The 1,123,333-nt window shown below is 51.3% G+C and overlaps 8 protein-coding genes, 2 long non-coding RNA genes, 1 other non-coding gene and 3 pseudogenes across 36 annotated transcripts in view; 6 read left to right on the forward strand and 8 right to left on the reverse strand.

Annotated features, from left to right (window-relative positions):
* Positions 1-36,013, reverse strand: part of RAF1 (Raf-1 proto-oncogene, serine/threonine kinase) — an 86,619-nt gene extending 50,606 nt beyond the window's left edge. For 2 of the 4 annotated variants that reach the window (XM_050781466.1, XM_050781464.1), the window contains exon 1: positions 35,600-35,984. The gene's annotated coding sequence lies outside the window, so the exon portion shown is untranslated. Of the gene's footprint in view, positions 1-9,048; positions 9,208-35,599 lie in introns of all 4 variants that reach the window. The other 2 variants (XM_050781465.1, XM_050781463.1) reach the window with 2 other exon arrangements.
* Positions 22,250-30,102, forward strand: LOC126949084 (uncharacterized). Its single transcript, XR_007723587.1, has 2 exons — positions 22,250-22,309; positions 30,019-30,102. It is a non-coding gene; the product is annotated as an uncharacterized LOC126949084 (long non-coding RNA).
* Positions 36,014-109,426: 73,413 nt separating the features above from the next.
* On the reverse strand, positions 109,427-140,809 carry TMEM40 (transmembrane protein 40). Of its 3 annotated transcripts, XM_050781511.1 has the most exons (12): positions 140,677-140,809; positions 126,102-126,182; positions 125,316-125,447; positions 120,641-120,730; positions 118,889-118,942; positions 113,302-113,337; positions 112,885-112,917; positions 112,451-112,498; positions 111,231-111,302; positions 111,044-111,118; positions 110,328-110,390; positions 109,427-109,583 (listed from the first exon to the last, which is right to left on the reverse strand). In XM_050781511.1, the coding sequence occupies exons 2-12, from the start codon at positions 126,172-126,174 to the stop codon at positions 109,564-109,566; spliced, it is 696 nt and encodes a 231-aa protein (XP_050637468.1). In that variant the 5' UTR covers positions 126,175-126,182; positions 140,677-140,809; the 3' UTR covers positions 109,427-109,563. The 3 variants fall into 3 exon arrangements, with proteins under 3 accessions (XP_050637468.1, XP_050637469.1, XP_050637470.1); XM_050781512.1 differs by lacking the exon at positions 120,641-120,730; XM_050781513.1 differs by lacking the exons at positions 120,641-120,730; positions 125,316-125,447.
* Positions 140,810-171,954: 31,145 nt separating this feature from the next.
* LOC126949064 (keratin, type I cytoskeletal 18-like) lies at positions 171,955-173,236 on the reverse strand (annotated as a pseudogene).
* Positions 173,237-180,599: 7,363 nt separating this feature from the next.
* On the forward strand, positions 180,600-219,362 carry CAND2 (cullin associated and neddylation dissociated 2 (putative)). Its single transcript, XM_050781444.1, has 15 exons — positions 180,600-180,741; positions 187,036-187,179; positions 191,032-191,186; positions 191,924-192,047; positions 194,080-194,345; positions 197,188-197,293; positions 197,445-197,587; positions 199,335-199,627; positions 200,058-200,199; positions 200,552-202,054; positions 204,254-204,349; positions 209,453-209,622; positions 211,718-211,882; positions 215,736-215,843; positions 218,321-219,362. Exons 1-15 carry the CDS (start codon positions 180,674-180,676, stop codon positions 218,546-218,548), a joined length of 3,711 nt encoding a protein of 1,236 aa, XP_050637401.1. The 5' UTR covers positions 180,600-180,673; the 3' UTR covers positions 218,549-219,362.
* Positions 219,363-220,797: 1,435 nt separating this feature from the next.
* On the reverse strand, positions 220,798-314,271 carry RPL32 (ribosomal protein L32). 5 transcript variants are annotated; one of them, XM_050781520.1, is made up of 5 exons: positions 314,268-314,271; positions 226,231-226,276; positions 224,914-225,017; positions 224,114-224,295; positions 220,798-220,974 (listed from the first exon to the last, which is right to left on the reverse strand). In XM_050781520.1, the coding sequence occupies exons 3-5, from the start codon at positions 225,007-225,009 to the stop codon at positions 220,845-220,847; spliced, it is 408 nt and encodes a 135-aa protein (XP_050637477.1). In that variant the 5' UTR covers positions 225,010-225,017; positions 226,231-226,276; positions 314,268-314,271; the 3' UTR covers positions 220,798-220,844. The 5 variants fall into 5 exon arrangements, with proteins under 5 accessions (XP_050637477.1, XP_050637476.1, XP_050637479.1 ...); XM_050781519.1 differs by lacking the exon at positions 314,268-314,271 and having other exon boundaries at positions 224,914-225,014; XM_050781522.1 differs by lacking the exon at positions 314,268-314,271 and having other exon boundaries at positions 224,914-225,125; positions 226,231-226,274.
* Positions 225,096-225,234, reverse strand: LOC126949517 (small nucleolar RNA SNORA7). Its single transcript, XR_007723796.1, has one exon. It is a non-coding gene; the product is annotated as a small nucleolar RNA SNORA7 (small nucleolar RNA).
* Positions 226,178-239,518, forward strand: LOC126949004 (intraflagellar transport protein 122 homolog; annotated as a pseudogene).
* IQSEC1 (IQ motif and Sec7 domain ArfGEF 1) lies at positions 283,376-670,995 on the reverse strand. 11 transcript variants are annotated; one of them, XM_050781445.1, is made up of 16 exons: positions 670,688-670,995; positions 545,944-545,973; positions 435,817-435,861; positions 328,315-328,609; positions 322,273-323,522; positions 311,513-311,674; positions 308,814-308,936; positions 307,114-307,280; positions 302,035-302,174; positions 301,545-301,574; positions 299,876-300,001; positions 298,256-298,355; positions 295,848-296,009; positions 294,619-294,795; positions 288,972-289,021; positions 283,376-287,703 (listed from the first exon to the last, which is right to left on the reverse strand). In XM_050781445.1, exons 1-16 carry the CDS (start codon positions 670,963-670,965, stop codon positions 287,161-287,163), a joined length of 3,678 nt encoding a protein of 1,225 aa, XP_050637402.1. In that variant the 5' UTR covers positions 670,966-670,995; the 3' UTR covers positions 283,376-287,160. The 11 variants fall into 11 exon arrangements, with proteins under 11 accessions (XP_050637402.1, XP_050637407.1, XP_050637408.1 ...); XM_050781450.1 differs by having other exon boundaries at positions 283,376-285,598; positions 670,688-670,989; XM_050781451.1 differs by lacking the exon at positions 288,972-289,021 and having other exon boundaries at positions 670,688-670,989.
* A 33,145-nt stretch (positions 670,996-704,140) lies between these two features.
* On the reverse strand, positions 704,141-808,900 carry NUP210 (nucleoporin 210). 2 transcript variants are annotated; one of them, XM_050781434.1, is made up of 40 exons: positions 808,652-808,900; positions 788,329-788,465; positions 785,648-785,779; positions 779,502-779,598; positions 776,574-776,724; positions 774,575-774,707; positions 767,891-768,049; positions 767,244-767,312; positions 765,845-765,951; positions 764,680-764,820; positions 763,917-764,054; positions 762,134-762,289; positions 760,253-760,451; positions 754,635-754,780; positions 748,980-749,201; positions 746,602-746,775; positions 741,677-741,869; positions 741,318-741,424; positions 739,860-739,964; positions 739,659-739,760; positions 731,236-731,364; positions 730,048-730,175; positions 729,800-729,935; positions 728,264-728,326; positions 727,882-728,061; positions 725,805-725,873; positions 724,762-724,893; positions 723,430-723,588; positions 720,266-720,357; positions 718,431-718,605; positions 716,449-716,624; positions 714,895-715,115; positions 713,441-713,577; positions 710,958-711,081; positions 709,841-709,987; positions 709,234-709,484; positions 707,658-707,874; positions 707,117-707,212; positions 706,959-707,042; positions 704,141-705,686 (listed from the first exon to the last, which is right to left on the reverse strand). In XM_050781434.1, the coding sequence occupies exons 1-40, from the start codon at positions 808,816-808,818 to the stop codon at positions 705,586-705,588; spliced, it is 5,652 nt and encodes a 1,883-aa protein (XP_050637391.1). In that variant the 5' UTR covers positions 808,819-808,900; the 3' UTR covers positions 704,141-705,585. The 2 variants fall into 2 exon arrangements, with proteins under 2 accessions (XP_050637391.1, XP_050637390.1); XM_050781433.1 differs by having other exon boundaries at positions 725,805-725,885.
* Positions 808,901-850,171: 41,271 nt separating this feature from the next.
* On the reverse strand, positions 850,172-850,730 carry LOC126949368 (proline-rich protein 3-like; annotated as a pseudogene).
* Positions 850,731-870,555: 19,825 nt separating this feature from the next.
* HDAC11 (histone deacetylase 11) lies at positions 870,556-897,311 on the forward strand. Of its 4 annotated transcripts, none has more exons than XM_050778743.1 (10): positions 870,556-870,684; positions 871,596-871,744; positions 873,509-873,609; positions 887,553-887,669; positions 889,285-889,327; positions 891,646-891,722; positions 892,788-892,850; positions 893,799-893,895; positions 895,019-895,197; positions 895,393-897,311. In XM_050778743.1, coding segments are annotated over exons 1-10 (1,044 nt in total). In that variant the 5' UTR covers positions 870,556-870,682; the 3' UTR covers positions 895,609-897,311. The 4 variants fall into 4 exon arrangements, with proteins under 4 accessions (XP_050634700.1, XP_050634704.1, XP_050634703.1 ...); XM_050778746.1 differs by having other exon boundaries at positions 870,672-870,698; XM_050778744.1 differs by lacking the exon at positions 870,556-870,684 and adding an exon at positions 871,042-871,444.
* A 35,784-nt stretch (positions 897,312-933,095) lies between these two features.
* On the forward strand, positions 933,096-939,885 carry LOC126949198 (uncharacterized). Its single transcript, XR_007723620.1, has 3 exons — positions 933,096-933,414; positions 935,055-935,319; positions 939,730-939,885. It is a non-coding gene; the product is annotated as an uncharacterized LOC126949198 (long non-coding RNA).
* A 12,991-nt stretch (positions 939,886-952,876) lies between these two features.
* Positions 952,877-1,044,308, forward strand: FBLN2 (fibulin 2). 3 transcript variants are annotated; one of them, XM_050781580.1, is made up of 18 exons: positions 952,877-952,893; positions 978,309-979,637; positions 1,014,344-1,014,455; positions 1,015,779-1,015,908; positions 1,020,454-1,020,634; positions 1,024,059-1,024,268; positions 1,024,874-1,024,987; positions 1,025,709-1,025,810; positions 1,027,744-1,027,884; positions 1,032,384-1,032,518; positions 1,033,722-1,033,859; positions 1,034,781-1,034,924; positions 1,035,040-1,035,168; positions 1,035,683-1,035,808; positions 1,036,547-1,036,663; positions 1,037,177-1,037,305; positions 1,042,346-1,042,469; positions 1,043,466-1,044,308. In XM_050781580.1, the coding sequence occupies exons 2-18, from the start codon at positions 978,350-978,352 to the stop codon at positions 1,043,821-1,043,823; spliced, it is 3,678 nt and encodes a 1,225-aa protein (XP_050637537.1). In that variant the 5' UTR covers positions 952,877-952,893; positions 978,309-978,349; the 3' UTR covers positions 1,043,824-1,044,308. The 3 variants fall into 3 exon arrangements, with proteins under 3 accessions (XP_050637537.1, XP_050637538.1, XP_050637539.1); XM_050781581.1 differs by lacking the exon at positions 952,877-952,893 and adding an exon at positions 953,406-953,508; XM_050781582.1 differs by lacking the exons at positions 952,877-952,893; positions 1,027,744-1,027,884 and adding an exon at positions 953,406-953,508.
* Positions 1,044,309-1,123,333: the final 79,025 nt, after the last annotated feature.

A 1,123,333-nucleotide genomic window follows, 5' to 3' on the forward strand; every position in this document is an offset into this window, starting at 1 on the left:
AACCTGTGCTAGGTCTTGAGACACTCCAGGTGGCTGCACAACATTAATAAAATAGTATAGCACCATAGTGTTTCCCAAAGCAAGGGATATATACTACTCATGGTTTACAAAATGATTATAAGGGATATATATATGTACAAGATACAAACTAAAACTGATATGATAAGGAAAAAGTCTCAGGTGCTAGTATATGTTTAATGCTTCTTTAAGACTTTCTACTAAGACAGGCGCCATGGCTCACACCTGTAATCCCAGCACTTTGGGAAGCCAAGGTAGGGTGAATTGCATGAGCTCGAGTTCAAGACCAGCCTGGGCAGTATGACGAAATCCTGTCTCTACTAAAAATACAAAAGTTAGCTGGGCTGTGGTGGCATGTACCTGTAATCCCAGCTACTCAGGAGGCTGAGGCAGGAGAATTGCTTGAAACCGGGAGGCAAAGGTTGCAGTAAGCCAAGATCTTACCACTGTACTCCAGCCTGGGCAACGGAGGGAGACCCTGTCTCGGAAAAAAAAAGCCAGGGGCCGTGCCTCACGCCTGTAATCCCAACACTTTGGAAGGCCGAGGCGGGCAGATCATGTAAGGTCAGGAGTTTGAGGCCAGCCTAGCCAACATGATGAAACCCCATCTCTACTAAAAATACAAAATTAGCCGGGCGTAGTGGAACACATCTGTAATCCCAGCTACTTGGGAGGCTGAGACAGGAGAATCCCTTGAACCTGGGAGGCAGAGGTTGCAGTGAGCCGAGATCACGCCACTGCAGACTCCAGCCTGGAAGACAGAGCAAGACTCTGTCTCAATTTAAAAAAAAAAAGGTTTATAAATTTATTAGGCTGGGCGTGATGGCTCACGCCTGTAATCCCAGCACTTTGGGAGGCCAAGGCAGGCAGATCACAAGGTCAGGAGATCGAGACCATCCTGACTAACACGGTGAAATCCCGTCTCTACTAAAAACAAAAAATTAGCCAGGCGTGGCGGCAGGCGCCTGTAGTCCCAGCTACTTGAGAGGCTGAGGCTGGAGAATGGTGTGAATCCGGGAGGTGGAGCTTGCAGTGAGCCAAGATCGTGTCACTGCACTCCAGTCTGGGCGAAAGTGCAAGACTCTGTCTCAAAAAATAATAATAATAATAATAATAATAATGTTTTTAGGCCGGGCGTGGTGGCTCATGCCTGCAATCCCAGCACTTTGGGAGGCCAAGGTGGGTTGATCACTTGAGGTCAGGCGTTCCAGACCAGCCTGGCCAACGTGGTGAAACCCCGTCTCTACTAAAAATACAAAAATTAGCTGAGCATTGTGGTGGGCACCTGTAATCCCAGCTACTTGGGAAGCTGAGGCAGGAGAATCACTTGAACCCAGGAGGCAGAGGTTGTAGTCAGCTGAGACTGCGCCACTGCACTACAGCCTGGGCAACAGAACAAGACTCCATTTCAAAAAAAAAAAAAAAAATAGCTGGGTTTGGTGGTACAAGCTTGGCGGCACCAAGCTACTTGGGAGGCTGAGAAATGAGAATCGCTTGAGGCTGTGGTAGGAGAATCACTTGAGCCCAGTAGTTCAAGACCACCCTGGGCAACATAGCAAGACTGTATATCTTTAAAAAAAAAAAAAAAAAATTGATTGATTAAATTAAAATACAGTAAGAATGGCTGCTCAAAAAAAAAAAAAAAAAGATTTGCTACACTGGCTAGGTGCAGTGGCTCATGCCTGTAATCCCAGCACTTTGGAAGGCTGAGATGGGGAGGACTACTTGGGTCCAGAAGTTCAAGACCAGCCTGGGCAACATGGCGAAACCCCATCTCTATAAAAAATACAAAAATTAGTCAGGCATGGTGGCCTATTATCTGTAGTACCAGCTACCTGGGGGGCTGAGAGGGAAGGATCACTTGAGTCTGGGAGGTGGAGGCTGCAGTGAGCTGAGATCATGCTGCTGCACTCCAGTCTGGGTAACAGAGCGAGACCTTGTCTCAAAAAAAAAAAAAAAAAAAAAAAGAAAGAAAAAATACTTGCTACATCAATGAACAGCAGCGGCAACAACAGCTTCATTACATACTACATATCCTAGAGACTATACTGAGCACTTCTGGTTTAGTAGGTAAAAGAACAGGTACTGAGTTTGAAATCCAGCTTCACTACTTGGGCAACTCCATGGATCTTGGGTAAAGATAATAATGGTATAAACTTCACTAAACTGCAGTGAAGAATGAATGAGATAGTGTAAATAAAGTACCTAATTTAGAGTCTGGCATATAAAAAACATTCTAAGTTAGCAAAAATTGTGTACCTTCACTATTAAAACAAATTCTTCAAGTGAAAAGCTGAACTCACTCAGAATTTTTTAAGTGTATTATACTCACTAGTAAACTTGGGAATTAGATTATCATCTAGGAAATAGGGTGTGTGGGTTAACTTCAATCTTTCAACTTCTGAGAACTTCAGTGAATTCACGAACTTCCAGGAACTGAATACAGAATATTGTATATATGTACATGTACATCTTTGTAGGGAGGGGCCTTGCTTCTATTAAAATTTTTTTTTTGAGACAGAGTTTCTTTTTTTTTTTTTTTTTTTTTTTGAGACGGAGTCTCGCTCTGTAGCCCAGGCTGGAGTGCAGTGGCCGGATCTCAGCTCACTGCAAGCTCCGCCTCCCGGGTTCACGCCATTCTCCGGCCTCAGCCTCCCGAGTAGCTGGGACTACAGGCGCTGCCACCTCGCCCGGCTATTTTTTGTATTTCTTAGTAGAGACGGGGTTTCACCGTGTTAGCCAGGATGGTCTCGATCTCCTGACCTCGTGATCCGCCCATCTCAGCCTCCCAAAGTGCTGGGATTACAGGCCTGAGCCACCGCGCCCGGCCGAGACAGAGTTTCGCTCTTTCACCCAGCCTCCTGAGTAGCGGAGACTACAGGTGCATGCCACCACACCTGGCTAATTTTTGTATTTTTAGTAGAGACAGTGTTTCGCCATGTTGACCAGGCTGTTCTGGAACTCCTGACCTCAGGTGATCCACCCACCTCCATCTCTATTAACATTTGAAAGCAATCTGTCCTCTACTGAGCACAGTCATTGTGTTCTTAAAACACAAATTGAAGCTGGGCACAGTGGCTCACTCCTGTAATCCCAGCACTTTGGGAGGCTGAGGTGGGTGGATTACCTGAGGTCAGGGAGTTTGAGACCACCCTGGCCAATGTGGTGAAACCCTGTCTCTACTAAAAATACAAAAATCAGTCGGGTGTGGTGGCACGTGCCTGTAATCCCAGCTGCTCGGGAGGCTGAGGCAGGAGAATTGCTTGAACCCAGGAGGCAAAGGTTGCAGTGAGCCGAGATTGCGCTACTCCACTCCAGCCTGGGCAACAGAGCAAGACTCTGTCTCAAAACAAAACAAAAAAACACAAATTTGGACATATTATTAAATACCCTTTATCTGTTCTTTATTACACTCAAATCAGCACTCATATTCTTTAACTGTGACCTACAAGACCTTTCATGATGGCCTGGCCTGTTACCTATCAAACAGGACCTCCCCTGACCACCCTGGTTCAAGTGTATCCTGTCCTTCTCCATCATTCTTCTCTTTACTCAGCTTTACGGTTTTCATAATAATTCATCACCATTTGAAATAATATTAGGTATTTGCCTGCTCAATGATTATTGTCTGCCTATACCACTAGGTAGCATGCTCCAAGAAGCTAAGTTCAGTTCACCCTTATAAGCCCACTGCCTTTAAGTATCTAGCATTTGGCAAGCTCTTAAGAGAAATTTGCTGAATGAGTAACATATGGTATCTGGGCTATCTGGGAAGTGGTGAGTTCTCACAAAAGTTATCAGTGTAGTCGTTTATGAGCCACATTATGCCAAAAGACTATACTCAGGACTAGAACATTGACAACTGTGGAAAAACTATAGAATCTGCATGGAGTAATTGTTGACTGGCAGTCAGCTAAGGAGCAGCCAGGATAATGGTTGGCTGGCAGTCAAAGTCATGTAACAGTTCATCAAACAAATCCCAAACAGACCAGCTGATAATAATACCCAATTAAAGCTACTATAGAATTCTACGTCAGAGGTATTTCCAAAGTTTGATTTACTACTATTGTTTGGCATTTCCCTTCATAGGTGTTTTATATTACAAATAAAACCAAACACATTCTTGTTCATCTATTCTGTCACAGTAAATGGTAAATATTTCCTACCTACTCACACAACCGATTTGTCCTAAACATACACTGCTGAAAATAAAAGGGACTTTTAAACTACAGGGCTCCTGCTCAAGAAATGTAAAAATGGGCCGGGCATGGTGGCTCATGACTGTAATCCCAACACTTTGGGAGGCTGAGATGGGCAGATCACCTGAGGTCAGGAGTTCGAGACCAGCCTGGCCAACACAGCCTAAAAATACAAAAAAAAAAAAAAAAAAAAAAGACATGTAAAAATGTGTTTTTAAACATACATAAGGTTATGCAGAATGCAAAAGAATGTACAGGAACATGATGGATTACGTTTATTGATTTGCGTATGTTGAACCAGCCTTGCAGGGATGCAACATACGCAAATCAATAAACATAATCCATCATATAAACAGAACCAATGACAAAAACCACACGATTATCTCAACAGATGCAGAAAAGGACTTTGGCAAAATTCAACAGCTCTTCATGCTAAAAACTCCCAATAAACTAGGTATTGATGGGACGTATCTCAAAATAATAAGAGCTATTTATGACAAATCCACAGCCATTCATACTGAATGGGCAAAAACCGGAAGCATTCCCTTTGAAAACTAGTACAAAATAGGGATGCCCTCTCTCACCACTCCTATTCAACACAGTGTTGGAAGTTCTGGCCAGGGCAATCAGGCAAGAGAAAGAAATAAAGGGTATTCAATTAGGAAAAGAGGAAGTCAAATTGCCCCCGTTTGCAGATGACATGATTGTATATTTAGAAAACCCCACTGTCTCGGCCCAAAACCTCCTTAAGCTGATAAGCAACCTCAGGATACAAAAATCAATGTGCAAAAATCACAAGCATTCCTATACACCAACAACAGACAAACAGAGAGCCAAATCATGACTAAACTCCCATTCACAATTGCTTCAAAGAGAATAAAATACCTAGGAATCCAACTTACAAGGGACATCAAGGACCTCTTCAAGGAGAACTACAAACCACTGCTCAACAAAATAAAAGAGGACACAAACAAATGGATTCCATGCTCATGGATAGGAAGAATCAATATTGTGAAAATGGCCATACTGCCCAAAGTAATTTATAGATTCAATGTCATCCCCATCGAGCTACCAAAGACTGTCTTCACAGAATTGGAAAAAACTACTTCAAAGTTCATATGGAACCAAAAAAGAGCCCGCATTGCTGCAAGACAAAAGAACAAAGCTGGAGGCATCACGCTACCTGACTTCAAACTATACTACAAGGCTATAGTAACCAAAACAGCATGGTACTGGTACCAAAACAGAGATATAGACCAATGGAACAGAATAGAACCCCCAGAAATAATACCACACATCTACAACCATCTGATCTTTGACAAACTTGACAAAAACAAAAAAGAGGGATAGGATTCCTTATTTAATAAATGGTGCTGGGAAAACTGGCCAGCCATACGCAGAAAGCTGAAACTGGATCCTTTCCTTACATCTTATACAAAAATTAATTCAAGATGGATTAAAGACTTAAATGTTAGACCTAAAACCATAAAAACCCTAGAAGAAAAACCTAGGCAATACCATTCAGGCATAGGCATGGGCAAGGACTTCATGACTAAAACACCAAAACTGACAAATGGTATCTAATTTAACTAAAGAGCTTCTGCACAGCAAAAGAAACGACCATCGGAATGAACAGGCAACCTACAGAATGGGAGAAAATTTTTGCAATCTACCCATCTGACAAAGGGCTAATATCCAGAATCTACAAAGAACTTAAACAAATTTACAAGAAAAAAAAATCAAGCAACTCCATCAAAAAATGGGCAAAGGATATGAACAGACACTTCTCAAAAGAAGACATATATGCAGTCAACAGACACATGAAAAAGTGCTCATCATCACTGGCCATCAGAGAAATGCAAATCAAAACCACAATGAGATACCATCTCACACCAGTTAGAATGCAGATCATTAAAAAGTCAGGAAACAACAGGTGCTGGAGAGGATGTAGAGAAATAGAAACACTTTTACACTGTTGGTAGAACTGTAAACTAGTTCAACCATTGTCGAAGACAGTGTGGTGGTTCCTCAAGGATCTAGAACTAGAAATACCATTTGACCCAGCCATCCCACTACTGGGCATATACCCAAAGGATTATATATCATGCTGCTATAAAGACACATGCACACATATGTTTAGTGCAGCACTATTCACAATAGCAAAGACTTGGAACCAACCCAAATGTCCATCAATGATAGACTGGATTAGGAAAATGTGGCACATATACACCATGGAATACTATGTGGCCATAAAAAAAGGATGAGTTGCCGGGCGCGGTGGCTCACGCCTGTAATCCCAGCACTTTGGGAGGCCGAGGCGGGCGGATCACAAGGTCAGGGGATCGAGACCACGGTGAAACCCCGTCTCTACTAAAAATACAAAAAAAATTAGCCGGGCGCGGTTGTGGGCGCCTGTAGTCCCAGATACTCGGGAGGCTGAGGCAGGAGAATGGTCTAAACCCGGGAGGCGGAGCTTGCAGTGAGCTGAGATCCGGCCACTGCACCCCAGCCTGGGCGACAGAGCAAGACTCTGTCTCAAAAAAAAAAAAAGGATGAGTTCATGTCCTTTGTAGGGACATGGATGAAGCTGGAAACCATCATTCTGAGCAAACTATCGCAAGGACAGAAAACCAAACACTGCATGTTCTCACTCATAGGTGGGAACTGAACAATGAGAACACTTGGACACAGGGTGGGAAATACCACACACTGGGGCCTATTGTGGGGTGGGGGGAGGGAGGAGGGATAGCATTAGGAGATATATCTAATGTAAATGACGAGTTAACGGGTGCAGCACACCAACATGGCACATGTATATATATGTAACAAACCTGCACGTTGTGCACATGTACCCTAGAACTTAAAGTATAATAATAACAAAAATGTACAGGAACAAAAAGATTTCAGATATGGAGACAAAATAGTTCCACTTACAGGAAATATAACAATTTCAAAATATTTGGAGGCCATGTCCCCAAACAAAAATGCTTTTTTTTTTTTTGGAAACAGGGACTTGCTCTGTCACCCGGGCTGGAGTGTAGGGCTGCGATCTCAGCTTATTACAACCTCTGCCTCCCGAGTTCAAGGGATCCTCCCACCTCAGCCTCCCAAACAGTTGGAAAAATGGGCACACGCCACCACATCTGGCTAATTTTTGCATTTTCATAGAGACAGGGTTTCACCATGTTGCACAGGTGGTCTTGAACTCCTGAGCTCAAGTGAGCTACCTGCTTTGGCCTCCTAAAGTGCTGGGATTACACATGTGAACCACCGTACCCGGCCCCAAAAACGCGTTCTTAAGCATAACTATGTAATGCTAGTTGTAGTTTAGATTCTAAACCCGGTGTGGTGGCTCACGCCTGTAATCCCAGCGCTTTGGGAAGCTGAGGCAGGCGGATCATCTGAGGTCAAGAGTTCGAGACCAGTTGGGCCAACATTGTGAAACCCTGTCTCTACTAAAAATACAAAAAAATTAGCTGGGCATGGTGGCAGGTGCCTGTAATTTCAGCTACTTGGGAGGCTGAGGCAGGAGAATTGCTTGAACCCAGGAGGCAGAGGTTGCAGTGAGCCCAGATCACGCCATTGCACTCCAGCCTGGGCAACAAGAGCAAAACTCTGTCTCAAAAAAATTAATGTAGGCCGGGTGCAGTAGCTCATGCCTGTAATCTCAGCACTTTGGAAGGCTGAAGCAGGTGGATCATGAGGTCAGGCGATCAAGACCATCCTGGCTAACATGGTGAAACCCCATCTCCACTAAAAAAAAAAACTAGCCAGGCGCGGTGGCGGGTGCCTGTAATCCCAGCTCGTCGGGAGGCTGAGGCAGGAGAATGGCTTGGACCCAGGAGGCAGAGCTTGCAGTGAGCTGAGATCGGGCCACTGAATTCCAGCGTGGGTGACAGAGCGAGACTTGTCTCAGTGAAAATAATAATAATTAATTAACTTAAAAAATAGTAAGATAAATAATACTCCCATTTCAGTAAAAGGATGAAGCCAATTTCTCAATGAATAAAAACAAGAGATTGTTGAACGTCAAGTTTTATAGGCAGCCCGGGCAACATAGGGAGACACCAGGTATGGTGGCATGGGCCTGTGGTCCCAGTTATTGGGGCGGGGCCCCGGGGTGGGAGGCTGAGGTGAGAGGATGGCTTAACTGGGAAGTTGAGGCTGCAGACAGCCATGATCATGCCACTGTACTCCAGCCTGGGTGATAGAGCAAGACTCTGTCTCAGAAAAAAAAAAGTCAAGAATGCATTCTTGAAGAATTCCACCAACACAATGCACCAAATATAGCCAAAGAGTTTTCTGCTATATGCCAAGTGGAAAGCTACGAAGAAAGAGAAGAACAGAAGCAGGAGGACATAGATTTTCATCTCCTATCCTTTCAAGAAGTAAGATTCATTATCTTGTAAAAAGTCTAAACACTGGTAAGGCAAGACACAAGTCCAACCCATAATATTGCACTTCTGTCCTCAGGCAACAAATCAAATGACAGATAAAAGCACAACATCCACCACCCAATCCCCAGGCTTCAGCAGAGAACTCACAAACATTCTGCTGGCTAAAGCAAAAAGGTGTACTGTATTTCCAGACAGCCTGCAGAGTTCTGAGCACTATTTCCATAATCCTCATATCTCAATCTACACAAAGCACCATGGGGCTTATAAACAGATTATATAGCAGGCAGGAACACTCCTGGGATGCTGAGGCAGAAGAATCGCTTGAACCCGGGAGGCGGAAGTTGCAGTAAGCTGAGATCGCACCACTGCACTCCAGCCTGGGCAACAAGAGCAAAACTGTCTCAAAAATAAAAGAAAAAAGAAATCCAGTTTACCTCCCTGTGGAATTCCTAATGAACTGCTGAGAAGTGATCTTACACAGGAATCTTATATCATTTATTCTGATGCTCATAATCCAGAAGAATACAGGGTTGTGATAAAGGTATTTTCAACTCCACATAGTCAATTCAGCCTCCTCACCCTGTGGTCCACCCCTAGAAATAATTTCAGTGAATTGCTGCATTCAGAGGCATTTCTAAAAATGAATAAATAGTACCAGATTAATAAACTATAAATTAGCAAACTTTCAAAAACCCTGGAAAGGTTTTGCTGGGTTTTTTCAGTTTATCATATCTTGTAAAAAAGAAGAAAGCACAACTATGTTCAAGGTGCAAGATTATTAGGGAGCAGCACACATACAAAGTACAACGAAGTAGCTTTGGGACAAGTCAAATCTGGAAAGACTACAATTATTAAAAAGTTACTACCTGTACTTAGGGTATCATTTTAAGAGATTTGAATCCTAATATTTTAAGATACCTCTGTCACATTAAAGCTAAATCTGAGGCACAAGTGTTTGAGTGGAAATGTTATTTTATCAACGTCTAGAGAAGTAAATCATACTAGAACACCCACGTAAGTTTTCTAATGGATTGTACTGCCGTAACTATTCTCCCGAAAAATCAGATTAGATTCCTTTGGACAGTGGTAAGAATTATCACAACTCTGACTAAAGCAGCAAGCTTCTCAGCAGTTACGTGTGCAAGAACTACAAGTCTTAAAACTTCTGTCCAAAAGAGAGTCAAGCAGCAGCTGGAAAAACTTAGGGTTAAGGATGACTTTGTTTTGTCCTATCCCTTGGCTCTATGCTTTTGCTTATTAGCAAGGCCAAGCAGTCAAATCTTCCTATTGCCCTTTCTGAGTAGGGAAACACCCACACACAATAAACAATGTAAATACTTCAGGCATGGACATTTTAAAGTTTTCTTCAAAAATGCCTTAGCAAATCAATCATCATAAGGCACTTTGAAAAAACTTCATTTTTGAGTTTTTCCTCAAATACTATATTTCACTTAAAAATATTAAGGTGGCCGGGCGCGGTGGCTTATGGCTGTAATCCCAGCACTTTGGGAGGCCAAGGTGGGTAGATCGCAAGGTCAGGAGATACAGACCATCCTGGCCAACATGATGAAACCTTGTGTCTATTAAAAATACAAAATATTAGCTGGGCATGGTGGCACGTGCCTGTAATCCCAGCTACTCAGGAGGCTGAGGCAGGAGAATTGCTTGAACCAGGGAGTTGGAGGTTGCAGTGAGCCAAGATCGCACCACTGCACTTCAGCCTGGTGACAGAGCAAGACTCAGTCTGGGGAAAAAAAAAAAGAAAGAAAATTAAGGTGGCAGGACAAAAACATCTAAGGTAGCCAGCCTTTTGGTGTTAAATAAGGTTTTAAGAGATTCTTAGATCTACCTAAAACCTAACTTGTGAGAACCCAGCAATGCTTTTTGTGTAGTTCCAACTCAAGAAATTTACTTAGTCAAGAGAACTTAGAATTTAATTTAGCACAGCTCTACGATTTATTCAGCTCTCCTTACCATTATCTCATAGAACTGTTAGAATTAAACAGGCTGAAGCAGGTATTATTCATAATACCCCTTTTTCTGATGAAGAAAAAAAGTAAAGTTCAAAAGGTTTAGTGACAATTTAAGACAAGCAAAATTAAAAATTCAGATACTCAGACTTTACAGTTCTTTCCATTACAATACTGATTTAAATGGTACATTAGGATTTGAAAATTTTATTGTTTAATGATGTTACTATTATACTCCCTCTAAAATTTTTTGTTTGTTTTTCACAGTTGATCTGCACTTTGAAACCTAGGACTTAATTTTTTGGAATACAGTAATGTAGTGGTTAAGAGCTTTAGGCATTGAACTCAGAAAAAACCAGGCTGAAGTTTAAGCACTATCTAGAAGAGTTCCTAATTACTGTACTGTACTGTATTTATTCATTTTTTTTGTAGAGGTGGGGCGGGGCGGGAGGGTGTCTCACTACGTTGCCCAGGCTAGTCTTGAACTCTCGGCCTCAAGCAGCCTCTCAGCTCAGCCTCCCAAAGAGCTGGGATAAAAAGGTGTTAGCCACTGTGCCTGGCTTATTACATTACTTTTTTTTTTTTTTTTTTTTTTTTGAGACGGAGTCTTGCTCTGTCACCTAGGCTGGAGTGCAGTGGCCGGATCTCAGCTCACTGCAAGCTCCGCCTCCCGGGTTTACGCCATTCTCCTGCCTCAGCCTCCCGAGTAGCTGGGACTACAGGCGCCCGCCACCTCGCCCGGCTATTTTTTTGTATTTTTTAGTAGAGACGGGGTTTCACCGTGTTAGCCGGGATCGTCTCTCGATCTCCTGACCTCGTGATCCGCCCGTCTCGGCCTCCCAAAGTGCTGGGATTACAGGCTTGAGCCACCGCGCCCGGCCTACATTACTTTTAAATACTGTTTATAAATAACGCATCAGACCTCTGTGTGGAGGAAAGAAAAAGACTGTATATACCATGTCTTATATATTACAAGCAATTAAAATTTTTCTTCATATTTAAGAGACTTTTACTTCACTTCTAAACAACAAAAGATTTAGCTTAAATTCATTACTTTAGGGCAGTCATATTCTTAATGCTTTTTTATAACTTTTCCTTTCTTTCTTTTTACTCAAATAATATATTAATAGATGGTGTATCAAAAATCGAATCTTTGTTTTTTAGACATGGAGTCTCCCTTTGTCACCTAGCTGGAAGTGCAGTAACTTCATCACAGCTCACTGTAGCCTCAAACTCCTGGGCTCAAACAATCCTCCCACCTCAGCCTCCTGAGTAGCTGGAAAAATATAACCTTTCATTCATAAAGCTAACATTATAATCTACAGCAAATGGATAAAGAATTAAGACAGGTAGAAATATAATAACCATATTACCCGTTTAAGTCTTTTTTTTTGAGATGGAGTCTTGCTCTGTTACCCAGGCTGGAGTGCAGTGGCACGATCTTGGCTCACTGCAACCTCCACCTCTGGGTTCAAGTAATTCTCCTGCCTCATCCTCCTGAGTGGCTGGGACTACAGGTGTGCACCACCAACGCCCTGCTAATTTTTGTATTTGTCTTTTTTTATTTTATTTTTTTCAAGACAGAGTCTCACACTGTTACCAGGCTGGAGTGCAATGGCGCAATCTCGGCTCACTGCAACCTTCACCTCCCAGGTTCACACGATTCTCCTGCCTCAGCCTCCCGAGTAGCTAGGATTACAGGTGCACACCACCACACCCAGCTAATTATTTTTAGTAGAGACCGGTTTCACTATGTTGGCCAGACTGGTCTTGAACTTCTGACCTCGTGATCCACCTGCCTCAGCCCCCCCAAAATGCTGGGATTACAGGGGTTGGCCACCGCGTCCGGCCTAATTTTTGTATTTTCAGTAGAGACAGGGTTTCACCGTGTTAGCCAGGCTGGTCTCAAACTCCTGACCTCAAATGATTCACCCACCTTGGCCTCCCAAAGTGCTGGGATTACAGAAGTGAGCCATCGCGTCTGGTTTTTAAAGTCATTTTTTAAATCTTCATTCCCAAAATATTCTCCCCAAAGTTGGTAATAAATAGATAAAATAAGGTCGGGCGCAGTGGCTCACGCCTGTAATCCCAGCACTTTGGGAGGCCGAGGCAGGTGGATCACGAGGTCAGGAGATCGAGACCATCCTGGCTAACACAGTGAAACTCCGTCTCTACTAAAAATGCAAAAAATTAGCCGGGCGTGGCGGCGGGCGCCTGTAGTCTCAGCTACTTGGGAGGCTGAGGCAGAAGAATGGCGTGAACCCTGAAGGCAGAGCTTGCAGTGAGCCGAGATCACGCCACTGCACTCCAGCCTGGGCGACAGAGCGAGACTCCGTCTCAAAAAAAAATAAAAATAAATAAATAAATAAATAAATAAAATAAATTCTCCATGTAATTAGAAGACTGCTCAACTACAAATCATGACATTAATTGTGAATGTTAGGCAATACAAAGGAATTCCTACACATCAAAATAACCTAAGCAATGCCCTAGAGTGAAAATTCTGTTGTAGTATTATCTGGCTGCCCTGAGTTTCCCCTTGGTTTGAAAGCAGAGGGAAGAGGAGGAACTGGTAGCAAGAGCTTACAAGTTGTATCTGGCATAACAACCTGAACACATTAAGGTGCCCTTTGTTGTTGTTGTTGTTGTTGTTTTGAGATCGAGTTTTCCTCTTGTTGCCCAGGCTGGAGTGCGATGGCATGATCTCCACTCACTGCAACCTGCGCCACCCAGGTTCAAGCGATTCTCCTGCCTCAGCCTCCTGAGTAGCTGGGATTACAGGCAGGTGCCACCATGCCCAGCTAATATTTTGTATTTTTAATAGAGATGGGGTTTCATCATGTTGGCCAGGCTGGTCTCAAACTCCTGACCTCAGGAGATTCACCCGCCTCAGCCTCCCAAAGCACTAGGATTACAGGTGTGAGCCATTGCGCCCGGCCAGTTGCCTGTATTTTTTTTTAAATTTTTCTGACACAGAGTCTTGCTCTGTTGCCCAGACTGGAGTGCAGTGGCGCAATCTCACCTCACTGCAAGGTCCACTTCCCGGGTTCACGCCATTCTCCTGCCTCAGCCTCCCGTGTAGCTGGGACTACAGGCGCCCGCACCGCGCCCGGCTAATTTTTTTCTGTTTTTTAGTAGAGACAGGGTTTCACCATGGTCTCGATCTCCTGACCTCGTGATCCACCTGCCTCAGCCTCCCAAAGTGCTGGGATTACAGATGTGAGCCACCGCGCCCCACCGGCAGTTGCCTGTATTTTTTTTTTTTTTTTTTTTTTGAGACAGAGTCTTGCTGTGTCGCCCAGGCTGGAGTGCAGTGATGCGATCTTGGCTCACTGCAAGCTCCATCTCCTGGGTTCACGCCATTCTCCTGCCTCAGCCTCCAGAGTAGCTGGGACCACAGGTGCCCGCCACCATGCCCGGCTAATTTTTTGTATTTTTAGTAAAGACAGGGTTTCACCATATTAGCCAGGATGGTCTCAATCTCCTGACCTCATGATCCGCCCGCCTCAGTCTCCCAAAGTGCTGGGATTACAGGTGTGAGCCACCATGCTCGGCAGTTGCATTTTTAAACAGCACTTTCCTCGCCAGTTGCCTGTATTTTTAAATAGCATTTTCCTTACTGACATCTGAAGCTTAAGATTTACCTGTGTTTCTTTCTCCCTACTTGACATATTTCTTAGTATGTGAGGATTAATATATGGGAAGCACACAGCTTTACACCTGAGATGGTAAATGTTACTTATTATTGTTTGTTAAATAAGCAACAATTATATGATTGAAATATATCAGAAATTGATTAGAAATGATGTTCTAGTGCCAGGCACGGTGGCTCACGCCTATAATTCCAGCACTTTGGGAGGCCAAGGCAGGCAGATCACTTGGCCTGGCCAAGACCAGCCTGGCCAACATGGTGAAACCCCGTCTCTACTGAAAATACAAAAATTAGCTAGGTATAGTGGCAGGTGCCTGTAATCCCAGCTACTCTCAAGGCTGAGCCAGGGAGAATCACTTGAACATGGAAGGCAGAGATTGCAGTGAGCCAAGATTGCATCATTGTACTATAGCCTGGGTGGCAAGATAAAAACTCCATCTTAAAAAAAAAAAAAAAAAAAAAAAAAAGGTGTTCTATTCATTACAACAATCAGGAACTCTGGCTGGGTGCAGTGGCTTAATCCCAACACTTGCGGAGGCCAAGGCATGAGGACCGCTTGAGCCCAGGAGTTCAAGACTAGGCCCCTGGGCAACATAGTGAGACTTTCACTCTACAAAAAATTAACTAACTAAATAAAATACAATAATTAGAAACTCTTCTAGATAGCTCTTAAACCTCCAGCCTGAATTTTTCTGAGTTCAATGTCTAAAGCTCTTAATCACTGTTGCTGTATTCCAAAAATTAAATCCCAGGTTCCAAAGCACAGGACACCTGTGAAAAACCTATGTTTAACTCTCACATTACTTAGGGAAATCTGTATTTCCCCATATTAACAATACACTACCTTATTCATTTACTCTTTGTAAATTGTCTCCAGATTCTCAGAGATCCTCTGTAGACCCTATGTGGGACAATTCTAGATATTTTACCCATTAGTCTATAATTTAGAACCTTGTAAATGACATCAGCACAGTCCTAAATCACCGCATTAACCAACTCAACTTTTTGGAAAATCTCTCTCTCTCTACCTGCACTTATCATTTCCTCAAAAAGTTTCTTATTTCTCTAAGAAAGGAGACAGAAGGCAAGATTTAGTATCAGGCCAGTGCAGTGGCTCACACTTGTAATCCCAGGACTTTGGGAGGCCCAGGTGAGTGGATCACTTGAGGCCAAGAGTTCGAGATCAGCCTGAGCAACATGCTGAATCCGCACCACTACTAAAAACACAAAAATTAGCAGGGCGTGGTGGCACGGGCCTGTAATCCGAGCTACTTGGGGGGCTGAGGCAGAAGAATCACTTGAATCCGGGAGGCAGACGTTGCAGTGAGCCAAGATCATGCCACCGCACTCCAGCCTGGGCGACAGAATATCAAATACAAAAGAAAATACACCAAATACTATGTATAACTTAAAGCTGCTTAATGCTTAAGAGAAATATAAAATATCCTGTTTCATTGTTCTTAAAGGTAGTTCTATTAATTATATACAACATTTTATTTGAAGTGAATGCCAGTTTACATTTATTTATTTATTTATTTGTTTATTTATTTATTTATTTATTTATTTTGAGATGGAGTCTCGCTCTGTCACCCAGGCTGGAGTGCAGTGGCGTGATCTCGGCTCACTGCAACCTCCGCCTCTGGGGTTCAAGTGATTCTCTTGCCTCAGCCTCCTGAGTAGCTGGGATTACAGGCTACCACCACCACATCCGGCTAATTTTTTTGTATTTTTAGTAGACAGGGTTTCACCATGTTGGCCAGGCTAGTTTCGAACTCCTGACCTCAGGTGATCCGCCACCTTGGCCTCCCAAAGTGTTAGGATTACAGGCACCAGCCACCGCACCCTGCCTCAGCTTATATTTTAATCATTTAACTAAAATATTCTAACACTATAAGTATCTTTCTGATAAATCAAAAGATTAGAAAATAGATTGGGGGGCCGGGCGCGGTGGCTCAAGCCTGTAATCCCAGCACTTTGGGAGGCCGAGATGGGCGGATCACGAGGTCAGGAGATCGAGACCATCCTGGCTAACACGGTGAAACCCCGTCTCTACTAAGAAATACAAAAAATAGCCGGGCGAGGTGGCAGCGCCTGTAGTCCCAGCTACTCGGGAGGCTGAGGCCGGAGAATGGCGTGAACCCGGGAGGCGGAGCTTGCAGTGAGCTGAGATCCGGCCACTGCACTCCAGCCTGGGCTACAGAGCGAGACTCCGTCTCAAAAAAAAAAAAAAAAAAAAAAAAAAGAAGAAAATAGATTGGGAATATTGAGGAGAAATAGCAATGAAATAAACTAGGCCGGGCACAGTGGCTCACTGTAATCCCAACACTTTGGGAGGCCGAGGCAGAAGAATGGTTTAAGCTCAAGAGTTTGAAACCAGTCTGGGCAACATAGTGAGATCTCTATCTCTACAAAAAATTAAAACCCAGCCAGGCATAGTGGCAGGCGCCTGTGGTTTCTGCTACTTGGGAGGCTGAGGTGGGAGGGTTGCTTGAGCCCAGGAGGTCAAGGCTGCAGTGAACTATAATCTCACTACTGCAGTCTAGCCCTGGAGACTTGAGACTCTGTCTCAAAAAAAAAAAAAAATTTCTGGCCAGGCATGGTGGCTCACGCCTGTAATCCCAATACTTTGGGAGGCCAAGCTGGGTGGATCACAAGGTCAGGAGATCAAGACCATCCCGGCTAACACAGTGAAACTCCTTCTTTACTAAAAATACAAAAAATTAGCTGGGCGTGGTAGCACACGCCTGTAGTCCCAGCTACTCGGGAGACTGAGGCAGGAGAATCATCTGAACCTGGGAGGTGGAGGTTGCAGTGAGCCGAGATCACACAACTGTACTCCAGCCTGGTGACAAAGTAAGAATCCATTTAAAAAAAAAAAAAAAAATTTCTACAGTGAAGACAGAATAGAGCCAAAATTACCCTAGATAATCCTCTTAATCTTCCATTAAATACACGGTCTGTATTTAGGGTATTTACTCCATCTCTCTATCCACTTGGTTTCTTCCTCTTTATTTATTTATTATTTTTTTTTATTTTGAGACAGAGTCTCGCTCTGTGTCCCAGGCTGGAGTGCAGTGGCGCAATCTCCACTCACTGCAAGCTCCGTCTCCCGGGTTCATGCAATTCTCCTGCCTCAGCCTCCTGAGCAGCTGGGACTACAGGCACCCACCACCATGCCTGGCTAATCTTTTATATTTTTAGTAGAGACAGGGTTTCGTCGTGTTAGCCAGACGGTCTTGATCTCCTGACCTCGTGATCTGCCCACCTTGGCCTCCCAGCATTTTGTTCTTTAAAAAAAAAATTCAGGCCAGGCATGGTGGCTCACCCCTGTAATCTCAGCACTTTGAGAAGTTGAGGCAAGCGGACTGCTTGAGCCTAGGAGCTTGAGATCAGCCTGGACAACATGGAGAAACCCCATCTCTACAAAAAATCAGCCACGCATGGTGTAGCACACGTGTAGTCCCAGCTACTCAGGAGGCTGCAGTGGGAGGATCACCTGAGCCCAGGGAGGTCCAGGTTGTAGTGAGCCATGATTGTGCCACTGCATTCCAGCCTAAGCAACAGAGAACCCTGTCTTAAACAAAGAAAACAAATAAATTTCAAGTGGTCACAACACTGGAAAAAAATAACTTTCACACACAAAAAGTTTCTGCTGAACAAATATGCTCAAATGCTAGTTTCCTAACCAGTCCAAAAGGGCACTCTCATGCACTGCAAGGTGATGTGTATGTGTCAATATTTTGAGTTTCCTCACTCCTCTTTCTCAATTTCTGACCACAAACTGGTAACTTCATCAGATGACAGCCCAGAATAAACACACATGAAGAAATAAGCCACTCTATTCTTCTAAAAGTTAGCAGGGGCTGTATACGTTTATAAAACAGACTCCATCATTTTAAAAGTGTAACTTCAAAAATGCAAGTTTAAAATGAGCTAGTTCAAAAACAATTATGCTAAAACAATCAGTTCCACAAACCATACCTGGAGCCAACTTTATTTTTAACTCTCACCACAAATGAGCTTTGAAATTGTTTTCATTTTAAATCACTTTGTCTGGACTCTTTTTTAACCTGTTTTTCTTTTCACCTTCAAATCAATCATTGTTTTCTTCATCTAGTCAGCAACTGCTGATTTTTAAAATAAACAGACCTGTATTCAAAGTACATCATTAACACAATTACCATAACACACAATGTACAAATAAAATATGGTTTAGGAATGATTATTCAGATGGCCAAGTAACAGTGGAGTTTAAAAAAAAAAGAGCAAAAAAAAAAGCTACATAATGAAGTAGGAAGGAAGGGAGAAAAAATCACCTGGAAACACTAACAATTTCAACACTAATTTCTCTTTCACACTAAAGGCATTAATTTTCATAGTAAATCTTGCATATTCAACAAGTGGTTAAAAAAAAATTAGCCCTCCTCAAAGATAAGGACACAGAATATAAGTGAATCATTCATTCTATACACTGGCATCACTCATTTGGGCAGAGATGTGTCCTCAAGAGAAGACGTATTCCCCCATGTTTACATCTTACCAAAGAAATTTCAAAAAGTAACCATCTATATTAGCCGGATGTGGTGGTGCACACCTTTAATTCCAGCTACTTGGGAGGCTGAGGCAGAAGAATTGCTCGAACCCAGGAGGCAGAGGTTGCAATGAGCCGAGATCACACCATTGCACTCCAGCCTGGGCAACAAGAGCAAAACTCAGTTTCAAAAAAAAAAAAAAGAAAAAGAAAAATTCCCTCTCAATAGTAAACTTTAACAACTTCTAAGAGTTACAGTAAGACACCTGTAAAACTGATAATATCATTTGTTCTTCAGAAATTACTTTTAACCAACTTTTCAATAATTTTCTCAAAAGAAGGACATGTTTAAAATTTTTCCCTGGCCAGGCATGGTGATTCATGCCTGTAATCCCACAAGGAGTTCAAGACCACCCTAGGCAACAGAGTGACACCCCATCTTTACAAAAATAAAACAAAATTAGCTGGGCATGGTGGCACATGCCAGTGGTCTCAGCTACTCAGGAGGTTGAGGCGGAGGATCACCTGAGCACAGGAGTTTGAGGCTGCAGTGAGCTATGAGTGTGCCACTGTACTCCAGCATGGGGGCCAGGGACTGTCTCACATACACACGTAGTTTTCACTGTTACACCATTAATTCATTAAAGCTCTAAATTATACCCTGCTATTTTGCCAGAGGATAAAATAGTAAATGAAACACAAAAATATAACCTAGGGTAGGCCGAGCGCAGCGGCTCACGCCTGTAATCCCAGCATTTTGGGAGGTCAAGGTGGGTGGATCACAAGGTCAGGAGTTCGAGACCAGCCTGCCCAATATGGTAAAACCCCATCTCTACTAAAAATACAAAAAAAACTAGCCGGGCGTGGTGGCACATGCCTGTAATCCCAGCTACTCCAGAGGCTGAGGCAGGAGAACTGCTTGAATCCGGGAGGCGGAGGTTGCAGTGAGATCACGCCACTGCACCCCAGCCCAGGTGACAGAGCGAGATTCCATCTCAAAACAAAACAAAAAAAATACATAACCTAGGGTCAGGAGCAAAGACTCACAACTATAATCCCAACACTTTGGGACGCCGAGGTGGGTGGAGTGCTTGAGCCCAGGAGTTCAAGATCAGCCTGGGCAACCAAGGGGGAACATCAACCCTACGAAAAAAATTTTTTTTTTTTTTTTTTTTTTTGAGACGGAGTCTAGCTCTGTTGCCTAGGCTGGAGTGCAATGGCCGGATCTCAGCTCACTGCAAGCCCCGCCTCCCGGGTTCACGCCATTCTCCTGCCTCAGCCTCCCGAGTAGCTGGGAGTACAGGCGCCCGCCACCTCGCCCGGCTAATTTTTTTTGTATTTTAGTAGAGACGGGGTTTCACCGTGTTAGCCAGGATGGTCTCGATCTCCTGACCTCGTGATCCGCCCGTCTCGGCCTCCCAAAGTGCTGGGATTACAGGCTTGAGCCACCGCGCCCGGCCGAAAAAATTTTTTTAAATTAGCTGGGCGGCCAGGTACAGTGGCTCATGCCTATAACCCCAGCATTTTGGGACGCCAAGGCGGGCGGATCACGAGGTCAGGAGTTCGAGACAAGTCTGGCCAACATAGTGAAATCCCGTCTCTACTAAAAATACAAAAAATTAGCCAGGTGTGGTGATGGGCACTTGTAATCCCAGCTACTCAGGAGGCTGAGGCAGGAGAACTGCGTGAACCCAGGAAGCGGAGGTTGCAGTGAGCCGAGATCACGCCATTGTACTCCAGCCCGGGCGACAGTGCGAGACTCGTCTCAAAAAAAATTAGTTGGGCGTGGTAGTTGTGCCTACAGTCCTAGCTACTCAGGAGGCTGAGACAGAAGGATTGCTTGAGTCCAGGAGGCCGAAGCTGCAGTGAGCCATGACTGCACCACTGCACTCTAGCCTGAGTGACAAAATGAAACCCCATCTCAAAAAAGAAAATATAACGTACATAATTATATACCAAAGCATTGAAGAACTACATGTATTTCCTATATCTTGTTATAATCCATCATCTAGTATAGGACATTGCACAAAATTAGGTATTCAAATATCTGAATATTAATGGAGAAAAGTTAACAATATTTATCCTAACCCTTTTTCATGAATACTGAATCACTATCACATAAATCTAAAGAACCAGAATGCCTCTCTATAGACTGTAACCCATCATAGAATGAAAGGAAAATAAAAATAAAGAGCACCATTCATTCAACAATTTCTAAGAATCTACTTTCAACTGTTAGCTGCTTTGAGGAATATAAAGTTCAGGAAGACATAGTCCTTGCATTCCAGAACCCCTTAAAGTAGAGGTAAAAACCACCACCGTTTAACAAAAATTGAGTATGTGCTAGGGACTCGGCTAAGAGCTTTCAGGAAGACAAGTAGGCCTACAACAAAATATTAAATTAAGGGTAGGGAGGATTCTTAAGAAAGGAACTATAAGAATCTGAAATGTGGAAAGGTCACTTCTAGCTTGAATGGAGGAAGAGGTAGACAAGAATATTTCATTGCGTATTTGAGCTTAAAGGGGTAATATTTCAACAGACTAACGCAGAGGTAAAACAAAAACTAAAGTGTGCCCAGGGAATAAGCACAGACAAGCAGGTAAAGAAATGAGCCTGATGAAGGATACATGTAGCCTTTCTTATTATATAACTTCATTTCCTTTTATTTTAAATCTTTACATTTAATGTCTTTACAAACGCACTCATTATAAATAGCAAGCCCTTCCGCTTCTAAAATGTTTACCCTGCTTTGTTTTTTTTTTCTATAGCACTTAAACATTACATAAATTAGAGGGGGTCTTTTAACTCCTTCTTTGTTTTATCTTTCCTTTCCTTTCCCCAATAACCAATTATTCTTCAGTGTTTTCCTACATGCTTATAATCTCATACCAATATATACAGCTTTTTTGCAATAATCTCTTTTCCCAATATACTAATTTTTTAAGATACATGAATTGGGCTGGGTGTGGTGGCTCACGCCAGTAATCGCAGCACTTTGGGAGGCCGAGGTGGGTGGATCACCTGAGGTCAGGAGTTTGAGACCAGCCTGGCCAATGTGGTGAAACCCTGTCTCTACTAAAAAAAAAAAAAAAAAAACTAGCCAGGCATGGTGGCTTAGCCCGTAGTCCCAGCTACTCAGGAGGCTGAGGCACGAGAATTGCTGGAACCCGGGAGGCAGACGTTGCAGTGAGCTGAGATCGCACCACTGCACCCTAGCCTGGGCAATAGAGCGAGACTTGGTCTCAAAAAAAAAAAAAAAAAAAAAAAAAAGATACACGAATTGATCACAGAATACATGTTCGAGAGGGAGGAAAACAAATTTAAAATACAGGCCGGGCACGGTGGCTCATGCCTGTAATCTCAGCATTTTGGGAGGCCGAGGCAGGTGAATCACTTGAGGTCAGGAGTTTGACACCAGCCTGGCCAACGTGGTGAAACCCCGTCTCTACTAAAAATACAAAATTAGCCAGGCGTGGTGGCGCATGCCTGTAATCTCAGCTACTCAGGAGGCTGAGGCAGGAGAATCGCTTGAACCCAGGAGGTGGAGGTTATGGTGAGCCGAGATCGCACCACTGCACTCTAGCCTAGGCAACAAGAGCGAAACTCCGTCTCAAAAAAATAAATAAATAAATAAATGATACAAAAAATTAGCCAGGCAGGGTGATGAGTACCTGTAATCCCAGCTACTCAGGAGGCTGAGGCAGGAGAATCGCTTGAACCCAGGAGGCAGTCTGCAGTGAGTCAAGATCACGCCACTGCACTCCAACCTGGGAGACAGAGCAAGACTCCATCTCAAAAAATAATAATAATAATAAACAAAAATAAGCCGTGTGCAGAGACTCACACCTGTAATCCCAGCACTTTGGGAGGCTGAGGTGGGTGGATCATGAGGTCAGGTGTTCAAGACCAGCCTGGCCAAGATGGTAAAACCCCGTCTCTACTAAAAATACAAAAATTAGCCTGGTATGGTGGCGGGTTCCTGTAATTCCAGCTACTCGGGAGGCTGAGACAGACAATCACTTGAACCCGGGAGGCAGAGGTTGCAGTGAGCCGAGATCGCGCCAAATAATAATAATAATAATAATAAAACCCCAAAACTATGGAAAAATACCAAAAGCTTAAAATAACCTATAGATGACAAATGTGAGCATTTGTAGACATGTATCCAGTCTTTTTTTTTTTGAGACAGGATCTCACTCTGTTGCCCAAGCTGGAGTGCAGTGAGAAGGAAGATCATGGCTCACCACAGCCTCAACTTCCTGACCTCAAGTGATCCTGCCGCCTCAACCTCTCAAGTAGCTAGAACTACAGGTGTACCCAGGCCCAGTTAAATTTTGTTTTTTTGTTTTTGTTTTCTTTCTGTAGAGATGAGGGCTTGCTATGGTGCCCAGGTTGGTCTCAAACTCCTGGGCTCAAGTGATCCTCCTGCCTCAGCCTCACAAAGTGCTGGGATTATAGGCATGCTCTACCTTGCCCTGACTCCGTATTTTCCATGCACAGATACATATTGTAAATATTTTTCTTCAAAAAATATGAGGTCTTACTTAACATATTTTAGTGCTGTTTTCACTCAATATGCAGTTGACCCTTCCCAACACGCACTGAACTGTGCAGGTCCACTTATATGTGGATTTTTTTCCCCAGCACTTTGGGAGGCTAAGGTGGGCGGGATCATAAGGTCAGTAGTTTGAGAACAGCCTGGCCAACACAGTGAAGCCATGTCTCTACTAAAAACACAAAAATTAGCTAGGCGTGGTGGCGGGTGCCTGTAACCTCAGCCACTCGGGAGGCTGAGGCAAGAGAATCACTTGAACCCAGGAGGCAGAGGCTGGAGTAAGCCAAGTTTGCACCACTGCACTCCAGCCTGGGCGACAGAGCTAGACTTGGTCTCAGAAAAAAAAAAAAAAAAATCAAAACTTATGCATACACTTACAGACCATATAACACCATTTGCACAGACACACATTCGCAGTTGAGAGAAATGTAAACAAATGTTAAGATGCAGTATATTAAATAACTGCAGCCAGGTGCAGTGGCTCACATCTGTAATCCCAGCACTTAGGGAGGCAAAAGCGGGTGGATCATTGGAGGTCAGGAGGTCAAGATCAGCCCATCCAACATGGTGAAACCCTGTCTCTACTAAAAATACAAAAAATTAGCCAGGTGTTGTGCAGCTACTCGGGAGACTGAGGCAGGAGAATCACTTGAACCCAGGAGGTAGAGGTTGCAGCGAGTGCAGTGAGCCAAGATTAAGCCACTGCATTCCAGCCTGGGCAACAGAGTGAGACTCCATCTCAAAAATAAATAAATAAATAAATAAATAAATAAATAACTGCACAAAATTAACTGATGTTGGCTGGGTGAGATAGCTCATGCCTATAATCCCAGCACTTTGGGAAGCTGACGGAGGTAGATCGCTCAAGGCCAGGAGTTTGAGACCACCCTGGGCAACAGAGTAAAACCCCATCTCTACCAAAAATACAAAAATTAGCTGGGCTTAGTGGCACAAGCCTGTAATCCCAGTTACTTGGGAGGCTGAGGCAGGAGAATCGCTTGAACCTGGGAGGCGGAGGTTGCAGTGAGCTGAGATCTTGCCACTGCACGCCTGGGTGACAGAGTAAGACCTTGCCTCAAAACAAAACAAACCTGTTGTACACACTATATTACTATAGTAATTTCATAGCCACCTCTTCTTACTATTGCAGTGAACTCAAGTGTTACAAGTTGCAAGTATCCACTTAAAAGGCCTTGTGTCCCTGTGAGCAGTTGGTCTCTCCAGTAAATTTCCTATTGCAGTAAAAAGTGGTATTTCTTGGCTAGGCACATTGGCTCATTCCTGTAATCCCAGCACTTTGGGAGGCCGAGCTGGTGGATTACTTGAGGTCAGGAGTTCGAGACCAGCCTGTCCAACATGATGAAACCCCATCTCTACTAAAAATATAAACATTAGCCAGTCGTAGTAGTGAGGGCCTGCAATCCCAACTACTAGGGAGGCTGAGGCAGGAGAATCCCTTGAACCCAGGAGGCAGAGGAGAGCTGAGATCACGCCATTGTACTCCAGCCTGGGCGACAGACCCAGACTATGTCTCCAAAAAAAAAAAAAGTGGTCTCTCATGGGTCTTCTGTATTTTTCCATCATCTACAGTACAATACCATAAACTCTGAATAACACCATGAGTCCCATATGAAGTGCCACAAGTGATGCTGGAAGCGCTCCCAAGAAGCAGAGAAAAATCATGACATTATAATAGAAAGTTGAACTGCTTGACTTATACAGTAGATACAGGTCAGCAGCTGCGATTGCTGGCCATTTCAGACAGACTATTCATCTTTTCTTTTTATTTTTTTTTTCGAGAGACAGCATCTTGCTCTGTTGCCAAGGCTAGAGCATCATGGCACAATCATAACTTATTGCAGCCTCCAACTCCTGGACTCAAGCAATCCTCTCTCCTCAGCCTACCAAGTAGCTAGAACTACAGATGCATACCACATGCCTGACTAGTATTTTCGGTTATTATTATTTTTACTATTTTAGAGATGGGGGGGTCTCACTATGTTGCCCAGGCTGGTTTCGAACTCCTGGGCTCAAGCAATCCTCCCTCTTTTGCCTCCCAAAGTGCTGGGATTACAGGCATGAGCCACAGAGGCTGGCCCTAAATACATTTTAGAATAAAAGAGTATGAGAGGCCGGGCACAGTGGCTCATGCTTATAATCCCAGCATTTTGGGAGGCCAAGGCGGGAGGATTGCTTGAGCTCAGCAGTTTGACATCAGCCTGGGCAACATGGCAAAACCCCATCTCTACAAAAATTACAAAAATTAGCTGAGTGTGGTGGCACACACCTGTAGTTCCAGCTACTCAGGAGGTTCAGGAGGGAAGATGGCTTGTGCCTGGGAGGTCAAGGCTACAGTGAGCGGAGATCACACTACTGCACTCCAACCTGGGTGACAGAGTGAGACTCTGTCACTCACAACACAAAGAAAAGGTATGAGTATAAAGTAACTACAACTATATGTATCAATTTACAGAAAAACTTTATTCTTTTTTTTTTCTGCTTATTTTTCTTCTTACACCTCACAAGGATGAAAGAAAACAGTGTTCTTTTTAAAAAGATGTCATTAATTGTGTAATTAATTTATCTCTTTGAAAAACATTATACACAGGTTTAAGAGGGAGGAAAAACCCCATGAGATCCAAATATAGTCAAATCCAAAGGTTCTGTTTTGCCCACTAGATCTAAGTAGCAATACGAAGCAAAGGAGGGCCAGGCACAGTAGCTCATGCCTGTAATCCCAGTACTTTGGCAGGCTAAAATGGGAGGATCAATTGACGCCAGGAGTTCAAGACTAACCTGGTAAACATAGTGAGACTCCCCCCATCTCTAAAATAGTAAAAATAATAATTTTTTAAAATGCAAAAAGAAAAGCCTACAACCACTTCACAGTCATTAGGATTGTTACTTTATTTATTTATTTTTGAGACTCACTCTCATGGAGTGCAATGGCGCGATCTCAGCTCACTGCAACCTCTGCCTCCCGGGTTCAAGCTATTCTCCTGCCTCAGTCTCTCAACTAGCTGGGATTACAGGCATGTGTCACCATGCCCAGCGAATTTTTTTTGTATTTTTAGTAGAGACGGGGTTTTACCATGTTGGCCAGGCTGGTCTCGAACTCCTGACCTCAGGTAATCCGCCTGCCTCGGCCTCCAAAAGTGCTGGGATTACACGCATGGGCCACCGTGCCCGGCCCAGGATTGTTATTTTAAAAATTAAAAAAGAAAAACAAAAAAATTAAAAAAGAAAAAATAACAAGTGTTGGAAAAGATGCAGCAAAACTGGAACTCTTATGCTTTGCTGGTGGGAAATGTAAAATGGTGCAGTCACTGTGTAAAACAGTTTGCAGTTCCTCAAAAAGTAAACACAGAATTACCATATGATCCAGTAATTCTATTCCTATGCATATACCCTAAGGCACTGAAAGCAGGGGCTCAAACTGATACTTGTACACCAATGTTCACTGCAGCATTATTCACAACAACCAAAAGGTGGAAATAATCCAAGTGTCCATCACTGATGAGATAAAATGATATATTCATACAATGAAGTATTATTCAGCCACAAAGAGGAATAAAATACTAATACACGCCACCACCACATGGATAAACCCAAAAAATGTGCTAAGTTTAGTCAGACAAAAAAGGACAGACAGCGTATGACTCCCCTTACGTGAAGTACCTGGAACAGGCAAATTTGTAAAGAGAAAGTAGAATAGGGGTTACGAGGAACTGGGCATAGTGAGGAATGAGGGGTTCTTGCTTAACGAGTACTGTTTCTGTTTGAAGTAATGAAAAGGTTCTGGAAACAGGTAGTGGGGATAGTTTTAAGACACTGTGAATGTTGTTAAATGTCACTGGATTGTAGATACACACACACACACACACCATCTCCAAATCCCTACTCCTCCAACTTACATAAGACAGCCTAGGGGTCCATTTTGCATTGTCAAGCAATACTAGGTAATACTAGCCAGGGAAATCACAATCTCTCCTCTCAAAATCACACTACAATTCTACACCAGACTAAGGTCAAAAACGGTAGAGTATTATTTATCCCCCCATTCTCCCTGGGTATAACTTTATTCCCTATCTAAAACCTATGAATGCAAAAGGAAATAGCCAGCATGGTAACAGCTGCTTGAGCTAAAGAGTCAGCGAGCCGATAAAGCAGGCAAATGTCATCAAGGCGCTAGCAGGCAGAACCTAGAGCACTCTACATATAATGCCCAATAGAGGGAGAAGCTTAAGCAAGGTAGCTCCTACAACAGATAGGTCCTAAGTTACAAAGTTCTAAGTTTGAATTTAGTAAGTATCGCCTCTTTACTGTAAGCATTTTGTAGAGATGGCAGTAGTGAAAATAAATCCATAAGTGATTAACCTCTGATTAATGTTTGCTGTGTAAGACAAGATTTTAAGAACTGGAGATATATAAACAAGAGTAAGATATGCCCCACTGGAAATATCTAAGAACAAGACATGACCTACTTTTAAACAGAGACATAAGACATCTATACAAAAAATTCAACCTGGCCACTGCGGTGGCTCACGCCTGTAATCCCAGCATTTTGGGAGGCCAAGACGGGTGGATCATCTGAGGTCAAGAGTTCGAGACCAGCCTGGCCAACATGGTGAAACCCCATCTCTACCAAAAATACAAAGTTTAGCCGGGCGTGGTGGCAGGTGCCTGTAATCCCTGCTACTTGGGAGGCTGAGACAGGAGAATCACTTGAATCCGGGAGACAGAGGTTGCAGTGAGCCAAGATCACGTCACTGTACTCCAGCCTTCGTGACAAGAGTGAAACGTCCTCTTGACGGGGGCGGGGAGAGGAATAGATAAAAGTAAGGAAATGTCAGCCTCTCTCAATTAGATAAGGTCCTTGAAGGTAGGAACTTGCCTTATGCTGCACCAAGTGCACTGGCCTGCACCTAACAGAGGCTTAAAATACTGGCTTTTGATTTCCACTAAACATATTATACTGTGAGAAAGCAATGTAAGTAAGACACAGAGGCAAGAATTGTATATACTTCGTCTGGTATCCAGGGAGAGCCTGGAAGATCTGAGCAAGAAAATAAGGCCAGCACACCTACCCTTAAATATTCTTGTGTTGTCACAAAATAGGATATGATATATAAGAATTCATATTTCCCTCCGTGAAAGGAAGCTGGGTAGCTAGACAACAAAGGGGAACATAGAATTACTATACACAACATAACTTTCTATATCCTTTAAATTTTGTGGTATGTGACCTTATTACTCAAAGAAAACAATATTTTTACTTGTAAACAATATTTCTTTTTTTTTTTTTTTTTTTTTTTTGAGACGGAGTCTTGCTCTGTCGCCCAGGCTGGAGTGCAGTGGCCGGATCTCAGTTCACTGCAAGCTCCGCCTCCCAGGCTCCCGCCATTCTCCTGTCTCAGCCTCCCGAGTAGCTGGGACTACAGGCGCCCATCACCTCGCCTGGCTAGTTTTTTGTATTTTTTAGTAGAGACGGGGTTTCACCGTATTAGCCAGGATGGTCTCGATCTCCTGATCTCGTGATCCGCCCGTCTTGGCCTCCCAAAGTGCTGGGATTACAGGCGTGAGCCACCACGCCCGGCCAACAATATTTAATTCTTAAGAATTTCCAGGCAGGGGCCAGGCGCAGTGGCTCACACCTGTAATCCCAGCACTTTGGGAGGCTGAGGTAGGCGGATTACCTAAAGTCAGGAGTTCGAGACCAGTCTCGATGGTGCCATCATGAAGAAACCCTGTCTCTACTAAAAATACAAAATTAGCTGGGCATGGGGGAGCATGCCTGTAATCCCAGCTACTCAGGAGGCTGAGGCTGGAGAATCTCTTGAACTCAAGAGGCAGAGGTTGCGGTGAGCTGAGATCGTGCACCATTGCACTCCACTGGGCAACAAGAGCGAAACTCCATCTCAAAAAAAAAAAAAAAAAAAAAAAAATGTGCACAATTAAATGGCTTTTATTATATTCACAGTTGTGGATCTATCTCCATAACTGCAAAACGCTTTTATCACCCCCCCCAAAAAAAAAAAAAAAAAAAAAAACCATCACAGTCACTGACCATTCCCTACATCCCTCAACCCCTAATCTACTTTCTGTCACCAAGGATTTTCCTATTCTGGACATTTTATATAAATGGCATAATTCAATATGTGGTCTTTCCTGCATGGTTTTACTTAGCATGTTTTCAAGGTTCTTCCATGTTGTAGTATACATCAATACATCCTTTCGTTTTACTACTAAGTAACATTCCATCATATAGCAGCGCCCCCTATATCCACAGGGAATATGTTCCAAGACTACCAATGAATGCCTGAAAACAAAAACAGTATACTATACTGTATATACTATGTTTTTTCCTATACATACATACCCATAATCAAGTTTAACATATAAATTAGGCACAGTAAGAGATTAATTATAATTAATAATAAAATAGAACAATTATAAGAACATACTATCATAAAAGTTATGTGAGGGCTGGGTATGGTGGCTCACGTCTGTAATCCCAGCACTTTGGAAGGCTGAGGCAGGCGGATCACCTGAGGTAGGGAGTTTGAGACCAGCATGACCAACATGGTGAAACCCTGTCTCTACTAAAAATCCAAAATTAGCCAGGCGTGGTGGCACATGCCTGTAATCTCAGCTACTCAGGAGCCTGAGGCAGGAGAATCACTTGAACCCAGGAGGCAGAGGCTGTGGTGAGTCAAGATCGTGCCACTGCACTCCAGCCTGGGCAACGAGAATGAAACTCCATCTCAAAAACAAAAACAGGCCGGGCGCGGTGGCTCAAGCCTGTAATCCCAGTACTTTGGGAGGCCGAGGCGGGTGGATCACGAAGTCAGGAGATCGAGACCATCCTGGCTAACATGGTGAAACCCCGTCTCTACTAAAAATACAAAAAACTAGCCGGGCGTGGTGGCGGGCGCCTGTAGTCCCAGCTACTCGGAGGCTGAGGCAGGAGAATGGCGTAAACCCGGGAGGCGGAGCTTGCAGTGAGCTGAGATCGGGCCACTGCACTCCAGCCTGGGTGACACAGCAAGACTCCGTCTCAAAAAAAAAAAAAAAAAAAAAAAAAAAAAAAAAAAAACAAAAACAAACAAACAAAAAATTGATTGCCACTGCCTGCTGCTTCCCACTTATTAACAAAAAAAGTAAACAACTTCTAAATCATAAAGATTTTAAAACTGTAAACTAGCTTTAGGATTGTTAATCCCCACCCAGTAAAATTCCTTAGAATCTGGTCTAAAAATAAAACCATGTGTCAAGTGTTCCTCAAAAAATACTATGTGCACTGATTGGAATGTGATGCCAGTTAACATACTTTGTGAGTAATTTGCCGAACTTTAGATAGTCTAGGCCAAAACCAGTAACAAAGAAACAACACCCACTTGACATTTTCCTTAGATTCTAGGGGTCATTTTAGAAAAAAGGCAAACATCTGAAATTAACTAAAATCATTTAGAGCTACGCAAGTCATTCTGGGAGAAAAGAAGTTACAAAATGACTCACATATTGTAAAATTAAAGATGAAACCTTAATGTGTAATTAAGGAATTTTTACTTACAACTCTAAGGCAAGAAAAAAATACCCAGCCATTACTATCATGAGAATTACAAGGCAAGATGCCTGGGTGAGCCTGTAATGCCAGCACTTTGGGAAGCCGAGGAGGGTGGATCACTTGAGGTCAGGAGTTCGAGACCAGCCTGGCCAACATGGTGAACTCTCGTCTCTACTAAAAATACAAAAATTAGCCAGGCGTGGTGGCCGGCACCTGTAATCTCAGCTACTCGGGAGGCTGAGGCATAAGAATCCCTTGAACCTGGGAGGCAGAGGTTGCAGTGAGCCAAGATCGCACCACAGCACTCCAGCCTGGGTGATAGCGCCAGATTTCGTTTAAAAAAAAAAAAAAAAATTACAGGCAAGATAAGTTAGCCCCATACCAAAAGTATCGACTGAACTGCAACACAAATATCTAGTATTACATTTTGAACCCAGTCAGATGAGCAATTAGGAATTCTACCCTCCCATACACATACCAATAAAAGACCTAAACAACCTCATTCTAAATAAACCCAGTGTTCTCTGATTTTCCAATTAATTTACTCAAGGTAAGCAATTTTCCACCTCACAGTCATTTGTTTTGAAGAAATGACTCCCAAGATCTGCATAACTTAAAAACAAAAACTAAGTCAAAGCTCAATTTCATGGTTTCATAAACCTCCTCACTGTCACATTAGTACACTGCCTTTCAAAGGCAATATTTAAAATTCTCTTCTGCAAGTCAACATTAAGGCATGCTGTTTGGCTAACAAGCTCCTCCCAAGATCAAGATTATTATGTATGGCCTATTATGTTCCTAACATGCAAACAAAAGTACTCCCTCATGTAACATTTTTTTAGGCAGTAGGTTACTAACAAAGATTTACCTGAAATTTAAATGTAGAATCATACATTTATTACTAATAGACTACCTGAAATAGTAAAGTTATCAATTGTATTTTTCATTTCCTAAATATTCCAGTGCTTCTGGAAAAGTCAAATTTAACTTACAAGAAGTTGTTTAATCTTCAGAGCAAACAAATGGAATAAACTAAAAGCAACTAGTCTCAGAGCAACTGTTATATAATACTTGAAGCTTAACGTTCTTCATCTTTTAGATACTTTTCATCAGAAATTACCAGCTTAATTTGCTTCTCACTGTTTTTTTCAGCTAAACCAAATCCCATAAAATATGCTCAAGCCTTCTATTGAAGGCACACTTTTTTTTTTTTTTTTTTGAGACAGGGTCTCTGTCGCCAACACTGAAGTACAGTGACATGAACATGGCTCACTGAACCTCAACCTCCCTGGGCTCAGGTGATCCTTTCACCTCAGCCTCCCAAGTTGCTGGGACTACAGGCATACTACACCATACCCTGCTAATTTTTTCTTTTTTTGTGTATGTATTTTTTGCAGGGACAGGTTTTCACCATGTTGCCCAGGGTGGTCTCAAACTCCTGAGCTCTAGCAATTCACCAGCCTCGGCCTCCCAAAGTGCTGGGCTTACAGGCATGAGCCACCACAACTGGCTGATGTTTTTACAACTACTGACAAGACTTTAACAAAGGAATTCCACTATAATTTATAACCACGAAACACCACATACCAGCCAGGCACGATGGCTCACGCCTGTAATCCCAGCACTTTGCGAGTCCAAGGCAGGTGGATCAGGAGTTCAAGACCAGCCTGGCCAATATGGCGAAACCCCGTCTCTGCTAAAAATATAAAAATTGGCTAGGCGTGGTGGCAGGTGCCTGTAGTCCCAGCTGCTTGGGAGGCTGAGGCAGGAGAATGCTTAAACCCGGGAGGAGGCAGAGGTTACAGTGAGCCAAGATCATGCCACTGCACTAAAAAAAAAACCACATATCTTTAAAAGATAAGCCTTTAGTACAGAAACAGTAACAGGTTTATTTTTCCAAGTATCCCAGCATTCAACTGGGTCAAATGTTTATGCTGCATTTTAAACAGCTTAGCCCTTTAGTGATAAGGGTAAAAACAAGTCAAAATAATCCTGAATGTTCTTCAGTGGTATATAATCATCACAACGAAAGTAAGGTTTAGGAACTGCAACTGAAGTCTGTTAATTCCGTAATAGTCACTTTAGCATAAACATTAATCACAGTATTATACCTATTTTAGGAAAATTATGTTTATGGGGATAAAGATTTTATAACAGGTTGTTATCCAAGAAGTCAATACCAAGAAATAGTTTAAAAAATACACTAATTAAACTAAAAATACATCCTACACATTTTTTGGATGTTTGTTTTCTAGAGTCGTCCAATTTCTGTAAGACTGGGGAGTACATTATTTATATTTAAAATTTAGGCCAGGCACAGTGGCTCACGCCTGTAATTCCAGCGAGGCCATGGGAGGCCGAGGTGGGCAGATCACTTGAGGTCAGGAGTTCGAGACCAGCCTGGCCAACACAGCGAAACCCCATCTCTACTAAAAATACAAAAATCAGCCGGACGTGATGATGTGTGCCTGTAATCCCAGCTACTCGGGACGGTGAGGCAGGATAACTGTTTGAACCAAGGAGGCGGAGGTTGCAGTGAGCCGAGATCGCACCACTGCACTCCAGCCTGGGCAAAAGAGTGAGACTCTGTCTCAAAAAAATAAAAAATAATAGGATAATAAAACAAATATTAGGAGAGTGTTTTACATTTATAAAGTTAACATTTTTGTGAGCAAGTATAACTTTAGGAGAATTTTTTGCAAGAATCCCCAGGAATATATGAGTTCAATTCATTCACCACTGTGTAAGTGCAAAACATTAAATGTTCTGCTGGCCAGGCGCAGTGGATCACACCTGTAATTTCAGCACTTTGAGAGGCTGAAGCTGAAGGATCACTTGAGCCCAAGAGTTCTATTGAAGGCATACTTTTTAGACCAGTCTGGCCAACACAGTGCAACCCCCTCTCTATTATTAAAAAAAAAAAAAAAAGTTCTGCCTGGCCAGTGGCTCACCCCTGTAATTCCAGCAAGCACGTTGGGAGGGAGAGGTGGAGGCAGGAACATCACCTGAGCCCAAGAGTTTGAGACCAGCCTAGGCAACACCGTCAGACTCCATCTCTACTCATTTTTTTTTTTTTAATTAGCCATGTGTGGTAGCACCTGTCTTAGTCCCAGCTACTCAGGAGGCAAAGGCAGGAGAACTGCTTAAGCCCAGGAATTAGAGGCTGCAACTGAGCTACGATCATGTCACTGCACTCTAGCCTGGGTGACAGAGTGAGATCCTGTTCCTTTAAAAAAAAAAAAAAAAAAAAAAAAAAAAAAGAAAAAAGTGAATTGTTCTGAAAAAATAAAAAAAACTAAAAAGTCATTAAGTTTAACAAACTAAATCTTTTCAATCACTATCAGCTTCAACATCGACAAAGGGAGAAAACTATCAGCAAGAATAAAGATTCAGCAAATCATATACAATAATCCAAATTCAATTAATTCACCATCTACAACAAAATCCCCTCACAATTCTAGCAACTTTTATTTTTCTCTCATCTCTCACCATTTCCTTCCTGCACCCCAGGCAATTTGCTGCTCCCCAAACTCATCCCAACTCCCACATGTCTCTAAGCCTTTGTACCAGCTGTTTCCTGAGTTCCTCCTCACCTGGTGAGCACTTACTCACCGGTCTTTCAAAACTCGACGCTTAAGTCTCCTCGAGTGTAGAAGCTTCCTCAACTCCTCCCCAAGGAAAACTAACTGTTCTAAATCCTCACAACACTTGGTAAGCCAACTCTTATCACACTGCATTGTTTTCACGCCTTAGGAGCGCAGGGAGGGCAGAATCTCTCCACTCAGCCCACAGAGAACCAGGCAAGCAGAAACGTTCAATGAACGTGCCTTGAATTCATTTCCTACTTAGATTAAGTGACCCCCTAGAACCCGTTCACACCTCAAGGAGACACAGAAGTTCCTATCCTTCTTCCCACCACAGAATGAATACCAGGGGCACACCCAGAGCCCTAGAAAGAGAACAATGAATGAACACGGCCGCCTCGCCTCTCACGACGTCCAAACTCCTCTCTCTTGGGTATCGACTCGCTCGCAGAGCCTCAGCAGCTGCAGAGCTGAAGCGTCCCGGCGGCTCTCGCTCCACACAAAAGGCAGCCCTGGCTCTTCATTCCAAAGCGTCCTGAGGCCAATCCTCTATAAGCATCTCAAGACTTTCATTAATAACCCACAGAGTCCTGATACCCAAGGCTAGTCCTGATATCCAAGAAGAGAACCCTGTGACTTTGTGGTAGGGCACTGGCCAGTTTCCTCCTCTCTTACCCGATTCCTCACGTCCTCCCTAAAAGGGTGTCACCTGACTGAAGTATCCAGAGAAAGGTTGCGTGCAAGCCCGGGTCCCACAATCGACGGCCCAAGAGAAAAGGAATTGGCCCATCCAAGTGACAACAGACATGGGGCAACTCTGGGCGGATTTTCCCACTGCCAAATAATGAGGAATGCGCACTGGCACAGGGGTGGCGTTGGCACGTTTCCGCAAAACACAAGGAAATTTGAGTGGGATGTGGGAACTAGGCTCGCCGGCCATGACACCGGACTCCGGGGCCCCCGCCCAACGCTAACCGGGGTGACAGCGGCCTGGCCCAAGCCCTCCGCCCGGCAGCCGCGGGGCCGCTCCATCAGCGCCACCCAGGCCCGCTCGCCCTGGAAGCCGGTCCCTCAGTCCCGCCGCCCGGCTCCCCCGGCATCCACGACCCGGCCCCTGCCACCTACCTGAGGGAGCCAGGCCGCCCCAACGTCCTGTCGTCCGGTGGCAGCTTCTCGTCCGCTCCTCCTCCCCGCGGCGGGTGAGGGAGCGGGAGGCGGTCACATTCGGCGCGTCCCCAGCCCAGGGGACGGAGCCCCGAGTAGCCCCCGCATCGTAGCACACGCGCTCCGCGCCTCAGGGCACGCACCCCAAAGCCCGGCCAGCTGACCCTTTTCGGGGCCCAAGGAATGCAGCAGAAAACCCTTTCCACCTCACAATCGTTCTCCTCTTACTCCCGCCATCTAAGATGGCGGCCCAAGCGCCCGCGATTAAGACTCTCGGGCGGCCACGGCAAGCGAGCCCTCGACTCGGTGCTCGTCCTCCCGACCTGCGACGCCACCGGCTCTCCGCTTCTGCGCTAGCCCTCCTGGCAGTCGACTTCTAACTTGGCTCGGGCATCCATCGCTCTGGCCTGAACACAGGCCCCGCCCCCGGGGCGTGGGCTCGCGATCTGGTGGCCGCCATTTCGGAGCTGAAGAGGTTAGGCGATGCTGGGTTATTCTCAGGAGGGGCACTCGGTAATCGAGAAGAGCCGGCTTTCGGCCAGCCAGGAGTGGCCAGAGGCCTAGAAGGGGAGAGGAAGGCCTGCCTGCCAGCATTGCAAGGCCCAGCGATCATCAGACGTGCCCCAGGACACAGAGCACAGTGTCCAACTTTGACTCTCCGGAGTCGGACACTTTAATGCCAAATTACGGCTCTGGCACTTGACAGCTATGTGGACAGTCCCTGAACCTTAAGCGGTCTTTTCATCGTGTGTAAATTGGGGATTCATTTTTTTCCCCCATCACATTAGCAAAGAGTTAGAAAAACTAATAATATTGATCCAAGGTACATTGAAACCTGTTGTGTGCCCTCTCAGCGCTATCAGAGTGGAACTTGGACATTTTAAAAGTATGTATCCTTCCTCCCGGCAGTTTCACTTCTAGACATGAATTCTAGAGAAATAAGTAAACATATACACAAAAAGTTATGTGTGAAGATGTTTAATGCCATATTTGCATTCTCGAGAAATACTGGGGGTGAAATGTAGATTAACAGGAAACTGGGCCGGGCGCGGTGGCTCAAGCCTGTAATCCCAGCACTTTGGGAGGCCGAGACGGGTGGATCACTAGGTCAGGAGATCGAGACCATCCTGGCTAACACGGTGACACCCCGTCTCTACTAAAAAATACAAAAAACTAGCCGGGCGAGGTGGCGGGCGCCTGTAGTCCCAGCTACTCGGGAGGCTGAGACAGGAGAATGGCCCGAACCCGGGAGGCGGAGCTTGCAGTGAGCTGAGATCCGGCCACTACACTCCAGCCTGGGCGACAGAGCGAGACTCCGTCTCAAAAAAAAAAAAAAAAAAAAAATAACAGGAAACTGGTTAAGAGAACGCTGCTACATCCAATCTGGGTTGTCATCCATCCAAGAATGAACTAGATATAATTACTGAATTTATTTATTTATTTATTTATTTTTTTTTTTTTTTTTTTTGAGACGGAGTTTCGCTCTGTCGCCCAGGCTGGAGTGCAGTGGCCGGATCTCAGCTCACTGCAAGCTCCGCCTCCTGGGTTCACGCCATTCTCCTGCCTCAGCCTCCCGAGTAGCTGGGACTACAGGCGCCCGCCACCTCGCCCGGCTAATTTTTTGTATTTTTTAGTAGAGATGGGGTTTCACCGTGTTAGCCAGCATGGTCTCGATCTCCTGACCTCGTGATCCGCCCATCTCGGCCTCCCAAAGTGCTGGGATTACAGGCTTGAGCCACCGCGCCCGGCCAATTACTGAATTTAAAACAACAACAAAAAGGGCCGGGCACGGGGGCTCACTGCTGTAATCCCAGCACTTTGGGAGGCTGAGGTGGGCAGCCTGAGTTCGGGAGTTCGAGACCAGCCTGACCAACATGGAGAAACCCCGTCTCTACTAAAAACACAAAAATTAGCCGGGCGTGGTGGCGTGCGCCTGTAATCCCAGCTACTCAGAAGGCTGAGTCAGGAGAATCGCTTGAACCCGGGAGGCAGAGGTTGCAGTGAGCCGAGATTACACCATTACACTCCAGCCAGAGCAAGACTGCATCTCGAAAAAATAAATAAATATTAAAAAATAAAAATTCAAAAGTAGCAGGGCGTGGTGGTGCATGCCTGAAATCCCATCTACTGGGGAGGCAGAGGCAGGAGAATTGCTTGTACCGGGGAGGCGTAGGTTGCGGTGAGCCGAAATCGTGGCATTGCACTCCAGCCTGGGCAACAAGAGCAAAACTGTCTCCAAAAAAAAAGAAAAGACATGGCCGGGCGTGGTGGCTCACGCCTGTAATCCCAACACTTTGGGAGGCGGAGGCGGGCAGATCACGTGAGGTCATGAGTTTGAGACCAGCCTGGCCAACATGGTGAAACATGTTTCTACTAAAAAATAAAACAAACAAACAAAAAAATTGGGCAGGTGTGGTCAATGGAGTGCTACTGCACTCCAGCCTGGGTGACAGAGCCAGACTCTTGTCTCAAAAAAGAAAAAAAAACAGCCATTAAGCTGAGCCAGGCGCGTTGACTCCTGTAATCCCAGCACTTTGGGAGGCCGAGGTGGGCAGATCACGAGGTCAGAAGATGGAGACCATCCTGGCTAACACAGTAAAACCCCGTCTCTACTAAAAATACAAAAAAATTAACCAGGCGTGGTGGTGGGCGCCTGTAGTCCCAGCTACTCGGGAGGCTAAAGCAGGAGAGTGGCGCGAACCCAGGAGGCGGAGCTTGCAGTGAGGGGAGATGGAGCCACTGCACTCCAGCCTGGGCGACAGAGTGAGACACCATCTCAAAAAAAAAAAAAAGTCATTAAGTTAAAAAACCAGAACATTATGTATGATCTTATTTATGCAAACACAGGAACACAAGATACCAACCTAATACTACAGAATGCCATGTGCACTATTCCTTTTCGATATTGAGAGCCTATTAGGTACCACACATTATTTTGGATATTGGAAAATTAACAGCAATCAAAATCCCTGCCTTCTAGTAATGGGAGACTAAAAGAAAATATAAATAATAAGATTCAGGCTGGATGTGGTGGCCAAAGCCTCTAATCCCAGCACTTTGAGAGGCCAAGGAAGGAGGTTCACTTGAGCCCAGGAGTTGAAGACCAGCCTGAGCAACATGAGACCCCATCTCTACCAAAAAAAAAAAAGAAAGAAAAGAAAATTAGTATGCATGGTGACATGCCCCTGTAATCCAGCTAGGGAGGAGGCTGAGGTGGGAGGATCACTTTGAGTTGGGGATAGCTTGAGCTATGATTGCCTCACTGCACTCCAGCCTGGACAACATAGCAAGACCCTGTCTCTTAAAAAAGAAGAAGAAAAGAAAAATGAAACAAAGTGAGAATGACAGGAGTATGTGGACCAACATAAAAATAAATGTGGGAGAAAGACTGGCCAGGCGCAGTGGCTCATGCCAGTAATCCCAGCACTTTGGGAGGCCGAGGCAGGTGGATCCCAAGGTCAGGAAATCGAGACCCTCCTGGCTATCATGGCGAAACCCAGTCTCTACTAAAAATACAAAAAAAAAAAAAAAAATTAGCTGGGCGTGGTGGCGGGTGCCTGTAGTCCCAGCTACTCAGGAGGCTGAGGCAGGAGAATGACGTGAACCCGGGAGGCAGAGCTTGCAGTGAGCCAAGATCACGCCACTACACTCCAGCTTGGGCAACAGAGCGAGACACCGTCTCAAAAAAAAAAAAGAAAGAAAGACTAGAAGGTGTGGAATGTGGATACCATGAGGGGGATTTTTTTTAATGGGAATAATAGGCCAGGCGCAGTGGCTCACACCTGTAATCCCAGCACTTTGGGAAGCCCAGGTGGGCGGATCACCTGGGTTTGGGAGTTTGAGACCAGCCTGACCAACATGGAGAAACCCCGTGTCTACTAAAAATACAAAATTAGCCGGGCATGGTGGCAGATGCCTGTAATCCCATCTACTCGGGGGGCTGAGGCAGGAGAATTCCTTGAACCTAGGAGGCAGAGTTTGCGGTGAGCGGAGATCGCGCCATTGCACTCTGGCCTGGGCAACAAGAGCGAAACTGTGTCTCAAAAATAAATAAATAAAATAAAATGGGAATAATAACACCTTCCTTACAGGATTAAATGAGATAAAACCTGGAGAGCACTTAGTGCAGAGCCTGGTGGTTGAGACTTCAGTGCCTACAGCCTGACTTGCCTAGGTTCAAATTTGGACTCTGCCATTTCCTTATCTGTGACTTGGAGAACTCATTTAAACTTCTCAATTCCTCCATTCCCTCATCGATAATGGAAATGTGATGATACTACGTCTTAGAGTTGTAAGGATTTAGTAAGTTTTAGAAGTAAAGTACTTGGGCCGGGCGCGGTGGCTCAAGCCTGTAATCCCAGCACTTTGGGAGGCCGAGATGGGCGGTTCACGAGGTCAGGAGATCGAGACCATCCTGGCTAACACGGTGAAACCCCGTCTCTACTAAGAAATACAAAAAATAGCCGGGCGAGGTGGCAGCGCCTGTAGTCCCAGCTACTCGGGAGGCTGAGGCCAGAGAATGGCGTGAACCCGGGAGGCGGAGCTTGCAGTGAGCTGAGATCCGGCCACTGCACTCCAGCCTGGGCTACAGAGCGAGACTCCGTCTCAAAAAAAAAAAATAAAATAAAGAAGTAAAGTACTTGGAACAATGCCTTGCTCATATTAAGTGTTGTAGAAGTGTTAGCTGTAATTCCTAGAGCTATCTCCCTCTTTTTCTAAAATAACACTGGTTTACAAGGAAACCAAATAAGTCAATATTATAACTATCCCTAATTATCATTATCATTATTACTTGAGGCAGAACTTCGAAGCCACACTTGCTGACCTTCTGATTATTCCTTCCTTCAGCATCCCCACCTGATATTTGCCCAGCACTTTACATCTTAGAAATTTAAGGAGCCTATGCCTCATTCAAACTTTTCAGCTCACCTGGAAGAATGGCTACTTCATTTTTTAAAAAATTTATTGAGGTGAAATGAACCATTTTAAACTGAACATTTAGTGGCATTTAGTACATTCAGTCTTTTACAGCCACCACCCCTAGTTCCAAAACATTTCCATTACTCCAAAGTAAAACCCCTTACCCATCAAGCAGTTTCTTCCCCATCCCCCGATGTCTGGCAATCACCAATATGCATTCTGTCACTATGGATTTTTCTATTCTGGATGTTTCATAAAAATGGACTCACACAATACGTGGCCTTTTGTGACTGACTTCTTTCACTTGGCATAACGTTTTCAAGGTTCATCCACATGGTAACATGTGTCAGTACTTTATTCGTTTTCATGGCTGAATAATATTCCATTGTAAGTTTATACCACATTTTGTTTATCCATTCATCTGTTGGTGGATATTTGGGCTGTTTCCATTTTGGGGGCATCGTATGTGCTACGAACAAGTGTGTTACATGCTGGGTTGCATATCCCCTACTTTGGATACCTCTGGTTTGGTGGTAGGAGAGGTCAAGTGTGCTAAAGTTATTAGGAAAGGTCTCAGAAGGGTAATAGGAGGAAGGAATGAGTCTGAAATGGTTTGAAGGAAGAATAGACATGCCCATGATGTCAGATCAGAGGAGGAAAATAGGCTGGGCACAGTGGCTCACACCTGTAATCCCAACACTTTGGGAGGCTGAGGCGGGCAGATCACCTGAGGTCAGGAGTTTAAGACCAACCTGGCCAACATGACGAAAAACGTCTCTACTAAAAATACAAAAATTAGCTGGGCATGGTGGCATATGTTTGTAGTCCCAGCTACTCGGGAGGCTGAGGCACAAGAATTGCTTGAACCAGGGAGGTGGAGGTTGCAGTGAGCAAAGATCATGCCACTGCACTCCAGCCTGGGAGATAGAGGGAGACCCTGTCTCAAAAAAAAAAGAAAAAAGAAAAAAGATATACAGTTGGCCAGGCGTGGTGGCTCACGCCTGTAATCCCAGCACTTTGGGAGGCCTAGGCAGGTGAATCACGAGGTCAGGAAATCAAGACCATCCTGGCTAACGCAGTGAAACCCTGTCTCTACTAAACAAAATATAAAAAATTAGCTGGCCATGGTAGCGGGCGCCTGTAGTCCCAGCTACTTGGGAGGCTGAGGCAGGAGAATGGCGTGAACCCAGGAGGCGGAGCTTGCAGTGGGCCGAGATTGCACCACTGCACTCTAGCCTGGGCAACATAGCGAGACTCTGTCTCAAAAAAAAGAGAAAAAAGATGTACAGTAAGGTCTTTATGTTTGGCAAAAAGGGTGTATTTTTCAGATGAAGGAAAGAAAAAATAGTGGCCATTTACAGAATGTCTTCACGTATCAGGCATTTTTACAGTTTCCAATACACAACCCGTGAGAGGCCTCATCTTCACATGAGGAGAGGGTAAGTAATTTGTCCTAAGACACAAAGCTGGTGGTAAGTAGTAGAGCAAGGATTTGGATCTGTTTTGTTTGTTCATTCCTCATTCAGTTAATAAAATTTCTTGGCAGACTGGTGGTTCACACCTGTAATCCCAGCAATTCAGGAGGCCAAAGTGAGAGAACCCCTTGAGGCCAGGAGTTTGAGACCAGCCTAGACTACATCGTGAGAGTCCATCTCTATCAAAAATTTTTAAAATTAGCCAGACATGGTGGCACATTCCTGTAGTTCTAGCTTCCTGGGAGGCTGAGGCAGGAGGATCACCTGAGCCCAGGAGGCTGCAGTCAACTATGATCATGCCACTGCACTCCAGCTTGTCTAAAAAAAGCTAAAATTAAATTTCTTTAACGCTTAATATATGCCAGGCCCTGTGTTAGAGCTGGGCCTATAGCAGTAAACAAGGCAAAGTCCCTGTATGTACTCAAGGACTTTAAGCTCTAGCAGGGGAGACAAGCAGCAAACAAGTAAATGAATAATATGATAATTAGGGTTGTGGCAAATCAATGAAGGGAACTGCTAGAGAATGACAGAACGGGAAGAGGGTGTGCCTTTAGATTCAGTAGCCAAGGAAGGCCTGTCTCAGGAGGTAATAGTTAAGCTGGGCATGAAAGGATGAAAAAGAGCTAGAGGAAGAGCATTCTAAGCAGTTGGAACAGCATGTGTGAGGGCCATGAAGTAAGACAGGAGTGCAGGCAAGTGTGGTTAGAGCACAGAAAACTGGGGGAGCAGATGAAGCTGAGGACAAAGGGGAGTCATATTCAGTCTGACTCCCAAACCTGTGACCTTTCCATGCCATCCTGCCCTGCAGGACTTTGAAGTGTGGGGCTGGCCTGGGCTGGGTGCTGGGAAAGACAGAACCATGTAAACAAAGAGTTGTCCCAGCAGGTGACGCAAATGTGCTCTCATGGATGACTGTGCAAGGGGTACCCAGAGGAGGGAGGCAGTGACCAGAGGCAACATGTAAGCTATCTTAAAAGATGAGTGGAATTGTAACCATAATAGGTCCTTTATCCAGTGCACATGGCAAGTCAATTCGCCACATTGCAGCAGTGAAAGAGGTTTAATTCTAGGGATGCTGAACGAGGAGATGGGAGGAAACTTCAAATCTGTCTCCATGGAGTTTGGGAATCAGCCAAAGTGTGGAGATCCTTGATTGCTCAAAGAGCACAGGGCAAAGTCATGGAACAAGGAGATGAAGAAACTGTATTCTCATGCTGATTCCATTCCTCTGTAGGGGTTAGTGGGTCTTCAAACTATTTGAGGTCAACTATCTTGCTGGAATTTGGGATCTAAAAAACATCTTAGGAAATTCTTAAACAAAAACCTTATGATTATAATGTCAGATATTCTACCTATCTTAAACAAAAGCCTTATTATTCTAGCATCAGAAAGCTTATTTATAGGCCAGGTGTGGTGGCGGCTCACACCTGTAATCCTAGCACTTTGGGAGGTTGGGGTGGGAGGATCCCTTAGCCCAAGAGTTCAAGACCATTCTGGGCAACATAGGGAGACCCATCTCTACAAAAAAATTTTAAAATGAGCTAAGTGTGGTAGCCTGCACCTGTAGACTGGGCTACTCGGGAAGTTGAGGCGGGAGGATTGCTTGAACGTGGGAGGTCAAGACTGCAGTCAGCCATGATTATACCACTGCACTCCAGCCTGGGTGACAGAGTGAGACCTTGTTAAAAATAATAATAATAAATAAAAAAGCCTGTCTGTAGGAACAATGGGGATGCAAATGGTCAGTATCTAGTGCTCTGTGTCTTTCAGTTGCAAGAAAGTGGGTCAAAGTACAGCCTGAGTAATGCTTAATTATAACTATTAATATATTTTTGTCCAAAATTCTTGTTAATCCTGTGAGGACAACTTCAGAATGTTCCAGACTGAGAAGGGAAAGAGTGCAGGGCAAGAAGTGGGAACGGTATGGGCAAAGGCTTAGAGGTGTGATTAGCATACGTTTGGGAAACAAAGCAGGTCTCTGAGGTTGGAGATTGCCTTCCTGGGGCAGACAGCATGGAGAGAACACTGAAGGGGAATCCTAAAGGTACAAAAGATACCTGGCCCACTGTCAATCCCCCTCATGCCATAATGGGCAGCCCATGTTGGAGGGTGAGGGACTGGCTGCTGGGGTGGCAACCACAGTACATGCTATGGTGTCATTTGCAGGAAAGCCTAGTACAGCCATCTCGGAAAACAATTAAAAATTAATACCTGGACTTTCTCATAAAGTACTTGGATGCATATACTTTGGAATAATCGGCTGGGTGTGATGACTCACGCCTGTAATTCCAGCACTTTGGGAGGTCGAGGTGGGTGGATCACCTGAGATCAGGAGTTCAAGACCAGCCTGGCCAACATGGTGAAATCCCATCTCTACAAAAATACAAAAAAAAAAAAAAAAAAAAATTAGCTAGGTATGATGGCAGGTGCCTGTAATCCCAGCTACTCGGGAGACTGAGGCGGAAGAATCGCTTGATCCCAGGAGGTGGAGGTTGCAGTGAGCCGAGATTGTGCTATTGCACTCCAGCCTGGGCAACAGAGCGAGACTCTGTCTCAAAAATAAATAAATAAATAAATAAATAAATAAATAAATAAATAAATAAATTGGAACAGTCTCTATGGAAGGTGATTTGGCAGTATCAAAATTATAAATGCATATATCTTTTGTGCTATAAATTCTCCTCCTGGGAATTTATCCTACAGATATACTTGTAAAGGTGTGAAATTATGTCCTAACAGGTTATTCCTTGCCACATTGCTTGTAATCTTTTTTTTTTTTTTTTTGAGACGGGGTCTCGCTCTGTTACTAGGTTGGAGTGCAGTGGCGTGATCTCGGCTCACTGCAACCTCTGACTCCCTGGTTCAAGTGATTTTCCTACCTCAGCTTCCCGAGTAGCTAGGATTATGGGCACATGCCACCACACCCAGCTAATTTTTTTTTTTTTGTATTTTTAGTAGAGATGGGGTTTCACCATGTTGGCCAGGATGGTCTCAAACTCCTGACCTCGTGATCCACCCGCCTTGGCTTCTCAAACTGCTGGGATTACCGGTGTGAGCCACCACGCCCAGCCCACATTGCTTGTAATCTAACAAATATGGGCCAGGTGTGGTGGCTCACACCGGTAATCCCAGCACTATGCGAGGCCGAGGCGGGTGGATCCCTTGACCTCAGGAGTTGGAGACCAACCTGGACAACATGGTGAAACTCCATCTCTACCAAAAATACAAAAGATTAGGTAGGTCTGATGGCACATGCCTGTGGTCCCAGCTACCGAGGAGGCTGAAGTGGGAGGATCACTTGAGCCTGGGAATCGGAGGTTGCAGTTAGCTGAGATTGTGCCACTACACTCCAGCCTAGGTGACAGAGTGAGACCCTGTCTCAAACAAACAAACAAACAAATACCATGCAGCTGTAAAAAAGAACGATGAACTCTTATGTACTGATATGGAAAGATGTCCAAGAAATACTGTCAAAAAACAAAAACAAAAAAGAGCCAAGAAACAAACAGTGTGAACAGTATGCTCTTTTTGGTGAAAAGGAAGGAAAATATTTGCTTGTAAAGAGTTAAAGTATAGGCCGGGCGCGGTGGCTCACACCTGTAATCCCAGCACTTTGGGAGGCCGAGGCGGGCAGATCACAAGGTCAGGAGATAGAGACCATCCTGGCTAGCATGGTGAAACCCAATCTCTACTAAAAATACAAAACATTACCAGGCATGGTGACACGCGCCTGTAGTCCCAGTTACTTGGGAGGCTGAGGCAGGAGAATCGCTTGAACCTGGGAGGCAGAGGTTGCAGTGAGCCGAGATCATGCAACTGCACTCCAGCCTGGGCAACAGAGCGAGACATGGTCTCAAAAAAAAAAAAAAAGAAAAGAAAGACGTACAATATGTATGGAGGACACACCAAATGCTGCTAATGGTAATCACAGGCCAGGAGGAAGGTGAGAACTGGGTAGATGTGGTACAGCAGAGGGAAAAATAGTTTGCACTGCCTAGCTTTTTATAATTTTTAGTTTTTGAACCATGTGAGTGTGTTACCCCATTCAAAACTTTAAAAACAAAAAAAAACCTGCCTGGAGGTGAAATTGCCTGGTTCACCCTGGAAACAGATTGGGAGATGGAGACTGAACTGTAGGGTGGGGTCCATGGCCTACTCCCCAGCCCTAGCACCTCCTCCATTGTCATACTCCCCCTTTCCCTTGAATCCAATGTGACCCTCACCAGGACACTACTCACAACACTTCCCAGCACCACCTCCCCTACCACTCTGCTTCAGTTGCAAAGCCCCGGGGGGAGACATGCCCTGACTAAGCAGCCCTACTCATAGCGATCCAGGGCCACCTGCTTCTTGGACATGGCCAGTGCCCAGCCTCCCAGGACCTCTCCCACCACCTCCATGGCTCACCTCTGGAGGAAGGTTGTCCACAGCATTCCCTCAAGACTCACATGTGAGTCTCACACTAATAATAGTCCACTCCTGCTGCAGCCACAGCTGCCTGCACCAGACCCAATGCTGCCATCCCCACACGCTCTAAGTGCAAGAAGAAGGTGTACTTGGCTGGGCGTGGTGGCTCATGCCTGTAATCCCAGCACTTTGGGAGGCTGAGGCGGGTGAATCACTTGAGGTCAGGAGTTTGAGAGCAACCTGGCCAACATGGTGAAACCCTGTCTCTACTAAAAATACAAAAATTAGCCAGGAATGGTGGCACATGCCTATAGTCCCAGCTACTCGGGAGGCTGAAGCAGGAGAATTACTCAAATCCGGGAGATGGAGGTTGCAGTGAGCTGAGATCGCGCCACTGCACTCCAGCCTGGGTGACAGAGCAAGACTCCATCTCAAAAAAAAAAAAAAAACAGAAGTGTACTTTGCTGAACAGGTGACCTCCCAGGGCAAGGACTGGCATTGGCCTTGCCTCAAGTGTGAGAAGTGTGGAAAGACACTGACCTCCAAGGACCACCGGGAGCATGAAGGCAAGCCCTATTGCAACCACCTCTGCTGTTTCGCTGTGTTCAGGCCCAAAATTTTTGGGCGAGGTGGAGCTGAGAGTCACACTTTCAAGTAAACCCAAATGGGGGAGACCCCATCTGGGCCACTGTCCAGGCTGATGTCAGGCTACACCCCACAGACTCAAGGCTTCCTTGTAGATCCTCATAGCCTCAATAAACCTGAACACCTGGGGGTGGGACGGGGAAGACTCACTTGCTCTGAGCCCTGGACACACCTCAGGGCTGAAGACCCACCTTCAACAGGAGCCCGATTATAGCATATTCCTACTTTAGCAGCTCCTGAGGAGAACATGCTTTCTCCTTGATAAGCCCAGTCCCTCCTCTCTGTTCTGCACAGAGGGGCTGGCCTGGACTCTGGAGTCAGACAGCTGGGAGACCAAACCCCAGCCTGCCCCTCATCTCTGTGATTCTTGGCCTCTCCCTCAGGTCAAGTAGGAAACACTTGCCTTCAGGCATTGCTGGGAGGAAACAAAACTGGAAAGCACAGTCTCTAGCACACAGTAGGAGCATAGGAAGCGCTGCTCCTCCGCCTCTCCCCAGCCTCTCTCCCTGACTCACTGCTTTCTGCCCTACCTGGACAAGTCGACTGGGTCTTGAAGAAGAAAAACACCAGTGTGCCCCTTCCACTTGCTACCCTAATTCCTCCCCTTTAGGGCCAAATTAATCTAAAAACTGGTCTAGGCTCAGGCTTAATTTTCTCACCCACCCCTGCATTAAGCCCTGACAGTTGGCCTTCCACAGCCATCCCCAGAAAGCCTCTCCTTCCCACGGAAACCACTCTCCAAGGTCCCCGGTAAATCCCAGGAGGGTGTCCCAAGCCCAGGTCTCAATGCCCTTTGTGGCATTTGGTAAAGGGTATGCCCTTCCTGTTGAAACTCTACCTCTGTGCTTCTCTCCTATTTCACAACAGCGCTGTCTGATTCCTCTTGTCCCAGGACTGGCTCTTTTTACACTTGCAGGGCTGTGGAACCCAGAGCCGCTTGGTGAAGCAGCTCCTGCCATTTCCTCTGTTGGAAATACCCTTCCGTGCTTTAGATCCCAGCTCGAGGACCACTTCTGCAGCGACTAGCTCCCCCTCTACCCCAACTTCGTTGTGTGCATTGCCTTTTCTCCGCCTCATATAGGCATCACGGAACAGGCACAAGCTTTGGAATCTGACTTATTTAAAAGGTAGCACTACTCACAAAAAAAAAAAAAAAAAAAAAAAAAAAAAAAAAAGAGGGGTCAGATACAGTGGCTCATACCTGTAATCCCAGCACTTTGGGAAGCTAAGGTGTGGATCACCTGAGGTCAGGAGTTCAAGACTAGCCTGGCCAACATGGTAAAATCTTGTCTCTACTAAAAATGCAAAAAATTAGCCAGGCATGGTGGCAGGCGCCTGTAATCCCAGTTACTCAGGAGGCTGAGGCAGGAGAATCACTTGAACCCCAAGGCAGAGGTTGCAGTGAGCCGAGATCATGCCGCTGCACTCCAGTCTGGGCAACAAGAGCAAAACTCATTGGCCGGGCGCGGTGGCTCACGCCTGTAATCCCAGCACTTTGGGAGGCCAAGGCGGGCAGATCACAAGGTCAGGAGATCGAGACCACGGTGAAACCCCGTCTCTATTAAAAATACAAAAAATTAGCCGGGCGCGGTGGCGGGCGCCTGTAGTCCCAGCTACTCGGGAGGCTGAGGCAGGAGAATGGCATGAACCCAGGAGGCGGAGCTTGCAGTGAGCCGAGATTGCGCCACTGCACTCCAGCCTGGGCACAGAGCGAGACTCTGTCTCAAAAAAAAAAAAAAAAAAAAAATAGAAACAAGGTTGCACTATGTTGCCTAGACTGGTCTCAAACTCCTGGGCTCAAGGGACCCTCCTGCCTCAGCATCAGGTATAGCTGGGACTACAGCTACACAAGAGCTATAGACTTGTTTTTTGTTTTGTTTTGTTTTGTTTGAGATGGAGTCTCGCTCTGTCACCAGGCTGGAGTGCAGTGTCGCAATCTCTGCTCACTGCAACTTCCGCCTCCTGGGTTCAAGCAGTTCTCCTGCCTCAGCCTCCCAAGTAGCTGGGACTACAGGCATGCACTACCACGCCTAGCTAATTTTTGTATTTTTAGTAGAGATGGGATTTCACCATGTTGGCCAAGATGGTATTGATCTCTTGATCTCGTGATCTGCCCTCCCTGGCCTCCCAAAGTGCTGGGATTACAGGTGTGAGCCACCATGCCCGGCCTTTTGTTTTGTTTTGTTTGTTTTCCACCCAGGCTGGAGTGCAGCGGCGCAATCATGGCTCACTGCAGCCTCATCCTCCCCAGGCTCAGGTGATCCTCCCGCTTCAGCCTTTTGTGTAGCTGGGACTACAGGTGCGTCACCACACCCAGCTAATTTTTTTTTTTTAATTCAGCTATAGACGTTGAATTTCCATCTCTTTATCCTATTAGCTGTTTGACTCTATGTATTAGCAAACTGGCTAATGTATCTGAGGTTTTCTTATCTGTGAAATGGGAATGATGTGCCCACCTCCCCCCGCCCCACCAAGGGCTTTGGTGAGGCTGAGATCCCTATTTAATCATCTTATCAGCCGGGTGTGGTGGCTCACGCTGAGGAATGAGACCACTACTACTCCTGCTGCCCTCCTCCCCCCACCTTGCCTAGTTCACAGAACAGGAAGAAAGAGAGAAAGAAACAAAAGTAAGATAAATAGCCAGACAACCTTGGCACCACCACCCAGCCCTAGGAGTTAAACAAAGTAATAATAATAACATCAACCCCTGACCTAAACTACTTGTGTTATCTGTAAATTCCAGACATTGTATGAAAAAAGCATTGTAAAACTTTTTGTTCTGTTAGCTGATGCATGTAGCCCCCAGTCACGTTTCCCACGCTTGCTCGATTTATCACGACCCTTTCACGTGGACCCCTTAAAGTTGTAAACCTTTAAAAAGGCCAAGTATTTCTTTCTCAGGGAGCTCGGCTCTTAAGACACGAGTCTGCCGATGCTCCTGGCCGAATAAAAAACCTCTTCCTTCTTTAATCCGGTGTCTGAGGAGTTTTGTCTGCGGCTCGTCCTGCTACAACGCCTGTAATCCTAGCACTTTGGGCGGCCTAGGTGGGCAGATCACTTGAGATCAGGAGTTCAAAAGCAGCCTGGCCAATATGGTGAAACCTCATCTCTACTAAAAATACAAAAAAATTAGCCAGGTGTGGTGGTGGATACCTGTAATCCCAGCTACTTGGGAGGCTGAGACAGGAGAATCTCTAGAACCCAGGAGGCAGAGATTGCAGTGAGCTGAGATTGCACCATTGCACTCCAGCCCGGGCGACAGAGCAAGACTCCTTCTCCAAAAAAAAAAAAAGCATCTTATTTTATGTGATGAGAGGCAGGGTGGGCTTTATGACCAGGAGGCCAGCTAGTCACACAGGAACCCCATTCCATGCTCAGAAAGCTCCTACACTTGGAGTTGAATGCTCTGTGATCTCTGTTTTGAAATTCTTCATCATTTTATCTTTGAGTTTGCATTTTGTATGTGAAGTCCAATGTGGCGATGGAGCTTGAGACCTCCGCTCCTGCGTGGTCCAGACTCTCACTTCCTCCCTGCCAGAGAAGGGGTGAGGTTCCAGCCACTTGCTCCACTGTGTTCTGCCACTTCCCTCCGACCCCACCCCACTCCCTATTGCTACCTGGCACAGCCTCCCCTCTCTCATCCCCACCCAGCTCCTGTTGTGACCCTTCCACCTTGGGGTGGGGCAAGGAAGGTCAGGGTGGGACTCCTCCCAGTCCACCAGGTATGATCCTACCACTACACATTTGGCAGGCAGCCTAGCAGGTGCCTCCTGCCCCGACCCAGATTCTGAACACTACGTGGTATAGAAGTTGCAATCCCTTGAGGGTCACTATCTATCAGGAGGTGGGACAGTGTTCTAGTGGGAAGCAAAGATTGCCTTCCCTGCCCCCAGCTGGGCTCAGCACATCAGTCTGGCAGCTGGTGGGAGGGGTGACCTGGGAGCCAGCTGGTGGGCAAACTCAGGCCCCTACACATGACATGAAATAGCAAATATAAAACATGGTGGAGACACCATGAAAGAAAAGTGCTACATTTTTATTTTTCATTTTTTATTTATTTATCTTTTTTGAGAGATGGAGTCTTGCTCTGTCGTGCAGGCTGGAGTGCAGTGGCGCAATCTCACCTCACTGCAACCTCCGCCTCCTGGGTTCAAGCAATTCTCCTGCCGCAGCTTCCCAAGTAGCTGGGACCACATGCGTGCGCCACCATGCCCAGCTAATTTTTGTATTTTTTTTAGTAGAGACAGGGTTTCACTATGTGTTGGCCAGGCTGGTCAAACTTCTGACCTCAGGCAATCCTCCCGCCTTGGCCTCCCAAAGTGCTGGGATTATAGGGGTGAGCCACCGTGCCTGGCCAAGTTCTACATTTTAGTTGAACTTTTTTCTTTTTTTTTTTTTTTTTTTTTTTTTTTTTTTTTTTTTTTTTTGAGACGGAGTCTCGCTCTGTCGCCCGGGCTGGAGTGCAGTGGCGCGATCTCGGCTCACTGCAAGCTCCGCCTCCCGGGTTGACGCCATTCTCCTGCCTCAGCCTCCCGAGTAGCTGGGACTACAGGCGCCCGCCGCCTCGCCCGGCTAATTTTTTGCATTTTTAGTAGAGACGGGGTTTCACCGTGTTAGCCAGGATGGTCTCGATCTTCTGACCTCGTGATCCGCCCGCCTCGGCCTCCCAAAGTGCTGGGATTACAGGCGTGAGCCACCGCGCCCGGCCGAACTTTTTTCTTACTTTCTTTCTTTCTTTTTTTTTTTTTTTTTCCAAGATGGGAGTCTCACTCTGTCGCCCAGGCTGAGCTTGATCTCGGCTCACTGCAACTTCCACCTCCCGGGTTCAAGCGGTTCTCCTGCCTCAGCCTCCTGAGTAGTTGGGATTACAAGTGTGTGCCACCACACTTGGCTAATTTTTGTATTTTTAGCAGAGACGGGGTTTTGCCATTTTGGCCAGGCTGGTCTCAAATTCCTGACCTCAGGTGATCCACTCACCTTGGCCTCCCAAAGTGCTGGGATTACAGGCGTGAGTCACTGTGCCCAGCCTCAGTCAAACTTTTAATGGCACTTTTTCTTCTGCCTTTTGAACAAAGGCCCTGCGTTTTCTTTTCTTTTCTTTTTAATAGAGACAGGGGTCTCACTATGTTGCCCAGGCTGGTTTTGAACTTCTGGACTCAAGCAATCCTCCCACCTTGGCCTCCCAAAGTGATGGGATTACAGGTGTGAGCTACAGCAACCGGCCATGGGCCCTGCATTTTTTCTTTTTCTTTTTTTGAGACAGAGTCTAGCCCTGTCACCCAGGCTGGAGTGTGCAGTGGTGTGATCTCAGCTCACGGCAACCTCTGCCTCCCAGGTTCAAAAAATTCTCCTGCTCCACCCACCCAAGTAGCTGGGATTACAGGTGCACGCCAATATGGCCGGCTAATTTTTGTATTTTTAGTTGAGACGGGGTTTCACCATGTTGGTCAGGCTGGTCTCGAACTCTTGACTTTGTGATCTGCCCGCCTCGGCCTCCCAAAGTGCTGGGATTACAGGCGTGAGCCACCGCGCCCAGCCAGGCCCTGCATTTTCATTTTGCACTGGGTCTCACAAATTATGTAGATGACCCTGGAGAGAGGCCAGGAGGGTCATATAGGCCTGGAAGGATCTTAAAATTTGCCATTCTCCCCACACAAGGTTATAGAGGTACACTGATCGGAATAAAACAAGAAACCACTCATCATACAATTTTAAACTGGAGCCTGACACCAGACCACACTGTCTGTGGTAGATTATTATTCCAGCTGTCCACTGTTGTGTAACAAGCTGCCTGAACTTAAGCTCAGCTGAGGGTATGTGCCAGAGCACCTCTGCCTGCTCTTCCAGCCCTGTGGCCTCAGGGTGTCCAGAATTCCTACTTGGGGACTCAGAGCACCAACAACCAATGCGTCATGGTATTTTATGACCTACTGACCTAGCGTCTCTTCCACTGTACTCTACTGACTGTAGCAGTCACAGCCCACAGAGCCAAGGGGAGGAAATACAGAATCCACTTCTCCATGCGGGACTGATGAGGTTACAGAAATTCATATGGGATGGGACCTATTGTTGTACTATCTTTGAAAAGTATTAATTGGCCACATCTGTGAATTATATCTTAAGTCCTTTATCTTGTAAAGAGCATCATAAATTTACATTATGTTTGTAGGGGGGTGGATTATGAATTTAAAAGTTATTAGTTTGTTGAATATAAGCTTTTAAAGGCTAGGCACAGTGGCTCATGCCTGTAATCCCAGCATTTTGGGGAGCCAAAGCAGAAGGATTGCTTGAGGCCAGGAGTTCAAGACCAGCCTGAGCCATGTAGCAAGAACTCTTCTCTACAAATAGAAATAAAAAATTTAAAATAAGGCTTTAAAATATTTCGTAACTTTTTTTTTTTTTTTAGACAGAGTCTGGCTCTACCACCCAGGCTGGAGTACAGTGCTGTGATCTCAACTCACTGCAACCTCCACTTTTTGGGTTCAAGTGATTCTCCTGCCTCAGCCTCCCAAGTAGCTGGGATTACAAGCCCATGCCACCACACCCAACTAATTATTTGTATCTTATTAGAGACGGGGTTTCACCGTGTTGTCCAGGCTGGTCTTGAACTTTTGAGCTCAAGCGATCCTCCCACCTCGGCCTCCCAAAGTGCTGGGATTACAAGCGTGAGCCACCGCGCCCAGCCTTCATCGTCAGTTGTTTTTTTGGTTTTGTTTTATTTTGAGACAGAGTCTGGCTCTGTCACGCAGGTTGGAGTGTAGTGGCTCGATCTCAGCTCATTGCAACCTCTGCCTCCTGGGTTCAAGCGATTCTCCTGCCTCAGCCTCCTGAATAGCTGGGATTACAGGCACGCACCACCATACCCGGCTAATTTTTGTATTTTTAGTAGAGACGGGATTTCACCATGTTGGTCAAGCTGGTCTCGAACTCCTGACCTGGTGATCCGCCCTTTTTTGCCTCCCAAAGTGCTGCGATTACAGGCATGAGCCACCGCGCCTGGCCCATCACCATTTTTTAATACCTGCTTTGGCATTTCTACATTTAAAAAATATATACCAGGAGATGCTGGGGGTGGTGGCTCATGCCTGTAATCCCAGCACTTTGGGAGGCCAAGGCAGGTGGATCACTTGAGGTCAGGAGTTCGAGACCAGCTTGGCCAACATGGTAAAACTTCATCTCTATTAAAAATACAAAAAATTAGCCTGGAGTGGTGGTGTACTCCTGTAGTCCCAGTTACTTGGGAGGCTGAGGCAGGAGAATCACTTGAACCTGGGAGGCAGAATTTGCAGTAAGCCAAGATTGCGCCACTGCACTCCAGTCTGGGCAACAGAGCTAGACTCCATCTATAAAAAAAAAAATAAATAAATAAATAAAAATCTCAGGAGCTTCAAAAAAATGTAATGGCTTAGGTCTTTCTCATTCTCTGGGATGAGGGCCTTATTATGTTACATTCTACCACCCCCATCCCACAGCATGTATTACTGAGCATATAGTTGGTGCTTAATATATACGTGTTTCACTGTTAGCTAAGACAGAAGAGAAACTATGGTTTTAGCCTTAAGACGAACCTCAAAGGAACAAGGCTTATTGGATGACTAACGCTTTAATTTCTGGTTATTTCATTGTCACCATATCCAGTCTAAAACTGATACAATTTCCTTCATTGGCTCACATTGGATGGCTCCAAAGGGAGAATGAAAGCCAGATAATCAGGACCAGATAATCAAGATAATCAAGATGTGCTTGTGTTGCTTTGTTTTGCTGAAATGATAGGGACAATCCTCTCAGTTCTCCCTTTCACTCTCCATTATCTACAGTTCAGCCTCATGCTGGAGGCCACACCAGCTACTGGAGATGTAGAGATGCCCAGCAGAGTCCCTGCCCTTGAGGGCCTCATTGTGCAGTGTGGAGGAGAACAAATGAATTACAGGCCCAGGCAAGGCATTGAAACATAGTAGTCTATCTACAGGTCAGTGCTCCTTGGAGAGGGCATGACTGGATAAGTGGGAAGGAAGGGTCTCCTGGGGGAGGAGTGTGTTCAGGAATGAAATGACAAATGAAATTCTCCAAGGGAAGGAGATGGGGAAAGACAGGCAGAAGAAACAGGGCAAGTAAAGGTACACACAGAGGCAGGAGTTGGCACTCTTCATGGTAGCCAGACTCCAAGATGACTGCCAGTGATCTCCACTTTCTGTATTCACAGCTTGTGAAATTCCCTGCCATATTTTGTCAGGGTTGGTCTGCATGACCATTAGAATACCGCAGAAGTGGTGTTGTGTCACTTCCAAGGCTAGTTCTAAGAAACTATATGCATTGCTGCCAAAAAAAAAAAAAGGAACTTAACCCAAGATTTTTTTTTAAGCCCTGTATCTTCTATCTTCTATCTCTTTCTCTCTCTGTTGGATCATTTGTGCTGAAGGAAGTCACAGTCAGTCCTATAGAGAGACCCACATGATGAGGAACTGAGGCCACTTGCCAACAGCCACATGAGCAGATGTTTCAGGCCCATCAAGCCTTCAGATACCACGGTCCCCACTGACTGCAACCTCAGCTTTTGTTTTTTGACTATGACCTCATGAGAGACCTTGAGCCAGAGCCACCAACTAAGCCCCAGCTGAACTGGACCCTCACAAACTGCATGAGATAGTAAATGCTTGTCTTAGCTGCTGAGTTTTGGAATAATTTGTTACACAGCAATAGATCGCTCATACAGTGTGTGTGAAAGGAAATCTAAGTAGTTTGGTTTGTTGACTGCCTAAGTTTGGTGAGAGACTGGCCCATTGGAAGGGGCTGGGAAGCATCTGGGCTGTCCACTTCAGGCCCCATGCCTCAGTTGAAGTAGTTGGTTACAGAGGACTTCAGTGTTTGCCTTTTCTTCTTATCCTAAGAAACGTTTGGGGACCCACCCCTCCCCTACTCTCAGCCCCTACTATTTGGCTGGGACTCTCCCCCTGGTGCCAGGAATGGAAGCTGTGACTCAGGCACAGGCCCCTGGTCACTGTGATTGGTTCAGGGATGGACACATGACTCAACGGATCCAATCAGAGTGAGTCTCAGGTTTTAGAGGAAGCTTCCAAATAAGCCTTCTGTGCTTTCCTATGGACTTGAACTGGGAGGGGAGGGAAAGCTGGAGCTGCCTCTGCCACCTTTTTTTTTTTTTTGAGATGGAGTCTCACTCTGTTGCCCAGACTGGAGTGCAGTGGCGCCATTTCGTCTCACTGCAAACTCCCTCCCAGGTACAAGTGATTCTCCTGTCTCAGCCTCCCAAGTAACTGGGATTAGAGGTGCTCGCCACCATTCCCAGCTAATTTTTTGCATTTTAGTAGAGACAGGGTTTCACCGTTTTGCCCAGGCTGGTCTGGAACTCCTGATCTCAGGCAGTCCACCCACCTGGGCCTCCCAAAGTGCTAGGATTACAGGCATGAGCCACTGCGCCCGGCCCTCAGCCACCTTTACACAATGAGAGCAGAGCCTGGGGTTCACGGGGTCCTTCAACCTCTGTTGAGCACTGAAACCAGCCAGACCTGCAACAGCCAGACCTGGGCTTTTCAGTTCCATGCAGATAACATTCCCCCTTTTTGGACTTAAAACAATTAAGTTAGTTTTTCTATCGCTGATAGCAGAGCCCTAATAGATGCCCTGGAGGTTAGCTGTTGATTTTCTCTCTGGAAACTGAATATTGACATTCAGTGAAGCTCATGTCTTCTTCTGAAGAGTGTTCCCTTCAGACCACGTGTGGAAATCACTGGGAGTTATGCACACGCTTTCAGGAGGAGGGAGTCTTTGAACTGAAGGAGTGTTCCGGGCCCCAAAGACCAATGGGGTTAAAAGGCTACCCACTGCCTTTAGTCTTCCTTCCGCTATTCATCCCTCAGGTGGCTTGCTTTGCCCCACAGCCTCTGAGGTGTTTGTGGATTCACAGGGCTTCATGTTGGAGAGGCTTTGTCAGACCAGATTCAGTTCATTGTGAGAACTCTGGAATTATTATTTTTATTTTAATTTTTTTTTTTTATCTGACTGGAAGTCATTTATTACCAAACCAATGTATTTCTTAGAGTTCAAAACCTTGTGTGAGAAGCTTCCCTGGCCTGGATGGAGATCAAGTTTTTTGTGTTTTTTTTTTTTTTTTGAGACGGGGTCTCGCTCTGTCACCAGGCAGAAGTGCAGTGGCACGATCTCGGCTCACTGCAACCTCCACCTCCTGGGTTCAAGCAATTCTCCTGCCTCGGCCTCCCGAGTATCTGGAATTCAGTTGCACACATCCACCCCCGGCTAGTTTTTTTTTGGTTTTTTTTTTTTCATTTTAGTAGAGATGGGGTTTCACCATGTTGCCCAGGCTGGTCTCAAACTCCTGACCTCAGGTGATCCACCCACCTCAGCCTCCCAAAGTGCTAGGATTACAGGTGTGAGCTGCGCCCGGCCTTTTTTTCTTTTTTTTTTTTTTTTTTTGAGAGAGAGTCTCCCTCTGTCGCCCAGGCTGGAGTGCAGTGGTGCGATCTTGGCTCACCGCAAACTCCACCTCCTGGGTTCAAGCGATTCTCCTGCCCCAGCCTTCCAAGTACCTGGGACTACAGGCGCCCACCACCACGCCCTGCTAATTTTTTGTATTTTTAGTAGAGACGGGATTTCACTGTGTTAGCCAGGATTGTCTCGATCTCTTGACCTCGTGATCCGCCTGCCTCGGCCTCCCAAAGTGCTGGGATTACAGGCGTGAGCCACCATACCCGGCAGGTAGTTTATTTTTTTGGAGACAGAGTTTTGCTCTATCACCCAGGCTGGAGTGCAGTGACACAATCTTGGCTCACTGCAACCTCTGCCTCCTGGGCTCAAGCGATTTTCATGCCTCAGCCTCCCCAGTAGCTGGGATTGCAGGAGTGCCCCACCAGCCTGGATACTTTTTTGCATTTTTAGTAGAGATGGGGTTTTGCCATGTTGCCCAAGCTGGTCTCGAATTCCTGAGCTCAAGCAATCTGCCCATCTCGGCCTCCCAAAATGTTGGAATTACAAGCATAAGCCACCACACCCGGCCTGGTATTAAGTTTATAATTAACAATATTTACAACCCTTATAATGTGCAATGTTTCCATAACTTGGAGACCATGAGAACTGAGCTTTAAACAGTAGCTGAATATGCAGTCCTCTGATGTTTAGCTTAAATTTTGTGCCCCTTCACTTACCTCTCTAGAAATGAAAAATTTTAAGATAATACAAGAGGGTCAACCTTAGCTAAAAGCTTCGGTCATCACATTAAAAAAAAAATCAAGCCTGTCTATATAGCCTTTTTCTCAGTCTAAAATATGGTTTGCACATTAATTCTGGAAATTGCTTTCTTTTAGTTCATTTTCTCATTATATATCTGGGCAACTGTGGTTTGATCTTCCTCAGCGTTTTTTTTTTGTTTTTGTTTTTGTTTTTGAGACGGAGTCTTGCTCTGTCACCCAGCCTGGAGTGCAGTGCTTCGATCTCGGCTCACTGCAAGCTCCGCCTCCCGGGTTTACGCCATTCGCCTGCCTCAACCTCCTGAGTATCTGGGACTACAGTGCCCACCACCACACCTGGCTAATTTTTTTTTTGTATTTTTAGTAGAGACGGGGTTTCACCTTGTTAGCCAGGATGGTCTCGATCTCCTGACCTTGTGATCCGCCTGCCTGGGCCTCCCAAAGTGCTGGGATTACAGGCGTGAGCCACTGGGCCCAGCTCAGATTCTTTATAGTAATGTTGGCATCCTGTAGACATTTTTCCTCTCAGGGAAATCAGTGTTTTCTTTTTGAGATGGAGTTTCGCTCTTGCTGCCCAGGCTGGAGTGCAGTGGTGTGATGGCTCACTGCAACCTCTGCCTCCCGGGTTCAAGCAATTCTTCTGCTTCAGCCTCCTGAGTAGCTGGAATTACAGGCACCTGCCACCATGCCTGGCTAATTTTTGTACTTTTAGTAGAGACAGGGATTCTCCATGTTGGTCAGGCTGGTCTTCAACTCCCTACCTCAGGTGATCCGCCCATCTCAGCCTCCCAAACTGCTGGGATTTCAGGCGTGAGCCACCACGCCTGGCCAGTGTTTTCTTTTAGAAACAATTTCAGAAGTCAAATGACTCCAAAACAAATTGGCTGTTCATAAAACACAGAAAGGAAATTATGAATGGCAATAGCTAACAGCAATAGAGCACCAACTGTATGTCAGATATAATGCCAGAAGGCACATGATCATATGGGCATAACAACACTTTTAGATGGCTACCATTATCATCCCATTTTACAGATTGGGGAACTGAGGCAAGGACACACAGCTAACAGTGCTTGAGCTGTAGATCCAATTCAAGCTGTCCAATTCCACACCCCTCTATTTTTTTTTTTTTTAATAACTATTTGGATAGAATTTCTAACAAGGAGAAAATAAGCAAGAAACATCCTTACATAGAACCTGCACCTTTAATCATTATAGTATATTTGTTCAATAAATAAATAGGCCCTCGTGGGCAGATCACCTGAGGTCAGGAGTTTGAGACCAGCCTGGCTAACATGGTTAAGCTCCATTTCTACTAAAAATACAAAAAATTAGCTGGGCCTGGTGGCACGTGCCTGTAATCCCAGCTACTCAGGAGGCTGAGGCAGGAGAATTGCTTGAACTCGGGAGTCATAGGTTGCAGTGAGCCGAGATTACACCATTGCACTCCAGCTTGGGCAACAAGACGGAAATTCCATCTCAAAAAAAATAAAAATAAATAAATAGGCCCTCAAACATAGTACATAACTAATCTTAATTAAGAAAACACCAACAGGCCGGTTGCAGTGACTCACACCTGTCATCCCAGCACTTTGGGAGGCCGAGGCAGGCAGATCACTTGAGCCCAGGAGTTCAATACCAGCCTGGGCAATATAGCAAAGACCCTGTCTCTATAAAAAATACAAAAATTAGCCCGGGCATGGTGGCGCATGCGTGTGGTACGAGCTACATGGGGAGGCAGAGGTGGGAGGATCACTTGAACCTGGGAAGGATCCAATGAGCTATGATCATGCCACTGCACTCTGCACTCCAGCCTGGATGACAGAGGGAGACCCTGTCTCAAACACACACACACACACACACACACAAACAAACAAAAAACACCAACGTCCTCAAAATGATAATCCAAAACAAGATTAATCTTGACTGAAAGCCACAATGCTGAAGGGGGAAATGAAGAGTGTCTAATATATGCTATACAGGCCGGGTGTGTTGGATCACGCCTGTAATCTCAGCACTTTGGGAGGCCGAGGCGGGCGGATCACGAGGTCAGGAGATCGAGACCATCCTGGCTAACACCACGAAAACCCGTCTCTAATAAAAATTAAAAAAAAAAAAATTAGCCAGGCGTGGTGGCGGGTGCTTGTAGTCCCAGCTACTCGGGAGGCTGAGGCAGAAGAATGGCATGAACCCGGGGGGCGGAGCTTGCACTGAGCCGAGATCAGGCCACTACACTCCAGCCTGGGCGACAGAGCAAGACTCTGTCTACCAAAAAAAAAATTTTGCTTCACAATTCTTACTCATTTCTGTATTTGTCCTTCCTGAGGTTTACTTATAATAAATAGTCACGAAAGCTTACAGCTTAGAGAGATCGAAGAGACCTTTCAGTGCAAACCTTTCTAGCCCCCACATTTGGCAGATGCAGGGTGCTCTGCATCACATGGAGCCGTGGGCAGCTGAGAGCCCAGCTGGATCTCCTGGGATCAAAACCCAGCTGTCATTTACAAGCTGCGTGACCTTGACAGGGACTTAACCTCACAGAGACTTGATCTTATCTTCAAATGGAGCAAGGAACACCTATGTCACAAGATTACTGAGAGAATTAAAAAAGATAAGATACAGAAAGAGCTTGGCATTTAGTAGGCACCCAACAAATGTTCCTTTACCTATTCAAATAGCTTTTCCGCACTTCAGATTATTTCTCTGATATAGAGTTCCTGAAGTTAGGGCTGACCATGGTGGCTCAACACTTTAGGAGGCCCATACTTTAGGAGACCAAGGCGGGAGGATCAATTAAGGCTGGGACTTCAAGACCAGACTGGGCAACATAGAGAGACCCTATCTCTACAAAAAAAATAAAAATAAAAAAGTTAGCTGGGCATAGTGGTACTTGCTTGTGGTCCCAGTTACTTGGGAGGCTGAGTGGGGAGGATCAGTGGAATATGGGAGGTCAAGACTGCAGTGAGCCATGATTGAGCCTGGATGACTGCACTCCAGCCTGAGTGACAGAGTGAGACCTTGTCTCAAAAAAATAAAAATAACAAACAAAAAAACAAAGTTGAGAAGGCCAGGTGTGGTGGCTCATGACTATAATCCTTGCACTTTGGGAGGCCAAGGCTGGTGGATCACTTGAGCCCAGGAGTTCGAGACCAGCCTGGACAACATGGCCAGACCCCATCTCTACAAAAAAATACAAAAAAATTAGCCAGGCATGGTAGTGTGTTCCTGTAGTCCCAGCTACTGTGGGAGGCTGAGGTGGGAAGATCACCTGAGCCTCCCCAGGGAGGTAGAGGCTGCAGTGAATCATGATTGCACCACTGCACTCCAGCCTGGGTGAGACATTGTCTCAAAACAAAAACAAAAACAACAAAACAGCCAGGCTCGGTGGCTCACACCTGTAATCCCAGTACTTTGGGAGGCCAAGGTGGGCGGATTACCTGAGGTCAGGAGTTTGAGACCAGCCTGGCCAACAGGATAAAACCCCATCTCTACTAAATATACAAAAAAATTAGCCAGGCATGGTGGCGGGCACGTGTAATCCCAGCTATCTGGCAAGCTGAGGTAGGAGAATTGCTTGAACCTGGGAGGCAGAGGTTGCAGTAAGCCGAGATCACTCCCACTGCACTGAAGCCTGGGCAACAAGAGCATCTCAAAAAACAAACAAACAAAAAAACCATCTCAAAAAAACAAAACAAAAAATCCAACAAAACTCCAGAAGTTGAATAATTGGATCAATTGGTATAAACATTTTTGGACCTCAATCTATATTGCCAACTCACTTTCCAAAATGATACTAATTTAACTCCTATCAGTGGCAAGTGAGATTGCCAGTCACACTACACATTTGCCAGCATAGAATATGATAATTTATTTTTTTCTGTGGGTTATTAGAAAAAGGAAAGTACGGCCGGGCGCGGTGGCTCAAGCCTGTAATCCCAGCACTTTGGGAGGCCGAGACGGGTGGATCACGAGGTCAGGAGATCAAGACCATCCTGGCTAACACGGTGAAACCCCCTCTCTACTAAAAAAAATACAAAAAACTAGCCGGGCGAGGTGGCGGGCACCTGTGGTCCCAGCTACTTGGGAGGCTGAGGCAGGAGAATGGCGTGAACCCGGGAGGCGGAGCTTGCAGTGAGCTGAGATCTGGCCACTGCACTCCAGCCTGGGCGACAGAGCGAGACTCCGTCTCAAAAAAAAAAAAAAAGAAAGAAAAAGAAAAAGGAAAGTACTTTACCACCATTTTAAGTTGTATCTCTTTGATTAATCACAGGGATGAATATTTCCTTATATATATGTTGCCTGTTTTCTTTTTCTTTTTTTTTTCCAGACAGGGTCTTGCTCTGTTGTCAGACTGGAGTACAGTGGCGCAATCTCTGCTCACTGCAACCTCCGACTCCCAGGTTCAAGGGATTCTCCTACCTCAGCCTCCCAGGTAGCTGGGACTACAGGTGCACACTACCACGACCAGCTAATTTTTATATTTTTAGTAGAGACCAGGTTTCACGATGTGGCCCAGGCTGGTCTCAAACTCCTGACCTCAGGTGATCTGCTCACCTTGACCTCTCAAAGTGCTGGGATTACAGGTGTGAGCCACCTCACCCAACCTGTTCCCTGTTTTCTGATTTAACTGTTTGTGACCTCGGACCATTTGGGTATTGGTGTTTTTTCTTACCAATATATATGAATTATTTTTTATGATAAAGAAGTTAGGCCGGGCGCGGTGGCTCAAGCCTGTAATCCCAGCACTTTGGGAGGCCGAGACGGGCGGATCACGAGGTCAGGAGATCGAGACCATCCTGGCTAACACAGTGAAACCCCGTCTCTACTAAAAATACAAAAAACTAGCCGGGCGAGGTGGCGGGCGCCTGTAGTCCCAGCTACTCGGGAGGCTGAGGCAGGAGAATGGCGTGAACCCGGGAGGCAGAGCTTGCAGTGAGCTGAGATCCGGCCACTGTACTCCAGCCTGGGTGACAGAGCGAGACTCCGTCTCAAAAAAAAAAAAAAAAAAAAGAAGTTAACTTCTCCAGCCTTGGCAACATGGTGAGACTCTGTCTCTACTAAAAAATACAAAAACTAGCTCAGTGTGGTGGCATGCGCCTGTAATCTCAGCTACTAGGGAGGCTGAGGCAGGAGAATTGCTTGAACCCAGGAAACGGAGATTGCAGTGAGCCAAGATTGTGCCACTGTACTTCAGCCTGGGTAATAAAGCAAGAGTCCGTCTCAAAAAAAAAAAAAAAAAGAAAAGAAAAGAAAAGGCCGGGCGTGGTGGCTCACGTCTGTAATCCCAACACTTTGGGGAGCTGAGATGGGTGGATCAACTTGAGGCCAGGAGTTGGAGATCAGCCTGGCTAACATCTTGAAATCCTGTCTCTACTAAAAACACAAAAAATCAGTTGAGTGTGGTGGTACATGCCTGAGGCTGATACAGGAGAATTGCTTGAGCCCTCGAGGCAGAAGTTGAAGTGAGCAAAAACAAAACAAAACAAAATAAAACAAAAAACAAACAAAAAATAAGTTAACTTTTTTTTTTTCCTTTTTTTTTGAGACGAGTCTTATTCTGTCACCCAGGCTGGAGTACAGTGGCGAGATCTCCACTCACTGCAACCTCCACCTTCTGGGTTCAAGGGATTCTCCTGCCTCAGCCTCCCAAGTAGCTGGGAGTACAGTCGCCCACCAGCACACCCAGCCAATTTTTGTATTTTTAGTAGAGACAGGGTTTCACTGTGTTGGTCAGACCGGTCCTGAACTCCCGACCTCAGATGATCCACCTGCCTCAGCCTCCCTGTCAATGGGACCTTATTTGGAAATAGGGTCTTTGCAAATACAATGAAGCTGAAGTGAACTTGTAGTGGAGAAGGGTCTCACTCTGTCACTCTGGGTCTGAGTGACAGGGTCTCAGTCTGTCACTCAGGCTGCAGTGCAGTGGCACCATCTCAGCTCACTGCAGCCTCGACCTCCCTGGGCTCAGGCATCCTCCCACAACCACCTCCGGATTAGCTGGGACTACAGGCATCCGCCACCATTTATTTGTTTATTTTGTTTATTTTTTGTAGAGACGGGATTTCCCCATGTTGCCCAGACTGGTCTCACATTTCCTGGACTCAAGCAATCCTCCTGCCTTGGCGGCCTCATAAAGTGCTGGGATTACAGATGTGAGCTACTGCACTGGGCCTAGCTGATGTCTTAATAAGAAGACAGGCACAGGGAGAACACCAAGAGACAACACTGGCAGAGATTGGAGTGATGCACCTGCAGGCAAGGGCCTCCAAGGATGGCCAGCACTACTAGAAGCTCAGTAGAAGCAAGAGAAGATTCTACCCAGAGTCTGAGAGGGAACGTGGCCCACTGATACCTTGATTTCAGACTTCTGGCCTCCAGAACGATTTCTTATTTGTGGTACCAAATTTGTGGTACTTCGTTATGGTAGCCCTGGACACTGATACACCATATTAAGGCCAAATTTTTTTTATTAAAATTGGGACTGGACAGAAATGATTCCATGCTGAAAGTGGAAGTGCTGGGCATGTAGAGTAGGACCCAAAGTGACTCTACTTTGCAAATTACACCAAAATGAAACCCAAATGACTGGAAGATTTAAATGTAAAAAATGGGCCAGGTGTGGTGGCTCATGCCCGTAATCCCAGCTCTTTAGAAGGCAGAGGTGGGTGGATCACTTGAGGACAAGAGTTCGAGACCAGCCAGGCCAACATGGTGAAACATCCTCTCCACTAAAAATACAAAAATTAGCCAGGCGTGGTGGCAGATGCCTGTAATCCCAGCGCTTTGGGAGGCTAAGGCGGGCGGATCACCTGAGGTCAGGAGTTCAAGATCAGCCTGGCCAAAATGATGAAACCCCGTCTCTACTAAAAATACAAAAAAAATTGCCCAGTGTGGTGGCAGGTGCCTGTAATCTCAGCTACTCAGGAGGTTGAGTCAGGAGAATCGCTTGAACCCGGGAGATGGAGGTCGCGGTGAGCTGAGATTGTGCCACTGCACTCCAGCCTGGGCGACAGAGTGAGACTCCATCTCAAAAACAAATAAATAAATATAAAAAAGAAAAAAATGAAACCATAGGAGTACTAGAGGAAGGCTGGGCACAGTGGCTCATGCCTGTAATCCCAGCACTTTGGAAGGCCAAGGTGGGTGGATCACAAGGTTAGGAGTCAAGACCAGCCTGGCCAATATGGGGAAACCCTGTCTCACTAAAAAATACAAAAAATGGCCGGGCGTGGTAGTGCGTGCCTATAGTCCCAGCTACTCAGGAGGCTGAGGCAGGAGAATCGCTGGAACCCGGGAAGCAGAGGTTGCAGTGAGCTGAGATCAAGCCATTGCACTCCAGCCCAGGTGACAGAGCAAGATTCCGTCTCAAAAAAAAGAAAAAAGAAAAAAAAAGAAGTACTACAGGAAAGCTTGAGAAGGTTAAAAAAAAGATTCAGTACAGGGGAAACTTCCATATCTAAGCATGATACGAATGCCAGAAGGCAAAAAAGAAAAGCCTGATAAATTGACCTACATGAAAGTCAATTTTCTGCATGCTAATAAATACCTTAAACAAAATCAAAGGTCAAATGATAAACTGGGAAAAAATATTTGCAATTCAATTCATAGATGAGCTGGGCGTGGTGTCTCATGCCTGTAATCCCAGCACTTTGGGAGGCGGATCACCTGAGGTCAGGAGTTTGAGACCAGCCTGGCCAAGAAGGTGAAACCCCATCTCTACTAAAAATACAAAACTTAGTGGGTGTGGTGGCAGACACCTGTAATCCCAGCTACTCGGGAGGTTGAGACAGGAGAATGGCTTAAACGGAAGGCGGAGGTTGCAGTGAGATGGCACTATTGCACTCCAGCCTGGGTGACAAGAGCAAGACTCTTTCAAAAAAATAATAATAATAAGTAAATACAATTCACAGATGAAGGACTGGTTTCCCTAATGTAAAAAGAGCTCCAAAAATCAATTAAGAAGAAACCAAGAACCCCACAGACAAATAGTCAGGACTGGGATAGTTAGGATATGAATAGGCAATTCACATAAAGGAACATGCAAATAAATCAAATATACAAAAAGAGAGCCACCATCATAGTAAGAGAAACTACACTGAGAGACCACTTCTCACCTGACAGTTTGGGCAAAGTCAAAAAATGTAGCCAGGTGTGGTGGCAGGCCTGTAGTCCCAATTATCCAGGAGGCTGAGGTGAAGGGATCCCGTGAACCCAGGAGTTTGAGCCCAGTCTGGGCAATACGGGGAGCTCTCTTCCCACAAAAGGTTTGATAACTGATTCCAATGTGCTTTCGGTATATTCTTGACTAAGAAGGGCAGTCAGTTAAGACCACATCACTGGGTGACCTCTTAGGGTTCCAATGCTGGGACTTTGTGAACCATTGTAATTGCTCCTAGCATTATTCCCACCTGTTAGCATTATCTGAGCGTCAAGACGTCAGGTGCTTTAGAAAATCGAACAATTGGCCGGGCGCGGTGGCTCAAGCCTGTAATCCCAGCACTTTGGGAGGCCGAGACGGGCGGATCACAAGGTCAGGAGATCGAGACCATCCTGGCTAACACGGCGAAACCCCGTCTCTACTAAAAACACAAAAAATTGGCCGGGCGCGGTGGCTCAAGCCTGTAATCCCAGCACTTTGGGAGGCCGAGACGGGCGGATCACGAGGTCAGGAGATCGAGACCATCCTGGCTGACACGGTGAAACCCCGTCTCTACTAAAAAATACAAAAAACTAGCCGGGCGAGGTGGCGGGCGCCTGTAATCCCAGCTACTCGGGAGCCTGAGGCAGGAGAATGGCGTGAACCCGGGAGGCGGAGCTTGCAGTGAGCTGAGATCCGGCCACTGCACTCCAGCCTGGGCGGCAGAGCGAGACTCCGTCTCAAAAAAAAAAAAAAAAAAAAAAAAAAAAAAAAAAAAAAAAAAAAACACACAAAAAATTAGCCGGGCGAGGTGGCGGCGCCTGTGGTCCCAGCTACTCGCGAGGCTGAGGCAGGAGAATGGCGGGAACCCGGGAGGCGGAGCTTGCAGTGAGCTGAGATCTGGCCACTGCACTCCAGCCTGGGCGACAGAGCGAGACTCCGTCTCAAAAAAAAAAAAAAAAAAAAAAAAAAAAAAAAAAAAAAAAAAAGAAAATCGAACAATTGGGCAGGGCGCAGTGGCTCACATCTGTAATCCCATCACTTTGGGAGGCTGAGGCGGGAGGATCACTTGAGCCCAGGAGGAATTTGGGACCAGCCTGAGCAACACAGTGGGACCCTGTCTGTATTTTTTATTTTTGAAATATAATTTTTTTTTAAGTTTAAAAAAAGAAAGAGGAGCAATCGTAGAGTGGCTAACAATAGTGTAATGGTTAACTCCCTTGGTTTGATTCTTGGTTCTGCCACTTGCTACCTGTGCAAAATTGGGTAAACCATTTAACTTCTGAACCTCAGTTTTATTTTCTGTAAAATGGGTATAACATAGTTCTTACCTCATAGGGTTGTTATGGAGAATTAATGAGTTTAAAAATGCACAGCATTTAGAACAGTGGCTGGCACATGGTAAGCACCATGTAAGTGTTAGCAGGGTAACCCTAAAGTCTGAAAGTATAGATAATTTTAGTATGTATTAGCAACAGACCATTTATTCTGAAAATTCCTCTGTGTTTCCAGACTTGGTAGCCACCCTATATATACTAGGTACTTTAAAAATACATTATCTTGTATCTGGGTGTGGTGGCTCACTCCTGTAATGCCAGCAATTTGGGAGGTCAAGGCTGGTGGATCACTTGAATCCAGGAGTGCAAGACCAGCTTGGGCAACATGGTGAAATCCCATCTCTACAAAAAATACAAAAAATTAGCCAGGTGTGGTGGTGTGCCCCTGTAGTCCCAGCTACTCATGAGGCTGAGGTGGGAGGATCACCTGAGCCCAGAAAGTGGAGGTTGCAGTGAGCCAAGATGGTGCCACTGCACTACAGCCTGGGTGACGGAGCAAGACACTATCTCAAGAAATAAATAAGCATAAATACGTACATACATACATACATACATACACTATTTTCTTTAATCCTCCCAATAGTCCTATAAGGTTGGTTTTATCTCCATTTTACCAATAAGGAAACAAGGCATCAGAAAGTGAAGTTACTTGCCTAATGTCAAACAGCTAGTGAGGGCTAGAGACAAGGTTCACACTGCTCAAGTTCTTTTCACTCCAGCTGCTCTGTCATCTTAGGCCATCTCCTCTGGTGTGCCTGTCTCAGTTGCCCAAGTCATCCTTTGGTCCACGGAGGATGGAAAAATCCAGCCCAATTCCAGATGCCGGGCCCCAGCCAGAGCTCCTGCCTGACTCTGATGCTGCCACATGATAGGCTGATTTATAGAGAAGTAGGGGAGCATTCCCCACACCCAGCGTCACCCTGATGCAGGATTCCTAAGGTGGAGGGAGAAGCAGGCTGGCAGCTCCACCTCCTGAGAAGTTGGTGGGGGCTGGGGGAAAGGGCAGGGGAGAGAAAGGCCGCTGACGCCCCACAGAGAGATGCCAGGGCTTACGTTTACACTGGGGCGTAAACATAGCGGCCCCACAATTCCTTCTAACTCTGTCCCTTGGGTAAGCCCCAGAGTCTCCTAAGTGCATCCACGCAGGCTTGTTTTAAGGCACCACCGACGTGAGCAAAGTGTGCAGTGACCTTTTCTAAATAGATCTCATTGGGCTGTGACTTTGAAAGCAGGCCAAAGGCCCCAACCCAAAATAGACAGCCTACTGCCCTGTTATTTTCATGGCTTAAAAAAAAAAACAAACCCTCCAAAGCAAAGCAAGTATTTTTATCACAGGCCTCTCTTAGAATAGCAACACCTATTTACTTGGAGGGAGGAGACTGCCGGGACAGTTTCAAAGCTGGGCGACTATTTCGGACAGGGTGGATGAGCATGCACACAGGGAATCCTCCTACCCATCACAGGGCCTGGCCGGCTCCAGTACCTCTACCTCCAGTACTTACACACAGGTCCCAGACCACCCCACACCGTGCACCTCATTTTTTTTTTTTTTTTTTTTTTTTTTTGAGGCGGAGTCTTGCTTTGTCGCCCAGGCTGGTGTGTAGTAGCTGAGATCTTGGCTCACTGCAACCTCTGCTTCCTGGGTTCAAGCGATTTTTGTGTCTCAGCCTCCCTAGTAGCTGGGATTATAGGCACCTGCCACCATACCCATCTAATTTTTTTATTTTTATTTTTAGTGGAGACAGTTTTGCCATGTTGGCCAGGCTGGTCTTGAACTCCTGACCTCAGGTGATCCACCCATCTTGGCCTCCCAAAGTGCTGGGATTACAGACGTGAGCCACCGCACCCAGCCATACCTCTCTTTCTAAACGGCTTCTGCTCCTCCAGGTCCTGACCACAGGCTTTGCTTTCATATTTGGAGCTGCAGCCCTCAGACCCTTTACTTCCCTCCACCACTAAAATTCAGATCTTCTTAGGGCCAGAGGCTCACCAAATCTAAAGAACATACATCAGCCATGAATAATCAGTTGTAGCTGAATTTTTATTGAGCACCACAGAATGCCAGAGACCACACTAAGCATTTCTCATGTATTATCTCACTGAATTTTTAGGCCTGCTCTATGAGGTTGGGCTATTTTTTTTTTTTTTTTTGAGACGGAGTCTTGCTCTGTCGCCCAGGCTGGAGTGCAGTGGCGCAATCTCGGCTCACTGCAAGCTCCGCCTCCCGGGTTTATGCCATTCTCCTGCCTCAGCCTCCCGAGTAGCTGGGACTACAGGTGCCCGCCACCTCGCCCGGCTAGTTTTTTGTATTTTTTAGTAGAGACGGGGTTTCACGGTGTTCTCCAGGATGGTCTCGATCTCCTGACCTCGTGATCCACCCGTCTCGGCCTCCCAAAGTGCTGGGATTACAGGCTTGAGCCACCGCGCCCGGCCTAGGTTGGGCTATTAACAGTTCTATTTTACATAAGGTAAGACTGAAACTTAGATTAAGTCATTTGCCCAGAATCACACAGTTAAGCAGAGGAAAAGCTTGGAGATCTGAACCCAGGCTTAATGACTCCTGGCTGTGAGCTCTGGATCATTCTTTGATCATTGTAGGATTTTATCTTATTTTATTTTAGAGACAGGGTCTTGCTCTGTCACCCAGACTGGAGTGCAGTGATGCAATCATGGCTCACTGGCTGGGCATGGTGGCTCTTGCCTATAATCCCAACATTCTGGGAGGCTGAGGTAGAGGATTGCTTGAGCTCTGGAGTTTGAGATAAGCCTGGGCAACATGGCAAAACCCCATTACTACAATACAAAGAAAAAAATATTAAAATTGGCTGGGTAGGTGCAGCAAACCACCATGGCACATGTATTACCTATGTAACAAGCCTACATGTTCTGCACGTGCATCCCATTTTTTTGTTTTTGTTTTTTGTTTTTTTCTAGAAGAAGAAATTTTAAAAAAAGAAAGAAAGAAAAACGAAACACTAAAAATGCTTAATAGTGAAAAAAAATTAGCTGGGCATGGTGGCACATGCCTATAGACCCAGTTACTCAGGAGGCTGAGGTGGAGGATTTCTTAAACTTGGGAGTTCAAGGCTGCAGTGAGCAATGTTCAAGCCCCTGCACTCCAGCCTGGGTGATAGAGACCCTATCTCAAAAAAAAAAAAAAAAAAAAAAAAAAAAAAAAAAAAAGAAAGAAAAGAAAATAAACACTAGTTTATTTTGAGAAAAATAAATAGGAGAAAGCTCTCACTGTCTCCGGTAGGGGCAGTGTGGTTTGGTGGTTAATGACACATACTCTAGAGTCAGGCTGCCTGAATTTAAATCTGAGCACTGCTACTTTCTAGCTGTGTGACCCTGGGTCATCTATGGAGTGTCTCTGTGCCTTTGCTTTTTTACCTATAGAATAGTAGCATCTATCTCATATGATAGACCTGAGGATAAACATGTGAAAAGTGCTCAGGAAACTGAGGCTCAGAGAGGGATAGTGATTTGTCCAAGGTCACAGAGCATAGTGACTGGTAGAGCTAGAATTCAAACCTACGAATTTCCAATTCCAAAGCCTGTGCTTCTCTAAGGATATTTATGAGTCTACCACTTTCTCTCTCCAATGGTTCCTCCAACCTCAACATTCTGAGATGAGTTACTAAGGAAAAATATTCTCTCTGTGGCATTTCTTCTGTTTTTTGCCTTGAAGTAAAAGCTGTTGGCTACCAACATCATCTCTAAATGAAATGAGGTTTTCCTTCTCAGGACACACAAATGGTTACATTAAAGGTGGAGCTGGTCTCTGCTACCTGTACTAGCTGGCAGTCCTCTGCCTACCCTCACCTTTTCTCTGAGCAATTCAGCAAATGCCTATTAGGTGCCCATTCTACCTTGAGGACAGTGCTAACTGTTAAGAAATTATTAGAGCTCTTCAAGCAGGAGGGCAAAAGTTGTGTGGAGATGGAGATGGCACTAACATGTACTCAGCCCCTACTGTATGCCAGGCACATGGAATCTTCAGAACAACCCACTTTTTCTTTTTCTTTTCTTTTCTTTTTTTTTTTTTTTTGAGATGGAGCCTTGCTCTGCCACTCCGGCTGGAGTGCAGTGTCACGATCTTGGCTCCCTGCAACTTCTGCCTCCTGGGTTTAAGCAATTCTCCAGCCTCAGCCTCCTGAGTAGCTGGGATTACAGGTGCGCATCACCACGCCTGGCTAATTTTTGTATTTTTAGTAGAGATGAGGTTTCACCATGTTGGCCAGGATTGTCTCCAACCCCTGACCTCAGGTGATTCGCCTGCCTTGGCCTCCCAAAGTGCTAGGATTACAGGCATGAGCCCGGCCAGCCACTTTTTCTTTTTTCGTGTCTTTGAGACAGGGTCTGGCTCTGTCACCCAGGCTGGAGTGCAGTGGTGCCATCTCTGCTCACTGCAAGCTCCGCCTCCCGGGTTCACGCCATTCTCCTGCTTCAGCCTCCCAAGTAGCTGTGACTACAGGTGCCTGCCACCTGGCCTGGCTAATTTTTTTTTTGTATTTTTAGTAGAGACAGGGTTTCACCGTGTTAGCCAGGATGGTCTCAATCTCCTGACCTCGTGATCCACCCGCCTCGGCATCCCAAAGTGAGCCACTATACTGGGCCAACTAATTTTTTTTGTATTTTTCGTAGAGACATGGTTTGACCATGTTGCCCAGGCTGGTCTTGAACTCCTGACCTTAAGCAATCCACACATCTTGGACTCCCAAAGTGCTGGGATTACAGGTATGAGCCACCAGGCCCGGCCAACAACCCACTTTCTAAACTATGTGGAATTTCCTGAGTATCACCTGTGAAGTAGGTATTATTCCCATTTTATAGCTGATAAACTAGAAGGTCTGCAAGAAGAATTTCCTCGAAGCCACATGGGTTGTAAGAGAGAAATTGCATCTCACACCCAAAATTTATAATCTAAAAATTATCCCTGGACCTTAGCATCAAAGTGACCTGGGAGCTTGTTAGAAATGCTCAATCTTGGCCAGGCGCGGAGGCTCATGCCTGTAATCCCAACACTTTGAGAGGCCAAGATGGGAGGATCACTTGAGGCCAGGAGTTTGAGACCAGCCTGGCCAACATGGTGAAACTTTGCCTCTACTAAACACATAAAAATCAGCCTGGCATGATGGCACGTGCCTGTAGTTGCAGCTACTCGGTAGGCGGAGGCGGGAGAATCGCTTGGAGGCGGAGGTCGCAGTGAGCCGAGATCATGCCACTGCACTCCAACCTAGGCTCCAGAGCAAGACTCTGTCTCAAAAAAATAAAGCACAATCTCAGGCTGCCCTCAGACTTGCTGGATCAGAAACTGCCTTTTATAGGACCCTGCAATGATTCTCGTGCACATTAAGGTTTGAGAAGTACTTCTTTAGTGACAAGGAAAGGCAAGGAGATACAGGGAAAGCCACCAAGGGCCTGGCAAGAGTGGCAGTCAGCAAAGCAACCCCAGCGGTCAAGACTTGGGAGGGTTAAGGCCTGTGGCAAATGAACTCCTTCTCTCCTGACCTCAGTCTCTTTTCTACTTTTTGTGATGGGACTGCAGTGCTGATAGCTTTCTCTGTGCTTTTCAAACTCTGTGCTGATGTGCCCCAAATGAGCTGGGTATAGTAGCAGCTTTCTCGTGTTTATTCCCTAAGTTCAAAAATAGTTTGACTTCAAACCTCAACTTGAATGGAAAGGAAATCCTAAATTTAAGTAACACATATCAAACACTGGCATATGAGCTTCGCGATGGGTGGCCAACCATGCCAGTTTGCCCAGGACTAAGGGGTTTCATAGGATGCAGGAATTTCACTGCTAAAACTAGAATAGTCCTGGGCAAACTGGGATGGTTGGTCACCATATCCCTCTTTTCAGCTTCTCAAATGAACATATAGGCAATTCCTTACTTAACACGGTGCTTCTAACACTGGCTGCACATTGGAATCACCTGGGCACTTTTGGAAAACTAAGAATGTCTACTCACTAACGCAGATGAATTAAATCAGAACCTCTGGGGGTAGGGACTGGGCATTGTTATATAAAAAAATTTTCCCATATGATTTTGTGTGTGTGTGTGTGTTTGTGTGTGACAGAGTCTCGCTCTGTGGCCCAGGCTGGGGTGCAGTGACACAATCTCAGTTCACCACAACCTCTGCCTTCCAGGTTCCAGCGATTCTCCTGCCTCAGCCTCCTGAGTAGCTGAGATTACAGAGGCTCACCACCGCCCCTGGCTAATTTTTGTATTTTTAGTAGAGACGGGGTTTCGCCATGTTGACCAAGCTGGTCTCGTACTCCTGGCCTCAAGTGATCCGCTGGCCTCAGCCTGCTGAAGTGCTGGAATTACAGGCATGAGTCACCACACCCAGCTCCCATGTGATTTTGATGTGTAGCTAAAGTTGAGAGCCAATGCTCCTCCTGAAGTCGTCTTTCGCTCTGAGTAGCACATTTTATTTTATTTTTTCAGGAACGTGAAAAATTGACTGAAGAAAGGAAAAAGGAAAAGGGGCCAACCTTTACTGAATCCATGCCTTTCACCCTGGTCAGCACCCAAGTGCCAGAAGATGTATTATCTGTGAAGTAGGGGTTATTTGTGCCAATTATGCAGATAAACACTGAGGATCAGAGAAGTTCTTAACCTGGCAGAGGTCACACAACTAGGAATTAGTGGTGAACTGTGATTCCCAGTCTGTCTCTTCATACTAAGGCCAAGACAAGAATATGCAAAACTAATTGCTGATGGTAGAGGTCAGAGGTACGCAGATGGGAGAGAGGCACGAGCTAGCTTGTCAGGGGGCTGGAGGTGTTCTAAATCTTGATATTAGTGGTTGTTGCAGGGGTATGCAAGATGTAAACATCTCTGAGCTGTATGTGGAAAATAAATGCACTTTAAGTTTACCATGGTATGTTACACCTAAAAGTCCATAAGTTCTTCAGCCGACAGTGACCTTGCCGTAGGCCCCTCTAGTTGACCCTGGAGGTCTGCACGGGCTGTGGACTGAAGAAGGCAAAGGCTGTGGAGTCAGAAGGAACTGGATTCCAGTCTAGCTCATGACGTTGGGCAAGTCACTGGACATGGTAAATTGAGGGAGCAATACCTACCTAACTGGGTTAATCTTGAGGCCTAAGGAAGAAAATACATGTCCAGTCTCTAGCACAGGGCTTGGCACAGGACAGAAGACGCAATTCCTAAGTGGTCAGTAAATGGTGGTTTTAAGCCATCTTTAAGACATCTGCCCTGTCAGAGGGATACAGAGTCGGAGGCTTCTTGGGGTAACAGGAGCAGCTGAGGAATGGGAACCCCTAGGGACAGAGCATTTACAGAACTTGTTCTAGGCCTTCCTACCCTGTTGAAGAGATCACATGGAGAAGCCAAGTTGAGAGAGAGGCCTGATGTCCCAGTGCCCTAGCTGAGCCCAGCCTTTGAGCTGTCCCCAACAGGGTGCCAACCGTGTGTGTGAGCTGTTTTGGACAGTCCAGCCCAAGTGAGACCCTGGATAATGCTGTTCCTGCCAATGTCACGTGGAGCAAAGCCTGGTCAATCCACAGAATCTCAAGAGGTAATGCATGGATATTGTTTTAAGCCATTAAATTTTGGGGACAAGCAAAATAGGAATTGCTATCTAGAGTAGGAGGGTTCCAATAATCAACACCAAAAACATGTGCCATTGGCTTCGGAACAGAGCAGTGGGCAGAGGCCAGACAGGCCCCAAGGGGATTGTTATTGGAACATGGAAGGTCTGTGAATGTAACTGTAATAGGGCCTTTGCCTGACACAGGGCAGATCAATATGCTGAGACACTAGGTTGCAGCAGAGGAAGAGGTTTAGTGGTATGGCTGGCTAATGAGGCGATGAGAGGAAACCTCAAATCTGTCTCTCCAAGGAATTTCAGGATAGAGTTTCTAAGGGGTTTGGAGTAGGCCAAAGTGTGGAGATTGTCAATTGGTGGAAGAGTGCAGGGTGAAGTCATGGCACAGGGAGATGAAGAACCTGTTTTTATGCTGGTCTGGTTCCTCCCTGGGGGTCTTCAAACTGATTGGCGTCTGCTGTTCCACTGGAAAGTCAGGATCTACTTGAGCAATTTTTTTTTTTTTTTTTTTGAGACAAAATCTCACTCTGTCACCCAGGCTGGAGTGCAATGGCCACGATCTCGGCTCGCTGCAACCTTTGCCTCCTGGGTTCATGTGATTCTCCTGCCTCAGCCTCCCGAGTAGCTGAGATTACAGGCATGCACCACCACGCCCGGCTAATTTTGTATTTTTAGTAGAGACGGGGTTTCTCCATGTTGGTCAGGCTGGTCTCAAACTCCCGACCTCAGGTGATCCACCTGCCTCAGCCTCCCAAAGTGCTAGGATTACGAGCATGAGCCACCACACCCGGCCTTGCTTAAGCAATTCTTAAACAAAAGCTTTGTGATTCTTATGTCAGAGATCCTATCTATCTTAAGTGGGTCAAAGTGCAGCCTGATTAATGTTAATTATAACTGTATTTCTGTCCAGAATTCTTGTTAACCCTGTGAAGACAGCTGAATGAGGAAATTGTTATTGGAGGCTGAGTAAAGGGGACCTGACTTATTCACTGGCAGAATGTTTTAGTAAAACTGTTCCCTGCGATAACGTGAGCACTAAAACATACCTCATGAATTTGCTGATTTGGCTGACGCAGGATGTTGATCGCACCAACTGGTTCGTTTTTTTTTTTTTTTTTTTTTTTTTTTTTTGAGATGGAGTTTTGCTCTTGTTGCCCAGGCTGGAGTGCAATGGTGTGATCTCAGCTCACTGCAACCTCCGCCTCCCTGGTTCAAGCAATTCTCCTGCCTCAGCCTCCCGAGTAGCTGGGATTACAGGCATGTGCCACCACACCTGGCTAATTTTGTATTTTTAGTAGAGACAGGGTTTCGCCATGTTGTCAGGCTGGTCTCGAACTCCCAACCTCAGGTGATCCGCCCACCTTGGCCTCCCAAAGTGCTGGGATTACAGGCGTGAGCAACTGCTTCTCACCAATTGGCTCATTTTAACTGCATAGCAGGAGGTATGGATAGACAGATGAACTGAAGAAGGAATTGTTCAGGATTCAAGCAGAACCTAAAGAAAAAGTTTCTAGCCCCAAACTTGCTGGATTGGAAAAAACAACTGTTTCTTGTTCTTAATCTTAACAGCCCAGTAAAAATTCTCCCGGAAAACAAAAACCTGAAGGGATGGCCAGACACGATGGCTCATGCCTGTAATCCTAGCACTTTGGGAGGCCTAGGTGGAAGGATCGCCTGAGGCCAGGAGTTTGAGGTTACAGAGAGCCCCAATTGCACTATTTCACTCCAACCCCGGGGGGACAGAGTGAGATCCTGTTTTTTAAAAAAAGGAAAAAAAATGTGGATTACAGGTGTGGATTATAGGGGAGAAACCTGGTGCTAAAGATCAAATCCAGGGAACTTCTAGTAAAACGTGGCCTCAGGGTCAAGACCAAATCAGTGACACAGCTATAAGACCCTTTTGTTGCTACTTCGGAAAGATTTAAGCATTTGCCAGGTGGATCCTCTCAGCTAGATAAAAAGGCCTCTAAGAATCTTTAGGGAATTTTTCCTCAGCAGTATATGCAGGGTCCAAAGCAGAAAAGGCTTGTCTCAGAAAGAAATTAAGGGTGGCTTTTGTCTAATGCAGTGGATTATAATCTGATACATAGGAAACTCACAACATTTTTAATTGTACTAGCTTGACTGAAAGGAACAGAGACTTTTTTTTTTTCTTTTGAGATAGACTCTCACTCTTTGTCCAGGTTGGAGTGCAGTGGCGGAATTTCCGCTCACTGCAACCTCCACTTCCCGGGTTCAAGCGATTCTTCTGCCTCAGCCTCCCACATAGCTGGGACTACAGGTGCATGCCACTATGCCTGGCTAATTTTTGTATTTTTAGTAGAGATGGGGGTTTTGCCATATTGGCCAGGCTGGTCTTGAGCTCCTGACCTCATGATCCGACCACCTTGGCGTCCCAAAGTGCTGGGATTACAGGCGTGAGCCACCATGCCCAGTGGAACAGAGACATTTTAAAACAAAAAGTAGCCTTTGTGGCCCCAACTCCCTAAGTGCAGGAAGCCAGCAAACATGGTCATTTCTTATGGAAAAGAAGGATGACTCAGAGGGTGGAGCCAAGAGCCTAACAGGACCATTCCCAGGAAGCTGACCCAGGACTTTCATCAACATTTCCTACCCTTGGATCAGGGAGGATTGTACCCCGTGGAATTTCAGAATGGCCACGGACCTGTGACTATCCTAGGTCTCCTGCTTTTGAACGGGAGTGTGTATCGGGGCGCCCGGGTTCCTGTTTCATCATTCTACGTTGGGTCTATAGGGGAAGAGAACTTGTCTCTTTAGTTCACAGGTCTTCAGAGCAGGAGGAGCCACACCCAAAGGCCTCAGCAACAACTGGATGAGATTTAGTATGATGAGTAACTTCAAGCCTAGGCCTGAGGCTGAATTGGGGTGAGACTCTGGGAGTTATGGGAGGTAAGGGGAAGTTCCTTTTGCATGTGAGACAGGCTTTGGGGACCAGGTAGTAGACTATGGTGGCTAGTCTCCAAAGATGGCCCAATGACTCATGCTTCCCTGTGTGCATGCCTTTGTGCAGTCCACTCCCACATCATATCTGGGCTGGTTCTGTGACCTACTTTAACCAACAGAAAGCAGCAGATATGATGGATGCCATGCCAGCTCTGGACCTAAGAATTAAGGCGGCCTGGTAGTGTCAGCCTTTACTGTCTGGAAGACCCTGAGCGACCATGTAAGAAGCCTGTTTACCTTGTGCTCGTAAGACCACATGGAAAGGCCTTGGGTAGGGGAGAAGCCCTGGAACTATCTGGAAAAAGACAGGTGCAGCCTTTCTGATCTGGCTGAGTTCAGACCTCTAGCCACCCCACCAACCTGCCTGACATGAGAATGCCATCTTGGATGTTCTAGCACAATTGAGTCCCTGGATGATATGGTGTAGAGCAGAACTGACCTCAGATTACCTGAGTCAACCCACAGAGTCATGAGAAGAGAATACAATGGTGGTATATTTTTGAGTGTGTGTGGGTTTTTTGTTGTTGTTTGTTTTTTGAGATAGAGTCTCACTCTTTCATCCAGGCTGGAGTGCAGTGGCACGATCTCGGCTTACTGAAACCTCTGCCTCCTGGGTTTAAGCAATTCTCCTGCCTCAGCCTCCTGAGTAGCTTGGATTGCAGGTGCCTGCCACCATGCCTGGCTAATTTTTTTTTTTTTTTTTTTTTTTTTTTTTGAGATGGAGTCTTGCTCTGTCACCCAGGCTTGAGTGCAGTGGCGTGATCTCGGCTCACTGCAAGTTCCACCTGCCGGGTTCACACCATTCTCTGTCCTCAGCCTCCCCAGCAGCTGGGACTACAGGTGCATGCTGCCACACCCAGCTAATTTTTGTATTTTTAGTAGAGACGGGGTTTCACCATGTTAGCCAGGATTATCTCAATCTCCTGACCTTGTGATCCGCCTGCCTCGGCCTCCCAAGGTGCTGGGATTACAGGCGTGAGCACCACGCCTGGCCTAATTTTTGTATTTTTAGTAGAGATGGGGTTTCACCATGTTGGCCAAGCTGGTTTTGAACTCCTGACCTCAAGTGATCCACCTGCCTCGGCCTCCCAAAGTGCTGAGATTACAGGCATGAGCAACTGTGCCCAGTCAATGGAGGTATTTTGAAGCCACTCAGTTTTGGGATAGTTTGTTATACAGCAGTAAACAACTAAAATGCCATTGGCCAAATCCAATCAGAAATTAAAGAACAAAAAGCCCACTAAAAGCGTGCTTATAATCATCTTCCAGAAGCAGAGAGTGGAATGGGGAAGGGTGGGGAGTGGATCTGGACGGGTGAACTGAAGATAACCAACACCGGTCCTGAAGGCTTAGATACGGGGTAAGAGACAGGGATTCCTGGGTTTGTGACATTCGGAATTGGAAGGATTGTGAGACCTTTGATGAAGCAGGGATGACTGGACAACAACCACGTTTTAGGGGGAAAGGCCTGATTTCTATTCTGGATATATTGAGGTTGAGAGGCTTTGGGACACTCACATGGAAATGTCAAAGGAGAGGACTGTGAGAACTGTCAGCTACAAAGCTGGGAACCGTAGCTGAGGGTGAAGTTGCCCAGAGCAAAAGGCCAGGGTGAGATGAGAAGAGGGCCAAGGACTGAGCTCTGAGGAACCCAAGTATTTAACAGTCAAGCCAGCAAAGGAGACAGAGAAGGGACAACCAGAGAGGTAGGATCAAAAATGAGGATTGTGCAATGTCAGGGAAGCCATGAAAAGAAGATGATAAAAGAGAGCAGTCAATGACATCTTTTTTTTCTTTTTTTTTTTTTTTGAGATGGAGTCTCGCTCTGTAGCCCAGGCTGGAGCACAGTGGCCCGATCTCGGCTCACTACAAGCTCTGCCTCCCAGGTTCACGTCATTCTCCTGCCTCAGCCTCCTGAGTAGCTGGGACTACAGGTGCCCGCCACCATGCCCGGCTAATTTTTTTGTATTTTTGGTAGAGACGGGGTTTCACCATGTTAGCCAGGATGGTCTCGATCTCCTGACCTCATGATCCACCCGCCTTGGCCTCCCAAAGTGCTGAGATTACAGGTGTGAGCCACTGTGCCTGGCCAGTCAATGACATCTTACACTGCTCAGAGGTCAAGTCAGAAGAGGATTGAGGGCCAGGTGCAGTGGCTCACACCTGTAATCCCAACACTTTGGGAGGCTGAGGCAGGAGGATCACTGGAGCCCAGGAGTTTGAGACCAGCAACATGGTGAGACCCTGTCTCAAAAATAAATAGATAGATAGGACCAAAGGATCCATCGAGGTTGGTGGCCTTCAGGAAAGCCATTCCAGTTTTCTGGGGCTCAGTAAAGTGAGCACTCACTCCCTTAATAGGCAGCATGAAATGAGTGGGCCCATAAAATGGGGCCCGCAGAAGAGCTGGGGCTATTTCCAAAGAGGGAATCCAGATGGCCAGCAAACCCTTGAAAAGGGGCTCATCCTCAACAGTCACCAGAAAAATGTGAATTAAAACCACAATGAGCTTCCATTTTACGCCCACTAAATTGGCTAAAAATAAAAAACCTAATGATACTAGAATTTGGCAAGGGTATTAAGCAAGTGGAACTCTAAGGCATTGTTGGTAGGAATGCAAGTTGGTACAACCATCTTGGGAACAGTTTGGCATTAACTAGTACAGTTGAAGATGTGCGTAGTGTGTTAAGCCAGGTTTCCTGGGAAACTGAGGAGGGTGTTGACATGCAGGAGGTTTTGTGGGGAATGCTCTTAGAAATAGCACCTATGAGGTAGTGAGGAATCAGGATTTCCCGCAGGGAGAGGATGAACTGTGATAGAGTTGTAACAGAGACCTCCGTCACTGGGAGCTCTGAAACTGGAATGGCCCTTCACAGTTGTCCTGAATTGACAGAAGGGTACCATTCCTTTATACTCCTCTATTGATCAGTTATTGCCTGGAGCTGCACCCAAAGAGGGGTTGCAACCTCTCTCACTAGAGGGGTCTCCTGGCATCTGGGAAGTGAGTGAGTGCCTTGGTCCTGAAGAGGGAGATCTTTTTTTTTTTTTTTTTTTTGAGACGGAGTGTTGCTCTGTCGCCCAGGCTGGAGTGCAGTGGCCGGATCTCAGCTCTCAGCTCAGCTCCCGGGTTTATGCCATTCTCCTGCCTCAGCCTCCCGAGTAGCTGGGACTATAGGCACCCGCCACCTTGCCCGGCTAGTTTTTTTTGTATTTTTTAGTAGAGACAGGGTTTCACTGTGTTAGCCAGGATAGTCTCGATCTCCTGACCTCGTGATCCGCCCGTCTCGGCCTCCCAAAGTGCTGGGATTACAGGCTTGAGCCACCGCGCCCGGCCTTGAAGAGGGAGATCTAAGCAACACATCACAGCATCCACTACAGTCCTATACCACATGGATCCCCCTGCTTCATAAAATAAGCTAAACCCATCTGAGAACAGTTTCTCCAGAATTCTGCTTCATCTATTTTTCTTTCTTTCCTTCTTTTTATTTCCTTTTCTTTCTTTCTTTCTCTCTTTCTCTTCTTTCTCTCTTTTCTTCCTCCCTCTTTTCTTTCTCTCCCTTTTCTTTCTTTTCCCTTTCCCCTTTCTTTTCCTTTCTAATAAGTTCTCACTCTTTTGCCCAGGCTGGAGTGCAGTGGCAACTATGGCTTACTGCAACCTCAACCTCCGGGGCGCAAGTGATTCTCCCACCTCAGCATCCCAAGTAGCTGGGACTACAGGTGTGCACCACCACACCTGGCTAATTTTTATAGAGACAGGATCTTGCTATATTGTCCAGGCTGGTTGAAAACTCCTGAGTTCAAGTAATCCTCCCATCTTTGCCTCCAAAAGTGTTAGGATTACAGGTGTGAGCCATTACACCTGGCCATTTTCTTTTCTTTCTCATCTCTTTTTCTGGGGAAGTTTGAGAAGGTTAGTGGAATGAATGGCAGCGCTCACGCTGCAGCTGGTCTCAGGCCACAGCTGATAGTCTTCTTCTCCCTCCTCTCCTGTGCATTCTAGATCCCCTCACCCTTGGCCAGCATCTCTGCTGGTCTAGGTGGCTTATGTAGTGAGATAGCCCTGAGAGGTTTGAGACTGTGGTCACCATGCCTGTCTCAGGTCATGGTTGCCGCATCTGTCCATTAACCATTATAGTTGGTCAGAGAAGAACCAAGAATCACCACAATAGATCTGCTGGAGTGTTACATGAGTCCCTCCCCATCCTGTTGTGCAACAGCAGCCCTGCCTCCTCCTGGTGATCATTTAACCTGGTGACTCTTTCTTGACTGCTGGTCTGTTGGTTCAAGGAGGCTGAAGTGACCAGGTGGCAGCTGATTTGATAAGACAAATTTTACTGGCCTCTTGGGGGAAGCATCCTCCTGCTGGGAATGAGGACTTCTAGACCTATAGAGCCTAAAGCTGTACAGATGAGAGGCCTGATTCCTCCAAGCAGCTCACTGGGAGTACAGTGAGAGCAGCCACTCGTACTTCCACCCCCAGATTCCCAGATCCATTTGTTCTACTTCAAGAAGACAGCCCCAGCCCCAATCTGGAAATACCATCTCACGTCTCTTTACAGGTCTGCAAAAAGCAGGCACTCGAGCTCTTAATTAACAACCCACGAATGGCTGTTGATTCAGGGTGAATACTGCATCCTGGGGGATGGTGCTCTATCCTTGCAGTGTCATTTCCAGATTGATGCCTCGGCTGCATTTCTTTTCTCTAACTAAAGTGCTTTTTATTAATTTTATTATATTTAATTAAGTTTTGGGGGGCTACAGAGTCTCCCTCTGTTGCTGGAGTGCAGTGGCACGATCTTGGCTCACTGCAACCTTTGCCTCCTGGGTTCAAATGATTTTTGTGCCTCAGCCTCCCAAGTAGGTGGGACCACAGGTGTGTGTTACTTCATCTGTAATAGCTTTTCGTATTTTTAGTAGACACGAGGTTTCACCATGTTACCCAGGCTGGTGTTGAACTCCTGGGCTCAAGTGATCTGCCTGCCTTGGCCTCCCAAAGCGCTGGGATTACAGGCGAGAGCCACTGCACCTGGTCACTAAAGTGCTTTTTAAATTTTTAGACTTGCCAAACATCTTTAATATAGAAATTCTTTAATCTATCAACTCAACTCACAGCAACAGCCACAAAGCAGTTTAAGAGAAGGGGCTTGGGAGGGAGAAAGGAAGGTTTTCAGGCTCCTGTTTCCCTCACCTGCAATCCCACTTGCTGCCCGTGAGAACACGGTCTTAGCAGAGAACAAATCAAAGCATCCAGCGCCGTAGGGGCATTACAGCCCACTCTAGGGTGGCCCAAGTACTGTAGTCCCCTCCAATATGACATCACTGCAACCTCTAGGGAAAGCCAAATCCAGCTAGGAGACAACAGGATGGTGATTGTTACTGACAGAAGACATCATTCATCTGCATTCTGCTGATCATGTCTTTTGGAGACAGAATTTTCTAGACACTGTTGGATAGAAAAAGAGTTAAAAATGCACCTGGGAGAAGAATAGAAGTTGAGTGTTAGTCTACCTTCTGCCAGAATTCCTTGCCTATGACTCTAGAAAGCGGGAGAGGATCTGCTCATCGTTGGGAAGGGGAAGGGATGACAGAGTCTTTGGTCCAGTGGGACTGCAGCCTTGCCAGGCAATGACCAAGAAAGCCTCAAGGCAGATCAGCGACTCCTGTGAGAAGCAGCATTGGGTGAACCGTACTCCAGGGAGTGCTGTGGTACAATAGCTTTCAGGCAGAACTTATTGCAGGTGTGGAAGAGAGAAAGGACCCAAATGGGAAATAATTAAGAGCTCAAGTGCCTGCTTTTTATAGGTCTATAGGGAGACGTGAAATGATATTTCCAGATTGGGGCTGGGAAAGACCCAGTCTGTTGTTCCTCTGTGGCCCAGTTAGACTGTTTGGATGTGGGCAACAGTGCCAAAGTCCTCCAGGGTCATTCAGGCCAGCTGCTTCTGGGCAAGGTGGTATATGGTTAAGTCCAGTGGATGTCACAGTCATAAGCAAGGCTGTACCACCTTTGCTGTCTCTTGGTCTGATGGGAGTTACCTGAAACCCTTGGTCTAATATGATATTATCTGAGCCTAAATGTCAGTGGATTAATGCTTTGCAAGTCCTTAGATCGGCCGAGGCGTTGTAGCCAGGAAAGGTAACCCACACCCAAAAGATGTGTCAGTTGCAGTCAAGATGAATTGCTTCCCCTTCCAGGTAAAAGAGGTCTGATGTAATTAGCATGCCACCAAGGGGCTGATGGGGCTCCTTGAAGGATGGTTGTCATGTTGAGGGTTCTATGTTCTTTTAAAAAAAAAAAAATTGTTATTTTTTCTCATACATCACATGAAGGATGAAGAGGGCTCTATGTTAATCTTTGTTGCTGGAAGATTGGACATTCAACAGTGACAGTAGCTAGAGCATTCTTAGTGAATGTAGAACCTCTAACCCTGCCATATAGCTTCTCCATTTGTAAACCCATTGTGCCAGAACTGGGGTGGCCAGTGACAGAGGCTAACTGAACGGACTGAGTCTCTCTGCCTATTTTGTTACATGGTACCTCTTCCATGGTAGATGCTGTCTGGGGGACAGCAGAATAGGATGCAGTGCCAGTTTCCATGGGTCCACACATCCCTGTTTCCCAGACCTCCTTGTCTCTAATCTTCCTATATTTATCCTTACTAATTTCGCCACTGCCCATATGTCTGTATCTTACCTCAGGCTCTCTTGGCCACGAAGTTGATGAGCAGGTGCACTGCCCAAAGCTCTGCCCATTGGGAAGATTTCTCCTCATTCGTGTCTTTAAGGGTCACTGCTGAGTGAGGCTGCAGTGCAGCCATTCTCTGTTTTCAACTTGCACCCCCATGCTAAACGCACCCATCTGTGGATCAAGCTTGGTCTTTATCCTCTTTGCTGGCTGGTCATAAGAGAGACCCAGAGCAGCCACCAGGGTAAACTGAAGGAGGCGTGCTGGTGTCACACTGGGGTATGACATGGGGGTCTTGGCCACCACGGGGATCTTGTGCAGCTTACTCGTGCTCTCTGGCCCTGCTTGTGCCTGATCCCAGATGTTCCACCTTACTACGGATTGCTGTCAAGCCTATCTGACCTTGTCATTTGGTGGGTCTGACAGATCCCAGCTTGGGATGAACAGTTCTGACTGCAAGGGTCACTTAATGTCCCATGGTCAAGCCCTTTATCTCTGTGAGGGCCACCCACAGGTAATTTCTCTAATGGCGATAATTCTCTGCTGCAGACTGAATGGCTTTGCTCTAGAACTTGAGGGATCTACGTGGTGATTCTCTCACTGGGGCTTGCCATAAACATGTGGCATCTCTTCCCACCACAGATACCTCTAATAGCACGGGTTCTTCCAGGCTATGTGGCCCCAGAGGCTGAGCTGCTTGTACTACAGCCTGACTCTGCCACAGAGCTCTTTTCTGCCTTGAGATCTGTTCATAGTTGGCAGCCTTCCATGTCCATGTTCGTAAGAAAATGGGTTGGAGCCGTATTCCCAAGTATAAAATATGCTGCAGACCAGGCATGGTGGCTCACACCTGTAATCTCAGCACTTTGGGAGGCCAAAGTGGGTGGATCACTTGAGGTCAGGAGTTTGAGACCAGCCTGGCCAATGTGGTGAAACCCCATCTCTACTAAAAATACAAAATTATCTGGGCGTAGTGGCAAGTGCCTGTAGTCCCAGCTACTCAGGAGGCTGAGGCAGGAGAATCACTTGAACCCGGGAGGCAGAGGTTGCAGTAAGCTGAGATCACACCATTATACTCCAGCCTGGGCAAAAAGAGCGAAACACCATCTGAAAAAAAATAAATAAATAAAGTAAAATATGCTGCAGAAGTCTACAAAGTGTTGCTGTCTTCTTTTTTTTGAGACGGAGTTTGGCTCACTGCAACCTCCGCCTCCCGGGTTCAAGCAATTCTCCTGCCTCAGCCTCCCAAGTAACTGGGATACAGGCACGCACCAACATGCCCAGCTTATTATTTTTTTGTGTGTGTGTGTATTTTTAGTAGAGACGGGGTTTCACCATGACCAGGCTGGTCTTGAACTCCTGCCCTCAGGTGATCCGCCCACCTCAGCCTCCCAGAGTGCTGGGATTACAGGCGTGAACCACCCCGCCCAGCTGAGTGTTGCTGTCTTCTTAAGGAGTAACAAAACGTAATTACTTGTCCTTTACCTTGGAGACGATGTCCTAGCAGGCCCTAGACTGTTGAATCCCTAAAAACCTCACCATGTGGTGAGCCTCTTAAACTTCTGGAGTCCTTCTAATTCTTTTTTTTTTTTTTTCTGCTTTATTTGCTATTTTTTCCAACTTTCAGATTCAAGGGGTACATGCACAGTTTCGTTACCTGGATACACTGTGTGATGCTGTGATGCTGAGATTTGGGATACAAATGATTCAGTCACCCAGGTACTGAGCAAGTATCTAACAGTTTTTCAACCCTTGCTCCTCTCCTCCCCTCCCTGCTCTAGTAGTCCCCAGTGTCTATTGTTGCTGTCTTTACGTCCATGAATCCCTGATGTTTAGCTCCCACTTACAAGAACATGTGGTATTTGATTTTCTGCTCCTGTGTTAATTTGTTTAGGATTGAATTCTTATAGGGTTTATCTCCAACTCTCACCCATAGACTGGATCAATATGATGTTTCGCAGGATGCCCAGATGGCCCAGTCCCTTTACACTATGTTATGACACAGGGCAAGAGTTAACATAGCCTTGAGGTAGACTGTAAATGTATATTGTTGTCTGTCCCCACATATATTGAGCTATTTTTGGTCCTTTTTCTTGTTAGGGATGGGAAAGAATGTATAAGCCAAATCAATGGTTGGACACCACAGACTTGAAGCAATGTTAATTGGATCTAGGAAAAAATACCATCTCCACACAGCAACTCCAGTTGGGGCTTGTATTAGTCCGTTTTCATGCTGCTGATAAAGACATACCCAAGACTGGGTAAGTTATAAAGAAAAAAAGATTTTACTCGCAGTTCTATGCAGCTGGGAAAGCCTCACAATCATGGTGGAAGGCAGAAGGCACGTCTCACATGGCAACAGACAAGACAGAATGAGAGCCAAGTGAAAGGGAAACCCCTTATCAAACCATCAGATCTCGTGAGACTTATTCACTACCATGAGCACAATATGGGGGAAACCACTCCCATGATTCAATTATCTCCCACCAGGTCCCTCCCACAACACATGGGAATTATGGGAGCTACAATTCAAGATGAGATTTGGGTGGGGACACAGCCAAACCATATCACAATTACTATTTGGCTGAGTTTGCAGTAGTCCTCTGTCATCCTCCAGCATCCATTCAATTCTTGCAGGAGTCAGTTTAGTGAATTAAATGTGGGGTAGATGGTGATCACGACCCCTGAATCTTTGAGATCTTCTAGAGAATTCTATGAAGGAAGTAGTTTCAGCTGCATTTTACAGGCAAGGAAACTGAAGTTTAGAGAGTTATACAAAGATTTATTGTAAAACTTTGTTTTGTCAAATCTGTTTGACTTGCAAGCTTTTTACTTAATCACTAAGCTACCCAGCCAATAATTGTAAGTAGAGTTAATTTAGGAAACTGAAAAAGAGATGACTACATTGCTACATGTCCATAAAACTCCATCATGTTTTTTGTTAGAAATGTTATTAACAAATCTAATTATCAGATCAAAAGGGGCCAATTCTGCCTAATTTATTAAAAGTGGGAGATAATGCTGGGCGCAGTGGCTTATGACTGTTATCTCAGCACTTTGGAAGGCTGAAGTGGGAGGATCGTTTGAACCCAGAAGTTAGAGACCAGCCTGGGCAACAAAGCAAAACCCCATTTCTACAAAACATACAAAAAAATTAGTCAGGCATGCTGGCACACACCTGTAGTCCCAGCTACTTGGGAGGCTGAGGTGGGAGGATCACTTGAGCCCAGAAGGTCAAGGCTGCAGTGAGCTGTGATCACACCACTGCACTCCAGCCTGGGAGACACAGTGAGACCCTGTTTCAAAAAAAATTTTTAAAAAAAAGGAGATAAAATTCAGTGGAGAAAGTGTTAGTTTTTATTCCTGGCAGCTTTCAGACAAGCTGTATTTCCTAAACTATGTGCCAGGATGTTTCCTCATTTAATTTTTCCAGAATTGTAATGGAAAAAGAAAGAGGAAAAAGAGTTGCCACCCAAAATTAAAATATCCCTTTCCATACGGAGCATAGCAGCAGGAGGCTGTTGAGAGCCAGAGGATCAACTTTGTGCAAATGAAACAGTGCAAGGAATAGCAAGTCATCTTGCTATCTTGGATCCAAATCATCTTGGATCTCAGTTGTTTTTTTTTCATTAGACGGAGCCGCACTCTGTAGCCCAAGCTGGAGTGCAGTGGTGCAGTCTCGGCTCACTGCAATCTTTGCCTCTGGGGCTCAAGTGATTCTCCTGCCTCAGCCTCCCAAATAGCTGGGACTAGAGGCATGCACCATCACACCCGGTTAATTTTTTTATATTGTTAGTAAAGACGGGGTTTCACCATGTTGCTCTGGGTGGTCTCAAATTCCTGAGCTCAAGTGATCCACCTGCCTCAGCCTCCCAAAGTGCTGGGATTAAAGGCGTAAGCCACTGTGCCCAGCCTGGATCTCAGTTTCTTTATCTGAATAATAATAATATCTGAATAATAATTATATTATATATTTTATATGTATTTATATATTATATATTTTATTATAATTATTTTATAATATATCTGAATAATAATTATCTGAATAATAATAATATCTACCTCAGAGGGTTGCTACGTCTTGCTCATCTCTGAGTCCCTAAAATATGTGGCACAAAGTAGCATTCAAAGAATATATGCTGAATTAATGAATGAAAGAATTTTGAAGATTAAGGCCAGGTGTAGTGGCTCACACCTGTAACCCCAGCACTTTGGGAGGCCGAGGCGGGTGGATCACAAAGTCAGGAGATTAAGACCATCCTGGCTAACACGGTGAAACACCGTCTCTACTAAAAAATACAAAAAATTAGCCAGGCGTGATGGCAGGTGCCTGTAGTCCCAACTACTCAGGAGACTGAGGCAGGAGAATGGCGTGAACTCGGGAGGTGGAGCTTGCAGTAAGCCAAGATTGCGCCACTGCACTCCAGCCTGGGTGACAGAGCAAGAGACTGTCTCAAAAAAAAAAAAAAAGATTAAATGAGATCACATACTTACATGGTGTACGGTAAATATTAGATTCTATAGGCCAGGCGCAGTGGCTCACGCCTGTAATCCCAACACTTTGGGAGGCTAAGGTGGATGGATTATTTGAGGTCAGGAGTTTGAGACCAGCCTTGCCAACATGGTGAAACCCCATCTCTACTAAAAATATAAAAATTGGGCAGTGGTGTTGCACACCTATAATCCCAGCTACTCGGGAGGCTGAGGCAGGAGAATCACTTGAGCCTGGGAGGCAGAGGTTATGGTGAGCTGAGATTGCACCACTGCACTCCTGTCTCAAAAAAAAAAAAAAAAAAAAAAGATTCTATGGTAGCGATTTGATGATATATATTGAAAGCTTGAAAAACACGCATGTCTATTGATTCAACAATTCCATTTCTGAAAATGGAAACTTAATCCTAATTAAGTTTAATTACTAGTTACTTTAGTAATTTATAATTACTAAATTATAAATCTTAATAATTTTAGTAATTAAGAGTAAATTAATGATTATGATAATCTTAGTTATTCAGATAATTAAGAATGCACCAGAGATTTAGGTACAAGAAGGCTCTTGGAAAAACAATCTAAATGTCCATCATTTTTTTGGTGAAGAATCTGCATGTGTGACATACAGAAAGATTTGATAAGACTATACATTAAGGCCGGGCGTGGTGGCTCAAGCCTGTAATCCCAGCACTTTGGGAGGCCGAGACGGGCGGATCACGAGGTCAGGAGATCGAGACCATCCTGGCTAACGCGGTGAAACCCGGTCTCTACTAAAAAATACAAAAAACTAGCCAGGCGAGGTGGCGGGCACCTGTAGTCCCAGCTACTTGGGAGGCTGAGGCAGGAGAATGGCATAAACCCGGGAAGCGGAGCTTGCAGCGAGCTGAGATCCGGCTACTGCACTCCAGCCTGGGTGACAGAGCGAGACTCCATCTCAAAAAAAAAAAAAAAAAAGACTATACATTAAGATAGTGGTTCTCAAAGTGTGGCCTGGGGACTGGCAGCATCAGTGCCATTTGAAAACTTGTCAAAAAATGTAATTCTTGGGCCCCATCCCACATCTACTGAATCAGAAATTCCGGGGTGGGACACAGACATCTGGGTTATTTTTGTTTGGTTGGTTTTTTTTTTGAGACAGAGTCTTGCTCTGTCACTCAGGCTGGAGTGCAGTGGTGCGATCATGGCTCACTGTAGCCTCAACCTCCCAGGCTCAGGTGGGTCCTCTCACCTCAGCCTCCCAAGTAGCTGGGACTACAGGCACACACCACCATGCCCAGCTAACTTTTTGGGGGTTTTTTTGTTTTTTTTTTTTTGAGATGGAGTCTCACCCTGTTGCCAGGCTGGAGTGCAGTGGTGCGATCTTCGCTCACTGCAACCTCCGCCTCCTGGGTTCAAGCAATTCTCCTGCCTCAGCCTCCCAAGTAGCTGGGATTACAGGCATGCGCCACCATGCCTGGCTAATTTATGTTTTTGTAGTAGAGATGGGATTTCACCATGTTGGCCAGGCTGGTCTTGAACTCCTGACCTCGTGATCTGCCCACCTCGGCCTCCCAAAGTACTGGGATTACAGGCGTGAGCCACCGCACCTGGACCTTTTTTTTTTTTTTTTTTTTTTTTTTTTTTTGAGACGGAGTCTCACGCTGTTGCCCAGGCTGGAGTGCAGTGGCGCGATCTCGGCTCACTGCAAGCTCCGCCTCCCGGGTTCCCGCCATTCTCCTGCCTCAGCCTCCTGAGTAGCTGGGACTACAGGCGCCCGCCACCGCGCCTGGCTAATTTTTTGTATTTTTAGTAGAGACGGGGTTTCACTGTGGTCTCGATCTCCTGACCTTGTGATCCGCCCGCCTCGGCCTCCCAAAGTGCTGGGATTACAGGCTTGAGCCACCGCGCCCGGCCACCTAGCCCATTTTTTGTAGAGAGAGGATTTCAACATGTTGCCTAGGTTGATCTCAAACTCCTGGGCTCAAGTGATCCCCCCACCTAGGCCTCCCAAGTGCTGGGATTTCAGACATGGGCCACCGCACTTGGCCCCATCTGGGTTTTAACAGGTCATTTAACAAGGTGATACTGATACATATTCAAGTTTGGGAACCACTGCTCTAATCACTGTTACTAGAAGTTGTTCATGAGTGAAAGTATGAATATATTAATACATACGTTTTAGAGACAGAGTCTGTCTCTGTCACCCTGGCTAGAGTGCAATGGTGCAATCACAGCTCACTGCAGCCTCCAACTTCTGGGCTCAGATGATCTTCCCACCTCAGCTTCCCAAATAGCTAGGACTATAGGTGTGTACCACTATGCCTAGCAATTTTACAGATTTTTGTGGAGATGGAGTCTTGCTATGTTACTCAGGCTGGTCTCAAACTCCTGAGCTAAAGCAATCTTCTGCTTCAGCCTCCCAAAGTTCTGGGATTATAGTTGTGAGCCACTGTGCCTGGCCTTAATATTCTTGTATTTCCTGGTTTTCCTGTAGTAAGATTACATTACCAACTGATATAAGAAATACCTACTAAAATTTTATTTTGAAAAGAAGAAAAAGTAGGCCAGGCACAGTGGCTCATACCTGTAATCTCAACTCTTTGGGAGGCTGAGGTGAGAGGATTTTTTGAAACCAGGAGTTTGAAACCAGCCTGAGCAACATAGTGAAATCCCATCGCCAAAAAAAAAAAAAAAAAAAAAAAAAAAAAAAACAAACCAGCTTGGTGTGGTGAAATGTGTCTTTAGTACTGGCTAGTTGGGAGGCTGAGATTTGCTTGAGCCCAGGAGGTTGAGGCTGCAGTGAGCTGTGACTGGGCCTCTGCACTGGAGCCTGAGTGACAGAGCAAGATCCTATCTCAAAAAAAAAAAAAAAAAAAAAAAGGAAGGAGAAAAAGTAAATCCCGAGTAGAAGTGAAAGGGGAGAAAAAAGTTATGAAAACAAACAAAAAACAAGAGAAAGAAAGCATTCTTATCTCCCCCAACATAGTTTCTTCTCCCACCTTAGCTTTCTCCCCACATGAATGGAACGGTATGTACTTATAAGGTTGATTGATGTCCCAGTTATTTTGTAGCTGCTTGTTTTTCCATTTAATATTGCACAGCATTACTGCATGAGGGAAGTCTAGCTAAACTTTAAAAAAATTACACAGCAGCATTTCCCAAGATGTCACAGTCTTCAGAATAAGATATATATATGTGTATGTGTATATATATATATATATATATTTTTTTTTTTTTTTAGGAGACAAGTCTCATTCTGTCACCCAGGCTGAAGTTGCAGTGGGAGGATCATAGCTCACTGCAGCCTTGAACTCCTGGGCGCAAGTAATCCTGTCGTCTCAGCCTCTGGAGTAGCTGCGACTACTGGCATGAATCAACACACCCAGCTAATTTTTTTTCTGTATTTTTTGTAGAGACAGGGTTTGGCCGTGTTACCAAGACTGGTCTTGAACTCCTGACCTCAAGTGATCCACCGGCTTCAGTCTCCCAAAGTATTGGGATTGTAGGCATGAGCCACCACACCCAGCCACACCCAGGTAATTTTCAAAATTTTTGTAGTCATCATTTTTTTAAAAAAGGAGACATTCATGTTACTTAATAGAGTTGTGCCCTTGATCACCCATTTCCCTTGGTTGTTTCCAATTTTTCACCATCATAAATAATGCTGCCACCAATATTTGCACATACGCCTTTTCCTAAATTTCAAATTATGTCCTTAGGGTAGATTCCCAGAAGTCGGGTTGCTGGATCAAAGGGTAGGAACATTTTTACAGCTTCTTCTGGGTGTTGCCAGACTGCTCTCCCGATGAGTGGCTACCGGTTTAAGCTGCCGTCAGCATCGTACAAGACTGCTAGTTTCCACTTAGCCTTCCTAATGTGAGGTATCATGATTGAAAATAGTTTTGCTATTTTAATGAGAAAATAAGCTACCTCTCCATTGTTTTAACTTTCTTTGGTTATGAGAGACAATTTTTTAAATTTAATTTTATTTTTTTTTGAGACGGAGTCTTGCTGTGTTGCCCAGGCTGGAATGCAGTGGCATGATCTCAGCTCACTGCAACCTCTGCCTCCCGGGTTCCAGCGATTCTCCTGCCTCAGCCTCCCAAGTAGCTGGGACTACAGGTGCCAGCCACCAGGCCTGGCTAATTTTTGTATTTTTAATAGAGTTGGGGTTTCACTATGTTGGCCAGGCTGGTCTTGAACTCCTGACCTGATGATCCGCCAGCCTCAGCCTCCCCAAGTCCTGGGATTACAGGCATGAGAGACAATTAATAGCTTCCCCCCCTTAAAAATAAGCTAGTTAATATTTCTTCTTTAGTAAATTGGATTGGGAGGAAAGTTCTGGCCTGCTCACAATTTAACCTCTCTGAGCCTCAGTTTCTTCATCTGCAAAATGGAGTGGTGCCAAAGTGATTGTGAAATCAAGTGAGATAAAGTCTGGGATAACTTCTTTTAACAGTGTAGGTATTCATTACCGTAATCCCACTCAGCCTCAAATTAATTTACCTAATATTTACCTATGTATTATAAAACCTTCTGCTTTGTCAATAATCTTTTTTTTTTCCCTTTTGAAATGGGGTCTCACTTTGTCGCCCAGGCTGGAGTTCAGTGGCATGATCTTGGCTCACTACAACCTCCGCCTCCCAGGTTCAAGTGATTCTCCTGCCTCAGCCTCCTGAGTAGCTGGGATTATAGGCGTGCATCACCATGCCCAGTTAATTTTTGTATTTTTAGTAGAGACAGCGTTTTGCCATGTTGTCTTGAATTCCTGACCTCAGGTGATCTGCCAGCCTCGGCCTCCCAAAATACTGGAATTACAGATGTGAGCCACCATGCCCGGCCAGCAATCTTGAAAACTTCCACCGCCTCCCAAATCTTGAAAAACTTCTTTGTGTGTGTGTGTATGAGACAGAGAGAGACAGAGAGAGAGAGAGAGAGAGAGAGAGAGAGAGAGAGAGAGAGAGAGAGAGAGAGAGACAGAGACAGAGAGAGGAGAGGAAAAAGGAGAGAGGTGAGAGGAGTGAGAGAGAGAGGAGAGAGAAAAGAGGAGAGGGGAGAGAGAGAGACCTGAGGTCTTAGAAGACTGGAGGCAAGGTCTCTCCTTTCCATTCTTTAATTTACTCAATTTTTCGAGGGAAATACTACGACTTGTTTGGAGTCTTGCGGATAAGAGCCCTCCGTTACTAATGATATTAATAATGGCATCCGTTAATGAGGACGTCGTTATTATCTAACATTGGCAGAAGAAAGCTCCGCGGCACAAGGGCACAGCCTCCCGTGTTCTGCAGACCCGATTTCGCATTTGGGAGGAGAGCTCCACTCCCCACAAAAGTCAGTGACACTTCAGACCCTGCAGAGACGCCTCCAGGGCGCGAAGTGGACCCTGGCCGACCTGGCAGGGGCAGGAGCCAGAATCCATCAGTTAACCACTCTGAAGGAAGTTTCTACTTCAACGTTTTCCCCGTTGCTAGGAAACACGGCTTCGCCGCTGCTCATTGGTTAGCGCCCCCTCTTGTGTCTATGCCCTGTAATAGCACCCACAGTTGAGCAAACAGCAAAGACTGTTTAACACATGATTTAAATCGTCTTTATTGTGAAATATAACACACAGAAAAGTATCTAGGATATACAGAGAGCTTGGAAAATAGATATTGTTTATCTGTTGTGTAACCCACCTACAAAAACAAAGCACTGCCAGCACATTAGACACTGGCCCTGCTTCTCTCCCTCCTTCTCCCCAGCAGGTGTTTACCTTTCTCACTTTCCTTACAGTTTTATTACCTGTATGAATGTATCCTTTTTTTAGGATTTTATTTTTCTTTGTTTTCTGGCTGCTCCTCCAACTTGCCAAGCTTGCTCCTGCCTCAGGGCCTTTGTACTTGCTATTCCTTCTGCCTGAAACACTTTTCCTCCAGACAGCCACATAGCTAGACCTTCACTTCCTTTGCCCAATGTCATCTTTTCGGTGAGAGCTTCCTCAGCACTCCCTGTCCCCTGCTTTTTTTTTTTTTTTTTGACAGAGTTTTGCTCTTGTCGCCCAGGCTGGAGTGCGATGGTGTGATCTCAGCTCAGTGCAACTTCTGCCTCCTGGGTTCAAGTGATTCTCCTGCCTCAGCCTTTCAAGTAGCTGGGATTACAGCTGCCCACCACCATGCCCACCTAATTATTGTAGTTTTAGTAGAGACAAGGTTTCACCATGTTGGCCAGGCTGGTCTCAAACTCCTGACCTCAGGTGATCCACCCTCCTCGGCCTCCCAGAGTGCTGGGATTACAGGCGTGAGCCACTGCACCCAGCGCCCCCCATCCCCCGCTTCTTACATAGCACTTAGCACCCTCTGACACATTTTTCTTACCTCTATCTTCCCCCACTAGAGTTGAAGCTATATTAGAGTTTCTCAACTTCAGCACTATTGCCGTCTGAGGCTGGAGAATTCATTGTTATGGAGGCCTGGCCCGTGCACTGCAGGGCATTTGGGAGTATCCCTGGCTTTTACCAACCAGATGCCAGTTGCACCCTCCTCACCATGGTTGTGACAATTAAAAGTGTCTCCAGGCATTGCCAAATGTTCCCTGGTTGGTGGTGCGGCAGGATGGTGGCCAGGGCAAAAATCACCTTACTGTGAACTGCTGAGACTTTGGGCTGGCTTTGTTTACCCCTTGTCTAAAACAGTCAGGTATCCAGTAAGTGTTTACTCACCTCAGTCTCAGCAGAGCCTGGCACACAGAGTGAAGTCTCAACAAAGTTTGATGAATGAGACCAGGTGCTGTAGTTCATGCCTGTAATCCTAGCACTTTGGGAGGCCGAGGTGGGTGGATTGCCCGAGCTCAGGAGTTTGAGACCAGCCTGGGCAACATGGTGAAACACCATCTCTACTAAAATACAAAAAATTATCCAGGCATGGTGGTGCATGCCTGTAGTCCCAGCTACTCAAGAGGCTGAGATAGGAGAATCACTTGAACCCGGGAGGCGGAGGTTGCAGTGAGCCGAGATCATGCCACTGCACTCCAGCCTGGATGACAGAACAAGACTCTGTCTCAGAAAAAAAGTTTGATGAATGACTAAATGACTGACTGAATGAATAAGTGACTGATTGAATGAGTGACTAAATGACTCACTGAATGAGTGATACAGTGACCTCAAAGGTTGACAGCTACCTTTGAATCTTACCAAAGTATTTCCTTTAGTTTTCACTCCAACCAAAGAGTGTTGAGTTGGGAAATTCATCAAGAATAGAGGCTTGAGGCCAGTTGAAAGGAATCTTCCCCATAATCCCAGCACTTTGGGAGGCCGAGACAGGCGGATCAGCTGAGGTCAGGAGTTCGAGACCAGCCTGGCCAACATGGTGAAACCCCATCTCCACTAAAAATACAAAAATTAGCTGGGCATGGTGGTGTGTGCCCGTAATCCCAGTTATTCGGGAGGCTGAGACAGGAGAATCGCTTGAACCCAGGAGGCGGAGGTTGCAGTGAGCTGAGATCACACCACTGCACTTCAGCCTGGACAACAGAACAAGACTCCGTTTCAAAAAAAAAAAAGAAAGAAAGAAAGAAAGAAAGGGATCTTGTCAAGTTTCCCCTGGGACACTTTTCTTAGCCAAATAACTTGAAAAAGTTTTCTACACTCAATGTCTCCATGTCGCTACTCCCTCACTGTCTACGCTCGCTCACTTGACTCCAACCTGAACTCTGCCCTCAGCACTCCCCTGAAACTGCTCTGGATCAAGTCACCAGTGGCTTCCTTGTTATGAAACCCATCAGCACTGTGAAGATGGAGTAACAGAGACTGGGTTTGCCTTCCACTGGAAACAACTAAAAACTGGACAACACGTGTGAAACAACCGTTTTTAGACATTGGACATCAGACAGTGGAAGGCAGTGACCCCCAGAGAGGGGAAGCAAATGACGGAGTTCCACAGTTGCCCTGGTCTACAGGCTGCAGGGCAGAGAGGGTGCTACGGACTGAAGTGTGTCCCCCACATTCATACCTTGAAGCCCTAACTCCCAATGTAGCTGTATTTGGAGATGGGGCCTATGAGGAGATAAAGGTTAAATGAGGTTATAAAAGTGGGCCCTAGACTGGGCGTGGTGGCTCACGCCTGTAATCCCAGCACTTTGGGAGGCCGAGGTGGGCAGATCACGAGGTCAGGAGATTGAGACCATCCTGGTGAACATGATGAAACCCCGTCTCTACTAAAAATACAAAAAATTGGCCAGGCATGGTGGCGGGCGCCTGTAGTCCCAGCTACTCGGGAGGCTGAGGCAGGAGAATGGCGTGAACCTGGGAGGCAGAGCTTGCAGTGAGCCGAGATGGTGCCACTGCACTCCAGCCCGGGTGACAGAGTGAGACTCCATCTCAAAAAAAAAAAAAAAAAAAAAAAAAAAAAAAGAAGAGACTCCAAGCCTGGGCAACATAGTGAGTTCCTGTCTCTCCAAAAAATAACAAAATTAGCAGGATGTGGTGGCATGTGCTTGCAGTCCTAGCTACTCAGGAGGCTGAGGTGGGAAGATTGCTTGAACCCAGGAGTTTCAGGCTAAAGTGAGCTATGATTGCACCACTACACTCCAGCCTGAGCAACAGAGTAAGATCCTGTCTCTAAGAAAAAAAGAAGATGAAAGACATTCTCTCTGTCTCTATTTCTGTCTCTCTCTTTCCCTGTCATGTGAGGACACAGTGAGAAGGGAACCATCTACAGGCCAGGAAGAGAGCTCTCCCCAGAAACTGACCATGCTGACACCTTGATCTTGGACTTGCACGCTTTCAGGACCATGAGTAATAAATTTCTGTTGTTTAAGCCACCACCCGGTATGTGGTATTTTTTGTTTGTTTTAGAGACAGAATCGTGTTGTGTCACCCAAGCTGGAATGTAGTGGCACAATCATAGCTCACTTCAGCCTCAAATTCCTGGGCTCAAGTGATCCTCCCACCTCAGCCTCTCGAGTAGCTGGGACTACAGGCATGTGCCACCACATCCAGCTTCCCAGTTTATGGTCTTTTGTTATGGCAGCCTGAGAAGACTAAGAAGAGTAGCCCAGGCATGGTCTGATGATCTTACTGGATTGAAGAGATGGGGGTTTGGGGAGGTGAAGGCCACTGGAGTTCTCAGGGCCCACCACCACAGCAGAGACTGCTGCAGAGAGGAGCGATCCCTGGACATCTCCAGAGGGTCCTCCTCATGTCTTCAGCTGAGTACTGATCAATGCATGCGTGAGACAAGACTCAGCAACAATTTTCATCCTTCACTTACTTTATTCCTCAGAAGTTCTTGACACAACTGATTTACCTCTCCTTTTTTTTTTTTTTTTTTTTTTTTTTTTTTTTTTGAGATGGAGTCTCACGCTGTTGACCAGGCTAGAGTGCAGTGACATTATCTCAGCTCACTGCAACCTCCACCTCCTGGGTTCAAGTGATTCTTCCACATCAGCCTCCTGAGTAGCTGGGATTACAGGCCATGCACCACCACACCCAGCTAATTCTTTTTCTTTTTTCTTTTTTTTTAAGACTGAGTTTCGCTCTTGTCGTCCAGGGTGGAGTGCAATGGTGTGATCTCGGCTTACTGCAACCTCCGCCTCCTGGGTTGAAGCGACTCTCCTGCCTCAGCCTCTTAAGTGTCTGGAATTACAGGCATGCACCACCACGCCTGGCTAATTTTTTTTTTTTTTTTTTTTTTGTATTTTTAGTAGAGACAGGGTTTCTCCATGTTGGTCAGGCTGGTCTTGAACTCCTGACCTCGTGATCCGCCGGCCTCAGTCTCCCAAAGTGCTGGATTACAGGCGTGAGCCACCGCGCCTGGCCTCCTCTCTTTCTTAAAGCATTTCTTCCCCTTGGCTTCTGTGAACCCCTTCTTCCTGGTTTTTTTTCTTGTCTTCCTGTCCATACCTTCTGGGTTTTCTTTTCCACAACCTGAGTTTTAAATGCTGAGGGTCTTCATAGCTTGATCTTCAGCCCTATTCTCTTCTTATTCCACATTTGGTCCCCAGCACCTCACATAATGCCCGCCACATACTAGGAGCTCAAATATGTATTGATTGCCTGTTCAGGTAGGTGTTGACAACTCCTAGAGTGTTGTGAGGTTTTTCACCTGTTTCCCAGCCCCATATATCCAACTGCATGAGATGTGCATCCTCTTACATGTCCCTTAGATACCTCAAAATCATCACCAAGATAGAATGTGTCATGTGCTCCAGCTGTTCCTCCCCAAATGCATTCTGTTCTTTTATGATACTGGAGGCAGGTTGGAAGCACAGGCCCCCCCCCCCACCGCTAGAGACTACATTTCCCAGCCTCCTTTGCAGTTAAGGTTGGTTAGTGACTAAGTTCTTACAGTAGAATGGGAATTAAAGTGATGTAAACAATTTCTGTGTCCTTGCTTAAAAATAATTTTCTTGTCTTCTACATCCTCTCATCTCCCTTCCCATAGACTGGAACACAGACAGAGTGACCACTTAGCTTTGATCCTACAGACTAAGATAGCACTCTAAGACACAACTGAGCCACAGATGGGTCCCTGAGTGACTATGTGGAGCAGAGCTATCCCACCAGTCTGGACTGCTGAACTCTGGAATGCTACTGAAAGAAAAACAAAGTCCTAATTTATTTAAGCCATTGTATTTTTGTATCTCTTGGTCATAAAACTGAAAGTTCTATTCCTAACTAATCTACACACAAACCTGCTTTCCCATCCACATTCATAGAAGAACACACTGACATTGCTGTATGACAAACTTCTTAGGCTGTAAGAAACAGAAATTCCAACTCAAATTGGGTGAAAGAAAAGGGGCAAGTTTCTTGCTTCATCAAACAGGGTTAACTTCATGGGCAGCTTGATCCAGAAGGTAACTTTGTCATCAGGACTTGGTTTCTCAGCTTCTCTGGGTTCTACTCCACTTCCTGTAGACTCATTCTCAGATTGGCCCCTATATGGTAGCAAGATGGTGGCCACGATTCCAAAGTTCACAGCCTCGCATCATGAAATGCAACAGAGACGTAGTTGCTTCTCTTAGAAGCCCCAGCAAAAGTCTCTGTTTTAATGATCTATTGCAGTGTAATAAACCAGTGCAAAGCTTAGTGGCTTAAAACACAGCAATTTGCTGTTTTTCATGATTCTTCAATGGGGTCTGAGCTCAGCTGTGTGGTTGAAGAGCAAGGGTGGGGAAAGGAGAAGAGGGGCAGTGGGGAAAGGGGACAGAAGAACAGGGATGGTGGAATGGGGAAAAGTGGGGGAAAGAGGTGGGGAGGGGAAAGGGGAAAGTGGAAAAGGGGAAAGAAGGGGAGCAGTGGGGAAAAACGGGGAGAAAGGTGGGGAAAAAGGAAAGAAGGGGAAAGGTGGGGGAAAGTGGGGAAAAGGTGGGGGAAGGTGGGGAAAGGGGAAAAAAGAGGGATGGTGTGGGGAGAGGTGAGGGGGAGGTGGGGAGGAAGGTGAAAGAAGAAGGATGGTGGGGAGAGGTGGGGAAAATGGGGGGAAAGCGGGGGAAGTGGGGGAAAGGTGGGAAAAAAGGAAAGAAGAGAGGACGGTGGCAAAAAGTGGAGGAAAAGGTGGGGACAAAAGGTGGGGAAGGGAAAGAAGAAGTGGGACAGTGGGGAAAAGAAAGAAAAAGAGGAGAGGCAGGAGCTGTCAGGCCTCTTAAAGGCTCATCCTGGGACAGTCACATGGCACTTGTGCTATAGTCCGTTGGTCAAGGCAAGTCACCATTCCATCTGAGATTGAAGGGGAGAAGAAGCAGACTGCCTCTTGATGGCAGGGGTAGCACATGCACCCAAGGTGAGTGGAGACTGGTGGCTTCATCTTTGGAGACTAGCTACTTGATTACCTGTTGGTTCTGTTGAGTTCTGAAACTGAATTAGTTGGTTTACAGACTATTCTGCTGTGCCAAAGACACCCAAAAATGGAAAAAGGAAGAACAGACTCTGGCAGACAGCTGGTGCCTCTGCCCTGTGTCCATGAATCATTGACTAGAATATGCTGATTGGCAAAATGCCAGTCAAGACACACCCCTGGGGCTAGTGGTGGGGTCAACCCTCCCAAAATTCATTGGGTGCAGGTTTTATTTATTTTTACCTTTTAAAACATTGGGATATAATAGGCAAAATGTAAAATTATAACTATTTTTAAGTGTGCAATTTAGCAACATTAAGTACATTCACAAGATCTTGAAATCATCACTATTATTCATCTCCAGAACTTTTTAATCACTGCAAACAAAGGACTCTGTACATGTTAAGCATAACTCTCTATCTCAGCCTTCCCTCAGCTCCTGCCTGGTATCTTCTTTCTGTCTCTATGAATTTGCCTATTCTAGGTGTTTATAAGTGGAATCATACAATATTGTGTGTGTGTGTCTGGCTTATTTCACATTTCACTTAGCATTATGTTTTCTTTCTTTCTTTCTTTCTTTCTTTCTTTCTTTCTTTCTTTCTTTCTTTCTTTCTTTTTTTTTTTTTTTGAGATGGGGTCTTGCTTTCTCTCCCAGTCTGGAGTGTAGTGCAGCAATATTGGCTCACTGCAAGCTCCGCCTCCTGGGTTCGTGCCATTCTCCTGCCTCAGCCTCCCAAGTAGCTGGGACTACAAGTACCTGCCACCACACCTGGCTAATTTTGTGTGTGTGTATTTTTAGTAGAGACGGGGTTTCACCGTGTTAGCCAGGATGGTCTCAATCTCCTGACCTCATGATCCACCCGCCTAGGCCTCCCAAAGTGCTGGGATTACAGGTGTGAGCCACTGTGCCCGGCCAGCATTATGTTTTCAAGGTTCATCCATGTTGTAGCAGAAATCAGGATTTTATTCCTTTTTATGGCTAAATCATATTCCATACAATGGATAGGCCACATTTTGTTTACCCATTCATCTGTTGATGGACACTTTGGTTGTTTCCACCTTTTGGCTATTGTGAACACTGATGCTATGAACATTGGTGTATAAGTACCTCTTTGAGTCCCTATTTTTAATTCTTTTATTTATTTTTATTTTTATTTTTTTGGCAGTCTTGCTCTGTCGCCCAGGCTGGAGTGCAGTGGCGTGATCTCTGGCCTGGCCAACATGGTAAAACCCCGTCTCTCCTAAAAATACACAAAAATTAGTTGGGCATGGTAGCTCGTGCCTGTAATCCCAGCACTTTAGGAGGCTGAGGCGGGCAGATCACTCGAGGCCAGGAGTTTGAGACCAGCCTGGCCAACATGGTGAAATCCTGTCTCTACGAAAAATACAAAAAAATTAGCTGGGCATGGTGGCGGGTACCTGTAATCTCAGCTCCTCGGGAGGCTGAGGCCGGAGAATCGCTTGAACCTGGGAGGTGGAGGATGCAGTGAGCCGAGATTGTGCCATTGCACTACAGCCTGGGAGACAAGAGTAAAATTCAGCTCAAAAAAAAAGAAATAGGCAATTACTCTGCTGAGTGTTAGGAACTCCAACCACTGGGAAAGCCCAGGGGGCCAATGGTGAGCACACACCTCAGGTCATACTGTGGATTAGACCTTTGGAATGTCTTCAAGTTTACCCTTCCTTTCTTTTCCTGTGTCCCCCCTGCCTCTAATCTCACCCCATTAGTCTGAGTCCTCTGAGAAGGAAATGTCAGGATGAGATTAAATTGTGCAAGGATTTTATTAAAGAAAACACGTGTAGTGGGGAAACAGGGAGGGAGCTGAGAGGGTTGGGATGTAAGTCCAGCCCCAGGTGAGGAAGAGAGGGAAAGAGCGTTGGGTAGAAGAGTCCTAGTTGGCCATGCAATCTAAGGAGGGTTTGGTGGGGTGTTGGGGAGTCCTTAAGCCAAAGTCCACTCAGAGAAATCCCATGTCTCCTAGGAATGGGCCTGCCTTAGCACCCTGCTCATGGCAAAGTCATCAGGTGGGGGCATCTCAAGGGAACTGTGTCCTTGCTGCAAACAGAGCACAGCAGAGCTTGCTCAATTAGGATCCCTAGAGTTGGAGGCCTGTGAGGCTCATTCTTGTCCTGTCACAGCCCCCACAGGGCTACCAGAGGAGTGCAGTGATCTTTCTGAAGTGCAGTCTCACTATGCCATTTTTCTGCTCAAATGCCTTCCAAGGCTCCACGTTGCCCTTATTGTTTTTAGGCTAATGTTCTCAGCTCTTTTGTTTGTTTGTTTGTCTGTCTTGCTCTGTCGCCCAGGCTGGAGTGCAGTGGCGCGATCTCAGCTCACTGCAAGCTCCACCTCCCGGGTTCACGCCATTCTCCTGCCTCAGCCTCCCGAGTGGCTGGGACTACAGGTGCCCGCCACCACGCCCGGCTAATTTTTTGCATTTTTTTAGTAGAGATGGGGTTTCACCATGTTAGCCAGGATGGTCTCGATCTCCTGACCTCGTGATCCAGCCACCTGGCCTCCCAAAGTGCTGGGATTACAGGCGTGACCCACTGGGCCTGGCCTGTTCTCAGCTCTTTATCTCAGGTGTCAAGGTCCTGCTGGGGGAGGGGAGCAATTTACCTGTGTGCTCTCTTGCCCACCTGTCCTGAGCCCTACTCCCACCTTGGATGCCTCAACTGCACTGGGCTGATCCCTTGTTGCTCTGAGACGTGCTATTCTTTTTTTTTTAAAGACAGAGTTTCGCTCTTGTCACCCAGGCTGGAGTGCAAAGGCACGATCTCAGCTCACTGTAACCTCCACCTCCCGGGTTCAAGCCATTATCCTCCCTCAGCCTCCCAAAGTAGCTAGGATTACAGGCACCTGCCACCATACCCAGCTAATTTGTTTCCATTTTTAGTTGAGACACGGTTTCACCATGTTGACCAGGCTAGTCTTGAACTCCTGACCTCAGTGATCCACCTGCCTCAGCCTGCCAAAGTGCTGGGATTACAGGTGTGAGCCACCGTGCCCGGCCGTGCTATCCTCTTTTATTCCTCCACACCTTTGCCCATGCTGTGGGCCTCTGCCTGGATAGCCCTTCCCTACATCTCCCAGCTCCAGTGTTAAGTGCTTCCCTCAGATTCCTAGGTTTAGTCAGCAGTGTCTCTTTGCTCCATCTGTGGTACAGGCCCAGATCCTCTGGAGTAGACGACGATTCCAGGGGCTGTGTCGGGAGAACAGGATAAACAACCTCCACAGTCCTCCGAGACTTCTCTTGAAGGGACAGATATCTCTTCAAGTCCCTTTGGGGCATATGCGCAGAAGTACATGTGCAGGAGTATCAGTTTGAAGGCTGATCATATACCATGCTTTGATTATTCATTCACCCATTGATGGACACTTGTGCTTCCCCTTTTTGGCTGCTGGAAATAATGCTGCTGTGAAAATGGGTGTACCGATATCCCTTCAAGTCCCCTTTGGGTGTGTGTGCAGAAGTAGAACTGCTGGATCATATGGTAATTCTATTTTTAGTTCTTCGAGGAATCACTATACTGTTTTCCATAGCAGAAGTTGAAATTAAATTAAAAAAAAATCTTCCCGGCACAAGCTGGCTTGTATGGTTTTGAAATCCGTACTCTCGCCCTCCCTCCTCTCTCCTTTGGTTCTGTGCTAGATCAAAGCAGAAATCTAGCACACAGCATCCAGGACAGCCAAAGACCAAAGCCCATCCCCTTCCACATCACCTCCTCCTCACCCCTCCACTTTTCAACGCTGCCTTCCTGGGCTCCAGATCCAATGCTTTATTTTTAGCCCACGCATTGGACTGGGGCTCCAGGAATGCACTTGATGCCTGAGGTGTAATCAGACCCCTGCGTGGACCGCTTTTAGCTCCTGTCTTTAGCTTGACACGATAAAAAGCCTTCAACAAAGCAGCTGTAAGCTTGTGGGTTGCAGGTCTGATCCAGTTTTATTTAACCACTAATAATTTGAATTTTTTTTTTTAAAAAGTGGTCCGGGTGCGGTGGCTCATGCCTGTAATCCCAGCACTTTGAGAGGCCAAGGTGGGCGGATCACCTGAGGTCAAGAGTTCAAGATTAGCCTGGCCAACATGGTGAAATCCTGTCTCTACTAAAAAAAAAAAAAAAAAGTACAAAAAAAAAAAGCCAGGAATGGTGGCAGTTGCCTGTAGTCCCAGCTACTCGGGAGGCTGAGGCATGAGAATCCTTTGACTCTGGGAGGCAGAGGCTGCAGATCGTGCCATTGAACTTCAGCTCAGGCAACAGAGTGAGACTCCATCTCAAAAAAAAGAAAAGAAAAGAAAAGAAAGTGGCCAGGCACGGTGGCTCATGCCTGTAATCCCAGCACTTTGGGAGGCTGAGGCAGGTGGATCACGAGGTCAGGGAATCTGGGAGGCGGAGGTTGCAGTGAGCCGAGATGGGGCCATTGCACTCCAGCCTGGGCGACAAAGCAAAACTCTTTCTCAAAAAAAAAAAAAAAAAAAAAAGTAAAATAGACATAAAATTAACCACCATAACCATTTTTAAGTGTACAGTTCAGTGGCGTTAAATACTTTCACAGTGTTGTGCAATTATCACAACCATCCATATCTAGGGCTCTTCTCATCTTCCCAAACTGACACTCTGTTTGGGAACATTAAACGCTAACTCTCATTCCCTGTCCCGCAGCCTCAGGCACCCACCATTCCACTTTCTGTCTCTATGAATCTGACTACCCTAGGTACATCATATATGTAGAATCATAACTGTATTTGTCCTTTTAACATAATGTTCTCAAGGTTTATCTGTGTGGTAGCATGTGTCAGGATTTCTTTATTTTTATTTTTATTTTTTTTAGAGACAAAGTCTTACTCAGCCACTGGAGTGCAGTGTCATGATCATGGCTCACTGCAGCCTCCACTTCCTGGGCTCAAGTGATCCTCCCACCTTAGCCTCCTAAGTAGCTGGGACCACAGGCATGTGCCACCATGCTTGGCTAATGCTTTTATGTTTTGCAGAAGTGGAGTCTTGCTGTGTTGCCCAGCCTGGTCTTGAACTCCTGGGCTCAAGTGATCCTCCTACCTCAGCCTCCCAAAGTGCTGAGATTACTGGCATGAGCCAATATGCCTGGCCAGAATTTCCATTTTTTTCCCCTTTGGTTTTTGTTTTTTTGTGAAGTCTCAAATAATTTCCCTTTTTAAAAGCTGATAATATATCATGCTTTGTTTATTCATTCACCCATTGATGGACACTTGTGCTTCCCCTTTTTGGCTACTGGAAATAATGTTTCTGTGAAAATGGGTGTACAGATATCCCTTCAAGTCCCTTTTTAGCATATGCACAGAAGTAGAACTGCTGGATCATATGGTAATTCTATTTTTAGTTCTTTGAGGAATCACTATACTGTTTTCCACAGCAGAGGTGGAAATAAAAAAAAAAAATAGTTGCCAAACTCTAGATTTGGGGCTTCTGCTAAGAAACTGGAGATCTGACCCCAGTGGTCTTGCACTTGCAGAACCAGCCTCCTCAGGCCCCTCAGAGACACCTCCCAGCTGAGCAGTGCCCTTTCCCCAGAGGTCTGGGTCCCAGCTCTGGAGGACCCTCTCTCAATCTTCTCATACTTTATTTATTTATTTATTTATTTATTTATTTATTGAGACAGAGGCTTGCTCTGTTGCCCAGGTTGGAGTGTAGTGGCACACTCTCGGCTCACTGCAGCCTAGGTTCAAGTGATTCTCCTGCATCAGCCTCCCAAGTAGCTGGGATTACAGGCATCCACCACCAAGTCTGGCTAATTTTTGTATTTTTAGTAGAGACGGGGTTTCACCATGTTGGCCACGCTGGTCTCGAACTCCTGACCGCAGGTGATCAGCCCTCCTGGGCCTCCCAAAGTGCTGGGATTATAGACTGAGCCACCACACCTGGCCTCTCACTTCTAATAGTGCCAACCTCTTTCCTTTTTCCCTCTAACCCTAGGCAGTTCCCTCAGTTACACTTTGTGATACCACAGTCCCTTTTTGTCTTTCCAGTAGTCCTGCACCTGGTTAACATGTCCCCTCTATTACATTCTCTCTGTTAAAGCACCTGGTGTGGTTTTCGTTCTCTTGGCTGACAGATCCCACTCAGCTGGTGTTCTCACCTGAAATTGCTAGACAGCAGCTGCCCACTTTGGTCAGGTATATGCTCTTCTGTTCCCCTATTCCTGCTCCCTACTTTTTTCATTTTTATTTTTTTGATACAGGGTCTCATTCTGTCTCTCAGGCTGGAGTGCAGTGGTATGATCATGGCTCACTGCAGCCTTGACTTCCTAGGCTCCAGCGATTCTCCCACTCCAGCCTCCCAAGTAGCTAGGTCCACAGGTACACACCACCACACTCCTGAGCTCAAGCAATCCACCCACCTTGGCCTCCCAAAGTGTTGGGATTATAGGTGTGAGCCACTGCGCCCAGCCCCCATTTTTCTACATCTTGCCGACTCTGCCTGCCTGACCCTAAGGGGATCTGATTTGTGTTCCTGTCTACTGTAATAACGCCCATTGAATGAGCATGACCTATGTGCCAGAGTCTGTGCATAAGACTTTACGTAAGTATCTCATGCAGTTCTCAACATAACACCGTAAGGTGGGCACTGTTATGCTCCCCATTGTACGGATGAGAACACTGAGGCTGGGAGAGGGGAGGACTTGACCAAAATGACAGCCAGGGCCAGGGTCGGTGGCTCACGCCTGTAATCCTAGCACTTTGGGAGGCCGAGGCGGGTGGATCACCTGAGGTCAGGAGTTCGAGACTAGCCTGGCCAATATGGTGAAAACCCATCTCTACTAAAAATACAAAAATTAGCCGGGCATGGTGGTAGGTACCTATAATCCTAGCTACTCAGGAGGCTGAGGCAGGAGAATCACTTGACTGTCGGGGGTGGAGGCTGCAGTGAGCTGAGATTACACCACTTCACTCCAGCCTGGGCAAAAGAGCAAAACTCTGTCTCGAGAAAAAAAAAAGAAAAGAAAAAAATTAAAGCTAATTTTTTTTTTTTTCTTTTTTTGGTAGAGACAGGGTTTCACCATATTGGCCAGGCTGGTCTTGAACTCCTGACCTTGTGATCCACCCACCTCAGCCTCCCAAAATGCTGGGATTATAGGCATGAGCCACCGCACCTGGCCAGAAGTTACCTTTCTGAGTTTTGAGAACAGCATGTCTGTGACCATCAAGAACTCAGTTCAAGTTCAGGAGATCTATCATATAGCATGGTGATCATAGTTAATAACAATGTATTGTATACTTGCAAATTGCTGACAGTAGGTTTTGACTGTTCTCATCATAAAAAAAATGGTATGTGAGGTGATACATATGTTAGTTTGATTTAGCCATTCCACATATTTCAAAACATGTTGTACACTATAATATATGCAATTTTTATTTGTCTTTTTTTTTTTTTAATTTTAGAGAAAGGGTCTTGCTCTGTCGCCCAGGCTGGAGTGCAGTGGCTTGATCGTGGAGTGGATTGACTGCTGGAGCCCTGAACTCCTGGGCTCAAGCAGTCCTCCTGCCTCAGCCTCTTGAGTAGCTGGAACTGCAGGTATGTACAGGTATGTACCACCACATTTGGTCATTAACAACAAAAAAAAAATTGTAGAGATGGGGGTCTCACTATGTTGCCCAGGCTGGTCTTGAGCTCTTAGCTTCAAGCGACCCTTAGCCTGAGCCTCCCAAAGTGCTAGGATTACAGGTGTGAGCCCCCATGCCTGGCTGCCATTTTGTTTCTGATGATCATTTTCCTGCCTTTTTTTTGGGGGGTGCAAAAAAATAGTTTTAGTCCTCAGCATCTTACCTGTATCAGGTTCACCAAGGGACCCCAACCTGGTGGCTCCCTGCCTCAGGGCAGTGGACTATCCATCTCTCCCGGGATGGCTTGGTAGCACCTGAGAGCATACCCAGATGGCCTGGGATTTGAGAAAAACCATGACCCAGACAGATCACAGCTTGCAGAGCCCATGGTCTCTTGCTATCTTCTGAAAGCAGTGACCTCCCAGAATCTTCCTGTTGGTCCAGGTACTGTGAAGGCTCAGGCCCCACACCCACCCTCTGCCTTCCATCCTGGCAGCTGGGTTGCACAGCAGTACTGCCCAAATGATGCCCCTGCCTGGGCTGGTGCCAACATTCAGACCACATGGAAGGAAAAGCGTTCTTTTTATTGGTCTGGCTTGCTCTCCTGCGCATCTCTCAGAATGCCGGTCTGTCCTTGTGGGCTCAGGTGTCGCAGTGGTGGTCACAGTGGGGCCTGCCTCTGCTGCCCACCTGGCAGTGGCCTCAGTCAGTCTTCCTGAACCCTGGAAGGCAAAGGCCACAAGATGGCATGGGATTCTGAAGGCAGCAGGCTTCATCCCCACCATCACCTCAGATGCCCAAGTACCCCTCACAGCTGGCATGATGTAGTCACCCCAGAAGCCATGGGTCTCAATGACCCACTGTCATAATAGCTAGTTTTCTTTTTATTTATTGCATGGATTAAAGGAGACAGATATTTCCCCAGCACAGCCACTTGGCCTCTCCATTCTGAGACATAAGGTGGTCACAGAGCTGTCAGTCAAGAAAGACGATGTGCTTTCGCCCAGCCCAGCCACTGAAGCTGTGTGACTGTGGGCGAGTCACTCCACCTCTCTGAGCCTCAGTTTCCTATTGGTCGAGTGTAGCATTGGTAAAGCCTACCTCCCCAGTTGCCATTAGGCAAGTACAGCCATGGAGAAGATAGTGTTTGGGGAAGTGTAAAGCTCTATAAGAGAATGAAGACACATTTTTCTACTGTTTCACACTTCAGGCCTTTGCATCCATTCCTCACTTGATCTTCACAACACACTTGTGTAGCAGAAAAGCATTACACCTATTTTCCAGTTGAGGAAGCCAAGGCTACATGGCTCATCCAGGGTCACAGAGCTAGTAAACTGGCAGAGGTAGGACTCGAACCTGGGTCCTCTGCCACCGGGCTGTGTTCTTTCCTGTATGCTAAGTCTCTTTCTAAACGAAGACCCTGCTAGGGAGAAAAAGAGTGAACACAGGAAGACTTTAAAAGTTACCTGTCAGCCTGAACTTCTGGAAGAGGGGGATGAAACCTTGCAGGACGCTGTGGATGCGGTACACTGCTCAGAAGCAAACAAAAAGTGAGTTAAGTTTGTACCCCCACAAAGGATACCTGGCCACCATTAGACAAGGACCTAACTCATGCAAACAAAGCTCTGATGGCGGAATTTCAGGCAGCAGGTTAAGCTTAGATAATGGTACTAGAGTTATTATTACTGAAAACAACAACCGTGAACAGCAGGAATAGTGGCAGGAAACTCACTCGCCAAATTCAGTTCCCAACTCCATTAACTAACTTGTTTTCAGTATCTGGCTAGTTCTATTTTGTTTGTCACTTTTATCTATTTATTTTATAGACAGAGTCTTGCTGTGTTGCCCAGGCTGAACAAATTCCTGGGCTCAAGCGATCCTCTTGCCCCAATCTCCTGAGTAACTGGAATCATGGGTGTGTGCCCTGGGCCCAGCCTGTTTGCCACTTTAAACTGTTGCTGTTGCATTGTATGGAGCTGCCCATTTTTCCCACAGGGTTTTGCCAGTGACCTTACATTGACCTTGAAAGTGGTCAGGAAGAAAACATGAGCATAAGGAAAATTTGTTTTAAAGTGTATATTGTGACTCTCTGGTCCATATTTCAATGAGTATGAAAATGAATATTTCTACCCGCCACCCCTCCAAGAGACTGTGTGTGTGTGCATTCTGGGGAGGGGCTTACCTAGTCCAAAGTAGATGCCAACAGTTTCCAGGGAGGCAAAGGTGAGCAGGCCGACCCCAAGAGACATGAACCAGTCTGGAAGGGCAGTGAGGGAGGGAATGGTCAGCCTCCAGGTCTTGACGCCCCTGCCCCCTGCACCCCCCCCATGCCATTCCCCTGGTGCATTCCCCAGGGCACCTCCCCTCACCTGCGTAATAGTGATAACACACCAGCAAGGCCCCGATGGCAAAGCACAGGAGGACGAAATGGAAAAACTCATCTGTGAAGGCAGGGGTGGGGAATCAATATCTGCTGCTTTCTCTCTCTTTTTTGGGCAGAGGAGACAAGGTCTTGCTCTGTCACCCAGGGTGGAGTGCAGTTGTGCGATCACAGCTCATTGCAACCTTCAAGTCCTCAGCTTAAGCAATTCTCCTGCTTCAGCCTCACAAGTAGCGAGGCCTACAGGTGCATGCCATCATACCCAGAGAATTTTTAAATTTTCAGTAGAGACAAGGTCTCGCTATGTTGCCTAGGCTGGTCTTGAACTCCCGGCCTCAAGCAATTCTCTCATCTCGGCCTCCCAAAGTATTGGGATTACAGCTGTGAGCCGGCAGGTCTGGCCTTTTTTTTTTTTTTTTTTTTTTTTTTTTGAGACGGAGTCTCGCTCTGTCGCCCAGGCTGGAGTGCAGTGGCGCGATCTCGGCTCACTGCAAGCTCCGCTTCTCGGGTTCACGCCATTCTCCTGCCTCAGCCTCCTGAGTAGCTGGGACTACAGGCACCCGCCACCGTGCCCAGCTAATTTTTTGTATTTTTAGTAGAGACGGGGTTTCACCGTGGTCTCGATCTCCTGACCTTGTGATCCGCCCGCCTCGGCCTCCCAAAGTGCTGGGATTATAGGCGTGAGCCACCGCGCCCGGCCTTTTTTTTTTTTTTAATTACAAAAAGTCTCTGTGTTGAGCACCATGGTCTTTCCTCTTGCCCTCCCCTTCCTCCTAGAAGTCCCCATGGATTCCAGGCCTGGAGCGGGGAGGTTACTCCCATTTTCACTGCTCCTTTCCCAGAGTCTGGTCTAATCTAACCTTACAACTCTCTCAGCTCAGCTGACCTCCAGCTCCCCATCCTGGCCACAAGGCCTGGAAGGCATTTACCATCCTAGAGACTGTGCATAGCAGAAAAAGCAGAGGACCAGGGCTCAAGCTCAGGCCACGCCACTCACGAGCTGTAAGGCCACTCCCCAGCCTGGAACCTCAGTTTTCATATCCGCAAAATGGGAACCATTGTCCCACCCTGTTGAGTTGATTCTAAGCTGAGTAATATGTAAACTGCAGGGCATACGACAGAGGTGGGTAATGATTGCTACTGTGCTATTTCACCCCTAGAAATCCAGCCAGACAGGAAAAAGCAGGTCTGCTGCACCAAGTTCCTTACCATCTTTCTTTATATTCTGTCTGCTTAACTGAGAGGCCTCCACTTCTCCTTAGGAACAAGAGAGAGAGATGAGTGTTTAACTCTGAAGCAGGACGGCAGGTGGGATTTTCTCTTCCCTACGTCATTGAGAATTAATATCCCGGGTACTTCTTCCTGGGTCAGAGGGCACTCACTGCAGGAGCAGTCAAGCAAAACTGTGAAGATGGGGGTGCTGTCCTTGGAACCCCCACTGATTTCCTCCTCCTTCCTCAGGCCTGAGTCCACCTTCCGTTCCATTTCCCCTGCACTGGAGATCCCCCTTCTGAATCATAGTGACATTGGCTGGCAACAGTCCCTGCTGGGACTAACCCACCCTCTCAGGCTGTCTGAAGTCCCAACCCATCGTCTGGAATCAACACCCACTCTGGCTGTCCTATTTGAGCTTGTGTATTTACCACTTGCTGGGTCAGAGCCTCTCCTTCGGAGTCCTGGAAACGAGAAACTCAACATTAGTGCCCAACCCTGCTTGGGGTGCCTTAACAGCTGCCTCCACCCTGGGGAAGGCTATAGGTGACCTAAAAAAATGTCCCCATGGAATTCTGCAGCCCCCAAGGATCCTCCTTTCTACTGATGGCTGGTTGGTTGTAATCTCCTTGGGTCTTTCTGGGACAGCTTTCCAAGCTCCCCGGACTCCCTGCTTCATGCCACAGCTGGCCCAGCCCACTTGATGAGCCTAGGCTCAGTGGACCTGGGGCTCCTGTTTCTCACAGTCAGATACCCCAGCAGGAGCTGGCTGTCTTAGGGGAGAGGTGATGCCTAGACCTGGCTCAACACCAGCACCAACGACCTCTCTCCCCTAACTGGACACTCACCTGACTCCCCAGAGGGTACCACCTCTCCTGGAGCATCTGCACAGAAAGGAAATCAGTGATCATATACCCATGATCCTCTGGGGAGGGAGAAGTCATGCTTCAGGGAAGGTGGATCCTGCTGGGAGACCTTCCACTTAACCTGGAGTGTGCCAGGTGGGGAATGGAGCCGGCTGGAGGGTTCCTGTTCCAACTAAAGGGGCAGCCACCACCCACCAGCCACAGAAAGCTGCTGTAGAAATGCCTGCCCACTCTTACAGGTTTGTCAATTTCCCCAGAGAAGCCAGGTTTTCAGTTAAACTTCCTAATTATAAAAAAGTTTGGGCCGGGCGCAGTGACTCACGCCCGTAATCCCAACACTTTGGGAGGCCGAGGTGGGCGGATCACAAGGTCAAGAGATGGAGACCGTTCTGGCTAACATGGTGAAACCCCGTCTCTACTAAAAACACAAAAATTAGCTGGGCATGGTAGCACGCGCCTATAGTCCCAGCTACTTGGGAGGCTGAGGCAGGATAATCGCTCAAACCCAGGAGGCAGGGGTTGCAGTGAGCTGAGATCACACCACTGCACTCTGGCCTGGAGACAGAGTAAGACTCTGTCTCAAAAAAAAAAAAAAAAAAAAAAAAAAAAAAAAAAAAAAAAAAAAAAAAAATTTGGCAACTCTCAAATCAAAATGCCATTGCTTGTGAGACATGACATTATTTTATGTACTACCATGTAAGAAAAGCCCTTGACAGTTATAACTGTAAGTTGCTAGTGATTTTTTTTTTTTTTTTTTTGAGATGAAGTCTTGCTCTGTCCCCCAGGCTGGAGTACAGTGGCGCGATCTCCACTCACTGCAAGCTCTGCCTCCCAGGTTCACACCATTCTCCTGCCTCACCCTCCTGAGTTGCTGGGACTGCAAACGCCCGCCACCACGCCTGGCTAATTTTTTTGTATTTTTAGTACAGATGGGGTTTCACCGTGTTAGCCAGCATGGTTTTGATCTCCTGACTTCGTGATCTGCCCACCTCGGCCTCCCAAAGTGCTGGGATTACAGGCGTGAGCCACTGCACCCAGCCGCCAGTGATTTTTTTTTTTTTTTTTTTTTTTTTTTTAGACGGAGTCTCGCTCTGCCACCCAGGCTGGAGTGCAGTGGCCTGATCTCAGCTCACTGCAAGCTCCGCCTCCCGGGTTCACGCCATTCTCCTGCCTCAGCCTCCCAAGTAGCTGGGACTACAGGCGCCCGCCACCTCGCCCGGCTAGTTTTTTGTATTTTTTAGTAGAGACGGGGTTTCACCGTGTCAGCCAGGATGGTCTCGATCTCCCGACCTCGTGATCCACCCGTCTCGGCCTCCCAAAGTGCTGGGATTACAGGCTTGAGCCACCGCGCCCGGCCGATTTTTTAAAATAGAGATAGGGTCTTGCTATGTTGTCCAGGCTGGTCTTGAACTCCTGAGCTCAAGCAATCCTCCCACCTTGGCCTCCCAAAGTGCTGGGATTATAGTCATGAACTACCATGCCTAACTTTGCCAGTGATTTTTAAGATGCATCCTGATTTCAGAAATATTCAAATGTGAAAAAAATGTGGTGTAGAATTGATGAAATATATTTACATTCATAATTTTATTTTTAAAATTTATTTATTTAGAGACAGGTTCTCTCTCTGTCATCCAGGTTGCAGGGCAATGGCACAATCATGACTCACTGCAGTCTCAAACGCTTGGGCTGAAGCACTCTTCCTGCCTCAGCCTCCCAAGTAGCTGGGATTACAGGTGCGAGCCATAGTGTCTGGCTTTCACAATCATAATTACATATATATATAATTTATATATATTTATATATTATATAATTTTATATAAACATATATTTATATATTATATAATTTGTATAAATTATCTATTATATATTTATAATATTTATTTATTTATTTATTTGAGACAGAGTCTCACTCTGCCGCCCAGGCTGGAGTACAGTGGCATGATCTCAGCTCACTGCAACCTCTGCCTCCCAGGTTCAAGCAATCCTCCTGCCTCAGGCTCCTGAGTAGCTGGGATTAAGGGTGCCACCACATCTGGCTAATTTTTGTATTTTTAGTAGAGACGGGGTTTTGCCATGTTGGCCAGGCTGGTCTTGAACTCCTAACCTCAAGTGATCCACCTGCCTCAGCCTCCCAAAGTGCTGGGATTACAGGCGTGAGCCACAGCGCCTGGCCACACAATCATAATTTTAAAAAAGCATTCTGGGCCTGGCGCGGTGGCTCATGCCTGTAATCCCAGCACTTTGGGAGGCTGAGGCGGGAGGATCAGGAGGTCAGGAGATCAAGACCATCCTGGTGAACACAGTGAAACCCCGTCTCTACTGAAAACACAAAAAAATTAGCCAGGCGTGGTGGAGGCCGTCTGTAGTCCCAGTTACTTGGGAGGATGAGGCAGGAGCATGGCATGAACCCAGGCGGCGGAGCGTGCAGTGAGCCAAGATCACACCACTGCACTCCAGCCTGGGCGACAGAGCAAGACTCCGTCTCAAAATAAATAAATAAATAAAGCGTTCTGGGCCGGGGGCGGTGACTCACACCTGTAATCCCAGAACTTTGGGAGGCCGAAGCAGGTGGATCATAAGGTCAGGAGATCGAGACCAACCTGGCTAACACAGTGAAACTCCAACTCTACTAAAAACACAGGAAAAAAAAAAAAAAAAGCACTCTGTGTTTCTGTGTGGGCCGGGCACGATGGTTCACACTTGTAATCCCAGCACTTTGGAAGGTCAAGGCAGATAGATCACTTGAATCCAGGAGTTCAAGACCAGCCTGGGAAATATGGTAAAATCCTGTCTCTACCAAAAATACAAAAATTAGCTGGGCATGGTGGCGCATGCATGTAGTCCCAGCTTCTCAGGAGGCTAAGGTAGGAGAATCGCTTGAGCCCGGGAGGTGGAGGTTGCAGTGAGCCGAGATGGCACCACTGCACTCCAGCCTGAGCAAAGGAGTGAGACCGCATCTCAAAAAACCAAAAAATTAAAAAAAAAAACCTACCCCTACCCTGACCCCCCAAAAGCCATTCTGTGAGCCAGATAAAAAGCATCTGCCCACATGGGCCACCCATTTGCACATGCCTGCTCCAGGCTATCCAGATGCAGGTGATGACACCTGCTGCCTTTTACCCATAGAACTCTGGACTAGACAGGCAACTCCAAGCTCATGCCATCTTGCTGGCTTCTAGACCTACCAGGGTCTGAGCATGTGGGAGCCAAGCTGGCTTGTACACCTCAATCCTTGGCTCCCGCCCTGATTGTTGAGCCACTTGGCTGGGCTGCCAAGGGTGAGTTGAGTCCTATAGACCTGAGCTGCCACCTCTGCATTAATCCAGTCCTGGGTGTCCTTCCCACACCATTCACCATGTGGTTCTTGGTGCCTGTTCTAGTTCCCTGGTGACCTTGCTCCTAGCCTGTCATCTTCTTTCCCTTAAGGGCGGACAGGCACTTGTATGATCTTCCTACCATCAGGCCCCAACTTCTGTACGTTTCCTGTCCCTCAGGGCAGCCCCAGGACATGAACACCACAAGGGGCACTTAGCATGTGACAATAGGCACTCAGCACACTGAACGCCATCTGCAAAGTGATCAGAGGGGCCAATACAGAGAGTGCAGAGAGCATATCAAGGACAACATGAAATGAGACTCAAGCAATGTAATTTACTAAGCACCTCCAATGTCTGGGGGAAAGAAGTAATTCATGAATACGTGACTGTATCTACATTTTCTACGGTGAATATGAATTACTTAATGAGAAAAATATTTTAAAATACATATGAACATAAAGGTTTATCTTTTTTTTTTTTTTTTTTTTTTTTTTTTTTTGAGACGGAGTCTTGCTCTGTCACCCAGGCTGGAGTGCAGTGGCCGGATCTCAGCTCACTACAAGCTCTGCCTCCCGGGTTCACGCCATTCTCCTGCCTCAGCCTCCCGAGTAGCTGGGACTACAGGCGCTGCCACCTCGCCCGGCTAGTTTTTTTGTATTTTTTAGTAGAGACGGGGTTTCACCGTGTTAGCCAGGATGGTCTCTATCTCCTGACCTCGTGATCCGCCCGTCTCGGCCTCCCAAAGTGCTGGGATTACAGGCTTGAGCCACCGCGCCCGGCCGGTTTATCTTATTTTATACCCAGTGAAACCTTTCTTAAATTACTAGAGTAATTAAAAACATTTTTCTAAACCAGATTATACTTGTTTCTGTAACAAAAAAGAAAGAAAGAAAGAAAAGAAAGATGCCTGTAATTCTAGCACTTTGGGAGGCCAAGGCGGGAGGATCACTTGAGCTCAGTAGTTTGAGACCAGCCTGGGCAACATGGCAAAACTCTGTCTCTACTAAAAAATAAAAAAAATTGGCTGAGTGTGGTGGCACACATCTGTAGTCCCAGCTACCTGGGAGACTGAGATGGGAGGATCACCTGGGCCCAGGAGGTTGAGGCTGTGGTGAATCATGATCACACCACTGCATTGCAGCCTGGACAACAGAGTGAGACCGTGTCGCAAAAAAAACAAAAAACAAAAAACAAAAACAAAAACCCACAAGACAGATGACCCAGAGGTAACCACTGATTGTATTTGTTACATAACAAATGAAATCTTTTCTTTAGCATATACATAAGTGTTTTCCACTGTTTTACTTAGGTTATTGCCAGGCATTAGGAGACGATGTAGATTTCAGAAATATTGGATTAAACACAGATATTAAAGCTTTCTTATCTAGTAGTGTGCATTTGTCATATTCTTTGGCAAAAGAGTTCATTCTACAAGTTCTTTTTTTTTTCTTTTTTTGTTTCTCATTCTACAAGTTCTATTGCATCCTAGTGCTACCAACCAAAGCGCCATATTATTTATGCCTCCTCACTGTAGTAATCAGGGTATTAGAAATAATTATTCTGTAAAATGGGTATTGTGGAGATCAGATCCTTAATTTTTCCTTGTGTGCTGAAACAGCCCAGTATTCCAAGAGAGGGGTTACCGATCACGTCCCATTCTACTCGTTTAGGAGCTGAGGCCCAGAAAAGTGGGTGACTGTTCATGGTCACCCCATAAGTCAAGGTTATAGCTCAGACGAAAATGCAGGATTGGCTGGACGAGGTGGCTCACGCCTGTAATCCCAGCACTTCGGGAGGCCGAGGTGGGCAGATCACAAGGTCAGGAGATCAAGACCATCCTGGCCAACATAGTGAAACCCCGTCTCTACTAAAAATACAAAAAATTAGCTGGGTGTGGTGGTGTGCACCTGTGGTCGCACCTACTGGGGAGGCTGAGGCAGGAGAATCACTTGAATTCGGGAGGTGGAAGTTGCAGTGAGCTGAGATCACACCACTGCACTCCAGCCTGGGCGACAGAGTGAGACTCCGTCTCAAAACAAACAAAGACCCCAGAAAATGCAGGATTTCCTCAAGACAATCTCATGCCCACCTCCCCACCTGCCAATTTCATAACCACCCAACTGGCCACATCTCCTGTATTTGGGTGGGACTTTTCAGCTCATGAATCACCCTCATGACCTTGTTTCTGCTCAACAAAGCCCTCTTTTCCTTCATCTAATTGTTTTCTCCAAAGCCACTGGGAAACTGATTACCTCCATAGAGCTGAAGCTCATCCTTCAAAACGCCAGGCTCCCCATGCCCAGGACCTGGATGGAGACAAACCCCTTAGTCAGAACTCCCAAACACAGTGACCCAGGCCACTTCCATCTCCCATGGCTTTGAAGCTTAAGAAGTACCAGAGTCCGGCCGGGCGCGGTGGCTCAAGCCTGTAATCCCAGCACTTTGGGAGGCTGAGACAGGCGGATCACGAGGTCAGGAGATCGAGACCATCCTGGCTAACACGGTGAAACCCCCTCTCTACTAAAAAATACAAAAAACTAGCCGGGCGAGCTGGTGGGCACCTGTAGTCCCAGTTACTCGGGAGGCTAAGGCAGGAGAATGGCGTAAACCCGGGAGGCAGAGCTTGCAGTGAGCTGACATCCGGCCACTGCACTCCAGCCTGGGCGACAGAGCGAGACTCCGTCTCAAAAAAAAAAAAAAAAGAAGTACCAGAGTCCTTGTGCTGGCGGTGAGGTGGGGGGTGGTCTTCAAGAGGCAAGGCAGCACAAGTACCTTCCCTTTGCCCTCTCTGATGCCCCCAGAGCTTCCAGAGGTGACCACATTCATAAAGCACTCAAGACCTAAGAGGACTTGGACCTTGCTCAGGGTTAATAGTGGGTATATATTGGGCACTAGCATGCACCAACACTGTACTAAGTGATTTATATTTAATACTTCATTTGCTCCTCACAGACATCCTATGAAGAAGGTATTAGTACCTACCCCACCCATTATACAGATAAGGACACTGAGGCTCAAACAGTTACATTATTTTCCCAAAGTCATATAGCCAGCAAGTGGCAACTCTACTAGGTCTGTTGCCAAAGCCTGCGTTCCTAATCATGTTTATATCCAGAAAGAGAACCCAGGGCTCAGCTCTAGCCTCATGGGCAGCATTTATTAAACAGCTTCTGTGTGACAGGTTCTGTACTAGGCAATAATTCAGCCCTTTTCCCCGTGGTCTTTCCTTCCTATGAAATTTGTTGTTTATTTCTTTTGCAAAAATTATTTCCTGGTTGTAAAAATAAAACATGCTCTGCCAGGCGCGGTGGCTTACCCCTGTAATCCCAGCACTTTGGGAGGCCGAGGTGGGTGGATCACTTGAGTCCAGGAGACCAGCCTGAGCAACATGGTAAAACCCCATCTCTACTAAAAATACAAAATTAGCCAGGCATGGTGGCACATGCCTGTAATCCTAGCCTCCTACTTGGGAGGCTGAGGAAGGAAAATTGCTTGAACCCGGGAGGTGGAGGTTATGGTGACCCAAGATCGCGCCATTGCACTCCAGCCTGGGCAACAAGAGTGAAACCCTGTCTCCAAAAAATAAATAAATAAAAAATAAAACATGCTCATTGTAAATTATTTATAGTATAGGACAGTTCAAAAAAGGGAAAATAAAAATCACTTATAATTCCACCATCCTGAGATAACCACTATTAACATTTTGGTATTTTTCCTTCCAGTTTTGATTATAACCATATGTCTGAATTTTTATAAAGTATATACGAGATCAAATTAATTCTATGATTTGGCATCTTTCTTTTTCGGTTCAGCGATAGGTGAAGAGCAGAGCTGTCACCAGGACAGGGTGCAGCATCCTTTATTCTGCTGCTGTCAGGCTATTTCCTATTTTATCCTGCCGTAAACAATGCTGTGAAGAACATCACACAGGCAGGTTCAGTTCCACTGAGAAACTCAACAGTGAGTGAGCAGGCAAAAGAAAAATGGTAAGGCCTATTGCCTACCGGGTGAGCTGTTCCCATGGGGGTGTCCAGCCCCCAGGCTCCGTCGACGTTTTCTGGTTGCTCTGGGGTGCTGGTCTTCATCGCTGCTCTCTGCGGGGAACAAACACAAGCTGGAGGAGAAGCTCCGCCTGGACTGAGCTGGGAATGCGTTCATTCTGGTGGCCATTCTCAGAATTTAGTTTATGCGAAGAGTGTGGTTTGGTGGGAGGAACTCTGATTTGGGGACTGGAGATAGGAGACCTGCCACTCACATTCTGTGTGACTTTGGACAAATCCCTTAATATTTCTGTTGGTTTCATGTCTGCATAATATTTCTGCTGCTGCCTTGCCTACTTTATAAGACTTCCATGAAGATAAGACAAGGTCCCATGAGGCGTCACAGTACTGAGATGGCTTCCATCCCACCAAGTGCAGGGGCTGTGTCATCTCTGTTTCCCCACCCATCACACTGGCTCTGGATGTTTGCTGTGTCTCCCACCCGCCGGAATATCCTTCCTGTTTGTCTGTGTTATTGAGAAGCTTAAGCTGATGTCACACCTCCTATAGAAAGCCTTTGCCAACTGCCCCAGCTCACACTGGTCTTGCCTTTCCCTGCTGGGGTTTCTATAGCACCAACTGTTTGTCCTTGACTCAATGGACATGAAGGCCAGCGGTCTCATGATGTGCCTCTCTCCAAACATTTCATCTCCTGAAGGACATGACCTGGGTTCTCCACCCTGCAAGGGTGCCTAGCTGTGAACAGGAGCTTGATCAAGACTTGAAAATGGTTGTCATTTGTGCTCTTTGGCCAGTCAGCATTCCAAGAATTCAGGGCTACGAGTTTCTGGCTCCAGGTCCAAAAGATTCCTTTATCCCAAGACAGGACCATGGGACCTCCTGGTCAGTCATGGGCAATTTAAAAAATTTCAGGAAACCAAATTAATTGTGCTTAAACATCAGTGCATCTGTGATCTCAACTGGATAAGGAGGAAGAGGGATTGGGAAGCTCAACAAAATCACAACAGTGGTGTTTATCTCAGAAGAGAGGATTTTGACTTCTATTCTCTTCTATATTTCACAAATATTCATCAGTGCAAAAATGACTTTTTATTGCTAAAAAGATAATGCATGTTGCAAAATAAAGAAATACAGAAAACAAAGTAAAAGTTATTCCAATTTTCTTTCTTTTTTTTTTTTATTTGAGACAGAGTTTCTCTCTTGTTGCCCAGGCTGGAGTGCAATGGCGTGATCTCAGCTCACTGCAACCTCCACCTCCCAGGTTCAAGCGATTCTCCTGCCTCGGCCTCCCTAGTAGCTGGGATTACAAGCGCCCACCACCACGCCCGGCTAATTTTGTACTTTTAGTAGAGACAGGGTTTCTCCATGTTGGTCAGGCTAGTCTTGAACTCCCGACCTCAGGTTATCCGCCCGCCTTGGCCTCCCAAAGTGCTGGGATTAGAGGCATGAGCCACCGCGCCTGGCTTTTTTTTTTTTTTTTTTTTTTTTTTTTGAGACGGAGTTTTGCTCTTGTTGCCCAGGCTGGAGTGCAGTGGCACGATCTCGGCTCACTGCAACCTCCGCCTCCCAGGTACAATGATTCTCCTGTCTCAGCCTCCCAAGTAGCTCAGATTACAGGCATGTGCCACCACGCCTGGCTAATTTTTTTTTTTTTTTTTTTTTTTTTTTGAGACGGAGTCTCACGCTGTTGCCCAGGCTGGAGTGCAGTGGCGCGATCTCGGCTCACTGCAAGCTCCGCCTCCTGGGTTCACGCCATTCTCCTGCCTCAGCCTCCTGAGTAGCTGGGACTACAGGCGCCCGCCACCGCGCCCGGCTAATTTTTTGTATTTTTAGTAGAGACGGGGTTTCACTGTGGTCTCGATCTCCTGACCTTGTGATCCGCCCGCCTCGGCCTCCCAAAGTGCTGGGATTACAGGCTTGAGCCACCGCGCCCGGCCTTTTTTTTTTTTTTTTTAACTAGAGACGAGGTTTCACCATATTAGTCAGGCTGGTTGTGAATTCCTGACAAAAAATTAGCCGGGTGTGGTGGCGGGTGCCTGTAGTCCCAGCTCCTCGGGAGGCGAGGCAGAAGAATGGTGTGAACCCAAGAGGCGGAGGTTGCAGTGAGCCGAGATCACGCCACTGCACTCCAGCCTGGGCAACAGTGCAAGACTCTGTCTCAAAAAAATAAATAAATAAGTAAAAATAAATAAATAAATAAAACAGGTATGTGGGAGAGAGATGCTGGATGTGACTATGAGTGAGGGTCCTGCGTGTGAGGACGGCAGGGCTGCAATGAGGTACCCAGGCTTGGGGCCTCTGGGGTAACAGGTCCCCTCCGGGCCTGAAAAACAGGTAGTCATATTCTGGCTGCAGGTCAGTCACGGTAGGATCAGGGACCAGGATCCTGAATGTCAGCCTGTCTTCATGCTTCTAGGACTGTGGCTTTCTCCTGCTGCTTTCTCTTAGTGCTCCCTTTGGCTAATTTCAGCCAGTCCCATGTATGAGGTGGAGACTCCAGGGTGCCTGGGTGCCAGGGATTATGGTCACATGGGGGACATTTTTGGAGGAGCAGCACTCCTTGAGGGACAACCAGAGGACAGAACACTCCTTCCAGCCCAGGGAGGAGAAACAAAACGACAGGCAACAAACAGCCCCCTCCCTGCACCTGGAAACTCTTCTTCCAGAGCCAAACCTCATACACGGTGGGCTTGTGTGTTTTCTCGTTTTTTGTGTTTAAATGGGGAGATGGCTTCCTTTCCAGTGCCATGAGGAGACTGGCTACAAACAAACCCACGGGGCCCACTGGCCACTCTCCCTCCTCTGCTGAAATGATCATTGATTTTGTGGCTTTGGGCCTTGGTCTCAGCATTTGCAACATGAGGACATAAGACCAGAGCTTTTCTTTTCTTTTCTTTTTTTTTTTTCCTTCCAGCCCAGGGGACCTTCCATTAAATAAAATCTTAAGCTCAAGCCCACAGCATAAAAGAGATCATAGTGCAGGAGCTCTGGCTGAGGAGAGTTAGCCTCCCCGGTTCCACAAAAACCTCCAGGGAATCCCAAGTTGGTTACTGAGTTCTCTTAGAGCACGTCAGTTGTCCTCTCTGTGCTTCAGTTTTCTCACTTGTAAACTGGGAATAATAATAGTACCTTCCTATATGGGTTGCTGGGAGAATTGAGTTATTACATGCAAGTGCTTAGAACAGCTCCCAGCACAGAGTAAGCATTCAATAAATATTGCTGGTGCTACTACTATAGAATTCAGCCTTATATTTTGAATTAAAAGAATACAAATGAAAGAACATTCTACTGTTTCTTGGAGAATAATGTGGTTATTTGTAATCAAGATGCTATTGGAGGCCAGGCACAGTGGCTCACGCCTGTAATCCCAGCACTTTGGGAGGCCAAGGCGGGCAGATCACCTGAGATCAGGAGTTCAAGACCAGCCTGGCCAACATGGAGAAACTTTGTCTCTACTAAAAATACAAAAATTTGGCCAGGCATGGTGGCAAGTGCCTGTAATCCCAGCTACTCAGGAGGCTGAGGCAGGAGAATCGCTTGAGCCCAGGAGACAGAGGTTGCAGTGAGCCAAGATCATACCACTGCACTTCAGCCTGGGCGACAGAGCAAGACTGTGTCTCAAAAAAAGAAAAAAAAAAAGATGCTATTGGAGATGTCGTTCCTCTAAACCCACTAAAGTACTGACAAGGAATCAATACTTAGGAATGATTTGTACAAAAATTCAAAAGGCAAAAGCTTTTGCACAAGGATGCTCATGAGCATGATAAACCTGGGAGGGGAAGATCATAACACAACAATTACTTTTAGAGCTATTAATATGTCCTTTTTGCTAAGACTTTACCTGTATAACGAATTTAATCCTCACAAGAATCCCATGAGGTATTATGTATTGCTATCATCCCCATCTTATAGATGAGGGCACTGAGGCAGCCAGGGGTTGAGCAGTTTACCCAAGAACATGTAGCTAATTAGTGGTAAAGACAGGATTTGAACCTGTAACACACGCTTTGACTATGGCACTGGGGTGCCCCTAATAAACCTAAATGTTACTTTACATGAGATGCAGCCACTTGAGGGGCTGTTCGGTAAACATTAAAAATAACTGCAGAGGCTGGGCGCGGTGGCTCACGCCTGTAATCCCAGCACTTTGGGAGGCCGAGGCAGTGGATCACGAGGTTAGGAGATCGAGACCATCCTGGCTAACACGGTGAAACCCCCTCTCTACTAAAAAATACAAAAAACTAGCCAGGCGTGGCAGCGGGCACCTGTAGTCCCAGCTACTTGGGAGGCTGAGGCAGGAGAATGGCGTGAACCCGGGAGGCAGAGCTTGTAGTGAGCCGAGATTGCACCACTGCACTCCAGCCTGGGCGACTGAGCAAGACTCCATCTCAAAATAAATAAATAAATAAATGAAAATAGCTGCAGAGATATTACAGAATAACATGGCAAAAAGCTTAGGACAAGATGGGGGAAATTTTTAAATGGAGGACAGAATTGCCTATACTATCAATTATAACTGTGTACATAGAAGGACGTGTGGACAGATCGGCTCTAGAAGAGAATGTGGAGAAACAGTATTGGAGTTTCAAATACTTCAATGACTTCAAGTATGGGGGATTGTTTCCCCATGTAAATCTTTTTCTTGAATAATGCACATATATTTAAATCTTTGCTATACCTGAGGAGGAGGAGGAGGAAGAAGAGGATGAGGAGGAAGAGGAGGAGGAGGAAGAAGACTTGTCTCTTTCATACTGTTCTTGGGAAAATAGTCCAGCCTTCCCATCTTGCTTATGGAAATCTGTCTCTCCATCTGCAAGGCACATAGAGGCCAGGGGATGAGCATTTCCCACCCTTCCCACCCCAGGGACCACCCAGTCCTCTCCAGGGTTCTACTTGGACTTGAGCCAGGAAGGACTGGATTATCTTCCCAAATATCTAGGGCCAATGCAACGTGCAGGAGACCAAGGCTCTCAGAGATACCAGGGGCTCAAGGAAGGCTCAGTACAGAGATTTATCTGAATATGGACTCAGAAAAGGGGCTTCTAAGCCCCCTGCCCTGCCCAGAGAAAGCTAGACTCTGTAGAGGAGTTGCCAATTTAGGATCCTTTGTAAATTACAGCCAAGATGGGGTGTGATCAAGCCCTAAACCTTCCCATTCCCCATTCTGGGGTCACACAGGACCCTCTCTACCTTCTAGGGGTATCCCTAGTGCCAGCCCAAGCCCCCAGAGAATTCTTGAGGTTTGGCAAGCAGCTGAGGGTCCCCATAGCTAGACAGCACAGGAAGACAGATTGGACCATGCACATGTATGTGTGCATGTGTGTAAAACCACTACTTCCCCACTTCAACTGTGATTTGAGGCCCTGTGCAAAATGAGCTGAGCAGGGTCTTCTTCCGTCCCTTCTACTTTTGGACTCCACCTCCCATGTGGTTTTGCCCAGAGGGTCAGAGAAGGCAAACATACAGTCTAGATCTTCCGTTTCTCTGTGGACTTGACTGTTGTCTTGAGGCTGGGAGGGGGATACTGAAGTCTCCATGGCTTTTCCTGGAGGAATAACAATAATCAGTAGTTAATATCACCTTAGTTAATATCTTTTTTTTTTTTTTTTTTTTTTTTTTTTTTTTTTTTTTTTTTGAGACGGAGTCTCGCTCTGTCACCCAGGCTGGAGTGCAGTGGCCGGATCTCAGCTCACTGCAAGCTCCGCCTCCCGGGTTTTACGCCATTCTCCTGCCTCAGCCTCCCGAGTAGCTGGGACTACAGGCGCCCGCCGCCTCGCCCGGCTAGTTTTTTGTATTTTTTAGTAGAGACGGGGTTTCACCGTGTTAGCCAGGATGGTCTCGATCTCCTGACCTCGTGATCCGCCCGTCTCGGCCTCCCAAAGTGCTGGGATTACAGGCTTGAGCCACCGCGCCCGGCCTGTTAATATCTTAATATATAAAGAGCTTGGCAAATAAATAAGAAAGAGACAAACACTCAACATTCAAAGGAATAAGAAAATTAATTAACAAAAAAAATGGTAGTTCTGTTGGCAAGCAAGAAGGCCGGGGCAGTGGAGGGAGGAGGGTTAAAGGAGTGGGGAATCGGGGTGGTAGGTATCGGTTAGACAACTAGCAGGGGGCTTCATGAAGGAAGTCAGTTTTTATCTGTACCTGACAAGTCAGGCACCATCCTTTTTTTTTTTTTTTTTTTTTTTTTTCTCGTAGAGACGGGGTGTCTCTATGTTGCCCAGGCTGGTCTTGAACTCCTGGGCTCAAGCAATTCTCCCACCTTGGCCTCCCAAAGTGCTGGGATTCAAGTGTGAGCCACCATGTCCAGCCTAGGTACAGTTTTGACAGGAATGCAGATTTGAAGTTGGTGAACCAACTCCAATCCCACAAACATGGTCAACATCCAGGAATGACTGAGCAAAAAGGCAAGGGAGTCCTGAGCCCTGGCAGGCCTCACACACAGAGCCACCTGCCACCTCTTGACAGCTATGTGCACAGGAAAGAAGTTTCTTTTAGTGGAGCCGCTGTGCTGTGAGTCTCTGTTATAGCAGCTGAGCCAGGAAGTGCAGGCTCCCTTTTGATTCCTTGCCCCATTTCTTCTACTCTCAGCTCTGAAGCTGAGACCTCAAATCTGAGAGGAGGTAGATTTACTAGTCTCTGACTCATTTATTTTTTACTTTTTTATCTGAGACAGAGGTCTTGCTATATCGCCCAGTCTAGTCTTGAACACCTGGGCTCAAGCAATCCTCCCACCGCAGCCGGTAGCTGGGACTACAGGCATGTGTCACTGTGCCCAGCCTCTGACTAATTTAAACCACAGTTTCTCAGCCTCAACATGACTGACATTTGGGACTGGGTAACACATTGTGAGATGTTTAGCAGCCTCCTCCCTCCCAGATGCCAGTAGCACTTTCCTGTTCAGCTGTGACAATAAAAAATGTTTCCAGACATTGCCAAATGACCCCTGTTGTGGGGCAAACATCGTCCCCCATTTGAGAATGGTCTAGAGAATCTACCACAAGACCTTGGCAGGAAGCCTCCTCTCCTGTGTCTTAGAGCCAGATTGCCTGGGCTGAAATCCTGTCTCTGCCTCTTCTAGCGATGGAAGCATGGGCAAGTTACTTAATCCCTCATTGTGCCCTGGGTTTCTCATCTGTAAAATGGAGACAGTAATAGTGCTTACCTCATAGTATGTGAAAATGGCAGGACAGTCCTTAGCAGGGTCGTTGTGAATGTATGTTTCCTCCTCTACAGGCCTCCTCTTACCCTTGGACATCCAGTGTCCAGTCCCATCCCCGCTCATCCCCCATCTCCTAGACCTCAGACTCCATTACAGTTTTTTTTTTTTGGTTTTTTTTTTTTTTTTTTTTAGATGGAGTCTTGCTCGCTCTGTCACCCAGGCTGGAGTGTAGTGGCACGATCTCAGCTCACTGCAACCTCTGCCTCCGGGATTCAAGTGATTCTTCTGCCTCAGTCCCCTGAGTAGCTGGGATTACAGGTGCCGCCACCACACCCAGCTAATTTTTGTGTTTTTCGTAGAGACGGGGTTTCACCATATTGGCCAGGCTGGTCTTGAACTCCTGACCTTGTGATCTGCCCGCCTTGACCTCCCAAAGTGCTGGGATTACAGGCGTGAGCCACCGCACCTGGCCTACCCTTTTCTAGAATAAAACTTCCCATTTCTCAGAGCAGAATTCAGCTAGGCATTAGGAAGTCACTAGCCATTAAAACGCATCGATATCAAGATGGAATGACTGACAACAGAAGCCTCTAGGGCATATTTCTATTTTGAATAGTGTTCTTTGCACGCAAGAGGTGACTAGTATGTATTCATTGGCTGAGATCATCTCTAATGAAGGTATTTCAGCTAGAGTGGAGAAGAGTTGTAGAGTCACATGGGGGAAAGAGAGCTGCTGGCTGATGTCAGATAGACTGAAGTTTACAAAGTGATGAACTCTTTTTCCAGTCTCATCTCCATCCTGCTCTGTGTCCTGGTTACACACAGCACTTTTGGCTTAGTCCATTCTTTCCTAAGGTCAGATGCAAATCTGACCTTCCAAGCACAGGTCAAAACCCAGTTCCTTCATGAAGTACTATTTCAGTTGTCTAAATGATACCCACCAACTCTATTCCCCACTCCCCTAACCTTACTCCCTCCACTATCCCTAGCTTTTTTTTTTGACACGGTCTCTCTCTATCACCCAGGCTGGAGTGCAGTGGTGCAATCACAGCTCACTGCAGCCTTGAACTCCTGGACTCAAGCGATCCTCCTGCCTCAGCCTTCTGAGTAGGTAGGACTACAAGCATGTACCACCATCCAGGGTTTGTCTCCTTCCCTAGATCATTAATGTAGTCTAAGTAGGGACTAAGGCTGATTCATCTCTGTGTCACCCATACCCTGTACAAAGCCGGGAACAAAGGAAAAATGATGATAACAAGCAGCTATACGTGCCTACTATCTGCCAGGCAAGGTTCTAACAGTTAACTTGTGTTAAGTAATCTATTCCTCACCACAAACCTATGAAGGCTCACTAGGGCCATGCCCATTTTATAGGTCAGAATATTGGGGCACAGAGAGGATAAGAAACTTGCCCAGGACCGGCCGGGCATGGTGGTTCACGCTTGTAATCCCAGGACTTTGGGAGGCTGAGGCGGGTGGATCACGAGGTCAGGAGATCGAGACCATCCTGGCCAACATGGTGAAACCCAGTCTCTACTAAAAATACAAAAATTAGCTGGGTGTGGTGGTTGCAGGCCTGTAATCCCAGCTACTCGGGAGGCTGAGGCGGGAGAATCACTTGAACTCAGGAGGCAGAGGTTGCAGTGAACTGAGATCGCGCAATTGCACTTCAACCTGGGCGACAGGGCGAGACTCTGTCTAAAAAAAAAAAAAAAAAAAGAAAGAAAGAAACTTGCCCAGGACCACATGGTAAGTGGTTAAGCAAGAGTAGTTGCTCAGCCCATGCTGGGAGACTAAAGGAGTGATGCTGGCTCCTCTTTTCAGGACCCTAACATTGGCACCAGGAAAGAGGACACACTAACAGTCATCAGAGTGTTATGCAAATATGCTGACCTGGCTTGTATTTAGCTACTGATGGAGCCTTGAGTAATTGTTCCCATAGCCAAGGGAACTTCCTTAGGCACATCTTTAGCACACTGAAGGGGAGGAATGGAACCATCACAGAGGGAAGATCTGACGTGGCTCTGTTTCTCCTTTTAATGTCCTTGTCTGTTTCTCCTCCACCCATTTTTCTTTTTTTGCTTTTTTTTTCTTTCTTTCTTTCTTTTTCTTTCTTTCTTTCTTTCTTTCTTTCTTTCTTTCTTTCTTTCTTTCTTTCTTTCTTTCTTTCTTTTCTTTTCTTTTCTTTTCTTTTCTTTTTTTTTTGAGACAAGGTCTCACTCTATTACCCAGGCTGGAATGCAGTGGCACGATCACCGCTCTGCAGCTTCAGCCTCCTGGGTTCCAGTGATCTTCCCACCTCAGCCTCCCAAGTAGCTGGGACTACAGGCATTTGCCACCACAGCCAGCTAATTTTTTAGTTTTTATATTTTTGTAGAGATGTGGTCTCACTATGTTGCCCAGACTGCTCTTGAACTCCTGGGCTCAAGTGATCCTCCCACCTTGGCCTCCCAAAGTGCTGAGATTACAGGCACGAGCCACCACCCCCGGCCTCCACACAGGTCTTATTTAACATAGGGAAGGACTGAGGCTCAGGTAGAGGAAGAGACTTGTTCAAGGTCTTCCAGCTTATAGATGGATTCAAATCTGACTCCTACCCCAACAGAGAAGCTTCATGCCCCAGCTACGCCCTGATTAGAGGCCTCTAGCACCACCTCAGGTGGCCCCCACATCCAAGGCTGATCCTACAAGGAAATGGAATGCCCGACTTTCTGGCACTTTTCTCCAAAAAGCCCAGCCCTGCTGAGTCATGGGTGGTGCCAGGGCCTCTGTACCCACGGGTCCTGCTAAACTGGATTTCCCCTTTAGGTGAGCCCAGATTTCCTGAGCTCCTGCTGTCACAGAGCCTGGGCCCAGGGCAGGAGGGCTGACAGAGCACACCGAGCCATGACAGCCTCACAGCACTCTCCTCTCCCAGCTCTCCTGACTCTCATACAACCAGGAGAGAGGCAGGGTGGAGATTATTGTCATACTTTACAGAAGAGGAAACCAAGGCCCTGAAATGGAGAGGAACTTGCACAGGTCATGGAGCCACACAGGGGCAAGGCTGGCTCTTTCATCACATCAGATCAATTTGGTTCAACTTTTATGTAACAAATTGTGAGTTGTTTTTCAGTTGCCATGGACCCGCAGGTTGACAGTCACATAACCTGAGCATGCCAGGTTACTATGCGTGCCACTACAGGGGAACCTAAGTGCTCAGACTGAGGAGTGGGGACTGAATTAAGAAGCAGATAGCGCATGCCAGGATTCAGTATCCAATAAGATCAAGCTCTGGTATCGCCCCATGGCAGGATCCAATCAGATCATGCCTCCCACATCACTTCATTGCAAGATCCAATCAGGTCATACCTCATTACCGTATGCTTATAAAACCTGCCCAGCTCCCAGCTTGGTGAGACAGATTTGAGTGTTTCCTCCTATCTCCTTGCCACTGGACTTATAATAAAGCCTTTCTTTTCTCAAAAGCCAGTGCCATGGTATTGGCCTCTATGTGCATTGGGCGGTGAGCCCATTGATTGTGTGGTAACAGCTCCAGAACTCTGCTTCTTGATTCAGGGGCTGCTTATCTTCCTGGTGTCCCATATTGGATGAGGGGGCTGAGGTGACTGAAACGGAATTGGATTTCAACAGAAAGCGAAAGGCAGAGTAGGATAAAAGTTTCAGTGGAGGAGGTTGGGGGCAGCAGGCAGTTGAAGGGGTAAGAGCCAGAAAGGGTGGAGAAGATCAGCCTGGGCCTTGAATGCCAAACTGAAGATGGCCAACTTTTCCTGAGGGTAGACCAAGGAACGTGTCTGTGGGCCAGAAATGCAGGGCAAGCTCAGCTAAACAAGCCCAGTGTGGGAAATGGGGTGGGAGCTCTGGAAGCAGAAACAGCAGCTGGGAGGGGAACAGAGTGGACAGAGGAATGGACATTTGCTGTTTTTGCCCACCTGGCATGAAAGCCCCCATCTTCTGGTGATTACACAGGATTTCGCTTTGAGGAAATCCAGCCCCCACTGGACAACAGCTTGGGGCTGGCCCTCGATGTGTCAAGCCCTCCCTGGCTGAGGGGTGGGGACAAGGCCAAGGGCAGAGCCAAGGGTACAACAGTGTTCTCAGTAATCTCCTTCAGCTTCCCAAGCCACCCCAGACAAGCACGCACTCTGATTTCAAACAGACCCTTTTTCGTTTTTGTTTTGGTTTTTTGAGACAGGGTGCTGAGATTACAGGCATCAGCCATCGCGCCCAGCCTCAAACAGATCCTTGTTATGCAATCACAGCTCCAAAATAAGTATTCCCCAAAATAACTGCACTCCCTCCCTAAGCCCCTTTTACATGGAATCTGTGGAGTGGTCACTCCCATTACCCAGGTTAGAACATCAGCCTCTCTTTCCGCAGGAATCTGACTTGTGACATGAGTGACCCAGAGCTCTAAAGGCTGGCATGGGTGGTTTGCCCTGAGACAGAGCTCTGAAGAGGCTGGTGCTCTCTATTCTGCCCCCTGGTCACAGCCTCTTCTGCAGTCTTGTTTTTTACCTTTCCCTCTGTTCTGTGAGACCCACCCCCACCTCCTTATCTTCCCAGGAAAGTCTTTTTTCGTAGCCTGAGGTGGCTTTGTGACTTGCAACCAAAGCACTGTAGTTGAGACAAATGTCTGGGGAGGGCTCCAGCTTCCTGCAGAGCTCAACAGGGCTCATGGCAGACCAGCTCCACAGACTTCACTCCAGCCTCCAGGCTGAGGCTTGGCAGTGTCCCTGAGCCCCCATATGAGGGGCTGGGGCTGAACTTCAGGCTGGGTTGGGGACCTCCTGGGTTTCCCCCAGCCCCCTCCTTTCCTTCATCTTCCAGCATTGTGATCACCAAAGCAGCAGCAGCCCTGATGATCCTGCCCTAGAGACTTGTCCCCCTGCTGAAGGTGCACCTCTTGGACCTGGTTCAGCACCTCAGTGGTTTTTCTATCACTGTGATAACAAACACCCACCAACTTAGTGGCTTAAAACCACACAAATTATCTCACAGTTCTGCAGGTCAGAAGTCCAACGTAGGTCTCACTGGGCTAAAATCGACGTGTTGACAGAGCTGTGTCCCTTTTTGGAGGTTCAAGTGGAAAGTCTGCTGCTGCTGCTGCTAGTGCAGCTGCTTCTCCTTCAATTCCCTTCTCTAGGCCCTTTATCTCATCCATCAAACAGGGAATAACGTCACACACTAAGGGCTCTGGGGCTCAGATGGGGTTTTGGATAGCACAGGACGCAATATCATGCCCTTACCCAGGGGGCGATACTGACGGATGCCCTGATGAAGCCAGTGGGACAACGGGGTCTGGTAGCACCTGCTTCAAGTCAGGCTTAAGCACTTCACTTCCCAGCTCATGATTTTGGAAAATTACTTTACATCTCCAGGCCTCTGTTATCTCATCTGTAAATTAGGGATAGTGTCACTGTCTTGCAGGGTTGCTGTGAGGATTGAGATTAAAAGGACTTAGATTCTGAGCTCCCTGGAAGTAGAAACCATGTTTTTCTGGCTCCCGGCTACATTCTAGCCCCTGGCTTAGACGAAATGCTTAATTAAAAGAAGTCACAAAGTGCTGAACTTAAGAGCTTAAAGAAATAATATTAGGAGGCTGGGCGCAGTGGCTCACACCTGTAATCCCAGCACTTTGGGAGGCCGAGGCGGGCGGATCACGAGGTCAGGAGATCGAGACCATCTTAACACTGTGAAACCCCATCTCTACTAAAAAACACATACCCACACACACACACACACAAAAAAAAATTAGCCGGGCATGCTGGCAGGTGCCTATAGTCCCAGCTACTCGGGAGGCTGAGGTGGGAGAATGGCACGAACCCAGGAGGCGGAGCTTGCAATGAGCTGAGATCACACCACTGTACTCCAGCCTAGGCGACAGAGCAAGACTCCATCTCAAAATAAATAAATACATAAATAAATAATAAAAAAAAGAAATAATATTAGGACTACAAAGATTCTTTGTATCTCCCTCTCCTCTTATAGCATCTTCCACTTGTTTACACCCCTTCTTCTTTCTCACTACTCTCCCCCAGGCCCACCTTACCTCCCCACAGATCTCCAGGCTTGGAGTTCTCTCCCCCTCCCCAAGTTGGAATTCTATAGTGTTGCATCCAGGAGATCAAAACTGAGACCCAGAAAGGGAAAAGGACTTGCTCAAGACCACACAGTGAGGAGTGTGGATATGAACACATCAACATCAACATCAGAGTGTGAGGGGAACCGTGCAGAGGGAAAGAAAGAAGATGCTACGGTTTACACCTCCACCATTTCGTCTAAGTCAGCCAGGCAGTTTAATAGTGGGATGACAAGCCGCACTGGCCGGCCATCCAGCTGACTGTACTAGATGAACTTCCATGAATCTGGGGGAACCTTATGGCCACTGCATACCCAAGGATGCAGACAGGACCTGGGGTTGCCCCTGAGGAGTGTGGAATGGCACCTAGGCTGCAACAAAAAAGTGAAAAGGGACAAAATCAAGTGTGATACCCAAGTTTCAAAATAATGGCTGTGGCCAGGAGCAGTGGCTCACGCCTGTAATTCCAGCACTTTGGGAGGCTGAGGTGGGCGGATCACGAGGTCAGGAGATCGAGACCATCCTGGCTAATATGGTGAAACCCTGCCTCTACTAAAAGTACAAAAAATTAGCCGGATGTGTTGTGGCACGTGCCTGTAGTCCCAGCTACCTGGGAGGTTGAGGCAGGAGAATTGCTTGAACCCAGGAGGCAGAGGTTGCAGTGGGCTGGGATGGTGCCACTGTACTCCAGCCTGGGTGACAGAGCGAGACTCCGTCTCAAAAAAACAAAAACAAAACAAAAACAAGGCCAGGCGCAGTGGTTCATGCCTGTAATCCCAGCACTTTGGGAGGCCGAGGCAGGCAAATCACAAGGTCAAGAGATCGAGACCATCCTGGCTAACACAGTGAAACCCCGTGTCTACTAAAAAAACAAAAAATTAATCGGGCATGGTGGTGGGCACCTGTAGTCCCAGCTACTCGAGAGGCTGAGGCAGGAGAATGGTGTGAACCTGGGAGGCAGAGCTGGCAGTGAGCCAAGACCGCACCACTGCACTCCAGCCTGGGTGACAGAGCGAGACTCCGTCTCAAAAAAAAAAAAAAAAAAAAAAAAAAGGAATAATAATAATAATGGCTGTACAGAAAGAGGATGGTTGGGTTCTGTGTGGAGGCTGTTTATACTCAAAGATCTAGGATTTTAAAAAGATAATCTGGAAGGAAAGAAAACAGTGCAAGCATCGAGGTTGTTGTCTAGCACATAGTAGGTGCACAACCAATGTTTGTTAAAGTGGCAATATGAGCCAACAAGGTGATATAGCTACAGAGCAAAGCTACCATAGCCTTAGGTCATATTAACAGAAGCACAGAGTCTACGGTGAAGAAGGTGGCCCACATCCCACCATCCCCAATCCTCCATCCTGGGTTTACTCCTGGGTCCCGCATAGAATAAGTTCTGGACAGACAAAGGGAATCCAGAGGATGTAGCGGGTACAGAGACTACACCCAAGAAAAGTGGCTTGGGGAGCAGGGCACTCAACCTAGGGATGAGCTCCACATGGATGGGCCCAGTCACTGTCCCCAAGTCTCTGCAGAACTACTCCAGGACGCCAGGACAGGGGGAGCAGGTAGGGCTGTGAGCTCAGAAGGAAAGGTCAGTACCTTGAGGAAGTCACCAGGGAAGTTGCCAACTTCAATATATAAAAGAATTTTCTTCCTTTTTTTCTTCCTTTTCTCTTTCTTTCTTTTTCTTTCTTTCCTTCCTTCCTTCTTTTTCTTTCCTTCTTTCTTTCTCTTCCTTCCTCTCTCTCCTTCCCTCCTCCTTCCCTCCTTCCTTTCTTTCTTTCTTCCTTTCTTTTTCTTTCTTTCCTTCTTTCTTTCTTTTCTTTCGTTTTTCTTTCTTTCTTGCCTTCCTTCTCTTTCTTTCTTTCTTTTTCTCTTCCTTCCTCTCTCTCCTTCCTTCCCCTTTCCTTTCCTTTCCTTTCCTTTCCCCTTCCTTCCTTCCTTCCTTCCTTCCTTCCTTCCTTCCTTCCTTCCTTCCTTCCTTCCTTCTTTTCTAGAGACAGGGTCTCACTTTGTCACCCAGGCTCAAGTGCAGTGAAGCAATCATGGCTCACTGCAGCCTTGAACTGTTGACCCTGGGCAATTCTCCTGCTTTGGCCTCCCAAAGTGTTGGGATTGGCCTTCCAAAGTGTTGTGCTGAGCCACTGCACCTGGCCTCAATATATAAAATAATATTCTAAAAATGACAACAACTTTGGGGTTGTCCTGAGCATGCTGCCATGTGAGGTGGCAAGTTGAGGAGTGGCAGGGGTTGGCTTAGATGTTCTTAGCTCAGAACCTATTAGTCTCTCAAGCAATTCTTTTCAAAGTACAGGAGGAAAATATTAATTTATCGATTTCTATGTAATTTTTAACTAAAAAATAGTTAATAGTATATAGGTTAGCCCTGATGTGCACCCTTGGATCATATGTCAGACACCACATGCTATGTCCATTAAGTGGGGCTCCCACAGGCCAGTGGGGAGCCCCACAAGGCAGACAGGTTGACCGTGACCACGTCTTCCTTTTCTTTACATTCAGACTATTGCCATATATTGTGGTATGCAGGAGCCCAGTTGGGTTAATTTGAGGCTCAAATGAAATAGCTTTCACTGAATCAGCCCCCTTATTGTTGACGAGTGACTTCAAAGAGTCTGCAAAGAAACTGCGGCTGGAGATAACCCTAATCATGAAAGTACAAACAAGCAACAGGAAAAGTGTGGGACAGACTTGTCCTTGCTCTTAGTTTAGCCGCATTACCACGTTGGAAAGAGCAATGGAAAGGAATCTCACACACAAAACAATTCTTTCCTGTGTATTTGAGTTCCTGAAAAAATGAGAAACAAATACAAACTCAAAATACAAAATAATAACGAGAAACAAATACAAACTCAAACTCAAATACAATTGTATTTGAGTTCCTGAAATAATAATGAGAAACGATTTGAAAGGTGGATTTCCATCCACTATCACTGGTGATGAAATTCACTGTGAACGTACACTGGTCCTGAGACATCAGCTAATGGCCACTATACTTGTATATACATGTATATATCTATGCATATGTATATGCTGGGGGTGCCCAGAGCATTCTTCTTGAGAAGATTGTGCAATCAAAAAGTTAGATGAGTGCTGCTCTAGATCCTTAGACCTAGCTAGACACTAGGGGATGCTAGTCCTGGTTTGGGGTTTTTGGGTCTAATCGGATAATTTGTTTCAGATTTAGGGACAAGGAAAACTAGAAGGGGAGTATGCACTCCACAAAACATTTTTGAGGCTCCACTGACACATTTGAAGATTAATAGGAAGAAACCTAAAACTCATTAAAGGCTTTCTCTGGCTCTGATCATCCTAACTTGGTGTAGTGTTGAGTCAAACACCAAGGCACCAAGGTGGGTGCCCTGCTAGACAGAGCCAGGCGGGTCCCTTCTCCCACAGCCTGGAATCTCAGTCTCTGTTTCTCTCTCTTTCCCATCTTTCTCTCTCGGTTTCTACCCACCTCTCTTTCTCTCTCTCTTTCTCTCTCTCTCTCACTCACACACACACACACACACACTCACTCTCTCTCACAACACACACCACACACATACACACACTCACACACACACACACACAACTGACAATAAGAAACAGAAAGGTGGCGGCCGGGTGCGGTGGCTCAAGCCTGTAATCCCAGCACTTTGGGAGGCCGAGGCGGGCGGATCACAAGGTCAGGAGATCGAGACCACAGTGAAACCCCGTCTCTACTAAAAATACAAAAAAAAAAATTAGCCGGGCGCGGTGGCGGGCGCCTGTAGTCCCAGCTACTCAGGAGGCTGAGGCAGGAGAATGGCGGGAACCCGGGAGGCGGAGCTTGCAGTGAGCCGAGATCGCGCCACTGCACTCCAGCCTGGGCAACAGCCTGAGACTCCGTCTCAAAAAAAAAAAAAAAAAAAAAAAAAAAAAAAAAAAAAAAAAAAGAAACAGAAAGGTGGCATCCAGTACAAGAGCTTGTCAGTTCTCTCGAACATCAGACAGACCTAGATATTCAGTTCCCGCCTTGACCCCTCACTGACTCTGCGACCTGGAGCATGTCACATCCATTCTCAGAGCTTCAGAATCCTTAGCTGGAAAAATGGGCATGCCTACAACTCAACAGACAGTGACAAATAATCCAGTTTAAAAATGGACAGGGGACTCGAATAGACATTGCTCGAAACAAGACGCAGAAATAGTCAATAGCACATAGAAAGATGCTCCACATCGCTGGGTACGGTGGCTCACGCCTGTAATCCCAGCAATTTGGGAGGCCGAGGCGGGCAGATCACCTGAGGTCGGGAGTTCGAGACCAGCCGGACCAACATGGAGTAACCCCGTCTCTTCTAAAAATACCAAATTAGCCAAGCATGGTGGCGGGTGCATGTAATCCCAGCTACTCGGGAGGCTGAGGCAGGAGAATCACTTGAACCTGGGAGGCAAAGGTTGCAATGAGCTGAGATCATATCATTGCACTCCAGCCTGGGCAACAAGAGTGAAACTCCATCTCAAAAAAAAAAAAAAAAAAAAAAAAAAAAAGAGGATGCTCCACATCATTAGTCATTAGGGAAGTGCAAATCAAAACCACCATGAGATACTCCTTTACACCCACTAGGGTGGCTTACGATGAGACATACAGACAGTAACAAGTATTGGTGACGGTGCGAAGAAACCGGAACCCTCATACATTGCTGGTCAGATTGTAAAATGGAGGTCACTTTGGAAAACAGTTTGGCAGCTCCTCAAAAGTTAAAAAAGATTTACTACATGACCCAGCAATTCCAATCCCTAGTATATTTGTGAGAGAATTGAAAACCTATATCCAAACAAAGACTTGTAATGAATGTTTATAGTAGCATTACACATAACAGCCAAAAATGGAAACAACCCAAATGTCCATCCCCTGGTAAATGGAGACACAAAGTTTGAGATCATCATACAATGCAACCTCATCCAACCAGTGCGAGGAAGGAAGGATGGACACCCACTGCAATGCGGATGAGCCTTGACGACATTGGGCTAAGCGAAAGAAGCCACTCGGAAAGGACCACACACCATATGATCCCATTCAGATGAAATGTCCAGAATACACAAATCCATAGAGATGGAAAGTAGGTTTGTTGTTGCCAGAGGGAAGGGGAAGTGGGGAGTGACGGCTAAATGGTACAGGGTTCACCTTGGAGATGATTAAAAAAAAATTAGATAGTGGCACTGGCTGCACAACTCTGTGAATGAACAAAAACACTGAATTGTACACTTCATTTTTATCTATCTATCTATCTATCTATCTATCTATCTATCTATCTATCTATCTATTTATTTTGAGATAGAGTCTCCCTCTCACCCAAGCTGGAGCACAGTGGTGCAATCTTGGCTCACTGCAACCTCTGCCTCCTGGGTTCAAGTGATTCTCACACCTCAGCCTCTTGAGTAGCTGGAATTACAGGTGCACACCATGCCTGGCTAATTTTTGTATTTTTAGTAGAGATGGGGTTTTGCCATGTTGGCCAGGTTGGTCTCGAACTCCTGACCTCAAGTGATCTGCCCGCCTCAGCCTCCCAAAGTACTGGGATTACACAGGTGAACCACGCCGCCTGGCCCTGAATTATACACTTTTAAAGGGTGAATTTTATAGTAGTGAATTACATCTCAGTAAATCTGTTATTTAAAAAAAAAGAAGAAGAAGAAGAAACAAAAAGAAAAAGGAAAGACTCCACCCACAGGGTTGTTGTGAAAGTGAAATAAGGCAGGGAGCAGGGCAGGCCCAGCATGGTCCTTGGCGTGCAGCCAGCACTTGAGATCTCGCTCTCTGATCCTTTTCACAAGGAGGATTTCCCAGCACAAGTAACCTGGTGCTCTAGGGCTACACTAGCCTGAGTTCACTCCCCACCACTCCCCCTAACACACACTCCCGACTCATTAGTCAGGGCTCTGAACTCTTCTGGGCAGTTTCTTAACAAAACAGAAGAAAATAATAAGCACAAGACCATAATTATTCTCATCCCCCTTAAAAGGAAACTAGGTTGGCTTGAGGCCTGAAAGCCAGCGTGTTTTGAGCAGAGGCAGCTCTAGGACGAGGATGACAGCCTACGGGGATGGGTGGGGGGAGCTCTGAGAGGTCTGCCAAGCCCCCTTCCCCTTGGGCCACACCACCTGCGCCTGAGGCTCTGACAGGCAGCAGGGCCCCCTCCCCATGGCCCAGCTTTCTGTTTGGCACATCCTCCCCGGGGTGCCTTTGAGCTGGAAGCAGGGGGACAGCTGGCTTCTTCCTCCCAAGTCTCCCAAACCTGGCTGCAGCTCAGGGTGGCTTCCTCCAGGAGGGGCAGAGAGAGGGGCGGCTGCCTGCAGTCACTGATGGTGGTGCAGAGGCTGAGATATTTGCGGGAATGCCCCTCCCCTCCTAAGCTGTTAGGTTCCATAACAGCGAGGGTATGAGGGGCCTTCAGAGATCTAGTTGGACCCTTCATTTCACAAGTAGGGAAACTGAGGCTCAGAGAGGTCAAGGGTTTTTCTGAAAGTCTTGCGGCAAGTTGGTGACAGAATTGGGAGCTGGTCACCTACCACGGCCAAGTATAGGCGGGTGGAAGCCTCAGCACAACCCAGGGAGGTGAATATTTGTCATCCTCCCCTGAGGTAGAGACAAGTTCTCACCCAGCTAGGAAGATGCAGAGCTGGGACTCAAACCCAGGTCCACCAAGGAACCACACAATATCAAGCCTATTGAGGACACTCTTTCTCCCAATTTCCTTAAAAGCTGACCCTCCATCCCACTGCTCACCCAGCCCCATGTCCCATTACCTGTGGTCCTTTAGCTTGTCTGGGCAGCAAGAGGAACTCTGTGTAGACTGTGTGGATGCTGGGTTGGTCAGGGGAGGGACAGGACAGGCTGCACCTGTGACAGCAAGGAGGGCGGGACTACCGTGACGTTGCCCCTGGGCCCCACTCGCTCACTGGGATGGCATTCCTTCCTGCTGGTGCTATCTGCCCCAGGCCTTCCTGTCTGACTTGACTCTTCCCTACAGCACTACAGGGGGGCAGGTGGGGCAGCTACATGCCTGGCCTTGCCTCAGGGCCACAGCCATGCCCTTGGACTCCAGGAGCCAGTGAAATGGGGGCAGCTGTGCCACCCTTGGCTGTACCAAGCTCTGGGAAGGGAGGAGGGGACGTGTCCCAGGTACCCCCTCCACCCACATTGGTGAGGCTGACTCAGGCCCCAGCCACGTGTCCCAACCTGCCCTGTGAGTCCCAGAGGGGAAGGAAGATACTCCGATGCTCCCACGAGGCTGAGGTTGGGCAGGGAGTAGGAGAGAAGGCCTGGGGGCTCAGGAAGCTGGCAGTGCCCGCTCCTAGGGAGGAAACTGGGTTACAGCTAGAGGAACTTTTGGAGAGCACCCACTCGCCTTGTGCAAGTGAGAAAACACAGGTCCCTAGAGAGGTGAGAGGAGCAGTGATGGACCTCACACAGCCGAGGGCAGGGCCCCAGCTCAGCCTGCCTCCGCCTCTCCCCTCTCACTTTTCCAGCACTGTGGCAGCAGGACGGGAAACAAGTCCCACCATGGGAGCCCCCAGCCTCGGAGGGAAACAGGCAAGGTCCGGCGAGCTGCGGGCTCCCCAGGAGGACTTCCTGAAGAGGGGTCATCCATACCCTAAGCTCAGGCCTCAAATGTTGGAGTCATACTTGACACTTGGCTTTCTAACACTCTGTATCTCACCCATCTGGAAAATCCTGTTGGTCCTGCCTTCAGTATAGCCTGAATTCAGCCCCTTCTCTCCACTCCTCACCTGTCACCTTGATCCAGCCAGCGTCATCACCATCATCACCGGGCTCCTAGCTCCCGCCCTCGCCCCTGACTACTCTTTTCAGCCAGGCAGCCAGGGGGTCCTGTTCAAACCCAAGGCAGCTCACGCCCCTCCCCGCTTAGCCCCTGCCACACTCCCACCGCACTCAGGGTAAAACCCAAGGTCTTACAGGCTCCTGCGAGATCTGCCCCACACCTCTGGCCCTCTCTGGCCTTGGTTCCCATGACTTCCTCCCTCATTCTGCTCCAGTAACACTGGAACATGTCCCAGTTCCCCTGGGTAGGCTCCCTCCTCAGGGCCTTTTCCCTGGCTGTTCCCTCTGCCTGGAGTGCTCTGCCCCTAGAAAGTCACCTGGCCCCTCCTTCACTTCAGCTGTCTACTCAAAAGTCACCTTCTCCATGAAGCCTTCTCTGACCATCCTGCTTAAAGTAGTAACCCCGCACCATCTGCCTGCGTCACTGCTCACCATCTGCTGTACTATGTATTTTCTTGTTATGCCTATTTCCTCTTTATGTATTGCTTTGCTGCAGGACTTAGGATCATGTCTGACACATAGTAGGTGCTCACTAATTTTTTTTTTTTTTTCTTTAAGACAGAGTCTCGCTCTGTCACCCAGGCTGGAGTGCAGTAGCGTGATCTCCGCTCACTGCAAGCTCCACCTCCCAGGTTCAAGTCATTCTCCTGCCTCAGCCTCCCGAGTAGCTGGGACTACAGGCACCTGCCACCACGCCCGGCTAATTTTTTTGTATTTTTAGTAGAGATGGGGTTTCACCGTGTTTGCCAGGATGGTCTCGATATCCTGACCTCATGATCCACCCACCTCGGCCTCCCAAAGTGCTGGGATTACAAGCATGAGCCACCGTGCTCAGTCTAATTTTTTTTTTTTTTTTTTTTTTTGAGTCAGGGTCTCACTCTGTTGCCCAGGCTGGTGTGCAGTGGCATGATCATCACTCATTGCACCCTCAAACTTCTGGGCTCAAGCCATCCTCTCACCTCAGCCTGCTGAGTAGATGGGACTATAGGCATGCACCCCCACACCTAGCTGATTTTTATAGTTTTTGTAGAAACAAGATCTTGCTATGTTAGGCTGGTCTTGAACTCCTAGCCTCAAGCGATCCTCCGGCCTTGGCCCCCTAAGGCTCTGGATTACAGGCATAAGCCACTGCATCTGGCCCTCAATATATTTGTTGAATGAATGAGTGACCTGAAAGGTTAGCCCAAGAAGTGTTCCAAGGACATTCCATGCAGAGGGAGCCATGTGTGTGAGGGCTTAGAGGTGAGGAGCACTATTGTGTTGAGGATCTGTAAATAATTCTGCACAGCCAGAGAGTGGGGGCCTTAGGGATGGAGAGGGGAGAGGAGGAAGCAAGAGAGGCAGGGCCTCAGCAGCCAGACATCCAGAGAGGGATGGGGTGCCATCTGAGAGGGACATGACCAAACCTGCGTTTAAGATAAGAATTTTGCCTGGGTGCCACGGCTCACGCCTATAATCCCAGCACTTTGGGAGGCCAAGGCAGGCGAATCACTTGAGTCCAGGAGGAGTTCAAGACCATCTGGCCAACATGGTGAAACTCCGTCTCTACTGAAAATACAAAAGATTAGCCGGGTGTGGTGGTGCATGCTTGTGGTCCCAGCTACTCGGGAGGCTGAGGTTGGAGGATCACTTGAGCCTGGGAGGTGGAGGTTTCAGTGAGCAGAGATCACACCATTGCACTCCAGCCAGGACAACAGAGTGAGATCTCATCTCAAAAAAAAAAAAAAAAGTTAAGGATTTGGCAGCTGCACTGTGGACTGGTGGAGAAGCTGTGAGGATCCAGCATGTGGGTGAGCATGAGCCATGCAGAGGAGATGGGGACTAGGGACAGGGTCATGGGAAGTTTACATCTCCGCTGTCCAAAACAGTAGCCACCAACCACATGTGGTTATGGAGCCCTTGACACATGGTTGGACAGGATTGAGATGTGCTGTGAGTGTAAAACAACACTAGATTTAAAGACTTGGTATGAAAAATATATGTGTGTATATATACACATACACACATATGTATAATAGCTCATTAAAAATTTTTGTATTGGCCGGGCGCGGTGGCTCAAGCCTGTAATCCCAGCACTTTGGGAGGCTGAGACGGGCGGATCACGAGGTCAGGAGATCGAGACCATCCTGGCTAACACGGTGAAACCCCGTCTCTACTAAAAAATACAAAAAACTAGCCGGGCGAGGTGACAGGCGCCTGTAGTCCCAGCTACTCAGGAGGCTGAGGCAGGAGAATGGCATAAACCCAGGAGGCAGAGCTTGCAGTGAGCTGAGATCCGGCCACTGCACTCCAGCCTGGGCGACAGAGCGAGACTCCATCTCAAAAAATATATATATATTAAAAAAAAAAAATTTTGTATTATCTGTTAAAATGATATTTGGATATATTATTATTATTATTTTGTAGAGACAGGATCTTGTTCTGTTGCCCAGGCTAGAGTACAGTGGTACAATCATAGCTCATGGTACCCTTGAAATGGGCTCAAGTCATCCTCCTACCTCAGCCTCCCAAGTAGCTGAGACTACAGGTGTGAACCACCATGCCTGGCTAACTTTTATTTTTTTACATTTTTTTTGTAGAGAAAGGGTCTGCTGTGTTGCCCAGGTTGGTCTTGAACTTCTGGGCTCAAGTGATTCTCCAGCCTTGGGCTCCCAAAGTGCTGGGATTATAGGTATGAGCCACTGCACCTGGTCTGGATATATTAAAATTAGTTTCACCTGCTTCATTTTACTATTTTTTAACATACTGAAAATTAAAAAAAAATTTAAGTTTTCAGTAGCTACAGAACTTCTATATTGGATGGTGGTGATTCAGAGGTAGAACTGGCAGGGTTTGGAGGCTGGAGTACTGTGAGGGTGAAGGCGACCCCAGGTCTAATTGTAAGTCTCTCTTCTCCAGTTGCTCCTTTCTAACGAGACCATTGTGGTCCAGAGGCCACAGGGGAGAGCCTACAGAGTGAGTGTTCAGTTCAGCATAAGCACACACACTCATATCTTCAGAGTAAGATCTATCTAGACATGAAATAGGCTGACTGAATAGACAGTGAGTTCTCTGTCTCTGGTGGTATGTAAAAATAAAATTAAGCACCACCATTAAGCAGAGGAAAGGAGGTTGAACTAGATATTTTCTTTTTTTTTTTTTTGAGACGGAGTCTCGCTCTGTCACCCAGGCTGGAGTGCAGTGGCCGGATCTCAGCTCACTGCAAGCTCCGCCTCCCGGGTTTACGCCATTCTCCGGCCTCAGCCTCCCGAGTAGCTGGGACTACAGGCGCCCGCCACCTCGCCCGGCTAGTTTTTTGTATTTCTTAATAGAGACGGGGTTTCACCGTGTTAGCCAGGATGGTCTCGATCTCCTGACCTCGTGATCCGCCCGTCTCGGCCTCCCAAAGTGCTGGGATTACAGGCTTGAGCCACCGCGCCCAGCCGAACTAGATATTTTCAAAATATAGTCCCTGGACCAGTTGCTACAACATCCCCTGGAAACCTTTTATTTTTATTTTTTTATTTTTTGAGACAGAGTCTCGCTCTGTCGCCCAGGCTGGAGTGCAGGGGCACGGTCTCTGCTCACTGCAAGCTCCGCCTCCTGGGTTCAAGCCATTCTCCTGCCTCTGCCTCCCGAGTAGCTGGGACTACAGGCGCCCGCCACCACGCCCGGCTAATGTTTTGGTATTTTTTTTTTTTTTTTTTTTTTTTTTTTTTTTTTTGAGACGGAGTCTCGCTCTGTAGCCCAGACTGGAGTGCAGTGGCCGGATCTCAGCTCACTGCAAGCTCCGCCTCCCGGGTTCACGCCATTCTCCGGCCTCAGTATTTTTAGTAGAGACAGGGTTTCACTGTGTTAGCCAGGATGGTCTCAATCTCCTGACCTTGTGATCCACCTGCCTTGGCCTCCCAAAGTGCTGGTATTACAGGCGTGAGCCACCGTGCCGGCCTGGAAACCTTTTAGAAATGCAAATTCTCAGACCCTATCCCAGGCCTGAATCAGAAACTCCAGGAGTGGGACCTAGAATCTGTATTTAAACAAGCCCCACTGGACTAGGTGATGTTTCCTGCCACTTAAAGGTTTAAATGCGGCCGGGCACAGTGGCTCGCACCTGTAATCCCAGCACTTTGGGAGGCCAAGGCAGGTGGATCACGAGGTCAGGAGATCGAGACCATCCTGGCTAACACGGTGAAACCCCGTCTCTACTAAAAATACAAAAAATTAGCCGGGCGTGGTGACAGGCGCCTGTAGTCCCAGCTACTCAGGAGGCTGAGGCAGGAGAATGGCGTGAACCTGGGAGGCGGAGCCTGCAGTGAGCCAAGATCGCGCCACTGCATTCCAGCCTGGGCAACAAAGCGAGACTCTGTCTCAAAAAAAAAAAAAAAAAAAGGTTTAAATGCCTGGCACATAGTAGGTGCCCCCAAAAAACTATTCACTACCTTGTTTGCCTCCTACTCCCAAGTTCAGGTACTTCCCTCCCTGAGCCTTAGTTTCCCTCTCTGCACCTCCTACAGCATCTCGTTGTGTGTGTACCTGGTACAGGATGGATGAACCTCAGGGCGTTTCCTACCTCTTTGCTGTGGGCAGATCTCGGGGGACATGACAGAGCTGCCAGAAGTGTAAGGCAGGCCCCAGCTCAGCTCCATCCTGAGGTGACCTCATTGCCCTGTGTGTAGTGGGTGATTCATGGGACAACCTCCTACTGTCCTGTGAGCACAGCTGACAGCCCAGGGGAGCCAGCTCAGCAGCTGAGCATGGCATCCAGCTTCCCTGCATTCCAGAACTGCCAGCGGGGGACTGCCTGACTCAGCAGGCATGTGTGTTCTGGAGACAACAGTTAGACAGCTCAGCCTCAGTCTCCCCATCCATAAAAATGGGGAGACACAACCCCTATCCACGGTGAGAATATTTGTATACGTCAATATTCAGCCCCTGCTATACCTTGGTGTTCTTGAGATGAGGCCATGGGATCCTTCAGGCTGATTGGAACTCCCCAGTGACTTCCTAGGACTGAGAATGATGCCCTGTAAGTGTATGGAGAAAAGAATGTTTACCTACTATGAGCACCTGGGAGCCATGAGCTTTTTTTTTAGACAAGAGTCTCATTCTGTCGCCCAGGATGAAGTATAGTGGCGTGATTTCAGCTCACTGCAGCCTCCATCTCCCAGATTCAAGTGATTCTCCTGCCTCAGCCTCCCAAGTAGCTGGGACTATAGGCACCCAAAACACCCAGCTAATTTTTGTATTTTTAGTAGAGACAGGGTCTCACTATGTTGGCCAGGCTGGTCTTGAACACCTGACCTCGAGCCTCCCAAAGTGTTGGTATTACAGGTGTGAGCCTCCATGCCCAGCTACATGAATTTTTCTTTAGTCACCAGAAAGATGTCTGTGAGGGCAGCACCTGCCTTAGTCCTCGGATTTTTTTTTTTTTTTTGAGACAGAGTCTTGCTCTGTAGCCCAGTCTGGAATGCAGTGGTGCGATCTCGGCTCACTGCAAGCTCTGCCTCCCGGGTTCATGCCATTCTGCCTCAGCCTCCTGGGTAGCTGGGACTATAGGCGCCTGCCACCACGCCCGTCTAATGTTTCGTATTTTTTAGTAGAGACGGGGTTTCACCGTGGTCTCAATCTCCTGACCTCGTGATTCGCCCGTCTTGGCCTCCCAAAGGGCTGGGATTACAGGCGTGAGCCACCGTGCCCGGCCCGTCATCTTAAAGCATCTGCTAAATGAACTCTAAATTGGAGAGTTTTGTGCCCATTTCATGGATGAGAAAAATGAGATTCAGAAAGGTTAAATGATGTGCCCAAGGCCACATGGCTGAGAAGTGGCTGAGTCAGGATTTTTACCTGAGTCTCCCTGACTTGAAACCTGGGACTCTTTCTATCCCTCCATGGAGAAACTCCAAGTTAACTCACAGATTTGGAAGCTCCTGCATGTGCCATTTAAATCCATGTTTGAAGGGTTAGCTTCTCGTCCATTTTGGAATCCTTGCAATCTATGGACTTAGAGAAACAGTGGCTGTAGCTGATGCCATTTGAGATGGAGCTTAAAAGATTCCTAAATCTAGATTAAGCCTTACTCACCCTGGGCCTCTGGGTCTCAGTTGTTTCACCTGTAAAATGGGTATAATGAAAGCTTGCCTTGGCTGAAGGCAGAAAGTTGGATCTTGTGATCCTGAGGGCTCTCCTAACCCTCAGATGCCTGTGTCCCTGCGCCTACTTTAAAAGGCAAGGACTAAAGTTAAATTTAAAGTTAAAGTTAATTTAAAGTTAAACCCGGAGGCGGGTTTAGATATTTTAACATTTAAGTTTGTTTGTTTGTTTGTTTTGAGACAGAGTCTCACTCTATCGCCCAGTGGCAGGATCTCAGCTCACTGCAACCTCCACCTCCCAGGTTCAAGCAATTCTTCTGCCTCAGCCTCCCGAGTAGCTGGGATTACAGGCACCTGCCACCATGCCTGGCTAATTTTTGTATTTTTAGTAGAGACAGGGTATCGCCATGTTGGCCAGTCTGGTGTTGAAATCCTGACCTCAAGTAATTCACCTCCCTTGGCCTCCTAAAGTGCTGGGATTACAGGCATGAGCCACCACGCCTGGCCTGAAGTTAAATTAAAAAAATAATAATAAAGAGGGAGTAGAGGAAAAGTTAATCCTAGCTCATTCTGGTAAGTGCAAAACTAGCGATTTGTAATCAACAATCTTCTTATTGTTTTAAGCAGAAAAGTCCTTTTGACAAATAAAATTAAAGAAATCTTATCTGATCAAAGTGGATTTTTTTTTTTTTTTCTGCTTGAAGTAGGAGCCATGGGCTGTCAATGGGAACACCGGCCCAGCATCACCTTGGCCTTGCAGGCAGCCCTTGGGGTACCAACGAAGAGCCCAAGGGTGCCAGAGAACCCAGTTTGACAATCACTGGAGGGCAGCAATACAAACAAACCATCACTGGAGATCTGTTTGAAGAGAGACAAGAAGGTCCACTAAATGGTTGCTTTGAGTTCTAAAGAAAAATGGTTCTGTTTGATTACTTTTTTTTTTTTGAGACAGCATCTTGCTCTGTCACCTAGGCTGGTTGGAGTGCAGTGGCATGATCTCGGCTCCCTGCAAGCTTCGCCTCCTGGGTTCCCGCCATTCTCCTGCCTCAGCCTCCCGAGTTGCTGGGACTACAGGTGCCTGCCACCACGCCCAGCTAACTTTTTGTATTTTTAGTAGAGATGGGGTTTCACCATGTTAATCAGGATGGTCTCGATCTCCTGACCTTGTGATCCACCCACCTGGGACTCCCAAAGTGCTGGGATTATAGGCGTGAACCACCGTACCCGGCCTCTTTCTTTCTTTTTGAGACATGGTTTTGCGCTGTTGCCCAGGCTGGAGTGCAGTGGGCACCATCTCTGCTCACTGCAACCTCCACCTTCTGGGTTCCAGGGATTCTCCCACCTTAGACTACTGAGTAGCTGGGATTATAGGTGTAGACCACCCGTACCCAGCTAATTTTTTGGTATTTTTAGTAGAAAGAGGGTTTTGCCATGTTGTTCAGGCTGGTCTTAAGCTCCTGGGCTCAAGCAATCCTCCCACTTCAGTCTCCCAAAGTGCTGGGATTACAGGCATGAGCCACCATGCCCGGCCAGCTTGTTCCTTGTTATTGCAGAGTAGTGTGGATGTTCAGATTCTACGGTGTGGATAGGCAAGTGCTGGTTGGCCATTTACCCAGTGAGGGGCATCTGATTGTTTCCAGTTTGGGTCTATTATGAATAAAACTGCTATAAATATTCATATACGGGGCTAGGCGTGGTGGCTCACGCCTGTAATCGCAGCACTTTGGGAGGCCGAGGCAGGCGGATCACGAGGTCAGGAGATCGAGACCATCCTGGCTAACACAGTGAAACCCTTTCTCTACTAAAAATACAAAAAATTAGCCGGGCGTGGTGGCGGGCTCCTGTAGTCCCAGCTACTCAGGAGGCTGAGGCAGGAGAATGGTGTGAACCTGGAAGGCGGAGCTTGCACTGAGCTGAGATCACGCCACTGCACTCCATCCTGGGAGACAGAATGAGATTCCGTCTCAAAAAAAAAAAAAAAAAATTCATATAGGTTTTTGCATGAAAATAAGTTTATATTTCTCTAGGATAAGTGCCAGGAGTGCAACTACTGAGTTGTATGGTAGTTGCATGTTTGGTACTTTAAGAAACTGCCATACTCCGTTGGGTGTGGTGGCTTAGCCTGTAATCCCAGCACTTTGAGAGGCCAAAGTGGGCGGATCACCTGAGGTCAGGAGTTCAAGACCAGCCTGACCAACATGGTAAAACCCTGCCTCTACTAAAAATACAAAATTAGCCGGTCGTGGTGGCACATGTCCGTAATCCCAGCTACTTGGGAGGGTGAGGCAGGAGAATCGCTTAAAACTGGGAGGCAGAGGTTGCAGTGAGGCAAGATTGCACCACTGCACTCTAGCCTGGAAAAGAGAGAAACAAAGAAAGAAAAGAAAGAAAAGAAGAAAGAAAGAAAGAAAGAGAGAGAGAGAGAGAGAGAGACAGAAAGAAAGAAAGAAAGAAAGAAAGAAAGAAAGAAAGAAAGAAAGAAAGAAAGAAAGAAAGAAAGAAAGAAAGAAAGACAGGAAAGACAGGAAAGAAAAGAGAAAAGAAAGAAAAGAAAGAAAGAAACTGCCATACTCTTTTTCTACAGTGTCTGTACCCTTTTATATTCCTACCAGCAATGTATGAGTCATTTAATTTCTCCACATCCTTGCCAGCATTTGGTGTTGTCACTATTTTTTATTTTAATCATTCTGATTGGTGTCATTGTGCATTTTGCTAATGGCTAATGATACTCGACATATTTTCATGTTGTTATTCACCATCTATATATATACATCCTCTTTGACGAAATGTCTGCTCATATCTTTTGCCCTTTTTCTAATTGGATTGCTTGTATTTTTGCTATTGAGTGTTAAGAGTTATTTATATATAGCAGATAGTAATCTTTTGTCAGGTATGTGGTTTGCAAATATTTTCTCCAGTCCATAGGCCACCCTTTGACAATGCTGAACAGTTATTCGCTTACCTAGTTCACAGGACTCTGAGATGCCAGCTGAACAGGCATTCTCTTATCTAGTTCACAGGACTCTGAGATGCCAGCTGAACAGGCATTCTTGGGGACAGTTCGCAGATGCAGAAACACAGGTCTAGAGGATAAAAGGACTTTCCCACAAATGCACAAGGAGTTTAGGGGCAGAGGTGGGACCAGAACCCAGATCTCCTGACCCTCGGCCTAGTGATCAGACCAACTTGTGGAACGAGATGTCCTCCCTTTCCCTCCCCTCTCATCCTGAATGGATGCTTACCACACAGCCACAGCTCTAGTTGAGCTTGCTGAAGCCAGACAAAGAAGAGGGATGTCTGTTCCTGGGGAAGGGCCAGTCTTCAAAAAGGACCCTATGTCCAGAAAATAGGCACTTTCCTCCAGGTGAGGGAAGATCTGACCCTGGAGCAGCTACTACAGAATGAGTTTTGTGGGACACCTTAAGGCTGGGGAGGTTAAGTAACTTGCTTGAGGTCACACAGTGATTAAGTGGTAAAAGTTGGGGGGTCAGTTACCAAATTTTTGCAGTGCCTTCCTGTCAGCCCTGATACTGAGTTTTATAGGGGAAAGAAAATAGAGTCATCAGATGTAATCAATGGGTCAGAGGAATAAAAATTTGGCCTCCAGGACAGCAGGGAGAAAAGGCTCTCCTTGGAGAAGAGCAAGTGGGGACAATCATGGTGAGGGTGGGAGATGTCCTCTTTCCCAGGGGACTGTGGCATCGATGGAAGAGATGGGAGGAAGTAGCAGGTCAGGAGCTTTGGTCCACTTCTCTACAGTTAAGTATGAGCTCTGAGGTCCTTAGTGTTTGTTTTACCTGCAGATCAGAGAATTGTGGTGAAGAGAGAAATGAAGTAACGTCCTCATCAGATGGGAGTTTATCTGAGCCCTGGGTCCCTACAGGCCTGGCTAGATAGAAATGTTCTCCATTCACAGGGCAAAAGCAGCATGGTCAAGACTCCTCTGAACTCCTCTCTCTGAGCAGGGGCCCCAGAAGGTGGTCTCCAAAGGGACGGGAAAACAGGACAACTAGGGCTGATACCCCACCCACACTTTTGGACTTAACAAAGAGGCGAGGAGGGTCAAAGGTCTGGTCTCATCTTGAGGACCTACTGTGAGCTAGTTTGTGTCTAGCATACAGTTGGAGCTTTTAGGAAGGAATATGGTGCAGCTCCCGTCTCCATGCCCCTTATAGCTTGTCCAGTAAGCAAAAATTGTGGAAGTGTCATAATTACGGACTCAAGAGCCAAATGGAACACTAAGGACCATCACTGCCCCTCAGCCAGACACCACAGGAGCCACCCGTAGTTAAACAAGTTAAAAAAGCTCCACCTTCTGGAGCGGAGGTGAGAGTGGAGGGGTAATAAAATGAGGCTGAGGCTGGAGCAGGGTGGAGGGGCTCACACCTGTAATCCCAACACTTCGGGAGGCCAAGGCAGAAGGATTGATTCTGGCCAAGAGTTCAAGACCATCCTGGGCAACAATAGCAAGACACTGCCTCTACAAAAAATTCAGAAAGCATTAGCCTGGAGTGGTGGTGTGTACCTGTAGACCCAGAGATGGGAAGCTGAGGCAGGAGGAGTTGCTTATGAAAGGGACTTAGAGGTTACCCCACAGGAGTGGCTGTCCCCAAGCCAGCCCCTCTAATTCCTGGTGGTTCAAGAGATAATCATAGCTAGTACCAATAATACTGAATCACATAATCAGAAAGAATTTCCATTTTCAACGTGTCTGGGCCCTTCTGATTAAGAATAACATGGTGTTGGCCGGGCGCGGTGGCTCAAGCCTGTAATCCCAGCACTTTGGGAGGCCGAGACGGGCGGATCACGAGGTCGGGAGATCGAGACCATCCTGGCTAACACGGTGAAACCCCGTCTCTACTAAAAAAATACAAAAAACTAGCCGGGCGAGGTGGCGGGCGCCTGTAGTCCCAGCTACTCGGGAGGCTGAGGCAGGAGAATGGTGTGAACCCGGGAGGCGGAGCTTGCAGTGAGCTGAGATCCGGCCACTGCACTCCAGCCTGGGCGACAGAGCGAGACTCTGTCTCAAAAAAAAAAAAAAAAAAAAAGAATAACATGGTGTTTATGACTCTGGAACCAGACAGCATGAATTTGGATCCTGACTGTGACTTACCAGCTGTTTGACCTCAAGAAAGTTACTTAACCTCTCTGAGCTCTGGTTTCCTCATCCATAAAATGGGGATAGCAATTGTACCTACCTTATTGGGTTGTTATATTAACTTAGCTCACTTAAACTGCATATTGGTGACTATTACATCTAGGAGAAAGTCTCCGTGTACTGTTAAAGTGTTTTTAACACGCTTTGCCCATTTTGAGCCCGCGCTCACTTTTAGTAAAGTATTAGAATGTATCTCTGTGGAGATACACTCTAAATTTCAGCAGACTGGTATCTGATTAGAATGTAATAATAACCTTGTTCCACTTTCCTGGTATTTTGTCCTTTTTAATAGTTATTTTCAATTTACGGCAGATAATACTGGCTTTCTGTCTTGGGTAGTAACATAAAGTTTTCCTTTAAAAATAAATTATTTTCCCTGTTGGCAGGGGGAGGGAGAGCATCAGGAAGAACAGCTAATGGATGCTGGGCTTAATACCTAGGTGACGGGATGATCTGTGCAGCAAACCACCATGGTACACACTTAACTTGCACATCCTGCACATGTACCACTGAACTTAAAATAAAAGTTGAAGATAAAATTGTAATTATTAAAAAAGAAAAGAAATTATTTTAAGTAAAGATGTGAGTTTAAAAGTTATAATGTAATATTAAAACCTTAAATATTCCCGGGTGCGGTGGCTCACGCCTGTAATCCCAGCACTTTGGGAGGCCGAGGTGGGTGGATTACCTGAGGTCAGGGGTTTGAGACTAGCCTGGCCAACATGGTGAAACCCTGTCTCTACTAAAAATACAAAGATTAGCTGGATATGGTAGTGCATGCTTGTAATCCCAGCCACTTGGGAGGCTAAGGCAGGAGAATCGCTTGAACCTGGGAGGTGGAGGTTGCAGCAAGCTGAGATCACACTGCTGCCCTCCAGCCTGGGTGACAGAGTGAGACTCTGTCTCAAAACAAACAAACAAACAAAAACCCTTAAATATTAAAATATGTAATAAACAATACACGTGGTTATAGATGTGGCAAAAGTTCTGGAAGTGGTATGTGAATGAATGAAGTTTGGGAGCTTTGTTGTTGAGAGAAATCCTGGAGAATCCCTGTAGATGTCTGAGCAGGAACACTCAGAAAAGAGCTGCACTATAGGAGGCCTGACTCAAGTGGGGCCCAGCCTACTCTAAAACAGAGACAAGGGGCAGACAGTCCGCTGTCCTGCCTGGGGCTGAGATGGGCCAGGGACAGGAGGGAGGGGGAAATTCGGGAAATTTTGTGAATACTCATCTTTCAAACAAATTGCAAATAGACATCTTTGACACAGTCTGTACACTTTGAATATAGGGCATTGAGTTATTTGAGGAATTATTTTTGTTAGGTATGAAAATGGCATGGTGGTATGTAAAAAACAGACTGGGCGTGGTGGCTCATGCCTATAATCCCATCACTTTTGAGAGGCCAAGGTGGGCGGATCACTTGAGGTCAGGAGTTCAAGACCAGCCTGGCCAACATGGTGAAACTCCATCTCTACTAAAAATACAAAAATTAGCCAGGTGTGGTGGAGCACGCCTATGGTCCCAGCTACTGGGGAGGCTGAGGCACGAGAATCACTTGAACCCGGCAGGCAGAGGTTGCAGTGAGCTGAGATTGTGCCACTGCACTCCAGCCTGGGAGTTAAGAGTGAGACTTTGTCTCAAAACAAACAAACAATGTCATAAATTGGCAATGCAGGCTGAAGTGATTACTAGTGTCTAGGATTTGTTTTGAAGCACTTGAGTAGCAGAAAAATGTGGAAGAGGGAGAGACGAAGCAAGATTGGCTAATGTTGGTAACAGTGGAAGCTGGGTGATTCGCTATATTATTGTGTCTAACTGGGTATATATGAAAATTTCCATAATAAAAGTTTCCAAGGATGCAGTACATCACTGGATCCATGTTCTATGGCATCAGAGAGGCAGCACTGTTTTCAGAAATGTCAGGACTGTGAATTCCATATCTTTGTTTAAACCCAGAATGAAAGCACTTAGTGACTGAACACCAGGACACTCCTTGCTATAAATGTTATGGAATCTCCGGTTGTGATTTCCCTTGGGCCTGGTGATCCCTTTCTAGAGTTGTCCGATCTACCAATATAGTTCTCTTCTTTAGGAGGGTTCAGCAGTCTCTGGCAATAAATAAGTGGGGGTTGTTGACCTTTATGACAAATACAGGAAGGGAGGGAGGGAAGGAGAGAGAGGGAGAGAGGAAGGAGGAAGGGAGAGAGGAAGGGGGAAGGGAGAGAGGGAAGGAGGAAGAGAGGGAAGAGGGGAAGAAGCAAGAAAAGAGGAGGGGAGAGGGAAGAAGGAAGTGTTACCAAAACACCAGCGGTTTCGTCTAGGTCCTGCTGCTTGCTGCACAGAAAGCCAATTACTGAGACAAGTATTGCCAAGGAAGAAGCCTTTAATCAGGTGCTAGAGCTGAGGAGATGGAAGCTCAGTCTGAAATCTATTTTCCTGACTGACTAAAACCAGGGGTTGGTATAGTAGGCAAGAAATGTAACCTTGTGTAAGAAAACAGGAACTTGGGAGGGGCAAGGAAGCAATCATGGTGAATGAGGGGTCAGGCACCTAGTGCAGTCACCTGGTTTCAGTTCTTTGATACTTTTTGTGAGAGGCCTGAAGGTCCTTTCCTGAGGAAGGAACTCAGATAAAACAAATGTAAGTTGCAAGTTTTAACAGCAGAATGGTCAATTTCTATGTTTATCCAAAAACAACTGTCTATGGGATTCTTGGGCCCCTTTCAGAAGGAAGAAAAGGAGCAGGAGGAAGGAAGATAAAGATAAAGAGAAGGCTCTTGAGATCATCTTGAGGCCCAAGCCCTAAGTGTTTGGAATGGGCTCATCTCTGTTGGAAGGAGACAGTGCCTTCAGTCTAGGAATTCTCCCAAGAACTCTGGGAAGTAACTCCTCTGAGCAGTCTGAGCTGAGCACGAGCCCAGGCAGATGTCACAGGACACATTTGTCCCACCCACCCAATGACAGGAGCCTGAGGATGTGCAGATGCACCCACCCAATGACAGGAGCCTGAGAATGTGCAGATGCAAGCATGTGTGGCGGGACTCCTATCCACTCCTCTGCCTGGAGAAAGCAGTTCCTCCTCAAGGCTTGGTTCATGAGTCCCCTCTCCCCCTTCCCTCTTCTGTGTTCCTGTATTAGTCAAGGTTCCAAGAGAAACAGAACCAATAGAGTTTACGTAGATATACAGGAAGAGATTTATTGTGAGGGATTAGCTCCACAATTACGAACGCTGAGAAGTTCCGTAATCTGCCATCTGCAAGCTGGGGGTCCAGGAAAGTCAGTGGAGTAAGTTCCGGTACCAGGAGCTCTGACATTAGAGGACAAGGGAAGGTGTGTATCCCAGCACAAGCACAGGCAGCAAATTTGCCCTTCCTCCACCTTTTGGTTCTATTAGGCCCTCAGCAGATTGAATGATACTTACCTGCACTGGTGAGGGCAGATTTCTTTACTCAGTCTACTGCTTTAAATGCTGATCTCTTCTGGAAACAGACACACCCAGAAATAATGTTTTACCAGCAATCTGGGCATCTCTTAGCCTAGTCAAGTTGACACATCAAATTAGCCATCACCATCTCTATGATTCTTCCCTCAGCCATAGCACACACTGCACTGTGGTAATTATTGGTCAGTTAATGTCTGCCCTACTGGGCATAACAGTAATAAAAATATCAACTAACAGCTACCATTCATAGCAGGCTTGCCCAGCTCTTTCTCACAAAGCAGTTGCTCTTAACCACATTTCTAATCAGCTTGCCTCTAGCTCCCCCTGTGCCTAGTGAATGGCTGGCTCTTTGGTAAACACTTGAGGACACACTCACCTCTCTGACTCTTGACTTCCCTCCCAGTCTGGGGAGACTGCCACCCTCCCCGAGCAACTTGCCTGCCTCATTCACTGCCAAAAGGTGTGATGGAACGAGAGTCCCACCTTGCTCATGTCAAGTACAAACATCTTTCTCCATCCCAGAGAGAAGCGGCTCAGTCTTATAAATAGCCCTGAGCTGGGAGCTGAGAGACCCCATTTTGAGCTCTGGCTCTGGCTGTGTGATCTTCACAAAATCACACAACCTCCATGAGCTTGGGTTTCTTTTTTTTTTTTTTTTTTTTTTTGAGACGGAGTCTTGCTGTGTCGCCCAGGCTGGAGTGCAGTGGCCGGATCTCAGCTCACTGCAAGCTCTGCCTCCCGGGTTTTTACGCCATTCTCCTGCCTCAGCCTCCCGAGTAGCCGGGACTACAGGCGCCCGCCACCTCGCCCGGCTAGTTTTTTGTATTTTTTAGTAGAGACGGGGTTTCACCGTGTTAGCCAGGATGGTCTCGAACTCCTGACCTCGTGATCCGCCCGTCTCGGCCTCCCAAAGTGCTGGGATTACAGGCTTGAGCCACCGCGCCCGGCCGAGCTTGGGTTTCTTTGTAGGGCAAATGGAGAAACCCCTTGTCCCTTAGGGGAAGGCATCTGACAGTGCTCAGCAAATGTTCCTTTTTCAGTTCTCCGGGAGGGGTTAAAGAATTCTTTTGGCATCCTGCTGAGGTGGGCTGCGGTGTCACACACACAGCACCAGGCCATGGGCAGAAGCCTCTGCCGAGACCTGGACAGAAGCCTCTGCTGAGACCCAGGAGGAAGAAGTGGGGCCCAGAGGGAGCAGCCTGGTTCCCCCACAGGGCCAAGCAGATTGACTTCTGGAGCAAGGGGCTGCATCTGGGGGGGCTTCTCTTCAGGCAACACCTGAAGCCCTGACCATGGGCCAGTATAAATGAGGATGGTGGTTTGTTAGCCAAATCCACCTTCAGACACCTGCAGGATACCTACCCGCTGGAGGCTCTGGGAGTAAGCCAGCCCTGCCCCTCACTGTAGGAGTGGGAGATGATAGAAATGAACCTTTATTCCCAAAGTCTACAAAACACTGTCACAGCCATAGCTTTCTTGTATTCCTTGCTCCTCACCAGATCTCTCAGTTCAGTCACTTGCTCAAGCGTCTACACTGTGCCAGGCACTGTACCAGGTGCTAGGTGGCAGGGAGGGTAAGTACCATTGCATTTAACAGCAGGGGGCCAAGCAGTGAGGCCAGAAGTTGAATGCAGGGGCTCTGCTCTTAAAACCCCACTTCTTCCTATTACTAACTGTCTTCCAGCCAAAAGAGGATTTCTCAGTCAGCCATGGACACAGAAAAAACAGCAGGAAGGGAAATTGAGAGTGAGACAGAAGAGACAAAGGAAAAGGGAGTGATACGGTTTGGCTCTGCGTCCCCACCCAAATCTCATCTTGAATTGTACTCCCGTAATTCCCACATGTTGTGGAGGCACCTGGTGGGAGATAATTGAATCATGAGGGCAGTTTCCCCCATACTGTTCTCATGGTAGTAAGTCTCACGAAATCTGATGGCACGGGGAAAGCTGTTTTGCTTGGCTCTCATTCTTTCTCGTCTGCCGCCATGTGAGACCTGCCTTTCACCTTCCACCATGATTATGAGGCCTCCCCAGCCATGTGGAACTATAAGTCCAATAAAACTCTTTCTTTTGTAAATTGCCCAGTCTCAGGTATGTCTTTACCAGCACTGTGAAAACAGACTAATACAGTGAGTGAGAGGAGAAATCCACGAAGGCCTCCAGGAGGCTGTGACACTTGGTTTTGAAGGTTGGTTGGGGTTTTTTTTTTTTTTTTAAATAACTTCTCCCACCCCTTGACAGAAGCAGCATCAATTCCTTACAGCAACTTGAGTAAAATACTGGTAAATAAAGAAATCAAAACAAAAATCTCCTGGAATTCCCACCATCCAGAAATAACCACTGTTGATATAGGTGTATGTATCCTTCATCTTTTTTCTATCCACAAATACTTACTTTGTTACGAATGCGAGCTCAGGCTGTACAGGCTGCTTTATGAGGTTCTAGTGCAGGTTTCCCCCAGAAACATTGCAGGCTGAGCCTTCTTGCAGTTTCTTCCTAAGAGAGGAGGAGGGAGCATCTTATGGAGGGGGCATATGTGAAGGAACCATACATAGACCATTCACTTGGGTGGAGATTGCTTTCTGCCCTCCGACATCTGGTAGACCGGACATGTTCTCTAATCTGGGAGTGCTGAATTAGTAAGACTCATGAGGTGGGTGTCTAAAACCACTTTTCTAATCACCCTCCTCTCCATCTGTCTGCCTGTCTGTTTCTCAGTTCATTCCACATTGTGAAAGGGAAAGGGGCTGTTGTTTATTAACATCCTAAATTGAAATCACCAAATAGTATGAAGAATTTGACATTTTAGTCAATGTTTTTCTTAACAACTTTTTAAATGGCGGCTTTATATAGCTGCATCATAGTTTACTTGACCATTCCCGAGTGTGGACATCCAAGCTTTCTCCTCAGTCTTTTGAAATAAAATTAATCCTGTTAATCTGTGTGAAAGATGGGAGTTAGAAGGGCCGTGGGGAGCAGCTAGGCTCAAGGCTTGGCAAACCCTTTGTGTAAGTGACCAGAGATAGTGTTTCGAGCTTTGCAGGCCAGGCAGTGTCTGTGGCAGCGTGGTGGCGGCAGGGAAGCATTCTGGACACACAACATTGTTCCAAAAATGTAATTCTCTGCAAGTCCCCTTGCTGAAAATGCCTGCTGTAACTTCATAACAATTTTATCTGTAACTACGGAACCTGTCCTAACTCTAGGACTAACTTTGCCCACCACTGTTGCTCACCAACCAGAGCTTGCCAGCAGTTCCCCAGAACCTTACTGGTGCCAGTGCACTTTCTCAAAGAGCAATACGTTTCTCCTTAAAAAAAAACCTCCAACCTCTTCTCTGTTCTTTGGCCATACCAAAGACTACCCAGGCTGTGTGTATGCCCCAAATTGCAGTTCTTCCTTCATCACTAAGACAGTTTTAATTTCAGATATTTGTTTCTGCATTTTTAGTTCGACTTTGACAACATTAATAGCAAATTCTAAATGAATGAGTGTGGCTGTATTCCAAAAACAGGTGGCAGGCTAAGTTTGAGCTGTGGGTCACAGTTTGCCAAACCATGAACTACAACAAAGGTGGGAAAGAGCAGGATGTGTTGGGGAATAAAACACGAGAAAGTACGAAAATATACTCTGCAGTATGTATGTAGAGCAGGAAGCAAAGAGAGACCCATTGATGTCCACTAAAGAACTAGGTGGTATTAGCTCCTTGTGGCAGAAACTGTTTCCCCTTTTCCATAGTAATAGCTGGGCACATGGCTACTATCATATAGACTACACTTTCCAGTGCCAGAATATACACTAGAGGCAGCTTCTGACAATGTTGCTTAAAACACATCTGGCATATGATCTTTGTCCCTTTTTTCTCTTCCTCAGTCCAACTAGCTGGAAGCCAGTATAGAAAGCTCATAGAATGCAAGGTTAATATATGAAAGTCAGTTAAAATCTTTTTTTTTTTTTTTTTTTTTGAGACCGAGTCTCGCTCTGCCGCCCAGGCTGGAGGGCAGTGGCAAGATCTCGGCTCATTGCAAGCTCCGCCTCCCAGGTTCACGCCTTTCTCCTGCCTCAGCCTCCCGAATAGCTTGGATTACAGGTGCCCGCCACCACACCCAGCTAATTTTTTTGTATTTTTAGTACAGACGGGGTTTCACCATGTTGGCCAGGATGGTCTCCGTCTCCTGACCTTGGCATCCACACGCCTCAGGCTCCCAAAGTGCTAGGATTACAGGCATGAGCCACCGTGCCAGGCCTGCATTCTTTTTTATTTTTTAAGATGAAGTCTTGCTCCGCCGCCCAGCCTGGAGTGCAGTGGTGCGATCTCAGCTCCTTGCAACCTCCGCCTCCCGGGTTCAAGTGACTCTTCTGCCTCACCCTCCCGAGTAGCTGGGATTATGGGTGCCCCACACAATGCCCGGCTATTTTTCGTTATTTTTAGTAAAGACAGGGTTTCACCCTGTTGGCCAGGCTGGTTTTGAACTCTCGACCCCATGATCCATCCGCCTCAGCCTCCCAATATGTGCGGAATTGGTTCCTTCCGGTGGGTTCTTGGTCTCGCTGACTTCAAGAATGAAGCCTCAGACCCTCGCAGTGAGTGTTACAGCTCTTAAAAGATGGTGTCCCCCGAGTTTGTTCCTTCAGATGTGTCCAGAATTTTTTCCTTCTGGTGGGTTCCTGGTCTCGCTGACTTAAGGAGTGAAGCCGCAGACCTTCGCAGTGAGTGTTACAGCTCACAAAGGTAGTGCGCACCCAAACACTGAGCAGCAGCAAGATTTATCCCAAAGACCTAAAGAATAAAGCTTCGCCACTGTAGAAGACACCCGAAACACTTGCCGCTGCTGGCTGGGGGGTGGCCAGCTTTTATTCCCTTAGTCCCTGCCCCCGTCCTGCTGATTGGTCCATTGTACAGAGTGCTGATTGGCCCATTTTACAGAATGCTGATTGGTCCGTTTTTACAGAGTGCTGATTGGTGCATTTACAAACCTTTAGCTAGACACAGAGCACTGATTGGTGTGTTTACAATCGTTTAGGTAGACAGAAAAGTTCTCCAAGTCCCCACCCGACCCAGAAGCCCAGCCGGCTTCACCTCTCACCAAAGTGCTGGGATTACAGGTGTGAGCCACTATGCTGGGCGAGTTGCATTCTTATATGCTAGTAGTGTATAATTATAGAGTATATATGTGTGTATATATATATATGTTATTTATTTATTTATTTATTTATTTATTTATTTATTTGAGACAGAGTCTCACTCTGTTGCCCAGGCTGGAGTGCAGGGGTGCAATCTCAGCTTACTGCAGCCTCTACCCTCCAGGTTCAAGCGATTCTCCTGCCTCAGCCTCTCTCATAGCTGGGATTACAGGCATCTGCCACCACACCTGGCTAGTTTTGTGTTTTTGGTAGAGACGGGGTTTCACCATGTTGGCCAGGATGATCTTGAACTCCTGACCTCAATTGATCTGCATGCCTCGGCCTCCCAAAGTGCTGGGATTACAGATGTGAGCCACTGTTCCTGGCATATATATAATGTATAACATCACCTATAAAAAGAAATACTTAGGAATAAGCCTTACAAAATGTGTATAAGATCTGTATATGGAAAACACCCTGATGAAAGAAATCAAAGATCTAGATAAATGGGGAGATATTCTGTGTTCATAGGTTGTAAAGACTTAATACTGTTAAGATGTCAGTTCTTCCCAATTTGATCTATTGGTTCTATTGGTTCAACACAATCCTAATAAAATCCCAGCAAAGTATTTTGTAGACATTAACAAACCGATTCTAAAACTTCCATGGAAAGGCAAAAACCCTAGAGTAGCTAGCACAATACTGAAGAAGAGCAAAGTCAGAGAACTTACACTAGCTGATTTCAAGGCTTGCTATAAAGTTATAATAATCAAGACAGTGTGGTATTGACAAAGGAATGAATAGGTCAATGGGAAAGAAGAGAGAACCCAGAAACATCTACAAAAATATAGTCAAAGTTGGGCATGGTGGCTCACTCCTGTAATCCCAGCACCTTGGGAGGTCGAAGCAGGAGGATTGCTTGAGGCCAGGAGTTCAAGACCAGCCTGGGAAACAAAATGAGCTCCTCTGATTTCTAAAAATATTAGAAAAAAATATAGTCGACTGGCCAGGCACGTCGAGAGCACTTTGGGAGGCCGAGGCTGGCGGATCACAAGGTCAGGAGATGGAGACCATCCTGGCTAACACGGTGAAACCCCATCTCTATTAAAAAATACAAAAAATTACCCGGGCACAGTGGGGGGCACCTGTAGTCCCAGTTATTTGGGAGGCTGAGGCAGGAGAATAGCATAAACCCGGGAGGCTGAGCTTACAGTGAGCCAAAATCGCACCACTGCACTCCAGCCTGGGTAACAGAGCGAGACTCCGTCTCAAAAAAAAAAAAGAAAAAGAAAAGTTGTACTTTTGTACTTTTTCTGCAAAAAAAAAAAACAAAAAACTACACACAGACCTTACACCTTCCAAAAAATTAACTCAAAATGAATCATAGGGCCTGGCACAGTGGCTCATGCCCATAATCCCAGCATTTTGGGAAGGCTCAGGGAGGTAGATTGCTTGAGTCCAGGAGTTCAAGACCAGCCTGGCCAATATGGTGAAACCCCACCTCTGCTAAAAATACAAAAATGCATGCGCCTCTGGTCCCAGCTATTCAGGAGGCTGAGGTGGGAGGCTTGCTGGAATCTGGAAGGCAGATGTTGCAGTAAGCTGAGATCGCACCACTGCACTCCAGCCTGGGCAACAGAGTGAGACCCTATCTCAAAAAAAAAGAAATAAAAATCATAGACCTAAATGCAAAACATAAAACTATAAAATGCGTAGAGGAAAATATAAGAGAACATCAGTGTGAGCTTGGGTTTGGCGATGAGTTTTTAGATACAACATTAAAAGCATGATTCATGAAAGAAAAAAGTTGGACTTTATTTCTTTCTTTATTTATTTACTTATTTATCTATTTATTGAGATGGAGTCTCGCTCTGTTGCCAGGCTGGAGTGAAGTGGCAGGATCTTGGCTCACTGCAACCTCTGCCTCCTGAGATCAAGCAATTCTCCTGCCTTAGCCTCCTGAGTAGCTGGGACTACAGGCATGCACCATCACGTCCAGCTAATTTTTGTATTTTTAGTAGAGATGGGGTTTCACCATGTTGGCCAGGTTGGTCTCTATCTGTTGACCTTGTGATCTGCTGGCCTTGGCCTCCCAAAGTGCTGGGATTACAGGCGTGAGCCACTGCACTCAGCCCAAGTTGGACTTTATTAAAAGTAACACTTACTGCTATACCAAAGACACTGCTAAGAGAATAAAAAAAGCAGCCACAGACTGAGAAGCAATAATTGCAAATTACATTTCTGGTAAAGGACTTATATCAAAAAATATACAAATAACTCTTAAAATTCAACAGTAAGAAAACAAACAACCCATTTCATAATGTTACAAAGATCTTAACAGATAGCTCACCAAAGAAGAATACAGATAGCAAATAGGCACAAAATAATACTTAACCTCATTTTTTTTTTTTTGAAATAGAGTCTCGCTCTGCGCTCTGTTCCCCCGGCTGGAGTGCAGTGGTGCAATCTCGGCTCAAAGCTCTGCCTCCTGGGTTCAGGCAATTCTCCTGTCTCAGGCACATGCCACCATGCCCATCTAATTTTTGTATTTTTAGTAGAGATAGGGTTTCACCATCTTGGTCAGGCTGGTTATGAACTCCTGACCCCGGGTGATCCTCCCACCTCGGCCTTCCAAAGTGCTGGGATTACAGGTATGAGCCACCGTGCCCAGCCAACCTCATTTGTTTTTAGGGAATTGCAAATTAAAACAACAATGAGCAATCACTACACACTTACTCTAATAGCTAAAATCCAAAAAACTGACACCACCAAATGCTGGTAAGGATATGAAGCAACTGGACTCACTGTTAGTGGGAATGCAAAATGGTACGGTCACTTTGGAATACAGGTTTGGCAGTTTCTTATAAGCTTACCGTATATATAGCTTTACCATACCTTCCAGCCAGCAATCGCATTTCTAGGTGATTATTCAACTGATCTGAAATTTACCTCCACACAAAAGCCCGCACATGAATGTTTATAGTAGCTTTATTCATAACAGCTAAACACTGGAAGCAACCAAGATGTCCTTTGATTGGTGAATGGGTAAACAAACTACGGTACATCCATAAAATGGAATATTCTTCAGCAATAAAAAGAAACGCACTACTGTTGATGATAAACACAGCCAGACATTAGTTAGAGCAGTGAAAACAGATTTTATTCAGTAACTACTGACAGCAGGGGAAAGAACTGAGCTCCATTCCAATTTGTGCAGAGATGATTTGGATGTTTTAAAGGGAGAATGAGGGAGCCAGGAGAGCGGGTCTCTGTAGAATCAGAGAAGTGAAAAATTACAAAGGCTTGGTCAGTGCAATTAGGCCAGCTCTGTTTGTTCTATCCTCCCTCAGAGAGTGGGACACAGAGGCCCTAACATCATGAAATGTTCCTGATGATTACATTTCAAAGGAATGGCTTTCAGGTCCTTGAGAAAAACTCTTCTGAGTTATAAGAGATACATATTCGCAATTGTAAGCTGTTTCTAGTACATGCTTTAAGAAAGGGAGGTCAGAGGCTTATCATGAGATATTGGCTAGAATAGACAGTAATTTCTCCAGGCAACTTGAGCTTTCTGAGGTATTTTAACAAGGTCTGGGGTCATTCTAGGGATCTGTTCTTATGGTCAAATCTCTTAGTGCAGGGGTTTAGATGGATTGTTATATGCCAAGAGTTCTGTCTACCTCCCCTCCCCTCCCCTCCCCTCCCCTCCCCTCCCCTCCCCATCCCTTTTTTCTTTTCTTTTCAGACGAGTCTCGCTCTGTTGCCCAGGCTGGAGTGCAATGGCATGATCTTGGCGCACTGCAACCTCCACCTCCAGGGTTCAAGCGATTCTCTTGCCTCAGCCTCCCTAGTAGCTGGGATTACAGGTGTCTGCCACCATCCTCAGCTAATTTTTGTAGTTTAGTAGAGATGGGGTTTCACCATATCGGTCAGGCTGGTTTGAACTCCTGACCTCAGGTGATCCGCCTGCCTCAGCCTCGCAAAGTGCTGGGATTATAAGCATGAGCCACTGCGCCTGGCTAAGTTCTGCCGTTCTCGTGGAAACACATAGATGAATCTTAAATGCATATTACTAAGTAAAAGATGTCAGTCTGAAAAGGCTATATCCTGTATGCTTCCAACTATGCGACATTCAGTAAAAGGCAAAATTATAGGCCGGGCGCAGTGGCTCACACCTGTAATCCCAGCACTTTGGGAGGCCAAGGCGGGCAGATCATGAGGTCAGGAGATCAAGACCATCCTGGCTAACATGGTGAAACTCCGTCTCTACTAAAAATACAAAAAATTAGCCAGGCGCGGTGGCAGGTGCCTGTAGTCCCAGCTACTCAGGAGGCTGAGGCAGGAGAATGGCATGAACCCAGGAGGCGGAGTTTGCAGTGAGCCGAGATCATGCCACTACACTCCGGCCCGGGCGATAGAACGAGACGCCATCTCAAAAAAAAAAAAAAAAAAAGGCAAAATTATAGAGACAGTAAAAAGGTCAGTTGTTGCCAGGGGCTCCAGAAGAAGGAGGGAGAGATGACTAGGTAAAGCAGAGGGGATTTTTTAGGATGATGAAGGTATATACAGCAACTATATATAATACTCCAATAGTGAATTCACAACACTATGCATTTGTCAAAACCTATAGAACTTTACAGCACAAAGGATGAATCTTAACATGTGCAAAGTTTCTAAAATCATTTAGGAGGTCAGGGGATTTCGGGGTGGAAAGCAGAATGTGATGAAACAATGCAACTGTATTATAAATGTATGCAACCACCTCACTGAATGCAGGGTGGGAGAAAGGTGCTGACCTAAGTAATTCAGGCAGATCCCAAAACCGGGGCTCAGTCTGGGAGGGTTCTTAGCTTCACTCAGGAAAGATTTCAGGAGGGGCCGGGCGCGGTGGCTCAAGCCTGTAATCCCAGCACTTTGGGAGGCCGAGACGGGCGGATCACGAGGTCAGGAGATCGAGACCATCCTGGCTAACACGGTGAAACCCCGTCTCTACTAAAAAATACAAAAAACTAGCCGGGCGAGGTGGCGGGCGCCTGTAGTCCCAGCTACTCAGTAGGCTGAGGCAGGAGAATGGTGTAAACCCGGGAGGCGGAGCTTGCAGTGAGCTGAGAGATTCGGCCACTGCACTCCAGCCCAGGCGACAGAGCGAGACTCCGTCTCAAAAAAAAAAAAAAAAAAAAAAAAAAAAAAAAAAGATTTCAGGAGGGAGCCAACAGTGAAGAAAGCAAGTTTATTCGAGCAATGATGTACAGCAAAATGGCTGCTCCACAGACAGAACAGGGCTATCTTATAGGCAGAGTGGCCTAGAGTAGCACTCCTGGATGGCTGGCTAGCTCTATTTATACCCACACTCAATTATATGCGAAATAAGGGGTGGGTTATTCACAAACTTTCTGGAAAAGGGGTGGGGCATCCCCAGAATCATATAAGGTAACTTCTGGGTCGTTGCCATGGCAGCATTTGCAAACGGTCATGGCACTGGTGGAAGTGACATGCCAATGCAAATAAGCAGTGAGGGTAACTAGAGGCTGCTTTTGTGGCCATCTTGGTCCTAATTGGTTTGGGCTGCCTTCTTTGTAAATCCTGTTTAGATAAGGAGGGTTGTGAAAAGAAGTCCTGTTGATCTCCTACCTCATAAGTAGCTTTGGAAATGAATGGAATCTGCAAAACTAAAGACACAAGAAGATATACACAAGCACTATCCTCTAGTCTGTGAAGTTGTTTCCCATGGGGTACAGGTTAGCCATTGTGATATCACTGTGTGTGTGTGTGTGTGTGTGTGTGTGTGTGTGTATGTGTATGTGTGTGTATATATATATATATTTGAAGAATTGGGTAAATGAGTGGCCAGGATTCTCGTTGTTGGAGTAGGAGTTATAGTGAAACAAGGGGAGGAAGCTAGAATTATCCATTGGATAATGGATTCACATTGGACACATCAGTATAAATTTGTGTTTAGCTTAATAGAGATACAAATAATTACACATAGAAATATACATAGATATGTGGATATGCATGGATTAGTATACCTACATCTATCTCCTTGTCTATCAGCTGAGAGAGTGTACAAGCAATGACACCCCAGTAGGAACAATTATATCTAGCAGCCAAAACTTGATTTCTAATACCATTCTCCAGTAAAAGGAACCAGGGATACTTGGAGAAATGGCTGATTTTCAGGAAATATGCAAGATGAGCCTGAAGCATCTTCTAATGCCAGTAAATAAGGAAGTGCTCAAACACACACACACTCACATGCACACATGAGATCAGGGTATGTCAAAGGAACACAGGAACCAACTGAAAGAGTTCCCAATGGCCAAAGCTGGAACAATAAAAAAAAAAAAAAAAAAAGTAAAGTAGTATTGGATTAGAACTCAAAGTATAAAATATCCATAAGTCCATACTTATATAAATAGATGGTTAAATAAATAAATGTGGGAGAATAGATGAATATCTAGTGCAGAACAATTTCAAATTATTTATGTAGATAATCCTCCCTTAAGGAAGTGGAGCATAACATCCCACTCCTTAGATGTGGGCTGCACATAGTGACTTTCTTTTGAAAAGTAGAGTATGGAAAGAGAGGTGGGGGAAAGGAATAACTTTATAGTGAAGAAACCTGACAAACACTACCTCAAGCTAGGTGGTGAAGGTTAACATCAACAGTGATAATTCATGCTGATATTATGCACCCCAGAGATGTGATGAGAATGATGTTTTACCTCTGTGGTCTTCCTTGCAGGAGCTCATTACCCCAGTCTAATTATAATAAAAACATCAGACAAATCTCAGCTGAAGGTCATTCTGTAAAATACTTTAACAGTACTCCTCAAAACTGTCAGCATCATCAAGAACAGAGAGAGTCTGAGAAACTGTGATATGGTTTGGTTTTGTGTCCCCACCCGAATCTCATCTCGAATTGTAATTCCCATAATTCCCACGTGTCAAAGGTGGGACCAGGTGGAGGTAATTGGATCATGGGGGCGGTTTCGCTCATGCTATTCTCGTGATAGTGAGTGAGTTCTCATGAGATCTGATGGTTTTATAAGCGTCTGGAATTTCCCCTACTTGCACTCACTCCATCCTGCCACTCTGTCAAGAAGGTGCCTGCTTCTCTTTGCCTTCTACCATGCTATATAAGTTTCTGAGGCCTTCCCAGCAATGCAGAACTGTGAGTCAACTAAACCTGTTTCCTTTATAAATTATTCAGTCTTGGGTATTTCTTCATAACAGTGTGAGAACAGTCTAATACAAACTATCATAACCAAGATGAGCCTAAGGAGACATGACAACTAAAGGTGGTATCCTGGAACCAAAAAAGAACTTTAGGTAGCCAGGCGCAGTTGTTCATGCCTATAATCCCAGCATTTTGGGAGGCTGAGGAGGGCGGATCACCTCAGGTCAGGAGTTAGAGACCAGCCTCGCCAACATGGCAAAACCCCATCTCTACTAAAAATACAAAAATTAGCCAGGCATGGTGGCGCATGCCTGTAGTCCCAGCTACTCAGGAGGCTGAGGCAGGAGAATCACTTGAACCCGGGAGGTAGAGGTTGTAGTGAGCCAAGACTGTGCCACTGCACTCCAGCCTGGGTGAGACTCCGTCTCAAAAACAAAAACAAAAAAACCCCAAAAAACAAACAAAAAAGGACATTAGGTAAAAACCAAGGCAACCTGAAAGAAATATAGTCTTTTAGTTAATAATAATGTATCAACAGTGGTTCATTAATTGTGACAAATATACCATGTCAATGTAAAATTGTTAATAATATGGGGAACTGGATGTGGAGATATAGGAATCTTTCTATTGTGTTCACAATTTTTCCATAATTCTAAAACTGTTCTAAAATTAAAAGATTATTTTAAGAAATGTGAGGAACAAAGAACTAAAAACTGGATAGAAAAATGGGAGAAAGATATTAATAGATAATTCACAAAAAGATATAAAAAGGGCCTCCATACATTTGAAAAAAATCACACTCATAATTAGAGAAATGCAAATTAAAACAACACTGAGATACCATTTCTCACCCATAAGATTGACAAAGACTAAAATGCATGACAACACATGCATTTGCATAACACATAGGCTGTGGGGAAACAGGCATTTTCCCACATTGCTGGTGAGAATGCAAACTGGTGCAGCCCTTGTGGAGGAGAATTTGGCAGTAGCTAAGAAAGCTACAAACGCATTTACCTTTTGACTCAGTAATCCCTCCCCTTGGAATCTACCTGAAGATAAAAAACATGAGGCCGGGTGCAGTGGGTCACACCTGTAATCCCAGCACTTTGGGAGGCTGAGGCAGGAGAATTGCTTGGGAGGTCAAGTGTGCAGTGAGCTATCATCACGCCACTGCACTCCAGCCTGGGTGACAAAATGAGACCCTGTCTCAGAAGAAAAGAAAGAAAATGCATATTTATAAGGCTATTCGTTGCAGCATTATTTATAATTACAAAATATTGGAAAAAAACTTAAATGTCCATAGATAGAAGAGTGGTTGAATAAACTATGACATCTCCAGCAATGGAGTACCATATAGCTGAAAAAATGGATGAGATCTCTATGAGTTGATATGGGGTGATTTCCATATATACAGTTAAGGGGGAAAGAAAGCAAAGTGCAAAAAAGTATCCATGGCATGCTACTGGTCGTGTAAGAAAGAAGAGGTTATAGGAAAATACACATTTCTGCTCATTTGTGCAAAAGAAATCTAGAAAAGGTAAACCAGAAATTAAAGAGTTTGGCTACCTACAGGGGGTATGTTGAATGGGGTGACAAGAAGGAAGGTATGGAAGCGACACTTTATTGAGTATACCTTTTTGGTTAGCCTTGACTCCAGGAACAATAGTAATGTTTCACATACTCCCCAGATAAAGAAACAATTAAAACCAACCAGGGGTGGGCGCAGTGGCTGAAGCCTGTAATCCCAGCACTTTGGGAGGCCGAGACGGGCGGATCATGAGGTCAGGAGATCGAGACCATCTTGGCTAACACGGTGAAACCCCATCTCTACTAAAAAATACAAAAAACTAGCCTGGCGAGGTGGCGGGCGCCTGTAGTCCCAGCTACTCAGGAGGCTGAAGCAGGAGAATGGCGTAAACCCGGGAGGCGGAGCTTGCAGTGAGCTGAGATCCGGCCACTGCACTCCAGCCTGGGCGACAGAGCGAGACTCCGTCTCAAAAACAAAACAAAACAAAAAAAACAAAAAAAAAAACCCACCAGAACGTTGGGGAAACCCAAGCTGGAATACAAACACTAGCAAATCAACCTAACTTTATTCCAAATGAATAACAGACCATACCAAAGGGACGGAAAAGACCTAACTTAAGTTTAACTGTGGAATATATAATTTGAATGGGATTCTGTAAGGCTACAGACAAAAAGAACTGCATATAAATACTGTACTCTAGTTAGCAAATTTGTTTCTCACTGGGGTATGGGTTAGCAATTCTGCAAGTAGTGTATATGTATACTAGGATTGAACAAATAAGTAAATATAGCTAATGAGAACAAGATTTATTACTGTAAAAAAAAAATAGTTACAAATGGCTGGGCACAGTGGCTCATGCCTGTAATCCCAGCACTTTGGGAGGCTGAGGTGGGTGGATCACCTGAGGTCAGGAGTTCAAGACCAGCCTGGCCAATATGGTGAAACCCTGCCTCTACTAAAAATACAAAAATTAGCCGGGCGTGGTGGTGTGTGCCTGTAATCCCAACTCTGGGGGCCTGAGGCAGGAGGATCGCTTGAACTTGGGAGGCGGAGCTTGCAATGAGCTGAGATCATGCCACTGTACTCCAGCTTGGGCAACAGAGCAAGACTCCATCTCAAAAGGAAAAAAAAAGTTACAAACAAGAAAAGATAGAGGGATAGAATGAACCCTTTAGTGTTGGGTTGAAATCAGATAGCTCAGTATGAACTTGTGGGTTTTTTTATAGATAGAGATGTATGTGTGTGAGAGTTAGTGTACACATACATATTTTATAGCTTTGTCCTCTGAGAGGACCTAGAAGAAATGACATCTCAGTAGCAATGAGCATAGCCAGAACCCAGATATTGGTTTCTAAGTACCACTTTCCAATAAAAGGAACCAGTGCTCCTTAGAAAAGTGGATGGTGATTATAGGGTTAGAACAGGGAAAATATAAGATAAGCCTAGAATATCTTTTGTTATAAAAATAAATAAATAAAAGAAAGAAAGGAAATGCTCCAAAAAGAATAGGGGCTTGTCAAAGGAACATAGGAGCCAACTTGAAGGAGCTCTCAATGGGCAAACCAAGAGCAATTTGAGGAACAAAATAAATAGTAATGTTATTGGATTGTAACCCAAAATACAGAATGAATATACAGGAGACCACATGTTTATTTGTTGATTTTTAATTTATTATTATTATTTTACCTCTGAACTTTTTATTGGCCTCCTGCTCCCCAAAGGGTACCCTGCTTCTGCTGGCTTAATGTTTCAGAATTTTGGCATCGTTGGTCTCAGACACCACTTTGCCATCAACTATCTGGCGGGTGGTGGTTTTCTGGATGGTTTGCATGGAGTTGCCGCTGTCCAGGGCATCAAGATTGAAGTCCTCACCATCTTCCAGCAGGCAGCAGTAGGTGGCAAACTCAGCCTCCAGCTTGACCTTGATGTTCAGCAGGGCCTCGTACTCCTGGGTCTGGCTGTCCCTCTGCCCGAGTCAGTGCCAGCTCTGACTCCAGGTGCAGCAAGATCCCATTGAGCTGCTCTATCTGCAGGGTGTAGCGGGCCTCCACCTCCCTCAGGCTGTTCTCCAAGCTGGGCTTTAGATTTCTCATGGAGTCCAGCTCAATCTCCAAGGACTGGACTGTATGTCTCAGCTCTGTGAGCATCATCTCAGCAGCTCCAACCTCGGCAGACTACATGGTGACCACTGTGGTGCTCTCCTCAATCTGCTGAGACCAGTACTTGTCCAGCTCCTCTAGGTTCTTCTGAGACAGCTTGTCATATTGGGCTTGGATATCTGCCATGATCTTGGTGAGGTCCTGAGATTTGGGGGCATCTACCTCCACGGTCAGCCCAGAGCTGGCAATCTGGGCTTGTAGGCCTTTTACTTCCACCTCGTGGTTCTTCTTCATGAAGAGCAGCTCCTCCTTGAGAGCCACGATCTCTGTCTCCAGCTGCAGCTGAGTGACATTGGTGTCATCAGTGACTTTGCAGAGCCCATGGATGTTGTTCTCCACAGACTGGCGCATGGCCAGCTCTGTCTCATACTTGACTCTAAAGTCATCAGCAGCAAGACGGGCATTGTCGATCTGCAGAACGATGCGGGCATTGTCCACAGTATTTGCGAAGATCTGAGCCCTCAGGTCCTCGATGGTCTTCAAGTAGTGGCTCCAAGTCTCTGACCTGAGGTCCCTTCTTCTCCAGGTGCTCCCAGATTTTGCTCTCCAGCCTCTGGTTCTCGGTCTCCAGGCTCTGTCTAGGTAGGAGGCCAGGTGGTTGTTCAGGCTTTGCATGGTCTCCTTCTTTTTCTGGATGCCTCCCATTCCTGCCAGACCCCCAGCCAAACCCGCGGCCAGGTCCCCGGACCCTATGCTGCCCTGGAAGCTGGTGGAGCGGGACACAGAGATCCAGGAACCAGAGCCCCCAGCACCTGCATAGACGCTGACCATGCTGCTGACCAGCTGGGCGCCATAGCTGGGCACCTGGACAGAGCCCAGGGACCGGTAGTTGGTGGAGAAGGTGGAGCGATTGCTGAAGCTCATGCTGTCCGGGGAGGAGGGCGAGAGGACAGGACTCAGCTTTGCCGACTACCTATTCTTATTTTTTAATAGAGATGGGGTTTTGTCATGTTGCCCAGGCTGGTCTTGAACTCTTGAGCTCAAGTAATCCTCCTGCCTCGACCTCCCAAAGTGCTGGGACTACAGGCATGAGCCACTGTGCCTGGCCAGAGACCACAGATTTAAATAAATAATTGAAAAATAAATAAATGGGGGAGAAATGACCATATCTTCCTTCCAGAAGAGTTTTAATTAATAAATGTAGAAGGAGACTGGATGCAATGGTGCACTCTTATAATCCCAGCACTTTGGGAGGCTGAGATGGGAGGATCACTTGAGCTCAGGAGTTTGAGACCAGCTTGGGCAACAGAGTGAAACCCTATCTCTACAAAAAATTAGCCAGGCATGGTGGCACAAGCCAGTAGTCCCAGCTACTTAGGAAGCTGAGGTGGGAGGATCACTTAAGTCCACGAGGTCGAGACTACAGTGAACTGAGATCGCATTACTGCACTCTAGCCTGGGTAACACAGCAAGACCCTGTCTCAAAAAAAGAGAAACAGGGAAATAGAAAAATCACCATTAAACAGTAATATTCATAAAAGAAAGATCCACCAATGGATGCTAAAATTAGTAGGTGGAATTTTGAGGAGAAATAGGATATTTTGGTCATCTCAAAAAATCTCCTCCAAGATATTTATTCGGTGCAATTTCTTAAGTTAATAAAATTTAAATGCAAATTTACAAAAAGTATAAAATTATTAATTACAAAGAGAAACATAGCAACTTTATAGTAGAGAAACTCAACCCAGACACAGTTTAGCTAAGTGATCAAGATTAATACCAGCAGTGAGAAGACTTAGTGACATCACAAAGCCCCTGCTCCGATGCACTGAAGAAAGCATAACACTGCTTGTGCTGTATCCTAGCCAAAAAATGCGTAACTTCAACCTAATCACGAGAAAAGCCTTAGACAAACCCAAACTGAGGGACATTCTGTAAAATAGCCAACCAGTTCTTTTAAAAAGTATCAAGGTCATTAAAAACAAGAGAAGGTGGAGAAAGAGTCACAGATTGGAAGATACTGAAGAGACCTGGAAACTAAATATAACGAGTAACACTGAATTGGATCCTTCTATAGGAATAGGACATTGACGGAAAAATTGGTGAAAACAATTTTTTTTTTTTTTTGGAGGCAGAGTCTCGCTCTATCCCCCAGGCTGGAGTGCAGTGGCACGATTTTGGCTCACTGCAATCTCCGCCTCCCAGGTTCAAGTGATTCTCCTGCCTCAGCCTCCTGAGTAGCTGGGATTACAGGCGCCTGCCACCATGCCCAGCTAATTTTTATATTTTTAGTAGAGACGTGGTTTCGTCATATTGGTCAGGCTGGTCTTAAACTCCTGACCTCAGGTGATCCGCCTGCCTCAGCCTCCCAAAGTGCCGGGATTACAGGCATGAGTCACCACACCCAGCCCACACCTGGCTGATTTTTTAAAAATATTTTTGTAGTGATGGGGTCTCAGTGTGTTGTCCAGGCTGGTCTTGAACTCTTGGGCTCAAGCAACCCTCCCATCTAGCCTCCCAAAGTGCTGGGATTATAGGGATGCACCACTGCGCCTTGTTTGTTTTTGAACTTCACACAAATGGAACCACATATAGTATGCACTCCTGCATCTGGCTTCTTTTGGCCAATACAATATCTTTGAGATTCATTCATGTCATTGCACATGGCAGTAGTTCATTAATTTTCATTGCTATATAATCCATTTTATGAACTACCACAGTTTGTTTTTTTTTTTTTTTTTTTTTTTTTGAGACGGAGTCTCGCTCTGTCACCCAGGCTGGAGTGCAGTGGCCGGATCTCAGCTCACTGCAAGCTCCGCCTCCCGGGTTTACGCCATTCTCCTGCCTCAGCCTCCCGAGTAGCTGGGACTACAGGCGCCCGCCACCTCGCCCGGCTAAGTTTTTTTTTGTATTTTTAGTAGAGACGGGGTTTCACTGTGTTAGCCAGGATGGTCTCGATCTCCTGACCTCGTGATCCGCCCGTCTCGGCCTCCCAAAGTGCTAGGATTACAGGCTTGAGCCACCGCGCCCGGCCTACCACAGTTTGTTTATTCATTCACCTGTTGATGAACATTTGGGTTGTTTTCCAATTTTTGGCTATTCAGAAGAAGGCTTGTCTGAATTTTTTTTTTTTTTTTTTTGAGATGGGAGTCTCACTCTTGTCACCCAGGCTGGAGTGCCATGGCAGGATGTTGGCTCACTGCGACCTCCACCTCCGGGGTTCAAGAGATTCTCCTGCTTCAGCCTCTGGAGAAGCTGGGATTACAGGTGCCTGCCACTACGCCTGGCTAAGTTTTGTGGTTTTAGTAGAGATGAGGTTTCACCATGTTGGCCAAGCTGGTCTCAAACTCCTAACCTCAGGTGATCCACCCACATTGGCCTCCCAAAGTGCTGGGATTACTGGTGTGAGCCACCGTGCCTGGCCTGAACATTCTATTGATGAACACATATACATTCATATATCTTGAATATATGCCTCAGAGTGAAAGTGCTTATCTGAATACATCAAGGTAGACACATGCTTAGCTTTTGTAAATATGGACAAACAGTTTGTATCAATGTAGTTTTACCCATTTAAAGCTCCCACTACCATCATATAAGAGAGTTCTGGGGCCAGGTGTGGTAGTGCACTCCTGTAATCCCAGCACTTTGGGAAGCTGAGGTGGGTGGATTGCTTGAGCTCAGGAGTTTGAGACCAGCCTGGGCAACATGGCAAAACCTGTCCTTACAAAAAATACAAAAATTAGCCAGGTGTGGTGGCTCACACCTGTAGTTCCAGCCACTTGTGGGGCTTGAATAGGAGGATCGGTTGAACCTCGGAGGTCAAGGCTGCAGTGATCTGAGATCGCATCACTGCACTCCAGCCTGGGTGGAGTGAGACCCTGTCTCAAAACAAAACAAAACAAAAAATGAAAGAGTTCTGTTTGTCCTGCATCCTTGATAACCTTGTACACTTTTATTTATTTATTTTTTTGAAACGGAGTCTCGCTCTGTCACCCAGTCTGGAGTGCAGTGGTGGGATCGCGGCTCACTGCAAGCTCTGCCTCCTGGGTTCAGGCCATTCTGCCTCAGCCTCCCGAGTAGCTGGGACTACAGGCACCCGCAACCATGCCCGGCTAATTTTTTTTTTTTTTTTTTTTTTTTTTGTATTTTTAGTAGAGATGGGGTTTCACTGTGTTAGCCAGGATAGTCTCGATCTCCTGATCTCGTGATCCACCCTCCTCAGCCTCCCAAAGTGATGGGATTACAGGCGTGAGCCACCGTGCCCGGCCTGTACACTTTTATTGCTTTAAATACTTCCTCTGTGTGGAGACCTTCCCCCGTCTATATCTCCAACCAGGAATTCTCCCCTGATGCAACTAATGCATTCAATTGTCAACATGGCATTTTCCTTGGATGTCTAGTAGGTAATTTCAAGTTAACAGATTGCAGTTTTCAAGTCCTCCTTCCCATCAAAAGGTTTCTTGTCTTGACTTCCTCATCCCCATAAAAAGCACCACCATCTACTCAGCTGCTCCAACTAAAAACTCGTAATTCCTCCCTTTTCCTTACCCATAAAAATATATGACTTATAAAAACATATGCACTGACTCATAAAATTATTACAAAAGTATTATGAAATAGGAAAAGACCTATTAAACTATGTACTTATTTCATTTTCTTTTCTTTTTTCTTTTTTTTTGCTCAGTTTTTTGTCTGGTTCTTTTGCCCAGGCTGAAGTGCAATGGCATGATCTTGGCTCACTGCAATCTCCACCTCCCAGCAATTCTCCTGCCTCGGCCTCCTGAGTAACTGGGATTACAGGTACATGCCACCACACCTGGCTAATTTTGTATTTTTAGTAGCGATGGGGTTTCACCATGTTATCCAGGCTGGTCTCAAACTCCTGACCTCAAGTGATCCACCCACCTCAGCCTCCCAAAGTGCTGGTATTACAGGCTAGAGCTACCAAGCCCAGCCTATTTCCCTCCTTTTTATTGAGGCAACAGTTACATATAGCAAAGTACAGCTTGATTAATTTTTACAAATATATACCTGTAATCATCACCCCATTCAACAGTGTGGATTCAATTAGCCAGGTGTGGTGGTGTGTGCCTGTAGTCCCAGCTATTCAGGTAGCTGAGGCAGGAGGATGGCTTGAGCCCGGGAGGTGGAGGCTGCAGTGAGCGGTGATCATGCCACTGCACTCTAGCCTGGGCAACAGAGTGATACCCTGTGTCAAAAAAAAAAAAAAAAAAAAAAAGTGAATTCAATCCTCAAATGAAACTGCTGTATTCTATTTCCACGACATAACCTGAATCTTCCCATCTTCACCACCATTCCCCCAATGCAAACCAACCTCATTCTTTTTTTTTGTTTTTCTTTGAGATGGAGTCTCACTCTGTCCCCCAGGCTGGAGTGCAGTGGTGAGGGATCTTGGCTCACTGCAAGCTCTGCCTCCCGGGTTCACGGCATTCTCCTGCCTCAGCCTTCTGAGCAGCTGGGACTACAGGCACACACCATCACGCCTGGCCAGGTTGGTCTTGAACTCCTGACCTCAGGTGATCTTCCCGCCTCGGCCTCCCCAAGTGCTGGGATTACAGGCATGAGCCACCACGCCTGGCCCAAACCACCCTGATTCTTGATTGTGTGGACTGTTCAGCACCAAAGAGATCTTTCTAAAAAACCAGGCCGGGTGCAGTGGCTCATGCCTGTAATCCCAATACTTTGGGAGGCCTGAGGTCAGGAGTTCAAGACCAGCCTCCTGGCCAACATGGTGAAACCCCGTCTCTACTAAAAATACAAAATTCTGCCGGACGTGGTGGCATATGCCTGTAGTCCCAGCTACTCGGGAGGCTGAGGCAGGAGAATTGCTTGAACCCAGAAGGCAGAGGTTGCAGTGAGCCGAGATCACACCACTGACTGCACTCCAGCCTGGGCGACAGAGCGACCACTGACTGCACTCCAGCCTGGGCGACAGAGCGATACTCTGTCTCAAAAACAACAACAACAACAACAACAAAAACTGATCAAGTTACCTTCTTGCTTTATGCCCTCCAGTGCCTCTTTAGTGCTCCCACATAAAATATGAACTCCTTGCCTTGGCCTGAAAGGTTTCAAGTAATCTGGCCCCTGTCTGCCTCTCTGTCCTCATTTCCTCAGTTGAAGACTGATCTCATTCCATTCCAGCCATATCCTGCCCTTCCTTCCTCCCTCCCTCCCTCTCTCCCTTTTATTTATTTATTTTTTTGAGGCGGAGTCTCGCTCTGTCGCCCAGGCTGGAGTGCAGTGGTGTGATCTCAGCTCACTTCAAGTTCCGCCTGGGTTCACGCCATTCTCCTGCCTCAGCTTCCCGAGTAGCTGGGACTACAGGCGCCCGCCACCACGCCTGGCTAATTTTTTTTGTGTGTGTGTTTTTAGTAGAGACGGATTTTCACCATCTTGGCCAGGATGGTCTCCATCTCGTGACCTCATGATCCGCCCGCCTTGGCCTCCCAAAGTGCTGGGATTACAGGCATGAGCCACCGCGCCCAGACCCTCCCTTCCTTTTTTTTGAAACAGAGTCTACTTTGTCACCCAGGTTGGAGTACAGTGGTGCGATCACGGCTTACTGCAACCTCTGCCTCCCAGGCTCAAGTGATTCTTCTACCTCAGTCCCCCAAGTAGCTGGGACTACAGGCATGTGCCACCACGCCTGGCTGATTTTTGCATTTTTTTGTAGAAACAGGGTTTCACCATGTTGCCCAGGCTGGTCTTGAACTCCTGAGCTCAAGCGATCCACCCACCTCAACCTCCCAAAATGCTGGGATTACAGGCATGAGCCAATGCGCCCAGTCAGCCACAGCCTTATCTTTTTCTTTCTTCCTTTTTTTTTCTGAGATGGATTCTGTCGGCCAGGTCAGAGTGCAGTGGCGCAATCTTGGCTCACTGCAAGCTCCGCCTCCCGGGTTCAGGCCATTCTCCTGCCTCAGCCTCCAGAGTAGCTGGGACTACAGGTGCCTGGCACCACGCCCGGTTAATTTTTGTATTTTTAGTAGAGACGAGGTTTCACCTTGTTAGCCAGGATGGTCTCGATCTCCTCACCTCATGATCCACCCACCTTGGCCTCCCAAAGTGCTGGGATTACAGGCCTGAGCCACCGCGCCCGGCCACCACCTTGGGACCTTTGCACCTGCTGCTCACTCTGTCTGGGAAGCTCTTCCCTCAAACCTTTGCCCAGCTGCTTCATCTGTTGAGGTTTTAGCCCAAATGTCTCCTCCTCAAAAAGTGCCCTCCCTGACCTTTGCTAAAGTTGCCCCTCCACGCTCCAGGAACTGTCTATTTTATTTTCTGAAGAGCTCTTATTTTCCTTATCTAATCACTTTCTTCCTTCATGCTTATTTCCTCCACTAAAGTGTAAAGTCCCCAGAGGGCAGGGGCCATTTGTGTCTAACACCCTGCCGCATTGCATCCCTATTGTATAGAACCTAGGCACCTCATAATAACAGGTGTTCAAGGGGGTGTCAATTTAATAAAGATTTATTTTATCCTTATTTTATCCTTATAGCCGAGAGAGGCTGTTTCATTATCCCAAGATCACACAGTCAGGAAGCAGCCTAGCAGAGATTTGAAGCCAGGCTTGTCTGGTTCTGAAGCACAGAATCTTTTTGTAAGGATTGTTGCCCAGGATATTAAGGGATCTGCAGTCAATCCTGACTCCATCCCAGATTCATTAGCTGTGTGACCCTCAGCAAATCCCTTTGCTTTTGGCCTCAGTTGCATTGCTAAAAAAAAATGAAGAAACTGACCCCGCCATCCTGAGGGTTGGGGATGGCAGGCAGGGAGCCTTGTGTGACTGAGTTCATTCCCCAGATGCTGTCTGGCTCAGGGGCGGGCAAGCATCGTGGGTGAGGGGATTGGGTGAGGGGTTCTTTGGTTGGCCTGACCAACTTTGGTTGATAGCTCCTGTTTCTTGACTGCCCACAGATGAGAAAGCTGAGGCTCAGAGAGGTAAAGTAACTTGGCCAAGGCTACACAGCAGAAGAGGCAGAACTGGGATTCGAACCTGAGACTCTCTGATATCATATCCATGCCGCAAGACAGAGCTGGCACTTAGGGGAATAACAACGAGGTGGTGGCCGGGTAGTGAGCTCCCCGTCTCTGGGGGTGTGCAAGCCGGCGCTGCACTGTTAGCTGGGCAGGGGCTGGGGCCGGGGCCAAGACCACCGAGTCAGGCCCAGGCCCGCCCGCCTCCCGCAGCCGCCATGGCCAAGGCGTGAGCACGGGGCGGGGCGGGAGCTGCTATTTCTGTCTGGTGAGCGCAGCCCGCGCAGCTGGCGAGGGAGGGGGCGCCCGCGCCGCCATATTCCCTCCCGCCGGCCAGCCCCGCGGCGCGCAGCCACCATGAGCACCGCCGCCTTCCACATCTCCAGCCTCCTGGAGAAGATGACGTCCAGCGACAAGGACTTCAGGTGCACCCCGCCTCCGGCCCCCCGCCTCTCCTTCCCCTGTAAAGCCGGGGGCCTTCTTCCCCTCCCGAAGTGCCAGCCCATCCCCCATGACCATGCAGCCCCCTGCCTCTTCTGTCTTCTCCCTGCATTAAGCTGCGCCCCCTCCCCACAGACCCACTCCTGCCTCGTGGTCCCCACTGAAGCTCCGGCCGTTCTCCCCTAGTGGCGGTCCTGCCCCTCCGCGACTCCAGTCCCTGCTTCGTCTCCCACCGTGCAGGCTTCAGCCCGGCCTCTCATCCCCCATCAGAGCCCCAGCTCCGCCCCTCTGCACCCTGCCTCGGCCTCTCCTCCCTCTGTATGGCCCCCTTCTTCCCCCGCAACTGATGCCCCAGCGCCCCCATCCCCCGCCACCTTCAGCAAGTCCACAGTGAAGCCCTCCGCCTCTCCCTGGGGACCCCATCACCTCCCTCTCCTCCGCATTGAAACCGGACCCTTCCTGGGACCGCTATCCCCTGCTGACTTTCTCACTGGCACCCTCAGTGATGTCCGCTTCTCAACATCACCCGGACCCCTCCCTCCCACTCTCCCTCCCACTCTCCCTCCCCCCCTGGGGATTGTTCAGACCCAGCCTAAAGGAGGGGGCTGGGCTGAGTCTGGCTTTCCAGTCACAGGTAGGTGATGGTTGGGGTGGGACCTTCTAGGTTTTGTGTGCCACTCCGCTTCCCCAGTCCCTTTTTCCTTTTTTCCCCCTCTCACAGCATCACAGAACTACAGGAATAGAGCTGAAAAGAACGGTGGAAACATCTGGTCCAATGAGTTTCCACCTGCATTCTCCGGGGAAACAGGCCCAGGGAAGAAAAGGGATTGGCCCGTGGTCTCATGGCCAGTTCTGGCCCCTCCAGCTGAAAGAAGACCTTGGAGACTCAGTGAACACTTTTTCACTTTGTCCCCATTTTACAGATAGGGAAACTGAGTCTCAGGCATGAAGGGTGTCGGTTCAGTCACAAAGCCAGGAAGTGGGAGACTTAGTCCAAATCCAGGCCAGTCTAATACAGAGGCCAAGATCTTAGTGAGGCCCTCTGATTCCAGCCCCCTGACAGGTTAGGAGACTGAGACCTGCTCTGGTAGTCTGACTCCTACTCTTCTCCTGCAGCCCATTCCTCAGTACCCCTCAAGAGTCCCCCACATGAATAGAGCCTGGGATCCAAGGTCTTGGCTTCAGATCCCAGCTGCCATCACTCACTGGCTGTGTGACCAAGGACAAGTAACTTAACCCCCATGAGTTTCCTGTGCTTCTGTTTCTATAAAATGGGGGTAACAGAACCCATCTCTGAGGATTGGGGTAACGACGAAAAAGATAGTACATGTGAAATGCTCAGGTTCGTGGCAGGCACTGGGTCGGTGCTTAATAAATGGACACTGCTATGATTCTGTGCACATTCAAAATCTGCCACGCCCTGTCCCCTCTCTAAACCTTCACTAGGGGGATTCTTTGCTCTCCCTTGACCTCCTCCCTTCATCTGACAGCTCCTATAATTCTTTGGGATGCCTCTTGACCCCAGGCAGGATTAGGCACCTCTCCTGAGCTCCCACCATGCCTCCCCTCATGTTTCTGCTAGATCACTTCAGCCCTGGGAGACCCTGAGCTCCTGGGCCACCCGGACTATGCACTTTCTCTTAGTGCCCCAGCAACTGTGCTGGGTACACAGTAGGTGCTTAGTGAATGTTCGCTGGGTCCCAGGCTCCCTACTGTGCACTCCACATGTAATCTCAGTCCACCCATGGGTGGTAGTGATTGTTCTTCCTGTTTTCCAGAGGCTTGGAGGAGTGCAGTGACTTGCCCAAGGTCACATAGCTGGCTAGTGGCCTAGGGGATTTGTGCTACTGTCTCTCAGGCCTCAGGTCCAGTCTCTGGGAGAGGGAGTTGGCCCTGCCAGCTAGAGCCCGAGAAGTCCTTTCAGCCTGTCTCTGCCAGTGGCCTGGAGAACACTTAAAACCACCCCAAGCATGTGAGAATGGTATCTATTTTTAAAGTTCGAATACCAGGGTGCTGGGTCCTGCAGACCAGCTGTTCAGGCGCCCGTGTGGCCAAGGGTTTCGGCTGAGTTGCCTCTAGGGTTTCTCTGTAATGAAACTGAGACTATGTCCTCTGGTTCCTGGAGGGGGGCAGTGACTGCAAATGAGGGTCCCAGGTTGGGTGGAGGAGACCTTTGATTCCTGTTCTTCCTGGGCCCTGGCTTTATGGGCAGGAGGTGCCCCTTTACCACAGAGGCTCCAACAGTCAAAACGAGTACACTTGGGGGTCTTGTTCTTGAAAACACAGTAGTAGTGATTGAGAAGCCAGGAGACGTGTGTGGTGGGCTGGTTTTCCGCCCAGTTTGCTGTTACCTTAGGCAGTTTGTGCAGCCTCCCTGAGCCTAGTTTTCTTACTACCTCATGCTAAGAGCTGGTTGTCCTATTGAAACCTCCCAAGGATACTATGAGGTAGGGCAAAGAAAAGTTCCCATTTTATATATAGAAAATATGAGGCCCAGAGAAAAGGAGGTAGTTGCCCAATGTCACCTGGTTGATAGATGGCAAGACCAGTATACTCACTTAAAGCCAAACTTTGGTGCTCAAGCTCTTATCCACCAAATTATATACTTTTCCTTCCCTCTCCCATCCCTGCACACATAACACATGTAAAATATGGCTTCCTTTCTCTGAGAGCCAGTGTCTGCAGGAACCAGGGGTGTCTGAAATGCTGAGGCATACTTCAGAAGAGTTGGTTTCTGAGTTCGGGCTATTTGGCTGTAAATTCTGTTAAGGGCTAGCTCTCTCACTACCTCTCCTCCTGCCCTCACCCTCCCCGACAAAGCCCCCTGCAGACCTGTTCTTTGTTGAGCCTGGAGTCCCAGAGATAAACCTGATGGGCCTCTGCCCTCAGTGAGTGTACAGTCCAATGGAGAAGATGCTCTGGTGGCCAGACTTGTATTGCAGTGTGAGAAGTGCTATAAAGGAGGGGTGCAGAGTGCTCTGAAAGGATCCTGTCAGAACATTGTGTTTAGGGGCTGTGAATGCAGGGGTAGGGCAGGGTGGTCAGTCATCCCTGAGCTGGGACATTTGAGCTGGGGTCTTGATGGGTGAATAGGAGCTCAACAGGTGGAGAAGAGGAGCGGGGGCAGGAGGCCTATCTTGGGCAAAGAGGCACATCACCTGGGTTGCCAGGCTGAGCTGGGCCCCCATGGACTGCAGCAGAAACACAACTTGGAGACCCTGCATGCTATCTCAGAATGTCCCCTCAGCTAAGCAGACGTAGGCATGCATGTGCCCACCTCAGGCCTTGGCCTGGCTCAAATCCAAACCTCCTCCTTCACTTTACCTTTGCCCAGAGGTGGGCACAGTCAGTCCTACCATCCTGCCCGTGCTGCCAGCCCAGCCTCCTCCTCTCTCCTAGCAACTGGTGGCTAATCTACCTGTTAAAAATAAATAGGACATCGACCAGTCCACCCCTGGTAACAGGGCACTGTGGGCTGCGGTGACATCCAGGAGCAGGTCTGAGTCTGCACAGATGAGAGCCAGAATCCCAGCTGTGATAGTTTTTGCCACAGGAGGCTGGGGTCAGGGCTCTTGGTTGATTTGCTCAACCATGCTGGAAAGCAGGGCCAGTGTGGGGCAGCGGAGTGGCCCAGCAGGGCCGGCAAAACCTGGAGGCTCTCTCCGAGGCAGCCTCGTGGTATCTCCTCGCTGCTCTGTCCTGTTTTCTTCTGAGACTCCGCTCACATGCCTGCAGGAGCCAGTCAGTGGGTGAAGTGGGCCTAGTGGGGACCAGGTAAACTGGGGAGAGGGCAACCACAACCTGACTCTAGTCAGGTATTGTCACCAGGGATTGTAGGCCCCGTTGTACAGAAATACTATGTTTTCAAGATAATCTGGAAGTCAGGTTTTTTTTTTTTGAATCTCACTCTATCACCCAGGCTGGAGTGCTATGGCACGATGTTGGCTCACTGCAATCTCTGCCTCCCAGGTTTGAGTGATTCTCCTGCCTCAGCCTCCCAAGTAGCTGGGACTACAGGCGTGCACCACCACACCTGGCTAATTTTCGTATTTTTAGTAGAGATGGGGTTTCCCCATGTTGGCCAGGCTGGTCTCAAATTCCTGACCTTGAGTGATCCGCTGACCTTGGCCTCCCAAAGTGCTGGGATTACAGGCATGAGCTGCTGCACCTAGCCTGGAAGTCAGCATTTTATTTTATTTTATTTTATTTTGAGACAGAGTCTCGCACTGTCACCCAGGCTGGAGTGCAGTGGTGCGATCTCAGCTCACTGCAACCTTCGCCTCCCAGGTTCAAGTGATTCACCTGCCTCAGCCTTCCCAGTAGCTAGGATTACAGGTGCTCACTGCCGTGCTCGGCTAATTTTTGTATTTTTAATAGAGACAGGGTTTCACGATATTGGCCAGGCTGGTCTAGAACTTTTGATCTCAGGTGATCCACCCGCCTCAGCCTCCTGAAGTGCTGGGATTACAGGCGTGAGCCACTATGCCAGGCCAAAGTCAGTATTTTTATGTCAACTCTCCCAATGTTCAAATGTTGACAAGTAATTTAAATTTTTGAAAACACATTTGCAAGCTGGACATAGCTGAGGGCTACTAGTTTCAGACCTCTGCTCCTACCCTCTTAATTTTGGCAGGAATGGTGCCTAATAATGGCCCCAGCCTCAACTTTCCATGGCTTCTAGCTTAGACTCCCACTGCAGTTTCAAATGCCTGGGACGGCATCAGGATTTGTGGGGCCTGACACCAAAAGCCTGATTTTTCTGGGTGGGTAGCCCTTGCCTCTGATGCCCACCCTAGGTCAGTGAGCCAGTCAGCTATTGGTGCTGGTCTCCAAAATATGCCCATGCCCATCAGCATGGTGTAGGGCAGTGGTTTTCAAATGGTGGTCCCTGACCCTCAGCGTCATCCAGGAATTTGTTAGAAATGCGGATTCCTGGGCCCCAACTCAGACCTGCTGATTCAGAAACTCTGGGAATGGGGCCTAGTATTGTTTAACAAGCCCTGCTGGTGATTCTGATGCTGGCTATAGCTGGAGATCCACTGCTCTAAGGGCAGGGACCGAGCCAGTTCTCTGAGATGGGAGTGGACAGGGCTCGCCTTCCTCCATCTGTTTGGTAGGCCTCTAGCTCTGACTTGGACACAAGGTATCTGTTCAACCTTCTGGCATCCTTTGGCTGGGCACAGTGGCTCACGCCTGTAATCGCAGCACTTTGGGAGGCCAAGGCGGGTGGATCATGATGTCAGGAGATCAAGATCATCCTGGCTAACACGGTGAAACCCCATCTCTACTAAAAATACAAAAAATTAGCCGGGTGTGGTGGTGGGTACCAGTAGTCCCAGCTACTCAGGAGGCTGAGGCAGGAGAATGGCGTAAACCCGGGAGGCGGAGCTTGCAGTGAGCCGAGATTGCGCCACTGCACTCTAGCCTGGGCGACAGAGCAAGACTCCATCTCAAAAAGCAAAACAAAACAACCTTCTGGCATCCCTTTGTCAGCTGTTGTGGGATGTGGATGATGTCATTATAATAATGGCAGTGCCATTTACTGAGCGCTCACCATGTGCACTTAAAACCCCATGAGGCAGATACTAGTCTCATCCCCGTTTTCAGACAGGTAAGCTAAGGCTTGGAGAGGTGAAATGACTTGCCCAAATTCACACTGCGTAAATGGTCGGGAGCCACCGACCCTGAAGCATTATGCATTTAGCCAGCATGCTGGGCCATTCCTAGTCTGCCACCATGTGGCAGTTGGTGTCACACATGTGGGTCTCCTTGTAGCCCAACCATACCCACTGCCCAAATAATCCACTGTCATGTGGCACTTAACGACAGGGAGACATTCTGAGAAGTGCATCATTAGGCAATTTTGTCCTTGTGTGAACCTCATAGAGTATGCTTACACAGCCTAGATGGTAGAACCTACTACACCCCCAGGCTATATGGTGCGGCCTGTTGCTCCCAGGCTACGCACCTGTATTGAGTACTCTAGGCAGCTGTAACAGAGTGGTATCTGTGTGTCTAAACATAGAAAAGGTACAGTAAAAATAAGGTAGAAAAGATGAAAATGGCATGCCTATATAGGGCAGCCTCACTATAATCTTACGGGACAACCATTGTATATGTTGCCTCTCATTTACCAAAACATCATCATGTGACACAGGAGTGCATTTGACCTCGAATCTTTGTATTAAGGTCTACTTCTAGGGGAACCCTGAGGTACTGCCCAAATCCACCAGGGCCCAGGAGCTGCTCAGCAATCCTCCTCTGCCCTCCCTGCACAGGTTCATGGCCACCAGCGACCTGATGTCGGAGTTGCAGAAGGACTCCATTCAGCTGGACGAGGACAGCGAGCGCAAGGTGGTGAAGATGCTGCTCCGGCTCCTGGAGGACAAGAACGGTGAGGTGCAGAACCTGGCTGTTAAGTGGTGAGTGTCAGCCTTGGTGGAGCAGGAGAAGGGGCCCTACCTGGTGTGGGAGCATTCTGGGGACCCCTGTCCCTTTGGGGTACAACCTTGCAGAGGGGACCTGCTGAGCAGCTCTTGTTGAATGGTACCTTAGTCTTGAGTTTCCCCAGAAGAAGATGCTGAGACAAGGATTCAAATCTAAGTTTATTTGGGAGGTGATCCCAGGAAACATGGTGGAGGAGTAGGGAAGTGAGGCAGGAGAGGGAAGAGGACCAATCAAGGGTACGGTACAAAGCAAGTGACCACAGTGGGCCCGATGAGCTTAACCCCATGGGGACCTCTGGGACACAGTATAGGGCATGCCTCTTGGACTTTTCCCACTTAAAGGGTGAGGGAGCTGGGGTATTAGTCCACCAGCTCCCTGGTAGTCATTGGTTAAGGGCTGCTTCTGGGGTAGGACAGAGGGTTGTCCACTTTCTGCCACCTTTAGCCAGAGAAAGCCCTCAGACAGATGTAAATGCTGGGAAGGTCAAGCTGATACACATCAAGGTGGTAAAGGCTTAAAGGCTGGGCACGGTGGCTCATGCCTGTAATCCCAGCACTTTGAGAGGCCAAGGTGGGTGGATCACCTGAGGTCAGGAGTTCGAGACCAGCCTGACCAACCTGGTGAAACCCTGTCTCTACTAAATAATAATTTTTTAAAAAATTTGCTGGGCATGGTGGCACATGCCTGTAATCCCAGCTACTTGGGAGGCTGAGTAAGGAGAATCGCTTGAACTCAGGAGGCAGATATTGCAGTGAGCCGAGATTGTGTCATTGTACTCCAGCCTGGGCAACAAGAGCAAAAACTCCATCTCAAAAATAAAAAACAAAAAAGGCTTAGGGCACATGGGATTGGGAGAGGTCCTAAAAGCCCCAGCCTTAGATCACTGTGAGGCTGTGATCCTGAGACGTTGGCAAGTTATCTCCAGAGTAGAAAAAAACAAGACAAGGGTATGTGCAGAGCACGTGGGGATGCTTGGGTGGTAGAGTCATTCTCACACCCACACCTGAGAACCACTCGTGTAGGGCAGAGGTTGTCAACCTTGACTGCAGGTTAGCATCACCTGAGTAATTTTAAATAGAATGCCAGGGATCAAGGATCAACAGGGTGAGAGAATTGGGCACTGTCTTTCAAACCACTGTCTGGGAGCTGGGTCCAGGCATTCTTCCGGGGCATGTTAAAGAATTGCCCTGGTGGAGCAGGAGCAGGGGTCCTACCTGGTGTGGGAGCATTCTGGGGACCCCTGTCCCTTTGGGGTACAGCCTCACAGAGGGGACCTGCTGAGCAGCTCTTGTTGAATGGTACCTTAGTCTTGAGTTTCCCCAGAAGAAGATGTTAAAGAATTGCAACATGATCCCAAGAGCAGAGGGAATTCGGTAAAGGGTTTTCTGTAGGAAGGTGACATGGACAAGTTTATGAGTTGGGAGTGTCTTTCTGGTCATGGAGTAGACTTAGGATTGAGTGTGGTTTCCCACCGGCAGAACCAATACCTTTTTATAACAAATCGTTTGTAATACTGTTTTCCTATTAGGAAATGAAATTCGTACATTATAAAACCTACGTCTACACATAATGCCCTAACCTTAACCATAAAGGCAAACTAGAAGGAATGTAGCTTATAGTAAAGTAGTATGTGTTTCCGTGTATGCGTGCTGGGGCACTGTGATGGTAGAAGTGATGAAGTCACGAGAAGCCTGTACCTGCATGTAAACTCATCATGAGTACTCATCATGAGTACAGATACCAGATATAGACAGGGGGTGTTGGGACTCAGGTTTCAGAATTGGAGGCATTGCTCTTAGTGGCAAGATTTTCTTTTTTCTTTTTTTTTTTTTTGAGACAGAGTCGCACTTTGTCACTCAGGCTGGAGTACAGTGGTGCAATCTCAGCTCATTGTGACCTTCTCCTCCCAGGTTCAAGCAATTCCCATGTCTCAGCCTCCTGAGTAGCTGGCATTACAGGCACACACTACCACGCCTGGCTAATTTTTGTATTTTTAGTAGATGTGGGGTTTTGCCATGTTGGCTAGGCTGGTCTTGAACTCCTGACCTCAAGTGATCTGCCTGCCTTGGCCTCCCAAAGTGCTGGGATTACAGGCATGAGCTACCACGCCCAGCCAGGATTTTCTAAAGTGAGTGACCATCTCCCAATGAAGTTTCCCAGAAAACAAAGTACACTTTTCCTTCTATTTACCTGAAAATTGCATTCTTGGAAAATCTAGAATGCGGTATATTAAAACAATGTAAAAATATTTTGTGTCTCTGTATAAACTGAAATGTTAGACTCAGATAATTACAGAAAGGCCTTTTGCCTATACAAATGCCCATTGGGATGTTAGAATTTCTTGCGGGGCATGGACAATGCTTTGTTTTGCATTGTTGTCTTTCTGCGGTTCCTGCTTCCCACCCGCTTAAAGGCCAGAAGTACTAACTCTATAGTTATGATGACCAAGGACACCCATAAATTGCCAAGGCGGTATTACTTCTAGTGGGAACCAGTGCTATACGAGGTAGGATGGAGGATTTCATCATTATGTAGATAGAGGAGCTGTGGAGAAGGAAGCTGAGAGAGCCAAGGTTTGAAAACCATGGTGTGCATGCCTGTAGTCCCAGCTATTCTGGAGGCTGAGGCAAGAGGATCACTTGAGGCCAGCAGTTCAAGACCAGCCTGGGCAACATAGCAAGACACTAAAAAAAGAAATTAGCCAAGCGTGGTGGCTTGAATATGTAATCTCATCTATGTAGGAGGATTGCTTGAGCCCAGGAGTTCGAGGCTGCCATGGGCTATGATCATGCCACTGTATTCCACCCTGGGCAACAGAGCAAGACCTCATCTCAAAAAAAAAAAAAAAATCAAGAAAAAAGAAAACCATTGTCCACTGCAGTCACCTGAAGCCCTTGTTGAAACTATATTCCCTGCCCAGGGATTCATATTCAGGGGATTGAGCAGGGAGGGAGCTGGGGCAGAGGATGAGACCATAGCACCTCTGGAATCTGCATTCTGATGCAACCAATGTCTGAGAACTACTCAGGTAGGGCAGAGGTTGTCAGCCTCGACTGCATGTTAGAATCACCTGGGGAATTTAAAAAGCCCTCCCGCCTCCAGGTCACACGTGAAACCAATTAACGCAGACTCTCTGAGGGCAGTGCCCAGGTAGGCATTTTTCAGAGGCCCAGGTGATGGCAACTAAGGCTGAGAACCCAGGCATCTAGTGCAGCTGTTTTTACACTTTCCTGTGCATTAGAATCACCTGGGGACCTTGTGGCGCTACAGATCCTGGCTCAATAGATCTAGGGTAGGGTAGGGCCTGAGATTCCACATCCTGAACAAGCTTCCGAGTGGTGTTGCCGATGCTAACCCACCACCAAACTTTGAGAAGCAAGCCTCTAAGGTAGAGGTTCTCCAAGTGTGCTCCCTGGACCACCTACACTATCAGCCTCAACTGGGAGCTTGCTAGAAATGCACGCTGTTAGGCCCCACCGAGATAGCCCTCCTGACTCTGAACCTCTGGGGGTGGGGCACAGCAATCTGTTTTAACAAGCCCTCCAGGGGATTCAGATGCACGCTCAAGTTTGAGCACCCTTGTTCTGGGGCACTATTTGGCCATTTCCTGAGACGTAAAACAAGAAGAAACGTAGGTTTGGGATGTGCCAGGAACAATTTTGGCATAGCCAGAGAGTACCTCTTTCTGGCCAAACAGGGGCTCCCCTGGTGATCTGAGGCCTTTTCCTCAGCACATGTGGTCCCAGGAGCATGAAGGGACATAAAGGGGCAGCCTGACTCAGGCTGAACCTTGGGACCTTGGACTCACCTTCCCACTCCCTGCTCAGCCTGGGTCCTCTGGTGGGCAAAGTGAAGGAGTACCAGGTGGAGACCATCGTGGACACCCTGTGCGCCAACATGCGGTCAGACAAGGAGCAGCTGCGAGACATCGCCGGCATTGGCCTCAAGACCGTCCTCTCGGAGCTCCCCCCTGCAGCAACAGGTACCCAGGTCCCCAGGACTAGGTACTGTTAGTATTTGTCCTAGTTAATGGTAAAAAACAAAAAAACACTGAGGCACAGAGAGTTGAAGAGACATACCTGAGGTCACTCAGCTAGTAAGCAGGGCAGAGAATTCAGGCCCAGCTCCGTTTAAGTTCATGCTTCTGTGTCAGTTAGAAATGCTTTTAGCTCAAGTGATGAAATCTAACCAACGACAGTTTAAAGAAATCAGGGGTGGTTTTTCCTCACATGGCAATCCTGGAGGAATCAGCCACTCCATTTCGGTAGCAATTCATTTAGTGGCTCAATATTGACAGGGTTCAGGTCTTGCCCCATGTCCCCTCCCTTTATAGGGAAAGCACACGTTTTCCCAGAAGCCCCCATACGACTTCCACTGATATCTCACTGGCAAGAGCTGGATCACCCAGCCACTCCCAGCAGCAAGGGAGGCAGGAAAGGAAGTGTTTAACTTTCCCTGCCTCCCTAGAGGAATGGGGAAAGGAAGAAGGGCTTGGGTGTGTGAGTGCCACCCAGCAGCTCGGCCATTGGCTCTGCAGCTCCCCTAGCTGTCTCCTTTACTTTGGCCAGACTCTGGGTCAAACCTGGGACCTCTGGAGCCCTGGCAAGATTCCCTGGGATGTGGGCTCAGGAACACAGCCAGAGCAGAGGCAGACCAGTGGTAAAGGCTGCCTTTCCCCCAGGCCAGGGCCTCACTGTGCCCACCTTGTGCCCTGTGCAGGCTCCGGGCTGGCCACCAACGTGTGCCGGAAGATCACGGGCCAGCTCACCAGTGCCATTGCCCAGCAGGAGGATGTGGCTGTGCAGCTGGAAGCCCTGGACATCCTCTCTGACATGCTGAGCAGGTGTGGGAGGCCACCCTGGGTATTGAGGAAGAATGGGTAAAAGGGGACAGGAAGGGACTCAAATCACAGAGCTAGCACCTACTGCACACCAAGCCCTGTGCTCGGGGCTCCTTAATCATCCCAGCAGCCTCGTAAAGGAGAACTCAATTGTCACACATTTACAGGCTCTGAGAGGTGATGTGGTCACACGGTCAGTAAAACCTCCCACGACTTGAATACCTGCTCTAACCAGAAAAATGTCAGGCGCTGGCCTAATGTTCGGAACATGGGGTTAGATCAGTCTTGGTTGTTCCTAGGGAGGAGTTCACAGACATGTATAAAACTGTGAATGGAGTAAGCACAACAGTTAAGGATAAGAACAGGGCTAGGCCGGGCGCGGTGGCTCAAGCCTGTAATCCCAGCACTTTGGGAGGCCGAGATGGGCGGATCACGAGGTCAGGAGATCGAGACCATCCTGGCTAACACGGTGAAACCCCGTCTCTACTAAGAAATACAAAAAATAGCCGGGCGAGGTGGCAGCGCCTGTAGTCCCAGCTACTCGGGAGGCTGAGGCCGGAGAATGGCGTGAACCCGGGAGGCGGAGCTTGCAGTGAGCTGAGATCCGGCCACTGCACTCCAGCCTGGGCTACAGAGCGAGACTCCGTCTCAAAAAAAAAAAAAAAAAAAACAAAACAGGGCTGACAGGAGCTCAGAGGAGCCCCCAGCCCAGCTGGGAACGAGGAGCCTTCTAAAAGAGCGTGCTGCTAGAGTTGAGCCTTCAAGGAGGGGCAGGACTTAGCTGAGTTTGGGCAGGTATAAGGAGGATGCTGGAGGGGAGACTGCCCCCAGTCCGGAAGGCAGAGATGGGGGAAGACTTGGGGTCCCAGAGTCTGCCAGGGGTCGTGGGGCAGGCTGTAATGTGGAGAGGTGGGTATGGAGAGATGAGGTGGAGGGCTGGCCAGGAGCCATGGGGTGGGGTGAGTATTTGTGTGTTCCACTCTGATCTTTCTCTCTGCAGTGGAGAGTAGATGGGAGGGGATTGAACAGGCTGGGGACTGGTTAAAAGGCTACTATAGGGAAAGCAATTCGGGTTGTATTCAGGAGGTAGACTCCACAGGACTTGGAGTGGGCAAGAGAGGCGGGGACTGGAGGCTGACCCCTAGGGTTCTGCCTTTAGTAACTGGCGGGGGCAGACAGAGGTGCTGTGATGGGGTGCACTCTGGGAGCCAGGAGCAGGTGTGTGGGGAGGAAGGTGATGGATTCAAGCTGGGGCATGTTGAACTTGAGGTTCCTGGGAGGCACCCACTCAACCACACACTCCATGAGGGCAGGTCCCAGGATCAGTCTATCTTGTTCACCCTGGCTTCCGGCACAGTCCCTGTCACTTAGCAGGTGAATAGACAAATGAAACCCAGGAGAGAGGGTTGGGTAGGACATAGAAATAAGGGAGAGTGAGGTCAGTGTGTTTGTGTAAAGTGAGAAAAGGTCTCGGGATGTTTATGGGACAGAAAATGCACGGGCCTCGTTTGAAGGTGTGGATAGAAGCTGCTGAGGCAGGCAGGGGCTGTGCTGTGTGCGTGGAAGCCATTCTCTGGTGTTGCCTCTTGAGCCCAGAGCTCAGCATCTCCAAAGGCACTAAGGAGCCATGGAAGGAGTTAAGCAGAGGAGTGACCAGGTGAGAAGTAGATTTTATACTGCTCTGGTCTCAGCGAGGAGGATGGACAGAGGGGGATGGTATTGAGGCAAGGCCTAGACTTACAAGAAGTAGGGACAGCCTTACTCGATCTCCCATGCTTCCCCCATCAGGTCCTTCTCCCTGGGCTGGGAGCCAGGCTTTGCACTGCTGAGAAGTACCTTTCTCTCTCCGCTTTCTCTCATGTAACAAAATAATTAAAATAATTCCTCCTCACAGTTGCAGGGCACCTCTTTTGCAAGGACCATTGAGTTGCCATAATCCTGGGAATGAGGCCGGGAGAGAATGGGGAGAGGGGCGGAGCGTGGCCCAGGCTGCCCGCGGGGTGCGACTGGCCTGATGCCCCCTCGTGTTCTCCAGGCTGGGTGCCCCGCTGGGCGCCTTCCACGCTAGCCTCCTGCACTGTCTGCTGCCACAGCTGAGCAGCCCGCGCCTGGCGGTGCGCAAGCGGGCGGTTGGAGCGCTTGGCCACCTGGCGGCCGCCTGCAGCACCGACCTCTTCGTCGAACTCGCTGACCACCTACTGGACCGGCTTCCCGGCCCACGGGCGCCCACCAGCCCGGCTGCCATCCGCACCCTGATCCAATGTTTGGGCAGCGTCGGCCGCCAGGCCGGCCACCGCCTCGGTAAGGGGGCGGGGAAGGGGCAGGGCCTGGGATGGCATGGTGGGTGGAGCTTAGGAGTGAGCCAATGACTCGGTAAGGGGGTGGAGCTTGGGGCGCCGTGCAGCCCGGGCGTAAGGGTGGACAGCCCCCTTGGTAGGGAGGATGGAGCGGGACCTGGACTGACGTGGTGGGTGGGGCCTGGGCCGGGCTGCTTCCTCGGTTGGTTGGTGTGCCTGAAGCCCTTGGAACGCAGAGGTTGGGGCCGGGCACGGCTTGAGAGGTGCGGGGCTTGAGAGGTGCAGGGCGGGCCGGAGCTGGACAAACCACCCGGCCTGAGCTCCTGCCTAGTGCAGATGGTTCAGAGAAGGGGGTTGGATCAACCACTTCCGAGACCTGGGGACTGGCTGGTAATTACAATTTTAAGTCACGCCACTAAACTGTTAGACTGTATTCTGTTCTCCCACTTTGACAAAGATATCTTAGTAACAGCCCGTGGGCCAAGTTTGAATTTTTAAGAAACAATTTAATGTGCATACAGTAAACCGCACTATTTAAAGTGTACAATTAAGTGTGTTTTGACCTTTGTGTATATCCGTGAAACATTTCCATCACCCCCAAAAGCTTCCTTGTGTCCGTGTGCAGTCCAGCTCTCTCTGCCTTGTCCAGGCAGCCACTGATCTGCTTTCTGTCACTATAGATTAGTTTTTTAGAAATGGAAAGCTGCAATCAGGTTTGAATGTATCTTCAGACACCTTGGAATTCTGACTATACCAAGACAGTTTGGATAGAGTTGGCCTACGGTCAGCCTCTCCTAACTCCTGGCTCTCTCACTGCAAGCGGCCTTGCAGGCACACATGGGGACAACCCCAGCTGACATGGCCACACCCTGTCCCATTTCTCCCAAACAGCAGCCAGCCCTCAGCCATCCTTGGTTGCATGGACCCGGGAAAGAGGCCTGTGCAGGCTCGGACAAGGGGTCAGGATCCGTTGGGCGGGAAACTCTGGGGTCCTCAGATACCCAGACAGAATGGAGTCTAGGAGTGCTGGGGGGTCTCTAGGTCAGCATGTCTCTTCTTGTACTGTGAGGAAGAATGTGGCTGGAGAAGGGCATGAGTGGGATGCTCTAAAGCCTAGAGACCAGGCAGGAACCCCTCTTGCCTGGTCTATTAGGGCAGTACCTGCCTCCCGTTTCTCCTATCCAGGGACTTACAACCTAGTGAAGGAAATTAGGCCAGGACATGAGTAATGGTTTTGATAACAGAAGCTACTTATCGAGTGCCTGCTTGTGCAGAACCTGGACTAAACTTATTTATTTATTTTTTTGAGAGAGAGTCTCACTCTGTTGCCCAGGCTGGAGTGCAGTGGTGCAATCTCGGCTCACCGCAACCTCCGCCTCCCAGATTCAAGCGATTCTCCTGTCTCAGCCTCCGGAGTAGCTAGGACTACAGGCGCACGCTACGATACCTGGCTAGTTTTTGTATTTTTAGTAGAGACAGGGTTTCACTATGTTGGTTGGCCAGGTTGGTCTTGAACTCCTGACCTCATGATCCCGTGATCTGCCCGCCTCGACCTCTCAAAGTGCTAGGATTACAGGGGTGAGCCACTGTGCCCAGACTTGGACTAAGCTTTTCTTAACTTTTTTTTTTTTTTTTCAGACTGAGTCTCATGTCTCGCTCTGTTGCCCAGGCTGGAGTGCCGTGGCACAATCTCTGCTCACTGTAACCTCCACCTCCCAGGTTCAAGCGATTCTCCTGCCTCAGTCTCCCAAGTAGCTGGGATTATAGGGGCGCACTGCCACACGCAGCTAATTTTTGAATTTTTAGTAGAGATGGAGTTTCACCATGTTGGCCAAGCTGGTCTCGAACTCCTGACCTCAGATGATCCATCTGCCTCGGCCTCACAAAGTGCTGGGGTTACAGGTGTGAGCCACGCGCCCAGCGTAAGCTATTTATCTCTTTTTTTTTTTTTTTTTTTTTTTTTTGAGGTCGAGTCTAGCTGTGTCCCCCAGGCTGGAGTACAGTGACGCTATCTTGTCTCACTGCAACCTCCACCTCCCAGGTTCAAGCAATCCTCCTGCCTCAGCCTCCTGAGTAGCTGGGACTACAGGTGTGTGCCACCACACCCAGCTAATTTTTTGTATTTTTAGTAGAGACAGGGTTTCACCGTGTTAGCCAGGATGGTCTCGATCTCCTGACCTTGTAATCCACCTGCCTTGGACTCCCAAAATGCTGGGATTACAGGCATGAGCCACCGCGCCTGGCCTAAGCTATTTATCTTTTTTTTTTTTTTTTTTTTTTTTTTTTTGAGACTGAGTCTCGCTCTGTCGCCCAGGCTGGAGTGCCGTGGTGCAATCTTGGCTCACTGCAAGCTCTGCCTCCCGGGTTCACGCCATTCTCCTACCTCAGCCTCCTGAGTAGCTGGGACTACAGGCACCCGCCACCGCGCCTGGCTAATTTTTTGTATTTTTAGTAGAGATGGGGTTTCACCGTGGTCTCAGTCTCCAGACCTTGTGATCCGACCGCCCCGGCCTCCCAAAGTGCTGGGATTACAGGCGTGACTCATGGCGCCCAGCCAGCTATTTATCTTTATATAATTTATCTTCACAAAATCTCTGCCCAGGAGACATTGTTATCCTTGTTGTGAAAATCAGCTAAGGTCAAAGAAATGTTGTGACCTGCCCAAAGTCCCATAGCAGTTGGGTGGCAGAGTCAGGGCTAGAACCCACATCTGCTTGACTATGAAACCTCTGAGTTGAATCTGCAGTGGTCAGCGCTGTAGGTGCAGGGACAGGCTGAGTGCTGCGGGCTGGGGGAACTCCATGAGAGTGTCTGGCTTGGGTTCAGTGACCCACCCGGCCCTGCAGGGGCTCACCTGGACCGCCTGGTGCCCCTGGTGGAGGATTTCTGCAACCTGGATGATGATGAGCTCCGGGAGTCCTGCCTCCAGGCTTTTGAGGCCTTCTTGAGGAAGTATGTATGGTGGGATTGCCTGGGGACTCCTTTGGGAAGTTGGTGGGGATGCTGGCCTCAAAGCAGTAAAATTTCAGGACTCCCGTTGGGCCCTACCCCCTACTCCCATCCTGACTGGATTCAGCAAAGCATTCCTCATCCTACCCCACAGGTGCCCCAAGGAAATGGGCCCTCACATGCCCAACGTGACCAGCCTCTGCCTCCAGTACATAAAACATGACCCCAACTACAACTACGACAGTGATGAGGATGAGGAGCAGATGGAGACAGAGGATAGTGAATTCAGTGAGCAAGGTTGGTGGACAGCCCGTCATTGGGGTTGGAGGGTGGAGGTGAGCACAGCCTTCTTGGGATCCCCCAGCCAAAGACAGTGGTCACATTTGGTGCCCCTGTCCTGATGCCAGCTCTTCCTCAAGCTCCAGTCCCACCTGCTGTGACTGCATAGAGCACAGTAATGATAGTAGTCATCGCTGTCATTTATTGAGCATTTGCTGGTTGTGTTCCTCACAAAAACCCCAGAAAAACAGATATTATTACCCCGTGTTGCAGACAAGGACACATACTGAGAAGAGAGTGGCCTGAGATAACACAACTAGGAGTTGGCATAGCTGGGCCTTGGAGCCAGGTTTGTCAGACTCCCCCACCTCTGCACTGCCACTGTGTACCCTTTTATGAATGGCTTTCGGGAGATAATGTCTTTAACCCAGCAGAGGAAAGCCCTGATGGTGGAATGGCAGGCACTGGCAGGGGAGTGAGGTGTCTCAATGGGGGTGGACTTGATAGCTTCTTTCCTCCTATGCCTGTGGTCCTGTCTGTCATTCAGACAGATTTCCAGGGCAGAGATGCTGCTAGGCCTGAAGGCAGGGCATAGATGGAGACGATGGATTTAGAGCCTGATGGGGTACTTGGAACAAGATGGGATGGTAAATGAGATTGGACAGGCATGTGGGGGCCTTGAATGCCAAGCCAGGGAGGTGGGACACTTGTCAGTAATAGGGAGCTAAAGATGTGTGTTCATGGGTGGCCGGCTGTGGGGGTGACAGTGGTCCATCAGAGGGGATGGCTGCTGAGCTACCCGGTGGCCGTGGCCCACTGTGGCTGCCCAGACACCACCCTGTGGGTCCAAGTGGTCCACAGAGTGGTATGGGCAAGGCCATGCTGACTCCGAGCCTTTGCCTCGGGGCGCTCCCAGGCAAGACTGTCCTCCTCTGAGCCTCCTGAGTGCCTCCGCAGGTGATAGGGCTGGGCCTCGTGGGCCTGAATCTCAGCTCTGCTGTTCCTCGCTTTGTGCCCTGAGAGTCTCACCCCCTCTGAGCCTTAGTCTTGTCATCTGTAAAATGGGGCTCGGCAGTACCTTCACTTCTGAGGTGATGGTAAAGACTGCATGAGCCCTTGACTTTCAGGGAGATTGTGGGGTAGAAAGCCACACAAACCCAGCATTTCCTCTTTATTAGTCCTGCCTGGAAGCCTTTGGAATCGGGACCCTTGAGAGGCAGAGATCAGGCGAGAGAAGAGGCCAAAGGGAGGCTTTGTCCCTTCTCCCTTCTGGAGTCCCAGTAAACAAAACATCACATAGCGAAACCTGATGCCAAAAGATGAGTTTTGTGCCCCAAATTGATTCTCCAAGTCTACATGACGACTTGGAAGTCTGTTTTTTCCCTGGTACAGTCCAGACAATTAAGGGTCTGCAGGCAGGGAGGACTCTAGTTTAACTCCAAGTATTTCCTTAACTTGGAGCAATCCACTTCCTCTCTCTAAACCCCAATTTGCTCACCTCTATAATGGGGAAATAATCCCTGTCTCAAAAGGTCATCATGAAGCTAAAATAAGATTATGGGTTTGACACGCTTAGCCCCATCTGTAGCACACGGTAGATACCTGTTAAAAGGTAGGGAATGTTCCCCATAGGGTATCTATAAAAGCTGATCAGCAAAAGGTGAAGCACAGTGCCCGGCTCCCTCTCCTCCCCATCCCTTCTCCCCCGAGCCGCAGACCTGTCCTGGGAGACGAGGGTTCCCCGTGTGTCTTGTTCCTGCCCCAGAGAGTGAGGATGAGTACAGTGATGATGATGACATGAGCTGGAAGGTGCGCCGGGCAGCTGCTAAGTGCATCGCAGCCTTGATCAGCTCGCGGCCTGACCTGCTGCCTGATTTCCACCGCACCCTGGCACCTGTGCTCATCCGCCGCTTCAAAGAACGCGAGGAGAATGTCAAGGCTGATGTCTTCACCGCTTACATCGTGCTGCTGCGGCAAACGCGGCCCCCAAAGGGATGGCTGGAGGCCATGGAGGAACCCACCCAGACCGGCAGCAACCTCCACATGCTACGTGGACAGGTGGGCGTGCCTTCACCTCCACCCCTTACCCCCAATTTGCCCACCCAGCCACTCACTGTTAGTGTCCCTGGACTTGGAAACTCACCTGGGGAGAACATCCAGCTGTGGAAGGGAAGGGGTCCCCGGGGTGGGGGGCGGGAGCCAGCCGGGCTTCTGGAGTGTGGTAGTGACAGCCAACCTGCCTGGGTGACCTTGAGCAAGTTGCTTGGTCTCTCTGTACCTGTAAAATGGATGCGGGAAATTTGCCTGCCCTCCAAGGGTCTGTGTGCAGTCACCAAAAGCCTGGCACAGAGTGAGGGATGAGTGCTTGGGAGATACCTTGATGCCGACATCCTCCCTGGGGATGTGTCTGGCAAAGCCTCCTGGTAGTGGGCAGCCTGGGAGGTTTCTTTGGTGGTCCCTGACCTTGACTTCCCCCTCCTGTCCACAGGTGCCCCTTGTGGTCAAGGCCCTGCAGCGGCAGCTTAAAGATCGGAGCATCAGAGCACGCCAGGGATGCTTTAGCCTCCTCACCGAGCTGGCAGGCGTCCTCCCCGGCAGCCTGGCTGAGCACATGCCTGTGCTGGTATCAGGTAGGCTGGAGTGCAACCAGGTATCTGCTGTTCTGGGCCACTTCCAGAACCCAGACCCCACCTCCAATTTCTGAGAGAGTCTGGGACCCAGTCCCAGGCTCAGTCCCTGGTCAAGAGTCTCCAGTGGCCTCCCACTACCAGCAGTGAGAATAAGGCTGGTTCCAATGAGTTCCCTGGACATGTTTCCCTCAACCCTGGCCACTGGTCAGCGCTGACTTCTTGGAAACTTCTGCAGAAGAGTTTAGGTGCTTCAGTCCAGCTCAGGCACCTGTAGGTATCCCCGCCTTGCTTCCAGGGAGGGCCGCGTTGCATCAGAGGCGGTGGCCTCATAACCCTTGCACTCACCCTACAGGCATCATCTTCTCGCTGGCCGACCGCTCCAGCTCCTCCACCATCCGGATGGATGCCCTGGCCTTTCTGCAGGGGCTGCTGGGCACTGAACCAGCTGAGGCCTTTCACCCACACTTGCCCACCCTCCTGCCACCTGTGATGGCCTGTGTGGCTGACCCTTTCTATAAGATTGCAGCCGAGGCCCTGGTGGTGTTACAGGAGCTGGTGCAGGCCCTGTGGCCGCTGGACAGGCCTCGGATACTGGATCCTGAGCCGTATGTTGGAGAGATGTCTGTGGTTACCCTGGCGCGACTCCGTGCCACTGACCTGGACCAGGAGGTGAAGGAGCGGGCCATTTCCTGCATGGGCCACCTTGTAGGCCACCTGGGTGACCGGCTTGGGGATGACCTGGAGCCCATATTACTGCTCCTCCTGGACCGCCTGCGGAATGAGATCACCCGGCTGCCTGCCGTCAAGGCGCTTACGCTGGTGGCTGTGTCCCCGCTGCAGCTTGATCTACAGCCCATCCTGGCCGAGGCACTGCCCATTCTGGCCTCATTCCTGCGGAAGAATCAGCGGGCTTTGCGACTGGCCACACTGGCAGCCCTGGATGCCCTGGCCCAGAGCCAGGGCCTCAGCCTCCCACCGTCTGCCGTGCAGGCTGTGCTGGCTGAGCTGCCTGCCCTGGTCAATGAGAGTGACATGCACGTGGCCCAGCTGGCTGTGGACTTCCTTGCCACAGTGACCCAGGCCCAGCCAGCCTCTTTGGTAGAGGTCAGTGGCCCTGTGCTCTCAGAGCTGCTGCGGCTGCTGCGTTCGCCCCTGTTGCCAGCCGGGGTTCTGGCAGCCGCTGAAGGCTTCCTGCAGGCCCTGGTGGGGACCCGTCCCCCGTGTGTGGACTATGCTAAACTCATCAGCCTGCTCACTGCTCCTGTTTATGAGCAGGCTGTGGATGGTGGGCCTGGCCTGCACAAGCAGGTGTTCCACTCATTGGCCCGGTGTGTGGCAGCCCTCTCAGCTGCCTGTCCCCAAGAGGCGGCAAGCACAGCCAACCGTCTGGTCTGCGATGCCAGGTCGCCCCACTCCAGCACGGGGGTCAAAGTCCTGGCATTCCTGTCGCTGGCTGAGGTGGGTCAGGTGGCTGGGCCAGGCCCCCAGCGGGAGCTGAAGGCAGTGCTCCTGGAAGCCTTGGGGTCACCCAGTGAGGATGTGAGGGCTGCGGCCTCGTATGCACTGGGCCGTGTGGGTGCTGGCAGCCTGCCCGACTTCCTGCCCTTCCTGCTGGAGCAGATCGAGGCTGAGCCCCGACGACAGTACCTGCTGCTGCACTCACTTAGGGAGGCCCTGGGGGCCGCCCAGCCTGACAGCCTGAAGCCCTACGCTGAGGACGTCTGGGCCCTGCTGTTCCGGCGCTGCGAGGGCGCTGAGGAGGGCACCCGGGGGGTGGTGGCTGAGTGCATTGGGAAGCTGGTCCTTGTGAACCCTTCGTTCCTTCTGCCCCGCTTCCGGAAGCAGCTTGCTGCAGGTAGGCACACAGGTGTGGGCAAGGCAACCCAGCGCGGAGGTGGGCAGTTTGTCACTGAGCATCCAAGCAGCTGGGGCAGAGTGAGCTATTTCAAGTCATTGGGTACAAGAATCATGATATCTATGCGACAGAGGCAAGGAAGCTACAGAGGAACACACAGTGATACCTGAGACTTAAAGGCTCCCTTCTATGGGACTGTGGGATAGAAGGGACAGAGTCCTTGATAGGTCCCTACAACAAATACACTTAAAAATCTCATGATGTAGGCTAGGCATGGTGGCACATGTCTGTAATCCCAGCACTTTGGGAGGCTAAGGTGGGTGGATCACTTGAGCCTAGGAGTTTGAGACCAGCCTGGGTAACATGATGAGACCCCGCCTCTACAAAAAAAAAACTCATGATGCCAACTTCATAATCCTCGATGTGGACAGTAGCTTAGTGCTCCACACAGAGGTCAACAAAAACAGTTTTCTGAGTAGCCATAGACTGCAACCTGCAGAGGGTCAGCTCTTTTCAGCTAGCCTGAGCCATGAGCAGATGTCAGTATGGACTGGGACAGGCTGACATGCCCCTGAGGCTTGGGGAGGGCTGGGCAAGAACCAGGAGGGGCAGGCGTTTTGGTTTGTCATGTTTTGGCACACCAGGTATCTTAGCTTCAGGAGGTGGAAGGCAGGCAGGTGGGGTCGTGGGGCTCCTAGGAAAGGGAGAGTCCCCAGAATGAAAGGCCAGTGGGCTTCAAGCTGGCCAGCTGGCCCCTTATGGAACCAGTGGGTGCTCTGGTTGACAGAACGCAGGTACAGTGTTTGGTACATTGTGTGGTACGTACAGTAATTAATACTGAGTAAGTTGAGAGCTGCTGCTGTTACTAGGTATGTTAGTGATTTCAGTTAAGGCCGCCTTGGGTTGCTGGGTTCATAAGAAGCAGTTGTCTGGCCTCATGACTAGATGGAAGAACATTGTCGAGGACACTGTCTGTTACATCACACAAAGAACCTTGACAGACGAGAGTCTTAAGATGCAGAGGAGCCCTGCTTTGCCTAAACACCTATTTGTTTCTGTCCCACGTATTCTGTTGAACCAGCCACCTGGTCACATTTCCTTTTTACCACCAACTGCTGGGAAGCTTAGAGCCAGATGAGTGGCCTGCTTCTAGTAGGTTCCTGGAACTTCCTAACTGATGCTCTCTGTACGTCTTCCTTCTAGTCTCCTTCTCACCTCCCTGCCTTCAGTCGTCCTTGGCCTTGTTCTTGTTTTCAGTTCACTTAATCTTACTCTCTTGTGCCTGTCTTCATCAGCCACCCTAAATCTTCCTGGGAGCCAGTCAGGCTGGCAAGAGAAAGAGGTAAAAGCTAAAAGTCTGAGTTCAGTAACTCTTCCATTCATTCATGCCTTAGCACCAATTGGTAAACTTTTCCTCGAGGCTGAATGTAAAGCCTGTGTGGTGGAAGCACCTTAGCCCACTCGCTGCAGTGTACTGGGGGTTGGGCGGGGGGCAAGCGGGGCAAGCCACTGAGGAGAGATTCAGGCAGGTGGAGCATCCACCCATTTGTTTCTTTCATTAAGGGAATGCCCTCCCCCTCTTTATTCGGCTTCTCTACTCAGAAAGCAAGCAGCAGAGCACAAGTAAGCGAGCTCTCCGCGACCGAGTCTGGAGATGATCCGAGTTCTGTTAGGCCCCCCTGACCACCAGCCAGAATGCAGGCCCAGGAGGAAGGGCCCAGCCAGGAATTCTGGATCTGCTGTGTGGCCTTAGACACGAACTTATCCTCTCTGAGTCTCTTTTCTCATGTGTCAAAGAGATGATTTTTATTGGTGATTTTAATACTATTTTATCATTATTAATTAATAGGATCATTGTTAGGACTAATTGAGATAACATGTCTGAAAAATCCCAAGGCCTGAGGGAAGGTCTTTGTCAGAGCAGTTCCTGTCTTGGTTATCGGTTCCCTGTTTGCAACCTGTGGTGTGGTTACCTAAGCACTGGCAGTCCTACTGTTTCAGCTACAGCATGAAGGATTGAGGGGAGAGTCAAGGCTGCCAAGGGAAATGGTAGAATCTACTTTCCCAGAGATGGGGAGGGGGTACAGTTCTGTCTTCCAGGGAAGCAAGGGGAGGAGCCTCTGCACCTTCTGACCTGTAAGCATCCAGGTTTGGCCCCTGCCCCTTACTAACTCACCTCCACCTCCTCTTGTTCTGCAGGTCGGCCACACACCCGGAGCACCGTCATCACAGCGGTCAAGTTCCTCATCTCGGACCAGCCCCATCCCATTGACCCCCTCCTGAAGAGCTTCATCGGTGAGCACCTCCCTCCTGCCTCCCCTACCTTGTTCAGTGCCCCCACCCAGTCCTTAAGCTTGGGCTGATATTTCCTACCTGATAGCCAAGGGCAGTGGGAGACCTGGGAGGCATGCCCATGATGGGCAGCAGGGCCTGGCCCTCCAGTTAAAAGGCCTGGGTTCACATCCCTGCCTCCCTACTGCCACTAAATCATAGGTGGGCCTGGCATGTCCATCACACCTCAAAGCCTTGCTTTCCTCATCTGTCAAATGAACGTGAGAAACTCTTATTATCTGCATCTTCTAGAGTTGTCCTGGAGGCCCATGGGCAACTGAGGGAGAAGATGCTTCATAAACATATAGACTCTTGGGAATGGAAAACCACCAGCCTCTCACATACCTTAGCTTTTATGGGCCCTAAAGTGGGGCAGGGAAGAGTGCTCCCCCCCGCCACCCTGCCCACTAGATCGCCCTCTGTCTGAGGGGTCGTCTGGCCTGAGGATTCCAAGCAGCCTTCACTGTGAGGAGAGGAACTGAGACCTCCCAACACTTTGGGAGGCCAAGGCAGGTGGATCACCTGAGATCAGGAGTTCAAGACCAGCCTGGCCAACATGGTGAAACCCCGTCTCTACTAAAAATACAAAAATGAGCCAGGCATAATGGCGGGCACCTATAATCCCCGCTACTCTGGAGGCTGAGGCAGGAGAATCACTTGAACCCAGGAGGCAAAGGTTGCAGTGAGCGGAGATTGTACCACTGCACTCCAGCCTGGGTGACAGAGCAAGACTCTGTCTCAAAAAAAAAAAAGAAAAAAAAAAAATTAGTCAGGCATGGTGGCAGTGGGAGACTGCCACCCACTAAAGAAAAAAAAAAAGTGTTGATCCTCATCTGCCGGGGGCCTGTTGTGTGTGACCAAGGGGTCAGCAGATGTGACCACGTTCTGCACTGGAGAACATGTGCAGAAGTTCTAGCAATGTCATCGGCAGCAACTTTGTCCCTTGCCCTAGTGCGGTGGGCACGTGCCCCACCCCCCAGCCTGATTTCCTCCATCGTGACAGAGCTGCCCTTGGTGGGCACCACCAGCGATTTCACCTGGGGTTCCTGTTTGCTTTAGAACATTTGAACTGTTTTTGAGCTCTCACTGTGTGTCAGGCACCACATCAGACCCTTTAATATACCTCATCACAGTGGTGCTCACAGCTCCCTCTGTGGTGTGTAGGACTGGCCCCATTTTACATGTGAGGAAACTAACTCAGAGCGGGGATGTGAACTCGGGTCTTGCCAGTTCCCCACAGCTGTGTTCTCACAGAGAATGGGGAACCTGGGAGCCAATGCGGCACCATTGAAAGGGGCCCAGAAGAGGCTGCTGGCTCTGAGCTTGCATCCTGTTCTGCTGGGAGCCTTCCTGCCCTTCCCAGTGCATCACCTCAGGGGCACGTGGAGGTGGCTTGTCTCCTGACTGGCGATGGTAACTTTGATCACCCAGTTCAGATGGACACCGCCAGGGTTTCTCTCTACTCTAAAGTTTCTTTTTTTTCCTTTGGAATGAATATGAATTCTTGAGTACATAAAATAAGTATTTTATGTAAACATCCTTGTTCTCATCAATCTTTTTGCCCACTAGGTTTAGCATCCACAGTTGTTTCTTGCCTGAGTCAATGATTACTGTGATATTTGCCAAATGGTGACTTTCTAGTTCCATTATTCTTTCCATAGTTATAAGTTTGCATTCTACTGTCTGGAAGAACTTTTTCTTCTCTTGCATTTATTTACTTATTTATTCATCAATTTATTTGTCATTAGAGACTCATGGCTTCTTCCTACTTCATTCTGTGGGTTATAACCTATTACTGTCTTTAATTTTGATGCTCAAGATTGTCTCAGATTTGGCCATTGGGAGCACTTCAAGCTGGTTCCTATTTTCTATTGACATGTTTCCTTTTTTTTTTTTTTTTTTTTTGAGAGACAGAGTCTCAGTCTGTCACCCAGGCTGGAAGGCAATGGCACAGTCATACCTTACTGCAACCCTTGCCTCTCAGGCTCAAGAAATCCTCCCACTTGAGCCTTCCTAGTAACTGCGACTAGAGATGTGTGCCAGCCACCACGCCTGTCTACTTAAAAAATTTTTTTTTATAGAAACAGCATTTTGCTATGTTGCCCAGGCTGGTCTTGAACTCCTAGGCTTAAGTGATCCACTCACCTTGGCCTCCCAAAGTGCTGGGATTCCAGACGTGAGCCCCCATGCCCAGCCTCCATCATTCTTTTAAGTGTATCCTTGCTTTTGGCACGATGAGATGCTCCAGATTCATCACAAACCTTTTCTGCACCAGTCCTGGAATCAGTCATTTCTCCAAGGAGTCCTGATTCCTTTTAGTGGAGAATGGTATTTAGAATCCAAGATCTGGACACTAGATGTGCCTATTGCTATTGGGGCCTCATTGCTTCTAGGCCCTCTCAGCAGACAGAACTAGGAAATGCATGTCTATATGCAGAGACAAACATGCACGTGTATATCTGTGCTTCCAGATGCACATTCATCCACATCTTTTTGTCCCTCCTTCTTTCCCTCCCTGCCTCTCTTTCTGTCCCTCTTTCTCCTCCCTCTCTTCTACCTACCTACCCACCTATCTTGAAAATCTTGAGTTCATAGCTGCTTCCTATTGTAGTCTAGCCCCCTTTCCATATCTGTAACTCCTTTCTCTTACAGTAAGAAACCCAGCTCCCATTATCTACAAGATATTTATTTTCTTAATCCTGAAATACACAGAAAGTAGTCTGAGAATTGCTGACTCTTATCTCTGTGAAAACTAATATTCATGGGTAGTTTTTTTGTCTTCCGCTAGAGGGCAGCTAGTCAAAATACTCAAAGTAGCTTGGTTTGTTTTCTCCTTCATAACCTGGGTGGTTACTTGGATCATTTTAAATACAGTTTTGTTTGTTTGTTTGTTTTTGAGGACGGGTACGGTGGTTCACTCCTGTAATCCCAGCACTTTGGGAGGCTGAGGCGGGAGGATCACCTGAGGTCAGGAGTTAGAGACCAGCCTGGCAAAACCCCATCTCTACCAAAAAATATAAAAATTAGCTGGGTATAGGCCAGGCATGGTGGCTCATGCCTGTAATCCCAGCACTTTGGGAGGCCAAGGCGGGTGGATCACGAGGTCAGGAGATTGAGACCATCCTGGCTAACATGGTGAAACCCTGTCTCTACTAAAAATACAAAAAATTAGCTGGGTGTGGTGGCGGGCACCTGTAGTCCCTCCCAGCTACTCGGGAGGCTGAGGCAGGAGAATGGCGTGAACCTGGGAGGCGGAGCTTACCTGGGAGGCGAAGCTTACAGTGAGCTGAGATCGCGCCACTGCACTCTAGCCTGGGCGACAGAGCGAGACTGTGTCTCAACAACAACAACAACAACAGAAAACCGGGTGTGGTGACACACGCCTGTGATCCCAGCTACCTGGGAGGTTGAGGCATGAGAATTGCTTGAACCTGGGAGATGGAGGTTGCAGTGAGCCTAGATCGTGCCACTGTACTCCCTCCTGGGCAACAGAACGAGACTGTCTTTTTGACTCAAACAAATAAATAAATAAATAAATAGTTTTTTGCGTTTTGGTTTTATATTTAGGGATTCCCCCATCCTTGATTTTCTTTATTAAATATATAAAACATTAACAATTCTAAAATGTTTCAACTATAATGGCTGGGCATAGTGGCTCATGCCTGTAATCCTAGCACTTTGGGAGGCTGAGGCAGGAGGATCACTTGAGTCCAGGAGTTTGAGACCAGCCTGGGCAACATAGACCCCCCTATCTCTAAAAAAATTTTTTTTTTCCAAACCAACATGGCACATGTATACCTATGTAACAAACCTGCATGTTGTGCACATGTACCCTAGAACTTAAAGTATAATAATAAAATTTTTTTTAAGTTTAAACTCTATATCATAGTCCCTTTTCTGCTACTATAGCAGAATACTACAGATTGGGTAATTTATAAAGAAGAGAAATTTATTCCTCACAGTTGTGGAGACTGAGAGGTCCAAGAACATGGCGCCAGCATCTGGTGAGGGCCATCCCATGGTGGAAGGGAGGGCAGAAGTGAGTATGGGAGACAGAGATGAGATGGGGGCTGAGCTTTTCCTTTAACAGGAGCTCCCTCCCATGAAAACTGACCCACTCCTGTAGTGATGGCATTAATCCATGCCTCAGGGCTTCACCCTCACGACCTAATCACCTCTCAATACTATTACCATGGCAATTAAGTTTCAACATGAGTTTTGGTGGGGACATTCAAATCATAGCACTGTACAAGTCTGGGCGCAGCAGCTCGTGCCTGTAATCTCAGCAATTTGGGTGGCCAAGGTGGGCGGATCACTTGAGGTAAGGAGTTCGAGACCAGCCTGGCCAACATGGTGAAACCCCGTCTCTACTAAAAATACAAAAATTAGCCAGGCATGGTGGTGTGTGCCTGTAATCCCAGGTACTTGGCAGGCTGAGGTGGGAGAATCACATGAACCTGAGAGGTGGAGGTTGCGGTGAACCGAGATCACACCACTGCACTCCAGCCTGGGCAACAGAGTGAGACTCTGTCTCAACAACAAAACAAAAAGATAGCACTGTGCAAAAAGGAGTATCCTGAGAAGTGCTGGTGACTTGACCGCTCTGATCTTTAAGAACCTCGCCTGTGATACCAAGTTAACATTCACAGAGTTCATGCTCTGTGCCAGGCACTCTGCTATGTGCCTTCCATGCATTACCACATTAAAAAATTTTTCTTTTTTTTTTTTCAAGATAATGCTGAGGCACCACATTTTAAATTGTAAACACAGTCCTATAGCATAGGTTCTCTTATGACTCCCATTTTACAGATGAGGACATTGAGGCTCTCCAAGGCCCCACAGTTAATTAGTAGAGCTGGAATGGAAGCCAGGTCAGCCTCGAGCCCACATTCTTATCTGATCTTTGAAGGGTTGTTTGTGCCTGGCACAAAGTACATGTTCACCACTCCCAGCTTACCCCCATTCAGCCAGTTCTGCACATGCACAGTAACCAGATGGCCAGGGCGGTGAGGGGGGTGACTGTGCTGTGGCTATGCATCCCCCGCACCCCTCATGTTCTTCTGCCAGGAGAGTTCATGGAGAGCCTGCAGGACCCAGATCTGAACGTGCGCCGTGCGACTCTGGCTTTCTTCAACTCAGCTGTGCACAACAAGCCCTCGCTAGTCCGGGACCTGCTGGATGACATCCTGCCCCTCCTCTACCAGGAGACAAAGATCCGCCGGGACCTCATCCGAGAGGTGTGGAGCAGAGCTGGGGACCCTGGGGAAGCTGGGGATGATGCCACTTCTCATGCCTCATTGGTAGGGCATTATTATCTCATCAGAGTAGGTGCTGGGGTCACATGCCTTGGGTCAAGTCCTGCCCTGACTCCCAGCTATGTGACCCCAGCCAGGGCAACCTGATCCTCTCTGAGCCTCAGTTTCTCTTCATGAGCACATGAGGGTGCTGTGTCTGTGTCGTAGGGTTGCTGCAACAATTCGGTGAGCGAGGTCCTGTAAGTGTTTAGAACCACTGCAGGCACACAACCAGCGCCCAGTAAACGTTGACGTTTGGCAGATGTTCACTGAGCATCTGCGCTGAGCCCAAGTGCCAGGACTCAGGGTTGAACCTGATTTGGTTTCTGCCACCAAGGAGCTCATCATGGCCCCCTAAAGGAGAGAGATGCCCACCCTGCTGATTACAGACAGCCCCCTCCTTACAATGGTTCAACTTTACAATGGTGCAAAAGCAGTAGCGTTCAGCAGGCTCCTCACCTTATGATGGGATTGCCTCTGGAAACCAACTTATGATGGACCTATTGTGACATAATCCCATCATACACCAAGAATGCATTTAACTTAGAGCCCACCTGGTAAAGTAAGGATTCAAGGGGCAAAGGTTAAAGGTGATTTAATAAGTTTCAGCTGTGGAATACTAGCAGCATTGAGGCCCTTTAAGCTGGGCTTTGAAGGGTGAAAAGGTGTTTACCATTAAAACAGGGCTTCATGGTTGAAAGCTTCAGAAAGACCTGGGTGTCTTTTTGTTGTTTTTTTGAGGCAGGGTCTTGCTGTGTCACCTAGGCTGGAGTGCAGTGACACAGTCACAGCTCACTGCAGCCTCAACCTCCTGGGCCCAAGCGATCCTCCCACCTCAGCCTCCTGAGTAGCTGGGACTACAGGCGTGTACCACCACACCTAGCTAATTTTTTGTATTTTTTTTTGTAGAGATGGGGTTTCACCATGTTGCCCAGACTGGTCTCAAAATTCCTCCTGCCTCAGCCTCCCAAAGTGCTGGGAGGACAGCCATCATGCCCAGCCTACCTGGGTTTTAAATTCCAGTTCAGCCACTTACAAGCAGTGTATCCTTAACCTGTCCAACCCAGTTAATTAACCTGCCCAATGCAGTTTCCTCATCTGTTAAATGAGATCAATAATATTTCTTTTTGAGATGGAGTCTCACTCTGTCACCCAGGCTGGAGTGCAGTGGTGCGATCTCAGGTCACTGCAACCTCCGCCTCCCTGGTTCGAGAGATTCTCCTGCCTCAGCCACCTGAGTAGCTGGGACTACAGGCATGTGCCACCACGCCCGGCTAATTTTTTGTATTTTTAGTAGAGATGAGGTTTCACCATGTTAACCAGAATGGCTTCAATCTCTTGACCTCATGATCCGCCTGCCTTGGCCTCCCAAAATGCTGGGATTACAGGCGTGAGCCACCGTACCCGGCCAGTAACATTTACTTCTGATGGTATTTGTGATGCTTGAATGAAACGTCATCCATCAAGCACTCAGTACAGTGCCTGCCGCTCAGACAGTGCCTGCTCAGTAGATTATAAGAATAATTGTTCTTATTGCCACTATTATCACCTAGGGGAAAGGATGCTGCAGGCTGAGCAAAGGCATGGAGACTTGAGAGTATAAGGCATGATTTGGGGCCGGCGTGCAGTGTGGAATAGAGATGTGGGGTTTATAGCAGAAACTACAAGAGGTGTCCTTGGCCGGGCGCGGTGGCTCAAGCCTGTAATCCCAGCACTTTGGGAGGCCGAGACGGGTGGATCACGAGGTCAGGAGATCGAGACCATCCTGGCTAACACAGTGAAACCCCGTTTCTACTAAAAAATACAAAAAAACTAGCCGGGCGAGGTGGCGGGCGCCTGTAGTCCCAGCTACTCGGGAGGCTGAGGCAGGAGAATGGCCTGAACCCGGGAGGCGGAGCTTGCAGTGAGCTGAGATCCGGCCACTGCACTCCAGCAAGGGGGACAGAGTGAGACTCCGTCTCAAAAAAAAAAAAAAAAAAAAAAAAAGAGGTGTCCTTACACCCTGGGGCCATATTCCCAACCTTCATCCCTCCTGCAGGTGGAAATGGGTCCCTTTAAACATACAGTGGACGATGGGCTGGACGTGCGGAAGGCGGCCTTTGAGTGCATGTATTCACTTCTTGAGAGCTGCCTGGGCCAGCTGGATATCTGTGAGTTCCTGAACCATGTGGAGGACGGGCTGAAGGACCACTACGACATCCGGGTAAGACCAAGCCCCTGCCAGATCTATGTGCCCCTGTACCAAGTGATAGTCAGGCACCACTGGGGCCATGCTTGTTTGTCCTTGCTCGCTACTCCAGGCACCCAGTGAAGATAGCGGCATTGTTGTTTTCTGATAAGAAAAGGAACCTGTGCCTCAGATACCTTTGGTGGGAGTCTACACTGGGCAGGCTCTTTGGAGGATGGTTTGGCAGCAACCAGAAAAAAAAATTGTCCAGGTGTGGTGGCTCATGCCTGTAATCCTAGCACTTTGGGAGGCTGAGGCAGGAGGACGGCTTGAGCCTAGGAGGTTGAGGCTGCAGTGAAATGTGATCACACCACTACACTCTAACCTGGGCAACAGAGTGAGACCCTGTCTCAAAATAAATAAATAAATAATAAATAAATAACTAAATAAATTCCCAGATGAAACTTTTGACCCAGCAGGGCACTTTGAGCTGTGGAATACTAGCAGCATTGAGAAGCGGGCTGCATCTCTTCACGTTGTGACCTGAAGGAGCTCCAAGCCCCACTGTTGAGTGGCAAGAGCTAGTTCCAGAAGTTAGGGCCATTTTCTTACCAGAGAGAATGAGGCTGGGGCTGGTGGAACAGTGCGGAGACTTCCGTTTCTTCATTTTATATCTTTCTATATCATTTTTTAAAATTTTAAAGTTTATTCACATATATAATAGAAATCATTTCTAATTGTGGCGAAATATTAATAATACAAGTTACTATCTTCACTTTTTTTTTTTTTTGAGACAGGGTCTTGCCGTCACCCAGGCTGGAGTGCAGTGGTATGATCTCAGCTCACTGCAGCCTCCGCCTCCCAGGTTCAAGCGATTCTCCTGCCTCAGCCTCCCAAGTGGTGGAGTGCCCACCACCACACCCAGCTAAATTTTTTTTGTATTTTTAGTAGAGACGGGGTTTCACCATGTTGACCAGGCTGGTCTCGAACTCCTGACCTCAAGTAATCTGCCTGCCTTGGCCTCCCAAAGTGATGGGATTACAGGTGTGAGCCACCGTGCCAGGCCCTGTCTTCACTGTTTTTAAGTGCACAGTGCAGTGGCATTAAGCAGATTCACATTGCTTTGCAGCCATCACCACTGTCCATCTCAGAACTCTTTTCTCCTTCCCAAACTGAAATCTGCACCCATTAAACACTATTCTCGATGAATTTGACTACTCTAGGATTCTGCCCTTGTAAGTGGAATCATACAGTATTTGTCCTTTTGTGACCGACTTGTTTCACTTCTTAGTCTGATGTCCTCAAGGTTCATCCATGTTGCAGCACATCAGAATTTCCGTCTGTTGTATGTACAGACCACAGTTTGTTTACCCACTCATCCATTGCTGGACAAATATTTGGGTGTTCCCAGCTTCTGGCTATTATGAGTAATGTGACTGTGAACCTAGGTGTTCCAATATCCTTTGGAATCCTGCCTTCAGTTCTTTTCACTTTACCCACAAGTGAAATTGCTGGATCATAGGGCAATTCTGTGTTTAATGTCTTAAGGAACTGCCATACTACAACTTTATTTTTAAATTTTTATTTATTTGTTTGAGATGGAGTCTCACTTTATTGCCTAGGCTGGAGTACATTGGTGCCATCTTGGCTCACTGCAACCTCCGCCTCCCGGGTTCCAGTGATTCTCCTGCCTCAGCCTCTTTGAGTAGCTGGGATTACAGATGTGCGCCACCACGCCTGGCTAATTTTTGTAATTTTTAGTAGAGACAGGGTTTCACCATGTTGGCTAGGCTGGTCTGGAACTCCTGACTTCAGGTGATCCACCCACCTCGGCCTCCCAAAGTGTTGGGATTACAGGCATGAGCCACCACGCCCGGTCCCATATTACAACTTTAAAAAATATGTACTGTAAGTATGAGTCACTTTTTGTAATGAAAAAGTAATACAAAGTAATCAAAAGTAACCCATACTTGTTTTAAAAGATTGATGAAAACAAAGAAGCAAGTAACAATCATCCAAAAGCTTCCCCCCACCCAGCGAGGCCTGCTGTCAGTCTCTGTGTTTCCTGGGATGATGCACATAGACCCTCATTCATTAGTCAATCCATATGAAGTGGGTGCCACCACGCCGAGGTCAGTGTGAGAGGTGGGGTCCCTGCTCTGAAAGCTGTGGAGATGAGTGTATGAGATCTGTTTTCTAGAAATGGGATCATACCACACATGCTGTTTTTTCCCCAGTCTTTTAACTTACATTTACTGTATGTTGTTTGCTTTGCTTTTCAGTATGTATCAGTCCTGTCATATTTCACAGCTGTGGGAGTTCCCATTTCCGTTGCACTCACTGCTACACATGTAGGTTGTTTGCACATTTTCACTATTTCAGACAGTGCTGCTGTGAACACCCTGGTGCATTACTGACCCATGGTGTGATCGCTGGGCTTCTACGGTGGGAGTGCGTGCTCCTACTAGAGCATCTGATGCACGTGGTGAGGCTGCACCTCCTGTAGTGGGTGTGCCTCTGACCACTGCAGACTTGGAGCTCCCGGGATGCTCCTTCCTGCACTCCCTGTCTGCCTGTTTCCTCTTTGGCTTTATTATTGCTTTAAACTTGCTTCCCGCCAACCCCTAAGAAAGAGAGAAGAAGAAACAACATAAGTTCTCTGGGGTTCCAGCCCCAAGGTCTTGGTTGAGAAAGGGGGTTGGGTTTTCCAGTGTATGCCATGAGAACTAGTGGAAAATGATGGGGCGCACAAAGCTGAACAGGACTTTCCACCACAGGGTTCCGGGAGGCTCCAGGCAGAGGGGTGTACTCAGCTTCTCTCATTTGGGTGTGCCTGGTATTAGGCATCTTGTGGGACTCAGTAGATGCCCAGAACACCCCAGAACACAGAGTGAGGAGTTCTGGGCTGGCCCCAAAGCTCCAGCTTCTCAGGATCGAGCAAGTCTGTTCTTTCCGTCCAGTCTGGCCATATCCTCTCATGCCTGCCCTCAGGACCACAGGACAGGGCCTAGGCACCAGTGCAGCCTTAGAGCCCACTCTGTTACCACCCCCTGGGGTGAGGAGGGTGGGTGTGACAGCGACAGAGCCCACAGCCTTGCATCATCAAGTCTTCAAGTGAGAGGGAGTGAACACCGCCCAGTTCACAGGGGAGACAGGGAATCTTGTCTAGTTCGAGGGCACAGGGTCATGGAGGAGCCAAGAGTCATAGCTCGTGAAGTCCGGCACTGCTGCTCCTCGCTGCCGTGGGCTGGGCCTCTTCCTTTGCTGTGGGTGTAGGGGTCAGCATGTGGGGATGGGTAGGGCGTGGGGATTTCAGACAACCACTCTTTATGCTGTGCAAGGCTTTTTTGTGAGGACTTGACCATTTCCAAAAGATGTGACAGTTATTCTCCCACAGGCTGAATCTAGGCCTGCAGTCATGTTTAGTTGGTGTCAAAGTTTTTGTTTGGTTTTGAAATCAGGTGTCAACATTTAAAAATCGAGACTTTTTTTAACATGAAAATCGGGATTTCTTTTGAAAACATTTCAGTGGCCCCAAGCCACATGTCTGCATTCCCACCTGGCCACAGTCAGCCAGAGCTGCCCCAGCAGCCCCCTTCACTCATCCCCAGCATCTGCCTGACTGGTGCGCATCGGAGCTTGAGTACGACTCCCTAACTGGTGCTTATCTGATCCTCCTTGGGTCAGCCAAGTGTAGTTGGCAAAGAAAGTGTCACCATTTGAGGAAACAGACCCAGAGAGGGAGAGACTCTGGCAGGACTTCATGGTGGTCTGAACTTGGGCGTCAGGTTTTGGGTGTGGGGCCTCTGCTCTTTCCCAGGGCTGGCTGCTTCTCTTGCTCCTGCACCATTTCACTAAGAACTGTCTCCTGTCTCCTTCCTCTGGGCAGATGCTGACCTTCATTATGCTTGCCCGGCTGGCCACCCTGTGTCCTGCACCTGTCCTGCAGAGGGTGGACCGTCTCATTGAGCCACTAAGGGCCACCTGCACTGCCAAGGTAAGTCCCTGGCCCAGCCCTAGCCCAGGCCCTGGAGCACCTACTGAGTCCTCGGCCAGTTGTTCAGTTACCCCTTACTGAGCACTTCCTGCAGTGCAGGTGATATTGTGAAAGTGCTTCATTTAATCATTATCATTGCCCTATAAAGTGCTTTTTATTGTCATTTTATACACAGGGGAACAGAGGCTTTGAGAGGTTGTTATTGGCCAAGGCTACACAGCCAGTAAATTGCAGAGCTGGATTCAGACCCATCTCTGTCTCTTCTTCCATTCATTAAACATTTCTTGGGTGCTGAGCCTCATGGGAGATACTAAAGATATAACATTGAGCCTGATAGGTTCCCTACTGTCAATCTCTCACCTCCTTGTTGGGAAGCTGGGTCAGATGATTGATCTAGGGCAAAGCTGCCGCTAGACTGGAGTGCCTGAAGGGTCTGGAGGAGGGATCTGGAGTGGAAGCTCTCATGGAAAGCTGGTGTTGGGAGCAGAGCCTGGCATCTATGCTCTAGGTGGTACCTAGTAAATAACTGTTGAATGGAAGAATACATCTGGGTTTTTTAAGAATGGGAATCATTACCAAAAGGAGAGCAGTGTTTTAGATTGGCGCTTAAAGAGGAGAGATACCATACCCATAGAGTGGTGATTTTCAAAAATGAAATCTTTTGTGGATAAAACATTAAAATTGGTAGTTTATTCATAGAAACCTGCCTTGTAAGTTTACATTTTTAACATATGCTTACTATTGAGTCAATCCAAAAAAATGCTTCTACAGGGCCAGGCCGGTTTTGACAGTCTCTGTGGCCAAATCATTTCTAGTTTTCTCTGAGCTCTATGGCACCAAGGAAAGTCCCAGTTCTGGCTTTGTTGCCCAGGCTGGAGTGCAGTGGCGCAATCTCGGCTCACTGCCACCTCTGCCTGCCTCCTGGGTTCACGCCATTCTCCTGCCTCAGCCTCCCGAGTAGCTGGGACTACAGGCACCTGCCACCATGCCCAGCTAAGTTTTTGTATTTTTAGTAAAGACGGGGTTTCACCGTGTTAGCCAGGATGGTCTTGATCTCCTGACCTTGTGATCCACCCACCTCGGCCTCCCAAAGTGCTGGGATTACAGGTGTGAGCCACTGCGCCCGGCAAAAAGTCCCAGTTCTTAAGAGGGGAGGTATATATGGCACTGCAGTGCCAGAACATTCTTGCAGTAGGCTGAGGTGGCAAGAGAAGCTCTGCTCTGAGTTTCTACAAGAGCCACTCATCTGGCCATGCGGAGGATGCTGTCTGTTGGGCATTGGGATGAGTGTGGATACATCCACACCCACAGTCCTTACCCATGATTCTGAATCTACCAAGCTCTGACAACCAAAAGCTTTTTAGGAACCTGTTTGTCACAAAACTTGACTTGAAGTGGCATGAGGCTATGATCTTTAATTCTCGCCAATGTACCACTTTTATATAAGGGACTTGAACATCTGAGGATTTTGGCATCCATTGGGATCCTGGAACCAAACTCCCATGGATACTGAGGGACACCTTACTACTCACAGTACTCATACATGTAGTAGAGTATTCATGTATTTGATTACAGGGTATTGTACAAGACCCCCCGGGAATGTAATCTGCACAGTATTACCTTTCTAAAACCCAAAATGTCCTGGATTCCAAAGCACATCTGGCTCCAGGGGTTTCAGAGAAGGGAGTGTGGACTTGTGTCAAGTTGTTTAATCCTCTTGGCATCTCTTATGAAGAGGCAGCTGTTACTTATAGATGGGGAGATGAAGCTCAAAGATGTAGTTACCTGAAGTCACAGCTCTTGGGGGCAGAGCCATTTGAATGCAGGACTCTGCAACTCCAATGCCAAGCTGTTATCCACTGCATTGAATTCTTTAGGAAGAGCCCAGCATAAGGAATTTGAACTTTAGTCCATAAGCAGTGGAGGAACTGCTGAGCTCCTCTGCCTAAGTGGGAGATGGTGGGGGAAGAGGAAACAGAAACTGCAGGAGGTAGTTTGGGGTGCTTACTCTCCGGCTGCATCTGTAGGACGGATCGCCGGGCAGGGACTTGAGTGCAGGGAGGAGGCTGCTAGAAGACCATCACAGTGATCCATTCATTCAGTCTAGTCATATGGTGCTAAGAGCTGGTTTTAAGCACAGTATAGGCTGGATCCCTGCAGTCTGTAGGAGGTAAGTATGGGAACGCAGTACTTGCCACTGTCAATCAACAAAAAAGTGAGCACTTTAGATTGGCTGCTCTGAGGCCCCTCAGGCTGATTTGAATGGCAAAGAACCTCTGTGGGGAAACTAGCCAGTGTAAAAGCCCGGAGGTAGAGTTAGGACATGGCTGGTGAGACAGAAGCCTTAGGAGACCTCACAGCAGGGATTTATGTTGGGTAAGATGATGGGGCAAAGAGGAAGCCAGAGACCGGTGAGGAGGCAGTGGTGCGGGCCAGGCTCAATAAAGGATGGCTGCTTCTGCTGTTTCCTGCTTTAGGTCAAAGCTGGTTCCGTGAAGCAGGAGTTTGAAAAGCAAGATGAACTGAAGCGCTCTGCGATGAGGGCAGTGGCTGCCCTGCTGACCATCCCCGAGGTGGGGAAAAGCCCCATCATGGCCGACTTCTCTTCCCAAATCAGATCCAACCCTGAACTTGCTGCCCTCTTTGAAAGCATCCAGAAGGATTCCACTTCAGCCCCCAGTACAGACTCAATGGAGCTCAGCTAGTCCCCCCAGCACCGAGGTGGGCCCTCACTTAAGAGAAAGGAGCCCACCCAAGCCCAAGGCCTCCCCATCGCCCACTGCAGGTCTCTACTTTTGCCCTTCCACCATCTCACTGGGGGCCCTGCCGCTCCTGGTCAGGGCTTACAGTGCCTTCTCCAGGGACCCAACTCAAAAGGACCCCAGCCCGAGCTGCGAGGCTGCCAACAGTTGGGCCCCTTCCTTAACTCAGGACAGTCATCCAAAGAAATAGGGTGAGGAAGTTTTCCAGTGACTTCACACTGTATCCCTCCATAGTCTTGTCTGGTTCCTTCAGAGGGTGTCTCTGCCTCACAAACTAGTAGCATTTAGAAATAGGCTGTGCTGTCAGCTGTAAAAGGTCAGGAGGCCGCAGACACCACTCTGGTTTCTTCACTGCATTTAGCAATGCCTGAAGTTAGTGCTTAGGCCGGGCATCTCAAAAAGATACTTGGGTCATTCACATTTTAAAATTCAAAACGGTTCATTTCTAAGTGGCAGCGATGAATCAGAAATTTGGATGATGTGTTTCTTTTCCACGGAGGAGAAATGGGTTGGGTAGGGAACTGGACAGGCTTGGACCTCGTTTCATTTCTAATTTCAAAATACTTACTAGCAAATTGGGCAACAAGGAATTACACATCTTCCATGCCACCACCCAGGCATAACCAGTTGGTTTGTTTCCTTCTGAGGAAGGTTTCAAATGTGTCTAGTGTTTAGCATTGAGGACAAAGAAATGCAAGTGGCAGGCCCAAGTATTTTCTGTGATATCCCAGGTTAATAAAGATTAGATTCTAAGTTACTTCTTTTCTCTACACAACTCGTGTCCAATTGTTAGACCAATATCTTGAATGCACTCGTCAATTTGTAAGAAATCCCCAAAATGAGGCTGGGTGCGGTGCCTCACGCCTGCAATCCCAGCACTTTGGGAAGCTGAGGTGGGCGGATCACCTGAGGTCAGGAGTTTGAGACCAGCCTGGCCAACATGGCGAAACCCTGTCCCTACTAAAAATATTAGCTGGGTACGGTGGCAGGCCTGTAGTCCCAGCTTTCAGGAGACTGAGATTCAGGAGAATCGAGTCACCTGAACCCAGGAAGCAGAAGTTACAGTGAGCCAAGATCAAGCCACTGCACTCCGGCCGGAGTGACAGCATGACAGTCTCCAGGAAAAAAAAAAAAATCCCCAAAATGACCAGTTTATAAATATTTACGACTAGGTTTTGAACAGGAGACAATCTGTAAGATGCCTATCTACTAGAATGAGACTAGACCTAGAGAAGCTTTGTTATAACCAGCGCAGCATTTCTGGTAAGTTGACTGGATGGTTACTGAAAAACATCCTGTAAGCATTTCCATCTCGTAAGTACCACATCCCATATCCCTCATGACCTATATACACTATGTAAGGTGCCTGTAATCCCAGTACTTTGGGAGGCTCAGGAGTTCAAGAGCCTAGGCAACATGGCTAGACCATCTCTACCAAAAAAACTTCAAAAACTACCCAGGTGAGGTGTGCATCTGTAGTCCCAGCTACTTGGGAGGCTGAGGTGGGAAGATCACCTGAGCCTGGGGAGGTCAAGGCTGCAGTGAGTGTGCCACTGCACTCTCAGCATGGGTGACAGCAAGACCCTGTCTCCAAAAGAAAAATCGGGGCCACGTGTCACTAAATTCTAAGAGTACCAGTCAAGAGGCTCAATTGTCACCAGTTAGGTCCCCGCCTTGGCAAACTGCTGTAACATTATACCTGAAGCAGCAGCTGGTGGGAAGGTTACAGGAGACTGAAAGTGCTTTTCCAGTAACCGTGGTGGACTACCTGGAAAAGCAATTTGTACATCATCCTGTTCTTTCTGGACAGAAGTTACAGGATGCAATTTAGGCATCCCATAACAATCTGTTTAAGAAAGTCATCTGGGTATTTCCGTGCATATTTTCTCAATTCTCACAAGCATCACATGGAATAACTTGTCACCCAACTTTACAAAGCAAGGTTAAGAATGACTACTTGTGGCTTGGGACCCACAGCTTCTCCAAGTGTCTTACAACCTACCTAGTCTGTGCCCCTCATCCCCAGCCTCAACTGTGCACTTGAGGCCACGTTCCCCTGTTCAAGGACCGAGTGTCCTTTACAAATCCCCTCCAAGTGGGAGATGCCAAAGGGGTTTAAGCAAAAGAACGATCTCTGTGACAAACTAAGCCAAGAAGCTGAAGACTTAAAACCAAGGAAGGAAGATGCCAGATGGCAGTTTTTACATTTATTTAAACAGAAAACGTGCACATGAGCTGTCTACTCATTTTCTTCACTGCGCAGCCTGGCGTTGGGGTTGGTGACTCTGATGGCCAGCTGGGCAGCTCTTTCCACGATGGCTTTGCGGTTCTTGGAAGAAACATTGTGAGCAATCTCGGCACAGTAAGATCTGTAAGAGAATCAAGTAGGTAAGGAGCAAGACAGCCCTGAACACACTTGGAAAATTCCATTAAGAAGGCAGTGAGTTCCAGCACCAAGCTAAGAGAGGGCTGCTTGGTATGTGGCTGTGGAATGACACCTACATGCCCCCAAATCCTGACTCCCGAGTCTATGGTTCCCTGGTGATGACAAGAACACTTTCATTTACAAAGTATCCTCACTGTTCCCTCTCATCTAATCCTTACAGCAGCCTTGTAATCCAGGCATTACCTCCATTTTACAGATAAGGAAACCAAGGCCCACAGCAAGCAATGGACAGGGATCCAGGGTGAACCCAGGCCCACGCTCCAGGTTCAATGGTTCTCCCCCAGTCGCAGGGTGCTTTACCTTGCCCATGAAGTTTCAGAACTCTTCAAAGTGGTCAAGAGCAGAACCCAAGAGTCTGAATGGAGCCAAGAGCACCCAGTTTGACCACTGAGGATACAAAGCAAGTAGAAGCAACAATGCTTAAAGTCACCCAGTCATAGCCATGCCTAATACCTGAGGACTTGGTGTGCCAGATCCAGTTCTAACTCATCCCATTTGATAACCAATTGGCCTAACAAGCACACTTCAGTAAGGAGGTGATTTATGAAGCCACCCACAGTGGGTTAAGAACAGACATTCCACCCCTGAAGCATTTTCAGCAAAGAGAGAAGCAGCAGGACTGTGAGGAGTGATTAAATGAGGCAGTGGACACACAGCTCTTTTCAAGAACCCTGCCTTAACAGCAAGACAGCAAATCCAGACAATTCTTGTTTTACATTAGTCCACTCAAATTCAAAGCAACTATATTTTTAAATGTTTCTATGTTTCAAAGGCTTAGGTTTATATTACACTTCTCATCTGTCCTTTTCAAAAAACTCTCCTGTCCTTGTCCATCTACATATTTGATAATTACAGAGTGTACCCACCATTTTAAATGTGTCCCCCTAGCTTGGGCATTTTCCATACTACAACAGACCAATCATTTTGAATAGACTCACAACATTCTATCCAGCACTCTACAATTCTCTCATTATATTTTCAGTTGTTTCCAGTTGTACTGCTGCAATGACTAGCTTTTGTTTCCCTGCTTTTCCATTCCTTAAGGACAAATGCCCAGAAATGGAACTTAGAGATCAAAGGTCAGAGATAACAGAGTATTTCCAAGGATCTTAAAATGACTGCCAAGCTGCACTTACAGAGCATATGGCAACCAGCCAACATGTGCACTGCAACTGAGTAATCATGTTGGCCTGTTACAGTTCAACTGTGGTTTCAGTGTCCACCATTAATTCCTATGCTCATCTTTTTCTAACAGAAATTTTCAGCATTTCAACGCCTGGTTAAATTTCCAGCCTTGGAAGGTAACCACGTTAGAATACTGCTCTTGTTCATTTTTATTACTTATATCTACAACCACTGTAGATAAAAGATCTTTGTAAACATAAACATAAACATCCTAGTTACTCACACACACTCCATGTTCTTTCTAGTTTACTTAGGAAAATTCAGCTTTTTGGCTTTCATTTACCAATAAGTGAAGAAAATAAACTGTCACTTCCCATGAGAATTTTTCATTCCACTGCCCTAGTTTTGGTTTAAGCAGGTCACCAAGTCTCTTATACACAGAGCTCATCAAGTGTCTAACTTACTCAAAACACCTAGAACTAGCTGGGTATGGTGGAGCATGCCTGTGGTCTTAGCTACCAGGAAGGCTGAGATGGGAAGAGACAGCTTGAGCCCACCTTGAGTTTGGGGCTGCAGTGTGCCATGATCACAGCTGTGAATAGCCACTGCACTGTAGCCAGGGCAACACAGATGCGTCTGTCTCTCTCAGATCAAACCAGGCCAGGTGCAGTAGCTCATGCCTGTAATCCCAGCATTTTGGGAGGCTAAGGCAGGCAGAACACTTAAGGTCACGAGTTCAAAACCAGCCTGGCCAAGATGGTGAAACCTCATCTCTACTAAAAATACAAAAATTAATCAGGTATGGTGGTGCACACCTGTAATCCTAGCTACATGGGAGGCTGAGGCAGGAGAAACGCTTGAAACTGGGCGGTGGAGGTTGCAGTGAGCCGAGGTCATGCCACTGAACTCCGGCCGCGGCAAGAGAGCGAGACTCCATCTTAAAAAAACAAAAACCAATAAAACCCACCTAGAACCAATGCCCTGCAAACCCTCCATGCGCTTTCTCTTCTACACCTTTGTGTAAGCACTCTCTGCCTGCCAAGTTCTCCACCTAATCCAACCACTCTCTGCCTCCTGTTCTCCACCTAATCCAAACTTGGTTCTAAAGCCCTCCTGTCCCTGAAGATACCCCTTACCACAGCACAGACTAAAGGGCCCCTTAAGGCCTGAGGTCCATGTTTGATCTTCTCCCTACCCTCCTTGTAAGCCAAAAATAAAATTCAAAGGCCCCCAGCAACCATCTGAATGCACTCCCTCCTTGAATAGGGCACTCTTGGTTTCCACAACCTCTTACCATAGCCAAGACATTCCTTTCTAGTGATAACCAATTCCCGATGAGAAACAGAAAATCTATTCAAAACCTCGAACTGCTGCCTTTCTGGACTAAACCAATGTATGCCTTAAGTGTATTTGATTGATGTCTCATGTCTCCCTAAAATATGTAAAACCAAGCTGCTCCCTGCCCACCTTGGACCCATATTCTTAGGGTCTCCCAAGGGCTGTGTCCCAGGCCATGGTCAACTCATATTTGGCTCAGAATAAATCTCTTCAAATATTTCAGAGTTCAACTCTTTTGGCTGACACCTTCATAAAGAAAGCAATGTTCTGGAAACAACAGCCAAAGGATATTGTAGTAGTGGAAAGTGGTTATTATTGCAGTGTTCACAGAGCAGTCTTTTCCTGGTCTTGGGTCTCTACACTTAGAAGACCAAGCCTCCTCCCTCCGGTAAAGGAAACACCTTGAACTCCCCAAAATCTTTACTCCCCAACAAGCATTCTCTAAAATCCCGCAAGGAACAACTTCAGATTCCCTCAGAGAATGTACAACCCCTCCCAGCCAAAATGCATCCCCCAAGAGTTTCTAGAGTTCCTGCCAGAAGTGCTCACACAGATGCAAACTTCGGATCCCTGAAAACTAGAGGTGGGACCCAACTCACTTGTTGCACATCAGCAGCACTTCCAACTCCTTGACGTTGTGGACCAGGAACTTCCGGAAGCCACTGGGCAGCATGTGCTTTGTTTTTTTGTTGCTCCCATAACCAATGTTGGGCATCAAGATCTGGCCCTTGAATCTTCTACGAACCCTGTTGTCAATGCCTCTGGGTTTCCGCCAGTTACGCTGAAGGAAATAACACACAGGTGGGTTAGCGTCTGTGCAGAGTGCCAACTCTTCCTTTGGGGAGGGAAAACAGAACCAAATGAAAAGGAAGTATGCCACACAGTAGCTGCCTTTGGTGACAGGACTTCACTATTTCCTTACTTTTTTGGTGGGAAAAACCAGGAGCTCGTGGCTTTAGCCACTAGGAATGCAGGCACCCCCACCATTCCTACTCCCAAGCAATGGAGGAGGCACCAATGGGATGCGAGGGGACTGTGTAGATACTGAGATGGCGAGCACAGCTGCAGACACGGCTCTCAGCACCTCTGAGTGTTCTTGTCTATAAAATAGGGATCCTGCTGTCATAAGGCAACCCAAAATACACGACAAATGCAAAGCCCTCTAAAAACATCGAAACAGCCAAGTGTCCCTTCTCATTTAAATTTCACTTAACACATCAAGAGATGTTAAGTACCAGCACTAGGGCACACTGGGGGAGACGTGTATTTCTACAGAAAGCTCTTCCACAAACCAGTTCATTGGTCAAAGGTAATCCCGACTAGATGATGTCAGAAACCGACAGCCTGTTGGAAACTTCTTTCTTCACCCCACACCCATTTCCATCCCAGGACCACATACCTTAATTTTGACATATCGGTCTGACTGGTGCCGGATGAACTTCTTGGTTCTTTTTTTGACGATCTTGGGCTTCACAAGGGGTCTGAGGGCAGCCATGATGCCTTCTGGGAAAGAAGCAGCCCCAGGTGAGGAAGAATCCTGGAAGGCGGCTTGGAAGGAGGTTTTCCCACCCAGGGGTTGAACACTGTCGCAGAGTGTCTTCCAATCGCCAGCTACGGAGCAAGCTGGGAATGGAATGGGTGCCTCTGCCAGGCTTGCTTTCCCTCCCTTTCCGAAGCTGGCAGAATACTAGGCACTCTCCAGACGCGATCCCAGGAGGTCAAAGGTCAACTCAACCACTCAGAGCCCAAAGAATGCCAACAGCTGAGCAAATCAAAACCGACCCCAAGACACTCAATTTGCAAGGGGCAGCAAATCCCACCTCGCCAGTGTCCGAACCCCAAGATGGCCTTGACCATATACTCGGACCTGAGTCTCAGTTTCCTCACCTGTAGAATAGAGATGACACTGCACGCTGAATGCCTGCAGTGCCTGTCACAAGGTAAACGTTTAATAAAGAAAACCTTCTAATTCCCTAGGGAGCTGCTGCGCTACCACACCCTCAGCACACACAAAACCATCATATCCGTCTAAGGATGCCTCAAACCTGGAGATCTTGCAGTATCAACTCACACCTTCCTCAGTGTGGTCTTCAGAGCCATTCATTTATTTCCTACAGCAGCACCCCTTCTGTTCGCAGCCATCAACTGGCACACAGTGGGTAATCAGTGAACCACGTATTCAAAACGACTTTGCCTTCTGGCCCATGATATCCTCGAAGGCAAGGTGGGGGCAGTTGCATCTTATTTCCAGAGATACTACCAGAATTTCTGCCTGCAACTGAACCAGCAGCCGCAGCAGCCCTAGGGCCCGAGACTACAGCGAAGAAGCGGGCTATAGCAATGAACGAATACACGTGGGCCGACATCGGTGAGCGCTGGGATCCACAGATCCCAGCTGACGGCTGTCAAGCTGGGACACCCCTGGTCGTCCCACGGCCCACAGGAGACCCCGCAGTCTGGGCTCAACTAGCACCCTCCACCGCCAAGGAACAAACAAGCAGCCCGCAGCTCTGACTACAAGCGGAGAGCCGGAGGCTCTGGGACGCAAAGCCCCAACAAACCAGGCTGCTTCGTTCTGCTCCTGTACACGCCCCAGTAAGCTGACAATAACAATACCCACAGCCACTACCGCGCCGAAGGGGAGGCCCCCGCACCACTGGGCAATGGGGCCAGATGAATCCCGCAGGAATGCAGATGGCCACGGATTAAGACTTACCGAGGAGGAGATGGCTGCCACCTCCGTAGGCAGCGCCGAGGAAGAGAGAAGGGACAGTGGCACGCAAGGGCTGATGGGACGTAAACCCCCGGGTCCTGGCAGGGAAAAGGCAAGCACTTCCGGTTCGGCTCTTTCAAATAAAATAAAGACACGTCAAAAAATAATGCCGCAAAAAATTCTGAGTATACATGTTTTAATAGATCGTAATATCTAGGAATATGACTGAAAAATGTATTCTACCTATCCTTGGGTCTACGTAGAAATTTGGAATTCTTTATGAGCTAATAAGACCCGGTGGAGGGAGGAACTTACTTCCGCCAGAAGTTGAAGCCAATCCGCTTTTGGGCTATTTCCGCCCGCGTTTCTTCTACTCCGAAGTGCGCCTCTTAGTGGTCAGAAGAGAACAAGACAGAGACTTCCTAATAATTTCCTCACCGAATTTAGACAGTAAATAGTAACGAAACTATGATAGCTAACATGCGATGGAGTTCGCTATGCCTACCACAATTCTATAACGTACCCCTATTATGTCTCCATTTTGCATATGTGGAAGGTGAAATTTGGAGACCTGACTCCAAACTCCATGCCCTAACCATTATGCTAAATGGCCTAGTTTTTGTTTGTTCATTTTTTGGAGATGAGGTCTCACTTTGTTGCCCAGACTGGTCTCGAACTCCTGGGCTCAAACGATCCTCTCGCCTCAGCCTCCTGAGTAGCTAGGATTACAGGCACGAGCTACTGCCTAGTTGTTTTTTGTTTGTTTGTTTTGTTTTGTTTTTTGTTTTTTTTAGACAGGGTCTCCCTCTGTCACCTAGGCTGGAATGCAAAGGCGCCATCTCACGGCTCACTGCAGCCACTGCCTCCCAGACTGCCTAGTTTTTAAAGTTACTCTTAATTCGTTTTGCTTAGCTTTTGCATTTAAGATTATTGTGAAAATTGGCAGAGCACTATGGTTCACACCTGTAATTCCAATACTTTGGGAGTCTGAGGCGGGAGATTTGCTTGAGCCCAGGAGTTCAAGACCAGCCTAGGCAACATAGTAAGACTCTGTGTCTACAAAAATAAAATAATTAGCTAGGGCTGGTGGCGCATGCCTGTAGTCCCAGTTACTCGAGAGGCTGAGCTGGGACAATCATGTGAGCGCCCAGGAGTTCTAGACTACAGTGAGCTGTGATAATGCCACTGCACTCCAGCCTGGGTGACAGAGCAAGGCTCCGTCTCAACAACAACAACAAACCTATAAAGACAAATAACCCAATTGAAAAATGGGTAAAGAATCCAAATAGACATTTCTCTGGCCAATGAACACATGAAATGATGATCTACATCATTAACCATCAGGGAAATACAAACTGGAACTGCAATGAGATACCATTTTACACTCACTAGGACGGAGAAATGGGAATCTCCGTACAGTGCTAGTGCAAATATGAAATGGTGCAGTCACTTTGGAAATGAATAGCAATTCCTCAAAATGTTAAACATAGAATTACTATATGCCCAGCAAGTCCACTTTCAGGTATATGCTCAAGAGAAATGAAAACATATGTCCACACAAAAACTTGTACATGAATAATCACAGCAGCCTTATTCATAATAGCCAAAATGTAGAGACAAACCAAATGTCCATCAACTGACGAATGGATAAATAAAATATCATCTGTCATTCAATGGAATATTATTCAGCAATGAAAAACAAGGAAGTACCAGTACATGCTACAACATGGATGAACCAGACACAAAAGGCCACATATTGTATGTCTCCATTTATATGAATTATCCAGAATAGGCAAATCCTTAGAGACAGAAAGTATGTTAGTCGTTACCAGGGCTGAAGAGAAGGAGGAATTGGGATAGACTACTAATGGGGTTTACTTTGGGGTGATGGAAAAGTTCTAGAATTAGATGGTGACGATAATTGCACAATTCAGTGACTATACTGAAAGACATGTACACTATTTTTTTTTTTTTAGACAGAGTTTCACTCTTGTCACCCAGGCTGCAGTGCAATGGTGTGATCTCGGCTCACTGCAACCTCCGCCTCCTGGGTTTAAGCGATTGTCCTGCCTCAGCCTCCCAAGTAGCTGGGATTACAGGTACCCACCACCACACCCAGCTAATTTTTGTATGTTTAGTAGAGACAGGGTTTCACCATGTTGGCCAGGTTGGTCTCGAACTCATAACCTCCAGTGATCCACCTGCCTCGGCCTCCCAAAGTGCTGGGATTATAGGTGTGAGCCACTGCGCCTGGCAATCATACACTTTAAATGGGTGAATTGTACAGTATGTGAACTACATCCCAAAAAAGTTGTTATAAAGAGTAATAGTATGGGCATAGTTGCAGAAAAAAGGACAATCTTTCAACTGAATAAAATCAGCTTTGTAAAAGACTTATTTATTTATTTATTTATTTGTTTATTTGTTTGTTTATTTATTTATTTTGAGATGGAGTCTCGTTCTGTCACCCAGGCTGGAGTGCAGTGGCGCAATCTCGGCTCACTGCAAGCTCTGCCTCCCGGGTTCACACCATTCTCCTGCCTCAGCCTCCTGAGCAGCTGGGACTACAGGTGCCCACCACCTCGCCTGGCTAATTTTTTTGTATTTTTTAGTAGAGATGGGATTTCACTGTGTTAACCAGGATGGTCTCAATCTCCTGACCTCGTGATCCGCCAGCCTCGGCCTCCCAAAGTGCTGAGATTACAGGCAAGAGCCACCGCGCCCGGCCTGCAAAATACTTTTTAAAAAGAGATGGAAAAAAGAAGCTGAGGGGACCCATTGAGCCATAGCAATAACTATATGTGCAGAGGAGGGGGGCCTTTGGGAGCCAAACCATCCAGTCTCCATCTTGGCTGAGGAGCCCTGACACGCTCCTGCACTCCTGGAGCACTTGGGTGGGCCTAGGGGAGGTGCCACTGACTCTAGGAGCTGAGGATTGGGCTGTGTGGTTGGGGAGTAGGGAGATGGAGAGGCAGGGAGGCCCGTGTTCACCATGGGATGACACAGGAGAAAAGACCGGTCAGCTCTCCGTCTTCCCAACTCCCTCCATTAAAGTTGGCGAGAAAAGCCCTTAATTGTATTGCAATGGTTATGGATTCGGAAATGGTTTTTCCCTTGGTGTGTGTTCTTTTTCCTCAGATTGGAAAGGATCGGGCACTGAACTTTGACCCCTGCTGCATCAGCTACTTTACTAAAGGGGAGTACATTTTGCTGGGGGGTTCAGACAAGCAAGTATCTCTTTTCACCAAGGATGGAGTGCAGCTTGGGACTGTTGGGGAGCAGAACTCCTGGGTGTGGACGTGTCAAGTGAAACCAGATTCCAACTATGTGGTAAGAAGAGGAAGTTTGTTCTGTGGGGCCATGGCTTGAAGAGGCACTGAGCAGCCGCCATGTCTCGAGAGACATATCACTGGGGTTTGTGTCTGACAAATGGGAGTGCAGACTGTCTCCAGAGAGCTGGGAATTGACAGTTCTGTCACCCTGCAGGTGGTCGGCTGCCAGGACGGCACCATTTCCTTCTACCAGCTTATTTTCAGCACAGTCCATGGGCTCTACAAGGACCGCTATGCCTACAGGGATAGCATGACTGACGTCATTGTGCAGCACCTGATTACTGAGCAGAAAGGTGAGAAGCAGGTCTAGACCTTGGGAAGAGGGACAGGTGGAAGCAGATGGAAAGGACTGGTGACAGGGCACTTGAAATGACAGGAAAGGTTTCTCCTTGGCCTTTTGAAAACATGTTAGCCACTGGGTCTGTGTCTTGGGTTTGTTTTTTTTTTTTTTTTTGGTGGGGGAACTAGGGATGCCAATCTCCTTGAGGATTTCATGAAAGCAATAAACCCTCTCTGAAAAATGTACCAACTCAGAATTTTGCACATAATTTCAAGGAGTACGTGAATTTCCTGAGTGAGGGAGGATGATTTATGACAGGTTGGAGCCAGGTGGTTGACCTACATGGGTCTTTGTGGACCTTTATCCTTTCTTGTCAGAGTCACTCAGGGGTGCTTCTCCCTCCGCCCAGTCTCCACTTGTCTCCTGCTGGGTCCTTCTGCCAGAGATGAGCAGCAGAATTGGATTGGCACAGGCTTAGTCAGAAGATCAGGGTTCCAGGCCTAGCATAGTCATTCCAAGCCCTAAGACCACAGTCTCTCCCTCTGTCCACTTAAGTAGCTGTGCTGGTTAAATAGGCTCAGAATCCACTTACTCCAGGTGTATTCATATCTGCATGTGCTGGCCTTAGTGCACTGCTGGGTGCCTTTGCAAGGGATCCAGGTGGGGGGTTCTTTTGTAGTTTCAGATGAGTGTCCTTTGGTCCCCCTGGAGGACCATATCTTTTTGAAGATTCTGGCTGTGGTGGCTGGGGCAAAGCCTCTTGGACAGCTCCACAGTGTCCCCCTCAGGGACATTTTCTCCACCTGGTCTGTAGTGGGAGTGTAGAGCCTGGTGTGTACCAGAAATTAACGTGTCTTTCCTGTTTGTCAAGGAGGTGGGCAGGGAGCGGCCAGAGGTGAGGTCAGTTACTTAGGCAGGCTTCCAATCACCACGGCCACTAGTGCTGTGGAGAGGAGTTTATATTTGTATCCAGCAAGTGATGGTAACAGTGAGTTCGTTCATTCCTCCCTCCCTCCCTTCCTCCCTCCTTCCCTCCCTCCCTCTTTTCTTTTCTTTTCTTTTCTTTTCTTTTCTTTTCTTTTCTTTTCTTTTCTTTTCTTTTTTCTTTTCTTTTTTAAGATGGAATTTCACTTTGTTGCCCAGGCTGGAGTGTAGTGGTACAATCTCAGCTCACTGCAACCTCTGCCTCCTGGGTTCAAGTGATTCTCGTGCCTCAGCCTCCCAAGTAGATGGGATTACAGGCACCTGTCACTATGCCCAGCTTACTTTTGTATTTTTTAGTAGAGATGGGGTTTCACCATGTTGGCTAGGCTGGTCTCAAAATCCTGACCTCAGGTGATCTGCCCTACTTGGCCTCCCAAAGTGCTGGGATTACAGGCATGAGCCACCACGCCCAGCCTAAAGATTTTACAATGAGAGTGTCTCACTTTAATTGCCAGTAGTTTAAAGTGATAGCTTTTTAATTTCTCTGCCTTCCATTTAGTTAACAATCTCTTGCTAGAACTAGATATTTTTTTTCTTTGACAGTTCAGATTAAATGCAAAGAGACCACCAAGAAGATTGCCATCTGTAGAAATTGATTAGCTATCCAACTAATCCTCTGCTATAATTATATTCAGAGGACTCATTAGACATGCATTACCAGGTAAAAAAAAAAAGATTGTCAAGAAGTTTGAGTGCAACCTCCTGGTGATGTGTGCCAATCACATCATCCCATGCCAGGTGGCTGTGCATATATATATGCTATATCTGTAGTCCCAGTATGACAAAGTGCTCTGCAATACAAAAAAGTATTCTCCAGTTTATGGCTTATGACATGCTAATAGAGTCTGGTTCCTCTAGATGTCAGGAAATGAAAGCCAAAGAGCAGCCACTTAGTTTGAGGAAACAAACTTGTTTTCTAGTGACCAGTGTTAAAACAATGAGGTAGGCACCCTGGAATTCACCCCAACTCCTCCAACATGCTGCTGCCCACCTGGCAGAGGACGATAATATGATTGGCACACACCACCAGGAGGTTGCACTCAACTTCTTGACCAGTGGTCCCCCAACCATTTTGGCACCAGGAACAGGTGGAAAACAATTTCTCCACAGATGAGGGGAATGGTTTCAGGATGACACTGTTCCACTTCAGATCATCAGGCATTAGATTTTCATACAAGCTGGATCCCTCACATGTGCAGTTTGCAATAGGGTTCTCACAGCTATAAGAATCTAATGTTGGTGCTGATCTGACAGGAGTCAGAGCTCAGGCGGTAATGCTCACCCACCACTCACCTCCTGCTGCATGGCCCAGTTTCGAACAGGCCGCAGACAGGTACTGGTCCTTGGCATGGGGTTTGGGGACCCCTGTTCTTGACCTTGATCTTCTCCTTTACCCAGTAATGCATGTCTGGCGAATCATCTGAAAATATATATATATATACACACACACACATATATATATATAAAATAATTCTCTGAATATATATTGTATATGATATATCCTCTGAATATATATATTTTATATATATATATATATATAAAATATCTTCTAGAGATGGGGTCTTGCCATGTTGCCCAGGCTGGTCTTGAACTCCTAAACTCATGCTATCTGCCTTCCTTGGCTTCTCAAAGTACTGAGATTACAGGTGTGAGATACCATTCCTGGCCAGCTTGTATAATTTTAGTGACTTAAAACATAAATTGGTGTCCCATGGCTGGGCACGGTGGCTCATGCCTGTAATCCCAGCACTTTGGGAGGTTGAGGCGGGCAGATCACCTGAGGTCAGGAGTTCGAGACCAGCCTGGCCAACATGGTGAAACCCCATCTCTACTAAAGTAACAAAAAATTAGCTGGGTGTGATGGCACGTGCCTGTAGTTCCAGCTACTAGGGAGGCTGAGGCACAAGAATCACTTGAACCCGGGAGGCGGAGGTTGCAGTAAGCTGAGATCACGCCATTGCACTCCAGCCTGGGCAACAAGAGCGAAACTTTGTCTCAAAAAATAATAATAATAATAATAAATAAATTGGTGTCCCACAAAATGAAGATACTTTTTTTCTGATAAGAATATATACATAAGGGCCTGGCGCGGTGGCTCAAGCCTGTAATCCCAGCACTTTGGGAGGCCGAGGCGGGTGGATCACGAGGTCAGGAGATCGAGACTATCCTGGCTAACATGGTGAAACCCTGTCTCTACTAAAAATACAAAAAACTAGCCGGGCGTGGTGGCGGGCGCCTGTAGTCTCAGCTACTTGGGAGGCTGAGGTGGGAGAATGGCGTGAACCCGGGAGGCGGAGCTTGCAGTGAGCCGAGATCACGCCACTGCACTCCAGCCTGGGAGACACAGCGAGACTCCGTCTCAAAAAAAAAAAAAAAAAAAGAATATATACATAAGATTTATGTCAACTCAGTAATCATTTAGGAGGTTTTACTTCCTGAGAGATTTTCTTTAATGAAAAAATGTTCTCAAGTCAGATTCCTAGGGTGTCTAAGTCAATGCCAAGAAAAGTTTGGAAAGACTTTGAGAGAAGGCCAGCCCGGCATCTTTCTTGGAAGCAGAGGTAGATTTGGTTTCACATAGCCCTACTGGAAGTGATAAAAGGGAAGAATTCTTTAGGAATCACTGTGATATTTACTTTACATGCTAGGGACATAAATTTCTTTTTAAAAAAAGGAATCACTGTGGTGTAAAATACTATTACAATTTATTTAAAAGTCTAAAGCTGGGCTGGATATGGTGGCTCACACCTGAAATCCCAGCACTCTGGGAGGCCAAGACAGGAGGATTGCTTGAGGCCAGGCATTCAAGAGCAGCCTGGAAAACAAATCAAGACCGCATTTATATATTTTTTTAAAAATCAGCTGGATTTGGTGGCACTCACTTGCAGTCCCAATTACTCAGGAGGCCAGGGCAGGAGGATTGCTTGAGCCAGGAATTGGAGGCTTCAGTGGGCTATGATGGCACCACTGCACTCTAGCTTGAGTAAGCTTCACCTGCTGCACACCTAAAGTGCAGGAAGGAAACGATCAGTTTTGTCATCTGAAAGGGGAAAAGAGATGGTCAAACCCGGCCTTCTGCTTACTTCACAGGAATGCCAGAAGAGCCAGTAGAATGGGAAGTGCTTGGATCTTTGGGGACATGGGCGTTTACGTATCATTCAGCCTTGTGGCTTGAGGAAGCATGTCACCAGAGAAGACAGATCGAAGGCTCCATGCCCAGGGCCTGGCTGGCTTTCTGCTGGGCTTACACCATTCTTTGCCTCTTTAGGGCTTTGTAGGTGGTCAGGGCTGGTTTTCCAGAATGAAGTTCCCCCCAAAGTTGGAGCCCCTCCTGACTGGTTACCTCGACTACTACAGGGCTTCCCAATGTTATGGGAAGATTCGGTCCCCTTACTAGGCTCCTCCTTGTTCTCCACAGCAAAATCGATAGTGGGAGGGGCCTGGAGTAGGGAGCAGCCTCAGTCAATTACAAGGGGTTACCTGGTGATATGGTTTGGCTGTGTCCCCATCCAAATCTCATTTGGAATTGTAATAAACCCCAAGTGTCAAGGGCAGGGCCAGGTGGAGATAATCGAATCATAGGGGCAGTTTTCCCCATGCTGTTCTCGTGGTAGTACATAAGTCTCACGAGATCTGATGGTGGAGTTCCCCTGCACACGCACTTTTTGCCTGCTGCCATGTAAGATGTGACTTTGCTCCTCCTTTACCTTCCGCCATGATTGTGAATTGTGAACAGCCATGTGGAACTATGAGTCAGTAGCCTCTTTCCTTTATAAATTACCCCGTCTCGGGTATGTCTTGATTAGCATCACGAGAACAGACTAATACAGTGAATTGGTACCTGGAGTGGGATGCTGCTGTAAAGATACCTGAAAATGTAGAAGCGACTTTGGAACTGGGTGACAGGCAGAGGTTACTGATGGAAGGTATCCAGGTTCTTGGTATCTTTTTTTTTTTTTTTTTTTTTTGAGACGGAGTCTCACTCTGTCACCCAGGCTGGAGTGCAGTGGCGCGATCTCGGCTCACTGCAAGCTCCGCCTCCCGGGTTCACGCCATTCTCCCGCCTCAGCCTCCAAGTAGCTGGGACTACAGGCGCCCGCCACCGCGCCCGGCTAGTTTTTTGTATTTTTAGTAGAGACAGGGTTTCACCATGTTAGCCAGGATGGTCTCGATCTCCTGACCTCGTGATCCACCCGCCTCGGCCTCCCAAAGTGCTGGGATTACAGGCTTGAGCCACCGCGCCCGGCCGGTTCTTGGCATCTTGAACAAATAATTGGACAAAATGCACAAACAAAGCAAGGAAAGCAAAAGCAGAGATTTATTAAAAACGAAGGTACACTCCACAGTGTGGGAAGTGGGCCTGAGCATCAGGGCTCAAGAGCCCCCATTACAGAGTTTTCTGGGGTTTTGATACTCTAGAGGTTTCCCTTTGGTTACTTGGTATGTGCTCTGTGTAAATGAGAATGGAGTGAAGTTACAAAGTCATTTACTCAGAGTGTGTCCAATGTAAATGAAGAGGATGTTACTTGGCGTGTGTCATCTACGTAAATAGGATGAATGTGAAGTTACAAAGTGTAAATGGAGAGGATGTTACTTGGAGCGTGTGGGCTATGTAAATGGAGACGATGAATGTGAAGCTACAAAGTGTAAATGGTGTAAATGGAGAGGATGAAGTGAAGTTACAAAGCCATTCACATTTCTTTTTTTTTTTTTTGAGACGGAGTCTCGCTCAGTCACCCAGGCTGGAGTGCAGTGGCATGATCTCGGCTCACTGCAAGCTCCGCCTCCCGAGTTCACGCCATTCTCCTGCCTCAGCCTCCCAAGTAGCTGGGACTACAGGCGCCCGCCACCATGCCCTGCTAATTTTTTGCATTTTTAGTAGAGACAGGGTTTCACCGTGTTAGCCAGGATGGTCTCGATCTCCTGACCTCATGATCCACCCGCCTCGGCCTCCCAAAGTGCTGGGATTACAGGCGTGAGCCACCGCACCTGGCCAGCCATTCACATTTCTGTCATTGCTGAAGTGCTTCCATTTGATTTAGTTCTAAGAAGTCAGCATGGATTGGCCTTATGTTCCCTGCCTCCAGGCCCTATTCTCCTGCCTCATTGGAACAGTTTGAAGGGCTCAGAAGAAGATAGAAAAAAGTGGGAAAGTTTGGAACTTCCTAGAGACTTGGAGGGCTCAGAAGACAGGAAAATGTGGGCAAGTTTGGAACTTCCTAGAGACTTGTTGAATGGCTTTAACGAAAATGCTGATAGTGATATGGACAATAAGGTCCAGGCTGAGATGGTCTCAGACGGAGATGAGGAACTTATTGGGAACCGGAGTAAAGGTCACTCTTGCTATGCAAAGAGAATGTTGGCATTTTGCCCCTGCCCTAGAGATCTGTGGAACTTTGAACTTGAGAGAGATGATTTAGGTTATATAGGGGAAGAAATTTTTAAGCAGCAAAGTGTTCAAGAGGAACAAGAGCATAAAAGTTTGGAAAATTTGCAGCCTGATGAGGCAATAGAAAAATTACCCATTTTCTGGGGAGAAATTCAAGCTGGCTGTAGAATTTGCATAAGTAAGGAGGAGGCAAATGTTAATCACCAAGACAATGGGGAAAATGTCTCCAGGGCAAGTCAGAGACCTTCAAAGCAGCCCCTCCCATTACAGGCCTAGAGGCCTAGCAGGAAGAAATGGTTTTGCGGGCTAGGCTCAGGGCCTCCCTGCAGTGTGCAGCCTAGGGACTTGGTGCCCTGCATCCCAGCTGCTCCAGTGGCTAAAAGGGGCCAAGGTACACCCTGGGCTATGGCTTCAGAGGGTGCAAGCCCCAAACCTTGGCAGCTTCCACATGGTGTTGAACCTGTGGTTACACAGAAGTCAAGAATTGAGGTTGGAAACCTCCGCCTAGATTTCAGAGGATGTATGGAAATGCCTGGATGTCCAGGCAGAGTTGTACTGCAGGGGCAGAGCCCTCATGGAGAACCTCTGCTAGGGCAGTGCAGAAGAGAAATGTGGGGTTAGAGCCCCACACAGAGTTCCCACTGGGGCACTGCCTAGTAGAGCTGTGAGAAAAGGGCCACTGTCCTCCAGATCCTAGAATGGTAGATCCACTGACAGCTTGCACTGTGCACCTGGAAAAGCCACAGATATTCAATGCCAGCCTGTGAAAGCAGGCAGGATGGGGTGGGGGTGGGGGAGCTATGCCCTGCAAAGCCACAAGAGCATAGCTGCCCAAGGCCGTGGGAATCCAGCTCTTTCATCAGCATGACCTAGATATGAGACATGGAGTCAAAGGAGATCATTTTGGAGCTTTAAGATTTGGCTGTCGCACTGGATTTCAGACTTGCATGGGGCCTCTTGTCCTTTTATTTTGGACAATTTCTCCCACTTGGAACAGGTGTATTTATCCAATGCCTGTACCCCATTGTATCTAGGAAGTAACTAACTTGCTTTTGATTTTACAGGCCCATAGGTGGAAGGGACTTGCCTTGTCTCAGATGAGACTTTGGACTGTGGACCTTTGAGTTAATGCTGAAACAAGTTAAGATTTTGGGGAACTGTTGGGAAGGCATGATTGGTTTTGAAATGTGAGGAGATTTGGTAGAGGCCAAGGGTGGAATGATATGGTTTGATTGTGTCCCCACCCAAATCTCACCTTGAATCATAATAATCTCCATGTGTCAAGGGTGGGGCCAGGTGGAGGTAATTGAATCATGGGGGTGATTTTCCTCATACTGTTCTCATGGTGGTGAATAAGACTCATGAGATCTGATGCTTTTATAAATGGGAGTTCCCCTGCAAAAACTCTCTTGCCTGCCACCATGTAAGACATGACTTTGCTCCTCATTTGCCTTCCACCATGATTGTGAGGCCTCCCCAGCCATGTGGCACTCTCAGTCAATTAAACCTTTTTTCTTTATAAATTACCCAGTCTCAGGTATGTCTTTATTAGCAGTATGAGAACAGACTAATACACTTGGCCACCACTAGCCCAGAGGTGACTTCCCGTCAATCTCAACTCATTCGGTCCCTGAGAAAGTAGAATGGTTCAGGGGAAAGAGAGGGCACAGCCTTCAGGCTGACCTGGGCTTGGGTCCTGCCTGCATCCCTTACTGTGTGATCTTAAGTAAGTTAGTGAGCCTCTCTGAACCTTGATTTCTTTTCTCTAAAATGAAATTAGTAATTGCCCCTCACAGAATTGCTACAGGAATAAACAAGATACCATAGTACCTAGCTCAGTGCTGGGCACAAAACAGGGCCCAAAATGTTACTTCTTCTCTCCCCAGCCTCAACTTCCACCTATGGTGGGGGTGGGTAGCAGGCCCCAAATGTGAATCTGTCTGAGTCTAGAACCATACAAGTGTGGAAGGGTGTGTGCTCCACCATCCCCACTGCTGGCTGTGTAGCAGGCTAGGGGAGGTGATTCTCAGCCCTGCCAGGAGATAGTAGCATTCCCAGCTGCGACATTGCCTGCTGGCTTTTCTTCTTCTCCACTGCCCCTCCCACTACGCATGAAACAGCTATATTGCTTTTTTCTCATTATAAAAGCAATCCATGCTCATTATTAAAAGATTCAGACATTATAAAATATCCTAGGTAGAAAGCCGTGAGCATCTGCTGGTCCCTGGGGCTCCAGGGCCGAGCAGAAAACCGAGGTACCCAGGGCGCCTCCCAGGAAAGCTCTATTTTCACAATGTGTGAACTGTAAATGCAAATGCAAGATATTCTTTTCAAATCTTACAAATCTTACCCTTTTTTTTTTTTTTCTTATAAAACACAATAGATGGGCTGGGCGCAGTGGCTCATGCCTGTAATCCCAGCACTTTGGGAGGCTGAGACGAGTGGATCAACTGAAGTCAGGAGTTTGAGACCAGCCTGATCAACATGGAGAAACCCCATCCCTGTTGAAAGTACAAAATTAGCCAGGCATGGTGGCACATGCCTGTGATCCCAGTTACTCGGGAGGCTGAGGCAGGAGAATCACTTGAACCCTGGAGGCAGAGGTTGTGGTCAGCCAAGATCGCGCCATTGCACTCTAGCCTGGGTTACAATAGCAAAACTCCATCTCATAACAAAAACAAACAAACAAACCAAAAAAAACCCACAACAGATGTTAATGACAAAACAAATCCAGGCAAACAAAAAAGATTTTCTAATTATGCAATTCTACCTACCCAGAAACACTGTTAATCGTTTGAAGCATATTCTTGTAAACGTTTTTCTGTGTATAGAGATGTATATTTCTTCTGTAATAGAAGTGGAATCCCTTTGCTGATTCTCCACTTTCTATATAGGAATTCATATTTCAGGAGAACATTTTTCAAAAGTAATGCTTGCTTACTGAAAAATTCCAAAAACACGCAGATGCATGGAAGGACTTGCCTCTGTTCATTTTTCTGTGGTTCCCTTTCCTCCTTTTCCCTCCATCCCACTGTAAGCAATTTAGTGGGATTCAGTCTTTAAAAGGGTATTGGGCTGAAATGTGCGAGCGCTGCCCAAGCCCAGGGTGATTCTCACAGGATCCCCACCGTCCCTGTCCCCCGGGAACCAAATGCCAACAGTGTGGCCTGGAACACCCAGTGTGAGGACATGCTCTGCTTCTCGGGAGGAGGCTACCTCAACATCAAAGCCAGCATCTTCCCTGTGCACCACATCCACCAGGAACTTGCTCTCCCTCAATTGCACCAAACCAACTCTGCTTATTAAAAGTTTTCTCCCAAGATTGCCATCCTGACCTCAAAAATAAATGCAGTTTGCTGCTCTCTGACTGTGGCCAGCCAAGAGGAGACAAATGGGTGGCCTGGGGCTGCCTCTGCCAGGACCTTAAGATTCAGCAGCAAGGCCGGGTCCGGTGGCTCACGCCTGTAATCCCAGCACTTTGGGAGGCCGAGGCGGGCAGATCACCTCAGGTCGGGAGTTCAATACCAGCCTGACCAACATGGAGAAACCCCATCTCTACTGAAAATACAAAACTAGCTGGGCATGGTGGCGTATGCCTGTAATCTCAGCTACTCGGGAGGCTGAGGCAGGAGAATCACTTGAACCCGGGAGGTGGAGGTTACAGTGAGCCGAGATCATGCCATTGCACTCCAGCCTGAGCAACGAGAGCGAGACTCCATTAAAAAAAAAAAAAAAAAAAGATTCATCAGCAAAGTCTTGCTGGCTACACCAGGGCCATCCTGCTGATACAGTAGGTCAGGACTGTCAAAAGTTAGGAAAGGCAGTATTAAGACAAAGGCAACTCTGTCGCCTCTGCCTCCGGCCATCCTGCAGTTTTGGCCTGGAGAGGAGGGATAAAGCATCAGATACACTCTTGGAATTTTTGGTTTCCCTTCAAAATTTATATCATCTTGTGCAAGAACTGGTTTGTCAGGGCTGCCAACTAGGACAGCGAGCCCTAGGAGGGAGGGCTTCTCCAGGTGGTGGTGACTTCATGTTTGGAATGCAACAGCAAGATAAAGTATAGCTCAGAGGGTGAGTGAGTCTCAGAGGGTGAGTGAGTCTATTTCTTTTTTTTTTTTTGAGACGGAGTCTCGCTCTGTCGCCCAGGCCGGAGTGCAGTGGCCGGATCTCAGCTCACTGCAAGCTCCGCCTCTCGGGTTTACGCCATTCTCCTGCCTCAGCCTCCCGAGTAGCTGGGACTACAGGCGCCCGCCGCCTCGCCCGGCTAGTTTTTTGTATTTTTAGTAGAGACGGGGTTTCACCGTGTTAGCCAGGATGGTCTCGATCTCCTGACCTCGTGATCCGCCCGTCTCGGCCTCCCAAAGTGCTGGGATTACAGGCTTGAGCCACCGTGCCCGGCCGAGTGAGTCTATTTCTAAAACTCCACTCCAATTGTGCCTCCCAGAAAGTCCAAGTGTTAGCCATCCATCATATGCTCAGCTGTGATGTGCCTGTCTGAATGCCTGCCCCACTCACGGGGCAGTCAGCATGGCAAGGAGTTGTGGGGTTCGGGGAAGGAGCACCGGCTTTCAGTCCTGACTCTGCCATTCAAACATTTGCTGAACAAAGGACCTGTCTAAGGCACTGCTAGGTGGTGTGGGGTGACGCTAAGATGGGGTACTTGTTTAGTTCCTGGGTGACAATCTAGAGGGAAGACTTTAAATTTCTTTCTGTGTCCAAAGCAAACAGTACCTATTCTAGGGATGTCGTCTTCCTCCCTGATGGCATTTCTGGGTGGGGCAGGAGAGGGAAGCTCCCTCCATGGAGATGCCTCCTCCCTCCTCTGAATCTTACAGCCTCCTCCATCTCCACTTTCCTACACTGAGGACATCTAAAAATATAATCTAGATCATTGTTACACAACTATCACTTCCCTTGTTTAGTAATGGCTAGCATCTGCACAACCATCCCTGATTTAAATTCCCCTCTACAGCATCTCAGTTAAGCCTCATGACTGCAGCGGGCATTCTCACCACCCCCATTTCAGAACTGGGAGGACTGGGGCTCTGAGGGAAGCGGCTGGCCTGAGGTCCCAGAGCCCCTTACGTGGCACAGCTGGTTCTCAGCCAGGCTTCTTAGTCCTGGTCTGGTCCAGTCTCCTCTCTCTTCATGCCTACAAGTCCTGACCTAACCCAAGGCGGGCATCACATCCTTCTTTGCCACTCCTTCAGTATCAGCCCAGGAGTATGGACAAAATGAGCAGTTCGTTAATTGACTGTGGGGAGATAAAGAGGGAAGGGGTAGGGGAGAGGGGTTGGAAGCCATTCCTTCCTCCATCTCAGGTTCTAGATGGAAACACAGCTCAGGAACATACCTGGGCTTTTCCTTATGTGCAGAAAGGGGCCAGATGTTTTCAGCCATCTCTCTAGCTTTCATAGACTAGGCCAGGAAAGGACACAATGAATCAAGTCCATGAATCCCGCCATGAAGGTATGTGGGAAGTGCCCACATTGCTGTCAGAATCAGACACCTTGACCATCTTCTCCACTCTAGTTGACAGATGCTAAGAAAAGCAGCATTGTGTAATACATGGCCAGTGATCATACTGATAATGAAAGCCACCATTTTTGGAGTGCCTATGATGTGCCAGGCTACTACCAGGTGCTTGCCATAGATGACAGCTAATAAGAGTGACAGCCAGAATCTGAGATGCTGCTCCTGGATCAGGCTTTACAGGCATCTTCCCACTCAATCCTCACACCTTTGTCCAGCTGTGCAACAACTGAATTACAGATGCTTACAGGGTAGCCTCTGACCAGAAGCCTGGCCCTGCAGGATGAAAGGATGAAGTTACATTGTGGTCATCTTCAAGGCAGCCAGGGACCAGGGGCTCGCTCATCTCCCCAGGTCTTTTTAGGAGGGAGGATGCCATACAGCTGAGCAGAGGCTGCAAGTGGCCAAGGTTGCTCCACACTTTCAGTTCAAAGTGCTCCAGAGCTGCCGCTTCCTCTAGGTGTAGGTCAGCCCATTTCAACTGGGACAATCCATGTGGGCACTCTTCTAGAGCCTCACGCCAACTGAATGAGGCAGGTACTGTTGCTTTCTCTATTCCATGCAGGAGGAAACTAAGGCTCAGCGAGGCTATGCCACATTCCCATGGGTCCACAGCCAAAAGCTCAGTGAAATTCAAGCCCAGTCTGTTTCCTAAGCTCATACTGCCTCCGTCACGTCCCCTCTCCACCTGCGCATTGTAAGGGGCGTCTGTATGTTCTGGGGTTTACCTACCTGCATGGTAAAGGGCTTGTTTGGAGCCATTGCCAAAAATGCCCAGGGCTGCTGACTCTCACTTGTAAATCCGCTGGCCTGGATCTAGCGGTCTTCACCTGAAGCCAATGAGCATAATTTTTCTCTCTACAAAAGTAACCGGTTGCTGTGGGGTCCAACTAATGTCATTTGTCATGTCTTACTGAGGTCAAAATGTCTGCCTCTCCTCATGTGCTATGAGGTGGGAAGTGGGTTAAAGTAAATTCCTAAGAGTGTTTCTTGAAAAAAAGTAAAGTGTCTTCGAGTACACTCCATGTTGACTGTCCTATGGCCTTAGGTGCACACATCTGGGTGCCCAGCGTAATTCCAGAGAACTGCGGATCCTCAGCAGGTGCCTTTTGGAGAGGGAAGATGTTCCTGTCCTGCTGACGGGGGGAAAGAATCTGTCCACATTGACCTGCACCTGCTGAGTGCCAGGCCATAGATCGTTTTTATTGGTCATAGTGATATCCTGGGGCCTAGAATGGATACGGTCTGAATTTCATGTCTGGTAAATTCTTATTGTAAATATATATTTTGTAGCGATAGGGTCTTGTTCTATTGACCAGGCTGGTCTGGAACTCCTGGGCTCAAGCGATCCTCCTGCCTTGGCTTCCCGAAGTGCAGGATGTACAAGTGTGAGCTCCTATGCCCAGCCAAAACCATTTGTTTGTTTGTTTGTTTGCTCACTGCCAGATTTTAATTCATTTCCAAGTACTAGGAGTTAGTCTGTCTGGTGAGCCTGAGCTATGTGCAGGATTTTTAAAAGATGATTTCTGTCAGTTGGGAAGCATGTTAAAATACCCTCCCTGAGCACCCCATCTGCAGTATGGTTACCCCCATCTTCCATCATCACTTTTCTTGGTATTTCCTTCCTAGTTGCTATCTCTATTGGGAGTTTTTTGCACTGATAGACTAGTCTCTCTTGCCCAGTTAATGCCCTCTCCCCACCCTAAGGGTCAGCCCCAGGCAGGCCAGGCCACTGTGCCTGGGGTGCCTGTTGCATGTGCCCCTGATGGGTGGCCCCCAGGGGACACAGCCACACTCCATCAGCTGTGGTCCTGGGGCAGCCATGTCTGGGTAGGCGGTACTTAGGGAGGACAAACTCCAAAACCCAGGGCTCCAAAGGACCCATGCGAAGGTCGGGAGGCTCAGGGGAGTGAATCTGTGCTGGGCCCAGTGATGCGAGGCCACTGGGGACACAGCAGAGGGGACCCCCTGAGATATCTGAAGGTGCTGAGTGTGTCCGGGAGCCGCAGGACCTGCTGAGGGCACCCAACCGTGTGGGGACAGTGTTGCCTGGAAAAAGGTGGCCATGGCAGCCCACAGGGGTCCAGCTGTGCCTAGGGAGACCAAGCTGGCCAGGTCCTTTGCCCATGGGAGCTCTGTTTCACACCCACCCCCAGCACCTGGCCCTGCCCCAGTCTCTGCCCTGTTTGTGCCTGCAGCCATGGTGCCCAGGCTTGCCCCACCAGGAGACACCACGAGTCTGTCCATGTGTCCACATTTCTGCTTCTTCCCTGTGAAGTGGGCAATAGGTCAGGGATCCAGTCTGTTATAACCAGGAAAGGGAAGGGCCTCCAGGCCCAGAAAGTTTGGCAGCTGAGGTGTTGTCAGCAACAGTTAGTGACCTTAGCCTAGTTAGCCACAGTGGTGCTGTGCATCTTAGCCTAGTTTGCAGAGAGGTAGGACTTGTAAACAGCATAGTTAGGAGTACTGTGGAACAGGGATCGGCCTCCACCTCACTTGACAAAGAAATACAAAACTGTAAGATCATAGGCACCATCCACCAGGGATCTGGTCCAGCATAGGCTAACTGAGACCCAGGTTGTCCTCCAAATCATCTCTAAAAAGGCTGGCCTTGCTCTCCAGACAGAGATGAGCATCATAAAAATTCTCCATCACCCAAATATCATTCACCTCCACCAAGTGATTGACAAGGCAGTCACCTTGACAATTAGGTGGTAATGGAGTATGCCAGAGGAGAAGAGCTGCACCACCTAATACACCACCACCACCACATCAAGGATGGGGAGGAGGCCTGGATCATGTTAAGGCAGATTCTGTCAGCCCTGCAGTACTGCCACTTACAGAACATCACACATCCACACCTACAAAACATCCTACACAATGAGGAAGGCAATATAAAAATCATGGACTTTGGCTTTAGCACAATATTCAGGGAGCAGCAGATTGCTGAAAACCTTTTGTTGGGTGTACCCCTACATAGTCACAGAAATCTTCCTGGGCCCGGGGTACCATTGACTTGCCATAGACGTATACCGCCTCAGCAGTATTCTCTATTCCATGGTGTCCGGATCCCTGCTTTTCGACTCAAGAAAAAATTATCAGACCTCAAGAAAAAATTATCAGCGCAGAATACCATTCACCACAATTGTATTCCCTACGAATGAAAAGACCTACTGAAAAGTGACTAACGCTGGACCCCAGGGAGTGTCCTCCATTGAAAAAAGTGATGAAAGATCCCTAAGTGAAAAGTGTCCAGAAGATGTCACTACCAATGTATGAAAAGCCACTCCTGGACCACCTGAACCCCAAACCATCCAGCTCATGGTGCCATGGGATTCCAGACCGAGAACATCTCAGTTTCAACAATGGAAGAGAAATTAACTATCCCATGGCAAATATCTCATTTGAGAACACAAAAAATAAGAGAAGAGGAGGCGCTCAACCATCGAGCACCACCCCTTCCTCCTGGGGTTTCCGCCTATCCATCCCCATCAGCAGAAATATCCCCCTTCCCAGCAAAACCAATGGGGGCTCAAAGCAAGCCAGAATTTCCTACTTGTCATTTTCAGCTACCCAAGCAGGGCCAAAAGTCAGAGAAAGTCAGGTAAGCCTCTCCTTCCCTACAAAAGAGCATGACCAGGAAGCGAGAAGAGGTCTGGAGAGAGGGCAAAAAGTTGTGGGCCCCATTGTTTACCCAGTGTGCAGCTGTCCTTAAAATCCACTTTGGGGGTGAGGGTCCACCAGGTGTCAATACTGAATCTCCCTCCACCCAATGTGAGTTTGCAACTCCAAAGAAAGGGTCCCTGTGGGCCCCACTTGAGATCCCCAAGGCCCTTCAGAGTCTGTCTTCCCCACCTTGCTGCCATCCACCCCCTCTAGAAGTGCCAGCCCTCTGAGAGGAGGTGCCTTCCTCAGGCCTGGCGTCCACTGGCACCAAAAAAGGCTAGAATTGATTCTGGGCCATGACCTGTGGTAGAGTTTGACATCTCTTTTCTAAAAGTTGGGACTCCAGGATCAGCCAGCTGGGGTGGGTAAAAAGACCATAAGGAAGGGGCAAGAGGCACCAAACAAAACCCACAAAGAGAGAAAGGCCCCTCCAGTGTCAACACAGGCCTGGCCCCAGAAACCGTGCGGCCCTAAATGCAAACCGGGCAACCTTGACTTGTTCATCTCCCTTTGCGGCAGCGTAGTGAGGAGGTACCAGAAAGCAGGGATCAGTCTCCACATCAATTCACAAAGAAATACAAAATTATCGGATCGTAGACACAATTCGCCATGGAACTGACCAAGCATAGGTTAACTGGGAGTCAGGTTGTCCTACAAATCATCTCTAAAATGACTGGCCTTGCTCTGCAGAGAGAAAGATGAGTATCATGAAGACTCTCAACCGCCCAAATATAATTCAGCTCTACCAGGTAATTGGCAAGGCAGAAACAACTTATATGATGATGCACCACAACAACAGCTAAACCGCCAGATATGCCACCATGGCCACAGCGGGCAGCGGGGGAGGCCCCGATCAACTTCAGGCAGATTCTGTCAGCCCTGCAGTACTATTACTTAAAGAACGTCACACATCCAGAGCTAAAGCCACAAACCCATCTAGTCATAGAGAAGGCAATATAAAAGTCATGGACTTTGCCTTTAAGACAATATTCAGGGAGAAGTAGATGCTGAAAACCTTTCGTGGCCTGTAACCCCTACACGGTCACAGAAGTCTTCCTGGGCCCGGGGTACCACTGACTTGCCATGGACGCTACTGCCTCAGCACTGTTCTCTATTCCACGATGGTCGGGTCACTGTCCTTCTACCCAGGGAACCCTACAGACCTCAAGAAAAAATTATCAGTGCACAATACCATTCACCACAATATTTTTTCCCTGTGAAAGAAAAGACTTACTAAAAAGTGACTAACTCAGAACCCCAGGGAGCATCCTTCACTGGAACAAGTGATGGAAAATCCCTAAGTGAAAAATGTCCAGAAGATGCCACTACCAACGTATGAAGAGGCACTCCTGGATCACCTGAACCCCAAACAACCCAGCTCATGGTGCCACGGGATTCCAGGCTGAGAACATCTCAGTGTCAACATTGGAAAAGAATTCAACTATTTCATGTCATATAACTCATTTGAGAAGGGAAGAAACAACCGAATAGGAAGCACTCCACCACCAGAGTTTCGTCCCTTCCTCCTGGGGTCCCCACCTGTCCCTCCCCATCTGCTAAAGTTTCCACCTTCCTGCAAAACCAAAGAAGGCTCAAAGCAAGCCACTATTTTTTACTTGTCATTTTCAGCTGCCCAAGCAGGGCCAAAAGTCAGAGAAAAGAGAAACATAAAATTCCCCTTTGCCCCAGGATAGAAGAACCAGGATGCAAGAAGCGGGCTGGGGAGAGGGTAAAGGTGTTGTGGGCCTTTTTTTTTTTTGAGACGGAGTCTCGCACTGTCACCCAGGCTGGAGTGCAGTGACGCGATCTCTGCTCACTGCAAGCTCCGCCGCCTCCCAGGTTCACGCCATTCTCCTGCCTCAGCCTCCCGAGAAGCTGGGACTACAGGCGCCTGCCACCTCACCCAGCTAATTTCTTTGTATTTTTTAGTAGAGACGGGTTTTCACCGTGTTAACCAGGATGGTCTCGATCTCCTGACCTCGTGATCCGCCCACCTCGGCCTCCCAAAGTGCTGGGATTACAGGCATGAGCCACCGCGCTCGGCATGGGCCTTCTTGTCTATGCAGTGTGCTGCTGTCCTTAAAATCCACTTTGGGGGTGAGGGTCCACCAGAAGTCAATACTGAATCTCCTTCCACCCAATGGCAGTTTAAACTTCAGAGAGAGGGTCCCTGTGGACCCCACTTGAGTCCTCAAAGGGCCCCTCAGAGTCTGTCTTCCCCATCTTGCTGCCATCCACCCCCTCTAGAAGTGCCATCCCTCAGAAGAGGTGCCTTCCTCAGACCTGGCATTCACTGGCACTGGACAAGGCCAGAATTGTTTCTGGCCCGTGACCTGTGGTACAGCTTGACATCTATTCTCTAGAATTTGGGGCTCCAGGCTCAGCCAGTGGGGCTGGGTTAAGAGACCATAGGGAAAGGGCCTCAGGCACCAGAACAAAAACCAGGAACAGAGAGAGCCCTCAACAGCGTCATCCCAGGCCGGGCCTCAGGAGCTGTGCAGCCCTAGGTGCAGGCGGGGCAACCTTGGCTTGTTCATTTCCCTTTGCGGCAGCGTAGTAAGGAGGTACCATAAAGCAGGGATTGGTCTCCACCTCACTTCACAAGTAAATACTAAATGAACAGATCATAAACACCATTCCCCAGGGAACTGGACCAGCGTAGGTTAACTGGGATCTAGGTTGTCCTCCAAATCATCTCTATGAAGACTGGCCTTGTTCTCCAGAAAGAGAGATGAGTATCATGAAGACTCTTAACCACCCCAATATTATAAACCTGTACCAGGTAATTGACAAAGTTACAACATAAAACCCACAACTTAGAAGCAAGAAACAGAGCAGCAACACCAGATACGCCACCATGGCCACAACGGGCAGCGGAGGAGGCCCCAGTCAACTTCAGGCGGATTCTGTCAGCCCTGCAGTACTGTCACTTAAAGAACATCACACATCCAGAGCTAAAGCCACAAACCCATCTAGTCATAGAGAAGGCAATATAAAAGTCATGGACTTTGCCTTTAGGACAATATTCAGGGAGAAGTAGATGCTGAAAACCTTTTGTAGCCTGTACCCCTACACGGTCACAGAAGTCTTCCTGGGCCCGGGGTACCACTGACTTGCCATGGATGTATACTGCCTCAGCACTATTCTCTATTCCACGATGGTCGGGTCACTGCCCTTCTACTCAAGGAACCCTATAGACCTCAAGAGAAAATTGTCAGTGGAGAATACCATTCACCACAATTTTTTCCCCCTACGAACAAAAAGACTTATTCAAAAGTGACTATCACTGATTTCCAGGGAGCGTCCTTCACTGGAACAAGTGATGGAAAGTTTCTAAGTGAAAAGTGTCCAGAAGATGCCACTACCAACGTATGAAGAGGCACTCCTGGATCACCTGAACCCCAAACAACCCAGCTCATGGTGCCACGGGATTCCAGGCTGAGAACATCTCAGTGTCAACATTGGAAAAGAATTCAACTATTTCATGTTACATACCTCATTTGAGAAGGGAAGAAATAACAGAATAGGAAGCACTCCACCACCAGAGCTGCGTCCCTTCCTCCTGGGGTCCCCACCTATCCTCCCCCTTCTGCCAAAGTTTCATCTTCCCTGCAAAACCGAAGAAGGCTCAAAGCAAGCCAGTATTTTTTAATTTGTCTTTTCTGCTGCCAAAGCAGGGAAAGAAGTCAGAGAAAGTCAGATTCCCCTTTCCCTGCAAGACAGAAGAACCAGGAAGCAAGAAGCAGGCTGGGGAGAGGGTAAAAGTGTTGCGGGCCTTCTTGTCTACGCAGTGTGTTGCCGTTCTTAAAATCCACTTCGTGGGTGAGGGTCCACTCGGTGTCAATACTGAATCTCCCTCCAGCCAACAGCAGTTTAAACCCCAGGAAGAGGGTCCCTGTGGGCCCCACTGAGCTCTCAAAGGGCCCCTTTGGAAGTGCCAGCCCTTTGAGAGGAGGTGCCTCCCTCAGACCTGGCATCCACTGGCACTGGACAAGGCCAGAATTGTTTCTGATCCCTGACCTGCGGTAGAGCTTGACATCTCTTCTCTTGAATCTGGGGCTCCAGCCTCAGCCTGCTGGGCTGGGTTAAGAGACCATAGGAAAAGGGCCTCAGGCACCAGAACAAAACCTAGGAACAGAGATAGCCCCCATCAGCATCAACCCAGGCCAGGCATCAGGAGCTGTGCAGCCCTAGGTGCAGACTGGGCAACCATGGCTTGTTCATTTCCCTTGGGCGCAGTATAGTGAGGAGGTACCATAAAGCAGGGATCGGTCTCCAACTCACTTCACAAGGAAATACTAAATTAGCAGATCATAGACACCATTCCCCAGAGAACTGGCCCAGCATAGTTTAATGGGGACCCGGGTTGTCCTCAAAAGCGCTCCACCATCAGAGCACCGTCCCTTCCTCCTGGGGTTCCCACCTATCCCTCCCCTCTGTCAAAGTTTCCACCTTCCTAGCAAAACCAAGGAGGGCTCCAAGCAAGCCAGTATTTACTTCTTATCATTTTCAGCTGCCCAAGCAGGGCCAGAAGTCAGAGAAAATCAGTTAAGATTTTCTTCCCCCCAGGATAGCAGGACCAGGAAGTAAGAAGTGGGCTGGGGACAGGGTGGGAGTGTTGTGGGCCCCTTGTCTCTTCAGTTTGCTGCCGTTTTTAAATCCACTTTGGGGATGAGGTTCCCCCAGGTGTCATTACTGAATCTCCCTCCACTTAATGCCAGTTTGGAACCTGAGAGAGAGGGTCCCTGTGGGCCCCGCTTGTGCTCCTTCAGAGTCTGTCTTCCCCACCTTGCTGCCATCCACTCTCTGGAAGTGCCAGCCCTGTGGGTGAAGACGCCTTCCCCACACCTGGCTTCTACTGGCCTCGGAGAAGGCCAGAATTGTTTCTGGCTCATGTCCTGCAGTAGAGATTGACATCTCCAACCTGGAAGCCAGGGCTCCAAGGCTTGGCGAGATGGGCTGGGTCAAGGGACCATAGAGAAGGGGTTCCAAATACCAGGGAAAACTCACAAACAAAACAAAGAAAGCTCCCTCCTGTGTCCATCCAGGCCGGGCCTCAGGAGCCATACAGCCCTAGGTGCAGGCTGGGCAACCTTGGCTTGTTCATCTGCCTTTGCAGCCAGTGGCCTCCTTTTGGGAGAATATTCTTGGCATGGAATGACAGCCATGGAGGGTGGGTAGCAGGCCTGAGCAGGGTAGGCTCTTTACTGGCAGCCCAGAGAGGAGGAACAGGCAGTGGGGAACTTTCCAGCTCCACTGTCCAGGTTAGGCCACTGAGGCTGCAAAGAGATTGAGTAGCATCCCCAGTGATATCTGGAAAGGAATGGATGGCAAAGATTTGCTGTTTACCCCGTCCCATGCTGCCCTGCACACACCCAGTCACTTCCCAGTTTTCTGCTTTGTCCCCCTTCTTCGGTTCTGAAGTCATCCTGTTTTACACCTGTCGCTCCCACTGGAGCAGGGACCTTGCCTTCCCCACAGCCACACAGGTCTCACACCCAGTAGGCCCTCAATCAATATTTGTGTGTAAGATACAATAAATCTTTCTGAGTTTCTCTTCAAAGGGTTTAGCCTGTTAACTTCCTCATCCTTTGTTCTCAAACTCAACTTTCTTGTTCTCCCTTGCCCCTGGTTACCGTAAACAGCCTACCACCTCCCATCAGCTCTAATCAATAACTCACATCTGTTCCCTTGGTTACCTGTACCCACTGTTCCCCCGAAACTGCACATCTCACACGGTTCACCTCTGTACCTCACGTCCCCCTCCCCTGCTATATTTAGGAAAATGTGTACAAGTAGCCAATCGGGTCAGCTCAGATTGTGCAGTCACCCCAGCCCAAGGGGGAGTGGCACAGAGATAGGGACTGCATTAAGGATAAAAACCTCCTGGTCTCCTTTGTTCTGTGTGCGCTTGCAGTCTTAATTGATGCGAGTGACACCCTTCTGCAGAAGTAAATTGCCTTGCTGAGAGGATTAAACTTTTGCCTGAGTGCCATTTTTACTCGTGGCACTGAGCATTTATTCCTGGAGTATTTTATATCCAACATGTGGAATCGGTGAGGTGGGATTCAAGCCTAAGGTGTGTCTGCAGAGCATTGGAAGTGCAGCTCTGGGTCCCTGAGGCTGCCCAGCAGAGCAGGCTTGGGGACCCACAGGGGCAGTGGACGCCTACTGTGACTCTCAGCAAGGCTGGTGGGACTGTCACTCACTAAGCTTATTTGCTCATCCAATCTTGGGGATCCTGAGCTCCCTGTGGGGCAAGGTTGGTGGGTTCACAGCTGCCTCCGAGGGTTTCCTCAGCAACCTCAAGTGAGACTCTGCTCCTTACTTGCCAGCACCTATTACTAAAGAACACGGGGGCAGAGAGAATGGGGGTGTCATGGTGACAGGGGTAAGGAGAAGGCCAAGAGTTTTCCACTTTTGGTGATGGCCGTGGTGGTGGCCACATGACCCAGGGTACCGTCTCTTCCTCCTGTCTGTCCCCTGCTTCCTCTGCCCTGCCACCTCCCCCTTCCTCCCCACCCAGCTCACTGCAGTCCTCTCCTCCACCTTTCCAAGGTAGATGCAGCTTGCTGCTCTCCTGATGCCCCCACTAAGGCTGTGATTTCTGGGCCCCACTGAACTCTTGGACTTTATTTCCCTGGCCCCCTCTCCCACCTCCTTTCTGTTTGTCCCAGCCCCGCCCCCAACTCCCTCTCCCCCAGTTCTTCCTTTGCCATTCCTAATCCCCTCATCCTGATTCCTCTTCTAGGTTTTCTCTAAGTTATCTTTTTATATACTTGCTAATATCTGTCCCCTTTTCCCCCAGACCTCCTCCTGTGTAACACGGAATGATGAACATCTACAAACAGGAATCCCACTCCTGGCCCTAGCCATGACTCAGGTTTTGTGAAGGGGTGTGGGGTGGGAGAAAAAGCAAACCCCACCAAACCAACACCCAGTCTAGAGCCTGATCTAAGTGCCACTCAAAACACGTTTCCTCCCTTTACTTTCCTATACCCCGAGAATTCTTCCTGAAAAAGGTGGCCCCTGAGAGCCATCTAAAAGCATCACGGGGTGGAAGGGCAAGGGTCCTGAGAGCTGGTCTTGCGTTTCCTTGTCCCCAGTTTTCTTGAAGAAGCTGAGCTCCAGAGAAGAGGCAGGGCCCGTGGGGTGTTTGAGTTACACTCCAAGTCTAATTCCCAGTCCAGCAATCCTGCCCCCAGAGGCTCCCTTCCTTCATCTGTCCACTTGGCCAAGGAAGGGGCGGGTTGCCCCACGCCCCCTGCCTGGCTGCAGAAGACAACCACTGGAAGGGTGTCCTTGTAACTGGGGCCCCAGAACCATGTCTGCATGGAAAGGGCCCAAGGAGCTAGAGCCCTTTAGCCTCAAGAAGAGTGTGAGGGACTCAGCATCCTTCTGAAACCTAAACCAAATTTTGGCCTGAGCTGTTTTCACCGTCTGTGCCCTAGAAGGTCGTGAAGCTCTCGAAGTGAGTCTTCCTGTTTCCTCACCTTCTGAGGCTCAAGCCTTTCTCCGAGCCTCCGTGGGTCCCACCCTTGCACCCATCACACGGTGTCTGGGCCCTGCCTTCCTGACTCACCCCCCCACTTCCACCCGCGGCCCTATTTCCATTCCTGAGACACTCCACTGGGCACTGCTGTTCCCTCCATTAGAAGACTTTCACAGGCCCTGAGCATTCCTTTTGCTAATCAAGTGAATGTCACCCCCTCAGAGAAGCCCTCCCTGAGCACCCGATCTGCAGTAGGGTCACCCCTATCTCTTGCCCTCACTTTTCCTGGTGTCTCCTTCCTAGCCCCTATCTCCAGGGGGAGATTTCCGCACTGATAGACTAGTCTCTCTCACACACCCGGGGGCCAGCGTGTCTGTCTTCTCTGTCCCCCACACGGGAGATGGTCAGTGTTCACTTGTTGGCATCAATGTTCACTTGTTGGCATCAATGAAACGGGAAGGCCCCTGAGGTGCCGGGATTGGGAGCCCTTCACCCAGGTGAGGAAGGAGCCTTGAGGAAGGGGAGAGGACCCAAGTTAGTGCCCTCTCCCTACCCCGAGGGTCAGCCCCGGGCAGGGATGGTCACTATGCTTTGGGATGTTGTGGGCAGCAAGCCACCCAGGTGCCAAGGCAAGAGACCAAGGGCACAAACTGTTCCAGTATAATTAAAAAAATATATAGAATAAGAATAGTTATACTAGAAATAGATTATAGATATGATTATATATGAATATCATTAATCATTAGTTGGTAACATTACTCTTTCTTCCGATGTTGTAACCTTTGTTCTACAATGATAACCTCGGAAAAACCAGGCCATACAGAGATAGAAGCTGAAGGGACACGGTGAGAAGTGACCGGAAGACAAGAGTGTGAACCCTCTGTTATGCCCGGCCAGGGCCACTAGAGGGCTCCCTGGTCTAGCGGTAACGCCAGCGCTTGTAGAAGCGCTGACTTCCATAGTTCTGCAGGAGGACTGCCACTCCTTGTGGAAGGCCTGACATCCGTCAGGCTGGCCGGCAGCCATCCGGAGGCCTAACCGTCTCCCTCTGATGCTGTGCTTCAGCGGTCATGCTCCTGGTCCGCTTTCATGTTCCACTCTGTACACCTGGCTCTGCCTTTCAGATAGCAGTAGCAGAATTAGTGAAAGTATTAAAAGTCTTTGAAATGCATAGAAGAAATAATGGCATAAGCTGTCCCCTCTCTCTCTCCGCCTCGGCTGCCAAACAGGGAAGGGCCCACTGTCCGGTGGACATGTGACTCACGTGACCTTATCAATCATTGGCGATGACTCACACTCCTTACCCTGCCCCTTTTGCCTCGTATCCAATAAATAACAGTGCAGCCAGGCATTCGGGGCCACTACCGTCTCTCCGCATCCAGGTGGTAGTTGTCCCCGGGGCCCAGCTGTTTTTTCTTCTCTTTGTCCTATGTGTTTATTTCTACGATCTCTCCTCTCCGCACACGAAGAGAAAAACCACAGACCCAGTAGGGCAGGACCCTACAGGACGCCTCTCCCCTGTGCCCTTGACAGGTGGCCCGCTGGGGGACGTGGCCGCACCCGGTGCGCTGTGGTCCTGGAGCAGCCGCCTCCGGGCGGGCGGCACTTGGGAAGGACAAACTCCAGAACCCACGGCTCCAAAGGACGAATGCATGGGAAGGTCCGGAGGCTCAGGGGAGTGACCCCGCGTCTGGGCCAGCGCTTTGAGGCCCCTGTGGACCAGCGGAGAGGGCCCAGGTGAAGCCTCTGGAGGCGCTGAGCGGGGCGGGAACCGCGGGACCCGCAGAGGGCGCCGGTCCCTGTGGGCGCAGCAGCGCCTGGAGGGAGGTGGCCCCAGCCTCCGGCAGAAATCAGGCTCACCCCACGGATCCCTGGCTCCAACTCCCAGGCCAGGCTCTGTCTCTTTGCCCAGGCTGGGCGGGGCTGATGGCAGTTGGAAGCTCAGCTCCCCGCCGCTGACTGTCTCCTGACCCCGCCCCCGTCTCCATGGAGCCCGAAGGCGCCGGACAGCCTGTCAGAGGCTGCTCTCGCGTGCGCCCTATCTGTCCACCGCGGGCTGGCCTGCCCAGGCTGTCGCCCGACTAGGGACACCGGGTTGCCTGTCCACGCCTCCACTCCTGGGCCACTTCCCCGCGGGGCGGGCAGTAGGGCAGTGAGGAGTGGGAATCTTGTAACCAGAGAAGGGAACTGCCCCCAGGCCCAGAGAGTTCGGAGCCTGGGTACTGTCACTAACAGACCAGGACTCCCGCAGCTGGGCCCTCCCCTAGAGTCTTCCTGCAGCAAGGGCCTCCTCCAGAGGGGCTGTGATTGTTTCCCCGGGGTGGGGCTGAAGCCAGAGCCCAGAGGTTTGCCCCTGGGGCACGGATTCCCAAGGTCACTGGCCTCCCACGGGCTGCAGTGAAGCAGGCTCTAGGGGAGGATGGCCAGCTTTTCCCCTTCAAGGATATGAGCCCCAGGGAAGGCACTCCTGCTCTGGGGACTGCCTCCCTGCCCTACCTCAGAGCCAGCCCTCAGAAGCTTGGCCAAGCTGACCACTGTGTCTGTGATCTCTGCCAGGGAGGCTGAAAGAACATCCAGCCCCACCTGTGGTCCCTTCCTGCCTCAGGCTATGTGACAGTATGACTCCCCACCTATTTCTTCGTTTCCCTCTACCCCAGTGAACGACTCCCACTAAACCAGCTGACGTGGGACCCCTGGGTCGATTTTGGCCAGAAGATGCTGACACCATACAGAGAGCCTGGGCACCTGGGCCCCCTACAAGGCTGGTCATGGTGTCCATGGGATTTCAGGCCTCATACATCTCTGAATCAGTATTTCCCCCACAAAAAAATATGCATGTAATTATCCCATGGCCTCGTACCTAATCCTGGGGTACAGGAGAAGTGCAGAGGAGGAGGCGCTCCGTCATTGGAGCACAGTCCCTTCCTCCTGGGGGTCCCACCTGTTCTTCCCCATCTGACAAAGTCCACCTTCTCTGTGGAACCAAAGAGGGCTCAAAGAGAGCCGGCTGTTCACACTTTTTAATTTTCAGCTGCCTGAGGAGGGTCAGAAGTCGGGGCAGAAGCCCACCATTCCTGCTCAGAACTCTTCCTGGGCCTGGGGTGTCAGTGCCCTGCCACGGACATATGGAGCCTCAATGTCATTCTCTATTCCATGGTGGCCGGGCCCTGCCCTTCTACTCAGGGAACCCTACAGACCTCAATAATAAAACTATCACAAGAAAATACCATGCCCCACCATTTTTTCCCTTCAACTTGAAAGACTGATTAAAAAGTTACTAACACTAAGGGCCGGGCGCGGTGGCTCAAGCCTGTAATCCCAGCACTTTGGGAGGCCGAGACGGGCGGATCACGAGGTCAGGAGATCGAGACCATCCTGGCTAACACCGTGAAACCCCGTCTCTACTAAAAAATACAAAAAACTAGCCGGGCGAGGTGGCAGGCGCCTGTAGTCCCAGCTACTTGGGAGGCTGAGGCAGGAGAATGGCGTAAACCTGGGAGGCGGAGCTTGCAGTGAGCTGAGATCCGGCCACTGCACTCCAGCCCGGGCGACAGAGCGAGACTCCGTCTCAAAAAAAAAAAAAAAAAGTTACTAACACTAGACTCCAGGGAGCGGTCCCCGCCCCAAACAACTGATGAGGGACCCATGGGAGAACAGTGGTCAGGAGATACCACTGATACTATACGAAGAGCCACTCCTGGACCACCTGAGCCCCAAACAACTCAGCTCATGATGGTCATGGGATTCTAGACTGAGAACATCTCCATGTCAATAGTAGAAAGAAAATTCAACTATTCCATGGCCCCCTACCTGATTTTAGAGCACCCAAAACAAAAGAGGAAGCACTCTACCATCAGAGAACTGTCCCTTCCTCCTGGGGTTCCCACTTGCCTTTCTCTATCCACTGAAGTTTCCACCTTCCCTCTCCCACTGAAATGAGCTCACAGCGAGCCAGCTTGTCACACTTCTAACAAGCTGCCCAAGCAGAGCCAGAAGTCAGGGCAGAAGACCACCATTCCTGCCAGTGCACGTGCCGGCCTGCAGAGGAAGCCGGACAGTTTTAGTGAAGCCCCCAGCATGACCCTGTGGCCTCCCCCTCCACCCAGAGCACCAGAAGCAGTCGCAGAGACCCAGAAACGTCCCTGGCCCACTGAGAACCATCGCAGGAAGCCAGCTTCCTCCAAGCTGGACAGCCAGAGGCTGTGACGTCAGCCTTGCCAAGAAACTAGGGCTGCCGCAGGGCTGCCAGAAGTTGACTTTCATTTCTGCTAAGATTCTGTCACTTGAGCCCAGCGCAGAACATTCCAACCAATAAAACCGCCCCAAAGAAGTAGCTGGACGGCAGTAATGAAGACAAAAATCACGTAGGTGGGGTAGTCAAACCACACTTCCTGCATTTTATGGTATTTATTAGTATTATTTTAGTATTAGTATTCTGTCTTTATTAGTATTATTTTAATTGGCAAATCATGCTTGTATTCATTCATGGGATACAATGTGAGGATTAGATAGATGTGTGCACTGTGGAAGGAGGAAACCCCGCTACTTAGCATCTCCACCACCTCAGAGACCAATTCCACATGATGTCCCGGAAGTGTTTATCTAAAAAAGTTGACCTCTAAGAAATAGCAAGTAGATTGATGTTGACCTGGGGCTAGGGAGTGACAGAGGGAGGGAATGGGGGGTTGTCGGTCAAAGGAGCAAAGTCTGGACAGGAAGAAGAGGTTTTGACATCTAGTGCACAGCAGTGTGACCAGAGTCAATGAGAATGTCTTGGATTTTGCAAAACACCTGAGATAGTCCTTGTCAAATGTCTCCCTGCATTTAGATTGGGGAGGATGAAGGTCCTGAGATCCAACAATATTTGCTTTTTTTTTTTTTTTTTTTTTTGAGATGGAGTCTTGTTCATCGCCCAGGCTGGAGTGCAGTGGCGCAATCTCGGCTCACTGCAAGCTCTGCCTCCCGGGTTCACGCCATTCTCCTATCTCAGCCTCCCGAGTAGCTGGGACTACAGGCGCCCGACAGCACGCCCGGCTAATTTTTTGTATTTTTAGTAGAGACGGGATTTCACCGTGTTAGCCAGGATGGTCTTGATCTCCTGACCTCGTGATCCGCCCGCCTCGGCCTCCCAAAGTGCTGGGATTACAGGTGTGAGCCACCGCGCCTGGCTGAGATCCAAGAATATTGAAACCTGACAGTGGATGCCAATAGCTGCGGGCAGGAGCCAAGCGAGATGCCCACGCTGCCGTGTGCCCAGCAACTTCGGAGTCTGCAGCACTTCTTCCCTGCCCTGCTCTATTTTATCTTGTTTAATAAAGATGATTCCTGATAAATGACCGTGTCCTGCAAATCTTGTAGTAGCATTGGAAAGGTGGCAGGTGGCTCACAGACACTCTGCTGCTTTGCACCCTCCCTGCACAGAACGGGGGCTGTGCACAGCCTAGTTTAGGTGGCATGCAGTCATGTGATCCTCTCAGTTACTCAGAAAAACTGAAAGGAAAAGACTTCAGGGAAGTATCAGGATGACCCCACCCACAGCAAATCATTATCAGTGTTTCTGAAGGGCTGAGGCTCTGAACGGGTGCAGGGCAGAGTCCCACACATTGGGCATGGCCTCTCCACACTCACACTGCCTGGTGATCACTTTCAGAAGGACCAGTAGCCCCTTCAGTTCCCATCTGCCTGTGTTAATCATGCTGAGAGGTTCCCAGGAGGATCCCGAAGTCCTGGGAACCAGACTGTGCTGGGGTCAGAGTGGCGTGGGTGTGGTCCCCAAAGCGCTTTAGGGGGCTACTTGTGCTGCTGGGCTCCTGACTATCTAATGTGGCATTGGCCTTTTTGCTGCAATGTTTCCCCTTTTGTGAAAAGTGGCACGGAGCCATCCCCCTCAGAGGCCTGACAGAGGAGTGAGCCTTCATCCAGGCCCAGGTGGAAGGGGTGCTTCTGGGTGAGGCAGGCGTCCTGGGGGTCTGGGGAGGGTTGATGGCAAGACACAGCAGCAGCCTGGAGGGATGGAGGGGGTAGTGGGAATGGGGGCTTTCATAAGGCAGGTTCCAGTTTCCCAGGAACCCAGTGTTTCCATGTCAGGCAGTGAATCTATGGGTGCAGATGCCCATCAGCACCCATCAGGGAGCTTCCTCGGGGGTTCCTAAGGAGCCTGAGGAAGGTCCAGAAGGCCCTGCCCTTGTGCATGGCTGGTGGCTCAGTGTGCACAGCCTTGAATATATGGTGACCCTGCACACTACTGATAGTGGCCAAGGACTATCTTGGAGTTCAACCAATCATATAAGATTCTCCTTCCCCAACAAAGAGCAGGACTGGGAAGCAAGAAGCAGGCTGGGGCAAGCACGGGAGTGTTGTGGAGAGCCCCTTGTCTCCCCAGTGTGCCGCTGTCCTTTAAATCCACTTTGGGGTTGAGGGTCCCCCAGGTGTCAATACTGAATCTCCCTCCACCCAATGCCAATTTGCAACCCCAGAGGGAGGGTCCCTGTGGGTCCTGTTTGAGCTCCCCACCAAGGGCCCCGCAGAGTCTATGCCTCCAACTTGCTGCCGTGCCCCCTCTGGGAGTGCCGGCCCTGTGAGAAGAGGAGCCTTCCCCAGGCCTGGCTTTCACTGGCATTGGACAAGTTGTTTCTGGCCTGTGACCTGTGGTAGACCTTGACATCTCTTCTCCAGAAGCCAGGGCTCCAGGCTCAGTGAGCTGGGCTGGGTCAAGACACCATAGGGAAGGGGCTCCAGGCACCAGGGCAAAACTCACAGACGAAGCTCCCTCCAGTGTCCACCCAGGCCAGGCCTAAGGAGCCATGTGGCCCCAAGTGCAGGTCAGACTACCTTGGCTTGTTCATCTCCCTTTGTGGCCAGCAGCCTCCTTTTAGGGGGACATTCTTCTTGGGAGGAATTGAGAGCCATAGAGGGTGGGAAGCAGGCCTGAAAAGGGCAGACTTCATAGAGACAGCCCAGAGAGCAGGGCCAGGCGGTGGCGAAGCTCAAACTCCACCGTCCGGGTGAGGACACTGAGGGTGAAGAGAGATCGGGTAGCATTTCCTATGATATCTGGACAGGAGAGGATGGCAAATATTTGCTGTTCACCCCGTCCCAGGCTGCCCCGCACCCGCCCAGCCACTTCCCAGTTCTCTGCTTTGTCCCCCTTCTCAGGTTCTGAAGTCATCCTGCTTTACTCCTGTCACTCCCACTGAAGCAGGGACCTTGCCTCCCCGACAGCCACAGAGGCCTCGCACCCAGTAGGCCCTCAATCAATATTTGTGGAATCAGTGAGATGGGATTCAAGTCTGAGGTGTGTCTGCAGAGCATTGGAAGTGCAGCTGTGGGTCTGAGAGGCCACCCGGTAGAGCAGTAGAGCACCCTGGGGACCTGCAGGGGCAGTGGACGCCTACTGTGACTCTGGGGAAGGCTGATGGAGCTGTCACTCACTGAGCTTATTTGCTCATCCAATCTTGAGGATTCTTAGCTCCCTACTTGGCAAGCCTGGTGGGTTCACAGCTACCTCCGAGGGTTTCCTTGGCAAACTTGTATCAGACTACTCCTTACTTGCCAGCACCTGTTACTAAAGAAGGGGGAGCAGAAAGATTGGGGGTGTCATAGCAACAGAGGTAAGGAGAAGGCAAAGAGTTTTCCACTTCTGGTAATGGTAGCGGTGGCAGCCACCTGGCCCAGGGCACCATCTCTTTTCTCCTGTCTGTCCCCTGCTTCCTCTGCCCTGCCACTTCCCCCTTCCTCCCCACCCAGCTCACGGCAGTCTTCTCTCCATCTTTCCAAGGTAGATGCAGCTTGCTGCTCTCCTGATGCCCCCACTAAGGCTGTGGCTTCTGGTCCCCACTGACCTCTTAGACTTTATTTCCCTGGCCCCCTCTCCCACCTCCTTTCTGTTTGTCCTAGCCCCGCCCCCTACTCCCTCTCCCCTAGCTCCTCCTTTGCCATTCCTAATCCCCCCAACTTCATTCCTCTTCTAGGTTTTCTCTTGCTGAATTATCTTTTATACACTTGCTAATATCTGTCTCCTTTCCCCTAGACTTCCTGTGCAACATGGAATGATGAAAATCTAGACACAGGAATCTCATTCCTGGCCCTAGCCAGGACTCAGGTTTTGTGAAGGGGTGTGGGGTGGGAGAAAAAGCAAACCCCACCAAACCAACACCCAGTCTAGAGCCTGATCTAAGTGCCACTCAAAACACGTTTCCTCCCTTTACTTTCCTATAACCCGAGAATTCTTCCTGAAAAAGATGGCCCCTGAGAACCGTCTAAAAGCATCATGGGGTAGAAGGGCAAGGGTCCTGAGAGTTGGTCTTGCCATCCCCTTGTTTCCAGTTTTCTTGAAGAAGTTGAGCTCCAGAGAAGAGGCAGGGCCCGTGGGCCATTTGGGTTACACTCCAAGTCTAATTTCCAGTCCAGCAATCCTGCCCCCAGAGGCTCCCTTCATCCGTCCACTTGGTCAAGGAAGGGGCGGGTTGGCCCACAATCCCTGCCTGGCTGCAGACATCAGAAAGGTGTCCATGTAGCCGGGGCCCCAGAACCATGTCTGTGTGGAAAGGGCCCAAGGAGCTGGAGCCCTTTAGCCTCAAGAAGAGAATGAGGGACCCAGCACCTTTCTGAAACCTAAACCGAATTCTGGCCTGAGCCGTTTTCACCATCTGCACCCTAGAAGGTTGTGCAGGCCTTGAAGTGGGTCTTCCTGTTTTCCTGTCTTCTGAGGCCCAGGCCTTTCTCAGAGCCTTCATGGGTCACACCCTTGCACCCATCACATGGTGTCTGGGCCCTGCCTGCCTGGCTCACACCCCTCACCCTGCTGCCCTATTTCCATCCCTGAAACAGTCCACTGGACACTGCCATTCCCTCTCTTAAAAGACTTTCACAGGCCCTGACCATCCCTTGGTCGATCTAGTGAATGTCACCTCCTCAGAGAAACCCTCTCTGAGCACCCCACCTGCAGTAGGGTCACCCCCATCTTCCACCCTCACTGTTCCTGGTGTTTCCTTCCTAGTCCCCACCTCTATGGGGAGTTTCTTCACTGATAGACTAGACTCCCTCGCCCACCCGGGGGCCAGCGTTGTCTGTCTTCTCTGTCCCTGCACACCAGAGGCGATCAATGATCGCTTGTTGACACCAATGAAACAGGAAGGCCCCTGAGGTGCTGGGAGCCGTTAAGAAGCCTTGAGAAGTGGAGAGGACCCGAGTTAGTGTCCTCTCCCCACCCAGAGGGTCAGCTCCTGGCAGCTCTGCGGCTCTGTGACTTGGGACGCCTCTCTCCTGTGCCCTTGACTGGTGGCCTGCAGGGGACGCGGCCGCACTCGGTCCGCTGTGGTCCTGGAGCAGCCGCGTCCGTGCGAGAGGCACTTAGGAAGGACAAACTCCAAAACCCAGGGCTCCAAAGGACCCATGGGAAGGTCGGGAGGATCAGGGGAGTGCCCCGCGTCTGGGCCAGCGCTTTGAGACCCCTGTGGACCCAGCGGAGAGGGCCCGGGTGAGGCCTCCGGAGGCGCTGAGCCGGGCAGGGACCCGCGGGACCCGCTGAGGGCGCCCGTCCGCGTGGGGGCAGCAGCGTCTGGAGGGAGGCTGCCCCGGCCGCCGGCAGAAATCAGGCTCTACCCGGGGGTCTCTGGCTCCGCCTCCCAGGCCGGGCTCTGTCTCTTTGCCCAGGCTGGGCGGGGCTGATGGCCGTTGGAAGCCCCGCCCCCCGCCGCTCACCACCAGGTGGCCCCGCTTCCGTCTCCATGGAGACCCGACGCAGCTGGACCGCCTGTCAGCTGCTGCTCTGGAGCCTGGGGCCTGCCCCGTGCGCCCTGTCTGCCCTCCGCGGGCCGTGCTGTCCAGGCTGACCCGACAGCCCGACTCGAGACATCGGGATGCCTGTCCACGCCTCCACTCCTGGGCCACTTCCCCGTGGGGCGGGCAGTGGGGCAGGGCGGGGTGGGAATCTGCTGCAACCAGGGAAGGGAATTGTCCCCAGGCACAGAGAGTTTGGAACCTGGGGTACTGTTACCAACAGCCCAGGACCGCGCAGCTGGGCCCCGCCCTAGAGTCTTCCTGCAGCAGGGCTCTCCTCCGGAAGGGCTGTGAGGGCTGTGAATATTTCTCTGAGGTGGGGCTAAGCTAAAGCCCAGAGGTTTGCCCTGGGTACGGATCCCCCAGGTCACTCGCCTCCTACAGGCTGCAGTGAAGGAGGCTCTGAGGGGAGGATGGCCGGCTTTTCCCCTGCAAGGATATGAACCCCAGGGAAGGCATTTCTGCTCTGGGGACTGCCTCTCTCCCAGACATCACAGCCAGCCCTTGCAGAAGCTTGGCCAAGCTGACCACTCTGTCAGTGATCTCTGCAAGGGAGGCTGAACGAACACCCAGCCCCAACTGTGTTCCCTTTCTGCTTCAGGCTAGGCCATATCTAGGCCTATCAGGGAGGTTGGTCTGGTCTCCTCATGAGCCCTCCTGCACAGACGTCTAGATGTCCAGAGTCCCAACAGAACAACAAAGGGTTAAAAACTCTCTCTAGCTGGGCACGGTGGCTCAAGCCTGTAACCCCAGCACTTTGGGAGACTGAGACGGGTGGATCACGAGGTCAGGAGATGGAGACCATCCTGGCTGACATGGTGAAACCCCGTCCCTACTAAAAAATACAAAAAATTAGCCGGGCGAGGTGGCGGATGCCTGTAGTCCCAGCTACTCGGGAGGCTGAGGCAGGAGAATGGCGGGAACCTGGGAGGCAGAGGTTGCAGTGAGCTGAGATCCGGCCACTGCACTCCAGCCTGGGCGACAGAGCCAGACTCCGTCTCAAAAAACAAACAAAAAATAAATAAAAACTATCTCTATACTGAAGCAGGCCAAGCTGAGGGCTGACTTCTAGGGTGCCCTAGAATGGTGGAAGCTGCACACACCTGACACCACCTAGCAGAGTTGGCTTCCAGAGGAATCTTTCTGTGGGTCCTCACTGACCACAGGATGCAAGCCTTCAAGATGTGCCTTCAAGACCTGTGTTCCTGATGTGCTTTCAGGACCTGTGCTGTGGGCACCTGCTGGCCTCCCCATTGCTGGAATCCATTTGTGCAGCCCCTGTGGTGAGGTGCACACTAGGACCAGTGTTCCCAACTTGCCCGATCATAAAACCACTGAGGACCCATTCTGTGGAACCAATACACTCCACACCTCAGGTGCCCTTCTTGTCCGTGCATCCGTACCTCTGTCTGGGATGCTTTTCCATTCAAATTTTATCCCAATAAAACCTCTTCAGCAAAAAGAAAAGCAAATCAAAAGCCAACAGCATTTATTATATCTTTTCCAGGGGCCACAGGCTTGCGGGCCTACCTGGCCAGGCAGATGCTCCAAATCTGCCTGAGACGCATGAGGTGAGGGGCTGGTGCTGGAGTGTATGGTCGCCCTGCCAAGGAGCACCTGTGGTTCCAGCTGCCGCAGCAAGCAGAATGGAGGCCTGGGGCTGCAAGACGTTTTGAAGAGACACAGGAATCAGCATTTTTGTACATGATCGTGTGTGTGTGTGTGTGTGTGTGTGTGTGTGTTAAACATTAGAGTCGTAAAACTGTAGATTAAAAGAAAAACTGCAGAACATAAAACAAAACCCACCTGCAGCTCAGGGCTGACCTGCAGGCCACCTGTGACTGGTGCAGTTTCCCGCCTGTGCTGCCCGTGACTGGGTAAGTCTCCACTGCACACCCCATGGACACGGTCTCAGTCTGTGGCTGCAGCCCCAAGTGCCACAGAGGTCCCTCCTCATTGCCAGGGCTGTCTGGCCCTGAGTCTGTGAGCTCCTGTGGGGCAGGCATCAGCTTCATGACCCGGTTTTCCTTCATAACTGCTCTCTGAGGGTAGTGGCTGGCCAGAGATCCTTTGCCAAATGATGCTGGAACCCAGCCCCAGTCCCTAGGCCTCTCCCCACTGGAGCTACTCATCACTGGCAGGCTGGCCACCAGGGCATGCTCCTCTTCCCTTGACTTTATGTCCCAGGCCTGGAAGGAAGCATCCAGAAGTCTCCTCCTAGCACCACGGGACCCAGAGAGTAAGAGAACAGAGCAGCAGGGTCACACCCTGGCTTGCAGGGCCAGCTTCTGGCGACTGCCACAGACCTGCCACATTCAGCCGTAGGTTCCCAAATGCAGCCCAGAACAGCTGCAACTCCTTCTTGGGCCTCCTCTGACTGGTCTATATGCTAACTAGCAACCTGCCTTTGTCCAAAACGCAGCACCCCATGTAGACAGAGCAGCTCAGGGATCCCATCGTTCCTGGGAGCCGCTGCCTCCTCCAGATCTCAGCCCTGCCTGCCTCCAGAGGGAACAGTAGAACTACAACTTCCTCCAGGAAACATATTCACAAACATACTAGAAGGGCCAGGCGGAAGAATGATTCTGCTGGCTTTGGGCCTTGATGTGTTGCAGGAGTTTTAAGGAATCAGAGAGACCAATGGGGCTCAGGAGGATTTTTTTTTTTTTTTTTTTTTTTTTTTTAGACGGAGTCTCGCTCTGTTGCCCAGGCTGGAGTGCAGTGCCGGGATCTCGGCTCACTGCAAGCTTCTCCTCTCGAGTTCACGCCATTCTCCTGCCTCAGCCTCCTGATCAGCTGGGACTATAGGCGCCCGCCACCACGCCCGGCTGTTTTGTATTTTTAGTAGAGACGGGGTTTCACCGTGTTAGCCAGGATGGTCTCGATCTTCTGACCTCATGATGCGCCGGCCTTGGCCTCCCAAAGTGCTGGGATTACAGGAGTGAGCCACTGCACCCGGCCAGGAGGATATTTATTAATTATTTAGCTGCACCGGCCCAGTCAGATTAACATCCAAAGGACTGAGCTCCAAAGAGTCAAGTTACCTTTTAAGCATTTCATGGGTCAGGGGAGATTTGTGCAGGGGGAATACTACAGAAGTAAGAAACAAAGACAGTTACTCAATTGAAACATGCATTACATAATTTCTTACTTTTCAAGGAAAACGTGTTTTGCAACTTGAGTTTATCTGTCTAGTGACCTTGCAGCTGCACAGCTAGGGAAACAGGGTCTTCACAATACCTGGGAAAGGAGGAGAGATAAGGCTCAACAGCCACAGAAAAACAGGCAGTTAATTTTAAAGGACTCCAGCTCTTTCTCTTTCTCAGAGGGAATTGGGTTTTCTTACATACAGCTGAGTTCCTGCTTACACATTCTTTAATTTCTTTTAATTCCTGTTGCAGATGAAGAAAGAAGGGATTTATTTTCCTACACAGAAACACCCCGAGCAGGAACAGAAATAGATATTTTGTGCCTACCGATATGTGTCTCTCTTGCTCAGCCTGTCATTGTCCAGGGCTGTGGGTAGTGGAAGGCAGGAACTGCAGGCTCCTTGCCTGGTTCTGCAGAAGCCCTGGGTCAAAGGCCTCCACTGAGAGCGTCCAGAAATGTGTGCTTCTCCATCCTGGCCACACACTCAAATCATCGGGTGAGCCTTCAACACACCCGTGCTTCTCCCAGACCAAGGAAATCCAGGGCGCTGAAGATGGGGCCTAGGCATGAAGTTTTCTTAAAGCTCCAGCTCTCTACTGAGTTTCCTGCCTTGGCACTCCTGGAGACATTGCCTGGGCAGCTCAGGGGCCTGCAGCTCTACCCAAGGCAGAGCTCCAGGGACTTGCAGGGTCAAAGGCACCTGGGCAAGCTTCCCAGCATCCCAGTTTCCACACTGACCACAGGGGTGAGAGCGACTGAGGTTGGGAAGAAAGGAAGGCCACTGACTTTCCAGGCCCTGCTCCACTTGGGAGGGAGGGTGCCTGGGTGGCTTCCCTGCACTCTCTGTCTACAGCCTCCTTCAGCAGCAAAGCCGGCTGGAGTTGCCAGGGGATGCTTGCATAGCCTTATGGGCCAAGAAATGAGTCCTAACTCACGTGTCCTCCCATACTGAGTAAAAATCTCTGGCCCCCACCATGATTCAGAGCCTGAAGTTCCAGAAACTCAGGAGGCTCAGCACCAGAACTCAGGAGCTCTCAGCCTGGGTGGAGCCCTGAGTTTCTTTTTTTGAGATGGAATCTCGCTTTGTCATCCACCCAGGCTGGAGCGCAGTGATGTGATCTCAGCTCACTGCAACCTCCCTCTCCTGGGTTCAAGCGATTCTCCTGCCTCAGCCTCCTAAGTAGCTGGGATTACAGGTGTGTGCCACCACACCTGGGTAATTTTTGTATTTTTAGTAGAGACAGGGTTTTGCCATATTGGTCAGGCTGGTCTCGAACTCCTGACCTCAGGTGATCCACCCGCCTCAGCCTCCCAAAGTGCTGAGATAGGCGTGAGCCACCGGGCCCAGCCTGGAGCCCTGGGTTTCTATCCTTTTGCCTCCTATGCTGGGTGAGCCTCCAAGGCCAGCGCGGCCACTGGGAGGGCTGACAGCAAAAGGGCCACCAGCTTGGGGCTCAGAGACACATGGGAAGGGGGCAGATGCAGAGGCAGCTGGGGTTTTTGTGAGGCGAAGCCTCATTTTCAAGTTCATGGGTTTTAGGCAATTGTAGGCAATCATTGATTTTTGACTTTTTTTCACTCAGCAGTTTCCTATTTTTTATTTATTAAAAAAGTATCAAACATACGTAAAATTTACCATTTTACGTGTCCATCTCAGCATCATTAAATATATTCACAATGTTGTGCAAACATCACTACTATTATTTCCAGAGCTTTTCCATCATCCCAAACAGAAATTGTGCACCCCTTCAAGAGTAATTCTCCACTCCCTCGACCCCACTCTGTCCTATTCTTGTCGCTATGAATTTTCCTGTTCTAGGTACTTCCAAAGAGTGGAGTGATACAATGTTTGTCCTCCTGTGTCAGGCTTATTTCCCTAGGAATAATGTTTTCTTTTTTCTTCTGAGGCAGATTCCCTCTTTGTTGCCCAGGCTAGAGTGTAGTGGCGTAATCACAGCTCACTACAGCCTCTGACTCCTGGACTCACAGGATCCTCCCAAGTAACTGGGACTATAGGCTCACGCCACCATGCCTAGCTAATTTTTAACTTTTAGTAGAGACAGGACCTTGCTATGTTGCCCAAACTAGTCTCAAACTCCTGAAGTGATCCTCTTGCCTCAGCCTCCTGGAGTGCTGCAGTTTTAGGCATCAGCCACTGCACCCAGCCTGGACATTTCGTTGAAATGGAATCATACGACATGCAGTCTTTTGCAACTGGCCTCCTTCACCTAGCACCCATGTTGCAGCAAGTGTCATTAATTTATTCCTTCTTATAGCTGAATAATATTCTAATACATGGATAAACTACATTTTGTTTACTCACTTATCAGTGGATGGACATGTGAGTTGTTCCTGCTTTTTAGCTGTTATAAATAGCAATGTTTTACATTCCCATCAGTACCTAGGAATACGTTTAATATGAAAGGCAAAGGATCCTATATAAATCAGTTATAGCCTGGGTGTGCCTACAGTCCCAGCTACTTAAGAGGCTATCATGGTAAAACCACTTGAGCCCAGAAGTTCGAGGTTGCAGTGAGGGATGACTGTACCACTGCATATCAGCCTGGGTGACAGAGCAAGACCCTGTCTCTAAACAATAAACCAATTAATCTTACTGAAGGAACTGAAACAAGACCTCAAATAGTATCATGGGCGGAATGTTTATGTTCCTCCAAAATTCCTGTGCTGAAGCCCTAACCCTCGGGTGGCTGTGTCTGGAGTAAGGAAGGAATGAAGGTTAAATGATGTCACAAGGTGGGGCCCCGAGCTGAGAGAATTCATGTCCTTATAAGAACGGGGCCTTATAAGAAGAGGTGGCACCAGGGCAGGCACGGTGGCTCACGCCTGTAATCCCAACACTTTGGGAGGCCAAGGCAGGTGGATCATCTGAGGTCAAGAATTCGAGACCAGCCTGGCCAACATGGCGAAACCCCGTCTCTACTACAAATACAAAAATAGCCAGGCGTGGTGGCAGGCACCTGTAATCCCAGCTACCTGGGAGGCTGAGATAGGAAAATTGCTAGAACCCTGGGGGTGGAGGTTGCAGTGAGCCAAGATGGCACCACTGCACTCCAGCCTGGGTAACAGAGTGAGACTCCATCTCAAAAAAGAAGACACGACACCAGAGACACCTTGCTCATGTGTCCTCTCTCTGTGCACACAGCGGAAAGGGCATGGGAGGACACAGTGAGAAGACAGCAGTCTGTGAGCCCGGAAGAGTGCCCTCACCAGAAACCAAATGTGCCAGCACCTTGCTCACGGACTTGCAGCCTCCAGAACTGTGAGGAAACAAATCGTCTGTTTTGGAGCCGCCCAGGCTGTGGGGTTTTGTTAAGGCTGTGGGGTTTTGTTAAGGCAGCCTGAGCAGACTAATGCAACAGCTGCAACAAAACTGCAATCGATGAGAAAAAAAACAATGGGCTTGAAGAAAAAAATAAATTCCAGTCAAAATCTCAACAGAGTTTTATTTGGGAGGTGAGACGAGAGAGGAAACAGGTGGGAAAAGAGAGGTAAAAGGCTTGGTTAGTCTCACGGCTGGAGAAGGTCAGGGTAGTGGACAGAGACCCCCAGCTGCCGGCTGCGGGGTCTGAGATGCCAACCGTGTATGTGATGAAGCTGGGCCACCCAAGAGACTTCTCCTTCACCAAGGCCAGCATGGCCGGGACCTGGATTTCACCTGGGAGAGACATCAGAGCCGGGGGTGCACATTCTGCAGAGTGGAGGGACCACTGAGTGGGGCCTCGGGACCCCGAGGCGGGAGGGCTGCTCTGCATGGCCCATCTCTGGAAGCACCCCCGCTTCAGCCTGACATGCTGGGCTTCCCTCCTGGGGCCCAAGGGTATGGAGTGGGGACCCCTGCCCAGGTCACACCTCATGGGCAGGTAATGACACCTGGGCACTGCTCATGGACGGCATGTAGTCTGCAGAGTTGGGAAGCCCTGTCCATACTCAGGGTGTTTTTTGAGGGAAGAGCAAACCAATATGAATGTCAGAATCAAATTCAAGTTTATTCAATTCTAATCAAGTGCTGCTTTAAAAAAGGCTAAACCAACACGAAATATCACCAAGCACCAGCTCTCGAAGGCAGCAGCCCGAGCTCTGCTCACGGCTGGTCTCCAGCAGCCGCCAGCGGGCCGGCCCTCCTCCCTCATTGGCGATGCTGGGCATTCCCTGCCTCTGCAGGAGAACATGCTGTCACGCTGGCTGCAGCAAGGCAGGAGGATGAGCAGGTGGAAATGCTGAGGAACTCCTTGGTTCTCTCACCCCAGAACTCTTCCCAGCCTGCTAGGCTCCGGGCCTGAGGGATCATTCACCCCCCAACCCCACCCTGTGACTTAGTCATGGGGGAAGTGAGGCCTGGAGAGAGGGGACTTGTCCCAGCAGGGATTAGGGCTTTCCTCCCTGCTCTGTGGCGGATGCTCCTGCACTGAATTCGGCCATGCCACGCACCACACGCTCACTGGCACCTTTTCTGGGTTCTCAGTGCTGCCCCCACAAGCTTAACTTATAGCTGGGGAAGAACAGCAGAGGTCGGATCAATTAATACAATCACACAGCCTGAGAGAGAGCAATAGTGCTACAGAAAGAGTACTTCAATTTAAAAATTATAATAAAAATAAATTTTAAAGAGAGCTGGCCCAGGACATCCACGCCACATTCCCTCTTCCTCCAGGGCCTTCCTGACGCCCCTGACTCCGGCCTGGCCTGAGGCATGCAGATGCCACTCACCTCCAAGTTCTCCAGAACCTCCGGGGCACCAAAGACCCTGACCTCGGAGCTGGTGTAGTGGTTGCTCAAAAGGATTTCAGCCTGGTCGGCAAAGAGACCTGGGCTGAAGGGCACCTCTGGCCAGCTGGTAATGACACGAAGTTCAGCCTTGTCCTCACACAGCGAGGGCAGGACAGGGAGGTTTGGAGCTGAGAGTCAATAAATGGGTAATGGGCGGCCATTAGTGAAGTGGCAGGAGGCGGGGCAGCACACACCGCGAGCTGTTTTGTGTATGAACGGCCAGGCGATGGTGTCTGAACATCTTCCTTTAATTTTGCAGGTGGAAACAGGGCACGATGAACCTGGGAACCCACAAAAATGATGAGCATAGAACTCTGTGGGGTGTGGTAAGAAGGGGGGAGGGGATGAAAATATCTTTGCATCGGGTTTTGACTTTTGAGCCATACAAGTACTTTACATGTTCAAAACCTAGAATTAAGCCCCCAAGGAGAAAAAGAAATCCAGACCATAACTTGTCTTCCTATCCATCCACCATCATGAGACAGCAGCAGCCTAATGTAGAGGTGGAGTGGCTCACTGCAGCCGCAGCACAGCGCCACCTGGGGACACGGCCTTGGAAGGCCAGGGCTCTGTCTCACAGGGAGCGGGGCATGCTGTGAACCAGGGACCACCACATTGTGCTGGCTACTCCCCAGCAGGGGTCTGCAGCTGGGCGTGCATGTGGCAGGGGCTCCTCTTCACACCTAGTAACCCTTGCACAGAATGTTTGCTTCCTGCCCCAGAAACTTTGAGTTTTGCTTGTTTGGAGGTCTTAGTTTCCACGAGGGAATGCTTCCCCAGAGGAAATCTGGCAATGGTTCCAGTGCATTGGAAGATGAGACTTTCCCCTGGCCATCTGGGGCTCCCCAGGCCACTGAAGCAATGGGAGGCAAAAGGGTTCCTCTACTGGCTGGAGAGATTGAGCCCAGTCACCAAGGCTTCGCTACGCAATGGGGACAAGAACCCGGGGGCTGCTCTGGTATTTCCATACCCAGTGGTAATGGCTCATGGGAAATTCTAGCAACCAAAAAAGGCAGGACAGTTGAAGAATCAGAGTACTTATGAATGATGGTTTGAGTCACAACACAGATAGGAGAAACTTGAGGCCAGGTGCAGTGGCTTCATGCCCGTAATCCCAGCACTTTAGGAGGCCAAGGTGGGCAGATCACTTGAGTCCAGGAGTTCAAGGTTACAGTGAGCCATGATTTTTCCACTGCACTCCAGCCTGGGTGACAGAGAGAGAGAGCTTGTCTCTATAAAACCAATTTTAAAAAATAAACTTGACCAGCTCAGGTCTGTATGAGGGCAGGGGACAATGGAATGGGTTCGGGAAGAAGGAAGCCACAGACATTACCCACAGCTGTGCCCTCCATTAGCAAAGGAAGGGCTGCAGTAGCTTTACTCACTTTCACTTTCCTAGTTACACACACGTGTTAGTTGGTTTGTGCTATTTCCTTCTTTCCATTTTTTTTACTTTCTATACAGGTGTCAATGGGTAACATTACAATTTAGTCTTCAGGGGACAGAATATTCAGCAGCGCTGGATGGAACCTGAGGAGTCATTCAGAGCCCCGCATACACAGTGACTGAGGGACTGTGCCTCATTGTGGGCAGGGTGTGAGAAACCCCTTCTTGGTCTGAAGTGTGGCTGTATCTTGGGAGGCGGAAACACAGGGCTGCTTGCTTGTTCTGAATTTCACATGTGCGTGGAAGGTGCAGGTGGAAGCTCAGTGTTCTATGATAGCTGGGTTAGAGCCATTTTGTCTCTCAGCTCGAAAGCCATTGTTCACCGCCTTGCTCTGTTATCATAGCATTGGACTTTGTCAATGTTCTCCTCTGCCAGTTAGCAGAGGTGACACTGGGGGTGCTGCGGGAAGAAGGGCGACCCTCATGGTTGCACTGGGCAGCCCTCTCTTCCCAACTGCAGCTGCCGTGGGCAGGCAGGGTTCCATGGGAGTGACTTCCCACATGCAGTGCCCTGTCTGCCAGCACCCGAGGGACATCCTGCTTGCCAGTCCTGTCTCACACTCCCACGCCTACCAGCCCCAGCCTGCTGGCTGCAGCAACTGCGTTGTGGGGCAACTGCCACGTTCTCCGCCATTCCAAGGGCTGCTTCCACTCCTTCTCCAATGAGACCGAGCCTCGGGACCAGAGGAATGGCCCAAGCAACCCTGAGTCTGATGAGAAACAATTGTTATTGTGGTTCTAAGCCAGGAAGTTTTGCGGTGTTTGGCTTTGTAGCAAAAGATAACTGTCATCCCTTTTATTTAAAGGGGTCTGTCTTTTGTCCAGTGATTTGTCACACAATCTTTACTGTATCCTAAGTTTCCATTTTATGGAGTCTGTTTCTGGACTTTCCATTCTGTTCAGCTCGTCTGAGTCTGCACATACCAATACGGCAGGTTTAATGACAGAAGCTTTCTAGTGTGCTGCAATGATGTCTGGATGTACCACTAACCCTAAAAACAAACACACAAAGAAAGAACGATTTTCCTGGAGAGTCTTGCCTTATCAAAATAGGAATTTAAAATAATCTTGACTAGCTCCATTTTTTTAAAAAACTGAGAAGTATTGACCTCTGTGTGTTAAATTGTGTTATCTTAAAACTCTGTATTTTTCTCAGTGTTTTAATCTTTTCCTCACTTGTATTGCCATTATTTTTTGAAGTTATTCCTAGTTATCTTTTTCCTTTTTTTGAGACGTGGTCTGTCACCCAGGCTGGAGTGCAGTGGTGCAATCATGGTTCACTGCAGTCTGAACCTCCTGGCCTCAAGCTATTCTCCTGCCTCAGCCTCCCAAGTAGCTGGGACTACAGGCATGAGCCACCATGCCGAGTTAATGTTTTTTATTTTTAGGAGAGATGAGGTCTCCCTCTGTTGCCCAGGCTGGTCCCAAATTCCTAGACTCAAGTGATGCTCCTGCCTCAGCCTCCCAAAGTGCTGGGATTATGGTGTGAGTCACCATGCCCAGCTCCTATGTATCTTTTGTAAAAATTTTATCTTGTACATGCAATCCTTTTTTCCTTTTATTATTCTTTTAAACTTATCAATGTCTATTGATTCATATATATTAATGTCTATTGATTCATATATATTAATGTGCTTTTCAGTCATCTTGCTGAGTTTCCTCATTGTGCCTTAACTTTTTCATTGATTTCTTGGGATTTCCAGAAATGCTGTTACGTCATCTGCAAATATAAATAATTTGCCTCTTTGGTGGGGCACAGTAGCTTATGCCTATAATCCTAGCACTTTAGGAGGCTGAGGTGAGAGGATCGCTTGAGTTCAGGAGTTTGAGACCAGCCTGGGCAACACAGCAAGAACTCATCTCTACTAAAAATAAAAAAAGTTAGCCGGGGGTGGTGGTGCACACCTGTAGTCCCAGCTACTGGGCTGACTGAGGCAGGAGAAACACTTGAGCCCAGGAGGCTGAAGCTGCCGTGAGCTGACTGTACTACTGAACTCCAGCCTAGGTGACAGGGCAAGACCCTGTCTCAAAAAAAAAAAAAAAAAAAAAAAAAAAGAAGGAAATAATTCACCCCTTCCTTTCTGATTCAGATGCCTCTAACTGGATCTGATTGCATTGGCTGAACCCTTCAACACAGTGTTGAAGAGGAGTGAAGATGCTTACCATGTCTTTTCCCTGATTTGCACAGACTGCATTCACTGTTTCTCCATTCAATTAAATGCTGGCTTTTGAACTCAGATATACTCTATCATTCCCAAAAAAGAATCCACTTATTTAAGTGTTTTATGTACCAGGAATTTGTTCTGGATTTTGTTGAAGCCCTTTTGTCATCCAGAGAAATGATCATGTGGTTTTTCTTCTTATTTTAGTTAAGATGATGGATTTCCTAATATTGAACAATTCTTGCATTCCTGATGTAAAATGCTATTTGGTCATGAGGTATATTAGTTTATATGGAATATACCACTAGATGTTTGATTTGATTTGATTCACAATTTTCTATTGGTGACATGTAGCTCTGTATTTATGTAACTTCTATCAGGTCTAGAAAACACTGCCAAAATCACTGCATAAAAAACATTGGGAGGCAGGTGCGGTGGCTCACCTTTGTAATCCCAGCACTCTGGGAGGCTGAGGCAGGCAGATCACCTGAGGTTGGGAGTTTGAGACCAGCCTGACCAACATGGAGAAAACCCGTCTCTACTAAAAATACAAAATTAGTGGGCATGGTGGCGCATGCCTGTAATTCCAGCTACTCGGGAGGCTGAGGCAGGAGGATCGCTTGAACCTGGGAGGCGGAGGTTGCAGTGAGCTGAGATGGCACCATTGCACTCCAGCCTGGGTAACAAGAGTGCATCTCCATCTCAAAGAAAAAAAAAATCACTGGAAAGTTTTCCTTCCTTTGCTGTGATCAGAAACAGTTTACATAACAGTGAAATTATTTGGTTGTGAAGGTCAGAAGAATTCTCTGTGAAACAAAATGGGCCAGTTAAGCCGTTGATTACATTTTCTATTTCTCTCATGGGAATTATTCATTCCAAATTTATTTGCATAAAGTCGTTCAAAGTATCATCACTCTAAAAAATGTTCTCCACTTCAATATTTAGTCCTGTGTTGGTTTCTCATTTTTAGTGTTTTGTTTTCTTGTCACCTTGGTTTGGTTAGCTAGAGGTTTGTCTATTTTCTTTTTTTTTTCCAAGATAAACTTTTTGTCCATAAGCTTTATTATTTCTTTGTTCTGATTTTTGCTTTTTGTTTTTCTTTCTTGAGACAGAGTCTCACTCTGTCTCCCAGGCTGAAGTGCAATGGCGCTATCTCAGCTCATGGCAACCTCCGCCTCCCAGGTTCAAGCGATTCTCCTGACTCAGCTTCCCAAGTAGCTGGGATCACAGGTGTGCACCACCATGCCCAGCTAATTTTTGTATTTTTAGCAGAGATGGGGTTTCACCATGTTGGCCAAGCTGGTCTCGAACTCCTGGTCTCAAGCAATGTGCACGCCTCGGCCTCCCAAAGTGCTAAGATTACAGGCATTAGCTGCCACACCCAGCCTTGCTTGTTATTTTGCAACTGTTTCTCCTTTGTTTAATCTTTTCCTAATTTTGCATTTGATGTTTCTTTTTCATTTTGGAGGTAATTTTCTTTGCCTCATTAATTGCACCATGGATTCTGATACAAGTTTTTACCATTTTAAACAAATTCTATGGTTGTGGTTTGTATTTGTCCTCTGATCCAAGAGTAATTTAATAGAGTTAATAACATTTCCAGTAGGGAATTTTTGAGTCTTTAATTAATTTCTAGTTTTACTGTACTGTGATTAGAGAATATATTTAGATTCTCTCTGCCTTGTGGAATTACTGAAGTTTCCCTTGTGCCTTAATATGTGGCAAGTTTCCAAAAACATTCCAAGGGAGCTCAGAAAGGTATTTTCTCTGTTATTGAAGCGCAATGTTTGGTATCACATTCATAAGAAACTGAAAGCTTCTAGATCATTTCATTTCGGCCTCTTAACCTATCTTGGATTCAGAGTGGCAATGTTAACCTTTACGAATGTGTTTTTATTTCTTCCTACCTATCCTGTAGTTTTGGTTTTTTGAAGACTGCTGTTGTCTTATGTAGCGCATAGATATTCCTGTCATGTCTACATTGGGAATTGCAGCTTCTAGCATTATCGAGTCATCTTCTCTTGCACATTGTTTTTAAGGCTGATTTCTACCCTGTCACACATCAAGACTGTAACTTGCTTCCTCCCCTTATTGCGCTTCATTAGCTTGTGCCCCTCCGTGCACGTCTTTATGGGTAGCCTTTAGCCTTTCTGAATTTTTCTCTTAGGTGTCCCTTTAGCATATTGGCAGAGTTGGTGGGTTTTGCTTTGTGGTCTGGGGTAGATGGAATGCATTTCTAGTCCATACCCTAGCCATGACTCCGTTTATGGCAGGGAACACTTCTATACCCTCTGACGCTGGGCTGGGCGTGGAGCGAAGTGGTCAATGGGGTTGTGGTGTGCCTGGCGTGAGCAAAGGTGTGCAATGTGCTTGGGGCCAGGCTCATGCTCCTGCACTCCAGCCTACTGCCATGACCAGGACAGGCCTCGACCGGTGCAGTCAGGAGAATGAGGGATACGTGGAGCAGTCCTAGACCCGCTACGGCTCAGACTGACCCAGTTCTAGACCAGGGGAACCCTGTGCATCTGCAGATGCGGGCTGATAAATCAGTGGTTTTTTCCTGTACACTTTGGGGTTGCCGCACAGAACTAGGGTGGCGAAGAGAAAGGTCTTCAAAGACCTTTTTCTTAGTGGGTGAGCTAGGCACACTTGCGTTTTTTTGTTTTTTTTTTTTGTTTTTTGTTTTTTTTGAGATGGAGTCTGGCTCTATTGCCCAGGCTAGAGTGCAGTGGTGCGATTTCGGCTCACTGTAAGCTCCGCCTCCTGGGTTCACACCATTCTCCTGCCTCAGCCTCCTGAGTAGCTGGGACTACAGTCACACACCACCATGCCTGGCTAATTTTTCTATTTTTTTTTTTTTTTTTTAAGGAGAGACGGGGTTTCACTATGTTGGTCAGGCTAGTCTCGAACTCCTGACCTTGTGATACGCCCGCCTCAGCCTCCCAAAGTGCTGGAACTGGCACACTTGCGTTTTGATGTAGCTAGTGTCTTCGGTTTGTTCTGGAAGGTTGTTTGCCGTTGTGAATTCACTGTGTGGAGTATGGTGTCCTCGTGTGGCTTTCAATCTGAAGACTGCGGTCTGTTTCACTCCCCATTTTTGGCTTGGTTATTTTTTTCTGTATTTAGGAAGGCTTTATTTTTGTTCTGGAGCTGTATTAGTCAGTGTTCTCCAGAGAAAACTGAACAAATAGGACACACACATGCACACACACACACACACTCACAAGGGGATTTATTGTGGGAATTGATTGGTTCATGCCCTTCTGGAGGCCAGGAAGCCCCAGGGTATGCCAGTGGCAAGTTGGAGACCCGGAAAGCCCGTGGTGCAATTCAGTCCGACTCCAAACGCCTAAGAACCAGAAGAGCTGGTGGTGTCCCTCTCAGTCCCAGGCCACAGGCCTGAGAACCTGGAGGCTTCTGGTTTAAGACACGTGGTCCAGAGGCCCAAGAACCTGGAGTTCTCATACGCAAGGGCAGGAGAAGGTGGATGTCCCAGGTCAAGCAGAGAACAAATTTCCCCTCCTTCCACCTGTTGGTTGTATCTGGGTCTCAGCCGATTGGAGCAGGCCTACTCACACTGGCACGGGTGGCCCTCAGTCAGTCCCCCTGGGGGGTCAAGTGCTCAGCTCTTCCAGAAACCCCCCCACAGAAACACAAGAAGTCTCGCTCTCCCTGCTCCCTGGACATCCCTTAGCTTAGTCAAGCTGACTGCTATAATGAGCCATCACAAGGGCTGCCTTGGTAATAGCACCTTCCACTAATGCCCACGGTGCCCACTTTTCCTAACTGACCTTGTGCTATTATTGAGCACTGTCAGCTGCAATAAAATCACCCGACTCTCACCTGCTAACAGTGCAGCAGCGGCTAGGCTGACTGCCTTTCCCTTTCTCTTCCTTCTCTTCCCGTTTTTTAAACGCGCGGGTGCTTTTCTGGGTTTGCTAGTGCAATCATGCCCTCTTGCGCTGCTAAGGTGAAATGCAGTTCCCGTAATAAAAGATATTTTTAGGTAGGCCTGGTGAATCTTTGACAGCATCTCTGTGATGAGGCCCCTCTCTTAGCTGCTTCCTTCTTGCCCTTCATCACCAAAGCTCCCAGACACCCTTTCGAGGTGCTTCTGGCCCGATGGCCTGTCCAGGTGCTTCCTGTAGCTCTTGCTTAGCAGGTCACCTTTCTCCCCTCAGGGTGGCTCCCTCCTCCTGCTCGGTGCATTGCACCTCCACAGGGACCACCCATTTCCTCCTGCTATGCACCCCCTCTGGCTGCCCTGGCACCCACCCAGGACCTCCATGGGGACCCCTCCATTCCTTTCCGCTGTGCACCCCTCACCCCTGCACCCCACCCAGGACTTCCACAGGGACGCCCAACCTCCTCCAGTTGTGCACCCCCCCAACTCCTGCACCCCACCCAGGACCTCCAAGGGGACCCTCACCTCCTCCATCCCCCCTGCCCCTGCACCCCACCCAGGACCTCCATGGGGACTCCCCACCCCATCCAGCTGTGCACACTCCACCCTTACACCCCACCCAGAACTTCCATGAGGACCCCCTCATCCCCTCCCGCTGTGCATCCCCCCTGCCCCTGCACCCCACCCTGGCAATGGCAAGTGATTCTACGTCAACTCTGCTGCTCTAAGATGTTTATTTTCCCACTGACCTTTAAGTGAATTTTGTGGGTTTTCACTCTTTCCCAAACACAGTGTAGGTCTGACAGCTATAGGTGATTCTGTTTCTTTGTTTTGGAGACATGGTCTTGCTCTGTGGCCCAGGCTGGAGAGCAGTGGGGTGATCACGGCTCACGTAGCCTTGGCCTCACCAGCTAAAGCAGTGGTCCTACCTCAGCCTCCAGGGTAGCTGGGAACACAGGCAGGCACCACCATGCCCGGTTCATGTTTTGATGTTGTAGAGATGGGGGTCTCACTATGTTGCCCAGGCTGGGATTACAGGGGTGAGTTACAGCATCTGGCCCCTCCTTGTTCTTCTTTGAAAAGTTCTCAGAAGATGTGAGAAGAGGTTCCAATTCAGGTATTGTCCTCTGGTATTTTTATTTTAGAATGTGTTCCTCCCTATTAACTACATGGAAAATGACAAAGTGCTTCAGGTCCTATCTTTCAGATTTAATTGGAACACTTTAACTTGGAGGTGGGGATGGGGTGTGGTTAGGAACAATAGGAAGAAAAGCTTTCCCTGAGGGCCTTGAAAGTCCTGAAGCTCCACGTTAGAAATGAGGGTGGGCGACCTTCACCCCATGGCTGCAAGCAGCAGCCCCCAGGTCTTTATCACAGGCCTGCTCTGGGTTGAGCGGTGAGATGGGGTCTCTTGAAAAGTGGGCACTGAACTGAATGCACTGAGCTAAGAGGCATCTCAGGGGACACCTGGCCTCCAGCAGCACCAAAACGGGGTCCATGGTCATCCCAGGAACTCAGCACTGTGGTGGAACCATGGTGTTCCCCTCTCTGGGCTCCAGTCCTCACCAGAATCACCAACTCTATCAGAAACTCGATTATTTCTTTCCGTTTGTTCCTTGTTCACCAACACAACACTATCTGCATGGCAACATGTTATGGGACATCCGTAAGGTGGAATGTTATGCAGATACTGTAAATGGTTGAGTCTTCCACTGCCTCATCACAATAGATTAAGGGGGAAAAATAGCATTTACACACACACAGTGTCAGTAAACTGTATTCTGTAGAACGCACAGGCTATCGTTCAGAGATTGATTCATATATGCACACCATCTTTTCCAAAGGCTCTAAAAGGTCCAGCAGAAAGAAACGCGTTGAACTGCGTGCAATGCATCGTTCCCTAGAGGTGTGTGATGGATGACACTTCCCACATGGGCACCAAGCAACACTGACAGTACTGTTTGGGAAGCACTTCAGAGATGTGAACGAGGTGACTGAGAAATATGCATGGAGGGATGATGGAAGAACAGTTGGTCACATACTCAATTATACGTGATTTGAGATAGTGAGACTGTGGGGACATTTTTTTTCTGTTTTTCATCAATCTATTCTCACTAGATTAAATACATGTCAAAAGACACTTGATATAAGTTAAAACACCATGTCTAAAAGCCTCCAACCACTGCCCCAATTTTTACTTATTTAACAAGGCATGCCAGCGGGCCCCAGGGCCTTGCCAGCATGGTCCCCACCCATGTTCCTGGGCCCTCATCTCATGTTGCTGCCACATGGCGTCGTGCATTGTAGCACATTTCCTGCTGTGCTCCCAAGGCATTCACTTAGGAAATCTACTTTGTGCTCCATGTTGAGATTACAGCGTGTACAAAGACAGACACTATCATGACTTTTTGACCTTTACTGTCAAAGGACATGCATGAACAGTCACAAAACAATCAAGGCTGGTATGGCTGGAATGTGAGGGGAATGTGACTGTTGAGGGGCAGGCAGGGGCCATGTGAAGGATGGGATTTCTTTCCTCCTAAGGGCAACAGTCATTAAAAAAAATGACTCCATGGCTAGGCAGCTGGGTGTAGTGGCTCACAGCTGTAATCTCAGCACTTTGGGAGGCCAAGGCGGGAGGACCGCTTGAGTCCAGGATTTCGAGATCAGCCTGGGCAACATAGCGAAACCCTGTCTCTACAAACAAAAAAACTAGTCAGGTACGGTGGTGCGCCCCTGTAGTCACAGCTGCTCAGGAGGCTGAGGTGGGAGGATCACAGGAGATCAGGGCTGCAGTAAGCCGTGATTGCACCACCACACTTCAACTTTGGCAACAGAGCAAGACCCACATGGGGAATAGACAGGGGTCCCCCCAGGAAGGCCAGTGCCAAGGCAGGGAGCTCTAGTCCAGGAGAGACACATGAGGGCCTGCAGTGGGGTGAGACGTGAAGAGACTCAGATGGATTCTAGAAGCAGCAGGAGGCACAAATCAAGAGGGTTTGGGGAAAGATGGATGGGACACCAGCAAACCCAGGTCCCAGTTTAAACAAGTCAATGATGATGTCATTCGCCAAGACAGGGAACAGAGGACAGGACCAGGTTTCTGCTGCATGGGGCTATATAATGAAAGAGCATGGTCATGGAGGGCTTGCAGGGCTGGGCTGTCAGAAATACCAAGGGCACATGGGTGCCCAGAGTAGAGGTCTGGGCTGCAGATGACATGTGGAAGCCAGGGGCATGGAGAAGGTGGACTGAAACCTTGGGCTTGTGTGAGGGTGCCTCAGCAGAGGGGAAAGGGAGGAAGAGGGCTTGGACTTCACCTAAGCCACACACGAGCTCCATGGAGGAGGACTGGCCTGCACAGGAGACTGTGAAGGAGTCTCCAGAGAGCAGAAAGGGCACATGGCCCAGAGGTGCCCAGGAACCAGCGTTTCAAGGAGGCAGACACGAACAGTCACAGCTGCCAAGGGGTCAGGTGAAGCAGGGACTAAACATGTTCCTGGGATTCGGTGGCACGGAAGTCATGTGCAGCCAGGGAGGAGGAAGAACCATGATCTCAAGGTCTGAGGCAGGTTGTCTCCCAGTCAGACTTCTCAGTGTCAAGGGAAGTTGTGCGGGGCGGGGGAGGGGTGGCGCGGCAGGGCAAACCGTTTCCATACATTTAATAATGTCAATGATCAGTACCCTCAAAGACCAGCTGCTGGTGGTGGTGTGACCTGAACCCCTGCCATCCATTCATTTTCAGATAGATGCATGCTGACAAGCCCAGTACTGGGGCTGACTGGACACACAGAGGCGGATCATGCAGCTCACAATCTCAGGGCAGGGGGAGACAAACACAATCCCCAGAAGATCACTGCCTCGGAGCCCCGGCCTAGCTCATCTACCTCCAGCAGCTCCTGGGCTACAGATCTGCATCGCAAAAATCAAACCGAGGCAGAACTGGGTATTTCAGGGAATTTTTGTATCCAGCTTCTCTTGCAGGGCCCCTGAATGGTCTGTAAAATGGATGGACTCCCAGTTGCAGAGACAGGCACTGGGCAAGGCGTCAGGGTGTGTGCACTGAAATGGCTGGTTTCCTGGTTTCAGTCTGGATGAGCCAGTAGCGGCTATGAATGAGACTGGAAGAGGTGGCCCATGTGAGAACATCTTTCAATCAGAATGTGCTGTACAGTGGGAGGGCCAGAGCTCGTTTTGGTCACCAAAATTAACTTTTTCACTAGTTAGATCTGCCAGTTCATTTTATCCCGTGCACTGAAACTTTAAAGTGGTGTTCTCAGGAACTATGTTTGGTCAGGAAAGGAGAAATCATAGAAGCCAATTACATCCTCACAGGCCTCTTCCTTCCAGGAGAATGACTTTACCATCTTGGCTTTTGCACATGACATTAGCCAACATGGAAAAGCAGGCTGTTCTGACCTCATGTCATCATCCATCTTCACTGGGGACTGGGCCACTGGGTATTTTGTTTTTCTTTAAGTCTTAACTAGTGTACCTCAACGTTTAATAGAATTCATCCCCTCTTACTCCATGAAGGGACCATCATTTGTTGAAAATTGCTAGAACTAGCAATTTTCTATTGCTATGCCGGGCACAGTGGCTCATGCCTGTAATTAAACCGAGGCAGAACTGGGTATTTCAGGGAATTTTTGTACCCAGCTTCTCTTGCAGGGCCCCTGAATGGTCTGTAAAATGGATGGACTCCCAGTTGCAGAGACAGGCATTGGGCAAGGCACCAGGGTGTGTGCACTTTGGGAGGCCGAGGCGGGTGGATCACAAGGTCAGGAGATCGAGACCATCCTGGTTAATATGGTGAAACCCCATCTCTAGTAAAAATAGAAAAAGTTAGCTAGGCGCTGTGGTGGGTGCCTGTAGTCCCAGGTACTCGGGAGGCTGAGGCAGGAGAATGGCATGAACCCGGGAGGCGGAGCTTGCAGTGAGCTGAGATGGCACCACTGCACTCCAGCCTGGGTGACAGCGAGACTCCGTCTCAAAAAAATAAAAAAATAAATAAAAAAAAGAAAGTTACTAGAAATTATAAATACCTTTGAAACCTTCAATTGGTTGTGATGTGTCCCTTTAAGTTTTGTATGAGTGTCCTCAAAGTCAAGTCAGTCCAATGTCTTCAAGGAAAGTGAGTGCCCAGAGTCATGACAAGGAATGGAGAAACTCATCAGCTGGAGATCTGGGTCTGGCCAACAGGGCAACTTCTGGACTTTTCAGAAAAACTGAGAATCCGAGAGTTTCAAAGGATTTATTTGATTTCCCCACATGATCACAACCATGGTTTTACATTGATAGAGTCTGTTACCACTGACAAACAGAATGCAGATGAACACAAACGCACTCCTTCCCCCCCACAGGTACACAGTGGGGGTGCCAGGTTTCTTGTGAGGGAGGTGTCCCTTGAAGTCTCTGAACAGTCTGGGGATTCAGGACCTGATTCTAATTGCTTAAAACAACTCAGAGGCAAAAGTTATCTCCCAAGAGGAGACGCATGCTGTGTGCAGTCTCAACGTGACTGCACACGGAAGGGCGACGCGGATGCGTCTGACTGGAGGGCAGGCCTCCTCCCACTTGTCCTGTGCTCAGCACCCCCACCTCACCCTGCTCAGTGTTGCAATGCTGCCTTGACTATTGTTGTTATATAAAATACAAATGCACTCGTTTCTCAGGCAGGAAAGGTGATGATATTTTACAAGGAGAACTGTAAGACTGTGCGTGCTTACCTGCGGGCACAGAGCTTCCCGTGGAGCTGAGTGAACGCCCAGCATTAGCTGTGAACATCTGCTGTCTTTTCAGCTCATTGTTAAGAAAAACAAGAGGCTCGTGCCGCATGCAGTGTGTGAGGGAAACATCACTCTGCACTGGATGCTGAAGACGTTTTTAAGCAAGATGTGCACATCATATTAGCATGAACTTTATTTTTACATTGTTGTACAATTCATTGGTAAACTTAAAAAAATACAAATACATGATTTGATTGTTGTCCCAGGAAAGACTTTTGTCACATTGCCAGCTGTTTCCCTCAGCGTCTCCTGCTCCTGTCAGCAATTCTGTATGTAACTACAATAGTTTGTGTGACTTGAGAAAGGTGTGCCGAGGGCGTCCTCACAGTGAGAAGGGACCATGCAGACATCCTGGGGCCCTTGGCCTCCTTCTGCCTCCCCTCCTGTGGGATGTGATGACAGGACCCCGAAGCTATGGCAGTAACAGGTGGGGATCGAGAGGGGACAGTCCCATGAAAGACACACGGGGACACCAGCTCACTGGGAGCTTTTGCTTCCCAAACAAGATGTGGGCAGCATGACTCCAGCCTTCGGAATCCAACAATGTATCTTCCACAAACTTTTGATAAGCTTGCAAATAAAATAGGATGAAACCTCACTGGCCTGAAGGAGCACACAGTGTGGCTGGAAACCCCAGGAGGGGCTCAGTGGGCTCCAGCAGCTCCTTATGCAAGGCCCAGGCCTGCTGCCCAGCACAGCTCCAGGACACACCGAGGACAGCGCCAGAGGCTGGCAGCCCGAGGCTGTGGAGCTTGCAGGATGGCGATGGAGAGGGAGAGTTTCTGGAAAGCCCCTCCTGGGGTTTACTGTCTGTTCCTATTCATTAGTGCTGCCCTTCAGAAAGAGCAGTTCTATGCCAAATGGCCTGAATCTTTTCTGGAACAACCTAAAGGTTACAGTGAGACTGTCCCCTCGGCACAGAAGAGGGCGAGAAAAGCTGACATACTCAATATGTGATCGCTTTACTTCAACGATGTGTCTACGGTCACACCAATACATTTTGCAAATGTACAATCCGCAGAGTGCGGCCTCACAGCTGACACCGGATGACATGCAGCAGTTTAACGCTTCCAGGTCAGAACAACCTCCTCAAAACTGCGAGACAAAGAGTGCTTTAGGGAGCCTGGCTTTTAAAAAAGACCCAAGAATTGAGGAGTCGGGGACACCAGGGCGCTTCCCCCACAGCCTGGCCTGGACCCAATCACATGCTCCCATGCTGTTTCTTTCTGAGCAGACACCAAAGAAAGAAATGCCACACCGATGGGAGGACACAGGTGGGCAGGTTAAAGTCACACTTAATTTTAAAAAGGCTAAACTCTAGATTGCTGTATTTGCTCTCTGTGGAGATTAACAAAGTGCTTGGTTTGCAGATTTGCTGGTACGGTGATCTCAATGATATGAGCGAAGGGAGGGATGTGAGGAGGGAAATCAGCAAAACCCTGGCCAGCCAGCCAAGGTGACACACAGCCAGAGGGGGCTCCCCTCTCCTCCTGCCGTCCGGCCACGGCTCACCACGCTGTCCACCGAGCACACGGCCCCACGGCCCGCAGAGTCAGGCGTGAGCTTCGCCCTTTCTGAAAGGGCCTCCGCCTGGACAGGCGCCGGGGGGCAGTCCTCGGGTCCCATGGCTTAGGAGCACAGCACTGACGGCTGCAGTGGCTCGAAAGGCTGAAACTACAAAGTATGGCCCGTGGGTGACTTGGGCACAGACCCGCCACGTGCAGCGTCTGGCCCGGGGAGCGCATGGTGTCACCACAACACAGAAGCGACAAGAGCACAGCTGAGAGTCATGTGATGCCCTGGCAGCTCACTGGACCATGGGAAGGCAGCGGGGGCTCCGCCGGGCACTCGTCGGCTGGGGTCACACGGGCCACGGTGATGACACAGGGGTTCTGCTAGCACATGGCTACATGGAATTACGATGATCACTGCTACCACTCAGAAAACAAAACAGGAAACACACACACCGCCCTGGGTTGCTAAACGCTAAAGTCAACCTTCAGGTTCGAGAGTGGTTCCTGGTGAAAACACTCTCTGAGGGCTTCGGCCTGGTGTGGGTTGGAGGCGGGATGAGGAAGTTATGGTGTTGGGGAGACGAGGATGAGAGCTGGTCACTTTCATGTTGGAGATGAACACTTCTGCCGTGTATGGGTGCCCCTCTCGGAGGACTCTGAATGAGTGTGCATTAAATCATATGCGCGTAAAAGAAACATGGATCATGGAGATTCACAGTTATCGCAGCCATTAAAGTGTCTAAGAATCTGTGTAACCAATGTCCTAAGACAACCAGCTCGTAACCAGCTGTCCTGAGTTGCTACTGTAGAGTGTACTGCAGTTTAGCTATTTGCTTACCTGAAATAACACAGCATTATAATACTATTTATGATAGTATTCTGTTAATAAAATAAGGATTTATACAAAGCAATACTGGACTTTTTAAACAGTTAGATGCTATGTTACTTGGCACAGTTAGTAATGATTGTGTAAAGATTTTAGCCAGTCCTAGAGGGACTTCTTTGTATGAAAATATGAAGTATCTGAATTTGTTCCTAGCATTTAGGGTTTGGTCTACTGTCTCACACACCCAGCTAAGGTACTGTCTTCCTACTAGGTAAGTGGAGCTCCTTGTAAGGTGGGTATTGCTAATGTTGTGGACTGAAACGCCTGCCTTTCACACACAAGTACTACCTATACAGTATATATATATATATATTTATATATTTATATATTTATATTATATAAAGTTTACTTACGTATTTTCATCAACCATATCAGGTCTACTTAATTTTTTGCCCATTGTCAATAAAAGAGCAATAATGCAGCAAGTTTTGGGGTCTGTTTTGTCTCTGTTTTTGTATCTCATTTCTTCGTTTTCTAGGTTGGGTTTTCACAGGCATGTAAATTAGGGCACAGGGAGCTGAGAGCTGGAGTGGGGGAGGCAGTTCAACATCTACTTGGCTGGTGGCACCGTTTCAAGGCTGATGGTGTCTGAGGCCCACCCATCCCTCAGACTGAGGTGAGTGGAGCTCGGGGTGCCAACACTAAATTAAATCTGGACCTTTCTTCCACACAACACCAGCCCTATGGGCTCCTGGGGCTCCAGTTGGGCCGTGAGGGGAAGAGGGGAGAGATGGCAACAGAAGTGCCCCGGGTTTGGTGTGCGGCTGGCGACCCCCGGGCGTGCCCTGTGTGGTGTGCAGCTGTTTCAGGGAACCTGGGACACCTGCCCAGGCTGTCTACACAATTGTGCTGATGCCGCTGGGTTTGGCCTTGCTGCTGGTGGGGGGCGGCGGGGCAGGGGGCTGCCCATGGTGGTGCGCTGTGTGCCCCATGTGGGCCGCGGACAGCGGCGGGTGGCCGTGGGCGTGGGCCCCGTAGGCTGGGTGCCCCCCGTGGGGGCCGTGGTGGTACTGGTGTGCGTGCTGGATGTGCTGGGGCGGGTGGTGGTGGTGGTGATGGTGGTAGGGGGGTGGGTTCTGCTGCATGTGGCAGTACTGGGTGTGATGCCCATGCACAGGGGCCTGCGGCAGCCCCTCTGGGGGCCCCAGGTGGTGGCCAGCCACGGAGTGCTGCAGGTGGGGCAGGACCACCGGTGGGTGAGAGGGTGGCGGGGCTGGGGCTGAGGGCAGGTGGGCCTGGGGAGGGGGCTTCCCTCTCTTGCTCCCGAATAAGGAGCCCAGGAGGGAAGATGAGTTGGGCATAGTCTGGTGTGGGCGAGATGGACACTCTCGTGTTGATGTAGCTCTCCGGCGCATGTGAGGACTGCTAATGATGGACCCCTAAAAAGGAAATTCATAGAAATCAAAATTAAAAGATCTTCAAGCACTTAGGTCAGAATGTTTTTTTTTTTTTTTTTTTAAATGTAAAAATTCACCCACTGACTGCTAAGCTTTAGTTCAACTTGCTGGCCAGAGGGTGGGGCTGAGTGAAGCTGGACTGGGCCCCACCTCCTCTCACTACAGTGCAGGGCAGTTGGGGGTGACTGGCCTTGACCAAAGTCGGGGGTGAGGGCAGGGGAGGGGCCCGCCTCTCTGACTGCCGCAGCAGAAGTAGGACTTCCAGTCTCATTCTGACAAGTACTTTGGCCCTGGCAGCAGCCTGAGGTTTCAGATCGGAACCCCTGGGTTGGGATGTCTGTGCGCTGTGTGTGGCAAGTGCAGAGGGGCTGGTGTGCCTGGAAGAGGAGCTCTGCTCCTGCTGAAACAGGGCCCTCAGCTCTCCTGCTCCGCCCATGTGGGTCCTGAGGTCTCGGGGGAGGTGGTGACAGGGACAGGTGGGGCTCAGAAACCTTGTCCTCTGGGGGAATGGGCTGCCTAAGCATTTCACTGCAGCTGCCTACTGCAAACCAAACAAGGAAAAAGAAGGAAACAGAAAAAGATCTGCAAGCTGAGGTAGAGATGTGAACAGTAACACAGAGATGGCCGGAGGATGAGTGAAATATCATGAAATCCACACTGAATTTCTCTTTCTCTCAAGACACTCCTCCTCCCACAAGCTAAGCAATTCCATGGTGTCCTGCCGCAGACACACAGCAATCAAACTCCAAGAAGAAAGCGATGGGGATGGGTGGGCGTGGGAGTCAAGGGTTCAGCAAAAACATCCAACAGCAAGTGTGGAGGATGAGTGGGAGCCGGGTGGCCCGGGCGGGGGTGCCAGAAGCTGGGGATGGTCAACCATGCTCAGGGACCACAGGTGATGGGGTTAAGCAGAAACCAAAACACAAAATTCAGAACCACCCCCACTGTTCAGTCCAAAACAAGCGGTGAGAGGCATGGATATTTCTAGGCACACAGGAGAAGCTGACATGCACAGGGTCCCAGGCAGGCAGGGAGGGAGCGGGTGTCTGCGTCTCTGTGCAGCAGGGGAAGGAAGAGCAAAAAAACAAAAACAAAAACAAAAACAAAAAACCAAAAAAACAAAAACCAAAAAAAAAAAAAAAAAAACCCAAAAAACAAACAAACCAAAAAAACCAGGACAACAGATATGAACCGAGGACTGGGGAAGGCGACACAGGACAGCCAGCTGGACGGAGGCGCTTCCTACTTACTTCCACATTGCTCTCTAGCGATCCCGCACTGCTGCGACGCCCTCGCTTCCCTGCCCAGAACATGCAATACCAGAAGTTAGACGCGGACATGAGGCTGGGGGCGCTGCCTGCCTGGCGCCACGCTGCTGCCACGGAGCCTGCACCCCTGCTGGGAGTAGGCACAGGTGCCGGGCCCACCTGCCCGCAGGAGCCAGGTGTGAGGGGTCGGAGGAGGGGCTCAGTGGGGAAGCCAGCAGCAGTGCAGGAATGAATTTTCAAAATAAAGTTTTTGAAAAGCAAAAAAAAAAAAATTTTTTTTTTTTTTTTTCAAACCAGCCCCTATTTTATACTCCTTCTCCTGGACCAGCGGTCTGTTGAGAGGGGCCCTGGGGCTGAGGCATGTGGACAGGTGGGCTCGATGCCTCCAACTCGTGTGTTCACCCCTGACTCGGGTGAATGGGGAGGGGCGAGGGCAGCTTCTCCATAGCCGCAAACAGCATGGCAGGTCCTGCATGCCCACCTTCAGTGACTGCCGTATATATGTGTATATCCGCACACACACATATATGCCCCCACCTCCTCGGCAGGACGAGCACTGAGGGTGAAGAGGAAACAACTTCATATCCCCGCTTCCTCCCGGCTGCCCGCAGGAGCTCAGTTTTGGTTTGTGCAGTGCCCTGGCCAGGGGCAGGAGACAGGGTTGGGGGCTGCTGGAAACCACCTTCCAGCTTGGGATTCCTCTGCTTGGCACCATTCCCCAAGGGGCCACAAAGCCTTCCCTAAGCCAGGAGGTCTCTGCCAGCATCTTCATCACGCCCCAGTGCAGGGCACACAGTAGGCACTCGGTGTGCGGGGTCCATCAAAGCAAGGCCGGGTCTTCCTCTTGGCTCCGGGTGCCTAGGGCCCAGCCCGGCCCCGCCCAGCCTCCACAGTCCCTCCTGAGGATTTCTCCGTGGATTTTTGAGGAACACCAAGCCTGGAGCATGACAGGGGCCTGGCCTTAGGGGCCAGCCTGGGCTCTGGGAGTGGGGATGGGAAAAGGGAGGGAGAAACAGCCCTCCCCACTTGACATTCTTGAAGCTTCCATCTGGGCAGCATCGCCATGTGTTCAGCACCGCGCTGGACATGTCAACCCTATACGCGCCACTGTGTCCGTGTCAGAGAGGGGGACGCTGAGGCCCAATTCTCACAGGCAGCAGGGTTCACACCCAGACCTTCGCACCCGGCCGCCTCTAAGGCTGGATAACTTGGCCACGCTGCCTTCAGAGCTGGACCCCAGGCCCGGTTGGGCCCAGGACCCTAGGAGAAGGAAGCAACTGCTGGGCCTCCCCACTGTGCCCCGTCCCCAGCCTCTGGGAAAGTTACTGCACCTCCCAGCTAGCCCAGGGCCACCAGCCAGTGACAGGTGGTGGGAGTGCTGTGGGCTTCGAGCCTCCCCGTGCCCTCTGAGTGTGCTGGGCTGTGCTTTGGCATGGCTTCAGCCTGGGCATCGCCACACAGACTCAGGGGAGTCCAGTCCCTCTGCCTTGCCTGCTGACCCCAAACCGGAGGCCCAGGTGGGAGCTGGGGTCAGCAGAAGGCCTTGAGTGGCTCTGGCTTGTGTGATGTGGCCCTCAGAGACCACTATGGGGAAAGGGCCACACAGCACATCAGGGCAAGAGGGCTTGACACCAGTTGCTGAGGACCTAGGACAGCCAAGTAGGACCCTGGCCCTAATTCTCAGCCAGAAGAAAGAGGAGGCTCACATTTCCTCATTTTTCAGCCAGTGTGGGAAGAGGGGCTGACCTTTCTTCCCTTCCTGCCCAACACAGTGGTCCAGGGACATGGAGCAAAGTAGAGTCCAGCCTCCCAGGACATGGCCTCCCTCCTCCACCCTCCTCTTGGGTGGCCACAGCCATCAGACACTCAGGACACTGTGGCGCCACGTGGAAATGTGGAGGGACAGAGCGCCACTGTCTCTAGGGTTTTCAAATCAGCTCTCTAGCCCACTCCTCTAAGGCCTGGGACTCCTCTGGCTGACTAAAAACCAGGGGCAGAGGGGAGATGGCCTCCCCTGCCTGTATCTGGCAACTCCTTTTGGCTAGCCTATAGCTTCTGACACGACCTGGGCCAGGCCTGAAGGCTGGGGTTGGGGGTCCACACAATGTCCCCACCTGGAGTTAAACACGGTCCTCCTTACCCTGCTCAACTTGGGCGAACACTTAGGAGTTCTTTACTTGGCTGTTTTGGAGTGATGCTGAATGTCTTACAATCCACTTTCTCAATGTCTCAGGTCAGCAAGAGATGCAGGGTGATCCCAGGGCTCCCTCTGTGCTGAATCCCAGAGCCCTGTGCTCACAGGTATACCCACAACCATAACTGCCCATAGCAATCCCTGCAGACATCCCATGCATACGCAGCCTCCCACACCTGCCCAGGTTTACAGGCTGATGAAGTCAGGCAGGCCAGAATAGTGGCTCACGCCACACGTGTGCGGATCAGGCCAAGCCAGCCCTGGGCAGGGTCTGGAGGGACTTGGAACCATTTTTCTTGAAGGGCTCCCAGGATGGTTCTTCACAACTTTTGCAGCTTCCTCAGAGTCAGGGCAGGACGTCACATGGCAGTACTCTCCTGCCCACCGGATACTCGTCCTGTGACCCTCAACAATGCTGCAGCCGAGCTGGTGGCCTTGCTCAGTGTCAATGACCACAACAGAAATGATAGCTACGCACACTTGGCTGGCGCTGCCTGAGCCAGGCACGCCTGAAAGGCTTTCCATGCGCTGACTCCCTCGCTGCAGCTGGGGAAACAGGCCCACAGGGTCTGAGAGCTAGAGAGGGCAGGCGGAGGTGGGGGATGAGCTCAGGCTGTCTGACTCTGGCATCTGCATGCTGCACCATGTTCTCTGCTGGGCCTGACATGGTGGGGAGGGATGTGGCCAGGGCAAGAGGAAGCACCACCCTCTCTGGGCCCTGGCCCGCTTCACACATGGCAGCGGTGCTGCTCTGTCCACCCACCACTGCTGGCTGTCACTGCTCCTCTGGAACAGGACATGGAGACTGTTGCAGGCAGGTCCTCTCTGTAAGGACTCAGAGCTGGGCAGCTTGGCCAGGGAGGGGCAGGAGGGGCACTGGGGGCCGCTGGTCAATGTCCACCACCACTCGGTTGATCCCTGTTCCCACAGTCCTTGCTGGGTCCTTGGTCTCGGGTCAGCAGGGCTCTTGTGCCGCTGGAATGAGGACCGGGTGGGGAGTCTTGGCCCAAGGAAGACCAGGGCTGAGACACCAGGCAATGCACTGTGGTGTGGCCGGTGCTAGTCCCCTTCCCTCTAACCCTTGGCATGATAGAGGCTTCTGGAGGCTCCTGAGGATGGGTTCCTTCGGGCACCATCTACGGCTACTTCATCAGTCCCCTGGCTTCATGTCTGTGGTATGTCCTCTCCTGGATGGATATCAAGTGCAGACCTGGGACAGCTCTCTCAGGGTTTCCTGCTTTGGGAGCAGTGACGTGCCAACCATGGAGGGGACACTGTCCTGCGGGCCTGCCTCTTCCACAAGCTCATCGTGGTGTTTCGGGCTCAGTGCTGTGAGGGCTGTGGTGAGTGAGGTGGGGCCATGCTGCCGCTGGGGAGCTTGCAGCCCCGACCTGGTCCAGAGCATGACATCTGACCTCTCCTGCTGCCAGCCCTGCCCCTCCCCAGGAAGGCTGCTAGCACCCGCCTGTTCCGATGGGAGATCACAGGTGGCCTGTCCCCAGCCTGGGGTCTCGGCAGCTGCCTGGACTCAAACCCTACCTCACTTCACCCCCAAACTTTTCTGGGTACGGGGGGGTCTCTGAGATCCGTTCCTGCTTTTGTTTCAATGGTAGGCCCAGGGCGGGGTCTCAGTCCCTATTGTCCTTCTGAGCTCAGAATTCCTAAATGACAACAGCAATCGTCACACTACATGAAAGCAGCTGGCCCTGGGCTCACCCCTCACATGAACGTGGGCCCGGCACATGGCTGTCCGACCCCCAAGCTCTGTAGAGGGTGGACGGCTGGGGTCCTGATCTCTGGGCCCTGGGGTGGATGTGGCTCAAGGGCCTCGGTTCTGGCAGAACCGCTGCTGCCTGAGAGGGGCTGGACAGCTTCATCAGGGGAGGGAGAGGGCAGGGCCCGCCACACTGCACAAACTCAAACAGAGGTCCCGGCCCACAGCCTGCAGAGGCCCAAAGCAGTCCAGTGACATTTAGCTGTGCTTCACAAGGCCACTGGGAAAACCAGTGGTTCTCAACCAGGGGTGATTCTGCCCCCCAGGGGACACCTGGCAATTTCTGGAGACATCAGTGACTGTCATGACAGGGAAGATATTACCGGCAACCAGTAGTAGAGGCCAGGAATGAGGATAAACATCTTGCCAAGCCCGGGATGGCCGCCCAGCAAGGAGTCACTTGGCCCAAAATGTCAATCAAGCCGAGGTTGAGAAGCCCTGGGTTCAACCCTCATGCTGGCAACTGGCAATGATTTTCTGATTTTTTTTACTATGGCAAATAATAATAATAATAATAATAATAATAATAATAATAATGACAAAACGAAAACAAAGGAAAAAATCCAACTTAAAAAAAAGGGCAGACTCCAAAGGGCCTGAGAGGGACTTAGCTGAGGGAGGCAAGGCTGCTGATGGGCAGGTGCAGGAGGGAGTCCTGAGGCGGGGCAGGTGGGGCAGGCAACCCCAGGAAGGGGGTCTTCCCAAAAGAGGCACACCAGGCTCCTAGGGCAGACCTGCGCGAGACAAGCTGGGCCATTGCAGCCCCAGGCAGCCCCCGGGGACCCTTCCAGGAGAAGCTCACTGACTGGTGGACAGGCTGATGGGCTGAGGGTGGGTATGACACCCTCCTGTACACTCCTCGAGCAGCAACACAGGCTGCAGCGGCAAGAGCAGGCACCCATCGGCCGGCCCATGCCTCTTGTCTCTCCTGCTCCACGAGGGAGAGGCTAGGCCAAGGCTGCTGGCAAAAGCCCCCGAGCCTTGCTGCTCACAGTGCCCCACCCCCAGGAATGCAGGCGGTTTCAGGGGTGCTGCTTGCTTGGGGGTGAAACAGCTGGCAGCAAATTAAACACACACAGAAACAAAGAAACAATCACAACATCACAGTTCCCACCAGGGCTTTCCCGGACCCCGGAGCCAGCCCTGGCCGCTGCTCAATGACCTCTGGGCTGGACGAGGCCCGGGTTTCCCAGGAGAGGAGGCCCCGCAGGGAAAGCAAGACCGGGGACAGTGGGCAAGGGGGCGCCAGACAGCTTAGAGGGTTCCGCGCAAGTTCATTCATCAGCATGAAGCACAGGGACGCGGCCACACAAAGAGCACGGGACACAGCCGCCGGCTCACTCCGGGCTAGAGCGACTTCCCAAATCAATAAACGAGTAAATAAAACCCCTGGAAGAAGAAAGGGAAAATGGGGATGACTTCCCCAGCTAATTCGTATACAACGCCTTTCTTTTTCACAATTTGGTCCTGTTTTCCTGTATCTTTTTGGGATGCCCTTTCCGTGCTGTCAGACACTGCTCTGCTTTGGTGGAGGTCAGGGGAAATGCCACACTGGCCTCGCCGCAGGCCCCGCCCCGCGTGATGCATGCCCCGAATGCAGACGCCCTGCCTCGGTCTTGCATGCGCTGGGCTAGGAAGGTGGTTCTAGGCCAAGCTCTTACCAGCTTCCGAGAGGTCCCGCAGGGAGCTGCTGAGGGCACTGCGCTTGAGGCCCTCGCCGCTGGCGTAGCTGTCGTCCAGGCAGGCCCGGCTCAGAGTTCCATTGCCCGACTCCTTTTTGAGGCTGGAGCACTGGGACATGCTGGGCCGCACAACGCCTTTCTGCTTCTCAAGCTCCGCTGGAACAGAGAGGGTGAGTGGCCTGATGAGAGGAGCACAGCCTAGAGTGGGTGCGAGACGGGGCCTTCTGCTTGGAGCTAGCACTGTCCTGAGCCACCATCTGCCTTGAATGGGGAAGGGTTGTTTCTGGGAAAGAGGGTGTGATGGCCACCCTGGACAAAAGAGCAGAAAGGAGATCCCAGGAGGAAGGCTAGGGAGGCCAGAGGGCCTTGTGACCTGCAGGAATGACAGTCACCTTCCAGGCTCGGGGGTGGACAGGGAGGCACAGACTTGCCTAGGTCTGGGAGATGAGTAAGGATTAGCCAGGGCCTTCCACAGAGGGGGCAGCAGTAGGGAGTCCCATGTGCCTCCAGGGAGTAGACCTGCAGCCAAGGATGGCCTTGGCTGTGTGACCCATCAGTGGGTTGAGCCTGACGCAGAAGACGACGAGGTGCAGAAAGGCCAGCTGGGAACTCTGCAGGCTCTTGTGCACGGGGTGACCAGAGAGCCAGAGTCTTTTTGTTTGTTTGTTTGTTTGTTTTAGAAGGAGTCTCAGTCTGTCGCCCAGGTTGGAGTGCAGTGGCGCGATCTCGGCTCACTGCAAGCTCCGCCTCCCGGGTTCACGCGATTCTCCTGCCTCAGCCTCCCGAGTAGCTGGGACCACAGGCGCCCGCCACCATGCCCGGCTAATTTTTTGTATTTTTTAAGTAGAGACAGGGTTTCACCGTGTTAGCCAGGATGGCCTCGATCTCCTGACCTCGTGATCCACCCGTCTCGGCCTCCCAAAGTGCTGGGATTACAGGCTTGAGCCACCGCACCCGGCTGAGAGCCAGAGTCTTTTGCTGGACATATGACAGGCAACAGGTAGGGCGGGTCCTGGATTGGACCCCCTCTGTGCCTCCTGCAGCCTGGGCACACAGACTGCCCCATCACGTGGCCATAGGGAAGGTCAGAAAAGACTGAGGGACATCTCATCTCTTTGGGCTCAGGAGAAGTCACTGCCCTGACATGGGGAGGCAAGTGCCAGTGGCCAGCAAGTTTCGGCCTTCTGTCCACAAGCCCTGGTACTCACACTCTATCCTGTGCTTCTCCATCTCTTGGACTTCCGCAATGGACTCCCGCAGGTCATCAGTGAATTTCTTCCGGTCTTGAGGGTTGGGGGCGTTGAAGTTTATTAACACTTTGATGTCTGCTCCGGGGACAGATGAAGTGAGCCGGATGCCATTGGGGTAGTCTGCAAAAGGGAACGAGAGGGGAGGAGGCCCACGGGTCTCAGTGTGTTCTCTGCAACCTTCTCTCTGGTCAGGAAACAATGGTAGGGCTGAGTTGTGCGTGAGCCTGGGATAAGTGCCCGGAGTCCAGCCTCAGCAGTGGCAGGCTGCAGGGGTACAGAGCAACCTCATCTCCCAACTTGGGAAAGATGGTCTGTGTTGCTCCACATGTGACTTGGGGACAAAAGTGGCTGAGCTCACGGGAGGCTGCTGGGGCCACCATTCTTCCCCAATCTTAAGGTGGTGGAGACCAGGCCCTTGACTTCCAGGTCCTTGGGCACTCTGCCAGGTGCGGAATCCTGGAGGAGGACAGAGGTTGCGTCCTGAGAAGGGTGGGGGTCTTCTCTAATCATTTCAGTTCTGGACAACAGTGAGGGCCATATTATCCCAAATGGCCTGTGGCCCACAACTCCCATGGGGTGCACTATGGGCACTCCACAGCCAAGGAACCCTGTGCCCAGACCTGCCTGGTGCCACCTCCTGGCTTTCAGGGTCCCTGGGGCTTTGATCTCTTGTCAGTGCTGCTCCTGCAGTGGGAGTCACTGACAAAGCATCAGCCACTGGATGCTTGAAGGTTCTTGGACCAAGCATTAATCCCACCTTGGCTCAGACCAGGTGGGCCAGGTGGACCTGTGGGCAGCTGAAGAGTGCTCCTGTGTGCATATGTGTGCACATGTGTGTACATGCAGCCCATTACTGCCACATGGGAACATGTGCCTAGTGACACCAAACCTTCTGATTTTTACAATATCTACATTTTGATGTGGAGACTGGTTCAGCAAATTTTTAAAAAATATGCAAACCATATAAAACATAACTGAGCTGGGCCTGCCTCCAAGGCTGCCAGTTTGAGATCCCTGGCATGACAGCATCTCCTACAGAAGCTGCAGGCTTAGCTCTTGCCAGCACCCAGCGTCCAGGATCTAAGGCCAAGCCCTGGGACCACAGACATGATCCAGGTGCAGCCTCTGCCCTGACGGTCCACAGTGGTCCTGGCCCCCTGCTGGGAGCTTTGCTGCCAGGATCTCACTAAGTTCCCACCCCAGCCCTGGGGGGCAGGGGTCAATGACACCATCTCAGAGAGTGGGCTACTGCTGGTCAGGACAATGTGGGGATGGCACTGGTCTCCCCTGGGACCAAGGTAAGCCATGACTTGCAGCCTGCGATGGACAGGAATGGCAGGAGGTGCGGAGGCAGCCAGGGCAGGCACGCCGTGCTCCTTGTTGGGCACATGGGGAGCAGGGCATACAGGGAGTACAGGGGCTCCTGCCAGGCTGTCCCTGGTCCCACTGAAGATGGAAGGGGACAGACAGTCCCAGAGCTAGGCGCAAGGCCTGTGGTTTTGGATGGTCCAGCTGTGGGTCCCTGACACTATTCTAACCTGCAGATGGAAGGCTGATTAGACAGACAGTGACGCCTAGTTCTGAGAGGACAAGGGACCCCTACTGCTAAAGCAGGGACACTCAGCTTCTTTCCCTAGGACACTCCAGGTGGCCCCTTGCTCCCCAGCCCAGGAGGGCTGGCTCAGCCTCCAATAAGGAAGGGGCAAAGGAGGGGGAAGAGAAGCCGTGGAGAGCGAAAGGAGCAAGGTAAAATGGAAGCCAGTGGGGTGCTGCAGGTGTGAGCCCCTCAAACTCCCAGGCCCCCAGGCCTTACCCAGTGCCTTCCAGCAGGACATCAAAATTAACCCTTGCAAAGCACTGTGTTCCGGCAGCTATGATAGGGGCCCTGTCGCAGGCACTACTTTATGACCCAGGAAACAGAGGCCAGTGGGGTTGCAGAGCCAGGCCACACAGCAGTTGAGCCAGAGCTGGGATCTGACCTAGGCTGAGGGGCTCAGCTCTTCACTTCCATGGACACTCAGGGGTTGCTGTTGCCTGTGTCCTGGGCCATGTTTGCATATCACCTATACGATTTAATGTTTTTCTGTCAACATTTTATTTAAATAAATGTATTTCTGCCATAAATTTAAAAATCTTATCACTGCAAGAAGTGAAGTACCAGTAATTACATCAGGCTCAACTGACTGATGGGTCTGTTGAGGGTCTGTGCCCACTGCTCACCAGAGCTCCTAGCTGCAATCTGCTCTCTGGGGATAAAACAGGGGTGAGTGTAGAAGCCCCCACAGGGTTCTGTCCTCGAAGCAGCCAGGAGAAAGAGCGTAAGCTGGGACGTGCGCTCTTCTAGGCAGGCCCTGGGGCAGACTTACACTGGTTCTCGAAGAGCAGGACCTGCATGCCGTACAAGGAGAAGGACTGTCGGAAGCTGTACGTCACCGAGTTCTTCTTCTTCTGGAAGATCTTGGTGACCTGGAGGCAGCCAGAGACAGAGCTGAGCTGCAGTGCCTTGGCGGGCAGTGACTATGTGCAACCTCTGGCCAGAGGACCCTCCTGGAGTTCAAAGTCAGGAGGACAGGGACAAGCCCACGTTGGGGGAGGGCACGGCCTTCTACTCCAAGACTCGGACGACGGTTCCTGTCCCTGCAAGCCCGATGCCATCTTGGCTGGCAACAAAGTCCCACAACCTGGCACAGAGGCGGTAGGCACTTCACAGCACGGAGCCCCCTCAAGTGCCTTCTCACAGCCAGGTGAGGTGTACACACCTGAGGCTTGCTACCTTGAGGGGCAAGAATGGACAGGTGGCGCTCAGCAGCACTGACCTTGAGAAGAAGCCATGGCTTCCTCTCTCGGGAACAGCTAGAGTGTGAAGCTATGCCTGGTGACGGCCCGCAGGGAGACTGGCCCCTGGGCTAGCGATGTGATCCCTGAACCCCTGCTGGCCCGCCACGGTCCTTGGCTGCTATCCTGGTCTGCAGTAAGGAAAGGAACTTTCCAGTGTGGCAGCCAAAGGCTGGGCTGGGAGGGGAGAGGGGAGCTCACACCTCTCCGGTCTCTAGGGCATGCCAAGCACCATGTAAGGGTCTTAGGTACAGGACCTCACTGGACCCCCGCCACCTTCTGAGAGATTCATCTTACAGAGGAGGAAACTGAGGCTCAGAGATGTGAAGGGATTCGCTCAAGGTCAGAAGTTCTTCATAAAGGATTTGAACCTACAGGTCTGATTTCAACATCAGTGGTCAGAGAAGGGTAGCCAGTCTTCATACGCAATCAAGAACATGGGCATCTTTGGCAAGAAAGCCCGTGGCATGGTATAGAAATCCAAAGGACAAACTCTCCCTTCTCTCTGCAGTTCTGCCCCCATCTGGCCAGCATCCATATCACCTTTTTTTCTGGCAAGAGCGCCCCAGTTTCCTTTTGGGGAAACCTCCAGCCCTTATTTCCTTCAGTCCATAGGTCTTGAGGGGACCAGCTCAGGGTTCCAGGAGGTGGGGCTTGGGACCCAGGTCTAACCAATCAGAAAGCGCTGCACCTGCCTGGCCTGGAGTGGCTTAGGGAGGGATGTGCAGCAACAAGCACTAACTCTGCAACCTCTGCTCAGTCTAAGAAGAGAATTCTACAGTTGCTCAGCAGACAGGATCAGGTCTGAAGCTGCTGGGGCCACATTCCCTTCCTGGACAGAGCCTGCCTGAGGAAGGGGCCTGCCCGAGGAAGCGTCACACAAGGTACAGGTGCAGACAGCACACAGGAGTGCTGCTGACATTGGCAGAGGCTCTGGAAAGAGCTGGCACTAAAGCCAAAGATCCCCCTCTGGACCTGTACATGAGCCAATGAAGTCTGTCTCCACGTGCATCAGTGTGACAGACACCAGGCAGACCCTCCCTTCTGCACCCCCACATGCATGCACATCTCCCCCATGCAGAGAGCCAGACGCGGACCCTGGGCTCAGGCTTGAGGTCCCTGCTATGACACCTTGTGGGTGAGCCACATACCACCAGGAGGTCGTTGAACAGGAAGATTTCTCGCTGGTGTAGTCCGAGTTTCTGGGGCTTGTTTGGGTCTGGAACCTCAAAGAGCCGGCAGTAGCAGACCAACCGACGGTGGGGCAGAGAGAGCACCTGTGTGGGGAGAGGCTGTCCTGCCACGGCCGCCCAGCTCTCCTCCAGGAGCCCTGGGAGCCACAGTGGACAAGTCTAGCCCTTCAAGCTAGAAACCTGGCATGTGGGCCTTGAGTTCAAAAATGGCTTCCCTCACACACAGTGAAGAGCAGATGTGTCTTTTGGCTCATGGCAGTTTCCCGTACTCTGTTCTCAGGAGCCACTACTTAAAATCCCTTATGTCTGCTCTCCTGAAGCACTAGGGACGCACCCCTGCTTCTGCTGAGACCCCCCTTCCATTCTTTTGGGCAGGTACCAGGCTTCTTAAACTATCAAGTTCACCTGGGAGCCTCTGCCCAGATAGTGAGTCACATTTTGAGTCCCTGCAATGTGCCGGTCATACACATGAGGCCACTAAGCCCTGAAAAAGTCTTTACAGAGAGAATCTACTCTAGATGAGGAAACTGAGGCACAGAAGATAAGTAATGACAAAACCAGGAAGTGGCAGAGCCAGGATCCAATTCCAGGTCCCAGGACTTTTCCCACCCTACCAAGCCTCCCCATAAAAGATACCTATTGTCCTGATGCCTGAAAATCCTGAGCCAGCAGCCAACACTCTGTGGCACCTGCCCTGGCGCTGTCCTCCACTCCCCACATCTGCCCTGAACATGTCCCTGACAGCTCACGCGAGCCCTCAACATGGTCATAGCTCCAGCTGCCCTTGAGGCCGGATGCCTCAGGGCGAGGGATGAGCCATCAGGGCTTGGCTCTGGGAGTGCCCAGGTTCATGCAGGATGGGGGAGACGGTCAAAGGGGTGGGATCCCCGGGATCACTGCCCTGAGGCCAGGGGCTTGACTCTGCCAGGCGTGCTCTAGGCCAGGGCTGCCTGAGTTTGGCACATCAGGGGGTTAAGATGAGGGGGGAAAATGTGGCCCAGCCTGGGGTGCTCAGATTGCAAAGGTGTGAAGGAGACAGGATAGCAGGGTTGGGGAGCACAGGCTGGAGGTGGAAGGGGCCTGGTCTCTTGCAGGGGAAGCTGGGGAGGGTGAGGGCAGGCAGAGCTGCTTTCAGGACTGAGGGACAAGGCCAGTCCACAAGGAGGGTCATGGCAAGCGGCCTGGTCACCCTATGTGCATGTGCCCTGGGGCGTGTGGGCACACCACAAAGCTATGGGAGAGGATGGGTCCTGGGGGTGAGGAGGCGGGCACTGGGAGTGCCTGGGGCATGGGATGTGGGGGATAGAGCACAGAGCAGGGTCAGGTAGCGGACAGGGCAGGGCCTCAGAGGACACACCGGGGTCTGTTTCAGATGCAGGGTCTGGGGGCTGGCCTCAACAGGGCACCGACAAGAGCCAGCAGGAGTCTCCCCTGACAGCACAGCCTCAGGGCCTGCAGAGATCTGAGGCTGGGGTAATTATGAACACCTGATTCCTCAGCGCCCCAGCAACAAACTCAAGCAGCCAGCAGTCGGGCTCTGGGAGCCTGGGGAGCCGGAGACTGGCTGATGCTGGACTTCCCTAGGGCAGTGGGCTACCCACAAAGGTAAAAGCAGAGAAATACTCACACAGCCGAGCCCGGGATGCAGGGATCCGATCTGTGGGAGAATGTGAAACCAACAAAACGGTGTTCATGTTTCAAAGCCACGCCCAGGCCAATGCTGCAAGTGCCCCTCCCTACACCTCCCCTTGGGCTCCACCCAGCCAGTGTGTGGGGGACCTGCTCTGGCAGAGATCACTGAGGGGTCCCAGGGGACTCCTGGACCACCCAGGAAAGCCCGCCAGTCTCAGGGGTCCAGAACTCAGCCACTGTACAACCCTGGCCTGCTGGATTATTAAGCGCCTCAGCTCTCTTCAGATTGTAATGCAGAGCTAATAGCTGTTATTCCCAAATATGACAGGAGCCACTTGAAAAAACCCCAAGCCCTGGCTGGCAGAATTCACCAGCCCTGCTGGAAGGGACCACATGGAGTGGGGTGGGTGGGAGTGAGAAGGCCTGGCAGGCAGCCCCGTCCCGGTGGTGCTGGGGCCCACCATGTACCAGGGCCCATGACATACCGGCTTCTTCCCCACAATGAGCTTCTCCACCTTCTGCACCTGGGATACATGGTCCTCATTGGTCTTCAGCTCTCGCTTACGGATCCGTTCATAGATCCCGATCAGCATCTCCCGGGGAATGTCCTCACCATCGTCCACACCTGGGCAGGGGATGCAGCTGGGTATCAGGGTGGGCCCCAGGCTCACTCGATTTACCAGTTTCTAAAGCAAATCAGAGGAGCGAACCTTCCACCAGACCCAACAGAACCAAAGAACTCCCAGGCGGGCCCACAGCAACAGGACATTTTCAGTCAACACAAATTTCCTCAGTCCTCCTACCGGAATGGGCCCAGTACATCTGACCCGGACTAGTAGGCGATGGGTGTCAGGGGCTGAGCCACCTCTAAGCCATGTTTAGAGGGCTTTACAAATGCTACCCTGCTCCATGCTAACCACAGCCCTTCAAAGTGGGTATAATCATCTCCATTCCACAGATGGGAAGACTGAGGCTGAGGTGTGGGGAGGTTGGGGTTTGTGAGTTTGGGCTCCGATGGACCTGGGGCCACATCCTACTTTCACACTTACTAGCTATGTGACTATAGGCGAGTGCGTCACCCATGCTTGGTGTCCTCCTCTAAAACAGGTTGCCCACAACACAGGCTTGTCATGAGGAAACGAGGGGCGCCTGGGGCGTGCCCAGCTCTGCATCTGAGCAGTGAGAGTGCTGCAGTGGCTGCTGTTGCTGGCTCACATCATCCGGGCAGAGACTGGAGGCTGGGCTCTGACCCAGGGCTGCCCTAACCACAAGCACACACTTCTCTCTTCCTCCCCACTCTGAAAACTGCTGTGAGCAGAGAAACAGCCTTGTACATGCGGGAAATGCAAACTCGTTTTGCAGTGAGCTCCAGCCTCATCCCTCTGCCAGGCTGCAGTCCAAAGGGCTGCAGGGCTTGGGGAAGACGGACCTCCCACAGATGGCTGGCAGGACAGGAGATGCTCCAACCTGGGGTAGGCAACCTGGCAGTGCCTGCCCAAATGACAAGTTCTAGCATCCTGTGGTACACTGACTGCATTTGGGGAACTTATCCCATGGGAAATGAGACACATACAAGGTTATTGCAGCACTGTTTCCAAATGGCAAAAGGCTGGAAGTAACCCGTGTACCCATTAACAGGGCAGTGCTCACCAATCATTCCACATCAGCACAACAGACTACTTACTACGCATCTGTCAGGAACAGTGAAGAAGGCCACAGTAAAGCACATGGGTCATTTCTCTTAGATTTAGTAAGTGAGAAAAGCAAGGTGCAAAGTAACAGGGGGTAAAACCGTTCCTGTATATGTGCACTTGCATGAGCGGAGCACAACTAGGGGGCACGGCCAGGAGAAGCCAAAATGGAGGACCTTCAAGGGCAGAGGCTATGCCCTGAGCACACGGGGTAGGGTGGGAGGGAAACTCTGCCAGGCACCTTCCAGTATTTTTTTTCCCCTAAATAGACATTAGTTTTAGAGCAGTTTTAGGTTCTCAGCAAAACTGAGCAGAAGGCAGATTTACCCCCCAACACTCATAGCCACCCCTGCTGTCGCCATCCTCACCAGAGTGCTCCATTGGCACAATGATGAGCCCACACTGATGCATCAGCGTTACCCGGGGTCCACGTTTTAGATTAGGGTCCACTCCGGGTGTTGTGATTCTGCGGGTTTGGGCAAACGTAGAACGACCCTTATCTACCACTATAGCACCACCCAAAACAGTGTCACCACTCTAAAAATCCTGATTTCCGCATACCCATCCCCCCCCCCAGCTCCTGGCAGCCACTCATCCTTTTCCTGTCTTCATAGTTTTGCCTTTTCCAGAATGTCATAGAGTTGGACTCACATAGCACGCAGCCTGTTCAGACTGGCCTCTTTCACTCAGTGCTACACACTTCAGGTTCCTCCACATCTCTTCATGGTCGATAGCTCACTTCTCTTTCGTGCTGAGCACTATTCCACTGTCTGGAGGCATGCAGTTTATTTATCCCTTCACCTGCTCAAGGACGTCTGGTGGTTGCCACGTTTTGACAGTTTTGAATAGAGCTGCTATAAGCATCTGTGTACAGGTTTTTCCATGGGCCTAAGTTTTCAGTTCATTTAGGTAAATATCAAGGAGCACAACTGCTGGATCATATTACTTTCCGGCTTTCAAACTATGTGAATATCCATTTAAAAAATAAATTAAAAAATTCAAAAACTTTAATAACAAGGAAAGACTCTTGGACTGGCTTCCGTGGTGAGCTACTCTCCTTCACAGTCCTCCAGCCCCCAGGGCTCTCCTGCTGCAGGACCCACCGGACAAACTGGGGTGACCCACTCGAGAGAGGATGTGTGTTGGGGTGGGGATGAGGATATCCCTACAAAAAGAACATGCGCTAGGCACAGAGCACCAGGCTGGTTCCAGGAGTCCAGGGATCTGCCTTGCCTCTGCCATTTCCTGGCTGATGTGACCCTGGGCAGGTCCCTGCCTTCTCTGAGCCCTGATCACCCCTTCTGAAGTATAAGATGAGAAAGAACGTCCTTGGGCTCCAGGCTAAAAAGGGGTGACTTGTCGGCTGGGCGCAGTGGCTCAAGCCTGTAATCCCAGCACTTTGGGAGGCCGAGACGGGCGGATCACAAGGTCAGGAGATCGAGACCATCCTGGCTAACCCGGTGAAACCCCGTCTCTACTAAAAAAATACAAAAAACTAGCTGGGCGAGATGGCGGGCGCCTGTAGTCCCAGCTACTCGGGAGGCTGAGGCAGGAGAATGGCGTAAACCTGGGAGGCGGAGCTAGCAGTGAGCTGAGATTCGGCCACTGCACTCCAGCCTGGGCCACAGAGCGAGACTCCGTCTCAAAAAAAAAAGGGGTGACGTGGTGGGGACAGCCCAGGCTTGGGAGACAGAACCTGCAGCTCCCTCCTTGGGAATGGGGTGCTCAGCCCCTTCCATGGGAAGTGGGGAGGCTCCTGCCACCCTGTCATCCAGATAGCTGGCAGGACTGGGTGCAACCATGGACAGGAACCACAGAGCCACTGCCATGGGGGTATGGACTGGCCACCACCTGACTCAGTAGCCCTGCCCCGCCAATCCTTCTCTGCTCTAGGCCAGTCGTTTCTGGTTCCTCCTGTTATTTCTCATCCAGCACATTCCAGATGACATGCAGGAGGTTCTAAAGTAAGGAAAAAAAAAAACACCTGTTCGGGCATGGTGGCTCTAGCCTTTAATCTCAGCACTTTGGGAGGGCAAGGTGGGAGGATCACTTGAGGTCAAGGGGTTCAAGACCAGCCTGGACAACATAGTGAGACCCTACCTCTAGAAAAAATAAAAATTAAAAATTAGCCAGGCATGGCAGTCCACGCCTGTGGTCCCAGCTACCTGGCAGGCTGAGGCAGGACGATCTCTTGAGCCTGGGACGTCAAGGCTGAAGTGAGATATGATTGCACCACTGCACTCCAGCCTGCGTGACAAAGGAAGACCGTGTCTAAACAATCAGAGACCCTCAAACTGTCCCTGGGCTGCCAGAGGGACCTCTAAATATAAATAAATAAATTAATTAATTAAACCAAATCAGAGACCCTCAAACTCCCCCTGGGCTGCCAACAGCATGCAGCACACAGCTGGCTTTCCTGGAGGTGATGAGTGGCCAGCCTGCATTAGGTGTAACGTGGGAGTCTGTGAATCCCAGAAACAGGCTCGGCCCCATGAGAAGGGAGGCTCAGGGTGAGAGAGGCCCTGGGTGGATGCAGAGGAGGCCCCGGCCTCCTGGCTGCTGCTTGGACACCTGGGCCTGGGAGTGCATCTGTTGTACCATCAAAGTGTCCACTGGTGGCTCTCAGGAGCTTTCAAGATGCCTTGGTTCCTAGGAACTACAGACTTGATGGACTTGGGGCCTGCAATGTCCCTCAGACCTTGCAAGAGGCCACATGCAGTGACTGCGGGGTGCAGGGAATGGCTGTCCATGAGCTCTAAGCCATGCCCCAGCCTGCTCAGCATCCCTTCCTGCCTCCCAAGGGAGGTGGCAGAACCACTCAGGTCTTAGAGCCTAGCTCAGGTGCCATCTCCCTGTGGTCTCTGCTGCCTGAGGATCCTGCCACAGTGGCACCCACCACCAGGAGAACGGGAGGGCACCTAAAGACCCTGGAGTGGAGCTGGAGCTGCTCCCTGGACAGTGACCCTGTCCAAGGAGAAGGGACGGCAGAACCACTGTTGAATAAACTAAGAATGAACAGCTTTATCAGTTCCACATGCTCTTAGAGCCAGGCTGGATTCACACTGGCTCTTCTTTGCTTTTATAAACAGTGACACCCTTTCCAAGGAACCCTCAGTCCCTGTCCTTTCAACCCACCCTCAGCTCTTGCAGCCAGGGTTCCCACACAGACTGAAGGATGCAGTGCCTTCCTCCTTCCTTCCGAGGGCCTTGGGGCACACAAGGGACACACTGGGCTGGCACGGAGCTGCCTGGGGGAAGGTCACGGCCTTTTAGCTCCTTTCCCGTCTCTGATCACGCAAGGAGGCCTCGCTTCCCGCAGACCCTGCACCCACACCTCCCAGCACATGCCCACCTCCCAGGGGACAGGGAGTCGGGTCTGTACTCCAGCGCCAGCAGCGGGAAGCCGCACTGGCTAGAACTCAGCAGCATTGTTTTCTTTTCATTGCATTTATTTTTATAATTACTTTCTACATTTGGCAAATGCTACTCATTCTCCATTTACAGTAGCGATATCAAGTCCCCTTTTAAAATACATACTTCTAGGTAAAGACACACAGAAAAAGGCTAGTTTCATCCTTCAAGGGCAAGCTAACAGTGTCACCTTCTCCGTGAGGAAGGTTTCCCAACACCTCGAGACCCTGGCCTGTGTCGTGCAACCTGTGTCCCACAGGGGCTCCTCTAAGGCAGTGCTCTTCCCAGTCATCTGTGCTGTGCTCCTCAAAGGTCCCTCCATGCCAGACCCTGGAGGCTGGAGCCCAGCTCCCCAGCTGGAGGCTGCCTCAATGCTCTGTCTGCCCTTACACCTGGGGAGGGCCTGGCTGGGGCAGGTGCTGAAGCAAGTCTGTGGTTGGCTGACCGCCCAGGACAGCTTACCTCGGAGGTTCTTGATGAAGTCCTCCAGCTTCATTTTCCGCTCGGGCTTGACATTGGGGCTGTACATGTCGGTGTTCAGCAGGATGATGGCAAAGGCCAGGATGAAAATGGTGTCTGGGTTCCGGAACTGCCGCACCACGCCGGGGTTGCAGATGCAGTAGCGCTGGCTGCAGGCCAGGAGGGAGGGGGTCAGGGCCATGGCGCAGCAAGTGACATGGCCCCTCTCTCACCAGCTGAGGCTGTCACGTACTGCTGAGTCTCAGTTCCTGCTTCTGGTGAGCGAGGATCATGCCTGCCTGTCGGAGGTGGTCCTGACTACTCACTCGCCCTCCTTTCTCTACTGCAGTCCCTCCTACCCTGGATTATAGCCGGGCACACGGCCGTCCTGGGGAGGACTGCATTTCCCAGCTCCCAGGAGCTCAGAGTAGCCACACCACCACGTTCGGCCCATGGGATGTGAACAGATGTGATGTGAGTGCCTGTAAGGCTGGGCCCCTCTTCCCGCTGCCTGCAATGGGGACGTCACAGTGGGTGTCAGGCCTGCCCTCCGGGACCCTGAGGAGAAAGCAGCCCGGGCCACCTCCACACCAGCTCAGAGGGAGAAACACCCCACCTTGTCTCAGCCAGGGCTACTGAAGGGCCTCAGGTTCAACAGCTGTGGACAAGAACACCCCCCTGCCTTGGAATCCGCCCGCTTGCCGCTCCCACTGCCACTCCAGGGGCCCCTCCACTGCTGACCTCGTGGAGAGGCAGGTGACAAGAGGCAGGGACAGAGTAGAGGAGTAGAGGAGCCAGGCAAAGTACCGGGACTGAGGCTCAGGAGCCCAGCTTAGTGCCCTCCCCTCCAGGAAGCCGTCCTGGAAAGAAGCGGGTGCATGCTGCCTCCTGCCAGGGCCCTGGGGTTGTCCTCCCTCTGTGTCCTCAATCCTCCTGGCCCCACCACCAGTGCAGAGCCCAGAGGGCTGGGTCAGCAGCTGACCTGTGCTGCCCACACCCAGCATCGAACATGCAGGCTCCTACACAGCCAGTCTGCACGTGATCCCAGAATGGATGACTGTGTAGTGACCTCGAGCTCACTGTTGTGTTAGGAACTGGGCTAAGTGTGCCCACATGTCCTGTGTTGGTTCATCCTTGCACCCCTTTGTAGGATATGTGCTATTGTTATTCAACTTCACAGGTGAAGAAATGAGGCACAGAGAAGTTAAGAAACCAGCACAGGGCCACACAGCCAGTAAGTGGTGGAGTCGGTGACTGAACCAGGCGTCTGGCTGTCTGGCTAGTGCTCTGAGTCACTGCGCCGCTCCCCGTGAATGAGCAAATGAATGACTAGATAGATGGACTTGTGGATGAATGCAGAGTTCGAGGGGAATTGGAGGAAGAGCATTCAGAATCCCGATTTGAACAGACAGAATCCTAGCAGTCGCAATCATAACCTCTTTTAACTTCAGTTTCCTCATCTTCACAATCAGAATAATTGGTACAGTCTCCTCCACCCCCACCACCTCACAATGGCTGAAAGGAGCCCGACACAGTGCCTGGAATGTAGACTGGGCCACTACGGTCACCCCCAAAGCAACATTCAGGGACACCTGGCCCTGTCTAGGGATGGTGGGGATGCAGTCTTTGGTCCATCTTCGGGCCCTGAAGCTGGGGACACCATCCTCCCCCGATGCAGCACCCCCAGCCAGCCTGGGACCCACCTGAACGCCTCGATGAGCCGCTCCACTTTCTGAGCCTCCCCTTGGACACGGATGTGCGCCTGGAATTTCCTGAGGGCCTCGTCCAGCTCCATGGTAGAGAAGTCCATCTCATCCACCACGCAGCTGGAATAGAGACAGACAGCCCCGCATGAGCACCCCTTGCAGGTGTGACACGCCCAGCCCACACCCAGGTGGTGGTGCCTGGAGCCCAGGGAACGGGCTGCCTCCTGGTAGGGAGGGCCCCTGCTGGACTCCAACCAATCAGCTAAGAGCCCTCAGAATGCAGCAAAAAGACATCCAGGCTTCTGGGGAGCTGTGAAGCCCCTGGAACTGTAGGGAAGCGTGTGTGCCTATATTTATGTGGGCAGTTTTCCCAGCGGGGCAGAGCATATGGTTATCTGGATCAAAGCCCTTCCCAAGAGACAAGCAATTTTTTTTTTTTTTATGAGATGGAATCTCGTTCGTCGCCCAGGCTGGAGTGCAGTGGCGCGATCTCGGCTCACTGCAAGCTCCGCCTCCCAGGTTCACGCCATTCTCCTGCCTCAGCCTCCCCAGTAGCTGGGACTACAGGCACCCACCACCACGCCCGGCTAATTTTTTGTATTTTTATGGAGATGGGGTTTCACCGTGTTAGCCAGGATGGTCTCGATCTCCTGACCTCATGATCTGCCTGCCTTGGCCTCCCAAAGTGCTGGGATTACAGGTGTGAGCCACCACGCCCGGCCGAGACAAGCATTTTTAAGCATAGCCCTCACCAGGCACACAGTGGATGCTACGGTGAGTCTCTTCTCCTTCTGCATGGGGTCGGGGAGTTCACTGCCATTTTCACAGTGAAGAAAGGGTGCCCAGGGTGTTGACTTTCAGAATAAGCCCTTGTGGGGAGAGTATCGGGGTGGTGGGCTGGGTTTTGAGGTGCTTTTCCAGGGACTTGAAAGGGCCATGCACCCTCATCTGCGGGGGAGTGCCTGGAGGGGCGGCTGATGAATGGTCTCTACATTCTTCCCATGGCTCTGCCCCTGGCACACCCTTCCAGTCCCTCCTATGGTGACCCTGGAACAGAGAAGATGGGGTCTGCACCAGGAGCCCTGGGGCAGGCTCCAGCTTCTGGCCTAGCTCCCTAATGACGCTGCAGTCACTCCCATGGGGCAGAGGCCTGGCCACACAGGGCCTGACCCCTCTCCCAGGGCCATCCCCACATGGGGTGATGCAGCTGCTCCCACCCTCCTCTGAGCGCTCAAGGCCTCCTGGGGCAACAGCCTTGGAGGTGGCTTCAGAGCAGTGGGGAGAGGGCAAGCAGGGAGCAGGCAGGAGGATTTGCTGAGCAGCAGGAGCAGCGGCCCTGCAGATGCCTGGTGTGGTGGCCCGGGGGAGCCAGCCACTTCCTGAGGCCACTGCTATTTTCTGAATGAGGAGAACAATATGCGGATTTCCTAAGGACCAGGAACCGGTTTGGAGCGGGGAATGGCTGCAGGGGATGGGGGCTGGAGCTGGGCATTCACCAAGGAGCTCATCCTCGGACCTTTCCTCATGCTTGCTTCAAAGAGGGGAGAGGGCAGTAGCCACCCTAACAATACAGCAGGCTTCTCCAGGTGCTGAGCAGGGAGAAAGATGTCCGGCCTGTGCATGCTTGGCCGACCAAGGACACAGACATTCTGCTGGTGCCTGCCATGTGCTGGCCACATTTAGCCTCCTGGGTGTGGGGCGGGACTACATGAGTACCTGTGTGTGTGAGTCCGTGTATGTGGGAGTGTGTGCCCAGGCCAGCCCCTCCCACTCTGAGCCTTGGTTTCCCCACCCATGAGACAAAAGGGGCGACGGCACCCGCTGCCTCCTAGGGAAGCAGCAGAGACCGCAGGCGCACTGGCCAGCCCCAGGGAACGTGAGGCCTCGTGCTCCAGGGGCTGCTGTTCTCGGGCACCTGCTCCCCAGCCCTCGCTGGTCCCCTTGGCTGCACATGGGCAGGGCTGGGCGGCTAGAAGGGACTGCCTCTGGATGGCCAACACTTCACCCTGCTCTGAATGCTCTTCCTGGCCCACCCTTCTGGCTCAGGGAGTTGGGAACCCATTTTTCAGAAGGCTTTCAAGCAGCTGAGAATGTTGTGCTCACCAGCTCTCTAAGCTGGGGGGAGCTGTGGAATCAGGAGGTGGGGGTAGGACACACAGCCCAAATATCCCAGGCAGAAGAATAAGGCAGGGGCAGAGTGTGGCACGGGCCGCATACAGGGAGGCAGGTCACTTGATCCAGCTCCCGACCACTCTCCACAGGGGCAAGTCAGGAGCAGACAGGGCATGCAGTCCATGCAGGAGGTGCCCTGACCTCCAGCTGCCTGCTCCTGCCAGCCCTGCCATGAGAGGCTGCAGGAACGTGGGTCACTGAGGGCTGTGATGCTTGGTGCCAGGTTGGATAAACCGTGCTTAGGGACAGAGGGGAGGAGGGGCCGAGGGTACCTGAAAGAAGGTGGGTGGACAGGCAACGGGGTCCACATGTGGGATGGTGCGTTGGAGGGCAGGTGCCCACCTGCATGCTGTACAGATGTGGGGTATCTGCATGTGTGTGTCTAGGAGTTAGAAAGAGAGAAGGGGGTGCCCAGCACATGTCCCGGCAAGTAGGGTGGGGCTGACCCTGTGTGTGCCCATGTGTAACACAGGGTGCGTGACGGCGCGTGTGGAATCAAGTCCCACCCCCGCCACAGAACTCACTCGAGCACATCGCGGTTGAACTGCTTCTGCCGGTTGCCCAGGAACTCGCCGATCATCTGCCGGCTGAGGCCCTTGCGCTGCAGCAGGAAGTGGGCCACCCCGACGGGCGTGTCGGGCACAAAGCCACGCTCGATGAGGTACTGGACTCCCTTCTCAGGCTTCCTGGGGTAGGATGAGAGGCACACTCAGCCCCAGCTGCCCGGCTGCCAGCCAGGCACCTGGAGGGGATCTCCGCTCAGTGGACAGTTGACATTCTCCCTCCCTGCCCACCTGCACCGGCCCTCATCCCTGTAGGCATTCAGGGGTCTCTAGTTCCATCTCCTGCCTGGGTGGGAACTCAAGAGCCCAGGCTGGCACCAGAAGACCCTGGGCTCCAGGCATCCTGCCCTGTCCCAAACCCAAATGTGGGGGACCTGGTACAAACGCCTTCACCTAGACTCGCCCAGACCTTGTACAAAGAATGGGCTGGGCTGGCTGCAGGGGTGCTTCTGTGAGTGCTGGAGATGGACCATCACTCCCCTGCTCTGCCTGCAGCCCCTTCTCGGCTGCCCAGTACTGGCCCCAAACGCCCGCACACGCCTTCAGAACCAGGTTCCCTGTCCGGCCCAAATCTCTGCTCCCCTCAGCGTGAAAGCCGCCGTGCCAGGCTGCTCTTCTGAGCGGACTAGAACCCTCTGTCTGCCAATGGGTAATAAAGAACAGCAACCACAGCACCTGCGGGGAGCAATTGCTCTGTGCCGCCGCTGTTGAGGCGCCCTGTGCACACTAATTCATTCAATTCCCACTCCGGGAGGTCAGCACTCTGGTTACCTGCGGTGCTCAGGAGCCCAGACTCGGGAGCCTGACAGCCATACAACCTTTCAGGGGTCCTGGCTTCCCCTGTTGTAAACACTGAGGAAGTAGTCAGATGCCTGCAATGACACACTCAGTAATGATGAAGGTGCAGAGAGGCAGCGTTTCTAGCTGGAGGTCACAGTGCCAGTGGCAGGGCTGGCCCTGCAGGGCTGAGTGTGTCCACTGGAGACCGGACCTCCAGAGCATGGATCATTCCACTGGTTCAAGCCTCTCGGTGCCCAAGGTGTGTGCAGAACCAGGCCAGGGCAGGGATGTGGATGGTGCACGTGTGTCATGGGCTGATGGGGCCTAGCGCCAGGCCAGACAGAGCACTCCTGGTCTGCACCTGGCTAGGTGTCTGTAGGGCCAGGCAGGCTGTGGGGACACGGCACTGACCCTGCTGCTCACACCAACCCTGGGAGCAGGCCCTGCCTCCCTGCGGCACTCCGGCCGTGTGAGCCCTGGCAGGCCCCTTCTCCCTTAGGGCCTCAGATGTCCTGCCCATCTTGTGGTAGGTCTCTTGCTTGGCTGACCTGGCAGGGTGGTCCTGGTGGTCAAAGGAGAGAGATTGGGCCAGGCGTGGTGGCTCACACCTGTAATTCCAGCACTTTGGGAAGCTGAAGCAGGTGGATCACCTGAGGTCGGGAGTTCCAGACCAGCCTGGCCAACATGGTGAAATCCCATCTCTACTAAAAATCCAAAATTAGCCAGGCGTAGTGGCTCACGCCTGTAATCCCAGCTACTCGGGAGGCTGAGGCAGGAGAATCATTTGAACTCGGGAGGCATAAGTTACAGTGAGCTGAGATTGTACCACTGCACTCCAGCCCAGGTGACAGAGCAAGACTCTGTCTCAAAAAAAACAAAAACCACAACAACAACAACAAAAAAACAGGCTGGTGTGAGAGGGCTTTGAAGATGGCCACACATGTGACCCCACAGGATGGGTGTTCTCCATGGAGTTTGCCAGGTCACTCTGAGAGCTGTATGGAGCCATCAGGCCAGACTGGCTCCATGTCCCCTTGGCCCAAGTCCTCAGAGTCACCGACAGCTGTCAAGTGGTTGGGGACACAGGGACATGTGTTTCCTCAAGAGTCCATGAGGGGTCCAGTGTGGCTTGGGCCTCCTTGCCTCATGGCACACCCAGAACCCGTGCTGGGGCATAATCGGCCAGGTCATCCCCTAACTGGGGGGCCAGGCCTGACCCCTTGCCCCAGCAGGTAGAGGTCCGCATTCTTCTGTCCCCAGGGTTGGGGGAATGGAGATGAAAGCCGGTGTCCACCCGCCCCATAACCGCACAGCTCCTGGCTGACAACAGCGCCCTGTGGACACTGTATTTCCACGTGCAAGTGAAAGGAAGCCTCCTGGCTGCAAGGTGACCCTGCTATTTTTACCCTAGGACGGCCACACCCATAAGCTTGTCCCCAGGAGTGTGGCAGGGAGCAACCACTAGCTAGCTTGGTTCTGGCACAGAAGTGGTAATGGAGTGGCCCCGTTCCTACCTGTCCCAGGGACCCAGGACGGAAGGACCAGCGTTTCACTGTTCACAAGATCACATGACTCGCTATGCTTCGGGGGTCTCCAACCAAGAACTGCTCCAATGCCCCAGGCCTCTACAGCCACGGCCAGAGCAGATTCTGGGTCCTCACCATCCTGCTCCATGCCAGCCCCAGCCCACACCCTTCTCTCCCTCCCTCAGCTTCCAGGTGAGGGGTTGCCATGGCTCACCTACAGTTGGGTTTTCTTTGGCCCACACACTGTTAACAAAAAGAATTCCAGCTAGTTGCCAGTATTTAAAAACTGGAAGAGTGCACAAAAAATCTGGATTTCTGGCTTCTGAAAAATCAGACCTTCTGGCATCCCTGGGCCTTTGCTCCCTGGCCCCCATGGCAGTGACTGCGGGAGCTGGGCTGGGCTATCCCCACCCCCTGCTGCTGGTCCCTTCCCCACACAGGTGCACACTCTGACTCCACCCAGGCTGTCTGGTCCCTCCAGGCCACTGCTGTAGTGACCAGGTCCAGGCCCAGCTGGGTCCTGCCTTGTCACTTCCCCAGGCAGCAGCTGCTCTTTTTTTTTTGCCTCCATCCACCCTCTGGTGTCGATATGCCACATCCAGGGACTTTTAGGACAAGGCTCCTTGGCTCTGGAGGTGCTCAGAGCACAAAGGGAAGAGGGGAAGGCGCTGTGGGAAGTGGGCATGCGAGCTCTTCAGGATTAGGTGAGCACCATGTGTCTGCTGGGCCAGGCACCTCTTGGTGAACACTGGCTGGGAGTAAGTCATGGGCCCCTGTGGGTACAGCTGAGAGGCCTAGTCTGGGCAGGGGGCAGGGGACAGAGACTGAGGGATCAGGCAATTTTCTGGGAAGAGGTGACAGTGAGGACAAAGGCCCTGAGGTGGGTGGGGAAATTGGAGAGGCTATTCCAGGGTTAAGCACAGGGACCCCGGGGGAAGGCAAAGGGGGCAGTGGGCCAGCGGGCAGACCACACTGTGCTGCAGGCCATGGAGAGGGGTCTGGCTTTCTCTCGAGTGGGCTGAGAAGCCCTGGCGTGCTGTGAAGAGGGTGGTGATGGGGGTCCTAAGTCCACATGGGCGATGCCATGCTGAGGAGATCGCGGGCCAGGGCCCAGCTGGCAGCTGAGTGAGGGGGGCTCCTGTGGGCACCCGGCCATGCTACAGCAGAGGTGGGAGGGGACTGGGTCGAGGACACAGTCTGAGGGCAGAGGTGTCGATATTTGCTGATGGATCTGGGTGGGAGGTGGCCGAGGTGGGGACAGTGGGGGTAGGAACAAGAAGGACAAGGAGCAGTGAGTCCAGGATGGCATCAGCTTTTAGCCTGAACCTAGTGCAGGGCATGGATTCCACCCAGCAGGCCTCAAGGGCGATATGGCAGAAGTGAGGATGCTCAGTGAAGGGGCCTGGGCCAGTGATGAGGAGCTCGCCACTCACCTGAGGGGAACTGGGGAGGAGCTGCAGCTGGACAGCCAGGGCCAGCTCCAGGGTGGGGCTGGGAGTCCCCCCAAGGCTCCCTACAGGAGGGACAGGTCCTCAACAGCCTCCCTGACAGCAGATGGCCGGGGCACTGGGCATTTACTGGTGGGAATCCCCTGCTATCTAGACCTTGCTACCCTCCCCTACTCCTAGCCTGTGTAATGAAGCCCTTCCTTCCCCAATCTGTCCTTGGTGGCCCTGCTGGGTGGTGAGTTCTCCATCTACTTGCACCCCACCTCACAGAGCTCCACGAGGTCTGCCAAGCATCACACAGGCCAAAGGTGGGCCGTTGGTGTGGCCTCGGACCCCCACCGCCTCCTCTTGCAGCAGGACTTTACTTTCCCGCCTGCCCTGGGGAGAGGGCTGCAGGACATGCTTCAGCCACTGAACTGTGAGCTGAGGGGTCTGTGTCACTTCAAGGGGGAAGCTGTGCGGTCCCCTATGGACACCCACCTCCTTCATTCATTCCACAAACATTTATCAAGTACCAGGTGCTATGCTAGCACAGTTATGGTCCCCATCCTCAAAAAACACGCTTTCTAGTTAGAGAGGGATACAGAAGTAGATAAAGTCCAGGAATATGCTACAGCACAAGCATCAGGGGCATGGCTGGGAGAGCCAAGAAGCCCGTACTTCGGTCTCAGCTCCACTTCTGGCTGGGCGACCCAGGGCGAGTAACTTAGCCTCTCTCTCTCTCTGTAAATGGGGATGACAACAGTTCACACGACAGAGTTACTGTGAAGAATCCATGAGTTCGTACTCGTAAAGCACCATGCCTCAGGCCTCAGAAACCATTTCAGGCTTCACAGCTGGAAGAAGAGGCCTGGGCTGGAAGAACCCACCCAGGGTGATGCCACAGAAAGCTGGGATGGCATTGACTTCAGCTGGAAGGGGCAGAAGGACGGGCAGGAAAGCCCGCCCTGACGAGATGGCATTGAGCCTGGGCAGGTCCCTGGTGGAGGGAATCGCCAATGCAAAAACCTTGACAGGTAACAAAATGGGGGCACAGAAGGGTCAAAAAACTGGCTCCAGCAAGATGAAGGGTGCCGCGACTTATAATCCATGCTTCTGCCCCAGAAGTCCCTAAAAATTCCCTCTACCCTCCGGATGCCCTTCCTGCTGCTGAAAATCCACTCTGTCCAACTCTGCAGTCACCCATCCCCACAGTCCCTCTGTGTACACCCGTTACTCTTTCTTTAGCTCTTCTTGGTTCCACCCTGTAAGGATCCAGCATTAACAGGTGCTGCCTGTAACATTCTCACCATCTATACCTGACCCACCTGTGTACCCCTGGCCCTGCTGCCCCCTAAAATGCCCCAGCAGGCAGTGTTGTCGGAGGGTTCTGACTCCATCCCTGCTGTGTGCTCCCAGGTCTGGCCTTAGCTGCCTCCTCTAAAGCTGGCTGAGCCAGCTTTTCCTCACATCAGATGCTGATTCAGATTCAAGTATGACAGGTGAGCACAGACCGCACCAGTCACTTCCTGCACACACATCTCTCATCGTCTTTCAGCTGCAAGCTGAGCTGCTGGTGGGGCGAGAGAGCTGTGTGAGGCTCTGAGGAAGAGCTGCTGCAAGGCTGTGGATTGCATGTGGGGAACACGTACCTGCTGAAGCCAAGCACTGAGTGCTTACCCTGATATTTTCCCAGCAGGGGTGTGCAGGATCCAGAAAAGGGTTCTCTCTCTCTAAGACATGGGTTTCACTATGTTGCCTAGACTGGCCTCAAACTCCTAGTTTCAAGTGATCCTCTTGCCTCAGCCTCTCAAGCAGCTGGGACCACAGGGATGTGCCACTGTGCCTGGCTCCAGTCCTTTTTAACTGTTCAGGATGCCTAAGAGATGTGGAAGTGGATGGATGCCCAAGCACCTAGCTTCAGCCTCCAGGTTTCCCAGCGTACCCTCCAGCTCAGGCCCTAAGACCCAGTGGGCAGATTCTACTCTCTGCTCCAGGCCAGTCAGAGCCCTGCATCCTGCTTGCCCAAGTAAGTGGTTCAGGGAGAAGCACAAGAGCCAGAAGGAGCTAACGAGGGGAGGATAATCTCTCTTCCTCCTACTGGGGTTGCCTTGAGATTAGACTACAGGCCTGGGGTCCTCGGATGGCCCTCCTGTCCTGGGTCAGGGAGGATCTGGCAAGGGGCAGGGCCAACCCTGAGGGAGATAGAGCCAAGAAATACCCGGGACTTTTCAGGTCCATAAACCAGTAAAGCCTCTTTGCTTAACCCAGTTTGATAGAGTTTCTGTCACATGAAACAGAGAAGGCCATGATTAACGCAGAGCCCAACGCAGGGTTTGGAGTGCCCGAGGATCTCCGTGGTCAGAGGTCTCAGTCCGCCTGGTAACTGCTTGTGGGGGTGAGGACAGACTCACCAAACTCAGCATTCGGAGAGTCCCTGCATACCTGGAAATGCCCTTCCAATGCAGCAACCCAGACTCGAGTCCCCCCAGGGTCCTGCAGAGAGGTGCCACTTCCAGCCTTTCCCACACTGCCCGGGCCAGCAAGCTCGCCACCTCCGGAGGCTGCCTGCTCCATCCAGCTCTTACTTTTACACCGCACTTTCTGGTAGCATGAACTCAAGTGGCTTCCCTGGTATCGATCCCAGAGAGAAGGCATGAGAATCACCCTCTGAAGTGTGGCAGGCACCCCCTGCAGAGTTTCCCTTGGCACTGTCTTCTCTGAGGCTCAGCACCAGCCATCTCACACCCAGGCCAGAGCTCAGGATCCTGGGCTGTGGTTAGCATCAAGGGCCACAGGCCATAGTGGCCCGTGTCTAGGGTAGGGGGGTCCCAACCTCCAAAGACCCAGCTCAAAGTGCTCCTAAGAGAGCCCATCCTTCACAACATCAGCACCACAGGCTACAAGAGCAGCACCACACATGCTCTGGGCCCAGCACTTCTGGTGTGTGGCCTTGAGCTTGGGCCTGGGCTCTCAGCCTGGCTGCCTGCACCTACGCTTCCCAGGATGGCTGTGGGGATTCAGTGAGACAATAGGCGGAAGGTGTTTGGCATGGGGCCTGGCACTTGGTCCAGGCTCTGCACAGGCCGGCTCTGCTCACTGCTATTTTTATCAATGACAGCAGACACGTTAAACACAAGGAGGACAGAGCTAGAGCATGCAGATCAGGGGCACTCTCTGAGCCCTGTTCCCATAGGTGGAGGGGAATGGCCCCCTGTGGGTGCGCTGGAAGGGTGAAACAGTCACGCTACCTGCAGGATCCCAGCGACAGCATCCCCTGCCTCCCTCCTGCAGTAGCTCCAGCAGGTGGATGGGACCCGAGGCTGCTGGGCCCCAGGGGCTGGGCACCGAGTGTAGGGGAGGCCAGGTCCACAAAAGGGGGCTGCCTCCAGGTACAGGGCCCTGTGCTGGAAGGGCCTCAGGGGCCCCTGGGAAAAGCTCCTAGCCAAGTAGTCCAACCACACTGTAACACCAGGTGGCCACCCAGGCCCTGCATACATGTTCCTCAGAGACAAGCTTCTCACTCCTTTTTGAGGGTGCCCGTGTCATCAAGAAGCAGCTCTGGGGCCAAGGATGCTCTTGCAGAGGCGGGAGAGGTCTGGGGTGGCTCACCTGTGACATAGTCACCTGGGCTCATTCCAGAGAGGAATGTGACAGAGAGGAAGTGGACACAGCCAGGCATGTACCCCTGAGGGCGTGTACCAGGTACAGGAGCAGGAGACGCTGGGGTGGGGTTCCAATGCAGAGGTGACAGACTCAGTGAGGTCCCTGCTGGGCACCTGCCCCAGCTCCATGTGCTGCAGGGCTGTGTGGCCTCCCATAAATGGTGTGGCTCTGCCTCCTGGACCCAGTTTACAGATCTGTCACCCAGTGTGGAGGTAGGGAGCCCAGGGCTATACCTGTGGTAGCAGTTCCTACACCATGGATTTTAAGAGGATGTGTTCAGGAGCCAAGTGGCCAGGGTGTGACATCCCTAGTCGCCTACCAACTGTGCGAGACTCAGCTCACCCACTGCACAGGGGAACGTGCATTAGCGCACGACAGGCCCTGGGAAATGCGCCTGGCGCACCGTCAGCACGTGGAAGGATTAGCCAATCTCGTTATTTGACTGCTTGGTCCATCAAAATGCCTGTTTGGGTCTTCCTAAAGCCCAGCCCTGGAAGCTCCCTTCCCTTGGCACTCACTCTGGACACAGAAGCTCTCGCTGACCACAACAGCTGCCATCCACTGCACAAATATTTTCCAGGTGCAGGCAGTGAGACTCAGAGAGTTCAGGGAGTCGCCCCAGGTCCTGCAGCTGCTAGGTGGCAGAGCCAGGGCTGAAATCCTCCTGCTTCTGGCTCCTGCACCCCCACCCTCCCACAGCACCGCCAGCCAGATCAGCTGTGTGGCTGTCAGCTGGGCCGGGTGAGAGTAAGCGGCAGATGCCCAGAGGAACATCTGGATGCCTGGTAGACCTCGGCAGCCCCGGGGATGCCCTCACCGCCAACCCACACCACTTTCTCAGGCTTCGTTTCTGTTCTTCCTCCCCGCCTGCTGCTGGCTTTCCGACTTTGGTACATGATTCCCTTTAAGGGGGCATCCCTCCAGACAGAGGCCTGTGCCAGGAATGCTCACTGCTTCATTGCTGGGAAGGGGTGGAAACTGAGAGCTGTGCTGGAGGCCGGGCAAAGGCCAGGACATACCACCCCGCAGGGAGAGAAGTGGAGGTGGTACACAGGTGCAAGGCCAGAGAAAGGGAAGGTAAAGGGCAGTTCCTACTTCAATTAAAAACGTGCCAAGACCCAGCAATTCCACTTCCAGCCATCTGATCAAGGGGCCTCCCAGGCGGGTGTGTAAGGATCACAACCACCGTCACACTAGTGCTAGTTGTGAAAAGCTAGAAGCAACTGGCCAAATAACCTATAGCCACGGTGGAGACTACACTCAGCAGCACATAGGCGCAAGGCAGCCTGTGTGCAGAGCCCAGCGATACCCTCATAAGACAATGTCACAGTCCCAGGCCCCGACTGATGTCAGCAAGGATCCAACAGTAGCAGCTAATACATAGTAAGGCCCTATCCTGTGCCACGTCCTGCTCTCAGCACTTCACACGGACCAACGCTTCACCCTCACCGCCCTGGGAGGAGGGTGCCCCTGGCATCAGCCCATTTCACAGATGCGGCCACTGTGGGATGGGGGGCTTTGCTGCCCAAGGATATAGAGATAGGATGGGGGACAGCCAGGATTTAAAGCCAGACAGCCGGGCCCCAAGCTGAGTTCTTAACCATGGCTGTCTAGAGTTTCCAGGAGTGCACACAAATGCACAGGAAAAAAATCTGGAAGGAGAGACTGCAACATGCTGAGTCCAAGAGGATGTTATCCTGAGCTGCAAGACAAGCATTTTCTGTGAAGAAATGCTTTAATTCTCTGTGCTACACAGAGAATTAAAAGTTAACTGAATAAGAAAAAATCTACACAGACCAAAGCTGGCTGGTTGAGGAAGGTGGTTTTTCTTGGTTTCCTGTCTCCCCACTGCTGGTCTCCACTTGTCCACTCTGCAGGGGCCCCTGGTTATCCCAGCCTCCCCTCTAGGGGACATGGTCCTGGGTTGAGAGATGATCCTGGAGCTGGGCTGTGCCCAGGAGCAGTGGGGACAGACTTCAGGGACCGTGTTAGGTGGGCCAGTAGGACACAACCCTCCCCTGTCCAGTGCATTGCTCCGGCCGTGGCCTGTGCAGCAGTGAGAGCAGCCGTACTCTGCAGCAAGCCACAGGCAGATGGGAGGCACAGAAGACAGCATCCTGGTAGGTGTGAGATGTCCAAGGCTCTTAGTTCTTAGCTGAGCAAACCAGTAAGCCATTGCCCCTGGCTGGCCCCAAGTGAATGCACCATTCCCCAGAGGCTCTTCCTGAGACAGGCCTCTCTGACACCCCAAGATAGTGCTTCCATGTGTCCCAGGAATGGCTATCCCCCAGTTTAGGAGTAGAGAGAACAGGGGGCAGACAGAACAGGGAGCCAGCTTGGCACTGGCTTTGAGATGGCCAGGTCCCACTGCGCCATTCACCACCCTAGTTTGACCTTCTGGGAAAACTGTCGTCTGCCCCTGGCTCCCCGGATGTGTGTCAGGAACCACCAGCCCAGGGGAGTTGGTCCCAGGCCAGCATCTGATGAGGCCAAATCCCAGTGGCCCAGGGAGTGGAAATAACGAGAAATCTCAGGTTGGACAGGAGCCTGCACATTACCCAGGCCAAGTGCTCAGCCCTCCCCGCTTCCTCTTGCTATTTTTGGCTGTGCTAAGAATAGTCTGCTTTAAATACCCATCGCTCCTTGGATCTGCTGTCAGGATGGTCGATGGCACCTTTCCAGGACCCCCTCGGGGAGCAGTCACTCCATGAACCCAACTTATGCAGCTCCCCAAGACCCCCAGACACAGCCCTGGGTCTGGTCTGCGTCTGAGTTCCTTCCCTCCAGGACACGGTTCTGGGTCTGGCCAACTGCCCCTGAGCACTCCTACCCCCAGACATGGTCCCAGGTCTGGCCTGCGTCCCCTACAAGACATAGCCCTGGGTCTCACCTATCTGCCCCTGTCCCCCAATGACACAACCGGTCATACCCCAGCTCAAAGTCCTTTGTGTCCCACATCACCCCTAAGCCTGACATCCAAAGCTGGGCAGGGCATGGCCCAACATACCCCACTTGCTATGGTGGACTCAGGGGTGATGGGATGGAAGTGCCTGGGACTCAAGTTGCTTCAGCACAGAAAGCTTCCATTCTGCCCCTGCTCAGCCTGTGTGTGTTGCTGTCCCAAACAGCAGCTCCAGGAAGGGCTGGATCCTCTGTGCACAGGTTGGCAGTATCCTAGCCACCGACCTTGCACGGCAGCCTCCTATGCTCACAGGCCACGCTGGACCTCAAGCTCTGTGCTTGGAAGGATCCAGCCACGCCCACCTGCCGAGGCCCAGCAAGCCACGGCTGCCCACCCTGCAGGGTCACCAATGGTACTCACTTGTTGAAGAGGTTCAGGCCGATGCGGTAGTGCCTCTTGCGGATGACATCGTTGCTAAAGGCGGGCGAGTCCCAGCTGTTGCGGGCCTCCTTGTGGTAGGTCTGCTTGCTGAGCGTCTGCTCCCGCAGGCTGTCACGGGACGATGACTCGGAGCTGCAGTTGATGGTGTCGTTGGAGTTGGATGTGCTGTTGATGCTGTCATTGTCGCCGTCTGAGTAGTCCGACTCAGACTTGCTCTGCCGGTTGGCCGAGCCATTGATGGCCAAGTGGCTGTCTAGGGGCCTGGGGGGCCGGGGCCGCAACTCAGGCTCCTCCCGGGGGAGGCTCTTCGGGGGGCCGCTGTGGGGACCATGCTTGGGGCTGCCCTGCTGCCCACCGAGGCTGCGCTCATAGGCGCTCTGCCTCTTGAGCGAGCCCCGCTCCGAGCGGTCACTGAGGTCCACGGAGCTGTCGCTGGGTGGCTCGATGGTGAGCAGCGGGAGATGCTCCACCCGCAGCCGCTGCTCCTGCCGCTCCAGCGACGGCGTGCTCCGGCAGCTCGTGTCCGTGTCGGCCTTGTCCTCTTTGTGGGCCAGGGCCCAGTAGTCTGGGGCTGCGCCCCCAGCCCGCAGCCGCAGGTCCGACTCAGTGCTGGACGGCCGGTCCCCTGCCTGCGAGAGGGGCAGAGGGGGAGACAGCTCCTCCTCATCAATGTACAGGGTGACATCGCTGTACGAGGCCGTCATCTCGTCCAGTTTGCGGTGGTCCATGCTGTGCAGGGCTGTCTGGGGCTCAGTGTCCCGGGCCCGCGCCGCATCCAGGGCCGGTGCCTCCTCAGTGTGTAGGCTGCGGCAGTTGAGGGCATCGTCGATGGACTCGGCCAGTGATTTCACTTGCCTAGAGAAGGCGTCCTCCAGCTCAGTGATGGCGTCCGCAAAGTCGCTAGAGGGGGCCGGAGACTTGAGGGTAGTTGGCTCGCTGAGGTCACCACACTCAGGGGGCACCAGAGCTCCCAGCTGGGAGCCGTCGTTAGTCACTGAGACCTGCTTCCCCTCGAAGTAGGAGCTGTGCACTTTCTCAGGCCCCTCAAAGGAGAACTGCATCCTCATGTTGGACAGCACGATCCGGCGCGACATGCGGTTCTCTGACATGGAGCTGCGCAAGCGCTCGAAGTTCTTGTTCATCTGGTACTGGCGAAACGCCGTCTGGATGGTGCGGGCCGCATGGCGGGTTACCAGGCGCCCCCCATACTTTCGTTCTAGCATCTCCACCTGGGGGTGGGAGAGGAGAATGAGAACAGCCCTGCATGTGGGCACAGTGAGACATCTACCAAACTCCTTCCCACTTCCTAGCCAAGCAGCTGTGCAACCTGGGAAGGTCCCAAAGTTGGTCAAAGCAACTGCTGAGGGATGCTGGTGGGCTTATGTAAAATATGAGTCCCGAGGTCAAATTGGATAGAGAAGCGTCAAGTTAAAATGAGTGCAACCATGTTTTTCCTCTCAGACCCGTTTGGTTTTTTTTGTTTTTGAGACAGAGTCTCGCTCTGTCACCCAGGCTGGAGTGCAATGGCATGATCTCAGTTCACTGCAACCTCTGCCTCTTGGGTTCAGACGATCCTCCTGCCTCAACCTCCTGAGTAGCTGGGATTACAGACACCCACCACCACGCCCAGCTAATTTTTGTATTTTTAGTAGAGATGGAGTTTCACCATGTTGGCCAGGCTGGTTTTGAACTCCTGACCTCAGGTGATCCACGAGGCAGGGCCTCAAGAAACTTTAAAAGGCAGTGAGATACACTATGCTGAGTGTCCCCAGTGTCTTGGGTCACAGAAGCCCCTGGCCCTGACGCATTTTTGAGGTATGCCATCTTATGAAACCCATTTGGAGACCCTGGAAGAAGTATGCACAGGTCAAGAGACAGGCTAAAGATTCCAGCAAGGCCCACAGGCTTCTGGACTCATTTTCTTTCCATAGCACCAATCAGGCAGCTCTTGTGGCCAGCGGAGTCACTGAGTTTCAGGGAGACCTGTGGGGTCTGCTGCACTGAGAAGCAGGCTTCGAGGCCAGGTGCCCGAGTTCTAATCTGGGCTATGCCGCTTGGTAGCTGGGTGACCCAGAATAAGCCCTGAGCCCATGCACTTCCTCGGTTTCCTCGTCTATTAAATGGCATAGTGCTGGGACCTATGACTGTGGTGAACCCGGCAGACAGAGGCCAAGGGCTGGCACATGCCAAGCACAGGGGTAGCTGGGCTGGAAAGACACTCAGCTGCATTCTGGGAAGGGATTTACAGTTTGTAAAGCCCCCAAGCTCCCTTGCTCTACAGATGGGCAAATTGTGGCCCAGAGAAGAGACTCAACACATACTCAAGAGGCCTCCAGGCTCCGGAGCTGGCTTTCCCTCATGAGCACCGCCATTCCTAACGGCTCGTCTGGGCTGCACAGCTCATTCCTGTGAGGGCTGGGCTACATGCAGGGAGGGGATGGGGTGAACCCCGGGTGCTCCAGTGGGACACGCAGACCTCCTGAATTTCTGAGGCACCCGTGACCAAGGAGGGCCCTGAGGGCCGCTCCCTGCACCTTGCTCCTGAGTGGACAATGAACACATTCCTGCGGCCAAGATAAGGAATTGGCTTCTCCGCCAAGCCAGGCCTCTTGGGGTGCTGGGGTGGCGTGGGCATGTGATGTGGGGCTAGGAACCAGGCAAAGCGCTGCACCTGCCTGTATGGTCCCAGATGCCCACTACATGCTGGGCATCACGTCACACCTGGAGGTGGAATGGGAGGCATGGAGGTCCTTGCACTCGAGGAGCGAGGGGTCTGTCAAGGAGAGCAGGCAGCTGCAGGCGCAGAACTGAAACAATGCCAAACAGACATCCAACAAATCGAAGGCTGCGGCCTGCACCACGGAGACTGGCTCAGAGCCACATGAGGCCTTGCATGCCCATGCGTGCTGCCTGGCTTTGGGTGGTCCCAGCAGGCTGGGTGGAGGAGAAGAGCTGCGGGGGCTTGAGGGGAGCAGATCAAAATGACTTTTCCAATCCCAGGCCAGAGTCTGTTTTCTCTCTCGCCCTGTTACTGAACGCCATCCAAGAAATGACCTCACTTCCACAACTGTAAGCAGAAAGTTTCCATTTTTTGGGTTGTGAGTGGAGCTTAGAAAGCCCGTGGGGCCGATAAGAGACCCGAGGCTGGGATCTGGGAAGCCTTTCTTCCCTCACTCTACTTTGTGGGCAGCACAAGCACCAGGACCTCCAGCTCAGGCCTAGAGCTCCCCGCAGGGCCTTCTCGCCTGCTGGCTCCGGACCTTGCAGACCAGGCAGCCACCCTGTTTTCCTGAGACCTCCTGCCCAAATCTGTGTGTATTGGGGGCGAAGGGACTTCAGGAAGGCAGCAATGGGCTCTGCGTTTGTTCACCAGAGCCCCTGGCAGTTCTTCCCCCAAGGGTCCCCACACATGGACCTGGGGCTGCTCTTCCTTGTCCCCAAACTTACTGTGGGTCATTCTTCTTTCTGGGATGGAACTATTGCCAGGCCTGGTCGAAAAGTTTCCTGGGACCCAGTGGAGGGGATTCTACTAACATGTGCCCATCTACTATGTGTGCTGGGGACCCCCACACCCTCATCCCATCTCACAGCAGCTTCTGTTCTCCTGAGGGGTTTCGCTACCCCACTTCTCGGCAAGGACAAGACGCTCAGGGGAGGGAAGCCGCTGGCCCAGGGCATGTGGTTCCTGGATAGAGGAGTCGAACCCGTGGCCAGGGCTCCCCCATTCGGCCCTCACTTGTCCCTTCAAGGCAAACTTCTGAGCAGTGCAGAAGAGGAACTGGGAAGAATGTCACTTCTTGATGACACAGGGACAGTATCTGACACCCACTCAAGTCTCCTGCTTCAGGGACAGAAAGCCACTGAAGGGCACAGTGGGCCAGGGGCCAGAAGAGCACAGGAGACTGGCCCTTGGGCTCCTTTCACTAAACGGACTCTGTTATCCAGACTTAAAACTCCTCATGGAATCGGGCACCTTACTTTTTCATCTAGTGATTCCCATGCAATCTGTCCCATTCCCACTTTTGCTGAGTTTTCCGGGAAGCTCGGTGGAGCATCGAATGCTCAGTGGTCCTTGATGTTGCCTCCTCCCTCTCACCTCTTTGGTACCTCTTCTGGGCCTTCCTTTCCATCTCACACACTCAGCAGCCTTTGCACCAGCTGTTGCCTCTTCCTGGAACAGCCAGCTCTAATGCCACCTTAGAGAGGTCTTCCCAACCAGCTTTACCCAATGCTGTCGCCTCCCATAGCCACCCGATTTCTTTCCCCAATTTTTCGAATCCCTAGAGTTTGCATCACTTTCTGGAAGTCAACTGCCTCTGCATTGCTAACTTGCTCCTGTCCAGCTCCTGTGCCACAGTGGAGCTCAAGAGCAGGGGCCTTGCCTCGGTCACGGGCACCCAACACAGTATCTGGTGTGTGGTGGGCGTTCAGATAATATGCATGGAATGAAAATGAATAGCTGGAGTCCTATTAGGCCCACAGTAAGCATATAATTCTCTTCAAAGGCCTCTATTAAGTCCCAACCTTTCTCCTTTCTGTTTAAATGGCTCTGCTGCCAACATCTCTTACTATAAACCGTGGTCCACTTTGGATGTGGGCATCACGGATAAAGGGAACAGAAGCTGCTCTGCACTGTGTCGGCCTGGCTTAAGTTGCAGGGCAGTACCGACAGCCAGGTGAGGAGGGGGCTGATGGGGGATTCCCTGTCAAGAGAGGGGATGATCCTGCAACCCCAGGCAGTATCTGCACCACTCCCTTAGGAAGTTGGGGCACACCAGGCCCAGAACTATACTCTTTAAAGGACAAAAAGGGGAGCACATATTCAGGGCAACTTGAATCTATACTCCCAGCAAACACAAACAAATAAAACCCCCCAAAATTGTTTTTAAAGAAAAAGGATAACTAGGAAGATCTCGGAGCAAGCAGAGGGCGGGTGGGGCCACAGAATGGGTGTGGGTGGGAGTGAAGGCCAGGTGGCTTCTGCAGCATGGAGTCTGGGGAAGATGGGAAAGGGTCCTGGGGCCAGGAGGGGCAGAGGTGGCCACCTGGGCATCTGGAGGAGCTGTCTAGAGCTCAGTGCCCAGGAGCTGGGGAGAGTCTGACAGCCCTCCCCAGCCTGCCCCTGCAAGCTTGCAGAGCTGCTGCCTGGGAGCCCAGGTTCTTGAAGCCTGAAACTGCTATGGGGCTTGTCCATGCACTGGCTCGCTCACTCCCTCACTCACCCATCTGTTCATTCACTCAGATTCTTATTAAAACACCTACTGTGCACTGCACTTGGAGGGACTTGGAAGCGAGAGCTCTTGGCCTCCCCAGGGACTGCTTAGGTCCTCGCTCTTCCCTCTGCACCCCAGGATTCTCCTCTCCTGGTTCAACCCCGAGAGGCTGCCTCTTGTCCTCCCTCGAGCCCAGCCCTAGGCACATTGTGGGTCTGGGCCACCTCTAAGGGCCAAGGCCCCTGGGGGAGGGGTGCAGTCTTCAGTGGGGGGATTTCCCATAGGAGTAGGGAGGTGTGAGCCAGGAGGGGTACAGCAAGCAGCCTCCCCTGGCTGGCCGTAGATGAGGTTCTTTCCAGAGCTTGTGCTGTTCATGCTGTCAAAGGACCTCCCTCCCTCAGCCCTCTCCTGGGTCTTTACAACCTCAGTGGCCGGCCACGTACCCAGTGTGTCCCGATGACATTGGGCTCAGATACCTATCATGATCCCCCAGATCTGGGCCACGCAGGATGTGGAACCTGGGCCATGGCAAAGGCCTCATGTGAAGACGACTCTCTGGATGTCCCCAGAAGGAATGCCAGACAATCCAGGTCCTTCACACACGCCAGCAAGAGCCAGCTGGGGCAAGAGGCTCCTGAGAGCAGCCACAGGTGGAGTTGGAACTGGGGCAGAGTCCTCAGCCTCAGCCCACACGCACCCCAACTCGAGTCTATGGGAGAGAGCTGCCACCATGCCTGGTGGGGGCATACATGGTGGGCAGAGCTGCCCTGTGCTCGCATGTATGGCCCAAGGGGCTGTGCTCGCCTACCTGCTTGTCCTGCAGGTCCGAGGAGAGCTCATAGCTCTCAGAGAGTGAGCGTGAGCGCTTGATGGCCTCCTCCTCGGCCTGCTTGCGCAGGATGGAGGTCGAGTGCTGTAGCTTGGGCCTCCGTGTGCGCTGCTGTTGCCCCGGCGGCCCCGAATACAGCCCATAGGCTCCCACTGACGTGTGCTCGTAGTGATCTGGGCTCAGGCTGGAACCAGGCACTAAGGGGCCCTGGGGGTAGGCCGAGGGGCTGTCCAAGGATGTGCCAGTCTCGCTGCTGGGGGCCTCGCCCTCGACGCTGCAGAGGAGAGAGAGGCAAGAAGCTTCTGGTGAGCAGGAAACCTGAACACGATGCTGGGCCGTGGGGCGCAACCCCACCATGTTCCTGGAGGAGCCCCCATGCCCACTCTTCTCACACCCCACAGTTGAGTCCACACATGCAGCTGGCAGGACCCTGCAAAGCCCCTCCACTCAGCACCCCACCCATTCGGATTCAGTTTCTCTGTGAAGCGCACCACGCTCTGACATCCCATACACCTTCCTCATTGATTTTGCTCACTGTCCATCACCCACATGCAAATACCAGCTCCCTGAGGACGGCAGTTTTGGTCACTGGGTTGCTGATCATCCCCAGAGCCTAGAGCAGTGCCTGGCACAGAGCAGGTGCTCAGCAATTACTGACTCAGCCAGTTCTGTCACCTTCTCTCCTACCACCTGCATTAAATACACCACTGATTTAAAAACTTTAAAAAAAGGCCGGGCGCGGTGGCTCACACCTGTAATGCCAGCACTCTGGGAGGCCGAGGCGGGCAGATCACGAGGTCAGGAGATCGAGACCATCCTGGCTAACATGGTGAAACCCTGTCTCTACTAAAAAAATACAAAAAATTAGCTGGGCGTGGTGGCGGTCGCCCGTAGTCCCAGCTACTCAGGAGGCTGAGGCAGGAGAATGGTGTGAACCTGGGAAGCGGAGCCTGCAGTGAGCTGAGATTGCGCCACTGCACTCCAGCCTGGGCGACAGAACGTGACTCCATCAAAAAAAAAAAAAAGTTCCAATAATTAACAAAAGTGATTCTGTACTGTATGCCTACATGGGGCCAGCCCTTGTGCTGGTGGTTGCCGTGAGTGAACTGTGCCCTCCACATGTGTGTGTTGAAGCCCTGGCCCCCAGCACCTCAGCACGGGACTGTGTTTTGGAAACAGGGTCTTTGTGGAGGTGATGACATTAAAATAAAGTCACTGGGGTGTCCTGATCCAGCCTGACTGGTGTCTTTGTAGGCAGAGGAGATGAGGCCATGGACGCACACAGAGGGAGCAGCATGCGAGGACCCAAGGAGGAGAAGACCACCTGCAGGCCAAGGAGAGGGGCCGTCGGGGAACCCACCCTGCCTACACCCTGATCCCCGACTTCCAGCCTCCAGAGCTGTGTGACAATAAACATCTGTGGTCGAAGGCGCCCGTGTGTGGTGTTTGTCACGGCGAGTCCGGAAACTCATACAATGCTGTATATACATTTTCTCTAAATCTTGAAAGCAGTCTACAAAGAGGAACCATCAACTCCCCCTTTCCAGGTGAGGAGACTGAGGCCTACAGGGTGTGCCAGAGTGACCCAGGTAGGAAGTAGGTGAGTCAGCGTTCAAGCCCAAGTGATGGACTCTGAGACCCGGTGTTCCCCTCCGCCTCACCACCTTCTGTCCCTGCAACATGTACACATTCCTCTGACATCTCCAAGCACCATGGGGGAGCAGGGCCCCTAATGGGGCCTTGTGAGACGGGCTGACGAGCTCATCCCGACTCGGAACTCGCAAGCCTTTTCACTGTGTGCAGACGCTGGTTTCCGCTGCAGGTGGCTTCTCAGTGTAGGACGAACAGGGAAGGGAGAGAGTTACGTCACAGTTTCCAACACAATGTCCAGTCAGCCTGCCAGGTGCCCTGTCCCTGTCAGATCACTCAACCTTGGGCTGGAAGGACCTTGAAAGACCCTTTCTCCCAGGGGCTGGGCTGGAGGTCCCACTAGATGGGCATAGCAGAGAGGTGGGCACACGGACCCCACGCAGCTGCAATCCTCCCTCCCAGTGCCTTCTTCAGACCAATAGAAGGCCTTGCACACAGCAGCCTGGGGCAGCGGGTCCAGCCCTGCTCTGCTCTGCTTCCGTCCCTGCTGCTCCTCATGAGGCCTGCAGGACCCCAGCGCCCAGTGCAGAATGTGACTGTCATTGGCTCCAGGGAAGCCCGGATTGGGGGCCCCAGTAGGCGGCCTGGAGCAGAGAGCACAGTCAGTGGCCCAGGGGGTAGGGAGTGGCGGCTCTTTGCTGTCAATTCTGCCGTGAGCCAGGGCTGGGCTGTGGATCTCGGCACCTGCTTTGCGGCCCGCAGATTAGGGCAAGACTTCTGGCTGTGGCCTCCAGGGTCAGGCAGGGGATGCCCATCCCACTCCCCAGGAGCTGGGCCATGACAGAGGCCTCCTGAGCAAAAGCCTGAATGAAGATAGGGGCCTAGGGCTCTCTGCCTGGCTCTGCCCTTATTGGACTGAGAATCAGGGCAGGCTGCCCCTCCCTACAAGACCCCAGTTTCCCTATCAGTAACATGGTGGGTTAGACTCGATGCCTTCAAGCCATCTGAGGAACACCACCCTTCAAGATTCTCCACATCGGCCGGGCGCGGTGGCTCAAGCCTGTAATCCCAGCACTTTGAGAGGCCAAGACGGGCGGATCACGAGGTTAGGAGATCGAGACCATCCTGGCTAACACGGTGAAACCCCATCTCTACTAAAAAATACAAAAAAAAAAACTAGCTGGGCGAGGTGGCGGGCGCCTGTAGTCCCAGCTACTCGGGAGGCTGAGGCAGGAGAATGGCATAAACCCAGGAGGTGGAGCTTGCAGTGAGCTGAGATCTGGCCACTGCACTCCAGCCTGGGTGACAGAGCAAGACTCCGTCTCACAAAAAAAAAAAAAAAAAAGGTTCTTCTCCACATCATAAGAGTCTCCCAACTCCCTCCCCTGCAGCCCCCACCCACAGCAGCCTCCTTTGGGCCTGGTGTGTGTGCCTTGGTAGGGGGAAAGGGGGAGAACAGATCTGAAAATCCTCCCATTCTATTGCTAAAGCTTTGAGCAGCACCTCACAATACTCACCAACCTAATCAACTGTACAAAAGAGCAAATGAGTCTCCATCTCAGACTTCAGGTCCCAGAGCCTCAGGTTGCAGGGGAGTGACAGCCTCAGCCGGGAAGCCCATCCCACACTGTCTGACCCCAGAGCCCACGCCTCTGCTCCAGGCCTGTGCACCTCCCTCTGTCTCACCTTGTCTTTGCAGCCTGGGGACACATCACACACGCCCTGGACTGGAAACACTTCAGTCAGGGGCCAAATCTGTGCTTCCAAGCAAAAGGCTGACAGGAAACAACAGCATCGTCCTTAAAGAGATGCAGCCAGGCCTCCACTCCTAAGAGGTGGATTCAAAACAGTCTCATCACCCTAGGTTCACAGAAGCACAGAGATGGACAGGTGGTTTCCCTGCAGGTCCCTGGAGCTGAAGCAGGAAGCCCCTTGGTGGTCCACGGGCTGCTGCTGAGCTGCAGGGAGGCTCTGCCAGGGAGGGGAGTGTGGGACCCTCACTGTGCTGCCCCTCGACCCAGGATGAAGGAGCAATGTTCACCTCAAGTCCGAAGGAATTCTACCCTTCACCAAGCCCTTTCTAACCTGGCCTGAAACCACTGTGAGCAGGCAGAGCAGGGCATCCTTCCCTGACGGTGGGGGGGTGAGTGAGGGCCCAGGCCTGCCTGAGAACTTGAGAGGGGCCTTTGTTCCCAGTTGGCCGCGGTGTGGGGCAGACGGGGCTGTGGAAAGAGATCAGGCGGCAGCCACTGAACTCACGATGGGCAGGAGATGGGAGTGCCTGGCGCTGGTAGTGCAGGGTGGCTTTGGGCCCTGGGGCAGGGCATCTTTGGGGATAGGATTGCGATGGTGGTGGCCTGGGGCAGACTTTCTGGGCCTGTGGCAGCCCAAGATTCCACTCTGGGCACTCCTGGGTTCCTGGCTGCCCTGGGTCAGCAGGTCCTGAACATGCTTGGGAGAGGCCGGGCCTCCCTCTCCAGGAAGGGAAGGTCTGACAGTCACCCAGTCTTCCCTTCCATCCCGGAGCCAGGGTCCTGGGGGGTCATCAGTTTAGTCCCTTCCCCGACTCAAACGCCCCCATTCAATCTGTCCCCGGGTCCTGTTGAGTCTATTGAATAGCATCAGCTTGTGCAATGTGGCAGCCCTTCCACAGTCCAAAAAAAATCAAACCCAACTTCAAACCATCCCAAAAGAAAGAAATGTCTGGGCGATCCTACTGCAACCAGTGTGGCACCACAGGGATCTTCAGCAAACGTGGACAAAAGTGAGCACAGCGTGGAATTTTCCATGTAGCTATGAACCCACTTTGAGCCAGAGGACATCACCTCTTGATGGCCCCAATCAGCAGCTACGCAGTGCAGTATTAGACCCTAAAAAAGAAGCTTTTCTGAGTTTATCTGAACTGATAAACACAAAGATAATTTAAGTGAAAATGCCCAGTATTGACAAGTACATGCAGCCATGGGCACTCTAGGACTCTGCTGCAAGGAGTATACATCAGTACAGGAAGTTATCAAACTTAAATGATGTGGGCGCTTGACTATTTTCTGGCTGAACTCGTGAAGATGTTTTGCTCTACAGCAACACTCTGAAGCTCTGGGCTCTCAGCCCCACCTTCCTGATTAGGACTCAGCTCTACCCAGTTTCTTCTTGGGGCAGGAAGAACTATCCTATGTCAACTGTTCCCTTTCTAGGGCAGAAACACAGATGCCCTAGTGACAGAGCTTGGCTGTAAAGTGACAGTCACATTTTACCAGCATACATGAGTCTCTAGGTGGGACTTTGGGTTAGAGAACAGCCAGACTGGCTCCCATATCCCTGCCCCGACCTCCTGAGCTCAGCTACTCGACATCTCACCACCCACTTTAGTTGCCTTGGGTATGCTTCTCCCACAAACCCAGCCCACTGAACAGGACTGGGGAACACACCAGGGTGAGTCCTTAACTGTACCCCTGAATTTATTATCTCTCTCAGACACCTGGGCCACATGCAGACCAAGGAATGGGCTGAGGCACCTGTTCAAAGTCCCTGAAATTCCTGGCAGTTCAGAGTCTCTGGAACATTCTATGAGAGTTAGGTGGCTGCTGCCCAGCCCTTTTCCATAGATTTGTACAAAGGAAATAAGACCAATGCGTGCAGCAGTACATATGAAGATGTTCACAGCAGTGTTGTTTCTGATTATAAACATCTGGAAATAACCTAAATAAGCATCGACAAGGGGATGATTTAAATTAATTCTGTATGCACAGTGGAAATAACGTCAAGATGGGGGAAGGATCTAGTTTGATGGCTTTTCTTATGAAAAAGACTTGGGGATTTTTTGTGGACTATAAGAGGAATGTGAGCTGATGTTATGATGTGGCCGAGAAGCCAGTCACTAACGTGAATAAAAAGCCAGGAGCAAAAATAGCCCTGCTGCCCGCCACAGTTCTCAGACACAGCAGAAGACAGTGCACAGACAGTCTAGAGCCTGAGGGCAGGGATGGCAGACCTGGGACACATGCATGCACCACCCACTCCTCCTGGGCAGACATTGCTAATTGATCACAGACTCCCTCCTAAAGAGCTTAGATGATGCTTCAGCCTCATTCCAACACAGCACTCCATACAACTGATCCCAGCTAGCATGTGAGATGGACTCTATTTGCCAAGGCCAAATAACGGTATGCCAGGAAGCAGTAAAGCAGTATCCTCCTATCAAGAACTGGGGCTGTACAGCCGGGAGGAAAGCAGCCTCGGGGAAATGATGTGATCCCTATCATCAAGCCTCTGACAGGCTGACAAGCTGAGGCTAGAGATTTCTCTTGCAGGCAGAACTATGACTGCCAATACCCGACCCGATGAAGGACACTCTCACGTGGTTAGGGCTGCTGAAGAGGTGGTGAGTTCTCTGTCATCGGAGGTGTGTAAGCTGCAGCAGGTCAGACACCCATCAGAAAGGTGGTACAAGGGACTCCAATCCTGGCTGGAAGCCTCTATCCCAGCGCCATACGACCTGAGTCCGCCATCTTTACACGGAGGTCTCAGCTTAATCCCACTGCCTCCACAAGGCCACCCTTACTCCACACACTCTTCCCCACCCCGGGGATCACCTGATCTCTTGTGTAGTCCACCTGCACCATGGGGAAGTCTTGCTCTGTGAGGGTGGGAGACAACTGCCCAAGCATCCCCCAAAGCCCTGGCCTCCAGCAAAGATGGGAATGGCCAGGAGCAGGAGGCCTGCTCCTTCCCATGATACGAGTTCTGTATGTCCAGGATGGGCCCCCGGTGATGGGACAGGCCTAGGACAGGGCCAGAGAGCACATAAGGGCCTGGAGCTGCTTGTGGATGCATCCATACTCTGTCCCAGAGCCCGTCGTGGGCTCAGGCACAGACAGCCCTCCTCTCCCAGCCCAGGGACTCCAAGTGCTGGTCACTGGAAGGTCACCAAGCTCTTCTCCCATCTCCAGTTTTCCAAACATGCTTTCCTGTGATGGAGGTGGTATGTGGAGTTTTATGTGGGGACACGGCTGGGTGAGGCGCTAGATCCCTACAGGACAGTGTTGCAATGGACACCTCACAGGAACAGAGAACACAACTTGGAGAGTTTCCTCCTGCTGCCCCTGCCCCACCCAGCCTTTCTGCCAAGCAAGGGGCTAAGCAGGCTCCTGGGTGAAATTCTAGCTCTACTGCTTACTAGCTGTGTGACCACAGGGGGAACTAATGCTGTGCCTTAGGTTCCTTTCCTCTAAAATGGGGGTAACTAGTGTATCTACTTCACAGGACTGTGGAGACTTAGTGGAGCTGACACAGTGAGGTCCTTAAGAAAGTGCTTGGCTCATTTTCAATGACTGTCTCGGGTTATTCTCTGATCTACAAGTCCCAGCAGCTAGAGGCAGAAGGGCAGACAAGCCTAGTGCCCCAAGCCAGGGTCACCTGCCCTGCACCCTGCCTGCTGCTGGGACCGTCTCTGCGAGACACCCACCTCCAGGCTGGAGAGCCTGACCCCAGGGTGGACCCAGAGACCCTCCACTGGCCCGTTCCCTGGACTGGGGAGCTCATGGGGATGGGTGAGAGAGGCAAACAGTCCAACCCCAGCCCCTCAGCCCAGACCTGTTGGATGCCACGTCCTGACTCGCCAGGGAGTGAGTCAGGGCGGGGGGCTGTGGCCTCTCAGTCACGGATGTCTCTAATTATGGCCTATGAAGTAATGAATGACTTTTCTCAAGAAAAATGTTAGCCAGGGGAGGTTCTGGGCACCAATGAGGGGACAAGATGAAAGCAGTGACCTACTGTTCACCCCCAACATCGACAACGACAATGGTAGTAACACCGAATGTTTATATGGTTAGTGATGTTCTAAGCTGTATATGGAACCCATTCAGTGCTCCCAATACCCTGCAGGCACGGAGAGGTGGCACCCATCTCCAAGGGCATATGGGCAGTCTGGCCAGGGAGCCCAAACACGTACCCATTGTGCTTATGCAACTTCTTACGGAGGGGGCATACACACATGTATATACACACATATACATACGCAAACACAGATATACACGGTCTGAATTATACAGCAGCAACTTCTCCATAAACCTGCCAGGTACAAGATGCCGTGGCGGGTGTGTTTAAAATACATGACCTGTAACTCAACCACCATCGCTGGGAGGTAGCTAGGACTGCTCCCTTCTGCAGATGACAAACTCAGGGATGGAAGAGTTGAGTCACCCAGTCAAGGTGGTGAGTATAAGACAGGGTTGTGTGGGACCTGACCCCACACCAGGGCCTCTCCTGCCCAGCTGCTCAGGGGAAAAGCATGCTGCTGGCAGCTTGGACAGGGCTGGATCCAGAGCCTAGGGGTCCTGGGGTTGTGCATGATTATGAGATAAATCAGAGAAATAAGCGTAGTCATGTGTGGCCAGCGGGTGGCCACATCACACAGCAAAGCCACCCTCTTCAGAGTGGGCCGGGCCCCATGCTAGAGGAAGCAGGCAATCTCGAAAGCCTGTCTGTGGTTAAATGTCCATGCCAGCAGCCTCAGGCCAGACTCCTGGCAGTCTGCACAGGCCAGAGCAAAACAGTCTCCTGAAGTACGTATGCCCATCACGCCTCCAGGCCTCGTGGCTTCCCCTACACTCTGCTTTCAGGGTTTCTGATTTCCAGAAAGGGAGCCTAGACTGGGCAGGCACAATTCATTTCCAGCCCTCACAAGCTCCCTCTTGGGGCTTTCTGTGGCTCTTCTCTGCCTAGGCCACATTAACCAAGGTTAGTCACCCAGAGGAAGGAAGGGGATGGTCTTGCTCTGCACCGGGCTATCTTCATCTTTATGCCCCTGTCTCGGGGAGGGATGGGACACAGCCATGCAGGGTCTGGGGGGCGGGTGGGGCACATCCTCTGAGCAAGAGCAAGGACGGCACAGCCGGAGAGGGGCGGCCGCCACCCCTGCCAGGTCTCCGCAGGGTGGTCCTGGTGCAGAGAGAACAGGTGGGTTTGTAAGGCCAGGGGCAGGAGCTTCAGACAGCTAGCAGTTTTGAACAGTTCAGCAATTTAAGAAGGGGCCGCGTGGCCAGGCGCGGTGGCTCAAGCCTGTAATCCCAGCACTTTGGGAGGCCGAGACGGGCGGATCATGAGGTCAGGAGATCGAGACCATCCTGGCTAATACGGTGAAACCCCTTCTCTACTAAAAATACAAAAAACTAGCCGGGCGACGTGGTGGGCGCCTGTAGTCCCAACTACTCGGGAGGCTGAGGCAGGAGAATGGCATAAACCCGGGAGGTGGAGCTTGCAGTGAGCTGAGATCCGGCCACTGCACTCTAGCCTGGGCGACAGAGCAAGACTCCATCTCAAAAAAAAAAAAAAAAAAAAGAAGGAGCTGCTTTAAGGGTTAGTGGAGGTGTTCAAGCAGGGTCTGGAAAAATCAGTCTTTCTGGGCTGATGTGGCTGGGGGTGGGTCACCCACACATATGCTCACCCACTATGCCACTATGCAATGGGGGAGCCCAGCACAAGCTAAGTACACAGATTTCACCCCTGCAATGAGCCCGTCAAGAAAGCACTGCTCTTCCCATTCTCCAGATGAGAAAATGAAGGCTCAGGAAGGGCCCACTGTGATCCTTGCTCAGGATTGCAGAGCACAGAGCAGAGCCAAGATTCAAATCCATGTCATTTTTCTAGTCTTTCCCACTCTGGAATGCTCTCGGGACTGGTGGTAGTCCCCAAGAGCTAGCCTGGCCCCAAGGAGCAGAATGCAAGGACACAAAGAAATGGACCTCAAAGGAAAACTGAGTGTGTAAAGAAGGGACATAAAATTGGCCAGCTGCGGTGGCTCACGCCTGCAATCCCAGCACTTTGGGAGGTTGAGGTGGGACATTGCTTGAGGCCAGGAGTTTGAGATCAGTCTGAGAAACATAGCAAGACCCTGTCTCCACAAAGCATTTTTAAAAAATATTAGCTGGGCATGATGGCAAGTGTCTATAGTCCTGGTGCTTTGGGAGGCCATGGCAGGAGGATCACTTGAGGCCAGGAGTTGAAGACCAGCCTGGGTAACATAATGAGACTCCATCTCTACAAATTTTTTTTTTTTTTTTTTTTTTTTTGAGACGGAGTCTCGCTCTGTCCCCCAGGCTGGAGTGCAGTGGCGTGATCTCCGCTCACTGCAAGCTCCGCCCCCCAGGGTTCATGCCATTCTCCTGCCTCAGCCTCCAGAGTAGCTGGGACTACAGGCGCCGCCGCCACGCCCAGCTAAATTTTTGTAATTTTAGTAGAGATGGGGTTTCACAGTGTTCACCAGGATGGTCTCAATTTCCTGACCTCGTGATCTGCCTGCCTCAGCCTCCCAAAGTGCTGAGATTACAGGCGTAAGCCACTGCGCCCAGCCAAATTTTTTTTTTTTTTTTTTGAGACGGAGTCTCGCTCTGTGCCAGGCTGGAGTGCAGTGGCGCAATCTTGGCTCACTGCAAGCTCCGCCTCCCGGCTTCATACCATTCTCCTGCCTCAGCCTCCCGAGTAGCTGGGACTACAGGCGCCCGCCACCATGCCCAGCTAATTTTTTGTATTTTTAGTAGAGACGGGGTTTCACCGTGTTAGCCAGGATGGTCTCGATCTCCTGACCTCGTGATCCACCCGTCTCAGCCTCCCAAAGTGCTGGGATTACAGGCGTGAGCCACCGCGCCCAGCCAAAAATTTTTTTTAAATAGCTGGGAACAGTGTCTCATGCCTGTAGTCCTGGCTACTCAGGAGGCTGGGACAGGAGGATCCCTTGAGCACAAGGAGCTCAAGGCTGCAGTTAGCTATGATTACATGACTGTACTCCAGCCTGCGCCACAGAACAAGACCCTGCCTCTAAAAAACTTTTTAAAAATTATAATAAAAGGGCTGGGTATGGTGGCGAACGCCTGCAATCCCAGTACTTTAGGAGGCCGAGGAGGATGGATCATTTGAGCCCAGGTGTTTGAGACTGGCCTGGCCAACATGATGAAACTCTGTCTCTACTAAAAATACAAAAAATAGCTGGGTATGGCGGCGCAAGCATGTAATCCGAGCTACTCAGGAGGCTAAGGCACAAGAATTGCTTAAACCTGGGAGGCAGAGGTTGCAGTGAGCTGAGATTGCACTACTGGGTAACAGAGTGAAACTTGGAGTGTACTCCAGCTGGGCAACAGAGTGAACCTCTATCTCAAAAAAAAAAAAAAAATTGTAATAAAAGAAGAGAAATAGAATTAACTGGTGTAGCCAGCAAGACAGGAATAGTGAGGGCTTTCCCAGGGGAGGCCATTCCAGTGCCAGTCAGCCATACCCCCTTCTCTGGTCTTGAGGGGAGGCAGCATCCCCACCGATGCCTAAAGCCTTACAGCCTGGCAAGCAGTTCTAGGAGAATGATGCCTGGCTGCTGACCAAAAGGACTTATAGACTCCTGAGGTCCTTCCTAGAGAGCAGTAGGGTGAGGACATTCTAGATAAGGCCCAGCAACGCTGGTCGCCTCCTCTGGCAGGCAGGGTTCGGATGAACACGACCTAGTGGTGAGCAGGAGGGGTGCAGTCGCAGTACCCCCAGTGGAAACCTGGGGAGGGTGGACAGAGAGGGAACGAGTGAGCCCTGGAGGAGCACACGTAATGGGCACAGACGCTGAGTCCCGTGCTCAGAGCCTCCAGATGCTGCCAAGGTCTGGGACAGAGGGGATGGTGGGGCTGTGGCCCTCACATGGAAAGATTTAGAGTAAGAACCTGTAGGAAGCACTGGCACGAGGTGACGGCCACCTGAACATCCCATGTGACTTCCACTGGCTAACCCGGAGCACCATATCTAAAACGGGACAATCCAGAAGCCACCCCTACAGGGCACAGCGGGAGAAGGTGGGGGCAGGAGGGTTTCTGCATTTACCCAGCTCCCAGGTTTGGAGAAATGAGGATATCCAGGAATTGCAGAGGAACCCAAGAAACCAGACATCCTGCTGCCCAGGCACTGCCCCTTTGAGCCCTAGTGGACAGCCCAACTTCAGGCTCCAAACTGAGCTCCCCACACCAGGCCAGCTCCCCACAGCCTTGCCATCTCAATGGGGTGTGGTTGGGGTCCTCGGAGCTGCTCGCTGAGCGTCACTCTTGGCAACTCTTTCTCAGACCCTCCTCCCCATCTGTCAGCACATCGGGCTGTTCCGCCTTCAACACAGATCCCGCATCTGCCAGCCTGTGTGGCCCTCATCTCTTCCCTGTGTGACTGCCACGGCCTCTCCAGGCTCTTCGAGCCTCACATGCCACCCTACCCCATTCCTCTCCACCCAGCAGTTGGGGTCCTGTTAAAACACAATCCTGACCACATTCTCCTCTCACTTGGTGGGATTTAGAACCCAAGTCCTCCCATTGATCCAGGAGACTCTGCGGGACCCAGCCATTCCTCCTGCTACCCTCCACTGAACTCCCTGGTCACTCCAGCCCAGCCCCCTGGCCTCCTGGCTGTTCCTCTACGCTCTGGAATGCTCCCACCCCAAGACCTGTGCAGGTGCTGTTCCTGCTGCTCAGCGCAGCCTTCCCCAAGTCCGCTGGCTCCCTCCCTCACTCTATTCAGGCCTCTGAAGACAACTGGAGGGATGTGGCTGAGAAGGAAGAGAAGATGGGGAGGTGGCAGAAGAGGGATGAGGACTCCAAGAAGGCATGTGGTTTAAGCTGGAAGAGACCTCAGCATATATGAATGGTGACAGGCAGCGACCCTGACAGGAGGAAGAGGTCGGGCTGGTGGGTGGGCACACCACCAGAGGGCTGAAACCCTCCTCTGGGGCTTCACTGTTCTCTGAGGGGCAGGGAGGGAGGCCAGTCAGCTGCTGACGGGGCCTGATCCTTCATCCCCCCAGCAAGGTGGGGCTCAGCCAGGGACAATTTCAGGAAGCTAGGTCTGAATTGAGCAAGCCAGGGGGAAACGCAGAATGCCTCCAACCCTGTGCCTGGCTGCAGGGAGCACACCCACAGTGCTGTCTCCGTGCCTCTTGGTCTCCGTGTGCCGTAGACAGACCTGTCCAATGGCCCCTCAGAGCCTGGAAATGCCGTGGCAGCCCGGCCTCCATCCGCGGGGGACACTGAGGCTGACTGTCCAGTTGCCTCCAGAGAAGAGGACCCTGGGCGGAGATCGGCCTCACTGACATCCCCCTGCCCTGGCCTCAGGCCTGCCCTGCTGAGGCCCAGATAAGGCCCGGCCCAGCTCCGCCTCAGGCTGTAGCATTATCTTTAACGACTAAAAAGCCTCCAGAAGTGGCTTTTATATATGTAGAAAAATATAGGACTCGAACAATGAACTTTTCAAAGCGGAAGGCTATTTTTAGAGCTTTGCTTACTGATCCAACGTTCAGCATCTCCCTGTATGTCAGCAGCTGCTGGCGAGATGGGCAGGTGGCATGAGGAGTCAGGCAGCAGTCAGGGTACAGGGGGCTTCTCAGGCCACCCAACCATACGAAGGAAGATACAGTTTTTCGCGCTGCCCCTGCCCTCTGGTCCCGAGCACTCTGTACAGCTCCGTCAGGCACCTACCACCCTAATGTTGTCATGACAGGAGTGGCAGCAACATTCTGGGCTACAGTCCAACACTTGAGTTAGAACCCCAACTTCTCTGAGCCTTGGTTTCCTAACTGCACAGTGGGGGCAAGGCTGCCCCTTCATGGCCTCACAGTGGAGTCAGTGGGAGTGTTCCAGGAAGCCCCACCAACAGCTAATGCCATGCCTAATTAGAGGGTAATTATTTCAGGAGAGACCTCCTGTCCTCAGACAGGGCTTATTCTCATCAGCACATAGCCAGGCAGGGCACAAAGAAAGGTCTCTATGTCCTGTGAACCTAGGGCCACACAGCCAAGGCAGCCGTTATCCTGTCAAAGGCAGTCTTTCCAGCCCCAGGGAGGTGGTGGTTCCAGCCTCCCCAGCCCAGGCCTCGCTCCCAAACATAAAGAGTACCGTCAGCCTGCAGGGGCCAGGCCACCCTCCATGGCTGCTGTGAGGCCCTCTCACTCAAAGAGCCCAGTGAGTGGGTTTTGGAGATGAGAATGCAGGTTCCAGGAGACAGGCTGGGGATGAGAGGGCAGCCCCTAGAACCTGGAATCAGATCTGCCCTGCCCCCTCACAGCTTCAGGGGCTTCCATGGGAAAGAGCCCGAGGGCCTTAGTGGTTGTGGATCAATGGCAGCCTGGAGCCCAGGGCTGGGAGAGGCCCTGGGGAATGTCACAGGGCGTCTGATGGGGGCTGCATGACAAACATGGGGGAGAGGGGTCTCCCTCAGCAGGAGGGAAGGAAAAGATGGATCCGCAGGGGCCATCTCCCCGGATCTCTGTTAGGTTTCCTCACAGCACGGCTCCATATCTGACTCCATCTTTTATCCTGCTTTCTTATTTCTCTCTCTCCCCATGAGGAGGTCAGCTCCGGAAGGGCAGTGTTTGTCTGTTTTCCTCACTGAAGTTTCCACAGTGCCTAAATAGGGCTGGGCACACGGCAGGTGCTCAGTCTGAATCTGCTGAATGAATGAATGATGCTGCTAGTGACTAGGGGACCTGCACAACCCTGGAAGTAGATGCCGGCACTCCTAACACAGAGGGGTCAGGACAGGATGCCCCGCGCTCAGGATGGAGAGCCACAGAGCAGGGCAGAACAGGTCCCCGGTGCCAAGGCACGGCTGGCTGTCTTCTCTTTCTCCCACAACTCCACAGGCTGACGGCAGGGCTGCTGCTCTCTCATTTACAGGTGGGAGCACCAAAGCCTGGAGAGGACAGGGGCTCAACAGTCACACGGCTGACACGCAGCCCAGCCTGGCAGAGCCCCGTGACTGTGGAGCTGTGTCCACACCCCTCCTTTGCTCTGCAGCTGGGTTGTGGAGACACCAAACGACTATGGAAACTGTGAGTTTCTCCACCGTACAGACACATGCTCACTGCGCTGAAAACACTGTCCCACAGGCCTCAAGTCACCAAGGAACCTGGAATACTGAGATCAGCTCCACCCCTTGAGGACGCCCTGGGCTCAGCTCTCTGTGTGCTGCTTCTGCCCTGTGCGCGCCCCACCCTCCCACAGTCCCGGGAGGTCTGCTGGGCTGGCCTGGGCACTGGCGGGGCCTCAGAAAGGAAGCAGGGGGCAGACTGGCTCCACAGGCTGGCAACCTGCACTTTCACTTGGGCCGAGAGCCAGCTGGCAGGGGGGCTGTGAGGCTCTGGACTGGGGGCCGATACAAACACCCTACAATCAGTCCCAGCCAGGGCCTCTGCCTGGTGAGGTGTCACCACTACAGGCATCACTATCAGTGCCACAGAGGGGCCTCAACCCAGGGCAACAGGCCTAAAACAGGAAAAGTCATCCCCTAACGCCAATCCTGCAGCCAACCCCAGGACAGGCAGCCTTTAAAGAGAGGGGCTGGGCAAAGCCCTTTATTCTCTCGAGTGCCACCTGGGCCAGGGCCAAGGTGAGGGACCCTTGGCCTCGCCCCTGGGAGAGTTGGTCAGGAGACCTAGCACCTGCCCGGCTGCTCCCCATAAGGAGACCTCGGAGTACACAGAGCTCTCTGGAAGACACATTCTGTGTGGGGGGTTCACAAGGTCTCCAATACTGGCAGCCCCTGGCCCAACTTGATCCACAAAACATGCTCTCTGTGGCCCAGTGTTTCAAAAACTAGAATGAATCACTAACATTTCAGCATCTTAAGATTTTACATGAAAATCTAAGTTTCTGACTCATCGTGGGGACCTGGCCACCCTGGGCCCATATTCCCACTTGATAACAGTCAGATGAAGCGAGGTGGCAGCCGCATCCATCAGACAGCACATGTTCCGTCACCACCACAGTCCCCACCACTGCCACAGTCCCCACCACTCCCTATCGCCCACGCATACCTGGGTCACCACTTCTCTTCCTGCCTGCTGGCAGCATCCATGTTTGCCTATGATGCTTAGACAGGACCAAAATTCTAGGCCCAACGCAAAGAAAAGAACTAGGATCTACAGCCTGGGATCAGTTGTTCCCAAGAAACCTAATTTAGAACACCAATTCCCGAGAGGCAGGGTTCAAGAACTCCCACAGCTCTGCATGGCCGGTGGGAACACCAAGGCCTTCTGCTCCACTGGGTCCTGTGAGTGTGTGGTTTTTACAAGGCTCTAGCAAATTAACATCATCACAGTGACCACAATCCACAATCCCATGGTCATCATAACCACCAAGCCTCAATTCACCAGATGCCCTCGTTCCTAAGTTTCATAGGGTTAGGATATAATTTTCAAAGTCATCTGATACCTGGTGTTTATTCCAAAACTGGACTCTAAGAGGATGTCCTGAGGTTCAAATTCAAGCTGTCCCCACCCTCGGCAGCCCCCTCCGTCCACCTGTGAGAATGCCAACCTGAGTTTGGAGGAATGCTCAACGGCTCCAGAAGCGTTCCTGGGGAGCGTAGTGGGGAGCTCTAGGTGCAATCGGGAGACCAGGTCTCTCTACAGCTCCCCCACTTCCAGGCTGAGTGGTCCCAGGCAAGGGCCCTCCACTCTCTGGGCTTCTGTTGTCTCATCTGCACAATGGGCATCACTCCTGCCCTGCTTGCCCAACAGGAGCATGGGAATTGAGGGAAGACACACTTTGTCAACTGTAAATCCCACGTGGAGCTGTTTCTGTTCTGTGCCATCAGCCAGAGAGGAAGGCTCAATCCCCTCAACTCCTCAAGTCTTGGCTGGGCTTGTCCAGGTCAGAGAAAGAGGGACATCAGGAGAAGTATTCCCCAGTCCAGCGCCAAATTAAGCCCTGCAGGATCAGGAAACCAGATACGTCCATCTCTGTGCCTGCGTAGAGGGCTTTATGCTTCCAAAGGCCTCCTTCCTTCCACTCTGCCACAGCTTACCTGGTCTCAAGATACAAAGTTTACAAGACTGCTTCCCTTGCCATGACCTCATCTGCATGGCCTCACCCTCTCCCCTTCTTCCTTTAGTTTCTTCATTAACCATTCCTATAGCCTGCACTCTGCCAGATGCTTGCCCCTGGCTAAGGAGGGTGGTTCTTGTTGGTTCTGAGTGCACAGAGATGACCAGAAGCTTCCAACCCCTGGGCTCACTCAGAAAGATTTTTCAGAATATACACACATACAGAGCCAAAAATCTTCCTGGCTGAGCCAAATTAAATACAGAGGCCTCTAGTTATTTCCATACACACCAAATGGACTTAAATAAAGCAGTTCTCTGTGGCAGGCTCCAGCACACAGAGCTAGGCTGGGCCCCAGGGACGCTCCGGGAGAGCCAGGCTGGAGGCACAGGCTGGGGGCACAGGCTGGGGAGGCTAGCTCTGGACAGGGTGTGGGCAGAAAGAAGGAGACAGATGCCCATCGCGCAGAAGATGGCCCACCCTGCCAGCCAGGGCCTGCGCTGTGGCCATCTTAGCCCAGACAATCTTGGTCTTTTTTAGGTGCACAGCAAAACTGAAAGGAAAGTATGGCGTTCTCATGTACCCACTGCCCCAAGGCAGGCACAGCCACTATCAACATCCACACTGGAGTGGCACATTGTTACAGTCCATGAACTACAGTGACACATCATCATCACCAAGGTCCACAGTCTACATTCGGCTTCACGCTTGGTGTTGTAAACAGCAACCTTTTGAAGTAGGTACTATATCATCTTCCCATTTTGTGGATGAAGAAACTAAGGCACAGAGAAGTGATGTAATTTACCCAAGGCCATGTGACTCACACAGGACGTGAGGAGGGGCGAGGCTGGCTGGGCCACTTCCCTGCCTGTCACGCTCTTCCCTGTGCAGGGCCAGTCCACCACCCTGTCTGCCCATTGAACTCCCCTTGCCCTTGCAGGACCTGGTGCAGGTGCTGCCCAGACCTGCAGCACAGCAGCTGCCAGGCCCCATGGCAAGTCAGCGATCTGCCCACAGCACCCAGTGCAGGGGCACAGAAAGGGTCTTGGGGACAAATGAAGGCTGGGGGTAGGAAACACTATCCCACTCAGCTTCCCCACCTACAACATTGGCACACAGAGCTCTTCCCTGGCAACTGTCTGGTACCCAGCAGGCAGGAGCTGTGTGGCCCTGGGCAAATGACTTGGCCTCTCTGTGTCTGTTTCTCAGTCATAAAATGGGAGTATTGTTCACCCAGCAGGGCTGCTGTGAGGGCCATATGATAACACACACACAAATCCTCAGCCTGGGGCCTGTCACCCAGGAAATGCACAGAGTAGCTGCTGCCACTGTCACGATTTAGGGCTGTTACCACTTTGCTACACTGCATGGTGCCATGGGGGCTAGAGGGAGGTGAGCAGGCCAAAGAGGAAGAGGTCTGAAGTAACGCAGACCATCTGACTCCACACTAGCACCCATACCTGGGGAGCACGAGGGGCGCCTGGCTGGGATGTGGCCGTGCCTAGGGTGTGACTTTGGCTTGTTTTTAACTAAGCTGTGTTGGGGGTGCTATATGTACGAAGCACTGTGCTAGGAGCTAGGGTAGCAACCACACATTCATACTGAGGGCAGTGGCTGAAATGTGTCAGCCCTTGCCTCTAAGCCCAGCAGTAATGTGGGGTGGCACGGCACCCAGTGATGATGACAAAGGCGAGTAAAGGTGACGGGAGGTGTCCAGGATGACTTTGGAATTCTAAGTGAAGCCCAAGAGGATCAGATGAAGTCATGGAAGAGAAGCCAATTTGGGGAGAGGGAGATAATACGTGTCCCTTTGGAACTTACAGATTTACAGGTGCCCATGAGACCCCTCGAGAGGGTTGCTGGGTGGGCGGCAGGATGTCAGGGCCTGGGCTGGAGCCAGATCAGAAACCCCAGGAAGGAAGAGACTGCGTGAAGTGGAAAAGGAAAGAGGGCTGGGCAGAGGCCCAGGGACCCCCAGTGCTGAATGGCCACCCAGGGGCCCAGCAAGATGAGGGGCTGACGGGTCTGGGAGGGTGGCAGGGGCCGCAGCCTGGCTATACCATCTGGCAAGGGGAAAGCCAGGGCAACAGGGAGACCCTGTGGAGCTTGAAGCTGAGAGCCACAATACCACCCAGGGGACCCCCGATCCGATGAGAGAGGCTGAGAGCCCATTCCACGCCCTGCCTTCCAGGGGTCCTAGGGAGACGGAAGAGAAGCGAGTTCTCCTACCCTGACCCAGGAAGGCCCTGTCTGATGGAGGAGTCATGGGCCTAGCCTATTCCAGTCACTTCCAGACACAGGGCATCCCAAATGGGTCAGAAGCTACTTGGTCACCAGGCTGGGAAATTGTTTCAAGCTCAGAGTTCCCGAGATGGACCAACACAGCTAAGGGCTGTTCAAGGGACACTGTGGCCTGCCCTAGGCACCCGCCCCAGTGATACAACTTTTCCAAAGCTAGAAATGAGGCCAACCATGAGACAGGTCCTTGATATAAAATCAACAAAATGTCTGGGATTAAAACTAATCTAGGGCAATGAAATAAAACTGCACATAGGGATCATTATACCATTCTACTTTTGTACGCTGCAAATTTTACATAACAAAAAGCTAAAAATAACGCTAAGACTCTGCTATCACATCAAGGCCCATTATTTTCTTGGGCCATTTTGCCATTTTTACTAAGCACAAACAAAAAACACTCAAACCCTGCTCATTTAAATGACGGCTCTGAGCTCTGAGAACAGTCAATGAATGGCCCAGAGGGAACAGAGAATTCACGTTTCTGCCACCGCACCTCCCCCTCCCCTAGCAGCAGAGGAAAGAGCTGCTTCCCCAAACACTTCCTCTCCACCCCACCCTCACCCCACGGGAATAGCAGCGCTGCAATGGTAATAATGATGACGGCTGGGGAGAATAGCAGTGCAGTGGGTAGGGGTCATCACAGCAGCTGGCGTTTACTGAACACCTACTAGGTGCCTGGCGCTACTCCAGCCCCTCTCCCCCATCATCTCGGGTGGACAGTTGTCCTGATCCTGTAAAGGAATCTGAGGGTGGTTCTTAGCCCAGATGACTTCCTGGGGCTGGTGAACATGTTTTTGAGATTGCAGGCACCGGGCGGCGCTTCCAACGATTCTCCTTCCACTCTGCTGATGGTAGTGCACCTCTGTAGCCATCCATGGTGGATGCTCAGGGAACCCAATGCTGCCACTGGGGTGCGCACAGCTGGGGCCTGCAGGTTTTGTCTCTCTGGCTCCTCCTTGGCCCCCAGCTCCTCTCTGCCTCTGCCTCAGGCTCCATTCTAACATGCTGCTCCCCAGCAACGTCAGGGAGGGGAAAGAGGCTCCATACATTAACTAGAGGACCAGGTCTACATTCTGCAGAGCTTGAATTCGTCATTTTCATTTTCTAGCCTGTTTCCTCATCTGTCAAATGAGAATAATGTCATGATTTCACAAGGTTCTTGGTTCTAATCAGACAGGTATGTGTGAAGTTCAAAGGCCATTCAAATGCCAGTATCACCATTTTCATTCTGTAGCCTGTTCCAGCCCCAGTCTCAATCCTGTGCCAACTTCAGACCCACCAAAAACAGTTAAGGCTTTGCCCAAACCCAGCTGACTTCCTTTCCCCTTCCTGTCAGCACGCATGGTCACCTGTTTTGTGTGTGTGCTACCCACACTGCCTCTCCCTCCATTGTTCTCATTTGACAGACAAGGAGGCAGCAGCTTGCAGTGGGGACCAGCTTGCCCTGGCCACACATCCAGGAAGGGGCAGAAATGGAATCCAAGTTTTTCCAGCTCCAAATGCCACCTCTGCCCACTGCAGCAAGCTGCCTCCCCTCCCAGGCAGACAGACCAGCTAGAGAGGACTGAGCAGCAGAACCAGGGACTGGAGGCCACTGCCCCTGAGGTCAGGCTCTGGAGCTCTGGGCCTTATTAGGCTCCAGAAGCAGCCCCAGGTACCACCAGGAAGCCAGACCTGCCCAAAGCCTCAGAAGTTTAGCATAGGCCATCAGGTGAAGGCTCCAGAGGTGCCACAGCTCTGCTCCATCTGACACAGGGCTGGGGGCCTCTACCTTGATGTCCGTACACCTCAGGGTGTCTCTCACACATGGTGCAGGCCATTTGCCCATCCTGTCTAAAGAAATCTTCATCCCAGCCCAACAGCAAGCTGCCTTACTTTGCAATTTCCCCAATCCACAGGCAAAGTGATTTTCTTAATACCCTTAACCATCCACTTGTTTGTGGGCTGTTTGGACAGCACGCTACAAGCACATGCTAAAGTCCATGGGCTTAGTCACTTCTTACTGTGTATGCCATCTGTCACACCACCAGCAGCCTGCAGTCCTTTAGCCCTTTAACTTCTTCCCCTCACCACTATCTCTCTGCACCCCTCTCTTTTAACCCTGGTCTTGTCTGTGGCCAAAAAGATGAATAATCCACTCCCATCTAGGAACACATCTCCCCAAACAAGTAACATGGTCCAATTCCACACAGTCAAACTTCTTAGGCCTAAAACAGCAGCTAAAAGATGCCATTTATCTGGTGTTGACCATGCAGTTTAAGCACTTACATGGATTCATTCATTGAATCCTTACAACAACTCCATGGCCTCCTCCTGTCATCCATCTTTTACCAATGGGGAAACTGAGGCGCAGAAAGGCTAAGGAAGGTGCCCAAGATCATAGGGACAATGAGGAGCAGAGCTGGCGTTAGAGTTGGAGTTAGAGTTATGGGTAGTCTGACTACAGAATCTGCCTCCCTAACCATTGGGCTAAACATCCTGCATCTGCAAATGACTACAAGGATCAAGAGGCTCATTCTCATAGATGTGGAAACTGAGGCCCAGGGAAGGATGGGATGAGATGGGTGACTGATGCCAGGGCTCTGGGGAGGGGGACAACCAACGGCCAATCAGGGCCAGTTCTGGACAGGTCTTTCTGAAAGGCTTCCTCTCTCAGGATGGGAGACCTTTGAGCTTAGGGTCAGCCAGAATAAAGACAACAATGATTACAACATCTACCGGGCCCTTGCTATGTTACTATGAGACACCATTTAAATGCTTTGCATGTATCCATGCACTTCATGATTATACCACCTACCCTCCCAGCCAGAAATAGAAAAGCAAACACCACTGACTTCTGTAAATGGCATCAGGGAGAAAGTATTCATGTTGGCAGACAGACTCTGATCCGGTCTGGGCAGCAGGGGATTTTGGGAGAACCCTTCCAGTTTGTGTGAATGAGGAGGCCTCCTCCCAGCTGCGGACTCGTTCCAATTTTTCCAGTTTATTAATGATCCCTTTCCCCTCCCGTGGGATCAAGTTCAGCACCCACACACTTGCGTGTCCTCCAATGATTCAAAAGCCCTAGCCTTGGGTTTCCTCATCATGCAGAAGCCTGTCATGTTGGCATGGGTCCCTCAGTGAGTCAGGGGACAGTGAGTTTTAGTCCTCAGGACCCTGCTCCAAGCAGAGTCTTGGCCTGGGGCTGCGCACAGCACACAAGCATGCTACCCTGAAGAGCCTGCAAGTGCAAAGGACACTGTCCCAGAATCCTACCAGAGAGTCTGGGGATGCAGCTCTTGGGTTCTGTGGGGAAAGAGACAAGATTCCAGGAAGGCCCGGTGAGTGGTCATCAACTAGCTTGTGGACTGAGACATTTGGGAACATGTTGGGAATCCTGATGCCTGGGGATACCGGACACCTGTTGTGGCAGTATAGGGAAGAAGCAAAAGGCGCCATTCATGATGGTGACATATTTTGCCAAAGATTATTTAATCCCAGAAGAAGCAGAGCCTGGCCATGAAGTACACAGACCCTGAAGCCAAGCAGGCCGAGTTCACATGCTAACTCTTGCACTCTAGCAGCTTTAGCACTAAATGGCAACTGCTGCTATTATCATTATTACTGAGCTTTGAACAAAGAGGAAAAAACAAATGCAGTCACAGTGTCTCATCTTTACAAACAGGGAGGGGACTCTTGCTATGGGTCTCCATGGGGACCTTAAGTTCAAATCAAACTGTCACCATGTCAGGAAACTGCAAACCGAGGAGATAAAACGGAAAGAATGGGCCTTTCCTCCAAGGAGCAGCAAAGCTGCAGGTACCTATGAACAAGGCAAAAAAAAAAAAAAATTCAAGTCAGAGCAGCTGGGACCCCAAGAAGGACAACTTCACAAAAAGCCACACAGACTCTAGAAATCAGTCTTCAACCTCACAAATCAGCCAAAAAGAAAACTGTGAGGAATCATTTTAACTCAGCAACGATTTCACAAAAGGGAAAAGGTGGTAATACTGATGATGGTGATGATAGCTACCATTTGTTGGGGATCTATCTGTATGCATCAGTCACCAGGCAAAGCTGCACATCCCCGCACCCTCCCCAGGGGGTTTGTTTTGGCTCCATTTCATGGATGAGAAAACTAAGACTCAGAGATGGGAGGCAACATATCTGAGGCCACACAGCTAGGAAGAGGTGGAGTCAGGGTTTTGTGTGACCCCCAAGTCCTGTGCTCTGTGATGTACCATTTCACACCGCTAACCTCAGTGCTACTACATCTAGCCCAGGGCCTGGTACAAAGTCAGTGCTCAGTACATGTTTGTGTATATAAAGGAACACAGGAAAGTGAAAAGCTATGTGTCCCCTGGGTCATACACATCTCTCCAGAGAACAACGCACTCCTCCAAGCCCAAGAGAGCATGTGTGCACTTGTTAACACCTGCATTTATGGATGCTTTCATTCACTGACAACTGGCTATGTCCGCCATGGGGCCAGGCGCTGTGCGAGGCAGGCATCGGGGTACTAGCCACAGGGCCAGGCCTCGGAGGGACACTTGCCAAATTCGGGGTACAGCCACGGCAGCCAGGATAGTGGCAGGTCCAGGTGGCACCATGCCATATTTCCACCATAAATGCCATCAACTTTGTCTCTGCAGCAGCTCACACAGTGGGAGCAGCCAGATTCTCTAAGGCCATGCCAATTAATTCTTCAAGAGCCTTAATGGCCTCTAAACTCATTACAATTTGCTTTTGAGGACAAAGGATAAATCACATTCAACAGCCTTTGAGCACATCCCCCTACACACACACACACACACACACACACACACACACGCATACGCTTCCACAGACCTCTCCTAAGGCCTCCGGTGGTGTTCAAGCCCATCTGGGCTGTGCATCATCTTGCCCCTGTGCTTACTGGGCGGATATTCCACAAGTCATCAAAATTCAAAGGAAATTTACAAAACAGGAAGAAAGAAAATCCAGCGGGTCATTGGTGCTTGGGAAGAGCAGAGTGCTGACTTGGACAAACATGGCATTTGACTGGAGTCCTCAGGATGGCCAGCTGTGCAGTGGCCTTCAGACACCCACATTCTCAGAGCACTCCATGAAGCAGTGTTATCATTCCCTTTCACAGAAGGGGAAACAGGATTGAAGGGATGCGGTAACTTGCATACACTCACGAAACTGAGCTGAGACTTGAAACAAAATCTGTTTGCTTCCCCAGGCCCTTCTTTCCTTAAGTCTCAAGCTGCCCTGGATTCCAGATTCTCCAGGCAAACCAAGATTCCACAGTCTGCAGAGTTCAGACAGATAAAACCATATGCACACACATGTACACACACATATACTGAGCTCCTGCAGCCCTGGGTACCCTGTCCAATCCTGTCCAGAAACATCTATTTGCCCAGTTGTCACACTGTTTGACTATGCAGCTGTCAGTCCTGTCCGTTTTTGAACTGAAGCTGTGTAAATATTAGTGCAACCAGTTCATAGTCCGACTTCCTTGAGTGAAGGCCTGAAAATCCCAGGGCCTCCAGAGGCCTCCATCACAACATTAGGGTTCTCCTGTAGGCTCCCCATGTGATACTCTGGCCCAGTCACTGGGTTCTCTTAGTGTGTGTACCCTTAAAAAAAACGAGGGTAAGAAGAGTCCTATGTTGTCACAAGGCTCCAACAGCAAAGCATCAAAGTGCCACACATGCTTTTGGAAAGAAGCCTGTATTTGTAGAGTGGTGCATGGTGGCATAGCTGGACTTGGGAGTGGTTATCTTGGGCCTGTTACAGACTGGGGGGGGGGGGTCCCCTGAGGTTTCTGGACCATGCTGCATCCCATCTGGGTTTAGAGAGGGGGATATGGCCAGCCCAAGGAGCATCTAGCTCTGCCTCCACAGGCCAGGGACTGGGCTGATTTCCTCTAACCCTCCCCCAAGCTTCCCATGGAACCACATACCAGGTGCTCCAGAGCAAATGGGACCCACCTGCTCTGAGGCTGATGCGTGAACTGTGGGCTATACCCAAGCGAGGCTTCTCAACCTCCAAGACCTCTGGCTCATGTTCTGAGGCTGGGGGAGCAGCTGTTCATTACCAACCCAGACCACAGAAGGATCCAAGCAGGCTTCCCTGCAGCTGGAAGATTGAGATGAGATACCCGGAGGGACTTCTAATGAGAAGGGATGTGGGACGGAGAAGTATGCAAGAGAGGTGGCTGGACACGCCAACTGGAATGGTGATACTGAAAAGGTCCTAATGGAGGGGCAGAAAAACCCCCCAGTTACTTTCAGCTCAGAGGGAGGAGGGAGGTGCAGCCAGGAGAACATGCTAATGGTTTCTTCTTCCCCACTAGACTGCTGGTTCCATGAGGACAAAGACTTCACGTTTTGTTCACTGCTATGTCCTTGGTGCCTAGAGCAGGGACTGGTACATAGCAGGCACTCAATAAACCACAGAGCCTTAGCACTGACAAGACTGAACACTCAGCCTCGATTTGCTCTCCTGCAATTGAGGATGCTGGTACCACAAGGATAAAAAGCAATTGCAATACCGGGTGGGACAGCTGATGGGCTATGAAGGCCATGGGTGTGTGTGGGATATGAATAACATGACCCCCATGTCCAGACTGCTGTCACTGATTCCAGACAGATGGTCCTGCAGCTGCAGCGTGCCTGGCCTCCACCCCAGATGCAAGGAGCAATGGGTCCTTGGGAAGCCCTACAACCCCACTTGGAGCGTCAAACCCAGAGCCCCAGGCCTCTGGGGTGAGGAAGGGGCAGAGGGGGACATATGCATGTTCTCAGTGCAACTGCTAGGCATGCGCTGCACAGTTTTTGAACGAAAGATCAAACAGTTCCAGGTGGGCTTCCTCCAGAGGGGGCCTGATATACGCCAAGTCAGCTTGTCAACAAACCCCCTTAGCCCCACCCCCCTGCTCCTCAGAAGGGCCTGCAGATAGCTCAGGGGGCAGCTGTGCTGGCCACTGGAGAGAGGAAATCAATATTCCCAGCACATACACGCACACTCTCTTTCTCCCTTTCTCTCCATAAACATGGGCCCTTGGAAGCTCAGACAGCCGCCCACAGGCCCTGAAGTAGAAAAGGGTTGGCCCCTCTGACACACCAGACTCCATCCCTGACCACACCAGGTGCACACTCATCACCACATAAACAAAGCCCCTCACATCAACACTCTGCCACAAACAGCAGCCACACACCCCAGTGCACCCCCAAGTGGCCCTGCCAGGCGCACAGTACCCAACAAAAGCTGCTGGCACACCTGGGACGCCTGTTTGTTCAGGGTCATCCACCCTCACACACACTCGGGGTCTTGCAGACAGGACAGACACATCAATCCAGACACATGCCCAATGTCTGGAATAGACAGGCCTGCAAGAGGCCTCCCTGGCAGCCCCTGCCCTGCCTGCAGTTTGAAACAGGCACAGACCCGCTGGGCACCCTCCCACCAACTCTCCTCTGCTCTCCCTCCTGCCCCTCACCTCACACCCACACCGAGTCCCACTGCTTCCCTCTCAGCCCCACAAACTCAAACTCACCCCCACACCAACTTGCACTCCAAAAGGCCCTCGATCGCACACACACTCCCATCCTGAGACCCTCCCAGGACACACAGCGCTCCTGTCCCAAGGGCGCGTCTCTCTCTCCCACGCACAAACTCGGGTCCTGTTTGCTGGTCTCCCACCCAAACCCAGTCTCGCGGACGCACCCCGCCCCGCAGGCAGCTTTCTCTCGTACGCCGGGCGCCCGGTCCCGACGGTCACCTGCACTCCCGCACACGCGTCCCCACAGCCTCCGCCAGTCCACCGCTCAGCACCCGGGAAGGCCGCTCGACCCGCGCCGCGCCCTCACCCGCTGTCAAGCTCCAGCTCCAGAAGGGACTGGGTCCTCTCCGAGTTGCAGTGCAGGCACCACATGGCGGTCGCAGCGGGAGCGGGCCGGGCCAGGAGCCGGGACCCAGGCCCAGCTGAGGCCGCCGACTCCCGCCAGCGAGCCGCCGGATCCCGGGGCCGACACTCGGCCACCCGGAGACCCGACCACCCGCCACGCGACCACGTCGGGGCTCCTGGCCCAGTGTCCGCCGGCTCCCGCGGCTCCGGCCCTGAGTCCGAACCCCAGGCCAGCCAAGCCCGCCCCTCCGCCGCCGCCCGCTTGGCGCAGCGCGAGGCCGGGCCGGAGGAATGTGGCCCTGAAGTGGGCGGGGCCGGGAGGGGGCGGGGCCGGAGGGCGAGCTGGGGGCGGGGCTGCGCACAGGGGCGGGACCGCACGGAGCGTGTGGGGAAGGGAGCGCAGGAGGCGTGGTCACACGGAGCCGAGGCAGGAGCATAGGGGGAGGGGGGTCAGGGGCGGGGCTACAGCCAGGGGCGGGGCCGAGCCGAGGCGCCGGGTGGCGAGCGCAAGGGCGGAGTCCCAGACACTGCATCCAGGTCCCAGGGCACGAAGCCTCCGGTCTGGTAGGAAGGCTCTGCGCAGCCCCTTCAACACTGGCGCCTCCCGGGAGCCATGTCTCCCTCCCCAGCGTGTAACCACAACAAATACAAAGCTCCAAACCCCCAAACAGAGCCTACTCTGCTGATGCCCACTCAACCTCTACCTATCTTGATTTTGCCTTCAGTTTAATAAAACCCGGACTTTGCTCGCCTGGACCGAACTGTGTGGTTCTGGGGCTCTGATGCGCCCCAAAGAAGGGAATGGGCCCTATCCTGAGGTTGGTACCACCCTTTTGGCGGCTTTTTGGGGAGGATCTAATGGAAAATTGCTTCTTTCTCCCTAAGCCCACCCAGCCCCCTGCCCTTTCTCCACCCAGAGACACCCTTCAAGCACCTATGACAAGCTTAAAGTAATAGTAATTAGCACTTTAGAGTTCTTTAGTGATAGCTGGCCTTCAAGGCAACACTGTGAAGTAGGTGGAGTTACCCCGGCCCCATTTTACCAATGAGTAAACTGAGGCTCAGCTTAACTGGGCCAACTCAGAGAGGGCTTCCCTCACCCTGTCCTCCTCTCCCAGGCTCTTCCTACTATGAGCGCTCACGGCTTGCAGTCCTCCATTTGTACGTTTACTTCTTTACTATCTGTCCTTGGGCTCCATGAAGGCAGGTACAGTGCTCAGCGCCCACACTTGTGGAATGCCTAGACGTGGTTGGGAGACAATAAGCAGATATGGAACAATCAAAACCCCGCCTGTCCTGGGCCACCCACCTACAAGTCCATCCCCTGGAGGGCCAGGCAGCTGGCGGGCCTGCGGGAGTCAGGAAGCTGCAAGAAGCCATCAATGCAGGGTCATTGTCTTGTGCCCTTCTGAATCTTTCATTTGGAGGCGGACAGTGAAGGAAGGGGGCTGAGGTGGCCCATCTTGCAGCAGAGGGCAACCCCTAAAAATAGTTTAGAGCACCTGGGTTCCCAGGCAAGAGGCTGAGCAGGAGCCCAGTGCCCCTTAAGCCAGTTAGAGCACCTGGGTTCCGAGGCAAGAGGCTGAGCAGGAACCCAGTGCCCCTTCATTGCCCATCTCCACATTCCCCTTCTCAGCTTCCCATGTTTTCTTTGCTCTGTTAAAAATAAATGAAGACACAGAATCGGGGGAAATATTTGCAAATCATGTATCTAATAAGGGTCTAGTGTCCACAGTATATAAAGAACTCTTACAATTCAAAAGTAACAAGGCAAATAAGCCAATTTAAAAACAGGCAAGGTGTCTGAATAGATATTTCTCCAAAGACAATCTACAAGTGGCCAATAAGCACATGAAAAGATGCTCTCAACCTCACTAATCTTTAGGGAACTGTAAATCAAGACCGCAATACAACCTCACACTCACAAGGAAGGCTATAATAAAAAAGATGGACAAAAGTACCTATACATAGAGGGCTCTGGAAAGAGAAGAACACTAGGCTGCACTGCTCAAAGACCACAGCCACATCTGGCATCTGTCGTAGTTAGGGCAGGGGTAGGGAGCTGGGAGAGGATAGGGTAGAAATGACCCAGTTGAGGGCAGAGGCAGCAGGAAACTCCCACCCCTGTCTGAAGTGCTCTCTAAAAATAGACTGCAATAAATGGAGCCAAAAGAATTCCCCCAGCCCAGCTGTTGGAGCACTCTGGACACAGGCTTTGACAGCCTCACCATCCGGATTGTCCAAGAATTTCAGGCACTTCTCCAGGCCCAGGGCCCTGCCGCCCAGCAGGATGGTCTTGGGGACATTGTCTCGGCTGGGATTTAGAAGGGGATTGAATTTCCCTGTTAGGATTTGGAATACCAGATGATGGACTCTCTGGAAACCAAATGCATCTTGATTCTCTTGTTTTATCTTTCTGCAAAGTGTGCCTCTTGCTCCTGCTCTGCTAGCTGCCTTGCAGATTAATAATTTAGGGAACTGTGAGCAGAAGCAAGAAAAGTTCCAGCCTAGAGAGGCAGAGAAGGCCAATTTTTCTGCAGAAATGACCAGACTGGTCAGAATCCTTGCATGTACCATTAGGACAAATTGCTTAGCTTTCTGAGTCTCCGTTTCTGCAACTGTAAAGAGTGGCTCAGCGGCCACCTCTACCCCAGCTAATTCACCTTGCTGTTTAATTTAATTTAGCAAGCATTAATTAGTACTTACTCTGAGGCCTCAGTGGGGAAACACTGCTGTGACAAGTATTCCTCAGTATGGTGTCATGACAGTGGAGGAAAGAGCCTGTAATTCTGCCCCAGGAGAGGCTCTAATGGGGGGACATTTTGGGTTGGACCTTGAGGCATGAATAGGGTCCCACGTATGGGGTCAAAGGATGCAAAAAGTCATGGAAATGTTTAGTTCCACTGTATCAACCCAGGTTTTAGTCCTGAGCTGCTTGCCTTGGCCCATTTCACATGCTACAACCCGACTTTATCTCTATGCTACCTGGCTTCTGACAGCCTCCAGTCTTTCCACAGCCTCCCTGCCTTCCTCCAGCTGGACGTGTGGCACTCTCCCAAAGCCCAGCCTTTGCAGCCCCTCTCTCCAAGTTGTCAGGATCAAGCCCAGCCTCTCTGCACAGCCAGCCTCGTGGCCTGTGTAGCCTGGTTCATCTCTCCAGCTCTTACCTCTCCTCCTGCCCACTCTATGCCTGCCACACCTCCAGCAATACTAAGCTTCTTTCAGTTCCCCACACTCCCCACTGTGCCTGGCTCAGAGCTAGGACCTTGGTTTTCAGCTTCCTATGTCACTGCTCCCAGAAAGACACCCATGACCAGCCCCTAGTCCAAGTCAGAAACTCCTCTTACATGGCATCAGGTTACACCGCACCTGCTCGCTTATACCAGTGAGCTGTATTCCAACTGCTAAGGCTGGTTCTATGTCCTTCCCTGCAGCAGCCCCTGTGCTGACAGTGGAGCCTGGTACACAGAAGGTCTTCAACAGCTGAATACACCAAAGGTTGGTAAACCATGGCCTGAGAGCCAAGTCCAGCCTGCTGCCTGTTTTTTAAAAATAAAGGTTTATTGGAACAGAGCCATGCTCATCCACTTATGTATTGTCAATGGCTTCTTCGGGACTATGATGATGAAGTTAAACAGTTACAACAGAGACACATGACCTGCAAAACATACAATATTATGCAGCCCTTCTCTGAAATAAATGAAACTCTCCTGAGGGAGTCTTACATTGGCTCCAACTACCCTGGCAAACCCCCTGCGTGTTCAGCCAGACACCCCATGCAAGAGCAGAATCCAAACATCATGGGGGAAGACAGTGATTGAAATGATAGGGCTGGGCCAGATGATCCTCAGACGTGATGGCCACAAGATGGGGTGCACTGTTGAGAATGAATCCTACAGCGCCACTTGCTCGTGTGTACACAGACACATAGAGGCATGCCCAAGGATATTAATTATTTGAAAAAGCAGAACTCAGGGGAGGTAACATGCAATGCCTCTCAATGCGGACTGGTTAAGTAAATTGTATTACACTCATCAATGGAGTCCCATGTTAAAAAGATGGCAGCAGCATCTTGCATACTTATAGGAAAAGATCTGAGACACAATACTGTGATAGAAAGTCCAGAAAAACGTGAAGTGTACTTATAAAAGAACACTAGTATGCTTATATAAGATTGTATAATCATAGATTACTTCTTAAAAGAGACCCAAGAGACAGGTACCAGTGCTTGCCTCTGGGAAGGGAAACTGAGAGGTTCCAGAAATTCACAGAGAAGGCCTCTGCCCACTAGGCTTCAGATCTAGGTGGGACAGGGGTGGGCAGGAGAATGGAGAACTTTTCACTCTATGAACACTTAAAGTTTTCAAAATTTTAGGCCGAGCATGGTGGCTCACACCTGTAATCCCAACACTTTGGGAGGCTGAGGTAGGTGGGTCACCTGAGGTCAGGAGTTTAAGACTAGCCTGGCCAACATGGTGAAACCCTGTCTCTACAAAAATATAAAAATTAGCCAGGCATGGTGGCAGGTGCCTGTAGTCCCAGCTACTCGGGAGGCTGGGGCAGGAGAATTGCTTGAACCCGGGAGGCGGAGGTCGCAGTGAGCCGAGATTGTGCCATTGCATTCCAGCCTGGGAGACAGAGCAAGACTCTGTAACCTCCCCCGCCAAAAAATAATTTTTAAACAAGTGTTTGTTACTTTAAAAAAAGCCAGTTATGGGCCAGGTGTGGTGGCTCACCCAAAGTCAGGAGTTCAAGACCAGCCTGGCCAACATGGTGAAACCCCGTCTCTACTAAAAATACAAAAATTAGCCAGGCATGGTGGCGAGTGCCTGTAATCCTAGCTACTCAGGAGGCTGAGGCAAGAGAATCGCTTGAACACGGGAGGTGGAGGTTGCAGTGAACCGAGATCATGCCACTGCACTCCAGCCTTGGCAACAGGGTGAGACTCCATCTCAAAAAAAAAACGACCAGTTATGGATTGGACTGGAACCAATACAATTTGTGTGTGTGTGTGTGTGTGTGCGCGCGCGCCAGTGAAGCCTGGGCAACATGTCGAAATCCCATCTCTACAAAAACACAGAAAAATTAGCTAGGCATGGTGGCATGTGCCTGTAGTCGCAGCTACTCAGGAGGATCACCTGAGCATAGGAAGGTCAAGGGTGTGGTGAGCCGTGATTGTGCCACTGCATTCCTGCCTGGATGACAGACTGAGATCATGTCGCCAAAAAAAAAAAAAAAAAGCGCCAGTGAAATGAGGAAATCAAGGGACTGAAGGTCTTCTGACAACTTCTAGGAGGCTCTGAAGTCCACCAGAGCTAGTCCACAAAGACCCCAAATGCTTGATGGTACTTAAGCCACCTCTCGGGCTACTTCAGGTTCCTCATCTTTCAAGCAGGTTGTGTCTTACCGACAACCATAAAAATCAATAAGAGTTGTGCTGTAGCACATTTTGAGCTTCTGCTCACTGTCTGTTCACCACCACTATGTTACCATTCATCTTACGAAATGAGCATTCCCCATCACAGTTAGCATGCTGGGTCTGCGAGGGAGCTCTGTGGCCGCCACTCAGCCCCAATTCCTCAATTTACAGACAGGGAAACTGAGGTCCAGAGAGGTGGAGGGATGTGCCCCAGGAACTATAAACACTGACACTGACCCGAGGCTTCATGCCACACTGGCCACCACAATACAGCACCCAGCCTGGACAATACAGCACCCACCTGGACAATACAGCACCCAGCCTGGGTGGATGAGTTTTAAGACCACACCATTCTCATCCAAATATGGAATAGAACCTATTCCTATGACTGTTAGATGCAGTAAAAAGCCAGAGACAGCTGCATGGAACACAGCACTCTGTAGAGTGGCACCTCAGGGAAGCCAGTCCATCCCCCCAGAACAGAAATGTTTCCACATAAATAAAGCTGTTCTTATCAAGTGCCAAATTATCTTTAAAATTCCAACCATTTTCCACAGAAACCACTTGTGAATTTGGGACGTGCCATATCTTACTAAACAAAGTAAATGGAATGAACTAGGGATTGCTGGAGGTGATGCAGGGTTGTCCACCCTGACCTAGGTCTGTGGCCCGGGTTTCCTGCGTGATACTGAACTGCTCAGGCACCACCTGTATTGTCATCTAGCTCCTGCCTGTCTTTCCAGCCTCATTCCCAGCTGTGATCCCTACGACACAGCCACTCCCAGAATGCACCCTGCACTTCCCGGCCCCAGTGCCTTTGTTTATCCTGTTCCTACTTCCTGGGTTGTTGCTCCATCTGATTGGCAATGTCTTACTCAATCTTCAAAGCCCAGTTCAAATGTCTCTTTCTCTTTAAGGCCTCCCCTAATCCCTCTACCCCCAGGCAGAGCAAGAACCCCTTACTTAAGACTGTGGGCACCTTGAAGGTAAGGACCATTGCTCTCCATGCACCTTCCTGGTGGTGGGGCCCAGACACTGCCACTGTGCTGTGTAACTGGCCTGGTTCCAGACAGCTACCATAGCCCTAGGGGAATTCATCCCAACCACAATGGTACTTGGGTTGGCCAAGACCCCAACCATGACTAATTTTAAAGCAGCCTTACCCCACTTACCCTGATGTGATTATTAGGCATTGCATGCCTATATCGAAATATCTCCTGTGACCCATAAATATATACACCTACTGTGCACCCACAAAAATCAAAAATTAAATAAACACAGTGGCCTTAATGGTAAAGTCTGAAGGAGCCACCAAGACCCAGTGCTGCCCACCCATTGTTCAGATGAGGCAGCTGAGGCTCACAGAAGCAGGGACCACTTCCCCAAGTCACACTGGGACACATCCAAGAACTGGTTATCTGGCTTCCTTTCCCCAGCTCCTTCTGCACTGCTAAGACCTAAGACCCATCGTGGTTTGAGGTGTCAGGAGGCTCTGTTTTCTTGTGGTCTTTAGATGAATAAAAATTAGACGCAGCTGTTATGGTGCCATTAGTTGACAAACGGACTCACACAGGCTGAGGATGCATGGGAAAGACCCTGAGGGAGGGGCTGCAATAAAGAACCACACAGCTAGGACACAGCATCCCACGAAAGGAGAAACGAAACCCAGCATGGGTACAGGTGGCTCTGCCAGGGCTCTGAGGAGCCTGGCACATGACGGGTGCTTGGTGGTTGGTGAGGGTTTTCTTTAGCACACAAAACAGCCAGGAATGGTCACCTCCTCCAAGAAGCCCTCCAAGCCTGGATCCCCAGAGCACTCCATGATTCTAGGTCCTCGGTGACCAGTGCAATCCCTGCCACACAGGGAATGCTGGTCTGTTGTAAACATGAAAGAAGGTGGTGAGAATATGCTTGTCACATCCCTCATCAGTCTGGCTGCTCTTGTGGCCACACCCCATCCCTCCTGGTCTCCCTGCAGAGCCCAGCTAGGTGAGCTGGACTGCTTGTCCCAAATCCAGGGGCAGGGCCTGCAGGGAACAGTCCTGTGGTGTCCGAAGGGCAGCTACTTGAGTTATGGGTCTCTATTCGAGTGGAAGGGAAATGGCCATTTGCCAGCTTTCCCGCAGGATTCAAGGGGCAAGACAACTTCAGGAGGAAATTCCACTGAGCTGCTGCCTCCATCGGTAGAGGACTCTTCCCTAAACTTCCCCCATCACACTGCCATCACCCTTCTCATTCAGGTGCCTGCCAGCCCCCGCCGACAATCAAAAATGCCCCCACTTCAGCCCTTCATACTCATTCCTCCTTCCCTGGTAGGTGGCACAGGGAGCCACAGCAGCACCCTCAGGGAGTGCGGACACTTATGCTGGGTGGGCTTGGACCTCTGAGGCACAGCTCCTGGAACAGGGCTCCAGGCTCCTGCAGGTGTCGCCCGTGAGCTCTCTGTGCCCCAGATGGAAGAGGCAGGCCTGTGGGCAGCAGGCCCAGCAGATATCCCAGCCCCGCCATGTGACCCCACACAGTTACTATGCTTCCCAGGGCCTCAGCATCTTCAGCCTCAAAGTGGGGATGGTGCCACCTTCCTTGCAGGCTCAGTGTGAAGCTTGGCAATGATACCCATGACTGCCTAGCCAGGGCTGGGCACACAGCAGCCCTTCAGAGCCTGCAAGTTCCTCCCCTTGCTTCACTGTGGCCCTGGCACCTTCCACAGGGGCCAAAGTGCAAGAGGAGCCAAGGTGTGCTGAGTGAATAAGCACCCTTTCCAGCCATAGGCTGTGTCCCACAATAGGGATGCTCATGGCTTATGGAGGCTCCACGTTCTGGAGCATGATCTTGAATCTTGGGCAAGTGGTTTGGTCTTCCTAAGCCTCCTTTCCCAACTCTCTGCCTCTTCTTGCCTCTTCCTGCAGCCTCCTCTCACAGGGCACACAGTCTGGGCCAGGCACTTTACAGAAGCACCCACACTTAATCCTCAACAACCTTCCATTTTACAGATACACAGACTCAGAGAGGTTGAATAACTTATGTAAGGCCACACAGCTAGTACCTGGCTGAATCAGGGATTTGAGCCCAGGTTCATTTGGTCTCCAAATCACGAACTTAACCATGAAGCTCCACAGTCCCTCTTCCCCCATATCCAAGGTTCTTATTGAATGCAGGTTCTGTGCTAAATGCACGACAGGTCATCTCATTTAAGGCTCACAATGGAACTCTAAGGTAGGGACTATACTATCCGCCCATCCAGAAAAAGAAACCAAGGCTCAGAAAGGTTAAGGAATTTGTTTAAGGGCAAAGCGCTAATGAGGGATGAGAACCCAGGACTGAGTCCCAGGTTCATTCTTACAACACTATTCCATTTGACCTTCAAGGCCCAGGAGGAAGACCTCTGCAGGGAGAAAGTCTCCGCCTTGGCTGATGTGTGAGTAACCAAAGCAACCTTGGCATCTGCCCCCCAAGGGCCTGCAGAGGCAGACTCCTGGCTCAGCTCCCTTCTTGGCTGTATAGCCTTGGGTGTCACTTCTCTGAGCCTCAGTTTCCTCCTCTGTGAAACAGAACTGAATAATAATCCATGTCTCTGAGGTTGCCGAAAAGAATTCAGTGAGCCATCTGGTGCTGCGCCTCAGCGGTGCTCTGCTTACACCCAGCCTGCTCCCTGAACCCCACTCCCAGACCGTACACCACTCCCCACTTCCTTTGCTGCACTCTCCTCCTGGGGTCTGCCCTGGCCCTCTGGAAGGGAGTGACACTAGGGAAAAGCAGGAGGGGGGCAGCAGTGGCCGCCTCAGGAGGGACTCTGCCAGCCCTGCTGAGCGTGCCCTGCTGAGCGTACCCCACAAGTCCAGGCGGGGTCACAGTGGGGGAGTGGTCCTTGCCTTTTCCCCACCTTTTCCCCGGCTGCCTGCGCCTCGCCATTCCTCACTCAAGAAAGCACATCCTCCGGTGGAGCCAACACTTACAGGGCCCCTTGCAGATCCCCCGGGAGCCTGGGACCAGGGCAGAATTGGGTTCTGCAGCTTCTAAGCCCCGCCCTCAGGTCTAGAGTCTGGGAGAGAGACAGACCTCATACGTGAAGAGCTCTAAGACAATACACACATGCTCTGTCACTTCTTCCTTGGGACTTTCCTGAACCTTCATCCACATTCTCTCTGTCTCATCAATTCGCTTTAAAGCCCATCTCACAGTCCATCATTATCTGGCTTAATCACTTGTGTACTCACTGTCACTTCCACCAGAATGTAGCTCTGCAACTTTGTTCATTTGCCACTGTATCCCCTGCCTCTAGACGGTGCCCGGTCTATAGCAGGTGCTCAATAAATGTCTGCTGGACAGGCAAATCACGTTGATCCAGATTCACTCTGGTTTAGGGACCACCCACAGCACTAAGGCAGGTCTCTTTCCCTCTCTCCATGCTCATCCTTGTCTCAATCTCAGCAATGCCCTGCACCCCACCCCTCTTTATACCATACAGAGATTCGGGAAGGGCTGAAAATGGTTTTTCAATATCACTTGATTCTCATCTCTAGTGTGCTAGGGGAGCCCAGTATTTAAAGGAACCCATCAGCTAAAGATTTTATTTAAAAGGAGGCATCAGGCTGGGCACAGCGGCTCACGCCTGTAATCCCGGCACTTTGGGAGGCTGAGGCAGGCAGATTGCTTGAGCCCAGGAGTTAGAGACTAGCCTGGGCAACATGGCGAAACCTCATCTCTACTAAAAATATAAAAAATTAGCCGGGTGTGGTGGCACATGCCTGTGGTCCCATCTACTAGGGAGGTTGGTGGGAGGATCACCTGAGCCCAGGAGTTCAAGGCTGCAGTGAGCCATGACTGCACCACTGCACTCCAGCCTGGGCAACAGTGTAAAATCTTGTCTCAAGGGGAAGGAAAAAAGCGCCATCCCTTTGGCAAAATGAATGGCCATCCTTGATATACTTGGGTTTCTTTCCTGGTAGCTTTACCCAAACTGGGGCTTATCTGCATATGAAAATGGGTGGAGAAACTGAGGGAATCTAGAAAAAAATATAAACAGAAAGCTGCAAGGGCTTGCCCTCCTTCAGAACATCTCACCTGGATGTCACTAGCTTAGACGCTGTGGCAGGGCCGGGGCTGCATTCCTGGTAGCTGTTGGGGAGACAATCTGCTGCCTTTTACATAGTGAGTTCACACCAAAGAACAGCTCCCAAGGGAGTGCAGGGCCTCGGCTGTAATGAATAGATACGTTCATTTATAATAAGTGCTGGGGTCACCTGTTTTGTAAATGGATGCCATTAAGTGCTCCTAAATCAACAGTGTCTCCTAAGTGAGTTAAATATTCCCTTTTGCAGTCTTCTTTATGTTATTGATTTAAACACCTTCTTTTGTCCCAGTGGACGGAAGACCTGACCCAACTCCACTGATTCAGAATTAATGGAGGCAGGACATGTGTGATGTGTGATTCACTGTTTGAATACATCTGTCATTGAGAATGTGTGCATTCCTGAATGTGCTCAACAACTTCCCAGCATACCTTCCCACCTACTATGTGTTAGGCACTAAGCATCTCAGAGGCTGCAGATGTGGGCCCTACCCTCAGGAAACTCAGTTGGGTATGGGGAGTGAAAGTAATTCACAATTGGCGTCAGCCACATTCCTGCATGAGTTCATGTAATCCTGACAGCAATTCTACAAGGTGCGGATTGTTTTCTGATTTATCACAGACGCCTTGAAGCCTAGAGAAGGTAAGTAATTTGCCCTAAGACACACAGCCCATGTGTGATGAAGCTGGGATTACAGCCCAGTAGGCCGACACTCAGCCTGTGTTCCTTGCACTCCAACAGTTGTCCTCAAAGTGGGGTCCTAGAAACAGCAGCAGCAGCAGCCTCAGCTGGGAATCATTTGAAATGCAAATTCTCACCCTCCAGATGATTGTAATACCTGCTGCAGTTTAAGAATGTTTGGACAGGGCCAGGCGCGGTGGCTGACGCCTATAATCCCAGCACTTTGGGAGGCTGAGGTGGGCAGATCACATGGTCAGGAGTTCGAGATAAGCCTGGCCAATATGGTGAAACCCCATCTCTACTGAAAAAACAAAAAACTACAAAAATTAGCCAGGCGTGGGGTGGCACCTGTAATCCCAGCTACTTGGGAGGCTGAGGCAGGAGAATCGCTTGAAACCAGGAGGTGGAGGTTGCAGTAAACAGAGATTGCACCACTGCACTCCAGCCTGGGCGACAGAGTGAGACTCGGTCTCAAAAAAAAAAAAAAAAATTTTTTTTTCCCCATGACAGGAAGCCACTAAATGCAGTAATAGGAGCAACCTGGTAGACAGGCAGGAATGACTGCTACCTGGTGGAGTAGGGAAGGCTTCCTGTAGGAGTTGATGCCTCTCTTGGGATTTGCGGCATGAATGGGAATTCACTGGGTGGCCCAGCAGAAGAAAGGCATTGCGGGTACATGAAGTGGCAAGGGCAAAGGCTTGGTGAACTTGGGAAAATATTCCTGTAGTTCTGCATCTACGTGGGGCATGAAGTGTGGGGACGGGTGCGCTGTGAGGCATGAGGCCAGTGGACCGAGCAAAAACTTCATCCTGTGAGCGTGTAAGCAGGAGTGGGAGTGACCTGGGTTTAGTTTCCCAACAACCACATAGCACCTGTATACATATCAATTACTTAACACTCTTCATTCTATCAAGGAAACTTTATATCTGGTCCATAAGTGCAAAGCCAGCCTCACTAAGCGTAAATTGAATTCTCCCATGAAAATAAATCAACAAAAACAAAACGCTGTTATAAACTCCTGCTTTGATCCTGTTATCAGCCCCATCCCTGAGGCTTGCTGTGTCTTGTTTAGAACAGAGATTAGCAAGCACAGAGAATCCACATGACAGGAGGCCGCCAATAAAACAGAAGCATGCTTTTTTACATCCTGATAGGGACCGAGATACAGACATAGCGCTGCATGAAAAAGGTAAGCTGAAGAATGCTGGATTTGGGTTACAGAAAAGGTGGACATGCGCACGCATGCACGTACGCACACACACTCTAAGGTGTCCCTGGACAGCGGTTGTCTCTGGGGAGGGGAACAGGATGTGGAAGGGCGTGACGCACGGCTCACTGTGTACCCTTCTGTATGTTTAACTGTTGAACCATGTGACTGTATTACTCCCTATATAATCAATACATCGCATTAAGCCTTTGTGGGTGATAGAGACGTTAAAGGTCTGTCAGCATGCCGACCCTCCTGTCTGATGTCATCAGAAGGGTGGAAAGAGCACTGGAAGGAGAACTCTCTCCCGTGTTCCAGGTGGTATACTCCGTGTCACCGAGAGCTGAGCCCGTGCCTCACCCGGAATTGTTTCGCGGCCTGGATCTCATACTTCCTGAAACCCTGCTTGGTGGGTAACAAGGATCTAAGAAATCATTTTGCACAACAAGAAACAGCATACTCAAGTGAAAAATGATTTCCCGGCTACCTGAGGTGGGGGAAGTCAGCCTGGTGCCCGGGGCATGCAGCGGGGGGCGGGGCCCCCACGTCCTGTTCCACTCTTCCTGGGAACAAGACTTGGCTGCTGCCCCACTGTGTGCCTCCTGAGCTGTGCAGAGAGAAGGAGAAGCGCTTGGGCCCAGCAGCACCTTCACAGGGCAGGTTTAAGGGGCTGCACCCATGTTATTTTCTGTAATACTCCCACCACCCCTTCAAGTGGGCCCTCTTAGTCCACAGGAAACAGAGGCACAGAAGAGTTAAATGACTCACCTCCAGGCTACTCAGCTGGTGGTGACAGAGCTGGGAATCCAACCTGTGTGCCCATGCACCGGACAAAGTCTAGGAGCCCCTGAGCCAAGTCAGCCTTTGGCTGGTGTGAGAACCTGACCCCACGAACTAAAAGTATTCAGCCTTGAGACCCAGACAGACCACTCCAGGCTCCTGGAGTTGATCCACGATGAGCATCCCTCATGCAACACAATCCACAGACAATTGTTTCTCTAGCAATTTCCATAAATAACTGTAATTTATGGGTTAATAGCAAAGATATCAAGGTTTGGAACCCCCTGGAGTGTTAGGAACATGATTTGTAACTACAAACACACAACAATTTGTTCAACATGCCAGCTACATCTTCAGTAATTACTACCCTGGTTAAGGATAATTCCACATTCAATGCCCTGCCATGCACGGGGAGGGGAGGTCAGGAAGGAGGGGCTGGGATGGGACTTCAGCTGTGTTCTGCTGTGTTCCTCACTTCCTTGAGGCCCTTTCCTCTTCCTAAGAGCCCTCCTGTTCTCTCCCGTTTTGGGCCTCGCCTGGTCCTCCAGGCATTTGGACCTGGTGAGCCTCTCACTGTCCAGCCCTGCCTGCAGGGACCCAAGTAGGGCTGCGTGGATGCTCCTTCCTGGGAGGGGCACTGGGAGCACCGTGACAACCATGGCTGTCTTAGCCGATCCTGCCTCTCTCCCTCAGGAGGCACCCTGCTCCATTACACTCCTTCCCTCTGCACTTCGGTGAGAGGAGCCAATCAATTCCCCTTTCCGCTAAGCAGTGTTCAGGTGAGTTTCTGTCAACTGCAACCCAAGTGTCCTGAGAGATCGATGCAGGATGGAGGCTTGCCTCATCTGATGGATGAACAAGGCCCCACAGCACCCACTCCAATGGCAGTGGAGGGGTGAGGCTTGGCAGGGTTGTGCTTAGGGGGAGTGGGAGCCAGGGTTTGAATCCTGGCTCTGCCACTTCCTAGCTGTGTTGCTTTGGGCAAATCACAGAAACTCTGAACTTCAAATTCCTTCCCTATAGATGAGGATAATAATATCTACCTCATAGGGTTGAGTCACTGATAAAGTTAGCTATATGAGGTGTGAGACTGTGTGTATGGTATTGCCACATTTGTGTTTAAAAATGGGGGGATAACGTATATTTCTAGGCATTTGCTTATGTATGCGTGAAACTGTCTGGAATCGGACACAAGAAACCAATAACATGAGACATCTCTGGGGAGGAGAACCGGCTGCTGGGGGACTAGTGGTTTCATCACAATTCCCCCATTCCCTTCCACTCCCCAAGTAGAAACAACAGGGGGAACTTTTCACCATATACCCTTTTGTATCTTTTGAAATGTAAATAAACATGTTAGAAATATACACAAAGCTAGAATGAAAAATTACCATTAAAATTATTCTTTATCATAGAGAATTGTGAAGTATGATTGCAGAATTAGCTGTGAACTCTCTCTCATATATACATGCTAATGCCAGGCTGACAGAGGACACCCGGAAGAGCCAGCTGTGGAGGACCTGCCTCCCACTGCCTGTCCCCTCTGCAGCAGCTTAGTGAGCCTCGAGCCCGCCATGGGGGTGGGAGCGGGTGAAACCAGCCCTCATCCTCTTCCCCATCTGCACCCTGAGCACTTGCCTCCTGGCACCCCACAAGGGGCCACTGCTACCTGTTCTATAGATGGGGACACTGAGACCCCAGGTCACAGGCTGCAACTGGAGGTCCCCAGACAGCTCTGGCCCCAGATGGATTATGTGTGACCTGAGCTGCATTTGGGGCTTCTTGTGAAAGCTGGATGCACTGCCGCATGGGGCCCACATGAGTTCCTGCCTGCCCACCTGGGACTGGTGCTGAGTCAATGTGGTGTCCTGTTAGCAGGTTAAGCACTGTTCTGCCAAAATCCCCCCCATTCTCTTTTGCCCCCCATATTGGAACCCACCATCAGTTGTCCTTTAGCATTTTATCAAACACGCTTAAAAAAAATACAGGCCGGTGGTTCTCCAGCTTTTTGGTGTCAGGCTCCCTGTACACTCTTGACTGAGGATCCCAAAATTGTTCATGGGTGTGATATCTATCACCATTTACCATATTAAAAAATTAAAATTAAGACATCACCAACCTTGAGACATCTTTATAGCAAAAGCCTCAGTCTATCTGCCAACATATCAGGTAGCCTCTAGAATATTCTACAGCACACTTGTGCAAGAATGATGGTGATAAGGTAAACAACAGCTTGTTGTTGTTGTTGTTGTTATTTAAATGGTTTGAACTCCCTGGACCACACTTTGAGAAATGTTGCCATTAAAGAAAAAAACGTTCTTAGCCACAACCAATGCCAGCACCCATGCCATTTGCCTGGCCCCTGTGGGTGTTTAAGTCTAAGCCCTCTTCTAGAAAGAGAGAGAGAGGAACACGCTCTGGGTCCTATAGGCAGAACTGACTGGGAGGTCCCCTTTCTAGTCCTGGTGGCTGAGGCTGCATGACCCTGCTCAGCACCACAGCTTGCAGCCCTTAGTACTGACAGGAAAGAGCTGCCTGCCTATGGTGGGGCTGTTGTTGGTCACTTTAGGGGACCTGAAAAAACAGCATCAGCCCCCATGTGCTGTGTGCCTGCCATGTGCCAGGCACTGGAGGAAACCAAGGCTGTTTGAGAAATCACTAGTCCAAACGTTCCCAGCTTGCAAGAGACAGTGGCAAGGTGCTGGCCCAGGTACCCCTGTTCTGAGGCTGCAGAGGGAGGCCCTGGCCATGGTAACCAATCTTCAGCAAGGTGCAGTTGTCTGCCTTCTCTGGGTGCTTGTGTGTCAGATGGAGGGTGAGGAGTGCTAAGGCTCACTGGGGGCTCCTGCAGGCCTTCCCCACTGTAACTCACTTGCACCTGCCTCTCCTATGAGACAGGGACGTTATGGCCGGCATTCTGCTGGCCGCAGCTGCATAACCCAGACCTGAACTCGGGTGCTCCAGCATCTAAGGCCCATCCTCTGCAAAGGGGGGTTTCACCCAACCTTCCCCAGGTTGGGCACGGTGGCAAATTTAGATCAGATTAAAAGGACAGCTCAGGGCACAGCTGGTAGAGCAGTCCTTGGAGGGGAGGAAAGGTGGCATGGTGACAGCTGCAGTCTGAGTGCCGGTTTGGGAGCGGGTGAGGAGCAGGGGGAAGCATGGCTCACTCCTGGCCTGACCAAAGCGATCCCCAGCCCCACCTCTCACTGGGTTGGTCCTGGCAGGTCCAGCCCACCCACCACCTGTCACCCTGCTGGAGAACTGCAGCCTGGCCTTCCCAGCCCCAAGACAGAGTGGCCAGGATGAAGTGATGCCCCAGCCTTGAGCAGGGTGCCCAGAGGGGGTGCTGAGCCAGCCCCTGGAGCCCACTCAGCCCCCATTCTACCTTCTTGACTCAGCTCCTTCAGGGACGCCTAGGTTGACCTCACAGGCCCCGCTGGGCAATTCCTCCCAGCACCTGGGTGATGCTGTTCAGGGGACAATTTCCCTTTCCCTCTCCTCTCTGGACAGCTCCATGAGGATAAGAATAAGGTTTTCTGACATACCCCACTTATGCCCAGCTCCAGCACGGCGCCTGGCACAACTACCTGCTGGAGAAATATTTGTGGATGAAATGAATTTGCCCAGCTCATGTGTGTCCCTGTCCCCAAATTCACATGTCTTTAAAAATAAAGCACCCACCTTCAAGGGGGCAGGCATAGAGATAAGGGCCTTTCATACTTTGTTCTGAGGGATAGTAACATGGTAAACAGATGGTCTGCACAGAGCTGTCCTGACCCAAGGTATAGAGAGCCAGAAAAAACTGGAACTGAGATGGGGAGCCAGGCCTGACCCTGCAGCCCCCAAGGCCAGGCCCATGGTCCAGCTCTCTCTGAAATTCACCAGGCTGAGTCTAACTCAAGTCGCTCACATGGATCGGGGAAGGTGTTTGGAGTTTCCTTTCCCCTGGGGTTACCAGCAGAGTCCCTGGAGGGAGATTCTAGACACCTGAGCACAGGAAGACCACAGGGAGATAGGGAGGAGACCCCATGCCTTTGCTAGTGAGCATCCTCAAGTCTAGTTTCACCATCCACATCTAGGGCCCCTGTGTAAATTTGTAAAAGGCGCCCTCTTCTGGTGGATACAGCCCCAAAGGACCATGGCTTAGGTAGCAAGAGTGCCGCTGTTCCTCTGCTAACTGCCCTCGTGCAGGGCACAATCTGAACATCTGTACATTTGGGAGTGCCTGGAGTTCTACCACACAGGGTGACAGTGACTGTGTACCTACCACCCTCCCAAGGCCAAAAGTAAATGCTGCTCCTCCTTTCAGGGGGCTGGGAGGCCTAAGGGCCATGCATGCACAACCTGTAGCCACATGGAACCACCTGCTGCCTTCCTGGGGAAAGATAAAGCCCCACCCCTCAGCCCCCTACGAGATTTACTTGAACAAAGATAAGTCACTTACAGGTCCAGAAGTCACAAGATCAAGAGAGAACATGTTAGCCAGACTTAGCACTGCCTTCAGCTGCCTCCCAGTGCACCATTAAAACTTTAAAGCAATTACATTTTTAAGTAGTTAAATTTTTCAGGAAATCAAGACCCCATCCCTACATTACAGGTTTTAGCCCAAGTGGGCTAAGTGAGGTATGGCTTGCTTGGGTCTTCAAGGGGGCATACCCTCGGCCCTCTCACTGAGGCTGCCACACACGCTGGGCTCCCACACTGAGTCAGGAGCCCAGAGAAAGCCAGGGCTGGCTCAAGGTCACCCAATGGCCAGCTGGCAGCCAGGCTGGGCCTGAGTCAGGTCCCCAGGCCCCGCCCTTGCTCTAGACCCAGATCTGCTGGATCCTGGGGGTGGGGGAGCTGGTCTCCAACTCGGGCCTTCACTGGGCACAGAGACACCGTTCTTTACTGCTCAACAACCCCCCCCCACCGTTTGCCCTGTGCCAGGCTGCAGCCTTTCCTAAGCCCTGCTGACAAGGAAAATCTGGTGCCAGCACCCACAAATATGTGTGACTTCTGGAGGGAGGCAGCAGCCTGGGTTCCCCAGCCTACAGTGGGTGAACTTAAAGGACGGGTGGCAGGGGGGGTCACTAGATGGGGGGTCACCAAACTGCCCAAATATGTCTGGGGTGGAGGGTGATAAACGTTTATATGTTTCTGACCAGATACCCGAAAAATGCTTTCCATGTTTGTTCTGGGAGGGGGTGGGGCACATACGTAGTCTCCACTGCATATTCTTTATAATGTTTAACGTTTTCATCATGGGCCTGTATTTCCTAAGCAAATACTAAATTCATAGATTTAAACCCATACATAAATGGCCCAGGCAGAAAAGAAAGAGACAGGAGCTCAGAATTTCAGAAGATGAAGGGACCCCAGACATTGACCTTCTCTGTAAAAACGAAAGCTAGGGTTGACTGAGTGCCCATGGGCTTTGCCTGTTGGCCCATTTTGTTTTGTTTTGTTTGTTTTTTGTTTTGAGACAGAGTCTCGCTCTCTCACCCAGGCTGAAGTGAGGTGGTGCGATCTCGACTCACTGCAAGCTCTGCCTCCCGGGTTCACGCCATTCTCCCACCTCAGCCTCCCGAGTAGCTGGGACTACAGGCGCCCGCCATCACGCCCGGCTAATTTTTTTAATTTTTAGTAGAAGTGGGGTTTCACCATTCACAGGATGGTCTCGATCTCCTGACCTCATGATCCACCCACCTTGGCCTCCCAAAGCGCTGCGATTACAGGTGTGAGCCACCGCGCCTGGCCATTGTTGGGCCCTGTTTTTAAAGCCCTTCTTTACCATCTCATTTCAGCCTGAGTGACCTGAGGAGGGAGATGCTATTACTGACATCTTCCATGCTACAAACGAGGAAACGAAGCAAGGTCGCCACAGGCTGGACCACCGAGTCCAAGTCATACCCGCTGGCCAAGGCTGACGGCATGCTACAGGGAGGGCTACGTCACAGGCTGGGCTGGGACCTGAGGCTCTGGATCCTGCTCTTTGTCTTGACTTTTCCCCCAGAGGCCTAGAGTTCCCTGGAGCCCCAGGTAGCAGCAGCCCTGTGCCAGAGGGAATGTGCCTCGTCAGACAACTGAGAGTTCCCAGACAACAACTGAGAGTTCCCCAGGGGCCAGGAGCAGAGCCTGCAGCTTCCTCGGGGTCACACAGGCAGACTACTGAGATGCAGGTGGCCATCCTCAGCCCCTCTGTGAGCCTCAGTTTCCTTATCTATGAAACAGGTGAATCTTTCCTACCTTGGAAGGCAGGGGTAATGATGGCCCTGGATGAGGTATCTGATACACAGAGGTGCTCAGCACACACTCATTCCCTTCCCTTCTCCCCTGCCTGGTGAACCTGAGTGGGAGGTCCGTCCTCTCCTGGCTGCATCCTGCCAGGCCAGGCATGGGGCACTGCCTGGGGAAAGACACCAGGGTCTAGGGGGCATGCTAACAGCTGGCAGTGACCCTCCCACCCAGGGGCACATACTAGGCACTGAAGAGGACGAGGAGCTGGGACGGGAACTGGGCGGGCAGGGTGCCAGTGCGCATATGTGAACTCATGTGTGCTCCCCACAGGAGACCGAGACCCGGTAGGGGCTTGCTGTGGGCTGTGGCATCTCCCAGATCTCAGCTGCCCCAACAGACCAAGATAGAAGGAGCTTGGGAGGGGACATTTTACTTTCCAGCTAGAGACACTAATAGTGGGGCTGGTCCATCCCACCCTTCCCTTACCTTGGTCCAGTGCTGTGGGTGGACAAACAGCCGCAGCCTGGCCGGCTTCTCAGGCCTCCTCTGCTGCCCACACAGATGAGCTCCCTCAGCCCTCCCCCAGCTGGTGCTGCGGCCAGTGCGGGTCATAAACCCTGAGCCCCTGCTTAATCCGCCAGCTCCCGAGTCAGCGCCAGCCAGACACGTGACACTGCAGCCTCACGGACCTGTTTGGCAGGAGCAGCAGCTGGTCCCGATGGGGGTGGGGAGGGCTGTCTGCCTCGCCCTCGGGCCGTCCCTACCACCTCCCAGCCCACAGCCTGCAGTTGGGCCCCTGCCAGCCTTGTATCGAGAGGTATGGTACGTGCTGGGGGCAGTGCAGGTAGGGAAAAGAACACAGTTCTCACCAAATGGTGCCGGGCCACCTGGGAATGGGTATATGTGTGCACATGGGGCCATGCATATCCACACATGTATGCGTGTCAGAGAAAGAGACCATAGATGAAAATCTATTCCAGGCGGATTAAAGACCTAATGTGAAAGGTGAATAAGGAGAATCTTCATGACTACAGGGTGGGAATGAGTTTCTCAAAACACGAAAAATGTTAATAAAGTGAGAAAGTTGACTACTTGAATTAGAACTCTGAAATTGAGAAGTTTATCCCAAGACCCTGTAAAGAATGAAAAAGGCAGGCTGGAGGGAGGGAGAAGATATCTACAATGTGGATTAACTGACGAAGAATTAGAAACTGGAGCACCCAAAGAACTCTCCAAATCATAAAGAAATAGAAAGACAGCCCAAGATGGGTGAAAGGCATGAACAGGCACTCCACCAATGATGAAATCCAAACAGCCAAAGGGCAAACAAAAGACCCCCAACCTCATCGGGGAGATACAAATTCAAACCACAGCAAGAAACCATTACCCACCCACCAGGTGAGTGAAAACGACAAAGACTGACAATGCCCAGGGCGGGGTTGGGGCAAGGCTGTGTGCTTGCTTTACAGCCAGTATGTGCCCTAGAGACAGCTCATGCCATGTGTGCTGGGACACAGGTTCAAGAGTAACAGCCCCAAACTGAAAACAACCCATGTGGTCCATCACAGTAGACTGCATAAATAAGCTGTGGCCTGTCGATACAATGAAATACTATTTATTTAAAAGGACAGCAGGGCGCAGTGGCTATAATCCCAGTGCTTTGGGAAGCCGAGGCAGGCGGATCACTTGAGGTCAGGAGTTTGAGACTAGCTTGGTCAACATGGCAAAACCCCATCTCTACTAAAAATACAAAAATTAGCTGGGCGTGGTGGTGGGCACCTGTAATGCCAGCTACTGGGGAGGCTGAGGCAGGAGAATTACTTGAACCTGGGAAGCGGAGGTTGCTGTGAGCTGAGATTGTGCCTCTAAACTCCAGCCTGGGTGATAGAGCGAGACTCTATCTCAAAAAAAAAAAAAAATAATAATAATAATAAATAAAAGAAAAATAAAAGAATGAACAACAACTCATAGCATAGGTGAATCTCGCAGATACAACTTTGAGCAAAAGGAGCCAGACCTGAACAAACATCCACAGCCTATTTATATTCAGCTAAAAAATAATAAAAACAAAATTATATTGTAAAAAGCTGTTCTATAGGTGGTACAACAGGAAGGGCAAGAGGGATGTTATTAGCACAAAGTCAGGACGACGACAATCTCTGAGGAGTAGACTGGGGAGGGGCACGTGGGGGCTTTGGGCAAGGCTCAGTCTCTTGACCCAAGCAGTGGTCGCGCTCATATTCTTCCTTACTTTTCTTTAAGCTATGCATGTTTGTCCTTGCACCTTTCTCTGTGACAGGTGACCACATTTAAAACAGAAAGGTACATGTGATAAGGGTGGGGAAAGGCACAGACCCCAAGCTGTGACTGCAGAGCCACCAGGCAGCGGTATCCGAGCTGGAAGGGCTCATCTTGCTCTCTTACTTCACAAATAAGAACTGACGATCAGAGACAGGAAGGAACTTGCCCAATATTGCAAAGCAAGTTAGAAGCCAGCAGGGCCAAGACTAAAATCTAGGTTTGGCAAAGCCCAAACCAAGGCTCTCCTCTCTGGTCTCTTTGGAAGAGTTCTTCCATTGCAAATCACATTTAACATCAACTGGAGCAGATGGGCTGATTTTAGCATTTAGCACTGCAAAATTATTCTGTTTGCTTATGTATTGTGGGTCTCTTGCCACTAGAATAAAAGCTCCCAGAGGGCATGGTTTTTAGTCTCTTTTGCTTCAGTGGTAACCCCAGCACCAAAAGCAAAATCTGGCACACAGTAGGTGCTCCATAAATATTTGCTGAATGAGTAAATGAATGGAGCTGATGCTTCTATTTGCACTTTGAGATAGAAATCCCTGGTGGCTTCTGTGATAGTCCAAAGGAGAGAACAAAAAAACAACTGTATGATACTGACACACTTTCACAGAATTATCTTCATAACTGCCTTAGGAGGCGGGTACCATCATCACCCCATTTGAACAAGGAGAAAACAGGGAGGCCTAGTGACTTGTCCAAGGTCATGCACAAAGCTAGGAAGTTGACAGCTGGGATTCGAACCCAGCCCAGCTGTCTTCAAGCACCCCTAGGATCACTGAACTGGAAGCACAGAAAGGCTGAACCCCATCCATGACTCTGAAGCCCCCAAAAGGCTGGCTGGCCCTGGGCCACTCCATACACCTAAGCTTACCAGGATCTGTGGAATTTAGGCCCTCTTGTCCTCACCCGCCCTCAACCCTCCTGAGTGCTGGTTCTGACTTCTAAAGTGTGTTCCAGTCTCTTCCAAACTCTCAGCCCCCAGTAAGGAAGTGGGTAGGGATTAGGTACCCCATGATAAAGATGGGGAAGCTTTGGCTCAGGGAGGGGAAGGGACTTGTCCAGAGTAATAAAGCATCCGGCTCTCTGACCTAAAGGCCTCCTAAGTTGGAGTGACAGACAGAGACCCCAGCTGCTGTTCAAGGATTAGCCATAAGACGCTCAATTTTCTTCCTGGTTCCTTTTATACCAAACCCTCAGGCCACTTGGATGAGCCCCAAACCTGGTCCTAGTTCAGCATCTGGCTGAGCTGAATAATGAAATATTCCCATAATACTCCCTGGCACTTGGCTTTATTAAAACACATTGGCACTTTTAGCATTGTTACAAACCTGTATTACTATCCTGATAGCTTTCCACCAAGTCCTTGGATCATTGAAAAAACAAAAAATAAATCGTTGGCTCTGGCAGTCTCGGAGCTAAAATGGTCCTGCAGGGTATCTCAGCTAACTGAAATTTGTGAATCCTCCACCTGGCCTCACTTTGCACACCTTCGGTGAGGGGAACTCACTGCCTTCTAAGGCAGCCTGTTCCTTGTTTGGATTCAGCTCAGTCTCAGTCAGGCACAACAAGAACTTATATCAGCCCCTGGCACTAGGGATGAAGTAGTGCCTCAGGCCCCACTCTGCCCTCAGGGAGTTCACAGTCTGGAAGAAGAAATTGTGTAAGCACAACCGGATAGGGCATGACGCAGGCCAGGGTTACCTTCTAAAGAGACAGCAGGTAAGGCCCAAGCTGTGTGTACAGAGGTCATTAGCCCCCACAGCCAGCTTTCTATGCTGTCACACACAGCACGCAGGGATTTATTTGGGTCAGCTTGGACTCTGTGCACTTGAGTCTGAAGCCCTTCCCAGAGGAATGCCACCCTGAGGGTGTCTGGTTACACAGACTGGTAAACTGCTGGGGCTCTGGGGCAACCGAGCAACGCTGAAAGGACAATCGACAGGGTGCTGCATCCTACATCATTCCAGCTGGCCTGTGGGATTGACACTGTTTTAATATTATGCTTTGAGAACCATCATACAAGCGAATGATGGGTTTGTGGTTTTGCAGATGAAATGGGAAATACATGTGAAAGCCCCTGTGATCCGGTCTAGCATGGAGTAGATGCTTAGAAAAAAATGCTCATTGGGTTTGCACTGCAATCCTGCTGGGTTAGAAAGCCACATACACAGTTCTCTGAGTCACAGTTCTCTAAGTCACTGAGAATTTAGCAGCCTGCTTCCTGCTTTTCCAAGCTGACGCTTGCTATGATGGCCCCACTGAATAGCCCCGAGGCAGGCGGTGAGAGGGAGTCTGGAAGACTGGTGTATGACCAGGGGTCTAAAGTCAGTCCCTACCTGCACCCCGCTTTACACCGCCCTTCCGTTCAGTGATAATGGTATCCCCGCGGGGAAGATTCAGGGACTCAGGGCAGGCTTTGCCAAAGAGGTATCATGGATGAGGATGATGGAGGATGAATTGAGTTTGCCAGGTGGCAGGGGTGGGGTGTTCATTCCCGCAGGAGCCAAGGCAGGGCAAGGCGGGGCCCAATGAAAAGGTAGGGGGCTCCAGAAAATGCTGCTCCCACAAGCAGGTTTGCATCTCACTGCATGGTGGTAATGAATGCTGGTCCGAGCTACGGCAGTGCGTGGGGCCCCAGTCCACATGGACCTCATCAACAGAATGGGCTTTTGCCAGCCTCTTGCACTCGAGAAACACCTCCTGATAGGAATGAGCAGCCCCCCACTCCCCACCCACCTAATTATGAGGGGCAGGGGGAGTGATGAGGGCTCTGGCCAACTCTCCTACCAGAGGCCAGATTCAGACTCCCTGACCAGCACAAAGGCAGCTCCAGCTTGCACAGCCCAGAGATGGGCAGTTTCCTACAAGAACAAAGGATGGCTGTGTTCTTGGCTGGGGACACTTAGGTGCTTAGGTCCACCCCCTATACCAATGGCTGAAACTGTGTGCAGGAAAGCTGGGGACACAAATGGTCCCAGTTCTTCTGGCGTGGCCTCGGCACTCCCCTCTGGACAATGGGGAAGGGAGCATGACTAAAACCAAGGGTGGTGGTATGGGGACAGCAGGCATGGGACAGGCAGGGCAGGGCAGGTTGGTCAGCGCAGTGGCTGGAAGGGCGGGCTGCCATGGCCCTTTAAGCAGCCTTGAAAGAGTGGCAACTCCAGTCACAAGACCCAAGATTACCTAATGTTTGCAAACCATGCAGGAGACAGTCCCCTGCAGAGGTGAGCACAGGCCCCCTCCCTTGTCCCTTCACTGCAGACACCTCTGAGGGGACACCGAGTCCTCTAAGCATTCCCCAGGAAGCAGCTCTCTCAGGATGACTGGGTTGCTGGAGAGCTGGGGACAGGGCCCCTCGGCTCTGAATATGCTGTGTGACCTTGGACATATCCCTGCCTCTCTCTGGCCTTCAGTTCTCCATCTCTAACACAGTGGGATGGCTCCGGGATGCTCCCTTCAGCACTGATGCTTAATGGCTGGGACGTGGGCATTGTGGCCACCCCAAGTCACCTCTTACTTTATCTTTTCCTGTGGGGGGTGGGGGGGGGGAGGAGGTGGCACAGCTAAGGCAGTTTCTCTTCTTTACCCTTAAACCTGGCTTCTGAGCTCTAATTGCACATGGCTTCAGCAGCCTGGCCATCTTGCCAACTGTAATGAGGAGCTCGGCATCATACTGGGAACAGGGGAGGGTGACCAGAAAGCCAATTCCTGTGTCACCTTAATTCAGAGTTGTTCAGAGGGGGCTGCATAGGCCAGTGTGTCTAGTGGAGCCTGACCACAAAATGGAACAGTGGCTCATCAAAGTGCACAACCAGACCCCTGCTCCCAGTCCAGGACAGGTCCCTCCCACCACAGATCACTGGGCATGCTCAGAGCAACACTCACAAAGCTGACCAGGCAGAGCCGACTGCTGTCCTTGTGAGCCTCATCTCCTGGACAGGGCCAGGGGGAAGGGACACCCACTGTCACCTTTCTGCTCCCTTTACTCCAGGAACAGATCAGCTGTGACAGTTGAGAGCTTGGCAATTTAAAGTGACAACTGCCTGACAGAAACATGGGAGGGGAAGTTCCCCAGGACTCTTAGGGGTGGGGAGAAACTTGACCCACCTCTGCCAACCCACCCTGCCCGCTTAGAGCCCAAGGGCAGGTGGTTTTGTAGCGGCAGGTAAGGGGGGGTGTCCCACACTCTAAGACCCTGGCCCAGGAGTGTCCCATCCTCAGCTGGCAGGTGGGACAGGTTTCCAACAACAACCCCCATTACACCTCATCCCCCTGCTGCCTCCTGCCCCCTATGGGTCAGGGTCCAGAGGTCGCCAAGGCTGTTCTGGTCCCCAAGACTGCTCCCTAAGCCAACTCTCCTGGGGGTCTGACCGGGAGAGCTCCCTCCACCCCAAGACTGAGAACCAGTCTCTTCCCCACGTGGTAATGGCAGGAGGGGCTGCCCAAGGTCACACGGGGTTGGGAGACAGGGACAGGGCCAGGTTGGACCCAGCCCTCCAGCCCTGCCAAAGCTTTTCCCTCCCTCCCCAAGCGCGTCCTTGTGGCTCCCAGCGAATTCCTGAGATGCCTCAACCTCCCGCCCGCGGCTCGGGACCCTGGACGCGGTGGCGGGATTTCTCCGCCTGGAGGCAGCAGCGGTGGTGGGGGCGGGGTGGGGGTGGGGAAGAGAAGCAGGGTAGTGCGGAGTCGGGGTCTGGGGAATGCTTGCCCGGCGACCCTCGGGGTCTGGATTCACGCACCCTCGCTTCGGGGAGGCAACCAACTGCATTGATGCGGAGATGGAGCACCCCGCCCCCCACCCGTCCCCCAAGATCGCGCCTTTAGCGTTCTCAAGGCTTCGGGATAAGCCATCTGCATAGCCGCGGAGGTTGGGGCTTCTGCGTCCTCACCGCTCCAGTCCCAGAGAGCGACACCGCAGAGCCCAGCTCAGAAAGCGCTGGCGCGCCCCGGCCCCCATTCCCGTGAGCTTGGCGGCCGCTGATCCCCAATCCCACAACCCGGTGCGAAGCCCGGTGCGGGCTTCGCAACTGCGGCCTCGCAACCCCCTCCTGAGCCCCGCTCCGCGAAGCTCGCCGCGATCCCCGCGCGCCCCAGCTTCCCGAGAGCCACCCGCGCGTCGGTGTAACCGCGGCCTTGGGGGCGGAGCTGCCGCCCAGGCCTCCCCGCGGAGGGCATTCCCGGCTGCAGCCCCAGCGACCCCCGCCCGGGGCCCCGCACCGCACCGCACCGGCCGCCGCGCGCGTCCCCCGCCGGCCCGCCTCCTACCTCGCGGGTCCGCCCGCAGCCGCCGAGCGCGCGCCGTCCCCGCGGCGGGCGCGGCCCCAGCGCGTCTGGTGGCCGGGCGCGGGGGGGCGGGGGCGGGCGCTCGGGAGCCAAAGCCGAAGCCCGATCCCACTGCCGCCGGCGGGGCGGCCTCCCAGCGCGCCGCCCTCCTGCCCACCCCACCGCCCGTGCGCCGTGACCTTGGCGGGTGGCCTCGCCGCGCCTAGCCTCAGTTTCCCCCCTCGGAAGGTGTGTGTGCGTGCGCGGCTGTGCTGGGGGGCGGGGAGGACGGTGCCGCCCCGGCCGCCGACGTCACCCGAGCCTGGGCGAGTGGAGGGCGCTCAGGTCGGTGCAGCCGCTTTTGCGGATGGACCCGGAGAGCGGGATACGCAGAGTCCAGGCGCGGAGCAGGGGGCACTGCGACCCCCGGCATTTCCCTCAGACCACTCCAGACCCCCAATAAACAGCGAGCAAACGCACCTCAGGCCAAGTCCCCCGGGTCCTCCCAGGGAGAGCTGCAGCCTCGGCCAACAACGCCCCACCCCCGCTGCCGTCCCCAGTTCTCAGATGGGAACACTGAGGCCCAGAGCAGGGAAGCCACTGGCCCAGAGGCGCACAGCTGCACCATGCTCCTCTGCGTCCCCTCCAAGACACGCGCTCCTGACTGTTCGGGGACGGGGTGGGGACCTGGGTCTGCCGGTGCCGCCCCCATCCCGCAGCCGACCTCGACTTGGATGCTGGGACGGGGCCTGGTGGTCTGGCGACTGTTACAGAGAATGGGGTGCGCACAATCGGAAGGGAGCCCAAAGACGGGGAAGAAGTGGCGCAGATAGCAGAGGCTGGGCCTGGAAGGGATAGGGGCGGGAGCGCGCCCGCAGGAGTGCACCTAAGGAGAAAGCGAGTGCCCTGCTGGGCGGGTCGCAGAGCAGAGGTGCTCCGGCAGCCCTGAACGCCGGGCCGGGAGCGGCGGCCTCTCCCCGGCAGCCGGAACCCCGCCGGTCTGGACCACGGGCGTCAGGCTGCGGGCTGCGATTGGGATGAGGCGCCCCCTGGTGCCTGGAGGCGGCGAGACCGGAGACCGGAGGGACGGGGCAGCCAGGGCCCAGCCAGAGAAGCTGGGCGAGTGATGTCATGAGTCAGGAGACCTGGCTCTGTGGGTCCTGCCACCAGGGGCTGTGTGACCTCTGGCAAGACGTTTCCCCCTCTGGACTTCTGGGAGGAAAGGACAGAAGGAGGGACCCTGGTTTTTACCTCTTACATCTCATGACCCTGGACATCCGGGCCAGGTGAGAGTGGGCAAATGGATCCAGAAAGGCACAGGTGGATCAGAAGTGAGATGTAGGCACTGTTCAGCACTGGAGGAGGATTATTCATTTACTTGAGGCAGAAACTAGTATCTCAATTTTACAGACAAGGACACTGAGGCAGAGAGGTAAAGTCATCTGCCCACATTCACACAGCTGCTAAGGGGTGACCTGGGATTTGAACACCCACCTGCGAAGCTGTAGAGTCTAAGCAGTGTGCCTGACTGCCCCACTCGCCACTCTTGCAGAATTTATTGAGCATCTAAGTTGTCCCTAGAATGCCCAAGGCACTGGTGACAGAGACGAATAAGGAATGGCCCAGCTCCTGGTGGGTCTTCCTGCTTGGTGGCAAGAGCCCATGGCTTCTTATCAGTGCTCACAGCCAACTGGACAGTGGATCCCCTGGGGATGGGCTTGTGGGCTGAAATGTGAGTCCCATCCCCACTGCATATTCTACTCTTCCATATTATTGGAGGTTTAAACAATATTTTTAAGGGCTAGGCGTGGTGGCTCATGCCTGTAATTCCAGTGCTTTGGGAGGCTGAGGTGGAAGGATCACTTGAAGCCAAGAGTTTGAGGCTAGCCTGGGCAACATAGTGAGACTCCATCTCAAAAATAAATTAACCAGACATGGTAATGCACACCTGTGGTTCCACCTACTCGGGAGGCTCAGGCAAGAGGAATGCTTAAGCCCAGGAGTTCAAGGTTATTATGAGCTATCAGTGCACCACTGCACTCCAGCCTGGGTGACAGAGCAAGCCTTTTCTCTTAAAAACACTTTTTTTTTTTTTTTAAGGGCAGTTAAGGGAAGATAAGATGCTTATAGTTTTAATAGTTTAAAAACACAGTCCCTGAGAAGCCATATTCTTTTGTTATCAGTGCCAGGAGTAGGTCACCTGGCTGGTTGGAAGGCAGGTGAGGAAGTGAGAATGACAAAAGTTTCAGAATCTGATGGACCTGGGCAAGTCCCACGACTTTTCTGAGGCTCATTTGAACTCATCCTTAAAATGGAACTGAAGCTAAAAATTCCCACCCTGTCTTGCTTCAAAGGCTGCTATGAGAATTAACTATGATAATGTGTGGAAAGCCTGCACAAAATGCACTGTGTAAATATTTTCATTCCCAGGAGCCGTGAAGGAAGATGTCGAACATTTAACTGCATATAAATTAAAACTATGTAAATGGAATTAAAATACCATAAACAAAGTAAAAAAGACAAATGGTAAACTGAAAAAAAATGTCTGCAGCACATATGACAGAATTTAATTGAGGAAAATGAGATGAAAGTTAATTTCCCTAATACATAAACAGGCCTTTCAAATTGATAGGAAAAAGATGACTAACTCATTAGGAAAAAGAGCAAAGGATATGAACAAGCAGCTATGGAAAGATCTTCAATCTCACTTGTAATTAAATGTATATTAAAGACATACAAATCAAAGCACAACATGGTTGCCATTTTTTATCTACCAAGTTGGCAAAAACGAACAAGTTTGCTAATACTTTTGCTGCAAAAGGTGGGAAGAAATGATCACTCTCAAAAATGCTGTAGAGTGATGTGCCAGATGGTGCAACCAATCGGGAAGGGTATGGCGAAGCTACTATAGCACGCTAATATAAAAATGCAAGGACAGACAACACAGCACTGTGTGTACCAGTAAACAATGAAAGAAAAGAGCCGCCTTCAGTCCAGCAGTAGGAGAGGGAGTAACTTCAATAAGATACCCATTGCTGGGACTTTGTCCTAGGATGGACAGATCTCCAGGTCATATTTCTAGTGAAAAATTCAAGGAACAGAAGACTGTACATCATGATCCCTTTTGTGTACAACTTAAAAGGCTCTCTGTAGATGTGTGTGGGAATTTCCTAATTTTCCCAAAGGACACAAACATGCCGAAACAAAGAAACTCTTATTGATGGACACCTTTTGGGAGGACTGAGGGGTGCATGGAATGGATATGTGAGGCGCTTTTACTTTTCATTGTATATTTTTTTGTATTAATTGATTTTTAAAAGGTCAACAGGGGTTATCTGGACACAAGCTCATGGGCCAATTGAAGTTTCTTCTTGACATGTCTTTAATAAACAATCAGGTTTGCAGCACTTAATGATGGGGATACATTCTGAGAAATGTGTCCTTAGGTGATTTCATCATTGTGAAACTTCATAGAGTGGCCTTACACAACCTAGATGGCACAGCCTACTATACACCTAGGCTATATGGTATGGCCTAGTCCTCCTAGGCTACAAAGCTGTTCAGCATGTGACTGTACTGAACACTGCAGGCAACTAGTCACAATTATTCCCTTGGTTTCCTCCATATATAGTTATTCCAAATCAATAAGAAAAAACGTGAACAACTCAAAATGAAAATGTCCAATTAATTTGTCCAGGTAGTAGATATTTGTGTATCTAAACATAACTTAACATATAAAAGGTACAGTAAAAATATTGTATTATCATCTTATGGGACCACCATCATGTATATGTGATGTGTCATTGACCAAAATGTCATAATGCACATTACTATAAATGTTTTTAAAGTGAATAAAAATTATTGAATTATTCTTGTTCCTTAAAGCCTACCAGTGAGGGACTTGTTAAACAGATTATAATTAAGACACATCCATATGATGAAAACCTATGTAGCCATCAAAAAGAATGTGGCAGCTCTAGGGCCAGGCACAGTGGCTCATACCTGTAATTCCAGCACTTTGGGAGGCCAAGGCAGGTGGATCACTTGAGGCTAGGAGTTCAAGACCAGCCTAGGCAACATGGTGAAACCCTATCTCTACTAAAAAATAGAAAAATTAGCTGGGTATGGTGGCATGCGCCTGTAATTCTAGCTACTTAGGAGGCTGAACTGGGAGGATCACCTGAGCCAGGGGAGACTGAGGTTGCACTAAGCTGTGATCACTCCACCGCACTCCAGCCTGGGTGACAGAGTGAGACCCTGCCTCAAAAAACCAAACAACAAAACAAGACGAAAACAACAACAAAAAAGTGGCATTTCTACATGGACTGATACGATAAGGAACAATCCCCAAGATATTTTGGTAGATGCAATAAAGGGTGTAGGGTGTGTTACTTTTTATGTGAGAAAGAGGGAGTAAGCCAGGTGTGGTAACTCTTGCCTGTAATCCCAGCTGCTCAGGACGATGAAGTGGGAGGATCACTTGAGGTCAAGAGTTCAAGAGCAGCCTGGGTTAATGTAGCAAGACTCCCTCTTAAAAAAATTTTTTTAAAATAAAAATAAAAATCTGGTAGTAAAAAAAAGAGGGGGTATAGAATGTCTGCTGGTACCTGCATATGTTGTCTCTGACAAGGATGCTTAAGAAACTGGTACATGGTTTCGCCATGTTACCATGCCCTGGGGAAGGTTCTGGGTGATGACCGCAGGGGAACTGTAGAGACAGTGGGGATGGAGAGCTGCCTGCTACACTTCCTGCTTTGCAGGCAGCTAAAAAGTTGGGGGAGGGGGGCAGGATCAAGGCCAAGGCTGATCTCTGGGTAGGTTGAGTGTTTTTGTTTCCCAACATGAAGCTTTGTCCCCCTAGACGTCTTCGTGCCCTGGGGGATGGAGTGGAAAGGAGACTGGCTTTTCACTGAAATGTTTCATTTAAGTATTTTTTGCACGTATTACTATATGCATGTGTTACTGTTTGTAAAAGATTATGTTTAAAAGTAATTTCTGAGCGGGGAACTGAGAAGCCTGATTTCTAGAGCCTGCTGTGCCACTCAGGATGACTCCCTATGTGACTTCAGGAAGGCAGGTGTCCCTTCTGAGCCTCAAGGTCCCCTCTATCAAGAAGCATAAGACAAGTGCTAAGACTCCTTACAGCTCTGATGCCATACCAGCTCCAGAGCCTTCTCCCTGGAAGAGCCACCTAGATATGGAATGGCTGCTGGAGAGGTAGGGACTCCCTGTCCTTGGGCTCATGGGAGCAGGGCTGAGGGTAAGCTGCCTTGCATGACTTCTAAAATCCCTGCCAGCTCGGCAGTGTGCTGTTCCTTCTTCATTCTCCCATTCCCAGTGCCCTGCCTGGAAACTCTTAGTTCATATTTCCTCTATTGGTTACCCCGGCAATGGTCTCGTCTGTCTGGGTTGGAGGTCAGTCCTGTGGTGTGGGGACAGATGACACAGCACTGGCACTCACGTGGGGCGGGGATGTCTAGGGGAACAAAGAGTCATGTCGGGAAACAAAACCACTCACCCCACCCAGAGATTAGCCTTGGCCTCCATCCTGCCCCCCCACTTTATAGCTGTCCACAAAGCAGGAAGTGTAGCAGGCAACTCTCAGTCCCCATTGTCTCTGCAGTTCACCATCGGTCATCACCCAGAACCTTCTGTGACTCCCTACTGCCCACCAAACCAGGTAGACACTCTTCAGGGGACATTCAAGCTCCTGTACTTTCTGGACTCAATTTGTCCCTTCTAGCTCTTCACTCTGTCCATTATTGTCCCTTATCAAAGCAATTTTCAATCATACACATTCAATCCTATCCCTTCCCTGCTCTAAACACTTCTGTAGCTCCTATGACCTGTGTAATAAAGTCCAAGCTCCTTAGGAACTAGCATTGGCCTCCCTGCTCAGCTCTATCTTCAGCTATGTCTCTCAAAATTAGGCTAAACTTTATGCTTTTCAAGCACACTGTACTATTTCATATCAATGAGTATTAGCACATACTATTCCCTTGGTTTCCTCCATATATAAAGAGCTATTCCAAATCAATAAAAAAACATGAACAACTCAAATAAAAATGTCCAATCAATTTGACCAGGTAGTTCAGTGAAAAAGAAATACAAATGGCCTGTAAACATTCAAAAAGATGTACAACCTTACACAGAAACACAAATCATACTGATGAGATTATCATTTTCATCCATCAAATGGGCAAAAATTCCTAGAATGCTCATGTCTCTTTGTATATTAGCTAAAGTCCAAACTTATCCTTTAAATCCAGCTCTAAAAATGTCACCTCCTCTAGACATCATCTTCTTGGCTCCCACAGTGTCCTGTACATCTTGAGAGAGTGGGGCCAGGCACAGAGCAGAAATTCTATAAATGTTAGCTATTATTAATAAAAATAACAGCTACCACACTCTTCTGTGGTCATCAGCTAATGGTTCTGTCCACCTGCCCGGAAGGTTTCTGAAAGCAGGAATGGAGTCTGCTTCATCACTGCTTTTCTAGGACCAACACAGGGCCTGCTGTGCCCACAACACAGAGCTGTGCCCTGTAAGCAGACAGGTGATGGGAACAGGTGAGGTATATGCGGCAGAGGGAAGGCTGGAGTCAGGAGCCGGCCCTCAAAGGCTGCTCTGCTGGGGAGAGTAGGCACTGTGGAGGGGAGGGCTAGAAGGAGGGCCAGGTAGTGGGCACAGCCCCAGGCTTGCAATAAACACAACTTCCATGAACTGGTACCCACTTCGTGTCAGATAGCACTGTGCCAGATACTTTATCCAAACTATCTCTATTCCTGCAGATTCTTTGAGATGGGTGGTGTGTCCTCCATTTTACAGGTGAGAAAACAGAGGCTCAGGAAGGGGGAGTAGCTTACCCACGTGAGTCTTTTTTTTTTTTTTTTTTTCTTTTTGAGACAGAGGCATGTGCTGTCACCCAGGCTGGAGTACAGTGGCTCGACTTTGGCTCACTGCAACCTCTGCCTCCTGGGCTCAAGCAATTCTCCTGCCTCAGGCCTCCCAAGTAGCTGGGATTACAGGTGCTTGCCACAATGCCCAGCTTATTTTTTTTTTTAATTTTTAGTAGAGATGGGGTTTCGCCATGTTGGCCAGGCTGGTCTCGAAGTCCTGGCTTCAAGTGATCCGCCCACCTCAGCCTCCCAAAGTGTTGGGATTACAGGCATGAGCCACCATGCCCGATCCTAAGTGAGTTCTTATCATTACCCCACACTGCCTGTGCTGGCTTGTGGGCACTTGATAGATGCATGGGAGGTTGGACATTTCATGCTCCCTATTTGGAACTCTACCCTTCCATCTGAGAAATGGCTCTATATTAGGGGCTTCTCAAATTGAAGAACTGATGGACCTCTAAGAATATGGTTCCTGAGCTCCATCAGGCCCCACTTTAAGAAACACTGCATCCAATGGTAAACACTGCTACACTGGAAGGTCCTGTGATGACCACATGTTCATAAAGAAAAGGCAGCCACGGACATCAGGCAACAGAGCTCAGTTGGTAGAAGGTCGTCCAGATGACCTGGAGCATGCTTTTGTTAAAATGGGGGAGGAGTTTTCGTCTTCACAAAAATGATGTTTAAAAATGTATTGTCTTGGCCTTAGCTGGAATGGTCAAAAATAATAATAAATAATAAAAATTTATTGTCAAATGATTTTTGACAAGGTGCCAAGACAATTCATTGGAAACAATCATTTCTTTAACAAGGAGTGCTGGTTGAGTGCGATGGCTCACTCCTGCAATCCCAGCACGTTAGGAGGCCGAGGTGGGCGGGTCACCTGAGGTCAGGAGTTCCAGACCAGTCTGGCCAACAGGGTGAAAACCCATCGCTACTAAAAATATAAAAATCAGCCAGGCGTGGTGGTGTGCATCTGTAATCTCAGCTACTCGGGAGGCTGAGGCAGGAGAATCGCTTGAACCTGGGGGCAGGGTGAGGGGTGGCGGAGGTTGCAGTGAGCTGAGATCTTGGCACTGCAGTCTAGCCTGGGTGGCAAAACAAGACTCAGTCTGGAAAAAAAGCAAACAAACAACAACAAAAAAACAAGTGCTGAGACAACTGACTATTTATACACAAAAGGATACATTTGGGTCCATGCTTTCCACCATACACAAAAATTAACTCAAATTGATCAAAGACCTAAATGAAAGAGTTAAAACTATAAAACTCTTTTTTTTTTTTTTTTTTGAGACGGAGTCTCGCTCTGTGGCCCAGGCTGGAGTGCAGTGGCCAGATCTCAGCTCACTGCAAGCTCCGCCTCCCGGGTTCACGCCATTCTCCTGCCTCAGCCTCCCGAGCAGGTGGGACTACAGGCGCCCGCCACCGCGCCCGGCTAATTTTTTGTATTTTTAGTAGAGACAGGGTTTCACTATGGTCTTGATCTCCTGACCTCGTGATCTGCCCGCCTCAGCCTCCCAAAGTGCTGGGATTACAGGTGTGAGCCACCGCGCCCGGCCAAAACTATAAAACTCTTAAGACAAAAACATAAGAATAAATCTTTGTGACCTTGGGTTATACAGTGATTTCTTAGATACAACACCAAAAGCATAAGTAAGAGAATTAAAAATTCATAAACTGGACTTCATGAAAATTAAAAACTTGCACTTCAAAAGACACCATATCAAGAAAGTGAAAAGATAAGGCTCTGCATAGGCTCATGCCTGTAATCCCAGCACTTTGGGAGGCAGAGGCAGAAGGACTGCCTGAGCCCAGGAGTTCGAGGCTGTAGGGAGCCATGATCACGCCATTGTACTCCAGCCTGAGTGAGTGAGTGAGACCTGATCTCCAAAAAAAAAAAAAAGAACTGAGAAACTGAGAAAATTATATAACTGATACTGGAACCTGTATGTAGAGTATGCAAAGAACTCATGACTCAATAACAAGGAGACAATACAATTTTTAAATGGGTAAAAGGTTTGAATACACATTTCATCAAAGGAGACATATGAATGGCCAATGAGCACATGAAAAGATGTTCCACATCAAAGAAATGCAAATCAAAACCACAATGAGATATGACTTCCCACCCACTAGGACAGCTAGAAGCAAAAAGCCAGACAGTAAAAAATGTGGGACAGGATGTGGAGAAATGGAAACCCTCGCACACCACTGGTAAGAATACAAAAAGATGCAGCCACTTTGGAAAACAGTTTGGCCATTTCCTAAAAGGTTAAACAGAGAGTTACTATATGACCCAGCAATTCCACTTCTAGGTATCCACTAAAGAGAAATGAAAACATATGTCCACATCAAATCTTGTATGCAAATATCCATAGTAGTAGTATTTATAATAGCCAAAAAGTAGAAATGACCCACATGTCCATCAACCAGGGAATGGATAAACTACAGTGTATCCATACAATGGAATGTTATTATTCAGCAGTAAAAAGGAATGAAGGGCCAGGCACAGCAGCTCATGCCCAACACTTGGGATGCTGAGGTGGGAGTGTCACATGAGGCCAGGAGTTCAAGACCAGCCTGGGCAACAAAGTGAGACCCTGTCTCTACAAAAAAAAAAAAAAAAAAAAAGGAATGAGGTACTGATACATTCTACAACATGGATGAACCTTGAAAAACCTCACGCTAAGTGAACAAAGCTAGACACAAAAGGACACATGTTGTATGATTCCAAAAGGATATGAAATGCTCAGAAAGACATATCTAAGGAGACAAAAAGTAGTTGTTGAGGACTTGGGATGGCACAAGGGAGTGAGGGAAAATGGGTATGTGGTTTATTTTCAGGGTCATGGAAATGATTAGAAATAAAATTGTGGTGATGGTTACAGGATTCTGTAAATATAGTAATAATAACCGAATTGTACACTTAAAATGAGTGAATTTCATAGCGTAAAGTATCCCTCAATAAAGCTTTAAGAAAACACGTGATGACTACATGTAACACAAGATCCTAGATTGGGAGGCAAACTTGGTAAAAAGGACATTATTGGGACAACAGGTGAAATGTGACTTTTAAGTTAGTTGTATATGAGATCCTAGTATCATGTCCATGTTAAACTTCCTGAATTTGGCTACTGGACCATGGTTGTTTAAGAGAATGTCCTTGTCCTTAGTAATTATGTGCTGGAACATTATTTAGGGGTGAAAGTTACACGTGGCATGTTTGCAGTGATGTCTCAAATGCTTCTAAGGGGAAAAATGGTTTTTAAGAGAAAGCAAAATTTGGTGGAATGTTATTAGTGGTGAGTTTGGGTTAAAAGTACATGGGAGAATTTTATTTTGTATTATTGTTGTAACTCTTCTTTAAGATTGAAATCACTTCAAAATAACTTACAACTCTTAAAGAATCCACACATTAAAAAAATTATTGTTTGGACCTTGAGGAAATCTATGAACCCTGAATGGAGAAAAAGCCCTGAGCTAGTTGAGAACAGAGTTCCTAGAGAGGGTGCCCCTGCTCATCATGTCTGTTGCACCCCAAAGAGAAGACACAGCCAGAGCCAGAGGGCAGGGTAAGAACACGTGTCTGTATATGCCATAGCTTGCATTCATTCAGTCATTTACCCAACGAATATTTCCTGGGTGCCACCATGTGCAAGGGGAATCGGCTGTGAAGCAGACACAGTCAAATCCCTGCCCTCAGGTGTTGAGATGCAGCTGGGGGTCAGGGTAGCGCTCAGCAGGAGGGAGAACCCAATGTGGAAACCCCTCAGCCAAACCCAGGCCCCAGCCTCCCACCAGATCTGGAGCCTTGGAGGGCAGGGATTTGTGTCTGAATCACCTCTGTGCACTCTCCCTGCCTCCCTCCTCCCTCTCCTTGGATTATAAGGAAGTCAAATTCTGCCTCCACACAGCAAAGAGCTTTTGACCGTTGGGGCCCACAGGCCTCGAGAGGCCCAGAGCGGGGACAGGGCATCTATGCAGGGACACTTTCCACCAGCAAAGCTCAGAACAGAATCAGCAAGAGTGGGTGGGAGGGAGGGTGGCTGGGGGCTGTCCAGGTGAAGGACTGCAGGGATGGGGGGAAGCAATATCAAGGTGGGAGACTAATTCACCTCCCACCAAAAACCTGGCATCAGGCCAGCCACAGTGCTGGCCACGCAAATATCCACAAGGTAGCCTCTACCTCCACCACTAAGCCCTTGACTCCTGGGGCTGCTCAGGGACTCCAGCTCCTAGAGGTTACACGGATTCCCAAGCTGGGAACCCCTGAATTATTTTAGGGGATCTCTCATCCCATATGTGCAGCTAACACTGCTGGTAGACCAAACAAATACTATGTTTCACACATGAACATCTTTCAAACCAAAATAGAAGCTGCTTTGATAAATAAAATTCACAGACTCCAAAGTCATCTAAAAATTGGTTCTTAACAGCTTCCTGTCATCCTGTAGTTTTTCAATCTTGGATATTAACCCTTGTGCGTGGGGGGTGTGCATGGCATGGGGGCAGGCGGTGTCTCATAATTTCTGATGATAAACAGGTCTCTTCCCTTTACTGGAAAAGCCCGGGAGTGCAAATGGAGTCCCCATACTTCATGGTGTGGGGGAAGGATCAGAGGATGAGACTTGTATTGCTGGACCTCAGCTGGAGACTGCAGCCCAGGGCTCCCTGCTCTGCAGGGCTCTGGAAGATGAGGGGATTTGGGGGCCCGCAGTCAGGCACCCAGTGTTACTAGCCTGCCTGCCCCCAGCAGACCAGCAGTCCCCTAGGGCAGCAGCTGGGCCAAAGCTGAGTCTCTCGGGAGTCCTGGGCAGTCAGCATGTAGCTGGGTGACCATGGAAGCAGGCAGGCAGGAGGGGCCTGGACAAGGCGACTGACATTCACAGCAGGCTGGGCTGGCTGAGGGCTTTGAGCCCGGCTCTCTACCTGCTAGCTGTGTGGCCACTGGGCACTCAGGATGTGGCTAGGGCGATGGAGACTGAGTTTTTCATTTTGTGAATTTTAATCAGCAAACATTTAAATAGCCACCTATAGCTAGTGGCTACTGTTCTGGGCAGCCTGGCTCTAGAGGCTTTGTAGGGATGGGGAATGGAAATGGCCCTGAAGGTGAGCCAGCCAGCTTAGCTCCCCCTCCCTTCTCAGCAAGGATTTGAGGGTCCCCCTTGCAGGGTGAAGGCCGCAGTGTCTGGACAAGCCTCAGCTCCCTTCCTGGTCCGGCCCAGGCATTTGCACACATCACAGCACACAGAGTGCCACTGCCCGGGGCAGTGCACACAAAACCAGGTACTCTGTCCGATACGAGCAACTTAAGGGCTCTTCAAGGGGAATTTTAAGACAGTAACTTTTTGACTTTGTATATAATGACTAGAGCTTACTCCCCTCACCCCAACCTGTGTGAAATAACAGCCCAGCAAAATCCTAATGATACATACCCTGTGATTGCCAAATATGACCACAAATTCCTCCCATCCTAGTACCCAGGCCTCTCCGAGGTGCGACGTGTCCCCCTCCTCCCACCGGAGCGGGAGGCTACTTCCCCTCTCCTTGGACATATGACTTTCCTTTCAGGAGAAGGTGGCATTGGTGATGGCTGTGCCTCAAGAGGCTTCGCGGCTTCTGGTCCACTCTGGGAGGGCAGCCTCAGATGCCATGTGTAGAAGGTGTGATTGGGGTACATGGAGGGAACTGAAGGGATCCCGATGTCAGAGGCTTGTCTGCCATTGTGGGGGCCATGTGGAGGGAACTAAGGGGACCCCCATGTGAGGAGGTTGGTCTACCACTGTAGTGGGGGCACATGGAGGAGCCCGGGGGCACCTGGAGGGGCCTGAGCTGCCTGGCTGACAGCCAGCATCCACTGGCAGACATGGGAGGGGGGCCTTCTTGGAACTTCCAGCCCAGCTGAGCACAGCCAAAGGCAACCAGCACTACTGCCCAGATCTTCCAAACACACCATCATGCAAAATCATAAGTCACCAATGTTTTAAGACACTATGTTCTGTGTAGTTTGTTACACAGCAAAATCTAACTGAAACACATGAGCACACAGCCCCCACTCCAGAGACTGCCAGCTGGTGTTGCAGCTCAGGGCCCACCCACGGCCCCAGGAGGCAGCAGCACACCCTGAAGCACTTCCTGGGCCCAGGGGCAGGGGCATGAGCAGTCTCCAGGGGCCGCTGGGGAACTCTACCATTTAAACAGAGCAGAGACCCACATGGAGCCCAGAGACAGGCCGTCTTTGGGATCTGTGCTCTGGGCCGGGCTCTGACTGGCAGAGCCCCTGCAGCCTGGCCTCTCCTGACACGTTTGCAGTCAAAATCACAAAGCCCTGCTACCGGCGGGTATCTCTCTCCCCATTTCATGGATGAGGAAACAGATTCAAGAGCAGGAGACACTTGTCCAAAGTCACTTCTGCTAGGCTTTGTCCTCCTCCAGGACTTTTTGGCCCCCATCCTTGCAGTGGTAGGGGCACCCCTAATTCACAAGAGTGGAGTGCAGGAGAGGAAGCTGGCAGGGGCTGCATGAGACTGTGGGGAGGGAATCACGTGTCTTCATGCAGACAGAGACCAAGGCAGTGCGGGTGGAGGGACAGAGCCCCTAGGAAGAGGGTCAGGGGAGCTGTAGTAAGGACTCTGTCTCCAGCTGGTATGCAGGATCCAGACACAGCGGGTGGGGCTGGCTCCATAAATGGCCTGCCGGCCGTTCTAATCATCCAGAGGACTGAGCTGTGGGCCCAGCTGCCCCTGGGAGGAGGGCAGAGGCCAGCCTGGCTCTCTACCTGCCCCACCCACTGCACTGGTCCACCCTCCATGTCCCTAAGGAAAGCTTGGTTCTAGGTCTCAATTGTGATGCTGTCACTTTCTGGCTGGCAAGGAACTTGTGCGAGTCACGTGGCTTGCCTCAGTTTCCCCTCTGCAAGATAGGGCAGATATTCCTGTTGGACAAGATTTATTGTGAGAATGGAATGACATCATAGTTGGGAACATCCTCATACACACATTAGAGCTTATCACCCATTCTGTACTTGAAAAACATCCCATGTTTCCGTTGCTGACGCTCGAAAGCCTCCACAGGCCACCCACCCCTCCCTTCTGGGTCTATCTGTGGTTTCTGTGCTTGCAGATGAAGCGTAATTCTTGGCTGTTGGAAGTTTGGGGCTGAGTCCAGCCATCCCTCCCTGTCTCTGGGGCCCCACCCGTACCCCGCCCCAGAGTCCAGAGCCCCTAGCACGTCCAGCTTGCCAGTGGAGCCCACCCTTCCCCAGACCAAGGTCACTGAATTCCCTGTCCTATGAGAGGACAGCTTGGTAATTTCTCAAAGTTCTTGCAGCTTTGACCTTCTAAGCCTGCACTCCTCTAGGAAGACAGGTGAGAAAGCAGAGGAACTACCCATCCATAAGCCCACCCCAGGAACCCCAAGGAGGGGCCTGGTGCCTGGCCTTCTGAGTGTCTTTACCTGAAGATGAAACAGGGTTACTTAGGTACTTCTTAGCAGTTCTGAAGTTTGGTACTGAACCTAGGTGCCTCTCCTGGCTATGCCCGTCCACCACCATCACCACCTTGTCACCCTCAGTCTGGGGTCTGAGGCCAAGCTGGACACCTCTCCCTCCCGCGTTGAAGCTCAGAGGTGAGCCTCAACTGACCCTTCCTCCAGCCAATGTTTAGGGAATGAGGTAAGCATCCTCCACCAGCGACCGTCAGGCTGTCCACTGCCCACGCCTGCCCAGACGTCCTCTCTGAGGGTGCTGCCATTAGCCTCCAAACCCTCTGTCCTTTGAGCCTGAATCCCCAGGGGGCTGTCCACACTCCTCTTCTCTCTGCCACCAGGCCGGCCCCCATCTTTGCTGGCCACCTCCTTCTTGCCCTCAGGTGCCCTCCTCAGGGAGGCCCTCACTGACCAGCGCCAAGTAGCTCCCCACCGCAGCCTCCTGCTTCGTTTTCGTGACTGTGATGTTGGAAATGCTCTTGTTTGATTGTTTGTTTACTTGTCACCTGTCTGTCTCCCCCAACCCCCAAATGCCAGCTCTGTGAGGGAGGGGGTCTCGCGCTGGTGTCCACTGCTTTGAGCGGTGCTGGGCACACAGTCAATATTCGTTGGTTGAATTACTGGTAGAACAACGCTGTTGATCTGGCTCCAGGGCAGGAGCCAAGCTCACAGAGGAGGGGGCTAACCCAGTGGGAACCAGATACACCAGCAAAACCCATTCGGGGCTAAGCTTTCGGTTAACCCTCTCATTCGTGCATGAGGGGGTGGTTATTAAGCCATTTTCCAGATAAGGCAATGGAGGCCCAGAGAAGTGAAGTGACTTGTGCAAGGCCACGTGGCTTGTATACCACAAAGCTGGGTCTTGGCCTGCTTTTCTGAGATCGACAGCCCTTCTCCCCTCCAGGGTTCCAAGGCTGTGATTCCAAGAGATCACCACACAGGGAAGGAATCCTGACAGCCCGTGAAGTGCCTGGCACTGGGTCAGGTCACTTGCAAAGGTTTGTTCATATGCCTGCTCTGTCTTCATAGGTCTATTTTGCAGATGTCAAACTGAGGCCCAGAGAGGCCTGGTGACTCGCCCTAGGTCACACAGTGCGGTGACAGCCAATCCAGGACGGGTGCCCAGACTGCCACACCTCTCCATGTGGTGGCAGTGAAGCTAAAGTGGCCTGCTGCCTTGACTTCCCCTTTGTGTCGTGAGGGTGTGGGCAGGCTGATTTCTGACATGCTGTAATGTCATCAGGGAGGCGGACCTTGCCTGAGAAGCCTTAGGGCTGAAAAGGGAAGTGCAGAGTGGCTGTTTCCCCATCCTAGCCGCTCTCTGCCCTGGCCCTGAGCCAGGTGGGCGGCCAACTCCCTTTGACCACTTCCCCGGGAAACTCCCCCAGAAATGCCCCAGGTGTCCGCAGCCCAAGCATAACTCCAGCTTCCAGGCTCAGAACCCTCATCCCTCACATCCTCCTGCTAAGATCACCCCAAGCAGAAACCAGTAGGCATAATAATTAGTATGTGTATATATATATATGTGTGTGTGTGTGTACTTTGCTGATTAGATATCAGCTATCTTATCTATACAAGGAAACAACAACAAAAGTGAAACTGACAGTGCGTTGAGAGCCACGCTTTAGCACACCACAGCTCTATGTCTTAGGATCCCTCCTCTCTGCCAGTGTGGCACCTGCCTCCTACTCCCATCCTCTGCCTCCAGTCTCCTCTGCCAGCCTGTCCTCCATCCAAGCTCCCTAGGCATCCTCTTCAAACTCTTTGCTGATTGCTGTAAGGCAGTGGAGCACGTGGTTAAGATTCTGGGCTTCAGGTCAAGCTGATTTGGGATTTGAGGACATTTACTAACAGTGTGACCTTCGGCAACTGACTGTGTCTCTCTAAGCCTCAGTTTTCTCATCTGCAAAATAGGGATCATAACAAACTCTACCTCATGGGGCTGACCTGAAGGGATGATGCATGGCAGATCACATGGCTCAGCTGGCCAGCCGGCAGGTCTTAGCAGGTCACAGTGCTGGACTGGCCAGCTGGCAGGTCTTAGCAGGTCACAGTGGTGGACTGGCCAGCCGTCAGGTCTTAGCAGGTCACAGTAGCGGATCGACCAGCCCACAAGTCTTAGCAGGTCGCAGTGGTGGATGCAGGATGTTTCTGCCTGACCAGCCTCCATTCTCACTTCTGGTAAGACACCCCAATTTTCTTTGGGGAACCCAATCCTCCATTCCCAGTCCATCTAATTTGGGTCAGCTACCTCCAGGGCTGAATGCAGTACCAAGCTTGGTCTATCAGAGAGAGTAGCTCATCCCCCCTGCTCAAGTGACTGGTCCAGAGATGGGTATGTGGTCTAAGCTAACCAGGGAGAGTTGATTCTGTCAGAACAGTGTCTGCCTGGATATGACAATTGTCGACTTGGAGCTGTTGAGGCCATCTGGGCAGAAAGGCTGTCTGGGAATGAAGTCAAAGAGATGGAAGAAGAGAAAAAGAGGCCGGTGTCTGGAGTCATGGTTTGAGCCCCCAAATCCAACTGTACCTGAAGTCCTGTCTGTTTCAGAAACAGAAGGCAATAAATTCAGCCTTTACCTTAAGCCAGTCAAGCCAGTCTGAGGTGCCTCTTTTTTTTAATCAACCAAATACTGGTTAATAAAACTCCCTGCTCAAAAGCTCCTGGCAGATCCTCTGTGCCTGCAGGGAGGCCAGCACCCTGGGCTCTGGGTCCCACTTGCCTTCCTTTTTGTCTTGAACTCTGGCCCTCACCCTTCCATACAGGTATCACCCAAGACTGCTGTTTCCCAAACACACCATGGGGACTCGACCTACAGTTTCTACCCAAACTCTCCTCTACTCCCCACTTGACCGGTGCCTGCTGACTAGAGCTTGCCTCCTCCTGGAAGCCTCCCCACGCTTCCTCCTCCACTCTGTCAGTGGCATCTACCTCCATCACTCTGCTTATTTCTCCAGAGTGAAATTCACTTTTTTTTTCTTTTTCATCTTCAAAAAACTTTCTCTCACTGTATCATTTAAGAAATGAACATCCTGGACTGACTTGGGATTTGACAAATTCAAACTTGGTTTTAACACACTGTGTGCATTTCCTGAGCCCCAGGCATACCAGTAGACACAAGGCTGAAAGACCTAGTGTGTACCTGTAGGGGCTTAGAGGCTGAACCAAACCATTTCCCATTTGGCTCAAGTCCATGGATGCAAAAATGACCATTTTTAAAATTTTAAATTCAAATTTATTTTACATGGGGATAATCATCACTGACACTCATTGAGCCATTGCTAGGTCATCGACACCATGCATGTCCATGTATGGTGTTATTTAATCCTCACTCTGGGAAATGTTATCCTCACTTACAGAGGAGGTCACTGAAGCTCAGAGAAGTAAAGGGAGCTGCCCAGGGGGTTACAGCAACTGTAGGGAGCTGACCCTATATTCTAGCCCTTGTTATCCTCCCTGGCCTTTCTCAACTATGTGTGAATACACTGGGACCAGCTTAGAAGTCTTTTTAACATTCACTGTGTAAACTCAGCACCAAGTTGGCTTCCCCTGGTTGCTCACAGGCAGGTGGCCGTCCACACCCACTTCTGTGTGGGGGCCTCTGGTGTCACACTTCACACTCCTGTTTTGTAGGCATCGGGTTTCAGATTTGCTGTGTTGGCTTCCACTGCCACTACCGGTAGATCAGAGGCTGGGGAGGTGTTTCAACACATGACTGTTTTGAACGCGGTAACTTCCCCATCTGTCCCTGCCATGCCATGGGTAGCATCCCAGCAGCCTCTCGATGGCAGAACAGAGGCCACTGAGCCTGGCCAATGAGTGAGTCTCAAATTCTAAGTTCATGGGGGAAATGGTTTCCTGGACTCACTTGGAAGGATGGTTTGTTCCAGCACCTGATCAGAACCTCTGGCTCATTCTCTGCAAAGTGGGCATGAGGCACCACTAGAGGCTGTGGAGTGGCCAGAATGAGGCAACATATGGAGGGTGGGTGGCACACAGTAGGTGTTCACTCAGTGCTCATTCTCTCTTTTCCTTACAGCCTTGCTGCTGGGGCTACCTTTCACCTACATGTAGGCTTACTCGCCTCCACCCCCAGCATGGCCCAAGAACCAATTCTCTGAGTTCAGCCAGGACTTCCAAGAACCTAGCACAGCCAGGTCAGCCCCACTGGGTGTGAGTCCTGAACCCGATCCTAGGCCCCTGCTCCCTTAGTTGCCACTCACCAGGCCACCTCCTCCATTGCTCCTAAAATCTAGCTCATCTGCCACCTCCTCCAGGAAGCCTTCGGGGAACCCCTCCAGATAAAAACTCCATTGTCCCTCCTCTGGGCTCCCACAGGCCTCAGAGCTCACCCCCTTCTCAGCCCTGAGTGCCCTATGTAGTCATTTCCTCTTTTCTAGTCCCTTCTCCCACAGAGCACTGTGAACATCCCCAAGACAGAAATGATGTGTTGCTCACCACAGCCTGGGCCCTGCAGCTGGCCTGTCACAGGGCTGGCGACGACTGAATGAAAGGAAATGTCTAATGTTTTCTGAGCACTTGCTACATGCCGGGCACAGAGCCAGGGATGCCCGCATGGAGAGGGCCTACCTCACAGTGAAGACAGTAGGGAGGAAAGCAGAGGTAAGAGCTGAAAAGTCCAAATGCATAAACGAACGTTGCGATTCAGCCATTCCTGAAGCTAGTTACCCTCTAGACTTTGCAGTTCCAGGAGGCAACGAAACCCCTTTTCTGCTTATGCCTGATAGGTTCGGATTTTCTGTCACTTGGAACTAAGAGAGCCCTCACTGACCGACTGAAGCTCAGAGATGGCACCCAACACACCCCAGGTCACATTAGCTACGAAAGCAGCGGAACAGAAACTCCCACCAAAGTCTGGGCCTCTTTTGTTTTGTTTTGTTTGTTTGTTATTTTGAGATAATCTTGCTCTGTCTCCAAGGCTGGAGTGCAGTGGCACAACCTAGGCTCATTGCAACCTCTGCCTCCCAGGTTCAAGCGATTCTCCTGCCTCAACCCCTCAAATAGCTGGGATTACAGGCGCCTGCCACCACGCCCGCTAATTTTTGTATTTTTAGTAGAGACGGGGTTTCACCATGTTGACCAGGCTGGTCTTGATCTCCTGACCTCAAGTGATCCGCCTGCCCTGGCCTCCCAAGGTCTGGGCTGTTAACCACAGCCTGACCACAACCCAGGCCCAGCTGATAACCACCTCGATGCTCCCACACACTGAGTACAGTCCAGATATCCATTCTGCCGGCGGGGTCCCCTCACCCCTTTCCCAGAAGCCACTGGAGTTACACTGGTTGGGATTTCTGGGCATTGGTTTGCAAGTCCCTCAGATGGGGCTAATGAGCTCACCCTTGCAAGCAGGTCAGAGGACAGCTCACACTGGCCTGGCCCACAAGGGACTCAGGGAGTGAAGGCCACAGTGTGGACCCTCCAACCAGCCCTCAGCTGCCTGATGGCCTGCAGGTGTTTTCTAATAGCTGACATGTGTCCATTAAAATAAAATACAACCAGCCGGGCGCGGTGGCTCACGCCTGTAATCCCAGCACTTTGGGAGGCCGAGGTCGGTGGATCATGAGGTCAGGAGATCGAGACCATTCTGGCTAACACGGTAAAACTCCATCTCTACTAAAAATACAAAAAATTAGCCCTAGAGCGTGGTAGCAGGCACCTGTAGTCCCAGCTACTCGGGAGGCTGAGGCAGGAGAATGGCGTGAACCCAGGAGGTGGAGCTTGCAGTGAGCGGAGATTGCGCCACTGTACTCCAGCCTGGGTGACAGAGCGAGACTCCATCTCAATTAAAAAAAAAAAAAAATACAACCAACCGCTTACCCCTCCTTTTTGCCTATCTCCTTCCTCTGCCCTACTCGCCTTCACAGAACATGTCCCCACCATGACCTATCATGCATGCATTGCGTTAGTCATATATCGCTTAACTCCCCAACACCAAGAAGGGCAGGGATGGTTTATCTGGTTTATCACCTTTGTACTCTCAGAGACAAGACCGTGCTTGGTACACAGTAGGTGCCCAATAGATGTTTGTCGAATGACTAAATTAACGAATGAATGATGTGCATGAAATTCTGCACAGAGTCATGGAGTGCTTAAAGGCTCCTGGTTACACCTGGCCATTTCACAGGTAAGGACAGGAGGCCTCAGGATGGGCGCCCCTGAGGTCCCCAGGCAGGCAGCAGGGGCCCTGCTCTGCCCTGTGCCTCTGCTGGGCCTTGAACACAGGTGTGGGCAGCCATCTGGCCAGGCTCCCCAGCTTGCACCCTGGAGTCCAACAAAGGCAGGTTCCTGCTGGAGGTAGCTGAGCTGGAGGCCAGAGCCCTGGACTCTGAGCTGTAACCCCTGTGCCCGACTTCTTGGGGTCCTTGGGCCAACAGCCCCTGGTTCACTAGGGTCATCAAGCCTCCCCTAACCCAGCCTGAGGGGCACTGTGCCCTGGTAAATCTCTCAGTGAGATGGGAATCCGGAGTCACCTACGCCCACAGGGAGATTCCCCATCGAGGCCTGCTTCCCCACGTAAGCCTCACAACAACCCCGGAAGGGGGGACTTTCACCATGGGTTATATGGAAACCCAGGCCCAGAGATGTTGGGACATCTGTTCCATGTCACACAGCTGGGACACACTGGGGAGCTGGGATTTGAGACAGACTGACTGACCCCTCAGGGCACTGAGCAGCCTTCTGTCTGCAGCGTGGGGCCAGGAGTGAAGGTGCCCATTACTTATCACTGGGCCTCACTTTTTCCATCTGCCGCGGGTTGGGCTCCAGTCCTAAGGAAAGGGCTATCCGTCTTGCCTGCCCCCAAGAGCCAGGGCTGGGGTGGGGGAGGCTTGGCTAACAAGAGTGAGAGCTCCCAGACTGCTCCCTGAGGCTGGGTTGGCAAAAGCCTCCTCTGACCCATCTGTAGAATTCCCTGATGACCCCAGTGAGCCAGGGGCTGTTGGCCCAAGGACCCCAAGAGGTCAGGCTCAGGGGTTACAGCTCAGAACCCAGAGACCATCCCCCAACACCCTCCCAGCCCCAGGGATCTGCAGATCCTCAAGGTTCTACTCTGGATCATTTCAGAAAGAAACTGAACTTGTCAGTGGGTCAAGAGTCTCCTGGGGGGACACACACTGGGGCACTGCCAGATGGGAAATGGCCCCAGGGAGCCTGGGGCAGGGAAGACTTGTGCAAGGCAGTGTCTCCTCAGCACAGCTTGGGGAAGCCTTGTATTCCCTCAGTCGTAAAACTCCATTTGCTCAAAGTTTATGCACCATAGGGTTGAGGGGAGCAGCAGTGTGGGAAGGAAACACACCAACTATGCTCTAGGAGCCCTGGGCAACTGTGTGACTTCTGAGGGCCTCTGAGGACTTCTGACCGGTGTGTGACTTCTGAGGGCCTCAGTTTACTTGGCTGTAAACTGGGCATTGTCAAAAGTCCATCTTTCTCAGGGTGGTTGTGAGGGCCCTAGGCAGAGACCCAACACTCCCAGCCATCCAGGTGGGCTTCGGGGCCCTGGTTCTCAGTCCTAACAGGGTCTGGGGCTGGTCTAATGCGCAGGGGAGCTAAAGAACTTCCCCTTGCTGCTGTGGGGAAACACCTGGTGTTCCTGGGCCCAGGGCGGGCCTGTGTGCATTCCAGGCAGTGAGAAATGGGTCACAGAATACAGCTCTGAGAAACAGTGAAAACTCTGACGACAGCCCCCAAGACCCTCACCACGGCAGGCTGCCCTGACAGTCGCCAGCCCCTCACAGGTTTCTCAGGGCTGCTGAGGTCCCCTCCCCGGGCCAGGTGGGTGGTACTCACAGTCTCAAAGTGGAGGGGGCGGAGGTGTCCCTGGAACCCCAGCAGCTGGCCTGCCTCTGCGGCCCCAGGGGATGAGCTGTGGGTCCATCCCCACAGCAGGTCCTGACGTCTGACTTCCTCCCTGCTCAGTCGGCATCCAGGAAACCACACCCAGGGGAGAGGGTGCCAGGCACCCCGGGGCCCCCACCCGCCTGCCCTCCAAAAGGCCCCCAGGCACTGCTGAGGGGGCTTCTTCCAGGTCTGGCAAGCCCAAATGGCTTCACTGGGCAAGCCCCAGTTAATAAATAATACAACCACCTCCCTGGCTAGTCTCTGGTGGCTGATTGTGTTTCAGGGCCACTCAAGTTCCAGGCAGGCTGGTTTGTTCAGAGTGCCAGGCCCCTGCTGGGTCTCTGGCCACACGGGCACTGCACTCTCACGGAGGGCCAGCCGGAGCCGGCAGCACAAACGCAGTGTGACGGGGTCCCTGGAGAGAGGGTGCCCTACTTACTTAGCAGCTTGGGCCCAAAGGGTACCCAGGGTGGGTGCCAGGGTAGGGTGGCCAGCCTTGTCTCCCCATGGCCAGGCAGGGCACCCCACATCCCCCAAAGGGGTGCCATCTAGAGGGCCGCCACCAGCCCATCCTGACATTCCCAGTGTTCAGGCCCAGGCCCCTCCTCCAGGAAGCCTCTTCCCCGCCAGGAGTGCTCTGTCCCTGTCTGAATTCCCAGTGCGACCGCCGGCCAGTCTGTCTGTCTCCTTCTTTGGATCTCAATTGTCATCTCTCATCTAAACAGTGGCCAGCCGCCACATCTCAACCGGCCTTCCCTGCCCCCCCACACCCCACCACTCCCTCTCCACAGTCTCATTTCCTCACAGCAGTCCGGGTGACAGTTTTAAAACAGAAAGCACAGCGATGTTACCCAGCCGTGGCTCTCCCGCCCCAGTCAACTTTCAAGCCCTCTCCAGGATCTGGCCCTGCCACCACGGGGACTGCTCCTCCCTCCCTCCCTCCCTCCCAACCCCTGCCGGCCTGCTCCTCCCTCCCTCCCTCCTGACCCCTGCTGGCCTCCTCCTCCATGCTTCTCCTGCAGGTGCACACAGACCTCAGGGTCCTCACACCGGCTGCTCTCTCTGCCCTCTCTTCCCTAAGGTCCTTATAAACTCACTCCTCCCTGTCATTCTCAATGTAAGGCCACCGCCGCAGACAGGCCTTTGTTTTCTTTTCAAACAGTCTTATTAAGATATAATTCACACACTATATAACTCGCCCATTTAAATTGTATAGTTCAATGACTTTATTAATAGTATATTCCCAGAGGGGTGCAACCGTCACCACTATCTATGTTTAGAGCATTTTCATCACTCAAAAAGAACCCCTCCCCAGCCCTGGATCACCACAAACCTACCTCCTGTCTCTATAGATGTGCCTGTTCTGGACATTTCCTAGAAATGGGACCATACGCTTTGTGGTCTTTCGTGTCTGGCTTCTTTCACTTAGCATGATGTCCTCAAGGTTCACCTGTGCTGTAACATGTGCCAGAACTTCATTCCTTTTTATGGCTGAATAATACGCCACACTATGGACAGACCACCTTGTGTTTATCTATTCGTCCACTGATTGCCACTGGGAGAGGCCTTTCTTGACCTCCCCAGGCCATGTGGCTCCCTCTCCCCTGATCACTCCATCATCCCTCCCAGTTTTATCTTCTTGGCACTGATCCTTGCCTGAAGGCATCTTCATTTGTTTATTTTCTCTTTATCGTTTCTCTCTCACCTGAACATCTATCTGCTCCAGGAGGCCCGAGTGTTCCCCTCACTCACTGCTGTATCCCCAGGGTCTAGCCCGGGTCAGCACCCAATAGGTGCTCAGCAAACTGCTTGCTGACCAACGGAAGAAAGCCTCTTCCCATGCGCCAGAGTGGCTCATGCCCATGCCGCCTTGCTGTTGGGCTCTGAGCTCTTGACAACAAGTGCTGCCCTGCGGTGCTTGCCAAGAAGAGCCTCACCCACAACTCCAGTGAGGAAACCAATAACGAAAAGCCTTGGACTCAGGTCCTCCTCTGTGCTGTGAGACAGTGCTCCTCACAGGGTGGGCGCTAGCTGGCTGGATGTGGGAACACATAGTTAGCACCCGGCACAGTGCCAGGCACACAGTAGGTCTTCATCCCCTGCACAAAGACTCAATGCAGGGAGAGGGGGCAGCAGCCACTAGCAGAGATGGAAACTGAGGAGAGGGAGGTGAGGCTGGCAGGGCTGAGGCAATGGGGAGGCCCATGAGTGAAAGGGGAAAGCAGCCATGAGGGAATTTATGTGTGCTCCAGGCAGTACCCGGAGCCAGAGAAGTGGCGGTTCTGCTCTGCTCTGCTCTGCCCAGGACCTCCTGCCCATCCTAAACTCAGCTCTGGGCTCTTCCCGGAGATAGACAGCACAGGCCAGGGTGTGTCCAGAAGGCATGGGTGAGGAAGAGGCTGGTGACCCCTTCCTCAGCCTCAGGGAGTTCTGGTCTCTCCAGGCTGTCCAGAGCTGGGGAGCAGATGGGTTGTGAGGCTCAGAGCGCAGGGCCAGGCCACTTCAGTGTGTGGGTGGGTGGCAGCGGGCACCGTAGGAAGGGTGGTGCCAGTTCCAAGTGGGAACAAATGTCCTCGCATCAGAGCTGTCTAGGCATGGCCCAGGCTGGGAGGTGGTGAGCGCTCTGTCCCAAGAGGAACACCCACTGACTGTCCTGCAGAGAGGCATCAGATGGCTAATTGTCCAGGAAGCTCCCTGGAAGCTCTCAAAGGCCGGCTGCCAGCTGAGCTGCTCACGGCCCTCCTGCCCAGATGCAGCCACGGTGGGAAGCCAGAGGGGGGCAGGGCCAGGGCAGCCAAGGCCACCCCACTCCTCACCAACCAGCACCCTGGGCCCCATGTGTTCTGAGCGAGCTGCCCTGGCCCATCAAGAGGCTCAAACGCCCCATTGGCTCTCAAGGCACAAAACGATCTTTCTTTTCCAATATAATGCCAGATGCAAAAGTGATCTTCCTGCCTGACCTGAGAGGGGCTGTGGATTTATCAGGGCACTGCCCTGTACCCAGAGCAAGGCCTTTGTCTGCCAGGGGCCCAGAGGTGAGTGCCCAGAGAAAGGCCAGCCAGGGAAGAGGCAGGGAGGTGAGGGGCGGGGAGCTTGTTAAAGGGTCTCATCCACCCTCCAGAACTACTGTATCCCCACACGTATCTCACAGGTGGGGAAACAAAGGCTCAGGGAGGCTGCCTGTTATACAAACAGCCAATGCCTTAGCAGCACCTACTGCAGCCAGGGCAGGCTTCCAGGCATCATCTCATAGAAGCTTCAGAACATCTCTAAAAGTCACTTTCAAGGTAGGAAGGGGCTGAGCCCAATTTTGAACTCAGGTAGGCCTGACTTCTGAGCCTGTGTGCTTCTCACTTCATCATGCTATTGCCCCAGCCCCCATGCTGAGACTCAGAGGACAAGGAGTGGGTGCCACAACCATGCACCCTGCTGGATGCCAAGCCAACAGAACCCAGTGGTGACCTGCCAAGAAGCCCGCTCAGCTGTCATGGCTCCCCCCGCACTCTACAGGTGAGGAAACAAGCCCAGAGAGGTTTAGCAACTTGCCTGAGGGTTGCACATCTCACAACCTACCGTTGTGGGCTCTAAACCCTGGGGTACCCAGCTCCCAAGTTGTTCTGTCCAGGATACAGCCTGCAGCCAGGATCATCCCTCTCAGAGTCCTCGGGCCAAAGTTCCAGGCTCCTTGACTGTGATCACCAAACCCCTAGGCAGAGGGCCAGGGCTGGCAGGCCCACAGCTGCTCCACACACACCTCTCGCTTTTCCAGATGTGAATGGGACCCAGCCAGGGCAATAGGCTCACTCGGAGGGGAATCTGAAGACGCAAGTGGAAAACTATGCGCTGTCCGATCACAACCCTCCAATCTGTCCCTGTGGCCGCCGGCAGCTCCGCCTCAGGCCACAGACCTGCTGACTCAGGGCTTCCCTGGCAGCTGAGGGGGCTGGGATCCGCAGAGGGCCTGCTCCTGGCTGGCTGGCTGGTTGGGGTGTGGCCTTAGTCCTTTCAGGGGCTCTCAACAGAATGGGGTAGGGGTCAGGAGGGCAGAGTGTTTCTCTTGGAGCCCAAGGCCCATCCTCCCCAGCTAACCACAGGGGTGCCTGGCACTTATGGGTGCTAAGAGTGGGTCTGGGACAAACCCAGTGCCAATTATGGTGCCCACACCCACCCTGCCACTCTCCTCTCATTGGTGGTGAGGAGGCCACCTGCCAGTGCTCGTGACACCCCTGTGAAGCTACCTGCTCATCACCACTTGACAGCCACAAACCCTCCTGTAAGGCCCTGCCCCACAGCCCTGTCAGGTGGCCATGCCATTATCCCCACACTTCGTGGATGAGGAGACTGAGGCACAGGGAGGCCAGTATGCCAGCCTCTGTGAGGCATTGCTGCTTCTCCTACAGACCATATGGGCAAACGGTAGCCAAGAGGGAGCGAGCGAATCACCCTTGGACAGGATATGGTGGGTCTCCCAGTGCTGAGCCCTCTGCATTCTGTCAACAAGTCCTGAGGTTTCCAAAGTACCAATCCCTGGAAACCTTGGGAGAGAACGGGACTCAGGAAAATACAACTGTGGTCACAAGGAAAAGCACATGGAGCACTCACCAAAGTCCAGGACTCACCCGCCGCCTGGCCCAGCTCCCAAGTCACCCACCCAGGAGGTCTATCTCGGGGTCTGGGGCAGGGGCAGGCAGCTGCTGACTCACTCCAGGGCTGAACTCTGCCTCTCTCCTTTCCCACAGCCAGCCGGCATCCTCGTCCCAAGAGAACACTTCAGCCCTCACTGTCTGCCCTGCTCCCTCAAACCTGCCCAGGCCCAAGGCCCGCCATTGAGGCTGAGGCCCAGGGCCCCAGACACTCTCATCCAGCAGCAGAGACAACTGTGGCCACTGTAATTACGGTTTCTTATTACAGTGGGAGTAAACTGCGTGGCTGGGTTTCCCCTTTCCCTTTGGCTGCCAGGAAACTTGGCAATTTTTGCCCCAACAGAAGAACCTCAGGACCCTGCATATATCTGTTCTGTTCTATTTTTCTACCCTAACTCATGACATCCTATTCTAAATTGTGCTTTTTCCACTCTGGATTCTTTTTTTTCAGAGATGAGGTCTTACTGTGTTGCTCAGACTGGAGTGCAGTGGCTATTCACAGGCATGATCATCGCACACTACACTTGAACCGGGCTCAAGCATTCCTCCTGCCTCAGCCTCCCGAGTAGCTGGGACTAGAGAAACGCACCACCATGCCTGGCTTGTGATGTTTTTTATTAATTATTTTATTTCAGGTATTTTCTGTAAGCTGTCACAAGTATTTGGGGACGGAAAGAAGAAAGGAAAGAAACAAGGAAAAAGGATAAATAGAAGAAAGGCAAAAAAGAAGGAAGGAAGGAAGGAAGGAAGGAAGGAAGGAAGGAAAGAAGGAAGGAATGTTTATAAAGTTTATACACCAGATAGTGAGGGCAGAAAGAGGGACAATCTTTCAATCCTGTACCTGTTGCAAGTCCACCCTTTTAAATAAAAAAATACGCCCTTAGGCGGTATCCAAGTACAAACAACATCTTCCAAATAGGTGGCTGCCTCTAAGCCCTTCCATATACAAATTCTGGCCCCATATAGTTCCCCTTTACAGATGAGGAGACCCCAGCCTTGCCTAAGATCACAAGGGACCTGGCTTCCTGAGCCCCTGTCTCCTTCCTTCTGACAGCTGCAGAGGCTGGAACGATCACGGGTGGTGTCCCCTCCCCAGGGGGCCAAGGAGCGCTGCTCCACCCTTTCATTCCCACCATGCAGGCACCATTCCAGACACCCCCACCGCCCCCCACAGCTGTCCAGCTGGGGAGAAAGCTCAACGGCAGGGGTCATCGTATCCAACACTGACTGCATGCTGGCGCCGCGCCGGGCCCTGATCTTAGTATGTATTACCTCACTAAATCCTCACACAATCCTGAAAGGATCTGCAGATGGGAAACTTTGACTAGAGAAGTGAAGCCACTTCATACCACTAACAATGCCAAAGCCAGCATTAAACCTGGGCAGCCTGGTGCCTGAGTCCGGGTTGAGCCCTCAGCCACTCAGTGACTGACATTTACAGTCACACGAAAGAATCACTCCACCAAGCGCTGAAGGGACGAGTGTGAGCCCCATTTCGCTGGTGGGTAACAGGCTCAGAGAGGCTGTGGGGCAGGGCCAGGGTCACACAGCTGTGCCCAGTGCCAGCATGTTATGTAACACATGCTGTACCTGCCCCTGGTGTTCCTTTCCTGAATGGGTGCTCTGGGTCCCAGGCAAATGCTGCACACCCCCTGGCCATTGTTCCACTCTCTTCCTCCCGCTTCACCAGAGACTGAAAGTTGCTCTGGTTGCCTCCATCCCAGCTCCTTCCTGGACCCTGTACAGCCATGCAAACCGTCCAGCCCAACAGTCGACAGCCAGGCAGAGCAGCCACGCACGCGTCCCGGTACCTGAGTGTCCTCACAGAGATGCAGTACTTCCACATAAGGCTCCACACGGCACTGCCATCCCCCTTCATGCCTGGCTCGGTGGAGGAGCGAGTGGCTGAGGGGCCCACCACCACTGCCCCACCACCCAGCGTCTCCTGGCCGGGGACCGGCTCTCTTCACAGATTCTCAAGTCCCTTCCTTCTTCATGGTGGGAAGAAGGAAGAAAAGCTCCCAAAGTCAGGGGAAAGGGGAGGCACCAGCTGCCACTGGCCACTGCAGGGCTGAGCCACAGGCCCCACTATCTGCCAGCCAGCCTCTGTGCCCTGGTCCTGTCTAGCTGCTCCAGACCTTCCTGGCCAAGCGGCCCTCACACACTAGACCCTGTGGCTTCTGCACAACCTTGCACTGCCTCCTGCCAGGAGACAGTGGTGGCTGCAGGCCAGGGGAGCAGTGAGTCACTCAGGGCGGGATGGGTGAGGGGCGTCCGCCGGTGAGGAAAAGCTCAGCTGCCGGAGCCCAGGGGCCGGCCCTGTGTCCAGAGGCTGGCCTGGGATGGGAGAGGCGAGCTCAGAGAGAGGGAGGCGGGCGGGGAGGCGAGGGCGGGCCCACATCCTCCCCATTTCCCCAGAGGCCTAAACCCAACTCCCGCCCTGCAGCCCAAAGCCTGCAGCCCTGCCCACCGACCAGCTGGCCAAGATGAGGGTGGAGGAAGGGGCTGCTCTGCCACCTCACTCCCAGGGAAAGCCTGGGGTTGACACAAAGCAAAATAAAGACAAAATCAGGGCTGATCCTCTAGACAGTGGCTGGCCCCGAGGGTCTCCAGCTGGTGGGTGAGACGGTTTCCAGCCCTGGCTGGGCTACTTCTTTGCTGTTTGATGCTGGGTGTGGTCAGCCCCCTCCGGCCTTAGTTTCACCTCAGGCTACTGTGGGCTCATGGAGCCCTGAGAACTGGCCTAAGCCCTCCTCAGGCCCAGAACTAACTCACCCAGTTCTCCCAATGTCCTTATCAAGTGGATTTTATGATTCGTGTTGGTTTACATGTGAGGAAACTGAGACACAGATAAGGGGAAGTCACTTACCCTAGGTCACGGACCTAGGAATTGGTGGAGGTGGGATTTGAACCTTGGCAGTCTGGCTCTAAGAGCCCATGCTGGAGTCAGGGTGTAAGCTGGCTCCTCTCTGTAGGGATGGGGTGGGGTGGGATAAAGGGCTGGAGTCTCTGAGCAGCTGAGGGCCTTGGGGTCTGGGCCCAGGCTGGGTCTGGGGCATTTCCAGACTGAGGCCCCAGCTTGAGCCCCCACCCTGGTCCCCGCCAGCTGCTCCCAGGCCCAGCCCAGCCCAGGCAGCTGGGGCTTCCCAGGCAGGGCCCCCAGGGATAATGACTCACAGATTAAGGTCAACGCTCACAGATCTACTTTTCCCCACCTACGGCCCCCAGGAAGTCCCCCAGAAGGGCAGGTGCACCCAGCACCTGGCACCCAGCAGGGCCCTGGGCATCATGTAGAGTGGGCAGCAGGGTCTCCATTTCACCAGGGGGAAACTGAGGCTCAGAGAGGGCCATCACCTGTCTGCAGAAACAGGGAGGGTGGGGCCAGGGCTCCAAAGCCTTGCTCTGTCCCCAGGCCCCCTGCCCTGGCCTGTGCAGAATGGGAAATCTGTCTCGGATTCCAGCCTGATTCCCACACCAAGGATTAGCAGCTGCATGCTTCTCCATCCCCCGAGCCAGGAAAGAACTTTTAATCCCAAAGCAAGATAGGTTTCTACAAAGGCTGTGGCCTCCCTGGGGGACTTGGAAACCCAAATTCTTCTCCCTCCTTGTCATCAGAGGAGGTTTCACAAGCCACCACAGCAGACCTCCACCTGCCACAGGGGCTCCTCCATAGCATGCAGCGGGAGTGGCTGCCCAGCTTCTGCTTGAACACCCCCAGTGATGTGAAGCTCACTACCTTTCAAGGCTCCCCATTCCTTGGTTTTTCTTTAAGCTTCCCCATTCCATCATGGAACCCCACTGACCTAAGGAAACTCTCCCTTGGACATTACTTCCCTATCACTTTTCATACGGGCCTCGGTTCCCTGTGCCACACAGACTAGGGCCTCCATTCAAATGTTTTTCTGGCCTGTCCTCCTAATAGGGGAAGTTTTCGCAGTGTCTTTTGTGGGTGGAAGCAGCCTCTGCTTACCCTCTGTATCTCTACCCACTCATTCATATATTCACACATCCACACACCTTCCTCTCCAATGAATCATCCATAGATTCATTAATCCATTCACATATCCATCTATCTTCCTTCCTATCATCCATTCATTTATCCCCTCATCCACCCATCCATCCATCGGTTTCCTCACCTGCACATCCACCCATCCATCACTCCATTTACCCATCCGTCCATCTGTCCATCCACCCAACTATCCACCTACCCATCCACTTATCCACCCATCTGTCCATCCATCCACCCATCCATCCATCTGTCCATTCACCCATCCACATATCATATGTTGCTACATATCATTGTAAATTTGAATTCATTGCAAATGAGCCTTAATCCATCCATCCATCCATCCACCCGTCCACCCACCCATCCATCCACCCATCCATCCATCATCCATCCACCCATCCGTCCATCCATCCACACATCTATCCACCTATCTACCCCATCTGTCCATCCATCCACCCATCCACCCATCTGTCCATTCGTCCATCCACCCATTCATCCACTCATTGGGGACATGTCATACTCTATCTGTCTTTGCCTTCCTCAGGGGCTCATCCTTGAGAACAGGGCACTCCTTACTCATCTTTGACTCCTTTGTCTCTACACAAGCTACTTCCTCTTGCAGAGCCTCAGTTTGTCCCTTTGCAAAATAAGAATAAAAATCTCTGCCCTCCTGGCCGTGATGAGGAATGAGGGATACTACAGAACTGTGTGACCCTGGGTATAACACTTAACCTCTCAACTTCACTGTCTGCAGGACAGTATGGCCATTCCACGAAGTGAGAGTTCATAACGGTTTCTGAAACAGAGAGTGCACTCAGTAAATACCAGCTGTCACCTAAAAACCCCCTGGCACTGCCGGGCATGTGTTAGGTGCTCAGTGCCAGTTGCCCTGTAGGACACAGGGAGCCCCAGCAAGAGCAGTGGAAACGAGAGCAGGTCTGCGTGGAAGCCTTCACCCCCTCAGCTATTCTATCTCCCCAGCCACAAGGCCAAAGCCAGGCTGTGCAGGGAACTGGCTGGCCCTCCAACCTCAGTCCAGTGACTCACACAGCCCACTGGAGATGAAGTCACTGCCGCCCAGGCAAAGGAAAGGACACATTTGTTCCCTGGGAGACTCTGATGCCATTGTGAACTTGGCCTTTGAGGGCAGGGCACAGCTCAGAGACTGTGCACACTTGAGGAAGGCAGCAGGCACAGTGGGGGGACAGTGTCGAAGGGGACCCCGCTTGGGGGAATGAGGACTGGAAGAGGTGCCCCTTGCTCTGGAAGCTGAGTGAGGGCCAATGAGTCTCTGTCTGGCCTCTAGGCCTCACTGAACGTGTGCCTTCTCCTTGCCCGTCGAGATGTATCTGCCTGTGGTCTTAGGGCCTTGAGACCCTCCAACTTCTGCCTCTGGCTTAAGGGGCAAGCCACTGTTCCATATCTGTCTTATCCACAAAACGGGCACACTATACTCAACTCCTACCTGGAGAACTACAGGTGACAGTATGAGACCCCTCCTTGCTCACTGGGGGTCCGTGCAGCCTCTCCTATTCTACCTGCTCTCCCATGCTGACCGTCACTCACGGGAGACCAGGTGAGGTGGGCAAGGCCCTTTGACATCTTCCCTCTGCATTGAGCTTCCTGACACCCCCAAGTGGCCCCCACTCCATCACAACACCCCTGAGCCCTCTCAGATCTCCAGGCCTGTCCACACTGGGCCAGGAAATCTGCACACATTGGCCAGTTATTCTCCACATGCCCCAGTCCACTCTGGGTCCAGGATTGCAGCTCCCAGGCTCCCACTGCCTCCTGGTTCCTGATGGGGTGGCCAGCAGTGGCCCTGGCAGGAGGTCAGGAGGTGGAGGAGAGAATTGTAGGTGAGGGTACTTGTTGCCTCAGCTCTGTCTTTGCTTCCTGTGCCCCTCGGCAGCCACAGTCCTGATGGGTGGCCGTTTGCACTCAGGTCTCTCTCTTTCTGGTTCATGAAACTGTTCTCTCCCCCAACCCTCTGGCCCAGGACCGGTTAGGGCTCCCCCCTGCTGCCAGCCCAGGTGCCCAGTTGCCTTAACCCCATCCCACCCTGCACACAGCCCCATCACAGGCCACATTGCAAGGGAGTTTGTGTAGTGACCCATGTTTCCTAACAGGACCCAATACTCAAGGCTCAACTCAAAGGACACCTCCTCTAGGAAGCCAATTTTCCATTGGCTTGTTCCTTCACCCAATCAACATTCATTGATTGGCTTACTCTGTGCCAGATATCATCACTTGAGGAGTTGGTGGACAAAACTGTGGAGCCTGGTGGGGCTGGCCTTCCTTCTGAACCAAGGGAGCAAATGAAAACGATTTCCCACAGTGGGCTGTGCCATCAAGAAGGCATATGAACTAGATCATTTCTCTGGATGACACACTTCCCTTCTCCAGGAGTCCATCCTTTTTTGCCCCGCATCCTCTTCGTTCCCTGAGCCTGGACTGCAGCCATTTTTTCCCTGCACTTGGATGACCTGTCTCTGCATCCCTCCCTCACTGCTCTGAGAGCTCACATGAGCAGGGGAGGGGTGGGTGGGGAGATCTACGCAGCTTAGTTCTTTGCACAATCACCCTATGAAGTAGCAGTTATTATTATCTCCCCAGCTTCTTTTTTTTTTAACAAATTAATAAACTGAGGTTCAGATGCTAAGGTTAGATACTCAGGATGATATATAAACCCAGCTCTGCCTATCTGACTCTAAAGCTGAAGCTCTGGAGGCTGAAAACAAAATAAATCACTTGTCATTTATATCCGCAGTCTTCCAATGGTGCCGAGCCATGCAAGGCACAGGAAGGCACACACACCGAGTTGGCTGAACTTCAAAACCCTGAATCCCCCTTCTCAAGAAGCACTGGCCTTTTGAGGATGGGGTGCTGGGGTGCCCCTATTTTCCAAACGGAAAAATGAAAGTCCAGGATGCTAAGAGCGTTGGGTCTTGGAGGACAGTGGTGGGCTCCCAGCCTCCCGGGCAGCTGGCATCCTGAGTTCCACCATCTTGTCTCAGGCCTAGGACGGCCACTAATATCCCAGTGTGCGGGCAGGGGCTGGGCACTCACTTGAGGGCAGGAGCTGGGAAAGAAGGCAAAGAAGAGCTTCCCCAAGTCCATCTTAGGGAGCACAAAGGGCCAGCGTCCAAGTTGCCAGACTTGGCCTGCAGGGCCTCACTTTACCTGTTGTGCAGAAAAGAGACCACAAGGGGGCGATGGCCCAAGCAGGGGCCAGGGAGGAACTGTTGCTTGGACTGGGGTGGTGGACAGGAAGGTAGGGACAAGAGGTTGGATTCTAGAGACATTCTTAAAGTGGAACCGGTAGAAATGTCTGATCAAGAAGATGAGGGGGTGAGAGAGAAAAGAGGAGTGGAAGATGATGACTGGGTTTCTGGCCTGAGCAACTAGAAAAATGGAGGTTCCATCCACGGTGACGAACACAAGGATGGCCGGTGGGAGCAGGTTCGGAGGGATGGTGAGGCAAGGCAGAATGGGGGCACTCCCACTGGTCAAACAGAACAACTATGGCTTGGCTCTGGCTGATGGCTGCTCTGCAGGAATAAGGGCTCTGATTTTTCAGATATCAGAAATCCAGGTTTTTACATAAAAGCTCTTGATTTTTATATGTTTGCAGTAAATTCAAATTTACAATGATATGTAGGCTAATCCTATGAAAGCCAAATAAAATACACCTGTGAGTGTCTGGCCCACAGGACACCTCTTATATCCCCTGCTCCTTCTTGCCTTTCAAGGTCCACTTAGCTACCACCTCCCCCAGGAAGCTGCCCATGATTGTTTCAGCTCCCAGAGATGCTTGTGGCCCCTCACAGCCCCGCAGGGCTGAAAATCCCAGACTGGAAGTGACAGGAGGGCAAATAGGGGGTTTGCGTATCCATTTCTCATGCCTCAATCATAGGGTTTGGCTCAGAGGGGGAGTTAATGAATGAATACCTGCCAAATGAGTGAACGAACAATTAGCTCACTTGATCCCTCTGCCCTTATTTTGCAAATAAAACTGAGTCCCAGATAAGAGACATGACCTGCCAGGGTGGGATCTGGGGCCAGGGTCTGCTTCCCGTCTGGCCTCTGTTTGTCAGTTGTCCCCTGAGGCTGGGCCAGGCTAGGCCAGCAGGAAGTATAAAGACAATTGCACAATCTTATCGAGTTATGCCATGGGAGGGTAGAAACAGGATCCTGAGCAGCTCTTGAGCATCTGGGTGGAGGCTGTTTGGGGGATGTTTTTCCAAGAACTTGCTAAGGTGACCCCAACTGGGGTCAGGGCAGAGCCAGACCCTAGAACTGGGTACCTCTGCAGGTGTCATGGCTGTGGGACAGATGGCATCCCAGATGGCAGGACTGACATTAGCAATCAGTCAAAGGGACAGCCAGTCCCCATAGGTTGTCCCTTCTGAGGGTTCTGACACGTTTCCTTTCAGCCATGGGGAGGGCAGATGGTACCGGGTTTGACCATCAGGGTTTGTGTTCAGATCTTCTATGCAAGGAAATCAGACAACGTAGGCACCGGAGACTCCAGCCTCATTCCTCACTGTTGGAGATGGAGAATGGAGTCTCAGAGGTGGGAGGTGACTTGCCCTGAGGTCACACAGCAAGGAAGCCACAGATCTGGGACTTCTGGGACTTCAGATCAGAAGTCCTGACTCTGAGACTTGCACTGGCCAAGGGATCCTCACAAGCTGTTCCTCACACCTTCTGGCCTACCTCAGTTTCTTAATCCACAACATGGGGAGAAAAATAGGATCTATCTCCAGGGGTTGTGAAGATGAAGCAAATGGAAGGAGCTAATGCTGTGTGACTGCACTGTGTAAAGCTATATAGAAGATCACGAATATGCAGTAACTGCCCTTCTAAGCCTCTAGCCTTGAAAGTTTCTGGCTGTGGTTGTCTTTAAAACTTCCAGGGTGACACAGCTCTCCATCAACACAACAAGAATGGTGATACCGAAGGGCTACTGAATGGTTCTTGTAGCCACTCCTCTATGTGTGACTAATTCATTTAATGCTTAGGCCCATCCCATGAGGTAGGTGCTGTTACTATCTCATCTATAGGATAAAGAAAGGAAGGCAGAGAGAGGTCCACAGACATGCCCAGGGCTATACAGATAGAACATGGCAGGGCAGGGAATTGAACTGAAGCAGCTTTGCTCTGAGACACACTTCATAACTGCTACGTAACATGGCTCTCCTCGGCTGACTTGGAAGTCCTTCTCAATGTCTAACCTAAATCCCTTTTGTTGCAGGCTGTGCCTATTCACTAGCCCCTTCCTTAGACAAAGAAGAAAGTTGCTCCCTTCAACCCCTACTCTTGTGCTGACAGGCCTCAATTCTTTAGCCCCTGTATCCTGACTCCCTGGGTCTTGCCATGCAGGTCAAGGGGGGCCAAATAGGAACCCTCCCCTTGTGCGTGTGTGTGTGCACACATGCGGTGTGTGAGATGTGTATGTGCGTGCATGCGTGCACATATCCACACAAATCCCCTTCAAAGAGGACTGGTGAGGACTGGTGAGGAATGCAGCACCCTGGGCTGGCCCTCACCTCCTCACTGGCCTCCCTGCCTCCTTCCCTTGTCATCTGCTGCCTCTGGGCTGTTTCCCAATACCCAGACCTGTAGAGGTAAGTCTGCTGCCTGAACCTGCTCCATTGCTTTCCTGCATTCCCAGACCATTCCCAACTCCACCCTCGCCCCACCTTTACTTACTTATTTATTTTGAGAGGGGGTCTCGCTATGTTAACCAGACTGGTCTTGAACTCCTGGACTCAACTAATCTTCCCATCTCAGCCTCCCAAAGTGTTAGGATTACAGGCATGAGCCATCATGCTCTGTCTAAAATCTTTTTTTTTAAACAGTCTCTGTTGCCCAAGTTGGAGTGCAGTGGTGCGATCTCTGCTCACTGCAACCTCCTCCTGCCAGGTTCAAGTGATTCTCATGCCTCAGCCTCCTGAGTACCTGGGATTATGGGCATGTACCACCACACATAGCTACTTTTGTATTTTTAATAGAATCAGAGTTTCGCCATGTCCGCCAGGCTGGTCTCAAACTCCTCCTGGTCTCAAGTGATCCTTCTGCCTTGGCCTCCCAAAGTACCTGGATTATAGGCATGAGCCACTGTGCCCAGCCTCGCTGCATCTTTGTGGTGCACTCTCTTTCCATTCTAGTATTTATTAAATATTTTCTTTTAAAATCATCTGGCTTAAAAAATTGGACCTGAGTCTAATCAAGCTTCCTGATCTAATTCCCAGTTAACAGGAACTACAGGTAACAGAGGAACAGCTTTAATGACATCATGAGGGAGGCAATCAGCCTAATCCTGAATGTGGGACATGCCACAGGCAAATTTGTTCCTTCAACAAATACTGCAAGGATGAAAAAGGAAGGGGAGCCTCTAGGTAAAAGGATACTTATGAGACACGTGCACGGTGTGGATCTTGTTAGGGCCCTGATTTGAACAAACCAGCTGTAAAAAGACATTTCTGGAGACCCTTTGGGAGAGCTGAACATGAAAAACAGCATGGAGTGGGTGGAAGAAACTCAAGCATAAGGCGCAAAGCTGTGCCATACAGTCGTGGGATTCGCCTTACAACTCCGAGGTTCACCTTCACCAAGCAGCTATCTTCACTTCCACACATATTTCACACTTTCAACAATCAGAAGCTAAAAGCAATGCACAAATTAATACATTGGTTGGATTTCACCCCTGAATACATTTATTTTAAAAGGAAACCTTATATCACTCCTTTAAATGGAAAACTAGGATCATCTGCTGTAAGTAGAAGGTTACCATGAAAACAAGACAATGTTATTGAGTTTCACACAGATACTGTTTCCTGCCAAAGATGCTGGGCTTAAAACCTGCCCCATTTTTGTTACAAAGAAGCCCAGGGAGAGAACTGAACTCACTCTTACCTGGACCCACCTTTCTGGGAGCACCGGCCTACAGGTAAGGGCCACGCAGCTCATTTTCTCTGCCACATGCTTCTCCTTTATCAGGGAATGGTGGTGACAAGCCTGGGGGCAGGGACAGGTCCACCCCAGCTGGTAGACAAGGGCCCCTACCTACAGCAGGGAGGGGCTCAGCTGGGGGACTCAGCCTCTGCAGAACCTTGGGGCTTTCTGCAACACGCAATCCAAAAGCTACAGGGCTGGGTATAGATGAGGAAACCGAGGTCCACGGGCGAGCAGGACACTGCCCCAGGTCTCCTGGCAAGTCCACGGGGGATAACCAGAAAGGACAAGACTCCAGGTTTTCTGACCTTTAGAACTGTGATCATCTAACCTTTCCCTTGTTCACAGATATTGCTTGAGAACCCACTGTGTGCCAGGCACAGAGGGCAGAGGGGCAGGAGTGACCAAGACGGACAGTCTCATGGAGCCGACATTTGCAGACAGGGGATGCAGGACAAAAACGCTGAGCAAATGAATGAGATAGTTTCCCAGGACAGTGAGGGTGACAAAGAAAACAAAACTGAGTGACGTGAAAGGTGAGGGGAGGGCGGTGCTATGCTAGACAAGGTGATGGGGAGGGCCTCTGTAAGGAGGAGACGCGGGCTGACACCTGAAGGACTAAGAATGCGGTGGAGGAGGTCTAGGGTAGAGAACTTCATGAGCATCTGCAGCCAGCCCTCAGAAACCTCTGGCTCTGTTTTTAAAACTTTAGATACTGAATTAATTGTGGACTTACAGAAAAGTTGCAGGAAGAGTACAAAGAACTCCTGTATAGCCTTCAGTCAGGTTCCCCACTTGTTACCATTGTATCCTATTTGCTTTCTCATATTCTCGTTTCTCTACGCACACATACCTGTGCTCGCATACACATTCTCCCCCTGTAATTAAGAGTAACGTGTCCACCTCAAGCCCCTTACTCCTTCAAAGTGTCTTTCCTAAAGACAAGGACGTTCTCTGGCATAATCACAGTTCGGTTTTCAAAATGAGGGCACTGACATTGACTCGGTACTACTCTCCAATCCTCACAGCTCATCCAGAGCTGCCAACTGACCTCATGTGGTCCTCTACGGAGAAACAACCCCTGATTCTTAAGCCTCTCACACACACATTCGGGGGCAATGTTCCCAGGAAGGCCTTCCAAGGAGAACACCCAGGCTGGCCCCATGAAAGCGGACAGTGCAGGGCAGCATGGGGGAGGCTGTACTGCTGTGACTTCCGTAGGCTGAGCCTGCAGGATGCGGATGGGCCAGCCCAGGGCCAGCAACTACGCTGCACGGAGCCAGGTTGGAACCTGACACAGAAGGATAAATGTGCACCCCTAAAACACCAAAATAGCCCCCCCATATTTTGAACCAAGTAGAAAAAACGAATAAAGCTTTAAAAATATTTTTAAAACATTATATATAAAGCCCCACATTGCTCGATCTGTTCACATGTCCCTGTCAACCCTCAAAAACCAGCACTGCAGGGCACACGAGGGCCTCCGGGCCTGGAAACGGCAGTGCCTTTGGAAATGACCTCTTGCTTTACAATACTCACATGGTGTTGCAAGATAAACAACAGCCTGTGTTTATTTTAAAATTCAATATTTTGTTTACTTGGTTATTGAGTCTTTTGGCACCCCTTAAATTCTGTGCCGAGGTGAACATCTCACTTGTCTCACCCTAATCCCAGCCCTGACCACCAAACACCAGACACATGAGCTCTGCTGAGGGCACAGAACACGCGCCCAGACAGCGTCTCCTGACGAGCCCGAGGACAGGTACTCGTGCCCACTTCACAGATGAAGACAGAGAGGCCCTGTATTGATTTGCAGGGGCGTCTGTAGCAAAACACCACAGACCACAGGGTGTAAACAACAGAAATGAGTTTCCTCACAGTTCTGGAGTCTGGAAGTCAGAGCAAGGTGGGCTTCTGCTGAGGCCTCTCTTCTTGGCTTGCATGTGGCTGTGTTCTTCCTGTGTCTTCGCATGGCGTATTAGTCAGGGGTCTCCAGAGAAACAGAGCCAATAGGAGATGCATATATAGGTATATGTATGTATACACATTTTTTTAAAAATAAGGAATTAGCTCATATGATTACAAAGGCTGACAAGTCTCAAGATCTATAGTCAGCAAGAGACCCAGGAGAGCTGATGACTTAGCTTCAGTCTAAATGCCAGTAGGCTTGAGACCCAAGAAGAGCCTATGTTTCAGTCTGAGTCTGAAGGCAGGAAAATACCGACGTCCCAGCCTGTGGGCACCAGGCAGGAGACCCTCTTACTGATTACTGAGCCTTCTGTTCAATTCAGGCCTTTAACTGACTGGAAGAGGACCGCCCAGGCTGGGGAGGGCATTCGGCTTCACTCAGCCCAATCCAAATGTTCATTGCATCCAGAAACGCCCCACAGACACACCCAGAGTAATGTGTGACCAGACATCCAGTCACTTTATGGCCTAGGCAAGTTGACACATGAGATGAATATGGTGTTCCCACTGTAGGCGGCCCAATTTCCTTTTCTTATGAGGGCGCCAGTCAGATTGCATTAGGGCCCACCCTAATCCTCCCATTAAAGACCTTATTTCCAAATAAGGTCCCATTCAGAGGTACTGGGGTTACGACGTCAGCAGATGAATTCAGGGAGACACTTTTCAGCCTGTGACAGGCCCTGCCAGGCAAAGGACTCAGCTTGCAACCACTCAGGACCAGATGTCTCCCCACAGAGTCAACTGGGCAAGTGGAGCTCCTCAGGTTGGCACGATCTCCCCCCTGCGGAAGGAAGGACCTGTTCAACCAGGTGGCTGCCAAGAAACCGCTGAGGTGCAAACAGTCACTTGGGATGGACTCATCTCATATGCTAAATCCAGCAGTTACCAAGAGCAAGAAGTGTTTGTGGTGAGAAGCTGGTAAGGTCTTGACCCAGCAAGAATGCTTCCCCAAATCAAATCTCCATGAACCTAACACCCGTTTCCCGCTTCTTGCCACCAGTGGGATCTTGCTAACACAGAAGGCAGCCAGGGAGGAGTAGAGGGCGTAGTGAAAGATTGAGCCAGTGCGGAGCCTGCTGACACCTGCAACGCTTGCTTTAAATGCTCTCTGGATGGGCCCAGTGAGGATCTGCTGACTGAGGCCAGGCAGCCCATGGCTCGCACTAGGGGGTCAGCTGCTCTCTCTAAACCAGCCGGATTCGGCTCTGGATGCTTGATTCTCATTCCTTCACTGCACCTTTTCTGCTGAGGACAAGTTTCTCAAGGCCCTGACAGTTTGGTCAACCTGCCCCTCTGGGGTATTTCTCACCTACACCCGCTCCTGAATCTCACGAGGCCGGCGGAAGTGTCTGAGCTAATGCTTGCTATCGCAGGGAATACAGGCCCACATGCAGGTCCTGTCTGGCACACAGGCTCCCCTAACAGCATTCCCATGTCCCCAGGGACTGGCCTCTCCCCGACAGGGCACAGTGCTGGTGGGGCAGGAATTCAGAAACCTGTGCCCCACGGAAGCCCAAGGGTCCCTGGAGGCTCCATCCTGCTGTCTCCTCCTCCACTGACATCCCAGCACTGCCAAGCAGCAGGACAGGACCTGAACTCGGCCAATGAAACTCTCCTGAGATTTGACAGCTTGAGTGGCGGCACAGGGCTGTGGGCTTCCGGGGAGCTTTGTTCACAGCTGTGAGCCTGCCCTTGGGGGTACAGAGTAGGCGCCCTGGCTCCTAATCCACTTCTCTAGCTTCCTGCTGGTCCCCTGAACTCCCAAGAGTGGCTCAGTAAACTCCCTTTTTGCTGTAGTTGGCCTGGGGCCATTTCTGTTGCCCTCCACCAAAGACTCCATCAGACACGAGGCACCATCTGCACATCCTTCTCAGGACTCTCCTGCCAAGGACGCTGTCTTCCCTACGTGGACGTGACAAGTCCTCCTCATCCCTCAAGACCCATCTCAGCTCTACAACTCTAAGAATACTCTCCTGCTTCCCCAGCTGAAATGATTGCCCCCTCTCTTGAATAATCACCACATTTTATTTCAACTGACTCCATTAAGGAAAAGAAAACCCACCATTGATTGAATGCCACTGGATCCCAAGTGCCCCCACACCTGTTAGGTCCTCTTCCCAACCCCAGGATGCCGAGGGTTAGAGTGGAGAAGTGATTTGCTATTGTGGCAGATTCTATTTCCAAACATGGCTGCAACCTCATCTCCTGTCCCACATGCTCTGCCAGAACCTTGCCACTCCTGATCAGGTGTAGAGTTTAAGTCCCTCACCATGGGCTTGAGCAGCACTTTTTTGACTGTCCTGGTGAAGATCATGCCACAGAAGTGATGCTGTGTGTCTTCTGAGGCCTGGTCATAAAAGGTGGCCATTTCTACTTGGCTCTCTTTCCCTTGGATTGCTCACCCTTGGGACCCAGGCGTCATGTTGTGAGGATGCCCAGGCCACATGGAGAGTCCTGTGCAGGTGTTTTGGCTGCCAGCCCTGGCTAAGGTCTCAGCTGTCAGCCAGTAGCATCTGCAAGGTGAGGAAGGGAGTGAGTGAGTGGCTGGGTGGGTGGGGGGCAAGTAAGGCTTCCTAGGAATCCAGGCCCCAGTCTTCAAAGCCCAGCTAACATTGAGTAGAACAGACTCTGCCCAAGTTGCAGTTCTATGGGATTTTAAACCACTAAGTTTTGGGGTGATGTGTTACACCATCATAACAACCGTGACAGTTACATGCAGTCAGAAAGCATTCATTAGTGTGGAGAAGACACAAGATAGTGTAGCTCAGTGGAGTTGGTCACCTGGGTTGATAAATTACACTCCATTTCTGTGACCTTAGGCTGGTCATTTAACCTCTATGCCTTCAGTTTTTCCTTGTCTGAAATATGGAAAAAATAATAGTATTCATTTCACAAGGCTGTTGTGAGGATTGACAGAGATACTGCATGTAAAGCTACTTAGCACATATAAACACTCAAAGAAAGTAATAATAAATAAAAATAAATTGTTTACAAAAGCAAATTATGAAAGGAGCCAGTCAGACTGCATTCCCACTTCTCCTGACTTCAGAACTGCACTGTCCCCTCAAGCCACAAAGCCACCCAGGGTGCCCCCTGTAGAGCCACTCCTCCCTGGACTGAACTTCCCTGGCCAACAGATGAGGCCCGGGGCATCAGCTATGTGGGGGGTGCCCAACAGCCTTGGATGAGCTCAGGAAGCTCAGCTAGCTTCCCAGGCTATGTGCTTGGAATCCCATCCACTGAGCTCCCTTACTGAGCCGGCAGTTGGGGGAGCTCGTCCCAAAGTGAGTTTCTAGATGCTGTGTTTTCGAGATCCCTGGCCTCTGTTCTTTCTAATAGAAGCAATCTGTGAAACCTGCGCATCAGATCAGCTGGCACCTTATGTGATCAGAACTAGTCCCACATCCCAAACCAGACAACGGCATCCATGGCATACTGAAGGTGAGGTTGCAAAGTCAGCGTGTGGGCAGAGTTCCTACCACCCTTGGAAGCCTCTTACTATGGAGGGCCTGGAACTACACAGACCACAGCACATGTGCACCTCACCCTCCACTCCAGGATGCCTAGGGCTGTGTCGAGCTACAGGTGTGCCCCCATACCATTTACATGCTCTCCTCTCTGAATCTCTCTTTCTCTCATCTTTACATTAAAAAAAACACCTAGCTTTTAATATCGAGTGTAGAAAGAATGTGGGGACGTGGGACTCTCACCCACTGCTGGTAAGGCTACACACTGCCAGGGCCACTTTGGAAAGCAAGCTCACTAAGCCCAGGAAAGTTGAAGACACTCCTGTGCCATCCTGGTACAAACCCTCCATAAATGCCCGCAGCCATGCACAAGGAGGCAGGGACAAGGGCTCACTGCATCCTTGTCTGTAACACTGACAAATGGGACATCACCAAAATACACAAGAACAGGAGAGCAGATACTCAGACCGGGGCATGGCTGTACCATGAAATACTATACACCAATGAAAATGAATCAATGAGATCTATACATTGCAACATGGATGAATCTTACCAATAAAATGTTGACTGAAAAAACAAGCTGGCCGAGCTTCCCGAGCTCATCCAAGGCTGTCGGGCACCCCCCACACAGCTGATGCCCCGGGCCTCATCTATTGGCCAGGGAAGTTCAGTCCAGGGAGGAGTGGCTCTACAGGGGGCACCTGGGTGGCTTTGTGGCTTGAGGGGACAGTGCAGTTCTGAAGTCAGGAGAAGTGGGAATGCAGTCTGACTGGCTCCTTTCATAATTTGCTTTTGTAAACAATTTATTTTTATTTATTATTACTTTCTTTGAGTGTTTATATGTGCTAAGTAGCTTTACATGCGGTATCTTGAAGAGATATCTGCATATCCACATTCATAGCAGCACTACACACAATAGCAAACAGGTGGGAACAACACAAGCGTCCATTCGTGGATGAAAGGATAAGCAAAACGTGGTCCATACTTACAGTGGAGTATGAGTCAGCCTTAAAAGGAAGGACATTCTGACTCATGCTACAACGTGGATGAACCTTGAGACCACTCTGCTAAGTGAAATAACGAAATAACAACAATAAAAACATACTGTATTGATTCCATTCATATGGAAGAGCAGTGAAATTCATGGAGAAAGAAAGTAGAATGGTGGCTGCTGGGGGTGCGGGGGGAGTTAGTGTTTAATGGGTACAGAGTTTGGGAGGATAAAAAAGTTCTGGAGATGGATGGTGGGAATGATTGCACAATAACATGAATGTACTTAATGCCACTGAATTGTACAATGGTTAAGATGGTGGATTTTAATTCTATGTGTGTTTTACCATAATTGAAACTTTTAAAAAGCAACTAGAAGTTTATAATACTATGATCTAAAGTTTAAAAACATGTAAAACAATCTTTTGTGTTAACAACGTTATAAAAATGTGCATGGCAACAGATGGATAAAGAAAACTTGGTATATATATAAAATATATACATATGTAAATATATATGTATATATAAATATATAAAGTATATATATAAGTGTATATATATAAATAAAGATATATGTGTGTGTATATATATGTATAAAACGAAGTACTACTCAGCCATCAATGATATCCAGCCATTTGCAACAACATGGATGGAACTGGAGGTCATGATGTTAAGTGAAATAAGCCAGGCACAGAAAAACAAAATATCACTTGTTCTCACTTATTTGTGGGATCTAAAAATCAAAACAATTAAACTCATGGACAAAGAGAGTAGGACAGTTATCGGAGGTTGGGAAGGGTAGTTGGGAGATAGAGGGGGAGGTAGGTATGGTTAATGGGTACAAAAAATAGAAGGAATGAATGAGTAAGACCCACTATTGGATAGCACAATAGGGTGACTATAGCCAATAATAACTGAACTGTACATTTTAAAAATAATTGAAAGAATGTAATTGGATTCTTTGTAACTCGAAGGATAAATGCTTGAGGGGATGGATACCCCATTCTCCATGAAATGTATATTTCACGTTGCATGCCTGTATCAAAACATGTCATGTACCCCATAAATATATACACTTACTATGTACCTACAGCAATTTTTAAAAATGTGCATGGGAAATCTACACACCAAACAAGAGGGACTGTTTAGGCTTAGCTCTGGGGAAGCAGGGAGGCATCAGATTTGTGGGGTGGCCCACAGGGGTGGTCCATCACATCACTAACAGCTTATTCTGGAAGCTGGGTGATGGGTATACTACTCTCCTCCACATTTTCTTCCCACCTAAACTATTTCATTAACCAAAGTACCCTGAGGTCAGCTGGGCTCTGGGAACTTGGGAGAGGGCTCACTGCCTCCCATAATGGCCTTTGGGCCAGAGCTAAAGAGTCTACAGAGGCACCTCCCCGCAAGCAAGGCAGAACGCAGAGGCGCCCCGTGAAGATTTCTTTCCGCACCGTGAAGATTTCTTTCCAGAAATAAGCGGCTCCGCTCCTCCTCCTGCCCCAGCCTCTGGCAGAGCTCCAGGATTATTTTACATTAATTTAAGATCACTAATGAAGAATAATTAACAGCTTTGAGGGAGCCTGGCACACCCTGTGTTTAGAAGTGGTTAATTATGCATTGTCTGCAAAACACCCCTTTCATGCTCTTAAGTTTGGGATCGCTGTTTTAAACAACGGAATATGGCATCAGGCAAAAAGCCAAGTGGCTCCATTTGCAGAGCCTTCCTGGGGAAGGATCCATTTGGGTGAGCACAGCCACTTACTTGCAAAGCCCCTACTAAGTGCTGTATACTCAGTGTTTTCCCAGCATTTACCCTTGAAATCCTCACACAAGTGCGAGAGGTGAGCTAAGCATCCTTCTTCTCCCATGTTACACAGCTGTGGAGGAAAAGTGACTTTTCTAAGCTCCCTGCCACAGTGAGGTCTGACCACAAAGTCTGAGTTCTTGCCCACCTGGCTGATGCATCATCATTTCTGGTCGACAACTGCTGGAAAGATGACTGCCCCCAGCCCTCAGCATGTCATTTGCCAGGGTGGACAGCCGGAGCTGCTCAGCTGGCAGCACGCAGCCTCCACAGCTGGACCCCCTGGTTAAATCCTAGTAGCACCACGGACTGGCCATGAGCCTTTGGACAAGCTACTTCTCCCTGTGCCTTTGTTTCTTCACCTGGAAAATGGAAGAATCATGACTCCACTTCGTGGCGTTAGTGCACAGAATTGGTGCTTAGAACAATGCCTCACGTGTAACAGACGCTCACTGAGCTTCACTGCCCCACCTTCCTTTCTAGCTCTTCCCCCGACACACAACTAGGCTTCAGCCTCACCTCTGATCATTTATGCACCATGCCAGGCTTGGTCCCACCCCCATACGTTTGTTCATGCTTTGTTTTCCACCCACAGTGCCCTTCCCTGTCTGGAAAATTCCAACTCCCATATCTAGGCCCAGATCAGATGCCGCCTCCTGCAGGAAGCCTTCCAATAAGACCTCCCTCAGGCTGCTGGTACTTTGTGCACCCTCTGTTTACCCCCGTTCTTAACATTCATGAATTGTTAATAGGTCTCTTCCCTTTGTAGGTTGGGAGCTCCTCAAGGATTAGTCTCATTTGTCTTTGGAGCACAGTCAGGGTTTAAGAACAAGAGCACAGGCTCTGAGTAAGAACCTCCATAGGTCAGGGGAGGGGACAAAGGGCGCTCTCACGGGTTCCTCCTAGAGCCTGAGCCAGGCCTCTCACTCTTGGACCACGTGGCCCCCAAAGTGTGACTCTCAGCTTGCCACTTGCTTGCTAAGATCCTTCATGGGCTCCCCGCTGAATGCAGGACAAGGCCCAGGCCCTGGTCCTGAGCCCCAGTCCCTGGTACCCCTTCCCAGCTCCATGACCTCTTGCCATGACCCGAAGACACCCTTCCCTTTCAAAGCCTCTGGGTTTTTCCCACGTGGTTTCCCCTCTGCCCGGAACACCTGTGCTCCCCATCTCAGCCCAGCAAACTCCTCCAGACACTTCACCACCTGGCTCAGCTGTCAACTCCTCCATGAAGTCCCCGCACCCAGCCCTGCTCCTCTGTCAAGACTCTGACCATGACTCGTGCCTGGCCAGCTGAGCCCTGTGGAGCAGGGTCTGTCCCTCATTTGTCCCTGCCTGGCCCAGGACTGTGGCGTCTATATGGCCTGAGACTGTAGACATTCAAGAGAGATTGCATCTCGAGACAGGAAAGACGGGTCAGATCCCGTGGCCACTCTTCTGCAGTTGCCTGCCCTCTGGTTTTATTCTGCTCACCTATGCACAGGGGCTTCAATGCTTCTTTTGCAGGAGGGATGAGGATGAACAATTAAGTATATAAAGTGCCCCACTGCGGTAGACACTGAATCACTGACAGCTGGATGTGCCCTCCTGAGGCCACGTGAGCAAGCCTGGGGGCAGGGGTCGGGTGAAAGGCTGTACCACAGCGCTCAGGGCCCACTGGGTGTCGGGCTCCTCTCTGATGTGGCTTGCACTAATCAGACGCAGGACAGGCCATTCTTGCTGGCACCCTCCCAAGAGCAGGGACTTCCTTTCTACAGCTGCTGTGAGACCCTCTGTGCCCTCCCCCTTTGGAGAAAGCCCACTGGAAGGGAGAAGAAAAGCTCCCACACTTTCCCAGAATTGCTCGTATGCTAATGGCCGCAGACTTCACAGAGTGTGAAATCAGGAAAAACTAATTCCCTCAGAATAGATGGGACAATTCCTTCCTCCAGGTCTTTAATAACACGCTGTTCAAGGTGACCATGGCGACGGCTCCACGATGATCTCCTGCTGGCCCGGATGCAGGTCTTTCTTGACCAAGGTGTGCACTGGAAGAACACACATGCTCAGAAGAAGCTGCCGGGGGTATGAACATTCGGGCTTGGGGTGCCTACAGCCCCTGTCACCTCAGGGAGCAGTCCCCAAATCCATGTCATCGAGTCCAAATCCCTACAGATGGGAAACTGGCTCAAAGAGGGAAAGTGACTCGCCCAAGATCGCACAGCCAGGAAAGGGACTGAACTTCGGTCTCCTGATCTCCTGACCAGGGGACCCCCAATTCTGCCTCCCCAAACCTGTGCTTAGGGAGGAGGCAGGCCAACCCCTGAGTCATCCAACCCACGAGGTCAGAGCGAGTGTGCCGGGAAAGACCAGGACCCCGGACCGGTGCATCTTCCCTGCCTAGGGCTCACCCCAGCAGCACGGAACAATGAAACACAGTGCCTGGCCACAGAGCAGTCCAGGCTGACCCTTTCTCTGCAGAAACTCTACCAGTTTCAGGCCAGAGGGAGAGGAAAGAACAGTTAAGCCCAGTTGCAAAGTGAACCACGACAAATGCCGCCACTGGTCTTGGCCAGTGGCGGGGACCCTCCGCCAAGATGAGGAAGCCCTGCAGTCGGGCAGGCTCAGAGCGAACTTTCCCTCCGGGCCCCATTGCCCTAGTGGCCAAGGCTCTCCCCAGAGGGTCGACTTACCTTTTGTAGGCTCCATGCAGGGGCTGTAGGCACAGGAACTGCCAGTAATCCAGGCAAAAGGCCTTGAACTTGAGCATTTTCACCTTGTGGTCTCCAGCTGGACCACGGTAGTGTCTCCGCGGAGACACGGAGAGGGGCTGGTGGGAGGTGGAGAACCGGCCGCTTCGGCCCGCCCTGGTCCCTGCCACGGCGGCCCCCACTCACATGGCCCAGCCCGCCCGGCGCGGCTTGTACAGTACACGCCTCCAATACAAAGAACAGCCAGCACAAAAGCCTAGCAACTCATTCATGCGGCTCGCCCGGCCCGGCTCATGCTGCTGCTGTCTCTGTTAGCTGGTGCATCTGAGGGCTTCCCTGGGGGTCCCTGGGACACACCACGGCAGCTCTGGTGTATCAAGTTGTGGGGGCCCCCAGCCCATCATCCTGCGGGGTCTGGATGCTAGGGTTCTTGATGGTGGCTCTGCAAGTCTGTTCTTCCAACCAGGCCCTGGGGCTCTGGGTGGTGGGGCCGGCACTGGCTGGGCAGTCCTGCACCCGCCTGACTGGCCCAGAGTGGCTGAGGCCAGGAAGACCCAGGGAAAGCAGGTAGGGAGGGGGCCAGATGACAGGCAAACACCGGCCTCTTTTGCCAGATAAATTACGTTTGGCGGAATCCCTGTTCGGCCTGTGCGAGGGAAAACTCACCATGTAGCCACATGGTGCTTGGGGTGGGGGCAGCTGGGCTCTGAAAGGCAGGCGGAGGAAGACTGACAGGGTCGCCCAGCGCCTGCCGTTGCCTGGGTGACGGGGACACATTGATAAAATCTAAAATGGAACCGCTATGACAGCCGCTCATTGGCTGCCGGCAGGGGAATCCGGTCGCTAACCAGGGAGGGGAGCGGCTGAGCTGCCGGGCCACAGACAACCAGGCGCATTGTTGGGCAGAGGGACCCCAGGCAGAACGGGTGGCCCCACGGGCTAGGGGACCTGGCAGTCACAGACAATAGGAGAGGAGGCCCCGGCCCAGCCTCACCTCTCCCCTCTTATCTCCTGGGATCTGGCTGGTCCCAGCGTCTGCTCCAACCCTCCCATGGCCCATTCCCCACACACCAGCCACCCGAAAATCTGAGGCTCCAGCTCCCAGATACATTGGCCACCCACACCCCCGTGAGTCTGGCACGCCCTTGGGTTCCACGCAGTCTGCTCTCGGGCACGCTTCCTGCAGCTCCGCTCCTCCTCGCCAGTCAGGTCCCATTCCAGCACCTCTCCTGTCTAAGCTATAGCAGCCCAGCCCCCTTCAGTCACTACCCTGTCTGATTCTTTCCACGGGACAGCCCCTTCTCCGAAAGGATCCTGCTTTTGCATGTTTACTTGTTAACTGTCTTTCTCCTGACTACAAGCAACTACTCCAGGGCAGGGGCCCATCTCTTTTAAGGGCCGACTCACTACAGGGGCTTGATAATCATTTGTGGAAGGAAGGATCTTGAATAGCGTGTGAAAGGCTCTCAGAGGCACCACACTCATCCCCTCTGGCCACTTTGGGGCCCACGTTTGCACAACCCAACATCGTTTGCAAAGCAGTGGTCACATTCCATTCAGACGAGGAGGTCTTGCTACCTCTCCACTCCCCATCAGATGAAGAAACAGAGGCACAGAGAAGACCCAGAGGTGTGCACATAGAGCCCAGGAGTGCATATAGAGCCCAGGAGCCCAGGAGCTGCTGGCCAGGAGGGATGACATCCAGGCTGTCGGATGGAAGCTGGGGCCACAAAAAAGACAAGACTCTGTGTGCTTCTAGCAAGGCTGCTCAGCTTCCAAGGCCAGGCTGCGAACCAGAGGCCTGATTCCACCCCGTGCAAAGCCAAAGAACAACGTCTCCCACCTCAGGTGGCATTTTCTCAGTGTCATTAGCAAAAATGCTGCTTCTAGAGCAATGGTTCTTCACCAGTGGCATCTTGGTTATCCCCTTGCCGCAGGGACATCTGGTAATGTCTGGAGAAATTTTGGTTGTCACAAATGGGGAGAGAGTGCCAGCATCTAGTGGCATTTAGATGTCACTAAACACCTTACCATGCACAGGACAGCCCCCATACCAGAGAATGGTCCCGCCCAAAATGTCAGTAGTGCCAAGGTTGGGAGGCCTTGTCTGTAGTCACTTTCCCTTGGAGGCACCCATCCTGGATGGCTGGAGAGGGAGACCTTTCCAAATGGCTGGGTCCAAGCCTCCTACAGTACAGTCGGGGAGTGCGAGGCCAGAGGTAAAGGGGGACGCCTAGTGTCATTGTAATGGACCCAGGCTGGATGCAAGACATCCCACTTGGGCTGATAACTGGGGGTGGGCAGGGGAGACGCGATGTGCTGAGCGTGATGTGCTTATTTGGCAAGGTAGCACAGGCGGGGCCAGCAGCCCTGAAGTGCTGCCCACTCCTCCCCCACCCCCCCACACCCCCAGAGAAGGACATTAGCTTCCCTCTCACGCTTGTGGCAGAGGAAGCCGGCTGTGCCTTTGAAAGGCGGCAATTACTGGCTGGGACCTTTGTTTCTGAATTCCTAGGCTGTGCACAGGCCTCTAGAATGTCCGAGGGTCGGGATTCTCAGAAGCTTGCCCCCAGTAGCGGAGCTGCGCTTCCACTGCACAAAAAGGGCACAGAGTTATGGTAGTGGTGGGGGTCCTGGGCCCTAGTCCTGGACCTGGCACCAATGCTCTTCTGGTCTCTAGATCTCAGGTATCCTCATCTGTGAAAGGGGAACATTGATCCTGGCCCTGTCTGTGTCTGAGGCTGCTGTGAGGGTTGGGAGTCAGGACGCATGCCAAGGCAAGATGGCAGGGATGCGGCAGGCCCCACTTAGCACCTGCCTTCTGGCCACTCCTCCAGGCATGCTCCACCCCAGGGCCTCTGCACCACTGTTCCCACCAGGCTGTTGGGATGCTCCTCGCCCCTCCTGTGCTTCCAGGCCCAGAGGCCTTCCCTGGCCACCCTCCCATCTCTGTCTATTCCCTTCACCTGGATTTATTTTCTCCATAGCTCTTCACCACTTGACACATTATGTTAAAAACCAATTTCTTTGTCCGCTTGCTACCTGTGCTCCTGCCTGCCACAGATGGTCTGTGAAGGCAGAGGACTGCTCAATGAGGGATCCTGAGTGCCCGACACCCGCAGGTGCTCAGGAAATATGGCAGAATGCAGAGGCTCCTACAGCCTCCACTCTGACCCCTGCTCTGTCCTCCAGGGAGTGAGGCACTGGGGCGCTGGCTCTAAGGTCAAGTGTGACTCCATCCGATGGAGGGCTGTGCAGTGAGACCCGAGTGGGCAGGGGCACAGAACCTGCTCGGCCCCCACACACCCTAGAACAAAGAGCCCCATCCACCCTCCCTTCATGCCAGAACTTTCCTGGGCTGGCCTCGAGCAGGGCACCTGACTGACCAGCCGGCAGAGTAGACAATGCAGACAGAGCTGCAGTGGCGCCCATGGCATGGGTGGGTGGTGCAGAGCCCAGGCTCAGCCCCTACAGGAGCCTCCTCAGCCTCCTTCCCTGGGGCCACCCTGATGCAGGCACCCACAGGCCTGCTGGCACCCTAGGCCAGCCCATCAGGGGTGAGAGTGTGTGTACCAGTGTGAGCCTGCAAGCACATATGTGTCAAAATGGGGGCTGTGTGCCCATGTGCAAAAGTGACAATGCCAGAGTTTGACTACAGGAAGAACTGGGTGTGGGAATGTTCTGGAGTCTGTGTGTATACGTGTGTGCATGTGAGATTGTGCAATGGGCATATGAGGAGCTGTGAGTATGAGGGCAGGCAGTGTGCTATGGTGTTGGGCAGCATTCACACCAGGATACCCACATGTTCAAATCCCGGCTCTGCCCCCGCAGTCTCGAATCCTGAGCAGGTGACGTCTGTGGAGTGGGCTAACAATAGCCCTGACTTGCTGGGTGGCCATAAGGATTGTCAGCTTTCACTAAGCAAAGGAAGTACTGTTATGATGCTATGTGGGTGTGACTGTGGAGTGTCCGTGCAGAGGATCAGGTGAGTGCGTGAGCGTGTTGCTCATGTGTATACACGTGTGTACCACTTGGCTCTGTGTCCTCCAGGAGCGCACGCGGCGGGGCTGCCAGTCCCCAGCTGGCTCAGGGAAGCAGGGCCCAGATGGCCACTCCCTCACTCCCTGCAGTCCAGAGTTTCAGAGTTGGTCGCTCTGACATCTCTTTCCTGTATAGCATCTGCTGCAACCCTGACACGTGGGGCCCAGCCCTTGGTTGCTGTCTCCAAGGACAGGGCCTACTACCTTGTGAGTCTCCTTTTGGGCTTGTTCAAAAACCCCCTCTCACAGAAGCCAAGGTCTTTAGCAGGACGAAGCTCCCTCTCAAACCTCCCCCAACTCCCCTCCTCCCTCTCCATGCCCTGGCCACATCCACCCTGCACAGGTCCCCACACAGGGTCCTCCCTTCCGGGACCACTTGTTTCCGACCCCAAACAGGGGACCAATTGACTTCTAGTCACCTCTACAACGCAGTACAGATGTCCCCTCCTCCCCAATTCACATCGATGCACTGAACACAGCCCTCTAAGTCACCCCCACTGCCAGGACAGGCTGCCTGTCACTTGTCTTTCTTGCCCACGAGACTGGAACAAGGATCTGCTGACTTCCAGTCCAGGGAGCTTTCCTCTAGGCGCAGTCTCCAATATTTTTTTCTTTTTTGTGAAAACAGAAAATGCTCTTTTTGGAAGACATCAAGATACAAAGCACACAGAAGCAGAGACCCTCAGACACCCCGGCTCCCACCAAGCGCAGCTGCACACCAATAGACACGGTCAGGCTTCTCCCCTGGGCTGCAGCCTTGGTCGTCATGGGAACTGCCGGCTGCAGGCTGGTCCTCGGGAGACCCACCAGCCTTGGATCTCGGAGGAACTATCAGCTGCAGCCTGATCCTCCGAGGGGCCTTCAGCTGAGCTCTGGTCTTTGGGGTAGGAACTTGGACTGCAGTCATGCTCTTTGGGGGGACCTTGATTTGAGGGGAAACTACTCCAAGCTGTAGCAGCTCTCAGGGGACATGTCAGTAGTACTCTGGTCCTTGGGGGAATTTCAGGGCCAAATGGTGGAGCTAATTTCCCCTGATGGGCTCCTAGAGGCCCGCCTCTGGGTGCAGATGGGCAGTGGGGACCTAAGGAGATCCTGGGGCAGGCTGGGGTGGATGGCAAGACAGTACCTGTAGCGGTCAGTTGAGAGGCTGCTTCCGGTGTCCAGGGAGCTCCTGAGGTGGCAAAAGCGAGACAGGGTTACTTACGGTCCCACACACAGCAAACCCCTTGGGGGCCATGTCCACTCAGGCCCCAGCAGGTGGTCCCAAGACAGGTCCTGGGGCAACTGAGCAGCCCTGGGAAGAGTGTCTGCCCCACATGCAAGAAACCATGTGCTTTCCTTCCCCCTGCTGGGTCAATGGAGAAGCTGCCTTGTCTGTAGCCCATGGCAATGTCAAGTCCCACTGCCCCTGTTCAGATGGGGAAACTGAGGCTCAAGGAGAGGAAGCACAGTGAGCAGGGTTAAAGGTCCTCTCTGGCTGCTCCAGACTTAACCTCGGGTATGTTTGACCTGAGCCACCATGCTCCTTCCCCAAAGAGCCCTGCACCAGGAATCTCAGCAGACCCATGGGTTTGGGCCCACCCAGCCTCCATGCCAGGAGCCCAGGGGCCCTGGAGCCCTGATTTCCTGCCCAGAGACCCAGCTCTGGATCTGGGCCCAGGAGCCTGGGTCCTGCCTCCTGCCTTTGACCAAGTTCGGTCTGCGCTATGGGGTGTGGGCCTGGAGCCAGCCCAACCAGGATCACATCCCACCTCCATCCATGACTAGCCATGGACTTGGTGCCTCAGTTTCCTCATGTGTAAAATGGGAGTAGGAAAAGCAGATCTCTCACAGGGGCAACTAATGCATCGGAAAGGACTGTCTCTGCTTTGCCTGGCAGCACACCCCACCTTCTACATCTTCAGGGCATGGGGTGATGCTTTCCTAGAGGCTGGGGGCCCCATCCCAGCAACACTGCCTGTACCTGCCCACCTGGGGCGCATCAGCTATGACAGAGAACTCATCCCTAGAGACCGTGCCCTTGGAATACCCTCTCCTCCAATGCCACCTGCCTTCCTGCATGGGGCACCCACACCCCCCATCGCTGCCTCACACGCTTCTCCTGAGACCTTAGAAATCCACGGCACAGGCCAAGCCTGGGCCTATGTTTGGCCACAGTGGGGTCTGACATTCTGGGCCCATGCTGGGTGCCTGCCATGGGTCATCCCAGCTTTAGCCTCCGTTTCCCTACTTGCTCTCGTATAAGAGCCCTGCTGGACACACTCCTGGAAGGAGGCTGACCTTCCTTCCCATGTCCCATGCTGGCCTGTGATTCTGCTACTTTCTGTCTAGCTACCATCATGGCCACTGGGAGATCCCATGTTCAGCAGATTCGAATCCCCAATGCCAGGCCCTGCTCCACACGTCATCCCTTAGGGACGTGAGCGTCCATAAGGGCGGGAGCGTCCACAGCGCAATGCCTCCTTCTTCTCCAGCCCCAGCATAAGAGGCCGCAGGTGGCACCCCTCTCCCCTTGAGCCAGAACCCACCCAGGGCCACATACGGTGGGCTTGGCAGCTCTACCTGTGTGCCAATCATGCCTTGCCAAAGCTCATGAAGAAAAGAAGACATGAGGGGCGGTGCCAGGAAGCCATGAGCTCACTTCCTGGACTGGTCACAGTCCTGTGCCCAATCTGGGATGGGCAACAGGTTTTGTAGGAGGGAGAACTAGCGGGGCGGCAAGCAGGCCTTCCCTCCCTTCCAGTGCCAGAACCCATACTGGGTATGGTAAGGAATTTGGGGCTTCAGGGAGTCCTGGATCTGGACAAGAGGACCCAGCCCTCCATCCCCCAGCCTAGCCACTCAGTTGCACAGGAGCCACATGAGATGATACCAATACAATGCGACAAAGATACCGCAAAATGGCGCCAGGTTCCTGGGCCCCACAGGCAGAGCCCACTATTCCCAGGCCCAGGGCTGCCCTGCCACAGCCATAGAGATTCAACTCCCCAGCTCTGATCTCACTCTGGCCACATCATGACAAACAGCAATATCTTCACCTACTGCAGGGAGCCCACCTCGGGCTATGTGTTCTTCCCACACACTTCCTCATCCAACCCTTGCATTAACCTTATGAGGTACATGGAATCATGCTCCCACTTCACAGAGGCTGAGGTATGGCTCAGGGAGACCCCATACACAGAACACCATTCCATTCTCTGCCTCCTTATTCAGACGCAAACTCCTATTCACCCTTCAAAACCCTGCTCAAATGTCAACCTCTTTCTCTGTCTACCTTGCACCCTCCCTCAGCAGACTCCTTTCTTCCTTCTTCCTTTCCTGTCTCCCTCCTTTCCTTTCTTTCTTCTCCTCTCTCTCATTTCCCTAATAATAGCAAATATTTTTTGAGCAGTTAATAAGTGGCAGGAGTGTTAACACTTCACAGGTATTAACTCATTGAGCCACGCACAGAGGTACAGTTACACCCTACATGCTGTAGTACATGGGTCCAAGGAATTGAGCTGTGTGCAATACGCTCTCTCCAACCAGACAGTACGGTTGCTGAAGTCCGCATGTGAAGATGGGAAACTGTCAGATGGATGCAACGTGCCCCGCAGGCCTGCTGTGGCCCAGTGCTAAACCCCACAGTAGGCAGTGGCCCCTGCCTGCCCTCTCCACTTCTCCCCACCTGTGTCCCTGCCCCCACTCCCCATCCCGGGAAATCCTCTGTGGCCTGGAACACTCAGCAGCTCCTCCCACCAGCTGCCTCAGTGCTCCGCCCCTCCAAGACAGTATAGCTAGGAGTGGCTCTGAATGGAGATCCTCCCTCTGTCAACCGCCCTGTTGGGTCCAAGTTGTCTGCAGCCTTGTCCAGCCAAGACTGAGGCCTTGTTCTCCCTGCCGTCCTTCTTCATCACTCAGCACAGCAGTGCACAGGCCAGGAACAGGCCCCAGTAAAAAAGGCCCAGAGTGAGGATGCACAGGGTCCCCAGAGAGACCCTCAGCCCAGCACACCTGAATTTGGAACCAATCCCAACTGGTGTGTGCCCTGGGGATAGCAATAATAGCGCCCACCTCCCAGAGCTGTTGAGAAATGAGACAGTGCCCATAAAGTAAAAGGGCTTTGCAAACCAGAAAACGCCATTGCATGCATATTTGAGATACATCGTTATTATCATTACATAGACTAGTGTATATTGAGAGCTTAAAGGTTAACACATGAGTTCTAGAGCCAAGAGGGCCAGGGTTCAAATCCCAGCTGTGCCACCTACTAGTTGAGTGCCCTTGGGCAAGTTAACTAACCTCTCTGTGCCCCATTTTAGTTTTTTCATCTGTAATGTTTTGGGAAGATTAAACAGGTTAATACATTTAAAAGGCTTAAAACAGTGCCAAGAACAGAGTCAGCATTCCATAAAAGCTAGCTCTGACTAGCAAAGGACTCAAAAGATTTGTATGATATTCAATATACCTTATATTGTATTATATTACATATATTTATGTGTGATACCAACAACATACAAAATATAAATGTTATAATAATATGCACACATATTTTTTAACACATTACCTCTATGTTAATAGATATTTGTTATATATATAAATATATGAGTCTCATTTTATATATGAGGGCACCGGGGCTCAGAGAGGTACAGCAACGAGCTCAGTGGCACCCAGTTTCCCTAAAGGTTTGCCAGCCCCAAGTCCAGAGCTCTGTCCACCTGCTGGAGCTGCATCGCTTCCCCTGCTTCACCCCCAGGATCTTTGGGGGATCCTGGTCCAGGCTCATGGACACAGAGCTGCCAGTCAGCTGGGCAGGGGTCCAGTCCCTCCTCCATCTTTCACCTCTGGCTCAGAGACAAGCAGCCCTTTCCAGCCATGCTGAGTGAGGCCCCCCCTCCTGTCCCCAGCTCCACTCCACAGCCTCCTGCGGAGGCTGCTTCCTTTCCCTTTTCAGAACCAACTGGTTGCCCCAGGCCTACACCCTGGCACTGCTTCTGAATAGCACCCGACCATTGATGCAAAGTTCAAGAGCAGGAAAAAGTGCTGGCTCTGTGCCGCACAAAGTCAGGAGAGGGCCCCCGGGGAATGGGCTGTGACTGGCAGGGGCACCACAGGGATCTTGGGGTGTGATCTGTTCTGAGGTTGGGTGCTGGTTACATGAGTGTGTTCAGTTTGTGACAATTCTACAAGCCATATGCTGATGAAGTGTGTATTTTTCTGTACATAGAAAATAATTCAATATCAATTAACACAAAGACAAAAACCAAACAGTCTGCCTCATGTTCAGTCTCCAGCACCAGCCTGGAGCAGCAGAAGCCCAGGCCTCAGGCTCAGCTGGAACTGGTGGTCATCCCCTGTCTTGCACAGCACTTGCGAGGCCTTGGAAATCTCCCTCCCTGCCTCAGTTTCTGTCTGCTAAATGAGGAAGTGGTCAGTGTTTCTATCCTGGCTGTAGGGTAAACACCCTGGGGTGCTTTTAAGAAATACGGACGCTTAGGCCCTAATGCAGACCAAGTTCCTGCACCTAGGGCTTTAAAAAAAAAAAAAAAAAACTGCTTATTTTGAAATAACTATAGATGTACAGAAAGTTCCAAACAAAAAGTACAAGATCCTGTGTGCCCCTCCCCTAGCCTTTCCCAGAGATAACATCTTGCACACCTGCAGCACACCATCGATGCTAGGAAAGCCACAGCCCACTGGGCCTATGGGGACCTCACCAGTTACACACGCCTGCATGTCCCTGTGATTCCCTCTCACCCAGCTCTGTGTGGTCCCCACGATGATCCAGCAGAGGGCCGTCTCCTCACTAGGCTCCCTGGGCACCCTCCATAGCTCCCTCGCCTCTTCCCACCAGCCCTCATCCCTGGCAACTGCCCATCTCTTCTCCATCCCCATCATATTTTCATCTCTCAAGTGCCACACAAATGGAATCATCCAGTGTGCCACTTTTTAAGACTGGCTTTCTGCACTCAGCCCCATGCCCTCTGCATTCAGTCACGCTTGGGTGTGGAGGGTCCGCTCTGCCTCTCTGCTGAGCAGTGCTCCCCCGCATGGCTGGGACAGTGTATTTAACCATTCACCTGCTGAGGGCATCTGGGCAGTTTCCGGTTTGGGGGCGGTTATGACTAGGACTGCCGCAGTGTTCTTGGACCGGTGTTTGTGTAGACGCAAGTCTTCATTCTCTGGAAGAAATGCCCAAGAGCCCAGCTGGTAGGTCATATGGTGTGTGTATGATGAGTTTTAAAAGAAACTGCCAAACCGTTTTCCAGCATGGCTGTACTACACTCCCACCAGCAACAGGTGAGTGATCCGGTTTTCCCGCAGCCCACCTGGCGTTTCACGTTGTCCCTTTCTATGTTAGCCATTCGGACAGACGTACACGGTGCCATGTCGGTTTTTTTTTTTTTAAATGAAAGTTCTCACATATTTACTACTGAACCCAGCCAACCAACGCGTTCATAACATATTCAGAGAGAAAAAATACATTCCCAATAAAACATGTCCAACTCTCCAGATAGTGGTGACATTTTCAGCTTGATTTGGCAACATGATTGTGACCCTGAGACAGCACCAATATGTGTGCCATCTCATGTGTAATTCTTTATAGACCCAGCTTGGTTCTTCTCCAATGTCTCCTTTTGGAGTTGTGCCTGATTTTATTACCAGTTTTCATCCAAATCCACGGGGGAATGGGACGATTTTGCTTTATTTTCTTGGCCGGAAATCACTTACTCCTGAAAGTCTTATGGGAAGACAAGGCGAGAAGTGGAGTTAAGCACACACCACAATGATGGAGAAAGGAAGAGAGGGGGCTGGCTGTGGTTTTAACCTCGTTTCCCTGTGGGGATGCTGCTACCCATCCTTCCATGAGCTTCTCTGCCACCTGCACGTCATCCTTGCTGGAGCATCTATGTGTACCATCTGCTTCAGAAGCTCCCAGACCTAATGCAGAATCAGTGAATCCCCTCGAGCCTCCCAAGCTTAGACAGTTCTGCCATTTTAAAAGAACCCATTTGTTGCCTTAAGAATTCTTCCAGAACATCCTGTGCTTTCTGGAAGGAACAACTAGATCCGGGCCTCAGGGCGGGGTCCAGGTGGCCAAAGGCAGCTCTGAGTTGTCTCAGCCAGATGATGACCTTGTGTGTTCCTGAGAGGGAATGGGAGGAAAAGGGAAAGAAGGCAGGGACCACGGGGAGAAGGGAGACTTTGGGAGTCAGCTCACAGCCCCGGCAGCTGCCATGACTGGGTTCGCCAGGGACAACCGGCGAGTGGGCTGGGTCTGTGGTTTCGGGTGAGGGCATGACCTGGGAGGGGCTCGAGGAAGGGATGCTTCAGACTGCTACAGGCCCCAGAACGGGTTGTATGAGTAATTTGCCTCAGTTTCCAAAGGGGTGGGGAGGACACAGACCTCTCTGTTCCACTGCCCCCTCCCTCTTACTAAATAAGTCGCATATATTCACTGTACTAACTTTAGAAAATAACAGTGAAGCACAACAAGAAAAATAAAATTATCCACCATTCCAACTCCCTGGGGATACCCCAGTGTTAATATTTGACGAGATTTTCTGGCTGTGCCTGTGTCTGGATGTAGATGTGTTTTAGTTACACAAAAATACGCTTCACTCTGTGAAACACTTTCCCCCACTTCGCACCGTCTCTCGAGTGTGTTTCTGGGTCTGGAAGCATTCCTCCCCTCGCCCCATGGAAAGCTGGTGGAGCCTGGCAGGCACTCCCCTGCCCACGGTGGGTGTTGAGCTTGGCTGTCTCTCTCGTTGGTCCTGGTAAACAAGGCAGTGGCTTCAATAGGGTTTCTGTGCACAGCCACAGTCTATCCTTTAGGACCAATTCCTGGCATGGCTGGGGCACAGGAGGGATGTTTTTTGGGCTCTGGGTACACCCGGATGTCCACCCAGAGGTGGCACCAACAACACACTCCTACCAGCAACTGACTGTGAGTGCTGGACCATTCTTAGGGCTCCAGAAGTTTCTCTGTTTGGGGCAGAAGCAGGGGCAAGGGAGGAAGCGGTGGGCACCCTTCTACCCTGTCCCCCACACACCAGGCCCTGGCCCTGCGGTTTACATGTCAGCCATTGGTGTTCACAGCCAAGCTATGAGCTGTGTCACAGACGAAGTGAACAAGAGCATGCTGGGTCTGCATTCCTGGCCTCCCTGCTACCCCACCATGTTGCCAGAGAGACGGGAGCCTAACAGCGATGCCAGGTCTCCCAGGCTCACTGTGCCCTTTGAGCTCAGGGACGGGATGCAGTCATCCCTCCTCTCTGGGCTTCCTGAGGCTGAGGCGCAGAGAAGTGAAGAGGTGGCCTCTGGACTTGAGCCCAGGAAAGCCACTGGGTCACCTTGCGGTCTCATTCCATGATCCCCGAGGGGTGAGGCTGTTTGCCAGTGTCACATGGTGGGACCCCAGGAGCCACGGTGGGGCACTTGGGTCAGACGGACCCTGTTGGGCTTCCCAGTGCAGGCCTCAAAAGCCACATGACCCTGCCTGAGCCTCAGTTTCCTCATTTGTAAAACGGGCTGATTAGAGGTTACACTGAGGCTCCCAGGAGCTGACGGCTGGAGGCGCCTCGTAAACTGGCCTGAGGGGTTGCTACACTGGTTCACGCCCGCCTGTCCTGCCCAGGCCTCCCAAGCTCTGAGAAGGCCACAGAAGGCTCCTGTCCACCCACTGCCAGCCTTCCTGTCCTGGCTCTGGGCCACAGACCGCCCTGCCTGTGGGCCTGGGGCCCCATCACTGGGCACAGTGAGGCGATTGTCCCAGGGTTGGCCTCCACACCCCTCCATCCTGCCAAATTGCCCTGCCCAGGAGCTCAGCCCGCCTATGTCTGGAACACTCCCTCCTGTGGGGGCAGACAGGGGTCTCAGTGAGGTCTTCCTGGACAGAGAGCCCAGGGTAGCGAGGCAGAAGCCCTGGGGTGAGACCTGTCTGGGCCTGAGTTTCCCCATCAGTGTCATGAGGAGTTTGTCTAGAGAAGCAGTTACTAACTTTGGCAGGGAGAGTCTCAGGCCACTTTGAAACGAAGCTTCATTCAACCTAGTCTCCACGCAGCCCCCACTTTAAGGTCTAAGAGCTTAGTACTAATTCATTTCATGCTCACAACCACCCTGTGACACAAGATATTCTCCTTCCCACTTTACAGATGTGAAAACGGAGGCACCTAGCCATGATCAGAGGCATGACTCAAAGAGTGAATAGGACAGATGCCTTCACCACCCACATAGGGCAGGGACACAGGCAAAATACACAAACAATATAACCTCAAGGGATCCAGAAAGTAATACCAGGAGACAGTGGATGGGTAGGGTGGCGGAGCAGGGGGCTGCCCCCACTAACCTGGTCCAGAGCTGCCTCAAGGAAGAGGCGACCACTGAGCCAAGGTCACAGAGGGAGTACGTGCTGTGCAAGGGGCCAGCAAGGACAAAAGCTTGCAGAGTGACCTCGGAACATCCTGGCGGAGCGGCCCTGGGACGCAGGGTCCAGGTCCAGCGTGGGCCAGGCCAGGCATCTACTGCAGGAACGAAGGCCTGGCTTTCATAGAGAGGCCCACCTGGACCGTCACACCTGCCAAGTAGCACCACCAAGATGTCCCCCCAACCACCATCCCAGCTTCTTCTGTGACCCCCAAAGGCTCCACTAAGGACTCTCTTCTTAAGGCAGCAACACAAGTCATGAGTGTCTCGGGTCAGGGCATGTCCAACTTCTCCTGGGTTTGTCCGGGTGGGACCAAGGCCTCACCATGTGGCCTGGAGCCTGACCAAGCCTGTGCATCAGTGTCCTTTGGTCCCGAGTCCAGGACTGCTGCCAAGTCCTGTTCATTCTAGGCCCAATTCACTGACGGGCAAGAAGCAGAGAGAAACCTTAGTCTAGTACAGGCTTGGGGGAGCGTGTACCTGCAATCTTTGGAGTTCAGCGCTCCCAATCTCAACTCCTTGCCCTGAAAGAACCATCTGGCACCACCCCATCTACAGGGCAAATACAGCTTCCAGCAAACCCTCTGGGGTCCACCTGGCCTTTCTGAGGGGTCCTTCCTGGGTTTTCAGCCTCACCTCCTTCAGGTGTCAGACCCTTCAGGTGCTGACAGGATCTCATTTAATCCTCAAGCTGCCCTGGGAAGCTTGAGTTTCTTATTCCCATTTTACAGATGAGGAAACTGAGGCTCCGAAAGGCAGAGACCTCCCCAAGCCTCCTCCGCAGATAAGTGGCTCCACTTAGCTCCTGACCTGAGCCTGTGGGCTCTGTCCCCTGCTCCCTGCTCTAGGGTCCTGCACCACCCACAGTCAGCTCAGGCAGCTGATCTCCAACCAGGAAGAACATTCTGGGCCCTCCCAAACTCGGGATGGAGGATTTGCTGAGACGAGCGTTCCCTGAGGGTGTCCTTCCACTGGAGGTCCTTAGGATATTCAGAAAGCAACCCAATTCACCCCAGACCTAGCAACTTACACATTTTTAAAATTTCATTTTAAAATCCCTAATGTATACTCATGGTTCAAAACCAAAACACAAAAGTTGTCATGTGGAAGGTCTCCCTCCTAAATGTTCCATATCCACCAGGCTCCCAGGCACACAATGCACACCTGTAATGCATACACGCTCCCCTGGTCTCTTACTCCTTACACAGAGCCCCATCTCCTGGGCTCCCTTACAAGATTTCCTTATGTGAACACAAGCAGACACATATGCACACAGAGACGGGCAGTATGCAAGAGTTCAAGACCTTGCCTACATGTTCCCCTAGTCTCTCGTTCCTTACACAGAGGCCTTATCTTGACCACAATGTGCTCCTGCCTTCCCCCAACAAGAACACGCTCTTAAACTCGCTTTCTGGCCGTTCAGTCTCAGGCACAGCTGCCCATGTGGACTGAAGACACAGTCAGGGGATGGAGGTGGCCTCTGCTTCACAGCCGCCCTCCCAGACCTGAACCCCTGACCTAAAACAGTGGTGGGGAGCACAGTGTACACCTGCTGGGTACAGTGGAGGCCCCAGGCCAATCTTGGCCCTGTAGACTTTTCCATGCCCAATGGAGGGTCTACAGGATAGCCCTCCAACCCACAACACACCCTCAGAGCCATGCTGCCCTCACACGGCCAGACAAGCATACACATAAGACACACTCTTAGCCCATACGATGCAGACACTACACACACACATGTGCAAGCAGGCACATGCACACGGGCTCTTCCAGTGAGTGGCGGGCAACACCCCACTGTCCCCAGGCCTGGTCTTAGGTGGCTGAGCACAGACAGGAGAAGCGCCTGGCACAGGGTCACACAGTGAGCAAAGGTTAGGCTAGGATGGGACCCCAGACACCCTGCCTGCCGGCCTCGGGGCCCTACCACTGGGCACAGTGAGGTGATTGTCCCAGGGTTGGCCTCCAAAGCTCCTCTATCCTGCCAAACTACCCTGCCCAGAAGTTCAGCCCGCCTGAGTCTGGAAAACTCCCTGCTGTTTTAGGGCTCTCTTTACCCACTCCGCCACCCCATGCCAGGACTCAGCAACCACATGAAAGGAAAATCTGCCCCCAGGCTCCCTGCAACTGAGGGTCAGGAGCACAGACAGCAGGTGACAAAACAGCTCAGGCTTAACTCACACATCCTTCTGATTAAGAAACAACATTTTCAGCCCTGGCACAGTGGCTCACACCTTAATCCCCCATACTTCCAGAGGCCAAGGCAGGCAGATCACTTGAGGTCAGGAGTTCAAGACCAGCCTGGCCAATATGGTGAAACCCCGTCTCAACAAAAAATACAAAAAATAGCTGGGAGTGGTGGCGGGTAACTGTAATCCCAGCTACTTAGGAGGCTGAGGTATGAGAATTGCTTGAACCCAGTGGGTGGAGGTTGCAGTGAGCCGAGATGGCGCCACTGCACTCCAGCCTGGGCGACAGAGGGAGACTGTCTCAAAAAAAAAAAAAGAAAGAAAAAGAAAAAAATAGTAATTTTCAAACCCCTGTGGGCCAGACGCTGGGCTGGGCACTTCCACGCAAACCCCACAGGGGCACGAAGGTTAGGAGAGGCCAATAAAGGCTAGGGCCACGATGGGCTGAGTGCCACTGTCCTCTGTCCTTCCAAACATCCTTGGGGGCAGGGGTTGTTATCTTTCCCACCTCGCAGAGGAGCAAGCTGGGGTTCAGAGAGGTAAAGGGGTTGTCTGAAGTCACACAGCAGATGAGGGCCCTCTTTGTGGCCAGTCAGCACCATCCAGGGGAGGACCTGGAGGGCAGCTGCAGGGGACCTGAAGCCTTAGTGGGGCCCTGGAAGCAGAACCCACCCCCAGCCTGTGGGTTCAAGGGTGTGTTGGTTTCTGGATAAAAAGAGCCCAACCTGCCTCCCATCCCCCACCATGCATGAGAGGGAGGAGCTGGAAAGCTCGGTCTGAGCGTGCGGGCTTCTATTTCAGGGGCGCAAGATGCTGTCGCGGCATGCACTGTTCCCCATGCATCTGTCTCCACTTGGGACACAGAGCATTTTCCCGGCAGAGAGCTGCAGTAGGGTGGCAGGACTTGGGTGCCCTCGGCTCAGGGAGTGGCTGGTAGTCTTGGCCAGCATCGGAGAGCGCTGCCCTCAGCCAGGTGGGTGGGCTGAGCCCTGGGGTGCAGGAGGTGGATGGAGGGGTAGTGCCCTCACCAGGGCATGAGAGTGGGGATGGTGCCAGCCTCTGACACAGCCTCTCCTGGGGTAGCCATCTCTTCCTGGGCTCCCTCCACTCTTTGGGGCCACCAAGGTCACCGTCCTGAGTCTGACCTCCCTCCACCCCGACCTTCAGACACAAGGAGCTCAGTGCTCGTGGGCTCCTCCCTGGGTGTCCCATAGGGCTCTCCTTACACCAGCAGGCCCCATCCCAGGGGCCCATCTTGGCAATGGTGGTGCCACCCATCAGACCCCCAGGCCAGACTACTGGGCACCACGGTCTACCATGCCTTTGATGCCCTGTTCTTCCCTGCTCCTTCCCAGCCATGGGCTGAATCTCCGTGGGCACCCTGGGCATCTCCGCTTCAGCAGCTGCCTCAGCCTCCCCATCAGACCACCTCCAGCTTTTCCTATCACCCCCTGCCCACACAGCACAGGCCTGGCACGGAGGCACCCTCTGGGTGATGTGAGAGAGGCAGCATGGGGGCTCATGCCTGGAATCCCAGCACTTCAGGAGGCTGAGGCAGGAGGAACCCCAGGAGTTCAAGACCAGCCTGGACAACATGGCAAAACCCAGTCTCTACAAAAAAATTAAAAAAAAAATTAGCCAGTGTGGTGGTGGGTGCCTGTGTCCAACTACTTGGGAGGCTGAGGTGGGAGGCTTACCCGAGCCCAGGAGTTCAAGGCTCCAGTGAGCTGAGATTGGGCCACTATACTCCAGCCTGGGCAACAGAGCAAGACCCTGTCTCTAAAAAATGAAAGAAGGAAGGAAGGAAGGAAGGAAGGAAGGGAGGGAGGGAGGGAGGGAGGGAGGGGGGAGGGAGGGGGTAGGGAGGGAGGGAGGGGGGAAGGAGGGAGGGAAAGAGGGAGGGAGGGAAGGAGGGAAAGAGAAACAATATACTTCAGGCTAAAGGAGACAACATGGGTCTCTAGTCATGCGTGGCCTGGCCCTCCCTGAGAACTTGCTGTTGCTCAGGAAACCCCTGTGCAATTCCTACCCCACGGTTCTGGCCCACGAGGCCGGGAATGGCCCATATTATAGACGGGGACGAGGAGACAGAGCCAGCAGCATGAGCGTGACTGCCTCTCCTCACTGTTCCTCCCCAGGGAGGCTCAAAGCAGCCAGGAAGGGTTTCCCCTCCTTGAGGTGCTGGCAAAAAAGATTTCAGGTCAATCTGGAATAAATGATGAGTTTTTTCATGTAACATACAATGCCCTAGGCAGTTTTTAAAAATATCTATCACTAGGAAAAGAGGAAAGACGAAATGGTAAGAAAAAGTGCTTATTTATAGGTCCCAGTTGGCAAAGCAAGAGGGGGATGTGCCAGCGCAGAGGTGCAGCTGGATCCTGAACATCAGGGGTCCCAGGACTTACCTAGCACATGCAGTCCCCAGCCCCCACCAAGGTCCACAGAGCCCCTAACACACAGAGCCCATGACTCCAGGCCCTGTGCTGACGCCAGGGGCCAGCTGCCCGGCGTGGGGTGCTGGGCTGGCCTCCCTGGTACCTGAGCCATGGCTCTGGCTGCCCTGGGCCTCTGCACACTACTGCACTGAGGCTACCAGCTCTGTCCAGATTTGCCCCAAACTGCCAGGCTCTCCTCTAACTCCAAGCAAAATCTGGTGGCCTGTTTCTAGACTTGGTTTACCTCCATCCCAACAAACACACACATTTGAATTCCCCTCCTAATTCCCAGCCCAGTGGTTCAGGGGGGCTAACCCCATGCTCCAGCTACAGGTGTGGCCAAGTGACAGAGGCTGGTCAATCAGCACATGGCTCCTCTTGGGGATGGAGATGGTTTCAGGAATGGCCAGGAGCCCCAGGGCTAACCAGGGGGACTGAGGCTGCTGAGGGGGCTGGAGCCTCCACACAGGAACGCGTCCTGGGGAAAGGTGAACAGGACACGGCCTCAGGAATGTTGGAGCCCCTGGAGCCAGCCACACTGAAGCCAGACCATGGGCTACTCACTGACAGTAACCACGGAAATCCCTTTGACTTGAGTTTCTGCCGTTTGCCACCCAAAGGCTCCTGATGGATACACCGTTATGGCCCAGCTTCCCTTCCCTTCCCAGATGTTCACATTTCTTAAGTCCTAGCATGTCCTGAAGCCCAGCCCTGTGCCATGAGAATCCAGGGGAGGAAGGGGACAGGAATAATCTCTATAGGTCACAGAGATACCACAGGCCTTATTACCTCATTCTGTCCTGATGGCCACCCTGCAAAGCTAGTATTATTAGCCTCATTTTACAGAAAAGGAAATAGGTTCAGAGAGATTAAGTCATCTGCCCCAAGTCACACAGCCACTGGGCAGCAGAAAAGGAGTTCCATCTGAGCAGCTCCTTGGAGAGTGGTGGGGTCCTGGCAGGGGAGGTTCAGAAAAAGGTCTTGATTACCCCCAGATCTTGGACCCCACATCTGCTGGGCTCACCTGGTCTTGGGGAGCTCCTCTGAGGCAGCCCAACCTCTCTGCAGCCCAGAGATGGTCAGGGGACGGAAACCTGAACAAGGAAAGGGGTTGGAGAGACTTGAGGGTGTTTCTCTGTTATCTGATGGTGGAGGGCAAATGGGAGGAAAACGCTCAGTGTCATCGTGGGGCCACCGAGGGCCCTGAGAGATAGGCAGTAAACTTCAGCCAGAGCCCTGGTGATTTAAGATGTATTACTTCCCTTAGTAACCATTCCAAGCAGATGTCAGGGACATCCTGATGAGGAATGAAGCCGTTGGTGCCGATAAAACATTTTTCTATTAGCCACGCTCAGGTCAGCCACCTGCTGAGCCACGGGAATTGCTCTGACAGGACCTTCATTCCTCAGAGGTCAGGTCAGTGTGGCAAGGTCATGCCATGGGATATAAAGGGGGATGGGTATCTCTGGTGCAGCCCCAGCTTCTCCGAGTCCTGATATCCTGAGCTCATGCTCAGGAAATGGGATGCACAGGGGAAGGAGAGCCGGGACTCCTGGGCTGGGCAGTCTAGCGGGCAAAGCCCGGTCCCTCAGAGAGCCGACAGCACGCCCGGTCTGGCTTCCCCACCGCCCTGTTCACTGCCCCAGTCCTGCCCACAACCTCACCAGCCATGTCCCAGCTTTCCTTCAACCAGTAACAAGTCAATTCACTGAAAGCCAATTCATAGAACAGTCAATTTGAAGAATGATAAAGTCATAAAAAGGACTTGCTTCCTCCCTTAACCTTTTAGCTTTAGTTGACTGGTCCATTTTCATCTTCAAAACGGCATTTGATGGAATGTTATTTGTCTCTGTCCCAGCTGCCCACTGTGGTGGCAGGAGGCAGAGACAAGCATGGTGACTGTGTCATCAGGAATGCTGCAGGCACAGGGCAGAGGAGGGCAGGAGTGGCCATCAGCAGGGCTGTCCTGCAAGCTCAGGGGAGCAGGAAGGCCCACCTGAGAAGAGGGATGGGCTGGGCTGGGGCTGGGGCCCTGGTTCTGGGAGACAACTGGGGACAATACATAAGACCCCCGTTCCATCAGCCAGCTGATATCCACTGCCTGCTGGCAGAATAGGGTCTCAAACTCAGAACCCCTGGGGGCCAGCCAGGCCCCAGCTGGCAGCCAAAGGGGCTTGTGCTGCCTTTCTGGGGTGAGGGGCTGGCCCCAGTGCCCCTGGTGGGATGCAGCCTTGGAGAGAAGGGCCCAAGGTGTCTCAGGTGTCAGGGAGGGGAGGGTAGTAGAGGTTGGTGACCATGGCGCACCACCAAGGAAGTGAGACTGGGAGGTCACTGGCTGTCCGCTGTCCTCAATCACCAGAGATCTCAGTCTGTCAGACCCAATACCTACTCTCACCTTTTTAAAATTAAACTTTTTATTTTGAGATAATCGTAGATTCATTTGCAGTTGTTAAAACAAACAAACAAACAAAAAAACAATACAGAGAGATCTTATATACACTGTTTCCCCCAATGGTAACATCTTACAAAACTATTGGATCCATCACCACCAGGATACTGACACTGCACTGTCCCCCCACCTTAGGTAGATTTCCTGTTTTGCTTGTACTGTGGAGCCGACACACACGATACGCCTGCATAGAACTAAACACATGCATGCACACACATACAGGCAAATACAAGTGCCACCACAATCAAAATACACAATAGCTCCATTACCACAAAGATCCCTTGTCCAGCACCCTCCTCCTTAAAACCAGAGCTTTGCACTATCCTCGTCTCTCTTCTCAAATGAAGTTGATGAGTCATGTGATCCATCTACACACACCTTTAAAACAGAACCAAGAGAATGGCTGGATGGTAACATTACAGAAAAAAAAAAAAAGAGGAAAATAATTTAGAATAAAATAAAGGGTAATTTGTCATGTTAATGGTGGGTGGGCCTATCCCATAGTCACCTGTCAGGTCGTGTGACAGCGACCACAAACCCAGATGGATGCTGGAGTTCACTGCGGACTCTGGCACCACGAGAGATGCTGTCCTTGGTGATGTGGTGCTCTGAATGGTGGCAGCTCTTGGCGGAGCTCCGAATATATCAGAGTCTGATCTTCCCTCGACTGCGAGAGCAGTTGCATTCCTGGAAAACTCAATGCATATTCAAATCATACAAAATGCATTTTGTGGTTTAGATGTCAAGAGGAGTGAGGACCAGACTCAGATAGTTGCTCACAGATTTTCACACCCATAAATATCTGTGCGGATTCTTGGTGTAGGGGCCTTGCCCTGCACAGCCTAGGCTGGCCCCGCTCCCAGACGCCCTCTGGCAGCTCTGCCTGCATCTGGGGGCCCACCGTCAAAGAGATGCTGATAACTGTGCCCAGGACTGACCTGGACGGAGAGACAGCCAAGGTGACAATGATGAAGGCTCGACGCATAGGCTTCCGGGAGGTGTGTGTGCGGGGGTTCATCTTGGAATGTTCAGGCCCCATCCTGCCAGCCTCCCTTCTCCTGCCTGGGGGAGACACACAGGGCTTGGCTTCCTTCATGGAGGCCCCACTGCAAGCAGCAGGCCAGGGCTTCCCACGGAGGGAGACCACTGCCTCCTGCAGCGGCCGGCTGGTCACACATCCCCCAAGTTGAGCATTTCATTGGCTCAAATCCAGAACCACAAAACAGTGATGGGAAAACTAAACCGCTCTGTGTCACCAGCTTGCTGAGGGAGCACTTCAGTGACGAAGCACTCATACACATGCACAGAAATTCACCAGGGACCCAAAGGAACTGGACACAGCTGTGGCCTCTGGGCAGAAAAACCAGAAGCAGGGAACCACACAGACAATGTGTGCAGCCCTTTTTTGTACCATGTGAATGAATAATCTCTCAGTTATATGAATACATTTTAAAAAACAACAAAAACATAACCATCCCTTTTGTAAGCTAAACTTGATCACTCACACTTTTATTCAGGAAACAGAAATTTAAAAACACAAGATACCACTTCACACCATTAGGATGGCTATTACTAAAGAAAAACAGAAAGTAACAAGTAATGACAAAGATGTGGAGAAACTAGGACCCTTGCGCAGTGCTGGGGGGAAGGTAAAACAGTGCAACTGCCATGGAATACAGTACGGCGGCTCCTCAAAACAGTCAACATCCAATCACCACCTGACCCAGCAAGCCCACTTCGGAGTACACACCCAACAGAAATGGTACCAGGGACTTGGAGAGGTATCTGCACACCCATGTTCACAGCAGCACTATTCACAATAGCCAAAAGGCAGAAACAACCCAGTGTCCATCAATGGGTGAATGGACCAACAAAATGTGGTCGATTCGCACAATGGAACAGTGTTCAGCTTTAAAAAGGAAGGAAGTTCTGCCCACTGCTGCAGCACAGATGAACCTTGAGGACATGATGCTAAGTGAAGTGAGCCAGTCAGGAAAGGACAACTGCTGTCTGATTCCACTCACATGACGTCCCCAGGGCAGTCACATTCACAGGGACAGAGAGTGGAATGGTGGGCGCCAGGGGCTGGGGATGCGAGACGGGAGTCTGCGCTCACGGAGCACAGAGCCTTTTTTGGGAAAGTGAAGTTCTGGAGATGGATGGTGTGTTGGCTGCAAAACACTGTGAATGCACTTATTGCAGCTGAAATGTGTGTAATTAAAAAGGGCAAACATGTGGTGGATCTCCACAATGGAACGGTTTTCAGCTTTAAAAAAGGAAGTTTTCTGTCTGTCTTACCACAGTTTTTAAAAATGGTGATTTGTGCCTTGGCAGGCCAGGCCCTGCAGGGATGCTAGAAAGCAAACGCGGGACTTCCAGGCAGCTGGTGACAACAGAGGGGCCGGCAATGTGTCTGTCGCAGGGAGGACTCGCCATGCAGGAGCTCCATGAGGGGACCCATTTGCCTGGGGGAGTCAGGAGAGAGGCACAGGCTGGACTGTAAGGTCTGAGGTGAAGAGAAGGGCACTCCCGGTAGAGGAGCCAGCATGGGCAAGAGTGTGGCGGGGTGAGCCTTCCAGGCAGTGCTGGGCAGCAGATGGAATGTTGTGGGATCGGGAGAGGCCAGGAGGGGCAGGACAGAGGGCCTCAGGACCCAGAGTGGCTGAGGAGAGAGGGGTGTGTGCGGGAAGGGGAGCCCACTGCCCCACCTCGTTCTCTTCTCAGTTCTATTCAGGAGCTGCTCTGGCAGGTGCCACCAAGGTCTTATTTACTGTGTCCTTTCTTTGGGCAGTCAGCTCCACGCAGGCAGGGCGGGCCTGGTTCGTTTACAGGCCTGGTGTGTGTCAGGACTGGTGTGTGTCAGGACGTGGACTAGACGTCCAGTGACCATGGTGGGCTGAGCGGATGAACGGGTGATTGATCGGCAGGATGGGGCCACGTGAATAAGCCAGCATGCCTGGAGCTGCTGTGCCTGGCAGACACAGCTCCTCCCACTCCCAGTCCCCTGTGTGTCGCAGCATAACCAGGAACTTTCCAGATGAGGTCACAGGCCCAGAGAGGGCAAGCAGCCTGGCCAGGATCACTCAGTGCGGCAGGGACAGAGCTGGAGTGGAGCCTCCTTGTCCTGCTTTGTAAGGCCCCAGGTGGGCCAGGGCCTCAGAGTCCAAGGGGCAGAGTATTTTCATCTGCTCTGCCTGCAGGGAGCCTCCTGGGGTAAGAGTGAGAGAACAGGAGCCATCCAACAGGCTGGAAGGAGCGGGAAGGGCAGACGGGGCTGTGTCATCAGTAGGCTTTTGGGGGAAAGCAGCAGGCTCTAAGGTAAGCCTGGGAGCAGCTTAGCCAGTACCCAGGAGCAACACTTCCTAAGACCCCACTGGTGGTGACAAAACTGGTCTAGTCCACAGGTACTGGGTGCTGGGCTCCCAGCCACTGTGGGACAAGTACCCTCAGCACCCAGGACAAGTGGGCTAGGGGCAGCCACGCCGCAGCAGCAGTGGCCAACACGTTCCAGGTAGTGCATGCAGTGGGGAAGGGGTGGGGAGGGACACAGCCTCCTGGCCAAGAGATCTGGAACCTGCTCGGGGTAAGGCGTCAGGTCCCCCAACACCTGGGCCCCCTGACTGCCCTCCTTCCCTTCCTCATCCTATCTCTGTGCACCGGGTGCCCACTGGCCCCACCCACAAGGGCACACAGACCTGGCTTGGGAGGAGCAGGGTCTGGAGTCAGGCAGATTCACTGGCTGTGACCCTGAGCAAGGCACTTCCCTGGAAAATAGGATGGCACACAACTACGCTGCCAGAGTTGTGGGATTCAACAAGATAAGGCACTCTTGTTATTCTTAAAGACCAAGTGAGTGAGTCAGCGCAAGGAGGCAGGCCAGGGCCCTGATGAGAGGGTGCCAAGTCCTTTAGGGGCACAGGGGACCTTGGGGGGCTTCAACAAAGGGCCACCAGGGAGGGACAAGGATGGCGCCACACTTGCTGAGCTTGGGGCCTGGCCCGCCCTCTGGCCCGCAGGCAAGCCCTGGAAGGGGAGTATCAGCCCCGCTGCATAGAGCAGGAGGCTTAGGCCCAGCGCCTGTGCTTAGGGCACTTGGGAAAAGATGCTGACCATGGGCTGACCAAGGCCTGGCAGGGTCCTGCACCGGGGCTGGGGCCAGTCCAGGCCTTACGCTTCCTCTGAGGCCCAGGGAGGGCATGGATGTCGGATCTGTCTTTCATAGATCCTTTGGTGGAAGATGGTGGCAGGTTGAGTAAGTTAGAGGTAGGTGCTTGCCTAAGCAGACGCTCCTTGTTGCCCTGCCTGTCCAGCAACTACCAGAAAAGTCTGTTCCTCTCAGTCTCTAAAATTCAGCCCAGACAGGGTCTCTAGGTCCCAACATCATGCCAGGCCGTGCCAGCTTTGGGTATACAACGGGGAGCAGGCCTGGGCCCTGGCCTTGCAAAGGGGCAGAGGCAGTGGCCAGGCCTCTGAATTTTCAGGCCCCAGGCTCATGACATCCCCTCATGGCTGGGAGGCCCCAGTGCAGTTCCCCAGCCTCTTTAACCCCCAGTCTCTTCTTCATATCTTTAGCCTCCAGCATGACAATGTGTCTCTTTATTCCAGGGCCTCCATGAGCAGCCCCAGCCCCTTTACCTCTCTTCCTGGCCCACTCTGCTCCAGCAATACCATCCTCCCTCTGTGGCCCAATCCTGCCAAGCATGTCCTCATCAGGGCCTCTGCACCTGCTGTCTCCTGCACCTGGGGCCCCCACACTTCCCCTTGATAGTCTTTTATAGTTCTCCTCTTCCTAATCATTTAGATTTCTGTTCAAAGGTCACTTCTTCCAGGAAGCCCTCCCCACTTCCTGAGTGGCACACAGTTCACTGAATCCATTCCCATTGGGCTCTTTATCTTCTTCATTTCTCTATGTCCTTCTCCCCTGCAGTATCCCCTGAAAGCAGCACCCTCTCAGTGGTTCCCAGCACTGAGTTGGGCACACATCAGGTGTGCCATGAACACTAGCTGAATGCAGGGAAGTGAAGGCCCAGGCCTGGCTATGTGGCCTTGGCTGCATGTCCCAGTCTTTCTGAGTTATAACCAGGACCTGCCCAATTGCCTCCTGGGGCTGTAAAGGGTGGAAAGATGCTACAGCATTCTTGGAAAATAGCCCAGTGCTGTGTGGGTCATTCATAATGACCATTTTTAACAATGATCGCTGCATGGCAAGAAAGGCTACTGTCATCACGTGTGCTTGAGAGTGAAGACTGGGCCTCAGGTTCCCTACGGGCATCTCTCTCTGTGGGCTGGGGCCGCTCTTCCCTGGCATCCAGCCCAGGCCCACTGTCCAGCAGATGCTGATAACTGTGCCTACAGAACTGACCCAGCCAAGGTGATAATGGTGAAGGCTCAATGCACAAGTTTCTTGGAGGTGTGCGTGTGGAATGTTCCAGGCCCAGTCCCACCAGTGTCCCTTCTTCTGTCTGGGGGAGACCCACCAGGGCTTGGCTTCCTTTATGAAGGCCCCACTGCAAGCAGCAGGTCAGGGCATCCCACCGGAGGGAGACCACTGCCTCCTGCAGGGGCCGGCTGGTCACCATGTCCCCCAAACAGAAGGAAAAGAGGGGCCGGGACAGTTTCAGGAAGTGAATGAATGAATGAGCAGGCATGGGTGGGAAAGTGTTCCACTGCCCTGACCAAGCAGCCCACATCTCACACACCACAAACTCCTCACAGCCTCACTTCCTGTGTTCAAGTGACAGGATATGACATGCCCATGAGGACAGAGGGGCCCCTTGCAGAGATGATGAAAAGGACGCTGTAGTTACAGAAGTGGGGGCCATCCTTCATTCAGACACTATTCATGAAGCTGCCAGTACAGCAATGACCTCGGGTGTTAGCAAGTTTGATTCAGGGTCTGATTCTTGGAAGCCTCCTGATGTTCCCCCACTGGGTTAAGAAATCTTCCCCTGCTTTTGCTGTCATTCTTTATCCCGTCCAGTGTGCCACCTTCACGATGGACTGAACCCTGACTGGGACAGAGTCTCGATTCCATAAAGCTCCCTTGGGTGCACACCAGGGGCCCAGAGAGTGGAAGGGGCGAAAATGGAGGCTAGGGAGCAGGGACAGTGGGGTGCTGGGGGGCCCACTGGCAGGACTCCTCTAGGCTGAGGAGAGCCTGGCCATGCCGTGCACAGGGCCACTGGAGCAAGTCTGCCCCGATTTGACATGTGGCATGTTGGGGAAGGGACACCGCTGCCAAATGTACAGCAGGAAACAGCTGTGTGACCCCAGTCAAGTTCCTTCCCCTCTCTGAGCCTCAGTTTCCTCTTCTGTAAAATGGGATCAACAGTATCACATTTTGCAGCAGTTGGTGAGACTCAGCGATGCAACTAAGCACGAGAACGCTTTGCAATCAAGTTGGGCAGCTCTGATAGTGGCTACAACGCCGCTGTTGGGAAAGTTAAACATCTAGAGATACTCAACACCCCATCTCCTTTCCACGCTGAAAGGCTGGGTAACAATAAGGTCTGAGCAGCAGGTACTGGGAAAGCCTGGGTCTAGGAGTGGGCCTGCCATGGGTTCTGGGTGGGGAGTAATGGTGGGCAAATACAGGCTTTCAAATGCAGCAGGGTAACCTCAGAAAAGGCCTGCTCTTGGTTGCAAAATCACTGCATACAAAGAGAGCCACCCCCTCCAAGTCTATTTGGTACTTCGGTGCCAATAGGTTTGGTGGCAGAGGAGGGATGGCCTGGAAGTCACAATGCTCAGACTGTGAGAGCCTGAGAACTGGAGAAGAGTGAAAAGACGCACAGGAAAGGAAGACAGTGAGCGCTGAGCCCCCTCTCTCAGGCAGGAAGGCTAGACGAGCTTAGTCCAGGAATCAGCAAACCCACCAGAGCCATGTGTTCAAATGCAGGTGGCTGGGCCTCCAACAGATGGAAGCAGACTCTCTAGGGAAGAGTATTAGAATTCATGTAGAACATTGTCCCCACAAAACCGCAAGTGGATGGGCTTGGGCAACGCAGCCACAGTGAATAGCTGCATCCCGGGAACATCAACCACACCTGGACATTAAAATTATCCGGAATATGAAAAAGATCCTGAGGCTTGAGCCCTCCCCCAGACCTAGACACCAGAATGTCTAGGGGTGCGACTCACACGTTTTTTTTTTAACCGCTCCTCAAGTGATTCCAGTATAGCTCCTGGGCTACAACCCCCACCCCAGGCTAGTATACTCCAGGGTTCCAGTAGAACTGTGTTGAGCCTCAGTTTCCCCATCTCTAAAATGGGGGTCTTAGTGCCTGCCCAGACAAGGCCTTTGAGAGGATGACATTTCTGAGCACTGGAGGCAAGCAAGCACTGGGCCAAGTAATCCGAACACGAATTGTCACATCTCATCCTCATGACACCTCCCCTCCCTGAGGGTATAACAGCCCCCGAGAGTTTAGAATTTCTCTGGCATCAGGCTCCTGGGCCCAGGCAAAGGTGTGGCAGGGAGGAGACAGCTGGCTCAGGAGGACCTATTCCCAGCCACTGTGGAGGAAGTTCCACACTGGGAAAGGATTTACTATTTGTTTCCGAAAATACAGCGAGGGCCTTGCCACAGGGAGTGAGAACTTTGGTGTGTTCTGCTCGCATCGAGCAACCAACCTGTGAACTTCTCCACTAAAAAAGCAAGTGAGCATCACAGCGAACCAGAGGCCACCGCCATCCCCCGCAGGCTCCTGCCCAGGTCTGCTGACGCAGCAGAGGCAGAGGTGTGTTTACTTTCCCTCAGTGGAGGTGACGGGGAGCTGCCACTCTATCAGGGGCTCCACAGGCCCTTGCCGTGGTAAGAGGCCTCCATCGAATAGGGAGGCCTTGGGGTAGCCCCCAGAAGGCTCCCCACATACTGTTCCAGGCCTCCTTTTCCTAGCCTTGGGACTGAGCCCAGCTCAAGAGGACTCAGCCGTAATCTCTAACCTCCCAAGGTCTGAGGTCACTGCACAGCCCCAAACGAGTGGGTCCTGGGCAAATAGTTTAGGCAGGTGGAGACCTGACCCTGGCCCTCAACCCCCGCAGCTGAGGGTCCCAGAGGAGGGCAAAGGTTGCTCCTCCTAGAACAGCACAGTGCAGCGCCCAGAGAGCTGTGAAGGAAGCTGGCATTCGAACCCCACTGCCCCCTGGGAAGCCTGGCTAAACGAAGCACAGGCTTTGGTTTCCATAAATACCCAGGCCCGTGATGTCACCGCCCCGTGCAGACTTTCACAGCCTCTGCTGCTGGCGTGAGGCCCAGCACACAGCCGCTCTGCTGCCAGCCCACAGAACACCTGGGCATACAGCTGGACACTGATGCCACCGTGCTAGGGACGGTGGGCTGGACCTTCACCTGCCCTTGGAGGACGCAGCATCCTGCCCACTGCCTCAGCCTGCCTGCGACCTTCTATCAGGCATGGCTGAAGGGCTGGCCATGGGTGTGCTGGGCAGAGAGGCTTTCCCCAAACAGGCTATGGGCTAAACCAAAGCCAAAACAGTAGGAGCCGGTCTGGGCACCCTGAATGTGGATCTGGAAGGGGGGATACCTGCTCTCAGAGTTGGGAATTTCACAGCCTGCTGAAGACCTGCTGACTAACAGCCTTTTTCTCATCGTCATCACCAACAAACACCTCCGCTGCAGGGGCCGAACGCTGGCATCCCTGCTGGGTGGCCAGCTCCCTCTGCAAGTCACCTGCACATCCACCTGCCCCTCCCCCCACGAAGCCCCTCACTCCAGCTCAGCCGGGCCCCTCTGGCCTCTGGCTTTAGGCAGAAACCTGCCACATATACTCACAAATAGCGTCTTCTGCAGGCCATCCTGTGTGAATCCGTTCTTCCCTGTTCTGGCTCCCTCTCCAGCGGGGAGGCTCAAAGTGTTTGCAAGAGGAGCAGGAGGCTCAGGCAAGACGTGGAAGGGAATAAAATTAAATCGCGGGGCGAGTCACATTCCCGGGGGTGGCGGGCTCCTCCAGGGAGGCTGGGGCGGGAGCGGGGGGCGGCGCAAGCAGCTGACTGTGAAGGGCCCTGGCACGTAGAGCGCGCTCACACCGTGCCCAGGAGCGAGCGAGGACGTCGAGTAACCATGGTCGCCAGGCTGGGCTGGGGAGTCCACCTCGCTGCTACCTGGGCCCACCTTGGCGTGTTTCCCCTCCCGTACATCTGGGGTGCGGGGCGCGAGGATGAGGAGGGGAGGGTCGAGAGGACGCTGCCCCCGGTTTGCTCTCGCAGCATCCGGAGGAGGGGCGGGCGCGCAGGAGCCTCCCCCCGGCGCCCAAGGAGCAACGTAGTGCGGCCGCGCCGGACCAATCGCCGAGGCGCTGGTCGCCATGGCAACAGCAGCATCAGGCGCGGCCGCTCCGCGGCGCCCTCGCTGCAAAGTCACACACCCGGCCCGGCGCGGGGCGCCGGCCCCCTCCTGGCCAGCGCTGGAAACCTGGAATTCTGTTGCTAAAATGCACGCGCCGCGCGGAGCCTACGATGTCACTGCTTTCCAAGGCGGCTTCTCTGCCTTCGGAACTGAGACACGCGAGCCACGCAGCTCTCGGGGCTCTGGCCCTGGAGTGAAGCCGGCCGTCTCCAAGGCTAGCTCTGCCACTGAAGGGCGATGAGACCTTTGCAAGCCGCGTCTCTCCTGGGAGTCTTGATTATGCTACTGTGAAAGGGATCATTACAGCTATAACACGGGGTTTCAGGAGGGCGTACCACACCACTAAGCTGTACGGCGGATGGCAGAGCAGTCCTCGTTTGTGCCAGTCCTGTCCCAAAGGGGGCTGCACGGGGCTAGGGAGAATTTCTGGTCTAGCTATGGTGCCCCTTCCTCTCCGGAGGACCTTCCATGTGCTGGGCAAGTATCTGCCCTCATGATGTTTACAGTCTAAGGGGGAGACAGGAAGTAAGTGTGCAGATACAGGATTGCATGTGGTGATAAGAATCAGGATGAAAAGGGAGCAGAAAGAGGGGAGCCAGGGAGCCCGAGGGAGGCGGGAAGGAGCCTTCTGCCATCAGACAGGGTGGTCGGGAAGGCCCTCTGTGAGGCACGTGTGGCTGAAACTCCGATGACCCAAGAAGCAGGGGAGGAGCTGGCGTCCAGGCTCTGAGGTGGAAGGCAGCCTGGAGTATTAGAGTGGCCCAGAGGAGGTCAGCGTGGTGCAGTGGTGGGATAGGGAGGTGGAGAGGAGAAGCGCACATCCATCCTCGGCTCCCACACCCGCCTTTCCCACACAGATTTCTCTCTTCCTATCTGATCTTCATCTGATCCTCTCTGCTTCCTCATGTGTAAACCAGGAATCCCAGACCTATCTCAGAGGCATGTAGACAATATTCTTCCGTACACGGTAATCCTCAAGACAACTCCAATGAGGTCTAATATTATCATCCTACTTCATGGAGGAGCGCACTAAAGCCAGAGGTTCAGCAACTGGCCCAAGCCACATAGCTGGCGGGCGGTGTAGCCAGGGCAGTCTGGCTCCAGAGTCTTGGCTCTTGACTGCTTGAAAGCTGCCTCACTGGGAGGAATAAATGAGAGAGGGAGTAGTTGAGACTGGGAATCAGCTGGCCATGGCTGGCAGCCCACAGGGCCATTTCCCTCCCTCTTTCCATTCTCTCTGGACTCACACTCACTGAATTTAGGAGTGATGCTGCAACCTTGAGTTCCATTCCATCCTTTACAGGAAATGAACCTTGGGGTAAGTGATTTGCCTAAAGTTGCACAGCAGAGTGGCAGAGGTAGGACTAGGATCTCATTCTTCCAGCTCAGTGTCCTGGTAGGGAGCAGAAGTTGGAGCTGCAGCCTCAGGTGGCTGAGGTGAGGCATCGATCAGAACTGCATGATGCTTCCCCATCTGCCCTCTGTAGGTGAATCCATATGCATGACCAATCTTCCTGTAGCACGGACCTCCCTCCCTGAGTCATGTGAGGAATTCATATTTCTGTGGGTTAACATGTTGCAGAGCCTGCCCCACTCCTCTTCTCACTGGAGTTTCAAAAGATTTTAATAACATCAAAATTCAGCCACTGCATCAGGAGGGCTCACTTTGTGTCAGGTCCAATTGTTTCATGGTTCCAGTGAATTCTCAGAAGCGCCCTATGAAGTGAACATAATTACCACTCCTGCTTAGATGCGTTGCACCACCTATGGGGGTCTCCCATCAAGGCAGTAGCATAGCCCAGACTCTAACTCACAGTCTGGCTCGGGCTAGAGCAATGCCCCTCTCAGCCACCTTGCTCAAGTAGTGATTCTCTTCTCACTTCCATCTTCCAGAGGAGGAAACGGGCTCAGATTGGTGAATTGGATGCCTTGAGTGTGGAGCACCCAGTGTCCCTTTCCTGGGCTTCCTCTTTTGCTCCCTGGGAGGCCCAGGACATGCATCTGCACATCCGTTCCTTCTTCAGCACTTCCTCTTGTAAATGTACAATCCTTTTCCTTCCACATTATGCTGTTATTTCAAAGTAGGGCAAATGGCAAGGACCCTGGCATTGAGATACAAATGCCAAGATTTTAGGCTTTTACAAAACGTCATTTACTTGGACAGTGCCTACAACCCACCTGTATTGTTTTGATTTCTGACATTCAGTATCCGGCACTGGACCAGGCACAAAGGAGGCTCCAAAAAGTGTGGAGCTGGGATTCCAACTCTGATCTCTGACTCCAGAACCCACAGGTTCATCCCTTCAGGCAGCGAGAGGTCAGAGAGACTCAGCAAAGGGGCGTGCCCACCTGTGCAGGCTGGGCTTCACCTACCTCACGACCCCAAGCCCTCACCATCCAATCTCAGGGCAGATTTGTCAGCCCCACCTCCCAGATGCAAAGCCTGTGGTCGTGAGAGGGTCCTGATCACACAGAGAGTGGTGCTACAGGACTTTGGATGGAATTGTCCCCTTTCCTCACTTTCTCAGCTGTAACCAGAGGTCTGGAGTGGGAAGCGGGGGCAGCCAGCCTTGGGGTTGCTGCCCTGTGTCCCCGGTTGTATCACAGAATCACCCACCCACTCACCCACCTCTGCAGGCTGGGGACTAGGGCACAGTGGGAACCTAGCATTCAGACAGTGTTTTCATCCCCTGGAGTTTCTGTAAGTGCCCAAGTTCACCCCTGCCCTTGCCTCATCATTGTGGACTGCGGGAAGCCACCTGCATCAGAAGGCGAGAGCAGCTGCCAAGGGGTAGGTCCAGAAACATCTCACATCCATCTCCCCTCCCTCAACCGGAAAGTTCTACCCTGCAGGTTGGCAGGAACATTCCTGCAGATTGGCTCACTCCTGCAACCTGCGGCCATCTGTCCCCAAGGTGGGAGGAGCACAACAGCATTTGGGAAGAGAGAGGATGGAGAAGGTTGGAGCATGCAGTCCACAGATATGACAGTCACAGAGCTCTTCAAGGCAGGGAACCCCAAATCCTAGGGATTCAGGGTCTTCATCCAGCACTGGGTAGAAGTGAACCCCCCACCCCCGCTGCTCTGTTCCAACTATGGAACTGCAAAGTTGTCAACACTCTGACTCTTTAAATCTCAGGCCACACAGCCTTCAAGTCTGAAGACTTTATTTTCTTTTAGCTGAAGCTTCACATTTTAAATAAATAAAATCCTAAGTGCACAAATGATAAGAAAATTTATTCTCCTTAAACAAAATAAAGCCCCCTTTACCTCCCACTCCACTAAATCTTATTCCCCTTTCCAGTCTCTGCAGAGGTGACCACTGTCATCTGTTTGGAGTGGATCCTTCCAGAACTTTTTCTATGCACTTATCTACATATATATGCCTATAGAAAATATGAAGTATTACATAGGCCCTAAAAATGGCATCGTTTTATGAATTTCTTTCTTTTCTTTTTTTTAAAGATGAGGTCTCACTATGCTGCCCAGGCTGCAGTGCAGTGGCTTTCATGGGAGCAACCATAGCACACTACAGCCTCAAACTCCTGGGCTCAGTGATCTTCCTGCCTTAGCTTGGGACTACAGGCATGCACCAACGAACCCACCATATTATGAATTTTTTAAATAAAAGATTTAAAATATGCCAAAAGGCATAAAGATGAATACCATGAACTCTGATATACCCCGACCCACTACAAGAAACAGAACATGACGAATATGATGGAAGCCCAGGGTCACCGCCTCTGTTAAATCCCCTCGCCAGTCCTGCCCTCTTCCCATCCCCATGGTGAATTCACTCTGTAGTGAATCTCCTGCATAGAGAGGTATCCACAAACCATATAAACACTTGTGCACGTTTTTAAACTTTACATAAGTAGGATCACATTGCATATCTTTTTCTGCAACTCTTTCCCCACTCGGCATTATGTCTGGAAGGCGGAATCATGGAATCTCTAAACCACAGACTCTTCCATGCTGAGTTTCCAAATCACAGGCTTTTCTAATCATAGACATGGGCTCGGGCTCTGGTGCTGGGGGGACCTCACTGGCAGGCTTGTGCAGGGCCCTCCTAACATCTCTGCCCAGCCCTACCCCTCACGTGCAGGAGGCTGATGGAGGGGGGAAGCAGCCGGAAGCAATTATCTCTGCAAATGTGTGTGGGCTTCTGGAAGCCTGGCAAACACCTCCCTCTGCAGCAAACCAGGTATCACTGAGGTACCCTGTCCCCTGTCTTGGGGGAGAAGATCAGACCCTGGCCCTGTAACAGCTGAGCAGCAGTCCCTGATATGCTCCTGAAATGGAGCATATCCACTGCTTCTTGATGCTATTTTGGAGTCCTGGCTGATGGAGATCTGAAAGTCACGAGGGCTGGCATTGATCCCCACTTGCCGCCTTGCCAGGTTTGCTGCTGAGTGTGCCAAGAACGGCTGTGGCCAATGGAACCTGCTGTGGCTGGGGATGAGTGAGGGAGCTGTGGCCCTGCAGACACTTTCTGCAGGAGCTCACACTGCACTAGGCCACGCTGGCTGGAGGAAGGGGGCGTGGGAGACAGATGCTGCTTGAGATGCTTCGGCTGCTGCAGGATTCAAGGGTCCTGCTCCCCTGGGGAGTGAACCGGTGAACACATGAGCAGAGGGCACCTACAGCAGCCCCTGTGCTTCTGAGCCTCTACTTAGGAGCCTGTGAGAGGCCCCTGAAGGATGCAGGGGGGTGTAACATGAGAGAGAGAAGGCATCATTAAAAAGTGGTGGTCAATGGCAGGACAGGATGGAGCAGCCACAGACACTAAACCAGAGATGCTGGGTCCCTGTGTGCAGAGACAGAGCCCAGGACGTGGGCTCCCTCCTGCACCCAAGGGCTGCCATACCCCTCCTTTCTCCCCTCAAACCCTGCACCTGTCGGCAGGCAGTGTAGCCTGGGGGTGAAGGCCAGGAGTCTCCTCTGCCACCAGCTGTGGGATTTTGGAAGGGGACCCCACTGCAGCCCCTCATCTAGACGCCGGGATTGACAGGGCATCTACGTCCACCTGTGGGTGAAAGCTGTGTGAGTGCACACAGGTGGAGCAGTCAGACCAGGTCCAGCTGCGTGCTCTGCCGGTGTTCGCTTTGTTGTTGCAGTTGTTTTAGAGCCAGGCTGGGCAGCTGCAGAGTTCACAGGAGGGACATTCATGGGGCGCTGGATCCGGAGGTCTGGGGTCAGCAGGGCTGGTGCCTCCCTCTCCCAGCTGTCCCAGGGGGTTCCTCCAAGCCTGGCATACCTTGTGCCAAGCGCCCTTCTGCCCCTACTTCTCACCCTTCCTGTGTTCGTATTGGCCTAATATATTTATATCAATTTAAAATAATTTTCACTAAAGCATAACTTTTCTATCAGTATTGCAAATTGTGCATTCCATGTGCTAGTCACTTTCCTCAACCAATAAACATTAAAAGAAGTACGATTTAGAGAGAAGCACTGCACCCCTGAGGCCCTCGCAAGGCCCTGGGTGTCCCAACATGGGAACCCCTGCACTGATGTTGGGGTTCCAGACAGGGTAGGTGCAGAGCAGGGCCGGGCCTGTGGAGGCTGGGTCAGCACAGACGTGCACGTGGAGTTGGGCTGTGTGTAGGGCCGAAGGACCTGCAAGCATAGGCCACTGGTTGCCTGGTCCCATCCCTGTGACCCTGAGCCTTCCCAAACCTCACACTCCATCTGCCTGGTCCTGCGTCTGTAAGTGCTGACCAGTGCTTGCTTTGGGTCAGGTCCAGGCCAGGCATGGGAAACAAGGTGAGCCAAGGCCCCATCTCCTGCCTGGAGGAAGGGAGTAGCATGCCTTGGGTGGCGGTGGACACCCAGCATGTTTCCTGCCCAGCCACTTGCCTCCTTCTGGTTGCCACCTCTTTAATCTCTGGGACTCTGGGGGAGCCAGGACCAGTGTGTGACTCAAGCAGGGCTGTAAGAGGCAAGCCCAGACGTTTGCCAGTGTCATGGAGAGACAGAAGATCCCACCTTGGGCCTGAGCTTACCCCTGGAGAGATAGAAGCCCCTGCTTTACTGGGGCCCCCATGGGGAGGAGCCTGCATGAGAGGCTGCAGGTTCTCATCACCGGAGCCCTGGAGCCAGCCACACCTGAAACCTGGAGGTTATGCCGCCCATATGCCCATTTCACATGAGCCAGTTTGAAGTGGGCTCACTGTCACACGGAACCAAACGTTCTAATGCAAGTACCTTGTAATAGTTACAATACTGAGTGAACATGATCACAATTATAATATGGCAGAATTCACTGTTTCGATGGAAATGTAGATCAAATAGTGCTATGTAAGACAAGGGAAGGAGGGGCAAGGTTTTTGAGAAAAAGAGATATAGCAAGAGAAAACAGAAGTTTCCTAAAGGACAAGATGCTGAAACGGGGTCTTGAAGGATGGGCAGAAGCTTGTTGGGCAGACAGTGCATGGGAAGGTATTGCTTGCAGATAGAAAAACATGTGCAGAAGCTTGGAGGTGAAAAGCAGCAGAAAGTCATGAGCCTTAACCTGCCAGGGATTTGGGCTTCATTATGAGGGTAATGGGGTCCGGGAAGGTTTCTAAGTAGAGGAGGGACATGGTGAGGTTTGTGATTAAATAGATCCCCTCATGGGGGAAGGATTAGTGGGGAGAGATTAGAGGCTGGGATACCAGAGGAGAGGTTGGGATGGTGACTCTGGAGAGAAGAGGTGGAGGCCTGCACTGAAGCATGAGAGTGGGGATGCAGAGAAAAGGTGTTTTGGGGAGAAGTGTAGGTGGGAGAGGAGAGATGGGACAGGGGCAAGGCATCTACCTGCTCGTCGACTGGGTGGACGGTGGCACCCTTTGTCTATACAGCGACACAGGCAGAGATGCAGGGTGGAGGCAGAGATAACCCCTGCCCCCTTTGGATGTGAGGTGCCAGGGAGACCCGTGGGGAAGTCTTCGTTCCTCTCTGAGCCTGCTTTTCCTCTCTAAACATCTATTCTGGTTCTCCCGTTCACAGAGGGTTGACATGAATACCAAATGAGTGAATGCACTCAGTGTGCTAAAAGAGTGGGTACCCCATGACAGGTGCTCGACAAAGGTGAGCAAAGACTGTAGGGGTCGGTAGAGTGGGGTGAATGAGAGCAGGGCTGCTGGGCAGGGTGAGGGGTGCAGGCTGTGCACTGCCCAACTCCATGGGTGCAGCTCCCTTATCCTTGAGTGGAAGCAATGGCCCCTGAGTAGCGAAGGGCAGCAGCTGTGGTTCAGCATGTGGTCTCTGGAGTACTGCATCCTAGCTCTGTCACCGACTAGCTGTGTGACCTTGGGCAGATCTCCAAAACTGAGGATAATAAGGGAATCAACGCGTCGGTCGGCTGTGGCAGTGTGATGATCTAATGTGTGCAGGTGCTAATCACAGCAAACGGCTGCCGAGTGCTTATCGTCACCCTGCACACCGCTGGGCACACACAGTTCTCACCCCCGACTCTCTTTTTATCCCGGACAAAGGGCAGTTAAGCTTCTTCTGCAGTTCCCTCAGGTCAGGGCTGGGGAGGAAGGTGCGGGCCTGGACTGCTACAATGGCTGGGGTGCTGAGGTCAGAGTGAGACCAGCCTCTCAGCTGGCCTGGCGCCCAGCGGGCATTCTCTATGGGCTTCCATGCTGAGCACTGCATGGCTGTGAGGCCCAGGTGCCCACCTGGCCAGCCTGGAGGTCAGAGGCAGAGCCCTCTGCCTTGTCAGTCACTGCGCTCTCAGCATCTCCTAGCAAGGTTGGCTGCCATGCTGGGCCCCTCCGTCTCCCCTCTTGCTGTTCTAAACCACCCCCAGCTCCGCACTCAGAAGGATCTATTTATCCTGAAACTTGACCATGTCGTGGCTCTGGTTCCCACCCCGTGTTGGTCACCCTTGGCTCTCAGGGACCTGTGCAGATGCCTCCCCCTGCCCCTGCTGACCTTCACCTTCCTTTCTGGTCATGCCCCAACTCATGCCTCTCCAGCCAAGGGACCGCTGTCAGCCCCCAACTCCCAAGCTCTTCCCAGCCCCAGGACCTTTGCACAGCTGCCACCCTCATTGGGAACACTCTTCCTCCCAAGCTCACAGCTGGCTCCTTCTTGTGACTCCAGGCATGGCACAGTGTCTATTCCTGCCCCACCAGCTCCCTCACAGTCGTTGACGTGAGAAGGGATGCTATAATAATTACACACTGGTTTACTATCATGTGGCCATCTCCCCTACTGGAATGTGAGCCTGGTGGAGGCAAGGACTGTGTCTGTCAGTCACTGCTTTATCCTCTGTGCCTGATAACTTGCAGTGCTCAATTAATGCCCGTGGACTGAACAAGTTGGCAGCTGAGAGACACTAGTGTTCAAGGAGAGGGAGGACCTGCGTGCCTACCCTGTCTCCCATTAATGCAGATGGGGGCTGAGAGAAGGTGGCAGTTCCCACATTCTTCCAGGGCCTGAGTCCCTGCCTCAATCACTCACTAGTCCTTCACTCACTGAGAGGCAGTGTGGCAGCAGAAAACAACCATGGAGTCAAGAAGACAGGGCTTCAAATTCCGGCTCTGCCACTCACCTGCTGTGTGACCCTGGCAAACAACAGCCTCTCTGGGCCTCCTCCTGTTCCTACTCTGTACAATGGGGTGGCACACTCGGCTTGCTGGATAAGTGTGCCTGGGAGGGTACTCTGACTGGGTGCGCACTTCCCACTGCACACATGCCCATCCCAGACTGGCTGAAAACAGAGGTCTCGGAGCCCCCGCTGCAGTCAGAAGCCGGGTCTGTGGCCGCAGGGTCTCTAGGCAGCCTTCCTAGCTGCTTCATCTGGAGAACAGGCATGAAATGGTGCCTCCTCCAAGAGCTGCGGCGAATAAATGAGGGGACACATGTCCTGTGCTTAGCTGGGACAGCGCCTGGCATACACCTCGCCAGAGTGTCAGCGACCTGAGGACGAGACCTCGCTCCACTTTCTCCTTGTCTCCCCAGCACCTTGTGTGGAGCCTGGCATGGAGCCGGAGCTCAGCGACTATTTGTTGAGTGAGTATCTCTCAGTCCCCACTTCATGTCAGGGTCCTGCCCTGGAGGAGTACACAGTTTTCCAGTGAGACAGCCGTCCCCCACCCCCTGGCCTTCCCCAGGGAGGTGGGGGTTTTGCAGGGTGGACTGAGGGGAGGGTGGAAGGCCGAGTGTCCCAGGGGCTCCAAGCGCATGGCTGAGCTCATGCCTCCTGCAGGGTCTCTGTTCCTCTTCTGGTGGTATCTGGGGTGGGGCGGGGATAGACCGATGAAGAGAACTCAGCTGGTCCCAGCTGTAGTGGGAGTTGTGGGTTTTTCCAGCTCAGGCGGGGTTTTCAGAGGGCAGCTGCACCTGACCACCTGGGACCTGGCTAAGTCAGGCGTGGGGCACACGGCGGGTCCCCCAGCCCAGGGTAGGGGCATCACTACATAGCTGGTGTGGAGCCTGGGGGCCCCCAAAGCTCCTTCCACACCCCACATCCCCCCTGACATACTCATCTCAAAGCCTGTGTCTGGATGCTTTTTCTGGCCTGGTGGCATACCGGGGGTAGCCTGCTCATTCAGTCATCCAAAATTTACTGAGCACCTACTGTGTGCCAGGCACTGTTTTAGGCACCAGGACTTAGCAGTGAATAAGACAGATAGAAAAATCTGCCTCGTGGGGCTGACCGTCCAGTGGAGGAGACAGACATCAGATGATGATGGGTGCCGTGACAGCCCTGGGCTCTCTGATGGCAGAAACAGTGTCAGCAGCATCTGCCAGTCCCATTCTCCTGCCTGCCATTCCAGGTGCCTAAGCCTAGAACTCTGGGGTGGGCAGAACTGAGGACAGGGGAGATGGGCCCAGCTTCAGGCTCTGAACTGACTCAGCTCACCAGAAGTCACTGGTACAAAGAGGTTTCCCAGGATCATTGGCCATAGTAACCAAGATCTATGCCCGGAACTGGGGAGGTGATAAGTCTTCCCAGTCCTGCTTAGACCCCATCTGGGTCTCAAGCTCAGCTCTGGTTCCTGCCCTGAGAAAGTGATGAGGGCAGCCTGGGCTATGATCAGAAGGACTGCGTGGGATGCAAAAGGGCCTGAAGGTATCACCAACAAGAAGAAACAGCCTCGGGGTCGCGGGCGGTGGGGGGAGGGCGCAATTCTAGCCCCCAAGTCCTTGTGTAGGGTTGTCCTGGGACAGATAAACAGGTTGTTGGGCTCAGAGGCCATAGATAGGACCCTCGGAGGAAGACGAACAGGGAAGAGTGCTAGCATTTATTGAACTCCCGCTTATTGTGACATCTCCTCGGATGCCCCAAATAGCCATATGAAGAAAGCGATTACTGAGTCCCTTTTAGAGATGAGGAAACTGATGCTCAGAGACACAAAGATACCTGCTCTGTGTCACTCAGCCAGCACGGAACTGAGCCGACCAGGGCAGCCCCAGCAGCAGTAAGGGTGATGTTAGGAGGATGCTGACTTCAGCTCTGCTCAGGGCAAGCACCCTCATCAGAGCTGCCTGGTGAGAGAGTGAGATCCTTGTCATGGGAAGTGTGCAAGCAGAGGGGCCACGTGGAGGACGGGGCTTCATGGCAGACAGGAACCCAGCAATGTGTAGGGTCACCTTCAATACTCGTTCAATCCTGGGATTCTGACGTAGGAAGGATAGCGTGTTTAAGGACCAGAAAACTAGGCCTCCGTGATGGCGGCCCTGCCAGCACAGCCTGCAGCAGACAGGGCGTCCAGCTGCAGTCAGGTGGGTCCCTGCTGGAGTGAGCGCCCACGGTTGACAACAGCCCCCACCTTCATAGCTCCTTTCCAGTTTTACAGGCTAGTGGTTGTGATGGAATAGCCGTTACCAAAGTGAACCCCCTTGAAGCCTTCAGGCCCACGTGCTGTTACCCCATTTCACAGACGGACAGAAGGCCCGAGGCCATGTCTTGGACTTCCGTCTGAGACTGGCTGGCCTGATGGGCATGTGGGTATTGGCCAATGCGAGGCTCTCCAGGCTGCCCAGGCCCTTCCCGTGGGGAACACAGACAGAATGTCTTCTTGAGTCCTCACCTGCAGGTGGCTGTCACCTGTTGTCCTTACCCAGGGAGGGAATTTGGAAGGTGGTTCCACGCGGTCCCTCTGCTTGCACACTTCTCCTCTGCCCCCAGTCTAGCTGGTAACTTGGGCTCCCGCAGGGCTGGCGCTGAAGGACTGAGGTTGCTGGTCACCCAGCCCAGAGAGACTGTTTTGGGGCAGAGTGGCACAGGCAGGCTGGGGACACAGCAGGCATGGACGCTGCCCTCAGACCTCAGCTCAGATCCTGATCACTGCTTGCCTGCTGTATGACCCTGGGCAAGGGGCTGCTGACTCTGAGTCTTAGTTCCTGTATGGAAGATGGGAAAGGCAGATTCCTTATCCAGAATGGACAGACGTGAGGAGGATGACAGGAGAAGATGCCGGTTTGTGCCCACCGTGGCAGGGGTGACACCGCACATGCTCAGTGAGGGCTGCTTGTCACCATGATCATGACAGCGCTGTTGGCCTTGGGAAGCCTACCTCAGTCTCCATGCTGGTTCAGCCCTGGGAGAGGGGTGTGGAAGAAACTGGCACACAGAGCCACCTGCAGGGCTGGGAACCAGCAGGCGTCTTTTTTCCTGGGAGGGTCAGGGCCTTTCTTCACCCTGGTTGGAGTCACTGCCTATTTCCGTATTGTGGTGTATCATGGTAAACACAAATCAAACCCATCTCGCCAGCTTCTCACTGCACTCAGAACCGAAAGAAAGCCTGGTTCTGCCCCACCGTTCTGCCACCCCCGCCTGCTCCCATCTATGAGAGCCTCGTTCCTGCCTCAGGGCCTTTGCACCTGCTGTCCCCTCCCCCAGCTCTCTGCACAGCTCTCTCTTCAGGTCTCAGCTTAACAATCACCTGCAAGGGAGGCCTTCCTGGGCACCCCTGAAGAAGTGGCCCCCAGGCACTGTCTCCCCACCCAGTTTACTTCCTCTAGACTATTTAAAGTCATCCTGTTTAATTGTTCTTTCTCAACATCTGTCTTCTCTCAAGAGAATGTCCTGTCCACAAGGCAGGGTCACCCCCTGTCTTGGTTATCGTGGCATCCCCCAGTGCACTGAATGGGGCCTGGCACACAGTAGGTGCTAATAAATGTTTGCCAACTAAATGAATGAATGACCTCAAGCCACACTCCCTCATTCACCCCCAGACGGTTCGGTGGGAACCTGGGCACCACCCTGTAGCTCTACTTATTTCACATGCCTCATCCTTTGAAGGTTTGGTGAAAATCCCACCCCAGACAACATTCTTCCTACAGTCTAAATCTGCACTGAGCAATTACTTTCGAATCCACACTAATAATAGGTCTTGTGATCATAGTTTATTTGCTGCGACTTTAGTTAATGGCCTGGATGGAATATTTGCATCTGGAAAGTTCCCCTGATGTTTTAAAGAGTTCCCAAATTCATCCACCAAAAGGAAGAGAAATAGCAAGAAAGAATAACTCAGAGAACTGTGTTGTTGCCTCTTGGTGAAGAAAGAGCCCTACAGTGTGCACAGGAGGTCTGCAGGCAAGCCCCTTCACTTCTCTCAGCCTCAGTCTCCTCATCTGTAAAATGGGTTGGTAAACCTGGCCTGGCAGGGGAGGAGACCGTGAATCGATCCCAAACCTTGACAGCTGTGATGACTTTGCAATATGCTGAGAGCCTCTGTACCACTATCCCAGTCGTGTTTTTCTTTTAACTATTTTTAGTTAAATGCATTTTAAAGGGAGTTTTTCTTTCACTACCACAAATGGAAAACCAGAATCACTTGCTGTCTTCGTCTATTTTGTGCTGCTATAACAGAGTATCTGAGACTGGGTAGTTATAAATGTATTACAGATATTCATTGCTCAGTTCTGGAGGCTGGGAAGTCTAGGGTCGAGGGGCTTGCACCTGGCAAGGGCCACCCTGCTGCATCCTCCCGTGGCAGAAGGTGGAAGGGCCAGAGAGCATGTGCACTAGGGAGGGATGGGGCAGAACCTGTCCTGTTTATCAGGGCCTGCTCCCAGGACAACTACCCCGCTTCTGAGATAACATGAACACCTCCTGGTCCAACCCCCTCTTCAAGGCCCCGACCCTCACCACTGCTGCCCTGGGGACTAACTTCCCAATGTATGAACTTTGGGGGACACACTGAAACCACAGTAATAGAGCACAGTCCCCCCACCCTGTCTAACACAGCCCCCCCTGTTTCTCTTCTTCTCCGGTGCCTAGTGTTCTGTGACCCACTGATCACGTTGTGTGTTTACCATCTGTTTCTCACACTGGATTTGTTTCGTGTCTGTCCCATAACTGCTGAGTCCTCAGGGCTTAAAACAGGGCAGTGTGCTCACGCAGTGGGTGGCGAAGGAACGGATGAAAGTGGAGGGGGAAGAGGAGCTGCCAGCCATTCATGCACGTGCTCACCCAGCACCTGTGTGCTGACGACGCCCTCGCTCGACCTCTCTGCTCACTGCAGGGCCAAGGTCCAGATGCCTCTACCACATCTATGAGAGCACAAGCTTAGTGTGCCCAGGCCCACCGCACCCCCAGCTTCCCGAAGCCTGCTCCTCCCCACTCCTGTTCTCTCCAGGCCCCCACCCACCCACTCTCACCCCTCCCAGCCTCCACACCCCTCGCTGGTTCCTGTTGCCCTCCCCTCTCCTCTGAATGGCTTTAGTACCCTCCCTACCCTCCCTGATTCAGCTCTCAGCCAGACCAATCCTTTGGCTGAACCTAAGTGAGACCATGGCCCTCTTCTGCTCAGTACCCTCCAGAGGCCCCACGCCACTCAGAATAGAAACCCCAATCCTTGTCATGATCCACAGGCCCTGCTTGACCCCCTGGGCCTTACTTCTCCTCCTCCTAACTCTGGCTCAGGCACACTGGCCTGTTGCAGTTTCTCCAGCTCTAGCTCCAGGATCACCTGCCCCAGGGCCTTTGCATGTGCCATGCTTTTTGCCCAGGGGGATATTCAAAATATTTAACACAGGCACTGGTCCCGACCACTCCAAAACACCTCCTGCTAGGCTAAGTATTAACTCCTTTATTGCAGACCCTAGGGACATCTGAGGAGGGCCAGGAGAAGGGCTGGACAGGGACAGCCACAGTGGGAGCCCTTCTGGGGGTCCAGACAGTGGGCTTTAACCCAGGGGCATAAAAAGATTTCAGTATTGTAACGACAGGTGTGTAACCGCTGGACATCTACTCTGACTTGGCCTGGCCCACTCCTCTCCTATTGGCCAGGAGGCCCCCTTGGGCCCCTCCCCAATACACACTGCCTCACCCCATCCTGGCCTTTTACTTTAGCACTTGTCACTATAAGATACCGCACAGCCCTAAAGTATAAACAACCCAAGTGTGCATCAACAGATGATGGATAAGCAATGCGATTTGTCTGTACACAAAACATTGTTTAGCCATTAAAAGAAATAAAATTCGGGAAGTGCTGGCTCATGCTTGTAATATCAGCACTTTGGGAGGCTGAGGTGGGAGGATCACTTGAGCCCAGCAGTTTGAGACCATCCTGGGCAACACAGTGAGACTCAGTCTCTACAAAACTACAAAAAAAAAATGTTGAATTAGCCAGGTGTGGTGGTGCACGCCTGTAGTCCCAGCTACTTAGGAGGCTGAGGTGGGAGGATCCGTTGAGCCCAGGAGGTCAAGGCTTCAGTGAGCTGTGTTTGTGCCACTGCACTCCAACCTGGGTGACAGAATGAGACCCTGTCTCAAAAAAAATTGTTTTTAAAGAAATGAAGTACTGATATATGTGACAACATGGATAAACTAAGTTAAAGAAACCGGACACAAAAGGACATATCTTCTGTGATTCCAATGGTATAAAATGTCCAGAACAGGCAAATCCATAGAGACAGAAAGCAGATGAGTGGCCACCTGGGACTGGAAGGAGGCCTAGGGAGTATTAGGACGGCTGCGAATGGGTATGGAGTTTCTGCCTGGAGTGATGAAAATGTTTTAAAATGTATTGTGGGGATCGTTGTGAAACTCAGTGAATTAACTAGAAAGCATTGAATTGTACACTTTTAAAAACACTGTACAGGTCGGGCGCGGTGGCTCACGCCTGTAATCCCAGCACTTTGGGAGGCTGAGGTGGGCAGATCACAAAGTCAGGAGATTGAGACCATCCTGGCTAACATGGTGAAACCCCGTCTCTACTAAAAATATAAAGAAATTAGCCAGGAATGGTGGTGGGCGCTTGTAGTCCCAGCTACTTGGGAGGCTGAGGCAGGAGAATGGCGTGAACCCGGGAGGCGGAGGTTGCAGTAAGCCGAGATTATGCCACTGCACTCCAGCCTGGGTGACAGAGTGAGACTCTGTCTCAAAAAAACAAAAACAAAAACAAAAAACAAAAAAAAACTGTATATTTTAAATTTCCATATTCTATATTTTGGTTTGTCTCCCTACAGTTAACATGCTAGCTTCATGAAGGTAAGGATTTTTGTCTGTTTTATTCACTATACTCTAGTGCCTGGAATACCATCGGTATTCAATAAAATGTGGACTGAGTGACTGAATGAATGAGTGGATGTATGAATGAATGACTGCAATCTGAGCTCAAAGTCCTGCTTACTGGTGAGTCCCAGCACTCAGGCACACCCCCATCCCGTGTTGCACCTCTCTGTGTCCATGCATGCCGCCTGCTGGCTGCAAGTCCCCCACAGGACATGCTCATGGAGTCTGTAGGGTGATTGGTGACAGCGATGGTTCAGGGCAGGTACTGGCAGAGGTGGGCCCCACACTGGGCTGAGAGACTCCATAGCCCACCACATCCCGAGAGCCCCTTCTCCCTCCCCATAGCCTGGTGTTGATTTCAAGGGACTTTGCTGGGCTCCTGCCATGTGCCAGGTGCTCTGCTGGGCCTGAGGAGACACACTAAGGGGACCTGGTACCCTGTGATTGGTATGAGCTCAAGTAGAGATTTTAGACTTCGATCCTCAAGCTCAGAAGCACCTCAGCTGGGGACACTCAGGCACAGACAGGCTGAGAATGGAACCCGGGTATCCACAGTTCCCTTGACCAAGAGCCCTGTGCTGAATTTGAACCTCGGCCGCAGGGACAGCACTGGAAGACTGCACGGAGCTGCCTGACCAGCAAGGAGGAAGATTAATTTGGATTTGGCTGACCTGGCCTCCTCCTCACCGCCCACACTCCTCTCCCCGATGACCCATTCTGTGCTCAGTTTCTACGTCCTTCCCCCAGAGAGGTTTGTAAAGACTTCTCGTCACTCAGGTCTTGGCTCAGTGGACACTCTCTCAGGGAGGGCTCCTGCCCGCCTCGGTCCTGCACTCCCTACGCCATCCCTCACTCAGGTTTACATCTTGACTCCGTCACCACTCTCCCAGGACAGCAGCATCGGTCTCTCTGCCGGGTTGTTGGTTGCTGTCCTCCTTCCTCATTGGTGTGCAGACTCCAGGAGGCCAGGGGAGTCTGTTTTATTCACTGAAGCAGGCTCAAGCTATAGACCGTGTCTGGCACATAGCAGGTACTCAAAAAATATTTGCCTAATGAATGAGGGAGTTTGTTTACAGGACCAACGCTGGAATGAGACCCAGGACAGTGTTGCTGGGCCTTTGACTTGGGCTTGGTCCTACTGAAACCCATCCATCTTTTCTTCCCCTGGCCTCCTGGTCTCCCTGCCTTCCCTGAGCACGGCCCTCCTTTGTGACTACTGCAGAAGCAGGGGCTGGGGCATGAAAGGACCCGGAAGCCCAGGTGGGACGGGCCCACAATGCTCCCAGGAAGCCCGGCCTGGCTGTGCTGCAGCCTTGCCCCTGCCGACCTCTCTGTTCACCCCAGCTGTTGCTATGACCAGGCCCCTGTCAACCCTCCCTCTGCATTCAGGGAAACAGAGGTGTCTGAAGCTCCAACATAAAAACCAAAACACAGGCAGGCAGAGGACCCATGTGTTGCATTTGGGGAATCTGCAGGGGTTTTCCTAGGAAAGCCGCATCCTCCGTGGAAGCCTAGACTGTTCGGGCTTCCTCCCAGGTCTTCTCTTTGGTGTGGGAGGGCAGCTTGTGGGGGGTCGGGGTGGGCAGGGCCTGGAGGTGCTGGAGCAGGGCAGTCGTGGGGGAGGTGGTCAGTATCCCCAGGCCCCCCAGGCAGTCCTGAGGGCTGGTGCAGGGCCGAGGCCAGGAGGAAACCAAGCATGGCTCGCTCTGGGGTCAAGCTGCCCTGCACTGTGCAGGGTCACAACTGACTGCGTCAAAAGGGGCTAGTGAGATGCCTGTGCCTAGGGCTAAGCAGGCCAGCAGGGACCTATGAGGCAGGAGAAGGAGAACTTGTGAGCCACTGCCAGCTCTGAGGACACCGTATCCCAGGGGTGTCTCCATAAAGTCTCAGGGAAGTAAGTTCTGGGGTTAGTACAGCTCAAAGGCGCTGGGTGTAATGCTCAGAAGTTCCAGCAGAGGGCAGCGCTCGGCTGCTGCAAAGCCCTGCAAAGAGATACCTGCAAAAACCGTCCTGGCTGCCCACAGACGTCCCAGAACCCTGTTGACCTGGCTCCTTCCCAGGCCTGCCCAGGCCTCATTCCCTGCCACATGTCCTCTCCCCATCTGGGTTAGGCTAAAATAATCCCAGGGACTGAGATACTGCCAAGAAGACACAACACAGAGATAGGACCCTAAGGACCAGGAGCAGCGGCTGCCTGGGTGCTGGGAGCTTCTCTGAGACGGCGACATTTAAGCCAAGAGCTAAATAATGGGAGGAGCCCATTTTAGCCCCTAACCCGAATTATTTCTGTTCCCTCACTTGCCAGAACAATCTCAATTGTGTCTCCTCTATCAACCCCTCTGATGGTGGCCCCTTCACGTAAAACACAGTCCACCAACATTCAGGCCCTGCGCACTCTAGCCCCACCCACCTTGCAGGGTTCCTGTCCCAGTGCCAGCCCTCCTCACTGTGTTCCAGGCACACTGGCTGACTTTGCATCTCCAAGGAAAACTTCTTCAAGTCCTGGGGACTTTGTCCTTGCTGTTTCCTCTGCCGGGAGCATCCTTCTCCCTCCTGTAGCCGGCTCCTCCCATTATTTCGCTCTTGGCTCAGAGAGGCCCCCAGCACCCGGGCAAGAAATGCTCCCAGTCCTCACGGTCCTATGTCTGTGTTGTGTCTTCTTGGCAGCATCTCAGTACCTGGCATTACTTTAGCCTAACCCAGGTAACAAGTGACTAAATCATATCTTGGTGGCTCCACACAGGTCCTGCCCCTGTCCAGAGCATAGTCTGTGGTTTCACCAACTCCAGCTGGGGAGGCGAGAGGACACAGAAAGACATTAGGAGCAAATAAACAAACTCTCTTATAAAGGAGACATCGTCCCTCAGCCAGAGCCTCAGCCCCATACCTGACAAGCCCAGCCAGGCTCAGGGACGGAAGGAGACCTGGGGCCTCCATCCCAGCTCGGCCTGCTGCAGGATGCGTGCCCCTCCAGCATCCCAGGTGGTGCCATCTGGGCCCCAGCACCTTCAGTGATGCAGAGTTTATGTCCTCACCGGGCCCCAGGGGAGACCATTAGGAAGCTTCCTCCACAGGAGGAGCTGGGCTCCACCTCCTGCCCTGCACAGATGAGGGGCTTCATCCAGGTCCTTGTGGCTCAGGGCAGGAGTTGGGGAGGCAGGGCTGCCTCCTCCCCAGGCTCAGGGGACGCCACGGGGGAGGAGGTTGTTCAGTGTGACTCTCCTATGTGTGTCCCCTTCATCCAGCACATGGGGTGTGTGGCAAACCCTGGACAAGGGGACATAAGACGCATGCAGCTACAGCCTGGCGGCAGGATCAGGCCTGAGCACTGATGATGACTGAGGCAGACACAGTTGGATCCACTGTCTAGCATCCAGTCCCCCTTATCCCAGAACCTCCTCCCCACTGTTGGTCCATGTGACTTGGCTAGGTCTCCCCTCTCCATTCTCAGCACCCTCTAGGTCCAGGGATGTGCATGTGATCCAGCCTGGTCAATCAGAGCATAAATCCCTCTGTTCTTCATGTGATTGGCTTAGAGATGGGCCTGTGATCTGAGTCAGGCCAATAAAAGTCAGTCCTGGCGCTTTTGCAGATCTGAAAAAGAGACCTCTTCCTACTAGGGCCACTGAACTAACTGGCTGTGAGCCTGGGCTTCCTAGGGCCTATCGTGTTACACTGTAAGAGCAAACCTTCCAAGAATGAGACAGCAAGGGAAACAGAGCTGAGGGATGAAGAGAGAGAGAGAACTGTGACATCCGATCAGGGTCCTCACTGATCCACCGATGGTAGCAGGCAGCACCTCACATCACAAGGGAGAAGCTGGTTCTGTGGGAGTTTTAGGATTGAAGGCACTTGTGGCAAGGAGATTATGGAAGAGGAAGGGACTGCACCAGGCCTTGAAGGATGAGACTGTTAACACAGGAAGATAAGTGATCAGGCATTCCAGATAGAAGGCAAAGGCAAGGGCTTGCAGGGGCTGACCTTGAAAAGAAGGATTTCACTTCCACCCCTCTCCCGGACGTTCCATCTCTGCTCTAGACTCCCTCCCCTAACCATATACAAAACACGAACCAAAGAGGCTCTTCGAGATACAGAGTGATGGGAGCTGGGGTGGGGGATGGGGTGTCTGAGCCCCTTTAATTTTGTTCCTATCTGAGTATGTGCTTTCTGACAGGAAGATCTGTGTCCACTCAACTTTTCTCTCCTCCTGACACCCCACCTGCACTAAGTACTGTTAATGGATCAGCCTGTGAGACTGCTTCCACCATTCCCCCATAATACAGATGTGGAAACTGAGGACAGATAAATCAAGAGTATGGCCTGTCCCTGGCCATACTGCTGGACAAGGGCTGCAGGGCTCAAACTCAGGCTCACAGGCTCCAGCAGCCACGAGCTCCGGGGCCTTCTCCCACTGAGCACTGTGTGACCTGCTGAGACCACCTGACCCTTCTGGGCCTCCACGGGGAATTCAGGGAGGATCAATAGTTGAGTTCAGTTGTTACCTCCCCAGGCAAGGGATGCATTTCGATGGACCATGGACACAGACTGAACCAGCTGCAGGCCACACTCTGAGACAGGAGCCCAGCAAGCAAGTGCTCCTAAGCTTGTGGCTGTGGCTGTGGTTTTGTACAGTGGTGATCATGACCATTCACTGGAGCCACACCTGGGCAAATGCTGTTGCACCGAGAGCCCTCCTCCTCTCCACCTTGCTTCTGGTTTACTGCAGCTTAATAACAATGCCCCACAAGTCGACCAGCCCAAGAAGCTGCCTCCATCTCTGCCTGTGGGTGGACCCCAGGCTGCCATGTGTAGTCTGGTCCACGGTATACACTGCCTTTCCCAGAGGTGAGCCCGGCATGGTCCCCGTTCCTGAAGGCCCCAGGGAGTTGGAAAGGTGTGGTCAGTCCCCTACCCCCACCTCCCAGGGCATCTCTGAGGAACCTGTAAAAAATGCACATTCTCAGGTCTACCCAGACCTCCTAATCAGAAACCCTGAGGTGGGGCCCAGCCATCTGGGATTTAACCAGCCCTGGTGACGCTGGCGTGCACTCCTTTAGGGAAGCGCTGGCTTGGTGGAAACGGCAGCATGGGGGAGCTGATGGACAGAGCTAAGGACATTTTAGACATGTGTTTCCTACTTAATGCATACCCAGCGCCTCCTCAGAGGCCAAGCCGCTTCCTGCTCAGTGATAATCACTGCCACTCCCCGCTCCTTTCCCAGCCATCTGGGGCCTTTTCCGCCACTCCATGGCACTGGGTGGCTCAGTGGGGACGCTAAGGACGCAATCACCAGCCTTTTAGGAACTGGCGCTTGTGAAAGAGGTGGGGACGTCCTTCCTCGGAGGATGCTGAGCACGCCTGTCGGGACGGGCAATTTGCGGAGGGCTCCAGATGCGGCAGGACAATGGAGGCTGATTGGCAGGGAGCGGGCGGGGCAGCTTTCATTCCACAGCCCCACGCAAAAGCGCTGAGCCAGCTGCAGAGGAGAGAGGCCTGGGAAGGATGAGGCTGAGGGAGGGGCGGCGACATTCACGTGAGACCTCATGCATTCACTGATTTATTCACACACGCCTGCATTCCCTCATTTGGAAGGCATCATGATGGGGTGGGAAGAACCCTCTGAGTTGTCCAAGCTCCAAGGCTTCAATCCAGGCTCCTGCACATCCTTGGTTCCTCCTGCCTCAGTATCCGCATCTGTGATCTGGGCTGCCATGAGGCAGAGAAAGGACCCCACGGGCGAAAATGCCCAGCGCCCTCCCTGGCTCTTTGTAGGTCCCAAGTGTGGACTCAGCCTTCCCATCCCCTCTTTTTCTTCTCACTCATTCAGACATGTATTGCACACCTAGTGTGTACTAAGACCTGACCTGGGCAGTGGGAGGCACAGGTAAGACCTCCAGGCCAGGCCCTAGCTCTTGGGGAGCTCACAGTCTTGGAGGTGGGGCATGTGGGGGACAGGCCTCTAAGTGATCTCGGGGCAGGGTCAGTGTTGTGAGAACCATCCATTGATTTATTCACTCATTCCTTTGCTTATTCACTCAACAAAATTTACTGTGTCACCATACACTGGGCTGCATAGGGCACACACCCTTCCCAGGAGGGATTCGCAGTCTAGCAAGAATCAAGTATTTGGGGGGCACAGAGGGCAAGAAGCTGACTTAGCATTGGGAAGACACCACAGAGGAGGTGCCACATGAGGTGAGTTTTGAAGGATGTATATAAGTTCACTGGGGCCTGGGGTTGATGTGAAGAAAACACACCCCCAGAGAGGAAGAAACATGAGCAAAGGCACAGCAGCCTCCTGGTGCTTCCGAAGACCATGCTGGCAAAGGGCAGCACAGTCGCAGCCACTTAGCTCCATACCCAGAATAGCACTGTCACGCTTGAGGGAGGCACAGAAGCTGCCCCAGCTGCCCTCCCACCAGTGCTGGGCCTTCGACAGACAGCCATCATCGAGTGAGCACCCGGTGTGCACCTAAGCCCTCTCCTAGGCCTTTCTTTACATGGCATCCCTTCGCCTCTGCAAACCTTCCAGAGGGAAGCGATCGCCCCTGATTCACAGAAGAGGAAAGCAAGGCTCAGAGAGGGATGGTACCTTGCCTCCCGCACAATTGGAATAAGAGCTGGGATTCGAATCCGGATCTGCTTGACTCCAGAACAATGCCTTTCCCCCTCCCTGCTTCCAGACGTGGCTCTGGTCCCCTCCAGTCACTGAGTCTCCAGCTTGGCAGCCATACTCCTCCTGGCTGCTCACCATAAGCCCTCCAGGCCCTGTGCCCAGAGCTCCCAGGCCCTGGCCATGCTCCTGTGTTGGCGTCAACTTTCTGGATTTCACATGGCCTCCCAGCTCGAGTCTCAGTCTTTCCATCTGTGTACAGAGGCCGGGCCCCCCAGCTCTGCAGCTGCCAGTCCCCACCTCCCGACACACTCATGCTGTGAACGCCTGATAAACCATCTCTGGGCCTTTAAGGGCCTTTTATTTCTCCAGCCACGCTTTTCTCTACATTTTAATAAGCTGCTTGCAAAATTGGTGATTGATGAGTAAGAATGAGGAGGATGCAGGGCTGAACATTTTTTTTCCTGGAATCGCTTCTGGCTGTGCATTCAACTTTAAATTGATTAATAACGTGCAGACCCAACATTAATTATCAGCCATTTGTCACTGGGGAAAGCTGGAGCCTGCGCCTGTGTGCAGCCCCTTTCTTCATGACCAGCTCAGTGGTATAGGAGATGCCCATCTGCCCCACAGCAGTGCATGGAAGGCCCTGGACACTTAAAGCCCTGGCAGCCTCAGCCCGCTGTGCCCTGGGCATGTGGGGGCTTCTGAAGGCCAGGCCTGAGCATATCAGGGCCGACCCCAGATGTCTGGGGCAGTGGTGCTCTCAATGTCTGTCCTGCCCTGCGCTGGCTCATGGCCTTACCTGACCCTAGGTCAGGTCTTCAGGTCCCCAGAAGACCCTAGCATTTCTTCATTCATTCAACAAACATTTATTGAGCAACTATGATGTGCAGCCTTCTTTCTGGAGGCTGAGGGCACAGCAGAGATCAAAACAAGGTCCTTGACTTTTTGTGAGGGCAGCCTGGCAATCAATGGAACCAACGAGGAAGCTAACAAATTACAGTCTAGCAAGAATCAGGAATTTTTGGAGCATAGATGGCGAAAGCTAACTTAGGATTGGGAAGGTACCACAGAGGAGGTGCCATCTTAAGTGGGTTTTGAAGGATGTAGAGGAGTTCTCTGGGGGTGGGGGGGATAAGTAAAGAAAGCACAACCCCAGAAAGGGAACAGTCTACAAAGAAAAGACAAGACAGTAAGAATCAGGAGGGTTAGGAGGAGGGTGAAGGTTTCCACTTAAATAGGAGGATGGAGAGGACCTCACTGAGAAGGGGGTGAGGGAGGGAGCCAAGGAGACACCTGTAGAGGAGTATTTGAGGCAGAGGAAACAGCAGTGGAAAGGTTCTGAGCTAGGGGAAAATGGATGGCTAAAAATAACACGATGCAATGTGAAAGAAGCCAGTTACACAAGACCAGTGTAATATGGTTCCATTTGTATGGAAAGTCCAGAATGGGCAATTCAGTAGAAAAAAGAAAGTAAATTCAAGGTTACCAGGGACTTAGGGGAAGAGGAAGTGGGAAATGACTGCTAATGGGTGTAGGGTTTCTTTCTGGATGATGAAAATGTCCTAAAACCGATTGTGAAATGGATTCACAACTGTGAATATACTAAAATCCACGGAATGATACACTTTAAATGAATGAACTTTACAGTATGTAAATTCCAATGAAGCTGTTACAAAATAACTTTGTCATATGTCAGGTAGCGATCAGTGCCAGAAAAGAAAAGACACGGGGATAAGAGGACTTTCAGGGGTTGGGGGGAACAAGCAGAGTGTCCCCAAAGAGGTGATATTTAAGCAGAAACCTGGGCTGAGCCACAGGTCCAGGAATAGGGTGGTGGCTAGACTAGCCTGTCCCGCACCTGCCACCTGGGGCACCACTGAGTGTAGCCCTGGGGACCATGGCCCTTGGAGAGGGGTGGGGAGAGGCAAGTGGGACCTTCAGGGAAGTTGAGGCCAGAGTGAGGCACACGGGCTATTATCAGGGTCCACTGGGGCACCAGAATATAGCTGGTGAGGCATAGGCAGATGAGGTTTTCGGATGTGCAGAACTGTATTTTATGAGAAGTTGACATATTTAAATCAGCAAGAGTTGCAACATCTCAAAGCTGGTAGGAAAAATGGTTTTTAGGCTCAGGCTACTTTCGAAAGAGTGAAGGCAGTGCTGCTCAGGGCTTACAGGCAATGGTGGACTCCTCCCCTGAGCTGGGAGTCCCCGCGTGCATCTGTGGCCCTCAGAAGCGCCCACCTCACTCAGGTTGGCAGAGCGCTATGGCCATGGAAGCGCAAGCCAGCCTGTGCAAGAATCAACTAGGCAGAAGTAAAAGGACTCTACCCATTGCCTGGGGCTGGGGCTCCATCTCTGGGAGGCCTCCTTTGCTCTGAGTTTTAGGAAAACAGCCATCTTTATTTCCTAAAAGGTGCCCCCGACCCCCCGCCAACTCGGGACAACTTCAAATGCCAGGAAAGTCCTCTCTACCTCAAAGCAGTCCCTGTTCAAGCCGCCACCCCCAACTCCTCTCTCTGTGGAACCACAGCCATCAGTGAAGGGGACAGTTGCACGCCTGCACCCCTGGCAGAGGGCACAGCTTGTGCAAAGGCCCCAAGGAAGCAGTGTGCCTGGTGTGATCCAGGAAAAACAAGGAATCAGGGCGGCTGGAACAGAGGGAGGGATGGAGACAGCTGGAGGAAAGGAGAGGGGGTCAGAGGTGACGGGGACAGTGGGGCAGGCCTTGGAAGGACTAGGCCTTCACTCTGGCACAGGAGCCTTGGGAAGGTTCTGAGTAGGAGGATGGGAGGAGCCCGCTGGATTTGTGCTGAGAACAGTGGCGTGGTGAGGGCTGCAGGAGCTGTGAGAGCAGGGAGGAGGTGAGGCACCTAGGCTCGGGAGAGACTCCGTGGTCCTAACCCCTCAGCTGTGCACAGGGAGTTGGGGGGTGTGGGGAGGTAAATAAGGCAGGTGCAGAGCATGGTCCTCCCTCCAAAACAGAAGACTTGGCTGGCTCCTACCTCTCTCATTACCACACTCTTCCTACATCTAGGCCTTTGCACATGCTGTTCCCTCTGCTCAGAACCCCCTTCCCTCTCTCTTTATCTGCCTGGTGAATGTTCATCCTCAAGTGCCTAACCCCTTGTATGGAGAAGTTACTCTCTCTTGCTGGGGTTAGCACCCCAGGGTGGGGTTTCCTCCCACTCACCTGGAGGGTCTGGGCTTTCAGCATGGACCAGCTTCCTGAACACCTCCTTGAGCTCCACCTCTTGTAGCTGGAGTTGGCACAGCGAGGGCCGCCCAGGCAACTACAAGGTCTTCAGGTCAGTGGTTGGGAGTGGGTTAGTGGGAGAAATAGGCACAACGCCACCAAGTGCTGGTAAATCCAGCAAAGCCCAGAATTCCGGGCCACATCAGGTGGCGTCTCCAGCTGAATTCCTGCCGAGCCTCACATTTTGTTCATCGATTAATTCTACAAATGTTTATTGAACTCTGGTCTGGGCCATGGGGATTGAGCAGTAAGTAGGAAAGACAGTTTCTGCTGCCACAGCATTGCGGGGACAGGTAGGAAACTCATAAACAAGTGCACACAAAGGATGCTTTGAAAGATCACGCAGTCAGTGCTGTGAAGATGAAGAGGGGCGGCCAGGGAGGGCTTCCCCGAGGAGGCAATCTTTGAATTGAGACCTGAACAAGGCCAGCCATGGAAGAACCTGGAGCAAGAGTGCTCCAGACAGAGAAAACAGACCACGTGTTCGAAGGGCTGCAAGAGAGCCGAGAGGCTGGGAGGAACTGAGCTGGGAAGAGGAGGTGGAAGAGGGAGGCTGCTGAGGGGAGTGTGGATTTTCTGCTAAGTGCAGCAAGGAGCCATGGGAGGGCTTCAAGCCTGACAGTGACATGATGCGACTTCTGTTTTTATAAGTACCTTTAGGCTGGGCGTGGTGGCTCATGCCTGTAATCCCAGCATTTTGGGAGGCCGAGGTGGGTGGATCACAAGGTCAGGAGCTCAAGACCATCCTGGCTAACATGGTGAAACCCTGTCTCTACTAAAAATACAAAAACTTAGCCAGGCCTGGTGGCACACGCCTCCAGTGAGCCGAGATCGAGCCACTGCACTCCAGCCTGGGAGACAGGGCGAGATTCCGTGGGGGGGGAAAAAAAAAGCACCCTTCTACTGCTGAGAGGGCCAAAAGGAATAGAAAGGAAACAAGGAGGTCTGGGAAGCCCTGGGAAGGTGAGCAATGGTGGTACCTGGCTAGATAGTGGCCTGGCAGGGAGAGGTGCTCAGGCCCCAGTCTGTCCAGAGGGAGCTCCCGGCTTCCACGAGGGATTGGAGTGGCTGGGAGAGGAAGGGGAGTCAGGCTGGGCTGCTGGCAGAGGGGCTGAGAGGAGACTCAGAGTCCTGTTTTGGCTGTGTCCAGTATGATGTCTGTGGGGCCTCCAGGTAGAAACACGGAGGAGGCAGCTGGATGGGTAGCAGCGGAGTGGTGAGTGGTACAGGCTAGAGATATAAATTTGGGGCCATCTTTCAATTTTATTGTTTTAGAGATAAACCCTGATGAAGTCCAGGAATCAATAAACAGAGACTAACACTGGCCTCCTTCCCCATCCAGATCCTGGGAGACGATTTCACGAGTAAGTGCTTTGAAAATGACTCTGGCCTTGCAGGGGTGGGAGGGGTGTGCAGTGAGCCAGCGGCCCAGTCATGAGCCATTGATTAGTAAACTCTGCCCGCTCATGCCTATAATCTCAGCACTTTGGGAGGCTGAGGCAAGTGGATCACTTGAGGCCAAGAGTTTGAGACCAGCCTGGGCAATGTGGTGAGACCCTGTCTCTACAAAAAATGCAAAAATTAGTCAGGCATGGTGGTGTGCATCTGTAGTCCTGGCTACTCAGGAGGCTAAGGTGGGAGGATTGCTTGAGCCCAGGAGATCAAGGCTACAGTGAGCCGTGATGGAGCCACTGACTCAAGCCTGGGTGATGGAGCAAGAACTTGTCTCAAAATAATAATAATAATAATAAATAACCTCTGCCTTCCATGTGAACAAACACCCATCCTGGAGCCTGAGACTGGGACGGGCTGGGGAGCAGAGGCCTGGGCCCAGCCCTGTGTTGGCACTGCCTGGGTTGGTATGGAGGGCTGGATTTGAGGCTGGATTTCCTCACCCATGTGGTTTGGGCCCATGGTTTCCTTCTCTGAGCTTCTGTTTGCTCATCTGAGTAATGGGCATGAAAACCTGTGCTTCACAGGGGTCTGGCAGGAGGAAAGGAGCAGGTGTGATCCATGGTTCTCCACAGCACTGTCCTTCTCTGCTTGGGTGGGGATTGGGGATTTGCAGGTATTTGTTGGTAACCACGGAGCTCCCCTCACAGGCTGCCACTGTCAACTGCAGGCCACGGGTCCCGCCCTCCAGGCCTTTGCATGTCCAGCCTTCCCTGCTTGGATGCCCTCCCTGGCACTCCACTGTCAGCAGACTTGCTTGCTTGCCACTAAAATGTAAGCTCCAGGAGGCAGGCACTGAGCACAGCTTGTTCATGGCTGCATCCCTGGTGCTGAGGGCTGTGCCTGCCACAGCCCACCTATTACTGCATTTAGTCCTTACTACCACCCTGGGAGGTCAGAAGTTTCCAGATGAGAAAACTGAGGGCTGAAGACAATTGGCACCTTGTCCAATTCAGCCCCGTCGGAGGTGGCAGAGGGGGCTCAGATCAGGTGCTTGGCGCCCCCTACCTCAACCCGCGGGCTGGATGTCCGAAGGAACTCTGACTCCTGCACAGGGATGCAGCTTGCTCCCATGCTCTGAAGTAGAGCCAGGGCCCCAGGGCTCTGCCTCTGCCCCAGCCCCTCCCTGGCCCATGTCCCCGGCCGGCCCCAGGCAGGTCAGCTCAGGGAAGGGGCCTGCATCGATCTCTCGCCACCTCCCTAAGCCAGAGCTGTCTGCTCGCTCAGATATCATCAGCTTCCCATTAAGCAGATCAATAGCTTCCACTGGTTTCCAATTTGTTTCCAGAAATTCATCTCCCAGCCACCTTTTTAATTAACCCCCCTCCAACACACCCGAGGCACCAATAGATCACCCTCTCCCCTCCACCTTTGTGGACCACAGACCACTAGCTCCACCAGCCTCAGGGGAGTGGCAGGTGTGTTTAAAGCTGTCTGATCACCATCCTCAGTCACTGGAAAAGCTGGCCTTGCTGCCTGGATGCCATTCACGCCTGTCCCCGAGGAAGGGGCCGGGCCCTTCACCGTGAGGAAAACCAAGAATCAGGGAGGCCAAGCAGCAGCTGGCAAGAGCCAGAGCCAAGTGTGCCATCGGGGTGGGCAATTTGCATGATGCGCTTCATATGCAGCAGGCACTGGGGGTCTGGCTGGCAGGGGGGCTGGCAGCTGTGATTGCAGAGCAGAGGAAAGTCGGAGGCCTGACACCCAGAGGGTATGCCTCCTACCCCTAGGAGTTCCCCGGTATTCCATGCTGCCTACCATCCCACGAGGGCAGGGGCTGTGTCTGCCTCCATCACTGCTCTCTCCCCAGCGTGTGGCACATAGTAGGTGCTCAGTAAGTCACTAAATGAATGGCAATACTTGCCAAAACTTAGGACATTACCTTTGTGCCAGGTATTGTTCTATTTAATCTTCATAGCACTCCCTGAGGTGGGTGCTACTAGTATCTTCATTTTATAGATGGGAAAACTCAGGCACAGAGAGGTTCAATGACTTGCCCAAGATCACACAGCTAGTTAGTCATGGAGCTGAGATTCCAGCCCAGGCCATCTGGCTCTAGGGCTGTTGGTACTAATCGCCCCGCTCTTCCTTACTTGCTCCCCATGGCCTGTCAGCTTCGATGGGCAGGGACTGGGTCCTGTGCCTGGTGTAACTTCTGTCACACACAAACATAGCATGTTTGCTGAGTGAATAAATGATGACTTCTGCACTCCCTGCTTCCCAAAACAACCTAGTTGACCCGTCTGTTGGGGTAAATCTGGAGTATTTCATCTGGAAATGAAGGGAAGAGATGGGGTGAGTTCCCCTGGGTGACCCTGGGGTGACAAGCCTCCCAGTGAGTACACTGCTGGGGCCAACATTAGGGACTCTCTAATTCCACCTCCATCTCCCTTTTCACCAATCCCTTACACTTCTGGGCTCTCTGTAGTCTATTTGAAAAAAAAAAAAATACATTCACAGCCGTGATGTTGTTCTTCTGTGGACTCTTGCAGCTTTCCAGCCAGGTGAGGAGATTTCCACTGCTGACCTAGCACTGGGAACAGACACCACCCGGGTGCCATCCTCTTTCCCCTGTGCACGCTGGGGCCACATCTTAGCAGTTTCATCTCCAAGTCTCCCTCCCCTACTCCTCTCCCCTTCAAGTGGCCCTGGCTCTGGACTCAGCTGCTCTCACGGGACCCCAGGTGCAGGGCCCATCATGGCCCCTTCCTCTTCACCCCTCACTCCGGCCACTAGCGGACGCTAACCCAACAAACAACTAGGTCCTGCCTGGCCCCTGACCCATGGCAGGGTCTGTAGGAGCCAGGCCTGCAGGGGTTGGTCGGGGTATGAAATGAGCGGGGTGTGCTGGGGCAGGGCCAGGATGAAGATCATGGCTCTCCTCTAACCAGGAAGGAACCAGCGCAGTGCTGCTAGATTTTCTCAACTGTGGAGAGAAGATGAAGCCCAGCGTTTAACCTGAAATCTTCTGGCTTGCCAATGCTAGTACTTGATTACATGATCACATTTAAAAAGTCATTTTACTTTTAAAACACATGCTGCAGGCCAGGGGCAGTCTGTCGGCTGCTAGTCTGTGACTTCTGCCCTGTGCAGTGTGAACTCTCTGGCTCAGCATTCAAGGTCTTTCATGGTCTGGCGCCTTTGAGCCCACAAGGAATCTCTACACAGGACTACACTTCTGTGTCTGCGACACCCTCTACTCAGAACATAACTGTTCCTCTAGGAAGCAGGCCCTGACCCACTCCCCTCCAGGGGACTCTACCACTCCCTACTTTACACCCATCTGGTCTCCTGCCCAGGCCTCCACAGTCAGGGCAGAGCAAGGCCTGGAGTCCAGGATCCTGGCCACACATCCCAGGGTTCTCCCGGTGTCCTCTGGGGTGGCAGCAGACAGATGCTGCTCAGGGACTGCCACCCACTCCCACCAGTCCCACCCCTGCTGGCAGGGGCAGAACCTCCAGCTCTGAGAAAACCAAGAAACATCAGAGGCGTAGTGAATCCTGAAAAACACACGGAAGCTGGCAGTCGTATTTTAAAATATTACCCAGTTAACAAAATCAACAGCCTCCATGCGCGCATACACACTCTCCTTCCCCCCACTGCCTCTCCGTCCCTCCTTTCTGTATCATGGGCATCTAAGAGTCCCCCTAGATCCGTTCTCCCTCCCCTAGCCTCAGCAGGGCCCATGGGTGACCAGTGAAAGACTGCATTTCCCAGCCTCCTTCCTGGTGAAGCATAGCCATGAGACTGAATTCTGGCCACGGGGATGTGTGCAGCATCTGAGTCACACCCTCTGTCCCCTCTCCATGAGGGGAGGTGGCAAACTGGCTTCCACCCCGAGGGATGGCTGGCCTGCAGTATGTGGCTTAAAACTAAAATATTTTTAAAATGTGATCATGTTATCACCTACTAGCACTGCCAAACAGAAGACTTCAGGCGAAATGCTGGACTTTGTCTTCTCTCCACAGCTGAGAAAATCTGGCAGCCCAGGGTTGGTTCCTTCCTGGTTAGATGAGCACTGTGATGGAGGTGGAGTCATCAATAGAGGGAGCCTGGGTTCCTGGGTGACTCTGTGGAGCAGAGCCTCTGGCTCCCCAGGCTGCCTGCTTCCTCTGCATTCTGAACAGAGAGAGGAATCCACATCCAGCTACTGCCTGGAAGCCTTCCATAATCTCAGCCTGGGAAAGCCCAACCCATGAAACTAGACTTCTCCAGGAAGCCTCCCCGTTTCCCCTCCCCTCCCCAGCACCTCCCTGGGCTCCCACTGCCCACACTCCATTGTGACTCTCTACCTCCCCCAGGCCTCAGCCACTGCCTGCTTGGCAGCTCCTTGGACACAGGACCCTGGAGTCCCCTTCTTATTCGGGAACTCGGCATGAGACCTGGGATAATCAGAGTCTCCGTTCCGAGCACTTGCTATATGTCAGGTGTGGTTCTAAGCTCTTTATCTCATGTAATCCTGAGGCCAAGACCGTGAAATTGTACAGATGAGGGAAACTGAGGCCAAGTGACATGCCCCAAATCACATAGGAGTAAGAGACAGAGAAGACTCAAATTCAGGCCATCTGGTGTCAGAGCTCCCTGCCCTTAACCCTTAGGCAGCACTGCCTCTCCACAGAACAAGGCTGATCCACATTGAGTGGATGAATAATAAATAGTGCATGAATCAATGAATGGGCACTGCCCTCCTCCTGTGGCTCCATGGGTTAGTGCAGGGCTGAACCCTGAGTACACACTCAAAACATGTTTATAAAGTGAGCAACTGAGCAAACATCCTGGGTGGACGATTGTTTTTGCAAGTTGTCATCTCTTTGGAGTTTATGACCTTAAAATCCTTAACATACATTTTTCTCTCCAAAATACATCATTTTAAGACTGTTTGAGAAGAGACACCACATGCCAGTTCCATGGCCCATTAAAGTTAACCAACCGTGCAGATTTAGTGGGAATGATGAAAATAGTAAAAGACTTGGGTAGTTTTCTAGAATGGCTTAAATCATCATGAAATGCCAAGGAAAAGTAACAGTGAACTTGTGAAACACCACAAAGCTGGCAGAACCCCGGCCATATCTCATTGCCTGTGTCCTTTTTGATGTGGAGAAGGTACAGAGTGGCTCTAGTGACCACCAGGGACAGAGACCTGGGGGCCTCTGTTCACTCCCGAGAGGTGTCTATAGACTGTAGGGTCTGCCCAAGAGGTTATCCGGAAACCAGAAGACCCATGCGTGGATGGTCAGGGCAGTGGCTAGAGAAAAACAAAGCCCTTTACTACTTACAAGCTTTGAAGTCTAGATCTTCTATAAATTATTCAGGCAAGTTAAGGCGGCGGCCATTGCCAACAAGACCACGCCCCCTGTGGTTGCTATAGTTAATTAAGTGCCTTCTATACAGCAGGCAGTGTTAGATGCTTCCGGGATGTTTAATCTTTCCAGTAACCAGTTCTGGCAAGTGTCATCTCCATATTACACATGGAGAAACTGAAGCTCAGAGAGGTAAAGTCACTTGCCCAAGGCCACAGAGCTGGTAAGTGGCAGATTTAGGATTTCAACCAAGGCTGGTTTCAACACACACATTCCAAGAAGAGGCTTTGCTCAGCACCAAGTTGGAACCCAAAATACAACAACTGGTATAATTTCTACTGGCATCATGGTGGTCTACAATCTCTTCCCAGTAGGCCCCATATCCCCAGGCCCAAGACCCTAATGGGGACCACTCCATCGACCACCAGAATTCTGCCCCTGGGTCACTGGGTCTCATGATCCAGTTAAGCCCCAGTGGGCACAGACACGGTGATGCGGTCCTTGCCTCAGAATCAGGCCAGCCATACATGTCCGGAACACCCAGCAGCCTGCTCCCTCCCCAGGGCACTTGCTGAGCTCTTGCCTGCTGCACTCCAGCCTGGCCAGCCACGGCCTGAATGAGCTCCAGACTCCAGCCCAGAGGGTGCTGGGGAGCAGCCCTGCATGCTGCCACTCGTATCTTATGGCTATTTACACCTAGCAAACAAAAAAAATTATAAAAAAGCATAAAGGAAACAAAGAATCCCTCACAACCCCACCGCCTGGAACCCACTGCCTGGAACTCACCACTCTACCTTTCTGGGAGTTTCCCCAGGGGATTGTTTTTCCGTAATTGATGTCCACACTATAGAGTTTTTAGCTTTGCCTTCCACTTTGTTCACTGACCATTATTTCACAAACATTCTTCCACCTCATTTTTTAAAACCCTAATTTCTAACAACTCCCTTATACCCATACATGTGGCTGTAATATAAATCATGACGCAAAATTCCTATGTTTTGTTATTGCTAACATTTTGTGATCATAAAGCAGTGTGCTGAGGCATTTTCTTATTTTTATCTAGTGGATTTCCTTCAGGAGCATTTCAAGAAGCAGAATTATGGGTGGAAATGTGTGGTCATTTTGGGGGCCCTCAGTGCAAGCGCCCACACTGCCCTCCAGACGCCTCGTCCAGTTTGTATCTCCACCAGCAGCAACGGGCATGCACATTCTGCTATTTTTTTTTTTTTTTTTACCCACATAGCACTCATGTTCCCTCTTGCCAAAATTCTCCTTTTGACAAAACACCTCCCTACATTGTGAGCCACACTTGGTGGGCAAGTCAGCCAAGGCCCTCGATGGACAAACTCATCCCTCTGAGTTTGGAATCCTGAACTGAGTGGCTCCAGGGTAGAAAGCCCAGCGGCAACATCATTGCTCCTGTGTGTTTGCCGTTTGGGTCTGCTTAGCATGAACAAAACTTAACAACATCAGTGAATCAAAAAGGGCAAGTCGCAAACAGATAAGCATCATCCAAGAGAATGTGTGTAAATCTCACAAATGAAACAGAAGCCTGTGGGTCACACAGCCCCTCTGCTGGAGATGGGGTGGGGGGACCTGCAGGTCATGGCCCCCGAGTGAAATGTCTTGAAGGCAAATGCGGTAAACGGTGGACAGGACATCAATCAGGGACAGTGTGGCCTCTACAAGTTCAGACATCACATGGTCAACGTGTCCTGGGGCCTGGCCATGGATGCGGGCATCCAAACAGCTCCCAGAGGCAGCTCCAGTGGCCTCCAACCATCAACATGGAAGGGGATGGCCAGAGCATGGGCAGAATGACACTCACTGGGAAACTGCGGGGTGGTGTACAGGCATTACCGAGGGACTGGCATGTGCACAGCTGCGTGGTGAAGGCACAAGCTGTGATATAAGGATTGTCTACACGGGGGAGGGTGGGGCAGCTCTGAGCAGCCAAGGCCCCCCTCCTTCCTCCCATTCTCCCACCACTCTTTTTTCTTCTTCTTTCTTAAAAGAAGAGATGAAGGAAATAAGGCGAAATACAAATACCAACCAATCTGGGTGGTGAGTATGTGGATAGACAGAGCCCTCGATCAGGTAACCTGAGCTCATATCCAAGCTCTGCCACCCCCCGGGTCCAACACTGCTTAAAGAAACTGTACCTGCCTCCAGGGGCTGTGACATTTGTCCCCACCCAAATCTCATGTTGAAATGTCATCCCCAATGCTGGAGGTGGGGCCTGCTGGATGGTGTTCGGGTCATAGGGGCGGATCCCTCATACTTGGTGCTGTCTTCCTGATAGTGAGTTCTGGCGAGATTTGGTCATTTAGAAGTGTGTGACCCTCCTCTCCCTCTCCTGCTCCCCTCTCCTCCACTGCCCTTTCTCTTCCTTTGCCTTCCGTAGGCCTGAAACATTTTGTAGTTAAAGAAACCTGGCTGGGCGCTGTGGCTCACGACTGTAATCCCAACACTTTGGGAGGCCAAGGCAGGAGGATCACGAGGTCAGGAGATCGGGACCACCCTAGTGAACACGGTGACATCCCGTCTCTACCAAAAATACGAAAATTAGCTGGGCGTGGTGGAGCATGCTATAATCCCAACTACTTGGGAGGCTGAGGCAGGAGAATCGCTTGAACCCCGGAGGCGGAGGTTGCAGTGAGTCGAGGTCGCACAACTGCACTCCAGCCTGGCAACAGAGCAAGACTTCGTTACAAACAAACAAACAAACAAACAAACAACCATATGGCTGGAGCTGAGTGATTCCAACAGGGGTGTCCCAACAAGACTGTTCCCAGGTCCTGCTCTTGAGCCACCTCCTCCACCGGGCTGTCCTGGTTCTGTCTTCCACGGGCCTGATTCTGCCCACCCACCACACCCCTTGACCACCTGAGCCTGACACCTGGCTCTGACCCTCTTGAACACAAAAGCCCTGCCTGCTACCTTGGGGGCACAGGTGCTTTCTAGGCTGCTGAGAGTCTGCAACAGTGCCAGCTTCCCCAGCCTCAGCTGTCTTCGAGATTTATGCTCTGCACTTCCTGTCACGGGTGTGGAGATTTACACTGGGTGGGTCAGGACACCAATTAAAGGGCCAATGTAAATGAACCCTGTGTTAAAGAGCTTACCCAGGAAACAGACAGCCAGCTCAGCAGTAAGCAATGACGACACCTGGGGGGAATTACCGCACCAGCTGTCACCCCCGTAAGAAAAAACAGGGTGGCTGGAGGAGCATGAAGATGAGAGTCCAGGAAGCGGGTAAGAAACTAAGAGGAACAGCCAGGGCCCCTGCCACCCAGGAAAGGGTGCCAGAGAGTGCCCATGCCCACTGCCCTGGCACGGCTCCTGTCCTGCAGAGGCTGGAGAGCAAAACACTGCATTTCCCAGGTACCATACAGCTGAGTCTGGGAGGAGAGTTCTGTCCTGGCCTACGTTTTCCGATCCTCAGCCCACATCCCCAGCGTGCCCAGGGCTCACCGCACCCCCCTAGCCTGGCTCCTTCCTGCTTCTCATTAGAGAGAGCTGTAACGCCTAAGTGAGGTAGGGCCACTGCTCTGCTACCTGGGCAGCCTCCTGGGTGGTGAGGGGCTGCCAGTGGCCTCCTCATCCTTAGACTGACAGCCTCCTGACCCCGCCTTCCTGATGGGGCCGAGGCTACAGCTCCCTGGCCAGGCCAGTTCTGCAGTGCTGTTCTGGGAGTGTTGATGGAGACCCTCCAAGAGTCTGTACCTGCAGACTTCCCACTGCAGGTAAGCACCTGACCCCTGGGCTAAACTCTTTCTAATTAAGAGCTGAGTGTTACGGACTGAATATTTGTGTTCCTTTAGAATTCATATGCTGACGCCCTAACCCCCAATGTGACAGCATTTGGGGGTGGGGCCTTTGGGAGGTGATTAGGCTGAGATGAGGTCATGGGAGTAGAGTCCCCATGATGATATCAGTGTCCTTACAAGAAGAGAAAGAGGCATCAAACTTCCCTCTCTCTGCCATGTGAGGATACAGCGAGAAGGCAGCTGTCTGTGAACCAGGAAGAAGGCACTCGCCAGGAACCCAATCCGCCAGCAACCTGACCTTGATCTTGGACTTCTAGCCTCCAGAACTGAGAAATATATTCCTGTAGTTTAAGCCCCTCAAGTCTCCAGCATATTATTACAGGACTCACAGCAGACTAATACACTGGGTGATTTTGTTTTCTACAGTAATCCCTGCCATTGCCCTGGGCAGCCCTCCCATCTCCTCTCCCTGCACTCTCGTTGCTGTTCCCTGTACTTGCCCACTTTGCACATGCTGTTCCCCTGGTGGGCTGCCCTGCCTTCCATCTCCCAGCCAGACTCCTACTCAGACTCCAAGGCACCTGAATTGTCAGTTCCCCTGGAGCCATTCCTGACATCTGTAACCCTAACGCAAACACAGAGATCCTGGCCCCCACTCTAAGTTCAATGTTCACCGTGGCAGGTGCCTGAAGTACTCCCATGCTGGAGGTCCACAGTGGACAGGGCAGCAAGCACGGAGGTCACTAGCCAGCCCAGCTGAACCAGCTGGGTGATCTTGGGCAATTCCCTTGCCTTTCCCCTGAAAAGGGAGGCAAGACTGGTAACACCTGCCAACAGCCCGGAAGAGTCCCCGGCACATGTGCAGTGCTGCACTGAGGGTGGCGTGCACTCTCAGTGAGAGGGACTGACAACCAACCAATAAAGAGATGTCCGGAAAAAGCTCTGCCCAGCCCTGAGAGCCAGGAAGAGGACAGTTTGTCTGGGGTGGTCACGGAGGGCTTCCCAGGGCGGGCACTGCGTGCTGGCCCCCGGGTGCCTCTGAGCACTGGCCATGGTGGATGCGGCAGGAGCCTCTCACAGACAGTGGGCTGGTGGTCCAGCAGCAGAGTGTGGGCTGCAGGGCCAGGGAGCTGCCTGCTGGCCTGCAGCTTTGGGTACAGGGGCGAGCAGGCCCACCTGCCCCTATGCCCCTCCCCTGACCTGGCCACACAGACCTGACAACAGGGCCCAGGTGGCACATGGAGGAGGAAGCCTGAATGACTTTGGGGGCTCCCATGAGTGGAAGCCACCAATGAGGCTCACATCGTCACCGAGGCCAGGTGAGGCATGAGACAATGCTGTCACATGAATCAATTCTGAATGTGCCAAATTTCATTCTGCTGTGTTTAAAAAGCAGCTGGTGCCTCATAAAGTCACCGTGAGCATCAGTCACCGGGTCGCAAGCAGACGTGCCTGGAGCTGCTCTGGGAGCTGCTGCTCTTTCCAGGCTCCTGCTGCATGCCTGGTGTGGCAGGTGCGGGCTGCCACTAGCCCCCTTACAGTAAGGAGACAGAAGCCCAGAGAGGGCAAGTAACCAGCTGGGGTCACACAGCCTGGGGGAAGCGGAGAGAGGGATGTGAATCTTGGTCGGCTGCCCCTTTGCTTTGGTCTGGGGGAGGCAAAAAGGTGCTAGTCAGGAAGGGCTGATTGATGCTGAAGCCGGGGACCAGGGTGGGTTCAATATGGAAGAGGCAGCAGGTAAACACAGGCCCTGAGGCCAATCAGCTTGCCTCTTACTGCTGTGTGATGTTAGCCAGCTCCTTGACCTCTCTGGGCCTCAGCCTGTGCGTCTGTGAAGTGGGGATGACGCTTGCCCACCCAGGGTGCTGTGTGAAGATGAGGGAAGTCGCAGCAGCACAGCACCTAGAGGAGAGCTTGGCACACAGCCAAGAGCCTGCACCTGCCGCCTCAGGACCGTTTGCTGGGGTGGGCACTGCCCTGGGCACAGGGAGGTGGGGCGAGAAGAGGCGAGACCTCCGCCCTCTGGGAGGGGAGGAGAAGTGCACGCAGCAGTGGGAATGTGAGGCAGTGGTGATGCTGTGAGGAGCCAAGAGCCTCCTACACTGTCAAGAAGGGTCACCAGGGCAGCCCCCAGCACGGGCAGCGTGGCAGGGGCTACTCAAACAACAGGAGTGTGCCCGCGCTCTGGCCTGGCCCTCTCGTCTTGGTGGCTACAACACAGAAGTGTTCACACGTGTGCCTGGCTGTTGGTGAAAGCCAAATAGTGGAAGCACCCCAATGGCCATCCATGGGGGACTGGCTAAAATGTGCTATGGTGCCTTTGCTAGGTTGCAGGTCACCGAATGACTCATATCAAAATGTGCTGGGAGCACACAGCCAACTGCAGAACTGTCCACATACAATGAGACTCTGTTCACGAGAAAAGAAAGCTTACATGGGATACAGTAGGCTCAGCATGTGCGCACACTGTTGATGCAAATGCACAGAAGATTCTGGAAGGAAATGCTCCAGCCATGACAGCAGACATCTGTGCTGAGGGGCCAGGCTGGGCCAGAAATGACTTCAGCCTCACCCTGGCTTAAATGAGTCTTAAGGAGAACCCACGCATGTGCTGCTTATTACACCTGTATGACACGGGTGGGGATACAGAATTGGCGGTGTTTTTCTTGGGTGTGGCTCTCTAGGACAGTGTCCCTGTTCTCAGGGGATGCATGCTCAAGAATTACATGTGGGGTGTCACGGCACCCACGGCCTGCAGGTGGGCAAAAGGGGGTCACAGGTGAATGTTCCCATAGGGAGAGAACGACTGGCCACAGAAGATGTTAACAGGTGGGCGACCCAGGAAAAGTCTGTGTAGGTATTTATTGTGTTGTTATTTCAAATTTTCCCTGAGTCTGACATTTTTTTAAATAAAAAATGTATGCCAGCGCAGTGGCTCATGCCTGTCATCCCAACAATTTGGGAGCAGAGGCAGGTGGATCACCTGAGGCCAGGAGTTCAAGATCAGTCTAGGCAACATGGTGAAGCCCTGTCTCTACTAAAAATACAAAAAATTAGCCTGGCATGGTGGTGGGTGCCTGTAATCCCAGCTACTCTGGAGGCTGAGGCAGGAGAATCACTTGAACACAGAAAGCGGAGGTCGCAGTGGACCAAGATCGCGCCACTACACTCCAGCCTGGGGGACAGAGTAAGACATCATCTCAAAAAAAAAAAAAAAAAAAACCAATTACAAATGTGTGACCTTGGAGGGACGGTGAGTGCTGGGTACCAAAGAGAAGAGCAAAGCACGGTGAAGGTTTGGAGAGGAGGTAGCATTTCCGCCAGTGCGGGGGCCGGTAGGGCCCATGCACAGTGCAGGAGAGGCTGAGCAGCCTGCATGGGTGAGTGAGGCAGGACAAGCAGGAAGCCCCGTGCTGGGCAGTGTGGGGAGGCCCTGGAGGTGCCGGGCAGGGGGACTGTTGGGGCTGGAAGTTCAGGTGCGGCCTTGAATGTAGAACCATGGAGTGTGAATTTCTTTCTAGTGTCCATAGGGAGCCACAGATGGGTTGTAAGCTGGGGAGCACCATGGTTGAATGGGCAATGTAATGCCCAGGGAGTGTGGCTGTTCCCTACATGGTCCTGGTCTGATTTAGTGCATCCCTTTCCCCCATCCAGAGCTCGTTTCCCCTGCTGCCCTCCCCTGTTCCTCTAGCCAAGTCCTCTCCCCTCTCACTCCAGGGCGTTCTGCCTGGCCAGGTGCTCTGAGGATCTCAGTTTCAGGATGAGGGCCTGGCCAGAAGTGGTACTGAGTTCCTGTGTCCTTCGGAGGTCTGGGCCCCCATGATGTCTCTTGACAGGTGTTCCTGTCCCCATCCCTCAGCCTGGCCCTCTTAGCAAAGTCCTGGTGCTGCTGGTCTGCATGAGCCCCCTGATTTAGCCTTGTACTTTACCATGGTGGCCACGGAGGAGTCTTCCCACCTCCCGACATATTTCCTCACTGGTAGAGCAGGAACAAGAATACGTTGTCTCACTACAGAGTCACTCGAGAGGGGCGCACGCTGGCACCTGGGCTCAGGCTGTCAGAACGTTCTGGCCTCTGTCACTCGTCCCTGGCCCTGACAGGCCCAAGGCTGGGCCTGAAATGGGCACTCACCAAACCCTCTCCGGGCACTGAATGCACCCTAGCCCATTTCACAGGCGAGCTAGGCACTGTTACTGAGGGCAGATGCCTACTCCGTATCCACCCTTGAACAGAAAAACACTCTCTCCTGTGGCCCTGAGCCCCCAGTGGACCCCTCCCACTGCATGGCTACCTGCCTGGACCTGCTCCCCACCTTCCCACTCTCCAGCAACCAAAAGGTTAGCATCAGGAGCATCAGGGAGCCCCCAGAATGCTGTGAAAGTTTAACCAATTCCCTGCAATTATGCCCCCTCAGTTTTTCCTTCAGTCAAATCAGTAGGAAAGAAGAGTCCCTTAGGATCCCTCAGGGAATGAAGGAGGGTCCCGGAGGACTTTAACCTTGTTGCCACTTTATCCCTGGAGGGGGAGCCAGGCAGAGGCGGGTGGAAGTCCTCCCAGGTCCCTGAGGGCAGTCACTCCAATGCTGACTGGGCACCGGTGTGCCAGGCCAGGTGCTGGCTGCGGGAAACTCAGGACCCAGGGGCAGCCGATGGGGCCATGCAGGTGGGAGCTATATGTGGGGGCCAGATGGTGTTTTTGGCTTTGTAAGCCTGATGTTCTCTATCACAACAACTCTGACTCTGCCCATTTTCTCTAGAAAGCAGCCACAGGCAATATATAAATGAATGGGTATGGCTGTGTTTTAATAAAACCCTACTTACCAAAACAGACAGACTAGAATAGAGAGCCCAGAAATAAACCCTTACATACAGAGTCAAATGATTTTCAACAGGGTGCCCGGAACATACAATGGGGAAAGACAGTCTCTTTACCAAATGGTGCTGGGATAACTGGACATCCACATGCAAAAGAATGAAACTGGAGCCTTTCATGACACTATATCAAACATAGAATTATCATCTGATTTAGCAATTCTACTTCTGGGTATAGGCCCCAAAGAACTGAAAGGAGGGTCTCAAACAGATATTTGCACACCCATGTTCATAACAGCATTATTCACAGTAGCCAAATGGTGAAAACAGCCAAAGTGACCATTGATGGGTGAATGGATGGACAAATTTCATCCATATATACAACAGAGTAAAAAGAAAGGGATTTCCGACCCAGGCTACTACACGGATGAACCTTGAGGACATTGTGCTAACTGGAATCAGCCAGTCACAAAAGAACAAATACTGAATGATTTCGTTTATATGAAATATAAATGACAGGGGTCCCTGGCGCTGTCAAATTCAGAGACCTCAAGTAGAATGGTGCTTGCCAAAGGCTGGGGGAAGAGGGAATAGAAAGTTATTGTTTAATGGAGACAGTTTCAGCTGCAAAAAAAGAACGAGTTCTGGAGATGGATGGTGGTGTTGGCTGCACAACATTGTGAACGTAATGTCATTGCACTTAACAGTGGTTAAAATGGGCCAGGGGTGGTGGCTCACTCCTGTAATCCCTGCACTCTGGGAGGCCAAGGCAGCGGGTCATGAGGTCAAGAGATCGAGACCATCCTGGACAACATGGTGAAACCTCATCTCTACTAAAAATACAAAAATTAGCTGGGCGTAGTGGCACCCGCCTGTAGTCCCAGCTACTCGGGAGGCCGAGGCAGGAGCATTGCTTGAACCCGGGAGGCGGACCTTGCAGTGAGCCGAGATCGTGCCACTGCACTCTAGCCTGGGCGACAGAGTGAGACTCTGTCTCAAAAAAAAAAAAAAAAAGGTGAAAATGGCAATTGTTACGTTAGACATGTTTTGCAACAATTTAAAAAACAAAGCAATAAGAAAATAAGGAGGCCGCCTTGGCCTCCCAAAGTGCTGGAATAATATTTAAGAATATTATTATTCTTAAACAGTAAGAATTTAAAAAGCATATGCCCATGTGAACACACTGTTACAAAATTGTCTCTCCAACTCTGTCATTAAAAGAGCCTCAAGGAGCTGAGAAGCCCAAAGCTGAAGCTTCTTCAGCTGTAAACCTGCTTCCGCCAACAATTTAAAAACTGAGTTTGTTTAAAGAAAGTTTGGTGATGAAGGAATGAGCAAGGGGAGCTAGCTGGCTGGAGGAAATGAATGCTGGATGGTGCTGAGCTGAGATGACCTGACAGCGTCTGCATGCTGCAGCCATGCTTTGCAGTTTAAAGGAGAGGTATCAATAAGCTACACAGTACGGTTAGGTGGGTCCAACCACATCCTGGCTTCTTCCTGTGATCACTGATGCTGTTCAGGAAATAAAACTCGAAACCTTTCACGCACTCACACGAAGCAGATGGTGGGCTGGATGTGGCCTGGGGGCCATGGTTTCTGGACCCCCAGTGTCGTCTAAGGCAGCCTGGCTCCATGTGGGAGCTGCAGGAGGAGCAGCTATGGATGTAACGATTGTGATGGATGACACCGAAGTCAAGGACAGGCGGCAGGAGAGTGTGGATCTGGAAGCTCAGGTAAGATGGAGCTTTTGTTACACGGCACTGGCTCTGTTATGGCATTTCTGACAGCCCTCTCGGTGAGAACGGAAGGCTGTCCACACTCTGCCTCACTCGGCCCCAGGCAATCTCCGCAGTTCTCCGTGGCTCTGCCTGGGAGGTGGGTAAGGCCTGAGGTGGGCCACAGAGACCCACAGAGAGCTCTCTGCTCGCCTGGGCATGCTTAGAAAGTGGTTTTTGCCCTCCAAGGCATGTTCCTTAGAAGGCACTACCCTGGCACAGAGACACCTGGGGAGCTGAATGCACATGGCCTGCTGTCAACAGCTCCCTCCCAGGGAGGAGGCTGCACAGAGCCAGAACGCAGTCTGCGGCAGCAATGACCTTCAGACCCCCAGAGACAGGACAAAGACTCTGTCCCTCTCACACCCTCACCCTCTTGACTTCTCTGGCTCGTCAGCACCACTCAGTAAGGTGGTGACTGTGATTGCCCCCAGTTTACAAATGAGGAACGGAGGCTTGGTAGGAGGGGACACACTCGGGCCAGGACTTCAAAGACTGAGCTCCTCACCCCTGCTCTCTCCCATAAGGGAGACCTGGGCCGAGTGGGGCAAGGATGGAGGAAAGGTCCTATTCCTGCTCTGCTGCCCACAAGCTGTGTGCCCTCAGTCAGGAAAGTAACCTCTCTGGGCTCCGGGTACTCCTCCCTAAGGCTTGCACGTGGTACACACTCTATTAGTGTTAATTCTTCCTCTTCCCTGAGGAGGAGCTGCTCACAGTCTAGAGGGAGGAGCTAAATATTTAATTAAGGAAACTTACAATGCAATCTGAGATGAGACTGAATAAAGCAACGAGCAAAGTGATCTGGTGCACCAAGGGAGGAGGGCCGAGCAAGGACTGGCTGGCCAAGTAGTGAGGCAGGACGCCAGGCCCTCTTGGCTCTCACCTGCACCCAGGTACCCTCAGAGGCACGGCCTAGGCATCCTTCACCATGACGGAGAGGGGCCAAACCAGTCACCTGTGCCAGCCTTCCGGGCAGAACTTAGTCATGAATTAAGTCCTAGCACTCCTCACTCAGAGAACTCAGCCTGCTGCAATAGGGATTAAATATGGCCTTGGGGAATCCCAGATTCAATGGCGTTTACGCATTTAAACAGGAGGCAGTTCCCTTTAAATGTCACCTCCTGACTATTGCCCCGGCAGCACCCGGCAACCCCTCTACCACGAGCCTTCAGCAGCTCCCTATCCTGGAGAAGGCTGGCATGGTCGGCGTCGTCCTCCGTCCTGACCATCGCAGTCGCTGCCCTATCCTGTACCTGCCCACGCACTCCACGAAGCTGCCTGCTTTGGTGAGCAAGGCTTTGCTGCGGCACAGCCAAGCCTGCACCTCTGCCTGAGTCATCCTCAGAGCTGAGTAGTTACAACAGGACCCCATGGCCCACAAAGCCTAAATCGTTACCATCTGGCCCTTTACAGAAAAATGTTCTCAGGCCCTGTGTTACAGCTGTCTCACCTCCTTCTCACCTTCCAGTTACTGGAAGAAGCCAATGTCATTCTCGTTTCCCAAGTGAGGAACCCAAGGCTGTGAGGGGTGAGGCCACTCCCACCAGGGCAGGCCTGGGCACAGAACAGCGGCTCGGTGGTTATCTGCTGAGTGAGTGGATGAATGAATGAATGATGTGACCAAATGCCCCTGTGCTCAGCATGGAGTTCGAGCATCACAGGGACCATCCCAGTGGCCTGTGGGGGAGAAGGTGCTCTCTGCCCCTGGAGATGGTGACCCTGAGTAGTCATGCACCCATAATTGATATGTTCTGAGACGGCATCTGCCAACGCCTCGGGCAGCCAGGACACAGCCAGGGCCAAGGCCAGCCCTGGGAGGACAGAGTGGCAGCCTGGCCACTGACTGTGAGGTGCAAAAGAGAGCAGAGAGAATGGGGCAGGTCAGTTCCAGGCCCACAGCAAGGAGGCATTCCATGGTCACTGGAGCAACAGGGCAGCCCCTAGGATGGGGCAGTGGGCTGGGATCTGACCTCTGAGGGGACAGACTGAGCCGCCTTGGGAGCCAGGTGCACGCCAGAGCACAGTCCTACAGAACTGCCCCCTGGGCTCGGGGGCAGCCACGGCAGTGGGAGGCTGAATGGGGACCTTCATCCAGATTAAAAGCCAACTCAATGCTGGACCTGAAATAGTTCGGGTCGGCCAGGGGCAGGCAGGAGCTGCCAGCACCAGTCCTGCTCAGCCTGCCTGTAGGGAGCTCACCTTCCAGTGAAGGAGGCAATACTAAGCCAAACCCATCAGACACCACGCATCCTGCGAAAAGAATGCCCAACCCGAGGGGGCCAGGCCGAGTGTAAACCTGGAAACCAGCTGGGCAGGGAAAGCCTCCCTGAGATGAAAACACTGGTATAAAGACCTGCAAAAGGTAAGGGAGCCATGTGAGTGTTAGGGGAAGAATGTGCCAGATGGGCGGAGAGCACAGCCCCTGCAAAGGCCCCGGGGCAGGGAGGGAGTCCAGGAAGAGTTGAGGCTAGAGAAGTGGCAGGGCAGGTGGCCAGAGCCCCGAGCCCCCCTTGAGGACTTTGGCTTTGACTCTGAGTGAGGAGGGAGCCACGGGAAGGTGCTGAGCACAAGAGGGGCATGGATGCAGTTGGGTTTTATTAGGTCCTTCTGCTGTTCAGGGAGGGAGAGGGAGGGAGGAAGTGAGGGAGTGGGGATGAAGGACGCAGGGAGGGAGGGAGGGAGGAGGGGAGGCGAATGAGGAGCTTGCTAAGCTCCACCCCAGGAGACACACAGAGTGAGGTAGGGCCAGTGTGTGGCTCATATGCCACCAAGTCCTGCAGACCTTGCCTGATGCCCTCAAAACTCAAAACGAGTTGGGCACAGGCCCCAGGAAGGGATACATCCCACCTGGTCTCTGTTATTGGCTTCACTTTGCTGCCAAGGACCCTGAACCTCAGAGAGTGATGAAGCTTTCCAGGGTCACACAATGTGATTACCAGATATGCCAGGATTCACATCCACAACCTCACCATCACACACACCCAGGATTCCGGACCCTCAAGGCAGAGGCAGCGTCCCCACGCCCCTGCCAATGCAGGGGCTACTTCCCCATCAATCTAATGGAGGAGGAGCCTTGGTCATGCTCCCAGGACACAGGCTGGGGACCCAGCCCTGCCCCCAGGAGTGTCTTCCTGTGCCCTCCCTGCATGAGATGTGCTGAGTGCCACAGGCCCAGGGACAGGGCTGGGATTTACGGCTCTCTATTTTAATAAAGACTGTTCAAAACCCTGAAAATTAATTTCCCCGGGGAAGACAATTACATGTCAAATAATACACCCGCTGAGCAAATGATTAAGATAAAATCCAGCCAAGAAGGCTTTGCACCGATTGGTTTTGAGATACTTGGCTCAACACGGATGGCCTTAAAAGGTTATTACCAGGCAGTAATGAACACAGGTGTCCAGTCGAGGGGAGGGAATTCATTTCTAATATTTGTGCCCCTTCACAATTTATTTCAAACCTATAAATGGTGTCTGTGGGAAAGCTGTCTCTGACACCTTCTAATAAAAGCACATTAACAGCTCCAATGAAGGCCGGTGCTGGCAGTCAGGTCTTCCCGGTTTCCACAGGGATGGTGGCCTGTGGCTAAAGGGAGGCTGGCCTGGGCCAGTGGGCATACGACTGGGAGGCTCTTAGATGTGGATGTGGAGGGCTTCCTTTGGTCTTCAAGTCCAAATGTGGCCTTGTGACTTCTGCCATTTTAGAAAATTTGGCCAGCATTGCCTCTGGAAATGATTGGCTGAAACTTTAGGTATCCCAGTGCCACCAGCCAGCCTTTGTCAGGTACAAGGCCAAGCATTCTCTGCAGACCCCTGAGTTTGCACCCCCTGACTGAGCCTTCTTGTGGAAAGTGAGGCCCAGAGAGGTGAAGCAGGTTGTTCAGGAACACACTGCAAGGTGGGAAAGCAAGGATGGAAGCCTGGCTGTGCTCCCTCCCAACCCAGAGCCCACGTTGACCTGCAGCCTCCTGTCACTGCTCAGCTGAGCCTGGTCAGACTGATTACACACTCTAGGTTATGACAGGATTTAGCATAGTGTGGAGCAGAGGTCTGCAAACCATGGCCCTCGAGCCAAATCTGGCCTGTGGCTTGCTTTTGCAAATAAAGTTTTATTGGAACACAACCACACCTGTTCCTGCATTGGGTATGACAGCTTTGAGAACAGCAGCCAAGGGACGCTGCCAACTCAACCTGACCTTCTGCTGTCATAACTGGCAGGCATGGTGTGGACCTGCACCCTGAGCTAGCAACTGCTTCATTCCACAGAAAAGACTTCCGTCAGGGTATACGGGTTCGTTTGCAACTGGCTATGAGGGCAGACAGCTTGCAGGGGCTGGGGGAGTGGCAGTGACTGCAGAGCATCAGGGCCCAAGTCACCTTCACCTGCACCCTGGCTGCTTTAGGAAGTGGTAACGGCTGGGGGGACCCAGCTTCCTAGGGCTCACCAAGGCCCCCACCGAGCTCACCAACATTGCTTGTGTCTCCAGAGTAGAGAATTCAAGGACTCCAGAATGTTAACCAAGGGAAGTCACTCTCTCCTCCCCAGCCTCATTTTCTTCATCTCTAACGAGGGGCACATCCAGTGACTGCTGACGCTCTGCTCTGCAAGGTGGTCCATGGATCTCTATGAGTGACTATAGAGCTCAGAGCACTTCTTTTGATAACAGAAAACAGAGGCTGAGAGTAGCTGTTCATCCGTGAAGTGGGGATGTTAACGGCACCACCCCCTTCCACACACACTGGATTGCAATGTGCAAATTGAAGAGACATCCATGCTGTGGTGGCTAGGCAAGGCTGGCTCACGTTAAGAGCTCAAGAAAGGGCACTGGTGGGACTGTCATTTGTGGTGTGCTTGGCCAAGGTCTCAGGGCGGGGACCCCGCCCATCAGACCCAAGACCAGAGATGCTCTTGGGCAAACCTCCTATGGGAGCTCCTGGATCCCCCAGACTGTCCTGGCTCAGTCATGGGCCATGCCCTCCTCCCAGTGGCTGCCTTCAGCCCCACACAGCACCTGCCAGCAGTTGTTCAGCATTATCAAGAGGGCAGGTCCCCGATTCATATCCACCCACCTTCACCACCTCCGTGCCGCCATCCTGGCCTGGCCACTGTCATGTCTGGCCAGGGCACCAGGGAGGCCTCCTAAGGGATCTCCTTCTTCCTTCTCCAGTCCACACAGCAGCCGGAGGGATCTTTTGCCACTTCTACCACAAAATTCAGATGGCGCCACCCCCTGCCTGCAGCAGTGTGCCGCTCCCCACTGCCCCTGGGTAACTACAGCATGGTTTCTGCCGGCCCCTCACCCTTGCCCAAATCCTTATGACATCGTCTGTCTTCCACATCCTTAAACACGCCAAGCAAACTCTCAGCTAGGGGCCTTTGCTCCTGCTAGTCTCTTTGCCCGGAATGTGCCTTCTCAGCTGTTTTTGTGGCTGTCTCCGTACCCTCAGGTGTCCTTTTAATCATCACCTTCACAGAGAAACCTTCCCTGACCTCCCGCCCCCACCACCACCAGGTGAGGCCCTCCAGCTGCTCTCTGTCATTGCTCCCAGGTCACTTTCTCTACTGTGTTGTTTAAATCACAGGCATCTAACCACTAGACATTCACTCCTTCATGGTCTGTCCCGGAGCAGGCGGTGGTGGCAGGACGGGGCCCGGGCAGTGCTGAAGGTGTGGGAACCAGTCCACCACAGCTGGCAGTGCAGTGTGGTGCTCGAGAGCGAGAACTCTGGAGCTGCACAGCCCAGGGTGAATCCCACACAAATCTCTCAGAAGCTGTGCCCTTGTTCCTGAACAGGGCCTTAGTTTCATTTCCTCATCTGCACAATGAGATAACAGCATCATCTACCATACTGGAATTCCGCTGGTGGGGGATAAAGGCCTTACTCGTGCTGCCACTTGTTAGAGAAGGAATGTAGACTCCGGACGCCTCTGCCACCCTATGCCCTGGCCAGGGAAAACAATGGGACAAGGAGGACCCGAAGCCAGCTGAGGGCCACGTGCTGCCCGGTGTTCCCCTCCCAGTGCGGTCCTGCTAAAAGGGACCTGGCCACCTGGGAAGGGTGATGATATTTTCTCACTGGGCCTACCAAAGGAAAAAGATGCCTCCTGCACTGCAGGCGTCTTAAAGGTTCTTTTTCAAAATGAGATTTGGTATTCTCAATATTAAAGGGAAACTTTCATCTGTGTCCTGAAGCCAGTTGTGTTGTGTGTGTGTGTGTTTTTTTTAAAGCTTTATCTAGGTAAAATTGACATACAATACTTTGGACATATTAAAAGTGTACAGTTTAATAAGCTTTAGCATATATTTGCACATGTGAAACACACTCATGATGGAACATATCCATTGCCCTCATCTCATGCCTCATTGTAACCCTTCCCTCTTGCCTCTGTAAGGGTTGGTTAGCATTTCTAGACTTGTACATAAACGGGATCATACGATGTGCATTCGCAATCTGGCTTCTTTCACTCGGTTAGGATTACTTTTGATCCATCAAAGTTGCTGCGCATATCAAAGTTCATTTCTTTCTATTGCCAAGTAGCATTCTACTGTACGGATGTCCTACCCCTCGTTTATCCTTTAGCCCATTGAGAGGTATCTGGTTACTTTCACCTGTTGGCTATCTTTAATTATACCGCTAAGTATGTTTGTGTGCAAGTTTTCTGTGTGGACATAGGCTTTCATCTGTCTCAGGTAAACACCTAGGAGCGCAAAGGCTCAATCACATAGGAGGTGTGTGTTTAACCTTTTAAGGAACTGTTAAACTGTTTTCCAAGGTGTTTATACCATTTCACATTCCCACCAGCAGATGATGAAAGTTTCCATTTCTCCACATTTTCATAAGAACTTTATGGTCAGTCATTTTAATTTAAGCCATCCTAATCAGCATGTAGTAGTAAGCCATTTTGGTTTTAATTTGCATTTCTTTAATATGCAATGATGCTGAGTATCATCCCCCTAACAGTATTTTGCAGAGCAAAAGTTTTCAATTTTTATGAAGTCTAATATTTTGCTTTCATAGATCATGCTCTTGGTATTAAGTCTAATATATCTTTGCCAAGCCCTAGGTCCTAAAGATTTTCTATTTTTTCCTAAAATTTTTATAGTTTAAGTCCATGATCCATTTTGAGTTAAATTTTATATGAGGTATGAGGTTCACTTTTTTGGCCTATGGTTATCTAAATTGCTTCAGAATCATTGTTTGAAGGGCTCTTTTTCCTCCATTGAACTGCTTTTGCATCTTTGTTAAAAGTCACTTTAGCATATATGTGTGAGTCTATTTCAGAGTTCTCAGCCGGGCATGGTGGCTCGAGCCTGTAATCCCAGCACTTTGGGAGGCTGAGGCGGGTGGATCACCTGAGGTCTGGAGTTCGAGACCAGCCTGGACAACATGGTTAAACCCCATCTCTACTAAAAATACAAAAAATTAGCGGGGCGTGGTGGCAGGGGCCTATAATCCCAGCTACTTGGGGGGCTGAAGCAAGAGAATCACTTGAACCCTGGGGGCAGAGGTTGCAGTGAGTTGAGATGGCGCCATTGCACTTCAGCCTGAGCAACAAGAATGAAACTCTGTCTCAAGAAAAACAAAACAAAAAACAACAACAACAAAAACAGAGTTCTCTATTCTATTCCATTCATCCATGTATCTGTCCCTCTGCCAATATCATACTGTCTTGATTACTATAGCTATATATTACGTCTTAACATCAGGTAGAGTGAGTCCTCCTACTTTATTTTTCTTTTTTTAAATTGTTTTAAGCTATTCTAGGTCCTTTGCCTTTCCAGATACGTCTTGTAATAAGCTTATGTATGTCTACAGATACAAAATCAAAGATAAAACTCCTTGCTTGGATTCTGATAGGAACTGCATTAAGCCTAAAGATCAGTTTGGAGAGAAATGACATCTTCACCATATTGAGTTTTCCAATCCACGAACATGGTATGTCTCTCCATTTAATTATACCGTCTTTGCTTTCTTTCATCTGCATTTTTACATATACAAATCCCATATGTTTTCAGTATACAGATTCTGTACATGTTTTGTCGGATTTATGCAGAAGAATCTAATTTTCTTTGAAACAATTATAAATGGTATGTGTTTTTAATTTTGATTTCCAAATTGTTGCTGTTGTTATACAGAGATGCAATTGATTTTTTGTGTGTGTGTTGATCACAAATCCTACTATTTTGCTGAACTCATTCATTTTTTCCTGGTAATCATTATTTATAGAATCCTTGGGATTTTCAATGTAGATAATTGTGTTATCTGAAAATAGGGACAGTTTTATTTCTTCCTTTCCAATCTGTATGACTTTTGTTGCCTTTCTTGACTTACTGCTCTGTCTAGAAGTTCCAGTGATATGTTGAATCATAGTAGAGAGAGACATTCTTGCCTTGTTCCCAATCTTTGGGAGAAAGTGTTCAGTCTGTCATCTTTAATACTAATGCTATCAGTAAGTTTTCTGTAGATGTCCTTTATAAAGTTGAGGAAGTTCCCCTTTATTCCCATTTTTTTCCTGAGAGTTTTCTTAATCATGCATGGGCATTAGATTTTCCTGTGTCATATGTATAATCAATCATATGGTGTCTCCTTTAGCCTGTTGAGACAGTGAGTGACATTAATTTCGAATACTGAACTAGCCTTGCATGTCTGGAATAAATCCCACTTAGTTGCAGTGTAATTTTTTTAATACATTGATGGATTAGATCTGCAAATATTTTGCTTAGAAATGTGACATGTAGCCGGGCGTGGTGGCTCTCGCCTGTAATCCCAGCACTTTGGGAGGCTGAGGTGGGCAGATCACAAGGTCAGAAGATCGAGACCATCCTGGCTAACATGGTGAAACCTCATCTCTACTAAAAATACAAAAACAAAAACAAACAAACAAACAAAAAACAGCCAGGCACGGTGGCAGGCGCCTGTAATCCCAGCTACTCGGGAGGCTGAGGCAGGAGAATCGCTTGAACCTGGGAGGTGGAGGTTGCAGTGAGCTGAGATCGCACCACTGCACTCCAGCCTGGGTGACAGAGTGAGACTCCATCTCAAAAACAAAACAAAACAAAACAAAAAAAAAAAAAGAAAGAAAGAAATGTTACATCTATGTTGATGAGGAATTCAAGTCTGCAGTTTTATTTTCTTGTTCTAGCTTTGTCCAATTTTGGTATCAGGATAAAGCAGACATCATAGAATGAGTTGGGAAATATTCTCTCCTTTTCAATTTTCTGGAAGAGTTTGTGTAGAATTGGTATTATTTATTCTTTAAATGTTTGATGGAGTGCACCAGTAAAACCATTGAAGCCTGGAGTTTTCATTGTAAGAATTTTAACTACAATTTCTATTTCTTTGATTGACATAAAGCTATTTAGGTTATGTATTTACTATTGAGTGAGCTTTTTAGTTTGTGTCTTTCAAGGAGTTTATACATTTCCTCTAAGTTTTTGTTGTTGTTGTTGTTTATTGGCATAAAGTTGTTCATAAAACTCCATTATTATACCTCAATTACCTACAGAATCTGTAGCAATGTCACTGTTCTCATTCCTGGTGTTGGTAATTTGTGTCTTTTCTTGTTTTCTTCTGGATCGGTCTGACCAAAGAGTTATTACTTTTATTGGTCTTCTCAAAGAATCAGGTTTGGTTTCATTGATCGTCAGTATGGTTTTTCTGTTTTTCATTTCATTCATTTCCACACTGATATTTTTCTTCATCCTTTGGGTTTAATTTGTTCTTAAAAACAAAACAAAACAATTTTTAAGGTGAAGTCTAGGTCCATTGATCTGAGATCATTTTTCTTTTTTAATATTAGCATTTAGTGCTCTGTTTTCTCCCATGTACTGTTTTAATAACATCTTATGAATTTTTTTTTTTTTTTTTGAGACAGAGTCTCACTCTGTCACCCAGGCTGGAGTGCGGTGGCGCCATCTCTGTTCACTGCAACCTACGCCTCACGGATTCATGCCATTCTCCTGCCTCAGCCTCCCAAGCAGCTGGGATTACAGGCACCCACCACCACGCCTGGCTAGCTTTTTGTGTTTTTAGTAGAGACGGGGTTTCACCGTGTTAGCCTGGATGGTCTCAATCTCCTGACCTTGTGATCCACGGGTCTTGGCCTCCCAAAGTGCTGGGATTACAGGTGTGAGCCACCACACCCGACCACATCTTATGAATTTTTATATACTGCTTTTTTATTATAATTCAGTTCAAAAGACTTTCTTTTGATTTTTTCTTGGACCAAAGGGGTTATTTAGAAATGTATTGTTGGGCCGGGTGTGGTGGCTCACGCCTGTAATCACAACACTTTGGGAGGCCGAGGTGGGCAGATTACGAGGTCAGGAGTTCGAGACCAGCCTGGCCAGCATGGTGAAACCCTTCCTCTACTAAAAATACAAAAATTAGCCTGGCATGGTGGTGCGCACCTATAGTCCCAGCTACTCGGAAGGCTAAGGTAGGAGAATCACTTGAGCCCGGGTAGCAGAAGTTGCAGTGACCTGAGATTGCACCACTGCACTCCAGCCTGGGCGACAGAATGACACTCTGTCAAAAAAAAAAAAAAAAAAGAAAAGTATTGTTTATTTCCCAAATATTTCTCTTTTAATTCTATTGTGGTCAGTGCACATACTTTGTATGACTTGAATCATTTTAAATATATTGAGATTTGTTTTATCATATAGAATCTGGCGTATCTTGGTAAATGTTCCAGGTGCACTGGAGAATAATGAATGTTGCTGTTGTTAGGTAGAGTGTTAATCAGGTTAAGTTGGTTGACAGTGTTGTTAAAGTCTTCTATATCATATCCATACATCAAGGCTACTTGTCCTGTCATGTACTGAAAGAGGGGCACTGGCTGGGTGCAGTGGCTCACGCCTATAATCCCAACACTTTGGGAGGCTGAGGCAGGTGGATTACTTCAGCCCAGGAGTTTGAAATCAGCCTGGGAAACCTGGTGAAACCTATCTCTAAAAAATATATATATATAGGCCAGGCGCGGTGGCTCAAGCCTATAATCCCAGCACTTTGGGAGGCCGAGACGGGCGGATCACGAGGTCAGGAGATCGAGACCATCCTGGCTAACACGGTGAAACCCCATCTCTACTACAAAAATACAAAAAAAAAAAAAAAACTAGCTGGGCGAGGTGGCGGGCACCTGTAGTCCCAGCTACTCGGGGGGCTGAGGCAGGAGAATGGCGTGAACCCAGGAGGCGGAGCTTGCAGTGAGCCGAGATCCAGCCACTGCACTAGAGCCTGGGCGACAGAGCGAGACTCTGTCTCAAGAGAAAAAAAAAAAAAAAAAATATATATATATATATATATATGTATACACACACACGCACACACACACAGATATAGATATAGATATAGATATAGATATACACACACACAGAAATTAGGCAGGCATGGTGGCACACGCCTGCAGTCCCAGCTATGCTGGAGGCTGAGGTGAGAGGATTGCTTGAGACTGAGAATTGCTTCCAGCTTGGATGACAGAATGAGACCATGTGTCAAAGAAAAAGAAAAAGAAGCAATAAAGGAAGGAAGGAGGGGAAGAAGGAAAGAAGGAGAGAGAGAAAAAAAAGAAAGGAGGGAAGGAAGGGAAGGGAAGGGAAGGAAAGGAAGGTGAAATCTCAAACCATAATTTTGTATTTGTTTATTTCTCCTTGCTGTTCTATCAATTTTTCCTTCATACATTTTGAGCGTGTTCTAACTTTAGGATTGTAATTTTTATTTTTATAAATTGACCCCTTGATTATGGAGTGACCTTCTTTATCCCGAGTAACATTCTGAATATTCCAAATATATCTGAAATCTACTTTGATATTAATATAGCCATTTCAATTTTCTTTTCATTAGTGTTAGTATGGCATATTTTTCCATTTTTTAACCTACTCGTACTTTATATTTAAAAAGTGGTTCTTACTTTAAAAAAAATCTAACCTAAAAGTCACTGCCTTTTAATAGGGGTAGACAATTTGTATTTAATGTGGTTATTGAAATGCTTAGGTTTAAGTCTATGTCTTTTCTTTTCCTTTTCTTTTTCTTTTTTGAGACTGAGCCTCACTCTGTCGCCCAGGTTGGAGTGCAGTGGTGCGATCTCAGCTCACTGCAAACTGCAACTCCTAGGTTCAAGTGATTCTTGTGCCTCAGCCTCGAAAGTAGCTGGGATCACAGGTCTGTGCCACCATGCCTGGCTGACTTTTGCATTTTTAGTAGAGACATGGTTTCACCGTGTTGGCCAGGCTGGTCTCGAACTCCTGACCTCAGGTGATCTGCCCGCATCATCCCCCAAAGTGTGAGGATTATAGGTGTGAGCCACTGCACCCAGCCAAGGTTTAAATTTATTTCTATTATTTCTGCCCCATTGTTTTTTTGTTCCATTTTTGCTCTTTTTCTGCCTTCTTTTAGATTGTTTGAATATCTGTAATGGTCCCATTGTAGTTTTAATCTCTAGAATTTTGATTTGGGTATGGAATATAGTTATAATTGCTATATTAGTGGCCTTTTCTGCTAATTCTAGCATCAGTGTCTGTTTTGAGTCAGTTTTGATGGATTGATTTTTCTCTTTATGTGGGTAATAATTTCCTGCTTCTTTTCATTTCTGAAAACTGTTCACTGGATGCCAGGCACTGTATGTTCTACCTTGCTAGATATTTTTGTATTCCTCTAAATCTTTTTGAGCTTTGTCGTGAGATGCAGTGAAGTTGCATGGAAACTATCTGATCCTTAGGGGCTTGTTTTTAAGCTTGTTAGGTGGGACCCAAAGCAGTGTTCAGTTTAGAGCTAATCATTTCCACTACTAGGGCAAGACTTTCAGAATACTTTAACCAACATCTTTTTTTTTTTTTTGAGACGGAGTCTCGCTGTGTCTCCCAGGCTGGAGTGCAGTGGCGTGATCTCGGCTCACTGCAAGCTCCGCCTCCCGGGTTCACGCCATTCTCCCGCCTCAGCCTCCCAAGTAGCTGAGACTACAGGCGCCCGCCACCACGCCCAGCTAGTTTTTTTTTTTGTATTTTTAGTAGAGACGGGGTTTCACCATGTTAGCCAGGATAGTCTCGATCTCCTGACCTCGTGATCCACCCGCCTCGGCCTCCCAAAGTGCTGGGATTACAGGCTTGAGCCACCGCGCCCGGCCTTAACCAACATCTTATGAGTCGTGAGGTTTTCCAGTCTGGCTGGTGAGAATAAGCACTTTTCCCTCTGCTTTTGAGGGCCAGGCACTCAGTTATCTCTGATTTCTTTTGGATAGTCAGCCCAAAAGATCCCCAGCCTCTAGCAGTTTTCTCACGCTCACGAGCTGGGCAGTAGTCGGCCAAATACTCAGGGGCGGTGTGCAGAGTCCCTGAGCTCTGTGCAGTGTGTCCTCTCCCGGTCTTGTTTCAAGGCAACTCCAGCTGCCTAAGTGTTCCCAGACTTCGAGCGGCAGCTCCTCAACTCAGAGTTCTCTGGGCCCTGCCTGGCTTCCTCCTCTCTGAGCCGTGACCCGGACACTCCCCTGAGGCAGATGCTGGGCAAATCGTCCAGATGGCCTTGTTCATTTCCTACCTCTCAGGGATGCATTGTCTGATGTCCAGGGTCTTGGAAACTTGTTCCATGCATCTTGTCCATGTTTGGATATTTCAGGTGCCACATTCTGTTTGAAGCCTGATTTTGAATATCGAATGGATTTTGTTTCTCCAGGAAACTTTAGGAAACACCGGGGATCCTGAGCTTGATCCCATGTTACCGGGTACTTGTATCTCTCCCACCACAACCCCCGAATGCACAGATCACCTCTCTGCTGAGTACAGGAAGTAGGGAGGGGGTTGAAGCTGTGTTTAAAGATAAGAAAATCAAACATGTTTCTCTTGTGATTGTTTCATATTAAAATTTGACATCAACATCAACATGGCCTGGATGAACCTGAAGCAGAGAGGTAACACTATATGTCAAACCAGCTGGCCCCAGAGGGGCAGGAGCAGTGGAGAAAAGGCTAGAGGAGTCATTCCCATCACTGCCCCTCACTCTGTCCAGGCTATCTCAATTCCTGGATTGACACTGTGTCCCAGAAGACAGAAGTGGAAACAGGAGGACCCTAACTCGTGTTGGTGTAGAATGTCTCCAGCAGTGATGAGCTCCCCATCCCTGGAAGGGTGCAAGCAGGTGCTGGATGATCTCATAGTTCTCTTAGCAGGGATATTACAGAAGTAGCTGGACCAGATCACACTCTCTGCCCTTTTTAAATGGCACAGATTCCATCACCATGCTCTGGGAATGAGAATCCAGTCTGGATAATTCATAAACCCTTGCTGCTTGCTGGGGGTGAGTTTCCATGGAAATGTCAGCGAGGCAGACCAGAAACTGAACAAACCTGCAGCATCTCCCTGCATTGGTCCTGAGGTCCGGGGCGGCAGCCCTTGCCAGGCCCGGCTCTGCCCTGACCTTGCTGAAGGGGCACTGCTGCACACAGTCAGTTATGTAATTGGCCGCCTTTGAAGAGCGGTTGCACCGAGTCACACGGGGGTTAGCAAACTAGTTCAAGGTAATTTATGACTCTGGGATGCTCGGGTTTCTAAATACAACAAACAACTATAAACTGCAAATGCTTTAAACTCTCTCCCCAAGGGGATGCTGCTTGGCCCAGCCCGACGGGCAACACTGATGGCCCAGCTGGCAGGGAGGGTTGGGGCATGGAGCAGGCAGCAGGCTTAGCCTGCTGGCTTAGCTCACCATGGGTCCCAGCAGAGGCCCATCCTGAAGACTCAGTGAAGACCCTTCAACGTCCTCCGTCCTGCCCTTGTGCTGTCTCTCATGTGCCTGGGAAGATGGTGGAGGTATTCTTCCTGCACTGTGGCTGGGTAGACTGCTCCATGTTGACAGTCACCGACTCCCACGGGCTTGCTTTTTCAAGTGCTAGTAATGTTTACTTCGGGTAAGTCAGAACTCAGGCAGCAGAGACTCCAACAATTGAAAAGCACTGCTCTTAAAAGCACTGCTCTTAATGGCAGGCAGTTCTCTCTTCCTTATGGATGACAGTCCCTGACTGACTCTCCAGACCAATCGAGCCCTTGAACCTGGGGCAAGTAACACTCTGCACTCTCCTCTGCAGAAAGCAGTCGCTTTCCTGTCCAGCACCCACGCCCAGAGCTGCCACTTCTGGCCCCACTTCTGACTGTCTGGAAGGCAACTATTGTGGCCGCCCTTGACTTTGAGGGGAAACACCTGTCGGGGCCATGTGACCCCATCAGACAGTGGGGACGTGACTATGGATTGGGACAAAGAAGATGGGGCCCCGGGGACCTGGCTGGAGGGGAAGAGGCATGAAAGTCTCAGGCTCCATAGTTGTCAGTGGGAAACCCCTCTCCGGGTGACCTCATGGGCTTCTCTACTGGATCAAGAGTACCAAGAACTCACGTCCCAGGGAAGGTGGTGATGGCGGCCGACAGCGGGAAGGATCACTCAGAGTCAGTCTATCATTGTTCCCCAAGGTGTGTGAAGGGCTGGGGGAGGAGACTCCCTCCCTGCATGTCAGCTGGTTCTGTCAGTCCTAGAAAAGCCGCATGAGCACTTGCTGAACACTCAGATGGCCTGAAGAGAGCACACCGGGTGGCAAGCGTGCCTTCCTGCTGCCAGCCACCAACAGTTCTGGCCAAGAATGGAGCTGACCATGAATGAAAGCCTCCACCTCCAGAAGCACACATTCCCCAGCAATGTCCAGAAAGCTCGGGTGATGACCCTGCCATCAAGACTGGAGAAGTCCTTCTGGGGCTTCACTCAATGTTTAGGCTACTTCCCAACGTCCCGGTAGATACTTCTAGGAACATGTCGCTCTGGGGCTGGGTGGACAGCCCAGGTTTGTATGTGACACTGCCGCTTCCAGTTGTGCATGAGGACTCACACCAGTCACAGGAGCTCCTGGAGCCATGGTGACCTCAGAGGATCCCGTGAGATTAGCACGAGCTGGTGCCAGTAATGGGGTCAGGGAGCAGCCGGGCACAAAGGCAGTCTTCAGTGTGCAGTGAACCCATGATCATGATTATGCCCAGGCTGTCATTAGTGCCATGGTGCCCCTCCATACCCAGTAGCCACACCTCACTGGCCTCTACCACAATGCTCCTCCCACCGGCAGTGACACAGCCTAGTCCTCAAAGCCCAGCCTTTCCCACTAAAGAGACTGACACTCAGGCACCAATGATGATCACACAGCTGGAGGGCTTCCTGGAAGAGGTGATGCTGGAGGATGTTCTACATTTCACACAACCTCTGCAGTTTGGGGGAATGAGTATCCCAGAGAAAGACACTTCAATACACACTGACCTCTATCACCTGGGTGTCGAGATCACAGAGTGGCACTGAGTGACAAAGGAACAAATGGGCTGAGCACCTTCTGCCTGGGCCTGGAGTGTCGGGGTCCGGTTTCCTCCAGGCAGCAGAGACACAGCTTCAGCTGACGGCCATGGCATGGGCCCTGTCATGCTCCTCCCTTTGTTGCCTGGATGTCCCATCTCCCTTGAGAACAAGGGTCACAGTGCTTTATCCATAAACAGCCCTGTTTTTCCACCTCACTGTACCCATGCCCTTTGAAATGTGACTTGGAAGCTCTTTTCATCAAAAGGTGGGGACTGGTTCCCACACCTTGCATCTGTGCTGGCTCCATGACTTGCTCTGGCCAACAGAATGTGGAGGAGATGATCCATGAGACCTCTGCGAGGACAGGGCAACCATGACCCAAGACCTCCATAGGACAAGGTGCTGTCTTCCCCACCGCCAGGGCCTGCATGCAGTGGAGTTGGTAGACATTTGCTGGGGGAAGGCACCTGGCCCTCACCACCGTGGGCCCATGATGACTGTCAATCTAAGGAGGCCAGCCTTTCTTACAGCAATCTCCAGCAAATGTTTTGGGTGTGATTAGAAGGCTGTGTTTTCAAATATGAAAATGAGTCAGTGGAAAGAGAAAAGGTATCAAGACCACATCTCCATTTGCTGAGGGAGTTCATCTCTCTCCAGGGCACCAAATAGCATTAGAGAGACGTGGGATGGAGGGTGTTGATGGCACAGTTGCCCCTCATCAGGGGCTGGAGCTGGGGGCCAGATGTGCAGGGGCTGCAGGACAAGGCATCCCACAGGCCATGTTCTCAGCCACCTTTGACCTCCAGGAGAAGTGAATAACTCCTCCTACCCTAAGAGTCTCCGCTCACTGTTGGTCCGATATAGCGGGAGCCAGAGAGGACTATGAAAGGAGCATGGGGTGGTAAGGACAAGGGCCAGTCTTGGGTCCTCTGTGGCACAGAGTCAGCTGACCGGGAGCCCGGGCGTCCTGGAGCAGCCCACCATTGTCTTTGCCCCATAACCGCCAGCAACACCGTTGGCAATGACGTGCTTTAGCCACTTTCAGAAGCTGATGTCTTGGCATCCACAGCACGAGCCCAGATCTATGGCCTTTGGCATAACTGCTTTCTAGCCTCATGCGGGCGATGACTTTGGTCAACAATACCTTGACTTGGGTGGCCCTAGAGGTATGCTCCATGAAAGGCAGGAGTTTCCAGGAAGTAGGGTCTACCCAGGAGCCCTGCAGTCTGAAGACATCTGAGGGCTCCAGCCCAGCATCAGGGCGTTCTCAAGGCTGCTAGAGCTTGCAAGACAGAAAATTCTTTATCTAGGAGCTGGGACCTCCCTGCAGCAGTCAGGAGTCCCCACAGCTGGCCCAGCCCAGCCTCAGAACCTGGGAGGATATCCTCTGGGGCTCAGAGAGATTGAGGCAGGCCTGGAACTGCCATGAATCCAGGGCTCGGGACAGAGCTCTCCTATACTTTGCAAGGGGGATCACCCCATGAGGACTGGAAAATCTGACCATTCCCCAGGAGGCAGAGCTCGGGCCTAGTCAGGGTCAGAAGGAACTGCGTCGTGTCGTGGTAAGCAGCATGGGGTCTGCCCAGCACATGCAGGAGTCTACTGAGGGAGCCAGAGCAGATGACTTCCCCACTCTGAGCCTCGGTTTCGGTTTCCTCATCTGCAGGATGGGCATGTGAATGCGGGCTGCCGTAGAGGCCTGTGCAGACTCCTTGGGGTGCTCAAACCTGTGCCTGGGGCCTCATAAGCTCAGTTCAAGGAGGTTGTCCTTGTCATGGTCATTATTGTCACAGGGTAAGGGACTGAGCTACAGTCATGGTCTGAAGGGATTGTCCTGGGACCTCAGGAGTGGAGCCTGGGAGCTAGATGGGGCCGGACTAGGAGAGATGCCAGAGGGCTGGCGCCAGTACCTGCTACTGGTACACGGGCCAGGGAGGGGTGGCCACCTCTCCTCTGGGCAACGGCCTGGGGTCAGGGGTAAGGCCAGGAGGTGGCATGGGTTGGGCTGCGATCAGAGGCCACAGCTCTGGTGCCCCTGGGACAGGGACAGACCTTTTCTGGTGAAGACAGGGCTCTCCCTGTTCCAGGCTTGAGGGAGTCAGGACGCAGCCCCAGAGCTCTCCAGTGGGCTCCCAGGCAAGGAGCTGGAGTGGGTGGAGAGAAGGGGGTCTCTTCAACACAGATGCCTCACCGTGCACAGGACACTGAGGAGACAAGCCAGGGAATGAGAGCAGCCACGGGACATGCTCCGCAGGCCTTTAGGAGGAACGGGCTACAGGGCCTCTGCGTCGGCCAGCAGAGCCACTGGAGGGGGATGGGAAGGCTGTGCGGGGCCCGATTCCTCTGCTGCCAGCCCCAGGAGCCAGGTCCCCACTCGTCCTCCTATGCACAGATCCCGTGCCTAGCACCGTGGACATGAGAGGAGAAGCGCAGGCCCTGCCCCAGGACTCCCAATTAGACCCTCGTGCAGGACTCTGCTTTGTGGGACAGTAAGGCCACCCTGCTGGGCGGTGCAGACCCAGCCCTCCTCCACCCAGCCCTCCTCCAGGCTTCCTGGCCATGGAACGCCCCACAGGGCCGCCTGCAGGACACGCACACCAGTGAGTGCCATGGAAAAAGCCGGGGAGGGAGAAGACACAGAACACAAGCTTGGCTGAGAGCGCTTTCAAGCCAACAACGTGAGGGACTTGGGACTGAGGATTTCACAAAAGCTCCTCCGGCTGAGACTGAAGCAAGGACAACTGCGTGTCTGTGTGGGAAATGAAGGTCACTCAACTCACACCACACCCCAGCCGGCTCCAGACACTGAGGACCTACATGTGAATGCGAAAACCTTAACACCTCTAGAAGAAAATACAGGGAAGTATCTTTCCAAACTGGGGCTGGGAATGATCCCTTAAACGAGAAACGAAAAGTTCGCCAAGCATTAAACAATTGGTAGATCTGTCTACAGTGAAACTGAGCATTCCTATTGGCCAGACACAAGGAAGAATGTAAAAGACAAACCACAATCAGCAAGGAGACACCCGGAATATGCGAGACCTACAAAGGAGGCGGATCCAGGATAGAGACAGAGCTCGCGTGTGTCCACAGAAAAGGAGAAGCAGATTATGAAGGCCGATCGGGCATTTCCTAGAGGAGGAAACAGGGACAGCAAATGACCTAGGCAAGGATGCGTCACCTCCCGAGGCAGCAGAGAAATGCCAAGCAGGATCTTAAAGAGAAGTGGGTGATCCCACCAGACGGACAAAAATGAGACATCTCACAGAACCCAGGGTTTGAGCGCACGTAGATTGGGTGGAATACAGAAGTACTGGCAATGAGAATGTAAGCTGGAAGGACCACTTTAAAAATAATTTTGGGGCCGGGTGCAGTGGCTCATGCCTGTAATCCCAGCACTCTGGGAGGCCAAAGTAGGAGGAACGCTTGGCGCCAGGAGCTCAAGACCAGCCTGGGCAACATAGTGAGACCCATCTCTAAACAAAATGAAAAATCAGTTGGGCATAGTGGCACACACCTGTGGTCCCTGTGTTCGGGAGGCTGAGGCTGGAGGATCACTTTAGCCCAGGAGTTGGAGGCTGCAGTGAGCCATGATCCTGCCACTGCACTCCAGCCTGGGCAACAGAGTGAGACCCTATCTCAAAAGAAAATCATTTTGTCATTTTCTTGTTAGGTTGACCATTCACATACCTGTAATCCTGCAGGTCCACTCTTAGCCAACACACAAAGCAGATATGAGAAAATCTCACAGCAGCATTGTTAATAATAGAAAATAAATAGAATGACCCAAACACGCCCTGACAGGAGAATGCAAAAATAAACTGTAGAATATTGACACAATTTATTTTCACATCAGCGAAAATAAACTATGGCTGCACAGGACAGCATTGTTTCTTGGTTACTAGAAACAATACAATGTTAGGTGGAAAATGCTAATCTTAGAAGGCTGCATAAGGTACAGCATTTCCATAAAACTCATCAACAAATGAAACACTATATCATCTCAACATCCGCAGTAACCTGTGAGCAACAGAATGACAAACACAAGATTCCGGGTTATGGTGATCTCGGGTAGGAGAAGTCGCAAACACACGGGTGCAAATCACTGGGAATGTTCCCCTTCTGGAGTTAGATGGTAGGCTCACAGATAATCATTATTTTATTATCCTTTGAAATGCACAAAGAAGGGGCACAGTGGCCTGTGCCTGTGGTCCCAGCTACTCAGGAGGCTGAGGTGGGAGGATGGCTTGAGCCCAGGAGTTCAAACCTGCAGTGAGCTATGATCATACCTGCGAATAGCCACTGCACTCCAGCCTGGCAACATGGGAGACCTATCTCTAAATAATAATAATAAAATGCACACATATAATATGCAGAACACATTAAATATTTGAAGATATCTGCAAAGAAAAAAAGAGGAGGTCCACAGTGTCTGACCACTAGACAGACCCAGTATGTGTGAATTCTGTCACTTGCAGCTGTTCTAACAATGTGTCACAATTGGAAGCCAGAGGGCTGTGCAGTGGCCAGAGACAGAGGCAGAGACCTGATTCCAGATGAGGGCACTCCTCCCTGTGAGCCTCAGTTTCTCCATATGCAAAACAAGGGGGGATCGTACTGGGGATGACAAATGGCTGGTACTCCTCCTGCAAGTCTTGTCTTCCTCACACCCTGGCTGATGGGCACAGCACTCGCTCTCTCACAAGTACACAAGCAGCTTTGGAGTCCTCGGCTTGCCACTGGAGGCTGCCAGCTGGTCGAGGAGACAAGGCACGCTAACTGAACCTACTTACCGAGTGGAGAGGGTCTCCACTTTGGACCCGGGGGATTGGAAGCCTCGCAAGCAGATCCTAGGTATCTTGGTGCCTCCCGAGAGGAGTGGCTGGCCTTGGAACCCACTTGGGCCAGAGACCCTGATGTCCCATGTGGACTGCAACACCCACCCCTGCAGCCTCCAGTCACCTGCAGCTGGCCCAGCCCCTTGCTGCCCACCCACTCTCTGTCCAGGACGTCCTACTCCCACCCGGTGGGTGAGTAGGCTCCTGGTTGTCCTATGCTGCCAGGTTCCTGGCAGCTTCACTGTACTTGGAAATAGCTCGACTAGCACAGAGGCCAGGCAGGGGCCCACCATCACCCTCTAGTTCAGGGGTACCACAGGAAATGGCCCTACTGTGCCTCCATGAGTTTGTGCAGCCAGTCACCCCCAGAAACGCCCCGCTTCTGCTGGGCAGGCAGAACTGACTGTATTCCTTCCACTCCCTTTGCAGTCAGGCCTCCTGTCCTGCCCTTGCTGTGTGCCCCCTCTGCTTGTGAGCCACCTTTCTTCCCCTCCTGGCCCCAGCTGGGAAGAACCCTCCTTGTTGCCCCTGCCCCAGCTACCTTCCTCTCTGGTAGGATGCGACTGCCCCCTCCAGATGTTCATAGCACAGAGCTCAGCTTTCTGATGGAGACTGGCCTGCTGGGCTGGAGTCAGGCTCTGGGGCTCTGCCCCCGCAGTTCCGGGAGCCCTCAGTGTCTGCCTCACAACCAGCATGGGAATGACAGTAGCCTCAGGGGTGACAGCAAGGGTCCCATGGAATAAATGGCTTTCCCAAGCATCCTCAGCTGGTTCCATTTGCCCAAGTCAGTGAAGTAGGCGGAGGACAGCACTTCGCTAGCCATTTTAACAACAAGAAACTCAAGGGCCTCGTGGGCTAAGTGATTCTCCAGCATCACTGCCTCCTTCCCACGGCAGAGCCTCCTTGGGCCTGCCTCCCTGGCTTGCCTGTGGGCCAGGCTATTTTGACACTTGCATTGCTTTATTGATTATTTTTGTAACGAAAAGTTGCCCTTTGGAGTCTGTAATTTCCTCTATATAAGAGACAGAAAAAGACTCATTGTAGGGCACAGCCTGGTGAATCCAAAGGGCTAGGAAGATCCAGCATGTTCCATCAGGTCCTTGAAACCACACTCCTGGGTGGACACACTTCCCTCCCTGAGGCAGAAGACCCCGGAGGGGCCACAGTTCCTAATCACTAAACAGTGGTACCTGCAGGCCGCATCCTGCTACTGCCAATTATTTTGATAACAAGATCATATCTAGAGACATTACATCCAGTGACAGGGTGTTTGCGGTGATTCATCTGTCATCCCTTTTATTCGTTTTATGAAAATTTTAAATGACAGCTGGGGCTCTGTTCTCAGAAGTCTTGGTTACTAGAAAGAACTGTGAGTTTCTTAGAAAATAAGGACAGGACCTTAAGGCAAGTCTCAAATGAGCAGAGTGGAAACAAGGGCATCTCCTGATGCTTATCCTGGAAACAGAGCCCCAGCATCTAACTGCAATGCACCTGGGGCCATGTGGACCAGATGAGAGTGTGCCATGGACACCCATTGTATGGCAGGGCCTGGAGAACCCAGCCATTATCCTCACCATGCACAAATTCCCAGAGGCAAACACCACAGGCCACTTTGCATTTGCAAAGACATAAAAATAAGATTGCTCAGATTCTCAGGAATAAAGGTGTTGGAGGCTCACTGTGCTCCCAGTTGCTCCTGAGCTCCAACTCTTTCAAGCCTGTCTTCTTGCTCTACAACTACCCACTCCAACCCACCACACCCCAGCAAGCTCCCCACCTGGAAGATTCCAATTCCTCCTTCCAACCCGCTTAGACACTCCCTCCTCCGGGCAGTCTTCCTTGCCTTCCCTCTGCCTGGCAACACTTATCCTCATGACCTACTCAACACACAGTGGGTTCAGATTCTGCTGCTTACATGTCTCAGTCCCCTACCAAGGGACAAGTTTGTGCGAGCAGGGCTCATGGCCGATTCACGCTGTCACCTCCTCCCCTCTGCAGGGCACCTGGCACATAGTGGCGATGGAGCAGGGACTCACAGAAGCCTGAGCTAAATACCTGGTGTCTGTCTTCATGGAAATCATCGTTTAGTGAAAGACAAATGATGACAAACAAAGTGAATTTGAGGCTCCCTGAACACAGGCCAGACCATCCTTTCCTGAGAACTTCACAGATAAGCTGGGATCTCACGGGTGAGGCGTGTGAACTGGGCAAGAGGGTGTAAGGAACTTCCTAACGAGAGGGATTCCCATGGAGAAGTGATCAATGTGGGAGAGGGCAGCTTGTGTTGCTACCAAAGGCCAGGAGTGCCCAGACAGAGATGGGGCAATAAGCAAGAGCTGAGAGTGCATGTGCGCCCCAGCACAGGGAGCGATGCTGAGTGACAGATGAGCCCCATGTTGCAGGGCTGACCTCTGGGGTGCAGGGCTGGCCTGCGGGTGCTGTCTCCCCTGCTTCATGCCACCGTGGCTCTGTTCCGCATCCCACCCTCCCCTGGGTCTGGACTTAGGCTGACAGAGCAGGCTCTACTGGACCTCTGCCTGTGTCACAGCAATAGGAAAGGAGGAGTGTCCTGCCAGCACTGGTGTCACTGTGTGCGCCTGTGCCCCTCTCACTTGTCACCAGCCAACCCTCTGCCTTGCCTGAAGGCAACAAGGAGCAGGGCTGCCGGACCCTCTGACAGGGAGGGCACCGCAATGAAGGGACTGAGGGCATGCAGTAATCCCGCTCACTCCACAGTCAAGCGTTTGACGTTCATTTCCTACGAGCACGGAAAATCCGCTGACTACGTTTTCATGCCTTACCAATCACTCTGATCCTAGTGAGGAGAACAACAGATTGAAACTGGGCAGGAGTGAATGGACTTGGGGAGAAAAATGAGGAAGCCAATTTGGTTTTCCATGAAAAAATAAAGGACACAACTTTAGACTAGGATTAGAGCAATGGAAACAAAGAAGCATTGATGGATTTAAAGACAGGAGGCAGCCTTGATGTGCACAGGGTAGCAGACGAGAGATGTACAGCCCAGGATGGCAGGAGGAATGCAACAGCCGTGTGCCAGCAGCTTGCCAGCCGTGGGGCCGTCTCCTGGTGAGTCTAGAGTGCCCAATCTGTGTCTGTTCTTGTGTTCCCTGGGTTCTCCTAATAAACCTCCCTTCTTGCTTAAAATAGAAAGGAAAAAAGCATGAGCTAAGTAAGGGAGGGAGAAGATGGATTAATGAGGCAGAGAGCTGCTGAGTGGACTGACAGATGACTGGCAGGCAACCAGGGGAATTCATTCATGTCTCCAAATGCTCAAGTGAGGAGGAACTGGACTCAACCAAAAAGAAAAAGAAAGGCCTCCTCACTGGGTATCCCTCAGAGGGGTCCCTCCCCTCCTCTATCTACATATCAGGGGTCTGTGTTCTTCCTGGGAAATGCTGCCAATTTCACACGCGACAGAGAAAGAGGATAGAGAAAGACGGAGAGGAAAGGGGAGGGACAGGGAGGTGGATGATGGATGGGCTCCATGGAACCATCACTTCATCTTCTCCTCCCCTTCCTGTGGCTTCTCGTTCAGAGGCCCAAACTTGACTGTCAGAGCTGGGAGAGCCAGGATGCACAAACACCCCAAAGGAGATTTTCAGCAGCAGCAGGCAACTGCACAGGAACTTATAGCCTGGGATTCATGTATAGCCATAGAAGGGCCCAGATCCTCCCCTGTCTGAGTGACCTTGTCAGCCACAAAGAGGAAATGTTTGAGATGCACAACTGTTCAGTGATCCTGGATTCAGCTCAGGTCACAGCCTTCATGGGTGCCTTGTGGTTCTGTCCGTGGTGCTGAAGTGCAGCTCCATGGCTGGAGAAATGCATTCTAAGACCATGCCACAGTATGTCAGAGCGCAGTGGGCTGCGGGAGCACATTTACCCCAGGGCCTCACTTTGCTGATGACACAGCAGAAGCCCAGAGAGGGGAAGGGCTTCCCTGCAGGCTGCACAGGAGAGGCAGGGTGGGCGTGGAAGCAGCAGATGCATGCTCAGACACAGCCCCTTTCCTTTGGAAGCTGCCTCAGGCCATGCCTACTGCCCAGAATAATCACCAGCTCTGAAACTCCAGAGAGGTGATTTCCCCAAGGATGTTGGATCCCACACAAGTGGAGATGGCTTCCCAGCCCTGCTGATCTCTCTGACCCACCTCTGGCTGCCTTCCTCCCTGCTGCCCAGCTCGCTCACCAGCCTGCTTTCCAATCCTCCGAGGACAGAGATCTGCAAACTATAGCCTGTAGGCTACATAGGGTTTGCTGCCCACTTTTGCAGAGCCCTCGAGCTAAGAAGGCTTTTTACATTTTTAAATGGTTGAAAACATCAACAGAACACCATTTCATCATAAGTGAAAGTTCTGTGTAACTCCAGTGTCCACTGTTATTGCAGCACATTCAGGCCCATTCATTTACTTGCAGTCAAAGGCTGTTTTTAAATAACAACAGAGCTGAGTAGTTGTGGCGAAGGCCGCATGGCCCACAAAGCCCGAAATGTTTACCATCCAGCTATTGCCTGCTCCTCTGGGAACCCCAGGCTGGCTCCCACCTCAGGAGATGTGCATGAGCTGTCCCTGCCTGGGACACTGTTCTCCTAAGTGCCACATGGTCCTTCATTTCCTCCTGTTCTCTGTGCAAATGTTGCCTCTTCACAGCACCCTTCTCTGTCCACCTTCAACACCTCTGGATGCCCTCCATCCCATCCTGTCTCTTTCTTCATCTGGACTCATCTGATCTGAATTGGTCTTCGATGTGTCTGTGTACTCCCTCTAGAGTGTCAGCTCCTGGAGGACAGGAATCCCATCAGCCCTGCTCCTCCCTGGATCACACCTAATGACAGCCTGGCACATAAAGGGCACTCAGTGCATGTTTGTTGACTGATTGCACCAGGAGAAGGAGCAGCCTCGAAGCTGGGGGGTGGGGATCCAAAATCCTAGCTTCAGACAGAAGTCCCGCTCCTTTCTGGGATAGGTGAAATGGGGCCTGGGGAGGAGGTGGTCAGAGAGGGAAAAATGCCACTGTGAATTCTGTTACACGGAAGCCAGCAGGCATAGGAGGAGGACAAAAGCAGACACATCCAGGAAGTGATGCACAGAGGACGCAGAGGCTAGTCCCTGATCCTGGCTCTCTCAGCCATCACACCACCTCCCACCCAAACAGGGGAGCAGCTCCAAGTGCCCCTGGAGACAGTGGCCATATGACCTCAGCCTGACCAATCAGCAGAGCCCAACCTCCATGGCCACAGTGATTGGCTAAGGTCTAGGCATGTGACCAATCAGGTGGCGAGGGTCAGGGCAAGTGCTGGTATCGGCGGGGAGGGAAGGATCATTTCTGTTGGGTGGCTAGGGCTGTGTGTGCCATCTCATCACTTTTGAAGGGAAAGTCCACCTGAGCATGACACACTGAGGGAAGGAAGTAGAGCCAGGGAGTAAGAGAGGAGAGTCCAGGTGACATCACGGAGCACCCAGATGCAGCATTGCCTGACGCCAGCTGCCCTTAGATTTTTAGTTGCATGAATCATTTCTCCTGCTTCGGTTGTCTGCACCACTTTGAATTGGGTTTTCTGTCCCGGTAGAGGGTTTCTACCATTTAGCTAAAGGGAGAGCCCTGCAGCTGCAACAATATGGATTTAGGTGAGCTTCCAAGAAGAATCCTGGATGACACTGTGAGACTCCAAAACAGACTCCAAACAAGGCTTTAATCTTGAATTAAATCATGAATTCAAGCAGTATCTGTCGAGGGCCTGCTACAGGCTGGGCCATTCACGGTACCCAAATGAATCCTCAGGGAATTAACCCTGTCAAGGTACCAACCCCTGTCCCCTCTTTAGCTGACAAAACAGAGGCTCAGGACATGGAGGGAACTAGACCAGGGCCGGTAAGCATTCAGCTGGACTGCACGCCCAGGCTCTGGCTGCCTAGAAAACCGCGTGCTGTGGCCACACCCAGCCGTGGACGCCTGACATTTGGTTACTGCCACGCAGCTGTCATGAGACTCATGGCAGACACCCACATCGGAGGGAGGCAGGGAGAGTGCGGCTCGAGTCTTTTCTAGGACATTCGTTCTTGTCCTGCCTTCACCACCTCCCCACGCCTGTCCTGGCTTTCCGTCCCTCGGCATGGCATCAACAGTCACACTCATATGACCACACAGACAATCCCCATTCACAGGGGAACCCCTGGGGACATCTCCTTCCTCTGGGCCTTAAGGGACCCTACTCCCCCGGGCACACCAGAGGCCTTTTCAGAATGTGCAGAGAGCCCACCGCATCCCTTCTATGCTGCCTCTGAAACTCAGCTCCCGCACTCCCTCCTCCATCACATGGCTCCCACAGCGGCCACTGGAGAGACTGAGCTGACAAGAAATCCACAGCCGAGCCCCTGGAGGCATGAAAAGGCCGGGACTGATAGCACAGGAGCTCTGCTGAGAAGGAACACAGGCTTCCCACAGAAGAGGCTGGGGAGGCCTCTGAGGTCTGGAAGCAGCGCTCAGGCTGCAGCGAATCCACAGGCTTTTGACAGCGAGAGACTCTGACCATGGCAGGGCTGAGGCGAGGTCCCTGAGATGTACTGAAGGCCCACTGTGGGCAGGCTCAGAGAAGAAAAGGCAGCGGCCAGTTCCGGGAGTGTTCACAGACCCAAAACAGACGGGCAGAAAGGCACTGCCAGTCAGGCAGACAGCACCCATGAGTGGCTTCCACGTGTGAAGGGTGGGGAGCCCCCATCTGCTGAGGAATGAGTTAAGGGCAAAGATGAGTAACCATGCTTCAACGGCTGTATCAGTTAGGAACAGGTTGGCCTGCAGTGACAGAAAGCCCCATGAAGAGTAGCTTAGAACACAAAGGCATCTAAAGTGTGTTAGCAATGATGATGTGAGAGACGTGAGCAGTCCCAGGCTTGGCTGGTGGCTCACTACTGTCATCAGTGACCCGGGGCCACCCGGCTCTCTACTCCACCCCTAACAGAATGTTGGTGTCACTCCCTCATGATCACAGTGTGGCTGCCCCACTCCAACCATCACATCTGCAGTCAGTACTCATGCCAGAAGCAAGCGCAGCATCTTCTTTTTGGCCACTTCTTTCTTTTCAGGAAAGACAATCCCTCACAGAAGCCCGCACAGGCTCCGTCTAATGTCTCACTGACAGAACTGGCACAAGCCCTTGCCCCAGCCAGTCGCAAGCAGGAGGGAAAGAGACAATCATGACCGACGTGGCCCAACCATGACTTTCCAAATTGAGCTTCCACAGGAAGAAGGCGGAGTGGGGTGGGCAAAGGCCACTGTGTGAGCACCCAACCACACCCTGTCCTAGAGGAGGCGTGGACAAGGTAGCTGAGGGCCCAAAGTGCGAGGAACAGACCAGCAGAGGGAGCACTTGCAAAGGTGCGGTTTGGAGAGTGAACCTGGGCGCCCGGTGGAGTCCTGATTATTGGGAACAAGGCATGGGGGAAATGCTAGGTAGGACTGGGGTGACATTCTGTCCTAGTGTGGAGCAGGCAGGCAACATGCAGTTGGTGAGTCACAGAGAGCCATGGTATGGGTGCATGAGCAGGAGGGAATCCCAGGCGGGTGCAGACCCTGCACTTTATGTTTTTCGTTGTTTTTTTTTTTTTTTTTTTTTGAGACAGAGTCTCGCTCTGTTGCCCAGGCTGGAGTGCAGTGGTGCGATCTCGGCTCACTGTAAGCTCCGCCTCCCGGGTTCCCACCATTCTCCTGCCTCAGCCTCCCGAGTAGCTGGGACTACAGGTGCCCACCACCATGCCCGGCTAATTTTTTGTATTTTTAGTAGAGACGAGGTTTCACCGTACTAACTAGGATGGTCTCGATCTCCTCACCCCATGATCCGCCGCCTCGGCCTCCCAAAGTGCTGGGATTATAGGCGTGAGCCACTGCGCCCAGCCCATTTTAGTTGTTTTTATTTTTACTTTTTCAAGAGACTAACATCTGTCACTCAGGCTGGAGTGCAGTGGTGCAATCATTGCTCACTGCAGTGTTGAACTCCTGGGCTCAAGCGATCCTCTTGCCTCAGCCTCCTAAGTGGTTGGGACTGCAGGCATGTACCACTACACTCAGCTAATTTAATTTTTTTGTTTTTTAAGAAATGGGGTCTGGCTATGTTGCCCAGGCTGGTCTTGAACTCCTGGCCTCAAGCAATCTTCCCACCTTGGCCACCCAAAGTGCTGAGATTACAGGTGTGAGCCACCACATCTGGCCAGTCCCTGCATTTTAGAGACTGAGCAGAGCTGTCTGTGACAGGAAATAATGTTGCCAATAAACCGCAAGGGCTCTGTGCAAATAGATGACTATGTTAACAAGAGGGAGTAAACATGACCTTCGCTAATGGATTTGCAAATGGTTGCTTCTGGTCACTGGCTATTAGAATGCATACAATCAACTGGTCCCTTAGCCCCACCTGTCACACCTGCCCTGGGCTCAGCCTTTGGGTCCTTGCACCCCTTGGGTCCCTGAAACAGCCCATAGCATTGTGCTATGCACAGCATGCCTCGCCTCTGAGATAGGCAGGCAGAGGGCGACTGCTCCAGTACACAGAGGAGAAAACAGAGGCCGAAAGTGGGCAAAGGACGTGCTGGTGGGTGATACGGGTGGGATTTAAACCCAGGGCCTCTGTCTTCACAATCCACTGTGTGGCTTGTCTAGGAATAAGAGACTGCTGAGGATGTGGGAGGGCCAGGGATCCTCAGGATGCTGTGTGCAGAGTCCTGCAGCACAGGGGAAGGAGGACCCACAGGTAGGAGGGCAGAGCAGGCTGGAATCCACCTCTGCCGGCCTCTGAGGTCCTTGCTCTCACTCTCTAGGGGTCCAAGGCAGTGCAGTATCCCTTTAGTCAATGTAGGGCCCCATGAAAACAAATGGGGTCCTTTATGTCTTCAGACTGGTGCACCCTCCCCACCCCAGCCGGGACATTTGCCAAACCCCAGGGTGGCCTGTGCATCCGCCAGGAGGGCAAGAGGGGGTTTTTTCCAACTTGATGCCCACTCCTGCAGAGAGGCACATGTGTGAACACAGACACGTTGCTTATTAAGGCCTGGGGCCTCCCAGGCCAAGCAGAAGAGTGCCCTGCCCCCATGGGGACCTCAGTCCATGGGGCGCACACTCAGGTAGGGGTGTTATGGGTGAGGCCCCCACAGCCCAGGGTGAGCCGATGGCTGAGAGCACAGCACAGTTAAGGTCCCCCATCCCAGACAATGGCATCCTGGAATTGAGGGGTGCCTGAGGTCAGGCTTAGCTAATTCCAGGCATGCAGTGGACTGGTTTATTAAATTACACTTTACTCCCCAATAGTAGGCCCCTTCCCCTACTGCCTTGTAGCCCTTGGCCTCTCTGTTTCATTTCTCTCTGGGACCAAGTTCTTACCTTCAAATTGAGTCTCACCATGGACATAAATACTGTCCCTTCACGTGTCAACTTCACTGTAAGAGTTCACCCCAAGTCTCTGTCTCTTTCCTTTTCTGGTGCCTCCGCACCCTTCTGTCCTGATTTAGAAGCCAGGAATTTAGCACAGCCAGGCTAGGAGGGAACAGCAGCACACAGCTCGGTGGGCGGGTGGTGATAACCACCATAAAACCTCAGCCAGCTGAAGTGTCCAGCACCAAGGACAGCTGCAGTCAAGGGCTGGGCCTGAGCTGGTCAAAATAACTCACTCAAGGGCAGGACGCAGTGGCTCATGCCTGTAATCCCAGTACTTTGTGAGGCCGAGGCAGGTGGATCACTTAAGGTCAAGAGTTTGAGACCAGCCTGGCTAAGATGGTGAAACTCCGTGTCTACTAAAAATACAAAAATTAGCCAGGCGTGGTGGGGGACGCCTGTAATCTCAGCTATTCGAGAGGTTGAGGCACGAGAATCACTTGAACACAGGAGGTTGCAGTGAGCCAAGATCACACCACAGCACTCCAGCCTGGGTGACAGAGTGAGACTCTGTCCCCGCTAAAAAAAGAATAACCTCCTCAATGTGGCAATCCTGCTCTGGGCTGCATAAAGGAAACGTGGGTGTGGAAGTCAACAGTCCCCAGGGCCAGCCCAGCCCTCCAGAATGCAGGGTTCAGAGTATCACTGTGAAGTCACAGCTCTGGGCCTCAAAGCTCCAGCACTTGGCAAGTGACAAAAAGCAAAAAGAACCTCAACTTCCTCATCTGTAGCTGGGAGTATGGTCACCTTCTTCTGCAGGTTAGAAGGTAATGGTAGGAGAGTCCAGGGGCCAGCCAGGGATGAGGCTCGCCCATGCCAAATCACTGCTGCTGTCCTTTTAAGGTTGTTATTTTAAATATATTTTTTATTGCTTTTGGTATACAAGCAGTTTTTGGTCATGTGGATGAATTGTATAGTGGTGAATTCTGAGACTTCAGTGCAGGGGTCACCAGGGTAGTGTACATTGTACCAGACACATACTTTTTTTTTTTCCCAGCCCCCCTCCCACCCTCCCTCTTCTGAGTCTGTGAAGTCCATTATATCACACCATATGCCTTTATGTACTCATAGTTTAGCTCCCACTTATAAGTGAGAACATGGCAGTTTTGGTTTTCCACTCCTGAGTTACTCCACTTAGAATTATGGCCTCCAGCTTCATCCAAGTTGCTGCAAAAGACATTATGTCATTCCTTTTTATGGCTGAGTAGTATTCTATGGTGTAGACATACCACATTCTCTTTATCCACTCATTAGTGGATGGGCACTTAAGTTGGTTCCACATTTTTGCAATTGTGAATTGTGCTGCAATAAACATATACATGCAGGTGTCTTATTTTTGAGACAGAGTCTCACTCTTTTGCCCAGGCTGGAGTGCAGTGGTACACTCTCAGCTCACTGCAACCTCCACCTCCCAGGTTCAAGCGATCCTCCTGCCTCAGCTTCCCAAGTAGCTGGTACCACAGGCGCATGCCACCACACCCGGCTAATTTTTGTAGTTTTAGTAGAGATGGGGTTTCACCATGTTGGCCAGGCTGATCTTGAACTCTTGACCTCAGGTGATCTGCCCCCCTTGGCCTGCCAAAGTGCTGGCATTATAGGCGTGAACCACCATGCCCAGCCAACAGGTGTCTTTTTGATATAGTGACTTCTTTTCCTTTGGGTAGATACCTAGTAGTGGGACTGCTGGATCCAACGGTAGATCTACTTTTAGTTCTTTAAGGAATCTCCATACTATTTTCTACACAGGTTGTACTAACTTACACCACCAGCAGTGAATAAGCACTTCCTTTTCACCATGTCCACAACAACATCTATTGTTTGTGACTTTTTAATAATGACCTTGAGTAGGCCACTTCCTCTGTGTGCCTCAATGTCCGCATCTGTACTAGTGTGCTGATAACAGGACCTTCCTCCTCACCCAGGAGAGCACCATAGAGACACTCATCATGGCCATCCTCACAGAGGGAGGAAGGAGGGAGGCCTGGTACGGGGGCAAGGTAAAATCTGGGGGCCCTCAGTCACGTCCATTCTGCTCCCCATGCCCGGCACAGCCCGCCTCCGAGCCATTGTGCATGCTGTTTCCCATGCACACCTATACTCTACCACAAATCAAATTATGAATCTTAAACCAGGAGTCTTGAAGGAGGGTCCAGAGGCCAAGTCTAGAATTTCTGAATTCATTCTAACACAAGAAGTGAAAGACACCAGAAAAAAATATTGCAGGTTTATGGGTTTTTGTTTTGTTTTGCTTTGTTTTGGGTATGTAATGAGATTTGGCCTCCTGGGTGACATTCCCTCAAGCACCAGTCTCTGGAGCTGGGTCAGAGCCATCCTCTGGTTGGAGTTCCTGGTTCCAGGTCACCACAGTCCCTGGGGCTCCCTGGCCCAGGCCCTGTCCCTGCCTCTCCATGCCTGGCCCCTGCAGGCTTCTGAGTTTGTTGTCCTCACTTCAAGCCTGTGGAGTGTCACATCTGTCACCTGGGAAATGAGGACATGTCAGGCTAGCCTGCTCTGGCTCCCAGGTGGATTAAAGGGGCTGAGAATGCAGCCCTGGAGCAGGGGCTGGCGAGACCCCCTTAAAGGGTAATCCCTCCCGTATCCTTTCCAGGGGAGCCAAGGCTGCAGGGAAGGGAGGGATGGCTGAGGCCTGGATACTGAGAAGAGCTGGGAACAACCACTGCTGGGCAGCGTCCTCAGGAAGGCAGCGTCCCCTGTCATCCTCCAATGCTGCCCCTCACCACCAGCCCCTCGCCTCCCCTTCTTGCTTACTCCGTCTAGGCAGTCCCCACACCTGCCATGTTGGGGGTGGGATTCCAGGGTTAGCACTGACAGCTGCAGCCTCTCACAGTGACAAGTGCAGGCCCCCCACACCCCAAGGCACAGCTCATCCAGCACAGTAGGGCTGTGAGGTGGCTGCTGTTCGACCCATTCACAGTGGGAAACTCAGGCTCCCAAGGGCCAGGCTTGCCCAAGGCCACACAGATGACGGAGCCTGGGCTCGCTGGATTTGAAAGCCGTCCTGAAGAGCAGACCTCCTCCCCACAGATGGGCTGATCCCTGGGCCATTCCACTCAGTGGAGGGAAGCACAGACAGGGTGAGTGTGTCGTGGGGGCGGGGAGAGGGGGGACAGAGAACAGGCAGGGTCAGGACCAAATTCCCCAGAAGAGCAGTCTTGAAGGGTGAGGAGCATTGCAAACTGGGGAGGAGGGAAGAGGGTGACCCTGGGGGAGGACCCAGCCTGTCAAAGGCCCAGAGGGTGATGCACCCTGGGAAATCTGGCTCCTGTATTGAGGCAGGAGCTGCAGGATGTGACGGGAGGTGAGACCGGAAGGTGCCGTCCCCGTGTGCAAGCCCCAGACTCCCACTCCTGCCTGATCCAGGCCCTGGCAGCTCTGCTTCCCCCAACCCCTGTGTTCCCCTCTGCCCGCTGCCCCAAGGCCCAGCCACAAAGCTGGCTCCTCCGCCCTCTGCACTGCTGTGTTGCCCCGCCTTGGTGCAGATACCACAGAGGGACCCCTGCCTTCTACATGATACAGGTTCTCATCACTGAGGGGTACAGTCATGACCTGTCTTCAAAGTTTATAGAAAATGAAAAGTGAAAGTAAAAATCATCCAGGCTGTTGATGGTCTCAGTGAGGCAAGGATGACGAACAGTCCCTAGGCTCCCGGGAACAGTCCTGCCAGACCCCGGTCCTAGAGGCAGAGCGGGAGGAGGGAGAAGAATCCACCCTGCAGTGCCCTATTACACCTCAAGTTTTCTCTTAATACATAACATCTAGACCAGCCCTGAATGGTGAGACACTTTAGAGACACTTACGAGTGAAAAATGAGGAACAAATGGACTATGAACTTTTTCCCAACAGGGTCAAGAACTTTAATATTTTAATACATATTACAGTTCCTTTTCTCCAAAGCTGCAGGCTGCATAGGCTGGAAGGCAACTAAGAAATTATACGGACAGGGGCCGGGCGCGGTGGCTCAAGCCTGTAATCCCAGCACTTTGGGAGGCCGAGACGGGTGGATCACGAGGTCAGGAGATCGAGACCATCCTGGCTAACACGGTGAAACCCCGTCTCTACTAAAAAATACAAAAAACTAGCCGGGCGAGGTGGCGGGGGCCTGTAGTCCCAGCTACTCGGGAGGCTGAGGCAGGAGAATGGTCTAAACCCGGGAGGCGGAGCTTGCAGTGAGCTGAGATCCGGCCACTGCACCCCAGCCTGGGCGACAGAGCAAGACTCTGTCTCAAAAAAAAAAAAAAAAGAAAAGAAATTATACGGACAGGACCAGACACCTGGGAAGTTCTAAATCTGTCTGTCTCCTTACAGTGAGAGTTCAGGCTGAGGCTTGACCACGTCCTCATCTTTGCCTTCATTCTGCAAAGGGAATGTGGTTGGTTTTTCAAATTAAGCTTTTAAACATGTCAGCTTAGCAGGGAACTTGTCAGTTCCAAACTCATCTTTCTAGCAATAAGCAGGTTGGATCACGCGTGAGGCAGCCTGTTCCCAAGTTATTTATTAGAATCTGCAGGCCTGAGCCAGGAAGGAGACAGCACACCACATTTCCAAACAAGCGTCTGCATGGGGAAGAGTCAGGGCAACAGGAGTTTGGGAGGAGGAACAAGGGGCGCCCTGGAAGATAATGCTTTTAGTGGGAGTCTCCACCTTCATGCATTTGATTTCCTCACAAGTGCCTGGAGAGCACAGTGGGTGGGAGCTGAGTGTGGCTCTCACCTACGGCGGGAGGGCTGAAAATCACACAGCTGTGGTCCCTGGCCCAGCCTGACCCCAGGCAAGGATGTGGGAAAGTGCCCTCCAAGACTGTTGTACTGCGTAAGACAGGGCTCAGCTGCTGAGACAAAGAGCCCCACCTGAGAGTGGCAAATAGAAGTTTGTGTCTCGGGCATTTCAGTGTGAAAGCAGATGCTCCAGGGCTGGCCTGGTGGGGCAGTGCCAGGGAGCTCCTCTCCCTTGTGGCCCTGTCATCCCAAAGGGGGTGCCCTCATCCCCCTGGGCCAGGATGGAGCTGCAGCTTCAGTGCTAAAGTCTCCAGCAGCAGGACAGGCACACGGTCAGAAAGAGGGGTCTCTGTGAGTAAATATCCTGGAAGTCGACACAAATCACTTCCCTTCCCATGCTGGAGGGACAGCTTGGTTGTACCAGCAACCTCGTTGCAGAGGAGGCAGAATTGAGTACTTGAGCAACTCGAGACACCAACTAGATCTAACAGGACACTCCACTCAACAGAGTGCAGAGTCCTCAGTGGATGTGGACTTTCTCCAGGATTGACCACAGGGTAAGCCACAATTTAAGTCTCAAGCGATTTTAGAAAATAGCTTACAAAGTAACTTCTGGGACCACAATGGGATGAAGTAAGAAATCAACAATAGAGGGAAAACCTAAAAATTTGGCCGGGCGCGGTGGCTCAAGCCTGTAATCCCAGCACTTTGGGAGGACGAGACGGGTGGATCACGAGGTCAGGAGATCGAGACCATCCTGGCTAACACGGTGAAACCCCGTCTCTACTAAAAAATACAAAAAACTAGCCGGGCGAGGTGGCGGGCGCCTGTAATCCCAGCTACTCGGAGGCTGAGGCAGGAGAATGGCGTAAACCCGGGAGGCAGAGCTTGCAGTGAGCTGAGATCTAGGCACTGCACTCCAGCCTGGGCGACAGAGCGAGACTCCGTCTCAAAAAAAAAAAAAAAATTTAAAAATAAAATAAACAAAATAGGAATGGAAAGAAACTACCTCAACATAATAAAGGCCATATACAAAAAAATCCACAACTAACATCATACTCAGCAGTGAAAGACTGAAAGCTTTTTAGCTAAGATCAGGAACAAGACAAGGATGTCATGTTTGTCATTTGGGCTCAACATAGTATTGGAAGTCCTAGATAGGCAATTAGGAAAGAGAAAGAAGTGCATGACGGAGGGACAGAAGTGGGAGCATCCAGGCATGTGGACAGGCAGGCTTAGCACATTTAGCTCTGGCCTCCTTCCAGAGGTGCTCCCCTTGGATGTGGGAAGTGTCAAGTATAGAGACCAAAATAGCATGCTGTGTCAGGGCACATAGCTGAGCACTGAGGCATAGGACTGCATAAGACAAAGTTCCTGCTGACATTCCAGTGGGGACAGGCAGATAAGGGACAGAAGTAAACAGGCTGATGTGCAGAGATTGGGTAGGTTACTTGAGGTGGGATGATAAGGGAAGAGGAGCTAAAATCTGAAGGGGGATTGGACTGAGGAGAACCCACCTTGGGTGAGACCTGGGGGAGCATGTTCCAGCCTGAGGGAATGGCACAGGCGAAGGCCCTGGGGCACTAATGAACTTGGAAGAATCGAGGCACCAGAAGGCCAGAGTGTGATGACCACAGTGATGGAGGTGAGTATGGAGAGTCAGATGTGGACAAGATCAAGAAAACTCTGGGGGCTAGATGTTTTCATTTCCATTTGACTTGAGGACACTGAGGCTCAGGGAAGTTGAGTCATTTGGCCAAGGTCATTCAGCTTAGACCCTGGTTTCAAAGTCCTCACTCTCCCAAACACCGGACCTGGGTCAGATGCACACATACACATTGTGTCACCACCTTCTAAGTACTTTTTAAGATTTGATTGCAATAGAAGCAGATGTTTAGACAAGGCTTACTAAATGCATTCTGGGATTTAGTCTAATTCCCCATTAGTTGACTCCCTTGCCCCTGCACCAATATCTCTGCGCCATCTTCTAAACAGTCAGTTATTACTTCTCTACACAGGTTCACAGAAAACAAATCAAAACGCAAAATATACCCAGTCAGATGGGTTTTTGCCCAGTGACTTGAATGTGGTTCCTATGAGATCTTTCTACTTTCTGTGTAAAGAAAGGACCAGTAGTGCCTCCGGAAGCAGGCTGAGGGCATTCAGAGGCCATTCAAGGGTCTCAGGGACCCACAATTCATGGGCCACACGGTAGAATGAACACAGCCAAAGAAAGCACTAGTGAACTAGAAGACCATCCTCAGGAAATTGCTCAGGATATAGCACAGAAATTCAAGGAGATGGAAAAGTAAAAGGCCACCAAAGTCAAGAATGCCCAAGAAATCTCAATCATAAACCCAGGGGAGCAAAGGAAGGAAGGAGGACAGCCAAAAGGGCACACTCTCCAAGCAGCGGCCACCACCTCCTGCTCATGCAAACATGGGCTTGCCTCAGACCCTCCCTCAGGATTCTGAGCAGCCGTGTCCCTCCACAGACTATGGCAGAGGGAGAAGAAAGGAAATGGATGTTAACTGAATACTGTGACATGGCATGTGCTGTTCCATCTACAGCCTCATTTAATTGGTCCATGGCCTTCAGGCTAAAGTCTTTACTCCCATTTCTTCATGGGGAAGAAATTAACTGTATCTCATTGGTCTTCACACCCTTAGTAGTTAGCACAAAGACACAGCAGATGCTCAATAAAGACTGTTGAATGAGTGAAATCTGAGGCTTGCAGAGCTCAGTGGCTGTTGCATGGTGACACAGAGGGTAAGAAAAAGAGAAAGGATTTGAATTCAAGATTATTTTCCCCAAGTGCCTGTACTCTTTTGATTCCACAGTGCTAAGAAAGGTCCACTTGCCTCCAGAGGCCGCCGGCTCAGCCCTCAGTCCAGCACCTCCAAAACATGGCTGGACAATGGCAGAGGTCTCTGGCCTAGCCCCAGCCCGTCTCTCACATTTGGAGCCTGCTCCCATTCCTTCCTGAGAGAAAGAGTTCAGTTCTGTTTACCTGGCACAGCAAACACTTCCAGCTTTGTCTGCCACATTCAGCAGTTTTCATATCTCCTTGTGAACAAAATAAACTGTGTGTTCTCATTTTGGGTTTGGGGGAAAAAGGCCCAGTTAATTACAAAGGCTGTTTTGCCTTGGTATGGAGACAGAAAACTGAATTTGTTTGGACAAATTACGTTTACTTACACATCTTGGTTCCAGCTGAGCCAATGCTGGTAACCAGGCCCACCTTCTCCAGAAGCTCCCCCACCATCCCCAAACAAAAGAGTCCTCGGGCTCTCCCCATTGTCCCAGCCTTGCTATTGCCTTTGGAAAATGCCTGTCAACGTTCAGAGTCCTGACGGGGAGGCGACCTGTATGGGGCCACCTCATGCAATATGCTTCTAAGGTCAGGGCTGGGCGCAGTAATCCCAGCACATTGGGAGGCCGAGGCAGGCAGATCACTTGAGCCCAGGAGTTCAAGTCCAGCCTGGGCAACATGACAAAACTCCGTCTCTACTAATAATACAAAAATTAGCCAAGCATGATGGCACACGCCTATAGTCCCAGCCACTCAGGAGGCTGAGGCACGAGACTCACTGGAACCCAGGAGGCGGAGGTAGCATTGAGCTGAGATCACACCACTGCATTCCAGCCTGGGTGACAGAGTGGGACTCAGTCTCAAAAAAAAAAAAAAAAAAAAAAAAAAAGAATTCTTCTAAGGGTTAGAAGCAAAATTTCTGCACTTCAGTCAGCTCATGCTTATGAAGGGTACGTGGCTGCCACTGGACACTGGCATACTTGGAGAAATTCTGTTTCCTTGGAGAGACCATATGTTCCAGCAGCCTGTTAAGATCATGTGGGCACTTATTTAAAATGTAGATTCAGGCTGGGCGCAGTGACTCACGCCTGTAATCCCAACACTTTGGGAGGTTGAAGCAAGCAGATTACTTGAGGTCAGAAGTTCAAGATCAGCCTGGCCAACATGGTGAAACACTGTTTCTACTAAAAACATAAAAATTAGCTGGGCCTGATGGCAGGCGCCTGTAATCCCAGATTCTCGGGAGGCTGAAGCAGGAGAATCGCTTGAACCCAGGAGGTGAAGGTTACAGTGAGCCGAGATGGCGTCACTGCACTCCAGCCTGGACAAGAACAAGACCCCGTCTCAAAAAAATGCAGATTCCCAGACCCTGCCCAGACCTACTGAGTGAGGCATGAAAGGGATAGGGGCTGGAAATCTGTATTTTCAACAAGCACCACAGGCGACACTGACTTGCAAAGGCTTTGGTGCATGCATGGCATGCCACCTTTCCACTCGAAATCCACGTCATCCTAGGCAAGCTGTTTTGTACTGCTCAGCCTTAATTTCCCAGAGCTGAAAAAATAAGGGCCAATAATAACTCTCTTAAAAAGGTGCTGTTGGTTGTGCAGATGAGGTGAGGCCCCACCCATAGTGAGAACTCATTGAATGGAACTTATTCCTATGACTGAATATAGTTGAGTTAATTTCAAGGATTTGACGGAGTGCCGGGGGGAAAAAAGATAATGCCTGCACCCTGCAGAAAGCCCTGGCACTTTTAATCCAGTATCCACATTCTCTCTGGACCCTCCACCGGGTCCTTCATTTTTGCAGACTCCAAACTCCACAAACCTCTTCTCTTCCTATGGTCCCTCTTCCATAAATAAATCATTAGAAGATTCACATTTGAGGGCCTCCAGAGCCTTCCTCTTGATGGAGTCAGAAGCAGACACATCCTCCCAGGGAACAATGAGCAAAGTCCTACATTTGCAAAATGGTCAAAAAATGAGTCATTTCATTTGTGGAAAATGAATATATCTGATCTTGCAAATGTTTTGCCTCAGGGAAAAGTAGTGAGCGTGAATTCACAAACAGGCTTCTGCATGCAAAAGCACTTCCCTGCTGCTCCGGAGGCTGAGAAAAGCAAACCAGAAAGGTGGCAACTCCGATCATTTGAATTTAAAGAATAAGAATCTCACCAAGCAGGGACCTTGGGGCAGGGTGAGAGCCGGTGGGGAGGAGATGTCTCTCAGGGCTGTGTCCTTAATTTTTTTAATTTTTTTTTTGGTGGAGACGGGGTCTGGCTATGTTGCCCAGGCTGGTCTTAGACTCCTGGCCTCAAATGATCTTCCTGCTTTGGCCTCCCAAAGTGCTGGGATTACAAGCGTGAGTCTGTGCATGATGGGGACAACGGGCCAGGGCAGGTAAAGCCACGGCAAGTCACATCTGACCCCGGCATCTTAGCCTCAGCAATGCTGTCTACTGCGATGTCCACACAGCAGGGCGTTTTTGGGATGGATTCTTCAGCCTTGGAAGAACTAAACACAGCCTTCCCTGCTGGAACTTCCATCCGCGCTCTTCCTTGCCCGGCTTCTCCTGTCTGTGCGCCCTGATGGGAGCCATGTGGCTCGGAGCTGGAACATATGCTCGGCTCTGCGTGTCAGTCCCCCTGCGACACGGAGGCCATTCCTCGTTCTCCCCAGGCCGCCAGTCATGCTCGCTCCTGGGATCCCTGCACATGCTGTTCCCCCACCGAAATGTCGTTCCCATGCTCCTCCTCCAGGGCTGGGTTCCACAGCGCCTGCCTGGCAAATGCTTTCCTGATGATCTGCCAGAGGGAGTGCCGGGCCGGGTGGGGCTGGGGCAGACTGGATCCCCACCACGAGGGTCCACTCACTCTACATGTTCACTGGCCCCCGCTCAGGTCACCAGTGAGAGCAGGCTGCTCTCAGGACGCCCCTGTGAGGGACCCGCTGCCCACCATGAACTTTCACAGAATGGGGGTTTCAGGTAAGCAGCTGCCTTCTTGGAAGACAGACGGAGAAGGGCAGCTGGGGGGCATTGGGGGAAGCTTAGATCCCAAAGGGGCCCACAGAGGCAGCCCTTCCTGAGCCTGCAGCCCCTCAAGTCCATGTGGGAATCCCCTTCCACCTCAGGGCCAGCCCCAGGGATTGGCAACCCATCCTCTCCCTATCCTGTTGTTTTGAACTAATTGTTTGAACAGGTATTACATTGACAGGGTTCAGAACCCTCAGGAATACTCCTAGGTCTGCCCTGAGGAGGCGTTCAGGCACTGGAGGCCCTGCCCCTTGCCCTCCCTCTGAAGGGACCATCTTAACAGCCATCTGTTTCCTTCCTGTTTCTTTTTGCTGACAAATTAGATAAGAATATACGTACTTCCATCTGACCTTTCTTACCCCAAAGTAGCGTGAGATGTGTACTCTCGCACTCTGCTTTCCTCATTTAATGGTACATTCTGGAGGTTTCTCCATTGTGCACTAGGGGCAGTCTCCCCTCCTCCTCAGGGCCGCCCTGTGTTCCAGGGTGGGGCTGTGCGGTGGTGCACACCTCAGGCTGCAATCACGGCCTGCTGCCCCCTCCCTCGGATCCCCAGACCCTAGCCTTTCTCCGTCCATCCCCGCTGGCATGCCCCCCTCTTATCCCCTTTAGCTCCCACTCTTGCCAGCCCAAGTGCTGCACCATCCCCAGCTGGTCCCCTCACTTGGGCTTCACACCTGCACACAGTCCTTCCGGGACCCTCTCTCTCTCCAGTTCCCCTTCTGAGCATGTCTCTGCTTCCTGCGAGACCCTGCCTCTCACTCCCTGGACTCTGGTTCCCTGGAGCCCAACTCCCTGCCCATGTCCTCTGCTCCAAGCACATAGCTGACTGCCCCAAGTATAAGATTCGGCACCTCCTGTGCTGCCTCCCAAGAGGCCCCCTGGGATGCAGCCTCCCCCAGCTCTGTCTCTTCTTCTGCCGACACCTGAAGGACCCCACTCCAGCTGGCATCCCCAGGGCCAAACTCAGGACATCTCATCTCCCCAGCCTGTAACATCACAATACAAACCAGCCACCTCAGGCCACCACCCTAAGACCTGGAAGTCCACCTGCTGCCAAAGGGGACTGGGAGTCCATGGATTCTTAACAGCCTCCTGGCCTCTCCTTCCCATCCCCAGCCTCACCATGCTGACACCCATCTCCCATGCCCATGGCCTTCTTGGTCCCCCAGCTCATGCCTTGAGAACTGCCAGGCCCGAGGCTCCTTGGCTGGGGCACTGACACCCCAGGTACTGTCTCAGACCAGACCCTCTTCTAGGTTCAGTCAGAGCCTCTGGCAGAAAGCCCACTCCATGTCCACCCCCACCTACCCTCGGTTGGTGGGGCGAGGATGGGCAGGGGCACTACACCTGCCGTGGAGACACCCCGCATTGTTAGAGGCTGGTTGGAGCCAGGCCCACCACCAAGCATCTTAGACTTGCCCTGGCCCCGCCAACCCAGCCCCAGGGGTGTCAGGTATAGAAGTTTCTGGTCCTAGATGGGTCACAGCCTTGGCACACTGGGCCATCACCAGCCCCAGAAAGGGCAGAACCACCACCAACAAAGGTGACCTCTGCAGAGGTCACTCTAAACACACGGAAGCTGGGCAGGGCTTTTGCTCCAGGATGCAGAGCCAACAGACGTGCTCCTGCGGATCATGCCCAGGCCTTTGGGGCACACGCCAGGGCCAAAGGGAGCAGGGGAGGAGAGGTCTGACCTGGGAGACCCGCGGGGAGAAATCAAAGCACATGGTTTCATCAGCGCCGCTCACCACCGGGATTCGGACACATGGACAGAGGTGGATGAAGCACATACCTGACGCTCCGCGAGCTTTCTCCTTCAAACCTGCAACGAGAAGAGCACGTGCTTAGAGCCCAGAACCCTCTGCTCCGGGAGACCTGCACGACGATAGCAGATGCGGGGACCCTGACGTCCCTAGCTGCTCCCAGCGTCCCCTCCCCAGCCTCAGCAGACATCCCCAGGCCCAATCCTCCAGGGTCTCTTGCTGCTGTTCTTTTGACCCGGAACTGTATTCAGAAAATCCACTCTTCTTGGAAGACTTAGGGTTCCTTTCCCACCCTCTTCCAGTTTCCATCACCTTGACTGCAATTGTTTTCCCAAGATTTGAATACACCCCAGGAGTCGAGAGCAAAGCCAGAGGAGGGTCTATGGTTCCAGAACTCTGACCTGGGCAGCAACTAAATGAATGAATGAATAAATGAGAGCAGTGTGACTGGCCTCACTGCACCCCCTACTTGGTATTTCCAGTGTATTTCCCCAGAACCAGCTCTATTTTCAAGTATCAGAAATCAATTACAACCACATTACAAAGGAGACAAGCTTGAATGTCAAGAAATTGGACAATCAGATTGTACTGCACACTTGAACTTTCACGGAGACTGTGACTATGCGGTGTTGACAGCGATCCCTTCCTGCTCTGTACACCAAAGGAAAGGGACTTTGGGATTAAACCACACGCAGCTGATGGCTAAAGCCTCGCTTGGGCTTCCTGGGTCTTAAGGAGCAAAGGGCTTTGAGCAAACACATTCAGGAATCTAATCCCTGGATGTCCCAAATTGGATTTTATTGCCAGAGAGCTAGAAAAATAAAAACATACTTAACCCAAAGTCAGATATTTGTCTTTTTGTTCATTGCCTTTTCAGTAACGTCCCAGACCAGAAGTCAGAGCACATGCTGCACGGCCCATAAGCATAGCAAGCCCCAGGGGATGCCTTTCCCACTGAACCAAGCTTGCCCATAGATTCAGACCCGGCCTCCCTTGGTGCTGCCCAGCCTGGTCACGCTCACCAGTAGCAAATGAGACAGAAGGCAGGTAGTCCCCAGCAATGTGTGTTCCAGGTGCCTGAGTGCAAACCCCTTGTTCTAGAAGGACCTTGGTCTCCCTGTCCAGCAATTCTAATTCAGCATCGATGCACAGCAACTTGGATCACACAGTCCCCAGGACAGCAGGTGAGGTGGTGATGTGAGACGGGAATGGCTCACAGACACCTGTGGCATCTCCTTGACCCTGGGGGCCATGGGACAAGGTGCAGACCAGTCCCTGGTGGCTGAAGACCCTCCAGAGAATTCCCAGGAAGCCTGATGATGGGGAGAGGTGATCCCAGGAGCAGCTTTTGAAAATTCTTAATTTTTTGTTTTTGTTTTCCATTTGATCATAACCAGGACAGAAAAGAAAGCAAGCAGAGGCCGTGTGTGTGTGTGTGTGTGTGTGTGGTGTGTGTGTGTGTTCTTCACTTCATCGCCATCTTAGGTTGCTCACCCTGGGGAAGCAACCCAGGGTGCCCTGTTCTGTGAGCAGATCCTCCGGAAGTGGCCCAGGTGGTGAGGACCTGAGCCCCCTGCCACCAACCATGTGTGTGAGCCCAGAAGCAGATTTTCCACCCCTCGCTGCTGCAGCCCTAGGCAACATCACGACCACAATCACATGAGCGCCCCAGAGGCAGAGCCACTAGCCACACTGTTCCTGCGTTCTTACCTCAGAAGGGAGAGGCAGGGTGCCCTATGCACTGACCGAGAAACACAGGGTGCAACCGGGCCCCGCTTACGGACATGCCTGAGCAGGCAGCTCCTTTCTCTCTGTCCATCGCAATGACACCACAGGCCTATGTGTTTAAGTTCCCTAATAAATGCTGTGGACTGGTCACCCAGGTGTTCAGGGATCCTTTCTTCGGAGTAACAACTGACTCCAGCTTGGGAACATTTGGGGCACTCCTGCAGGAAACTCCCCTGCTTTAGGGTGACTCCAACTATGGGTTCAGCAGGACAGAACACAAGACCAACGATATTTGCTGTCTTCAGCTCCTACGTTTTGAGGTCACTTGTCACATGGTACTTGATAGCTAACACACAGCTCCTCCTCTGCACCTCTATCCCAGATCTCTGTCTTGTGGCCTTCACTCAGGACCACGTGAAGCTCTCTACTTATGTCTCTTAGGGTCTGTCTGCCTCAGTGGGACGAAAATGCCATGAGGGTAAGGGTTTTGTCACGTTCACGGCAGGGTCTCCAGTGCTTGTTATGTGGCTGAGGCATAGCCATGCAGCCACGCCAGGAGCTCCACATTCTGGGACGCCAGGGGACAAGCACTGACCCTGAGCCATCAGACTCTCCTGGGTCTCAGTTCCAGCTTCACCCCTTACTGGCTTCCAGGTGGCCTCAAAAGTCACTTAATCTCCATGAGCCCCAGTTTCCTCATTTGCGGATTAGGGATGACAGCAATTGGCCCCTAAAATGTGGTGAGGAGATAAGTATGTTCCTGGCACAGAGAGGTTGATGAATAAAGCTGCTTCTCTCACCACCTACCCAAGGTGTGGTTTGAGGAAGCGATCGTGCTCTGGGCCATTAGGCTGCTGCAGGGCTGCTCAGAGGCTGACCTGCGGGGGCCTGCAGGGAAGGGAACATCTGGAGGAGATGGTGCCTTCCACACACTGGAGCCCAGCATGGGGCCTGGCACTGAGCAGGCTCTAGGAAGTGTCTGCTGTGGGAAGCCAGGACTGCACTGGCCCAGAACCCACACTCCAACAGCAATACACAATGAAGTCATCTTTTACACCAAGGATGGCACATGCAGAGGATGCCCTGGAGCCCCTGGCATAACATCGCCCGTCCTATGGCCAAAGGAGCAATAATGTGGGAAGAAAAGTGAGAGGGGCTGGGCAGCCCCTGGGGTGGAGGATGCCTGTGCATGTGTGCCTGTGCATACATGTGTGCATGTGTGTACATGTGTGGAGTGCACTGTATGTGGGTGTGCCTGTATGTGCGTGTATGTGTGCCCATGATTATGATGGCACTCAGCATGGGCAAGGAAGCAGATGGTCAGGAGCATCCTGGAGCCTTCTGGTTCCTGCAGATAAAGCTGAGATCTAGGAACAGGATGATCCCCAATGCCTTTGCATGGGCTGTCCCTGAGGCAGACCTGGAGATAAGGGTTCAGCTACGAGTTAATTTGGGAAGTGAGAAGAGAAAGGGGCTAGGGAGGTGGGAAAAGAAAGAGAAGGGGGTTAACAATGGCACCGCATGATATCCACCACTGTGGGAAGCTAGGGCTCAGTTTACCTGGGAGCCCTAGAAACCAGTTCAAGCTGCCTCCAGCTCTCTTACCCCAGGGCCAAAGCAGCTGGGAGTGGCCGAAGGCTGCTCCTGGGGAGGGTAAGTCTGCACGCATCAGACTGCCTCACAGGTGGCCGAGGAGCTCCCCGGACAAGGAGAGCCTCTGGCCGTCCTCACGAGAGCACAGTGGATAACCAATCCTTCCTCCAGCTGGCTCTTAGACGGCCAAGGCTCAAGTGATTGTGTTTGTCGCTCTTGTTCCTCTTCTGTGGTAGAACCTGCAGACTGCCCCGTTCACCGTGTGTGCAGCCCCCCTTCCATGATCACTGGACTTGAGCCTCTGGAAAACTGAAATCTACCTTTCCCAGATGCCCTTGCAGCTCTCGTTCTGCGAATGTTCTCAGCTCCTCTGGACAGAGGCCTGCCCAGACTGAGAAGATGGGCATGAAAGATGAGAAGCAGGGTGGAGAAAAGAGCTCCTGGCTGGAAGGGAAGAGAGGCATCTGGTCCTCCCAAAGCAACTGGCTCCAGTGTCCAGGCTTGAGCCTCACAGGCAGTGGGGTTTCTATGGCAACAGTCAGGTGGATTTAGGTGATGGTCCAGGTTGTGTTGTTCCTGGCTATGGGATATCCAAGCTCGGTCCTGGACTCTCAGTCAAAACACATGGAAATAAATCCCTCTTAGCTCAAACTAGAAAAAGTAGATTCTGTTGTCTGCAACTAAGTGCCGTGACTGATCCAAATTCAAGTTCTCAAATCACCATGATTGTTTTTCTTATATGGCGTGATGCAGAAAAGCATAAGAAAAACAAGTAAAAACCATCTCTAATCCTACCACCTGGAGGTAATCGCTATCACATTTTTGCATGTATGCTTATGGGCTTTGTTTCCTGTCCATTTTTTTATGCAGTGGAAATGACAGTTTACATCACTCTCTGGCTGTCTTCCTTACTTAACATGGATCATAAGCACATTTCAGGGCCCTCATCCATGAGGCCTTCAGCAGCTCCCCAGTCTAAGTCAGGTTCCTCTACATCCATTCTGCAGCACTCTGCCCTTGGAACAAAATCCAAATTCCACACACAGCCCACAAAGCCTGTGGTGTCTGGCCCTGCTCACTCCTCCACCTTCTTAGGGTGGAGTTTCCCCTCAGCTCCCCACTGCAGCCACACCCTTTCATTCTGCCCTCACACAGACAAGCTCCCCAACACCAGCTCTAGGGCACTGCTGTTCCCTCTTCCTGGAAGGTCTGTCCTGTCCCTGGCTTTTCACTTCACTGGCTCTGTCTTCTGATTCAGATTTTACTTTAAATACCAGCTCCCAGGACAGGCCTTCCCAGTATCCCTCCTATCTAAATAGCCCTCCCCCGGACCCCCAGATTCTCTGCTATATTACCCCATTCATCCTTCTGTGAACATGTCACAGTCTGAAACTGTCTTATTTGTCTACTTGCTTACTGTCTTTCTTAATAGAATGTCACCTCCAAGAGGGGAGGCACTGCATCTGTCTTATTAATCACCATATTCCCTACAGAGTTCCTGCAAAATTCTTTTAAAACAACATTTACTTCTCACCATATACAAAAATTAACTCAGGGTGGGTGACATGGTCTGGGTGTGTCCCCACCCAAGTCTCATCTTGAATTCCCACGTGTTGTGGGAGGGACCCAGTGGCGGGTAATTAAGGCTTGGAGGCAGGTCTTTCCCATGCTGATCTTGTGATAGTGAATAAGTATCATGAGATTTGATGATTTTATACGGGGGAGTTTCCTTGCACAAGTTCTGTCTTTGCCTGACACTATCCATGTAAGAAGTGACTTGCTCCTCCTTGCCTTCTGCCATGATTGTGAGGCCTCCCTAGCCATGTGGAACTGTAAGTCCTTTAAACCTATTTTTCTTCCCAGTCTCAGGTATGTCTTTATCAACAGTGTGAAAATGGACTAATACAGTAAATTGGCACCAGTAGAGTGGGACACTGCTATAGATACCCAAAAATGTGGAAGTGACTTTGGAACCAGGTAGCAGACAGGGGTTGGAACAGTTTGAAGGTCTCAGAAGAAGATAGGAAAATGTGGGAAAGTTTGGAACTTCCTAGAGACTTATTGAATGGCTTTGCCCAAAATGCTGATAGCAATATGGACAACAAAGTCCAGACTGAGGTGGTCTCAGATGGAGATGAGAAACTTGTTGAGAACTGGAGCAAAGGTGACTCTTTTTATGTTTTAGCAAAGAGAATGGCAGCATTTTGCCTCTGCTCTAGAGATTTGTGGAACTTTGAACTTGAGAGAGATGATTTAGGGAATCTGGTGGAAAAATTTCTAAGCAGCAAAGCATTCAAGAAGTGACTTGGGTGCTGTTAAAAGCACTCAGTTTTCTAAGGGAAGCAGAGCATAAAAGTTTGGGAGATTGGCAGCCTGACAATGCAATAGAAAAGAAAAACCCATTTTCTGAGAAGAAATTCAAGCTGGCTGCAGAAATTTGCATACATAATGAGGAGCCGAATGTTAATCCCCAAGACAATAGGGAAAATGTCTCTAGGGAATGTCAGAGGTCTTCACAGCAGCCCCTCCCATCATAAGCCCAGAGGCCTAGGAGGAAAAAATGGTTTTGTAGGCCAGGACCAGGGTCCCCATGCCATGTGCAGCCTAGGGACTTGATGCTCTGCCTCCCAGCCATTCCAGCCATGGCTGAAAGGAGCCAATGTAGAGCTCAGGTTGTGGCTTCAGAGGGTGCAAGCCCCAAGCCTTGACAGCTTCCATGTGGCATTGAGCCTGACAGTACACAGAAGTCCAGAATTAGGGTTTAGGAGCCTCTGCCTAGATTTCAGAGGATATATGGAAACGCCTGGATGCCCAGGCAGAAGTTTGCTGTAGGGGCAGGGCCCTCATGCAGAACCTCTGCTAAGGCAGTGTGGAAGGGAAATGTGGGGTCAGTTCCCCCACACAAAGTCCCTACTGGAGCACCCCCAAGTGGAGCTGTGAGAAGAGGGCCACCGTCCTCCAGACCCCAGAATGGTAGATCCACCAACAGCTTGCACTGCGTGTCTGGAAAAGCTGCAGATACTCAATGCCAGCCTGTGAAAGCAGCCGGGAGGGAGGCTGTACTCTGCAAAGCCACAGGGGCAGAGCTGCCCAAGACCATGGGAACCCACCTCTTGCATCAGCATGACCTGCATGTGAGACATGGAGTCAAAGGAGGAGACCATTTTGGAGCTTTAAGATTTGACTGCCCCACTGGATTCTGGATTTGCATAGTGCCTGTAGTCCCTTTGTTTTGGTCAATTTCTCCCATTTGGAATGACTGTATTTGCCCAATGCCTATACCCCCACTGGATCTAGGAAGTAATCAACTTGCTTTTGATTTTAGAGGCTCATAGGTGGAAGGGACTTGCCTTGTCTCAGATGAGACTTTGGACTGCAGACTTTCGAGTTAATGCTGAAATGAGTTAAGACTTTGGGGCACTTCTGGGAAGGCATGATTGGTTTTGAAATGTGAGGACACGAGATTTGGGAGGGGCCAGGGACAGAATGATATGGTTTGGCTGTGTCCCCACTCAAATCTCATCTTGAATTCCCATGTGTTGTGGGAGGGACCCAGTGGGAGGTAACTGAATCATGGGGGCAGGTCTTTCCCATGCTGTTCTTGTGATGGTGAATAAGTATCATGAGAGCTGATGGCTTTATAAGGGGGAGTTTCCCTATACAAGCTCTCTCTATTTTTGTTGCCACCCATGGAAGATGTGACTTGTTCCTCCTTGCCTTCCACCATGATTGTGAGACCTCCCTAGCCACAGGGAATTATAAGTCCTTTAAACCTCTTTCTTTTGTAAATTGCCCAGTTTTGGGTATGTCTTTGTCAGCAGGGTGAAAACGGACTAAGACAGTGGGTTAAAGACTCAAATGTAACACCCAAAACTATAGCACTACCAGAAGAAAACATACAGAAAACACTTCAGGACAACACTTTCAGGTCTAGGCAAAGATTTTATACCTAAGACCTCAAAAGCACAGACAAGAAAAACAAAAACAGAGAAATGGGACTATATGAAATGAAAAAGCTTCTCCAATGGCAAAGGAAACAATCATGAGTGAAGAGACAACCTACAGAATGTGAGAAAACATTTGTAAACTACTCATCTGACAAGGGGCTAATATGCAGAATATACAAGGAACTCAAAGACTCAACAGTAAAAAAACACAAATAATCCCATTCAAAAGTGGGCAAAGGATATGAATGAGCATTCCTCAAAAGAAGACAGATGAAAAGCCAACAGGCATACAAAAAAAAAATCTTTGACATCACTAATCATCAGGAAACTGCAAATCAAAATCACAATGAAGTATCATCTTACCCCAGTTAGAATGGCTATTATCAAAAAGACAAAAAAGAACAAATCCTGGCAAGGATGTGCAGAAAAGGGAACTCATACACTGTTAGTGGGAATGTAAAATAGTCACAGCATAAATGGAAAACAGTATGGAGATTTCTCAAAAAACTAAAAATAGAACTACGAAACAATCCCATCAATTCCACTGCTGGGCATTTATCCAAAGGAAAAGAATCAATATATCAGAGAGGTACCTGCACTCAGTGTTTATTGCAGCACCATTCACAATGGCAAAGCTACGGAATCAACCTAAGTGTCCACAGGAGAAAACACTTCAGGACAAATGGATAAAGCAAATGTGGTATATGAACACAATGGAATACTATGCGGCCATAAAAAAGAATGAAATCCTGTCATTTACAGCAACATGGATGGAACGGGAGGTCATTATGTTAAGTGAAATAAGCCAAACACAGAAAGACAAATTGCACATGCCCTCACTCATATGCGGGAGGTAAAAAAAAGGTTGATCTCATGGAGGTAGAGAGTAGAATGATAGATACTAGAGGCTAGGAAGGGTGTGAGAGTGGGCGTAGGGGAAGGAGAGGCTGGTCAACGGGACAAACATACAGTTAGATAGAGGATATAAGTTTTTTTTTTTTTTTTTTTTTTTTGAGACGGAGTCTCATTCTGTTGCCAGGCCGGAGTGCAGTGGCCGATCTCGGCTCACTGCAACCTCCACCTCCTGGGTTCAAGAGATTCTCCTGCCTCAGCCTCCCGTTAGAGGGTATAAGTTCTAATATGTTTGACGGCAGAGTAGGGTGACTATAGTTAGCAACGATGTACTGCATATTTCAAAGTAGCTAAAAGAGAGGACTTGAAATGTTCCCAACAGATAGAAATGATAAATACTCAAGGGGATGGACACCCCAAATACCCTGACTTGATCATTACATATTCTATGCATGCAACAAAATATCACGTGTACCTCATAAATATGTAAAATATTATGTTTCAATGAAAACCAAAAGCAATATTTATAGTGGTAGCATAACAGCCAATATATCCAATATATTGTGTGTCACCTTTGACTTCACCCCTTCCTGTTTGTGGGTACATGGTAGTTTCTGATTTTAAGTAATACTGCAATGAATATCTTCATGCATGACTTTCTTTGTCCCTGCCTGTGATGATTTCCTTAAATAATAGTCTCAGAGGTAGAAAAACTGAATCAAAGAGCATGGATAGTTTTGAAGCTCCTTCATACACATTGCCACACTGCCTTCCAGAAAGTCTTCACCGAAGACCAAACCAACGTAAGTCCCACCACCACTGCAAGTGAAGGCTGAGAGAAAGGAAATGAGCCTTTCAGACAAGTGGTGCACGGGAATCATGGGATCATCTGGTAACAATTCAGATTCTGATCAGAGAGGCCTGGAGCGGATGGGAGACATTCGTTTCTAACAAGCTCCCAGGAGAATCCTCTAGGGGTCCTCATCCTTATGCTCCCTGCCTGCTCATCCTGGAAGTGTTGGCCTCCAGACTGACACAGCCTCTGGCACGTGTGTCTGTGCCCACACCCCAGGCTCCTCAGGCCAGCAGCCCCCGCAGGGGAGTCCAGAGCTTGTTCCCACTCTGCTTGCCCCACACCCTGTCTCCATGTGGCTCTCAGTTCCAGGCTGCAACTCCTGATGTTCTAAGTGGTTCTCCTGTGTTTTGAGTAGGGTTTTCTACCAGGGATAGAATGAGCTCACCCCTTCGGATGCCAGGATGCTTCGCTGCCCCAGGTGGGTTAGTGGCCATCTGTGGATACTTTTCTTGCCTGCCCAATCTCTACTCTTCTTATGCCAACAGCACATCTTCTGTCCTTTGAAGACCTCCCACCCCAGGTTCTCCTAGTCCATGTGGCATGGTTGCAGTTAACCCCCTCTAATAACAGAGTCAGAGAGTGCACACGCAGCCTACACCTGGCCAATCAGTGCACTTCGTGCTTTCTGCTTCAGCAACTGGTTCCAGGATGAACACGTAACCCACATCCAGCAAATCCACACCAGAATACTCAACACAATTTTTAGGAATGAGAAGCCTTCTCTCCTCTGGGGGCTGCCTGGGCTACCACCTGAAGCAGCCAGGCCAACATGGAAAAGCAGTGTTAAGATAACTCCTGGTGATGTAATTATGTTAAAATTACTAAATTTTAAATTTAAAGCAGTGTTAAAATAACTCCTGGCCCCTGAGTCAAGCCAGAGCTGATGCTGACTGGAGATGGGAGTGGGGCACAGGGGTGATGGGACAAAAGTCATCAAAATGCAGCACTGACTGGAGCACTGAGAACTCGGCACAAACTTAAGAGGGAAGTGGACTCCAGAGAGAGAACCCAGGAGTGCACGTGCACACACACACGGGCACACATACAGGCACATGCACATGGGCACACCCAACACAGTTTAAGCTGGAACAGTGCAAAGCACCAGGGTAATGCAGCCAACCAAGAGGGCTGCTCTATTCCAGTAGGAGGTTTTCACCACAATATTGGGGTCTTTATATCATAAGCTATTAGCTTTGAAGCAAGAATAAAAATAAGAGACACCATAGCCAGCTATTAGGCAATGCAATGGGTGCCAGAGTCAAACAGTATGTAAAGATGGTCCAGCAGCCTTTTGGAGTCTTTAGAAATCCTTGTGCCCTTCATTTCTCCCTGAGGAAATCTGCAGCGTCACTGCTGTCCTTTCATTATGCATGTACAGGGCCTCAAATGCACCATCTCACGTGATACAGGGAAACTGAGGCTCAGACAGATGAGGCGGGCGGCCCACTCAAGGGCACACAGACTGTCAAAGCAGATGGACACAGGAGAAAAGGTTTTCTTCCTAAATGCTGTAATTGACTCACCTCCAGAGGCAGGTTTCCGGGAGGCTGCAGAGGCTTAAACCATTTGTACCTGCTTTTTCTCAGAATCTGCATGTAATTCTGAGTTCTTTCTCTAAACGATCCACCTAAAACTAAGTTGTTTTAAGTGTTAGACCCCAAAGACCTGATCAGCCCCAACCACTTTAACACCCCCAGGCCATTTCCCACTCCCTTCTCCCCTCCATTTAAGAACCTCAAACTCAGGGATGCTGTTATACATTCAACGTTTTTGAGGTACCCGAAGACCTCAGCTTCCAGAGTGTCTGCGGTAGTGCTCATCTGCAATTTCTGCCCTATTCCTGATGATTTCGACACTTGTTATGCAAACAACATCTATAGAGACCCATTCCCTATAATGCTTAAATGCCTCTTTCAAGGCCTTCTTTACCTTAAAATAAAACCAAATCCTCCTCCCTCTCCCTGGGGCCTGAGCTCAGGGGTCTCAGCCTGGTTTGACTTCAGCAGAGAGCTGCCTACCCAGGGCTTGGTGTGTGAGAGGCTCCCCGACTTGTTAGAGGTGAGGGGCAAGCATCCCGGGCCAAAAGGTCAGGGGTGGCAATCTGAGAGGCTTCTGGGAGGAGACCTGAGGGGCAACCAGCACCTGGACAAGAGCACAAAACACATCCACACTCCCCCAGGAGCCTGGGCTAAGCTCGGGGCAGAGCAGTGAGCCTAAGCAGGCCCCACCCCGCAGGAGCAGGTGGGAGAGGCCACACATCCACACGAGCCCGTGGCCAGAATGTACCTGCAGAAACTGTGTCTGCGGGCAGGTCTCAGCTTTCCTGTCCAAATAGCATTTGAGGGATAAACATTCGTGACACTTTCTTCTTCCCTCCTTCCCCAGCCAAGTCCTCTGGGCACAGCAAGGCTCTAAGGCCTCCATCCTGCCATGGTTGGGGGAGGTTTGGGGCTGGGGAGTAGATGGAACCATGGCCGGGGGTGTGGGAGCAGGGCCTGGCACAGAGGAGGTCTGTTTTCCACAAACAGGTGTTGAATGAAGCAAAGAGGTGAGAAAAGCAAAGTCATGTATGACAAGAAGGCAAGTCAGCCTTCCTTAAACAGGACAGGCCCAGAAAGACCGAAGCTGGTTCATCCGGACAACAGTGAACCATGGCAGGATCTTGAGCAGAGGAGAGCTGTGATAAAAATAATGTTCCTGAAAGACTGCTTTTGCCATCTAGGAGTGGCGTGAAAAGTCAAACAGAAGGGGAATGAGAATAGCAAGGGTCATGACCAGCACTTCCCGAGGGCAGATGGAGTGCCTGGCCTGTCCTGACCTCTTGGTATCAATCACTGCATTCCCTCTTCAAAGGGTACCCTTCGAACTGGGCATTGCCATTGTCCCCTGGGTGCAGATGAGGACAGTGAGCTGCCTGAGGCCACAGTGCTGGTGAGGGATGCCAGCAGGACTCCACACCCAGGAGTCTACCCAGGCTGGTACCATCGACCAGTACGGTGCGCTCTGCCGCATCCCAGCCATGTGCTTCTGGGGAGGCCCCTTCACCTCTGGGCCTCAGTGTTCCACTCTGTGTCCCGGGAGTGGTAACTGCCCATCTCACAGGGTGGTTCTCTCTCACTCCAGACTGTTCTATCCCCTGCACTGTGGGCAAAGATCACCCTGTGAGAAACCCTCTCACACCTCATCATTTCAGGAGAAAGGAAAATACCTCAAAAGATTTCCTTGAAAGGCCACTTTTCACCAAACCAGCTGATATTTTGAGTTTTCAGTTTTTTTCCCCTGGGAAAAGTCTGGAAGGAACCGTTTTGTGTTGATAAAATCTGGGAAACCTCCAAGGACTTTAGGATTCACCTCGCGTTTTGGTTCTGGATCAAGCAGTCACCTTGACACAAAACCGCATCCTGTCCTGGGATGGCCACGTGGCTGGGAATCTTTAATGTGCCCAGACCATGGGAATGTTAGGAGGGATGCTGCTCCCGGATCTGAGTCTCATGTCCCCTCCCACCGGCCTCAGACCCTCACTCACCTGTCGCCAGAGACCCAGCTGGACAGAGAACTAAATGGGACCTCAGCGCCTGCAGCCCTGGCTCCCCCGGGGGACTTGCTCCCTGCACCAGCCCTGTCCACTCAGGCTTTGGGGACTGGCCCAGAGCCGACTTAGCTGGCCAGATCCCAGGGCCTCTTGCTACTGGAGGAAGGCATGCTCCCTGAAGCAGTGGGCTTCGAAGCCCTGCCTCCAGGCTGTAGAGGCCCTTGGACAATCCCTGTGGGCTCTGAGGACAATCCCAGATGCCTTGTCAACATGAAGGTTCCATTTGTCAGGCCCCTGCATGAGGGTCCCAACCCCCTGAAGATCTTCATGTTAACTGCTGCTGGCAACAAAAGTAGATGGCTCTGGGACTTGGACGGGCCATATCTCTCTAAGCCTCAGTCTCCCCATCTGTCACACATGGGGTAGGTCCACAGTAGTGGTTCTCTGAAAGTGTGGCCTGGGCACCCACAGCATCAGCATCACCTAGGAACATGTTAGAAATGCAAATTCTCTGGCCCCACTCAAATCCCCTGAATCAGGAACTCCCTGTGTGAACAGGGAGATTCTGGGGGCTTCTAAGTCAAGATGGAGTGCAAAGTCCCACTGCAGATGGTGTCTCAGGATTCCTTGCTATGGAGTCCATGGGTCCCAGGAGAGGCAGCCAAGACACAAGGGCTTGAACCATCTGGCTGTGCAGAGGCTTCCCACACTCAGTGAGCCAGAGGCCCAGGCTCATACCCGCTTCCCCACAGCAGGCTCTGGGTGCTCCTGGGGCAGGTGGCGCCCAGCCTCAGACCCTGGAATCTGAATCTTGTGCACACAGAAGTGAGAAGCAGGTGAGGGGACTGGGTGCTGTGCGGCAACCAGACAATACTGGGAGCACAGCCACTGCAGTTCAGGTGCCCATGCCTGATGACCCCAGAAAGGCTTTGTCCTCTGGGTCAGCTAGAGGTTGCACTGCCCCGGGAGTCCACACTGGCTGCAGACCAAATGCACGTGGCCAGCTGGAAGCCTTCATCCCACTGGAGACTATACAGCCACCTGCCTCCTGAGCTCACCTTTAGGACACCGGGCAGGCATTTTGCACTCAGCCTGGCCCAGCTGACCCCCATGGCCTCCCCATCTCAGTTGGGGCTCCTCCACCCGTCCCCGGGCTCAGGCAAAACACTGGGCTGTTGTGTCCCTCTGTATCTTCCACACCCTCCCATTGGCCCCCAAAAGAATCAGCCCTTCCCCAACCCTCCCCTGCCCTGCCTGGAGCAGGCCACCACCAGCACTCCCTCTAACACTGGCAAGTGTCTCCTCGTGGGTCCTCAACTCCATGTCACCCCCATGTCTGCCCTGCACACACAGCCAGACAGATCTTCAGGAGATGGACAAGCTCACAGCCCGCTCAGAGCTGCCGTCGCTTGCACGTCAAGCCAGCATCGCCTGGGCTGGAGCCCACCCGTGGTCTTTCTGCTCCCCCACCCCACCCTCACCTCCTGCCACCACCATCTCTCTCGTCCCCACTCCAGCCACTAGTCCTCCCGGTGTTTCTCACACACAAGGCCACTCCTGCCTCAGGGCCCTGGCTCCTGCTGGTCCCTCCTCCTGGCACGTGCTGCCCCAGGTCCACACAGCATCGTCCCCTCCCTCAGGTCTTGGCTCAAATGTCACCTTCTCAGCAAGGTCATCCCTGGCCACCCCCCCACACACACACCCAGACCCACCAGGGTGGACTACCCTTCCCTCTCTTGCCAGACAGATCCCTGAAAGTCTCTGTCTGCATGTGACACCTACTGCAACCACCGCGGAGCCTCCAGGAGCTTCCCGTGATGGCAGGGTACCAGCTGTGTGCCAAGTACCGGCTATGTGGCTCTGCGGAGGTTACTTCACCTCTCTGGGCCCATGTTTCCTCATTTGTAAAATGCACCTCCACTCTAGGTGGTTGTGGAGATTGACTATACCTGCCTAGAACACAGCAAATGCCCAATTAGTTATGATGAGTGACATCATTCTCTGCTATAGGCCCAAGTTTCCTGGGCTGTAGTCAGGAGGCCGGGTTCTAGTTCACCTCCCCCACTCTGTGTGACTGAGGGCAAGAAAGGGCATCCTGCAGTTGCAGAACACGGGATGGCCAGGAAGCAGGCTGAGTCCCTTGGTGGCTCTAAAACACATCCCCAAAGCCTGCCAAGCAGTGGGGCCAAGCACTCCTTTCAAGCAGTGGGGCTGAATTCCCTTTGTGAACATGGGCTGGACTTAATGATTTGCTTCTTGTCTCAATCCTTCTGGGTTGCTATAACAAAAAAGCCATACGCTGGCTGCCTTATAAACAAGATAAATTTATTCCTCAACGTTTGAGAGGCTGGGTAGTCCAAGATCAAGGCTCCCCCAGATTCGGGATCTGGCGAGGGCCACTAGTCCGGTTCACAGATGGCACCTCGGTGCTATCCTCACATGGTGGAAGCAGCAGGCTCTCCAGACAGGAGGCTGGCTCACCTCTTGTGTCCTTTATTAGGACACAAATCACAGTCCCAAGGGCTCTGCCACTGTGACCTAAGTACCTCCCCAAACTTCCTACCAGCATCACCTGGGTAATTAGCTTGCAATTTACAAATGCTGGGGGCACACAAGTACCCAGACACTTCTGATGAGCAGAAGGGGGCAGACATGACAATGGGCGATTTCTGTGTTTGGGTCATGACAGACATTGTCATTCTGTCTTGCTCTCTGGGATCGCTGGCTCTGGGGACACTCAAGTAACCTATGGAGAGCCCCATGTGGGCAGCAACTGAGGCCTCCTGCCAAAAGCCATGTGGCTGAGACAGGTCAGAAGCAGATCCCCCCACTCCAGTCAAGTCTTCAGATGACCGTAGCCCCCACCCTGAACTTGCCTCAACCTCAGGAGAGACTCAGCCAGAACCACATCAGAACTGGAGGATAACAAGTGTTCATTAAGGTTTGAAGCCAGACGGTTTGGGGGTCATTAGTAAAACAGCAGAAAACTGCTACTAGAGTCCTCCCCTCTTTGACTGTCTAGGCCCCCATGAGAGACACCGTCTTCCACCCTTACCCCCAGCCTGATCCTTGGGAGCCTCTGCTCCATGCCATTTTGTGAAAGCACAGAAAACCATGGTCTCTCTCTCACCACCAGTAAAGCAGTAGGGAACATATTCTAAACACAGATCGTAGGTTCCGCCTCCTGGAGCAAGCTCAAAACAAGCCCCAGGTCCCAGTGGGAGGTGACAATGTGCTAGCAGCCCTCACTCTCAGTGCCTCCTCAGCCTCGGAGTCCACTCTGGTGGCACTTGAGGAGCCCTTCAGCCCGCCACGGGACCGTGGGAGCCCCTCTCTGGGCTGGCTAAGGCCGGAGCCGCCTCCCTCTGCTTGCAGGAGGTGTGGAGGGAGAGGCGCGGGCAGTAACCGGGACTGTGCTCGCAGGCCACTGTGAGTTCTAGCGGGCACGGGCGCGGGCTTAGCAGACCCGCACACGGAGCGGCCAGCCGGCGCCGCCACTCAGGGCAGTGAGGGGCTTAGCACCCGGGCCAGCAGCTGCGGAGGTTGCCCAGGGTCCCCCAGCAGTGCCGGCCCGCCGGTGCCGCACTCAAATTCTCACGGGGCCTTAGCTGCCTCCCTGTGGGGCAGGGCTCGAGACCTGCAGCCCGCCGTGTCTGAGCTCCCCGTCCTGCGGTGGGCTCCTGCGCCACCCTAGCCTCCCTGATGGGCGCCGCCCCCTGCTCTGCGGCACCCGGTCCCATGGACAGCCCAAGGGCTGAGGAGTGCAGGCCCGGCTCAGGACTGGCGGGCAGCTCCGCCTGCAGCCCTGGTGCAGGATCCACCTGGTGAAGCCAACTGGGCTCCTGAACCTGATGGGGACTTGGAGAACTTTTATATCTAGTTGGAGGATTGTATGTACACCAATTGGTACTCTGTATCTAGCTAACCTAGTGGAGGCTTGGAGGACTAGCACTCTGTGACTCTGGTGTCTAGCTCAAGGATTGTAAATGCACCAATCAGTACTCTGTGTCTAGCTCAAGGTTTGTAAATACACCAATCGGTACTCTGTATCTAGCTAACTAGCACTCTGTGGCTCTGTCTAGCTCAAGGATTGTAAACACACCAATCAGCACTCTGTCAAAATGGACCAATCAGCTCTCTGTAAAACAGACCAATCAGCAGGATGTGGGTGGGGTCAGATAAGGGAATAAAAGCAGGCTGTGCAAGCCAGCAGTGGTAACCCGCTTGGGTCCCCTTCCACACTGTGGAAGCTTTGTTCTTTTGTTCTTTGCAATAAATCTTGCTGCTGCTCACTCTTTGGGTCCACGCTGCCTTTATGAGCTGTAACACTCACTGTGAAGGTCTGCAGCTTCACTCCTGAAGCCAGCGAGACCACGAACCCACCAGGAAGAATGAACAACTCCAGATGTGCTGCCTTTAAGAGCTGTAACACTCACCACGAAGGTCTGCGGCTTCACTCCTGAACCCAGCGAGACCACGAACCAACCAGAAGGAAGAAGCTCCAGACACATCTGAATGTCTGAAGGAACAAACTCTGGACACACCATCTTTAAGAACTGTAATACTCACTGCGAGGGTGTGCGGCTTCATTCTTGAAGTCAGTGAGACCAAGAAGCCACCAATTTCGGACACACCGGGGTGCAGCCCCCTGGGCAGGGCACCATGACCCCAGGCTTTGAGAGACCAGCCAGCATCCTGAAGCACCCAGATGCATGCGTACACCACACTAAAGCACAGAGCTGACAAGGGATGACGGAAACTCAGGGCGCCTGCCTGCTGGGAACAGGCAAGGTCCATGCATTTAGGCCAGCTTTTAAATGCATCAGTGAGCTGCTACAAAACTAAGAAAACAGCGAGGTAGAACCAAAAAAACATCAGCTGGTTACAGATACGGAATCTGTTGTATCTATACAATGGAATATTGTTGAGTCATAAAAAGGAATGAAGTACTGATACGTAAAAACATCACATCTGGGTAAAGAAGCCAGGCACAACAGGTACATATTGCATGATTCCACTGACATGAAACGTCCCAAATAGGTGAATCTATAGAGACAGGCAGTGGATTAGTGGATGTCAGGGGCTGGGGAGAGGGGAGCAGGAGTGACTACTAATATGTGCAGGGTTGCTTTTTGGGCTGATGCAGATGTTCTGCAATTAGGCAATGGCGAGGGGTGTACAAGTCTGCAGATACCCTAGCATCACTGGACTATACACTTTAAAAGGGCCAGTGACAGTTTGTGAATTACATCTCAACAAAGCTCTTAAAACAACAAAATGGACCAGTGATCCCTGACAAGGAGGGAGCTCTAATAGGAGGCCCTGCTCAGAACTGGGACCCCAGGAGCTGCGCCTACAGCAAGAACTCCTGCCCTGCCACCCCCACCCCATCCCCATGCTGGGTAGAGAGAAAAGCAACAGTTTCCCCTGAGAGTGCACAACTGCCCAGAAAAGGGACAGGCCAGGCACAGCACAGCCGGACAGGAAGAACTCCCACAGCGGGCACTCCTGTTAACCTCATCTCTTTTGCGATGATTTACCCTGAGACACCAGCCTGAGCTAGCTGGCAAGGCCACAGCAGGCGGCCCCCCCATGCCCCATCGCTGTGGACAGAGGCATCTGGGTCTCAATCCTGGATCTTTTTGTGTGGCCCCTGGGGGAGGTGAGAGGGGAACTCCACTGCTGTGCTGATGTGGGTTCCCTGCTGGGCCTCCTGCTAATAGAACAGCTGTTGCTGCTCACAGCCACCCACACTGCCTGTCCTGCTGTTGGTCCCTCTGCTGTCCACATGCACAACCTCACAAAATGCCATGCTGCAAGTCCCAGGGTCAATGCAGAGCCAGCCACTAGACCTCAGCCCGGGGAGGCAGGGACCTGCAGGGGCTACACAGCCACTCTTGGAGGATACCAACGGTTGACATTAGAGGGTACAGATGGAACTCCCATGAGAAAAGAAGCCCCCTGCATTCCCTAGGCCTGGGGCTGGGTGTGGAGAAAGCCACAGCAACACCCCTGAACAGCTAGGCTCAGCCACACGGCCAACAGCCATGCTACCAACACACCCTGGCCACACTGAGTTACCTGTTCTCTTGCATTTGCTCTCCATGGGTCACAAGTCATGAGAAAACACACCAAATACCAGAGAATGATGAGACTCCCAGACTACCCGAGTCCCGGGCAGTCTCTGTCCTACATTTGTTCCTTCTTCCTTTCAACAAATATTTCAGCAACTACTGTGCCCAGTGCTGTGCCAAGTGCTAGAGATTCACTGGTGGCCGGATAGACACAAGACCCTGCTGTGATGGAGCTGATCTTTTGGGGTCAAAGTCAATCAACAAATGAGCAGATAAAGAGGCAATTTCAGACACTGGGAGGTGCTAGGAAGCCAGGTCAGGGGTGTGGTCAAGAGTGAGGATGGGGCTCTCAGCCCAGTGCCTTAGTGCCTTCAGACTGCTGTTACAAAGTACCACAGACTAGGTGGCTTATGAACCACAGAAAGTTATTTTGCTTCCAGTTATAGGGGCTGGAAGTCTGAGATCAGGTGCCCTTAGGAGGGCCCTCCTCTGGTTTGCACCCTTCTCAGGTTCCCTTTGTGTCCTCACATGGCAGAGAGCAGCAAGCCCCCTGGGGCTCTCTTCTCATCAGAGCTCTCACGTGGCAGGCAACCAATGTACTCAAAATCTAACAGAAGGCAGACACCTCTGAAAAGAGAGTGAACATGAGCACTAACCTACCCGAAATATTGGAAAAAGTAATGGCTGAGAATTTTCTAAAATTAATGACATTCCCAAACTACAAATCCAAGAAGGCATAAGACATCAAGCAGATTAAATATGAAACCAATCCAATAGTCCCATAGACTGTTCTTTTTTATAAACATAGAAACTGACCCTCTGGTCTTAAAGTTTGAACCTTACATTTGTTTTATCTGAATTCCTGCCTCAGAAAACACCTTCAGTCCTCTCAAAAAAGTATCAAAGAACCGAAATTCACCAGATCACCACATCCAGACAGTAAGATGCAGGACCCCTCATTCATCATGATAGCTTTCTTGTCCCTCCCTAGTTTCTGTTTCTTATACATTGTTACATTTCCTCCCGGCTACATAAACCCCTAGTTTTCATCAGTTAGGCAGATGGATTTGAGGCTGAGCTCCCATCTCCTTGGCTGCAATGCCTGATTAAAGCCTTCTTCCTTGGCGATACTCAGTAGTCTCATTTGTTGGCTTTCTGTGAGGCAGGACTTAGACCAAACCCCTGGTGTTTCAGTAACAAATACAAAACAAAAACAGCAAAAGCCCTGGCATACCACATTCAACCTGCTGGAAGACAAAGCCAAAATATTCAAGGTAACCAGAATACAGAGACATTAACTATAGAAAAACAAAAGATGAGAATTACAGCAGATTACTCATAAAAATTATGCAATCCAAAAGACAATGGAATGACCATGGAATGAAAACTGTTAACCCACAAGCCTATACCTCATGGAAATATCATCATCCATAGACATCACACAATGATAAAGGGGCCAATTCTCCAAGAAGACATAACAATCCTAAATGTGTGTGCTCTTAACAGAGCTTCAAAATATATGAAGCAAAAACTCAGGACTGAAAGAAGAAATAAACAAATCTACAATTATAGAGACTTCAATAATCCCTTCTCACAAATTGATGGAACAAACAGAGAAAATCAGTAAAAATATAAAATACCCAAACAACACTGTCAACCAACATGACCTATGGACAATATACAGAACACTCCACATGACACCAGAATATACACCCACCCACCGATGCATGCATCCATACATCCCACAAACTACTGGGCATCTATTACAGGCCAGGCACTATATTAAGCAGAGATGTTTCAAGCCCATCAGTGAGTTTACAGTCTAGCCAGGTAGAGAGACTTGTAGACAGATCATTTCTCCTACAGCATGGCTGGTGCCATGACACAGATGGAGGCAGAGAGAACAGCAGGGCCACAAAGGAGGAGGAAGCCCAAATACCCAGCACCTAGCCCAGCAAAAGCCCTCAGCACCTATCTGATGAACTGCTGTGCCCCAGGACCTAGAGTGATGGCCAGTAAGCAGTAGGTGCTCAATAAACATTTACATGTTTAGTTAATGTGTTTCTCTTCCAGTCCCATAACTGTGCGTACCATTTTCAGCCATTCTTGTTGCCTTGGAACTCATCAACCACTCATGGTGTGCACAGCTACCTTTCAGAGATTTTGTAGGACTTACATTGGAATCCCCTCTAGTTCTCCCTCCTTCCATGCCATCATGGGCATGTGTTGGCTTTGTTTGCCCAGCATCCATTCCCCATTTTCTGGTATCTATATCTGACAATTTGCTTTTGGCAAACCATCAGTCTGTGATGCTCCCATCTGTAAGCATCATCTGGGATTGACTCTACTTCTCCATTCAGTGGATGGACATGTAATCCATTCTGGGCAATCACAGCCCCATACTCATGAGCCACAATGACTTGTCCAAGGATAATAATATTTATGGTAAAAATATTATGTGCCAGGCACTGTTCTAATGGGTAAAAGGATTGCTACATCGATAGATGATAGCTATATGGATTATACCAGTGGATAAATGGGTGGATCAATGGATAGATGACTGGATGCATACAAAGATAAGTGGTGGATAATGAGTGGAGAGATGGCTAGAGAGATGGGTGGGTGAATGGAAACACGAAACACAGGTGGAATATTCACCAACCAAGACCACATTCTGGGGCAAAAAACAAACCTTAATAAATTTAAGAGAACTAGAAATTAGATAATCACTTCTAAATCTCCTAGGGGTCAAAGAGGAAATCACAAGGGAAATTCAAAAATATTTTGAATTAAATGAAAATGAAAATATAGCATATCAAAATCTGTGAGCTGTAGCTAAAGCAGTACCTGAAAGAAATATTTATAGCATTAAATGATTTTACAAGAAAATAAGAAAAGATCTCAAATAAAGATTCCACCCAAAGAAATTAGAAAAAGTAAGCTGGGCGTGGTGGCTCACGCCTGTAATCCCAGCACCTTGGGAGGCCGAAGCAGGCGGATCACAAGGTCAGGAGATCTAGACTATCCTGGCTAACACAGTGAAACCCTGTCTCTACTAAAAACACAAAAAATTAGCCAGATGTGGTGGCACGTGCTTGTAGTCCCAACTCCTCGGGAGGCTGAGGCAGGAGAATCACTTGAACCCGGGAGGCGGAGGCTGCAGTGAGCTGAGATCGCACCACTGCACTCCAGCCTGGGTGACAGAGCAAGACTCTGTTTCTCCTCCGTCCACTCCCCCCCAAAAAAATAAATAAAATAAATAAGAAATTAGGAAAAGAAAGGTAAATTAAATCCAACGCAAGTAGAAAGGAGTAAATAATAAAAATAAGAGAAGAAATCCATATAATGAATTTCTTATGCCGGTAATCTCAGCACTTTGGGAGCCCGAGCAGGTGGATCACCTTAGGCCAAGAGTTTGAGACCAGCCTGGCAACATGGTGAAACCCCATCTCCGTTAAAAATACAAAAATTAGCTGGGCATGGTGGTGCAGGCCTGTGGTCCCAGCTACTTGGGAGGCTGAGGCAGGAGAATTGCTTGAACCCGGGAGGCAGAGGTTGCAGTGAGCCAAGATCATACCACTACACTCCAGCCTGGGCAACAGAGCAAGGCTCCATCTCAAAAAAAAGAAGGAAGGAAGGAAGGAAGGAAGGAAGGAAGGAAGGGAGGGAGGGAGGGAGGGAGGGAGGGAGGGAGGGAGGGAAAGGAAAGAAAAAGGAAAAAGCATATGAAAAATCAGTTAGGCTAAATTGGAAGAAGTCAGTAAAATTGAGAACCCTCTAGATCCAGGGACAGCAAACTTTTTCTGTAAAGAGCCAGAGAGTAAATATTTTAATATTTAATGCTATTCTTGTGTTTTCTTGTGTTTGTTTGTCTGGTTGGTTGGTTGGTTTTTAAACACTTGAAAACTGGGCCCTTTCTTGGATTTACCTGCAGGCTACAGTTTGCTGACCCATGCTCTAGACAGACTGATCAATAAAAGAAAAGAAAAACATAGCCAACAAATAAGGAAAGAGCAAGGACAACTCTAGGTCCATCAGTTTGAACACTGAGATAACTTGAGCCAATTCCTCAAAAGACACAAACTGTCAAAGTTCACTCAAAAAGAAATAGATTAAAAGAACAGTCCTATATCTATTCAAGAAATAGAATTTGTAGTTGAATCAAACAAATATTCTGATAAAGACAACTCCATGCTTATGAAATGGCTTCACTAGTGAATTCAAACAAGTGAAGAAGAGATAACACTAATTCTACACAAACTTTTCCAGAATATGAAGGGAGGAGTCATTTCCCAACTAATGTTATGAAGTCAACATTACCCTGATACCCAAACTAGACAAAGACATAGCAAGAAAGAGAACTCCTGAGCAGTATCCCCCTGAACATGGATGCAAAAATCCTCAACAAAATGCTTGCGAATAAAATCACACAACGAAGCTGGTCAGCATTGGAAAATTAACAAATGTAATTGACCATATCCACAAACTAAAGAAGAAAAATTACATGATCATATCAATAGATGCAGAACAAGCCTTGACAATATTCAACACTGATTCATGATGAAAATTCTCTGCCCATCAGGAATAGAAGGAAATGTCCTCAGCCCGACAAAGGGATCTGCACAGACTTCCAGCTACCACCATACTTTATGGAGAAAGAATGGGTATTTTCCCCTAAGATCAAGAACTGGGCCAGGACCTGCACTCTCCCACCCCTATCTAACGTCACCCCACAGGTCCTAGCAAGCGCCCTAGAGCAAGGCCAAGAAATAAAAGCCATACAGATTGGAAAAGAAGAACCAGAACTGTCTGTATGCACAAGCGACATGATTCTCTCAGGAAAACATCCCCAAGGATCTTCAGAAAAGCTGCTAGAACTGTTAAGCTTAGCGAGGTCACAGGATGCAAGCTGAGTGAACACAGTTCCATCGTTTTCTATCTACCAGCCATGGTCAGTTGGGAATTGAAGTGAAAAAGCAAGGGAGCGATAAACACAGACGCTAGCTCGGGAGTGTTTGGGTGTGGGGCGTCAGGGGACAGAATGGGGTAAAGGAGAGAGGCAGATGGAGCTTCCTTGGTAAAGCTCCAGTTCCCGAGTAGGGCCATGGGTCTAAAGCAGTTCCTAGCTCCACACAGACAAATAGACAAGCAGGGAAAACCAGAGAGCAAGAGTCGGAGACCGCAGATGCCAGGGGTTTCAGATTCAGGGGATCTGAGGGTTTCCTACTCCAACCCACGCAGACTGGGGCAGTTGTAAGGTTCTGTGAGTAGCTTTTGGGCAGGGAAACTGGGAACAAATCCTGGTCCTGCTGTGACCTGCGGCCTGACCTTATGCAAGTGGCTTGACCTAAGACACTTCATCTGTCAATGGGAGTGGTGACCTCATTCTTCCCTGGGCTGTTTAGAAGGCCAGCACCCACTATTCCGTCAGGTCTCCACTCAGAGGCCACCTCCTCTAAGAAGTCTTTGCAACCTCCCCTGTCTTCCCTGGTCACACCTGTCCTATTGCCCCTTCTGTACCTAATGCTCTCCGAAGTTGTCTTGTTCCTTTGTCTACTTGTTTATTCTGTGCCTTGCTCCCTTGGACATCAGCTTGTTCTCCACAGGGTCCTGTGCCTGGGACTGTGCCTGGTATATGGGAGCACCTCAGCAAATATTTGAGCATGAAGGCACAAAGTGTGACAATGGCCGAAACAGCAGCTTGATTACTTCTACAAACATGGGCATCATTACCTAAGGGAGACAGCTCATTCCAGGAGAGAAACCCAAAGATAAATGCTGGAATGTTGCTGCAACTAGAAGGACCATGGGGAACCTGAGGTTCAGAGAGGAAGGGGGTTGTCTAAGGTCACAGGATAGCAGAGATGGCATTAGATCCAAATGCTTTTTCCACTGCATCCTAATCGCTGGAAAGCACTTTTGACATACCAGGAGATCCATTCTCCGAGGAGCCGGTGTCTGCAGAACTTTGGTGTCATCCATCCTGGATGCCACTGGCTGGCCCACTTTTCTGGGCATATTTCTCTTCATTCCTGTCCAGGGCAGAGATGCTGCAGGGCGCCTGCCCAAGGTGGGCGGGACCCACTGCAAATGCCCTTCAGAGGAGACAATGAGCAGTGGCTTTGATGCCATGACTCACTTGGCTTGTAACCGTCCTTAGCTGAGTTGGACACACTCAGTAGGATTTAAGGGAGGTGGTCAGCAAGTCGGCTTAGCACCAGTGGGAGTGGGTTCACTGCTGTTCTCCTCATCCCACATGGAGCAGGTGCAATCATTAAAGCTGCTATCTATATACATTATCCAACATAGGTAATTGAGGATCCTCAGTCACCCCACTGGAGCATCTGCTCCCTGAGGGCAGGGACAGGTCTGTCTCATTTGCTATTGGGTCCAGCACTGGGCCTGCCTCTGGGTGGAAGCTCTGTAAATATTCTGAAGCTTGCATTGAGAAGAGATCTTCTCTTAGACCATGAATTGTGATTAAGGAAGAAACAGTGACAGAATTTGTATAAACATGATCATTACCAGAGATGAAAAGTCTGACAAAAAGGGTGTTTATGACTGCTTAAAATACCCCACACCTGGAAAGAAGTCGGCTGGGAATGGGAAAAGCTGGGGAATTAGACTCTCTGGTATTTTAAAGATTTGCCTACCTTGCAGTTATTTTTAAAAAAGAATCCCTAGCTTGGGTTGGTGCCGCCTGCCAGTCTGGGAGGACCGCCTACAGCTGCCTGAAAGCCACAGGCACGTTCCTATGCAGAGGCCCATCTGGAGATCTGGACACACAGACGGGGCAGAGCTAGTTCAGGATGAGTCCTTGGGTGGTCCCAAGGAGGAGGGGATGGCCAGACACGTGAACATGGTGGAATGCGGTTTGCTGCCTGAAGCACAAGGGCTGGGGCTCCCTGCACTGGACGGCGACCCTTTGGCAGACCCAGGCTCCGTCAGGGACTCAGGCTCAGCTGGAATGGTCTCACCTGGATCCTGCCCAGAAACCCCAGAGGAGGCATCTCACAGCCCAGGAGTAGAATCTAAAGGCCCTGAAGCCTTCAGATGAGGAAAGAGCACACTGGGTGGTAGGAACATCTCCCACTTCTAAGTGCCCTGGGCTTGCTCCCCCTTAGGTCTAGGCGCATAGGTTGGAAGAGTTGAGTTGGAAAATGGAATATCTAGCCAAATTCCTTCATCCGTCTACCCACCCATTCACTTCTCCTGTCTGCCCTTCCTCTCTTTCGTGGCCCACTCCTTACTTCCTTCCCTCTCTCCTTCCTTCCTGCCTCCTTTTCTTCATTATTCATACTTTCTGTACTTCCCCCTTCCTTCCTTTCCTTCCTTCCTCCTTTCTGTCCTTCTTTCCTTCTGTCCCTCCATCCTTCTACCCACTATGCATGTATCCACCCATCTACCCACACACCTGTCCAACCATCCATTGTCCTACCTCACAAACCTCTACTGAGTATCTACTATGGGTTAGGCACTATGCTAACAGGAGATGCACCAAGCCCCTCAAGGAGCTTGTAGTCTAGCTGGATAGAGTCTCGTACACAGATCACTCTTCCCACAGCACGGCTGATGCCATCATACAGATAGAAGCAGAGGAGACAGAAGGGCCACAAAGGAGGGGTAGGCATGCCCAGGGCCACAAAGGAGGGCTAGGCATGCCCAGCAAAAGCCCTCAGCACAGCCCTAATTCTGATGAATGAGTTTGTTTAACCTGTTTTGAATGTTTTTTGAATATGACTTTAATATGAAGCCTATCATGGAATACAAATTTTTGAATTAATTGAATATATTTACATATATTTTAGTTAACTTGTTTATTGTCCATCTCTCCCACTGGTATGGGGTTTCCATGAGAGCACTGACTGCTGCTCTCTAGTTCACTGCTGCTGTCTAGTTCACTGCTGTATCCCAGGACCTAGAGTGCTGGCCAGCACATAGTAGGTGCTCAATAAACTTTTATACACTAAATACACTTCTCTTCTGGGTCCTATCTTAGTCCATTCATGCTGCTATAAAAATATCAGGGACTGGCCTGGTGCGGTGGCTCAAGCCTGTAATCCCAGCACTTTGGGAGGCCGAGATGGGCGGATCACGAGGTCAGGAGATCGAGACCAGCCTGGCTAACACGGTGAAACCCCATCTCTACTAAAAAAATACAAAAAACTAGCCAGGCGAGGTGGCAGGCGCCTGTAGTCCCAGCTACTCGGAAGGCTGAGGCAGGAGAATGGCGTAGACCCGGGAGGCGGAGCTTGCAGTGAGCTGAGATCCGGCCACTGCACTCCAGCCTGAGCAACAGAGTGAGACTCTGTCTCAAAAAAAAAAAAAAAAAAAAAAAAATCAGGGACTGAGTGGCTTGTAAACAACACAAACTGATTTCTCACAGTTCTAGGGGCTGGGAAGTCCAAGATCAAGGTGCAGCAGTCTCAGTGTCTGCTGAGGGCCCACCTCCTCATGGACAGCCACCTGCTCACTCTAACCTCCTATGGCAGAAGGGACAGGGGGCCTCTCCGTAACCTCTTTTATAAGGACACTAATCCTACTGAGGTGGTCTCTACCTAAGACCTGATCACCTCCCAGAGGCCCCATTTCCTGATATCATCACCTTGGGGGTGAGGATTTTGACATATGGATTCTGGGGGACACAGACATTCACACCACTGACCTGCCTGGGCCTCCCATCTCCAGCCATTCTGTTTGCCTTAGAAGTTGCCAGCCACACTGGGCCTGTGCATCTGCCTTTAGACCTCTAGTAGGACCTGAAACTGAGATTGCTTCTAGTTGTCCCTCCTTTCATGCCCTGTTGTGGGCATCTGTGGGCTTATCCTACCCCATTCCTATTCTCTGTCTTCTGAGAACTGTCTCCTGACCATTTTCATCCAGGAACCACCTCCTGCTCATGCCCACCTCAAGGTTCACATGGAGCAGAGCACCCTCCTCCACTCCAGGCCAGCATGTGATCCCAGACCAGCTATCAGAGCCCTGCACTCCAAGCCACCATGAGCACTGCAGGGAGGATGGTGGTAAGAGTTGTAGTCAACATCAGATACGTGCCAGGCACTGTTATAAGAACTTTTCACTCATTAACTCTTTTAACCCTTACAACAAAGCCCAACAATATAGATGTGCTACTATAACCCTCATTTCACACATGGGGAAACCAAGGTCCAGAAAGATTAAGTGACTTATCCAAAGTCATACAGCCTTTATGTGGCAAACCCAGCTTTGAATCATGCTCACTGGCTCCAAAGTTCATGTTCTAAACTACCATGTGAGCAAAAGGCAAAGCCACACGAGTGAGAGTCAGTCTCCAGACTTGAGCTCAACCTACCGAGCTAGAAGTGTCCTCTTTCTCCTGGAGCTGTCAGACCACTGCAAGCCAAGAGGCTCCACAGGAAAAAGCCGACTAGAGGGAAGCAGAGCTGAGACAGGGAAAGAAGCAGAGCCAGGGTTGCAGCCCTTGGATCCAGCCACACCTGAAGGTTGACCTGGATTGTTTGTTTTTATGGGCCCCAAATTCCTTCACCAGGATTCGAGTGGGCCCTTAAGTCCATTTTTGTTGGGATTGTTTCCATTCGCTTCAAGCCTGGGACCCACGCCTGGCAGCACCCCCTCAGGAGGAGTTTAGACTTTGAATCTTGGCTTCTGCCCAGTCTCTCTCACCTGTGTCCCAAATCTTTCCATCTGTCAGCCCAGCCTTCTCAGGGCAGGGCCAGAAGAGATGAGCAGCCCCTCCTAACAACAGGCAGAGGCTGGGGGAGCTGTGCTCTGTGACCCCACACTGCCAGGGAGGAACTCTGTAGCCACAGGCTCCCCACACTGCCAGCATCCTTCCTGTGCCCATGACATCGGCTCCCTCTGGGCTAATGACCTCTGACCCAGTTTATTCTGCAGCCCTACAGCATAGCCCTGGTTTGGGAACTGGTTACCAGCCCAGGAATGCTGACCCAGCCCTGGGGTGAACCCCATTCCTCCACTTCCCAGCTGATGGTTGAGGTCCTGCTCCAAGCTAATAAACCAACACCTGCCCTCCTCCCCAGATGCCCTGGGCATCAGACTTCTGAGGCCTTGACCCTCCACACCTACCTGCCAGGACCCTCCTCCTGACTACATCCCTCCTTCCATTCCTCTCCTTTGCCAGAACAAGTCCTCCAGACCTCCCCAGAGGCAACCCTACAAGCTTCTCCCCTGTACCCACTAACAGTGACAGCAGAAACCAAGTCTCAGAGGAAAACTGAACTGCATTCCCTTCTTACCGGCATGTGCAGCTGGCTCAGTGCCCCCAGCCCTGATCACGAGGCTTGCCCAGCACCAGCTCCACCCCTGAGCCTCCTGCCTCGCTGCTCTACCCTGCTGTTCCCTCTGCCTGCAAGGCTCTTCCCCCAGGTCCTCCTGTTCCCCCAGGTCTCAGCTCAAAGGCCACCACCTCAGTGGGCCTTCCCTAAGACCCATGTGAGCTGTCCCCACATCCCAGCTGATCTCCGCTCATCTGTGGCTCCTCTAGGCCAGTTGCTGGGGCCCTCATCCTGTTCCTGACATGCAATCCTTTCATCTCAACTCCTTCCGCCCTGACCCTCCCAGAGCCGTCATGCCTGGAGAGCCAGCTCTGAAGCTGCACAGGCAGCTCACGGCCCCACCGCCCTGACCACCTGGGTCTGGTACCTGCCACAGTTGCCTAAATAGAGTTCCAGCAGTTTCCCAGACTCTCACTTCAATGCAAATTGGACTCCAGTGTCCAAGGTTCTCATCTTCCTGCCTGAACAGCCTGTCTGGGTCCAAGGACCCTCCCCCCAGCCCCAGATCACAGCCTGCAGGAAGGAACCCCAAGACACTGAGGGGAAAAGTTATTTCCACTTCCAATTCTGATCCAGACTCCCTTCTGCGGAGGATGCTCCATGAGTGAGAGTGTGGGGTCCGGCTCCTGGCTCATGCCCGAAATCCCAATACTTAGGGAGGCCAAGGTGGGAGGATCTCCTGAGCCCAGGGATTCAAGACTGGGCTCAGAGAAAAAAAAACCTCATCTCTATACAAAATAAAATTAAAACATTAGCCAGGCATGATCCCAGCTACTCGGGAAGCTGAGGTGGGAGAATCTCCCGAGCCCAGGAGGTCAAGGTTTCAGGGAGTTGTGATTGTGCTACTGTACTCCAGCCTGGGTAACAGAGCAAGACCCTGTCTCAAAAAAAAAAAAAAAAAAAAGATAAAAGTGTGGCCTTGACCTCCTTGTAACACAAACTACTCTTCCTCCTACCAGCCATGGAAGTGTCTAGGAAGGATGGAATGACGCTGTCTGATCATTCATGCCATTGCTGTTTTAATAGCCAGAGAATACAGGTTTTTCACGGACTACAGCAAAATAAGCCTTTCTTTTCTAAATTGTCTACATACGTAAACACTGTAAGTTGCTTGAGAGTAAGCTGTAAGTTACAGGAGAGTACAGGTAAATACACTGAAAGGAGAAAACTCCCAAAGCAGTCCCCAAATGGGAGGAGGGTTGTCTCCCTACCCCTCTGCCTCACTAAATTCCTGACCCCAAGCCCCTGCAGTCCTGCTCTGACACGGACGTTTCCAGCCTCTTCTCTACTGTACCCCAGTGCGGGCCCAGGAGGGTGATAGCAAACTGATGCCTCCAATAGCACAGCACCCCTCCTCCTGCAACCCCACCCCCACTCCCACCAACATACCCCTGGCCATGGCTGTCCTGTGGGCAGGACACACCCTGGTTTGGCATAACCTAATTCTATCTCCAGGCCACAGAAGAAGACCTGTCACCCCATGTTTTACACTCAGCCGTGGATCCTCCCTCGATTTGACACTAAGGGGTGGGACTTCAGGGTGGCCTAGAGGCAGAAACCTGACAGTCTGTGCCTGGTGCTCCCCAGCGCTACTAAACTCATCTTTCTGCATCCTTGCTGGGCTGTCCACCCGATTCCTTGCAGACTGCAACCAGACCTCTCCAGAGCTGGGCACGGTCTGGGCATCTTCCTCATGCTGCCATAGCTATCTTCATCGCATTCACTTATTTTGTTTTCTGTGAACCCCAGGGAAAACCACAGCCATGTTTCGGGCACTGCCTCCACCAGGACTCGTGAGCACATGTGTATTTCCAGCCTGCAGCTCCCAGTCCCCACGCTAACTTTTTTTGAATTTTTAGTAGAGACAGGGTTTCACCATGTTGCCCAGGCTGGTCTCAAACTCCTGGCTTCAAGTGATCCACCTGCCTCTGCCTCCCAAAGTGCTGGGATTACAGGCCAGGCTAGAAAGTAAAAATACCGCCACTGCACCTGGCCCCAAACTGGGTTTTTATCTTTTTATTATTATTTCTTAGATATGAAAGAAACTTTTAAAGACATGCCCTGGGCTATCTTTTGGGGTAAATTTCTCAGCACTAGCTTTAAAGCTACTATGTCCTCTTTGATAATTTTCTTCTTTTTCTTTTCTTTTTTTTTTTTTTTTTTTTTTTGAGACGGAGTCTCGCTCTGTCACCCAGGCTGGAGTGCAGTGGCGTGATCTCGGCTCACTGCAAGCTCCGCGCCCTGGGTTCACACCATTCTCCTGCCTCAGCCTCCCATGTAGCTGGGACTACAGGCAACCGCCACCACGCCTGTCTAATTTTTTTGTGTGTATTTTTAGTAGAGACGGGGTTTCACTGTGTTAGCCAGGATGATCTCAATCTCCTGACCTCGTGATCCGCCCGTCTTGGGCTCCCAAAGTGCTGGGATTACAGGCGTGAGCCATTGCGCCTGGACTACAGTGTTTTTACTTTCTAGCCTGGCTCACTGGTCGTTTTTCATGCCTCTCTGTCCTTGGCCCATGGCTGTTTTGATTTCATAACAACTAGATGAATATTTGATGAATATTGTGCCCTGCATCCTCTTAATGAATCTGGTTATGGGTTCCATGGTGTCCCCCTCCTCCTAATAAATATGTTGAAGTTCTAGCCTCCAGTGCCTCATGCCATGTTCTGATTAGAGAGTAGGCTATTGCAGATGTCTTAGGTAAGACGTGGCCACACTGGAGTAGGGGTCCCCCAGTCCGATATGACTGTTGTCTTTATAACTCGAGGGAAGTTTGGACAGAGACATACGCAGGGACAGGACGATGTGAAGATGCAGGAAAACAGCCCTGTGGAGGTGGAGGGAAGCAGGTACAGGGAGCACCAGGACCACCTGCCATCCCTGGAGGCTGGGAGAGAAGCCAGGCGAGGATTCTCCCTCAGGGCCCTCGGAGGACTCACCCTGCTGACATTCAGACCACCAGCCTGCAGCGGCAGTGAGAGCTTTCAAAGCTCTGTGTCTGGGAGCCACCCACTTTGTTATGGAGGCCCCTGACACAATCCCAAACTCCGCTTCTTATATAGACATTTCCCACAGGCCCTGCGTGTCCACCTGGCTGGGCTCCTCTCCCACGTAGGGCCTGCTGGGGCCCTGCTCAGTGTCAGCTCTGGAGTTCTACTTTGCAGATTCACCTTGAGGGGGAGCATTTGCCTCACCCCTGCTCCCAGCAGCAACACCTCCCCTGAGGCCTGAGGGCAGAACCAGAGTGAGGCCTCATGCTGGCATCCAGGACCTCTGCTCCCAGAGACAGAGACAGGGGCCATCTCTGGGCAGTGGGCAAAGGTCCAGTCCTGGCCATGCAGCTGCATGCATACATCCTCAAGCCCCTGGTGGCCGGACAGGAACCCAGTTGCAGCAGCAGAGGTGGGCAGCAACTTTTCTCAGCCTTGTCCTATTAGCACAGGAAGCCCACCTGCCCAGGGCTCACACACAGAGCCTGCCCCATTCCCCTGACTCTCATGGGCATCTCTGCCCCCTGTCGCCCACCAACTCCCTCTCTGCCTGCGAGTGTGGAGTTCAACAGATCCACAGCTTCAGCCCCACTGATGACTCTGCGCTTCTGAGCCATTTCCGGTCTGTGGCAATGTCGTTTACATTCTAAATACATATTTGGGGGTGGGAGGTCTGAAATCCACTGGCGAGTTTTAAACTAGGAAGGTAAAGATCAGAGGTGGCTTGGAAAGAGCTCTCTGGCTACAGAGTGGGGACCGCAGGAAGGGGAGCAGGCTGGAGGATGAAGGATGTGGACCGTCGGGTGGTGACTGGGAACAGGGCATGGAGGGGACGAAGAGGAGTGCTGGCCCAGGCTGCCAGGGTGACAGGAAGAAAGGAAGGGGAACAGCAGGTGCAGGTTTAGGGGGTTAGGAGAGCAGTATCATGAGTTCAGTTTGGGCTGTGCCAAGCTCAAGGGTCTAGAACACTTAAGATGCAGGAAAGAGGCCGTTGGAAACCACGAGGCTGATGTCAGAGCTTAAGCCTCCCTTCTCCGCAGGGCTCTCCCTGGACACATGCTGTGCTGGACACTGTCCCACTTCCCCTAGCCCCACACCCTCCTGCCTGCACCTGCTCACACCCAGATCGGCCTGTGCGACTCCACCAGCGGCCAGCAGCTTCCAGTGTCTATCAGTCAGCCGGGCTGACAAGGACCATGCCCTGGGGCTTCGGCAACAGACCGTGGTTTCCTCACAGCTCTGGAGCCTGGAATTCAGAGAGCAAGGCTTCGGTTGGCAAGGGTGGTTTCTCTGGCAGCCTCTCTCCCTCCTTGGCTGGCCAACAGCCCCCTTTCCTGAGACTCTGCATGGTCTTCCCTCTATGTGTGTCTGCGACCTAATCCCCTCTTCCTAAGAGGACACCAGTCAGATTGGATCAGGGCCACCGCAACGAGCTCATTTTTCCTTAATCACCTCTGCAAAGGCCGTGTCTCCTCAGCCTGTCCTGAGGTAGCGGGGGTTAGGGCTTCAGCCTATGAATTTGGAGGTATGCAACTCAGCCTGGAGTGGTTGGATTGAGTCAGTGGCGGGTGTCAGCAGAGGCGAAGGAGGTTGGGGTGCTCACTCCGCAGCCACCTCCCAGCTGGGCTGCAGGTTTATTCCCGTGTTTCTTGACCTGTTAGGCAGCCTCTCCTATGCTCAGACTTTCACTGGGCTCCAGGGACACCACCTGTGCCCTGTCCCTCAGGTACGGGGAATGCCTCCTCCCAGCGCGTCAGGCCAGGCACCGCCCACCGCTCTGTGATTCCTGAAACTCCAGTCAGTGTTCCCTCGCAGGGCCAGGTGCTTCCTGTCAAGGCACTCCAACTCGCTTTCCACCCCCACTTCTCAGAGCTGCTTTCTACAAGCATGTAGTTACCATGGAAGGCCCACCACAAACCTATGATTCCGATTTGGAGGGTGCCCACCTGGAAATCCCAGAGGAGACCCCTCGAGGTAGGCTATATTTTCCAAAGACTGAGAGGCGAGGTCCGTGTTTCCTCCTTTGAATCTGGCAGGCCTTCCTAACAGCCCTGACCTGCAGAACACATAGGAAATTAAGGCACCAAGGGACCGCCAGGCTCGGACATCCGCAGGCAATACGAGCAAACTCCAGCCTCAACCTCAGACCCTAACCCAAAGTGGATCATGGGCTTAAATGGAAAATGTCAATCCACAAAACCTTTAGAAAAATACATAGGAAAAAAAAAACCCCAGATCTAGCCTGAGGCAAAGAGTTCATAGACTTGACCCCCAAACCCACAATCCATACAAAGAAAAGGCAGGAAGTTGGACCTCAGCAAAATTGTAAAATATTTGCTTTGTGAGAGATACTGTCAAGAGGATGACAAGGCATGCTACTGACTGGGGAGAATGTTACAAATCCCACATCTGACAAACGAGTAGTATCTAGAATATAAAAAATGTTCAAAATTCAACAGTAAAACACCAAACAATCCAATTAGACAATGGGCAAAAAACACAAACAAACACTTTATAAGATACACAGATGACAAATAAGCAGATGAAATGGTTCAACAACGTTAGCTGTGTAAGACATGCAGAAAATGCAAGATGAGATGCCACTGCATGCCTACTGTGATGACTAAAACAAGAAAGAGTGGTGACACCAGACTCCGGGGAGGATACAGAGAAACCAGACCACTCAGGCACTGCTGGTGGGAAGATAAAATGGTACAGCCACTGTGGCAATTTGGCAGTTTCTTATAAAACTAAACGTGCAATTACCGTGTGACCCAGTAACTGTACTCAAATGCACTTAAAAAAGAAACTCTGGTGAATCCAATTCATGGAACATTATTCAGCAATCAAAAAGAATGAATTATGGATACACCCGGCAGCTTGGATAGAAGGCAAGGACATTTACACAGAATGAAGAAAGCCAATCTCAAAAGGTTACACACGCTATATGATTTCACGGAGTCAACATTCTTGCAATGACAAAATTACAGAAATGGGGCTGTGCAGGGAAGTGGATGTGCTGTCAAAGGGCAGCATGAGGGGTTCCTGTGGTGCTGAAACTATTCTGCATCTTGATGGTGGTGGTGGATATGACAAAACTGCATAATCCTAAATACATCCACAAATGAGTACAAATAAAACTGGGCAATGTGGATAAGATGGGGAGCTGGTATCAGTGTCAATACTACTCCTAGCTGGCATATTTGACTGTGGTTTTGTAAAATGTTACCACTGGAGGAAACTGGGTAGAGGGGACATGGGTCTCTCTGTATTATTTCTTATGACTACATGTGCACCTACAACGGTCTCTGAATAAAATGTTACTTTTTAAAAAAGTTATTAAGAGTTTGGGTTTTTTACAAAAGAGGCAATACAGCTCCCATCTCGTGCCTGTGTCCCCTCCCTCTTTCTCTCTCTCTCTTTCTCTGGGGACACTCACTCTTTGAACCCAGCCACCATGCTGTGAGGAAGCCCAGTTCATGTGGGGAAGCCTGGGAGGGGGTGCCAGCCCACAGTCTCAGCTAGGCTCCAAGAGGATGCCAGCGTCGACCAAGACACGTTAGTGACAGAGCCTTCAGGTGACCCCAGCCCAGCCATCCAGGCACCTCGAGCCTCTGAGTCTTCTTCCAGCTGGTGCCACAGACATTGTGGAGTGGAGGCAAGCCATCCTGTCGTCAGAGACGAGGAAAGGTAACCCATGAAGCCTGTTGTTCTACGCCACTAAGGTTTGGCAAGCTTTGCTCCCCAAGGTGCACATTTCCTTCCTCCTCAACTGGGGGCACAATGTGGCTTCCTTCCTGAGCGCCTCTGAGCCAGGCTCCTGTCACTGCAGCATTTCCCAGGCTGCTTGCCCTGCACGTCTGGTTGTCACTCAACCTCATCTCCTGGAGAACAGGCCACTGAGAGGGCTGCGTGAGCAGCCTGCCAAGTCTCCCTGCTTCCTTCCCAGTGAGAAGACCACGCGTTTCTGATCCCCTTTGCAAATGAAAGGTAAATCTTTCAGTGAATGAATAATGAATATCTGGCATGCGTGCGTATGTACTTGTGTATGCATGTGTGTGTGTGTATGTGTGTGTGGTGGGGAGCAGGCTGGAGAGCCCATCTCAGGAAGTCCAGAAAGCAGCAGCCGCAGGGGCTCTATTCCTTGTCTCTCAAGCCACACAGGCTTGTCCCAAGTCAGGGGGAGCAGGAGAGTCTATGGGATCCCAGTGGGGGTGTCACTGCGCAGCGGACCCAGCTCAGAGGCAAGAAGAGTGTTCTCTCAGGCAGGATATGTAGGGAGAGTTGAGGAGTGCTGCAGTTAAGACCTTTGCCGTGAGACTGCCTCCGCTCGGAGGCCCCTGTGCCCTGGGACACTGTGGACCACAGACCAAGACAGCAAGGACATCAAAGGCTACCTCCTCTTGGGACTGTGTAGATTTGCCTGCCTCTCCAGGAGCCTGAAGACATCTTAACCGGGATCCCCTGTGGAAGGTCAGGGATGCACATGAACCATGTCTTCCTTCACTTGAATGGGAAACGCTTGCTTCCTGCACACATTTTTTTAAATCAACTTTTGCAGCCCCCAAGCGCCCACAACAGCAGGAAGGAGGCATCTTCATAAAGGGCAGATGCGTGGCCAGGGGCACTGGAGGGTGCAGTGCTCCCTGCCCTGCTGGGGCTGAGCTGGACAGGCGCTGAGTTCCCAGCCTGGCAGACAGGACATGCTGGCGCCTGGCCCCATCCTGAAGTGTCCCAGCAGACAATTCTCATCACCAGGCCAGCTACAGGGCAGGCCACTCCCAACAAAGCTACAGGGACTGGGGGCCTCAAATGTCCCCCACAGGCTGCAGAATGCCCAGGGCCCCTACGACCAAGCTGCTGGCCTTATTCAGCAGCACCTTGACAGAGTCCACACCCAGGCCCTGAGAACCTCACGGCCGCATGCGGTAGTCACTAGTCTTATGACCAGTGGAGTGGTTCAGGGAGGTACAGAGGCCAGGCAGGGGTGGGGCATCAACATTGCAAGCTGGTAGGAAACTGTGTCCCATTCACAGGTGGGCACTGAGGTCCAGAGAGGCCAAGGGAAATAGTCAAGGCTGAATTGGGCTTTAGTACAGGCTGGTTATGAGCTAGGTGGGAGCAAATCCCCCAGCCAGGGGGAAGAAAAACCCTGGTCTCGGAGGGCCCAAGTGACCTGCCCAAGGCTGCCCAGCAGGAGCAGAGCATGGTGCCCACGGCCTGGATGTGTGTGCACAGTGTGCACCTGGCCTCCTGAGGCCTCTCTGTGGAGAGGGCTATGCCCTATGGCCCCAGGGCAGGGCTTCAACTCTGTGGGTAGGCAGGGTGTGAAAGGACAGAGATGATGACCCTTGCCTGGAGGAGAATTGTGTGAAGAGGTGCTGAGCTCAGGCCATGTGGCCTGTTTCCTCTAGTTCTAACAATTTCTGCTCATGCCCCCACAGAGGACCCCTATAATTTAGTCCTACGGTCAACAAGCTCATCCAGACATTAAAAGGTAATTTTCTTTCTGCTTCTCCTGCTTGTTATGGCCCATTTGTGGACTTTTTTCTCCCAAAACATAAGCCCTGCATCCATGTAAACATAAAATATTTAAAGAGTAATTCTGAAGCTTGGGATGGCCGCGGGCTGTCCCCCTGGAGGTTCCGGGCGGCTCATCTGAAAAGTGCATACTGCCCCTGGAGATCTAATCTGAGAACTCGCCAACCAGGGCAGGCAGGGGGCGGGAAGGGGTTCCACCCACAGTGAGATGCAGATCTCACACAGCTCAGTTCCTAGGCGGTGATGACCGCTGGAATGTTCTGCCACCACCAAGAGTCCTGTGCATGGCACTCTGGGTAGCATGGGGAAATGCCCAAGTTCTGAGTGTGGCTTGGTGGTGACTTAGAGCCAGGACCATGCTACAGCCACCTGGCTTTGAATTCCAGCTCTCATGCCAGCTGGTTGCGTCCTCTTACACACTTGTGTGACCGTGGGCAAGGCACTGCCATGTTCAAGCCTGTGTTTCTCCACCATAAGAAGAGGCTAAGCCTCCACCCAAAGCACCCGACATGGCAGGGCATGTGGGAGCTGAAGCCAGCGCCTGCCAGAGTTCATGCCCTTGGAGTGAGGAGTTACTATTCTGCTGAAGAAAAGCAGAATCCCACACTTTCTGTTCCTAGGAAAGAAAAAGCCTGCTGAGAAGAAATGCCCAGAATGGAATACACCAGAGTGACCATAGCTGGGCTCGGGAGGCTGCCGGGCGAGTGTTTAGCCTGTGTTTTCCAAGCTCTCTGTAACGTAACTTGTTTCCATATTGAAAACTCATGCACATAAAGAGTGTGGTCAGTCACTCCTGCATTCAGCTACATGCATGGCATGCTGGGGGTGCAAGGGGACAGGGGGAGCTGGTGGGGCAGGCGACACAACATGGCAGTGAAAATGTGAGACCAGCCTCACATCACAGAAAGCTCCCAGCCCAGAGGAGGCACTGGCCGGGCTTGGGGTGGAAGAGAGCTGGGGCAGTGAGGAGGCTTTCTGGAGGCGGCCACGCCTGGCCCCTTCTCTAGGGGCCAACACATTTGACCCAGTCCTGGTTGACAGCTTGGGCTGGGAACTCCAGCTCCAGCTGTCATGACTGAGAAAATGGGCATCGGCCATACCTCCACCCCAAAGCTCCTAGGACACCCCCTGGGACAGGAGCCATTCAGGGACACCTCTGCAGAGCAGCGGCCCCTTTCCAAGCTGAGCAGCTCACACAGGACCGCGTGGGACATTGCCTCAAATCCTCCCCGTAGCCCAGCTCTGAGCATCAGCAGTGTCCCTGCCTGCCACTCCCCACTTGCTGTGCTGTGGCTGCCCCTCCACTCTTTCCCATGGGCCAAGGCCAGCCCTGCAATCCTGCTTCAGTGTACTTTTCAGGTCCTGTGCAGCGGCTGGCCCCACATAGGCTTCCAGCGCCAAGGCCTGGAGTGGCCCCTGTGGCCCTTAGGAACCTGCTTGCCCATAAGGACATCCCACCCCCATCTGAGTCCTCCGTGGCTGCCCAGTTATGCAAGGATGCCCTTCCCTCTGCTCCAGGCAAAGCTGCCAGGACCCCTGCAAGTAGCTGGGACAGGGCAGAGAAGCAGCCCCCACAGGATTCCAGGGAAACCAGCACACCACACACATATGCCACACACACCTCCCACACACACGCCCCCCTCACACACACCTCCCCCACACACACCCCCCACACACACACCCACACACACAACAAACAGATACACTACACTCCACACACATACGTCTCACACACACACCATACACATACACCACACACATATGCCACACATGCAGACACCACACACACAACACATGTACATCACACATATATATACCACACACTACACACATATGCCACACGCACACACACACCACACACATATACACACCATGCACATATGCCACATGTGCACACACATATACATACACCAGAGACTACTCACATATGCCACGCACACACACACCACACACATACACACAACACACACAACACACACATACACAAACACATCACACACTATATGCATACACCAGACATGCATACACACACACCCACATACAACACACACACACACATACCCCCCACACACACTCCCCCCTTATCATTTATAAGCAGTTACCGAGTTGTTTCAACTGTGAACAACCATGCCCCAGGAAGACTGGAAGAAAATTCTCCACCATGTCCCCTCACTGACTTCAGCTTGAGGGGCCTCTCCAGACTCATGTTTCTCTTTCTGCTTCCTTAGACCTTCTACATCAGAAACAATGATCATATCTATAGCCAACAACAACCTGAAAAAGGGACTTTCATAAAAATCCAGGGCTGGATCCCTTTCCAGATAACGAAGTTGAGAGGGTGAACTGAGCACCCCAGGTCAGGGTGACCGCCTGGCAGGGAAGTGTGCCTGACTCCTGATGGACAGGCAGCCAAGAGGCCCAGGGAGTGGGGAAGAATGGCTGCCAGCCCCTGCTCTCCAGGCTGGGCTGCTTTCCAGGAGATGGCACAGCAGGAAGGGCGAGCAAGCCGGTCCAGCAAGAACATGTTACATTTCACACACATGTTGCTCTGTTTCATCGGCTCTTGATCAGTTACTGCCTTGCTGTGTGACTCTGGACGAGTCACTAAACCTCTCTGTGCTTCCCCGTTCTCATTTCTAAGTTAGAAATGATAATTTCTTGGGACGATCCAATGAGATCACAGGCATAGGAGGATGAGTTAACAGCGGAAAGCCGTAACATGCGCCTGGAAACAAAAGTATCAGCAAGATGGGGAAATCAAGCCAGGACCCCGTGCCTGGTTCCCTGAGTCCTGCCTCACTGCACCGCTTCAATGACAAGCAGCTGCATTCGACTCACCTTTGGGGGGACTGCCTGTGAGTTATGCCATTTACTCTGCACAACAAACACGTGAGGCGAGTCTCACTCCTCCATCTGCAGCAGGGGCAATGGGTGGTCCTCAAAGAAACAGAAGTCAGCTTGCCCAAGGCCACATGGCCAGGAAGGGCGGTGACCGGAGCTCAGACTCCAAGCTCCCAACCTTCCTTCTGTACCCACCAGTTCCCCTGTGCCCTTGTGTGCTGTTTCCAAGTTTGGCAGGAGTCCTGGGGAGGAGACATTGGGAAAGGCTGATTTAAGATTTCTTTCTTCTTTTTTAGAGACAGGTCTCACTCTGTCATCCAGGCTGGAGTGCAGGAATGCAATCATAGCTCACTGCAGCCTCAAACTCCTGGGCTCAAGTGATCCGAGTAGCTGGAACTATAGTTGCATACCACCAGGTCCAGCTAACTTATTTATTTATTTATTTATGGTAGAGATGAGGTCTTGCTATGTTGCTCAGGCTGGTCTTGAACTCCCAGCCTCAAGCAATTCTCCTGCCTTGGCCACCCAAAGTGCGGGATTATGGGCCTGAGCCACCATGCCCAGCCTGCTTTAAGATTTCATATGCAAAGGATAGACCCACGGGTCACAGGCATGGCCACAACATCCAGTATCCTGGAGAGAAGCACTACATTTTTCCCTAGGATGATTCAAGACCAAAGCTTTGTCCATAGGGGAAACAGCATTTTCATTTCCAGGATTCCAATACACAGAAATCACAGCCATTAATTTAGCCTCAATGCCATGCATCTGTGTTGCTGAGAGAGTTCATTTATAGTCATAAACCTTGTGGCTTTTTGGATAGCTTTGTTACACCAAAACCCTGCTAGTTAGGACAAATGGGAAAATAATGTGGGGAAAATTATTATGGAGTACTTTAAAAGAAATACTACATTATTTTCCAATCCACGGTGACGCTCCAGCCAACTGCAGCCTCTGCCAAGAGGAGTCTTGCTTCAATGACCAGACGCTGTCTCTATCCACTTATTCTACCATGTGCAAAAGTCTGTGCTGGCACCTCACACCCATTAGGATGGCTCCTATCAAAAAACAGACACTAACAGTCATGTAAAGAAATTGGAATCCTTGCGTACTGGTGATGGAAATGAAAAATGGTGCCACTGTTATAAAACCAATATGGTGGTTCCTCAAAAAATTAAGCACAGAATTAATGTATGATCCAGCAACCCCTCGTCTGGGTATATACAGGAAAGAAATGAAAGCGGGGTCTCAACAAGATCTTTGTACATCCACATGAATAGCAGCATTACTCACAACAGCTCCAGTGTGGAAGCAACCCAAGTGGCCAGCGATGGATGAATGAATAAACAGAATGTGGTGCACCCGTCCTTACGTGCAGCCCTCAAAAGGAAGGGAATTCAACATGGATGAATCTTGAGGACGTTACTCTAAGTGAAATAAGCCAGTCACAAAAGAATAAATACTGTGGGATTGCCCTTTAATGAGGTCCCTGGAGTAGTCAAACTCATGGAGACAGAAAGTGGAATGGTGGGTGCCTGAGGCTGGGGGAGGAGGAATGGGGAGTCCGTGTTTCATGGGGACAGAGTTTCAGTTTGGGGAAATGAAAAGTTCTGGAGATGGATGGTAGTGATGGTTGTATGACAATGTGAATGTACTAATACCCCTGAACTGTACACTCAAAGATGGTTACGATGGTCAATTTTATGTTATGTGCATTGCACCACGATAAAAAAGCCTGTGCTGGACCCCTACCTTTGAGGGCTGGAAAGAGTCATACCACACTCGTAATGGCCTTTGCATGTGCTCAGTGTGCCGGGCGCCATTCTGAGCCTGGCTCTGTGTCCTAGGAGGCTGACCTCCACACAGTGCGTCACCCAGCTCCACTGCTCTCTTGGCCGAACTCTTTCAGCCAACCCAGGCACCAGGAGGTGGGAAGGACGGAGGAGAGGCTGGAGCATTCATTCCTGCTGCTCATGGGGTTCCATTACCACCACACACACACTCACACTCATACTCACACATACACACATACATACACACATACATACACACACACACATACACACACACATACATACACACACATACACACACACACACACACAACTCACTCACACAGGCACACAAATACACAGGTGTTGCCCCTGCAGCTGAGGCGCAGCAAGGGCTCCCACTGTCACTAGTCCATGGAAACTGCACGGCTCTTGTTGATTTTCACCTCACACACCTCTGGAAGTTGTCCCTTTGTTAAACTGAACTTCTCAGTTCCCCAGAACCCCATAGCCCATCTCTCTGCCCACATGCACAGGACAAATTCCCGTAGTGGGCACCCCCAGATTCCAGAGACTCCCAAGTCTGATCTGGTGATGCCCCTGCCCCAGGCCCATGGCAAGAACGGAAGGTCTGCAGAGTGCCCGGAACACAGGACACACACCAGAGAGGCAAGGAGTAGCTGCTCCAGGAACGAGCAAACCCCACCAGCAGCTGAGACACTGCGCTTGCGGTGCCCATTAGTCAGATGCCCACAGAGAGGATGTGGTGGGTCTCAAAGCAAGTCAGGGAGCCCTGTGCTGGCAAATGATGGGCGGATAACCACTGGTGGAAGAGACTAACAGCCCCTGCCATAGGCCAGACTGAGTCACATGGCCCCATGTCCAAGAATTCATCCTTCCCTCCCTGCTTCCTCTCATGGTTCCTCACATTTACTGAGCACCCATCACGTGTGGAGCCCTGAGCATGCGGAGCACGCCAGTGAACAGACGAAGGTTTGGGCAGGGGTCTGTGGGGCCTGGCAGACCCCATCCCGGACTGGGACTCGGCTTTCCTCCCCTAGGCCCCTGGCCTGTCTCCAGGTGAGCCAAGAATGGAACTGGGCTCAGAATGTCCCCAGCTCCGCTTCCCCCCGCCCATCTGTGAACCCCCTCCAGAGGGGACTGTCCGGCCTTCAGGAGGGAGGACACAGGCACTCTACTTCTTCATGGGCCGCAGGGGTAACTCTCCATCAGGCAGGGAAGACACCAAGCCCAGGGAGAGCTGCGGAGAGCTGGGGCCCTGCCTGCAGCCTCAGACCCACCCGCCGCCTCTATGTGCGACTGTCATCGAGGAAAACCTCAGTGAGCAGCGTGGGACCCAGCAGGTGAGCAGCTGTGCCCACTGACTCCCCGGATGATCCCAGTCAAGAAAGACAGAGAAACAGGGGTGAAGTCACACCTGTATGACAGAGCACCGCCCCACATCAGCAGAGGGTTCGCCAAGTCTCTTCAGAGCACTGTCGCACTTCTGCCTCCCACGGTCCTGCAAGGCAGGGGCTGCTCTTAACCTTGGCTCCCAGCCTAGGAGATGGAGACCAGGGTCGCCCACCGCTGGGGCGGCTCACGCTGCACCTCAGCTGTCCCATCTCTGCAATGGGGATGGTGGCACTCAGCCTTCCAGAGCTTCAGGGGGATCACCCGGGATTCCTCAGCGGAAAAGGCCTAGCGCTGTTCAGGGCACACAGTAGGCGCTCAGAAGGGGTGGCTCGGGTCCCTGTCCTGCGCGTTCGTGCTGTTTTCTTTTTCTTTCTTTCTTTCTTTTTTTTGTTTTTTGTTTTTTGAGATGGAGTTTCACTCTTGTTGCCTAAGCTGGAGTGCAATGGGGTGATCTCAGCCCACTGCAACCTCTGCCTCCTGGGTTCAAGCGGTTCTCCTGCCTCAGCCTCCCGAGTGGCTGGGATTACAGGTGTGCATCACCACACCAGGCTTTTTGTATTTTTAATAGAAAAGGGGTTTCACCATGTTAGCCAGGCTGGTCTCGAACTCCTGACCTCAGGTGATCCACCCTCCTCGGCCTCCCAAAGTGCTGGGATTACAGGCGTGAGCCACTGCACCCGGCCCGTGCTGTCCGTTTTCTACAGCTCTGAGCAGAAAATGCTTTCCTGCGCTGACTTGGTACTGCTACCAGGAACAGCCCAGCGCACATCTCCCACCCCATCCCGAATAGGAAGACCACAGCAGCAAGCCCCGTGTTTGTGTTCTCAAAATTGGACCCCCTAAAGCACAAGGAACCATTCTGTGCCACAAGCTCACCTCCACGTGAGATACAACAGACTAGTTCCATCACTCTGCCTAGCTCAGAAGCACCAGACAGGACTGTAAACGCCCACCTGTGCCCAGACTCCAGTACCAAGAAACAGCTGCCACAAATCTGAAACGTTCCTGTTAGTCCCATCTGAGATGCTTCCAGACCACCTCATCCTTCCCTCTCTCCCTCCATCTACCTGCCCACCTACCTATTCCTCCTTCCTTCCCTCCCTCCCTCCATCCATCTGCCCACCCATCTACCCATCTATCCATCCTTCCCTCCCTCTACTGATCCACCCTTCATCCTTCTACCCCTTTCTCCCTCCCTCCTGCCCTCCACCCATACATCCCTCCATCCATACATCTGTTCACCTCTCCATCCACTCATCCATCCATCCAACCATCCATCCACTCCTCCACCCATCCAGCCACCCATCCATCCAACTATCCCTTCATCCACCCATCCATCCCCCATTCATCCCCCATCCCCCATCCATCCAGCCATTCATCCCTCAATCCACTTATCCATCACTCCACCCACCCATCCATCCCTCCATCCATTCATCTATTCATCCCTTCATCTACTCATCCATCTCCCTATCCACCCATCCATCCCCCATCCTCCCATCCACCCATCCAACACTCCTCCCACCCATCTATCCCTCCATCCAGTCAACCATTCCTCCATCCACCCATCTCTCCATCCATCCACTCATCAATCTCTCCATCCACCTATCCATCCCTCCATCTACCCATCCACCCATCTTATGTATGTATAGGACAAAACATCATGTATATAGGGTGTGGCACTATCAGAGATTTCAGGCATCCACTAGGGGTTGAAACACATCCCCCTTGGATAAGGTAGGGGGGCGCTGTACAGATACTTCACAAAAGAGGAAAGTCTAATGACTGGGAGACCCATGACAAGACGCTGTACATTCTTAATCATTAGGAAAATGCAAAAGAACACCACAATGAGACACCACGACATGCCCATCAGAGTGGCTAAAATTAACAAGACTGAAAACACCAACTGAAAGTAGTTGATATATTCATCTCCATAGGCACGTACGACTGTAAAAATTCATGAGAGTGCAGCTAAGACGTGTGCCCTTTGTTATACATGAGCTATATCTTAATTAAAAGTTTGCAAATCATAAGCAAAACTTCTAAAAAATCATACGCATTATATAATAAAGCAAACCAGAACAGAGACAGGGCAGGATGAAGGTAAGATGGACAGCGGTCACCTGTGGGAAAGCAGGCAGGTGGGATGGTGAGGGCACATGGGGAGACGCAGCTTACAGACACTAAGCTGGTGAGTGCACATCTTGGTATTTATTTGTGTATTGCTATCATAAATAAACGGGGCCAGGCATGGACCAGTGGTGGGAGTGAGGCATGAACCAAGAGTTATGATGGCTGCATTCTGGGTACCTGAGGTCCTGGGTTGGGGAATAGGAGGGAGAACGTGGGCCCTGAAGCAGCCTCAGGTCAGGGCCTGTCACAACCTGCTCCCCAGCTCCTGGCACCTCCCACCTCCTTGTTAGCCACACCTGGACTGGTCATTTCCCATCTCTAGTATATTAGCCAGGGCAGCATCTGAGCTTCCTAGACCTGGGCAGGGCTCTTGGGAGTTGCTGGCCATGACAATTTCTACTACTGCATCGTGGGGACCACTCAACTTGTGCCCTCACCACCCCCCATCCTTGTCACTTGATGTCTAACAAGCATCTCTGGCTGAACACACCTAGACCAAGCTCTTGACCCCACCCTTCCCCATCTCCACTCAAACCTTCCCACCGGATTTCTCCTGGCTTGTTTCCCTCTCACAACATCCAGCCATGTCAGCAGGTCCTGACAGCTTCCGCTCTAATACTCATCGCCAGTCTACCTACTTCTTCCCCTCCACGGTCACCACCCTCACCCAAGCCCCATCTTCTCTGCCAGGTCCCTGGGATGGCTTCCCTCTGGCCACCCCCGCACCCCTGCTGCCATTCTAACTCTCCCCATGACACATCCCCCCAGAGCACCCTGGCAATGTCACCACCCACTGCCAACGTGCCAGTGGGTTCCCTTCATGCTCCACGCCAGTTCCCATTCGCAGCCCAGTCAAGAGGATTTGGTGTCATCTGGGTCTGCCTCCTGCCCCAGGTTCTGCCCTGGCCTCCCTGAGGCTCCTCACTTGTCCCCACCCCTGAGCCTCTGCACCCAGGGCTCCTTTGGCCCTCAGATTCCTGCAGGGGCTTATCCCTGTCATCAGTCGGCCATGTCATTGCCAGCTCTCACAGGAGGCCCTCTCTCACCATCGCATCTAAACCAACCATCCCTGCCACCCAGCCACGTGGTCCAGCCAGCCTTGTGTGGTCCCCATACATTGACCAGCCTTCCCTCCTGCCTTTGTGCTGACTTGCTTACTCCATTTATCTCTCCCCACTGCAACATCAGTTCAAAGAGAAGGCAGAGCTTTGTCACTACGGAACCCCCAGCATGGCACATAGAAGATGCTCAACAAATGCATCTTGAATGAATGAATAAATCACTGGGGGTTTCTATCACAGACATCTTTCTATGACTCATTAAATGATTAGTTTCCCAAATAATTTAACTTTAAAATTTGTAAGTAGATAGTGGCTCAGAACATGGTAAGACTTGGGTGGGTGGGTGGCCAGACAAATGGAGCAAAACAATGAGTGACAAGACACTGCATGGTCACTAGATCTGAAACAGCCACTCAGAACTTAACTGAACATGGCAGGCTGGAGAATGCCTTGGGAGACACATCCTCTCCAAATACCTTCCCTAGAACACAGCCTTTGGTGACCCACTCTGCAGAGAAAAGGAGCCACTCCAAAGGACACACAGGGCCCTTCCGGATCAGGCCACCAGCATCTTCTCCAGCCCCAGATCCCAGAACTGCTCTAACAGCCTGAGCTCACTGGCCACACCTCCATGCCTCTGCACAGGCTATGCCTCCTCCTGTCCCTTGTCCACCTAGTGAACTCCTGTTCACCTGTAACAACCCAGGCTCGGGAACCCACCTGGGGACACCTTTTATCTTCCCAGAGCCCAAGCCCCTCAAACCCACATCTACCTTGGTCCCCGACCCCAGCATTTTTTTTTTTTTTTTTTTTTTTTTGAGACGGAGTCTCACGCTGTTGCCCAGGCTGGAGTGCAGTGGCGCGATCTCGGCTCACTGCAAGCTCCGCCTCCCGGGTTCCCGCCATTCTCCTGCCTCAGCCTCCTGAGTAGCTGGGACTACAGGCGCCCGCCACCGCGCCCGGCTAATTTTTTGTATTTTTAGTAGAGACGGGGTTTCACTGTGGTCTCGATCTCCTGACCTTGTGATCCGCCTGCCTCGGCCTCCCAAAGTGCTGGGATTACAGGCTTGAGCCACCGCGCCCGGCCGACCCCAGCATTCTTGATGGATTCATTTGCGTGTCTGTTTCACAGGTGAGCTCTGGCCTGACCCATAGCCAGGGCTGGCTCAATGGTTTTGAGGGAGGGAATGAATGAGCAGTTTCAGGAGTGAAGTGGTGCCAAGCTCTGCCCACAGTCAGCCAGTCGGTTGATTCGAGAGGAGCCCCCAACTCCACCCCTCTTCATGTTCCAGCCGTGTTCCCTCCCCAGGCTGCCCGCACACACTCCACCCTGGAGGATGAACTCACAGCATGCAACCCTGCGCCCTCACTGCCCTGCCGTGGAGTGCCTGGGGGCTGCCCCGGGATGGGGAAGCCACATCTGAAGTTAGGGGTCGGCCCTGACCGGGGGCCGGTTCAAAGTCAGTCGGGTGGGCAAGAGTCACGCCCAGACCAACCCCATGAGGAAGCAGTGTGTGAACCAGCAGCACCTTCCGGGCTCACAGCAAGTGACTCAGAGCAACAACTGCCGTGGCTGCCTGAGCTGCGGTGCCACTTGTCATCAGAGGGATGGCTGTTGCCCCTTTGACTAAGCCCAGGCAAGGCAGCCGGTTTATATTCAGGGGCAGGGACACGTGTGGGCAGACACTGGACTCACATTCGGCAGGCTAGAGGCACACAGCCCATGAGACCCCAAGAAACTAAACCCTCCTGTTCCCAATTCAGGTACGAAGAGAGATGGAGGCTAATGGTGTCCACTAGTCCAGTTGCACTTGCTCGCTCTATCTCCATCTCTCTCCCTCCCTCTCCTTCTCTCCAATACGGTAAATTAGCATAGATTAAATGTGCCTGGCCTGCAATTCCCTGTAATGTATTCCTTTCCCAGGGCCCAGCTAAACCGATAGCCAGTATTTGCTGCACAGCTGCAGAATCATTCCCCAAGGCCTCCATGCACACCAGCTTCCTTGCGCAGGCTGTGCTGGGGCCTCCTTCCAGACCAGTGCAACTTGGGCAATTCCAGGGAAGCGTCGGCTCTCACAGCCCAGCACCCCCATGCCCTCTCTGCCCTGCCATATGCCTGGGGCTGGGCTCTCCCTGCAACACACCCTGCCTCTGTGCCCTCTCAGGGACCACACCGAAGGTCTCTAGTTGGCCTGCACTTTGGATTTCTAATACCAGCTGCCTATGCCGGGGGTTCTCCAACTCCAAGTCCACAGCTCCTTCCTCCCGAGAGCCTGACTGTGAATAATCCACTGCATCCCAGGGAGGATGGGCCAGTTCTGGACACTGCTGTGCATGCTCCCTCAGGAATTCTTTCGTACTTTCCAAGAGCACCACAGCAGCCTGACACCCGGCACTGGAGCTGAGTCCCTCACACGCTCCCAGGGCTCCAGCCCCACCATCCTCCAACCTTCCCCACTGCTATGCAGTGGGAGTATTACCCACACATCACTTATTTTCCTGAAGTGGGAGGCTCAGGAGTCTCAGCCCAGAAATGTCACAGGCTCGCTCTGTGACCTTGAGCAGGTCACTTCACTCCTCTGAGCCTCTGAGTCCTGGTCCTCAGCCCAGGGAGTTAGCAGGGAGGCAGCCTGGTGAATGAATATCAACCTCGGACACAAATGCACCGGGTTTTTAATCCTGGCTTCATCAAATGCCACTTACGTGGCTTGGGCTGTGTGGCCTGGCTGTGGTACCCCCAGGCTGGGGGAACCCAGTGAGGTAGAATGAACGCCAAGTGCCCGGCCCCGGGTAGGTCCTGCCCTTATCCTCCGGTGTCCTCCCAGGGCTCCAGTGCTGCCTTTCGTCTAGTCCCGCACACTCATTGCAGGAGGATATTTCACTCAGCTGGCAAGGGTTACACCTCCCCGGGCTGCCCAGGGAAGGGAACCGCAATCTCCAAGCCCCCACTGCCACCTCCACTGCAGAGGCGCCAGCTGCCAGGCCACCCGCCGCTCCCCTGGGATAATTGTGTGCAGTGCTCAGGAGGAGAGGCTGGTGCGTGTCCAGGCGGCTTAACCCCAGAAGCTCCAGCAACTACTCTAGATTATCCCAATCTACACAGATAAAGCCAGGCCCCTGGAAACTGCAGGCAGACACATGCCACAGCCACTGGAGTCCACTAACAGCCGTGGCTCCTCCACTCTGAGTTTTCCTAAGAAGGAGAGTATCTCGGGGGCCGATCTCCATGGAGTTGAGTGGGCTTCAGGCAGTCTCAGGAGTCATGTGTTTCTCTCTGTGCCCACCCCGATAAAGACGTTCCTAGGGGAGAAGGGGAAGGAAGCAGGCCCTGAGGCCCTGTAAACAAATGCCATCCACATGGAGGGCACGGCCCACTGTGGACTGAAAGGAACATGGCCAGTCAATGACTCCGGGAGGCTGAGTGGGAGGGGAGGAGGCTGTGACTCTACGAACACAGCAGCACAGACCCCAGATACCTCCCTCTGGAAAGATCACCACACACTACCACCCGAGAGAGATAAGAGTCTGCTAGAAGATAGAGACCTTGTATGCTGTTCCCTGATGCATCCTCTGGCTAGCAGTGCCTGGCACACAGTAGGTGTGCAGTAAAGGTGTATTGGATGACTGAGTGATCTCCACCCTCATGGAGCTCACAGTCTGTGTGGACAAGACAGAGGGCAGGAGAACAGTGTAAGGACAGCCTGGAGAAATGAGGATCCAGCCTCTGCTTTCACGCCTGTGATAACGGAGGTCTCACTACCTCCTCGACAGCAATGAACATGAGAGGCCTTCTTGGCAGCGAGCTCTTCATCCTGTCATTCCTGAACCCAGGACTTCTAATAACGTGCCCATGAAATTTACCGAATTAGGAAGGGAGGGAGGAAATATCCCTGCCTGGGGTCTCTGCTTTCTGGGCCCCCACGGCCCCCCTCTGCCCCTGGCCCCAGGTCAGCCTGACAAACAAATACCCCAACTCGGAGTCTGGGCTCTTCAGACATCCACCCCCCAGTCCCCTTGTGGGAGCGGCGTCTTCAGCCACCTCCCTGCATGCCCCTCCCCGAGTAGGAACCCACAGGGCTGGCAGACGAGTCACCATCCTTGCCTCTCCATGGCCCCAAAAGAAAGTCTGATCCCCTCAGCCCATCCCTGAAGTCCAGGCGGGGACCCACGAACTGGCACCACCCAGCCCTGCTCAGCCGCCACACTGAGCCCAAATCCAGGCGCCCAGCCTCCAGGCCTTTGCCCTGGAACCTCCCTCTTCCTGGAAGGCCCTCTCTCCCTAACCCCATCCTGGCAGATGAAATCCCTAAAAGCCCACAGCAAATGCCGCACCCTCCACGCAACTCTCACTCACCCTCGCAAGCACAGTCCATCCACGCTGGTTTTGTGTCCCCAGAACCCCTCTCTCCGTGGCCAGAGGACCTGAGACCCCCATGGCCCTGTGTTTTTGAGCCCCTGGTGGAGCCCCTGGGCTCTGGTACGTGTCGGTGCCCAGCCTCTGTGAAGGGCCCTAGTGCTGGCTCAGCAGCTCTGGAGTCACGCAGTCCAGAGTCTGAATGCTGCCTCTGCCCCATGTGCGCTGTGCCTCTCAGGGGCAGGTTTCTTAACTTCTCTGAGCCTCAGTTTTCTCACCTGTAAAGTGGAGCTAATAGTACCTTCCCACCAAGGTTGTTTTGCTATCAGCTCTCTATTCTCTCTGCCTCCTCTGCCCCAGCCCCTGCAACCACTCACTAATCTGCTTTCTGTCTCTACAGTTTTCCCTATTCTGGACATTTCATGTAAGTGGAATCGTATAATACGTGGACTTTTGTGAATGGTTCTTGCACCTGGCATGTTTTTAGGGCTCACCCATGTTGCAGCATGTATCAGGACTTCATTCTTTCCACGGCTGAATAATATTCCACAGTGTGTTCTTTCATCAACTGACGGACATTTGTGTTGTTTCCATTTTCTGGTTATTATGAATAATGCTGTTACAAACATTTAAGGATGAATTCTGTAGGTTTTCATCTCTCCTGGGTAGAGGCCCTGGAGTGGAATTCCTGGGTCACAGGGTAACACATGTCTAACTGCTCAAGGCACTGCCGGACTGTCTTCCAAAGCAGTTTCAGCATTTCACACTCTCACCCACAATGTGTGAAGGCTCCAGTTTCTCCACATCCTCATCCACACGTGTCTGACTTTCTGAGTAGAGCCATCCTGGTGGTGGCAGCGGCACCTCCTTGTGGTTTTGATTTGCATTTCCTTGGTGGCTAATGACGGTAAGCATCTTCTCACACGTGTACTGGTCACTGGCGTGTCTTGTCTGGACACATGTCTATCCCAGTCCTTGGCCCATTTTAAAATCAGGTGATTTTTGTCATCGCTTTGATTGCTTTTTAGTTGAGTTGTCTTTTTGTTATTGAGTTATAAGAGCTCTTTATACATTCTAGGTTAGAGTCTCTTATCAAATATACGATTTGCAAATATTTTCTTCCTTTCTGTGGTTGTCTTTTCACTTTCTTGATAATATTCTTTGAAACATAAATATTTTTAACTTCGATGGCGTCCAATTTATCTACTTCTTTTGTCGCTCATGCTTTCCATGTCATATCTAAGAATCCTTTGCAAACCCAAGGTCATGAAGACTTACTCCTAAGTTTTCTTGTGTTTTATCATTTGAGTTCTGACAGTTAGTTACATTTTGAGTTCATTTTTTGTTTGTGGCCTGGAGAGTCCAGATTCATTCTTTTGCAAGTGGATATCTAATTGTGCAGCATCATTTGTTGAAGAGGCTGTTCTTTCCCCACTGAGCCATCTTGGCCCCCTGTGCATGGTTTGATTTCTGGATTCCCAATTCTATTCCATCCATCTAGATGTCCTTCCTGTTTCGGTACCATATAGTATTGATGACTGTTGGTTTATAGTAACTTAGACAATGGGAGGTGTGGGATCTCCTACTTTGTTCTTCTTTTTCAGGACCATTTTGGCTACCCTGGGCTCCTTGAGCTTCCCTGTGAATTATGGCATTAGCTCATCACCCGAGTTCTTAATCCACAGGAATCTGAAGGCAGAATTTTATCCAGGGCTCCTTCAACTTTATGTCCTTCATTTTGAGCCACGTTTTTAGCCATGAAAGATGATATTAAACCTGCTGAAATCCAGCCAATAAGCACGTTCAGTAATTACCAGACTGCAAGCTAAGCAATTACGGCCACGTGACCGGGCCGGTGTTGGTGGGTCCCGGGGTGGGACTGGGAACATCAAGGTAGAAAAGGTGCTGCACGTGGCTGGAGGGAAAGGAAACGAGTGCCTAGGCCATCTCAGGAATGGCCGTCACCTGCCCACCTGCCTGGCACCAAAATTAGGGGCCAGGCACCATCCTGGGCTCATACCCACAGCCAGCCAGCCACTGAGCCTCACTGATTCTGCCGCCCAGAAGTCCCATCTAGGGCCCTCTCCCAACCCCGAACTGGATCCATCGCTCTCCCCCGGGCTCTTCCTGGTCCCTCCCCGCCACCCAGCTCCTTCTGATAGGCCTGTGCCCCGTGTCCCTGTCCACTGTGCTTTGTCCACACAGCCCAGCCCCTCCTGGCCTTTGCTATGCTGGTCTCTCTGCTCCAGTGTCGTTCTCCCCTCCTGCCAAAGAGTCCCAAACCCTTAACATGAAGAACCCCTCTCTTACCCTTCCAGTCGCACTGCAGGGGCTTCTAAGCCTCAGAGAGCCAGCCTGCCCTGGCCGGCTGAGACTAACTCTGTCTGAGTCATCGACATCAGCCTTCTGCAGAGGAGCCGGAACACGGCGTCTGCTGCTCACGACACCCTTGTCCGGGAGCTGCTCAGGGCGATTCCTCACCCTGTCCTATAGGCAGCACAGGCAGGCACACGGCAGGGCCACAGCGAGCCTGAACCAGGACTCTGGCCATGGCTCCTGCCTTGAGTCTGGGACATGATCCTCCTCGTAGGCCTCTTTCCTCCAAGAAACAAATGAGAAACTCCCTTTCACGGCCTCCGTTGCACGTGGGTGCAGCCTGGGGCCTCTCACTGCCAGGTGGACGAACCAGGGCAGGAATCCCAGCAGAAGCCTGTGAGGTGAGGAGGGGGCACCTCCAGGAACCCACCCTGGCAAGAGTAGGGCCACGGTGCCATCAAGGGGCCACTGTGGCACACGAGCTGGTGTCTGGTGGAGCACAGTCTCCAGGGAGCAGTGTTGAGGTCCCAGTGGGGCACCGTGCCTGACCATGCAGCTGGTTCTCTGACCTTCCCAGATGGTGTGCAGCACCTGGCATTCTGGAACTTCTCTTTCTGTGTAAAGAGCAAGAACAGGTCCCAGTGTTTGCAGCTGAGCGCTAGGACCGACGCCGGGCTCTGCTAAGCGCTGGCCGAACGAACAGGCACCCGAGTGAACGGACGAGTGGAATTTACTGCACCCGTAAGGGGAATTTTGAGCCCTGTGCCTGGCCTAGACTAGGCCCTCAGACATGGTTCAGGGCTGGCAGGATGAGTAAGTGCCTACTGAATGCAAAGGCTGCAGAGGCGAGAGGCAGATGGTGGGGATGCGGCTCCTTGTGCACCATCTGGCAAGGGAAGAGAAGGTGACTCTTTACCACCAACCCCACCCCTGTGCCAGGCTCCCGCGCACACAAGACAGCATCATGGAGGAAAATAAAACCAAGCCTCGGCCTGGGGGATGGAAAAGGTTTCCAAATAAACCAGCGGCCAAGGCTCAGAATGGCTGACCAGAGGCCTTGCCCGGAGGACAGAGAAATCCACACGGCTGCCTGATGAAATTGAGAGGACACGCCAACTAGATTAGCATGGATCATCAGGCCATGACCAAGATACCCGCTCCAGGAGCACATGGAGCCTCAGCGCCCACCTTCAGGCTCTGGCCATGCCAGACATCACGAAGGGCAGCCTCAGGCCCCCTCAGAAAAGCGAAAAACAAGAACTGCAAGAGTTTCGTTTAAAATCCATGTTAAGTCTGAACAGCTTCACAATTGTAATTAGCCAGACAGAGTGCTCTGCACATTTGAGGGGCTTGATAAATGCCTCTTTGTTCCTGGGGCGGAGGGAGGCAAAGTTGCACAAATAATAAAACACCACAGCATTACCAAACCTTCTCAGCACGGATGATACATGGATGTGTTGCTGGGGCCCAGAGAAGGCCGACATGGCCGCTGCACTCCGCCCCCGGCACAGGCTGGGCAGAGAGGCCGGTACGACCAGCAATTCCCACTCAAGCTCAGAGGCCCTCCACGGCAGCGGATGCCACATAGCTGGGGGGCGGCTGAGAGGAGAGTTCGTTTCTCAAACGTCTCCTGTTGAGAAGGACCAGGGCCCTTCAGGAAGGACCTGCTGTGGAGCTCACGGAACAAGTATTCCTCCAAGCCCCAGAGCAGACCAGGCCCGGGGCTTCGAAACCAAATCTCTGTCTCAGCCCTCACAGCCGAAGTCTGCTTTCTTCGTGATTGCTAAACATCCAGACACCACATGCAGGAGATGGTGTCCTCAAAGACAGGTAAAGCCACTCCCTGGGGCTGGGCAGGCCCTCCAGAGCTCTGTCCAACACCTATTGGAAATGCCTTTAAGTGGGCATGTCCTTTGGCCATTCTAGGAATCCATCCAAAGGACATAGTCATTGCACAAAGATGCAAAGATTGGCAGTGACCAATTGCTCAATGGTAGGAGGTTGCATATATAATAATAGCACCTGTGCAGTGTGGGAAACTAGGCAGCCAACAGCGCAGCCATAGAACAGCATTTCCCAAACAGCATCCCCCACACCAGCAGCTCCATGTGAGCTCCTAGAGGAACACATGGTCAAATATGTTTAGGACACGTTACCCAGCAGAGGACAGGGGGCCCTCAGAAGGGGCCACTGGAGCCAGCCATGTGAAGGGATGACTTACAGAGGGCAGGTGAGGGCAGGGAGCCACCCAGAGATACCCCCAGGGCCAGCAGAGCGATGAGCTGTCCACCCCCTGGACCTAAGGGATGAGAGGGAGCAGTCATCAGAACCCAAAGGGATTGCAGCAGGGAGCTGTGGCTGGGGACAGAGGGACTGCAGGAGGGGCTACAGAAATGAATATCCCAGCCTCTTTCCATCCTGCCCACTGATCTCCCATCAGTGAATCCACCAGAAAGCTGGAGGGTGCGGAAGCCAGTGCGAGAGGGCATCCCTCCAGGGCATGGAGCATGGAGAGCAGTGGACAGTGGGTCCAGACAGACAGATTGACAGAACACCCAGATGCACTCTCTTCCCCATGGAGAAACAAAATGCTATTCTATTCATTAGCACATGAAACACACAAATTTAACTTCGCTTACCCCTGCCCACTCCCGAAGTATGGACCCTTTCTCCCGATGAGTTTAGGTCACACTAACCTAGAAGAGTTAATGGCATAGGATACAGCATATCACGACTTAGGCAAGGTGAACACGCTGCAAAACTTAGCTGATGACAGGAGCCCAATGGTGGTGACAAAGGATTTGCCATGGAGAAGAGCCCTGAAGGACATTCTCCCCCATTACAGATGACAAAAGATGATTTTGATTTTATTCTTAGTGCTTTTTCTAAAAAAATCCAACTGAACAGAGTGAACCTGACTCAGGTTTTTCTGCTTGTTTTGTTTTACAATTCAATGACTTTTGTAACTTACATTGAATGGTGCAATTACCACATGTTAGATTTACAATGTTTTCTTCTCCCAATAAGATCCCTCATGCATTTACGTCTGATGCATTCCCTTACCCATCCTCAGCCCCCAGCAATCACTAATCTATTCTATCTCTATGGGGTTGCCTTTTCGGGACTTCCATATGCCACAGTCTAGTGGTGGGGCTTCCTCCACTTGGCATTGTGTTTTTGAGGTTTATCCATGACATAGTGTGCACCAGTAGACCATTCTTTTTCAGGGATAAGTAGTATTCCACTGTGTGGAAGTACCAAGTTTTCTCTCCATTCATGCCATTTTTTCACAATGCTTCTGCCTTGAAACCACTGGGAGAGACTTGCTCTCCAGAAAGAGGGCATAATGGAGGCACCTCCACAGCCAGTCCAGAAGCCTTGGGTCTGGTTGGCTCCAAATTTCCCCAACTTGATTCATTCCAGCCCCTGTCTCCAGTTTGTGCCATGTCACTATAAACTACTTAGTATTTTCCTTTAAATTGCCTCACTCCTTTACTTAAATGTATTTTGAAAAGAAAATTCACTTTTATTTATATTCACACTTTAAATGTAAAATACTATCATCACTTGAAATAGAAAAGAACGCTCAAAATAATACCAGGAACACAAAACAATGACATCCCATTCTTGCTCCAGACTCTGGCTGTTTCACCCCAAGCTGATCCCTGAAAGAGGCCCGACAGCAGACTGGCACAAGACCGAGCCACTGTCCCCCACAGAACCAGGAGAGCTGGAAAGACCTTGCATGGAATGACCTGACCTCTACTTGGAGCCCAAAGCATCTAGAAGCAGCACCATAATCACATGCTAGCTCCCCATCTAAAGTCAGGTGCACCTCTGGCTTCTGAGGCCCCCTGGCAGCTCCAGCATTCTGGGATTCCACGATTCCCACACGCAGAGGCTGGGAACCTTGACAAAGCCGAGCCGGGGGGCGGGGGCAAAGTGACCTAGCGCCTCCTGTGTGCTGAGTTCCTTCCACGGCACCTATAGTGCTCCCAGGTGTGCGAGGCCTGGGGCAAGGCATGGGCGGGGAGCGGTTGGACCTGGCTGTGCTGAATCCTTGATTGGGATCATTTCTTAATCCCATTAGTCCCCAGGGTCTGGCTCAGTGCTGGCTATACAGCAGGTGCTCATGGAATATAGAATGAATGACTCATAGGTGTGTGCATGAATGAGCTGGCTGCTGAGAGAAAAGACAGACTGAAATAACTCATCTGAAAACTACTCGAACCATCCAAAAGGGGCTGCTCTCCAAGGCAACGGAGTCTTTGGTGGGAGGCGAGGGAAGCCTGTGGCTGAGACAGCATGGTGGCTGCACTCACACACAAGATGCTTTTCACATCTCACGACGGGGAAAAGGGAAAAGGTTTTTAAATTTTTTTCATGGAAACTGGAAAATGAAGTTCATGTGCTCTGTTTGCTCCTGCTCATGCACAGGTGGAGGTGAGGGGTGGCCCCAGGCCCAGAGGGGTCTGTTGGGGAGACCCCTGACTGCCACCCTCAAGGGTGTACACCGGGTCCTGCAGGCAATGGGGAGCCACTGAACATTCTTGAGGGAGGGTGGCCTGAACAGATCCAGCTTCAGCATGACTTCTCTGGCAGCAGGTGTGCAATGGAGGGAACCTGGAGAAAGGAAGACAGCCCTGGCCGCCACCTCCACCCCCAGAGGCTTCCACACTTCCTCAAACTCTCCCAAATTACCCATAATGCCTCCTTTCCCCTCACTTACTCAGTGCCACCTACCAGTGCCAGTCAGCTGCAAGTGCACCCAAAATGCTCTTGTCACCACAGCCATCCTGGTCCAGGCCAGCAGCAGCTTTCCCCTGGGCCATCACATCAGTCTCCCAGCCAATCTGGCAGCTGCCTCGGGCCCTTCTACAATTTGTGTCACGGCAGGAAAGGCCTTTAAAATAATGTCACACCATGTCACCCCCAAGCTTCTGCAAAAACCCTCCAAAAGCTCAGTCCATCCACCTCACCTGCAGGCCCTGGCTGAGCCATGCTTCCCCAGAGACAGGCTGCATGATGTTCCTGACACATGCTCCCAAGTTTACTGGCAAGAGGAAGCTGAAGGTCAGCAGACTCCAGAACTGGCCCTTCAACTCACACTGTGCCAGCCACGGCTGCCCACACTGTCCAGGTGCTGGAAATCCCCTCCCTGCAGTTTCTCCCGGGAGTGTAACCACCCCCAGCCCCCCAGGGAGCTCCCCACACTGGAAAAATATTTCTGGGGCCCTGGTGGCCCCAAATTGGGATGGCCACCATCGAGGATGTGCCCTCACCCCGGCGGGAAGGCACAGAGTGCTGCCTCATTAATACTTATGGCAACTTCACCAATGCCCGCCCAGCGGTCTTTGGGGATCAGCGGAGAATGTGAAAGTAGATGCATTAGGATGTTAAATAGTTCAACAGTAAGCAGCCCCTGCCAAGTGCTTAGCGGCTTTCTGCTCGCTGGGGCAGCGGTGCCAGTGCTGGCCCAACTCCCAGCCACCTCTGCAGGACAGCATGGGGACAGTCCAGGCCCACCACGTGGCCACCAGAGGCAGGGTCGTGCCTCTAACAAGCTGGGGGACGGCACATCTTCATCCACGGACTATCACTTCCCAGCAAGGCCCTGAGAGTCTGGTGGCTTATTTCCTTAATGCCGCTTCTGCCCACAATATCCAGAGAGCTTGACTCTGGGACTTGAATGCATTTATTTGTCTTCTCTCTCCCAATCACTCCAGGCGTCGCAACTCCTCATCAGAAACTTGAAACATGGCAAAAGTCACCTGCAGCCCCAGTCCACGGAACTGGGGTCTGTGCAGCCACCGGTGCTCAGGCTGCCCCCACCCTCATCACAAGCTCCTGTTGGGATGCTATTTCTAAACCCCAGCCTTAGGCACTTCAGTGCCTTTGAAGATTTTAAATTGGCACGGGTTAGCGTTGCAAACTCAAATGCCTCCTGGGGCCGGGAGTAGCTGGGCCAGGTGGGCCTGGGGCAAACTGGAGAGCCAACCCGGCCCCTCCGGGGGGACTGTGTTGCTCTGTTCCAGCCCCAGACCTGGATCACCTCAAATTTCAAACTTGGAAATGGTCACATAGGGCCTGTGACCAACACTGCCAATTTGAGACTTGGGGGAACAAGGGCGGTCCTTGCCCCCTACTTCTTTCCCACCCCAGTATCTGCCACTTGCCCCTCACACCCCACTGGCTCCCCAAGGGGCTTCTCCCACTCTGTGGCCATCGTCTAGACTGAGACATGGGTCTAAACTGACAGACCCTCAAAGGCAAGGCTTCTGGATCCTGGGGAAGAGGACTCCCTACTAAATTTTCATTGAAGTAAATGACTAATTAATGATTCAGCCTATTTCCTGGTCGGGACAAGGTCAGCCTCATGGCCATCGCTGACTTACTCCTCTGGTTCATGCATGGTCTCAGGAGCTGGTCCCTACAGAGCACAGCCTGAGACATTCTAAGGTGCACGTCGACCCTTGCAGAGGACAGACGGCACCCCAGGTGTGAAGGGCGATGCTGCCTGGACACTCATATCCCGGGACATTTGGCTAAACTGGCCTCATTAACAGGCCGGCCAAACACTCCTCACATACCCACTGGCATCTAGATCTGCGTGGATGGGTTTTGCTGCCAAACTCCTGTTTCTATTAATAGCTACCAGCCACCGGGCCACTTCACAGACATTAATGCCACTTATTTCTCAAACCGGCTTTAAGAGCTGCTGGCCTCATCCATGGTCGGTGAAACAACATAGGGGAACACATTGCAGAGAGAGGCAGCAACTGAGGCTTAAGGAGGCAGGGAGGCCAGTAAGCAGGAGAACTCAGGGCTCGTAAGCAGGGCCGCCGCTGGAAGGACCCTATAGTGTGACACCATAGCAAGGCCTGGAGCCAGGAGGCCTTGGTGAGGGGAGGGAGGTGGTTTCCGCCCCTGAGGCCACTATTCCAGGCCCTGCCCTGGTCACGGTGGGGTGCCTGGGTGGTGCCCAGAGGGTTCTTCCTGAGGATGGACACAGGCTCCAGCCCACCTGCTCTGTGGGCAGCTGCACGACCCATGCCCCTCTGCAGGCCCCTCTGTCTCAGCCAGAAGGGTGACACTATTCCTCCAACAGGACATGTCCCAGAGGTAGAAGCCAGGGAGAGGTGGAGTTAGGACAGAGCCTCTATCACACAGAGGCGTCCTTCAACCTCAAGCATCCTCAGGGGGGCACAGGAAGGGCCTTCCAGGCAAGGCCAAGTAGAGGGCCCCTGCCTGTGGACTCCCACCCCAGCTGCCTGTGGCCAAACCTCTGCCCACCCACCCCAGACCGCCTGGCCAAGGAGGCCCTCCCAATGGAAACCCAGGGGCCTAACAAGCTCAGACACTGCAGGGCTCCCAGGGCCCCATGAACAGACGCCTGGAGCCCACAGCAGCTCTCCTTCTCCTGTCCAAGTGGGGCTTCCATCCCTCCAATGGGGCAGTGTGTGGCTCCATGACTGCATCACAGAGGCCGGGCCTCCTCTGCAGGGAGCTGCCTCCGGCACTGGCATCTGCCACAAAACTGAGAACCCCCCCTGCAGTCAGCTATCTGGAAAGCCAGGCTCCCAAACCAGATTCATAAAGGACTCTAACGCCTGATCTGGAAATTTAGTGTGCTCCGGAAATGAGCCAGTTTCCTCAACCATGACTAGACCCACCTGGAGAGGGGAGCTGCAAAGCAGAGGGGCAGGAGGCGGGAGGACCACCCCAACCTACTTCCAGAGGAGGGTCCCCTTTCCTTTTCATTGTGGTAAAGGATACACAACACACATTTACCACCTTATCCATTTTCAGTGCACACTTCAGTGGCATTAAGTACACTTTCTCATCTTCCCCAACTGAAACTTTGCTCCATGAAACACAAACCCCATCCCCTCTCCCCCAGCCCTGGCACCTCCATTCCACTTTCTGTCTCCGTGAATGTGACTACTCCAGGGACCTCGTAGAAGTGGAATCCTGCAGTATTTGTCCTTTTGTGGCCGGCTCATTCACTAGCATCCTGTCGTCCAGGTTCATCCCTGTTGCAGCGCAGGGCAGAACGCCCGCCCTTTTTAGGGTGAATCATATTCCATTGCAGGGACAGACCACGTTCATCTGTCATGGACACTTTCTTTGCTTCCACCTTTGGCTGTTGTGAATAATGTTGTTGTGAATGTGGGTGTACACGTATCTGTTTGAGGCCCTGCTTTCAATTCTTTTGGGTCTACACTGAGAAGTGGGATTGCCAGATCATATGGGAATTGTATTGCATATTTAACTCCTTCGGGAACCACCACACCATTTCCCACGGCAGCTGCACCACTTTACCTCCCCACAGCAATGGAGCCACAAAGGTTCTTATTTCTCCACATCCTCACCAACCAGAGAATGGCCTCTGGCAGCAGATGCTGGGGGCCAAGCTCGGTGGTAGAGGCCGTCGAAAGCACTCCAAGGTCAAACAGGCTTGGGCAACAGTGAGCACGTTTCTTCCCACAGGACTCCTCAGAGTGCTCGATGTGCCAGTGAGCTCAGGACCCACAAAGGGCAACGTGCATGGAGCCCCAGACCCTCTGCTTCCTTTACGGCTGCTGAGGAACCGTGCTCTGAGGGGCAGCCTGGGGACTGGCTGGTCCCCCATGGCACAGGCCCACAGCAGGGTAAGCTCAGAAAGCAAGAGGCAGCAAGCAGACTCAGCTCCAGCCCCTCAGCACCCTGGCATCTCACACAGGAGTATCTACTTACCAAGGTGTCAATCGTGATGGATGGAAAATAACAAAAAGGGGTCTTTTGTCAGACAGGTTGAGAACTGTGGTTCCAGAAGGCCCTGCCATCGAGGTTTGGGCAGGATTGGGTGGGAGGAGGCGTGACCCATCCAGACCCCCGGCTTGCCCGGCCAGTGGGCATGTGGCAGCTGCTGTGCCTGACTCTCCACACTCCCTCAGTAATGCCCCAGAATGTCAGGTCTTTATGGAAAAGTCAGCGCTTCCTGCATAATTGGCTTCTTCCCGGTTAGAGGCCTGAGCTCTGGGAGGAAATCATGGAAACATGCAAACTCAGGTTTAGACTGGATCCAAAAGGCCCAAACCCTCCCACAAGGATGGAGATCGTCCAGATTGCAGGGAGGTCCCCGGGTCTCTGCTTCCCCACCTCCAGAGATGGGAGCGCGCCACCTCCTGGCACAGCCTCCACCCCTGGGGAGTGGAAAAGCTTCTCCGCACACCCAGCAGAGTCCTCCCTGCTGCAGAGGGAGTCCTTGGGACAGAATTCCTTGGGGATGGCAGCCCTACTCATCAGAGGGAAGCTGGGAATGGGGGACAGGCGGGCAGGTCCCACTCTCCCAGCAGAAGCGCAGGAAAAACTGGCCTCCCAGGTCCTCCCGCACCCACCTTCCCCATGCACCCATCAGCCAGATCTGAGAACGCAAGCTCCTGCCCACAAGAGACATACTGGGGACACGCGGGGACCGCGGCATCTGCAGAGGAAGTCAAAGCAAAGGCGTTAGCAGGAAGAGGAAAAGCTGATTCATTTTTGAGTTGCATTCCAGACTTTACACCTGGCCCATCTCAGCATTTTCTGAATGGACAGACTCAGACAGAGGAGGGAAGAAAGGGGACATCTTGTGCCCTAGAAATTCACTGCCCAGACCTCCCTCCTAAGGCGCTGTTGGTTTGGAGTCACAGGACATTAATAAGCTTTGGAAGGGAATGTTGGTCAGCACAAAGCAGTGCCTCGGAGCCAGGCTCTGAGCCAGAGGGTGGGGGCCGAGTCCTCTCTCAGCCCCAGAACTGCTGCGTGACCTTGAGCAAGTTGCTGAAATCTCTCTGAACCTCCAGTTCCTCATCTGAGAAATGGAGGCGATGAGGAGGCCAACTTCGGGAGGCTGCTGGGCGGCTTCAGTGGCAAAGACAGGAAGACTACGCAATCCAGGGCCGGTGCAGAGCGAGAGCCTGCGACGGGCCAGTAGAGCCAACATCGACCTCCCCATCAGGGCTGAGTCCCCTCTGTGGCCCAGACCAATCAGAAGGAGGGAGAAGACAGAGGTCCTGACTGAGCCCAGGAGGTCAGCAGGAAGAAAGAAGCCCCCACAGGCTGGGTGCGCTGGCTCATGCCTGTAATCCCAACACTTTGGGAGGTTGAGGCGGGCGGATCACGAGGTCAGGAGATCAAGACCACCCTGACTAGCACGGCGAAACCCCGTCTCTACTAAAAATACAAAAAAAAAAAAAAATTAGCTGGGCGTGGTGGCGGGCACCTGTAGTCCCAGCTACGTGGGAGGCTGAGGCAGGAGAATGGCGTGAACCTGGGAGGCAGAGCCTGCAGTGAGCCGAGATTGTGCCACTGCACTCCAGCCTGGGCGACAGAGCAAGACTCCATCTCAAACAAACAAACAAACAAAAAGCCTCCACACCCAATTATCAGGCCCCCAGAGGAAGGGTGGAAGGGCCTGGGAAGAGAATGATTTCTGCCTTGGGGGATCAATGTGGGCATCACTGGTCTCCCAGTTCTGGGCTCTGGGCCTGGCCCAGGCGGGGACCACCTGCTGTCCAGGGTGAAAAGGGAGAAGGGGCGCTGGGCAGACTGTTGGGGGTCTTCAGCCTTGTGACGTCCTCTCAGCCAATCCACTTTTCCTTCAGCTTTCTGAGTGCTAAAGCAGCCCCCTGACAGCATCTGATCTCCGCAGTGCCCCCAAGGGCGTGTCTTGGGGTTGGACTTGATGTTCAGTGCCACAGGCCTGACCTAGGCCACCGTCCACCGAGAAGGACCCAGGACAGGAGCACAGCCTGCCGGGAGGGTAGCTTTGAGTGTTCCTCTTCTGCAGTTGCCCACACAGCCACATGGAAGTCATCTCCATTGTCAATCCCCCCCAACCCCTGTGACCACGCAGGTGCAAGAAGACCAGAGGCACATCAGGAAGGCGTGGGAGCTTAAAAGCCTCATGCCCCCCAGAAGCCAGCACCTCTACTAACAATTGCATCAGCAAAGTGTCCCGGGCGCCCCACAGGGATGTGTCCAGCAGAGTCACTGTGCTCTGTGAAGCCCAAGCCTGATGGCCCAGCAGGTACTCATAGCCCCCGCCCAGATACCAACCAGGGGACATTGTGCCATTAGCAATACTGCCCAGCAGCAGAGGGACATTCTGCCTTTACCTGGGTCCTAGGGAAACAGAGCTAGAAAGTTAACCCAAGGTTAAATTCTCACACAGGGCAAGGGTTTTGTTACCATAGTCCACCCCATGACCTTTGGTCAACACCTTTACATGGACACCAGTGCATTTTACAAAAACCAGGAGTTGTATAACCCAACGGGGTATGAACGTCCCTTTTGTCCCCTAACCAAGTGGATTTCCCCCGTGGTCAGTTAGTTGTATAGCCTCACAGTGCCTTTTGATCTGGGGTGAAAGGCAATTGTACATCGGATAACATTAAATGTGTGTTTAATACAGCAAAGATAGAACAGTGTTTTACCAGAAGCCACTAAATGAATGACATGAAAAGTCACCTCGAGATGTGATTGTATGCGATTCTGTTATGATTTGGGCCTGTTTTTCTCTCTCTGGAACACATGGGCCATGTTAAGATGAAAGTTCATCATAAATAGGACTCAACAAGCATACGTTCACTTGGCAGGTGGTAAGTACCAGAAAGCCTTCTAGTCACCCATTCAACAAATATGTATCAGGCCCCTAACATGTGCTAGACACAGGCTGGGAGAGATGAAGAAAATAAAGAATAGGTCCCTGCCATGAAGAAACTCAAGGTTAAGGGAAGATTCAGAAAGGCACATAAATAGATTGGTTCTAAGGACTCTGAGAAAGGTATATCCACAGGACAATGGAAGCAAGGAAGGAGATAAGTTAACCCTACCTGGAGGAGGGGCAATTTAGGTTGGGTAAGGAAGAAGATGTTTGATGATCTTGCACTTTGGATAGGGTGCAAGAAGAAGCTAGAAAGGCTATTTGACTTGTTAATTCATCGATTTTTTTTTTTTTTTTTTTGAGACAGAGTCTCACTCTGTCTCCCAGGCTGGAGTGCAATGGTACCATCTTAGCTCACTGCAACCTCAGCCTCCTGGGTTCAAACCAATTCTCCTGCCTTAGCCTCCCGAGTAGCTGGGATTACAGGCACCTGCCACCACGCCTGGCTAATTTTTGGTTTTAGTAGAGACGGGATTTCGCCATGTTGGCCAAGCTGATCTTGAACTCCCGACCTCAGGTGATCCACCCACCTCAGCCTCCCAAAGTGCTGGGATTACAAGCGTGAGCAACTGTGCCCGGCCAATTCATCAAATTTTAATTAAAGTGACAATATAGCTTAGGGACTAAGAACACAGATTCTGAAACCAGTCTGCCTGGATTTGAATCCCAAGTTTGCCATTTAGTACTTGCCTGGCCCTGTGTTAGTTACCTAATCTCTCTGTACCTCAGTTTACTCTTTTTTTTTTTTTTTTTTTTTTTTTTTTTTTTGAGACGGAGTCTCGCTCTGTCGCCCGGGCTGGAGTGCAGTGGCCGGATCTCAGCTCACTGCAAGCTCCGTCTCCTGGGTTCACGCCATTCTCCTGCCTCAGCCTCCCGAGTAGCTGGGACTACAGGCGCCCGCCACCTCGCCCAGCTAGTTTTTTTTTGTACTTTTTTAGTAGAGATGGGGTTTCACCGTGTTAGCCAGGATGGTCTCGATCTCCTGACCTCGTGATCCGCCCGTCTCGGCCTCCCAAAGTGCTGGGATTACAGGCTTGAGCCACCGCGCCCGGCCAGTTTACTCATTTTTAAAATGATAATCATAATATCCACCTCAGATCATTGTTCATTCACTCAACAAATAATTACTGAGGACCTACTGTATGCCAGGAATTGTTCTAAGCAGTAAGGACACATCCGGGAACAAAATAAAAATTCTTGACCCCCCAGGTTGGGCAAGGTGTAATCCCAGTGCTTTGAGGGGCCACGGCAGGAGGATCGCTTGAGGCCATCCTAGGCAACATAGTGAGACCCCATCTCTACAAAAAAAAAAAAAAAAATGTTTAAAAATTTGCCTCATTGGCTAGGCGCAGTGGCTCACGCCTGTAATCCCAGCACTTTGGGAGACCGAGGCAGGTGGATCACGAGGTCCGGAGATTGAGACTATCCTGGCTAACATGGTGAAACTCCGTCTCTACGAAAAATACAAAAAAATTAGCTGGGCGTGGTGGCCGACGCCTGTAGACCCAGCTACTCGGGAGGCTGAGGCAAGAGAATGGCGTGAACCCGGGAGGCAGAGCTTGCAGTGAGCCGAGATCGCACCACTGCACTCCAGCCTGGGCAACATAGAGAGACTCTGTCTCAAAAAAAAAAAAAATTTGCCTCATCAACCCAGTAAGTGGGCACATGGCGGCTGCTGTGCCTGACTCTCCACACTCCCTCAATAATGCCCCAGAATGTCAGGTCTTCATGGAAAAGTCAGCGCTTCCTGCATAATTGGCTTTTTCCCAGTTAGAGGCCTGAGTTCTGGAAGGAAATCATGGAAATATACAAACTCAGGTTTAGAAGGGATCCCAAAGGCCCAAACCCTCCAACGAGGATGAGCTCCTCCAGATCTCAGGGAGGCCCCCAGGTCTCTGCTTCCCTACCTCCAGCCACAGCCTCCACCCCCGAGGACTGGAAAAGCTTCTCTGCAAACCCAGCAGAGTCCTGCCTGCCACAGAAGGAGTCCTTGAGGCAGAACCCCTCGTGTGGGATCGTTTGAGCCCAAGAGTTCAAGGCTGTAGCGAGCTATGATCATGCCACTGTACTCCAGCCTGGGTGACAGAGATACTGTCACTAAAAAAAAAAAATCCGGCCGGGTGTGATGGCTCAGGCCTGTAATCTCAGCACTTTGGAAGGCCGAGGTGGGTGGATCACCTAAGGTCAGGAGTTCAAGACCAACCTGGCCAACCTGGTGAAATCCCGTCTCTACTAAAAATACAAAAATTAGCTGGGTATGGTGGCAGGCACCTGTAATCCCAGCTACTCGGGAGGCTGAGGCAGGAGAATTACTCGAACCCGGGAGGCGGAGGTTGCCGTGAGCCGAGATCGTGCCATTGCACTCCAGCCTGGGTGACAAAGTGAGACTCTGTCTCAAAAAAAAAAAAAAGAAAAAAAAAAAAAAAAGAAAAGAAAACAGGCTGGGCGCGGTGGCTCACGCCTGTAATCCCAGCACTTTGGGAGGCCGAGGCAGGTGGATCACGAGATCAGGAGATAGAGACCATCCTGGCTAACATGGTGAAACCCCGTCTCTGCTAAAAATATAAAAAATTAGCCTGACATGGCGGCAGGCGCCTGTAGTCCCAGCTACTCAGGAGGCTGAGGCAGGAGAATGGCGTGAACCCAGGAGGCAGAGTTTGCAGTGAGCAGAGATCGCACCACTGCACTCCAGCCTGGGTGACAGAGCAAGACTCCATCTAAAAAAAAAAAGAAAAGAAAAAAAGAAAAAGATAAGGAAAAATCAAAAAAAATCCTGCCTTCTTTTACCTCATGTTCTAGTGGGGATACTGGAGGAGCAAGAGGAAGTGCAGTAAGATATGAGGTCAGAGGGGTGATGGTGACACATTGTGCAGGGGCTGTGCCCACTGTGAGGACTCTGGTTTTACCTGGGTGAGGCGGGCGCTGTGAGAGGGTGCTGAGCAGAGGAGGGACCAGGGCTGATGGGCAGAGCAGGGGGACTGTTCTTAAGGCTACAACCAGGGGAGAGCTGGCAGTGCCGGGGCCAGGTGGGGCGATGGAGGGCTGGAGGGGCAGATTCTGAAGGGGTCCACCATCATTCCCTGGTGGCTGACTGACAGGGGGTTTTGGAGATAGACAGCAAAGTGGGGACTTTCCAGGCGGCATCTCCCAGGAAGACGTCCACACATGAGGAACAGAGACCACTGCCCTGGCTTGGAGCTGCAGGAGGCAGGCTAAGCCCACACGGATGCCAAGGCCTGAGGCTGGATCCTCAGCCTGGGTGGCGCCTCCCCCCCAGCTCGCCCAGGACCTCCCCCCCACCATCTCCAGCAGCCTGGCCTCAGTTTCCAAACAGGGTGAAGGGCCAGCGATGGTTCCTCTGAGGCCCTCCGCTGTCCCTGCTGTCTGTGTGCCTCCCGCTCTCAGGCCTGGGAACTGTGATTTACTCTCCTGACCTCCAGGCAGCCCGGCTCCTGCTGATAAATGCACTAAAAAGTCCATCTTTTCCACCCCCAGCCCTGCTGAGAGTGCCCACGCGCCATCACCTGGGAACAGCTGATGATGCAAGCTAAGAAGTTCAGAGTTGCTTTTGCTTTACAAGGTGCATAGGAACACATTGTACTAAGAACGTGCCAGAAGCCTCAAGATCACTAAAGATCCCCATTTACCAGACCGGAAACAAAGGAGCAGGGGAAGGAAGCACCCACGTGGGGCTTCGTGGGTTGGAACTGCACGACCTCCGCAAGTCACTTCCCTCCCAGAGCCACTCTTTCCCAGGTCAACTGGAGACAGCCATGACCTATGGGCAGGCGTGGCCGGAATTAAAGACAGTGGGCACCCAATAAGTGGTGAATGGGAGACATTATAGTAACTATTTTATTGATCTTAGATTGAAATATTTCTTGCCATTTTGAAAAGAAGCCAAAACCTTATTTCAGCTTGCAAAGGTCCTAATATATTAAAATTTTTTGAAATCTTGAAAGCCTTACCAAATCCCCTTGCAGGGCCTGCAAGGAGTGGCAGGATCTGGCCCTGCTCACTTCCCCCTTCTCAGCTCCTTCCTCTCACCTCTGCCCTCTGTGCTCCAGCCTTGCTGACCTCTTAGTTCTCCAAACAAGGAAACTTGTGCTGACCTCAGGGCCTTTGCACATGCTGTTCCTGCTGCTGGAAACACTGTTCCCTCCGCTCAGTACCCACAGGTTCCCTTCAGGGCTCGGTGTAAATGCTACTTCCTTGGCAAGGCCTTCCACACTGCCCCACCTCAGTTTAGTCTGTCTCCTCTGTTTTCTCCTCCTGGCACCTAGGACAATCTCTCATTGGTCTGAGAACTTCACAAAAGCATCTGTCCGTCTGTCTTTTCACCACTAGAGCCCGGTCTGGTGCCTGGCAGACAGTATAGATTATGGAATAAATAAATAAGTGTGTGACATGGGCTGGCACCACCAGCATACACACACACTCTCTCATATACACCCTCACACAATCAGCACAGCACAGAACAGAGTAACATCAAATCCTGACTGCCTGGGTTCAAATCTCACCTTTCCCCTAAACAGCATTTGGTAAGTTGCCTTCAAATTTTAAAGCTGTGATATTGTTTGGTTTGTCAAGTTCTTAGTATCTTGAAGTTCTCTCACAACCATGTGCTGTTTTGATGTACGCATACTATGATGACAGGGTCTGGCCTGTAACGACTACTGCATAAATGTACTTAGCCTTCAAATGTTTGCTGAGTGTACAGGAGTCCAGGCACTGCTATCACAGAGGAAGCCCTCATCTTAGCTGTCGAGGTGTTTATGGCCTTCTGTGTGACAATTTAAACAGCTGTGGGAGAGATGAATGCCCAATTGAGGCAGTAATGGCTGAGCTGTCACAGGTTGCCCGGGACTGACTGTCACAGGAGTGCATTACAGACAAATGCAGGGGAAATGTGGTAGGAGGAGGGGGGGCCTTGAGGGATCAGCAGGGACTTCGTCAAGGAAAAGAGATCTGAGCTGGCAGGCAGACTCATACCCACCTATTCATTCATTCGTTCTTCCCCCCAAACTCGCCAAGCTTGTTCCTACACTGGAGTCTCTGCACACACTGTTCCCCCTGTTTGGATGCTTATCCCCAGGTCCATCCCAGAGCTAAGCTCCTCTTCTGAACAGCTCAGCCAGCACCTGTAGAGGGCTCTGCCTAGACCCACCACTTACTAGCTGTGTGACCTTCGGCAAGTGACCCAACCTGTTTGTGCTTGCTTCCGTTTTTTCATATGTCAAGTAAGAATAAAAATAGTACTTTTTCATGGGGCTGCTTTGAAGTTTGAATTAATATGCATAAAATATACAGAAGAGTGCCTGGCATATGGTATACAGGAAATAAGAGGGGACTTCAAGATGTTCATGGAAAAACTGAATTAAAAGATAAAAATAGAAAGTATAAACTTTATTTCTCAACATGAGCTCTATCAAGGTCAAAACACTTTCGTAAGTGATGATTCCAGCCATTTAGTCCATCTTTAAAGAACAGAGGGTCCTGGGAATTCAACTATATCCATGCAGTCTTGTTTACATTATTACCTGAAGAAAGATGGGTGCCCTTTGGAGTTGTTTTTAAGATTAAGAAACAGACATAAGTCAGAAGGAGCCAAATCAGGACTGTAAGGTGGATGCCTATGATTTCCCCTCAAAACACTCACAAAATTGATCTTGTTCGATGGGAGGAATGAGCAGGAGAATTGTCGTGGTGGACTCTGGTGAAGCTTCCCCGGGCATTTTTCTGCTAAAGCTTTGGCTAACTTTCTCAAAACACTCATCATAAGCAGATGTGATTGTTTTTTGGCCCTCTACGAAGTCAACAAGCAAAATGCTTTGACCATCCTCAAAACTGTTGCCATGTCCTTTGCTCCTGACTGGTCAGTTTTTCCTTTAACTGGCTCCTTTCCACCTCTTGGTAGCCATTGCTTTGATTGGGTTTTGTCTTCAGGGTTGTACTGGTAAAGCTGTGTTTCATCTCCTGTTCTTCAAAGACATGCTCAAGATCTTGATCCCACTTGTTTAAAATTTCCATGGAAAGCTCTGCCCTTGTCTGCAGTTGATCTGGAAGCAACAATTTTGGCACCTTAACTATAATTTCCTTAACTATAAGAAAGATTTCCTTAACTATAACTTTTCATTCAGAATTGAATAAGCTGAACTAAGCAAGAAGACCATGGTGTTAGCTATTGTTCTGCTGTTACCCATTGGTCCTCTTCAACTGCGGCATGGATAAAATGAATATTTTCCTTGCAGACTGATGTGGATGGTGTGCCACAGAGGGCTTCATCCTCAACATCATCTTGTTCCTTCTTAAAAGGAGGTATCCATTTGTAAACTGCTGATTTCTTTGGGGCATTGTCCCCTTAAACTTTTCGTAAAGTATCGATGATTTCGCCATAAATTCGATGTTTGCTTTTGTTTCAATTTTAGCAGAATTAATACTACTCTGATAGGAGCTGCTTTCAAACTGATGCCTTATTCTTCTAAGGGCCTCAAACTAGATCCTGTTTGGACATGTTACAAGTTAGTACAAGTTTATTTTGATGCAAAAAGTTCTGAAATCCAAGCATAGTTTTTAAAAATAATATTCATTTTCCATGAACTTTTTGAAGTCCCGTGTGTGTGTGTGTGTGTGTGTGTGCCTGCATGCACGCACATGTGTGCATCTGTCTGTCTCTCTTAGTTTGAACTACTATAACAAGATGCTATAGACTAGGTGGCTTCAACAACTGAAATTTATTTCTCACAGTTCTGGAGATTGAGATGTTCAAGATCAGGGTGCCCCATAGCGGGGTTCTGGTCTTCTTGCTGCAGCCTCACACGGTGGGGACAGACAGAGGAAGCTAGCTTTCTCAGCTCTTTTTACAGGGACACGAATTCCATCACGAGGGCTTCACCTGCATGACCTAATCATCTGCCAGTGGCCCCACCTCCAAATACCAACACGATGGGGATTAGGGTTTCTTTCTTTCTTTCTTTCTTTCTTTCTTTCTTTCTTTCGAGACAGAGTCTCACTCTTCTTTCTTTCTTTCTTTCTTTCTTTCGAGACAGAGTCTCACTCTCTTCTTTCTTTCTTTCTTTCTTTCTTTCTTTCTTTCTTTCTTTCTTTCTTTCTTTCGTTCGAGACAGAGTCTCACTCTGTCGCCCAGGCTGGGGTGCAGTGGCGTGATCTCTGCTCACTGCAAGCTCCACCTCCGGGGTTCACACCATCTCCTGCCTCAGCCTCCTCAGTAGCTGGGACTACAGGTGCCCGCCACCATGCCTAGCCGATTTTTTTGTATTTTTAGCAGAGATGGGGTTTCACCATGTTAGCCAGGATGGTCTCGATCTCCTGACCTCATGATCGGCCTCCCAAAGTGCTGGGATTACAGGCATGAGCCACCATGCCCGGCAGGGATTAGGGTTTCAGCATGTGAACTTGGGGGACACAAACAATATCCACTATTATTCCCTATAAAATGGGGATGATGAGCCCTACTTTGCTGTCTCTATCAAATGCAATAATGAATGTGAAGGTTTCTTCTAAACTATAAATTACTATGCCAAGACCCTAACTCTAATATCCACCTAAGCACTGACTTTCCCAAGAGCACAGCAGGTCTCTAACTCAGGAAGCTGGACTATTTTTGTTTTGAACTTGACCAAAGCTGTTCATGGTTTCAGAACCTCACACCCCCTTTGGCGATGCCGTGCCTGACTTCTGAGCTGCTGACATCTGCTCTTCCGGGGCACTTGCAGCAGCCACATTCTGGTGCTCCCACGCGGAGAGGCCGATGTCACTCCCTCCCCTGCCTCGGAGGAGAAACATGCCAGGTCCTGACCTAGCACACTGATGTGTTGAAACCTGGATTATTTGGATCATAAATCACTTTCCTTTGCCTTCTACTTTATAATAGTTAGGGCACTGCACTTTTTTTTAATAAACTACGTGCTGGGTGTGATTTCTCAGCTGAGTCTCACTTCACGATGACAAAGGGAGTTGCAAAGTGTTTGCTATCCTAGATGGGTTGTTTTGAGACTCTGCACTAGCCACTCAGCCCCACCACTATCCTATCATAGACAGGAGGAAACAAGAACACGGGCCAAGATGCCCAGCTAGCAGGGTCTGAGGGGCACCAACGCCGGGTGTCTTCTGCTGCCCTCCTCTCTGGAGGAAGGGGGTCCACTGCCCCCAACCCACGCTAGGTCTCTGTCCACCTCCCTGATGACCTCCCTCTCTGGAGGGAGGCTGCCTCAGGAAACGCTTGCAGCAGTAATTCACAAGGAGGCGTCACCTGCATTCCTAGCAAGGCAGGGAAATGGCAGGGAGAAGAAAGGCAGGGAGGCCTCTCACGGGGCAGTGACCAGCAGAGAGAAGGCCCAGCCTGGCCCAGTTGCAGGTCTGGGGAGAGAGGGCAGGGGGCAGGTCAGATGTGAGAGTCCACAGAAGTGAGCTGGAGTCAGGGGCGCAGGAGACAGAGCCACAGCCTCATGGGCTACACAGACTAGGAGAATAATAATAAAATTATGTATTAAATATTATTAGGTAATAAATAAAGAGTAGGGTACCCAAGTGTCCACAGCTGAGTGGATAAACACAATGTGGTATACACACACAGTGGAATCGAATCCAACCGTGCAATGAAAGGGAATTCTGACCCACACAGTATGGATGAAGCCTGAGGACACTATGCGAAGCGAAATAAGCCCGTCAGGAAATGTGAAAAACAGTCTCATTCCACTGTGTGAGATCCCTAGTGGGACAGAAAGTAGAATGGTGGGTGCCCAGGGCTGGGGGAGGGAGGATGGAGAGTTGATGCTTAATGGAGGCAGTTTCCATTTGGGAGGAGGAAAAGGTCCTGGAGATGGATGGCAGTGGTGGCTGCACAGCAACATGAAGGTTATTAATGCCACCGCACTGTGCACTTAAAAAATGTTGACAATGGTAAATACTATGTTGTGTATTTTATTACACACACACAAAAGAGTGTCACCTGAGTTGCTCATTAGAAGTGCAGATTCCAGGGCAGAGTCTCTAAGAGACCCAGACTTCAGGTGTGGGACAGAGCCTCGGCAGTTGCGTTCCAACAACCACCCCAGGGACCAGATGCAAGTGTTCTGGGAACACACTTTGAGAAATGCTGCCCTCCATCCAGCACTGTCCCTCCCTCCAGCCTGAGGGGTCTGCTGTCCTCACCACCTTGACTGCTCACTGGTGGCTGCAGACTGTTCTGGCTTCAGACCCCCATCCTGGCTGTGCCGTGGACTTGGCCGAGACACCCGCTACCGCTTCCCAACCTCCACCCACCTGAGAGCCTCCTGTGGCAGGTTCCACAGTCTATTCCACTGTGTGTCTAGACCACATTATGTTTATCCAAGCCTCAAGGGGCTGGTCCCGGACTGTGCCCCAGCCTCCCCACCCAGCTCCACATAGCCCCACTGTCTCCCCTTCCTGCCCTCTGCCTGACTATCCTCACAGCTGGGTGTGGATTCTCCCTGCCACGTAGCCTGCTGTCTTTTCTCCTTGCTCTTGTTTCACAAATTCCTGGTTGGCTCCTTGAGAAGCAGGTCCAGAGGTGCTGAACTTCCCTGGGAAGAGTGAGGGCTCCGGCAGGCTCCTGGGGAGCAAAGCCCAGCTCCCTGCTCACATGGCTCCCTGCTCACATGTGGTATGGCTTTGGGTGTGGCACTTCCCCTCTCTGTGCCCTATAACATGGGGATAATTCTAGTATCCAGAACCCCCCAAGAAGCAGGGAGGGTGAATCGAGATAAAATGTGCAAACTGTTCAGTGAAGAGGCTGGGCAGGTGAGTGCTGTTGAAGTGGGGGCTGCTGTGATGACTGACAAGGTAAAACTGACGCGCTCTGCATGCCACTTTCGGGATCCCAGTGGAATTTAAAATACAAGCTTCCCCTAGCTCTCCAATGCTGGGTTTGTCTAATTTTATGCTTCAAAACTTTGGCACAGATTGTGCCTATGTGTATCTGTGTGTACCCCAGTGTCGTGTGTGCCTGCGGGTGTGAGCCCCCGTGTCTGCGCGTGCCTGCGGGTGTGAGCCCCCGTGTCTGCGCGTGCCTGCGGGTGTGAGCCCCCGTGTCTGCGCGTGCCTGCGGGTGTGAGCCCCCGTGTCTGCGCGTGCCTGCGGGTGTGAGCCCCCGTGTCTGCGCGTGCCTGCGGGTGTGAGCCCCCGTGTCTGCGCGTGCCTGCGGGTGTGAGCCCCCGTGTCTGCGCGTGCCTGCGGGTGTGAGCCCCCGTGTCTGCGCGTGCCTGCGGGTGTGAGCCCCCGTGTCTGCGCGTGCCTGCGGGTGTGAGCCCCCGTGTCTGCGCGTGCCTGCGGGTGTGAGCCCCCGTGTCTGCGCGTGCCTGCGGGTGTGAGCCCCCGTGTCTGCGCGTGCCTGCGGGTGTGAGCCCCCGTGCCTGTGTGTGCCTGTGGGTGTGAGCTCCCTGTGTCTGTGTGTGCCTGTGGGTGTGAGCTCCCTGTGTGTGTGCCTGTGGGTGTCAGCCCTGTGTCTGCGTGTGCCTGTGGGTGTGAGCTTCCTGTGTCTGCGTGTGCCTGTGGGTGTGAGCCCCCGTGTCTGCGCGTGCCTGTGGGTGTGAGTCCCCGTGTCTGCGCGTGCCTGTGGGTGTGAGCCCCCGAGTCTGCGCGTGCCTGTGGGTGTGAGCCCCCGAGTCTGCGCGTGCCTGTGGGTGTGAGCCCCCGTGCCTGCGCGTGCCTGTGGGTGTGAGCCCCCGTGCCTGCGCGTGCCTGTGGGTGTGAGCCCCCGTGTCTGCGTCTGCCTGTGGGTGTGAGCCCCCGTGTCTGCGTGTGCCTGTGGGTGTGAGCCCCCGTGTCTGCGTCTGCCTGTGGGTGTGAGCCCCCGTGTCTGCGTGTGCCTGTGGGTGTGAGCCCCCGTGTCTGCGTGTGCCTGTGGGTGTGAGCCCCCGTGTCTGCGTGTGCCTGTGGGTGTGAGCCCCCGTGTCTGCGTGTGCCTGTGGGTGTGAGCCCCCGTGTCTGCGTGTGCCTGTGGGTGTGAGCCCCCGTGTCTGCGTGTGCCTGTGGGTGTGAGCCCCCGTGTCTGCGTGTGCCTGTGGGTGTGAGCCCCTGTGTCTGTGTGTGCCTGTGGGTGTGAGCCCTGTGTCTGTGTGTGCCTGTGGGTGTGAGCCCTGTGTCTGTGTGTGCCTGTGGGTGTGAGCCCTGTGTCTGTGTGTGTCTATGGGAGCGAGCACCATGTCCATGTGAGCCTGGGCAGCTGCTCTACAGGAAGGGACCAAGACAGTGGTTTAGACAAGTCACCGTAGGTAACGCCTCTCTGTCAGGAAGCCCGGGGTCGAATCTGCCCCTGGGAGACCCCCTTCCTTCCCCAAAGCACTTGAATTTCTTCTAATTCCCCCCCTACACCATGTCATCTTGCGCTATTACTGCTGCTGCTGACACTAATACCTACTTACATGGGCTGGTAAGAGAAAAAGAGAAAAGAAACCCACACAGGTTATGTCTGCAGCAGCGGCGAGAATCAAGTGAAATTGCCCAGTGCATGCCTAGTCCCCAAATCCCACACACAAAATCGGATTTTCTTCCCTTTCCCTCCCCTGCCTCTCACAACTCTTGGGTTTGATTAAATATGGAAAATATTAGTGTTCCTTAATTCCTTTCTGGAGTTTACAACAAATGAGAAATGTATGCTACCATTGTGGTCCCTGCGTTTCTCCCGCCATGAAAGCTAACAAATCTCTCTCTCTCCCTCCCTGACTGTACACACAGTGTTTGTTGTCAAATGTGATTTGAGTTTGCCAGCAGCAAGCCACGAGGTGTGGGTGATTGCTGAGGCCCTGGGGAGAGATGGGTGCAGGAGAGGTGGATGTGCGGAGCCGGGACAGGGGCCCACGGGTCTAGGGACGGGCTCTGGGGGTTTAGCGAGGTGGGCTGGCTTTATGTATCTGTGCATTTTATTTTCTCTCATGGAAGAGATCCACCAGTTTCCTCTGTGGGATCTGAGACCCAAAAAAGGATTAAAAGGGAGAGTCCCCATCCAAAGTGGGGTGGGGCTGCCCTGTCTCACAGAGAGGGGGCGTGGTGAGCCCCTCAGTCAGGGTTTCTCACCCAGTTCTCCAGGGAGCCACTGTGGCCTGGCTTTCACATCCTGCCACACCCTCCCTGGCGCTGGGGTCCGAGAGGTATGGACATACCCTTCCCCTGGCTGGTGGCAGTTACCATCCCAATTGCTGCTGCTGGCCCCGGGGGACCTGCAGGCACCTGCATCCTTGGGCTCAAAGGTGGGGAGAGCCCAGATCTCTCCAGAAACCTCCCTGCTCACAGGTTGGGGCTATGCACCCCAACAACAAAATCCCTGGTGCTGAGCTGGTTGGGGGAGTGGGAGCACCTCAGCAGGAGGAGGAAACTGCCTAGAGGCGCCCCTCTGAGACTGCTGGAGGTGGGTGCTGTCTGCAGACACGCAGGCACCGTAAGGCTAGCACATCACTCCCGCTGCCTGTGGACATTGCTCTGGGACCCCAGGTGGCCCGCGCAGAGGAGGAACAAGATCTTTGTCGCAGCAAAGGTGGCAGCAAATGCCCCATCACATTCTTCTTCCCTTTGGGAAATGTCTGAAGTCATCGCCACTGCAGGCTTAACGTCCATTACCTGCAGAGAGGGCAGGGAGGGCAACACGGAACCAACGCACGTCCTGGCTACTCTGCTGAACCTGGTCTTTAAATCCTGTTCTCATGCTGCCGCGGTTCCCTGTAGCCACCAGCCCCTGAGACAACCCGCTATGGCAGACAGGTTGGGGGTTCTGGTCCCGTTCCTGGTCCTGTCGCCTTGTAGTGTGGGACCCTCAGCAAGGAATGCAGCTTCCTTAAGACTCTGTCTCCTGAAAATGAAGTGAATGGATCTTGCCCCACGGGGCCTTATGAGATAGATGTATGAACGCAGGGCCCTGGCGCCGTGCCAGGCTCACCAACCTTTACTCATCTCTGTTCCCTTTGTTCCTACTGCACAGAAGTTCAAGGGCAAGAGACTAAGGCTGCAAGCTCCCCGCTGAGAAGCCAGGCAGGACGAATTCTCAGATCAGAGCCTGCACTCAGGTGGGTGTGTGCCCTCCAACCCTCCAAGGCCAATGTCAGCCCCCTCACAGGTCCCCCAAGGCTGCATCCTTCACACACTTAAGGCCAACTGGGGTGAAGCACACAGCCAGGCTGTGCTGGACTGAAAACTGTTCTGACAACCCCAGATCTTCCAGAGTTTTCGACATGAAACTGGCTATCTTTTCTGCTCATGTGATATTTCCATGGGCCAGGCCGTCTGCCCTGCTTTCACTAGTGGGGACACAATGGTTCCAGATGGTCCTAAGGGTGCCCCAAACTTGTCCTGCTAACACATGGTGCAGTGACGAGAGGCTCCCTACCTGTCAAGGCCCTCACCCCATCCTCAGGTGCTTCAGAGTCACAGACCCCTCTCACTGAGCCAACCATCCCCTCCACCTTCTCTGCCTGGGACGCCCCCTGCGGAGGTGGAGACAGCAGCCAACTGGGTCCACAGACATGAGAAGGTGCCAGCTCCACGCGGATCCCTGTGCTAGGGCTGGGACACAGAGGGAAGGGTGGGCTTGCTGCCGTCAGTCTGCGCATAGCCCCTCTGGCTGGCGGCGCTCGTGGCCTCTGGTCACCCCATGCAGCCCATGATGCCCCACCCCACCCAGTGTTTTTGGGGAAGCAGCAAAATGCCCTCCAGCCAGGTTTTGAAGGCTGCTCTGCTTGTCTGAGGCCAAGGGCCCAGCCCGGGCATGCTGGGTGGCCCCACACCCGGCTCACATCACCTGCCCGAGGAGGGGCTTCCTGGTGTGGAGGGGATGCAACTGTGCTCTCTGGACACGGATCCCAAGGCAGGGCTGCACTGGAAGGTCTCCCCCCACCTCCCAGAACCTCTCTACTTTCCTCTGATTTCCACAGCTGCTTCCACAGAGGTTTCTTTCAGAAACAGGATTCTGCTGCCAACAAGTTACAAATGTAAAGGGTCTGAAAACCATGGCCATGGAAGAGCCCTTTCTGTGTGGACAGGATGACCCCTGAGCAAGAGTCCCCCCAGAACGGAGTCACTGAGCTGACAACAGGGACACCCTGTGGAGGGTGGGGACAGCACCCCATCACCCTCCGAGGCTCTGGACAGGGCCTCCCATTTGCACAAAACCAAGCAACACTGGCCTCCACCATGGTCTCAGGACACAGGAATCCTCCCATTCTGAAGGTTTCCTCCAGGGATCTTTCTTTATGCCCTCGGCTCCTGACAGGAAGCGCACCCGGATGATGGAGCCATCGCAAGAGGAAAGCGATCAGGACAGGGCACTCTGGACCGGTGCAGGCCCCGGTTCCCCCACAGGCACAACCGAGACGCTGGGCTGTGTGCTTCCCCACCGGGCTTTCTACTGGTAAGGCTGCTCCAAGGCTGCAAGGCAGGACTCCACAGGAAAGCACAGGACTTCCCACAAACAGCCCCGCCCCTGGAGATGGTGCACTTGCAGATCCTTGGCTCTGGGGTCCATTTCCTCATCTGTAAAATGGGTCAGTGCCTGCCCTGAGGCCATTCTGTGGAAGTGACATGGAAGGTGACAGCTCCTGTGAGCTCTGGCATGAAGCAGATGCTTCCCAAGCCCGCCTCAGCTCGGAGGAGACCAGGGGCTCAACCAGGGACCCAGAGCAAGAGCAGCCAAGCCCAAGCAGGGGGCGGGCCGAGGTCACTCCCTGAGGAGGCTTGGCCAGTCCCCAAATGCTTCCTCTGAGCCACCCCTTAGGCCTGCATGGGGGACTGCAGAGCTATGACCCTGCTGTCCCCACCAGGGTGCACCTGAGGCACTGACCGCTGAGCGTCCACGTGCAGATGGGACAACCACAGCGCATGGTCAGGCAGGCCTGGGGCAGATCCTGGCGCCCACCACATGCCCCGACCAACCAGCTGGACTCTTCGCACCTCCACACGCCCATCTGGAAAATGGGGTGCAGACACACCAGCCCACGGCGGTCACCACCCTCCACCTGCTTTCCTCTCCTGGTCCTGGCAAGACACACGCAGGACCCCATCACTCCTCCATATAACCCTCAACAGCTCCCTGAGTCCAGACCACGCACAGCAACCCTTGTCTAGCCCTGGCCTCCTCCCTTTGCACTTCTCTTGCACCCCAGGCTCCAGCCCGAGCCAGCACACTTGCCATTCCCTCTGCCAGGGATGCTCTCCCCAGAACCCCAGGGCTCACTCCCTTCCTCCAGGCCTCTACTCAGCCATGGCTTCCTCAGAGACGGCACCACCTCTATCCCCTGCAGAACCTTCATGGCACTTGTCACTCTCATGTCAGGTGTTTGTCATCTATCGTCCCCAGTAGGAGCTCCACGCAGGCAGGACCACGTCTTGTCCCCGCCATATCCTAGAGCCTAGAGCAGGACTCAGCACATGGCTGGCAACACCACAATCCCGGCTCAGCGAGGAGGGGGCAGCATCCTGGGCGCTGGGCCATCCTCTGCTCCCTGCTGTGCCATGCTCTGCTCCCTGCTGTGCCATGCTCTCCTAGAAACAGTGAGCTCCTGCCTCAGTTTCCCCATGTCTTTGAGGATGGCCCCCACTCTGAGTCCAGTCCAAGCCACACACCACCTCCTGGGTGTGCAGCAGCCCCCAGGCCAGGGCCCACAGCCCCCGGGAGGGCTCTGGCCATTAAGGACAGGCCTCCCTCCGAGTGGCCCCACATGCTTCTCCTAAGGAGCTGGGCATAAAGAGGCCAACACTGTCATCTCCAGTTCTCCGAGAGGAGGGGGGTTGTGTTTCAAGGAGCCCATGCTGGGGACTCGATACACCCACCAGCCTTTCCTCATTCCTGTCTCCACTGGAGGACACAGGGTTCCCTGAGGATGCCCCCTGCTCCCTGTGAATCTCCCCTGCTGGGGTGGAGGACAGCACAATGAGTCTCTCAAAGGAGCAGAGTTAGAGCAAGTTACGAATTTCCTTTGGTTTCTCTAAATTAAAATTGGAAGCTGGCTGCCCAGGATGTGAGGGTTCCGGTTTATGCAGGCGGACAGCGGCTCAGTCCCAGTCCAGTGGGCCCACTCCACAGGCAACGGCCACCACAGCACAGGCACACAGTGTGGAATGAACTGGGGGCTTTGAGGGCTGCCCCTTTGAGCCCCTGCCTCCTGGCTTGGCTGAGATCTGGAAGAGGCAGGCGGGACAGGAACCCATGGATTTGGCACACTGCTGGGCACGGTCCTCACCGTCTCGGGCCTGCTTCACACCCTTTTCCATCCAGACGTCATTGCCACGGACACAGGAGACAGAAAGATCCTCGTGTTCTCGGTCCTCCTGGCCGTGAGGACCTGGGAGAGCCAAGGTCTCTGCTCTTACTCTCAGCAACTTGGGATGGCGTTCACCAAAGCTGCCCACCCCTCGGGACGCAGCAAAGAACCTAGATGGTCCATGGGGGAGGCCCCCCAAGCAGCACCCCACTTACTGAGGACAAACCCTTGGAGCCCATCCACAGGGGTTCCCAGTTGTGTGCCCACAGGCAAAACTGAACCACTGGACATGTGGTACCACACGGGTGAACGCTGAGGACTCAATGCTGAGGGAATAAGCTGGACACAGAAGGACGAAGCCTGCAGGACGACATTGCGAAGAGGCCCCGGCGCAACCAGATGTTTAGAGACCAGAGTGGGATGGGGGCCCCGAGGGGCTGCGGGTGGGGAGTGAGGAGTTAGTGTTGAGTGGGGACAGGGTTCAGTGTGGGAGGAGGAAGGAGTTCTGAGACGGATGGTGGTGATGGCTGCAGAACAGGGTAAGTGTGCTAATGCCACTTTGTTGCACACTGGAAAACTGGTTAAAAGGGTACATTTTTTGTTATGCATATTTTGTAACAATTCAACATCTACAAATTTTTAGTTAAAAAAAACAAACCTTGGCCGGGTATGTTTGCTCACGCCTATAATCCTAGCACTTTGGGAAGCTGAGGCGGGAGGATCACTTGAGACCAGGAGTTTGAGACCAGCCTGGGCAACGTAGCAGGACCCCATCTCTACAAAAAATTAGCCAGGTGAGGTGGTATGTGCCTATAGTCCCACGTACTCAGGAGACCGAGGAGAGAGGATCTCGAGGCTGCAGTGAGCTATGACACCACTGCACTCCAGCCTGGGTGACGGAGTGAGACCCTATCTCTAATAAATAAATAATTAATTAAAATTAAAATCCTGAGCCATTGTTTGAGGCTCCCCAGGGCTAGGTGGAGCGCAGGGGAACAGACCGAGCCAACACTCAGAGGCTTGGAGGAACCCGACAGCAAGGGAGCCACCAGCGGTGTGGCAGAGGCTGTGACGAATGGCAGGGGAGCCTGGCGAGGGGTGGGTGCCAGTCGGTAGAGGATCTCATGGGCTGCAGTAAATTCAAGCTAAAATGCATGCCCCTCAGTGCCACCCTCACAATCCCCCTCCCACAGAACATCCTGAGAGCAGATTGGTCACTCTGTAAGCTCTAACTCCTCGTCAGGACACCAGTACCCAGCACTCAAGAAATGCTCACAGCTGAACTGAACGAAGTTTGGGCTCCATGAACGACCCGGGAGGATACAGGTGCCAACGGGCAGAGTTGAGGCAGGCAGAGGAGATGATAAATCCGACACACTTTGGATATGGGTGGACTTCACATTCATTGATTTGGAGTACCAGATCCAAGGGGCACCCTCCACACTGGACTAAAGTCATTTGCTAACGTAGTTCTTGGGAAAAAACAGAAGTCTTCCTCCTTCTCCTAAGTGATTTACTTCAGCAGCATTTCCTCATTTCTGTTTGGCAGTGCACAAGTGGGTCCGCCGTGTGATCATGTCTTCAAACCAGGCACTTGATGGTCTGAGGACACCAGTATGTGCTGCACAGTCCAATTTCACCTTGTCAATGCCTCATGTCCACGGGCCCACTACAGGCTCTGAGAAGTCCCGCAGTAAAGAAACACAGAATTCCCACGACTAAACTGATGATGAAATATTTTGGTTCATGACCCTAGAAACATCTGAGTTTGGAAAATGCTGAATTCCAGGACCTCGTTACGCAAAGAGGCCAGACACAAGCAGGCGAAAGCAGCTTTTAGCAAAATGTGTCAAGTTGGAGGCTTTCGAAGCCGACCTGGAAATCCCCTGCTGTTCTGCCTGAGCTGGGCTCTGTCCACCAGACCACAGGCTGCCCTGGAGCAATTTTCCTTCTCCATTTTCTACGCCTGGGAGCAGGTGTGTCCTTTAACCAGGATGCTGGCAGCTGCGGCTTAGATGCTTCACCCAGAGCCACCTTGCCCAGTCCTTGAAGTCACAGCCTCTCCCTCGGGGGCTGGTTTCCAGGCCAATGAGTGCTCGGTGGTTTGTCTTCGTCTTCCGAATAGGAGAGGTGTCAGGATGAGTCCCGAATGTCCCCACTGTTCATGACAAATGAGGATGCATCTGCTGGGTTCAGGACAGACCGACCCCAGCGCATTCTAGCCCAGTTCCTGGGTTTCTGTGTTTCAGAAATGGGGCTGACAGGTCCTTGCCAGCTGGGCTCATCCAAGAGGGGGACAGCCCCGGGAGAGGGACCCACTGGCCCCTGGACCCCTCTCTCTCTCACGCACTAACCTCCCAGAGCCTCTGAGGCTGTGGGAAGCAGCTGTGAAATACACTTTTATAGAAGGAACGGGAAGATGAAGATCAGGAGGCAGATGGCGGAGATGGTGGCACCACTGAGGGAATGTGATTAATGCCAAGGACACCTAGAAATGGCTAAGGCGACCAGTTTATATGACATGTGCTTCACCACAATGTATATACATACATGGATGTGGGTATGTGTGCATATATATTTGTCTTTTTATAAAACCACCCACACAGGGCAAAGGGACAGCTCCTAGGTGACAGCAGGGACCGTGCCACCTTCACTGTGAGAGCCCCAGGCCTGGTGGGGGGCTGGGCACATGGGCAACCAAGAAATACTCGAGGAAGTAAAGAAGTCAAGAAGTAGCTGGGCACAGTGGCTCACACCTGTAATCCCAGCACTTTGGGAGACCGAGGCAGGCAGATCACGAGGTCAGGAGATCGAGACCATCCTGGCTAACACGGTGAAACTTCATCTCTACTAAAAATACAAAAAATTAGCCGGGCATGGTGGCGGGCACCTGTAGTCCCAGCTACTCGGGAGGCTGAGGCAGGAGAATGGCGTGAACCTGGAGGCGGAGCTTGCAGTGAGCTGAGATCATGCCACTGCACCTGGGCGACAGAGCGAGACTCCGTCTCAAAAAAAAAAAAAAAAAAAAAAAAGAAGTCAGGAAGTCCTGGGTTTGAGCTGGGCTCCAGGTCTCCGCCGCTGTGATGTGGGTGAGCTGCTCAGACTTTCTGGAGTCCTGGCCTACAGAATACAAGCGACAGCTGTCACTGCAAAGGTGACCCACATGAGGTGCGGTGACCCTTCTGACACAGAATTTTCCCGAGTGCTTCTGGCTCTGTGCTACACTTGACCTCACAGGACCCCTGAGAGCAAGGTGGGCATATGGGGAATACCCCCAGGCTCAGAGAGCTGAAGTCACTTGTGCAGAGTGACATGGCCAGCAGGGCCACAGCTGGCTCCATTAGCGGCACCCATGCAGGCCTGCCACTCGCCGCACATCCCGGCTGTGGCTAAAGCCTCTGTGTCCGTCCACTGCACGGTGTCTTCCTCAGGGGGAGGCGGGGCTGGTCCTGCTCTGCTCCTTGCCCTGGGTGGGCGACATGGGCCTGGTGACTGGCATCTGGGGCTGCACTCCTGGGATTGGTACTCGTGCTTCTGGGAGGATGTTCTGTTCAATAAAGTGGCTCACCTGAAAATGAAGCCTTTTCCTTTGCGAAGCCCCTTCAGGCTTCATGTCACCGGGACTGGTTGGAGTTTCATCTGATGCAGATGCCAGGTGTTAACATCCCAGTGCTGGAGCAAAGGGAGAGAGGGAGGGAAGAGGAGAGAGAGGGAGGGCGAGGAAAAGAGAGGAGAGGGAGGGAGGCGGAGGAAGGGCTTGTGTTTCTGCACATGTGGGGGGCCCTACGGGAAATTCTTTAAATTCCAGTAGTGAAGGGGGTGATTGGAGAATTTGAGAGGGTTCCGCCAACCTCCAAGGCTGACTCCTTCTGGGCAAGTTAGGCTTCAAAACTGTCCTAAACACAAGTTAGGAGCCAGTCTCATGGCTGTGAGGAGAACAAGAGTAAATCCAGGTAAAGTCCCTTCACACACAGAGATGCTCACAAATGTGTTCTAACCTGAATTTACACCGTGCTTGGCCAGGCCCACAGCCCTGCCATCCTCCTGCACACCCTTGGGCAGGGGCTTCTGATCCCCTGTGGTGTCCAAGCTTTGAGGGAGGGGAGAGGATCGTCTGTCTGTGAACAAGACCCTGTGTGTCCACCGAGAGCTATCATGCCAGCCGACCCCCGGACGAAGGGCTGTCTGGAAGTCAGGAGCCCTGCGGAGGCCCCAGGGCCACAAGCTGCCTTTGCCAGGGCCAGCTAAGAGCCTCTTTGAGAGTACACTGCAGACAGACCCTTCTGGAACAACAACAACAGCTTCTTCCAGGGGTGGTCCCTGCTCCAGATGCTACAAGGAGGTGCTGCTGGCCTGGCGCCCATCCCGTCTCTGTCTCTCGCAGAAGCCTCTACACCGCAGTAGAAGCTGAGGTCAAGTGGATGCGCTGGGCCGGGAGACAGCCTCATTCCCCTCCAAACCCAGCAGAAGTTCTAGTAACAGATCTGACCAGCGGGAGCCAATGTGCTTCCTCTTCACTGGAAGGGGACGTGGGCCTGCACACGCCTCTCTGGTCTCCCGTGCAGAAGCATCTGCATGTACAGTTGTTCTCTGGGGCTGTATTTCTGGGGGGCATATGGCAGAGTGGGAAGCGGTGGAGAGCACTGGGTTCCTGCTATTCTGTTACTACATCTTCGCTGTGCAACCTCTGGCAGCCTCATCAGCCCTCAGGGTCAGGGTCCCTCCTCTGCAAAGTGAAGACAATGGTGTCCGCCCACAGATGGCCACAAAAGCAGTTCGGAAGCTCAAACAGGATATGACGCCCTTTTGTTTGCTCGACACACATTTGTGGAGCGCCTGCTCTGTGTCAGGCCACCGTTCCAGGCAGAGGGGTGGCCTCACTTTGTGAGCAGAGCTGAAGATCAACCTCCAGCCTATCTGACTTCTGCACTATCTGACTCCAATGCATGTTGTTCCTTTCTTTTAAAAGCAGCTGATAAAAAAAAAAGCTGGTAACGAAAAGCAACTGATATATATATATGTGTGTGTGTGTGTGTGTGTGTGTATATATATATATATATATATTTTTTTTTTTTTTTTTTTTTTTAAAGACAGAGTCTTGCTCTGTTCCCCAGGCTGGAGTGCAGTGGCACGATCTCGTCTGACTACAACCTCTGCCTCCTGGGTTCAAGCGATTCTCCTGCCTCAGCCTCCTTAGTAACTGATAATTTAATACTACCATGTCTATTTTTTAACACTTAGAAATCGCTCCTCTATAAAAGTGCAGAAACAGCTGAAATTGCAACAATTACACACCAATATCCTAGTGATTGTTAGTATATGTAATTCATCTGTCATTCACACGTAGGACCCTGGGTCTGCAAACAGTGGTGCTAAATAAATGTCTGCTGAGTGGATTAATGGGAAGGTCCACTGAGCTCCAAATAATGTAACCCCAGAGAGTGGATGAGTCTATTGATTTCAACAAATGTCTGATTCAGTCCTCTGACTGCAGTTGTGAACAACCAGCCCAGACACTCCATACTGATCCCCGCTCCCAGCCTCAGCCGCTGGAGCATGCAATAAGTCCGTGGCGAAGGAATCCTTTCAGCAGGGGCAGGACTGTCAAGGAGTAGGCAGAAGACTTTGGAGGAACACTTCCATCTTCTCTAGACCTGCCAGCCATTGACCACCAAGCAGACACCAAAAAAAGCCTGTAACTCTCAAACAACACAGCACAATGACAGGCACTGTGGCACCAGCCAACTGCTCAGGAAGGGGGGTCATGCGACACTCTGCCACCCCACAATCGCAGCTTCCCATGCCTCTGAGGACTACTAAGAACCTCAATGGAGGCATGCAATGGAGTCCACAGTCTTGAGAAGCACTGTGTGTCTGCTAGCTAGTGCCACTGTGATGCTAAAAACAAACTGCCCCAAAACTTGATGCTTAAAACCACCACCATGTATTATCTTTCATGAGTCTACAGGTGGGCCAGGGATGCTTCTAATTGAGCTGGGCGTGGCTGATCTAGTCTGGGCTCGCTCATGTGTCTGTGGGCTGCTGGCAGTTCAGCAGCATGCTGGCTGGACTAGTGAAGCCACGGTAAGAAGATGTGGCTCTCTTCCACGTGGTGTCTCATCCTCCAGCAGCCACACCCAGGCTCACCAATGCAGTGTTAGGGCTCTAAGGAAGACAGCAGAACTTCCAGCAGTCGCAGCTCAGAACATGCAGAGCACTACTTCTGCCACATTATCCTGGCCAAAGCGAGCTGCTCGGCCAGTCTGGATTCAAGGAGTGGAAAACAAGGGCTCCAGCTCTGGATGGGAGACGCTGAACAGTCACATGCCAAGAATGTGGACGCAAAGACAGGCGCGGTGGCTCACGCCTGTAATCCCAGCCCTTTGGAAGGCCAAGGTGGGCGGATCACTTGAGGTCCGGAGTTCAAGACCAGCCTTGCCAACATAGCGAAACCCCATCTCTACTAAAATATAAAAAAATTGCTGGGTGTGATGGCACACACCTGTAGTGCCAGCTACTGGGGAGGCTGAGGCATGAGAATTATTTGAACCTGGGAGGCAGAGGTTGCAGTGAGCAGAGGTCGTGCCACTGCACTCCAGCCTTGGCAACGGAGCCAGACCCTGTTTCAAAAAAAAACAAAAACAAAAAAAAAGATTGTGGAGGCAGGCAGGGTGGGAAAGTGAAGCCGTTTCACAATCACCCTACTACACTCCATGGCCCTTCCTGCTAGATGAAGACACTGGGATTTGTTTTTCACTCAATACACCCTTTGTGGCATACAGCTGGGGAACCCAAACCAAGACACCTCTATTATCATGGACCTGAACTTCCAGCTGAAGTTGAAGGCTAGGACTGTCCCATCATGGCAAGGGACACAGGATTTCCACTTGAAATGGTGATGTGATGATTACTTTAAAATAGGTGTTTCCTCTTTCAAAAACTATGTGTGGGGAAATATTAACTAAATAGTAGTACATCCAAGAATCTATCAATGGATGAATGTACAAACAAAATGTGGCCTATCCGTGCAAGGGACTATGAGCCTTACAAAGGAAGGAGGTTCTGGGCCGCGCTGCCACATGGGTGAACCTTCAGGGTGTGCTGCAGAGTAAATAACAAGCCCATCACCAAAGGCCGAGAACAACAGGACTCCATTGACCTGATGCACTTGGAGTAGCCAAAGCCATAGGGATAGGAAGTGGAGTCAGGGGTGCCAAAGGCTGGGGCAGGAGACAGAGCTTCATGGGGACAGAGGCTCGGTCTGGGAAGAGGAAAATGTTCTGGAGATGGACGGTGGGGACGGTGGCGCATCAGTGTGAGTGGACCTAATCTCACTGGAGTGACAATGAAAAGTGGCGAAAACGGTAAATTTTATATGATGTGTATTTTGCCACAAAGAAAAAAGCAAAAAACCCCACAGTAGTGCAAAGGAAATACAGCTATGAAATACAAATATGGAAAGACTGTGGTGGCAGGCGGGAGACACCTGTGCTCCAGCGTCTGATCTACCTGTGCCCCAGCTCTGTGGATCTCCCGTCAAGTTCAGAGGCTTTGCTAACGGTACGCAGCTTGTTCATCAGCATGGCTGATGCAGGAATGGGTTCTCTGGTCGGGGGCGATGTCCCATCCCTGCAGAATACTGCAGATACCTCCCTCCCTGAACGGACCAGACATGAACAGTGAGCTATGAGCCCTGCCACCCATCCCAATGTGAGGGACACAGCTGGGGCCCCACCTAGACCCGACTCCCACCACGAGTGAATGGGGAGGCTTCTTGCTCTCCCGATTCCCAGAGCTGACCAGCAAATCCTGCCCCTGGAACGCTGGCCTGATTACCTAGGGTGGGCCTTTCTTGAAAGGAGATTGCAAATACCCAAAATGACACCTTTCAGCTTGTGGGACCACTGTCCAGCTGTCCCGCTGTGGGTGCCACTTGCCAGCAGCTGTCTCTATGGGAAGTGGAAGCTGGTCTGATACCAGACTTGCCTAGAACCTGCTGGTGAGGTCTGGAGGGGACGGTTGCTAACTCATCCATAACCGCCTTCACCTCCATCATCTCCTAGAAGTTACCTAATAGATGTGCCTGCTTTGGGCAGGTCCTCACCCCTCCCAGACACCCCCAGGACGTGCTGGGATTTCTCTGCTGCCATTCTGTTCCCATTTTATAACATGACAATCTGAAAGTCTGTCCGGCTGTCACTTCCTCCATTGTCCCCAGGCTCTGCCCTGTCGGGGACAGCCAGGGGTATGCACTGCAGCCCCTGGATGAATGCTGCGGCTGCTGTGGCCTCACCTCCCTTGTCACCCTCCTCGGGACAAGGCCTGACCCTGCCTCGGCTGATAAAGAGCTCACTATGCTCGGGCTCCACGCCATCAGCTGGGACTTGGCTCTCTCCTTCTTTCCTTCAGCCTCAAGCTGAAGCAGATATTTATCTCTCATAATTTTCACTCCATGAGCCTTCGCCCTGCAGTTAGGGGCATCAGAATCACTTACAGTCTCGATGCCATCGCATCAGCCACCTTCTCACTTCCGAGTCAAGTGCAAATTTGATAAGTGAGTTTCGTGGTCTCCATCTGGATCTGGATCTGGATCTGGAGGGAGGGCCGGGGACTTCCTCTGGGCTGTTGACACCCCCTAGCCACCTCCCAAGGCACACAGGCATTGCAGGCACTGTTTCCCACTGCACGTACACCATCTTCCCACAGACACGCTGTGGAAACCCGGCCTCCGCGGCCAAAGGAGATGCGCTTACTGGTCCTGTCTTCCTGGGGTTCCAGTGGGCTCTTTGTCCAGGACCGTGGACCACTGTTCACAATCCCCTCCTGCCTTGTGCCTGCGGTCAAGTCCAAGCTCGTGGGAGTGTAGGTTTGGATGTCAAAATGTCCCCTACAGATTCTTATGGTTCCCTTGGAGTCACTAGGTTCGGGGTCATCCCCCGTCTGTTCACCCTTAGAAAGCTGCAAAACTGGGTTTTGAGAACTCCAGACTGTAGGAAGGGCGAGCTCTGGGCTTGGAAACCTGGGCTCTTTCCAAGTGATCAGACCCCCATTGTGTCCCCAAGTCCGCTGGAAATCCAGCGTCTGCGTTGGTTCAGGAGGAAGCCGGGTTTTCCCTTTTATCTTCCTTACAGACAGTTCTGGCTACACCACTGCCTCTCAACAAAGAAGGAATCTCTCAGCTGGTGCTTGAGGCTCCCTGAGCTCTGGCCCTCCTGGCCTCATCCCCCCACCTCCCACCTTCCAGCTGACTCCCACCTGTGCCCAGGTCCTGGGAAAACTAGAGTCCCTCTGGTTTCCAGTCGGGCTCACCCTCAAAACCTACACCCAGTCTCCCCTGGGAGAACGTGGAATGGAAACCTCTTCCTTGGCTCTGGTCCTCTCCCTACTCCAAGGCCTGTCCGTACCATCCCCTTCTCCAGGAGGCCATTCCTGGCAGCTCCAAACCACTCATGCAGTTCTGCTCCCTCAGCAACCTTTGTGACTCTCAGAATAAAAGTAACCCCCTTCCAAGTCATGTTAAGGTTAAATAAAGTGCTGTAAGTACAAATTTTGGGATAGCGCCTGGTGTGGCTGACACTTACTAAGCACGTCGTACAGACCAGGCTATCTTTATTACATCCATGTTATAGATGAGGAAACTGGAGTACAGAGAGGTTGAGTAACTTGCTTGAGGTTACACAGCTGCAGAGAGAGGCTAAGTCACCTGCCAGAGGTCACACAGCTGCACAGACAGGTTAAGTCACCTGCCAGAGGTCACACAGCTGCACAGAGAGATTGAGTAACTTGCCTGAGGTCACACAGCTGCACAGACAGGTTAAGTCACTTGCCTGATGTCACAGAATTAGTCAGTGTAGAGCTGGGTTGGACCCAGACATGCTCGTCCCAGTCCATGCTCCTGACCCATTTCCCCTCTTATGAGAGGCTCCACCTCCTGACTCTCACACTGTGGGCAGAGTCTGTCTCTCATCACTCGAATTCCTTGTTGGGTCTCAACTCTACCTCTCAAAGGGTGGGACTTTGATGCACAGTTATAGAAAAGAAGGAAACTTTCTTTGGGGGTATGTCTCACGGCTTCAAATGCTTTCACTGAAGAGAGTTTATTCTATTTCTTTTTTTTTTTTTTTTTTTTTTTTTTTTTTTTTTTTGAGACGGAGTCTCGCTCTGTCGCCCAGGCTGGAGTGCAGTGGCCGGATCTCAGCTCACTGCAAGCTCCACCTCCCAGGTTTACGCCATTCTCCTGCCTCAGCCTCCCGAGTAGCTGGGACTGGGACTACAGGCGCCCGCCACCTCGCCCGGCTAGTTTTTTGTAATTTTAGTAGAGATGGGGTTTCACTGTATTAGCCAGGATGGTCTCGATCTCCTGACCTCGTGAGCCGCCCGTCTCGGCCTCCCAAAGTGCTGGGATTACAAGCTTGAGCCACCACGCCCGGCCAGTTTATTCTATTTCTATCCCTCAGTCATGCTCACTGGCTTATGTTCCCTTACTTCAGTTGCATTAGGAACCAGTACGGAACTGTGATGGAGTCTACCAGCCTTGGGTTCGAATCCCAGCTCTTGCTGTGTGATCCTAGGCAAACCACTCCATCTCTCTGGGTCTTGGTCTCCTTTTCTGAAAAACAAGGTGGGGGAGCCTGGGTCAAGGGGAGTGTAAGGTGAGATGGATGGGCACGAGCACCGGAGCGGACTCTGAGGAAGCACAGAGGAGGAGGATGCCAACAGAGCAGCTGCTGCAGCCGTCATCATCTTGGGGCAGGACTGCTTCCAGGAACTCGGCCATGTGAAGACCCCCACGGGTTTCCATGGCAACTTTGCCACTAACCATGCAGATGCCCAAGGGCTGGCGGTTAGCCTCCCTGAGCTCAGTTTCCCCACCTGTGAGGTGAGCGCCCATCAGCTCCATTGCTGCCTGTGCAGCTGAGGTTCTAAGATTTTGCCTTTGATGTGGAGCCGTCTCATTTTTGTGGCTGCCATGGTGACCGTTTCACAGCACGGCACCACGTTGCCGTCAGCAGGACACAGGTATGACATCTCCTTCTTAGCCTTTCTAGGGCTTGTCACAGGCTTTCAGGGGACACAACAAACAGTGAAAGCTCTGCAGACTCAAAGAAGGCCAACTGGGTTTGAACCAGCCATGCAGGGGAACCTCCAGGAGCAGTGGGAACCAAGAGAGTGAGATAGCTGAGGCTCGGTGGCACACACAGGAAGCACCGACCTTGTGTGGGATGACAGAGGCTAGGACAAACGCAGGGACCTGGTGCGACAGCCACGGGAACAGCAGTGTCATGGTGATGTCTAATGGGCAATTGTCAGTGAGTGCTATTAGCCCCACTTTCTTTTTTTTTTTTTTTTTGAGACAGAGTCTCAGTCTGCCACCCAGGCTGGAGTGCAGTGGCTCGATCTCGGCTCACTTCAACCTCCCCCCAACACCACCCTCCACCCCCGGGTTCAAATGATTCTCCTGCCTCAGCCTCCAAGTAGCTGGGATTACAGGTGCCCGCCACCTCACCCGGCTAATTTTTTTTTTTTTATTTTTTTAGTAGAGACAGGGCTTCGACATGTTGGCCAGGCTGATCTCAAACTCCTGACCTCAGGTGATCCACTCGCCTCGGCCTCCCAAAGTGCCGGGATTACAGGTATGAGCCACTGTGCCTGGCCAGCCCCACTTTCAAGGGACGTCTAGAACCCAGCCCTTCCCCCTACCTCTGCTGCCACCCCTCTGGTCCCGCCACTGTCATCACTTGCCTGGATCATTGCAGTGGCCTCTCTGGGCTCCCTCCCTGCACCCACATGCCTGAGTCCCTGCCCCACGCAGCATCCAGGACTCCAGGTCCCCATCACTCCTCCTCTGTCCAGAAGAGGCTCCCTGCCGGGGGGAAAGGCAGAATCCTCCAGGGCCCTGTGTGAACTACTGCTCCCTTGACCTCTCAGTCCTCACCTCTTCTTACCCTCCCCCGGCTCCCCCTCAGCCACACTAGCCTCCTTGCCACTCCCCCAACAAGCCAGGTACCTGCAGGCCTCCGGGCCTTTGCACTGGCTGAGCCCTGGGCCGGGCTGGCTCTTCCCAGATGTGTACACAGCTCACTCGCCCACTTCCTTTAGGCCTCTGCTTCCACTCCATCTAACACACTAACACCACCCACCCACCCCAGCTTGATCTTTCTCCTAAGCACATTTCCAATCGAACACACTACATATAACCTCTATTTACCACCATTATTGTCTGGTTTTCCTCACTGAAATTGGAACCCTGAAGACAGGAATTTCCTTGTTTTGTGCACTGTGGTAACTGCTCAGCAACTGCAACAGTTCTGGTTCATGGAGTAGAAGCTCAATAAACATTTACTGAATAAATGAATGAACAGTGTTTGCTGAAAGAACCTTCACACCTGGGAATATTTTATTTTATTTTATTTTATTTTATTTTTTGAGACGGAGTCTCCCTCTGTCGCCCAGGCTGGAGTACAGTGGCCAGATCTCAGCTCACTGCAAGCTCCGCCTCCCGGGTTTATGCCATTCTCCTGCCTCAGCCTCCTAAGTAGCTGGGACTACAGGCGCCCGCCACCTTGCCCGGCTAGATTTTTGTATTTTTTAGTAGAGACAGGGTTTCACCATGTTAGCCAGGATGGTCTCGATCTCCTGACCTCGTGATCCACCCATCTCAGCCTCCCAAAGTGCTGGGATTACAGGCTTGAGCCACCGCGCCCGGCCACACCCGGGAATATTTTAAGTGTTGCTGTAATTCCCCACCAGCAAGATGCAGAGGAAAACCTTGAGAAGAGGACCCAGAAGGAAACCACAGTGTTTACACATTGGCATCTGAAAGACTGAAATATGGCAGCTCAGAGCTGGAGCCTGGCCAAGGAGGACAAAGGTCCTGACAAGGACTGCACCATGCAGAGGTCACTGCCCGCTGCCTGGGGTATGAGACTCTGTTCCATTCAACAATATTCTGATGAGACAGTGAATGTGCAAAAGAAGACTCCTGACAGGAGGGACCAAGCCAAGGCATTCCTAGCCAGCTAGGGATTGACAAGCACAGACCCACGCCAGAATTAGAGGCCAGGCAGGAGGTTCCACAAAGGTACCTCCTGGGTGCTGAGTGCTGAGACTACAAAGCCAAAGAAATGAGTTTCTGACCTCATGTAGCTCAAAGCTTAAAAAGTACAACAGCAGCAGCAGCAGGAGAGCAAATCCAGAGCCCAGTGCTCACCATGCACCACATACTAGTTTTCCCCAATTTTTTATTGTGGTAAACTACACACAACACAAAATTTATCATCTTACTCATTTTCAAGTGTACCGTTCAGTGGATTAAGTACATTCATAGTTCTGTGCAGCCATCACCACCATCCATCTCCAGGACTTTTTCATCCTCCCAAATTGAAACTCTGTCCCCTTTAAACACGAACTCGCCAATCCCCCTCCCCTTAGTCCCTGGCATCTATCCTTCTACTTTCTGTCTCTACAAATGTGACTACTCCAGGACCCTCCTTATAAGGAGATTGTATGGATCTGCCCTTTTGTGAGCAGTTCATGTCATCTGGCACCTGCCCTCGAGATTCATCCACACTGTAGCATGTGTCAGAATGTCCTTCGTTTTTAAGGCTGAACCATATTCCACTGTGTGCACAGACCACAGTTTGTGAATCTGTTTATCTGTGGCTGGACCCTGGGATTGCTCCCATCTTTTGGCTGCTGTGAATAATGCTGCTATGAATATGGGTGTGCGAGTATCTCTTCCACACCCTGCTTTCAATTATTTTGGGCATATGCCCACACATGGGATTGCAGGATCCAATGGTGAGCCTATGTTTAATTATTTGAGGAACCACCACACTGTTTCCACAGTGGCTGCGCCATCTACATTCCCACCAGCGGGGCACAAGGGTTCCAATTTCTCCACATCTCGCTCTGTCACCCAGGCTGGAGTGCAGTGGCGCAATCTCAGCTCACTGCAAGCTCTGCCTCCCGGGTTCACGCCATTCTCCTGCCTCAGTCTCTCAAGTAGCTGGGACCACAGGCACCCGCCACCACGCCTGGCCAATTTTTTATATTTTTAGTAGAGACGGGTTTTCACCGTGTTAGCCAGTATGGTCTCGATCTCCTGACCTCATGATCCACCCGCCTCTACCTTCCAAAGTGCTGGGATTACAGGTGTGAGCCACCGCGCCCGGCCTATTATCCCCGTTTTACAGATTTAACATTTCACTGAGGCAGAGAGAGGCTCAGTAAGTTGCCATGGGGTACAGAGGCTAATACCATGGGTGGCAGAACCAGGATCTGAACTCGGAGTGTCAGACTCCAGAATGCAAGAGTGCCCAGAGAAGGGGTGTGGCACCCCCTGGTCAGCAGAGTCCTCCCCGGGAGTAATCACCCCCAACGAGGCAGCTCAGCCAAGATGGTGGCTATTGAGTGGTGTGGTGACACTGGACAGGGGGTCAGAAGAGCTCACACCAAGGCTGAAAGAAGCTTCGGTAATACTCTGCTTTAACGCATTTCCCTGCTGCCATAGAGAAAACTACACTCAACTCCATTTTACAAAAAAAAATTCTATGCATCAAAACATTAGATAAGGGGCACTCAGCGTTTGATTTCTAAAAGGCAAAATGTGAGTGCACACAAGGGCGCTAAGCATAATGATTCTCTTAAGCAACTCTATTTTTGAAGTATCAACAGCCTCATTTTCTGGGGAGATTACTGCATGTAGGAGGAGCTCCGCTGTGCGACAAAAGCTAAATTAGGGAGTACAAAAGGCCAGGGTTTTATCTGACAAAGAGGTAACCCAGCACACATGCTCTTCCAAGTGCCTCGGTGGTTACGTCAAATGGCTCTGATACCCGGGGCCCCCAGAAGCACAACTCCATTAAGATAGGGCGAAGAACACAGGCCACTGATGGAAGCTGTTTCCACCGCTGGGAATAGCTGCACACGCTGGGGCCCCAGCTTCTGACCAACAGGTGATACGCCACTCAGGCAGCAGCCCCTCCACATAACTAAAAGTTCTGCCTCCACTGCCGCATCTGAGGACAGAGGGCACTTCAGGCCAGCAGTCAGCCATCATGTTGACCTAGAGGTCCTGCCTGGCATCACAGCGCTGCCCTCTGACCTCACTTTGGCTTTATCCCTTTGTTTTCTGATCCAGATGAGATGCTCCACCCACACAGGCATGCAGCCTGGCCTTGGTTTGATTGCAGACTCAGCAAACATGAACCGAGCCTGTTCCCCATGGCTAGGCCACACCCTGGGGAGGCACTGGGGTCCTGAGGCCTCACTGGCCAGGAGGTGCCCAGGCTGGACACGGAGGCCTGATGGCAGTGCCACAAGGGAGCCATGAGCACACCCGGCCCATCAGGTCCCATATCCAGCCCTCTTCCCTGCTCTACTTACCTCCAACTGGAGACCAGGAAGGCCAAGATGTGCCCAAAACAGTTCTGAGCAGAGGTCGGTCCAAACCCCCCTGCACAAAGGTGTTAGTGAGGGATGAGCTGCAAACAGCAAAAGGGCAGTAGGCAAGGTTTCATCACAGCCAGCATCGGCTACAGGAAAGCCAGCTCAAGCCCGCCTTCAGTGAGGGGCTTTGGCATTCGAGTAAAGCCCAAACTGAAAGCAAACACTTTCAACGACACAGCTCTCTGGCACTTCCTACTCGTTTTCCTCCCTTCTCCTCCATGGACTCAAGTCCAGGTTCTACCACTCTACTGCCCAGCGAGCAGCAGGTGGCAAAGCCCTGCACCGGAGGGCTCTCCACAGCTCAGCTTGGAATCCTGGACAGCCCTGCCTGTCCCCACGATAGAGATGAGGAAACCGAGGCCTAGGGCTGCCCAGCTTTCCCAGGCCACAGAGTTAGCCACCTGTGACCCAGGGCCTCCATGGGGCCTCCGTGCATCCACACAGCCTTCCTGTTTCCCCAGGATCCTGACAAAACTCCACATCCAACAAGCCACATCCACATGTCTCCTCCCTTGACCCAACCTCCCTTGACAATCAGAGTGGACGCACTGGCAGGAACATCTGCAAGACCAACCTCCGTATCAGGCAGCTCTAGAAGCTGCTTTTGTGTTAATCCAAGACTAATTTTCTGCTACCCAAGAAGGAACCAAGAACAGGTTCTTTTCTTTCCAAACCAGCTGGGCTTTAACAGAGAACATGCGTGGCTGGCCGTCCCCCAGCACCCCAGCCCAAGGGAGGGGAGTCACTGCCTCTCTCCCCTGAAAGAGGCAGACCGGACACTGGGCTTCGGTGCTGCAGCCAGGGGTTCCCTAGGACGGCTCTGCCTTGTGAGACGGAAGCCCATCCCCCGATCCCGAGGACACCTGAAGGGCCGTCTCCAACCTGGAGCAACAGGTGCATCGCTGTGGATGGGATTGGGGCTCCCACACACAGGGCCTATACTTGTATTGGAAGAGTAGAATATGTGCCCAAATTCAAATGGCTGCATCAACCCAGTCTCAGTCTGGGATTAACTCAAGGCCAAACACTTCAACTAACACAGGAGAAAGTCTTGTATAATACAAAGGGGCAGATGGCAAGAGGATCCAACAGTGAGAAGGGGACCCTTCTTGGTGATGGAAAAGGCCTTACAGTGTTTTGTTTTGTTTTGTTTGTTTTTAGAGACAGGGTCTTGCTCTGTCATCCAGGATGGAGAGCAGCAGCGGGATCATGGCTCACTGCAGCCTTGATTTCCTGGGCTCAAGCGATCCTCCCACCTCAGCCTCCTGAGTAGCTGGAAGTACAGGCAGGAGCCACTGTAATCTGTACTCAGCCAGCCTTACAGTGTTTCAATGATTGATTTGCTCCCCAAAATGGGATGCCTGGTTTTCCAACTAGCTTCAAACTCTTAAACCAGGGGTTCCAACTCAGAGGCAATTCAACCGCAGGCAGCAGTGGGTGATGTCCGGAGATATTTTGTGTTGTCACAACTGGGGAACTGGGGAGGGGGCATTACTGGATCTGATGGTCTTTGGATCCTACAATGTCAAGGCTGAGAAACTCTCAAACGGGTGGACCCTTGGTAAAAGGTGCCTTAGGAAAAAAAATTAATAAGGGACTATTGAAGATAATAAATAATGTATGTAATATCACAGGTACAGAGTTTCTGTCTGGGATGCTGAGTCTAGAGACAGACAGTGGTGACGGTGATGGCTGCACACTGAGTGTCAGGTACACTGTCCACGACATGTTCCCACATTCTCCTGTACGTGGCGATCCACGGTACTGAATGCACACTTCAAATGGCTCAAATGGTAAATAAACAGTTTGTGTTATTTATCTTTTAACCATAAAAAAATCTATGGCACATCAGATATAAGATATCATATATAATTATATGTACTCTATAATTTTAATTATTTCACAAAGTTGCCTGTTCAGCAAGTACTAACTGCGGTTATAACCCATGGCATTAGCCCCATCCTTATCCCTCACCTGACAGATGAGCAAAATGAATGGAGGGCAGCCCAGTGACTTGCCCAGGGGGCCTGGGGTTCCTAAGAGCCATACCCTCCTGAGCTGACCTCACCAACCCCAAAGCAGCCTTCAGGATATCTCACTCAACAAAGGTCACTGAGCAAGCGCTGGGGATGCGAAGGGACCAGGCGGACAGAAACCCTGCCCTACGGGACCCCAGGTCATGGTGGAAAGACGGAAAGTGGACCACAGACAAAAACCAAAAGGACAAGCTGGAGAACCCATCAGGTGGCAAACGCCATGGAGAGACGCAAGGCACAAGAAGGGGAGAGGGACCCGGGAGGAGAGCAGAGGGAAAGCCCCGCCCAACCTGGGGAGAGAGTGCAGCACCAGCAGCCAGCAGCCCCTATCTTCCCCTGCTCCCCAACCCAAAAACAGGCCTGGAGCTCTGCCCCAGATCCCAGCCAACCCACTGTGTGTTCACAGGCAAACTCCTTAACCTCTCTGTGCCTGGTTTTCTCTTTTGTAAAAAAGAAAAGATAAAACCTACCTCTGGTGCTGCCATGAGGATTAAGGGAAGCAGCGAGCGTAAACTGCTCACCACCCTGCCAGGCAGGCAGTGAGGGTCAGGGACGGCAGCACTTAAGTCTAACCAAGACAACAAGGGAGTCAGGATGGCACAGAGGCACACCCCACAGCTCAGGGGCCTCAGGACGAACGTTTCTAAGTGGCCATTCTCAAGGGCATGTTTTCACATGTAAGCTGCCCCTGAGAAGCTTCCCCAGTGCATGCATATGAGACAGACAGACAGACATTCTCCAGAAGACATAACATTCTGGCTAGGCAGGATGTTCCCAAGGACACCCAGTTTCTTGGCCCACACTGAGCCCCACGCTGCGGGTCCCGCATCTGGTGACCTCACTAGGCTCCCTCCCCCTAGCTGAGTCGAACACATCAGCATCACCCCCCAACCAGACTAACCCTGGCTGGTGCTCACTGCACTGCCCCAGCGCTTCCTGCCCCCACCTGGTGCAGTCCAGGAAGCCTCAGGGAGACTCAGGACATCTTCATTTGAGCTCACTTGAGACTGCCCGGTTTGGGTGGGGCTCCGCACCCTGCAGCTGGTCTGAGAAATGGGGTGGGGCACTAGAGCCTGTGAAATCCTCTGAACCCAGAGCCCCTTAAAGGGGTCCAAAATCTAGAAGCCCAGGAATTAAAAATGGCACAGCCACTTTGGAAGACAGTTTGGCAGCTTCTTACAAAACTAAATACGCCCCTGCCACACGGCCCAGCAATCACGCTCCTTACTGTTTACTTAAGGGAGCTGAAAATGTATGTCCACACAAAAACCTACACATGGGTGTTTATAGCAGCTTCATTCATGACTGTCAAAACTTCGACACAACCAAGATGTCCCTCAGCAGGTGAATGGATAATCTGTGCTACATCCAGACAATGGAATATTATTCAGTGCTAAAAAGAAATGCGCTATCAACCTAAAAAGCCATGGAGGAAGCTTCAATGCATATGACTAAGTGAAAGAAGGTGACCTGGAGGGAGAAAGGGATGGAGAGGCAGAGCACAGAGGATTTTTTGAGGGGGCAGTAACACTGCTCTGTGTGATGCCACAATGGCAGAACAAGCACGTGGTGAACTATGAACTATGGGTAATAATGATGTGTCAAAGTGGGTTCATCCATTGCAGCAGATGCGCCACACTAATGCAAGATAATAACGGAGGGAACAGGGACAGCGGGAGCATGGGATCTCGCTGTACTTACTGCTTAATTTTTCTGTAAACCTAAAGTGCTCTAAAAAATAAAGACTATTAAACAAACAGCGACAAAAACAACAACAACAAAAAAAAACTTTTTAAAAAATCTAGAACTCAGAGCCAGGTGTGATGGCTCACACTTGTAATCCTACCACTTTGGAAGGCCAAGATGGGAGGATCACTTGAGCCTAGGACCAGCCTGGGCAACATAGTGAGATCCCATCTCTGCAAAAAATGTTTTTTAAAATTAGCCAGACATGGTGGTATGTGCCTGTAGTCCCAGACACTCAGGAGGCTGAGGTGGGAGGATCACCTGAGCCCAGGAAGTCGAGGCTGCAGTGAGCTATGATTGTGCCACTGCACTCCAGCCTGAGCAACAGAGTGAGATCCTGAAAATAAAGATTAATTAAATAAATAAGTAACAATAAAAATAAATCTAGAACCCAAAGAAGATAATGGAATGCAGCCAGTGAGGAGCACAACCAGTCGGGAAAAAGCAACATCTCACACTGCGAATCGCACTCACTTGCCCCGCTCCCCACCGCACAGGGGCTGGCACCAGCACCCTCCAGGAACCTAGGAAGCCCCAGGATTCCACAGCGTCACCAACTCCACCTGGGAATCTGGCAGGTGTTGCCTCAAATGGCCCCCAAGTCTGGGCTCTGCCACCTCCATCCCCTTCCCTGGCCTAAGACCCACCATCTTTCCCCTGGGCCTCAGCACAGCCCCTACTTTCTTTCCCTATAGTCTATCTCACACCGTGCCAGAGAGGTCTCTCAACACGATAAACCGGACCCTGTCATCCAAGCTCAAATCTTCCCAATGCTTCCCCACAGCAGCCAGAAAAAATCCCAACCGCCCCCACGGCCCACGTGGGCCACACTGCTCCACCTCCACCACCCTCCGCCACGCAGGCCCTGCGACAGGAGAGTTTCCACTGGAACAGGACCTGGACAAGAGGAAGTGCTCTGTAAATAGTTGATGGATGTTCTAATGAATGAACAAACCCACAATGCACTGCACAAATGTTATCATCTGTATTCTGTAGGTGCGGAGACCAAGGCACAGCCCGAGGTCACCAAGCCTGTGAGCAGCATCAGGGTAATTGACTGCTGGCCTGCACTAAGCCCAGTGCCATATTCTCCCCTGCGCCCCGTCAAAACAGTGGTGGTGAGATGGCACTGCCATTGCAGGTCATGTCCTCATTTCCAGAGGCCCAGCCTCCGAATCAGGGAGGCCTTCGAGGTGGGCTGATGGATGGAGTGTTTAAGCCATAACTGTTTTCACTAAGTGTTCATTAACTTGATGATTGCAGAAGACCCACTAGGCTGTTCTGCTGCCATTCAAAACCGGCAGCTCCACAACCATCTCCTCGGGTCCATGGGGTCTCCCACCCACCTCCTTTCTTCTGGCCCTCCTGTGGGAGTCTCCAATGCTTACCTCCACCTGCTTCCACCTCTGGTCATCCATAGATGCCACAAGGGGATGCAAGCCATGCAGCCAATGACAGCCAAGAAAAGGTCAACGGGGCTTGCTTATTATGGCGCTCAGCAGGAGACGTTTCTACCATATACAGTTATTAATGACTTTATTTATATACCAATATTTAGTTCTGCTTGCAATTAAGCAGATCTGCTTTCAAAATATGACTAATTAGAACAGTCGTGCTGGCAGGGAGATTCTGCAAGGAATCACATCATTCTAGCAAAAGTTGTGCCTGCCAGAGGCAAAACCAGGTGCTGGATCTCAGGAAGCAGCCTTGGCCCACCATGCCTGGAGGACATGCCTTGCGGGGCTGGAGGAGGAGGGGAAGGAGGAAGGAGGGAGAGAAAAGAGAGTAGGGGAGACAGAAAAGAGAGGTGAAAGCGGGGAGGAGGAAGGGAAGGGGGGGAGGGAAAGAAAGTTGCAACCCTCAAGCCCAGAGGCTTAATTTGTATGATGCTAGTTAACGATGTTCTCTGGCCTGACATTTGCTGCTGCTTGGAAGCCAACCAGAAAGATACGGGGCTGCCTAATTCCCAGGTTGACATTTCGAAGGGAGCCAGATAAGGGGTACCTATGCAGTGATGCAGAAACGCAGATCAATACATGACGGGCTGATGTGCAACACTCCCATTAATCCCTGAATGGCTTCTGTCCTCACGATACTCTCACTTATTTCTGTCCAGTAGGGGCATGATTTTCTCATCTTTCACTGAGTGACAATTTGTGGTCAAAACAGGTGCATCTGGCAAAGGCAGCCAAAGCCCACATTCCTAAGAGGATCTGTGAAAGTCCTGGCATTCCAGGCTGCCTGAGAAGCAGCGCCCCTCACCAGTGCCTGAGTCTACGATCAAGGCCTGACCTGCCACTGCCTCTTCTGACTCCAGCTCTGTGCCAGGCACTATGCAGGGACTGAGGACACAGAGACCCCATTGACCCAGAAGCTGACCTTGGTGCCGGCCCCACGGTCCTCCTGGCAGGGTGCACGGGGCATGGAAGGAGAAAGTCACATTGCCCTGGGGCCTGGGAGACAGGCCCAGCCAAGGAGGCTGAAAGCTTTCAAGGTTTGAAGGAAGAGGAGGGTGGAAGGGGTCCTCTGAGATGAGCAAGGCACATGGTGCATGTAAGCAGTCCCCAGTACTGGGCGGTGCAGAGGCCACCCAGCCCCCAGAGCAGAGACTGGTGGAAATGAGGGGTTGAGAGGTGTGGGGACTGGGGACGGCCAAGGTTTTCCCTGACCGACGGCCTCAAGCTGCACCCATCACTCTCTCCCTGCCCCCCTGCCCTATTTGATCTCCCTGTCTGGCATCCACTCTACCCAATGGTCCAATCCACACTAAGCTGCCCTGCCCATCTCTTTGTGGCCAGGTCTACCACCAGAGTGGAGGCTGGACAGGGCCCAGGCCACAGCACAGAACCGGGCAGTCAGAACACCCAAGTATGGGCTGCGTGCGTAAGGCAGTGAGGAACGAAGATTTCAAACCTATCTGCGGTCCACGGGAGGCCTAGTCTCAAACCCCCCGAGGCTCGGCAGGACCCTGAGGGAAGAAAGCTGGGGTCCTCCCACAGAGGGGTCCTCCAGAGGTGGGCAGGGCTTGCTTTGTTTTCAAGGCAAGCTGGAAGTCTCAGGTTTCATGTAAAATCACTGGATTTGTAAATACTGGCAACTAATTCAAGTTGGTAAAATAGATGATCTGTCAGCTGGGTGTGGCCCAAGGAACCCAGTTTGCCAACTCAGAGGGAAAGGAGAGCGAGGGACAGATTTTTCAGAGAAGAAGCCATGACACTTGATTTGTATATAGAAAGATCAGCCTGACTAGCTATAGCAGACACTAGGGAGGCCACCCACGCGCTCTCCAGGACCCCGTTCCCTGTCCCCGCCTGCCAGGAGTGCAGGCTGCTGAGGGCTCCCGGCTGAGTACTACTTGGGGACTGTCCTTGGCTAAGGTCATGCCTCCCTCCCCCAGGGGCCACACACAATGTCCAGTCGATGTGGAGGGAAAAAGGGCAGTGCCCTGGCCTTGATTAGACATCCCCTCAGAGCCTTCCCAGCTCCAGAGCTCTGGTGGCATTGGCTATAGGAGGCCTCTGCAGAGACCATGCCATGCCCCCCAATGCCCCCTCTACCCACCCAGCCCCTCGCATGAGTATTGTGCCCGAAAGCTCCCAGTGAATCCCCTTTCACACAAATCCCATCTTAGAGCCTGTTCCCAGGGAACTCAACTCAAGACAGCGAGCAAAGCCCCAAATCTCCAGAATCATGTCCTCTGCCGTCTGCCCGATCTCCCATCTCCCCCATCCCCCACCCCTGTCATCACATGTGCTGCAAGGAGCTGGTGATCATGCATCTGTCCCCTGAGCTCCAGGGGCAGAGCCAGGGATGCATGGTCCCCAAGAGCTTACAGACTTGAAGCCTCACCCCAAAATTCCCAATAAATCTCCCCTTGACAACATACCCGTGAAATTCACCCATGCAATTCACACAGTTCAGTTCCTTCCATAATTTATGGCACTCAATGCTACAAGCCTTGTTAGGCATGACCCTGGGTGGCTGCATCCCTAGCAGGTGAGTCAGAAGCCAGTGTAAAAATGCCGTGCTCTGGGATTTTATGGATTTGTAAAATATCTGCCCAGTTTTTTCTTAGGCAACTTTCATAAATCAGTACACTTGACATCTTGGGAAAATCAGCAGCTCCTGTAAAAGCGTGAAGCCATTTTTGCACTCACTGCTGTAAACTCAGGCAACAGGAATAAGCACCTTTTCCTGTGGCTGTAAAGCCAGGCCTGGAGCAGGCCAGCTCCCTGGTGTGCTGGACGCTCAAGAGTCACGAGCCCCTGGACCTGAGCCACACTTCCTCAGGTGACCGGGGTCAGTCCTGAGAGGACAACACAAGCCATAACAACTAACCACATACTATGCACCAGGCTCTGTGCACTCAAAACTTTCATGTCTTCATCCTCAGCAGGATGAAGACCTTTCCTCAAAAATAAATAAATAAATACATAATGAAAAATGTTTTCAAAAGAGGAGGTGAGGGAGCAAACCCGTCCCTCTTGGGGTAAGAGCCCAACACACTGGAGGGGCCTGTGGCTATCCTGAAACCATTCCTGTCTTTACCCACCATTCCACTGCCCCAGTTTCCTGCTCTGTAAAATGCAGATAGTAACACCTGCCTTGGGGGTTATGCGGGGACGGAGTTCATAGAGCTAGAAGGACCTGCCACAACACCCCAGCACCCAGCAACCCCATTTCCAGGTATGTTCCCCCAAAAGAACTGAAAGCAGGGTCCTGAAGAAGTATTGGCACACCCAGTGCGCATGGCTTCATTCACAATGGCCAAAAGGCAGAAACACCCAACCGTGCAGCAACAGATGACCGGATAAACAAATGTGGTCTGTCCACACAATGGAAGGCCACTCGGCCTTAAAAAGGAAGGAAATTTGGCCGGGCGCGGTGGCTCAAGCCTGTAATCCCAGCACTTTGGGAGGCCGAGACGGGCGGATCACGAGGTCAGGAGATCGAGACCATCCTGGCTAACACAATGAAACCCCGTCTCTACTAAAAATACAAAAAAATTAGCCGGGCGAGGTGGCGGGCGCCTGTAGTCCCAGCTACTCGGGAGGCTGAGGCAGGAGAATGGCGTAAACCCGGGAGGCGGAGCTTGCAGTGAGCCGAGATAGCGCCACTGCACTCCAGCCTGGGCGACAGAGCGAGACTCCGTCTCAAAAAAAAAAAAAAAAAAAAAAAAGGAAGGAAATTCTGATCCATGCTGGAACATGGGTGAACTCTGAGGACATTGTGCTGAGTGAATAAGCCACTCACAAAAGGCCAAATAATGCAGGATTCTCCTTGTGTGGAGTCCCTAGAGCAGTACAGTTCACAGACACAGAAGGGGGCTGGGGGAGGGGAGTGGGAGTAAATGTTTAACGGGGGCAGAGTTTCGGTGTGGGAGGATGAAGAGTTCTGGAGCTGGGTGGTGAACCCAGTTGTACAACAATGTGAATGTTCCCAGCACTTTGGGAGGCCAAGGTGGACAGATCACTTGGGGCCTCACTTTTTTTTTTTAAGTAGGTACTCACCCAGTGCCCTGTCCCTGCCAGCCTCCTCCTTGCCCTAAGGCTGGAGTAGAGCCTGGAGCGCAGGGCTGGGCACACACTTGCTGGTGACCTCGGCCAAGCTCTCAGCCCCTCTGAGCCGCAGTTCCCTGAGCTGAAGTCGTGGACAAGAAAGTCTCCTGGCCCAGTCAGTCTCTGGATTTGCATCCTTGTCCCTGCGCCTGTCTGCCTGGGAGTCCAATGTGCACAAGCCAGCACCACACAGGCTTTGCACAGAATCATCAAGATCAAAAGATTTGCTGGAGTGGATATAAATAGCCCTAAAGCTCCTGGCCTGGGCTTTTGAGCCGGGTGGCGCCGGCCAGGCCACTGACCCCAGCCAGCCTGGCTGGAAAGTCCTTTTCCCTGGAGTGGCTGCTCCGCCAAGTGCAGCCTCCTGTGTTCTTCCAGCCTCCAGTTCAGGCTTTGTGTCTCCCTCCTGCCACACTGTCTGTCACAACTTCTCTCCAAACTCAAACTGGTTTTCCAGTCCAGGCAGATTCACCAGGCCCTGCCCTGCCCATGGAAAGCATCTGGCTGCCGTGATACCCACGGGAGGCCAAGGACTCTAAGGAGACCAGAGGCAGTGCGGCACACATGGTAAAAACATGCCCCCCTGCCTGCTCTCCTGGGTCTCAGTCTTGTGTTCGCCTGGGTTCCTATACTAATTCTCATCTGTCTCAAAGTCAACCTGCATGGGATATCATCTTCAAAATGTAGCATTTTCTGACAGGTGCCCGGCACCCCCTCCTCCCCTCACCAAACCTCCTTCCCTCCCTCCCTCCAGCTCCCTCTCACCACGTGGCACCCCTGGGGAACTGGCTTAGCATCTCCGGGCTCTAGCATCACTCTGCAGGAAGGCTGGCACTGAGGGCGGGCCTTGCAAGCTTGAGAAGCAAATGAATGGGTGAATGAATCAATCACTAACTCAACAAGCAGGAGGAGGAAGGAGGAGAGGGCAGGAGGGTCTTCTGACAAACACATACAGTCTCTGCCTCTCTGGGGGGACTGTCACCCAGTCTACTTCCCTCTCACTCTGTCTCTCTGGTTCTCTCTCCCCTCTTCTCTCTCTCTTTCTTTCTGTTTGTCTATCCCTATCTCTGTCCCTCACTCTCTCTCTCTCTCTCTCTATCACTGTGTCTCTCCCTCTCTCTCTGTTTGTGTCTCTCTGTGTCTCCCTCTGTCTCTCTGTATCTCTGTCTGTCTCTGTGTGTGTCTCTCTCTCTCTCAGCAGCATGGCTGAGCACAGAAGGATAAGAAGGTGGGAGCTGCAGCCCTGATACCCCTACTTCCCCTGGAAAGCAGAGGAGCACCATTTTCAGCCCCTGAGAAGTGACCCGGGTCCAGAAGGTCTGGCCATGTGTCCCCCCAACCTGTCCAAGTGAATCAAGTCTTGCCTCCTCCTCAGCCCATGCAGGGCAGCCTCACTGGCCCATAGGCTCTTCCCCTGCGAGATCGCTGCCGGCCCCACCACAGCTAGATGCTGCCCTAACTGTGATGAGACACCCACCATCCCCTAGGATCAGGGCCCGGCCCTCGGCAGAGCCTCTGCCTGTGCACCAGCACTGCGTGAAGCACCCAGCCCTCATCTGCTAAGTGGCTCAATTCACCATCCCAACACTTGGGCTCCAGGGGGACCCACCTCTACCCCCACTCCCTCACACTCTGAGGCCTCAGGCTCCCAGAGATGAAGCACAGCCGAAAAATCACTCTGGAGATAACATTAGGGTCAGGATCAACAAAGAGAGACCAAAAACAAATACACGCAGACTGAAACCCATGGTTTCTTCTCTCATGCAGGAGTCTGGCAGTGGGCAGTCCAGGCTGTGTGGGACAGTTCCTCCAGGTTACCAGGTTACAGGCTTCTGCAGACTCACAGCCCCCTCATCCCTCTGGTGCAGCCACTGTCCTCACAATCCAAAGTGGCTGCCTAAGCCCCAGCCATCACATCCTCATTCCAGCCAACAAGACACAGAGCAAGGGTCAAAGGACACAACACTCCTTTCTCAAGGTACTTTCTGGAAGTGGCACAGCATACTATTGCTTACCTCCTACTGGCTACCACAGAGTCACATAGCCACATGTAACCACTAGAGAGGCTGAGAAGGGCAGCCTTTATTCTGCTGTATGGGCATTAAAAAAAAAAAAAAAGACACCTTATTGCAAAAAAAAAAAAAAAAAAGGAAATCAGGTAACTGGAAGCAGCAATCTCAGCCACACATCCCATGCCTATCTAGCACAGGGCTCCCTCTCACCTCTGAGACTCCTGCTGTTACTTTCCCTACACCTGAAATGATCATGACAGAGGTCCACTATGGAGCGAGTACTCCCACACCCCCAGCACTGGCTAGGCCTTGTCTGAGGGAGGCACTGTTCTTGCACCCATTTTCAGGATGAGGAAACACTCCCCCACAGCTCAGAATGGAGCCAGTATCCAAACCCAGACTGCATGCACCCACCACCTCCACAATTTTGTCTTAATCAAACTGCACTTGGCATATTGTGGCAGGAGAGATGACAGTGTTCAATCTCAATGCCATAGCCCTTGGACTCCATGTGGCATCAAGCAGCCTGAGACACAGCTTTCCCTGGAGTCTCGAAAGTATGGAAAATGCCCAAGGAGCACAGGTCTAACTAGCCCAAACGCCAGCCTCTTACCGGTCAAGTTCAGCCTGCAGTGCGGCCGGGCGGCGGGAAGCCCACAGGCCCCTGAGGCCCAGACCCTGGGCAGGGACTTTCTCATTAAACCAGGAGGCTCAGGGAAGCCCACACAGCGTGCACAGAGCAGCAGCCAGCAGCTCCCACGATGGGGAGGAAGCAGGTTTTTTTTTTTTTTTCCAGTAAAATCAAGCAAAGGAGAACTATTCAGGGAGAAATACAGAAAACTGCTGAAGCCATCACCTTAAGAAGAAACCAAAAGCCAACCCTCTCCAAGGTAGGCACAGGGAGACCCCACATGCTGAATCCCCAGGGTCTCTGAAGGAGAGCACAAAAGTGGAGGCCAGGACAATTACGGGCTCACTGTCCTTCCTAACAACCCTCACTGCCTCCTCCAGCCCAGGCGGTCCTTCAGCAAGCTCTTATCTCAGCCACCCAAACAGGGGGTGCTCTAGGGGTGTATCTGTTCCCCCACCAGGCTGTGAAGTGGACGGCAGGAATGCCCTGGGCCCTGGATGCACCCCTGACCCCTGGCTGCACCCCTAACCCCTGCACACGTCTGCACACAAGAGGCTCCATAACCGCTTACTCTATTGGACCTTGCTATGCTCTGAATGTCTGTGTCCTCCCCACCAAGTTCATGTGTTGAAATCCTCATCTCCAAGGTGATGGTGTTGGGAGGCAGGGCCTCTGGGAGGTGATGAGGTCATGAGGGCAGGGCCCTCCTGATTGGGATAAGTGCTTTATAAAAGAGGCCCAGAAAGCTCCTTGCCTCTCCAACCATGTGAGGACAGCGAGAAGGCACCATCTATAAACTGGAAAGTAGGGCCCTTGAAAGACACTGAACCTGCTGGCACCTTGACCTTGGACTCCCCAGCCTCCAGAACTGTGAGAAATAAGTGTCTATTGTTTGTAAGCCACACAGTTTATGGCATTTGTTATGGCAGCCTGAATGGCTGAGGACAGACCTGGTACCAGTTCAGTGGAGATAAAAGAAACTACATTTTACAATAAAAACAATCCACACAAAGAAGAAAGGCTGACATTCTGATGAAATAAAAGCCGCGTTTTCCATCCCTCTGGTTGCCTTCAGTCAAAGAGGACTGGATTTTTGGCATCTGATGAATGAAAATCTGGGAAAACAGAGATTAAACAAGTCCCCCCCAGCCCTGTGCCCTTCTGGGGCCAGAATCAGCAAATTACTTAAACAAGAGGGCTGTACCCCCTTCAGCCAGCTCTCCTCCAGATCCACCTACATCCTCTCTCAGCCTGGAGTCTTCACATTTGTGGGGACGAAAAAGAAGGGGCTTGGTGAGTCCTGTCCATGAGGGACAAGCATCACACCACTACTAGCAGGACCACCCTTTGCAGAAACCACAGAAACACAGAGGCCAGGTCCTGTCACTGCCAATGCACAGCCCTGAGCAGAGCCCAGGAGCTCAGCCAGAGGAGGGCAACAGGGCCACCAGACACAGAGCAGGATGCCAAAAGCACTGGTTTGGGAGTCCCACAGACCAGGCCCATGTCTGGCCCTTGCCACTTACCAGCTGTACAACCGCAGGCAAGGGCTTCACTTCTTTGAGCCTCAGTTTTCTCATCTTCAGAATGGGGTTGTACAGATAAAAAAGAACCAGCTAGCACACAGTAGGCACTTAATACATACTTACTTCAGCCCATCTCATAGAACAGACCCTTATGCCAGGAAAGCTGCTGTCTCCAGGAGAGAGTAGTGAAAACTCAGCTGTGGTCCAGGCCACTGACACTAGACTTTCTGATGAGGCTCCCCTGTCAGAAGCATTGAGCAAGATTCCCACCATGAACCTGTGTCTTTATAAGTCATGTGCAGATGAGACGGCACTGATGTCACAAATACCCATAAAAGGGCCCACCAAAAAGATGTTTAAGGAGTAAATTAAATAATAAGTGCAAATATACAATCTTTTTTTTATTTTTGAGACAGAGTCTCACTCTATCGCCCAGGCTGGAGTGCAGTGGTGCGATCTCAGCTCACTGCAAGCTCCGCCTCCCGGGTTCATGCCATTCTCCTGCCTCAGCCTCCCGAGTAGCTGGGACTACAGGCGCCCATCACCACGCCCAGCTAATTTTTTTGTATTTTTTAGTGGAGACGGGGTTTCACTGTGTTAGCCAGGATGGTCTTGATCTCCTAACCTCACGATCTGCCCGCCTTGGCCTCCCAAAGTGCTGGGATTACAGGTGTGAGCTGCCGCGCCCGGCCTGCAGACACAATCTTAATTGTACATGTTTTCCCTGCACCTCAAAAAATCGAGTCCTTTGCCCCTAGGGGTGTGTGCATTCCAATCTGGAGACCCTTGTCCATGTAACAATCATCGATTCATTCAAAATATGTCATTTTAAATTTGGGCAGTTTTGTAGGAGGGCTTCCGAAGATGAGCAAGGGGTGTGGCTGCCACCTGCCCCAGAGAGGGAAGATGCAAGCCCCCAGGCCCCCAGTGGTAACAAGACAGGAAGTCTGCAGAGGGACCAGGGCTACAGGAATAAATATAATCAACATAAAGAGAAGACATTTATTCTAACACGTGTCAGCACCATGAAAGATTCTGAGATCAGAGTCAGTCCTCAGGGGACATGCGGGGTTTCAAAAGGCAAGAACAGAGATGTGGGCTGGGTATTCCAGGCAGCGGGAACAGCATGACGAGGTGTGAAAACGGCAGGCATCCGGAGCGAGCTGCAGTGCAGGGAGTTGGGGTTAGGCAACCAGCAGGCACTTGGCCACCGGCTTAGGGCACCCTCGTCAGCAAGAGAGGAACTCAGGCCAACACTCCTGCCCTCAGGGCAGGACGACAGCCAGGCAGGAGCAAGGTTGCTTGGGTGTCCTTAGTGCCCAGGGAGAAGGTGGGACTGAGAAGGCAGTGCTCTCAGTGACTGCAGCCATCCAAATCGCACTGCAGTGATGATTTTCTCCAGATCCCCCTTCCCTCTTTGGATGTTTTGGCTGCTTCTCCATATGGCAGGAGTTAAAAATACAGCTTGGAGTGAGGGGGACGCAGACAAGAACGGGCAAGCATTCCCTGAGTGACTAGGCTGGGAAGCCCAGCCTACTCCCGTCCCCCACCCAGGGCACAGGTCAGGTCCCTGCCCAGGAAGCATCCTCAGTGCCCAAGCCAGGTTGTCGGGGGCGGGGTGCTGACCTCCTGATGAGCTGCACTGGAGGATGAGAATGCCGCAGACACAGCCACCCCTAAAAGTGATCCTCCACAGACAGGCCAGCTCAGCAGGGGCAGGACAGTGGCCACATTCCAGGCAGAGAGAGGGGAGCGAGGCCCGCCTATGGGCAGGCCACTCTGAAACTTCTGCAGCCTTGGCAAGGAGAAGTGACAGAGCCCAGTCTGAGCAAACCAAATGTGGGAGATTAAGGACCTCTGCAATTTGTCCCTCCTTCTCCCAGGGAGGGTAGAGGCCAATTCCTCTGCCTTTGAATTTGGACTGGCCTTGTGATCCGCATGACCAATAAGATGTGGCAGAAGTACACCTGGGACTCCAGAGGTCCAATCACAAGAAGACTCACATCTCAGAACACACATCTCTAAAACACAGGTGTTTTAGAACACTGGTTCTGGGGGCCCCTAGGCCACCAGGCTGGAGAAGCCACATGTGGATACTCTGGTGGCAGTCCCAGCTAAGCCCACCTCCCAGACACCTCCACAAGGTGCCAGATGTGTGAGTGAAGTTGTTTTGGACCCCCCAGATCAGCCCATCATGCAGCTGAATACCACTGAGTATTCCATTAAAAACATAGGGAACAGAAGAACCACCCAGCCAAGCACTGCCCAACCTCTGATCTGCAAAATGAGATATAATAAAATGGTGGTTGTTTTAAAACTAAATGTTTAATTAATTTGTTACAGGCCAACAAATAACCTTTACGGTGACTGAATGATGGATTAATTGACTTGCTGATTCATTCATTCAACATATATTCATTAAAACCTACTCTGAGGCAGGACCCCTTAAAGAAATAGCAGAGATGAATAATTCACTCTCCTTGTCCTCAGGAAGCTTCTGGGCTGGTTCCTTGGTGCCTACCCAGTTTGTGATGAGTCCGCACCTGTGTTTGCCAGCTTTCTTCTCTGGGGCCTGCCACTTTCTGGGCTTCACTGTCAACATTCCCTGTCTAGATCCTGCCCCTGTCTTTATTCTCTCTGGGTGAGGATAAATTCATGTGGGATGTTCTGCCCCTAGAACAAGTGTTATCGTGCTCTAAAAGGTCCTCTATATACTAAAATAAACAAGGGAATTAAAATATTACACTAGAAAAATAGTTACAAAAGAAGGTAATAATGGAGGAATACAGGAAGAAAAACTATATAAGATGCAGAAAATAAACGACAAAATTGTTTATGTAAATCTTGCCTTATCAATAATTATATTAAATGTAGATTAAACACTTAAATCAAAAGACAAAGACTGGTAGAATGGATAACAAAAAACATAATATAATTACATTCTGTCTACCAGAGATTCACTTTAGATTCAAAAACACAAATAGGTTGAAAAATGAAAGGATGGAAAAAGATATACAAATGGTAACCAAAATGAGTTAAAGTAGCTGTAACTAAAATCAGATAAAATAAACTTTAAGATAGACATTGTTACTAGGGACTGAGAAGGACATTTCATAATGATAAAAGGGACAATCAATCCATTAAGAAGACACAACAATACGCTGGGTGTGGTGGCTCATGCCTGTAATCCCAGCACTTTGGAAGGCTGAGGTGGGCGGATCACAAGGTCAGGAGATCAAGACCATCCTGGATAACACGGTGAAACTCCATCTCTACTAAAAATACAAAAAATTAGCCAGACGTGGTGGTGGGCGCCTGTAGTCCCAGCTACTCGGGAGGCTGAGGCAGGGGAATGGCGTGAACCCAGGAGGCGGAGCTTGCAGTAAGCCGAGATGACGCCACTGTACTCCAGCCTGGGCAACAGAGCAAGACTCCGTCTCAAAAAAAAAAAAAAAAAAGACACAACAATAATAACCATATGTGCACTCAACAACAGAACCCCAAAATACATGAAGTGTTTAAACTGACAGAAATGAAGGAAAAAAGAGACAATTAAAGAATAATTGGAGGCTGGGTACAGTAGCTCATGCCTGTAATTCCAGAACTTTGGGAGGAGTTCAAGACCAGCCTGGGCAACAAAGCGAGACCCCATCTCTACAAAATGTTAAATATCAGCTAGGCATGGTGGTGCACACCTGTTGTCCCAGCTACTCATGAGGCTGATGGGGAGATTGCTTGAGCCCAGGAGTTTGAGGTTACAGTGAGCTCTGATTGCACCATTGCACTCCAACCTGGATGACAGAGCAAGACTCTTTCTGAAAAAAAAAGATATAATTAAATCAAAATAGGAATTAACAAATAAAGAGTAATAATTGGAGACATCAATACCTCACTTTCAATAATAAACAGAGCAGGTAGGCAGACCAACAAGGAAATATAAGACACAAACAAGACTACAAACCAACTAGGCCTATCAAACATGTACAAAACAGTCCACCCAACAGCAGAAAACATTCTTCTCAAATGTACATGGAACATTCTCCAGGACAGACTGCATCTCAGACCCTAAAAATGGGTCTCAACAAATTTAAAAGGACTCAAATCACACAAAGTATGTTCTCTGAACAAAACGGACTGAAACTAACAGTTCCCTAAAAATGTCTAGATGACAGCTCTGATAGGGATAGGCTTGGCTGATTCTTGCTCACACCACAACCTTCCCAACCACCCTTGCTTTGTTTTGCCTCAGTTCCCCCATATACACAACGGAGATAATAATGCTCCCCACTTCACAGAATTGTGGCAAGTGCTTACAATAAATAGCCAGTCATCAAGGTTACTATTACAGCTCATCAACAATGGAGGGGTGGCAGAAACCCCTCACATTCCATCCCTAGGTGAGGGGCATTCATTCGTACAATGTTACACTTTCAAGATACCTTTGTTCCCATTATTTGATGTGGTCCATCACAGCCCTGCAGGATCATCTGGTGAAAGGGAAAGCTGGTGGTGGTGAAGCCCCAGCACTGGGGCATCTGTTGAGTCCTTAGCCCAGAGACACTCACAGTAGGTGCCAGGGAGGGCAAGCAGGCCAACCTATGGGTGAGGGTCAAAGCGGATGGTCAGAGTCACCCCGCACACCCCTTTTAGGTGGCGGATTTTTACACATCTCGAAGTCTGGGAACTGCTGAACTGGGTGAAAGTAAAGCCTTGCAGAAACTAAAGGCAGAGATGTGAGCATGTCGTAGGTTGTGGGAGGCAGATGGAACTTTCCAGGCTCCTCCTTTTTTGTGGGGAGGCCTCAGTTCAATTTAATAAAATTAAGACTCCACAACTTTAAAACAGTCAAGAGGCTGCAGCGTTAAAGGGATTGAGATAACACATCGTACAAAGGGTTGGATTCAAAATCAGCAGCATTAACTATGCAGAGAAGTGGATAGATAAGAGACATGTGCTGAAACCCAAGTCACCTAATTCCAAATTCCATGACTTTCTAAAATAACTTTCCTTCTCAACAGAGAAAGAAGGAACAATAGTGATACAAGTGGCTCTGTGCACATTTACATACATCAAGGATGTAATCCTTGCCACTCCTCCAGCAGGGAGGTTTTATAACCCCATTTTACAGGTGAGGAAGCTGAAGCACAGAGAGGCTCAGCCTTGGGCCAGAGAAGACAGAGAAGACAGGGGGTGTGTGGTGGAGGGAGCTGGGATTCAGGCTGCTGGCCTGGCCCCAGAGTCTGTATCTTGCCTCCTGGCCACCGTGCTGCCCAAATACTCCACAGGGAGCCTCACCCAAGCTGTCTAGAAGCCCTGGCCAGCCCAAGGAAAGTGAGCGTCCCTGCTTGGGCTGCTCCTCCCTCAAGGTGAAAGAAGGGGGTGGCCCAGGTGTGGGGAGCCAGAGGCAGAGTACAGGGGTGTCACCGGCCCCCTCGCTTCCTGTTTCAAGAACTCCCCATTTCAAGTACTCCACATTCCAAGCACTGCTGCAGGCAGCCAAGATGGGCACGGCCCCTCCCATCTGGAGCCACTCCTCTCTGGTTCCACTCCTCTCTCTCCTTCGCATCTGGACTGGTGATTGTTGGGGGGAAAGACAGGGTGGGGCTGTGTGCCTTCATCCCCAGCCCACGTGTTCCTGCCCACCCCAGCAGCCTCTGCCCAGGCTCCCAGTACCCAGCTCTGCAGCGTCTCCTGAAGCCTCCCTCACCCTGGTACCCATGCCTGCCCCAGGGGCCAGAGATCCTGCCCAGACCTAAGTCCCATCACTTCCTCCTCTGCTCAAAACCCTCCAGGGACTTCTGTCTCCCTCAGATCAAAGCCAAAGTCCCCAGTGGGCCCACATGGCCCTGCTGGCTCTGCCTCACCCCTCACCCCTGCCCTGTTTGCCTCCACGCTCCTCTCTCACACTGTCCCCCTCACTCTGCCCTATGCACACTGGTCCGCTCCCTGCACCTCAACCATGCCGCCAGGCATACTCCCCACTCAGGGCAACCCTAAGAGGGAGATCCAGTTGTCACTGTCCCCATAGCAGAGATGAAAAAACTGAGGCTCAGAGAGGTGCATTTCACATGCCGACGGGGAGAAAGTACAGGCAGACCTCAAAGCCGGGACCCTCCCTCGAGTCCTGTCTCTGGGTTTTTCAGGCTACCCCACCAGGTCCTGTTCAGCCTCGGGCTGTTCATGGGCTCTGCAGCCCATCCGTGAATCTCATCCACACACATGCCTGTCCCTGGAAGGGTCCCCAGCACTACCAGACACATGCAAGGACCCTCCTGCCCTGCTGGTCCCAGGACACCCTCTGAGCAGGCCCTGTCTTCTGCCCTTAGCAAGTCGTGCTCCTGCGGTTCCCATGGAGGGGGCGGGCCCAGGCCCCTTGGTTCTCCGCAGGTGTGATGCTCTTCACGCAAGTAGTATGCAGAGCAAAGGACATCTAAACCACCACAGGCACTTCCAGCAAAAGCTGGGGCAAAGCCAAGAGAGGAGGCCCCCATCCCAACCCTCCCCTGCAACCACATGTCCCAAGTGTGTCCTGCATGAATGAAGATGTGAACAGCAGCTTTCTGGGAGCTCAGCAAGTGTTCATCTAAGGGGAGTGGGGAAGTCAGACCAACTCAAGAGAGGAACACCCAGCACTGGCTGCTGAGTGCTGCACAGCTTAGAGGACTCTCCCCGAGCACACTGGCACCCACTGCCCATAGCAGCCCTGCCAGCTGGGTGCAACCACTGTCAGCTGCTTTGCAGAGAAGGAACTTGGGCTGTCTCCAGGTGGGTGACAAAGCTATGTTCATTCTGGCTTCTGAAGCCAAAAATCTGGGGAAGGGACCATGCCACATTTGGAAATGGCCCCCAATGTTTCCAAAACATCTACACCATGCAGTGAACAGTTCTGAAGCAGCCCGGCATGGTGGTGAACTGCACCGGCCCTGGAGGCAGACAGACCTGGGTGTGAATCCCACCACTGCCACTGGGTGACTGTGGGCAAACCGCTTAACTTCTTTGAGCCTCAGGTTTCATATATGCAAAATGGGATGAGGACAGTTCACACTTGTCACAGGGTTAGAGCATCAACAGAGACACAGAGAAGAACGTGCCCAGCATGCAGCACCTAGAACAGGCTCAGTTATTGCTGTGGCCTCATTACAATCAACACATTCTAAGTTCAGGTGCAGAACGACAGGTTCTGATCCATTCCTTTGTGGATCTTGCCTCATCCAAGAGGGAAAGCCGAACACTTCAAAATCAGGATTCAAGCTAGGCCCAGCTTGGAGGGCAAGGGCCAGTGGGCCAGTCTTGTCCACCAGCCCCCAAAAACTGATATCTAGGTTCTAAGAAAGGCAAGTGCCCTAGGCTGATCTCACCTGGTCCAGTTGCACCGACCTGTTACAACCAACAACAGCACCGCCCAGCCCCTCACACACCCCAGGCACAGACACACATGCTGCTTCCCCTGCCTTGACACCATCCTCCTCCTCTCTCCTGCTCTTCAAGTCTCAGCTCAAAGGTACCTCCTCCAGGAAGCCTCTGTTGACACCCGTGGGTGGTCACTGGCTTCCTGCTCTGGGGCTGCACACCACTTGGCCCCCCCCCTTCCTCCCTGACCTGATCTCTCTGTAATCTTCCATGTACAGGTCTCCATCTCCCATTTGCATGATGTTTCCAAGTGGAGGCAGTTGGGGAGCTGCCCTAACCGAGGACAAGCAGCCCAGGAACGGGTGTAAGTAGAAGAGGTGGCGGTCAGGTGCAGCCAGTGCAGGGCCTGGCTCCTGGGCCACAGCAGGTGCCCCACCAATGTGAGCTCCCCATCCACAAGGTTCCAGACACCTCCAAGGACGGAGGGGCATGGAACATAGTAAATATTCCAAAACCTTCATTGCAGAACCCAGGGGGACAGTGTTCTGCCCCATATGGCTCTTGCAACTTTTCTGTATGTTTGAATATTTTTGTAATAAAACACTGAGGGAAAACAATCCTCAAAAGCATTCTTTTTTTTTTTTTTTTGAGACGGAGTCTCGCTCTGTCGCCCAGGCTGGAGTGCAGTGGCGTGATCTCGGCTCACTGCAAGCTCCGCCTCCCAGGTTCACGCCATTCTCCTGCCTCAGCCTCCTGAGTAGCTGGGACTACAGGCGCCCGCCGCCACGCCCGGCTAATTTTTTCTATTTTTAGTAGAGACGGGGTTTCACCGTGTTAGCCAGGATGGTCTTGATCTCCTGACCTCGTGATCTGCCCACCTTGGCCTCCCAAAGTGCTGGGATTACAGGCGTGAGTCACTGCGCCCGGCCTCCTCAAAACCATTACTGATGCCCTGGCTATTCTTCCCCCTGGAGCCACCACCTAATGCCGGGTCACAGGCAACTCCCGTATCTGCTCTCTCTGCACGGAAGAGGCCTTCTCCATTTTCATGGGGAGAGACAGCAACTCAGAGAGGCTGGGGCTGTTACTTGGAAAGTCCAAGCAGCAGGGAAGTGGCTGAGGCAGGGCTAGGATCCTACCAGCCTGCTTCAGGGACAGGGCTAACTGCTCAGGAGCCACCTATGGGGGCCTGCGGGGTCCCCAGAGCAAGGCCAAGGCCGATGGGCTGGAGAGAGGCGTTGGCAACCTCAAGGCAGCAGCTGTTTCCCGATGAAAACAGAAGCACCCAATGTTTGCCATAACTGGCCCGGTGCATCCTGTTGGAATATCCACCCCTCGGAGGGCAGCATTCAAACTCCCAAGGCCTTGTTGCCTCAGAGCTTCCGTTCGAATCACTTGGTTGCAGCCTGGCCCGGGTCTGCCCTAGGCGGGGGCAGAACACTGGAGGCCCCTGAACTCGGACTGCCTCCTGGCCCCACGACAGCCTCTGCTCCATTCCAATTAGGTCAACTCCTTCTCCCCTATTCCAGTTCTTGCAGAACGCCTGGCTGGCCTGTGTTGTTTTTTCTGCTGCTCTGTGGCAATTATACGGCTGACACCCTGACAAGCTTAGAATGGTGCACTTCCCAAGTTAGGCAAAGCACTGCTCCTTCTTAAAAAAAAAAAAAAAAAAAAAAAAAAAAAAAACCACACAGAAAATAAGACACAAAAGACCGGATCAGCTGTCAAAACAATGTCATAGACAAAACAGCTGAGAAATAGCCACCCAGCTGGCAAAAAATGTTGATGTCCCCAAATGCCTGACTCCGGGCCCCTCCAACGTGACCGACCCCTCTCACTCCTCCTAGCACGGCCAAGCCTCCTGATCTCTGCAGGTGCAGCGAGCCTGAATCCAGAAAAGGGGAGGCGAAAACCAAATGTCAGAAACAAGTAGGTCCCAACTTTATTTCACACACAGTGCCACTCGCTGTCTTCCTCAGCTCGAGCTGGATAAAGAAACATCTCATGGTTTATTTTCCAGGTTGTAAAATAATAATTTGCCCAGTTTGTCAGACAGCTGGGAGAGCTTTGGAGACACACTCCTTCGTCTTTCTGTGGACTCTACCATCTGCTGGAAAATGAGAATTGCTCTCCCCACTCCCTTGGAGTTGAACACATTTTGTCCCATCAGGACAAGTCTCCCAGAGCACGCTGCAGCTCGTTCCTGACTTGGGGACATCCTCCCCAGCACTGGACACAGGCTTTATCTTGGCAGGGAGAACAAGAACATTACTGAACCAAAATATGATACGGTATCTCCCTCCGCCCTGCCACCCTTTCTGCCAACTCAGAGATCAGAAAAGAGCCCTCTCGCCTCACTCGGTCTCTCCACAGCCCCCTCCTCTTTGCTAAGAGGGGACAGGAAATCCCACCTAAGTGCCCTCAGACCCCCAGCCCCTGGCCCAGCATTGCTTCCCGGCTACTTTGAAGAACAACACACTTATCGGGGCTCCCGGCAGGACCCTCCTGAGGGCGGCTTCCTGTGTCATCAGTCTGCTGCCCATTAGGACAATCCAGTCTCTGCTTGCTGCCCCCTCATCAGTGGCCACGCCGAGCTTGCCTCTGAACTGACGTGCCGCCGTACGGTTAATGTCACCACGAACCCGGGAAGAATACTGGTTTGGTAAATCAACAGAGCCTGAATGCCGCTGAAAACCTCCCCCAGAGTGAGTCACCAACTCAGAGCGTCAGAAAAACGTCCTCTCCCAGTGATATGACAGCACTTAAGGGCTGGAGGGGACCAGAAAGTGAGGCAGGCCGCTCCACTGGGCTTCCCCACCCCCACCCCCAGCCTCCTTAGGCGATGTTTCCTTCTGCCAAGGAACTCTGAAAGATCAAAGGCTGGAAGGGATCATCTCATTAAATCCTTGCCCCCTCTGCACTGCCACCCCACATGACACCAGGAGCCCTGCCTTGGTGACAAGATTGCACACGGCAGGGCGGAAACCTCCCATCTGGGCTTTCTCCAGCTCAAGAGGCCAGGAGTCACCAAGATCCTGGGAGATGGTCTGGCCATTTGACAGCATGAAGGGCAGGTGGTGGGTGGATAAGAGCTGGGGGGAGGTTGGGCAAGGTGGCTCACGCCTATAATCTCAGCACTTTGGGAGGCCAAGGCGGGTGGATCACCTGATGTCAGGAGTTTGAGAGCAGCCTGACCAACATGGTGAAACCCCATCTCTACCAAAAATACAAAAATTAGCTGGGCGTGGTGGCGCCTGTAATCCCAGCTACTCAGGAGGCTGAGGCAGGAGAATTGCTTGAACCCGGGAGGCAGAGGTTTCAGTGAGCTGAGATCACACCATTGCACTCCAGCTCTGAATGACAGAGCAAGACTCCATCTTGGCAGGGGGCGGGGGGCAGGGGGCTGGACAGGGAGGCCGAGCCAGACCTGGCTCCACCCCCTAGCCAGATGGGAGAGCTTGGGCAAGGCCATGATTTCTGAGCCTCAGATTCCACATCTGTAAAATGGGAGCAGCAGCTGCACCTGCCTCACAGGAGTGATGAGACAAGGAGATGACCTGACCAAGGCATAGACCGCAAGCAGGGCAGGCACACAGGAAGCCCCTGGTGGATGCAGCCGTCGGCCCCATCCCGGCTCCCTGGGATTTGGGTCTGGGTGGTTGTCAATCCACTTGTGCCTGCTGAAGTTCAACTGACTTTCTAAAGGAAAATGCAATGGCCTTAATCGATCCCTCTGGCTTCATCCACTCAACAAATCTTTACTGAGTGCCTATTATGCGTCTGAACCTCTAGTGAGCAGACAGCAATTCCAGAAACAGATCACTAGCATGTAGCCAACCAGACTTTGGATATGAATTCTGATGTCAGGGAAAAAGCGTAGCCAAATAATCAAAGTAACCACAGGCATCCCATCACTGTATTTTTTCCTGTTATCATCCTGTTTTTCCCAGAGCTGAGAAATTCACGATGGTATTTTTCAGGGAGCGTCAAGGCATGAAAGAGCACTCTCTGAGAGTTTAAAGGTTTCTGGACTTGGACGCTTCCGGCACACAAAGTCAACCTGCCCACGGACTACATGGGTGAGGCAGTGCCAGGCTAACTGTTGTCCCAGGACTAGGCTGCTCAGTGGTCTCTCAATTGCATCTATCCATCCCCCCACGAGTCACTGCACCTTCTGTCTGTGCGGCAGGCTGGGGGCTCCTGACTCAGGCCAGAGAATCCGCAGGCTGAGTAGGAGGTCAGCCAGGCCTGGCTTAGCCTGGCATGCTCGCCAGACCCTCCCTCACAGGGCCTCTGTGTGCAGGCAGGGGAAAAGGGGACCTCAGTCCCCAGCAGGAAGTCAATCCTGATGCTGTGGCCTTGCATGGCCCTGTCGCCTTGGGAAACCCATGCTCAACCCCCACCTAGCCTCTGGGCAGCCCTCTTCACGGTAACCCATTCCCCTCTCCATGCCTCCTGCACCCGGCTCCAAAGTTCTCACCCCCTGCCTGTACTCAGCTGGCCCAAAAGAAATGAGAAACAGGTGGACGATGAAAGAATCTGACCTGCATTAAGCACTTACAGTATACCAGTTTCCTCCATGCCCATCTTTGCTTAATCCTCAAAAAAGTATGGGAGGCAGCTATGATCATTCCTGCTCTGCCTGCATTTCAGAAAACCCGAGGCTAGGAGGGGTAGTGTGACTTGTCCCATGGTCACCAGATGGGAAGTGCAGGGCTGGGCCTGGGACCCTAGTTTGTCCACTCATGTTGGTCTCTCCACACAGAGTTGCTTATTCTCTTCCTCTCCTCTCCATTCTTCCTCTTATGTTTCCAAGCACATTGATAATGAGTCTGCATACAGCAGGTGCTTAATAAAAGTCCTCAAGGGGATTGGTTATCCCATGTTCCTTAGGCATAAATCACTTTGCTCTACAGATGGGCAGTAGGACACGTCCAACCCATGGTTTGCAGAGCAGTCCCGGGGGGCCCAGAACCCTACGCATGTGAGCAGGCTGCATGATGCACCCGTCCCTGTGAGTCTCCTGTGAGAGGAGGAGACCCCAGCACTCTCCTTCCCAAAAGACTAGGGAGTGAATCAGATGTACAAAAATGGACCCAGCTGCTCCATCTTGAAGAGAACCTACCCACAGCTCCTGCTCACACCAGGACTCCCCACAGCCTTGCTGCTCACCCTGGGGCCCGGGCCCAGCAGCAGTGGGTGTCCTAGGAGCTAGCTAGAGATGCAGACTCCGGCCCGCCCCAGACCCACTGGCTCAGCATCTGCATTGTAGCAAGATTCCCAGGCTCCTGGTGTACACGTTCAAGTTTGAAAGCCATGCTCGACTTAGACCGTGGATTGAGAACTGTACTGCTACCCTGCTTTCCCTAAAGGCGATGCTCTCTCTCATAGACCATGGCTGTGTCTCCACTAAGGGGAAGCCAGGTGGACACAGAGCCAGGGGCTTCTGAAACGAAATCCCAGCCTTCCCATCCTGGCTTCCCCCGGCCAGGGGCTGCCTGGATGCAACCCAGATGCCCCAGGGCAGGACAGATGTGCTGCCTCTCAGCATCCTCCTGTCCCCTGCGTGGTCACCAGGGGTGACGCTGAGGGGAAAAAGGAAGCCATTCCCCAGGGTGGTGGTGTGAGGCATGTGCCAACCAACGTGTCACTGTTTCCCGTGAAAGCAGGGACTCGGGACCTACCCTGGTGCCACCTCCCCAAGCTGCTGAGGACTTTCCTTGGGCAACCCCAGCTTCTCTTTTCTCCTGGTGTGGGGGAAAGGGCCCGGGCCCCTCTGAGACCAGCTCCAGGAGACCCACAGCTGCTGTGGCAGGACTGAAGAGTGAAGGGAGTCTTAGAGACTCCGGAGGGCCAGGAGTGGGGCCCAGACAGGCAGTGGGTGGGGTCTCTGCTTCCTCCCAGTGACACCAGTTAGGAGCTATACACACACCCTGCTCCTCCCTCCTCATTCACTCCTTGCTCTCATTCAGAGAGCAAGAGTCTGACACACACACAGAGCCATGCGATCACCCACAGCCCGACCCCATCCTCACAATGCTCCTCCAAAGAGCCCCCCAGCCCCATTGGCACCGCCCAGAGCCAGCACACCCTCCAGGCAGGGCAGTAAGCAGGGCCTGTCCCATGGCCACAGTCACTGCAGCCCCCCTGGGGTGGGAAACTCGGGTCTCCATGACAGTATTGGGACTCCTGGGAATCAGGAACCACCCCCCATTCTGGGACCACGGCTAACTCCTCCCCCATTTCCACCCTGGAAGGGCCGCCCAGCAGGAAGACTGTCCTGAAGCCCTGACCACGGCCACTCCCCCAACCACACAGTGATTTCTAGTCTTCCCCAGGCCAACTCATAGTGTGCCCCGGGTGATCCCGAAGACAGAGAAGCAGAGGGGCAGGCAGAGGGCACAAAGCAGCAGAAACCCCGCCCCAGCGGCACCGAAGCCTACCAGCCCCTTTGTCCTGCCCCAGATGGGCGCCCACAGGTCCACAGGGTGAGGCTGCTCCGGGTTTCGACACCCACACCCATGGGAGGCAAACGGGAACCCGGCCGGCGGGCTGCGAGCCGACAGGGACGCTGGGGTCCGGGCCTGCTGGACAGCCCCGCCCTGTACCTCTCCCCATCCCTCACTTAATCCTGGGTCCGAAATGGCCCCGGGTAATCCCTGGGCGAGGCGGTCGGGAATTAACCCCAGCCTTGAAGTAAAAGACGGAGGCGTCCAGAGAGGAGGGCTCTGCGCGTCCCGGACTGGACACAGCGCAGAGTCCATTCCAGGGACACCGCGACCCGCAAGCGACCCAGGCTCGCTCCAGGGCGGGATTCGCGCGGCCCGCGACCCCTCCCTACCGGTCTCGGGATCTCCGGGTCGGGAGTTCTGGCCCTGCTGCTGCGAGACCTAGATCCGCTCCCCGGACAGACCTCCGCCCGGTGCATCCGAGTTCCGGGGGTCGCCGACTCTGAGTCCGCGCTGCATCGCAGAGCCAGGCCGGCGGGAGCGCTGGGCAGCTCCCTGGAGCCCCTTTCCAGGGAGCGCAGTCCCCACCCGAGATCGAGCTCCGGGTCTGGGAGGCGACCCCGCCAGAGAATCCCAGGGAGCCCCTAGGGGTCTGGCGACGGGCGTGGGCGCTCCCGGACCGGCCACACGCCCCCCCGCACCCGCCCGCCTGCCAGCCAAGCCCCGAGGGAAGCCGCGGGCCCCAAGAAGTTCCCACGCCCCCGGCACACCCGCCGCCCCGGGCCCCGCTTACTTGTCTCGGCGACCGCCGAGCTCTGGGATGGGGCCGAGCGGCTGCGGGCCGGGGCCGGGACTGGGGCCCGGGTCGGGGCGGCGGGCGCACGCAGCCAGGTGTCGCCGGTGTCGCTCCAGCAGGCCGGCGTTCTCCCGGCTCAGCCGCGCCACTTGGCGCTCCAGCTCCTCGATGCGCCGCCGCCGGCGCGCCAGCAGCTCCTGCTGCGCGGCGACGATCCGGGTCAGCTCCTGCAGGTACTCGGCCGCCTGGCCGGGGGGCTCGGCGGCGCTGGCCATGGCCCCCCGCCCGGAGGCCGGCCGCGCCTCAGGCGAGCGGGCGGCGGGGCGGCGGCGGCGCGGCCATGGCTGCGCGGCGGGGACGGCGGCTCAGCGCGGCGCGGGGCTGCCGCGGCCCCGCCTCGGCTCCCGCCTCCGCCGGCGCCGCCCCCGGGGCCCCCGCGCCTCCTGCTCCCCGCGCCGCCGCGCTCCGCCGCCCGCTGCCCCGCGGACGAGCCGGGGCGGCAGGGCGCGGAGCTGCGGCCGCCGCGGGCAGGCGAGGAGTTTTGCAAAGTGCCGGCCGCGGCGCGGGAAGAGGCGGGGAGGGCGCCGCCTGCTGGGACCGCCCCTGGGTTCCGCGCCTCCGCGCCAGGCGTCGGGGACCGCTCCATCCTTCCGCGGCCGCCTCGGGCGCCTTAAATCAGAAGCGATTCCGTGAAATACATCTCGAATCCAACAGAGGACGATTTTAGGGAAAGTGTGAATAAAAAATAAACAACACACGAGACCATTGGCATTTCTTACTGATCTGAGTCTACTTAAAACACTGGATATGGGCAGGGTGCCATGGCTCACGCCTGTAATCCCAGCACTTTGGGAGGCCGAGGCAGGAGGATCGCTTGAGCCCAGGAGTTTGAGACCAGCCTGAGCAAAAGAGCAAGACCCTGGCTCTACAAAAATAACAATAAAATAATAAAATAAAACACTAGGAATGTTTAGTACTTGCAGAAGCAAGACGTTTCCCCGGCCGTCCCTTCCCAGTTGCAACCAGAAGGTGGCCCTAAAGTCTCCATGGTTCTATTTGTTGAGCTGCCAAGGCTCAGGGGCCCAACCTGGCACTCACACTTGGGGCGGGGGAACAGACAGCCTGTGGAGGGAAGCCCAGCCTCTGCACGGGCGTGGAGATCTGCAGCAATTTGTTTTACCCCTTGGAGCCTACGTTTCCTCAGCCAAAATATTTTCCATTTGTTGATTTTTTTTTTTAATCTTTGCAATTTTCATACACCAAGTTTCTTTGGGGTTAAAACTCACTTTTCTATCTCCTTGACTTGAGCTGGCTTATTTCTGTAGCTGGCTTATTTCTGTAGTTCCGTTTTCTAGTAAATGCATTTAAGGCTATAAATTTACCTCTGGATAAAGCTTTAGCTACATCTCATATGTTTTTTAAGCTGTTATTTACATACGGGAGGCATTGCCTTTGTTACACCAGCTTCACTGCCACTTGGTGTTCCATATTCATGTTTGTTGCTATCCCTCCACCCCCAGGAGAGGAGGAGACTGCATAGAGAGACCTCAGACCCTCCAGGGTCCTCAGGCCTCCTTCGGTGTCCCATCTCGGGTATCCCATGGGCAGGGCCCAGAATGGCAGTGGGGCCATGTACTGGAAACCTCAAGTTCCCCAAGAACTGTTGTACCAGGATGAGATCATACGCCCACCACCCTGAATGAAAACTCAACACAACTTTAAACTTGTCCCTCGTTTCTAAGACACGTCCTGTTCTCAAGATTAATGTTATCTTTATAAATCCTATCATTGCCTTTTGAAGAACACCATTAGATACCATCCTATTGGTACATGTACAAATCATTTATCATTTTGGTTTATAAATTTAAAATATACCAACATCTTTGCAACTCTATTCTAATATCTCCTCATTTTATAATATCTGAGGAGCTTCCCAAAAAGGGATCCATGTAGCCCAGGCTTCTCACAACCTTATGGGAGGCCTGACCCTGCAGTTGCACACAGGTCTCCGCCAGTGTTTGGGGCTGGAGGGAAGGCAACTCTAAACCCTAGTGCCTGTCGGTGAGGATCACAGCTGATGGACAGAGCTGCAGGGGTTAGGGAAGGAGCAGCCAGGCTCCCCTTCTATGCTCAATGCCTATGTGGAGCCCCCAGACACCCCTTCCAGCTGTTCCCGATTGCAGATGACCCCGCATCTCCATCTCTGCACTGCCTCCTTGCTCCCTGAGGCAGGTCACCTTGCCAGTCAGCAGACAGAGCACCCAATGTGGACCAGGCCAGTGTGACACCAGACACCATAAGGGGAGGAGGCCTCAGCCCTGCCTTTCAGGAGCTTCCAGGCTTGGCCAGGGCAGAAGATGACAACAGGCCAACAAGGTACTGTTCAAGCCTCCAGGCAGGAGCACTGCACCCGAGGCCTGGGCAGGGCCCTGTCCTCCTGGAATTGCCACTCCCCAGGCTCCGAGGCAAGCGGAGAGGTCCTCAGGGCATAGGTGGTGAACACCAGCAGTGGCCTGCCTGGCTCCCTGGATTCCTCCTTAGGTGGTGGGAGTGGGAGCAGGGAGCCCCTCAGGCTTGTCCTCCCCCTCTGCCTCACTCATCTGCCTTGCTTTCCATTCCTGGGACTCAGGGGTGTTCCAGTGACAGCCAGCTCCCCTGGAGCTGGAGGTTACAGCGGAGTCTGCCATCAACAATGGGGCCAAGTCCACCCTCCTTCCCAGCTCGCAGGCAAGAGAGGAAAAATGCCTGTCCCCACCAGAGAAGGGAGGCCTCTTCTTCAAAGAGCCTCAGCCAGCCACTCCTTTAGCAAATGTGGCTGAGCATCGACTGTGGCCAGGCTCTGGGCCCCTGCTCTTTAGGAGTTCTCACATGGAGACAGAGAGTGAGCAAGGGGGATGAGCAGGCACAGGCCAGAGCTATCTTACAGGGCCCCACACTCAAGCCCTGTGGTCTCGTCCTCCAGCCTCCCTGCTCTGACCCCCGCATGCAGTGAGTTAATCGGCTTCCCACCTGCCTCTGGACTGGACTCAGGGCTCTTGGGCACCCAGGGGTCTCTCCCAGTCTCACCACATGGCCCCGAACATAGGAACACTGATGAGCAGAGGGCAGATGAGACACAGAGGGACAGGATGTACTGCTTTCACTCAGCTGGCAGCACCGAGCCATCAGAGCAATTAAAGGCCATCCAGTTCAGCTGCAATCTCTCATCTAAATTCCCACGATGTTCAATAAAAGAATCAGAGCCTCTAGAGTCCTTGGAGCACCGTGTCATGGATGCCGTGGTCGCTGCCCAGGTTCCCCCTTCAAGGTGAGGCCCTTGCCTTGCCCCAGCTCACAGCAAAGACCCTCTCGGGAAATTGTCCTGTGCTGACAAAATCTTCAAGATTACATTCCCCTTCCCAGGGCAGCCCCCAACTAGCGACTGGTCCATGCAGGAAGACAACAGCCTGGCCCCTTTGCCTCAATTTGGGCAACTCTGCAGGGTCATCCTAGCTCCAGAGCTCCTGTGGGATTAGCCAAGCCTCTGTAGGATTCACACTATGGCCCAGCCTCTCCCTCTGCCAATCCTGCCTCTTCTCTCCTTCGCTGGTGCCGGCCCCTGGGCTCTCCCCAGGAAACCTCCTGTGTGCAAACCTCCCTCTCAGAATGTTTCCCTGGGAGGTGACCCAGGACATTCTCCTTCCCCTTCTCTCCCATCTTCACACCAGTCCTTTGACCTCGTTAGGATTTATAGGATGTGCATGTTAGTCTGTAACTCTAGTTAAGGTCTCCCTGCTTTGTATACAGATACATTCTGCCACCTGAAAAAGCTGATCACCGGCATTTCCAATGTGATAAATTCGAGGCCAAGTAATTTAAATTCAACTGCAGAAAGGAAGATGTGAGTGTGCACTCCAAAAAAATGAAGGTTACAAAAATATGGAGGAGGAAACAGAGAAAGGGGAGGTATACTATGTATAATCATTTGTTAATTTTCCTACTATTATTTACATCCAGCTTCTCAGTAAGATCATCGAATCTTTTTAATATTGTCCTTTTTATAATAAATTAATTTTTTTCCTTAAAAACCTTTCCCTGAACACTCTCTGACTCACTACTATAATTTGAGCTGACTGCTTCCTGGGCCTTTACACAGCTATTATTGGGGATTTCTTGGCATTACACTTCTGAATTGAGTCCACTCTTTCTTGGATCCTGTATATTCTCTTTCTTGGATTCATTTTCTACTTTACAGAGTATATCCTCAGGCAATTCTGACAGACACAGCCTATGGGTAGGTCTCCGAGTTCTTGTGTGTCTGAAAGTATTTACTTTGCCCTCAGACTTGATTGGTAGTTTGGCTGGGTGTAGAATTCCAGGTTACAAATTAGTTTCCTCAGACCAGGGAAGGGTTTGCTCCATTTTCCTCCGTAACCTAGTGCTGCTGATGCCATTCTGATTCTTGTTCCTTTAGAGAAGAGTTCTCTTAAGAGGGTATTTTCCGGCCGGGCGCGGTGGCTCAAGCCTGTAATCCCAGCACTTTGGGAGGCCGAGATGGGCGGATCACGAGGTCAGGAGATCGAGACCATCCTGGCTAACACGGTGAAACCCCGTCTCCACTAAGAAATACAAAAAATAGCCGGGCGAGGTGGCAGCGCCTGTAGTCCCAGCTACTCGGGAGGCTGAGGCCGGAGAATGGCGTGAACCCGGGAGGCGGAGCTTGCAGTGAGCTGAGATCCGGCCACTGCACTCCAGCCTGGGCTACAGAGCGAGACTCCGTCTCAAAAAAAAAAAAAAAAAAAAAAAAAAAAAGAGGGTATTTTCCCTGATCAGAACATTTGAAAATCTGGTGTGGGATGTTTTTGGTCATGAGAATGACTGACAATGCTCTGATATTCAATGGGCAGGGCCCTGAGATACAGCACACAGGGAGTGTCATCCAATACAAACTATCCCACTCACATCACCAAAAAGCAAAGCAAAGCAGAAGGACTTACACTACTAGGTTTCAACACTTAGTATAAAGCAAGAGTAATCAAAACAATGGGTACCAGCGTCAAAAGAGACACATAAATTGACAAACTAGAAGAAAGTCTCAAAGTAGACCTACCCATATGTGGTCAATCAATTTTTGACAAAGATGCCAAGGCAACTCAATGGGTGAAAGGATAGTCTTTCAATGAGTGTTGCTGGGACAACTGCTGGGATAATATGCAAAAGAATGAACCTCCACCTCCATTTCAGAGTATCTACAAAATTAACTGGGACTAGATCACAGAACCCGTGTAAGAGGTAAATAGGTACAATTTCTAGAAAAGCTCTTAATGGCCTTGAATTTGGCAAATATTTCTTAAATGTGACACCAAAAGCATGAACTGTAAGTGAAGAAAAAACCAGCAAATTAGACTTCACTGCAATAAAAAAAAACTTGGTCTTCAAAAGAAACTGTTAAGAAAATGAAAAGATAAGTCAGTCTGGGAGGAAATATTTGCAAACTTGATATCCAGCAGAGGACTTGTGTGTAGAATATACAAAGAACTTTTACAACTCAGTAAAAACAAGAAAAAACACCCAATTAAAAATGGGCATACATTTTAAACAGATATTTCACCACAGATATATAAATGCCAAATAAGCAAATTAAAAGAAGTTCAATATCTTCAGTCATTAGGGAAATGCAAGTTAAAACCCCAGGGATTTAGAGATGACACCAACAGCAAAGCAATAAAGGAAAAGGAGATAAACTGAGAAACAGCAATATTGAAAGCTTCTATGTTTTGAAGGACTTCAGTAAAGAAAATGACAGAAGAGAGAAAACCCACAGAAGAGAAAATGTTTGCTGTTCACGTTCCTGATTAGAGACATGTATCTAGAATACATGAAGAAATTTTACAACTCATTAACAAAAAAGGCAAATAACTCATTTAAAAATGGGAAAGGATCTGAATAGACATTACTACAAAGAGGATATCATAAACACAAGGAAAGATGCTCAACATTATTAGCCATCAGAAAAAATGCAAATCAAAAGCTTGACACACCACTTAACTGCTTATACCCACCAGGTGCAACCCACTAGGTTGGCTGGAACAAAAACTACTGGCACTAGCAGGTGTTGGTGAGGAGGGAGAAACATTGGAGTCCTCATACACCGCTGTCAGGAAAGTAAAATGGTGCAGCGCTTTGGGAAATTGCCTGGCAGTTCCTCAAACATGTAAACATTTAAACCTCATGACCCAGCAATTCCACTCCTAGGTATATGCCCGAGAGAATGGAAAACATTATGACTCTTGGAAACATCATGCTGAGTACAAGAAGCCAGTCACAAAGGACCACACGTTGTATGATTCGTGTTCAGTGAAATGTCCAGAACAGGCCAATCTATAGAGGCAGAAAGTAGATTAGTGGTTGCCCACAACTTAGGGGCAGGAGTGGAGGGTGAAGATTTCCTTATGGGGTAATGAAAATGGTCTGAAATCGATTGTGGTGATGGTTGCAAACATCTATGAGTACTCTAAAGGTCATAGGGTTGCACACTTCAAAATGGTGAGTTATTTGGCATATTTGCTGCATCTCAGTAGAACTGTTAGGGAAAAAACTACACTGAGATACCACTGCATACCAACTAGAGTGGCTTAAAGTAAGAATACTGGTCATTCTTTCAGTGTTCCTGTGAGGGCTCACCCTGGAGTAGGGCGATGGGGTGCAGTGAGGGTAGGTAATTGGCTTCCCCACACTCAGCATGAAGCCCCCCGCCACAGGAGCCCTGTACTGGGTCAGAGCCCTAGACACACCTGTCCAGGGAAGCCTTGCCAGCTTCTCACCTAGGCTGCAACCTCCAGCCAAGGGCCTAGCCCAGATAAGCCACAGATCACTGGGTCCTTGTTGAAGGAAGAAATGTGTGAATCGGTGCCACAGGCACGGTGGAGACATGGCTCTCAGTCCCATAACTAAACTTGACCCCAGGACAAAGGTTGCAAATGGGGCAGCCGACATCCCAGCCCAAGACAGGCAGCGTTTAACATAATGAGTATCCACTGCCACCATTTTAAGGGCAGGAGATTTCATGCAAAGAATGTAGCCTTGGGGTTCTCTGGGACAGGCCCCACCTGGCTACAGTTGTCTCCAGGTGAATGGTGGCCACCTCCCCTGAGGCCTTCCCTTCACTGGTCTCACAGGAGCATCAGTTTTCTCACCCCTAGTTCCCACAGGCCTGCCAGCCCTGGTGCTGGGGGCTCGGAACCGTCCTAGCATTCACGCAGTTCACCCTTCCTTGCTGTTGCGAGAGTGGTGGCTGGAGGCTTTCTGAGGCACAGACCCATATCAGTGACTCTTCTACCCTGTTCTGTTGGCCAAAGCAAGTCAAGAGGCCAGCCAGGCACACAGCAGGGTCTCCATAAGTGACACCGTCACCTCCTGCAGCTGTCCCCCACCTCCTAGCCTGGCTTGAAGCCAGGAAGATGGAGGGAGGAGAGAAGGGGTGCACCCTGAGGACACCCAGCCCGCCTGGCTCCTTGGAGGCGGCAGCAGGAACCCACCTTCCTGCTGTGGCTGTCCCACCTAGCCACCATCAGATGCCCTCTGCTATTGATCAAGTTGGGTGCTTACATGGTCATGTTTACCAACCCCTGGAGGGCACTGGACCATGGAATCCATGGCCCAGTCAACCCTATGTTGACTGAAGAAAAGATCAAGCTTTTAGAAAAATAAAGTCAATTTTTTTTTTTTTTTTGAGTCGAAGTCTTACTCTTGTCTCCTAGGCTGGAGTGCAACGTCGTGATCTCGGCTCACTGCATCCTCTGCCTCCTGGGTTCAAGAGATTCTTCTTCTGCCTCAGCCTCCTGAGTAGCTGGGATTACAGGCATATGCCACCACACCCGGCTATTTTTGTATTTTTAGTAGAGACAGAATTTCTCCATATTGGTCAGGCTGGTCTTGAACTCCCGACCTCAGGTGACCCACCCACCTCAGCCTCCCAGAGTGCTGGGATAACAGGCGTGAGCCACCGTGCCCGGCCGAAAATCAGTTTTATGTAGAAGCTTGAGTGAGGACTATAGACTGAGGCCTGTAGCCAGGAGCAGCCCTTTAAAGAGGCTCTATCAGGCCATTCCTGCACAGCATTTCAGCCCATGGCTTATATACAGGTGGTGGAGGGTTAATGTGCACAAATCCACATTAAACTTGTTCAGAAGTTACATTACAGCAGAGTCACGCCTAGGTTTGGGTGTGGGAGTGCATGTCTTTAGCATAAGCACTAAACCCAGCAGACGTTATCTTAAAGTGTAGGAGAAGGCAAGGACTGGGGTTATTTCACTTCTAAAAAATAGTGACTCCGGTCAGAGATGTGGGAGCCTTGTGATCTAGCCTGCTTTGCCTTCAAAATGTCTTTCTGGAGAGCTACACTTTATGCTGACAAGCCAAAATGAGCAAACATGGCTTCTTAGGTTTGTTACTTTGTCTAACAAGTTCCCTGTTTTGTTCATAAATCAGCTATCAGTTGCATTTACAAGACAAGCACTTATTGTCTTATGTAGCCAAGAAGACTCTTGCCTAGGAAGGCGGGGAAGCTTCAATGGTAGTTGTATGGGGCTCAGCATGCATACTCTGCTATTTTGCAGAAAACACACCGGATTGCGTCTACTTTTAACTAGCACGATCTGGGTTTTGTTGTTGTTGTTGTTCTTTGTGACATTGCCATTTCCTGTACCTAACACAATACCTCAACAGGACTACCACAAGGATATTACAGATTATAGGTAGCAATACATATTTAATAGCATTAAAGTCAGTTACAGATCGAAAAACCCATGATAACGATTTAGCAAAACTGGAACATATATCTGTATCGTTTTTTAAAAATCAGTTGTAATATTTTTCCCCTTTTGATACCCATATTTATTACAGTCTTTTTATGAAAAACAATTTTGGACTAGAGCTAATTGCAAGTGTTTTTGGTTTTGTTTTTGAGACAGGATCTCACTGTGCCACCCAGGCTGGAGTACAGTGGCACCATCATGACAGCTCACTGCAGGCTCAACCTCCTGCACTCAAGCGATCTTCCCACCTGAGCCCCCTGAGTAGCTAAGACTACAGGCTCACATCATCACACCTGGATAATTTTTAAATTTTTTTTAGACACCAGGTCTCACTACGTTGCCCAGGCTGGTCTCAAATTCCTGGGCTCAAGCAATCCTCCCACCTCAGCCTCCCAAAATGTTGGGATTATAGGCGTGAGATACTGCACTCAGCCTGCAAATGTTTTTAGAGAATAATTTATAACAATAACTGTGGATAATAAAACTTAGAATAGCCATGGTTAAAATCTGATGAAAGTTTTTAATTGACAATGAAATTTAGTTATTTCTGTTTCACACAGCATTTTAAGATAACAACCAGAATTATGACTGATAGTGTCACATCAGGACCGTTAGACGTTTATAAATTTTATATAATCTTTGGAATATTTATATTAACAACATATCCACACAAATATAACTTACAAACAATTTAATATAACAATCAAAATTATTAGTGATAACATTAGATTTTTATGAATTTATATTATTTTTGGAACATTTATATCAATAACATACCCATAAATGTAACTGAAAAAAGATCTAGTACCATTTATCATTTGACAATGCCTCCCATACAATTTACCAAACAATTTAAATCATTTAATATCTGCACAGGATAAGAGATATATTTTGGGGGTGTTTCCAGGGACACACTGGAAGATCCCATTTTTGGCCATTTTAAAGTTAAATCTCCTTTACTAAAGTCCTCCCATCCAAAGAGACACTTGCCAGTGTAAGCTCCGTGTGTGTTATACACAAAGCCTGCTGGAGTGCTGACTGGAGGTTGGTGGTTCAATGACCCTGTTGTTTCAGTTTTCGATGATTTGTTTTCCATTGTGAGAGCTCAGCAAAGCAGCACTGCTACTGAGAAATGTGGTGGGGAGATGAGCTGCTTTGGCTGGGCACACTGGCTCACCCCTGTAATCCCAGCACTTCGGGAGGCTGAGGCAGGAAGATCAGTTGAGCCCAGGAGTTCAGGACCAGCCTGGGTAATATAGCGAGACCCTGTCTCTACAAAAAATAAATACATAAATATATAATAGCCGAGCATGATGGTGTACACCTGTAGTCCCAGCTACTCAGGAGGCTGAGGAGAGAGGATTGCTTGAGCCCAGGAGGTGGAGGCCACAGTCAGCTGAGACTGTGCCTCTGCACTACAGCCTGGGAGATAGAGTGAGACCCTTCTCAAAAGAAAATGTGCTGTCTTGGCTGAGCATGGTGGCTTTTGCCTGTAATCCCAGCACTTTGGGAGGCTGAGGCGGGCAGATCGCTTGAAGTTAGGAGTTCAAGACCAGCCTGGCCAACAAGGTAAAACCCCACCTCCACTAAAAAAAAAAAAAAAAAAAAAAAAAAAAAAAAAAAAAAAAAAAATTAACCTAGCGTTGTGGTGGGCGCCTGTAATCCCAGCTACTCAGGAGGATGAGGCAAGAGAATTGCTTGAACCACTGCACACCAGCATGGGCAACAGAGCGAGACTCTGGAAAGAAAGAAAGAAAGAAAGAAAGAGAGAAAGAGAGAGAAAGAGAGAGAGAGAGAGAGAGAGAGAGAGAGGAGAAGAGAAGAGAAGAGAAGAGAAGAGAAGAGAAGAGAAGAAAAGAAAAGAAAAGAAAAGAAAAGAAAAGAAAAGAAAAGAAAAGAAAAGAAAAGAAACTGCGCTGTTCCGAGCACTGCCAGTGGCTGCCTTACGTGTCTCGGTTTCTCCCTCGGGTTGCTTAAAGCAATCGTGGAGGCTCAGAACACTGGGTGACTAACCCTTCTGTGTGCATCTCCAGATGAGCCACTGGTTAATTACTTGTGACAAGGAATTTCCTGTGGGACTGCTGCACATCGTAAGGATTGTACCTCCAACACTTCCACAGATCTCTGGTCACCTGGAGACGACAAGTCAGAATCTGGCTGAAGGAGCGAGTGTCCCTTGTCTTCAGAGTTGACGCAGGTCAAACCCTCAGAGATTTGTAGTAGTGTCTGTCCTGCTGAGCCTTGTTTACAGAGGCAAACTGAGAGGGAAGCCCTGGCACAACCCAGCCAGTAAGACAGCCTCTGCTATCTGTTCCTTCCTAATATCTTTTAACTAGGAGAATTCCCCTTCTGGAGAAATGAAAAGTCTCGAGGAAGAACTTACCCCACATCAACAAGCAAGCGCAACAAGTTGAAAAAACCTCAGGACCGTCAGCTAAATGGAAGGTCTGAGACTCAGAAGAGACTCCTCCAGTTGTCTGCAACTATGGTGGAAGCAGAGACGCTCACAGGGCCTGTGCTGGTACCAGGGTGCTGCATGCCCACATGTTCCAGATGACCATGGGCAGTCTAGTCTGAGTCCCTTTGTGGTCGCCATGATTGTCAACTAAAGAAAGAAAAGATCAAGCTTTCAAAGAATTAAAGTCAGTTTCATGTGGAAGCCTTACTGAGGACTGTAGACTGAGGCCTGTAGCCAGGAAGAGCCCTTTAGAGAGGCTGCACCATCAGGCCGTTCCTGCACGGCATTTCAGCCCGTGGCTTATACACAGGAGGTGGAGGATTAATGTGCGCAAATTCACATTAAACTTGTTCAGAAGTGACAGCAGAATCACACCCAGGTTTGTGTGTGGGAGCGCATTTAGGGATCACAGAGGCATAAGCACCAACCCCACCAGATGTTATCTTATGTGTGGGAAAAGGCAAGGCCTGGGGTCATTTCACTTCTAAGGAATATAGCGGCTCAGGCGAGAGATGCACACTCTGTCCTGCTTTGTCTTCAAAGCATCTTTCTGGAGAGCTGCACACAGTCACAGGGTGAGGGATTCACGCAGAAACAATCAAACGTGGTCTCTTAGGTTTGCTGCTTTGCCTGACACCCACCAGTGGCAAGTAGCAGGTTGCCTGGCTGAGACAGATGCTGTGTGCTCGGTAAATCGAGTCTCACTGTAGAACACAGAGCCATGATACTGTGAGGGGCATGGGCGGAAGCGAAAAGTCCCAAAGGTAAGAGCCGGGGACCCCTCATCCTGGAACAATGACTGCCTGCCAAGTCCCTGGTAGAAACCAGCCATCTCCCTCTAGCCCAGCACAGGGGCCCTCCCAACAAACGGGTGTGGGATGGTAGGGCGCACTCTGCAAATGAGGAAGTGGAGCCTGTGAGGGGAGTCATTTGCCCAAGATTACTCAGTGCATTAGGGGCAGGACGGGGTTGTGACCTTGAGTTCTAGGCCCTGAGTGAGTGGCTTCCCTGGCTCTGCACCCCTTCCAATGGCTTATGGATTATTCCACCGAAATGGGCTGGCTGCTCTGATGCCTATCATAGAGGACAGTGGCAAGAAAGGGGCACGGCCCAGCCAGCAGTGCCCTTCATCACGGGACATCCACGTTCTCTCCTCTACGTTTCCTGGATTTTTTTGCCTTGGTCACGTCATGTGCTCCCACACCTTTGTATTTTTATATATGCTGTTCCCTCTTTCCTATACCCCTTCCACACACTCCCCAGATTGGCAAACTCCTAATCATTCTACAAGACCCAGTTCAACTGGCACCTCCCTCCGGCAGCCCCAAGTCTTACAGCCACTGAGGTTGGGGGGCTCCTTTTAGCTCTCAAAACTCTTCACCCTGCTGGGTTTTTGTTTTGTTTTTTTGTTTTTGAGACAGAGTTTCGCTCTTGTTGCCTAGGCTGGAGTGCAACGGCGCAATCTTGGCTCACTGCAACCTCCGCTTCCTGGGTTCAAGAGATTCTTCTGCCTCAGCCTCCTGAGTAGCTGGGATTACAGGCATGTGCCACCACACCCGGCTAATTTTGTATTTTTAGTAGAGATAGGGTTTCTCCATGTTGGTCAGGCTGGTCTCGAACTCCTAACCTCAGGTGATCTGCCTGGCTTCCAAAGTGCTAGGATTGCAGATGTGAGCCACCGTACCCGGCCCACCCTGCTGTTTTTTTAAAAGATGGTCTTCACCAGTTTGATGGGGATGTGGGAAAATTAAAACTCTCAGACATTGCTGGATGACAAATGGCACAACCTCCTCACACAGCAGCTGGAGAATCTTGAGGTGGATTTCAAATGCACACGCCCTTTGACCCAACAATTCCAATTTTAAGAACATATTCCACAGATATGCTCACTCACATGCTCAATGGAAGCCAGGAAAGCCCCTTCTGCAGAGCCTCTGCAGCCTCACGTGAGGTTGGGGAGGCTCTCTGTGGACTGATGAGGGCGACCCTCAGGATAAAATGACAAAAGCCCGGCACAGGACAGTGGCTGTGGGATGTCCCCAGGAGTGCAGAAGTCGGAAGCAATGTGCAGCGTCATGAGCCTGAATATGTACAGCCTCTTTCCAAGATACACCCCAGGTAACGTTAAGTGGGTACCTCTGGGCTTTTTATACCTCCTCATATATATTTCACCTTTTCACAAAATAATGGTAGCCTGAGGTAGGAAGGAAACTGAGTCTGTAGCCTTTCATAAAGTTCAGGTGCTGTTTTCCATGCACAGGTATCACTTTTTCTTTTGCTTTCTTTTTTTTTTTTTCCGAGACGGAGTCTCACTCTGCCACGCAGGCTGGAGTGCATATCAGCTTTTCAAAATGTAACCATAATGATAAACTGAGAGGGAACGATGATCGTTGGTTGTGATACTCTCTATGCTTATCTCCCTCTCATTTCAACCTGGATTCTGAGAGCAGGGACCCTGTCTGATTAATCCTTTAGAGCACCCTCAGCTTCCATACCCTGCCACCAAGAAGAGCCCAGGAAACATCTGACAAATGAATGAATGGGGAATGCATGATTGAGAAGCCTGTAATATTACCAGGCTGGGGTGGTCCCTGCCTTCCTCATTCAGAACTGAATCACTAACTGTGTTCTTCCCATGAACTTGAGGCAGGAAGGTAGCCCTTGCAGGGCTCCCCGAGGCTCCCAAGCACCCAGAACACACACTGGCAGGAAACAGAGGCCAGATGGCAATGGAGGACTCTCCCCTTCCCCGCACGCTCTCATTTCCAACTTCCTTTCTTGTCTCCACTCTTTCTGCTTATCTGCCTCTTCATTGAGGAAGTGTCGGGCACGGGAGGGATGGGCTGCTGGAAAGAGCCAGGACTAGGAAAACTGCATGGCCACCAATGTGCTGATGAGCCCTGGGCAGTTCTCCTCATCCACTGGGGCTTCCCAGTCCTCATCTGTGGACAGGCAGTTTAACCCCTGCTTGCCAGGTGGCTCTGAGGATGAAATAAGATCACCTGTGGAAACACATGAAAAGTGCCTGGCACATGGCAGGGGCACGTATTGTCACTCCTGCCTGATCCCTGGCTCTGAGATTTATCAGAATCCACAAAGATCAAGTTGGAATGTAGACGTGTTAAACAATAAACATGATCAGAAAACTGTACATCTGCATGTTAAAAATGTAAAAGTAACCACTAGAAAAAGATAGATAGAAGGTATAATTTCCAAACCACTAGAGGAAAAACAAAATAGAACCAAGACAGTTTGATCAATTTAAAAGTGAAAGAAAACGAAATCATAGTTAACTGAAAATATATAGAAAGATGGCTGAATAAGTCGCAACAGATCAACAACTACAATAAATGTCAACTTTTTCAACTTACCTATTAAGAGACAGAGACTCTCAGATAGGCTTTTGATGAAGCCCAGCTTCTATGTGTTGATAAGTAAAGTAAAGCATCACAAGAGTTCCTTGGGGTTGGAGTTCCTGCCTGCCACCTTCTATGCACTCCTCATTACCTCTCCTGTCCTGATGCTCCTAGCCTTAAATCCTCAGAGCTAAAGAGCTGGGCCCCTTGCTCTCTGGGTAGCTGAGGAGTACCCTGTGGTCATTCCAGATGCAGTGAGCTGATTGTCGCAGTCACTTGTCCTTCACCTCCTTTCTGCAAATCAGGAAGGATACTCATTCCTGAATTGAACAAGTTGCTGGAGACCCTAGGGCAGCTGCACACAGCCCTCTTGGAAGAGTACAGATCCTTCAGTGCCTTTTGTTCCCAGGGCCAAGCCCCTGGAGCACATGTACACAGAACACAATATCAGGACTCAGCCCTATGTAAATATTTTTAGCCTACTCTTAGCTGGGCCTTTATGGGAGGCTCTGAACTCCCCTTAAAAGAAAGGGAAGAGGGGCCGGGCGCAGTGGCTCACGCCTGTAATCCCATCACTTTGGAAGGCCGAGACAGGTGGATCACGAGATCAGGAGATCAAGACCATCCTGGCTAACATGGTGAAACCCTGTCTCTACTAAAAATACAAAAAATTAGCCAGGCGTGGTGGCGGGCACCTGTAGTCCCAGCTACTCAGGAGGCTGAGGCAGGAGAATGGGGTGAATCTGGGAGGTGGAGCTTGCAGTGAGCAGAGATCGTGCCACTGCACTCCAGCCTGGGCAACAGAGCAAGACTCCATCACAAAAAAAAAAAAAAAAGAAAAGGGAAGAGGACCAGAAAAAGGAGTCATCAGAATTAGATCATTAGCTGAAGCTATCTGGGTTATCGTTTATTACAAATGAGGAAACTGAGGTCCAAAAAGAAAGAATGGTTTGTCTAAAGACACGCAGTGTGTTAATGGCAGACCTCTCCAATATAATCCTAAATTTGGTTATTCAAATACTGATGTCATGAATTTTGCCACAGCCAGGGTACAGTCTAAACATAAATTTGATTTTTTCTTTATTTTCTTTTTCTTACACCTTTTTTTTTTTTTTTTTTTTTTTTTTTTTTAGAGAGATAAGGTCTTGCTCTGTTAGCCAAGCTGGCTGGGTGTGAACTCATGGGCTCAAAGCTGTCTTCTCCTCTCAGCCTCCTGAGTAGCTAGCACTGCAGGCACAAAGCACTGTGCCCAGCTGACAACAATATTTTTCATTTTAAACGTTTCCTTACCAAAATATACTTACTCCATAAAGCAACTTTATGTCACTTGCCATAAATTGAAGGTAACTCATAAAATGAATGGGGTGAAGACATGTCTTTGGTTAGAAACTGTTGTTATTTCAAACTGTGCGTTCAAAGACTGCTCTTTTTCTGTTATAAAGGGAGATTTGGCCCAGGTGCAGTGGCTCACGCCTGTAATCCCAGCACTTTGGGAGGCTGCGGTGAGCAGATCACTTGAGGTCAGGAGTTCGAGATCAACCTGGTCAACATAGTGAAACCCCATCTCCACTGAAAATACAAAAATTAGCCAAGCATGGTGGCGGGTGCCTGTAATTCCAGCTACTCAGGAGGCTGAGGCAGGAGAACCGCTTGAACTAGGGAGGCAGAGGTTTCAGTGAGCTGAGATTGTGCCACTGAACTCCAGCCTGGGCGACAGAGTGAAACTCTGTCCCCCTACCCCTCAAAAAAGGGAGATTTGTAAGCACTAGAGAGGTGTTAAACACTTATCAGCACCTTACCTGAGACCTTCTACTTTTTTTTTTTTTTTTGAGATGGAGTCTCGCTCTGCTTTGTATAATCAGAAAGATGCAAGAGAAATGAAAAAGGATGGACCTTTCTCTCCATCACTCCGTGTTACTTCATGTGCTTCTGTGCACATCTCCTAATCTCAAGGACTTTGTCTCAGGAGTCCTGGGGCCCCAAAGACTGGCCCTAACCTCTCCACACCATGTCCCTGTCTATCCATCTGTAAAGTGGGGATCATAATCCCTGCTGCTGAGGGATGTTGGAAGCCGAGAAACGGAGTAAGGTAACATGGAAACCCCCAGAGCATGTCCTCCCATGTGGCATTAGAGGTGTTACCACCATCAAACCCTGAAGGAGGGGGCACCTCTGCAGCTCCCCCAGCCCCCACTGGGAGGGCTGCTCCCTCGGCAGCCATCAGGCTCTGGAGTGAAGTCCTCTATGAGATTGCTCACACCCCGCCACGTGGGCAGGTGGCAGATTGGTTTCCCTGGGTGGGACACCCCTCCTCTGCCTGGCTCCCAGTTGAGGCCTCTGTCTCTGCAGGAAACCTGGGTGTCTTAGTCCATTCCTGCTGCTATTACAAAACACTTCAGACTGGGTAATTTACAAAGAACAGAAATTTATTACTCACAGTCCTGGAGGCTGGGAAGTCTTAAGATGAAGGTGCTGGCAGGTTTGGGTGTCTGGTGAGGGCTGCTCCCTGCTTCCAAGATGATGCGTTCCTGCTCTGTCCTCACACGGAAGAGGAGATGAAAGGGCCAGGCAGCTCTCTGTTTTTTGTTGTTAAGTTTTTTTGTTTGTTTGTTTTTGAGACAGGGTCTCTGTTGCTCAGGCTGGAATGTAGTGGCGTACACACGACTCACTGCGACCTCCACCTCCTGGGCTCAAGTCACACTCCCACCTCAGCTTCCCAAGTAGCTGGGACTACAGGCACACGTCACCATGTCCAGCTAAGTTTTCTATTTTTCTGTAGAGATGGGGTTTCGCCACTTAGCCCAGGCTGGTCTCGAACTCCTGGGCTCAAGCGATCAGCCTGCCTCCAAAAGTGCTGGGATTCCAGGCGTGAACCACCGCACCTGCCCCAGGCAGCTCTCTGAAGCCTCTTTTATGTAAGGACATTAATCCCATTCATGACGGCAGAGCCTGCATGTCCCAATCACCTCCCAAAGACCCAGCCTCTTAATACCATCGCCTCAGGCTTTCGGGTCCAACATGTAAATTTTGGAGGGACACATACATTCAAACCATAGCACTGGGCTTGTCATGCTCCCCACCTGCCCACCCGCTCCCTAGCAGGGGCTACACTCCCTGGAGCAGGCACTGAAGGTGCCATTTATAAAGCCGGAGCTGGAAGAGCCCTGCAGGGTCACCTCGTGCAACCTGACCCTTTTACAGATGGGAAGACTGAGGACAAAGGCAAGGCCTCCTCCCTTAGACCCTTGAGCCCAGTATCTTAGCCAGGAGCTGATCAGAGGTCCGTGAATATATTTGGGGTTGGGAGTGGGGAAGGGAGGGAAAAAAACCACACTGACATGTCAAAATGAATAAATGTTTAATTAAATGCCCACAGAACATAACATTAGTCAACTAGTCAATTGCATCTCAACTCCACTCTTGTGTAGTTATACATAAATTTTATTTAATGAGGCATGTGGGTGCCTTGTAATATGTTGATGTGATGGGGTATGGAAATGCCAAACTAGAACCTAGCAGAGGTCTTAAAACAGCTCTGCCCACAAAAGAGAAAGGGTTTGCCAAAGAGCCCTCATTCATTCAACAAGCACTAATGAGATTATGAAGCCAGCAGAGCCCACAGGAGGGGCCTCTGACCCTGCCCTGGGCAGCTCAGTCCTCCCTTGCCTCTGGCTCTCATCTCTGGGTATCCTGTCCTGGACATCTCTCTATCCATCTTCCCTAGAGCAGGGTCCCTGTTTGCACATATGGGGAAACTGAGGCCCAGAGAAGACAGGGCAGGCCTGAAGTCACAGCGAGATTCACTCAGTGGCAGAGCTGAGATCAGCATCCAGACCCCCCTGCCATGCCCCTCCTGGAAGCAGGCAGGCCAGCATCCCCAGGGACCCTTCCCCACCCCTCCTGAATACTCCCACGGCTGACCCAGCCCTCCCGCTTCCAGAAGTCTGCAAGGAAACCCATTACAGATTCATGCGGCACCTACTGCATTTCTAATTAAGAGAACACAGTTATTCTAATTTTAACATCCCTCTCTACTACCTCCGTCCCCTCCCCTTCCCCTGCATTTATGTAAGGGATGTTTCTGCCTCCTGAGAGTGTGATGCAGCCCGGATCTCTCGTCTGTTCTTGGGATGAGTCATGTTTTGGAGGGCTCTTTGTAATGCGGGTGACGCTTGTTCTGAGGTCCCTGACAGATACTTCCCCATGAAGCAAAGAACACCAACCCAGGGGCACTGAACCAGGCTGGAGGCTGGAGGGCTCAGCTCCTGTTGACCAAGACCCTTAAAATAAAGTCCAGCCACCTCCCCAGGCCTTCAGGGCCTTGCCTGGCCTTGCCCTGTAACTGACTCATCTCCCCTAGTCTAGGGTTGCCAGATAAAATACAGGGTGCCTAGTTACACTGGAATTTCAGATAAATAATTAATCTTTTTTTTAGTACAAGTATGTTTCATGCAACTTCAGGACACTTGCACTTAAAACAAAAATCAGTCATTGCTTATCTGAAATTTCAGTTTAACTGGCAATCTGGCAACCTGCTCCAGCCACACTGGCCCGTTGCTGTCCCATAATCTTGATAACTTTCCCACCACAGGGCTTTTTCATTGCTGGTCCTTCAGCCTGGAATCCCCACCCCACCCCAACTCCTTGACACTGAGGTCTCACTTCAGGTGTCACTGCTGCAGAGCAGTCTTCGCTGAGCACCAGACCGAAGTGGGGGCCGCCGCCATCCTCCCTCCTATGGCCTTATCTTTCTCGTGGCACTTGGCACTGCCTCAGAAACAATCTTATTTAATGACGTGTCCGTCTCCCCCACTAGAACAGCAGGTCTTGAGAGAAGCCAAGTCCATCCAGCAGAGGGCAAGGTGCAGAGTCAGTGTCCAACGCAGGTATATCCAATCATGTTTAATATTTATTTCTTTTTTTGAGATAGAGTCTCGCTCTTGTTGCCCAGGCTGGAGTGTAATGGCACAACCTCTGCCTCCCAGGTTCAAGTGATTCTCCTGCCTCAGCCTCCCGAGTAGCAGGGATTACAGGTGAGTGCCACCACGGCTGGCTGATTTTTGTATTTTTAGTAGAGACTGGGTTTCTCCATGTTGGTCAGGCTGGTCTCGAACTCCCTACCACAGGTGATCTGCCCGCCTTGGCCTCCCAAAGTGCTGGGATTACAGGCGTGAGCCCCCGCACCCAGCCTTTCTTTCTTTTGTTTTTCTTTTTTCTTTTTCCTTTTTTTTTTTTTTTTTTTTTGAGAAGGAGTCTCACTCTGTTGCCCAGGCTGGAGTGCAGTGGCGCGATCTTAGCTCACTGTGATTCTCCTGCCTCAGCCTCCTGAGTAGCTGGGAATGTAGGCACGTGCCACCACGCCCGGCTAATTTTTGTATTTTTAGTAGAGATGGGGTTTCACCATGTTGGCCAGGCTAGTCTCCATCTCTTGACCTCGTGATCTGCCTGCCTTGGCCTCCCAAGGTGCTGGGATTACAGGCGTGGGCCACCGCCTGGCCACTTTCTTTAATTAACTCCTCATTTAATTCTCAAATCAACCCAGATGATGGAGGTGCTGTTAGTGCCTCCATCTCCCAGGTGTGGAAGCAGAGGCACAGAGAGAGCAGGCGGCTTGCTCATAGTCGTGCAGCTGATAAGAAGTGGAGCCAGGACTGGAATGCAGGCCTTCCGGCTCCAGGCCCTGTAGATAAAGCCGTGGCCTGGCCCAGCCCCTCACTATACTAACTTCAGTGTTTACTCAGCTGACCTGCAGAAAGCCCGCCCTGGCCACACAGCCTTAGCCCTCTCTGACCTCAGCCTCACCCTTGAAGCCACCACCACCTGTGCCCAGCACAAAGCACGGCTCCTGACCCTGCTTGTCTTTGCAGATAAACAACGGGTGATTTTTTTTTTAGTACAAGTACATCCCACACAGCTCCTTCCCTCTTCTGGGAACTCTTCCCTGTTTTCCTCTTACTACTCCTTCAAGATGCCTGAGGAAGCCTCAGGATGCCCCTTCCAGGGAGTCCATCCTGATCATCCCTATCCTCTCCACCGGAGTGAGGCCTTCTCTGAGCTTCCTCAGCACTGGCCCCATTCTGGCCCTGGTCTGAGCCTGCGCTTCACCACACCGAGCTCAGACGGATAGGGGTGGGCTGAAGGCCTCCCGGAGTCCCAGCACCACAGAGGTGAATGCAGGATTGCAAGGTCCATCCTCCCATCAGCAGGAAACCTCAGCTTCTGTCATCTTTTCTGTCCTCAGAATAACTTTGGTCCCTGTCCCAGCCTGTCCCTGACCAACCAGAGTTGACTCCTCTGGTGTGGACTGGAGCACAGACAGAGAATTGGGGTGGCTGGTTCCCGGAGGGGATTGCAGGAACAAAATCCATGTAGGAATTTTGGCTGAATGCCTCTCAAGAGCCACCCAGAGGAAGCACATGCCACGTCTAGGAAGTTGTCCAAGAGAAATAACCAGACAAGGGCAGAGTTGTCTGCCCCAGGACGTTCATTTCAGCATTGTTGATGACACTGACACATTGGAAGGAAGCTGGGTGCCCCTTAACTGGGGATGGGTGAGGCCACCAATGCCATATCTATGCCTCTGCTGCAGCCTACCTTGCTCTCTGCTGATCAGTCATGATACCCTCACGCCCTCAACCTGGAACCTTTGAGTGGTTGTGCCTGTGCCTGGAACACTGTCCCCCACCTGCCCGTCCTCACTTGGCTACCACTAACTCCTCAAATGCCAGCCCAGTCATCACTTCCCTATGAGATCCCTCCCTGACCAGGTCAAATCTCCCAATAACTGGGTCTTCTTCCAGGACCTTGTCACATTGGCCGTGGTCTGTGTACAGAGTGGAGCTTGGCGTATCTTTTCCCTCTAGTTGGACTGTAAACTCTGTTAAGGTAGAACTGGATCTGCTTTATTTCCTGGTGTAAACTCAGAACCTAGGAAAGTGCCTGGAACACAATAGGTGCTTAATATTTGTTGAATGAATGTCTGATGAATGACTAATGGTTAGAGGCCTGTACTTATTGGCAGGGCACACACAGGAAGGGTCCTGGAGGGAAAGAGCAGCCCGCTGAAGTGGAGTCACAATCAGCAAAGGGGCTGCAGGCAATGCCTCTGTTCTTCTTGCTTATCTGTATTTTCTACTTCAATTAACTCCCATTATTCTGTGATTAGAAAAGTACACACCTGGGGGCTTGTTGAAATGCAGGTTCTGATTCAGCAGGTCTGGGGCCGGAGAGTCAGCCTTTCTAGTGAGCTCCCCGGGTGCCGCTGCTGTGATCTGAGGACCCAGTGTGAGCAGCGAGGCTGAGGCTGAAGAGTCGCATGGAGAAAAAGAAGAAGGTGGTTAGAGAGCAGGAGAAAAGGGGGAAGAGAGGGAAGGGGAAGGGGAAGGGGCAGAAGAGCAATCGTACAGGTGGCGAGGCCTTTGCCCATCTGTCAGTCCCCAGTGCAGGTGCCAGGCAAGGGAGAGGAGACCGCCCGGACACTGCCCTGCAGCTTTCCAGGGCACAGTGGGTGAGTGGATGGGAGGAGGCCTATGTTGTGGAGGGTGGATGGGGAGATGGTCAGCTCAGGACGGCACTGCTGGGTGGGGTGGCAGGTGTAGTTTGGGGATTAGGAGCCCCACATTTGACCTGTTCTCAGGCATTGGCTACTGACTTGTTCTCCACGGACCTGGTTCCATGTCCCTCTCTCACATGTCCCCAATCAGGCAGGGAGAAGTGACAAGTTGGTAGTGTCTTTCAGACCCCAGTGGCAGTATTTATTGGTTACACTGGGCTGGGCTTTGGGGAGGGGACGGCCCCTGTTCCACTGGCGGCTCAGCGGTGGCTCTGAGGACCCACCTCCCTCCTGCTGAGGGCAGAGCAGCCCCTGGAGTTCAGCACATCTGCTCCCCGAGAGTTCGGCTGATGGAGCAGGCTGTGTCCTGGGCGCTGGGTCCTCTCCTTGCCGGGACTCTCAGCAGGCAAGGGATGGGAACCAAGCGGGCAGAGTCTGGCAGGACAGTCAGAACTAGAAGCAGAAGCCTGGACCTGTTCCTACTGCCCCTTGGGGTGGCAGGGGGAGCCGGGTTACAGGACAAACAGGCAGCGGCAAGGCAAGGATGCACATTTTCCCCAAATACAGGCCTGTCCACGGCCCCAGGCTACAGTCATCCCCTCAGCTGCCACGGAAGGGAGTGCATCCCTCCCTACTCTTACCCCTCGAATAAACTTCCCAGCCCAGCTCCAAACACGCCACACCCCTGCTCAGGCACCATCCATGCCTCCCCACTGCCTACAGGAGAGGGCAGACTGCTTTCTCGTTCTCTTAAAGAATTTTAGCAAAACTACACCCCCCAACATTTTAAGTCGACATCTATAACTTCATCCTGGTTAATGTTTATACTTTCATTAATAGGAACTAGAAAAGATTAAACATTGTGGCTGGGCGTGATAGCTCACACCTGTAATCCCAGCACTTTGGGAGGCAGAGGCAGGCGGATCGCCTGAGGTCAGGAGTTCAAGACCAGCCTGGTTAACATGATGAAATCCTGTCTCTACTAAAAATACAAAAATTGGCCGGGCGCAGTGGCTCAAGCCTGTAATCCCAGCACTTTGGGAGGCCGAGACGGGCGGATCACTAGGTCAGGAGATCGAGACCATCCTGGCGAACACGGTGAAACCCCGTCTCTACTAAAAAATACAAAAAACTAGCCGGGCGAGGCGGCGGGCGCCTGTAGTCCCAGCTACTCGGGAGGCTGAGGCAGGAGAATGGCGTAAACCCGGGGGGCGGAGCTTGCAGTGAGCTGAGATCCGGCCACTGCACTCCAGCCCGGGCGACAGAGCCAGACTCCGTCTCAAAAAAAAAAAAAAAATACAAAAATTGCCCGGCGTGGTGGTGGGCGCCTGTAATCCGAGCTACTCGGGAGGCTGAGGCAGAGAATTGCTTGAACCTGGGAGGCCGAAGTTGCGGTGAGCCAAGATCGTGCTATTATACTCTAGGCCCAGGGCAAAAGCAGCGAGACTTGGTCTCAAAAAAAAAAAAAAAAAAAATACAATGAGGGCTGTGATTGGAAAATATTATGATACAACTTGATGAAATAGCTATCAAGTTATCAAATTAACTCACTCAGAATCTGAAGTTATGTGAACCTTTATTGAGTGCGTTGTATCCATTTTATATTTCCAAATGTGGGAACCCTAACGGAGACCAGTCACATTCAGTCGATAGCGCCGGCTTCTGCTCCCCAGCTGTTGTGAATTCAGAGCATCTCAGCCCAGCTGAGCTGCCCCCAGGTGATGCTCCAAGACGAGGAATGATGCAGGCATCCCACAGCAGGACCTCTGGCGTCTCCTAGACTGGGGGCCCGTGAGCTTTGAATGCCCAGGGCCACAGGGCAATATGCCATAACTCCATTGTAAACAGTGAGAAGGTGAACCCAGACTGCTGCCCGGAAATCCTCACCGCTTAAGACTGTCCCTGCAGAAGCCTAGAAGTTTCTGACCTTGCCTCCAACTACCCCTCCTCCTACCCCATGAGATGCCCCTTGTTCCAGCCCCATTCCGACTTCACCCCCTCCCAGAGCCTCCTCCACCCCATCAACTGGGCACCATCTCTTCTCCAAGGCTCCAGCACCTTCCATCCTGTGAAGGTCCTTTGAACCTGGGCTGTCTCCCTCGCTGCCCCCCACAGAGAAGCCCGGCTGACTCAGAGCTCTGCCCCTTCCCAGCCCGCCCCCAGGACGCTGCCAGCACATAATGTGAGCTAATGAATGGCAGTAGAATAAATACATGGGCAGGCAGGGCATCAGGAGCAGATGCCAATGTCCCTAGGAGGCGATAATGGCAACTCAACTCTGGGCTTGGAGACAAAATTATCCACCTGGCAGCCAACAGGAATCGGCCTCCAGCTCAGCTGCCTCAGAAACAGCTCTTAATAATTTTCCTTTAATTTAGACCCTGAGCCTCAATTCTCCTCCCGCATTCTGGCTAGAACTGCCATTTCGGTCATTCCTTAAAACTTAACAAAGGGATGGCCAGGTGTGGTGGCTAACGCCTGTAATCCCACCACTTTGGGAGCCGAGGCGGGTGGATCACGAGGTCAGGAGATCAAGACCATCCTGGCTAACACGGTGAAACCTCATCTCTACTAAAAATACAAAATATTAGCTGGGCATGGTGGCGAGCACCTGTAGTCCCAGCTACTCAGGAGGCTGAGGCAGGAGAATGGCGTGAACCTGGGAGACAGAGCTTGCAGTGAGCCGAGATCGCGCCACTGCACTCCAGCCTGGGCGACAGAACGACACTCTGTCTCAAAACAAACAAACAAAAACTTAACAAAGGGATTACACTGTCGCATTTAACTGCCCTCCCCTCAACACACACACAATCTGCTTGCCCACTGCACCCAGGGACCCTGTGGGAAGTGAACACAGGTGGTCGGAACTGCAACTGTCACCTGCTCCTTTGCCCTTTTAAGATGCTTCAGCTCCAAACCCATGATATTGAGGGGAAAAACAGAAACCTAACATGCACAGCCTCCTCTAGCCACTCCCTTTTCTCTTCCTCTGTGTTCGTCCTGGGCAAGTTGGCAGGGAAAAGCTGAGACTATCTTTGAATATGGGTGAGCGAAAGCCAGTCCTTCCCCATCTCTGCAATGATGGTTTGGAGTAGACTGGGACGACAGTGGCCTCCTCTGCTCTGCCTGCACACACTGACTGGTGGTGACACCTGGATGCTGGGTTGTAAGGAGCGCTGAGGGAGTCCTGCTTCTGCAGGAAAGAGTGATGGGAGTGACTAGCAGTATCTGCCAGGGCCAGAGGAAGCGGTGTGGAGACACACGTGCCTGGCTTTTACAAAGTAGGAAGGAATTCAGACATTGAAAACTGGTGGCCAGGTGGGGCTTGGTGGCTCATGCCTGTCATCCCAGCAGTTTGAGAGGCTGAGGCGGGAGGATCACTTGAGCCTGTGAAGTCGAGGCTGTAGTGGGCTGAGATTGTGCCACTGCACTGGGTGACAGAGCGACACTTTGTCTCAACAACAACACACACAACACAACAACAGCAAAACACACACAAAAAACTGGTGCCCCAAGGACAGGTGTTTTCGCTCACTGTAGGTTGTTTTTTATAGTTTTTAAAACTTGAATTTTATTGCCATTATTTATCTATAAGGTTTTATCCCAAGAAAGCTGGATTAGGGGAGTTTGGAAAACCAGAAGAATTGGCCCCAGTGGGGCTTTGTTCCCATCTGGCCACAGCAACTGGAGCCAAGTGGGCAAGGTCATGCAGTCCAGGTCGCCAGCATCTACCTCTGACCTCCTGGCTCGGGTGTGTCTACCTGGACCGGCAGCATCCACGTTTGTGACTCCTGGACTTGATTATTGATTTGTTTCTGTTGGTCCAGTGAGTGGCAGAGGGGACTGCTAAGAAAGAACTGCTGGAGAAGGTGTGTCATGGTCCCTAAGAGACTGGGGATGGCTGCCCTGGACCACCCAGGGAGACGAAGGAAGAAAAGTTCACATTTATTGAGCACCAAATGTTTGCTCACCACTGTTGTGGGTTGTGGGGGGAGGGGTGGTTCAACACAGGAATTCATTATGCCCACGTGGCAATGCTGTGAAGGAGGTCATATAATTACCATTTTGCAAACAGGGAAACAGGCTCAAACACGAAGTTTCCAAGGTCATCCAGCAGGTGAGTGGCAGAGGCAGGATTTGCTTTGCACCTGGGCCCTGTCCACCAGGCTCGCTGGACGCTGCTCTTGCCCCCTGACTCTCCCTTGTCCACCGAGAAGGACCCTGACAAGGAAGCTACTATGCTTGAAAGCAAGGAAGCAAGGGGTCTTTCAGATTCCACTTTCCTGGTTCTTGTCAGTGGTCTTTATGGGCTTTCAGTGAAGCCTCTCCAAATGAAAGCCGTTGCCTGATGAGCTATGAAATCTTCCACAGAGGTTCATTTGCTAATTACATACAACAGAAAACTTAACAAAGTAATAGACAATCACCCAGTCCGTGGCCTCAGGTTTTGCTTCTTTTTTCCTCACTCTTTAACTGAGATTGCTTGCCTTATGTGATGTTAAAACTGTGGATCTAAACCGGCCCCTGAGAAAACATGGCAATTTGTTGAATGAACTGCCTGAGATGCTGTGGCCAACATGGATGGGTGCGACTCTCAATGTCAGAAGAAGCTGGGATGTGGTGTCCCACTCAGGTGTGACCCTGGGCCTGTCCTTTCCCATCTCTGGGCCTCAGTTTTCCCATCTGTACAATAAAGGAGTTGAACCAATCAGAAGGTTACAACATTTAATTTTGGGAGCTGACATGGTTTCGCTCCATGTCCCCACCCAGTCGCATCTAGAATTGTAATTCTCATGTGTTGAGGGAGGGACCTGGTGGGAGGTGATTGGATCCTGGGGGCAGTTTCCCCACGCTGTTTTTGTGACAGTGAGGGAGTTCTCATATCTGGTTGTTTGATAAGTGTCTGGCAATTTCCCCTGCTCTCTCCTGCCACCTAGTGAAGAAGGTACCTACTTCTCCTTTGCCTTCTACCATGATTGTAAGTTTCCTGAGGTCTCCCCAGCCATGTGGAACTGTGAGTCAATTAAACCTCTTTCCTTTAGAAGTTACCCAGTCTAGGGTAACATCTTTATAGCAGTGTGAGAGTGGACTAACACAGGAACTGATTGCCCCAAAGAAGATATCAATATATAAAACATCATGGAGTATCCTAAAGCAAGAGCTGCCACAAATCAGTAAGAACCAATCAGAAAAGAGCCAGCTGGACAGCCGTGATAGATTTGCATTAATGACCTCGATTCTTCACCCCCCCTTCATGCCATTTGCCTGGTGACTTTGCAGCTCCTCCCATCAAAGATGGAGTCTATGTCCCCATCCCTGGGTGCTACTTCAGACACTTGTTTTGTCCAGTAGAATGAAGTGCAAATGACAGCAGGCCAGTCCCAGCCTAGAGCTCAAGAGGCCTCTGTGTTTCCACTTGCTCCCTTGCACCTGGGTTGTCACCATGAGGACATGTCTCCAGCTGGAGGAGGATGAGAGACACACAGAGCAGAGGCACTCCCAGCAGAGCCCAGACTCATGAGAAATAATTAAGTTATCTGATTTAAGTCACTAAAATTTGGGGTGGTGTGTTACACAGCAATAGCTAACTGATACACCTAATACAAAATCAGGCATATGACTAGGTATTTTATAGCATCTCTCTTTGGAGTGACAGAGAAATAACTAAAAAAAGTAAACAGTTGAGTGGAGAACAGACAATTCATAGAGGCCAATAAACAAACAAAAAAGCTTGGCCTCACTAGTAATCAAGGAATTTGAATTAAACTCATAAAATGCCATTTTAACCTACCAAATCAGCAAAAGTAAGCATACACATATGGCAGTATTACGTGTTGGGAAGTAAGGGGAAACAGAAATTGATATCTAGCTGGTGGGTGTGCAAATTGGTACAATGCTTTGGAAATTAATTTGGCAGCATCAAGCAAAATGGATAATGGGCACCCTGTTTCACCCAGTAATTCCACTCCCTCCTATCCACCCTAGAGAGACTCTGGCCCCTGTACTCATAGAGTCTTGGACAGGCATGTTCACTGCAGCACTGTTGATCATAGTAAAAACCTGAAACAACCTTTCTGTCCAACAATGGGGAAAAGAGGAATTAAACTGAGGTGCAGCTTTATGATGGGAAAGTAGACAACACCGAAGAGAAAAAAGCATTCCACTGAATGTTACAAAGTAAGAGAACAGTTACATGAACATTTAAAAAGGACACACAAAACAATATTTTATTTATTGATGCTTTTAAAAAATCATTTATTTATTTATTTATTTATTTATTTATTTATTTATTTATTTATTTTGAGAGGGAGTCTTGCTCTGTCACCCAGGCTGGAGTGCAATGGCAAAACCTCGGCTCACTGCAACCTCCACCTCCTGGGTTCAAGTGATTCTCCTGCCTCAGCCTCCCCAGTAGCTGGGACTACAGGTGTGTGCCACCACGCCCGGCTAATTTTTGTATTTTTAGTAGAGACCGGGTTTTGCCATGTTGGCCAGGCTGGTCTTGAACTCCCGACCTCAGGTGATCCACCTGCCTTGGCCTCCCAAAGTGCTGGGATTACACATGTGAGCCACTGCACCCGACCTTACTGATGCTTTTTAATAATAAGAGTTGCTTTGGAAAGATTGGCTCCAAACTTACAAAAGTAGTAGCCTATGAAGAGAAAAACGAGAGCCGGGCACAGTGGCTCACGCCTGTAATCCCTGCACTTTGGGATTCCAAGGCAGGTGGATCACTTGAGGTTGGGAGTTCAAGACTAGCCTGACCAACATGGAGAAACCCCGTCTCTACTAAAAAAAATACAAAATTAGCCGGGCGTGGTGATGGGCACCTGTAATCCCAGTTACTTGGGAGGCGGAGGCAGGAGAAGTGCTTGAACCCGGGATGCGGACGTTGCAGTGAGCTGAGATCGCGCCATTGCACTCCAGTCTGGGCAACAAGAGCAAAACTCCATCTCAAGGGAAAAAAAAAGATGAAGGGCTAGAAGGTAGAGGTTACATGAGAGAAGTTATAACAGTAGGGTTTTTTTGTTTTTGGTTTTGGTGTTTTTTTTGGTCTATTTTTTGAAAAACAAAACACACCGTGGAAGCCTATAAGATCATGCTAACAAAAGCCTACATTGAGTAGTAGGCATGGGGGTTTGTTATATTATTTGTTGTACTTTTCTGTTAAAAGTTTTTTTCTTTTTTTCTCTTTTTTAGATGGAGTCTCACTGGACTCACTGCAACCTCCACCTCCCGGGTTCAAGCGATTCTCTTGTCTCAGCCTCCCAAGTAGCTGGGATTACAGGCGCATGCCAGCATGCCCAGCTAATTTTTGTGTTTAGTAGAGACAGGGTCTCACCATGTTGACCAAGCTGGTCTCAAACTCCTGACCTCAAATGACCTGCCCACCTCAGCCTCCCAAAGTGTTGGGATTACAGGAATGAGCCACTGTGCCCGGCCAAAACTTTTTTCTTTTTTTTGAGATGCAGTCTCGCTCTGTCGCCCAGGCTGGAGTGCAGTGACGCAATCTCGGCTTACTGCAAGCTCTGCCTCCCCGGTTCACGCCATTCTCCTGCCTCAGCCTCCTGAGTAGCTGGGACTACAGGCGCCCGCCACCATGCCTGGCTAATTTTTAGTATTTTTAGTAGAGACAGGGTTTCACCATGTTAGCCAGGATGGTCTCAATCTCCTGACTTCGTGATCACCTGCCTCGGCCTCCCAGAGTGCTGGGATTACAGGCATGAGCCACAGTGCCAGGCCAAATTATTTTTTTTATAAAAAATTTTTGTTGGGCCGGGCGCGGTGGCTCAAGCCTGTAATCCCAGCACTTTGGGAGGCCGAGACGGGCGGATCACGAGGTCGGGAGATTGAGACCATCCTGGCTAACACGGTGAAACCCCGTCTCTACTAAAAAAATACAAAAAACTAGCCGGGCGACGTGGCGGGCGCCTGTAGTCCCAGCTACTCGGGAGGCTGAGGCAGGAGAATGGCGTAAACCCGGGAGGCGGAGCTTGCAGTGAGCTGAGATCCGGCCACTGCACTCTAGCCTGGGCAGCAGAGTGAGACTCCGTCTCAAAAAAAAAAAAAAAAAAAAAAAAAAATTTTTGTTAATTTTTTTTTGAGATGGAGTCTCGCTCTGTTGCCCAGGCTGGAGTGCAGTGGCGCGATCTTGGCTCACTGCAAGCTCCGCCTCCCAGGTTTACACCATTCTCCTGCCTCAGCCTCCCAAGTAACTGGGATTACAGGTGCCCGCCACCATGCCTGGCTAAGTTTTTGTACTTTTAGTAGAGACGGGGTTTCACCATGTTAGCCAGGATGGTCTTGATCTCCTGACCTCGTGATCCACTGCCTCAACCTCCCAAAGTGCTGGGATTACAGATGTGAGCCACCGTGCCCGGCCTTTTAATTTTTTATGAAAAACATTTTTCCTTGTAAAAAATATTTTTCTATGTTAAATTTTTTCTTATGTTAAATATTTTTTTTTTTTTTTTGAGATGGAGTCTTGCTGTGGTGTAATCTCTGCTCACTGCAACCTCCACCTCCCAGGTTCAAGTGATTCTCCTGCCTCAGCCTCCTGAGTAGCTGGGATTACAGGCACGTGCCACCATGCCTGACTGATTTTTTTATTTTTAGTAGAGACCGGGTTTCACCATGTTGGCCAGGCTAGTCTCGAACTCCTGACCTCAAGTGATCTGCCTGCCTCATCCTCTTAAAGTGCTGGGATTATAGGCGTGAGCCACCATGCCCAGCAAAATGTCTTCCTTATGATTATAAAATAATTCATGAGACAGTCCACAGCTGAGCTGGTCTGAGGGAAGTGGGTGAAAGGCTCCCACAGTGGATGCCCCTACCCAGGAGGGTAGAAGAAGGTACACATTGGGGGAGCAAACTCTGGTGCCAGTCAACCAGGATTTGAATCCTGGTTCTGCCATTTGCCAGCGTGTGACCAGGTGAGTGGCTTCACCTTGTGGGCCTCAGTTTCCCCATCTGTAGGTGGCTGGGCCTGCCTCCTAGGGCTGTGGCGGGGATGAAGTGAGCTGGTGACTGGAAATGCTCAGCATGTGCTAGCAGGTGGCGTGCAGGAAACAGCGGCGGCTCTGAGCATTCGCCCTGCCTCTTGGCTTCTTCCAACCATCTAAGCAGATCTACACAGGCTGCTGGGAGCCATGCTGGTGGCCAGAGGTGGTTCTGTCAAGTTGGCTTTGTTTGGCTCTAGCCCAGGTGGCTTGGAGGTGGCTGAGAGGAGTGGTTTGGAAGAGACTGAGTCAGCCCTCTCTTGTTTTCCGTCCTGCGGTGCCTCCCTTCAGCCGATTCTCCCTGGGCTGTGCCTGGTGGGCACTCTCAGCCTGTTGTGAGTTTCAGCTTCCACCTGTCCCCTGGCCCCTGCTCCTCCCCACACTGACCTGAGGTTCAGGATGTTCCAGAAACTAGAACCCAGAGTTGGGGAAACCCAAAATCACATTCCTTCGTGGGGATTCACTCATGCATTCATTCCAAAAACCATCCTGAGAACATCCCTCCCGCTGTGGCCCCGCCACAAGGGCTGCAATGGAGAGTAAGGCTGAGCAGGATGGTTTCATGTGGGCACAGGACCCACAATGATGGAGCGATGTGTCCTGTGGAGCCACATTCCCATCCACCCCCATAGCAGCCTCTAGTGTGTGGCTGACCACATCCTTGCCCAGAGGAGATGGGAGCACAGGAGCGGCAGGTCCAGCATCGCACAACCTTGCTGTGCCCCATCCTCAGAGGTTCCTGACTGGGTGCCTGGCTAGGCCTGTGGCCAGGGACGCCCAGGAAACCCTGTCCCAGCAGGATGGGCTGAGAGGGCCCACCAGACAGCCCAGAGGGAATCCTCAAAGGGAGGGAACGTGAGACAGAAAACATCTGCCTTCACTGCGTTCAGCCAGAAGGGAACCATAGCATGTTTCTTATCTGTCACGGGTTGCTGGAACATTGCTGCCTACCACGCTGTCCCCAAGAACCATCACTCTTTTCATAGCCATGGGCTGCAGGCCAGGTGATCCGGGATGGGCAGGTCCCTTGCAGGTGTCCTTCCTCCTGCTTGGACCTGCAGCTACCTGGGCTTCCTGCTTACTACATCAATGGCAGGGGCACAAGAAGGGTAAGGGATGCCCAGCACTGACCCATCGTCCCTCTCACCCATGCCAACCAAAGCAAGTCACATGACCACACCTAGCCTCAATGGGCAGAAGGAACTGCAAAGGCATGTGGGAGAGGGCGTGCACAGAGGGAGGCTGAGTATCTGGGGACAGTGATACCATCTAGCACCTGCTTCCTGCTGGGAGCCACTCTGGGTGGATGGTGAGTAGGACACATGTCCAAGAGCTCCCCTTTGCAGGTGAGGAAACTACTGTGGCCCAGAGAGATAAACAATTTCTCTCCAGCCCCAGAGCAAGGTGGGCCTAGACTCCTGGTTACCTGATTGCTAAGCTCTCACCAGCCTAGACCTCTGCTACCCACCCTGGATGCCCCAGGTTCAGTGCTCCCTGCTAGTGAGTGTCTGCAGACCTTGTGATGTAATATTCCCAGGATGCAGCCGGGCGCGGTGGCTCACGCCTGTAATCCCAACACTTTGGGAGGCCGAGGCGGGTGGATCATGAGGTCAGGATATCGAGACCATCCTGGCTAACATGGTGAAACCCCGTCTCTACTAAAAACACAAAAAATTAGCCAGGCATGGTGGTGGGCACCTGTAGTCCCAACTACTCGGGAGGCTGAGGCAGGAGAATGGCGTGAACCCAGGAGGCGGAGCTTGCAGTGAGCTGAGATTGCGCCACTGCACTCCAGCCTGGGCGAGAGAGGAGACTCTGTCTCAAAACAACAGCAACAACAACAAAATATTTCCAGGATGCATGTGTGAGCATGCACAAAGACATACAGAAAAACAGAGAACAAGAGTTCACTTCTGGCCAGACTTAAGAATTCTAGAGAAAAAACTGTATTATATACTATATTTTTAGTGCTAAATGGTGCTAAAAGCCTTTCCTGGCAACCATTAGAGATAAAGAGTCGCTTGGTTAGCTTGGGAGCAGAAAGCTGAACTGTGTGGCATCACATGGTTTTGTCAACATGCCTTCTTGGGCACACTCACTTGCTGGCAAGATCTGGCTATGTCCAGATGCACTTGGATTTGCCAACCTGAGCGTGCTTGAAAATGATGCTCACCCCTTGGGGAGAATAAAGCTCAGACCTCCAGCTCTGCCAGGCCCTAGAGTATCATAGATGGGTAAAGGGAAGAAACCATCACCATCAGAGAGAAGTCTCATCAATGATCGCACCCTCTTAAAAAATCACATAGAGCTTTATTAAATAAACCAAGTAGAAAGGCTCCTGTTTACATCCAGGTTGTCAGTTTGAGCTCAAGTAATATGCAAGGCACAATTCTTCCTTTCTCCAGCTTTAGAAAAATCAACCACATGGCCCAGCGCTGAAGGACTGAAGGGGGCTTGTGCGGGATCCCCAGTCATCCTGGACTCTCCACACAGCGTCCATGCATGGATGGCCATGGGCATGAGTCTCTGGATCTCCCTGAGGGTAGCCTAGCCTCAGCCTGGAGCACAGGCGCCTGTGATCTGAGAATCTCAGATCCAGAACCAGGAGCTGGGAAGAGAGGACTTTTCCAAGGGTCTCCTCCCCCAGCCCCTGGGGAGTCCCTTCTGGATGGGCAGGCCCTGGGCTGGTGGCTGCCCTCCATCACCGGCCCGGGCCAGGCTCTAGGGCCTGCTGGGAAGCTGCCTGGGGCCCTGCGCCTGACGAGCTGCCATAAAAGTGGCCGCCTCTCACACTGGCAGGCGGTGGCTCAGATCTGCTGAGGTTCTGGAGTGGCACAGGAACAGGAGGAGCAAATGACACTGGGTCTTTGTGCTGAGGCAGGACACAGCAGCTTTCCGAAACACACACACAGAAAATACGACTCCTGCTGCCATCTCAAGGAATTTTCCTAAGGACAGTCCTGGTGTCCTGATGGAGTGATCACACTTGGGATGTCCCAGCAGGGCCTAAGCCAAGTCCACCAGATGTCTCAACAGCTTATGAAACAAAAACAGAGGACTGAAGTCTGTTCACAGTGGCCCGTGGTCGGGCAGCAGCCCTGGGTGAGCTCCCGTGTTCTCCAGCCTCTCGCTCACCCAGGGGTTGGCTATCCCGGCCTCCAGGTGCTGGTTCCTGAGGCTTCCGTTGCGGCAGTGGGGCAGACACAGGGACACTCATGTCCCACTGCTCCCCAACATTCCTAGCAGCAACCAGACTAGTGGAAAGGTAAGTTTTCACAGGGGGAAAAACCCCACCAAAAAAATCCCTAAAGTAACTGGACAATCCTTTCCCTGAGACCAACCACTACAGTAACGTCACCTACAGACAACTTGTAAAGAGTACTTTTAACTGCTCAAAGCCTTGAGAAGGGAGAGATTTCAGCAAGGCTAGGAAAATAAAAATGCAACAGCACATTGTCCAGAAACCCTAGACAACCATGCAAAAAGGAATGAGCCAAAAAGTCTTAGCTTTGTAAGACCTGAAAGGAAAAAAACACACATTTAAAACTCCTATATAAAAGAATGAGCTAATGGGCAGAGCCGAAACTACAGCTCTGTGTGAACAGAGACGGCAGTGAAGCTGGCCGGGGCACTCGTCTGGAGGGGCTTGTTCCAGTGTGAATGCAGCAGGGATCTCCCATCTTGGGGGCGCACGAGGCTCGGCTGAGATCCATCCTCTGGGAACCTTCACACGGCCTAGTGGGAGGCATAGGCTGGGCTCCACAGCCCTGAGGGAGGGCTGGCTTTGCGAGCAGGAGGCAGTGCATTGGGAGACGTGGGTGATGAGGCAGCGAAATCTAGGATGGGAAGAGAGACGATGTGAGCAGCAGAGCCAGGGAGAGCGGCGCGCTCCTCAGTTACAGCCAGCATTCAGCAGGCGCCTGCCTCACCCAGGACACTCTCATAGTGATGCCCCGAGGCCTCCCCGGCCAGCAGAGGGAAGTCCACCGGCACCTGCTGAGCTGGCCTCATCCACACAGAGAGGCCTGGGATGCCACCCTAACACCCAGGAGTGCAGAGCCTGTCCGGGGAGAACAAGTCTCAAGTTTCAGGACCGCAGCAGCATCTGTCCAGGGAGCATGTGGCAGGGAGGGCCTGTGCATCTGAATGCAACACAGCCTTGGGCAAGAGCACCACAGGAACAAAGACCTCAAGGGGAGCAGTGATTCTGCAGTGCTCCGGAGACCTTGCAGAGACCCAGGCGTGGCTCCCAAAACCCAGGGAGGAGCACGCTGAGAGAGGCAACTAGAAAGGGCAGGTGCCTGCTGCCAGAGCAGCTGGAGAAAGCAGCAGAGCTGTGAGAAGGCTGAGCACCCATGGCCTCCCCTGGGCACTGCTTCGCAGGTGGAGAAGCCGTCAGGCAGAAGGCCAGGGCGTGTGGGCTCTCCTTACTCAGGAAAGTGCTTCTACCCACACAACTGGGTCTTCTTTCAAACAAATTCAGGGACCCCCCTGAAGCTGGTCCATGGGCCCCCAGGTCAGCAGACACGAGCTCAAGGACTCTCTGTGTAGGCGAGAGAACCCTCAAATGGGAATCAGAAGACATTAAAGGGCCTTCGCGTACAGCACTACAGGCTGGGCACTGCATTGTTTGAGAGAGAAATTGCATTCACACAGTGAGGTGCTCCCTGGAGCTGTGCAGGGTCACCAGAAACAGTTGGACCATTGAAAGAAATGAATTTGCCCCTTCTTCTGGGAAATTTCTCGTCAGAACTACCCAGAATCCCCATCTGTGAGTCAGCTCGTCCAACCCCAGCTTAGAGCCTTCTGAGGCAGCCCCAGCAGGTGAGAATCTGGTCCTAGCATGCACCCCTGCCTAGACAGAGCTCCTTGCTGCCCACACCTCCACCCAGCATGGCTCTGCCTGGGGAAAGCTCTTGCTGAACCAGGACTGGCAGCCCCTCTGCCCTGATCCTGCTGGCTCCCACATCTGTCCTCTGGGCCTCAGGCTCCTTTGGCCCAGGCAAGGACCTGTTGAGACTTAGGGTTCAGGAGCCTCGACCCCTCCCTCAGGGCTCTTTTCTTTCTCAGCAGCTCTGCCTGGTTCTGCCTGCAGGGGGGTTACTCACAGTGGGGGCTGTGCCCAGGGCTGGCTCGAGGCGTGAGGGCTGTAGGCACGGCAAGATCCCGGGGCGTGCAGACAGTGTGGTAGGCTGCAAGAGCACATGGTTGGTTAGAGCAGGCGGGGGCAGGGGAACAGACCCAGAGATACACGCAGCCTCCTCACCTATGATCATGACCGCCGTCCCAGCCAACAGGGCAAAGAGCGTGAAGAACATGACCTGGTAGGAATCCAGGAAGTGCTGAAAGAGGCTGGCTCCATCTGCCATCAATGGGAAGATGAGTTACCAAAACCACTAGGCCCACTGTGGTGTCCCATCATGTTCCTGCACTACTGTATGTCTATAGGGCAGTCCACAGGCCCCTCTTAGACATAAGGATGAGGGCCAGGCCACCTGCTGGAGGTCCGGGCCCACAGCTGCTCTTGGTACTCTGGCGCTTCCTCTCCTGGCGCAGGCTGCAGAGCAGAGGAGGGGCACAGTCCCTGTGGGCCTCCACGGGGTTGGAGGCCCGTTGAGAACAGATGGGAAAGCTGGGGAACTAAAGTCTGCATCATGGCCCCAATGAGCAGTGATCACTTTGAGGGACATTCTGCATTTCTGACTACTCCATTTCTTACACCCCAGGTTTCTACTGATAGCCAGGACCACTTCTGCCTGTCCCTCCCCACCCTGGTCTGTCCCAGATGACATCATTCTGCAACTCACAAGGACCGGGCCCACGGCGATCCATCACAAAAGCCACTGTCACTGGGATGGTAATGGCTTGGTTGGTCGCGGGGCTGGAGAAGGTCAGGGTAGTGGACAGAGGGCCCTGGCTGCCGGCCACGGGGTCCGAGATGCCAACTGTGTATGTGATGAAGCTGGGCCACCCAAGAGACTTCTCCTTTGCGAATGCCAGCACGGCTGGGGACCCGGATTTCACCTGGAAGAGACATCAGAGCTGGGGGTGGGACTCAGTGGAGGGACCACTGAGTGGGGCCTCAGGACCCCGAGGCGGGAGGGCTGCTCTGCATGGCCCATCTCTGGAAGCACCCCTGCTTCAGCCTGACATGCTGGGCTTCCCTCCTGGGGCCCAAGGGTATGGAGTAGAGACCCCTGCCCAGGTCACACCTCATGGGCAGGTAATGACACCTGGGCACTGCTCATGGACGGCATGTAGTCTGCAGAGTCGGGAAGCCCTGTACGTACTCAGGGTGTTTTTTGAGGGAAGGACAAATCAATATGAATGTCAGAATCAAATTCAAGTTTATTCAATTCTAATCAACTGCTGCTTACAAAAATGCTAAACCAGGCCAGGCGCAGTGGCTCACGCCTGTAATCTCAGCACTTTGGGAGGCTGAGGCGGGCGGATCACGAGGTCAGGAGACTGAGACCATCCTTGCTAACATGGTGAAACCCCGTCTCTATTAAAAATACAAAAAAATAGCCGGGTGTGGTGGCGGGCGCCTGTAGTCTCAGCTACTCGGGAGGTTGAGGGGGGAGAATGGCGTGAACCTGGGAGGTGGAGATTGCAGTGAGCCAAGATAGTGCCACTGCACTCCAGCCTGGGTGACAGAGCAAGACTCCGTCTCAAAAAAAAAAAAAAAAAAAGGCTAAACCAACACGAAATATCACCAAGCACCAGCTCTCCAAGGCAGCAGCCCGAGCTCTGCTCACGGCTGGTCTCCAGCAGCCGCCAGCGGGCCGGCCCTCCTCCCTCATTGGCGATGCTGGGCATTCCCTGCCTCTGCGGGAGAACACGCCGTCATGCTGGCTGCAGCAAGGCAGGAGGATGAGCAGGTGGAAATGCCGAGGAACTCCTTGGTTCTCTCACCCCAGAACTCTTCCCAGCCTGCTAGGCTCCGGGCCTGAGGAATCATTCACCCCCCAACCCCACCCCACGACTTAGTCATGGGGGAAGTGAGGCCTGGAGAGAGGGGACTTGTCCCAGCAGGGATTAGGGCTTTCCTCCCTGCTCTGTGGCGGATGCTCCTGCACTGAATTCGGCCATGCCACGCACCACACGCTCACTGGCACCTTTTCTGGGTTCTCAGTGCTGCCCCCACAAGCTTAACTTATAGCTGGGGAAGAACAGCAGAGGTCGGATCAATTAATACAATCACGCAGCCTGAGAGACAGCAATAGTGCTACAGAAAGAGTACTTCAATTTAAAAATTATAATTGTAAAAATAAATTTTAAAGAGAGCTGGCCCAGGACATCCACGCCACATTCCCTCTTCCTCCAGGGCCTTCCTGACGCCCCTGACTCTGGCCTGGCCTGAGGCATGCAGATGCCACTCACCTCCAAGTTCTCCAGAACCTCCGGGGCACCAAAGACCCTGACCTCGGAGCTGGTGTAGTGGTTGCTCAAAAGGATTTCAGCCTGGTCGGCGAAGAGACCTGGGCTGAAGGGCACCTCGGCTCCCACCTGCTCTGTGGAGAAGTGGCTGCTGGAGAGGGAGGCAGTGACCACCAGAGCTGTCTTCTTCATGCTCAGGTGCTTCCGCTGCTTGTCTGTCAGCCTGTGCATTGTGATTGAGCAGAAGTACTGGCCTGCGGAGACAAGAGTGTATTGTCTTGTCCCCTCTCCTGCCCGTGCACTGATGTCATTTCTTCTCCCTGCTTCTCTAACCAGGGTACTCCTATGCATCCTCCAGAGCCCAGGTGAGAAGTCACCTCCTCCAGAAGTCCTCCTGGGAATCCCCCGTAAAGGCCTTGGCCAAGCTAGGATACCCTCTGTGACCAGCAGTCCTCCCAAGTCCCCCTGGAGTCAATCCCCAGGCTGGGCTCCTAACAATCTCTGCCCTCCGGACAGACGGCCATGGTGAGCTGGTCACATGAAGCCCCAAGATGCCCAGAAGACAGAAACTGTCTCCAAGTCCCTTTCACTTTCAAATCCTCGCAGTTACCCAGAGCAGCATCAAACTGTGGCTCTACGGTGAACACATCTTGAGATGGGAAATCAAAGACGGCTGGCTTGAACTGGGACTGGCAGCTGATGAGGGCCTCTGGGTGCAAGGCCTGGATGACTTCCCTCTGGGTGGGGGTGCACTCGCCTAGAGAGGGGAGAGATGAGAGGGTGTGGGCCAGGCCCGATGGCCACCACACCGAATTCCACCAGGCCTGCACAGGCTGGCTGGGCCGCAAATGCCACCTGCCCTTGCATGTCTTCCAGCAGGGCCTCAGGGCTGCTCAAAGTTTTGAGATGCAGCCAGGATTGGTAAAGCCAAGGACACATCATATGGAAGAGGGCGCCATTCAGCATCACAGGGAGCTTCAAGTCAGAATTTCAGCATCTGTTCCAGACCTTGTATCCAGGGGCACAGCAGACGGGCCGGGCCCACTAATGCCTGACTTCTGTCCCTGTCAGCAGGGGAAATGGCAATTTACTTCTGCACATTCGGAGGGTACTAGTTCTCCACTAACACCTGAGCAGCATTTTGGCAACGGCACAGTGCTGTCCACTTGTGCTGAGGAAGGAGCAGAGGCTGCCATGATGGAACAGAGCTGCCTCATTAATTAGGACGAGAAGGGCGGTGCTTCACTCTGCCAGTGAAGTGGTGTAAGAAAACAGCCCTGTTGACTTACTTATTTCTGGCAGCTGCTGTTCAGGGCTGTCATGGGCAGGGGATGGGATTCAACATTCTATGCATAACCTGGGAGAGGTCATTACAAAAATTAAAACCAGCAACCAGTCCTGCTAATTCATTAGTTTCTGGGATTCATGGTGGGAAATTGTGGCTTTCTTTGTTAGGGTGCCCTTGGGCTGAAGTCACATTTCTAGTGCAGAACAGGCACCTTCCGGGAGCTGGGCTCCATTATGAAGATTCCTTTCACTGGCTCAGCTTTTGGAGGACTCCAAGTTCAGAAACGCTGGAAGGAGTGGACTGAGTAGGGGGCTAAATGCCCTCTCTGGAGTTGGTGTGTGAATAGGAAAAGCAGACAAACTCCATCCAGAGGACACAGGAAGCCACCTCCCTGCTCCCAGGTACTCTGAAGACCGCCCAAGTACCGCTCATTAAGTACCTCTCAGGTTAGAGCTTCTGTCTCCCACGGCAACAATCACTTTGGAGGCTGTAGCCTCCTGGAAGCTGGTCTGGATGGGGTGGAGGTGACGGGCCATAATCCTCTGAGGGACGCCGACCACGACCTAGAGAGGGAGCCAAGGAAGCTTCATGGAGCACCGCCTATGTCCCGGTCCATGCTGGGCATTTCCACGACCTCACCCTGCAGTCTGACACAGTGTCACCCATTTCACAGGTGGCAACGCTGAGGCTCAAAGCCTAAATGCCTTGCTAGAATGTGGCAGAGAGGGGGTTTGAGCCCAGTCTAGTCAGACTTCACAGCTCAGTTCTCCGATTGAATAAGCTGCTTCTCCCAGCAGCCAACTGGACGCTGAGCAGCGGGCCTGAATTCATTAATCAATCTGGGTGGGCTGAGGATTTTGGCTCTTGGGACAGCCAGGATCACTTCTCTGTAGTACAGCACCGTACCCCACCCAGAATCCAGTCTGCCCAGATTTTCCCAGCTGTTCCCCCTGGGCCCATCCTGCACCTGGCCACATCCAAACAGCCCCAGGCTGGTGACCTCCCTGCAGTCCCTTGGCTAGGACACCCTCCCACCTTCTCTGCAGAGCCCAGCCCCATCCACCCTTCAGGCCCAAGTCCACTTCCTGCAGCTGAAGGCCCCCCTCCCTCTCTCAGCAGGCACGAGCGGTCCCTGCCTCCGGGGATCTGGTTTCTACCAGTAGGTGAACTTCAGAGCAGGGATGGGATCGAAGCCCCTGCAGCTCCCAGGGATGTGCCCCATGCAGAGCTGTAGGTGACCAGGCCTGCATCACTGTCAAACTCACGGGGCCTCCTCTCAGGGCTCACCACCATCCACCTCCAGGGACTGACAGAGGCTGTGTCCCACTCCCTAGCCTGGGACCCCCCAACCCTGGCTCTCCTCTCCCCTTCCTCCCTGTCCACTCTCAGAGAGTGCCCAAGGCCTCCTGGTCCCTCTCCTACCTGCACTCCCGGAGTGCCCGTGCGCTCCCACCCACTCCCAGGGCTTCGAAGCCACCTCTGGAGTGAGGCCCCCACCCTGTCCAGCATTCTTCACAGTGCTCCTGCCGCACCCGCCCAGCTGCGCTCCCTGCCTCACCTGGGAGAGCTGTGACATCTCTAGCTCCCTGGCCCAGGCTCCTCACCTCCCTGCAGGCCTACCCACCTCTGTGTGCCCCTCTTAACAAAAGACCAGTAGCAGCCTGGTCACCCCAAGCCCTTCCTCCCCTCCAGCCCCACTTCTGGATGCTCATGGAGCTCTGATGTGCCTCCCTCCCTCCCATCTCTCCCAAACATGCCTTTAGATTCTGCCACACCCCATGAACCCAGCTGAGGGCCTGGCCTCAGTCTCTGGCCAGTTACCCTGCAGCCACTGCTCTCTCGAGCTCCTCCAGGAGCCAGGTAACCTCAGCAAACACAGCCTTGGTCTATAGCACTGTTTAAAAAACTCCACTGAGTGTGGCATAAGCTTCTACCCCTTCACCCTGGAACAGGAGCAGCAGCAGTTAATTTCTGCTGAGCACTGGCTAGGAGCTGAGCACCACCCTAGGGGCTTCCCAGGTGCTAACTCACTGAATCCTCACAACGCTATCATCCCCATTATACAGACGAGAAAACCAGGGCATAGCGAGACTCAGTGATTGCTCAGTCATAGCCTTGTAGTGGCCAAGCTGGGATTTGACCTAGACTGTCTGGCTCTAGATGCCCCACTGTCAACCTGCACCAAACTGCCCGGAATCCAGTGCATTTTCTGATCTGATCACAAAGCCAGACCATGCTTCTCCCACACCCTCTGTTCCAGCCCCCCATGCTCTGCCCTTGAACCCTGCACACCTTTGTCCATGCTACCCCATCCCCTGATGAGAGGCTCTTTCCAGGAGAGCACAGCTGTATTGTCAGAGGATGCCTCTGTCTGCAACTGGCTCGCCCAAACCGCAGAGCTGCAGCACTAAATATGCAAACTATTAGGTTAAACTGCTAGGTTCCATAAAGCACATGCTGCCTCTAAAAATGAGATGCATTTGGATCTCAGTCAGACTCGGCCCACTGATTCATTCTCAACTGGAGATGAATGGAAGAGAGAGCAGGTTTTGTTGCCTCCAGACTCAAAAGTTGACTTGCACAGGGAGTCTTAACCTTGCAGGTGACAGGGAAGCACCGGCTCCCAGGAAGTGCCCACTCCAGGGTTGCCAGAACCAAGCCCATGGGAGCTGGAGTCCACCCTACAAGGCTGCCTGTCCTCATCACACCCTCTTGAACATGGGCAGACTGAGGCCTAGAAAGAAAAGGGAGCTTGTCCCCACGTCAGAGTCAGCAAGTGGCCAGTCCCAGACTCATGACTCCCAGACCCCAAGCCCTCAGACGGTTTTTCTCTAAAAGGAAAAGTCTTCATAATCCTCCCAGAAGGTCAGGCCCACCTCACAGGCCACTGAGCCACTTCTGCCTCCGCTGCTTGGAGCCTACCTCCTTGTAAGTCCTCAGGTGCCCAGCGACCTCGTAGTAAACTGTCACAGATCCCACGGCCCGTGCCACAGCCACACCCGTCTTGGGGTCTATGTGGAGGATGCTGTTGGCCGAGGAGCTCCAGGTTCCCGAGAGGCCTGGAGAGGAATCATGGATGTCACCCCCTTCCCATAGCTGGACACTCCAGTCAAAGCCCAGCTCACCTGGATGATAAGCCAGCCTCCTCACTGGCTGCCACTACCCCAATGGGGCTCACTCAGCAGCCTCAGGAGACAGCCACACTGCCTGCCCCAGTGCCGGTCATGCCCCTGGCTCCAGCCACCTGGAGCCATCAGCTCTCCTACCCTGCTGCACCCACCCTCTACAGGGCTGTGGCCCCTAGCACCTGCTCTCCCTGACCCACAGCTCCCTGCCTGGAATTTCCTGACCATCCTGGCATGAAGCTTTAGCTGACCCCTGCCCAGGAATGGTCTGGTGCTGCTGCCAGGCCCTGCCCTCTGTAGCTCCTTCCCCAAAGCAACAGCCCCTCCCCATTCCTTCGTTGCCTTATCAATTCCTTTTTAGCAAACAGACAGCAGGTGTGAGGCTCAGAGCTTTCACCACATACACTTCTGAGTTAAAAGCCAATCACATTATATAATAAATACAATTAAAGGACTCAACCATAATCTATTTATGGCAAATTATATTTGTTTTTCCTTAAAGGTAGTATTTCATCTCCTTTTAAAATGAATTTAGTAAGGTAAAAAAAAAGGTGGAGACAATTTGAAAATAAAAACTAAGTAAATAATTGTACATGTGTTCCACAGATGTACTACAGGTCACCTGGGCATGGCTGAAATTTGGAAGTCACTGATTTAGCCCAATGTCCTTCTTTGCTTAAGTCTCCTAGCCTGTGCTGTCCACGATGATGGCCACTTCCCACAGAATTCACTAAAATGGTCAATTCAGTTCCTTAGCAGCAGCAGCAGCAATCCGTGTGTCGCCTGGCTAGAGGAACTGCGTGAGACTGTGCAGAGGCAGGATGCCCCACAGGAGCAGGGGATGCCCCACAGGAGCAGGGGACGCCCCCCGGGCGGAGCTGTTCCAGAAAAGGGCCGGCAAATGCTTTCTCTGAAGGTTGGACATAAGCATTTGGGTTATGCAGCCTATATGATCTCTGCTATGACCACACAATCTGGCAGTGGTAGGGTGACAATAGCCACTGACCATACATAAATGCATGGTCCAGCTGAGTGTCAACAAAAATTTCCTTGCAGAAAACAGGCACAGGCTGGATCTGGTCTCTGGGCAGCAGTTTTGGAGCACTGCTCCTGAGTATCCTGCAGGTCTGCCTGCAGGCCTCCGTGACTGGCGCCGAGCCCCCGCTCGGGTAGCCCCCGCCCAGGTAGCCCCCACTCAGCTTTGCAAGTGTCCGTGACTCCACAGGTTCCCTGGCTCAGGATCTGTCTTACCTTCCAGGCTGGTCAGAACAGTGGCCAGACAGAGCACGTCCCCCACCACCATGGCCCCGGACAGCTCTGGGGAGATGGCCTGTAGGACAGGCAGGGGCACGAAGTCCGAGAGGCCTGGGTGCTCTGCGTCCCACACACGGAGCAGTGTCAGGCCCACACTGACTGTGCGGACAACGCAGGTGTTGTTGGTGGGGCCCTTCCCGATCTGCACAAAGTCGTCTCTAGGCACAGGAGAGAAAGGAGGGCTCGCTCTCAGTCTCGGTAAAGAAGCCTCCAACTCCCAGATGGAGAAATGTAGTCCAGGTCCTCTGCTGAGCAAAGCATTCGACTGACTGAGGTCCCAGTTGTGGCCCCAACTCGAGGTTACCAAACAGCGGCCCCAGACGAGGGACCACTGCAGGCAGATGGCACAGGCTCTACCTCCTCACTTGTCACCCCAGAAAGCACACACAGCCCGCAGCTAGGCAGTGGCAGCAGCATCATTCCAGCATTCCAGAAAGGAAACTGAGGCCCCGAGGGGAAAGAGATCCAGAGTGCTTCCCTACGCTCTTCCCACCAGAGAACTGGACATGCCAGAAAGGGAAGGCTGCCCTTACTATGCAACCTGACTGCAGAAGCAGCCTCTGCCCTTTCCTCCTCTGAAAAATGGGGATCATCACGTGCCCGTGACACAGGCCTGGCGTGAGTATTACATGAGGTCAGCAGTGGGGAGGCACCTGCCACAGGGCAGGTGCTCAATGTTGCCAATGGCAGCTTTGGTGCATAAGTGTGGACGGCGTGGGGTGACAGTTTGGGTTAGGGATTGTGGCTGCATCCTTGCCTCCACCACACCTTTTGATCCTGAGTGCTGACTGGGTCTCTATCAGGTGCTCCTGCCACAAGAAGGCCAGAATGACCTGCAGTGCAGCCAAAGGGCTGGAAGAACTGGGCTCCATTTCCTCCAGGACATGCCCTAAACTGACAGATGGCAATTCTGTGCACACACACAGAGCACCATGGTTTGCCAGAGGTCCTCATGACCCACTCCCTCAGCTGAAGGAAAGCCCTGGAACCTAGGCCACACTGCCCAACATGATAGGTGTGGAAACAGATTTTTGGATGGTGACCTGCTCACAGGGCCCACAAAGGGCAGAGCTGTGGCTAGAACCAGGCCTGACTCTAAACCCTAGTTCTTTCCATAAGGCAACACCCTTGACACCTGTCTTTGAATGCATTCAGCAACAGGGAAACACAACCGTGGCAGGACCTGTGGGCAGCTGAGGCTGAAGGGCCAATCTCCTGTGCCTCGGGGCGCGCTCCCTGGAGCTTCCCCACACCCTACTTCCTCCTCTGGGGGCTGATGCCTGTCTATCTTCCTCTGAAATGGTCTGCATCCCCCGAGGGCAGTGGTGCTTCCTCGTGGCCCTGCACGGTGCAGCATGCCCACATCTCTTGGAAACTGAAGTAACGCACATCTTCCTTCAACAGCAGCAGCCTTTCTGTGTTATCCCCAGTTGTCTCTATCAGGTACCAGACAGGACTTCACAGGAGAAATGACCCTCGCCCACATCCTACCTGTTAGTGGCAAAGTTGAGGACCGAATTGTGAGCATGGAAGACATCTCCAGAGTTGTCGTGGAAGTGGACAGTGAAGGTCACGGTCATTCCCAAAGGCACAGCCACCAGGGCCTCCTTGTTCTGGGTGTGCAGGACAGGGCTCATGGAAACCCTCAGGTAGGAAACAGGGGATACCTAAAGGACAACATACAGGTATGATGAGGATTCAGTCCCAGGGACTGGCCTCCAGCAAAACCTACCTCTCAAGGAGGGGACGCCTGCCCCCAGGAGGATCCACTTCAGGAACAATGCGGGGCTGGACTTAGGGGTCCTGAGAGGAGTAAAGGCCACACTCCCCAGAGTGTCCCAACCTAGTGACAAAGTTCTTACCTCCCAACACAGCAGATTGGCCTCACTATGAGAAAACCCACCCAGGAGTGTCCCAATCCATGACTTGGAAAAATGAGATCGCTATTCACATTGAGAGAGGGCCCCCTGGGCTGCAATATCCAGTTTCTTCAGAGAACCTGGCTCTTGGGGCATTTAAAGAAACAACGTCCTTCTGGATCGATGGGGAAGCTCTAAGCATGTCACAGTGTGCCTGCAGGACACCAGGGCAAGGAGGGAAATGGGGATTTCTGGAGCCCAAGAACCCAAGCTCCATAAACAGCAGCCCTTGTTTCTCTGAGTCCAGGTGAAAATCTATCCTGGCTCAAAAACTAGTGCTCCAAAGGTCTGAACTTCTTTGACAAAGTTCAGTGGTGCAGTGTCTGGTATACAGCTAGTGCTCAATACATATTTGTTGAAATAGCATGAGCAGTCAGTCACTTTCACTCACCAAAAACTAGAGAGGGGGATCTGCTGCCAGGCACCCACTTTGAAACAGAAGATGTGAATTAATGAAAAAGGTCTGTGACCCAGGCAGAGTCTAAAGATTTTTTTTTTTTTTTTTTTGAGACGGAGTCTCGCTTTGTCGCCCAGGCTGGAGTGCAGTGGCCGGATCTCAGCTCACTGCAAGCTCCGCCTCCCGGGTTTACGCCATTCTCCTGCCTCAGCCTCCCGAGTAGCTGGGACTACAGGCGCCCACCACCTCGCCCGGCTAGTTTTTTGTATTTTTTAGTAGAGACGGGGTTTCACCATATTAGCCAGGATGGTCTCGATCTCCTGACCTCGTGATCCGCCCGTCTCGGCCTCCCAAAGTGCTGGGATTACAGGCTTGAGCCACCGCGCCCGGCCAAGTCTAAAGATTTAAGTGAGTGTGTGTCTTCTGTCATCCAGGGTTCAGCAAGTGGTGATGAGACATGGAAAGAAAATTCCATTCAGCAAAACCCCAGGACCTGACCCAGGGATGCTGATGGAGAAGGTCCCATCCCTAAGGAACACAGAATGGCAGAGGGCAGTGCCATGATATGGTAGAAGGACACCGCCCAAAGCAGACAGACCCCATCTCTCAATTCCCATGCAACCTTGAGCAAGTCACTCCCACTCTGAGCCTCAGTCTCCTTGTCTGGAAAATGGGCCACCTCATTCTCAAAAGCACAGCGGATGTCATGTACTGGATGTCACGACTTTTATGGCAGATACCGAGCATATCATCCAATGCTCTTAAGAACAGATCATGTTCCAGGCACTGGGCTGGCCCAGAGCAGGAGCTCCACCATGGGTGGTGATAACATCAGTGGCCAAGCACGGTGGGTGGAGCACCGGCACTCCAGTCAGGAAGCTGTGGTGCCAGTCCTATTTCTGTAACCTTACGCCAATCATGGATCTCACTGGGCCTCATCTATGAAATGAAGTACTTGGAATCAATGATCTCCCAAGGATCTTCGGCTCTGACGACCAGAAGATGCTGTAGCTTTTTATCTACCCTGAGTTATTCTTAAATTCCTATCTACAGTTTCCCAGCTGGAAGGTGAATATATTCACTTTTACTCCTGAGAGGCATATTACCTCAGTGCTATTGCTTTCATTACTCCAAAAAGGAGGAGAATGCAACCCTACCTTTACGGCAACAATGATGGTTTGGTTGGCCCCAAAGGGCTCTTGTGCAATCACTTCGATGGTGGATGTCCCGATCATAGACCCTGATGCTAGAAAGCCTTTCTCATCAACATGCACGACTGGAACCTTTTCAGGTCCATCCAGGACGCGGTAGCTCAGAGAGGCTGCACCATCCCTTTGGAAAACAAAATAGAGCTGTTTTTGTAGACGGCAGCAGTGGGAGTGGGCCTGGATACAATGCCAGGACATCTAAGAGTCTGCAGCTCCCCATGCTCCTTGGAGGTGAAAAAGGCCCAATCTTGGCCCCACGGGCCTCAGGACCATGTGCTGTCAGTTGTCTGAGGCTTCATCAGTCACCCACGGAAAACTAATTCAGAAATCCAATGGTTCCAAGCAAAGTGCGGCTTCTCACTCTTCCCAGAGCAGCGCCTGCCATGAGTCGGCCAGCAGGCAGGGAGAGACTGTGAGGGCAGTTTCTTTCATCAGCTCCATGGGACATTTACTGTAAAATATCATTTCTGCAGCAAATTGTTCTCAATTTACTGAAGCAAGGCAGCCTGGCATAGTGGAGGATGGGGCTTTGAGTCTGACAGAAGCCAAAGCCGGTCCCAACATGTCCTGCCACCAGCTGTGTGCACATTACGTCCCCTCTTCTCTCGGCATTGACTTCTTACATGGTAAAAGGTGTGCAATGATTTTGCCTTGTCCTATTTCTAAGGACTGTCAACAGGATAAAAACAGGCTACCTGCTAAGAAAACTGTTAGCAAACTACTGATACTATGCACTGGGTAGCAAGCAAATTACGCCATATTTTTTACCTTTTTACATATTTATTAATATAATAAAGAAACCCAGGAAGGAAAGGCCTCCAGCTCCCAGGGCTAGTTCCCATCATCTCTGTCTCTTCCACAGCCCTATAGATGACTAGGAGCAAATGTTATTGCTTCTGCCTAAACATTATTTCTCCACCAACCCCTTCCTCTTAACCTGGGGAACTCTTACTCATCCTTCAAGAACTCCAGCCCGAGCATCTCCACCTGGGACATGCCTCCCCTAAATCCCCATGGACAGCACCCTTCTTTGGGCTCTGGCTTGAATACTACACCTTGCTTTCTAATAGCCTTCTCCTGCTACCCTCCTCCAGGGCACCCTATGTCACCCATATCCGCGTTCCTGGAGCCCAGCATGGAGCCTGGCACTTTGTTACTTTTGGCTGAATGAAAACATGTATGTGTTTCATGCAACAAGTAAGTGTCCTGTGGCCCGTGGAGTCTCCCGCTTGGCAACTGCCATTCAAATGCAAGCCACTGTTATGAAAGGCATCCTCCTAGAATCAAAGGTAGGAATTATGTTTGCAGAAGAGCTTTAAACAGCTCTTCCCAAGCGTTACTGTGTGGCCCCCTCGCCTGGGGATCTCCCTAGAGTGCAGCTTCTCCTTGGGCAGGTCTTGGGTGGAGCCTGAGAGCTGCATCTCCTCTTCCTGATGATGCTGATGCTTCTGGCTCATCAGCTACACTCTGAGTGGCAAGTCTGGAAACACAACACTTCTAAGCTGGTGTTTTTTTTCCCTTTTAAAGACTGAATTTTAGTAGCTTGCATAAAAATGTTTCTAGGCTACAAGGAGGAAAAAGAGACCCACAGTGAGAAGTGATTTCAAGAAGCAGAGAAGCACCACAGAGAAGAGAAGGAGCAGGCAGAGGCCTCATCCATTCCAAGCACAACAGGAGAAAACCTCCCTGAAAGCACCCATGGCTCCTGACAGTGTTGACACATGAGCTGTCGGATGCAAGTACAGCCACACAGCTTTGCTGGAAACAAGAGCTGAGTCACGTACCTGTTTGTCTGCAGCTTTATATACGAGTTGGGCGACATTAATATTTGTTCTGCTTCTATTTCAGGGTTGAGCAGCTGCAGCTTCTCAAACACCTGCAAGAGAGGGCAAGTTTCACTTCCGATGGGGCACTGGAGTCACATCCAGGCCAGGTGTCTGCTTCTCTCCTAGCAGCAAGAGTCGAGGAGGGGCAAGAGAGGAGAAAAGCAGCTTTCTTGCCTGTCAGGTCACTGGTGACATGATGTGAAGGGCTGACCTTTAAGAGGCCAAAGGTGTGGCCGGGTGCAGTAGCTCAGCCAAGGCAACACAGCAAACCCCCAGTCTCTACAAAATAATTTTAAAAATTAGCCACGCATGGAGTGTGCAACTGTAGTCCCACTACTTGAGAGGCTGAGGCTTGCACTCCAGTCTGAACAGCAGAGCAAGACCCTAATACACACACACACACACACACACACACACACGTGTGCGCCAAAGATATGATGAGAAAAGGCAGGCAGCCTCATGTTTGTGTAGCCTAATGGGAGCTCCTTTAAGGAGCCTGGAAACACAGGCCTCTCCCTCCGTGCCCAGTGAGGGAGAACTTTACCTGCTAGGATATGAGCTCGGAGGGCAGCACGCACAACTCCAGCAACAGGATCTTGCTCAGGGTAACTGTGCCAGGACTGAGCCTGGGCAAGGCACCACCTAACTGCTCCTTCTTCTCACAGAGACATCCTCCTCCTCATTGCCACCATCTCAGAACAACCCCCGTTCCACCTCCCAGGCCCCTCTGGCTGGCTCTGGCCATGCTCTTGCAGGATCCACATAGACACACACAAGGGCCTGGCGAGGAGCTCAGTCTAGCAGATGATCAGCCTCATGAGATTGGCTCAGATCTCATCCTGGGACGCCCAGGTGCTCCAAGGCCCTGGTAGCTCCCCGAGCCCACAGCAGCAACACCTGCCTGGGAACTCCAGACCCCTTCTCTGTAAGACTTCAGATGTGTCCACCACCTGTGTAAGTCCCCTCTCTAAGGCCCCTTGGGGCTGCTGCCTCTGTGGCCTCCCAGCCTGGTTCAGGGGCAGTCACTAGCTGGCAGGTAAAGCTGTGCCCTGAGCTCCCCACTGGCCTCTGATCAGACCAGGTGGATGCCCTTTGGGCCTGAGCCCTGGGCCATGGCCAGTATCATCAGATCTGACAAGTGCTTCTCCAAGAGGAAGATGGCCTGATTCTGTCCCTCCCGGCTCCTTCTGTGCTCTGTCCAGGTAAGCCTAGATTTCCTTGTGTGCACAGTCCACAACTAACACCCTCTCCACGCCTGTCTTGAGAGTTGTGGGCTCCATATGAAGTGACAGGAGGGGCAGCACTTCCCAAATGATGAGAAACAGCCTTTGGAAGCTGGGTGGGGTTTCAGTGTCAGGTGAGACGAGGCTGACTTGTATGCCCCCTTCCAGCATCCACAGGGAAGCCACCTCACTGAGTCTGACGCAGACACACTTACTGCCCGGTAAATACATTCACAAATAGGGTTCCTCCTATTTTTTTTAAACCATGCATTCCCATCTTTCTCTTTAGATGAAGGGGGAGTTGTAAGAGATTTCCCACTTTCCTGTTAACTAGAAGAAAAGCAACAGCACAAGCCCCATGGTAAATGGCAACTGATACTTGATCTCACTGTCAGGAAGACAACAGGGAGTGGTGGGGCCTGTGGCAAACTGGACAGCGCAGCTCTAATGGAGTCAAGGTTGCTTCTCATTGCCTGCTGATTTTGCTGTGGCAGACACCATATCTTTAGGACATGCTGCATCTTAGATTTTCACATAGAATCTTCCTATCTTTACATGACAACAAGCTGTCTCAAAGGCCTGAGTAAGCCAAATAAAACACATTTGTAGGCTGGATCCAGATTCTCTAGTTTCTGATTTACTCAAACTCCACCTGCTATCAGATAGGGAAACAGAGGCACAGAGCTGTCAAGTGACCCAACTGAGGTCACACAATTTGGAAGCTGCAAAGCCCTGCCTTTAATTCCATGATAGGCTCCAGAACTTACTTCCTTTTAACAAAGAACATGCACTTGGTGAGTGTGGGGATGTGCATGTGGACCTCTGTGTGTCTGTATATGCGTTTATGTATGTATATGTGTCTCTGTGTGTGTGTGTATGTGTGTGTGTGTGTGCACGTGCAGGCAGGAGTGAGGGGTTGGCAAATCGGTGGGGTTTTTTTTTTGTGGGTGTTTTCTTTCTTGAAAAGTTTGCTTCTTTGCCCCTGATCAGGGAGGTGCTTGGGTTAGACATAGTTTATTTCTTCTTGAGGAGGGGACTAGAAACTGTTTTGGGACATATAGGGAACATTTTTTGTTTTTCTTTACAGCTTAGGAGCACCTAGGGGTTACTGAGGTCCAGAGGAGCAGAACGAGGCCCTTGAAGACAAAATTGCTCTTCAGAACCAATTTGCCAACTCCCTACCTTGCAGAGGGGCCCGGAGAGGCAGGAGCTCACCCAGATCCCATCCTGTAAGTAGCAGGGACAGGCCAGATACAGACCCAGGGCTGCACCCCAGGCAGGAGAACTGCTGGACTCAGTCCTGACCCCCTGGCTCTGAACAAGGCCCCTCCCTCTCTGAGGCTGTTTTCCAAATGCAGACAGGTCACAGTACCCCGGCCTCTTGAGGCCATTCCCCACTTACCCTGTGACCTTGACCCTCCCTGCCTCAGGGGCATCAGCAGGTGGCAGCCCCTTCAGCCCCTGCCCAGCAGGCTTCACCTGAGGTCTGGAGGCAGCAATACTGAAAAACGTGTAAGGGCGCCCCAGCCTCTGGGTGCTCTATGTGTGTTAAATAAACACAGACGATGAAATTAATGGCCACTCAGCCACAGGGAGCCCCAAGCTCAGAATTTTTTGCTCTTTTGGCCACACATCATCCCACCTCCAGGCCTTGCCAGCCCCTCTCATCCTGAAACATTACTCTTCTGTGAAGACTTTGCTTGGCCCTACCTCTGGGCTCCCACAGCACCAGTCACACTCGGATGCTTACCCCACTGCGATGGACCACTGTCAACCCCATGGACTGAGAGTTTCTCAGGTCTCCCAGCCTCTGCCCATGCAACATGTGGCTCTGGAGGAGGATTGGGCAGCTGGCACTTCCTCTCCCCCTTCCCTGTGGCCTGTCCACCTGCCTCCTACCTGGACTTGGATCTCATCCGAGAGTTCTCTAGCCAGGCCATACAGCTGCCCCGATGTGGGGTCCACAGCCTTGACCACCACCCTCAGCCCGGTCCGGCCTTTCACCCGGCCAAGCACGTTCATGGCAAAGTTGTACTGTGACGGGAGTCGGATCGACGCCTGGAAGACATCAAACACATTTTCAGGTGTAAGGCCCAGGTCCCTGTGTCCTCAAAAAGGTAGAGCTGGACAGTAGGCCCAGAACCCCCAAGCCCTCCTCCTGGCAGCTGTTGGCCTATTCTCAAGGGCCCTGCCTTCCTGCCCGGGTTGGGTCTGCTAACTCCAGAGCTGTGCAGACCCGGCTTCCCCAGCATGGGTGCCCAGGTCCTGCCCTGCCTGCATTGCACAACGTGCACAGATGCATTTGGAAAATACTGGGCCCACCCACATAAGCCAGGGGCCTTCATGACAGGTTGTCCCTCAGACTTCAGTGCTTGTAGGTCACCCAGAGTGATGCTGGGTTTTGCAGTGTGTCCCTGCAGACTGCTTTGTTTTAGGATATCTGTTAATAAGTCTCACTGCTTGTGCTCCATGGGGGCAATGTGGGGGAGCCCCCAGGCACCAGACACAGGACCCTGTTCCCACTGAGTAGGGTTGTGGGGGGCATTAGTCCTACACTAGACAAGCTTCAGACAGCCTTTAGGGAATCCCATCCCTGGGCCTGGGCCTCTTTCCAGGCCTCCATCCCCACTGTCCCTGAATGAGGCAGGGAGCGACCTTTCAAGCCACCCTCCACTTGGGTCCTGTGTGTCCAAGACCCACCTGGGCTTGAGCCTAGAGTCACAGGGGCTGGTGTCCAGTCCCATTTCCCCACTGGCTTGCTGGGCAACCCTGGGCAAGTCCCTTCCTGTTTCTGGCCTCAGTTAACACAGAGGGACTTAGTAGTCTCCCCGGCACCTTCCAGCTCTGACATCTCAGGAGGAGCCAGGGCCCCTCGCTGGGCTAAGGGAAGGGGAGTTTGGCCTCTGGGATGAAGCAAGAGAAACCGAGGGCTGCCAGGCATCATCTCAGAAAATGGTCAGAAGCTGCAGACTCTGACCTCCCAGGACTTTTGTGACTTCCTCACACGGCCACTTCTGTCAGGAGAGGCACCTACTCACTCTGTCTGCGTGGTTAGCATTTGAGAGAAGGGAGTCGCGATGAGCCTCGGGAGAGGGAAGAAAGTGGGAGGGCCTCTCTAGGTGTGAGGATGAGGACCTCCTCTGAGACAATGTGGCGGGAACCCTCCCTGACCCTCGGGGTGCTGGCCTGGGACAGGGCTGGGAGGTGAGCTCTGGGGGGATGGTTACCTACCTCGTGGTGCCGCCCTCGGAGGTCCAGGACGTCCCGCTTGGTGACAGACCAGTGGAAGGTCAGGCCTGGCACGGCATTGCCAAAGGAGAAAGGGTTCTGGTGGTTGGTGATGCCAGTGACATATACGGGCATCTGCAGGAAGAAGTCAGAAGCAGTAGTTCCCAGCACTGGGAATGCCCCCAGAAGCTTTGCTGCCTCCTTCAAGCAGTAGGAGACGAACCCAATTCTTCCCCAACCAGAGAAGAGCACGGCACAGGTTTGGGAATTTTGATGAAATATCAAACGAGCAAACCAGAGGTGGGACTGTTTTCCCCACACTGTCCCTCCCCTGCAGCAGGCTGTGCCTCTCCATGGCCAAGAGACTCATTTCTGGAAGGAGTCCCTGGAGCTCTAGGAGGCCATGGGTCCACCAACAGCACAGCTCGCACTGCCCCACAGTACTGGTTCCTCCAGGCCCCTCTCTCCTAATCTAGCCGGGGTCCCTGCTCACAGGGCATGCGTGGGTGCGGTCCCCAGCTCCTTTAGTCTCTTATTTGCTGAGTTGGCTTGAGGGCACAGGTGGAGGCAAGATGGCAAAAGGCCACAGCAGGTGCCGTGCCAGGCTGCCCAGTCCACTCCCAGTGCTGCCACTTCCTAGCTGTGTGGCCCTGGGCACGGGCCTTAAGCTTTCTGTGTGTTCATTTGTTCATCTGCAATACCAAGATGGTTCTGACACTAACCTCCCAGGGCTGCTATGAACACCAAATGGATTAATGTCCAAGACAGCATGGAGTGGAGTAAGCACCACGGTCACTGTGCTCCTGTTAGGCATCTGGTGCTATTCCAGATGTGGGAAGGTGACAGGACAGCAGGAAGCAGGCCTTCCATCAGTGGCTACCAGAGAGCAATGGAGGGTGTCTCCCTGGGTGGGGACAGGTGAGAAGCAGGCCCTAGATACCAGGGCCAGGGAGATGGAGGAGGTGGGGAAGCACTCTAACTCGAGGACAGGGTTCCAGCAGTGGCTCTTCGGGAACCAGCATTCAGAGCCCAGGAGGTCAGCTCACCTGGGTGCCTGTCCTCATCCGCATGATGGGGGCGCGGATTCTCACGGCCCGTAGCAGCAGCACCTCCACCTGCACGAGGTCCTGGGGAAAGAGGCTGGCACTTAGGTGCGGGGATGCTGTGCTGGCCAGGGATGTTTCAGGAAGGGACCCCTCAAGGGAAGGAGGCTGTGGCTCAGAATCTGTGGCGAGAAAGCCCCTCAGGATGACCAGCACCGTGCTCCTCTGCCCCGGGAGGCCTGGCTTTGTGGGCGGCTCGTCCTTCATGGGCCAGCCACTGCCTCTCCCAAGGTCCCATAGGTCCCAGTCCAGTCCTCTGAGGCTGCCGCCCTGTCTGATCCAGCTGCTCCGGGTCAGCACTGCAGACTTGGGGCCGGGAACTGGTGCCTGCTCTTCCTTAGGCCTGGCTGCCCTCAAGCAACAGGTCTCCAGGCCCTCCCAACCCCAAATCCAGCCTGCCTGTCTCTGACTGAGCAGAGTACAGGGACGAATGCAGCAGCCCTGTAGAGTCTGATCAGAATTTATAACCTCCTTCATTCTCAACTCCACACTCCTATTAATCTGGCCAAAGACTAACTCTCCTGGCTTCCTCCTAGTGCTGCTGAGTCATGCTGAACTGAGGCTATTAAAACCCTTAGGCCCTTTGACGTGCTCATGCTGAGCCCATCTTCTGAGCCTCATGACTTGGGCTAATACCTGGCACACAGTAGGTGCTTGATAAAAACCCATTCCCCTCCTTTCACTCATCCTTCTGCTCAGTCTCCTCCTGCTCGTCCTGGCCTACCCCATGGCCTTGGGGTGATGGCTGTGTGACCTGGAATGGACAGATGGAACTGGAAGCATCTGACCAGAATCACATTCCAGGCATGGACAAGGGGCCACAGGTGAAGCCCCTGCCTGCCTAAGCTCAAGAACATGCCTTTCAGATAGGGCTGGTGGTGCAGCCCCTCCACCTGCCAAGACCACCAGGGCCTTTCCCCAGCACCTCCCCAACTCGCCAGATGGGGGACCTAGAAGAGAGGGTGCCCAGCAAGGTTAGACCACAAAGACAAGGAAAACACAGGGTCCTGTGCCCCTCTTGCTGAATTTCTAGGAAGCTGCCCTTTACCTACGCCCTTAGGAGAAAAACCAGCCAGCTCCTGAGGATGCACTCCTTTTTAGAGGAAAAAAAAAAAACAAAAAAACATACAGTCTCCTGTGGTCCTGAATGTCACGCTCCAGGAAGCCCATCTGAACTCTGCCCCATCCCTAGGAGTTTTTACATCCCCAAGGCTTTCTCTTTGTCTTCAAAATTGACACACACTGGGAAAAGGAGTAAATCAATGAACTCAGTGATCAAAGTCAGCCTCTGAGAATAAGGACTTCCCTGCACCCTGTCTGGGGCAGTGCACTCGCCAGCTCCTGGGGCGCTGTGTTTACAGGCTCTGAACTCAGGACTGCACGGACTGCTTCCAGGGGACCTAGTTCTCATGAGGAATGGGATGACTGACTCTGAAACGGGTTTCTGTCCACAGTTGCATTACACATCACAGAAGGCTCTTCTTACAGACCAAGTTTCTGGCGCAGCTGTGAGTAGAACCCCAAAGCAGCCTTCCAAGATGCTTCAGCAAGTCACTGCTGGCGAAGCAGGTCAGGCAGAATGCAAAGGCCCTGATTTTAGCCCTGAGCCCTGAGAGGACTCAAGGAGATGAAGGCAAAGTGCTCAAAGCAGCGCCTGCCCTCACCACGAGTGCCATCATCCTCTACTGGAAGGGCCCTTTGGGGCTGGGGGTTGCTGAACACCCTGCCCTGTAAGGAGCAGCTGGAAGGACTGGGAGACTCAACCTGGAGAAGAGCAACCTCTGGGGGTCTGGGTGCATATCGGCAGGGCTGTCCTGCACCAGGGTCCCTGCAGGGACTGCAGACCCAGAGGGCCGAAGCAGTACCCTTGGAGAGGGGTGGTACTCAGAGGCAGAACCCAAACACAGTAAAGAGGCTTCTGTCCCAGGCACAGCTGCCTTGGGAAGCAATGGGCCCATCGCCAGAGCTGGCCATCCCAGGGGGTTCAGAGAGTGCCAGTCTCCAATAGCACGCCTGTTACCTGAGAGATGATGACCACCTTGCCAGTCTCTGCATCCACTGCCTGCACGAGCCCAGACACAGTGCCGTTCCCGACGGCGAGGCCTCGTACCAGCCCGGCAGCACTCACCAGCGCAACGCTCTCATTGCTGATGGAGAAAAGGATGTTGGACTGAGGCTGGGGGCCGCCCTCGGAGGTGACCTGAGCAGGGAGGAAAGAGCGGTGTGTCAGTGCCCGTCATGCCAGGCAGCCCACGCCTCCCACTCAGAGAGCCAGGGCCCCAGTGCAGGCAGCTTCTGCCTTCTTCTCCCAGTCACTGCATGCAGGGCCACAGGTAGCGTGCCTGGAACCGGGTGGTGGCCTGCACTAGGGCTGGAGCAGGACATGGCCTCTCGGCTCTCACCTGCATCGTGGCCCCGATAAGCAGTGTCACCTTCCTGGGCATCAGCCTGAACGGGGGAAAGACCTGTTGGGAGACACAGGAGAGAAAGGACTGCTGTGCCCCAAGCCCACGGCACTGAGCATAACTCATGTGCTACATGTTTCATGAGAGGAAAACTTGGGGCATGGACATCAGCCCTCTCTGAGCAGTGACCAGAAAGGCCAGGGTCCTGGGCCAGTGCTGGGGGCTGTCTCCCAGTCACTGGCCGAGGCTCCCTGGTTCTCTGGGGTGTGTTCTTCTGTCTGTGACTGTGTTTCACTTTCCCTAGATGCTAAACTCCAAAAGCTGGGCCGTCCCCTTGGAGGGATGGCTTTTATGCAGTTGAGTCATCCCCTCAGAGCAGCGGTTCTCAGTGTGTGGTCACTAAGCAGCAATGGCAGCAGCGCCCGGGGACACATTAGCAATGTACATCCCCAGCCACCTGGCCTGTGGAGCCAGAGGTAGCCCCACAGGGTAGCCCCGCCAATATGGGAGCACCCAGAGCCCCAGAGGTTGCTCTTCTCCTAGCACACCCTCCGGATTAGCCTGGGAGGAGACCAGGGATGTTGATGCCACTCTGTGGAGCAGGTGAAGCCCCCACCTGCTCCTCCTGCAACCCCTACAAGTGCCTGCCTGGCAGGAGTAGGTGAGTGAATGCAGGAGGTGGCCAGGGTGCTACTTGTGTGGGAGTATCGGTCTCTGCAGCTGCGCTATTGATGGGCAGAAACAAATTTCTCATCACCAGAAGAAGAAAGGTGCGCTTCCATCTAGAGACACAGATGGCACCCACCTGCTTTGGATCACAGATTAATGATGCTCACCAGCCCCAACGTGGCCCAGACGCAGGGAGGATGCTGGCAGGGCTGGTTTAATGCTGCTGCTGTGTATAGACTTCAAATGATGCCTGGGCCACAACTGCTGTGGCCTATGGCTGCAGTGGGGCTCCTGTCATAACCTAATCTCCCGAGACAACCCCATACCACACACTGAGCCGGTGTGGGGACCTCAAAGCGCCTCTCATCCAGGAATCACCTACTTCAGGAGTTCCCTTTATGATACCTCTGCTCACACAGCCCCTGTGACAGGTGCCCAATGCCCTCGAAGCGCCTGTTCTATGGCTCAGGATCAATGGTTAAGGAGTTCTTCTACACATGAGCCAGCATCTGTCTAAGCTTCCGCCCAGTCAGTGCTTTCTGGGAATGGTCCTGGTGTGTCCCCTTGCCATGTGACCAGGCACACCCCTTCTCTGAGCCGCACAATCCCCCATGTCACAGAGGAAAAGTAAAGTCACTTGGACCCCTCCCTCTGGTTCTGCCGGTCCAACTTTGTTGCCTCCCAGAGCCCTGGAGCTAGTAACAGCTGCCTTTTGATGAGAGGACATTGTGGGGCACAGACTTTTATATGGCTTCTCCACAGTAGCTTCCTGGACTGTACTATAAAGATACCCCCAACTATAAAGACACCTCCAACCCCCAGCACTGGGCTGATCCCACATAGTGTGGGAAGAACCCGTCTTACTTCAATCTGTTGTGGGGCTGAGTTGATTCTCTGTCCAGCTTTATTGGTCACACTTGCAGTTAGACTGGTCTGGCCGATGGTCACGCCGTGGATGAGGAATGTGATGGTGTAGTTGTCAAGGACTTCATCAAGGGCCCTGAAACAGAGGGAAGGGCTGGGACTTCTCTAAGACCACCCCATGGGAAAGGCTGCAGCTGGGGTCAGCACTGTCTCTGAGGTGCCCTCCTCTGACCCCTAGGAGAACTCACACCAATGTAATGATCGGGGAGGCTGCTTGGAGCTTCAGGTCCATGAAGGGGAAGTATTTGGCCAGGAAGGGCTTCTTGTGCAAGTCCAGCACACGGACGTATGCCTTCACTGTCTTCCCAATCTCCACCTGCATCATGGGGACAGAGGTTCAGGGGCGGCCTCCAAAAGACCAATCCTACCATCTATGGTGCCCCATGACTTTCTGAGATAGCATCACCAACCTCAATCCACAGACCTGGGAATCAGGAGAGTCACCCAGGTTGACTTCTGGACTATCAGCCAGTCACCAAATGAAAATTGATGAGGGGGAGCTTGGGGATACTTAGAGGCATAAATTCCACATTCTACTCTTAAATAACTAATACACTAATTAGGGAGATGAAACACCACTCAGAACAGCAGCATCCAGTAGGAGCTCAATAAATGCTGACTGACTGAACAGCTCACACCTGGCAGTGTATAATACAGTAAGAACTTTAGGAAATGAGAATCAGAAATACACAGTGAAGAAACAGATGATTAGCAAACAGCAGTGAAAATGAGACTATAGGAGGAGTATATGGGGCTGGGCAGAGCATATTAGCTTCTTAAGGAGCCTAAGCCGCATGAACACTCCCCTTTTAATTACCAGCCCTTCTATCCACTGAGGAACCTGATCGCAACCCTCTGAAAGCCCAGCTTCAGCTACCTCAGATATTTGGAGTAATAAAAATTCCCTATCGATGTGAAAGATAAACCGAGATCTATTCCTTGTCTCTTTTTTCCATGGTGCTTGGCATGGGTGAATTGTGCTCATTTGCCACTGAAACCCCAGAGAACCCAAAATCTATATTCTGGGAAGAAAATTCATGCTCAGCAGGGCATGTGCCTGGCTGGTTAATAACCTACACCGGCCAGAAGACATGGAATTCCCAGGTCATGGCTAATTTAGAGACAACTTCCAGCAGGATTTACTGCCAAGCCTCATGGGGATGTCACCTGGGATGAAGAAGTCCCTTACTGAAGGGACTCTGGATCCTCCACATGGAGCGAAGGAGATGGGAGACAGCTCTGCAAGCTCACAGGGGAAGGGATGCAGACTCCAGGAGCAAAAAGCAAAGGCCATGCAGAACATTCTTCCCACAGTCCCCTCCCTCCCAGTTCCTGCAGGTCAGCCGAGGGTGCCCCATCATGAAGCTTCCACTGACCTTGTCAACCACACGGATGTACAGCTCCTGAATGTCCGACACGTAAACCACAGCCTTGGCTGGGGCCGGGAAGACGAGGCACAAGTCATGGATCATGATGGTGGATGAGCCCGGGAGCAAAGGGTGCACCTGCAACGTTGGGGCAGGGGTGGAGGGGTGGGTGCTGGGTTATGCAGCTGTAGGGTGCCCCCCTGCTCAGGTCCGTGAGCAGCACCTCGCCCTCAGCACAGCCTGTCACCTCATGGGATGCCAGTGGCAGAGTCCTCCAGGCCAGCACTGGGAAGCAGTGGACAAGGGAAATCCTACACCAGATGATGCCCTACCCACCTCTTGTCATGAGCCCCACTGCTGGCCAGGAGATGGGCTTGGGATATAACACATTAGTGCCAGGCTGGATCTCACAGAGCATTGATCTCCACTTGCATATTTTACAAAGAGAAGAAAATGGAAGCTGCTCCAATGGGGCCAGTCAGCAGCCTTGGGACATGCACCAACTTCAGGGCAGAGTGAGGATGCAGTCCCAGGATGCCACATCCTGAGCTGGCCACCTGCTGCTGCAGCCCTGGTGGTAGAGAAGCACTCTGTGGGGTCTTCTGTGAAACTGCAAGTCAGGGGCTGGCAGAAAACGAGGCAGATGCTTTCCAATGGCAGCTTGCACAGGAAGTCCCAGCAGACTGATGGAACCACAGAGCCTGGGAGCGGCCCGCAAGGCCACCCCAGTGTGAGCTATGTGCATCTTGCTCATCTTTGTGTCTCATCACATCCCCAGCTCTGTGTGAAGCAGTGACTACCAAGGTGTTGTGAGTGAATGAACAAATCAGAGCTAGTTTTTTCCAGCCTTTTCACTGCCAAAGACCCTTTTAACATTTATTTATTGTATTTATTATTTTTAGAGACAGGGTCTCACTCTGTCCCCAAGGCTGGAGTACAGTGACGGGATCACAGCTCACTACAACCTCAAACTCCTGGGCTCAAGGCAAGAGCCCACCTTTTAATCCTTTTCTCTCTACCCACTTTTAGGGATTCTACCTTCAAGACTCTCTCCCCTAAGAAAGTACATCACAATCACCCTCTGAGGCTGCAGAAGATGGGCATTCACACAAGTAACGTGTCTGTTTATGATGGAATTCACACAGCTTGTCTTAATGCTTAGACGCATATTTCACCCAGGTGATCTTGGAGCTGGGTAAGCAGGGACAGGCCATGAGGCAAGTCTAGCCAGCTGCCCCACTCCTCTGTCGGGGCCTGGCTTTGTTGCTTGCTCTTTGTGGTCTCGTATTCATGGGGTGGGGAGCAAGGGGTTTTAAAGTAAGCACTTCAGGATTTGCAAAGCTAGAGTTTCAATATCAAGAAGCTACAAAAATAAAATAAAATAAAAATAAGGTTTCTGACCCAAAGGTGACAACCAAATAGGATCACATCACACCCAACATCAACCTTTCAACAACTGTCCAGTGCTCTGAGAATGAGCTCAAAGCCTTAGCACGCCCTGTAAAGCCTGGTATGGCCCGGCCCCTGCCTCCGCTCCAGATTCCACGCAGAGCACACTCCCCCACTACACTTATGCTCCAGCCACACAGGCCTTCTCTCCCACTCATACAGACAGCTAGCTGCTGCCTGCCTGCCTCCGGACCTCGCAGCCCACCTTAAAGACCTGGACTCTTTCCCCAGCCTCCACCTGCTGGCTCCAAGTCATCCTTCAGGCCCAGGTCCAGTGTCTTTCCTCAGAACAGTCTTCCCTCATCCATGTCAGCTCCTCCAGCATCTCTCCCCTCTCTCGGGGGCTGGGCCTGCCAGGTGCCATCAGTGTTGATGGGACCCAGAGTGCACTCGGCCTTCCCCTCCAGGCTGTCACCAGCACTCACATGCCCTTGGGACTCAGCTCAGCATCTGGTACAGCCTAGCCTCCTATAAACATGTCTTGATTGGATGAAGATCCAGGGCCGCTGCTCTGAGTAATTCTGGATAAGGTCATGGAACCTGGAGCTCCAGCCTGCTCAGCTTTACAGAGTAAAACCAGCTTTGTTAAGACTTGGAAATTCTGAAAATCGCCTGCAAATCTAATGGACCTTCACTTATTTGGAAAGTGCTGATTCTGGTCCAACCTCTTCAACGTACAAATGAGTTAACTGAGGCCCAGATGACAGGACAAGGATATGGCTTTGAAAAGGCAGAGCTGGGGATAGAACCAAATACCCTAACTCCCAATTTAGGCTCCTCCCCTGACTCTCCACTTCCCAGGGGAATGGGGCTGGAGGCCTCCTGCAGCCAGAACGGAACTATGGTGCTGGGGAGAGTGGATAAAAGCAAAGGCCTAGCTGAGAAGGGCCCAAGCCCACGGCTGGCTGGGGGTATGGAGGATCAACAAGCTGGCCCGAGCTGCACACACCACCTGTATAATGATGGGTATATCAATACACACAAAGCATGCCTGGGTTATTCCACACAATGACTTACAGTAGGTGAATAAAGATCCTGGAGTAGATGTCATGCTTATACTACCGAACAATAGCTTCGTGACTGGAGCCATCGCCACATGAGCCTAGTGTCAGGTATGGGCTGAGAAGCAGGGTCCAGGAGCCACCAGGTTTCTGGTTTTGCTGGGGCTGATTCACCCCAGGTTATTACATTTCTCTCAAAGAAAACTCATTGAAAAATTACAGAGAGTAATGACAGCTTTCTTTGAGAACCCAATTTAAGTCTCCAACCTGAAACTCCTACTATAGTTACTGCTGTCAGGAGTGGGCAGGTCCCTCACGATGTGAAGAAATTCCATAGTGCACTGACTGAGGAGCCTCACGCAGGGCAACACAGGGTAATGCAGGGAAGGGCTTTTTCTCTTTCTTTTTTCTCCTTTAGAAGAACTATCTTGCACTTTTTAAACAAAGACCTAAAATGGCAGTGGGGAAATCAATTGCTCTTCCACTTGATTTCCCAGGGGATGGGCATCCAGCCACCATCTCTGGAGCCCTCGAAGCATGGCCTGCCCCTCAGGCTGGTGCACAGTGGCTAAATGTACCCCACAGAGATGCTGTAAGGGGGCGCCCACTAGGCCACTCTGGAGGCTTGGGTAATGGAGGGCACTTGGTCGCTAGCTGGTGGCAGAGCGGGACCCTGCACCCGCTCCTAACTACACTGTGCATGGTGGCTCACACCACACAGCTTCTCTGTGCTTTCCAGACACATCTGCTTCTTGATTGACACACGGGAGAACGTTTGCAAGGGGAAAGAGGTAGTGGTGACCCATGCCCAGAATGAATTTTAATTTTTGAGTGTTGAAGGTGCCACCTGAGAACACTGGGAAACACTGAGCCGAGGGGAAAGTTCTGTCAAGTCAGAGATGACAAATGTGTCGTTGCTCATTAAGACGCTGAGTGCAGCCAGAGGCAGCTCTGCACACGTGGGACTGAAACTGTCAAATACCTCAGAGCTTGCCAGGCCCCAAGGCTCTGCCCACATCATCTCAGCCCCTACTTCCTGGAGCCCTGATCACATTTCAGACTTGTCCCCTGACAGGTGGCGAGTGCAGGGGATAAGGGACCTTGCAGCTATTTTTGAATGTCACAGAGCCACTGGCTTCCATTTCCTGCAGGCTGCTTGTCAATGTCACGTGATGGGCCAGACAGTGCCAAGTGAGTGTGCCCCTGATTACCCGCCCTCAAGGCCAGCAGGGAAAGACCTAAGCTTACATGAAAAGCATAGGCACTGAGTGGGGCCCTAGCCTGGGTGCTGGATGAAACTTCACACAGGGACGTGGCCAGCCCTGTGATCTTCCCAAGGGCGAGGACTGGGGACATGGACTACTGTCCACAGATCAGTCTCAGGGAAAAGGAGGATGCACCTGACTTCAGGCCCTGCAGTTGCCAACCACTCCCCACTCATCCTGGACACGCATCCTCACCTGAACAATGGCCCCATGACTGGCTGCGCCTCACAGGACCCAGGAGATGGAGAGACGCAGCCACAGCTCATAGGACCCAGGAGATGGAGAGACGCAGCCGCAGCTCACAGAAGCCGGCCCCCCCGGCTTCATTCTCTCCTGAATCCGCAGTGCCCAGCACAGCACCTGGCACACGATACGCACTCTAGTGTCGCTGAGTGCACGAATTAATGGGAAATGTAAAGTGCCCAGCAGGCTCCTTCCCCTGCTCTGGTCATCTCATGGGTTCTGCCTGGAGGACTTGATTGAAATGTAAAGAATCATTGAGAAGGAAACCCTAGGTTTAAATAGGATAAACACTCCCATGTGCAAACCAGCCGAAACAAAATAAAGGCCCTTACAGAGCGTTCTGGGGCTGCGTGAGCAAAATTCATCACAGCCCTGCATAGCCCATGTCCACTGTGTGGGGATAAAAACCTCCAAAGGACCCCTGCTGTGTGAGCCCCAGAGAGCCCCCCAGAGACACTCCAAAGCCACAATGCCTGCAAGCCATCTTTGCGTGCTGAATATGTATCAATAGGAAGGAAAGAAACCCTTTCTGTGAGCTAACTAGGGAGTGCTGGGGGCTTGTCTATCTCTGTGCTGCTGCTCAGCAGCTGGAAAAAGCCACAGCCACGTGTAGACATCCCTCAGAAACAGCCGCCTGCAACTGTTTCTGAAGCAACCAGGACCTGCTGCTGACGTCAATACTCCCTGGAAAATTCCTCCCGCAGGCTTCAGAAGAGACCAGAGGAACCAGGGCCCGATTGGAGTTGCGAGGGTCTTTGGCACAAGCCTGAAATGAAGGGAGGTGAAGACCCCAGTGGGCAGGGCGCCTCCATGGAAGGAAACTTCTGGACCAGAGCAGTTCACAGGGCCTGTGGCACGGGCTGCTGCTTGCCATAGGGGAGACTCGTCCCGGGTCCTGCCTGCAATAGGCACTCTGTGTCACTCAACCAGGCCAGGGGCCATTCCACAATCCAGAAAGACAGTGCCAGAGCTCCCCTGTGGCCACGTGTAAAACAGAACTGCAGAGACACTCCTAGAATCGCAGCATTTTAGGATTCAAGAGGGGTTTAAAGGTCTCCTGGCAGACTTGACTCCCATGCTGGAATCCCACCTTGAGTCTTTCAGACAAGTGTCCCAGCTTCTGCTCAAATGCCTCCAGAGACAAGGAGCTCACTATCTATAGCGGCAGCCTAGTCCATCACCAACCTCGAGGAACTCTTGTTCCTGGAGAAAAGGTCTCCCTCTGGTCACAAGTCTACCCTCAGGGCTTGCACAAAATGATAGGTGCAAGGTAAATGTGAATGAGAGCGTGCCCCGGTTTCACCGGCACTGTACACATTTTCCCTAACTTGGAACTCCCCTCTTCTTGGTAACGGGGAAGTTTTTATTAATTTCTAAAAGTAAACAAAACAAGGCATATGTCAAGCAGTCAGAATTAAGGTGTAAGGTTCTCACTGGCATGGCTGGAGGAAGAGCTGGGGAATTGTTCTTTCTTCTATGAGGGGATAAGAATGCTTAGGGGACACTGCCTGTGGTCTCAGGCTCCTCGCCTCCTCCAGCGTCCTCCAACCACAAGCGTGTTCCCAGGTGCTGAGGGCGTCCTGCCATCCAAGGGTCTGCCTCTGGGAAGAACATGAACAGCAGGACTCCCTCCCCCTCCCCGAGGCACGGCACTGAGAAAGCATCCTCTATGCAAGACAGCTGGAGACTAACATCAAACACTGAAGGAAGGTTTTCGAAATCACCCCAAACACCAAACAAAAAAACTGAATTAAAAAACTTATTAAACAGGGGGTGTTTCACACAAAAATAGAGATCTCCATTTTCTCTTGAAAGGGCTCACACCCCCACACGTCAAAAACCAGCCGGAGGTGCCAGTTCTGCAGGACAGTGTAAGGAGGCCACAGACTTCCCCATGAAACACACACACAGCTGTTTAAAATCTCTGGGATGATTCCAAGGGCACACAGCAAATGAAGAAGCGTTTACTGGAGAAAACCTGCTAACATCTGGGAAGAACAAGGGTCTGTAGAATGTGAAATAAGATGCCCGTCCTCCCTGACCTCCACCCCAGCGAGGTGGAGCTCCACTCCCGACTGGTTCCTCCAAGATCACAGGACTCCCTCACCCCCAGCTCTCGGCCAGGGGATTCGTTTCCTAGGAGGGGCAGGTGTCAGTTTTTCTTTTCTTATCATGCCCCCAGCTACAGCTTGCTGAGACTGAGTCCCAGGAAAGTGGGCTCAGAGGTGGGGGCTTCCATCTTCCACCCAGACCCCATTCGTGGGATGAAGGCTCTGCCTTGGGTGCAGCACCCGTGAGAATACTGGGGCCTGGCCGCCCTTCCCTGGCTCGTGGGGTGGGGTTCCCTGCTGAGAGGCCAGCCGAGGAACACTGGGGCTGCTGCCCCACTCACCAAGGGCCCAGCTCCTAATGTGCTGGTGTCACCAGAGAGAGATGCACCACTGTGCCCAGCACCATAGCTCTGGCTCAGAGAGTTTGCCTGGAAAAGCAGCTGGTGCACAGGGGCTAAATGCACTCAGAAAACAGAAGGTGTGAGTTGCTCCTAAAGGAACTGAATTCATGTGCAACAGAGCTTGGAGAAGTCCAAGCCTAAGTGCACTCTCCAAAACAGTGGAGGTTGTGCTGAAAGGCAACTGGGAGGTGACAGAGTCCGGGAGGTGTGGACTACACTGGAGGCTGGCAAGTTTGCCAGAGAGAAACAGAAAAAGAGAGAGCTGGGGCTGGGCGCGGTGGCTCAAGCCTGTAATTCCAGCACTTTGGGAGGCCGAGACGGGCGGATCACAAGGTCAGGAGATCGAGACCATCCTGGCTAACACAGTGAAACCCCATCTCTACTAAAAAATGCAAAAAAACTAGCCGGGCGAGTTGGCGGGCGCCTGTAGTCCCAGCTACTCGGGAGGCTGAGGTAGGAGAATGGCGTAAACCCGGGAGGCGGAGCTTGCAGTGAGCTGAGATCCGGCCACTGCACTCCAGCCTGGGCGACAGAGCGAGACTCGGTCTCAAAAAAAAAAAAAAAAAAGAGAGCTGGGAAGAGCTCTCCTGGGGTCAGAAGGGAATTACTGAAGACAGTGGAGCAATCAGCCTCAATTAGTGGAGCTCAACAGTTGAGTGGTCAGTGAAAGACAGTCAAAAAAAGCCCTGCAAAGGCCACAGTCATCCCAGAGCAACAAAGGACACACCAAGGTGTTACCCCTAAGAGCAATATCAGAGACTTCTTACTGGGAAAAAGTGTGTGTGCGTGAGTGTGTGTGTGTTCAGCAAAATAACAAGACCAGTCACTAAAGAAGTAAACAAGCAAATAACAGTAACAAGCTCCAACGTGGGGATTGGGGATCAGTACCCAGAGTTTCTACAATACATTACCTAAAATGTCCAGTTTCCAACAATTATAGGACATGAAAACAAATAAACAAACAAACAGGAAAACATGACCCGTACTCCAGAAAAAAGGCAGATGACAGAAACTGTCTATGAGGGCCACCAGAGATCAGATTCACCAGGCAAAGCCTTCCAACCAACCAATGATGAAGGGAGTAAAGGAAGATTTGATAACAATGTCATATCAAACAGAGAATATCAATAAAGAGGTAAAAGTTAGAGGAAAAAAAGAACCAAACAGAAATTCTTAAGTTGAAAAGTATAGTAGCTGAAATGAAAAATTCACCAGAAGGGCACAAGAGTAGATTTAAACTGGCAAAAGAAAGCATTAGCAAACTTGAAGATGGACTGCCATCTTACATTAGCAATATGAAAAAACATAAGCACTTAAAATAACATAATAAAAGCAGAACACTAAATTCTTCCATGCCACAAGCACAGCTAAGTCAATGCTTGCAAGAGTAGGGAGAGGGTCAAGAGAGAAACACAGGAAAATAGAGAAAGGTCAGACATCTTTTAAAAGCAATTTTCTTTATGGCTGTTACAGTGCTCCTTATGGAATAATATTTTAATCTTAATTAAAGGATTGATTGAAAGGGAACCATTAGGTAAATAACAGTTTGCGGACATGGAATAAAAATCACAAAAGTTTCATGAGAATGACTAAAGTTGTGGAATGAATCAGAGAATCTAAGTGCCAGCTTTTGTTTTTATGAAGACAGGGTCTGGGTTTCTCACCCAGGTCTGTTGCCCAGGCTGGAGCATGACCTCTGCTCAATGCACCCCTCAACCTCCTGGGCTCAAGCAATCCTCCTGCCTCAGGTTCTTGTGTAGCTGGGACCACAGGCCTGTGCTACCATGCCCAGCTAATCTTTTGATTTTTCTTATTGGTTTTGTAGAGATAGGGGTCTCACTATATTGTCCAGGCTGGTCTTGAACTCCTGAGCTCAGGTGATCTTCCCGCCTCGACCTCCCAAAGTTCTGGGATTCCGAGTGTGAGCCAAGTGCTAGCTTTCAAAATAATCAATCAATTAACCATGCAACGGCCCAGATAAGGACTGAAAACCAACAGTGGGGACTGATGGCCCAAGCTTACCATGGCGACACCCCTGGCCTCCTGGTAGGCCACCTTGACAACATCTGCGGTGCTGGTGTTGAGAAAGAAGTAACCTGAGCCTTCCCTGACACGGAGCTCCGCCTGCAGGAGGTAGATGCAGGGAGGGTTGGGCCGCATGTGGGAGGGCGAGGAGTCCCCCCATGGGTCTCGCCCAGGAAGGTGGCAGGGCAAGGACGGTACCTGGACGCCAGGGTGGTTGTAGATGGTCACCTCTTCTGGGCTCACCCTCACGTCCTCCACCAGGATGAGCTCTATGGAGGCTGACACAGGCACCAGAGGGTCATGCTGAAGGGCAAGGGCAAGGCCATCAGATCCAGGAGGACATGATCAGGCCGCCCCTCAGGAAGAGCAGGCCAAAGGCCCTAGGGCCTGGCCTTTCTCCCGGCCACAAGCCCCTGGTACTCCTGAGCCCAGAAGAATGGCCACAGACCCTTTGAGGCCTCCCTTCAGCCTCCTGAGGTGGAGTGAGTTGCTGGCTTCTCCACTCCAGACTGAGGAGGGGTTTGGCAGCAATCCAGCTTAGAAGACGCCACCCCAACCCACCAGGCCCCAGTGGTTGGCAACTCACACACACGCCCTGCCCTTCAGGACCTCACAGCAAAGGGCCAGCTTTGGAGTGTGTGGCCGCCGGCCAGGCTGGGCATTGGGGAAGTGTCCCCTGGAAGAGTGGCCAAGGCTGGCTCAGGAGAGGAACCCTCATCCCCTAGGGTGGCACATGACCCACCAAGCTCTGCTTCCCACCATGTGTCACACAAGGGAGCCACCCAGATCTGAGGTCCCCAGAAGGTCATGTGTTTGAGCACCTCCTCAGGGCCACAGGTGTGCCAGGCACTCAGGGTGCAGCAACTGCCCGCAGGGAGAGGTGACTCCAATGCACGGATGGAAGAGTAAGAGTCAATGACAGGAAGGTGTGCAGTGTGGGTGACAAGGACCAGGAGGGTGTCTGCAAGGGAGAGCAGCTCTCAGGGGAACAGAGACTGCAAGGGGAGGAAGCCTGAGTGACTCAGCAATGGGGGGTGGGGGGACATCAGGGCAGAGGGAGGAAGTGCAAAGTCCTGGGGGGAACATGTCAGGGTGCTCAGGCATCAGGCAGGAGGCCATGATGCCCCCCCACTCCCAATCAAGGGACTCCTGGTGCCAGTGAGGACTGAGCCATCAGGGACAGGCACAGGTGTGCCCCTTCAGCGACCACCTCCCTCCAGGCCAGCCTCCCCAGTGCTGCCCCCATAGGGCCCCAGCCTCTTTCAAAGTTTGCTCCCAGGAGGACAATACAAGTGCCTCATCCTGGCATTTAGGGGCCCTGGGAATCCAGTCCCACCTTCTCCTTCCAGCCTGTACCTGCTGCCTCCACCGTATTCAAGACCTAAGTTTTCTTATGGCTATACCCCCCATGAGGTGGCTGTTATCCAGGAAGGCCTGTTCTTGAGGAGCCCTTCCCATTCCCACCTCCAATGTATCTATTGGTCCCCTACTATTAATAGCAGTGCCTCTCCTAGGGCCTCCAAGAGGCTGGGGTTGGGGAGCGGCGGTCGAGCAGACAGTGACTCAGGACACTGTGACACCCAGTGGAATTTAAGCAGAAGTAGGAGACTTGCTCCACTACCCATAGCCCACCCACCACTGGGCCCTGGGAGATACCGGCTGCTTTGTTCTGGCAGTGCTGAGGTGGGACTCCTGGTAGCCAGTGGCAGTGGCAGTGATGGCTGTGGTTCCTGATGCCTCGTGAACCAAAATGGCCTGCAAACCTGAGACCAGGAAGAGGGAAGCCACCGTTGGATGTCTGCCCATCACCACCCCTGAAGCAGCCCCTCCCTCCTTCTGATTTGCAGTTTTCAATCCGAAAATAGAAAACTGTGTATGTTGAAACTACGTGGATTGTTAAGAGTTAACAGGACCTAAGCGCAGATAACTAAGCTCCCACAGGTACGGGCCCACCTTGGCAGGCTTCCTGTCTAGTCTCTGTTCTGCCTGGGCCATTGGGCTAGCGCCCAGCTCACCGTGCAGTTTCTTTTGGCCACTCTCATCGTCCTGGGACACCAGCTGCATGGGCAGCTCAGGCTCGATGCTGGCCAACACTGGCCTGGTGGACTCCCACTGGATGCTCAGAGAGCTGAAGTTGTCGAACCGGCGGCCCTCCTGGTCGTAAGCAGCCAGATCCAGCAGGGGGTTGCGGTGGCTGGAGACTGGGACCTGCAGGGGACACAGGTCAGATGCTGTGGTCACACCCAGGACTAGACCTGGACATTGACCACACAGTGCACTCTGAGGCCAGCAGCTGCCCTGTGGGCTCTTGGGGGTGCTGGTGAGGGAATGGGATGAGCCAGAAAGCAATCCTCACTATTGCCACCCACCAGGTCCCACCATGGCCCTGTCCAAGCTGGCTTCTGGCTCCAGACCACAGCTCTCAATGGAATGAGAACCACTAGGGGGCCTTCAGCAACAGTGGAGGCATTTCTGGCTGTCCCTACTGATGTGTCAGGGGGTTGCCACTGGCATCTAGTTGGGAGAGGTCCATGATGCTGCTTAACACCCTGTAATACACAGGACAGCCCCCTACAGGACCTATTTCCCCAAGTGTCAACAGTGCTGAAGCCGGGAACTCCCACCCTGACCTACTACTGTGGGCAGGCTGCTCTCCTTCCCCTCCGCCCTCACCTTTCCAAATGATTGCCACCCCCCACCCAGGCACATGTCAGTGCCTCTAGGATGGCCCCACTAGGGGTTTCACAGGAATGCAGATTCCAATGCCTAAGATGTCCCAGAGCTACCAGGTTTGCACAGCTCCTTTCAAAGTGGAATACTCGCCCGATCCTTAAATGTCCCAGGAAGGTGGGAGAGATCATCCCCATGTGAAGGAAGCACAAGCCCAGGCAGGGAAAGGAGCTCATCCAAGGAGGTTTGGGATGGGAGCTCCAGGCTGCAGGTCCAAATCCTGGATTCCCACCACTCTGGCATGATCTCTTGCTCCCTGAGAAGACTCTCCCCATAGAAACCGGCTGAATCAAGCCTCTTTCCTGTGGACTATCCCCTCCTTCTCTGGCCACATGGCATGGGGGCAATGTGGGCAGGGCCACAAAGCAGAGGCCAAGTGTGTCTGACCCCACAACTTGGACTGAGTCCCAGCTCTACCTCTCAGTGCCCAGGCAAGTTATGAACTCCTTGAGCCTCAGTTTCTCCAGCTGTGACACACAAAGCACAACCAAGCCCACCTTGTAGGATGTGGATTTAAATATGGGGACTGCAAGGGCATTTTAGAGAGCCTTCCTACACGTGGGTAGGAAGGGGGGCAGCCATGAGTGTCATTCACAAACGGCCAGTTTTCCATTCGGGGAGAGGGGGGTCCCACAGAAAGAACTACCCTTCTCTCACCCTCTGGTTAGAAGTGACCAAGGCACGGCCGGGCACCGTGGCTCACGCCTGTAATCCCAGCACTTTAGGAGGCCGAGGCGGGCGGATCACGAGATCAGCAGATTGAGACCATCCTGGCTAACACGGTGAAACCCTGTCTCTACTAAAAATACAAAATAATTAGCCGGGCGTGGTGGCGGGTGCCTGTAGTCCCAGCTACTCGGGAGGCTGAGGCAGAAGAATTGGCGTGAACCCGGGAGGCGGAGCTTGCAGTGAGCCGAGATCGCGCCACTGCACTCCAGCCTGGGCGACAGAGCAAAGAAAAAAAAAGAAGTGACCGAGGCACTTGCTCTAGCCAGTGAAATGTGAAATGGGACTAGGGGGAAGCTTCACTGCCAGATCCCGACCTGCCACATTCCCTTTCTCTCCACAGTGGCACCTGCCATAATCAACATGGTAGCTGCTCCACAGCCCATGTTTTGGAACGAAGACTACAATGACACAAAGCAGGGTCTCCCAGCCAACCAGAGAGGCTCATGCAGCATGGGCAAGAGGTGAGCTTGTGCCATGTGAAGCTATGGGATGTGGGCTTGTTTGCTGTGGCAGCCTGGCCGGGCCCAGCCTGTCCGACTGATACAGTCACAAAACACCCTACCTGCACCATGAGGGCTCCTCTCAATTCCTTTTAGCTCTCTTGCCCCCACAGAACACTTGATTCAAGCAGGCTACAAATTCTTAATCCACGCCCTGCTCAGAGTAGGCCAGCACCATCAGCAGGCATGCAAAGGTCTCATCATTATTCATAATATAGAAGCTGGGAGTGTTGGCAGAGGCTGCAGGGACCTATCCTAGGTGCTCCATGGCTCCCCCAGATGCAACCCAGGCTGGAAAACCAATGCTCTTCCAGGGAAGGAAATTGACACTGGCCAAGCACATGTGCAAGCTAGCTGACCCATTTGAGGCAACAACATAAACTCCATTTTACAAACAGGGAGGCTGAGGTCCAGGGACATTAAATGTTAAATGACTTGTCCAACGTCACACAGGTTTAGGGGTGGAACTCAGTTGGTCTGATTTTAGAGCCCAAGGACCTCCCCTGACTCAGTGTGGTCAATCTCTGGTGTCTCATCTGGGGGCAGCCCCACTCAAGTCCCTAATCAGTCCCATGCAACTGGTGCCCACCCACAGTGAGCGAGCCACACACTAGAGGATCTGCTCAGAGGGCCAGGGTCCATCTTGTCATTCTGATCAGTCAATTCCATTCTGGTGTCTCTCCTCACCAATAATTTAATCTGCAAACACATCTTGGGTAGCTTCTGAAGTTGGAGAGTATAAAATTACCTTGATCCTGCACCCAGGCTGCATTGCAGGGATATATCTTTCTCAAAGTTCCCTAATGACTGGCGAGGCATGGTGACTCATGCCTGTAATCCCAACACTTTGGGAGGCCAAGGCGGGCAGATCACGAGGTCAGGAGTTCGAGACCAGCCTGACAAATATGGTGAAACCGTGTCTCTACTAAAAATACAAAAATTAGTCTGGTATGGTGGTGCATGCCTGTAATCCCAGCTACTCAGGAGGCTGAGGCAGGAGAATCACTTGAACCCAGGAGGCGGAGGTTGCAGTGAGCCGAGATTGCGTCGCTGCACTCCAGCCTGGACAACAGAGCGAGACTCTGTCTCAAAAAAGAAAAAAAAGAAAAAAAGTTCCCTAATGAGACTCTAAATTGCCAGGGTCACGCCTGAATGGCTGGCTGGTGGCTCAGGAACCTGAGGACTGATGGATCACACAACTCCTCCATGTTTGAGGTCCATTATTTTCTGGCGACATCTATGATGTGCAAAGCCAAATCAGAGTCAAGCCCTGCAGCCATCATATTTAAGTCCAGGGAGACAACCCTGGGCTAAAGCAGAGGTCCTGGCCAACAGACAGACCAGGCACAATCCAGCCCCAACGTGGCTCCCTCAGCTCACAGCCAACGCTAAGGACGGGGAAGATGCACATAGGTTTGATTTGTTTTTCTTTGAAAACGAGAAAGCTGGGCCAGCCTGGGGTTGAAGTGACTGTCCCTGAGCTGAGCAGGCTGCCTGTCCAGAGAGGACCTACTCTCCAGCTCAGCTACTCCCTGGCCAGTTCTCCAGCAGTGTGGCTTCTCCACCCATGAGTCTGCAAGAGTCAAGCATTAAGACAGGAGTGGCACATGCACAGTGCATTCGCTGGTTCACTCATCCACCGCTCCTAGTTACTGATCTCCTCCTATGAGCCAGGGTCTGCTCTAGGACTCACAAAGAATAAATGGAGTGAGTTTCACAGTGTTAGATCGCAGTGAGCTCGCACATGCCCTCCTCAGAGCCCCATTCCGCTCCTCCTGAGCAGCCTCCTCCTCGCTCTGCTGTGTGCCCTATTTCACTTCCCTTGCAGCGCTTGCCACCTCTGATCCATCTTATTTGTGCATCTCCTGGTCTCCCTGTCATCTCCAGGAGGCAGGTTCCTTGCCTGTCCTGATGACCGTGCAATCCAAAACTCAGACCTGTGCCTGGCACAGAGGACATGCTCCGTAAGTACATGCTCAAGGAGTGAGGAGCTGCCCAACCCCCTCCTCTGAAAAGGGGCTGGGGGCTGGTGCTGGCCAGAGGGTGTCCCATGTCCCTTACACTGGACACACTCAATACCTTGGACTCTGAATGCCCTAGGGACTAAGGCATGGATGCGTCTCAAGTCCAAGGGGAGCAGACCTGTGGCTTCCCTTACCATCCCTGCCGTTAGACCCCCAAGGGACTTTCTTCCTCTCTTAACCCTTACTTCTGAAACACAGCCCCATGTCCCCCACATCATGGGGATGCTGCAGCTGGTCACCTCTCCTCAGTAGCCCGCACACCTGCTCTGACCCTACATACTCTGTCCATAGACAGTAAGGTGCATTTTAACACCCTCAAGGCACAGAAGACAACAAGATTTTTTTTTTTTTTTTTTTTTTTTTTTTGAGACGGAGTCTCGCTCTGCCGCCCAGGCTGGAGTGCAGTGGCCCGATCTCAGCTCACTGCAAGCTCCGCCTCCCGGGTTTATGCCATTCTCCTGCCTCAGCCTCCTGTGTAGCTGGGACTACAGGCGCCCGCCACCTCGCCCGGCTAGTTTTTTGTATTTTTTAGTAGAGACAGGGTTTCACCGTGTTAGCCAGGATGGTCTCGATCTCCTGACCTCGTGATCCGCCCGTCTCGGCCTCCCAAAGTGCTGGGATTACAGGCTTGAGCCACCGCGCCCAGCCAACAAGATATTTTTAAACTACCAACTGCCAAACAAAGACAGGCAGCGAATGTGGAAGAGGACCCTATCTTCATCTGACACTGCCACTAGTAGCTGTGACTTTTGTATGTCCCTCACCTCTCCAAGCTGTGTGTCCCTTGAATATAAAACACAAATAAAACCAGCGCCCTCACAGGGCCAGCTGTTGAGACAAAGGAAGTGCAGCGTGGAGCTATGTCTGTTACAATGCTTGGGACCATGGGCAAGGCCGCCAATGTCCTGCCCAAGCGGGCGGCACCCTCGCCTCCTCCTGAGCATAGACCACACTCACCACCTGCTTGTTCTGCTGCAGCAGCGGACAGGACAGGTCTAGCTGGGGGCTGGTGTAGACAGGCGCAAGGGTGAGCCTGGACGGTGGGGCGCAGACAAACTTCACCACAGCAGGCTCCACCGCAGGGAAGGGGTTGGTGAGGCTGGGCTTGTTCCCCACCGACAGGGCGATGACCTGGTAGGGCACAGTGAGCAGTCAGACCCCCAAGCTTGAGTTCTCACTCCTTTCTGAGCTGTGCCACACCCCACCCCAGTACCCTCTGACTCAGTTTTCTCCTCTATAGGATGGGAGTGATGATGATACCCATGCCACAGGGTCTTAACAAATGCCCAGTGGCACACAGGTGGGAAAGCACTTCCTCAACACTTAAGAGACTCTCAGATGGGAGTCCACGTGCCCTCTGCAAATGTCAGCCAGAACCATGGGCTGCTCCTATCTCAGGGAAGAGGTAGACTTGGTGAGGCTTCATGGTTTCCCAGGACCCTAGGAAAACCCCATGGTTGCATTAGCAAATTCACAAGTTCAAGGATGCTTCAGTGAGGAGTCCATATGGAGGTGAAAACACCCATGGAACGAGGGACAGACGTGGGAAGTGCATGCTGCAGAATGATGACTGGGGAAAGCCAATCAGATAGGAGCACTGCAGGACAACACCCAGGAAGAGCTGCAGCCTGGAGGCAGGGCCTGCCCTCTGCCTGCTCATGCTCTGCAGCTCCAGGGGCTGCTGCAGAGAGGGGAATCCATGGTGCAAGAAAAGGGGGAAACCTGTCTGCCTGGAGAGCTGGGACCTCAGATATCATATCCAGCTTCCTCTTTTTTGGAGCACCATGGCTCAGGGCCCATCTTGAGGTAGCACCCTCAGCCTCCTCAGATGACATGCACTTGATGGAGGACACGAGCCCCCACCTTTCCTGACCATGAGGCAGGACCAAGGGCAGTGTCCTCCCTGACTCCACGAAGGCTTTCTGTGTGCTCCCAGTGTCCCATGTGTCCCCTGTGGATTGCTCCCAATCCACAGAGCAATGGATTGGGAGGGCCCTAGAGGTAATGCCACTTGGGGGTCAAATTCCTACAGCCCTGAGAAGGGACAGGGATGGTGGGGTCATGTTAGGGATAAGAAATATATCCAACTTAATTCATGAGGAATTTTATTCTTCTTATTATATTACTTATTATGATGTTATTGTTCTTGTTGTTTTATTGTTTTTCTAAAACCACCCCACTGGTGAATGGGACCTATCACCAGGCACCTTTTCTGGCCATACCAGGGCAGCTGTGGCATGGCTGATGCCATAAGGGCACCGTGGGAGGCATGCATGTGCGTTTTATTGCCAATTGACATTCTTTGCCCTGCTACACATGCAGGAAATATACTTCACTTCCCAAAGAAATGGGCTCTCTCCCATCTTCCTGATTCCCGCCGAATACCCGTTTTGCTCTGGGCTTCCTGCCTTGGAAATGGAGCAGTAGATGCCCACCAGAAGCCCCACAAGCTCTCAGCCCACCCTCCCCAGGGAAGGAGTACCAGATTCCGAGGCGCCTGAATAGCAAGATGCCCTCCAGCCAGCATGTGGGGATTCAGGTCACACATGTGTTTTGTCTGGTCCCCTCAGCCTCCTCAGCTTTTGGTTTTCAGCATTAAAAAACTTAACAGATTATGCAAAAAAAAAAATTGTGGGCCGGGCGCAGTGGCTCAAGCCTGTAATCCCAGCACTTTGGGAGGCCGAGACGGGCGGATCACGAGGTCAGGAGATCAAGACCATCCTGGCTAATACAGTGAAACCCCGTCTCTACTAAAAAATACAAAAAACTAGCCGGGTGAGGTGGCAGGCGCCTGTAGTCCCAGCTACTCGGGAGGCTGAGATGAGAATGGCGTAAACCTGGGAGGCGGAGCTTGCAGTGAGCTGAGATCCGGCCACTGCACTCCAGCCTGGGCTACAGAGCGAGACTCCGTCTCAAAAAAAAAAAAAAAAAAATTGTGATTTCCAGGTTATCCTCAAAAACCAAAAAGATGTGTCAAACCTGGGTCTATAGCCTCATTCATTTACAGCCCTGGAGACACTGGACTTGTTATCCCGAACTCAAAGCCTCCAGCTCTGGTTTGGTTAGTGGGGGATGCTGAAGCCCATGGAGGTGGCAAGCCACCCAACTGGCCTGTTCTACGAAAGCTGGCATAGCGGGAGGTCCCCATTGCCACACCTACCTAGTGTTCATTGAATTCCACATCACCACGCCTCAGTTTGCCTGTCTGTAAAATGGGTACAATGGGAGTGGTTTTCTCTCAGGGTTACTCCAAGGAGTAAATAAAATAATACAGAGAGAGTCATTTTCCACCCCTGCCTTAGGGCAAGGAGGGTCTGGAGCAGCTGCCCACTCACCTGCTCACCCAAGGCCTGACAGGTCACAAGGATCCAGTGTTGCTGATAATTCCGGGAGGAATGGGGGGCAAAGAGAGCCAAGCCGATGCTGTCAGTGTCCTCAGCGGTGACATTCTGGAAGAACTTGGAAGGCTCGAGGATCCAAGGTCTGGGACCTCCTTCAAACAGCATCTCCTTTGAGGAGCCCAGGGTTACCAAGGCAACAGAGGAGGGATCCACAGCCTGGAGATGGAAGAGGCAGAAGACTTGGCATTCTTCTAAGGCAGCACGGGCAGGAGCCGGGCATCCCAGCCCCGCATCCTCACCCTGCTTGTGGGGCCCAGTCTCCTGTTTGAAACTCATTCTCCTCATCTGCAGCACTCATGGGGATCGTTGCAAAGACCCAGAGGAGTAGGGTGTAGATAGAATTAAGCCCTCACTCTGACAGACTGCTGGAGGGTGTACATGGATTTGCCTCTTTTGTCAAACAATCTGGTAAAAGCCTTGAAAATACCCACAGCCCTGGAACCCAGGAATTCCCTATCTGGAACCTAACCTAATAACACAATGGAGAGAAACATGTCAATGCACAGACAGATGTTCATCACACTATTATTTCCCACAGCAAATAACCAACAATAATCTACACTCCAGCACAAGGGGCTCAGTACACGTAGTGTTTCCCAGTGACAGAACCTTATGTGGGCCCCCAAAGCAGTCTTCACAAAGATCTACAAGCGCAGGATACACATCTGATGGTGCAGTTGGATCACAACCATCTTGCTGTAAAAAGCATAAAACCATCCTAAAGAGATATCCACCAGGTGACCAAGGGAGATGCAGCCTGTGTTGTCCTCGCTGGCACCCTTGCAGGTGGTCTGTTCCCTTCCTTCTGAGCCGCTGGGCTTCCCACACTTTGCACCATGTATGCACGAGCTTCGAGGGCGAGTCTTGTGGCACCTAGAACCATGCCTCGCACATAGCAGGTGCTCAACAATTCTTTGTTGAGTGAAAGTGAGTTGGCAAGTAAAACTGTGGTGGCCTTAAAGTACCCAGTAAACAAAGGAAGAATTAAAGTAATATTTCACACAAAGCTCTCATTTCCTCCACGGCCTAGGGCAATCATGGTGCCAAGGGCCCCATGGCCTCCCAGTGTGGGCAATGGCAGTGCTTAGATTCTATGTAACAGGGTGTCATTCCCAGTCAACCTCCAGGAAGACATGGGGACTCCACAGGAGGATCCCTCCCTCCAGTGACACAGCAGGGGTGCAGAGAGGAGGGATTCACCCTAAGGGGTCCCACAGCCCTGCTCTCCTTGACTCCCTCCACTGCAGAGGGTCCCACTGCAGTGACTGCCAAGTCCTCACTTGTCAATCTGCTCCCCGCTAGCCCCATCTACTATCCCCTCAAAGAGCTGCCCATGTGTCCCTTCCTAAGACAGAGATCTCACCCTGTCCCTTGTGCATTAAACTATTCCACAGCACCCGCGGCCCTCGGAATACAGGCTCAGCTTCTGTCCTAGGACTTGGGCTCTCCCAACCTGGCCCCAGGTCCAGCTTCAGACTAGTGGCATCCTTCTAGAGAGCCATGCTCAGCTGTCCCCAGGCCTTCACAGAGGCTACTCTCCTATCCTTGTCTCACTTAGGCGACCCCTCCTGACATTGCAGGGCTCAGCACACTGGCCTCCAGAAAGCCCTGCTTCCTCTCCCACCCAGCGCCGACCTGCGGCCCAGGCGATTCTTCTCTGGGCCCCACTTCACCTGGTGCTCCTCACCCTGAAGGAGCTTCATGGCTTGGGGGTCTGATCAGGCTATAGACTCATGGAGGGTAGGGTGTGTCTGTTTCCTTCTGCATCTATGGCATGATCTTAAGCACATGAGGAAGGAAAAACCTTATAAGAAAAATATTCCCTCCCCACCCACAAAAAAAAAAAAAAAAAAAAAAAAAAACCTCTTACCACATCTGCACATGGTGGAAGGGTCATGCTAGCTCTCTGGGTTCTTTTAAAAGGGCACTAATCCCAGTCGTGAAGCTTCTGCCCCCATGATCTAATCACCCCTCAAAGGCCTCACCTCCATTGCTGTGGGGGTCAGCGTTTCAACACACGTATTTTGTGGGGACACGAACATCCAAATTATGGCTATCTATAAGGAAGGAAGCCCTCACTAGTCACCAAAATCTGCTGGTACCTTTGACTTTAGACTTCCCAGCTCCTGAACTGCAAGAAAGAAATTTCTGTTGTTTATAAGCCACCCAGTCCAAGGTGTTTTGTTAAGGTTACCTGAACAGACTATGACTTTTCAAATGAGAATTCTGTCCTTTTGACTTGGTTTTTCAGTATGAACATTTTTTGAATCTGATATAGGCTATCAACTGTCTCTGGGCATCCCTCCCTGCACGTGTGTGCTCACACACAAACAATTCCAAGGGGCCCGTGGTGCCCCTGTTGAAATCCATCCCCAGACTCCACCTTCTACAGAGTCAGGCGTGGCCCCTGTTTCCTGCAGGAGAAGCACTAAGTATGCTCAGGGCCTTCATCTCTGCTCCTCTCAGAACTCCCCGCTGGAGACAGCAGCACAACCCAGTTCTGTGCACCACTCAGGCCTCTGCCTGAGCGTCACCTCCTCAGGCAGGCCTCTGCTGGGCCTGTCTAAAGCAGGGTCTCTCTTCCCCTGTCACCTCCTTTCCAGCTCAACTCTTCATCTCTGCCCCTGAGCCATCACTGGATATACCATCATTTGTGCATTTGCTTCTCTGTCTCTACTGGAATGAAGCTAGTCTGGGACCTTAAACAATAATGTCTACAAGGCTGTTTCCCCAGCCTGTGAAATGGGTACAATGATAATGCCTACCTCGCAGGCTACTATTGTGATTCAGGCGCTGGAATAAAAGACCTGAATATGTGACTAGCACATGCTCAATCAATGGCCCCTGCTGTTAGAAACTGTTATGATTATTAACTGTCATCCCCACTTTAAAGACAGAAAGGATGAATCCCAGCAGACGAAGACACTGAACCAAGCTAACCCAGCTAGTGGGCCCAGGTCTGTTCTGACTCTTGATCCCGTGCTCTTACCCAAATCTCGTGGCCACAACCAACAAAACCCCACTATGGGCAAAGCAGGCCACTGTATATCTTGCCAAAGATGTTTTCATGACCAGCCCAAAGTGAAAGAACTGTGCGAAGAAGCTGTGTGTCCTACAGTTAACAACCGGATGATGAGGAATTATCACCTTTGTGTTTAATTCTCTCCCTCAGGCATAAAAGTATCATAGAACCCTGTGCCAAGGAGACAGGTTAACAATGCAGCTGATGAAGGATGCTCATGCACTGTGCAGGCTCCTCAGCCGGTGTCAAAGCCCAAATATTCCAAATATTCCTCATGTGCGACAGAGACATCAATTCCTCTATTGGGTAAGTCCCTGTCACTTGGCTTTTGTTCCTTGTAAATAAACCTGATCTTAACTGCTAACTAGGAAGAAGACAGATGAAGGGAGAAGAGACCCATATCCACTTTTCTCTATAATCTGTCCAATCAGGAAGCCACCTCACTGAGGGACACGTCCACCTTATCTTCATCCTTACATTCCAGCCCAGGACTGTGAGCTCAGCTTCTGGTTTCTGCTGCTCCAGCCAAACGCCCTGATAATCCAGAGCCAGAAGGGGCCCTGAAGAACCCCTCTCCAGGTACCTGGTGAAACGCTCTAGCTCCCAGAAGGTGCGCAGGGCAACCCCAGAATGCCTGCTGTTCTCAGGGATTTCAACTCTCTCCACTCTGCTCTCTGACGCTCACCTGCTGCAGTGCTGTGCTTGAGTGGGGGTGTGGGGGCAGGTCTTGATCTCCTCATTTTAAACTTCCACCCCCATCACCCCTCCATGCTCTACTTTTTCCATGGCAAGCAGAGGCAAAATACATTCTTTGCTTTGTTTATGGTCGTCTCTACCTCTCTTTGCCAGAATGTCACTTCATGGGGACAAAAGTTCTGTGTTTTCTGCCCTGGTGCATCTCTAGGGCCTGCTGCAGAGATTACACAAGTAAGTATTCATGCCTGTGTGCTGAAGGATGAGGAGCAGGGCTAAGCCTCTGATCACTAACGGACATTTGAGAAGTGTCTGCTATGCTTGCTCTGGAGATCAGGAGGCCTTGACTTCTGCCCTGGCTGGGTGACCTTGGACACATTTCCTCACACATTCATTCTAAACAAAACCACCCTTGGTTGGTGTCTGCTCTGTGCCAGGCACTGAACCCAGGGCCAGGGGTTCAGAGATAAAAGATCCTAACATTGCCAGGCACGGTGGCTCATGACTGTAATCCCAATACTTTGGGAGGCTGAGGTGGGAGGATCATCTGAGGTCAGGAGTTCGGGACCAGCCTGACCAACATGGAGAAACCCTGTCTCTACTAAAAATACAAAATTAGCCGGGGATGGTGGTGCATGCCTGTAATCCCAGCTACTGGGGAGGCCAAGGCAGGAGAATCGCTTAACCCCGGGAGGCGGTGGTTGTGGTGAGCAGAGATGGCGCCATTGCATTCCAGCCTGGGCAACAAGAGTGAAACTCCATCTCAAAAAAAAAAAAAAAAAAAAGAAAAGAAAAAGAAATCCTAACATCACCAAGCTTGCTTCCAATGAATGGGTGAGAGGAAGAAAAAAATGGTACAAACCATGAGGACCGGAGCTGTCTTTAAGGCTGACACTGGGAGCAGAAAAATGCAAGGACTGCCTGACCGTGCCAGGGAGGCTGAGGCTCCCCCAGGCCTGCCCTCCAGCCCTCCCTGGAAGGAGGAGCAGGAACTTCCCACCAACGAACCCTCTCTGTGCCTCCTGCATGCTCGGCAGGGTTCAAAGAAAGGGATGATTACAATCAGCAGCCTCCTGCATGGCAGCCCTCGTACAGAGCCTTCACACCCACCCCAGAGGAAGGCCCAGTTCTTTTTTACCCGTGTTTAATAACTAACCCTTCCTGAGCCTGCACTACCCCCTAGACTGTATTCTGAGCTCATTCCATTTGTGAGCTCAGCAAATCCTCATCACGACCTCATGAGGCAAGAGCTGTCTCAGCCCCATTTTACAGGCAGGGAATGTAAGGCCCAAGAGTGGGTGGGGTCAGGCTGGACTCGGCTCAGGAGGGTGGTATGGACACTGAGGCTATGTGCTCTGCTCCGCACAGGCTGTGGCTACCACTGTCCTCAGATGAGAGGCAGGATGGATGGACACTAGGCCAGGGCAGATCCTCTCTGACCCCAGTCTTGGAGGTCTCAGCATTGCCATACCACAGGGCCGCTGTCCCAATTCTAGGACTCTACGGGGACCCTGAAGGTTAGCTCTGGAGTGGAGTGGAAGCACTCCCCTGTGACCCTTGCTGAACACACTTCTGAAGCCCTTGCAGCCCACACTCCTACCTTCATTGGGAGAGGCTGGCAGGTCGGTATCCTGCCAAGCCTGCCAAGCACTGTCTCGCGTAACCAGAGATGCCCACAACCACTGCCCATCAGGGAGGCTCTGCTCCTTCCACACAGATCCTGCTTTCAGCCAGAAATCATGGAAGAGGGAGCTGTGCCAAAAGCTATTTTGAAGGAATTGGGTTTATCACACAAATTTGTCAGAGCAAATGGGTAATTTGCATCTGGGAAGTAGTGGGCAGGGGAGAGGTAAAGGGCAGGGCCCCTGGCTCACCTTGAGAGGCAGGTAGGCAGCAATGGTGATTTTGGCACTCAGGTGCACGTGGCCATGTCTGTAGCTCACAAGGAGCGTGGTAGAGCCCTGGGCCTCGGCCTTTACCCGGACTCCGCTACAGTGCTCAGAGCCCGGCGGCAGCCTCCCTGCAGAAAGGAGAGAACCAGATAGTCACCCTGAAATCACTTTTTTTTTTTTTTTTTGAGATGGAGTCTTGCTCTGTTGCCCAGGCTGGAGTGCAGTGGCATGATCTTGGCTCACTGAGACCTCTGCCTCTGGGGTTCAAGTGATTCTCCTGCCTCAGCCTCCCAGGTAGCTGGGACTACAGGCATAGACCACTACACCTGGCTAATTTTTGTAATTTTTTAGTAGAGATGGGGACTCGCCATGTTGGCCAGGCTGGTCTTGAACTCCTGACCTCAAGTGATCCATCCACCTCAGCCTCCCAAAGTGCTGGGATTACAGGCGTGAGCCACTGTGGCCAGCCCTGAAATCACCTTTGGTGGGGAAGGCACAACAGGCTGGGGGCACCCCTCTTTCATCCCAGGCTTGATCCTTGATCTGATTTTTTTTAACTAAAAATGTTTAATTCAGCCAAGCACGGTGGCTCATGCCTGTAATCCAGCACTTTGGGAGGCTGAGGTGGGCGGATCACCTGAGGTCAGGAGTTTGAGACAAGCTGACAACATGGAGAAACCCTGTCTCCACTAAAAATACAAAAAATTAGCCAGGCATGGTGGCACATGCCTGTAATCCCAGTTACTCAGGAGGCTGAGACAGGAGAATCACTTGAACCCAGGAGGCAGAGGTTGCGATGAGCCAAGATCGCGCTACTGCATTCCAGCCCGGGCAGTAAGAGTGAAACTCTGTCTCAAAAGAAAAATAAAAATGTTTAATTCACGGCCAGGCGTGGTGGCTCACACCTGCAATCCCAGCACTTTTGGAGGCTGAGGCGCGCGGATCACCTGAGGTCGGAAGTTTGAGACTAGCCTGACCAACACAGAGAAATCCCATCTCTACTAAAAATACAGAATTAGCCGGGCGTGGTGGCGCATGTCTGTAATCCCAGCTACTCGGGAGGCTGAGGCAGGAGAATTGCTGGAACCCGGGAGGCAGAGGTTGCGGTGAGCCAAGATCGCTCCACTGCACTCCCACATAGGCAATGAGGGAGCAAAACTGTTTCAAAAAAATAAATAAATAATGTTTAATTCACATGAGTATATAATTCACAATGCTTTTTCCACATACTGGACCCACCCTATAGGCAGCACCCATATCAACAAACAGAGTATTATCTGTACCCCCAGAATCTCCCGGAGACCCTTCTGGTATCTGGCCTCTCCCTAAAGGAAAACTACCCGCCTGGTGCCACCAGCACAACTGAGCCTTGCTTGGTATGGTTCCCATAAAGGGAGCCACGGGCACAACTCTTTTGTGCCTGGCTTCCTCACCTCAGCAGTGTTCATGGGATTTCTCACTGGTCACACTTGAGGATCCTTTGTCCACATTCTCCATATGATTCTGTTATATGAATATAGAGCAATAGACTGACCCATGCTATGGTGCGCATCTGGGTTTCTTCCAGTTTGGGACTGTGCTACATGGTATTGCTGTAAACATCTGGGCGCCTTCCTCTTGGGGGACACACCTGGGCATTTCTGTTGGGTGCATCCCTAAGAGAGGAAGTGTTAGGCTGCAGGGCGTGCATTTGTTTAGCTGTAGTCATTGTTGGTTGCTGTTGTCAAATATCTTCCCAAAGTGGTTGTGTCACTTTATACTGCTGCCAACGGCTGTCCTACATCCCTGCCATTATTAAATTAAGTTTTAAAATTTTTATTTTATTTTATTTTTGAGACAGGGTCTTGCTCTGTTGCCCAGGCTGGAGTGCAGTGGCACAATCTTGGCTCACTGCAACCGCTACCTCCTAGGCTCAAGTGAGTCTTCTACCTCAGCCTCCTGATTAACTGGGACTACAGGAGTGAGCCACCATACCAGGATAACTTTTTCATTTTTTTGTAGAAGCATGGTCCCATTATGTTGCCCAGGCTGGTCTCAAACTCCTGGGCTCAAGCAATCCTCCCATCTCGGACTCCCAAAATGCAGCGATTACGGGCATGGGCCACCATGCGCAGTCTAAAATTTTATCTTTAAAAAAAAAAAATTGTTTTAAAAAAATTCTGATAAAATACAGGTAAGATAAAATTTCCCACCATAACACCTTTTGTGTGTATAGTTCAGTGGCATTAAGCACATTTATGTAGCGTGTGAATGTCGCTACTATCTGTCTACACAACTCTTCAACTTACAAAACTGAAACTCTGCACCCAATATACAGTAACTTCCCAATTCTCCTCACTCCAGTCTCTGACCACTACCATTATACTTCCTGTCTTCATGAATTTGGTTACTCTAGGTATCTCATATAAGTGGGATCATAAAGTATTTGTCCTTTTGTGGGGACAAAAGTCCTCAGTGAAGGACTGGCTTACTTCACTAAGCATGATGTCTTCAAGGCTCTTCCATGTTGTAGCATAGGTCGGAATTTCCTTCCTTCTTAAGGCTGAATAATATTCCACTGTATGGATAGACCTCATTGTGTTCATTCATTCTTCCAACGGTGGACACCTGGGTTGCTTCCACCTTTTGGCTATTGTGAATAACACTGCCATGAACATGGGTGCACAAACACCTCTTGGGGATCGTGCTTTCAACACCTTTGGATGTACACCCAGATGCGGGATTGCCTGCTGGATCATATGGTAATTCCATGTTTACTTTCTTGAAGAACCACCATACTGCTTTCCACAGCAGCAGCACCTTTCGCATACCCACCAGCAGCGCGTAAGAGCTCCAGTGTCTTCACATCCTTGTCAACATTTGCTGTTTTCTGTTGTTTTGATTGCAGCCATCCTAAGGAGGGTAGTACTTTTCGTTGTGGGTTTGATTTGCACCACTCTGATGATGAGTGATGTTGAGCATCTTCCCGTGTGCTGCTTGTCTGTGTATCAGCTTCGGACAAATATTCAAGTCCTCAGCCTACTGTTTGATTGGGTTATTGGTGTTATTGCTGCTGAGATGTAGGAGTTCTTTACATATCCTAGATATGAACCCCTTATACAATTTGCAGATGTGTTCTCCCATTCTGAAGGTTGCCTTTGTACTCTGTTGTGTCCTTTGATATACAGAACTGTTTTATTTCGTTGTAGTCAGTTTGTCTATTTTTAATTTGTAGCCTGTGCATCTGGTGTTATAGCCAAAAAATCAATGCCAATTCCAAAGTTCTGAAGCTTTCCTCTGGTTTTCTTTTAGAAGTTTTTTAGTTTTCAATTTTATATTAGGTCTTTGATCCACTGTGACTTAATTTTTGTGTTTGGAGTTATGGAAGGGTCTAACTTCATACTTACACATGTGGATACCTGGTTGTCCCAGCACCATTTGGTGAACAGACTGTCCTTTCCCCATTGGACAGTCTTGACACCCTTGCCAAAAATCATTTCACCATGTATGAGCAGGTTTTCATCTGGGCTCAGTATTCTATTCTGTAAGTCTGTCTATGCCAGCACAAAGACATGTTGAGAGAGTCACAGTAGTGCCCACAGCCCAGGGGCTTTCAAGAAGATGCCACCCAAGAGGGCAAGGCAGAAATGGGACTGCCAAGTCCAACTACAGTAAGCAGAGGGAACCACAGAAGGGAGGCCAGCCTGGGCCAGGGCTACCAGGGCTCCTCCTCAGAGCCATGATCAGAGTCTGGCTACCTGTGATCTGAGCCTGAGAGGTGGCAGAGGGAGTTTACCTAACATGGGACCAAATTTGTTTCTTTAGCTGAGTAAGCTCCAGGGTGGGTATTATAGGGACAGGTCAACCTGCTGATCCGACCTGTTCTTGAGCCCCATGGGTTTCTGTGGGGTGAGCATCTCTGTCCTGACAGAGCCCAGGTTTCTAAGATACATATTTTCATACAGCTTGGGCCCTACACACCTCCCTACACATTACCATGCACACCATGCCCCAGGCCAGGGGCAATGCAAGGCACTTCCTAAGAGAAATTTGAAACCACAGGATTCCCATCTTGACTGCTGTTTTCAGAAGTCAAACCCCTGGAGAAACACTCTGTATTGTGCTGAGGGATAGTCACTTGTAACCATCACAATAAGCAAGAGCTGTCATTCCATTTTATAGTTAAAGAACCCAAGGCTCAGAGAGGCTGGGCAGCACACCGGCATCATAGAGATAGCAAGGGAGTGGAGTGGCTCAGACCCAGGCCTGTGGAACTCCAAGCCGTGAACTTTCCTCCCTGGGACCTGCCCCCCTGCCTGAGCAGCACCCTGCAGCCTCCCTCCAGGACAGTTGTGGCAGGCAGTGCAGGGGAGTGGTTCATGTCCTGCTGTCAGTGGGCCTCTCCCATGCGGAAGGCTTTTCCTCCAACCTAAATGATTACCTGACAATGACACTGTAGACTTCATGAGCTTAGTTTCTCCTGGATGCAGTTTACTCAGGGATTTTTCAGAGATACTGGCCTCCTTCTGTGCAGTTTCAAACTGTAAAAGCTCTGCACATAATTACAGCTACAGTTGCGTGCACAGCCACTTGGCACCACAGGCGATCCTACAAACCCTCTGCCAATAAAGCTTCCCAAACACTGCCAGGATCACATCGCTCTTCTGTTCAAAAACCTTCAGTGGCTCCCCCCACTGCCTGGACACTAGGTCCAAGCCCTCCAAAGCACTCTGTGATTCAACGGGTCCTCTGTTCTCAGTCCTCCACGTGCACAGGCACCATGCACTGCCTACCTCCGGGCCCTGGTACAGGCGCCCCTGCCCACCAAATGTTGTCCCTGTTTACTTCCAATGCTCTGCCCAAATCTTACTCCTATTCAATAGTTCCTTGTCCTTTGGTCTTCTTCTGCAAATCAGAGAGGGAGCCCTTCCTTCCCTCATCTTTAGGGCCCATTTCACAGGTGAGTAAAGCCCCAGGGCAAGAGTCAGTCATACCCAGATCTGCACCCCATCCCTGTCCCAGGCCATATGTGACATTGGGCAGCTACAGCTACACAGCCTCAGTTTTTTCATCTGTCACATGGGCCAACAACAGATCCTTCTCCTAGGGTGGTTCTAAAGTCCTAATGAGATCAGGCATGCAAAGTGCCTGTCCTGTCCTGGCAGGGCTAACACTTGATAAACTATCACAGTCAGACTCCACCCATGTCACCACCAAAACCCCACAGCAGATGAAGCAGAGAACAGATGGGTGGGCCTGGCCTGTCACAGGTGAGAGGACTCTAGAACTAACCAAACCCCTATTGACAATGCATTCTGAATACCAACTGCATTCCAGGGACTAAAACAGGCACTTGATGTGATTCTATGTAGATGACACACAGCTTAGAGATGTGAAAACTGAAGCTGAGGGAGGCCACTGATTTGCCAAAGTCACACGGTGGGCAAGATCCAGGCCAGACAGGAACTGATGGTGGATCAGGAGACAACTGCCATTCCTTATGCTGCAGCCCCTCTGCTGCCTCAAGCCCTCTCTTCGGCAATCTGGCGGTCCACGCCGAGAACCCACGCAATCTGGAACCAATCCCAGTATCTGGCACCTGCTCAGCAGCGCTGGTTTACCTGGGAGTGGCTGGAACACACCCTGGTTCTCCACCTCGACAGCCAAGTCAAAGTGGGAGCAGTCGCTCAAGGTGACCACCTCGCCGGCCCCGCCGGGCATGAGGCCATTGATCCTCAGGGGCAGCTCCAAGGCCTGGCCCACACGTGCCTCTACCTGGCACGGGGCAAACTCCATGCTGTGGGGCTCGATCACACACACCTGGAAGACAGGGGCATGGCCTGGGCTCAGTCACCTCCACGGGAGAGGCAGGGCCTGTTGCTCGATTTCCTAAGAGCTGCTGTGTGTTGAGCACTGAGGATACATCTGTAAGAAGCCTGTTGCAGTCAGTGGGGTGATTCAGGGACAGAGAGCAGGGGAGGCCTCTCCAAGGAGTGGCCTAGAAGCTCAGACCTGAGAGCCACAGCATAGGCAGACAGGCAAAGCCTGGGGGAAGAACACCCCAGGTGAAAGGATGGTGCGTGCAAAGGCCCTGTAGCACCTACCAGGCCAGCACCTTGGAGGAACATGGAGGCCAGTGTGCTGAAGTGCACTGTGCAGGGGCAGTGGAAAGAGATGGGGCTGGCAGCCATGGTGAGGAATCAGTGTTTACCGTGGCTGAGCTGGGGGACCTCAGAGGTCCCCACCACCCTGGCTTCTGTGTATCGATCAGCAGCCATGTAAGCAGTGTGGTGAGGAGGCTGTTGGAAAGCCCTAGAGGGAGATGCGGCAGCTTGAGCCAGGGCAGGCGTGTCAGGACCAGTGAGATGTGGGATGTGTTCTGAATGGCTCATCGGATGGACCAGTAGAGCGGCTGGAGCCAGGAAAGAGGTAGTAAGCACAGCCATGATTGTATAAAACTAGAGTCCCACCTCCTGGTTAAGGAGGGGCTCTCCTCAGCCCCCCTCACCTGGTGAAGCACTGGCCTGAAGGGAAAGGGCTGGCTCTTTTACAGTGCACTGGTTCTGAGCGCAAGCCCTGCCGGCTGGCCCCAGAAGCCAGGTTCTACCCAGGACGCATGCTGCCTCCTGAGGAACTGTCCTCAGGATCTGGCTGGGCTGCTGGGCAAACAGCGGCACAAGGGGAAACTGGGGTGAGGGGATGGGGTCCCAGTTTATCCCAATGTTGGACTTCATGCTTCATCTCAAGGGCCTGTGTGGAGCCCCGTCTCCATGAGAATCAGGCCTCACTTTAGACAGAGGCGGCTCTGGGTCTCAAGTGGAAGACCGGCCAGCCTATCCATCCCTGTCCCCGATACTGTAAGAGCAGGCTGCAGCTGGACTCCATGGGGTGTCCCTTCCTGCCCCAAATGAAGGAATAAAAGGGCTGAAGTCAGAGCACCAGGCAAGTATGGCCTGGGGTCAGGGGCCACAGGTGGGGCTGGCAGAGGCTCAGCTGTGACCACCGCCACCTGCCACCACTGTGAAGTGAGATGGTCCCATGTCACTCAGGGCCAAAAGCCAGGTGTGGGGACCTGTGCAGGGAACATCTGCCTTTGTACCCAAAAGTGAGTGAAGGGAGAGGAGTCTGGCCTGGTCTCTCGGAGCCTGGTGGTGCCCTTTCACTGTGAGTTTACAACCCAGTGCTTGGTAGACCTTCCAATTTGAGATTCCTATCTTTCAGGTCTGGGAAATTTTCTAGAATGGCTCTTAGATTATCTCCCCTCCAGAAACCCAGCCCTGTGGACACTGGTCTTTCTGGGCCCATTGTTGGCTGGTGTGAGACATCCTGTCCATCTTCCTGACATAGCCGTGAGCTCCTAAGGGAAGGGCTGGAGCTTGAGCTCCTAAGTACAGGACACAGGGCTGGGGGTGTTTCTGAGTGAAGTCGAGGCTTGCTCAGAGGGGGTGGCTGGAGACCACCATCCGAGTCTCCCAGGGGGTGTCTTGGCCCTGAGCTCTCACCTTCATCTCACCGAAATGGAGTGGGTTCTGCACATCGTGTGCCTGGATCACACTGAGCCCGGTGTCACTGCCTGTGGTCATTACGCCCTTGACAGTAACTGTGGCAACCAGGTAGCTTGACGAAGACCAGCTGAAGTTCCCACTGCCACCATGGGCCTGCGGAGGAAAAGCCATCACAGGACCGGCTGCCTGCCCTCAGCCTGCTGGGGAAGCCAGAGGGTCAGAGACACGTGCGTGTGCATGCAGGCACTCACACTCATACGCATTTATCCTCACACTCATGGGCTCACCCATGCACACACTCGCCATTCACACTCACAATTCACACTCACATGTACAGCTACTTGCCCATTCACTCATACACTCATGCACACGTACCACTCATACCCACAGTGCACACGTGTACCTACTCACCTGCTCACACTCATTTACTCTCATGCTCACTCACACCCACAGTGCACACACATACACCTACTCATTCGTACACATGTTCACACTTACATTTACCTTCACACTCACACTTTCACCTACTCACCATTCACACCCACGGTACACTCACATACATTCACCTACTCCCACCAGCTTACCGTCACATGCACACACTCAAACTTTCTCACACATACATACATTCACACATATACACTAGCACCAATACACTCAAACACAGATACACTCTCACAGGCTCTAAAACACCTGTGACCACTTCCTCACTGACACACAAGGTCGATGCCCACAGCAGGGAAAAATGTGGCATCAACTAGGGTCTGGTTGGAGGCTACCCCTGCCCTCACCCTCTGTCCTGTCTCATTTCTGTCCTCATATTCTGGGGACCTCGAGACTGACGCACAAAAACACACAGGCCCATGACAGATGACCTAGAACCTGGTGGCACCTCCCAGAGCTCAGGCTGGCGTGGGACAAAACCCTTGGTCACCGAGCCAGTTGCAGGGCGCTGCCTCCCTGACTAGACACAAGCTCCCAGCACACACCCCTGCCCGTTCCTCATCGTCTGCTGGGAGGTCAGCGACCACACCTCTGCTCCCAGACCAGAGGAAACAACCCCAGAACCCAAGAGGCCAGGATGGTGACACACCTGAGCAGACAGCTGGTGCCAGTCTACGGACAGGACACCTGTCACCACTCCACGGGACAGCAGGACTGATGTGCCCTGCACCGACCACGAGGACTCGAGCACTGTCTAACGTGAGTCCTGCTGGCTAACACCAGGTACAAGCATTAAGGTGAGAGCAATGATACATCCCATGTGATGAGGTTGGAGATACTTATCCCTTAAATTTTAATGTTTTCTCTAAGGGTGTGTGTATATATTGCTTTAAAATAAATTAGAAAAATAAATGTTAATGAAATTCAAATCTGTATTCCAGGTTTTCTTTATTGCATTTTTTTCTCTCTCTTTTTTTTTTTTTTTTTTTGGTAGAGATGGAGGTCTCCCTATGTTGCTCAGCCTGGTGTCAAACTCCTGGGCTTAAGTGATCCTCTCACTTCAGCCTCCGAAATTGCTGGGACTGCAGGTGTTAGCCACTGCACCCTGCCTTATTCTCAATTTTTTCATTGTTGGTTTTTTTTGTTGTTTTTTTTTCCTAATTACCAAAATGTATTGCTATGATGGAAACCTCAGGAACCAACAGAAATCATAAAGACTGTGATTTAAAATTCTCTATGACCACTAGAGAGTAATACTAAAAGTAATAGAATGGACAAAAAGCCACAATCCTATGAAAACACCAAAGGAACGCACCCAGAGGTGAGCGGTCTCACGTACCTTTATTGTGTACTGATAGGCGCCCGTCTTTGGTTGCCATGGAAATGTCAAGATGCTGGGATACAGGGTGATGGGGATGTGAATTTCCACCTCCTGCTGGTTCCACACAGGCACCTGTAGTATGTGGACCCCTCCATCCTACAACGGGTGAGGGTGCCACACGTCACTATGACATCCATGTCATCATCAGTCTTTCCCAGTCACTGGACCCCCACCCCTCCCTGGGGATCAGGCCACAAAGGTGGATTTCTGGGAGAGTGGAGAGCCACCCTCTCATTCTCCACGGGGATGGCTTTCTGAAGTGCTTTCTGGAAGTGCTGCCTGAATGAATCCTCAGGGCAGGATGGACGTGGTGTCCCCCCTCCCCCACTTTACAGATGGGGAAACTGAGGCTTGAGAGCTAAAGCAGTTCACCCAGCCCCCAGAGCTGAGGAGGCTGACTCTGGCAGGAGTCACTGTCAGTGCATGGGCGTTTCTTCCTGTTACGGCCTGTGGCCCCTTTCAGGCCAGGAGGCCTTTTGTGTGGGATAGGAAAATGGGAACACCCAGGCCGATTTTCCAATCAGCAAAGCTCTGCTCCCTAAGGCTGATGGGCTTCTTAAAGACAAGGGGAAAAAGAACCCAGGATGCAAGTAGCCCAAACAGGCAAAGGGACACTGGTGGCCCAACTCCCTGGGACTCATGGCCCTCCTGGGCTGACATTTCTGCCTACAGAGCGGGGCTTCATAGGCCAAGGCACGACGCAGGGGAGCCACCAACTTGCCTGGTCTACCACAGAGGTGAGGGCCGCGTCAATGGCCGTCTGTCCCCTCTTTAGTGCCCTGACATGATGGTACGAACCATTCTGGGAGGATGATAGCACCTCAAAGAACTCAGCAGGAAGCACAGTTTCAATTCGGATGTTCTGGAAGATGAGGCAGGACAGGAGAGAGGTGTTTCTGGGGTGACTCCAGAAAGTCAGAGTTTGGGCACGAAGCTTACAGGACTGAAACCAGCAGCCAGGCCAGGCCAAGGGGCCCCCTGGAGCTCAGCAGCCTCTACTAGCAACAGATGGGCGGGCTGGGCCCTGGAACAGAGCTCTGACCACTATGGCCTTTGTCCCCACTGAGGCCGCCCTCCCTGCATGGCCCGATGACCTGCGCTCCTGTTTCTTCTCCCCTTGTGGCACCTGGGGCAGCTTGGAGCCTACCAAGGTCTCAACAAGGAACCAGTAAATATAAAAAAAGGACATCATGTCCCCTACAGGTAACTGTAAATGGTGACCATCCCAGCCCTTGTTTGATAACACGAGCAAAGCAATGACTTCTTCAAGGACACCGAGAGGAACCTCACTTCCTTCTTCTAAAACCTCCAACGCCACCTGGAAGGGCCTGGAGGTGCTCACTGACGAGGCTGGAATTTCTCACAGGGGATAGAGAGGCGTTCAAGACTCCTGCACATTTCCCCATCTGTCTCACACCCCCTTCCAGAACCAGAAAGCGTGCTGAGCTCGGCCTCTGTCATGCAGGGTTCCAGGTATTTCTGGGACCCAGTATGAAGAAAGCCAGGACGTGCTCCCTGACTCTCTGCAGGGCAGGAGGAGAATGGATTCTCTGAGGTCCCTAGCTTGGGGAAAAGGGGGCGGGAGAGTGGTGGGCAGAGACCTCCTCCCTATCCCCGTCTCCTGGAACCCTGCCGCTGTGGCACCCTCTGCTCTCCAGCCTGACAGGGGCTCCGCAGCGGGGCTGGTGTGCAGGCTCACAGGCTCTGGAGATGCCCCGGGACGCCTCTGCATTATCTCTCACAGACCCGGGAGCGCCACTAGAAACAGGACCCTTCCTCGGTCAGCCTGCATGGGGGCTCCTGTTGCTTTGGGGGCTGCTCTTCAGCAGCTGCGTAAGGCAACGACCCCACCTCATCCCCCAGCTAGGACCTGAACAGGCACTCACATCAGACAGATAGACCTTGTTGCTGAACTTGTCAAAAACTTCGATGGTGACTTCATACAGGCGGCCGGTCTCCAGCACCCACCTGTCACCAGGGTGAACGGTGAACCCTAAAACAGGCAGGGGAGCCTGTACTCAGGCCTCAGGTACAGCAGGGTGGAGGACGATGGGACTACCACCCTCAGCACAGGGGCCCTCAGCATCCACATGGGAAGCCCCACCCCACCCACCTGGGGGCCCCACCCCACCCACCTGGAGTCCCACCCCACCCACCTGCGGGCCCCACCCCACCCACCTGGGAGCCCCACACCACCCACCTGGGAGCCCCACACCACCCACCTGCGGGCCCCACACCACCCACCTGGGAGCCCCACGCCACCCACCTGGGAGCCCCACGCCACCCACCTGCGGGCCCCACGCCACCCACCTGGGAGCCCCACGCCACCCACCTGTGGGTCCCACAACTATGGCCCTGGCCTCCTCCACAGAGAGGGACCTGCTGCTGAGGAGCAGAGGTCTGATGCCATCTTCAGCCCTAAGTCCTGAGCTGACCAGGACCAACCCTGGACTCATCCCACTCTGTCTGATCAAGGCTCTTTCAAACTCATTCCCATCCTCAGTGGGTCTACACTCAGAATCCAGCAGCTCTGTCCTCAACACACAGCAGGCCTACGCTCTGAACCCTCGGCAGGCCTACACTCTGAATCCACAATAGTTCTCTGCTTTGAACCCTCAGTCCTGAGCTGACCTCGCCAGGACCAACCCTGGACTCATCTCAGCAGGTCTACACTCTGAAGCCTGTCACTGAGCACTCTTGCCATATGAGTCAGCCCTGCCCTCCCAGGTTCTCAGTCCCCTCTAACACAGGATACCACAGCACTCTTGCTGTCCCCTGGGATGCCTTTCTCACCTCCATACCATTGCCTAAGCAATTCCCTCTGCCAGGACACCTTCCCGCAAAAGAAGCTCTGTCTGAGAAAATGCCTACCTTCAATATCATCATCAGGTTCCTCCCCTCCCTGCTAAGGTACCTGCCTGTCATGTTACCTTAGGGTCCCTCTATAATTGAGCTGACACTGGGCCCCAACCTCCAAATGTCATAGCCCAGGTCTGGGCAAAGCTGTGGCGTGAAAACCTGGAGGGTGCAAGCCCCTCACCACTCTACCCAGTTCTGTTTCTCTTCTTGATGAGCCTGCCGCCTGCCTGGCTTGGCTCATTCTACCTATTTCTACACCAAACAGGGAAGGGCTGGTGAGTGCCCCGGGCAATGGTAGTCATAGCAAGTGGCAGAGCTGGCCAGAAGGAAGCATTTTCTGTGAAGCTATTGCCTGTTTTCTATTTTTTAAACTCATATAGTCACAACTGAGCAGCATTCAGGAGGGCCCAGGAGACCCACACTTACCCAGGTATCCAGGTTCGACCACGTAGATGGTGCTGTTGGGTAACCTAGAAGCACCTTGCATGCGAATACCTGGAATTTTAATTAAGGGGCAAGACATACGACAGCAAACAAACCCGCTGGCCGGCCAGTTTCAGCTTGGCTCAGAATCCTGATCATCAAGACATTACATGGAGAGAAGAGGGGATGAAAACTCCCCTGGCTTAGGCCACACAGAGCAAAAGCACTTTTCAGGATCAAAGACCACATTGCGCTTGCCACACTAGCAAAGGGGAATCTCTGCAAGGGACACTGGAGACCACACAGGACACATCGACAAGTTTGGAGCATCAATACTCTATTATGCTAGTATGGAAATAGCCCCCGCCAGGCCCCCTCTGAAAGGCTGCAGGTTGGAGAAGTTTCCGGAGACAAGGAATGACACGCAGCTCCTGCCATCACCTCCCACTGCTGGGAGCCTCTGGGGTGAGTCACCCACAGCCGTGAGCAATTCCACTCAGCAGTGCTATTTCAGTTCTTTCTGATTTTCAGACCGTTGAGGGGAAATGGCTATTTTTAGCCCTGCCAAGCTTTCAGGGAAAAAACGACTTGACTTCCAAACAGCAGCTCCGCCATGCCTATGCACACACACAAGCCCAAGAAAAGGATATTCCGGTGGCCAAGGACGAGGCTGCTCTGTCCCAGCTGCAGTGCAGTGACCATCGATGTGTCCTGGGCCAAGACAGCCACTGGCCGGGCTGGGTCTCCTTTGGGGCCTGGGATGCTGTTCTGAAGCTGCAACTCATACTGATCGGAAGGCATGGAGAGTTCTGGCCACCAAGAAACAAAAAATAACAGGGAAAGAGAGAGCAAAGACAAGAAATGTTAGAAGCCAATACACTCCCACTGCCACCCCGAGTCTCTGCACCCTGCTATCAGTACAGCTGCCGCATTTTTTTTTTCTTAATTGTTTTCAGTGCTTTAAATTTTAATATTATTCTCCATGCTGGTGCACAAAACTGACACTCCATGAATTTTCAGAGGCAATCAGTTTTTCTGTGACTGCTGTAAGCTATTAAAAAAAAAAAAATTAACCACAATCTATTTGCCAACTGCTTAGAGAATATTAACATTACGCCATTTCTGAACATTGCAAAGTGAATTCTTTGCTTCTACATAGAAGGGGCTGTTTGGGGGCACTGGGGTTCTTGCTGGTTCTGTCCAGCCTCTAGGGGTTTCCCGAGAAGCTCTGGTCACTGGTCTCCCATGGGGTCTACAATGGCAAACAATGAACCTTGCTGCCATCCTCACCAGCTTCAGAGTTCCCCTGCCCTTCACACCCACTTGGCAGAAAAAGAACTTGCCCAACATGAGCTAGGATGGAAAAGAGTTTCCCTGAGAAATAACAGTTCTATAAAGTGAGCAACATCGATGTCCATCTTCCTTGCCCTGTGGGCAAAGACCACAAGCACTTTTGATAGCAATAGTGACTGCTGAGCAGGGATCAAGATGCCTCAGAACAGTGAGGTGTCTCGTGATCACATTCCCTCATACTCCTCAATAGCCCTGGGAACACACACTACTGAGAGCCACATTTTGGGGATAGGGGACTGAGGACATCAAGATGAGCAGCCTGCTCACCATCATGCAGCTAGTGGAAAACAGAGCTGGCATTTTGATCCAGAGAGCCTGACCACTTTCACACTCACTCTCCTAAGTCCGTGGAGCTTCCTAACCAGTCACCCATTCACTGTCCCCACAGGTGGAACGTTCTAGCCCTCCAACAACAGAAGAGGACACAGGGAATAGCAGACAACATCCCTGCTTGGCCCTCCTCTCAGGCCAGCTCAGGGCTTCAATACCCCATAGAGGGTGTCAGGTCAGGGGCTCCCAGAGGAATTTCAGCTAAAGCATGTTTCAGAATCTCCAGAGATTCTGATGAGAATTCTAAAAGAGAAGCAACTTGCCTAGCCCTTATCCTGAGTTATTTTTCATGTGACCTACTAAGTATCAAATAATTTTCACTACAACATTGGGTCCTCAAAGTGTGGTCCCTGAACCATCAACATCACCCGGAACTACAAATGATGGGCCCCATCCAGACCTGCTGAATCAAACTCCAGGGGTGGGCTGGGCTCTAGCAAGCTCTGTTTTCACAAGCCCTGTAGGTGATTCTGATGCAGGCTAGAATTGAGAATGCCACAGGGAATGCACAGCCCACGTCCTCATCTCTAATCAAGTGATTCTTGCAGATTATGCGTCTAGTGTTCAGAATATGCAGCAGGGCATCAAAGATAAATGTCAGAATAAAATAACACAGTTGCTCAATGAAGCAACATTACTTTATACTGATTAATGAAGCACTAGCTTCCTCCCTTGTTTACTTTAAAGTTTTCTAAATGAGTAAGGCCCTTTTGGGAAATGAAAATGCTTACACTGAAGGGGACTTACATAGCACAGATGTAACCCTCTTTGCAAATCCTAAGACTGAAAATAAGGAGGTTTTTGTGACAAACTCCTTAGATACCTCCTTTTCTTTTCTTTCTCTCTTTTTTTTTTTTTTTTTTGAGATAGGTTCTTACTATGCTGCCTTGACCAGACTGCAGTGGCTTTCATAGGTGCACTCATAGCTCACTGCAGCCTGGAACTCCTGGGCTCAAGTGATCCTCCTGCCTCAGCCTCCTAAGTAGTTGGGACTACCAATGCATGCCACCATACCTGGCCTTAGATACTCCCTGCATCCTGGAACTCACTCCTTACAAGACACGCTGAATGTGGAAGTCTTTGCAGATGTTAAGGGCACTGCCCAGTTCCTGTCTTTGAATTATTGGGCCAACAACAGAAAGGCTGCTCCTGAGGCCCCAGATCAGCCCTGCTATCATCTGCAGAGGGTGAACAGCTGCCCTTCTGTAGGTCAAGAGGCCCACATTCTTCTAAAAGACATGATCTCTGTCCCCTGCTCACCCTGGCTGATCCCCCCAGATGTGTTTCTGTCAGTGCCCCCACTCCCAGACCTTGCACTCCACATGAGATCCAGGGATGACTACGGAGCTGGGTCTGAGTCAGGGATGAAGGACAGCTCACTCCCTGCCTCTGACCTCAGCCCCTGCTCATGCAGCCCCAGATACATTAGTTCTGAGCAGCCACAGTTAAGTGCCTGCCAGATTCAAAGTCCCTTCTACAACTGAGTCTTTGACACATGAACCTCAGCCCAACACATGTGCATGCTATTGGTTTTGCAAACCTAGTACATTTTATTTCAGTAATTTCCACCATTCTATCCACTCAAGATCTCTTTGGATACTGATTACATCAGCCAGCACATCCTTCCCATTTTTATTACATCTAACAGCTTGATCACAGTGGCAGTCATGTCTGCAACCAATCCAAACACCAACAGGACTTAGGACTAAGGACTGGAGATGGCGACCACAGTCCCCACTGGAAGCCCACCCTATAAGCAACACAGATGCCAGGCTATAAGCCCCAGGAGCTTGTCTCCTTCACTCACAGGTCTCACTTGCAGACATGATGTGACTGACTATGCTCTGCCTCCACTAGGCTGTGAACTCCAGGAGGGCAGGAAGCAGGCAGCCCTGCTGACCACTGTGCACCCAGCACTCAGCAAAGGGCTGGCACAGAGCAGATGCTCAGGAAATGTATTTGCAAGAAAGGGAGCAGCCAGATAAAAGAAGAGAGGCAGGCATAAAGGAAATAAAAATACCAAAGAAGAAAAAATTACTGTAAGGAAGGAAACCCAACAGAAAAGAAAAATATAAAGAGTTAATCTGCAGTTATAATTATCCTATGTTAATAAGCCCATGTAACTGTCATCCAACCCAGAATGCTCTGAGGCTTCCACAGGATGCCGGATAAGACACGGATTTGCTGAAATTCAGGTCCCCTATGAAGACAACATTCCCTGACTTTTCTGTCTAGCAAACCTGCAAAAACCAATATAGTCACGTGAATTACACCTCAAAGAAAAAACAATCTAGCTAGGCTGAGTATGGCAATTCACGCCTATTATCCCAGCACTTTGGGAAGCTGAGGTAGGAGGGATAACTTGAGCCCAGAAGTCTGAGACAGCCTAGGCAACATAGAGAGACCCCATCTCTATTAAAAAAAAAAATTAGCCAGGCATGGTGGTGTGTGCCTGTGGTCCCAGCTACTCAGGGGTCTGAGGTGAGAGGATCAGTTGAGCCTGGGAGGTCAAAGCTGCAGTGAGCCATGATCATGGTACTGCACTCCAACATGGGTGACAAAGCAAGACCCTCTCAAAAAAACCCCAAAATCGATTCATCTAAAAGACTTAGGAGTTTCCGCTGGTGTGTCTTGTTCACAGTGAAGTTTTGCTAGTTAGGCCCCTCTCGGTTTTGCCAAAACATCCATTTGGAATCCACTGCAGTAGCATCCAGTGCCATCAATCACACAGGAGTGTGTATTTTTGGAGGACTTTCACATCTCATGACCCCACTGATGAAAGAGAGGTGGGCTCTGCCTCCTTCCTTTCCTGTCCCAGGGCATCTTTCGTGTGCTCCAATTCCTTGTTGTCTGTGGCAGGAAAGTCAGTGACCAAGCCCATAAGTTTTCTAGGTACCTTGGGAGGTACAGTTCCTCTGGGCTGCGATACCCGAGCTAATTTAGAGTGAGCTCTTTCTTTTCTTTTCTTTTTTGAGACAGAGTCTCACTCTGTCGCCCAGGCTGGAGTGCGACGATGCGGTCTCAGCTATTGCAACCTCCTCTGCCTCCCAGGTTCAAGCCTCAGCCTTCTGAGTAGCTGGGACTACATGTGTGTGCCACCACACCCAGCTCATTTTTTCTGTATTTTTAGTATTTTTTCTGTATTTTTAGGTTTCACCGTGCTAGCCAGGATGATCTCGATCTCCTGACCTCATGATCCACCCGCCTCGGCCTCCCAAAATGCTGGGATTACAGGTGTGAGCCACTGCGCCTGGCCAAGTGAGCTCTTCCTAAAACCAGCCCATCCCTTCTTAACTACACGGGCTCTGCTTGCCCAGCTGGGGCAGTTTCATGCCCCATGAGTCCCATGCAAATGGACCACCTCGCTGCTGCCCTGGGAGACTGTAAGGCTCTGTTTTTTGTTTGTTTGTTTTGAGACAGTCTCGTTCTGTCACCCAGGCTGGAGTGCAATGGCATGATCTCGGCTCACTGCAACCTCCATCTCCCAGGTTCAATCGATTCTCCTGCCTCAGCCTCCTGAGTAGCTGGGATTACAGGCATGCGCCACTACACCTGGTCGATTTTTGTATTTTTAATAGAGGCAGGGTTTCACCACGTTGGTCAGGCTGGTCTCGAACTCCTGACCTTGTGATCCACCCACCTCAGCCTCCCAAAGTGCTGGGATTACAGGCATGAACCACCATGCCCGGCCGGCCCTGTTGTTATAATTAGCTTTTTTCTGGGTTTCCTTTGGGGAAAGGAACCAGACGGGGCAGAGGAAAATTCCAATCGATCCTACAGGGGTGATTAAGGCCAAGGAGCCCAACAGTTTTGTGAGCTTCAGCTCTTCTATGCTTCAGTTTCCTCATGTATGAAACGGTATTAATGAAATCTACCTCACAGAGCTGTTGGTTTATATCCAGGTACACACCTGTAGTCCCAGCTACTCAGAAGAACTGAGGCAGGAGGATGGCTTGAGGCCAGGAGTTTGAGATCAGACTGGGCAACATAGCAAGACCAAGTCTCTAAAGAAATAAAGTAATTTTAAAAAGAAAAGCACTTACAACTGCCCAACACCGAGGAAATGCTCAGTCATGGTTAGGTGCTGTTGGCAGTGACCAGGCTCTCCAAGCGTCTTCCTCCAGGCCGCAGTGCCATTTCTTGATCAGGGTTCATGGATAAGTTTATATTTTGGAGACCTCTTCCTTAGGCTGCTGTCCCCAGAACTCTACGTTGGAGCCTCTTCCCCTTTCAGAGTCTCAGAAAACCACATCTTAGACTGTCCCTGCCTTAGAATCTGCTGCCCTGAAGTCAGGTAAACATCGGGCTCTGACCAGGACACCCATGCTTGGCTTCCTACAAATCCTACTGCAGGCCATCCTCCCCCGTTGACTTGACATCCTGCCGAAGGGCAGATGCTGCTTGCCTAGAATCAAGAAACACAAGTTTGCTTCCCTTCAACTAGCACCCCCTTGCCAGAAAGAACCTGGTCCAAAGGCAGGAGCACCTGTCTTCAGTTTCTCTGTCCTCCTGAGAGACCAAGCGTTCTGCCACAGGAATGACCAACCAGACGACTGCTCTCACCTGAGCAGGACTTTAAACAATGCAGCACCTCCCATCATCTGGGGACACCGCTCAAGTTGCTCTTATGCTGAAGTGTGTATCTGCCTGCCTCTTAAATGACATCCTGTATCATAGGTGGAACCGACTTACCAACCTGGTGAAGTCACCTGCCCGAGGCCCTCGGATGAACTGGCCCTGAGCTCTTGTGCCCAGGACTCTTCACGTCCTACGCTCTGGATGTTAAATATACACAGCTTTGCACAAAATGATAATGATCCTTAGGAGGACTGGCACTCCATTAAGAACCCTCACTATCCAAACACAAGTACACAGTACAACTACACTCCTGTTGACTCATTTTGTCCTCATAGCCTAGGCAGAAAGGCCTCAAAGGCTCTAATGAGAAACAGCCCTGGAGAAGGGCAGTGGCTTGCCCAAGTTTGTTCAGATGTCAGTTGCAGACCAGGGACAAAGCCCAGCTAAGCACAAAGCCCACAGCTCTGGACTTGCTGCCACTGAAGGGGCATATACCCCAAAGAATTTGAAAGCAGGGATTCAGATATTTTCTCACTATGTTCACAGCAGCATTACTCACAACGGCCAAAAAGTGGAAGCAACCCAAGTGTCTGCTGATGGATGAACGGGTAAACAGAATGTGATCTATCCATCCACACAATGGAGCACTATTCAGCCTTAAAAGGGAAGGGAATTCCAGTCCTTGCTACAACATGGATGAACCTTGAAGACATCAGGCTAAGAAAAAGGTGATATAAGCCAGTCACAAAAAAACAAATACTACGTGATTCCACGTACGTGAGGTACCCAGAGTAGTTACATTCATGGAGACAGGAAATAGAATGGTGGGTGCCAAGGGCTGGGAGAGGGTGAAGGGGAGTTAGTGTTTAACAATGTAGAGCTTCAGTTTGGGAAGATGAACGAGTTCTGTGGATGGATGGTGGTGATGGCTGCAAAACACTGTGAATGTACTTAATGTTACCTGACAGAGCACTTAAAAGTGGTTAATATGGTAAATTTTGTTACATGTATGTCACCAAAATAAAAAAAGGACAAAGGAAGCATCTGTCACGATGGCAGAGCCAATGACACACCTGTAATTTTCCCTTGCCTGATCTTCTGCACCTTGTATTGAATGGAGGTTCCCACCATCAGGTAGATGTCATAGGCCGGGTTCAGAAGGATGTTCTCCAAAATCAGCAGCCTGACTTCTGCAGGGCGTACGTTCTTGGCATAAAGAAAAGGTAGACAAAGTGAGGTGCAGATAGGGAATGGAGGAGTGGTGGTGAGAGCAAGAGAAAGAGATGTTTTAAACATGGGAATAGAGAAGTTAGGAGGAAAGAAACAAGATATCATTCCCAAATCCTCACTTTCAGACCCCAGAGGTCCCGAGGGAGGTCCATAAGTACAGCAGGCACCCAGACAAAGGGCATTACCCAGACTGAGCCCTCTCACTGGCTGCCCATTGTGCATGGCTCATCTCTATGTGAAACAATGATTAAACGGGAGTAAATGAGGAAAGCCAGCATGAACTTTAGGGACAGTATGGCCATCAGGAGCTCAAGTTCTCTCTGCACAAAAGCCCAAGGTCCAGGGAACTTGAGAAGCCCTAGGCCAATGTAAAAAGCAGGAGACGCATGTGCTGTGATGAGCCCTTGGCTGCTATTCCTTGGCCCCTTCCCCTGCCCACCTCTCACCCCCAACCTGTGACCTCCTGCCTCCTCAGGAAAACCTGTGAGCAACTTTGCAATGGGAGAAAGATCACTAGGTGCCCTGTCTAGTGCACCCTTAGGTACTGGATTCTCCAGAGGCCTGCACCTTTCATTGTCTTTGGCCTGTTTGATGGCACTGTACATTGCAGAAAAGCAACAACAAAGCAAACGATTCTTGTCCACAGAAACACAAAAACATTTCCTCTGGTGGAGGTACAGCTGACTGCCCTCCTGTGGGTGTGGGCATTCTGCATGTTTCTGAGTTCAGTTCAGCATGCCTGGTGTCCTGTGGCTATTCTTTGGATTCTCCTTTAAGCCTGCTGTCACAACTGACAGGTTTCCTCACTTAACAACTAGTTAATATCTTCAGTGCATTCAAAAGAGACAAGTATATTGGGCACCACCATGGGCAGGGTTCTGTGGCAGAATGCAGGCAGGGAGGGCCACTGAATGTCGGAGGGCAGGACAGCAAATCTGCCTTTCCAGCTTAGCAGTGGGGCTGTACCCATTCCCAGCCTGGGCCCTACACAGGAGCAAACTGTCTCCAACTACTACCTGCAGAGTCCTGCGGGATTAGCCCCTGTAACAGGGCATGTCCGCATGTTTCCAAAACCTTCCAGGACTCCCAGATGCAGCAAACCCACTACAGAGAGTGAATCAGAAGAGGATTTCTCTGTCTGCCACTCTACAAAATTAAATGGCAGGCCAAGTACCACATGTTCCTGCCTGTGCTCCAGACACTAGGCAAACAAAAATATCTCAGTGTTGCAGCTCAAAACGAGGCACCGGTTGGGTGGACATTAGTCCACGGGGACAGGGAAGGAACCAGGACGTTGGATAGACCCACCCCTCATTCTCCTTTCCTCTGGCATACCCCCACTATCCCGAGAATGGGATGCTGGTGAGGCCAGGAAGACATGGGATCGGCTGGGGCAGGGGGTTGAGGAGATCTACACAAGGGATCCCTGGGCCACCAGTCTCAGGGCTCCAATGGGGGCACAAGGAGAGACGGCATAGAAGACACCAGGAGCTCCGGGCTTTGTCAAAGCCCCAAGTGCTTGGGAGCGTCCCTATACCAGCACGGTGGGGGGGCCAATTGGAAATAGGCAAGTTACTAGGAACCTCCTGCTCTTGGACCTCCCTAGAAACTGAGAATGAGCAAATGCTATGCACCCCTAGAGATGCTTTCTGGGGCCTCAACCACCTTTCTTTGTAAGCTGAGGCTCAAAAGAAACCAAACACATAAAAATATGAACCCACATCCTGAAATCATGGGACAGCATCTCACTTCCACAATTCAACATGTCTATGGGAATGAGCAGGTGCCGTCAGCCTGATTCCACCCCAGGAAGCCCATTGTCCCCCAGCACCCCAGGCCCACCTTGTAGACAGCCTCCTGGATGCGAGCCTTGAGCTTGGAGCTCCCGGTCTTCATCCCAGACACCAGGATGGTGTCCCCTTGCTTGGCAGCCTTCTCCATCTCTGAGATGTAAGAAGGAGGGATGTACGTAGACTCCAAGAAAGTGAGGATTCTGGAAAAGGAGCACTTTGTCAAAGTTCGTTGATCAAACTCCAACACAAGATTCGTCAGAATCTACCACGGCATTCCCTATAAGCACCTCTCACTGGGGCTAACGCTGAAATAAGGGGTTTTGCCCTAGTCAGGGTTGGGGCTGCCTAGAGACACGTCACTGCAACTTCCTACTTCAGAACTGCCAAAGTCCTTGTGAAAAATACAGATTCTTGGCCCCTGGCCCAGGCTTTGTCTCCAAGATGCAAGATGCCTGGGAATCTGCATTTTATCCGTATGTACACGTGATGTAAATACTGACATGCAAGACCAGCTGCTGAGTCCATATGGGAACAGTGAGGCCCGGGAGAGTAGGCAGCAGGCCCAAGAGCACAGCCCAGTCACAGCGGGGCCAGCAGCGCCCTCACCTTCCCAAGGCTGCCTGCTCCTGTCCCACCTCCCCGGCCTAGCGCCCGGCACTGGAGAACGATTCTCCATGACTGGTCCCCTAGCCCTGGGGATTGGACGGCACCACATCTCACTCTCCCTGGATCTCGTCTTGGGGAGATGTCGGGGACGTGGTATAGCCTGGAGTGTGGGCTGCTGGGCAGGCTGACTTCAGGGATCCTTCCCATGCAGCCTCCCACTTCAGCCTGCATTTACAAACGAGTCCACTGTTCCCCTGCACAAGAGCAATCTGCCGATGCTGGGCCGCATTGTGATTTATTTCCTCGCCCGATTACTCTAGGTGTCACGTGTCAAATTGCAAATCCAGGACAATCCAGCTCCAACCTGCCATGGCGTCTGGGATTTCTGTTAGCATTTGGCTCAGGTGCAGAGCTAGCTGCCTGGAAGCTCAAGGGGCCTGACGTGGCGGGGAATGGGGTGTTGTCAGAAGGGGATAGGGAATCAGCATCCCCTCAACATCCAGCATGTGCCAGGCCCAGAGAGGGGCCCTGAGCAGATCAACCCGCTAAGCTGCACAGTGGCCCTCAAAGGCAGGTACGGGATCCCCTCCAGCTCTGTTTCCCAGGGCAGGAGGCTGAGGCTCAGGTGGGTAATGTTCCCTGGCTAAGGCCACAGGCAGGAAGCGACAAAGCCAGGACTGCAATCTAGGTCCCAGGTCTCTGACTCTCCAGCCCAGGGTCATGGTTTTATAAAACACCAGAAACCACAGAGCTGGTCCAGAAGGCCCTGTCTCCACAAGGGCAACTAGACTCGTAAAGGCATCAGGACATGAGGATGTCTATCTGGAGTTGCTGTAAGCCGGGGCCTGGAGAAGGTTGTGATGGAAGAACCACACCCCAACATCCCCTACGGTCCAGAGCAGGACTTTAATGGCGTAATGAAAGACCAGACAGTAAACTCCCCAACAAAGGACTTATAATTACAAAGGGGTGAGAAAGCACAGAGGGAAGTAGAAGAACAGAGTCTCACTTCCGAAATATTCCTGCCAAAGACACAACATTCGGACCCTGGCCGTGAGGGAACAGCAGACAAACCCAAAACAAGGGCCACTCTACTGATAACTAGACTGTCCTCTTCACAAGCGTTGCGGTGTCCAAAGTCAAAGCCCAGGAGACAGTCCCAGGCTGACAGAGACTAAGAGAAACGGAACACATGCGGCAGGTGACTTGGGGCTGGGATCTCTTTTTGCTGAAAAGGATAAAGCGGGGACAAATGACCAAACTCGAGTGAGGTCTGAAGACAGTCGGCATCAGTGTTCCTTTCCTAGTGCCATGACTGCATGGTGGCCGTGCAGGACAATGTCCCTGATGGTCGTAAAGCACATGAAAATCATCAGGGTGACGGGACATGAGGCTGGCAGCCGGCTCTCAGGTGAGTGAGGGAGACCACTTTTTGGACTACACTGGCAGATTTTCTACAGGCCTAAAATTGCTGCAAAAGGAGACTCAAAACATTCAAAAACAACTTTAAAAAAGGGACCGTGCATTTTAAAAATCACATAGCAAATCACGAGGAAGGTGGCACAGTCAGGAATACAAGCTCAGACCTGGGACCTGCACCAGCGCAGAGGACCTGCGTGGCTCTGCTCCTGCCCTGTCCCACATGTGGCAGCGCAGTGAGCCATTGACAGGAGGCTTGTGCATCTTAGGAACTGAACTACGCATTTCCTCACTACAAGTAAATAGCCCTGGGGCCTGTTGTTCCCACATGAGACAGTGTGGATCCATGGATCTGAGTTCAGACTCCAGCTCTGCCCTCCCCGAGCTCAGACAAATGGCTCGGCCTCTCCAAGTCTCAGCCTCTACGACTACTCGATGGAGAGCACAGTGGTGTGCAAGCTCGCGTGGCTGCCAGGAGGATGACACAGGTCAAGACGCTTAAGGTGTCCACCTCACAACGGGTCTTACTGTACCGCCGTATGGGTGACTTAGCCTGTTCCACCAGAGACCGGCTGGCACAGCTGGCCTGTGCCCCAGCCGAAACCTGGCTGCCCTTTAACTGGCCCCCCAGAAGTGCAGCCTGGGGCCACCCACACTTCCCCTGAGCCCCGAGACAGCCGTGCACGTCTCATTTCTCCAGCTAGACATCCCAAGTCTCTGACAGCTTCTCACAGGACACTCTCTGTGGGCTGCAGAAGCAGCTAGGCTCTTGCACAATGGTGTGAGTGAACCCCATTCCTTAATCAGATACTTGGAATGTTGCAGGCATCCTGGGAGTCTCCCAGGCTCCTCAACGACCCAGATGAAAGCCCCCTGCCGGTGAGAAGCTCACAGCTGTCCCCCTTTTCCCTTCCCTTCAAAGGGGGTCAGTTCCGGCAGAGGCGCCCCTTACCGCAGTGCATTGTGGGAGTCTGAGAACCTGTCCGCCTCGGAGTCCTTCACAATCGTCCACTCGAAGACCAGTCCGGCCAGAGTGCTGAAGGTGTTCCCTGTAAGAGCAGACGAGGAAGGTGAACAGACATGGAGTTAATTCCCCAGGGCGGAGGGAGGCGGTGGGAGCTTCTGCCCCACGCAGGAACCACGCTCCACATCACCCCCCACCAGGCAGGTGTCATAACCTGTATGTCAGGAGAGGAAACTGAGGCTGAAAGGAATGAAGACACTTACTCGCTCACAATCATGTGACCACCAGGGGGCGAAGTCAGGATTTGAACCGAGGGCTGTCAGGTGAAAGCTTGTGCTCTTCCTGCGGTGACTCCCTGCCCTTGACTGCAGGACTAGCTCAATGCAGTGCATAACACCACTGCCCTGCAGGTCTGTGACTGGTTTACAGTTTAGGAGGCTGCTTGGAAACCTGGACCATTCATTCCTGCTCACCACTTCCTGGGAGTAAATTCCTCTCTCTCCCTGTGCGGGGGAGGGGACCCAGGGAAGAGGGGCATTACCCCAACTGCCTAGTGTCACATGACTCTTGCTTCTTCACTTTGACTGTGAGACTCTTGAGGTCCTGGGGTAGGTAGGGGGCAAGGAGAGCCAGGCCCAGCCAGCCTTGGCTCTTATGTCCTGGCTTGCTGCCTGGGAGCCTTCTGATCTATCCTTTCCAATCAAGAAACAGATGCCACATGCAAGTCTAGTTCTCACCTTCTCTTGAAAGGATGAAGATCCACCCGCCTGGGCCTCATTCCCTCTGAGGGCCAAAAGCTGCTCACCCTCTCTAGAAGCGGTCATGCCACACTCCCCGCCAGCCCCTGATGCCCCACGCCTGTTCCACATCCCTCGTCCACACTCCCTTCCTGACCAGCTCCCAATACAAGGGATCTGGGGGCCAAGAAAAGCTGTTGTTTCTACAGTGCAAAGGGCAAGGTATTTAGAGTCAGACGGGCCTGGGTCCTGCTTCTCTTCACCCCGATCCCTGGCCCCACGAGGTCTCAAAGACCACATGAAATAGTGCTTAGCAGAAGCTCCAGAAAACTCTGCTGCCTTCGCCTTACTTCTCAAGGCATCTTTTATGAAGAGAGGTATCTTCTTACAGTTCCCTGGGTGTCCTTCCATCAAGGTGAGCAACTGATCAGAGGAAGATAACCCCCATCTATGATGTACATACACGTGGGAAGATTTTTTTCTTGGAGGTCCACAGCAGGATTTTGAGCAAATGAAAAGTCTATTGTTTCCCAAAAATTAATCTGTCTTCCTAACATCCAGGACATTAGATGAGGATGGTGAATATGAAAATCCACACCAGCAAAACACATTGGCTGCAAGACACGAGTCCTCTAGTCCAACCCCTGGATGCTGCATCCCCATTGGATGTGGGCTTGAGACCCTTCCCGCATACCCCAGGGACGAGGAGCTCATCGCCCAGCACAATCCATTCCTCTGTTCAACAGCCCTGACCGTGAGAACCTTCTTCCACACACTGAGCTGAAACAGGGTGCACATGGAGTACTGCTAGCCCCAATTCCACTGTCTGGGGACAGAGCCCAGCAGGTTGGCTTTGCAGTGTGCTCAGTGAGGGGAGCCTGAGCTCCAATTCCACCTTCCAGGGGAAGAGCCCAGCAGGCCGGCTTTGTAGTGTGCTCGGTGAGGGGAGCCTGGGCCAAAATTCCTGCCTTCCGGAGTCAGAGCCCAGCACGGCAGCTTTACAATGTGCTCAGTGAGGGGAGCATGGAGACCCTACAATAGTGTGACCCACTAACCAGAAATGCAAGACTGCAGACCACTAGGCAGGCCACTCCCTTAACATAAATACATGCCAACACTACAAGAGTCCTGAACAGCTACCCTGGCGCTTCTACCTAGCTCGGCTCCAAGCATAGCTTTTCTCTTCTGTAAAATGGGGATGAAAATACAAACCCACGGAGTTGGTGGGAAGATCAAATTGAGAAAGCACCCCCGTGACATGTCCAGTGTTCACAAAGGCCCGCTTATGGACAAGGGGATAGAGGTGGGGGAGGCCCTGCTAAGGGGCTCTTAGCAAGGAAAACAGTGGGAGAGAATCGTGCCTGCAGACACTTCAGGGGGATGCACGTGGAGCTGTTTTTCATCATCTTTGCTCCCCCCAGTCTCTCCTGGAAGTCCACCACGTTCAAATGTGGAGGAAGAGTTGAATGTGTGGCAATTCCAAGAGCAGAAAGTGTCCTTAGGCTTCTGTAAGTTACCTGCTTGGGCAGGTGCACACATAGGACCAGGTGCAGGATTTGCAGGGCTCCATGCAGATGAGAACACAGGGACCCTCGTTCATGCATGGGCCTGCCAGCTGCTGGCCACTGGCTTTCTCTCCTGCCAGCTGCTGGGCAACATGGCCAGACCCAGCTGTGTGGGCTCTGGGGATGTCAAGGCACACGTCTGCCTTTCCAGGGCCTGCTGCGGGTGGGCACCCCTAAGGGTGGCAAGGGGGCAGGGAAAGCTCTCAAGAAATCTGTGCCCAAAGTTTTGCTTTTTCCACTCTAAAAGAAGCTATCAGTACCTACTATGTGCAACAGAGCCCTTGACCTTGAAGGCTCACAACCAAGTTTAGATATTAACCAGGAAAGCCAGGGGTCCGGTCTCCAGAGGATCCACCTCCCCTGTCCTGCAGGAGGGCTGAAGGAAAATGTTAGGCAATTCAACCTAGCAAACATTTACCCAATGCTGGTTGGGCCCCAAGTCCAGTGTCAGGCACAGAAGAGTCCAGAAGAATGAACTGATCCCAGTTATGCCTTCCTAGTGCTGACCTTGACAAGCCACAGTAGAAAATGTCCTTGCACCCCAGGGCAGGGGGCACTGCAGAGCTGAGGGAAAATGGAAGGGAAGAATACGTCCCACCTTGGGCAGCCAAGGAGGGCTCCCTGGAGGAGGGGATACCTGAGAGGCAATGCCAGAGGAAGCATGGCTTCTGAAAGCAGAGTTCAGGAGGGGAAGGTGCTCCAGGCAGAAGAGACGGGATAAGGAAAGGTGAGGAAGGGGCATGTTTGTAGACGCTGAGCTAGCCCAGTTCTGCTGATGCAAGAGGCATAGGTGGGCCAGGAAATAGCTGTGAAAACTTCTGCTCAAAGTTTTGCTTTTTCCACTCAAAAAGAAGCTATTTGTACCTACTATGTGCAATAGACAGAGCCCTGTCTGGAGGAGGGCACTCTGCAGGTGGCTTCTGGCCAAAAAGGCAGATCCCAGCCATGCGGGGAGGACCCCCAATGCCCAGGAAAATGCAGCAGCAGGAGACAGGCAGTGCATCCAGCGGGAAAGAGCTCAGGTGACAGAGTCAGACATCCTGGATCCCAGCCCCTGCTCAGCCACCCATAAGCTGTGTGACCATGGGCAAGTTACTGAAGCTCTTTGAGCCTCAGCTTCCTCATCTATATAGTGGGCATCAGACCATTTATAAGCACAAAAAGACATTGTACTTACTAAGGGGACAACATACTGCCTGGCACCCATGGGCAGCCACGGTGCCACTGCTTGTTGAGCAATTCTCTTTCTTGACATTCGTCAATCTAGATAAGGCACATCATTTCTGGGACTGCCAGACCCTCAAAGGTTCTAAGGGTCAAGTTTAACTTCACAGAGGAAACTCTGATCAGAAGAGAGGTCACAGGCTCAGAAAAAAAGGCAAAAGAAATGATGAAGGTACTAATCAAAGTATTTCGGGCGAGGAGGACCAAGTAAAAAGCATGACGCCCTCACAGTGGATGAGGAGGGAAATTATCCATTTTCTTGCTGCAAAGATGAGGCCTTGACATGGGCTACTGGTGAATGACCCAGTCTGTGAAGACCAGATGACGTCCTACTCTGGAATTGGCTGCAGGCGCCATCAACCCTTCAGGAGAGCGGGGAGTGTAAGAGGAAACCATCCAGGGCCGCTGGGCACCATCCTGGCATAACAGTGGCCTGGGAACGCCAAGGTAGGCACCTCTCCAATCCCGACATTCCCACCACCTGCCTGGGGAGAATCAATACACATTCAAGAAAAAGTGACTTAAAAGGGGTTTAACTAGAACCACAAGGGTGAGCAATAGCAAGTGCTGGCCAGGACGTGGAGATCATGGCACCTTCACACACTGCCCCCAGAAATCTGAAACAGGCTGGAGTGTAATGGTGCCATCTTGGCTCACTGCAGCCTCCGCCTCCTGGGCTCAAGCGATTCTCTTGCCTCAGCCTCCTGAGTAACTGGGACCACAGGTGTGTGCCACCACGCCTGGCTTGTTTTTGTATTTTTAGTAGAGACAGGGTTTCACCGTGTTGGCCAGGCTGGTCTCGAACTCCTGACCTCAAGTGATCCGCCCGCCTCGGCCTCCCAAAGTGCTGGAATTACAGGCATGAGCCACTGTGCCCAGCCTGTATTTCCTTCTTTTTGTGGCTAAATAATATTCCATTGCAGGAGTCGATCGCGTTTTGTTTTTCCACTCATCCATTGATGGACTCTTGGGTTGTTTTCACATTTGGCGGCTATGAATAATGCTGTTATGAGTATTCACATGTGGACGTGTATTTTCCAGTCTCTTGGATAGGAGTGGAATTGCCGGGGTGTAGGATAACTCTGTGTTTAACTGTTTGGGAGCTGCCAGGTACTTCTTTCCCTATAGCAATCCTGGTGCCTGGACAAGGCCCAGTTTGTAGAAAGTGCTCAGAAAAACACCCCCTGGCTTACTGAGTATTCACACAAGACTGAACACTGTACATATTTCTCACTAAATCCTTATGGTCCCCAGGACAAGCATCACTATCTCAATCTCACAGGTCAGAAGGCAGTGTCAGAGGTTAAGGGCCTCATCTGACGAATGGGTAAATGGCGAAGAAAGGGTCTGCTAGTGCTCTAAACAGTGGTTTGGCCCCCCAGGGACGTTTGGCCATGTCTGGGTCATTTTTGATTGTCATGGCTTGGGAGACACTACTAACATCTAGTAGGTAGAGGCCTGGGATGCTGCTGAACATCCTATAATGCACTGACAGCCCACATCACAAAGAATTATTCAACCCCAAATGTCAATCAATACTATCCAGGCGAAGAAATCCTGATCCAGAAATTTTTTCAAAAACAGGAGCTAGAGTTGTCAGAAAAGATTTCAAAGACAAGGTGGGCCTTGGTTTGGACTTGGTTTTGGGGCAGATCATCTGAAAGGTATCTTTTGCCTGATTTTTATTTTCTCTGACAAGAATTTTAACCTACAAAGTTTCCCTTATTGGCCAGGTGCAGTGACTCATGCGTGTAACCCTAGTACTTTGGGAGGCTGAGGTGGGAGGATCACCTGAGGTCAGGAGGTCAAGACCAGCCTAGGCAACTTGGTAAAAACCTGTTTCCACTAAAAATACGAAAAAAAAAAAAATTAGCTGGGTATGGTGGCAGGCACCTATAATCCCAGCTACTCGGGAGGCTGAGGCAGGAGAATCTCTTGAACTCGGGAGACAGAGGTTGCAGTGAGCCGAGATCGCGCCACTGCACTCCAGCCTGAGCAACAAGAGCAAGACTCTGTCTCCAAAAAAAAAAAGTTTCCCTTACTTCCTTGAAGAGATCACCTAGAAAAATTCCAGCCTGGAAATAAGCCAAGCCCATTTTTGACTCTGGCAAAGTGAAGATGTGAGGGCAGCACCCTGGGCCAGCAGCATAAATGTGACCTGATCTACACACATGCTGAGGTCTGGAACAAGAAGCCACCACCAGCCCTAAGGGCCGGAGCAGGGAGCCTCTCCCTGCCTCCCATCGCTGTCAAGAATACTAGCTTCCCCAAGATGTGCTGCACCAAGGACCAGCACTATGACAGGCAGGTCTGGCTCCAGGGTCACAGAGCCACAGCTGTGAGCACACAGGCCCCACTGTAGGGGTTCCTGAGGGCCAGGAGTGACCATGATTCGATGCCACCAAGGGCTTGAGCCCCACCTCAGAGGTGGTTTCTGCCTCTTCAACATCTCCCCCAGCACGAACTTCACCTGCCTAACCACAGCTGCCCCCTAGGGACCTGCAGGATTGGATGCCAGAGGAGTGGGGAAAGTAGAAAGGCCAGGGTCATGGTGGGGGAATGATCCAGCACGGGCTGCAGAGGACAAACAGGCAGGGGACGTCCTCACCTTCGGAGTCCAGGGCCTGGATCTTCAGCTCCAGGGGGGAGTCCTCCAGGTAGAGCTCGCGGGTGGTGGAGACGATCTGGATGTCATGGATGAGGTCCACGATGGCATCACAGCGCAGGACCTGGCCTGTGGCTGAAGGAACCCCAGGGAGGGGTCAGCAACAAAGACAGTCCCTGCCCCTGGCTCCACTTCCAAGCCTTGCAGGCTTACACTCTGGCAAAGACCACAGTGACCACCAGCTTCACCCTCAGAAGCCAAGCAGCTCCCTTGCACACAGCCCCGCTGACAGTTAACAGGGACTACCAGAAAGGAAGGGCTGTGGGGGCCTTGTCACCACCCATTCTGGCTTTTCTAGCGGGGCACCAGCATTTAAAGCTGTGGGCAAAGAAAACTCCAGGAAAACTTAGTTTCGTTCAGGGTGTAACCATTCAGTGAAGTGACAAGGGTTATAGTATGATGAGTTCCCATCCCAAAGACAAGAGCCCTGTCCCTTCACTGAGATTAGGGATTACACTGGTGGTTTTTGGTTTACACATATGCTGGTGTTTTTATAAAAGACTATCAACTATAGTACAGAAGGGGCTGGTGGGCACACCCAGAGATTTTTTTACTTGCTCCATAAATAAGGTATGTAAATGGCATTACCTGGGGAACCCTCAAGTGTAAGGATAGCAGCAAGAGATACAAAATTATTCTGACCATTCCCCAGCTACCATATAAAAATACTTGTGCACTTTAGTGTTGTTTTCTTGCACAGCAATACAGTCCCATGTATCAAAAGCCTTAAAAGTATTCAAGGCTGGCCAGGCGTGGTGGCTCATGTCTGTAATCCCAGCACTTTGGGAGGCCAAGGCAGGTGGATCACTTGAGGTCAGGAGTTCAAGATCAGCCTGGCCAACATGATGAAACTCCATCTTTATTAAAAATACAAGAAAAATTAGGCAGGCCTGGTGGCACATGCCTATAATCCCAGCTAGTCAGGAGGCTGAGGCAGAAGAATTGCTTGAACCTGGGAGGCGGAGGTTGTAGTGAGCCAAGATCATGCCACTGCACTCCAGTCTGGGTAACAGAGTGAGACTACATCTCAAAAAATAAAAATAAAAATATTCAAGGCTGTGACCCAGAAAAACTGGGAATTTATCTTAAGAAATAATGTAAAAGAACTCTAATTTGTTCTCTATATAAAAACATTTATTTTTATATGTAACACTGAAACGAACATCTGAAAACACTCTAAATGCCCAATACAAGGAAATGCTTATAGGACAACCTCCTGTTAAGAATATTATTTGGCCCAGGTGTGGTAGCTCACACATGTAATCCCACCACTGTGGGAGGCCAAGGCAGGAGGGTTGCTTGAGCCCGGGAGTTTGAAACCAGCCTGGACAACATAGGGAGACCCCAACTATCCACAAAAAATTTTACAAATTAGCTGGGCATGGTGGCATGCACCTGTGGTCCCAACTATTAAATACTTGAGAGGCTGAGGCAGGAGGATTGCCTGAGTCCAGGAGGTTGAGGCTGCAGTGAGCAGTGTTGGAGCCACTGCACTTCAGCCTGGGTGACAGAGTAAGCCACTGTCTCAAAACAGCAACAAAAAAAGAGAATATTATTTAGCATTAAAAATCATTATATGGGCCGGGCACGGTGGCTCACGCCTGTAACCCCAACACTTTGGGAGGCTGAGGTGGGCAGATCATGAGGTCAGGAGTTCGAGACCAGCCTGGCCAACTTGCTGAAACCCGTCTCTACTGAAAATATAAAAATTAGCTGGGCATGGTGGCACATGCCTGTAGCCCCAACTACTCAGGAGGCTGAGGCAGGAGAATCACTTGAACCTGGGAAGCAGAGGTTGCAGTGAATCGAGATCGCGCCACTGCACTCCAGCCTGGGTGACACAGCAAGACTCTGTCTCAAAAAAAAAAAAAAAAAAAATCATCGTATCGTAAAATGGAACATGTCCTATAATCTAAGTAGGGAAAAGCATGATAGAAAATTATATTGTTGTTGTCAAACTATTTTACAACCAATATAATAAATTAGGTATGGGGAATGAAAAGGAGTGATTTCATAGATTAGGATAACTGTCATAGTAATGAGTTGATACCCATTAAGAGTTATTTAGGGCTGGGCGTGGTGGCTCACACCTGTAATCCCAGCACTTTGGGAGGCCGAGGTGGGTGGATCGCCTGAAGTCAGGAGTTCGAGACCAGCCTGGCCAACGTGATGAAACCCCGTCTCTACTAAAAATACAAAAATTAGCCAGGTGTAGTGGCAGGCGCCTATAATCCCAGCTACTTGGGAAGCTGAGGCAGGAGAATCACTTGAACCCAGGAGGCAGAGGTTGCAGTGAGCTGAGATCACGCCACTGCACTCCAGCCTGGGGGACAAGAGTGACACTCGGTCTCAAAAAAAAAAAAAAAAGTTATTTAGGTAACAAATAATAATTTAGAAATTTAGCAAGCCAGCCTCCACAAAAAGGGAACACAGTACAAAGTGCTGGCACAAGGCCCAGGATGGGTGTTGCCTGCTGGGTGCCTGTCTCCTGCCTGGGTGTCCTGCCACCCACCAAGAGAAAGCCCTGCCATGGGCTCAGGTAGGCCTCTGGGACCCTGAGTCTCAATGGGCGTTTCCCTGTCTCTGACTCCCACTGGGGATCACAAACAGTACTCAGCCCTTACTGATGTCCTCTGCGAAGATTATGCTGGTGAGGCGGGCAGGCTGGGTTAGGCGGGCCTGCACCACGGCCTTCTGGGAGCACTGCTGCTCATCCAGGCCCAGCGGCTCGATGCTGGCCACCTCCGGCCGGGTGGACAACCTGCAGTGAAAGAAGACAGCATTTACTCTCTGGAGCTGCACCACAAGGCACAGCGGGGTCCAGACATCAGGCTGTGGCTCCCGTCTAGGGCACAGTCCTGGACCCAAAGACAGAATTGAGGTGGATCGCCTAACACAGCTTCAAACCCTGAGGAGACGTGGGGCCCTGCCGAGGCCTCTCCAGTTAAGACCTCCACAAGCTGAGGGCTCCGGGCCTGTGCACACAGTCCCCATGGAGCAATTCAAACAGGAGACCTCACACCTGGAAATGACCTCAAGGTTCAACAGATGGCCACCATCCAAGACTCCTGCAGATGTGGGAGTCGTTCAGTACCAGCAGGAAAGCTGCTCAAGGGATCCCATGAGCAGCACGTTGAACAGGGAGGGGGCACAGGCATCTCGACCAACCTCTAGCCCAGGCCTGGAACACAGCAGGCTCCGGGCATCAGCTTCCAACCCCGACGGGTTCCACTAACCCATAATGATAACCACAATCATGAGCTCCCAGTGCCTGCGGAGCGGATATTATTACAGCCACAGATGGGAGAAAGACAGATAAACACATCCACAAATAAGCCCAGATGTCTGTGAGCCAATTTCCCCAGGGAGGATAACAGGAGGAAGGATAACAGGAATGTATGGGGAAAGCTATTTGGTGTCAGCACCTCAGTTTTTCCATCCATGGCCCAGGATAACTATCCCAGGCCCAGGTGAGAAGGGGACGAGAGGTAGAGGACAGCAGACTCCACACTGAGTGTGCCCAGCTAGCATGTGTTGTCTATAGACAGGCACTCAGGTCTAGTGTACAGGGCCTCCAAAAGAATGCCACACGGAACCTGGGATGAAGCAGGGCCATGGGAAGCAGCCGGCCATGCTGCCCTTAGAGAGCTTATAGTGTGACCAAGGCCCCAGGAGGGGCCACTAAGCCGTGCCTGGCGCTTGTCTCTCGGAGCTGCACCCGGCACAGCACCTGACACAGAGCAGACACTCTGGGGTCTCCGCATCCTCCCCAACTTTGCCTGAGCTCAATGGAACACCCACAGCCACGAGTATTCTGAAGGAGACTTGTCAGAAACTGCCTGGTGTCAAAAAGCAATGGTGCATGGCCAGGCGCAGTGGCTCATGCCTGTAATCCCAGCACTTTGGGGGGTGGAGGTGGGCAGATCACCAGAGGTCAGGAGTTCGAGACCAGCCTGACCAACTTGGTGAAACCCCATCTCTACTAAAAATACAAAAAATTAACCAGGCTTGGTGGCAGGTGCCTGTAATTCCAGCTACTCAGGAGGCTGAGGCAGGAGAATCGCTTGAACCCAGGAGGTGGAGGCTGCAGTGAACCAAGATTGAGCCATTACATTCCAGCCTGGGCAACAGAGTGAGACTCCGCCTCAAAAAAAAAAAAAAAAAAAAAAAAAGGCAATGGTGGAGAACACACCCAGGTAGATGTCCTGCCTTCTGGTTGAACGCCAAGTGTCTTCGCTGGGCCAAGCCAGCACAAGGCCCCTTCCAACACACCTGAGCACACTGACCACTCCAACACCACCTGGCCACAGTGGGCTGCAGCAGGAGGCCTGCAGATGGACCTTGGAAGTTCACGGAAAATGAGCTGCACCCGTCAGTGAAGGAAAGCAATCTACACCCCAGAGGAAGTGTGTCTGTGGCCCCTTGTGGATTTCTTCCAGGAAAATAGCACGGCACAGAGTCGACGAACAGAGCAAGGCAGGCACAAGCACGCAAAGGAGACAAGAAGCAGGTGCCTGTGAACCGGGCCCGTGCCCGCTGGAAACACTCCGTCCAACCATCCAACTGTTGACAGCACTAAGGCCCTATGGTATTTTTCGAAGGGCTTTAAACTTCCCACACACAAGTACACAAAACAGAGTGTAGAAACAAGGACAAATCAGAAAATTCACATGGGGCAGCAGAGGCTAAGGAAACAACAAATCCTGGGTCCTAGATTCAATCTGGGGACAGAAAAAGGAGCCTGTACTTTCTACTGAATTTTGCTGTAAACCTAAAACTGCTTTTAAAAAAAAAAAAAAAGTCTACTCTGCTTCAGTGTCTCATGCCTGTAATCCTAACACTTTGGGAGGCTGAGGTGGGAGGATCATTTGAGCCCAAAAGTTCGAGACCAGGCTGGGCAACAAAGTGAGACTCCATCTCTACCAAAAAAAATTTTTTTAATTAGCCAGTTATGGTGGTGTGCATCTGTGGTCCCAGCTACATGGGGGGCTGAGGTGGGAGGATCGCTTGAGCCCAGGAGTTCAAGGCTGCAGTGAGCTATGATTGTGTAACTGCACTCTGCCTGAGTGACAGAATGAGGCCCCGTCTCAAGCAAACAAACAATTAGAATAAATGAATAAATATAAAGAATAAAGAAAATAAAGTCTATGGGTGGGGGAAGAGAAGTCATCAATTCCCACTCCACTTTTAAAAACACTGGGTATATATCATTCAATGGCCCCTGGGAACTGGGATCTGGAGTCCTGGTCTGGCCTGTAAATCCCACACCCTCTCCTAGCCTCTCTCTCCTCAACAAAATAGAGACAACCACCTTTTCTTGCTTCATAACAGCAGTATATTAATCTCAGACACAGGCAATAAATGCAAACAGAGCTCTTCCTATCCAAGTAAAAGAAGCCTGAAATTCTCCTTGTAAAACTCCCCAAGCTCTTCCCTGGGCTGCCACTGAGATGCCCAGACAGCCTGCAGAGCCCGGCTGCAGTCACCACACCTTTCATGTCCATGTTGCAGGGCTACATTAAGGACCCATACAAGCCTGAGATAGCCCTGCACAACAGACGTGTAACACAGGCCACGTTTTCATTTTCCGTCAAAAAAAAAGTAACAGGTGAGATTAATTTTTAATAAACCTTGTTTTTTAAAAGCAGTTTGAGGTACACAGCAAAACTGAATGGAAAGTATAGATTTCACGTACAAACCCTGCCCCATGCATACACAACACTTCCCTCAACATCCCCACCACAGTGGTGTATTGGTTGCAATGGAGGAGCCTGTGGTGACCTTACAGTCACTCAGAACACCTGCAGCTGACATGAGGGTGCACACTTGGCATCCCATGTCCTATAAGTTTGGACATATGCATAACGGCCCACACTTGCCATGACAGTATCTTTCAGAACAGCACCACTGCTCTAAAAGTCCTCTGCGCTCTGCCTGTTCCTTCCATACTTTTAAATTCCTACTAAAAAGTCATATTTTTAAGAAAACATGTGATTTACCCCAACACATCCTAAATATCATGCTTCTGACATGTAGTACTGGCTGCATTTTCAGAGCTCACAGTCACACGTCTTAGTCTGTTGGGCCTGCCATGACGAAACATCACAAACAGGGTTTTTCCAACAACAGAAATGTATTGTTCACAGTTCTGGAAGCTGGCAGTCCAAGATCAGCTGGCATACTGGGTGTCTGGTGAGGACCCACTTTCTGGGTCATGCCTGCTGTCTTCCCACTGTTGTTACATGGCAGAAAGGGCGAGGGAGCTCTCTGGGGCCTCTTGTATAAGGGCACTAATCCCAACCATGAGGGCCCCACCTTCATGACCCCATCACCTCCCAAAGGTGCCACCTCAAATGCCATCGCCTTGGGGATGAGGTGTCAACACATGAGTCTGGAGGGACACTGACATTCGTTCACATGGTGAGTGGTTCCAATGCTGACCTGGCTCTGAGGCCTGGCCTCCTGGTGGAGGGCCATGCAGGTGCAGGGCTCTCATGTCCTTGGGTCTCTGTGGACACCTCCGACCTCTGCCCAGGCTCTACTTGGGAGGCAGCGGGTGCTGAGTGCTCTTGTGACCTTAAGAAAGTCCCTCCTCTCAACACTCAGAGCCTGGGGGAGAGAGAAAGCAGCCTGGCCTGGCCTGGGAAGGCTGGCCTCAGCCATCTAAGGTGGCTCCCACCCCTCAGGCCCCAGGGCATGGGGCTTGGTCCCTGCATCCCCTCTTCAGCTGGCTGAGCTCTGTACAGCAGAAGTGAGACTCCATCCTCCCAGGGCTTCCTCACAAGCAGACCGGGCCACGTCCAGCCTCCACAGATCCCCGCTCCTCTGGGGCCTGCTCTCTCTGGGTCAGGACCCTCATCGGAAGCAGGGGCAGCCCATCCCAACACCTCCCGGAGGCTGCAGGCAGCTCAGGCTGGTTTTCCTGTGACTAGTGTGAGTGTTCCTTTCAGTTATCTGACTTCCTTCCCGGGCATTCTGAGCCCACCCATAGCTTTGGGCATGTCTTTAAGGGACACAAAAGAACCACAACAGCCACCAATTCCGTTCTCATCTGTAAGGCAGGGCCCCCACACACCCTGCCTTCCTCACAGGGGTGTGTAACGCTAGATGAAAAAGCACAACAGAAAATGTCTGCCAGAGAATTACAGAGGGAAAGGTTTGCACCAAACTCAAAGTAGAGAGGGTGGAAGTGGAAATGGTGGGGGCAGTAAGGAGGAATTCACTTTTATACAGAAGGTTTTCTTTCTTTTTTTTTTTTTTTTTTTTTTGAGACGGAGTCTGGCTCTGTCGCCCGGGCTGGAGTGCAGTGGCCGGATCTCAGCTCACTGCAAGCTCCGCCACCCGGGTTTACGCCATTCTCCTGCCTCAGCCTCCCGAGTAGCTGGGACTACAGGCGCCCGCCGCCTCGCCCGGCTAGTTTTTTGTATTTTTTAGTAGAGACGGGGTTTCACCGTGTTCGCCAGGATGGTCTCGATCTCCTGACCTAGTGATCCGCCCGTCTCGGCCTCCCAAAGTGCTGGGATTACAGGCTTGAGCCACCGAGGTTTTCTTTCTTTAAAAAAAAGACTGGAAATCAATATAGGTTGTTACACAATGGCTAATCCTGATGGTAGGAATATGGGTATTCACTATATTGTTATTTCTTTTCTATGTTATTCTAACTTCTAAATAAAAATATCTTCCCCCTAATGTTAGTTAGTTATAACTAAGTTATAATGTTAGTTATAACTTAGAGAACTACTGCTATGTCCTCATCTCACAGATCGGTAAACTAAGGCTTAGGAAAATGGGACTGGTTTAAGGCCACGGAGGCCAGGCTAGGACAAAGGGGTTCCAAGCCTTTATGCTTTCTGCTATTGTGGCCACGCAGAAGCGCCCTCCCTCCTAAGGGCTGTCTCTGTACCTCACAGCTTTCCAGGATGGGCCTTAGAAAAACTCCATAGGTGTTCCTGGAGATTCAGGCTGGCTCTTTCCCATGCTGGGAATTAAAGAGCTGGCCAGTCATATGCAATCCGGGAACGTTTCTGTTTCCAGGATCTAGGGAGCGAAGATTTCATCTACATGGAGGGTAATTCTTCACAGACATGGTAGTTGATCAAACCAACCCAGCCAGAGAGACAGGGAGTGCAGGAGGAGATAAGACATGTGAGGGCAGGCAGGAACAGCTCGTTTCTGGAGAGCACTGAGATATTTAAGGAATGTTTTTTATTAAAAATAAAAGTGTGCTGGCGGAGTGTAATGATTAACTTTACACGTTAACTTGACTGAGCCACAGAGTGACCAGATATTCGGTCAAACATTATTCTGGCCATTTCTCTGAGGGTGTTTCTGGACGAGATTAGCATTTGAATCTGTGGCCTGGGTAAAGCAGATGCCCCCTAATGTGGGTGGACCTCATCTAATCAGGTAACAGCCTAAACAGAACAAAAGCCTGAGGGAGAGAGAAATCTCACTCTGGGCCTCACAGTCATCGAATGGGGATGTCAGTGTCCCTGCCTTCAGACTCGAGTTGAAACACAGGCTCTTCTGAGTCTTGAACCAGCTGGCCTTCAGACTAAAACTAAATCATCAGCTCTCCGGAGATTCCAGCTGAATGCAGCTCTTAGGACTTGTGAGCCTCCATAATCATGTAAACCAATCCCTTATACTAAATCTCTCATATACATACGAAGGGGGTGTGTGTATAAGATATATATATATATATATATATAGGCTATACATATAGCCTACTGAATATATGCATATGAGCTATATATATGATATATATGTCCTATTGGTTATGTTTCTTCAGAAAACCCTTAATCAGGGAGGGTATAAGAAATGAGAAGGGCAACTGAGGAAAGGAAAGGGCACCATGTGTCAGGCCCAGAGCTAAACACTTCTATTTATCACTGAATCCTCCACCAGCCCTACATGGGAAAACCAAACTGAGGCTCAGAGAGGTTAAGTAATTTGCCCAAAGCCACACAGCTGTCACCAGCATGGCCAGCTATCGCAGCCAGACCTTGGTGACTCCAGACCAGATACCTCTCCCATTCCAGGAGCATTTTCCCCAGGATATGACACACCTACCACCAGTTTAGATGATGCACAGATGAACTACTTTTTAACCGACTCATGCATTTTAAATATTACATATTCATTTAAGTGTTTTAGGAAAAACAAATGTACCAAAATCATGAGCTCATAAATGTTAATACGAAAGATAATGTCAATGTTTTTTAAAAAGTGAGTCATTTTGAAGGAAATGTTCAGTAAATTCCAGTATAGGTAGTACATAAAAGCAGCAGCATTTTAATGGTGGCAATGAAGTGACTGCAGTCCCCACCACCCACTACTGAGGCATACATTGGGGAAGCGTGGGTCCAGGGAAGAGGGGAACTGAGCCCCGCAGCGCCAGCCATGCCTTCCCTCTGGTATGGAGTCTGATAAAAGCTGCCATTCTCCAATTTCTGGGAGCACAGGGGCAGGGCAATGTCCTACACTGATATCAGGAACTCTAAACACCAGACAGGCCTCTCCCTGGGTGGCTGGGACCCACCGTGAGGAACAGAGGAACCGCTGGAAGAGGCACATGGCTACAACAACTCACATAGTCCCTGACCGGTACAGGCTCTGGGCCATAGGTGGCCCATGCAGCCGCTCAGCCCATACTCAAAACTGGGTCTGAAGACACAGCACTCAAGGACATGCAGGGCCTCACTAAGCAGAAAAGGCAGGATCTGCACATAGGGCTCACTGGCTGAGATGCCGACACTTTCACCTGCCACCCACCGAAGCCGGGTCAGCCCGCACATAGCCCAATTCACTTGGATTCCACATCAGGTTTGGCCAAAGAAACAGAGTCGGGCTCATGAGACTTTTCTGCGGAAAAGCCCTCCCCAGCCCATCCAGTCTAAATGAATAGCCACTCCTCTAGAAGGACACTTGGTCCTCTTGCCTGCACACCTGTTGTTCTTCCCTGCACCTCAGCAGGTGGGCGGCATATCTGCCCCAACCTCCCACTTACCAACACCTCCGCCCCACACCCTCCCACCCCCAACCCGGCACACATGGCAGGCTTCACAGTTGGGAGTGGTGCGTGTGGCTTTCCCAGGGACCCCTCGTGCAGTGCAGCAAGTAGCCCTCGGTGATGGGGACATGGCTCACTCAATTCTCTCATCTGTTGGTATCTGTGGAATGGGAGGTCATAAGACAGATGGGTGCTACCACTCACCAGCTGTGTGACCTTGACCAAACGAGCTAACCTCCCTGGGCTGCCACATCCTCATCTGCACAATGGGAATGAAAATAGCACCTACGCAAAGCACTGGGCTGAGATAATATATATATAAAGCTCTTGTCACAGCTCTCAGATCCAGGAAAAAGGAGGGGCCTCCCAAATGAAAGAGTTGTGGTCCTGCAATGTTTGGCATGATTCTGACCATAAGAACTTTACTTTTTAAAGAAGGGAGAAAAGTTGGGCACAGTGGCTTGTGCCTATAGTTCCAATTATGCAGGAGGATGGCCTAAGCCCAGAAGTTCAAGGCATTGTGATGATTCCTGCTTGAACCTGTCCTTCCTCTTCCCTGAAGCCTGACCCTAAAGCCCTAGGGTCAGGGCCCTCTTCACAGGCCTCCCAATCACACCACCAAGGCATCCTTAAAGCCTGGACCAAAGATTCAGGCCTAAAACAGGGTTACTGGCCCAAGGTTGCACCGCTGGAAAGAGCCTGAATCACCTGCCGTCAAGTCTAACCTCTGTTCCAAAGCCCCTGCCTCCCACTCCTCCCTCCCTCCTAGCTTCTCCACCTCTCCCTCTGCTGATACTGGTCCCTCCACCTCACATGACCTCTTGACCCACAGGTATGCTATCCAACCTTCTCCGCTCACCAAACACGGCAACTCTTCCATGCATCACCCATGCCCCTCCTATCAGCTCCCATGGCACTGCTGGTCCTCCATGGGGCCTCTAAGGCATTCATCCGCTTACTGAAACCATAAATACTGGGCTATTCGTGGTATTTAAGGTAGTGTTCTAGGTGCTGAGGACACAACTAAGTACAGACTACACATTAACCTCTACCTTCATGGAGCTTTCAGTTTAGTGGAAGAACAAGAACAGACAAAATGAGTGAGTGAAGATGGGATCTTAGTAATGGCTAAAGACAGATAAAACGCTGGGAGGGCCAGGGCTGCCATCTTCCATGGACACTCAGAGGAGGCATCACTGAAGGGGCACTGTGCAAGCAGAGACTTTAAGGACAGGCAGGCATGGGCTCTATCATGTGTGGGTGGTGAATGTTCATTCATGGAGACAAGTATATGGCTTTTCTTCTTAATTCTGTTAATATGGTAATTACACTGATTTTTTTGCAATATTGAACCAACCTTGTATTCCTGGGATATGCCCTACTTGGTGATCATATATTAGTCTTGTTTATTTTTCTGGATTTGATTAACTAGTATTTTTTTAAAATGTGCTTTTGGCCTGTGGGTTTTTTTTTTCTTCTTATAATGCTTTTATCTGGTTTGCAATGAGTGTAATGTTGGCCTCATAAAAGTGAATTAGGAAACAACTGCTCCTTCTCTTTCTCCTGAGAGTCTGTAAAGAACCTGTATCATTTCTTCCTTAAATGTTTCACAGAATTTATAGACAAGGCCATCTGGGCTTAAAGTTTTCTTTATAAAAAGGTTTTTAGGCCAGGCGCCGTGGCTCACGCCTGTAATCCCAGCACTTTGGGATGCCGAGGCAGGCGGATCACGAGATCAGGAGTTCAAGATTAGCCTAACCAACATGGTGAAGCCCCATCTCTACTAAAAATACAAAAATTAGCCAGGCATCGTGGCATGCACCTGTAATCCCAGCTACTTAGGAGGCTGAGGCAGGAAAATTGCTTGAACCCAGGAGGCAGACGTTGCTGTGAGCTGAGGTCGCACCACTGCACTCCAGCCTGGGTGACAGGGAGAGACCCTGTCTCAAAAAAAAAAAAAAAAAAAAAAAAAAAAAAGGTTTTTAATTACAAACTTAATTTTATCAAATGTACCAAGTGGAACAGAAGGCATCTAGGGCTGCATGCTTTGTAAGTGTTTTCAGAGCATCCCAAAAGCTCTGTGCAACAGCAGGTCTCGTGTGCCCACCTGACGGCTGTTGAGACTGAGCTCTGGTGCTGTCACACGGCCAGGCTGCCTCCTCAAAGGCACCTGACTCTGTTCTGCTCAATGTCCTCCCTCATCACACCAGCTCCTCTGTAAGCCCGGGGTCTGCAGGCCTCCCCCGCCCTTCCCACAAACAACTGTCAACAGGCAAGCGGCCAACCTGTGAGTGTCATTTCTGTGGGGGACACGTGTTGGGTTTGGGCTGCCTGCTTCCACATACCTTTCAGTAACAACACTCAACTTTTCTATGGGTGCCCGTCTGCTATGGTCTGAATGTCTGCGTAACCCCAAAATTCAGATGTTGAAATCCTCACCTCCAAGGTGATGACACGTGTTAGCAGGTGGGGCTTTTGGTGTGTGATTAGGTCATGAAGTCTGAGTCCTCATGGATGGACTAAGTGCCTTTGTAAAAGAGGTCCCACAGAGCTGCTCATCCCTTCCTACCACGCGAAGATGTCGCAAGGAGTGGACAGTCTAAAACCTAGAAGACAGCCTTCACCAGAACCTGACCATGCTGGCACTGATCTTGAAACTTTCATTTATTCTATGCATTATTATGTGTCAATCACAGAGTGAAACATATCATAAACATCTCATTTGCTTCCCAACAACCCTATTAAAACCCCCATTTGATACATGAGGAATCCTTTGCATGGATGTTAACTGACCTTCATGAAGCCACAACCCTAGACGGGCCTTAGGGTAGTCTAGCTCAGAACCCCTGGTCTGGACACTCTCCTGATCCCTTGTGCTAGGATACATGGAGTTCAAAACAAGGCCACAGGCTTCCCACCTTTACCTGGTGCTGCCTCCAGACCCAAGCAGAAGATGGCTTTAACATCCACCTGAATCAGCCCCCACCTCCAAATGTATCCTGAACACTATTTTTTTTTTTTTTTTTTTTTGGAGATGGAGTCTCATTCTGTCACCCAAGTTGGAGTGCAGTGGTGCGATCTAGGCTCACTGCAACCTCTGCCTCTCGGGTTCAAGCAATTCTCCTGCCTCAGCCTCCTGAGTAGCTGGGACTACAGGTGCCCGCCACCACACCCAGCAAATTTCTTTTTTTTTTCTTCGTATTTTAGTAGATACAGGGTTTCACCGTGTTGCCCAGGCAGGTCTCAAACTCCTGAGCTCAGGCAATCCACCCGCCTTGGCCTCCCAAAGTGCTAGGATTACAGGTGTGAGCCACCACGCCCAGCTATTACTGATTTTTTTTCTTTTACTTTTTCTTTTTTTTTTTGAGACAGAGTTTCACTCTTGTTGCCCAGGCTAGAGTGCAATGGGACAATCTCAGCTCACCGCAACCTCCACCTCCTGGGTTCAAGTGATTCTCCTGCCTCAGCTTCCAGAGTAGCTAGGAAAAGGCATGCACCACCATGCCCAGCTAATTTTGTATTTTTAGTAGAAATGGGGTTTCTCCATACTGGTCAGGCTGGTCTCAAACTCCTGACCTCAGGTGATCTGCCCGCCTTGGCCTCCCAAAGTGCTGGGATTACAGGTGTGGGCCACCGTGCCTGGCCAATACTGATTTTTAAAAGCACCATTGGGCCAGGCATGGTGGCTTATGCCTGTAACCCTAACACTTTGGGAGGCCAAGGTAGGAGGATCACTTGGGACCAGGAGTTTGAGACCAGACTAGGCAACATAGTGAGACCCCATTCCTAAAAAAAAAAAAATTAGCCAGGTGTGGTGGCATGCACCTTTAGTCCTAGCACTTTGGGAGGCCAAGGTAGGAGGACTGCTTGAGGCCAGGAGGTTGAAACTAGCCTGTGCAATAGTGAGTCTCTAAAAAATAAAAACAATAAATAAAAATTTTAAAAATTAGCTGGGTGTGGTGGCTCACACCTATAGTCCCAACTGCTCTAAAGGCTGAGGCAAGAGGATCACTTGAGCCCAGGAGTTTGAGGTTACAGTGAGCTATAATTATGCTACTGCACTCCAGCCTGGGTGACAGAGCAAGAACCTGTCTCAAAAAAATAAAAGTACTATTGAAGTTTTAAAACCCAGCTGAAGGAAACTGGGTAAACCAACAATCATCTGAGAAGGGTGGCACATTTCCCCAGGCACCTGAGAGTGAGTGTGGTTCTGGATCTGAGGCTGGTTTTGAACATAGCTCTGCCACTAACCAGCTGTGAGGCTCTTGGTCCCAGGCTTCTCATTTGTGGAGTGCAGTCATTCATACCAAAGGAGTTTATTGTTCATTTTTAGGATTAAGTGGGAGCATAGTATGCAAAGGGATTAATAGAAAAATTGGTTTTTTCATCTTGGTTCCCTCTGTCCATCCCCCCCACTTTGGTCACCACCCCCACATCTCCTCTGCAACACTGGAAGACCCTGCCTCTGGACCTGCAGGCTCTGGCCAGCAGGGGCAGCTGCCAAGACACCTGCGCCTGCCGACAGCCCCTCCCCACCATTAGGCTCCTCTTGGTTGGACACCTGTCTTAGCCCAGTCACATCCAGGTACCACTTGTCTTCGTTTATTTACTTATTTATTTATTTGAGACAGTTTTTTGTTTGTTTGTTTGTTTGTTTGTTTTGAGACGGAGTCTCGCTCTGTCACCCAGCCTGGAGTGCAGTGGTGCAATCTCAGCTCACTGCAACCTCTGCCTCCCAAGTTCAAGCAATTCTCCTGCCTCAGCCTCCCAAGTAGCTGGCATTACAAGTGCCCGCCACCACGCCCAGTTTTTTTTTTTTTTGTATTTTTAGTAGAGACGGGGTTTCACCATGTTGACCAGGCTGGTCTCGAACTCCTGACCTCAGGTGATCCGCCCTCCTCGACCTCCCAAAGTGCTGGGACTACAGGCATGAGCCACTGCATCTGGCCAGCCACCGCACCTGGCCTAATTTTTTTAATAGACAGGATCTCACTCTGTTGCCCAGGCTGGAGTAGAGTGGTACAATCATGGTTCACTGCAGCCTTGACCTTCTGGGTTCAAGCAATCCTCCTGCCTCAGCCTCCGTAGTAGCTGGGACCACAGATGCCTGAGCCCCACCCAACTTTTTTTTTTTTTTTTTTTAAGTAGAGGCAGGGTTTTGCTATGTTGCCCAGGCTGGTCTTAAACTCCTGAGCTTGAGTGATCCTCCTGCCTCAGTCTCCCAAAGTGCTGGGATTATAGGCACGAGCCACCGCGCTCAGCCCTTTTCTTATTATTGTTTTAAATGGATTCTTCTTTACTAAAAAATTACTTTAAAAGGAAACCTTGGCCAGGCACAGCGGCTCACACCTGTAATCCCAGCACTTTGGGAGGCAGAGGAGGGCAGATCACCTGAGGTCAGGAGTTCAAGACCAGCCTGGCCAACATGGCGAAACCCCGTCTCTACTAAAAACACAAAAATGAGCCGGGCATGGTGGCAAGTGCCCGTAATCTCAGCTACTCAGGAGGCTGAGGCAGAAGAATCGTTTCGACCCGGGCAGCAGAGGTTGCTGTGAGCCAAGATCGCGTCACTGTACTCCAGCCCAGGCAATACAGCGAGACTCTGTCTCAATTTAAAAAAAAAGGGAGGCTGAGGTGGGTGGATCACGAGGTCAGGAGATTGAGACCATCCTGGCTAACATGGTGAAACCCTGTCTCTACTAAAAATACAAAAAATTAGCTGGGCATGGTGGCAGGCACCTGTAGTCCCAGCTACTTGGGAGGCTGAGGCAGGAGAATGGCGTGAACCTGGGAGGTGGAGCTTGCAGTGAGCCGAGACCAGGCCACTGCGCTCCAACCTGGGTGATAGAGCAAGACTCCACCTCAAAAAAAAAAAAAAAAAAGCCAGGCAGTAGTTCATGCCTGTAATCCCAGCACTTTGGAAGGCCGAGGTGGGCGGATCACAGGGTCAGAAGTTTGAGACCAGCCTGGCCAATATGGTGAAACCCCGTCTCTACTAAAAATACAAAAATTAGCTGGACGTGTTGGTGTGTGCTGGTAGTCCCAGCTACCAGGAGGCTGAGGCAGGAGAATGGCGTGAACTCAGGAGGCGGAGCTTGCAGTGAGCGGAGATCGTGCCACTGCACTCCAGCCTGGACGACAGAGTGAGACTCCATCTCAAAAAAAAAGCAGCGGCTCACGCCTGTAATCCCAGCACTTTGGGAGGCCAAGGCGGGCAGATCACGAGGTCAGGAGATCGAGACCATCCTGGCTAACATGGTGAAACCCTGTCTCTACTAAAAAAAATACAAAAAATTAGCTGGGCGTGGTGGCAGGCACCTGTAGTCCCAGCTACTCTGGAGGCTGAGGCAGGAGAATGGCAGGAACCCGGGAGGCGGAGCTTGCAGTGAGATGGCGTCACTGCACTCCAGACTGGGCGACAGAGCGAGACTCTGTCTCAAAAAAAAAAAAAAAAGGAAACCTTATACACTAGTGTAAATAAAAATCTCATAGCGTTTGCCATCCATCCAGATGACTCAAAGCAGTGTCAGTAGGTCCTGGGGGGAAGCTGCTGCCTACAAAGACTCTGGGAGTCCGCCTGTTCTCTTGGGAAACAGGCAAACATCAAAGAGTGCAAGGAAAAGACCGTGTTGGCCAAGGCCTGAGCAGGAGAAAATAGGGAGTTACTATTTAATGGGTATGAAGTGTCCATTTGGGAAGATGAAAGAGTTCTGAAGGTGGATGGTGGAGGTGGCTGCACAACAATTGTGAATGTACTTCATGCCACAGAACTCTATACCTAAAAATGGTTAAGGAGGTCGATTATATGTTATATATATTTTACCACAATTTCAAATAAAAAAATATGTAAACCACATATGGACACCAGAAGAAAACTTTTATTTTGAGGAAAATTAAAGGACTGACAGTGAGTTTTGAGAGAGTGAATCTTTCTCATTCCCACTGTCGCATGAGGCTCCACTGGCACACAGAATGTGCTGGTGTCTGGCAGGCAATGCCTTTGAGGGGGTGCTCCCCACTCTTCACAACACAGGAACAGGAGGTGGGCAGGCCATAGGGGAACTCAGGGATCTGGGTCACGCCAGAAAGCAACAGTGAAAGAAAAGAGAAGTGAGAGTTGCACGAAGGAGGATGGGTGAGGGTGGTGGATGACACAGGCCACCTCCCATCTACCCGCAGGGTTCAGCCCCTAACGGTGCCCAAATGCAGGGTCTACAGAGTGGAAGCCACCTCATGGGGCTGACAGAGCTCAGGCAGAGTGGGGGACCCACAAAGGAAGCAGGAAGAAAATCACCCAAGGCCCAGGTCAACCCAGCTCCACAGACACTTCCTGGCACTTCCCTGCTGCAGGCTTGGTGAAGGGAGTTGAGCAAGGCCTAGTCCAGCCCTGCAGGGGCCACAGCTACAAACAACCGTCAAGGGTTGGGGAGTACAAGGCCCCAAAACCAGGCCCAGTCTAACCCTGCCCAACATCTGACCTGGCATTCTCCTTCCTGTCTCCTAACCACAGCCCACAAGGTCCCACATGGCCCCGCCCTGCCAACCTCTCCACCCTCCCTCCTAGCCCCCCTGCCCTGGCCAAACGTGCTGCCTTTGCGCACTTCTGACAAGCTCCATCTGTCCTCCAGGCCTTTGCACTTGCTTTCCCCTCCAACTCAACCCCACTCCACTCCTAGTTCGACTCCCAGGAGGCTTATGCTGAGCACCCTCCCCAAAACGCATTCCATGCCTTGCAGTTCTGTTTCCTTCAGAACTTACTCCTGCCTCACATGCATCCACAGATCTCATCTTAATTAACCGTTTAACTCTAGCAATCAGCTGTGAGTCCCCGAGAGCAGGGCATCTCCTGCTGCTTCATTGTCACATCCCAGGACCTCAAGAAGTGCCTGGCTCATAGTAAGAGTCACAGACAGCTGGGTGTGGTGGCTCACGCCTGTAATCCCAGCACTTTGGGAGGCTGAGGCGGGTACATCACAAGGTCAAGAGATCTAGACCATCCTGGTCAACATGGTGAAACCCCATCTCTACTAAAAATACAAAAATTAGCTGGGCGTGTGCCTGTAGTCCTAGCTACTTCGGAGGCTGAGGCAGGAGAATAGCTTGAACCAGGGAGGTGGAGGCTGCAGTGTGCCGAGATCACGCCGCTGCACTCCAGCCTGGCAACAGAGCGAGACTCCATCTCAAAAAATAAAAAGAGTCACCTCTTATTCAGTCACTCTCCAGCCCTCCTCTGTGAAACATGTGTTGTCCATCAGTGCTTGTCTCCTGGTGCTTAGGCAGGACGGGTCTTCACCATGTGCCCTATTCCGGGCCCTGCGGGAGCTCTAGTATCTCCATCCCACCTTCTAACTGCCAGAAACGCCATCAAATAGGCCCAGATAACACAATCGAACAAAGCCTGCGACTCTAAGGCCGGGTATAAGAAAGGAGACAGAGATTTGGCCTAGGTGTGTGGGGATGCAGCATGCACACAAATCGTATGGTACAGGGGAAAACGCTCTCAACAAAGACAGCAGAAGTACAAGTGTGGGCTCAGGCAAGGCCAAGTGAAGGAGGTACAGAAGAGCAAACTGGGGGCCTCCTGTCAAATTCAACTCCCTCTTTTGGGTTGTTTATACTCTGTGAATTTTTTATTTTGACTATGGTGCAACGTCTTACAGGCCCTGCTGCCTCACCTGTGCAGTTTCCAGTATGTGACCTGCTGACCTGCTCCTGTTCAGAGGCTCAGGGTCTCTGATCCCAGCAGAAGGCAGTTGGGCTGGATGACACTGACCTGGCTCAGCGTGCATCCCTCACCCTTCCTGACCAACTTCACCCATGAAGGCCTGTGAGGGGACGGGGACTTGCTGCAGCTTCCCCTGCCGGGGCAGGGAGAGGGACCCAGGACGTCCACACGCAAGGGTAGTGCTGGCCTCTGGCCTCTCACAGTCACCCCTCAGCAAAGAGGGACTCCCCAGGGGTCATCTGAGCTGCCTGGGGTATAGTACGCTCCAAGGTCAAGCTCCACAGCATAGGGACCAGTCCCCTCCCTGGCCCTGAAAGGGCTCCCATCTGCCTGTTTGAGAATCCTTATACCTGTGACTGAGAAGTGCCCCAGACCACATAAGAGAGGGTGTACCCTGGTGCAGGACCAGGCCTGGCACACACATTAGGTGGCTCCAAGGTGCCCAGGAGAGACTGTCAGGGGCAGGAAAGGAGAAATCTGTGCACTTGTATGGCAGTCACTGTGCGTGCTGTGTCTGAATGCTGTTTACCAGGCAGGTCCGCATCCCCTCCCCACCTCAGCCAGGGGAGCTGCAGGTCATAATTCAAAACAGGGTGTCTCTGCCAGAGGCCTGGGAGGTGGCACAACATCCCCTTCCCCAGGGGAACCAATGGCTGCCTGACAGTGGGTACAAAAGCTCAAAGCTTGGTCCCTTCGCCTGAAGGCAGGACAACCTGCAGGCAGCCTCCCTTCCCTACCCAGCTGCCCAACAAAGCACTTTCTCTGTAAACCAAGGGCAGCAGAATCCTGCCTCAGGCTCAGTCCCTGGGAAACCAATCTGAGCCACTCACTTTCTCCAAGACAGGGCCCCCCGCTGAAGGACCCAGAATACCCTGGGACTCCACAGCAGGGAAAGAATCAGTGAGGAGGCAACTTCAACCCAGCAGAAAGGTGCTCAGATGCGGAGCCCTCAAGAAGCAGCAACAGAGCAGTGCTTAGGCTTCAGTGCTAGCCAGTGTTGGCAGGGGAGGAGGTTCCTGAGATGCCCAAATAACCAGGTTCAAGGCAATGTAAGAAAGGAGCTAGGAGGGGAAACATAAGTGACCGAAAAGAAACCAAAATGCTGCCTGTGATTGTATTACAGCTGGAAGATTATGGCATGATTTCTTTTTTCATCTGTTCTCTCAGTTTTCAACATAAGGTCATTTTGTATATAAAAGGATACCTTTAAAAGGAGCAAATGAAATATAAATTATGGAACACTTTCAATCATGCAAAATATCTAGAAGGAATCAGGAACTTGTCACAAAACCAGTACTGGCTGGGTATAGTTGGAGAGACTCAATTAGAGCCTGGCAAATTAGCCAGAGGCTGCAAGTCCCCAGGTCTAACGGCATGGGACAGGGAGGGATCCCAGCAGCTCCTGCTCCAACTCAGTGTCCATCACTACAAAACTTCCCAGAGATCACTTCCCCTTCTGGGGCTCAGGTTTTCCCATATGAAACACAGGATGTTTAAACCAGATGACCTCTAAGGTTCCCTTGGCCCTAAAACTGTCCAATTTTGATGCTATAAAATAAAAAAATAAAATAAAATAGGAAAAGTAAACATGAAGCTGCTGCTGGCTCAGGCACACACAGTGATTTCTGTAAACTTAGAGCTCAGCTGCAAATTCAAAGGATGTGCAAATGTTCCCACAGGGTCTGGCAGAATTCTCATTTTCTTTTTCGTCTCAGAGACTTAACAATGAACTCTCTGGATGAAGAGGTAATGTTCTTCCCAGGTTTAGAGGACTGTGGATATATGTCTATAGTCCGGCTCTTAAAATCTCCAGAGGAGATTCTTCAAAACTGCAGCAATAGATGACTACACTAGGAACAGCACTACTAAAAATAAATATTCTCAATGCTTGATTGACAGAATGTCTTCCTGTCAAGTTAAGGGGGAACCACAATCACAAACACCTCTGAGAAGACACTTTGGATAGCAGTCACACATCTGCAGTCACACATCTGCAATACAAACTGCAGATCAACGCCAAACACATTATAAGGTACTTATCACTTCCCTGATGCATCAGAGATTAAGAATGTTTTTTTCCTTTTTCCTACCAAGTAAATTAAAATTCACCAACACCCTTCAGCTCCTCTCAGAGAAGAAAATGACGTTGGGGGGAAAAAGTGTTGTTAGTTTAGAAAAAGAAAAAAAAGTACAGCTATAGAATTTCAGAGAAAGTAACACACAAATATATCCAAAGGGATTCACTTGAAACAAGCTGTTTTTAATAACCAGTTTCCTCTTTCTTGCCCACATACTAAGAGTACAGACAACTTCAACAAGAGAATGAGCATGTATCCCCGCCACAGTATTGACTAACAGCTGATTTTCCCACACAAGACAAGGTCTTAGACTGGGATACAGAAAACCTAATGTCCAAGTTCAGCCTCTGACATCAGGCCAGAAATAGGAGCCTCCAGGCGCATAAAGCACTAAACCCAAAATGCAATGGGCTGACCTAGTACGTCTTGATTTCAGGAAGGAGACCTTCAAAAAAGAAATAGGGCAGGCCAGGTGCAGTGGCTCACGCCTGTAATCCCAGCACCTTGGGAGGCAGAGGCGGGTGGATCACTTGAGGTCAGGAGTTCAACACCAGCCTGACCAACATGGTGAAACCCCGTCTCTACTAAAAATACAAAAATTGGCCAGGCGAGCCAGGCATGGTGGCTTACGCCTGTAATCCCAGCATTTTGGGAAGCTGAGGTGGGTGGATCGCCTGCGGTCAGGAGTTCGAGACCAGCCTGGCCAACATAGTAAACCCGTCTCTACTAAAAAATGCAAAAAACTAGCTGGGTGTGGTGGCAGGCGCCCATAATCCCAGCTAGTCGGGAGGCTGAGGCAGGAGAATCGCTTGAACCGGGGAGGTGGAAGTTGCAGTGAGCCAAGATTGCGCCATTGCACTCCAGCCTGGGCAACAAGGGCGAAACTCCGTCTCTAAAAAATAAAAATAAAAATAAATTAGCCAGGTGGTCTGCACCTGTAATCCCAGCTACTCGGAAGGCTGAGGCGGGAGAATCGCTTGAACCCGGAAGGTGGATGTTGCAGTGAACCGAAATCGCACCACTGCACTTCAGCTTAGACAACAAAGCAAAATTCTGTCTCAAAAAAAAAAAAAAAGAAAGAAAAAGAAAAAGAAAAGAAAAGAAATAGGGCAAGTAGTGCAAGCAACAGAGAAAGCTGGCTGGTCTGAGCTTCAGGCATCACACATACACGCACAGACTAATACTCAGACTTACACACATGTCCAGGCTTACACACATGGCTCTCTCTGTCACGTGGTCACACCTCGTTCTGTCTCAACCTTGACCCAGCCTTGGAGTACCCTGGGGGTAGGAAGGGCGGAAGCCCATCTTTTCACCCCTAACAGGGCTGGGCTGGGAAGCTGAGGGGGTTCAGTCGCGCCCACGCAGCCTTGCCAGGGGCAGGAGCTCCATTTCCCCGGGTCTGCAAAATGTAAGGGCTGGACCGCACCGCCCTGTCAGTGTCGGTCTCTGGTTTCATAGGTCCTTGTGGTTCCACAGGATTACACTTCGCAACCGATCCCATGGAGAACTCCCAACCCGGGAGGGAGGGTGATGGAAATGCCCGGAACGTCAGGACCCACTAGAGGCAGCCTGAGGGGAAGCGCCGGCTTGCCTCGCCTCACTTCGCCTCTGTAAAGCGGCCCCTGGGGTTCCCTCCAAAACTCCTTTCCTCCAGGGTCTCCGTTCCTACCCGCGACGCTAGGCGCTGCGCTTCGTCTCCCACAGACCCACTTCCCATGCCAGGGCGAGGGCGGTCACAGACAAATCCGAGCCGGGATCCCAGACACAAGGGAAGTGCGGCCCAATGGCCCCGGCGCCCCCTCTCGGGTCAGGCGGGCCCGGGCCCTGCGGTCCCAGATGGAGCTCCCCAGGCCACCCCTCCTCCCGCACAACGCAGAACACGCGGGTCACCGCCGCCAGGCTGGGCCCGCTCTGCTCGCGCCTCACCGGCGCGGAGGCCCAGCCGGCGCCATGACATGAGCAGTGGTGGCGACCCGCGCGCTCCCGCCGCCACCGCCTAGCGCCCAGCGAGAGCGCGCCGCGCACCTGCCGGCCCTGCCGGCCTCCAGGCGCCCGCCCAGCCTCTCAGCGCGAAGGCCCGGCCCGGCCCGCGGCCCCCGCCCGCCCGCCCGGCCGGCCGCGCGCCTCACCAGCGGTAGCAGCCCTCCGAGGCCTCCAGCGTGAAGTTAACGCGCGTGGCCCGCGTGAAGGGCAGCAGCACTTTGGGGATGTTGAGCTTGGCCGCAGCGGCGGAGGGGCCCAGCGCAAGCAGCACCGACAGCGCCAGCAGCAGCAGCCCCCGGCCCCGCGCCGCCATCCTCGCCGCGCGTCACCTCCCGCGACCCTGCGCCCGGCCGCCCGCGCCGCCCTCGTTGCCCTCCGCTCCCGCCCGCGCGCGCCGGGCCAGCAGGTGATGAGCGCGGGGGCGGGGCGAGGGCCGCCGCCGGCGGCCGCTTCCTGGGCCCGAGCGCGGGAACTCTGGGGGCCGAGCTCGCGGAGACCCCACCCCCCAGCCCGGCCCGCGCGCTGGAACGCGGGGCTGGGGGATGGGCGCGCGCCCGGGCCCCTGGAACTGAGGGAGAGGGCTTGGGGCGTGCCCGCGAGAGGAGAGGCTGAGCGCGCGCGCCCGCGGAGACCCCTAGACCCTAGAAGGCCCAACGGGGAGCCCCCGGGCGCCCCGCAGCACGCATCCCGCCCCAGTCTGTGCCCCTGGCGGTGGAGCCAGGCCACCGGCTCTGGACCTTGCGCTCAGGCCCGGACCCACGGTCAGCAAGGAAGGGACACATGCTCCAGGACATTTGGGATGCAGAAAACCGGAGCCTGCCTTGTCCCAATCCATGCTTCCCAGAAGAGGGACCCCGGGCTCGCAAAGGGAAGCCACTTGCTGATGCGCTGAAGGTCCGGGGCCCCCTCCGCCTCGACCCTCTCACACCCTTTCCAGAGAGGCCTTAAGATCCCCATTTCTCCAGGAAAAAACCGGTTGAATGGCTCCCACATCACTCAGCCAGAGAGCCCCAAGCTCTTGTCCTCCGCACTGCACCCCCTGCGGAAGCCATTAGAGGTTACCCGTAGGTCATTTAGGGCGCCAACTCTGCCAGAGAACAACCCCCTCCACGGCCCCCACACCCACAAAAGAAAGTTCAGCACCGCGGAATCCACCCGCACACCAATGGAAAGCCTTAGATTCCGCGCTGTGCTCTGTGGCTTTTAGCTGTCTTTGTCTTGAGTTGCATGAAGGCATGCGTCAGCAGGCACCTGACTGCTTGGTGCCGCTAAAATATGAATCTAGCCTTGCAGAGAAGGCCCAGCCTAGCGAGAGGTCAGGAAAGGGTGGGGAGAGGGTGTACCTACCGGCCGGCTGTGTAAGGAGTGCAGGAAGTGGATGCTGACTGTAACCTGAAGACACACAACGATGCCACTATAAATGTCAGTCAGGCTCGGAAGGCCTTTTGGAGGCGGCGGCTCCTGGGCTGGGCATAGACACCGCACTGGGCTTCAGCGAGGCCCGCATGGGCTGAGCCTGCCCCTCAGGGATCATGGGGCTTTTGGGTGGTGATGCGGGGTGTTTGGGATCACCCTCAAAGCCTGAGAGCCCTAGACCAGGGAACGTGTGTGTTAGGGGAAATCTCCGGAGACACCAGAACTAAGAGGGTGAGGGTCTGCCTTGTGTGGAACCAGGTGCTGTGGGAGGGGAATTCCAACGGGCTCCCTTTGAAGAAACAAAAAACAGACTTGTGCGGAAAAGGCAGCCTCAGAGTGGGTATTTGTGAGGAAGTCTGTGGGTGTCTTGTGGGTTGCACAAGACTGATTTGTTTTCCAACAGGTAATCCAGACAGATGGTTGAAACTTAGGCTCAAAAGGGTTCCAAGTGAAAGTGATTCCTCTCCCTCCCCATCACCCAATACCCTTCCCTATAGGCAATGAGGGTTTCCCACTTGAGTATATATCCAGAGAAATATTATGCATACAAGCATATATATATATAATATGGCACACATACACATACATGCACACACATATGTATGTATGAAATGACACATATACACACATATACATATGTCTTGCCAGGCAGGTAAATCTCACTCTTGAACATTTTTCCTAGAGAAATGAAAAGTGATGTTCCCACAAACACCTGTACATAAAATGTTCATAGCAGCTTTATCAAATAGGCCCAAACTGGAAAAAGCACAGAGGTCCTTCATGGGTGATGATTAAATACTGTGGCATATCTATGCCATGGAATATTATTCAGCAACAAAAAGAAATGAACTGTTGATACATCCATCTTGGATGAAGCTCCAGGGAATTATACTGACTGGAAAACAAACACCACAAAAGCACAAAAAGTTACATATTATTTACTTGCTTTTATACAAGATTCTTGAGATGGCAAAATTATAGAAGTATAGAGCAGGTGAGTGAGTGTGGGGTCAGGGGTGGCATGGGGTAGGAAGTAATGTGGCTATAAAAGCTCAACGTGAGGAGTCCCTGGGATGGAAATGCTTGGTGGCTTGACTGTATCAATGTCTGTTTCCTAGTTGTGATATTATCCCATAGTTTTGCAAGATGTCCACTAATGGAAACAGGATAAAGGGCACATATTATAGCATCTCTCTTGTTATTTGTTACAACTGCATGTAATCTACAATTATCTAAAAAAAAAGTTTAATTACACAGACAAAAAAAGAATCATACAAACAGGCCCAGCAAAATATATCTGAGTGGACACAGCTTGCTAAACAGCTATGTTTCAGGTGATTTAAGGCAATCAGGAAATTTTCCCAGCAGAAAACAATCCATAGAAGACAACAAAATGGGCCAGGCACGGTGGCTCTCGCCTGTTAATCCCAGCACTTTGGGAGGCCAAGGTGAGCAGATCACCCGAGGTCAGGAGTTCGAGACCAGCCTGGCCAACATGGTGAAACCCCATCTCTACTAAAAATACAAAAATTCACCAGGCATGGTGGCATGCATCTGTAATCCCAGCTACTGGGGAGGCTGAGGCAGGAGAATCACTTGAACCTGGGAGGTAGAGGTTGCAGTGAGCTGAGATCACGCATAGGCGACAAGAGAGAAACTCCATCTCAAAAAACAAACGGAAAAAGGCAACAAAATGATGGGTAAAACGCTTTCCATCTGAGATTTTATCCCTTTATGTTGTCCTTAAACTTGCCCCCAGACCCCATTTCACTTGCCTACAAACCTGGTATGGGATGGTATCTGGGGCCAAGCCAGGGGTCCATGTGTAGGGGCCACCCCCACCTTCTCTGTGTGGACTGTTTCCATTCCCTGGCATTGGGCTCCTTCTCTGGGTCTCAGTGTTTATCTGAGATGCAGGGAGTCAGCCATGGACGATGACCTGAGCAGAGCCTTCCCTCCTGGGCACAGAGACCCTCTGGGCTGGAAGAGGCCACAGATTTGAGCAAGCCAGTTCCCCACCTGATAACTAAAACCAAATAAGAAAATGTCTCCTGACCCTCATCAGTGCCTCCCAAACTTCTGTCACTTTCTACCACCCTAAAACATTTTTTAAAATAATATCTGAGTACCACCTGTACTCTTATTTCCTGTCTTTAAATCAAAGTGTTTACATATATTTACTTAAGAAGCAAACTTTGTCTCTTCTGTAAATAAAAAGCCATTATCAGTTTGCAAAATATAATAGAAGTAGCCATAAAATAAATACAGCGAAACAAAAGAATGCCTTCAGATTACTGGAGGATACTATTTCCTGCTAAGGGCTGAGAGCCCAAGGCCTGCTCTCAGGGCCTTCAGTGGGAAGACAACCAAACACAAGACAGTGTGAAGGACAAACCACACTAATCTTGACCTTTCTCCTTGAGCATAAAAGTATGGAGAGATTTTTCAAGGCAATTAACTTTTCCCTAGGGAGACATCCTATTAGAGCCTATCCACCATCTTTTTGTGACAACAGTAATTTTTATTTGTATTTTATTTATTTATTTTTGAGACAGGGTCTCACTCTGTCGCCCAGGCTGGAGTGCAGTGGCACAATCTCAGCTTACTGCAGCCTCTACCTCCTGGGCTCCAGCGATTCTCCCATCTCAGCCTCCTGCATAACTGGGATTATAGGTGTGTGCCACCACACCTGGCTAATTTTTGCTTTTTGTTTTGTAGAGACAGGATTTTGCCATGTTGCCCTGGCTGGTCTCGAACTCCTAGGCTCAAAGGATCTGTGCCCCTCAGCCTCCCAAAGTGCTGGGATTACAGCCATGAGCCACTGCGCCCGACCCAAACAGTGATTTTATTATTATTATTTTATTTTATTTTATTTTTTTTTTTTTGAGATGGGGTCTCGCTCTGTCACCCAGGCTGGAGTGCAGTGGCACGATCTCAGCTCACTGCAAGCTCCGCCTCCCAAGTTCACGTCATTCTCCTGCCTCAGCCTCCCGGTATCTGGGACTATAGGCGCCCACCACCACGCCCAGCTAATTTTTTGTATTTTTAGTAGAGATGGGGTTTCACCGTGTTAGCCAGGCATGAGCCACCACGCCCGGCCCAAACACGGCCCAAACAGTAATTTTAAAAAATCATTCTAGGCCAGGCGTGGTGGCTAACGCCTGTAATCCCAACACTTTGGGAGGCCAAGACGGGCGGATCACGAGGTCAGGAGATCGAGACCATCCTGGCTAACATGGTGAAACCCCGTCTCTACTAAAAATACAAAAAATTAGTCGGACATGGTGGCGGGCGCCTGTAGTCCCAGCTACTCAGGAGGCTGAGGCAGGAGAATGGCGTGAACCCAGCAGGTGGAGCTTGCAGTGAGCCAAGATTGCGCCACTGCACTCCAGCCTGGGCGACAGAGCGAGACTCTGTCTCAAAAAAAAAAAAAAAAAAAAAAGAGATAAAGAATAATTCCACGATGGGGAACCTTAAAGAGTCATAGAGTAGACAGAGTGGTTTAATGAAGCCCCATGACTGTCCAGTTCTGTGGCCACAATCCACAGCCAAGTCTGCTGCTTCTGCAGTCACCCCAGGCCCCACCTATCTCATTTTGAAACAAATCCAAGATATCCTGTCATTTCATCTGTATTTCGATGTGTATCGCTGACAGATAAGGACCCTTTTACAAATATAATATAACCACAATACTATTATCACACATAAAAAGTTAACAGTAATCTTATGGTCATAAAATATTGTTAGAGTTCAAATTTCCAACTGTCTCATACATGTCATAATACCTTTTTACAGTTTATACTTTGACAATCAGGATATAAGTAAAGTTTAAACATTGCAATTGATCGAAATGTCTTTTAAGTCTCTTTCAATCTATAGGTTTCCTTCCCCATCTCTCTTTTTCTCCTTGAATTTCAATGTTGCCCTTTTACCGCTGGAGTAGACATTTGTGTTTTCAAACACCTGCGAGCTAAGTCCCCCCTTGCCTGGGCCCCACTGCAGCAGCAATGGGGGTTTCCCCCTCACACAAGTCTGCCCCCAGGTTTTGGTCATGAACTCTGGAAATGGAGGAAGAGGACACCCACTGTGGACCTTCAGCATCACCTCTGAGCTGGAAACCTTGGCTTTGGGAAAAATAAAAAAGAAGAAAAACACCAGGAGCACTGGAATGGCTTCCACCTTTGCAAAGTACTTTTCAAAACCCCATCATACTTAAGAGAATGGCAACACTTAATTACAGAAATTGCTGCTTAAGTCAATGCCCAGACATGCCTCACGCTCACGGGACCCATTTTCTGGATGTGTTTACTCTTCCTCAGAATGTGTTCCCCACGCCTGCTACCTTCAGCCTCTGCCAGGATTGGCAGTTGTTTGCTTCCTGTGGGTCCCTGGGTCCTTCCCCACAGGCGTCACTAGAGGATGATGGCTGCAGAATAAGTGATGGCAGCCAGCTTGTCACACCTTCAGGCTTCCTTGGAAGTCCAGGCACACATGTGTTATCCCAGCCACCTCAATCTGATTCCAGCAGACCTAGCTGGATACACAAGGGGGTCCTCAGACATTACCAGGCCAGCAACCCTGGAAGAGTGCAGGCTCTCTACTCCTTGCTTCCTAAAACTACCAGCAGCATGATCCCTTTTCGTGATGGTTAATTTGTGTGTGAACTTGACGGGGCTAAGGGATGCCCAGATAGCTGGTAACACATGGTTTCTGGGTATGTCTGGGAGGGCATTTCTGGATGAGATTAGCATTTGAATCAGACTGAGTAAAGATCTGCCCTCACCCATGTGAGTGGACACATCCAATCCCTCAAGGGCCTGACTAAAACACAAAGGTGGAGGAAAGGCAAATTCACTGTCCACTTGAGCTGGGGCATCTGTCTTCTCCTGCCGTTAGACACTGGAGCTCCTGATTCTCAGGATTTTGGACTATGGAACTTACATCAGCACCCCCCACCCCGACCCCAGGCTCTCAGGTCTTCAGACTGCATCATCTCTCCAGGCTCTAAGGCCTTCAGGCTTGGACCAAATTATATCATCAGCTTCCTTGGGCTTCCAACTTGTAGACAGAAGGCTCTGGAACTTCTCAGCCTTCATAATTATGTGAATCAATTCCCATAATCTCTCCCTCTCTATAACCCACTGCCTCCCCCTCCTCCCGCCACACACACATACACACACCCCACACACACACACTCTTATTCTGTTTCTCTGGTGAGCCTAATGCACTCTTCCTGCTTCTGAGCTCCCGGAGCCAGAGTGGTTAACACAGATCACGGCACACCCCTCAGGGGGCCAGCCCTCCAGAGCCTCCCAGGTGCCCTTGACAGAGAATTCAAACTCCTGCTTGTGGTCCCCAGGCCCTCCAAGGCATCCTCTCTGACCTTTGCCTCCCAGACTCACTCCTCTGGCCTGGCCCCACCTGGGTAGTTCAGACCTCCTGTAGCACACCTAGCAAATTGGACCCCCTAGGGAGGATCGTTTTTGAACCACTCCTCCTTTGTAAGACAAAATTATCTTCAGTAATAAACATGAAATGAAATATAATAATTTCTAGGAAAAAATAACATTTTATTAAACTTTCTATATATAAGCAAGCCAGCAAAATTTTTAAATAAAAATAAAATAAATATTACAAACAAGGAAAAGGTCGTGGCTTAATATTTTAAAAATTACATTAATGTATTTTTAGTTACATTCAGCATAGAATAGCTGAATAGCAGTAACTCAGATTTGTCTTTATAATCACTATGCCATCACTGGTTATCTCAAATCTACAGTTTAAACACAACAATGTGTAGTACCATAAGGGTTGGAGAAAACAACTGTCCCCGAAGCAAGCTCAAAGGATTCCAAAAAGTTATAAGCTTACTCTGGGAACAAACACATGAGCCGAACTGATGTATATGGGTGGCAGATGTTCTAGGAGTTTTGTAAATTAACATCCATGTAGAACGCATTGCTAATAAAGGATCAATTTCAAAAAAGTGTTTTATTTTAGGCCAGGTGCAGTGACTCATGCCTGTAATCTCAGTGCTTTGGGAGGCCAAGGCAGGAGGATTGCTTGATGCCAGGAGGGCGAAAATAGTGTGGACAACATAGTGAGATCCTATCTCTACAAAAAAAAAAATGTACAAATTTAGCTGGGCATGGTGGCACACACCTGTAGTCCTAGCTGCTCAGGAGGCTGAGGTGGGAGAATCACTTGACCTCAGGAGTTCTAGGCTGCAGGGAGCTATGATCTCACCAGTGCACTCCTGAGTAACAGAGACCCTAAAAAGAAAGAAAGAAAGAGAGAGAGAAAGAGAGAAAGGAAAGAAAGGAAGGAAGGAAAGAGAGAGAGAAAGAAAAGTTTTATTTTAAAGTTTTTATGTTATTAAAATTCAACAATGCAACAAAAGTAAAAAATAAATAAATTGAACTACATAAAGACTAAAAACAGGCTGGGCATGGTGGTTCATGCCTGTAATCCCAGCGCTTTGGGAGGCCGAGGCGGGTGGCACACCTGAGGTTGGGAGTTCGAGACCAGCCTGACCAACATGGAGAAACCCCATCTCTACTAAAAATACAAAATTAGCCGATTAGCCAGGCGTAGTGGTGCATGCCTGTAATTTCAGCTACTCAGGAGGCTGAAGCAGGAGAATCACTTGAACTTGGGAGGTAGAGGCTGCAGTGAGCCGAGACTGTGCCATTGCACTCCAGCCTGGGCAACAAGAGCAAAACTCCATCTCAAAAACAAAAACAAAAACAAAAACAAAAGATGCAGCTATAATAACAAAATAGTATAGTATTTCCTCAAAAAATTAAATGTAGAATTACCATATGATTCAGCAATCCCACTTCTGGGTATACCCAACACAACTGAAAGCCTATAATCGTATACCCATGTTCATAGCAGCATTATTCACAATAGCCAAAAGGTGGAAGCTATGCAATTCATCCATTGATGGATAAATAAACAAAACATGATCTAGCCATTCAATGGAATAATATTTAGTCTTAAAAAGGAAGGCCAGGTGCGGTGGCTCATGCCTGTAATCCCAGCACTTTGGGAGGCCGAAGTGGGCAGATCACCTGAAGTCAGAATTTCAAGACCATCCTGACCAACATGGTGAAACCCTGTCTCCACTAAAAATATAAAAACTAGCCAGCTGTGGTGGCAGGCACCTGTAGTCCCAGCTACTCGGGAGGCTGAGGCAAGAGATCGCTTGAACCCAGGAAGTGAAGGTTGCAGTGAGCCGAGATTGCACCACTGCACTCCAGCCTGTGCGACAGAGCAAGACTCTGTCTTAAAATAAATAAATGATATAGTTAATATAAAAAACAGTTGTTAACAGTAAAGGATTCTTCTAATATAAATAATAACTTATTCTGATTAAGATGAGACCAGAATATTCTACTCATTTCATTCTTCTGGGTGTAGTCCTTTCATCCCAAATAAGTATGTATACAAGAGTGTATATGACACAAATAAAAATTCATGCCCAGGGCTGGGCGCGGTGGCTCAAGCCTGTAATCCCAGCACTTTGGGAAGCCGAGACGGGCGGATCACGAGGTCAGGAGATCGAGACCATCCTGGCTAACCCGGTGAAACCCCGTCTCTACTAAAAAAATACAAAAAACTAGCCGGGCGAGGTGGTGGGTGCCTGTAGTCCCAGCTACTCGGGAGGCTGAGGCAGGAGAATGGCGTAAACCAGGGAGGCGGAGCTTGCAGTGAGCTGAGATCCGGCCACTGCACTCCAGCCTGGGTGACAGAGCGAGACTCCGCCTTAAAAAAAAAAACCAAAAAAAACCAAAAAACAAACAAACAAACAAAATTCATGCCCAGACAACAAAAGACATGTTAGGAAACTCATTTCACCCACATCCTCGCCAATACAATGGTCAAATAGGAATTTAAGTTTTCCATAATTTTCCATTATATTCACCCAGGAGGAAGCAACAATGTTGATCTTGCAGCTTTCAGATTGTTTGCCCTGCACCTGAGACTTCTTCTTAGTGGGCAGGTGTCTTCCTGTCTTGTCCGAGGGTGGGTGACTTCCTGTAAGATGCCCCAGTCTTCCTCTCAGCTCAAAAAGCAGGCTTACTTTAAAGTAGGCTTACTTAAGTAGGCTTAAGTGAATAATTTGAGTGATTAGCCAAAGAAATTCAGCTAAATGGTTGACAGTATCACAATACTTACAGATTAGACTGTGTTAAACTATTTTTTTTTGTTTGTTTTTTGTTGTTTTTGTTTTTTTTGAGACAGAGTCTCGCTGTTTCACCCAGGCTGGAGTGCAGTGGTGCCATCTCAGCTCACTGCAACCTCCACCTCCTCGGTTCAAACGATTCTCCAGCCTCAGCCTCCCGAGTAGCTGGGACTACAGGCACCTGCCACATGCCTGGCTAATTTTTTGTATTTCAGTAGAGACAGGGTTTCACCATGCTGGTCAGGCTAGTCTCGACCTCTGATCCACCTGCCTCGGCCACCCAAAGTCCTGAGATTACAGGCGTGAGCCACAGCGCCTGGTCTGTAATATCTTTTAAGTCATAACCTGGCTTGGCTGAATAATTTAGGTTTGGAGGTTTTGCATTCTTTAGAAATTGTATGCACTTAACTTTTTTTCTTTTTCTTTTTTTTTTTTTTTTTTTTTTTTTTTTTGAGCCAGGATCTCACTCTGTCACCCAGGCTGGAGTGTAGTGGTGAAATCTCAGCTCACTGCAACCTCCACCTCCCGGGTTGAAGCAATTCTCCTGCCTCAGCCTCCTGAGTAACTGGGATTACAGGCGTGCACCACTACGTCCGGCTAATTTTTGTATTTTTAGCAGAGACGGGGTTTCACCATGTTGGCCAGGTTAGTCTCAAACTCCTGACCTTAGGTGATCCATCCACCTCGGTCTCCCAAAGTGCTGGGATTATAGGCATGAGCCAAGGCGCCCAGCCATGAGCTTAAATTTTAATTAGTTGGGGAGAGAAGGAGAGAAACCTTTTCCTGCTATTTTTACACTGTGGGCCCTGAGTATTTCTCCGTGTACTGAGAAAGGGAGAAATAAGAATGAAAAGATGGGTAGATATACATACAGACAATTCCCAGAAGAGGAAATTCAAATGGTCAATACACATGTGAAAATCTGCTCATCGTTCTCAGTAACCAGGGAAATGCAAATTAAAACAGCAACAAGCTGTCTTTTCTCACTGATCAGATTGGCAAAACTTTTCTTTCAAGTCTTCCAATATCAAGTCTGGGCAAAGATAGAGGAAAATGAACTTTCTCATGTCACTGGTAGAAGTGTAAATTAGTCCAGCCAATTTGTTTGTGTACATGTGGTTTTTTGTTTTGTTTTGTTTTGTTTTGTTTTGGAAACAGAGTTTCACTCTTGTCGCCCAGGCTGGAGTGCAATGGCAGGATATCGGCTCCCTGTAACCTCCGCCTCCTGGGTTCAAGTGATTCTCCTGTCTCAGTCTCTGGAGTAGCTGGGATTACAGGCACCTGCCACCACGGCCGGCTAATTTTTGTATTTTTAGTAGAGATAGTGTTTTACCATGTTGGCCTGGCTGGTCTTGAACTCCTGACCTCAGGAGATCCACCCATCTCAGTCTCCCAAAATGCTGGGATTACAGGCATGAGCTACCACACCGGGCTGAGTCCAGCCAATCTGGACAGCCTTTTGCTACATATGTCTGAAAGCCTTGATTGAAAATCTTTGAGAGCAGACGTCCGCTGGGACTCAGCAACCGATACCCCAAAATATGGAGCTTTGATGTACTGAACTGAAGAAGCAGCCTCAAGTTCTCTCTGACCTTTCTCCCACTCCTGTCTGTCCCAAAGCACAGGATGAAGTTGTTCTCTGAAGTTCCCTTATCTGCCTAAAGTGTGGACCTGCCACAGAAGAAAACAATTACCTCTAGTCCCTTACCTATCTTTTCATTAACTGAACCCATACTGCAGGAAGAAAAATCAAAGGCTGTCAACATGTTACAGGAAAGGGGTCCCGATCCAGACCCCAAGATAGGGTTACTGGATCTCACGCAAGAAAGAATTCAGGGCAAGTCCATAAAGCGAAAGCAAGTTTATTAGGAAAGTAAAGAAATAAAAGAATGGCTACTCCATGGACAGAACAGCCCCGAGGGCTGCTGGTTGCCCATTTTTATGGTTACTTCTTGATGACATGCTAAACAATGGGTGGATTATTCATGTCTCCCCTTCTTAGATCATATAGGGCAAATTCCTGACATTGCCATGGCATTTGTAAACTGTCATGGTGCTGATGGGAGTGTAGCAGTGAGGAAGACCAGAGGTCACTCTCATCACCATCTTGGTTTGGGTGGATTTTAGCCCGTTTTTTACTGCAAACTGTTTAATTGGCAAGGTCTTTTATGACCTGTGTCTTGTGCTGACCTCCTGTCTCATCCTGTGATTTAGAATGCCTTAACTATCTGGGAATGCAACCCAGTAAGTCTTAACCTCATTTTACCCAGGTCCTATTCAAGATGGAGTTGCTCTGGTTCACATGCCTGTGACAAACACACCTGTTATGGAAAGGGGTCTGGATCCAGACCCCAAGAGAGGGTTCTTAGATTTCATGAAAGAAAGAATTTGGGGCAAGTCCATAAAGTGAAAGCAAGTTCATTAAGAAAGTAAAGGAGGCCGGACATGGTGGCTTATGCCTGTAATCCCAGCACTTTGGAAGGCCGAGGCGGGTGGATCACAAGGTCAGGAGTTCAAGACCAGCCTGACCAACATGGTGAAACCCTGTACAAAAATTAGCCAGGCGTGGTGGTGCATGCCTGTAATCCCAGTTACTCAGGAGGCTGAGGCTGGAGAATTGCTTCAACCCGGGAGGTGGAGGTTGCAGTGAGCTGAGATTTCACCACTACACTCGAGCCTGGGTGACAGAGTGAGATCCTGGCTCAAAAAAAAAAAAAAAGAATAAGAAATAAAGAAAGTAAGGGAATAAAGAACAGCTATTCCATAAGCAATGCAGCCCAGAGGGCTATGGTTGCCCCCCCCACCATTTTTTTTTTTTTTTTTTTTTTTTCCGAGACGGAGTCTTGCTCTGTCACCCAGGCTGAAGTGCAGTGGTGCAATCTTGGCTCACTTCAACCTCTGCCTCCCGGGTTCCAGCAATTCTCCTGCCTCAGGCTCCCGAGTAGCTAGATTACAGGCACCTGCCACTGCACCTGGCTAATTGTATTTTTAGTAAAGATGGAGTTTCACCACGTTGGCCAGGCTAGTCTCCAACTCCTGACCTTGTGCTCTGCTCACCTCGGCCTCCCAAAGTGCTGGAATTATAGTTTTCTGGAAAAGGGATGGGCAATTCCCAGAACCGAGGATTCCTCCCCTTTTCAGACCATATAGGGCAACTTCCTGATGTTGCCATGGCATCTGTAAACTGTCATGGTACTTGTGGGAGTGTAGCAGGGCGTGGTGGCACTGTAATCCCAGCTACTCAGGAGGCTGAAGCAAGGAGAATCGCTTGAACCTGGGAGGCAGAGGTTGCAGTGAGCCGAGATTGCACCACTGCATTCCGGCCTGGGGGACAGAGTAAGACTCCGTCTCAAAAAAAAAAAAATGTATATATATATGTATATATATATGTGTGTGTGTATATATATGTATCTATATGTGTGTATATATGTATCTATATGTGTGTATATATATGTATCTATATGTGTGTGTATATATGTATGTGTATATATATGTGTGTATATGTGTGTGTGTATATATATTCCTGTGAACAAAATTTGGAGTATATTTGTTCCTCTCTACCTGATTTCTTCAGAATTTGGGAACTATTTGTGAATATTCTCAATTTATGGCAGTATAGTTAATTGCACAAGTGCAATAAGAATTTGTTTTCTTTTGTAACAGGACACAATTGGAGAAATTGGTTATTTTACCAAGGCTTTGAATGGAATGGCATGCTTCCTTTAAAGAATCAAAGTTGACTTATAGAGCCAATTAAAGCCCATTGGGAAATCTGGCCTCATACCTTGTCTACACAGAGCTCCTGTACAAAGTTCCTGACCTGTGGTAAATAAAGAATGTCACTTTCTAACAGACCCAGGAATCCCAAGTTATCTTAGGACCTCAAGAGGAGAGGAGTTTGCACAAATCATAGGTATTTGAGGGTACAAACTCATGGCTGGGCTCAGCTTTTAAAAGTCTTATCTAAGATTCTTCATGGAACGGAGTTCTATCAAAGCCAATTTAAAAATCCTCAGTGAAAAATAATTATTCTTGCTGTACTTTATGCAATTAATCAGGCCAAGTACAGTAAGACTAAAGTTTATTTTATAAACAAATCAGTTATATCATGATTTGTTTTTAGTGAAAATGGGGACTGGAGAGAGAAAAAACTATGCTTCAAAAGAAAACTAGGTCAGGCACAGTGGCTCACACCTGTAATCCCAGCACTTGTGCAGGCTGAGGCGGGCAGATCATCTGAGGTCAGGAGTTTGAGACCAGCCTGGCCAACATGGCCAAACCCCATCTCTACTAAAAATACAAAAATTAGCCAGGTGTAGTGGCATGCACCTATAATCCCAGCTACTTGGGAGGCTGAGGCAGGAAAATTGCTTGAATCTGGAGGTGGAGGTTGCAGTGAGCCGAGATCATGCCACTGCACTTCAGGCTGGGCAACAGAGTAAGACTCTGTCTCAAAACAAACAAAAAACAAACAAAAAAAAAAAGAAAAGAAAAAGAAAAACTATAGTATACTGTTGCTAGCTGTTCTTGAGTTTTTTCCTGCAGTTTAGACTAAATTCTAAATTCCTTGTGGGTTAGAAGTCCCCAAAGGAATGCTTTCAAATCTTTGCTTTTAAAATTGGGAATTGTACTCCTTATCCTAGGACTCATTATTTTACCTTATAGTAGGCTGTTCACTTAAACACTGTAGTAAAACTATAGCTGAGAGTACTGTTTTTGCCACGCAAGCCTTGGAAGCCCAGCCAGGCCTGCATGAGTACACTCAGACAGTTGCAAAGCGGTTCCATTCTTCTCACCTTGGGGTTCACTCCCATTCCCACTACGTCCCCTGTCAGCTGGAAGAAGCCACAGCAATCGATGGCCTTTTCCCATCTTCATAGCCTATACCTTAAGATTAAGGTGCTATAAGACCCAAAAGGAGGGATCGAAATTGCCTTTGCAAAATTATGACTGAGACAGTGAAAGAGATCTAACTTGACTCCATCTTGCTTCTAACTTCCAAGCTGTTCTTGTTCATTCCTGGGCGTAGGCTGAACAAACTTTAGGAGAAACTTAGTTTATAGTTTAAACAAAGACAGAAACAGCCCTTTCCCAAAGCAGACCTCCTTGCTTGGGGACTAGATTGCCTTTGTAGGACTGACACTAGCCACAAGATTAGAAATTATGGTTTAGGAGTCACACAGCTGGAGGCTGCAAGATTCTGACCCTCCCTACACTGCTCCTCCTAAGGTCAGTGCTTGATATGTTTTGCAGATCCTGCACTTAATGGATCAGCTGGCCCCACCCAGATCAATAAACTGGCTCATCTGATTCTGTGGCCCCCACCCAGGAACTGACTGAGCCCAAGAAGACAGCTTGGATTCCCTATGATTTCATCTCTGACCAATCAGCACTCCTGGCTCACTGGCTTCCCCCCACCTACCAACTTCTCCTTACAAACTCTGCTCCCCGAATGCTCAGGGAGACTGATTTGAGTAATAATAAAACTCCGGTCTCCTGCACAGCCAGCTCTGTGTGAATTACCCTTTCTCAACTGCAGTTCCCCTGTCTTGATAAATCCACTCTGTCTAGGCTAGGCAGTGGGCAAGAGAACCCCTTGGGCCGTTACATTTATGACCTGTATCTTGTGCTGACCTCCTATCTCATCCCATGACAGAGAATGCCTAACCATCTGGGAATGCAGCCTAGTGGGTCTCGGCCTCATTTTACCCAGCCCCTATTCAAGATGGAGTTGCTCTGCTTCAAATACCTCTGACACAGCTGGACAGACTTTTGTCACAACCCCATTGTCTGCTCTGCAGGCCCAACAGACTTTGTCCCAGGCCACTGTATACTCTTCAAGCCCATTGAATTCCCCTTAAAAATCATTTACTACCCCCCTAACCTTATCCACACTTCACCATCTCCTTTTCCCCTAAGAAAAAGGGTATATAAGCATCTGTATCCCATGGTGTGGTGGAGCAGTCAGTCTGTGATTTCCCCCCATGCATTTTTGTTTGTTTGTTTGTTTTTGGTTTTTTTTGTTTGTTGAGACAGAGTCTGGCTCTGTCGCCCAGGCTGGAGTGCAGTGGCCGGATCTCAGCTCACTGCAAGCTCCGCCTCCCGGGTTTACGCCATTCTCCTGCCTCAGCCTCCTGAGTAGCTGGGACTACAGGCACCCACCACCTCGCCCGGCTAGTTTTTTGTATTTTTTAGTAGAGACGGGGTTTCACTGTGTTAGCCAGGATGGTCTCGATCTCATGACCTCATGATCCGCCCGTCTCGGCCTCCCAAAGTGCTGGGATTACAGGCTTGAGCCACCACGCCCGGCCCCCCATGCATATTAATCAGCCTGCATGCCATTTCTCCTACGAGTCTGCCTTCTGTCAGTTTATTTTTCAGCAAAACTTCAGAGGGTGAAAGGGAAGTTTTCCCTTAGCTCCTGCATGTGTTTCAGAATTTTTTTCTAGTTGATAGGTAAAAGGTGCCTATGCTATTTTTACATTACCACTCCTAGTGGGTTCAGGAGCAGCATCTTATTGTCAATACATTGATTTTTCTGCAACGAGACGTGAATATTCACACTAAATGGGATAAATAGAGACTTTAAATAGCCTCAGCTCATTTTAGATCAGTATTCACTGCCAGATGACTTGGTTGCAAGCTAATGGGAAAAGCGGGTTTAGAGTTTTTTTGGCTTTTTGAATTATGGAGAGAGATCTTGGATCTGTATATAGTAAACTTGAACAAGAGCATATTCTATGACCTAGAAATACACCTAAATTCATTTCTTAGAATAGTGGGATTTGAACTTTTCTATGCACAATCCAGAGTAAGAAATACAATTAATGTGTAATCCAATTCACACATATATGTATGTAACTTGCAACAAAAGTTGCAAGAAACACTACCCTTCCTACACGTGATCACTCTGTCTTTTATATTTCATGTTTTGAGTGTTTACCATATGCCAGGCACAGTTCTAAGCATTTTTTCTGTATTTCATTTTTTAAAAGTTGTTGGGTTACAATTCAGCAATAAAAAGACCAATAACCCAATTAAAAAATAGTCAAAGAGGCTGGGTGCAGTGGCTCACACCTGTAATCCCAGCACTTTGGGAGGCCGAGGTGGGTGGATCACCTGAGGTCGGGAGTTCAAGACCAGCCTGACCAACATGGAGAAACGATGTCTCCACTAAAAATACAAAATTAGTCGGGCGTGGTGGCGCATGCCTGTAATCCTAGCTACTTGGGAGGCTGAGTCAGGAGAATCACTTTAACCCAGGAAGCAGAGATTGCGGTGAGTCAAGATCGCACTGTTGCACTCTAGCCTTGGTAACAAGAGCAAAACTCCGTCTCAAAAAAAAAAAAGGCAAAGACGGCCAGGCAAGGTGGCTCACGCCTATAATCCCAGCACTTTGGGAGGCTGAGGCAGGCAGATCACATGAGGTCAGTAGTTCAAGGCCAACTTGGCCAACATGGCAAAACCCCGTCTCTACTAAAAATACAAAAATTAGCCAGCTACAAATACAAAACACAAATACAAATACAAAAATGCCAGCTACTCAGGAGGCTGAGGCAGGAGAGTCACTTGAAGCTGAGAGGTAGAGGTTGCAGTGAATTGAGATCGCACCACTGCACTTCAGCCTAGGTAACAGAGTGAGACTCCATCTCAAAAAAAAAAATAGCCAAAGGATCTGAATGGATATTTTTCTGAAAAAGACATACTAATGGTCAATAAGCACATGGAAAGATGTCCAGCATCATCAGCCATCAGGGAAATGCAAATCAAAACCACAATAAATACCACTTCACACCCATTACGGTGGCTACAATTTTTAGAAAGACAGACAATAACAAGTGCTCAAGTGTTCACAAGGATATGGAGAATTTTGAACTCTCATACACTCTTGGTGGACATGTAAAATGGTGCAGCTACTTTGAAAAGCAGTTTTGTAGTTCCTCAAAAAGTTAAACATAGAGTTACCATATAATCCAACAATTCTACTCCAAGGCATATACCAAAAAGAAATAAAAACATACATCCACACAAAAACTTGTACATGAATGTTCATAGCAGCAGTATTCATAATAGCCAAAAAGCAGAAACAACCCAGTTGTCTACCAACTAATGAATGGATAAACAAAATGTGGCACAGTTATACAACGGACTATTATTTGAAAACAAAAAGGAAGAGGCCAGGTGTGGTGGCTCATGCTTGTAATCTCAATACTTTGAGAGGCTGAGGCAGGAGAATCACTTGAGCCCAGGAGTTTGAGACCAGCCTGGGCAATACAGTGAGATCCCATCTTTACAGGTGTGGTGGTGCGCACCTGTAGTCCCAGCTACTAGACAGGCTGAAGCAGAAGGATTGCTTGAGCCCAGTAGGTGGAGGCTGCAGTGAGCTGAGATCATGCCACTGCACTCCAGCCAAGGGGATAGATTTTATCAGAAAATCATAGTGTTGCACAAAAAAGCACATTGTAAGGAGATACTGGGATTTCTGGTGTCATTAATATTCTGGTTCTTAACCTGAGTTGTAATTTCATGAGTGTTCACTTTGCAACCTTTTGTAAAACTGAACACTTTTCTGTATCTTTGTAATTTATTTATTTATTTATTTATTTATTTATTTATTTATTTAAACGGAGTCTCGCTCTGCCGCCCAGGCTGGAGTGCAGTGGCCGGATCTCAGCTCACTGCAAGCTCCGCCTCCCGGGTTCACGCCATTCTCCTGCCTCAGCCTCCCGAGTAGTTGGGACTACAGGGCGCCCGCCACCGCGCCCGGCTAGTTTTTTGTATTTTTTAGTAGAGACGGGGTTTCACCGTGTTAGCCAGGATGGTCTCGATCTCCTGACCTCGTGATCCGCCCGTCTCAGCCTCCCAAAGTGCTGGGATTACAGGCTTGAGCCACTGCGCCCGGCCATCTTTGTAATTTATAATTAACTTTATTTTAAAAAACAAAAGGAAATGTGCAATATGATATATAGCATCATGCTGTTTATATAAACTTTAGGAGCATGCCAATCAATGGTACTGCATCCATCTGTGTCTGGTCAGGAAAACAGAAGTCATTCTAGCTATTTCAAGCAGAAAAGTATGTCACGAAGGAAGCAAAGGCAAGAAGAACTATTACCCAGACATCAAGAGGCTTCTTCTACCCCTAGACTGAAGCCAGAAGCTCACACTTCCTACTGATCTGACCCTGACCGTGAACGCAGGAGGCTACACTTCTGCTGCTGCTGCTGCAAAAAGGACCACCAATCTGCTGGAGATGATGCTATGATGAAAAGATAGTTTCTCTCTTTCTCCTGCCTTAACATTTCCCACTAGTGCCTCCTGGAAACTAGCAGGAAAGGGAGTCAGTAGTTTGGAGACTTCGGCCCCATAGATGCTGCCACAAGCAGGGAAGGTTGGAAATAGAGCTGAGAGCTGACAGGCAGAACCTATATATTATGTCTATAGGAAGGGGTCCCACCAAGGCATATTAGTAATTACAGCCAACTTTGTAATCAATTGATTTATTTAAAAAGTCAAAGCACATATAATAATAGTGGTCGCTGAATCTGAGTTTGGGCACTACAGATGTTTCTTATTACATGTATTTTTCCGTATCTTTTTTTTTGAGACAGAGTATTGCTCTGTCGCCCAAACTGGAGTGCAGTGGCGTGATCTCGGCTCACCGCAACCTCTGCCTTCCAGGTTCAAGCAATTCTCTGCCTCAGCCTCTTAGTAGCTGGTATTACAGGTGCCCACCACCACGCCTGGCTAATTTTTTGTATTTTTAGTAGAGACAGGGTTTCACCATCTTGGCCAGGCTGGTCTTGATCTCCTGACCTCTTGATTCACCCACCTCGGCCTCCTGAAATGCTGGAATTACAGGCGTGAGCCACCACACCTGGCCCGTATCTTTTTAAGTTCTAAAAATCTAATAAATTTTTAAAAATTAAGGTAAATTCTAAAAATGTAACAAAAAAGGAACTTACTGAAAACAGAATAAACCAACTTGCTAATTGTTGTTGTGTTAGGGTGGTAACCCTAGGGATTTTTTTTCCTTTTGTTTTAAATTTTCCAAATTTTCTTTGACACCCATATTAAATTCATAGTAAAACTTTGCAATAGGATGCTCTTGCTTTTTGCCTAACTTTACGTGAATGCTATAGTTTAGAAAAAATACCTTGTGGCTGGGCACAGTGGCTCATGCCTGTAATCCCAGCACTTTGGGAGGCCGAGGCGGGTGGATCACCTGACGTCGGGAGTTCAAGACCAGCCTGACCAACATGGAAAAACCCCATCTCTACTAAAAATACAAAATTAGCCAAGCATGGTGACACATGCCTGTAATCCCAGCTACTTGGGAGGCTGAGGCAGAAGAATCTCTTTAACCGGAGAGGCAGAGGTTGCGGTGAGCAGAGACTGAGCCATTGCACTCCAGCCAGGGCAACAAGAGTGAAACTCTGTCTCAAAAAGTAAAATAAAATAAAATAAAAATAAAAAGCTTGTCCTGGGAACTGCTATGAAGGGTTTGATGTTCTCAAATTCCAATCTGATCCCTAAGGTGAGAAGTTTGCCTGTCACAGACTGAGTGTGTTTTTCAGCAAAAGTGGGCTACATTTGGATGCAAAAGAGCTGATATCCTGAAAAGCTTTGAAATTAAAGATATGGCTCTCTTCCTCCAAGGCAGAAGAAAATTACACCCTCCATGTGCGTTCAGCATTTGACTGTTCAGATGCTGTTTGCATCTGTGATCTTTTATCCTCACCAAGAACCGGAGCACAAGACACAGCATTTGGGAAAGTGCTTCGAAGAGACCTAGCAGGTGCAGTTTTGTTTGTTTTGTTTTTTTAGACAGAGTCTCACTCTGTCACCCAGGCTGGAGTGCAGTGGCGTGATCTTGGCTCACTACAATCTCCGCCTCCCGAGTTCAAGGAATTCTCCTGCCTCAGCCTCCCAAGAGGCTGGGATTACAGGCATACACCACCACACCCAGCTAAGTTTTTGTATTTTTTTGGTAGAGACGGGGTTTCACCATGTTGGCCAGGCTGGTCTCGAACTCCTGACCTCAGGTGATCCACCCCCCCACCCCGAGCCTCCCAAAGTGCTGGAATTACAGGCATGAGCCACTGTGCCTGGTTTAAGTGCACACTTTTATTAACACAATGCCCATCTTCCAGAGGATACTGAGGCCTGGGAAGGTGGAGTAACACTGCCCATGATCCCATAGAGCCCGACCCAGAACTTGGGCACAATGTATTTTCCTGTATTGGGGGACTGAGATTGGGTTAAAATTCCCTCTCCAGCTAGGAGCGGTGGCTCATGCCTGTGATCCCAGCACTTTGGGAAGCTGAGGCGGGTGGATCACCTGAGGTCAGGAGTTTGAGACCAGCCTGACCAACATGGTGAAACCATGTCTCTACTAAAAAATGCAAAATTAGCCAGGCGTGGTGGCACATCCCTGTAATCCCAGCTATTTGGGAGGCTGAGGAAGGAGAATCGCTTGAACCTGAGAAGCGGAGGTTGCATTGAGCCAAGATGGCGCCATTGCACTCCAGCCTGGGCAACAAGAGCAAAAAAAAAGAATCCCTTCTCCATACTCCTGAGGACAAGAAGGTTCTGTTTGTTTTTTCATTTAATTCTTTCCTTTGCAAATAGGGAAATGAATCATGTTCCTATTTAAAATACCTTCATGGTTTCATGACCAGAAAAGTATGGTTTATGAAAAATGACCATTAAAAAAAAAAAATGACCGATTAGGATGACCATGATAGCTTCTTTTTTACTCTGTTGCCCAGGCTGGAGTGCAATGGCACCATCTCAGCTCACTGCAACCTCTGCCTCCCAAGTTCAAGTGATTTTCCTGCCTCAACCTCCCAAGTAGCTGGGATTACAGGCTCCCACCACCATGCCCAACTAATTTTTGTATTTCTAGTAGAGACGAGGTTTCACCATGTTGGTCAGGCTGGTCTCGAACTCTAGACCTCAGGTGTTCCACCCAACTCGGCCTCCCAAAGTGCTAGGGTTACAGGCAGGAGTCGCCGTGCACAGCCACGATAGCTTCTTGAAGAGTATTCATTAATTATCTGGTTTGAACATAAAATTAGTTATAGGTTTTGACTGGGAGTAAAGAAAAGTTATTGTTTGACTTCATTGTTGAACACCTCCAGGGACAAATGATTCATTAGCATGTCAGCAAGCCTGTCCACTCGTTTTGCCCTATATCAGTCCAAAATCTGCCTTAGCTCCTCTTCATCCATTGGTTTAAGTTCTACCCTCAAGAGCACCACACAGAGTCAGCCTGATCACTGCCCTTCCGAGTGCTGGTCCTTTGCAAGCCTGAGGTAGCCATATGGTGGTGGCAGCACACAAGCCCTGGCACCTTCCCTCACTCACCATGAGACCTTGACCAAGCAATCCCAACTTCCTTCCTGTCCTTAGAGAGTTGATTATGCTCCTTGAATCTTTTCTGAGGTAAATGTTTAGGGCTGTATTAGTCACGGTCCTCCAGAGAAACAGAATCCATATGTATGTATAGATGTATGTATAGTCATGCATTGCATTGGTTCCGTTAAGATGATACCATACTTTTACTGTACCTTTTCTATGTTGAGACACACAAATACTTGGCATTGTGTTACAACGGCCTCCAGTATTCAGCACAGCCACATGCACTACAGGTTTATAGCCTAGGAGCAAAGGGCATAGCACATAACCTCATATGGTAGGCTCTGCCATTCAGGTTTGGGTAAGTACATGCTATGAGGTTCCCATAGCAACAGAATTGCTGAACAATGTGTGAAGCATTGCATTAAGTCACATGTGACTGTATAAAAAGAAAGAGAGATTGAGATTTAGTAAATGGGTTCACCTGATTATGGAGGCTGAAGAGTCCCAAAATCTGCAGTCAGCAAGCTGGAGACCCAGGAGAGCCAGTCTCAGTGCTCAGACTCCAATCTGAGTGTGAAGGTCTGAGAACCAGGAGAGCCAAGTTCCAGTCTGAAGGCAGGAGAAGACCAAAATCCCAGCTTAAACAGTCAGGCAGGAGGAGTTGCTCTTGCTCAGCCTTTCATTCTATCCAAGTATTCAGGTGATTGGATGCAGCCCACCTACATTAGTGAAGGCAGTCTGCTTTATGTAGTCTATGGGCTCAAATACTAACCTCATCCGGAAACACCCTCACGGACACATCCAGAATGATGTTTGACCAAATGTCTGTGTACCCGTGGCCCAGTCAAATTGACACATACAATCCACCATCAGCAGAGCCATCCATTTCGTCTAAGCATTGCTCATTTGACTTCCCACACATTCTGAAATGCTGTGTTTTCACCATTATTCAGTTCAAAATATTTCAAATTTCCCTTGTGACTTTGTTTTTTAATTTTTTATGTATAAGTGGTTTGCTTGATTTTCAAATGTTTTGGGGATTTTGTGAATAGCTTTTTATTTTTAAATGTGGTAAAACACACATAACACAAAATTTACCATATTAACCATTTATATTTTTTTAAGAGATGGAGTCTCACTATGTTGCCCAGGCTGAAGTGCAGTAGCTAGTCACAAGTGTGATCATAGTGTACTACATCCCCGAATTCCTGGGCTCAAGAGATCCTCCAGCTTCAGCCTCCTGAATAGCTGGGACTATAGGGGCACACCACCACGCCCAACCCATCTGAATAATTTTTTTTTTTTTGAGATGGAGTTTTTGCTCTCGTCACCCAAGCTAGAATGCAATGGTGTGATATCAGCTCACTGCAACCTTAACCTCCCGGTTTCAAGTGATTCTCCTGCCTCAGACTCCCGAGTAGCTGGGATTACAGGCGTGTGCCACCACGCTTGGCTAATTTTGTATTTTTAGTAGAGATGGGGTTTCACCATGTTGGTCAGGCTGGTCTGGAACTCCTGACCTCAAGTGATCCACCCACCACGGCCTCCCAAAGAGATGGGATTACATGCATGGATCACTGTGCCCGGCCTTAACTATTTTTAAGAGTGCAATTCAGTGGCATTAAGCATGTTTACATTGTTATGTAACCATCACCACCATCCATTTCCAGAACTTTTCATCCTCTCAAACTGAAACTCTATATCCATTAAAACAAACTCCCAACCCCCAGCCTCCCAGCCCCTGGTATTCTTTTTTCTGTCTCTATAAATATGATTACTCTATGTACCTCATGTAACTGGAATCATCCAGTATTGATACTTTTGTGACTGGTTTATTTCACTTAGCATAATGTTCTTAAGTTTCATCCAGGTTGCAGCAAGTGACAGAATTTTTTTCCTTTTAAGGCTAAATAATATCCCATCTTGTGGATAGACCACATTTGGTTTATCCATTCATTTGCTGATGGACACTGGGGTTGCTTACACATTTGGCTCTTGTGAATAATACTGCTGTGAACATGGGTGTACAAATATCTCTTAGGGACCCTGTTTCCTTTCTTTTGAAGGAAATCTCACCCGAAAGTGAGATTGCTATGGTAATTCTATCTTTAACTTTTTAAGGAACCACCATACCGCTTTCCACAGCAGCTGCGCCATTTTACATTCCCACCAGCAGTGAAAAGGGTTCCAATTTCTCCTCATCCTCATCATCACTTGTTATTTTCTGTTCGTTCTTTTTAAAAAAAAAATAGTAGTTGGGCCGGGCGTGCTGGCTCATGCCTGTAATCTCAGCACTTTGGGAGGCCAAGGCAAGTGGATCATTTGAGGTCAGAAGTTCAAGACCAGCTAGACCAATGTGGTGAAACCCTGTCTCCACTAAAAATACAAAAAATTAGCTGGGCAGTGGTGCGCACCTGTAATCCAAGCTACTTGAGAGGCTGAGGCAGGAGAATTGCTTGAACCTGGGAAGTGAAGGTCGCAGTAAGCTGAGATCACGCCACTGCACTCCAGCCTGGGTGACAGAGTGAGACTCTGTCTCAAAATATAAAAATAAATAAATAAATACAAATTAAAAAATAGTAATCATCCTAATGGGTGTGAAGGATAGTGTGTATTAGTCAGTGTTCTCTAGAGGGACAGAACTAAAAGGATAGAGATATATATGTAAAGGGGAGTTTATTTAGTATTAACTCACACAATCATAAGGTCCCACAATGGGCCATCTTCAAGCTGAGGAGTAAGGAGAGCCAGTCTGAGTCCCAAAACTGAAGAACTTGGAGTCCAATGTTCGAGGGCAGGAAGCATCCAGCACGGGAGAAAGATGTAGGCTGGGAGGCTAGGCCAGGCTAGTCTTTTCACATTTTTCTGCCTGCTTTATATTCTAGCTGTGCTGGCAACTGATTAGATGGTGTCCACTCAGATTAAGGGTGGGTCTGCCTTTCCCAGCCCCCTGACTCAAATGGTTAATCTCCTTTGGCAACACCCTCACAGACACACCCAGGATCAATACTTTGCATCCTTCAATCAAGTTGACACTCAGTATTAACCATCACAGAGTGTATTTTTTGTTATTGTCTAATTTAATGCAATTTTTGAGACTTGTTTTATAATCCAGGATGTGATGATGTGCAGTAAATATTTTATGATCAATTGAAAATAATGTGTATTCTACAACCGTTCAGTGTAATATTCTACAAATATCAAGTAGGACAAGTTTCTTGATAGTATTTTAAAAATATTCTATTAATATATGCTTGCTAGTGTTTCATGTACTTTTTTTCTATTGAAGGGTGGTGTTAAAATCTTCAATATTATGAACAACTAACTTTATGCTAACAATTTGGCTACCTAGATGAAATTAACAAATACTTTAAAAAACATAACTTAGGCCGAACACTGGTGGCTCACGCCTGTAATCCCAGCACTGTGGGAGGCCAAGGTGGGCAGATCACGAGGTCAGGAGATTGAGACCATCCTGGCTAACACGGTGAAACCCTGTCTCTACTAAAAATACAAAAAAAATTAGCTGGGCATGGTGGCAGGCGCCTGTAGTCCCAGCTACTCAGGAGGCTGAGACAGAAGAATGGCATGAACCCGGGAGGCGGAGCTTGCAGTGAGCCGAGATTGTGCCACTGCACTCCAGCCTGGGCGGCAGAGCGAGACTCCATCTCAAAAAAAAAAAGACAAAAATAACTTAACAAACAGACAAAAAAAAGGAATTTAAAATATCAATAGTTCTTTATCTGTAAAAAATAAATTAAATTTATAATCAAATATTTTGTCACAAAGAAAACTCCAGGTCAAGATAACATCTCTGGGGAGTTCTATCACACATTTATGGAAGAAATAATACAAATTGACACAATCCTTTTCAGAGCATAGAGAAGGTGGACATGTTCCTCTATTCTTTTTTTTTTTTTTTTTTAAGAGACAGGGTCTCACTAGGTTGCCCAGCCTGGCCTCTAACTCCTGGGCTCAAGCAACCCTCTTGCCTCAGCCTCCCTAGTAGATGAGACTACAGGCATGTGCCACCATGCCTGGCTTTCTCTACTTTTTAATGGGCCAGCAGAACCCTGATACCAAATGTTGACAAAGACATTACAAGAATGGAAAAATACAAATCAATATCCCTCTTGAACATAACAATGTTTAACAAAATATCAGGAGACAGAATCCAGTAATACAAGAATATAATACACCATGAGCCTGGTGCGGTGGCTCATGCCTGTAATCCCAGCATTTTGGGAGGCCAAGGTGGGTGGATCACTTGAGGTCAGGAGTTTGAGACCAGCCTGGCCAACATGGTGAAACCCTGTCTCTACTAAAAATACAAAAATTAGCCGAGCATGATGGTGGGCATCTGTAATCCTAGCTACTCGGGAGGCTGAGGCACGAGAATTGCTTGAACCTGAGAGGCAGAAGTTGCAGTGAGCCGAGATCACGCTACTGAACTCCAGCCTGAGTGACAGAGTAAGAGTCCTTCTCAAAAAAAAAAAGAATATATTATGACCAAGTAGGGCTTATCCCAGGAATGCAAAAATGGTTTACCATTTAAAACATAATCAATATAGCTCAGCATATGGCTCACGCCTGTAATCTCAGCATTTTGGAAGGCCGAGGCGGGTGACTCACCTGAGGTCAGGAGTTTAAGACCAGCCTGACCAATATAGTGAAACACCGTCTCTACTAAAAATACAAAAATTAGCCGGGTCAGGTGGCATGTGCCTGTAGTCCCAGCTACTTGGAAAGCTGAGACAGGAGAATCACTTGAACCCAGGAGATCGAGGTTGCAGTGAGCCGAGATTGAGCCACTGCCCTTCAGCCTGGGTGATAGAGCAAGACTCCATCTCAAAAAAACAAAAACAGAAAATAAACAAACAAAAAAACTCAATCAATATATATCATCACATTAACTAGATAAAAGGAGAAACCATATGACCATCTCATTGAGACAGACAAAACATTTGAGGCCATGAACACCCACTCATACTAACAACTTTCAAGGAAATGAGAACCTCTACAATCTAATAAAGTGCATCCATGAGATATATATAATTAACTACATGCCTACTAGTGAAACATTGAAATCTTTCCCTTGCATCAGCAATAAAGCAAGGAAATCTAATCTTACTACTACTATTCAACATTGTACTGAAAGTTTCAGCCAATGCTACAAGGTAAGAAAAAAAAACACAGATTGGAAAGGAAGTTATAAAAATGTTTCTATCTGCAGGCAAGATGATATTATTTTATTTCAAAAATTTCATTTTATTTCAAAATAAAGATAGAATTTTATTTCAAAAAAAGACAAAACATACAAGAATTAATAAGTGAACTTAGCAAGGCTGCAGGCTACAAGATCAATATGACAAAAAATCATATTTATATACACTAGCAACATGCAACTGGAAAAATATAAGACACCATTCGTAATGGCATAAAAATAATCAGCTTTTAATAAATAAGTGCATAATTTCTATACTGAAAACTATAAAACGATGCTGACAGAAATTAAAGAATATTTAAATAAATGTGGAGATATACTATGTTCATGAATGGGAGGACTAAATATTTTTTTTTTTTTTTTGAGACAGAGTTTCACTCTTGTTGCCCAGGCTGGAGTGCAGCGGCGTGATCTTAGCTCACCACAATCTCCACCTCCCAGGTTCAAGTGATTCTTCTGCCTCAGCCTCCCGGATAGCTGGAATTACAGGCATGCACCACCACACCCGGCTAATTTTGTATTTTTTTTTTTTAGCAGAGACAGGGTTTCTCCATGTTGGTCAGGCTAGTCTAGAACTTCCGACCTCAGGTGATCCACCTACCTCGGCTTCCCAAAGTGCTAGGATTACAGGCGTGAGCCACCACACCTGGCCTGCACTAAATATTTTTAAGATGTTCATTTTCCCCAAATTCACCTACAGTTTCAACAGAAATTCAATTTAAAACCCCTGCAGGCTATTTAGCAGAAATTGGCAAACTGATCCTAAATTTTTATTTATTTGTTGGAGACAAGGTCTCACTGTTGCTGAGGCTGGAGTGCAGTGGTATGATCATGGCTCACTGCAGCCTTGACCTTCTGGGTTCAAATGATCCTCCCATCTCAGCCTCCCAAGTAGCTGGGACTACAGATGTACACCACTACTGCCTGGCTAATTTTCTTCTATTTTGGGTAGAAACAGGGTTCCACCATGTTGCCCACGCTGGTCTCAACTCCTGGGCTCAAGAAATCCCCTTGCCTTGGCCTCCCAAAGTGCTGGAATTACTGGCATAAACCACTGTGCCTGGCCCTAAAACTTATTTGAAAATGCAGAGTCTAGAATAGCCAGAACAATTTTGAAAAACAATAAATTTGGAGGACTTACTTTCCTGAAGTCAAGAGTTCGAGACCAGCCTGGCCAACATGGTGAAATCCTGTCTCTACCAAATACAGGAAAATTAGCTGGGAGTAATGGGGGGTGCCTGTAATCCCAGCTGATTGGGAGGCTGAGGCATAAGAATCGCTTGAACTTGGGAGGCAGAGTTCAGTGAACTGAGATCCCACCATTGCACTACAGCCTGGGCAACAAGAGCAAAACAGACAAATAGATCTACAGAACAAATTAGAGTCAGACAATAGACCCTTACATACAGTCAACTGATTTTTGATAAGGATGACAAGATGATTCAATTGGGAAATAAAGGCTTTTCAATGAGTGGTCCTACAACAACTGGATAACCAAATCCAGACATAAAAAATAATTTGGCCGGGCGCGGTGGCTCACGCCTGTAATCCCAGCACTTTGGGAGGCCGAGGCAGGCGGATCACAAGGTCAGGAGATCGAGACCATGGTGAAACCCCGTCTCTACTAATAATACAAAAAAAAAAAAAATTAGGCCGGGCGCGGTGGCTCAAGCCTGTAATCCCAGCACTTTGGGAGGCCGAGATGGGCGGATCACGAGGTCAGGAGATCGAGACCATCCTGGCTAACACGGTGAAACCCCGTCTCTACTAAGAAATACAAAAAATAGCCGGGCGAGGTGGCAGCGCCTGTAGTCCCAGCTACTCGGGAGGCTGAGGCCGGAGAATGGCGTGAACCCGGGAGGCGGAGCTTGCAGTGAGCTGAGATCCGGCCACTGCACTCCAGCCTGGGCTACAGAGCGAGACTCCGTTTCAAAAAAAAAAAAAAAAAAAAAAAAATTAGCCGGACGCGGTGGCGGGCGCCTGTAGTCCCAGCTACTCAGGAGGCTGAGGTAGGAGAATGGCATGATCCTGGGAGACGGAGCTTGCAGTGAGCCGAGATCGCGCCACTGCACTCTAGCCAGGGGGACAGAACGAGACTCTGTCTCAAAAAAAAAGATAATAATTTGAGATACAGCATAGCTGAGACCATGAATCTTCCATAAGAAAGCAAGGAAAATATCTTTGTGAGCTTGCAGTAGGCAGAGATTTCTTCTTTTTTTAAATTTTATTTATTTATTTATTTAGAGATGGAGTCTCACTCTGTCGCCCAGTCTGGAGTGCAGTGGCACGATCTTGGCTCACTGCAACCTCCACCTCTCTGGTTCAAGCAATTCTCCTGCCGCAGCCTCCTGAGTAGCTGCGATTACAGGTGCATGCCACTATGCCCGGCTAATTTTTGTAGTTTTAGTAGGGACGGGGTTTCTTCCATGTTGGCCAGGCTAGACTCAAACCCCTGACCTCAGGGTGGTCCTCCTGCCTCCGCCTCCCAAAGTGCTGGGATTACAGGCCTGAGCCACCGTGCCTGGCCTTCTTCTAAGTCACAAAACCATGCAAGAAAAATTGGATAAAATGAAGTTTACCAATATTTAACATTTCTGCTCTTTTGAAAACACTGATAAGAGAATAAAAAGACAAACAGACTGGAGAAAATACTCGCAAATAATACACCTGATAAAGGACTTACATCCAGAATATATAAAGAGCTCTCAAAACTCAATTTTAAAAAATCGAATTTAAAAATGCACAACACGCCAGGTGCATGGCTAATGCTGTAATCCCAGTACTTTTGGAGGCCAAGGCAAGAGGACTGCTTGAGCCCAAGACTTGGAGGCCAGTCTGGGCATAATGGTGCATGTCTGTATTCCTAGCTACTTCTGAGGCTGAGGCGGGAGGATCACCTGAGCCCAGGAGGTCGAGGTTATAGTAAGCCACAATCACACCACTGCACTCTAGACTGGGTGACAGAGAGAGACTGTCTCTAAAAAATAAAAATAAAAAAGTGAAAAATGAAAAATGCACAACAGATTTGAGCAGATATTCACTATGAAAATTACATGGGTCATATCCTGGCTAACACGGTGAAATCCTGTCTCTACTAAAAATAAAAAAATAAATAAAATAAAAAAATTAGCCAGGAGTGGCGGGCGCCTGTAGTCCCAGCTACTTAGGAGGAGGCTGAGGCAGGAGAATGGTGTGAACCCGGACCCGGGAGGCGGAGCTTGCAGTGAACCGAGATCGCGCCACTGCATTCCAGCCTGGGCGACAGAGAGACTCCCTCTCAAAAAAAAAAAAAAAAAAAAAAGAAAGAAAGAAAGAAAGAAAATCACATGGGTGACATGAAAAGATACTCAACGTCATCAGTCATCATAGAAATGCAAATTACACCGGGCATAGGGGCTTACACCTGTAATCCCAGCACTTTGGGAGGTCAAAGCAGGCGGATCACCTGAGGTCAGGAGTTCGAGACCAGCCTGACCAATATGGTGAAACTGTCTCTACCAAAAATACAAAATTAGCTGGGCATGGTGGCACATGCCTATAATCCAGCTACTTGGGAGGCTGAGGCAGGAGAATCACTTGAACCCAGGAGGCAGAGACTGCTGTGAGCCGAGATTGCACCACTGCACTCCAGCCTGGGCAACAAGAGTGGATCTCTATCTCACAAAAAAAAAAAAAAAAAAAAGGGCCGGGCGCGGTGGCTCAAGCCTGTAATCCCAGCACTTTGGGAGGCCGAGACGGGCGGATCACGAGGTCAGGAGTTCGAGACCATCCTGGCTAACATGGTGAAACCCCGTCTCTACTAAAAAATACAAAAAACTAGCCGGGTGAGGTGGTGGGCGCCTGTAGTCCCGGCTACTCGGGAGGCTGAGGCAGGAGAATGGCGTAAAAACCCGGGAGGCGGAGCTTGCAGTGAGCTGAGATCCGGCCACTGCACTCCACCCTGGGCGACATAGCGATACTCCGTCTCAAAAAAAAAAAAAAAAAAAAAAAAGAAAAAGAAAAAGAACAGAAAAGAAATGCAAATTAAACTCACTATGTGCTACTACTACATAGCAATTAAGATGGCTAAAATGGAAAAACGCAGGGCACAGTGGCTTATGCCTGAAATCCTAACACTTTGGGAGGTGGAAGCAGGAGGATTGCTTGAGCCCAGGAGTTCAAGACCAGTCTGGGCAACATGGGGAGACCCCGTCTCTACAAAAAATTAAAAAAAAAATTGGTTGGGCGAGGTGGCTTATGCCTGTAATCCCAGCACTTTGTGAGGCTGAGGTGGGTAGATCACTTGAGGTCAGGAATTTGAGACCAGCCTGGCTAACATGGTGAAACCCCATCTCTACTAAAAAAATACAAAATTAGCCAAGCGTGGTGGCACAGGGTAATCCCACCTACTTGGGAGGCTGAGGCAGGGGAATTGCTTGAACCTGGGAGGTGGAGGTTGCAGTGAGCCAAGATCGCGTCATTGCACTCCAGCCTGAGCAATAAGAGCGGAATTCCATCTAAAAAAATTTTAAAAATTAAAAAAACCTAAAATTAAAATAATTAGCTGGGCAGTGGAGGTGTGGGCCTGTGGTCCCAGCTACTTGGGAGGCTGAGGTGGGAGGACTGCTTGAGCCAGGGAGGTTGGGGCTTCAGTGAGCCATGATCAGTCCACTGCACTCCAGCCTAGGTGACAGGGCAAGACCCTGTCTCAAAAAAAAAAAAAAAAAAAAAGTGGTTAAAAATGAACAGACACTTCATAAAAGATCTACGAATGGCCATTAAGTACATGAAACTCAATCATTAGTCATCAGAGAAATGCAAAGTAATACCACCATGAGACACCATTTCCTACCTATCAGCACCATCTCAAATGAAGAGTGGCATCAAATGCTGCCAAGGTTGTGGAACAACTGGAACTCCCATACACTGCAGGCGTGAGTTTGATCTCGAAGTCCTGATCTTAAGTGATCCTCCCACCTCGGCTTCCCAAAGTGCTGGCATTACAGGCGTGAGTCACTGCTCCCGGCCAGCAGGCGTGAGTTTGAATCTGTACAACTGCTTTGGATAACTGTTTGGCAGTTTCCTAAAAAGTTAAAGAAATTCTATGACTTAAGCAACTCTAGCTACTTACCCACGTAAAATGATACGTTACCAAAAAATATTGAGCACAAACAAATGTTCACTGTAAGGTAGTAGGCAGCCGGGACGGGACTCAAGATTAGATTGAAGCCTGGAGGAAACTGGCGAGTGGCACTTAAAGTCCCTCTCCATAAGACACGCCCACCACCGCCATGACAGTTTACCATTGCCGTGGCAACACCCGGAAGTTACTGCCCCTTACTGCGGCAACAACGGAAGTTCCCGCCTACTTTCTAGCTAATTCTGAATGACCCGCCTCTTAATTAGCATGTATTTTAAAGTGGCCCTAAAGACGCCTACAAAACTGTCCCTACGGTGCTACGCTCTGCACAGTTAATGTGGGGGTAGTCTTGCTGTGCCAGAGCAGTCGTCACTGGAGGTGTAACAGTGCCGCCGCCGCCTCAGCAAAGCTGTTCTCTTCTACCTCCGGCTGGCTCTTCAAGTCTTCCTAGGCAAGTGAAGAACCTGCCCTGCCTCGTTAGGGCAGTTTCATAATAGCCTAACTGGAAGTAACCCAAATATCCGTCAACAGGAGAATGCGGCCGGGCCTGGAGGCTCACGCCTGTAATCCCAGCACTTTGGGAGGGCGAGGCGGGCGGATCACAAGGTCAGGAGTTCAAGACCCGACTGGCCAACATGTCGAAACCCCCGTCTCTACTAAAGATACAAAAATTAGCCGGGCGTGATGGCGTACGCCTGTAGTTCCAGCTACTTGGGAGACTGAGGCAGGAGAATTGCTTGAACCCGGAAGACGGAGGTTGCAGTGAGCCGAGATTGCACCACTGCACTCCAGCCTGGGTAACAGAGCAAGATCCTGTCTCAAAAAAACAACAACAAAAAAACAGGAGAATGGATAAGTTGTGGTATATTCATAAAATGAATACTAGTCAGTCAGCAATAAAAAGGATTATGGAGTATCGGTAGTTACTAATAAACTTGAAGGCATGAACAAATCCTGTAGGCGTAATGGTGGTTTTGTTTTTTAGAGGCGGTCTTGCTCTGTCGCCCAGGCTGGAGTGTGCAGTGGTGAAATTATAGCTCACTGCGGCCTCAGACTCCTGGGCTTAAGCGATGGTCCCAGGAGCCTCGGCCTCCCAAAACACTGGGATTACAGGTTCACACCACCATCCCTAGCCACTGTTGAATGAAAAAAGCCAGATGCAAAAAGAATGCAGACTCTAAGAGTCCATTATTTTAAGTTCAGTAACAGGCAAAACTAGCCGATCACATTAGAAATAAGAGCAGTGGTGGCCTCTAGTGGGGAGGGAAATTCATTGGAAAGAGACAATTTCTGCAGCGAAGGAAAGGTTATCTTGATTTGGAGATTGAGCACATAGGTATATACTTAAGACCTGCGTATTATACCTTCACTAAAATATAATTCTTTTGGATTTGAAAATGTAATAATCAACTAAACACATTTGGACATGGACACACCCATTATGTCCCAATTTATTGACTCATCCTGTGTGTGGCTATCATTGAATCCTCCCAACACCTCCTTAATTGGGTACTATTACTATTCTGATTGTTTAGATGATAAAACACAAATGCAAAATACCTGAGCTACACTTGCCCAATGTTTGCAGGATGAAGAAGAATAAGGGACTTATTCGCCTTCAGGGGTTTGTGCTCCTGATCCCAGTGCTACCTGTTCTGGGCCCTGGGCTGACTGCTGGGAGCCTTCATAGACCCCACAGGCCAGAGGAGGAGACAGTGTGTGGGGTGGTGATGACCACAGGGCATGCCTAGTCCCTGGGGATGGATGGGGCAAGGCCTTAACTCCACCCGGGAGGATGGGAGTGGGTATGGGAGAAACTCTGTTATGAGAGTGAGCTAAGGACCACTGGGGGCAGGGGCAGGGGTCACCCTACAACATGGTCTCATAACCAATCAGCTTAGCTTCAAAATGCGTTTTAAAACCTTTGTTCTCCCTTTCTCCAGTCTTAACCTTGAAACATTCAAACTTTGTTTCTCTCCCTTCCCACTAGACACTCCCTGCACTGCACTGGGCTAGTTTATCTAATTATGGGCTTGCTTAGAAATTCCAGAGAATAGGCCAGGTGCAATGGCTCATGCCTGTAATCCCAGCACTTTGGGAGGTCAAAGCAGGTGGATCACAAGATCAGGAGTTTGAGACCAGCCTGACCAATATGGTGAAACCCTGTCTCTACAAAAAATACAAACATTGACTGGGCATGGTGGCGCGTGCCTGTAGTCCCAGCTACTTGGGAAGCTGAGGCAGGAGAATTGCTTGAACCCAGGAGGCAGAGGTTGTAGTGAGCTGAGAATGTGCTGTTGACTCCAGCCTGAGTGACAGAGCAAGACTCCATCTAAAAAAAAAAAAAAGAAAAAGAAAAAGAAAAGAGAAATTCCAGGGGCTAATCTTGAAATGAACCAGGGGTGAAGAAACAGTTGCAGAATCCTTTCCATCTAGAGATGGCCTCAAGGCAGTTAATCTACAACCTGGCCAGTGTTGAGATGGCCCCAGCCTGTGCTCCAGGTGGACAATAACTCAAGATAGCCATCAGAATGAGACACACAGACCGTATATCCTGCACACTCCTGCATGCTTCTCATATCAAGTTTCCCTTCTTAAATACTGTACCAAGCCCAAAATATTAAATGGTCTTTTGCAGGTATGAGCCTGGCCATTTCCCAGATTCTAGCATTTGATTATTAAAACTGTTTTCCTTTCACCACATCTTGCTTCTCGTATCTGGCTTCCATTCGGCAAGCAGACAGGCTTGTGTTTTGTGACAGTCTGACCAGGCACCTCACCGGCTTGAACTTTTCACAACTCCCCATGGCCTTCTGCCACAGTGCCCAGACCTGACTGCACCTTGGATCCACCTGGGGAGCATATTGAAAGTAAAGATTCCGGCCAGGCATGGTGGCTCACGCCTGTAATCCCAGCACTTTGGGAGGCTGAGACGGTTGGATCTCTAGGTCAGGAGTTCAAGACCAGCCTGGCCAATATGGTGAAATCCCCGTCTCTACTAAAACTACAAAAATTAGCTGGGCGTGGTAGCAGACACCTGTAATCCCAGTTACTCGGGAGGCTGACGCAGGAGAATTGCTTGACCCTTGGCGGCAGGGGTTGCAGTGAGCTGAGATCATGCCGCTGCACTCCAGCCTGGGCCACAGAGTAAGATTCTGTCTCAAAAAAAAAAAAAAAGAAAAAGAAAAAAAGAAAGTAAAGATTCCCAGATCCCTGTGTGGAGAGTCTCAAAAATGGAAAGCAGAGGCCTCTGAGAGGAACGTGGCAGCCTTTTCTCCTTCCTCACTTTCATTCATCTTCTGGAAAGGGGCACACATGAGCTGCATGGACTTTAGTCACCTTGGTTAATTTCCACCTGCCTCCTAGGGAGGAAGGGGAGGTTGGAGTGTAATGGGGGTTAGAGGGTCTACAGGCCCACAGGAGGATTGTACTAACGGTGTCCCATTAAGAGCAGTATTTAAGATTAGATTCAGGCAGGCGCGGTGGCTCACGCCTGGAATCCCAGCACTTTGGGAGGCCGAGGAGGGCAGATCACAAGGTCAGGAGATCGAGACCATCCTGCCTAACACAGCGAAAACCCATCTCTACTAAAAACACAAAAGAATTAGCTAGGTGTCGTGGCGGGTGCCTGTAGTCCCAGCTACTCGGGAGGCTGAGGCAGGAGAATGGCGTGAACCTGGGAGGCGGAGCTTGCAGTGAGCTGAGATCGCGCCACTGCACCCCAGCCTGGGTGACAGTGTGAGACTCTGTCTCAAAAAAAAAAAAAAAAGATTCTGAGAGAGTCATTCCACCTGTGTCCCACACACCACTTCAGGAGTTGCTCTGATATCTTCTAGGAGTTAGGTGAGAGCTTTGCCTGCTTTGTCTCAGTTCAGGAGTCTGTCCATGGGATGTGGAAAAAACCCTGGAGCAGGAGCTGGGATACTGATGTATCGTTTAACAATTGTTGCGTAACAAGCCACCACAAACTTTGTTGCTTTAAGAAAACAGTGGCTTATTATTGTTTAGGACTCTATGGATCCGCTGAGTGGTTCTGCTCTGGGCCAGGTTTGGCTGACCCTGGTTGGGATCCCTACTGCAGTCATCCAGAAGCTCAGCTGGACTGGCAGGTCTAGCACAGCCTCACACACCTCTGCCAGTTGGCTAGCTGATGTCTAGGGTGGTGCCGTGTCTCCCTCCCTCCAGCAGGATAGCCTGGGCTTGATCCTAGGGTAGTATGTGGCACTCTATTTCCCATGAGAGTAGAAGCATGCAGGGCCTCCCAAAGTCTAGGTTTGTAATGGGTACTGTAATCCAAAAAGTGTCTGTGACAGGTCTCAATCAATTTAGAAAGTTTATTTTGCCAAGGTTAAGGACATGCCTGGGACACAGCCTCAGGAGGTCCTGACAACGTGTGCCTAAGGTAGCCAGGACACAGCTCGGTTTCATACAGTTTAGGGAGACATGAGACATCAATCAATATATGTAAGATGTACATTGGTTTGGCCCAGAAAGGCGAGACAACTTGAAGCAGGGAAGAGGCTTCCAGGTTATAGAGAGATAAGAGACAAACAGTTGCATTCTTTCGAGTTTCTGATTAGCTTTTTGCTGAATGCACAATTTACAGGAATAGTCACGTGCCTCAGTCTGGCTTAGTGAACCAACAGGGCAGAGGAAGCAATCAGATATGCATTTGTCTCACATGAGCAAGGGGATGACTTTGAGTATTGCCTGTTCTTCGTCCTCAAGGAATTCCCTTGTGGGTAAATTGTAAGGGCGGTATGTAGCTTTTTAAAATCTTGACTGGGTGCAGTAGCTCATGCCTGTAATCCCACCACTTTGGGAGGCTGAGGCAGGTGGATCACTTGGGGTCAAGAGTTTGAGACCAGCCTCACCAACATGGTGAAACCCTGTCTCTACTAAAAATACAAAAATTAGCTGGGTGTGGTGGCGGGCACCTGTAATCCCAGCTACTCAGGAGGCTGAGGCAGGAGAATTGCTTGAACCCAGGAGGCAGAGGTTTCAGTGAGCCGAGATCATGCCACTGAACTCCAGCCTGGGTGACAGAGCGAGACTCTGTCTCAAAATAAATAAATAGATAAATAAAATAAAATAAATAAAACATCTGTAACTGTGTTATTTAGGAATAGAATGGGAGGCAGGTTTGCCCTACGCAGTTCCCAGCTTGACTTTTCCCTCTGGCTTAGTGATTTTCTGGAGATTTATTTTCCTTTCACAGTACAACCTTACTCTATCACTTTCTAAAGACCAAAGCAAGGCATGAAGCCACCACAGATGTCACTGCTTGACAGGAGGAGCTGCCATATCACACCGGGAAAGGCATGGATATTAGGCAAAGGCAAATTAAAACCACAACAAGATACCATCTCACACTCACCAGCACAGATATTATCAAAAACACAGGACCCAACAAGTCTGTTGGCGAAGATGTGGAGAAATTGGAACATTTGCACACTATTGGTGTGAATGTAAATGGTGCAGTGCTCTGGAAACAGTATAGCGGTTCCTCAAAGAAACCTAGAATTACTGGCCGGGCGCGGTGGCTCACACCTGCAATCCTAGCACTTTGGGAGGCTGAGGTGGGCGAATCTTCTGAGGTCAGGAGTTCGAGACCAGCCTCACCAATGTGGTGAAACCTCGTCTCTACTAAAAATACAAAATTAGCTGAGTGTGGTGGTGGCATCTGTAATCTCAGCTACTCGGGAGACTGAGGCAGGAGAATCACTTGAATCCAGGAGGCGGAGGTTGCAGTGAGCCGAGATCGTGCCACTACACTCTAGCCTGGGTGACAAGAGTGAAATTTGGTCTCGGGGAAAAAAAAAATTACCACGCAATTAAGCACTTCAACTTCTGGGTATATACTTAAAAGAATGAAAAGCAAGGCCTCAGATATTCGAACCCCCATGTTTATAGCAGCATTATTCATGAGAGCCAAGAGGTGTCTGCTGTGTCTATTGACAGATGAATGGATAAACTAAATGTGGTGTATAAATACACTGGAATGTTATTCAGCCTTAGAAAGGAAGTTCTGACCCATGCTACCACATGAAGGAAACTTAAATACATGGTCAGTGAAATAAACCAGTCTTAAAAAGACAAATACTGTATGATTCCACTTTTTTTTTTTTGAGATGGAATCTCACTCTATTGCCCAGGCTGGAGTGCAGTGCCTCAGCTCACTGCCTCCTCCACCTCCCGGGTTCAAGTGATTCTCCTGCCTCAGCCTCCCAAGTAGCTGGGATTACAGGCGCCCACCACCACGCCTGGCTAATTTTTATATTTTCAGTGGAGATGGGGTTTCACCATATTGGCCAGGCTGGTCTTGAACTCCTGACCTTGAGATCCACCCACCTTGGCCTCCCAAAGTGCTGGGATTACAGGTGTGAACCACTGTGCCCGGCCGATTCCACTTTTCTGAGGTCCCTAGAATAGTGAAACTCAGAGACGTAAAGTGGAATGGTAGGTTCCAGGGGCTGGAGGAGTGGGGATGGGAGTCAGTGTTTTCGTGGGAACAGTTTCAGTTTGGGAAGATAAAAACGTTCTGAGATGGATAGTGGTGATGATTGCACAGCAATGTGAATGTACTTCACGCCACTGAAGTTGACACAAAAATGCCTCAGAGGGGAAAATGGGATGTGTTGGTTAAAGGGTACAAAGTTTCAGTTCAATTAGACAAGATTAATTTTAAAATGCTTAAGATGGTAAACTAATGTTATGCGTATTTTACCAAAATGAAAAGAAAATTTAAAAACAGGCATGGATATAACTGGTGGAAGATTGGGACCATTTTTGCAAGTGATCCACCACACCTGGATCCTAAACTGTGGGACATTCCCAGTTTGCATTGACCTCTTCGAGTATCAGTGACCTCAACTTTATTTTCATTTACTTATGTATTAGAGACAGGGCCTCCTTCTGTCACCCAGGCTAAAGTGCAGTAGCGCGATCATGGCTCGCAGTAGTCTTGACCTCCTGGGCTCAAGCGATCCTCCTACCTTGGCCTCCTGAGTAGCTGGGATTATGGCAAGTGCCACCACACCTGGCATCACCTTTTATATTGAGGATGAACTTCATGCTCCTGTCTAGACGTTGAGGCTGGAAAAAAAATTGGAATTAATTATCTAAGATGTGTACCTGGCCAAGTCTACTCTTTTCATTTTACGTGGGAGACAATTAAACCTTATCACGGGCTGGGCGCGGTGGCTCAAGCCTGTAATCCCAGCACTTTGGGAGGCCAAGACGGGTGGATCACGAGGTCAGGAGATCGAGACCATCCTGGCTAACACAGTGAAACCCCGTCTCTACTAAAAAATAAAAAAAAAAAAAAACTAGCCGGGTGAGGTGGCGGGCGCCTGTAGTCCTAGCTACTCGGGAGGCTGAGGCAGGAGAATGGCGTAAACCCAGGAGGCAGAGCTTGCAGTGAGCCGAGATCCGGCCACTGCACTACAGCCTGGGTGACAGAGCTAGACTCCGTCTCAAACAAACAAACAAACAAACAAACAAAACAAAAAAACCTTATCCCGATAATCAGGCCCATGGCTTTGCAGTCACAGCCACAGGCTTGGGAGCAAACACGCAAAAGAAAAGAGAAACCCCAGGTAGGTGCTGTGTCTAAAGGATGGGGCCTTCACTGAAAGGACAGGAAAGACAAAATGAAGGGAAACTTGCTTGTGTTTTATTTAGCAGCTTGGGGGGATAGTCGAGCTCACCTCCAAGTTTGCAAATTACAACAGGCCTGAGGCTGCACATACTAGACAAGTGTAGTTTCTCTTCCCAAGTTTTGGGACAGCTTAGGGGAATTATTCAGTCCAGCAATTCAAAGGAACTCTTTTGCATTTCTTAAAAGTTTTTACTAGAGACACGGTCTTGCTCGGTCACCCAGGCTGAAGTGCAGTGTGGAACTCCCGGGCTCAAATGATCCTCCCACCTCAGCCTCCTGAGTAGCTGGGAGTACAGGTGTGCACCATCATGCCCAGATAACTTTTTCTTGTTTTGTTTTATTGTAGAAAAGGGGTCTTGCTATGTTTGCCCAGGCTAGTCTTAAATTCCTGGCTTCAGGCAATCCTCCTGCCTCAGCTTCCCAAAGCGCTGGGATTATAGGAGGGAGCCACTGTGCTCGGAGCCAGAACTCTTTTTTTGTTTGTTTGTTTGTTTCCACTGCATTTATTACTAATATAAAACAAAAGCAAAAACAAAACAAAACAAAACAAACTCATTCTCAGTTCTCCAACAGCTCTCATCCCTCCCCCTTGCCCATTCAACTCCTGACCCATTTCCTCAGGGCCAGTTCGAAACTGAACCTGTTCTCTGCCATTTTCACAGAAAACAATCAGTGCCAGGGATATAGGGGAAGAGGGTTGGAAGAGGGCGACAGTACTTTCTAGGTTCCACCCAAATATAAGCAAGGTGGAGATTCACAGAATTCAAATGAAGGGACTGGTGGCCTCCCAATGACATAGTCTAACTAAAATGGGCTGGAAAGGATCTAGGTAGGGTAAATCCATTCGAGGCTTTACAAGACATCTCATGGGCCTGTATCAGACCCAGAATGACCAACACCAAGAGAAGAATGGGAAGAATGGGGAGGACCAGGGAGGCAGTCCATTGGAGAGGTCACAATTCCCCAATGTGGGGAGGTGGAAAGTCTAGAGGGCACCAACAGCCTTACTCATTGTGGCAGAAAAACTTACTCTAGTGTTGGGAAATCACAGACATGCCACAGACACCGAGAAAGCCTGTGAGGGGATGCAGAGTTTCACAAAGCACAGTGATCACAGGCTGTAGCAGTGGGGATCGTGCTACTGACAGAGAAACTATGAAATCCAAAAGCAGGGAGAGTGGCCTTTTAGGAAGTAACTCTGTATCAGTCACTCAAACCTGACCCCAGGTTAAACAACCAGACTGAGTTCCATGAGCAGCTGATAACACTGGGGGTAAGTGGTGTCACATGAATAGGACTTAAAACAAGCAGCTAGAAGAAGGGAAGGGTAGGAAGCTGCTCCAGGGCTCTCAGGAATGGAGGGCAATACTGGGAACATGTGGACAGAAACAGTCCCAAAGAAGTTTCCTGTTCAGCAGTCATTTGATGAGGGGAAGATCCAGGAGGCAGCTGAAGGGAGCAAGGATTGGTCCCAAAGGGAAGTCTCTAGAGGCTGCGTCAGAAGAAAGTGCGCACACCTTGCCCCAGTGATGCAACACAACTCTGGACCCCACACACGGGAAGGGGTGGATAGGGTGGGTGTGTCACTGGCTGGGCGTGCTGGAAGAGCGTCACAGTAGCCATCACAGGGCCGCAGGGAAATACATGGCCTCTGGTCACAGACGGCTCCTTCCACCCTGGATGGGAGGACACAGTCTTACAGTGGAGGGCTACTGACACCTGGGTGGTAGAAGGCACAGAGGTCCTCATATCGACAGTGGCCCCTTTTGGCAAAATGTCCACAGACTGGGCGGTGGGATTTGTCTTCCATAACCTAGGGGTCATCCTAGTGGGCAGGTATTCTTGATAAGACACTTGGAGGCTTGGAGGGTTTCTCTGTTCTTTGTGAAGCCTTCACCTGGCGGGACCCCTATGGCCTGGCCCTGGAAAAGGAGGTTCAGCATTGACTCCCCACCAACCACAACCATATGGGCTAGGCCTGGGGCCAAAGCCTCCTGGCCTTGGGCCTCCACCCTGAGGGGGAGGTGGGAGGCTCAGCAGCGGTGGAATCAGCGGTCCCTTTGCTCCTGGAGGACCTCTGTGAGGAGCTGACTTAGGGTCATCAGGTTTTAGACTGACCATGGCGGGAGGCTCAGAAGGTGGGGTGGTCCGATAGGACTCCCATCCTCCTCATCTCCAGTCTCTTCCTACTTGGGCAGTGGGGGCTGCTGCTGTGGCGGGGGCTGCTGCTGATTCTGCTTCTTTCGTTTCGGCATTATGGCGGCAGCAAAGGTTGCAGGGGGATTTGGCCAGAGGAGCTCTTAATGAAGGAACTGGACCAAGCCTCCAGCAGGGCGCAGTTTTGGCTGCAATGACTTATGTCCAGTCCCATGCAACCTGGGGCCGTGCTAATGCTCTCACTGGTCTGGACCCTTAGGCTGGCCATGGTGTTGGCCACACTGCTTCTGGCTTTGGTTTATAATCTCATGCTCGGCCATTGCCCCCAGATGGTGCATACCACGTCAGGGTTACTAGTTTGGGAACAGTGTGCAGCTCCCCTTTCCACATACATAGAGCTGGCATTGAGCATGAGTCTCTATGTCCCAAGGTGATTTCTCTCTTGGTAGCTCTAGAAGTCCATTCTCGCAAACATCCCAATCAGTCAGACAGGCTTACTGTAGTGGAATCTCAAAGGAGAATGGGCTGAGATCTTGATTACTTTATGTCCAAGAGGTAATTTGACCTCAGTGCAAAACTGCCAACTTTTCCCCAGCCACTGGCTCTGAGTAGCTAGCAGGTCCCATTACAATCTCCTTTTCCCACGGCCATGGGTGCCCCTCCACACTTGCTTTGTATTTACCTTGGAGGAGTCAGTTAATGACTCTTCTCAAAATCACAATTTGCTCTACAGTGACTTTTTTAGTTCACCTAGACAAAGAAGTAACATACCACTTGTTTCACTTAAAACCAAACCCTCAAGTCTCTCTAATTGTATACCTGCAACACCAAATAAATGATTACCCATCATCACAGCACCCGTCACTGTAAACAGTGGGGTTTGTTCCCCATGCCTTGACCACCACGTGCACACTTATCTTCCCAGAACTGTTCGGGCCTCCCACCACAGGGAGTCACCTTAGCAGAGGAGGAAGGTCCCCCAGACTTCCCAGCACCGATGTTCTGCAGCGCCCCCTTGCGACAGCAGCGAGGCTGTAGACTTTGAGGGTGGGCCTCTCCGCCTGGCCTTAGCAACCTGCACTGGCTGGCCCCTTTGCACTGAGTGAGCCCCCAAGGTCCTGAATCCAGTGTTTTGGAGGAGGAGGCTCAAGGAGATGTAAAGGGACTTCTGCCTTATGTGAAGTTTAGGTGCTAAAGCCTAAACCCAATTTACATTATAGTCAATTTGCCTGTGAAAATTCCTTAAATGGCCTTGAATTAATAGAATTTAGGGTCCTTGGGAATTCAAAAGCTAAAAATAACTTTTTCTTCTTTTCTACTTGGCTATGGTCTAGTTTCCCTGGGACAGTGAAGACCAAGGTCTAGTCTGAATGGAGGCAACAAGGGGAAGGCTAAGGGGCTCATAATAGTTGTACCTGAGCTGGGCGCGGTGGCTCACACCTGTAATCCCAGCAGTTTGGAAGGTCAAGGAGGGAGGCTCGCTTGAGGCCAGGAGTTTCAGAACAGCCTGAATAACATAGCAAGACCCGTTTCTATGAAAAATAAAAAAAATTAGCTGGGCATGGTGGTGAGCACTTGTAGTTCTAACTACTTGGGAGGCTGGTGTGGGAGGATCACTTGAGCCCAGGAGATTGAGCCTGCAATGAGCCATGATTACACCACTACTGCACTCCAGCATCTGCAACAGAGTGAGACTCTGTCTCAAATGAAAAAAAAAAAAAAGGCCAGGCGCGGTGACTCATGGCTATAATCCCAGAACTTTGGGAGGCTGAGGCAGGCGGATCACCTGAGTTTGGGAGCTCAAGACTAGCCTGACCAACATGGAGAAACCCCGTGTCTACTAAAATTGCAAAATTAGTCAGGCATGGTGGTGCATGCCTGTAATCCCAGCTACACAGGAGGCTGAGGCAGGAGAATTGCTTGAATCTGGGAGGCAGAGATTGCTGTAAGCCGAGATCGCACCATTGCGATAAGAGCAAAACTCTGTCTCAAAAAAAAAAAAAAAAAAAAAAAAGCCAATCTCCCTCCACTCTCAATGTCTGATTTGCTGCAAGTTAAATGACCATATGATAATTCCAGCAAGTACCTGGTAATGTGGGACATAGTAGTCATGGATGTGTTATGCCATTTAATCTCATAATAAGGCAGGTAGTATTCTTTCCTGCCTGCTATTTATAAATGTGGAAACTGAAGCTCAGAGACAGCCTATATTTAGCTTTGAGTTGAGAATGGTCACATAGTGACCGCTTCCCAGTCCTGTTGGCTCATCAGATGCTCTGATCCCCAGGGGCAAACTCAACTTAGACTCAGGCTGGGGCCCTCCAACCCAAGACATGGCAGAATGCCCTCCATTTGAGATTCAGACCAAGGGCTCTTGGAGGCTGTCGGAGTGGGATAAGCACCAATCAGGGGAGGGGAAACAGGGACATGGTTCTGAGGGGCGACCAGAAGCTTTGTGCCTGTAGATATTTAACAAGTTCAAGATGAGGGTGAATAGCACAGAGAGGTTGTCAGGCAGAGGTAATAGGAGGAGGCCAGGTGGGGAGGCTGGAAGCACAACCAGTTTCTTGGGGATTAGAGAGTGTGGCTGACATGTACAGTGGTGGGGGATGCTCTGGACTAGAGAGCTGGGTTGGGGGGTGCTAACTTATGATGAGCCTCTAGTGATATCATGAGGGGTGAGCTTGGTGAGGAGGGGAGGACACAGGAGACAGCATATCCACTAAAGCCCCACTCAGGTTGCCCAAAAAAGTGTGGCTTTTGGGTCCTAAACATAGGTGGAGACCGCCTGTCATCACAGACAGTAGGTGCTGATTGCGTGAAAATCGTGCATGAATCCCTCGAAAATTTTGGGCTGAGCTCCTGGGTGGCCTTTCTCTCCGAAGCTTTCCCTACATACTTTAACTCATGCGGTTTTCTCTCTTTGGGGCTAGCCAAGCAGGGAGCATATTGAAGCAATGTGTCCATCCGTGGCAAGTGGCAGAAAATCCAGCTCAAACTGGTACAAAGAGAGTTTACTGACTCAGGGAACTGGCTTCAGGCCCAGCTCAAACAAGACTGGGACCCTGTCTTCCTCACATGCCTGTTTCTGACTCACTGTGGTGGCCACGTGTGGATTAAATACCCATTCCTGGAGAACCTCCTGGACGGAGGGGAACAGCTGGTTCCCTGAGGATGAGTGCTGGGCTGGCAATTCCACCAACCCCCACCATTCTAGGGTTCTGGATGATGGGAACCAAATGAAGTCTGCTCATCCATGGCTGCAGAACATCTCCAAGGACAAAGGCAAGATGAGAAAGATTTCACCTAAGCTGATGACTTTGATCTCCCTACATCAGCCAGGTCTCCCCTCAAATGGGATACTTGCAGGTGGGAACGTGAAAGTCCAGCCGGTCTAAGGGAATCGTGCCAGCTCTTTCTGGCATCAATCCCAGGCATGACTGTTTCCCAAGACTGCACAATTTTTTTTCCCTGAAACATCAAATTCCTTATCAGTTCATAGCAGTCCAAATTCAGATTCTTGATGGGATTTCACTTTATGGAAGGATTCTGTGAAAAACAGACAGCCTTGGGCTTTTCTTACAAATGTCTTTCCAATTGCACTGTTATCTCTATTTCCCGTAATATTTGGTAGAATGTGTTGTATAAGTAGGTTCTTAATAAATGTTCACGTTTATTGCATACTTTGCAGTCTATAAAGGGATTTTAATTATGTCCTTTCACTAATCTTTTTTTTGAGACAGGGTTTCGCTCTGTCGCCCAGGCTGGAGTGCAGTGGCCGGATCTCAGCTCACTGCAAGCTCCGCCTCCTGGGTTTACGCCATTCTCCTGCCTCAGCCTCCCCAGTAGCTGGGACTACAGGCGCCCGCCACCTCGCCCGGCTAGTTTTTTTTGTATTTTTTAGTAGAGACGGGGTTTCACCCGTTAGCCAGGATGGTCTCGATCTCCCGACCTCGTGATCCGCCCGTCTCGGCCTCCCAAAGTGCTGGGATTACAGGCTTGAGCCACCGCGCCTGGCCCTAATCTTTTTTTTGAGACAGGGTTTCGCTCTGTCGCCCAGGCTGGAGTGCAATGGCATGATCACAGCTCACTGCAGCCTTGACCTCCTGGGCTCAAGGGATCCTTCCACCTCGGCCTCCTGAGTATAGCTGGGACTACAGGCCTGTGCCACCATGCCCAGTTAATTCTTGTATTTTTTGGTAGAGACGGGGTATCCTCATGCTGTCCAGGCTGGCCTCAGACTCCTAGGCTCAAGCAATCCTCCTGCTTCTACCTCCCAAAGTGTTGGGATTACAGGTGTGAGCCACTGCCTCCGGTCTCTTTCGCTAGTCTTGAGAGAGAACTAATTAGTCCTGAGAGATGACCAGTCAGTGATTAATACATCCATTTTCTACTCTGGACAACTGAGGTTCAGAGAGGCAAACTGACTTGCCCAAGATCACACAGGCTGGGTGGCAGGTCTGGGATTCACACTCAGGACTGCCTCACTCTCAAGTTGTGCTGTGTGTGCTTCATCAGGTTGGCTCCACAGAGCAGAGGGAACAGAATTTTTCCATGTGGGGTAGGATTGTCAGATAAAATACAAGATGCCTAGTTAAATTTGAATTTCAGATACCAAAAAAAAAATTTTGGTGTAAGTATATCTCAAATACGCTTACTGCATGGGACACACTTATACTAAAAAAAGGTGTTGCTTACTGAAATTCAAACGTAACTGAGTATCTTGCATTTTTACTTGCTAAACCTAGTAACCCTAATTTAGAGGAGAAACCATAATTTAATGGTCACTGAAGCCCCTAGAATGACAGAGGTTTCACACAGGGTGTTAGTGGCAAATCCAGGATTGGACCCAGTCTTCTTGTTCCCCAGTCTTGACCCTCTCGGGGTAGTTGTGAAGCCCTCTGAAGTCCCTGGAGCAGGGCGTGGTGGTAAGAACAGCTGCTTTCTCTCTGCAGAGGCTGTCCGCCTGGCCCATCCCCTCCCCAGCTGTCCCACTGGGCAAAACCAAGAAGTGAATCCCTGCATGGAGGAGAGGAGAAGAGCGAGGTCATAGCAATTTAGAGAAGATGGTGTTGATTGAGATTTCCAGACAGGGAGCACGGGCTGCTCAGGAAGCAGCTAATTAAGCAGGAGACTCCAATTAAGAAGCAATTTGGGTGTTTGCAGCAAGCCCCAGCAGCCACCCAAGTGTAGCAGAGAAAACCACAGGCTCGGGTTCTTGCTCCCCACATTAGCTGACTGTGAGATATCAGGCCAGCCATTGAGCCTCCCTGGACATCTGGTTTTTTGACTATGAAATGAGGGGTCATGCTGCTTAATACTGAAGGACCCTGCTGACTTCAAAGTGGGCGATTCCAGGGAGCGGGCGGATTCTTTCCCTCCAATGCCGGAATATTTTCCACTGCGTTCTAGTGTCTTTATCACCCTCTTTGCATTCCACTAAAGGCCAATTATTCTCTCAGTTGTAGTGGATTTGAATTCTAGTCTATAAACTCAGGTGTGCACCTTTCTTTAGCTTTTATATCCTATCTTAATTTCTCTTTCCAGATCCTATTCCTGTAGGGTGGCAACTCAATATTTCCCCTCTTCCCATTTCTGGGATGCACCTACACTCTCGAGGGATTAAATGTGGTGCTAAGACATGGGTGGGAGGGGTCAGTAGCCTCCACTGAGGTATCCTCGGTACCATCCGGGCCTCAGGAGTGGTCTTTGCTGGCTGCCATGAAGATCACATTTTTCATCTGCCGAGGATGCAGCCTGGCGTGGTGGCTCATTCCAGCACTTTGGGAGGCCGAGGTGGGCAGATCACCTGAGGTCAGGAGTTCAAGTCCAGCCTGGCCAACATGGCAAAACTCCATCTCTACTAAAAATACAAAAATTAGCGGGGAATGGTGGCACGCCCCTGTAGTCCCAGCTACTCAGGAGGCTGAAGCGGGAGAATCGCTTAAACCCAGGAGGCGGAGGTTGCAGTGAGCCACTGCACTCCAGCCTGGGAAACAGAGCAAGATTCTGTCTCAAAACAAACAAACGAACAAACTTCTTATTTTTATCCGTGAGTGCAAATATCAGCCTGCAGCCAGCCAGGAAAACACAAAGTTCTCTCATGGAATTTAATACAGGGAATTGGTTGCTCTGGTGGGGGAGGCGGTGGCAGTGAGGTTAGAGGGATTAGTTCAGCAGGAGGCCACTCCCATTCCTAGGAACAAAGATAAGGTTATAGGTGTGACCCAGGAGTTGGGGCACCCAGTAGGAGCTAGAGCCATGGGGAGTGCCTTTCTGGTAGGAGATGGGACCACCGAAATTCCCAGGGGGACCAGGAAGCGCTGACGCCACAGAGGAGAAGCCCTGGAGATGTCAAAGGGCACCCAGGGGAGAAATGCCCTGGCTTATCCTCTCTTCCCACTCTCAAGGGTTCTAGGACCAGTGGCCACTGACTGAATGAGAAGCCAGAGGACAAGGGCAGGGCGGAAATGGACCCGAGTGCCTGTGGGCAGTTGACCAGCATGCTATGTGTGGCTTTTATAAGTAACAAGGGTCAGTGTTTACTTATAAACCTGGGCTACACTTAGTTTTGTTGGTTAAGATACACATTTCTCCATTTCCTTGGAGGCATCCGGGAACTTACTTCTCTTAATTGCAAAGTACTCTACTTGTTGGCTTAACTATTTCCTTATCCTTTGACATTTGGGTCCATTCCAGTTTTGTTGCTTCTGCAAACAAAATAGATAGGAAGACCTTTTATATACAATGATTTGGCCGGGCGCGGTGGCTCAAGCCTGTAATCCCAGCACTTTGGGAGGCCGAGACGGGCGGATCACGAGGTCAGGAGATCGAGACCATCCTGGCTAACACGGTGAAACCCCGTCTCTACTAAAAAATACAGAAAACTAGCCGGGCGCGGTGGCGGGCGCCTGTAGTCCCAACTACTCGGGAGGCTGAGGCAGGAGAATGGCGTGAACCCGGGAGGCGGAGCTTGCAGTGAGCTGAGATCTGGCCACTGCACTCCAGCCTGGGCGACAGAGCGAGACTCCGTCTCAAAAAAAAAAATAAATAAAATAAATAAATAAATAAATAAATATATATATATATATATATACACACACAATGATTTAAGCTTTCTCTTACATTCTTTCTTTCAGCTCAGTTCTCTGAGGATGGGTCCTTACATGTCATCCATTAAAACTTTTTTTTTTTTTTCTGAGAGAAATAACTTCAGTGTAGTGGAAACGGTTCTGCATTTAGAGTCATACTTGCTATGTGAGAATGCCTGGAAGCTTTATTTTTCTTAGCTTCAAAAAGAGCATCACTCCTGGCCTATCTTCCCAGCAGCATTTGAGGAGATGGGCCTCATAACTGATGCCAATATGATGCAAACCTGTGTGATGAGAGGCTGGTTACGTCGAAGATTATAAGGACAATGAATATTGTAAAATGGGGACCAATGGACATGTCCTCTGGTGCTGGGAAGGGGCCCAGGGCCCGCTAAAGCTTCATGAGCCCCATCACCCAATAACCTGAAGAGAACCATGTCTAGGCTTAACCTTGGCTGAATTCGAGTCTCAATGATTTCCCTGCAGCCTACAGACTACTTGACCATACAGTGTGTATTTAAATAATGACAGCATACGCTAACACAGATGAAAGACCTAAATGTAAGAGCTAAAACTATAAAACCCTTAGAAGAAAATACAGGGGAAAACCTTCATGACATTGGGTTTGGCAATAATTTCTTGGATAGGATACCAAAAGGACAGACAGCGAAAGCAATAATAGACAAATGGAATTACATCAAACTTAAACACTTCTGCACCTCAAAAGAATCAACAGAGTGAAAAGGTGACCTACAGAATAGGAGAAAATATTTACAAATCATATATATGACAAGAGGCCAAAAACCAGAATATATAAAGAACTCCTACAACTTAACAACAATACAATAAAAAATGGATAAGGGACTTGAATAAACATTTCTCCGAAAAAGATATACAAATACCAACAAGCACACAAAAAGGTGCTCAGCATCACTAACCAGTAGGGAAGTGCAAATCAAAATCACAATGAAGGCTGGGCGTGGTGGCTCATGCCTATAATCCCAATACTTTGGGAGGCTGAGGTGGGCAGATCACCTAAGGTCAGGAGTTTGAGATCAGCCGGGCCAACATGGTCAAACCCCGTCTCCACCAAAAAGTACAAAAATTAGCCGGGAATGGTGGCGCATGCCTGTAATCCCAGCTACTGGGGAGGCTGAGGTGGGAGAATTGCTTGAACCCAGAAGGCGGAGGTTGCAGTGAGCCAGGATGGAGACACTGCACTGCACTCCAGCCTGGGTGACAGAGCGAGACCCTGTCTCAAAAATATGTTTATAATAATAGCAAATTTTTAAAAACCCACAGTGATACGTCACTTCTATTAGGAAGTGAAATGTCACACCTATTAGGATAGCCACTATTAAAAAAAAAAAAAAGAAAATAACAGCTTTTGGCAAGGATGTGAAGAAATCAGAACCCTTGTTCTGATGTGGGAGTGTAAAATGGTATAATCACTGTGGAAAACAGTATGATGGTTCCTCAAAAAATTAAACATAGAATTGCCATATGATCCAGCAATCCCACTTCTGGGTACATGTCCAAAAGAAGTGAAAGCAGAGACCCAAATGGATATTTGCACACACATGTTCATAACAGCATTATTCACAATAGCCAGAGGTGGAAAGAACTTAAATGTCTATTGACAGATGAATGAATAAAGAAAATGTACTCTGTTCATATGATGGAATATTACTTAACCTTAAAAAGGAAAGGAATTCTGAGCCATGCTACGACATGGATGAACCTTGAGGACATTATACTAAGTGAATAAACCAGTCACAAAAGGAAAAATACTGCGTGATTCTACTTACATGAGGTACCCAGGGCAGTCAATTTCATAGACAGAAAGGGGAATAGGGGGTTCCAGGGGCAAAGGGGAGGGGAAAAAGAGAGTTAGTGTATAAGGAGAACAGAGTTTCAGTTTTGCAAGATGAAAAAGTTCCAGAGGGCCGGGTGTGCTGGCTCAAGCCTGTAATCTTAACACTTTGGGAGGCTGAGGCAGGTGGATCACCTGAGGTCAGAAGTTCAAGACCATCCTGACCAACATGGTGAAACCCTTCTCTACTAAAAATACAAAAATTAGCCGGGTATGGTGGTGGGTGCCTGTAATCCCAGCTACTCAGGAGGCTGAGCCTGGAGAATCGCTTGAATTTGGGAGGTGGAGGTTGCAGTAAGACAAGTTTATGCCATTAAACTCCAACCTGGGCAACAGAGTGAGACTCTGTCTCAAAAAAAAAAAAGTTCTAGAGACCTATTGCACAATGATATTTAACACTACTGAACTGTATACTTACCTATGGTTAATATGGTAAAGTTCATTTTTGTTGTTGTTGTTGTTGATAGAGTCTCGCTCTGTCACCCAGGCTGGAGTGCAGTGGCACAATATCGGCTCACTGCAAGCTCTGCCTCCCAGATTCACGCCATTCTCCTGCCTCAGCCTCCCAAGTAGCTGGGACTACAGGCGCCCGCCACCACGCCTGGCTAATTTTTTGTATTTTTAGTAGAGACAGGGTTTCACTGTGTTAGCCAGGATAATCTCGATCTCCTGACCTCGTGATCCACCCGCCTCGGCCCCCCAAAGTGCTGGGATTACAGGCGTGAGCCACCGCGCCTGGCGAGTTTCCTTCTTTTTTTGCCCAGGCTGGAGTGCACTGGTGCGATCTCGGCTCACTGTCTCCTGCTTCAAGCAATTCTCCTGCCTCAGCCTCCCCAGCAGCTGGGATTACAGGTGCCCGCCACCACGCCGTGCTAATTTTGTATTTTTAGTAGAGATGAGGTTTCACCATGTTGGCCAGGCTGGTGTTGAACTCCTGACCTCAGGTGATTGGCCAACCTCGGCCTCCCAAAGTGCTGGGATTACACGCATGAGTCATTGTGCCTGGGTTTTTTTTTTTTTTTTTTTTTTTTGAGAGGAGTCTCACTCTTGTCCCCCAGGCTTGAGTGCAATGGCTCAATCTCGCCTCACTGCAACCTCTGCAACCTCCGCCTCCCAGGTTCAAACGATTCTCCTGCTTCTGCCGTGCAAGTAGCTGGGATGAAGGCTCCTGCCACCACACCTGGCTAATTTTTGTATTTTTTAGCAGAGACAGAGTTTCACCATATTGGCCAGGCTGGTCTCGAACTCTTGACCTCAGGTGATCCACCAGCCTCGGCCTCCCAAAGTGCTGGGATTATAGACGTGAACCACTGCGCCCAGCCTGGCTGGTTTTTACTACAGTTAAAACTCAGACACTGGTGGCCAAATCTTGTTAAATTTTTGAATGCTTCCCTTACCCTCCTATGTTGCCAAATTCATTCCTACTTGTCACTGAAGCTGCAATGTCCAGTCCATGGATGGCTTATTTCACACAGCTTTTGGTGTAGGTTCCATCAGCTGGGAAAGAGTAACATGAAGGACATTTCTTTCTTTTTTTTTTTTTTTTTTTTGAGATGGAGTCTCGCTCTGTCACCCAGGCTGGAGCGCAGTGGCACAGTCTCAGTTCACTGCAACCTCCACTTCTTGGGTTTGAATGATTTTCCTTCCTCAGCCTCCCCAGTAGCTGGGATTACAGGTGTCTGCCACCACGCCTGACTAATTTTTGTATTTTTAGTAAAGATGGGGTTTCAGCATGTTGCTCAGGCTGGTCACAAACTCCTGACCTCAAGTGGTCCACCTGCCTTGGGCTCCCAAAGTGCTGGGATTACAGGTGTGCGCCACTGCACCTGGCCGAAGCCCATTTCTTGAGGTTTCAGCACAGGGGTTTGTTTTCTTCGTGCAACTGCAGGTGGGCAGCTGTGGGTCAGCTTTTCCTGTCTTAGAATGTTGCTTTCCTTAGTGTCTGCAGACTTCTGCTTAGGCCTTTTTGGGCAAAATTGTGTGCAGTTGAGGCTGGGAACACGGGGGTGTCCCCTAGGCAAGTCTCAGTGCCGGCCTGAACAAAGCTGGGGTGCCATCAGCAAGGGGCAGGGAGAAGGGATGTCGGGCAGACCACTGCCGGGTCTGCCTCTGGGGACCAGAGGCATCTCAGAGAAATAAGAGAAGAAGAAAGTCACCACGTTTCGGTCCCTTACTAGTGGGAAACAACTATTTTTGATTATAGAAATGGATTTGCAAGGTTCAGCCACATTTGCCCAAGACAACTTGCTACTCTTTTTAGACCAGGCTGGAGGATGGGAGTTCATTCACTTATAAACATTTATTGAGGATTAACTATTCTCAAACCCAAAGTCTTTTTTTTTTTTTTTTTTTCTCTTTTTTTTTTTTTTTTTGAGACAGAGTCTCACTTTGTCGCCCAGGCTGGAGTGCAGTGGCACGATCTCAGCTCGCTGCAACCTCCACCTCCCGGGTTCAAGCGATTCTCCTGCCTTAGCCTCCTGAGTAGCTGGGATTATAAACATGTGCCATCACGCCTGTCTAATTTTTTAATTTTTAGTAGAGATGGGGTTTCATCACGTTGGCCAGGCTGGTCTCGAATTCCCAACCTCAAGTGATCCACCCTCCTCAGCCTCCCAAAGTGCTGGGATTATAGGCGTGAGCCACCGCACCCGGCCATCTTTAAGGTCTTGAGCTAGGTCTGGATCCATAGGCAGGTTGGATCTGGATCCTGGGCTCTGAAAGGTCACACTTAGTGGTGGAGACAGACATAAGAACAAATAATGAAGATGAAGCCCATGCAGGCTGTGTTCAACAGGCACGGGTGTTTAGTGGATGCAGATTGGTGCCAGGCACTGTGCTGGGTACATGCAGTGAACAGAGGTGTCACCTCTGCCCCCTTCGAGCTTTCAACCTAGTGGAGGAAGTGAGCTAACAGGTGAGTAAACAAATATGCCTGTGTATGGGTGGGTAATGGTACAAAGTTTGGTGAATGTTCTGAAGGGCATGAACAGGATGCAGCAATGGAGAACACCAGGCATGGAGGGGTCCTGCTTACATTTGGTGGCCAGGGAAGACCTCTCCAGTCACGTAGCACAGTTATTGGCACGCAGTCCCCACCCTTCAGCATTCACTGTTGGTGGCTTTTGACTGCATGTCCCTGTGACTCAGCCTGTGGGCTTCCTCTGGCTTCAGAGGCATGCTTGGCCAGTGTGAGGCAAATCAGAATTGTGGGGGTTTAACACCCCTGGCAGTAGCCCTCAGCCAATGATGGACAGGAGTTAAGAGGATGAATATTCCAGCCACTGGAGCCCTGCGTGCCCACAGCTGTCCTCTGCTTATTGACATCCCTTGTACTGGCTCCCTTCTGTCCCTTTCTCACCCCCTCACACTTGCTCACCAGTACTTCTGGAATCACCTTCCAAATCAACTCTTTGCATCAAATCTGTGTCTCAGGGCCTCATTGTTGGGGAGCTCACAGTAAGACAGAGGTGGCATTTACCCCAAGGCCTGAAGGATAAGAAGGAGCCGGTTAGCTACGGTGTTGCAGGGACAGCTGTGGTGGCTGGAAGAGCATATGTGAAGACCCCATTTGAATCTACCATTTCCCAGAAACTGAGAAAGCTATTAAAACCTCCCTCAAAAAGTTCCAGGGCCACATAGTTTTGTGAAGAATTCTTTCTAACTTCAAAGAGCAAAAAATGCAGATGTTATTTAAGCTTTTCCAGAACATTAAATGATTTAATTTATTTTTATAAATCCAATATTAACACTGATACCAAAATTCTACCAATATAGGATACAAATTAAAGGTAGAGACCTATCTCATACATATTGCCAAAATCCAAAATAAAATACTGGCAAATGGAATTCAGTAGTTCTTTAAGTGGCCTCATGGAGTTCACCCTAAGAATACGAGGAGAGCTCACTAGATGACATCTATTACTATAATATGTCATATTAAATAATCAAAGGGAGAAAACTATTATCTCAACAGATTAAAAAAAATTTATTTGACAAAATCCAACATCCTTTCCTTGATTAAATCAAGTCCTTAGTAGAATCAGAATAGACACATATTTCCTTAACATGAAGAAATATATGTGTATCAATATACACTTATAAACATATGCATATATCTTTTTGTCTTTTTTTTGTGGAGTGCAGGAGCTCGCTGTGTTGCCTGGGCAGGTCTTGAACTTCTGGGCTTAAGCGACCTTCACACCTCTGCCTCCATAAGCGCTGGGATTACAAGTGTGAACCACTGCGGCTGGCAAACATATTCACATTTATCTCAACCTGTGGGACTAGAAAGGTCTGTATGTGAATGAATTCCCACTCTGAGGAGTGTGTGTCCACAGGTCATAAACTGCGGGCTCTAGAGTGCTCATTATCTTAAATAGCTACATGTCATCTTTTCACAAATGTCCTCTGGTATGGAAAGAGTAGTGATTAAAGATGAATTTCAGGATAGGTTATCTGAGATATGCTCCAGAATAGGGGCCAGAGGTGGGAGTGGAAGAAGATACAGATCAAACAGGTCTGCTACGAGTTCATCATGACTATTATTTTTTTAGATTTTTTTTTTGTTTGTTTTATTGACACGGAGTCTCACTCTGTCACCAGGCTGGAGTGTAGTGGCGTGATCTCAGCTCACTGCAAGCTCCCCCTCCCAGGTTCAAGTGATTCTCCTGCCTCAGCCTCCCAAGTAGCTGGGATTACAGGTGCGTACCACCACGCCCAGCTATTTTTAATAGAGATTTTGTGTTTTTAATAGAGATGGGGCCTCACCATGTTGGCCAAGCTGGTCGCGAACTCTTGACCTCAAATGATCCACCTGCCTTGGCCTCCCAAAATGCTGGGATTACAGATGTGAGCTGAGAGCCCCACCAAGAATTAAAAATGCACATATCCTTTGACCTGGCGCCTCTGCTCGTGCCTGGCCCTGTGGAAATATGTGCAGTATATTCAGGTACCTCGGGGATCTGCTGGCTCATTGTAAGAACAAAGAAACTGGAAATACGGTAAATACACACCCACGGAAGACACAATCATACAACAGAGTACAGCACAGCCGTTAGAAAGAAGGAGGCGGATTAACAGTGTGGATGTGGAAAGATCTGCCAAGATGTGTTTGAGGTGAAAAAATGGCAAGGTCCAAAATAGTGGGCAGAGTGATTTTCTTTTTATAGGTAAAAAATGCTGGCATGCCAATGTCTTCAGCAAGGAAACAAAGCAGCATCGTTTCTGGGGAGAGCGACTGTGATGGAAAAGGTTTTAGTTTTCATTTTATAATCCTTTGGTATGGTTTGAATTTTGCAAACATGGGCATTCATTAACTTTATTTTAAAAATACCACTGGGATTATCTGTGTGGCAGCATTACAGGCCATTTTCGTCTTTATGCTTTTCTGTATTAAAAAAGAAAACCTTTTAAAATATCCTGCGGTCCAGAAAAATGTGTGTTGGTTCTCGGTGTGCATGTGATGAGGTACGGCTGTCGTCCCAGAGGACTCGAATTAGAGCTCATGCCCTCCTCTCTGGGCCTCAGTTTCCCCTCCTCAGGAGAAGGCAGCAGGATGAGGTGCGGGTGTGAGTGCAGCGGGTGTTGCTGGCTCTGAGGTCCAGAGGCTGACTCCTCAATGAGTGTTGGGCAGCTGCCCCTCCTCCTGCTCATCTTGTCCTGGGGCTGGAGGTGAAGGGTGAGAAAGCTGGAGTGGGGAGCAGGGTTGGTTCCTCTGAAACAGCAAAATGCAGGGTCTCAGAGGATGCCTGTGGGTGTAGAAGCAGCTGGGGGAATCTAAGGTCTAAGCCAGGGCTGCAGGGGCCTCTCTGAAGGTTGGTGCACAGAGGCCTCCCTAGGCTGCCCTGAGAACGCCTGAGGCACGGAGAGCATGTGCGTGTGCATGCCTGTGTCTGTGCGTGTTAGCGTGTGTGGTTTGAGGAGCCTGGGGTGCCTGTGTCTGTGCTCCCACATGTAATTGTGGGATCATCTCTCTGTTTCCTGCATGCGACAGAAGCTGATTTCTTGTTAAGCTCTGGGGCTCCTCACTTAGTTGGGCTCCTTCCAAGGTCTCTAGTTTTGTATTTGTAGTTTTTTTTTTTTTTTTTTTTGAGACGGAGTCTCCCTCTGTCGCCCAGGCTGGAGTGCAGTGGCGCGATCTCAGCTCACTGCAACCTCTGCCTCCCAGGTTCAAGTGATTCTCCTGCTTCAGCCTCTTGAGTAGCTGGGATTACAGGCAGCTGCCACCACGCCCAGCTAAATGTTTTTTGTATTTTTAGTAGAGACAGGGTTTCACCATGTTGTCCAGGCTGGTCTTGAACTCCTGACCTCAGGTGATCCACCACCTTGGCCTCCCAAAGTGCTGGGATTATAAGCGTGAGCCACCATACCTGGCCTTTGTTTAAAAAGAACTGTCCCTCCCTCATTGTATGAACAATAGGCCTGACAAGCCCTGACTCTGTCCTTGGCATATGTATATCTAGATTCACATCTATATCTGTGCCTTCCTTTCATATCTGTGCTCCAGGAACTTCCCTTTCTGGGGAAGGGACACAGCAGTGAAGACACTCAGTGTTTTGGCGTGTCCCAGCTTTATCCTGGGACAATCAGGGAGATGGAGACTAGGAGATTGACAGGGATGGCTAGGCATGGGGCTGGGGCGTGGCAGCACTCACTGTAGGGGTGCGTCTCTATGCCTGTGTGTGTGCATCTGAATCTGGCACCGTGGGTGTGTGCCTGTAGCTGTGGGCTGTGTCACCCTCCATCTGTGCAGCTGACGGAACACCCCAGAGTGTGTGTGCTGGGTTTGTCATTGGCAATGGTGTGGACTAATGAGTTCCCTTGGGGCCAGTCCTTGTAGTTGGAGCAAACCACTTGTTGCCAGGAGCCTAGAGCGGGGAGTGATGATTTCACCCACCCAGGGTGTCCAGATATCCCAGTTGGCCTTCAGAGGCCCTGCTCGACTCATCTGGTTGAGACCAAGACTGAGGCCTCTCACAGGGGCTCTAGCAGTGCAGTGATTTCTGATCCCCTTGGCCACCACCTGGTCAACAGTTTGGTATAGATGGTAGGCAGAGATAGCCAAGAGTGAGTATCAGGTTTCCATGGTGACAGGATATGTGAGTGTCCCAGGTCAACAAGACCTTTGCAGGCAGTACTGGGGACAGGAGGCAGGGTTATTTTTCAAGCCCGCTCACTCCTGTTACAGAGCTGGCTCACGAGGCTGGAGGAATCTCCAAGGTCGCTCAGAACATCAGTGGTCATTCTCTGCTTACCCCCAACATGCAGACCCACTCACCAGGGTTTTCCACCCTGCTCGGTGCTCCCCCACGAAGCGGACCCCCATGGATACCATCACAGAGGATTCCTTGATCTTGGGGTTCCAGTTCAATCCAGCCAATGGGAAGTGCCAGCAGGGCATCAGAGGCTGGGAGAAGAGTAAATTTGGGATATTTCCCCCATGTACCCCCAGTTTTGGCAGTGACTTTGTGGCCTCAAATCTCCTCTCAGGTTTCCCCATGGCCCATAGCTAGCTATTCTCACTAGTTCCAGGAAACCACTCCCTCTCCTCCCTTCAGGTTTAGGGGTGAGAGCTCCCTCCCCTCTGTTGCCAGCCCAGGTGCTGCACCATCTCCTGTTGGTCCCCTCAACCTCGCCCACAGGGACTTTTTTCAGAAATCCCTGTGGAGTGAGACCTCTTCCTTGCTGGGGCCCTCCTGGTGCATAGAGTTACATAGAAATACAACTTATATTTCCTTGAGAAAATATGTTTTCTTATATTTCCTTTTCTGTTTCTTGAATACAAGCTCCTTCTGGCCTCCAGGACTTTGAACTTGCAGTATCTTCTGGTCATTTAAGAAATCATCTCTTCACCAATAAAACAAAACATGTTTTACATATTTAGCCAAGCTTGGCACTCATTAAGGGCATAACAAATAGTAGCTAGCATTACTGTTATTGTTGCTGTTGTGTTAAATGTGTATAAAATCACAGGGTCTTGGAATGGAAATAGAAGTGCTCACTTGAATTGAAAGGGGCATGGTTTTAATATTGTAATAGGATGTCTCGAGCTAATATTAACTAATGTTTTGAAATATTGTATCTGTGCCAATAATTCATGTTTGGTGCATTTCTGTAATATCCTTTGTGTGCCTGTATTTTTCTTTGTGTGTGTGTGACAGAGTCTTGCTCTTGCCCAGGCTGGAGTGCAGTGGCGCGATCTCAGCTTATCACAACTTCTGCCGCCTGGATTCAAGCTCCTCCTGCCTCAACCTCCTGAGTAGCTGGGATTACAGGCACCTGCCACCACACCCAGCTAATTTTTGTACTTTTTAGCAGAGATGGGGTTTTGCCATGTTGGCCAGGCTGGTCTTGACCTCCTGACCTCAGGTGATCCGCCCATCTTGGCTTCCCAAAGTGCTGGGATTACAGGCGTGAGCCACCGCGCCCAGCCGTGCCTGTATTTTTCAAAAGAAGTGTTATATTTGGGATTTTTTTATTTGTTTTAAGTTGAAATATATTTCAATATTGCACGAAAGAGGAAAAACAGTAAGTATATAATATTCAGTAAGTCAGTGTCTTGCTTCATTAAATGCCATTTAAAAATAAAATACATATGGTTAAAAAGTGAAAAAATGTATTTCTTCAAAGGGGCCTTCCCTGACCACTGTCCAAATCAGGGACCCCATTATTCTCTCTCTCACAGTCTCAGCCTATGCCTTTCACAGCAGTTACCATATTTTGTAATCACAATTTTCTTTCCTAGGTTAAGGCTTCTCTCTCCCATTAAACTATGAGCTTGACAAAGGCTTTCTGACCTCATGCAGCTGTGTCCCCAGTGCTGTGTCTTAGTGAGCAGACATGCTATGATACTGTAACAAAGAGGACCCCAAAGACAGCATCATGCATAACACTTATTTCTCCCACAGGTGATAATGCGGGCCGGTTGGCCCAGGCTGTCATGGTAGTTTGAAGGTGTTCCCAAGCTCCAAGGCCTCCCCAGACCACTTAACTCCTCAGCTACCAGGACACAACTTAAAAAATCCTTGGCCAGGCATTGTGACTCATGTCTGTAATCCCAACACTTTGGGAGGCCAAGGTGGGAGGACTGCTTGAGCCCAGGACTTAGACACCAGCCTTAGCAATATAGTGAGGCTGTGTCTCTGAAAAAGTAATTTAAAAATTAAAAAAAAAAAAAAACCCTCTTATCCAGACCAATCCCACTCTCTTTGGCCTCAGCTTCAGGTCCAGGCTGCCCCAGATCCTTATTCTCCCAACCAGAGGATCATCTGTGTGGCTTCCCAAACTACAGAGCAAGTTCCCTGAGAGGAAGTTGGTCTCTCACGAATGCCACAGGGCCACTGAATGCACTCTGTCACTTTATAAAATAGTACTTATTCCTTCTGTGGCTATGGTTTACATCTGCCCACATCCCTGACTTTTGAGTGAGTTACCTCACCATTCTGTGCCTCAATTTCTTTATCTATAAAATGGGGATGACAATAGTTTGCCTCCTAGGACTGTTAGAAGAGTTCAATGAGCAAAAAGCATTTGCACTTGAACTTAGCACATGGCAGATGGTCTCTGAATAATAATCAACATTATTTTCTCTTAATTCTCTGGACTTGCCCATGAAATCCAGAGAATGAATTGCAATTTTCTTCCTTTTTTTTGAGACAGCGTCTCACTCTTGTGGCCCGGGCTGGATTGCAACGGCACGGCCCCACGGCAACCTCCCCTCCCGGGTTCAAGCGATTCACCTGCCCCAGCCTCCCGAGTAGCTGCGATTGTAGGCGCACTTCATCACGCCCAGCTAATTTTTTGTATTTTTAGTAGAGACAGGGTTTCGCCATGTTGGTCAGGCTGGTCTCGAACTCCTGACCTCAGGTGATCCACTGGTCTCGGCCTCCCAAAGTGCTGGGAATACAGGCGTGAGCTACCACACCCGGCCCAGTACTTCATTTTCAGATGCAGACATGAAGGACCAGAAGGCTGAAGCAAACTGCCCAAAGCCACTATGCTGACGGGTGGCCGAGTCTGGGTTTAACCCAGGCCCGAACCTCAGTTCCCTCATGATAAAGTTGGAGTGATGATGTCACCTCTATCAGGATTAGGTTGTGAGGCTCAAATGCCATCATGCAACCACGGCAGGCACACGGGGGCCACTCTTCAAACGTCTGTGCGCTTCCCTTGTGCCCCGCCCTGGCACACAGCCGCCCCTGCGGAGCCGAGGGATCCCAGCCCGGCAGTCCTTCGTCAGCTGCTTCTGTTTGGTTGGCGGGGACAGCTGGGCCGACAGAGAAGCCCATTGTCTCTGTCCTCTGGGGCTCCATTGTTGGGGCCTCCTCCTGGGTTGCAGCCCCGCGGACACCCCCAGCTGTTCCTCTGGCCTGGCTCAGCTTCTCCCGGCGGTGGGGGTGCGGGTCGGGGACGAAGACGCGTGCACCCTGAAGACGGTAATTAGGCCTGCTCTACAGAGGGAAACACAGGCTCTGGGAGCCTACATGCCTTCGCCGGAAGTGCTTGTCCCGGAGCTCCTGTAGACTGGGCCGGGGGTGGGCTCGGGTCGGAGAGGTCACGGGGCTCCTTAGGTCACAGGCGGCAGGGCCAGAGAAACTCCCTCGCCCCTACGTTTAACCCGCGGAAACAAGGGCCCAGAGAGCGCGGACGCCAGCCCAAGGTCACACAGCGAAGCCCCGGCACAGCCCGCCGGGAACCTAGCGTTTCTAACCCTCAGCCTCTCGCTGTTTCTGCCCAGCTTGGGGAGCGCTGGAACAGGACCTAGGGTGATCGCGCCCCTTCCGCGACGCGGGTGTGAAACCCGCTTGGCCCTCCCGCCAGGGGGCGGAGCTTCCAAGCCAGGCGGGATTCCACCGGGTATTTGCCTGCGGAGGCGGGACTTCGGGCTTGATGGGCGTTGGGGGTGGCCTCCTGGCGGGCGGGCCCTCTGTGACGCCGATACTGGCGGGGCGGGCCAAGTCGGCCAGAGCTCCGCCCCCAGAGGACGCGACTAAGCCCGGGGGCGTGTCCTGGGCTGGTCCCACCCGCGCCCCGCCCCGCCCCGCCCGGTCGCGGAGCCGCGGCCAGCGCTGGGAGGGCCGGCCCCGGGATGTGAGTGCCGCGGGGTGAGGGCGGGGGTGGGACGCCCAGGCCAACCCCAGGGGCTCCCAGGGGTCCCGGTGGGCGGGCGCGCTAGGGCGAGGGCGGGGACGGCCGGGCGGGCGCGCCAGGTGAAGGCCTAGGTTTGCGGGTGAGGGACGCTCGGGACGGGTACTTCCAGGCCCTCTCGGCGCGCCAGACCAGCCCCGCGCCCCTGTTCGGTGGTCCAAGGGACGCGCGCCGGCCGCGGGCCCGGGCCCAGACCCGGAGCGGTCGGGCGACGTGCGCGGGTCTGACGTCTGCGCTGCCCAGCCCCCTGGCTGCGCGGACGCCCCCACGGAGGCAGCCACGGGGGCGGATTTCTGTCTCTGAGTGACGACTGCCAGGGTGTGATGGGAAGGGTCAGCCGCGCAGCGGGGCCAGGGGACCCCTGACCCCCGCCCTGGCTCCGGTTGGGTCCCGATTTGCGTTTCTGAGCGCTTGCTGTGCTTGGCTCCTCAGCTGCATTCTCTGAGTCCTCACAACAGCCACACATTTTGCAGCCGAAGCCTTGTGCCACACAGCTGTGGGGGCAGTTATTACAGTGCAGAGGTGATGCGCGGAGGCCTTGCAGCCAGGCACACCTGAGTGCACGCCCGCTTCTCCACAGACCTGCACTGTGACCTTGGGCACACCTGGTCTGCTCTCTAAGCCTCTGGTGCGATTGTGGTGCCTACCCCCAGGGCTGCTGTGAGGACCGGATTGGAATTGGGTTCAGGAAAAGACAACCAGTGTAAGCAGCTGTTGTTGAGCGGCCCTTGTCTGTGGCTGAGGGGCTAGTGGTGCTGGACAAAGGCTGGTGGGTCAGTACAGGCGGGCTCGGGAGGGAGCTGCTTTCTGCTGAGGCTGTCCCAGCTGTGCGTCTGTCCTTTTCCACACGGTAGGCTACACACAACCCAGCTGTACCAGCATGTGCCAGAGACACGCTGGCCAATCGTGTACTCGCCGCGCTACAACATCACCTTCATGGGCCTGGAGAAGCTGCATCCCTTTGATGCCGGAAAATGGGGCAAAGTGATCAATTTCCTAAAAGGTATGGAAGGCCCCCCTTGGACTATCATCTGCTTCCTCTAACCCACCTGTCCTCTCCGTCCTCATCCCCAACATAAGCCTCAGGCTCTCCCATCTTCAGTTTCAGCCCTCGGACTGCCTTCCAACCATGCTTCCGCCCAAAAGGATTTTTTTAACAGATTCCTAAGCATGATATGATGTCCCTGGCTCAGACTCTCCTTGGCTCCCCATGCTGTGGACCTAAGTCCCGCTTCTGCCCAAGAGGCCTAGTGGAAAGGCAGCTGATTACTGATGGGCACAGGGAAGGTGAAGCTTGGAGGAGTCCATTCCCTAAGATTCAGAGAGTCAGGAGGTAGAGCACCTCCACTGCACCTCCCTTGATTACAGATGGGGGAAATTGGGGCCCAGAAAGATTAGGAAACGTGCACACAGTCACACAGTGACTAAGAGGCGGAGTTGGATTTGGAATTCAGAGCTCCAGGCTCCCCACCTTTAGGGCTCATCCCCCTGAGCAAAATGATGCTTCAAAGAGCACATCATTTTAACTGTGGTTTGTAATCAAGGGGCCTGATTTAGCTGGGAAATTCACTTAAACTTGTTTTAAAAGGAAACATTATGTCATCAAAATGGGAAAAGGCAGTTTCACTTGCCATAAATAGGTCATGGTAAAAAAAAATAAATGGAATGAAAACAACAGTATAATTTAATCCAGGCTGGTTACTATTGCCTGCAGGCTGTGAGACTGATTGGTGGTTTGAACGGAAGATGAGCAAAGCACAGGCAGGTGTTGCGAGGCCATGCCTCACTGAGCCTCCTGTGATATCATCAGAAGGTGGAGGGAGGCCGGGTGCAGTGGCTGATGCCTGTAATCCCAGCACTCTGGGAGGCCAAGGCTAGGGGATCACTTGAGGCCAGGAGTTTGAGACAAGCTTGGACAACATAGCAAGACCCTGTCTCTACAAAATAAAAATAAAAAAACTTGGCTGGGATAGTCCTAGCTACTTGAAATGCTGAGGCAGGAGGATCACTTGAGCCCAGAAGTTCGAGCTTGTAGTGAGCTATGGTTGTGCCACTGCACTCCAGCCTGGGCTACAGAGCAAGACCTTGTCTCACATTTATTTATTTGTTTATTTATTTATTGAGACAGGGTCTCACTCCCATCACCCAGGCTGGAGTGCAGTGGTGGAATCAAGGCTCATTGCCGCCTCAACCTCCCTGGCTTAAGTGATCCTCCTACCTCAGTTTTTGATATTTTGTAACATGAGGTCTCACTATGTTGTCTAGGCTAGTCTTGAACTCCTGGGCTTAAGCAATCCACCTACCTCAACCTCCCAAAGTGCTGGGATTACAGGCATGAGCCCCTACATCTAGCCAAGACCCTGTCTCTTTAAAGGAATTAAAAAAAAAAGAAAAGGGAAAAAAAGGTGGAGGGAGAATTCCTAAGAAGAGTTTTTCTCGCTCTGAGGGTCAACATCCCTGACCCTTGTGTCACCTGCTCCTGAAGGTTGTCTGGCACACCTGAGCCCTCCTTGTGACTATTAGTGGTTTGGGAAACATGGGGATCGCTGTGTGTACAATGTTCAATGCTCCTTGGCCAGAGGGACTGGCCACTGTCCACAATGGCTGTGGAGGCTGCCCCTTCTCAGAAGGCCCAGAAGCCAGCAGTGCCCACCTACCCCTGGGGCAGGGGCTGCCACAGGCCAAGTCTGCAGCCTGCGGGAGGGTCTGGGGCTGGCCCTGGCCTTGAGGTCAGTGGGGAAGCAGGGTGCTCCCTCTGTGGTTTCAGAAGAGAAGCTTCTGTCTGACAGCATGCTGGTGGAGGCGCGGGAGGCCTCGGAGGAGGACCTGCTGGTGGTGCACACGAGGCGCTATCTTAATGAGCTCAAGGTACAGGATGTCGGGCCTGGGGGGCTGCGGGCCTGGGGCAGGGGGCTGCTGGCCAGGAGTGTCCAGAGGCAGGAGGCGGCTTAGCCTGGGGAAGCACAGTCCCACAGGGCACCCGTTCATGTCCCTAGTGTTCGGGAAACATGGGAGTCTGTGGTCCCCAAGAGGAGAGAGGTCATAAAAAGGCAGACCTCAGTTTGGGCCAGGCCACTCTGAGGGTGGTGACCTCCCCTTCTCCAGGGCATATGAAAGCCTTCATAGGATTTTAGGCTCTACATTATGACTTTCAAGCTGTGCTCTGTCGACAGGCCTCAGAGACCCCAGCCCCTGTCCTCCTCCAACCATAGCTCTTTCACTTTGGCCTATTTTGTTTGTTTGTTCATTTATTTTTTGTTTTTGTTTTTGAAATGGAGTCTCACTGTGTTGCCCAGGCTGGAGTGCAGTGACGTGATCTCAGCTCCTCCACCTCCCGGGTTCAAGCAGTTCTCCTGCCTCACCCTCCTGAGTGAGTAGCTGGGATTACAGGCGTGTGCCACCACGCCTGGCAATTTTTTTTGTATTTTATTAGAAATATGGTTTTGCCATGTTGGCCAAGCTGGTCTTGAACTCCTGACCTCAGGTGATCTGCCCATCTTGGCTTCCCAAAGTGCCAAGATTACAGGCGTGAACCACTGCACCCACCCGATTTTTTATATTGGCTGAAGTTTAAGACTCTGATCTAAGTACCTCTGCTAAAGATTTGTTGAAATTGTTGGTCTAAAAACTAATTTGAAACCCTCAGGGCTCAGCAGAGAACAGAAACAAGTGGGAGGGCTGGTGGTAGAGTCTGGGGTGAACTGGAGAATTCCTGCCCCTTCCCAAGGGGCTGCTACTGAGCTCCACTGTGGACCCGGCATGGCCAGAGCACCTGGTCTTCAAAGAGAAGCCAGGAATCCAGATTATTAAGTGACATTTCCTGATTTTTTTTTTTTTTTTTTTTTTTTGAGACAGAGTCTCACTGTTGTTGCCCAGGCTGGAGTGCAGTGGCACAATCTCAGCTCACTGTAACCTCTGCCTCCTGGGTTCAAATGATTTTCCTGCCTCAGCCTCCCGAGTAGCTGGAATTACAGGTGTGAGCCACCACACCTGGCTCTGATTTCTTAATGTGGCACTCATTATAAGATTGTAAAAGCCCACCTGTAGACTGAACTGGGCACACTGACTGCCTGCTTGTGACCTCTTTCCAGGGGAGGACACAGCTCCCATTAGTGGCTGAAGTTCTGAGGGCTGAGGCATTCAGTTCAGTGCTCTTTGTGGGAACAGAGGGGAGGTTGGGGCAGGGGCTTGCATTGGAATGTGGTGCTGCCAGCCTGCCCTGCGGTCAGGGATGCCTCAGGTTATCTGCCCCAAGAGTGTGGGAGCCCCGACCCCCAGGCTCCCTGGCTGGGCTCACCTTAGACTCAGAGCGACAGTGGATGCCTGAGGCCAGCAGGCCTCTCTGCTCCACAGGTGGAAAAGCCTAGGTCCAGAAAGAGACTGTGCTCGCTCAAGGTCACCTGGGAAGTTGGCCGGGCCTAGGGGAGACCCCTGGACGGTCATCCAGTCCAGTCTTCGAGGTTCCCAGTCAGGGCTGCTGCCTCCCTGCTTTCCAACCCCAGCCTGAGCTGTGAGAATTCTAGATAGGGCCACGACAGTGTGAACGCATGAAAGATTACCAGGAAGAGGTTGAAACCTGGCTTCTAGGAGAGAGAGGGGTGTGAGGCCTTGGCAGGAAGCCCAGTGCTTGGCTGCCCTGGTTTCCTGGGGCCCAGGCATGCGTGGTCACAGTCCGCAGCCTAGGGCTGGGCCAGGAGGACATGCCTGCCAGAGTCCCGTGGGTGAGGGGAAGGCAGGGACAGAAGGCGCTCAGCTGGGGCAGGGAGAAACCAAAACAGAATGGGGCCAGGGTATGAGTGAATCAGGCTGGGGGCGGGGGCCTAGGCTCCAGGGTCCCACCCATTTGAGGGGCCTTCAGGGGAACTGTGTAGGGCAGGCCGCATGCCTGGCCTTGGTCCCCCAAAAGCCTGAAAGCAGCTTACTATGTGATATATAATAATACAAAATAGCTGGGTGTAGTGGCATGCACTTGTAGTCCTAGCTACTTGGGAGCCTGAGGCAGGAGACCTTGAGCCCAGGAGTTTGAAGCTGTAGTGAGCTATGATTGTACCACTGCACTCCAGCTGGTATGACAGAGTGAGACTGTCTCTTAAAATAAAACAATAAAAGTATTAACAGGTAGAGTCCCAAGTAGAAAACTGAGGTCGAGGGTAGGAGGAGAATTCAGATATGTCCACTGAGAAAGTTAACCAAGATGGTGATCCAGCTGCATATTTGGCTTGGAGCTCCCTGGCAGCCAGAGCAAAAGGAGAAACATAATGGTTTCTATAGCACCTATTAAGATGAAGAAGTAGGCCGGGTGCAGTGACTCACGCCTATAATCCCAGCACTTTGGGAGGCCGAGGTGGGGAGATCCACCTGAAGTCGGGAGTTCGAGATCAGTCTGACCAACATGGAGAAACCCTGTCTCTACTAAAAATACAGAATTAGCCAGGCATGGTAGCATATGCCTGTAATCCCAGCTACTCGGGAGGCCAAGGCAGGAGAAGCACTTGAATCTGGGAGGCAGAGGTTGCAGTGAGCCGAGATCGCACTACTGCACTCCAGCTTGGGCAACAAGAGCAAAACTCTGTCTCGCAAAAAAAAAAAAAAAAAAAAAAAAAGATGAAGAAGTAGTCATTCAACACGTCTGTATTGAATGCCAACTGTGTGCTGAGTACAGAGAGTATAAGACAGCAAGGCTCCCTGTCACCATGGATTTGCATTTGAGTTGTGGAAGATTAAAATTAAAGAAGTGACCACCCAAGAGCATTTCAGAGAGCACCAAGGGCTGTGAAGAAAGTGAAAAATAGAGGGTAATTGGGTGGTCAGGGAGGGTCTCCCAGAGGAGGTAATGTTTGAGTTGAGACTAAAACAAAGGAGCAGGTGATACTCATGTAGAGCCTTTTTTTTTTTTTTTTTTTTTTTTTGAGACTGAATCTCACTTTGTCGCCCAGGCTGGAGAACAGTGGTGTGATCTTGGCTCACAGCAACCTCTGCCTCCTGCTTCAAGTGATTCTCCTACCTCAGCCTCCCAAGTAGCTAGGATTACAGGCACCTGCTACCACACACAGCTAATTTTTGCATTTTTAGTAGAGATGGAGTTTTACCATGTTGGCCAGGCTGGTCTTGAACTCCTGACCTCAAGCAATCCATCCGCCTCGGCCTCACCGAGTGCTGGGATTACAGGTGTAAGCCACCACTCCTGGCCCTCGTGTATAGCTTTGAAGGAAGAATGTTTCAGAATCCCAGGCCTGGAGGGTGGAGGGGACTTGATCTCCCAAAGGGGAGAAGAATGCTTGGGAGGCTGGATGGAAGGGAATAAAACATTGTACTTGTACATGGCACAGTCAGGGAGGCCAGAGCCCCAGGCCACATAAGTCTTGCAGGCCGTGGGAGGAGTGTACATTTTGTTCCAGGGACCTTGGACAGTCACAAGAGGGTTTTCAGCAGGAGGGTGATATGGTGTGACATGCCCTTGCTGCCCAGGTGGGACCCAAGCCCATTTCAGACATCATCTGGCAGCTAGGGCTGCAGCTCAGGAACATCTCCCACCTCCCCGCAGACGTCTGCAATGTTTCTTTTCTCCTTCCTCTGCTGTGGGTGTCCAGAGAGTACCCTGGAGAGTCCTGCAGGTTTCTCAGGCTGCTTTTCCCTGGTCATTCTGTGTGTACTGTGTAACATCCACCCTCTCCCCTGCCTCATCCCATTCTGCCCTCATCCCCTACCTAGGGTTCATGCCTGACTCTGTGCTGGTGTGGCCTTTGATACTTAATAAACAGGGCACTGAAGGAGAAGCAGGAGCTTGATGTTTGCAAGACGTCAATTCAGGGAAACCTATGTTTATCAAGCTCCTACTGTGTGCAAGGTCCGGGGTTGGCCCCTCTGAGGGTGGCGGTTGAGCTCCCCAACACCCCAGCACTGGGCTCTTGCCTTTGGTTGATTCTTGGGTGACAGTTTGCCATGGAGTGTGGGTTAGTGCCGGACAGCATCTGACATCTTGCCCCTGTGCACTCTGCACTGGACGGTGCTCAGGACACATGGATCCAGCAAGTGCTCAGAGGGCACCCCTCTGTGATCTAGGTGCTGCAGGGATGGGGTGGAGCAACAGACAAGATCCCTTTTCTGGTGGAGCTGGCATTTAGGTGAGAGAGTCAGATAATAAATGTAATAATTAAGTAATGAGATAATATGTTAGATGGTGCTAAGTGTCGTGAAGAAAGGAAGGGACAGCAGGAAAGAGGGTGGGGAGAGCTGGTGAGAGGGTGGCAGTTTTAAACCAGTGTCAGGAAAGGGCGTACTACCGTGATCACAGGTGACATGTAATCAGACAGGAAGGGAGTGAGGGAGTGGGTGATGTGGTCATCCGGGGAAGGGCATTCCAAGCAGAAGGAACAGCAAGTGCAAAGATCCCAGGGCAGAACTATCTCCCATGAGTTCCAGTATAGTGTGGAGAGGCAACACAGACCATAGCTCCATGGAGCACCTGGAGGGACCCTGGAGAGTCTCTAGGGGAATGAGCTCCTCTTGGTCTCCAACTCTCTTTCTCTTCTTCTTCCCTGAGAGGGGCTCCTCTCTCCTTTAAAAAAAAAAAGTTTTTTTTTAATTGTGGTAAAATTTACATAATAAAATTAGCCATTAACCACTTTAAAGTGTACAGTTCAGTGGTGTTTAGTCCATTCACAAAGTGGTGCAACCATCATCTCTAGTCCCAAACATTTTCATCACTCCAAAAGGAAATGCTGTGTCCTTTAAACAGTTGCTCCCCATTTATTCCCCCAAGTCCCCTTGATGATCACTCACCTGCATTCTGTCTATGGATTTGCCTATCCTGGATATTTCATATAAATGGAGTCATACAGTATGTGACCTTTTGTGTCTGGCTTATCTCACTAAGCACAGCATTTTCAAGGTTCATCTGTGTTGTGTTGTAGCATGTATCAGTACTTCATTCCTTTTCACAGCTGAATGATATTCCATTGTAAAACACTACATTTTGGGCCGGGCACGGTGGCTCAAGCCTGTAATCCTAGCACTTTGGGAGGCCGAGATGGGCAGATCACGAGGTCAGGAGATCGAGACCATCCTGGCTAACACGATGAAACCCCGTCTCTACTAAAAAATACAAAAAACTAGCCGGGCGAGGTGGCGGGCACCTATAGTCCCAGCTATTTGGGAGGCTGAGGCAGGAGAATGGCATGAACCTGGGAGGAGCTTGCAGTGAGCCAAGATCCGGCCACTGCACTCCAGCCTGGGCGACAGAGCGAGACTCCATCTCAAAAAAATAAATAAATACATTTTGTTCATCCCTTCATTAGTTTATAGGCCTTTTGGCTATTGTGAGTAGTGTTGCTGTGGACATGTGCATACGTGTATTTATTAGAATACCTGTTTTCAGTTATTTGGGGTATACACCTAGGAGTAGAATTACTGGGTCACATGGTAATTCTGTTTAATTTTCTGAAGAACCGCCAAGGTGATCTCCACAGGGGCTGCACCATTTCCACCAGTAATGTGCCAGGGTCCCAGTCTTCTGGTGTTTTTTTTTGTTTGTTTGTTCTGTTTTGTTTTTTTTCCCCAGTGTGGCCATCTTACTGGATGTGTAGTGGTATCTCATGGTTTTAATTTGTATTTCCCTAATGGCTAATTAACACTGAGGATCTTTTCATGTGCTGGTTGGCTATTTGTATATCTCATTTGGAGAAATGTTTATTCAAGTCCTTTGCCCATTTTTAAAATTGGCTTGCCTTTTCGTTGAGTTGTAGGGTTCTTTATATATTCTGGATATTATATAATTTGTTAATAACTCCTCCCATTCTGTGGGTTGTCTTTTTTTGATAATGTCATTTGATGCACAAAAAATTTTAATTTTGCTGAAGTCCAATTTATCTTTTTTTTTTTCTTTTATTCCTTTTCTTTTGGTGTCATATCTAAGAATCCATTGCCAAACCCAAGGTCATGAAGGTTTACCCCATGTGTTTTCTTCTAAGAGTTTTATAGTTTTCACTTATATTTAGGCCTTGATAAATTTTGAGTTAATTTTTGTGTATGTGTGAGGCCAGTCCAACTTCATTGTTTTGTACTCAGATATCTAGTTCTCCCAGCACCATTTGTTAGGCTGCTTTTCCCCCATTGAATGGTCTTGGTACCTTTGTAGAAAGTCAACTGGCCGTAGATGTATGGATTTATTTCTGGACGACTCTCAATTCTATTCATTTTTTTGGTTTGTTTGTTTAAGAAAGGGTTGCACTCTCTCGACAGCCCAGGCTGGAGTGCAGTGGCTCCACCTCGGCTCACTGCAACCTCCATCTCCTGGATTCAAGCGATTCTCCCATCTCAGCCTCCCAGGTAGCTGGGACTACAGGCGTGTGCCACCATGCCTGGCTAATTTTGTGTTTCTTGGTAGAGATGGAGTTTCACCATGTTGGCTAGGCTGGTCCTGAATTCCTGACCTCAAGTGATCTGCTCACCTCAGCCTCTCAGAGTACTGGGATTACAGGCATGTGTGAGCCACTGTGCCCAGCCAATTCTATTCATTTGATCTATAGGTCTGTTCAATACCACACTATTTTGGTATTCTTACTGTGGCTTACTGTGGTTATTGTGGCTTTGGAGCAAATTTTGAAATTTGTAATTGTGAGGCCTCCAACTTTGTTCTTTTTCTCTTTCTTTCTTTCTTTCTTTCTTTCTTTCTTTCTTTCTTTCTTTCTTTCTTTCTTTCTTTCTTTCTTATTTTTGAGATGGAGTCTCACTTTGTCACCTATGCTGGAGTGCAATGGTGCAATCTCGGCTCACTGCAACCTCCACCTTCTGGTTTCAAGTGATTCTCCTGCCTCAGCCTCCTGAGTAGTGGGATTACAGGCACCCGGCACCACGCCCAGCTAATTTTTCTATTTTTAGTAGAGATGAGGTTTCACCACGTTGGTCAGGCTGGTCTCGAACTCCTAACCTCGTGATCTGTCCACCTCTGCCTCTGCCTCCCAAAGTGCTGGGATTACAGGCGTGAGCCACTGTGCCTGGCCAACTTTGTTCTTTTTCAAGATGGTTTTGGCTATTTGAGGTCCCTTGAGATTCCATGTGAATTATAGCATCAACTTCCATTTTTTGCAAAAAAGGCCATTGGGGTTTTGATAGGAATTGCATTGAGTAAATTGCTTTGGGGAGTTTTGCCATCTTGACAGTAATCGGTCTTTCAATCCGTGAACATGGGATGTCTTTCCATTTATGTATGTCTTTAATTTTTTTCAGCAATGTTTTGTAGCTTTCAATGGACAAATCTTGCACCTCTTGGTTAAATCTATTCCCATGCATTTTATTCTTTTTGATGTTATTCTAAATGAAATTGTTTCAATTTCCTTTTAAGATTGTTCATTGCTAGGATATACAACTGATTTTTGTGTGTTGATCTTGTATTCTACAACTTTGCTGAATTTGTTTCTTAGCTTTTTTTTTAGATGGAGTCTCACTGTGTCACCAGACTGGAGTGCAGTGGCATGATCTCGGCTCACTGCAACCTCCGCCTTCCCAGTTCAAGCGATTCTCCTGCCTCAGCCTCCCGAGTAGCTGGGACTGCAGGTGCACGCCACCACGCCCAGCTAATTTTTGTATTTTTAGTAGAGACAGGGTTTCACCATGTTGGCCAGGATGGTCTTGATCTCTTGACCTCATGATCCGCCCACCTCAGCCTCCTACCTCCCAAAGTGCTGGTATTACAGGCATGAGCCACTGTGCCTGGCCTGTTTCTCAGCTTTAATAGTGTGTGTGTGTGTGTGTGTGTGTGTGTGTGTGTGTGTGTGTGTATTCTTTAGGATCTTCTATATGTAACATCATACTGTCCGTGAAGAGAGGTAGCTTCCTTTCCAATTTGGATGACTTTTATTACTTTTTCTTGCCTAATTCCTCTGATCGGAACTTCCAGTGCTATGTTAAATAGCAGTAATGGAGCAGGCATCCTTGTCTTATTCCTGATCTTAGACAGAGGGCTTTCCATCTTTTACGGTTGAATATAATGTCAGCTGCGGGGTTAAATTTTTTAATGCCTTTTTTCATGTTGAGGGAGTTTCCTTCTGTTCCTAGTTTCTTGAGTGATTTTATCACAAAAGGCTGTTGAATTTTGTCAAAGGCTTTTTGTGCATCAACTGAGAGATCGTGTTTTCCCCTTCTCTACTTTTGCTCCCCTTCTACTGGTAGAAAGGACCCACCTAAAGCAAACAGTGGGGGCCCTAGAAGGGTTGCAGCCTAGCTCTTCTCTGAGAGCGGTTCTTGATTTGAACCTCTGAGGGTAGGGGGTCCGCCTGAGGAAACCACGTGTCTGGAAGGTGGAGGCTTGTGGAGCTGAGTGGATGGGGCAGCAGGTATCAGAGGTGTGGCCAGCCCCAGTCATGTCCTGCTCTCTGTGGGGTCCCTCAGAGGCTGACGTGTTATGGGGGCCCTGATAGCTGGCCACATGCAGGCCATGCCCTTTGGCGGGTGGTGGCATCAGTCTGGGGCAGACCTCTCATGCTCACATAGTGTGCTCATTCACCCAGCACTGCCTTAGGTCAGATTCCCTAGGATGGTGGCTCTCAAACCCAAGCAAGTATCCGAAACACCTGGAGGGCTTGTTCCAGAAGACGGCTGGACCCCTCCCAGAGTTTTTGATCCAGGTTGTCTTGGGTAGAGACTGGGAATCTGCATTTCTAACACATTCTCAAGTGCTATGATGCTGCTGGTCTGAGAACCACATCCCTGGAAGCAGAGTCTGAGATGGTGCAGGCGATTTCAGATGAAATCTGCAAGAGGCATAGGCAGTGTGGAGCGGGCAGAGTGAGCAGCTAGGTACAGATGTGGGTTTGGAGATGTGGCCTCAGCTTGATTCCACGGAGAGCTCTGGGGTGTGACTGTCACCACAGGGTTGCCCTGCCCAGAAGCATGTGGCCTGGCTGTTACAGGCCCTTGTCAGTCATGGCTCTCCCGGGATGGTGCAGGTGAGGTGGCCTCCATCAGGAGAAGGGCTCTGGTGCACCAGCCAGAAAAGGGAATCAATGGCATGCATGGCCAGCACCTACTGTGTGCCAGGCGTGGCCTCCGCACTGTCTGCACAGCAGTAAGCAGACGCATGCTGTCCTCCTGGAGCTGGCATCCTTTTGAGGGAGATAGATACTAATCAGGACAGTCTGTAGCCTCAGGGAGAAAAGTGCTATCTGGGAAGACGAAGCCAAGGTGTGGGCTCCAGGGGTCCCTGGGTGGGGGTATGTTATGTTATGTTATGTTATGTTATGTTATGTTATGTTACGTTATGTTATGTTATGGAGACAGAGTTTCACTCTGTCACCCAGGCTGGAGTGCAGTGGCGCGATCTCGTCTCACTGCAACCTCCGCCCCCCAGTTCAAGCGATTCTCCTGCCTGAGCCTCCTGAGTAGTTGGGACTACAGGAAACCACCACCATGCCTGGCTAATTTTTGTGTTTTTAATGGAGTCCAGATTTCACCATGTTGGCCAGGCTGGTCACGAACTCTGGACCTCAATTGATCCACCTGCCTCAGCCTCCCAAAGTGCTGGGATTATCGGCGTAAGCCACCAAGCCTGGCTGGGTGGGGGCATTTTAGATTAAATGGCGAGGATAGGCCTCTCTGACTGGTTTCCACCTCTAAGTCCTCATCCAAAGCCTTATTTTATAGATGAGACAGAGGCACAGAGAAGTGAAGTCTAAATTCACATACCCAGTGGCAGAACCCAGACTTGGACCGGTTTGACTCTGGGGAACTTCTGGGCCTGTCCACACCAGTCCTAGCCTCACCCACAGTGCCCTTGCCCAGGGCGAGACTATCAGGGAGCCCGACCTGCTGGCAGATCTGGGCAGTCCCACCGCAGCCTGCTGCACGTCCCAGATAAGGTATCTGTCAGCAGCGCTGCACCCCCCACCCACCCCATCCACAGCTCCCTCCAGGGCTATTCCTGGAAGTGTTGGTCAGAAAGTGAATCTCCAGATGTCACCTGGTGGTGCCCTGAGCTCCTCCTACCTGCCACCTCCTCTGACCATACAGACCCTGCTCTAGCCCAGGCCCTCTTCCCTCTCCTCCCCTCACCCAGGGCCCCGCCACTAGTCCACCCCATCCGCTCTGTTTATTTCTCACCTTGGCCACTGATGGGTGGTTTTTCCTAGAGCAGTGCTGCCCTGTGGAACCTTCTGCAATGATAGAAATGCTCAGACCTGCTCTGTGCAGTCCAGTCGCCACTGGCCACACATGGCTCTTGAAATATGGAGAGTGTAACTGAGGAACAAAACTTGAATTTTAAAAATTTCGATGAATTTACAATCATTCGTAAGTAGCCACCTGTGGTTGGCAGCCAGTGGATTGGATGGTGCTCAGGTCTAGGGTGTTGGTAACCACATCACTGCCTTGTGCAGAAACCACTGCTGCACCAGGAGAAGGCCCAAGTACCAGCCTCCTCTTCACTGCCGGAAGCCTGCTGCTCCGCCGAGGGGCTCATCTCCCAGGAACGTTGGCACAGCAAACACACATGCTTTCTCCTGTGGGGGCTGGTCCCGCTGGCCAAGTCCCACGCATGCTCCTGGGTGGCTGCACCTGGTCCCTGGACCAGGTCAGGCCCAGTCTGTGGAGGATACCAAGGAACCTCTTTGAGGTTCTCAAGTGTGTCCCATACCACTGCAGTTTTGCAGAAGGTTAGTGTGTGTGACTTAAAAAGCAAAGAGGGCAGGCAGACTTCCTGACATCTCGGGGGAGCAAAGTTAGAATGGATTATTTGCCGCAGAACTTCTCAGAGCCTTTAGCATGCTAGGGTGCGCTGCGAATCTCCAGGAGGCAGGTGGCATAAGCTGGTGCTTCCCAAAAGACTTGCCAGTGGGTGCTTCCCAAACGACTTGCCGGTGGAAGCCTTCTCGAGGAGCGCTGTGCAAGACCCGTGGCTGTGGAGCACATGAGAGAATGCCTTTCTCGTGGTTGGCGTCCATGCTGGGCTCTCGGCTGCATTGTCTTCCAGTCTCTGTCCGCTGCTGGCTTCCCAGGGAGGGAGGGAGGCTGTGACTCCATGTGCTCCTTCAGCAGCTCGTTTGTTTGCTCATTCATTCATGGAAAACCGTGATTCCATGTCGGCCACACGTGGGACCTGTGCTGGGCAGTGGGATGAGTGTGGTAAACAAGAGGAGCTGATGACCTCGGGCAGGGACCTTCCTTCTCTGGGTCTGTCCCGCATCACACATGCATGCACACACACACGGACATACCTGTGCACACACGTATACACAACACACATGCACACACATACACACACTCATGGGTGTGTCCTGCAACTGTTCAGCTGTGCTGGTCCCAGCTCTTACACTCTCACCCCTTCCCAGGCCCTGGGATGCCTCCATGTTACAGCCAGAGGGCCTGGGCTTGTGGAAGTGGTGCCCCATGGGCACCTCTCCTTCCCGACCATGAGCGGGACCCTGCTCACTGGCTTCTCTACCAGAGTAAGGGAGTGATGCCAGCTTCCCCTGCCTTCAGCTGCCCTTACAGGCCTAGGCCGGTGGCCACGGGCATTTCCCAGCAGCCTGGTGCCTGGCACCCCTAGGACCATGACAGGAGGCCTCCCCTGGTGGCCAGGGCCTAAGCCATGAGGCCCCTCCTGGGGCCTGACCTAGGGTGTGTCCTGCCTCTTGTCCGGCCCCAAGCGGCCTGGCTACAGCACCTCCTGGCCCTCTGAGGTTTGTCCCCACTCTGCCATCACACCATCCCTAGCCACCCTCTCCCTCCCTGCTGCCTGCTCTCTGTCATTGAACGTGCTCATGTTTCTCTCATCCTAAAACTCCTCCTCCTGGTTGGTGAACGCAATGGCCACACTTCCCACTTTCCTCTCATGGAATGTCTCCGCAGCTTTGGTGCCTCCCTCCACCCGCTCCTCCCAGCCACCCTCTCTCCACCTGGCCTCCTGAGCACTGCGCCTCAGGTCTTTCCACGCCTCACCCTGTCCCAGGGAAGCCCTTGATTGTCCCCGGGGGTTCTCTGTCTGGGCCTTGCCCTTCAGCGTGGGAATCCTGCAGTCCCAATCCAGCCCTTCACCTCCCACTCTCCCACCGCTGTTCTGAGCTCCAGCCTCACTTAAACCTCAGCTGTCTCACCTGGCTGCCCCAGGGGCTGACTTGGCCCATGGAGAGCAGAACCTAGTGCCATCTCTACCCTGCTTCAGGTTCACCTCTGAGTGCCATTACCCTCACAGGCCCCAGACTCGACACCTGAGCCCTCCACCCCTTGTCCCCACATGCTGCCGGCTAACACCTGCCCCTGTTACCACCCCAGACCCTTCTTATCTCACACTTCCTTCCTGGGGCTGCTGCTTCTCTATCCTTGTTCCCCTAATTGGTTCTCCTTGCTGCAGCTAGAGCAGCTTGAGATAGCACCATCTATGGCTCCCTACTGCTCTGACGACAATGTGTGAGCCTGTGCTAGCAGACCAGGCCCTGTGTGATAAGCTCAGCCTGCCCTGTTCCAGCTGCACTCACCTTCTCTGGATCATGGACTCACTTCTCTGCCCAGTTACCTTTTTCCCTTGACCTCCGCACCTGGATAACTCCTATTCGCTCTTCACCTCCTGCAGATGCCACCGCCTCCAGAAAGCCTCTCTAATAACCCCCACCCAGTTCTCCTCCTCATCACCACACTCATCACACTGCAAATAAGTGCCTGCAAGTGTCCTGGCATGAGAATGGGCCCACCAGTGCCCACCTGGGGCACCTAGCAGACACTTAGTAAATATTTACAAAGTGAGTGGCTCTGCCTTGCGTGGGTGGGGAGCAGGGATGCATTTTCAGCCAGGAGATGGCTTGGGGTTTGGGTGCAGCTGGGCAGCCAGTGCTATGGATATTTACCTGGTGGACTTGGAGGTCACAGGGCACACTCTGTCCTGATCTTAGTGCTGATACCTTTCAGGTACCCTAGACCCCCCAGCCCCAGCAGCTGGAGATGAGGGTAGTGCATCCCTTTTGCCAGGAAGGTCTGATTCCCAATGGACGAAGAGGCAATGCAGTGTGAGGGAGCAAGAGGCCAGGGCTCCCGTCCCAGCTCTGTCAGTGACTCATTGTGTGGCCTTGGGAAGATTCTCACTGCCTGGGCCTCAGTGTCCCCTTCTGTACAGTGGATGGTCTAGACCAATTATCCCAAAGCAGCAGCCTGCGCTGCTGACTTGGAGCCCTCTGCAGCTCCTGTTCTGGGCACAAGAGGGCAGCCAAGGGCCTCAGAACGCTGAGGAACCCTGGCCCACTAGCTTTAAGAAACGCATTGTAGGCCGGGCGCGGTGGCTCAAGCCTGTGGTCCCAGCACTTTGGGAGGCCGAGACGGGCGGATCACGAGGTCAGGAGTTCGAGACCATCCTGGCTAACACGGTGAAACCCCGTCTCTACTAAAAAATACAGGAAACTAGCCGGGCGAGGTGGTGGGCGCCTGTGGTCCCGGCTACTCGGGAGGCTGAGGCAGGAGAATGGCGTAAAAACCCGGGAGGCGGAGCTTGCAGTGAGCTGAGATCCGGCCACTGCACTCCACCCTGGGCGACATAGCGAGACTCCGTCTCAAAAAAAAAAAAAAAAAAAAAAAAAAAAAATGAAACGCATTGTGCAAACTGCTCTTTACTGAGCCCAGAGCTTGTCAGGAGCCTGGTAGGGTTGTGGCTCAGGAGCCTGGTAGGGTTGTGGCTCTGGCTCTCATTTCTACCAAAGGAAGTGTGCTTGACCAGGGAGTTCATCCAAGGGTACCTGGAAACTGTCCTCAAGGCATTTCCTGGGGATCTGATTTCTCACGGGTTGCCCCGGGGTGGGGCAGTGGAGGCCAACAGCCCCTGTCTTTTTCCGCAGTGGTCCTTTGCTGTTGCTACCATCACAGAAATCCCCCCTGTTATCTTCCTCCCCAACTTCCTTGTGCAGAGGAAGGTGCTGAGGCCCCTTCGGACCCAGACAGGAGGAACCATAATGGTAGGTGGGGTGGGGGGGGCGCGGCCGGGCTGGGGGCTCCCATACCGCATGGTCCTTCTCACTTCCTTTGCCCTGGAATGCCCTCCTCCCACTTAGTAGTTGAACAGAATCCTAAATATTCCTCAAGGCTCGGCAACAATGACCCTTTCTCCAAAAGCCTTTTTTCCACATCTTGGGACATTAGCATTCTCATCGTTCTTTCTCCTATGACCTCCTATTGGTTACCGTAATTGCTAGTATATAATATCTCTCTCCACCCACCAAATCGGATACCCTAGCACTATGGCTCTAATGCACACCCCCTCCCCCTGCTAATTTTTTATTTTTTTTGAGTAGAGTCTCGCTCTGTTGCCCAGGCTGGAGTGCAGTAGCGTGATCTCGGCTCACTGCAACCCCTGCCTCCTAGGTTCAAGCGATTCTCTTGCCTCAGGCTCCTGAGTAGCTGGGACTACAGGTGTGCACCACCATGCCCAGCTAATTTTTGTATTTTTAGTAGAGATAGGGTTTCACCATGTTGGCCAGGCTGGTCTCGAACTCCTGACCTCAAATGATCCACTGGGATTACAGGCTTTGAGCCACCACGCCCAGCCCTAATACACCCAAAATTAAGATGGAGAACTGATCCTCCATGACTTCAGTGATGAATAAGGCTCCACCTCTCCCCCACCGTGGGTGTGGCAACAAAAAATCCCTGCAGCAAAATTAGGTTTCACATTGTGTGTGTGTGTTTTTTTTAAAAATGTGCCGCAGACTGCCTAGTTATTTGCAGATAGAGGAATGTTTCACATGCAAATGTATGAGGATCTAACCCAGCCCTGGATCACTACCTACTGATCCCCTACTGTTCTGTTATCTTTGTAAATTTGTACTTTTTTTTAGCTTAGTAGAATATTACTGCCTGTCCCCAAAACTATGATTTCCTAGAAGATTTCAGTATTCAGTCTACTCTATTTCTTCTTTTGCTTGTTTGTTTTTTGAGACAGAGTCCTGCTCTGTCCCCCAGGCTGGAGTGCAGTGGTGTCATCTTGGCTCACTGCAACCTCTGCCTCCCGAGTTCAAGTGATTCTCCTGCTTCAGCCTCCCAAGTAGCTGGGATTACAGGCACACACCAACCTGCCTGGCTAATTTTTGTATTTTTAGTGGAGACAGGGTTTCACCATGTTGGCCAGGCTGGTCTTGAACTCCTGACCTCAAGTGATTCACCTGCCTCAGCCTGCCAAAGTGCTGGGATTACAAGCGTGAGCCACTGTGCCTGGCCCAGTCTACTATATTTCTATGAGCAAAACTTTGCCTATTTTCCCTTTGAAAGCCACGTCAAAATTATTGTCAGCTCATATGTGATGGATGATAAGTACTGTTATGTTTTCCAGTTTCCTTGCACAATTGCAAAGGTGCTTATGCACTGTACATCTCATATGCCAGCCAACCTGGCACTTACTTCCTAGACTGTTGCTTGGGGTAGGGAGTTCCTTCTATACCCCTACCTTGTAGCTCAGCTCATCCTTCCCCCAGAGCTGGCTAGAAGCAGTGTTTATGGAATGAGTGCATGAATCAGTGAATGAATGAGTGGAAGATGGGCTGCCTGTGCCCACTCACCCTCTGCTTGTCTCCAAAGGCGGGGAAGCTGGCCGTGGAGCGAGGCTGGGCCATCAACGTGGGTGAGTGCTGGGAATGTCCTCAGAAATGTCCAGCCATTGGTAGAACTGGCCTGAAAGGGGGCTGGAGGAGGGCAGGAGGATCCTGGAGGTGGCAGCTGTGAATTCAGAAGCTCTGGTGTCCCCTAGTCAAGTGGCCTGGAGGTTGATATGTAGCCTCCTAGTACCTGGGAGAGACTGACCAGTGCCTCCATCTGACGTGGGATCCTTGTCTAAAGAGGTCCCCGGGTGGCTCCCCAGCCCTGCGTTTGCACACTTCTAGTGGCAGGGAGCTTCCTCCCTTCCAGAGAGCCTGTGCCATCCCTGGGCAGCTCAGCATGGTCTGAAGCCTGCCTTGTGTCTTCCCTGAAGGACTCCACCTGTGTCCTGGGGCCCAGGACAGCCCACAGAGGCTTGGTCATGTTGGGTTGGGTGGGTATACCCAGGATCAATACCACCACCTTCTCAAGGGTCTGGAGGGCCCATGCTCCCTAGCCCCCTTGACTCTCCCACAAGATTGTCTCATGGGAGGGCTGCACGCGAGTCTCCCTTGTCCCTGTCATTGTCCCTCCTGTAGGCACAGCACTTGACATTTGGAAAGCTCTTTTTCACCAGACTCTTTTTTTTTTTTTTTTGAGATGGAATTTTGCTCTTGTTGTCCGGATTGGAGAGCAATGGCATGATCTCAGCTCACTGCAACCTCTGCCTCCCAGGTTCAAGCAATTCTTCTGCCTCAGCCTCCTGAGTAGCTGAGATTACAGGCATACACCACCACGCCTGGCTAATTTTGTATTTTTAGTAGAGATGGGATTTCTCCATGTTGGTCAGGCTGGGTCTTGAACTCCTGACCTCGGGTAATATGCCTGCCTTGGCCTTCCAAAGTGCTGAGATTACAGGCATGAGCCAACATGCCCGGCCTTCACCCAGACTCTTATTTGAGCTGGGCATAATTGTCAGGCCTGTCTCACTGATGAGGAAATGGACATGGAGAGATGCCTACTGGCTTGTGTAGAGCCCTAAAGCAGGGTCCCCCAGCCTTTGGCTGTGAACTCTGCAAGGGAGAGGCCACCCTGGGCCACTGCACAGTTAGGGGGAGCCCCACTCTCTAGGAGCTTGGTTAGCATTAGGTCTGGCATAGTGGTGATGTAATGGTACTCTGCTGCACCCAACCCAACATGACCAAGCCTCTGTGGGCTGTCCTGGGCCCCAGGACACAGGTGGAGTCCTTCAGGGAAGACACAAGGCAGGCTTCAGACCATGCTGAGCTGCCCAGGGATGGCACAGGCTCTCTGGAAGGGAGGAAGCTCCCTGCCACTGGAAGTGTGCAAAGGCGGGGCTGGGGAGCCAGCCGGGGACCTCCTTAGACAAGGATCCCACGTCAGATATGGGAGTGATTTGTGCCCTGCGTGTCTACAGCAGGGTTCCCAGGAGGGCCCGGATGGCCCTCCCCATGGCAGGTGTTACTGCCTGGTAGAGGTTAAGAGCCTGGATCCCGATACACCCTGGGTTTGATCCTGGTTCTGCCATTACCTGGCTGTGTGACCCTGGGCAAGTTGCTGAGCTCCTCTGTGGCTCAGTCTCCTCATCTGTAAAATGGGGGTGGTGATACTAATGCCCCTTGTAGGGCTGGAGGGAATCTTCAGCAAGCTCAGTGCTCAGTCAGGTGTTCACTGTGGCTGTCGTCTCATCATTATGAGCCAACAATAGCCTCCTGGGGGGTGGGAGAGGCAAGTTCCTGGTATCCATGGGGCCAGCTGCCCACTCTCTGATGGATCAGTTGTTGGGCTCAACTGCAGAGGGCCCCTGCAATTCAGGCTATCCCAGGGGCTGCAGGGGAAGGGGTCTCTGTGGGCCCTGGGACTCTGAGGCTATGTCTCAGGGTTGAGGGGTGATGGATCCCGGGCTCTAGGGCCCTCCTCGTGGTTGTAGGCAGTCATGACCAGCAGAGGGTGCCCTTTCTGACCATCCGCTTTGGCCACTGGCAGAATCCGCGTGGCCCCCATGCCACCACTCCTTCCTGGTTTCGGGAGCCACATGGAGGCAGGCCCAGCTTGGTGGGGACAAGAAGCAGCTTTCTGCCTCAGGAATGATGAGCTCTCTGTTGCTTGGGGGTGTGAGTGGCACTGGGGACTTGCTAGGGACACCCTGAAGACGTGGCTGCCTTCTGGCCTGGGGATGGTGACTTGCCCCGGCACTCAGCTCGGTTTGCCAACCCAGAGTCCGAGGTGCCGGTCCCTGAGAGTGAGCAGGGAGGATGCTGGGGGAGGTGAAGGGATGGAGGAGCTCCTGGACTGAGCCTGGGAGCCTGGCTCTGAGCAGCACTGCTCTCTGCCCTTCTGCAGGGGGTGGCTTCCACCACTGCTCCAGCGACCGTGGCGGGGGCTTCTGTGCCTATGCGGACATCACACTCGCCATCAAGGTGTGTCTATGAGCATGTGGGGTCTCACCTCCAAGAGCCCTCCTGGAATCCTCCCCACAGCTCCAAATGAACTGTGCTCACCCTGAATTATAGACAAGGGGCCTATGCTGGAGCAGGGAGGGGGCTTGTCTGGATTGCTCAGCCAGGCTGGAACCGAATCCAGATCTGACACTTGCTCTTCTTCCATGTTGCTTAGAAGGGTTGCCTGTGGTGGAAGGGAGTTATTCCAGCCTCCCACAGCCAGGGGATGAGACAGGGCCAGGATCTGCTGTATAGCCACATATTAAGTTGTAGGAAGAAGGGCATGGCTGGCAAAGGGAGTAGGGAGTGGAAAGAATGATGGTGCTGATAGCAGCTGGCACTTCTGCATGCTCCAACCCGCGCTGTGCTCCAGGACTTACTCCCTGAATCCTCGCAGGCAGACGGGGCCCACAGAGGTGAGGGCATGCAGCTAGCAGGGGCAGAACTGGTGCTGGCCTCTGATCTGTGGGGCCCCACAACTCCCCTGCCACTCTGTGCCTGGCCTCGTGCTGGGCATCAGGAACAGGCTGACCTGTTCCTATGTGTCCCTGCTTTCACGGGGCACATAGACTGATGGGGGAGGCAGGCCATTAGAAGAAGGGGGAAGCACAGGAGACCTTCCTGGGGAGGAGGGAATGAAGGCTTCCTGGAAGAGGGGGCAGTTAGGACTTGGCCTTGTAGGATGAGGCAGAGGTTGGGGAATGAAGTCCCAGGGCTGTGGGGATTCTCTCCTTAACCCCTACACATTTCCTAGGGAATCTGGGAAAATGCAGGGCCTGAGTGACCCATTTACCTCCTGACCTATGACCCTTCAGGGTACAGGACATGCTCCCTCCTCCAGGGAGCCTTCCCTGACCACCACCTGCATGCACACATGGAGCCCCACAGCTGGCGCTGCACAGCTCTCCCTGGCAAGTGATATCTTTGCTGGGTGGCCTGATACCCACAAGCATTAGGCCCCCACCCCCGCCGTCAGGGAGTTGCTCTAGGGCTGGGTCCTCTGGCCTCCCAAGGTCCTCACATCTACCCTCTCCTCCCTGGCAGTTTCTGTTTGAGCGTGTGGAGGGCATCTCCAGGGCTACCATCATTGATCTTGATGCCCATCAGGTGAGTGCTCTGCAGGGGCTAGACTCTTGGGGGACCTGCCACCCCCAGTTCCAGAATCTCCCCGGGCCAGAAGAGTCTCCTCCTCATGTCCCCACGGCTCTCACGGCTTCTGTCTTCTGTCTCTCGGGCTACAAATGCAGGGTCTGTCTTTCTCGCTCTGTCCAGGACAGTAGGTCCTCCTCATTGCTCCCGAGGGGCCTCGCTCCCTCCTCCCAACTGCCTCCACATGAGGCTCTTCCTGAAGCCCACTCTGATGGGACTGCTCTCGTGTGCAGAGCTCTGCTATGGGTCCCTATTGCTTACGAATAATTTGGGGCACTGCCCCCTGCCCAGAGCTGCTGAGCACTGGCGACCTGCCCCTCGGGTGGATGCCCACACACATGGCTTGGCTCGGGCACCTGGGGTCGCCATTTAAGAACTCAGCGCCTAGGGAGTAAAGCATCAAAGCAGAGGGTTACCCCCTCCTCAGGACCGCTAATGAGGCCAGTGCCTCTGGTCAGACAGGAAGGGTACCCGGTGGGCTCCGGAAGGCACCCCCCGCACTGCTACTGCTATGGCTTTGTGCTAGTTGGGGAGCTGCCTTGGGTTCTTGTGACCCTGAACTCCTAAGCCAGGTTACATGTAGACAGTCCTTTATAGTTTGCTTTTCACATCCCTGATCCCAACCAGTCCCACCACAGACTTGAGAGGGCAGCAGAGCCGAATTTCTTCCTCTGTTAGGGAACCTAAGAGGCCTGGGCGTGCTCAAGCCCATGCTAGAAGGTGCCGGGGCCTGGTTTTAAGGTTGAATCCCAGCTCTGCTCCTTAACAGCCGTGAGACCTGCTGTCCCCGAGAGCAGGCCGTGCTGCCCTGGCAAATGAGTTTCCTGAGGCATGGCGGCGGGGTGGCGGAGCCCCAGCCTTGCCTAGGGCACCTGCCTGAGAGCGGCTACTGTGACCTCCCCACAGGGCAATGGGCATGAGCGAGACTTCATGGACGACAAGCGTGTGTACATCATGGATGTCTACAACCGCCACATCTACCCCGGGGACCGCTTTGCCAAGCGTAAGCTGCTGCCCCTACCCTCGTCTTGAGGGTGTCCTTGTGGGTGAGGCTCTCTCCTGAGTGTCTCCTGCCTGCTAGGCCCTGCAGAAGCCACTGCGGTGGTTCACAGCATCCCTATGAGGTGATCCTTTCCATTTTACAGATGAGGAAACCGAGACCTGGAGAAGTCACTCGACCCACCCAAGATCACATAACCCTGTCCAATAAACATGCATCTGCCTGGCAAAAAAACCAGAAAGGATGAAAGAAAAAAAATAATAGGATAAATTTGAAAATATGAAATAAGAAATAAATTCACATAGGCCGGGCGTGGTGGCTCATGCCTGTAATCCCAGCGCTTTGGGAGGCTGAGACGGGCAGATTACCTGAGGTCAGGAGTTTGAGACCAACCTGACCAACATGGAGAAACCCCATCTCTACTAAAAATACAAAATTAGCCGGGCGTGGTGGCACATGCCTGTAATTCCAGCTACTCAGGAGGCTGAGACAGGAGAATCGCTTGAACCTGGGAGGCGGAGGTTGTGGTGAGCCAAGTCGCGCCATTGCACTCCAGCCTGGGCAACAAGAGCGAAACTCCATCTCAAAAAGAAAAGAAAGAAATTCACATATAACTGTTAAAATGAAAATGCATTAAACTCATCAATGAAAAGGCAGAGACTCTCAGATGAGATTTGAAGACAGGGCTGCCACCTCCACAGGTAGGGGACATTTTTGCACCAGCTGCGGTGAGTCTGGTGTGGATAAGTCAGCAGCTAGTATGGCCCAAGGAACCAGTTTCTCAACAGAAGCTCACATGTGCTGAGCCTGGGCTTAAGGGCAGGGCAGGGCAGGGCAGGGCGTCCACATGTGTAGCGAAGGCCTGGAGGAGGCAGTGAAATCTTACATTGCCTACACAGATCTCCACACCCCCAGGGCAGTGTCTCAGCTTCAATGCCCCTTCTCTCCTTTGAGTCCCCCTTTTTGCAGCTCTTGGTGCTCTTTTCAGCTTAGTTTTGGGTGGAATGAGACCGAGCAGTGCTGAATCCAACAGACCAGTTTCCAGTCTTGCCTGGTGTCCACAGTCTTGTCCTGAGCCTCAGTTTCCCTTCTCTATAAATTGAGGCCATCCATGTCTCCCTCCCAGAGGCCATCAGGCGGAAGGTGGAGCTGGAGTGGGGCACAGAGGATGATGAATACCTGGATAAGGTGGAGAGGAACATCGAGAAGTCCCTCCAGGAGCACCTGCCCGACGTGGTGGTGTACAATGCAGGCACCGACATCCTCGAGGGGGACCGACTTGGGGGGCTGTCCATCAGCCCAGCGGTACGTCCTGACTCTGGGGACTGTGGGAGGGTCTGCTCTGTGGACTCAGCGGCAGCAGGAAAGGTGGTCGGCCTCATGTCAGGGAGGAGATGGGCTGAAGCAACAGCAGTTTGGAGCAGGGCTGGCTCTGCAGAAGGACTTCCTGACACCATGGGGGTCTGGCCTGCCTGAGTCACCCTCCTCTTCCCCCAACAGGGTATTGTGAAGCGGGATGAGCTTGTGTTCCGGATGGTCCGTGGCCGCCACGTGCCCATCCTTATGGTGACCTCAGGCGGGTACCAGAAGCGCACAGCCCGCATCATTGCTGACTCCATCCTTAATCTGTTTGGCCTGGGGCTCATTGGGCCTGAGTCACCCAGCATCTCAGCACAGAACTCAGACACACCGCTGCTTCCCCCTGCAGTGCCCTGACCCTCGCTGCCCCGCCTGTCACTTGGCCCCGCCTATCCGCCCCTTAGTGCTTTTTGTTTTCTAACCTCATGGGGTGGTGGAGGCAGCCTTCAGTGAGCATGGAGGGGCAGGGCCATCCCTGGCTGAGGCCTAGAGCTGGCCCTTCCTCCACTTTTCCCTGCTGGAAGCCAGAGGGGCTCGAGGCCTCTATGGGTGGGGGTAGAAGGCAGAGCCTGTGTCCCAGGGGGACCCACACGGAGTCACGGGTCCATGGGTCGAGGGAGGCAGGCAGTTCACTGAGAATCGGAGAGGACAGGCTAGGTCCCAGGCACAACAAGGGCCCTGGGCTTGGGGTGTTCTGGTTTTGAGAATGGCAGACCCAGGTCAGAGTGAGGAAGCTTCCACCTCCATCCTGACTGGCCTCCCTCCCTCCCCTTGGTCGTGGGATTTGCTGCCCTCTTTGCCCCAGAGCTGAAGAGCTACGGGTGCTGGTGTGGATGGCCCAGGAGGTGCTGCAGCTAGACCTCCAGGTGGACCTGGTTCCCAGGCAGCAGGTGGAAACCCTGGGCCTGGAGGTGAGGGGCGGTCAGGAAGGGGTACAGGTGGGTTCCCTCATCTGCAGTTCTCCCTCAGTAAAGCAAGGTCTGGACCTGCCTTCCCAGGCCCTTCTTTGGGGCTGAAGGTGGGAAGGCCTGCAGCCCCGGATCACTGCCTTAGCAGTAGTCTTGCCTGTTCAGTGCAAGGGGCAGGTTTTAGGGGAGGACTTCTTAGGTCAGGGACAGGCCTCAGCCCTGTTGTCTCCAGGGGGCTGCTGACCCAGGTGGGGAGGGGGCAGAAGAAGGGTGGGAGACAGCAGGCCAGGCTCACAGGTGGAAATCAGAGATGCAGGCTGGTGGCCAAGCCAGGTCCTGTAGGAACCCAGGCCCAGGGAGGGACCCAGGTACTGGTGAGCTGGGGCAGGGTTTCCCGGAGAGAGGGCAGTGAGGATCTCTATCCGGCCTGGGGGTCGTGAGCATAGGTAGCCGGGGCAGGGCCCTGGGTGGGACTGTGGCCTCCACTGGCCTCACCAAAGTGCCTGGGCCCCGATCCCTGTCCGTGCCCAGGGCCCCCAGGTGGGCTGGGTCTCTGGCCTGTTCCTCAGCCCTACTCATGGGGACATTCAGGGGCCTCCAGGAAGTGGGCGGGGGAACATCCACCCCTGCTAGCCAGCAGCTGTGGCCCTGACCAAATCAGGGGCTGGGGAGGGAAAGTGGGTCCGCTGAGATGTCCCTGCTCCATCAGCCCCCTACAGGACTTATGTTCATCACAGTGAGGGGGGCTCCCACTGTCTCCTGCCCTCCCTCATGCTCCCTCTGCTGCAGGGAAAGGGTTCCAAGATCACAAATTGTCAACAACGCTGGCCTCCTGGACCAGACCCCGAGGCTCTAACAATGCACTCTGAGATCCCTACCCTTGCTGTTGGTCTCTGTCGCTGACTCGAGGCACCTAACATCCGTTCACACCCAACTCAGGCCAGCGAATTCTGGGGCTCAGCCACAGACATGATTTGTCACTGTTGAGCTTCTGTTCCTAGAGAACCCTAGAGGCTTGATTGGCCCAGGCTGCTGTGTGTGCTGGAGGTGAAGAATCCCGACCTTCTGGGGGTGGAAGGAAATGAAAATGGAAAGTTCTTGTGGTGCAAGGCCTGACGTGGGTAGCTGCTCAATAAATGCTAGTGTGTTATTCCATCCTCTGAGTCCCGTGGAGTTGGTAATGATTCCGATTTCACAGATGAGGAAACTGAGGCTTGGCAGGGGTGAGAAATTTGCCCCAGGCCACACCTCTCAGCAGATCTCAACAGTGGTAGAGCCAGGCTTGAATCCAGCTCTGCCAGATTCCAAAGTAAAAGTTCTCAGCTGCCTCACACTTGGCAGTGGGGTGGGGTGGGGGGAGTTACTCTCTGGACAGAGACGGGTCTAGGGTCCCTGGGGGATAAGGTCACGGGGTCTGGGACAGCTTGGGAACAGGTGGGCAGGCACAGCTGGGCTGTGATGGTGGCTCTGCACAGCAGGAGGGGCCCTGGCAGGGCAGTGGGTGGCAGGGGCGTCTTCTAGGCCTGGGGTGCTTTTGGAGCACTTACAGGGATGGGCTGCCCCGAGATGAGGGTGGGCTGGGGTGGAGGGTGGGGTATCCAGGCAGGGGGAAAGGCAGAGCCTTGGCTGGGCAGAGTGACCAGAGCATCCCCAGTATGAGTGGCACAGCCTGGGTGGGGGGCAGGGTGGCCCCTTGAGGGTCAGGGTGCCAGGGACAAGGACGTGGGGTGGCAGGCCGGGGTCCCACCTGGCCCTGTGCTGGGTGTGAGGAGACTGATAAAGGCTGATGCTGACCAGGTGGTACTAAGGGCCAGGCCCTATCCAGACCTTGGCTGGGAATTGCATATGGAACTTTATGGTGCTCTGAGGTGAGAACTGTTTTCATGCCTACCTCACAGATGCAGAAGCGGAGGCAGGAAAGGGGTTAGTTACTTGCTGAGCACCCGCAGCCCCTAATTGGAGGAGTGAGGACTGGAGCCCAGGCCCCAGCTCCAGAACCTGTGAGCTGTTTCTTCCTTAAAGATGCTGGTGGAAGGGCTTGTCCTGGGAATAAGAGCCTCAGTACCTGGAAGGCACTCAGGATGCTGGGTGGCTTTCTGCTGCTCCCAGTAACTGTCAGGGTGACGGGGAGGAATATCCTGTATGTAGGTCAGGCGGAAGAATTGAGGCCAGGTGAAGTGTTTGGACCTGTTTGCAGGATCCGTGCATTTTGCTGTATGTAAATTACACCACAAGTTACATCAATCCCAGTGGAGCAGGTCAGCTTCATGAAGTGGCTGAGAGGTAGCACAGCAGCCCTGGGTAAGAGCAGGGACGGGCTGAGGACGACTGGCCATCAGACTCATGGTCTGGGGAGACCTTGGGAGGCATGACCTTGCACCATGCCTGGCCAGTGAGCCGGCTGAGGCTTGGGAGAGAGGGATTTCATCTTGGGAGATTTCATCTTGGGCTCTGTTCTCTACGGAGTAGACGCAGGGAAGTTCCAGCAGGAAGCAGCAGTGCCCGGCTGTAACCTGGCCCCTGGCCGGGACCCACCCCTCCAGGCTAGGCTAATAGGGCCCCAGCGGGGGCAGAGGCAGGCCTGACCATCCCTACCCTGCTGCCTCAGGCATAAACAAAGGCGGGTGCTGGCACGGGGCCCCTCCCTGCCTAGTGGGACTCCCAGGCAGACCTAAAGGAAGACTTTTATGATGCCTCCCTGGCTGCTCAGCCAAACGTTTGGGGTTTAGGGCCAGGAACTCCTCCAGGGCAGCCTGTCCTTGAGTTGGTTTCATTCAGCTCAGCCAGCACTGGCTGGGGACACCCTGCTCAGGCCCAGGGCCGACACGTGAGGTTCTGCACCACTCGGAGTGATGCTGTCACGTGATTGCTAGAGAGGCCCAGGGAGCGGACGTGTGGGCTGCAGTCTCTCCAGGCTGGCTCTGAGTTCTGCCTCCTCCCCTCGATAGCTGTGTCTTAGTTTACTCATCTGCAAAATGGGAATGATATCATCTGCAAAATGGGGATTATATCATCTGCAAAATGCGGATGATAGCACCTACCTTCTAAGTGTTAGAGAATTAAATGAGTGAATGTTTGTGAAGGGCTTAAAGCAAGAGTAAGCACTCAAGCATGCTTGATTGTGGCTGTCGGCACTCATTATCACCATCATCACCACCACCATGTTACTGATGGGAAACAAACTCAGGTGAAATGGCTTGCCCAAGACTGCACAGTCGGGCAATGGCAAAGCCAGGGAATGCACCCACATCCATCTGACTCCAACACTGATGCCCTCTTCCCATGGCCAGGCCCTCTGGCAAATAGTGTCTTGGTGAGCATGGCATCTTGCATGCTGCCTGGACTTCCACGCCCTTCCCCAGCTCATACCCTTACCAGCAACCCTGGGAGAGGCAGACCTCAGCACCCTTGTTGTCCAGATGAGACAGGGGCCCGGAGGGGAAAGGCAGTCCCACGGCCTCTCAGCGGTGGTGGCAGGGCCTGGTGGAGGGAAGTGTGGCACCTGTGGTTACATGGCTGTCTACTCAGGCTGGGGCCCGCAGAGACGGGCGCTCCCACGTCCTGCCCTGGAAATGCTGTTCAGCTGGAAAACATACACTGGGCTTTCTAAAGGGCCATTGGCTTTCAGCTTGAACTTTCAAAGTACAAAGTGAATTAAAAATAGTCATAAAACAGAGCAGGCAGCTGAGAAATGCATCATGGATTGGCGCATGCAGCTGGGGCTGGGGCCCTGGAGAGTACCTGTTCCACCTGCCTGTTCCACCTGCAGAGGCCCAGCCTCGGCGCTGCAGCTGGACAAGGCGTGCGGGGGTGGATGAGAAGGGAGGTGTCCTTTGAGGAGGCCTGCTCACCCTGGCCCAGTGCTGGCTGTCGGCGTTGTCGATTTGTGGATGGGGAAGGTAAGGCCCAGGGAGGGCTTGAGGGAGCCTGGCACCCCCTGGCAAGCAAACCAGAACCCTGGCCTCCTCCCCTCCTCCCCTGGCAGCCTCCTTGCAGGGGAGTGCCTGTGGTGAGCGTGTGCCGTGTTCCAGGCCATGTGTGTGAGAGGATTACAGAGGCCCGTGCCACTCTCTGCATGCCTGGTCCTTGTTCATCCTCACAGCAGCCTCCCTGTGCAGGGTTCTGGAGCTCCATTGTCCGGGCTGGTACACCGAGGCTCAGAGTGGCCTGCAGGCCCTTGCCCATGGCCACGCACGGTGGAGTGGCAGAGTGGTCAGTTTTCACCACTACCCCGGGTGTTGACTTCTGAACTCCCTAATTTTATCAGGGCTGAGGCACAGTGGACAGGGCAGGTAAAAGCCAGGACCTCGGCTCAGGGTGACCTCAGCTCCGGGGAGAGTGGTCTCCGGAGAAAGAACGCAGCTCTGTAGTTGTCCAGCCAGGGTTTCAGTCCGGCCTCTGCTGTATACCTGTGGTGTGGCCCCGGCCTGAACCTCATTGCCTCCTCTATAGAGGACTCTGGTAAATAGTGGGAATGAGGTTGGCATACAGCAGGTGCATAATACATGTGACATGTGACATGTGACGGGCTTCTTTACCCTCTTCTGTTCTCATCACCTCTTTGACTCAGAAACAGGCCAAAGTCCTGTTTCCATTTCTGGTTTAGGGCCTCCCGTGGGCTGTGGGGCCTGCCCTTTTAGGCAGGGCCCCAGGCCAAGGCTTGCTCAGCCCTCGCATGCACCCGCCTAGGGTTGGGCCTGAGGCCCCCAAACCCTCCCGTGGCTCCAGGCTCCTGGCTGGAGAGTTCGCAGGGTCTGTTCAGCTAAAAGGACCTGGGAACACATATCATCAGGTCTGGCCCCTGGGATGCTGGGGAGCCTCCCTGAAGCCTGCTGCACCTCCCCGCCCTCGGCCATGGGGATGGGGCTGGGCAGGTCACTACCTCTAACCTGTGGGAAGACAGCCATCTTCCCCCGGGGAGGGTGGTCCCATACAGGGAAAATTCAGGCCTGGACTTGGATCTGTGTTTGAATCTAGGCTCTTGGTGGCTGTGGGCAAATCACTTCACGCTTTGTGCCTCAGTTTCCTCCTCTGTAAATGGGGATGATAATCCCTTCCTTCCCTAGGGTAGCTTGAGGGTCAAGGAGCCTAGGCAGGTAAAGTAGCAGTCTGGGTCCCCCTCACATGCAGAATTTGCAGGTCACCCCTGCTGGTCCTGAGACAGTGACGTTCTTTATTTTTTGAGACGGAGTCTCACTCTGTCATCCAGGATGAAGTTCAGTACAGTGGTGTGATCTCGGTTCACTGCAGTCTTCACCTTCAAGGTTCGAGTGATCTCCTGCCTCAGTCTGCCCGAGTAGCTGGAATTACAGGCACCTGCCACCATGCCAGGCTACTTTTGTATTTTTAGTAGAGACGGGATTTCACCATGTTGGCCAAGCCGGTCTGGAACTTCTGCTTTCAGGTGATCTGCCTGCCTCGGCCTCCCAAAGTGCTGGGATTATAGGTGTGAGCCACCATACCTGGCTGACAGTGACCTTCTGAAAGAAGCAGGTAGTGTGACCAGTGCATGCACACTCTGGGAGCCAGGGCAGCAGATTCAAGTCCCACTGCTGCCCCTACCCTCCATGTGACCTTGGACAGGTGACAGCTCCTCATGCCTCAGTTTTCCCATCTGTCAAATGGGATTCACACTAGCACCGGCCTCACAGAGTGGTTGTGAGAAGGAATGAAACCATTTAAGCATCAGAACTGCACCTAATCAGTCTCAGCTCTTGTATCACTGAGGGACAGGGGTTGCCAACATTACTGTAATCACCACTCCCACCTTTCTTTACCCTGCAAAGCAGTAGAGTAAGTCCATATTTAAGTCTTTAATAGGTTCTTGGAAACTAACTTTAAGTGAAACCACATGAAGTCATTTGGATCAGGCCAGGTCAGTGGCTCACACCTGTAATCCCAGCACTTTGGGAGGCTGAAGTGGGCGGATCACCTGAGGTCAGGAGTTCGAGACCAGCCTGGCCAACATGGTGAAATCCTGTCTCCACTAAAAATACAAAAATTAGCCAGGCATGGTGGTGTGTGCCTGTAATCCTAGCTACTGGGGAGGTGGACGCAGGAGAATCACCTGAACCGGGGAGGTGGAGGTTTTAGGGAGCTGAGATTGTGCCATTGCACTCTAGCCTGGGCAAAAGATTGATTGGGATTCTGTCTCAAAAAAAAAAAAAAAAAAAAGTTTGGATCTGTGTCCCCTTCCACATCTCATGTTGAAAAGTGATTTCATGTAATCCCCAGTGTTGGAGGTGAGGCCTGGTGGGAGGTGATTGGATCATGGGGGTGGTTTTCTTATGAATGGTTTAGTAGCATCATCTTGGTACTGTCCTCATGATAGTGAGTGAGTTCTCATGAGATAAAGTGTGTGGTACCTCCCTCCTCTCTCCCTGGCTCCTGCTCTGGCCATGTGACCTGCTGCTCCCTCTTTGCCTTCTGCCATGATTGTAAGTTTCCTGAGGCCTCCTCAGAAGTTGAGCAGATATAGGCACTATGCTTCCTGTAGAGCCCATGGAACCATAAGCCAATTAACCCTCCTTCCTTTATAAGTTAACCAGTCTCAGGTATTTCTTTATAGCAATTGGAGAATGGACTAACACACCAGCTGTAACAAAACCAATTTTACCATCGGCTAATTGATACAAACAAGAGTTAAGTTCCTACAGCATATTTTTGGTCACAAAAACAACACTAAACTTCCCTAATACCAAGCACCTCTAATATTAAACATTGAAATAAATATGAGCTCTACATACCTTTAAGAAAGACTAGTAAAAACAGGACAATTACCCACTTATTCCAGTTTCGGGTCTGGGCTGGCTGGAGCCTGTCCCAAGAGCACAAGATGGGAACCAGCCCTGGGCAGGATATCACGCCATTATCACTGTAGGGCACACTCACAGACACACCCACACTCAGACTGGGGCCATGTAGACACACTGATTCACGTAACATCCACATCTGCAGGATGTGGGAAAAGCCAGAGTACGTGGAGAGAACCCATGCAGACGCTGGGGGAATGTTGCAAACTCCACACTAACAGCAGGCATGGCCAGAAATCGATATTTTTTTCTTATCAACAAGACGATATTGAACAAAATGATGTTATTTGAGGACCTGCTGTATTCAGTGACCTCTCTGACCTCTCTGCTATTTTCTGGGTGCCCGGCCCTGTGTTGGGTGCCAGGACACAGACCATGTCTTCCCTCCTACTGGTCTCCAAGTTTCTCCAGACCTGTTGCATCTCTGGGTCATTTGAGGACAGGGTGAGGGTCTAGAGGGCCAGTGTGGGAAGGAAAGGCCACTCTCATGGCACATGCAGTCCAACTTCTCCTTGCACAGACAGGGAAACTGAGACCCAGAGAGAGCAGGAGCCTTGGGCCGCACGCACAGGGAGGCGAGTTCAGCAGGGCGGTGTCCACAGTGAGTAGAGCCTGGGTCTAGCTGTGCTGCCCTGGGTAAGGCAACCACCATCTTGAGCCTCAGCCATTTCCCCCATCAGATGCTCTGGCATGTGGCAAATGCTCAGTTAATATTAGTTAATAATATTACCTAAGTCAGAGTAAGGAAGGACTTTCTTGTAGCCAGAACTGTGCACAGAGCACCATGATAGTGGCCAGTGCAGAAGGAGCGCTTGCTAGTTTTGGCACACTCTAGGCGCCATGCTTGTATCAAATGGCTTTGTCCTCACATAACTGTGTTTTGCAGATGAGGAAAGGGGACTGTGGGAGGTTTGATGGCCCGCCAAGGCTCTCCCAGCCAGGGTGATAGAGCCCGGCGCTGACACCTAGCTGGCCATAGTCATCCCCAGTCTGGGTGCCCTGTGAAGTGTGACCTCTCACACCCCTCAAAGGGGTGCAAGTGGAGGCTTGAGGCTGTGGGAGCCACCTGGGACTTTCCAGTTTTGGGGACTTTTCTAGCTCCTGCCAACCCTGAGAGGCTGAGTTTCTCAGGGTGTGCCCTGGACTTGGAACCAGAGGGGAGAGATCAAGTGTGAGGGGGGCTCCTGCTGCGGCAGTGGGGAGTGTGCAGGGGCCTTGCCAGAGGCCCGCTCCCTTGTGGGACCCTCCAGCCAGTGTGCGCAGACCGCCGGTTGTCTCGGTAACCGATACCAGGCGGCCAAAGTTACGGTGTGTGTCTGGGAGGCTATTTTGTCTAATATGCTAAAAGGCTTTTGGAAATTCCTGGAGCCCATCTGGTCCTAGTTACCCCACAATATTGCTGCCTCTTCAGCTCGCAGACAAGGGAACAGTTTTATTTCTCCTTTTGGAGCTCAGGAATGTGCCTTAAACACGAGCCGGCAGACGCCCACTTGGTGCACGAGTTCCTTGGTCACGTGTCGCACTCATCGTCCTTTAAAAAAGGACTGCTGCTCTTTCCCCTCGGCTCCCCAACCCCAAAGGGTCCCTCCCAACCCCAATACCTAGAGAGTGATGTGGGGAGGGCAGATGCTTCGGGGGTGGGCCCGCCTGACTGCGATGTGCCCGGCCTCTGTGCTTTCTCACCTGTGTCCTGGGGATGGGAACTCCTGAGAATGGAACGAAGCCTGGTGCGTGGTAGGTGCTTGGTACATGCAGGTTTCTGAGCTGGCTCTGTGAACTTAAGTAGCGCACTTGACCCATCCAAGCCCCAGTAGCCTGCTCTGTAAAATCCGGTTGGAAAGTGTGGTACAGGAGTTTAGGAAGGCCTCAGCCACACCAGGGGATGTGGATGATTGTTACTTACTCACCTGCGCTTCTGCCCGCCCGTGGCCGCCTCCAGACCCAGAGGGTGAGAACACATCCAGGGCTGCACATCTGAAGCCTGTCTTGTGGGGAGGAGCTGTCTTCAGGCCCAGCCACTCCCATGCTTTTTGTGGGGCTGGAGTGTGTGTGTTTCTTCCCTGGAGTTCTTGTCCCTTTGGGTTCTTCGGGTTCCTCTGGCTGCAGTGCCCAGAGGCTGGGTGTGGCTGCTCCAGGCTGGCTGAGTCTTAGCAACTGCCTTGCATGGTTGCTTGGGGCCAGGTGACATCCTTCTTACTTCCTTGAAGAGCTCCCTCTCCCCAGTCCCAGGCTGGAACAGGTGCTCTGCCACCTGGCCCAGCCCCCGCTAGGCTGTGATTCCAGGGGCTGTGTGAGCGTGTGATTCAAGCTCAGATAACCCTAGACCAGGCTTCTCCCAGGCCGGGCAGGCCTGTACCTCCATCCCCTGCACGGTTAGGCGTGGCATGTACCTGTTTTATGAATCCTGAGCTCAGTGGTTTGTGTGCCCTCCAAGTGGAAGCTTTAAGAGCCAGCGTGGCCGGGCGCGGTGGCTCAAGCCTGTAATCCCAGCACTTTGGGAGGCCGAGACAGGCGGATCACGAGGTCAGGAGATCGAGACCATCCTGGCTAACCCGGTGAAACCCCGTCTCTACTAAAAAATACAAAAAACTAGCCGGGTGAGGTGGCGGGCGCCTGTAGTCCCAGCTACTCGGGATGCTGAGGCAGGAGAATGGCGTAAACCCGGGAGGCAGAGCTTGCAGTGAGCTGAGATCCGGCCACTACACTCCAGCCTGGGCGACAGAGCGAGACTCCGTCTCAAAAAAAAAAAAAAAAAAGAGCCAGCGTGCGATTCTCCACACCCCTTTGCCACAGCAATGGAGGGAGCACATTTCAAGCTGTAGCCCCCGAGAGTCTGGGTCCCTGAAATCCCAGATGACTCAGGTATCCCAGTCAAACCAGGGCTGATATGCAGTATGAGCAATAAATAAACCTTCATTGTTTAAGCTCCTGATGCTTAAGGGTGGTTTGTTTCTGCAGCATAACCTTACTGATATCAGCCTGGCTGATACACTTTCCATTTCCCTGATCATAGGGATGGTTTAGAGATATCATGTGACTCAAGAGTCCTTATATTACTTTTACATTTTGAGTGGAAGAGGAAGGACTTTATCTTCTGAGTTACCAAGTTTTAGAAAAGCCATATTTCCCACCACAAAGAGAGAGCCTGTCTTAGGTATGAAGTAGTAAAATGAAGGGAGAAAAAGAAAAAAACATGATGGAAAAGAGGGAATTCTAGAGATGTCAAGATAGGGCTGCCATGAGCATCTGCACAGGTTGTGCACTGCACAACTCTCGAGGCTGCTGTTACATAGTAATCACAGTAGATTTGTGTATTGATTAAAATAATTTTCTAGCAGACACTAGTAAAGTATTTTGAGGAAGTGGCGTCTTTCTCTAATTTGCAAACAATTGCTGTAAAGGCTGGTGACTATGCCATATCAAGACCCTGATTTTAATTCTTGAGTCCTCAGAGCTTCCCCAGCTCGATAAGTACTTGGTATAATTTATTATTTTGGTGGATTCCCTTTGTTGTTAAGTTCTGCTCACAGCAGAATCACTGATAATTCAGTCACCCACAAGATGCATCAAGCTGATTTTCTACTTTCCAGAGCAAACCCTTAGTGCTTTCAGAAATAACAGCTCAACAATAAGAGAGAGACGGAACAACCATTAAATGCAGACATAAGAACAAGAATGACAACAAAACATCAGTTTGGGGCCATTTGTGTAGGTACAAGTAACCTTTCCTATCTTACTGAGCACCAAGACCTTTACTGTACTGGTCTGTGGCCTGACAATGGTTCATCATGGTAATTAACACAGAGAAGACATTGTGTAGACTCCATTTCCTCTTAAAATAGTTAAATTATAACTGTGTTGTTGTCTAAAAGGAAAGACCAAAATTATCTAGAGAGTTCTCATCTGTGGGGCTTAAGCTAGATGAATAACGTATCATTGTAAAAGGATGGTGTCAGCCAAGGTCCAGCCCCCAGCTGTCCCCATTGTAGGAGGTGGCCCCCCTGGCAGCATCCCTGACACCACTCTGACCTGCTCAGGACAGCTCTTTCTCACTCCCCTAAATGCCAGGAGTTTCCAGAAAAAGTGTGGGGGAGGCTGTGGGCTCTGGGGTCAGACACTCTGGGGTGGGGTCCCTTTCCAGCAAGGACTTTCAGCAAGTGGTTCCCCCACTCGGAGCCTCTGCTACCACTTCTCTAAAATGACAGTGGCCACGTCCACCTGGGGGGCCGTTGTGGGGGTCGGGTGGGCCTGGGAATGACCCAGCACACAGTAGGTGCTCAATGAGAAGCAGCTGGCACCCGGGTGGGACCTGGGTGAGTTCAGAGCCCAGGCACGAGGGCTCAGAATCTCAGCCCGGCCTTACTGAGAGCTTGGGCGATTCACTTTGTCTCCCGTTTCCTCAGCGCAAACTGAGATCCCCAGGGAGTTGAAACAAGCAAGCATTCCTGAGACTGCGTTTCCTTGTCTGTTCTTCCTGCCGGGCAGTAAAGGGGCAGGATTGGGTCTGTCCCTGACTCGACCCCCAGAACAGGGCCTGCAGCACGTAGTAGGCGCTTGGTAAAGACTCAGTCATTTGCTCCAGTCGGGAGGAAGTTGGCTGGTCCCTGTTGGGGGGCTGCCCCTTCCCTCCTGACTGTGGGCAGCAGGCCCAGAGCCGACTTTGGCCAGGCCAGGGTAGAGGCCTGCTTCTTCCATCCCTGGTGGGCTCCGGCGTCTCCTCTGAACCCCCACCCTGCTCCTGAGCAAGTGCTCCCATCCCCCACCCCGCTCCGGTGGCTTGGCATCGGTGGGACACCAAGCACGGAGCTCCCGGCTGCTCCAGCCACCCGAGCCAGCCCCACAATTGTTTTTCCACCTGGAGCGTCCAAGGAGTTGCTGGCAGCCAGGCCAGGCCGGCGGGGCGGAGGGGGTGGTGTTGGAGGAGACACCAGTGGGCGTGGGAGGAACAGGCTTTACCCTTTCCATCCACAGGGGTGTCGGTACTGGGATAAACTCGACGGCACTGGTCAGGGCCCACTTTCCTTTGACCTTAGGTGAGTGACTTAACCACCCCGGTCTCGTTTAGTTCATCCATAAAACGGGGATAACATTAGTAGCTGCCACTTGGGGTTGCTGTGAGGAATAAATGCATCAGCTCATGTAAAGCACTTAGAACCATGCCCAGAAGCGAGTGGTCCTGATGGCAACCCTTGCTATAGGCACTCTGGGCTGGATGCGAGGGTTCTGCTGCACACAGCTGCCTGGTGCAGACCAGCCACGTCTACTGCCTCTGTGTACCATGTGCACCCACAGCAAGCCTCCGGAGGTGACAGCCCCTCACAGAGGCTGCAGGAAGGAGAAGCGGAGTGGGTGGCAGCACCCTCCCTTGCTTCCTCGGCTTTCCCTCCCTTCTTTCTTCCACCAGCCTGGCAGGTGCCCCAGAGGCAGGGGATGGGTCCCCTGACCTTGGGGAGGACCCCCAGCCTCATCAGGCAGGCAGTTCACTGAGAATCGGAGAGGACAGGCTAGGTCCCAGGCACAACAAGGGCCCTGGGCTTGGGGTGTTCTGGTTTTGAGAATGGCAGACCCAGGTCAGAGTGAGGAAGCTTCCACCTCCATCCTGACTGGCCTCCCTCCCTCCCCTTGGTCGTGGGATTTGCTGCCCTCTTTGCCCCAGAGCTGAAGAGCTACGGGTGCTGGTGTGGATGGCCCAGGAGGTGCTGCAGCTAGACCTCCAGGTGGACCTGGTTCCCAGGCAGCAGGTGGAAACCCTGGGCCTGGAGGTGAGGGGCGGTCAGGAAGGGGTACAGGTGGGTTCCCTCATCTGCAGTTCTCCCTCAATAAAGCAAGGTCTGGACCTGCCTTCCCAGGCCCTTCTTTGGGGCTGAAGGTGGGAAGGCCTGCAGCCCCGGATCACTGCCTTAGCAGTAGTCTTGCCTGTTCAGTGCAAGGGGCAGGTTTTAGGGGAGGACTTCTTAGGTCAGGGACAGGCCTCAGCCCTGTTGTCTCCAGGGGGCTGCTGACCCAGGTGGGGAGGGGGCAGAAGAAGGGTGGGAGACAGCAGGCCAGGCTCACAGGTGGAAATCAGAGATGCAGGCTGGTGGCCAAGCCAGGTCCTGTAGGAACCCAGGCCCAGGGAGGGACCCAGGTACTGGTGAGCTGGGGCAGGGTTTCCCGGAGAGAGGGCAGTGAGGATCTCTATCCGGCCTGGGGGTCGTGAGCATAGGTAGCCGGGGCAGGGCCCTGGGTGGGACTGTGGCCTCCACTGGCCTCACCAAAGTGCCTGGGCCCCGATCCCTGTCCGTGCCCAGGGCCCCCAGGTGGGCTGGGTCTCTGGCCTGTTCCTCAGCCCTACTCATGGGGACATTCAGGGGCCTCCAGGAAGTGGGCGGGGGAACATCCACCCCTGCTAGCCAGCAGCTGTGGCCCTGACCAAATCAGGGGCTGGGGAGGGAAAGTGGGTCCGCTGAGATGTCCCTGCTCCATCAGCCCCCTACAGGACTTATGTTCATCACAGTGAGGGGGGCTCCCACTGTCTCCTGCCCTCCCTCATGCTCCCTCTGCTGCAGGGAAAGGGTTCCAAGATCACAAATTGTCAACAACGCTGGCCTCCTGGACCAGACCCCGAGGCTCTAACAATGCACTCTGAGATCCCTACCCTTGCTGTTGGTCTCTGTCGCTGACTCGAGGCACCTAACATCCGTTCACACCCAACTCAGGCCAGCGAATTCTGGGGCTCAGCCACAGACATGATTTGTCACTGTTGAGCTTCTGTTCCTAGAGAACCCTAGAGGCTTGATTGGCCCAGGCTGCTGTGTGTGCTGGAGGTGAAGAATCCCGACCTTCTGGGGGTGGAAGGAAATGAAAATGGAAAGTTCTTGTGGTGCAAGGCCTGACGTGGGTAGCTGCTCAATAAATGCTAGTGTGTTATTCCATCCTCTGAGTCCCGTGGAGTTGGTAATGATTCCGATTTCACAGATGAGGAAACTGAGGCTTGGCAGGGGTGAGAAATTTGCCCCAGGCCACACCTCTCAGCAGATCTCAACAGTGGTAGAGCCAGGCTTGAATCCAGCTCTGCCAGATTCCAAAGTAAAAGTTCTCAGCTGCCTCACACTTGGCAGTGGGGTGGGGTGGGGGGAGTTACTCTCTGGACAGAGACGGGTCTAGGGTCCCTGGGGGATAAGGTCACGGGGTCTGGGACAGCTTGGGAACAGGTGGGCAGGCACAGCTGGGCTGTGATGGTGGCTCTGCACAGCAGGAGGGGCCCTGGCAGGGCAGTGGGTGGCAGGGGCGTCTTCTAGGCCTGGGGTGCTTTTGGAGCACTTACAGGGATGGGCTGCCCCGAGATGAGGGTGGGCTGGGGTGGAGGGTGGGGTATCCAGGCAGGGGGAAAGGCAGAGCCTTGGCTGGGCAGAGTGACCAGAGCATCCCCAGTATGAGTGGCACAGCCTGGGTGGGGGGCAGGGTGGCCCCTTGAGGGTCAGGGTGCCAGGGACAAGGACGTGGGGTGGCAGGCCGGGGTCCCACCTGGCCCTGTGCTGGGTGTGAGGAGACTGATAAAGGCTGATGCTGACCAGGTGGTACTAAGGGCCAGGCCCTATCCAGACCTTGGCTGGGAATTGCATATGGAACTTTATGGTGCTCTGAGGTGAGAACTGTTTTCATGCCTACCTCACAGATGCAGAAGCGGAGGCAGGAAAGGGGTTAGTTACTTGCTGAGCACCCGCAGCCCCTAATTGGAGGAGTGAGGACTGGAGCCCAGGCCCCAGCTCCAGAACCTGTGAGCTGTTTCTTCCTTAAAGATGCTGGTGGAAGGGCTTGTCCTGGGAATAAGAGCCTCAGTACCTGGAAGGCACTCAGGATGCTGGGTGGCTTTCTGCTGCTCCCAGTAACTGTCAGGGTGACGGGGAGGAATATCCTGTATGTAGGTCAGGCGGAAGAATTGAGGCCAGGTGAAGTGTTTGGACCTGTTTGCAGGATCCGTGCATTTTGCTGTATGTAAATTACACCACAAGTTACATCAATCCCAGTGGAGCAGGTCAGCTTCATGAAGTGGCTGAGAGGTAGCACAGCAGCCCTGGGTAAGAGCAGGGACGGGCTGAGGACGACTGGCCATCAGACTCATGGTCTGGGGAGACCTTGGGAGGCATGACCTTGCACCATGCCTGGCCAGTGAGCCGGCTGAGGCTTGGGGAGAGGGATTTCATCTTGGGAGATTTCATCTTGGGCTCTGTTCTCTACGGAGTAGACGCAGGGAAGTTCCAGCAGGAAGCAGCAGTGCCCGGCTGTAACCTGGCCCCTGGCCGGGACCCACCCCTCCAGGCTAGGCTAATAGGGCCCCAGCGGGGGCAGAGGCAGGCCTGACCATCCCTACCCTGCTGCCTCAGGCATAAACAAAGGCGGGTGCTGGCACGGGGCCCCTCCCTGCCTAGTGGGACTCCCAGGCAGACCTAAAGGAAGACTTTTATGATGCCTCCCTGGCTGCTCAGCCAAACGTTTGGGGTTTAGGGCCAGGAACTCCTCCAGGGCAGCCTGTCCTTGAGTTGGTTTCATTCAGCTCAGCCAGCACTGGCTGGGGACACCCTGCTCAGGCCCAGGGCCGACACGTGAGGTTCTGCACCACTCGGAGTGATGCTGTCACGTGATTGCTAGAGAGGCCCAGGGAGCGGACGTGTGGGCTGCAGTCTCTCCAGGCTGGCTCTGAGTTCTGCCTCCTCCCCTCGATAGCTGTGTCTTAGTTTACTCATCTGCAAAATGGGAATGATATCATCTGCAAAATGGGGATTATATCATCTGCAAAATGCGGATGATAGCACCTACCTTCTAAGTGTTAGAGAATTAAATGAGTGAATGTTTGTGAAGGGCTTAAAGCAAGAGTAAGCACTCAAGCATGCTTGATTGTGGCTGTCGGCACTCATTATCACCATCATCACCACCACCATGTTACTGATGGGAAACAAACTCAGGTGAAATGGCTTGCCCAAGACTGCACAGTCGGGCAATGGCAAAGCCAGGGAATGCACCCACATCCATCTGACTCCAACACTGATGCCCTCTTCCCATGGCCAGGCCCTCTGGCAAATAGTGTCTTGGTGAGCATGGCATCTTGCATGCTGCCTGGACTTCCACGCCCTTCCCCAGCTCATACCCTTACCAGCAACCCTGGGAGAGGCAGACCTCAGCACCCTTGTTGTCCAGATGAGACAGGGGCCCGGAGGGGAAAGGCAGTCCCACGGCCTCTCAGCGGTGGTGGCAGGGCCTGGTGGAGGGAAGTGTGGCACCTGTGGTTACATGGCTGTCTACTCAGGCTGGGGCCCGCAGAGACGGGCGCTCCCACGTCCTGCCCTGGAAATGCTGTTCAGCTGGAAAACATACACTGGGCTTTCTAAAGGGCCATTGGCTTTCAGCTTGAACTTTCAAAGTACAAAGTGAATTAAAAATAGTCATAAAACAGAGCAGGCAGCTGAGAAATGCATCATGGATTGGCGCATGCAGCTGGGGCTGGGGCCCTGGAGAGTACCTGTTCCACCTGCCTGTTCCACCTGCAGAGGCCCAGCCTCGGCGCTGCAGCTGGACAAGGCGTGCGGGGGTGGATGAGAAGGGAGGTGTCCTTTGAGGAGGCCTGCTCACCCTGGCCCAGTGCTGGCTGTCGGCGTTGTCGATTTGTGGATGGGGAAGGTAAGGCCCAGGGAGGGCTTGAGGGAGCCTGGCACCCCCTGGCAAGCAAACCAGAACCCTGGCCTCCTCCCCTCCTCCCCTGGCAGCCTCCTTGCAGGGGAGTGCCTGTGGTGAGCGTGTGCCGTGTTCCAGGCCATGTGTGTGAGAGGATTACAGAGGCCCGTGCCACTCTCTGCATGCCTGGTCCTTGTTCATCCTCACAGCAGCCTCCCTGTGCAGGGTTCTGGAGCTCCATTGTCCGGGCTGGTACACCGAGGCTCAGAGTGGCCTGCAGGCCCTTGCCCATGGCCACGCACGGTGGAGTGGCAGAGTGGTCAGTTTTCACCACTACCCCGGGTGTTGACTTCTGAACTCCCTAATTTTATCAGGGCTGAGGCACAGTGGACAGGGCAGGTAAAAGCCAGGACCTCGGCTCAGGGTGACCTCAGCTCCGGGGAGAGTGGTCTCCGGAGAAAGAACGCAGCTCTGTAGTTGTCCAGCCAGGGTTTCAGTCCGGCCTCTGCTGTATACCTGTGGTGTGGCCCCGGCCTGAACCTCATTGCCTCCTCTATAGAGGACTCTGGTAAATAGTGGGAATGAGGTTGGCATACAGCAGGTGCATAATACATGTGACATGTGACATGTGACGGGCTTCTTTACCCTCTTCTGTTCTCATCACCTCTTTGACTCAGAAACAGGCCAAAGTCCTGTTTCCATTTCTGGTTTAGGGCCTCCCGTGGGCTGTGGGGCCTGCCCTTTTAGGCAGGGCCCCAGGCCAAGGCTTGCTCAGCCCTCGCATGCACCCGCCTAGGGTTGGGCCTGAGGCCCCCAAACCCTCCCGTGGCTCCAGGCTCCTGGCTGGAGAGTTCGCAGGGTCTGTTCAGCTAAAAGGACCTGGGAACACATATCATCAGGTCTGGCCCCTGGGATGCTGGGGAGCCTCCCTGAAGCCTGCTGCACCTCCCCGCCCTCGGCCATGGGGATGGGGCTGGGCAGGTCACTACCTCTAACCTGTGGGAAGACAGCCATCTTCCCCCGGGGAGGGTGGTCCCATACAGGGAAAATTCAGGCCTGGACTTGGATCTGTGTTTGAATCTAGGCTCTTGGTGGCTGTGGGCAAATCACTTCACGCTTTGTGCCTCAGTTTCCTCCTCTGTAAATGGGGATGATAATCCCTTCCTTCCCTAGGGTAGCTTGAGGGTCAAGGAGCCTAGGCAGGTAAAGTAGCAGTCTGGGTCCCCCTCACATGCAGAATTTGCAGGTCACCCCTGCTGGTCCTGAGACAGTGACGTTCTTTATTTTTTGAGACGGAGTCTCACTCTGTCATCCAGGATGAAGTTCAGTACAGTGGTGTGATCTCGGTTCACTGCAGTCTTCACCTTCAAGGTTCGAGTGATCTCCTGCCTCAGTCTGCCCGAGTAGCTGGAATTACAGGCACCTGCCACCATGCCAGGCTACTTTTGTATTTTTAGTAGAGACGGGATTTCACCATGTTGGCCAAGCCGGTCTGGAACTTCTGCTTTCAGGTGATCTGCCTGCCTCGGCCTCCCAAAGTGCTGGGATTATAGGTGTGAGCCACCATACCTGGCTGACAGTGACCTTCTGAAAGAAGCAGGTAGTGTGACCAGTGCATGCACACTCTGGGAGCCAGGGCAGCAGATTCAAGTCCCACTGCTGCCCCTACCCTCCATGTGACCTTGGACAGGTGACAGCTCCTCATGCCTCAGTTTTCCCATCTGTCAAATGGGATTCACACTAGCACCGGCCTCACAGAGTGGTTGTGAGAAGGAATGAAACCATTTAAGCATCAGAACTGCACCTAATCAGTCTCAGCTCTTGTATCACTGAGGGACAGGGGTTGCCAACATTACTGTAATCACCACTCCCACCTTTCTTTACCCTGCAAAGCAGTAGAGTAAGTCCATATTTAAGTCTTTAATAGGTTCTTGGAAAAACTAACTTTAAGTGAAACCACATGAAGTCATTTGGATCAGGCCAGGTCAGTGGCTCACACCTGTAATCCCAGCACTTTGGGAGGCTGAAGTGGGCGGATCACCTGAGGTCAGGAGTTCAAGACCAGCCTGGCCAACATGGTGAAATCCTGTCTCCACTAAAAATACAAAAATTAGCCAGGCATGGTGGTGTGTGCCTGTAATCCTAGCTACTGGGGAGGTGGACGCAGGAGAATCACCTGAACCGGGGAGGTGGAGGTTTTAGGGAGCTGAGATTGTGCCATTGCACTCTAGCCTGGGCAAAAGATTGATTGGGATTCCGTCTCAAAAAAAAAAAAAAAAAAAAGTTTGGATCTGTGTCCCCTTCCACATCTCATGTTGAAAAGTGATTTCATGTAATCCCCAGTGTTGGAGGTGAGGCCTGGTGGGAGGTGATTGGATCATGGGGGTGGTTTTCTTATGAATGGTTTAGTAGCATCATCTTGGTACTGTCCTCATGATAGTGAGTGAGTTCTCATGAGATAAAGTGTGTGGTACCTCCCTCCTCTCTCCCTGGCTCCTGCTCTGGCCATGTGACCTGCCTGCTCCCTCTTTGCCTTCTGCCATGATTGTAAGTTTCCTGAGGCCTCCTCAGAAGTTGAGCAGATATAGGCACTATGCTTCCTGTAGAGCCCATGGAACCATAAGCCAATTAACCCTCCTTCCTTTATAAGTTAACCAGTCTCAGGTATTTCTTTATAGCAATTGGAGAATGGACTAACACACCAGCTGTAACAAAACCAATTTTACCATCGGCTAATTGATACAAACAAGAGTTAAGTTCCTACAGCATATTTTTGGTCACAAAAACAACACTAAACTTCCCTAATACCAAGCACCTCTAATATTAAACATTGAAATAAATATGAGCTCTACATACCTTTAAGAAAGACTAGTAAAAACAGGACAATTACCCACTTATTCCAGTTTCGGGTCTGGGCTGGCTGGAGCCTGTCCCAAGAGCACAAGATGGGAACCAGCCCTGGGCAGGATATCACGCCATTATCACTGTAGGGCACACTCACAGACACACCCACACTCAGACTGGGGCCATGTAGACACACTGATTCACGTAACATCCACATCTGCAGGATGTGGAAAAAGCCAGAGTACGTGGAGAGAACCCATGCAGACACTGGGGGAATGTTGCAAACTCCACACTGACAGCAGGCATGGCCAGAAATCGATATTTTTTTCTTATCAACAAGACGATGTTGAACAAAATGATGTTATTTGAGGACCTGCTGTATTCAGTGACCTCTCTGACCTCTCTGCTATTTTCTGGGTGCCCGGCCCTGTGTTGGGTGCCAGGACACAGACCATGTCTTCCCTCCTACTGGTCTCCAAGTTTCTCCAGACCTGTTGCATCTCTGGGTCATTTGAGGACAGGGTGAGGGTCTAGAGGGCCAGTGTGGGAAGGAAAGGCCACTCTCATGGCACATGCAGTCCAACTTCTCCTTGCACACAGACAGGGAAACTGAGACCCAGAGAGAGCAGGAGCCTTGGGCCGCACGCACAGGGAGGCGAGTTCAGCAGGGCGGTGTCCACAGTGAGTAGAGCCTGGGTCTAGCTGTGCTGCCCTGGGTAAGGCAACCACCATCTTGAGCCTCAGCCATTTCCCCCATCAGATGCTCTGGCATGTGGCAAATGCTCAGTTAATATTAGTTAATAATATTACCTAAGTCAGAGTAAGGAAGGACTTTCTTGTAGCCAGAACTGTGCACAGAGCACCATGATAGTGGCCAGTGCAGAAGGAGCGCTTGCTAGTTTTGGCACACTCTAGGCGCCATGCTTGTATCAAATGGCTTTGTCCTCACATAACTGTGTTTTGCAGATGAGGAAAGGGGACTGTGGGAGGTTTGATGGCCCGCCAAGGCTCTCCCAGCCAGGGTGATAGAGCCCGGCGCTGACACCTAGCTGGCCATAGTCATCCCCAGTCTGGGTGCCCTGTGAAGTGTGACCTCTCACACCCCTCAAAGGGGTGCAAGTGGAGGCTTGAGGCTGTGGGAGCCACCTGGGACTTTCCAGTTTTGGGGACTTTTCTAGCTCCTGCCAACCCTGAGAGGCTGAGTTTCTCAGGGTGTGCCCTGGACTTGGAACCAGAGGGGAGAGATCAAGTGTGAGGGGGGCTCCTGCTGCGGCAGTGGGGAGTGTGCAGGGGCCTTGCCAGAGGCCCGCTCCCTTGTGGGACCCTCCAGCCAGTGTGCGCAGACCGCCGGTTGTCTCGGTAACCGATACCAGGCGGCCAGACAAAGTTACGGTGTGTGTCTGGGAGGCTATTTTGTCTAATATGCTAAAAGGCTTTTGGAAATTCCTGGAGCCCATCTGGTCCTAGTTACCCCACAATATTGCTGCCTCTTCAGCTCGCAGACAAGGGAACAGTTTTATTTCTCCTTTTGGAGCTCAGGAATGTGCCTTAAACACGAGCCGGCAGACGCCCACTTGGTGCACGAGTTCCTTGGTCACGTGTCGCACTCATCGTCCTTTAAAAAAGGACTGCTGCTCTTTCCCCTCGGCTCCCCAACCCCAAAGGGTCCCTCCCAACCCCAATACCTAGAGAGTGATGTGGGGAGGGCAGATGCTTCGGGGGTGGGCCCGCCTGACTGCGATGTGCCCGGCCTCTGTGCTTTCTCACCTGTGTCCTGGGGATGGGAACTCCTGAGAATGGAACGAAGCCTGGTGCGTGGTAGGTGCTTGGTACATGCAGGTTTCTGAGCTGGCTCTGTGAACTTAAGTAGCGCACTTGACCCATCCAAGCCCCAGTAGCCTGCTCTGTAAAATCCGGTTGGAAAGTGTGGTACAGGAGTTTAGGAAGGCCTCAGCCACACCAGGGGATGTGGATGATTGTTACTTACTCACCTGCGCTTCTGCCCGCCCGTGGCCGCCTCCAGACCCAGAGGGTGAGAACACATCCAGGGCTGCACATCTGAAGCCTGTCTTGTGGGGAGGAGCTGTCTTCAGGCCCAGCCACTCCCATGCTTTTTGTGGGGCTGGAGTGTGTGTGTTTCTTCCCTGGAGTTCTTGTCCCTTTGGGTTCTTCGGGTTCCTCTGGCTGCAGTGCCCAGAGGCTGGGTGTGGCTGCTCCAGGCTGGCTGAGTCTTAGCAACTGCCTTGCATGGTTGCTTGGGGCCAGGTGACATCCTTCTTACTTCCTTGAAGAGCTCCCTCTCCCCAGTCCCAGGCTGGAACAGGTGCTCTGCCACCTGGCCCAGCCCCCGCTAGGCTGTGATTCCAGGGGCTGTGTGAGCGTGTGATTCAAGCTCAGATAACCCTAGACCAGGCTTCTCCCAGGCCGGGCAGGCCTGTACCTCCATCCCCTGCACGGTTAGGCGTGGCATGTACCTGTTTTATGAATCCTGAGCTCAGTGGTTTGTGTGCCCTCCAAGTGGAAGCTTTAAGAGCCAGCGTGGCCGGGCGCGGTGGCTCAAGCCTGTAATCCCAGCACTTTGGGAGGCCGAGACAGGCGGATCACGAGGTCAGGAGATCGAGACCATCCTGGCTAACCCGGTGAAACCCCGTCTCTACTAAAAAATACAAAAAACTAGCCGGGTGAGGTGGCGGGCGCCTGTAGTCCCAGCTACTCGGGATGCTGAGGCAGGAGAATGGCGTAAACCCGGGAGGCAGAGCTTGCAGTGAGCTGAGATCCGGCCACTACACTCCAGCCTGGGCGACATAGCGAGACTCCGTCTCAAAAAAAAAAAAAAAAAAAAAAAAAAGAGCCAGCGTGCGATTCTCCACACCCCTTTACCACAGCAATGGAGGGAGCACATTTCAAGCTGTAGCCCCCGAGAGTCTGGGTCCCTGAAATCCCAGATGACTCAGGTATCCCAGTCAAACCAGGGCTGATATGCAGTATGAGCAATAAATAAACCTTCATTGTTTAAGCTCCTGATGCTTAAGGGTGGTTTGTTTCTGCAGCATAACCTTACTGATATCAGCCTGGCTGATACACTTTCCATTTCCCTGATCATAGGGATGGTTTAGAGATATCATGTGACTCAAGAGTCCTTATATTACTTTTACATTTTGAGTGGAAGAGGAAGGACTTTATCTTCTGAGTTACCAAGTTTTAGAAAAGCCATATTTCCCACCACAAAGAGAGAGCCTGTCTTAGGTATGAAGTAGTAAAATGAAGGGAGAAAAAGAAAAAAACATGATGGAAAAGAGGGAATTCTAGAGATGTCAAGATAGGGCTGCCATGAGCATCTGCACAGGTTGTGCACTGCACAACTCTCGAGGCTGCTGTTACATAGTAATCACAGTAGATTTGTGTATTGATTAAAATAATTTTCTAGCAGACACTAGTAAAGTATTTTGAGGAAGTGGCGTCTTTCTCTAATTTGCAAACAATTGCTGTAAAGGCTGGTGACTATGCCATATCAAGACCCTGATTTTAATTCTTGAGTCCTCAGAGCTTCCCCAGCTCGATAAGTACTTGGTATAATTTATTATTTTGGTGGATTCCCTTTGTTGTTAAGTTCTGCTCACAGCAGAATCACTGATAATTCAGTCACCCACAAGATGCATCAAGCTGATTTTCTACTTTCCAGAGCAAACCCTTAGTGCTTTCAGAAATAACAGCTCAACAATAAGAGAGAGACGGAACAACCATTAAATGCAGACATAAGAACAAGAATGACAACAAAACATCAGTTTGGGGCCATTTGTGTAGGTACAAGTAACCTTTCCTATCTTACTGAGCACCAAGACCTTTACTGTACTGGTCTGTGGCCTGACAATGGTTCATCATGGTAATTAACACAGAGAAGACATTGTGTAGACTCCATTTCCTCTTAAAATAGTTAAATTATAACTGTGTTGTTGTCTAAAAGGAAAGACCAAAATTATCTAGAGAGTTCTCATCTGTGGGGCTTAAGCTAGATGAATAACGTATCATTGTAAAAGGATGGTGTCAGCCAAGGTCCAGCCCCCAGCTGTCCCCATTGTAGGAGGTGGCCCCCCTGGCAGCATCCCTGACACCACTCTGACCTGCTCAGGACAGCTCTTTCTCACTCCCCTAAATGCCAGGAGTTTCCAGAAAAAGTGTGGGGGAGGCTGTGGGCTCTGGGGTCAGACACTCTGGGGTGGGGTCCCTTTCCAGCAAGGACTTTCAGCAAGTGGTTCCCCCACTCGGAGCCTCTGCTACCACTTCTCTAAAATGACAGTGGCCACGTCCACCTGGGGGGCCGTTGTGGGGGTCGGGTGGGCCTGGGAATGACCCAGCACACAGTAGGTGCTCAATGAGAAGCAGCTGGCACCCGGGTGGGACCTGGGTGAGTTCAGAGCCCAGGCACGAGGGCTCAGAATCTCAGCCCGGCCTTACTGAGAGCTTGGGCGATTCACTTTGTCTCCCGTTTCCTCAGCGCAAACTGAGATCCCCAGGGAGTTGAAACAAGCAAGCATTCCTGAGACTGCGTTTCCTTGTCTGTTCTTCCTGCCGGGCAGTAAAGGGGCAGGATTGGGTCTGTCCCTGACTCGACCCCCAGAACAGGGCCTGCAGCACGTAGTAGGCGCTTGGTAAAGACTCAGTCATTTGCTCCAGTCGGGAGGGAAGTTGGCTGGTCCCTGTTGGGGGGCTGCCCCTTCCCTCCTGACTGTGGGCAGCAGGCCCAGAGCCGACTTTGGCCAGGCCAGGGTAGAGGCCTGCTTCTTCCATCCCTGGTGGGCTCCGGCGTCTCCTCTGAACCCCCACCCTGCTCCTGAGCAAGTGCTCCCATCCCCCACCCCGCTCCGGTGGCTTGGCATCGGTGGGACACCAAGCACGGAGCTCCCGGCTGCTCCAGCCACCCGAGCCAGCCCCACAATTGTTTTTCCACCTGGAGCGTCCAAGGAGTTGCTGGCAGCCAGGCCAGGCCGGCGGGGCGGAGGGGGTGGTGTTGGAGGAGACACCAGTGGGCGTGGGAGGAACAGGCTTTACCCTTTCCATCCACAGGGGTGTCGGTACTGGGATAAACTCGACGGCACTGGTCAGGGCCCACTTTCCTTTGACCTTAGGTGAGTGACTTAACCACCCCGGTCTCGTTTAGTTCATCCATAAAACGGGGATAACATTAGTAGCTGCCACTTGGGGTTGCTGTGAGGAATAAATGCATCAGCTCATGTAAAGCACTTAGAACCATGCCCAGAAGCGAGTGGTCCTGATGGCAACCCTTGCTATAGGCACTCTGGGCTGGATGCGAGGGTTCTGCTGCACACAGCTGCCTGGTGCAGACCAGCCACGTCTACTGCCTCTGTGTACCATGTGCACCCACAGCAAGCCTCCGGAGGTGACAGCCCCTCACAGAGGCTGCAGGAAGGAGAAGCGGAGTGGGTGGCAGCACCCTCCCTTGCTTCCTCGGCTTTCCCTCCCTTCTTTCTTCCACCAGCCTGGCAGGTGCCCCAGAGGCAGGGGATGGGTCCCCTGACCTTGGGGAGGACCCCCAGCCTCATCAACTGTGGAAATGGTGGCCCCGTGGGCCCTGGGCTACTGCCGTGCTGCAGCCCTCGGAAGAACTGAGCAGGGACAGGGCCAGCCTGGGTCACTCGCTGCAGCTGCACAGGCCCGGCATAGCCGAGGTGTGGTCAGGCCAGGTTCCCCTGGGCCCCGCTGTGGGAACAGGCTGTCCCGACAGCCTGGCTGTCATCCCTTGCTGCTGTTGTTTGGAAGATAGAGCAGTCATCAGCCCCAGCCCCCGGCAGCCCCACCCTCCCCTAGGCTCCTGCAGCTCCCGGGCCTGGGACAGTCCCTGGCTGACCCAGTTTGTGCACTGGGTGGCCTGGGGCAGGACTTGACCCTCTGTTGGCTTCCATCTTTTACCTCTACTGAGAAACCAGGGGCAGAGCCCTCTGTCCCCGCTGCCCTTCCAACTCAAGGCCTAGGAAAAAGGACAGGAGGCACATGGTGGGATCTGGGGCTAGGGTGCTGACATGTGCTTAGTGAGCACCAGGAGCCACCTTAGAAGGAAGGCAGGGAATCTGTAACCTTGGCCAGGAGAGCCACGCAGGAACTGTCTCCTGAACCAGGAGGAGCAGCAGGATCCGGCCTTCTAGGCAGCAAGGGAAACCGAGGCAGGAGGCCAGTTATAGGGCCTAATAAACTTGATCCAGGAGGAGGCAGCTACTGCGTGGAGACTTGGGCTCCAAGGTCATTGTGAATCCAGGGCCCAAGACCATCAACCTCCAGCCCTACCCGCTGATGGGAAGGAGGCTGCCATCTCTCCCACACCCACTCAAGTAAGGCCCAGGCCCTGAGCATGGGAGGCTGGTTTCAGCCATTGAAGATGGGTCCTGGGTTCAATCCTGCCTGTACCACTTCCTGGCTGTGTGACCTCGGGCAGGTCCTTTCTCTCTTTTTCTCCATTTCGTCTATAAAGCAGGAGAGTAATGCCACCAACACAGTGCAGTGGAGGTAAAGCTTGGCTGTCATGTACACCAGAGGCCTGGTCTGCAGTGTGAGCTCTGTGCTTCTGTCTTCCTCCGCCTCCCCTTATCCATTCAGAGGGCCCGAGGAAGCAGGCACGGGTGGGGTTTGCTCTGGCACTGGCTTCGGAGTCCTTGGATACCTCCAGGTGAGTCCTTGATGCTTTTCCCAAATGATGCCAGCCCAGGGATGGACCCTCTGCCTATGGGAACTTGGGTCCATCCCAGGAATGTAGGCCAGATGGTGGGGAGGAGAAAGCGCAGGGTGGAGGCTTGGGCAGGTTCCACCAAGGTCTCTTGGGCACGAGGTGAAGAGTGGGCACCGCCTGCAGAGGCAGTGTCAGGGACTGTCGGCCAGGGCTCAGCACACATGTTGGGGCTGCCCCCCGAGGGTTGGCAGCAGGAGGCCTGGGGAAGCCTGCAGGCGGCAGCGGATATGTTCTGCTTCGAAGGATGCTTGGGACAAAGCCAGCTCTGGGAGCTCCTCGTGTGGCTGGACACATGGGGCAATTCCCGGGCTAGGGGAGGAAGGCGGCGTCTGCTGAGGGGAGAGGAGGGCATCTTGCCAGGGTTGGCAGAGTCTAGGGCCTGGGAGCTGGGACCAGGCATCATGGCCTGGGGCCAAGGCCTTGGGAGGACTGGCGAGAGGCGTCCTCAGGGCTGGTCCTTCCCTTCCCCGAGGCTGACCCTGGAGGGGCAGCTTCCTGGGTTCGGGGAAGCTTGGTGACAGTGCTTCAGCTGACTTTGTCTCCAGAGTCCCCTCTTCTCTCCCCAATGACTCCAGGCCTCTGGGGGTGGGCGAGACCAGGTGACCTTCCCTCTTCTGATACCCTGGCCCCAGTGTTACTGGAAGTCTTGCCCCCAGGTCCTATGACACACAGGGCTTGACTGTTTGGAAAATATTCTAATGAGGACAAGAGGGAAATAAACACGGAGAGTCTGGGGAGTGGGACAGTGGTGTGTGTGTGTCTGTTGGGAAGGCCCTCCTGCAGTGGTACTGATGCAGGATTAGGCTGAGGCTGCACTGCCCCTACCCCGAAACCGCATCTTTGCCCCTCCTGCCTCCCTGGCTGCCTGGCAGGCCTCTCCCAGCACTGTGGGAGTTCTGTCCCCGTTCTCCCACATCTCCTCTCCCACCAGGCAGCCAGGCTGAGATTGGGGGCCCTTTCCCCTTTGGTCCCGCGTCAGGAAGTGGACTGAGGTCCCAAGGAGTGCCCACCCCTTTGCAGCCTGAGCATTGGAGAGGCTGCTGGGGAGGGCTGGGGCGGGGCCGGAGCTGGGCACCCACAGTGACCCCAATGGACCTCAGAGCGCCACAGCCCCTGTCTCAGCTGCAGGAACATGGAGAGTGTGGGTGGAACTCCATGCTAACTTGCAAGTCGTCTAGCTCTGACAAGAATCAAGCCATCAGCTTCCCTTCCTCCTAGAGAGGTCCACTGGCTGCAGACCCTCTGGGTGTCTGGCCCCAGAGCCTCTAGCCCACCCTTGAGCAGCCCAGCAAACTCAGTGCTCTGAAAGCTCAGGGGCTTTCGGCCCAAGGAGCTATTCCAGCCCAAGAGGGCTTCCTGAAGGAAGAGACTTTTGAGCTAAGCTTTGGGAAGGGCATTCTAAGCAGAAGGAACAGCATGTACAAAAGCCCAGGGGCACGAGAGAGCATGGTCCCTTCCAGAGGTGGAAGGTGGCCGTGGCTAGAAGCCTGGGAGACTGAGGACAGGGCGGAGCTCTGGTATTTTGGATACCTTCTCCCCACTTCAGGCCTCTTCTTGTTTTGGTCTTTCCCTGACCCCGACCTGGGTCCCTCCCTGGTTCTGCCACTTGCTTGCTGTTAGTCTTCAGCCAGTTACCTTTTCTCTCTGAGTCTCAGTGTCCCGATCTATAAAACGGGGCGGATCCTTCCTCCTCCCACAGCTGTTGTGAGGAAAACACCAGCATGAACTTGGCTAAACCCTCTCCCAAGGTCTGGCACAGAGTAGGGCTAACAAGGGAAAAGTGAAAGAACAAAACAGCAACGTCACCATAGTGTTTTCCCCTCCTTGCCTTCCGTTGGAACTTCTGTCCTCAGGAAACCTCAGTCCTATCTCCAAGGAAGAACAGATACTGGACCTGAGGGCTTTTCTGTTTTGGCCTCCCTGTGTGATGCCAAATGAAACCCACCTCCTTCCCGACCCTCAGTTTCCTCATCTGTGAAATAGGAGGGAGGAACCAAGAGGAGGCTTGCAAAGGACCGCCAGCCCCTCCGCGGGATGTCCTCTTTTCTGTCATGAAGAAGACCACCCAGATCACCTACACCGGGACACTGAGGCCCACGGAGAAGGACGGAGTCCCTGCCCTGCACATGCTGTGTGGCCCTGACAAGTCCTGATACTCCCTGGGCCTCTGTCTCCCTGCTCCTGCTCCTTCCAGGCTATTCTTGGAACTTGCTGGATAGAAGGGACTCCAAGGCGGGGGACAGAGAAGGCTGAGGGGAGGAAGGGCACTTGCCCTGGGTGCCCAACTGCTGCTAGGGTGAGACAGTGCTGTGCCACCTCAGGGGGTCCCCACCCCACCTGCACGTCCCTGCCTGCAAAGGCCTTTCCACCCCTCCAGCCCCACAAGCCAGGTATCAATCCAGAGATGACAGTGCTAGGCCCAGGGGGAGGCTGGCAGTGTGGCCAGGAACTCTGGGTGACTGCTTGGTGCCAGCACCCCTTCCTGACAGCTCCTCAGGACACTGGACTCTCAGGCCAGAAGCCCCACTCCCAGACGGGCCACTGCGAGAGCTGCCGAGAAGAGCAGCTGTGCTGGGCAGGGAACCTGGGGGGTTCCTGAGTGGGGAGGTCATTTTCCCATGCTCTCTACTTCTGCCAGAAACTTTCTGAAATAAAAATGTACAGCGCAGACCCTGGAGCACAGCACACACCTGCCCACTGTGGCATGAACCCTTCTACTCAGGACTTGGTTCCTGACTGTTTTCTCTATGAATACATTAATTATAAGGAAGTGATCTGCCCGTATGAGTGTAGATGTGGCAATCTAGTTTACAATTTTATGTCACATAAATGTGAGCCAAGAAGCGGAAACAACCTAAATGTGCATCAGCTGATGAATGGATGAGTAAAATGTGGTATCTGCACACAATGGAATATTATTCAGCCATAAAAAGGAGCGAAGGACTGATGAGCCCTACCTCGTGGATGAACCCTGAAAACATCATGCTGAGTCAAAGCAGCCAGACACAAAAGCCCACAGAGTGTATGCTTCCATTTGTCTCCAATGTCCAGAACAGGAAATCCATAGAGACAGAAGCTAGATCAGCAGTTGCCAGGGTGGGGAGCGGTGAATGGGCAGTGAGTGCTATTGGACATGGGATTTTTTTGTTGGGGTGATGGAAGTGTCCTAAAATTGATAGTGATGATGATTGTATAATCCTTCAAATATTCTAAAAACTACTGAGTTGTACACTGTATTTGTCTGTTCTCATGCTGCTAATAAAGACATACCCAAGACTGGGTAATTTATACAGGGAAGAGGTTTAATGGACTCACAGTTCTGCATGGCTGGGAAGACCTCACAATAATGGTGGAAGGCAAAGGAGGAGCAAAGTCACATCTTACATGGCGGCAGGCAAGAGAGAGCTTGTGCAGGGGAACTCTTCTTTATAAAACCATCAGATCAGCCGGGCGCGGTGGCTCAAGCCTGTAATCCCAGCACTTTGGGAGGCCGAGACGGGCAGATCACGAGGTCAGGAGATGGAGACCATCCCAACATGGGCTAACATGGTGAAACCCCGTCTCCACTAAAAAATACAAAAAACTAGCCGGGCGAGGTGGCGGGCGCCCGTAGTTCCAGCTACTCGGGAGGCTGAGGCAGGAGAATGGCATAAACCCAGGAGGCGGAGCTTGCAGTGAGCTGAGATCCGGCCACTGCACTTCAGCCTGGGCGACAGAGCGAGACTCTGTCTCAAAAAAAAAAAAATAAAATAAAAGTAAAACCATCAGATCTTGTGAGACTCGTTCACTATCGAGAGAACAGCATGGGAAAGCCCACCCTTCATTATTCAATTACCTCCCACCAGATCCCTCCTACCACATATGGGAATTATGGGAGCTACAATTCAAGATGAGATTTGGGTGGGTACACAGCCAAACCATATCATACACTTTAAATGGGTGAATTATCTGATATGTGAGTTATATATGAATAAAGAGATCGTTAAAAATATGTGTACTTTATGTGTTAATGTGAGTATGCCAGTATTCAACTATAAGGTGTTTTGTATCGGAAACTGTGAAAATAAAGATTATGGTCTTGGAGTCAGTGTGCCTGTGGCCCTAGGTGTGAGACACCCTTCTTGAGCCTCAGTCTCCTTATCTGTAAAGTGGGGATAATACTAACACTTCTCTCACAGGGCGCTTGTGAGGATTCGGAGGGGGAAGCACTCTGGGCTGCCCCAGCTCTTACTGTTATTGTCGATGTTATCGTTGTTGGGCTGTGCAGGGAGGCCCTGTCCAGCTCTGGCAGATTTCACCCTGAGTTCGGGCCCTGCTGCCATGAGACAGCAGGTGTCTGCTGGTAGTGCCTGAGAGACTTCAGTCCTCTCCTGACTCCGTCCTGCACAGCTGTGTGCCTTTGGGTAGGCTGGAGAGCTCTGGAAGCTCAGTTTCCCTATCTGTGAAATGGGAATGAAGCCAGCAGAGCTCCCCCACCTCTTCCTTATGTCCCCTCCTCAGAGAAGCCTCCCCTGGCCCCTGTTTTAAAAACAGCCATCCTGCTACTCCCTCTTCTTTTTCCCCATTGTATTTTTTTTTTTTCACTTGCCACTTCTGGACACAGCTGTGTTTGTTCCTATTTGTTTTTATTCCTTTTCTGCTCTCCCTGGAATGAGCTCCGTGAGGGTCTCCGGCAGCACTGGGCACATGGCCAGTGCTCGGGAATGTCTCTGGAGTGTGGAATGAATCCCAGGAGCCGTTGGCCAGGACAGGGAGCCAGCGTGTTCCTGCCTCAGGGCCTTTGCACTTGCTGTTCTTTCAGTAAGTATCCCCATGATTCGCTCTCTCATTTTATGCAGTTCTTTGCTTACCTATCACCTTCTCAGGGAGGCCTTGCCTGACTTGTCTCATATTTACCCTCCCCTCGTGCCAGCCCTGCCCAGCTTCCCCCTGCTTCCCGTGTCACCAGTTGACCTTCTGCATGTTGGCTTACTGACGGGCCTGCTGGTGGCCTCCCCACACAGAGGTCAGCCCCAGGCCAGCAGAGATCTGTGTGCCTTATTGCCTGCTGGGGCCCCTATGTGCATAGTCAGCACTCAGCAAGTATGTCTTGCATTAATGTCATTTATTTCCTGGAGGAGTAACCATGCATAGAAACCCATAGAAAAATGCCTGGAAGCATAGACACCAAAACTCATGACCGTGGGTCTCTCTGGGCAGGGAGGAGAAGACCTGATTGTCCATTCTGTGTTCCAAGGAGAGGCAGGCAACTGTTTAAGGGGCTGGGCCACAGCAGGAAATGCGGGACAAAGACCCTGACCTTTGTGGGGCCAACAGTCCAGTGGCAGAGGCACAAATAAATCCGTGCAACACAGAGCTTCTCCAAGTGTGGTCCACAGACCCCCAGGAATCCCAAGGCTCTCTTAGAAGATCCACAGGGTCAGGGCCGGGCGCGGTGGCTCACGCCTGTAATCCCAGCACTTTGGGAGGCCGAGGCGGGCAGATCACAAGGTCAGGAGATCGAGACCATACTGGCTAACAAGGTGAAACCCCGTCTCTACTAAAAATACAAAAAACTAGCCGGGCGAGGTTGTGGGCGCCTGTAGTCCCAGCTACTCGGGAGGCTGAGCCAGGAGAATGGCGGGAACCCGGGAGGCGGAGCTTGCAGTGAGCTGAGATCCGGCCACTGCACTCTAGCCTGGGCGACAGAGCGAGACTCCGTCTCAAAAAAAAAAAAAAAAAGAAGATCCACAGGGTCAAATGGTTTTCATAATGATCCTAAGATATCATTAGCCCCTTTCCCTTGCTGACATTTGCTCAAATAATGCAGAAGATGAGGAGAAAAGCACAGTCTGGGCCATGGTGCATCGGTTGGCGGCCCCTAGAGTCTTCACCAGCACACCTGGGCCACGTCCTTGCTAAGCTCACAGACTAGCAGAGGTGTTGAGCCTGACCCTTGAGTGCATATCTTCTGAATATTCTTTGTGACAAAGTGGGAAGTGCACATAAAGCAAGCCCAAGTGCGATGGTTTTCAGAAAAAAGACACACGTGAGATGTTTGAGTTGTCAGCCCAACTAGCCACGTTTTTATAGAACCCTAGGCTTCCATAAAAATTGCAAGCTATGGTTATTCAAACTTGGCAATGCGGCAGATATTTTCTTAAAAATGATCAAAGTGAGCTGTCACTTCAAGGAAAGCAATTGACAGGAATTGTTGCCAGTGAAAAGATTCCAGCTTTCAAGTGAAAATTAGAATGTTAGAAAACTGGCCAGGTATAGTGGCTCACACCTGTAATCCCAGGACTTTGGGAGGATTGCCTGAGTCCAGGAGTTCGAGACCAGACTGGGCAGCATCACAAGACCCCGTCTCTACTAAAAATATAAAAACTAGCTGGGCGTGGTGGCGTGCATGCCTGCAGCGATTGGGCCACTGCGCTCCAGCCTGGGTGACAGAGCGAGACCTTGTGTCAAAACAAAAAAACAAACAAAAACTTGTACCAGCACCAGAAGCCAATACTTACAGACTTTTCTGATGAGATTGGCAGGAATATCAGCAAACTGTGATGTTTACTTATTGAATAATAAGATATGTCAACATTTGGAAGGTGAGTGAACCAATATTCTTTAAATGATCAACACATGTTGTTACCATTTGTCAGAAAGTGGAAAAAAAAGCCATTCAAAGAACAAGATAGACAGGCTGGGCATGGTGGCGCACTCCTGTAATCCCAGCACTTTGGGAGGCCCAGGCAGGTGGATCACTTGAGGTCAGGAGTTCAAGACCAGCCTGGACAATATGGTGAAACCCCATCTTTACTAAAAATACAAAAATTAGCCAGGCATGATGGTGCGCACCTGTAGTCCCAGCTACTTGGGAGACTGAGGCACAAGAATCTCCTGCACCCAGGAGGTGGGGGCTGCAGTGAGCTGAGATCGTGCCATTGCACTCCAGCCTGGGTGACAGAGTGAGACTCCATCTTAAAAAACAAAACAAAACTCCAGGCGCAGTGGCTCACACTTGTAATCCCAGAATTTTTGGGAGGACAAGGCAGATAGATCATTTGAGGTCAGGATTTCAAGACCAGCCTGGCCAACATGGTGAAATCCCATCTCTACTAAAAATTCAAAAATTAGCTGGCGGGAGTGGCACGCGCCTGTAATCCCAGTTACTCGGGAGTCTGAGGCAGGAGAATCACTTGAGCCTGGGCGGCAGAGGTTGCAGTGAGCCGAGATTGCGCCACTGCATCCCTACCTGGGTGACAGAGTGAGACCTGGTCTCAAAACAACAACAACAACAACAACAAACAAAAAAGATAGACAGATGGATTTTTGTGTAGCCAAGTATGAAAAGCTCTTCATATGGTTCCAAATTCTGCATCATGAATAAAGTTTAAGAAATTAACACTTGTTGAGTTTTGGTGTTATAGCAAAGAAAAATATTCATAACGATCTGAAAAGTCTATTAAAATGCTCCTCCCTTTTCTAACTGCATATCTGTGCAAGGCCAGATTTTGTTCACATAGTTCAATGAAAACCACATATCGCAACGAACTGAATGAAGAAACAGCTATGAAAATCCAGCTGTCTTCAATTAAGTCAGACATTAAAAGGATTTGCAAAAGTGCAAAACACCACTTTTCCCACTGATTTCTTTGTTTTGAAAAATGTAGCTTTTTCATAAAAACGCTTTATGTGAACACGTATTGTTTATTACTTTTAAAAACAGACTGATAAATATTCTAATAATTCATCTTAGTTTCGAATACAGTAAATATCAGTTTTCATAACTCACATGAACTACAGCTCTTTGAAGTCCTCAGTAATTTTTAAGAGTATGGAGAATATGCTTGCCAGATAAAATGGAAGTGTGTCCTGTGCAATAAATATTTGGGATGTAGTTGTTCTAAAAAAAATTATTTGTTATTTATCTGAAATTCAAATTGAACTGGGCATTCTGTGCTTTTATTTGTGTAGTAAATCCAGCGATCCTAGTAAAGGGATCCTGACAGCAACATATTTGAGAACTGCTGGTTGGGAAGAAAAATAAATTGGGTAAGAATTCAATGTTCCTCGTGATCAGGGCCCGTGTCATCGGGGCCAGCCACACGGGGAGGAGGGCTCTGGCTCGGGGCTTGGTGAGGGTCAGGGCCTGGAGTCTGGATGGGGCTTAGGGAGCCGGAGACACAGCAAGGAGGGAGGGAGATGTGATCTCCTATTGTGCTCAAATCTGTTCCAGGAAGGAGGACACCTCTATGTCCAAGAAGTAGGCTTGCAGAGAGGCAGGAGCAAGCCCAGACTCGCGAAGCTAGCGGGAGCAAACCCTCTCAGGCTTGACACAGAGCCCACGCCTGGCCTTCCTGGTTTCTTCTCAGCTGCAGACAGGGATGAGGATGGGAAGGGACGGCTGGCACCGGGCCTGGAGGTGGTGTGCTCGGCAGGGAGCTTCCTTCCTCCCTGGCTGAAGAAAAGGCAGCCATGGGGGGCAGGGAGGAAGGGCAGCAGAACAAAGGCCTTTTGTGCAAGGGAGGGTTTCGGGCTGGTCCTGTCTGCACACAGGATTAGGGTCACCAGTCTGGTGGGCAGGCACGGGCTGGCCCAGGCTGCCTGCCGGGCACGGTGTCCCTGCTGGTATGAGGCTTGGCTGCTGGGGCACATCTGTGACGGGTGGACTCACAGCCATCTGGGCTGGGAAAGTGAGAGGGACCCTGACGAATGTCCTCCTGGAGTCACAGGGCAGAGCCAGAAATGTCCTCATCCCCAGAGACTTCCTCCTCGGGCCAGCCCTGCCACTACTCAGACCAGGGGTGGTGGTTGCCCAGGCGGGACACAGTCAGGGTGAGGACCGAGGTGGTCTGGTGTCTCCAGGTGGGGGCCAGCGTATATGAAACAGTCTTCAGCCACAGGATCTGTGGGTTAGGTCAGAGGGTTAGGCCTGGGGGCGTCGGGCAGGACCCTTCCTCACAGCTAATGAAGTGCCAGGGGTGTGGCAGACTAAGGCGAGAAGTGGGAACTGTCTGTCCTGCGACGGTCAGTAAGGGGTGCATTGACTGCTCATGATTTGAATCAGTAATGAACCCGGCCAAAAGCCAGGTTGCTTTTTATTATCACCATACTCTAAAAAATCTAAAACAAGGTGAATGATAGAATATTGCTCCTTGTGCTAAACGATTGCTGTAGATACTGTTAAGTTTTACTACCATATGTGCATGCTCACATTAGCATATTCTGGTGACTTTTTTTTTTTTTTTGAGATAGAGTTTCACTCTTGTTACCCAGGTTGGAGTGCAACGGCATGATCTCGGCTCACCGAAACCTCCGCCTCCCGGGTTCAAGCTAGTCTCCTGCCTCAGCCTCCCAAGTAGCTGGAATTACAGACATGCTCCACCACGCCCAGCTAATTTTGTAGTTTTTAGGAGAGACAGGGTTTCTCCATGTTAGTCAGGCTGGTCTCGAACTTCTGACCTCAGGTGATCCTCCCACCTCGGTCTCTCAGAGTGCTGGGATTACAGGCGTGGGCCACTGCGCCCAGCCGACTTTTGTTTTAATAAACCTGGAGAACTCGATTATGCAGTCAGTCCCGAAACATGCCCATTCAATGACAAGCATGTGTTTGGAGAGTCTGTTTGTGGTGATTTAGGATCATTTGAGCGGCTTAATGTACAACTTGTGTCTCTAGTTCCTGGTGGTGCTACCTACTCTTGTATTTAGGCAGTGGGTTTGAAATCATCAGCGACTGTGCAGTGAATAGAAAGACAAAGAAACATGGGTGGGTGTGGTGGCTCACGCCTGTAATCCCAGCGCTTTGGGAGGCCGAGGTGGGTAGATCACCTGAGGTTGGGAGTTTGAGACCAGCCTGACCAACATGGGGAAACCCCATCTCTACTAAAAATACAAAATTAGCCTGGTGTGGTGGCGCATGCCTGCAACTAGTCGGGAGTCTGAGGCAGGAGAATTGCTTGAACCTGGGAGGCAGAGGTTGCGGTGAGCCAAGATCAAGCCACGGCATTCCAGCCTGAGCAAAAAGAGCAAAACTCCGTCTCAAAAAAAAAAAAAAAAAAAAAAAAAAGAAAAAGAAAGACGAAGAAACAAAAGTTGAGTTATTTCAGTTCTTTCTCTGTGCCCACATGAAGTTTTTATTTGGGTTTAACATTTAAAACACTGAAACAAATGCAGAGTGAAATGGTTTTGCTTGGTTAGTGCACATTTTAGTTCATCCATACGGTATTTTCATTTTGTGATTATTACCAAGAGCAACTTTGTAAAAGTGACCTGCTCTGAGTGTCCAATATGCTATGTCTGCCACTGGGTCAGAGTAATCACAGAGAGAACCCGGATGGGGTGCAAGACCCTGAGGTGTGCCACGCAGAAGGTGACTCTGAACCCCAGGTCTGGGCAGGGAGGCAAGGCAGGGCTGGGGAGCGGGTGCTGAAGGTGGAGCTGAAGCAGGGGTGGGAAAGAGGGCCAAACAGAGGCTGGGGTGCCACAACAGGCTGGGGTGGAGGAGTCTGCCAGTAGCCACCCCTCTCCCACTTTCTGCACGTTGCATCTCTGTTAACAGGACCCTTGGCTGCTTCTGCTGGCAGACAGCCTTACTGCCCTGGAGCTGCAAATAACAACTATTTTGCCCATGCCTCACCTCCTTCATCCTTTCTCTGCAATCATTTGTTTGACCCCAAGGGCAGAACAGGATGGAAGAGGAGGCCTAAGGGAAGCGAAGGAACTCTGACTGAATGCCCTCTCTGCAGCCCCTTGTGGCCTGGGCTCCTCCTGGGCTTCCCCACCCCTTTCCCCCCTCCCCACCCCTTTACTCCATCCCCACCCCTTTCTCTTGGCTTCCTTCCTGGCTGGCTTCACTTTCCTGTCCCCAAGGTTTTGCCTTATCCTCTGGCTTTTTCCACTGGTATCTGGACATTTCTCTCAATCCCACATGCTCCCTTCCCCTCTGTCTGTTAGAACACCCAAGCACAGCTCCAGTCCCCATGACCCCCATCTTTTCATTCTTGATGGCTGGCCACTCCTCCCTGGACCCCAGCCCCTGCCTTAGGCTAGTCACCACTATCACTCAGTCCGCTCTCCACTCCCAGTGACACTTCCAGCGCACCCCTGCTCCAGCTACCCCTCACTCCACGCAGCTCCTGCTGTGTACCCACCTCTGTGCTAGGCTTCAAGGAGGACCCCTGGGTCAGATGAAGACTTAATTGCCTCCCCAAAGGCCTCACCACACACTGGGGTAAGGAAATCCCTCTTATCCCATCCCTCCATCTATCTCTCCCTCTCTCTGTTTCCGCATCCATCCATCCTTCTATATCTCCCTCTGTGCCCGCCTTCCTTCCTCTCTTCATCTCTTTCTCCCTCCCTCCCTGTATCCATCCATCCATCCATCCCCTTTTCCCTCCATCCCTCCCGCCCTCCTTCCGTCAAGTCATCCTTCCTTCTTTCAACCCATCATCTATCCATTTCTCCCTCTCTCCCTTCATCCAGCTATTCTTCTCTCCCTCCTTCCAGTCCTGCATCCATTCTTCCTTCTATCCCTCTCTCTATCCAGCCCTTCCTCCCTGTATCCATCCATTCCTGCCTTCCTCCACCCACCCATCTCTTCTCATCCTTCCCTTCCTCCATCCCTCCCTTTATCCATTTATTGATTCAATTTGTCCCACTTTGTGCCAGGCTCTGGGTTGGGCATGGGGGCTCAGGCCTGATTCAGACATGGTCCTTGCCCTTGCAGAGCTCAGTCTCATAGGAGAAGGGGAGTAGGAATACATCTAATGGAGGAAGCTTAGGGCAGAGGGCAAGGCCTAAACTGAGCTCTGGAGGGTGAGTAGGAGTTTACCAGGAGAAAGAGTGAGTGCAGGGCACCAAGGCAGAGGGAAGAGTATTTGCAAAGGCAGAGGTATGGATGGTGTGGTCTGGCTGGAGGGGCAGATGTTGGGAAATGGGGAGGCAGAGCAGCTGAGCCTGCTCACAGGGACCTTAAAGGCCAGGCTGATGCATTCAGACTCCATCCAGAAGGTGGGTGGGCGGGGGGCCCAGGAAGGCTTCTGGGCAGGGGAATAATGTAGGCAGGTGCATGCCTCCAGAAGACCCTTCCTGGCTACAGTCTGGGATGCAAACTAGAGAGCAGTTTGGGATGCAGGTGAGGGCCTGAGGATGAGTCAGTACATTTGTCTCTGAGCATCCAGTCCCAGCTTCCACAGCCAGGTTTTCATTTGGTGTCTGCTTGTAGCCTGAGAGTCCTGGGTTCAAGTCCTGACTCAGCCACTTCCTTAACCTCTCTGCCTCAGTTTCCTCAGCTGTAAAAATGGAAAGACGATGGCCTCCACTCCCCTAGCCTCAGCTAAAGGCTCAAGAGCTCCATTGCTCACAGGGTCTCCAAGAGAGGGAGAACGAGTCCAGGATGGCCAGCAGTATCTGGCCCTCTGCTTAGCATGGAGGAGTCCAAGGAAGGGCAGGGAGTGGCAGGCCAGGCCCTGGCTAAGGGACCACCATGTGGCTCCAGCTGTGGGAATGCAGGCCAAACCAGACCCACTGGCTTTTCAATACAGAAAGCAAAAAATACAGAGTCTTGAACTGTCCTGAGTTTTAAAGTATCCTGGGTAAGCAAAATGCTTCTGTGGCCCAGATCAGGGTTGCTGTGAAGGTAAGCTGAGGCTGCACATGTGGATGATGCCAACAAATGCAGCCCCTGACTCTGCTGCCCACCCACATCCCTCCCCTTCTTAAAAACAAGCCTCAGAAGGACTGAAAGCAGTCCTTCTGCAGCAAATCTCCCCAATCCCAGTGTCTGAGCTAGTGAGAGGAGCCAGTGTTCCTATGGTTTGAAATAATTGCAAGCAGGAACTTGAATAGATATTGGTTCCCCTATGTTCACAGCAGCATTACAACAGCAAAAAACGGAAGCACCTCAAGTGCCCATCGACAGATGAATGGATAAAGAAAATATATGGTCTATTCATCCAATGGAATATTATTCAGCCTTAAAAAGGAAGGAAATTCTGACCCATGCTGCAACATGGATGAGCTTTGAGGACATTATGCTCAGTGGAATAATCCAAGTCACAAAAGAACAAGTACTGTAGAATTCCACTTAGGTGAGCTCCCTAGAGGAGTCAAATTCATGGAGTCAGAAAGTAGAATGGTGAGTGTGAGTGCCAGGGGCTGGGGAAGGGGCAACAGGAGTCAGTGTTTAATGGGGACAGAGTTTCAGTCTGAGAAGGGGAAAATGTTCTGGAGCCTGATGGTGGTGATGGTTGCATGGCCATGTGAATGTACTTCATGCCACTGAAATGTACATTTAAAAATGGTTATGATGCTAAATTTTATGTTATGTGTATTTTACCACAGCTTTTAAAGAAAAGTGGCAGATGTTCACTGAGGAAGGGAAAGGCAGGCCGGGAAGCTGGCTTGTGGCACTGAGTCAGCTCTACCTTGCTCCCCAACCCCAGGGGCGGCCATCTTTGTAACAAGACAAGGCCTTGTTGAGGCAGGACAGGTACATTTCGTTCCACCAGGGCGGACTCCTTGCTATTTCTGTGTGATGGGCCTGGCATGAGAGGTGTTGAGGGACACTTGCCTGCAAGAGCAAACTGATCTTGAAATAGGACCTGCACACTCATCTGGCCCTATCTTTAATTTTCTGTAGAAAATGAAATATTTAAATATACTTTATGATATTAAGGCAGTTCTTTCCACTCCTAGCTTGTAAGGTGTTGCCTTCTGTTTTTTTGTTTTTTTTTTTTTTTTTTTTTTGAGATGGGGTTTCACTCTGTCACCCAGGCTGGAGTGCAGTGGCACAATCGCAGCTCACTACAGTCTCCACCTCCCAGGCTCAAGCGATTCTCCTGCCTCAGCCTCCTAAGTAGCTGGGATTACAGACGCCTGCCACCTCACCCAGCTAATCTTTGTATTTTTAGTAGAGACGGGTTTTGCCATGTTGGCCAGGTTGGTCTCGAACTCCTGACCTCAGGTGATCCGTTTGCCTTGGCCTCCCAAAGTGCTGGGATTACAACACCGCGCCCGGCCTGGTGTTGCTTTTATTATACCCATTTCCCTGTCTCTACTGAGGTGATTATATCACTTTCCTCCTTTACCTTGGTAAACCAAATGCCTTGCTCTTCTAGGGTTAAGGCAAACTTGCCTTCCTGGATACCTCCTGCTGGCGGGTGATGAATTGCCTTCAGAAGTGGCTGCCCTGGGTTTGTTAGTGTTTGTACCCTAGGGTGCTGCGTCTGTGTCTCTGCATGAGGCTGGCCTGTGCTTTCCTTTTCTCAAACTTACGACCTCCTATTGCTCAACCACCTCCACCCTGCTCCCCACCCAGCCCTTGGCCATGCTCACCAGCTCAGCCATCTGAGCTGGACTAGGCACCAAGACCAAGAGCTTGGCCAGGACTGTGGGGTGAAGCTTCCTGGGCCCTGGTGGGGATGAGCTGGGGGTCCTCTGGGGAGGGGAGTTAATGATCCTGGGCATGAGGCCAGCGGCCACTTGGACATAGTCACTGAGGGTGATGGAGACTACCCTTAGTCTGGAGAGCGGCCATCCTGGTGGGTGGGTAAGTGGGGGGCTCCTGTGGCTGTGCCTTAGCCAGACTCCCCTTCCCCATAACCCCACATTCCTGGCTCCCCTCTCATTCCTTCTTCATGCAGGGCAGCTTCCCAATCCAAGCAGCACCAGTTTTGGGGGCAGCCTGAACTCTCTGGGAGGACAAAGGGAAATAATTCTCTTTTCCCTCTATCGGTGCTGTCCCCCGGGCTCTATGGACTCTGGTGTGCCCTAATCTCTATCTCTGGGACATCCCAGTACACTCAGATTGAAAATCCTGATCAGACTCTGTCAAATTCCATGCTCTCCACTCCCCACTGGGTTTGGATGGATGCAGACTGAGGCACCAGGGATGGGGTGGGGAGGGTGGGGCCTGTCTTTCCCTGAGGCTGGAGACAGTGGGGAGGAGGCCAAGTTTGACTCCACTGGCCAATCTCTGTCTCTGTAGTCTCCTGGCTGCACTGACCAGTCATCAACGCCAACAATGCCTTTGGTATGGCCTTTGTCCACCAGAGCTTTTGTGATTCTTCCAGAAGTGCTATTGGGAGAGGCCCCCTCTGCATTTGGCTCCGGCTAGACCCCATCCCACCAGCTCAGTTCCTACTCCCATCAGGGTCCCCTCCTACTGTGGTCCCCCCATGGCCGGGTATACCTTTATGGTGCAGAACCAGGGAGACAGCCCATGCCAGACTCCCTATTGTGGTGACATTTAACTTGCAGAAACTCATGGGACCAACCCTGCCACCCCTCCTTTTCCTGCGGCTCTCTCCAATTCCCCTCTCCCTGTGCCGATGGGCCCAGGACAGCACTGCTGGTCTGCTGCATGAGATGACACCCAGGCTGAGATGGGATGCCCATCTCCCTGCCTTGCAGGTGCCCTCATTCTCCTGGAGATTGGGCTTTGGGCTTTACTTTGGCTTTTTTTGGAGCAGGAAGGGAAGTGCCGCTCCTGCCCCATAGCAACAGTTCTCAAGCCTGGTGATTTCTGAGCTCCCCTTCTCTTCCTGGATGTCTGCATATTTAAGCTGATAGGGCTGGCTGAGGAGAGGATCTTGGGGTGCTGGCAAGGGCTGCTATCTCTCTTTAGAATGTGGGCATCTGGTTGCTTCTTTGTCCTGAACTTTGGGTCCTGGCCACTAATTCCTGCAAAAGGAAAGGGCTCCCTCAACACCTCATTCTCCTGCAAGAGGCTCAGGCAAGGCTGGTGACCTGTCCAAGGCCCTGTGGTATGTTCTGATTCCTTCGGAGACTGGCATTCCCACCTCCTGATTCCCAGATATGAACAATCCCTCTTGTCTTAACATCTGGGGACATGAAAGAAGACCTGGGGCAAGGATTTGGGTGCAAGTAGATTATTTGGGAGCTTATTCCAGAGAACACAGTGAGGGTGTGAGGCAGGGAAAGCCCACAAAGGGTGTGTTAGGCCTGGCACAGTGGCCATGCCTGTGATCCCAGCACTTTGGGAGGCCAAAGCAGGAAGATCGCTTGAGGCCAGGAATTTGAGGTGGCAGTGAGCTATGATTGCGCCACTGCACTCCAGCCTAGGGGCAGAGTGAGATCCTGTCTCTAAATAAGAAAAGGCATGTTAATGAATGTCATCACTGGGAGCCGCTGGAGCTCAGTCCAGCCAGGATCAAAAGGGACAGTGCAGAGCACAGCTCAGAATTGTCCCAGCAAGAGACCTCCTGCCCCGCTCCCCACTGCTTGAGAAGGGCTCCTGGAGGCACTAACTCAGGACATGCCTGGGCTGCCCTGTCAACGTGGGCCAGATGAGCTCTTGCAACCAGTGGTGTAGGTGAGAAGTCATCTGTGTGTGCAGGAGCCAACCATGAGGCTGCAGGTGACCTTCAGCACCAGCTGAAGGACGATGGGCAGGATGTCGTCGGCACTGAACTACCCTAGCCATGCCTTTAGAGACCAAGAACAAAACAAACATACCCGGGGGAACAGTGCACCACAACCCTATCTTTCATTAGCTACTGACGCCTGTATCATAAGTGTGTGCACACTGGCTTTTCACAAACTGAACATACTTGTGGAACTGACACACAGATCAAGAAACAGAACTTGACCAGTGCCCCCCAGTCCCCTTTGTGCCCCCCTTCCAGGCACAACCACCGCAAGGGTACCTGCTCATAACTTTTTTTCCTTTCTTTTTTGAGATGGAGTCTCGCTCTGTCACCCAGGCTGGAGTGCAGTGGTGCCATCTCGGTTCACTACAACCTCTGCCTCCCAGGCTCAGTGATTCTCCTGCCTCAGCCTCCTGAGTAGCTGGGATTACAGGCAGCCGCCACCAAGTCCAGCTAAATTTTTTTGTATTTTTAGTAGAGACAGTGTTTCACCATCTTGGCCAGGCTGGTCTTGATCTCCTGACCTCGTGATCCACCTGCCTTGGCCTCCCAAAGTGCTGAGATTACAGGCGTGAGCCACCATGCCAGGCCCCTGCTTCTGACTTTTAACAGCATAGATGAGGGTTGCCTGTTCTGGAACTTCACACAAAATGAACAAAGTGTGTATGCCATACATGTATGTTCCTTTGTGTCTAATTTCTTTGGCTCTGAGCTGTGTCTGTGAGCTACATCTACCTTGCTGTGAGTAGTTGTGAATTGCGGGTATTCAATTGTGTGGCAGCCCCATGACGCACCTGCCCATCTCCACTGTCAGTGGGTGGGGAGTGGCTTCCGGTTTGGGGAGCTGTGGCCAGTCCTGCTGGGGATCTTCTTGTTTGCACCTCCTGCCTGGAGGACACACGCTCTCCTGAGTGGAAACTGAGGAGGGAGATTTCTGGGTCACAGCACGCACATATGCTCTGTTTTGGTCGCTGCCGCCAAACGGTTTCCTACAATGGTCGCATCATCCGAAACTCCCACTGGCGGATAAACATTCCGGTGGTTTCCCTTCTTTGTCCACAGTTGTTATTTTCTGTATTTCTTGCCTCTTCTGCAGTTCCAGTGGTGTGGAGCCTCAGCTTGTCCATCCTCCCGCCACCCTTGTTCGTATTTCACAGGTGACAACACAAAGGTGAGGGGAAGGAGTTCCTTGCTCCACGTCACACACCCCGTGAGTGGCAGGATGGAGACTGAAGTCTCTGCAAAGGGATGCAGGTGGTAGCGGGAGCCTGGAGGAGCATGCAGCTGATTTCGGCTGCGTGAAGTTGGCCGTGGGGTTGAGAGCCGCTCCTTCCTTGAAGTCGTCTGGCAGGCCGTATGGTGACATCTCTCCCTGCCCATTCTTGGGCTTGCTGCAGAGAGGTTGCACTGTGCCCAGTCTTCTAGAGGGAGGTCAGTATGGGATTTGGCACTTGCTGTGAGCTTTGGAGGACACTGTGGTCTCAGGCAGGAGCCTTGGGGGTGGCCGTGCCATGGGGTCAGGCTGCCTTTGCCCCTCCTGGCTGAGCCCAAGGGCTTACACCACCACTTGCAAGCATCCTTCATTTCTCATCTGTAAAACGGACCTGAAAGCAGGGCCTGCCTGGCGGATTGGCATGAGCCGTGCGTGAGACAGGAAGCGGGTATGCTTTGCCTGGCTCCTGCAGCCCTACGAGGGGCTCAGATGAGGGCCTGGTGCAGCCGGGGTTGGGGCAGGGGTGGAAGGGAGTTCTCCTCGAAGTCCGTGGCATCTGGCATTCTGGGCAGGAGCCCAGACATTGAGAAGGGTGCTGGGATGCTGGGATGCCGGCCGCCCACCTGCCCCTCCTCCCACATGTTGGCATATGGTTTTGTTCAGCAGGAGCCAAGCTGTGAGGGGAAGTTTCCTCCAGAGAGCCCGGCGAACAAGGCCCCTTTGTCTGGTCTGGGGTCTGCCTGCTCCCTAGGCCTGGAATTATGGGGGAAACCTCAGGCTGGCCATCTAGGGGCACTGTTTGTGATGGAGGAGGCCAGGGGTCACCCTCTGTTAGATGAGGAAACTGAGGCAGAGAGAGCAAGAGACTGGTCCAGAGAGCTCAGCTTGCCAGTAGTGGAGGCAGGACTGGCTCCCTGCTTCCGAATCCAGTGCTCTCCCTTCTCCACCCTAAGGTGGGTTCCCAGAAGTCCCTGGGTCCCTCATAGAGTTTGTGTTGGCGTAGCCACTCTTCTTTAACAACCCCCACTCCTCCAGCCCATGCTTTCCTCCTTCCTGCCCTTCCACTGAGAGTTTTAGAGAGCTGGCTCTGTGCAGCCACACTCCCAGCTACCAGGAATAGAAGTGTAAACAAAACAGTCATGATCTTGGCCCTCAGGGAGCTTGCCATCCAGCGGCAAAGCCTGATGAACCCGCTGACATTAATGGCACAAGAGTAGTGCCCCAAGACAGGTGCTCCCAGGTGCTGTGGTTATGCTGTCCAGGGGATGAGAGTGAACCAGGAGAGCTCCCGGGAGGAGGTGACGTTTCAGTTAAGACCTGAAGGCTGAGAAAGAAGGAGCCAGGAAAGAATGTGGCACCCCGGGGGAGGGGCAGGGTGCTCCTGGCAGGTGGCACAGCACAAGCAGGAGCTAGGAGGTTGCAGAGAGTGGGGAGTGGGCAAGCCAGCGGAGGAAGCAGGAGTCGGGGGGAGGGGAGACTGTGAACAGAAACAGGAAACAGCTCCCATTGAAAACGGAGACGCAGACTGGAGCCAAACCACTTTAGGGCCTTGCCGGCCAGGCTGCCAAATATGGGCTTGACTCTGAGGCCCACAGGGAGCCATGGAGGGCTTAAAAGCAGGGAGTCACAGGGCCAGATTGTGCTTTAGAAATTAGTGATTGCAAAGAAGAAAGCAATGTTTTAAGGGGCAAAAGCCGTGAGCAGAAATTTCACAAAAGAGAAAATGCAGATGGATGATGAGCATGGCAAGATGTTCATCCTCATTAGTAACAAGGGACATGTGGACTAAAACCACACCAAGGTACCATTTCACACCTACTACATGGGCACACAAGAGTTGGTAAGGAGGTGGCACGCTTGGCAGCAACTGGTGGAAATACACATGGGCACAAACACTCTGCAGCAATTATTTGGCATGAGCTGATGAGCCTGAATATGTGCATGCCCCATGACCTAGCTGTATGTCTGCCCTAAAGGACTCGTACAAATGTCACAGGGAGACGGACTTAAGGTGGTTATATCAGCATTATTTGTAATAGGAAAAACAAAACAAGACAAAAACCAGAAAGCAATCTAAATATCCATAGACAGAGAATCATTCAGTATGCAAGAGCTGGTCAGTAGAACACGGCACTGAAAAGGAATGAAGACCACCTGTAGGCACTGATGGATGCATTTCATCTCCTCAGTGCAATGAGAACACTTAAAGTATGAGTCTCTTTTTATCAAGTTCAAAAACAGCCCTAACTGAACAGATTGGGGATGCACACAGAAGTGGGAACACTTTTAAGGAAGCTCCGGGAGTTAGTGTGACTGGGAAGGGGCCCCAGAGAGGATTTCTGGGTCAAGAAGCCCGAGCTTTTCACAGGACCCCTTTCTGGTGTTTGCACATAACCCGAATCAGCCCCTGGGCTCCTGTCACATTCTCTCCTGCTGGCTAACATTTTTGCAATGGGTGTAACCTGCTTGTTTTATTATTAGTCACCAACCGCAGGCGACTTGCTTTTCCATCAGACCCTCGCCGTGTGCTGGCCTCCGGTTCGCAGCCTAGCGGGAGCCAATGACCCTATGAGATCTGGGTATTTCTGCGTATCTCTGGATTCTGATTGGCGAGATCACGGGGGCTTCCACGACTTGAGAACCAATCACTGAGGAGCTTGACGAAGTCCCCTTGTGTCTGTTGAAAACTTTAGAGAGAACATATTTTAAAAATGTGTGCTAAATACATGTCTGACAGTGTCTGAATTTAATGTCCAAGAAATCGACCTGAAACTCAAGGCTGCAAATTTACCCGCCCTATTGGGGCCATTGGTGGATCACTCTCCAGCATCTGGGAACAGCCCTCAGTTTCCACGTGGCGATTCCTCCCACCCGCTCAGGCCGCTGGGCATACATATGACGTGGGCGGAGCCAATCAGTGCAGCCTATCCCCGCTGCAGTGACTGGTTCAGGCCTGGGCACCTGTATTGAGTCCCTCCAATTGGGGAGAACCTTAAGACCAGTGCACTAGTGTTGTATTCTAGCTGGACTTGAAGGGTTATGAGTTGAGGGACAAGCGGGGGGAAATTTGCTCCTGGTAACATATTTGAAAGCCTGGATCAAGCTGTGCTTGAAGTTCACCCCTGTACTCTGTCAGTACTGAAGTCAATAGTTCCCTTCTTGACTTAGCCTCTTTGAGTCAAGTGTGCTGTGACTTGCAGCAGAAAGTCCAGACTGGCACCCTTTCCCAACTCATCAGTCACACCTCCTGGGCCAGAAACCTCTGTGTGTGTGTGTGTGTGTGTGTGTGTGTGTGTGTGTGTGTGTGTGTGTGTGTGTGTCTGCCCCACCCTCTCCCTGGCTCCCAGCATCACACCAGTCTGTGTCCTCTCCCCACAGTATCTCTCCAACCCGACCATTGCCCCTATGCCACCAGTCCTGTCTGAATCCCATCATCTCCCACCTGGACTCTTGCACCAGCTGCCTCCAGTGGCTTCCCGCTGCTCTCAGAACAAACATAGAGCTTCTTCCCATGACCACAGGCTCCCCTGTGAGGCCTGACCCTGCCATCTCCTCTTCCCTTCAACTCTCCCTTCAATGGACTCCTCAGCTTCAGGATCCCTTTCCCAGAGCCCACTTAACTGTCCTTGAGCACTTCCTGTGTGCCAGGCGCTGTCTGGTCCTTCCCACTGGTTAGCTCGTGGAGCCTTTCCTGAAGCCTGGCGATGTAGGAGCTGCTCTTCTTATTTTATGGAAGAGGACAGGAAGCCCAAGTGGTTAGGAGCCTCCCGAGTCTGAGCACACAGCCAGGCAGCCGGGCTCCAGCTGACCACTGTCCGCAGCACCTCCCCTGCAGCCTCAAGGCGCTTCTTACTGTGTGGGTGTGAGGTTGTTGGATTTATATCTGTCTCCCATTGGAATGTGAGCTCCATGCGGTCAGGGGCGAGTCAGCCCTACTCATGGCCAGAGCCCTGGTGGGATGCACAGTGTCTGGCATAGAGTGGGTACCCTGGAAAGGTTTGCTGAGTAATATTAGCTAATACTTATTGAGCACTTACCACATGCAAGCCACTTCCTAAGCACTTTCCATATAACTCAGTCCTCACAACAGCATGCTGAGGTAGGCAGTTATTTTATAGTCGGGACCCTCAGACACAGAGGGGCAACTTCTCCCAGGTCCCATGGCTACTAAGCAGCAGAGCTGGGCTTCAAACCCAGGCAGCCTGGCTCCAGACTCTGACCTGGTAACCACGTGCTATGTCATCCCTGCGTGGGCGGATGGCTGCACAGATGGCTGGACGGACACTGAGGCTACGTTCCTTCTGGGGGTCAGGGTGAGTGGAGATCAGGGGTGTGGAGCCGAGACTGGGCCCATGTCCTGAACATATCAGGAGGCCAGGGCTGACAGATGGAAATGAATGATCAAGGCACATCTTGCGGGGGTCTTCTCTACTTCCAGGGGTTTGGCCAGCTGGCCAGTGTGGTCCAGAGGATGTGGGTCTCCCACCTGCTCCCTTATCAGGGCCCTGGTGAAGAGGCCTGGAGAAAGGAGGGGTTGAAGCACCTGGGGGAAAGCCGGAAGGACGGGAAGAGACCAGAGGGCAACTCAGTGCAGATACTCAGGATAGAGGGGCAGGCCTGTCCATGGCCAAGCAGCTCTGGACCTTCAGCTAGGAGGTCAAGGGACCCTGCAGTCAGTGTGTTGGCAGCTTAATACGTCACCCCAGATAACTACTGCCAGCTTAGGTCACACGGCCTGAAGTCTAAGGGCTGGAATGTGGAAAGTGAAAGTTCTCTATGGGCCATACAGACCACCCTAAGGACCTGTGCTCAGTCCCTGGAATAGTCCTGGAAGAGGGACGGCTGAATTGGCCCCAGGGTACTAGAGCAACTGGGGTGACTCAGCCTGGAGAAGAGCAGCCTTGAGGTTTTGGCTGAGGAGGAGCAGATAGGCCAAGAGGACCGGAGGGTGGGGCCAGAACCCACAAGGGAGTCACCTCTCTGTGCGAGGACGACTTTTCTCTCAACATCCAGAGTTGCTCAAGAAGAGAAGGTGTTGCCCTCCCACCCCATAGCTCAGTTCCTGGCTCCTTCCTCTGGGTTCAGCTGGGGCAGGGGGACCTGGGCTCTTTCCACCCGAGGAAGGGGGTTCCAGGCTCTGTCTTTCCTGGCATTCCAGTGGCCCAGTGCGGCCCCAGGGCCTTAGGGCCAGATGAGGAAACACAAAGGCTGCTGGGCCACGGCCCCAGGCAGAGGCTCTGGACTGAGAGGCCTAGACAGAAAAGCCTGGGACTCCACGGGGCTGTGTGACTCACTTATGCTCCCTGGGGGGACCCAAGCTCAACTGTCTCTGAGCTGTCTCAGTTTTGTTATCTGTGAAGTGGGGACACTCAATGTTTAACATTCAGCAGGTGGAGGACATGCAAGAGAGGCAGCTGTGTCTGAGCTTTACAAACAGTATAATGCAGTGACAATTTCAGTTACCATTTCTATCACTGGATAGTTTGGGTCTGTGAAGAAGCCCAGAGTGATTTTGCCAAGCGAGACAGGATTAGATGCACAAGGTACATTTTGCAGGGAGGGAGCAGGAGAAGGCAGAGAGAGATTCAGAGGGCAGCACAGTTCTGACACTTGTGCTGGGAGGTGGGGAAGAAGGACTGGGGAGGAGAAGTCTTGGAATGTGATGCAGTTCCAAAAAGCTTCAGCCAAGATGATGAGGGGGCCTTGGGAACTTTTCCAGCAGGTGACTGCAAGGAGTACTGGGTCTCTCTGGGATGTTGCTGCATTCCCATTCCTAGCTCTGTGCTTTGTCGTTGGTTGGGAGCAGCTCACAGTGGCCTCAGCGTAAATGTGATGGTGGGTGTGGAGGAGCAGTCAGTGACCTATGCTGCAGAGATATGTGGAGATCTGAGTGATATATCTTCATGGCTACCATAACCCTCATTATCCGAAACCCATCTATACCCAAGACTGGTTGGATCAAGTCCTGCCAGGTAACCAGAGGTTACTTGCAGCCTCAGAAGCCAAAGTCTGTTATTTAAACAGAGACGTGTTTCCTTTTTCCACATACCTAGAAGGGGAGGTTTCCAGGTATAACTGGAAATTCTTGCCCCATAACAAGGCAGCCTGCTGGAGGACCAGCCATCAGCTGCAGGGGAAGGGCAGCCAGAGGGGCTCGGGGTTAGATTTAAGGGCAGCAATAAATGAAGGCTGGATGGATGGATGAAAAAAAGAACTGGAATAGAATATACGTAGTTTACTATTCTATTTCTATCTTGGAATAGAGGAAGGCTTTCCAAGCACAACCTCAAAACCATAGACCACAAAGAAAAATACTGGTAGGTCTGTCTACATCAAATTCTTAAAATTCTATGTGTAAAAAAGTACATAACCAAAGCTAAACTAAAGGGAGTCTGCAGCATGTGCTTGGCAGACAATAGGTCAGCATTCCTACTATAAAAAAAAAAATGCCTATCAGTTACTATGACCAAGATGGACACCTCCATAGTGAAAAGGAATAAAGAATATGCACAAATGGTTGAACATTTAAAAGAAAGAAAATACATGTAAACATGCCCTTTGTTCTTGCAACTTCTTGGAAATAGACAAATGCTCGAAAATATATATCTCTATATATGTATTTAGGAGCAGGGTCTCACTCTGTCTCCCAGACTGGAGATCAGGGGTCAATCCTGGCTCACTGCACTGTCCCACCTCAGCCTACCAAGTAGCTGGCATTACAGGTGTTAGAAATAAACTTTCAGTGCTGCAAAAGAAATAGCACTTGAACATGAATTTTCTCAGCAAGGCAATTTTACTTCTGTAGAAGGGTGCATCTTGCAGATGGAGCAATGGCAAGAGCACACAAGGGAGGGGAAGGGGTTCTTATCCCTAACGCAGGTAGCCCCTACTGCTGTGTCATTCCTCTATTGGTTAGAATTAGACTGCACAGTCTAAGCTAATTCTGATAGAATACTGCACAGCTGTTGACAGTGATTCTAAAGATATCTGTTATTGATGTAGAAAAATGACCATAATATATCTCATGATAGAAAATGTTTATTAGAAACTGTGGGCAGGCATACATACATACATTCATGTATATGTATAAAACAAAAGCAGTTGGGGCTAGGTGCAACGGCTCATGCCTGTAATCCCAGAACTTTGGGAGGCAGAGGTGGGCAGATCACTTGAGGTCAGGAGTTCGAGACCAGCCTGGCCAACATGGTGAAACCCCCGTCTCTACTAAAAATACAGAATGTAGATGGGTGTGGTAGCGTAATCCTAGCTGCTTGGGAGGCTGAGGCAGGAGAATCGCTTGAACCTGGGAGGTGGAGGTTGCAGTGAGCTGAGATCACTCCACAGAACTCTAGCCTGGGCGACAGAGCAAGACTCTGTCTCAAAACAAAACAAAACAAAACATAAAACAAACAAACAAACAAAAAACCCCACCAAAAAAACAAAAACAAAAACAAAAGCTGTTGGAAGAGTTTCTCTTGGGAAGACAGACTCTCCCAATATTGAATGTTTTATTATATGTAGTTTCTAACTTAGGTATTAAAATCAGAGCCAGTCTCTCATTTCACAAATGGGGAAACTGAGGTTGAGAGTGGGCAAGAGCCTTTCTGGGATCAGGCCCCCTGTCTCTGGGCTGCCTTTGCTGTCCTGTGGGCCCCCTTCAGCCCCTTAGGGTTTCACAGTGTGGCCTTAGGCAAGTCTCTTCCCTCTCTGGGTGGCTGCAGTGGGGAAGGGGCTCTGAGGCTGCTCAGCCTATTTTTCCAGCCTGCTGGGGAGATCCCAGCCTCTGAGACCAGCACCCTGCCTCCTCACCCTTCCCCCTGCCTGGAGAGTTGGCCTCAACAGCAAGGCTGGGCCCAATTTCATCACACCAGGCGAAGGAGTGGGCCAGGATGAGTCACGAGCGAGCCGGGCCATAGGAGGTAGGGGCTGACCACTCCCAGACGGGAGTTGTGAGGCCAGGCGGCTTTCCTGGAATAAGTAGACTGCTTGGGAAAGTGCAGAGAAATCCCAGAGTGGAATAAAAGTTGTAATGCCTCTCCCCCACTCCTCTCCCCAGACACCCTATTCCATGTACTTCAGCCCTTTTTGCCACTCTGCCAAGGGGTCACCCAGTCCTTGTCTGCACACCCCAGCTCCCCACCATCTCACTATGATGTTCTCTCTCTTCCTCTGGAAGGGCAGGGAAACACGTGCTGACTCTGGAATTGGGCTGCTCCGGGTGGTGGCCCTAGCTATGCTGCTGAGCCTCAGTTTCTTTGTAAAATGGGGGAAATATCTAGTACCTCTAGAATTGTGTAGAGGATTAAATGAACTAATCCATGTAAGGTGCCTGTTAAAATGCTTAGTTCACAGTATATGGTTAACAGACATGAGTTTATTTTTCATCACAATCACTGCCCCCCTTTATTTAAGGCAAACCACCTTTGGAGAGAGCCTAGACATCATAAAAAATGGAACCTCAATGACAAACACCAGTGTTCAAAGGGGCCTGGGAAGTGCAGGTGCTGAACTTGGTGGGTAATGTTGTCTCAGGGAGATGAATTCTATTAGCCAAGGCTCTTGGAGGATAGAAGTGAGCACACCAAATCTCAGGTACAAGAAACCCCAACTCAAATTGGCTGTAGCCTCAACCAACTCAAAAACAAAACCCAACTCAAATTGGCTGAAGCCCCAAAGAGCATTTATCGACTCCTGTAACTGAAAGATCCAAGGGCAAGATGGCTTCAGGCCGAGCTATAACCAGGTGCTTAAACATCATGCCATCAGAAAGCCTCTTTCTCCTTCCCCTCCTCCTCCTCTCAGCCCTTACCTCTGAGCTGGTTTCATTCTCAGCAAGTTCCCCTAAGAGGTAGTCTCCAAGCTACTGGCTTACACCCCCAGCTGAGCAATAGGGCAGAAAGGGCGCTCCCTCCCCTGGCTCCAGGGCAGGCACAATCTGTCTTACATACAGATGCCCCTCACTAGGGCCACATATCCTTCCCTGAGCCAACCACCGTGACTGGGGAGGCGATTCCCCAGTGGGCCATACCACATCAACCGAATGAACAACATCAACCCAGAATGGAGCCAAGAAGGCCCTGCAGAGGAGCTCAAGGGCTGGCAGCTGGAGCAGGGGACAGGGATGGGCAGAAACCAAAGATGTATACTGCACAAGTCTTCTTGGAAGGCTCTGAGTCATGAGCTTTGGTGGGAGACTAGAGAACACAGCTTGTCTATCTACAACTTCTTAGTAGAGCATTTGAGCTCGATATTGAAGTAGGAGGGATGGTTATTAGTTGGGTGTAGGTTAGGCTGCTAGTTACAGCAAGGATATAAAAGACTTATGTGAAGGTACAGGCCAGGTGAGGTGCTCCTCTGCTGCCCAGGGACTCCTTCCATGCAAGTGTGACTCTCACCTGGTAATACAAAGTGGCTGTTTCCAGCCAGCAGGAAGGAAAAGGAAGGATAAGACTCATCTTTTCCTTTAAGGTCATGAGCCCGAAATTGTCCGCATTACTCTGCCCCCATTCAACAGCACAACATGTTTGTAGTCCCACCTGGCTGCCAGGGAGGCTGGGAGTGAAATCTTCAGCCAGAAAGCCATCTAAAATTTCTATAGTAATGTTTCTTACATGAATGGTGGGGGCCGATGAGGGTTTCTGCCACACGGTAGGAAGGATCTGGGTAGGTGGAACAGCATTCATAGTGGGATGGAAAGGCAGAGAGCCGGGGAAGTTCTTGGTGTAAGAGAAGAAATCAGTTTTTCATTGGGTGAAGAGTAGGGCTCTGGGATGTAAGGACGGGGTGTAGGTGGGTGAAGGGCTAGGGAGGCAGTGGGGATCCAGACAAGAGAGAGCCTGAACTCGGCTCCCAGGAGTGACTGTGTGCCCACATGTCCATGCTCTGCTCATGCTACCTGCCAGCAGCTGCCCTCGGGCCTGGGCCTGGAGTGTGTAGACTGGTGTGCAGTCCACTCTTGGGAGGAAGGAAGATGGGAGGAGACTTGTGCAGGCCTTGGGGGTCAGGACCATTTAAGCAGGGACTTTCAGGCACTGGAATATGATCTGGAAAGGAGTAGGGGGGTATCAGGGACTCCTGGAGGGCACATCTCCTTGTTCTCTTAGACTTTTCACTCTGGGGAGGGAAAAAGCTGGAAGAGGAAGGCCAGAGGGAGGTCCCCCAAGTGGTATTTTTCAAATCTGGCAGCATCTTACAACCTACTGGGGATAACAAAAGAAAAAAAAAGTACTGATGCCCAACTCCACCCTCTGGAGACTGGGGTTTAATTGTTCTGGGGTAGTGTCTAGACAGTGGTATTTCCAAAAAAAAAGAGAGAAATTCCCCAGGTGATTCAAATGCACTGCCAGGTCTGAGAAGTCTTGTTCTAAAGCCTGGGAGCGGGTGTGCTGTCCTAGGTCTTTGTTGGGCAGCAGGATGGCAGGTGGCGCTGTCCCCTGGCGGAGGTGGGCCTCTGTCTAGATATCTTTCCCATTGTGTGGAATTCTCCGCCTTGAGGGTCTTGGTGGGCCTGGACACTGACTTTCCTAGTCTGTCTTACAGCTGGGGCCAGATGGGAGACCCACACTGCCCCTACTGTGTCTGCAGCTGCTGTTAAATGGGAGGCGGGAGAGATGACTAAGCAGGCTCAGGGCTGTACCCACTGCTGGGGAAGGAGAGGCACTGCGACCCTTGGAGGGAGCTGGGGAGAAGTCCTGGCAGGGAGTCCTGGGCCCACCATTCAAGGAGCGGGCAGCTGTCGCACTATCTGCACCCAGGTGGGCAGTAAGATTTTGGACCCTGTTGCTGGGTCTTTCTCCCCGAAGCTTGGTTTCCAGAGACCCTGTGATCACAAATTTCTTCTCATCCAAACAGCTCAAGTTAGTTTATGTTGTTTGTAATTAACAACAAACATTTAATGGAGGACTTATGATATACCAGACACTGATGTAAGCATCTTAACTTCAAAACAATCCTGTAAGGCAAGCACTATTTTATAGGCTAGGACACGGAGGGCAGAGGGGTGAAGCGACCTGCTGAAGGTCATACAGGGAGAACGTGGATTTAAATCAGAGCCATTGGGTCCCAGAGCCCAGGCTCCTAAACCTATATTATTGCATGGAGTTATTATTATTGTTACTCTCATTTTCCAGATGTCAGAACTGAGGCTCAGAGAGGCGCAGGCGGCCTTCCCAAGGCTACCCAGTGAGGATGCAGATCCAGGAAGCTCAGCAAGCCTTCTCTTCCCAATCCAGGCTGCACAGGTGGGACAAGTGAGCCTCATGCCTGCTGGCCCTGGCGCCTCAGTGCCCAGGGAGCTAGTGAGACTGTCACTGATGTAAATAACTTTGCTGCCCACTGTGATCATTCTGTCTAGACCTTATCAGCCTGAAACTTCCTCCAACCATGTCTCAGCCAGGCACTGGGCCCCAAATTCCTGGTGGGTGATGCGTGCTCTGTCTGCGATAACAGCCTTGGAAGGGCTCTGAAGGGATGGCCGCTTTGGCCGCATCTCCGGCTCAGATAACAGGACGGGAGAAGTGTCTCCATTTTATCTTGTGGAAGGCGGGCCAGGCCTTGGGTTCCATGGGCTGCCGGGTGAGCTGCATCTGGCTCAGTGCCTCTCCTTCCAGGCCTGGGCCCTGTTGGGGGAGGGAGCCTCATTAGCAGTTGCCCAGGGTCTCTCTCATCCCAGGCCACTGCCCCTCCTTCCCCTACAGGAGGAAGGATTCAATCTGTCACTTACTCATTAGATATTTACTGAGCACTCCCTTGGGTCAAGTACAATCCAAAGTACAGATAATCCCTGACTTACGATGGTTCGATTTAGGATTTTTTGAATTTAGGATGTTGAGAAAGTGGTACACACCCAGGAGAAACCCTACTTGGAATCCCCAGGCAATCATTCTGTTTTTCACTTTCTGTACAATATTCAATGAGTTACATGAGATATTCAACACGTCATTATAAAATAGGCTTTGTGTTAGATGATTTTGCCCACCTGTAGGCCAGTAATGGAAGTGTTCTGAGCACATTTAAGGTAGGCTTGGCTGAGCTATGATGTTCTGTAGGTTAGGTGGATGAAATGCATTTTCAACTTACTATATTTTTGATTTATGATGGGTTTAGGGGGACATGATCCCATTATAATTGAGGAGCATCTGCACTTTCGGTTTGGCTCATTTCGGTTCATTTGATCTTTCCAATAACATCCTAAGATAGGCTTTGATGACTTTATGTTCATTTTACTGTTGAGGAAATAAAGGCCCAGAGAGGTGAAGTAACTTGCCCAAGATCGCACAGCTGGTGTGTGGTGACTTTCTTAACGACCAGGTGATCCTACCTATAGTCATTTATAAATGAATAAGAGAAGTCAGCCAGTGACAAGCACGGCAATGAGAGTGCGGCTGAGTCCCAGGGTGGAGAGTGGTAGTTGCTACCTCTGCTGGGGTCTCAGGGAGGGCTTCTCTGGGGATGGTGGCATTTCAGCTGCAGCTTAATGCAGGGATGAGTCAGCCACTGTGGATCTGGGGAAGAGCATCCCAGGCAGAGGGAACAGCAATGGTAAAGGCCCTGAGGGAACAGCAAGCCGCAGAGCTCCAATGGGGAAATGGGCCCAGAGGGAAGGCACCTGCCTGGGGTTAGACACAAGTTGGGGCAGGCCAGGCCCAGGCTGCCAGCTCAGTCTTTGGCCTCTCCATCCACTCCTGGCTCCTCTGTGGGTGGCCCCATCTGAGCCAATGGGCCCTTCCTGGCTCCAAGTCCTCTCTGCTGTGTGGCCCTGGGCAGGCAGCTGCCCTGCCATGTGCCTTTGTTCTTGGCTGCCTCACCCCGTCCTGGGCTGCGAGGAGACCCCTGGGGTGGGGGCGGGCACACTCTGGGCCCATGGCTGCTGCTCAGATGTGAGGTGGTGACCGCCAGCCCATGTGTCTCTGGACAGGGATGGGAGGGACTCAGAGAAACACAGAGACCAAGAGATAAAGTCAGAGGGAGATGCCGAGACCAAGAGGGACAAACCAAGGGAGACAGAGAGACGACATTAGATCAGAGATGGAGACCCCGAAAAAGACCCAGAAAGGGAGCGGCGTGGGCTGGGGGAAGAGACACCCCGGGGATCACGCAGTGGTCACAGGTATCAGAGCTGGGCAGAGGGAAAGGACAAACCGAGCCTGTCCCAAAGCTGGGGGCTCAGTACCGTCTGCCCAGGGACGTGCAGCAGCAGTGTAGCTGCAGGCAGCCCCTCAGGGTAGGAAGCCAGGCGGGTGGGAGGCAGGGCCTGGTCTCTGGGCAGTTTTCTACCCAGGCCCCTCAGGCCCTCACAATGTGCCCAAGGCTGCTGGGCCCATCTTCCAGGGGTGATCACTGAGGCTCAGGCTGGCTAAGGCGGCCAGACCCCAACCCCTAGCCCTACCCTGTGGGAAGCAGTGCCAGGTCTGGTACTCAGAGGTTAGGCTGGGCGCAGGGAGGGTGAGGGCTCCGCAGCGAGCGCGCCGGGCGGCCTGTAGGAGTCGGGTCTGTGCGTCTGGGCTCTCAGCTAGCGGCGCCGGCCCGGCCCCCTCCCCGGCGAGCGGCCGAGACCCCGCCCCGGAGGTGGAGGCGGAGTCAGTGGAGGGGGCCGGGGACCGGTTGGTCCCGCCCCTCGCGCCTCCGCCCCGCCCCGCGCGCACTCAGCCGGGGGCCGCCCGGGCTCTCGACGCGCCGACGGCCGGGCGGACGGACGGACGGACGCCGAGCGCAGCGCCCCGCGGTGAGTGCACGCGGCCCCTCCCGCCCGGATTCATCCCCGTCGGTCCGCGCCTCGCAGCTCAGGACTCGGGGGTGCTCGGACGCTCCGACGGCTCAGCGGACCCTCGGACGCGCCCAGCGGGCTGCCCGCGCCTCCACCCGCTCCGCCGGTCCGACCGGGTCTCGCTTTCCCGGTCCCAGCGCGGGAACGGCCCGCGAGCGCCGCGACCCAATGTACAGATGCGGGCACAGAGGCTGGTGCGGGCTGGGGGCCGGGGGTCCGAGGGCGGGTTCCCCCCACCCCGGGTCCGCAGCTTCCTCTGCTCTGGGTCTCCCTTCTCCCCCAGGGCCAGCTCCCACCAGTCATCCCTCGGTCCCACTGCTCACCCCCACCCGGACCGCAGGACCCCGCCGCCCCTCCGGTTCAGAGAGCTGGGTCAACACCCTCAGGGAAAGAAGACTAGAGTCCCTGGTCTAACACTATCCCCTCCGTCACCTCCAAGTCACACTCACCACCACACACGCACTCACACCAGCAGAAGTTTCTGCACGCTCTGTGTTGGCGCACCCACCCTCCCTGTCACCCCGTCCTCCCTCTCCCAGCCCCATGCTCACCCCCCCCTACCCAGCTCCCCCAGGCCAGAATCTCTGACATTCATCTCACCTCCGCTCAGCACACAATGCTCCACACACGTGCCTTGCACACTGGCACCTCTCCGAGGCATGCCTCTCTTAGCAGGCAGTTGTGTCTCTGATAAACACATGTGCCCTTACTGCCCTCTGACACGCACACATGTCTGCCACACAGGGGTAGCCATCACACGCATATCTCCATCATATGTATCACACATGTGTCTCTCACATGCATGTGCTCCTCAAATACCTGGAATCACAAACACTGGGAGTGCCACACACACTGTGAGTTTCACACACGAGTCACAGACCCCCACGACTTCACAGTCCCAGCCCCCCCGGCACTCCATGGGCAGTCCTCCCCTGTCCTGGGGGGTGGGGAGCCGATTTTGAAGGAGGGAGGTGGTTGCTTCTGGTGGAGGCTGCTTATCATGGGACCTGGCTGTGGGGATCATGGGGGTGGCTCAGCCTCAGGCTGGGCCTGACTCCTCACCTCCCTGCGTCCTCTCTCCCTTCCCCTGCTCCAGTCTCCCAAATACGGGTGCTCTCCCTCCCTTTTTTGCTGCCACAAGGAGTTGCCCATATCAGCTTTGCAGTGATCACTTGGGCCAGTCCCAAGCTGGCCTGAGCCAGCAGGCATCCCCTGACAGGCCAAAAAGAGAAAAAGGGAAGTGTATGGTTTGGGTGCTTGTGTCTACCCTGATGCCCCTGAGGTGTTGGTCTGGGCCCTGCCAGAGGGAGCCCTGATGAATTGGGTGGCAGCTGAGAAGTGTTCCCTCGGCCTGGCATGGATTGGGAGCCGGTGTGTGTTTGTGGCTGATAGGGGCTCTGGGCCTTAACTTCCCTATATGCAAAATGGGGTGAAGACTCCCCAGCAGGAGGCAGAGAGTGAGGGAGCTACTCCCCTGGGGTGCACCCTTGACTTCCCGCCCTCCCCTCCTGCAGCTGAGCTGTGTAGTGGGGGTGAGCAGAGGATGAAGTCAAAGAATCTTATTCCGGAGGCACAAACCTGCCAACCCCGGCTGTGGCTGGCCCTGCATGTTTTGTTTGGCTCTCACCATGTTATTATTATTTTAAAAAATTAATTAGCTGCCAGCATTTACAAATTGGCAGTTTTCACGTAAAAGTCCGGATTTCCGTCTTCTCTTGGAAAAATCACGAGGTCTGGTAGTTCAGGACCTGCATCCCCTGGCTGGTGCTGCCCACTCCCAACTCAGGGGATGGGGCAGGGGCGCTGTTAGGTCCCTGTCCCCACCTGGCCCTCTTACACCTTCTCAGTTCCTGCCTGGCCTGTGTGGCCTTTGTGTGGCTCTGACTGCTGCATGCATTGGGCTGATTTTGCTCCATGCCTGCCTCAAGCATAGGCCCAGGCTGGTCCTCCATGCATGGCTGGGGAAGCCCTGGGCAGGCCTCCTACCCTTCAAGGCCTTAGTCATTGGAGCAATGAGTGGCGCCCAGGGCCCTGGGCCACAGGGCATCTTTGTGATGGTGGCAGACACTTCCTGCTAGGCTGTGGGGGACAGTGGTTTGGGGACCCCATGAAGCAAGAGCTCATGCCAGACAGCATTCTCTGAGGCACACTTTGTTCATCGCTTTTCTTCCCAGAGCCTGCCACCCCTCCTGCAGGGTGGAACTCTTGCCCCTATTTAAGAGATGGGGAAGGGGAGGCTGAGAAAGGGCCTCCCAGCAGGCAAAGGGGAGAGCTGGGGATCAGCCCAGGATCTTCTCCCTCCAAAGCAAAGCTCTTTGCCCCTGAGTGGGAGGGGCAAAGTGAGTGGGAGGACTTGGTCTCCTTGGCCCTGGCGGGAGTGCCCTGAGCCCATCCACACCTGACATGAAATAGGTGCTTCATAAATGCTTGGGGCCTGCTGATGGTAAGTGAAACTGTTCTCTGCAGCAAATTTGGGCCTAAGGTGATTCCACAGCCACTTACATCACCTTTGACACTTTTCATCTGCTGTAAAACCTGGCCCAGGATTCCTACTTGGGTCTTCATGATCACATTCACCGTGACCCTATCACCACCAGGTGGTGGCCACTGAGTCCTGGGTGGGTCCAGGAGGTCCTGGGACCATCACGGTGTGTCCTGTTGGACACCACATGCAGTGTTTGCTTTGCATTTAGGAGCTGTGGGTGTGAGCATCTTTTCTTTAAACCCCTGGTTGGCCTAGGCATATGAGATCCCACATGGGACTGAGGGACTCAGGGCCAGTGTTAGGTAGGGGCAGCTCCCCCTCCCAGCTTATGTTCCCTTGGGTGGCTGGGTGGGCGGCATGGTGTGGGGCAGTTGCTGCATTGTTCTATCCCAATTCCCGTGGCCCTCTGCTCTCTGCCTGCCATCTGTACGTGGCTGAATTCATGTAAACTCAAGGCCTCCTTATGTGTGGCCTCCTGGAAGTTTGCTGCCTGAATGAAGACCAGGCCTGTGTGCGGCACGTGGAACTTGAGGTGGGGGTAGCAGCCCTGGCTTCTTCCTTGTATCTCCTGGAGAGGCTGACCTTAGCTTTTTTATTTCCGTCCTGCTGGGGGAGAGGTGCTGGGCCTGGACGTGCCAGGTGACATGGAGGGCCTGGGGCCAAGGCTGGTCTGTGTGTGACTGCGGTGTGCTCCTGGGTCTGGTCCTCCCTCTGCTGGGCCTCAGTCTTGCATTCTGTAAAGTGGATGCTTCTGATGGTTTTCAGTGCTCAGGGTCTTGCTGTGGGGTGGTGGGGGGTGGGATTCTGGGACTGCTCTGCAGGAGGCAGTTGGGTGTGGGCCACCTCTCTGGCTTCCTGAACTCCCCCATCTGAAAGCCGTTCCCTGAGATCCAGTTCCAACCTGGGACAGGCTTCTGGGCACTGTGTTCTCCCTGGCTGTTTGTGAGGCAGGAGCTGCAGCTGGGGGCCTGGCTCTCCTGGGCTAAATGGGGAGTCACTTGCCCATTCTGGGCCAGGCACGGTCTGGATAGGGGGCCCACAGAGGACAATGCAGACACTGTCATTGCTCCCATACAGTTTATATTCTAGTTGGAGTGGTGAAGTGGGGTGAGTCGAACGATTGGAGCTGTATTTAGATGCTGTCAAGGAGGTAAGGCCTGCTGGGAAGCGGCATCTAGGTGGGCAGGGAGGGCGCATTTGAGGAGGGGATTTCTGAGCTGAGCAAGGGGGGAAAGAGAGGGCAGCTTGTGCAAAAGACCTGAGGTGGAGCCTGCTTGGCATGCTAGGGACAAAGAAAGAGAGGAGGCTAGAGTGGGTGATGGAGGGGAGAATGGGGCAGAGGAGGCAGACAGGGAGTTGGAAAGCTATTGGAAAGTTTTGAGCCGGGGTGCGATGAGGTCTGATTTTCATTCTAAGACCCTTTCCCTAGCTGTGAGGTCGAGAGGCTTTGTGCCTCCGTGGAGAGATGTTGGCAGGACTGCTAGGCTGCCTGCTCCCCTGTACCAGGCCGTGTGCTGGGGACAGGCCTCACTTTGAGAAGCTACAGGTAGGTGGGGGAGGTCAGCCTGTCCATAGGTGCTGAGGTACGGGGTGATGCATGCTGCTTCAACAGATGATGGCTCATCCTCACAGGGAGTATTATACAGCTGCAAAAAATGACTATGCTCTCGATGGAAAGGTCTTCAAGATCTGTTATGAGAAGAAAGCAAGGTGTTGACTGGTGTGTAAAGTGTGCCACCTCTTGTGTAAAATTGGGATATAAATTCACATCCACTTGTATGTGCATCAGCAAATCAGGAGCTAGTTTCGGTAGTTACCTGTGGTCACCTGGGGTTGGGGGGACAAGGGTGAAAGGAGAGGTGAGACTTCCCACCTCATGACCTGTTATATTTTCTGGTTTTTGGGCTGTGTCACTGTGTCGCCTGTTCACATTACATGAAATTAAAAAGTAGTTGGTGGTTGAATGTTCATTCGTGAGTTTTAAGTGAAAATGTTTAAGATGGTTTTAAATTCCCTGTGTTACTGACCTTGCTGAACAGACTTCTTCCTGGTGTGATATATGAAACTTTCCATTGTGATTAAAATTATATGTTACCAAAGTCACTTTTTGCAGTTTGGCCAGTGGACAAAAGAAAAAACCCCAGCCATTCTCCCTCCCGCCTTGCCTTCACCTCTCTTCCTGTGGGTGTTCCCTTCTGTGGAGACTGCAGGCTCTTTCTGCGGACGCATCACTGCATTTAACATTCTGTCTGAGCCTGTTTTCTCAGTCTGCCCCACTGCCCCAGGGTTTGGTGACAGGTCTGGGCCCCAGGGGGCGGGGAGCAGGCCCAGCTCCTGGTCAGGGAGCAGCCAGGTGCAGGGAAGTCCCTTTTTGGCATTCTGCAAAGTTCCAGTCCAGCTCTGCTACGCACATACTGTGTTCCCTTGGGGCCAGTGTGTCACATCTCAGGTCTCAGGTTCCTCCTCTGTGAAGTGGGTGTCAAACTCCCTAGCTCTCAGGGTGGTTGGAAAAAGGAAAAGAGGAAGTGAGACTGGGTCTGGTGGCTCACGTCTGCAATCCTAGCCCTTTGGGAGGCCAATGCAGGAGGATCACTTGAGGCCAGGAGTTCAAGATCAGCCTGAGCAACAAAGTGAGACCTCATCTCTACAAAAAATATAAAATTAGCTGGGTGGTATGCGCTTGTAGTCCCAACTACTTGGGAGGCTGAGGCGGGAGGACCACTTGAGCCCAGGAGTTTGAGGCTGCAGTGAGCTGTGACCACGCCACTGCACTCCAGCCTGAGAGAAGGGACGAGGTCCTGTCTTTAAAAAAAAAAAAAAAGGAGGGGTCGGGCATGGTGGCTCACGCCTGTAATCCCAGCACTTTGGGAGACCGAGGCAGGCGGATCACAAGATCAAGAGATGGAGACCATCCTGGCCAACATGGTGAAACCCCATCTCTACTAAAAATACAAAAATTAGCTGGGTGTGGTGGTGCACACCTGTAGTCCTAGCTACTTGAGAGACTGAGGCAGGAGAATCACTTGAACCCAGGAGGTGGAGGTTGCAGTGAGCCGAGATGATGCCACTGCACTCCAGCCTGGCGACAGAGCAAGACTCCATCTCAAAAAACAAACAAACAAACAAACAACAACAAAAAAAAAAAACAAGGAGGAAATGAGAGCACATGCTCCTTTATTCTGTAGGTGTTTATTGACCACCTGCTGGGTGCTGGGGACTGTTCTGAGTGCTGGGGGTAAAGCAGTGACCAAGACAATGTCCTCTACCCCCACAGAGCTGGCTCCCACAGGGAGACTCAGATGGGAAACACACTGATTCACACTGTAGTGTCCTTGCTGACCCTGTGTGCGAGGAGGGGTGGAGACGCTGGTCCAGGACAGGGACTGGCATTGGGGCTGTTTTAGGTAAAGTGTCAGTGGGGGTCAGGACCCAGCCCTGGATGTTGCTGAGGGGAGGGACATTAGGACTGAGGATACAGCAGGTGCAGGTGATTGGGTGTGATGAGGAACTGCTGGTGGATTCTGGTTTGGGGAGGGGTGGGGTCTAATTGAGATCCTAAAGGTCCCTTCCCCTGCACTGCTGCTGGCAGGGAGCGGGCTGGAGGGCAGCTGTGGGGATCCATACAACAGTGTCCAGGTGAGTGAAGTTGGGGCTTGGATTAGGGCGGTGGCAGCATTGGAGGTGAGAGGTAGTCAGATTTGGACTGACTTTGCAGGTGGGGCTGCCAGATTTCTTGATGGATTGGAAGTGGAGTGAGTGAAAGGGGAGGCCAGGGTGAGGCCGGCCGTCCTGCCCCATGGTGGACACAAACACCATGCGTGGCTTCTGGTCCTTAGCAGCCCTCTGTCATCCAGTTTCTTTCCCCAGATCCCCGAGTGTGGGTGGTGCAGGTGTCCCTGTGGTTGCAGGCAGCTCTGCCTCCAGGGCTCCTTCTGAATGCTGGGGCTGCAGAGGTCTACCCTCCCAATAGACCAGACAGAGGGGCTGCTCCTGTATGCTACAGGGGCAGAGGGGACCACCGGGCTGTGCCTCCAGCCAGGCATTATGGGGTGGTGGGGAGCAGTGGATTTGTGACTTCACCTCGGGAGGGCCAGGAGCCTGACTGGGTGTTGTGTGGGGAGGGAGAAAGCCAGGGAGGGGCTCCGTGAAGTTGGCGTTCCTGCTTTAGCATCTCTATGAAACCCTTTGCCAGGGAGTGTGCCCCAGGCCTTGGATTCTCTTCATCACCCCACAGTGCTGGCAGTAGCCTCTGGTGTGGGCCAGTGCTGTGCCAGGGGCTGGTGCACAGAGGAGTGGAACACAGGGCCCCTCCTAAGGTCATCCCCAGGGGCACCTGCATGGGTTGTTCTGAAATGCTTTGTCGGGACCATCCTGGAGGAGAACGCTGAAGCCATGGGAGCTGGGGAGGCATCTAGCTGAGCCTGGGTGGTCAGGGAGGGCTTCCTGGAGAAGGTGGTGCAGGCACTGTGATATGAAGGTAGAAGGGTGAGGGGCACCTGGGGACAGGAGAAAGCCTGGCTTCTTTCAGAATGGGGGCTTGGAGGAAGAGTGGAAAGTAAGGCTGGCGAGGCAGACTAGACCCTGAAAACAGGCCCTCCAGTCCTGGTCTGCAACAGGCAGCCTCAGGGCGTTCCGAGCAGAGGAGGCGCAGCCAGACCGTGAGGTTGAAGGGTCCCTCTGCAGCCCAGGTGTAGGGGTGGGTCTGGAGAGGGCAAGGCGGCAGGTGGGAGGCCTGTGAGAGTGACAGGGCCGGGAAACTGAGGCTCAGAGGGGGGCGTGCTTGCCTGCAGTCGCATAGCGACTGAGGAGGAAGAGCTGGGACGGGAGCCAGCTCCGTCCACCTCCGAGTCCTGCCTGGCGAGCTGCCCTCGCATACGGGGCACCGCTGCACGCCCACACCACACAGTCGCCTCCTCCGGGCACGTCCTTTCCCAGGGCCCCTCGTGGGTCAGCCGTGCGTCATTTTGTGCCATTGTCTTCAGTTATTGGAATTTGGAAACGTTGCAGAAATGCCTCTCTCTCCTCATATATGGAGATTGTTGCAAAGCAAGTGCTGGTTTGGGGAAAGGTTATTTCCTTCCTCCAGGGTGGGGAGCCCGGCTTTCCTGAGAGGGTCTGTGTTGTAGGCGGCCAGTGCGTCCCGCCCAGGTCTGTGTGCTGGTAAGGAAGTGGTGCCACCCACCTGTGCCAGGCCAGGGATGTGGGGGGCAGCACCCACGTGCTCAGACAGACCCTGCCGGTCCCAGGCCTCACACCTTGTCAGGTCTCTGGTTGCTCTTCTGTGAATCGGGGGCACCCCCGGGCTCTGCTGACATTGTTGCCCAGGAAGAGCCTGAAACGGGAGGAGGTCTCTGAAGTGTGATGAGGCCCAGCTGGGTGCATGGGGAGCTCTGTGGGCATTGAGCGCTGCCTGGGCCTGAGCCCCCGGAGCCTGCGTCATGAGGGGTTTGTCTCCCAGCCTCAGCTTCTCCATCCGGAAAATGGGCCTGGTGGTAGGGGCCCCCAGTAGGGTTGGTGTGAAGGCTCAAGGATGAATGGAGAGCCCCAGGCCCGCTATGGGGAGGCAGACAGCGCTGCTGGCCGTAGCTGGTTCTTGAGTCTGGCTGAGTGCAGCCACCCATGTCTCCTGTGGCTTCTGTCTTCTGGCCACGGAGACACCATCATCTGGGTTGGGGCCAGCCCTTGGGCTTGTGATCGGGGTACCCCAGTGCTTGATAAGCCTTCCAGAGTTCTTCCCTTCTTAGCCTGGGACCCCCATCCTGGCCTTGAATTCCCAGCCCCGACCTTGGTCCTGAGTTGAGCTTTTAGATGATCCAGAAAGTTCTGTTCTTAGAGTCTCCTCAAAATGAAAACACATCGTCAAAAAACATTGATGAGCATGCATGCGTGTGCCCGCACACACATGTTCTCTCTCTCTGTCTCTTGTCTGTCTCTGAAGATCCTGCTCGTCACTGTATTTTCTTAGATAACTTCCCTAGCCCTTGGAGCGGAGACACTCACTGTCCTCGTGGTGGTTGGTGTTGGCTAAGCATCTCAGCGTCCTCCCTCATCTCTGTTCCCCTGCATGGCTGTGGAAACAAATTTCACCGCTTTGGCCCATGGGCATCCCAGGGGCCCTGACGGCTGTTGTCTGATAATGGGGCTGGTGGAGGCAGAGAGCTTATATGGGGACCTGTGCACCTTCTTGGGGGAATAAGCCAGAGGGTGTCAGCTTCCTTTCTGACAGAGTGAGGATGAGCTTCACCACCATATTTTCGGCTGCATCCTCCTACCTCCTCTCATTGACATCATACTTAATAACTTAATGTTATTTAAAAAAAATCCCTTCTCCATTTTGCTTGTACTTACTTTTTTTTTTCTTTTTTTAAGACTGAATCTCACTCTGTCACCCAGGCTGGAGCGCAGTGGTGCAATTCCGGCTCACTGCAACCTCTGCCTCCCAGGTTCCAGTGATTTTCCTGCTTCAGCCTCCCGAGTAGCTGGGACTACAGGTGCGTGCCACCACACCTGGTTAATTTTGTATTTTTAGTAGAGACGGGGTTTCACCATGTTGGCCAGGCTGGTCTCAAACTCCTGACCTCAGGTGATCCACCCGTCTTGCCCTCCCAAAGTGCTGGGATTACAGGCGTGAGCCACCATGCCTGGCTGCTTATACTTGCTTTTAAAGGAAACCTTTGATCACAACTGTAGATAGAAATCAGGATCACTTGCCCTAAACCAGCAATACCCATAAAAATAAATATAGCACTAAAAATACAGTGCTTAACATCCTAGCCACCTTGTATTCCCTGCCACAGCCTTGAGCCCGAGTGAGTGTTGCCTGGTTTTTATTTATGTATTTTTATTTTTATTTAATTAATTTATCTTTTTGAGACGGAGTCTCGCTCTGTCTCCCAGACTAGAGTGCAGTGGCACAATCTCGGCTCACTGCGAGCTCCGCCTCCTGGGTTCACGCCATTCTCCTGCCTCAGCCTCCCCAGTGGCTGGGACTACAGGTGCCCGCCACCACGCCTGGCTAATTTTTTGTATTTTTAGTAGAGACGGGGTTTCACTGTGTTAGCCAGGATGGTCTCGATCTCTTGGCCTCGTGATCCGCCCACCTCGGCCTCCCGAAGTGCTGGGATTACAGGCATGAGCCACTGTGCCCAGCGCCCTGGTTGTTAAAAAGAACGGTTGGCAAGTGTCTGAGAGGTGTGGGAGGCACACCCGTTCTGCCCAGAGACGGTCTCTGATAGTCGGATTGGTTCAGAGGGAGTTGCGGGGACATTTCCTCACCACAGGACCACGGAGCCTTGGTGCTTGTCCCTGAAATCAGCTGTCCCTGCACAGTCATCTCTAGCCCTACTGGGAAAGGCCCCTGTGGCTGGGCATGGCATACCTCACATCTCCTGGGGCTGCCTTGGTGTGTTTCGTGCTGGGCTGGGGTCAATGGAGGAGGCCCCAGGCCTCGAGCAGGAATGTCTTCTCTGAGACCAAGTCTCTGGCTCTCAGGGAGTGGCCATGTCCTCTGTGTCCCCAGCTCCATGCCCTAAGACTGTCCTAGTGGGTTCCGGCTGCTGCAACAAATGTCACAGATGAGTCAGGGAGGGGATTGAAGATGGACATTTATTTCTCAGTTGTGGAGGCCGGAAGTCTAAGCCCTAGATTTCGTTCCTGGTGAGAGTTTTCTTCCCGGTGTGCACATGGCTGCCTTCTTGCTGTGTCCTCATGTGGTGGGGGGCAGGGAGTGGTGGAGGGAAAGAGAGAGAGAAGGGAAGAGAGGGAGGGAGGGAGAGCGAGTGAGCCCTGGTCTTTCTTCCCCTAAGGACACTAATTCACACGTGGGGGCTCCACCCATGTGACCTCATCTAAATCTCCTAATGGGGGGCCCCACCTCCTGATACCATCCCACTGGGGTCAGGGCTTTCACATAGGAGTGTGGGGAGGACACAGATGTTCAGCCTGTAACAGACTGGTTTAATGAACTGCCGAGGATGGAAACGCTGTAACACCAGCTGCTGGTCCCTGAATGGTCACCCTGTGACCCCAAGGCAGGGTGTGGTGGGGTAGCCGTGGCTTCCTGTGCATGGGATGGGAGGAGTGACCCCTCCTTGGCCCCAGACGTTGGAGTTCCCAGGGGCTGGTTGGGCATCAGCACATGACATGGTAGCCCACCTGTGACCTGGGCTTGGTCCCCCACAGTGACTTCAGAAGTTGGCTTGCCCATTGCTGGAAGCAGGGGCCCCTTTGCACAGGCTTCTCTGTGTCTGAGGCTACTCAAGAGACGTAGGGGCCCCACTCCATCCTCATGGAAAGACTAGTAATCTGTCAGCCCTGGGTCAAGCTGCGGCCACCAGGACTCCCTCACGCCCCATCTTTCATCTCTGCCTTTCTCTGTGAGCCTGCTTGATTCTCTCGAAATGATGCCCACCACATGGCAGGAAATGTGCCCACCTTCAGAACTTGCTGTTTCTTCCCCTGCAGGTGGTCTGCGTTTTCTTTTATTTCCACTTCAAGAGCTCAGGGAGGGGCCGGGTGTGGTGGCTTAAGCCTGTAAACCCAGCACTTAGGGAGGCCGAGACGGGCGGATCACGAGGTCAGGAGATCGAGACCATCCTGGCTAACACGGCAAAACCCTGTCTCTACTAAAAATACAAAAAAAAACTAGCCGGACGAGGTGGCGGGCGCCTGTAGTCCCAGCTACTCGGGAGGCTGAGGCAGGAGAATGGCATAAACCCGGGAGGCGGAGCTTGCAGTGAGCTGAGATCCGGCCACTGTGACCAGCCCAGCCTGGGAAGAACGTCTGCCCTGGGCCAGTCAGCTGTGGCTGGGGAGGGCCAGAGGGTCATGTGTTGATGTGGCCCCAGGGGCATGTCTGGAGCCATTCCCTGAGCCTGGGGACTGAGCGAGGCAGCCTGCTGCCCTAGGAGGGCTCTAGTCTACTGCAGATATACAGTTTCATAACCCCAGCAACTCAGACATTTTGGGGTTAAGTCAGCCACGAATACAAGAAGGTGTTTCTTCTTTCTTTGTTGTCACAATGTCAGGATAATTTTGGTTACAGGTGATAGAAAGTACAATTTCAGCAAAAAAGTCATGGAACTAAAAAAGTACAGGATGTAGCTTCAGGCATGGCTATATCCAGGGCCTCTGCAGACGCCATCCGGACCAGGTCTCCGTCTCTTGCTCTGCTGTTCTCTGTGTTCCATACTCCCAGGCAGGCTCTGCCATGTGGTGGTTAGGTGCCCCAGCAGCTCCAGGCTCAGAAGCTCTGGAGCAAGGCAGCCCCCTCCCAGGAGCATCAGCGTGGGCCGTGTGACTGGGTTGTGTGACTGTTCTGACCTGTCACCGTGGATGGGGCAGGGAGACCTCTCATTGGCCATCCAGCAGTCCGCCTAGCCTGAAGTGTGAGAGGGGGTTCCCCAGAGGAAAAAGATGTGATGAGACCCATTGTGCAGATGAAAGCATTGCTGCTCAGAGGGTCACATGCTCCGAGGTGCCCAGCAACCTAGTGGCAGGCCTGGGTTCAAATTTGAGCTCCAATCTCTGGGAGTCCAGAGCGTGGTCCTGCTGGCTGTCTCTCTTGGCTTTGGCAGCAGGGGCTGACTACCTTGGAGGCCTCTAAGGCTCTTGAGCCTGACGGTTATACCACAGACTGGGCCAGACACCGCTGTTGGTTACACACCGGCCGCCTCACTGGCAGCCCTGAGAAATTCCTAAATTTCAGGGCCGTGCAACTAAATTGGGCACAGCAAAGGCCTGAGGGAGTCACAGAGGAGACTGGGCTGCCCCCTCCCCTGGCTGCTGCCTCCTTCCAGATGCTGTGGTGACCGAGGGAGCCTGGGTCTGCCGTAGGCCGGCCCCGCCTGCCTGTCTGCATAGGCTGTCTGTCTCTGGCTGTCTGCTTGACTTTCGGTCTGTGCTTCTCTCCATCTCTCTGTCTTGCTCTCTTTCTTTCTTCCTGATGGATCTCTTACCTTGTCTCTGTCAGTCTCTGTGTCTCTTTCTGCCTGTCTCTTGCTGGCCCCACTCCCCCTACCTGGCCACCCAAGTCTAGGATCTCTGCCCTTTGTGAGACTAAAAGGCAGACGCAGGAGTGAAAGTGCTTCTGTATGGAAGGTGGACACGCACCTTGGTGGTTTAAGTCACTTAACCAGTGACTAGCCAGGTGACTTCAGGGAAGCCTTTGTTTCTGAAGGCCCTTCTGGGATAAATGTTTGTGATACCACATTCATAACTCATGCCATCCTCTGTGCCAGCCCTGTGCTAGGGCCATACGGATTAATTAATCTACCCCTCTCCACTTACCCACCCATCCATATACCCACACACCCATCCGTTCACTCACCCACCCATCCACCCACCCACCCACCCACCCACTTTTTTAGCCATCCATCCATCCATCCACCCACCCATCCATCTACCTACATACCCCACCCTCGGGGCTTGGCCTTAAAGCATGGGGTGGGATTTGGGTGTTCAGGTTCTAGGAGAGTTTCAGGAGAGAGGGCATCGCAGGTTGAGCTAATGATAAGAGAAAGATGGGGGGTTGGGAACCAGAGAGCGTTTTCCAGTTTAGCAGGGGTTGGGTGTGTGGAAGACAACAGAGGGGAATGGGTTAGGAAAGCTAGGTGGGGTTAGATGGTGAAGGGCTTTGAATGTCTCCGTTAGGAGCTTTTTCTTTATCTTTGGGCCACAGATCTTCAGCCAGGGGTCTGTGAGTGGACTCCAGGGAGTCTAAGAAACTCCCTCACACAGCAGTTTTAGGTATGTGCCCATGTGTCTATTAAGGCTTTTGGTTGCAAGGGACAGAAAACCTGGTCCAAGTTAGCTTAATCAAGAGTAGTTCAGATCATTGTGAAGTTCAGCTTTTCAGTTAGCTTCAGGCACAGCTGGATCCAGGTGCCGGGCAGTGATCCCTATAACCCTGTTTCTCTTTGTTGGATTTCTTGGCTTTTATGTGTTTTATGAGCAGGTGCCAGCCTCTGACGGTCTCCACTTGATGACAAGATGGCTTCAGGTACCCTTGATGTTAAATCATCTTTAGTCTAATACAGTAGGAAAGAGAGAAGCCATTTGCCCAGTGTTTCACCTGAGGTGGGTCTTATAGGCTGTAATTGTGCTGGTGTCCATCTCTGAGTCAGGCACTGTTTCGAGGGGGAATGGGAAGTGCTGATTGGAGCTCCAGCAGGGTGATGGGGGCACAGAATGAAATCTAGGGGCTGTTCTTGGAAAGAGGCTGAATATGTGCCAGGTGGTCAGAAACCACCTGGCGTCGCTGCAGAGCTTGGTTCATTATGGGCCTTTTTTTGGTGGAGCTGGGTGTGTGTTATCCATAGCTTTTTTCACTTTCTCTGGCGGGCCAGAGCTGATAGAGAACCATTCAGGGTTTGGAGCAGGGATGAGAGGTGATGAGCGGTCCCTGGAGGCAGGATCTCGGTCCAGGGGCAGACCACGTGGAGGATGCCTGGGGATCTTAGGACTCCCCCCACCCCAGGAGGGGCAAGGGTGTGCCTCCTTTTAGGGTCGGGTGGAGGGTGTGTGGAGCGCCAGGTGGGGAGGGCGGTGAGCTCAGCCTTGGCCGTGGGCAGCCTCATTTCTCATCGCTCCCACCCTGGGAGCGTTTCCTCTTTGCAGAGGAGTAACTTGTGGGGAAGGAAAATACCAGCTCTCTTCAATGCCAAAAGCAACATTTTCTTTTCTCAAAGGTTGATTAAAAGTCACGGACATTAATCTTTGTAATTTTTCACCTGCTTATGTTGGTAATGAGATTAGTGATTGTGTATGTAGGGTCAGCTCTTACCTAAAATTGAAGGAGCTTTTTATTCATTTCTTGTTTTTTCTTGTTTTAGGGAGGAGAGGGAAGGGAGGAGAGAAAACCCTGGCTGTTCCACTTGAAGGATTATTTTTCCCAGGGTTCTCATGAGCTCACCCTGTTGAAGGAAGGCCCCAGTAACCAGTGAGCGTGTGAGAAGCACGGGACACCTGGCACCCTAAGCCCCACCTGCGGCCCACGGCTTGGTCTGTACTTCACATGCAGGGCTTGCCCTGGACCTGCCGTCTCCCTCCTCCTCCTTGGGGGTCTCACACCACCCATCCAGCCTCACCTGCTCAACAGAAAGGACCACAGACCTCTCCTCATCCTCCTGGCCCGGTAGCCCTTTCCTCGCAGCCAAGCTTCTGGTCTTTTTGTACATCATGCTATTATTAAGACATTTGCCCATGAGGAAATGAAGGCAACTGTAGTTTTCAAGATTGAAGCCAACTTGATTACTTTGCTTTGATAATTTGTGAATTTCAAATCACTCCCCTTCTTTCCGTTTCTCCTGCCAATACCTTCTCTGGCTTTTGTTTCCTTTTTCTGGATTACTGCAATGGTACTTTTTAATTTTTTTAAAAAAATCTCTCTATCTTTTAGTTATGGGGTTTTGCTCTGTCACCCAGACTGGAGTGCAGTGGTGTGATTATAGCTCAATGCAGCCTCCAACTCCTGGGCTCAAGTAATCCTCCCACCTCAGCCTCCCAGCTAGCTAGATACAAAGTTTCTTTGAAGGGGAAGAAAACACACACATACAAAAGAGTACCTAAAAGTCAGTGTAGGGTGGTAGAGGAAATTCTTGGATAACCACCACCTGGGCAAAGCAAGAGGACACTGCCTGCCCCCATAGGTCCTCCGATTTCCCTTACTGGCCGCTAGACTTTGAGGGTGACAATTCCTGCTTGACTTTCTAGTTCTGGTTCCTACATTTGCAGTCCCTGAATGATATAGCTAAGATTTTACCAGGTTTTGTACTTTATATGACTGGAATCTGTCTCAGATTTCTCAAAAGGGGTGTCTACAGTTTGTTCTTCAATTCCCAGTGTGCTGTGACCTAGTGGTGGCCCTGCCACTCTGTTGGGACAACATCCACTAAATGTACCAGATGTTTTGCCGAGGTCCCTGGGCCCTGGATGCAGTGACTGACTGAATGCCCCCTCCTTGGCATCTCTTTTTCCTTGATGTGCATGTCCCCCTCCCTAACCTCTATCATTTTTCTTTGTGCTGCTCGCTTCCCAGCGACCACTCTCTTCCTTGTTCGCTGCGTGCCAGCTGCAGTGTGTCAGGCTGGCTCCTGCCTCAGGGCATTTGCACATACTGTTAGTGCTGCTTGGAATACCGTTCCCCAGATCTTTGCATGGCCACCACATTTTTACATGATACCACCAAGTAGGTGTTGGCTGAAATGTTGCCTCCGAGGCCTCCTCGTTTGACCATTATTGCCAAAGGAGCATGCAGTCTGTCTCTGTCGCAGCGGCCTCATTTCTTCCCCCCATCAGAATGTTGGCTGCATGCGGGTAGGACTTTCTCTCGTCTTGTTCACTGCCATATCCCAGCATCTGCAGTGGGCTGGCCGGTAGCAACTGTTTGATGAATAGCTGCAAACTAAAGGACTCTAGCTCTACTTTCTCGGCCAGACAGACCTGTTCAAATCCCCACAGCTTTTACGATTTATGTGGCCTTGGACAGATCATTTACTCTGTCTGGGCCTCAGTTTCCTCATTTGTAGGTGTTAAATGGTTAAGGAAAATAAATATCCCTGGAAACTCGCAGTCCAGTGATTGGCATTGTGTTGGCACTGAGGAAGTGATAGTTAGACACGAACTTGATTAACTGCTAAAATTCCTGCTTAATGCTTTGTGCCAAGAACAAGTTTATTTTTCCCCAGTGAACTAGATGACTTCCTCTTATCAGAGAAGGAGCACCAGGTCACCCTCTAATTTCCCTTTTGGCCTTGGCTGCCAGGAAGCATACTGCTAAGGGGAGGTCTCAGGAGCAGCCCTTATTTCCTGTCCATCTTCAGTGCAGTTCTTCTTCCTTTTTTTTTTTTTTTTTTTTTTTTTTTTTTCTGTTTTTTTTTTTGAGATGGAGTCTCGCTAAGTTGCCCAGGCTGGAGTGCAGTGGCCGGATCTCAGCTCACTGCAAGCTCCGCCTCCCGGGTTTACGCCATTCTCCTGCCTCAGCCTCCCGAGTAGCTGGGACTACAGGCGCCCGCCACCTCGCCCGGCTAGTTTTTTTGTATTTTTTAGTAGAGATGGGGTTTCACCTGGTTAGCCAGGGTGGTCTCGATCTCCTGACTTCGTGATCCGCCCGTCTCGGCCTCCCAAAGTGCTGGGATTACAGGCTTGAGCCACCGCGCCCGGCCTCTTCTTCCTTTTCTTCTCCCTATTCTTTCTTTATTTACGTTTGGCTCTGCAGTGCATGTGTGTGATTATTGTCTTTTATTTTGGTAAAATATATGTAACATGAAGTTTACTTTTTTTTTTTTTCCTGATGGAGTCTTGCTCTGTTGCCCAGGCTGGAGTACAGTGGAGCGATCTTGGCTCACAGCAACCTCCACCTCCTGGGTTCAAGCAATTCTCATGACTCAGCCTCCCGAGTAGCTGGAATTATAGGTACATGCCACCACACTTGGCTAGTTTTTGTATTTTTAGTAGAGACGGGGTTTTACCATGTTGGCCAGGATGGCCTCGATCTCCTGACCTTGTGATCTGCCCACCTTGGCCTCCCAAAGTGCTGGAATTGCAGGCTGTGCCTGGCTGAAATTTACCATTTTAACCTTTTTAAGTGCACAGCTCAGTGGCATTATGGAAATTCACATTGCTGTGCAACCATTACCACTATCTATTTGCAGAACTTTTTCATTATCCTGAACAGAAACTCTGTTCCCATTAAGCAGAAACTCCTCCTGCTTCCCACCTCCAGTCCCTGGACCCACCATTCTACTTTCTGTCTCTGAATTTGATGACTGGAATCACACAGGATTTGTCCTTTGGTATCTGGCTTATTCACCTAGCATGGTGTCCTCAGGGTTCATCTGTGTTGCAGCGTGGGTCAGAATGCCCCTCCTGTTAAGGCTGATAGTGTTCCATTGTATGGAATATTTTGTTTATCCATCCATCCATTGATGGTCACTTGCGTTGATCCGTGTCACTCGAGTATATCATGAATAACAGTGTAGTGAACTTGGATGTGCCAATATTATTTTTTAAAAAATTACTTTCTGGGCCTCAGGTGGTCTCAGGCCCACTTATAAATTAAGGGTAGATTTTTGGACAGTTTCTAGGACCAGGCTGTCTTGCCTGCCTCTGCCTAGTGTGTGTCTGTGTGTCTGTGTGTGTGTCTGTGCTCAGTAAACTCCATGGCCACTGTGGGTGCCCACCCAGGTCTCTCACCTGGTGGTGCACGTGTCTCCCAGTGGCCACAGGTGCTGGCTGCTGATGGCTCACACCTGTGCCTTCTCCAGCCACCTGCCCTTTGCTGGCAGGTGTCACTTCCCCATGAGGTGCCTGGGAGGTCACTCTCCATGGTCTTTGGCCAGTGACTGACATGCCTCTGAGTGGGATGAGACCGGGGCGCCCCCCACACTGCATGGCTTCTCGTGGGTCTCTGGACTCCAGCTGAGATGCAGCCTTGCCCAGCTCCCCCTGGCTCTGCCTGCTTTCCTTTGCCCTTCTCCTGAGAGGTCTCCCCCGACAGACCATGCCCTCAAGCGTCCCTGCCTCGGACTCTGCTTCTGCGGTGCCCAGTCTAAGACAGGGTGCAGCTCACATATCCCTCTGAGCACTGTGGGTCTTGCATTACTGTGGGTGTTGGGTTGGACTCTGACGCAGCTGACCTACTGAGGCTGACTACACCATGTGGCTAGGGGTGGTCTCCTTGGAAGAGGGCGAGAACTCCCAGCATCTACCACATACAGAAGAGGAAGGTCCTAATCTAGGAAACCAAGCTATTCTGGAGGTGACCCTGGGGCGGGATGGTTGGAGGGGCAGGAGCTCCCACCTCATCCAGGCCTCTCTCCTCCTGGTGTGGTCAAGAGACGCTCCGGCCTTGGAGTGTTCAGGCTGGTAGAGATGACCCAGGGAGCCCAATGATGCCAGTGGGAAGGGAGTGTGGATCCCAATTAGTCCAGGGAAGCCCTGTTGCTGGGCCCCACAGCTTCATTGTCAGATGTCCTGACATTAGTTATCATCTTGAATTAATTATCAGGGGGGGGGGGGGGGGGGGGGGGGGGGGGGGGGGGGGGGGGGGGGGGGGGGGGGGGGGGGGGGGGGGGGGGGGGGGGGGGGGGGGGGGGGGGGGGGGGGGGGGGGGGGGGGGGGGGGGGGGGGGGGGGGGGGGGGGGGGGGGGGGGGGGGGGGGGGGGGGGGGGGGGGGGGGGGTGGATAATATTGGCAGCTAATTTAAAAAGCACCGTGTGGGCCCCACAAACGCATCTGTGTGTGGACAGGCTGGGGGTCTGGTTTGTGCCTGCTCTCTGCTTGGACTTGGGCCCGGGGGCAGCTGTGTGGGCGGAGCCAGTGGGCCAGGTGGTACTGATTCCGGGTTTCTTTGTCACTGTCTTGTCTGTGAGTGTGTTGTGTGTTTATTTCCCTGCTGTCATCCTCAGCTGTTTGCAAGTCCCAGTCTTTTGATATAGCTGCTTATTAGTTTTTAAAAGAGATCCCCTGCAAATATTTAAAAAATTTTAAAGCCATACCGGCACCAACCTGAGACTTCGTTCTTATCTATAGTTGCCTGATCAAATGGAGGTTGCCCAGTTAAGTTGGAATTTCAGATAAGTGACGGATGTATCCCAAATACTGTACAGGACATCTTTAAATGCTAGACAGTTTTCCAGCATTTCTCTGAAATGCCTGTGCACATCCCAGATCTGTATTTGCTGGATCTCATCAGAGCCAGAAGGGTCAGAACTGGAGGCGAGAAGACCTTTCCTTCCTGATCCAGTGTCGTATCCTGTGGCCTGTGTAGCCACTAAGGTGGGACCCCACTTTCCACAGTGGCGGCACTGGAGATGTCCCCCCCAGTTGGCCTTGACCTTCCATTGTCCTTGCCAGCCCAGAGAGGTTTAATCTGGGGCCTGCTGTGGATGAATGTGGAGGTTAATTTATCTAAGGAAGCAGTGTCGCTTTACTATAGGATGTGTGTGTGTTTTTGTGGTAGGTTGGGGCCCTTCCCTGGATAGCAGAGTGAAGAGCTTGTGGCCAGGTGAGAGAGGCAGCTGGGGCCTGAGCCACATCCTGAGGCACTTCTGCCTCTGATGTGCCAGAGCCCTCCCTCCCCATTCTGACTGCACCAGGTGCCTTGTGGGGACGGGGCAGGTCTCCAGGGGGCTCACACTGTGTGCTGAGTCACCTGTCCCTGCTGCACACTCCCTGGGGAAGACCCTGGCTGAATGTCTCCCCGCTCCCACACTGCCCTGTGCACGTTCAAGTGATGGCCCTGAGTACGTCACCCCAGGTGTGAACCCTGCTGCCACTTTAGAATACCCTGGTCCCCCAACCCACAGCAGGGATTTGATCAACAAAGACCAAAGCTGTGGTAGCCCCACCCACCGCTGGTCCTGTCTGGAGCCTGCTCTGTGTCTCCACTCCAGCGGCAAAGCCTTGCTCACAGTGCTGGATGCACTCCCAGATGCTAAGTGCTGAGTGCCACTTCATAGTAGCTTGACATCCTCATTGTCACCTAAATGCCCATTGTCGTTTTGGCTCTTCCTATGAAGAATGGGCTGCCAAATACAGAGGAATGGCTAGGCGCATTCCTCTGTATTTGTGATCCCAGCTTGTGATCACACGCTTGTGATCCCAGCACTCTGGGAGATGAGACAGGGCGATTGCTTGAGCCTAGGAGTTTGAGACTAGTCTGGGCGGCAGAGCAAGATCCTGTTTCCTGCCTATTTTTTAATGCCATGATTTATATTACACACATGATGATATGTAAAGCATTCATCTTTTAAAAATGCCAACAGTTGCCAACCCTCACCCCTCCTAGGGGTACAGCCTGAGGCCAGCCTGGACAGTGACTGGCCTGGTGTCCTCCACCTGCCAACCTTTCCGGTCCCCAGATGGCAGCCCGGTGACCACCAGGGCCATGTGGACCCGGTACAGCCTTCTCTGAGTCGCACACTGGGCGTCAGAAGCACAGGGTCATGGAGTGCATGTGCTGAATTCTCCCATGAGTACTACCTTGCAGAGAGGTTGCTCCAGGTGACACTTTGGCCGGTGGCATAAGAATGATAATAACACCACTCTGCTAGTGTTTGCCTTCCTGATGGGTGCAAGGGAGAGACTGCAGTGGTTTTACTTTGCATCTTGCTGGTTTCTGCGTCCCCACCCGGGAGGGCTGGCTTGCTGTAGTGTGACTGCCTGGCAGGCCACCACATTCTGTCCCAGGGGCTTTGTTTGCTGGCCGGGCTCTGACTGCTGGGACTGCCCCCCACTGGGAGGTCAGGCCTCCTTCCCCACCCCATCTCCAGGGGTTTCTCTTTTCAGGTTGGTGAGGGGTGGGGGCTGTCTGCAGAGGCTGGGGCTGTGAGTAAACTCAGTTGGAGCTCCCAGGAGGGGCATGTTTGATTCTGTGACCCTGCAGTGTAGAGACTGTGCCCTCCTACTTCTCTCTTGTACGAGTGTCCCCAGCCCTGCTTGCTTATTTCCGGTGATAGGGAGCTCCCTCCTGCCCAGCAGCCTGGTCTGTCCCTGCCCTGGAGGGAGCGTTCTCCACTTGAAGCTGACATCTGCCATCTCTTCCATGCCCCCACCTCCCGCCCCACACATACACGCTCCATTGGGAACAACTGTGGAGGTGTGAGGACAGTGGGGTCTGCTTTTCTCCCAGGTGAGCCACCCCACGTGGGCCACTCCCTCTCCACACATCCCAGATAGTCCTTTCCCCTCCTGAGTGGACAACCTTCAGGCAGCACCAGGGTACTCTGAGCTGCATGCATTTGGGGGGCCCAGACGACATGGGGAACCTGGGAGCTCACACCCCATGTGATATCTCAGGGTGGCCAGAGCTCTGTGGCTTGAAACAGGAGTTGGAAACCTGAATTTTTATGTGAACGTTTTCAATTTATGCATGCTGGTAACCAATTTAAAATGAGAAACCCACTATGTGGGCCAAACAAAATGGAGGGCAAGGGCCGTGCCTAGGGTTGCGCAGTAGATGTGGAGAATGTAGAGTCAGGCTTGGGCCTGATGTTCTTTATTATTGCCCTGGGCCTGGAGTGGGGAGATGGGCAAGCCTGAGGTTTGGGATTGCTTGAGCATGGACAGAATGTGATGCCGGGCACCCAGGAGGCCGAGGGGCCAGGCCACCCTGGGGGCTGTGCCAGTGAGCAGAGCAAGGGGACAGACTTGGTGGACCAGGTGGTGGGGCAGGGTGGGCTGGGCAGGAAGTTCCTCTGGAAGAAGTTCTAGGACAGCCCTGTGTCCTGTGGCCAGGGTACTGTCCTCTCAGGATGAAATGTTCATACCTAGGTGTGTGATGCACTGGAAGGCAGGAGGGCAGGGAGCTTGGGTCTCAGTTCACCAAAGATTTCCTTTTGTTTTGAGACGGGGTCTCTGTTGTCCAGGATGGAGTGCAGTGGCACGATCTCGACTCACTGTAAGCTCCACCTCTGGGGTTCAAGCAGTTCTTCTGCCTCAGCCTCCCGAGTTGCTGGGATTACAGGTGTGTGCCATCATGCCTAGCTAATTTTTATATTTCTGGTAGAGATTGGGTTCCACCATGTTGACCAGGTGTCGAACTCCTGACCTCAAGTGGTCCACCTGTCTTGGCCTCCCAAGTGCTGGGATTACAGGCGTGAGCCACCTCGCCTGGCCAAAGATTTTCTTTCCTAAAAGGCACTGTCAGCTGGCACGGTGGCTCATGCCTGTAATCCCAGCACTGTAGGAAGCTGAGGTGGGAGGATCACTTGAAGTCAAGAGTTCAAGACCAACCTGGGCAACACAGTGAGACCCCTGTTAAAGAAAAAAATTAGCTGGGTGTAGTGGCGTGTACCTGTAGTTCCACCTACTCAGAAGGCTGAGGTGGGAAGATGGCTTGAGCTCGGGAGGTTGAGGCTGCAATGAGCTATGATCACACAACTGTGCTCTAGCCTGGACAACAGAGTGAGACCCTGCCTCTAAAAACAAACACAGAAAGGAACTGTTGAGAGTGGACCTGAGGACCTCTCCCTTGCAGTCTGGAGGGCCCTTGCTTTTGCTGACTGGGATTAAAGGCCCTGATTCTCCCAGGGGCCCACTCCTAATGTCAGTGGCTTTACAGAGTCCTCCAGTCTCCTGAGGTGGCATCTCAGTGTGAGGGCAGGGGCGTCAGCCCTCAAGGCCCCAAAGGCTCTGTGGTACTCCCCTGGCCCTGAACCTGGTCTGGGCATGGGCTTCTATCTCCCCGCCCGTCCATGGACCTCCACCGCAGCCTTCCCTGCCTCAGTCACACAGCTCCCCCTTCCAGGCGCTCCTGGACTTCTCTCTTCTGTCCACTGCATCCTATCCATCAGCAAATCCTGTGGGTCCTACCTTCAGAATAGATCCCCTGTGCCACTGACTCCTGCTGTCTTCGCTCACTGCCCTGGGCGCTCTCACCTGCTCCCTGCTGGCTCCCCTGCAGTAGGCAGCTGGGTGGGTCCCTTGCACTGGAGAGTCCCAGGCTCTAGCACTTGCAGGCACACCCAGAGGCCCTCACAGCAGGCCGTAAGCCCATTGCTCCGCAGTTATCACCGTTGTGCTGGCATGGCTCAGCCCTAGCGGCCCTCTCTGTCCCTCACCTGCCTGCTGCTGATCTGGCCTCAACCCCTTGGCCCTGCCATTCCCTGCCTGACGCCCTCCTCAGAGAAGCCCTCCTCTTCCACCAGGCTGACGCAGGCTCCCCTGACACTGCCACGGACACTGCCGCGTCTCCTTGATTCCCTTCGTTTATTTCATCATGGGGCTCGTGCCTGCCTGGCGTTCAGTTCTCTACAGATCTGCTCTTGGGTTTATTATCTGCCCCTCCACCTCTGAGGGTGTCAGTGCTGGGAGGATGCTGGGAACCTGTCTTGCTGGCTGATAAACCCCCAGTTCCTAGAGGGGCTGGGCACAGAGGAGGTGTTCCTTCAGAGATGGGGCCAGCCTGGGGACCACTGCTGTGGCGATGAGCCCCATTGTCCCTCTGTCACTGCCCTGTGGGGCTGGGCTTTAGGCTGGGAGTCGGAGAAGGAGCTCTTGCCTGTGACTTTGGGGAGCAAGCTGTCTAGAAGAGGCAGGCATGGCCACTGGGTCACAAGTGGGGCTACAGGCACCAGGGACTTGGGCCAGGGTGGAGGAGGGAGGAGGCATGAGGATTGGTGAAAAGGTGGCATTTGAGTGGCTTGTGCAAGATGAGAGAAGAGATCCCTTGGGGAAGTTCAGGCCTAAGGGCCCGTGGGAGGGTCAGGTTGGGATGGCTCCTGTAGGGCCTTGAATGCCAGGCTTAGCTGGGAATCCAGACCTTTCCTTGCTGACCATGGGAAACTGGGGCAGGCTGTGGGGCCGTGGCACGTTGGGGCCAGCTGCCATCAGACCAGACTGGGTTCCCTGGGAAAGGGGAGGAGTGGAGTCAGGGTGGGCAGAGAGGTGGCGGGGCTGTTCCAGTGCAGACCGGAGGTGAGGCTGGAGCGGAGACAGGGCCTAGAGACGGAAGGAAGGATAGAGACCGTGGGGAGGGAGTGGAGATGGATTGCGGGGAGAATGGACATGACTGGGGGAGTTGGTGGGGTGTTAGGGACAGCAAGGCATCAGGATGCATTTGCCAGTGCTACTGGGGAGGGGGACAGGAGCATCCCCTGGGGCTAAGCCTGCAGTCCCGGGGGTCTCACAGGGGTGTTCCTGAGTCCTAGGGTCTGCGGGCTGGGGCTATAGTGGGGGTCTTGTTCTTGCCCAGCATTTCCCCACTGACCATATTTTCTGGCCAGCAGCTGTGGTGCGTGGCTGGGGACTGAGTCAGGGATCTGGGCAGGGATTGGTCGGGTGTGTGCATGGGACTGTGTGTGTGAGGCTGCCCAGGGTGTGTACTGGCACACGGGCATGCTGTGGGTGAGACAGTGTGTGTGTCTGCGTGGAGGGTTTTGGGGCATGTTGCTTAATGTGCCCTGGTGAGTGCGACCGAGTGGGTGTGGGGCTGTGCATGCGTGTGTGTGTGGGCATGAGGACTCACTCAGAGGGTCTGCCTCAGAATGCAGGTGAGGGTGGAGGGTTGAGTGGCCCAGCAAACACACGTGGGGCTGTCAGCAACTCCAGGTCAACACCTGTGGCAGCCAGTGACTGCACACTCATTTGTCTGTGATCTGCCCCACGTGTGGCAGAGCCTGTGTGTGGGGGGGAGGCAGTCCTTAGTGTGCTCCTGGGGATGAGGGCATGCGTGTGAGGTGGCTGAGGCTGGGCCCCCTGCCCATGTGTGTGCCGGTGTGCACTCTGTGTGCGCACACCCAGTACTGACAGGCTTCCTTTCCGATTCCCCCAGGGTCTTGCAGGAGAGGGGACCGTCCTGGGCTGGCCTGGACCATGGTGCTGCTCTGGGAGCCTGCAGGAGCCTGGCTTGCACTAGGCCTGGCCCTGGCCCTGGGCCCCAGCGTGGCCGCAGCTGCCCCTCGGCAGGACTGCACGGGCGTGGAGTGCCCGCCGCTGGAGAACTGCATTGAGGAGGCGCTGGAGCCGGGTGCCTGCTGCGCCACGTGTGTGCAGCAGGGCTGTGCCTGCGAGGGCTACCAGTACTACGACTGCCTGCAGGGTGGCTTCGTGCGCGGTCGCGTGCCTGCCGGTCAGTCCTATTTTGTGGACTTCGGCAGCACTGAATGCACCTGCCCACCAGGCGGCGGCAAGATCAGCTGCCAGTTCATGCTGTGCCCGGAGCTGCCGCCCAACTGCATCGAGGCTGTAGTGGTGGCTGACAGCTGCCCACAGTGTGGCCAGGTGGGCTGCATCCACGCGGGCCGCAAGTATGCAGCTGGCCACACTGTTCACCTGCCGCCCTGCCGGGCCTGCCACTGCCCTGACGCCGGCGGAGAGCTCATCTGCTACCAGCTCCCCGGTTGCCACGGGAACTTCTCAGATGCCGAGGAGGGTGACCCCGAGCGACACTACGAAGACCCCTACAGCTATGACCAGGAGGTGGCTGAGGTGGAAGCAGCAGCAGCCCTGGGGGGTGAGGTCCAGGCGGGTGCAGTCCAGGCAGGTGCAGGGGGCCCCCCAGCTGCTCTGGGAGGCGGGAGTCAGCCACTGTCCACCATCCAGGCACCCCCCTGGCCAGCTGCCCTCCCCAGGCCGACAGCAGCCGCTGCCCTGGGTCCCCCAGCTCCAGTGCAGGCCAAAGCTAGGAGAGTGACCGAGGACAGTGAGGAAGAAGAAGAGGAGGAGGAGGAGAGAGAGGAAATGGCTGTCACCGAGCAGCTGGCAGCAGGTGGCCACAGGGGGCTGGATGGGCTGCCCACTACAGCCCCAGCTGGACCCAGTCTTCCCATCCAGGAGGAGAGGGCAGAAGCCGGGGCAAGGCCCGAAGAGAACCTTATCCCGGATGCCCAAGCCACGTCCCGCAGCAGTGGGCTGGAGGGCATGACGCCTGCACCGGGCCCGGGCAAAGCCGCTCTCATCCCGACTCAGGCCATGCCTGGCTCTCCCAGGGACCCAGTCAAGCCCAGCCCCCACACCATCCTGTCCACACCACTGCCTGATGCAGCCTGGATCCCACCCACCCGGGAAGTGCCCAGGAAACCGCAGGTTCTGCCCCATTCCCACGTGGAGGAGGACATAGACCCCAACTCTGTCCATTCTGTCCCCAGAAGCAGCCCTGAAGGTAAGACCCTGTCCTGGTTACTTCAGGGCACTTTGTGTGGGAAGGGCAGCCTCGGGCTCTGGCCACTGCCCCAGGTCTCTGCCTGGGACTGGGCATGCTGGATCTGTGGGGCCAGGCCTAGGGCGGCCAGCCTAGGCCCTTGATGTGGGCAGGAGGCTGTGAGAGTGCACCTTCTCCCAGGCCCAGCTCTTGGGATGGGGTGGTGGGTGGGAGTGGGGTTCCTGTTGTGGGAGGTGCTGGGCCCTCTGGTAGGGCTGTGGTTGTGGTCAAGGGTCCAGAAGGTGCACATCTTCAGAGCTGGGCGCCCTGAGAAGGGTTCCTGCCTCAGCCCGGTAGGCCCCCGCGTGCCCTGGCAGGAAATGTGAAGGGCGGTCTCAGCTGCCCTGGTGGCTGGCCCGTGACCTAGGAGCCTAGCATGGCCACCTCTGCCAATTTTTCAACAAATGTCAGCCAGAAAGCTGAATTTTATGTGACGTCTTCCCATTTCTAAGTGTCTGCAACAAATTCTAACCTCATAAGTATGTGTTGTAGAAGGAAGTGAACTCGTGGACAGAGGCAAGGTGGGTGGGCCATTTGAGCAGGGCCGCTGGCCGTGCTGGGCCAGTGGAGTTGGTGGGGCCACACCAGCTGTACCCTCACTCCATGGAGGCCCCTCTCCAAGCTGGGCAGGCAGCTTCCCGTCAGTCCTTCCAGCAGCACCGAGTGCTTACAACCATGTACGCTGTTTCACCAGCGAGGCAACTGGGGTTTGCGGTGGTGCTGGAGGCTCAGGTCACACAACCAGTGAGCAGTGGTCCTGGAAGGCCCTGGAGCCTGACCGTATATCCTATATCCTCCAAGCCATGTGACACAGAGTTCAACACACTCTATTGGGCACATCAGAGCAGGCAGCCAGGACCAGGGCACCCAGGCTTCAGATGGGGACCGGCCCGAGGCTGTGCAGAGGCTGGTAGGCAGCCCAGGCCTCTTCCTGCCTGTCCATGCCTGCTCCCAGCAGGTCCTCCGTAGCCCAGCACAGTCAGACACCCCATTAGAAGACCCCATGGGCTGCAGTGAGGAGGGGAAGGGTCCGCTGAGCCTACCTAAGAGCCATCCTCAAAGGGCTCTGCTGCTAAACAGGGGCCACAGCCCCCATGAGGCTGACCCCTTCCTGCTCACTTTAGGAGCCTTGAACTTCTGCAGGGGATGATTCTGTCGCATCAGCTGGGGGCTTGCAGATCCGGAAACCTGGTCTAGCTTCCATGGGACCCTGGGGTGATGCTCCTAAGACCCCACCCATGTTTGAAACCCCTGCGGGCCCACACTGGAGAGGAGAGGCTTCAGGAGTCCTCTAGCAAACAGGTTAATCTGGGCAGATAACCCTGTGCTGCCACAGCCTGGGCAATCTGGGGGCTTCACAGACCCGTGGACATTGGAAAGGCCCAGCGTTCCCTCAGTGTGAGACGGGACAGCTCCGCACCTGGAGGGAGCGCCTCGAACACAAATCAGATCATGCCATCCTCTGCCCTATATGGCTCCCTCCTGCCCCTCCCCAGCCTCTTCTCACAACAGTCAGAGCTTCCTTTCAATCAAGTTCAATTCCCTCTGGCTACAGAGCCTTTACATGTGCTGTTTCCCCTGCCTGGAGCACCCCCTTCTCACCACTGCCTACTTAACCACCTCATCCTCCACATTGCAGCTCAAGTGGAAGCTCAAGGCTCCCTCCAGGGAGCCTTCCCTGACCCCCAGGAGGAGTCAGATCCCCTGAGTGAGGCTCACCACTTCACTCCTCAGCTCATATCACTGCTCAGAACATCACACCTCTGTGACTGCTGGGGTCCTTATCTCCCCGTCAAAGACCCAGGCTCCTCAAGGGCAGGGTCTCTGCTGGGTTTTGCCCAACCTGTACATTGAGCATCTGTCCGGCTCCTGTGCACATGCTGGGCACTCAAAAACCACTGTCAGAGGGTGGGCCGGGTGTGGTGGCTCACGCCTGTAATCCCAGCACTTTGGGAGGCCGAGGTGGGTGGATCACCTGAAGTCAGGAGTTCGAGACCAGCCTGGGCAACTTGGTGAAACCCCATCTCTACTAAAAATACAAAATTAGTCTGGCGTGGTGGCAGGCGCCTGCCATCCCATCTACTTGGGAGGCTGAAGCAGGAGAATCACCACCTGGAAGGCAGAGGTTGCATGAACCAAGATCGTGCCATTGCACTCCAGCCTAGGTGACAAGAGTGAAACTCAAAAACAAAAACAAAAACAAAACAAAAAAAGAAACAACTGTCAGAGGGTGAAGAGCTGAAGAAGGCAGAAGAGAAGCCTGCTTCCACCACTTTCTGCCCTTGTGTCCACAGGCGGTGGCCTGAGCTCCCTGTAGCCCACTCTCTACTCCTGTAAACTAAGAGGGCTGTTGTGAGGAGTACGGGGCTCGGTAATCACAGAGTGCTGAGCACGGTGCCTAACAGAGTCACAGTGTTGAGGGATGTCTGCAGTCGACAGCAGCAGTCATTTGAGTTTTAGCGTTTCCCTGTTAGCCAGAGCATCACGGCATTCAGATACTCCTGCCCTGCAGAACCTGCTTGTGTAAGGCCCCGAGGAAGGGGCCCCTTTCCTGCCGTGCATTCCTGGGGCCACAGGCTGTGCTGAGGCCTTCTGCAGGTCAGGGGCTTTCCCCAGCTGCTCTGGGAACCTCCAACCTCCTGAGGGCCGCCCTGCCCCAGGGTTCCTCCATGTGGTCCTCCATTGTGCCAGCCCTGCAGGAAAAGCCGCCCTCACAAAGCCCCTTGAGTGACAACAGACGTCAGACTCCTTCTCCCCAGCCCAGGGAGCTGGGCATGTGGCTTCCATTAGGCCACATCTGGACATGCTCAGAGGCAGGGACGTCCTGGCCGAGGCAGTCTGGATCCCTGGCAGGGCTCCAGCTCAAAGACAGGACCCCCAGCCCAGCCAGGCCTGGGGCACTGGCTGGAAACCCCTTCTCTAGGCCCCAGGGCTGCCATGGCAACGTGGCTGGAGGGGTCACTTCCGGCCCCATTACCTCTCTTTCTGCAGGGCCCAGGGCTGAGCAGGGCAAAGCCACCTCCCCAGCTTCTCCTCACCAAGGGCTCCTCCATCATTTAGATCCCTCAAGGCCTCCCCCAACAATAGCAGCCAGGGGCTCTAAGGCCCAAACCCCACTTAGTCCAGGAGGCTCAGCTGGGCAGCCCGATCCCCCACCTGCTGGGCTTCTGTCTCCCACCCCTCCCATGCTGCATACACATGGCTGTGACCAGGGATAAACCTGCCTGTGTACATCTCTGTAACGCCCTCCTCCCCCATTAGACCCTAAACGAGGGCGAGGTTGCGCCTGCCTTGCCCACTGTCGCAGCCTTGGCTCAGTGAGGGTGCTCTGTAAATATCTGTTGAAGATATCAGCGGGTGGACTGAGGACAGATGGTGACTAATCATCGTCACATTTCTAATTACTCAGCAAGTCCTCAGCTGAGCGTTGAACACGAATTAGCTCATTTAATCCTCAAAGCAGCCGCATGACGCAGGGACTTCCCTGCTGCTTACAGATGGAAAAACTGAGGCACAAAACCATAAGCCACATACTCAAATTCTGTGGGTTGTAGAGCCAGAGCCCATGAATTGGTGATGACGAGTGGGCTGTGGGTGGGCAGGAGGGTGAGAGATGGGGTGCGGGCATGGATGTTTATCCGGCCAGGCCTGAGCTTCTGGGTCCCCTTTGAAATCATCCTCTGCCACTGGGTCCTTAAACCTTCCATTCCCTGTGCACCAAAAGCTGCAGCTGCCTGTCCCTGCCCTAATTCTGGTCTCTGGGCTTTTGCATGTGCTGGGTCCCCTGCCAGATCAGCGGTCAGACAAGATAAGGGGGACTTAGTTGGCGGCCTGTCAGCCAGCAGGCCTCATCAAAGCCCATACCCAAATATCCATTTGAGAAAGCTCAGGGCAGAGGGGAAAACTGGGGCTCCTGAGAACAAAGCTGCTTTCCAGGATCCCACAGCCCAGACCAGAGAGGCCTTGGGCATTAAGAGGCAGGGTTGGGGGCTAGGGGTGGGGCTGCTTCTATTTCAGAAACCCTGGAAACTGCACTGTATGCACCACGCTCCTGAGCCTGGCTGCATGCCCTCCCTGGCACACGTGCACTTCATTACATACCCCACCTACAACATGCATGCTCCCCACCTCCCCCATCCCAGCCTGCCACCTCCCGCCTGTGACCTGGTGCTGCTAGCCACACCTCTTGGACTGTGCTCCACTGAGAATAGGGAGTGGAGCCTACCTCCCCAGCTTGGTGGGAGGATCAAATCACAGAAACAGGAGCCGGGCACCCAGGAGGTGCTTGGCGAGGGCGAGTTCTGTGCCCTGCCCACCGTAAGCAGGTTGGAAGCAGAGTTGGCAGGGGTGGCAGCCGGTGGGCCTGGAGGAGCCCACAGAGACCCCAGTTTCACCCTCGTTGCATGTGAATGGACTTTGCACGTGATCCATGCCCAGCAAGTGCTGTGCGAGGCCTTGAGAGATGGGAAAATGGGATCCAAGCTGGTTAAGAGCCTTGCCCAAGGCCACTGCTATGGGCAGCAGAATGAGTGGATGGGAACACTGCTGACACTCCAGAGCCCCTCATGCCCATCCTTCAGGAAGCCTTCCCAGATATCCCATAGGCATGTCTTCCTCACAGCCCCCAACCTGTGAACCAAGTCCATACTCGTTCATCTCTGCCTCCCCAGGGATGCCAGGACATGCTCACAGTTGACACCTAATGAAGGTTGTAGAGTAAATGATATGGGATTGAACAAGACACAGGCATCCAGCTGTGGGGACAGATCTCTAGAAACCTCAGAAGGGAGACAGGGAGAAAGTAGAGCTGGAGCTGCGGGAGGGGCTGAGCAAAGGCACAAAGATTCAGGAAGGCTTCCCAGAGGAGGTGCTGTCTGAGCTGGCCAGGAACAGGTGTAAGCAAATGCTTGGAACAGAGGGGAGATGGTTCGGGATGCTCAGAGGATGTCAGGAGAACTAGGGTGAGGAGGAATTACTGAGAGAAAGGGTGGTCAGGGGGATCCCCCCCGGTTTACTCATTTATCCACCCAATATTTGTAGAACTCCAACTGTGTGCAGAGCCTGCTAGAGGCCCTTGGGCTCTGCAGAGAATATGATAGGTATGGTCCCCACCCTCACCTCACAGTGCTGACATTCTGTTGGGGAAGAAAACAGTAAACAAGTCCATGGGAGTTACCTGCTGTAATGTCAGGTATTGCTAAGAGAAAGCAGGGTGAGGCCGTGTGTGGTGGCTCACACTTGTAATCCCAGCACTTTGGCAGGCCAAGGTAGGTGGATGGATCACCTGAGGTCAGGAGTTCAAGACCAGCCTGGCCAACATGGTGAAACCCCTGTCTCTACTAAAAATACAAAAATTAGCCAGCCAGGCGTGGTGGTAGGCGCCTGTAATCCCAGCTACTCAGGAGGCCGAGGCAGGAGAATCGCTTGAACCCAGGAGGCAGAGGTTGCAGTGAGCCGAGATTGTGCCACCATACTCCAACCTGGGCGACAGAGCGAGACTCTGTCTCAAAAAAAAAAAAAAAAAAGAAAAAAAATTAAAGCACGGTGAGAGGAAGGGTGGGTGGACAGGGGAGTCCTCCCTGGGGCGGTGACCTGAGCAGAGACCTGAAAGGAGGGGAGGAGCAAGCCACTTGGACACCTGGCAGAGGGAGCAGCGAGTGCAAAGGCCCCAGGGCAGGAAGGTGCCCGGACAGGAGGTCAGTGGAGCTGAGATAAGTGGCGGAGAGGAAGGGAGATAGAGGATCTGGGAGGTCACTGGGGCAGGCTGTCCAAGGCCTGTGGCCACCATGAGGACTTTGGCTTCTACTCTGAGTGAAGTGAGAGCTACAGCAGGGTGTTGAGCAGAGAGGAGTGACACTGGCCAACTTATGTGTTAACAGGATCCCTGGCTAGGAGGAGTGGCAGAGTTGGTACAGGGCCCTCACAAGGAGCTCCCGAAAGGGAACACATCCTCTCTTGTCAACACGGAGACCCAGAGCACAGCTGTGCCTAGAGGCTCTGTTGGAGAGGACGGGAGCAGGTGGCTGCCCTGGGTCCACAGAGCTCCGAGGCTGGACAGGTGCCCTGCATTTGCTGGGGGCCCCTCCAGGCCAGCTCCCCAGGTCTCGTTGCCACCAGCCCTGGCTGGCGGCTGGGTTCAGGCCCTCTGCTCAGGGGCATCTGTCAGAAGCAGAAAGTTTCACCCTGTGACAACCTGTAGATACTCCACGTGGACATCCCATTTCATGGAAGAGAAACTCTCATCTTGGGGCTGTGGCGGGGGGCCCCAGTCTCCCAGTGGAGGAGGAGGGCTTGTGGTTCCCATGGGGGACCTAGAGGTACAAGTGGGTCTGGGTGGCTGGTAGCTGGGGGCTCCCTGTGTTTGTCTGCCTGGGCAAAATGCGTGCATTTCACAGCTGGACCTAACCCATCTTGAGGGTCCGGGGCCAAGGCTAGGCCTGTGGTGGGTTTAATTTTTGAAACTAACTCTGTGGGTTTATGCAAATAAAACCACTTTATTGAGATATTATTTGCATGCCATAAAGTCCCTCTTTGAGGGATCAGAATCTAGTGGGTTTTAGTAGATTCGGAGTTGTGCAGACATCCCCAGAATCTAATCTCAGAGCATTGTCATCGCTCCAGAAAGACACCCACATCCTGTAGCAGTCACTTTCCATTCCCTCCTTCTCCCAGTCACTGGCAGCCAGGAATTTCCCTTCTGAGTCTATGGATTTGCATATTCTGGATACCCCTGGACTCTCTGGGAATCATGCACTATGTGGTTTCTTGTATGTGACTCTTTCATTTAGCACAATGTATGTGTCATTAATTCCTTTTCATGGTTGAATAATGTATGAATATACCACATTTCAAAAATCTGTTCATCTGTTGATGGACATTGTTCTTCCAACTTTTTGGTATCATGAGTAATGTAGCTATTCATATTCATGTGTAAGTTTTTTTATGGACACATGTTTTCCTTCATCTTGGGAACATATCTAGGAGTGGCATTGCTGGACCACATGGTAACTCTGTGTTTAACCCTTAGAAGAACTACCAGACTGAGGCCGGGTGCGGTGGCTCACGCCTGTAATCCCAGCACTTTGGGAGGCCGAGGCAGGCAGATTGCTTGAGGTCGGAAGTTCAAGACCAGCCTGACCAACCTGGAGAAACCCTGTCTCTACTAAAAATAAAAAATTAGCCGGGTGTGGTGGCACATGCCTGTAATCCCAGCTACTCTGGAGGCTGAGGCAGGAGAATCGCTTGAACCTAGGAGGTGGAGGTTGCGGTGAGCCACAATTGCACCGTTGCACTCCAGCCTGGGCAACGAGAGCAAAACTCTGTCTCAAAAAAATAAAATAAGAACTATCAGACTGTTTTCCAAAGTGACTGCACCATTTTACATTCCCACCAGCACTGCACAAGAGTTCCAGTTTCTCTACATCCTCACCAGTTGTTATAGCCATCCTAGTGTGTATGAAATAGTGTCTCATCGTGGTTTAGATTGCAGTTCCCTGATGACTAATGATGCTGAGCATGTGTTCATGAGATTGCTCTAGAAACTTCTAGAATACACAAGCACACATCCCATTAGCCTCAAAGTGATGACATTGTCACACTGTCACGTAGTCTCTGGAGAACTCCACTATACACTGTGCTCTGGGGGAGAGTGTATGAAGAAGGTAACCAATGTTCTAATGTTATTACAAACATAATTTTCACCTTATGGATCTCTGAAAGGGTCTTGGAGACCCTATAGGGCCAGGACCACACTTGAGAACCACCGGTCAGTGCAACTACAAGCATGTAGGTGCGTGCATGTATTTTTCACAAGATATAGGATGCACAGCGTTCTGTTCTATGCCTTTTTCAAATAACTATGGATATTGGAGCTCTTCCCTGTCATTGCATGGAAAGTCCCCTTTCTGTGTTTGACGGCCGCAATGCCCCACAGCATGCAGACCCCATCTTGATTTACCAGTTCCCTTACTGATGGATATTCAGGTTGGCTCCAGTCTTTTGCTCTTAAAAAGTGATGCTGCTGTGAGCATCTCTATAGCATGCCCCACTGTGGAATTGTGAGGTCAATGTGTCTGTGCTTTTTTTCTTTGTATGCTGTTCATTGACACATAACCACTAGAACCTGTCAGAAGCACACAGCTCAAATGAATTTTCACAAGTGAACACACCTGTGGAGCTGACCATCTGCTCATGAGACAAGACCAGCCCCTAGGAAGCCTCCTTTGTGCCCCTCCTAGGAAACCACTTTTCTTGACTTATAATGGCAGAGGTTAGTTTTCCTGCTCTTAAACTTTTATAAATGAACAGACTGTGCTGTCGCGTGTATCGGCAAGGGAGTCTTTCTGATTGTTGCGTAATGTTCCATTGTAGGGATTCACCCTGCCAAGGTTGTTCCCTGGCTGGGGGCATTGGGGTTGTTTCCAGTGGAGGCCGTGAGCTTTCTCTGCCAGAGCCCTGGTCCTTATGCCTGTGCATTTCTGTTGAGAGGTGCTGGCTGGCTCAGCTCTAGGAGATACGGATGTATTTTTATAGCCCTGGTAGATGTTGTTCGTTTGTTCGCCCTGGAGGGTGTACTGGATTTCACTTACACCTGCAGTGCATAAGAATGTCTCTTTCCTCATTCTATTCATGCAACAAATATTTATTGAGTGCCTCTCTCACTGTTGCAGGTGCGGGGGAGACAGGGTGAGCAAAACAGACAAGACTGGAGCTGCCACTCGTGGGGTGGGGATTCACACAGTCAACAAAATGAACATCTGAAATCTGGCACGTTAGATGGTGAAAGTGCTAAAGAGGAAATTCAGCAGGTTCTGGACTTTGCCAGTCTGAGAAGTGAGGGGCAGCCTCTCCTGGTGGTTTTAGTTTGTGCGTAGCTCTCCACCCACCTCGTCTGAGGGTTCCCCAGTGAGTCTCCCTGGTCACACTCCCACCAACACTGCTGTGGGGTGGCCTTCTTGCTATTCTCACCAAACCAATGTTAGTCTTTCCTCCTTGGACACACCTCAGTCATGGTATAAATGACCCATTGTCACAATAATGCAAGTGAGGCAACCACAGCACCTCCATAGCACACGCAGTGCACATTTATTATTGCTCCCAAGTCCACAGGCCAGTTGGGCAGTCCTGCTGACATAGCCAGGCGTGGCTGACATCAGCTGGGCCTGAGCATGTCTGTGATCTCCTGGCAGCTGAGCTGGTCCGGGATGGCCTCAGCCAGGATGGCTCATGTCTGTGCCACGTGGTCTCCAGCTGGTTAGCTCTGGTGTGTTCTCATTGTGGGAACAAGAGAAAGATTAGAAACACACAGGTGTTTTAATTTAGGATCTTGAAGCTGGAGAGCATTCCTTCAATTATTAAAATAGTTTGAGATTTTATTACTTCCTGGGAGATACGTGGTGCACCTGGGGGCCACACACACAGGGAAGTCAGGGAGCACAAGGCTGGGGCGGAGGGGGAGGTGCGGGGAGAGGTGTGGGCCTGGGGCACTGGCTTTCACTGGGGTCCAGGGTGGGGAACATGAAAGTCTGGTAGTTGTTGGGCAGTTTAAAGCAAGCAGGCCTGAGATTTGAAACAAACCAATGCAAAGTCCTTTCCTGGATGGATGCATTGTTTTGGAATCCTGCTGGCCTGGAGGCCAAGTGTAGGTTTGGGGCGAGAGCTCTCTGGGCTGAAGCAGAGGAAAGACAGCAGGAATTTATCCTCTAAGTTACATGGCCAGTCAGACATGGAGGCTGAGGTAGTACGCGTGCGGTAAACCTCAACACCCATGGGCTCTTGCACCTGGGCTCGGAACTAGCTGGGCCACTGCTTTTGCCACATTGTGTTGTCAGCCAGTTAGGAGGCCAGCCCAGGGTCAAGGCTCCTGGCCATGAGAGTCACTGCAGAGTCCCGCTGCCATGGTGGGGATTAAGGAGGGGGAGAATGCAGGCGATCAGTCCAGTGGGTGCCCCATGCCTGAGCACCAAGCCCCAGACCCCGTGCCGGTGCTTTACATGCCTCATCTTATTTAGTTCCCATAGTGACCCTATAGCAAAGGGATTACGAGTCCCTTCCCACTGTGGTGTCAACCTGTGCCTGGCCACGGCCTAGGGCAAGGAAGTGTTGAGCCCAGCTCTGAACCCAGATCGGTTGATGTAAAAGGCATCTCTGTATTTTCTGCCTGGGGTCCTGGCACAGGGCTCCCCAGGTTGGAGGCTGGCTCTACCCCTCACTAGCTGTGTGACCTCGGGCAAATTGCGTAACTATCCTGGGCCTCAAGATTTCTCACCCGTAAAAGGGGCTTACTGATGGCTCCCTCCCAGAGCTGTGTTCTCAGTGGGAAGAACGCCTGCGGTGGACACCAGGTGCAGGGGAGGCCTGCCACAAAGCAGAGCTCCACTCATGGCTGGCATCCTGGATGCTGTGGTTCCAAGTCCTGAGGCCCTGCTGGGAGGGTGGCAGTCTCTGAGCCCTGCGCTGCATCCTGTTCACGCACCCAGGCCAAGGCAGCAGATGCGGCTTTCCTGAGGCTGAACCATGCCTGGGAGTCCTTGGCCTCCTGAGCCTTCCAGAATTCTGGGGGCCTGGGTGAGCTGGAGTTGAGGATCTGTGCTGCGGGTTTCCCTGCGGGCAGTGTCAGCATTCTCTATCTGCTAGCACCTTCTCTAGGCTAGGCCAGGCTGTGCGCCTCTAGGACCTCTGGCCTGCAGCATCTAGGGCTTTGAGGGGAAGCTTCTGGTTGAGATCAGAATTGTGTGGGCTGGGGCTCTGGTGGGACCTCTACCCCCTTGTCCATTCCTAGGCCTCCATGCTGGGAAAGTGGGCTTGGGGCCAAGTTGAAGTGAGATTGAGCCTGGTTTGGCCCTCAGAGAGTGAAGTCCTGCCTGTGCCGCTCCTGGCTGTGTGACCTCAGGCAAGTGACTCACCCTCTCTGAGCCTCAGTTTCTGCATCTGTACAATGGGGTGGTCCTGTTAGTCTCAGGATTACTGAGAGGAGCAGGCAGGCTAACGGCAGCCAGCACCGAGTGCTGCTCCCTGCCTCTTCCTGCCAGAAGTTCTGCAGGAACTGGGGTGGTGAGGGAGGGATGAGAAGAGGGCTTTGTGTTTTTGTTTCTTCAGACAGATGTAGATGTGTATCTTCTGGTGGCCAGAAGTTGTCCCCTCTGGCAAAAGAGCAGAGGGGCCAGGCCTGGTGGGTTTGGGCAGGGGCTGTTCAACTGCTGTGTTTGCCACTCCAGCTGCCTACAGATGTGCAGCAGTGTGTTCCTCAGTGGCTGTCTCCCTCCCATGCTGCCCTTTTGTTTTGGCCTCTGCCAACTGCGTCAGCAAACGCGCGAGCTGCGAGACCCCTCCTTCAGCCACACAGCCTGGCTGCGAGGCTGGCTTCCCACAGACAAGGGGAGGGGCACCCTTCTCTACTGAGTCTGCATGTGGGGCCCTCTTCGTCACCCTCACAGGTCACCCTGCATCAGTGGAGCATTTATTATGTGCCAGGCACTGTGTTCATCACTGGACATGTATCAGTCCATTATGCGTCATGACCCCCTGTGAGGGGATGTCATCATTTTGTCCGTTTTATAGACAAGGTGACTGAGGCCCAGACAGGTTAAGTGAATTGTCCAAGTTTCCTGAAACCAGTGAAGTAGATGTTTGCAAACCCCTGACTTGGCCCTCTCCACCAGGCACTTCCACCTCCTGCCTGCTGCCTCCCTGAGTTTGCCTGGCTGCCCAGCGTGAGCAGGCATTTCCCTGTTGTGGGCAGACGAGGCTTCAGGACTCTGGATGGCTGGCCCTCGAGGGGCAAAGGTGAGCCCAGGGCAAGCTGGCAGGCCTCAGGCTCTGCACTCACCCCCCACCTCCAACCCTTCAGGCTTCTCCCTGGTATCTGCCTGGTCAAGGTCTAGGTGGGTGGACCTGGTGGGGCTGTGGTTTCCAGTATAGTCAAGGGCCACATAAGGACGTTTTGGTCAGTGATGGACCCCATATATGACGCTGGGATTAGCAGGTAGGCAAGCCTGCTCTGCACAGAGGGCCCAGAACCTGGGGGCGTGGGGGAGTGGGGAGAGAGGGAGTAAGAGGCTTTCTCTCCTGCTTCCAGCCCCGCCCTCTCACCTGCCCCCCTCATCCTTTGGGTGCCGGGGATTCAGTGGGAACCACAAAGGTGAAGACCCTTAGGGATGAGGGTCCCTGCTGTCACTCCAGCAGCTGGCCTTTAGAATGCATATGATGGAGAAGCAGCACTAGACGTCTGGGAGTGAAACAGCTTGTGGGAAAGTAGGGGCCGTGAGGACCAGAGACTGTACCTAGAACACAAGGGCAGTCACTCCTGCTATTGCCCTGGGGCTGTGGAGGCCCGCAATGGCCCAAAATTTTGGGTTTTCTGCAAGAAGCCTGGGATCTGGAACTTCATATGACAGCTCCCAATTTGTAAATATTAGCAATTCGTTCACATATTTTTAAAGCACCTGGAAAGTACGCTACAGGCACCTGCTTGCTGCCGTAACTTGGACTCTCCCTCTGCCACCCCTCATGACACCACTAGGATGACACAGAGGCCCAGGACTGGGTGAGGAGCCGCAAGCTCCGCATAATGACATTTCCATCAATGATGTACTCCATATGTGATAGTCCCATATGATTATGGTGAAGCTGAAGGAGCTGAAAAATGCCTTTTGCCTAGTAACAGCGTAGCCATTATTTTTTGTGGTGTGGTGGTGATGCTGGTATAAACAAACCTACTGCACTGCCAACAGTATAAAAGCCTAGCACACGGGCTGGGCGTGGTGGCTTATGCCTGTAACCCCAGGACTTTGGGAGGCCAAGGCAGGAGAATCACTTGAACCCGGGAGGCGGAGGTTGCAGTGAGCCAAGATTGCGCCATTGCACTCCAGCCTGGGCAACAAGAATGAAACTCTGTCTCAAAAACAAAACAAAACAAAACAAAAAGCCTAACATATGTAGTTAGTTACAGTGCATCATACTTGATAATGAATGTCTGTGTTACCAGTTTATGTATTTACTATATTTTTGTTGTTATTTTGGTAGGCCTAGGGCACTACTGTGCACTAGTGTGTTATCTGGCTTTCTACTTATTTAAAAAATAATTAACTATAAAACAGCCTCTGGCAGGTCCTTTGGGAGGTATCCAGGAGAAGGCATTGCTATCATGGGAGATGACAGCTCCATGCATGTTACTGCCTCTTAAGACTTCCCAGTGGGATAAGATGTGGAGGTGGAAGGCAGTGATACTGATGATCCTGACCCTGTGGAGGCCTAGGCTAGTGTGTGTGTTTATGTCTTAGTTTCTTTTTTCTTTTTTTGAGATGGATTCTCGCTCTTGTTGCCTAGGCTGGAGTGCAGTGGTGTGATCTCAGCTCGCTGCAACCTCCACCTCCCGGGTTCAAGCAATTCTTCTGCCTCAGCTTCCTGAGTAGCTGGGATTACAGGTGCCCACCACCACACCAGGCTAATTTTTGTATTTTTAGTAGAGACGGGGTTATACCATGTTGGTCAGGCTGGTCTCGAACTCCTGACCTCGTGATCTGCCTGCCTCGGCCTCTCAAAGGGTTGGGATTACAGGCATGAGCCACCATGCCTGACCTATGTCTTAGTTTTTTGTTTGTTTTTTTTTTTTTGAGACGGAGTCTCGCTCTGTCGCCTAGGCTGGAGTGCAGTGGCGTGATCTTGGCTCACTGCAACCTCCACCCCTGGGGTTCAAGAAAATTCTCCTGTCTCAGCCTCCTGAGTAGCTGGGACTACAGGTGCATGCCGCCACGCCCAGCTAATTTTTCTTTTCTTTTTTGTATTTTAGTAGAGATGGGTTTCACCGTGTTGCCCAGGCTGGTTGCAAACTCCTGAGCTCAGGCAATCCGCCCGCCTCAGCCTCCCAAAGTGCTAGGATTACAGGAGTGAGCCACCGCACCCGGCCTATGTCTTAGTTTTTAAGAAAAAAGTTTTAAAAGTAAAAAAAAAAAAAAAAAAATTAAAAATAGGCTGGGTGCGGTGTTTCATGCATGTAATCCCAGCACTTTGGGAGGCTGAGGAGGGCGGATCACCTGAGGTCAGGAGTTTGAGACCAGCCTGGCCAACATGGTGAAACCCTGTCTCTACTAAAAATACAAAAATTAGCCGGTCACAGTGGCGCAGGACTGTAATCCCAGCTACTCGGGAGGCTGAGGTAGGAGAATCGCTTGAACCCGGGAGGTGGAGTTTATAGTGAGCCCAGATCAGGCCACTGCACTCCAGCCTGGGTGACACAGCGAGACTCTGTCTCAAAAAAAAAATAAAAATAAAAACACATATAGAGTAAGTTATAAAGAAATATTTTTCTATAGCTGTACAATGAGGGCATTTATGTTTTAAGGTAAGCATTATTACAAAAGGGTAAAAAATTAAAGTTTATAAAGTAAAAACATTACAGTAAGCTAAGATGAATTTATTATTGAAGTAAGAAAAATATTTTAAACTAAATTTAGTGTAGCCGAAGTGTCCAGTGTTTCTAAAATCTGCAGTAGTGCACAGTAGTGCCCCAGGTCTTCAAATGCACTCACTCATTGAGTCACCCAGGGCAGCGTCCAGTCCTGCAAGCTCCATGGGTGGTAAGGGCCCTGTAAACCAAAAATAAAATTCTAAAGCCCCGCCCTCCGTCGCCCCCAACCATCTAACTGGACTTCCTCCTCAGCAGGGGCTCTTAAAATTTAACTTGAAAGACTGGTTCAGGCCATGAAGGGAAGTGGGGGTTGGACAGGCTTCATTATACCTCTTACATTAACATCAACACAGATTTTAAGTCTGATAAGAAACATTTTACAGCCTAGCTAAAAGCTTCATCTGCATGATAAAACTACACCATGCACAACCTCTTATCCTATCCCAAACATCATTCCTTTCTGTTGATTCCAGGTCTTTAGACAAACTCAACCAATGGTCAACCAGAAAATGTTTAAATTTACCTATGGCCTGGAGGCTCACTCAATCTTGCTTTGAGTTGTCCTGCCTTTCTGGACCAAACTAATGTGTTTCTTAAATGTACTTGATTGATGTCTCATGCCTCCCTAAAATGTACAAAACCAAGCTGCACTCCAACCACCCTGGGCACCAGTGGTCAGGACTTGCTGAGGCTGTGTCTTGGGCACGTATCCTCAACCTTGAAAAAAAAACTTAAAATACTTTCTGAATTAACTGAGACCTGTCTCAGATTTTCTGGGTCTGCAGACCCTATACAGGGGGAACCACTTTTTATCTTTTATACCGTATTCTTACTGTGCCTTTTCTATGTCTAGCTTTGTTTAGATTCACAAATACTTACCATTGTGTTCCAGCTGCCTATAGTAGTACTCAGTACAGTCAAGTTCTGGACAGGTGTGTCGCCTAGGAGCAAGGCTACATCATGCAGCCCAGGTGTGTCGTAGTCTATGCCACTTAGGTGTGGGTAAGGACATAAAGTGTCCTTTCTCAGAATGTGTCTCCTTCGTTAAGTGATGCATAATTGTGTGGGGTGAAGGGTAATGGAAATCTGCCAGGTGGAGGCACGGGGCATTCGGTTCTGGAAGGGCCCCAGCCTGGCCCCGTGGCTTCTCATTGGGAACCCTGAGCTCCAGGTCTCAGACCACCTTGGCTTTGCTCTGGCAGAGCACAGCTGGTGGCTGCTCCCGGGGTATCTGCTGCCTCTTCTCCAGGCAGGACTTCTGAGTCAACGCCTCCCCGGCCAGCGCGGATCACCTGAGGCTTTGCAGAAAACCACGCTGGACAGCTCTGGTGCCCCATTTCCTGTTTACTTCTTTTTTTTTTTTTTTTTTTTTTTTTTGAGGCGGAGTCTCGCTCTGTCACCCAGGCTGGAGTGCAGTGGCGCGATCTCGGCTCACTGCAAGCTCCGCCTCCCGGGTTCCCGCCATTCTCCTGCCTCAGCCTCCCGAGTAGCTGGGACTACAGGCGCCGCCACCACGCCCGGCTAATTTTTTTTGTATTTTTAGTGGAGACGGGGTTTCATTGTGTTAGCCAGGATGGTCTCGATCTCCTGACCTCGTGATCCACCCGTCTCGGCCTCCCAAAGTGCTGGGATTACAGGCTTGAGCCACCGTGCCCGGCCTTCCTGTTTACTTCTAAGAGAAAAAAAGATCCAGTTTATATTATGTGATATTTTGACTTTTATTTTTTATCAATCACTATTTATTAATGTTTCTAAAAAGGTATGTTTACATTTCTCACAGTAAATACTGGCCTGGGAACACCAAAATTGCTATGTAGTTAAATATATCTTACTAAACTATACGTATGATGGGCTGGAAATTAAGCGAGAAAGAAAAAACAATAAACAGAATTAAGTCATTTATAAGATTTATCTATAAGTAACACAAAACATTATTCTAAGAATCAGAATTACATCAAACTTCAGTTTGAGCAGAAATACAGCCTCTTAGGTAATAGCAGTTCCTTAAAAAATAATGTAATTCACAGTTCTTTCTGAGAAGGGACAGTGCACACTTTTAGTGTCTTGCAAGTTCCACACATTTCTTTTTAAACATAGTTAAACTTGTCAAGAATTTCTGTGCTTCTCCTGAATCAGGGCGGCCCAGAATTGTGCAAGATACTTTTCTCTCTTTCGCATAGAGTTGGCCCCTAGACATCTCAACAAAAATAACCCATGAAAATGCCGATGACAGTCGCACACATCACTGGCTCCCTGGAAGGTTGTGGAAGGGTGAGGCTTGTCCATAGGTCATCTGACTGAGAACATACCACTGTCCAGAGCTTTCTAAGGAGCAGCTGGAAGTCAGATACTATGGGGTCTCACAGCCCCTCCCCCCCATGTTGTTGAAGCCCACCATCAAGCCCCCTTTGGTAACTGTGACTCTCCCAGCCACAGCTCACTAACATCTCAGGGTTCCAGCTGGAACCCCAGCCCACACCAAGCAGCTGGGACAGACTTTCACTGGGGCTGTTTGAGGGGGAAGGGGGCTCAGTGAAGAATGGGCTCAGCCTCATCATTATCCAGTGCTCTCTCTCATTTGGGACACACACACACGGATATTTCAATCTTGACACTGTATCTTGCAACTCTAAAAAATAACGATATTCTCTAATATTATCACATACTATGACCCTACACATAACACAATTACCAATGCCCTAATGCCTTCTAATATTCAGACTATATTAATCTCTCTCTTCTTCTTCCCAAAGGGTATCGTATAGCTCGTTTTGTGAAAGTACTCTCTAATCAAGGATGATTAGATATTTGGTTTATTTTTGGTTGTTGTGTGTCCTGAGTTTTCTTTTTTCTTAAAGTTTCTATTGAAGCATAATATACATGCTCTTGAGTGTCTTTTAATCCAAATTAATATAACAGTACTCCTCTTAGAGCTTTTTATTAGAGTAAAATGTATAGACAGTAAAGCAACAAGCCTTAATAGAACAGCCCAGCAAGTTTCTACTTAATGTGTAAACCCAGGCATTCCACAGTCAAGATAGAAAGCATTTCAAGCACCCCAGAGTTTTCCTGGTGCCCTTTCTGAGTTCTTACACCCCATTGCTGCCTGAAACCATTATTTTGACTTTTATCACCATCTATTATTCTTGCCCATTATTTTTGATTTTTTTGTAGAGATGGGGTCTACCTATGTTGCCCAGGTGGGTCTCAAACTCCTGGCCTCAAGCAATCCTCCTGCCTTGCCCTCCTAAAGTGCTGGGATTATAGGCAGGAGCCACCGTGCCTGGCCTAACTCTTGCCTAGTCTTTAATTAATTAATTTATTGAGACAGAGTCTCGCTCTGTTGCCCAGGCTGGAGTCCAGAGGTGCCATCTTGGCTCATTGCAACCTCCGCCTCTCAGGTTCAAGTGATTCTCATGCCTCAGCCTCCCAAGTAGCTGGGATTACAGGTGCCCACCATGACGCCTGGCTAATTTTTGTATTTTTACTAGAGATGGGGTTTCATCATGTTGGCCAGGCTGGTCTTGAGCTCCTGACCTCAAATGATCCACCCGCCTCAGTCTCCCAAAGTGCTGGGATTACAGATGTGAGCCACCGTGCCCAGCCCTGTTTTGTTTCCTATTCTTGAATTTATTTTGAATGATGGGAATGTACAGCGTGATCTTGCTTGTGTTTGGCTTCTTTAGCTCAAGATCAAGTATTTGAGACTCATGCATGTTCGTGCATATAGCAGTAGTTCATTTTTAGAAAATTACTGTTTATGATTCCATTGCAGGAATAAATCATAGTTTTAAAAATCAATTTTAGTGTCGATGGACATTTGGGTTCCATGCTGCATACAGTTGCTGTGAGCATTCTCGTCTGTGTCTTTGGAAGACTTAGGCATCCATATCTGTTGGATACATACCAAGGACTGGAGTTGCTGCATCAAAGGTTATGTTTAACGTTAGCAGATACTGCCAAATGGTTTTCCAAAGTACATTGCCAGTTTACATCCCTACCAGCCATGCATGAGAGTTCCATTTGCTCCACATTTTTGCCAGCTCTGGTGGTTGCCATTCTTTGTAATTTTGGCCAGTCTGGAGGGTGTGTAGTAATAGCTCACTGTGGCCTTTATTTGCCTTCTCTTACAAGTTATGATGTTGTCTATATTTTCATATTACTCTTGGCTATTTTGTTGTCATTTGCCTATTTTAAAATTAAGTTTCTTTGTCTTATTGATTCATAGGCATTTTAAAAATGTGTTCTGGTTATGAGTCTCTTGTTGGATTCCACATATGTGATCTCATTCTAGGACTTGCCTTTCTACTCTCTTAATAAAACTTCCTGATGAATTCATTGCAAATGTTGTCATCCGAGGAACACAAAGTCTAAATTGGAATGAAGTGTCTTCTATTGATCCGTATATTTATGTTAATACATTTTGTATTAACAAATAGCCCCTAGACATCTCACATGGGGTTTCACCCGTGTTGGCCAGGCTGCTCTCGAACTCCTGACCTCAGGTGATCCACCCACCTCAGCCTCCCAATGTGCTGGGATTACAGGCGTGAGCCACCCCACCTGGCCAATGTTTTCTGGCCTCTCTTTTCTTTTCCATTATCTTTGCACCATTACCACTCTGTCTTGATTATTGTAGCCTTGTAGTAATTTTTAATATCTGCTAGTGAGAGTTTTCCAGTGTTGTCTTCTTTTTCAAGATTTTGTGTCCTGTTTAAGAAATCGATGTCTCTCCCAAGGTCGTAAAGATATTTTTCTGTTACATCCTTGATGTTTTGTTGTTTTACCTTTCAAATTTAGCTCCTTAGTCCATCTGGAACTTGTTTCTGGGTACGGTGTGAGTAGGAATCAAAATTCAGTTTTTTACAAATAGACATTCAGCTGGCCCAGCACTGTGTGTTGAAAAGGCCGTCTTTCCCCTACTGCATTACATTGTTAGCTTCTCCAGGAATCCAGTGGTTGCATCTGTATGGTCTGTTTCTGGCCTCTCTTTTCTTTTTCTTTCTTTCTTTTTTTTTTTTTTAAGCTGGAGTCTCACTCTGTCGCCCAGGCTGGAGTGTGCAGTGGTGCAATCTCAGCTTACTGCAACCTCCGCCTCCTGTGTTCAAGTGATCCTCCTCCTGCCTCAGCCTCCCAAGTAACTGGGATTACAGGCGCCTGCCATCACACCCATCTAATTTTTGTATATTTAATAGAGACGGGGTTTCACCATGTTGGCCAGGCTGCTCTCAAACTCCTGACCTCAGGTGATCCACCCACCTCAGCCTCCCAACTTGCTGGGATTACAGACGTGAGCCGCCACACCCAGCCAGTGTTTTTGGGCCTCTCTTTTCTGTTCCATTATCTATCTTTGCACCATTACCACTCTGTCTTAATTACTGTAGCCTTGTAGTAATTTTTGATATCTGCTAGTGAGAGTTTTCCAGCATTTTTCTTCTTTTTCAAGATTGTTTCAGCTATTCTGGGTCCTTTGCATTTCCATTGAAATTTGGAATTAGCCCTTTTAAAAGGCTGCTAGCATCTCAATTGGTATTGTATTGAATCTGTAGCTCAAATTTGAGAGAATTGGCATCTCAATATTAAGTTTCCAGCCCATGAATGTGATATATCCCCCTATTTGTTTAGGTTGTTTTTATTTTCTTTTGGGAGTGTTTTGTCATTTTTAGTGTAGAGTTCTTGTATATCTTTAATTAGATGTATTCTTAGCTAATTGATGTTTTCAAGACTATTGCAAATTGTATTGATTTTAACACTTCATTTTCTACGTATTTGTGGCTCATATTAGTTTGCTTTGGCAACAGTTTATTTAGCTCATTTTGTGAGTTGGGAATTTGGGCTGGGCTCTGCTGATGTGGGCCAGGTGTGGCTGATGTTAGCTAAGCTTGCTCCTGTGTTTGTGGTCAGCTGGGGGCTCAGCTGGGGGATGGCTGGTCTGGGATGGCCTCTGCTGGGATGGTTGTCTGTGCTCTCTTATCCTCCATCAGGCCAGTCCAGACAACAGAGTCCAGGAGAGACAGCAGAAGCCAAAAGGCCCCTTTAGATTTCACCTGTGCTATATCCTATTGTCCAGGGCAACATAGTCACGAGGTCAGCCCAGATTCAACAGGTGGGGAAATAGATGCCACTTCTCAATGGGAGGAACTGCAAAGCATTGCGGCGATTTCTGCGGTCGTCACAGATAGGACGGCAATATTCACACTGAATTTAGCAACCACCTCTGGAGGGTTGGATCCTCATTGGAGTCCTGCACATGTTAACTACCCAGGCATGGGTTAAAGTTAATTTGCACACTCACATTGTGATATAAACATAAGGAAATGTTTTCAAGTTTGTCTCTGGTAGACAACAGCCTGGGCTTTGGGGACAGGCAGAGCTGCATTCCAATCTTGGTACAGTCACTTTCTTCACCTTTAAGAGGAAGATAATTGGCCAGGCGCAGTGGCTCACACCGGTAATCCCAGCACTTTAGGAGGCTGAGGTGGGTGGATCACGAGGTCAGGAGTTCAAGGCCAGCTTGGCCAACATGGTGAAACCCCGTCTCTGCTAAAAATATGAAAATTAGCTGGGTGTGGTGGTGCACCCCTGTAGTCCCAGCTACTCGGGAGGCTGAGGCAGGAGAATTGCTTGAACCTGAGAGGCAGAGGTTACAGTGAGCCGAGATCTCACCACTGAGATTGCACCACTGCGCTCCAGCCTGGGTGGCAGAGTGAGACTCTGTTTCAAAAAAAAAAAAAAAAAAAAAAAAAAGTGGAAGATAATTGCCCCTAGCCTGCAGGGTTGTGGGGAGAATTAAGTGGGTGACATATTCAAAAGTCCCCAGTGTGGGTGGCTGTAGCCATCAGCAAGTATGAATTCTTCTTCTCTTAGCCCCGGAAGCAGCCCATCTTAAGGCACCGTACCTCCTCCTCCTCTGCCCCCGACACTGCAAGCTTTTATAACACTCATTTTACCTCCACTTCAGAGTTAAGCTGAGCTGAGCTACAGTCGACAAGCTGATATCTTGTAAAATTTATAGACTTTTTTTTTTTTTTTTTTGAGACGGAGTCTTGCTCTGTTGCCCAGGCTGGAGTGCAGTGGCCGGATCTCAGGTCACTGCAAGCTCCGCCTCCCGGGTTTACGCCATTCTCCTACCTCAGTCTCCCAAGTAGCTGGGACTACAGGCGCCCGCCACCTTGCCCGGTTAGTTTTTTGTATTTTTTAGTAGAGACGGGGTTTCACGGTGTTAGCCAGGATGGTCTCGATCTCCTGACCTCGTGATCCGCCCGTCTCGGCCTCCCAAAGTGCTGGGATTACAGGTTTGAGCCACCGCGCCCGGCCTAAATTTATAGACTTTTAAGTGAACATTTTCCCTGTTCTTTTCTGTGGTTGTCTCTTTAGATTTTGGAGCCATTATATTTTCTTCCCAGGCCCAGGAGTCAAGCATTTTTTCTGGAGACTTTTGGAAAGCTCATAGACCCCAGTGGGTGGGTAGGATACCAAGGGTGTGGTTAGACTCACCCTCCTTAATGTTTGGGGGCTGCGTGTAGAAACATGGGCAGAGTTCTGTCGCTCAGAGAGCTGCTTGCCCAGGCTTGATGGGCTGGGGGTGGTGCTGGGCAGGGCAGAGGTCCCTGCTGTGATGGGCTTCTCTCTGGGCGGGCGGAGGTTCCTGCTGTGATGGGCTTCTCTCTGGGCGGGCGGAGGTTCCTGCTGTGATGGGCTTCTCTCTGGGTGGAGCAGAGGTCCCTGCTGTGATGGGCTTCTCTCTGGGTGGAGCAGAGGTCTCTGCTGTGATGGGCTTCTCTCTGGGCGGGCGGAGGTTCCTGCTGTGATGGGCTTCTCTCTGGGCGGGCGGAAGTCCCTGCTGTGATGGGCTTCTCTCTGGGCGGGCAGAGGTCCCTGCTGTGATGGGCTTCTCTCTGGGCGGAGCAGAGGTTCCTGCTGTGATGGGCTTCTCTCTGGGCGGGCGGAGGTCCCTGCTGTGATGGGCTTCTCTCTGGGTGGAGCAGAGGTCCCTGCTGTGATGGGCTTCTCTCTGGGCGGGCGGAGGTCCCTCACCGTGGTAGGCTTCTCTCTGTGCTCAGACCCCGTCTTTCACCATTCCTGGGCTCAGGGGACCTGCAGCTTGGGCAGCTTTGACTCCTTTCCTGGGGAGTGAGGATCACCTCACAAAAGAAGCCTGTCATTTAAACCCTGTGTGTGACCTTGGGCACGTCGCTCTGCCTCCCTGGGTCTTTGGTTTTCCCCGCTGGGTGGTGGCTGTTACTAAAGTGATCCTGGTTCTGCGGACTCTGGAGGGAGGGGGAGCTCTAGCCCCTGACCTGGGCCCAGGAAACAGCTCTTGCCAGGCATCTTGAGCTGGCAGAGCTGAATGGTCAGGCTGGCTTTCAGGTGGCACACTGCTGGGGACGCAGAGGGACCTCAGAGCCCGGGCCCCCGGCTCCAGACCGTGTGCAGGATGGTGCATAGCTGAGAGCCTGCTGTGAGAGTGGGCTTGGGGAAGGGGCCAGAGGGGTGGTAGGGAGGGCCCTGCTTCCCTTGGAAGAATTGATGTGGATGGGTACTTGAACTTCCCTCCCCTTCTTTCCTTTCTTTGATGCTTGGCTCAGGAGCCTGCACTCTGGAGCCGTGCAGCTGGGGTGAGATCCTGTGGCTGCCCCAGCTGGGTGTGTGGTCTGGGGCAAGCTGTGCCTCCTCTTTCCACAGCTGTCTGCTGGTCTGCAAGATGGGGGCTAGGACTGGGACGTTCCTTCTAGAACCAGAGGGAAGATACCATGGGTGCAGGCTGGGGTCCAGCAGGCAGCTCTGCCAAGCCTGAGATCTGGTCGGTTGGCAGGACTGGCCAGGTGCCTCCTCTGGGCTAGGCTGGGGTGTCCAGATGGTAAACACCCACAGAGGAGAAGGTGATGTGAGGGCCGCAGAGAGCAGTGGGGACACAGAAGCTGGTGCTGAGGGGGCTGCTCTGCCTGCTGAGGAAGGCATCCCTCATCCTGAGTTGCGTGAGCTCAGGCAGACCCCACTCCTGCTGTTTCTTAGCCATCCTCTGCTGGTTTCTGTGATCCCGGGGAGGAAGGCAGACCCAGGTTCACAAACCCTTTCTGTCTGTCCATTTTACAGTCCTCATAAAAAAAATTCAAGGTGCCCCCAGACTTTCAGGTAATCCCCCCCCCGTCCCTCCATACGCCCAGGAGAACACCAAGGCTGGCGGGAACATCAGGGCTGCAGCCTTCTCTGCACTGTTCACTCAGGCCCTACAAACATCCTGTCCAAACAGGGGCCTGGCGGAGATGGCCCTATCGCCACCCTCCTGCCAGGTGTGGAAACTTCTCTGCAGCATTTTCAAAGCCAGAATTCCTTAAGGCTTTAATGTCAAGGGACTGGGACTGTCTAGAGGGGTCATGACCTCTGCATTGGATTGTTCCAGGAACCCATTGTCCTATGATCAAAGGAACTTAGAATCCTCAGAAAATGGGTAATACCTGCATAAGATAAGAAACAAATACAAAATACAAAAGGGGTAAACAGTCAGTTTCCTTCCTCCCTCCCCAGAACTGAGTCCCTCCCCAAGAGAGCCACAGTTACCAGTTTCTTGGGTCTCCTTCAAGAAATAATCCGTGCATATCCATGCATCTTTTTAGAAAGACAAATGGTAGCTTATTAAAGATACTATTCAGGATTGACCCTTAAAAAATTATTCATAGTACATGTGGAAATTGTTTTCATATAAGTGCATGCAGATCTAATGCTTTTTAACAGCTGCATACGATTAGATGGATATAGCATCAGTTTTGCTTTGTTTTGAGATAAGGTCTTACTCTGTCCCCAGACTGGAGTGCAGTGGCGTGATCACCGCTTCCTGCAGCCTAGACCTCCTGGGCTCAAGGCATTCTCCTGCATCAGCTTCCCAAGTAGTGGGGACCACAGGTGCATGCTACCATGCTTGGCTAATTTTTTAAATGTTTTTGTGGAGATGGAGGCTCACTGTGTTGCCTAGGCTGGTCAGCATCAGTTATTTAATCACTGCCCTGCAGGTGGGATTTAGGTTGTTTCTGGATCTTTGCTGTCACAAATGCAGGTGCATCAGAATCTGTGATGTTTCCTGTTTGTGTTCATGGGGGCATCTAATCTATCAGCAGATGAGATCCCTACAAGAATTGTGGGGTCACAACTTTTTTTTTTTTTTGAGACGGAGTCTCGCTCTGTCACCCAGGCTGGAGTGCAGTGGCACGACCTTGGCTCACTGCGAACTCCGCCTCCCAGGTTCACACCATTCTCCTGCCTCAGCCTCCCGAGTAGCTGGGACTACAGGTGCCCACCACCACGCCCAGCCAATTTTTTGTATTTTTAGTAGAGATGGCGTTTCATTGTGTTAGCCAGGATGGTCTCAATCTCCTAACCTCGTGATCTGCCTGCCTCGGCCTCCCAAAGTGCTGGGATTACAGGCGTGAGCCACCGCACCTGGCCCACAACTTTTTTACACTGCAATGCATTATTATTATTATTATTTTATCACATAACATGACATTTTCTATTTTTAGTTGTGCTCTTCCAGGGCATGAATTACATCCACCTCATTGTGCACCCATTACCACCATCCACCTCTGGAAATTTTTCATCTTTTCAAACTGAAATTCTGTCTCCATTAAACACTAACTCCCTATACCCCTACTCCCAGCCCTTGGCACCCACCATTCCATTTTCTATCTCTGGAAATGGAATGGTGAGTTGACTACTCTAAGGACCCCATACAAGTGGAATCATAGTCTTTATCCTTGTATATCTGGCTTGTTTCACTTACCTTGATTTTATTTTTAAAATTTATTATTGTTTATATATATATATACACACACACACATATATACACACACACATATGTATATATATGTGTATATATGTATATATTAGATAAGGTCTTGCTCTGTTGCCCAGGCTGAAGTGCAGTGGCACAATCATGGCTCACTGCAGCCTTGACTTCTCAGGCTCAAGTGATCCTCCTCCCTTAGCCTCCCAAGTAGCTGGGACTATAGGCACACACCATCATGCCTGGCTAATTTTTAAATTTTTTGTAGAGATGGAGTTTGGCTGTGTTGCCCAGGCTAGTCTTGAACTCCTGGCCTCAAGCAACCCTCCCTCTTTGGCCTCCCCAAATGCTGGTATTATAGGCGTGAGCCACTGCATCTGGCCTGGATCTATTTTTAAAAGAGTCTTTTAGTCTTTAGTCTTAGAGTTTTCTGATCATTCTACCTTTTTCAGTACTGTTTTTGTTTGGGAGGAGAAGAGCAGTTCAGGAAGTGTCCACATGGGCAGCAAGACAGAAACCATAGGGTCGTCCCTGACACCCCACTCCATAGTTACCACCGTCCTGACGGCAGTCAGCAGGAGTTCCCTCCTTTTCTTTATAATTTACCCCTGAACATTCTTGCCTCACTCTTCTCTGTTTCTGAGCCTCACATGAAAGGCTGTGTGCAGTACTCCCCTGTGGCTGCCTCTTTCCCCAGTGCAGTGCTGGTGTGGTGCTGGTGGGTCCTGGCACATGGTGGCAGTGAGGTGGCTGGCATCATGTGGTCACGCTGCAGGCTGTGGACCCTTCCTCTCATTTGTGGGCACTTGGAAACCACCTGGAGACCACCAGAATACTCAGTGTCATGGGTGTGGCGCCTTCTGCTTTACCAGGGGACAATGAGTGGTTTTCCAGAGTGGACCTGCTCTGTGCCGCTCGGCGTGGGAACAGCGGGGTTCCTGCTAGGTAAGGGTCATGCTCACCCTGCTACCAGGCCCGGAGCCCTGATGCTGTGAAGTCAACCATGGCAGTGTGTTCTGAAGCAGGGATGTTGTGGGGCCATGTCACTGCCAATCCCAGGAGGCCAGAGAGAACCTCTGGGTCGAGGCTGGGCTGTCAGAGTGGGAGAGCACCTGCGTCTCTCTTTCCGCAGTGCTGCTGAGAACCAGCAGATGGGGAAGGCCTTGTTCCCCTTGGCCTGAGCTCCTGCAACGCAGCAAAGTGGACAGAAATGGGGAATTCTCGAAAAGCCAGAGGAAAGAAGAGGCAGGGTAGGCGTGGCTGAAGGCTGCACCAGCTCCTGCTGCTGAAGGGATGGTTGCCAATCCTTCCATGGATTTGTCTGCCCCTTTGTTAATTAATTTGGAAAGCAGTCACCAAGCATCTTGTATGTGCCAGGAGACAGGGAGGTTGTGTTTACTGAGTACCAGCTATTTGCCATGCACTGAATCTTACATTCCCACTTGTGAAATGTGGGTGGGGAGGGTTACTTGCCCATTTTGCAGGCAAGGACATGGAGGCTCAGAAGCTGAGTGACTTGCCCAAGTGCCCCAGCCAGTGAGTGGTGGCCCAGCCACACACCTGTGCTTCCCGCAGTGGAAGGACATGCCTGTGCTCGTCTTGTGAGCCTGGTAACATCTGCTACATAGAGGTGGTGTAAGGGGAGGTGGCTAGTAAGGGTTTGCATTCTTCCTTGTAATTTCTCTAAGGCTGTGCCCCTGGGCTGCCTCTGTTAAACTCTTAGAACCTCTTTTTATACCTCTAGGACAGGGGAATCATCACACTGACCTCCCATTGTGATGTGAGCTTTACATGAGATGATATACACCAAGAGCCTGAAATATTTCACCCAGCCCCAGATTTTACCAGGGACCCGGTCTGTGCTGTGTGCTGGGCACTGGAGACCCTGAAATGATTAGGATGATTGTTGGCCCATGAGACCCTCCCAGTCTGGTGGTTGGGACAGGTTGCCACCCGACAGGGACGTTGTGGTGGAAGGATATGAGTGAAGTCAGAGGAGGGAGCTGCTTTTCCTGGGTGTTAGACAGAGCCTGCTGGACGGACACACAGGCAGGGAGTCACATTTGGACTGGCTCATTAGGGATGGGTAGTTGGATACTTGCCAGTTGGCCAAGGTAGAAGAAGGGCATCCCAGCATGGAACAGCGTGTGCAAAGGCATAGAACAAAAGAAGGTGTGTGTTCCTGGGAACTGAGTCTGGGCTGTGCTGTGAAGGCCCTGAGTCTCACTCTAGAGAGAGGCACTTTATCCTGTGGGGCAGTGGCTTTTCCATGGGATCTGTGGAGCCCCAGGGCTCCCCAAGATGACTCTGGGATGTGGAAGGCCAGAGCATTGTGAGGAAGACTAGGTAAGATGACATGATGAGGGCTGAGTAGGAGTTAGTTTAGATATGGAAGTTAGGGAAACCCTCTCTGAGGAGGAGAGACCCCCAGAAAGAGAAGGAGCCTGCCCTATAGAGAGTGGGGGCAACAGTTGGCACAGGGAGAGGTGGAAGATTCCAGGCAGCAGCATGGCAAATGCCAAGGTCCTGGGGCAGGACTGAGCCCGAGCAGGTCCTGAGGAGAGAGAGCGAGTTGAAGAGTGAGTCAGAGAAAGGAGGTCACTAGGGGAGGCGGGCAGGGCCCCACTGTGTAGGACTTTGTAAGGAAAGTGGGGACCATGGGGGGCCATAGGCGCAGGAACGATCCAATCTGATTTGTATTTGTGGACAGTCATTCTATAGCCCTGTGGGTGATGAGCTGGAGGGCGACAGCATGGAGGCAAGGAGTGCAGGAGGGAGTGGTGGAGGAGGGCGTGGCCAGTGTACTGGGATGCCTTTGGAGATGGCCCTGTGCGTGATGGATTGGAGGGAGGTGGGGGATGGGGGATTGGCCTGGGAGGGTCCTGAGGATGGTAGGGCCTTTGTTTACACAGGAAGACCCAGGGAGGGGGCGGCTTGGGAGAATCCGGAGCTGAGCAAATTCCAGCTGGGGAAGTGCCAGGGAGACATCTGGGGTGGTTTCTTGGCCAGCTGTGGGCATGTGCATGTGACGTGGGGGGTGGGGGCCAGGGGAAGGTGGCATTGGAAGCTTGGAGATGAGATCAGCCAGGCCAGGGTGTGTTGGAGAATAGAAGAAGCCCCAGGGCTGAGACTCCAAAAGTCTGGTGCTCAGGAACTTAAAAAACACGACAGAAAGAGAGAGCGAAAGAGAGAGAGAGAGAGCGAGTGCCAGGCAGAGGCTAGGGGACCTGTGAGAGGTGGTCCTAGAAGAGAGGAGGTGGCTGCTGGGCGGAGCCTTGGAGAATCAGGGTGGAGGGCTGGGGCCTCTGGACATAAGATGAGGGGTACTGACTCACCTTGCTGGGCTTTGCCTGGCTCTGCCTCCCACATTTTGGATGGCACCTGGCAATGCCACTCATGGTACCTACACAATTTCCCCTCCTGCTGCAAGTGGGTGACCCTCCCAGTATAAGGGTCATAGTTCCTGAGCTTTGTTTGAGAAGGAAGGTGGCCAGGAGAGAATGGGGGTAAACCTACCAAGCGCAGGCTGAACCCTGGCACCTGATCAAGGAGGAGCCGGCAGAGAGCACCATTCAACACCCACGAAAGCAGAGCATCTCTCGGGCTGGTGACGGTTAGAGTCTCAGAGAGGACCTTCAGGATCGGCTGCATCAGGTCACCTGTGTGACAGACATGGAGAAGCTCAGGTCTGGAGAAAGGAGGAGAAGAGGGGAAATTGAGGCTGGTGACTTGCTTTACATTTGTACACTTTTTTTTTTTTTTTTAAGACGGAGTCTTGCTCTGTCACCCAGGCTGGAGTGCAGTGGCATGATCTCGGCTCACTGCAACCTCTGCCTCCCGGGTTCAAGCGATTTTCCTGCCTCAGCCTCCTGAGTAGCTGGGATTACAGGTGCCCGCCACCATGCCCGGCTAATTTTTGTACTTTTAGTAGAGACGAGTTTTCGTCGTGTTGGCCAGGTTGGTCTCAAACTCCTGACCTCAGGTGATCCGCCCACCTCGGCCTCCCAAAGTGCTGGGATTGCAGGTGTGAGCCACCGTGCCTGGCCATTTGTACACATTTATGGGGTGGGTGCATGTGAAATTCTGTGACATGTATGTAATTCATAGTGATCAAGTCAGGGTGTTGAGGGTGTCCACCTGACTACAGTGCATTTTTGTTATGTGTAGTCACTCTGCTTGGGATTTCTAACTCCCCAACTCGTCTGTGAAATAGGAATGCCAACAGTTTTCACTCTTAGTAACTGTGAGGTTCGTGTGCTGTGACCCTGCCTGGCTGGTTGCTAGCACTGCTATATTTCAGCTGTTACTGTTATCTTCATTGGGCATCCCACTGATGTCATCTGGCTAAGAGCCAGGGACCGTGATTTCTGTAAGGCAATCTTGGAAGAAGTTTAGGGAGGAAGTATTTGGTCCTGTAGAAAAATGTTGTGAGTTTGAGCTATGCAGAAGCTCACCTCCTGCCACCAGAAGTATTCAAATAAGGAGAGTCTCCCACATGGCCAGAATGTAACAAGAGGGGATGAGGCATTGAGTGGTGGCATCACTCTCAGTGGCCGCAGAGACTCAAGTCAGGACTGTGGCATCCTGGGAGGTGGAGGCAGGGCTCTGCCTGGCACCCAGTGCTCCTGAGTCCTGGGACAGACATGTCTGAGCCATGTTCCATTCAGACAGTGAGCACTGATGCCAGCCTCTGACACAGCGCCTCTCAGTTGCCAAAGGTCTCCTAGATTCATTTAGCAAATACTCATTGAACACCCACCACTTGCCAGGGGCTGAGATACGGCTGTGAAGAAGATAGATAAGAGAGCTACCTACTGTCTGGGAGCTGACATTGCAGTGAAGGAAACAGAGGACTGAGAAAGTAAACTCATCAACAAGAGGCTCTCACAGTGCTGACGGCTGTGAGAGGGTTATTTATTTGTTTGTTTGAGACAAGGTCTTACTCTTGTCACCCAGGTTGGAGTGCAGTGGCACAAGCACGGCTCACTGAGGCCTCCATCTCCTGGGCTTAAGCAATCCTTTCCCCTCAGGCCCCTGAGTAGCTGGGAATGCAGGCATGTACCACCATGCCTGGTTAAATTTTTTTTCTTTTTAAGAGACAATCACACTATGTTGCTCAGGCTGGTCTCAAACTACTGGCCTCAAGTGATCCTCCTGCTTCAGCCTCCCAGAGTTCTGGGATTGCAGGCTATGGATTTTATTTCTGAAGAAGATTCTCTTTTTTCTAAAATCATCTTTGGAAATTTTATTCTAATACTGCTTTTATAGATTTAGAACTTACTTTCGTGTATGGCGTGATGTGGATCCCAGCATCATATATTAAATTCTTTCCCTGCTAAGTTCGAATGCCACCTTCATCATATATTCAATTCCCATATGTACATGGGTCTGTTTCTGAACTCTTTTCTCTTCCATTGAGCTCCTTGTCTTCTTGTTTTAATTATTAGAACTTTGAAGTGTATTCTGATACTGTTGGAGAAAGTCTGCCTTCTCTGTTCTTATTTTTCAGAAATGTTCTTGGGTATTCTTAAACATTTCTTTTTTTGGATGAATTTTAGAATTAACATGACAAATTCTCTGGCATTTACACTTTGCTTTGGTTGGAATCGCATTGAAGTTGTAGAGTAAGTAGAGGAGAATTGACATCTTTAAGGTACATATTAGACACGTGATATGTATTTTGAATAAAGTGTACCTTGTACCCATTAGACAATCAAATTTTCTTCTTCATGTGAATCAAGCGTGTTTACTATCGATTCATTTCTAGGTTTGTTTCTCTTTTGAATGGGAATTTTTTCCTGTTAACTTTTTTATTTAATTGTTACGGGGGTATAGGAAAGCCACTAATTTGAGTGTGTTGTTTTTGTTTTTGGCTGTTGTATTATAATCATTATTGTTAATCGTATTAATTCTAATACATTGTGAGTTTTGATTCTCTTGGATTGTCTAGGACAATGAAACCATAACATCTGCCAATAATGACTATTGCTTCTTCTTTCTATTATTTCTTTGGCCCTTTTTTCTTTCTTTCTTTTTTTTTCTAAGATGAGTCTTGCTTTGTTGCCCAGGCTGGAGTGCAGTGGTGCGATCTTGGCTCATTGCAACCTCCGCCTCCTGGGTTCAAGCAATTTTCTTGCCTCAGCCTCCCTAGTAGCTGGGATTACAGGTGCATGACACCAAGCCTGGCTAATTTTTTTGTATTTTTAGCAGAGACAGGGTTTCATCTTGTTGGCTAGGCTGGTCTCGAACTCCTGACCTCGTGATCTGCTTGCCTCGGCCTCTCAAAGTGCTGGGATTACAGGTGTGAGCCACCATGCCTGGCCTCCTTTTTTCTTGTTTTACTGCATTTGCTAGTATCTCCAGGACAATTCTATACAGTAGCATGGCCCATGGGCATTATTTTTGTAATATTTAATAATTCAGTGGAGGATGTGTCTAATGTTCCCCCATTGAGTATGATGTTTGCTATGTGCTTCTGGTAGACACCAGTTCTCATTCCTCTCCGTGCCTCAGAGCAGAACAGTAACAGGTTGTGATGGAAGCTGTTTTCCCTGTTTTACGGAAAAAGAATGAAAACTAAGGAAAGCTTGGTGACTTGCCGTGCCTGCTAAGGTGACGCAGCTGATGACCCTCCGTGAGCTATTGCTCCTGCTGGAGTGTGCAGGTGCCGTCCTTCACAGCATCTGTCCCTCAGCCCTGTGCCCTTACGTGAACTGCTCAGGGCATTTAGAGGGCTTTATGGGCCTTAGCACCTGCACAGCCATTCAGTCCTCATACAGAGAAGGACACTGAGTCTTTAGGGAGGAGAAGCGGCTGTCAGTGGTCATGCTGAGGTGTGGACTCAGGCCCATCAAGCTCAGAGGCACTCAACTGTTACTTGTTGCCCCCAGCACAAATGTCTAGGCATTCTGTATGAACTTGACTTAGGAATGTCACTTTCAGACCTCAGGGGCAAGCGCTTGGGTTAATTACACTTCTCATTTCTTGGCATGGCTCTTACTATCCTCTTTGCAAGGCTCTCTCTTGTTTTATTTATATATTAATATTTTATTTCCTTTCATCGTCTTTCTCCATTCCCATCCACCACCTCCATCCCCATAGCTGACAGTTTCATCTCAGTGTGTTTTTTGCTATCATGTGTTCTCGCAAAGTATGCATTGTTATTTTATGTGTGATAGTTTAAATTTGTATAGTAGAACTGATTTGGTTTCTTCCTTTTCTCCCTTAGTGCTGTGTTCCTCCACACTGCTGTGTGTCCGTGCGTCCAGCTCATGCTGCTGTGTGTGTATCCAGTCTGTTGTTTCTGACAGCTCCTCCACGTAGCATGGCCCCAGATTTTCCTCATCTTCCCCCCAGTGATGGACACCCAGGCTGTCCCCAACCCCCTTCCACAAATAACACTTGACATGGGCATCCTTATACTGGTTGTGTTATGGGCTGTGGTGGGGACTTCCCTGGCACAGGCACCAGGATCAGAGCATCTGGGTCCTTGATGATGCCTGTATTTGACTGCATAAGCGATGCCACGTCTCTCTAGCTGGCCACAGTCTCCACTCCCACCCCAGACACACAGACATGCAGCAGTGTGGAGGAATACAGCACGAAGGGAGAAAAGGGGGTCCCCACCTCTGCGTGGCATTTCTCACTCTTTCTCATATTTCTAGTTTAATGGATATTTTATTTTTATTTTTTGAGACAGAGTCTCACTCTGTCACTCAGGCTGGAGTGCAGTGGCTCTGTCTCAGCCCAATGCAACCTCCAACCCCCCTCCCCATTCCTGGGCTCAAGCAATCCTCCCACCCCAGCTTCCTGAGTAGCTGGGCTAACTTTTGTATTTTTTGTGGAATTGGAGTTTTGCCATGTTGTCCAGGCTGGTCTCAAACTCCTGAGCTCAAGTGACGAACCCATCTTAGCCTCCCAAAATGCTGGGATTGCAGGTGTGAACCACCACATCTGGCCTAAGGAATGTTTTACTTTGGAGTTCTTTTTTTTCTTGTTAATTTTCAGGAGTTTATTATGTTTTGTAGATGGCAATTCCTTGTCAGTTTTGGACATTCCAGAAACATCTCCTGGTATGTCAGCAGTCTATTATATGTGTACATGGAATTCTTTGTTATACATATTTGAATTTTGAGGTAATCAAATTCATTAATTTTTGTAACCTATAGCCTGTGCCTTTGAGTTTTAAGACATTCTCCCCTCCCTTGACTCCTTCCAACCTCCCCAGCCACAAATACAGTTGAACATTGAACAACTCAGGAGTGAGGGGTGCTGACCCCACTAACAGTCAAGAATCCATGTGTAACTTTTGACTCCTTAAAAACTTAACTAATAGCTAACTGTTGACAGGAAGCCTTACTGATAGCACAAATAGTCAATTAACACATATTTTGTATGTTATATATATTATATACTGTATTTTTTTTTTTTTTTGAGATGGAGTTTTACTCTTATTGCCTAGGCTGGAGTGCAATGGTGTGATCTTAGCTCACCACAACCTCCACCTCCCGGGTTCAAGCAATTCTCCTGCCTCAGCCTCCTGAGTAGCTGGGATTACAGGTGCCTGCCACCGTGCCTGGCTAATTTTTGTATTTTTAATAGAGACGGGGTTTCACCATGTTGACCAGGCTGGTCTTGAACTCTTGACCTTGCGATCTGCCTGCCTCGGCCTCCCAAAGTGCTGGGATTACAGGCATGAGCCACCGTGCCTGGCCTATATTCTGTATTGTAGTAAAGTAAGCTTGAGAAAAGAAAATGTTATTAAGAAAATCATAAGAGAAAATATGTTTACTATTCATGCAGTGGAAATGGACCATCGTAAAGGTCTTCATCCTCACGGTCTTCATGCTGAGTAGGCTCAGGGGAAGGAGGGGCTGGTCTTGCTGTCTCAGGGGTGGCAGAGGCAGAAGAAACTGCTGTGTTGTTCAGGGGTCAAGTGTGTATTCAACATGAACCTTCCGTGAATTTCCTGAAGAGCTTAAACTTCTCTTGCTGCCACTGCTGCTGTTTTCTTATCTCTTGTCCTGCCATAGCATCTTAGGTTGGGTTCCTTAGAAGCAGAGCCTGAGTTGGGGGGGTCTTGTGCACATGTTGGTTCATTTGGGGAGACCTCTCAGGAGAAACTCTCTGAGGAGTGAGGGATGAGAGGCAGACAAAGCTGTGGCCTGCGTGCGGTCTGACCCCTTGGGAGCTCTAGAGTGTGAGTGGCCCCCACAGAGCTAACTGCTTTGAGACTGGGGGCTGAGCTCTAGCCCCATGTTAGCCTGTTATTGGCTGGGCTCCTCCCAGCCCCCGTAGGGAGGACTCCACCTCCCAGACAGTTCTCCAAAGACAGTTGTGTTGTGGGCTGTTAGCGACCAGCATTCACAGCATCAGGGGTGGGTGAGTTTGCTTGCTCAGTAAAGACCTGGACAGGCCCCTGCACATCTGCTGGACTTGTGACCTCTGTATGGTGACTCTGCCTCATGTTGCTATCCACAGGCTCCACCAAGGACCTGATCGAGACCTGCTGCGCAGCCGGACAGCAGTGGGCCATCGACAATGACGAGTGCCTGGAGATACCTGAGAGCGGCACTGAAGGCAACATCTGCAGGTAGGGTGGGCTCCCTGGAGCAGGCGGAGCGGCCCATTTGCCTTCTGCAGAATCCTGCTTGCCTAGGACCCCAGGCCCAGGGCAGCCCAGAGAGAGTGCACCTTCACCTGCCTCTGGGGCCTGAGGGCGACTGGGTGTGGCTGCCATGCGCCATCTGGCCAGGCTTTCTCCAGGCGTGGAAAGTCCAAGACTGGTCCTAGGAACAAACCAGCCACATAAATTGGTAGCTGGCCTAGTGAGCAAGATCCGAGGAATGTACAATTTGAAACAAGTTTTAAAGGACTGCTATCCCCTAGGAATAGTCGGGTGCTGCTCTCACCGCATGCTGCAGTTGCTGCCGCACTCATCCCCCTCAGGCTTTCTCTCCTCTGTCCTCTTCCTTTCTCCGCTCTGCTACCCTTGGGTCTTCAGGAGGCTGGCCTCTCGCTGTGCTCCCTTGCTGCTGTTGTTTCTTCTGACTCTGATGTCGCAGCAAAGCAATCCTTTATCCCCATGCCTTCCCTTTTCCAGGCCCAGGAGAGCTCTTGGTCAGCTGCTCATGCTGTCTTTTTTTTCCAGGGACCCTGTCTCACCTGCTCATTTTTCCAAATAAGAAAGATGAAGTTCAGAGAGGCAGTGTGATGCACTCAAAGCCACACAGCTCACTGGCAGCATGGCAAGGATTAGACCCCATGTTTCCCAATGTCCAGACCACTCTGCTTCCTTTAAAAAAATTTATGTTCTAACCTTGTCTTTCCCTTCTGCCATTCTACCAATATGGGGCTACTTAGAGCATGCAGCATTGGGACCCCGGAGTTTGACGCTAAGCGGTCCTTACATGCTTGCATCCCTCTTGTGGATGTGCCCTACCTCAGGGGGTGCTGAGCCCTGTCCACCATAATCCCGACCGCCCTGTCCTGGCTCTGGCCTCTGCAGCTGACTCGTCAGCCACCTCTGCCCCAGGCAGCCCAACAGTGACTGGCAGGCAGTGACCAGGGACCCAGAGGCTGTGCTCCTCCAGACTGACCTGCCAGCCTTTTCTGGGATTGGGTCTCTCTGTCCTCCCTGACCATTGTGGGAGTGGAGACTCTGATGCCAATCCCTCTCTCTCAGAAGTCAGGGACACACAACTCCGAGTCCAGTGGGACCCAGGCCTGCATCTTCTTGGTTAAGCCAAGAAATGAAACCTGTGCAACCCAGTGGAGGTTGTGCCAGCTCTGCCACCTGCACTGGCTCCCTTGCTGTGGACCTTGGGCAGGGCTTCCCTCCTCTGAACCTCACTCACTTTCTACTCTGGGAGGATGGGGTGGGCGATTGGGGGCTGAATTGCCCCCTCTGTTGCAGGACAGCCCAGAGGCACTGCTGTGTCTCCTACTTGAAGGAGAAGAGCTGCATGGCCGGCGTCCTGGGAGCCAAGGAGGGTGAGACCTGTGGGGCTGAGGACAACGACACCTGTGGCGTCTCCCTATATAAGGCAAGCCTGACCTGTGGCCTTCTCGGCAGGGTGGGGCGGGGCAGGGCGGGAGGCTGGCCTGGGCCTGAAGGTCCTTGCGGCCCAAGAAGTTAGGCTGTCCTTGGGGCTCCTCCTGGGAGTGGCCCTCACGCCTGGGGTGGAAGGACTCTTCATCTGTGTAGAAAACATCGTCAGTTATTATATTGACCAGTTAATTCACAGAATATTTTTAGAGCACCAGTGTGTGCCCTGGGCCCTGTTTTAGGCATCAGGGATGTAGCAATGAGTAACACAGATGGCAATTCCTGCCCTCTGGGGGATTTCTTTCTGGCCAGGAAGACAGAGGAAGATCACAATGAATATGTTAGCACCTGGCGTGGTCGCAGGTGATTGTGCTAAGGAGGAAAACCTAAAGAGAGGCGGGATAAGCAGTGTCAGGGCTGGGGAGGGACTGCAGTATCAGCTGACAGTGGCCAGTGACAGCCTCACTGAGAAGGGGACATTTGTGCAATGCCCGGGGTGGGGGACATTTGCGAAAATGCTTTCAGGCAGAGTGCAACATGTGCGAAGGCCCTGAGGTCAGAGTCTGCTTGGCATGTCTAGACTGTGTGGCTGGAGTGCATCGAGTAACGGGGCAGGTGGAGCTGAGCCCAGAGAGATGACAGGGCTCCTGGCCATCATCGGAATGACTGCGGTTTGACTCTGAGTGAGGTGGACCCCATGTAGAGTTTGAGAGTCCCTTCTGGCAGTTGTGGGAACTGGTTATTGAGGGTGTTTCTCGCACATGGGAGGTGGGATTGGGATGGGGTAAAACCCCACCAGGCAGTAGTGGTGCAGAGAACAGTGTGAGCTAACACACAGGCGAGGACGTTGGGAAATGGGGTGTGTGGTCCAGTGGTCTGGCAGCAGTAGAGACAGGCCACCAGGAGTCCTTAGGCTGGAACATAAAGGACAGTAAATGCTGAGAGCTTTGGGCTTCAAGCAGAGCGTCTGTAAAGCCGTGGGAGGGATTTGTAGCAGGAGATCAGGTTGTGTGCTTGAGCTCATGGGGGCCACTGGGGGATAGGGTGTCAATTTAGCTACAAGTAATGGAAAATTTCCTGGAACACTGGTTTTTCTCTTATATGCTGCAGGCTGGAGGAAGGCAGGGCTGAGTTCGAGGAGTGAGCAGCTCCATGGTCATCAGGAACGGGGCACAGGCATGGTGGTCTTGTCCTGCCAGCTCTCATTTGCCACCTCGTGGTCCAGGACAAACTCCAGAAAGGGGCAGGAGAGCCCCCTTGTTTTAATAATAATAATAATAATAATAATAATTATTATTATTATTATTTTGAGACAGAGTCTCTGTCGCCCAGGCTGGAGTGCAGTGGTACGATCTCAGCTCACTGCAACTCCACCTCCCGGGTTCCAGCAATTCTCCTACCTCAGCCTCCTGAGTAGCTGGGATTATAGGCATACGCCACCATGCTTGTCTAATTTTTGTATTTTTACTAGAGATGGGGTTTCACCACGTTGGCCGGGCTGGTCTTGAACTCCTGACCTCAAGTGATCCACCCACCTCGGCCTCCCAAAGTGCTGGGATTACAGGCATGAGCCACTGCGTCCGGCTTAAATTGTTCTTGATCGTGGTGAAATACACGTGATGTAAAATCTTAACCATTTGTAACTGCACAGCTCGGTGGCATTAAGCACATTCACATTGTTGTGCAGCCATCACCAGCAAGCATCCAAGGAAGTTTCTTATCTTCTCAAGCTGAAACTGTTCCCATTGAACACTGACTCCCATTCCCTCTCCCTGTAGCTCCTGGTAACCACCATTCCACTTTCTGTCTCTGTGGGTTTGACTCCTCTAGGGAACTCTGTAAGTGGAATTATACAGTGTTTGATCTTTTGTGTCTGGCTTATTTCACTTAGCATAATGTCGTCAAGGTTCATCCATGCCATGTGTAGCAAATGTAAGTGTTTCCTTCCTTTTTGAGGTGGCATATATTCCATTGTGTGGACAGACCACATTTTCTGTATCTGTCCATTCATCGACGGACACTTGGGTTGTTTCCACCTTTTGGCTATTGCGAATAATAATGCTGCTGTGAACATGAGCAGAAGAAGGGCTCCCTTTTTTGAGGGTGGACTGTAGTTCTGCTTAGATTTCATTGGCTGGAGCTTCATTTCCTGGCTACATGTAACTGCAAGGAAGACTAGGGAATGTGGTGTCTTTATTCTGGGAGGTCAGGTGCCTCACTGAACATGAGAAAGAAGGGAAACAGACATTGGGATGGATAGCTGGCTGTCTACAGCAAGGCGACGGCAAACTAGGACAGTGGCACAATTTCAGGAAACCTTCCAGAAGGGACCTCATCTGGATTGAGGAGCGGGGGAAGGAATTGAAGAAGCCCACAGTCTCAAACCTGGGTGATGGTGACAGAGGCTGCTGGATGATTCTGGCATTTGGGAGAGGATTTTGACTTCAATTTTGGTCATCTTGGGGTCATTTTTTTCCTTAAAACCACTAGTATTAGTGATAGGACCCTGTTGACAGGGTTTAGAAACGTTTAGAATCCCCTTTTCTGTCTTTATGTTTGACCCTGGACCAGTTCTCTTTTCTTTTTTTTTCTTTTCTTTTCTTTCCTTTTCTTTTTTCGACAGAGTCTCACTCTGTCGCCCAGGCTGGAGTGCAGTGGTGCCATCTCAGCTCATTGCAAGCTCCGCCTCCCAGCAGGTTCACGCCATTCTCCTGCCTCAGCCTCCCAAGTAGCTGGGATTACAGGCACCCGCCACCATGCCTGGCTAATTTTTTGTGTTTTTAGTAGAGATGAGGTTTCACTGTGTTAGCCAGAATGGTCTCGATCTCTTGACCTCGTGATCCACCCACCTTGGCCTCCCAAAGTGCTGGGATTACAGGCATAAGCCACTGTGCCCAGCCAGTTCTCTTTTCCGAGCCTCAGCTTTTCTATCTGTAAAATGAGGATAATAATCCATGTCTTTTTGGGTGGTTGTGGGGATCAGAGATAATGCAAACTAAGTGTTAAGTATGTGATGGGCCTTCATTAGTGGGAAGTGTTCAACACTGAGAGATGCAAGAATAGAGTTATCGGTTAGCTGTTGCTGGGTAACATACATTCCAAAACCTAGTGGCCTGTTGCTGTTTTAATGCATGAATTTGTGGTCAGCTGAGTACTTCTGCTGACCTTAGCCATGCTCAGCTGATCTTGGGGGCGGGGGTGGGTGCTTGCTTATGTGGCTGCTGTCAGCTAACAGCTCCACTGGAGCTAGATGACCTAGGATGGCCTCAGCTGGGATGACTTGTCTCTGCTCCCTGCAGTGTCTCAACCCCCAGCAGGCTAGCATGGGCCTGTTCAGTTAGTGGATGTGCAGAGCTCCAAGAAAATAAATAGAAGCATTCAAGGTCTTTTGAGGCCTAGGCTAAGAACTGGCACACCATCACGTTTATCTCATTCTATTGGCCAAAGCAAGACAGAAGGCACAACCAAGAGGTTGGGAAATACACACTTTCTTTTAATAGAAGCAGCTGCACTATCACATTGCAAAGACAGTGAACACAGAAAAGAGTGAATAATTGGTGCTGTTATTGCAACCAGTATACCACTGTATTTTAAAATAAATAAAACCAATTTATTTTTGAAGAAAAGCAGCCTGGGCTGGGGTAGATTTACATCTTAAGGAACCTAGTCTTCTATTTTTATGTTTAATTATCTTTAACTTGTAACTTCCATCTTCAGGGTCACTTCATGGCCCAAGTTGGCTGCTAAAGCTCCAACCATCACATATGTGCTCCAAGAAGGAGAGAGAGGGGGAGCAAAAGCTATGTACTTGATTCAAGTAGAGTCATCCCCAGTTTAAAGCCCTCCTGAAGGCTCTGCCGAGTGCATCTATCTCTAACTGCAAAGGCCCCTGGGAAATGCCATCTTTTAACTGACTTGAATAGAATTGGGGTTTGCTAGTAAACATAAGGGGATAATGAGTGTGGCTGGGGGGTTAGTTTATAGTTCCTTCCACAAAAGGCCATTTATTTATTATCTGTTTCAAAAGACTTATATTAGTCCTACCTTGTGCCAGACTTGGGAAATAGAGGCAGAGGACCTCTCTGCCCTGGGAGAGTGCATAGTTTGGCAGAGGAGATAAGAAAATGGTGAATTCAGCTGGGTGTGGTGGCTCATGCCTGTAATCCCAGCCCTTTGGGAGGCCGAGGTGGGCGGATCACGAGGTCAGGAGATCGAGACCATCCTGGCTAACACGGTGAAACCCCATCTCTACTAAAAATACAAAAAACTAGCCGGGTGTGGTGGCGGGCGCCTGCAGTCCCAGCTACTTGGGAGGCTGAGGCAGGAGAATGGCATGAACCCGGGAGGTGGAGCTTGCAGTGAGCCGAGATGGTGCCACTGCACTCCAGCCTGGGCGACAGAACGAGACTCCGTCCCAAATTAAAAAAAAAAAAAAGGCAAGAAAAGAAAATGGTGAATTCACCTCCATTTATCAGTCCTTCCCCTGAGCCTAGCTCCAGGCGGGGGCCAGGGATTGGGCAGTGATAACTGTCTCTCCTTGCAGCAATGCTGTGACTGCTGTGGGCTGGGCCTCCGCGTGCGGGCTGAGGGCCAGTTATGTGAGTCCAATCCCAACCTGGGCTATCCGTGCAATCATGTCATGCTTTCCTGCTGTGAGGGTGAAGAGCCTCTCATAGTACCTGAGGTCCGCCGACCTCCAGAGCCCGCGGCTGCACCACGGAGAGGTGAGTGCTGCCCTTCTCTGGCTGTGGCATATGGGGCGAAGGCTGGGTGACCTCTGACCTTCTGTGGGGACCCTGGGTCCATCATCGCCTGTGGCTTGAGACACAAGCTCTGCTCTAAACAGAGTTCTGAGGATGGTGATTTCATTGTTTTCTGTGGATTACCCACTCCACCCACCTAACCACCAACTACCACCCATCACCCTTTCACTGTCCATTCACCACCTTCCCCTCTCTTTGTCTATACATCTTCCTCCCTATCTATTTTGTCTGTACATCTTCCTCCCTATCCACTTACCAGTCTGCTCTTTTTCTATTCATTGCACTTATCTCCCACCCATCCTCCCATCCTTTTGTCCATCTCTCCATCCATTCGTTCATTCATTCCCTCATTCATCCTCTATCCCATCATCTGCCCATCCATCCATCCATCCATCAATGCATCCATCCATCCACCCACCCACCCAACAACCTACCCACCCAGTTATCCATCCATCCATCCATCCACCCACCTACCCACCCATCCACCCATCCATCTATCCATCCATCCATTCATCCATGTATCTATCTACCTATTCATTATCCACTCATCCATCTGTTTTGTCTGTTTATCCATCCATCCATCCATCCATCCATCCATCCTGCCATCCATCCATTTTTCCATCTACCTACCCATCCATTCGTTCATTTATCCATCCATCTGTCTGTCTGTCTGTCTGATCATCTATTCACCTATCTATCCATTCATCCATCCACCCACCCACCCATCTGTCCATTTATCCATCTGCTTATCCACCCATCCATCCATCCATCCTTATTGTCCTTGGTGTCACCCCCTTCTTTTTCCTTTCTTGTGCTGTGGCCACTGTTCCAGGTGCCATGTCCAGTCCCTGTCCCCTAGCCAGGGCTGTCTCCTGGACCCATGATCATTAGCCTTCTCTGTGCCTGGTAGGTCTGCAGGAGCCTGATGAGGGTACCCCAGTGAGTCAGCAGATGTCCTTTATGTACATGGGCCTTGGTGGCTGTGGGGCTGGCGCCATGAGATTCCTGGCAGGCCTGCTTTGTGGGTATCCACATGTTCAGCCTCTACTGGTTGGGGACCAGATGTCCAGGTGGGTTCTAGAACCACTAGCCCAGTTTTTTCGCTGTTCCTATGGACCATCATCTGGGTCCCTTGTGGATTTGTCCTGGGCACTTCATGGAGTGGGAATTAAAGCCACAGATGAGATCCTTGTATCAAGATTAAACTCTTGACCTCTGGAGTCAGGCAGACTTGGTTGGAATCCCAGTTCCTTTGTTTACCTGGGGCAAGTCACACAGAAGGAAGGCTCTTTCTCAGAGCCTTCATTGTGGCATCTATTAAATGGTGTTGTATTCTTTACCTTGTTCAGTGCAAGGATGAATGATAGGATGCCTGTCAAGGGCTTTTGGCAGTGCCTAGCGACGCACTCAGCATTGCCACTACTGTTGCTGTTACCGTTGCCATGCTTCAGTAGCTCAGAGGGGGAAGATGAGGCCCAGAGAAGGGCAGGATCTTGCCCCAGGCACATGCCGGGTCTTTGGCACAGCCAGGACTGGACACCTTGGCTCTAATGACTCTCACTTTTGCCCCAGGCTTCCTGCTGCCCAGAGTTTTATCTAGACCCAGTCAGCCTTGGCTTCAGTCAACCCAGATCTCTGTCACTGTAATGCAAGATGGCAGAAGTCTGTGCATAGGGATTAAGATGCCTGCTGTCCACAGGTGCCAGGGCCCAGGAGATCATACAGGAAGAGCTCATATCCTGTGAGGTACAGGTGGGAGAACAAATACCTGGATTTCCCATCAGGATGAGGCAGGGGCAAGTGCCTGGGGGTTGGACCAGGCCCGGCCTGGGTAGATGAACCAAAACAGATGGACCAACCACCTTCGCCAGTCCGATGTGGGTACAGAGAGTAAGTCGAGTCCAAGGAAATGCTACTTGCCGAGATTGGCTCTAAGGGGCTGGTTGAGTACTGGTGTGAAGGTCAGGTTAGCACCCCGAAGAGTCTGGCTGAAGGTAGAGTTTGGGAGGAAGTCTGGCTTCAAAAGTCAAAGGGCGGGTGGGTGGAAGGGAGGTGGGCAACAGAGTCAGGCATGATCCAGGCCAGAGATCAATGCTCCCTCCTCTTGTGAGGAAGTTGCTGGTGAGGGTGAGCTGAACCTGAATCCTGGAGGTGCTGTCTAGCCTGTGGTGTGCTAGGAGGAGTCCTGGGCCCAGGTCTGTCCGCCCCCTGCATGCAGTGCTGAGTCTCTGCAGGGCCAGACTGCCAGCCATCATGGCCCTGTCTAGAGGCACCGGCTGGGACTGATTGGGCTTCAGCTTAATGTAAACACCCTCCATATGAAACACGTTCCTCAGACGTGACTTCATGCAGCTACTCTCTATGTGGGCTCCACTGCCTGGATTGGGTGGGAAGGGCGGAGGCCCAGGGCTGGCACAGAGCTTAGAGGGGCTGTAGGCCTCTCCCTGAAGTCCTAGCTGCATGCTTTCCCCACAGCTGTTAAACAAAGAACTTCCCAAGGAAGCTCAGCCCCAGGAGCCTTCTCTTCCACTCTCACCTGTTCCCCAGCACAACCCTGGGAGATGGGTTTATCCCAGAATCTGGAGGCACAGAGAGGCCTAGTGCTGCCCAAGTTGACCCAGCTAGTGAAGGCCCAAGTCAGTGGTCACATCTGATCCAGTGGAGCCCAGATTTGGAGCTCTTTCTGCTGCTAAGGAAGGTCCTCCCTGATGTCACTGAAGTTAGGGGTCTGAATCCATTATAACACTTTAGTGAGAGCTTCCTTGTGGATCTGACCCTGTCCTATTGTAGGGGACTCAGTGATGAAGACTTGGACCTGGCTCTGATGGGTTCATTCTTACTGTTTGAGGTCTGTTCATTCATTTGCCCATCCGTCTGTACGTCTGTCCGTCCGTCCATCCATCCATCCATCCATCCATCCATCCATCCATCCATCCATCCATCCACCCACCCACCCACCCACCTATCAATCTATCCATCTGTTTGTCTGTCTGTCCACCTGTCCATCTACCCATCCACTCATCCACTCATTCATCTACCCATTCATCTACCCATCCATCTATCCATCCACCTACCCATCCATCCATTCAGCCACACACCCATTCATCCATCCACCCACGTATCCATCTATCCACCCATCCTTCCATCTACCCATCCACCTATCCATCTATCCTCCTTCATTCATCCACACATCCAGTCACCACCCATTCATCTATCCATCCATCCATCCACCCACCCACCCATCCATCCTGCTTCATCTATCCTTGCTGTCTGCTGGGCACACAGAGGCCTTGATGAGGACCTGCACTAATTTCCCAAAGCTGGTGGTCTCAGCCACCTACTCTGACCAAGCTGGCTCTGTCTTGAGCTCTAACTCCTGTCCTAGTTTCAGAGGCAGAGATGGCGGGCCGAGAGGCCCTGTCACTGGGCACAGAGGCTGAGCTGCCCAACAGCCTGCCGGGCGATGACCAGGATGAGTGCCTCCTCCTCCCAGGAGAGCTGTGCCAGCACCTTTGCATCAATACTGTGGGCTCTTACCACTGTGCCTGCTTTCCTGGCTTCTCACTACAGGATGATGGCCGCACTTGCCGCCCAGGTAAGGGCCCTGATGGCCAGGGCAGGAGCTGTGGGCAGGGCTGATCTTGCCAGGGGAGTATGGCATTCCTGAGGTGCACACTGTGGGGTCCTTCACCTCCTGCTACCCCATACGTTGGAACCCACAGAAGCCTGAGGCCTCCAGTGATGGGAGATTTGTGAGGCAGGGAAAATAGAAGCTTCCTTCCTGGAGCTCCATCTGCAGGGACCTGGCCCCAGCGCCTTGTCCTATATTTGAGTGCAGGGACAGGCTCTTACCAAAACCCAGCTATCTCCCCAGCGCTGGGCCCATGGTGATCCAGAGGGATTTCCTCCCAGCCAGTGGTCCTAGAATTGATTGTTGGTTTTTAATCTAGACACTCTTTTTCCTTTCCCCCCTCTCTTCTTCCTTGCCTCCTTTCCTTCCACCCCCTCTGCCCCAGTAGCTGAGATTGATCTTTCCCAAGGTATATGCACACTCCAAACCTCATTTTCCTCTCCCGTGAAATGGGGTGGGGGATTAAACGTCAGTGCCCTGCGTGAGAAGGGCAGGTGCCTGGAAGTGCCTGAGGCCTGGCTGAAGACCTGAGACCTCCCCCAACCCCCTCTCTGCTCTACCCATGATAGAGGGTCACCCTCCACAGCCAGAAGCCCCACAGGAGCCTGCACTGAAGTCAGAATTTTCCCAGGTGGCCTCTAACACCATCCCGCTGCCACTGCCGCAGCCCAACACCTGCAAAGGTAAGCAGTGGGGGTGGTGTCTCCAGGACAGGACCCAGGGTCCAGGGAGTGGGTCTGGGCTGCTTGCAGGTGATGAGCTCTCTGGTGCTGGATATGTGCAAGATGGCCCCTCCAAAGGGTGTGCTTCTGTTTTGGGATGATGGGCTTACCTGGGACTGAGTGAGGAGCTGAGGAAGTCACTGAGGAGATGTGATGTGGGGGGCAGCCTAGGGCCTGGTGCGTGACCCCAAACAAGCCAATTAGCTGCTTTTTGTCTCCATTCTTATAAGGATATGAGGTAGTCATATCCTGGTTTGCCGACCTGTTGTGGAGACTGTGTTCAGCGATGCCTAGAAAGCCCTCTTCTTTATTGTTCTTCTCCTCATTCCCTTCCCCCACTTTTTTCCCTGCCTCCTTCCTTTCTCTTCCTCCTTCTCTCTTCTCCTCCATCTCCTCACTGTTCTTGCTGTCACTCAGGGCATGGGCTGGGATCTGAATGATGGGGGAGGTAGACCCAGAACATCGTCCCCGACGCCAGATGGTGTTGGAGCAGACTTAATGGATGAACCTATGAAAAGGACCAGGAGTGGGGTTCCTTGTCTCCCAGCCTCCTTGCCTCCCTGCCTCCCAGGGGCCTTGTTTCTGTGTCTCACTAGTAGGTTAGAGCCAGGGATGGGGAATGAACCAGTGTGGGCCAAGGCCAGGGCCTGGTGGTCTCTGATTTCTGTGTGGTTTCCTCCAGACAACGGACCCTGCAAGCAGGTGTGCAGCACTGTTGGGGGCTCAGCCATATGTTCCTGTTTTCCCGGCTATGCCATCATGGCGGACGGCGTGTCCTGTGAAGGTGAGTGCCTTGGGGTGCCCTCCTACCTGTGCAAACCTGAGTTGGCCTGTGATGGGGGCCTCCAGGTAGGCGTGGCTGGTACCTAAAACCTGCTGAGTTTGTGTGGGAAAAGTCTTGGCTGCTATGATGAGCACCCCCAGTGGAGCAGGTTAAACAGTCACTCCCTCTCACTGTATGTGCGGTGTGTACATGCACTCCAGGCTGGGCCGCAGCGGGCTGCAGAGGAACAGGGCCCGGGCTCCTCCCGTGGTGTTGCTCCACATTTCCTGGAGCAATGTTTCTCCCTCGGGGTGTGCACCTGAGTCCCTGGAGGCCTGGGTCAAACAGGCGGTCCTGAGATTCTGCCGAATCCCCAGAGATCGAGTCAATAGGTCTGGGTGGGTGGGCCTGAGAATTTGTGCTTCTAACGAGGTGATATGGGTACTGCTGGTCTGTGGACACTACCTCCACTCTCCTTGCCCTTGAGGGTTGCCCTGGTCTGTGCAGCCCTGTCCAGGCCTGGGTGGAGAGGGGGAAGGGGAAGCAATGCCAGTTGTTTCAAGGGCAGCCGGAAGTGTCCCCGATGGGGAGTGGGAGGGAGGCTGGACAGCAGGAATGCCTGGCTGAATGTGTTCCCAAATGAAGGACATTGGTGATGATTAGCTCTCCAAGGATCACATTCCTTCCACCCCTGTGACCCCGCCTAGGTCTGGGTCTCGTCTCTGTGGGGCCTTTGTGGGCCAGGACCCCCCACTGTAAAATGAGGCCATTGGATCCAGCACCTGCTGGGTTGGTTCCCACAGTGAATGGCATCTGAAGAACCAAGCTGACAGGTCTTAAGACTTCACCTCCTGCCTGGGGGCAGGACAGAAATGGAGTATGCAGAGTCTAGGAAGTATGGCAGTTCTGGCTCAGAGATGAGACCCTGATGGGTGTCTGGGGAGAACAGAGTCAAGTCTGCCTGGGTGAATACCCACATCCCTCTCAGAAGCTGAGAGCCCGTGTCCATCCCCAGCCGAGACTATGTTCTGATGTGGACAAACACCGTCCTGTGAGCCCAGAGAGGAGAGCAGACTTGCCCAGTGACCGGCAGGCCTTCCTCTCCGATGCTGGGGGCAGCTCTCAGGTCCAGGTGGTGCTGGGTTCTCTGGGCCCCACTCCCCGTCTCCCAGGATCCTGAAGATGTAAGGGCTGCATCTATCCTGGGGCAGGCCTCCTTTGGGCCCAGCCCTGTGAGGCCCCTCTGCCTGTGCTGGTCATGCAGCCTGGCCCATGTCTGCACATCTCCAGGACCCCCTCCCTCCTCTGGGGGCTCTGGCAGTGAAAGCCAGGGTCCAGGCCACAGGTTGCAACGGGCATTCAGAGGGGCACCTGCTCTGTGGAGGAGCGCTGCTCAACTCTGCTGCATTGGAAATAATCAAGTGAGTTCCAAACATGTTGAGTACAAGAATGTTTAAAACACTTCCAGATTTCAGGTTTCTCTTGAAACTTTGTGAAATCTGCATACAAGGGGTCCACACCCCCGTCCCTATTTGGATGGAGCACAGACACTCAGTATCCTGGAACCCCTGCGGGCCCTTCCCTGGTTTATGTTTCTGGCCTGGTCTAAGTACTGGACTTTGCAAGCTCTCAGTGGCATGGTTCTCTTGGCGCCTGTGGATGTGGGAAGTGTCGAGTGCGTACGGGAGGCAGCCTTTGGTCCTGTCCCCACTGTGACTATGGACAGCCACCCACCCTCTCTGAGTCTCACCTTGCCACCGTCCTTACTGGGGCAGTGGGGACCAGCTCTGCACGCTCAGGCTTGGGCCCGAGGCCCAGCTACACACAGTCAGGCGGGGAGGCCCCAGGCAGGCCCCCGCCCCTTGCTGGGTCTCATTCTCCTGTCACTGATGCTCCGTGGCAGCCCATGCCCCTCTAACAGTCCTTCTGTTTTTCCTCCTGCGGCTGCCACTAGACCGAGACGAGTGCCTGATGGGTGCTCACGATTGTAGCCGGCGACAGTTCTGTGTGAACACCCTGGGATCCTTCTACTGTGTCAACCACACAGTGCTCTGTGCGGATGGCTATATCCTCAATGCGCACAGGAAGTGCGTGGGTAAGCCAGGGCCCCACCTGCCGCCCGCCGTCATAGCTCTCCGCTCTGCTCCACGCCAAACCTGCCACACTGTGGCCACATGCCAAAGGGCCTGTCCTTTGCATGTGAGCTCTCAGCACAGCCGGCACTGCAGTGCTCTATGTCATGCCCTTGTGTCCTGGTGTCTTGTCCCGCTTGGCTGCCAGCTCCACCCGGAGGCTGCTTTCCCCAGGGACGTGTCTGTGTGTCAGGGAACTGGATGTGTGGCCTAGTGGATCATGGACCCCACCTGGGCTGCAGGAAAATGAGGGGGTCAGACATGCTGGGAGAAGGATAGCATGTGTGGGGTCTGGAGGCAGGAGGCCTGGGCTCCAAGCAGGACCCCCAGAAGCTCTGTGGCCTTGGATGAATGACTTGTCTTCCCCCAGCCGTGGTTTTCTCATCTGTAATAAGGAGGCTGTTGATCCTCTTTTGATGATTGTGTGACGTGCGCGGGGTAGCACAGAGCCCGGGCACCGTAAGCATGCTACAACAGCTACATGCCTTCCCCAGGGTCCTCCGCAGAGGCTGGTGGACAGAAGCTGGGGTCCAGCAGAGCCCCCCTTGCACACCAGCTTGGCATTCCTTTGCTATGTGACCTTGAGCAGTGGAGCTCTCCTCTGAGCCTCCCTTTCCTCCCCTCTGACCGTGGGGCCAGAGGACTGGGTGCAGGCTCATAACCGGCATCTGGCCTGCACATCGCCTGGGTCGGTGCTCAGTGATGCCTCTTTCTTCCCCTCTCTTAGGCCCCACGTGGGCCAGGCGCCAGGGCTCTGGGAGTGCTCTGTGCATACGTTTGCAGCCTCTGATATTTTCGCAGAGGACTGTAAGCCCTTGTCCTCCTCCAGTTTGTGGTCCCAGATGAAGATAGACCCAAAGTCGCTGGGACTCAGGGCAGGCTGTGGTAAATGCCATCACAGAGACAAGAGCAGAGGGCAAGGTCATTCCAGCTGTGGCATCGGGTTAGCATTTGGTAGCATTTGGAAATCGCGAAGGGCATGCGGGGTGGAAGGAACAGCTCGAATAAAGGTGTGGAAGTAAGATCAGAACATAGTGCGGTCAGGGCATGTGACCAGAGCCCCATTTGTCTTCTCTGTGCTTGGGGACCATGTCCAGCCTAGACATATCCCCTTCCTTCCTCGCCTTTCACCGCTGGGCACATGAGCCCATGGTGCTAGGCTGAACGCCTGCTGCAGACATGTTTGCCCTAGGCCTCTAGCTGTCGGCACAACATGCGCCTCCTGACCCTGCTTGCCAGCAGCCAGCCGGCTCCTCCTGTCTGTGTTGGGTCCATGTGTGTGCGTCTGGGAAGGCGGATCCCACCAGGGCCCATGAGCACCCCTCCCTTGACGCTCTGCCCTCTCACGATGCCTAAGTACGCAGGCTTCTCTGGCTGCCTGGAGATAAGACCTCACGCTAAAAGGGGTCCCCAGGCAGCTGCAAAGTGGGTTCTGGGAATGAAAGAGCAAGGGCACATTCCATTCAGCAAAATTTATGAGCTCACACGCATTCCTTTATTTCTTTCCCTCCTTGTTCGTCCTGTACAAACCCATCAGCGCCTCTTCATCCTTCCATGCCCCTCGCACACGTGTTCATCCCGTCGTGTTAGCACCTGCGGCGCATTCTTTCCGTCATTTGTATGTCCACAAACGTCCACTGGGCTCTCCTGCAGTTCATTTGTTTGCTCTGCACTTGTTTATTAACCCAGGCAGGTGAGATGGGAGGCTCATGCTAGGATCAAGAGTGTGGCCTCTGCAGCCAGCCTGCCTGCCTGTGCTGAAATCCTAGCTCCATCAATTTCTAATATAAAACCTTAAAACAGTTGGTTAAACTCTCTGAGCCTGTTTCCTCATCTGTGAATGAGATAACAGCACCTACCTCAAAGTGTCATTGTGGGGATTGAATGAATTCGTCCATTTAAAGAATTTGCTAGTCTTGTGACATCATTGTTATAAATCAACCGATGTTACACTGAGGCAACCTGCAGAGGTAGTAAACTCCCCATCACTGGAGGTATGTAAATCAAAGTGGGACAGTATTGGGTGCGACCTGTGCCAGGGACTCCCCTGTGTTTACCATTTGCCTTTTCTGGTCTGAACTTTGAAGACTGTCTTGGGCACAGGGAAAAATGTTCCAGGTGGGCCGGGCTGCAAGAAGATATGAGGGAGGCAGCCCCCAGCTCTGAGCCCCCCATGAAGTGGCACTGCAGCAGTGCCTGAATGATGGGGCAAGGGTACAGTTCTGGGCCCGGCGCTCTGACTTCCGTTCTTGATCTGCCACATGGCTGTCCGTGTGACTCTGGTCCAGTCACAGCACTACTGGAAGGCTGATTTCTTCCTCTGAGAAATGGGGCTTGCAGAACGATGTCCTCTAAACCACCTGACCCTGGTGAGCCTCTGCTCATGGTGCTGCTATTTATTACCATAATTCCTCCAGGCTGTGGGAGGCTCCTTGGGTTATGGGCATTTCTGGGGTCCTGGGAACGGTCTCCTTCTATAAGTCCAGCCTATAAATCAGAAGTCTTTATCTTGCCCAACTAAGCCTTCCTTGGAAACCACTGGCCCAGAACTGTCCCTTTCCCTCCTCCCCATTCCCAGCCATCCCCAGGTGTGCTTGGTCTGACACTGTTTGGTTCACCTATGAGTTTGGGAGGGTCTCTTTCCCCAGGACCTTGGCCTCCACTTCTCCACCTGGTCCCCTAGTCATCCTTGTAGACTCAACTGGAATGTCACCACTCCTGAGAAGTGGCTCTGATGGTCCAGACCACAGTGGGTAGTTCTCTGGCCGGAGCCCCCAAGCCTCCACCTGCCTGTCCTTGAGGGCCGGGGCTGGGGCCGATACACCCGCTTGGTCACAGGAGCCTGGCACAGAGTTATGTGTGTGGAATGGATAGATAAGGATGTGTGGAATGGATAGATAAGGAGAGGACTAGTGCACCTGGCTGCCACCACAAAGTGGAGCACCAGGAGGGAGTAAATGGGTCTGCCCTCCACACTGGCTTAGCGCTGGCCTTGGGGCAGTTTCTGAGTTGGTGGCCTCTGTGGCCCCTGGGCAGTTTTTGAGTTGGTGGCCTCTGTGGCCACTGTGGCCCTGGGGTGGTTTCTGAGTTGGTGGCCTCTGTGGCCCCTGGGCAGTTTCTGAGTTGGTGGCCTCTGTGGCCCTGGGGTGGTTTCTGAGTTGGTGGCTTCTGTGGCCTGGGGGTGGTTTCTGAGTTGGTGGCCTCTGTGGCCCTGGGGTGGTTTCTGAGTTGGTGGCTTCTGTGGCCTGGGGGTGGTTTCTGAGTTGGTGGCCTCTGTGGCCCGGGGGCAGTTTCTGAGCCTCTGTGGCCCGGGGACAGTTTCTGAGCCTCTGTGGCTCCCCACCTCCCTTATGCGTCCTTTCTCTCCGTCATTGGCTTCTCCTCTCCCCAACTGCGTATCCCTGGAATCTCCCAGGAGCTGGTCCTTGGCCTCCTCTCCGTGTACTTCTCTCCCCTGGGTGGCCTCAGCCATCTGACCGTTCTCAAGTTAGTAATCCCACTCAGACCCCTTGTGTGAACTCCAAGGCATGTCCTTGGCTGTCTCTTCACCCTCAAACTCTCACGGCCAGCAGGGCTCCCACCTTCCCCCGCAGCCTACACCTCATAGCCGGCCCTCACTGCCACCTGTCCCCTCCTCCCACCTCACTTTTATCTCATCCATCAGTGGGTTTTGTTGGTTTCAGCTTCAAAATACTTCAGAATCCAGTTGCTTGTCCCAGCCCATAAAAGGTAGTCCGAGCCACTGAATCTCCTGCCTGGATTCTCACCCCTATTCTCCAGCCCCTGCCAGGGATCCCTGCTCCAATTAAATCAGACCACTCTCTCTTCTGCTTGGAACTCTCTGTGGCTCCCACTGTTCCTCCTGCTCCCCCTTTTTCTCCCTTCTCTCCCCTGCAGCACACCCACCTCCTAGCGGGCCCTTGAACCTGCACAGCTGGTTTCCTTCTCAGGGCCTTCACGTCCCTGACCCATCTGCCTGGTCTGTCTGCATGGCCCAGTCTGTCATCTTGTATCATCTTTGCTCAGATGTCTTCTTTTCTGAGAATCCATCCCTGACCCACTCCCCTACAACGCCCCCCACTGTACCTGGGCACTCCCTGTCTCCTGCGTCCTGCTCTGTTTTGTCCATAGCACTCAGCACCACCTCCATTTATGTTTGTTTATGTATTTATTGTGTCCTTTCCCCTTGAGTGTCTGCCCAACAAGGGCAGGGATTTCTGTCTTGGTCACTGATGTACACCCAGTGCCAAGAACAGTGCTTAGTGCATAGCAGGTGCTCAATAAATCTTTGTTGAATGAAGGGATGTCTGGGTGCTGAGACATCAGCCACATCTCTGAATGGTGAGCACGTTGAGGGCGGGACCTGGAGCTCTCTCCCTCCTGGTGGCCCAAGGTCTGCTGGCTGCACTCAGCCACTGTCCTAGGGACTCTGCAGCTTCTGACAGCCTCGCTCTCCCTGCAGACATCAACGAGTGTGTGACGGACCTGCACACGTGCAGCCGGGGCGAGCACTGTGTGAACACGCTGGGCTCTTTCCACTGCTACACGGCACTCACCTGCGAACCGGGCTATGCCCTCAAGGATGGCGAGTGTGAAGGTGAGAAGGGCCCAGAAGGACCGACTGGAGGCCCTGCCCAACGGCCAGCTTTGCCCCACCCCTCCCCGGCCCCACCCCTGTCCTGCCCTGGCCACGCTCAGGCCTGGCCGTGCCTCTCTCCATCCCCTCTTTTCTAGCAAGCTCCCCTTAGTTGGGTTTCCTGCTGGTGGGAAGACCCCACGATGGTAGTGTTTGGGGCAGAGATGGGAGTCTGAGGCAGGTGAGGGCAGGCTAGGTCCACCCCGGCTTTGCCCCTGCCTGCTGATGTCTGGGTGCCAGTTATGCCCCTTGCTGTGGCCTGGTTTGTACATTGAGGCGGAGCCCACAGAGGGTTCACTCCATCCCTTTCACTGGAAAATTCCAGCCTTCTAAGCAGAGGGAGGGGTTTTATCCAATCCTTTCAAGTACTTCCTGAGCTGTTCTTATGTGCCTGCCAGGTCCTGGGTACCAGGGATCCAGGGTGGGGTGCTGTGGCCCTTCTCTGACCTCGTGGTGGGGGCAGTGGAGTCCACATAGGCAAATGGAGATGGCAGAGTGACTGGGGGTGGGGACCCCTGTAAGTGGTGGGTCCAGGGAGGCCCCGGAGGAGGTGATGTTGGAGTTGAGACCTGAATGAGAAGCTTCAGGCAGAGGGGGCGGCATGCCAAGGCCTTTTGGGTGTGGGGAAGAAGCACTCTTGGCATGTTCCAGAAACAGAAAGAAAGTCTCCAGAGTTGAGGCCGTCTTGCTACCTGTGCTACCTCCCTAAAGTGTGAACACATGACCTTACCTTAGAGATTTGGCACACGGTGGGGACATCCCCACTTCTTCCCCCTGCAAGTGTGGGACAGCGGCTAACACAGCAGGCTTGGGAGCCAGTCCCCCAGGTTCTGGTCCTGGTGCAGTGCTCCCCAGCGGTAGAGCCTTGTCTGTGCCTCAGCTTCCCTGTTTGTAAGATGGGGCGTGTCATGACATCTACTTCTTTGGGCTGAGAGTGCCCAGAACAATGGTGGGACCGAGCAGAAGTGCAGTAAACATGGTCATGTTGCTATTACTCCTGGGACAAAGGCCATGCCAGCAACAGTGTGGCTCTGCCAGCTTCCCGGAGAGATCTTTGTAGCCATTGGGGTCACGGGTCTGCGGGCGGGGATGTGTGGGCAGGGCTGCTGGGTGTAAAGGCAGGACCTGTCCCCCAGCCCTTGACACCCAGCCTCTCCGCTGCAGACGTGGATGAGTGTGCAATGGGCACGCACACCTGCCAGGCGGGCTTCTTGTGCCAGAACACCAAGGGTTCCTTCTACTGCCAGGCCCGGCAGCGCTGCATGGATGGCTTCCTGCAGGATCCTGAAGGCAACTGTGTGGGTGAGTGGGGGCTGCAGCACTGGGGATCACCAGCCTAGGGCTCTACTGGAGGCATTGCGGGGGCTTTGAGGGCTTTAGAGACCAGGGAGGCCTGGCTTGCTGCTTCATTCCTCTCCCAGCCCCCTTGTCCCTACCTGTGAATGGGCATGTCAAGTGTTCAACCCTGGGGGCGCCACCGCCCCCAAAGTGTAGCTGCTTCTATTACCTTGAGCTGTTAAACCTTGGCTGAGTTATTATTCAGTGGCCTCTGTGAAGCTATCTGTGGGGTTGGACTGGATGTGAATGAGTATCCAGTTTTTTTTAACCAGTCAGCAGTGGCTATGTGATAGATCATGACCTGGCACATACATCTACACACATCCAGGAAGACCTGGAACACAAATGTCCCCACACGGTACTGCGTGTGACACCCCCTGAAATTTCCCATTTTCGGAGAATGCTAGTGAGACCTCCTAGAATGATGCCGTGCTGCACGCGAGGATTGAGACTTTCAGGTTTACAGACGCCGGCCTAGTCCCCAAGTGGGTCTGAGATTCTACCCGCTCTGCGCCCCCCAACAACTCCTTCCCAAAAAGGGGTTGCTAACTTAATCTCTGTGCCTCTAAAACTTCTTGTTAATGTGCTGTACTTCCGCGGCACCTAGACCCCTGGCACGTGGTTGGTGTAGTTATCCTAGCACTCAACCTCGATCCCGCCCTGCCTCCAGCTGCGCTGTTGGGCAGATATGAGAGGGCATAGGGCCAGCCATCAGGTGCTTGGGTTCTGGGAGGTGTATCCCTTGGGTAGTGGGGTACAGAGGTGGGACAGTCTGGCCCTGCAGCTCTGACCAGGGCTGGTCTGGAGCCTAGGACCGACCCCTCCCAGTGTGGCCCTGGGAGGACGCCATGCCAGGCTCCCTCTCACCCACACCTGCCTCTGCAGACATCAATGAGTGCACGTCACTGTCCGAGCCATGTCGGCCAGGCTTCAGCTGCATCAACACAGTGGGCTCCTACACGTGCCAGAGGAACCCGCTGATCTGCGGGCGCGGCTACCACGCCAGCGATGATGGGGCCAAGTGTGTGGGTAAGGCCAGCCGCCCCCACCCTGCCAGCCAGCCCGGCCTGTCCGCTTCCCCACCCGTGGGAGGTGTGTGTGGAGGGAGCTCCAGGACTCAAGGTACCCTGCTCACCCCCCACAGACGTGAACGAGTGTGAGACGGGTGTGCACCGCTGCGGTGAGGGCCAGGTGTGCCACAACCTCCCCGGCTCCTACCGCTGTGACTGCAAAGCGGGCTTTCAGCGGGACGCCTTTGGCCGGGGCTGCATCGGTAGGTAGGCTGGTGGCCAGGACCCGTAGGGAACACCTGGCTGGGCCCCTGCCCTCTGTTCACTCCACCTCCCCGTGCCCAGCACCTCCACTGCCTGAGTGGGGCCCACCTGCTGGAGTCCCCAAGGCCGCCTTCCAGCTGGCCTCATCTTCCTGCTGGGCCTGCCAGGGCCTGGCTCTGGCCCCCGCCCCCACCTTCTCAGTCCCTCCTGTCTCATCCCTGTGGCTCTGCCCCTCTTACTCTGGTCTTTCCTGCTTCCCTCAGTCTCTGTCACCATCTCTTCTTGTCTCTTGCCTTGCCTGTGTCTGTCCCTCTGGCCTCTTCCTCTCGCCTTCCTCCGACACCCTTGCTGTCTCCCCGCCACCTGGTCTCTTTGCCTGTCCTGGCCTCTCCCTGTCTTTCCTTTTGGGTCCCTCTCCTACTTAGCCTCCCTTCGGCCCTGGATGGCCCCTGGGGGTGGAGGGAGCTGGCTTCAGGGCCACCCACCCTGTGCCTGCTGCCTGCCCTCCCACAGACGTGAATGAGTGCTGGGCCTCACCAGGCCGCCTGTGCCAGCACACGTGTGAGAACACACTAGGCTCCTACCGCTGTTCCTGCGCCTCTGGGTTCCTGCTAGCAGCGGATGGCAAGCACTGTGAAGGTACACTGGCCCTCATCTCTGACCCCATGCTGCCTGGTATCCACAGGGGGCAGACCCACCGTGGAAAACCCGGAGCCTTCCCCGACCCTTCACCCTCACACCTTCACCCACGCTGGCCCCTCCCTCCTCCTCTGTCTGACCCAACCCTCTCTGGCCTCCACGCTCACCTTCCTCCTGTTGTTTTCTGTCCTGAATTCCCCTGCTGAGGTCCTGGGGCCCCAGCTCCCTCAGTCCAGAGAGGCTGGGTCTCTGTGTCATCTGTACCCACAAATGGGGTATCTGAGGCCTCCAAGGTCCGTGTACCCACCTATGCGGGATGTGCCTGTGGCTGAGGGAAGGGCTGTAACATTATTCCCATATGTGTTCATGGTGCTGTTGGCCCAGCTCAATGGGGACTGGTGTGGAGTAAGGCCACCAGGTTGCTCAGTGAGGGGGTGAGGGGCCAAACTAGAGGGCCATGGGGTCTCGGCCCCATTTACCTGGCACGGTCTTTCCCAGCCCCTCCCCAGGCTGGAGGAAATTCCCTCATTTTCTCCTGGTGAGGTGAGTTGGCTGAGACCCCTGGGAAGCCACGGATCCCTTCCCAGTCACCGGGCCTGGCAGGAAAGCTGGCCCTCGCATGGGTCAGCCCCAGTCCAGCCCAGGGAGCTTGGTGGGCCTGGCTGTCAGACGGCATTTGGATGGGCTCTCCAAGGCAGACTTGGGCCCTGCCATGACTGCCTGCTGGTGTCCCTGCAGATGTGAACGAGTGTGAGGCCCAGCGCTGCAGCCAGGAGTGTGCCAACATCTACGGCTCCTACCAGTGCTACTGCCGCCAGGGCTACCAGCTGGCTGAGGATGGGCACACCTGCACAGGTACCTTTCCCCTGTCCAAGGGCCGCCTTCCAGAGAGGCACTCCTTTCCCTTGTGCCAGGCTCCCCGAGAGTCCCTCCTGGGCCATGGACACAGAAAGGTTTTAGCATCAGATCTGAGTTCACGCCCCAGCCCTGCAGCTTCCTGTCTGTGTGACCTTGGGCAGATTGCCTCTCCACTCTGACCTCAGCCTTCTCCCCTGTAAAATGGGAATAGTGGTCCCGACTTCAGGGGGATGAAGAACTATGTTTACATAGGTGCCCGTGACTGGCATCTGATTGTCCCCTCAGCTGGTAGTAGGAGTCAGGGAGCAGCCCTCGGGCATGAGCACTGGAGTGGGAGTCCTGTTTTGCTTCGTGGACTCGGGCAACTCTCTTCTACTCTCTCAGTCCCCTTGTCTTCATTTAAAAAATGGTCCCCTAAGCTCTGTGGCTGTAACAGGGACAGGCTGACTGTCAGTGGCTGGGCTCTGTGGGTGGATGAGGTTCACCAGGGGCTGCACCTCTCTCCGACAGACATCGACGAGTGTGCTCAAGGCGCCGGCATCCTCTGCACCTTCCGCTGTCTCAATGTGCCAGGGAGCTACCAGTGTGCATGTCCTGAGCAGGGCTACACCATGACGGCCAACGGAAGGTCCTGCAAGGGTGAGCAAGTCCCCCTGCCCCTGCCTCCACCAGGGCCTTGGGCAGGCTCCAAGCAGGCACAGAAAAGCTCACAGAGCTTGCATGCACTTGGAGCCCCCATACCCGGTGAATAAATGCAGGATGGCCAATGCTACCAGTGGCCATGTTAATTGAGGTAATGCCTGAGATGAAGAAGGTGACAATCTTGCTGCTGCTCAATGCAGCTTAGAATCTTCCAGGCCTGTGCTCAGCTCTGGACCCTGTCCTGAGAGTGGAACAGGGATTCTATGGGGTAGTTTTAAGGAGGCAGGAGGCCTGTCCAGTGAGGAGACTGCAGAAGAGCCACAGGGATCCCAGGCAGTGTCCCAAGTCTCTGCAGTGTTATGCAGGGACAAGGGGATCAGGCAGGTCTGTGGACCCAGAGGGTAGGGCGAGATCCCGGGGAGTAGGGAAGGGTGTCATGGGGAGGCTTATCCCAGCCCTGGTGCAGAAACGCATTCTTCTCATCAGAACTGTGTAGAGCTGGGAGGGGCTGCGCAATGGGAGGGTACCCCACTCCCCTGCTATTGAAGATGTACAAGGGCTGGGCAGTCACCTGTCGAATTTGCAAGAGAGGGGACTATGTCCCTGGAGAGAGACCATGTTCTCTGGTATTTCATGTTCCTCCTCTGCTAGAGAGTCATAATTCTAAGTTCAGTGCCATTTGCCACCAGACTCTGGGCCTGGCAAGCCACCAGGGCAAGGTGAGGGGCCAGGATGCAGAAGGGGTCATTGCCTCAGGAGAACCAACCACTTAACCCCTCAGCCCCTTGGTCCCTTGGCGCCACAGAGCTCAGACCTCCTCCTGACTTCAGTGGCCAGGTCTTCCCCACACATGGAGCTGAGAACATGGAGTTCCCTGGGGTGCAGCCTTCAGGGTGTGACCAGGGTCCTAGCTCAGCCTTGGGCATCTTCTTGTCCCACAAAAGCAAGTCTTGGTGTTCTGGGGACCAGGAGTCAGAGTTAGCACTCAGAAGGGTTTGGAGTTAGCCCAGCACGGTGCAAGCTGGTGGTTGCTACCTGTCAGTGGATCCTGAGATCGAGTCTGTAGACTTCAGCCAGCTGTCTGTGTTCTCCTTTCTATTAGCATAGAACAGAAAGCAGGATAGGGCAGGGTGGAGTGGCGCGGCATGGGGCAGTCAGAGTGCATTGTGCCCCTAGGTTCCAGCCCTTAGGTGTGTACGTAGTCCCAGTGCACAAGGAGTCCTTTGTTTGGGCGGATGCAAACATATCAGAGTCATAAGTTAAATCAGAAGACTGTGAGAAGACCCTATAAATCACTGACTGGGAGGCCTGCTGGGCCCACAGAAGCTGGCTTAGGTCTGGCTGGCTGCAAAGCCCTCTCCTTTTTAATTAAAAAAAAGTCGGTATGGACTCCATAAAAGGTAAGGATTCTACTCACCATGTCCTCAGCTTGTCAGGAAATACGACTTTATCCTTCTGGATTGTGATTTCACGTGTGACACCAAGGCCCTGTTCCTGGGGGCAGAACACAGGTGTGGCCACTTCAAGGAAGCCCCATCAGACACTGCAGTGACATTTGCTCTTGGAGGAGTTTCAGGTTCAAACCTGTCTACACTGAGGACAGACTCTCCCTGGCTCTTTATTTTCCGACCCACACCGAGCACCTGGGGGATGCTCGGGATACCTGGATGCCCACATGTGCCTGGCTGGCCACTAGAGAGGGCTTCCCGGGACGTGGCATGTGCCCATCGTGGGTGCACCTGACCCCAACGCTTCTCTCTTGCCTGGGCTTGCCCGCCACCCCGTCTCTGCATCCTCTTCTTGGGGTGGCTGCCCCTCTGCCCCAACGGCTTGCTCTGTGTTGAAGAACTGGCAAGGCCAGGTCCCCTCTGCAGGCTCCCACTGTGCCACCAGCCCCCACCAGGAGATCAGGGCAAGGTAGAGCCCCACACCTGCACATCCGCCACCCTCGCTTCCTCTCCAGACCTTCCTTCTGGAGGAGCCTTCTGACTCACACGGTAGGCGAGGGCGCAGTGGGGGCTGCCTGCTCCCCGGCCTCGTCCATTTCCCGGGTCACTCCATGTAGCCGCTTTTGCAGCTTCTGACCTTCAGAGCTAAGAGGCTGTCCTTTTGTCGTGTTCTGGCTTGGGCCAAACTCTGAGGTCTCTCGGCTTAAACAGGGTTGGGGAGGCTGGCTTGGGGGAAAGAACGTGCTGGATAATGTCTCTGTTAGCCTTTAGCCCCTCTCCAATGGTTACAAAAAAAAAAAGGACAGGAAAATCTGAAGGAATTTAGGCTCAGCCTTCTCCCCTGGAATGCACACTCCATGAAGGTAGGGCCCTGTCTGTCTGGCTCACCAGCATCTAGAGCAAATGCCCAGCACATAGTAGGTGCTCACTGGACATTTGACCCCGTGACTGAGCTGAGAGGGAACCACTGCTCATGTTTGCATGCATTTCCCTCCAGTCTTTCCCTAAGCAGATATAAACACACACACACACACACACACACACACACACACACACACACACACACACACACACACACACACACCACTTGTATGAAATATCAGTTGAGGCCATGCTGAAAGTCACCCTGAGTCCTGCTTGTTTCTGTGTAGTAAGAGCCCTTCTCTGCATGCCACTCGATGGGCCAGGCCAGCTTTGAGCAGTGCTCTCAGTCTTGACCCTGAGCTGTTGTGGGCTTCTGGGCCTCAGGTCCTTCAGAAGCCCTTGGAAGCCTCTCTCCTGGGGCTGCATTTTATAGGACTCCCCTGTTTCGTCCATTTTGCTCTGTCTCCCACTTTTGCACATCTGAGTTGCGGCTGACCTGCGGCTGACCCTGGCTGTCTCTGATGAGGCAGCAATGGCAGCCCTGGATACAGGGCCTAGTCCAGCTCCCACGTTAGCCCACACTCTCCAGGGGCCTGGCAGCACCGATGGGCAAGGCCCTGGGGCGTTAGGGAAGACCTGCGACTGACTGCCTCCCGCAAGCTTGGTGAGGCCAGGCCGCAGCCACTCACCCTTCTCGGCCCTTCGCTTCTGGGCATCTCCATCAGCAGCAGCCCAGAGCCAAAGCAAAAAGCTCCCATGTCCTTCCTGCCCCACTCGCACAAGCTCTGGGGTCACTGAAGCGGGCCACCCGGGGCATAGGCTGAGGAGCAGGAGGAGGCCCTCTCCATGTGGAGTCCGCTAGCGAATAATCAGCAACCCGGGACCACCCAGTTGGGCTCTACCCTGCCTGGTCTCTTGCCATGTTTTCTCCCACTCATCTGTGCACCACCCTGGGGCCCATTTTATGGAGGGAGGGAAGTGAGGCCCAGAGAGGTGAACAGATGTGAACTGACCCCCTACAAGAGAGCCTGGTGGCCAAGAGCCCAGAGTCTGAGGTTGGCCAGGGATATTGAGTCCTGGCCTTGCCCTGGCAGCTGTGTGACCCTGGGCACATTTGTGGACACCTGCACCTGCCCCGTGGGGTTGGCACAGAGTCCCTCAGGCATCACAGGGATGTCAGGCGGTAAACTCTGGAGGCAGGCTGACTATTGGTGTTATTACTATTATGTTGTTGTTACTCTTAGGAGTCAGCTTGGCATTATGATTGGATCACAGATTTTGGCATCAGGCATGCCTGGCTTGCTGCCCTGCTCACTGCTGTGTGACCTTGAGCAAGGCTTTGCCCCTCTCTGAGCCTCTACACCCTCCTCTGTCTAAGGAATCCAGTGACCCTCACTGCACAGGGCTGGTGTGAGGACTGAGTGAGGAGAAATTCCTACATGGTGTCAATATGAAGGATTGGAAAACAAAAACTGAAGCCCTCTGTGACTGCCCCTGGAACACCCCCTGCCCCTACCTCACCGGACTTCCCTGAGGCCTCCTGAGGCGGCCCTCTCTGGGCTGAGCAGCTCATCCTCAAAGTGTCTCAAGAACCCATTTCTAAGACCTTTTGTCCTCCAGGGTGCCTGTGGGTTACACACACACACACACACACACACACACACACACACACACACACACAGAGACACCCCTACCCCTACCCCTGCTTCTCTGAGCTTTTGTGAACGGTATCTATTCATATGTCTGTTGACATTTATATGTGTATGTTTCTTTGTCCCAAATGGGCCCTCTGTGTGTTTGTTTCTGTGCACCCGTGTGGGTGTGCATGTGCTCACGTGTGTGCTGAGCCTATGTGCCTGTTGGAGTTGCACATGTATGTTTGCTTCTGAACGTACAGGAAGCGTGAGCACATCTGTTGCTCATGTGGGACATTTACTAATAGCTCTGTGTCTCTGAGTCTGAACTTGCAAGTGATGGGTCTTGGACTTCTGTCCAGCAAGATGTATTGAGCGCTGCTCCATGCAGGCACTCCACTGGGCACTGGGGACACCATGGAAATGAGAAAGACAAACACCCCTGCCCTCCTGGAACCCAGTTGATGGGGGACGGTAGAAACATACAAAACATGCAGTCATACAAAACAGCCTCGGTGTGTGCAGAGCGTGATGAGCTGTAGGAGGATGATAAAATGGGGTGGGATGGAGGGTGATGGGGCAGGAGGACCACTGTAGAGTGGTCAGGGAGGCCATCCTGGAGGGGTTGACTCAAGATCTGAGAGTTAAAAGATGAGAAGGAGCCAGTAGTAGGAAAAGCTGGGGAAAGCGTTCGGGCAGCAGCAAAGGCCCTGGGGTAGGATAAGGGTCAGGCTATTGGGGCAGCCCAAGGATGTCCAGCAGGACTGTGGCCCCTGTGGAAGAGAAGGGGCTTGGAGAGGCCAGAGAGGCCTTACACTGTGTGGCTTGGCGTCCAGAGGAGGGACTTGGGCTTTATTCTGGAGCGCGAGAAGCCTTGGGAGGGCATGACATGAGGTGATTTACACTTCAGAACAAGGCCCCCTGCTGTGGGTGCGGAGCAGGTGAGATGGGGCATGTGTGTGCAGGGAGGCACGTGGACTGTTCTCACAGGTCAGGCTGCCATGGGGCCCAGGCCTGTCATGCAGGCTGGGGAGTTTCAGGCTAGGGCCCCCAGCTGTGAGGACCCTGCCATTGCCCCTCTTCTCCCCCAGACTTGGATGAGTGTGCACTGGGTACCCACAACTGTTCCGAGGCTGAGACCTGCCACAACATCCAGGGTAGCTTCCGCTGCCTACGCTTCGAGTGTCCTCCCAACTATGTCCGAGTCTCCAAAACGTGAGTGTCCCCACCCCAGTCCTAGTCCCAGGGAGCCTGTCCTGGTCCTGTACTATCCAGGGGTGAGGCCGAGAGATGGGCGCCTGCCTTGACCACCTTCCTCTCTTCCCAGCCCCTGACTGCGGGGTCTGCGGGCTAGGTGACCAAAACAAATATAAGTACCTTGTAGAGAGTTCAAGGTTGAGAGAAGAAAGGGGAAAAGACACACAGAAAACACCAGCCCTCCTCCTCATTCACACACATAGTAGTTACTGCTGTGTGACCAGTTATCCCAACCAACATTTAACACCGTAATACAACAGATACTTACTCTATGTCACGCAGTGTCTGAGGGCCAAGAGCCTGGGAGTGGTACAGCTAGGCGGTCTGGCTCAGGGTCTCAGGGGCTGCCTGTCCAGGCTACAGTGTCCTGCCACCGCTCTGTGGCTCTGGGCAGGAGGCCTCAGCTCCACATCACAGGAGCCCCTCCACGAGGTTGCTTGTGACATGCCACTCCCCAGCTCAGGGTATCAGGAGTGTGAGCGACAGCCCCTTAACCACACTTAACCTCAGAACTGACAGACCACTACTCTGCCACCAGCCACATAACCCGGCACTTGGGAGGGACCCTGGGAGGGACACTGGGTGCACTGGGAAGAAGGGAGAAGGGAGGGAGGAAAGGAAGGGGAAAGGGAAAAGGAAGGAGAAAGGAAGAATGGGGGGATGGCAGGAGGAAGGAAGAAGGGAGCATGGGGACAGGTAAGAACTGTTAATGAGCCTGGCCGATGCCATGCTGAGCTCACCCATTCCAGTGAACCTGTGAAGCTTCTATTAACCTCATCTCACAGGCAAGGAAACTGAGACCAGGGGACGTAAGGGGACTTACCTGAGGCTTCCAGGCCATTAGGGAGAGAGCTGGCCCTTGATCCTGCTGCTGAGCTGTGCCTGTCTGTGTTCCTGTCTGGGGTTGGGGGGAGGTGGGCGAGCCATGGGTGACCCGGCCCATCCTCCCTGCAGGAAGTGCGAGCGCACCACGTGCCACGACTTCCTGGAGTGCCAGAACTCGCCGGCGCGCATCACACATTACCAGCTCAACTTCCAGACGGGCCTCCTAGTGCCTGCGCATATCTTCCGCATTGGCCCCGCGCCAGCCTTCACGGGGGACACCATCGCCCTGACCATCATCAAGGGCAACGAGGAGGGCTACTTTGGCACACGCAGGCTCAACGCCTACACGGGCGTGGTCTACCTGCAGCGGGCTGTGCTGGAGCCCCGGGACTTTGCCCTGGACGTGGAGATGAAGCTCTGGCGGCAGGGCTCTGTCACCACTTTCCTGGCCAAGATGCACATCTTCTTCACCACCTTTGCCCTGTGAGGTGCCAGCACCGGCCACCTGCGGGTGCGACGCAGCCCAGGGCTCACACTGCGTGGGAGGGACTGGGTCACTATTGTGGTTTTTACTATAACTTTGTAAATTAACTTAATTTTGCTGACTTGACTCCTGTGGGCTTCTGGACCCCTCCTTTGCCCCGCAGAAGGAAGTTCCGTGGCAGATGGTGCGTTCCCACGTAGGCACCAAGTGGAAGCTTGCGGGGTGGGCCACGGCCATGGCAGGTGCCCTGTGGGTGAGGCTGGGTGATGACCTGAGGACCAGGGACACAGGACCACATTGGGGCTCTTGGACTCCTCGGATGACCCATCCCCGAAGTTGACATTCCATTTCATGTTCCACTGTGATTCTTTTCTTTTTTAAAAAATCATTTTAAAGTTTTTTGTTTAATTATAAAGTAGTACATCTACATTGTAAAAAAAAAAAAAAGTTCAACTAGTATGAAAAGGTTATAAAGTAACAGAGGAAAACGCCTCTTGGTCCCTTTACTTTTGTAAAGTGTTCGGAGTTTGACAACCTTGTCCAGATGTCACAGGGCTCTATGGCCTGGCCAGCATGTCAGTTCATTGATCAAGACCTTGGTGTCCTTCTCAAATAACAAGGCCCAAACCTGGAGTTCACTTTGGGGTGAGGGCACCCCAGTGTGAGCAGCCACTGACCGGGCCCTTTATTCTGCTTTTACTACTTCAGCTTTCCCTCCTCCTTCCTCCTCCATCCTCCATCCTCCCTCCTCCTCCTCCCTCCTCCCTCCTCTGCCTTCCCTAATGGGGACCTCCGCTGCCGGCCTGTCACTTGGATGTCATCCAGAACTTGGCCCCTGTTGCTGAGCTGTCAGGTCAGGCAGTAGACCTGGGCAGGAGCCTGAAGGAACCTGGGAAACTGAGGCCCTGAGAACGGAAGGGATGTGCCCCCAGCCCACAGCAAGCATCAGAGCACACGGGACCCAGCTCTGAGGACCCTGCTCGGGCTCCATAGGTCTAGAGTTAAATATAGGGGGCAGCAGCCAGCACTTTTAAAGTGACATAGAATAGAGCAGATGAGATGTGGTGCTTCACACCCTGTAAAGAGAAGAACTGCTTCACCAAACCACAGCGCGTGTCTGTGCGTGTGGCGTGTGTACCTACGCGTGGGCACGCCAGCTCTGGCTTGTGGTAGAAAGTGTTTCTCACTGTGGGTGGAAGGAAGCAGCCCTGTCGGGCACGTTGGGGAGCACACACCCTGTGTGAAGGGGGCGGCTACGCTTGGCTCCAGCAACGGCCGCCTTCTGGGCATGTGGCCCGGGATGGCCAGATGTTCTTGTTCCTCAACACAAGCTCTCCCAGTGTTAAGAGGTGGCAACTGGTTCAAGCTTCTAAAGAACAGGTGTTTGGGAGCCTCTTGCCGGAAGCCTGCAGTGGGGGCCCTCTGTCCCTGCTCCTCTCCAGCCCCCATCCCCAAGGGTGCAGCAGAAGCTAGGTCTTCCTTGTCCCTGGCCTGGCTGTCTCTGTTCCTTCTATTTTGCTGATTTTCAGAAAAACTAGATCCAGCACCTTTCGGTGCACAGTCCCCACCAGCAGAAGCCAGTAGGCGACAGGCTCCATTCAAGAGAACAGGCAGGTTAGGGACACCTCTGGCTGGCAGCAGCCATTCCTGCTCCTACCCAGCCCCAGTTACTCCTTCTGGGACCTCAGGCAAGTGACTTCACCTCCCTGGGCCTCACTGGTCTCCCCTGTGAAGAGGGACACCAGCTGTTCTTCCTGCACAGGCCATTGAGCCAATAAAATGAACTTGGCACCCAGCACATCCCTGCGGAGGCTCTTGGAGAACAACTTCTCTTCTGACTTTAGAGTTTCTAAGGTGATTCTGGAATTCCATGCCTGCAAGTTTGGCAAACTGCAGCTTTAGGGAATAGCCCCTATGAGACTACCCTCACTGCAGACACCAGAGACAAGCTCAGGCATCCCCAGGACCACCCTCACGGCGGAGCAATGGGCTACAGATTTGGGGGTCCTTACGTCCACCCTCAGGCTCGTTAATTCACCTGTGTGACTCAGACAGCTCATGGTGAAAGGAAGCAGGTTAAAGTCATTGATGAGGCCTGGAGCAGAGTCCAGGAGAGCCCAGTCACAGAGCTCCCGTGTCCTCAGGATGCAGCACACACAATAGTGCTGAGCAGGCGCCTTTGGGGTCCAGGTGTGTCTGGGAGCTTGACCACATGGCTGTCAGTGTGGCTGGCCCTAAGTCTCCAGTCCCTCACAGAGGTCAGAACTGAGGCAGCAAAGTCCCTGGAAACACTGGTACTCCAGTGACAGCCACGATGTTCTGGGGGCCGAGAGCTCACTCTGCAGGCCACCCCCGGCCCCAGCCCCAGCGTTCTCAAAGTGGAATAGTCACGTTTGTCTGGGCAGCTCCTTTAGCATTGCCTGCTTCCTGCCTTGCTGCAGGGCTGCCTGTGCCTACGATGCATGTAAAAAGAACCGCTGCATGCCAGCGTTAGCCCAGGGTTGGCTCCACCCAGCTCTTCCACAGATGTCATTATTGTTGCTGTATCCTGAGGAGGCTGGAACTCAGGGTTTCAATACATCTGCAATCACCATCAACGTTATAACCTTACCAACAGGGCCAGGTGGGACCATATTGCAGTTTGCTGGATATCACCTAAAAAGGAAGACCAGAGTCCCACTCAGTCATAGCAGTTTATCTAGTCCATCACCACGTCAGACCAGCAGATGTCCTCCAGGGCCAGGCCACTCAGGTTTGCAGGCTGCCATTTGACCTTGTCAAGTTCCAAAAGCAGAGGCGGCCTAGGCGTCACCCTTTCAGGCATCTGGTGTAGTTGAGCTAAGAGATAATGTCCTCCACACCCCTCTTAAGGTAGTACTGTAATGTAGGATTCACCTAAAATTGGATTTCCCGGCCAGGCGCGATGGCTCACACCTGTAATCCCAGCACTTTGGGAGGCCAAAGTGGGCGGATCACCTGAAGTTGGGAGTTCAAGACCAGGCTGACCAACATGGAGAAACCCTGTCTCTACCAAAAATACAAAATTAGCCGGGCGTGGTGGCACATGCGTATAATCCCAGCTACTCGGGAGGCTGAGGCAGGATAATTGCTTGAACCAGGGAGGCAGAGGTTGCGGGTGAGCCGAGATTGTGCCATTGCACTCCAGCCTGGGCAACAAGAGTGAAACACTCTGTCTCAAAAAAAAAAAAAAAAAAAAAAAGAATTTCCCTCACCACATAACCCATGTATTCGTTCCTTTACCCTCAGCTCCAGTTCCCCCTTTTCTCCATTTGTATTCAGGTATTTCCACCTTTAGAAGGTCCAGGAGGTTCGGCCATGCTGCTGGGCTAGATTGTCAGAAGCAACGCCAGCCTAGCAAGTGCCTCCCTGACAGTCCACTCCGGTTGGTGTAGGATGGGGTTTCACAGGTGTAGAAAGTGGGCTGTCTCCACCACCAGGCAATATGCCTGCCTCACGAGCCGCCCTGATTTTTCTGGATGGGGTGAAGGCACCATCTGCCCCGTCAGCCCTCAGGAGCTCTGGCATGAAGCTTTAGAGCTAGAGGTGCACCCTCCTGCCTAGGAGTCATTGCTACTTCAGCACTTGCAGCTGCAGCCCTGGTCCTGGGGCCACTGCAGCAGATAGGAAAGGAGGAAGGTGAGGTGATGTGGAGAAGAAAGAAAAAAAGCAGTCTTACCACAACCTCCCTTCCCCAGTTCTCTTAGAAAAGGTATAGGAGGCCAGGTGCAGTGGCTCACACCTGTAATCCCAACACTTTGGGAGGCCATGGCAGGTGGATCACTTGAGGTCAGGAGTTCAAGACCAGCCTGGCCAATATGGTGAAACCCCGTCTCTATTAAAATACAAAAAAAAAAAAAAAAATTTAGCTGGGTGTGGTGGTGCACATCTGTAATCCCAGCTACTTGGGAGGCTGGGGCAGGAGAATCACTTGAACCCAGGAGGTGGAGGTTGCAGTGAGCTGAGATCGTGCAACTATACTCCAGCCTGGGTGACAGAGTAAGACTCGAAAAAATAAAACAAAACACTACAAAAGCAGAAAAGAAAAGGCGTAGGGCACTATCTAGTGAGGACCCTCTCCTGGCCCCTCTCATGTTTGGGGTGGACACACACTTGTGATGGCATGCAGGTCACTCTTTCCTGCCCCACCATCTCTGTTTGAGACAACCAGTATCAATTACATGTTCCGGTTCTCTGTCTAACCTTATGCCAAGGATGAGGGTGCTCTCTCTGCCCCTTGTTGGACATTTGGGGCTGTAAAGTGTGTCCCTTGGTCCAGAGAAGTGTGAGTGGGCAGTGCAAATTGGTGCACTGTCTCCCATCGTCACACTTTTATAGTTCCTCGAGCGTCTGCCGCCAGGGAAGCAAAGCCCAGGCGAGAGTCAGTGTCTCGCCTTTCCCTGTCAGGGCCCTTTGGTGGCCTCCTGGGGCTTCTCTTTGGTTTGTCCTGCCGGCTTAATGCAGGGCCTTCCCTCGTGGGACTCTGCACAGCCATCAGCAGTCTCTGTCTCTGTCTGTTGGCAGACAGAACAGTTCTTACGAACTGTGCCTTGGGGGTGCAAGAGGAATGTGTCTAGGCTCATCTGTAGCCCCAATGTCCACTCATTCCGTGGACCCAGGGGGCCACCCCAAATGAGCACACCAGGACACTTACTTGCCATCCCAATCACTTCTTGATCTTGGAAGGGGGCGTCCTTTGATGGGCATCAACATGTCCCATTTTAACGCACCCCTCAGATTCCCAGGGTGATTCTGCAGGGCCATGCTCCACACGGGTATCCCTTTAATAGGCCAGGTTTCCGCTGCCCTCCTGCCTGACCATAGGGTCTGACAGGGTCACCCATAAATCAGTAAAAACATAAACACACGACTGAACAGCAAGCAGTCCCTCCCACCGAGCTGATTCATTTCCACCTTCTTCCACAGGAGGGCTGGCCTTCCAAACCATGCTGTCCGCATACCTTGGAACTGCCATCCATACACACTGGCCAGTCAAGAGCTCTCACAGAGCATCAGCCAAGTGACAGTAGGATCTGCCAGCTCCTCGGGTGCTTCCAAAGTTGGCCCTAGGGGAAAGCCTGCCTGCTCGTGAGTACGCCAAGTACCTCTTTGCATCCCCAGGCAGCACATTCCTGCACAAAGCATTTCCATTTTATTAAGAAACTCTGGGGCCAGGCATGATGGCTCACACCTGTAACCAAGTCGGGTGGATCGCCTGAGCTCAGGAGTTTGAGACCAGCCCAGACAACATGGCAAAAACCGATTTCTACGAAAAATGCAAAAATTAGCCAGGTATGGTGGCACATGCCGGTAGTCGCAGGTACTTGGGAGGCTGAGGTGGGAGGATGGCTTGAGTCCAAGAGGCGGAGGTTGCAGTGAGCTGAGATGGCACCACTGCACTCCAACCTGGGTGACAGAGGCAGACCTTGTCTCAAAAAAAAAAAAAAAAAAAAAAGGAAACTCTGGGTGTTGCCTTCCCCATTAGGGCATTAGGGTATTTCTTTGACATTGTCCAGAACATTATATGTATTTCAGATTTTTAAAACGATTATTTTATAGGCTTCAATCATAAGGGTGGCCTCAGTCAAAGTCCAATCATTGTCTCTCAGATGAAAATTTTCTTTCTTTTTTTTTTTTTTTTTTTGAGACGGAGTCTCGCTTTGTCGCCCAGGCTGGAGTGCAGTGGCCGGATCTCAGCTCACTGCAAGCTCCGACTCCCGGGTTTACGCCATTCTCCTGCCTCAGCCTCCCGAGTAGCCTGGACTACAGGCGCCCCCCACCTTGCCCGGCTAATTTTTTGTATTTTTAGTAGAGGCGGAGTTTCACAGTGTTAGCCAGGATGGTCTCGATCTCCTGACCTCGTGATCCGCCCGCCTCAGCCTCCCAAAGTGCTGGGATTACAGGCGTGAGCCATCGCGCGTGGCCCTCAGATGAAAATTTTCTAGTCCCAAATCCCGGCGGTCACCCCTGGGCGGCACTAACAGGCTTTGCCAGAAAGCCCCATCTGTGTAGGGACTCCAGGGCTTTTGGGGTAGTTTTTTTTGTTTTTTTTTTGTTTTTTTTTGTTTTTTTTAAGACGGAGTCTCACTCTGTCGCCCGGGCTGGAGTACAGTGGCTGGATCTCAGCTCACTGCAAGCTCCGCCTCCCGGGTTTACGTCATTCTCCTGCCTCAGCCTCCCGAGTAGCTGGGACTACAGGCGCCCGCCACCTCGCCCGGCTAGTTTTTTTTTGTATTTTTTAGTAGAGACGGGGTTTCACTGTGTTAGCCAGGATGGTCTCGATCTCCTGGCCTCGTGATCCGCCCGTCTCGGCCTCCCAAAGTGCTGGGATTACAGGCTTGAGCCACCGTGCCCGGCCTTTGGGGGTAGTTTTATGGGAAGGAGTTGCAATATTCCCGGATGTGGAGTGTGTACCCTTCAAAGTCTGAATCAGCTGACCAGATGCCAGTCCTCAATCACTATTGCCAGAAGGGCAGGTTTACCTGCCTTCTATTTTACAGCAATCGGTGGGAGAAGCATTCCCCAGCCAGACCATCTCCATCCCCAGCATATGCTCTGATAAAGCAGGTGCAGCCACCTCACAGAGAGTTTGTTCTAACATTCCAGTTTTCACCTAAGTATCCACCTTAATTCCATCAACCATCACATTTCTAAATGCTCCCCATTGACCAAGAGCTCCATTTGGGCTTCACTGACAGGGTCTGGAATCACAGAGCAGGGGCTCCCATAGACGGAGTCTGTTCTCCTCCCCAGGCCATTTTACCCACCCGTGTGTGTACGGCTTTGGGTCCCCAGCTAGGGGGTGGGCCAAAGGACTCAGGCTTTCTCCTGGTTAGATTGTGAGACCACTGCCTCAGGCAACTCAAGATCAGAATTCTCACTGTCATTTTAGGCCTCTCAGGTTTTAAAAATCCTCCGAACTAGAATGAATAAAGCAGATTTTTGTAGGGCCTTTTCACACTGGGCGGCCGGCAGGGTCCATCCAGCTTCTGTGAACGCTGCATTGAGACCGTTGTTTCGTCCCCATCAATATCCACTTTATTCATCGTATTTCTTAACACCTGCTTAAAAGCCTCCACCCTGCTGGGATGTCCCTTGACTGTCTCCTCGGTCCTACCCCTTTGTTTTGTCCATGCTCTTATGAAAACCTTTACTATCTGTTGTCTTGGCACCTTTTCCCTTTGGAGGAGACTCTGAGGCCAGTAGCCACACTTTGGGTCAACTGACTGGACCCTAGCCCAGCATCGGAATCTACCCCACACATCCCCTGGGTAGGGCCTCAGGCTAGAGGCTGTGGTCCAGGCTGACCAGAACCTTGGCTCAGCACCACGGTGCCCTCCCACACTTACCCTTACTTACCTTTTAACCACTGCAGATAACAATAACCAAGGGATTTCACATTTTCCCTTTTTGTTGTTTCTTTGCATTTCCTTATACTCTAGTGAGCCAACTGCTTAGGAGTTGGATCCATCATTTCTAAATTCCATTGGTAACTTTTACCTTAAAAAATTGATTGTATTGGTTCTACTTGCAAGTGTATTTGAAAAAAAAAAAAAAAAGACAAAAAATTTGATTGCAGCACAGCCACCACCAGGAATGAAAGTTTCCTCAGCTCCTACCCTTTTACTCTTCCCAAACCACATGTTCCAGTGAGTCAGGGTTGGTCTAGAAAGCCCCAGTTCTGACACCAACTGTAAGGAGTTCAGCAAATGATGGAGTTGAAGGAAGCAGTCCCCACCAGACTGCCCTCTCTTCAGGCACCAGCCGAGACTGGTGTTTCCAGGATCACCCTCCCTTCAGACCAATTGGTGATATAGTCAGAGGTCCCCATAACCACCCTAAAGGTACAATAATTCACTTGAATGACTCAGAGAAAAGTATAGCGCTCAGGAAAGTGGTATACTTACTACAATTTTATTATAGTGAAAGCATACAGATCCAAGCCAGCCAAGGGGAGAGACAAAGACAGCAGAGTCCAGGAAGGGTCCAAACGTGGAGTTTCTGGTTGTCCCAGATGGCGTGACCTCCTCCCAGACATGATGAATGATAATACACAAAGAAGATAAACAACCAAGGAAGTTTATTTGAGCCTTTGGTATCCAGAGTTTTTACTGGAGGTCATTGGTGATTGGGGCACAGATATTCCCCAGCACAAGGTGGCAGCACAATAGCTAAAGATGGCACCAGTGGTGGCCCAGGAATACTCACAGGGAATGCTGGTAGAGGGAATGCTGTGGCTGGGAATGCTGATGCAGGCATGGGAAAAATTTGAGGGAATGATGACTACAAAGATAGAGGAATCGGACGGCTGAGTTGCACTGCCCTGCAGAGGGATGAGAGAGTCTGAGCTGTGAGTAGGAGGTTGGCGGCTAAGTGGAAGGCAGACGGCCTGTGGCAGCTCACAAAGTGGCACCTGTCTCCTGAAGGGGAAGGGCAGGCAGAGCTGAGTGGCAGGCCGAAGACCTGATTGTGAATTTTCTGTTGAACATAATAAAAAATGTCCAGCTGGATGCAGTGAAAAGCAGGGAAGGGCATGCCAGCCCAAGGGAAGAGCATGTGCAAAGCTTCTGAAGTGGAGAAGCCTAATCTGCCTGGAAGGACTGGATGAGGGATGAGGGTGGAGGGGGTGGGGTGAGGCAGGGTCAGCAAGCCACCACAAGCCTCCACCAGGGCTCTGAGCAGATCCCCAGAGCATTGGGAGCAGCTGAAGCACGGGCAGTGGTGACAGCCTTGGATCTGCGTTTCCCCACACCGCTGTGGCTGTAGTCTGGAGAACGGATGACAAGGGAGGCCATGCTGGAGCTGATCCCTCTGGGGATATTGGGACCCTGTGGCGTGGGGTCCTGGGATGCCAGTCTTATCACTTGGGCTGCATCTCACGTCTGGGACCCTCTCTTATCTCAGGGACAAGATAGTGACTCACCCATCTCAGACTGGACAAGCCTGGTGGATCCATCTCAGCTACAGCAGCGACATTCACACCCATGTTCATGATTTCTGGCCCCCCGCATTTGTTCTGCTCTCATGGCCCTGAGGAGGGGTGTGTGGAATGGAGCACAGGCCCCCAGGCCCCAGACATACTCACATGTGTTAGTCCCACAAGGTCAGGGCAGCACCCAGTTTACCTGCTGGCCTCCCCTGCCAGGGCCTTTCTGCTGCCTGTGGGGCCTGCACCTGGGTCAGCCTGCCTGTCCTCTCTGGGCATGGCCAGCCTGGGACCAGCTAGAGATGGGCACACCATGATGGGTGGGTCTGTGCGACTGACTGCCCCACCATCGGGGCATGCAGAGGGCATGTGGGGAGTGCCTGGGGCCCCTGGCCTTCCTGTTGGGCTGGTTTTGGAGAGCTAGGGGGTGAGGGCTGGCACTCACCCACACCACTGTCCCTGGGGGCTGTGTCAATATCCCCATCCCTGCCCCCCAGGCCTCCATCCTAACACCTTCATTGTGTATCTCTGTGCTGAAAATTGGTTTAGAAAATGGGTACTGTGGTGTGGTGGGCATGTATTTTTTAAAATAAAGTTTTAGTTTTAGAATAGTTTTTGATTTCTAGAAAAGGTGCAAAGATAATTCTGAGTAGTCCCCCACCCAATTCCCTCTACTGTTAACACCTTACATTACTATATGTGCACAGTGAGGTGTCAATCAATATTGATACGTTCTTAACTAAAGTCCATCCTTTATTTAGCTTTCCTTTGCTTTTATTTAATGTCCTTTTTTCGGTCCCAGGACCTCCTCTGGGATACACATTATGGTTTCTTAGACTAGCTCTGGGATTTTGCTTTTGTTTTGAGATGGGGGCCTCTCTCTGTTGCCCAGGCTGGTCTTGAACTCCTGGTCTCAAGCAATCTTTTCTCACTTTAGCCTTCCAAAGTGCTGGGACTACAGGTACATGCCGCCATGCATGTACCCTGGTTTTGACGATTTTGACAGTTGAGGAGGACTGGCCAGGTACATTGTAGGATGCCCACTACTGGGCTTTGTCTGACGCTTTTCTCATGATTAGACTGGGATTGTGGGTCTGGGGAGGAAGATCACAGAGGTAAAGTGCCCTGATCAGCCCATCCAATGGGGAGGGCAGCTGCTGTCAACTGGCACGTCCCCTGTGATGCTGGCGTTGCCCTCCTGGCTGAGGTCGTGCTGGTTGGGTCTCTCCACCGTGGATTTCTCTTCCTCCTCACCTGCTGCAGTGCGCTCCTTGGTGCACATATTTGCAGTTGCTCCACAGCGTGGTGTTACAGGTGCCACTGGCTCCCTGATTGTGTAGTCAGCAGTGTTAAGTGTTCCTTGCTGTTGCCACACGTCTTGTCTGTTGCTGGCGCCTGCTCCGGAGTCCTCCGAGGGGCACCCCACACTTCCCCTGGGATCATGTGTCCAGGCTGCTCCCAGGTACCCACCCCACAAACTGCTGCAGAGAAGGGGGCCCATTTGTGGACTTCCCTGGACACGCAACCAAGGAGCGAGCTGCTGATCATGGATGTCTGTGCTACAGTCTTGACCCCATTTTATCAGGCTGCCCTCCAGAAAACCTGTGCCTCCCTGTCCATCAGCCCACTTCCTGCTATGTGCCAAGCGGAGGGGCGCGCCGCGCTTGCTTGCCGGCTGTGCCGCACACGTGTGCTAAGGGTTCTGCTTTCTCTGAGTCACTGAGCTACACCCAAAACCAGCGTCCCATCCTGTGGGCTGTAGGCTCAAGTGGGTCATTGCTTGGCTTGGGCACAATATCTAGAAAAGTTTTGAGCCAACATGTCAACACTGAGGAATTTCACGTGCACTTTTAGGTTTTGGGCTTCTCTGGAAACCCCAAGCTACTTCTTTCTTATGGTTCCCAAGGTAAATCTGTTCTTCTCAGCGTTTTTCTTTCTTTCTTTTTTTCTTTTTTTTAAATTTATTATTATTATTATACTTTAAGTTCTAGGGTACATGTGCATAACGTGCAGGTTTGTTACATATGTATACTTGTGCCATGTTGGTGTGCTGCACCCATCAACTCGTCAGCACCCATCAACTCGTCATTTACATCAGGTATAAGCAGTTTTCATTTGGAAGACCCTGTGGCCCCACAGGACCTTATGGCTTCTGCAAAATAGACTGGGACCATTGCAAAGCCCTTTGTCCAGGCAGAGCTTTTCCCGCGAAGGGCCGGGCAGCCTGGCTGGAGGCAGTGAGCACCCATCGCAGGAGGTGTGAGAGCGGCCCCAGCAGATCCTGGCTGTGGGATGGGACCACTGACATTCCCCTGGTTTAGTTTCCACAACTTTATGAGACAGGCATTCTCCTCGCCTGCTGCTCGGCAAGCTGGTGGGACAGAAGCGCCGGGTCCAGCTTTGTGGATGAGTTCTGACGCAGTTGCGGGGCAACAGTGCCCCCTCGTGGCTGCAGCCCCAGCCTGGCCGCTCTGCCTGCAACGAATGGAGGGGTGGATTTGGACAAGTGGCATGGGGGAAAGGTGTTTCTGACTGCAGGGCGGGCTGCAAGGCTTTCCCACGGCCAGTGTGGCTGGAGGGAAGGGTGTGGTGGGAGCAGAGGCCAGAGGTCTGTGGGGACCAAGTGGGGAGAGGATAGGATGCTGAGTGAGGGGTGGTCCTTGAGGGAATTTGGGCAGAGTGGCCACCCCTCCCTTGAACAGCAGGTCTGTCCATGACCCCAAGGTCTCCCTGGGGTCTGCTCCTCTGACCCCTTCCTAAGATCAAGGGATTCCCACCCACAGGAATCTTCCTGCAAACAGATTTGTGGGCTGGGCTGGCCTGGCCTGCTCTGCCATGGATGGAACCATTGTTGATAGCTAGGGGCTTTAATGATGGAACTGTGGGCAAAATGCACCCCCCAAGAGAATGGAGGTGACCCAGTTCCACCAGCATCTACTGGCAGCCCCTGCCGTGTTCCAGGCCCTGTGCTGGCAGGCTCTGCGTTGCTCAGATCCTGTTCCCACTACAACCTGGAGAGAGGGCTCCCAGCCCCAGCTACAGAGGTGGATACTGAGGTTCAGAGAGAGTGTATAACGTGCTTAGGGCCACACAGGGATTCAACTCTGCGAGGGAAACCTCATTGCTCAGGAGAATGAGAAGAAAAGCCACAGACTAGGAGAAAATATTTGCAAAGGACATAGCTGATAAATGACTATTATCCAGAATCTACAAATAACTCTTAACACTCAACAATAGGAAAACAACCCAATTAAAAAGCAGGCAGAAGATCTAAACAGACACCTCATTCAACAAGATACACAGATGGCAAATAAGCATGTGAAAGATGCTCCACATCATATGTCATTAAGGAACTGCAAATTAAACCAGCCGTGAGATACTGCCACACACCTACTGGAGTGGCTCATATGCAAAGCACCAACACACCAAATGCTGGCGAGGATGTGGAGCAACAGGAACTCACATTCATTGCTGGTGGGAATGCAAAATGGCACAGCCACTTTGGAAAACATTTTGGCTGTTTTTTTTTTTTGAGACGGGATCTTTCTCCGTCACCCAGGCTGGAGTGCAGTGAAGTAATCATGGCTCACTGCAGCCTCAACCTACCAGGCTCAGGTGATTCTCTCACCTCAGCCTCTCAAGTAGCTCAGACTACAGGCGTGCACCACCACCCCCAACTAATTTTTGTATTTTTTTTTTTGTAGAGGCAAGGTTTTGCCACGTGGCCCAGCCAATCTGAAGCCAATCTGAAAAGGCTGCACACTCTATGATTCCAACTATACGACATTCTGGAAAAGGCAAAACTATGGGAACAGTAAAAAGATCTGTGGTTGCCAGGGGTTAGGGGGAAGGGAGCACAGGGGATTACAGGTGGAGCATAGATAATTTTTAGGGCAGTGACACTATTCTACATGATACAATAATGGTGGATAAGGGTCGTTGTACATTTGTCCAAACACATGGAATGTACAGCTCCAAGAATGAGCCCTCACTTAAACCATGGGCTGTGGGTGACGCTGATGTGGCAGTGCAGGTCCCTCATGCGCTCCTCTGCTGGGGATGTTGATAGAGGGGAGGTTGTGCACGTGTAGGGGCAGGGGGTGTATGGGAACTCTCTGTACTTTCTGCTCAATTTTCCTGTGAACCTAAAACTGTTCTAAAAAATTAAGTCTACTTAAAAAACAAAACAGAACAGCCCACTGTGTGGTCCTCCCCATACTCCCAAAGCTCACATTCTAGTGGGGAGTCAGACACAGAAACAGACACAACCATGCTGACAGTCACTGCAATGATGAGGTAGCCACAGGGGGCTGTGGAAACTCAAGAGGGGCCACTATAGTGGCATCACGGAAGGCTTCCTGGAAGAGGTGTTGCCTCCAGTGGGTTTTGACGTGCAGCAGGAATTACCCAGCTGGAGATCAGGGAAGGCACTGCAGGCAGCATGCTCAAAGGCACCAAAGAGTGAGGTGTTGGGGGAGCAGCGTAAGTTCATAGTGCAGCGAGGGGGTGCTCCGTGCACAGATAAGTTGCGGGCTGCGGGCAACAGGACCCTGGGTGCCCCTAGAGCCTCGCGGAGCGGGTTGCAGAGGAGTCTCTGGGCCACGGCGTGTGTGCAGCGACACCTGGCGGTGGCATGCGGAACTGCGGACGGCTGCGCAGGAGCCGACAGCTGAGACGCGGTGGGGACCGGTGCGGGCCGGTGCGGGCCGGTGCGGGCCAGTGTGGGCCAGTCCGGGCCGCGGCGAGGCAGGTGGCCGGGTCCGAGGGCCGCGTCCCACAGCAGCTTCCAGGACCTGGAGAGAAATCGGGAGGTGCGTGAACGTGGATGGGCAGAAATAACGTCTTTTATACTCTAATTGGAACATAGCATGTCCTTTAATTATGAACGCAATGAGCTACAGTAGCACTACTCATTTCAGAAATGGTGCAATCTCACTTTCCTGCCTTAGTACTTTGAAATTACAGCGGGTATTAGACCCGCTGCTAGACCGTGTCATTCACTGGGTTAAGAAGGGAGCCCACATAGTGCCATGTCACAGACCCCTTTTAGTATTTTGATAACTATAATTTAAATCAAATTGGCATTTAAGAGCCTACAGGCTTGCCCAGACTGCCAAAGGCGTCTCTGGCACACACACACGCACACACACTAACATGCACACAAGCAGACACACATGCACGCAGACATGCACATGAACACATGCACACGCACACTTGCATGTACACACACGTGTGCACACACACATATGCATGGTTGGGAACCTCTCTGGAGAGGAAAGGCAACACCAGTGTGTCCGCTATGTAGTGGTTGATCAGATAGTTTATTGTAGACATGGACATGAGTAAGAAAGGGGCACTGCTAATTAGGCCAGGGCAGTGGATATGAGGTGGGACTGCCCCTAGCACACTGGGACCAGGGCTACCTCGAGGCCTGCAGGACACCAGGAGCTGTGTGTGAGTTTGCATCTCTGTAGGCACGTAGCTTTAAGTATGGGAGAACCTGGTGGACTGCATCTGAGGTGGGGAGGTGGTGTCTGTCACTGTCCTGGGTGTGTGTGTGTGTGTGTGTGTGTGTGTGTGTGTATGTGTAGGGCATTCTGATCTCCAGTGCCTGGGTTCTAGCAGATGCCTGACCTACAGCCCTGTGTTCAGCCTGGTCATTCCAGCCCTCAGAGAGACATTGTCCAGCCATTTCCTGGAGTAGCAAATGGTCCAGAACCAGTCTGTCTTGCCTCCTCTGAGGGAGACAGGCGGGCTACATGTGTAGCCTTCTTACCTCACCAAACTCATCCTCCCTTCTGTGATCATCCCCATTTTACAGACACAGAAACTGAGGCCCAGAGGAGCTGAATATTTGGCCCAGGCCACACAGAGTCCAGCCACGGGTGATGAGGGTCTGAGGATGGGGGTGGGACAGGAAACCTGACCTTTCTGAGCCTTGCTGTCCTTATCTGCTGTGTCAGGAGGTGAGAGGAAGATGTCTGGGGCTGAGCTAGCAGAGAGGACACTAAGCTTTTGGCCTCTCCCCTGTGTAAACCCCACCATGACTCCCCATTGCCATGGCATAAAGTCCCAGTTCCGTGGCCAGACATTCTGGTCCGTGCCCTGCTTCAGATTCATTGCCCATCACTCCCTATCCACTCCCTGCACTCCAGTCACCCTGGCCACCAGCCCTTCCTAGCACCCTCCAAGACCCTTCTCATCTCCACGCCTCTGCCCATTCTGTACCTTTTGCTTAGAGTGCCTGGCAAACTCCTACGCATCCTGCAATGCTCAGCTCTGAGTACCCCACCCAGAATTGGCCTCTCTCTGCTGTGTGCCTCCACTGCCCTCACACATCCCTGCAGGTAGCCCTTCTGAGGACTGATGCAGCTAAACATGATCCGAGTCCCCAGCACCTAGCACCAGGCGTGCATAAAGCAGGCGCTAACAAATGCGTCTTGAATGAATAAGCAAATGTGTGTGTGCACACTCCACCTGTCCCCCGTCCTCATGAACTGCTTGAGAGAAGGGCTGGGTCCTTTCCAGCTGCTCAGGTAGCAATCAGAGTTTGTCCAATGTCCAGGCTGGAGCCAGAGTTGAAGGGAGGAGCAGGCTGGGGGTGGTGGTGGCTGCATTTGGGGTTAGGAGGCCCAGGCTGGGCCCGTGAGCTGGACACCCCACCCCAACACCTGAGGTAGCTGCTACCCAGGTCCCTCTCTGCATGCTTCTGGATGGGGCTTGGCTGTGGCTTCCACTCAGGCCCCTGGATATCCCCTCTGCAGCTTGGTCCTCTGTGACTCACTCTTTCTTGGCCCTAAAGGTTAGTGCAGGGCCAGGCCTCGTCCTCTTCTCCATTTATCAGGTCGGAAGCTCAAGGCTGACCTGGCTGGGGCCAAGGTTTATGTGCTTGTCCTCCCCACCCAGCACCGCTGACCCTGTGAAACATGCCAGGAAGGGTGGGGACAGGAAGGTGACAGTAGGACTTCTGTGTCTGCCCTGGGGCACTGTCAGCTGGGTCAGGATTTATGCCCTGATGTTCCCACCCCCAGACCTGGTCACCAGGCCCACGCCCTCGGTCTGGTGCTTAGCCATCCCTGCAGGGGGCCCAGCAAAGCCTGAGGGCTGGGAGCTGGCTGGGGTGTGGGGTGGGCCGGGGTTGGGGGTTGGCAGAAGGCCACTGCAGATTAGGTCCCAAGTGAACACTGCTAGCGTCTTTGTCCAGCTGAGAGACATCGGCTGGCTGGGACATCTTGCCTCCTGGGGCCTGTTTCCGCAACTGTAAATGGCATTGCCTTAGCAGCCACCCTTTGGGGCTCTAGGATAGCACATGTCCACAGGACCTCAGCTAATGTGCCCGCCTGCAGTGTCCCCCATTTTCTTTTGGGGAGCTCCCCTTGCCAGTGCCAGTGCACATGGTCTTTGCTGGGCCATCCTTTGCACACCGTCTCTCCAGGCCTGGGGCTTGAAAGAGCGCCTCCTTAGCGGGGGCCCTAAACGCTGGCTGGGGCTCCAGGGGCAGGAGGTAAGGGGAAAGGTGGTTTTAGTGGGTTTGCTGGCAGTGATCTGAGTCCAGGGGTTGTAGCGGAAAGAACTGGGGGTGGGAGGAGGTGCAAGGCCAGTTGGATCAGCGGATACACAGGAGATGGTGTCTTTGGTCACCCAGTTGCTCAGTTAGAAACCTGGACAGCCTGGCCCCTGCCCCTCCCCACACCTCCTAGCCAGTGGTGAGTCTTGCACAGCCCTCTGTCCACCCACTCCGGCACTCGCCCCTTCCCACCTCTTCCCCTGCCTCTGCTGCCCCGGCCTGCTTCCACTACCTGCATCTCTCACCCACATCACTGCAGTCGCTTCCTCAGTGGCCTCTGCCTCCTCTCCTCTCCACCCCCTCACCCTCCATTGTCACCACCTTGCTCCTCACAGCTGGCTGAGCCATTATGACTAATGACTGTTCTCAGCTCCCAGCCCCATGGTTTCCATCACACCAGGATACAGTCACATTCCTTGCTGCGGCCTGTGAGACCCTCGGAGTCCTGGTACTGCCGCCCCCTGAACCTCCTCTCCTTCCCTTTTCTCTGCCACATCCACAGCTCGGTGAGCCCATTCCCACCTTGGGGCCTTTGCACTTGGCGGTTCCTCTGCCTGGCACATGTTGGCTCCAGTGTTCATAAATCTCCTTCCCTCCCGTCTCTGAGGTCTCTCCTCAGATGTCACCTCATCAGAGTGGCCTGTCCTGACTGCCATATCTACAATACCCTCCCCAACGCCTGGCATCCGCCTCCTCCCTCTTGTATGAGTGTCTTCAAGGCACTTTCACTTGTGGATATTGCTTTATATATTTAGTCGGAGGAGTATAATCTAGGGGCCCCTGGGAGACAGACTCTGGCATGGTGGCTATTGTGATGGGGGAAACCGGGGCATCTCCTGGGGACTGACAGCAAGTTGCTGCCCTTCTGGGCCTCAATTTCCCCTTCTGTGCCATAAGGCCCAGGCCGTCTCTCTGCCCGCTCACGTGTCCTGGGAATGCTGAGCCTTTGCTTTGTCCTGGAAGTGGGGTTGCCATGGAAACAGAGGCAGGCGGCTCCAGCAGAGGCAGCATCCACCTCCCTTTGTTAGACCCAGGGCCTGCTTTCTGGGGGCCCCCTTCTGCGGAGGAGTGTGTGCTTCTTGAGGGGACAGTAGCCTCTACTTGGTCCTACTCTGGCCGTCCTGCCCCCAGCCCCCAGCTTGCAGTTTGCTTCACTAGATTGTAAGGAGGATGATGAAAAGGCAGAGTGTTCCAAGCTAGGGGTGGAAAGTCAGGGGCATCAGGACCCAGGGCACGGGGAGCAGGAGCGTGTCCTCATCTCATGTGGCTTTAGGCAGTTCCCCCATCATCCTCTGCGCCCCTAGCCCTGACTCTCCCTCTGCACACAGCTCTACTTTGATCAAACCAGTGCCTGGGCCACCTCCCTGCTCCCATGCCCTCTGGGGTAGGATGTGGGCTTGGCGGGGAGTGACACACGGCAGCTCCAGGCGTGGCTACAGCTGGAGACATCCCGTCTGCCTCAGGCCCCTTAGGGCCGGGCGATACAGGAAAGGGGACCTGTTCGTGAGCACAGCTGGGCGATGGGATGCCAAACCCCTGCCCAGGTATCCCCAGGACGGCGCTGCAGCAGGAGTGCCCCTGATCCCGGGCGATCGCTCTCCAGCCCACTAGGCTCTTGGACGGGCTCAACCCGCCGCCCTGGCCCGGGGTTGGGGCTGGGACGCCAGGCCCCTGTGGTGACGGTTCCCTCCAGCAGGTGGCGAGGCTCAGCCGGCCAAGGAGCCGGTGCCTCCCGCTGGCTGCCGCCCGGCCGCCGCCTTCCGCCCTTGCCCGCCCGCGGCCGTCCCCAAGCCGCTCCCGGCCGGGCCTTGAGCGCCTTTTCCTCTTCCCGGCGCCCCGGCCGCCCGGCGCGTCCCGCTGGGCAGGAAGGGCCCGCCCGCGCCCAAGGCCAGGGCCGCCGCCAGAGGTCGCCCGCCGCCAGGGGCTGCTGCGGCGCCGGGGACGCGCGGGGCCTGAAGGTCTCCCAGGCGCACCCAAGACCCATCCGCGCCGGCCGCCTGCCCTGTGCCCCTGGGGCGCGTAATGGTCTCCTCGACGCTCCGCCCTGGCTTTGCCCATTAGTGCCGTTAGTGCCATTAGTGCCGTTAGTGCCATTAGTGCCTGTGTGAGCGGGACCTGGGTTGGAGGGACCTGCCAAGCCAACTCTGGGGGACCCCTCCTCCAGGGAGCCGCCTCCCCCTCGCACTTTCGAGGGGAGCGGCTGCCCAGAGATAGCCGGAGACTACAGGGCGCCTTGGGCCACCTCTCTGGAAGGCACAGGCAGGTGCCATCCCTCTCTGGGCCTGAAGGCTTTCCCAGAGAGCAGGAGGAGGAAGTCCCGGGAACATTCCATTAAGGAGATGACACTCTCTTAGGTGTCTATAATATCGCTTCTTTGGAATCGCAGCGCCAGAATTCAGGACCCCTGCCCTCAGAGTTTTGGTACAGTGTAGCCATGAGGCACCCGATGGCTTGGGTTCAAATCCCAGCTCTGCCATTTTCCAGGCAAGTCCCCTAACTTCTCTGTGCCTAGGTTTCCCACCTGTGAGATGAGGCTAGTGACGGTACCAGTCCTATCCGGTTGTGGCAAGGACTAGATACTCGGTGCAGTTAAGCTCTAGCACAGCACCCGAAGTGGTGATTACCATCACTCGCTACAGAGGATTAGACTCACAGGGTCAGGAACCCAGAGACTTACATTGGACACAGAGATTCAGGGTCTCGAGAAAGACAGCAGAATCTACCCTGCAGAGAGTATTTGGTCCAAAATTTTCTCTTCCTGGGAAGAAAAGGAAAATGAGAGGCCCCAGTACATTGAGTCATAGTGGTGAACTCTGGGCCAGGCCAAGACGGAGGCCTTGGAGATGCAAACCAGCTAGGTGGCAGGGGCCAGTTGCAAAACACTTTGAGCCCTAGGCTCCCCATCTGTAAAACGGGCACTGCTGCCTCTCATGTGGGGCACGCCAGGGATGGGGTGTAGCACACAGGTGCTTAGTAAATGTGGAGTCTTCTCTACTTTGTCACACAGCAAGGGAGGCTTTCATGGGGAAACTGGGCCGGCTGTCTCCTTCCTCCCAGAAGAGAGTGATGACAATAGCTGTCAGGCCATCCTCGAAGGGTGCTGGGCAGGTGGAGGGCAGCCCTCGGTGCCCCCGGCTGTCCCCTTGAGCCACCCATCCCTCTTCCCTGCTGTGGCTTGCACACCCTGAGCAGCAAGTGGCAGGTGAACAGTAGTTGGAGAGGGGGCAGGCAGGCGCACCAGGTGGGGGTGTTTGTGAAGGCACAGATTCAGAGCAGGGACAGGTTCGACATCAGTGAGATGGGGGCTTTGTGACCATCTTCAGTAGCCTCACACTGTACCTACATGGAACTGAAGCAGAGGAGGCTAAGGGACTTGCCCAAAGCCACATGGCCAGACAGAGGTGTGTAGGACGAAGTGGGCCAAGCCCATATGTCTCTTGTATGAGCAATGTCCAGGCCTGATTAATTTCTATAGACCCCTCTGTATCAACATGGAGCAGGATGAAGATATATTTGTTGAGTGGATGACTGTGTCTGTCAGGCCACATTACCAAAGGTCTATACTTGCAATGAGGGAGGGGACATCCAGTTTTGCTTTGTTCTCTGGGCTCTCTGACTCCTGTGCTCAGCTCCGGACACATCAGTGGACCCTGAGATGAACAGCAACCCCTGGAGACAGCATTCTATTAGGAGATGGGGTGGCTCCTCTTGGAGGGGATTCCCACTGCTGTGCCTAATTCTCTGCAGGGTTGTCCTGGGGCAGGAGGGTTAGGAGGAGCTGGTACATCTGTGGGCAGGACTGAGACCTTGGGAAGACAGGTCCCAAGCTTATGAAGAAGTCTCCCAATTTTACTCATAGCTGCCATATGGGGGTGAACAAGTTGGGATATTTAGTGGAAATGGTCATGCAGTTATTTTTCCAAAAGTCTTTATTGAGCACCTACTGTGTGCCAGACACTGGAGCTGATATTATTTTACTGGAGAATTTGACGGTCAACAAATAAACAAATCGATAGTACGATGTTAGATGGAGACAAGTAGGAAGATGAACAACAAAGCAGGACTGGGGTCAGAGGACACCAGCGAGGGGCCTTGATTAGACAGAGGGGCTGCCATTGGGCGGGAAATAGGATGATGTGAAAAGCGAAGGGAAGAGTGCGCCAGGCAGAGGGACCTGCAGGAGCGAAGGCTGGAAAGTGGGAATGTGCTGACAAGAGGCGTGGCTGGAGCGGAGTGAGCAAGACCCTCGGGCAGGACTGTGCCCTGCACCCCAGTGCCCTGCACCCCAGTGTCCCCTTGCCCTCTGCCCAGTGCAGTCACCCCTTCCTTACTCGAGCCCACTCCGCAGCCCCAAAGCTCCACGGCGCCAAAGCTCCACAGCCCCAGAGCTGTGCGGCTCCGGGAAGCTGCGTCAACCCCAGCGACCACACGGAGGCAGCAGAGAACACGGCTGGGACGAGGGCAGCGGGTGAGGACTGAATCTGAGCACCCTGGGGACTCCCAGGTAGCCGGGGCTGGAGACAGGACACCTCCCTCGCTGCTTCTTTGTACCCAGCCTCACATCTCTCTTCGAAAGTTCCTCCCTCCTAAGCAGCATCAACAATGCCTGCTGAAATGACAGCTCCACTGCACTGCTCTGGAAGGCTCATCTCTTCGCGCCTCCATGCCTGCATCTGTGAAGTGGAAGCAATCAGAGTTTCATCTCTAGGGGGTACATCGCAAGTGCTCAGGAATGTTGTCTGCTTGCAACCATGTGTGCCTCACACAACTACCTGTGTGACTGGGCAACTCCCTGAGTCTCCGTTTCCACACTTGTAAAGTGATGGTAGGACTATGGTGTGGGGCTCTTCTGTATGCCAGGTACACATGCATAATGCATGCACAGATCGTGGCACTTAGTCAAGGCCCAGTGACAATAACTAGTAATCATGACAATTGCATTGATGACCTGGGGGCTTAGAGTCGGGAGAGACCTGCTGTTTGGAGGAGAACATTGAAGCTTGGGAAGAAGAGGTGTTTGCCCACCATGTACTCACCAGGAATGAGAGGCTGAGGGGCCCCTTCAAGACTCTTGTCCATTTGACAGATGGGGACGCTGAGGTCTGGAGAGGGTGGGCAGCCTGGCCAAGGCCACCCTGTGGTGGGCATGGGACTAGAATTCGAGATGCCTGCTTCCCTTCACGGCTCATCCAACCATGTCTTGGGGCCCTCCCTTCTAAGGCAGGTGGTTTCTCGGGCTGCAGCTCCGGATGTTCCTTTTTCCTCTCCAGCTTCCCCCCGCCCACACCTGTGCCAGACTGTGCAATCTTGGAAAGCTGCATTCTTGGAAATCTGGTCCCTTCTAGTCTTTGAATCTTCGAACTTCCTATTGGAGCTGCGGCCCCTGGTTTCCGATGGTGTCTGGGAGGGAGCCTCCTGATTTTGATGTTTTACGGAGGGAATGAGGTGTTTCCAGTGCGTGGGCAGCCCAGGGTGGGTGGGTGGCGGTGGCAGTGTGGATGGCAGTTGGATGCAGAGAGGAGGAAGGGGACTTGGGGGCCACATGTGAGCCCCCTTCCATGGGAGTTTTCTCCAGGGTGCACTTTCCCCCTTGGCTTGGAGAGGAAACAGTTTCCCATGTTTTCCTTTCTCTCTGTGTGCTTGGGAGACACCCACAGCCCTCTTGGAATAATTCCTCTGAAACCTCCAATACCTCCAGCGTCTCCCGGGGTATTTTTCTTGTGGTTAAGGTGGTATTTACAGTGAAAACAGCTATTGAAATGAATTGCAAAAATAATGTCAGTGTTTCCACTTTTGACAAAAATGGGAAGGCAGGTGGTTTCATGTCTGCGATAAGCGCATTGCTCCTGCAATAATTACTATTTGAGATAATTATGAAAAAGAATTTAAATACTTAAGGCATGCACAGGGGCCAGGACAACTTTCTTTCGCCTTATTCATAATTTCTGCTGCAAGTTGGAGTCTTGTCCTGACTGGGACGTGGGGCGGGTGTGGGATGCTGAGGAGCAGCGGGCCAGTGTCAGACCCAGCACTGAGACCTGCTCCAGGTTTGAGGGGCATGGTTGGGCCCAGAAAGAGTGCAGATCTTGGAGTGGGACACATCTGGGTGGAAGATGAATGCTTTAGCAAGGCCATCCTAGGCAACTTTCTCTGCACCTCAGTTTCCTTATCTGTAAAATGGGGTGAATATTTGGGCCTACTTTAGAGCATTGTATGGAAATTGAAGCAGACAGTATATGAAAAGCACTCAGTGCTCTACATGGTCTACAGCCAGGGCTCAACACGAGCTGGGTCCCTTCCTGTGACATGGGAGGCCTGGGCGAGCTTCTGCTGCTCTGTTATCCACTGATATCCAGAGTTTGGGAAGGCCCCAATGAGTCTGTATTTTCTTCCCTCCTCTCTCCTGCTTGAACTTCTTCCCAAGAGCAGAATTCAGAGAGTGGCAGGGTGGCAAATGCCATGAGATTGGAGAGAAGCAGCCTCAGGGAGTCCTGGTGTCTGCCCCTGTGTGAGCCCAGAGGGTAGGCTGGAGCTAAGGACTGGGGGCCAGTTTCAGCTCTGTGTGTGGCCTGGGTTTCCCAGTTGGAACTCAGCAGGACTGGGCTGGACTGGCAGGGAGGAACCGTTCTCCCTGTCACCTGAGATGTCCAAGCAGCACCTGGGTGACCATCTGCCAGTGATGCTGTAAAAGGGGCAGGTCTTGGGCTGTCGGACCCCTGAAGACCTCTAGTCCTGAGACTTAAGGGTGAGTCAGAACCCAGGAATCCTAAGGGCTCACAAGAAGTCAAGGCAGGTGCTGTTAGTTCTGCCCCGGCTCTGCCCTGACTCATTGCATGGGTCAATGCCTGACTCAGGCCTCACTTGCCCCATCTAGGCAATAGGAGGGCTGGACTGTAAATGAAAAACTCAAAGAACAATGGCTTCAAGAAAAGAGAAATTTCTATCTCATTCATATTTAAGCCTCAAGGTAGGTGGTACAGATCTGGCACGGAGAACAGCTTCCTTCTAGCTCCTGGCTCCACCTAACCAAGGAGGAAATCTGGTCCTTGTGGTCCAAGATGGCTGCCAGAGTTCCAGCCATCACATCTAAGTTCTAAGTAGGAGGGAAGAAGAAAAAAGGACAGACTGTGGGTATCAGATGTCTTTTAGGAAATGCTCCTGGAACCTGATGTGGGACACTTTTGCTTATATCCTATGATAAGAGCTTCATCTCACAGCCACCCTTAGATGCCAGAAAGGCTGAAAGTGAGGGCTTTATTCTGGGAGCCCAGCTGAAATTCAGGGAAAGAAGGGGAGGATTGTCCTGGGGTCTACCAGCTGACTCTGCCACAGGACAATCTTGTCAGGTCCTTCTGCTTTGAGTCTTGGAGATTCTGAGGCTTTGGAAAGGTACAGTTGTCCATGACCCAGACTTCAAGAACAGAATGTGGGCTAAATTGAAATAAATGAGTTTTCAAAATCATAAGATTCTGGAATTTCCGAACACAGTGTGTGTGTGTGTGTGTGTGTGTGTGTGTGCATGGCAGGTGTGCATGCATGCGTGTATGTGGCGTGTGTGTGTGGCATGTGTGCTGAGGAGCACAGGTAGCAGATGTGGGGCTGTCGCAGGGCGGGGGCTGCTGGTGCCCCGCGGTGGGCAGCCTCTCTGGGCTCACAGGCTGCTCCCTCAGCTCCTGGAATCTGCTCCTGCCGGCCTGTTCGTACACGTGCCTGTGTGCACTAGAGCCCCGGGGCCGGGGTGGCGGGAGGGGGGCGCCCAGGAATGCCTGCTCTTTTTAAGGCAGAGTTGTCTGTGCAGACTCCAGAAGTCTGGCTCCACTGACGGGTGACTAGGGGGTGAAGGGCGCCCCAGAGCAAGTTCCAGGCACCAAGGTGGGTGCGGAGGGGGTTATCAGGGTCAGAGCTGTGCTTCCATCTGATGGCCTCTGGTTCTGAGTCAAGTATGAATTTTGCACCTACTCTGTGTAGGTTCTGGCCTTTATGAGGTTGGGCCATTTTAATGCCTGTTCTGGGGGCAGGTGGAGGCCATGATCTGATTGGGCAACACTGTCACAGGCCCTGGCCAAAGGAAAAGTCCCTGCCCTCCAGGAGTCAATTAATACAATCAATTAACAAATAGGCAAATAAATGGCCTGCACTAAGCTCTAGGGAACAAACCCCAGCAGGAAGTGGGGTGGGAGAGATGGCAGGGGTTGGAGTGATGGCGAAGCGATGGTCAATGACAGACTCACTGGAAAGGTGACTCTTGGGCAAACATTTGCAAGAGGAGGAGTGAGCCAAGCAGGCGTCTGAGACAGGGCCTCCAGGCGGCAGGCACAGCCCAGGCCGAGGCCCCCAGGCAGGCATGGGCCTGGTGCACATGAATACAGTGCAAGGCCAGGGAGTAGCAGACTGGGTGCAGGGGGATCAGAGAGGCCACACGGCCAGATGGTGTGCAGCGCCTTGAAGCCACAGTATGGAGTTTGGCTGGGTAAGGACTTTGGGCGAGGACCCTGCCAGGAGGTTCTGAACAGTGGAGGGTGGTGGTCTGACCTAGGTTTACATGGCGTGCTCCCGGCTTCTGTGGGGAGAATGTAGATGAGATAGAGGGTGATGACTCAGTCTCCCCACAGGCTGTCTTCTCCCCCCCAAGTGCCACAGAGCTCCAGGTTTCCCGGTTCTCTCCGGAATCCTACTGTTCTGGCCCCCTCTGCCCCTTCTCCACAGCCATTGTTTTGGTTCAGGGCTCATCTTCTCTCGCTGGCGATTCTCTTGCTTCTGCCTCCTCTGGTTTTTAGCTTCCTCATGATAGCAAAGTTGCTGCCTTGGTTCCAGGCCTCTCTGGCAGGATTTCCCGCAGAGCCTGCAGTTTCTGGCCTTTGCACCGATTGGACCATTTTTATGCCTGTTCTAGGGGCAGGAGGAGGCCATGCACTGATTGGCTTGGTTCTGGTTCATCTGGACCAATCGTGGAGGCGAGGGGGCGGGATGCCATAGACTGGCTTTGGGTAACCTGGCTAGCCCGTTCCTAGCCGCAGGTGTGCGTGCCCTCAGCGTAGTGGGAGAGGGAGTCCCCCTCGTGCCCACGGCTATGCCCACGCTAGGAATGCGGTCTTCCCGGGGTTAGCTTAGTGTCCTGTGGGAGGCGTTCCCAGGGCTCCCTCATGCCCCACCTGCTCCTGCCCCATGCCCTCTTCAGGCTGGATTATTTTTCTATGGGGGTTGTAGCAAATTCCCACAAACGGGGCAGGTGAAAACAACATACGCTTATTCTTTTGACGGTTCTGAGGGCCAGACATTCAAAATGGCTTTTATAGGACAAAATCGAGGTGTCGCCTGGGCCTCGTGCCTTCAGAGAAGCCCTTTCTGGCCCTTTCCAGCTTCTCGAAGCCACCTGCTCTCCTGGGTTCGGGGCCCCTCCCTCCATCCTCAGAGCCGGCAGCGAGGCCCCCCCATCTTTTCCACTCGGACCTCCTGCCTCCCCGCACCTTTTTTTTTGGAGGTAGGTTCTCACTCTGTCGCCCAGGCTGGAGTACAGTGGCAGATCTTGGCTCACTGCAACCTCTGCCTCCTGGGTTCAAGCGATTCTCTTTGCCTCAGCCTCTGGAGTAGCTGTAAAGCGGGTCCATTAGTCCGAGGCATGTGCCACCACACCTGGCTAATTTTTTTTGTATTTTTAGTAGCAATGGGGTTGCATTATGTTGCCCAGGCTGGTCTTGAACTCCTGAGCTCAGGCAATCCGCTGGCCTCAGCCTTGCAAAGTGCTGCTTCCCTCTTATGGGGACATTGTGATCACATTGGGCCCACCTGGGCAGCCTGGTGTAATCTCCCCATCTCAGCATCCTTGATTGAACCACATCTGCAAGGTCTCTTTTGCTCTGCAAAAGATTCCTGAGATTAGGATGTGGCCTTTCTTTTTGGCAGGGCATGGGGGAGATGCAACATTTTCCTACCACAGTGGCCCAATCCTACTCGATGCTGGCATGGGGACTGTCTAACGCTGACTCCTCTGGGCCGCAGGCTGCCCTAATGGCTCAGGGTGGGTAGCTGAGTCCAGGCAAGCCCTGTGCCTGTCCCATCCACTGTCTCAGCTGCTAAGAGGTGTGTGGTGTGGGACATGCCCTGAGTGAAATGCATGAGACTCGAGGTGGGAATAGTTTCCTTTTGCTCCCACCTCTGAACCAGAGCATGTTCCCAGCTCTCCCTTCTCGCCCTTCCCATCTGGGCCTTCCCACCCACTTTCTGGGCTGAGGAGAGAAAAGGAAAGTGTCAGTGAAGACACCAGGAATTGCCCCAAACCCGCAGCCACGGCTACAAATCCAAGGCTGCACACCAGGATGTCCTCAGCCTGAGTGCCAGCCTGCGGAGGGCAGGAGTGGACCACTTGGGGACCCCATCACACCAGGAAGCCTGAGAAAGCCCAGGGTGAGCCTGGCCCTGTGGAGTTCTGGAGAGCCTGAACGGCATTTGCACAGTCACCCAGCGGGGTTGGGACTGATGGCCCCGCTTTACAGCGCAGGGAACTGAGGCTCCAGGTTTAGGGCCAAAATCCCCTCCCTCATCCCCGAGTTTCCTGCTCCCTCGCCACAGGCGCCCTTCCATCCACCAGGGCCCTCTCTGGAGGGGCCTTCTTCAGCTCAGGGAGGTTTTATCTGAGGCTCAGTGTTTTAAGTGATTCAATGAGGAGATTTTACATAGAAATCTGGATTTGTTATTTTTTTCGAAAAACAATACAAAAACACCAACAGGAGCAGTCGAGCTGCCTCTCTCATCTCCCTTCTGTTGCCTGCGTTGACTCTACAGCCTCAGCTGGTGCGGGGCCTCACCTCTCTTAGCCCCTGCTGGGACACTCTGTCCCAATGCTCTGAAGCTGTTGGGGCCTGGGAAGCAGGGACACACTTCCAAACCCTCGAGAAGCCACAACGTCCTGGTCAAAGCTGATACAAGGATATCAATCCCCAGGGCGGGGTGATGGGGACAGGCCCTCTCGCTGGATGGACACATGGCAGATTCCCGCTAATGCACAGGGACCAAACGAGTGGGTGGCTACAGAGGAGGAACCATCCTGTCACAGCCTCCTCCAGATTGCAGGCCTTGAAGATTCCCAGTCCCCACAGGCCTGGAGTGTAGACACCCAGCCCCATCTCTGACTAGCTCTCTGACCTTCAGCGCTCCCTTGACCTTTCTGAACCATAGTTTCCCCACCTGTGAACAGGTGTGTGGGTTGGGTGACATGTTCTGTAAGAGCTCTCCAGCCCAGGTGCTGAGACACAGCCCTGAGCCGCATTTTGAAGTCATAAAGTGCTGCGTTCAAAGCCTGTTTCCATGTTACCCTCCCCAAACCTCCACTTTCCCATCTGTAAAGAGGAGTCATTGGTTCCCCTGCTTCCCTCACATGGTTGCTGTTAACTGTGATAACAATTAACTTGAACTTGCCTTTATTAAGCAAGCCTTGAACTTGCTTTATTAAGCATCCAGACTAAGGAGAGGAGGGACTTAGTGTGTATGAAGTCCCTGCTGTTTGCCAGGCTCTGTGTTTGACAGTGGAACCTCATGGCCATCCAGTAAGTTGGATTCATCCCTCCCTTAGTCACACAGGGAAACCCAGGCTCAAGGAGGCCATGTGAGCTGCCCCCATGGGGTGGCAATTGCGGGGAGATGTCTGGATTTGAGCAGAGCCTCCTTCCTCCCACCTACAGTGAGCTCAGCACAGGCGAGCCGCTGGGGAGGGAAAGAGTTTGCGCTGCCTGAGGATTTCAGTGCTGGCTTCCAGCCTGCTGTGATGGGCGTGGGAGGGAGGTCGAGGCGCTAGGCCGGGCTGCCCAGGGTGGGGGCAGGAAGACAAGGGGGCCTTAGGCGCTGCCAAGAGGTATTGATTCCAGGCACCAGGCTCTGGGCTGGGTCCCAGCCAAGAGATGAGGTCATGAAGGACGGGGACGGTGACTCCGGGGGCTGCGGCGTCCCCGCCGATGACGTGATTGCCAGACGTGAGGAATCTCTGCCTGGAAGATGCAGGCTCTCTCCTTCCTTCTCCTTGACAGTCCCCTTACTCCAGCCTGTTGTGTCTGGGGAAGGGAGGCTTATAGGCCTTGCCTTGCTGCTCTTGGGCTGTGTGACCTTGGACAAGTCACCACCCCTCTCTGGGCTTCCTTGGAACTCCAGGGCTCTGACAGCACCTCTAATGGAGACCTTTGATCAGTTCCCACCCAAGCCTCTCAATCTCTTGGGAGGTTCAGACAGGGAGACTGGACTGTCTGGAAAGTGGGTCATCAGCAGCTCCCTGCAATCACTCACAACTGCCTCAGCTTCCCCACCAAGTCGTTAGGAATAGAAGGCAGTTATCCTCCTGGTTCCCTCTGGACTTCCCCCAATATGGAGGCTGGAGTGTGCAGTGGGGAGTCAGGTCTCCAGGCTCTGCCACTTCTAGGCTGGGTAGCCTCAGGCAAATTGTTTAACCTCTCTGTGCCTAGTTTCCCATCATGGTGAGGGCATGTGTAGAGCTGCCCTACACAGGGCCCGGCACATGGCTGGAACTGAGAAATGGTGAGTGGGTGGGTAGAGTAAGTTGTGCTCTCATCGAATCATAGGCTTCCAGATTCTGGTTGAGTTTGGGCCCCAGCTTTGGCGATGCTTAACTGTGAAACCTTGGGTAGGCTGCCACCCTTCCCTGAGCCTCAGTTTCCCCATCTGTCAGATGTCAGTAGTATCTCCCAGATTGGAAGTTGTGTGGGGTAAGCTTGGACACAGGGCTTGGCACATGAGGGCATGAAAGGATAGGTACTGCATCACCAGAGGACTGCAGATGGCAGACTGACCCATCCCAGTGACCAGAGTCATGAGGCCACCATTCTGGGACCCCTCTTGGCTATAGGACCACAAAGCCATGCATCTCTTTAAACTTTCCCTGTGAACTTAACTCGGGAACTGAAGTGGCTTTTAGGTGAAAAAATATTGAGATAAACAAAAGGAGGACAAGAATACTTACTTGCCTGCAAGCCCCTCTCACAGAGATGGTCATTAGCATTGCTAATCTCTTTTCTTATGCCCATACATACATATGTATATTTAGAAAGAAAGAACCATGCTGTTTTTCATTTTAACAGTATATAGTGCTCATGAATTTGTGCTGTTAAACATTTCTCTATAACACCATTTCACATGGCCGCATAGTATCCGGCGCCTTGGCAGGGTGTAATATGTGCAGCCAAACCCTCCATCAACACTGCAGTGTTTCCTAGGTTTTCCCTGCTGTGGTGAACATGCCCCTGATCACCCTTGCCACTAAATCTTTGTCTACATCTAATGCTGCTTCCTGAGAATCAGTGTCTTGAAGCAAAATTGCCTGTTCAGAGTGAGCATTTTTGATGTTTGATTCGTGATACCAGTTCCTACTCCCAGAGCTGTGTGTGAGTTTTTATGCAAAAATGTTCTAGGATTAAAAGTGATCCGTGCTACATTTGTTTCCTCCTTCAAACAGAATTCCCCATGCTTTGGAAGAGCTGATACCCTTTGGGGAGGTAGGCTTTCTTCCTGGGATCCTTAACGCCAGCCTCATCTCCACCCGCGCTCTGAACTGGAGTTCACTCTGGGTTGCATCGTGCCATCCAGCTCATTGCTCCTGAAGTATGCCAAACACGTTCCTGCCTCAGGGCCTTGGCACCTGCCATTTCCTCCACCTGGAATCTCTTCCCCCAGATAGCCACCATCTATCTATTTCTCCACAACTTAAACTGTATCTCCAAAGAGGTTTCCTGGCTATCCACGCTGGCTTAAATGTGCCTGCCCCGCTCCTATCCGTTCAGTATCCCGTCTGTCTTCATCACGGCAGGATCACTTTGGGAATGTGTCTTTTTACATATTTGTTTGCTTGTTTAAGGTCCAGATCTCTCAGGGGTGCAGTGTGGCACCAAGTAAAGGTAGTAGTGGGTGGTGGCTGAAGGTCAATCCTGGTCTCTCCATAACAGAAAAAGCAGGGACCTCATCTCTGCTGCTCCCCATGGCTCCTCAGAGCCCAGACTGGTGCCTGGAAATGAGAGTTAGAATAACCGTGAACTTGGAAACAGGTGGGCAGTGACCCAAGTGTGGGCACCTTTGCTTTCTTGTTCAATAGAACACTTAGTGGCTGTTTTTGGGACAGGGAGTGCAGCAGGTTGGGCTTCCTTCTTTGAGTCTCAGTTTCCCCAGCTGTGTGAACAACTTTCTAACTGGCATGTGTGCTGTGAGGAAGAAAGGTGAGGACGTGTGTGGTGTGCCCAGCACTCTGTCTAGCACACCGTAGGGCAGACATGCAGAGCTGCTGCCCATTTCCAGGCAGAGGGACCGTTCTTCACACTCCACATAGACTACCTCATTTCATCCTTCTAACGCTGTGTGGTGTGGGGTGAGTCCTATATTAATCCCATTTTACAACTCAGCAAACTGAACCCAGAGAGGTCAATGTCCAAAGACACCTGGCTCATGTGGGATGGAGCTGATATTCCACCCCAGAAACACATCCCCCTTGTGTAACCACTGCATGGCCCAGACGAGTAAGTGGTAGAGATGCCTCGATAGAGCTGGAATCCAGTCTGGCCACAGATGTACTGGAAGACCTTTGACCAGCCCATCTTCTCTACAGGCCTCTGCTTCCTTATCTGTAAAGCACACAACACACTCGTGTCATGTCCACTTTCAGGGTTCTTGGGGAGAAGTAGGGTTGAGTCTTTGGGAAGCTTCTGGCTGGAGGGGGACCGCAGCCCCCAACCCAGGATAATGGGGGAAGAAAAGGATGGAAAATGAAGACACTGGGATGAGGGGCAAGGGCCAGGGTCCAGCTCAGGCACTCACCATGAGGTCATTGTGCTGCCCTCCCCTTTTCCACTCCCCCTGCCCACCATGGCCTCCTTAGGGAGAAATGCCTCCATGTCTGGCTCCTGGCTGCACAAAGAATGATGAGGGGCAGTTGGGCTGAGGTGGAAATGGCACAAAACCCTGACTCAGGATTCACAATGGCCTTGTCATATTGGCAGGAATCATGCAAAGTGAATTTGACTAGGAATAAATGTCAATTCCAGCACTTGGGTCCAAAAAGCAAACTGCACGTGGCCAAGATAGGAAGATATGGCTTAGCACTGTTCATGGTGCTCAGGGGCTCAGCCCCGTGTGGCACAGAAAAGCAAATGTGCCCAAAGGCCACATTACCTAGGGCATAGAGCCTAGAAGGAGGGAGCTGATTGCTGCCTCCACCTCTGTACTCTTCAGAACTCCCTAAATGCTGCAGCTGGGATCCTTTACTAAAGGACAGGCATGGACTGGGTTGTGTCCAGAGAGTGCGGCCAGGCAGGAGAGTCTTCACTTTGTGAGGGGCAGTTGGAGGAACTGGGTCACTCAACTTGGAGAGGCAGCCTCAGGGGTCCTGGTCACTACCTCCTCCAGTGTTTGCAGGGCTGCCCTGAAGGGGCTGGAGGTGGGAGGAGCCGGAAAGTGTGTGGGCTGGGACCCTCTATGTGTAGGTGTCTGACACGGAAGGAAGCTGGGAGTTCTGCCTCAGTACATGCTTGTTCCTAGTCCTAGTTTCTGGGAAAGAGAAGGTATATCTAGGAAGATATGTATTCCATCCATCCACCCACCCATCCACCCACTCACCCACTCATCCACCTATTCAGCCACCTATTCAGCTATCCACCCATCCACCTATCCATGCATTCATCTATCCACCCACCCACTCACTCATCCATCTATTCAGCCACCTACCCACCTATCCACCCACCCACCTACCCATCCATTCATCTATCCACCCACCCACCCACCCACCCACTCTCCTACCCACGTGTCCGTCCATCCATCCACCCATTCATCCACCCACTGACCTCCCTATCCACCAGCTCACCCACATATCCACTCACTTGGTCATCCATCCATTCACTCACCCACCCACCTGTTTATCCATCCATATCCATCCATTCATCCATCTAATATTTATCAATACTTTGTACTAGCCTGGGGAGAGTAATGAAAATTGGCACCACCTCTGCCCTCACAAAGCACACCGTTGAACTGGAGTGAAGACTAAGCAAGCAATAACACCTAGTAGGCAAGCACCTGCCTGTGGAGGTGGAGAGGCGGTTTGCTGAGGAGGGCTTTAGTTGTCAGTCAGCTAGGAGGGTGGGTGACTGACCTTGGGTTCTGTCAGGAGGAAGGGGAAGGTCATGCGGGGTCCCTGACCTCAAGCTGTCGTTGGCCTTACAGACCCTGATTCCTAGCCCTGGAGGCCATCCAGAGCATCTCATCCAGGGAGCCGAGAGGTCCTTCCACCACCCCGCTGGGGTCCACCGCAGCTAGGCCAGGAGCAGGGTGGTGCATCACTCCTGCGAGCTGAAGGCGAGACAGTGTGTGAATGGGGCCTGGACTGCCCAGTTCCCTCTATCAGAGCCACTAGAACCCTCTTCTGCATTAGGTGATGGGTACCTGCGTGAGCTCTCGTTTGAAGACAGGGTTCCACAGCACAAAGAAATTGGAGCCCGTGGTCCTCTCAGCGGGCATCTGTGGATTTGGCCTGCCTGGCGGGCCAGGCCAATCAGAGAAGAGATTGCCCGATTGGGCACAGTGATTGGGGTCCTGGTATGGTCACATGACATGAAACAAACCAATGAGCATGGATCCTGAGATTCTGCTTGGCATCCCCGGGGCGGTACTTCCTGCTATGTGCTGGGCTTGGGGCCATGCGGCTTTAAGTCCGGAGCTACTGCAGGTGTCTTGCCACTGTGGGGAACCCAGCCTAGGATGAAGCACAGGAATGGAAACAGCTGAAAGAAGCAAGACACAGGGTCCTGACCACATCTTTTGGAGCCTGGATCCAACCTTGCCTGGATCTGCAACCACTACTGAGTTTTTCATGTACTTGGTGCCAATATGTTCCATGTCTCCATTTTTAAAAGTAAATTTGAGTTGGATGTCCTTTTGCAACTAAAATAATCTTGACCTATATATTCTTTGGCATTGTCCCTGTAGGGAAAACTGAGACCCATAGAGGGAAAGTGACTTGCCCAAAGTCATCAAGTGAACTGGTAACACACCCAGCCAGAAGTCTCCTGTCTGTAGCCAGCCCTCGCTTCCCACGGTTTCCCATGCTTTAACCTGGACAGTATGGCTTCTGGGAGGCAGAAGCCAGGAGGGGGCAAGGAGGCCCCTGTTTGGGCAGGGCAGGGTGGGCCAGTTCTTTCACCCCTCCAGCAGGGGTCCTGTCTCTGCCATGGGGGCACCTGTGGGTAAGAAGGGAGCCAGCACAGTCAGAAATGAGCTCAGTGGTGAAGGCATCTTCCCACCACCGCAGAACCCAGAGCTCCACATCGGAGGTGTGTCAGTGCCGAGCTTTTGCTGAAATTCAGCTATTCATGGAGCCGCAGAGTTCCAGGGGGTCCCTTGGCATCTATGCTAGGTGGACTGGGAGAAGAACGACTACACTTTACATTTTTTTTTAAAGGTTTCCTTGAATGGTTTTGCTTGAAAAATAAATAGGCGTTCAATTGTAATACATTGGGCTTGGGTCTACAGCCATTTTACAGGGAAGAAAACTGAGGCTCCAAGCAGTCAGAATTTTGCCAAGGACTTCCAAGAGGGCCATACTGGCTCTGAGATTCTGATTTTCTCTCCCCTCCCACAGCCTTGGTGCACTGGCTTGCTGTGTGACGAAGGCAAGACCTCAGGTCCCCTTTGAGCTTCTGTGGGGATGAGGTGGTCTCTAGGAGTGCACCAGGCTCACTCTCTGCATCCCTGGCCACCTCCTGGGTTCTCCTGTCCTCATGGTTACCTTTAATGAGACAAGAAGTCATTTCTGTCTTTACAGAAAGGACAGATGAATCAGAGGGCTGTTCAGCGAAGGGACTAATGTAATTCCCCAGCTGACTTCGTCATTCCTTTGTGCCTTGAATGAAATTCCTCTCCAGTACATGCCTTTCAGAAAAAAAAAAAGAACACGGTGCAAAGAATCCAGAGAGATGGATTGACCCTGATAATATCAAACAGTTAATTTCTGAGCTCATTCCTAAGCTGTCAGGGGTCTGGAAGACTTTCTGGAAGCCATAAATAATGCATTTTAATAAGGGGGACTTTGATTCCTCTCTGGGGGCTGAAACTGTATTGTGATTTGGGTGGCAACTTGTCAGGATGCCAACGTGGGGTTTCTCTGGCACTTATTAAGGGATTACATATTTTGGGCATGTTCAGGTCTTCATGGTCTACTGGAAAACCATCCTGCCAAAAATGTTTTTGACCTAAGGAAATGGACTTTTAGTGGAAAACAACCCCCCTCTCTGCCTCAAGTTCATTGTTTACCAGTTTCACCCTGAATTTGATCGAAAGTGATTTTTAAATTATTTTCACCATTCCTTTGGCATTGTGGCAGCTGTATGATTCAAAGATGCCTCCAGTCTCCCACCTCATGGAGCCCCATGTCTCAGTTCACTGTGGATACTGGAATTCTGGTGTCCTGGGGACTGTAGAAACCCTGCCTTAGACAACCTTCAGGCTGAGTTCTGTCTGGACCAGGTTTAATCTGAAAGAAAGCTCGGAAGACCTAGGTTCTAGCCTTTGCCATGAATTTGCTGTGTGATCTTGGGCAAGTCATTTAACATTTCTGGGCCACATCTCCTCCTCTGTGAAATAACAACCTTAAGCCCAGTGACTCTGTGGACTGATGTTTTTTGAGGTTTGGAGAAGAGGCCGCTTTCTCTCCTATAAAATGGGGATAATGACACTCTTCTCCACACAAGAGGTGCTCGGTTCCTTTTCAAGTCAACAATTATTTGTTGAGTGCCAGCTGTATGTGCCGGATCCTGCTCCAGAAACTGAAGACAGAGCCACAAACAAGGCAGACTGAGTTTATAGCTGCCCTGAAAACTGTAGGGCTTAAGTGCTCATTCCAACGTTTGTGTGTTTCTTTATTCTATAAAGGACGAAAAAGAAAAATATAGGTGACCATGGTAGACATTGCTGTTTAGCTAACCAATACTCATCCCTCCCTCTTCTCAGTAATAGGACTTCAATTTTGTTCAGAGCTGCCCTATGCCCAGGTAAAGAAAACATTTCTCAGCCTCCCTTGCAGCTACAAGTGGACATGGGACACAGTTGTAGCCAATGAATTCTAAGCAGATGTTGTTGGGAGAGGCTTCTGGGAAACTCATTTTGTTGTTTGTTCCCTGGCAATTATTTCCCTTTCTGCCTGGGATGTGGATGTGGTGGCTGGAACTCTGTAGCTGCCTTATGAGCATGAGAAAGGGGCACACCTGAAATAAGGTAGAGTAGGGTGGAATGCAGCCCAAGTACTTGGGAATAGTGTAGAGTAAGTGTCTAGGTCTGCTCTGTATACCTCCTGGCTTCTAGTTCTATCATGTTTTAAGCCACTGTTGTTTAGGTTTTCTATGCTATGCAGCCCCACAGACATGCAATGGCAAACAAAAACTTCAGGGAAAGGCAAAATAAAAATCTAACTAGAAATCAAGTCTGGGAAGGCAGTAGGAATGCACCCACCTGGGTCACAGAATTCTACACAGCTTTACAAGCTGACCTGCAAATTTGGCTTTGAGCATCCTAGTGGTCAAGTAAAGGAGGAAAGGCCAACATGGATTTCATTCTCATCATCCCTAAAAAGGAGGCATTGGGCCAGGCACAGTGGCTCATGCCTGTAATCCCAGAACTTTGGGAGGCTGAGGCGGGCGGATCACCTGATATCAGGAGTTCAAGACCAGCCTGTTCAACATGGTGAGACCTCACCTCTACTAAAAATACAAAAGTTAGCAGGGCTCAGTGGTGTGCACCTGTAATCCTAGCTACTCAGGAGGCTGAGGCAGGAGAATCGCTTGAACCCAGGAGGCGGAGGTTGCGGTGAGTGACCGCACCATTGCACTCCAGCCTGGGTGACAGAGCGAGACTCTGTCTCAAAAAAAAAAAAAAAAAAAAAAAAAAAAAGAGGTGGTGTTGAAAATAGAGTTTCAGAGTTTCCATTTTTCCTATTACTTAGTTGGGCTACATCACAAACAGAATTTTGCCCCGTGCCTGGGCCTAGTACCCGGCAGAGAGTGGGCCCCTGATCAATGTTTGGTTTGTTAGGTGCTATTGTTGACTCTTCTGTTTATGTGGAATGTGAGCGGCCCGTCAAAACCACCTTTGGATAAACCAAACTACTTTGAATTACTTTTGTCATTGTGCATCCTCTATGTGCCCTGCCCACTGCGGGGACCACTTTCAGAGGTACATTATCAAACTGGGCCTCCTTCTACACCCCGCTTCCTATCCCCGCCAAAGGCATGCAGCCCCCGTCCAAGGCTCTGGGTCTGTCTCCCTCCCACCTCCCCTGGCCAGCTTTGTCAGTCATCCCTCTCCTGGGTCTTGAACTCTCTCTCTCTACTGGCTTCTTCACTCAGCCTTTAAACATGTGTAAACAACATGCATCAGAAAAATAAAGCCCTCCCTCACTTCCTTTCCCCATCCTGTTTCTTTCTCCCATTCACCACCAAACTTGCTAAATGAGTCCTCTACACTTGCTGGATAGTCCTCCCACTTTCTGGATTCATCACCAAACTCAGAGGACTATTTGCAGTCGTTATCCTACTTGAACCTCGTTCATTCATTCATTCTACCAATTTCACTGACCACTTACTATAGGCCAGACGTCTTCTAGGCATGGGACACCACAACGAACAGAAAAGACACAGGGAGCTGCTTCGAGCTGCTAAATAGCCCAGTATTTACGCTATGGAGAGAAATAACTCAAGGCAGAGGATGCAGAGTGCTGTGGGGAGGCAGGGTGCTGTATGAGGTAGCTAGGGAAGACCTGTGTTTTCTGCTCATTGTTGGGATGGAGCTTTGCAAAATCTTGAAGAAGCAGTTCCAGGTGGTGCCCACTGTCAGCGCAAAGTCCCGCAGGTGCAAATATGCTTGGCTTATTTACAGAACAGTGGGGAGGCCAGCGTGGCTGAAACACCGTAGCGAGAGAGTAGGGGAATGTGAGACTGGGGAGGTGGGGTGGAAGGTGGCAGGTCTTCAGGGTATTGAAGGTGGCAGTGAGGACTTTGGTGCTTACTCTGAGGGAGGTGGGAGTCATGCGGGTTGTGGGTTGTGGAGCGGAGGAGGAGTGTGACTGGCTTAGGTTTTGCTAGGCTCCCTCTGGTTGCTGTGGGAGGACTGAGTGCAAGGAGTGAGGGAGGAAGCAGGAGGCTGTAGCTGCTTGAGAGGCTGGTGGTGTGGACTCAGGTGGGAGGTGGGAGGTGGCGCTAGTGAGGGCAGCTCTGGATGCATTGTGAAGACAGCACCCAGGGCTCAGCGGTATTCCACGCAGGTACCCAGCCCTCCTTCTGGAAACCCTCTCTGCATTCGTCTCCTGGCTTTCTCTGACTGCTCCCTCTGCTCCCCAAATCTCCATCAGTGTCCACATCCTCAGGGCCCTGTCCTTGGTTCCTTCTCCATCCTCAGCTCCTCTTCCCCTCATCACCTCAGTAGCTCAGTCACCAACACCTGTCTGCTCCTCCCCTCTCCCTCCCTCCCAATTCCCTCACCTCCTTCGCACTCTGGCCTCACACAATCAGCACCCCCGCCTCCTCCCTGGCCTCCCTGCCTCCAGTCTCTCCCTGCCAACCTGTCCTGACCCATTGTTCACCCTGTAACTCAGCACCATCCCTTAAAGCCTTCCGGTGTTCCCCACTCCACCACCAGCCTGCAAATGAAAGTCTGAACTCTGTCATTTGGCACTGAGCTGCCCTCACCCAACTCCAGCTCTACCCACAACCGCACTCACCTACCACTCTCCATTCCTAGGATGCAGCACTTGACCCCCACCCCTGTGTCCTCAGCACACTGCTCTCTTGGCCTGGAATGTTCTTTTGCATCTTGCTCACCTGGCAAACTGACTCACCCTTGAAAGAGGATTACTAAGGATGCTTTTGGCTGCAATAATCCATCCACCAAGGACACTCATTTTTATCTTAAAGTAGCCAGGAGGTGAGGGGGCAGACAAAGACATCAGGGACAAGCCTTCGCCGTCCTCCCACGCAGCTTCCCCAGCATGCTCACTTTCCCCTTCTGGATGGTGCTTCGTGGCCCCAAAATGGCTGCAAAAGCATCAGGCATTATACAGCCAAAGCAGGAAGTGAGAGTGCAGGTTACAAAGGGGCCTTCTTTGGATGTGCTTCTCTGTTATCAGGGAGGACATGTTTTCCCAGAAGCCTCCAGCAGACTTCCCCTGATGTCACATGGTCACCCCTTGCCCCATTGCAGACAAATGATTATGGGCATCATGATTGGCATGGGCAATCATCATTTACTCCCTAGGACTATGCATTTTAGCCCCACAGGAAGAAGGAGTGACTGTTGCATTGGACACCAAGCAAGTTCCCTGTGTGAAGCCTGCTCAAAGGCCCCTCCCCTGTGACATCTTCCCCCTCCCCTGGAGTGGCCCGAGCCTGAACCCAGGGCTCAGCATTTCACAGGCCTTATCTCACAAACATATCCCTTAGCACTGTCGCCCCCATTTTATAGAGGAGGAAACTGAGGGTCGGAGCTGGAAAGGATGGAAACATTCATCGGGGGTCAGAAGGGAGAGGGGACTGCCTGGGGTTTCCCACCGAATTTCTGCTGGAGACAAGTTGGCCAATAGAACCTTCTGCAGCGATGAAAATGTTCCGTGCTGCACTGTTTGATATGGTAGACTAGCCATATGGCCACTGAGCACGTGGAATGTGGCTAGTGCAACTGAGGACTGGGTTTTAAAACAGCCACATGCGGCTAGCGACCCTATGTTGGATGATGCAGTGTGAGAGCCAGTATTGGAACTCTCAGTTCTTCAGTTGTAGCCCAAGGGTCCAGACCCCAGGCTGCGGGCAGAAGGTGGCCGGGCAGCAGACAGATAGATGGCTTTATGAATTTGCCACACCTTGGCCCTGGAGGGGGAGACCCGACTGGGAACCTGTCACGAGAAATGCAATTATGGTCTTGAAAAGGGCTTGGCAGGGTTGGGAAATCATTCACCCACCCAGTCGGCTGCTGGAAATCATTCACCCTTAGAAAGAATGAGAAACAATGCCCTAGCAATTTGTTCTGTTCAGACGCATTTGCCCATGGAGCCCACTCCACCCAAGTGGCAGGTAGCGGGCCCTAGCCTCCCACTTAAGACTCAAACTAGTCCATCAAGGCCTGGGCTCTGGGAGTTGGGCAGGGTGGAAGTCAAGAGGCAACATCCAGGCAGCCCCCTTATATTACTGGAGGGGAAACTGAGGCTCAGGTAGGGACATGCCAGTGATAGAGGAGGTGGTACCTTAACCCATATGTCTGTCATAGGGCTGGACACCTGTCAGGGTCCTAGTGTGGCCTCTTCACACCCAATCCTCTCCTTACCCCACTATGCAGTGATCATGACATGTTGAAGGTGACTGTTTTTACGTTAGTTCTACCATGAGCACTGCTTAGCCTGAACCAGGAGGCACAGTCTCATTTCTATTGTCAGAGTGATGGAGCCATAGTGAGTGCCCAAGTCAATCACTGCATGAGGACAGTCACCCTGAGGCACAGCCAACATCCAAAGGGCTGTAGAGGAGAAAGAGTTGTAGAGAGACAAAGTTGGAGCCTTGATCAAACCATGCCTGAAATCGTCCACTTTTGGAATATTCTGTTATGTGATCTAATAAATTCCCCTTATAGTTTGGACTAGTTAAAATGGGTCTTCTGTGACTTTTCACAAAAGGCATCCTTCCTGATGTAATATCTGACATCCATTCTGTCATCTATTCCACAAATTCTCCTGAGATAGTAGTGATTATTCCTAAACTGTAGATGAAGAAGTCCAAAAAGTGACAGAGGTGTACCCCAGTTTACTCAGTCCATCAGGGGGAGAGGAACTGAAATAGAGCAACTGTGCTAGATCTCACCATTTTACTCAATTTTCACAATATGCCTGTGAGTCAGAAATTAGTGCCTTTTTTTTACAGACAACAAGGAATACTGAGACTCAGAGATGGGAGGGGAGCTGCCCTACTTTGCATGATATTCCAGCAGGAGCAATGGGACCAGTTATTCTGAGCCCCAGTTTAGAGGGGTTAAAGAGCTCTGATAGTCACTTTTTTGCATGAGGATGCTCCAACCAGCCGGTGTAAGTGTGACTGCTTGGGAATTCCTTCTCTTGATTTTAAAGAACTTGGATCTAAGAAGCTGGACGGGGTTTTTTTTTTTTTTTTTTTTTTTGAGACGGAGTCCCGCTCTGTAGCCCAGGTTGGAGTGCAGTGGCATGATCTCAGCTCACTGCAACCTCTGCCTCCCAGGTCCAAGCAATTCTCTTACCGCAGCCTCCTGAGTAGGTGGGATTACAGGTGCCTGCCATCAAGCCTGGCTATTTTTTTGGTATTTTTAGTAGAGATGGGGTTTCGCCATGTTGGCCTGGCTGGTCTCAAATTGCTTACCTCAGGTGATCCGCCTGCCTTGGCCTCCCAAAGTGCTGGGATTACAGGCATGAGCCACTGCACCTGGCTGATGGGTGCTTTTCAATTGCAGCTGGATTTAGGTAGCTGTATCAGCAATTGCCATGTAACAAAACGTCCTCCAAATCAGTAACAATAATTAAAAACGAAGTTAGAAAATAACCATTGATTATTGTTTACAAGTTCAGGTCTGCTGGTTGGTTCCTCTCATTGTCTAGGGGAAATGGGAATTCATTGAAGAGATAGTGGGAGGGCACAGAATCACTGGGGTCAGTTCAGAAAGCGGCCAGAAGATCCAGATTAGCTGATGATGGACAAACTCTCCCCACCTGTGACACCAACTCTGCGTGCACTTCTAAGAATTGCTCACATGTGTGGGCACCAAGAGACACGTTAGCCTGCTTTCTCTGTCTGTAGTGGCTAAATCCGAAGACACATGTTGTCTGCATTAGTTAGCTATTGCTACATGACAAAACAACCCAAAACTTGCTTGCTTAAAATATAAGCTTTTGTTATTGCGCTTAAATCTGTGGCTCATCTGGGCAGTTCTGTGGTAGTCATACTTTGGAATAACTATACAGCTATTAAAATGAATGAGCTTTAGCTACCAAGGTCGGCATAGATAAATCTCAAAAAATACAACACTGAGCCAGACTAAGCAGGGTGCGAGAAGGATACTTGCCATTGATAATTCTGTATAAAATGCAAAATCAGTCAGAATAATACTATGTGTAATTCACAGATACGTGCCTACAGAGAGCAAAGGGACAGAAAAGTGAGGGGCTCAACCACCACCGAATCTGGCATTATGTTTACAAAAAGCAGCCAGTCTGAAGGGCTCTCTAGGGAGCTGGCAGGGACCATGTGGCCTTCCTTCAGCCTTCCTCAGTCTTCTGCAGCCTGTGGGTGGCTCTCTCAAGACATAGAGTCCTGGGCTGGACATCTGACCAGCTCAGCCCATATCCATGCCCACCTGGAGCTGCCACAGGGCAGGGAGCAGGGAGCTGGAGACTTGAACTTCCATGGTGGGAGGCGAGCACCTCTTTCTGCCAAGAGGGCCCCTAGAATGGCAAAGGGGAGATTCTGAGAAACATCTGGGGGCTTGAGGAGAGAGATGAGATGCTGCCAGCTAAAAAATCACAGCCTTCCCCTTACCCAGATCAAATCTTGCTTCACCCTTCATATGCTCCTCCCTCAGGGCAACTCAGGGGGTCTCCTTCTCTCTGAAGCCCTCTGGGATTTGCATTCTGATTCAGTATCTCCTTCTCTGGGGCTTTTCCAGAGCTGCTTTCCTTCGATTCCTCTCTTAGGGTTTCAAGAAACTTTAGCTGTGCTGCACACATGAAATCTATTATAAACAGAATGTGGAAGAATGTAAGGGCTGAAAGGCGATCTGGAGAGAAAGGACAGGTGGGCAAAAGGAAGGATAGAAGCAGGCAGGCACCTGCATGAGGCCGAAGAGGCTGTGGCTTCACCCACCTGTATGTGTCCCCCACAGCCGCAGCACCCAGCAGGCCCTCAATGAGTTGTTTTGACTGGCTGACTGCGGAATTCCTTAGGCAAGATGGTGATAACGACGGTTCCCTGGTTTTCCTCCACATTGACAATGACTATCAATCCACTTGGTGTCTTTGGACACTTCCCCTGGAGACTGCTGGTCGCCGCTGCATGGGGACCCCTCTCCCCAGCAGCTTCCTTCTCTGCACACCGCATCTGTCTCCCTCCTCTCACCTTCAGGTGTGCTCAGGCCTTCGCTGTGCCCACCCAGTCTTCGCGCTGCCACCCTTGCTGCTCAGGTTGCTTCCCTAGGAGCAGAGCCTGAGACAGGGGTTGGGTGCCTGTGGTTACTGATGGAGAGAAGCAGGTGAGGTGGGGGATGACACCAAGCAAGCGTGAGGGTGCAGGAGAAGTCTAGACTCAGCCTGACCCCATGGGGAGTGCTGGGGAGTAAAGGGCACAGTGGAGCTGAAGCCCGGTCCTACAGGATCTTGTAACAGCTACAGGCAGCCCTGGGGGTGCGGGTGGGATGATGCATAAACCTTTTTGGTATTTCTGGGTGCTTGTGGATGCTTCTCCAGTAAAGCGTGGCTGTGAGTCAATGATGGAGACCTTGGCAATGGCTGAGGGATGGGTGCACCTCCTGACAAGGGAGATCTGGGCTTAGCACCAACAGCACCTGCTGCTTTCACCAGCCCGGCCACTCCCATGCTCCTTGGGGACCTGGGCTAGACTTCTGTCCTAGTGCTGTGCATAGCTGGGCCACTAAGATTCTTGGAGACTCCAATTTGTTTTCAGTAGAAAGACAGCCTTAGATGAGGGGAGAAGCCATTGATGTGAGCCCATTGTGCACCTTGGGCCCACACCCCTGCAGGTCCACGGTCAAAGGCTCTTGGCAGTGGAGTCCCTGCATCCAGAACAGGGGCTCTCCAGCTCCCCATGACCCACACTGGCCCATTCCCTTCATTTATGGCAACTGTTGGGCCCCTGTGGACCTCTGAGTTTTCAGCTTCCTCTGGGAGTCTTTGATCTCCAAAAACCCTTGGGCTCAGGTATTGTGTTTCTGTGCTTTGAGTGAGGATCTCTTTACTGAGCACCGACTGTGTGTGGCACTGCAGCCTGCTGCTCTATGTCTAAAGGTAGCAAGTGACTCTCAGCCTTTGCCTGCACAAAGCTTCCACTTGCTGGGAGCAGGGGGCAGTGAGAGAGGCACACAGATTTGGGTAGTTACATCAAGGAACTATTTCTAGAATCTCCCACACCCTGGAGACCCTTGGAGCTCTGCCTGCTGCCCAGACCTCTGTCCTGAACCCCAGGCCTCTGTGTCCAGTGGCTTCTTTGCATCCTCTCTGGGATGTGCCATGAACACCCCAGACCCAGCACACCGAGGCTGAGCTCAGGAGGGAGGGAGGGGGAACTTGTCTGCATGGAGTCCATTCCTGCCACAGTGGCCTGCGTGGGCTGCTGGCTCCTCCCTTGACCCCGGGCCTTGTGCAGACTGTGGCCAAATAGTAACCCCCACCCCCGGCCTGTGGTAGCTTAGTGGGGACACAGAACCTGGCCCGAGCAAGGCCAGAGAGGAGCCCTCCTAGGAAGGGGAGTGTGTGAGTGACTTGCAGAAGACCTGGGAGTGGGTGCAGGACCACAGCGGGAAACAGAGGCCCACTTGAACTGGAAGGGCACGGGCCGGGGTGGGGAGGGGAGATATTCAATCAAGGGACTATTTCCAGAGAAAAGGGCACAGTGTCTAGAGCCCATTGTGCAGGACGTCAGGGCTGGTGGCCACAAGGGTAGTCCTCCTGGGCCTGAGGAGCCAGGAGAGAGGAAGACATGAACAGAGAAGAGGGCCGCGAGACAGGGGACTTGGGACAAGTTCCGGCCTCCCTTCTCCTCCTGTGCTCCCTGGCCGCATTCAGCCTGAAGCCAGAGGGCGCGGGAACCCTTACTGCCCCCAGAGGTGCTGGGGAAGGGTAGGTTTGGTCTTGTGAGTTGTTGGTGTAAGGGGCAAGTGGGTTGGGTGGACTGCGTGTGCCCAGGGGTCAGGGCTGTGGCTGGACACAAGGGCCAGCTCATGGACACGTCTTTCCAGAAGCCTGCCCACCCCTAGCTGGACTTCTGAGCCCCCATGCCTTTGGCTGGAAGTGGCATCAAGGCATTGTCCATCACCCCCATGGGCCCTGGACGCCAGGAGGGCAGAAGCCAGATGTGGATTGCTGGGCAGTGTCACGGCCACACCCCAGGCCCTGGAGTGTGCAGCTTGGGGGAGCTGCTTCCTGCTTGGAGTGTCCGTCTCGTCTGTAAAGCAGAGGTAAGTGTTGCAGCCTCTCAGCGTTCTCATGAGGAAAGACACTCTAGCCAGCCGTTCTCTTCCTCTTCCGGGGACTCTACGCGGAAAATACCTTCCCCTGCTCTGAGCTTTGTGGCATTGCTTAATTCCTCTTTCAGGCCTGTGTGTGTGTGCATGTATGTATGTGCATGTGTGTGTGCACGTGCGTGTGTGTGCATGTATGTGCATGTCCGTGTATGTGTGTGTGCATGTGTGTATGTGCATGTGTGTGCATGTATGTGCGTGTCCATGTGTGCATGTGTGTGCGCACGCATGTGTGCGCATGTATGTGCGTGTCCATGTGTGTATGTGTGTGTGTGCGTGTGTATGTGGGCGCCTTCATGTGCACATGTGCACATCTGTGGACAGCCACATGCATGTGTCTCCAGGAATGTGTCATGGAAGGAGCTGCTGTGTGGTCCGGGTGGGAGGTGGTGGTGGCTTGGCCGGATGATTGCGGCGGAGACCAAGAGCTGGGGATGGGTCGCTGAGAGATGGAGAAGAACCTAGGGGTTTGGCGGTGGGTTGGATGTGGGGCCAGAGAGTGGCTGGTCAGGACGGCGCCCAGGCATCTGGCTCGGGGCCCTGGCTGACTTGCAGCAGAGCAGGTGAGGGTCTAGAGGTAGCAGGGCCTCCCAGGACTGTCCCTTGGGCCAGCGCCACAGGGAGAAGGGCGGCCCTGGACCTGGACTACAGCAGGAAGGCACTGGGCCTTCATGGCAGCCTGGAAGGAAGGCGCTAGCCTCTCTCCAGAGGTGGGTTCTGGGGCAGCGCCTGTCCAGGGCCTGCAGTCAGCCCTCAAAGAAGGAACCATACCTGCCCCCTCGGCTGCCGCCCCGGCCCAGGAACCCAGGGATCCTGGGTGAGTCAGGAATCAGCCCCCTCCGTCTGCCCCAGGAGGCCCTGAGTAGGAGAGGAGCGCCCTGGAGTGGCTGAGCACCCTCAACCGAGTAGCTTGAGACTCGCAGCCAGTGCCTCACCTCTCCCCCGCGACCTCTCCTCAGATCGCATCCAGGGAGGAGCCCAGCACTGTTCCTGCCACCGGCCCAGGGCTGTCCCACCGGGCTGTCCCACCGGGCTGGGGCAGGCAGCCCACCCGCCACCTCAGCCGCCAACCTCCTTGTCACACACACTCACCCACAAGACATACTTGCAACTCATACCCACGTTCTCTCTCATAACACTCACACACAGGCACACAGTCACATCCACACAACTCACACCCACACACACACAACTCACATCCGGAGTCCATCTCACAACCCTCACACCGACACAATTCTCACACCCTCACACACACACTCACACCCCCACACACAACTCATATCCAGAGTTCATCTCACAACCCTTACACCCACACAACTCTCTCTCACACACACACACCCCACACAACTCTCACATACACACAACCCTCACACCCACATAACTCTCTCACACACACACAGTCCTCACACCCACATAACTCTCACACGTTCACACACACACACCCACACACTCACAACTCACATCCAGAGTCTCACAACCCTCACACCCACACAGTTCTCACACACTCTCTCACACACACATTTCCACACCCACACTCACCACTCTCACACCCACATTCTCACAATCCTCATACACAGGCACATATACCCACACAACTCTCACACACACAGACTCACACTCCCACACACACTTTCACCAACACTGTCACACACAACTCTCATCCCACATTCTCTCACAACCTTCACACACACATCCTCACACTCACACAGCTCTTATATACTTACACTCACACACACACACTCTTACACATTCCCGTGTTCTCACACATGCTCAGAGGCTCACAGCCTCCCACACTCAGGCTTCCTCACTGTGCGGCACCCTGGGCTCCCCCTGTTGCCCCACCAGCCCCCTCTGCACACACTGCACAGTCACGCTCATGTGCACGCACACTCACTGATGCACTGCCTCATGGCCGCATCCTTAGAGGCTGGGGTCACACACAGCCGCACACTGGCTGAGCTCCCGCAGGTGCACACCCCGCTGCCCCGACCCATGCATTTCACCCATGAGTTCACACAATTCCAAGTGCGAATCATTCACATGCACCCTCACTCTAGAGTTTCCACCAGAACCCTCAGGCCCCCTGTGGCAGGGCTCTGTCTGCCTCCCTGGGTAGCCTGGGACACTGAGAGCCACCTGTGGTGACTGCAGTGGTTGTCCCCCCGTCTCTGCAGGGCTATATTGGGCTGGGGGAGGAGAGGGGCCTGTGACTGAGAGTGTAGGGCCAGCCCATGGGAGTGAGATGGAAGAGCACTGGGGAGCCGCTCCAAACCCACGGAAGGGAGAGCTTTGTCCAGGTCAAAGCTGACTGGGCATGAGAGAGAGCTTCCCATCACAGGAGGTATGCAAGCACGGGCCAAACCACTCTTTGATAGAGAAGGCGTGGAGGGGCCTCCAGACTGCCTTAGAGGTAGATGGGGTTGGAGGGAGAGTCCTGCAGAAGTCTGCAGCCAGACACCCTGGGAGCCAGAGGTGGGGGTAGGGGAGATGGGCCAGGGCAGAGGGGGCAGGAGAGGGTGGACGGGGGCAGGTAAGGGTGGGGCCGGCGGTCCCGGAGGGTGGGGGCTGTCTCGACGTGGCTGCCATAACTCAGCCGGGACGGACAGTTTCCTTTCTCCTGCCTGATTTACTGCCTGCTTTGGAGGGGTGAGGCCCATTCTTTGAACTTCAAAGGGAGCAGTGAGTGCAGCCACACTGGGGTGACAGCCTGCTGAGCCCGGGGGTCCGTCCCCTGGTCAGCCAGAGAAGCCTCGGGTCCTGGGTCTATGGACATGCACCAAACCTTGCCAAGCTTCCATCTTCTCATCTATGAAATGTGGTCCTAGCTCCCAGCCCCTGAGAGGAGGACAAGATTTACCTCCATGATCTGTTTTAAATGCCAAGGGCTGGGACACCCAGAAACCTGTTCTAATTTCTTAGTCTAGGAAGCTCTGATCAGGACACAGAGGGACCTGTCACCTCTCCTGATTTTAGGTTTACTTATGTGTTTCTTCTACCCATGATTCCTTTATCATCTTCACAAAGTCAGAAATGAAGGGAATAATTCATATTTTTTTCTTTCCCTATTTTGCAGGTGGGTTAATTGAGGCCCAGAGACATTAGGTCCGCCTCCTAACCACACAGAGAGCTCTCTAGCCCTGTCCCTAGTCTCTGCCCGAAATGGCTCCAGGTCCTGTGCACACAGGGATGGGAGCCGGGCAACATTGGTTTGCTGTTTTTCATCCCTTTTGCTGAAGGACGGGCTGGCTGGGCTTTGCCACTGAGCCCCATGTAACCACAGCCCCATCTCTGGGCCTCAGTTTCCTTGTCTGTAGAAAGGGGCTGTACACTCGTGCTCTGAAACTGTTATTTGGAAAGAACCCCAAGCCCCATACCAGCAGCCCCGGTGCTTGGGTCAGGCCTGCAGATGTATCTTCCTTGTCTTGTGTTACATAAAACATCAGGGCAGGTGTTGACGTTCAAATGTAGGAGGTTTCCTATACAAATTTGGGTTTCCACTTTCTCTTGAAGGATCAGAAACTTTGATCGTGCTGGTGTTCCCAAGCTGCTAACCTCCAGATGGAGCTGGGGGCAACGCCTCACTAAGGAGGAGGACATGTCCTCCCCCACCACACCCCTTTGGAGCCGGGGACCTCATTAATGTGCTCCGACTGGCCCCTAAGCTGCATCCGTTTGTGACTCCCAACTCGTCTGAACTGACCTTCTTGGACTCCCTGCTCTGTTTCTTACCTGCTGAGTGACCTTGGGCAAGTCACTTAGCTTCTCTGAGCCTCAGAGTGGATTAAAGTATGTGGTGCCTGGAGCGGGCTCAGCACAGGCCTCTTGGCATTTCGTCTGTGCTCAGGAGGTGTCATGGCTGACTGCTGCTAGGCTTGGTGGGGACAGAGGAAGGAGAGCTCTGCCCTGCCCTCTGGCATGGCGTCATATGGAGGCAGTGGGCTATGGGGAGCAGCTCAGGCTGTGAAGCCAGAGGGACCAGCAAGTAGAACCCTGGGAAATTAGAGACCCAAAGAGGTGCCATTGAGGAGAGAGGCTGGGCACTGAGAGGGCTGCTGGGAGGCCAGGAAAGGGGCACAGTGTAAGAATGACCCCGACTGAAGGGGGACAAAGAGGAGCCCGGTCAGACTGCAGCTCATCTGGGAGGGGGTGCAGAGGTGGCAGGCTGGCTAGCAGAGGGCAGAGGAAGCCAGCAAGGCCCACTGACCACACGGTGGAGATGGGGACCCATCGAGGCTCTTGAGCTGGGGGCACCTCCACTCTCCAAAGTCAACAGAGATGCGAAAGTATGCAGGCAGCTAGCACCTCTCCTCAGAGGCTCTGGGGCCCGCGGACAGGCCAGTGCCAGGGAAGGGTGGGTCTGGATCTTTAAACCTGCCCACCCTGGATGTGAAGCTGTCCCTGCCCAGGTGAGTCAGCCAGGACTTTGGGTCTCAGCTCCACCTCCATGTGGCCCTGGCAGATTCCCTTGTAGCCCTCGAGCCTTGGTTTCCACATCCATAAAACTCAGGGATAAACCACCTGGTCTAGAAGTTTCCTTCAGTGTAGGCAAGTTCTGGTTCTTCATCTTCAAGGGTGAATGTGTTCCTTAGAGGAGGGGTATGGGGACAACTGCCTTCAACCCCCTGCTGGTGAGCGGTGAGCGAGCAGCCAGAGCTGAGGTTCTATTTGTGTGTCTGGTTGGGGGGGTGTGGCAAGGGCATTCTAGGGAGAGGAAACCCTCCCAATCCATCTTTCGGTGCTGCCACTAGGCAGAAATACACAAAGACAGAATATTTGTTGAGTGTTTACTATGTGCTGGGTTTTGTGGGGGGCCCCATAGAGCAGACCCCTCAGACAGAAAAGAACCACCTGCCCCGTGTCCCCAAATGTGGCAGCCAAGGGCCTCCCCAGCTCACCCAGAGACGGGAGCTGGTTGTACCAGAAGGAAACCCTCAGTTGGGAATGTGTGCTGTCTTTTAGAAATGATTTGGGGGCCATAAATTTTCGGTGGCAAAGCAACCCTCCGACTTTTCATAACGCTGAAGAGTTTAGACTTGTCTCGAGGGGTAACAATTTCACCCAAGTAGTGCACCAGCTCCAACTATTTGTTATTGCAAAGGTTGATTTTTTTCCCCTTAAGGTGGAATCCTCAGATTTCATGCTCTGCTTTAACTTGTTTTATTTCACCTGGAACACAAATAAAAATAGCCCACAAGATGTATGGATCGACTTGAGATAAGTTTCTTCCTTCCTCCTGGTGTGGAGGGAGGACGCAGGGAGGACAGAATGTCGAGCGTTCATGTGTCCTGCGCCTTGCTCTGGGCGCGTGGGAGTCCCTGGCAGCCTCTGCCCGGGGCTGGGTGGGGTTGTAAGGACCCCTCTAAGTGGTTGCATCCTCAGGACAGCTCCCCCACAACTTAGCCATTTTACAGTGAGGAACGAAGACCCAGAGGCATCTGGCAATCCACCCACAGTCTCACCACTGGGCATTTTGGGAGCCAAGGTTTAAACTTAGGCCTGTGTGACTTTAAAGCTTGTGTCCGTTTTGGGGCAAATCTCTTGAATCTCGACTCAGCACTCACCATCTGAAGCCACGCTCACCCTCTCTCCAGCTGAAGTGGGAATTTGAGTGTGAACAAGATCGCAGGGAGAGGATGTTTAGCATAGTTGGTTCCAGGGCTGATTTGAAGTCTCCTTAAGCACCATGGAAGCCCCGTTTCCATGCCAACAGCTGCTCTGTGCCACTTACAGGCATTTATATCGACTCGCTAACGCAGGCCCTTAAAGAATGCCAAAGGGAGCACTTCGGGCTCAGAAGCAGCTCATTTGCATTCTCTTTGCATATTCAGTAATTTTTCTGGACTCTCCCCAAGTGGGCCAGCTGACACAGTGAATGTGTTGTCTCTGGGGCCTGACTTGATGGGATAAAAGGCCTCAAAATTGTGCTGTTGGTTGTCAGAAGGGAGGGTCTGAGGCTGCTGAGCCTTGTGGGGGGTAGGGGGCCTGTGGCTAAGCTCTGGCTTCTGCAGGCTGCCCCAGGACAGGGCACACAGGCAGACACAAGGCTGGGCTCAATGGGGTGGAGAGCAGATTCTAGCTCAATCAGCCAGAATGTTCTCTAAGCAGAGCTGTTGAGATGGAGTTTTTTATTTCCGAAAAATCCTCAACTTTTGTGAGCACCACGAGGTGCTTTATGTATGTTATGGCGCCTTCTCCCATGAGTGAGACGTGGTTGTCCTATTACACAGATGAAGAAGGGAAGTCACTTACTTCATGGCCAGGGAAGGGCTCCAGCGAGACGTAGGCTCCTGAAAGTGGAAGTGTGTGGAGGCCCCGAGAGGCACAGGACCTGGTGAACTGAGCGGGAGGAGAAGGCATTCCAGGGTGAGGACGGAGGTGTGGAGGGGGTGTATTCGCTATCACAAAGAACCACCAATAGGAGACCTTAAACAAGAGAAAGGGTTGGTTTCTCCTGCAGCCTCTCTTCTTGCTTGTAGATACCATCTTCTCCCTGGGTCCTCACGTGGTCTTTCCTCTGGACATCTGTGTTCTAATCTCCTCTTGTTATAAGAACACCAATGAGCCTGGATTAGGGCCCACCCTAAGGACCTCATTTCACCATAATTACCTCTTTAGGGCCCTGTTTGAGATACAGTTTCCATTCTGAGATACTGCAGGTTAGGACCTCAGTATGTGGATTTTGGAGGGTGACACAATGCACCCAAAGCAGTGGAAATTGTCATGTGGGTGTTGGTGGGAACACTGAGGAGGGAAGGAAGACGTAAGAGGGTGGGTTGGGGGGAGCTTGGTTCCGGGAGCCTCGCCGGGCAAGCTGAGGATTTGGTCCTCTCCTCCTGTGTGATGGACACATGCCACAGTTTCCATGGCAGGGAGTTTCAGGATGAAAAGGATGTTGGAAGTCAACTAGGCTGGTGACAGCTGGGTTGGACTGGGTAGGGGGTACCAAGGGAGACAGCCGTCTTTCCAGGAGCAGCACACAGCTCAAGTGTCAGGTCTTCTTTGAACAGGCCAGTTTTCTGGGGGTGTAGGGGCCCTCCAGTCTGGGGAAAGTCACCAATCTTGCTCAGGGTGCAAGAACAACATCTGACTCATCTCCGTGTGCCCAGCCTGTCATGGCATGGAGCCTGGCATGGAAGAGGCACTGACTGGTGTCAGTCAAAAACCAAATGTCGGTCAGGACACTGGCTTTGAGCAGCAGGTGGCTTCTGTTTGTTGTACTTCTTGTCAGTTTGAAAAATGTGTCTTTTAGCTTTGGGCTCCCAGCTAAACACAGAGCCTGAGGCAAGGGTTTAGGACTTGGCAGTTTATTTTGAGGCACAATCCCAGGGACAAGAAGGATTGAGGCGAGTGAGATAGAAGCCCCCAAGGCCAGTCCAAGGGGGCATTATTGAGCCAGTCACTGCTGTGGGCAATGAAGGCTCAAGCCTGCTGGGGGCCCTCTGTGGAGTGTGTCGGGTGCCTCAGGATTGTGCCTCCCAGGGAGGAGGTTAAGTCCTTGTGGAGTGGAGCGTCCCTTCCCTCCCCGCACTTCTGGTTTGCCCGTGTGTCAGCACGGCTCTATGGGAAAGCACCCTGTCTCATGTGGTGGCTTCGCCAGGCCCATGAGAGACCATCAGGGCTGGGATGTGAGGCACTCTGGGTTGATCCTATGCAGAACTGGTTGTTGCAGCCACAGCTGGAGGGCAGGCATGGCCCAGCACATGTGAGGTGGGGGACATGAGATGTCGGATACATTTTCCAAGCTGGCAAGTATAACTAATGCAAGCCACCTGTCACTCCGAGCCAATGTCCTGGCTGACATTTGGTTTTTCACAGACACTAATGGGTGTCTCTTCCATGCCAGGCTGCGTGCTGTGCCACGCTGGGCACATGGAGGTGAGTCACATGTTGTTATTGTATCCTGAGCTCTGGACGTCAATTAAGGGGACCCTTGCCATCCTCACCGAGGAGTGCTGGGAAGAGGCCTGTATAGACTACAGGGCAGGCACTTGCCATTTCTGCCTGGGGTGGATATGGGGTGGTTAGGGTCCCCCCACATCAATCGTGGATCTTAGTTACAATCACCCAAAAGTGGCTCTGGCTTGGGCGGAGAGAAAGGTTTGGGTGGTTGTAGCAGCTGCTGCTGCTGGTCTACCCTGCACCTGTTCTCCTCCCCTCCTGCCGGGGGAGGGAAGTGCACCCATGGATCAGAACCCTGGAGGCTGTGAAGGCATGCTCTAGGCAGAATGGAGGCATCCAGGCAAGGGAGCACGAAGTGAGGCCCCTGTGGGCACCTGCTAAACCCCAGATCTGAAATCTGGGGTGCTGCCATTCTTCCTGGGCACACGGATAAGCACATCCCTCAGGCTGACCTCCTGTTAGTGACTGAGTTCTGGCCCCTGAGCTGTGGACAGAAGCGATGCCTGCCATTTTGAGGTCTGGCCCAGAAAAGGCGACCTCCTCCTGCAGACAGTCTGTCTCCACTCACTGGCTGGATGATGCCAGGGTGGCCGCCAGGCCGCACAGTGAAGACATTGGTGCACAACGCGGAAGGAACCTCAGTCCTGAATTGACTGCATGAAGCTGAGCCCCTTGGCCAAGCCTCCTTGAACTATAAAGGAGCGAGAAATAGACCTTCATGGTGACGAGCTGCTGAGACTTAGGGCTGTTAGCTTTCTCTAGCCAATACAAAAATTGGTAATCTGAAATGGGCATTACCAGAAGAACTTGTAAAGTGTGGCATTGGCTGTGCAGTGATAGTGTGGAAAATGATATTAGAGGCTGTGAAATATGGCAGTCCATGTTACGAAGTGGTAAAGTATTTGGGAGAACAGTTGCCTATGATAGCTGGGAAGACAGAGCACACCAGCATTGAGCCTGTAGCTCCAGGGGAAATGGTTGGAAGGAATTAACAGATTAGTGTGTCTTGGCTACCATGGGCCGCATTTGGCAAGGTCTTACAGGAAAGAGATGAGCTCAGGAGAGTCACAGCCAGCTGATTTGAAGCAGAAACAAAAGAGAACAGAAAGAGGGACTTTTCAGGGTTGGAAAATTAAGCACATCTGGAACTGAAACAGTAGGAAATAAGAGTGAGAGACACTTCAGGCTGCAGTGAAGATTAGAAGAAGGATGTGACATTTCCACTCAATTACATAGCCTCGAGATTGTCATTATTATGTTGGTAGGAAAAGGCAGGGAGGCAAGGAAGCAGGGAAAAAATAAATGGGGCTGGACAATTAAGTCTAGGAAAGAACCACGGGTGTGATCATTGACTGGCACATAGGACTGACAGGAGGCGAAGAGATCAGAAAGTTAGCTATGGAGGGAATTGCATTGATAAGGACACAATGATCCTGGACTAAGAAGAGTCTTTGACTGAAACTTAAAATGGGGTCCCCTACTATCCACAAGCAGGAAGTAGGTTCCGAAAACTCTGTGGCATCTGAGGAAGGAACTCCACTGCACTCTCACATCAGAGGCAGCCGCGAAGAAAAATTAACAAGAAAGAGCTCATAAAGGGTGAACTCGGTGGGGCGTGGGTGGGAATGGAGAAAATTTTATTTTATTTTATTACGTTTTTGAGATAGAGTCTCCCTTTGTCACCCAGGCTGGAACGCAGTGGCGGGATCTTGGTTCACTGCAACCTCTGCCTCCTGGGTTCAAGCGATTCTCTTGCCTCAGACTCCCAAGTAGCTGGAATTACAGGTGCACACCACCAACCCCAGATAATTTTTGTATTTTTGGTATAGATAGGGTTTCACCATGTATTGGCCAGGCTGGTCTCGAACTCCTGGCTGCAAATGATCCGCCTGCCTCAGCCTCCCAAAGTGCTAGGATTACAGGTATGAGCCACTGCGCCCACCTGGACAAGGAGTTTTCTAAGAGAGCAAAGCCAGAGTCTAGTCAGGAGACACCCTTGACTGCCAGGGTAGGGAAATCTCTCAGTCCCTGCCCCTGTGCAATGGACCCTGCACAACGGACTGCTTGCTGTTGAGTGGCTGCCATTCCTTTCTCTTCGGAATGGGAGTTTTTACTGAGGTTATCTTATCCCTGCCTCACCATCATATTGTGTGTATGTGTGTGCACGTGTGTGTGTGTATGTGTGTGCACGAGTGTGTGTAAGCGGATGATGAACATATTTTCTCTATAGTCCACAGGCCAGCAGACCATGCAGTGGCTGGATGAGTTTTGGGTTGTATCCCTTAGGGGAGAGGTTGAGCTTTTTCTATGTGTAGAAAGGAGGGCCTCATGAGTATGTGGTGGCAAGGGGTGGATTGTGGCAGAGACTGCTAGTGGACAGCAATATCCATGTCACCTCCTTTCCTCCTGAGCACTGCATGAGGCCACATTCCCTGCTCCTTGCAGTTAGCTGGGGTCATGTGATTGAATCATGGCCAAAGCAATGTGGGCAGAAGGGACACACACCACCTCCAGGCCTGACCTCCAAAACCCTGCATCCTCCTCCCCATGTTCTCTGTTTTCATTTGCTAGCTGGAAGATGCCAAGGTGACCTTGGTGGCCACATGTCAAATATGGAGGTGCACAAAGTGGGAGGAGCCTAGATCCCTGAATGACTCTGTGGAGCTGAGTCCCTGGGCCACTCTGCATTGGATGTGACATGAATGAGAAATAAACCTTTGGTGTTTCAATCCACTGTGATCTTGGGGCTCTTTGTTATAGGATTAATTTATTTTGACTCATACACACTTCTCTTGACCCTCTCCAAGCCTGGATGATCTTTAAAAGTCATGTTAATCTTCTGTGGAAAACTTGTGGCTGGTCCTGTTGCTCATAGAGCAGTCACAAACCCTTACTACAGCCCATAGGGCCCAGTGCCAGCCCTCTCCTATCTTTCCAGCCCTTTCTCCTTGCCCTGTCTCTCTTGTTATCTATTCTCTGGTCATGCTGGCTTGCTTTCTTTCCTTCAAATATCCCATGCTGTCTTCTCCTTCAGCATTTCCCTCCTGTTCCTTCTGCCTGGAATTCTCCTCTTACACTGTGTTGTCAGGGTCACCCCTAGTATCCTTCAGATCTCAGCTCAAATGTCATTTCCTCAGGGAAGATTCCCAGTACCCTCAGGTAGATTGGGTTCCCCCCATGTGGATCTTAGTTACAATCACCCAGAAATGGCTCTGGCTTGGGCAGAGAGAAAAGTTTGGGCAGTTGCGGCAGCTGCTGCTGCTGCTGATCGACCCTGCATCCATTCTCCTCCTTCCTTCTTCCTAACAGACACCAGTTTAGTTCAGAGGAATGATGTGTCCTTGAAGCTCCTTCCCCAGATGTCCTTCTGGCTACAGGTAGCCACCAGACCCAGTTCTGTCTAGAGGGATGTGACACTCTGCTTGGTGGGTTCCTAAAAGGCTATTGTTTCCTAAAAAGGCTGGCACAGGCCTTTCTCTCTCTACTCTGCCATCTTCTCGCTGCCTGCATGAGGATGAAAACCACATACTAAGGATGGAGGACCAGGAGCTGGAAGGAACCTGTGTTCTAGATGACAGCCGCAAGCAGCTGCCCCAGCCCTGGCCTGCCAACCTCCAGAGAAGGCCAAAACCCTATTTGGCTAAGCATGGAAACAGGGTCATCTTTGTCCATTTTCTATTGCTTATAACAGAATATATGAAACTGGACAATTAATAAAGAAAAGGAATTTATGTCCTACAGTTCTTGAGGCTGAGAAGTCCAAGGGCAAGGGGCTGCTTCTAGTGAGGGCTTTCTTGCTGCTAGGTGCTCTCTGCAGAGTCGCAGAATGGTGCAGGGCATCATATGGCAAGGGGGCTGAGTGTGCCAGCTCAGGTCTCTCTTTCTCTTCTTAGAAAGCCACTTGTCCCACCCCCATGATAACCCATTGACCCATTAACTCATTAATCCATAAATGGATTCATCTACTCTTGAGGACAGAGCTCTCGAGGCCCAATCACATTTTAAAGGCCCCATCTCTCAATACTGCCATATTGGGGATTAATTTCAACATGATTTTTGGAGGGGCCAAATATTCAAACCATAGCAGGGGTTTTTTGGTATACGCTGCTGAACCTGCTCCTAACTAATGCAGATGGCTTTTAGAGGCTTCACAGAGTCTACAGGAAGGCTGGAGAACCATGCTTGGTACACATGGAAGCGAAGCTGCTGAGGCCAGGGAACACAGCCTTGGTCAGGGCCTCGAGAAGTGTGCGTCAGGATGCTGTTCCTGCGTTCCCGGAATGAATCCAAAATGCCCCTGCCTCTCTGAGTTGTGTTTCAAATCCAAACTCTGGGCAGGACAATCTGGTTGGCCACATCCAGGTGACATGCCCACATTGTCAGGGCCAGGCAGAGGGAATGTCTGGGCCCCTGGAATGCTACAGTGGGAGGCCAGGTCCAGCTGCCCACCTGCTTGGTGCTCTCATAATTCCCTGTGCTTTTATTACGCCCATTATAAGCCATGGGCTGCCGCAACCATGAAGCTGGGGATGAGCAAGAGCCCAGGAAGGGGAAGAAAAGGTGTGGGGCTCCTGAAGGCAGGTGGAAGGGGATTGATTGGAGAAGGCTCCCAGGAGGAGGGAATCCCAGGTGGGCACACCTTGAATGCTGTTATATGCTGCTGCTGGTGGTGGTGAGGCCACGTTTCCAAGACTCCCTCTCTGGAGTCAGGTTCCCTCACTGATCTTCCCACGCCTACACCGCATCAACCCCCGAGGCTTGTCTACCCTCTACACTGAGGGCCACAGGGAGCACTGGATTTGCAACTGGTTTATGAGCCCTCCCATTTCTCAGATAATGAAGTGGTGGGGCCGGTCATGGTGGCAGTAAAATGCATGGCCAAGGGGGCCAGTGTGTGCAAGTGTTCTGTCTCGCTGCAGTGGGGCAAGTGATAGAAACTGGCACAGCCCAAGTTGTGATGCCCCGGCCCAAGGTGTTGAGTCCTCCCCTGGGACTGATACTGGTGCACAGTGAACCTGTCTCACACCTGCAGTGAGTGTCCAGGGTGCCCGTGTGGTGTGCAGCCTGGGTGTGAGTGCTAGATCTGTTGGGTGTACTCTGTCCAGATCAACTCCCATCCGGACAGCCAGCCCCCCTGACCCGCCTTGCTCCAGAGCGTCGGTGCCATCCCTGGGTCCCCCTCTGCTCTTGCATGAAGTTATTCAACCTAAGGCAGCCTATATTTCTGTTTTTCATCCCCAAACATAAGAGCCCCTACAATGTGTCAGGCCCAGGGCTGTGTGTTGGAGATGCACCACTGAGCCAAATCCACCATGACTCTGCCTGCCTGGAGCAGATGGTCTTGGGAGGAGACCAGATGTCACACACACACGCATGCACACATGCACATGCACGCACACGCACACGCGAGCAAACACACACAAGAAGTTATAACCTGTGGAGGTGTGGGGAGGGCTATGAAGACAGTGAAATGGTGCAGAGAGAGACAGTAACCGGAAACTTGCTATAGGTTGGGGAGAGAGGTGCAGAGCAGCGTCAAGCAGTCTTCTGGTGCTTGGGGAGTGTGAAGCAGGGTCACTGTGCACTATGTTAATCCCAGGGGAGGACTCTAAACATCTCGCCCACTGCACTTTGAGCTGTGTTAATTTTTCACTTGCATGAGTCCAGTGAGACAACACTCACCTACGGCAAGTTACGCAAACCAGACTTGTTACTTAGAGATAGGTAGCAAGGGACAGCAGAGCCTAGGATGCATGGCGAGCTGGTCGCCCAGGCTCGGGAAAGCTGCCCAGGGTGGATGGAGTCTTGTCTACACGTGTCCTACTTGCACTGCAGCTGAAGGACTCTGGAAAGCAGCTGGTCCTGGGTTTCATATCCCCGGGACAATCCAACTTGCTGAGCTAAATCTCTGTAGGACATCCTGCTCCAGGAGGGACAGGAACAGAGCCCAGGGTGCTCTGGCCAGATCCTTCTTATCCCCGGATGTTGCATCCCCAGCACATTCTACAGTGATTCTTAAAACTGCAAGTAAGAATGGCATGAGAGAGCGGGTGGGTCCAAACCACCCTTAGGGCCATCCTGCAGGGAGATGTCAGATGAGCAGAGTGGAGACGAGAGTGGTCCTGGGGGAAGTCCTGGCTGGGCTAAGGCCGCAGCCCTGGGGGAGCACGCTGCCTGTGTTTGAGGACCAAGTGCGAGCCCGGTGGAAGAAGCACATTCAGTGAGGGAGATGCTTGGTCGGGGGTAACACAGCCAGACCAGGCAGGGTTTCCTCTGAGTGAATTGGGAGCCACAGGAGGTTGAGGGCAGGGAGGGACATTTTCTGATGATGTTTCTAAAAGGTCACCCTTGCTGCTGAGTGGACGAGAGACTGTAGCGGGTGAGGGTGAAGGCAGGGAGACCAATGGAGGCTGAGGCTAGGACACACAGTGGTGGAACTAGTGGGAAGCCACAGATTGGAAGAAATTTAAGAAGTAAAATGAAGACTTGGTGATAACTTGAGGAGGGTGAGAGGAGATGAGGGAGACAAAGGTGATACCCTAAGATTCTGGCGTGGACCCCTAAGTGGCCAGGGGTGCCATTTACTGCGATGGGGAAGACCAAAGCATGAACAAACTCGCAGTTCAGTCTGGAACACACGAGATTCGCCTTGTTTCAAGGGGAGAGGGAAACAGGCATTTGGATATGCTGGTCTGTGGCCCAGGAGAGGTCTGCTTTCTCATTCTTCCTACTCCTTCCACCGCTGTCTCTAGACCCCTTCTCCATGCCTGTTCCTGAGCTGGGGATGGAAACAGAGGCTCAACCCCTCCTGGACTTCTAAAGCTTATGGTCCACTGGGGCCCCTGTGCCTCCTTCTTGGTATCACATGGGGTATAGGCTTAGCTGCTGTGATGAGGAGACCCCCAAACACAGCAGCTTAACCAAAAGGGTCAAGTAGATGACACAGCAAGGTTGAGAACAGGTTTTTTATTTCTTTGGCTTTATCGTCTAGTAAGCTGTTTCAGGGCTAGGAGGGGACTCTGGTGTCAAGACCTCTGTCTCCGAGTTCAAGGTGGCTGCTCCTGTGCCCGCCTCCCCTCAGCCAGCTGGGAAAGGAGAGGACATTGGGAAGGCACTAGTTTTTTTCATGGGTGCACCTGGAAGTGGCATGCGCCTCTTTGGCTCAGCTCCCATTGACCAGGACTTCCTCCAATGCCCGTGTCTAGCCATGAGGGAGGCTGGGAGATGCAATCTCCTGGGGGATGGTGGGGCATCATGATCCCAGATAACCGGGAGAGGGTTCCTTATTGTTCAGAAGAAGGAGAATGTGGAGATTTGTGGATAACTGTGGTCTCTGCCTTGTACTCTGGGCACAGGAAGTCATGCAGTACAGCCCAGGAGGATCTCCCTCATGACGTCCCAAGACATGTAGCATAGCATGTTTAGGTATGGAAGGTCTTCTGGGAACCACAAATGAGTGGTTAATTTTAGCAAGCAAGTTGGCTTCTTACTCAGTCTGGGAAGCCTGATTATGGGGCCTTGTGGGAGATTCTCCTGCACGTTTTTACCAGGCAGAGTCCCCAGATCCCCTCTGCAGCCCCACCAGCTGCTCCTCCAGCCTGGCTTGCATGCTTCCTCTGATGGGAAGCTCATTCCCTCCTGGATACCCATCCCTTTCTTTGGCCTCCTGACTGGGAGAAAGCGCTCGTCATAGGGAGCTCTGATTTTCCTCCTGTTGTCAGTCCCCTCCTCCCTCCGTTCTCCCCCGATCCCAGAACAATCCTAAAGAAATTTGGAGTGAACAACAGAGGCTTCTAAAGCACCTTTTCTATCAGTAAAACAGAAACATATGACTGAGTGAGACTCCTGGGACATTTGAGCTCTCATGGCCAAGGTCAGCCCCCAGACACCTTATGTGCTATGATGCTCGGTGGTCCAGTGTCCCAGCTCTGGACCGGGCTCCAGGCCAGGCTCAGCCAAAGCCTGACTGTGTGGCCCTGGGCAAGTGGCTTCAGGGCTGAGTCTAATTCCCAACTCTGACCCTGGTCCTGGGGTCAGATGTGCCACCCATCTGGGCCTCAGTTTCCTCATCTCCAAAGCGGAGGTAGTGATGGACAGTACTGACCCCATGGATTTTCTAGGAGGCTTAAAGAAGCTGAGGCTTACAGGTAACTTAGCGTGCTGTTGGCTACAGTAGGAGAGTTGGAGGGCTTCTATTTTGAAATATTAATGAATAGTTCTTTTTCCCCAAATAGCTTGTGCTACCCCTTGGCCCCTTTTTGCTTTTTCCTTTTCTTCATCAATTCAGTGAACCAGCTTCTTAGCTTTTGGTTTCTAAAGCCTAGACCCACTGGGAATGGAAAATCCCACAGGAGGTCTTTAAAAATGTAGTGAGAGTTCACCATGTGCTGAGCACTGTCACTGTTCCCATTGCTGTGCACACGTGGTCTCCTGGAATCTTAAGGCCAGTCCATGAGGCAGGTGCTCTCATTATTTCCATTTCACAGATGAGAGAACCAAGGCACAGAGAGGTTATGTGTGTTGCCCAGGGGCACACAGCTAGCGATGTCAGAGGGTGGTGACTTTCGGGGGCCTGGATTCTTCACCACTGTGCTCTTCTGCTGTAGACTGTGGTGAGCCCAGAGTCTGAATCTCCCCAGTCTCCTCCCTGCCTGCTCCAGCTCACAGGGAGGTTTCCCAGACTTGGGGGTGGTGGAGAGGAGGAAGGAGGCTCATGGGGAAGCCGACTGGGCTCTGGGTGCTCAGGCGGGCTGTGGGCCCTGATAGCAGGCGGGTCTTACTTGGCCACTCCATGGGAGTGGTGGCTAGGTGGAGAGCTTCCCTGGGTGGGGCACTGGAGGGTCAGGGGGACCTGGAGGGGCACACAGGAGCTGCAGGCACATGCAGGAGAGTTGCAGGACTGACGGCCTGGTGGCCTGTGGGGTCCTCAGCAGACCAGGCCAGATTGAATGGCTCCCACCTGAGGTGCTCTGGGGGAAGATGGGCATACCAGACTGGCCAAGATTAAATTTCTATGACAGTAGGACTCAAGAAATGAATTTGGGGTATAAAAGAAATCTTTTGCCTGGCGCGGTGGCTCACACCTGTAATCCCAGTACTTGGGGAGGTGGAGGCGGGCAGACCACTTGAAGTCAGGAGTTTGAGACCTACCTGGCTAACATGGTGAAACCCTGTCTCTACTAAAATACAAAAAGAGTTAGCCGGGTGTGATGGCACACGCCTGTAATCCCAGTTACTTGGGAGGTGGAGGCACGAGAATCACTTGAACATGGGAGGTGGAGATTGCAGTGAGCCGAGATTGTGCCATTGCACTCCAGCCTGGGTGACAGAGCAAGACTCTGTCTCAAAGAAAAAAAAAAAAAAAGAAATCTTCATTAAAAATTTCTTGAACATCTGAGGCTGTGGCTGGAGTGCCATTCAGGTGGTGTGCTCAATGCATGTCCATTACTCTGGTCTTACTGCTGTTTCTGTGCCGCTGTGAGGGTGAAAGGGAGTTGTGTTTGTATGTGTGCCTGTCACATGCATGCATGTATGTCTTTGTGTGTGTATGTGTGTTTTGTGTGTGCTTGTGAGTTTGTATTTGCCTTTGCATGTATTTGCATGACTGTGTGTATGTGTCTTTGCGTGCACGTGTGTGTTTTTATGTGTCTGTGTGCAAGGCATGCATGCTGTGTTGCCTGCACCCAGGTTTGCTGTGCACAGCTGCACTGCCTCCCTGCCCCAGACCTCAGAATGCTGCTTGGTTTCTCACCCTTTCATATTCAAATACCAGCCTAGCCCCAGCATCCTCTGGGCATTTATGGGCTGACCATGTATTGTTGGTGCAGGCTGAGTGGGTGAGCTCATCGCCGGGCTTGGGATGGGAATTCCTGCCCCATCCAGGGGACCTGGAGCTCCCCAGTGTGCTCCAGAGGGGCTTACCTAGGTCCTGCCCTATCCCACCCCATGCCAGCCGTTGCCTGGGCGCACCATTCATTCAATCCAGAAATATGGGACTATGCAAACTACAACCCACATTTGTATATTGGGCACTCAATCTGTGCCAGACACAGAAAACCTTTCCATGTTTCACCTCATTTTGGCTCCATTTTATGGATGAGGAAACTGAGGCAGAGGAAGATGCCCAAGGGCAGCAGTTACTAGCTGGAAAAATTTGAACACAGGTCCCCAAAGGCCACGCCCCAACCACTGCACTGCCTGCCAGTCGCCCCCCATCCCCCGCCCTCCCTGGCTCAGCTAGTGGGGGCAGGTGCAGAGCTCCTCAGGAGGCTGGGTGCCCTCCTCACCCCTTCCCATCAGCCCGATTGTCTGCCCAGGTTTCCTGTCCCCCAGCCTCTGCAGGGCTGTCCTGGGGTGCATGGAGCAGGCAGAGGGCAGAGCTGGGACCAGTACTGACCTTCCCAGCATGGGAGGTATGTAAGTGAGGCTGCTGGGTGCTTCTGCTGGACTTGCACCTGACCCTGGTATCTAGAGTTGGGAAGAGCTGCTATTGCCCTCAGCTGCAGACATGGCCCAGCTGGAGACTGGCTCGGGTTCTGAACCCATACCCCATCACCTCAGATGCCCCTGTTCCACCCCTGGCTGCAAGGGAAGAGGAGCAAGGGGTCTCTCCCTAGGTCCAGGCTGTGGACTGCTCAGAGTAAGTCAGAAATTCATGAATGGAGGGAGCTGGTTAGCACAGCTAGCATCTTGTCTGTGGTTGCCACGGGATGGCTGGAAAGATGGGGTGGGGCAGAGCTTTGGAGTCAGATCCTTCTGGCTTTCTCTCCCTCCTCTGCCAACTGCCAAGTCAGCAAACATCTTGGAGACTCAGTTTCCTCATCTGAGAAATGGCAAAAAATTGCATCCCCAAGTTGTTGCAACCACCGAGAGTTTCCCTCTGGGAAGTTCCTGAATATGAAGGCGAGGGTTGTGAGGATGACAGTGGCGATGATAATAGCTATTAGAGTATCCTAATAAAAGCAAGTTATGTGTTCTCTATGCCCCAGGCACACTTCTAGGTGCTTTACGCCTACTACCTCATGTGATTCTCTCAGCAGCCCTAGGAAGAAGGTCTTATTTTTATTCCCATTTTATAGATGAGGAAACTGAGGCCCAGAGAGGTTAGGAGACTTCCTGGGTTAGGCAGCTGTGAAGTGGTGGCTCCCAGGATCTGGGAGCCAAGAGATGGGAGTGGTTATCCCTGCCAGGAGGGTGGGAAGGCTGTCTGGGGAGGCATCATTTTACCTGGCTCATCTGAGAAGGGCCTGCATATGAGAAGGGGAAACATTAAAAAAAAACAAAAACCAAAAAGGCATTTCTACAAAAGGCAATTTGTTCCCCTGTGCATTTGGGATCTGTTTTCCTTGGAGTCCTGGGATGCCTTCTCCTCTTGCCTCTGTGATTTCCCTGAGCCTCAGTTTCCTCATTCACGAAAAGCGGAGAATGATGGTTTCTGCTTTGTTTTGCAGCTCTGAGGATTGAGATAAAGGTCTTAGCATACAGCAGGTGCTTGTCCTCCTTGAGTTTGCATCTCCCCACCAGCAAGCCTGCCTATGTCCCCTTGTCTGGATCCTGAGGCTCGGGTGCCAGAGAGGCTGCCCTGCAGGCGGGAAGAGGGGTCAAGGATCCTGTTACTGTCGGGCGGGCCAGGCTCTCAGACAATGGGAATCCCATTAACCTCCGCTAGGGAGATCACCATCTGTCCAAACAGTGGGGACTAGGTGTCCCACAGCCTGAGAGTCTGGAGCATCATGCATCATTGCATGCTCCCTCCACAGATATTATTAACAGACTCACCTCGGCCAACCCCACCCTCCCTGGCCTTAGTCTCCCTATCTGTACAAAGGCCTCAGCTTCTCTGCTCCAGGTTGTAAGCACACAGCTGTTGCTCCCAAAGCTCTGTGATGTGAGCTGAGGTTCAGGTATGACTGGAAGGACTGCCCACAGTCTCCGACCCTGCTCACTTTAGATGTGGGGAAACTGAGGCCCAGCAAAGGAAAATTAGTCATTTGTAGTCACTGAGTAGGCCAGCAGTGGGGCTGAGAGTCAGAGCCAGGCCTTTGAGATTGGCGAGGCGTCTGGGTGCTGTGAGTGCCATCGGGGTAGGATACAGCCCAGGCTGCAGCGACAGGGGCTTGCCAGCAGGGGTGACGCCCAGGTGAGGAGGAGCTCAGCGTTTACAGGGAGGGCAACCCAACTCAAGGCGGGCCTTGGCCTGGCATTGCTCAGGCACCGTCCTGGGTCCTGGGTGCCCCTGCCTACAGGGCCAGCGAGATTTCCCAAGGTCAGTGTCCCAGGTTGTTAACTCTGACATTCCTGAAGCCCCAGTCCCACTGAGCCAGGCTTCCTGCTGGAGCACACCCTGCATTCCCCATCTCCAGGCCTTGGCTTATGCTGTGTCCAGCCCAGAAGGCCCCTTCCCTCTGTCAACCTAATGGACCTTTTCCAGTCTAATTTCCTACTACACTTCCCCTCCTTCCCTCCACTCTGCCCTCCTCACCGTTCCTTGAGAGCACCCAACACATCTGCCACAGGGCCTTTGCACTTTCAGTTCTCACCCCTGGGAGTGTTCTTCCACACAGACCTCCACTCCAAGGTCCCTGCTTCAGGGGAGACCAGGAACCTTTGAGCCTCAGTTTCCCCATCCATGAAAAGGGGCTAATGATGGTCCCTGCTTCATGTTGCAGCTCTGGGAATTAAGCAAGATAAAGGTCTTAGCACATAGCAGGTGCTCCTCCTTGAGTTAATGTTCTTGAGTTCAGATAGCCTCTCCAACCATCGTATCTAAAATAGCCCCCACGGTCACTCTGTGCTCTTACCCTGCTTTATTTTTCCCTATGTATATTACTCTCTTGATGTGTATTTACTGCCTGTCTCCCTTGCTGGAGTGGGAGCTTGGGAGGGCGGGGGCCATGTCCGGCTTGTCCACTGGGGGACACTAGTACCCCCAGTGTCCAGTGCATGGGAGACCCACTCAAGAAACAGCCACTGGATGACTGAGTGAATAAATGTATGAAGAACCTTCTAATGTGGCCCTCATTAAAATGCCTCATCACCATCATTTTGTACCTTTCTTGCACCAAACAAATTGGGAGCTCCTTTAGGGCAGGGACATCTGTTGTCCTTCTATGTGCCCCCAGCACCTGTCATCAGGTCTATGTCAGATGATGTGCTCGATAATCCACAATAAATAAGTCAATGTGGCAGTGTGTTTGCAAAGACAGCCCCCACAAATTCCTCCCTTCCTGGTGCCCATGCCTCTCCAAGGTGGGACATGTCCCTTCCTCCCATACATAGCCTGGGGGTACTCCCCCTCCCCTTGGACATATGACTTTCTTTGGCCAATAGAAGGTTGGGGAACTGATTTTGGCTGTGCCTCAAGACACCTTGGGACTTCTGCTTCACTGTTGAAGCACAGCCTCAGACACCATGCACAGAAGCTGTGCTTGGGGCACATGGAGGAGACCAAGGGGAGCCTGGTGTGAGAGGCTGGTCTACCACTGGGGTGGGAGCACGAGAGGAGGCTGGCCTATCATTGGGGTGGGGACACATGGAGGAAACTGAGGAGACACCCAAGTTAGGGGGCTAGTCTACCATAAAAGTGGGGGAAGGTGGAGGAAACCAAGAGAACCCCCACATGGGGAGGCTGCTCTACATTTGGGGGGACACGTGGAGGAAACAGAACCCCCATGTAAGGAGACTGTTCTACCATAGGGGCAGGGCAGGTGGAAGGGACTGAGGAGACCCTCGTGTTAGAGGGCTGGTCTATTGTGGGGGTTATATGGAGGGAACTGAGGGGACTCCCATGTGAGGAGACTGGTCTACCATTAAGGTGGGGTCACATAGAGGGAACCAAGGGAATGTCCATGAAAACAGGCTGGTCTACCACTGGGGTTGGGGCACTTGGAGAGAACTGAGGAAACCCCCATGTGAGAAGGCTGGTCTACCATTGGGGTAGGGGGACTTGGAGTTGAACTGAAAGGATCCCTGTGTGAGGAGGCTGGCCTACCATCATAGTGGGAGCACATGGAGAAAACTGAGGAAGCCCCTATGTTAAGAGGTTGGTCTACCATTGGGGTGAAAGTCATGTGGAGATGATTGAGAAGACCCATGTGTGAGAAGGCTAGTCAACCACTGGGGTAGGGGGACTTAGAGTAGAACTGAAAGAATTCCTGGGTGAGGAGGCTGGTTTGCCATTGGCATGAAACGTGGGATGAAAAGGGCAATGTGGAGTGAACTGAGGATAACCATGTGAGGAGGCTGGTCTACCACTGGCATGGGGGCACGTGGAGAGGAACTGAGGGGACTCTTGTGTGAGGAGGCTGGTCTACCATTGGGGAGGTCTCATGGAGGGAGCTGAGGGGACCCCTGGATGAGGCAAGTGGTCTACCATTGTAGTGGGGCCATGTGGAGGAAACTGAGGGTACACCCATGTGAGAAGGCTGGTCTACCATTAGGGTGGGGGCATGTAGATAGAACTGAGAAGACCCCTGTGTGAGGTGGTTGGCCTTTCATTGGGGTGGCAGCACATGGAGGAGAACAGAGGAAATCACTGGTGGGGAGGCAGATCTACCATTGGGAACTGTGGAGACCTTCATGTGAGAAGGCTAGTGTACCATTGGTGGTGCCACATGGAAAGGAATGAGGGGATTCCCGTGTGAGGAGAATGGCCTGTCTTTGGGGGACAAGTGAAAAGTACTGAGGGGACCCCCATTTGAGGAGGCTGGTCTACAATTAGGGTAGGGGGACAAGGAAAAAATGGAGGGAACTTCATGTGAGGAACTGGTCTACTATTATGGGGGCATAGGGAAAGAACTGAGCGAAACTCTGTGTAAGAAGGGTGGGTCTACCATTGGGGGCGCCATATAGAGGGAACTGAGGAAACTCCCATGTGAGAAAGATTGTATACCCTTTGGGTGGAGGCACATATAGAGAACTGAGGGGACCCCTGAATGAGGAGGCTGGTCTACCATTGGGGTTGGGGCATGTGGAGGAAACTGAAGGGATGCCCGTGTGAGGAGGCTTGTCTATCATTGAGGGGGCCATGTGGAGGCAACTGAGGAGACCCAATGTGAGGAGGCTGATCTACCACTGGGATGAGGGCCCATGGAGGGAACTGAGGGGTCCCTCGTGTGAGGAGGCTGGTTTACCATTGAGTAAGTTATGTGGTGAGAACAAGGGGACTCCCATGTGAGGAGGCTGTTCTAACATTAAAAAGGTAGGGAACTGAGAGGATCCAATGTGAGGAGACTGGTCTACTATTGGGTGGCCACTTGAGGGAAGGCTGAGTCGAAACAACTGTGACAAGGCTGGCCTACCACCAGAGTGGGAGCACATGGAGGGAACTGAGGAAACTCTTGTGAGAGAAGGCTGCTTTATCATTGGGGCATAGGCACATAAAGAGAAACTGGGGAATCCCTTTGTGAAGAGGCTGGTCTTTCATTGAGAGGGCATGTGGAGGGAACTGAGAAAATCCGTATGTAAGGAGGTTGGTCTACCATTGTAGTTGGGGCACATGGAGAGAAGCACTGTGTGAGAAGGCTGGTTTACCATTGGAGTGGGGGAATGTGGAGGAAACTGAGAGGAACACCATGTAAAAAGGCTGGTCTACCACCGGCGTGGGGGCACGTAGAGGGAACCAAAGAGTCCTCCATGTAAGGGGGCTGGTTTACCATTGAGCAGGTCACATGGAGGGAAATGAGGGTCCCTTATATGAGGAGGCTGTTCTATGACTGGGGTGGGGCCACCTGGAGAGGAACTAAGTGGACTTTTGTGTAAGGAGGCTGGTGTACATTGGCGGGGGTGGGTCACCTAGAGGGAACTGAGGAAACACCCCTGTGAGGAGGCTGGTCTACTATTGGATGGGGCTGTGTGGCGGAAACTGAGTGGGCCCCCTTGTGAGACATATGGTCTACCATTATGATAGGGGCATGTGGAGTAAACTGAGGGGTCCCCCATGTGAGGAGGCTGGTCTTGTCTTCTCTTGAGGTGGGAGCCTTGGAATGGAACTAAAAAAAACCCCATGTAAGGAGGCTGGTCTGCCAATGGGAGTACACATGGAGGGAATTGAGAGGACCCCTAAGTGAGGAAGCTGGTGTATCATTGAGGGTCCACATGGAGGGTACTGAAGAGACCCCCATGTGAGGAGGCTCTTCTATTATTGGGATGTGGGCACATGGAGAAAACTGAGAAAAGGCTGGTCTACCACTGAGGGGGACCTGTAGAGGGTACTAAGGGGCCCTTCATGTAAGGAAGCTGGTGTACTATTGAAGGGGGGCAAATGGAAAGAACTGAGGGGACCATCGTGGGAGGAGACTGGTGTACCATTGAGGTGGAAGCATGGGGAGGAAACTGAAAGAACCCCCAGTTGAGGAGGCTGTCCTACCATTAGGGAGTCTCATGGAGGGTATGGTTGGAACCCCCATGTTGGGAGGCTGGCCTACCATTGGGTCTGGGGCACTTGGAGGCAACTGAGGGGACCTTGGTTTGAGGAGGCACCTGTGTGATGGGGGCTTTGTGAGGAAGCTGAGGTACCCCTGTGTGAATAGGCTTGTCTACCACTGGGGGAATCATGTGGAAAGAACTGAGGTGACCCTTTTGTGAGGAAGCTGGTCTACTGTTGGGGTGAAAGCACATGGAGAAAACTAAGAGTACCCCTTTGGGGTGGGGGCACATAGAGGGGAACTAAGGAGATCCCCTTTTGAGAAGACTGGTCTCCATCAGGGTGGGGGGCACTTGGAGAGAAATGAGGAAACCCCCATGTGAGGGGACTGGTAGACCATTTGGGTTAGGAAATGTGTAGGGAAACTGAAATGCCCGCTGTAAGGAGGGCACATGAAAAATACTGAGGGGATCCCTGTGTGAGGCAGCTAGTCTACTATTATGGTGAGGACACATAGAGGAACCTGAGGGGACCCTCGTGTGGAGAGGCTGGTCTATCATTGTGATAGAGCCCACATGGAGATAATTGAGAAAACCTGTGTGTGAGGAGGCTGGTCTACCATCGGGTATGTACATGGAGGAAACCAAGGGGATGCCCATATGAGGAGGCTTGTCTACCCTTGGGGTAGGGTAACATGGAGGTGAGTGATGGAACTCCTGTGTGAGAAGGCTGGTCTGCCTTTGGGGTGGGGGCATGTTGAAGGAAGCTGAGGGGACCCCGTTGTGAGAAGATCAGTCTACCATTGGGAGGCATGTGGAGAAAACTGAGGGGATGCCCAGGTGAGAAGGCTTGTCTATCATTGGGGTGGGGCACATGGAGATAACTGAGGAAACCTCCATGAGAGAGGGGTGGTTTACCATTGGGGTTAGGAAACACGGAGGGCAACTAAAAGAATCCCAGTGTGAGAAGGCTGGTCTGCCATTGGGGGGTACATGGAGGGACTTGAGAGGATTTCCATTGAGGAGGCTGGTCTACCATTGGGTTGGGGGCACGTGGAGGGGAACTGAATGGACACCCATGTAAGGAGGTAATGGGGACCTTACCCATGTAAATGGTATGGTCTACCATTCTGGTGGGGGCACATGGAGAAAACTCAGAGGACATCCATGTAAGGAGGCTAGTCTATTATTGGGATAGGGGCAGGTAGAGGTAACTGAGGGGAATCCCTGTGTGAGGAGACTGGTCTACCATTAAGGGAGCCCCCATGGAGAAAACTGAGGAAACCCCATGTGAGGAGCGTTGTTTACCATAGAGGTGAGGGCAAGTGGAGGAAACTGAGTGAACTCCCGAGTGAGGAGGCTAGTTTACCATTGAGGTAATCACATTTAGGACACCAAGGAAACCCCCATGTGAGGAGGCTGGTATATCACTGGGGTGGGGGAATGGGGAAGTAACTGAGGAGACCCCTATGTGAGGAGGCATGTTTACCATTGGGGTGGAGGTACATGAAGGAAACTGAGGGGACCCCCATGTTAGGAGGCTTGTCTGGCATTAAGAGAACCACCTGGAGAAAACTGAGGGAACCCACATGTGAGGAGGCTGATTTACCATTGCGATGGAGGCACGTGGGGGCAACTGGGGGAACCCCCCTGTGAGAAGGCTGGTCTGCCTTTCAGGGGGTTACGTGGAGGGCTCACATGTGAGGTGGCTGGTCTACCATTGGCAGGGGTAGCACACGGAGGGAACTGAGGGGGTCCCTGTGTGAGAAGGCTGGTCTACCATTGAAAAGGCGACATGGAGGGAACTGAAGGGGCACCTGTGTGAGGAGGTTGGTCTACCATTGAGGGAATCATGTCGAGGGAAGTGAGGAGACCCTCTTGTGAGGTACCTGGTCTACCATTGGGTTGGGGGCACTTGAAGGGAACTGAGGGGGCCCTTGTGCTAGGAGGCTGATATATCATTAGAGGGTCATATGGAAGAAACTGATTGGACACCAAAGCGAGGAGAGTGGTCTACTATAGAGGTTAAAGCATAAAAAGGAAACAGAGAGCCTCTGTGTGAGGAGGCTAGTCTACCATTGATGGGGGCACACTGAGGGAAGTGAGGGGATCCCTATCTAAGGAGGTGGGTCTACCACTGGTGTGGGGAGATGTGGAGGAAACTGAGAGGACTCCTTTGTGAGGAGGCTTGTCTACAACTGAGGCAGGAGCACATGAAGGGAACTGAGGGAACCCCTCATGTGAGGCAGATGGTCTACCACTGAGGAGGGGGATGAGGAGGAAACTGAGAAGACCCCCATCTATTATTGTGGTTGGGGCACCTAGAGGAAATTGAGGGGATCCCCATGAGAGGAGGCTTTTCTGTCATTGTGATGGGGGCACCTGGAGAGGAACTGAGTGGATCTTTGTGTGAAGAGGCTGGTCTACCATTGGAGGGGGCCACGTGGACATAACTGAGGAAACCCCCATGTAAGGAGGCTGGTCTACCTTTGGCGGGCCACGTGGAGGGAAGTAAGTGCACCCCCTTTTGAGGCATCTGGTCTACCATTATGGTGGGGGCACATGGGGAAAACTGAGAGGATCCCTATGTAAGGAGCCTGGTCTACCTTTGTGGTGGGGGCATGTGGAGGTAACCGAGGGAACCCCCCTGTGATGAGGCTGGTCTACCGTTGGAGGGTGGTTATGGAGGGAATTGAGGAAAACTTTTTGTGAGGAGGACTCTTTATCACTGGGGATCACATGGATGAAACTCAGAGAACCCCCATGTGAGGAGTTTAGTCTACCATTAAGGTAATCATGCTTAGGGCACTGAGAAAACCCCCATGTGAGGTGGCTAGTATACAACTGGCGTGAGGGAATGTGGAAGGAACTGAGGGGACCTCTCCCCGTGTAAAGTGGCTGATCTACCATTGAGGGTGCATGTGTGGGGAACTGAGAAGATCCCCAAGTGAGGAGGCTGATCTACCATTGAGGGGGCATGCAGTGATAACTGAGGGGATCCTCATGTGAGGAGGCTTGTATACCTTTGAGTGGGTCACATGGATGGAACTGAGGGACCTACATGTGAGAGGGCTGGTTTACCATGGTGTGGGGGGCATGAGGAGGGAACTAAGGGGATAAGGGGATGCCAATGAAAGAAGGCTGGCCTACCATTGGGATTGGGGAATGTGGATAGAAGTGAGGAAACCCTTGTGTGAGGAGACTGATTTACCATTTGGGTGGGGAGACTTGGAGTGGAACTAAAAAGACCCCTTTGTGAGGAGGCAGGTCTCCCATTGGGGGTCACGTGTAGGGAACTGAGAGGATCCCTGAGTGAGGAGCCTGGTCTATCATTGAGGGGACCATGTGGAGGGAACTGAGGAAACCCCGGGTGAGGAAGCTGGTCTACCATTGAGGGGGCCACAAGGATACTGAGGGGACCCCTGTGTAAGGAGGCTGGTCTACCATTGAAAAGGCCATGTGGAGGAAACTGAGAGAATGCTTGTGTGATGAGGCTGGTCCACCATTGATGGGGCCACGTGGAGGGAACTAGGGGGTCCCTCTTGTGAGGTGGCTGGTCTACCATTGGGTTGGCAGCAAATGAAGGGAACTGAGAAGACCCTTGTGCTAGGAGGCTGTTCTATTATTGGGGATGGGGGTCATGTGGAGGGAACTGAGTGGACACCCAACTGAAGAAACTGGTTTACCATGGGGTGGGGGCATATGGAGAAAACAGAGAACCCTTATATAAGGGGGCTGGTTTTTCATTGAGTGGGGCACATTGGGGGAACTGAAGAGACGCCTGTGTGAGGAGGCTTGTCTACCACTCAGTGGGCTATGTAGAGGAAATTGAGGGGACCCCCATGTGAGGTGGCCAGTCTACCATTGTGGTGGGGGCACATGGAGGAAACTGGGGGTATCCCCGCTGTGAGGTGTCTGGTCTACCATTTGGGTTGGGGCCTTGTAGAGATAAGTGAGAAGACCTGCGTGTGAAGGGACTGAGGGAAACTGAAAAGAGTGGTCTACCTTGGGGTTTTGGGCACCTGAAGGGAAGTTGGGGAACCCTTGTGTGGAGAGAATTGTCTACCTTTGAGGGGGGCGACATGAAGGGAAACTGAGAGGAAACCCGTGTGAGGAAGGTGGCCTACCTTTGCAGGGGCCACGTGGAGGGAAGTGAGGGGACCACTATGTAAGGAGACTGGTCTATTATTGAGGGGGCCACATGGGGGGAATATAGGGGATCAGCATGTGAGGAGGCTGGTCTACCATGGAAGTGGATGTGGAGGGAACAGAGGGGACCTGCATTTGAGGAGGCTGGTCTACCATTAAGGGTCCACATGGACAGGAACTAAGAGACATCTGTGTGAGGTGGCTGGTCTACTATTGTTGGGGGAACGTGGAAGAAATAGAGTGGACTTCCCCTTGTGAGATATCTGGTCCACCATTGTGGTGGAGGCACATGGAGGAAACTGAGGGACTCCTGTGTGAGGATGCTGGTGTACCATTGGGCTGGGGGCATGTGAAGAGAAACTGAGGGGATCCCCATATGCGGAGGCTTCTCTACCATTAAAAGGGCCACATGGAGGGAAGTGGGGGGACCCCTGTCTTAGAAGGCTGGTCTACCTTTGAGTGAACCACATGAAGTGAACTGAGGGGAACCCCTTGAGAGGTAGCTGGTGTATTATTCTTGGGGACACGTGGAGGGAACTGAGGGGACCCCCATGAAAGAAAGATGCTCTACTACTGCGGTTGGCGGGTATGTGGAGAGAACTGAGGAAACCTGGTGTGAAGCTGCTTGTCTACCACTGGGTGAGCACATGGAGGGAACTGAGGGGACCCCCATGTGAAGAGTCTGATCTACCACTGTGATGGGAGCATGTGGAGGATGCAAAGAGTCTGATCTACCACTGCTATGGGAGCATGTGGAGGATGCAAACAGTCTGATCTACCACTGCTATGGGAGCATGTGGAGGGAACTGAGGGGACCTTTATGTGGGGAGGCTGGTCTATTACTGTGGTAGGGGCATGTGAAGGGAAATGATCCTTCCCCCTACCCCTTGTAAGCAGGCTGGTCTACCATTGTGGGGGCTTGAGGAGAAAACTGAGGTGAGGGGACTGAGGAGACCCCCATTTGAGGAGGCTGATCTATTATTCAGTAGGCCACGTGAAGAAAACTGATGGGCCCCCCCATGTGAAGAGGCTGTTTAACCAGTGGGGTGGAGCCTCCATTGGGGTGGAGGCATGTGGAAAAAACTGCAGGAAACTTCAAGTGAGAAGGCTGGTCTAACATTTGAGGGAAACCCTGTTTGAGGAGGCTGTTCTACCACTGAGATGGGGGCGCCTGGAGAGGTAATGAGTGGACCTTTGTGTGAGGAGCCTGGTCTAGCACTGGGGTAGGGATATAAGAAGAAAAACTGAGGGAATCTCTGTGTGAGGAGGCTGGTCTTTCATTGAGGGGGCATGTGGAGGAAACTGAGAGGATCACCATGTGAAGAGACTGGCCTACCATGGGAGTGGGGGCAAATTGAGAAAACCGAGCAGGCTCTCATGTGAGGTGTTTGGCCTACCATTGTGGTGGAGTCTTGTGGAGGAAACTGAGGGGACCCCAGTGTGAGGAGGCTGGTCTAACATTGAGGGGGCACATGGAGAAAACTGAGAGGGTTGCCTTGTAAGCAGGCTGGTGGTACCACATGGAGAAAACTGAGGTGACTTTGGTGTGAGGAGGCTGGTATATCTTTGGGGGGCCATGTGGAGGAAATTGAATGGACACCCCCTTTTAGGTGTCTGGTCTACCACTGTGGTGGGGGCATGTGGTGGAAACTGAGGGGACCCCATCTAAGAAGGTTGTCTAGCATTAGGGGCGGCTAAGTGGAGGAAACTGAGGGGACGCCCATGTGAGGAGGCTGGTCTACCATTGTGGTGGGGGAATGTGGAGGAAACTGAGAGAAACCCCTTGTGAGGAGGCTTGACTACCTTTGGGGTGGGGGATCATGAAGGGAACTGAGGGGACCCCCATGTTAGGAGGCTGGCCTACCACTGAGGGAACCATGTGGAGAAAACTGATGGGAACCACACATGAGAAGGCTGATCTACCATTGGTGTAGGTACATGTGGAAGGAACTGAGGGAACTCCCATCTGAGAAGGTTGGTCTATTATTGGGTGGGATTATATGGAGGGAACTGAGGGAACATTCATGTGAGGAGGCTGGTCTACCATTGGGAGGCCACCTAGGGGGAACTGAGGGAATCCCCATATGAGGTGGCTGGTCTACCATTGGGAGAATCACGTTTAGGGCACTGAGGAAACCCTTGTGTGAGGAGCCTAGTGTGCCAGTGGAATGGGAGTTCATGGGGGAAATTGGGGGCACCCCTTTGTAGGGGTGCCTGTCTACCATTGGGGTGGGGACACTTGGAGGGAACTGGGGAGACACCCATGTGAGAAGGCTGGTGTACCATAGTGGTGGGGACACGTGGAGGAAACCCCTATGTGAAGAGGCTGATCTACCATTGGGGGACCACCTGGAGGAAACTGAGGGGACCGCCATGTGAGGCAACTGGTCTGCTGTAGTGGGGCACATGAGAGAAACTGAGAAGACATTCATGTGAGGAGGCTGGTCTACCATTGAGGGGGACCTGTGGAGGGTACTCCGTGTGAGGAGGCTGGTCTGCCCTTGAGGTGGCCAAGTAGAAAGAAGTGAGGAAACCCTCGTGTAAGGAGGCTGGTGTACCATTGGTGTGGGGGCATATGGCGGGAACCGAGGGAACCTCCTCGTGTGAGGAGGCTGGTTTACCATTGGGAAGGCTGTGAAGGATATTGATAGGACCCCCATCTGGGGAGGCTCATCTACCATTGGGGTGGGGGCACATGGAAGGAACCGAGTGTACCCCTGTGTGAGAAGGCTGGTCTACCTTTGTGGTGGGGGCTTTTGGAGGAACTGGAGGGGACACCCATGTAAGGACACTTGTCTATTATTGGGGTGGGAGCACATAAAGGGAACTGAGGGGATGCTTCTGTGAGGAGAGTGATCTTTTGTTGAGGGGGTCACATAGAGGGAAACCAAGGGAACCCCTGTATGAGGAGGCTGGTCTATAATTGAGGGGTCCACATGAAGAAAATTGAGGGTACCTGATTTGAGGAGGCTTGTCTACTATTTGGTTGGGAGGTAACCGAGGGGACTCCTGTGTGACGAGGTTGGTCTACCACTGGGGTGTGGGGCATGTGTAGGGAAGTTAGGAATCCCCATATGGGGAAGCTGGTCTATCATTGACATGGCCACATGGAGGAGAACTGAGGGGAAACCCATGTGAGGAGGCTGGTCTACTGTTGCAGGGGCTACATGGAGGGAAGTTAGGGGGCCCCCATTTGAAGAGACCCATCTTTTATTGAGGGGGCCACCTGGAGGGGAAGAGAGGGGACCCGTGTGTGAGGAGATTGGTCTATCACTGGGAGGGCACATGGAGAAAATCGAGGGAACCCCTATATGAGGAGGCTGGTCTACCATTAAGTGTCCACACGGAGGGGAACTAATGGGACACTCGTGTGAGGAGGCTAGTCTACCATTAGTGGTGGCATGTAAAAGGAACTTGTATCCCCATGTGAGGCGGCTGGTCTACCATTCATTGGGGGACATGGGGGGAACTGTATGGAGGCTGGTTCACCTTTGAGAGGGGCATGTGTAGGAATCTATGGGGACCCCAATGTGAGGAGGCTAGTCTACCATTGGGGTTGGGGGACAAAAAGGGAACTGAGGGTACCACTGTGTGAGGAGGCTGGTCTGCCATTGATGGGGCTATGTGGAGGGAATTGATGGGCACCCTGTTTGAGGAGGTTGGTCTATCATTTGGGTGGGGAAACATTTAGGAAACTGAGGGAGTCCCAATCTGAGGAGACTGATCTACTATTGAGGGACCCAAGGTGGAGGGAACTGAAAGGACCTCCGTGTGAGGTGGGGGCACATGGAAGAAAGTGAGAGACCCTTGTGTGAGGAGGCTGGTTTACCACTGAGTGGTCATGTGGAGGGAACTGGGGGGACCCTTGTGTATGGAGGCTGTTTTTCCATTGGGGTGGGCATATGGAGAGAACTGAGGTGGTGGGGGCCAGTGAGTCACCTGGTCTACCTTTGGGGTGGAGGCTTCGGAAGGAAACTGAAGGGATTCTTGTGTGAGGAGGCTGGTCTACCATTGATGGGGCCACATGGAGGGAACTGAGTGGATCCCTATGTGAGAATGCTGGTCCACCACTGGAGGTGAGGGGGCACGTGTAGGAATCTGTGGGGACCCTACTGTGAGGAGGCTAGTTTACCACTGGGGTGGGGACACATAAAGGGAACTGAGAGTACTCCTGTGTGAAGAGGCTGGTCTACCATTGACAGGGTTACATGGAGGGAACTGAGGGGACCCCTGTCTTGTGAGGAGGCTGGTCTGCCACTGGGAGGTCATGTGGAGGGAACTGAGGAGACCTCTATGTTAGAATGCTGGTTTAACACTGGGGGGCCATGTGGTGGGAACTGAGGTGACTACCAAGTGAGGGGGCTGGTCTACCATTGGGGGGACACTTGGAGGGAACTGTGGGGTCTTCCATGTGAGGGGGCTGGTCTACTACTGGGTTTGGGGCCCATGTGAGGAGGTTAGTTTCCCATTGTGGGAGTCACGTGGAGGGAACTGAGGGGGCCCCCTGTGAGGATCCTGGTTGGCCTTTGTGGTGGGGGCCATGGGAGAGGAACTGTCACTCCAGAAGACAGCTAGCACCCATTGTGTCTTGAAATTTTCAGCCCAGTTGAATGGAGCTTCATGGGTGAGTCCAGTCAAGACCAGCCAGGAACCTACCTGTATTTGCTGACTAACAGAATAGAAAGTAATGGTAAATCAGTGTTTTAGGTTGCTCCATTTGGGGGCAGTTTGTTGCTCAATAGATCACTGCTCATGGTCCACGTTCCTAGTTAGAAAACTAGGAGCTCCTGAGGCAGGCCCGGCTTTGCAAGAGGACCCAGGTTCCCACAGCAGGCTGGCCTATCAGTGATGTCCCTTTCAAAGGGAGGCCCAGGGATCCGGTAACTGGGATCTGGTTATTCATGAACTTACTCATTTGGATCTATTTTCTGCCCAACTTGGGGCTGCAGGCTAAGAATCCAGAGATGGTCACAGCCTCTACCCTTGTATGTATTCCCCAATTCATAAGGGAGACAGACAGGAAAACCACCAATGACAGTGTGAGTTGGGCTGTGAGGGTGATAGGATGATTACTTCACAATAGTAAATAGAGTGCAATAATAACAACAAGTTACATGTCCACCATGCCCTAGGCATGCTTCTAAGCATTTCACATGTACCAGCTTAAATAATTCTCACAGCAGCCCTAGGAAGAAGATCTTGTTATGTTCATTTCCATTTCACAGATGAGGAAACGGAGGCACAGAGAGGTTAGGCGGCTGGTAAGTGGTGGATCTCAGAGCAGCAAGGGAGCCCAGCCCAGAGAAAGGCCCAGAGAAGGGAGCAATTATCTGCCAGGAGGAAAGAGAAAGGCTTTTTTTGAGAGGGGTCATTTGACGTGGTCTTTAAGGATGCTTAGGAATCCACCAAGCAGAGAGGCAATGGAAATATGTGTAGGCTCAAGGCAAGAAGAAACCAGAGTGAGCCCAGCCAGAGACATCACACTGGGTCTGCCTTGTCCTTGGGTACCAGAGCCAGGCAAAAGATGGAATGACAGCCTAAGAGACAGAAGCAGGAACTGCAGGAGCTGGGAGGGCAGTGAGTGGCCTGAGAAACCATCTCTGCAATTTAACCCTGGTCGAAATGGGAAGTGACAGTGAGGCTGCTCAGCCCCAGGGTCCTCCCCCAACCCTCTCAGGATCCTGATCCTCTGTGAGGGGCAGCCCTGCCCTGGGAAAGACACAGGGATAGGCTGGGGTGACAAGGGCCTGTGCAGATGAACAGCTTGGGGGGATGCAGCTTTGGTGACCACATTCCCTTCTGTATTCACTCTTAGTCTGGTCAATGGTTTGACATAGGGCATAAATAGTTTTTGCTCCAAGCTAGGGCATTTGGGGAATGAACAGGGGCATGATTAACAGCTACCCCAGGATGATAGGTGCAAATCCAGACATTTGGTCACACAGATTACATGGCACCTCTCACGAGTTTGATAATTATTAACCCATTTAATCCTCCTGAAAACCTCAAAAAGGAGGTTATTATCCCCACTTTGCAGATGATGAAACTGAGGCACAGAGAAAAGAAATGCATGCATATTAGCACCTACTCTGAATTGAGCACTGAGCTTGGCCATTTTACATGAATCTTGTTTAACCCTGACAACAGATATGCAAATGACATGCTGGGAACCCTGTTTACTGACGACAAAACAGGCTCTGAGACCCAATCTGTCCACCTGATCCTCAACCTTAGCCTCTTCCACTGCCTGCCTGGGTCTCCTAAGTACATCGGTTCCAATCTGAATCTCTTGCCTGCCTGTTTTT

Source organism: Macaca thibetana, chromosome 2 (assembly GCF_024542745.1).
Source record: "Macaca thibetana thibetana isolate TM-01 chromosome 2, ASM2454274v1, whole genome shotgun sequence".
Classification (NCBI taxonomy): domain Eukaryota; kingdom Metazoa; phylum Chordata; class Mammalia; order Primates; family Cercopithecidae; genus Macaca; species Macaca thibetana.

Coding starts and splice junctions, on each gene's coding strand:
- CAND2 (XM_050781444.1), top strand. CDS start 180,674: ATGAGCACCGCCGCCTTCCACATCTCCAGCCTCCTGGAGAAGATGACG. Junction 202,055..204,253: donor CCGGAAGCAGCTTGCTGCAG/GTAGGCACACAG, acceptor CTTGTTCTGCAG/GTCGGCCACACACCCGGAGC. Junction 215,844..218,320: donor GGGCCACCTGCACTGCCAAG/GTAAGTCCCTGG, acceptor TTCCTGCTTTAG/GTCAAAGCTGGTTCCGTGAA.
- RPL32 (XM_050781520.1), bottom strand. CDS start 225,009: ATGGCTGCCCTCAGACCCCTTGTGAAGCCCAAGATCGTCAAAAAAAGA. Junction 224,296..224,913: donor ACCGATATGTCAAAATTAAG/GTATGTGGTCCT, acceptor TATTTCCTTCAG/CGTAACTGGCGGAAACCCAG. Junction 220,975..224,113: donor GTGCTGCTGATGTGCAACAA/GTGAGTTGGGTC, acceptor ATTCTCTTACAG/ATCTTACTGTGCCGAGATTG.
- TMEM40 (XM_050781511.1), bottom strand. CDS start 126,174: ATGGAGACTTCAGTATCCCCCTCCCAGCCTCAAGACAACAGTCAAGTC. Junction 118,943..120,640: donor CCATGGGAACAGCTCACCCG/GTAGGCAATAGG, acceptor GTCTCCATCCAG/GTCCTGGGCATGGGGAGCCT. Junction 111,303..112,450: donor ACAGAATATAAAGAAAGATG/GTAAGGAACTTG, acceptor CTGCCTTCACAG/ATGAGTTTTTCCATTTCGTC.
- IQSEC1 (XM_050781445.1), bottom strand. CDS start 670,965: ATGGCCAGCGCCGCCGAGCCCCCCGGCCAGGCGGCCGAGTACCTGCAG. Junction 323,523..328,314: donor CGGACCTGCAGGACAAGCAG/GTAGGCGAGCAC, acceptor TCCCACCCCCAG/GTGGAGATGCTAGAACGAAA. Junction 302,175..307,113: donor CTTCATCAAGAACCTCCGAG/GTAAGCTGTCCT, acceptor TCCCCTGCCCAG/GTGTGGACGATGGTGAGGAC.
- FBLN2 (XM_050781580.1), top strand. CDS start 978,350: ATGGTGCTGCTCTGGGAGCCTGCAGGAGCCTGGCTTGCACTAGGCCTG. Junction 1,024,988..1,025,708: donor GCAGCCCAACACCTGCAAAG/GTAAGCAGTGGG, acceptor GGTTTCCTCCAG/ACAACGGACCCTGCAAGCAG. Junction 1,035,169..1,035,682: donor CTTTGGCCGGGGCTGCATCG/GTAGGTAGGCTG, acceptor GCCCTCCCACAG/ACGTGAATGAGTGCTGGGCC.
- NUP210 (XM_050781433.1), bottom strand. CDS start 808,818: ATGGCGGCGCGGGGCCGGGGGCTGCTGCTGCTGGCGCTGTCGGTGCTG. Junction 788,466..808,651: donor TCGGAGGGCTGCTACCGCTG/GTGAGGCGCGCG, acceptor CTTTCACTGCAG/GTTGTCCACCCGGCCGGAGG. Junction 749,202..754,634: donor CTGCCTACCTGCCTCTCAAG/GTGAGCCAGGGG, acceptor TTCCATCTCCAG/GCTGTGGATCCCTCCTCTGT.
- HDAC11 (XM_050778743.1), top strand. Junction 871,745..873,508: donor AGTGATCAATTTCCTAAAAG/GTATGGAAGGCC, acceptor CTGTGGTTTCAG/AAGAGAAGCTTCTGTCTGAC. Junction 895,198..895,392: donor GGCTGTCCATCAGCCCAGCG/GTACGTCCTGAC, acceptor TTCCCCCAACAG/GGTATTGTGAAGCGGGATGA.